Source organism: Homo sapiens, chromosome 12 (genome assembly GCF_000001405.40).
Source record: "Homo sapiens chromosome 12, GRCh38.p14 Primary Assembly".
NCBI classification, from domain to species: domain Eukaryota; kingdom Metazoa; phylum Chordata; class Mammalia; order Primates; family Hominidae; genus Homo; species Homo sapiens.
In genome coordinates, this window is record NC_000012.12 from 114,998,805 (window position 1) to 115,949,448 (window position 950,644).

A 950,644-nucleotide genomic window follows, 5' to 3' on the forward strand; every position below is an offset into this window, starting at 1 on the left:
CTGAAAAAGAGAATAACATTTTGATGCTGAACGGCAGAGGCAGGGAAGAGTTAAAGTAGAAAAGTTCCTCAAAGGGGCAGCAACCAATGAGTCTGCTGCCATCCTGGCTGAGTCTTGCTGTCCCTTTGCCATGGCTTTAGGTTTATGGAAAAAAAATAGGCTCTTTAGAGAGGAAGAGAGGAAGTCTGTTTTCCTACAGCTCAGCTGAAAATCTCATCGTTCTGTGGAATTCTTTTCCCCCTTTAATGTGCACAGTTTTGGGATGAATTTTGCTCCTCTGTCAGTTTCCTCTGGATGTTTTATTGTAGGGAGGACTTATGGACTCTGCAACCAAACATAAATGGCCAAGTCCTAATTCTGTAGTTCCTTGGTTCTAGCAGCATGTGCCTCGAAAGGTGCCTGGCATGCAGTAGGTGCCCCACAAACATTTGCTGGATGAATTGCCGCCTGGGGACCCCAGGGTAGTCATAATATTCTGGAAGATCTGTCTTTTCACTCCTCTTGTTTGCAGAAGAAAAAAGTGTCAATCTGTCTTTCTGCATTGGCAGGTCTGTCAGGGTAGAAATACATCAGGGTTCTAGATAATTCATGTTTGAGGAACATCTGCTAGATATGTCATTCCAGTGGCATTTTACAGGTCAGTTCCTTGAAATATTTAAAAAAACCAGGAGACAAGCACATCACACCCATTTTTCGCTCCCACAAGAACAGGCTATGAAATGATTCTACTTTGACCCCTAATTCATTTCCGTGGGGATTCTGCTTATTAGTTGCTGCAAGTCTCATGTGTCTGGCAGAGATGTGTCTGTCTTCTTGTTGGCTAATGGTTTTGTCATTAGCCTGATGAATAGACTTGATCTAACATTCTTCAACTCCAGAGTAGGACGGACTCTTCCCCTCACCACCCTGCTGACCCTGTCAGTTTACAGCACAGAAATCTTCCAGTTGGGTTTTGTAAGGAGGCAGATTAAACAGAAAAAGTGTTTCTTCTTCCCTGGCCAAGTCATTTTGGATTGAGAGCGTACAAAAGTTGCTTTGTAGTTTGAGAACTGCTCATAAAAGTAAATTTCTTTTTTGATGCAATGATTAGAATTGCTTTGCTAGAAGAAAGTTACATATAACTGGTTACTTACTAGCATATCTTGTATATTATAATAACCTCAGGCACATGATAGGCATATTTATTAAATGAATAGTCATTATGTAAATGGAAAAAGATAAATAAGACCAAAGGGTGACAGATATTCAACAAATATTTGATGAATAAAGAAGTTAACAGATAAAATAAATGAATGAAAGTAGTTCCCAGGATGAAAGAAACATGAAGTCACTGCGACTGGAATGTGCTAGAGAATTGCAGGGTGTCTGTCAGCAGATAATGGTGCCCTTGCTTTTCTTCCCACAATTCGCAGGGGAGGTTTCTCTGCACCTGCCTTTGTCCAAGGTGACTCATTTCTTCCGGCCACAATTGTTTGACCAGAAATGGCATCTAGCCCCAGGGGACAAATAAAAAATATCTTCCCCAAGAAGACAGAACTGAAGCTTAGATGAAGATTCTGTGTTGCAGGGACAGTAATATGCTCATGTGACTACTACAGGAAGCCATCTTTCGCTTGCCAATGAGATAAGGAAGAAGGAAAAGATAATCTGCCATGAGGAAGAAGAATAAAATAATAGAAAAGAGGGAGAGAGAAAGAGAGAGGGAGGGAGGGAGGGAGAGAGGGAGAGAGAAAGAGAGAGAGAGAGAGAAAGATTGAATCAGGAAAGAGAAATGGGCCGCACCCTGTTGCTAATGTCTGTAATCCCAGCACTTTGGGAGGCTGAGGTGGGTGAATCACCTCAGATCAGGAGTTCAAGACCAGCCTGGTAAACATGGTAAAACCTGGTCTCTACTAAAAATACAAAAATTAGTGAGGTGTGGTGGTGCATGCCCGCTTAAACCTGGGAGGCGGAGGTTGCAGTGAGCCAAGATCGCGCCACTGCACTCCAGACTAGGTGACAGAGTGAGATTCCGTCTCAAAAAAAAAAAAAAAAAAAAAAAAGGGTGGGGGGAGAGGGAGAGAAAGGGAGATAGAGAAATGTCTAGATACCTGAGATTCTTCTAGTTCCCAGATATAACCCCAAATCTTTATAATTTCTTCAACATTTTCCCTGAAGTTAGCATACATTGATTTATGTCATTACAAACACTCTTTTTTTTTTGAGTCAGGGTCTCACTCTGTTGCCCAGGCTGGAGTGCAGTGGCACGTTCTCAGCTCACTGCAACCTCTGCCTCCCAGGTTCAAGTGATTCTCCTGCCTCAACCACCCAAGTAGGTGAGTTTACAGGCATGTGCCACCACACCCAGCTAATTGTTGTAGTTTTAGCAGAGACGGGGTTTACCATGTTGGCCGGGCTGGTCTCTTAACTCCCGGTCTCAAGTGTTCCATCTCAGCCTCCCAAAGTGCTGGTATTATAGGCGTGAACCACTGCACCTGACCCCCCAAACACTCTTAACATATGTGCCCAGAGATGAGACATTGTAGCCTTCATGGTCTTTGTCCATTCAAAGGCAAAGACTGGAACTCTCAAGCAGCCTTGCTAATACTTCCAGTTCCCTTCCTACTTCTTAAGGTCCTAGGTTGTAATGAGTATTTTTTTTTCTTTTTAAGTATAAAAAAAGAAGAAGGAGGAGAAGAAAGCCGAAGGGGGGAGGAGAAAGAAAAAATGAAACCCCTTTGCCCTCAAGTCTGTGAACTGGCTGATGAGGCGCTGCTATTTGATTTGGTTGCCACTCAAGGCTGAGGTTTTTCTTCTCCACTTTTCGCATGGACTTCTGTTGCTTTTTCTTGGCTTCTGGTTGCTCAAGAGGACTGAAGGGTGTCCAGGGCAGGGCTGTGGTGTTTGCATTGGCTGTCAGAGCTGAAGGGGCGGCAGAAGGGCCTGACCTCCACCTCAGAGCAACAGGAGTTTCCTTTCTGGGGTTCCTTGTCTCGGGGATTAGGACAAAACACACCCACAGTTGAGCTTCAGTAAAACCTGATTAGAGTCTCCCGGAAGTGTTTGTTTTGTGGGGCTACCACTACAGATCATGGGAAACAAATGCTTCTTCTCTTCCTCTCTCTTCTCTTCCCCAGCAAGGGAGGCTGGTGGTTTTGGCTGCCTTGGTGGAAAAACCAATACTCTTCCGCAAATGGGTTCTTCTCACAGCCGTGAATTAGTGTTGGCACAGACGCCTCTGAGTGGGGATCCCACAAAGGTGCAAGCCTTTGCAAGACAGGACCTCAAAGACGTGGGGTGGATGGGGCGGGTGGGTCAGGTAGAGAGCCAAGGAGGGCAGTGGGTGTCCCTAAATGGAAATGCTGACAAAACTGAGAGTTAGGAGGGACAAGGTGTCCTGGCACCTTTCTCCGTGTCAGACAGGGCACTTCAGCCAGTTTGCAAGGTGTTGGCCAAGGCATCTGTGAAACCCAGCAGCCAGAAACCTCATGACTGGCTGGGAAAAGCACAATTATAACAAGAAGAAGAAGAAAGGAGCTTGTTTTATGAATACATTTGCAGAGCCTGGAAACTGCAGGGAAGGGGAAGTTTAACATAATGGGACCCTCGTGGAATCCCTCTCATCCGCCTAAAACACACACCTCTGTGGTTTCTTTTCTCCCCGATGTCCTTTCTCAAGCACCACCTCCACCTTTGCCACCCTGACCCCATTGGCTGGCCTTTTCCTCCCCTTGCCCTCACCAATCAGCTGGGTCTGCCAGTCCGAAGGCTAGGGCATGACATGTTTGCACCATGCGTAAACACCACTCACCATTAAGAGCTCCCTCTAATGAGAAACAGAGCCACAGAGGGGAAGCTTCAAAGTGGTTAACGGAAGGAAGTGCCTGGAATGAAATCCGACTTGATGTCCCAATTAATACGTCCCCTAATTCTATTTCCTGCCCTTGCGGGCTTGCAGCCGCCTCCCTCTAATTTCTGTGGGAGACAGAGACTCGGCTGATGGGGAGGAAGAAACCTGGAAATGGGGCGGCTTCACGGATGACTTGATACACAGGCAATGGGCATATTAGGACAAATTAGGGAATTAAGGAGGAGGAAAAAAAAGAGACGACGACAGTCAGAGGAAATGTCATCTGAAGTAATAGTATTAATGGAGACTGGGGCATTGCTGGAGAGGGTGGCTGGAGAAATTGAGAGCTCCAAACACCAGCCAAATTGTCTTTTATTTCAGGCTGGGAGAGAGTAGCCATTGCCAGACCCTTTCTTCTCTGCTCTAGGATGTTGGGGGAAAAACAGCCATGGGCCTGTTCAGCAGGATTAGAGGCAGGCCCCAATCTCAGCCCAAAGTCTGTTGTATCCAGGTGAAGGCTTTATGGAAATAAAATGAAATATAAAGACATCAGCCTGGCAATAGTCAAGTTAGAATAAGTGGTGCGCTCTGGAAGTGTGAAAAGACCTTTGGAATATCTCTTTATAGTCTGGTCAGCCTGAAAGTCCACCATTTGATTGCTCTTTTTCAGATAGGCATTGCCCTCTCTGTATCGTCCCATACAGAGAAAGATGCTTGCAGAGGGTAAAACGTGGCATCCCTGAGGCAGTGGGATAAAGAGTTTGTCAGGGAAATCAGACACCCCAGAAGAAGTGGTGACCAGAAGACCCTCATCCATTCGGCTGCGATATTTGAGCAATCTCCGATTGATTCCCATCTTCAGTTTCTCCAGCACTCTTTTCTATCCTCTGTCCATCTTGCACACACCTGCCTCATGATCTTTCTAAAATACAAAACCCATCTTGTCTTCACCCCACTTAAATATCTGGTGGGGCTCCCCAGTGCCTGTGTGGTCAAGTCTGGCCACTTTAGCATGGCATTTAAGGCCCGTCATAAACCATATGAGTTTTCTCTGGAGCCTGGCTATCCTCCACTCTCCTCCTGGGCCTCCACCCAATCCCAGGGTCTCCCCAGCCTGCCAAACTCATTCCTTCTCCATAGCCTTGCACTAGGTGACTTCCTCCAGCTTTATCTTTCTCCCTCTTCTTTGCCCAGGGGGCTCCCTGTTTACCCAACAAGTCTAAGTTCAAATGGCGTCTCCTTATTAAAGCCTTTCCAGGCATCTAAGTCATCTCTCTGTGTTCCTGGGGGCCGCTCTTTGAATTTCTGCACCATCCCATATCCCACTGCATTGAAATAATTTGCTTTCGTTTCTGGTTTCCCCAGGAGATTGAATCTCCTAGAAGACACACAGAGGACAGAACTAATGGTACACGTTTCTGTATATGTGCAGTGTTTGACATAATATCAGAGCTCAATAAATGGAGAGAGAAAGAAGGGAGAAAGAAACAGAGGGACACAGCAAGAGATAGAAGAAAGGAAGTGCAGAAAGAGCAGGAAACATCTAGAACTGCATTGCATTGTCCACGGCATAATTTTATGATTATTTAACCCAGCCACTCACTTAGATGTAAGATTTGGCTGAATTCATTTTAACACTCCTTCAGTTTAAGCAAATTGGCCAGGCTACACAATGCAACCAATGTTTAAGAGCCTATGCTTTGGAAATTTGGACGCAAATTCCCCACTGGGGAAGTCACTTCCCCTCTCTGGGCCTTAGCTCTCTTATCAGTAAAATGGGAACAAGATGACCTTGAGGAGCAAACAAGGTGAAATACTTAAAGTGCCTTGCCCAGTGCCTAATACGTAGTAAGTGATCGATAAAATCTAATATATATGAGAGTCTTAGCTTGGGAATTCTGCTGTCTTCTCAGGCCATCTGAGGTTCTTTCTCCCTCCTATTACTGGCCTCTGCTGCCCGGGCTCTGCCCTATAATCTGAATTGTTTGCTCTTCCTGCTGCCAGGATAGACAACCCAGGGAGTAGTCCTTGCATCCATGCCAACAGTTACTGGCATTTTGGTTACTGGGAATGATGTCACTCCTGTGTCTTGGCTCCTTAAAGGATCTGATGCATGCCACACACATATGCAAATAAAAGAAAGTTTCCTGGTTATATCCTCTACTTGGGAGCAGAAGTGGTGGCAAAAATTTGCAGGTCTGAGATCATATGTCTGAGTTCCTCTGCTGTGGTTTTCCAGACAGTGAAGAACCTGGAGGAACTGCTGAGGCCACACAGTGGGGCTTTTCCATTAACGTAAACCTCTGCACAACTTGAATTCTTTTTCTCACGTCCCTAGGACCTTGTGTTCTTGTTTGGAGCAGAAGTCACCACTCCCTGGCCAGACAGTGCCTGTTCATGTAAACATGGATGCAGTGGTCAAAGAATTCCGTGTTGGAATTTCTCCTTAGGAAATCACTGCAGACAAGAGAATGTTCTTAAGGTCCACAGAAGATGGCTTCAAGGTTGGCTAGGGCATCACCCGAGTCTTTCTCCAAGGGGATGAACTGGGTGCTAGTGGTATTGAGAACTTACCTGAGGCCTTTCTATTGGAATAGTCTGTGGATGTGTTTGAGTCAAATACATTTTACTATTGACAAACTTTGGTCAGGAACCAGAGAGTCTCCCTTTTCTTGACAACTCACGGTATTGGCAGAGTTCTTCCTTCTTCTCATCCTCCTTTTCCAAATACTTCCAGATCCATGATTTACTGGAGATCCTTCTTTGGGGTTTGAGACTTTTTAAAGTCTCCATTTGATCGACTTGAAAAAGATGGCACTGAAAGGTTAACATTAAGTGTCATAATTGCATGATGTGCTACCCAGATCCATTTCAGGACTGAAGGACTTATTCTCCCCAGCTTCTAGGGGTGTTGCCAGCTGAATGCTTTTAGCTCCCAGCCCTCTGTAGGTATTGACCTCAGCTGGAAAGATCCCTCTCACTCAATATTCCATCTTCCTCCAAGGTCAGCCCACATCCAAAGATTGGTGTGGCAAGAGAATTAAGGCATATCACCCTGTCCCCAGCTGAAGGGTCATCCCATTTTCAGAACCCCCATGGGGTCGGTTGAGGCCTTTGCTGAGACTGCATCACAGCTCAACTTCTCCTTCCACCCAATCCTGATTTTTTTCCCCTCCCTTCTAGCTCGAATATATGTCCTGCACATTAATCTTTACCCCAGAATGTTTCCTAGAGAATCTGCAACCTCAAGGTCAGACAAGGTGAAAGGGGCCAATGTGAGTCTGGAGTACAAACATCAAGACTTCTGCTCAAGACATCCATGGCCAGTTCCTGAGTGCTTACTAGGTACCAGGCACTGAACCAGGAGCTGTAGATGAGGTGATGAACAAAGCTCATGGGACCTGCTCTCATGGGACCATATTTAGAATGCAACAGACACTGAATTTATAATTATTTACAGGGGTGATGAGTAGTAAGAAGAGAAGGTAGAGGATGCTAGAGAAGTAAATAACGGGTATCACACCAATCTGGGGGATAATATAAGGCTTCCTGGAGGCAGTGACGGTTGGATTAGGACCAAAGGATGATGAGGACAAGTTAGCCAGGCAAAGATAAGGGAGGGAAAGACAGTAGCTAAGAACAAGTAGAGTTTGGAGGATGTATGCCATGACAATATAATTCACAGGACTCTGGGAGAGGGGGGGAGCATGGTATAAAAGGAGTCTGGGTGCATGAGGCAGTGGCTTGGACCACTTGGATAATCCGGAAAGCTCTGGATCACATTTACTGCTTCACTCAAAGATAGGTAGAATCTATTTCTCCTCACTCTGAATCTAGCTGGGCTTGTGACTTCCTTGACCAATAGGCTATAGCAGAAGTGATGCTATGCCAGTTCTTGGCCTAGGCTCTAACAGGCGTGGTGATAGCAACCTTCACTTTGGAAGCCTGCCATCAGGTTGTAAAGAAGCTCACATTACTACTGAATAATGAAACATCCCACGGAGGACAAAAGACCACATGGAGAAACACTGAGCTTCCCTGCATCTGAGGAAGCCCACGTGGACCTTCCAGCTCAGCCCAGCAAACAGCTAAATGCAGTAAGTGAACCCAAACAATGCCCCTAAACTGGGGCCAAAGAACCACCCAGCTATGCCTAGCCTGGATTCTTGACCCACAGGATTGTGGAAAATGATAAATCATTTTTGTTTTGAACCGTGAAGTTTTGAGTTGGTCTGTTACACAGCAATAGCTAACTGAAACATTCTCCCTCAGGAAAAGAAAATCCCTCATACACATCTATCTTTAACAGCTCACAATTACTGAGTGCCAACAATGTACCAGACTTTGTGCTATGGGAGTTTTATATTTTATTTCATTGAAATCTCACCAAAAACCTGATGAAGTAGGCATTTATGTCCATTTTAGATGAGAAAAAAAAAAGAGGTTCAGAATAAATGTGACTTGCTCAAGTCACTCAGCTAGTGAAGTGGTGAAATATGGATTTGAACCCAGAACCCAGGTGGTGTTTTTTTGTTTCATTTTTTGTTGTTGTTGTGGTTTTTTTGTTTTTTTTGTTTGTTTGTTTTTGAGAGAGTGTCTCTCTCTGTCACCCAGGCTGGAGTGCAGTGGCACGGTCTCGGCTCACTTCAACCTTCAAGCGATTCTCCTGCCTCCTGAATAGCTGGGACTGCAGATGAGCACCACCATACCCGGCTAATCTGTGTATTTTTAGTACAGATGGGGTTTTGTCATGTTGGCCAGGCTGGTCTTGAACTCCTGACCTCAGATGATCTGCCCGCCTCAGCCTCCCAAAGTGCTGGGATTACAGGCGTGAACCTACTGACTTTTCTTGCATGGGCTTGGGGAGTTAGGTCAAGGAGACCTGGGCCAAACACTGGATCTATGGGAAGATTAGTCTGTGGATGGCAGATACCACTGAGCTAAGGCTTGTACTTTTCGGACAGTAATTCCTGCATCTCAGGTACTGCCATGGCTATCCAATGCCTCCTAGGATGCCTGGTTCCTCAGTCAGTAAGATTTGTCACACAGAGGTCAGGGCAGGGAGAGACCAAACCCAAACCGCAGTTCGTAGAGCTGGTTGTTAGCCCCAGTTTTGCCTCTAACTTGCCAGACTTGGGTCATGTCTTCCCGACCCTGTACTCCTATTTCTCCATCTGCAAAATGAGAGCAGTGTTTTCCTGGCATTTCCAGATTCTTCTTATCAGCAAACCACCAAATCTGTTACACACTCAGTTTGTTCATCGTCTTACATTTGTAGACTTGTCCAAAGATAAAAAATTTATTACCTTGGGGATTTAAACATTCTAGTGGTAGATTTTTTTTGGATGCGCCTGAAAACGAATTTTAAAAATGCCTGTATGTTACCACCTGCAATCACCCCACGTGCTGCTGTGATGTGGATACTACCTTGGTAGACCTGGACCCAGGTGGTCTAGGTGGGCCTGTTGTTCTGGTAGAGGGCCTAAGTCTTGGGCAGAAAAATGGGTTTCAAGCCTGGGTCCCGCTAACCTGGCCAAATGACACCTCTTAAACCAGACTTTGAGGAAATGAGACACAAACCACCCAGCAGCCTTGTTCTTCAACTACAATTACCCCATTAACAGCAAAACTATCTCATTCTGGATTTTCTCCATCTCTGAGCAGCCAAGCTTCAGACAAGGGGCTCACATTGGCCCCTTTCACTTTGTCTGTCTTGGCAGTTGCAGACTCTCTAGGAGCCAGGTTCTTGGGTGAGGATTAATATGCTGGGCATATATTGGAGCTAGAAGGGAAGGAAAAGAATGAGGATTGGGTGGAAAGAAAAGTTCAGCTGTGATGTAGTCTCAGCAAAGGTTCAACTGACCCCACGGGGGTTCTGAAAATGGGATGACCCTTCAGCTGGGGACAGGGTGATATGCCTTAATTCTCTTGCCACACCAATCTTTGGATGTGGGCTGTCCTTGGAGGAAGATGTGATATTGAGTGAGGGGGGATCTTTTCAGCTGAGGGCAATACCTACAGAGGGCTGGGAGCTAAAAGCATTCACCTGGCAACACCCCTAGAAGCTGGGGAGAATAAGTCCTTGAACCAAGGCACTTTTCAGGCTCTTTGCAACCAACCCAGCCTCGCCTTTTTCTCCAGGTGGGCAGGGAAACTGGAGGCTTCTCATGCCACACAGCAGCCCCTCATTACAGAATGAGAGCTTCCACAAGTCAAGCCCCTCATTACAGAATGAGAGCCTCCACAAGTCAGGCTCAGGAGAAAGACACTAGGCAGGGAGGAAAAACCAAGCTGAGAAAAGGGAGTTCAGTTCCTCAATACTGGATGGTGAGAACTTCCTCCTCATCTTTCCTTCTAGAGAAATTTGGTATTTTAAGAGCCCCTTGTCTGAGGCTTGGCTGCCAGGAGATGGAGAAGATCCAGAATGAGATTGTTCTGCTGTTAATGGAGTAACTGCAGCTGAAGAACGAGGCTGCTGGGTGGTTTGTGTTTCATTTCCTCAAACTCTGGCTGGGTCACTGGCGTGTTACATTAAGTTTCAGAGCTAGCTGTGTAGAGTAGAAAGAGTACTGGATGGAGAGAGAATAATAGTGCATAACAACAACACCCGTCACCATCACCACCACCACCATCATCATCATCAGTAACATTCACTGAATGTCTACATTCTTGACATGGCTTAACTTACCTGATTGAAACTCTCAACAACCCCTTATGAGATAGGTTCACTCTTCCCCCGTTTTACAGATAAATAAAGGGGTATAAAGAGGTTAAGTCAGTTGATCAAGATTTTACACCTGGTAAATGCAGGTATGAGATATAGCTGCAAGATGCAACACTGAACTTGTTCCTTCCTTCTCTCTGGGCCTTGGGGATCCATTCTGTAAAATGAGGGTTTGAGCAGATGGATGGTGGCTTAACAATTTTATTTTTAAAAAATCATGGGCCATTTCTTCAAATGAAGCTGATCAGAAAGTGTAAGATATAAACAAGAACCAAGTGAGATTGCCCTGTTGATGTAAAGTGAAGGTATTTAGAATTCATTTACAAACCGGAGGGAAAAGAGCTTCTCTTAAGGTGCTTTCTAACTTTGTTGTTTCATGTTTCTGAAAATCAAATTTGTGGAAAGCTCAGAGTCTCTGTGGATGGGTTAAGGTGTAGTTCTTGATGCTGCAGTTCAAGGTAGCAAAGGTCCTTGATTGGAGACTTTCCACCATTCATCCCCCTCACATGTCAGGCTCTTATCGAACTGAGTACCTAGCCTGATGAAGAGCAGAGGGATAAAAGGAAGAAGAGATGTTCTTTCTTCCTTTTAGATTTTTGTAACTTTTGGGGAAAAGGGAGTGGAGAGGGAGAGACAAGTTCATGGGTCATTACAATGTTGAGTGATAAGTATTTTAACATAAATAAGTACAGAGCACTGAGAGAAGGGGCTTTTAATTCATACTCAGGATAGGAAGGCTTTCTGGCATGAAAAACGGTTAATAGAAAGAGCTAAAGGGAGTGGGGGACATGGGGCGAGGAAAACATTTCAGGGAGTGGGAGACGCGTGTGCAAAGCCACAGAAGAGCGAGTCATTGAGAAACTGTAAGCTGTGTAGTGTTACTGGGATGCAGTCATGGCCAAAGGCATTAGCAATTGACGGCTATCTATTTTATGGCCTTCTCCCTCTGCTCCCACCATCCTATCCTCTTCTCAATGCTCTATTCTGCCTCAGCACAATGAGGAGTACAAGGGGCAAAAGGTTGATATTTGGCAAGTACTTGGTTCTTGGTTAAATCCATCATAAGAACCCACACATACTTAGGTTTTCCAAGAAACTCAGCTCTTGCCTTCTTAATACAAACAGGAAACAGAAAACTGCTACCCATACTCAGTGGTAACCTGGACATTTCCAGATTGAGTAAATAAGATGACATCATGGGAGGAGAAGACATAAGAAAGCGTGGTGTGTTTCACTGCAATGAAAAGCAGCCTTCTAGGGGGAAGCTGGTCCGCACCCCTCAAACCCGTTCTCCCCCATTTCTCTCCCTAGTGTCTGATTCTTTCTGTTGCCTCTGTGACTCACTATTTCACAAGGTGGTTTACTTGTATTCCCTCTCCGGTGATGCATCATTACCAGAAAATAGGTCTCATAGCGCAGGGTGAGAAACCAAAAGGCAAGGGGTAAGAGAGAGTGGTTGCCTAATGGGTGCCTCATGAAAAACTGGTTGTGAAATCTGAGTTCACAACCCCACCTGCAATGCCCTGGATGTCTGATCATAGAGGCCTGGCCCTGTGTGCCAAGAGTGAGAGCCCATAGTTTGATGTCACAGAAAGCTGGGTTACCACAAACTTTATTTTGTCTGATATTCATATTACAAAACCAGCTTCCTTTTGATTCGTATTTATTTAGAATTTTTAATCTTTAATTTTCAACTTTCTATTAATTTATGTATGCCTCAGGAAAAGCACATGGTTGATTTAAAAAAAAATCATTCCCAATTCTCTGTCTTTTAACTGAAGAGTTTAATCCCATTATGATTAATGTGATTCCAGACTAGTGTGGATTTATTTCTACCTTCTGATTATGAGGTTTCAACTTACATTTATTTTTTAAGACTGTATTTATTTTTAAAGCAGTTTTAGGTTCCCAGGAAAATTGAGGAAAAGGCAGAGAAATATCCCATACACCCTCTGCCCCGACGTGCGCAGCCTCCTCCATCATCAACACCCCCTCCCACCGCCAGAGTGCTACCTTTGCTGCCACTGGTGAACCCACATTGACACGTCATTATCTTCCAACTCCAAAACCTACAGAATGTACAACACCAAGAGTGAACATCAGAGTTCACTGTAGGTTTCAATAAATGTATAATGACATGTACCCACCATTACAGTATAACACAGAATAGTTTCATTGCCCTAAAAATCCTCTGTGCTCTGCCTCTTCATTCCTCCCTCCCCTTTAATTCTTTACAACCACTGATCTTTTTACTGTTGCCATAGTTTTGCCTTTTTGAGAATGTCATGTAGTTGGAACCATATAGTGTGAGCCTTTTCAATTGGCTTCTTTCACTTAATAATATGCATTTGAATTTCCTCCATGTCTTTTCAAGGCTTGATAGCTCATTTCCTTGCAGTGCTGAATAACCCTGTATTCCATTGTCTGGATGTACGATGCTTTGTTTATTCATTCACCTACTGAGGAACATCTTGGTTGCTTTCAACTTTCGGCATTTATGAATAAAGCTGCTGTAAACATCTGTGTGCAGGTTTTTGTGTGCATATAAGATTTCAACTCCTTTAGGTAAATACCAAGGAGTGTGGTCGCTGAATCATATGGTAAGAGTATGTTTAGTTTTGTAATAAACTGCCAAACTGTCTTCCAAAATGGCTGTGCCATTTTGCATTTTCATTAGCAATTTCTACTTAATCACATTTTCATCTTTTTTCTTTTTGTCTTTGCTTTTTTCTTCCTCCTTTTCTCTTTTGTATTAGGTGGAGAGAATTTTTTTTTACCTTTTCCTTCCCACCCACCTTTTCTTCTCTCCTTCTTCAGAAGTTATTGGTTCTATTTCTATTTTCTAAATAGGCACATTTGATTCTTACCATGCTTATGGTTAATCACTGTAATCAATGTAATAATCCATATAGCCCTTCCTGAGCAAAATGAGGTCCTCAGAACACTTAACCTCCAAACTTTCCCCCTTTCTAGCATTTATATTCTTTTTGTCTACCCACACTAGAGCCCCAACTCCAGCCCCTTCCTCTCTGTATTATGTTGTAAGTAATGTCACCTCCCTGATTCTCAGATTCTTCAACTAAAAAAGAGTAGAAGTCATAACATCTTCTTTGGAGGCTACTTGGATGGCCAGAAACAATGTACATGAGGTGAAAATGTTCCAGGCCATCCACGCATTTATTGTAAAATCTGCTAAAAGTTGAAGAAGTCAGAGAATGATTGCAGCAGGACAATAGGGAAGGACTTTTATTCTCCTTTCCTGCCCCTTCCTTATTTTGTCCTATTTGAACACGCTTTTTATTTTATAATCGATGTCTATTAGGACCTCACTTCCTGTCAAGGCGATGAAGTCTTACAAAGATCCATTTGCACTGAACTCTCCACGTGCAGGAAGTTACTGCCTTGCTCTCTGGACCTCCTGTCTCTTTTCTCTGAATCTTCATTCCCTCCTGTTCCTCTGTCTCTGACCCTGTCTCCATGTCTGTCTCTTCCACTGCCTGGCTCCTTCCTCTTCTTCACTTGCTTCTGACAGTCAGGGTTTCTGCCTCGCCCCGTCTTTCTCTCTGTCCCTCCACGTCTTTGTTTTTCTCATCTCCGCTTCTCTCTCCCTCCGTGTCCAGGTCTCTTCCTGTCCATCCATCTCTCAGCCTCAGCCTAGCTCGGTCCTCCACTCTGATTCTCTCCCATCCATCTCCCTGGGCCTGACAGAGGCTCTTTGTCGAGTCTCTTCCTCTGTCTGCCCCCATCCGTTGTTTTCTCTGTATGTCGCTGGCTGCGCATGTGCCACTGTTTCTATCATTTTCTCTCCATCTAGCCATTGATCTCTGATTCCCCTGCTCCGCTTCTCTGTCTCTCATCCCTGTCACCACCTCCCTCTCTGTCACTTTCTTATTCTCTCCCTGCCTCTTTGCACGCTCTTTGCACATCAGGCCCGGCCCCAGCCCAGGGTCTCTGGGCTCCAGGAAGCCAGCCAGGGGCTGTGCGGGCTGCGCTGTAACTCAGGAACTCCGCCAGCAATCATTTCATTAGGCAGGAATGGCGTTCCCATTACCAGATAGCAGGCCTGCTTCTTCCCCGCCATGGCCCCCTCCCCGCTGCAAAGCCCCCTTGCAACTTCCTGCTCGCAGCAGCCACACAAGGCCTCATTCTAATCCTCCAACTTGTCTGTTTAGTGTCTTTGGAGAGGGGAAAGGAGCAGAAAAGTAGCTTGTCTTTTATTTTTATTTGCCTTCTTTTTTTTCCTTCCTCCAGATATCCCCCTGGGGCACCGGCCTAGAACAGAGCAACAAATATTTACTAATTCCATTAACAGAAGAGAGTTGGAATTTTTTTTTCCCAAGCGAATATCCGAGGCCCCAAGTTCATGGTGAGCCCTCTCCCCCGCATGGCCCCCTCTCCCCCCACCTCCTCCCTACACGCCCAGGACTTATATATAGTTCACTCAGTGCCATTTCCCCAATTTTTTTCTGAAGTTCAAGACAAGTTGAAGGGTCAAAAAGGCAAAGGGTGTTTTAGAAGTTTAGCAGACAGCTTTTGGTACAAGGAAAAGAGAGGGAGAGCTGGAGAGAGGGAAACAGGGTGAAGAGGCAGGAATCTGGCTCGCATTAAGCTGGGAGGTTCCAACCATTGATTCGCTCTGGAATTATGGCTTAAAAAAATTGCAAGACATGGTTTATTCATGAGGGTTCTTTTTTTTTCTTAAGTAGCCACCCAAAGTTACACTTTGGTTCACCAAGACGAAGACTCATCCTTCCTCTCTCTATGGATCTTTCAGGTAGGACTGGGAGTAAAGGGAGGGAGGATGGGAGACGATAGATTTTCAAGACAGTGAGTTCTGAGAACATAGAAGCATCTTCTGGCCAGGCCTATTCAATGTCTTTACCTTCCCTGCTTCTTAGGATAAACCAATGACAATTCTTTGCAAGGGGAAGGGAGATCTCTTATGGGAAGGGGGAACTTCTTCTGAAAGGGCAACTCCTGACCTCTGGTAAAAGAGGACGTAGAGGAAAAAATACGGGATTAGGCTGATGAATGCTACATTGGAAACAGGTTTAGTGATTGCATTCATCTCCTAGAGCTGCCCCCAACAAATGACCACCAACAGGTGGCTTAAAATGAGAGAAATGTATTCTTCCACAGTCCTAGAGGCCAGAAGTCTAGAATCAAGGTGTCATCAAAGCCACACTCCCTCCGAAGGCTCCAGGGAGGAATCCTTCCTTGCTTCTTCCAGCTTCTGATGGCCCCAGGCATTCTTGGCTCATGCCTGCATCACTCCAATCTCTGTTCCCATGTTCACATGGCTTTCTCGATATGTATCAAATCTCCCTCTCCTTTCTCTGATAGGGACACTTGTCCTTGGGCTTAGGGTCCACCCTAAATTAAGGATGATCTCATCCTAAGATTCTTACATCTGCAAAGACCCTATTTCCAAATAAAGCCACATTCACAGTTACGTGGTGGGGGATGTTAGGACTTGGGCTTAGGTATTTGGGAGACACCATTAAACCTACTACAGTGATCATAGAGTGCTTCTCAACAATGCCACATGTGGAAGTCAATTAAAAGCAACCTGGAGCAACACAGCTGGAGAAACGCTTGGTGCTGAGTTCTTTCTCTTCTCTTTCCATCCTGCCTATTACAAGGAAAAAGCCTTAGCTGGGTGCTAGGGTCCTTGAACACTTTCTTACCCCCTTGTGACTCCTCCTTTTTAAGAAAAAGAGATGACATCCCTGGAAGTCAACCTTCAGCAGGTTAAATAAATCCAGTATTTATTATACACTTGATTCACATGACCTTCTATTTATGAAAATAGATACTGGTCTTCCCCTGATGTCATGACATGTAGCTTCCTTTTGGATTAAATTAAATTTGAGCAATTGATAAGCAATTGAGTTGAGAAAAATATTAAGTAGATAAATAATGGAAGTAGTACATAACCATGGCAAGTGTGCGTTTGCTGCACAGGTTAAGGAAAATTGGGAAATACTGAAGCGGCATGCTGGTTTTCCACAACAGCCCAACACCTGTGAGGTTTACCAGCACGAGGGGGGTTAAGACAGGTTCAGTCCGCTGGAGTCTGCTGTTTCTCCTTGAACCTGAGCCACTGTTTCTCATGGTTATATGCATTGGGTTTCCCCATGAGATTTTATTTGGGGGTGGGAAAAACCCCCAAAGTTCCATAACTAAAAGAAAGCTTAACACATCAACCTTCTCTGTCATTTCACTTCTGTTTTACAGATGAAGAAATTAAGGCTCAGGAGGGAGGAAAAAAATAAAAGAAAGAATTGTCCAAGGTCACCAAGGCATCTGGACTCCCATATGTTGAGCTACTTCTGCTTGTGGGGCAGCTGCAATACATGAATTCTTCACTACGTGAGTTATTGTATTAAGTCCTCAGAACAGCACTGTGAAGTTGCTGGAATTTTACAGGGGAGGAAACTGAGGCGCAGAGAGGTTAGGAGCTCATCTGAAATGGCTGAGCTGATAAGGAGAGGAGCTGGGATTCCCACCCATATCTGACTGTCTTTCCATCTGGTGTATTTACTACAGCAGCCTATTGTCTTCTCTCACTGCATGCACACACACACACACACACACACACACACACACACACACACACACACAAGGTTTTTGCACCAAAGCATTTGGCTGAGGACATGCTAAGTCCTGGTTGTTTTTGCAGGCTCTGTATTCACACACCTTGTCCACATGACACTTCTCTGTTGGATCTACTTGGAAGTTCTTGCAGGTGACAGCATATTTCTGGCTTATTCTCAAGGGTATTAAGTGTAAGAGAGACTTTCCTTCTTGGAGAAAGAAGAGGCACTGTGTGTAAAGAGAGAGATTTTGAGCCTAAGGGTGTCAAGTTATTGCTTTCTACTCTGGAAATTTCTAGACATTGGAAGATAATGAAATGAAGCCAATTATCTGGCTTTTTTATTTTAAACAACCAGATGTTGAGCCCTGACACCATGATCACAGGAGTGACCTGCCTCTGATGTGTTAGCTGCTGAGAGTCTACACTGATGATGCTGTTGTATTGTTAGTTCCCTGGCGCAGGCGCTTCCAGAAACTAATGTGAGCCATGAACCTCCTATCCCCATAGCTAAATGCCCACACACAACATTTTTCATACAACTCCTTGGATTTTATATACTCTTGGAAGCTCTTCTCTGAGTTCTGGTGTAAGATTCTCTTATTTACTAATCAGCTTGGGGACACTCCTGGATATTCCCATGGGTGACTACTTCAACTCACAGATGGAGAAACTGAGACCTGAGGGCAGAAGAACTCCCCCAAGTCCCAGGGATAGTTAGGACTGGAGGGTTTGGGTGCTATCTATGCCTTCTCACTATACCTACGGCTCACTGCCTCTTCTCACTGCCTTTCTCTGTGAAAGCTTAAGACATTTCTGAGTAGACATAGGCAGTCTGGGAGAACAGGACATTGGGAACCCAAAGAGTAGAGAATAAAGGATTCTGCACCAATCTCGTAGGTTTGAATCCAAGCTTCACCACTTACCTAAAGTCTTGGGCGAGACATTGAACCTTTCTGTTCCACAATTTTCTCATCAGTAAAATGGGGATTATATTAGCATCTACATCACAGAGTCATGCTGAAGGTTAAAATAGGACCCACATAAAGTTTTGAAAGAACACCTAGCACACAGTACACATTCAATGAATAGTTATTCCTATTATCATCATTATTAGGATCATGATTAGATGTAGAGGGAAAAACGCCTCTTGTGATGTGGCACAGACTCCATAGACAGGCTCATATGCGTCCTCTCCCACTCCAACTCAGCCAAGAAACATTTCACTCCAGGCACAAACTGATTTTGGTATTGGGATGGTAAGATTCAGAGGTGCTTGGAGCCTAACTGGCTTAATCCATAATTTTTAGGCAGAGAAACAAATGTGTAGAGAAATCGAGGGATTTTTCTGAAGCTCCCAGAGCTATCTAGAAGCACAACTAGGTCTCCAGAACTTTCAACCTGGAGCTGGGACTCCATTCAATAGAGCACCCTCTCCTCCCACTACTTCAGGCTCATCTCCCTCAAAATGTAGTTCTGAAAAGAAGCCACCGGCTCTGTGACACCGAAGGGGTTAACTCAGAACCCTGCAGCTGGCTGCAGTGAGCTTCCTCAGTTCTGATTTTCATTTGCAAAACAAACAAACAAGAGCCTCTCTAATAACTCCCAGGCCTCCTTCTTTGTGGCTGAGATGCAGATTTTGTAAGAAGCAAGGCTTCCAAAGATCCCTAATTCCTATGCTGTTGTTGACAAAGGACTAAAGGCTGTTTCATGGCTAGTGAAAGCTTTACACTCTCATTCATTCATTCAAATTCACTCATTCACCAAATAATTACTGAAGACCTACCTCATGCTGCAGACATGGATACAGCCACCCTCCCAGCCCTCATAGAATGGATGGTATTCTTACAGTGTTTTCAGAGCTGCACCAACAGAGGCTAGCATGAGATAGGAACATGGAGGTATTCAGCAAATAAATGCCAGTCCAAGAGGAACATGGGATCATTTGGTTCAATGGAAGTCCAGTTCTCCAGGTTGAATTTCTAGTTTCTTGCCTGGTTCAGAATCACATTGGCACCCCAGATTGGCCATTCTTCTCATCCTCTCCTCCTTTTCCTCTTTTTCCTTCTTCCTCTTGTTCATGTTGTCTATCATGAGCTAAAAAATAAATCAAGATGATATATTGGGTACCCCCCTTTTTCTAGATGGGCAGTGGAGGACAGAGAAAACAGTCTATGCAGCCAAATCTTCACAGGTAGTAAGTAGGGAAACAGGGTTTGAACCCAAGTCTGTAGGCCTCCAGATCCTAGGCTCTTCTCTTCTGGTTTATTTGTGTCATCTCCTTTCATTTGTCAGATCAAATGTAGAATAAGGGAGGTTTAAGGCCCACCGTGAGTTTCCACAACAGCTAATATTTGGAGGAATTATAAGTTCTGGAATGACAGCCACTTTAAGCTGCAATGTAAATGTTCTTCTTTAGAAACATACCTGAGGGATTGGGAAAAGCAGGTGGGAGAAATGCTAGCTATGTCCTTACATGGTAGAAGGGGTGAGAAAGGTCTCTGGAGCACTGCTGAGAGGGGCACTAATCTCATTCATAAGGGCTCCACCCTCGTGACCTAATCACTTCTCAAGGCCTTCTTTTCAAATAGCATCACATTGGGGATTAAGTTTCAACATAGGAATTTTGGAGGGGGGGACATAAGATTTCAGTCTATAGCATCAATCAAAGCTTTATCTTCTCAAATAGATATTGTCTTATGTAATCAGGTTGAATTTGATTAGTACCTCCCTGTGTCCATTGAGTCCTATGGGAAGCAGATGGTAAAATGGAGTGAGAAATACAAGACATGTCTTAGGGGGTAATGCTTGTGAAAGATAAAAGCAGAGAAAACAGGAATAGGTAAAAAGAGCCTCAGATTACAATGAAGATCCAACAAAGTCTGAACCAACTTAATGAGGACCTCTTCCAGAGCTGAGATTTCCCATTAGAGGAGTCCTGCAGTGGGCAGAACCGGCCAGGCTCTGGTACTTCTCCCATGCTCAGTGTTTGGCTGGGGGCTCCCGAAGAAAGATGTGGCTTTGATTTAAAAGCTGAAGTAGATCTCAAAGGTGCTGCGGCTGAGGGCTGTCCACTGACTTCACTCCTTGCAGCTGAATGGCAAGTTATTTCTTGAAAGGAGACCTGAGTGTCACATCTTCATGGCTACCATACCCTTTTATACCTACTATATATGAAACACTGTATTAGGTCCTGGAAAGGGAGAAGGAAGGTAATACTTAATTCCTACCTTAAGAGAACTTACGGGCTGGGCGCGGTGACTCACGCATGTAATCCTAGCACTTTGGGAGGCTGAGGCGGGCAGATCATGAGGTCAAGAGATGGAAACCGTCCTGGCCAAAATGGTGAAACCCCATCTCCACTAAAAATACAAAAATTAGCTGGGCATGGTGGCACGCGCCTGTAGTCCCAGCTACTCGGGAGGCTGAGGCAGGAGAATCGCTTGAACCCAGGAGGTGGAGGTTGCAGTGAGCCGAGATCGCACCATTGCACTCCAGCCTGGGCGGCAGAGCCAGACTCCGTCTCAAAAAAAAAAAAAAAAAAAAGGGAGAGCTTATAGTACAGTAGGGAAGATAGTCTTCCATGTATCTCAATAGTCTCATTCCTGGATAACAAACAAAATCAAACCTAAAATGTTCTTTTGCAGATAAAATGGCCTAGAAGTAGCCATTAATTCTTATTGCAATTAATGTAAAATCCACAGCGTTTTTTTTTGTTAATAGAGAAGTAAAGTCAAGCAATAAGCCGGTGACATGTAATATAGGTCATAATTATATGCCACAGATACCTGTGAAATCTATTATTATACTAATAAATTGCAAAAATTCCTGCAAGAACGTGTTGGCAGCTGCCATGCCAATGCTTACCAGCTCATCAGTTGTTTGCAGGCTCTGCAAACATATGAATATTGGTTGAAAAAACACACTTGATATTTGCTGAAGAATGCTTATTTTCAGATTTGACACTGCATTGCAGTGTGTATACTTTATTTAAGAATATATCAAATAAAGATCTCTACCAAATAGTACCTTGATTAAAAATCTATGGTGATAATAATGAAGATTGGTATTCCAGTTATCTAATATTGCTTAATAAACCAGTCCAAGCTTAGTGCCCTAAAACAACAACTATTTCATTATGCTTATGGGTGCTGTGGATCAGGATTATGGATTAGGACAGCAGCAGGGTTGTTTTGTCTCTGCTGTATGATGACCAAGTTTCATCTGGGAAGATTCTTAAAGGCTGGGGGCTGGAAACATCTGGAGGTTCCTTCACTTATATGAGTGATGGCTGGGCTTAGCTCAGATATTGGATCAGAGAACTTACATCTGACTCCTCATTGTGGCTTGGGCTTCCCCACAGCATGGTGGCCTCATACTCTCTCCAGGAACCAGTGCTCCAGTGTTCTAGTGAACAAGGCAGAAGTTGCATGGCCTTTTATGACCTAGCCATGGAAGTCAGACAGCATCACTTCCACCATACTCTTTTGGTGAAAGAAGTCACAAACCCACCCAGAGTTCAGTGGGGAGGATACAGACGCCACCTCTTGATAGGAGGAGGGTCAAAAAAATGTGTGGCTATTTTAAAGAACTGCCACAGTTGTTGATGATAGTTATCACAAGCTATGTGCCAAGCTTGATGCTAAGCTATCGTGCATTTATTCTTCACAATATCCTTGGGAATTAGGTACTGCAATCTTCATTTTATAGAGAGCTCAGGTGACTTTCCCAGTCACACAGCTACAAAGTGGCATATCCATGATGAATTCCCAGATCTGTCAGGTTCTATAACCCTTCACACTAGTCTCAGTTTCATGCCTGGATGTCACCTCACCCTGACTCCTATTCCTGGGCTGGGGCTGGCATAGGAGGAGAAGGCAATTGAAATAAAAAAATCAAAAATGAATTCAAAGCATTTCCTGGCTCATGAAAATAATGTAAAATAATTTTATGATTGCTTTTATTCATATGCAAACTCTTAAGTTGAAAATACTATAGCAAAGTGGCCAGTGACAATGTTCCATTCATAATGTTCCATTGCCTCCTGCATTATATACGCTAACCTATGCTGCCTAGTCTTTCATGCCCATCTCTAGATGGGTGATAGTGCCTTGAAGGGGTATTAGATGCTCTTCCTTAAGGAGATGGCAGGAGAGAAAATGAGGTTCAGACCCTAACTTGCTCTCTATTGTGCCTGCATGGAATTGATCATGTGTGTCAGAACACCCTGGGACTCACTGTAACAGAGTCTGGAAGACACCTAAGCCTTGGTGGGAATGGGTCCCCTGCAGGGAAGATGAGAATGTCTCAGAGAAAGGAACCATAGCCTTGGTTTTGGTAGGTGGTCTGTGTCAGCCCAAGAGTTAGAGGGGACAGATCTGGGAGACAGAAGAGACTCAGTTAACCCCTCCCACCCCTTCCCTTATCCTGATGCCCACCTAGGCTGCACCTAAACATTTAGCATGGACATTGAAGGTGTTTCACTGTGCGTTTCTGCCACACTTCTGGGGTTTGAAGTGACTTTGGACAGCACAGTTTTCCTTTTCCACGTCCTAAGTTCATGACATCTCCTGAGATCCCAGCTGAGACTCCTCCTTCCCTACTACACTCTTGCATCCTCTGGATCCTCCTATGAGGCACCCGGTACACAGTAGGGGGCCCATTAATATTGAAAGAATTGTACTTGGCATTCCACCACTTTGAAATTGCAGATAATCTGTCTGCTTCGCACATATTTCTGCTTCCTACCTTGGTCTGTGTTGTCCGTCTTGCCTCAGATTTACTCCTCACTCTCTGCCTGACCTTGATCCTTTCCACCCCTCAGGATACTTCAGATTCACTTGGGGCTCATTTCCCTTGAGAAGCTTTCCTTACAGCCAGTCTTCCAAGCCTGGGTTGAAAGCTCCTCCCTCTTCGCCCTCTGTTTACTCACCTGGCAGCATACTGCGATGCATTCATGTGCAGGAGGGTTAAATTTCAATTTCATATGCTGTGATTCAGATGTACCCTGAAGAATTTAAGAAACAAAACATATCTTTCTTCAGTTTTTATATTTAATTTTGCTCTGGAGTGTCCATTTCCATTAATGGCATAAAAAATTAAATTTGCCAACTAGAGGTAACTATCTCTTTAATAAATATTCAGCCAATTCAAACTCCTGGTAAGGGCTGTATCTCCTTTTTCAAGGTGTCTCTGCTCTCTGCTTCATCTCCTGGGAGGCTTCTGGGTGTGGAATAGGATGACCCTCCACTGAGTCTTCACTGTGCTCTGCCATGGGAGGCTGGCTTTGCCTACCCACTAGATGTCATGCTGCCATGCCATTTTTGACCCCTGATGTTGGCCAGGGTTGGAAGGTCTCCCACATTGTGATCCCAGAAAACACTGTGTTTCTGGCCTCTTAACACTTCCCACTGGGATGCATGAGAACTTAGATGCTACCACAAACCCTGGGGAACTGAAGGCCTCCTCTCAAGCCATGCTCCCTAGTACCTCTCAGCAATGTACAGCCTCCATCCCAGAGAAATGGGGCCACCACCCAGATGTAGTTAGATTTTCCAAACCTATATAGATGATTCTGCCTCCACTGACTCGTGTAATGGGGTGCAGAGTCTTGCTGGGGGTTGATCAGAGACTCTTCCTTCCCTGACTGCCCAGCTCTGAATGTACTTTCTTCTTTTCCTGCCTGCCTAAGAGTAACTCCCATTATATCATACCCTCTTTTGCTGTTACTCTACAAGCTCTTTGTTCTAGGTGGAAGCCACCTTTCCATTCTGTAGGGCAATCACTCTGTTGCTTTGACTTAATGGCAAAATCGATGTAGCAGAATGAGAAAGAGAGAGAGAGAAGAGAAAAGTACATCAGTGGATAGTAATACACATGCACACATTTCCTTTGTTACACATTGAACTCCTTTGGAACAGCTTGGTACAAGGAGAGTGCTCAAGAAACATTTCCGGAATGGAATCTTTATTTCCCAGATACTGTTTTTGACTTCTAGAGACTTCAGTACCTGGCCTAGAATGCTCTATACTGACTGTTGGCTCCATGTCCTAGTGGGGAAAATGGAAGGGATATAATAATAAGGCTGGGCACCAGGTTGTGAGCATCTAGTATATATCAGATATAGTACTAGGTGCTTTCATTAACTTATCCATAAGTTCACTCAGCCACGCAGGATAGGCTTGATAATTTTCCTCTTACAGATGCAGCAACTGAAATTTGGAGAGGTTAAATTTGTTGTCTGAACATGCATTGCCAGTAAGTAAAAGGGCAAGGATTTGATCCCATGAATCTGGGACTCCAAAACCCAGGGCCTTTTCGCTTGATCACAGTAGAAGTAAGAGGTCTGCATGGAAACCCTCCTTTAGAACTGAAGAAAGACCTCTGGTCTCATATGGTCATGGAACTCAATCATTGTAAACCCCTATCTCCAGGAGGGCAGGCCTTGGAACTGCAGGTTAGAGTCTGGAATTCACTGGTGCCAAATCTCTGTTATATGGGACACACCATATGGAGCCTAGAATTCATCACAGCCTTTGGCAGGCAGCCTGGCCTGGAAATAACCCCAGAAGGCTATGTTTTGATCAGGAAACTTGCAGCTGTTTTTCAAAGTCATCTTTGGAATTTTTAATTTTACTTTATTTTTAGCAAACCTACATGCCCCCTGTTTTTTCATCCAGGGTTCTGATTTCCTTGGTGTTCTGGATTACCACATAGGTACATGGCATGTGTTTGCAGAGATATGGAGAGGTCTGGAGAAGTTAGCACACCTCATTGAGCCAAGCAAGAAACAGGGGCCTCGGGAAAAAAAAAAAAATCCCAAGTAACTTAAGTAAAAAATCCCAAGAAAAGTTAAACACATAAACAGCTGTGGCCTCATCACTGAGCCTTAAGGTTGCAGTGGGGAAAAGGAGGGAGGACAAAGAGGCTCTGAGCATTCCAAAACATGGGCACAGCTTCTCTCCCAAAGGTGAGGCATCTGGACAACTAGGCAGACAGCTCCATCAGGAAGGAGAGCCTGTCTGCAGAGGCCAGTTTGCCATGGGCCTTAGTGGGATCCGTAGGCTGCCGAGAGCTCTCAATTTTTGATTTTTCCAAGTGTTTCACCAGATCCCCATCATGCTGGGGCCAAATTCTTGAAAGCAAAGCCACATTTGAATTCTCCAAAGTAAAGCCACGTTTTAGGCTTTGGCTGCAGGGGCTTGGAATCAGGCCACTCTGGGACTTGAGAGAACAGCAATTCCATTTTTGAGGTTTGAGGAATCCTAGAGTTCCCCAGCCTGGGAGAAAAACTGATTTCAATCTGGTTTAATTCCTCATTCCCCTACCTCCATTCCCCACCACACTGACCTGGAGTTTTGGACGGCATACATAGCTCTCAGCATATTCTGATTTGAAGGTACTAGGAGGTTAATCAATGAAGGGCCAAGCTTTTTCTCGCTGGGGTAAAACTTCAAGATCTCATGAATGATCCAATGGAAATGATGTATATGTTTTATTCTTGTCATCCCCCCACCCTTTCTCCTTCGAGCGTGGCAATCTTTCTGCAGTTGTGTCTACATGACTGGTTCAGACAGGGAAAAAAGAGAGAAAAAAAGAAGCCACATGTAAAATTCAGTTTTGTTATTTTCTTTTGCCTACACGATACCACACAGATTGTGTGGTTGACTTATTTTTAACTGAGTCTTTGTGTGAATGAACCAGGCTGGTCAGTTGCTTGGGCAATATTGAGATCAGAAGCAAGATGATTAAAGGCACCAAAAGCAACCACTAATTTGACCAAAGACATCCCACAATAGCTAGACAAAGACATGTCAGTTTGGACTGTGTATAGACGTGGCTTGCCTCGAAGTCTGGTGACCAGCATTAGAACACCACCAAAATGAACCAAGTACACTTGGTACTTCTGGCCATCAAAATAGCTGAACCCTACCATTCAATCTGCCAGTTTAGCTTGTTTGATCCAGTTTTCAAGAAAGCTAGGAGAAAATGCTGTGTGTGTGTGTGTGTGTGTGTGTGTGTGTGTGTGTGTTTGTGTGTGTGTGTGTGTAGGGAATTTGGGGGTCATGTAAAAGGAAAATGGTTGGAAGTATAATTATGACTGTTGACTTTAATGATCAATTAAGTTGACCATGCAAAAATCCAACTACTTGTTAGTTGATTGATAACAAAGTGGCCAGTACAGCCAATTGTATAATTTTTTGCTCCTCATTTCTTTGAAGCTGAGAAATCTCTTGTCATACCTCCATTCATGTATGGCTTGAATAAGTTATGGGTTGAATTGTGTGTCTCAAAAAGATACATTAGAGTCTCAATCTCTGGGACTTCAGAATATGATCTTATTTGGAAATGGGGCCATTGTAGATGTTATCATGAGATCATGCTAGAGTAGGGGGGGCCCCTCATCAAAGATGATTGGTGTCTTTATAAGAAAAGGAGAAGAGACAGAGAGACAGATATACCAAAGAAAATATCATGTGATGATAGAGGCAGAAATAGGAGTGAAGCAGCTATAAACCAAGGAATTCCAAGGCTTGAGGGCTACCACCAGCAGCTAAGAGAGAGGCATTGAACAGATCTCCCCTATGAGTTTCAGAGGTTTCAAAGTTCGGTGATACTGATTTCAGACTTTCAGCCTCCAGAACTGTGAGACACTATATTTCTGTTTTTTTTTTTAAGCTACCTAGTTTGTGATTCTTTGTTATAGCAATCCTAGGAAACATATGATATGTCGGTAAAATAAAGGAAAAGTCAAGAAATAAAACATTCAAAATTATAAAATATTAGAGCTAGATGAGGCTTCAAAATTCATCTCAGCCACATTTTTTCACATGGATTCTGCACTACTCTAATCCTTCAAGATAGTACATAAGATGCAGATTCCATGTTTGTCATGCAAATTTGGAAAATTCTCCATATCATCACCTTAGAAACAATAAATGACTTCAGTAAGTCAAAGCCACTGACAAGTCCTGCAGCTGGGAAACTTCTTTCACTCTGAACAAGGCAGCTTTTCCAAATATCTTTGACGATGAGACACTTCTAGACAAGATGCTTATCTACTTCCCATGAAACTAGTCTTCCATGGATAATACTTTGGAACATCCAACTTTTTCTTTTTATAGATAAAGAACTTGAGAACTAGAGACAAAAGAAACTTGTTTAAAGTTATACAGTGTCATAGCCTGAATTCTAATTGTCCTATAGCAAAGACTGCAGTCATCTACCGTGGGCCTCCTGGCTGAATGAAGAATCCCTCATTCAAACAGCCAACTCTGCCCTTATGTGACTTTATGATCTTCAGAGAGTCTTGCCTTCTGCCAGGTTTCCATTTCTCCACTTGGAAAGTCAAGAGCCTGGACTAGTTCATTGTTATGGACTACATGCTTGTGTCTCTGACAAAACAAATATGTGGAAACCCTCATCCCCAATGAGATGGTTTTCGAAGTGGGGCCTCTGGGAGGTAATTAAGCTTAAAAGAGGTCAGGGGGGTGAAGGTCCCATGATAGGATTAGCATCTGATATGGTTTGGCTGTGTTTTCACCCAAATCTCATCTTGAATTGTAGCTCCCATAATTCCCATGTGTTGTGGGAGGTACTCAGTTGGAGACGATTGAATCATGGGGGCGGTTCCCCTGTATTGTTCTCTCATGATAGTGAATAAGTCTCATGAGATCTGATGGTTTTATAACCATCAGATAACTTTCACTTAGCTCTCATTCTCTTCTTTTGTCTGCCACCATGTAAGACATGCCTTTCACCTTCCACCATGATTGTGACGCCTCCCCAGCCATGTGAAACTATGAGTCGATTAAACCTACTTCTTTGGTAAATTGCTCAGTCTTGGGTATGTCTTTATCAGCAGCATGAAAACAGACTAATACAGTACCCTTATAAGAAGAGAAAAGGACCAGAACTCTCTCTCCATCATGTGAAGATACAGCAAAAATTCAACTATTCACAAGTCAGGAAGAGGTCCCTTCCATGAACCTAACTAACCATGCTGGCACCGTGATTTTGGAAATCCTGATTCCAGAACTACGAGACATAAATTTGTGTTGTTGTTGTTGTTGTTTTGCTTCCTTTATTTATTTATCTGGTTACATATACATCAGGAAAATTTGTGTTGTTTAAATCACCTAGTCTGTGGTACTTTGTTGTGGCAGCTCAGGCTAAGACAGTCATTTCTAAGATCCCTTACAGTATGAAGATTCTGTGACTATTGATCTCGCCTGTATGTGCCTAAAAGGTATAATTTATCCTTGGATGAAAATCTCTATCTAAAGGGCCAAATTATTATTTTGGTCAATGATGTATTACACTTCCCTTGTCCATTTCTTGTCTTGGCCCTGTCAGCAAATTCAGGGCTGATGAGTTAATGTATGTGAAAGTGCTTTGTAAACGGTCAGGCCTTGTCCAAATAAAAGGACTGATTTTTGTGTTATTAGGTTGAGAGCGTTGCAGCCAAGATGAAGGTGAAGTGTACCCACTATCCTGTTGGCATGGGTGTACAATATTTGGGTATGTGCATGATGAGTGTAGTGAACATGTCCACGTGCCCATGTATGTTTCAGTTTAACTGAAAATTTAAGAAGGAGCTGAGAATTTTTTTTTTTTAGACAGAGTCTCACTCTGTCGCCCAGGCTGGAGTGCAGTGGCGCGATCTTGGCTCACTGCAAGCTCTGCCCTCCGGGTTCACGCCATTCTCCTGCCTCAGCCTCCTGAGTAGCTGGGACTACAGGTGCCCGCCACCACGCCCAGCTAATTTTTTGTATTTTTAATAGAGATGGGGTTTCACCATGTTAGCCAGGATGGTCTCGATCTCCTGACCTTGTGATCCGCCTGCCTCAGCCTCCCAAAGTGCTGGGATTATAGGCATGAGCCACCGCACCCAGCCGCAGCTGAGCAATAGTTTTACAAACATGTGTTCTTGGAGTAGACTGCTCAAAGCCACAACCACACTGTAATACTTAACACCTGTGTGGGCTTGGGTGAGTAATTTATCCTCTCTGTGACTTTGTCTCTTCTTCTGGGAAATGAATATAATATTAATTCTTAATTTCCTGGGTTCATGGGAGGATGAAATGATGTCATGCATCTGAAGCCCACAGCCACATATGCTGGCTATGTAGATGCATATCCATTGCATGTGCATTTTATGTATGAAGCATGTGCAAATGTCATGTGCCTATTTGTGTTTCCTTTTATATTTTGCAAATTGCTTTATTCCCCATTGTTTGGCTTATGTTCCCAGAGGAAGCCATCAGAAACAAGAATAGAAGATGGCATCTTGAAAGCATAGCATTGAGCACTTGGGCTTTGGAAGACACTTGAAGGGTTATCTTTCCCAGACTTCCAAGGGCTGCATTCCCTCGTCAACATCTTAGGATCATACATTTGTGACCACTGCTTAGGACTTTAAAGTATGATTCACAATGGCCTGCATTGTGAATTTCAGCCAATGACCCAAAAGAACAGCTTTGCCTTAAGTAGGATTAAACCTTCCTCCGTGCTAGGGAAAAATTAAGAACGTGAGGAAACAGTTGCATTTCAGGCCACTCTAACCTTTCTGTCTCAGGCTCTGTCCTTGGCACGCTACTGATGAGTTTGCTAGAGAAGAGAAACGTTTGAGTCCATTATTTTAAAAGCAGCAGAAAATAGACTCTGGAAAAAAAAATTGTGCATTGGCCACAGAAACTTAATGGCCCATTTTGATCTCTGCCTCCTGCCTGGCTGAGGGTGTCAGGAGCCATGCTCTCAGCTTGCAAAAAAAATGTCATAATGAAGTGTTCAAGTAATGGAGAGTTAATGGAACTGGGAGCCTGAGTTATAACAAAAGGGCCTTAAAAGAGAGGTGGGGTATAATTTATTAACAGCAATATATGAAGCAGGGAGCCTGCAACATTTATGAGAAAAGAAAATGGGACCTTTTACAAGATCCAGGTTTTCTGCTCTTCATGGGATGGGGAGACACTCAATGGAATGATCCAGGCACCTCCCTTTTCTCTGTTAATGCCCCAAGCCCTCTTCCTCAGGGAAGACTGGCATTTCTGCTAAGTATTGAGGATCCAAGTTACCTGCTCTGCTTCTTCCTGGGATGGAGAAATTTCTTTATGATAAGGATGTTGACATCTCCATCAATGGAACATGGTTCTAGTAACTTCCAGTGCTTGTGGGCATTTCTTTCCTAATCTGGTACATTAGTCAGGATTCTGTTGGCTGTACGATGTAGAAGCACAATTTTCAGTGACCTAAGACTGACAAAAATGGTATGTGAGGTTTTTTTTGGATTCCCCACGAAGCAGAGCCTGAGACAAGGAGGTAAGTGGAATTTGTTTGGGAGATGATCCGAGGAGGTCATGGCAAGGGAGTGGAAAATGAGGCAGGAAAGAGAAGAAAGTCAAGAAAGGGCATCGTTATTAAGCCAGTCATAGTGAGAGCAACTGGAGCATTACCCCCTGGGAAATGCTGGCTGACAGCGAGTTATCTCAGTTGAGGGCCAAGGGAACTGGAGAAGTTATTTATTCAATTCCTGCAATAATTAGTTGAGGGCTGTTGCTGTCTTTCTTGTTTTTTAACTGTTACGTAGTGTTTGTGCACATTTATGTGGTACCTGTGATATTTTGTTGCATGCATGGCTGTGTCATGATCAGGTCAGGGTATTTAGGGCATCCATCATCACCTTGTGTATTTGTCATTTCCATGCACTAAGAACATTTCAAGTCCTCTTTACTAGCTATTTTGAAATATACAATACACTGTTGTTAACTATGTCACCTTACTCTGCTATCAAACACTAGCACTTATTCTTTCTATCTAAGTATGCGTTTGTTCTCATTGACCAACCTCTCTTTATCCCTCACCCCTATGTACACACCCTTCCCAGCCTCTGGTATCTGTCATTCTATGCTCTACCTCCATGAGTTCCACTATTTTGACTCCCACATATGAATGGGAACATGCAATATGTGTCTTTCTGTGCTTAGCTTTTTAAGTCTCTGGTACATCTGGCTTTTTCCACATGATGACGAGAATATTTCTATGTCCAGGGGCTGCAGAAGGGACCCTCAGACAAAATTACAGGCATTAGTACAGCCACAGAGTTCATAAAGGACTTTCAGTATGTAAATTGACTGCCAAAGAGACAGTAGATCAATCACAGCATGTAGCAAGGAGAGGTAGGTATTATTTGCCTCAAGTGGTTGAAAGTTCAAGTTTGGCTGGCTTCAGGCATAGTTAGATCCAGGGGCTAAAGAAGCAATAGCAGGACTTGGTCTGTAGCACTTTATCTTTGGCTCTTCTTTCTTTGGCTTTGGCTCTATTCTCAGGCAGGACTGCCCTTGTGACGGTGTGTTGACTGCCAGTAGCTCCCAGCTTATATCCGATTCGGCAACCCCAGTGAAAACAGAATATTTCCCCACCTCAAACAATTTCAGTAGAAGACCTGGGATTTGTTCTTATTGGTTAGTTAATAGTAAGGCATTTAACAATTAACTTAATCTGTCTGGGATCCACAAGTCTTCATCTGTACAAGGACACTGCAACACTGCCTTCAGCTGGAATCATTTGGTTAAAGGTGAACTCCATTCTACCTTCTTCAAGGATCTTTCCATATTTCATGGCACATTTGTGCAAACATTATTTCAAATGTTATCCTTTGACTAGTTTGGTTCCTCTGTCTATATGAGATCAACCTAAATAATGCTCCCATTCCTTGCTCAGCTTTTTCTTTGGCGCAGATGCCCTTTCACAGGCACCTATATGCTCTAACTCAGATGTGGCCTCTTGGATGAAACTATTACATTGGCAAGAACTGTTTTGATAACAAGTGGCAGAAAATTTGATTAAAGTTGTGTTAATATACACATGCACTTACCTACCTGTATATATACATGTGTATATGTACATATGCATATTAACATGTATATTAACACAACTTCTACTAAAATTTTTTGAGGTGGGGAAATATTCTGTTTTCACTGGGGTTGCTGAATTGGATGTAAGCTGGGAGCTACTGGCAGTTGATGTACCATCATATGGGCAGTCCTGCCTAAGAGTAGAGCCAAAGTTGAGGAAAGAAGAACCAATGATAAAGTACTACAGACCAAGGCCTGCAAATGCTTCTTTAGTACTTGGATCCAACTATGCCTGAAGTTAGTCCAAACTTGAACTTTCAACCAGTTAAGGCCATTAATACCTACCCCTCCTTGGTACATATGCACTTATCTACCCTATGTACATATGTGTGTGTGCATGTGTGCGTGTGCACGTATAGGGGTTTGTGTGTGTGTATTACCTACCATAAAGTTACAGGTATCCATACAGGTAGGTAAGTACATATGTATATAAATATATATATATATAGTATATATATATATATAGTATATATATATATAGTATATATATATACTATATATATAGTGTATATATATAGTATATATATAGTATATATATACTATATATATAGTATATATACTATATATATATACACACACACATATATATTGTAATATACACACATACTCCTATATACCTATAAAAATTTACTTACATGCATATGTTCACTCTCACATTAGCCTGTGAGTTCCTTGAGGATACATATGCTCTCACTGTTTTTAATATGCCCAGCATGGCCAGGTGCGATGGCTCATGCCTGTAATCCCAGCACTTTGGGAGGCTGAGGCGGGCGGATCATGAGGTCAGGAGATCGAGACCATCTTGGCTAACATGGTGAAACCCCGTCTGTACTAAAAATACAAAAAATTAGCCGGGCGTGGTGGCGGGCGCCTGTAATCCCAGCTACTCAGGAGGCTGAGGCAGGAGAATGGTGTGAACCTGGGAGTTGGAGCTTGCAGTGAGCCGAGATCGCGCCACTGCACTCCAGCCTGGACGACAGAGCAAGACTCCGTCTCAAAAAAAAAAAAAATGCCCAGCATATATTGCACACAGCCTAGCATACATTGGCTGTACAAGAAATCTTTGAGAGACAAAGGAGGAGAGAAACAAAGAATAAAGGACTCAATATTAAGTTCTATACTTCCTTCCAAGCTGACAGTTTGGAACTGGATATTGTACTGTCACCATGCAACATATTAATGTTGCACTTTCAACTCAATATGTTCCAAACTGAACTTACCATCTTATTTTCCAGACCTTACCTAGCTCACCACATTCCCCACCTTGCTGTTGTTGACTTCATGACATATTTGTATCTTGGCAACTTACCAGAGGTCTAATCTGGTGGTCCTAGACCCCGTGTGTCAGAAGGTCCATGAACTTCTAAAAATCACATAACATTTTTAAATGCACTTGTTCCTATGAATTGACTTGAGGAATTGGGTCCATGGATTTCATCAGACTGACCTAAGAGTGAGTCCTGTTTCTCTTTCTGAACTATTATGGATGGAATTGTGTCCCTGAAAAATTCCTAGGTCAGCGTCCTAATCCTCCAGCACCTCAGAATGTGAAGTTATTTGGTAATCAAGTTAAAATGAGGTCATGAGGGAGGGCCTGAATCCAGTATGACCCATGTCATTATAAGAAGGAGAAATTTGGAGATGGACACACACATAGGACAACATCATGGGAAGATGAAGGCAGAGATTGGGGCAATACTTCTATTAGGTTGGTGCAGAAGTCATCGCAGTTTTTGCTCTCAAAAGTAATGGCAAAAATCACAATTATTTTCATTACTTTTACAGCAACTTAATATAAGCTAAGGAATGCAAAAGATTGCCAGCAAATGACCAGAAGCTAGAGGGGAGGCATGGAACAGATCTTCTCTCACAGCCTCAGAAGGAACTAGCCCTACTGACAGCTCGATCTCAGACTTCTAGACTCCAGACTGGTGAGACAACATATTTCTGTTGTTTAAGCCACCCAGTTTGTGGCAATTTGTTACGGCAGACCAGCAAATGAATACAGGATCTCTACAAAATACACTCACCTTTCAGGCAGGCCAAGAGGATTGTTTACTGTCAGAGCTCCAAGCCCGGAACTTACTCACACACCAAAAAAGGGGCATGGAAGTGGGAGCAAGGATGGAGTCACGATCCCAAAGTCCCGGAGCATCTTCTCCACACATTCATGAGAGTCAGGCACAGGTTTTTATCTCATGCCCACATTCAGGGGGCCATCATCCTGAGCCTGCACCCCCAGAGAAAGTGAGGCCCAGGAATTTGTGAGTTTGTTGTTGCTTGTGTTACCGAATATCCATGAACTGCAAAATGGCACCATGACCTAATGAAGTATTAACCCTGCCTCATCACTGCACATCAACCATGAAAGCAGGCTCTTCTTGGCCAGGGCTGTTTCAAGGAGATTTAGGAATATATTTGAGGCTTCTGAAGGATAGTTGGAAATTAGGGGGTCTGCAAATGGACCTCCAAGAACTCAGGACAGGGGACATGGACCAGAAGCACCCCCTGATCTGCCTGGGGTCTCCAACATACTGTTCTTCCCTCCCACCCCTTTCAAGGGCTATCCAACGTTGGAAAGAATAAAAACTCAGAGTCAATAGATCTGGGTTTACATCACAGCTTTACTCATGAGACATGAGACAAATGACTTAGTCCTTCTGAGCCTCAGTTTTCTCCTCTGTAAAATGGGAATAATCATTGTAGATGCTTCACAGAGTTGTGAAAACATAATGGGTATCTATCTATCTATCTATCTATCTATCTATCTATCTATCTGGAATGAAAATGCACCTGGCTCATAGTAGACACTTGTTAACTCGAAGCTGCTTTATTTTTGTTGTTGATTTCTTATTGTGATTTTTTGTGACATTAAAAGGCAAAGTTTACTTTCAGAGCTCCAAGCCCGAACTAACTCACCCACCAAAAAAGGGGCACGGAGGTGGGAGGGAGGATGGGGGTAAAACTAATAGTTGTCAGCCTGATCCCATTGATCTCTTCGCTCTTCAGAAAGTGGGAAAGTAGGAGTAGGTAATTCAAATAATCACCATTTATTGCCTGCTCTGGGTTAAACATGTTATATGTATCATCCCAATATTTCTAGCAACAGCCCCCTGGAGTAGGTACTATTGGCCTTATTGAGGAAACAGAGGGTCAGAGAAGGTAAAAACCTTGCTTGTGTTCCACAGTTGCTGGGAAGTGGCAAATCTAGGATTTGAGCCTTGTTCACAGGACACCAAATGCCATGATTTTTCCATGACACCACACCCAGAACCCCTGTTTCTCATGCACCTTAGTCTTGTATAATTTCTGGGGGTGAAAGGTCAGGGGTCCTGGTGCCCTAATCCAGTTCTTGGTCTGTTTTTCCCATGAGGTCTTTTGATCCCCTTGTGTGTCCACCCAGTCCCAGCTCCAGTTGCTGGGAGGTCAGCGTCCCCCCACTACCTGCGGACTCCAGAGGCCAGGAGCTGTGTGGGCTGTGCCTGTAAAGCAGTTTGATGATGTGCTAAGTGTCACTGCTTAATGAGCTGCAGGACCAAACACTCAAGGTAGGGGCCAGGGAGGCCGGCGCAGCCCCCAGACACATGCTCCTGCCCAAGTTCAATCGTAAACGTCACAACCAAGGGTGGGTCTGGAGCCACAGGCTCCAAGATCCCCAACTTCCGTTGCCCCATTGGCCTTGGACTAATCCACTCTCCACTCAACAGCTCACCCCGATTTCCTCCTCCACCCTCCCACCCTCCAACCCATCCTCGGGGCCGTCGCCATGGGAGGTCTCCTCTCACAACAGGGCAAAGCAATTAAGGCCAGACGGGGCAAATTAAACCAGAAAGAATGAATTTCCTCCAGTGCCAGAGAAATATTTGGGGCCTTACTTCCAAGGAGGTACTAGTAGGAGAGATGGATGGCAGTTGAGTGGTGAAGATGAAGACTGATGGAACAGCATCAAGGAACAGGAAAGAGAAAAGAGATATGGGTATCCAAGAAGTGCATGGCTTCCTCAGGGCTGCCTCTGGACAAAGGTTAAAGTGGAAAGAGCAAAGAAAGGGAGAATGGCAGAACCAATCACTGGTTCATTCACTTATATGTCAAACATTGACCTGGGTGTTTGGAATACGAAAGAAAACTGGAGATCACGGTGAATTGATTAGGAGCCAGGGCTTTGAACTGGCTGTTTCCATCATTCATTAGTGGGGTAAACCTGGGCAAGGGACCCGACTTCCCTGAATCTCAGTTTCCTCATCTGTAAAATGGGAATTAAATGCATGTGTTGTGCCAGGGCTCTGGGGGAAGATTAATATAATTTCCATAAAATGAACATTGCTTTGCACAGATGTTCCAGAAAATTAATACATCATATATAGGCTCCTCTATATGTGTCTGCTGAATGAATAATTATAGTTTGTGCTTATTAGCATTTTATACATATTAACTTCCTCAAATATTTGAGGAAGTCATTGTTACTATCTCCCTTTCTTTTGAAACGAGAAACTGAGGCAACTAGGGGTTAAGTTACCCTCCAAATTCACACAGCTATTAAGTGGTCCAGGTGGGACTTGAACTCAGGGAGTTTAGCTCCAGAAACTGTGTACCTAAAGGCCAAACTACACTGTCTTCTGGTAATGCAGGGAAAGAAAAAAAGAAAGTAATTATATGTTTAATAAGTGGGGATTGGGTCAGAAAGTCCTTGGAGATCTCTTAAAAGAATTCAACTCAGTAGCTTTCCCTGCCCTTGGCTGGGAATGGACACACACACTCAAGCACACAAACACACCCTTGTGTGTGCATGTATTGGCCTCTGCTGACCTCCAGCTGCTACCCTCTGTGTGCCCTGCAGCAGTGGCTGCTTCCTGGGAAGGGGTGGATGGAGTTGCTATGTGGATGCCTAAAGCCAAGTCGGCTGACCCTGTAACCCCACCTCCATCCCACACTGCCCTCCTCCTCCCTACTTCCCCCCTTCCTTCCCTCCCTCCAGGGCTCAGTACAAACATGGTATCCAATTTGTTACCTACACAGGAAGGTCAGGGCCCTGCTGACTTCTGCTCTTTTCTCAGCATGGGTCACTTGGCTATAACTTGCTTGTTTTCCTCTCTGTTCTTTGGAAGAGTGAATGGGAAATGGGGAGGGAACTGGGAACAGACGGTGACCTCTGACTATAAGAAATTTTTATGCTTTTCTGGAGTCCTAAATAGATCTGAAAATTGTCTAGACAGGGCTATGGTGGGAATACTTTGATGGAGAACTTGAGGTTCACCATAGACTGCAGGACAGACAAATTGCATCTTCTATGATAATGGAGTTTGACAGACAAAGCACTATGTGATATTGTGTATGTGTATGTGTTCAAACATGTGTGTGCTTATATGAGCACTTTTCTGCCCATAGATGTCATCAGAATTTCAAATGGATTTGAGTTCCCATAGGATTAAGATCCACTGGCCTAAAATCAGGGGGAATTGATGGGAGAATTTCTGTATTGACCTGTGAAATTGAGCACCAAAGAAACAATGCCGTGGACTCGCAGAGTGCAGCTATCACACCATTTGGTCCAGGAAACCCAATTCAAATGTCTACGGTGACAAAAGGTGAATTTCAATGAGTGAGTTCAGCCAAGTGTAAGAAAAATCTTAGTGTTCAGGAGACAATATGGAGTAAGTGACAATGTAGTAGGTCAGATAGTGGAGAGCAATGCATATCCCAGATGAGGATCCATAGCTCAGCTGCATCCATTGTTGCCGTAGTGGAATCTTGACCCAACTTTGCTGAATCTTTCAGGATTTTTGAGTAAAGTCAGTATATTGTTTTGTTCTTACACAGCTATAATGAAATACCTGAAACTGGGTAATTTATAAAGAAAAGAGGTTTAACTGGGTCACAGTTCCACACGCTGTACAGGAACCATGGCTGGGGAGGTCTCAGGAAACTTACAATCATGGCAGAAGGTTAAGGGGGAAGCAGGCATGTCTTCACATGGCCAGAGCAGGAGAAAGAGAGAGCAAAGGGGTAGGTGCTACACACTTTTAAACAACCATATCTTGTGAGAACTCACTCACTATCATGAGAACAGCAAGGAGGAAATCCACCCCCATGATCCGATAACTTCCCACCAGGCCACTTCTCCAAAACTGGGGATTACAATTCGACATGAGATTTGGGTAGGGACAGAAATCCAAACCATATCAGTCAGAAATCCAGATTTCTATCTGAAACATTCTAACTTTTAAATGTTGGTTCAAAACTAGAATACTGGGCAAGCCAAACAAAATAAATACATAGGCCAGATCTAGTCTGCGGGCCTCTAGTTGTTGGCCTCTGAAAGTTTGTCTCTATCATTTTCTAGTTAGAGAAATTCCAAACCAGAAAAGGAAAGTGGTCTCTCTCCTTAAGGTCACGTAGAGAAAGTGTATGACAGAACCAGGACTCAAAATTCAGGTCTTCTAAGGCACAATGCTTCTGTCTCCTACCCTACTGGGCTGCTTAGGGAATAGCTCCTCACTTTCATGCTCTGCTGTTTCACCTCTCCAAGGAAGACCAGCAGTTATTCAGGCCTAGGTTATAGACATAGCTACTTCTTACTTATCCATCATGGGATCTATGGGAGGTTTATTGCCGTGATGTCCCCAACTCTTCTCCCATTTAGAGCAAAGGCTTTTTTTTTTTTTGAGATGAAATCTCATTCTGTTGCCAAAGTTGGAGTATAGTGGCACGATCTCGGCTCACTGCAACCTTCACCTCCCGGGTTCAAGCAATTCTCTTGCCTCAGTCTCTGAGTAGCTGGGATTACAGGCACCCGCTACCACGCCTGGCTAATTTTTGTGTTTTTAGTAGAGACAGGGTTTCACCATGTTGGCCAGGCTGGTCTTGAACTCCTGACCTAAGGTGATCCACCAACCTCGGCCTTCCAAAGTGCTGGGATTACAGGCATGAGCCACCACACCCACCCAGTGCAAAGGATTTTTTACCCCACACCTTGATTCTGAGTTTGGCCATGTAACTTGCTTGGCCCTTGGAGAGGTGATACAAACCAGGGCTTAAAAAACACTAACAGATTTCCGCTTACTCTGCTCACTCTTGAATCCCTGCCATCCACTCACGAACTGACATGGACCAGCCTATGCAAAGCATGTGAGAAACTCATGTCTCAACCAAGTCCATTCTAAATCAGCCAATCCCCAGCTAACTCCCCCAGCTGACCATAGGCACAAAAATAAGCCCTGCCTAAATCAACTGAGCTCAGCCAAGATAAACACAACCATCCAGCCTTCTCCTAGACTCATGAGACATTATTAGGTTGATGCAAAAGCAAATGAGGTTTTTGCAATTACTTTTAATAATACATGTTTATCACTTTAAGTCACTAAGTTTTGGGGTTGTATGTTACATAGCAACAGCTAAGTGATACCAGTAGAAGGGGCGAGGATTATTCACTTCATGAATAAATGATTTGGAATATTGAATCCACCCTTCCTCGTCCTCAGTCTTTGATTTTAGTCTCCTACCTTTACTTAATAAACCTCAAATAATGAACACTTATTTGAACATGGTCGGATTATCTTCTGTGTCTCAGGCACTGTACTTGTTGTTCTCCTGACTGTTATGTTAGTACATAAAAAATGTAATTACATGATAGTTTTAAGAGGCAGGACAAAAACAAATAGAAAAGAAAATGTGTAGCCATCCAGGTAGGGAGGCTTCTTATAAAGAGCCCTCGAGTCATGCGAATCTGGTTTGGAATTCTATTCCCATTGCTTCTTTGATTTATGATCTTAAAGAAATGACCTACCTCACTAACTAACCTCAGTTTCCTTACTTAAAAAGTGAGAATGATAATGCCTATATTATTATGAGGAATAAATCAGGAAATGGTATCTGATGGGAATTCATTCATTTGCAAGAAAAAGTTAATTGGACAGTGACTAACGCCATTAAGACATTCAATTATCTCACACAACAAGGAATCTGGAGGCCAACACCTGCTGGGATGGGTTTATGGCAGAACGATATCAGAGGAAAGTCTCTAAGATACTCTTAGCCTTTACCTCATGGTTGTAAAGTACCTGCTTCAGCTCCAGAAATGATGGCCACCTTCCAGGTATAGGATGGGAGAAATGTCAGATTTTTTTTTTTTTTTAGGAAAATAAAGTCTTTCCTGGAAGCTCTCAGTAGCTTTCACTGATGTCTCATTGGCCATGATGTGGCTCAGGTCACATCATGACAATTCATGATAACTTATGGCTGCAAGAGAAGCTCATAAAGGAGGAATTTGACATTGCACCCTCTAGAATTGCAGGCATGGGAAAGAGGAGAGGTAGGGAATGGGAGCTGTGTTAGCCAAACACTGGCATTCTCTGCAGAGTGTCAAGGGGTACTTAGCTTGGAATAGGTGCTCAGGAGCTAATAATTCCTCCTCATAATGCACTTTTTTTGTTGTTGTTTTTGAGACAGAGTCTCCCTCTGTCACCCATGCTGGAGCGCAGTGGTGCAATATCAGCTCACTGCAACCCCTGCCTCCTGGGTTCAAGCGATTCTCCTGCCTGAGCCTCTCGAGTAGCTGGGATAACAGGTGCGTACCACCATGCCCTGCTAATTTTTGTATTTTTAGTAGAGATGGGGTTTCACCATGTTGGCCAAGCTGGCCTCAAACTCCTGACCTCAGGTGATCGGCACACCTTGGCCTCCCAAAGTGCTGGAATTATAGGTATGAGCCACCGTGCCCTGCCCACTTTTTAGAAGTTGAAACTTGCTAATGGCTTTAAAGGAGAGGAAGATTTGTTTTTTTCTGCTTTATGTCTTCAGGTAGATTAGGTTTCAGAGTATTTTCCCAATTATAGGAGAACCAGACTGGAGCGCTCTCTGGGTTCACAATTTCTTTCCATGGCTGTGTATACGCTTCATGCATCCCTTCTCCTGACTCCCAACTTTGGGGACTCTGTGTCTCCTTCACCCTAACCCTGTAACCCTGTAAGCCTAGTGGGGCTGCCCATGTTGTCACTCCACCACTCCTGCCAGGCTTTTCATGGTCCTTTACTAGATTAGGTATGCAACTTTGGTTATGGATCACTTGATAAACATGGTAAGATGCAGATTCCCAGGCCAAACCACTAAAAATTCTGAATCAGTATGGTAAACTTGGAGAGGAGCTGGAATATATGCACATGTAATTCACATCCAAGATGGTCTTTGAGAAACACTTTGGGAAACATGGTCCTAGGATCTTGAAGCTAATGGTGCATGAGCCTAGAGCACCTATGGCCACTAGGCCACTTTCTCATTGCCTGGAGAAAGTCAGAGTTCAGGAAGACACAAGAAGGCAGCATGCAGAGAGAAGCAGAGTGAAGAAGTAAAGGAAAAAAGAGAATAGAATTTGAGTTCCTAGACACAGTGGTCTGTGAGGACAGCTCCACCCCTTTTCTTCCTGAGGCTTTAGTTGTATAAATCAGAGTGTTCTTTATTTCTTTCTAAATCTTGAACTTCTGTGACTTAAGAGGGCTACTCCGTAGATATGGGGAAGTACTGGTATACCGGCAGGTATAACTGGTTTATTTGCAACATAAATCTTTCCGAAAATATAATCCATAATATTCTGTAAGTAGACCAAGTATACTTAATAATACCAAGTATATCATCAAGTATATATTAAGTATATAACTTAGTAATACCAAGTATATCAAGCACAGTGGCTGGGTTATGCTGCAGTAAGAACCACCCTCCAAATCTCAGTGGCTTAACATGAGTTTCTTTCTTTCTCCTTTCTCATACTACATACACTACGCATATAGGCCGGAGGATTTCTGCTCCATGAAGTCTCTCAGAGATCCAGGCTGATACAGAGTTCATCTTAACAAGTGCTTTCGTAGTCACCACAGCAGTGGGAAATGAACATGGAAATCATTGATCATGGCTCTTAAAGTTTCTGTTCCAAAGTGACACAGGTACCTTCTGTTCATATTTCATTGGCCAAAGCAAAGCACACAGGTATGCCTATCCTCAAAAGAGGACAAGAAGTACAATTCTTCTAGGTGCCTGAAAAGAAAAGAATTAGAAATATTAGATTAGTGCCACTATTGCCTACTGCACCAGAGGAACTCAGTGATTTAAGATAGTTTTAACAAAGGATGAATAAAAATATGAGCTAGAATATATGACAGCCTGGGGTGGACCAGGCATTTTGCCTACATTATATTACTTAATAGGTACCCAGCAAGACAGATATGGCTACCCCCAATTCACAGAGGGGAAAACTGAGGATTAGAAAGTTTAGACAAGTGACCAAGTATACTCAGCCAATAAGTGATGGCTTTAGCTTTGAATCTGGCTTACTCTTTCCCCCAAACCCATACTTTTAACCACCATGATTTTATCATTTATTCAACACTTTCTTTCGGAAAACCCACATATTTTCAAAATGCCAGCATTAAGGAAGACATAAAGGTGACTCTTGAGGAGTTCACTGTCTGGCCACTAAAATATTCATGATCTGTCTTACATGGGGTGAGAATTAAAGCAGGGGAATCAGCAATAAAATCAGAGAGCCAGTATTAACACAATACATGATTTAGCTTTCTCAGAGATTAAATCTGGTGCTCAGCAGCTTATCAACTTTCTCTAGTGAGAGCCTGGTATAATCTCACTGTGAAAAAAAGGCTTCTGCTATCCAAACCCTCCCTGAAATGTTTCTTGATAATTTTAAAAGCCATGTTTTAAATAATATATATTATTATACAGCAAATATTCACTCCCTCCCTTTACTAATGTGGGCAGAGATTTTCTGCATGCTGCTAAGTTTGGGCTTGGTCATATGACTTGCTTTGGTCAGTGCAATGTTAGAGGGCATGATGTATGCATGAGTTCTTAAACATGCTTGCATGTTTTGGTTCAGGTTTTGAGCTTTCTTAATCCATGTTGAGAAAGACATGACTTAGGTAGTCACTGCCCTTTTATCTAGGACTCCAGAATAAACACACGTGCAGCGTATGTGGAGTCATGGAGCCAAGCCAGGCCCACGTCAGCTGAGCCGCAGTTGATTGCAGACCCATGAATGTGAGAATAAATGCTTGTAGCTATTAGTCACTGGATTTGTGGGATGGTTTGTTATGCAGCATTACTACAATAGCCGACTAATACACCATTTATCCTGCACGCTGGTGGGAGATGAAAGTTGAACCCAAGAACATTTCATGGGTCATTTATTTAGGACTGTTTAATCTGGAGAGGTGGAGTGGATCTCCAGATACTTCAAGGGGCCTGATGGTCTCTTGGCATAAGGAAGGGCACAAGACTGGCGATTAGGAACACTTGAATTCTAATCTCAATTTTGACTCACACACGCTGTTTGAAGATGGATATAAGTTATTCGCCTTTCTTGTTTTTATTGTTTTATTTTCTGTATAAGGGCTGGTCTAGATTGTAATGGCAAATAGGTCTAAATGACCACCAAGATTAATTAGTGATGGTTGTCTGAAGTCCTCACAAATTTGGAGGATGGATCTAGGCAAGGGATAAAAGTTCTGGAATTGATTATTGATGTCTGCCATGGGCACAGATTTTATTTTATTTTTTTCATTTCTTGCCCACTCTATATATCTGGGACCATAAGAGTATAAGAAGCCAGCCAGTTGACCTTGTGCCCTGACAAAGATTGAGTCAGAGAGAAATTGGATCTCCTGTGAAAGAACAGGAAAGAACAGGAGGGACTGGAGTTCACAGACTATGTGAGGTTAGGGTGACTCTTTTGTAAAATTCTTTGCATTTCCACAGCAGAGTGTCTGTGGAGAGTTGCAGCTGTGAGAGTGAAGTTGGCAGGCTGCTTGGAGCACACACCCCTTTGCCCATCAAATTGTGGGGAATCTAAGCTGACAAATTCTAGGGCTTTAAGTATTAAAGCTGATAAGGAGCGTTCAAAGGGGCTGAGGGGGAGCTGGCAGCTTTGGCTCCTTTGAGGGCAGGTGCAAGTCCTCATGAGGGGGTGATGGGTACCATTTGGTCAATGAAACAAAATGGCCAAACCTGTGGCCAATCAGAGTTGAGTAAGAATCAAAGTGGAGGCATCCAGCCTTCCATTTGTCCATGCATTTTTCATTGAGGAATTTAATTGGCTGGCCCCAGGTGCTAGTTTTGAAAGTATGCCCTCTTCTTTAAAAATATGCTTACACCTGGCGTCAGGGCTCTTTCTACAGGCTTTGGATTAACCACTGAGCATCATATTTTAAAGCAGCTTAGAGAACATAGATTCAAAGATTAGTCTGCACACAGGGCGGCTGTTGGAAAAAGCAAGGGCATCTTCTTGCATGGGTGAAAAAAGAAAATCAGCCAGAAATTTGCACAAAGAAAAAATGTGTTGGTCTTATTCCCTCAGGGTCCAGTTCAGCCACCTGTTTGTTCACTGTCCTTGCTTGTCTGGCCACAGTGAGGTCGGCCAGGTCAGAGGCCTATCACCAGGCAGGGATCCAGTCTGCCTTGTTTTCTCTTGCTTGTCTGGATCCTAGCATGATGTCTGGCACATGCAAGGACCTCCATAATCATTTTCTGAAGGAATGAATGCCTGCCAGGACAGATGTGTCCACGATTCAAGCATGCATGGGAATAGCGTTAAGCAGAGGGGGAGAAATGAAAAGTCCATTTTATGCAAACTTGGGGTTGAGACTTGGCTGTCAGTTTGATAAGCATTACAGTTAAAGTTTTCTAAGCACTTATTGTGCATCAGACACTGTTCTAAACCCTCCACATGGATGATCTCCTTTAATGCTCATGTCAAAGCATGGGAGTTAGATACTATTGTGATCTACCCTTAGATATCCATACCTAGCAACATGCTGAGACACTGGAAGTTAAGTAGCATGCCCAAGATCACATAGCTCATAAGTGATCGGGCCAGGATCTGAACCCAGGAAATCAGATTTTATAACCCCCATTCATAGGCCCTGTATTATGTATTTAGAGCAGTGGTTCCCAGTCACCTGGAGGGCCAATTAGAACACAGATTGCTGGTCCCTCCCACCCCTCCAGAGTTTCTGACTTTGTTCTTCTGAAGTGGGAGAATTTGCATTTCTTACAAGCTCCCTGGTGATGTTGATGCTGCCGTTTCAGGGATCACAATTTAGGAAATATCATTTAGGGGTAATACCAAATGTTGGTGACTTAACACCATTTCAGTTTACTTGTCGCTCACATAAAAAATGTGAACGTTTCTAGTTGGTGAGTAGTATTCCTTCATGTAGTGATTTTAGAATCCAGATTTCCCCTATCGTGTGGTTTCACCTTTCCCTAGGTTCCGATAATCACCGGCATTCAGCTGGCATGAAGTGAAACCATAGCAAGATGAAGGCTTCTTAAAAAATTTGGTCTGAAAGTGTCATACACGGCATCTGCTCACATTTCATTGGCAAGAATTAGTCCCATGACTGTACCACTAAGAAAGGGTAGCTGGGAAATGTAGTCCTTGTGTGGATAGTGGCTTCTGAATCCCAACTTTAAACTACCATAGAGGGAGCAAGAATTCTGGTACATAGCAAGCGAACTCTGCCAGAGACGATAAGGCATAGTGCCTCTATGTCAAAACATGTAGGCATCAGCTATTGAGAGTTCAGACAATTGTTTTTTCCAAGTCAGAGAAGTGGTGTGCTTTGACAATTTGTTCTAAGACAATATGGAAGTGAATATTTCTTACTTCTGCTTTTGCTATCAGCATGTCATGGCCAAAGATAGGACTTAGATGAGTGTCTAAAGCAGAGATTCAATAAAATATAAGCAATGCGTGTAAGCCCTGTGTGCCTGTGTGTGTATATATATATATATATATATATATATATATATATATATAAATAATTTTTTTTCTGGAGAGTCCATAGAATCCATCAGATTTTTAAAGAAAATGGAGACCAATAAACATAGAGAACTATAGTTCTAAGAGAACATGGGTTTTTCCTGACCACTCAATCTCATTATCTCATTATCTCATCACTGTGAACTGCATCCTTCTTTTTATTTTATTCCTGAAAATTATCAGTAACTGATCATTTACTTTCTTGCGCTGAGAGTGATGGCTCATGCCTGTAATCCCAGCACTTCGGGAGGCCGAGGTGGGTGGATCACTTGAGGTCAGGAGTTCGAGACCAGCCTGGCCAACATGGTGAAACCCTGTCTCTATTAACAATACAAAAATTAGCCAGGCGTGGTGGTGCATGCCTGTAGTCCCAGAGGCTCGGGAGGCAGAGGTAGGAGAATCACTTGAATCCAGGAGGTGGAGGTTGCAGTGAGCCAAGATCGTGCCACTGCACTCCAGCCTGGGCGACAAGTGAAACTCCGCGACAAAAAAATACATATGTATATTATTCGTGTTTTCTTATTTGTTTCCCATCTGCTTCTCTGATTTGAATGTCGGCTGTGTGAGGGAAGGGATTTTGGTTTGAGAATACTTTCCTCACTGTAGTATTCTCAGTACCCAGTGCAGTATCTAGTTCATGGTAAGTGTTCAATAAGCAATTGATGCATAGATGCTTGGAGTAACAAATATGAATTAAAATATCCTAGTATTATGTTTTGGAGTGCTTGTACTCAAGATTGGTTTTTAAAAAGGAGGGCTTCTACTTTGATTACAGCCACAAGTGGGGAACTGCAATTAACTTACAATCACCAGTTCTATCAATATTAATCATATTTTTCAATGAAAATAATAGCTAGCATTTACTGAGTGCTTATAACTTTCCAGGCACTGTGCTAATCTTGGTTAGGAGCTTTTGTTTAAACAATTTATCTGCAAAGCAGCAAGCTCAATAGAAACACCTCGACTTTTTTTTCCTACAGTAAGATCACTAAAGAATTTTAATCCTTATAGATTAGGCAGACATGGCCTGTGCAACCTTAAACCATAGCCCTGTCCCTCTTGTTTTAAGCAGCATCTAGCAGAACTTTTATAGAAATGTGTGTTGGGTTTGTTGTATATCTTTAACGCTCAGCATAACACTTTTTTTTAGGTCCACATCTGTCTACAATCACCCTACGACCCTATCCAGTGACTGGTGGTGGTGGAGTGTAGAGGATTGTTGGATACTAAGAATGACGATGGGGAATTATGATACTATGGAGTATGAATGCTAGATCTTTCCATCATGCAGTGCACACATAACATGCCTATTTATTTATTTCAAAAAATTGTCACTGATGGGTAAACTCAGGTAGATTATTATCGTTGTAGAAGTAATTCAGCAAAAGAAGAAACTCTAGATCTAGCAAACAATGGGGTGTTACCCACCTCTGTTTCCAATTCATTTTATTAAGTAGAAGAACAATAGCAAAGAACAATCACTAATCAATAAATATTAATTGAATGCCTATTATTTACCAGACACTGTTTTAGCCTAAGATTCTAGAAGTAATTAACTCTAATTTAATATAGACCTCTGATCTGAAGAGGTCTATATTCCTTAGTGGAAAACAATACAAATCATTTATTGACATTTATTTTGGACATAGGCATTGTACCAAACACTTTATTAATATTAACTGATATCAGTTAACTGACGTTAACTGGTTTAATCTTAATAACAATTCCAGAAAGTAGGTACTGATATTCTTCCCATTTAAAGGCCATAAAACTGAGGTTCACGGAGATTAAGCAATATGCCTAAGGTCATTCAAACTTAGGTCCAGATAGCTCCCAAGACTCTTTTATTAACCACTATGTTGTATTGCCACCATTTGTTTGTTATTAAATGAAGGACTAAATTTCTCATTAAATTACCAAGAGTAGATCTGTTAGCTATTGCTGCATAACCATCACCAAATCCCAGTGCCATATAACAATAAGCATTTATTCCTCCCATATCTGCAGGTTCCTTGGGGACAGCTCTACTGATCTCAGCTGGGCTTGCTCATATGTGTCTGCAGATTGCCTGGAAGTAGGTTGATCTAGGCTGGGCTTAACTGAATAGCTTTTGCATCAAGTTTTAAGTCCTCAATCCAGTTGGCTATCTCTGCTCTGTGCATCTATAGTCCTTTTGGGACCAATGATCTATCTAGGACATGCACTTCTCGTAAAGATTGTGAAGGTGGAAGAAGACAAGCCATGTGGTGCAAGCACATTTCAAGTCCTTGTTTATGTCACATCTGTTAACATCCCATTGGCTGAAATAAGTCACATGGCTGAACCTCAAGTCAATGGATGAGGAAGTGCACTTAGTGTGTACACTTAACTGCAAAGTTAGATGGCAAGGGGCACAGATAGAGGAATACAGTTAAAATCTAAGCTGATAATTCAATCAACTACAGAGTAGAAGATAGTTTTTATTATAGAGCTGCTGCAGGAATTTGAAACATGGCTATTGAAGTCTTAAACTCTTTTTCTAGAATTTAAATATAAGAACTCAATCAGCAAAGTGACTTAGAACATACAGATGTCTGTCATAGCTTTATTCACTCACACCAGCAAACAATTGCAAAATACCTGTGTGTCAAAAATTAACAATGATTAACTTAATTACATCTCATTTATAGACTGGAATATTTTGTAGTTATTAAAAGTTTTGTGTTTTGGAAAAGCATTTAAAAGAATAAATTGCATATGATATAAAGTTGAGTGGGAAAAATGCTGGATATAAAACTGCAAAGGTAATATGATCTTAATTGGTGAACATTCAACACATAAACACACACACAAACAACATATACACGCAACATATACACACATACAGACCAAAATAAAATTGACAAAAATAACAGTGGCTATCTCTAAGAGATGCCATTAAGGTTGACTTTAATTTTTTTCTTTAGTCTCTTTTTTAATGCCAAATTTTTTTATAATGAGCAAACTCTATGAACAAACCACACAAGATGTGCTACTTTAAAAAATCTGTCAAAGACACTAATTTTGAGTGGTCTGAAAAGTATCTTCTATAGAGAAAAGTCAAGTCACCAGCAAAGATTATGAAATAGAGAAAAAAATTACAATGAATGGTGATATAAATTGGGCATTCAACGTAATCAAATATATTGTGGCATATGTAAATACTTCCAATTTATAATTTTATAGACGTCTCAACATACTACACACATAAACAATTTTGATTGCATGGGACAATTATACACGCAGATTTGGAAGTCTAAAGTTGATCAATATTATCTGGATGGACAATAAGCTCATAATGTAGCATAATGGATTTTTAAAATGCAGCATAAATCTGCTTTAAAAAGTATCTAGGCAGCCAATATTAAGACACAGCCACCAGTTTCTAGACTGTGACTTCATGTCAGCACCTCACAGAATCAGCAAGTGCAGGAACTTACACAATGAGTACCTTGCTATGGGGCAGAAAATAAGTTCCTAGGATCTTGTTAAAGTACCCTTGTATTCAAACTGACAGATCAGGATGGTTGTTTTTCTTTTTAAAACAGGAAAGAAGATGGAAATGTTCAACCAGGCTCCTTCTCCCAAAATGTAGAACTAGTTTATGGAAAAATACAAAAAGTATGAGTTAAGGAAGGCGCCTTTTTAAGCAAAAGCAGACAGATGGAGTGGCTGATGTACAGACAGACTTTGGATACATCAATTAACGAGAGCCATTCATTCTAGCAGCTCTAAGCCTTTGTCCTTGTGGAAAGTGGGACTGCTTTCTGAGGCTAAAGCAAATAAATTGGATGGATTAATCCCTGAATTGGAGGCCCAGGAAATAAAGAAGTCAATAAAGGAGAGCTTAGGGTACATTACTATTTAGTACCCCCTCACACACTTTTTAAAAGCCAACTTGGAATTTTGTTGAGTTATTCATCCCTACTGCTCTTCTGCTTCTGACATCTTAAAATTAATAAGTAATAAAAACAGATATAGAAGCTAAAATAATTTCACATTATTCACGCATGTATTTATTCCTGCCTTCACTGAATATAATTGCCACACACCTACTGTGTTTCTGGCCCAGATGGAAGAAACTGAAGTTATGCTTTACATGCTGTGTCATTTTAACATTCTCAAAATCTCACTAAAAATGGGATCCGTTAGATCAATTCAAGAATAGATAAAACCAAAACAGAACAAAAATACCAGCAGAACCAAAGGTAACTCAAAGATGCTGCACCAGTGTAGTTAGCACACTCAATTCAGTTCAATTCAATTTGTAAAAATAAAGTTAGAAGGGTTCTTAAATAACTTTGACCTTAAATAACGACATTCAGTCTTTAATCCAGTTTGAGTGTTTGTCGAGGAATCCTGCCATAAAAATGTTTGACTCTCTGTAATTGGTGGTTGGGAAGATTAGAAAGACAGTGAATCTTTGGTACCTATTTTCTGAATTGGGTGAATGAATGAAAGAATAACTGAAAAGTTAAATATTGTTAATAAAGCCAGATTTCTTCACAAAGGGTCCAGACACATGACAACCCATGATGTGGAAACGATCTAATAATAGCAAACGATGACAAGCATTTAATGAGTTCTTATTATGTCCTAAGCATCATTCTAAGTTACTCCACATAAGCTAAGTTGTTTCATTCTCACATAATAACTCTATGGGATAATAGTACTATTATCCCAACCACATTTTATTATTGAAGAAACTGACACACAGAAGGAGAAAGGTCACAAAGTTAAGTGTGGCAATCAGAATGGACGTGCATTGTCGCCCAGCCTTACTATTATCCTCTATATCCTCTCATTATTTCAGTCAATTCCTTCAATAATTATGTAAAGTATAATTTAATCAAAGAGAAAACTAAGCTCAGAGAAGTGACCAAGGTAGGATTTGAACTCAGGACTAAAGTCTTAACATTTCTCTTCAGTAAGGTTATCTTCACACTCAAAGCCATTATCCCTTATGGAACTTTTGGTAGTCAATCTAAAATTGTTCCTTTAGAACTTTGTACAAGAGATCATTGTCATCCTGGGTGTTCTTTGTATTCTTCATACTAGAAATCCATAACACGCCAAATGCCCTTAGAACCATGGACAGCACCCAGGTTTTACAAATGTCTTCTCCAGGCTTCAGAAGGAAGGTGGTGGACATTCTTTCCATCATGACACAAACCAACAATTACATACCAGGCTTTGTTGGTGAGAAAGCAAGGTGGCCCACCTGGAGATTTATGCCGAAACAACCACTTTACAACACAACCCACGGAGTCCTTGACGTTGGCTTGGTTTGTCAATCCCACCACCTCATACCATTTAGAAACTTATCAGCTATTTCTAGATAACTGGGTGTTTTAGTTTCCTGTAGATAAAACTGAAGGCTAAATTGAATATATGACTAAGTTATTTACTATGAGGAATCTTAGTCCAGGAAAACCTCTCAAAATACACAAATGTCTGAGAGATGTAATATATTTAATTAATCCCTTACTCCTTTTATTTTTATTTTTTATTTTTTCAGAGACAAGGTCTTGCTTTGACACCCAGGCTGGAGTGCAGTAGTGCAATCAGAGGTCATTACAGCCTCCAACTCCTGGGCTTAAGTGATCCTCCTGCCTCATCCTCCCAAGCAGCTGGAGCTACAAGTGTGCACCATCATGCCTGGCCCCTTTATTCCTAAACGTTTCTTCATGAAGGAAGATACAAATTTACATGAGCCCATGCTCTTCACATGGGTAAGGGGAAAACAGAGAGAACTCACAGGGCACCCACATATTGTGCTTTATCATTTGACCTAGGAACAGTCTTGAATAGGCAGCTTGGGTTTCTACTCCCAGAAAATACTTTGACATACATTAATTTATTCACTTAAAACTCATTATTTCCTGGGTTTCCATGCAGTGTCTCTGAAACTCACTCTTCCCCCTTTATTCTCACAATATTGTAAATATCCTTAATATAATCTATCCTGCAATTTCTTATTGCTGCATGCCCTCCTTCCTTCTTGGAGTGTGAGCTCTTTGGTGACAGGGACTACATATGCTTTCTCATCCTTCCAGCACCTGTAACTGTTTCTGGCATATGTCGAGTAATCGATAAAAAACTTTAAGATCTGCTAATGAATCAAGTTATCGGTGATTGTGCCTGGTATCTTTCATTTATTTATACATTTATCTGTGTGTGTATTTGTACATCCACCCATGAATTTATCAAAGCATCATCCATTCATTCACCCACCCACCCATTTTTCTCCATGATCTCACCCCATTAACAATTTGTAGAAAATAGTCTGACAAATTCACCCAAAAAGGCAGTAAAGGAAAAGGATTTTCCATCCATTATCCATTCTTTTTTTCTGCCTTAATTTTCCTTTCTACCATCTCTCCTGCATATCTCTTCCTCTGTCTCTGGAGAGTTACAGGAGTGAAAACGAGATGGGTCCTGAGAGTTGGTATGGGGAGTAAATTGCTTGGTGACAGCTTGGTTCCAGGGACGGATGAAAACCTTAGCCTTAAGCAAAGTTCAGGGAAGCCCAAGGAGAGAGCTGATGGACAGTCTGACTTGTTGAGGGTGAAATCAATTAAAGTACATCAAATCCAGAATTCATGCTTTCTCAGAGTGACAAATCTATGCTGGAAACTGAGAAAGACGAAAGGAGAAAATTGCCTTTGACCTTTTGAAGACCGGCTGTTCCTTCTGTCAGGGGAGCCAGGCCTGGAGTGAGATGCGTTCATGATGAATTATAACAGCCAGCCACCTTAAAAAAGAACGGGGTGAAAAGGTTACCAAAGAGAACCAAAATGTGAGGAATTCAACCAAACATCAAGATAAATCAACTCAGGGCCAGGAGTATTTGTGCCATGCCTGCTCAGAGCCGCTATGGACAAGCTCAGTTTGTTAGTTCAGCTCTTTGAAGCATGATATGTAGACACACTTGCATGTTCACACACATTGTTTGCTAAACTGTGGGAAGGTAATCAGAAGAGAAGAGCCACGAGGTTGTCAATCTAGCATCAGAAATTTGGTGGCATAGGATTTCTCTACAATGCTGTCCACTAAAACTTTTTGTAATGATGAAGATATCCTATAGCCAAGCTGACCAATACAATAGACATTAGTCATATGTGACTGTTGAGCACTTGAATATGGGTAGTGAAATTGAAGAACTGAATTTTTATTTTTAGATTTTAATTATTTTAAATTTAAGTAGCTGCAGATGGCTAAAATTGAATGGTGAACTTCCAGGACAAAGGATGTTTTTGCCTTCAACAATATCGGAAAAGCAGGGGTGAGTGGAATGTCAGATTGCAATGCAATTGCTTGTGTTTCTGCGGAGTTCATGGAAGAAACTCATTATACTCATTTGTAATGCTTGATGGTAAATTTGATTTTCTCTTTAGAATGTAGAGATTAAATCTTGGTTTAAAACTGCCTCTCTGTGAGCAGTTTCTCCATCAGTGAAACGGGTGTAATTTCAACTCGTTGAGAGTGCTCAGTTATGCAATATATGCAATGTTTCTTATCTGTGTCTGAAAACAGTTAATAAAAGGTTGCTGTGCTTGACGCTATTACTATTATTAGTATTGTGATTTAAAAACAAAGGAGGTTGTTGGTGAGAAAACAAGTTGTTCCACCTGGAGATTTATGCTGAAATAACCACTTTACATCACAACCCACGGAGTCCTTGATGTTAGCTTGGTTTGTCAATCCCACCACCAGATACCATTTAGAAAATTGTCATCTGTTCCTGGATAACTGGTGTTTTCGTTTCCTAGAGATCAAACTGAAGATTGAAGAACAGAAATCATTTGTTGACAATTGTCCTAGTTTCTTACTGGTTCCTCACTGAGGGGAATTTTCCAAATAACTATGATTTGCATTCTTCAGCATCCAGATTAATATTACCTTTGCCAAATTTGAGTCATTTTGCCTGAAAAGCATTCTTACCAAGTTTTACCAAGTTTTAATATTTCCTGTCTTTAGAAAAAAAATATACAACAAGACTTAACCTTTTAAAATTTTTTTCTGAAACACACACACACACATCCATATGCACACAAGCACACACACACACACACTTACCCAGAGGCATAAAATTTACATAACATAAAATTAACTTTTGGTTGCTTCCACCTTTTGGTTAATGTGGATAGTGCTGTTATGATACAATAAGCTGTTCAATAATTCGTTTCAGTACCTGTTTTCAATTCTTTTCGGTATATACCTATGAGTAGAATTGCTGGATTGTATGTTAATTCTATGTTTAACATTTTGAGGAATTGCAAAACTGTTTTCCATAATGGCTGCATCATTTTACACTCCTACCAGCAATGTAATGCTCACCAACACTTGTTATTCTCCTTTTAAAAAAATTATAACTATCCTAGTGGGGGTGAAGTGGTATCTCATTGTGTTTTTTTATTTGCATTTCCCTAACAAGTAATGATATTGAGCATCTTTTCATGTGCTTATTGGCTGTTTGTATATCTTATTCAGAGAAATGTCTATTCAAGTTATTTACTTATTTTATTGCCTAATTGCTCTGGCTAGAATTTCTCATGCAACATTAAATGGCAGTGATGAAAGTGGACACCCTTGCCTTATTCCTGATTTTAGGAAGAAAGCTTTCAGTCTTTCATAATTCTCTGTGATTCTTACTGTGGGGTTTTCATAAGCGTTCTTTCTCAATTTAAGGAAATTCCCTTCCATTCCTAATTTTATGAGTATTTTAAAAAATTATCAAAGGTATTGGATTTTGTCAAATGCTTTTTCTGGGTTGTATGAGATTACATATTTTTTCTTTGTTCTATCAAAATGTTGCATTACATTGGTTTTCTTTTTCTTTTCTTTTTTTTTTTTTTTGAGACGGAGTCTTGCTCTTGGACTCCTTGAACCACCCTTGGACTCCTGGGGTAAATACCACTTGGTCATGGTGCATAAACCTTTTAATAAGCTGTTGAATTTTGTCTGCTGGTATTTTGTTATGGATTTTTGCATCTGCATTAATTGGTGTGTAATGGCATCTTTGTCTAGTTTTGATATCAGGGCAATATTACATTCATAGAATAAGTCAGCATGCATTTCCTTCTCTTCTCTTTTTTTTCTTGGAAAAGATTGAAAAAACTTGATGTTATTTCTTCTTTAAACATTTGGTAGAATTCACAGGTGGAGACATAATCTTTTTTTTTTTAATTCAGTCTCTTTACTTGTTGTGTTATAGGTTTGTGCAGATTTTCGTTTTCCTCTTGAGTCAGTTTTAGTAATTTGTGTGTTTCTAGGGATTATTATACTTCATGTAGGTTATATAATTTGTTGGCATACTGTTTGTTGGCATGTTGTTCATAGTATTCTCTAAAAAGCCTTTTTATTTCTGTAAGGTGGATAGTAATGTCTCCACTTTTATTTCTGATTTTAGTTATTTGCATCTTTTATTATTTTCTTTTCTGTTTTTTTTTTTGTTGTTGTTTTGTTTTTGTCAGTCCAGCTAAAGGCTTGTCAATATTCTCAACCTTTCCAAAGAACCAATTTTTGGTTTTGTTAATTCTCTTCATTGTTTTCCTGGTCTCTTTTGTTTATCTCTTCTTTTGTTTTCTTCCTGTCATTATCTCTCTTCTTCATCTAATTTTTAGTAAAGTTTGTTCTTATTTTTCTAGTTCCTTAAGATGTAAAGTTTGGTTATTAATTAGAGGATTTTTCTTTTTCCCCTCCCTGAGATGGATTCTCACTCTGTTACCCAGGCTGGAGTGCAGTGGTGTGATCTCTGCTCACGGCAACCCCCGCCGCCTGGGTTCAAGCGATTCTCCTGCCTCAGCCTCCCGAGTAGCTGGGACTACAGGCAGCTAATTTTTGTGTTTTAAGTAGAGGAGGAGTTTGCCATGTTGGCCAGGCTGATCTTGAACTCCTGACCTCAAGTGATCCACCCACCTTAACTTCACTCCCAAACTGCTGGCATTACAGGCGTGAGTCACTGCGCTCAGCCTAATTAGAGATTTGTTTTAAAGAAGGTGTTTATAGCTATAAAATTCTCTCTGAGCACGGCTTTCACTGCATCCCATAAGTTTTGGTATTTTATGTTTTTGTTTTCATTCGTTTCAAAATATTTTACAATTTTCTTGGGATTTATTCTTTGAGTGTGTTGTTTAATTTTCACATATTTGTGAATTTTCCAGTTTTCCTTCTGTTATTGATTTATAGTTTCAAGTCATTGTGGTCAGAGAAGATGCTTTGTATGATTTCAGAAGTTTTAAATTTATTGAGAATTCTGTGTGGCCCAATAGATGGTCTATCCTGGAGAATGTTCCATGTGTACTCCTGATCCTGTTGGGTGGAATGTTCTATATATGTCTGTTAGGTATATTTGATTTATGGTGTTAAATCATCCATTTCTTACTGATCTTCTATTGAAGGTTCTATTCATCATCAGAAGCGAGGTATTGAAGTGTCCAACTAGTACTGTAAAACTGTCTATTTCTCTCTCAATTCTTTCACTGTTTTTCTTATATATTTTGGGGCTTTTGTTATTTTGTGTGTATATATTTATAATTGTTACATCTTCTTGATGAATTTACTCTATTCTCAATATATAATGACGTTCTTTTCTTTGGGGGTGGGGGGTCTGCTTCTGAGAGTAGATAAGTCTGGTCTCTTGGCCCAGCCTGTCTCCCTGGGGTATGGTGGGGAAGGGGTGTCACATTTCCTCTTTGCTCTCTTTCTTTACTCTTGAAAGATACCATTTTTATATTTAGCTTCCTCAATGAGTTTTTGGGTTTGGGGACATTTTCTTCAGATGTGATAATCTTCTACACTAACTGTGGGTCTCTTGTTCCTATAAGTTTAAACACTTAATTCAATATTCTCTCTCTCTCTCTCTTTCTCTTTCTGTCTCTCTTTTTCTTATTGCTTTTAACCAGATATCACTAGCAATATCATTAGTAAGAGTCACATGTGAGCCTAATTATTTGCTTCTCCAAATATATACAATAAATTTGAAATTGTCTTAAACCAATAAATCTATTTTTCATGTCAGACTTAATTTTAAGTTTTATTTTAATTTTAATTTACACATAATGCTTGCACATATATAAGGAGTACAATGTGATGCTTTGGTACATATATACATTGGTACATATGTACATATACGGTACATTTGGTACGTATTTATACTGTTTATATATATATATATATAAAACAATAGGTAATTAATTTATTCATCACCTCAAACATTTATCATTTCCTTTAGTTGAGGACATTCAAAATCCTCTTTTCTAGTTATTTTGAAATATGCAATACAATACAATATTGTTAACTATAGTCACCCTACTGTGCAATAGACCACCAGAACTTATTCTCCTACCTATCTGTAATTTTGTTCCTACTGACTAATCTCTCCTCATCCCCTACCCTCCCCAGACTTTATTAACCACTATTCTACTCTGTACTTCTATGGGATCAGATTTTTAAAATTCTTCAAGTGAGTGAGATCATGGAGGTATTTATCTTTTTGTTTCTGGCTTATTTCACTTAACATAATGTCCTCTAGATGCATCCATGTTGCCATAAACGACAGAGTTTCAGTTTTTTTTAAATAGCTGAATAGTATTGCATTGTGTGCATGTACAACACATTTTTCTTATCCATTCACCCATTGATGGCACTTTGATTGAATCACTAGGCTTTTGTGGACAGTGCTGTAATAAACATGGGAGTGTAGATATCTCTTTGACGGACTGATTGCATATCCTTTAGATAAATACTCAGTAATGGGATCGCTGGGATCATATGGTGGTCCTGTTTTTAACTTTTTGAGGAACCGCCATACTGTTTTCCATAATGGCGGTACTAATTTACAGTCTCACCAACAGCATGTAAGAATTCCCATTCCTCCACGTATAATGACCTTTATCTCTTGTAGGAAGTTTTGACTCTTTCATCTGATACTAGAATAGCCACCCCCACTCTTTTTTGGTTACCACTTACATGGACTATATTTTTTCCAACTTTTCACTCTCAGTCTATTTGCATATTTAGATATAAAGTGAGTCTGTTGTAGACAATATATAGTAGAATCATTTAAAAAAAATCAATTTGCCAATGTCTGTCTTTTGACTGAAGATTTTAATCCATTACATTTAAAGTAATTACTCATAAGGAAAAACTTACTTCTACCATTGTTATATATATTTTTTATATAGTTTATATCTTTTTTGTTCCTATGTTCCTCCTTATTGCCTTCTTATGGTTTAATTGATATTTTGCAGTGAACCGTTTTGATGCCCTTCTCATTTTCTTTTCTGTATTTTTAAAGATATTTTCTTAGTATTTACTAGGAGCATTACATTAACATCCTAAATTTATAAAAATTTAGTTTGAATTTATATCAATTTAGCTTTAATACCATACAAAAACTGTTTCTATACAGCACTTCTCCTGTCTATGTTATTATTGTCACAATGTATTGTCTTAATACATTGTGCACCATCAATACAGATTTATACTTACTGCTTTCTTTGTTTACCTAAAAAATTCTGTAGCATTGAGTCTCTTAGTATGACTTTGAGTTACTATCTAGTGTCTTCATTTTTGCCTGAAATACTCTCTTAAGCAGATTCGTAGGACAATCTACTAATGAAAAACTTCCTCAGCTTTTGTTTATCTCAAAATATCTTAATTTTTTTCTTATTTTTGAAGGATAGTTTGCCAGATATAAAATTATTGGCTAACAATCTTTCCCACCTCACCCTTTTTTTCAGCACTTTAAACATGCCATCTTGTTGTCTTATGGCCTCCTTGGTTTCTAATGAGAAACTGGGTGTTTCTGTTATTTGAGAATCTCTCATAGTTATTTCTCTCCTCTCTTTGTCTTTGTCTTTGTCTTTTGACGGTTTGATTACAATGGGTCTTGGATGCCTTAGCATATATCCTTGTCATTCATTGGGTTTCTCTCAATGAAACACTTGTCTTGTGTAAACCCTTGTCTTTTATCAAATTTGGGAAGTCTTTAGCCATTATTATTCAAATATCCTTTGTTCCTCTTTCTTTCTTCCCTCTCCTTTGGGACTCCCACTGCACATATGACATTTTAAGGTGTTCCACAGGTCTCCCTGGCTCTGTTCATCCTTCTATATCCTTTTTTACTTCCTGCAACTCAGACTGGATAATGTCAATTGACTTATTTTCAAGTTAATTGATTCTTTCTTCTGCCTGCTCAAATCTGCTATTGAAATCTTGTCATAAAATTTTCATTTTATTTATTTTACTTTTAAACTCTAGAATTTCTCCCTGGTTCCACTTTATATTTCCTCTTTACTGACATCCTTTATTTGTTAAGATATCCTTCTCTTGGTATCCTTTGGCTCTTTTTCCATGTCTTAAAAAAATCTGTTTATATTTAAGACAGTTGGTTTAAAGTTTTTATCTGGTTTGACATGAACTGAAGTACAATGCCTGTGCTTCCTCAGGGGCAGTTTCTGTGGCTTTCTCCCATTCATGGTCCATACTTTCTTCTTTCCTGCAGGCTTAATCATTTTGTTGTTATTGAAAACTGGACATTTTGAATATTAAAATGTAGTGATTCTGGGCATCAGATTCCTCCCCTTCCTCAGAATTTGTTTTTGTTGCTTGCTGTGGATTGTAGCTGTTGATTTGTTTAGTGCCTTTTCTAAACTATTTGTGTACATTCTGTAGTCTTTGTAATGTGTTGCCTCTGAAGTCTCTTTCTTCAACTTGTGTTTGGCTAGTATTTTGAAAGAAATTTCCTTAAGCCTTAGGAACTCCCTCCCTCAAAGAAGAAAGAAAGAAGGAAAAAAGAAAGAAAAGAAAAGTACACAAATTATCCCCGTCTTTTCAGATTGGCTCTGTATTGGAACATACTTTTAAGGTGTAGTCAGGCCATTTACAAATTAGCCTTAGCTTTCACTTCCTGTTTGTTCCAAGCCTAAATATTAGCCAGAGTTAAAAACTTATGAAGACCATAAATTAACAACTTATAGTCTTTTCTGATCATGCATCCTAACCTGGGAATGCACATGGACTAAATTCCCAAGTATATATGATGGCTTTTGAATGCCCTAATTTCCCAAAGAAACTCTCTCCTTAGCTTGTCCTCTCAGGCTTCCTACACATTTACCATTTGCCTCAACTGTATCTTTCATCCTAGCCAACAGTCAGTTGTTCATTTGCTTTATAATGTTTTGAAGAAATGTACTCTGAGTAGCTACTTTTCTGCCCAGTTCCAATTTGGGCATAATAAAGACAAGCACCCTGGTCATTCCTTCGGGTAGCCCCCAGACAAGTTAAAACAGACAAACATAATTCTTTGACAGTAAGGTCTACTCTGCATCCCTTAAAACCAGAACCATGGTCCCACCCTTGGAAGACAGCTGTCATTTTCAAGACCACCACCAAGCAGAGAAAGAGGGTGGGGCAGGGCAAGGAAACAGTCACAAAGCTTTCCTACCATTCTAAAGTTGCTTTTACAAAATTTCGCATTTGATTAATTGTTATAAACCTTTGACTATTTCCCAGAGCTCTGAAAATGTTGAGTGTGCCCATTTTTGCTTGATCTTTCAAAGCTGCTGTAGGGAGACAGGTCCTTGGAATTACCTGCTTCATCAATTTCACTGATATTCACCCCCAAAGAACTAATATTTATTGTATGCTCAGGGGTCCTTCTCTACCTCAGTTACTGTGTGGTGCTGAAACAAACTCAAGGATGCCTACAAGTTCAGATACAGAAGCCTACTTCTCTTACACCAAATGGCCCTATATACTTAAGATTTATGTGTGTTTGTGAGTGACTTTTGGAGTTCATTATCTTTTTTCTGTGTTAACATCCATCTTTACAGCAGTATGTAATGGGCTTCTCTAAAAGCTCTTTTGTTCTCCCACTAGGATGACCAGCTGTTCCTGTTTGCTGGCATCCACGCGGTTTCCTGGGATGCAGGACTTTCAGTACTAAAATCAGAATCTTAGGCTAACCAGGATGGTGGTCACATTAGTTCCCACCTGACCACACACACACACACACACACACACACACACACACACACACTACTATAATGTGTTGCTTTTGATATAAGTAGTTCATCAAGCTGATTAGAAGTTCAGCCAATTTCAGGCTCTTGGCTGTGTTTCAGATGTATGTGTGCATTACCTAAGTGACCTTCAAAATTACTTTCATGTAAAGGATAGAATACTGCAAATAATAATTTGCATATGCCTTCTATAGAAATGCAGACCCTTGATTATTTTAAATTTCCTATTAGAGTTTAATTTTGTTTACTTTTCCTGAAGGCCATCCATTCATCTACCCTCACTTTCATCCCAACATTACTGGCTCTAGAACACTCTACAATAATGAATTCTGACTCTAGAACAGAGGTTCTCAATGGGAGGTGGGCAGTTTTGTCCCCCAGGGAATCTTTGGCACTCTTGGTTGTCACAGCTTGGGGGAAAGCACTACTGGCATCTAGTGGGTGGAGGCCAAGGATGCTGCTTGACATCCTACAATGCACAGAACAGACCCCACCATGATCATCTAGCCTCAAATTCCATAGTGCCGAGGGTGAGAAACTCTGCTTTAGAAGAGTACATGATGATATAAGTAAGGTCAGCAAGACAGTTACAATAGACTTTAAAAGACTGGCCAGGCACAGTGGCTCATGCCTGTGATCCCAGCACTATGGTATCACAGGAGCTGGGGCAGGCAGATCACTTGAGGACAGGAGTTCGAGACCAGCCTGGCCAACATGGTAAAACCCTGTCTCTACTAAAAATAAAAAAATTAGCCAGGCGTGATGGCACCTGCCTGTAATTCCATATATTTGGGAGGCTGAGGCAGGAGAATTGCTGGACTTGGGAAGCAGAGGTTGCAGTGAGCCATGATTGCGCCACTGCACTCCAGCCTGGGCAACAGAGCCACCATCTCAAAATAAATAAATAAATAAATAAATAAATAAATAAATAAATAAATAAATAAAGCTCTATGGAAATGTTTTCCCTTGTGTTTTAGCTTGTTCCATGTGAAGCAACCTTTCTGCTCAGATATTCCCTGGCCTGCAATAGAAGCTCCAGTTTGGGCTTTGGAAACTCAAGTCTCAGGTACATTGAGGTCCAAATCACTTGCCACTTCTTTCGTTTACCAGAACCTTTTGTTGCAACAAAAGAGTAGGAGGCATACACCATGTGTTTTTCATTCATTTATGCTGAAATCATTGTAACGTTTCATTTTTTATGAGCCATTTGATGTCCAAAAAGCCTTTTGAATCACATTTATAACCCTATAAAAAACTCATTCCTCTTCGAAACAGGAAGCCACTTTGTGAGCAGAGTAAACACACTCAAACCCTGGAAGGTGGGAGTTGAGAGGCTGCAAATGCCTCTGGGAGCCTCTGCCAGGGGTGAAATGCCTTGACTGCCCCTGAGGGAACCTCCTTGTGGCCCTGGCAGGTCAGAGGGGCCTTCTCGGCTAAGTCAGAAAGCAGAGGCCTGAATGGGCTCTCCAGGGTGGCCTTTGTAAAGGTCTTTTGCCAATAGGCAACTCTCCTTGGACAAACACTTGTGGTTGGTGACCCTCTTTGCAGGAGAAAGTGTGCTTGGCTGATTCTGGGCCCTCTCTCTGCATTTCCTCGAGATGCTCATCCTCTACAGGCCTCTGTCCTCTCATGTATACAGTGAAAAGCTTGGACCAGGTGATCTCCAGTGGCCTTTCCAGCTCTTGTGAGCTAGGCCTCTCTTTAGATCTCAGAGGATTGCTTCAGACACAGAAAATTCATGGCACGCTCAGTACCACTCTCCCATTCAGCATCCATGACAGACATCACTAGTTGATAACAATAGCCTTTTCCACTGCCCTCAGGTATGAATTCGAAAATCTCTTTTGACAGAGTTCTTCAGGGAGGCTCTTACAATTGTGTAGCATTGGCAGCACACACAAGAAAATGGACCAATCTACCAACCACAGACCAGGTAATAATAAAGAGTGTAATATCAGTTTCTCTAGAGCAGAGGATTTAGCCAAGACCCGAGTGCATAAACTTAGGAAATAAAATGCAAAGTAGGCCGGGCGTGGTGGCTCACACCTGTAATCCCAGCACTTTGGGAGGCAGAGGCAGGTGGATCACAAGGTCAGGAGATCGAGACCCTCCTGGCTAACACGGTGAAACCCCATCTCTACTAAAAATACAAAAAATTAGCCAGGCATGGTGGCGGGAACCTGTATTCCCAGCTACTTGGGAGGCTGAGGCAGGAGAATGGCGTGAACTCGGGAGGCAGAGCTTGCAGTGAGCTGAGGTAGTGCCACTGCACTCCAGCCTGGGTGACAGAGCAAGACTCCATCTCAAAAAAAAAAAGAAAGAAAAGAAAATGCAAAGTAAAATCAAATCAAGTGAAAGAAAAGAAAAGTAAATAAAAACTAAAGCTGAGAATCACTTGCTGCGTGACCTACAGTAGGTGATTGACTTCTCCCAGTCTTGGTTTTATGACCTATCAAAGGGTATATAATAAAGCCCACCTTCTTATTTTAGTTTCTTTCTTTGCCTTCCTTGTTTATTCAGTGTTTTTTTAATAGTTGACAAAGTGTATTCACATTCATCACAGTAATGACAATGTCCTATATCTTTAATGCTAAGACACACTGCTTTTCATATTCTCTTGTTTCTGAAACCAAGATGAGTCTTACAATCATTGTGCACAGTTAAGGCACCCAAGTTTCCTATTTTCCTCCATAAAACAAAAGTAATTTTTAAATCCATGACATTTTAGAACATAGTATATTTCTAACAGCAACCCAAGTACGTCACAATAGCCTATAGAGTAAGTGTTATTCACATTATACATATCAACATCTTAACATTCTCCTTCTAGAGATGCAGAAACTGAGACTCTAAAAGGTTCTCTTGCTCAAGGTCAGAAGGCAGATAAAGGACAGAGTTGGGATTCGAACTGTGCGCTTTCTGATACCAAGCTTGCTCTCCTTACCAACTTTCTCAGTTTGACCTCACATAACCTTGTGATGGGGCAAGAGACACCCTGCTCTTTTTCAGGTGCAACCATGGATACCAGGACCATAAAGTGCCTTTGTCTTGGGGTCACTTCGAGAAAACATTGTAGATCCAGGGGCTCTGAGCTGAAGAGGAAAAACCATCATAGTGTTCTGTAAGTTATGGATGTTAATCTCCCATTGTTTGTTGGCTCCTATGCTGAGGACTGCTGCATCCTTCCGAAGTTTTAAGAGGCCCAAGGGAGCCGGGGAGGAAAGAAGCTTCAACTCGTTAGAAAGTTTAAAAAGATGTATTTTCCCAGGGAGACTTCAGCAGATGGTCTGTGACATTTGTTCATTCATTCAAGAGGCAGCTATTGAAAGCCTAGTCAGGTTCAAGACACTTGGGTGAGTACTGAGCTCAGAGGGGTGGGGGTGGCAGGTAGACGGCACATGAACTTATGAAGTAGCAGTGAAACAAGTTGAAAGGGTACCAGCTTGGGAATCAGTCTCAACTTGAGTTGAAGGCTAGTTTTGCTACTCTCTAGCTGTGTGACTATGGGTACATGACTTCACTTCTCTGTGCCTGGATTTTTTTATTTGTAAAATGGGGATGGTGATAGAAGGCTACTCATGGGCTGGTCGTGTGGCTTACTTAAAAACATGTGTGTAAGACGCTGAGCTTATTGTCTTGCACATAATAAGCACTCCATAAATATAGGCTGAAACCATTTATTTATTCAACAAATTTACTGAGCTTCTACTGCACACCAGGCACTGTTCTTAGCACTAGATAATAATGCTGATATAGCCTGGATGTTTGTCCCCTCCAAATCTCATGTTGAAATAGGATCCCCAGTGTTGGGGATGGGGCCTGGTTGGAAGTGTTAGGATCATGGGGCCGGATCTCTCATGAATGGCTTGGGGCTCGCAGTAATAAGTGGGGTCTATGGGTTCACGTGTGAGAGCCATTTGCTTAAAGGATCCTGGTACCTCCTCCTCTGTCTTGCACCCTTCTCTCTGGCTCCCTCTCTCACCATGTGACATATCTGCTTCCCCTTTGCCTTCTGCCATGACTAAAAACTTCCTGAGACCTCACTAGAAGCTGAGCAGATGCTGGTGCCATGCTTGTACAGCCTGCAGATCCATAAGCCAAATAAACCTCTTTTCTTTATCAATTACCCAGTTTCAGGTGTTCCTTTATAGCAACACAAAGTGGACTAACACAAACATCAATGATTATTATTGCCTCAGGGCAACCTACAGATCTAATCTCCTTAGACTTCACTGAGGTATCATGCAAACTGAGTTGGTTCTCAGTCCAGGAGGTGTGTGTGATGGAGTTACCAAGCAGAGGCACCTGAGAATCTTGAATTCCCCAGCTGGAGAAGGTGGCCCCACTGCTGAGTAGAGGAGTGGGTTTGTGGATTCCTAGAGAGAAAAAAGGGGATGAGGCATATCATACCCTATTTCAAGGGCTGTTCAAATCACTTGTTCCTCTCAGTTTTCAATACTTAGAGTCTTTTTTTGATTGAAATACAAAGAAGGGATGGTGGACTGTGCGGGATAAGGCCACAGCCTGGGGCAGGAGGTCCTTCAATCCACTTTTAGCTCTGGTTTTGCATCCTCAGTCTTCCACATCTGCATCTGGTCCCATCTTGATGAAGTGTGTTCTTATTTTGAATTTGGACTTGCTCCCTCCTGACCAGTGGTGATGATCACCACATTGATGTTGCAGATAATGATGAGGACATTGATGTTGTAATAGATGATAAAGATGATATTGTTATAGATGATGATGATGATGATGATGAAGATGATGCTGATGGTGATCAATTGCCATGGACCAGATGCATATCAACGCAATTTTACATATGTTCTTCCTAACCCTTGTAACAACTCTGCAAATTAGGCCTTACTGTTGCATGTGGTAAAGCAGAAATATGAAGCTAAGAAAGGAGATGTGACTGTTCCAAGGCCACGTCACTAGGAAAAGACATAGCTACTTGCATACCTAAGACTCTCACTCCAAACCACTCGTTGGACCACTAAAATTCTAATATTGTATAGTGTTTGCTAGACAATCTTTTCAGAGCTTTCCATGTTTTATCTCATTTAAACCCTACTAACTCTTTGAGTTAGGTACTGATACCATTTCTATTTCAAAGCTGCAGAAAAAGAGGCAGAAATGCATGTAAATTGGCCATGGTGAGATAGCTGGTCAGTGGTGGATCGTAGATGTCTACCTAAGCAATCTGACTACAGAGTCTGTACTTTTCATATTTTTATTTTAAAATTACTATGTCTTTAAACCATGTGCAGTACTATGTTTTTAAGCCATGTGCAGTGGCTTATGACTGTAATCTCAGCACTTTAGGAGGCCGAGGTGAGAGGATCATTTGAGCCCAGGAGTTCGAGACCAGCCTGGGCAACATGGCGAAATCCCATCTCTACCAAATAAATAAATAAATAAATAAATAAAACAATTAGCCTGTAATCCCAGCAACTTGGTAGGCTGAAGTGGGAGGATTGCTTGAGCCTGGGAGGTTGAGGCTGCAGTGAACCCAGTCAAACCACTGCACTCCAGCCTGGGAAACAGAGCAAGACCCTGTCTCAAATAAATAAGTAATATGCAAATAAAATAATGATGTCTTTATTTTTATGGATGTCTAATGTATATACAGCAACGCGCACACATGTTATGCGTCATGGTTAATTTCATGCATGTGCGCATCTACTCTAAACAAGTCAGCTTTTAACCCACTAAGCCATGCTGACCTAATCCCCAGAGTTCAGTGTTGTCTTGGGATTGTCGGACACAATTTAACACACCCAGATTTATCTTCTACACATATTCGTTATGTTAATATGCAGTCATATGACACTTACTATGTTTCAGACAATGCTCCAAGCAACTTACATATATGAACTCGTGTTAGCGCTATAAGGTTGCTACTATTCCTATAATCATTCCCATTCTCTAGGTGTGAAAACTGAGCTGTGGAAAAGTTAAGTGACTTACCTAAGATTACACAACTGTTGAGTCTAATTCACACAACTGTGAATTAAACCTGGAAAGTCTGGCTCAAAGTCCTTCAAATGCTTCCTTAAATACACACATAATTTCGACCAAGAAAGTGCTGTTATCAATCCTACTTTATAGACCCAACAAGGTTAAAATAACTTCCACAAATACCTCCGCTAATAAGTCACAAACCTCTACTGAGATCTTTACTGATTTCCAAGTGTGTGCACTCCACTACCGTGGTGAAAAAAGTCTGAACATCTTTGCTGTGGATGGGAATTATTGATGTACTTTTTTATCCCCTTCTGGGAATCCCAAGTTTATGCAGAGTAGGAGTCCACCTTATTGGGTCTTTGCCATCTGCAGTTACTGGTCCTGCACCACACACTCTAGTGAAGCCTGGGAGAGGAAGGAAGGCTCTAGAAGAAACGTGCTTGCTGTTCAGGGAAGCAGACCCCTGGCACCACTTTGCTGAGGCCATGACCAAATAAATGCTTGTCTGTCTCCCCACCTCACTTCTATACACCCCCCTAAGCGCCTGGGTCTACCTTTCCCTAGCGTTTCCTGGGGGAATAGTAAATCATGAGTTTCCCATTTTCCTCCATCTCGAAAGGATATGAATTCTGTAAATCTTGGCCTGAGTGACCATCAGGATGCATAAAATATGACAGGAAAGAGGCCAGGGAGGCAGCGTTTGTGTAGAGCACAGCGTCCAGCAGTGGGGATGGGCAGACTGGGGGTCCTTGGGGACCCCTTGGGCTGGAGTTTTGCTGCAGAGAGAAGCCTCAGCAAAGCAACCTCTGTCTGTAATAGATGGTTATGGCCACTTCCATGCCAAGGTCTCAGGGGCATTGCCACAATATGGGACAGAAGTGACAAACTGCAGAAAATCGAAGTGGCCCCTGCCCTGCCCCTCACTGTTGGCCCTTGATTCCCAAGAGTGAAAGGAGGGAAGGGAGACCCATTCATTAGGGCTGACAGGGCAGCAGGAAGGACTTAGCTGTGATGAGAGGAAGAACTTCCTGCAAGGAAAGGTTATTAAGCCCTGGAATGAGTTATTGAGAGAGGTGGTGGAAGTAACTTCCTGATTTTGTGATCAAGATGGATAGTTATTGGTCTCGGGGAATCCAGCTCAGCCTCCCGGCATGGATTCCTGACCCCTTTAGGGAGATCACGCATCAGCAGCATCTGCCTCCAGTCATTTGCAAATGCTCAGCGATGATAAAACCCCCCTTTGACAACCCCCCTCTGCTTTTACTTCTTTTATTTATTTATTTTTTTCTATAAAATTATTACACGTTCACTGCAAATAAAGAAATCCAAATGCTCTAGGCAAGAAAAAAAAGTGAAAAAGAAAATTTCTCTTTTACTTCTCTCAGCAAATCCCACGGTGCTTTCTATAGACAACTACTGTTAAGATTTTGGGGTCAATCTTAATAGACTTCTTTTCTGAATGCATATTCACACAAACACGTGTACACAGTGATCTTTGTACAATTTTTATGTTTAAGCATAGATGGGTACATACTACATGCATTGTTCTGATATTTCCATTTTCTTCTGTTAATATCATGGGCATCTTTCCATGTCAGTACATATATTTCATTCTCATTTTTTAGACAGTTACTTCATATTTCATAATATGGATATGCCATAATTCATTTAAGCATTTCTCCATTGATTTACTTACAGATTGCTTTCCAAATTTTGTGAATGCGAAAATGCTGCAATACACTGCTATTACTTGGATCGCTGTACATATAACGACATTTCTTTAGAAGAGAGTTCTAGAAATGAAACTGCCAGAGCAGAAAGGATTTTCAATGCTGTCAGATAGAATGTAACTGCTCTTTAGAATGAGGTAAAGAGCTTATTCCTATTGTTAGTGAGGGTGTAGGGAAAATGATTCAACCTTCACCAACAATGGTTATAGCACCTTAAAATGTCTGCCTATGGCTTATCCCATGTGTATGCATCTCTTGTTTCTAACGTGGTTGACCGTTACTGTATATCTTTACTGACTACTCATATGTTTTACCCAGTTACTTCTACCAGTTTTTTGTCTTTTTTTTTTTTTTTTTTTTGAGACACAGTCTCGCTCTGTCGCCCAGACTGGAGTGCAGTGGTGCGATCTCAGCTCACTGCAACCTCCGCCTCCCAGGTTCACGCCATTCTCCTGCCTCAGCCTCCCGAGTAGCTGTGACTACAGGCGTGTGCCACCATGCCTGGCTAATTTTTGGTATTTTAGTAGAGTCATGGTTTCATCATGTTGCCCAGGCTGGTGGCGAACTCCTGAGCTCAGTCAATCTGTCCACCTCAGCCTCCCAAAATGTTGGGATTACAGGCGTGAGCCACATCGCCCTGCCTTAGCTCCCACTTCTAAGTGGGAACATGTGGTATTTGGCTTTCTGTTCCTGCATTAGTTTGCTAAGGAGAATGGCCTCCAGCTCTACCCAGGCCCCTGCAAAGGACATGACCTTGTTCTTAGTTGTGGCTGTGTAGTATTCCATGGTATGTCTTTCAGACTATCTTACATGTTGGAAAGATTTTCTTCCACCCTATGCTTTCTTTTATTTTCTGTCTTTTCTTTTCTCTTTTATTCCTTTTTGAGACAGGGTCTCACTCTCTCACCCAGGCTGAAGTACAGTGGCACTATCATAACTCACTGTAACCTTGACCTCCTGGGCTCAAGAGATCCTCCCACCTCAGCCCCTTAAGTAGCTGGGACTACAGGTGTGCACCACCATGTCTGGTTAATTAAAAAAAAAATTTGTAGAGACGGGGTCTCAGTATGTTGCCCAGGCTGGCCTTGAACTCCTGGGCTCAAATGATCCTCCCACCTCAGCCTCCCAAAGTTTGGGATTATAGGCGTGAGCCTCCATGCACTGCCCTATGCTTTATTTTCTTTGTATTCCTTTTATTAGTTAATTCTTCTGCATAAAAACTATATTAAAATATGTTTTGCTATAACTTGTTAACTAAAACAATTTGTGTTTATTGTAGAAAATGTAAAAAATAAATAAAATGGACAAAAGACAATATAAATACACAACACTATTGAACTGTATGCTTAAAATAGTTAAGATAGTCAATTTAACGTTATGTGTATATTATCACAATTTGAAAAATAGGACAAAAGAAAAAAATCACAATTTTACTTCCTAGGAAAAACAGTTCTTTCTCCTGGAGAAAGAACTTTCTTTCTCTGCATTGATAATGATGAATTGACTAGTTTCTAACCTTTTAACCTTTTACTACTTGCTGTGTCATGCCTATGTTTTAACATAAAAAAGCCAACATGATTGTTGATGGCTATGTGGTATTATGTGGTACTAATAAAACTAGTATGATAGTTTTTATTGAGTGGGTACTGTCAGACACTGAGCTAGACCCTTTTCAGGTATGCTCTCATTTAATCCTAACAATACAAAATACAAGACGGTTGCTATTATTAAAGCACTTTCTCAGATGAGAAAACTGGTGCTTATAGAGGTCAAGTCATTCACAGCTGGCAGACAAGAGGTGAACTTGAATGCAGCCCCCACACGCTCATGATATTCTTTCTAGTGTCAGGGGCTATGTGGTACCTAACCCATCCTCAATTCTTGAAAAGTTGGCTGCTCCCAGTGTCCCGTTCATCCTACCAATTGTAAATCATCCTGTAATTCATTCCTTCATTCCTTTTTCTTTCTTAGACGCAGGGTCTTACGCTGTTGTCCAGGCTGGAATGCCTGGACTCAAGCAATCCTCCAGCCTCAACCTCCTGAGTAGCTGGGACTATAGGCATGCACCACCACACCTGGATAATTTTTCAATTTTTTTTGTGTGTAGATACAGGATCTAGCTATGCTGCCCAGCCTGGTATCAAACTTCCGGCCTCGAGCGATCCTCCCACCTTGGCTTACCAAAGTGATGAGATTACAGGCATGAGCCACTCTATGCCCGGACCCCATTCCTTCTTATTATCATCTTATCCATTTTATGTTCTTGACTGTCCCTCCTTTTCCTGCCTTTTCAACACTCATAACCCCATGCGGGGAAGCATAGTACAGGTAAGAGCATAGAATCCTCACATCTGAGGCCTGGCTCCATGCTTTTCTACCTGTGCAGCCTATAGCTAGATATCTAAAATCTCTTCATCTTAATATCCCCACCTGCACAGTGGAGGTGATATTAACAGTCTCTATTATAAGGTGTTTGTGGGAGCCAGATGTGGTGGCTCACGCCTGTAATCTTAGCACTATGTGAGGTAGAGGCATGCAGATCCCTTGAGGCCAGGAGTTTGCGACCAGCCTGGCCAACATGGCAAAACCCCATCTCTACTAAAAATACAAAAATTCGCCAGGTGTGGTGGCGCATGCCTGTAATCCCAGCTACTTGGGAGGCTGAGGCAGGAGAATCGCTTGAACCCAGGAAGCAGAAGTTGCAGTGAGCTGAGATCGCACCACTGCACTCCAGCCTGAGTGACAGCGAGACTCAATAATAATAATAATAATAATAATAATAATAATAATGTGGTGTGGAAAATACACACACATGCTCTCTCTCCCTTTCTCTCTCTCCCGCTCTCTCTCTCACCCAAACACACACTCATACATTGACACACATCCATACATATATATGTACCTATTGTATTAGTTTCCTTTTGCTGCTGTAACAAATTGCTACATACTTAGTGACTTAAAACAATAAAAATTTATTTTCCAGGGTTCTGGAGGCCAGATGTCCAAAATGAATCATATAGGACTAAAATCAAGGTGTTGGTAGGGCTGGTTCCTGATTCAGCAAAAAATCAGCCCTTTGCCTCTTCTAGTTTCTAGTGACTGTGGCAACCCTGACTCAGGACTGTGTCACTACAGTTTCTGTTTCTGCATCATATCACCGTCTTCTCTCCTATAGTCACATTTCTTTCCTGCTTCTCTCTTTAAGGACACTCTTGATTGCATTTAGGGCTCACCAAACTAATCCAGGATAATCCCCCCACCTCGAGCTCCTTAATTTAATCATGTTTGCAAAGACCCTTTTGGCACACAAAGTCGCATATTCACTGGCTCCAGGGATTAGGACCTGTTTATTTCTGGGGTCTTTATTCAGCCTAGTATATACTTATCTTTTTAAAGTAACTCCTGCTATTGGGGGGCAGATATTTCTGATTCTTCCAACAGGCCTTGGTATCTGTGATAGGAAAGGCAATGCACTTCTCTTTATACATTTTAACCAAAAAAGTAATTGTTTTGGAAAATATGGGTTCCTTAATTCTGTAAAGTTCTTTCAAAATAACTTTTTTTTTTTTTTTTTTGAGATGGAGTCTTGCTCTGTCACCCAGGCTGGAGTGCAATGGCACGATCTTGGCTCACTGCAACCTCTGCCTCCCAGGTTCAAGCAATTCTCCTGTCTCAGCATCCCAAGTAGCTGGGATTACAGGCATGCACCACCATGCAGGGCTAATTTTGTATTTTTAGGAGAGATGGGGTTTCACCATGCTGGTCAGGCTGGTGTCAAACTCCCGACCTCAGGTGATCCGCCCACCTCTGCCTCCTAAAGTGATGGGCTTACAGACATGAGCCACCATGCCCAGCCTCAAAATAACCTTTTAGAGCACTAAAACATAAGGTTACCCATCGGTAAAAATTGATGATGATTTCCTTCATACACTCAAAAGATTGCCCCTTGTGGTCACCTCCCACCCCTGCTCTGCTGAGCCTTAATCCCCCATCACCTCCTTCTGCTCCAAGATCCTTCTTACCTTTTGGTTTGCTCTCAGAGGTCATCTTGCAGCCTGCTTCAGGGAGAACATGGAAACCACGACTTCTTGGCTCAACTTCCTCCTTTTCTACTCCAATCCTACTATGAACCATAACTAAAATTTCAAAATTTCGCCTCTTCTTTCTCCCAAAACAAAAGGGAAGTCCCTCTCCAGTCCAAGATGACTCCCTTTATTTGAATATCAACCCAACTCACCACTTTTAGGGACCTCTCAACAACTTCTACACGACTTTTTAAAAATTGTGTTCTGTAAAATACAAGGACCCTGTAATATGTCAACAGAGGCTCGGAAGGGGAAACATGTCTGTGTATGTGTGTTTGTATGTAAGTATGTATCTATCCATCTATGTGTCTAACTATCATCTATCTGCCTGTTCACTCACCCGTCCGTTCATCCATTCATCCACCCATGCATCCCATTATCTATCTGCCTACCTACCTACCTATCATCTGTCTTTCTATTATCTTCTGTGATCAAACATGTTGGAAGCTCACCTCTTCCCCATTCTTCACACACACCCTTATATATCCTTCAGCCTGACCACCTGGAAAATCCACAGGATATATTAGCATGATAAAGACCCCAAGAAAAACTGCAGCACAAACAAAACTAACAAGAGCCTATTTATTTTTGTCTCTTTCAAAATTTCCCAAACTGAGTTGAAGAAAGACCTTCTTTTGTGTGTGTTTTCCTGATTGTGTGTTTTCTGAGTCCGGTGTGCCTTGGATCACCTTTTGGGAAGCACTCAGTTGTGTGCTTCTTGGATGGAATTCCTCACAAGGCCAGTGCTTTTTCCTGTATTGCCTTGCCGAGCTCTTGATCTTCAATTGCTACCACAAACTGAGCACATACGTTGTGCACCAGTTATGTGGTGCTCACGAGTGGTCTACATCTAACAACTTTATGCAATAATGTATCATTATACTCATCTTACAGATGAATAAAGAGAGGCTGAGAATATCAGGAGTCTGCTCCAAATCAACCGTGAGTAGCAGAGTCAGAGTTCGGACCCATCAGGGTGCAAAGTTTTCATGCACCCGGAGTCTGTGATCTAACCGCTCCTTTCCACTCCTAGAAGCTGAAAAGCCAAAAGCTACACTTTTATCTTTTACAACACGAAGGCTGTCACTAAAGAAATCTCATCTCTCAGTTAATTTCTTCAGAGGATGCCAGTTTCCTAAAATCCTACCTGTCTCCAGTTCATGAGGAGCTGAAACTGTGTTTTAAATCCAGAGGGAACGGCCAACAGCCCCTCTTCTTTGGTGGCGCATTTATAAACAGATGCAAGACAGGAAATAGGTATCCCACACCCCTGCCCCAGGGTGTCTGTGGACAGAACAAAGAGCAGGGTTCTGTGCCTAGCCAGCGTGCAGAGCCTATAATGTGATTGCTGCCTGATGGTGCGAAATGGATTCAAGGCTCGGGTCCATCTGGTTTGTGTATCGTGAACGAGCTGTTAAAGTGTCAGGACTTAACTTCTCTGGATTTGAGGAAGTCTCATGAGGTTTTATGGAGCAGTTAAGATGGGTGTAAACCTCACTGGCGGGATCAGCTTCTCCTATATGATCTGAGACGTGCATAGTTCATAGGATCAAGAAGCATGAGTTAGAAATAAGAGGATGGACCCCGAGAAAATTAGGGAGCTGAGATGTAGAATCCAGACTGCATTGAGTATCTGCCATCACAAGCAGATACTGTTTGTGAGCCTTAGTATCTCCTCTGTGACATGTGGACAATATTATCTTGTCCAATCCACAAGGCTGTTTGGATATGAAAGATAATGAGAGTTGTAAAGTTTCTTACTAATGGGAAGTGTGGTTACTAGCTTCCTTTCATTTCCTCCCTTGGAAATAGCTAGAAAAGGTTACAGGGACCTTGTCTCCTGTTCCTGTTCTCCCTCTCTCCTCTTCAGAATTAGGCAGTATCATCTTACTAAAAGATATTCAAGAATAACTTGCAGTTGCTGTGGGTTCTAGCCTTGGAAAGAATATAAGAACATGGCCCCAGGCTGAGTAAGGGGAAACAGGAGATGGAGTGGTTATAAAACATGTCTGCAAATCCCTCGATACACTTCTCATAAAAAATGGCACTGAAATCTTCTCTCCTTGACTATGTACCAGGCTAACAAATAGAATATGGTAGAAGTTATGGTCTATGACTTTTGAGGCTAAGTTGATGATAGTCGCTCTAGCCCCTGCTCTGGTTCTCCTGCTTGGGACACTCACCCTTGGATTTCTAGGACTTGATACATCTCTTTTTCTCTCCCTTTCATCCACATCTTGGTTTTCTTGCTCTCTTGTATAAGACCTCATTTTCTTCTTCTGAAAATGGGTCTGCTGTGTGTGGCTGGGGTTGGAGATGAGTCTACAGAGAGTCCTATAACTACATTCTTACCATTTTCCTCTCCCAGTTTCTTGATGTAAATTTCAAGGAAAGAACTCCAACTGGCTCTGTTTGGATCATGTGCCCATTCATGACCCAATCAATCACTGCAACCAAAGGGATGAAACACCATTATTGGCCAATATAGGTCACATGTCTAGCCCTTGGGCTTTAGTGGGGTAGGGGTGTCAGGAACCAGATGTAATGAGTAGAATTACTAATGGAGTAAGGGACATGGAGAAGAGACAGTTCCCCCCAAAAAGTGGGTGATTTGTGCTCAAAAAGTGGGGAGAGATGTGCAGCAATGACAAAGAGAAGACATTCATGTCAGCAGATATCACATATATAATTTTCTAGCTGTCTTTCCTACTCAATTGTAAGCTCCATGGGTCACAGGGTTGTATCCTCAGGGCCTAGCATAGTGGCTGGTACATAATAGGTCCTCAGGATGACCCTCAGTGCTTTTTCTACCATGTTAAGCTGGGATTGGCATGAGCCCTACACAAACAGGTGAGGATTTTCTTGGTGGAATTAGCAACGATATTGCACCTATAGGATTAGAAACCACTCACTGAGTGCAAGACCTTAAACTGTTACTTATTTTCTCTGAGCTTGTTTTGTTATCTGTAAAATGGGCTCAATAATAAAACTTACCTCAAAGGGATACAGAATGGACTCGGGGGAAAGTATATGAATGAGCTAGAATGCTAATACCAAATAATGTATTACTATCTCCAAGAGGTCTCTGGGTGAATTTTTCACCTTCTCCCTGGAGCCCAGCTAAAGGACTGGACCTTGATGATTCAATGCCACCCAGTTACACTTGCCGAAATTCACTCTGTTTTTCTCAATGTTCACATCCGTCAAATGGGAATACTGATTCCTTCCCCTTCTTACACCAGGCCATAATTCAAGGTGGAATGCCTTCCGGATGGAGGGTGCTGATTGGAGTCACTTCCTCCTCTCTCTGCTGTTATGATTCATTATCTTGCAGTGCGGCTCTTTGGTTCAGCATCAGCAGGCCCTCTGGGAAATAGGTTTGGAGGGGGGAAGAACATGGGAGAATAATATGCTTTTTATTTCTAATGGCATTTCCCCAACCACTGCTTCCTCCTGCACTCCGAAGCATTAGGGAATCCAACTTATATGGTGAAGCTAGCAGCTTGCTCAGTGACAGAGGAACTGGCAGGGGTGGGAAGGCCAGGTTCAGGAGTCTACATGGCAGTTGTGGGAGGCAGGGAGCTCTAACTCTGTTCTAGGAGGTTCATAATTTGCTCTAAATTTTTTGGAGTAAAATCTAGGCTTCAGTGATGACTCTTCCACTTACCAGCTGAGGGGCTTCTCTGAGCCCGTTTCCTCACCTATAAAATGGGACTAATAGTCCCTGCTCCATCCGTATCAATGAGACCATGAGAGGGAGAGCGTCAGGAACCAACTCCCTCCTCTCTCTCCCTCAAATGTCTCAAGACAGGATGCTCCTAATTTCTCCAGCTCTTTTCCTTCAAATTCCTTTTGTTAAAGTCTCAAACTTTTATAAGACACATGGCAAAATACTCCAGAACCTATTTCAATATCTGAGGGTTTTATTGAGCACCTACTGGTGCCAGGCACTGAATTAAGCATTAGGGGTACAGCACTATGGCCCGCAATAATAGTCCCTTTCCCCATGGGATCTTAAGTTGAAGAGACAAAGGTTAAATAAATAAATGATCACTCAAACAGATATGTGATAGCTGCTGACATGGATGTGCATTCTTTTTTGTTGTTCAACATCTTCCCCCCACTTTTGAGCCTAGACATTCCACTTTCTTTGAGGAAATTTCTCCTTCTCCATACCATGTGGTTAGCTGGGCCTGTTGATAATACCTAGCTGCATCCATTTTCTCAAGGGTCCACATGTGACCCATGCTGGCCAATCACAGTCCCTTATTCTGGCTGCTGTGACTGGTTCAAAGGTGAACACATGACCCAGACAGAGCCAACTGGAGTCCCTTCCTGTACGTGTGTATGGGAGGAAGGAAATGGAAAGGATGTTAGTATGGAGCTGTCTGTTTGCAGACATTCCTTATTTACCTCCAGCCACATGGAGAAGAACGGTTTTTCAGGAGAAAAAAAAATGATGAGTCAACATACAAGAGGGAAGCAGAACCAAGATTTGGACAGGGAGGGAGAGCTGTACTTTAACATCTCCAAAGTCTGTGGGTAGCGCCATCCCTACATTTAGCTGTCACATGCAACAATAAAGCATCTTTTAAAATTAGTCTAGCTTGATTTGGGTGCCTGTGACTTACAATATAAAAGGGTTTGGATCTAAGCAAGTGCTTTGCAGGAAGCACGTAGAACTATACAAGGGTATAAGAGGAAGAATGTGTGTGTGTGTGTATATATACATATATATATATGTAAGTCCTATAGTTATAGGATTTTACTGTTACAGGCTTATTGTAGCCTGAAACAAGAAACAACTTCAAGTTCAATAGTCAGCGTGCTTGTTTCTGGACATTTATCAATCACATGCCGCCCCAGGAAATTTCTCACTAACTCCGTCTTTCTATTTTCTCTTGCCTCCACTTATATTCTCAAATCTCCTTCTTTCCAGACCCTTCTCTCTTCTTACCACTTCAATCTGTCCTTGAGATCTTACCTCCCATCTCCGATCTGCCTGCAGAAGCTAAAAGCCCATTCAGGTATCATACAGAGCAGGGGTTTTCAAACTTGAACATGCATCAGAATCGGAATCACCTGGAGGGCTTGTGAAAACACAGAGTACCTGGTCCCAACCCTGGAGTTCTTGACTCAGCAGGTCTGGGACCTGAGAATCTGCATTTCTAACAATTTCCCAGGCGATGCTGATGGTGCCAGTCTGGGGGCCACACTTTGGGAACAATTGCTGTAGAACAATTGGTTTTTCTCAGCCCCATTTCCACCATCCAGCCCCCATATGATAACCTCTTCTTTCTCCACTAAAGAGCTATTCCGCATTGCACTCCATCCCAAACCAAATAACCATCTCTTTGCCTCGGTTTACTGATCTGCAAAGTGCAGATAATAATGGTACCCACCTGATAGGATAGTTTCACATAATGTGGTTAGAAGAGTTATTGGTGCATAGAACACAATACTTCAGTGTTAGCTATAATTTTTAGGCACTTTGCATTTCCCAAAGATGGTCAACATCTCCCATCCCGTATGTTTGTCTCATAGTGTAACATTGATGCTCCTCCCATTGTGTGTGAGAACTATGTCACCTTGAACCTGGGGGGACCTTTGTGATTGCCTTGACTAATAATAGACTAGAAGAAGTGATGCTATGTGACTGCTGAGGCTAGTTCATAAAAATGCCATGCACTCCCTCCTTGTTCTCTTAGAGGACTCATTCTTGGAGCCCAGTCTCCATACTGTGAGGAAGCCCAAAAGGCACACACTAACAGAACACGTGGAAAAGCTTCAGCCTCGTGTAGATGTTCTGGTCAACATCCCAGTTGATGTCACAGCCAACAGCCTGCATCAAGTGCCTGACACGTGAGTGATGACACCTCCAGATGATTCCAGCCCCTAGCCATTGGATCACCCCCAGCTGTCAAATCTTCCAGCTGAGGCCCCAGACATTGTGGGGCAGAGACAAGCTGTTCCCATTGTGCCCCATCCAAATTCCTGACCCACAGAATGAATGAGCATAAATAAAATGGTTGTCTTATGCCATTAAGTCTTGTAGTGGTTTATTATATAGCAGTAGTAACTAGAACACTTATGATTAATTGATAATATATATTACTTATCCCAATAGACAAATCATCAAACATTACCATTCCCCAAGAAAGTAGGGAGTAGGGGAGTCCCCAGATTTTCTTTTTGCTGCCTCACTGTGGTGAAATGACAGGGACAGAGTGCATAGTGCTCTCTTTGCTTATGTCTCCCTCTCTCCCTCTCACCTGCTGCCAGGGCCCAGGCCTTACCCTCTCCTCACTGCCTGTCTCCTATTTCTTTGGCCCTTCTCTAGATTCCTATCCTGAATGTCCTTGGTGGGTGTGGCAGTGGATGGTGACTGCCTACTGCAGGATGGTGAAACCCAAACCAAATTTTCTCTTCCCAGCCAATGGGACCTGCTATTCTGAGTCTGTGAACAGCCAGCTTAAAAAACTCTCCAATGGCTCCCAGTTGCTTTTAGGACAAAGGCCGAGATGCTTCCCAGAACCTACAAAGTCCTGTGGGTCCTACCTACCCCTCTTCCCTCAAAGTGTGCTTTGGGCTTCTGCACTTTCAGTACTCCAGCTGCACTGAGTGCCTTTTGATTCCTTGAATGCTGCATCAGGCCTCAGACACCAGGCCTTTGTCCATGCTGTTCCTTCCGCCTGGGTTGCTTTTCCCTTCCCAAGTTGACTCCTACACCGTTTTCAGATCTCGGTGCCAGTCTCCCTTCTGCAAGAACCTTTCTGGGCTCCTGCTATTGCATGTGCCTGGAGTACTGCATCCTTTGCCTCTTGCAAATTTACAACCATACCTTGAGCATTGGTTTGATGTCTGTTTGCACCATAGATTTTAAGCCTTTTAAACCTTAAACTTGCTTGTTTTTCCCCCTCGTATTGCTCCACTAAATGTAGCGTGGTGCTTGGCACATTGTAGGTGCTGAATAAATATTTGCAGAATAAATGATTAAACCAACACACATAATAACCTTTGTTCTGTGCTTGATCTTCTGGTCAAATTTTTGCAAGCAGTAGAGCCCTTCCAGAAATGACAGAGAAGAAATGCAGTTGTGATGTGAAGTTAGGGCATGCAGAATTCTACCTATTGTACTTTGCATTCTCAACAGGAGCCTTGGAAGAGGCGGCAAGGGTGGCAGTTCAGGGACAGACTGCCTGGGCTGGCGTTCTGATTTGCCGAAGGTAGTAAGCAACTATCTCTGTGACCTTGAACAAAGTACTGAACTGCATCTCTGTAAAATGGGGAGAATAATCATTCTACTTCATAGGATTGTTATACGCTATAAGCGCTAACATATGTACAACCCTGAGACCTGAGCCTAGCTCACAATAAGGGCTCTGAGTTTGCTGTTGTTATTGTTGTTGTTGATTATTACGGTTGTTGTTGTTTTTATTGTTATTAGAAAGACTCCACTTTGTCAGGCTGCTCTGTCTCCATCCTATTGCCCTCTCCAGGTGCCTATACAGAGTCAGCCCTTGTGCTGCTCATTTACAAATAGCTGCTTGGTGTCTCCCCTCATCTCCACTCCTCTGGATTCCAGAACTTCCCACACAGGAGCCCAGCCCTGGACAGTGACGGTGACCCATGGAGAATGCATCATGCCTGTCAGGGTCCTGTTGGTTCAGCGGCTGGGGAGGCAGTGCCCTGCTGGGAACGATCACTTCCCATGAAGATGGATGGCTTTCTCTGTCCCGGCGACACTAACTGCGAGAGATGGGGGAACCTGCTGCAGGAGGGAAGGGGCAGTTTGTATTAAGTGGTCACTGGGCCCAGTGGGGAAGTATGAGGGGGGCATGGAGGCTTATTTCACTGTTTCAATAACACCAGCCTTGCAGACTGACAAGACTTCTCCCCTCGGAGAGCTAACTGCTCAGCCGTCCACGTGTTTCTTTGCACACTGGTAAAGCCCAGGGGTTACCGGCATGCATTTTGGAATCAGCTGGCTTGTGAATAAGTCCTTGCTTTGCCGTTTCCTTGGCTGCTAAATTTGGACCCACTATTTAACTTCCCTTTGGTCTCTGTTTCTTAATGAAATAATAGTATCCACCTTGTTAAGTTACGCTGTGAAGTCTGAGAGACCTGCATGTGAAGCCCTAAGAGAGGCTGGAGAGCAGGGGTGCCAAACGTGTTCAGTAATGGATCAGCAGATCAATCTTTTGGGCTCTGTGGTCCGTAAGATCTCTGTTGCAGATACTCAACTCTGCCAGTGTAGCCCCAAAGCAGCCATAGATAATAGATACATAATCAGGCATGGTTGTGTTCTAATAAAACTTTACATAAAAAGCAGGCAACGGTGAGATTTTGCCTGTGGGTTGTAGTTTGTAAGCCCTGGACTAAAGCCTAGTCCTCAAGAGCAGGGGCCATGGATCCCGGCTGCACCTGGGTTTAGATCTCAGCTCTGACACTCACAAGCTGTGTGAGCTTTCTTCACCTGCTGGCAGTTGTAAGAATTTTGTGAGTCATACATTGATAGGCCAAGGACTTGCAATGGTGTTTAGGAAACGTTAAACACAACTTAAGTGTTTGCTCTCATTTTCATTATTACAGAGTGAGTATAAAACAGGTCCCAGGCCAGGTGCGGTGGCTCATGCCTGTAATCCCAGCACTTTGGGAGGCCGAGGCAGGCGGATCACAAGGTCACGAGATCGAGACCATCCTGGCTAACATGGTGAAACCCCGTCTCTACTAAAAATACAAAAAATTAGCTGGGTGTGGTGGCGGGCATCTGTAATCCCAGCTACTCAGGTGGCTGAGGCAGGAGAATGGTGTGAACCTGGGAGGTGGAGCTTGCAGTGAGCCGAGATCGCACCACTGCACTCCAGCCTGGGCGACAGAGCGAGATTCCATCTCAGAAAAAAAAAAAAAACACATGGTCCCTGCCCCGTATACCTCTTAGTGTTTTTCCAAAAGGGCTTCTTCTGCAGGTTTATGATCTGACATACTTCTATTTGGCTAAAAATAAAAAATGAAGAGATGAGAGAGGTGGCTTGCACCCAGCTACCCAGGAAGGAGGCTGAGATGGGGGTGTTGCTTGAGCCCGGGAGTTCGAGGCTGCAGTGAGCTATGATCACCCCACTGCACCCCAGCTTGGGTGACAGAGTGAGATGCCATTGCTAAAAAAAGAAGTGCTCAGGAAATATGTGTGGAATGAATGTATGATGCTTAAAGAATTGGCACACAAAGAGAGTCAGATAGCTTAATGGTTAAGAGAGGTGCTCTGCAGCCAGCCAACCTGGGGTTGAATCCTAGCACGGTTCTTTTCTATCAGGTTGGTGCAAAAGTAATTGTGGTTTTTGCCATTAAAAGTAATGGCAAATAGCTGTGAAATTTCCCTTGCCTAGCTTCTTTGAACATCTGTTTTCTTCACAATTTCATAGATTATTGGGAGGATTATGTGGGATAATGTCTTAAAGTGATGATGAACTCATCTTCATCAATCATTGATGATGATGGTGATGGTGGTGATGAAGAAAGAGGACACCTTGCCCTTGGTCAAATTTATTCTTAGTCACCCATCATTGGCTGCCAGAATACTGGGACCTGTGTTGAAGCATCATTTTTGGCACAGCCATCCCTGCTAAGACATGGGAGGAACTTCCCTGGAACATCCAGATGGAGGCTGGGGACCACACTCAAGGAGAACAGGCCTGTGAATGAGAAGATCTGGCTTCTCATTTTAGGCACAACAAACCCATTCCTCTGTGTCTCTGGGCAAGTCAATCCCTGCCCCTTGTCAGAGTCTGCACTTTCCTCTTCCTAAGCCAAGTGGGTGGACACAAGGGAAGGGAACTCAGATTCAATGAATCCTACATGTGGAGTCTGTTAACGTAGGACTCCCTAAAGACACCATGACTATACTTTTGTTCCTTCAAATCACCCTTTCAAGAACTTTCAAGTTTGTTAAGCCTTGACTGTTACCATTGGTGCCTAGTACTGCACCCAGTACATCGAAGGCAATTGAGTATATTTTCCCCCAAATAAATCATAAAATAACCGCTAACAATGAATTAGGACTTAATTTAAGGGATTTTGTTGAGTCAGATTCTCCTCTCTGAGATGAAGATGAACATACAAGAGGTTTGGGGAAGATGTGCAGAATCAGTAGCAGGGGAAGTGAAAGAAAGGAAGCAGGAGTGGGAAAAGGAAGAAGCCAGGTTTACAGTCTGAACAAGGGCCTCAGTCAACCCCACGGGGAGCTCTAAAGCCAGATAAATTTCAGAGTTTCCCCCAGTTAGGGTAAGGGATGCAGTTGTCCTGGGAAGATGGGGGATACTTGGATGACATAGCTCTCTTTGCGGCTATGGCAATTCCCAAAGAAGACTGACAGCAGAGGAGTAGCAGGTGGCAGCACCCCTAGGATGTGAGAGAATAGGTCCCTCACTCCCAAAGGGAGAGCTGGGTAGCATATTACAGTATCCACTACAACTATGTTATCCCTGTTTGCAAATGAGGAAATTGAGGTGCAGAGACATAATATAAATTGCTCAAGAGCTCAGCATTAGTAAGAAGAGTGCTAAAATTCCAATCCAAGTCTGTTTGGCTCCAAATCAACTTGATTCTTGTTATACTCAGAAGTTGCCAAAAGATACACTGAAGGGGGCATATTTGTCCAACTCTTCTGGTCAATGAGGGCAGCAGCAGAGTGGGTTGGCACAGAGAGCAATGGAGGGGAGAGGAAATAGGTCAAGAAACACATCAGACCAGAGCAGATATTTTAGTGAATAAGAATTTCTCCTGCCATTAAAATAATTAGCTGGTTAGAAAAGGTCAACCCCCAGAGGAATGAGAATGCCATCATTTACCTCTTCCTCCGAGACAGCCATCTTTGCTTCCTTCAAAGAGTAAATTCAGAGTGAGTCCTGGTTAAGAATCTTGGTTCTGGGGTTCAGGATATCTGGCTGTGAAGTTTTCTGTCTCCCTTTTCTAGCCGTATGGGCAGATTATTGACTCTGATTTTCTACCTCCTTATCAACTAAACGAAGGTATTAACAGTATTTACCTATGGCTGTTGTTGGAGCTAAGTGAGATAAAGTCTTTTTTTTCTTTTCTTTTTTTTTTTTTTTTTTGACAGTGTCTTGCTCTGTAGCCCAGGCTGGAGTGCAGTGGCATGATCTCGGCTCACTGCAACGTCTGCCTCCCGGGCTCAAGTGATTCTCCTGCCTCAGCCTCCTGAGTAGCTGTGATTACAGGTGTGCACCACCATGCCCAGCTAATTTTTGTATTTTGTATGTTTTGCCATGTTGGTCATGCTGGTTCTTGAACTCCTGAGCTTAACTGATCTGCCTGCCTTGGCCTCCCACAGTGTGGGGATTACAGTCTTGAGCCACCGGGCCCGTCCATGAGGTAAAATCTTTAAAGTGCCTGTCATCTTAGTAGGTGCTAAATACAGGTTACTACTAGACTTCATAACTTCAAATTCTGTACGTGGACCTGTTCTTTTGTCTCTTCTGAGTACAGTCTCCTGAAGATTGTTCTGACCAAACCTTTCTATGGAGAAAACAGAGCTGTTATTGCTTTAAGTGATTTGTAGGGTGTTTTGGTTTCAATAAAATGTGTATGGAGAGGTGACATTGTCTTAGGGATCAAAAAGATTAAACAGCAAACCTGCTATTTTTCTGTGTACACTTTCAGGAAAATCATTTCAATTTATGTTTTAAAAGACGCTAAGTGACAGCGATGCCTCATTTGAAATCAGAAAGAATGAACTTTCATTCAACACAACCATATGCTTTCTTTGATGGCTTGAATGGTTAGGGAATATGTGACATTAAATTCAGCAGTTTCCCACTCATCAAGCATGGTTTTTTCATAATTCTTGATTGGCATATGGTGTCTGAGCTTAGCTTGGACCCCAACTCCAGGAAGTGTAGATGCCTGCTGAAGAGGGGCTTCAAATACTAACTGATCAATCATTAAAATTACAGTGAGTTCATTTCAGTTCCCTTTAGATCAATCAGCACTCACTGAAGACCTCTATGTATGAAGGAAGGGGAAGAGAGAGGGAGAGAATGAGGAAAGAAGAAATAGGACTGGAGAGAAGGAAAAAAAAAAAAAGAAAAAGGCAGGAGAAAGCTGAGTCCATGTTTCATGGATAGACAAGGTTTCATCTGGAGTCATCTTTTCTTAGCTATGGGATCCTAAACACATTACTTAATTCTTTCAAACCTCGGTTCCCCTCATCTATAAAAAATGAAAACAAAATACCTATTTTAGAAAATTTTAAAGTCATAAGTGTATGAGATATGTGATACCAAGTGTGATATTCAATACAGAGCAGGTGCTCAACAATTTTTCCACCTTCTTCAGAATCATTAAAAAAAAAAACCAAACCATTAGCACTGCTTTTTTAAAACAGATGACCACTCAAGGACAGTCTCTTCGTAGAGGACTATCTGCATCATTTGCAGGACCTGGTGCCAAATGAAAATGTGGGTCCCTTGTTCTAGAAAACTCGGTTCAGGTATTGCACATGTTAAATGCAGGTGCAGGACACGAAATGGTGGAGGAGATGCCGATGACATGTCTCCTCTGCTCGTTGTCCCGTCACACTTCACATGCAACAAAAAGATACAATTATTAAGTGTTTTAGGGTGGTGACAGGGGAGCATCAGACCAAAGGAGGAGAAGCCCCTCAGCGTGTAGGCTCTCGGTGACTGCGCAGGTTGCAGGCTATGAAGCTGGCCCTGTCTCCATAACACAATTGAGGTGAAAAGCCTCCTGAATAGGCTGGCCTGGGGAAGTTTATCCCTGAGTTCCTAGTGCTTTCTTGCTGCTTTGGAAACCAACCTTTGATTTCTGCAATCCAGGAGATGATGCCATCTTTGATATCCAATGCCCTGCAGACACCTGTAGTCATTCTACCCTCACGAACTCCCTAGGAAGTGGTCACAATTATTAGCCCCAACCCACAGAGGGAGAAAATGAGGCAGAAAGCAGTGGCAAGACTTGCCCCAAATCAAATGGTTATTGGGCACTTGAGTTGAGATTCGAACCTAGATCTCTTTTGTACCAACCTCTGGGTAGCTGCCTCTATTTCACTGGACCACAGATGCTCCCAAACCCCCACACACCTGCACTCATGTGGACATGTCCAGTCCCCATGTCTCCACCAGACCTCTTCTAATCTAGCTCTGAACTTTTCAAAGACAATAAGTCTGAAGAGTGATACATTCAGTCAACTCCAAAAATAAAACGGATGCCGGTGGATACATCTATGAATGATACAATGTATTGGCTGGTTTCACTGTTAATTAATGCAGAGAAGAATCATTAAATCAGATCAAATTCATTTAAAAACAGTTCAGCTCTGCTCTGCTCGCCTCTCCTCCCCATTGTGAGGGCCGTATGGATGGCTGGGGGGAGGGAGGGAAAAGGGAACAGATACAGCGATTTAATTTTTCAAGTAACACTGTTCAAATAAAAATACATTTGTTCGAATGAGATTGCCCTGAAACAGCGTTTGCATTGATGGCTCTGAGAGTAATTCTATTAAGCCGGAGCATATTTTTCATCAGGAGGCAGGAAAAGAGGGCGAGAGAGTAGGGGAGAGAAAGAGGGACTGGAAGCCGAATGTAACCTTACAGAGCTGCAAAAATCAAACACTTTAACCCATTTTATCTCAAGGTTCTCCACTAAAGTTATTAACCATTCTGTTTCCTGCCATGGCATTCAGAAGGTTTTGCCTTATCTCAGACATGCTAGGCCTCTGGGGTTCAGCCAGGCAGGCTGCCACATCTGGGAATATACACCCAGTATCTGCTGGGGCCAGGAAAGTTGAGAATCATACAGGCTGTAAAGAGTTTTTGTCTTCATTGCTCCTGGAGAGAAAAACAGCTCAAGAAATGACTGAGTGTGTGTGTGTAGATGCATGCACACACACACGCATACACACATGCTCATACACACATACAGTATGCACACACGTGCACACCACATAGATATAGTATATATACACGTAAATACATATATACATGTACATACACATGATGATATATGCACATAATTTGCATATATTAAAAATTACCTTTGCATGAGTATATATGCATACCTACCCCATTCATATGCACATAGATATACATATGTATAAACATATACATATAAAATACGTATGTACATATGCATGCGAGGTGCATATATACACTTGCATACATTGTCATAATCACCTTTGGATGAAACTCGGCATGTACATGCATGCGCACATACACATATATGTATACAACATACATACACATATGCATATTATGCAATACACATTTACACATGCATATATAATATATATTCACTTTTGGATGACTTTGTATGTATATATACGCACACATATACACATTCTAACATGTACGTTTGTTGGAAGTTTGAAATCATCAATGAGTCTGAAAAATAAATTCAACTGTGATTTCTGGAGTGTCACCATATTCAGGACGCTGTGCTGAATGCCTTACAAACATGAGCTCACTGGGTCCTCACACTAACCATCAGATACTGTTATTTCCATTTTACAGATGAAGAAGCTGAGACTCACACAGGGGAAATGATTTTCCTAAAGTAAGTGACGGAGCAGGGGCTCTAACCCAGGCCTGTTTCAAATCTAAAACTCGGGTTCTTAATCGATTTTGTGTTTCTAAATCCATTTACAAATTCCCAGGAAATCTTGGATCAAATCACAGTTTGCCCGTTTTCTCAGCTTTTCCATCTATTCAATAGAATGAATGATTCCTGACCCATCCTGGAGTCAAGAAGTCTGAGAATGAGCTTGGCAGCCAGCGACAACCAACCTTTGATTTCTTCAATGCAGGACATGACACCATCTTAAATGCATAGAGTGAAAACGAAACTTATTGAGGTCCTAGCACAGTGATATTATAGCAGTTCATCCAGGCCCTATATGCATGGCCTTCTCTGTAGACTTGGGTGGGATGCTGATTTCTCCTCTCAGGAACGAAGAGTGCCCTTTCCTTTTGATGCCAGAGAATCCTTTAAACGTTCCCACCATTCTTTTCCCAGAGCCCTTATCACCTTCTAACATATATTTTTTTTCCTTCTTTTTCTTTTTTTTTTTTTCGAGACGGAGTCTGGCTGTGTCGCCCAGGCGGGAGTGCAGTGGAGCAATCTCGGCTCACTGCAACCTCCGCCTCCCAGGTTCATGCCATTCTCCTGCCTCAGCCTCCCGAGCAGCTGGGACTACAGGCACCCGCCACCACACCCAGCTAATTTTTTGTATTTTTAGTAGAGACGGGGTTTCACCATGTTAGCCAGGATGGTCTCGATCTCCTGACCTCGTGATCCACCCGCCTCGGCCTCCCAAAGTGCTGGGATTACAGGCGTGAGCCACTGTGCCCGGCCCCTTATTTTTCTTAGAGAATCTCTGTCTCCCTGCTAAAATATAACCACCTGGGATCCCCTTCTAACATATTATATGTTTTATCTATTTATTTTTTGTTAATTAATCTCCTTAAGGATTCATTAAGGACATCATTAATGAGTCATTAATGAATTTCCTTAAGGAATCTATCCCTGATAGAATATAACCACCTGGAAGGCAAGGAAATTTGTCTGTTTTGTTCACTGATGTGTCTCAAGATCTTAGGCCAGTACGAGCAGACAGGAGACCCATAGTAAATATGGCTGATCTGTAATAATATTCTCTCTCTATGCATCTGTCTCCTCAACAAGAACATAAAGTTGGCAAATCTGGGGTCTCTGTCTTCTTCCTCTTTCTACCTCTTAGTTCTTCATATTGACTGGCCTATAGGAGGCATCCAGTAGAAATGTGTTGAATAATAGCAATAATCATCTCTTCCTTTATGGAGATCTAATTATGTAGCAGGCCTTTTTTTTTTTTAATTTTACTTTAAGTTCTGGGATACGTGTGCTGAACGTGCAGGTTTGTTACATAGGTATACATGTGCCATGGTGGTTTGCTGCACCTACCAACCCGTCATCTATGTTTTAAGCCCCTCATGCATTAGGTATTTGTCCTAATGCTCTCCTTCCCCTTGCCTCCTGCCCCTTGACCTGTCCCAGTGTGTGATGTTCTCCTCCCTGTGCCCATATGTTCTCATTGTTCAACTCCCACTTATGAGTGAGAACATGCAGTGTTTGGTTTTCTGTTCCTGTGTTAGTTTGCTGAGGATGATGGTTTCCAGCTTCATCCATGTCCCTGCAAAGGATATGAACTCATTCTTTTTTATGGCTGCTTAGTATTCCATGGTGTATATGGTGGCAGACCTTATTTTAACTACTTCATGTGCAGTATATCATTTGGTCCTCAAACAAACAACACTACGTGGGAGATATCACTAATATGTCCATTTTACAGATGAAGAAACTGAGGTACAGAGAGGCAAAATGTCCCACCCAAGTCTACAGAGAAGGCCATGTGCATAAGGCCTGGATAAATCACTATAATATCATTGTATTAGCACCTCAATACATTTTTATTTTCACTCTTTTAAAAATTCTCTGAGATTAGATACATAAAATATGAAGTCAACACCTTTCTCGGTGGTGAACTGTCTGTGCGACACTTGTTTGCAGATATGTCACTGCCATGTTTTCCATTCTGGTCCAATATAGATTTTTCTCAAGTTGGCCACCTAATACACGGAGGTGTGATTCAGGTCCCCTCAGCAGGGCTGTAGTGACATTGTGACATTTGAACTAGGAATTGGAGGAAATTGATGCCATATATCAGACTCAATGCCAGTAGCTTCTTGGGGATATGTCAACAAAGGTCCTGAGAGATGATAACACAGAATTATAGAAAAGGCCTGGGTGGAACAGTCTTCAGGGAAGAAAGAGAAACTGGGTCCTATTCATAACTGAGCAGTAGAGGTCCTCAAGATAAAAGCAATGTTTGGGGACAGCTGCTTAATGTCAACTCTCATGTACTTCCCTTAAAGCAATTCCAAGTGAAGTTTAGAGACAGCAGGTGCCAGGGAGAAGAAGATTAGTCTTCACAAAGCCCCTACTATGTGCCAGTCCTGGTGTGAGCTCAGCGATCATTTTATATCATTCAATCTGGCGATTTTTAGCCCTGTCTGCATGTAAGACTCATCCAAAGAGATTTTTTTAAAGACAGAAGACACCCAAGACCCAGCCCCAGAGATTCTGAATCCACTGGCCTTAGGGAGCCTGGACAAAGCTGTGTTCCAGAACACTTAAAATGATTTCCATGTAGGGCTGGGGTTAAGAATCACTGGTTTAATCTTTGCAACAATTCTCCAATATTGACCTTACTCTCATCTGCCTTTTAGAGATGATGAAACCAAGGCTGAGTGGCTAAGGAACTAAGCCAAGGCCATCCAGCTAGCATGTGACAGAGCTTGGGTTCATGCCCAGGGCGTCTGACTACAAATTTGTTACTCTTTCTACTGCCAAAGTGGTCAGGGTGAATGGGCCCTGTGAACACCTTCAATCCCACTCCTTGGTCATGTAGACCTGGTAAAGATCAATGCCACCAGAATCCAGGTGGTCTCTATTCAAACACTCCTCCCAGAGGAATGAGCTTTGGGGACTCTAGTTTGCACACTCATATTGAACTCCTAAAAATGGAAATAATGGTGGAGGTGGGGCTGGGTCAAGAGCAGGATAGGAACCCAGTGTCTGGAACTTACCTTCATCCTTTTTCTGATCCGAGGGCTTGCTGGGACATTCCCCAATATCCTCTCCATCTTGGACTGCACTTCCAGGGAAGAAGGAACCATGCAGGTTCCTACAAGGGACCTTAGGCTCCTGAGGAGGAAAGGGGCCATTTAGCCTTCCTGACTCTTTATTGCTTTAATTAGCTGTTTGGTGACCTGACAGTCTCTTTGATGCACGTCCAGCGTCGGCCTGTGAAATACGGGGAATGTCAGCTTGTCGAACAAGGGTCAGCTAGACTATCAATACTGTTGTCCATCAGGCAGATCCAGGCTGGGTGTTGGCCTGCAATGATTAAGCCATCTCTCCCCTCCCCCTGGCCAAAGTGTCGGTGGCGTGTGGAGCATGGCCCGTGGCTGGAGGCGAGGTGACGGTGTCGAGGCCATTGGGCGGCTGACTTCAAACCAGAGGCCCAGGGCAGCAAACTGCAGGGAGAAAGCACAGTCCAAGGTAAACAAACTATAACAAACCCAAAAAAGGTGGCCAGTCAACAAGTCAGGACAAGAGGAGGGTCTCTGGGACACCCAGTGGGGTGCTCAGTCTTCAAGTTAACTCTGTCTGCACTGCTGGCTTCTGGGAGCACAGAAATTTGTCCTAAATCATTACAATGGTAAGTAACACAGACCAAGAAACAAAAACTGTAAGGTTTGAGGCAACTAAAACATCAGTGTATATTCATAGTGTGACGTGGCTAACAAATACATCGAAGGGATCTATAAATGCACTAATAAAGGTATACTGACTGCATTAAAGGAGGGGATTCATTCATTTCCCGAGTATTAACTGAGCATGTATTATGTGCCATGGTTTAATCTAGTTGCTGTGGATATTACAGTAAACAAAAAAGACATAAATCCTTGCTCTCATGGAACTTTCAAGGCAATAGAAACAGATTTTAAAAGAATAATAATTAATTATAAGGTATGGTAACATGTGCAATAAAGAAACAAAAGTGACTGGGCATGGTGGCTCAGGCCTCTAATCCCAGCACTTTGGGAGGCTGAGGTGGGTGGGTCACTTTGAGGCCAGGAGTTGGAGACCAGCCTGGCCAACATGGTGAAACTCTGTCTCTACTGAAAATACAAAAAATTATTGTATTTTCAGTAGAATGAAAATACTACTGAATGGTCTCACACACCTGTAGTCTCAGGCACTCAGTAGGACTGAGGCAGGAAAATCACTTGAACCCTGGAGGCAGAGGTTGCAGTGAGCCAAGAACGCGCCACTGCACTTTAGCCTGGGAGACAGAGCAAGACTCCATCTCAAAAAAAACAAAACAAAACAAAAAAAAGGCTGAGCGCGGTGGCTCACGCCTGTATTCCCAGCACTTTGGGGAGGCCAATGCAGGCAAATCACGAGGTGAGGAGATCAAGACCATCCTGGCCAACATGGTGAAACCCCATCTCTACTAAAATACAAAAAATTAGCCAGGGATGATGGCGGGTGCCTATAATCCCAGCTACTCAGGAGGCTGAGGCAGGGGAATCGCTTGAACCCAGGAGATAGAGGTTGCAGTGAGCTGAGATCACGCCACTGCACTCCAGCCTGGTGACAGTGTGAGACTCCGTCTCAAAAAAAAAAAAGAAAAAAGTTAAAAGTTTAGGAATGGTTTGCCATTGTAAACGTGGTTATAACAGAAAATGTCTATGAGAGGGCAACATTTAAGCAGTCTTGAAGGGGGTTGAGAAAAAAGAGAGAGAGAGAGAGAATGTCACACAGAGATCTGTGGGAAGGGTCTTCCAGGAAGCGGGAACAGCCAGTGCAAAGGTCCGGAGATGGAATTGTGCCTGGAATGCTTGAGGAATGCAGGAAGCCTATTAAAAGTGGAGTGGTGTGAAATGAGCGAGAAGCCAGTGAGAGATGAAGTTGGAGAAATAATTTAGGCCAGATTTTGAAGGGCTTTGTGGACTATTGAAGGGATTTTAGCTTCTACTCTGAGTGAGACAGACAGTGTGGGAAAGTTTTGACCAGAAGAGTGACATGATCTGACTTAGGTTGTAATAAAATCCCTCTGGTTGCTTTTTGGAGACTACAGAAGGGCAAAGACAAAAGCTGGGAGACCAGTGACGAGGTTTCTAGGTGGCCTTCCCTGAACCAAGGTGGCGTGCAATCTATATCTATAACTACATCTATTTCTGTGTCTATATCTATACTTTTGTATATGCAAACACCATATATATAAACATTATATATATAAAATGCTTATATGTTGAAAGAAGTATCTATATAGTGTTTACTTGAGGATATATATTTATATAAAACTGTTTACTTGGCTGATTTGTACAAAAGGAAAGAACCAGGAATTCTAACTTATGAAAGTATAAAGAAAAAGGATCTCTGGGGAAGTATTTTTGGGGAAAGGTGGTATGGTTTGGCTGTGTCCCCACCCAAATCTCATCTCATGTTGTCATCTGAATTGTAATCCCCACGCGTCACAGGAGGGACCTGGTGGGAGGTGACTGGATCAGGGGGGTGGTTTCCCCATGCTGTTCTCATGATAGTGAGTGAGTTCTCATGAGATCTGATGGTTTTATAAGGGGCTCTTCCCAATTGCTCAGCACTTCTCCTTCCTGCTGCCTTGTGAAGAAGTTTCTTTCTTCCCCTTCACCTTCAGCCATGATTGTGAAGTTTCCTGAGGCCTCCCCAGCCATGCTGAACTATGAGTCAATTAAACCTCTTTCCTTTATGAATTACCCAGTCTCCGGCAGTTCTTTTTTTTTTTTTTTTTCTTTTTTCAGAAGGAGTCTCCCTCTGTCGCCAGGCCGGAGTGCAGTGGCGCAATCTCAGCTCACTGCAACCTCTACCACCCCTGGGTTCAAGGGATTCTTCTGCCTTAGCCTCCCTAGTAGCTGGGACTACAGGCACGCGCCACCACGCCCAGCTAATTTTTTTGTATTTTTAGTAGTGACAGAGTTTCACTATGTTGGCCAGGATGGTCTCGATTTCTTGACCTCGTGATCCACCTTCCTGCCTCCCAAAGTGCTGGGATAACAGATGTGAGCCACCACGTCTGGCCTCAGGCTGTTCTTTATAGCAGTATGAAAATGGACTAAGCAGAGATTGGACCAGAAACACTCTTGGATTGCACATTAAGCAGTGTGGATTTGATCTGTGAGCACGGAGGAGCCATGGCAGGTGCTAGGGCAGGGAAGAATCATCATCAGATTGACTTCAGAATGATCCCTCTGGCTGTACAGCAGGAGACGTGTTGGTGGGACCATTGAGATGACTTTGGCAGTCATCAGGGTGGGAGTTCTTGAGGTCTTGTCCAGAAGGTGATGGTAGCATTAGAGAGAAGTGAGCAGATTTGAGTTATGATCAGAATGTAAAATAGAGGGGAGTTGAGTTGATGGGGTCTGAAATTATCCCTGCAGCAATTCATGCTGTAACCACACTGCGCTCTCTGCAGGGTCAGTACCCACCAGACCCTTCCCACTTTCATCCTGGCCCCCCTGTCTACTCAAGTACTTTTCTTTACCTGAGAATGTCTTCCCTATCCCCTGTCCCATCCCATTTATCTCCCTCGTCCTCTATTCCCCTCTCAAGACTCAGCTCTCATTTCCTACTTCATGAAGTCTCACTTGACACCTCTACCCTGGATTCCTCCCTAATGTGACTTTGCCCTTCTCAATCCCACTTGCACACTGTAGTGACTGCTCTCAGGACTGCCATATAAAGTTGTGCAGGTTGGGCACTGTGCAAATGGTCTGGCCAAAGTGGCCAATGGGGGATGAGATCCATTGATTCACCAAGTCCTGACTGCTCCAAGGGAATACCTTTTTCACATTTTTCTAATTCACACAAACCATGCGGTGGATTAGCCCTGATTGATTTCCAATATCTGCTGCACTGAATTGCAATTACTCATTCACTTGTCACCTGCCCAGATAGACTTAGCTCATTTCTCCATCCCTAACACCTAGGACAGTGTCTGAATGTTTTTTGAATATAAATAGATGAGTAGATAGATATACACATGGGTGGATAGAAGAAAGGATGTTATTCTTCCCAGTTGTATAATACACCAACACAGAAAAATAATAATTAGCTTATGTCAAATGTCTCATTAGCATCCCCATGGGGCATCTTGTCAAGATACCACCATTTCTCCACATGAGGAGACAAACTTTTCCTGAAGGACCAAATAGTAAATATTTCAGCTTTGTGGTCCATAAAGTCCCTGTTGCAACTACCCAGCTCTGCCGCTGTGTGTGAAGGCAGCCACAGACAATGCATAAATGAATGGGCATGGCTGTGTTCCAATAAAACTTTATTTACAGAATCAGGTGGGGAATGGTTTGCCTACCCTTGGTCCAGATCTCTATCTCACCAAGAAATTCTCTTTTTCATTTGTTTCTTTCCAATGACTCCATTTCTCTATGTCCAGACTGTAATGATTTATGATGCTAATAATATTTATAGCTAACACTTAATCTGTGTTTGTTCTGTGTCAGGCTCCAGCCTAAGCCCAGTTTATATATTATCCCAATTAATTCCCACAACCACCCTACAAGATACTAATGCTATTCCATATCGCAATGAAAAGACCAAGACACAAAAACTTAAAGTGGCCCAAGGGTATATAGTTTTAATTGCTGAAGTGGGCTCTCTGACTACTGAGTCTTGGATATTAGCAACTTTATATATTAACATAATAATGTTAGTAATAAGAACAATAATAGCATCATTTTCTGAAGGCTTACTCTGTTCAAAGAGCATATCAGTGCTTTACAGCCATCTCTCTGATTTTTCCTAGCCACACAGGAAGGTCAACATCTTACCCAGGGTCACACAGCTACAAAGCTGCATTTACATGAACTGTCTATACTATACCCCAGATGCTGGGAACTTTCTAGAAAATAGACTATTTGACTTGGTGGTCTTACTCCCCTGATGCCACTCAGTGCCGAATTTCTTCCTCCTTGCACGAGGTGTGCCTTAGGCTCTGTAGGTGCTTTTTATCTTATCTGGCCCTTTCCCCCCTCACTTTGTGAGTTGTCACGTTTGTCATTCTAGGATAAACTTTCAGCCGGTGCAGCACGTACTTTGGGGTCATTGCCCTGTGTTACCCCAAGGATTGTTCAAATATTTGTGATCTTGTCAAGCTCCCTCTTACTGGATGTGTGTCATGGCAGTGTGGGAGGGGCATTTTATTCGGGGGGGATAAATGTGAGCCAGTGAGTAGCAAGCAGCCCTTCAAGGGAGGCCATGGAAGGCAGGTAGTAAATACACTACTTCTTGGCCCAAGGTCGTATGCAGGTGACCTTCAAGAGGAAAGAGGGAGGTTAGCATTTATTGAGTATTTCCCATGTGCCGGGCACTTTTACACACATGGGTACAGGTGTTGTTCACAAATGCACTGAAAGGATTCTAAGAACCATTTCACTGATAAGAAAACCAAGGCTGAAAGTTTATCAGCTGTTCTACAGGGGTTCTGATATTGCGTGTGCATGTGTGTGTGTGTGTATACACACCATAGACTTTTGGCAGTCTACTGAAGTCTCGGGATCCCTTCTCAGAATAGTGTTTTAAAATACGTAAAATAAGATAGTTAAATAAGATTACTAAAGAAATCAACTGCATTGAAGTACAGTTATCAAATAGGAAAGAAATTGTAATATGGTGATATTTGTGCTTCTTTTTCAACTCGTGAAATATCAAGTCCCAGCAGCAGATCTAATAACAACCACGATGGCAGAGGTGTCATGAGGTTAAAGTACATCAAGTTATCTGTGACATATGTGATGTGATATGCCAATATCAGTGATATTTATTGGTGACAAAGTCACAAAGGTTCCCAAATCCTGCTACATATATGTTGCCTATATTCAGAATTAACAGAAAGAAATACTTAATTTCAGTTTGAGGCTGGTCAACAAAGATATGACGTATTTTCTTTCTGTCCAGGTTCACGAGTGCCCTGAATTCCATCCACAGAGCTATTGGATGTTTGGAGCCCAGGTGAAGATCCCAGAGCTGGGGAACGAAAGGTTGGAAAAGCCCAGCCAGCTGTGCAAGCCTCCAGAGACACTCTCTTGACTGCGGTGAGGTGCCTGCCACAAAACCCCTAGCTCCCTGCTCTTCAACCTCTGGCTTTGGCGGCAGGTGAACCAGTTAGCCATGCCAGGAGGCAGAAAGGGCAGAACGCAGAGCCTGCCTTTTGAAGCCTTTTGCTTCCTTTGATGTGCAGATTTTATCAAGGTCCTTTCTGGAGTTGGGCAAATCCCAGTTGCCTTCTTCAAATCCTCCTTTTGAGAATATTTCCAGAGAATCCCCAAACCGCTCTCCTATGGTTTATTTTAGGCTGCTTACTTGCTTGCATTCATTTATTTACTTATTTATTTATTTTGCAGAGGAAAGTGATAGCCTGCTGGGCTGGACCTGGACTTTGAGACAGAACTTTCGAATCCGAAGAAGAGATGATTTTCAGATAGTCCTCCTTCCAGGTCAGGTTTAAGAAAAATAGTGAAGGGAAATATTAATAAACATGATCAAAATATTCATGTGTAATAATTAAGCAATTCAGCGCCTTGAACTTAACAGGTTTAAGTTGAAATTCCTTAGTGGATACGTGATTTTAGAGAAGTGGATTAAACTTTCTAAACTTCTCTTTACATATAAGGAAACCGAGGCAGGCTCAGAGAAGCTAAGTAGCTCTTTTGAGTCCACACAGCTAGTAAGGGGATGCTGAGAGTAGAATGCAGGTCCATCTGACTATATGACTATCTGGCTGAGGAAGGAAGAGAGGCTGCTGCTCTGCAGTACCCTACCAACAAGGACAATAATAACCAGAGCAACAGTAGCTACCCCTAAAGAAACACGGACTCCATGCTAGGCACTATAGCAGGCATTTCAATGAGTTTTCTTTCATCCTCCCAATGGCCCTGCGAGGTAGGGATGATTCCCCACTTTCCACTAAAGAGAATCCTGAGATCAGAGAGGTGAGATGATTTTTGCAAAGTCACACAGCCATGGATGGCAAAACCCAGGTCTGGCCGAGCCAGGAAACTTTCCTCAACCATGTCCAGAAGTAAAGTTCCTGAGGCCTCTCTTGGAGATAGGGAATTATGATTTCCAAAGCAGAACTCCAAACAGTTCCACTCTGAATGAGTTGACAGTGGCAATTGGTCCCTTGAGATAAAAGTCAACAATGGCTATGCTGAAGCTATAGCATTGAGGGAAGGGATCTTGAACTTTGGAATAGGCCAAAGAAGGAGGAGGCAAGGGAGGACCTGAAATGCGCTGGAAGAAGGCATTCAGCAACCTCATAGCTTTCCAGCGCTTGCTAGGGCTGCAGGAATGAAACGAGGCTGTGGCTTCTTTCCAAGCTGACCTGAAGGCTGCAAGATGTGATGGCTGTTGCCGGAGATGTTCTTTGACACAGCTACCAGCATTGCAGAAGCATGACAATATCTCCAGCATCACCTTCCTGAGTCCAAAACTCTGTAAATTTGAACTCAGAGAGAGACACAAGATCCCAGCATGATGCTCCTATGGTACTGTGGGACCTGGATTGGGACTTAGAATCCCATGCAAGGGTATGAGTCTTGTCCATTCTCCCAGCCTCCCTTGCAGCCCAGAGCTCACATCTGCAGCCCATCTGGCTAGGCTTAGGAGTGCAGTCCACGGTCAGGGAAAAGGAAGTCTCTCTGTGTGTATTTCAGGCCTGGCCTGGACAGCCTAACACTCCTCCCAGGCCAAGATCAGCGGATAAAATCAGTCCAATGAGCTGCTTGTCAGAGAAGCTTCTGGCCTTGACTTTCAGATTCCTGAGTCATCTCTCCTTGGGCCTATCCTCTGTTGGACTTCCTTGCAGGGGCCTTTGATGAACAGATGAGATAATAGATATGCTTTGAAAAAGATAAAATGCTGAACAAAGTGTTTTGCTGGCCACTGCAATGAGTGCCATGGATTGGTTAAACCTTGAATCTCCTTCCTGTCCAAGGGCAAAGACTTCTCCCAACCTCTGCATCTCTAAGACAGCCAGTTTGTGTGGTGACAAGCACCCTGCACCCCCCAACCACTCAGGGTAATAAACTCAGCAGCCATTAGTAACAACAGTTAGAAGATGGGCTTATATGTTAGGCACATTTCATCCACCAACCAATGGAATCATCAAAACAAGCATGAAATAGGGGTATGGATTTTCCCACTCTATGGACAAAAAACCCTGATGCATGGGGAAGTCAAAAAACATGCCCAAGATCTTACAGCTACTTGGTACAGATTTAGGATTTGGACCCAAGCCTACTCATTCCAATCTCCAACAAAACATGAGGGATTTAGCGATGATGTCCTCAGCTAGAATAAAATATAACACAATTGGAACAAGAAACATGTGGTTTGACAAACATGTCCCTGATAGCTCTTCCAAATTTGCAGAAAATATGACTTTTCCTCATCACTGCAGCTGGAGATCTTGGCGTGAGTTGTATGAAGTGGAGGTTCCGCTGCAGGGAGATGCGAGATCATAGCATTATTCTGTTGGCTGAGACCTTGATGGTTATTTAGGGCCAGCAAACCCTTCACAATAGTCACGCCAAGAGCTGTCCAGCCAATGCTTGGACACTTGCAGAGATGAGGAACTTATTCCTGCAAGGTGGTTTAGTCTAGTCCCAGATATCTCATCATTATTTATCACTCCTTTGGGCAAATTGATGACAGGATGTATTAAAATTGAAAACGTGCTCTTCCTACTGTCCAGCAAGTACACCCTTACAGAGATGCGGGAGGAGGGTAAAGAGGGTTTCACAGCTACACTGTATTAGCAAAAAAATCGGAACCAACCTGTATATCTCCCAATAAAGCAGTGATGCCAAAAAAGTAAAATATTCCTTCAATGGAACATTATATAGTCATAAAAAAGAACATACTAAGTCTATAATGTATCCCTATGGAGAAATCTCAGAGAAACAATGATGAATAAAAAGAGCATGCTGCTGAAAATTTAGTACAGTGTAGTAAGACTATTCATGCTTAGAGCAACAAAAAACCAAGCTATATATTTTCTATGGTAAAGACATGGGTGCAAAGGTGTTTGAAAAGTTCTACAAAGGTAATTAACAAATTGACAATAGATACTTCTGGGGGAGCAGGGAGAGAAGAAGGCTCCAAACTTATTTGTAGCATTAAATGATATTTTAAAGGAAGATAAGTTACTATATGTTTAGGTAATTAAAATTTATCCGAAAGTCTTTAATGAGAATTTCTTTCTATTATATTGTGCTGAAATCTGCTGTATCTTTAGCGTCTTTAATTTGCTCTATTTTCTCCCCCAGAGAATATGTGAAGGTGGGGTTTGAAACTTTTCTGAACCAAAAACCTCTGTTTCCACAACTATTACTAATCTGCCTCAGTTTCCCAGTTCCTTACTTCCCAAATTCTCTGTTATACAAACTCTTATTGCTCTCTCCTCTCCTTTCCTTTCCTTTCCTCCCTCCCTCCTTTCCTTCCTTCCTGCCTTCCTGCCTTCCTGACTGCCTTCCTGCCTCCCTCCCTCCCTCCCTCCCTTCCTTCTTTCTTTCCTTCCTTTCTTTTTTCCTTCCTTCTTTCCTTCTTCCCCATTTCCTCCCTCGCTATGTCCCTCCTACCCTCTCTGAGATTAAAACATTCAAAAAAGATTGGGCACAGTGGCTCACGCCTGTAATTCCAGCACTTTGGGAGACCGAGGCAGGTGGATCATGAGGTCAAGAGATTGAGACCATCCTAGCTAACATGGTGAAACCCTGTCTCTACTAAAAATACAAAAAATTAGCCAGGTGTGGTGGCAAGTGCCCGTAGTCCCAGCTACTTGGGAGGCTGAGGCAGGAGAATAGCTTGAACCTGGGAGGTGGAGGTTGCAGTGAGCCGAGATCGCGCCACTGCACTCCAGCCTGGGCAACAGAGTGAGACTCTGTCTCAAAAAAAAAAAAAAAAAAAGGAACATATCTCAAAATAATAAGAGCTATTTATGACAAACCCACAGCCAATATCATACTAAATGGGCAAAAACTGAGAGCATTCCCTTTGAAAACTGGCAGAAGACAAGGATGCCCTCTCTCACCACTCCTATTCAACATAGTATTGGACATTCTGGCCAGGGCAATCAGGCAAGAGAAAGAAATAAAGGGTATTTAAATAGGAAGAGAGGAAGTCAAATTGTCTCTATTTGCAGATGACATGATTGTATATTTAGAAAACCCCATCGTCTCAGCCCCAAATCTCCTTAAGCTGATAAGCAACTTCAGCAAAGTCTCAGGATACAAAATCAATATGCAAAACTCACAAGCATTCCTATACACCAATAACAGACAGAGAGCCAAATCATGATTGAACTCCCATTCACAATTGCTACAAAGAGAATAAAATACCTTGGAATACAACTTGGAATACAACTTACAAGTGATGTGAAGGACCTCTTCAAGGAGAACTACAAACCACTGCTCAAGAAATAAGAGAGGACACAAACAAATGGGAAAACATTCCATGCTCATGGATAGGAAGAATCAATATTGTGAAAATGGCCATACTGCCCAAAGTAATTTATAGATTCAGTGCTATCCCCATCAAACTACCATTGATTTTCTTCACAGAATTAGAAAAAACTACTTTGATTTTCATATGGAACCAAAAAAGAGCCCATATAGCCAAGAAAATCCTAAGCCAAAAGAACAAAGCTGGAGGCATAACGCTACCTGACTTCAAACTATATTACAAGGCTACAGTAACCAAAACAGCATGGGACTGGTACCAAAACAGATATATAGACCAATGAAACAGAACACAGCCCTCAGAAAGAACACCACACATCTACAACCATCTGATCTTTGACAAACGTGAAAAAAACAAGCAATGGGGAAAGGATTCCCTATTTAATAAATGATGTTGGGAAAACTGGCTAGCCATATGCAGAAAACTGACACTGGACCCCTTCCTTACAACTTATACAAAAATTACCTCAAGATAGATTAAAGACTTAAACCTAAGACCTAAAACCCTAAAAACCCTAGAAGAAAACCTGGGCAATACTATTCAGGACATAGGCATGGGCAAAGACTTCATAACTAAAACACCAAAAGCAATGTCAACAAAAGTCAAAATTGACAAATGGGATCTAATTAAACTAAAGAGCTTCTGCACAGCAAAAGAAACTATCATCAGAGTGAACAGGCAACCTACAGAATGGGAGAAAATTTTTGCAATCTATCCATCTGTCAAAGGGCCAATATCCAGAATCTACAAAGAAACAAATTTACAAGAAAAAAACAAACAACCCCATCAAAATGTGGGCAAAGGATATGAACAGACAATTCTCAAAAGAAGACATTTATGTGGCCAACAAACATATGAAAAAAAGCTCATCATCACAGGTCTTTAGGGAAATGCAAATCAAAATTATAATGAGATACCATCTCACGCCAGTTAGAATGGCGATCATTAAAAAGTCAGGAAACAACAGATGCTGGAGTGGATGTGGAGAAATAGGAATGCTTTTACTGTTGTTGTTGGGAATGTAAATTAGTTCAACCATTGTGGAAGACAGTGTAGAGATTCCTCAAGGATCTAGAACTAGAAACATCATTTGACCCAACAATCCCATTACTGGGTATATACCCAAAGTATTATAAATCATTCTACTATGAAGACAGATGCACTCATATGTTTATATTGGCACTGTTCACAATAGAAAAGACTTGGAACCAACTCAAATGCCCATCAGTGATAGACTGGATAAAGAAAATGTGGCACATATACACCATGGAATACTATGCAGCCATAAAAAAGGATGAGTTCATGTCCTTTGCGAGGACATGGATGAAGCTAGAAACCATCATTCTGAGCAAACTAACACAAGAACAGAAAACCAAACACCACATGTTCTCACTCATGACTGGGAGTTGAACAATGAGAGCACATGGACACAGGGAGGGGAATATCACACACTGGGGCCTGTCGGGGGGTCGGGGGCTAGGGGAGGGATAGCATTAGGAGAAACACCTAATGTTGATGACGGGTTGGTAGGTGCAGCAAACCACCATGGCACATGTATACCTATGTAACAAACCTGCACATTCTGCACATGTACCTCAGAACTTAAAGCATAAAAAAAAATTCAAAAAAAAAAAAAGAAGAAGAAACCAAGACCCACCCATAGTTCTATCATCTGGAATAAACCATTATGAACATGTTGGCATATTTTGTAACTGTCTCTCTTTTATCTTTACACTTTTCAAAATTACTCAATGAATACCCGAACGCACAGCTTTTAAATACCATTGGAATATCACAGTAAAGCTAAACTCCTCTCTATGCATACTCCTGGTTCCAATTCTATGCTCTCAACCAGGCTATCCACACAAACACAATATACTATTATGAACTCAGAGCATATACTCTCATTTTAATATAATTTTCCATACTTATACATGAACCCTTAAAAATATAGAGGTCCTCTTGGGTGTTTTAAATGTCATAGATGGGATATGAATCACTTTGCAAACAGAATTTTCTCTCCATATTCTCAGAAATCTCCCTGTTGACACATATAACTCTGGTTTGTCTACTTTGCTTGCAGTATTAAAACATGTGCATGCATAACACTGCACGTATCCAGTCCCCTGTTGATGGACATCTCAATTGATTCCAATTTCTTCTATCATAAATTATTCTGTAATGGACATACTTGTATATGTCTCCTTGTGCAAAAATATAAGAGTTTCTCCAGGAGAGACCTCCAGAAGTGACGTGCACCTCTTTCCCTTAATAAGCAAGAGTATCTAGAATTGAATCCACTCATCTGAATGTGGTCTCATCAGACCCTTCCACAAATATTTCATGGGGAAGCCACTATGTGTGATTATACTAGGCAGACAGAATATAAGACAAGCACAGTCCCTTCTTTCTTAGATCTTATAACCTCATGAAGGAGACCAGCAGTAAGCAAATATTTCGGATTGTTGGGTAAATACAGACACGCAATGTGCTGTGAAGATGGAGAAGGACGAGGGCACCACGACAGGTCACCCAGCCTAGCCCATGGTTAGTGAAGGCTTACTGGAGGAGCTAACTTGCCTACTTGAAAAAATAGGTCAGTTGAAAAATGGATGGTAGAGGATCATTTCAGCAGAGGAAGCTTGAGGCGATTGAGAAGAAACTGAGCAGGCTGTAAAATAGGGCTAAAAATACTCCCCAGCACTTTGAGTTACAGAGAGGATAAAATGAGAAAATTCATGTAAAGCATTTAGCATAGGGCCTTGAACATGGGCACATTCAATCAATGGTAGCAAAAATCATAGTAGTAATAATAATAATAATGTGTGACTGCTTCTTTAAAGAGCAAAAGGGAGCAGATACTCCCCCTGGGAATAAGAAAGGCAAATGTCCATGTGCGAGCTCCAGACTGTCCCCAGAGGCAAGGTGGTCAGTTACTGACTGACCGATGACCTTGAGCCTCGCCACTTTTCCTGGAAGCCTTTAGTCTTGAATCCAAGGGTGTCTCTCCAGATGGACCGTGGGTGTGGAGCTGAGCAACTACTCTGTCATTGATCATCCCCTGTGGTCCAGATGCTTCCCCAGAGGGTTGATTAGTGGGTGAGTGGGAGGTGCCCTCGGGGGTCTTATCAGCTGTGTCTGCAGAAGAGGCCAGAAGAGGAGGGTGAGGGTGGGATACAGCTCAGCCGTACTCTTTGAGGCTTCTGGCCTCTGTTTTCAGGCATGGACTCTTTATAATCCCTGTCAGATGTAGACAGGGAGGGCTGCTATAGTAGAACCTCTAAATCAAGGATAACAAAAGTCGACTGTCTATTGCACTTTTTCTAAATACGAATGCACTGTGCTAACCATATGCTACCTTGCTAAAGCCTTTCTGCAACTCCGTGATGGGGGTTCTATCTCATACTCACTTTCTGCACTGGGTAAGCTAAGGCTCAGAGAGGTCAAGTCACTTTCCCAAAGCCAGTTTTGTCAGCTGCAAACTCAGACTTTTATCCATTAGGCCGTTAATACAATCCTCTTTCCTTCCAACTCTGCCACTTGGGAGCTGTGATCTTAGACAAGGGACGTAACCCCTGCATGTCTTGGTTTATTGGACTGTATTATGAAATGAAGAAAATACTTCTTAGGGTTGTCAAAAGGATTAACATGAATTAATGTATGTCCAAGGTTCATGGCAATACCTGGCTTGCCACAGTAATGCAGTTGTGAGTTATTTGAATTATGATTATAGTTTTTTCTTTGGTGTGTGTTGGTGGCTTGTATTTTTCCATTTTGCAAATGACCTTTTCATAGATTTTCTTCACTAGATTTGTGTTTTGCTAAGGGTCTTTTTTGAAGACTGGACAAACTATGTGTTTTCCCTAAGGGGAAAAAAAGGGAAATGGTTGTACTCACCACTATGCCCCCACATGCATGTGGGATGGAAATTGACCACAAGGTCTGCAACCAATGTGACTTTTAACTTTCTGTAGCCTTCAATGTCAAGGCAGAACTTCAGGGTGGTGCCCTTCAGAGAATGTCAGTGTGGTGGCCTCCAAGCTGGGAGACCAGCAGAAAGACACCAGGGAGAACACCAAACCAAGAGCTCACGCAAGAGTTAAATGGAGTCCCCTCCCAAAGAGACCACCCAGAAACACATCGGCTTCACCGAAGAGATCCAAGTTCTTCCAAGAGAAGATCCATCTCCCTTTTGCAACTGAAGTGACCTGAACTCCTTAGGGGCCTCTTCCCTGTCTGACTTCCTGCTTGGGACTTCTCCAAACCTTCTCTCCTTAAACCCTGGCTGACTAGCTCCCTCTTTTCAATATCCGTTCCCTCCATACCCCCCTGCCCTTGGCCCTGCCCCAGATCCTGGCAACATCCTGTTCTTCCCCTGAACTAAACTCCCTCTCCAGCTTCCCAGTGTGATAGGAATCTTAAATAAATGCTTCCTGTCTCTTGACCACCTTATCTCCCATTCCTCCCGAATGGCTGACGTTCAAGAACCACAAGCAGTGTTGCACTCCCTTCTAATTTTAAACCTGCCCTCTGAGGCTCTCTCTTCTTCCTTCTTAAGGTTCCGGGAAAGGCCAGGCGGGTGTCAGAGGTCTTTGTCAACCCGCTGAGTCAGCAGAGGCAGAAGGCATTCTTCTTAAGTTCCCAGGGAGAGACTGGAGCTAAAGATCCTGGGTGACGCCACGTTGCAGTGCCTGCCCCAGAGAGAACTGCATGGACCAGGTACTTGGTGCAACTTTCTTATATTCATGAAGGACCATGAGAATGATTAAGGTGGGAATAAACCCAAACATGTCTATGAAGTAATAAGCTAGGAAAATTTGTACATGCACACACACACACACGAGTTGTCCTTTGTAAAGTGTACATGTCCAATATTCAGTCTTTTATTAACAAAATGTTGATTTCTACATTCACAGTCCTTGGAAGATTGGGTTCCAGGGATGTCATGTGACCCTCTCAGGCCCAGACAATCAGAGTGTTGCTGGCCAGTGATTGGATCTGAATGAGCATGTGTCTCAAGTCTGACCAATTGGAGTCAACAGAGACTCAACACTGAGTTTTTTCTTTGAGCCCTTGAGAGGGGGGTTATGTGCTATCAGGTGGTTGCAGCTAAGAGCATAAGAAGTCAGCTGACTTGATGGTGGTGAGGATTTCCTGGGTGTATGCTTATCCCAAACTGTGTCTATTTAAAATATACACAGGTTTTTATTATGTCGATCATGCTTCAATAAGGTGGTTTTTTAAAAAAGTCTGCTGAAAGCTGGAAGCGGCCACTTCAACATCACCCTCAGAATGGAGCATACTCAAGGGGAAGCCAAGCTGGAGTACAGAACAAGGAAAAGACTTGGTCTCATCTGAATCCATGAACGCAGCTCTGTCTGAAAGTGATTCTTCTGGAATTTTCAATGACTGGAGTCCGTAAAGTCCCTTCGTCTTAGTTTTTTGATCATTCATAATCACACACAAACACACACACACCCCACCCACACTCATACAAACATACACAATGAGGTGTGGATAAAATGAATAATCTATACTTGTACTGAAAATATATTAGTACATGCCTGGCACGGTGGCTCATGCCTGTAATCCCAGCACTTTGGGAGGTCGAGGGGGGCAGATCACGAGGTCAGGAGATCGAGACCATCCTGGCTAACACAGTAAAACCCCGTCTCTACTAAAAATACAAAAAATTAGCCAGGCGTGGTGGCGGGCGCCTGTAGTCCCAGCTACTCGGAAGACTGAGGCAGGAGAATGGCGTGAACCCAGGAGGCGGAGCTTGCAGTGAGCGGAGATCGCGCCACTGCACTCCAGCCTGGGCAACAGTTCGAGACTCTGTCTCAAAAAAAGAAAAAAAAAAAAGAAAGAAAATGTATCACTACCAAGATGTATTTTTAAAATGACTCTCTGAGTAAAACATTATTAGTCCCATTTCATGGGCTACTGAATAATAATACTGAAGCTCAGAGAATTGAAGATGTTTGCCCAAGATCACTCAGCTAGGAAGTTACAGAGCCCAGATTTAAATTCAGGGCTGCCCACGCCAAGGTCCTTGTTCTTTGCAAAACACGGAGCCATCTTTAAAGGCAGCTGAAGGAGCTCTTCTAGTCTAGATTACAGGATGTGACTTTGGCCACCATAATTAACTACAAGGACCCTGAGGTCTCATATATGCCACCCTCCTTTGTAGCCACTTCGTCGTCTTCCTTCACACATTTGCCTTTCTCCTTTTATCCCTCCCCTTCCTGGTTATGTCTGATCCCATCCACAGCCCTCTTCACCTTCTTAATAACTACATCATTCTATGAAACAGTTGAATTTGACCTTTTTTTTTTTTTTTTTTGAGACGGAGTTTTGCTCTTGTTGCCCAGGCGTGAGTGCAATGGCACAATCTCAGCTGACCACAACCTCCGCCGCCCCGGTTAAAGCGATTCTCCTGCCTTAGCCTCCCGAGTAGCTGGGATTTCAGGCACGTGCCACCACGCCAGGCTAATTTTGTATTTTTAGTAGAGACGGGGTTTCTCCATGTTGGTCGAGCTGGTCTCGAACTCCCGACCTCAGGTGATCTGCCCACCTCAGCCTCCCAAAGTGCTGGGATTACAGGCGTGAGCCACTGCGCCTGACTCGACCTTTATGTTTCTTCTTAGACTGTTCCATTCACTCCTCTTCCTCAGTTCACTTCTTCAGCAAGAGTATGTCCCAGGGTTCACCCTTAGTTCACTCCTCGGCTTTTAACTTGTCTCTTGCTTAAGCCTCAGACCCATAAACACCCACGTGTGTCTCCTCACATCTGCTCCTGGATGTCCCCCAGGCACCTCAAGCTTGGGCTGTCCAAAAGAGAGCTTAACACCTTCCCCCTAACCTGCTGTTGCACTTCTGTTCCCCAGTGCATCCGTGGCATGCTTGGCCTTCCACTCAATCAAACTGGAAGAATCTTGGAGTCTTGTTCAACTTCATCTTGTTCCACGCTTGTCCCACCTAATCAATCATCCATTCCTGTGACTTTTACTTCCCGTATAATCCCCAGGCTCACCCTCACTCTCCATTCCAATGAGCACTGTGCGTGTGATGGGATGAGTGAATAACTGACGGTGTGCATCAGGCTTTGGGAAACCACTCCTGGGTTTGTACACCGTTTCTTTGTCAGTGTGCGAAATGAGACCCCAACACGCAAGAGTGTGTGTGTTATATTTCTCTGGGTTGCTGTCTTCTATATCTAGTGATAGCTTATAATCGAGATTATTACAGGTTTAAGGACTTCACACTTTATTAAATGTGAGTCAACTCTTTCTTGACCATGTAGTATGTGTTTGTATGTCTGCACACGTGTCTGGGAACATGTGTGTTTTTAGGTTTCCCTGCCACCCTTACTCGCATAGTGCCCCGTATACACATGTCACAAAATGTGGACAATTCCACAGATGTTCCTTTCTCCAAATCCCAAACTTGCTTCTTTAACTAGGTCATGGTTAGTGCCATTTTCCTACTCCATCCCTTGTTTGCTATAACACTACTTACCTCATCTGAAAGTTGAACACAGCATAGATATTTACTAGAGAGGGCTGCTGAGTGGATTAAACCGGGATATGCCTGCAAAGTACTTAATTTGTACCTGGGAAATAGAAGCATCTAGTACATTATAGTACTATTGCTATGATTTTTAATATTATTATTATAAGGGAAAGAGAGATTTTTAAATTCTCATGTTCTTTCTGGGTCATGTCCTTAAAATTTCACTTCTTGATAAATTATTACAGACAGCTAAGACAGAGCAGTTCCCTTTTCATCCTGAAAATGAGCAGCACCTCCTTAATTGGTAGCCATTGGCAGAATCAGAGTGCCTGTCCTCTCACTGTTTATATTAGCAGATTTCATTAATCACACATAAGATAGTAGACATTACTATCTCACCACACTATGTGTTAAAAAATACTTAATTGTGTCTGAATAGATGTTTGTACCCTCAGAGAAAATATCAGAATGGAAACTCTTTAAACATGATTTTCTTTATATGCCCTTTTAGTTTCAATGAACAGTAGCTCATTGAAAAAGTTGAAGAGATGAGAACTAACTTCAATTGTGTTCCCATTATAAAACAGTGACTTGACTAATGTTAGCAGTCATAGCAGCTCTCTTTTGCCTTAGTTTCACCGGTGTGGAAACCGAGGCTCTGAGAATCTAAGAGACCTGCCCAAGTTGGCAGGGTTGGTCGTTCTCCATGCAAAGCAGTACGTGCAGTATTTAAGAGTATGGGCTCTGGAGAGAGGTTGCTTAGGTTCAAATCCTAGTCCTGCCACTTGCTAACTTTTTGATCTTTACACAGGTCATTAAACATCTCTGTGTCTCAGTTTTTCTACTTATAAAATGGGGATAATAGTACCTGTCTGATGGGGTTGTTGTGCTAATTAAATAAGAGAGTATATGTTAAGTATTTATCCAGTGCATGGCATGTGTGAAGCACTAAGCAAATGTGAGCTTTTATTATATTCCAGCTACACGAGCAGTATTTCTTTCTGGACTAGATACAAACCTTGTTCTTGCCTCAGGGCCCTTGCACTTGCTTTTCCCTCTGCCTGGAATGCTTTTCCTCCAGATCTTCACAGGAAAGGCTCCTTCTCATTCCCTTAGCTTTGCTCTGACCACCCTGTTGAATGTCACCCCAAACTATTGCACAATGTCACATTAAACTTTTTGTTGTCCTTGGAGTATTAATTCTGACATAAAATTATCACATTCATATTTCTGCTGGTTTACCTATTATACATCTCCCCAGTTCTAGTGTCTGTCTCACTCCCAACTGTATTCTTAGCAGTATGTACAGGAGCTAAGTAGTAGGCACATAGTAGGTAATCAATAAATGTGCATTGAAAAAAATGATGAATGGGTCATTAAGGGTATAAAGTAATGTCTGTTGGACTCCAAATCCTTTCTGTGCCAAGCTACTTTCAAAGCTAACAACTTCTGGCAGGAATGAAGGAGCCAAAGTCCTCTTTTTTTTTTTTTTTTTTTTTTTTTTTTTTTAACCTTGAGACAGGTCTTTCAACATCTCTGTGCTCTAAAGAGACACTCAGAGGGCCAACCATTTCACAGCTCAATGAGGATAGGAAGCCCAGACCTATAAGCCCTCAAAGATAGCTGGGTTCTTTAGGCTGCTCCAATTTCTGTTGACATTAACCTCTTGATAAAAGAACAATCTCAGGGCTGCTCAGCATGTATCAGTCAGGATGAGTGAAGTGTTGCAGTAACAAACAACTCCTGAAAGCTTAGTGGCTTAACCAATATATCCTTCAAGGGTCAGCCAAGTGTGATTGTCATCCTCATTCTCAGTTGCAGGCTGGCAGAGCAGTCGCTGTATCAGAAGTCAATGAGAATGTGATAAAACACAGCGGCTCTTAAAGCTTTTGCCCAGTAATAAATATATCACTTTTGCTCATATATCATTGGCTAAAGCAAGTCTCATGGCCATGCCAAAATTCAATGGGATAGAAAAGATATTCTGTCAGATGGAATCCTGAATATTGATGGGTGATGTTATAGTCCTCTACACAAAGTCAAGATGATGTCCTATTGCCCTTTTCTCTATATCTCATCAAGAATCAAGACTGGGGAGAAAACTTTTTCTCAAAGGGCCAGTAGTCAATATTTTAGTCTTTTTTTTTTGTCTCTGCTACAACTTATTCTTTTATGTGTCTCTGTTACAACTACTCCACTTTGACATTGCAGAATGAAAACAGCCATAGACAATATGTAGCCAAATGGGCATGGTGGTGTCCCAGTAAAGATTTATTTACAGAAACAAGTGATGGGCCAAATGTGGTCTATGATCTGCAGTTTACCAGCCACTGGTATAGATCATTTTCTGACCTGTGGTGGCTCCTCAAGCACCCTCTCCCTGCAACCTTATTTAATTGCTAACATCTTTGGAGTCCTTGCTATAATAACACGAATCATGTTTGCCAGTAAGATCTCATCTAACCCTCAGGATTCTAGGAGAGAGGATTTATCCACATTTTATGAGAAAACCAAGATGAGGAGAGATGAAGTGGTTATGGGACTTGCCCAAGTTCTCGTAGCTGGGAAGAGGCAGAGCTGGGATTAACACTCAGAGGTGACTCTAGCCCAGTCAGCAACCACTACTCTCTGCTACTGTTTCTTCAGGTCTCTTGTCCACTCCCACAGCCTGGGTCCCCAGATCAGCCTCACCAATACCTTGTTATGTTTATCTGTAAAAGGGAGTCAGTGATAGCATACATCTTATGGTAAAAGTTCAAGGAGATCATGCTCATAATGTTCTTAGCACAGGGCTTGGCTTCTGGCAAGCACCTAATGAAAGATACCTGTGAGTGTGGTGAGGATGACTGTTAAGGCAAAGATATTAAAGGTCATGCAAAGGCCCGGACGTAGTGGCTCATGCCTGTAATCCCAGCACTTTGAGAAGCCAAGGTGGGTGAATCACTTGAGGTCAGGAGTGCAAGACCAGCCTGGCCAACATGCTGAAACCCCATCTCTACTGCAAATACAAAAATTAGCCAGGCATGGTGGTGGGCGCCTGTGATCCCAGCTACATGGGAGGCTAAGGCATGAGAATCACTTGAGCCTGGGAGGCAGAGGTTGCAATGAGCCAAGATCATGCCACTGCACTCCAGCCTGGGTGACAATGCGAGACTCTGTCTCAAAAAAAAAAAAAAGTCATGCAAAGCTGGGGCTTTATTCATGATGGAGTTCCCATGTGGCACTATGGTTTTGGCTTTGGCTTCAAATCAGGGCTCTGCCAGTCCACACTCTGTGGTCAGAAACTGGTTCTGAAACTTCTCTAAGTGTCAGTTTCCTCATCTGTAAAATGGGAATAAGAGTGCCTACATGTATAGGGTTGTATATGAAGGTAAAATAAAATAACATAATACTTAAAATAGAGTAAGTCATATAAGAAGCACTATGCATGTGCTAGTTATATTATTCTGCAAATTAAAACAATTGTGGACATTTTCACAAGTCTTTTTTTTTTTTAATAGCTGTGTAGTATTCTAAGGCAGAGGTCAACAAACTACAACTTACTGGCCAAATTCTGCCTCTTGCCTATTTTTGTAAGTAAAGTTTTACTGGAACAAAGCCATGTGCATTCATTTACACATTGTGACTACTTTGACACTATAATGGCAATGTTTGAGTAGTTGCAGTTGCTAAAGACAGGAGCTGTATGTTCCAAAAAGCCTAAAATATTTACCACTTGGCCCCTGACAAGTATTTTGATGGCCTTGTTCTAAAGGATTATAGCACCTATTGATAGACATTCAATTGAGTCCATATTTTTTTGCTATCACATCCATATACATGTATTTTTGTACATTCATGCTGATAGATCTGTAGGATAAATTCTTAGGTGCTGAATTGCTGGGACAGCTAGAAAGTGAGTTTCTGAGAGCAAAGGGTGGTAGCTATTTTAAGCGTTGAGCTTCTTGATAGAATAGACACCAGACCTTTTTTGTTTAAGAGAAGAACAAGCTGTGAGTCAGCTTAAAGTTACTTATAATTTTGCACAGATTTGGAATGTTTTATAATTCTTCACTTATAACTCCAATGGTTCAAACATAAAATCAGGGCAACTTAGAATCTAACTACATTTTCATCAAAGTTTTATGCAGCAATTGGCACTTTTCATGTCTCTGGCCCAGGTGCTGTACAAGGCAATAGAGATATGAAATCTTGAAGAATTTCATCTTTAGTGCAGTGGATTTTAAACATGTTTGAACCTTGAAGTTCTTTGGGAACTCAGCCTAAGGAGCTTCTATTCCCCAAGTTGCACATTTCCATACAATTTTTCAGATAGTTTCAAGGGGTTGACAGCTTCCTTTGAAACCCATTCATTGACTCTCTGTAAGTTCTTGGAATAAAAACCCTTCTTCTAAAGGGAGAGACCTGTACACAACCAAATAGCATAAAGTATCATGAATGGTGTATTTGAGGTGCATACAAACCATAGTGTGTGCACAGGCGTGGGATAGTCAACATTGCTTTGTGAGAGAGCATGGAGTTGACAAAATCAAGGAAAGCATCTCATAAAAACTGGAACTCGAAGGATACATCTGAGTTCTCCGAATGGTCTATAAAGTGGGTAGGCAATTTCATCAATGATACTCAGTTTGAGTATGGTGAATTCTGAGAAGATACTAATGCGGATGCTTGTAAGTCTGGACTATTTCTGGTTTTTACTGACTCTAGAAAATGAGAGCAAATGTTTTAAACTCAGTAGTTCCTTCCATCTCTCCAATCCCCCACAATGGCAACATCAAATGAGAACCAGAACGACACTCACTCTCTCCCTCTTTAAAGTTGTCTGGAATCCAGAGATAAAAGGCTTCATGTTAATAAAATAACATTCTGAATGTTAAAAAAGATCCAAGTCTCTGGTTTCGCATTTCAAGACTGAAGTTTATGTTTGTTTGTTTACTTATTTTTCCCACAGCCTGCTTGATCAGACTTGCAGTGGCAATTTGGATTTTTTTTTTTAATTTTTGGTATTTTCTTGAGAGTTAGTAATCATAAAAGGAAAATAGATGAGAAAGCTTCGTGGTCATTTAACCTCAGTGAAGTATCCATATGTATGTCTTCCTATGTGTGCACATGTGTATGCATATGTGCATTTTTTTCTGAAAACTAAAGTACTCTGAGTCATTGAATTTGTGAACATGAAGAAATTGAGCAAATGCATTGAGAAGTAAAAAGCTAGTTTTAAATGTGTGACTTAGAGGTTACTGATGTCACCTGCATCCAAATTGTATCTCAGCCACTGTATTAGTGTCCTACACAGCCATAGAGATTGTCAAATTTGGATGGATTAAAATGACCAAAGTCCTTTCACGGTTCTGGAGATCAGAAGTTTGAATTCAAGTTATCAGTAGGGTTGGTGCCTTCTGGAGTCCTTGAGGGAGAATCCATTCCATGCCTCTCTCCGAGCTGCGGATAGTAGCCAGCAATCAGCCCGCTTTGGCCTGGAGACACATCACTCTAGCACCTGCCTCTGTCTTCACATGGCCTTCCCCCTGTGTGTCTGTGTCTCCAATCTCCTTCTGCCTTTTCTTTATAAGGACACCTGTCATAGGATTTAGAGTTCCCCCTAAATCCAGGACCATCCCATCTCAAGATTTTTAAATTAGTCATACTTGCAAAGACCCTATTTCCAAATAAGGTCACATTCCATTTCTGGAGGATATATCTTTTTGGGACAGCTATTCAACCCACTATAGTCACATACTATGTGAGTGTCCTTGGTCATATTTCTTACCCACTGGTGAGCCTTAATAGCGCTCTCTTATGGAAAGCAGGGTTACTAATAGAAATTTACAGAGTAAGATAATGCATTTAAAGCCCTCTGCACAATTTATAGGGAACTTAAACAATTTTATGAGAAAAGAACACACAACTCCATCAAAAAGTGGGCAAGGGACATGAACAGACTCTTCTTAAAAAAAAGACCTTTATGCAGCCAACAAACATATTTCAAAAACTCAACGTCACTGATCATTAGAGAATGCAAATTAAAACCACAATGAGATACCATCTCACGCCAGTCAGAATGGCAATTATTAAAGTCAAGAAACAACAGATGCTGGCAAGGCTGTGGAGAAATAAGAATGCTTTTACACTGTTTGTGGGACTGTAAATTAGTTCAACCATTGTGGACAACAGTGTGGCAACAGTGTGGCCTCAAGGATCTAGAACCAGAAATACTATTTGACCCAGCAATCCCATTACTGGGTATATAACCAAAGAAATATAAATCATTCTATTATAAGATACATGCATGCATATGTTCATTGAAGCAATATTCACAATAGCAAAGATATGGAATCAACCCAAATGCCCATCAATGATAGACTGGATAAAGAAAATGTGGTACATATACACCATGGAATACTATGCAGCCACAAAAAGAAATGAGATTATGTCCTTCGCAGGGACATGGATGGAGCTGGAAGCCATTATCCTCAGCAAACTAACATAGGAACGGAAAACCAAATACTGCATGTTTTCACTAGTAAGTGGGAGCTGAACAATGAAAACACATGGACACAAGGAGGAAAACAACACACACCCGGGCCTGTCATGGGGGGGTGGGGTAAACAGCTAATGCATGCAGGGCTTAATACCTAGGTGATGAGTTGATAGGTGCAGCAAACCACCATGGCACACGTTTACCTATGTAACAAACATGCATGTCCTGCACATTTATTCCAGAACTTAAATTTTAAAAAAACCCTCTGCACAAAGCCCAGAACACCCAATGCACACAAAGGAAAGGGCAGTGCTGTTATTATTAATGAAAATAATATCAGTCCCACTGTTTGTCAGGCAGGAGCTCTGACACACAGAGAATGGGGCAGCACAGTCTCAAACATCTGAAGAACAAGACCACAGTGCTTTCTAACTCTGGGTGTGTGACATTCTGTAGACACCAGAAGATGACAGAATGTCAAGATGATTGACTCCCCTCTCCCTCTTCCCCCAGACACTGTTTGGCAGGTTGACTGAACCTAAATGTCATGAACTTTTGCCACTAAAGAGGCCCGTGCTTCTTTTTCCAAAGTCAGTTGCCAATGATTCCCATGGACTGCAGGATTAGGTGGCTTCCCCAGATTGGTACACACATAGCCTAGAGGCCCATCAAGGTCTATTGTCATGTTAAGCGTCATGCAAAACTATTGGGTTCAAATCCCAGCATTGCTCTGTGGGAGCTGAGGGCATGAGCAAATTATTTCAACTTTTTGACACTTGCTTTCTTCATCCTTAAACTGGAACCGTGTGTGCCTCTCCCAAGGTTATTCTGAGGGTTAATGAAAGCTAATTATATAATTCCCTTAATACAGGGTCTAGCATTCTGTAAGAACTCAATAATGTTTGCCCGTTAGTGTTGATATCCTAATTCATAATAATATACAATGTATTTATTCAGATGACTTCTATAGAATGGTAGTCAATCTCAATATCACCCCAATTATGTGGTGTTTTGCTTGGCAAGTGATTTCACCGTTTCAAAGGACGTGTTGCTGGGTTGTGGGCTCAAATCCTGATTCCCTTTCTCCCCAGTTTTGTCACTTTAGGCCTTTGAGCTTCTGTTGCTGTCTCTATAAAACAGAGGTAAGAAAACTAGCTCTTCGTATGAAACAGGGACATTCTGGGACTCAAACAAAAGTCTGTGTACTTGTTTGTTCATTCAACAATTATAGTCATGTGCAGCATAACTATTATTAAGTCAATCATGGACCACATATATGATAGCAGTCCCCCAAAATTATAATCCTGTATTTTTACTGTACCTTTTCAGTGTTTAGCTATAGTTAGATACACAAATCCTTACCATTGTGTTACTATTGCCTACAGCATTCAGTACAGTAGCATGCTCTACAGGTTTGTAGCCTAGGAGCAATGGGCTATACCATATAGCCTAGGTGTATAGTAGGCTATATCATCTAGGTTTGTATAGATACATTCTATGAGGGTCACACAACAAAATCACCTAACGACACAGTTCTCAGAAGGTATCCCTGTTGTTAAGAGATACATGAATGCATTTACTGGGTCCCTGCATGTCTCAGGCCTCTCACAGGCACTGGAGAGATGGTAACCAGCAAGACAAAATTCATTCTTGCCCTCAGAGAGCTTAGGGTTTAGAAGGAAAGTGCATTGTAAGCTACAAAGAGCTTTTTATTCTCATTCATCATTATTATACCTTTCTCTCATAGCTAAATACATGTTGGTGGAATAAATTTTATACAGCTTTTCAAATTGTGGCAGTGGGCAAATGTCCCATTGGAAATGAGTGAGCAGTGGGCCAATGCCCTATTGGATATGAGTGGACAGTGGGCCAATGTCCCATTGGATATGAGTGAACAGGGGGCCAATGTCCCATTGGATAGAAGTGAGCAGTGGGCTAATCCTCTATTGGATAGAAGTCAGCAGTGAGCTAATCCTCTACTGGATAGAAGTGAACAGTGGGCCAATGCTCTCTTCTACATTCCCCATTCTCCTTGCTCATGCCTCTCCCATCCAATCAGCAATAGTCACAGTTCCAGGATCATTTTACAAATGCTGAACAATAGCTTTTGAATTCAGACCATTTGCTTTATAGAAATCTAGGTTTCTGGGCTTCAAAAATCTAAGCCTTCTGAATTGTACCCTTAATCTTTATGTTGTATATATTAAATTATGTTATCTATATTTTACCAGATTTTTTTAAGTTAAAAAAACTAAGCCCTGTAATAATCCAGACATAATATCATTGCCATAAACAGAAGACTGGAAGAATGAGTGGTTATGGAAGGCAAATTTCTTCTTGTGCCAAAGGAGAAAGTGTCTTGCTGGAGAATGTAAGTGTGGAAGCAGACACAAGAGCATTAGACAATGGCTTGAGTCCCTGACATGGACCTTGGGCCTGCCCTGTCCTTGCTGGATGGAAATCAAACCTGTAGCAGGGTTTAGAGATCTGTGAGATAGGAGGTCCTGTGCCTCCCTTCAGAGTCATGACTAAGATAAGGAAATGAAGCAGCTAGGGTGAAAGTTGAAGGAGGCTTTCATTCTCAGCTGCAGAACCTCCATTTCCATGCCTCTGAGAATGATTCTTCTTTCAATTTTATGCCCTAGTAACTTCACTGTTTTTAAAAATATTTATTTATTGTGGTAAAATAAACATAACATAAAATTAGTCATTTTCAGCATTTTAAGTGACATTAATTATATTCATGATGTGTGCAACTGATATGGTTCTGCTGTCTCCCCACCCAAATCTCATCTTGAATTGTAGTTCCCATAATCCCCATGTCTCAAGGGAAGAACCCAGTGGGAGGTAATTAAATCATGAGGGCAGTTACCCTTATGCTAGTATAGTGATAGTGAATGAGTTATCATGAGATCTGGTGGTTTTATAAGGGGCTTCCCCACCCTTCACTCTCATTCTTCTCCTTCCTGCCATCATGTGAAGAAGGACGTGTTTGCTTCCCCTTCTGCCATGATGGCTTCCCAAGCCATCCTGAACTGTGAGCTAATTAAACCTGTTCCCTTTATAAATTACCCAGTCTCAAATATGTCTTTATTAGCAGCATGAGAATGAACTAATACTGCAAACATCACCTTTATTTTCAAATCTTTATCACCCTAACCAGAAAAATATGAAGTCATAACTCCCATTCCCTCCATCCCTCAGCCCCTGGTAACCTCTAATCTGCTTTGTGTCTCTATAAATTTGCCTATTCTCGATATTTCAAATAACTGGAATCATACAATATCTGTCCTTTGGTGTCTGGCTTATTTCATTTAACATAACGTTTTCCAAGTTCACCCATATTGTAGCATATATCAGAATTTCATTCCTTTTCATAGCTAAATTATATTCTATTGCATGGCTATACCACACTTTTTTTTTCCAGTTAATTTAAGAAGTTTATTTTGCCAAGGTTGAGGACGCATCCGTGACAGAGCCTCAGGAAGTCCTGACGACATGTGCCCAGGGTGGTCAGGGCACAGCTTGGTTTTATATTTTTAGGAAGACATAAGACATCAATCAATATATGTAAGAAGTACATTGGTTCGGTCTGGAAAGGCAGGACAACTGGAAGCAAAGGCAGGAAGACTCAAAGCTTCCAGGTCACAGATAGGTGATACACAAAGGGTTACATTCTTTTGAGTTTCCAATTAGCCTTTCCAAAGGAGGCAAATCAGATGTGCATCTATCTCAGTGAACAGAGGAGTGACTTTGAATAGAATGGAAGGCAGGTTTACCCTCAGCAGTTCCCGGCTTGAGTTTTCCTTACTTTGGGGGCCCGAGATATTTTCCTTTCACTTCCTCCCCCACCACCCGGCCCCCACACTTTTTTTTGTTAAAATCTTTCGGAGAAAGCATTTTACAAGAAAATGAGTCTCTGGTCTCAGGCTTCATCTTATCCTTCATGGCTAGGATGCTTTATTCCTAGATGGGTAGGTCCCAAAAGCTCATTTTAGCAGATTGTGAAGTCTCATGTCCTGTGAAGAGAAAATAGCAGGGAGGAAGGGAGAAAAAATGACAAACGAAAGAACAATCCGGGAAAAATCGACATAGGCCACCTTACTCTGAAGTCCATACATTAGTAGGCAGATATGAAAGTGGTTTATGTATAGGTTGTATACCACACTTTTTTTATCTGTTCATTTTCTGATGAACATTTAGGTTGTCCCCACCTTTTGGCAATTGTGGCTAACACTGCCATGACCATATGTGTGCAGATATCTAAGTTCCTATTTTCAATTCTTTTGAGTATATACCTAGGAGTGGAATTGCTGGGTTATATGGTAATCTTATATTTAGCCTTTTGAGAAAATTCCAAGCTGTTTTCTATAGTGGATGCACCATTTTGAATTTCTACCCACAATTTACAAGGGTTTCAATTTCTCCACATCCTTACCAACACTTATTTTCCATCTTTAAAAATAAATATAGTAATTTTAGTAGGTGTGAAGTGATATCCCACTGTGTTTTTGTTTGAATTTCCCTAATAACTAATGATATTGAGCATTTTATTCAATGTGTTTCTATCTTTTTCTTGGAGAAATATCTATTTAGGTTCTTATCCCATTTTATAATTGGGTTGTTTGTTCTTTTTTTTTTTTTTTTTTTAACTAAGCATTAGGAGCTCTTTATATAGTCTAAATATCAAACCCTTATCAGAAATACTTTGTGCAAATATTTTTCCCCATTTTGTAGGTTATTGTTTTACTTTCTTGATGTCCTTGGATGCAGAAAAGTTTTTTTTTTTTATTTTGCGGAAGTCTGGTTTATTTATTTTTCTGTCTTAGTCATGCTTTTGATGTCTTATCTTAGAAGCCATTGCCAAATCCAAGGTTATGATTATTAACTCCTATGCTTTGTGCGTTAGTCCATTCTCAAGCTGCTAATAAAGACATACCTGAGACTGGGTAATTTATAAAGGAAAGAGGTTTAACTGACTCACAGTTCAGCATGACTGAGGAGGCCTCAGAAAACTTACAATCATGGCAGAAAGGGAAGCAAACACGTCCTTCTTCACATGGTGGCAGGAAGAAGTACTGAGCAAAAGTGGGGAAAACCCACTTTTAAACTACTTATTAAACCATCAGATCTAGTGAGAACTCACTCACTATCACATGAACAGCAGATAGGGGTAACTGCTCCCATGATTAAATTACCTCCTACTGGGTCCCTCCCATGACACATGGGGATTATAGGAACTACAATTCAAGACGAGATTTGGGTGAGGACACAGCCGAACAATATCACTTTCCTTTAAGAGTTGTATGGTTTCAGCTCTGGGGTGGTTGATCCTTTTTCCTAGGCACCTCACTCCTAACAAGGCACTCACTCTCAAGATCACGCAGTGAGGATCGATATCTGAGGGCAAGAGCCTCCTTCAATAGTCACCCTACTTGCCTCTCCCCAATGCCAGCCTGCCTCCCTTCCTCAGTGGAACCCAGATACATGGCAAGCCTCTCACAGTTTACCTGAACCAGGCACAGTGAGGGAGTGGAAGGGGAGAGGACGCTATTGTCAGAGACAATAAACACATGAAGTAGAAATGGGATGTGCCAGACCCCTACCATAGACTCAAGGGTGGCATGGGGGTCACTGAAGGAGATAGGAGCTCCCGATAACGCCTGATAAAGGACTGATGCTCAAGTGATCCTTTTGCGCCAACTAGGAAGACATGACAGACACCAAGAACAGCTCAGCCTGTGCTGGGAAGGATGAAAGAGAGTGGCCGAGGAGCTAATGCACCCTACAGCCAGGCCTCTAGATCTAGACCCCAGCCATGAAGAAATGTGGAGGTGAGGAGCTCCAGGTAGATGAAGAAACCAGAATTGGGTGTGACTGGCCTCACTTAAGAGAGATGAAGCCTTTGTGACCCAGTGAAATTGAAGCTCCAAATAGGAATTAAGTTCCATCATAGACAAATAAAGAAGGAACCATTGTGGTGTGAGATTCACACCATTCCTAAAGATGATCTCCATATGTGAACAGAACACATGAAAGTAACACGTTTTCTCTCAATTTTATTTCACATTCTACATCATTCATTTCGCTTAGGAAGAATAGCTGTTTTCTAGCCCATATTTTAGTTTCAGGGCAAACGTAAAAGCAAAACTTTTATTAAGATGAAGCAATTTCTTCAGCAGTGATTTTCACCTGTGTGTGACGTGGCCTTCCAGGGGAGATTTGGTGATATCTGAAGACATTTTTGGTTGTCAGAACTGTGGCGGAGGTGCTTACTGGCATTTAGTAAGTAGGTAGAGGCTGGGGATGCACAGGACAGCCCCCTGTGAAAAAGTCCACCCCAAAATGTCAATGATGCCACAGTTGAGAAGTCCTAGCGTACAGTGATGTATGTAATGATCTCTGTGCAGACGGAATATCACACATCATTATGCTTGGATTCAGCACATCATTATGGTGTAGAAAGACCATCAGACTACAAGACATGAGGCCCAGGTGCCCCTGACTAGCTAAAAGTCTTGGACAGACTACTCAAACATCAAGAAAGACTCATTCCCCACATTATAAAATGGACCTCATGAGTCCTGCCCTGCCTTCCTCTCAATGACTGAAATGAAAACTAAAAATGATGAAATTCCAAAAAGCATCTTTATAATAGTTATCAAGAGTGGAAAGAACAAGATCATGTCTGTTGCAGGAACATGGATGGAACTGGAGGTCATTAATCCTTAGCAAACTAATGCAGGAACAGAAAACCAAATACTCCATGTTCTCACTTAATAGGTGTGAAGTGATATCCCATTGCGTTTTTGTTTGAATTTCCCTAATAACTAATGATATTGAGCATTTTATTAAATGTGTTTGTACATTTTTATTGGAGAAATATCGATTTAGGTTCTTATCCCATTTTATAATTGGGTTATATATGAGAATTAATGGACACAGGGAAACCACAGACACTGAAGTTTACTTGAGGGTGGGGGGGGAAGAGGGAGAGAATCACTAAAAGTAACTACTGGGCCCTAGACTTAGTAAAAGGGGGACAAAATAATCAGCACACCGAACCCCTGTGACATGAGTTAACCTATATAACACATGTACCCCTGAACACAAAATAAAAGTTAAAAAAAGTAAGAAATTCTCCAAGTTATTCCAAACACTCTAGCAGGAGCCCAATTTCCCAGCCCAGACTGACTTTCTTCTAGATGTCTGTGTTATTCACATTGAGTAACAATAACTACTGTAACAAACAGCACCAACAATAATGGTTTGGCACCATAACAGTTTATAGCTTGCTGAAGGAACAATCAAACTTGGTTGGGTGGCTCTCCTAGATGACATTTTTAGTGAGTAATAACTTGGAGACCATGACTTCTCCCTCCCTCTTTTCCTTCCTCACTCCCTTCCTTCCTCCTTTCCCTCCTTTCTTCCTTCTTTTTCCTCTTCCATCCCCAGAGCCTGGGAATTTTTTGATTCCAGATTCATAGATGGGGGAAACAGTGTGGAGGCTCATAAAGGAGGTTTTCATGGGGGGCAGAGCCAGAGGGGACCTCAGTGCATCTTCTTGCTTTTCATTGGCTGACCTCAGTCACATGGCCCTGCCTGACTGCAAGAGAGGCTGGGAAATGCAGTAAAACTATGAGCTGAGGACAACAGGAAAATGGGTTTGGTGAGCACATAGTGGCTTCTTCTACAGCATCCTCTTCACCACATGCAGATTTGGGCTGTATGGGATTCTGAGTGATGGAGATTTGGGAGTTTACCTTTCATAAGGAACACATACTTTTCTTGAGACCATTATACCTCCCCCAGGTCAGACAATAAAAATGCATCAACCCCAGAGCTTGTCTTCCAGAGTGCAATTCTCTTCTTTCATTCAGCGAGGATTTATGCAGTGCCTGTTATGTAGCACCAGGAACTGTGCTAGATGCTGGGGATACAGCAGTAAACCAGCAACTGTCCCTGTACTTTTAGCAGTTGCAATCTAGTTGATATAGGCTGTGAATAAACACATTATAAACAAACAAGCCAACATATCCTTAAAGGCAATCAGCAGTACAGGTAATAACCAATCTTTACTTTAACAGAGTTTGGACCAAGTGTCAGAGGTTAACTGACCTGGGTTAATCAGGTTTTTATCTTCTGGGAATTTGAAGTGGAGACTTAGAACCACTAGTCTGCCACTATTGGCACTGAACTGAGACCTTGCTGGAAGCTGGGGCTGGCATGTTTTGTGCTTGTGCAGAGATGCCGAGAAAGTTCTTCCATAGAGGGGAGAATAAAGCAAATGAGAAGCAATCAGGTTAAGAGAGAAAGAGAATATGAGAGAAACTGCTTTGCTTCTGAGGATTTCATTTATTCTCAACCTCGGTTAGCTTTTTTTCTCTTTGCGTTCCGTGAGAACACTTCCTTCCTTCCACTAACTTCCCATTTTTGCTTGAGTATGTTCAACCAATATTTCTTCTTCTCAGTTGAAAAATCTCTGCTTATTTTTTCCTTCTCCTGGGTGGTTCATCATCTATTTATTTTGTAGCCAAATGACTGATTATCTCCTTTGGGACACAAAGATGAACAAGACTTGGTTGCTGCCCTCAAGGAATTAGCATTACAGCCTTCTGTCAATTGCAGGAGGAGAATTTCAGGCAATAATTCTTTCCGGTGGCTTACACATGTATGAGGCCTACAGTCACATCATCTGCTAACTTGGTAAAGGTCTCTCCAGAAACAGTGTCTCCCTTGACTCAGGAACAGTTAACAAGACACCAGCCAGGTCTACAGCTTGGTCACCGAATGAAGACCACATAAACAATTTGAAAAGGTGCAATTTTTCAAAGGGGAAAAAATTCAAATTGATGAATCTTGCTAGGCCTAACATTTACCCTAGCATGCATTATTACTTATGTTAGGACACCAGTCTAGATATAGAATCACAGATCTCAAACTGACAACAGATACGTGATGAAATATTAAATTTCACCAGTAGTAAGATAAAAACAACATAACAATAACTTATCATGTTTCACCTAGCAAATTAGCAATTTTTATTTCTTTGTTTTTAACAAATTGACATGTTCAGTTTGGGGGCGGGGTTTGAAAAAATAGATGAGACCAAAAACTGCGATGAAATCAGAATACTGTTGAGAATTTATCTACCAAAAGAATCAATCATTTGAAAAGGCTTCAGTGCGGCAAATCCATTGCAAGCAATTTTTTTTTAGGGAGATCACAGGAGAGCTCAAAATTTTAACTACAAGCTGTTCATTGCAACGATATTTGCAATGGTAAAAATGGAAAAAGCCAAATGTCTAACAATGAGGAATTACTGAATCAATTATGACACCTTCAGAAAATGGACTGTTCAATGATTATAGACTGATGCTATAAAAGCTCGATGACATGGAAAGATGCTTATGATGCATTTGTGAGTGAGAAAATGAGAGCATAATGTACCATGGAGTATATGATGCTCGGTTTGAAAAAATAGTTATCGGAAAAGCACACAAAGAATGAACATTAAAATACACATAATGGTTACCTCCAGGTGGTAGGCATAAGATTGGTTTTCAGTTTGCTCTTTCTAAAAAATTTAAATGAGAGTGTATTATGCTTAGCATTCTGCTGGATATCGGTAAATCACTAAATGGATGATTCCTTTTGATATTATTATTCAGTTCTACAATTGAATGGAATAAATAGCTTCTCAGGTTTGTTATTGTAAGCAAACACAATCATAAAGCACCTGGTATACAGTAGGTTTTCAATAAATCATATAGAAGATGCTCCTCTTCCTTTTTTATTTTTATTTTTTTGCAGGGGAGAGGATTATGTACCACAGAGGTTATGAATGGGAATTTCTCAGTCAAAAGGTATTTAGATTCAAATACTGCTACTTAGCCATTTGCACACTGATCAAGAATGTATGCAAGTTAATAATGCTTTGAACTTTTTTTTCATCTGAAGATGGAGAAGGCAATAGCTAAATGATGATTATTGTGAACATATAAGGCTCTGTATATAAATCACTTACCACATGGGGGGTTAAGGAATAGTCTATGTTCTTTCACCATATCATGTGAAAGGAATATGTATTAGATTTATAATATGAACAAGGTGCAACTTTAAGCATAAGATATGCATAGATCTTAAAAGTATTCAAAGTCCTTCCTTCATCTCGCTGCTACTCAGTAGAGTAGAAATGCATGTGGCATAGAGCTAGGCTACCACCAGTTTCAGCAAAAAAAGAAAAAGAAGAGTCTAGAATGAGCTTGCAACCATCAGAAGTTGACAGAGGGAGAGAGAGAAAAGAAAGAAAATCCTTTTCAATGAAAGGAATACAGCATAAAGCTTCTTCTTCAGCAAGGCTCCAACCTAGGACAGGAAAGGTGTTGGAACCATGAGTCTTACCAAGTTGACTAGAATTTGCTTTTGCTATTTCCCAAATCCCCCAAGAATCTCAAGAACAAAGCCAGCTCAAATAGCAAGCTGCCATCATTTCAATGGGTAAAGAGGTTATTTGCAAGTAAAATGTGTCATTAGATATATTGTTAAAATGGGCATTATATATGATGGATACACACACATAGATTTCCAAGCTACCATTATTTCTTGCCTGAGTTACTGAAATGCCTCCTCATAGTCTCACTGTTTCTGCCCTTGCCCAGATACAGTTTGTACTGAATACAGAGAAATTCTGTTTAAAAAATTTAAATTGTTTCATTCCTCTTCTCAAAACCCTCTAATTACTTCCATTTTCCTCAAAGTAAAAGCTGCAATCAGGCAACATCTTGATCTTTCCTCACTTTTCATGGTCAAAAAAGCTACCATTTGTTGAGGGTTGCTGTGTGAGAAACACTGTACATGTGTTTCTGTACATGATTATGAATGCTCATAATCAATATATTCTCATGATCATCCCCATTTTTCAGAGGAGGAAATTGAGTTTAGATTAGTCAAGTCGCTTGCTCAAGGTTAAGAAGTGGGCCGGGCACGGTGGCTCACGCCTGTAATCCCAGCACTTTGGGAGGCCGAGGTGGGCAGATCACAAGGTCAGGAGTTCGAGACCAGCCTGACCAACATGGTGAGACCCCGTCTCTACTAAAAATACAAAAATTAGCTGGGCGTGGTGGCTCGTGCCTGTAATCCCAGCTACTCAAGAGGCTGAGGCAGGAGAGTAGCTTGAACCCAGGAGGCGGAGGTTGCAGTGAGCCAAGATTGTGCCACTACACCCCAGCCTGGGTGACGGAGCGAGACCTGGTCTCAAAAAAAAAAAAAAAAAAAAAAAGAAGTGGCAACAGCAAGACTCAAGGCTATAACTGTCTGGCTCCAAAATCTGAATTTTAGTCAGTTACAGTCAGCCTTCCATATCCATGAGTTCTGCATATATGGATTCAACAACACCTAGATAGAAAATATATGAAAAAATATTGCATCTGTACTGAACATGTACATTTTCCCCTGTATCATTATTCCCTAAACTATATAGTATAACAACTATTTATATTACATTTACATTATTTTAGACATTATAAGTAGTCTAGAGATGATTTAAAGTATACAAGAGGATGTGCATATATTTGCATATATGCAAATACTATGGCTATTTTATATCAGGAATTGAGAATACTCAGATTTCGCTATCTGAGAGAGGTTCTGGAACCAATCACCCACAGATATAGAAGGACAACTGTAATTCATCAACAATTCCTCAAACTAGGTCGTTAGAGTGGATGCAAACTTTAAAAATCTATTGCATTTATAAGCGCCACCACAGGACATCTGATTTAGTAGGTGTAAATGGAGTAAATATTTTAGATCTTTATAAAGCTCCCTAAGTGAGTCTGAAACACAGCCATATTTGGGAACCCTTCATGTATTACTTACTTCTATCTCCATGACAGCCATGTCAAAATGATGTTATCATTCACTTCCTGCAGATGAAGACATTAAAGCTCAGAGGATCACTGTGCTAGTAATCTTCCATTTCCCTCACCCAACCTTTCTAGCTTGAACCATTCTTTACCCATCTCAACTCTGCTGTGAGCCACAGGAGGCTGACCTATAAGGACTGCATCAATGGACTCATTTGCTCCCTTATTTCTGGTTGCATTTGACCAATGGGAGACACTTGCAGGACATCGGAGGACAGGAAGAGAGAGAAGCCAGGTGTTTTGTCTCCCTGGTCCCTGTCCATCTTATTGCAGTTTGGCAGTGACTGTATTTCTCCATAGCCACAGCTCCTGCTGGGTGGTTGTTCCTCCATAATTCCAACTCTGGTCAGTCTGCTAATGCTGTCCCCTCCCCTTTTCCCGTCAGATTTTGTGTTGGTGATGGTTGTCCACTGTTGTCATCTCCTGGGTAGGTCACCATCTCTTATGGGTTCTCTTAACCATGTGCACACTCTGTAGAAGTCCCTGCATTAACCTCTCTTGAGCTAAGTCTGAGCTATCCGTCTATTTCCTGCTGGGACTCTGACAGAGTCACGTACCCAGGAAGGGAGAGGGATGAATCTGAACCTGGGTCTGTCAGTCAAACCTCATATTCCCTCTTCAGGTACTAGATGATCTTTGTATCAGTCCCTTTTATGTTACTTATGTTACTTATAACAGAATGCCTGAAACTGGGTAATTTATAAAGAAAAATATTTTGTATCTCACAGTTCAGGAGACTGAGAAGTTTAAAGTTGAGGGGCTGGATCTGGTGAGAGCCTTCTTGCTGTGGGGGACTCTGTCTGCAGAGTCCGGAAGTAGCTCTGGGAATCACATGGTGAGGGGGCTAAGCATGCTTTGGTGCTATCTCAGGTCTTTCTTCCTCTGCTAATAAAGCCACCAGCTCCTCTCTCTTGATAATCCATTCATTCTTTAACCCATTAATCCAGGAGGAGGCCTCATGATCCAATTACCTGTTAAAGGCCTCGGCTCTCAATACTGTCACGTTGGGGGTTAAGTTTCAACATGAGTTTTGGAGGGGATATTCAAACCAGAACAATCTCTAAGGACAATTCTAGGTCTGGTTGTTTATAAATCTTGCTGTCACATTCCTCTAGAATTCCATGTTCAAAATTCACATTGGATCTTTGCAAGTTTTTACTTAGGATCCTTTACATGAAGTCTCTTTTTATTTTAGCCTGATGAGAAAACTTAGGGAGTGACAGTTTGGAGAAAACTCCTGGATCATGCCTCCAAGTCTCAGAGAAGTCCGAGGACCTGCTAGATCCAGACTTGACCATAGGTGTCTTGCCTGCCAACTGTAACTTCTGCACTTTCTCTCAGTCCTGGGGAGGGGGTACAGGACAGACCCAAGGCAACTGAGTTTGATTCAGACAAGTCCAGGAGAGCTGCCAGAAGTGGACAGACTTCCCAAAATGAGGGCATTTATTATTTAAACATTGATTACTCTGTTTAAATCATACAGATGGAAAAGGTTTTCCATTTGTAAAAAGTCATTTTTTAATGGCAGATCAAATGTGGCCGACATTTTGCTGGACCACAAGTTCTCATGGATGCCAAAGAGGTCTGAGTTCAGCCTACCAGAGTAGAACAGAAAAGAACCTGTTTAGGACAGTGCTGAACCCTACCTTTCCCATAAGACAAATGGATTTAACAAGCTTCATTAGCTCCCTGTATCAGTCAGTGTCCTACCAGGAAAATAGAAATCATTCTATATCTTTCACATAAAAGGAATTTACTATAAAGAATGGATTACCCAGGTGATGGAAGAGTATAGAAGACATTTAACGGTGAGGCAACCCGAGAGATTAGCAACAGCAGTTAAGATAGTAATGCCCTTAGGCTGGAGGAACAAGGAGGGGAGTTAAGAGTTAACTGGCAGGAATTAAATCCATGGCAAGGGCTGTTTTGCAAGAATTGGAACCAAGAAGAGAAAGTCTTCATCAAAGTATGTCACAGGACAGCTCAGATTCCAGGGAAGAAGAAATAGACCCTGTGTCTTGAAGTGTGGCATAATATCCACAGATAAGGAAGAAAGGAATTGATGGTAGCTATCTTCGGAGACTCAACCATAATATATATTTAGAATTATGACATTGTCTTAATGAATTGATGTTTTTGACCGTTTTATCATTATAGTATGCTCCTATTCCTCTCTAATAACACTCCATGTTTTGAATTCTACCTCATCTGGTATTAATATAGCCGCCTTAGCTTTTCTGTGGTTAGTACTTGTATATCTTTTCCATCTTTCAACCTATCTTTGTACTTACATTTATGGCCCATCTCTTGTAAATGCAATATAGTTGGGTCTTGCTTTTTCATTTGGTCCAACAATCTCTGTCTTACAATTTCAGTGCTTAGTTCATATTATTCATTATAATTATTAATATGCCTGGGTTTAAGTCTACCATCTTGTTATTTGTTTTCTATTTATCCTAGCTGTTTTTCTCACTCTTTTCCCCATTCCCTTCCTGTCTTCTTTCTTACTATTTTTGGTACACCATTTTAATTTTCTCTATTGTATGTTTAGTGCTTGTCTTGAGAATGATAATATGCACCCTTAGTTTATAGTGTAATCAGAATTACTATTTGACTTATCACCCAGAATTAATTTTAACATACTGCTTCTCATCTAATGTAAGAACCTTATAACAGTACACTTGTATTTACTTCTCATGTCCTTTGTGCCATTGTTAGCATTTATCTTACTTTTATAATCCCACAACATATTGTCATTATGTTTGCTGGAAACAATTGTTTTTTTAAAGAAGTTAAAAAAAAATGTTAAAAGCCATTTCTATTTATTCATATGTTTGCCATTTCTGGCATTCTTCATCTTTTTGTGTAGATCTAATTTTCTGTCTAAAGAACTTCCTTTGGCAATTCTGATAGATGGAACGGCTGGTGATTAATTATTTTGTTATTTTTACTTTTGTTTTATCTTTGTCTTAATTTTTGAAGGATATTTTCAATGGATATGGCATTTTAAGTTAACTCTTAATTCTAACGCAGTTCCCTGTATGTAATGTGTCCTTTTCCTTATTTTCAGTTTTCAACAATTTAACTATCATGTAACTAGCTGTGTGTGTGTGTGTGTGTGTGTGTGTGTGTGTACGTGTTCCTCTTTCTTTGGGTTTGTTGAGATTCTTAGACCAGTGGATTAATATTTTTAATCAAATTTAGAATATTTGAAGAATATTTCTTCAAATATTGTCTCTACCTAAATTTCTTTGTTTCCTTCTTTTAGTATGTCAAGCACATATATTTAGATTGTGATATTGTCTTTAGGCCTCCAAGAATCTGTTAATGTTTTTCAATTTTTTTCTTTTTGTGTGCTTTAGTTTGAATAGTTGGTATTGATCCATCTTCAAGTTCTGTAATCTTTTCTTTTGCAGTGTCCAATCAGATATCAAACCCATTTGGTGAAATCTGTTTAAACTTTAGATACTATATTTTTCCGTTCTTGTCATTTCCTTTTGATTCTTTTCAATCGTTTCCATTCTTCTGTTGAAATTCCTCATCTCTTCACTCATTTTTTATCTTTTGTTATTTCCTTGAACATATTTATAATAGATGTTTTAAAATCTTATGTACTAGTTTCAACATCTATGTCCCCTGATTATAGTTCTATTGTCTTTTTCATCTTGGTTAAAGGTCACACATCCTGTCTTTTCTGTGTCTAGTAATTTTTTATTGCCTTTTGGAAACTGCTGAGTCTATTTTGCTAAAAATCTGAATGATTTTTTGCTTCTTTTAAAGAGAATTTAGTTTTCCTTTGCAGGCAGTTAATTTACTAGATGCTGAGGCTGATCTTAGTGGTCTCTTTAGGCTTTATTGTGATAGGTGAGAAGTAGCCCTTCCTCTAAGGCTAGACTAGTTCTACTCCTAAAGCAATAACTTTCTGAGGGTGTCAAATTATGTCTGGGTTATTCAACACACTGTCTTCCCTCTTCCTTGTGAGAACTCCAATGTCTCCTAGCCACCCGTAACCTCTGAGATCTCTCACTCACAGCACCTCCCACTTCTTTCGCCCCAGCAGTGGCTGTTCAGGCTAAGTTTCAGAGCCCTACCTCACACATGCACAGTTGAGTATTTGGCCAAAACTGAAGGGGATCCCCATGCAAATTTCTGCTGTTTCTTATCAGAGCAGCTTCTCCTTTCTGCTGTCCTGTCCCACTAATTCCAGCTGCATCTGCAGCTCCAAACTCCAATCTCTACTTCTTATACACAGCTACTGTCCATGGTGGCTCAACTTCTCTGTGCTGCAGGTAAAAAGCTGGGGTGAAGATGGAGCCAGCCTTCTGTGTTCTCTTCTCTCAAAGATCACAGCTCTGTGCTGTCTGCTGTCCAATGTCTGAAAACAGTTGCTTCATATATTTGTTTATGAGAGAGGGTGTGTCTGGTATTAGTTACTCCACGGTGGCTGGAACCAAAAGTCTCACAAAGTTTGGAAAATAGAAAGGTATAATGCTTATGAAACCTCATGTATACAATAAGTGGTTAATAAATAGTAGTGAATATAACTTTACATTTAAATTTAAATTTTTATTACACATTAAGCTGTCTTACTAAACTATAGATTCTTCAAGTTAAAGACTGTGTGTTAATCATTTTTACATCTCCAATACCTAGAAGAAAAAACCTGGCATGCAATGACTTTCAACAAACATTTTTCTTAATCTGAGTAAACTAAACCAAGAAAAGAGCTGATAAGATACCACTTTAAATGTGAAGACAGAGTTCAGGAAGTCTAATTGTCAATCAGTTCTTGGTACTCATTTGGAACCCATTTTGGTGTTAAATCCAAACTAGTTCAGTATTCCAGGAACCGTTGTTCACATATTTCTTCATTTCGAGTGTATTTCAGTAATTTGCAGACTTCTCCTCACTGTCAAGACCTTTGCCAGGGTTGGGACAGACAGGTGAAATAACATGTAAATTTCAGTGATCCTAATCTTCTCAATACTTGTATCAGAGATGCTGCAAATACATGAAAAATACTTTGATAAAAATCCAGTGCGGATGAGTCTCTTGAGTGATAAACAGACCTCGGGAATTCCGAAAATGGGAAACAATGGATATATTGGGAAGTGTAAAGGGATGGATAAAGAGGTAAGTTGCTGGCTGCATCAGGTTGTATAGAGCTTTGCATTTCACATCAAGGAGTTCAGGCACTTTTGGGAAGGGGTATAACAAGCCTTTGAAAAATTTTTGTACAGCAAAGAGATTGAGTTTAATGTCATATATATTCATTTTCACCTGAATGTACTACCTCAAGAGTGTAAAGGGGACAGCAAGAAAGCTGGAGAAAGAGAACCCAGAAGAGACAAGTGGAAAGTTCAGGTTGCACAAATGCCTGCTGAAGAATCCATTTGAACTGGAGATGGGCATCCACTTATTTTTTTTTATTTTATTTCCATAGGTTATTGGGGAACAGTGGTGCTTGGTTACATGAGTGAGTTCTTTAGTGGTAATTTATGAGATTTTGTTTCACCCATCACCTGAGCACTATTCACTGCACCCAATTTGTAGTCTTTTATCCCACACCTCCTTCCCACCCTTTCCCCTGAGTCCCCGAAGTCCACTGTGTCATTCTTATGCCTTTGCATCCTCATGGCTTAGCTCCCACTTGTGAGAAGATGTGATGTTTGGTTTTCCATTCCTGAGTTACTTCACTTAGAATCATAGTCTCCAATCTCATCCAGCTTGCTGTAAGTGGATAGCCATCCATTTCCGATCCTCTGTTCCTGGGCTTCCGACTTACACTCTTTCCTTCCTGGGCATCTATCTCAAAGCAGGACCATGACATTCAACAGGACAAGTTTGTCATTTGGAGTAATCAGAGGCCACCACCTCGTTTCTGATTTGGCCCTTTTTGTGGTCACATTTGGCCTCTCAATGTATAACATCAAGAGAGAGGGTCTCTTTAATTTCTCATGCTCTTAATCCTGAACAATTTTCTTTGACTCTGCTTAAACATCAAGCCTTGAATTTCTATTAACTTCTAGGACTTCTAATCTGCTACTTGCTTCCTTGTCTCGACCTCACCTGAAACGGTTCTTCTTGGGTCCCCATCCTTATACCAATTCAGTCTTCCTGCCTTTCACTGGATCTCCCTCTGCACCCCTTCCTTTTGGCACAGATTTGACCTAGGTATTCTAGTCATAGCATAAACTTTTAGAGAATAGGTGCTTCACTCCTTTCTACCCCCTCACCAATTTATCTCATCTCTCTAAGTAGGATCCCATTGACTAACCTCAGTAAAGCAAGACAACTCTTGGGTTAAAATCATGGGTTTCAGAATTAGGCCTGGGTTCAAATCTTAGCTCTGAAAATGTTTTACTTGAGTGATGTTGTCCAGAACGTTTCAGTGTTTTTAGCTTCAATTTCTATATCTGAAAAGTGGGAGAAAATAAGGTCTTCTGTGGGATTAAGTGAGATATTAAATATAAAGCATCTAATTCAGTGCTAAGTCAATATTGTTCTTCAAAAACTCCTCCTTCCTTTTGCATCTTGGGTAAGAAAATAACAGCTTTAGCTGCGTGTCTTTCTTTGCTAGGTTTTGGAGAGTTTTAATTAATGTTTAGAAAATCTAGACATGCTGTCTATGTTGGTCTATCTATTGTCCAAATGAATGACTTACTGCTTAACTTCTCTCGGTTAAGGTTCCTAAAACCTCATTCCCTCCCCTCAGGCCTTTGTCTCCAGCTGGTAGAAGTCAAAACAAACCACAAAAACAATGGAATTTTTTTCTAGGATTGCTCAATGCCATCCAATTGTGCCTGAGGCCCCAGGCAGTGCTGTTGATGCCACAGCAGACATGCAACATATCTCCATCCAGAGGACGATCATTTATAGGTACTCTCTGGAATCTTCCTGGTTTCTTTGATGAAATGGTTTCCTAATCCACTGTCCTCTAGATGTACTGTCAATATTTCCATAACTATCTCCTATAATTATCCATATGGCAGGGAGTCAACATTCATTGAGGATCTATTATTTGCCAGACATTGGACTCAGCCCTTAGGTAGACTGATAGATTACGTCTTTGATTCTTCACTCCAGTCCTATGGGATTTTAGCAAAACTGAAGCTCAGAAAACATCAGTTGTTCCCCCAAAATCAATTGCTGGAAACTGGTGGATGCAGATTGAAACCAAGTTCTGTCTGCTTTAATCAGCCTCTGCCATTTCCTTGCAAAGACCTTGAACTTCCAAAGTGTCCATTGTATTGGGAACTAATCAACCATGTTATAATAATTTTATTATTTTTTAAAGCAGTTAGTTTCCATAGCCTCCTTTCCCTCTCTCCCCCTGTATTCATTCTTTTATAGAACATTCGATACATGCAGACTTTGAAAGGAAAAATGAACCTAAAAGCTCCAGTGAAGTGAAAATGCTAAGGCTTCTTCGAAACTTAAGTAGCATTAGAAGCAATTACATTTGTGCAAATGCAGAAAGGCTTGTTGCTATTTCTGATTCCCCCACACCCCAGGGCAGTAAACTGGGAGGAAGGCTGTTAACTATTCCAGAGCACAGAGCTCCAGGCAGCAAGACCTAAGCTTTTTTTTTTCCCTCACCTTCTATTGTCAATGTAAGATGGCACTCCTCTTTTCAAAAGTAAACCAGTGTATGCTAATTAAAATAAATTAGTGTTTTTATCTCAAAAGATGCTTTTATGGGAACACGGTTACATGGCAATTCTAGTGCAGACTTACACTATCCATCCATTAAACACATGCTCACACATAAAATGTAACCTCAAATCTTTGCATTTAATTACAGCTTTTTTTTCTTTTTATTTCATAGGGGCATCTGTTAATGTAAACCCAGTATTGTTTTTACAAACACATACAAGTACATAGCTAAAAGGTGGGGATGAAAGGCTGATAAAAAAACGAGGCAGCATGAGATGCATTTTCAAATGTATGAAGATGTAAATGATATCATTCCATTAAAAAAGCAAAACTTGCTAAAAAAAATGCAAGGTCTAAGGGAAAGAAAAAATTTTTGCCCAACTAACTTTTTTTTTCAGTTATCTTTTTACTGCATTGCAAACTACCCCCAAATATAAGAGCTTAAAATGACAATTTAAATATTCAGCAATAAAAAAGAATAAAATCATTGTCATTTGAGGCAATACGGATGGAACTAGAGGATGTTATGTTAAGTGAAACAAGCCAGGAACAAAAAAATTAAACATTGTGTGTTCTTATTCATATGTGGAAGCTAAAAAAGTTGATCTCATAGAAGTAAAAGTAGACTACAGGATACTAGGGGCTGGTAAAAGTAGGAAGAAAGGAGGGATATTGGAGAGATTTGTTAAAGGGTACAAAATCACAGCTAGATAGGAAGAAGTTCTAATGCTCTAAAGCACGGTAAGGATGACTATAGTTAGTAACAGTATTAGATAATTTCAAATAGCTAGAAAAGAGGATATTGAATGTTCCCAACTCAAATAAATTATAAATGTTTGAGATGAGGATGAATATGTACAATTATTGTCAATCAAAAAAATTTTGATCAGAAAATTGATCAAATAATTTTCTGTTGAAACAGAAAGGAGGGGTTGGATTTATCGCCCTGCCTATAATCTCAAGTTCACTCAGAGGAATAATAGCTATTGATTTTTGAATTGGTGATATGTCCCAGGCTTTTACCAGATGCTTTAATACATTATTGTACATAATCTAGAGAAAAATCTGAGAAGTAGGTATTATGTCCATTTTCCAGAAAAAGAAAATTTGTCAATCAGAAAAAGATGAGAAATATGCTATGTACCCCATGAATATGTACAATTATTATTTGTCAATCGAAAAAACATTAATTACAACTTATTCTTTCTCACAGTTCTGCAAGCTGGGCTGGGCTCAGATGGGCAGTTCTTCTGTTCAGCATGGCAACTGCTGAGACTGGAATGTCCAAAGTGTATGTGGAAACTCTCATGACCAGTGCTGTGGGTGGGAAGGCTGGAACAGGTGGGGCCTACTTGAGCATTGCTCTCTCTCCCCACATGGCCTTTCTCATAGATACCCTGGGCTTTATATCACAGAATGGTGAGCTTGAGGTCACTGAACTTCTTAAATGATGCTGCCTTCAAAGAGGCAGAAACTGCTAATCATATTAAGCCCCGGATCCAGAAATCTTAGAAGGTCATTTTCTCACATTGTGTAGGCCAAGGCAAGTCACCAGGCCATCCTGGGGTCAAGGAGAGGAGGGCAGAGTCCACCATTGCAGTGGGACAGCACGCATGTACAGATGGGGAGGAACGCATGGTGACCATCTTCGAAGGCTCTGCACCACACAGGAGTTAGCAGGCTGCTTTATAACTGTTTCAAAGACACAGTTCTGAGTAGTGGACTATTCTCCAGCAATGAAAATGAATGAACTACAGCTACATGTGAGAGCATTGATCAATCTTTCAAACATCACAATGATTAAAAAAGACAGAAATAATACACACTGTATGATTCATTTTATGAAGTTTAAATCTATGCAACTGTACACTACATTGTTAATTGGTACATAGATAGGTGGCAAAATTTATTAGGAAAGCCTGGAAGATAATTATCATAAAAGTCATAGTAGGGGTCATCTCTAGGTTGAATGTAGGTGGATGTAATTGGGAAGTGACATGGAAGGCTTCTGGGTGCTGGTAATATTTTTTTTCCTTGACCTAGGTGATAGTTGCATGCACACTTGATTTAATCATTAAATTGATCATTTATGCATATTTTCTATTTGTAGGTTCTATTTCTAAATTTTAAAAAATGTTAAAAGTACCTTTTGGCTAAATTTGTTTGGCATATGCATACTTAATGTGTGCAGTTCAAAACTCTAACTGCGTTGAAACAAAAAAGTGGGGTTGGATCTACTGCCCTGCCTATAATCTCAAGTTCACACATAGGAATAACAGCTATTGATTTTTGAATTGGTGATATGGCCCAGGTTTCTACCAGATGCTTAAATACATTATTGTACATAATCTAGAGAAAAATCTGAGAAGTAGATATTATGTCCATTTTTCAAAAAAGAAAACAATATCTTGGTAAGGGCAGCTGCAAGGTCACACAACACTCAAACCCAGTCTGTCTGACTCTACACTTCCTCCTTAAAAAAGCCCTTGGCACAGGGGTCCTGAACATGAGCACATTTCACCCATCTCCTGTGCTCTAGCCGGTCTAATCCAGATCAGGCAGCACCCAGGTCACCATCAGCACAAAAGCCCAATTGTTCAGGTTCTGTTCTCACTAAGGATGTGGCCCATTGCAGCCAATGGGGGACTTGGCCAAGCGTCAGGCACTGATGGAAGACTCCTCTCTTGGCTGCTGGCTGTTGACAAGCTAAGTGGCTGCCTCGGTCACGCCAGGATGTAATAAAGCTGCCCGGCACCCAGGATCTGCCGACGAAGAGAGTGCAAGGGCAGTGGAAAGAGACAGCCTCCAAATTCCAGGAATCACATGGTGTTTATTCTGAGGCCGGCCTCCCATCACCCACTCCACTGGAAGCTGCTGTTGTCTGGAAGGGCTCAGGCTGGAGAGAATCCAGATTAAATAATAGTGTAATAAGGAGCACGTCTCTGTTTTGGTTTTTATAGACTGTGCCATTTCAAAGGGACAAGAGCAAAGTCTTCAAGGGCACTTATTGGGGTCCACTGAACCATGATCTAATTAAATCCACTGGAGAAAAATATCTTGTTTAAAAAAAGGGAGGTCTGCATTGTTTTTTGGAGAAATTAGTTAGTCTTAAGATGGCACTTATTTTTGTGGGTACTAGAAAAACACAGACTGAATACTATATTGTTATTAGCAATTTCAAGAGGATGGGGCACAGAGAGGGACATTCTCAGTAACGACAATGCTCACATTGACAAAACTCTTTGAAATTCATTATTGTGTTCTGCTCTCCCAACTGCTCCATAACATGAGGGGTCAGTTATCATTAGCTTCATTTTAAAGATGGAATTAAGAATCAAAGAGGATCTTTTCTAAAACTTATGCTTAGAAATCGAATTATTTTCTCATTTCTTCACATTCAAAATTAAGGAAGAGATTTTGAGAAATGAAAGTTATGCTAATAGTAATACAAATACCATTGATAATATTAAGATGAAGAAGAAGGAGCAAGGGAAGGAGGAGGAGGAAGAAGAAAAGGAGGAGGAAGGGTATGGTGAGGAGAAAAATAAAAGAATGAAGGAGTTGTAAAATGAAGAAGAGGAAAACGTAAGAATAAATAGTAATGTTTATTGAGCACCTACTGTGTGTAATGAATTGTGTGAGGTTCTTTCTTACCTAATCTTCCCTTGGAAAATTTGTCCCTCTGCAGTCCCAGAGGGGGCTGCCATACCTTTCCTCTGTGACCACATGTTGGATTCCTGGCCCAGGCTAAGCCAATTCAATTTCTTTGCCCTGGGAATTTGGAATGAGAGATTCTGAGATAATGACTGGGCACTGCTAAGGTTTGAACCACCTAATGCTGAGACTAGCACTGCCAAGTCTGGGGAGATTTTTAATAGGGCAAATAATACTCATCTACAAAGAAAGAAAAGAAAACAGGAGACACTGAAAAAAAACAAAAAAAGTGGATAGGAGACTCCCAGAACACCCAAAAGAAAAGATCGAGGGAATGCCAGGCCCTTGTAAGGCTCAAATATATTTCCTCCTTCAAGCGATTTGAGAGCTTTCTAGACCTTTGCAATAAATGTCTTCTTACTTGAGTTAGAGTGGGTTTCTATCTCTCAGAACCAAATGATTAAGGCATCATCTCTGAGCCATTCATCAAGTTACCCAGGTTTTACTATTTGACAGAAAAAGCAACTGAAGCACAGTGTGAATAAGCTATATGCCCAGAGTCGCATCGTCAGCACCGCAGAACTGGGACAAGAATCAAGGTATCCTGGCGCCTAAAATCTCTTCCCTGCTAAAGGTGGTGGCTGAGGAAATATACAGCAGTTTGTACTCACATTCCTACTATTTGGCCACTTATTCTTTGGTTGCCAACAAAAAAACAAATTCCTATTCAAAGTCATGTAAACATTTTTTGAAGGAGTTTATTTCTCATGTAAACTTAAGAAGAATATTGGAGAAATATAATTAGCTTTAGTCATGACTGCACTCAGGCACTTAAACCATATTGTCAGAACCTATAGTTATCCTTCGATCAGCTCTATTTCCTCTTAGTTGGCTTCATTCTGAAACTGGCCAAGATGGCTGCATATAAGCTCCAGGTTTATATCTTTCTAGGTTATCAGTCTTGGCTGGACAAAGAAAGTCACTTTACTCATAATTCTCCCAGACCTCTGAGAAGTGACTCTCATTGCGTGAATTCAAGTCACATGTTCATTCCTGAGCCAATCACTAACCAGAAAAAAATGGCATGCTCTGATTGGTCAGAATTGTCATGTGCCCATTCTCAGCGCCAAAGGCGATAATCAGCTGACATTTCCCATATGGCTTGAGAATAGGGGAAGGGTGATAGTTCAAAGGGAACACTGCGGGGTTTTACCCAAAGAAAGGAAAGTGGATTCGAGAGGATAAAAGCAATAGCCATCCAATACATGCTTGTTCAATCAGCTCCTATCATTGTAAAACATTTTCTAGAATTCTCATTTGGCTCAGTGGGATGGGTCGGGGATTTTAGAAATTACACAATTGTAGACTTTTTGAAATCAATGAGCTCATATTCCTCATTTTACAGTTAAGAAGTTAAATGACTTGCCTCAGGCACACATCTGTTGAGAAACCGAGCGGGGCTTGCTCTTGATACCCAGGGCTGGGACACCAGGCTGGCCGTGCACCTTAGAGTCTTCCTTCCCCGGACTCCTTTGACTTATCCAGCAACCGAGCATCTGGCGAGGTCAGAATTTCTCACCATTTCCCAACAAGATTTCTGGCATTGCTTTAACCAAAGGGGATATTCTAGACACTGTAACAAGATGATATTAGAAATCTAAACGCAAAACAGGCTTTCCCACATCCCCATTCGTCAATTATGACTATATACCACAAATCATTTTTTCACATTTATAGACTTCAATATTACAAACTGGTCCTTTTAAAAAATTACATGTAAATAAGGAAAGGGACAGCCATGGTACTGACGCAATTGCTCTTTTGGATGTGCAATGAAGAGAGATCACCCAAATGAGTTATCAAATGAGATCTTGAACTGTTTTCTTCTTCTTCTTTTTTTTTTTTTTTTTTTTTTGAGACAGAGTCTCGCACTTATCGCCCAGGCTGGAGTGCAGTGGCGCGATCTCGGCTAAGTGCAAGCTCCGCCTCCTGGGCCACGTCGTTCTCCTGCCTCAGCCTTCCGAGTAGCTGGGACTACAGGCGCCCGCCGCCACGCCCGGCTAATTTTTTTGTATTTTTAGTAGAGACGGGGTTTCACCCTGTTAGCAAGGATGGTCTTGATCTCCTGACCTTGTGATCCGCCCCCCTCGGCCTCCCAAAGTGCTGGGATTACAGGCGTGAGCCACCGCGCCCGGCAGATCTTGAACTGTTTTCTAAAGAACTTCAAACATTCATTAATCACTATTTGCTTTTAATGGTTGTTTGCAGGCTGATGTAGAGAGTGATCTACTTAGAACAAAGGTCATAAAGGGCCAGATTCAGCTCATCATCTTTTTTTTTGTAAGTAAAGTTTTATTGGAACATAGCACACCCATGTGTAAAGCGTTGTCTGTGGCTGCTTTTGCACTGCCAGGATTGAGCTGAGTAGTTGCAACAGAGACTTTATGGCCTGCAAAATCTAAACTATTTACTGTCTGTTCCCTTAACAGAAAAAGTTTGCTGACTCCTGATTTAGAATACTAGATTTCCAGAGCTAAAAGCATTCTTAGAATTTATTTCTTCTAGGGATTTCTAACTAGAGGACCATGGGCAGATTATAACACATAGATGTTAGGCTTTTATAGGCAGATACATTATTTAATTTTCTTTCAGATGAACCAATTTTTAAACATAGATGTTGCATAAAACTTTAGATTTCCATCTTCTCTTAGATATTTCAAAGCTCTGGGAACGTGAAAGCATAGATACTGAGCAAACATTGGTAGGAGTTGAGAAATGGCTTCTCCTTTTTGATAGGGATGAGTTGATATACTTTTCTGTGGTTTTTATTTCTCTTTCTTGTGTCTTTATCATTGAAGCCAAGTCTCAATTGTTATGTATCATTGCACTTGTAGTCTCAAAGTCCTAAGAAATTAATCTGTGGTGATATTACTATAAAAAGAGGTAAAGTAAAACATTGCCTCTAATTGTTGCATTCTTTATGAAAACTGGTAGAGGAGACCTCTCACCATAGAAATGAAGAATATTTTTCTGGGCATAATAGGCAAATATGTGGCCCTTTTCACTCCCTATATTTGAGGAATTGAAGTTTATCACCCAGTGTTCAAGTGTGATGTCCTCATGGTTGAGACGAGAAAACTGAGACTCAGGGAAGCAATGAGACTTGCTCAAGATCACACAATAAGTGGTAGACACAAACGAGAACCCAGGCTTACTAACTTTTGGTTCCATGTTACTTTATTGTTTGGCACCAATGGCTTTCATTCAAGAGTCCTGTCTCATATCAGAATTAATGCTTCCTTCTTGTATCACATGTTTTGTAACCTCCCTTTACTATGCTGAAATGAAAATCATAGATAATAAGGCCTATACATATAATTTATACACACACACACACACACACACACACACACCCTTAATTGCAGTTCAAGTGAGAAACGAGGCAAAGAGGAGGCATAGCAAATAATCCCATGTTGCACCTTTATGTAGAGCTGCTGTGAATACAGCACCCAATGGATATGGGTGTGCTATGCTGGCAACACAAATTGTGTTAATGGCATTGTCATGAGTGACATATTTTTCCATCTTGTCCTGAACATGGTCAAGTCCAACTTTCCCTTGGGTTACATGTGTGGAAAATCTGGGATACACTGCGACCGAGGAAAAAGGACTTGTGTTAATGAATAAAACAGGATTAGGTTATGGGCTCAGATAATTAACAGTGTTTTCACCTACATGAAAGTCTTGCAGGATACAGGGCAATTTTTCACAGTATGAGATTGTCCTGTTTAATTATAGGATATCTGGCATCCCTGGCCCTTGCCTGCAAAATGCTAGTAGTGCCACCCCTGCATCACTGGGACAATTAAAGTATGCTCCATACAAGCTTCTGACACTCCTTTTAGGGGATGATACTACTACCATGGAAACCCCCTGTTCTCAATTTTTCTTAGCTCCCTTCTGGGCTGTCTGGATGAATCTGTATAGCTGGAGAGATACCCCAAAGGACCATGGGATATTTTGAGCACTAGAAGCTATGCCTAATGACCCCAGTTCCAGGGGATTTGCCCAGCCTGCTAATAAGGAGCATCCTGCAGTGATTACTTAGGAGTAGATTAAGGAGGAAATTCTGCAAAGACCTGGAAACAATATTGCAAATGCTCATGTGTGTACTCTCAAGCATAAGCAAGTCTCTCAGCGGAAACCAGTAAGAGTGGGGTCTAGAGAGCCAGTCCCCAAAGCTTTCAGCATGCAGGGAAATGATGACCCCTGGGGGTATATCAACGGCCCAGGCATTAGGCAAAGCAGATCAGACAAGGCACTGCCCCGGGCAACAAGAGGGAGAAAGCTGGGCCTGTGGTCACTGTTAAGCAAATGAGATGCACAAAAGTCCCCCAAATTCTGGGCGCTCCCTTGAACAGTGGCTTAAGAGAGTCCTCCAAGATGTTTTTACCACATGTGCAAGAAATTAAAATTAGGCTTAAGCTCATCTGAAGAGTCACTTTGACATGGCCCTGTGGTAGGAGCAAAGCTGCTTTTTGGATTTAGCAAACATCTTAAACTATTTTCCAAATGATTTAGGTTCAGCAAGACCCAAAATGTTTTTTTTTTCCTTCAAGTACCTTTTCCCCCTCATTTTAAACCCTAGGGTATTTTGAAGAGAATTCAAGACACATGTTTCTGATTCATTTACACTTAACTCATCAACATGTTGTTTTGCAAGAGTCATTTGATGTCCAAGAAGACTTTTTGAAATATATATTAAATGTATGTACACAGGCACATTTATATTTACATGGATATATATGTATACATAAATATGTGTGTATGTGTGTGTGAACAGTGCCAGCTTTTCAATGGTGAAAACAAAGAGTTTAGAACCATGCTTTTGTGAACATCTGTCTTGTTCATGCTGATAAATTACTTTGAAAACTCTCTCTTTGGAGAAATGTCTATTCAGCTCCATTGCCCATTTTGTAAACTGGTTTATTTGTAGTTTTTTGCTGTTGAGTTGTAGGAGGTTTTTAAAATATATTTTGGATATCAATGGTTTGTAAATATTTTCTCCCATTTAAAATGTTAATATGTATCAAACATAAAATTAGACATTGGGAAAATGGGGCTGTTGCAATGAGCACAAAAACACAAAATCAGGTATTATCTGTGATATCTAGAGTCTGGTATAACTTCATCCAACATCTTATTGTATAGTCCTCAATTGTCACAATATCAGGACACTGTAGATTAAGGGACATTTAGTAACTTCAAATGGTAACACTTTATAAAGAGGACGCTTTAGAATCTCAGGATACTCTCCAATCAACTTTATCTAAATGCTTGAAACAATAACAAGAAATTTATATTTTAGACTTGCATTCCTAAAATATCCAGTAACTATCAGAGTGATAACCACCAATACTAAAATGTTATCCCAACATAATATAGTCAATATTCAATTTTTATTGTAGCCCAGTATTTTGGAGCAAGTACTACCACAGAAGTATCTTTACCCCTAAGATAAAACAAAGATAATACAGCTGAACTAATACTATGACTTTTATCTACCAAGATGCATTTGATAAAAGTAGCATAAAGCTTGACCAATCATGGCATAAACAATGCAAATAGTTGATTATCTCACCTGTTATTATTATGAACAAAAAAATAAACATAACATGACTCTTGTCCTTATGTCTGCTTTCTGCAGAGTGAGTGAGCTTACATGAAATATTCCACCAAAGTGTGGATGGATTTGATTTGACAAGACGGTGTCCAGGTGTTAAGATGGAGAGACAGAAAGGCAAGAAAATATCATAACTTCTAAGGTGTCATGGATCTGGCATTTCCAGTTGAAATCTCCCTCTCTTCCCCTGCTTCTCCTGTCATCTGATTTACAACTTCACTATATGGACCTAACGCAACAGAGAGTCCAAATGCACCCACTTAGCTAAAAGCCTTTGCCCAAGCTGTTCTGTCTGTTGAGGTCCTGTTGCAGATGCTGACGTTATGCCCATCATTTTCTCTACAAAGAGTCAGCCCAAATGCCTCAACCCCTTGAAGTTTTCCACAATCTTCCATATCAGTTAATTGCTCTTTGAATCTTTCTTCAGTAACATGATTGCAATGGACTGAATGTTTATGACTCCCAAAATTCATATGTTGAAATTCTAATCTCCAGTGGAATGGTATGGCGAGGAGGGGCCTTTGGAAGGTGATTAGGTCATGAGGGTGGAACACTCATGAATGAGATTAGTGTCCTTATAAGAAGGGCCCCAGAGAGCTCCCCAGCCCCTTCTGCTGTGTGAGGTTACATTGAGAATTCAGACATCTGTGAAGAAGCAGGATCTCCCCAGACATGGAATGTGCTGGTGCTTTGATCTTAGACTTTCCATTCTCCAGAACCATAAGAAATAAATTTCTGTTATTTATAAGCAGTTCAGTTGATGTTATTGTGCTATAGCATCCCAAAGAGATTGAGACAACTACCATAACTACTACTATTAAACTTATTAATCATTATCTTGGATGATTTGGTAACCTTGTATCAAATCGTGTGCTGAGCACTTTATACACATTATCTCATTTAATCCCCACAACCATTTATTGAGACTGTTACCATCATCATTATCTTTACCATCACTGCTATCATCATCATCCACACCATTGTCTTCCCGTTTTCTTCTTTCTCCTCCTCTTCTTCTCTTCCTCCTCCTGTTCTTCTTCCCCCTTCTCCTCCTTCTCCTTTTTCTTTTTCTTCCTCACCATTATTATTCTCACATTGTATGCAAGAAAACTGAGTCTGGAGAGGCCTAATAACTTACTCAAGCTCACAACTGAAGGAAGTGAATGAACTAGGACTTGACTCCCAGTCTTTCGACTTGAACTTCTGTCTGCCAACTTCTCTGTCAGCCACTCTGCCTAGCAGCCTCCCTGCACACTGCTTCCCTGCACTGTGCTGCATGGCTAATGGTGCACCTGCTGCCTCCCTTGCCAGCCTATCAGATATTTACAGTGATTTTGTATGATTCACACCTAACCCTCATTTTGGGCCCTGAGCCAGGCACACAGTAGGCCTGTGCTAAATATTAACACATTTTAAAAATTATTTTTTGTGGTACATATACACCATGGAATACTATGCAGCCATAAAAAGGAAGGAGATCATCTTCTTTGCAGGGACATGGATGAAGCTGGAAGCCATCGTCCTCAGCAAACTAACACAGGAACAGAAAACCAAACACTATATATTCTCACTCACAAGTCGGAGTTGAACATTGAGACCACATGGACACAGAGAGGGGAACAACACACACCATGGCCTGTTAGGGGGTGGGGGGTGAGGGAAGGAAACCTAGAGGACAGGTCAATAGGTGCAGCAAACCACCATGGCACACGTATACCTATGTAACAAACCTGCACGTTCTGCACGTATATCCAGTTTTTTCTTTTAGAAGAAATAAAGAAAAAAATTACTTTTACATCATTCAGCCTTAAAAAAAGAAGGAAATCCTGTCATTTGTAATGACATGGATGAACGTGGGAGACATTGTGTTAACTGAAATAAGCCAGTCTCAGAAAGAAAAATACTGCATAATCTCACTGACATGTGAGATCTAAAAAAGTTGAACTCCTGGAAGTAGAGAGTAGAATGGTGGTTACCAGAGGCTGGGGTTAGGGAAGGGAATGGGAGCTGTTGGTCAAAGGGTAGAAAGTTTGTTTTAAGCAAGATGATTAAGTTCAGGTGATCTATTGTGCAACATGGTGATTGTAGTTAATAACAATGTGTTGTATTCTTGAAAACTGCTTTAAAGACTTTTTTTGAATGGGCAAAACATTCACGTGGTTCATAAGGCAGAAAGGAGAATACAAATACAAAAAACAAACAAAAACAAAAACAAAAAAAACAAAACTCTCAATCCTGGCCCCTAGGCCTCTAACCACCCAGTTCCCATCTTCCTTGAGATAATCAGTTATGTTAGTTTCTTATTTATCCTTCTAGAAATGTTTTATGTTCACACAAGGAAATACTTAAATGGACTATTTTCCCCTCTTTTTATGTGCACGATAGTGTACTATAAATACTGGTCTGTGCCTTTATGTTAAGTATTACTGGTGCTGTTATTATTAGCTATTATTCAGCTTATTGAAAGGGTGATTTCAAAAAACAAACCTGTTACCTTTCTTTCCACACTCAGCAGAAAAATTTATTGAGGCGTGAGTCAAGTTGGAAGGAAAAGAATAATCTTCTCCTCCCAGCATCTCTATATGTTCATTGTTCTCTCCGTCCAATTAGACAGGAGTCCCTGTAGGACAGGCTTGGAATCTAATTTCCCAGTGCCCTCCACCCCACCCAAAACCCCCAGTGTCTGGCAAATCTGACTTAAATCCCAGAGGCAGAGGCTGAGGACCCAGGCTCCGATATTCTGAACACAGGATGGCTGGCAGCACTAACCCATGCTGTCTTTTACACATCTCAGCAGGTGGGTCAGAGGTCTTGTCAGGGGACAGTGGATTCAGGAGTTTAAAACTATGCAGAGACTTTTGGTCAATACCCAGTGGCTTCTGGATCTCCACATGGAATTCTAGTATTCACTTTCTTTGATCTTCTGTAAGCTCTCTCTAGTTTTATCTTTGATCAGCAATCTCACTTCCACTTTCTGTGTTGGTTGTCTGAAAGCCAGAGAGTTTCTGAGCAAATCTCTGAGCTTGTTGTTCCTTCCATCGAATGGGTTGGGAGGAAGGGTACACAAAGTACAATCTTTTTTTGCTTTTGGTGAAAAATTTTCCTCTTTCATTCTTATGGTAGCTTCTTGTAATCCTTACAATTTAAGGAAGGTGCGGTGGAGAAAGACAAAGTCGACCGGTTCCCCCAAAACAGCCTGCTGTTCCCTTTACATGAAGAAAGGCATTTCCTTTCGCCTGCTCTCCAACTGGGCTTCCCTCCCTTCTCCAAACCTCTTTTCTGTTTCTGTTCCACTTTTTATACCTTATGCCCCTGGTCTACCACCCAAGAGGTCTGGCATGGCACTTGCAGTCTCTGACTCGCAGTACATTTTTTCATACTCCCTCTGCCTCTTGAGTCTAGCGGCTTGCCCACGCTAAAAACTGATTTTGCCATCAGCCACCTACTCAAGGTTACATTTTCCGGTGCAATTTCCTTTGAATAATCCCTCTCTCCCCTAAGCAATCTTCATGCCTGGAGTTTACACCTCTTGTTTTCCCACCCCTGCCCCCAGATCCCTCTCACCATAATTCCCTCTTTCCCTCCTCAGCAATGACTCTACTTTTCCAATGAGGATTTCCAATCTGTAATTGTTTGAGAGAGCTGATGTCTAAGCTTGCGGCTTCTGTTGAGTTGGTTTAGTTGGTTTCAGGGATCCAGACATTTGTATATGAATTTAAATTGTAGGGACACTCAGCCATGAAGGATTTTATGTACTGTTGGCATAGACCCACTTGCCAACAAAGCTTCAAGACGTGTGTAGGTTTGGTAGAGTTATGTGGCATGTCTTGGAATGGTTTCTCACAGTTATGTAATTATTGGAAGAAAAAGGTTTGTGTGGGGTCTGTGTATATGTGTGTTTGTATGTATTTCCTGCTTCTTTGCTTTTCTTCTTTAAGAAAAAAAATCTTAATACAAAGGAATGTGTGAAAGGCACAAATGTGAAAGCTCCAGGGCCTTTGGATAACTACTAAGGAGTAAAAGGCCAAAATATGTGTAGCACAATTGTCTCCGTTCAAGCGCTAACAAGATGGAACAAGTCTTCCACACTCCCTGGGGATCCTGGCAGAGCAGTCTGCTGGATCATTCCATCTCCTGAACTTCTTCATAATACTAATCCCAATCAGTATTAATTGGTAAGTATGTGCTTCATGAATGCCTTTCCTTCAAAAATAAAAGCCTTATGAGGGTAAGGTGCTTACCTTGATACTTAGTCACAATATTCCCAGTCTAGTAGAGTAGCTGACATGCAGTAGGAGCTTGGCAAACATCTGTTAAGGAGTGAATGAATCTGGGTTTATAATTGTATCCTAAGCTTCTAGCATGCTTGATATATAGGAGGAGCCTAACAGATATTTTTGAAATAAATGAATGACTCAAGGCTTCTCTCAGGTCAAACTGCTCATTTGTCTTTGGAGGGGTTTTGGATTATATCCTGAATGTGGTGAGTGTCATGTTCTAGAAACTCCAAAGTCTATTACATTCCCTTGAAGAGAACAGATGGACAGATGTATAGGTAGTCAGGTAGGTAGGTAGATAGATAGATAACATAGATAACATAGATAATAGATAGATAGATAGATAGATAGATAGAAGATAGATAGATAGATAGATAGATAGATAGATAGATAGATAGATAGATAGATAGATACATACATACATACATACATACATGCATACATACATACATAGACAGGTCTTTGGTTTTAGCAACTATTTAACTTAGTTGAATTTGGAGTGCAAGTACTCTCTCTCCTTTGGTAGGCAGAAACTCAATTCTCTGTACAGTTCTTTTAGCCTTTGCTAGACTTCTTGGAGTCCACCCATGTGTGTATGGTTCAGGAGCCAACCAGAGATGTGAGTAGAGTTTACATACACAATCTGGAGGACTCCCTCTCTGGCTCTTTCCTTTCTGGACTGGTGCAATTGGTGCCTGCTCTCAGACTAGAATAGAAGCAATGAAAATAGGAAGCTCACTCAGTGCAGTTCTTTCCTTCCCAGTATCAACTCTTTTCTAGAATCTACCTGCTCTCAGTCACTCTCTAGTGCCTTCAGGTGATTATTTTATATTTTGTGCAAAATCTATCTATCTATCTATCTATCTATCTATCTATCTATCTATCTATATATCTATCTATCTATCTATCTATATATCTATCATCTATCACCTATTATCTACCTATTCATATATATATATTCTACCTATCTGTCATCTAGCTATGTATCATCTATCTAACTACTCTTCTATCTGTTGGTCTAATTAGCATTCTTGGCTGCAAACCACAAAGCCCAATTTAGCTGGTTTAATTCAAATATATATTTGTTAAAAGATATGGAGTGACTCACAGAATCCCTAGGAGGCCTGTAGAGTCAAGCTTATAGTGTACGGAATCAAGAATAATATCTAAAGCACACACTATGATGACTGCCCCAGTAAAAACTGCCATTCCTTTCTTGGCACCAACATCGCAGCTCATGTGAACATTGCAGTTCTCACCAGTGACACTGGGAACCAGATATAAAGATTGCTCACCATAAAATCTGGACACCTTTATCTCCACCATACCAGATGATAGATAACTATGCAAGCCTATTTTTATGCTGGGAGTGTCTGAATGGTGGAGCCTAGGCTAAATACATAACTGGAAGAGAGGCTGGAAAAATGAATCTAACTTGCCTTTTGGCAAGATAGAGCTCATGTGTGGGAAATTCTCTAAATAGAGGAAAATTTTCCAAATGATGCTAAGTGGCCAATACCATGGGAAAGAATCTACTACATTAAATATCCATCTGTCTATATATCATCTTACTATTATCCATCTATCCATCCACATATTTTTTTTTCATCTCTTGGGGACAGAAACTATGCCTTATTCATCAACTTATCTCCAGAATTTAATCCAGATCCACATTATACATAGTCAGCACACAACTGAAATTCAGGAAGCACTTGACTCTTCCACCAGCAATTCCTTTCCTTCTAAATCCTACCCTGTGTCTTTTCATTTTTATTTTCCAAAATTGGCATATAACAATTGTACATATTTATGGGATACAATGTGATGTCATGACACGTGTATACATTGTGTAATGATCAAATCAGGGTACTGAGCATATCCATCCTATCACTTATTATTCCTTTTGTACAGGTTAACCAACTTCTCCCTATCCCCTTTCCCTCTACTTTCCCCAGTCTTAGGTAACCCCTATTCTATGTACTACTTCTATGAGGTCAACTTTTTTAGATTCCACATATGAGTGAGATCATGTATATTAGCCTTTCTGTGTCTGGTTTATTTCACTTAACAAGATGTCATCCAGGTTCACCCATGTTGTCACGAATGACAGGATTTTATTCTTTTATTCTTTTTTATGGCCGAATAGTATTCCATTGTGTATGTATACCATATTTCCTTTATCCATTCATCCATTGTTGGACATTTAGGTTGATTCCATATCTTGGGTATTGTGTATAGTGCTGCAATAAACATGGTGTCCTAGATCTTAAAACTTCCAAACTGCTGTCTCTTCTAAGAAGCTTCTCCAACTCTGAATTTTCCTACCTCCCATTAGAATTAATCTCTCCCTTTTCTCTACTTCCAATAATTAATGTACATCACCATTCTAGTATCAATTGTGTGCCTTTTAAATTATCTATATGCAAGTATTTTTTTAACTAGATTCTGATTTTATGTCTTAACAACGATAAAAACTCACATTTGCACAGGGATTTATAGCTACAAAGAATTTTCACAAAATCTACATTTTATTTAATTCTGCCAGTGACACCATGGGGTAGGTTTAATTGTCATCTCTTTTGTATGAATCACAGAATGGTTGCCTGGAGAGCTAATGTCAACTGTTAACGGTCACAAGGATACATAGAGTGCTGAACTAAGCATTAGGCTGTAACTTTCAGCCTTTAGGACCTGAGCTTTTTTGTGTAATTGTTTGGAAAGGCTAAGCTTTGTTGCTGTATCAGGCTAATCTAAAAATCTCTGAGACTTAAGAGAATAAAATTTTATTTCTTGTTCATTTAATTAACCAACTTGCCCTAGTTTTCCTGGTTTTAGCATTGAAAATCCTGAGACCCAGGGACTCCCTCCATTCTGAACATGCAAACCAGGATGGTTAGTCACTCTGCTCATTCAGTGATAATGTAAACTTGGCATCCATTCACCATTTCATAGCTATGACTTCTGGAACACAGGGCCTCTGAGATCATGCCAGGAGAAGAGAGAATGAGAGAGCCACAGGCAATCTTTTTAGGGGCTAGGTATGAAAACGGCTTACATCACTTCCGCTCACCTTCCATTGGCTCCTACCTAACTGCAAGGGAAGCTGGTAAACATAGACTTCCTGTGTGTACCGGAAGAGGAAATGACATGAACAGACAGCTTTGTAATCGGCTTCACCACTCTGATCTCTCTCATCTTGGTATCTCCTTGTCTTAGTGTGTTCGGGCTTCTCACACAAAAATCCCTTAAGCTGAGTGGCTTATAGGCAATGGACATTGATCTCTCACGGTTCTGGAGGTGAGAATGTACAAGATCAACATGACAGCAAACTCAGTGTTTGGTGAGGGCCCACTTCTTGACTCATATATGGCATCTTCTCACCCCGTCCTCAAACAGCAGAAGGGGCAAGGGAGCTCCCTGAGGTCTCCTTATAAAAGCACTAATCCCATTCATGAGTGCTCTGCTTTCATGACCTAATCACCCACAAAGGCCCCTCCTCCTCATACCATCACCTTGAGGGTTAGGATTTCAACGTATGAATTCTGGAGGTGGACACAAACCTTCAGTCTATAGCATTCCTGTGGGTTCCAATATGGCCTTTTGTAATCTGGGGGGCAAGAACTGTTCTTATTAAATACAACTTACGTTGTGTTTTGCTTTAATAATCAGCAGTTCACATTCTTTTAAAAAAACCCAGAAAATACAGATAAAGAATGAGAATAAAAATAAAAATTATCCCAAATCCGACCATTACTAATATATGTTAATATTTTTGTGTATTATTTTTGTGGTTTTTCTACATATGTAGCAAGCATTCATTTTTTCCACAGAAGTATCACAGTGTATTTACTATTTTATGTCCGGTTTTCCTACCACCTGTAAGATTTTAAGAATAACTTTCCATGGTTATGTATACACTCTTTAATGGTGGAACAGTATTCTATTTTATAGATGTACTTCAATTTGTTAAAGCAATCTCAGTTTGAGGGGCACTCTAGTGTAATGGCTATGAGCACAAGGTTTCATTTGGGTTCAAATGCCAGTTTCAACACCATTCTTAGACCTGGGTAAAAGGAATCCCTGCTTTGGATGGACCCATGCTCCAGTGTTTACTGATTTCCCTTGAGATATCAGTATGCCACTCTGGCCCTCCTCCTGCCCCATCTCTTCCCATGAGGTGAGAAGTCTGTAGGGTGAGGACACGAATTCTTTGTTTTTTTTTTCTGGAATCCTACTCTGTCGCCAGGCTGGAGTGCAGTGGCACAATCTCGGCTCACTGCCACCTCCGCCTCCCGGGTTCAAGTGATTTTCCTGTCTCAGCCTCCCAAGTAGCTGGGATTACAAGCGTGTGCCACCACACCCAGCTAATTTTTGGATTTTTAGTGGAGACAGGGTTTCACCATGTTGGCCAGGATGGTCTTCATCTCCTACCCTCGTGATCCACCCACCTCGGGCCTCCCAAAGTGTTGGGATTACAGGCAGGAGCCACCGTGCCCAGCCAGACATGCACCTTTTTTTAAGAACCCATGCCCTCTTCTAAATCACATTCCAGATACCTGGGACACAATAATTTCCTGCTTTTGCAGCCCTAAATCTGCATCTAGGGTTGGTCCTGGCTTTTCTCTGGGCTCCCTGAGGATGATGAGATTTCCGGTGTATGTACCCTCAGACCTAAGGGGAGGTGAGGAGGCCACTGTTTAGGTGGAGGGGTCTCAATGGAGCTTCAATGTGCTTGTTGGCATGTCCACACACATCTGCATGTGTCTTCTGACAGCGTGGGATGAAACTGGGGGTGGGAAAAGAAAGGGGCCAGTTGTTGGCCATGGGCTGGTTCTCTCCACACCCCCACATCCGGGTAGAGTGAGTCAAGGAGTCTGAGGACTCAACATTCAGTCCTGGCCTCTCAAGTCATTACAAAAGCATATTTATTCAGATGAGACAATGGAAAAAATATTATTTGACAGTTAATTAGCTTGATTTATGACTTTTTAAATTTTTTTTAGATTTTTTTTCGAGACAGAGTCTTGCTTTGTCACCCAGGCTGGAGTGCAGTGGCGCAATCTTGGCTCACTGCAAGCTCCGCCTCCCAGGTTCACACCATTCTCCTGCCTCAGCCTCCCGAGCAGCTGGGACTACAGGTGCCTGCCACCATGCCCAGCTAATTTTTTGTGTTTTTAGTAGAGACAGGGTTTCACCGTGTTGGCCAGGATGGTCTCAATCTCCTGACCTCGTGATCCACCCGCCTCGGCCTCCCAAAGTGCTGGGATTACAGGCGTCAGCCACCGCGCCCGGCCTGATTTATGACTTTTCAAATGGTCTGAAGACTTTTCATTTGTTCCCTTGTCTTGGCCCTGGCAAAAGTTATGCATGAGCCTGCATGGCTCCATGTGCAGGCTGTGTGTAACTTTGAGCAAGTTGCTTAACCTTTCTGCGCTTCAGTTTTGTTAGCTCTAAATTGGTCAAAATAACAGCATCAAACTCATAGGATTATTTTCGGTATGAAATAAGCTAATTTAAGTAAAGTGCTTAAAATAGTGCTTGGTACATGGGAAACACTAAATATTTGACATGATAATTATTTTGGCTGTTATTATTGCCATTATTATTATTATTATTATTTTATTTTTTTAAATATTAGATTGTTCCCAGTCTTTGCAAACCTGAACAATAATTCAGTGAACACCATTTTAAATGAATATCTGTACGCATTCATAATCATTTCTTTAGAAAAAAACATTTGTTAGGAAATTTTAGGGTCAAGGAGGGTGCACATTTTAAAGTCTTTCGATATGTTAATGAGCTGCTTCTAGAATTAAATTGGTTGAACGTATTATTCATTAGCTTTAATTCCCTGACCGTTGAGGGTTTGGGCACTAAATTATCCAGGTTGTTAGTGACATTTCAAACTTAAACTCTTAGTGGGAGAATGAAAGAAAAGCTGGATTAACCCGAACAAAAACTAATTAATAGCGGTCCGCTTAGTCCAGGAAATCAAAAAGCATATAATGAAGTCAAATGCAAATCTCAGAAGTTCTTCAGTTAACTGTTGACTGTGTTCAGTGTAGAAGAGATTCTTTAGATCTTTTCCTTTCCTTGGGAAAGGCTGTGGCTGCAAGATTTTATCCCACCTCCCCCTCCCAGTCCTAGCTTGCCTCATTCACCTTCCAGCACAAGGGTTTTCATCCAGCGCCTGGAGGAGTTCTGCCTTCACTTCACTCATCTTTCCCTTGAGAAATCAATACGCTCCTGTGACTTACTGTCAGCCTTTGGCAGCTGGAGATTCAGAGAGGTGGCTGCATACAGCAGGTGGAGTTTTGGGGCAGGTGTTATTTCCTTTTGGAAATGAGCTCTGGAAAGGTGACAGAAACCAATGGAGTTGGATATGGGGTTTAGTTACTCCAGAAACCCCAGGAGGACAATATATCTCATGTATTTTCATCTGACTTTTGGGATGTCTAATTTCCACCTGTACCAAGTCTGGGGAAGAGGGACGACATGAATAATGCATTGCTGTTGGCCCAGGCTCACTCTGTGGCCTTCTCCATTCTGCCCTGTGCCCACAAAACTGACCCGCATGGGTTACTTCAATGGGCTCCACTTCTCGCTGGCTCCCATTTGGGTTTGGCCAAAGGGAGGCACCCACTGGAGAGTGGAGAGAGGGAGGAAAGAGGCTGGGGTTCGTTCTTCCCTCCAGGTGGTGGGTTTGCAGTGGCTCCTTTTCTCTAAGGAAGGCAGGTCACATCTTCTGTCTTCACTCTCCTACAGCTTCAGCTTTCACCAGGTTCTGATGACCTTGCAGGCATAAGGGTGGTAGGTAGTGTGTTTCTGATTTTCCAGAAGGTTCCTCATCATTGCTAGCTCCTCTTAACTTTGTCCACGGCATTGTGAATAAACTCTCTCCTTTGGGGTGTGCTGATTATTGCCAGGGCTCTGTTTAAGACAAAAGCTCCATGGATTTGGCTAACTTCCAGAAGGGGTCATGCCTACGGCTGTCACAGCACAATCAAGGGGCAGTAGAATGTGGCAGTTAAGAGTCTGGGCCTTGGAATCCAAGTGGCTGAAGTCCTGGTTCTGTTACTTCAAAGTTTTGTGACCTTGTACATGTGATTTTGTCTCCCTAACCCTCAGTTTTCTCATCTCTAAAATGCAGTTAATAATAGTACCTATCTCCTTAGGTTGCTTTTTTTTTTTTTGAAACAGGGTCTTGCTCTGCCACCCAGGCTGGAGTGCAGTGGCACGATCACGGCTGTCTGGGTTGCTTTGATGAAGCAATGAAATGGTACCTTTGAGTACCTGGCATATAGGAAGAACCATTGGGGAAAGGTTTACCATTATTATTATATTACTATCTGTTTCATTTACGTATTGTTGCATAACCAACCACCTTAGAGCTCAGGGCCTGCGAGCCTGCCTGTGGGCCTGTTCTTTGGGCAGTATTTAGTGAGGCTGACTTGTCTCTGCTTCATATATTGTCTGGAATCTCCATGGAGGGGTCTGCCTTGGTGAGGAGTGGCTAGGCCAGCTGGGTGCCAGGTGGTCGTGTCCTCTCAATTGTTCCCTGGGTGGTCTCTCTAGCATGGCAGTTCCAGGGTGGTCAGACTTCATACATAGTGGTGTCCTGCCTCAAAGTGAGTGTTCCAAAGTCTGAGAAGAAACTCGAGGCTTCTTTTGATTAAGTGTCAGAAGTCAACATCCCTTTTACCACATTTTATCAGTCAAACAAATCAATAGGGCCAGCATAGTCTCCAGTATAGAGGTATGAGAACTCACTTCTCTCCATAAAGGTAGAAGAATCTGTAGCCATTTACATTATTCATTGAAGGGAGCAGTGTGGGTTGTTGTGTGCTACAAATTAAAAGGAAAATTTGGGGATTTTAAGCCTACTTTTAAACTTTATTTTTTTCTTTCCTACTTTTATTTTAGGCTCAAGGGTTATATGTGCAGGTTTGTTATATGGGTAAACTGTGTGTTACAGGGGTTTGGTGTACAGATAATCTTGTCACCCAGGTAATGAGCAGAGTATCTGATAGGAAGTTTTTCAATCCTCACCCTCCATTCTCAAGTAAGCCCTGATGCCTATTGTTTCCTTCTTTGTGTCCATGTGTATTTGATATTTAACTTCGTCTTATAAGAGAGAACAGGAAGTATTTGCCTTTCTGTGCCTACATTAATTCGCTTAGGATTATGGCCTCCAGCTCCATCTATGTTGCTGCAAAAGACATGATTTCATTCTTTATTATGGCTGCATAGTATTCCATGGTGTACATGTACCACATTTGCTTTATCCAGTGAACCATTGATGGTAAGCTTACTTTTGAACCCAATTCAAATTACTTTTATCAACAACAACAACAACAAAAAGATAATGGTGACTTATTGTCTCATGTAACTGAATAATACTCCTCTGAAGTGTTATTTGATCTAAGACTCATGGATTGACTAGGCTGCCTTTCTCTTCAACTCTCAGGCACACTCCATCCACATGACAGGCATGGTGGCCAGTGGAGAACCACAGTTCACATTCTCCAGCTGAAAGCCACCATCTTTCCTATAGAAAAGTCCTGGGAAAGTCTGAACAATTTGCTTTCAGTTAAGTGTCCACTAGTGTGATGGAGGTGTGAAGGGATTGTTGATCCCAGTCAAGTCACATGAAGTGGGTTGCCAGCAGAGAAGGTGGGCTCTGAGACCATCACAGGAAGGGAAATAAGGAAACTGTGATAAAGACAAAACCAGTGTGGCCACAGTCTACCATAAACATCTCACACTCTGCTATTCTACACTGAATTCTGATGCTAACCACCAGCTGGTGTTAGCACCAAGTCCACAAGTGAAGGACACACTCCCCAGTAAGACTATACTCACTTCCGATGCTAGCCACAAGCTTGAGGGTGTCCAGGCCACTCACACTTCTGACCAACTGGCTGAAAATTCAAGAGTGCATGACTCTTGAAAGGGGCTGGATAATTTGCTAGAATGACTCAGAGAATACAGGAAATAACTATACCTAGAGTTATAGTTTTATTACAAAGGATACAAAATCAGGACTAGCCAAAAGGAGAGACACATAAGGCTGAGGTCTGGGAAGGTCCCGAACACAAAGCTTCCGTGCCTCTCCCCACGGAATCGGAGTACATCACCCTCTTGACACATCAGTGTTTTTGGTCATCAGGAAGCTCCATTAGTTTTGGTGTCTAGATTTTTTATTGGGGTTACATTGCATAGCAATGATGGATTGAATCATGGACCACATGGTCAAACCTGGTCTTCATCAGCCACCCCTCCCAGTGGTTAGGCTGTCTCGAAGCCTCAAATGTCTAACTGTGTGATTAGTGTTTCTGGTTGACCAGCCCCCATCCTGAGTCACCTCATCTCTTACCATAAACTCAGGTATGGTCTGAGAGGCTCATGAGTAACAAAGACTCCTATTGCTCAGGAAATTCCAAAGATTTAGGGTTTCCCATTTAGAAACCAGAGACAAAGCCCAGCCAAATTCCTTCCTTTTTTTTTTTTTTTTTTTTTTTGAGATGTAGAGACAAGGTCTTGCTCTGTCATCCAGGCTGGAGTGCGATGGTACAATCATAGCTCATTGCAGCCTTGGACTCCTAGGCTCAAGCAATCCTCCTGCCCCAGCCTTCTGAGTACAGGCATGCACCACAATGCCTGGGAAATTTTTTTTTTTTTTTTTGTAGAGACAGAATCTCATTATGTTGCTCAGGCTGGTCTTTAACTTCTGGCCTGAAGCAATCCTCCTAACTTGGCCTCCCAAAGCACTGGGATTACAGGCACAAGCCACCACAGAGCCAGCCTCTCACACTCTTTACTATGCCACACAGGCATTGCTTCATGTGAAATATAAAATTCCCTTAATAAAGCATCATCACACCCACTTAGAAATGAAGACATTGTGGGTATTCTGAGATAATACAAGAATTGAGCCCTTGTTTTCTTGAACCCATGTTTTTATTTAATTTTCTTTTCTTACTATACCCCAATACTTACCTCTAATGAGAAAGCTACTTTGTTGCAAATAACTGCCTCAGTCACCTCCATCTCTAACTGGCAAGTCCCAATTATTCTACACTAAAGGAATTATCAATTTTAGTGAGGGAATTCCACTCCTTTTGTCTTGTGGAAGATTCTAGGAGTTAAAAGTTCTGAGTTGCAGTCCCAGGTCTGCACATTAGGTCAGTTGGATGCATCCCCTTACCTCTGGACTCAGTTTCTTCATCTGAAAAACAGCTAGCCTAGACTGACTGCCACAGAGGATCTTGTGAGCTCTGAAAGTTTCAGAACTCACTGCCGCTCAGCTTTGCAATGTGGAAATATCACTTGCCATTGGGATGGCCTGGGAAAATTAAGAATACTTTCCAACAGAGGAAATCTACACCCAGAAATTCCCTCTTTTATTTGTCCATTCACAAATATATTTTCAATACCTGTATGTGCCAGGCACCACATGAGATGCTGGAGATGTAGCAAAAGAAAGGCATATTTAGAGCCTATCTTTATGAATTTAAAGAATAATGAAATCAGACATTAATCCAATCATTCAAACATGATAGAGGAAGTAGGGTGTATGGGGCATAAGATAGGGAGAACTAGGCTGGGCGCGGAGGCTTACGCCTATAATCCCAGCACTTTGGGAGGCCGAGGAGGCAGATCACGAGGTCAGGAGATCGGGACCATCCTGGCTAACATGGTGAAACCCCGTCTCTACTAAAAATACAAAAAAGTAGCCGGGCATGTTGGCACGTGCCTGTGGTCCCAGCTACTTGGGAGGCTGAGGCAGGAGAATCGCTTGAACCCAGGAGACGGAGGTTGCAGTGAGCCGAGATCATGCCACTGCACTCCAGCCTGGGATATGTAGCAAGACTCCATCTAAAAAAAAAAAAAAAAAAAAAAAAAAAAAAAAAGATAGGGAGAACTAACTTAATCCAAAATCAGGGAGGGCTTCCTGGAATAAGTGGCATTCAAGCTAAACGATATTGAAAAAGAAGGGTAGAGCAAGTGTCCAAGGGTGTTGCCGGCAGAGAAAAGAATCCCCATGAACACCACAGCTTGAAACATCCAAACTATCCTATAATAGAGGGAATAAATGTCCAGCCTAATTTAAGCCTTGAAGTTTTTGATTGAATGAGCAACTGGATGGCTGTATATCATTCCTTCTATTAAAATGTAAGCATTTTAGGGACAAGGCCGATGGATGCTTCTAAATCCTGGTACCTAATGTTGGGTACACTCCAGTTTCTCAATAAATTCTCTTTAACAAATAGTTATTGGTAGCTACGGACGCTGGTAGCAGGGGCTTACAAACTAAAACTCACACTTATTAAGTGCTTCCTATGTGCCAAGCACTGTTCTAACTGTTACTAGGATAAATTAGTTAATTCTGATAATCAACGTTTGTAAAAACATCCTCATTTTGCAGATGAGAAAACAAGGGCACAGAGAAGCTAAATAACTTTTCCATCCCAAAGTTTGTACAGGTATTAAGTGGTAAAGCCAGGTTTCAAATGCCAGCAATCTGCTCTCAGCTACTGTATCATGCCTGTGTTGGAAAAGGAAGAAACGCAGGATCTTACCCTTCAACTCAAACCACTTAAAACGGGATAAAAGTAATATTTGTGAAAAGAATGTCACATCATCTGACTTTTTGATTCTAAAGTTCAGTTAGACCAGATATATTAAGTCAGATATTAAATTTTTTTAAATGTTTCTGTGCAACAGATATTGTGGAAAGGAAATAGTGTGCATAATCTCATTTGATTTTCAAATAAACTCTAGATACAGGGGCTATGACTATAATTCCCATTGGAACTGAGATTCAGAGAGGCTAAGTAACTTGCCTCAACTTGCCCAGCCAGAAGGAACAAGGTGTACCCAGTTGATGTGAATGCAGGCCCTGTCCACTCCACTATTCAACTCTAAAGCCAGTTTATCCACAACCCGAGACAGAACACCAAGGTACTGTGGCTCAGCGTTTCATATATTTTAAGGCTTTATGTCCACTGGAGATCTGTGGCCGAGTCCAGACATAGCCTGGAGCCAAGAAGGTGTCTGCCTCAGTTGATAAGTTCCTTCCAGCCCTCGTATAGACAGCCAAATGCCTCACACCCTCCCCTGGCTCCTGGAGGAATGACTTTCACACTAAAGGGAGGTGGAGACGGTTCTTATCTTGACACTTCAAAGAAAGCCTTCCCCCTTGACATCTTCCTGCCCTAAATGGTGCTGATGTGGAAACCTGGTGATGAAGGGTTTGCCTCTTTCCTTTGATCCTTGGGCAAGCTGGGCCATTCCTGCTCTTCCAGGCCTCAGGAATGCTGGCCCCACTCGCTCAGCTTCTTGCTTCCTATAATATTTACAGCTTTAGATGGCTCCTTCACTTTTTCAGTTTTATCCAAAGTCAATTGCCAGGGGGGTAAGAACCAAAAAGAAAAGAACTCTGCATCTGGCGGCAGAGTATAAACAGTTTAATCAGCTGGATGGTTCTGAGGTTGTCAGATGCTTTTACTACTCATGATCTAACTCTGGGCCTAAACTTTCGTCCCTAATTTTGGTGTCATGGACCCCCATCATAATCTGTTGATAGCTATAGACACTCTCTCTGTTTTTAAATTGTGCACAAACAGTGAAATCTGTGAATGCAATTTCAAAGAGCTCACAAGCCCTCTGAAGCCAATCCCTGGATTTCTCAGAGGGTTTGTGGATTCAGATTAATAATGCTTCCAAGCACAACTACTGCCACTCAGAACAGGACAATAGTTACACATGCTGTTCTGGAGTTAGACAGACCTGAGTTGGAATCCTTGCTATCACTGTTTCTTCGTACCTTAGTCAAATTACTCAACCTTTATGGCCCTCAATTTCTCCTCTGTACAATGAAGATGGCTCTAGCCCACGTCTCATACAGTTGCCGTGAGAATTACATGAGTTAATGGATGTAATATGTTTAGCATATGTATTAGTGGTAGTAATAGCTCTGTTGGTGAGTACCATTTTTGCACATGATTTCCTGCTTCTTCAGATGCTGTCCCAGTAAAGAGACCTTCAGGAGAAGAGCTACTTTATGAACACAGGCCCCAGTTTTTTCATCTGACAAACGGGTTTGTCGTAACACCTGTCCTGCCAATGCACAGACTTAATCAGAAAGCACAACCAAGCTAAAAGAAAGGAGAGTGCTCTGTTAATTACAGATGCCATAAATGTGTGGCTCTGAGATCATTATCATTCTGTTTGATGGGAAGTTTTGTGGGTCTTGAGTTGGGGGTCTTCCAGATACTTGATATTTCAGGGAGATGGGACCAAGAGGGCTAGCTTCTTGGTGAATTACTAACCCTAAATTTCTTTCATGATGCTAATTAATATTTTACAAATTCATCAACTCAAACTCATAAAAAGTTATTCTCTGTTGATCTCCTGGAGGGAGGAGATAAGATGGATATAAAGGAATTCATTCAAAGTGCAAAAGAAAGGGGAGAGAGATATTGAGTCAATATGTTTATCTGAGCCCGTGAACCCAACTCAGCCCAGCTAAGCATTTTGACAGAAGGTTACAAAGCAAAAATGCTGGTGAAGAAAGAAGAGTGATCCATAAAGGAGGAAATTCTGATCCCTGGAATTAACCCAGCATCTCTCCATTCCTCCTTTTGCATGACAGGCACTCTTGTAGAGCCTGGAGAAATCAGTCTGAACGAGGCTCTGGCTTGGCTCTAAGGAGCGCTGAGATGAATAAGAATAATAGCAGCAATCATAGCAGACATCATGCTGTGCTCTTTCTAGTCGCCAATCACTTGCCAATATGTGCAGAACACCTACTATGTATCAGGTAATGAAATCAAGCTCCTTCTCTTTCCTTGGCTTCCTGGAAGCTGATGGAGTCCTTTTATCTTTGCCATGAATGCAGGAGACAAGTTAAAGATGATACCAGACAAAGAGTCATAGAAAAGCCAGCCAGGTGAGGAGGAGAGAGGGAGCTGTCAGCTGACAAAATTTAGAGAGCCCTTGTTCATCCAGTTCAGCAAAGACACAGTTTCACCATCCACATCATTAGCAGACAGCTGCATGGGGTTGCAGGTTAATTTATGGCCCGGAGATTGCTGCCTGTGGCATAATTCACCCAAGGAAGTAAGGCCTAGGTCAATATATGTTTAAGTAAAAAGGTTCTGGAAAGCCCCAAGGGGTCAAGCTGAGAAAGCAGCCTCCTATAGCCAAGACAGGAGATGCTAGGAGAAGCAAGAGTGGAACAGACAGTAGGAAGGGAAGGAAGGCGGTGAGAACCATCTAGACTCAGTAAATACAACTATTTTAGTCCAACTGCAGCCCTGTAGCAGGGTAAGAACAGGAGAGGCCAATGGAAGGAACTCATAGTTCATCTGCCTGTTTTCTTTCATTTAATCTATTTAACGCACTTAATGGAGTCAATGTTGTTTGAACATGTATGGATTTAGCATACTTAATATGTTTATTTATTGTATCAAGGGAACAAATGACAAGATCACATATATATATATATATATATATATATCTTCATCCACCCATCTCTTTCTCTATCTCTCTGTCATATCTGTTATATCTATCTATCCATACATCCATACCTCTCTCTGTTTTTCTCTTTCTATCATATTCATGTCATCATTATCTATTTACCTATCCATCTCTCTCTCTATCCATCCTCTCTCTCTTTCCATCATATCCATGTCATCATTATCTATCTATCCACTGTCTATCTATCTATCTGTCTAGAAAAAGATAAATAGTGCAGTGATAGAAATAAATAGCTGGTACAATAAAATTTTGATCTGTGCAATTTTGTCAGATTCTTTCATAGTTTTTAGAAAACTCTTAGAAAGGTATAATATTGATCTATTTACACACACACATTAGTTGTTGCTAATTAAATCACTTAAGCACTGCACTAAGTTTTATGTGTAGCATCTCATCTGATTGCTAACAGCAATCCTGCAAAGCATATAGAGTTAGTCCCATTCGAAGATGAGAAAACCGAGGCTCAGAGAAGAGGTTTTTCTGCCACTTAAATTCTCTGCCTCATCCTTGCCCCATCTGCATCATGGGTATTAAACTGTCTGACTTTAGGCATCCTGGAGCTTCTCTCAGATTTCCAGCTTCATATTCTCTAAAATGAGAGTTTGCAGGGCAGTAGAGATAGATGGACTTGGATAAGGAGTAAGTGATTTTCCTACGAATTTACATCACTTTGTTCAAGATGCTCCACAATGCAAGAAACCATTTGACTTTGGGGCACTCCTAGAAAATTCTCTGTAAGTGGTTAAGCTGGGTATAACAGAAGCTAAAGGTTACCGTGTGTCTACCATGTTCTTGAACCAGAAACCAGTAATTTTAACCACCAGCCTACAGACCTATTTTTTAAAGGTTAATTAGAGAAGTTGGGAGGGCAATAAGAATGAAGTCTGCAGCTATTATTACTCCATGTGACAGAACAATACATTGTCACAGAAAGTTTTCATCATTCTTAATTTCCAAACCAGGACACCTTCCAGATCTAGCAACTTAGCTTCATCCTTCAGAATTTAAACATCTACAGATCTTCTCTTCATCCCTCTTATCAGCATGAATCTGGATGCCCTTATCATTTCTAGGTAGTTCTGGCAGCACATCTTTGAGGTTCCTTATATGGTTTCTCTTGCTAGAAGTTTCTGGAACTAGGGTTTGAACATCATCCTATAAACTAAAACAATTATTTACAATACAAATTTATTTCCTTTCCTTATTCCAATCCACTGGACAGCTAAAATTTGGGAAATCAAACCACAATGTGACTGAGCTTGGAGAAAGCATTGCTAGTCCCATTCCCATTACATGAAGAAAATCGTAGCCACAGATTAAATCCTGCCTGTCTTGACTCTTCAGATGGAACATGGAATATAAGGCAGGCATTTTTCCAGAATCAGAATTTAAGACCCAAGACTGACTCACTGCTACGGTTTCGAGATTTCATAAACAAAAATAAAAGATGCTGGGTAAGCTTAAATACAAATAAATGGTCATTAAATTGTAAGTGTCAGTGTATCTCATGTAATATTTGGGACTCCATTTATACTAAACACATTCGCTTTTTAATTATCCAAAACTCAAATTTATCTGGGTGTCCTGTATTTTACCTGGCCATCTTAGTTGGATCAAAAGCTTGAACATGGGTGTGGATTTAGAAAAAAATTATGGAAGAATGATCAAGTATAGACGATTGGGTAGACCCATCCCAAATATTTCAGGTTGGATAGTGTGAGCAGACTGTTCTTGTGGCTATGAAAATAGCTAACGCTGATAAAAGCAATTCCAGGCATGAAGCTCTATGATAAGCACCTCATATGGAAGTTCTCTGTGGACTCCTTGAGATGGGCACTATGAATATCCCATTGTGCAGAAGGAGAAACTGAGATCCAAATATCTTGCAATCAGTAAGTAGATTTTACTAAGGCTGGAGCATTTTAGGAAGCAATGAGCCCTTGACATTTCTTACAGAGGCACAGAGATGAGAGATGACTTGCCTGGGGTCCCACACTAGTCTTCTACAGAGCCAAGATTCTGACCCTAAGTCTGCCTTTATCACTCCTCTCTAATTCCTTCCAAATCCCTACCAATGTTCTACTAGCTTTGATCCAACTCAGGTTCGACTGAGCCAGCCTTAGAGAAATTGAATTTCCTTAATAGGTTTCCCTAGACAAATCACTTGAGAACCAGGAAAACTCAAAGAGAGAAATAGGTGGAAGCTAGGAGCCCTCGATTCTCCTTCTGGCTGTGATACAAATAGGTTGTATGAACTTGAAAAATCCCTTGCTCTCTCAGACCCTCAGTATGGGGTCTGGAAAAATAAGGGGGACATACTCAATAGCCCTCCAAGTCGCTTCTGTGGTTGCACTCTGCGATGCTAAGATGCTCTGTCTCCTGCAAACTCCGGCATTGGAGCCTTGCCCTCACACACCAAGCATCTTAGGTTGATACAATAGACAGCAGACAAATCCCATTACAGACCACTCTGTGAGTCTCCACTTTGTCACTGACTGTTATGTGACCTTAAATAGGCATTCTCCGCTAATCTCCCCGGGCCTGGCCTCTCCTATTAGCAGCTGGAGACAAGGATATTTACCTGTAATAAAGCTCTTTGAGCTCCTCAGATAAAGAGCTTTGCAGTAACAATGCTCAAAGTGGATTTTTTTTTTAACGGACCTGCACACCAGCTTTGTTTTGTGTTTTGCGTGTCTCTCCCCGCCCCAACACTCCAGAGAAGTGCAAATTTTGCTTGCCTTCCAGGTTTTCTCTGGGTTAATTCATTTGTTTGCTTCCGAGTTCGAATAGGTCTTTCTTCTAGACTAGAGGTTCCTAGACTTTCTCAGTTTAGGGTGATTTTAGTATCTTAGTATCTTTTTTCATAAAGTCCATAACAATTCTGTTTATGAAGTCATTCACTCCAAAACTATTTAATATGTAAGTCCTAGCAATTTAGCACTGTTTGAAGAAGAATACCATGCATTGAAAGAAAAAATATTATATCATACTTAAATAAGCTGATTTACAGAGTAATGAGATATGGGGACCTGTTGGATACCATGGTTTCTCAAACCTTGGAATCAGATTGGTCACCATCACTTTAATTTTCTGTTCCACATTGATTTTCATGAGACACTTTTTTCTTTTAAAACACAGTCACTTGCAAAAAATCCAGCTTCTCAAGCAAGACAAGGAATTATCTAATGGATATAGTGAAAGTAGATGGTGTAGGCCCATTCCATTCTATCTCTCCTGATAAATACAACTAGAATCTCTAAGAAAGAAACAGAAAGGCACTATCAGAAGACTCTGAAAGGTAGAGAAAAGAAAGTAGATTAGCTAGAAACCTCAGCCTTCTATATGTCTAAACTTGGACACTAGAATATCCTGCAGCCCAGAAACACCAATGGATGCAGACCAAATTAATGGTCCCCCCACCCCGCAAAACACCCTACTCTTCTAGTCAAGGGCCTAGACAAAGGGCAGAACCTTTTTGACTGTACCTGCTCTAATCTAGGTGAACTCCATTAAAGATGTCCCATCCTTCTCTCTTCCCACTAAGTGCTGTAGAGATGATGGGGAAGCAGCCTGGTGACCCTCTCTGCCCTACGCAAGAGTGCTTCCATATTTGTATAGGAAGCATTCCTTCCTCTTTCCACCAGGTGATGTGATGACCGGGGTGGAGCCCTGCTGACCTTCCTGCTCTGTGTTAAAGCTAGCAGAGATAATGCCCTTCCCATCCTTACAAAAAAAACAGAGTTTTTGTATAACCATCCCCAAATGATGAAAAAGATATGGTACACCATTCTCCCCCAAATAGAAGGTAAAGAAGGGAGAGGATTACAGAGAGCCTCAAAAGAAAGTCTATTGCTCATATTATAATTCTATATTTGGACTGGAGATGTAGGGGAAAGGAAAATATTGAAGACTTGTGGGTGAAGGAGAATGAAGCAAAATTGTCTTTTATAAAATGGACATAAAATAATTGTACATTTTTATGAGGTAGAGTGTGGATATTTTGATTCATGTATATAATGTGTAATGATCGAATCAGGGCAATTAGCATATCCATCACCTAAACATTTATCATTTCTTTGTGCTGGAAACATTCAAAATTTTCTCTTCTAGCTATTTGAAAATCTACAATAAATTATTGTATGACCCTATAGAGTCATAGAACACCAAGACTTATTCCTCCCAGCTATGTAATTTTGTATTGGTTAACCAACCTCTCTCTATCTCCCCTGCCACCTTATAACTGTCTTTGAGGATTTTTTTGCTTCCAATCATGATTAGTAGTAATAATAACAACCACTCTTTATGGACTACAGCCTGAGTGCTCAGCATTTTCAATATATAATCAATTCACCTCCTTTATTATTTTTGCTGGAGTGTATTCTCTACCTAGAATGGTGCCTGGCATATCATGGGCACCCAAGTATTTGCTGAATGGATGAATGAATGAATGAATGAATGGTCACATATTTCAGTTAATTAGGAAACAGCTAGTTCTTCATTAAGGAAGACACTTTATTTGCTAGAATATTAACTATGTTTCTATATTTTCTGCATGTCTGAAAGGCACTTTTACCATCACCTACATTTGTATGTAGGCACCACTGCAATCTGGGATGTATTCATTGTCATCAACACATTATATGGATGGAGAAACTGAAACTAAAGAGGATGAATGACTTACTTAAGGTTACACAACTTCTAAGGGAGAGAGTCTAGAACTTTTTTCTATCAAAATGAGCCCCTTGTAACAGAAAATATGGCATATTTTAAATGTTTACAACTCAAAAAATATTTACACAAAAATGCAACACAGACCAATCATGCTATATACAAAATAATTAATCCTTATGTATTACAAATGTTTAGAAAAGGCACACCTGTTTAAGGTTTATGGAGTCAGTACATCTATGTAAATCTATGGTGAACCTTATTTTAAGATAATGACAAAAGTTTAAATTTGAGGCTTTATTGAGGTAAAATTACATGCTATAAAATGCTTAGATCTTAAGTTTACAGTTCAATGACTTTTGATCAATGTTACACTCAAGTAACCAACGTCCCAATCAAGATTTAAATCATTGCCACTGCCCTACAAAGTTTCTCCATGTTTCTCCAGCCTGTCCATCCACCCCTGCCTCCCAAAGGCAACCACTATTCTGACTGTTATTCCCATAGACTATTTGCTGACCTTGAATTTCATAGAAATGACTTTTTGCACTCAACACATAGTATTGTATATACAGTACTTATTTCAATGGCTATCCTCTGTTTTAATGTTTATGGATTTCTCTATATTTATCACATTCTTATTTATGGCAAGTCAAAATTTACTTAATTAAAAATAATATTCAGTCAATTATAGTGTAGGTGGTGTGTAGATGAGGATGATAGATTGGTGCTTGAGAAACACTGAATTCTGGCATGGTATTTAAGAGCACAGAGCCCATGCTCACAGATCCCTGGATCTCGACCACTTACTAGCTAATTGACTGGGTAATACACCAAAGCTTTAGTTTTCTTATCTGTAAAATGAGATCTGACTAATCCTCATAGGATTGCTGTGAGAATAAGATAATCTAACACAATGAAAGCTTTAACTCAATGTGTGACACACGCCAGTGGCTCAATATATAGCAGTTCTCATTAGATTAGGATGGTACGTGGTTAAATTATTAGGATTTTTCTTTTTAGCCTTACCGCTAGTATGACAACTACAGACTACTACTTTCTGGACTACCTCCTCCTGCTTCCCTTTGGGATGAGCTCATAGTGCCCTCCACTGGAAAATTAGAGGGGCGTTACTGGAAATGACCACTCCAGTGGTCCTTAGAGATACAGAAATTCCTCAAATTATAGGCATTCTTTTTATGCCCAAGTTGTCAATTAAAGGGATATTTGTGTTTAATGTATTTTTTTCAGTGTTTTACTATATAAGTCAAATTTCCCGCTTTGGCTGGAAGCTGGAAATCTGGCGCTTCTCCCTTCCCTTTACACCCGAAATTTCTCTTCGAGCTCCTCTCTTGTGTATGTCCTTATTTCTACTGCTTTGAATCTGAGTCTCGCTGCTTGAAATCATGTAAAAGTCTCTCCATCTCTAATCTTAACTTGCTCACTCATCTTACCCAGCGCAATGGTTTGGACTTTCAAAATGCAACACTCATTGGGCCCCTCCTTGTTTGAGACTTATTTTAGGGCCACGGTATCCAAAGCCTTGGAGGGGCTGTCTCTTGGTTCCCCTCCCATCACTCTGCCCCTAGAACTTCAAACTCCATTCCGTAACTCCACAACATTGAACTACTTGGAGCTTCTTTCACTTTTTGCTTTGTTTCTCTGTCCCCTTAAATGTGCCATTCCCTTGACCTAGAAGCTTTTCTTTCTGATTGTTTGGCAAACTTCTTTCTATCTATCACAACCCTACTTAGCTATAACTTCTGTAAAGATATCCTCACTATCACTCTCTTTCATCCCTTACTACTTCTTACTACTTCTATTGGTTCAGTTATTGCAGAATTTGATGATTATGTGTTTTATGCTGGCAATTAGCACAGATCAGAAACTATTAAAATTGTACTTCATTTATTCCTCACAATATCCCTCTGGGTTAAATTGCTGTTATTATTCCCCCATTTTACAGATGAGAGGTATAGAAACACTAAGTCACTTCTCCAAGGCCGCATAACTTCATAGTGAGCTCCATGACTAGATAAATGTATTGAATGTTGGATGCCTACCTACTCTTACTGATAGGCTCAAGATGGTTGGAAGGTTTGGAAGACGTTAGATTTTTATCTTCTTCCTCTTCTGCTTCTTTCCTGGTTTGACTGGAGGAAGGAGAGCTTCAAGTCTGGACAGATCATGGCTGGTGTATAATTCAAATTTCAAATTCAATCTTCCTCAACTCTGTGGCCAAAGAATACAACTAGAATTCTTGGTGTCAGCTTTTCCATCTATACACAGGTAGGATTGCCAGATTTAGCGAATAAATAAAGAAGAAAAGGATACCCAACTACATTTAAATTTTAGACAAACAATGAATAATTTTTTAGTTGAAAAACGTCTTCAATATCTCATGGGGCATAATTATGCTAAAAGAGTATTTACTGTTTATCTGAAACACAAATGTCACTAGATGTACTCTGTCGTATCTGGCAATCCTACACTTGGGATAATACTACCTCTCTGGCCAGAGAATCCTGGTAGTCACTAAAGAGAGGAAGCTTACTGTATTATGCATCTGTGTTTTGCCAACTATCCAGCATTGTACTTTGCATTCATTAATGCTTGCAATCACCTTGGGTAGTGAGTGGGTATTAGCGGCATTCATTTTATAGATTTATTTTCTAAGTAAGATCTACCACTTATTGGATTCTTACTATGTACAGTGAGACAGACTAAAGATAGGTGTAAGTTCTTTGACATTCCTTCCATTGAGAAATGTGATCTAGATCCCCTCCCATTGAATCAAGAGAGAAAGGTGATCTGCGATTGCTTTGACCAATAGAGTATGGTGGAAATGATGCTTCCACTTCTTGTCTTTGGGGATGCTCACTTTGGTGCAAGCCAAACACCATATAAGGAGTCCAACTACCTGACACTGCCATGCTGTGAGGAAGCACAAGCCACATAGAGAGGCCCTCCAGGGACTCTGGGGGGATAAGATGCCAGGTGGAGAAAAAGAAGCTCATGTGAATGAAAAAGACATCTGAGAATTAAATCCCCCAACCCTAACTTAGTGAAGTTAGCGAATCCTCAGCTAAATCCATGTGTATAGTAGGTGAAATTCCCAGCTGTCTTTCTCACATTCTTAACCTACAAAATCACATGTAAGATAAAATGGTTGGTTTAAACCACTAAGTTCTGAGGTTGCTCATCATGCAGTAATAAGCAATTGGACCAAATTCAAGACCATTTAATGAGTCCTGGCCTCACCATTTATTAGCTCAGTGACCTTGCGTCTCAATATCTCACCTGTAAAATAAGGATAAAAACCCCAATTTTTAAAAAGGGAAAATTCAGGCAGAGAATGAGCTAGTAACTTGTTCAAGTCCACACGGGGAACAAGAAGCAGATCTGGAAAAAGCCCTCATCTGCTTGTTTCCAAAGCCTGGCTAATGTTTCTCCATTTATTCTTCATTCTCACTACCTTCAAAATCTAAGCCTCAGTTTTCCCATCTGTAGAACAGGGATGCTAAGAGTACCTTCCTTATGGGATTATTCTGTGTATAAAACACATACACACACACACACACACACACACACACACAGTGCTTAGCCTAGTGCCTGACATAGAGTAAGCACCCGATAAACATTCATGATTATTACTATTTTCTTATCTCCCCTGCCGAGGCTGACAGTGAACATCAATCCCGTGCTGCCTCCTTTCTCCAGGTCTCTAACTTGCGGGAAACCTCATCAGGAGGGCATCTTTAACTGAATGAACAACCTAGAGCACTACTTTTTAATATTTGATGAATTCCTGAGGCTCTTGGAGAGCAATATGAGAAATATCATGTAAAAATCTATTAATGTTAATAAGATACCACCAAACAGGTTGGCCATTATCAGCAATTAAAGTTTTCGAGCAGGTCAAATAACTTTTCAATGATTTGTGTAGCTTCCTTTTCTGCTCACCTTTTTTTTTTCATTTTAATGGAAATATGTACTATTTTTCTGTTTAAAGTCCTGGACCTTGGCCTGTCCTCCCTCCCAATTCTAACCAGTGGTTTCAAACACTAACTACGTGTTTATATTCTCTGCTCATCCATCACAGATGTGAGAACTCCAAGCTCCAAATGATAGCTGAGAAATTCAAAGTTGGCTGCCAAAAAGGATAGCCTTTCAAAAGGAGCTCTCCCAGGTTTTCTAGGCTTTTTATGGTCAGGGGAGGTGAGGGGAGAGTGAAGGAAGTTATCTCACCCCATCCTTTCCTGATGGGAGTAGAAAAGAGAATTCACATTGCTGTGGTGGTCAATACACGCCACGTCCCATGCTACGCAGCTTCCCATATGTCTCTTATAATATCTTTACAGTAAAACAGAAGAGCTTTGCGGTCAGATTGAAAAATAGAGGCTCACAGAAGTGAAGCCAGTTCCCAAAGGTCGCACAGCTAGCCAGAGGTCAGGATTGGAACCGAGGGTTTTAAGATTCCAAAGCCTCCAATGGTCATTCATTTTGCTTACTCTTCTAGGGAGCTGGTCCCAGAGCAGAAACAACTGGTGATGAGATTTGGACTTCAGACAAGCCTAGATTTGAACCTCACTTCTGCTACATATCAGCCATCTGGCCATCTGACTTCATCTCTCTGAGCCCGTTCCCTCATCTGAAAAACAAACATTGATGCCTAAGGGTGGTTATGAGAATTGAATAAAATAAAGTTTGTAAAGAACTTTGCAAATAGCCCCGTTGCACAGAGAGTGACTAAAACATAGTAGCTATGGCACCCTGCTGACCTGCACACTTTCTTCCAGGTCTCCTCTCTTTCTTGGAAAGGAAGCCTATGTTTCTCAACCCCTTTCTGATGTCTGTCACCTGGAAAATGACTGCTTACCTTCCATGGTCAAGCTAAGCCAAGTTATGTCTGGGATCTTGCAGAGCTAGGGGATGAGTCTCTTGGTTTTCCCAAGCCTCCAGCTGTAGTACTAGGCTCACACACGGTTGGCTATGGAATGTACTTTGGTACACTCAAGCACTGACTTCCCTAACATCCACCAAATCCATCCATCCTTAGAACAGCACAACTAGAGCAGATCTCCTGGCCCATCTACTGTGGAGTCATTGGTTTAAGCAGCAGCAGAAGACAGGCTATGAAATACACAGGAAACTTTAACCATTTTAGCCTGGTAGTGACATATGTCACTTCTGTTAATATTTCTCTGGTTACAACCTGTCACTCAGCTTTTCTTAAATTCAAAGAGGCTGGGAAGTGTAGTCTCTCCTATTTGCTTAGGACAAAAAAGATAGCTAGCACTGGTGATAGTAATGTCTGCCACAGTGCCCAATTAATATTTGTTAATAAAAGACTAATAATAGCAGATTTTTTAAGCTCTTCCTATGCCCCAGGTATTGTGCTAAATGGGTGATTTATTATTATCTCCTTTAATACTCACAGAAACCCTATGTGGTAGGCATGGTTATGATTCTCACTTTAGAGATGAGCAATTGGAGGCCCAGAGAAGTTAAGTCAATCACTCAAGTTCACGGTTCGAAGTAGAGGAGCTGGGCTTCAAGCCCAGTCCATTAGATCTCAGATAACACCCTCCCAATAGTGAGTAGCCCATATTTATTGTGAGTGCTACTAGGAGGGCACATCAGCTACCCACTATAAAATAAGGCAGAATGTTGCAAGCCAAAACGAGGCCACAGAAGCAATGGTTAAGCAGAATGGAGTCAGTTTTTCCAAGGGCGGCAGGCGATCACAGGATCATTTTGGGGGAAGACATGGTCTTTGAATTGTATCTTGAAGGATAAGAAAGAGGTTGTCAAGCAGATGAATGACAGAAGTACATCTAGCCTGAGAATGCCTGCTCCATGAGGACAGGGGCACTGCCTTGTTCACCACTGTATCCTCAGTGCCTAGAATACTATCTGTCATATAGTGTATGCTCATTAAACACTTGCCCAGTGAAAGAACAAATGAAATGAACCATGATATAGCATAAGTTCTTCAGTGATCCCAGCAACAATTGTCAGCAAGAAAAGGGGAGACTGAATTATCTAAGAATGGGGCAAGTGAAGTATTCTTGGAAAGATGAAATTTGCAAGAACGCCTGTCTCGGATTCTGGGTATGCAGGTAGAGGCATTCATATTCTGGGCTGGTATCTTTCAGAGAAACTCGTAAGCTGGAAGAAAGCAAAGCAAGTCAGACAGGCCCTGGTGGTATCCAATTCTGAAGGTGCAGGGTTTGAGGAGCCCCCAGCTGTTTCTGATCACAACCAAGTTGTGTGTCTGCCCCATCAGCATCCTCCTGTTTGGGAGACAGGAACAGATGAACAAAATGTGGAGGATGGACATGAGCAAATGCCACATTTGCAGAGCAATTGCTGGAGGGTCACTGAGACAGGAGACTGGAATTTTATCTCAGTTAAATCCCATTGAGTTTTCCCAGATTAGAAAGAAGGCTTCATTTTCTTTGGAGGATTTGTTTTTTTAAGTTTGCCTTCTCTGTACATGATCTCTGTAATAATAAACAGTAATAAAAGTGGGGTGGTGGTGGTGGTGACTATCTCTCCTCCTCTTTCTTAACAAGGGAACTTTACAACATCCTTTTAAAATATGATCTGGTAGTTAGGTCACTGGTCTTTGAGATTCTTCCCAAGAAAATTAGTTGTTTTCATGTTGGCGTCTCGGTGCACAACCCTCTCTTGGCAGGTCTTTCACGGATGATGTAAAAGACAAGAAATGTGTCCAAAACCCAGGCACACCATCTTTAGAGCTTGAATTTTTAGACTCACAAACCCTTTATATCTGCAGCCTTTGCGTATCTGGTCCTCACTGAATCATGCCTAAGAGCCCGCCAACTGAACACTCACCTTTTGTTTAAGCTATTCTCTTTGCCAGAGAGTCTCCATTTCTTCCTTGACATATGCTGCCTGTCCAAATTATTAGCAGCGTTTCATGTGTGACTTAGCTGCTATCTCTGCTGTAGTATAGAGCAGAGCACAAAATAGGTGCTCAACTAGGCTTTGGCTGAACTGAGGTTCAGGTGGCAGAACTGAAAACCTTGAAGACTAAGCTCTTTTCATTACTCCATGTTGCAAAGGACTAAAAGGGAGTAGAACAGAAGCTTGACGGGGGGTCCTCTGGTGATGTCAGCTAACACTGCTGAGTCCTAAATGCCAGGCACTGTCCCCAGTGCTTTGTATGGATCAGCTTATTTATTACAGCTTAGGGTGACATTCTGGGGTACGTGGGAAAATCCCAGCTTATCCTCCATGTCCCAGACCAATTCTTTACAGAGTTGCCATCCACTCTCAAAATTATCCTGGTTAACAAAACAAACTACACAGGCTCACTCAGTTTAATTGTCATGACGGCCCTGTGAGATAAGCGCTATGATGATCTTTGCTGTACAAGTCAGGAGACTGGGATTCAGAGAAGTGCAGTGGCTCGCCTAAAGTCACACAGTAGTAAGAGGTAGAGCTTGGATGTAGACAGATCAGATTCTTATTACTGAAGGTAGAATAAGAGGAAATACTCTTTACCACCCAGAGTTAAAGAAGAGAAGGTAATGTTAAAAAAAAAAACCTTGGAAACATTTGGGCCACGCAACATACTTTATAGGTTAGGGTAAGATTTGGTCCACCCATATATTCATATAATATGTACTTACTGAGTGTTAGTGTGTACCAGGCTTGCAGTTGCTGGTGCAGAATCATGAATTAGACACATGCACACACACACACACACACACACACACACACACACACACACACACACACGTATGCTTTCCGCCCACAGTGAGTATGAAGCCTGGTGGGGAAAACAGATGTGGAATTACACCAAACATTATAACCAGAGCTTTCTCCTATACTACACCCAGTTTACTCTAAAAGACAGGCCCAAACTGTCTGCTTTTTGACAAATCCAAGATATTGTGGAGCCTATGGAGTGATTTGGAAAACATAAAGAAAGAATTTTTGGCAACAGTAAAAATCACCCATATTTCTGATTTATCTTGGAAACAAAAATTGTGGGTGTGACAATATCTGGCCCCTCTTCGTCCATGGCAGAAATTAATTCAACGAAGTAGCAGTTCCCCTCTTTAAATGAGAAATACACTCGAGAGTTCAGCAGAGGCCCCATCTGGGCTACATTAATCATTCATGTCACCTTGTTGGCTTCTAAAGGCATTTGAGTTTACAATTCTTGCTTTACATATAGTTTCTTCCTTAAGTTTCCTTATGAGCTACTTTTAAATTTTTTTAAGGTTTTAAATATACCTATTTCCTGAGTTTTCTATTTATGTTCAACATGTTGAATTGTAGGAATTTCTTTTAGAAAAAAAAATAGCTTTCTGCATGCTACAACTGCCTTAGGTGATATCCAAGGTAGACGTCACTAATCAATCATGACCCTCCTGCCCATTGAAGTGGCCACAATGTCTTCTCCACAGCTGTGGGCAGCCATTACTAATCAATCAGAATTGGCATATATGATGAAACTCATCTGCTTCTCTAAATTTTTATCTATTTAAATGCCTTAAATACTGAGGAGTATATTTTATTCTTCTTTACTTACACCCTATTTCTCAAGGTGGGTATCCTGGTAAGACTTTCCAAATGTGGTGGCTGGAATAAACTCTACCAGGCAGGCCTTATCTGAGCCCATGTGTCTGCCCACAGGGTTTACTGGGCTTCTGGAAAAGGAGCCAAGACTTCTGAAGGGAGGAGAAGGGAAGAACAAAACAGCTCCTGGAAAGAATGTTCCTCTCTCTTTTCTTTTTTTTTCTCTCCATCTTGCAAAAAGGTAGAAAGAACAATACCAGCCAGCCAAAAGCTCATTAATGCACTTGACCTTCCAAAAGAAAATTAATTCCAACTTCACACCTACCGGCTGTGCTGCTCGGCTTTGTCAAAACGTTGGCATCATTAGAGAGGAGATGACATGGCTTGAGGGGACAAAGAGTCTGCCACCTCCCCATGCTAGGCTGAGTTAGCAGGAGCTGGCAGGAAGCACGCAGAGGCGCCCGCCCTGTCAGCTTTTCACTGTGGATTAGGCTTCCTTCTGTTGGCTCTGGAAATTGTTATCACTGTCGAGCTGCCCCGATGATTCTTACCAGGCTCCCTGACAGCACAAGCCTGCAGAGGGGTAGCCTTCCTGGGGGCTTATGCTGGAAGGCTAGCAGACCGTGCGTGTGTGTGTGCATGTGTGTGTGTGCATCTGCATGTGCCTGTACGTCTGTGGGCGTGTGGGAGTATGTGTGTGTGAATTTGGGCATTTGTGACTGGGGAGTGTGTGTGTGTGTGTACTAGTCAGGCTTCTCTAATGAGACAGAACTAATAGGATAGATGTATATATGAAGGGAGGTTTATTAGGAGAATTGACTCACACAATCACAAGGTGAGGTCCCACAATAAGCCATCTGCAAGCTGAGGAGCCAGGAAGCCAGTGTGAGTCCCAAAACCTCAAAAGTAGGGAAGCCGACAGTGCAGCCTTCAGTCTGTGGCTGAGGGCCTGAAAGCCCCTGGCAAACCACTGGTGTAAGTCCAAGAGTCCAAAAGCCGAAGAACTTGGAGTCTGAAGTTCAAGGTCAGGAAGTGTCCAGCACAGGAGAAAGATGGAGGCCAGAAGACTCAGCCATTCTAATCCTTCCACGTTCCTCTGCCTGCTTTTATTCTAGCTCTGCTGGAGGCTTATTAGATGGTACCCATTCAGATTGAGGGCAGGTCTGCCTCTCCCAATCCACCGACTCAACTGTTAATCTTCTTTGGCAACACTCTCACAGACACACCCAGGAACAATACATTGCATCCTTCAATCAAGTTGACACTCAATATTAACCATCACAGCGTGTGTATAGTGTGTCTATGTGTGAATATGAGCACGAGGTATGGTATGTATGAGGTCTCAGGCTGGGCCAGTGTGCGTATGTGCGTGCTTATGTACAGGTAAATGCTTTTGCACACATACATGTGCATTTTTGTATGGATGCGTGAGTGAGCTTGTATGCATGTATGTGTGTATATATATTTGGGCAGAATGTACATGCCATCGTGTGCATTTATAGGTATGTGTGCTTTGCCAAGTACATACATGTGTGTAATCTATGTAAGGTAACTCATGTGTATGCATGTTTAGGATGTTTGTGCTCATGTAAGTGTGTAATTGTAAATGTTTTGAGTCTGTGCACACATGAGTGTGTGTGAGTGTGTGTTGTTATGTGCGCATGTCCACACTCATGTATATGAGGTTGTTTACAGTGCTACTTTTGTCCTCCCCACAAAATCTCAGGGCATACTTGGCCACCAGCAAATCATAGACACCAAACTCCCATCCTTTTATTTAATGACCTTGATAGTTGATTATTTATAAATTATGGTAGTTATTATGACAAAATGCAGAACTTTTTGGACTTCTGGACTCTTATTATTTTGATTTTAAATGATTATTTTGAAGTTTATAAGACTTGGAGAGATCACTATCTTTTCATTGTTTGGGGCCTCTAAATATCTCAATCCAGCCTTAATTTACATGTAGGCCATAATACATTGCACATGGAAGTGCATGTGTGTTTGTGTGTGTGTGTGTGTGTGAGAGAGAGAGAGAGAGAGAGAGAGCATATTTGTGTATTCAAATGAACAGTAAGTCCCTATATATGAGAGCAAAGGCAAGTAGTTCTCCATACACATTCTTGGCCAGGCTTTAGTTTAATGAAAAAATATACACAGAGCTTCATCTGGATCAAGTACCATTTTAGGTGCTGGGGAGAGAGATTTGAGAAAGCAGCTCCTGCTCTTGGAGAGGGTTCCTCATTTTTGCCAAATCTAAATATCTGATGCAGGTCTTCATGGCTCTGGGTGGAGATGGATTCTGATAACATGCTCAGGCTCAGGAAAAAGAGGCCACATTTGATTAGTGATGTCTGCCACAGACACAGGATGTGGAGATTGCAGCAAGTATGTCATTTATTTGCCAGAGTCAGAATATCACGCCCCAAATGACTCTTTGTGGTCCTGTATTCAATTTCTTCACTTTATAGCTGGAGAAATTCTTGGTAGAAAAAGAAAGGAAGTTGTTTAAAGGAGGGCTGAGCCTAGAGTGAGGGAAGCAAGGAGCCTAGCATGCAAAATTTAAGGAGGCACTCACATTCAGGCCTGTGAAAATGCCAGCCCTTCACTTACACGACCCTGAGAATAAGCACCTCCTTAAATTTTGTGCCCTAAGCGTCTCATTTGTCTAATGTTAGTTCTGGCTCTGGTTCAAAGTTATCTTTTCAAAAGTCACCACATACTCTATTAGGAAGAATCACTGCCTCTTTACAGAAAGTTCAGTGCCTTTATTTGCTAACACTCATTTGGTTAAAAGTAATAGAAATCAACTGAAGCTTGAGAAAAATGGGACTGGAATGTCTCATAGAACCACAGAGCAGATGTTAAGGTAGGGAAAAGAAAGGCCTAGAACTGGGACCCTGCGGAAATTTCTCTCTCCATCTCCTGCACTTGCTTCTTTCTTCTTTCTAGGCTGAAGGGCTTCCCTTGCTCCATCAGTTCCAAATTCTGAGTGTTTAGGAAAACTTACTTTTCTTACCTATAAGGTAAAACACTGTTTCTCACTTTCTGGCTGTCTTACCTCATAGGGCTTTAAAGAATAATGTATATAAACCCCTCAAGTGGCTGACAGGGAGTAAGTGCTCAATATATCTTGGCTATCCTCACTCTCATCACCATTATCATTATCATCACTACCATCATCATCATCATCACCACCACTACCATTACCACCATCATGACTATAATAAACATCATCATCACCATCACCACAATCATCATTATATAATCATCATTACCATCACCACCATCATCACCATCAGCATCATCACCATCACTACCACCATCGTCATCACCATCAGCATCGTCACTGCCATAACCATCATCATTACCATCAGCATCGTCACTGCCATAACCATCATCATTACTATCAGCATCATTACCACCATAACCATCATCATCACCACCATAACCATCATCATCACGATCAGCATCCTCACCATCACTATCACCACCATCATCACCATCAGCATCATCACCACCATAACCATCATCATCACCATCAGCATCATCACCACCATATCCATCATCATCACTATCATCACCATTATCACCCATCACCATCACCATCAGCATCACCCTCATCATCGCTACTACCACCACTACTACCACGATCATCACTATCATTATTACCACCATCCCCATCATCATCATTTCACATTCCTTGCTCATGTGGGCTTGGAAATATTGGGGAATACTCCCCCGTACTTCCATTTACCACATGGCATATTTCCAACTTTATGGAAACATTGACTTCCTCCTGCAATGCCCATCCCAAATTCCTTCGAAAGGCACTCTGATTGGCATTAGAAACGGCTAATTATGATCTAATCAACTATGGCCATGTTGGGTACAGGTATTCAGGGAGGCTATTTCTAATAGAATGGTGCAGTGTAGTAAAGGGATGAACAAGGCATATACCCCCAAAGTGGCCTAAGTTCTTAAATATTCCTTGGTTTGGTTTTATTGGAACACAACCAAAGAGGGTGGAGAGTTCTTCTGTGCTATTTTGACCTGTTTTCAATTTATCCCCTCAACTGTTGAAGACCCTAAAAATGGTTCAATCTTCTCTACAATTGGGCTTTCCTGGTCCCAGGTTTTGAAGTTCAAGAAAAGCTGCAATTAGTTCACAGTTTGTTCTGATCTAGTAAATGCCACTGAGCCCACTGGACCCAGAATAGGTAGGTTTTGTGGTGCGTGGGTAGCAGGGGTGAGGAGACAGCAGGAACAGGAAAATTCTAAAACTTGGAGTAATTATGAATCATGATGGAGGTAGAGAGAAGAGAGACCTAAAATTCCAAGTAGAATAGGAGCCCAGAAAGGGAAGATAGCAGCAGAATATAGAAGGGAGTCTGGAGTATAGCACTATTGTCTACTGGAGGAGGAGGAGAAGAAGGACAGGGAGGAGGAGGGGGAGGAAGAGGAGAAAGAGGAGGAGGAGGAAAAGAAGGAGGAGAGGAGGAAAGGAGAGCAAGGAGGGGAAGAAGAAGGGCAAGAAGGAGAAGGGAGAAGGGAAGGAGGAGGGGGAGGAAGGGAAGAAGAAAAAGGAGAAGGTGGAGATAAACAGGCAGTGGTAGTATTGGATGAAAAAGAATGAAAATGGGCCGTGCACAATGAAATCCCAGCACTTTGGGAGGCTGAGATGGGTGGATCACTTGAGGTCAGGAGTTTGAGACCAGCCTTACCAACATGGTGAAACTCTATCTCTACTAAAAATACAAAAATTAGCTGGGTGTCATGGTAGGCACCTGTATTCCCAGCTGCTCAGGAGACTGAGGCAGCAGAATCGCTTGAACCTGGGAGGCGGAGGTTGCAGTGAGCCGAGATCGCGCCACTGCACTCCAGCCTGGGTGACAGAGCAAGACCGTGTCTCAAAAAAAAAAAAAAAAAAAAAAAAAGAATGAAAATGGTAATGATGATGAAGATGAAAATGATATTTCTGAGGGCTGCCGAGCTTCAGGGAAGCCAAGGTCTAGCTCACACATCCTTCTGAAACTCGCCTTCTCTCCCTCATTATGCCCTAACCTACAATGCACACCTGCCCTCTACCCCACCCCCCAGCTTTCCCAGGACAAGAAGCAAAGAAAAGCGATTGGGATCCCCCAACAATAATTCCAGAGTTCTGGTTCAAAGGAGGGTGGTCAGGTTTGGAGAGCTCTGCCCTGAGGTAGAAAGGGGAGGTTGAGAGCAGCTGGTGAATAATTGATCCGTGTGGCTGGGCGGAGGAAATTGCTGATCCCATATCACCAGGCCCTGGAGGTGGGGATGGGGCCCCCATGACACAGGATTGAAAAATACATTAGCAGCTTTGCCTCTAGTACTGACATAAATATATCTGACTTCTCCCTTTATCCATGAAAGTCATGGAGATGATAATTAAACTAACTCCTGTGTATTCAAAAATTACCAAATTTCCAGGTGCTATGCCCAGCTTTTACCTATCTTTTAATTCTCATGTGAACACTATGAGGAAGTTATTTTTATTAAGTAGAATCTTATGAAATAGCAAATATTCAAAGTTTTTTAAAGTATGAAGCAGATAATCATATATAGTACTTACTACTATTAGGAGGAGGAGGAGGAGTTGAATCTCAGAGAGATGAAATAACTTACTCAAAGTTACCTTTTTCTAGCATTAGGATAAACTCCTAACCATGATGGGAAGTTCATGTCTTCTGAATATTCATTACCTCCCCAGCCTCATTTTACAGGTACTTTCCTCTCTCATCTTCTCTGAGCCTCAGTTTCCTCACTTGTAAACTGAGGATGGTAACCATCCACTGAAGCTGACATTTATCGAGCATTTAGTATACAGCAGACACAGTGCTAAGCATTCAGCCCCTATCACCTAATTTTTTGCTCCTAGCCCCTCTCTGATATGGATGTTATTCCAAGCTTCATTCTTCTAGGGTGTGAGGAGGTCTAATTCAGTGGAAACATGCACAGGTCTGAGCTCAGGTTCTGCACATAGCAGAAGTTAATGTTACTCTTATGATTGTAATCCCTCTTGCATGAGCCACAGCCTCTGAACAGCAGGGCAGAGTGTAGCCTGTTACCAGGACTTAGCTCACCTTCCTCCTAGCCCATTGTGAATGCTTGTAAGTCAAGAAGAGGTACCACATTCCCAGGAAATCAAAGGCAGGAAAGGAACTTAAGACTTTCTGATTTCTTATTATGGAACATCAAGACATATGTCTTGCTAATAGAAATGACTCTTTATGGTGAGCGTGATGAGCATGATGAGCTGTTATTCCACATCCTCTTCCTGAAGCATGTGAAGGACAGTGAAAGGAGGTGACTAGCTTGATGAAAAAGCTTGTCCCGGCTGGGCGCAATGGCTCACACCTGTAATCCCAGCACTGTGGGAGGCAGAGATGGGTGGATCACTTGAGGTCAGGAGTTCAAGACCAGCCTGGTCAAGGTGGAAAAACCCTGTCTCTACTAAAAATACAAAAATTAGCCAGGTGTGGTGGCATATACCAGTAATCCCAGCTACTTGGGAGGCTGAGGCATGAGAATTGCTTGAACCTGGGAGGTGGAGGTTGCAGTAAGCCAAGATCGCACTACCGCAGTGGGCAACAGAGCCAGACTCCATCTCAAAAAAAACAAAAAACAAAAAACTTGTCCTACAGTGTTATTTTGATCACCTTTTTCTATTGTTGGTTCTTTGGCTAAACCATTCATACACTAACCACTTACTGAGTGCCTACCATAGGTCAGTCCGTGTTCTAGGTGTATATAGTGGACCCTGATCTCACCAACCTCCTGTTTTGTGCATTCCTAGGTCTTCAACTCATTGAAAACTGCAGCCTGAGACAAGCATCCTAGGAGCTGCTCTTCCACCAGGAGCTAGTCCAGCTCTGATGATTGAATTAGATTAAATTGCACTGAGAAGAATTGCACTGAGTTGCCCTGAGATAGAAATGGGAAATGAAAGTGCAGGTGGGGACTAGGATACTGTGAAGACATACTCTGACTTCCAGAATCCCGCTAAGCTCACAGCCAGGCACATTGTAGGCATATTGCAAGATGCTCAGAAAATGTGTGTCAGATGGAAGGGAATGGGAGCGCAGAAGTTCAGCATGGCCATGCTCATTCACATTTATTCCCAAGTCTGGCTCAGGTTTGGATGGGGGAGAGGTAGAGCCTGTTTTTATTTGCTGTCGGTTTGGTTTGATTTTCACTGTATCAACTTCCCTGGAAGGGAAGGGGCCCCTCAGGTGAATGGCGAGGAACCCCAGATCAGGCCTGGCTTATATTCTCATAACTTTCTCATATTACTGGCTCTGGATACTGCTGCACAGGCCGCCTCATTGTGTAAAAGTCCCCCAAGAATCCTGGTGCACCCTCCGACCATCCTAACTCCCCACAAGATGACCGCCTTCCCAAGCATAACAGCCAGGAATTCCCCGACGTGAGTGACCCCAAGCACATAAAAGGTGCACAAAGGCAAAAAAATAATAGCTTTCCTTTATTTCACACACCGCCCGCAACGCAACGCCATAAAGCATTTGATTTAGGATATTAAATGCCGCTGGTGATGAGAACGTCATGTAAGATTTGCTTTGCGACTTCTTTCTTCTCAAACTGTCATTAAAAATGATTTATAGGTGAACCCAAGTCTGAGAAACAACATGATTAGAATCAAGGGTTTGGGAAGGGGATGGTGTGGGGATCAGATTTCCAGGGCAGCCCCACTATCCAGTCTCAGAGACGGAAAAGGCTGAGTGTGAGACCCAACCGCTAACGATTTCAAAGGTAAGTGCACATGCACGGAAGGAACACGTGTTCCTTGCTGAGATGAAAACAATGAGGCCTTGTCAGACATTTAAACTGCTGGTTTCAAAAGGTGGATTCTGGAGGAGGGCCGGGCTGGAGAACGCTTCTTCTGCAGTAGCTGACTTTGTCCAGTAGCAGTCTGGCTGCTTTCAAACTAGACTGGAAATCAGGGGTGTTGTCGGACTTTACAATAATAAAAATGTAAAGGTCCAGTCCCATGCTTTACCTTTATTATTTGCCTGACACTTGGGACAGCAACCCTAGGTGTCCAATATTTAATATTATTGGTAACATTCCTGTTTTACAGATGAGGAAACTGAGACTCAGAGAAGTACAGTGTTTTGCTCACTGTCATACAACTAGAGTGAGGGGTGGAGCCAGCCAGGATTTGAACCCAGGCAGCTGAGCATCAGCGCCCACAGGTTTAAACCCATTCTTCTCCATTGAGTCCCAGCTTCTGACTAAAAGTCACTCTAATTGCTCCTCTGCTTCATCTTGCCCATATCTGTCCCCTTAAGAAAATTGCCATTCATTAAGAACCCACTGTAGGCCAGATATTCTGCAGAACGCTTGCTATGTTATACTTAATCCTCATCTATTACCCTGCAAGACTGAAGATGTATTTTGCTCACTCAACAGAAAATTGAGGTCTAAGGTCACACTGCCAGTAGGCAGGGAATGGAACCAAGTTGGCCGGATTCTAAAACAAATCTGCTCATAGTAAAACCATACTATGCAAAACCACACACAAGCACCTTTTTTTGGGGTCTGAGAGTAAGTGTGACCCTCTGGATTGGAGGCTCCTGGACTCATAAAAGGATCTAGACTTTAGGGCAGGCTGGAGGTTGCTGGAGACTCTGGGGCCTGACCTAAATGTTTAGGTCTGACCTAAATGTAAGACCAGAACCTGTAAAACTAACTAGAAGAGAAAATAGGCAAAAAGCTCCTCAACATTGGTCTTGGGAATGATTTTTTGAATATCACAACAAAAGTTAAGTCTACAAAAGCAAAAATAACTAAATGGGACTACATCAAACTGAAAATCTTGTGCATCACAAACAGAACAAGCCAAAAAAAAAAGACAACTGGGAAAAATACTTGCAAGGCACATATTTGATAAGGGGTAAATATTCAAAATTTATAAAGAATGCGCTTACAACTCAACAGCAGAAAAACAAATAACCCAATTAAAAAGTTGACAGAGGACCTAAACAGACATTTCTCCAAAGGAGACAGAAAAACGTCCAACAAGTATATGAAAAAGTGCTCGACATCACGAATCGTAAGGGAAATGCAAATGAAAACCACTACGAGATACGACCTCTTCACACTTGTAAGGATAGCTTTAGAGACAAGAGATAACAAATGTTGACGATAGTGTAGAGAAAAATGAACTCAGCACATTGTCAGTGGGAAGGTAGATTGGTAGAGCCATTATGGAAAACAGTGTGGAAGTTCCTAAAGAAATTCAATAGAACTATCATATACCCAGAAAACCCTCTTCTGGGCATATACCCAAAAGAAATGAAATCACCACCTTGTAAAGATATCTGCACTCCCATGTTCATTGCAGAATTATTCACAATAGCCAAGATATGGAAAAGACATACATGCCCATCAATGAACAAATGGATAAAGGAAATGTGATAAACATTTATAGCCAATGAAATACTATTCAGCCTTTAAAAGAAAGGAGATCCTGCCATTTGCCACAACATGGATGAAACTGGAGAAAATTATGTTAAGTGGAAAAAGCCAAGCAGAGAAAGAAAAATATTACATGATCTCACTTATTGTGGGATATAAAAGAAAGAGCTCAAATACAGAGAAAGAATGAAACAATGGTTACTGGGGTGGGGTCAGGAGGAAAGAGGGAGATGTAGGTCAAAAGATTCAAAATAGTAGGCACATAGAATGAATAAGTCTAGAAATCCAACGTACAACATGAGGACAAAGTTAATAAAATTATATTCTGTTCATGATTTGTGTTCAGTAAGTAGGTTTTAGATGCTCTCATCACAAAAATGTAACTATGTGAGATGGTAGATATGCAAATCTGCTTCACTACTGTAATCATTTTACTATCTATGTGAATCCCCCAATAACATATTACAAATCTCAAATATACAAAACAATAATTGTTTTAAAAAAAGACTAATCTGAATTCACGACAGTCTTCATCCCATGCTTTCTAGTCTTATGTAGTGATGTTTACCTTTCCTTTGAATTGAAAGTGATAGAGAGGCAGGAACGAGTCTGTCTTGTTCCCTGCTGCATCTCCAGAACCCAACATGCAGACATATTGCATGTCCTGGAAAATGTTTGTTGAATGAGCGGAAAAGATAGGAATGATGAAAGAAGAAAACGGTAGAAAAAACAGGAAAGAGAAAAAGAGGAGAAAAACGATTCATTTGAGATTGCAAATGGGAGAATCTAGCCATAGACTTGTTTTGTGTGTAGTGTTTTTGTCAGTCATGATAAGCTAGATTACGCTGCAGTAACAAACAGCTCCTAAATTTTAGAAGCATAAATAGAAAACATTTATTTATTGCTCATGCTACATGTTCATTATGTTCCTGCTGGTGAAGTCAGTGGGGTTACATTGTTTATTTGTTATTATAATAACTCAAGATCCTAGCTGGAGGCCTTATCTCTATATGTGTTTCCATAGTGAATAAGGCAATGGGAAGAGTCTGGGTGGATGGTGCAATGGTTTTTATAGTTTCCACCTGGAAGTGATGAGTGTCACTTCTGCTGACATCTTACTGACCAAAGCAAGACCCGTGGTCATGCTTAACTTCAAGGGGACAGGGAAAGTGTGATTCTATCTTGCTCCTTGGCAGGGTCAGTTCTGGAATTACTCAGTAAATAGCACCAGTGAAAACCACAGCGTTTAAATATTCTTTAATTAGTTGCCAATACTTAATGACTAAATATTCTGTGTAAATATAGATGTCTGGCTTCTCTGCACAGAATTGGGAGATCTGGCAACATGAACCCATTGGCGCCAAGCAGGGGTTGCCTTTCAGAAGAAGCGTGCACTCTCAAGTTCACTGCTGGCCCCACCTGGCCCACTTCACTCATTTTGGTTTGGTGCCTGGCTCCTAAGAGCATTTGGTGTGCAGAGTCCTGGTTTAGAAGGATGAAAGGAGCCACTCTGTGTTGGCTCAGGCATTTTGTTCCCAACACCAGATGCACTTGTAATCTATTCCCATCCCAGAGATGAGTAATGCATGCCGTAGAAGTGCCTTGTGCAGACCTGGGATCAGGCGTGCTGGCTGGAGCACTCAGGCTTGTTGGCAACAGTGGGATTGTGTAAGCCCACTTAGGGAGTATTTAAGGGATTCACGGTGTGGGGGAGGGAGTGTGAGTGTGTAGGAGGAATAGCAGAGCCCATGCCCCTGGTGAGGGATGCCCAGGCTGATGGGGGTGAAGGCCGGCAGCTGCATCTCCTGGGAAGTCTCTTATTCCATTTGAACTTGCACTGCCCACACAATTCCTCTGGAATCTCAGCATCTCTGTCTGGAGGAGGCATGGGAACCCGCCTATGCCACCAGCAGCTTGGGTTAAGATGATGGTTTGTTCTCAGTTGTGACCTAAGCCCAACAAGGTGTGGAAGGACTATGATGAGAAGGTGTAAGGTTGTACTCACTAAAACCAAGTGTTTCAGTCAGGTTAGGTTAGATTCTGTCGCAGTAACAAACAATCCCAGAATTTCTGTGACTTTAAACATCTAGAGGTTATTCTCACTCACTGTTTTCACTCACTCTACACACCAATCTTGAGTCAGCAGGGCGACTCTACTCAGATACCAAGGAGAATGGATCAGCCAACATCTTAAGTAATCAGTCTCCATTCTAGAGCAAGAGAGCTCAGCAGGGTGTCACATTGGTCCTCCAATACTCTCACCCAGAGGTGACACATCCCTTACACTCCAACTCGTTGTGTGAAACTAATTGTATGCAGCTCTTGAGCATCAGGGGGTCAGGAATTTCAGAGAAGCAGAAATATTTGGTCAACAGAATTAGTGAATGACTGCCATATTGAAAGAGGAATCCACTGGTTTTATCAACAGAATTCTGTAAATATAAAGATTCTGGTCAGAGGGGGTGGCTGATGCCTGTAATCCCAACACTTTGGGAGGCCGAGGTGGGAGGATAACTGGAGGTCAGGAGTTTGAGACCAGTGTGGCCAACATGATGAAACCCCATCTCTTCTCAAAATACAAAAATTAGCCAGGCATGGTGGTGCACACCTGTAATCCCAGCTATGTAGGAGGCTGAGGCAGGAGAATCGGTTAAATCTGGGAGGCAGAGTTTGCAGTGAATCAAGATTGCACCACTGCACTTCAGCCTGGGCCACAAAGCAAGACTCCATCTCAACAAAAATAATAATGATAATATAAAAAATAAAATAAAATAAATATAAAGATTCTATTAGACATGGACTTCATTGTCATCAGTAATTCAAAGCACCAATCTTCAAGGTTCATGGCCTTGGTACTTGCCATACCTTTTGACCAGGACACCATTTCTTCTGCTCTCTGGTTTGCTTCTTCTCAGCTCAACTACCATTGCCGTGCACAGGTCTTCCCTGACCACCTGCTCTATCTAATATCATCCTCCCCATTCCCCAGTCATTCTATAATATGCCATTTTTGAAAATTCTTCTTCCTTTTATCACTGTCTAGAATAATCTTTTATTTTAAAGATTCTATGTGTATGTGCTTGTATTTATTTATTTATTGTCCTTATTCAGCCTCCCACTTCAGAATGCCAACACCATCTGAGCAGGCACCATTGATCACCTGCATAGCTATATTCACACCATCTTGGACAGCGATAGTACATAGTAGGTGTTCAACAGATTTGGATGAAGTATACATGAAATAAATATATGCTCAGCAAATATTCATGAATGAACATATCCATGATACAACCGGTTTAATGAGTACTGTGTGCAGCTGGTTCTCCTACTTTTTAACCCTCCTATATCCACTTTACTAGGTAGGCACTAGGATCAGTCCCATTTTGCAGAGGGGAAACCTGAAGCTCAAAGAGGTGAAATGAATTAGCTGAAGCCAGAACTAGGAAATGGCAGAGTCAATATTTAAGTCAGAGTTTGCCAAAGCATATGCCATTTCTGCTGGGCTACACTGGCCCTCAAAGAGCAGCTATTGATGAGGCCTCCTGAGTGCAAGATGTGGGGCCAAGTGCTAAGGGGAGAGGATAAGGGCATATTCATGGTCCTTGTCTTCTCCACAGAATCTCACTTTACTCATTGATACGGTTTGGCTCTGTGTCCCCACCACTCAAATCTCATCTTGAATTGTAATCCCCACATGTTGGAGGAGGGGCCTGGCGGGAGGTGACTGAATCATGGGGGCAGACTTCCCCCTTGCTGTTCTCGTGATAGTGAGTGAGTTCCCATGAGATCTGATGGTTTAAAAATGTGTGGAGCTTCCTTCTTTGCACTCTCTTTCTCTCCTGCTCAGCCATGGTAAGACATGCTTGCTCCCCCTTTGCCTTCTGCCACGATTGTAAGTTTCCTGAGGCCTCCCATCCATGCTTCCTGTTAAGCCTGCAGAACTGTGAGTCCATTAAACCTCTCTTCTTCATAAATTACCCAGTCTCAGGTAGCTCTTTATAGCAATGTGAGAACAAACTAATACATTAGCCTAGGATTTCAATGATTCCATTTATTTAATATTTGATTTACAAGTTGAAGTGAGTTGAATGGTGGTTCCTGAAAACAAGATGTGTCTATAGCCTAGCCTTGAGAAAGCATTTGGGAAAAGGGTCTTTGCAGATGTAATTAAGTTAAGGATCTCAAGATTAGATTATCCTGGATACCTCAGGTGGGCCCTAAATCCAATGACAAGTGTCCTTATAAGAGACAGAAGACACAGACAAAGAGGAGAAAAAGACATGACAATGGAGGCAGAAATTAGACTTATGTACCCATAAACCAAGGAATGCCTGTAGCCATCAGAAGCTAGAAGAGGCAAAAATGATTCTATTTGCTGCAACACCTTGATTTTTAGACTTCTGGCCTCCAGACTCTGAGAGATTACATTTCTGCTGTTTTAAGCCACCAAGTTTATGGCAATTTTTTTACAGAAGCCACAGGAAATTAATTACAGGTTCATAGCCAGGGAATTTTTAAAATGTGTATTTTGGACCTAGGATTGGGTGCCCCTGCCCCTTGCCCACCTCCTTAGATGTCCCTGTTTCATGCTCACTCAAGTCTGACTTCATATGCCTCCATACAAGGCCAGAACCTAATAACGACCTTGGTATCTCCTTACCTCAAAGCCTTTTCTAACCCTCCCTGATGGTTTATACACACTCCCTCCCAAGTGCCTGTGCTGTCTTTGAGGTCTGGCTCTGAGTGGCAGTACAAGATACAAGTGAAGTGCAAGGGGCTCTGTAAATGGAAGTTGCTTTACATCCCAGCTCTGCCACTGAGTCTTGCTTTCCTTTTCTGTAGAAATGGCATATTAGCAACTTCATAGGATAGAGATGAGGCTTAAATGGGAAAGTATATTTTAAACTCTAAGTAAAATGCTGGTACTCAATACATGCTAGTAATATTGGCAAAATGGAACCAATTTGAGAAATATAATTATTGAAAAGCTACATTAACTCATCTAGCTCAATTTAGTTTAATAAACTCTGTTGTGATGCTGTGGGAATGCACAGCTGGGTGGGATAGAGTGTGTGCTCTGGAAGAAATGGCTAAGGAGTTCATCATAAAATGCAGTTATGCTGCATTTTAATCCAGTTATGCTGGGTTAACCAGTACTGCCAAATGAAGGGTAAGGGCCTTGCCAAAATACTAAAATGGCCTGTTTTGTGGGAGGGATGAGGTGGGGGAGAATCTGCATTAAAGTCCAGTTCAGGAAAAAAAGAAAGGGCCACATCTTAGACCAAGCCCCATAAGAAGCATATAGAGAGTAAAAGTACTTCCATATTTCCGTTCAACAAACCGGATGGTAAGAAATGTAAAATCAAACCTATTACAAAAAGACAGAAGAAAAACATTTAAATGGCTGTTTTCATCTACGTGCAGCATGACATTGATGAAAATGTGAATTACAGTTGCTAAAAGGAGGATCTTTCACCAAGAGATGTCTTTGGTTACACGGTTCAACATCTTATTTTGGTCCAACACTAAAAGAAAGTCCATGTGACATGTCATCGTCTTGATCAGTCTTTGAAAATTAATGCCTGAACCAAAGGCTGTCAAAAGGCCCTCCTTTTCTTTTGGCCTTTAAAAGAAATATATTAATTTGCACATCACGTCATTTCTCAGCATTCCGGCTGCCATCTACCATTCTCCATTGGAAAAATAATTCTCTAGAATGCCCACAAGTGTGAGCGTCACTGTCATTTCTTGTTGATTTTTTTTTTGTCCCCGGCGGTTCATGTCCTGGATGTGTAATATGAATTTAGTGCCTTCTTATTAATAAAACCAGACGTCAACATGTGGCAGCTTCAATTCCAACCATCCTTCTGCACTACTCAAAGATGCCTTCCACTCTCCCGACTGGTTCTCAAGTGACCCTAAACCTAATTAACCTGAATTCCATCTCTCATCTCCCCAGGGAAAGGAGAAGCATGCCAGCCCTTCATCTTCCCCATTCCTCTTCCTCTCCACAAACTGGGACAAACTCTCTAGAGAAATCCTTTTCTTGTCCCAGGCACTGCAATCACCGGTTTCCTCAGAGTTCTGCCTGAAATGATGGGGTGTGTTTTTCATTTGAAAAGAGTCCACATCTGGGACTCACTTAACTTGATTTGGGAAGTCCTGTGTTTCTGATCCAAAAAAACAAAACAAAAAAAATTGCGAAAATAAGCCTGCATTTTTTTTTCTTCCAGTGTGGATTGATTTACTTCCGTTATACTTAGCTTGCAAGGAAAAAAGAAGAAGAGAGAGAGAACAATGAACAGTGAATCGACTTGGCTTCATGACCACCTTCCCTTGTTGGGTAACTAGGCCTTACATATGCGGACTGATTGAATTATTCCACTTCCACAGAGAGAGAGAAAGCAAGGACGAAATCTTCCTCCTGATTGCTGTCCCTTTGGGTTTCCTGCCCAGGAAAAATGGTGCAGGATGAAGGAGCAGCTATTAGAAACCACAAAGAAGCAAAACTAACTCATATATTTGGATTCAATCTTGGCTGGCTTGAATTACTAAGCTAAATAGTTGGAGCTTTATTCTGTAGTACTGGAGGCCCTTAAAGATATTTGGGTATAGAAAATATGCAGTGAATTCTAACCTCCAAACTCTACTGTTTACTGGGATATCTAAGTGATGGACCCAATATTAGAAAATCCAAGCATAAAAATTGGATATATGTGCATAATCTGGGGTGATGTGTAGAGATGATTATTTATATTATTAAACATTCATTTTTCCACATGAATACGCTATAATTCTTTTTTAAAAATAGCTAAACCCTCCACTTAAAACTTTAACCAATTTACAAAGAAATGAGTAATACATATTTTTATTATAGTTTTTTATAGCTAAACCTTCCACTTAATATTTTCTCTAATTAACAAAAAAGTTATATTCTTTTACTACAGTTTGTAGTAAAGCACTCTACTTAAAATTATATCGAATTTTCCAAAAATGAGTGATATATTTGTTTAATAAAAGTTTTCTAAATAGCTAAACCCTCTACTTAAAATTTTTATTAAATTTAAAAAAAATCAAGTGATGCATCTTTTTTCAAAATAAATTTGCCTAAATGTGGATGCATCTTTGAGTTACAGAAGTTGAATCTAACCTTTAATTAGAATTAGAAAAAAAAAAAAAAACCTGGGGAAATACCTTGTGTGTGAGAAAACACGCACACACACACTTTTGGATATAATCTGCGTGAATTGTGTATGTCAAAGTCTCTACACCCCAGAAAATCATAGCTTTGGATATGAAGCTTACATATCGCTATTGCACATATATTTCTATTGCACACAATAATTGTTTACATTTTTTATTATTATACAACAGAGAGGGTGGAGATAGGAGGGCTGGAGATTGCAACATTAGCCAAATCTGAATTCAAAACACATTTTCACCAGTTACTAGCTCTGCCATCTTGGGAAAATTATGTAATATCATACATAATAATAGTGTCTACTTTGTTGGGCCTTTTCCAGGATTAAATGAGTGAAGGTAATACCTGGTGCTTGATACGTTTTATAATTTATTATTTCAGGATCAAGATTATAATTAAATATGAGGAAATAAAATATTATAATGAAATAATGTATTTAAGCATTTAATACAATTCCTGGAACCCAATGAATATTCAACAACTTTTTAGGGCCCTAGCCAAAGAAACAATCAACCCAGTCATTCTTAAGTACATTGAATGAAAAACAAGGGTTACATCAGCTGAACAAACCTATAATCAGGACAGAAAACAGCAGAGTTTAAGCCCCTTCACCAAGGGAACTGAATTTTACTTTTGTGGCAGAACCTAAATTTCAAACTGAGTTAGATTGGCTTTGGGAAGAAAATCAAGCAGTTGTCTTGACATGAGGATTCTTCAACTGCCTCCAGTAGTGCTTTCAGCTAACACTGTTAAGTGCTCAATGTACGTCAGGCATTGCTCTAAACTCGTGACGTATGTTAATATTTAATGCTCACAAAAGCCCTATGAGGCTGATATTGTTATTAGCCCCATTTTACAGTTGAGAGCTCTGAGTCACAAAACAATTCATGTTGCCTAGTTAGCAGCAAAGCTGGGATAAACCCAGGTGCCTGCTCTTTATCATTACCTTTACTTCCTTTCATGTATCTATCTGCTCTGTGATATATTCTGGCAAAAGAAAGACCTTTATTCTACAGATAAAAGATGCAGATGCTGTAAAATTTGCATTCTAGGCAATTTATAGGGTGGTAAGAGAGATGAGAATGCAGCCTTGGAAGCCATTATGGTTGGTTGAAAGCACTTTGAAAAGCTGTTGCCCCACACCTGTCTGGTCGACCAATAGGAATGCTCCGTCCAGAATGGTGGCTACAATGCCCAATAGGAGAGATTCATACTGAATGACATCAAACTGGCCCAATAGGAAGGGTTTATATTGAATGGTATCAAATCAGTCCAATAGGAGTGCTGCCTATGAAACCGGGAAAGGCAATCCAATCCAGTTCTCCCTTTTAGAATTTGATTACTGAGGCCAGATGCGGTGGCTCACACCTTTAATCCCAGCACTTTGCCAGGCCAGGGTGGGCAGATCACTTGAGGTCGGGAGTTCAAGACCAGCCTGACCAACATGGCGAAAACCCGTTTCTACTAAAAATACAAAAATCAGCCAGCATGGTGGTATGCGCCTGTGTCTTTAACCCAGCTACTCCGGAGGCTGAGATAGGAGAGTCCCAGGAGGCAGAGGTTGCAGTGAGCTGAGATCGCGCCACTGCACCCCAGCTTGAGCGACAGAGTAAGACTCTGTCTCAAAAACAAACAAACAAACAAAAAAAACAACCACTTGATTACTGAATCCTAGATGTGTAAAAGGAAGGGTGCTTACTTGAGCTTAAATCGTTGTTGATAAAGACGCCGAGTTCCTGTTTCACCTCTCAGTTTGATTATTCAATAAATGTTGACTGGGGCCGCTATCTGGCCATTCACAAGGCCGGGGCTAGGCACAGGGAGGTGGGGATCAGTGAGCAAGACTGGGTTCCCACCCTCAGGGAGTTTGTAGTCTAATGGGAAAGACGTAAATTACAACCTTTTCAATTATGTAATTAGGTTTTGGACAAGTGCATTTGAGGAAGTCATCTTAGGTTGGCATGAAGTATAAATACTTAGAGGTGATATTCAAGATAGTTAACAATCAGAACAGTCTACCTACCAACAATTAGGACTGATGTGGGGCTTAAACAATTTACACACTGGTTGAAGGTGAGCTCCTTTTGGGTGGGACCAGGCAGGAGAGGATGGTGATGGTTTTCCTGAGGAATTGAGTTTACTTTTTTTTTTAATTAAACTTTTTATTTTTAGAGAAGTATAAAGTGTTAAACTAAACGTGGCCTGAGGATGCCCCTGTATCTTCAGTAATATACTACAACCTAATTTAGTATGTAAACAAACTGAAGCCTCATTAAAAGTATTTTATTTTTTATTTTTATTTTTGGTAATTGGCTGAGTCTCAGCCAATGGCAGCAGCCAACCTTCAGCCAATTGTCAGTGGCCAGCGGATCAGACTATATCCAAATAAGGCAACCAGGGAATTATAACCAGTTAAGCTGTTTCTCTGTCTCACTTATGTTGTCTGTTTGTGAATGCTTCCCGTCCATATTGTGGAGGAGAGTCCCATGAACTTCTTCTGGTTCTAAGGCCCGCCAGATTCACGAATGGTTCTGTGTTCAATTAAATGCTGTTAAATTTAATTCATCTGAAGTTTTATTTCTTTTAACAAGAGTCACATATAGTTCTAAGAAATAATATAGAGACATCCCTGTGTACCCATCACCAAGTTTCCCCATAACATCTTGCAAAACTATGGTACTTATCGCGTCCAAAGATTTCAGATATTTTTAAAAATAAAGTTGAAACTAAGTTTTGAATAGGTTATATATGCACATGAAACAAAAGCTAAAATTTACAAAAGGGGAGACAGGGAAAAAGTGGGTATTCTCCTGTGCCTTCCGGATACCTCGTTGTCCTCCCTGGAGTCAAATGTTGTTACAATTTTCTTGCCTATCTTTTCCCAAATACTTATAAATTTGCAAATATTATAATCCTCTATATGTATATATGTATGTATTTTTTCTCCATACAGTGAGCGCATATATCTGCAATTATGAATCTTGCCTGTTTTACTAAATATCTTGAAAAGATTATTTATTTATTTATTTATTTATTTATTGGTAAGAAATGAACCCTGGAGTTGAGTTTGAGAAACCTGAAAAAACAGGGTGGAAGAGCATTCTTGGCAGAAGGAGGAACATGAGCCAAGGTCCAGAAACAGAAAGAACACTGATTTTTCAAGAAAAAGGAAAGAGACTATTATGTCTGGAGGACAAAGAAGGAGGAGGAGAATGGCCGGGTAGATCACTGATTCTCAGGCCACTTTCTGAGGGACCATTGAACTTGCTTACATTCTCCAGGTGGCCTATACCCTGAGGCCCAGAGTCACTGTATGGCTGATGAGGACACTTCCCGCTGCAGGTCAGCTCCTCACTCCGTAGACCTGCCAGACGCAGGGAGGCTGCTTGTTCCTGAGGCCTGGGGAATAGAGCTGGCCAAGAGAATTGCTAGTTTTCCCAAAACCCACTTTCTTTCTTCAGCCCCGCCCTCAAGACTTTTTCCATGCCCTGCCTGTCTTCTCAGACAGTTAAGGACATGACAAAGAGCAATGATTAAGGACAGCAATTCTTGCCTTTTTGTTTTTTGCTTAATTTGAAAGAGACAGCAAGATGGGAAAAATGTGCCTCTGATTATGACCCCCCTGTGCTTCCTAAAAGCTTCTTTCTCAACTTTTAAGTCTCCTCAAGTTTCAAACCCTCTCCTTTTCTTTCCCCTGTTCTTTCTTCCTCTATTTAAACTAATCTACAAAAAGCTATAAAAAGCCTCTGACACTATAAATTCCCCTATAAACCCTGGTTTTATAGGTTTAATTGCCCCTTTTTACAGTGCTGCATGCCTGGGTCCTGAAACACTTTAGTTTTGCAGGACAAGTTCAAATTCATAGTAAGAGTCTGGGCCACCCTATGATGGGGTTTTGAACTCTGGCAGTCCACAAGGCAACTCGTTCTGGCCTTGGCTGAACAATTATTTTCTCAGGTAGCCCAGGACCAAAATGAGACATGTTTCTATGTGAGAAAATAGCCACATCCTCAGAGAATGCCACGTTCTCTAAAGTCTCCTGAAGCCCCAGAGTTAGTTCTGGTCAGAGAGAGTGCCCATAAAAGCAACATCAACAATGCCACAATCACCGTTTATCAAGTGCTAGTAACTGTGTAAAATGGATTTTACGTGCATAAACCTCACTACAACTCTGCAGGCTGGGACCATGGTTATCACCCTTATTACAAGGGAAGACACCTAGGCTCAGATATTGAAGTCATTTGCTGGGGCTCACACAGCAGAGCCAAGACTACCATGAGAAGGGTGAGCCATTCACCTTGGACCCAGCTTTTAAGGGGCACCCAGCACCTCAGTAATCAAGAAAATAACATTTGAATACGATCTTTTAACAAAATCAAACTGATAAACTATGGCCCGCAAACTGGCCACATGGTTTTTATAAATAAAGTTTTATTGAAACCAGGGCTGGGATTAGGGTGAGGCAAGTAAGGCTGAGTTGTACAAATGCAGGGTTGGAGCCTGTCTTTATTGAAATGTTTGATATTTTCTTCATCACACATTTTTAAAATTGATTTTTAATTTTTTAAACTGAGAGAGGGTCTTGCTCTGTTGACCAAGCTGCGGTACAGTGGTGTGATTGCTGCTCACTGCAACCTCAATTTCCCTGGCTCAAGCAATCCTCCCACCTCACCTTCCGAAGTAGCTGGGACTACAGGCACATGCCCACCTTGCCTGGCTAATTTTTTTTATTTTTTGGTAGAGACGAGGTCTATGTTACCCTGGCTGGTCTCGAACTCCTGAGCTCAGGTGATACTCCCATGCCTCCCATGTGCTGGGATTACAGGCATAAGCCATGGAGCCTGACCCTTTTCTTTTCTTTTCTTTCCTTTTTTCTTTTCTTTTCTCTTCTCTTTTCTTTCCTTCCTTCCTTCCTTCGTTCCTTCCTTCCTTCCTTCCCTCCCTCCCTCCTTCTTTCTTTCTCTCTCTCTCTTTCTTTCTTTGTGTTTGTTTATTTATTTAATTATTTTGAGATGGCGTCTCGCTCTGTCACCCAGGCTAGAGTGCAGTGGCATGATCTCAGCTCACTGCAGCCTCTGTCTCCTGGGTTCAAGTAATTCTCCTGCCTCAGCCTCCTGAGTAGCTGGCATTACAGGCATGCACCACCATGCCTGGCTAATATTTTTGTATTTTTAGTAGAGACAGGATTTCACCATGTTGGTCAGGCTGGTCTCAAACTCCTGACCTCAGGTGATCCACCCGCCTCCGCCTCCCAAAGTGCTGGGATTACAGACGTGAGCCACCACACCCAGCCTATTTATTTATTTTTTGAGACAGAGTCTCTCTCTGTCTCCTAGGCTGGAGTGCAGTGGTGCGATCTCAGCTCACTGCAATCTCTGCCTCCCAGGATCAAGCAATTCTCCTGTCTCAGCCTCCGAAGTAACTGGGACTACAGGCATGCACCACCACGCCCAGCTAATTTTTGTATTTTTTAGTAGAGACAGCGTTTCACCATGTTGGCCAGGCTGATCTCGAACTCCTGACCTCAGGTGATCCGCCCCATCTCAGCCTCCCAAAGTATTTATTTTTAAAACACTGCAGTAGAGTATGTATTATGGAGTCTTTGGGCACCAACTTAAATTTCACCCCCAAGGCAAATGTCTCACTCACCTTAGCCTAGTCTTGGCCCCATCACACAGTAAGAAACACCGAACCCAATGTGATAATCTGTTTCCTAGCTGACCTCCAAGGCAACTAGAGATTGTGTTCAAGAGGCCACTGTTTCTCCCCAATGTATTCACTGCTGCTTTGTGGAGTAGCAGCAAGTTGTAGTGTCTTCCCTGCAGACCTTACCTGTTTAGCCCAGAGAGGGGACTATTTCCTGTGTAAGGTTGCTTCAGGAGTACTCACAGCCTCAAGTACAATAAACCTGATGCTTCCTTGCAACCCTGTGTGCTCATCAACACCTTTGTAGCTGTCTCTTTCGGCTCTGGGGGACTCCTCAGACATTACTATCCATTCATTCATTCATTTAACAGATATTTATGAAGGACCTATTATTTTCTTAGACATAACAGTAGGTACTGGACATAACAATAGTGAAAGGAAAAGTAGATAAAAATTACTGTCCTTGGGGAATTGAGTTCAATTTAAGGAGAGAGATGGCAAACATAAAAATGAATATATTACATAGAATATTACAATGTCATGAATGATGTAAAAAAAGTAGAACAGTCCAGGTGTGGTGGCTCACGCCTGTAATCCTAATACTTTGGGAGGCTGAGGCAGGAGGATTGCTTGAGGCCAGGAGTTCGAGACCAGCCTGGCCAACATGGCAAAACCCTGTCTCACAAAAAAATACAAAAATTAGCCGGCCGTGGTGGCAGTGGCACCCGCCTGTAGTTCCAGCTACTCTGGAGGCTGAGGCAGAGAATCACTTGAACCGGGGAGGCAGAGGTTGCAGTGAGCCAAGATGGTGCCACTGCACTCCAGCCTAGATGACAGAGTGAGACTCTGTTTCCAAAAAAAAAAAAAAAAGGTAGGATGACATAAGTCAGACTGAAAACGTTAAGGTGTAGAAGGGGTGACAATTTAAAATCGAGTGCTCAGCACAGGCATTACTGAGAAGGTGACAGTTGAGTAAAAAGCCCTTGAGGGAGTGAGGGAGTGAGCCCGCTGGATGACCAGAAGTATGTTCTGCTCAGGGGAAACTTACAGTGCAAAGGCCCTGGGGTACGAGTGTGCCTGGTGTGTTCCAAATATCAGTGACATGAAGCAGAGTGACAGAGAAAGACATGGTGAGAGATGAGGTCAAGAGCTCCTAGGCAGGAGAAGGGGCAGATCATATGGCTACTACTCGTCATGAGTGAGTCATTGAAGAGTTTGAGGACAGAGGTGACACGATCCGCTATACATTTAAACAGGCTCACCCTGGTGTACCCATTCTCTCTGACATTCTATTATGATTCTGTGATACCATCTAGGGCCTAGTTCAGACCACACAGAGAATAAAGTCCAGGGAGGCCAGTGAGAAGGCTCCTGCAGTCCTTTAGGTGTACAAAGTCATGGATTGAACCAAGATGGACAAAATGGAAGAGGGGGGAAGTGGTTCATCTTTTCTCCAACCTCTCCCTTGTATGTGAAAATGTTTATAGTCCCATTGCATGCAAAATGGCCACTGAGTCTCTCCAGGAAGGCCGGCAAATTTGCCTATACAGGCTGCCTCTTTTGGACGTATACTGAGCAGTGAGGTTTCCAGGGACAAGCGACTTCAGAAATTGAATGCCTGACTTTGCATCCTGCCCCTGGCTTGATTAGCAGTAAGACCTACCATGCCAGGGCACTTTCCCTCTCAAAGTCTCTCTGCATGCTCAATCTATAAAATGGAGACACTATCCACCTGTAGAGTATCACGATGAGAAATAACAACTAGGATACAGAAGGTACCCAGTATGACTGCAAACAGTCATCTCTTGGTCCGGAAACATGACACTTATTTTTAAAGTGGTAGGCACAAGAGTTTATTGTTGTGCTCTTTCGTTCTACCTCAAAAGTTCTCTCCCTGAAAGTTGGCAATGAAGGATGGGTTGCTTCAGGCCAGGTAAATGTCCGGGTTACATGCAGATTGTGAAGCAGGGGGGATAACCATCACTCAGTAAAGTGTTGTGTTAGAGCCGTTCTTTCCACCTTCCTGAGAATTAGCTTTTTTTTTTTTTTTTTTTTTCCTCCCTGCCTTTCCAGCTTGTCAGAAATCTAAAACCAGGTTTGAGAACTGGCAGAAGGGAGAGAAAGTGAGAACATGACCTTTCTGGGGGCAAGGGAGGGAACTTGGAGGGTGTGATGGGGTCTTAAACGGGGAAGTAAGAAGACCTTCAAAGCAAACTTTTCTACATCAGTATGTTGGCAGGGTCTGCATTTTAGTTGTATTTGCATTTTCTTTTCCTCTGCCATTAATTATATTCCATGTAAGAGCCAGGAGCCCTGGATTCCAGGGCTGGAATTGCTGCTGATTTTCTTTCTGGCCTTGTCTGTCTGCTTTTCCCCTCCACCCATGCAGGGCCTTTTCTGGTTTTTCACACGTTATATTTCCTTCCGCTTCCAGATCTTTGCGTAGGCCTTGAATACCTTTTCCTTCAGCCCATCACCTGGCTTCCTCTCCTTCACATTCTTATTCATGCAATTTCTCCCCAGGAAATCCTTCCATAAGGGTCGCCACCTGCACCCTAGAGAGAGCGCCCTGGCCCCTACAACTTCAGCTTTACTGCTGCCCTCTGTGCGTGGATATGAATTTAGTTCATCATGTGTAATAGTTGTGTTAATGTCTGCCTGTTCTACCAGCCTGGAAGCTCCAAGTCAGGGCCTGGAGCTCAGTGGGTACCCAAGAAATACTTGTTAATAGAACAACTGACTCTATGGCCTATTATTTTGCTCTTAACCTCCTTGAGCTGCAGGGGTCCCAAATGTAAAATGAGTGCAAGTTGATTTCAAAGGGTCTCTGACATTCTATTATGATTCTGTGATACCATCTGGGGCCTAGTTAGGAGGACATAGTAAATTGGACTTTGACCAAGGCCTGGGGCTGCCATGGTCCCTGTGAGATGAGATGCATTCTTACTGACCACTGAGCCAGGGAAATGGAGACCGGTCTTTTCATCTCAGTCAAAAGATTGAAATCTCTGACAATACCAGAGATTATCTGCCTTCCTTGATTATTGCTCAACCTCAGAGTTGAGGGCCAAGAGAACAGCTTGAATATTACCCAAATCCATCTAGGTTTCCCTGGGAGTCACTTTCCAACTCAGGGCCTGATTCTGCTTTGAGAAAGAAGATGATGTCATTGTTAGGAATTAAAGGCATAGAAAGATATTCACTGACATACATTAGTGATTGGAAAGAAACTAAGCTCTGCATGTTTAACAGTGTTTCAATATGGAGTCCAGACTGAAGGTTCAAAAAGACCTGTCTGCAAAGCTAGCTTATGAGGAATGGAGCGTTATGCTGTGATAACTAACAGTGGGTGAAAGATCCTTAGGCCCAGTCCACTGATTTCCTGCTGTGTACATTTCAACGGGTAAAAACAAATAAACAAACACTCCTGCTCTGGTTTCTTGGTGAGGGGAAGGCAGATCACCAACGGGGGCTCAGTTCTGGCTAAAGTCCTCCAAGGGACTTTGGTCAAGACCTCACCTTCTTCTGTACGACAGCATTTCTGAAGCACCTGGGAAAGTCTAAGGGAAAAATTATGTACTAATTCTTTATAAGTACAAAAAGGATCATTCTTATTCTACCTGAAGGGATGAGACATTGTTCTAACCACACTCTCAGACTTGGTCTCATGCCCGAAGACTGACCTAGGCATCTTTTTTGGCTTTTTTTTTTTTTTTTTTTTTTGAGACAGAGTTTCATTCTTGTTGCCCAGGCCGGAGTGAGATGGCGTGATCTCAGCTTACCACAACCTCCGCCTCCCGGGTTCAAGCGATTCTCCTGCCTCAGCCTCCCGAGTAGCTGGAACTATAGCATGCACCACCACGCCTGGCTAATTTTGTATTGTTGGTAGAGATGGGGTTTCACCATGTTTGCCAGGCTGGTCTCAAACTCCCGACCTCAGGTGATCTGCCTGCCTCGGCCTTCCAAAGTGCTGGGATTACAGGTGTGAGCCACCATGCCCGGCCTTTTTTTTTGCTTTTTTATACCATTTGGAGTTCCCCATTGACTCCCCTATAGAATAAAGCCAACATGGTGTCCTGGCAATGCCATGCTAGAGTGTGTGCTCAGTGAGCATGTGGTCAGTGAGTGTGTAGTCAGTGAGTGTGTTCTAGCGGTAGGAAGACTGGGGTTGAGTTGGGGTTGTGATGTTTGTTGGCTGAACTGCATTGGTCAGGTTATGTATGTCCCAGAGCCTGTTTCTTCAACCGTCTGACGGGCATGATGATGACAATTGTGCCTACCTTCTAATATCTGCTGTAATGTTTCACGGACATATTATATGTCAACACTGAACACAGGACCTGGCCCCAAATTTAGCGTTTTATGCAGATCAGCCATTATAATTGCTATTTTCCACTGTCTGGTTCTTATTTTCATGCTTTGCTACTATTTTCTTCCCTTCTTTCCCTAAGGGCTTCAGCTGCCCACCTCATAAGCCTTTCTCCCTAAGATGCTACTACTATGCAAAAGCTGTAGCCTTCACATACAGAGCTTCTCCCCACTCTATAAACCCTTCCTTACTTTTCAAGACCCCGTGCTGAAGTTGCTATGAGGAATAAGCAAATGGCATTTATTCAAGCAACCAGCATATATTAGGGGCTTAATAAAGGGTTTGCTGAAACTGTTGACACTGAAACAAATAGTTTACCAAAAAAAAACTATAGCTTTAAAAGGTAGCATTTCTTGTGTCTTGCCACAGCAAAACCTCTATTCTGGAAATTCTACAATTAAAGATTTGTTTCCCTAGGAGAAATAAATATGGGATTAAGTGAAAATGCTGGTTTACATTTAATTATTAACGCTGCAAAGTGCATTAAGTTATACTTAATCACCTGCATCCTTGCGTGAATTACTTTCTTCATTCCTATTTACACTGACAAGTAGCTGAGACTCAACTTTTAAATTTTGGGGTATGTGGTAGGAGAGGATAGGGAAAGAAAGGATTGAGAATTTTGTAAGGTGACAGGGAGGGAAATCAAGAAGCAATAAAAACATACTGTAGGAGGATGCAGATAATCCGCAAGATAAACTTTCTCCATTTCTCAGTAAGACTTAGCTCATGTGTTTGCTGAATGAATAATTTACTGCTCTCAAACTCATTTCTACACTTTCTCTTAAGCTTTGAACCTGGTGGCTGGATTGTTCATTGACTACGTCAATCTGTACTGTCCCAGATTTTCTATAGTGTTGCTCAAGTTTCCTCTAGATTTCTCCATGTGATAAAGGCTTCTGAGAGAAAGGGAGAGTGTGTATCCTGTTTACTATCATCATGAACTCAGCATGTCACACAGCACCTGTCATATATATGGTTGGCACTCTCTCAATATTTCTTGAACTGAATACTCAATCTGTTTTGCCACCAACTTATGCTCGTGTTTTCCATGTTAAGACTTTTATTTTCTACTGTATGTTATCATTTTATAATAGCCGACCCTGACAAGCCAACTCTCCTTACTTATTGCATCTCAGGTCTAGAATTTATTGGCTTAAAAGTGAACAAAGCTTCTCATCATGTTTTCTGCAATATCTTCTGAAACTTCTGCTTATTCTTATAATTGTCTCTTTGGTTTTGCAAAATTTTCATGAGTCTGGGCTTTCTTTATTAACTCAGATATTTGACCCAACTTGTTCCATAACATAAATGTATTGTTTATAGGGGGTTTATATTGAATCTCTTTTCTTTCAAGAGCAAGGGGAACAGAGAAAGTGATAGGAGCCCGTGTTTAAGCAATTTGTTGGGGGGGATGTTTGTTTTTGCTGTTCAGATCTAAGTAGGGTCCATATCCCCACTCACCAACCCACACTCTCTCTCCCTCTCTCTTTTGTTTTTTGTACTTTATTTGAGTTATTTTCTGCAAATTCCTGAATACCAGATCGGGTGAGGAATTGAAGGAGCTTTGACTAGACTGTGGGCAAAGAACTGACTTATTACCAATTTGGAATTCATTCATTCATCCACTTCTTTAGTCAATAAACATTTATGGAGTGTCCGCTGTGGGCCAGAACCTGAAGTAGGTTCTGAGGATACAATGAATTGTAGACTGGGCACAACCCCTGTTTTCACAGAGCTTACCATCTCTGGGAAGTTGAACAGTTAAACAAGCAATGGCAGTATGTCATGAGTAGGACGGCAGAGATTCTTCGAGCTCATCTGATACATGGAGCGCCCGCTGGATGACAGGAATTATACGTGGTACTTTTCACAATTTCTCTGACTTTAATTTTCTCATCTTTAACTGGGGAATCACCATGGGACTTATTTCATAGAGCTGTCATGAGGAGGACAAGCTTTGTAGTTGCAAGGCACTTAGGATAGTGCCTGGCACATAAAACTGAGAGTTCACTTTATTTATGGCACTTCCCCATTGTACCCCCCATTTACAGGTGAAGAAACTGAGGCTCAGAACACTTAAGTTGTTGATCTTGGGTCCCAAAGGCATCTAAGAACATGGAGAAATCTGGGAGACTTTTAAGACCTGCCTTTTCTTAACGCAAGCCTGAGGGAAATTGTCATGCTCACAGTGTTTTGCCCCTGCAGCGGACTTTCTCAGACCAGACTTGTGGAAAACTACTACAGAGCACACTCTTCAGGAACTGTGGAAAAAGCCTAACCTAGTCCAGAGCCGAGGCAAAGTAATTATACACAAGCTAAATTCAAAACCAGCGATGTTTTGAGGTTTTTGGTCCCCCATCCCCAACCCCCGAGCTCTCTCAACTCTGAAAAACCAAAAAACCCATTTTCTAATAATAGGCTTTCTTCTATGATTTCTGGATTCAAGGTAGGTAAGAAATAGGAGAGAGATAAATGATTCAGAGGCCCCGAACAAGATCATTTGGCCTGTGGTTTTGGGAGGATTTAACAGCTGTGAGTGAGACCTCAGATCCAAGCCAACCCTGAATCCTGCATGCAGTTTGGCAAGACCACAAGTGCAATTTATCTGAAAACATGAAAGAATCTTCCTCTTCCTACTGCCAACTGGGACCCCAGCAATGGAAATGTTGAGAACTGGTTTGATCTTACTGCTCTTCCAATCGTGCTTCCTCAGCCATCAAAAAAGCAAATAAAAAGCCCATGCCTTCATTTTCTCTCTGAGGCTCTGTGCTCACAGACAAAACAAAACAACCGAACAAAATAGAAAAACAAATAAAAAACCCTCAACTTTCTTGAGATGTAGAAGTTCTGATTTCAAATACTAAAATTTGGGGTAAAAAAAATATCCAAAATAGGGGATAGGCTGTTATAAGGTAAAATATGACATCTATAAGGCAGAATATTGAGTTACTACTAAACTGATCTTCAAAAAATGCTTCTAGTATAATGTTAAGTTAAAACAAAAAGCAGGAACTTGAGTGATCCCATCACATAAAGAAAATACATGGGAGAAAAATGACTAGAAGGAAATGTCCCAGAGCATTTGTCTTTGGGTGGGAGGAGTCTTGGTGATCACTTTTATTTATCATCAATTTGATTACCTCCCCTGCCTGGCCCTCCTCCCAGCAAAACATCCCAGGAGGAAATCTGCACCATAATAGAATCACTCCAACTCTTAGCAATACATCAGTAACAATTCCTTGCTCCGGAAGTTATTCAGGTAAGAAGAAACTTCCCATTGAGGCAACTCTTACCTTTCACACAGAAAGACCTTGCACTCCAGCCTGGGCAACAGAGTGAGACCCTATCTCACAAAAAAAAAACAACAAAAAACAAAAAAAACCCTCTATCTGATACAAATTAGCATAGTTATGTTATCATAGTAGTACTTCCCAAAATACATTTCACAGAATATGAATCCTAAGAGATGCTCCCTTCAAAAGGGTGTACATTTGGGAATTTGGAAATGGCCTGGACTGCCTGTGGTTCCCACTTTTGAAGGTTCACCGTGCATCTTGGTGATTGAAGGTGTTGAGAAATCCTGCATGCAAGCTTATTCACTTTGTGGAGCCCAACTTGCCACAGTTCTTTGTTCACATGCTCCTGTATTTCCTGTAATACCAATTGTCTTTTCATGGGACTAGAATTCAGGAGAATAACAGTAAGAAATAAATTATGTTAGAGTAGAGAAATGATCACAATCCTTCTCCCTTCCCAGTGAAACCGTCTTTGCAAAATTATGACGGGGACAGTGAGAGAGGTCTAGCCTAACCGACTCCATCTTCGTTCTCACCTTCAAGCTTTCCTTGTTCTTTCCCGGACATAGGCTGAACCAACTTTGGGAGGAATTTAGTTTATAGTTTATAACAAAGACGATAACAGCCCTTTCCCAAAACAAACCTCTTTCTTGCCTGGAGACTAGACTGCCTTTGTAGGACTAACAAATTATCCACAAGATTAGAAATAATGGTTTAGAAGTCATGCAGCTGGAGGCTACAAGATTCTGACTCTCCCTAAACTGCTCCTAAGATCAGTGCTTAGGATACTTTGCAGACCCTGCACTTGATGGAGTAGCTGGCACCACCCACATGGATAAACTGGCTCATCTGATCTTGTGGCTTCCACCCAGGAACTGACTCAGCACAATAGGACAGCTTCAACTTCCCACGAGTTCATCTCCTACCCAACCAATCAGCACTCCCGACTCACTGGCCTTCCCCCACCCTCCAAATTATCCTTAAAAACACTGATCCCCGAATGCTCAGGGAGACTGATTTGAGTAATAATAAAACTCCAGTCTCCTGCATAGCCTGCTTTGTGTCAATGACTCTTTCTCTATTGCAGTTCCCCTGTCCTGATAAATGGGCTCTGTCTCGGCTGTGGGCAAGGTGAACCCATTGGGCGGTTACACCAGTATCTGTGCTTTTTGTAGTGTGGCGTTACAGATCCCCGTCATGGAGAACTGGAGTCTATTTCCTTGTCCTTGAATCTAGGCCAGCCTCGTGATTTGCTTTGGTGAATAGAAAGGATCAAAAGTGACAGAGGGCAGCGCTGAGCCTAGGCTTCAAGAGGCCATAGGCACACTTGCATTTTCTCTTGGAATTCTACCCCCACCATGAAAGCAAGCTGGAGCCACCCTACTGGAGCAGGGAAAGACCATACCTGTGAGCAAGACATTTCAGCTGAAGATCACTCCCCTGATCAGCCAGCCCCCAGCCAATACCAGAGCTGACTGCAAACAAATCAGTGAGTCCAGCCAAGACCAGAAAAACAACCCAGCTGAACTCAGCTCATGCTAACTCAAAGAATCGTGATCTAAATAAATGGTGTTTGTCAGCCACTAAGTTTGGGGGTAGTTTGTCACGCAGCAAAGGCTGACTTACATATATTCTATAGTAGGGATAGCTTTTAATCAAGTAAATTCTATTTTTAAAAAGTAAATAATTTGCAACTTTAGGACTTTATTATGCATAACAAATAACTTGCAACAAACATCACAAGTAATTCTGATACAATCATGTATGTCAATCAGGCTGAGGTGAAGAACTGCTTTTGAAAACACAAATGTGAGGTTTTGGCTGTTTCTATTCTATGTCTTTTCTTTTTTCTTTTTTTTGAGAATGGAGTCTTGCTCTGTCATCCAGCCTGGAGTGCAGTGGTGTGATCTCGGCTCACTGCAACCTCTGCATCCCAGGTTCCAATGACTTTCTTGCCTCAGCCTCCTGAGTAGTTGGGATTACAGGCATGCACCGCCACTGGCTAATTTTTGTATTTTTAGTAGAGATGGGGTTTCGCCATGTTGGCCAGGCTGGTCTTGAACTCCTGGACTCAAGTGATCCACTCACCTCGGCCTCCCAACGTGCTAGGATTACAGCTGTGAGCCACTGCACCCGGCCTCTATATGTTTTTTCAAAGAGAGTAAAACCTGGTCCTTATTTCTGTCTGCCCACAGGGCTATCTTCCCCATACTCATCAAATTCAACAAGCTTCGGTTTTACTTCCAGCTTCATGAGTTCCTGCAAACCAGTACTCTCCCTCCCCAAATGGCAAATCCACTTTGCTTCCTCGGTAGCTTCACAGAATGGGGAAAAGGAGCAAGAGCAGATGAAAGTGAGGATTTGGCAAGGGTCAGGGTTGGGCCTGGGACAGGGAGTGGGAAAGGAGACTTTCCAGAGCTGCAAAAAGCAAGAGCAAGCAAGAAGGAGCCAGCCAGTTGCAGAAAGTGAGATCTGGAAAGAAAGTATGTTAAAAGGCAAAGGAACTCACGAAAGAACTGGTTGTTGATGAAGTCGATGTTACACGCAGCCTTGCCATCTTGTAAAAAGGGTTTTATTTGTCCTTTTTTGTGAGAGTCCTGGGAGAGAACCATTAAAGAAACAGACCCCGGGCAGTCAGCGCAGATCTGGATACATGTGTGTGCCTGTATGTGGGCTTGCCTGGCCCCCCTCTGGCACCCACCCCCACTTTTTACAAGGGCCAACTGGGTTGCAAGGTTAAAGCCAGAGGGGACCAATTGGTGTTGTGGGGCTTTTTTACAAAGTGCAAAGGATCAAAGTAATTAGCAAAGGGCGAGAGACCAGGCCTGTTAGAGAAAGAAGCCAGCCACCCAATGCTTTCTGCACACACGTCTTGTCTTCCCCAGGCCTGCTGTTAATGCCTGCACGGATCATGGCTGAATGGCACATGGCAGCGTGCAGAGTGCTGGAGGGGGCTCCTTTGCTCTCAGGCAGGAAGTAAACCTGGAAGGGCCAACTCTGAGCTTAGAGAGTTTTGTGGGATCTTCAGGCAGCCCAGAAGGAAGAAGAGAACTTCTTGGGGAGTCTTTCTGAGACATTTCATTGCTTCCTTCCTGTTTTAGATGGAGGCTCAATGCCTGGCCAGACCCAGACCTGGAGACCAGGATAAGGAAATAATGCCTTCCACTGAGGCCATCTAAAGCTTATCAGCTGTGATTATGGCAGGGCAAGATGTAAGAGAGAGCAAGGAATTTTCCAGGAATGATTTTAGGTGGTTCATAGACAGGACTTTAAATTATATAGAGTCATTCAGTGAGCTGATTGTTTGCTTTCTTTCTCCCTCCACCTCCCCTCTTCTCTCTTTGTAATTCTACCAAGGCCATCTCAGTTTGCTGCTAATGTGCTGTGGCAGGCAGATTAACAGCCCCCAAAGATACTCACACCTGTGAAGATATTCCATACCTGGCAAAGGGGCTTTGCAGGTGTGAGTAAGGTCAAGGCCCTAGGTGAGGGAGATTAAACCAGATTATCCATGTGAGACCAATGTAGTCACGTGAGAACCTCTCCTTGCTGCAGAGAACCAGAAAGATGGCAGCATGACAAGGACTGAAGGATCTATTGCTGGTTCTGAGAGGTGGGGGGCCCTGCATGAAGACCAGAGAGAGGCCTCCTGGAGGTAAGAGCGCCCCCCAGCTGACAACCAGCAAGGGAATGGAGACCTCAGCTCTGTAACCCAAGGGCCTTCAGAAGTGAACAGAGACCAGCCGTGCCGAAACTTCTGACCTACGGGTCTGTAATATAATATTTCGTTTTCAATGGCTAAATTTGTGGTAGTTAATGCTTACTCCCTCCTTTGCCAGAGAGAGAGAGAGAATATCCTCCTGAAAGTTTCAGGAAGGCCACAATACCAAGCTGAGATTACTAGTACCATTGTAAGGTTTTCATTACATTTATTGGTAGGTTTCATTTCTATTTGTGGTCAGTGGTAATGGTTTTCTATTTATGTTGGTGACTTCAGTTTTCTTCTTTTGGGGTGAATGTATTTTGGTAAAGAAAATAAGTTGGGTTTAAAGAAAAAATGTTAGTAAGTAGTCATGCAGATTTTATGAATTGATAAATGGTATTTAAATACCTAAAATTTAGGAAATACTGATCTAGAGTTTTCTGGAGGGCCCCTTTGGAATTCAGAAAATGGGACAGACAGCTCTGCATATGATTTGCATGTATTTGCATTCATCATATTGAGCCTTACACACCAGGGTGAGGGAGAGGCAGGGCCAGATGGCCTAGGTGCTCTGTCACTGGCTGTGATGAGGAATCACTAATTTCTCAGCTGGCCTTTGGTATTGGACCAATTGCATAAAACAGGAAGAAAAAAGTATTCATGGCAGCCAAACAGGTAAGGCTTTGTACCATAGAGAATAACAACCAGACTTCGGAACCAAACAGAATTGCCTTTGAATCCTGGCTCTTCTCCTTAAAACTGTGTGATTTGGGACAAAGAGTTTGACCTCTGTGAGCCTCAGTTTCCTTATCTGTAAAAAGGAAACTAATAAGAAAGGCTGCACTGGGATGAAGTGAAGATTAAACAGGGTCCTATTTGTAAAGAGTGCAGCCCTGTTCCTAACGCGCAGTAAACAATGCAATTCGTTACTGTTATTATTATTCTCAGCTGCCCAGCGGTGGTCAGCCCATTCGTTTATTGCTTGTGGTGTCTGCCTCCAGCATTGGAGGACTGCCCTGTGGGGCGTTCTGGGCAAGACTGGGACAGACAGTGTCCAGGCACACCAGGCCTGGGCTGGTCTCTGTCATGCTGACATGCAGAGGAAAGCAGAAAGAAAGGAATCCCACAGAGCTGTGCGTAGCTGGGTGGCCAAGCCTGCCTGCAGACCTTCTTTCTTCCCTATGTAGAGGCTCTGGCCCATTTCAAGAATGGAAACTGAAGAGAGAGCATGCCTTGGCTGGGAACAGAGCGACGGCAAGCTTCCCAGCCCTGACCAGGGACATAGCATATTGAGGCACCCGTGCCTGGAGTTAACAAGAGAGCAAAAGAAGGCGGACAAAGGAAGGGACTCTTTCTATCTCTGTTGCATCACCTGTGCTTAAAAGTGGGGCTTTAGGGATCAGACAGACTTGGGTTGCCTCTGCCAGTTACTTCTGTGTGGCTTTGAACAAGTGACTTCCCCTTTCTGATAATAACATAGCTAACATTTGTTAAGCCCTGACTTTGTGCCAGCCTCTATTCTAAACACTACACAAGTATTAGATAACCTCCACGGCAACCCTAGGAGAAAGACATGCTTATTATTTCCATTTTACAGATGAAAAGATTGAGGCACAGAGAGGTTATTCAACTAGCTCAAAGTCACGCAGCTAATACATGGCAGATCCAAGATTCAATTCAAGGCAGTCAGGATCCAGAGCCTATACTTTGCTAGTATATGGTGATTAATTATTTTTAAGACTTTCCTATTTATTAAGTACTCCTGAATCTTTAAGGGCTATGTTTTCTTAACCCCATTTATCAGATTCTGAAAGTAATTATTAGACTCTGAGGTTCAACAAACATACCTACTGGGTAAGAAAACTGGGATACTGATATAGTTTGGCTGTGTCCACACCCAAGTCTCATCTTGAATTGTCGTTCCCATAATAGCACATGTCATAGGAGGAACCCAGAGGAAGGTAATTTAATCATGGGGGTGGCTACCATCATGCTGTTCTCATGATAGTGAGCTCTCACGAGATCTATTGGTTTTATAAGGGGCTTCCCCGCTTTTGCTCGGCACTTCTACTTGCTGCCGCCATGTGAAGAAGGATGTTCTGCTTCCCCTTCCGCTATGATTGTAAGTTTCCTGAGACCTCCCCAGCTATGCAGAACTGTGAGTCAATTAAACCTCTTTCCTTTGTAAATTACCCAGTCTCAGGTATGTCTTTATTAGCAGTGTGAGAATGGACTAATACAGATACAAACCCAGGTATCCTGATCTACAGTCAGAGCATTTCTCTCTCTCCCTTCCTCTGTTCTTCCTTCCCTCATATTTTCCTTCCTTTCTTCTCTTCCTTCCTTTTTCCTTTAATCTCTCCTTCCTTTGTTCATTCAACCAGCAAACACTTACTCATTGCCTACTGCATGCCAGATATTGTGCATACATTATCTTCCTACTGTTGTACCTTCTTTGCTCTGTTCCGTATGTTGGCCATTGTTATGGTCTTAATACTCTCAGTTACCACCACCTCTTTGCTCAGGAAGCCAATCCCTTCCAGAACAGAACCTCAAATAAACAAAGGCTGCTGGACGAGCTCCCTCAGTCATCTGTGACCATGTCAGAAACCAGGGCTCTACTCTGAGCTGCAATCTTGACCAAGAAGTAGAGGCAGGAGTAGACACTGCTCCAAGAAGAACTTGCTGAGGCCCACGCTGTTCCCAAACACCTGCCAGATTTCCAGGGATCTTCAGCTTCAGAGTTCTGGGCTTGTGTGCTGTTTTAAAAGAAATCCAATAGACACAGAGCCAAGAAGGAGGCTGCAGGACAGGGGCTACAGTCCCAGACAGGGGAGGGGCAGGACAAAGGCTGTCCCCAGAGCAAGTTTTGCCAATAAATATCTGAGAGGGAGGAGGGCTTGGCATTTGGGGCCTGTTAAGCAGAGGCCAGTGGCTGCAAGCCTGGGACAGCCTGTAGATTTATCAAGGTCTGCAGGGCAAAACGGCGAAGTCAGCAGCAGCATGCTCTGTATCCGCACCCTCTCCCAGTGTGCACCCCGCTGCATCTTTCCCACCTGAGACTCTGTAGCTCTGGGCCTCTAAGCCCCTCCCTTTAAAAGAAAAGCAGCTGAAGAATTTGAGGCAATATGGAAGGTGTGATGGATGAATTGCGCTCAACCACTTAATTCAAAGAGGGATTTGGGGCTTGATATTTAAGCCCGTAAGCCTCAGTTTTTTCACCTGCAAAATGAAAATGCCAGTGGCATGTTCCTCCTGTTTACTGATAAGTGTCTTCAAAGAGGACTCCATGTTTCATTTTGTTGGCCTCCACATGCTCCTCTCACCCCCTCTGCCTTTCTCAGATGTGGTTTCCCCAGACCACCTGATCTTCACATCCGCTGACTTTTCTCCAGACCTTAGTCTCCTCTCTCTCACTTCTTTTTCATAATTTGCCTCTCCTGAAACACCCTAATCCTCCATGGCTGTGCTCCACCTTTGGAGCCATTCTGCTTCCATATTTCTTCTGTCCCCCATTACCATCAAAATGTGGGCATCTCATGGCATTTTATTGTCTTTGAGCAAGCTGTTCTTTCCAACTGGAATGCTTCTCATTCCAAATTGTTGCCTTCCTAAATTCAAACTTTTGCTTGGCCTTCAAGGGCCCGATGAAATAATTTTTCTTGCGTGAAGATTCCTTTGGTTCTGTCTGTCCTGTGGTTTCATGGCACCTTCTCTGCTACCTATCAGTAATGACCCCAACAGTGACCACCACCAGTAAGATTAACGGCAGGTGCCTTCTGCACAATGCATGGCCTTGGGTGTTAATTATTATTAAATGATGGTTTGGTTGCATAGCCCCCTGTGTCTATACTCTTGCAACTTTGTCTTCTGCTCTGACTCTGGACTAAACCATGTGAACTGCTTTTACCAGTTGGATACTAGCAAACTTGATGTGAGTAGAAGCTTGAAAAAACCACTCAGGTGTTTCCATGCACTCTCTTTTACCTCTGTGACTGCCACAAGAACAGGCTTGGGCTGACCTGCTGAGGTCTACAGCAGGTATTTGTCTTCTCTCTATGGAAGAGAGCTAGTTATTATAGCCAAGACCATCAAAGATTGGCAAACAGTCATTTGACTGCATGACATGTGGGTGAGTTTCAAATGAGACCAGAAAAACCACACAGCATGCCCAGCCAAGACCAGCAGAAATATGCAACTGACTCCAGGACTCTTGAGTGATAATAAATGGCTACCTTTTAGGATTGTTCGTTATGCAGCTACAGCTAACTGATACAATAATCACCACTTTTGTTATTGCTAAGTATTTCCTGTGCCTGCAAATTCCACTAAATTCTTTATAAACATCTAATCATTTGGTTCTCATCTAAATTAATATACTGTTACCATTATAAAGATGAGGAAACTGAGGTTCAGAGAGCTTGTCACTGCTCCAAACCAATGTGACTAGAAAATGGCTCAGTACCTTTGCTACGAGTCTTGTCCTGGCTTTTCTACTTTCTAGGTGTGTGACCTGGACAGGTCTCTTTTACTTTTTTGCCTCAGTTTCCTAACCTATAAGATAAAATGATAATTGTTGCTATGGTTATGAAATTGTTTTATTAGATGGATATAATGCTTCTAAGTTGGAAAGATCAGTGCCTGGCACACAGTAAGCACACAAGAAAATGGTAAATACTCTGTTTCTTTCTCTTCCTTGTTCTCGTTGCCTGATGACCTGGTGTTTTCATAGTTGTCATCTCCTATGTAGGTGAAGCCTCCTTGAAAACTGAGTCCACATCTAGCTCTTCTACCTCCCCATTACAGCACCTTGCCCAGAGTAGCTGCTTAGCAAATACTTATCAAAAAGCTATTTTGATTCATTTAGCTGGAAAAGAAGAGTGAAGTTAGTGTCCTTTGAAGAGCAAGAGGACAAGAGGACATGAGGGAGAATGATGAGAGATAGCTGTAGTAGGAAAACTTTAAGTTAGTCTCAGGAAAGAACATCTAGGGAGGGTAGAGAAACTGCAGATGTTCCCTGTTGCCCCAAGGAGATGTCCTTCCTTTCTCTAGAGCTCTCTGAGCAAGTTTATATTCTTTAACTAGGCATAATTTTAAATATGTTTGGAGACAAGGGGATGGTGCTTAGAAGGGTGACCTTTCGATGCCCTTGCCAGCCCCAAGATCCTTCTGAGGCTTGAGGGAAAAGCAGACAGCTTTCCTGCTTTCTCCCTTCCACTATTTTTCTTTGCAGCTGTCTCTGCATTTCAGAGCTCACATCTCTGCCAGGGACTCTATTTTGGGATTTGTGGGAACAGGCGGGTTTCAGCAAATAGGAAGCTCTAGAAATCTCAGCAGGCTTCTCCCTGTGGGCCTCCCAGCCCACTCTGAGGGCAAAGGAGAATCAAAGAGGCTGCTTTAGGGCCCAGCGTCTGGGGCTTTTGCAGGGCAGAGGGCAGAATCTCTTTTCCCAGCAACCCCCTCCCCCCACGACAGCTGGGAGCAACCCTCACCTCTGCTTCAATCTGTACTCTTCCAGGCTGGCTGCCTGTACTCTGCCTGCCAACGTGGGGCTGTGGGGGCAGCATCCCTCACAAGTCTGCAGATGTGGACCTGGGCTTTTGTGAAAACCAACACCCAGTTCCTGCCATATCCCCAGGCTCTTTCCACAGGAGAGAAGTGGCAGGAAGGAACGCAGCCCTGACACTCAAAGGAACTCGGGGCATCCTGCCTGTTCGTGTCCACACGTAGGTAGGCAGGTTTATAATCAAGCATGCAGGCTTGTGTGTCTGTGTGTTTATGTGAATATCTGCAGGTCTGTATTTGTAACGGTGCATGGCTGTGTGTCCCCATGGGTGTGCTTGCATGTAATGGGCCATGTCTGTGTTTTCACAGAAATGAGTGTGAATCTGTTGATCTCCATGTGTATATGTCTGTATTGTATTTATGTGTCTGTTGTCACCAACAGACATTTGGAGGCCATTATCTTTTCACTTTTAATTCACTCCATTTGCATCAGTAATATTTGTTCATTGAAAAAACAAGAAATAGTAGAGAAGCAACATACATATATATGTATATAAAAGCCAGAGATCACAGTCACAACATATATACATATATGGTTATATACAATATAATATAAATGCAATAAATTTAACATGATATAATTAACGTAATATAATATCTAATATATGAACAATAATATATAATTTATACAAACTTTGGTGCATGAACCCACCACCCAGAGATAAGGAATGTTAATGTGTTGGGTATTTTTTTTCTAGTCTTTTCCCATTCAAATAGTTGTTCTAAAAATGTAAGCTTTATAAGAGCAAAAATGGTGTTAGTACTAGTGACTACTGTTAATTTTTATCAGGCAAACATATAAATATAGTTATATACATATAAATATATATACATTAATGTATGTACATATAAATATAGTTATACATTATGCATTCACTCATATACTTATATACATGACTATACATATTCATATATATACATGAATATACATGTAGAGCTCTCTGAGCATATATATATACATGAATATATGTATATATACACCTGAATATATATATAATATAATATATATATTCATGGGTATAAGTATATATGAGTGAATGCATAATGAACATATTACATAAATATGTATTACAAATTAGTGAATGTTTGAATATACAATCATATGTCACTTAACAACAAGGATGCCTTCTGAGAATTGAGTCCTTAGGCAATTTCATCCCTGTGCGAACATCATAGACTACTTTCTTTCTTTTTCTTCTTTTTTTTTTTCAGACAGAGTTTTCCTCTGTTGCCCAGGCTGGAATGCAATGGTGTGATCTCTACTCACTGCAACCTCCACCTCCCAGGCTCAAGAGATTCTCGTGCCTCAGCCTCCCGAGTAGCTAGGCACACAGGCATGTGCCACCTCACCTGGCTAATTTTTGTATTTTTAGTAGAGACGGGGTTTCACCATGTTGTCCAGGCTGGTCTCAAACTGCTGACCTCAGGTAATCTGGCCACCTTGGCCCCCCAAAGTGCTGGGATTACAGGTATGAGCCACCATGCCTGGCTGACTGTACTTTCACTAGATGGCACAGACTACTACACACCCAGGCTGTATGGTGTAGCATATTGCTCCTAGGCTACAAACCCATACAGCATGTTATTGTACTGAATTCTTTAGGCAATTGTAACACAATGGTAGGTATTTGTGGATCTAAACTTATCAAAATACAGAAAAGATACAGTAAGAATACAGATTACAGTCTTATGGGACCACTGTTGTGGTCCCATATGCAGTCCGTCATTGACAGAAACATCACTAGGCAGTAAACATCATTAGGAAGTGCATGATGGTATAGTAAACACACAAACCAGTAGCATAGCCATTTATTATGAAGTATTATGCACTGTACATAATTGTATGTGCTATGCTTTTATCTGACCGGCAGTGCAGTAGGTTTATTTACATCAGCACCACCCCAAGTGTGAGTAATGTGCTATTGAATATTTAGATCATTTATGTTCATTGCCAACACGATTGCAAAAAGCATCCTTTTAGCCAAAGTTGTATGCACATTTCTTTGCATAAATGAAGAGAAGTTACCAGGCCAAAGGGTGTTAATGTGTTGTTGACTTTTGATAGCCAGTTGAGCTGGACACACAGTAGGCACTCAATAAATTATTGTGGAATGAATAAATGGGCAATTTGAGCACCAGCTCTAGAAACACACCATCCCACTCAGACTTTCTCTCCTGCTAGCAATCAAAATCTCAAATGCAGTCATGGGACTTAGGGAAGAAGAGCATGGGATAGCCCACTGAAAACCACCTTCTACTGATGCTGAGGGGAGAGTCCACTCTGAAAAGTGTGTTCCCTCTCCACCACCTGCTGCTCAGCTCCATCCATGCAGGAAGAACAGAGGCAGGACTCCAGGTGTGGCTGCTGGCTCCCACGCCATCCACCAAAGGTTTCCTAATGAGCTAATAGCCCTAATGTGTGAACATTGATTTCTGGGGTGACGGAAAAGCCGGGATGATTTACATTCAATTTCCCATTGATGATGCACCATTGGTCTCCATGAGCACTAAAATATTTACTAGGGAACAACAGGACTGGAGGGGTCCTGGTCATGGGAAGTGAGCATGTGCCCAGTGGGTGAGAGATTCGGGAAATGATTTTTGCCTGAGGGTCAGGAGGAAGGTAAATGTGGCCTGGAAACATTCTGGAGCCGGGGAAACCCCACTGGGCTCCAGGCCAGAGAGGGGAAGGCTTACTTGAGCCTGAGTGTTTCTTTCAGTTCTTGCAGTTGTCACCAAATGGCGCCTCCTCAAAGATGCCTTCTAAGACCACCCCATCTAAAATGTCCCCCAGTCACTCAGGGTCATATTATGCTACTGTCTCCCTCTTTTTGAGTTATTAAGGTTTTATTTATATACAGTAAAACTCATCTATTTTAACTGTGCCACTGGATGGATTTAGGCACTGTCTCACAATCCTGTAACCAAGAACATCACCACCTCCACAATAGAGATAGAAATAGTGTCCTCGGCCAGGCGCGGTGGCTCACGCCTGTAATCCCAGCACTTTGGGAGGCCGAGATGGGCGGATCACAAGGTCAGAAGATCGAGACCATCCTGGCTAACGTGGTGAAACCCCGTCTCTACTAAAAATACAAAAAATTAGCCGGGCATGTTGGCGGGTGCCTGTAGTTCCAGCTACTTGGGAGGCTGAGGCAGGAGAATGGCATGAACCCAGGAGGCAGAGCTTGCAGTGAGCTGAGATCACGCCACTGCACTCCAGCCTGGGTGACAGAGTGAGACTCCATCTCAAGAAAAAAAAAAAAAAAAAAAAAAGAAATAAAGAAATAGTGTCCTCACCCTAAAAGGTTCCTCCTGACCCACCACCCCCTGCCTCCGGCAACTACCAATCTGCTTTCTGACAAAATGGTTTTGGTTCTTCTACAGTTTCATATAAATGGAATCATACAGTATGTTATCCTTCATGTCTGACCTTTCCCCCTTAGCATGATGGTTTTGAGATGCATGCATGTGATTAGGGCTTAGGGCTAGGGTTAGAGTTGGATTGTGTGTTTGCTTCAGGTTATCGCTGAGTGGTATTCCATGTTATGGATACATACGATCTGTTTAGCCATTCATTACTGGATGGGCACAGAGAGGTAATGGTTCTCATTCAAGGGCACACAGCTTACAAGTGAGGGAGCTGAACTTGGTACCCAGTTCTGTCTGAATCCAAAGCCTGACTGTGATGTCTTTAGGGAATTCAGCATCTCTAACAAGCAGAGCTTATTGGGAGGGTGAAATGAGAGGTTACACTCCAGTCGTTTCCATTTGTTGAGTGGCTGGCCTTGTGCTGAAGATGTTTTACTGGTTCTCCTCACAAGAGCCCAACAGACACATCCTACAGTTCACATGTGAGGCCAGGAAAGTATCTTTCCCATGTTCACAGAGCCTATGAGTGACAGAGCCAGAATCTGAACGCTTATCTGATTCTCCACCCCCATCCCCCATTTCTCCCATGCACCATGGCCTTCCAACAAATGGAGGACTCCTACCCCGCCCAGTTGGTTTCCCTCTCCTGGCCCATGCTGCCACATTTTAGGAAGCTGAGTCAGCTGCTCTCAGAGTCCATCATGGAAGGACACAGCCCATCCACATCAGGCAAGGGACAAATGAAGTCCCACCAGCCCTACCCAAAAAGTTGGCTATCCCCAGCCAGCTCCTGTCCCATGAGGGTGCAGTGCATCCACTCGTGGAAAGGGCCTGTCACCCAATGCAAGGTCCACACTCAGCTGGGCCGAGGCCTTGGATGTGCAATTGGTAACTTCTCGTTTCCAATTCATGGGTGGCTCTAGGGTCTGAGGTCAGGCTCTCCAGGCGCCTTATTGCCAGACTGTCTGTCTCTGCATCAGCAGGCTGTGGCAAATCATACACACACACACACACACACACACACATTTCCCTGTGCAAAATCAACCTCACCACTACTTTTTATTACATAAACACACACACAAACACATCTATGGGTCCGTATACCACTCACACATACTCCTACACAATACATCTATAAGTGCATTTGCACCGATACACATATGCCCACACAACACAGCTTGAGGTACACATGTACATCCAAGTAGCAAATACATACTCCCACATAATGCACATGTGTGCACAAGCACACTACCTAGAGTCATGGAGCGTGGCATAGAAACACAGATGAAGACATCTCACATACCTATATATTTATCCAAACAAACATTTCCAGACATGTATCCAATCACACACATTTACAGCCATACAAAATTGCTCACATATTTTTCACATACACATATAAGTTGACACACTTGTGTCTGTGTATGTAAAAACTCTCATACATCTGCACTTGCACAGATAGACATACATGCCTATATGTACCTATATGCATGCATGTTTACACACATTCACACTCAAGCATACATGCAACTTGGTCCATACATATTTGTGTTATATATAAGAATGCATATATGCACAGTCCCTGCATGCAGTGTTGAGTATAAAATGCAAATATGTCTGCCAACATGGACCCTGACACAGAAACTTGCACACATATCCACATCCATATGCACATACATACACATGCATACCTAAGCATGCCACAGACATGCACAACCAGGTACATCTACACATGTGGAACCATATGTACACATGTGTATAACTGTGCATAATATATACATCTCCCATCCGAACATGTACAGAGGCTATGTTACAGCTGATATGTCCTCTGTCTCATTCTCTTCTTTGGCCACAAATTTTGGAGTTCTTCAACTTGGTTTGCCCAACCCAGAATTTTTCAGACCTAATCTTCTCCCTATACATAGTCCCTACTGAAACTCTCATTTCCTGCTTGGAATATCCTAGGGAAATGCCCCATCATGACACACTTAATTTTTTGAAGACATTTGATACTCTTTGGAGACACACAGAGGCCGTGGTGTATCCGTTGGAGATCCTAAGGGACCACAGTCTGGTGAGGTCTTAAGGTTGTTGACATCCACTCAGCAGCCTCCAATGAGATGGATACACGTTTTATTTATTTGCAGGCAAAATCACACCTCCTCTAGGAGCTGTTCCTCCCCTAGTAGGAAATGCTTTCTCTTTCTCTCTTCGTACACTGCGCATTATTTATACCTTTGCTTTAAAGGTCAGTTTCTTTGCCTTGTTTTAGTGTTTTCTGGAGTTTTTGAGCTCCCAGAGGATAGAAAACATGTCTAACTTGCTTTGTTTTCAGCACAACTGGTGCTGGTGATACCCAGTGCTTGTAGGTGTTCAATAAAAGAAAATTGAAATAACTGCTGCTTTGACACCGCAATGCATGAGCTTAGATTGGTGACCAGATGTCAGTCAACACTTGATTGAGCAGGCTGGCCAATGAGCATCTTCCAGGAGACTCTAAACTACCTGCAGTGTGTGTGGGGCTTAGGATCATGGGTGAATAAGATGGTGCATGCCAAATGCTTCATAAAAATACAGAGTGGCATTATTATCTGTTTGCTTCGGCAATGTTCATCATCTCCTTCCCCTCTCCACCGGCCCAGACAAAAGAAAAACACAAAAGAAAAGCCCAGCACCCACAACGTATTAGTGGAAAACAGGCCCAGCATTAGGTAGGCCGTGTTAAATTAGCAGAGTTGGGATTTGAAGCCCATGCTTGTAGGTAGGTAGGCCTGTCTGGCTCTCTCCTTCTCCTTTTCCTCCTCTTTACCACTCCCCCAGTGAAATATTGCCAGCAAATAAAATTATAGAGAAAAATGTAAGGGCACCATGTATTCCAAACCCAGATTCATTACATTTATCTTTCATTTGTTTGGCAAATAGTTATTAAGCACCTTCTATGTGCTAGGCTTTGTTCTAGGCCTTGAGGATATAGTGAACAAAACAGATGGTGCTGGCTTCATGGAACTTCCATTTTATCATATTTGCTTTAGTGTGATTCTTGTTGTTTGTTTTAAGAACTACGTCATTACTAAAATAATAGAAGCTTATTGTGTATCCCTTTCTTCCCCCATTTCCCTCTCTCCAAGTAGAACATAAACACCACCCCAATATTTGCAATTATTTTTCCATAAGTTTTCATTCCTTTATCTCACATTTATTTATTAGCAATGCATAGCATTGCTGTGTGTTTTTAAACTTTTTATATATGTATCATTATATACATATATAAAAAGGACATGATGTATATATATACACACATATATATATAATGTCCTTTATCAACAACTATATGTGTGTATTTCTCAACAACAACTTTTTCACTCATTATTTTGTTCTCCAGGGATCTGTGTTGATGCAGATAGCACTGTTGTCTCACTGTTGTACAGTATTTCATTATCTGATGTCATGATAGTGGATTTAATCACTCCCTTCGTCATGGACCTCAAGGTTGTTTACCCAGTTCCCTTCGTCTAACAATGCTGCAGTGAACATCACTATGTATGTCTACTGGGCCATGTATCTGAGGATCTAGTGCCTACCTACCTACAAGCATGTTTGTTGGATGGTGGGATATGCATGCCTTAGCTTTACATGACAGTTCTAAGTTGCATCTCAAGTTGGGTTCACATCAACTTACTCTGACAGTAGCAGAGTCTGAGACCGGCTCTCCGTTGCTCAGCAAAGCCCGTTTTTTCAATTTCTGCCAAGCCGAGGGCTATGGGAAAAATAATCTCTCCTTTTGGTTATAACTGGCACTTCTTTGACTATCAACAAGGATGGATATCTTTACTTACACTTATTGGCCATTTGGATTTCCTTTTGCTGTGAAATGCCTGTTCTTATCTTTGTTCCATAGTTAAAAATTGGTTTATTTATCATTAGGGTTGGGCTCCTGACCACTTCTCCAACTGTGGAAAAGAAATGAGCTTGATAAGGGGAGTCAGAGGTACAGCCCTCCTTCCTCCAAGGGCTGAAAAAGCAGCCCTTATTGACTGGCTTCTATCACTCATCTCATTAAAGGTACCACTTACTTCCAAATGCTTAGAGCTGGGGCTGGGAGCCATTCATAAAACTCATATTGAACGATCGGCTTTCACAAAGTTTGCCTTAATGTTTTTTGCGCGGTATTGATCTGTGGGGGGGAACTATAAAAATTGACACCAGAATAAACTTTGAACGACGGCTCTCACTCAGCCGAACTGGGATCAATGCAAATCGACCGAGGCAAGGAGGGAGGGGAGGAAACAACCCCTTCTCCATTAGCCGGTCTCTGCTTGACCAGCAAAACTCATCTGGATCTTTCCTGGCCCCACTTAGGCTCTCAAATGCAGATACAATGAGGTTTAGGGTAAGTTCTGAGGTGGAGAACAAACCTCTCATCTTGGGATAAGGGGATCCTAAAAGCTTAGTTATCAGCACTTGAGACATTTGATTTGCCCTTAGAAGTCTCTCTTCCTCTATGTGGTGCTAGTTATGGGTGAGGGAACCAAGGAGGAGCAGAGGGGAGTAAGTGTTTATTGAGCACTTACTATGTCCCAGGTGTTGGGGAGGGGCATTCTGCAAATACTTGGGAGGCAGGGTAGGGTTGGCTCCACTAATACCTGGCTGATGATCTCAAACGAGTGACTCAACCTTTCTGAACTTCCAGTTACTTCTGCAAAATGCTGATTATTATAACACCCTCCTTACCAGATTTCTTCTACTTTTCACTGAAAAGTAGAGTACTGGCTCCTAAAGCAGAGTATGAACACGTAAAAATTTTGCTATTCCCTCAAGCAATCCTAACTGCAACCCTGCAATTTGAACAGTCACCTCCGCGTTGAAGAAGCACAGACTGAAGCTCAGAGAGGTTAAGTGATTTGTCCAAGATCACACAGCTAGTAAATGATAGGATTTTAACTCAAGGCTCTCCAACTCCCAAGCCCAAGCTCATTATCTGAGAGCATATCACTAATTATAAATCATAAGTCGAGGGCAGAGGGTAGGAGCAGGATGGCTCTCAGATCAATTTCCACGGTGCGTGTGAATTGTGGGTGGCTCGAGGCCTTCTCTGGTGCAGTTAGATGCTCCTTTCTGCATTCCATCACCCTGACATGATCATCGTTAGCCAATCCTGGGAGCATCACCTCCAAGTGACCACAGGCAGAGGGCACTGCATTTACAAAAGCTTAGAAGTCCATCTGGAATAGGTGGGAACTGCTGGGATGCAATGTGAGAGGTAGGGGTAGAGAAATAAAGGCTTTCCATCCATTGATTCACTCCAAGCATACTCACTGAGGACCTACTGTGTGGGGCACAGGGCTAGGGGCCGAGGACATAATGTTGAACATTGCTGACATAATAAAATGTGGGCAAACAGATGAAGGTGACAATGCAGGGTAGTGATGAGCTATAATTGGGGGCCAGGCAGGGAGGATATGGGAGCATAGGAAAGGGTTCCTCAGCCTGAACTTGGAGCGCTGGGGAAACCTTCCCAGAAGAAGGTACATCTCAGTTGAACTTAGAATGACTCACAGAATGTCTTAAGGTACAGAATCCGAGGTACCTCCTCTAGGGATGCTGGTTCAGTACAGGGAGAGTGGGGGAAAAGAACCTGTCCCCAAGTGGCGCTAACAGCCAGGATGGGCAACTTCTAGGCTAGATGAACTCTTAAGATAGTGGTTCTCAATGCTGGCTGTGTATTAGCATCATATGGGAAGCTTTGAAGAAATTCCAGTAGTGGCCATGCCTGTCTCCATATCACCAGAACCAGAGTCAGCAGACGGTGGGTGGAGGGTGGCCTGGACATCAATGTTTTGTACAAAAGTTTCCCAGTTGATTAAGACTCATTGCTTTGGGAGGACCACGTAATGTTTGGACAAGCAAATAAGTAGGGGGAAAGTCAGGCTGCCCTGAAGTTTCTTTGTCTGGGTAAGAAAGTTAATTGCGTGCCTTAGGTGCTTAGTGCATACCAGCCCCTTTCCCAGCCACCAGCTAGTCGGCTGCATCTTTCCAACACCTAGATGTTGCTTTTCATCCTAGTTGCCTAGATGCAGCTCCTGAGATTCAGATAGGTTGAATTCAGACCCCCAAGCCATGCAGCTGGCCAGCAGCAGAGGTTAATCCCACCCAGGGCATCCCTTTGAAGATGCCTGGATATGCATAGCCGCAAAGGCTTAAAAAACATCATGGAGAAAGCGAGAAGTGGGCAATGACTTCACTAAAAGTATTTCTGGGCCACTGGCCAAGTATGGCAATGAGTCTCTTGCTCTTGAAATACAGGGTGGCCTGGAGGAAGCTGGGGGAAGCCAGGGGGTGAGGAGGGTACTTCCTGGGTGCCAATGGATACCATCTGAGCTGCAAAGCCCTGCAGTGACGAGCAGCATTTATTCTGCCCACCTCTCGCACCAGAAAAGTTATGACTGCTTCCAGTTCTAAGACTTCAAAATATAGCACAAAAATCAGCCTCCACTGCTTCCCCTCACTCTTTCTCCTGATTTATTTATTTATTTAATTTATTTATTTCCCTTTTCTCTTGTGCCCATGAAGTTTGCCTCCCTTCAAATATCCTTGTTTGTTAGAAGTGATTCCAAGGCTGGGAGAAAAACCTCACCTCAGGCTGGTCATTACTTACTGGGGAGAGTCAGAAGCTGAAAGTTCCTCCTACCCCACACCATAAATAAACTGTCTCCTTCTTCAACCCACAAATCATTCCAGATTTTTGGAGTAAATAGTAATAGCTGTGTTTTCCCCCATGGGCATAGCTGAGGGTGTATTGTATGTGCATGTATGTGTTCAATCTAATTTAATTCTTTTTTTTTTTCTAGCCTTGTGAAAGCACCTTTGGCTCCACCCTCCACTTCTGAGCACTCTTTTGAAGGGATTAGCACTCCCAGACTCTGGACTCGGGGGCTTGGAAAAGCTCTATAGGTTTGAGATTTACTGTGGCTCCAGGGAGCTGAGAGATAGGCCAGCCTGAGTCAGGGCCGGAAGAATGTTCTTCTATTGTTCTGTCTGGGGGACAGGCACTCTGGCAGTCATAGTATCTTTCACTCTATTCGCTTTCACTGCACTGGCTCTGGTTTGCGAGGTGTCCCCAGCAGCCTCCTGCATGGTGCCCATCACTCACTCCACACTGTCCTCCCTGTAATCTGTCTTCTGTGCCAGCCATCCTTGAAGTGACCTTCCTTTTTTTGTTGTTGTTTGAGACAGAGTCTCACTCTGTTGCCTAGGCTGGAGTGCAGTGGCCTAATCTTGGCTCACTGCAACATCTGCCTCCTGGGTTCAAGCAATTCTCCTGCCTCAGCCTCCCGAGAAGCTGGGATTACAGGTGATCGCCACCACGCCTGGCTAATTTTTGTATCTTTAGTAGTGACGGGCTTTTGCCATGTTGGCCAGGCTGGTCTCAAACTCCTGACCTCAAGTGATCTGCCTGCCTCGGCCTCCCAAAGTGCTGGAATTACAGGCGTGAGCCACCACTCCCAGCCTGAAGTGGCCCTTCTAAGCCTCTGATCTTATCATCATTGAGTGCTTTTCATCATCATGCTGGGTCCCTGCCGTAAAACCTCCCAGTGCCTTCTGGTCTTAGTTTGGGTTCTTCCACAAAGCAGACCCACAGGTAGGGATTTGGGTACAGTCAAGAGGCTGCATACCATGCTAGTTAAACACATGAATTTGGACTCAGATGTTCTGAGTTCAAATCCTGACTGTATGACTTGGAACCACGCTTTCCATATCTGTAGAGTGTGAACAACCAGCATATCTACCTTACAGGGTTACGGTAAGAATGAAGTGTGTGAATAAAGCATTCAGTGCTGAGCTGGCCACAGAAGGAAGGTTTTTATTATGGGATACATCCTGGCATAGCTTTCTGTTCACAAGGCCCACCTGCCACATTATAGTTGTTAGTCTCTTTGTGTGGCTTAGTCTGCATGCCCTAACCCCAAATTCCATGAGCATAGGCTTTATGCCTCACGTAGTTCTGTATCCCTCCCAGTGCCTAGCTCTGAGCTGAGCAAACAGACACTCATGATAGGTGGAAGGGAACCAGCAGGTACTGACCTCCTTCCTATGTAAACAACAGGCATTATCCTTATTTTGAAAATACATAAATAGAGACTTAGATGTTAGCTAACTCGACCAAGGTCACACAGCTTGAATTTAGAACATGTTTGAACTGACCAACTTCAACCTTAATGCATGATTTTTATTGCACTGAGCCACTTGCTCATGGTTTGACCCAGAAGAGAAAATACCAACCAAATATTAGAGATGACATTTTACCAACTGCTAGGACTAAGAGGTGATGAGAAAGAGCCCAGTGACCAAGGTGTGGGTGTATCCAGGAAAAGAAATAAACCTGTATGATCAAGGCGCCAGAATAGCTATCTTTATAGGTTATTTGATTGTAAGCAACAGAAACCTATTCTGGCTAACATAAGCCCAAAACGCTAGTATTGGAAGAATTGGAAGAAGTAGCTCACAAAATAGAAGAACCAGACGTCAGAGGGGTCAGGGAGCTGGTTGGACTTGGGATCTAAGTAGCAGTAAGTAATGTGATCAACCTGAATCACATGACAGCCTCTTAGCTCTAGGCAGTCAGGGTTTGAGTGACTGTCCCACGCAGACTGCATGTAACAACAGTGGGTGGGAACAAGTTTCAAAAAGGGAAATGAGCATGCTAAGACCAGAAAGAAAAGAAATAGATATTAGGTTGGCCAAAACAGCTGATGCCCTTTGCAGTGACAGTGTCAGCTAATTTTAGCAATATATATCATCTGCTGGGTTTTCTATGTGTTAGGCAGCATTGCTCTGTACAGTTTTGCAGATTGCATCCTGCCCAAGACCAGCTTGCTAAGGAGGCACAGAGGTGCTAAATCCCGGGCCAATCACTGCTTGCCAAATAGCTGTATTAACCCAGAGGAAGGGACGTCTTTCCTAACGTGCAGAAAAACACCAGGTATAAATCATCCTATTTAGTCCTCTCAACAATGCTGAAAGGTAGGTGTGGTAGATTAAAAATGGTCACAAATTCTTTGCTTCTCTTCCTGTTGAGGAGATAGCTAAATCCTTGGGGAATGGAGCTCATGCTACATGCATTGTTGAGAAGCAGAGACTAAACACCCTCCCCCCTGAATCTGGACTGGCCTTAACAACTCACTTGACCAACAGAATATGGTGGAACTAATGGCTGGAACTTCCAAAGCTAGGTCATAAGAAACCTTACTGCTTTTTTTCCCCTGGGTTTTCTGGTGCTATGAGACACCATGTATAAAGTTCAACTACTGTATTCTATTGATCCGTCACAGAGCTCAGATTTAAGAAGTCATAAACACATCACCTGTTAACCTAAGAGTGTCCAAACAATTTATGACCACCTTCAATCTACCAAATCGTTGGTTGAACTCATTCAACAAGCATTTGTTTGTTGAGCATCTGCTTTATACCAGACACTAACTTAGGCCCTGGGAATACAGTGGTGAACAAAACAGAAAAGTGATATGCTTCCATGGAACCCGTATTCTAGTGGGAGGCTGCATTCTAGCTTGAACAGATGGATCAATGAACTGGAAAGGAAAATGAAGAATGTCTATCTGGTCTCCAACTTTTGACCTGCTACATGTGTCCTATAAAATAATCTCACGATGTCACAAGATCCAATTTGCTCTTTCCAAGCCAATTTTCCACTCATTGATCATCTGCATTTAACTTTGAGGCAACAGCTGAGAAATTCTGAAATAGTAAGAGGAAGATTCTCCCTCTTACTTTCCATGGGCTGTCTGGCATGTCATAGGGCTCAGGGACTAGGTGCTGCCTGAAACTCTTGTGGCCGAGTCAGGTCCCCCATTAGCTCTGAGTTCTGGAAATTGACCAGAATTTACAAAGAAGGAGGGCATGGGGAGAATGAGGAAGCTAGAGTTGCATCATCCTGACTCAGGTCAGCCAGTGTCCACCTTGGCAATTGGCTGCAAGCTTTGGGATTGGCATGAGAAGGTTACGTTGACTGGGCCATCTAACCAGCAGCCTGAGGGCTGGGCCTGAGCAGCACCGAGGAATTTCACACATGGCGGTGCCAGCCTGGGTTCTGTTCTGGAATAACACATGCAAGTGACAGGGAAAACTCGTGAGTCATTGAGCTAATCTCAGCTCTTTTAAACTGGGTGCCTGGAAGATGAGCAAAGTTCTGACTTCAGCACCATCAAAGAGGTTATATGGCAAAGTCAACAGTTTCAACAGGGAGGAAAAGGCTGAATCACCCAGGCCATTGCTTTCCCCTTGCCTGAGTCAGGAGTAAAGGATTAAGTATTCTATTTTAGGGAGTTCCTAAGTGCTCCTGAGGAGAGCTTCCAATAGAGGTGAGTAGGTTCCTATTAACTCTGCAACACACCTTTCAAGCTAGAATCCATTTATTTTACATTTCCATTATTGGGCAACCAAATGCTATTTATGAGCTCCAACTCTGAGTGTCCACAGATATAATTTATGTCAATCACCTAGATTTGTTTTTCTAAAAATGTGCTCTGTAGAACATTAATTTTCTGGCACTCCTGATAGGTGACTGGGCGAGGTAGGGGGTTAGTATGCAGAAAAAAAATTGATCATCAAATATGGGATATACTTGGGAAATACTTGGTTACATTTTCTTCAATAGATTTTTCTACTTTAGGACTTTTCAGAGCCTTTGGTATGCTAATGTACATTGCAAATCTTCAAAAAAGCTTTAGATCTTATTAACCCTTCCCGACTTGTTTTGTCCATGAACCCCAACTTTGGAGAGTAAAGAAATCGTTTTTCATGAAGACACTTTGAGAAATGTTGTCCTTGAATCGTTTAGAACAATTCTCTCAAATTGTGGGCATACAAATTAACCAGAGACCTTATTATTAAAAATGCACATTTCCATCTCAGACATTAAAATTGAGTAGGTCTTGGGTGAGGTCCAGAAATATTCATTTAATAAACATTTCAGGTGATTTTGAAGTGAGTGATCCATTGCACACACTTTGGAAACCACTGCTTTAGAGCTAGAGTTGGAAGGCAAGTAAATTTAATCCTTGATTTTAGAGATAAGGAAACTGAGGCACTGAAAGTGATTTTTCATACAGTGAGTTTTTTGTGAAGTCAGGGATTGGTCTGAACTCCCAGATTAGAAAAAACCTCTCTCATCACGTAATGAGACATGCGGTACTTCATATGTATCTGAGATTTCTGGAAATAATAACAAATTAAGCATTCAAGGAGTGTTGAAATCACGGAAGGATAAGTAACTGAATGAATGAGTAACTGTATACCCCTATTCTACTCACTTATACCTCTTTTGATGCAACCCAAGAGCACAGTTTGTTTGATGGGTTCTACTTTATGGCAAAGAAAACTGAGGTTCAGAGAAGTTAAGTAATTCGTTCAATGCCACACAGCAAGTCAATGGTAAGGTCATAGTTGTAAATCAGGATTTTTTTCTGATTCCAGATTTCATTCCATGGCCAACCTCAGACCCTAGAATCAGAAGTGGATTTGCTTCTCAGCTCTGCTGCTTGCTAATTGTGTGACACTGCTCAAGCAACATAACTTCTCTGAGCCTTTTGTGTAAAATGAAGATAGTAACTCGCTTCATTGCTTTGCTGAAGGCATTAAATGAGGTAAAGTGTGTACACCATGGCAGGTGCCTAGCATGTGCTAAGCACTTTGTAAATATTAACTGCTGCTAATAATAATATTGATAACTGTGAATAGCATCTAAAAGAGAGCAATGCACATCGTGAAGGAAAATAAATTTCTTTTTTGGATAACAATGCCATGGTCATAAGCTTGTAAGGTCTGGCTTTCTTGGTGTGTCCTGTTGGGTCCCAGACTCTCAGAATCCCAGAATGGAAATGGGCTCTCGAATTCACCTGGTCTAAGACCCAGCCCCTAATGTAGATTCCCTGTGAGAAGGTCCCAGCAGCCGCATCTTCTCTCAGTTTATCACCTCCACTGACAGTGAATTATTTCTAGACAAATAGGAGCAATTTTTAGTGCCCCATTTCCCGAAGTGTTGCCTAAGCACTACAACCCCCAGAAGCTGGTCCTTAAGAAAAGAATTCTGCATTCAAATAAGCTTGAGCAATGTCATTTGCTATTTTTTTTTTTTTTAAATGCCGTGGTGTGATCTGGGTGGCTCACTGCAACCTCTGCCTCCCGGGTTCAAGCGATTCTGTGCCTCAGCCTCTCTAGTAGATGGGACTACGTGCACGTGCCACCATACCCGGCTAAGTTTTGTATTTTTAGTAGAGACAGGGTTTCACCATGTTGGCCAGGCTGGTCTCGAACTTCTGACCTCAGGTGATTCCCCCGCCTCAAACTCCCAAAGTTCTGGGATCACAGGCTTGAGCCACTGTGCCCGGCCTGTCATGTGCTCTTAACTGCCTCCCCTCACCCTACCCAGATATATTCATAACACCCATGTTCATGTTCAAGGCTCTGAGAAGTCCTGCAGTCAGGAAAGAAAAGTCACTCTTCGTTGAACCCATGGCTCTCCAGACTCATTTGATCAAAAAGCCACATTGACAGGCAGTTGAGCTTTTCCTCTGTGGAATCACTTTGGGAACTTCTTCTGTGCTAGAAAGTTTCCTCATCTAGTAGTTCATAAGTAATTTTTTTTTCTGCAACCATGCTGCTATGCTATGACATGATTCTGAATTCACATCAAGTCAAAATACTACTGTTATAGTTCTTTTAGGAAATACATATTTACTATTTAGTAATACTATGTAAATACTAAATAGTAAATACTATGTACTTATATATATAACTATAGTATTTAGTAATACTAAATACTAAATACTGTTTAGTATCTGGTACTGGTCCTAGTTGGTATGCACTGGTGCAGTTTTACTGGTTGTTTACAGCTGACATCTACTCTGAAAGCCCTCCGTCTGTGCCACATTGGTTGTTAATATTTTGAATGCCACTTCTGCTAACAACTCCTCAAGACTGTTCTGTCTCAAAGTCCATCGCTGTAATTCTTCGTTCTGTACATCAGCTTCCTGAGTCCCATCTCTTCTCTAACGGGACTCCTTGCCCAGCTCAGACCCTACCTTATCCTTTAACTTGCTTCTGCTACTAGTTAGTGACTTTAGTTTCTCTTCCTGACTCTCAGGGAACTTGTCCCCAGAAAATGTGCCAGAGAAGAAAGGTTAATGAAGAGTCACAAATCCCAGCACAGCACTCGGTGTTCAAAAATTGCCATTTGACCTTGAAATTCAAGCATGCCCTTGCACACACGCGCAGACACCTCCCAGACTTCCTAAATGCAAATACCGAACTCTAGCCCTTTGCCTATTGTAGCAGGGGTCTCCCTTCTCCCCATGAGGCAAATCTACTAAGAGAACTTCCAGAGCCCTTTCTTGGGGAGGGGAGGAAGGTTAAAAGTGTATATAGAGCATTCTTTCTGGCTCTGCTCAGGCAGGGCAAAAGGAGTGGGGTTTCTGGTTTCAAAGGGAGTACAAGCAAAGCTGCTGCTTTTGGATGCAGCCCCTCTTAGCAAAGTGAAGAGCTTTTTTTTAAAAATCCTCTCTCTCTCTTGCAAGCAAAGCCATAAATCATGAGCGCTCCTCCGGTTCTGCGAGTGGGGGGTGGATTAAAGTTGTTTGGTTAGATTTGTTTGAATGTGTGTCTTTTGGTCTTCATCGCCTCTCCCTTCATAAACATCAGCTTGTAAGTTCTCGTCCCCTAGAGGACACACCGACAGCATCATGTTAAATATTTAGAACGGGAAACCACCTTACTCCACTGAATCGGAAAAGCAATCTTGGGAACGGCGCTCCACTGGGCATCCCTTCCCTCTCTTGAGCTCCCAGATGAGAAGGCAGCCTCCTTATACCCAGGTGTCACCTCAAACTGTCCCTGAGAAAGGAGTCAGGCTTGGTACCTAGTAGGCAAATGCTTGGCTGGGAAGATGTTGCTCCTTGGAGCAGGTTTTGTAGACCAAGTTTAATCAATAATATATATATATTTTTTGTGCCCGGGGGCAGGGCAGAGTCTTGCTCTGGTGTCCAGGATGGAGTGCAGTGGTGCTGTCTTGGTTCACTGCAACCTCCACCTCCTGGGTTCAAGTGATTCTCCTACCTCAGCCTCCCAAGTAGCTGTGATTACAGGTGTCCACTACCATGCCTGGCTAATTTTTGTAATTTTTAGTAGACACGGGGTTACACCATGTTGGCCAGGCTGGTCTCGAACTCCTGACCTCAGGCGATCCACCCGCCTCAGCCTCCCAAAGTGCTGGGATTACAGGCCTGCGCCAATGTGCCAGCCAAAATACATTTTTAATAGCCTTTTTCTTGTGAGCTAGGTAGTTATCTGGCTCAGTGAAGGAAGGAAAACATGGTAGGAGGAAGAAGTCTGCCAAACCATCTGCCAAAGCATCACCCAAGTCCAGGTGCCTGTTTGTTGATATGTAAAACTGTTCACGCTACTCTCCTGTGGAAAACTTTCTGTGGCTCCCTATTGCCAAGGGAAAAATGTCTACTTGCCACCTAGAACATAGAAAGACCTTTCAGAACTCGGCTCAAGTCTATTTTTCTTTCTTGTTTGTTCCTTCTTTTATCCATGCCTCTGATCTCATCAAACTCTCATGCCTCCTTTTACAAAACATGTATTTTTCATATCTTATATTCACTTCAGACTCGCCACTCCCTGTGCCTAGAGTGATATTTACTCCATGTCCCCTTCGTATCCCAGGAAGAATTCAGCCTGTCTGCTATTAGTTTAGAATAGAGTAGTCCCCCCTTATCTGCAGGGCATATGTTTCAAGACCCCAGTGAAACTGAAGATAATACTAAACCCTTCAAACACTATGTTTTTTTCCTTTACATACAAACTTATGATACATTTTAACTTATAAATTACGCACAGAGAGAGACTAACAATGATGTGGAAAGTGAAACTATGTATGGAGAGGACTACTGTATTTTAATAGTGAATAACAGTAAACAGTAAAAAAGATATGTTGGCTCATGTAACTGAGAAGTCAAGATACATATGGGCTTCAAGTAAGGTTTGATCCAGCCGTTCAAACAATGGCACAGAGGGCCCAGTTTCTTTGTGTCTCTCCACTTTGTCTTCTGCTGTGTCAGACACCACATAGCAAACCCTTGGTAACTCATATCTTCCTTAATGGCAGCAGAGAAGTTCTAGACCTCACATATTCACCCCATAACATTCAGGAGAAAAGAGACTCTCTTTATTTAGCTTCTGCACAAGCCCTGGGATTGACTTTTTACCGGTCCAAGTCAGACCTTGTGTCTATCCCTGTACCAATGGCTGGGACTTTGGGGGGATCATATCTGTTTGTACATGTCATTCCCTCTGCTTGGCATACGCCTCCTTGTAAAACCCCTATTCAACCCTCAAAACCCAAGTCAAATGTCCCATAACTCTTTTAGGCTTCCCCTTTCATTCCAACCTGTCCCTGGTGAGTTAAACTCTTTTCTATGTTCCCAAGACCCTCGATTTTATTTCTCTTTGTGCATACAGCATATTGCCTTAGGCTTCCATTTTTAAATTTGTGACTACCCTACTAGACTGTGAGTTCTTCTAGGGCCACTGACCACACTGGATTCATATGAACTGCCCGCATGTTGACTCACATACTGCCAGACACATAGGAGGTCTCGAATTATCTGTCAAATGAATGTATGTGCAATGTGCGTGGATATCTGCTGTCATCACATCCAGGTTCTGAATCATCAAGCAAGATAGAGAGGTTCTTGAACTCTCAGGCTTGGAGCATAGAGATGACGCTTCCCTGCTGAGCACTGTCTCACTTTTGCAGAAACAACACACATCTCCCAAGGATCATCTCTCAGAGATATCCCAGTCTTAAGAGAGTAATTTCAGCCTGGTTCTAAAAACAGATGGTACAGGGGTCAGACCCTCAGCAGGCTGGCATGTCCCACTCCAATTGGATAATTTAAGGAGACTTTAAAGGAGGAGCATTTATCTTAGATGTAAATAGAGGAGGTGCGGCTGGTTATAGGGAAACCAACTAGGGTAGGAAAGCACTCCAGGATTACTGACATGAGGAAGCTGTTACAACCTCAAATCCTATGAGAGCAGTTTTCAAAAGCCAGAGTGTGAGAGCTGAAAGGGACTGCCATCTCACAGAAGCAAGGGGCTTCAGAAGAAGGAGACAGGGAAACCCCAGCGCCCTGGCATACAGGAGACCAGTGGGTAAAACCCGGCCCTCACTCTTTTCCTGCCAGTGCCTCCCATTGCCCAAACCCAGTGGACACCAGGACTCAAGGGAGCTGCTGATATACCATGTAGGTCAGCCTCCTGCGACAGAGCAGAGTGGAGAAGGCTGAGGAGGCACAAGACAGCTGCCCATAGGGTAAGGTGAGTCAGACCCTGGAAAATGAGGCTGTGACTAGCAGGGGCCAAATGGGTTTTATCTTATTTTATTTTTTTAATATTCTGCTAACTTGACCTCATTTTTTCTTTTTGGATCAGAGAAGATGGCAGATTGTCTACCTTGATTCTAACTAGTCAATAAATAAAGATCAGCTAATTGGAAAAAAAAAAAGCAATTAGTTAATTCTTGAATTAGTATTTCCTTTAGATATTTGGCATAGGTTGTTATGTTTTCAGGAAAGGTGGTAAAGGTGGGCTAGATGTCTGCAGTCATCTGTGGGCCTCCCTGCAGGCTGCATAATTCTCACCCAATGGGGGTGGATGAAGAATTGCAGACAGGCAGGAAGATGGTTATGAATCCGTATGGCAGGGCTCCAGCAGCAGCCTTGCCTGCTCATACCATTGTTATCAATGAATTGATTAAAAACAGAAGATGTCTGTTTATTGTATTTCCTGGTGACAGGAAGTCTGAAGAACTGGCTATCAGTTTGGATGACAGGCTGGGATGGCAAATGGATGAAATGATGAACTGAGTTAAACGGGATCCCTCGAGTTAACTTTTGATACTCAAAATGCCAAATGCAAAAGCCTCAGGCCAGAGTTGGCTTTTAAGGAATGAGTACCAGTTGGCCAGGCAGAGGGAGCAAAAGCGAGAGAAGCACATCCCAGCTGGAGGACCCAGCAAGAGCAAAGGAATGCAGGTATGAAACACTGTAGGCTGCAGGCTGCGGATGGATGCATTGAGAGGCAGGAAGTAAGAAGAGGTGAAGCAGAAGAGGTAGTGAGAACTCTGCCTGAGAAGGGCTTGGTCAGGAGCATGGAATTCACCCCAAAGGTGACTGGGATCGTGCAAGGGTTTTTAGGAAGGGAGTAAATAGAGAAGATTATTTATTTATTCGTGTATGTATGTATGTATTTTTAATTAAATCAGTTGATCGGTTCAGGATTTTTTCGTAAAATTTTATCATGAGAACTTTCAAACATACAGAAAAGTTGAAAGAATTATACAAGGAACATCTGCACATCCCCTATCTGGCTGCTATAATGGATATTTTGCTAGATTTGCTTTATCACACATCCGTCCATCCCTTCATACTTCTAACCACTTCTAGCCACTCACCAATCCATGTTCTTTTTTTTATAAGTTGCAGATATTGGAATACTTTACTTCTAAGCTCTTCAACATTCATAGCCTTAACTACAGTTCACACTTGTTAACACAGATTTGATTTTAAATATAAAATCATTACATGTCACAGCTAGTTAGCAAATCCAATCCATGGAGCCTGATTCCAGGGCTAGTGCTTATGCTCATATTCATCATCACACGGCATCTGGATGGAGCCTCTTGAGCTTTCAGCAGACGACTGAGCCAAGAGGTGCTTGCCAATTAATGAGATGGAGATTTAATACAGGAGGAGGAGTCTGCACAGTTACCCGGGCAGGACCAAGATAGAGCAAGACCAGAACCATGGAGGAGAGATGCTAGGTGCCCATCAACTTGCTGCCCCAGGACTCAGAAAGCCTTTGAAGAGAGTTGAGTGTTTGGACAGACCCTGTTCCCTGATGGTCTTTATATCCCTGATTCAGCTCAGAGCACTTCCCTTATGGAAGACTGAGCAGGGCTCTGAGTCCTAGTTCAGCACTAAGCAACTTCCTGAACATGTTGAAGAAAACAAAATAAACTCCAGAAGTACTAGAAAAAACAGTGGAAGGACTGTTAACTGAAGACTGAGCGTTAATGCTTGGGGTTGGAATTCTGATGCTACTGTGTTTAGCTACCTGTTGAAACCCAAGCCAGTATCCCCAGTTTATCCATTTGTGTATAGTTGGAGAACTCCGAAATGCTCTTTTCGTTTTGTACCGGCCTAGATTTCTCAAGGCAGAACGGGATTTCCTTGGGATCCATGGGAGTTTAGACATGGTTCATATCAAAATCTCTTAGCGATAAATCAGACTGCTTAGTACATCATCTGCCATCAATATATGATTAAGTGGAGATTTAGTAGGAACCCAGTCAATAAATAAAGATCAGCTAATTGGAAAAAAAGCAATTAGTTAATTCTTGAATTAGTATTTCCTTTACCTATCAACTATCAATGCTAATTTTGTGCAGGGGAAGAGTTTAGATTTTTCTGACCTAGGATAAAGCTATTTTATCCAATAAGCAATGAAACTGTGTTAGGATTTCCACAGGCATTTTTGCATTATATGGAAAGTAACTAGACACAGACTCAACAAAATGTTAGGACATAAACTTTTGCAATCAACTTGTAAATTCTCAATAAACATAGGGGAGATCAGAGAGAAGAATGCCAAGAAAAAATCTCATTAGCTTTCTTCCTAGCCTGGACTTAATAGTAGAATGTAATTTGGCTAATGGAGTTTGTGTTTTTCATTAAATTATATGAACATTAAAAAGATATCTAAAACAATAAAAATATTCCAGGAGGTTAATTATTCTTCGAGTTATTCATTCATCCTCACTCTGTCAAGCTGAACCTCATACATTCTGTCTGAGTAAGGCAAAGGTGAATATTTTTTATCATAATAGGGGCTATATCTTGGTCCTTTGAAACATTCCTGGAGCTTTAGGTTGAGAAGGCTCTTAGAAGATCTTACTTAACAGTTTTATTTTAGATATGGGTCTGTATCATAGACAGAGTGCAGTTAGATTTTATTTCCACCTAGAAGGAGCCCGTATGATCCAGGAAGGAGGAAAACAAATCACAAAAGTTATCAGGCTCTGTGCCAAGCACTTTGCAAACACTGTCTCATTTATATATCTGGTGTGATAATAATATAGTTATCTCTATTTTACAAGTAATAACATTAAGGTTTGGGGAGGTTCAAGCCTTTGCTCAAAGTCATATAGTGAGTGGAGGAGTCAGTATTCAAACTCAGGTCTAGCAAACTCAAGAGTCCACATTCTTACTTAAGCTGTGAAAATAAAGCTGAATGGTGGATGTCTCCAGGAAGGCAGATTCTGATTCGTTATAAGGAAGTCAAGGTTTTCCAACAATGGAAAGCCTGAGTGCAGAGATGAGAATTGTGCAAGGCTTGGCAGTATTCAAGCAGAGGAAGGTGATCATCTGTCCGGGTTGTTGCATTGGGATCTCTATTTCAGGAGGGAGGATGACTTGGATTCCTTCATCCTAAGATCCTCTAATGTTTGCGGAAACAAGATGAGGTGGGTTTGGTCATCAGAGATTAGAGACATATTAGAAGATGGCACACAGTTTTTGGATTGATGAGCACTATTTGGGGATTATAATTGGTCACCTTATTCATTTATTTATTCATATATTTACTCACCAATATTTATTGAGCACCTACTCCATGTCAAGCCTTACGTTAGGCACTGGCGATGATCTTGCAGAGTTTACAATCTAGTGATGGAGTCTGAATCTTAAAACAAAACAAGCAAACAAATACACCATTGGCAAATGATGTAAGAGCTATGCCGAAAGTAATCAGAATCCATTGATGGAGAACGGGAGGATGTGGATAGGCTCCACATAAAATGACTCTCCGAGGAAGTGGCATTTAAAGCTGAGACTTGAATTATGAGAAGGGACCAGCCTTGGGAAGTTCTGAATGTGGAGCACTCCTGGAAGAGCGAAGAACTTGTGCGAGGGCACTGATGCAGGAAGAGCTTGCTCAAGCAACTGACAAAGGCTCATGAGGTTGGAGCAGTGAGATGGTGAAATCGAGCTGAGTGAAGTTGAGTTAGTTGGTGAAGAGCTAGTTTGTACACCACACAAAGCAGTTTATGCCAAGTGCAATGGAAAATCATTCAAGTATTTTCAAGAATGAGAGTAATGGTATCTGATTTAAGTTTTTAGAAGATACCTCTGGCTTCCAGGTGAAGGATGAATTAGCAGAAGCCAAGAATAGAAGCAAGGAGACCTGGAAGGAGGCTATGCAGTCACCCAAATGGGACATGATGGTGGTGGCTTAGAGGAAAGCAATGGTGGCAAAAGGTTAGAGGTGTGGAAAAATGTGGAATATATAAATATTGGAGGTAGGGTCAGAAGGATTCACTGATGGGTTGGAAGAGCCTGAGATAGACTACATGGGAAGAAGAAAGCAAGAGATAGAGGGTAAATCCCAGGTTTTTGGATGGATAGTAGTAGCGGTTTCCTAAGATGGTGCACCAGGCTCTTGTGAACAGCATAAAGCTCACAACCATTGGGGCCCAGGGTCATTCCCATAGACAAAGCAACTTCACACACACACACACACACACACACACACACACACACACACACACCCCTAAAACATCAGGGCTCTGTCAATTACCGATGGTAAACCACAGGCTGGATCTTGACCAATCCCAGGCTCCCACAAAAGCCAACAATTAAAAGGCATATCCTTGCTGGATGACCAGCCACTCTGGAGACCCCATACTCCCTAGGGGTTGTCTAACAGCTTTCAAGAGTACACCCCAGCTCTAGCTCCCGAAAACCTGGCCCCGGCCCTAGGAAGTGTTTCAATAATGGATGATCACCAATAAACAGCCAGCGATTTGCTGGAAATTATGAGCAATAAATAATTGAGAGGTAGGGAGCCTGACCAGTGGTACCCTTGCCTCCTGCTGATTCTCCTTAATGCATTTCCTTGATGCAACTCCCCGTAGTGTAGGGCGCAGACAGTAACGAGTCTTTCAGAAGATGCTGACCAGAGAGTTATAAATAAATGAGCCTCTGCATATGGTAACAACAGGGAGCAGCTCAATAAAGACATGACTGAGCCGCCCCTGTTCAACCCATGTGGACTCCAATTGCTTTTGTGTGAAGCACCCTTGTCCCCAGCAGGGAACTGACCTCTAAGACCTTGAGAAAGGCTCCAGGTTGCAAATCTAGATAGGTTTAGGGAGAGATGAGAAGGGTTGAGTCAATCATGAAAAGAAATTGAGGGAAGTTTTGTGATTAGCTCAGTTGTCCAGATCATAAGGAATTTAAGCTGCCTTTTCTCATCAAGTCTCAACTCCTATGCCTTTCGTCATCAAGTCTCAACTCCTATGCCTTTCGTCATCAAGTCTCAACTCCTATTCCTTCCCTCCTCAACTTCTATGCGGAGATCATACCAATGTCCGCATGGCTCTTGTCATTTGTTATAACCTCTGCTGCTCTGATTCAGTGCAAGCCACCCTCATCTCTTGCCTGTGTTATTGCAATAGCCTCAAACAGTACTCTCTACTCCAGTCTACTTTCAATACAATAGCCAGAGCAGTTCTGTTAATAGATAAGTCACAGCATGTCTCTTTCATCTGCACAAAGCCTTTCAATGATGTCCATGGGAACCAAAGTGAAAATCAAAGTCCTTTCCAATCTGGATGCCCCATTAGCCCTCTGGCATCCTCTGTTCCCACCCCATCAGGATTTTTTGTTGTTCCTTGCACGGATCAGACAAACTCCCACCTCCAGGCCCTTGTTTTCTATTCCTCCAGATATTGAGGCTTAAGAGTCATGAAGACTCTTTATCCAGATATCAGCATGGCTTTCCACATCACTTTCTTCAGGTCTTTGTTCACATATCAACTTTTGGAGAGGCCTTTCCTGACCACCATATTGAATGTTAAATTATTTCTCTGCTTAGAGCATGCATACTTGTCTAGCTCCCTTTTTGACCTTATTTTTCCAACCCTTTTTCTTTTATCATCACCTGCATTAGTTTTCTCTTGCTGCCATAACTAACTACCACAAGTTTAGCAGCTTACATAACACACATTTATTTTCTTACAGTTCTATAGTTTGGAAGTCCAACACAGGTCTCAGTGGAGTGAAATCATGGTGTCACCAGGGCTGCTTTTCTTCTGGAGGTTCTAGAGGAAAATGCACTCCCTGGCCCTTTCCGACTTCTAGAAGTCACACACTCGGCTCCATCTTACTCCACCTTCAAAGCCAGCAACCTTGCGTCTCTCCAGCCATTCCTCTGAGGTCTCATTTTCTCTGAACTCTTTTTCTGCCTCCCTCTTCTACTTTTAAGTACCCTCATGGTTACATTAGGCCCACCCAGAGAATCCAGAAGAATCTCCTCCCTATTTTCAGGTTAGCTGCTTAGAAAGCTTAAATCCATTCGCAACCTCAGTATGTCTTTGCCTTGTGGTATGGTTTGGCTGTGTCTCCCCCCAAATCTCACCTTGAATTGTAATAATCCCCACATGTCCAGGATGGGGCCAGGTGGAGATAGTTGAATCATGAGGCAGTTTCCCCCATACTGTTCTCATGATAGTGAATACATCTCAAGAGATCTGATGGTTTTATAAAGGGTAGTTCCTTGCACACATTCTCTTGCCCATCACCAGGTGAGAAGTCCCTTTGCTCTTCCTTTGTCCTCCACCATGATTTTGAGGCCTCCCCAGCCATGTAGAACTGTGAGTCCATTAGACCTCTTTCCTTTATAAATTACCCTGTCTCAGGTATGTCTTTATTAGCAGCATGAGAATGAACTAATACACCATGTAACCTAACATGTTCCAAGATTCCAGGGATTAGAATGTGGAATCATTTGGTGCTATTGTTCTGCTTGCTAGATCATCCAACTGTAAACTTTGATATGTCTGTCTCTGCTAACTCAAATGTAAGGTGCAGGAGGGTAGAGTGTTATTTCAGATGGGCTCATGGCTTTATCTACATCTGACACCTGCAATAGTGCCTGGTACATAGCAGTTGTTAAAAAAAATTGGTTTTTGAGTGAATGCTTGAACATATGATGCTCTCAGATCATGCTCCACCCTTCTCCACCCACTTTGGGGCCTTGGAAGGCCGATCTATATGTGCTGTGTCAGCAGGTTCCTTTACCAAGTGGGTGCTGTTCCCTGTCTGGAATGTTCTCATGTCTATCCTGAAAGTTTCAAACTCTTAGTCACCCTTAAGACCTAACACCTTAACATCCATTCTGTGAAGCTTCTCTGATTCTCCCAGGAAGAAGAAAAATTACTCTCTCCTCTGTGTCTGTCCTCACAGCAATTTTTTGCATCCTGGATGGTGTCTATCTCCTTCCCTAGAATATTGTAAGAATATTGCAATCATGTCTTTTGTTTTCTGGCCTTTGTGTTCCTGTATCTAGCATATAGTAAGTATTCAGTTATTCCTCCATTGTATTCATTTATTTATCTTGGTGGAAAAATCCAGTGCCTGGGAACTCCAGATTTGAGAATTCAGTAGCAACTGGGGCACGAGACCCTAGAGACGAAGTGTATATTACACTTAGGAAAGTAACAATAAAAATTGCTTTGAGTACTTACTACTTGCCAGGAGTTGTGTCGAGTATTTTACATGCATTATCTTATTTATTTCTTACAAAGAAGCCAGTATGCTGCCAAAGTCTATGCTCTTTACCATAAGACTAAAATGCCTAGGACAGTTGAAACCAGCAATCACTTGTCATATGGCAGAGAAGGAGGATGTGAGTTCTAATGCAAATGTTTGTATAGTCTGTTCCGAAGACATATACACAGAGGAGAAAGTGAGAAGAGAGGGAGAGGGAGGGAGAGAGAGAGAGAGAGAGAGAGAGAGAGAGAGAGAGAGAGAAATAACACAATCTTAAAGGCCAAAGAGAAACAGAGGAAAGAAGATAGAAGAGAGAGATCCAGAAGTCAAGAAGTAACTGCTGTTTCCAGCTCAGAGTGACATTTTAGATGTTCCTTTGGTGCTGATTTTGTGAAACACAGTCTAACCTGGCCATTGATTTCTGGGTCTAAACTTTATTGAGGCTAATAGGATTAGATGAGACTAACAGTTGGGCATCATGAACTTGACTTTCAGGTCAGTGAGTGAGGTGGGAATTCCAGACACATTAGCAAGTTTAGAGGATGAAATCTTTGGAGAAAGGGGGACTGTCATGGATTCTGAAGGGACTGAGGAGTATTTGGTACACACCTGTGCGAACCCTAGGGCTCTGGGGAGCTGAGCCCCAAGGGAGATGCTAGAAAGGTGGGGACTGTGGCCTGCCACCCCTGTTGGAAGCAGCACGGACTACTTTTTTATGTTCTGGATGTTGCTCTGTTTCGATTGTTGGTTTTTGTTATTGTTTTATTCTTTTTGAGTTTTTTTTAACAAAGGGTCTCACTCTGTCATCCAGGCTGGAATGCAGTGGCACAATCATGGCTCACTGCAGAGTCGACCTACCAGGGTCAAGCAATCCTCCCTCCTCAGCCTCCCAAGTACCTGGCAACACAGGTGCATGCCATTACACCCGGCTAATTTATTTATTTTCTTTTTATTTGAAGACAATTGCTATGTTGCCCAGGCTGGTTTCAAACTCCTGGGTTCAATTGATCCTCCTGCCTTGACCTTCCAAAGTGCTGGATTACAGGCATGAGCCACCACACCCAACCAGATGTTGATCTTTCACACACCATCCTTCGTGAAGGAAGGGTTCCACTGCTTGGATGAAGGAACGAAACCACCTCTTCATTGGTGAAAGGTGGATGTTGAGAATCAGGGAGGGGGCATTTGTGTAATATGTCTTCTGTTTCCCCGAACACAGCCACTATTCCCCCTTCTCCACTCAGCATTCTGCCCTGAGAAAAGTAACCAGGAAAACTGTATCAATGGTCTTCTGTACCTCCTGAATTCTGGCTGGATTTGGCCAATGAGAGCACTGGGAAGTCAGAGAGAGGGTGGCAGAAGGAGAGAAAGGCTGATGCATTCAGTCCCCCTGCTCCCTTCTTATGGTATCATCACAGACTTTGGTCCCTCCACCAAAGCTCACAGCTCCTGCCAGGTGACCCTATTGCACAGCCATCCAACTCCAGGTTGAGCCCCCACTCCCTCCTCTTACCCTCTCAGGTGTATACGACCTTCTCCCCTCCTTACCGGCTCCCTGATGAGGTTCTGTCACACTCATTGCTAGTTTCCCCACACCATGCCCAGTCTTTGCAGTTAGATTCTTCCTTAAATTCTCCCCAAAATTTCCTGACTTGAGTATACCCTTTGCTTCTTGCCAGGCCTTCTTTCCAAGGTCCCCGCCTTCTTAGCATCTTGCTTGGGGCTCCGCTCCCCGAAGCCCTGTGGTTTACACAGGTGTGCACCAAATACTCCTTGGTCACTTCAGGACCCACAGCAGTCCCCCTTCCTCCAAAGATTTCCTCCTCTGAACTTGCTAACGTGTCTGGAATTCCCACCTCACTCCCTGACTTGAAAGTCAAGTTCATGATCCCCAAATGTCAGTCTTATCTAATCCTATTAGTTTCAATAACGTTCAGACCCAGAAATCAATATTCAGGTTAGACTGTACTTAACAAAAATCACTGCTAAAGTGACATCTGACTCTGATGGACACTATGTGACTTGCTCAAGATCACATGGAGAGTCAGGGTTAGAGTTCTGCTCTCCCAGATTAGTGGCCTTTTGGTGTGGCAGATCCCAGGGGACACTGCCTCTTTTTCTTGGGGAAGCAGTTTAGGGGCCTCTGACATCAGCCAGGCCAGAGAGTGATGCGGGAGTCACCCAGATTAGGCTGGAAAGGCACAGAGTCTATCTTGAGTCACGTTGGAAGAGAAGAATGAGAAATTAAAGTGCTCAGGACCCTCTGCCAGTCCCAGGACCTGGGAAGACCTCAGCTCCCAAAGTCAACTGACAAAATAATAGTGCCTAGAGAGTGGATACTAAGCATTTTGCAGACAGCGAACTTGTTAGATCTCCATAACAAGCCTACAAGGGACTTAACATTGATTATAAGGCAAACGTGTCCAGAGATTTTTAAATGAGCATTTAAAATTCAATGTAATAGGTGTTATTTTCATTTTGCCAGTGAGGAATAGCCTCTTCCCTCTCATTAATTTTATTACTGTTATTATCTGTATTACCATGATCATGAGTATTATTTTTATATCCAAACCATGTGTCAGGTCTTAGGGAAACAAAATCTCATAGAAATCCACAAGAAGGAAGGGAGCTTCACTATAGTGTGGGCTCCATGTGGGTAGAGGCTGTGCTGGATTGGTTCTCATTAGGTGGCCTCATTTCTGACTGTAGTTTCTGAAACATGGCAGGCACTCAGCAATCAGGCCTCTAGGGAAGGGAAGGGAAGGGAAGGGAAGGGGAGGGCAGGGGAGCGGAGGGGAGGGGAGGGGAAGGGAGAAGAGAGAGGGAAGGGAAGGGAAAGGAAGGGAAAGGGACGGGTGGGGAGGGGAGGGAGGAGAAATAAGGAGAGGGAGAGGAAGAGAGGGAGAGAGAGAGGGAAGGAAGGAGGAGAAGGGAAGGGAGGGGAGGGGAGGAGAGTGGGGAGAGGGAGGGAAGGGAAGGGAAAGGAAGGGAAGGGAAGGGAGAAGAAAGAAGGAGAGGCAGAGGAAGGGAAGGAGGGAGAAAAAGGGAGGGAGGGAAGGGAGGGGAAGACGGGGAGGGGAGGGGAGGGAAAGGAAAGGAAGGCAAGGGAAAGAGGAAGGGGGAGAAAGGGAGAGAGAGGAAGGGAAAGGAAAGGAGAAGAAAGAAGGACAGGGAGAGGAAGGGAGAGAGGGAGAGGAAGGGAGGGAAGGAGGGGAAGGTAAGGGAAGGGAGGAGAGGGGAGGAGAAGGGAAGGGAAGGGACTAATTTGTGAGGTCATGGCCTTTGGGATGCCAAGGCCAACTCCAGCATTGTTACTCAAGCTTTCTAAATCTGGGTTCCGTGTCTGTAAAAGGAGAATGAGAGCAGCACCTATCTAGCAGGGTTATTGGAACACATGCACAGTGCCTGACTCTGTGCCCAGCACTAAGTAGGTGCTCAATGAATACCAGTCCCCTGTTCTCCCCACCACTGGCTAAGACAGCACCAGGGCTGGGGAGCAGGAGGGAGGGATGAGTTCACTGCCTCTGGAGCGGGGTCCCCTGGGATGCTCCCTTCCAGGGTCACTGCCTGAGAGCCATGTGAGCACAGCCCCAGATGGCGATGGTTGGGAAGGGGGTCACAGGGTGAAGTTGAAGGAGATTCATGACCTTGACTGTCCTCCACAGCCTGATTTATGGAGCAGTGCCGTCTCCTGGATGATATGGAGACACTGTGAATGAAAGAGCTGTGGAAAACCTTAATCCCCAAGTGGCAGAAAGAGATACTCTCATGGCCAGTGTGTGTTTGATCACATCCATCAGGTGAGGCATGATTTCCCCACATGGAATCCAATTGGTTGTCAGGCCTAAGCTGGTGTTTCTGAACTAGGAATGAAATATGTTCCCCACTTAGCCAACAAAATCCTTGGCTGATTTTGCTCCAAAAAAGGGTCTGGCCTCAGAATATTATAGTCATGTCGCTGAGCCAATGCCAGCATTTAGGGGGTAGGACAGCAGGGAAAAGAGGAAGTGAGGGAAGAAACCCCCTCAGAAAAAAGAAACACCCAAGCCCCTTGGGCTGGTGAAGGCTTCGAGCAGAGCTGTGATGTGTGCAGTCTCTTAACGACCAGGCTTCTGGGAGGGCAGCGGGGAAGAACTGGGGGAGAAGTTACTGTTTGTCTTCCTATGTGAGGATGCTGGTTGGATGGTCTAATGGGACCTAGAAGCAAGAGGAAGCAGCTCTCTTGGCAAGACCGACTCTTCTCTGTAGTTTCCCTGGGTCTGTGCTCCCGGCCGTGCAGGCTGCCAGAACCATTCAACATCCAGGGTGGATAATGGGAATCCCATAAGCGAGAGGTGGCTGAGATTCAAGGCTCTGTCTGATGGAACCGTGGCCAGAGGAGAAATTCTGACTTCCTAATTCTCAGACCTGCCTCTGCTCACCGGGTGTCTTGGACTCGCTACTCTGAAGGCATCGACTTCCTGAGAGACAGTTCCCTGTGGTCCTCCCCTTGGTCCTTGGTTCACAGGATAGCAATTTATAGCCTCGACGCAGAAAGAAAAGGGTGACACCTTCTCAACCTCTAGATTCAGGATCCTTTTGCTACAGCGACTCTCTGAACTCCAGTGTGTAGTAGTTCTGTCTGTGGTTGGTTTTCTACGTGCCCCAAGCCTTCTAAATGTGGTGCATGCTGCTGTGGGATGTCCAGTCACATTTTCTGCTTGGTAAACACAAATTTATTCCAAGAGCCTGTTAAAATGTCACCTCCACTGAGAAGCCTGATACATCTTCCTATTCTGTCCCACAGCACTTTGTGCATCTCTCTCATGAGCCATATTTAGGTAATTTTTTAGTCGTCCTCATTCTCACTACACCAGGGGCGTCATGAGCTGAATAGCATCTCCCCCAGATTCATACGTTGAAACCCTGGCTACCAGCACCACTGAATAACTGTATTTGGAAACAGGATCTTTAAAGGGGTAATTAAGTTCAAGCAAAGTCATTAATATGGGCCCTAGTCCAATAGGATTGATGTCAATATAAAATAAAGAAATTTGGACACAGACACATACAGAGGGAAGATGATGTGTAGACAGGTAGAAGCCGCCACTGCAAACCAAGGAGAGGAGCTTCAGAAAGAACCAACCCCGCCCACACTTTGATCCCCAACTTCTATTCCAAAGCTTTCAGAAAATATATTTCTGTTGTTTAAGCCCCCACCCTGCCACCATATGCAGTACTTTGTTACAGCAGCTCTTGCAGACTGATATAAGATGGACAGCAAATGTTCCCTGCAGTCAAATGCCCTACTAAGTTATATACCTCCTGTACATTTTTTTTTCTGAAAGGACTAGATGGTAAATATTCTCAGCTTTGGTGGGTCATAGGGTCTCTGTCACATGTGCTCAACTCTGCCATCGTAACATGGAAGCAGCCATAGGCAATACACTAACAAGGGGGCATGGCAGTGTTCCAAAATGCATTACTTGCAAAACGGACAGCAGGCCAGTGAATTGGAGCACAGTGACAATAAAGGAAAGGCAAGCACAGAGAAATACGCCTCTCCTGCTACTGAAGATTATCAGCAGTGAGACATCAGTTTGACCCTCTGTCCATCCTAGTTCCCCAGACAAAGAGGGAGGTGCTCTGGCTCCTGAGCTGTGGTTTGGCGACCGCCGTATGAGATGAAAGTTCCATGAGGCCAGGGTTTATGACCATTTTTGGCACACAGTAGAAGTTCAATTACTATCTGTTTTAAAAAGTTAACTTTTAAACGCCTGTAATCCCAGCACTTTGGGATGCCAAGGCAGGCGGATCACAAGGTCAGGAGATCGAGACCATCCTGGATAGCACGGTGAAACCCCGTCTCTACTAAAAAAACAAAAAAATAGCCGGGCGTGGTGGCAGGCGCCTGTAGTCCCAGCTACTCGGGAGGCTGAGGCAGGAGAATGGCGTGAACCCGGGAGGCGGAGCCTGCAGTGAGCCAAGATAGCGCCACTGCACTCCAGCCCAGGTGACAGAGCGAGACTCCGTCTCAAAAAAAAAAAAAAAAAAAAAAAAAAAAACTTTTAAAATTGTTTAATTTCAAAATAATTATAAAATTTATAAAAATAGGATAGCTGCATGTAGCTTCACCTTTACCTGGGTTCATCTGTGGCTCATTATATGTCAAATCAATATATGTCCGTTTATATATAGGCATTAAAGCCAGAAAGATCTGCTCTGCCCATTTCCTGATACGATGCCTGGGCAAGTGACTTAACCCCTCTGAGCCTCAATTTCTTTGCCGAAAATAGTGATAATAATAGAACCTACCCATTAGGCAGCTGGAATTTAAATGAGAAAATACATGCAAAGATGTTCTCACTTAATAAGTGGGAGCTGAACAATGAGAACACACGGACACAGGAAGGAGAACATCACACACTGGGGCCTGTTGGGGGAGGGGGTGGGGGAGGAAGAGCATCAGGAAAAATAGCTAATGCATGATAGGCTTAATACTTAGGTGCAGCAAACCACCATGGCACACATTTACCTATGTAACAAACCTGCACATCCTGCACATGTACCCCTGAACTTAAAATAAAAAATACATGCAAAGTATTTCATGCAACATTTGGTACTTTAGTAAGCATTCATAAATGCTGATATATCTTTAAGCAGTTCCACTTTTTTTGTTTCTCTGATGTTTCCAGAGCCAAACACCCCACCCACTCTGAGGTGCAGACCTCAGTCCTCCAGATGACCCTGGGAGAGATCAGCCCACGATTTTTCCTCAGAAAGCTGCTGGGACAAAAGGAAAGGGTCAGACCCCAGGACTTTCTGATGAGCAAGAGAAAATGGGACAACTCCAAGACGGTTAGAGGGGTAGGCCACATGAAGATGGGCTTAAAAATACTTTTTATACTTTTTGTATTTCTGAAGAAACCTGTTAAAAAGAAGTTGAGTCTTTGTGAATGCTTTGGGAACCAAGAGAAGGTCCAGCTCAGGGGCATTCCTTCCTCAAATGCAATCAAATACTTACCATTTCTCACTCCTAGATCTGGCCACCTCCAGGAAGATGATAAAAATCGTAGGAGGAAAGAAAAACCAAAACCATGTGTTGGGAACGAGAAGTGGAAAAGGTGAATTCCACAAAGAAGCATGAAAAGGACTGCAGGGAGACCACATGCGTGGCTCAGCACTGCACAACGGTAGCCTGAACTGGGATTTTCCAAAGATTGTAACCACGAGGAGGGTGAAGGTAGTAACAACAGTCATAATAATAGCTGATATTTACATAGCACTTCCTATCAGCCAGATAATGTTCTGAGAGCTTTACATTGGTATAAATTTATTTATATGGATGAACCCTTAGTAGTTTGTGAAGGGAGATTCTTTTCTTTTTTAATTTTACAAATACAAAAACCAATGCACAAGGCACAAGGAGGCCCAAGGTCACACAGCCAGTAAGTGGCATGGCAGGGATTTGAACCCAGACTACCTGGCTCTAAAGTCTGTGCTCAATCACCAAAGCCAACCAATTGCTTCTCTTCATAAAACAGCCCTGTCAATGGACATGAAGATTGTTTCCACAGTTGTCCATTTTGTGCGATTAACAGGAATCAACAAACTTTCTATAAAGAGCCAGGTTTACTTTCGGTAAATCTGGCCTTGTGGGAAAAGAGGGAAAACTGAGGATATTATCCAAAAAGAACCCCAAATTCCCACAATGTTTTTAATAGACAAATTTGGATTAATAATACAAATTGGATGCAATTATTTTTATTTTTGTGATACATCTATTTATGAGAAGAATGGAATTCTGGCTTTGGGGAGTGTATTAATCCATTTTCATGCTGCTAATAAAGACATACCTGAGGCTGAGTAATTTATACAGGAAAAAGATTTAATGAACTCACAGTTCCACGTGGCTGGCGAGGCCTCACAATTACGGTGGAAGGCAAGGAGGAGCAAGTCACATCTTACATGTGTGGCAGCAGGCAACAAGAGAGCTTGTGAAGGTGTGAGACTTATTCACTATTGTGAGGACAGCATGACAAAGACCTGCCTCCATGACTCAATTACCTCCCACTGGGCTCCTCCCACAAAATGTGGGAATTTAAGATGAGATTTGGGTGGGGACACAGCCAAACCATATCAGCGGGGGATTAACATGGTATAAATAGGGTACAAGGTTAGTGTTCCCCACCATCGTGGTAGAAATATGGCCTCATTCTACGGATCCTTTCCTTGTTTCTCTGAAACACTGATATTCCCACATAAGCACTCTCTAGAAGGCATGGCCAATGTCTCTTAGTGCAGCTGTACCACCCTCCTCATGTTGGAGAACTTCTCATATGGAGAAGCTGGTTAGGAGAGAGTGTCTGGGGAAGACTCCCTGGGTTTGAATTCCAGCTAAACTAGTCAGTAGCTATATGATTTTTGATGACTTACTTAACCATCCTAGAACAGAGATTGTTAACCAGTGATAACTTTGCTCTCCAGGTGACATTTGACTGGAGACAGTTTTGGTTGTTCAAACTTGGGGATGAGAATACCACTGGCATCTAGTGGGTAGAGGCCATAGAAGCTTCTCAACATACTACAATGCATAAGAAAGCGCCCCACAACCAAGAATGACCCAGCCCCAAATGTCAGTTAGCGCTGAATTTGAGACTCCTATTCCAGAAGCTTCAGTTTTCTCATCTATAAATTCATCTGTAGTGTTTTCTCCATAGTAAAGATTAAATGAGCTGTAATAGATGCAAAGACATACAACAGACTATGACATATTGCAAAGCACTTGAGATAAATATTATTATTCCTTTGATTTTTATTCCAAGATTTAGAAACATACAATCATCCTGAGCTTGCAGGCCATACCCAAACAAGATCATGCTGGGGGCTGGATCTGGCAGACCCTGCTCTAGCCTGAGGTTGGAGCAGGAGATCTCAGAGGAAAAAGCATTGTGTTACTGTCTCCTTTCCAGCTCATCCTCCCCGACAGCCACCCCCTCTCTCTCCCTCCCCTCTTAGCCAAGCTTGGAGACTGGATGCAAAAGCCATTATTAAAAAATGAACATGAGTTGTTTTTTCCCCTTTTTGATCAAATAATCCAGTTTGCTGCCTCAGACAAATCATTATTCATGTGGAACCTGCCTGTGCCGCCCTTGGGGAGGAAGACCAAATTGATTTAACATCTAATCCAGTTTGTACCTCCTGCTAACCCCAGTGGTGTGCTAACTTCACCCTTGCAGGATAGGGAGGAAGGAGGTAGGAGAAAGGAGGGGGCAGAGGGAGACACAAGGAAATTAACCCAAGGCGTAAGTCTAAGCCCAGCTTTCTACAAAAGCAAGACAGAGACAAAGCCTGTCATTATAGTGCCCAGTCTTTCTGTCTTAGGCTTTCTCATACTCAGAGATATGTTTTCCTCATCCGTCAGCTCATTAAAATAATAACAACACAATCGAAATGCCAGCCTCTTACTCTGTGATGAGTGGAATCCCTGACATCAAGAGGCATCATGGTGCCCATTTTCCAAGCTAAGGAAGCTGAAGATTACAGAGATCAAAGAGCATGCCATGAGTGCATAGAAAGTTCTAGAACCAGGACTCACCATCAGCCCTGTCTACCCCCAAAGCCCCAAAGCCATAACCACCACATAAACAGCTTTCTGGATGTAGGAAGGCTGTTTGGAAGGATTCTATAGCTTTTTTCCATAAGGGTCATCCACACACAATGCTGCAGACACGTTTGGGTTGCCTGTGTGTGGTGGTTGAAGGGTCAGTTGATCCTGATTATTGCTGGATCTCTGAATTTCCTCCTTTTCCTCACTACTAAGCTTATCTTTCCATGTCTCTGGACTGGGGAGGCGGAGATGGAGGATATAAAGCAGTTTGCTTCCTCTGGATGGAAAGGTAGTGTCCTATGGCACTGGGCAGAGTCCTGGCCTCCGAGGGAACCTCAGAGAGGTCAGTAGCACTGACATGTCTCTGGCTGTGTCCCTCTTTAGTAAGTGGCACATTCTGTGACTGTTGTCCTGAGCCAGCAAGCGGGAGACTTGGGATTTTACTCCAGGTCTTTCTGGCTCCAAGCTGAGGTGCTCATTCCATTGGGTGGCACCGCACCCCCCACCCCCACACTGACTGTTCTTGTTTCCTCTCCTGTTCTGCATTAAAATTTGCACTTAAAAATGGCCTGAAATGTCCATACTGAGGCACCGTCTTTCAAGTGCAAACAGAAAGCAGCTTGAGACAAGCTTCAGGGAAAGAGGTGAAAAGGATAGGAAAGAGAAGGAGATGGAGCAGGCATGGGGCTGCCTATGCCCTAGGTCTCAGTTATAAGGGAGAGAGGGAGGAGGAGAGGAAAAGAGAAGGAAGAGGAGGAGGAGGAAGGGAAAGAGGAAGAAAAGAGGAGAAAGAAGGGAGAGAAGAAGGAGAAGAAGAGAGAAGAGGAAGGAAGAAGATGAGGAGGAAGAGGAGGAGGAGGAAGGGAAAGAGGAAGAAAAGAGAAAGAAGGGAGAGAAGAAGGAGAAGAAGAGAGAAGAGGAAGGAAGATGAGGAGGAAGAGGAGGAGGAGGAAGGGAAAGAGGAAGAAAAGAGGAGAAAGAAGGGAGAGAAGAAGGAGAAGAAGAGAGAAGAGGAAGGAAGAAGATGAGGAGGAAGATGAGAAGGAGAGAAGGGGAAGGGAGGGTGGGGAGAAGAGAGGCTTTCATATGGACTTTGAGAGGAGAGGTAAATCTGGTACTGATAGGACTGCAGGCATCAGAGTGAGTTGGGCATCAGGCAGCACCCCAGCTTTGTCCAGCACAGCGCAGCTCTGATGATAAAGTCCACAGTGAATGTGGCAGGAATGGGCATCCCCAGGGGCTGGCAGCTTTGGGAGGACCAAGAAACAGTGCTTGAACAGAATTGGTGTTTTGTGTTGGACTCCAGCAACCTGGCCGTATGAGATGGAGAGAGAACCTCCCACAAGGCTTTGGAGGCAGCCCCTTAACGGGGGTCATCATAATGGGAAAACAGATTACTCTTCAAGAATGTGTGCGAGGCAACCGCTAGGGATTCCAGAAATAACTGAGTGAGTCATTACGCATGGGAACCCCAAGCTGCACAGGTGAGAACCCGGAGATGGCAGTATTTGAGAGTCAGTGTTAGTGAAAATAACTTCACTGAGCCCTCATCCAGGCACCTTGTGTGTTAATACACTTAATCCTTGGGAAAAGGGAGCATTACCCCCCACTGTTTTATAAAAGGAAAATGGAGGTCTGGTTTATGTCATCACTTAGTGGCAGAGCAGGGATTTGAACCCATGCCGGTGGCTGCCTGGCGATTTCTCTGACCCTCAGGGTTCTTATGCCTGGCTCTGCCCTTGGCCTTATGGGACTTAAGGAAATGGAGATCACATTTGTTGCTCAGGATCTACAGCTCTGGAAGGAATCGCACCAAGGCATCAATGGCATCAGCAGGGCCAGAGGGCCCAAGTCCTCTGCATGAGTGCAAGCCATGGCGGTGTGCGCGTGGGTGCATTTCTTTATGGGCTTGTGGGTGCTTTTGTGTGTGTGTTCTTGTGTGCTTTTGTTTGTTTCTGTGCGCATGTGTCTTTCCATATGCTTTTGTGTTTGTTTCTGTCTGTGTGTTTGTGTGTGCATTTGTGTTTCTGTTTCTATGTTTGTTTGTATTTTGTGTTTGTGTTTCTGTGTGTTTATACATGTATTTGTGTGTGTTGATATGTGTTATTTGGATGTTTGTTTATCTTTTTGAGTCTTCATTTCTGTGTGTGTTTTTGTGTTTTTTGTGTGTGTTTGAATGTGCCTATGCCTGTATTTGTGTTTCTGTGTGTTTTTGTTTCTCTGCATGTGTGTGTTTCTCTATGGGCATTTCTATATGCTTTTGTGTTTGTTTCTTTGTGTTTCTGTGTATGTTTTTGTATCTCTGTGTATGGGTTTGTGTTTCTTTTTGTGTTTGCTTCTACCTGTGTATATGCATTTGCGTGTGTGTGTGTTGGCGTGTGTTTGTTTATATGTGTGTTTATATGGGTATTTGTGTCTATCTTTTGTGTTTGCATTTCTATATGTGTTTGTGTGTGTCTCTGTGGGTTGTGTGTATACTTGTGTATGTCTTTTGTGGAACTGAGGCTGGAAGACAGAGATGATAACTAACACCAGAACAGACTTCCCATAGAGACGAAACAGCATCACCAAAGGGTAAAGTAAATGAGACAGGCCAGCATCCCATCCTGGCTGGGAGCAACAGCTACATCTCCATTCCTGGGCTCTGCCCTCTCCAGTGTGGGGTGTGGACAGCCCCCAAGCCTCTTTCTTGTGCCCCTTGCAGCAGCCCCTTCATGCTGACTCATCACCACCAGGGCCAGCATCCATCTCACTGGGTTGATGCTGGTTCAGCAACTGCCTTTCCTCCTGTGCCCCTTCATCCAGATCTGCCTGTTTCACTGTGTGGGGCTGCATGGCCAGCCCTAGGGAGAACCCTCACCCACAGTCTACATGGACGGTGTCTCTAGGCCTGTGACGTGTGCAGCCTGCCCAAGCTGCATGCATTTCTCCCTCCAAACCTCCTGTCCATTCCCAGATTCCAGGTTTGCATTATTCTATGGGACCTTCAATAATTCAGATGGGAGATCACACTCTAGTGACAGAGAGGGCCAGGAGGAGGGTGGGATGCACCATATGAAGTGTGTCCCCTGAGCTCTGGGTGATGGAGCCCCCAACAGTTGCCTGAGTCTTGTAGCAGAATTCAATGACCGACTCTGCCTGGGATGTTACTGGTTGATTTGGGCAGCAGATGGGCTCTCTGACCCCTGACACACCCTGGAGCTCAGCATTCAGGAAGGAGCAGAGAAGAGCTGACAAAACTCTCTGAGCTGGGGACATTTTGAAAAGAAAGCACGAACCACCTGAAGCAAGATATTTATTTCTCCATCTGCCTCCACATTCAAGTGACTGGGAAGGTTCCTGGATTTGTCCAAATGAGAAATGAGGCTGCACCCTTGGCCAGGGATATGGCAGGCCACACAGTCCTTGACATAAGCTAAAGAGAGCAGTTTCTACACAAAAATACGCAGGCAATTTAGAATGCTTTACTAAAACAACTGGAAGATGATTTTGCAACTCTGCATGTATAGGTGTTTGCAAAAATACGAGCGTGCAAATGGATATGTATAAAATAGCCAAGATTTACCACGTACTTACTCTGTGTCAGGCTTTCATTGCAGTGTCTTATTTATTGTTCACATCAACCCTATGGGAGGGGTTTTACGTGATCAGTGACATTTTAACAGGTGAGAAAAATGAGGCTCAGGGTTTAGATGACTTGCTCAAGGTCACACAGCCAACAAGTGTCAGAGCAAACCTTTAAAACCCAAAGTGTCTTTGTATAACACCCCTGCATTTTCTCCTATATTTTACTGACTCCCAGGACTTGCAGGCAAACAGACATGTGTCTGTATGTGCATATATTTGACACACATGATACAATGTGTATATTTGGGTTCGTGTTCCTACACCGCACAGCCTAGCTTCCAAAAATAACTATAGTGAGAGATAACACTTGCTAGGAAATAAATGAAAAGCTTCAAATGCACCATTTCATTTAATTCTCACATTAATGTTATATGATTGGTATGATTGTTTCCCTCTGATTACAGTGGAGAAACCAAGGTTTAGAAAACATAAGCAGCTCCCCCACAGGAATGAATAAGTGAATCAATAAATTTGAGAGATACTTCAATGGCAAATATGATGACCTATTGAATAACCTACATCAGGCACTGACTTTTTTTTCTGTAAAAAGCAGATAGATAGTAAATATTTTAGGCTTTGTGGACCAAAAGACAAAATTGAGACTCTCATGTAGGGACTGATATAACAGTTGAAAATATAACCATTAAGAAATGTCAAAACTACTCTTAGCTCTCTGGCCATCCCCAAAACAGGCAGAAGGCAGAATTTAGATTTGACTCACTGCCCAGAGCTTCTGACCTAACGTGGAGGTAGTTAGTTAGAAAAATGTTTGTTGACTTAAAGGCAAGCAACTGGGATTTGGAAAGAGAGAAGGATTTTGGATAACAGGTGAAGAAAGGAGGGCACGAGCATCCTCTTACATGTTGTAACCGTCTTCCTCCCTCTGACTTGTCCATTCACAACACTCCCCCTCTATGTGGAACTTCCAATGTTCCAACTGAGGTGAAATGAACAACTAAGGTGGGGCTATGATCAAGGTGGATTTGAGTCCCAGACCTTTGCATGTCTGTGTGTGGTGGGGGCAACGTGGGGGGTGCTTGGGGAGCCCTACTCCCATCAGGTCTTGAGAGATACATCCCTCCACCCATATTGATGAGCCTGGGTACAAATTCAACCTACCATCAATCTTCTTTGCCTTTTGATGCTTTATTTTTTTTCCAGGTTTCCTCTGTGACTGTTGATGCTCTGAGATTAAAACAAGGCAGGAGGCATCTACAGATAAAGGAAACACAGAAGCCCAGGCTGCACATGCTTTATTTGTTGTCTGATGATACTGCCCATGCTCAGTAGGAGGCCCTTTGGATGCCAGAGGCCCCTGAGATATGTGGTCTATCAAATCAACACTGTGCTGCTTATCTGAACTTCAATCCTGTGGCAGCACCAGTGACAGAGAGGTGCCAATTGCAGCTTCTCTGATTTGCCACCTTTGGAGTATCCAGGGTGAGCTAGATACAGGAGGGCATATTTCATTGCTGATTTTGACTGTAAGTGCACTCTCTGGGCAGACAAATCAATCTGAGAGCTGGCAACCCTCGGGTAGGATGGTCACTCACAGCGGCAGTATTTTTCACCTTTCCCTTTAGAGATCCTGGTGTAACAAAAAACGACTGGGTAGAGTATCAGAAGACCTGGCTGGCAGGCACCAGCCTGATCCCTTACTTCAGGGTGGCCTGGGGCAGTGACAAGACCTCTCTTCTCCTTATTCTTTTCATCTGTAAAATGTGAATCTTTTACAGATAAGAACCTTTGTGCCTTTTAATGGGCACAAGCCCTTCACTGAATTTTGCATAGAGCTGGGATGAAACCCAAAATTGTGGTTTAAAGCCCACTAAAGACCATGCAACTGAGGCTGGCAGAGATGTGGAGAAGAATCTGGGTTTTCCAACTCCAACTCCAATACCCTTTCCACTGCAAAAAGCATAATAACGCTCGTAGTTTCCTTGCCTGACAAGCCTGTGTTGAGTTTCGAAAGCATGTGAAAGCAGGTTGAGCAGGACAGAGCTATGGCATGTCCAAAGTTGTTGCACTAGACAGAGTTGTACAGAACCAACAAGAGGAGCTAAGAATGGACTTTAGGGCTGGGCATGGTGGCTCATGCCTGTAATCCCAGCACTTCGGGAGGCTGAGGCAGGCAGATCATGATGTCAAGAGATCGAGACCATCCTGGCCAACATGGTGAAACCCCATCTCTATTAAAAATACAAAAATTAGCTGGGTGTGGTGGTGCACACCTGTACTCCCAGCTACTTGGGAGGCTGAGGCAGGAGAATCACTTGAATCCAGGAGGCGGAAGTTGCAGTGAGCCAAGGTTGCGAGACGGCACTGCAGCCTGGTGATGGAGTGAGACTCCATCTCAAAAAAAAAAAAAAAAAAAAAAAGAGCCTCACTTCCCAATGCAAAAAGAATAATAATGCTTATAGTTCTCTTGCCCAACAAGCCTGTGTTGTGTTTCAAAAGCATGCAAAAACAGGTTGAGCAGGGCAGAGCTACAGCATGTTCAAAGTTGTTGCACTAGACAGAGTTGTACAGAGCCAAGTAGAGGGGCTAAGAATGGACTTTGGAGCCTCACTGCTGTGGTTCAAATTTAGGCTCCACAAACGACAAGCTGGGTAGACTTGGAAAAGTGAATTAACCTCTCTGTGCCTCAGCTTCTACACATGTAGAGGGACATGATGACAGCAGCCTACCTTCCAGAGTTGTGGTAAGGATTAAATGAATACATACATGTAAAGCCAGACGCAAGGCACTTTGTAAGTATTGCTGCTGTTGCTGCTGCTACAATTCTTTATTATTTATGTCCAGCTCGAGTGGGGATTTCTCCAGCGACTAAAGAAGGTGCTCACCATGAAAAGCTCAAGGCTGAATTTCAATGCTCTAGTAAAACAATCAGACAAACATTTAGGTTGCAAACAAATGTCCCAAATGCTAAACTCTCCCTTTCCTACATCCTCCTCTATCTTTACGAAGCTCAAAGGACTTGACATCTTTTACAGGCACAAAAATATCAGCACAAGAATCCAACACCCACAAAACCCAGAAAGAAGGCACAATTCACTCCCAGCAAACACTGAGCATTACCAGAGCCATTTTTTTCATTGTGAGATAGACATTTTAAAATTTTTTCTTATTTTTAACAAGATGCCCTATTGTTCAGCCTAGTTGAGAGTGGTTTTATTCTGATTGATTAATACTGCAAAATAACTTGGCATCTTAGCCCTTCCAGGTTTTCTGCAAGGAACAAAGTGGCAGAGAGGATGAGGGAGCGTGCTCCAGGCTAGATACAATAGGCTGCCATCACCCAACCCACAAGGGCCGAAAACATCACCAAGGGGATAGAAGGCAATGAAAGGACCTTCCTTCTCTATAAAGTGCAGCAACCCATCCCAAAACCCCAGTATCTGCACATCATACCGTGTACTATGTCTTCAATTCATTCTGTACTCTATGGCCTAGGTCTGGATAACCAAGTCAGGCTTTTCATTTACAACAAGTCACTTTTCATGCCACAATTCACTGCCAGGTAAATACTTTCTTGATGAAATTGATGATCAAGTAGATTTACAAAGGCTGAGTGAGGCTTGCTGGTGAAAGAGTGGAAAGGAGTCTATGCAAACCAACACAGAAATGATCATCCTAAATATAAAAGGAAAAAAAGTAGAAGCAACCTAAATGCTCAACAACAGAAAATCAGTGTAGGGGACTGTTGAAGTCAGTGTGTTCTAAAATATGTGCTTTGAACAGTTCTGCTGAGATTATTATGCAATAAGATCATAGGTTGATAAGTAAATGAATCATAAAGTTTTATGTCCGGATATGTGTGAGAAATACTTAAACACATGTCTTGGCTTGCCTGCACATAGCATTTAATATGCTAATGCATTTGACACTCATTGGCTTGCTTCCTTTCAGATCCCTTCCCCATTTTTCCTCTCCATGGTTCTGTATTGCGGAGAGCTGATCCCCACAAACTACATTTCCCAGTCTCCTTTGCTAACTGGTTTCCAGTTAGTTTCAGTCAATGGGGAGAACTGGTAAAATCCTAGAGGGTGGGAATACGGGAAGAGCCAGGGTTTTTCTCTCTTCATGCTTTAAATGGTGTCTCTGGCAATGGCCTTGTCTTGTCCATGATTTCAGCTTCCCTGGCACAGTGTCTCCCTCCATGGCCCCAGGCCCCTCCAGACAGTCTCTGCTCTGGTTCTGAGTCCTGATCCTTGGTAGCTAAGCCATGAGACTTGCTGCTGATGGGAAAAGGTAACTAGAAGAAGAGGAAATTGTTCATTCCATCTGGCCCTAAAGGGTTGCAAGATGAAGGTGGAAACAGAAGAGGTAGGGTGAAACAATCAGAAGATGGGCCTGTAGAGTGCAGAAGAGTAACAGAGAAACGGCTGGTCCTGTTGCAAATTGGGTTCCCTGGGAGGGAGATCCTGAGACCAACTTTAGCCTAAGGATGTTTGTTAAAGAGTTCCTTTAGAATCAACACCTGTGGAAAGGAGGGGATACCCTATTAACAAGATGTGGAACAAGATTGGGCAGAGGGAAACATTGAGCTGTGATGCAATCCCAACATGGGACTCACTTGAGCCCATGAGAAGCTTAGGAGCAGGGATGGTCTTCAGGGATGTCCCAAATTGAGCCAGAAGCTCTGGGACTTTGTACCCCAAGTTTGCCAGTCATTGGATGCAGGTAACCCTGGAGGGAGTTATGACCTTGTGAAGACAGTTTTTTCAGTTCTCCAATGGTAGGAGGAATAAATTCTTCATTCCTTAAAGGAATCAGAGTGACATGTCATAGTGTTCAACAAAGTCCCTATTCTCATTTGTGATTTTAGTAAGTGATGTGTCTGGGGCTACCAAATGGGGATAAAGCTACATCCAAGTAGATTCAGTGACCATCACAATCGGGCTAACATGGACCTAGAGATTGAACTTTTCCAAGATACTTCTGGTTCCAGTGTAGAAAGGTAGGGACAAAGGAATTCCAGGGCAAGGAACACAACACAACTAAAGTGACAGCCAGTAGAGTGGGAATGAATTGCCACCCTGTTGTGGGAAAGTAAGGCAAATGTAGGGACTCAGAACGTCTACCATGGGGCCACGTCTAAGAACAAGGCTCAAATCTGGCACCTGCTCATGCTGGCACTGGCCGAAGGCTTCAGCTGTAAATGTAAGAGGCCAAGCTGCAACCAAGAAGACAGAAGATTCTGCCTGGGCTTCCCTAAGAGTTTGGCTTTTCCTTCCCTCAGGAAGTCATATAAAGTGCTGACCCTTCTTGCCCACTCAGCAAGACACCATTGTGGCATGGAGGCAGGAAGGAGAAGAACAGAATATATTTCTTTCCAAGGAATTGCACATTACCTAGGGAGATTAATATAAGGAAAAGTATCTAGTAAGAGATGGGATAAAAATGCTCAATTTTAGTGTGAGCTAAATTTGAGAGCCTTCTATAAAACCTAGATTTGTGAACTATGCCAAATTCCGTGCAAAAGAACCAGGACAGGGTTTGGCTGCTGATCCGCAGTTAACAGTGACTTGGAAAGGAAAGAATGAGTGGGGAGCACTGTGATGTCCAGGGCCTAGGATTCTTCTGTCCTTTTGTTCCTCCACGCACATCCCTCATTCGTAGATCTGTCTCAAGATTCAAGATGGAAGCATCTATGTTTCAGGTAGCAAGACGAAGCAAGGAGCAGAGAGAGAGCAAAGGCCACACATCAGTGATCTCTTAAGGATGGGTCCTGGATGCTGCCCCAGGGCACTGCCTCTTATATCCCAGTGGCCAGAATTTAGTCCATAAGCCCACTTCTAACAGCAGAAGAGGCTGGGAAATGTGACATCTATTCTGGGAAGCTGCGTGCTTAGGTAAAACTCATAGTGCAGTGCTATGGAAAAAGAAGAAAATTGCTCTCAGCAAACAGCTGGCAATCCCTGCTGCAGTGCATATAGCACATTGTAAGTGCTATCTAACTTAACTCTCATAGTAGCCCTAAGAAGTGTGTTGTGCCCATTGTACGGATGAGCAAATAGAAGCCAGTAGCGCCAAGCTTCTAGTCAATTATTAATAACACCATTTTGCTTTCAGCCTTTTTTCCCACCAAAGTTACTTGCTACAGGTAACATATTCAGCTTGTTGGGGGTTAATTTTTTCCATTTCTTTGGTGTTTCAGAGACAATATGCAGGTGAAAGAACCAGCCCCTCTTGGCTGACCTTGCTTTTTCTCCATAGCAGTCCTGGCTTTGTAAGAACCCTGAGCTCTGTTTGCTTTGCAATTACCCTGGGTGAAGGGGGCCCTCTGACATTTTCACATTGGAGAGGGACAGACACAGATCCTCAGCCCTCCCCTTGATTCTTTGATTGTCATTTCCTCTACCTTTAAAAGAAAATTACATAATAGCCATTACTTAGGCACCTTTCCAAAGTACTTAAACTACATTACTGCAAAAGGGCCCTATGAGGAAATAGCCCCAGATGTCACATGCCAAATTACAAAGAGAAAAATAGGAGTCGGAGCTTCCTTTACTGAGATCCCCTCACTGAACAGTGCCACATGGGCATAGGAATTGTGCTTATTGCCCACTCTGCAAAACCCAGGGCCAACTCAAACAGTATCACAGTCATTAATGAGACTTAGCTCCATTAGGCTAAATGTAAACATTTGCAACAAGTCTTCAAAGCCTCTGTTAAAAAAATATATACGTGTGTGTGTGTGTGTGTGTGTGTGTATTTCAGGATAATTTGAGCAATTAAAAGTGACTAACCACACTCACTTTTGTATCTGTCCCCTGTGGGACTGCTGCTCTGGGGCCAGAAATGGTCCTGCTCTTCCAAAAGGAAAGATATTCATCTAAATTAGGAGGTGGAATGTGACAAAGTTAGTCGTCACTTGTTGAATGATGAGTCAATATTTTTCTGTTGTTTTTGTTGGAATAGAATTTACTCAGATTTCTTTGGTCATGGCACCTCATTTTTTGCTGGGGTACCACCCCACCCCACTCTTGGTCCGTGCAGTTGGGCCAAGGTTGACTCTCTTCTCTTGAGTATGGCTAATTGGCATCATTCACACCCCTGGCTATAGTGCTTGATTCAAGGAAGGGCGTATGACCCAAGTCAGCTTAATGAGATTCAGACCTAGAACTTTTCCTGCAGATAGAGGGAAAGTGGGGGAGAAGTAGATGTCACTGTGCCTCATTATATTCCTCTGGTGCTGACTGTTTCCAAGTATGCTAACACCTTCTCCTTTGAGCATGAAAGACTGTAATGCTCTGAGCGCTTGCCTAGGGCACACAGAAGTGCTGTGAAGCTAATGCTCCTGGGAGCAGCCCCCAGCCAGTGGTGGATGGAAGTCAGAAAGTCAACAGCACAGCTCACTCATTTCTGGAATGAGATATGCATTCAACTGTGCCCCAGAGGTCTCAGCAGGGTGTGGACCGTATTTTTTCATACATGGAAGTGGGATTGAGCATCAAATGTCCACAGTGGTAACCTTCTTATTAATGCATCTTTCTTCCCTTCCCTTCTCACTTCGGTACTAGAGTTTTCTAGAGTCACTTGCCTGATAAATCACTTGCACTGGAATCCTTGTCTCAGAGTCTATGTCTGAGGGAACCCAGCCTAAGAAACAGAATTATATTTACACCACAGGGCAAGAACTTGCCTTAGGACACAGTCAGTGTAGAAGAGGTAGAGCTTAAAAGCAGAGACAGTGAGATAAATATTCCTGATGGCATCGTGTTGGGCATCTGGATACAGCCATGCCTGAAAGTTGCACTACACTTGAGCTTGCCCTTAGACAAAATGTGTAAGAGCTGGGATTCCAAGGACTTGGTTGTGAGTCTTTTTATACTGTCTTTTATGGTCCCAAATATCCATTCCCACTGTACTTGCATTAGCTCATACAGCCCTTGGATTCATTCCAAGGGCTACTGGACTTTGCCTTTACCAAGAGACAGTTAAAGCCACCAGGGTGGCATAGTTCAAATCCTTCACTGTAATTTCATGTAAATAACCTTCTGGCAGCTTCCTTTTCACTGTTGTGCTCTTGTCTGCCAGCCAATCTCAGGCCTGGGCTTCCCCCAGGAGATGTTAACTCATCGTCCCTTATCTGCTTGACTGACTGTCATCTTGACACATCATTGAGCTGGTGATGAAGCCCTTAATTAGTTCATGTCTCCAGGCCGCTTCTATTGCCACCTCTTCTTCTGTTTGCTCTTTCTAGGCTTCTCTCTTTTCTTCCCTTTACCATCTCCAAAGAGAAAATTCTACCAGGTATTCTATGCTAAGCACTTTGCAGTACTGATGAAATCATCCTCTCATCAGCCCTCTAAAATGGCAACTATGATCCTGAGTTTACAGAAGAAAAAACTGGCCCAGAGAGGTTGCACTTAGTGGTGTTAGTCCCAGACAAGACCTGGTTCAAGTCTCAGCTCTTTTACTTTCTTGCTGAGTGACCTTACAGGAGTAATTTAACCTTAAAGTTTTATTTTCCTACAATAGAAACAAAGAAATACTGACCTCAGGGGGTTGCAGTGATGAATGAATGAAATAATTATTACATAGCAGTTTGTTTAGGGTCTGGCACATTGTAGGGACATAGATATCATCATCATCATCATCATCATCACTGTTCATCTCTGAATCCAGAAAAAATTATATGCACAACATATGTGTCTATCCTTGTGTAGATTCATTTATTTTTGAGATAAGTGATTTAAAATAAGAAAAATAATGAATGCCTTATAAATGTTAAATCATCACAAAAACCTATTGAAGTGGTCCTGCCATGATCCCCAATTTACAGCAGAGAAAACTGAGGCTCAGAGGGGTAATGTCTCCAAGAACACAGTGCTGATAAGTGGTAGAGCTAAGAATTTAACCCACCATTTGATTCCAGGGCTGGTGTTTCCAGCTCCCACTATTTAACCAGGTAAGAATGTGCGTGTTTCATGGGCTCACCAAGCTGAATGGTGGAAGTGGTGGTTCTAGAATCCAGATGTTCTGAATCATAGTGTGTTATGTCATCACTTCAAACCAAACTTGTTAGGTCCCTGTATATCCTGAATTCAAAGAGGTCCACTTTGTCTGGTGCAACTTACAAATTTAGATGCTATGCTACAGTGGGGACCATTCACATCTCAGCAAGAACCCCTCAACTATTCACCAGCAGGAAATAGAGCAAGGTAAACATCTGACATAAAAAAAAATGCAACCCATTTTCAGAAAATGGAGCACAAGAATCCAAACAGTGCAGTTTGCCTGAGCACTGCAGGTCCACACCGATTGATGTAATTGTTTCAGGCATGCAAGGAGACATGGGAGAGGAGGTGAGGCTATGTATCCCACCCTGTTCTCCTGTCTGTGTGAGGGAAATAACCACCTCTCCTTGGAATGAAGATAGAGCCAGTGGTGAGGCCATTTTGCAGGGCAGCCTGAGGTTATCTGCATGGGGAAAACAACCCCCCAGTGAAGATTCTGGAAGGCCTGGCTTCTTTCTATGACTCCCACTTCCCAGAAGAGAAAGTCTGTTCTCTCCTGTGTGGTGTTGGTAATGAAGGGTGGGATAGTAACAGCCAGGATCTCATTCAGTTAAAGGATCAGTAGATAATCCATGGAAAGAGGTTAGCACAAGGAGTTCATGTGGTAAATCCTCAATAAATGCTTATTATTATTGTTACATTATAATTATTGATGAATGGTTTATAATTGGTACATTGTAAACCAACATTTACATTGTTAATACATATATTAAAATACTTATTAAGTACCAACTAAGAGGTAAGCATTGAGGATTCCATGGTAAATAAGTTGGACCAAGTTACCGGCCCTCAGGGTGCTTATGTTCTAGTGCAGAACTACCCAAAAGAAGTTCTTATGATGATGGAAATGATCTACATCAGTACTGCTTAATATGGTGGCCCCTAGCATCTTGTGGCTATTGGCTACTGAAGATACAAGGGGCTACTGAATACAGCCACAAGATACTAGGGGCTACTGAAATATGGCTATGCAACTGAGGAGCTGGATTTTAAAATTTTATTTGATTTTAATGAATTTTAGTTATATTTAAATATCCACATTTTGCTGATAGCTACCGTATTGGACAGCGCATATCTAGTGGATGAAAATAGATAATTATTTGCAAGTTTAAAACTAACATCTAAGGGAGGAATGAATTGAATAACAAATATCTAATGAGTATCAGGAAAGTGCTAGGCGTTGGGGATTTAGTGGCAAGTAAGCTGCACAAGTGGCTGCTCTGACGATAAGATATTTAAGCTAAAACCCATATGGGATGGTCTGGAACAATGAGAAGAAAGTGTTCCAGGCAGAAGGATCAGCAACACAATGGCTGTGAGGTGAGAACAAGCCTGGGATGTAAAAGGCATAGATAAAAAGCAAAAACAAGAGAGGATGAATTGCAGTGAGAGAGAACAAGAGTGTGGCATGATGTCAGAACAGGCAGAAACAGATCACAGCAAGACTTTTGGATTCAACTCTATGGGTACCTACCGGAGGGTTTTGCACAGGGTGGTAGCATGATGAGAATTATAATTTTAAAACATCACCTGGCTGCTCTACGATTGAATGGACTGTCCGAAAACTGGAGTCTATGAAGATCAACGGTTGCAAGGTTACTGGAGTCATTGAGGTAAGAGATGATGTCATAGACTAACATGCTTATAAAATATTCAGCGTAATGCCTGGCACAAAACCAGCATTTGCAAGATAACTATCATTATTTTGGAGGCTACTTATTTCCTGTGATGAAAACGATAGTTCACCTTAGCCAGCCAACCTGTCAAATTATATTCATAGAACACATGAATTCAAGGGGAGTTTCAGGGCATCTAGAATCAAGTCAGATGCAGTCTCCACCTTTAAGTAACTCAAGCATAACTGGGGAGAGAAATCCGATGTTCTGTAAATAATTAAAGAAGGTCTCAAGCTAGAGCATGACCAATGGGTAGATGGCATGAGCCCTCTCTGAGAGCTCTCCTAGCTCAATAAAAAGAAGCCACTGAAGAAGATATTGCACTATTCATTCCCTCAAAAGATCCTCCTCTTGGAAATTATCACCAAGCTTTTTCCACTTGAAAATCATTGATGCCTCTTCCAGGAGAAGATGAAGCCTAAATACACACAGATGAGCAGCCTAGACTCTGGTCCAACCATGTCCTTGCAGAAAGAAGATGAGCATGGATGTGTCCCAAATGCAATGAATGAAGAGGAATTTATTTTGTGGGAAGAGGGCAGGGGCATACTGGGAATAGGTTGCTGGAGTTCATTAAGCCATTTTTGAGCTAAAGAGCCATCTGTAGTGGATGTGATATGCCAACTTTTCTTGAAGGAGCTAAATGGTTAAGAGTTGCACCCAAAAGTCTCTATACCTCTCCTTCCACCTAATCGCAACCATCTGAGGCTCTAGTGCTTCCAGAAGTTAGAAGGCCTCCTCCTTGATACTGGCTGAATGCAACCATTTTTCTAATTAAACCATAAACCCAGATGTCTAACACAAAAGGACAAAGGAGGAGAAAACAAAGAAAAGACGATTTGGTTATTGCAAGACGTTGGGGCATTGGAAACCTATGCTTTACTCAACCTCCATTCATTATCCTTCATGAGTTGCTTTTTTGTTTGTTTGTCCTGATTGTAAATGGAAAATGAAAACTTTCCCCCAATTTCCCACTTTGAGACAGACAATGACATGATTGGCCCCGCGTGGACTGAGTGTCTCTGGGCAACCGAGATTTGAAATGTCCTGCAGCCTCGGTAGTTTTTGTGGAAAATGGGAGGACACAATATCTATTTTACAGGTCTGTTGTGAAGATCAATGTGAAAAATATATGTAAACAGTTTAGCACTGGGCTGGCACACAGGGGTGTTCAGCAAGGCTTGGGCAGTATATGCTTCACGTGCATTAAAATATTAGAATAGGCTGGGTGCAGTGGCTCACACCTGTAATGCCAGCACTTTGGGGGGCCGAGGGGACCGGATCACTTGAGGTCAGGAGTTCAAGACCAGCCTGACCAACATGGTGAAACCCCGTCTCTACTAAAAATACAAACATTAGCCTGGTGTGGTGGTGCGCGCCTGTGATTCCAGCTACTTGGGAGGCTGAGGTATGAGAATCGCTTGAACCCAGGAGGCAGAGGTTGCAGTGAGCTGAGATTGTGCCACTGCACTCCAACTTCGGTGAGAAAGCGAGACTCTGTCTCAAAAAACAAACAAAAAATATTAGAATAGCAAGGACTAGGTCAGTACCCAGGGCAATGCCTGCCCTATTGCAGGCCCATGGTGCATGGGATACTGAAATTGAATGTTTATAGTTGCCCAAAGACCAATCTTTCAAGAGTGATGCATTTTCAGATGAGAGGCAGAAGGGGTAACTTGCATTTGAGCAATGCTTTCTGACTTTTCACTGTCACTGTATCTGAGTTTGAACCACAGCTCAGCCATTTAGGATCTGGATAGCCCCAGGCAAGCAACTTTTCTTCTCAGGATTCCAGGTTTTAAATCGCTAAAGTGGGGATAGTAATACATCCTATCTCATAGTGCTGTATCTTAATCTTAACCTTAATCTTAATCTTGTGCTTTATAGAGCGTAACATAACAATGGCTACCACAGTCATTATTATTCACATAAAATCCATTTTGCAACAGTATAATTATTGGTGTCAATAGCAATGCCCACGCGGATTTTTAGGTAGCATTGATGTGACTTAGTGCCAGATCAAAGAGTAAGAAATATTTGAGTGAAAGATTACTACCAGCTCGATGCAGACATCCTCTCAAAAAATATTTATTTATTCCCCTACCGTGTGCCAGGCACTGGCCTAGAAACCAGTGACACAGAAGTAAATATGACAGACAAGGTCTCTGGTTCCATTGAACTTCATCAGGGGCGGGTTTGAGAAATGAGACCACAGATAGAAAAAACATTAAGGTATGAATATTCAACATATCAAGTAGTGATTTGTTCTACGAAGAAAAGCTGCGCAGGGTAGAGTAAAAGGTGATGGAGAGTTATATGAAAGTATGACTTAAATGAATGGTCAGAAAAGGTCTTTCTGATAAGATGGCATTTGAGCAGCAACCTGGAGGAGGTGGGAGGGTGGCTGTTGATATCTGTAGGAAAGAGCATTCCTGGAAGATGGAACAGCAAATGCAAAGGCCTTGAGGCTAAAGGGAAACCAACAAAATGGAAATCTAGGTGTTTTCCAGTAGAGTTGAGGATGTCTGGGGAAGGTCCCTCACATTGCAAAGTAAATGTTGCAGAGTAGGTACACGATTCATTGTCTTTGGGGTCAGTCTCAGAACGCCGCTTGGTAGCATCATTCATCTGAGCCATTATGCTGAGAAGACTCAGTTCTCATTTCTAAATAACTTAGGGATTCCAACCAGTGGCCTTCCAGTTTCTCTGGAAGCCAGACCCTTGTCATCTGCTAGAAATAGTAATGTCAGGCCGGAAGGCACCAGGGCCCCAGCTTCAGCCCCCATGACACATCCTGGCTGAGAGATGTGTTAGGCAGACCCTTGGGAACAGCTTCTGCCTGACGGCTTCCCTGAGACTGAATGCCAGCAACTCCCATGGATAACTCCCTGGATTGCATCATCTGTGATGTCTGGGGCCAGAGCACCCCAATTAGCAGCCCTCTGCTGCACAGATGGTTGGGGGACACAGGAGAACAGAGCGGTCAGCAACTTGGGTGGCTCTTCTGGAGTACAGCCCCTCTCTCTGCTCAGCAGGCGAAGGCCATGTCTGGCCTCAGAGTAACTGTTTCCATCCCCATAGCTGCAACCCACCACCTCCCGGAAGCTGGGAATTCCCTTAGAAGACCAAAGGTCTGAGATGTGCAAAAAAGGATAATTTGATGGAATGTGTCCTTTTCCCATGCCAGTTCTCATTGGTAGGCAGTCCAAGAGGCTTGGGTCCCAGAAGTGAGCTGGAATCAGAGGAATGTGCTCAGTTATATGCAGTGTGCAGCTCAGCAGCTGCATTCCAAAGTTATGTCCAACCAGGGACTCTTGAAGATGCCTTCACACAGTGATGGAGCTGAGTGCCCCCAGCACCTGCTAGGTGCCAGCCGCCATGCTGAATTCTTTACATGCAGAGTTTCCTTGAGTGCTCACAAGAGCCCTGCGAGGGAGAGGCTATTGTCATGAGGCCTTCTTTCTGCAGACAGGCAACATTGAGGCTCAGCGAGGTTAAGTAACTGCCTGTAAGTCACATATTTATTAAGACAGAATCAGGACTTGAACTTAAGTGGTTTGAATCCAGAGCTCATAACCATTATACACTAGCATAGCTCCCATCTCCTTTTGTCCTAGTCATATAGACTGCGGATTGGCACACGTTTTCTGTAAAGGGCAGGATAGTAAGTATTTTTGGCTTTACCAGCCGTACAGTCTCTGACCCAACTACTCTAGAGCACTTCTGTGCTGCTATAATGGAAAAGCAGCCACAGACAATATTTAAGTAGATGATGCATGTGGCTGTGTGCCAGTAAATCTTTATTTACAGAATCAGGCAGGAGGCTGGAGTTGGCCCATGGGCCATACTTTGTTAATCCCTGCTGCAGATGGTCACCCACTCTGCCTTCCATGGAGCTTCATGGTGCCTTCACTGGACTTCTTTTTGTGAGTCTCTCCCCTCACTTGGTTAAGTTCCTTGTGGGTTGACATTTAGACGTGTTTACCTCTGCATTTTTGGCCCTCAAGAAAGATATTTGAATTGATGAATGAATAAGTGACTGAGTGAATGAATGATATGAGGATCAAAATTGCCCCACAGCTATGGTTAGATCAAACACCCAGATCTTAGGCTGGGTTTCCCTGGAACCAGAACTTGGCACAAATGCAAGAAGGTTGGGAACTAATCTCAGGAAATATTGGTAGGGGAGATTTGAAGGGAGGCAAGGAAGGTAAGTGGCCTATCAAGGGTGTGATATTGAGCAGGTTACAGCTGTGGGCAGCTGGAGTTCAGTCTCACTGGGAAACTCTGGGAGACTGGGTAGAGCATGCATCAGCTCTACCAACAGAGGGGCTTCAGGGCTGTTTCCAGGGGTATTGGCTTTCTAGCACCTCCAGGTTTCCCTGAGCATGGCCAACCATGCTCCTTGGCCAGAAAAATGTCAGAAGAGAGATACAGGTTTTCAAATTAATCTAAGATGATCTAAGCAGGGATTTGTTCACTGGCCAAAAACAGCTTGCTGCCTGTTCTTGTAAATAAAGCTTTATAGGAACACAGCCATGCCTATTTGTTTATGCACTGTCTTTGCACTGCAATGGCTGAGTTGGGTAGTTGTGACAGAGAATGTATGGCCTGCAATGCTGAGAGTATTTACTATCTTCCTCTTTACAGAAAAAGTGTGCTGGTCTCTGGTGTAAGAGATATGGGAAGGGCACTGACAGCATCTTCCAAACAGTTTAAATCATGTGAATTACTTACACTAGAATCGAGAAAACTGGGATGTTGCACTTGAAAATTTCCAGTTATGGCTTCCATGGAAAGAGTAAAAATTCTTGCTTTCCATTGTCTTTCTTATTTTTTATTGCAGTGAAACACACACAACATGAAATCTATCCTTGTAACAATTTCTAAGTGTAAAATATTGTTAACTATAAGCCTGACATTGTACAGCAGATCTCTAGAGCTTTTTCATCATGCATGAGTGCAATTCTACACCCATTGAACAGCAATTCCTGCTCTTCCTCCTCCTCCAAGCCCTGGCAATCACCATTTTCCTTTCTGCATCTATAACTTTTAATATTTTCAATATTTTATATAAGTGGATTCATGCAGTATTTGTCCTCCTGTGAGTGGCGTGTTTCACTTAGCATAATGTCTTCAAGGTTTATCCATGTTGTAGCATATGTCAGAATTGCCTTTCTTTTTTGGGTTGAATAATATTCCATGGTATGTATGGTTTTATCCATTCACTCATCCATGAACATTTAGGTGGTTTCCATTTACTGGCTATTGTGAATAATATTGCAGTGAACGTGGGAGTGCGAAAATCTTTTCAAGATTGTTTTTAATTCTTTTGTGCACAGGAAACCAAAGCAAAAATAGACATCACTGAAAGGCTTCTGCACAGCAATGAGCACAATCAACAGAATGAAAAGACACCTACATATTTGGATAAGATACTCGAAAACCATACATCTCATAATATCAGCTATTTTAATGTCCAAAATATATAAGAAACTTCTACAACTCAATAACAAAAATAACAACCTGATTAAAAATGGGCAAAGGACTTGAATAGATATTTCTCCAAAGAAGGCATACAAATGGGCAACAAATATATTAAAAGGTGCTCAACATCACTAATCATCAGGGAAATACAAATCAAAACGACAATGAGATATCACCTCGCACCTGTTACAATTGCTATTACTTTAAAAACAAAACAAAACAAAACAAAACATAATGAGTGTTGAAGAGGACATGGAGAAAAGAGAACCTTTGTACACTGTTGACAAGCATGTAAATGGGTGAAGCCACTATGGAAAAGAGACTGGAAGTTCTTCCAAAAATTATAAATAGAAGGACCACATGATCCAGTGACCCCACTTACTTTCTATTCACTGATGGCAAAAATCTGTTGTTGCTACACAAAAGGAGACTTCTTCAGAGGGGGTGGGGACTGCCCATTTTATTTTACTTATTTTAAAACAATTTTTTTTGAGACAGGGTCTCCCTCTGTTGCCCAGGCTGGAGTGCAGTGGCATGATCTTGGGTCACTGCAGCCTTGGCTTCCAGGGCTCAAACAATCCTTCCACCTAAACCTCCCGAGTAGCTGGGATTACAGGCATGCACCACCATGCCCACATGATTTTTTCTTTTTATTTTTTAGAGATCGAGTCTTGCTATGTTGCCCAGGCTGCCTGCCCACTTTACATCATCTTCCTGTTTGGGTCTATACAGTTCACTGTGTTTGTTCTTATGCCACTGCCACCTGCAATCGCCCCACTCACCACCCTCCACCCCCAGAATGTGAGTTCATGACACCTCAATGAGAAGTATCACCAAATCCATTTCAGGAAGTGTATTAGTCTGTTTTCATGCTGCTGATAAAGACATACCCAAGACTGGGTAATATATAAAGAAAAAGAGGTTTAATGGACTCACAGTTCCACGTGGCTGGGGAAGCCTCACAATCATGGCAGAAGGCAAAAGGCACATCTTACTCTGCAACAGGTAAGACAGAATGAGAACCGAGTGGAAGAGGTTTCCCCTTTTAAAACCATCAGATCTCATGACACTTATTCCCTACCATGAGAATAGTATATAGGAAACCGCCCCCATGATTCAATGATCTCCCACTGGGGTCCTTACACAACACATGGGAACTATGGGAGCTACAATTCAAGATGAGATTTGGGTAGAGACACAGCCAAACCCACTTTCTTAAATTGGAATCTGACTCTGTGACTCCCCTGCTTCAAACTTACCCATCCTGGATCCTCTCTCATGGGGCGCTGGCCAGCCAGTTTTCTCTTTCTCTGTTGCACTCTCCCTCTATACAGCCTGATGTAGACCCTTGGACATACCCTCCTCTCATGTTTTCTGGGTGTTTTACCCAAGTGTTGCCACTGCCTGAAACTTGGGGCCCTGCTCCTCCTTTTCCACTCTGCTGAATCCTTCCAGGCTTCAGCATCATTCTTGGGTGTTATGAAAATTATCCCAAGTCAGGCACGGTGGCTCACTCCTGTAATCCCAGCACTTTGGGAGGCCAAGGTGAGAGGATTGCCTGAGCCTATGAGTTCAAGACCAGCCTGGGCAACATGATGAAACCCCATATCTACAAAACACACAAACAATTATCCTGGTGTGGTGGCACACATCTGTAGCCCCAACTACTCAGGGGGCTGAGGTGGGAGAATCACCTGAGCCTGGGAGATCAAGGCTGCAGTGAGCCATGATCATGCCACTGCACTCCAGCCTGGGTGACAGAGCAATACCCTGTCTCAATCAAAAAAAGAAAGAAAGAAAGGAAAGAAAGAAAGAAAGAAAGAAAAGAGAAAGAGGAAGGAAGGGAGGGAGGGAGGAAGGGACCATACTAGACTGTCCAAGAGGCCACAATGACAGTCTATGTCTGAAGTACTGCCACACATTAACTATTATGCACCCCCCTGGTGTGGGCTGCAATTCTGGAAGACTCTGATTATTGCAGACAAAAACCACACTCCCTTCTCAGTTAAGCATCTTTTCCAGGGTTTTGTCTTCCGGGCATTTATTCTTTCCTTGCTTTCTCAGGTTCCCATCTAAATATTGGAGCCCTGTGTCTTGAAGCAGAATCAGTCTGGGGGAACACCCTTTACCATAATTCTCCCTCTTTTCTGGAACAAAGACAATATTCCCTTTTCCTCCAAAAAAAAATATCATGCTATAGTAAAGAGCATTAAAGTAGAACATGGTTGTTAGAATTAACCTTGGATTTGAATTGAAGCTTTGCCATTTATTAGCTATGCCACCTTCAATAAGTTTCTTAGACTCTAAGAGTTTTTTAGTTTTCTCATTTGTACAATGAGCACAATAAACAGGTTGTTGTGGGGGTTGAGTGAGCTAATGTGTATAAACACCAAGCACAGACCATGGCTCAGTGTGAGTAAGGATAAATGCTAAGTGCATCAGTTACCAATGCTTTGGGCTACAAGTGACAATATTCCCATTTAACAGTATCTTAATTCAAGCGTGTGTTATCTCATTCAACAAAAAGACTAGTGGTAGGCAGTTCCTGGGCTGACTCAGTGTTTCAACAATGTCATCAAAGGCCCAGCTTCTTTCCTTATTTTACTTGGTCATCCTTAGTATAGTGGCTTTCCGTGATCATACTTACACCTCATGGTCACAAGATAGCTGCAGCAGCTTCAGGTATAATATTCCCAAATTGCAGGAAGCAGGGACAAGAGTGACCCAACCATCTTATAAGGTTTTTACCTGGAAAGGAAGCCTCATGTCTTCACCAGCCTTCTTCCTTCATTTCATCAGCTGACACTGTTCACCTCCCAATCAGTCCCTGGAAAATGGGAGTAGGATTATAGGAATCATAATATGAGCCTATTATGCTCATCCCTGAGACTAAGGAAATGTTCTCCTTTCCTCCAAATCTAGAAATCTTCGATCATTACAAAACTGGTTACATTGGCTCAGAAGAAGGGGATGTGAGGTTTTTGAGTGAGTGACGACATCTATCACACTCACAATCAGTTTTAGGAGCAATTCACAGTAAGGTCCAAGCTACCAGAGCTCCTGAAACAGCTTGAAACTTGTGCTAAGACTTTGAGGTATGAGGCATGGGTAGAGCTGGGAGCTGAGGCCACAGTTGGGAGCCTGTCATTCATTCTTAATACCTAGCCTCAGAGGAGCAGGTGTCAGCCCCAGAGCTGAGGCTGGAGGGGCCCTTGGGGAGAAAGAGGTGAGGAGACAGGTGTGAAAGGGAAGGAAAATTTAGCAAACAAGTTTCGCCTCCACCCAGGAGTGAGATTCCTGTGGTTTGCAAACTCTGGAATCTCTCACACTGAAGCCACAGACAACTGCTGAGGCTTTTCAGAGCTTGCCCTCAAAGTCATTCTTGGGCATCATCTGGGGAATATGAACTTCCTCAACCCCCACCTCCAAACTAGGTCTTCTGCTGCAAGAGACTGTATGAAGAAGTCTGAAGCATTTCTAAGACAAATTAAGCCCATCGAGCTCACACCTTCCCTGGACTACACAGCGCATTTCATGGTATGAGAGGCCCTAGGCAAGACATTTGTTCTTCTCTAGATAAAGGTGTTTTGAGATCTAGAGATGAAAGAAAATATAAGAGACACGAGTTGGGCACTTGTCATTCATTCATTCAATCATTCATTCATTCATTCAATAACTATTTATTGAGTGCTTACTATGTGCCAGGCACTATTCTAATTGGTTGGGAATCAGTAGTGAAAAACAGGTAAAAATCACATTCTTCATGAAACCTAGTTTGTGGTGGGGAAAACAGGCAATAAGATAAATAAGAAAAATGTATTGATATTAATTGATATTCCACCCATGGAACTTCTCTTAACCTACTTTCCACTTATGAAATAGTTCTCTGTTACCCAATATTTATTGCATGCCAGGCTGCAATAGTTAGTTTTATGTGTCAACTTTGCTGTGGTCCCAAAGCCCAGATATTTGGACAAACATTATTCTGGATATACCTGTGAGGGTGCTTTTTGGATAAAATCTATGTTTAAATTAGTAGACTTTGAGTAAGGCAGGTTGCCCTACATACTGGGAGTGGGCCTCAGCCAGTCAGTTGCAGGCCTGAAAAGAGCAAAGACTGACCTCACCCGAGCAAGAAGGAATTGGGCTAGAAGATAACCTTTGCACTCGAACTGTAACATCGACTTTTCTCTGGGTCTCCAGTCTGCAAATTTTGGACTTGCCAGCCTCCGTAATCATGTGATTAAACTGCTTGAAATAAATCTCTCTATATAATGTATACATATCCTATTGGTTCTGAACTCTGACTAAAACACAGGCATTGTGCGCTAAGTGCTTTGCAGTTACTAACCTGATTGAATTCTCACAACCCAGTGAGGTCTTTTTATTTCCACCGCCCTCTTTGCAGATGAACAAAGCGTGGCTCCAAAAGTAAATTGCCAAGGCTACACATCAAGTAAGCAGCAACATCAGGATCTAAACCTAGGGCTGTGTGACATCAAGGTCTACACCCAAAATCTAACACACCCATTCAGCCCCATTTGCCACATGATGTCTGTCCCCACATCTCATGTTCCCCAAGGATTCCCATGTGGGAGCGTGAAGGGTCTCCCACACAGTAGAGGTGCAGTGATATATTTCCCACCTCTTTTTGATAACGGGTGAGTAGTATAGCTTGAATTGGATTCCTTATGACAAGATTACAAGAGAGCACCTTGTTTAAAATCTCTCTACCCTGATCCATTGAGAAAAATCTCTGTCCCTAGGATTAGGCTGAACAGAAAGTTCAATGAGTCAAAGTTGTTCTGGTGTGCTTTGAAGAAAAAATACTGTAGTGAAATTTCACTATCGGTATGGACTAGGACATGCTTTATATAATTGTGGGGCAAAAAGTATAGCTATATGAGTTGCACTGCCTAGGTTCAAATCCCAGCATCCCCACATACAGGCTGGGTGATCCCAGCCAACTTCCTTAACCACTCTGAGCCTCAGTTTTCTCATGATAACTCTAATAATAAAAATTCACACTTCCCGCTCCCCAAGAGGCATAATGAAGCTTAAATACATCAGCACACACAAAGCTGTTGGGACAGTTCCTGGCAAAAATATAAGTATCCAAGAAATGTGATATATATTCACCATGGAATACTATTCAGCCATAAAACAGAGTGAAATAATGGCATTTGCAGCAACCTGGATGGAATTGGAGTCCATTATTCTAAGTGAAGTAACTCAGAAATGGGAAACCAAATATTGTATGTTCTATGTTCTCACTTATAAGTGGGAGCTAAGCTATGAGAATGCAAAGGCAGAATAATGATATAATGGACTTTGGGAACTCAGGGAGAAGGGTGGGAGGAGGATGAGGGATAAAAGACTACACATTGGGTACAGTGTCCACTGCTCGGGTGATGGGTGCACCAACATCTCAGAAATCACCACTAAAGAACTTATCCATGTAACCAAACACCACCTGCTCCCCCAAAAGCTATTGAAATAAAAAGTGTGTGTGTGTGTGTGCGTGTATATATATAGTATATAGTATATATATATAGTATATTATATATATATATAGTATATAGTATATATATTGAAAGCACTGTGCCAAGTGCTTTGCAGTTACTGTCTTAATTAAATTCTCACAGGTATAAGTATCACAAGTTTTATTGGATAAATATCCAATGAACATTGGTTCTTATTTTGGGAGTAGCAGAGTTTAGGGTGTGTGGAATTCATACAGTGTGTATGTGCATATGTGCGTGTGGTGGGGTGCTAGTTAAGGAAATAAACAGACATTTGCTAAAGAATCTGGGGGATTATGCAGTGAGGGGCCCCAGGGCCACAGGGCCCAATGTCTGCCAGCCCATAGGGTTATTCCCTGTGGTAGCAATATATTTTCCATCAGTGTCTCCAAGTCCTCAAAAAAATACATGTCTGAGCATAGGGTTTCCTTTATTTCCAAGTCTCATTTGATTATGTTCCTGACAGTGAGAAATCTCAGGATTTCTCACACCTTACAACGGTGTGACACTTAGAGAACAAGATTGCTGCAAGCACTGCCTCTGAACTTGGGCATCTATGGACTCCTCTCTGGGTCCTAGAGCCAACAGCACCTGTAATGGTCTCTCTCAATCCCCAGGCTCTTCTACCTAAACATTAGACAGGCTTAAGAAATAACTGCTGAAGGGGCAGGGTGAGCCCTCATAAGCCCAGCAGTGATTGTAGCTGGGGTCAAGTGTTTTTAAGAGCAGGTTTTAATTTTTTGATATTGCTCTCTTGGGTAACAGAGGTGTGTTTTGTTTTGTTTTTAACAGAATACTCAACGAAGAGTGAGGCAGAGAAAAAAATAAAAGAAAATGGAAACAGCACTTCCACTGTCTGTGCAAATGATGATTTATAGTTACATGTGATGATTTTCACTTTGAGGTGTTTGCATTCTCCCCTTCCCACTTGACCCTCACCACAGTTCTGCGACATCAGCTAGGCTGGTGTGAACAGCTCTATGTTATAGATGGGGCAGTTGAAGTCCACAGGATTTAAAAGGGCATCCTTAGGTTGCACAGAGTGAGGAGTGAACCAGAATCTAAATATCTTAATGCTTTGTCTTATGCATTTTTTATTAAATAACAGCATTCTTGGAACGTCTGGGTATTTTAAGCTCCATTTTACAGATGAGAAAATTGAGTCCCCCTAAAATGCAATGGGTTGTCCAAGATCACTTCAGTTATAATAATAGGAGGAGGAGGAGGACGAGGATGAGGAGGAGAAGGAAGAGAAGAAAGAGAAAGAGAAGGAGAAGGAGTAGGAGACGAACAAGAGGAAGAGGAAGAAGAAGAAGGAGAAGGAGGAGGAGGAGGAGGGAGGCGGAGAGGGGAAAGGGGAGGGGGGGAGGGGGAGGAAGTGGAGGAAGAAGAAAAAGAAGAAGGACGGGGGAGAAGGAGAGGGGGAGGGGGAGGAAGAGGAGGAGAAAGAGAGGAAGAAGAAGAAGAATTAAGAATTAAGAATGACAGGGTGTATCAGTCATCCTCGGTTATATTATGCTATGCTAACAAGAAAATCCCTTAGGGGCATGTAAAAATATTCCTCACATACACTATGGCCATTGTGGGTCAGCTTCAGCTCAACTCTAGATTCTGGGCCCAGGCTGAAGGAGCAGGCTCTGTCTGAGGTATTTTCAGTCTTGTTCCTTTTTCCAGGAGAAAGACTGATGGTGATGGAACACTCAGGGGCTCTTAAGGCTCATGCTCAGAGGTGCTCGTCACTCATCCTTCACTGGCCAAAGGAACCCATGTGATAAGCATGGTATCAATGGGACAGACAGTTATAATTCTCCCATCTGAAGAATCTCTTTAGGAAAGATGCCATAAAGACAGGAACACACATTTTTAATAATGTCCATTCTATCACTGTGGGAATTGAAGACACGCAGTGAAGGTCTTATCGACTGCCATGCAGAAGGTTCTGCAGAAGCAAAGGCCAGGTGGCTAAATGAGACACAGAATCAGAGAGCAATGGGGCAGGTCTGGCTGGAGGGGAGGGTTCATGTAGGCCAATTTGACTCTGGGTCAGATTCCTCATTACACTGGGCAGGTCAGGCACCGACAAACACAGGGACAGTGGATATATCTCAGCTACAGCACAGTTTACCACATCTGGAAAAAAGAGCAGTCAAGTGCCCTTAGACTGGATGTTATGGGTCCCTCGTGTTAGACTCATCCATGGCTCTCCGCACCTCTTGGGTAACCTACGAATCTAGTTATTCCATTATCACCTTCAAGAATTGTCCTGCAGGCTCATGTTTTTGTGTTTTATTTTCATAAGTTTTGCCTTGTCCTCATTCCACCGATAAAATAAGTTAACATTATTCATTGAAAGGTACTTGCTTTTATAACATAAACAGATTTATGTAAGGTATTAGTTCCTAGGGCTGTCCTAACACAGTGGCGCTGACTAAGGGGCTTAAGCAACAGAAATTTCTTTTCTCATAGTTGTGAAGGCTGGAAGTCTGAGATCAAGGTGTGGGCAGGGTTGGTTCCTTCTGAGGCCTCCCACCTTGGCTTGTAGACGACATCTTCTTCCTCTGTCTTCCCTCTGTACCTTTCTGTGCCCTAGTTGCCTCTTCTTATAAGGACATCAGCCCTATTTGATCAGGGCCCTCCAAAATGACCTCATTTTAACTTAACACCTCTTTAAAGGCCCTGTCTTCAAATACAGCCACATTCTGAGCTACCAGAAATTACAATTTCATCATATAAATTTGGGCACCCAATTCAGCCCATAGCATGTTCCAAAGAAATATTATACCATAATCATATTATACTATCACCATAAATAGAAAAACACTCAGTTGCCATACATAGAAGAACCTAGAACCGTGCCCAGCACATTAATAGGTGCTCAATATTTATGAAATAAATGATTGAATAATAGTAAAAATAACCACAAATGGGGCAAAATTATTTTGTAACATTCTAAGTAGTTGATTATTAAAAGCTTGGAGCCTGATGTTCCTCTTTTTTAAAGTTGGGAGAGTACAAGTGCTGGAGGGGTGTTAAGGGCATGTTAGCACTAACAGAGACTTTCTGCCCTGCTCAATTAGAAAAGCAAAGACATAATAAAGACAGTAAGTTTCTCTTCATGCAATTCTGTGTCATTTTCTCCTAATGTCTTCTCACATCCCATTGGAGGCTTATGTTTCGCACTTGGAAAAACGTGGGCCTGCTCATGGGACAAAGCCACACTCTTACGAGAGAGCATAATGTCCTCCTGATCTCTCTCCAATCTCTCTCTCCAGCCTCACGGCTGCCTGTTTTCCCACACCTTACACTCTAGTGGGCTCATGTGAAGCAACTGAAGCATGGCAAGTTGTCTCATTCCTTTCTGTGTGCCTTCATACATCCTCCTACCTCTGCTAGAAACACCTTTCCTTACTCTGCTGGCTGGGTGAACTCCTCTTCATCCCTCAAGACCTATTCAAGAATGCCCACAGTGGCCGGGCACGGTGGCTCACACCTGTAATCCCACCACTTTGGGAGGCCAAGGTGGGAGGATCACAAGATCAGGAGATTGAGACCATCCTGGCTAACACAGCGAAAACCCCATCTCCACTAAAAAAAAAAAGTACAAAAAAAAAAAATCAGCCGGGCATGGTGGTGGGTGCCTGTAGTCCCAGCTACTCGGGAGGCTGAGGGAGGAGAATGGCGTGAACCCAGGAGGTGGAGCTTGCAGTGAGCCAAGATCGCACCACTGCACTCCAGCCTGGGTAACAGAGTGAGACTCCGTCTCAAAAAAAAAAAAAAAAAAGAACGCCTCTAAAAGATGGGAGAGACGGAAAAAATGGAATGCAAGCTAGCATTTGCAGCATAATTCCATCTTAATGGACAAAAATACAAATATAGTTCTGAAATCCATGCATATGAACATATTAAAGCATGATGGGAATACAGCAATCTATTTTTGATTATCTGTAGTTTCTGATTTTTTTGACAGCCAATATGTATTCTTCTGTAATGGTAATAAATAGCTACTTTTGATATTTTCAAAGAGCAAGTGTCTACAGGTTTTCTTTTGGGAACTCTTCTTGAATAATACCCTGCCCCTCAAGACCCATGCACACACACACATGCACACACAAGCCCCAGGCAGGCAAAGACATTAACAGTCTTTTCTGCTAACCTTGCGTTTTGCCCATAAATTAATTAGTTCACTAATCATTCTATTTGGGAATTATCTATTAATTTATTTCCTCCCCACCCTTGCCTGAGAGGCAATATTGTTAGATGTTAAGAGCATGGATCCTAGAGCTGCACTGTCCAGTGTCAAAGCCTGGATCTACCCAGTCTCCATTGGCTCACTGACTATTAAGCATTATCCTATGCAAGGTGCTTTAGTTGGCAGGTGGGATACACTTGTATTCAGAACAGACAATGAATCTGCCATTCCAATGATAGGGTGGACCACCGAGACAGTCATCTGTAAGCATAATAAATTAGCAAAATCAATAGTATACTAGAAGGCGCACATCAGGCTGTGCAAAAATGAAAATGCGGAGCACAGGGAGAGAGATTGAGAGTGTGGAAGGAAGTGAGTGAGGGAAGAGATAAAAATTTAATGAGGGTGGTCAGTTCTTACAGAGAAGGGAAATTTTGAGTAAGAACTTGCAAGGAGAGAGGGTGTTATCCATGCAGATAACTGGTAGAGGAGCATTCCAGGGTAGAGATGGCCAGTGTAAAAGCAGGAGTATTCTTATGTTAAGAATTGAATTGCGCCCCCATAAAATCCATATGTTGAAGTCCTACCCACTAATGTGACTGTATTTGGAGAGAGGACCTGCATGGAAGTAATAAGGTAGAATGGGGTCATAAGGGTGGGGCTCTAGTCCAGTAGGATGAGCCCCATCATAATGGCAGAAGAGGCAGAGAGACCAGAAGCACTTGAGCACAGAGGAAAACCATGTGAAGATACAGCAAGAAGGCAGCCTTCTGTAAGCCAGAAAATGAGCCCTCATGGCTGGGTGTGGTGGCTCATGCCTGTAATCCCAGCACTTTAGGAGACCAAGGCGGGTGGATCATGCAGTCAGGAGATCAAGACCATACTGGCCAACATGGTGAAACCCTGTCTCTACTAAAAATATAAAAATTAGCCAAGTGTGGTGGCCTGTAGTCCCAGCCACTTGGGAGGCTGAGGCAGGAAAATCACTTAAACCCAGGAGGCTGAGGTTGCAGTGAGCTGAGATCACGCCACTGCACTCCAACCTGGGGACAGAGTGAGAGTCCATCTCAAAAAAAGAAATGAGCCCTCATAAGAAACCAATCTTGATGGAATCTTGATCTTGGACTTCTAGCCTCCAGAACTGAAGAAAATGCCTTTCTGTTGTTTAGAACACCCAGTGTATGGTGTTTTATTATGGCCGCCTGAGCTAATATATCTGGTGTTTTGGAGAAATGGGAAGAAAACCAGAGTAACCTGGGGCAGATTGAGTGACAGGGAGTATAGTGGGTAATGAAGTAAGAGAGGCACCTCTCCAAGGAGCTAGACAAGAGGGAAACAAATCAGGTAGGACTTTGTAGGGCACTGTATGAACTTTGCTTTTACTCCAAGGGAACTGGGGAGCCACGGCAGCATTTTGAGCTGAGAGTGACACACTCTGAACTATGCTCCAAAAGCATTCCTCTGGTTGCTCTGCTGAGAATAAATTGTAAGAGAAAGGAATAGAAGCTGCAAGAACAATAGAAATCTGATGAAACAATTCAGGGGGGAGATGAAGGTGTCTTGGATTAGGCTGGAGGGGAGAGCCATTGTCAGATTCTGAGTAGAGCGTGACGGTCAAGAGAACAGAATTTCCTAATGCCTGGGGAGTAGGGGTGTGAGAGAAAGAAGAGTCACAGAGGACTCTGAAGTTGATGAGAGCCACAGGAAAGAGGCTCAGGGGACATTAGGCAATATCTGGAGATAGTTTTGATTGTCACAAACTCAGAGGTGCTACTAGTATCTAATGAGTAGAGGCCAGGGATACTATTAAACATCCTCTAACACACAGGAATGCTCCCCACCACAAAGGAGGGTCCCACCCAAATGTCAATAGCACTCAAGTTCAGAAGCCTATGTGCAGAAGGTAGAACAGGTTGGGCTGAAAGCAAGACATACCGTTAGGAAAGATCAGTAGTTTCATTTTGAACATATTAATTTACTTACTAGCTCTCTGGGTACTGGTTGTATGATATTGGGAAATCGTTTCATCTCTCTGGACCTCAGCTTTTTTTCATCTGGAAAATGAGGATTAAAAATTCTACCTACTGCATAGATGTCTTATGGAGTAAAAATGTAATGCACTTAGAATAGTGCCTAACACAGAGTAAGCACTCAATAAATTTTAGCCATGATTATTGAAAGGGAGTATTTCTTATTCATTGTGTATGCCAGCTCTGAGAGCAAGGCCTGGGACATAGTACGTATGCAGTGAATGCTCACTGATGCACGTACCAAACTGATCACAGTGTCTTTTTTTTTTTTCTTTCTTTCCTTCCTTCCTTCTTTCTTCCTTTCTTCCTTCTTTTTTCCTTTCTTCCTTTCTTCCTTCTTTTCTCCTTTCTTCTTTCCTTCCTTCCTTCCTTTCTCTCTCTCTCTCTTTCTTTCTTTCAGAGTCTCACTCTGTCACCCAGGCTGGAGTGCAGTGGCACGATCTCGGCTCACTGCAACCTCCGTCTCCCAGGCTCAAGCAATTCTCCTGCCTCAGCCTCCTGAGTAGCTGGGACTACAAGTGCGCACTGCACCACCACACCCAGCTAATTTTTGTATTTTTAGTAGAGACGGGGTTTCACCATGTTGGTCAGGCTGGTCTCAAACTCCCGACCTTGTGATCCGCCCGCCTCAGCCTCCCAAAGTGTTGGGATTACAGGTGTGATCCACCATGCCTGGCCTGATCACAGAGTATCTATCTGATGATACATGGGGTTTCTCCAGGCCCCACCCCAGCTGGAACTTAAAGGTGAATGTGGGAAGTCAGGTTTGTCAGCAGGTTTTCCTGGAGCTGGGATAAGGAAGCCAAACTGAAGTTTCAGTTGAAACCCATGAGCAGGAAGCATGAGAATGAGGGACAAGATGTAACCAAACCCCAAATCTGTTCAGAGAGGCTTTCCCAGGGGCCTCCTACTGGCTCTGCCTGAAGCCTGGGCTTTTTTCTAAAACGTAATTTCATTTATTTATTGCTTTATGGCTTATAACTCAAACGGCTTTGCATGTCATTTTTTAACTTATTAGTTAATAGACAAAGGTTTTATTAGATCCAATCAAGAAAGAGATCATGCATTCTTTTAATCATGACGTATGCAATGTTAAGCCATTCTTTGTAACTGAAACTCATCAATTTGCTTCTTTCCAAGGACCAGAAAGAGTCCTCTTTGGCTCCAATCCCTCCTGCTTGGCCATCTTCTGGAGCCTGCTATGAATGGTTTCACAGCCCCTGTCCCTTTGCCTTGTAAATCACAGGGATGCGCTTATGTGCACCAAGCTTCAACTTACCAATGTACAACCAGACACCAGGGACATGCAGGGGACCTAGCCATGAGACAAGCAAGCAAAACATGCTAAAGCCTGCATCTGTCAGGATGACTTCAGTTACAGGCAACAGACCAAATTGATTCAAAGTGATGTCTAATATTAAAAGTTTATATATGTATATGTATGTATCTACAGACGTGTAAAAGCTGGCAAAACAGGTCACCCAGAGGTAGGCTACCCCAACATCAGTTCATTCAGTGGCCTAAACAAATCATCAAAAGCCCCCAAATCATTCACGATTACATTCTTGATGCAGCCCAATGCTGGCCACATAGATGCTCAAAGAATATTTGTTAAAAGAATGAGAAGAAAGAGTAGAATGGACCCAAGCTTAGCAGCTTCTTCTACTTGTAAGACATGTACCACTGTTCTCAGCATCTCTTCCAGACACAATAATGTCCAGGTAAAGAATAGACTATTTTTCCTATCTTTGGGGATTTTTGCATATTTTCATTTTGAATTATTTCATATAAACAAGTATACCCAGATATATATATATATACACACACACACACACACACACACACTTATATATGACTTAAAGTCTATGTAGTTTATAGGTAATGTATGTGCCATATTGGGTTTAAAGGAGAATAAAATTAATTAATGTTTCTGTAACTCATTGATGAGTGAAAGAAACAAGACTTAATTAAGCTATGGAATCTTCCTGTATGCCCATCTCCAATTATCTCTCTCTCCCTTCCTACTCCCTCCAGGGAGCTAATCATTAGTCTGAGTGTTGTATCGTTGCTTCATCACTATCCTTTCTCCTCCTTTATAACAGAAGAACACCATTCTCATGAGCACCCAAGAGACTTCCCTCATGTTTTTTTTTTCCCCAGCCAGAGCAGAGTCACATGCCTACCCATTAACCAAATCGCAGACCAAGAGATTGCATTGGCTGTGATTGCCTTGAGCCAATCAGAATTTTTAGTTAGTTTCTTTGTTTGCTTGAGACAGGGTCTAGCTCTGTCACTCAGGCTCTAGTGCTGTGGCACAATCATGGCCCACTGCAGCCTTGACCTTCCAGGTTCAAGCAATCCTCCCACCTCAGCCTCCTGAGTAGCTGAAATTACAAGCACACACCACTATGCCTTGTTATTTTTTGTATTCTTTGTAGAGATGGCGTTTTGCCATTTTGGCTAGACTAGTCTTGAACTCCTGAGCTCAAGCTGATCCGCCTGCCTTGGTTCCCCCAAAGTGTTGGGATTACAGGCATGAGCCACAGCACCTGGCCACGGTTAAAATTTTTAGTTTCTTAAACTTGAGAGAGAAATTATAAAAGGTTGTCCCAAAGGTTTTCATAAAGATTGTCATAAAGATTGAATCAGAGCCTATATGTTACCCTATCATGGTATTGAGTTAATCAGCTGATTTTCTTTCAATATGTAGGCCAACTTTCACTTCCAACTGCAATCCTGCAACTATATACACATACATACACTTGCACAAACACAATCACACAAGTGCACATACAGATACACACGCACATACACATCCGCACAACTCTGAAATTGAATAGTCCTGAGTATTTATCCCACCTCAGTAACACGAGTGACCAGATGTGTTTTTCTTTTCTTTTTTTTTTTTCTTGCCTTCCTGCGTCTCTCTTTCCCCTCATTCTGTTGACAATAATTTTTATACAGCTGCTATGTGCCAGCACTGGAAGTTTCCCAGAATAGAACGATGCGGAAAGAATAAAGACAGCAAAATCTATTTCTTGGGGGGAGGAGCCAAGATGGCCAAATAGGAACAGCTCGAGTCTACAGCTCCCAGCGTGAGCGACGCAGAAGACGGGTGATTTCTGCATTTCCATCTGAGGTACCGGGTTCATCTCACTAGGGAGTGCCAGACAGTGGGCGCAGGTCAGTGGGTGCGCGTACCATGCGCGAGCCGAAGCGGGGCGAGGCATTGCCTCACTCGGGAAGCGCAAGGGGTCAGGGAGTTCCCTTTCCTAGTCAAAGAAAGGGGTGTCAGTCGGCACCTGGAAAATCGGGTCACTCCCACCCGAATACTGCGCTTTTCCGACGGGCTTAAAAAACGGCACCCCAGGAGATTGTATCCCGCACCTGGCTCGGAGGGTCCTATGCCCACGGAGTCTCTCTGATTGCTAGCACAGCAATCTGAGATCAAACTGCAAGGCAGCAGCGAGGCTGGGGGAGGGGCGCCCGCCATTGCCCAGGCTTGCTTAGGTAAACAAAGCAGCCAAGAAGCTCGAACTGGGTGGGGCCCACCACAGCTCAAGGAGGCCTGCCTGCCTCTGTAGGCTCCACCTCTGGGGGCAGGGCACAGACAAACAAAAAGACAGCCGTAACCTCTGCAGACTTAAATGTCCCTGACTGACAGCTTTGAAGAGAGCAGTGGTTCTCCCAGCACGCAGCTGGAGATCTGAGAACAGGCAGACTGCCTCCTCAAGTGGGTCCCTGACCCCTGACCCCCGAGCAGCCTAACTGGGAGGCACCCCCTAGCAGGTGCACACTGACACCTCACACGGCCGGGTACTCCAACAGACCTGCAGCTGAGGGTCCTGTCTGTTAGAAGGAAAACTAACAAACAGAAAGGACTTCCACACCAAAAACCCATCTGTACATCACCATCATCAAAGACCAAAAGTAGATAAAACCACAAAGATGGGGAAAAAACAGAGCAGAAAAACTGGAAACTCTAAAAAGCAGAGCACCTCTCCTCCTCCAAAGGAACGCAGTTCCTCACCAGCAACGGAACAAAGCTGGATGGAGAATGACTTTGACGAGCTGAGAGAAGTCTTCGGATGATCAAATTACTCCGAGCTACGGGAGGACATTCAAATCAAAGGCAAAGAAGTCGAAAACTTTGAAAAAAATTTAGAAGAATGTATAACTAGAATAACCAATACAGACAAGTGCCTAAAGGAGCTGATGGAGCTGAAAACCAAGGCTCGAGAACTACGTGAAGAATGCAGAAGCCTCAGGAGCCGATGCGATCAACTGGAAGAAAGGGTATCAGCAATGGAAGATGAAATGAATGAAATGAAGCGAGAAGGGAAGTTTAGAGAAAAAAGAATAAAAAGAAATGAACAAAGCCTCCAAGAAATATGGGACTATGTGAAAAGACCAAATCTATGTCTGATTGGTGTACCTGAAAGTGATGGGGAGAATGGAACCAAGTTGGAAAACACTCTGCAGGATATTATCCAGGAGAACTTCCCCAATCTAGCAAGGCAGGCCAACATTCAGATTCAGGAAATACAGAGAATGCCACAAAGATACTCCTCGAGAAGAGCAACTCCAAGACACATAATTGTCAGATTCACCAAAGTTGAAATGAAGGAAAAAATGTTAAGGGCAGCCAGAGAGAAAGGTCGGGTTACCCTCAAAGGGAAGCCCATCAGACTAACAGTGGATCTCTTGGCAGAAACTCTACAAGCCAGAAGAGAGTGGGGGCCAATATTCAACATTCTTAAAGAAAAGAATTTTCAATCCAGAATTTCATATCCAGCCAAACTAAGCTTCATAAGTGAAGGAGAAATAAAATACTTTACAGACAAGCAAATGCTGAGAGATTTTGTCACCACCAGGCCTGCCCTAAAAGAGCTCCTGAAGGAAGCGCTAAACATGGAAAGGAGCAACCGGTACCAGCCACTGCAAAATCATGCCAAAATGTAAAGACCATCGAGACTAGGAAGAAACTGCATCAACTAACGAGCAAAATAACCAGCTAACGTCATAATGACAGGATCAAATTCACACATAACAATATTAACTTTAAATGTAAATGGACTAAATGCTCCAATTAAAAGACACAGACTGGCAAATTGGATAAAGAGTCAAGACCCATCAGTGTGCTGTATTCAGGAAACCCATCTCACGTGCAGAGACACACATAGACTCAAAATAAAAGGATGGAGGAAGATCTACCAAGCGAATGGAAAACAAAAAAAGGCAGGGGTTGCAATCCTAGTCTCTGATAAAACAGACTTTAAACCAACAAAGATCAAAAGAGACCAAGAAGGCCATTACATAATGGTAAAGGGATCAATTCAACAAGAAGAGCTAACTATCCTAAATATATATGCACCCAATACAGGAGCACCCAGATTCATAAAGCAAGTCCTGAGTGACCTACAAAGAGACTTAGACTCCCACACATTAATAATGGGAGACTTTAACACCCCACTGTCAACATTAGACAGATCAACGAGACAGAAAGTCAACAAGGATACCCAGGAATTGAACTCAGCTCTGCACCAAGCGGACCTAATAGACATCTACAGAACTCTCCACCCCAAATCAACAGAATATACATTTTTTTCAGCACCACACCACACCTATTCCAAAATTGACCACATACTTGGAAGTAAAGCTCTCCTCAGCAAATGTAAAAGAACAGAAATTATAACAAACTATCTCTCAGACCACAGTGCAATCAAACTAGAACTCAGGATTAAGAATCTCACTCAAAACCGCTCAACTACATGGAAACTGAACAACCTGCTCCTAAATGACTACTGGGTACATAACGAAATGAAGGCAGAAATAAAGATGTTCTTTGAAACCAACGAGAACAAAGACACAACATACCAGAATCTCTGGGACGCATTCAAAGCAGTGTGTAGAGGGAAATTTATAGCACTAAATGCCCACAAGAGAAAGCAGGAAAGATCCAAAATTGACACCCTAACATCACAATTAAAAGAACTAGAAAAGCAAGAGCAAACACATTCAAAAGCTAGCAGAAGACAAGAAATAACTAAAATCAGAGCAGAACTGAAGGAAATAGAGACACAAAAAAGCCTTCAAAAAATTAATGAATCCAGGAGCTGGTTTTTTGAAAATATCAACAAAATTGATAGACCGCTAGCAAGACTAATAAAGAAAAAAAGAGAGAAGAATCAAATAGATGCAATAAAAAATGATAAAGGGGATATCACCACTGATCCCACAGAAATACAAACTACTATCAGAGAATACTACAAACACCTCTACGCAAATAAACTAGAAAATCTAGAAGAAATGGATAAATTCCTCGACATATACACTCTTCCAAGACTAAACCAGGAAGAAGTTGAATCTCTGAATAGACCAATAACAGGATCTGAAATTGTGGCAATAATCAATAGCTTACCAACCAAAAAGAGTCCAGGACCAGATGGATTCACAGCCGAATTCTACCAGAGGTACAAGGAGGAACTGGTACCATTCCTTCTGAAACTATTCCAATCAATAGAAAAAGAGGGAATCCTCCCTAACTCATTTTATGAGGCCAGCATCATCCTGATACCAAAGCCGGGCAGAGACACAACCAAAAAAGAGAATTTTAGACCAATATCCTTGATGAACATTGATGCAAAAATCCTCAATAAAATACTGGCAAACCGAATCCAGCAGCACATCAAAAAGCTTATCCACCATGATCAAGTGGGCTTCATCCCTGGGATGCAAGGCTTGTTCAATATATGCAAATCAATAAATGTAATCCAGCATATAAACAGAACCAAAGACAAAAACCACATGATTATCTCAATAGATGCAGAAAAGGCCTTTGACAAAATTCAACAACCCTTCATGCTAAAAACTCTCAATAAATTAGGTATTGATGGGACGTATTTCAAAATAATAAGAGCTATCTATGACAAACCCACAGCCAATATCATACTGAATGGGCAAAAACTGGAAGCATTCCCTTTGAAAACTGGCACAAGACAGGGATGCCCTGTCTCACCACTCCTATTCAACATAGTGTTGGAAGTTCTGGCCAGGGCAGTCAGGCAGGAGAAGGAAATAAAGGGTATTCAATTAGGAAAAGAGGAAGTCAAATTGTCCCTGTTTGCAGACGACATGATTGTATATCTAGAAAACCCCATTGTCTCAGCCCAAAATCTCCTTAAGCTGATAAGCAACTTCAGCAAAGTCTCAGGATACAAAATCAATGTACAAAAATCACAAGCATTCTTATACACCAATAACAGACAAACAGAGAGCCAAATCATGAGTGAACTCCCATTCACAATTGCTTCAAAGAGAATAAAATACCTGGGAATCCAACTTACAAGGGATGTGAAGGACCTCTTCAAGCAGAACTACAAACCACTGCTCAAGGAAATAAAAGAGGATACAAACAAATGGAAGAACATTCCATGCTCATGGGTAGGAAGAATCAATATCATGAAAATGGCCATACTGCCCAAGGTAATTTATAGATTCAATGCCATCCCCATCAAGCTACCAATGACTTTCTTCACAGAATTGGAAAAAACTACTTTAAAGTTCATATGGAACCAAAAAAGAGCCCGCATCGCCAAGTCAATCCTAAGCCAAAAGAACAAAGCTGGAGGCATCACCCTACCTGACTTCAAACTATACTACAAGGCTACAGTAAGCAAAACAGCATGGTACTGGTACCAAAACAGAGATATAGATCAATGGATCAGAACAGAGCCCTCAGAAATAATGCCGCATATCTACAACTATCTGATCTTTGACAAACCTGAGAAAAACAAGCAATGGGGAAAGGATTCCCTATTTAATAAATGGTGCTGGGAAAACTGGCTAGCCATATGTAGAAAGCTGAAACTGGATCCCTTCCTTACACCTCATACAAAAATCTATTAAAGATGGATTAAAGACTTAAACGTTAGACCTAAAACCATAAAAACCCTAGAAGAAAACCTAGGCATTACCATTCAGGACATAGGCATGGGCAAGGACTTCATGTCTAAAACACCAAAAGCAATGGCAACAAAAGACAAAATTGACTAATGGGATCTAATTAAACTAAAGAGCTTCTGCACAGCAAAAGAAACTACCATCAGAGTGAACAGGCAACCTACAAAATGGGAGAAAATTTTCGCAACCTACTCATCTGACAAAGGGCTAATATCCAGAATCTACAATGAACTCAAACAAATTTACAAGAAAAAAACAAACAACCCCATCAAAAAGTGGGCGAAGGACATGAACAGACACTTCTCAAAAGAAGACATTTATGCAGCCAAAAAACACATGAAAAAATGCTCACCATCACTGGCCATCAGAGAAATGCAAATCAAAACCACAATGAGATACCATCTCACACCAGTTAGAATGGCAATCATTCAAAAGTCAGGAAACAACAGGTGCTGGAGAGGATGTGGAGAAATAGGAACACTTCTACACTGTTGGTGGGACTGTAAACTAGTTCAACCATTGTGGAAGTCAGTCTGGCGATTCCTCAGGGATCTAGAACTAGAAATACCATTTCACCCAGCCATCCCATTACTGGGTATATACCCAAAGGACTATAAATCATGCTGCTATAAAGACACATGCACACGTATGTTTATTGCGGCATTATTCACAATAGCAAAGACTTGGAACCAACCCAAATGTCCAACAATGATAGACTGGAATAAGAAAATGTGGCACATATACACCACGGAATACTATGCAGCCATAAAAAATGATGAGTTCATGTCCTTTGTAGGGACATGGATGAAATTGGAAATCATCATTCTCAGTAAACTATCGCAAGAACAAAAAACCAAACACCGCATATTCTCACTCATAGGTGGCAATTGAACAATGAGAACACATGGACACAGGAAGGGGAACATCACACTCTGGGGACTGTTGTGGGGTGGGGGGAGAGGGGAGGGATAGCATTGGGAGATATACCTAATGCTAGATGATGAGTTAGTGGGTGCAGCACACCAGCATGGCACATGTATACATATGTAACTAACCTGCACATTGTGCACATGTACCCTAAAACTTAAAGTATAATAAATAAATAAATAAATAAATAAATAAACAGAAAACAAACAAACAAAAAGAATAAAGACAGAATCCTGCCCAATGGGACAGGATTCAAAGACTCGTACAAATAAATGCAAAGTTATAATTCTATTATAATTGCACCAGCCTAATACTAAATCCCATGAAGACGAGTTCTGTCTGTGAGGCCACATGGTGCGAGCTGCATGGAGGGCTTCCCTAGGAAGAGAAGGAATTGGAATCTGAAGGAAGAGTAGGCATCATTTGGACATCAGCTGTGGTATGCTCAAGCCCGCCCATACGCCTCGTGAGAAGTGATAGTGCAATGTTCAGGAACTGTGCAAGCTGGTTATTAAGCACAGTGCTTATTAAGAATTAAATGATACAAACATAAAATTTTAAATGCTATATTAAAAACAAAGCGATAAATTCTCACAACTTATCACTCCCTGATAAGGGAAATGCCATATAATGAGGTTTTATGATCCTTCTCATCCCAACTTTTTGTCCAGTGACATCATGTTAGTAGCTTGAAACTTGGCCATGGTGGGAGTATTTCCACCACAGAAATTGGCAAGTGCTGTAGACGAGGTTTTTGTTTTATTATCCACCCACCCCTACCTAGAAAGCCAGTTATTAAACATTTACCAGCACACAAACTGGCAAAGGGGATTCAAGGAGAACATTATAGATAATAGGGACAGTTCATAAAAAGGCCCCATGGTAGAGAGTAACATGACATATCTGAGAAATTGAAACAAGTTTCATTGAGAATACTAAGAATCTCTACCTCAAAGCGTTTTAAGGACCAAATAGAATAACCCATATAAACTGTTTCAAACAGTGCCTAGCACATAGTAAGTTCTTAATAATGGTAGTTTAGTTTTTTTTTAAGTTCAGCAGTGTCCAATTGCTTCCAATGGTAGCTTTTAGGTGTAGATTGTTAAGAAACAGGATGGCAGATACTACTAGCTCCCTACCCAATATCCACTCCATCCCTTCTTCCTCAACTTAACAGAACTGCAATATTGTTCAGAGTAGCAAGGTACTCAGTTACAATATTTGTGATCCCAGGCTCTGTGGAGTTCAAGAAAGCCACAGCACTCAGTGTTGACCAAAAAGACATAACTGAGGGTCTTGGGAAAAACCCCCTTTCTGGATGCTCTTCATAACTGGAATGTGGACATGGGGCTTGAAGCTGCAACAGGCATTTTTGCATTTGTGTGCATCCTTGAGCTGCTATAACAAAATACCATATATGGAGAGCCTTCCAAACAACAAAAAAGTATTTCCCACAGTTCTGGAGACTGGAAATCCAAGACCAAGGTGCTGGCAGATTCCATGTCTGATGAGGTCCTGATCTTTATACACAACTATATTCTCACTGTAACCTCACATGGCCGAAGGGGAAAGCAAGGGATCTCTCTCAGACCCCTTAAATAAGAACACTAATCCCATTCATGAGGCTTCTGCCCTCATGACCCAGCACCTCCCAACAGCCTCATCTCCTAACAGCAGTATCTTGGGTATTAGGATTTCAACATATGAATTTGCAAGAAGCATAAACATTCCATCCAGGGATGGAATTGTATGGAGGATGTTGAGGATGCATGGAGGGGAGGAAGAATGAAAATCTTGGGATCACTGATGCTAACAGTCAGCCACTGGAATGGTCCTCTGGACTTTGTATATGGTGGCTTCCAAATCTGTCATCCATGTCCATTGATCCATTGATGGACACTTAGGTTGATTCCATGTCTTGGCTGATATGAATAATACAATGAACATAGGAGTGCAAATATCTCTTTGACTTACTGATTTTATTTCCTTTGGGTATATAATTCAGAAGCGGGATTGCTGGATCAAATGGTTCTATTTTTAGTTTTTTGAGGAACCTCCATACTGTTTTCCATAGTGGCTGCACCAATTTACATTCCCACCAACAGTGTAAAAGAGTTCCCTTTTCTCCACACCCTGGCCAACATTCACGATCTTTTTTTGATAATAGCCTTTCTAACAGGTGTGAGGTGATAAATCACTGTGGTTTTCATTTGCATTTCCCTGATGATCAGTGATATTGAGCATGTTTACATAAACCTGTTGGCCATTTGTAGGTCTTCTTTTGAGAAATGTCTTTTCATGTCCTTTGCCTGTTTCTTAATCAGGTTACTCATTTTCTTGAGTTCTAGGAGTTTCTTATATATTTTGGGTATTAATCCTTTATCAGAAGTACAATTTGAAAATATTTTCTCCTATTCTGTAGGTCATCTTTCCACTCTGTTCATTGTTCCCTTTGCTGTACATAAGCCTTTTAGTTTGATGTAATCCTATTTGTCAATTTTTGCTTCTGTTGCCTGTGCTTTGGGGATCATATAAACACAATAAAATACTATTAAACATTTAAAAAGAGGCAATCCTGTCATTTGTGACAACATGGATGAACCTCGAAGACATTTTGCTAAGTGAAATAAGCCAGACACAGAAAGACAAATTCTGCATGATCTCACTTTTATATGAAAACTGAAAAAGAGTCAAACTCATAGAAGCAGAGAGTAGAATGGTGGTTACCAAGGGCTGGAGGCAGGGGAGAGGAAATAGAGAGATGTTTGCCAAAGGACACGAAATTTCAGTTAGAGAGGAGGAGGAAGTTGAGGATATCTATTGTACACATGGTGACTGTAGTTACTAACAGTGTACTGCAATCTTGAAAACTGCTAACAGAGTAGATTTTACATGTTCTTATTACACAAAACAGCTCTCATCACTCACACACAAAAATGAAAGGTAATGAATATGTTAATTAGATTGATTTTGCTACCTCACAGTTTATATATATATCAAAACATATTTATGTTATATACTATATATATATTCAATTTTTATTTGTCAATTAAAAAATAATTAATTTTTAAAAATTCCTTATCTATTTAAGCCACTGAAGCTGTGTGTTCCATTACTTGCAGCTGAATGTATTCCTAACTGATACAAATGAATTTTCCAGCCAGCATAATAGGCAATGTGGCTATAAGAAGCCAGTCAAAAGACCCTAGAAACTTGCCACTGAAATATTCTGGTTCAAGGACCAACAGGATTCACAGCACCTGGAAGCTGGTTAGAAATATATAGTCTCAGGTCCCACCCTGAACCTCCTAACAAAATTTACATTTTAACAAGTTCTCCAAATATTCATTCCACAATAATAAAAATTTAGAAACACTTCTGCAGAAAATCCTCGTGGAACAGTTAGACTTTCTAACCTTTTGATTTAAGGACATTTGTCCGAAAATGCTCTAAAGCTGCAAAACCAGAACCTATCCGTGCAAGCAGATTTTTTTTTTTTTTTTTTGATGCTTGCTGGACTCCATTGTGAGCCTCATAAGGCAACCAGAATTTGCTGTTAGCAGCTCTCTAAAGTGGTTGCAAGATTACCCAACACCCAGAAACGAAGCCTAAACATCCATCCCTTGATAAACACATCTAGGCCCTGAAAAGTTCAAGCTCTGTGTTGGGTCTTGACCTCTGAAATATTTATACACAGTGATGCACCTTCCAGATAACATCTCCTGGAATCTGCTTAGCAGCCAGGCTGCAACAGGGAGTGAGTGAATAAATGCTCTTGTTGTCTATAATTCAGCAAGAAAGCTTTTGCTAAGCCCCCAGACACAGCTAAGAATAGCCAGGTTCCTTCTCGTCTTTGAGAGCTCCAAGTTCAAAAATAAGTTTCCCGCTCCTCTCCTGCATCCGCTAGACTATGCTGTAGAAGCTCTCACAGTTGGTGCTACCCTGGCCCATACCCAAGAAATACCCTTGTTTGTTGGAATGGATTCAGCTCTTGGCTGATTTCTTTCTTGTACCACTCCTTGCCAGACTAGTTCAATCTTGGGTCATTCCTGTTTGGGTTTCTTGATTAACTCCAAGTCTCCCAGGGAAAGGAAGAGAAAAAAAGCTTTGTTAGAGCAACAAGACCCATGAGTCACACCAGCCTAGGCTTGTCTTCTCTCTCCAAGCAGACCCTCCAGAAGACCTATCTTCATTCCTCTACTTTGAGAGTTCTACTCTTCTCTATGAATTCTAAAACTGGGTTTTCCCTCCTGTCCCCTGACTAAGGGAGATCTGAAGAGCAGGGTCTTTAGAATGTAACATGCCAAAAATCAAATCCCTGCTTGGCCTCTAACCAACTGTGGGACTGGGAGTAAGTGACTTGAGCTTCCCAAGCTTCAGTGTCCTTGGTGATAATGATGTCCACTCATGGCTCATGCCAAGAATTTTGTGCATATCCACTAGAATATGTGTCCTGCGAGGGTAAGGTTTCTCCCTGAGTTGCCTACTGGTGTATCTCTGGTGTCTCTATCTATGCCTGAAGTTACTCAATAAATACATTTTTTATGGGTGGGGATAACTGATTCTTACAACAGTCCTATAAGGTAGATGCTATAACCCTTCCCATTTTTCAGATGTTGAAACCAAGGTTCAGAACGGTGAAGTCAGTTGTTCAAGATCACACAGGCTATATGTGACAGAGTCAAGATTAGGACACAAACCTGCCTGCCTTCAAAGCCTATTCCAGCCATCCTAAGGAGCTGTACATATTAGATATTGAAGTCAATATGCATAACACACTTCACACTCGGTAGGTGGCCAATAAATACTGTCTCCCTCTTCCTCTTGGTCTCTCATACCATCTTCTCTCACCAATCCTGTTTTCTACTCCCCCATCTTTCCCCAAACTCTACTTCAAGTTGGAAAACATTGCCACAAATTTAAAAACAAACAAAAAAAACCTCCTTGGCTTGGCCTCCTCAGTTCCCACCAACTGATAGGAAGCAGACATTCAAACTCAAGGGAAGGGAAAGAGGGTATATTCATCCTCAGTGACGCTCCCAATGACAAGGACAGTTCTGCTTGAGACCTCAGTTTCCTGTTTTTTTAACCTCTACCTTTCTATCACAGCCGAGATGTGTCATGTCAGCATATTGTGATCATTCTTTAAGTGAGGTATGTACGCTAGCTGCTTGTGAAAATTCAGGTTCCTGGGCCCTGCCCCCAACCTACTTAATTCAAATTTCTGGGGGCAGGGCCCCAGAGTATGCATTTTTAATGATCTCCCTGAGTGGTTCCTAGGCACACTAAAGTCTGGAAACCCCTAACACAGAACTTTGGCAAGCGGGAGAGGAAAAGCAAGCACTTCCTCAACCTGAGCACGTAAAACTCTGCACTGCAAGCTGAGCTCGGGAAGCTGAGTTCCTGAGGGGGATGGCTTCTCCTGTCTCTTATCCACCATGCACTCTTGGGATCTCCCTCTCATTTGCCACTGGAGACAGACGTTGTAGCTCTGCTTGGCTCCTGCACCCCTGAATTCATGCGTGTTCTGCATCATATTCCACTCTGTTCCAACTGTCCCTGGGTGTAGCTTTCCCTTACGGCAGTAAGTGGTCCCCAACTTTTTCAGCATCAGGAATGGTTTCATGGAAGACAATTTTTCCATGGATTGGGGGTTGGGGTGGGGGTGGTTTTGGGATAAACTGTTCCACCTCATATCATCAGGCATTAGTTACATTCTCAAAAGGAGCGTGCAACCTAGATCCCTCGCATGCACAGTTCACACTAGGGTTCACGCTCCTATATGAATCTGATGATGCTGTTGATCTAACAGGAGGCGGAGCTCAGGTGGTTATGCTCACTCATCTGTTGCTCACCTCCTGCTGTGTGTTTCAGTTCCTAAGAGGCCACAGACCAGTACCAGTCCACAGCCTGAGGGCTGGGGACCCCTGCCCTAGAGCATACAGTGCTGCCTCTAGCTTTCAGTGAGGAATAAAATTTCCACTGAGCTGGAGAATTTAACATATTAGTTAAAGGGAGAAGTTAACATATTAGTCACTGAGGTAAATAAATACTACAAAAATAAAAAAAAAGGAAAGGAATAAAGGAAGGCAGGGAAGGAGGGAGGGAGGGGAAAAAAGTAGTTATTCACAGCCATGAACATGCCATGAGGTTTGTAGGGAGTGAAACACACACACATACACACACACACACACACACACATGCACACGTGTTTGTGTTGCTATTTCACTCTCTTTCATTCATTTTTCCAAGTCCCTTCAACATCAACCTTATCACAGTTTTCTTTTTGTGGACCTGGGCATGTCGCTGAACCTGTCTGTGTCTCTGGAGCCATAAAATTGGGATAATAACCCTACTTTTTCTGCCCCCAAGATGTTGTGGAGTAACTTAGATGTGGCTGCTTTCTTTGAAAAGACTAGAGAGTTGTACAAGTATCACAGGTTATTATGATCATTACCAGTTTCCAGGGCCCCTGAGATACCCATGCCAAAGTACCCCAAGGCTCTCTAATGAGCACATATGAACCCGTTCTACAGCTGGACAAGCTGACTCAGTCTGAGCTTTGGCAACATGACCCAGTGAACAGTAGAACAAGTTGAAGACATCAAATGAGGCTCCTAGCCCTTGCTTGTGGACGCTGTTGTGTTTTGCATGTAAGTCAACATACTTTGGTGAAGGGAACAAAGGGAAGTGGGTCATAAAAGTTCAGGACCTTTGCTCCTGGAAGCTGTGAGCACTACTTCTTCCAGAAAGGTCCTTTGTTGCTTCTAGGCACTAATAGGATCAATTGACCTCATGGTAGTCCAGGATTTGGGCTTGTAAGCTCCCCTTGGATCTGATAAAATATTGAGTCAAGGTCCTCTGCTGCCATCAGGGCACAGACAACGTCTGTTGCTTTAAATGCCGTATCCCTAGAGTTCTGCTCAGGGACCTGACACATAGTAGGTGCTCAATAAATGTTTGCTGAATAAGTAAGTGATTGAATAAATGAATGAACAAAAGAGTAAATAAATTTCCCCGTGGGATTCCAGATAAACAGGATATGCTCTCTATGTCTCCTCTCCACACCCACAGCCAATGTTGACAGATTCCCATCCTGTGAGTCCAGATGCAGTCTCAATTCTTGCGGCAGCCACTTCCAATTATTTGTTCATCAACTATCAATCCAGGGCCTCAAAGGTGCAAGGCACTGTTCTAGATACTATGGAACATGGCATTGGATAAAAAGCCAGCTCTCTACCCTGTAGCTGCTTTTATTCCACAGATTTGGCAGAAGAAATGAAACTGATTTACCACCCACAGTTGCCAGAGTAGGAGCCTTTTCAGAGATTCCTCCTCCCCAGGGATCAAGTATTGTTTTGCTTACACAACGGGAACATCATTCTCTGCTCACATCCCATGCTTGATCAATTGCTAGGTCCTATACACACAGATCCTAAAATATTCCTAATATGTTTTGAATCTGGTCACCTCCCCTAATCACCCCTCCCTAGTCTGGAATAACATCGATACTTCCTGGCCAACCGCAGTGGCCCCACCCCTACCATCCTCCAACTTATTATTCATGCAATGGCCTTAGCTCAGCACCTGGCACACAGGGCTTTCGATAAACGCTACTTAGTGTTTTTGTTTTTACAGCAGGGGATCAATACAAGGTAGCCCAATACTACAGTTTCTGCAATTATCACTGAGACAAAGTACATGGAGAGGCTGAAACACATAGACTCTGGAGTTAGACTTCCAGCACCCAAATATATCTTTGCCATTTACTCATTATGCATTTTTAACCTTAACCTCTCTGCGTCTCAGTTTCTTCATCCACAAAATAGAGATAAAAATGAGCTGGCTGCAAAGTGTATGCACATTAATATATGTAAAGGGGCTAGACCAGTTTGAGGCACATAGTAAACACTCTATAAGTGTTATCCATTCTTGATTTTTTTTTTAACATGGCAAAATGTAGAAGAGCGATTAGGTAGGATACTTAGCACTCTTGTTTCTGTTTGTTAAGTAACAAATAAATTTGTTCAGCCATTTCGCATGTTTTGATTAATCACTCACACACAGAATATGTTGGGTACTCCTAGGTATGATGGGCAAATTCTATGAGGACATGACTCCCAAATGCATTTCCCACCACGGGGGGAAGACAACACATACCCTGGAACGCTATCCCTTTTAATCACAGGAAAGACAAAATGGTAATGTTGCTTCACGCTTACCCTCAACAAGTAACGTTGCTTCACGCTTATCCCCGACGACAGGTAACGTTGCTTCACGCTTACCCCCCGACAAGCCTGCCAAATATTTAAGCTTCCCCTTCCATTCACAAGCATCCATGCCCCTGACAATTCTCTGCCTGCTGATGATCTTCACCTGCGCCCACTGGTTGAACTTCCCCAAACCCCCACCTCCCCAAGCCCTCTTTTCTTCTCTTTCACTATTCCCAAATTCTCTGTCAGTCTCTGTTAATTTTCACTGAAGAAAAAAAAAGCTACTTCCTAAAATGTTCAAAAGTCTTTCCTCAGTTTGTTATTAAAGCAATTATCTAGCATAACAAACCGAAATCGCAAAAGGTATTCTAATGGGAAACAAATGCTCCTGACAAGCAACGGACTGGGCTCAGAATCTTTATTGAAAAATGAGGGGAAGGTGATTAGTGGGGAAAGGCAGGGGAGGAAAGATTTTCCACCTGGCCTTGGACAGTACATCAAAAGGCGGTCAGAAGGATGCTATTTATAATCATTATTGCTATGTCTTACAGGGCTGTTGGTCTGCCCCCCCTGCTGATTCCCCCGACAGTCCCGTTTCGGCATGTAGCCTAGTTCACACAGCAGCCACCTTGTAGAGCTGGACTACATGGGGCCATGTCCTGAAGAAAACTTGCGGCCAAGCATGGTGACTCACGCCTGTAATCCCAGTACTTTGGGAGGCAGAGGTGGGCGGATCACCTGAGGTCAGGAGTTTGAGACAAGCCTGGCTGACATGGTGAGACCCCGTCTCTACTAAAAATACAAAAGTTAGCTGGGCATGGTGGCATGCCCCTGTAATCCCAGCTACTCAGGAGGCTGAGGCAGGAGAGTAGCTTGAACCTGGGAGGCAGAGGGTGCAGTAAGCCGAGATCGCGCCCTTGCACTCCAGCCTGGGAGACAGAGCAAGACTCCATCTCAAGAAAAAGAAAAAAAGAAAGAAAGAAAAAAGAAAACTTGCATGGTTTGAGGTCCATGTGCCACAGCGAGATGGGTTCCCAAGTGTCTTCATTCCATCCCTAACATCTTTCCAACCTCACCTCAACCTTCTAATGGGTCATGGCCAATAGCAAAATCCAACACCTAGAACAGCTGCTGAACTTCCCAGATGCCCAGTGAAGTTCTGATTTTCTGTGGGTATGGACTGGAATAGTGTGAATATCACAGGAAACAAGGCTAGGGGAAAACACATTCATTCCACAAACATTTATCAGGCATGTATGATGTGTATATGGGTGGAAATAAAAGAGCTTTCTTCAAGTGTTGACACCAGTATGGAAGATAGGTTTAATTTTGATCCAACTCCCATTGATTGGTCACTGCGACCTGAAACCATGACTTGAGAATATTCTGCTCTCAGAAGGAAGTGATTCTCTGGTTGATTATTGATGCCTGTCACAGGCACAATACCGAGAAATGGGAGCACACTGCCTATTTGACAAAGCTTTTTAGTGCCGCTTTTCTCAAACTGGAATGTGCATGCTAATTAACTGGGATCTTGTTAAATTACAGATTCTAAAATAGCAGGTCTGGGGTAGGGCCTGAGATTTAGTATTTCTAGCAAGATCCCAGGAGGTGCTGATGCTGCTGGGCCAAGGAACTGTCCAGTAGGACCTATCAATAAAGTCATCACATTCTCAGATCTGTCATTCACATGGTCAGATAACTTTATCTAAATCTTTGCACTGAAGAACAAGGAATTCCAGAGTACATTCTGAAAGGACGATTCAAGATCTGGTCTCTGAGTTTTCCAAAATCAAAGGCGGTGGTCCAGTCAGCTCAGACTTGGAACAGGTGTTTCCATGGATTGTCTGGGAGCAAATGAAGGCTCCCAGAGGGTTTCAGGCTCGGCTCAGAACTCCATCCAGAAGTTCAGATGTTTCTCCAAATCAACTCCAAGGCATCTGTCTGTCTCTGGGGGCCTCCTAGGAACTCTGTCTAAAGCTCCAGAAGACCGCATTCCTGGTGAACCTTCAGGCAGCACCACCTCCTTCTTGGCTGAACAGATGATCACTTCAAAGTTCTCCTTTCTTGTGGTATTTTAGTACCTCTGGCCTTGGCCAGAAACCATCAACCCAGAGGCGTATAAAAGTGAAAAAGAAGAGAAGAGAGAAAACATCATTTATCAACTCCCCTACTCACACCTAAATATTGTCAAAGAGTTTTGTTTGGACCAAGTTTGAGTTAGGGTGAAGATCCAATGAGACCTTACAGAGTTTGTTAACTCTTGTTCTATTTCCCCACTTATATCCTCTTATACCAGAAGGAGCAAAAATCACCCACCAAATAGATGGTGTCATATTTACAATCTTCCAGCTGCTCAAAGAACATCTTCTAGCCATGCAGTGAGAGGGGTGACACAATGCACAGGAGACCTATGCTTGGTGGACAGACATACCTCTCCTGAGCAAGGTTGTGTAGAAAAGAGTTAAAGAGCAGATGGGTTGGAAATCACATTTTGGTTTTGAGATCCCAGTTTCACCACTGAAGTACTCCATCTCATACTCTCTCCTGCTCATGGACTATAGTCAAGCTGTACTGTCCATGTTTCTGTTCCTCTAAGGTTGTTCCCACCCCACTGTCTTTGCACCTGCTATTCCTTCCATTTAGAATGATCTTCCACAAATCTTTAAACGGTTGCCTCCCGTGACTTGAGTTGCACCTCATCTACCACCTCTACAGAGAGGTCTTAACTGATCATACCGGCTAAAGGAGTCCACACCACCTCTGGCCATTTTTAAGCACATTGCCCTAATTAATTTATTACATAGCTCTACTCTCTGTCTGAATTTGAATGACAGTTTTTAAAATTTGTTTATATGTTAATTGTCTGTATTTTCCTCTAGAATATAAGCTCCATGAGGGTAGGAATTTGTCTTCTGTTTGCTGGGGTATTTTTATACATCTTGAAGAATTCCTGACACATAGAATGTACTCAATATATATTTATTATTGCTATTGAATAAATGATCTCCCTGGCTAGAGTGATTGGTTTAGGGCTGATCATGTGATTTCACCAGGGTGATGTGATTTTGGCAGGGCCAAAGCTTTTCGGGCTTTTTCTCTTGAGTTAATGGAAAGAGAAGTCACTTTCCACTGGCCACACTAGAGGACTGTGGGTGTTGAGCTAACAGAAGACATTTCACCTACTGGGTGAAGAAAGCCTGCCCAAGAGATGGCTTGAGCCCTGACCACAAAATGTAGATGATGTCTGCAACTAGAAATGTCTACCTTTGGCATCTTCAGCTACAGTGACTCTGTATCCACCATTTCCTCCTCCCCCTATTCAACAGCAATGCAGAAAGCTTAAGTTGCACTGGGTGTCTGTCATTCACAATTGATGCAGTCTAAGCAATCCATGTGGGATTGTGGCTAGATCTACATTAGGTCCTGCTTCTACCACTTCCTAGCTAGAGGACGCTGTAGCAGGTTGAATGCTAGTTCCCCCGAAACATGTTCACCATGTAACATTTGGAAAAAGGCCCTTTTTAGATATAATTACAGATCTCGACAGGAGATCATTCTCAATCATCCAGGTAGGCCCTACATCCAATGATAGTGTCTTTATAGGAGAAATACAAAGGCAAATTGGAGAGACACAGAAGAGAAGGCCATGTGAAGACAGTGGCAGAGATTGGCGTGACACAGATACAAGTCAAAGAATATCTGGAGGCTCAGAAGTTGGAAGTGGCAAGGAATGGCTTCTCTCCTGGAGGTTTTGGGGGATGTGAAGTTCTTCTGACACCTTGATTTTGGCCCAGTGATACTTATTCCAGACTTCTTGCCTCTAGAACTGTGAGAAAACACATCATTTTTGTTGTTTTAAGCCACCAAGCTTGTAGTAAATTGGTACAGCAGCCACAGAAAACTAATACAGATCCCCAAACTCTCTCCTATTTCAATTTCCTTTTCAGGAAAAACAAAACACTGATTTCTCCCAGTTTTCATCAAAGAAGGAATCAAATGGAAATAAAATTAACCTGGGCCCAAATCACAGCTCTGTTCCTCACTAGCTGTGTGACCTCCGGCAGCTCTTGTTTTCTGAGTCATGGTTTTATAATTTGTGAAATGGGTGCATTCATAACCCTCTCCCCATAAAATCTGCAGAAAGGATTAAATGCAGTAATGCCTGTAAACTTTTCTGTGCAGTGCCTAGCACATCATAGATACTCACTGGATTACCAGACTATTCTGGTCATTATATACTTTCATATACGTGCATTTGCTTTGTATCATAGGGGAGTCACTCTAAAAGAAAGTCTTGAACTATTATTTCAGGAAACTTTGAAATGTCTGTGAACAGGATGTTGACATTTTTAGATCAGTGATTTTCAAATGTCGTAGTTAGTTGCTGATAAATTATTCTGAAAGATAGTTAAATACAGAGATCACTGGATTCCTTCAGACGCTTCTTAATTGGGAATTCAAGAAGTAGGGCTGTGAACCTGGATTTTAAACAAGCAGAGCGACATGTGGAAGCCATTCTTTTTAGATTATAATTCCTATTATTATTACTTTGAAAGCAGTTGCTGAAAATGTGCCAGACACAACCTACCCCAGTGAGTGCTGTCCGAGAAGCTGGACCCTGGTCTCCTCTCTCACTCCAAGCCTCTGCAGCCAAGCATACTGTGCACTGGAGGGTTCAGCTGGACAGAGCCTCTCCCCAAGGTGGTTCCCACTGGGACTATATTCAGGGAGTCAGCGAGAGTTTTCTCCAACTCCCACAGACCTTGTGATGTGGTGTTCCCTGTCGGGTGAGACAGAGGGAACATATGTGAGGAACACATATCATAAACAATGGAATCCATAAATCTTGGGCACGTTGTCTGGTTCCTTAATTCCAGTTGCAGAACAACAGTCAGGACCAGGAATTGCAGGCAGATCTGCAGGCTGCCCCAGTCTGCCTTCTGAAGGCCAGTTGCTGCAGAGAGAAGCTCATGTTGGCAAAAGCTTTTTATCTATCTGTGATTTATCACCCTACCTTTTTTTTTAATGGAAGATGCAAAAACTAAATAACTTAAAAGACAGTCTCTAACATTCTTGCCTGTAGCCTTAGGAAGCATAGGCCTTAAGTGATGCTCAGCAAGTTTGTGAAAACCCCAACTGTTTCCCGAGACAAACTTCTTTTGTTTTTTTTTTTGTTTGTTTGTTTTTTGGTGATGAGACATCCATTTCATGGTTTTTTGTTTTTTAATTTCGGTAGTTTTTTGGGGTACAGGTGGTTTTTGGTTACATGGATAAGTTCTTTAGTAGTGATTTCTGAGACTTTAGGACACCCATCACTGAAGCAGTGTACACTGCACCCAGTAGGTAGTCTTTTATCCTTCACCCCCTCCCAAACTTCTCCCCTGAGTCCTCAAAGTCTATTATATCACTCTTATGCCTTTGTGTCCTCATAGCTTAGCTCCCACTTATAAGAGAATACACTATATTTGATTTTCCATTCCTGTGTTACTTCACTTACAATAACAGCCTCCAGCTTCATCCAAGTTGCTATAAAAGACATTATTTCGTTGCTTTTTATGGCTGAATAGTATTCCATGGTGTACATATACCACATTTTCTTAATCCACTCGTTGATTGATGGGCACTTAGCGTGGTTCCATATCTGTGCAATTGCGAATTGTGCTGCTATTAACATGTGTGTGCATGTGCCCTCTTTATGTAATGACTTCTTTTCCTTTGGATAAATACCCAGTAGTTGATTGCTGGATCAAATGGTAGTTCTACTTTCATTTCTTTAAGGAGTCTCCATACTGTTTTCCATAGTGACTGTACTAATTTACATTCCCACCTGCAGTGTAAAAGTGTTCCCTGTTCACCACATGCATGCAAGGCAAACTGTTTGGAAGGAAAGCTGTTCCCTGAGTTCAGATTCTGCTTCTATGTTATCTGCATTTACTTGTTTTCTGGCATTCACAGAGCTAAGAATACAGTAAAGTATTTCCAGCACCTACATCTCTACCTAATTAAAAAAAAAAAAAAAGCAAAGAAACACTGAGACAATGCTTTGTTTCAGGAACAAAAGAAAGTTTGTATACCCTTAGCCTGCATCATTCATTTGTATGCCAGATCTCTGAAAGGAGTTTGTAAAACCTGTTCGACTGAGCTCCTGGTACTGGAGGCCTGCAGACTGGGAGAAAGGACTGGATTCCAACCCCAATCTCGGGACTAGATTCAGTGTGTGGGTTCTGGTGCTGACTGGCTGACTTGAATCCTGGTTCCCTCACTTCCTGAGTAACTGCACCTCAGTTATGTAATCTGTAAAATGGGCACACCTACCCTTACCTCTCACTTAGGGTGGCTGTGGGAGTTGAAAAGGGCTAGTTGAGCATGCAATAAGTTCTACAGATATGAGCTAGTAGCACTATCTTGGGAAGTTTTCCTAATTTCTCTAGGAAGGCTAGACATGCGGCTAATTCTTCCTGACTCAGAGGAGTGTGGTACGGTACTGATGAGACAGCACCTCTTCTGTGTGTAGCGTAGAGCCTGGAACACTTAGGTACTGAACCGAAGTCGGGTGTGTGTTTTCCCATGAATGGGCAGAAGTGGAGCTTGCAAACGCTTTTTTGCAAGAAGTAGCAGTTATCACTGAGTTGCTAATGACTTAAAGAGAAAAGAATCCCCATTACTGAATAGAGAGACATTACACCCAATAACCAATGAGTCAGGGTACGGCATGGGTGTGATGATTGGGGGACTACATGAGAGAATAAACTCTACAGCGAACCCAACAACCCAGAGCCTCAGGCCACACTTTTCCATGCCAGGGTGCTGTCTTCTCAGGCTGCAGACACACAATAAGATGCTGTTCTCACAGTGCCAGATCACAATCTTTGCTGGGAGGGTCTGTTAGCACCATGAACTTGTTCTGTTCTAACAGCCTGTGCTCACCCTTGTCTAGTGATGATTTAATGCTTTAAGCCTCTGAGATCAGGGCCAAAAATAAAATGGTGGGGAAATCAGACACAGCGCTAGATACCAGCAATATATTTAGGGAACAGGAGCATTTGTTCTGCCCATTTTCAAGTTTCCATTTTCTTTTCTTTATGACCTTCTGGCACGTGGTTGAGACATGGAAGCTTCCAGTAGATTACAGGGTGGAATAAAGGTGTTTCCATAAGTAACACTGCAAATATAATTCATTTTACTATTGATCACTGGGAAGATGGCAGTGAACAGAACAGACAAAACATCCCTGCCCTCTTGAAGCTGGCATTCCAGTGGGGTGGAGGGTTTGGGCCAAAGAATGACAGAAGATGAAAGGGCATTTGTCCTCTCCATGTTTTTCTCTAATAAGAGGCCCTAGGCGAAGTTCTGCTGATGATTGTGTAAACTGAGCCTCTTGCACAATCCCAGTGCAAATCACACTGTGGACGATGTCAGTGGCCCTCCCTAGAGTCATCCATCACCTAACCTGTTTGACCATAAGCTGCAGTCCTGAAGATACAGGGCAGGAGCTAGTGTTGGGTTACATTGAGATGAATACCCAATGCCTCAAATGAGAAACGAAAACATACATAGAACAAAAGGTGCTACCGGTGGGCCCTGCTCTTCTGCTTGCATTCGTCTGAATATCTAACAACAACTGCAGCATCCATCATCTACCGGGAAGCGACAGTGTATCAGAGCCTGTGTCAGGTCACACAGATAACAGGAATTGGGAATCAAGTCATCATGATTAAGCAATTAAAGAGACTCTCTTATTAAACAAAGACCATGGCTAAATATTGAAATTGGGAAAAGGGCTTTTCTTCTCACGGCCTTTGGTTCTACGATTTTTTTTTTTTTAGAGAGATGGGGTCTCATTATGTTAACCAGGCTGGACTCAAACTCCTGGCCTCAAGCCTTCCTCCCACCTGAGCCTCCAGAGTAGGTGGGACTACAGGTGTGTGCCACTATGCCTGTCTTAGTCCTACTATTAACTCTCCTAGAAACACTAGTTTCCACCCTAACTCCTCTCGCTTTCTCCTTCCCTCCTCTCTCTCTCTCTCAAATTCTCCCCATACTCAAACCTACCTCATATGCTGTTTCCAACATGAAACAAAAGCCCCAATGATGCACAAAACAAAGCCTTGTGAATGTCACTCATCCTTGGATTTTTGTAACATCCGCTGCTGGCACCTGACACCCAGTGGAGGCTCAACGACTCTTTTTAGTTTGAAAGAATAACAAGCAGAGAACTTTTTTGGAGCATGTCTTATTCAATTATGTATTTTTTTTTAAAACCCATGACTTTGAATTATGATTCTAGATACTGATATTTATATTTTTTAAGCCCCAAGTTTTTTGTATCATTAGAACAAAGTTTAGTTGTAACAGAGTCTCAAACTAACAGCAGCATACCCCCAGTAGAAGTGTCCTGCTCTCTCATATATAAATCTGAAGGGAAGAAGTCTAGAGCTAATGGGAGGCTTTTGCAGGTCAAGTCCCCAGAGGCCAAGGCTCCTTCCAGATTTTGGCCCTGCCTTCCTTAGGATGTGGCCCAGGTTCATGTAATCCAAGTCGACTGCCAGGACTGTCATCATGCTATTCACCTTCCAACCAGCAGGAAGGAGAAAGGAACAACAAATGAAAACAAACAAATAAATAAACAAGGGTCTGAGCTAGCTGTCTTTTTAGGAAAGATATTATAATGTACTGGCCAAAGCTTAGATATATGGCCAAATCTAGTGACAAGGGAGGCTGTAGTCTTTATTCTCAGGGACTGTATGTCCAACTCAAATGATGTATATGTGCTTTTTTTGGTTGCTATTCTAATTCTTCCTTCTCCGAAATGAGGAAGCTAGTCTGGCTAGGAACTTGCCATGAGGGTATAGCAGCAGGAACCCTCATTTATATCCCAAACCAAGCCCTCATTTATATCCCAAACCTAGCCCTGCTAGAAAGCTCAGCATTTGGTGCCATTGAATGTTGGCTAGGTTATTCATTCATATCCGTTATTAATAAAGCAGTGGCCTGCTTCCTGCTTGGCGGGTATTCCTTATGTGAAAATCTCCCTCTGTTAGGACCCTTTTAGGGAGAAGAGGTGAATGGCAAAGCACTGTGATCTCAAGCTTTGCACCATTAGCCCATAATTGAAACCTCATCCCCACCTCTAATAGGCCCTACATTGTGTAATGCGCTATGTAGAGCTGCTGTCATTCATTCATCACAAAATCCACATGTGATTTTTGTTATCCCCACATTACAGAAGAGGAAGCAGAGATGCTGAAGGTAGACTATCTTTCTCAAGCTCACTGTGCTCTCTCAGAAGAGGCAGAACACAGGCTCCAAAGCCAGTCTCTTGACTTCAGCCACTAATTTAACTCCAGCTACATTTTATCCCCTCTTCTCTCATTTTTCCCTTGTTTTAACTTCTTCATGAAATTACATATTTTATTTTTGCATTTCGTTTAATCTCACTTTATTGTTCTTGTTTTTATTGTTATTTTTATAATCCCACTAAATTCTTACCAGAACAATGAAAAACATGAATTGTCCCATATCATTGTGGATGCCCATGTCTTCCCCACTGAACTCTGAGTTCTCTGAATTCCGTGACTGGGCCTTTCTTTCTGCAACCTCGGTACCTCCTCCCAGCCTTGGCACATGGTTGGCTCTCAGTCCATACTGGAAAAAAGGATGCAGTTCCACCTCCACCTCCTTCTCCAGACCTAGCCAGCAAGTTGGAATTCCAGTCCCTGGTGGGACAGTCATTGGTTTTTTGAGCAATCTCTGGCTGGTTGAGGATGGGTTTTCTTTGATCTGTCTGGGTGATCTCTGGGGACTAATGAAGCCAAGCTGGGCCAGCAGATTTGGTCAGCATCTGGGACCATGGTTCCATGTGGTAATTGGAACATGACTCCAAAGGAACTGTGTCCATCATGCCTGGACCTATTATTTCATTATGGTGACTGAGCTTCCGGAATATTGCAACCCCTGCCTTACCACACCATGTCTTTCTGTGGGAGAGTCTTTCATCATTGTTTCCCATGGTGTCCAGTCTGAGTATCTCAAAATAACTTGCCTTTATTGGCTGTTGTTCAATAAGTTAATCTGTACTCATTCATTTGATCTTGGCAATAACCCCTTGAGCTAGAAACTAATATTATCTGCCTGTTATGGATGAGAAGACCAACACATGTAATGAGGGCAGTTAGCTTTCTCAAGGGCACACACTGGCAGAGCTGGGGCTCAAATTCCAGTGTTTCAGCCCCAGAACCCGGACTCTTAACCACTCCATTATATGGAGGCAACCAAAACATGGTAGCCACACAGGTGTAGAGCATACTGTCATGCTCAGCATGCTTCCTCGCAATGTAGCATTGACCATATGGGAGGCACAAATTACCAACATGTGGGCCTTTCTTGACCAGTGTCGTGCTACTCTGAAATGATAGAAGATATGAAGTTGGTTGTCAACTGTAGTGTTTTGACTTACACACACTTAGGTCTGGTTTTTAGCTCTGTAACTGGGTGAGGCAGCATCTTTCAAGCTATCTGTCCACCTTCTAATGCCACCTTAACTGAGTTCTTCACCCACAGTGATCAATCCCCACGAGGCCGTATTATATCATATGACCCCATCCACCTGCAGCCTCTGATATGTGACTAGGATTAAACACTTGACAGAAGCTAAGCCAATAGAAATTTTGTGCCCAGGATTCTGAGAGGGAGAGTTGCTCTATTTATCTATTTAGATGTCTTTTTTTTTTTTTTTTTTGAGACAGGGTCTTGCTCTGTCACACAAGCTGGAGTGCAGCGACGTAATCATAGCTCATAGCAGCCTCAAACTTCTGAGCTCAAGGGATCTTCCTGCCTCAGCCCCCTGAAGAGCTGGGACCACAGGTATGAACCATAATGTCCACCTAATCTTGTTACTATTTATAGTGACAGGATCTTGCTATGTTGCCCAGGCTGAACCTAAACTCCTGGGCTCAAGCGATCCTTCTGCCTCACCCTCTCAAGATGCTGGGATTACAGGCATGAGCCACTGTGTCTGGCCTATTTTTGTGTTTTAATCTTTAATATGAAAGTTTGGTGGTGGTCATCTTTGATCACTCTACACATGAGAAAAAGAAAGCTATGAAGCTAAGGGGCAGATAAGACAGTAAACGTAAGCCACATTTTTCTAGCTGTTCATTCTTGCCCCTTCCCAAAATCCACCTGCCCCTCTATCTTTGGTAGACCATCTAGTGCTTTATTTTTCCCTTGAGATAGCCTCTGGATTTTATTACTTGTAACCGAAAAGACACAACCTCTGTTCGCTCCACCTGGAACATAAATTTCTAAGCTTTTTGCAATGTTAACTCCTTATGTAATTCAGCTTCTAAGTTTTGCCTCAAATCCACCATTTACATGGAGTTCTTAAAGCACTGTAATTACTTAATAATATTTAATAGTGAATGGATAAATGAAATCTTACCAATACTTAACGTTACTTTGAGAAAATTCATTCACATCTCTGAACCTCAGTTTCCCCAACTGTGAAACAGAAGCATAGAGAGCCAACCTCAACAAGGCAGCTGCGGAGACTGAAAATAAGGTGTGCAAGGTGCCCGGCACAGAGGAAACACTCAGTGAACAGCAGCCACTCTGGACAATGATCTGCAGGCATCCCCAGTGATAGGCAATTGATTCCTGCCCCAGGTAATGTCCTCTTTCTATGTCTTGGCTCGAACCTCCAGCAGGGTGAGACTGTGGAAAAAGGAATAATCTGAAATTAGATTTGCCCCTATGATTCCCAAATCAGAATCCATTTTCATTTGATGTCTCTATGCCCTGAGTAGAGCAGCTGTGCCGGGGATTAAATAAGGGGGACAGATCTGTCTTCTAAAGAAAGGAGAATTTTCCATACTGGTCTGTCAGGATATTTGCTTTCCCACTGTTTGTCTGGGTTGGATCCCAGATTTGCTGTCACACTGGCCTCCTCCCTTGCAATAGCCAGAGATCATATTAAGCGTCCACTCATGGAATTGAGAGGAGAGATAGAAATGCATTAGTGTCAAGATCTCCAGGGTGCATCTAAAATAAATATGATTCCTCTCTTCCCACTCCTCACACCATATGCGGGGGACACCCAGTGTTTATTTTTCAGCTGCGCCAGCCAGTCTGGAAGAGGACACCATGGAAATGGGAGAAAAAGGATCAGGGTGGTGTAACATATCACTGGGGGAAGTTTAGGGCCCATCACTCAACAAATAACAAGTCAACAACCCCTGTCGCTTGGATATCCCCTGTGAAAGCTGCATCACCCTGTTTCACAATAACTTTAATCTGACTGTGTAAATTCAAGAAGTTCCCATGGCTTGTAAATGACTGGCACAAAGTGGCCCGTTAAAATAATTCAGGTTCTTTGCAAAGAAAAAAAAATGGGGGCAGCTTTAAAATAAACCACAATGCATAAGTCACCAATATGTCAGATGTTGGTGGAAACCAGCAAACTAAACTTATATTGTGAGGCCATACACAATTTTTTTCTTTAATCAGCCTGCTTTCCTCTCATGGGTGATTGGAGCTAAATTTTATAATGTGGTAGAAAAGACGCATTGGTGTTAACTTAATGTGGAGTTAACTTGTAGTACATTATGTAACTTCGGGCAAGTAACTTTTACGTGAAACTCAGATTGCCCATCTAGAAAATGAGAAAATTGGACAGTAGGTAGGAGAGTATATATTTGGCTCACAGGTCATAACTCTCTATTGTCGCATCCACAACAGACATCACTAGTCACTCATTTTATTTATTTTTCCTGTTGAACCCAGATGAGGTCTCAGGATTTATCTCAGCTGAGAGTTTCAGGGAGCCACTACCCACTGATAAAAGATAGACTTTGAGAAGAAGCTTCTCTGTCATTCCTACAGCAGATGATTCTTGAACGTTCTTTGCATTGCACAAGCACTGTGTCATGTGGGCAATCGGACATGCCACCTCCACCCTACATAAATTTGTAGAGGTACTTCTTACCTTCATACCTTCAACCAAACTCGGTAAGCTGCCTTTGAAATAAGTTCATTAGGAGGTAAGATTTCCAAATAATACTTTGCACTCAAGTCTCAAGTTTTTGTTTGTTTGTTTGTTTTTATTCATCAAATTGCTCATCCCATGAAAGCTTCAGGAGGAGATGTAACTAATTGCATGGGAGAACTACATGGAGATGGCCTCAGAGCAATTCACAGGACTGTTCTGAATTGTCAAGATCTGCCTTGGATCCAGAAGACCTGGAAGCTTTACCAAACTTATACATGAAATTTCTCCACAGACCCCAGCTCAGCCCCACCGACTTGGTAGTGACTCTTTTTTTTTTTTTTTTTTTTTTTTTTTTCAGATGACCAATGAAAGGATCGGTCTGCCTCTCCAAAGTCCTCAGAAAGAATACCAAAATTGTGGCTAGGTCTGAGAAAGTTTTTATACAATGTCATGGGATTGGTAAATCCATTGTAGCACTGGCTTATCTGTCAAGGCTGACATATGGCAGGGTAACGCTTCCTTCCCTAAGCATTTTTCTTTGGTGAAAGAGAAACTCTGGTCCCTATGAGAAAAGAATATGAGACTGACTCAGAGTCCTATTCATGTTTGATGCTACTGGGCACAGCTGTTTCTGGCTTCAAGGCATCTATCACATCTATGACTTTTTCTCCAGCAACCCCTGTGATAAAGTTCATGAAACTAGAATCCCCATAGAAGAATGGTGGCTGGCACTATACTTTGGGGACACAAGTTGTGAAACTCTCAGTGGCCCAGCATCCAAATTTCTATTGTGCAGAGTCTTCTCTGATTTTGGAAAATGCCTTACAAAGTTAGGATGTTGAGACGAGGCTCATGGTGATGACACAGGCAGGTTTGTTTATGGAGTGGGGACAAATATTTTGAATCCTGCTTGCTGTTTGTTTTGTCTAATGTACACATAAAACTCAGAATGATGTTACCAGGGATATTGCACATCAAGCACTTAGCACGGTGTCTGGCAGGTGGAAAGGGCTCAGTAATGGGAGATACTGAGTGGATAATTACAATAGCATCTTAAGTAGGCTTCCTGCCTCTAACTTTAACCTTCTCTGTTCCTCCCTCTAAGCAAGAGTGAAGATGATGACGATGACGATGATGATGATAAGGGTAGTAATTGGTTTCCCGTTATCAAGCACCCACTGCATGCCAGTAAGTGTTTGCTTGCACCACCTCATTCAATCCTTTCAATGGTTATCAATATTATTATGCCAATGTGAACATTGCAGAAAATGAGGCAGAGAGAGGTTGTGTTCACTTGCTAAAGTCTTGCAGCTTGTAACTGTATGAGCCAGGATTTGAACCCCACCCCTCCTCTTAAGCACTTTGCTATGCTGTCTTTCATTCACCCATCCAATTATTACCTGTTGAGGGCCTACTACCCTCTTAGTATATGGTCTACCCTGTTCAAGCCTGGTATAGACTGAGTGTTAACTATATGGTAGAAATTATTGTTATTAGTTATTATTTTTATTTAGATAATTTTGCCTCATAAGGGAGGCTGAAATAATTATAATATTTGTCCTGAAAAGTGTAGCCAGAGAGTATGATATGAAAGGATGCACATTGCATTAGGACCCATGAGTCCTGGCTTCTAGTTCCAGCTCCCATCCCCACTCACTGTGCTACATTAAGCAGGGCATTTCCCCAATCTGGGCGCCGGGTATCACGGGTTACCTCTCAACTCAGCTGTTACAAGTCCCTTCCGTCTAGAGGAGAGCATCAAAGCCAGGAAAAACTAAGCTTCCCTAAACCTGCAGTGCTTTACCTGATGGAGCCAAACTCCATGTAGCAAACCTAAAACCTTGATGCTGTGTAAATTGGCACATACACACAGCTTCCACGTGGTGATGACTATCAAAACAAGCTTTTGTCTACCCCACAGGGTCAGCCTCCTTTCTGAAAATCAAGCAGCTGACTGAGTCCAGGTCAAAGTCCCAGTGGGAGTGAGAGCCCAGAGCAAAGCGTGCACTTACATTCCATGATGATGATGCTTGGTGATGAATGAACCAGCTTCTTGGCAGGAAGGAAGTTCCTACAGGTTGAGGTGATCCTCCTAGCAATGTGTTTATTTGACAGCCTAAGGCAGCAAAAATTCACAGAGAAGAGAAAAGAGAGAAGAAAAGGGCATAAAAGAAAGGTTATTTAAGAACATCAGGATCCTCCCTGGCCAGCCAAACACTCATAAAACTAGAGCAGAAGATCATATAAACACATTGTGAAAAAATAAGGTAATCGGAGACTAAAAAGGTCCTAGAGAGGTATTAAGGCCAGGAAACATGTACTTTCTCTACCTTAGTACTTAGGCTCATTAATTTTTATTTAATCTACTTGGCACATAATAAATACTCAAGAAATATTTGTGAAATGAATGAACTACAGGAAGAAATCATTGTTGACTATGGCTGCCAATGACGGTGTCACAGGTTAAATGGGTGGTGGGAGCTGGGTACAATTTGAATTGCTAGAAAAAGAAAATAATTCAGAAAGACCATCAATTTTAACAAAGATCCCCATGAGAGAACAAACTTGGCTTGTTCTGTTGGGAGTTAAATTATTCAAAAGAGCCTAGACTATTTTGCAGACAATTTCCCTGGAATTTTAGTGATTCAATATCATAAAGGTTGATTTCTTATTCATGTTGTATGCCCAGCAGGTAATGTAAGGGGGCTCTGCTCCACATAGCCATTCAAGGATCCAGGATGATGGCAGGATCCGTTGACTACTTAGTCTTAGCTGCATCATCTGCAATATTAGTCCGCCATGGTCACCACAGAAGGGGAAGAGAGCTCATGGAGAACCCACATCTGATTTGTGTGCTTTGGCATGGGAATGACATGTATTCCCTCTTCTCTCAGCCCAATAGACAGAATTGGACACATGGCTCCACCTGACTCTAGTAGGCTGGGACGTACAAAGAACCCATGGCTCTGTTTCATAGCAGTCATTAGGAGAGCAACCTGCTAGAGTGGTAAACACATTTTAGGTAAGGTAGAAAAATAATTAAGTATTTGTAGTTCTGCTATGACAATGCATGACCTAGAAGTATCTCCAATAACATAGGAAAACCCCTTCTATGGTGTGCCAAAATTTGTCAATATATTAAAAGAAATCTTCATTCTTTTCATTTTATGATTTCAAAGCTGTTAGAAAAGGACTCCAGTCTTTTGAGTCCATAGCCTCTTCTCAATGACATATGAGTGAATTCAGGTGCCTGCAAAAATTAATTCTTAGGGAGGGCAGAGATTCTAAACTTACATAGAGCTGGGTCCAAATTCCAGCTCCACCACCCTCCTCAAGGCCCTTAATCTTCATCTCTGCATTCATTCATTTGGTTAATATTTACTATGCACCAGCCCATTAATCAAGAAAGATAAAAGGGAAATACTCTGACACAATTCTTATCCTCAGTAAGTCTTCAGATTATTGGATAACAACTAAATGAAATGGACTGATACAATTAATATTAATATTTTTAAAATGTCTATACTACCCAAAGCTATCTATAGTTTCAATACCATCCTATCAAAATCCCAATGGCATTTTTTTTTTGCAGAAATAGAAAACAAATTCTAAAATTCTTATGGAACCACAAGTTACCCAGAAACCAAAGCACTATTGAACAAGAAGAACAAAGCTGGAAGCATCACCCCTTCCTAATTTGAAAATATGTTTCAAAGCTACAGGCATTAAAACAATACAGTACTGGCATAAAGACAGACATGTAGACCAATGGAACAAACAGAAAGCCCAGGAATAAACTTGTGATTATATAGTCAATTGATATTTGACAAGGGTCCCAAGAACACACTTAGAGAAAGAGTATTCTGTCCAATAAATGGTGTTGGTAAAACTGGATATCCATGTGCAAAAGAATGAAAGTGGACCCTTATCTTACACCATACACAAAAACAAACTTAAAATGAATTAAATATTTAAATTAAGATCTGAGGCTATAAAGCTCCTAGGAAAAAATGGGAAAAAGTGTCCTTGATATTGACATTGGCAATGATTCCTTGGATATGGCACCAAAAGCACAAGCAACAAAAGCAAAAACAGACAAATTGGACTATATCTAACTAAAAACCTTCTTCACAGAACAAAAAAACTTCAAAATGATAATACAACTAACAGAACGGGAGAAAATGTTTGCAAACCATAGCTGTATATATCATTAAGGGTTGATATCCAAACGATATAAGAAACTCCTACAATTTACTAGGAGAGAGGGAGAGAAAGGGAGAAAGGAGAGGAGAGGAAGGAAGGGAGGGAGGGAGGGAGGGAGGGAGGGAGGGAAAGAATGAAAGAAAGAAAGAAAGAAAGAAAGAAAGAAAGAAAGAAAGAAAGAAAGAAAGAAAGAAAGGAAGGAAGGAAGAGAGAGAGAAAAAAGAAAGAGAAAGAGAGAGAGAAAGAAAGAAAGAGAGACAGAAAGAAAGAAAGGAAGGAAGGAAAGAAAAGAAAAGGAAAAGAAAAGAAGAGAGGAAGCAAAGAAATAAAGAAGAAAAGAAGGGAAGAAGGGAGGAAGAAAAGAAGAAAGGAAGGAAGGAAGTGAAGAAGAACCAGATTTTTCAAGGAGTAAAAGACTTGAATAGACATTTTCCCAAAGAAAACAAACCAATGACCAATAGCTATGAAAAGATGCTCAACATCATCAGAGAAATGCACATCAAAACCACAATGAGATCTCACCTCACACCTGTCAGGATGGCTATTGTCTTAAAAAGATAACAAGTTTTGGTGGGGATGTGGAAGAAAGAGAACTCTTGTATAATTTTGGTCAGAATGTAAATTGGTGCAACCACTATGCAAAACAGTACAGAGGTTGCTCAAAAAGTTAAAAATAGGTCATCATGGCTGGGCATAGTGGCTCACACCTGTAATTCCAGCAGTTTGGGAGGTCAAGACAGGTGGATCTCTTGAGGCCAGGAGTTTGAGTCCAGCCCAGGCAACATGATGAGACTCTGTCTCTAATAAAAATTAAAAAATTAGCTGGGTGTGGTGACACATGCCTGTAATCCCAGCTATTTGGGAGGCTGAGGCAGGAGAATCACTTGAATCCAGGAGGTAGAGGTTACAGTGAGCTGGGATGGTGCCACTGCACTCCAGCCTGGGTGACAGAGCGAGACTGTCTCAAAATAAATAAATAAATAAATAAATAAATAAATAAAAATAGATCATTATATAATCCAGAAATCCCACTTCTGGGTGTATATCCAAAGGAATTGAAATCGGAATTGCATTATTCACAATAGCTAAGACATGAGAGCAATCTAAATGTCCACTGACAGATAAACAGATAAAGAAAATTGGTATATACATATAATGAATTGTTATTCAGCCTTAAAAAGCAAGAAAATCCTGCCATTTGAAACAATGTGGATGAACTTGGAGGATATTATGGTAAGTGAAATAAGCCAGGCACAGAAGGACAAGTACTACATGAACCCACTTCTATGAAGAATCTAAAATAGTCAAACTCACAGAAGCAGAGAGCAGAGTGGTGATTGCCAAGCCTACAGGGAGGGTGAAACGGAGAGATGTTGGTCAAATGATACAAAGTTTTGATTATGCCAGATAAATAAGTCCTAGATATCCAGAGGACAACATAGTAGCTATAGTTAAGAATATTCTATTGTATACTAAAAATATGCTAGAAGGATAGATCTTACATTGTCTTCTTATCACAGTAATAATAACCATATCAAACAAAGAGGGCAGAAGGAAACTTTTGGAGGTGATTGAAATGATTATGGTGTTGATTGTGGTGATAGCTTCACAGGTGTACACTTATCTCCAAACTCATCAAGTTGTGTGCATTAAAGATGCACAGCGTTTCAATGTGAGTCATAACTCAGTGATTTGGCTTAAAAATGGACTGACAATAAAGTAAGAAAGACAGAAGTTAGATTTAAAGGGAAAATTCTGGTGCCTCAAAATTGCTGAGGTTCTTGAAATGGGAAAAGGCAATGAGCCTCCTCACTTCAAAGGACATTAGAGATATTTTTAATAACAATATCTTTAATCTCAGGATTCTATTCCCAGCATTGGTCCACCCAATCTCCTTGCTAACTGGGCAGATCCCTGCTTCTAGAAAGAAGGCTGTTAATTCTTTCTTTCTTTCTTTCTTTTTTTTTGAAACAGAGGCTTGCTCTGTCACCCAGGCTGGAGTGCAGTGGTGTGATCTCGGCTCACTGTAACCTCTGCCTCATGGGTTCAAGCGATTCTCCTAGCTCAGCCTCTGAATAGCTGGGACTACAGGTGCGTGCCACCACACCCACCTAATTTTTGTATTTTCTGTAGAGACAGATTTCACCATGTTGACTAGGCTCGTCTTGAACTCCTGACCTCAAGCGATTCACCTGCCTCAGCTTCCCAAAGTGCTGGGATTACAGGCATGAGCCACTGCGCCCAGCTGAAGAATGTTAATTTTTTTTGCTTGTTTTATTTTTATTCAAGATCAAAGTTTAAACAAATGGAGTAATGATAGTTTTTCTAGAAAAACATGAACATCATTATTTGATAATGAAAATGTCTTTACTGTTAAAGAAACACTGAACGCTTTTACACTGTTAGTGGGAGTGTAAATTAGTTCAACCATTGTGGAAGACAGTGTGGCAATTCCTCAAGGATCTAGAACCAGAAATACAATTTGACACAGCAATCCCATTACTGGGTATACCCAAAGGATTATAAATCATTCTACTATAAAGACGCATGCACATGAATGTTTATTACAGCACTGTTCACAATAGCAAAGACTTGGAACCAACCCAAATGCCCATCAATGATAGACTGGATAAAGAAAATGTGGCACATATACACCATGGAATCCTATGCAGCCATAAAGAAGGATGAGTTCATGACCTTTGCAGGGTCATGGATGAAGCCTGAAACCATCATTCTCAGCAAACTAACACAGGAGCAGAAAACCAAACACTGCATGTTCTCACTCATAAGTGGGAGTTGAACAATGAGAACGCATGGACACAGGCAGGGGAACATCACACATTGGGGCCTGTTGGGGGGTGGGGGGCTAGGGGAGGGATAGCATTAGGAGAAATACCTAATGTAGATGATGGGTTGATAGGTGCAGCACACCAACATGGCACATGTATACCTATGTAACAAACCTGCATATTCTGCACATGTATCCCAGAATTTAAAGGCTGTTAATTCTTAACACGCCTATCTCTAGAGGTCAGTCTAGAGATCTCTGACAAAATCGAAGTTTCAAATCATTAATCTCACAAATAAAATGACTCTAAAATTGTTAGAAAGGCACTGGCCATGGTAATCCTATTTAGAAACTAAGAATAAATAAATGTAACTTACAAAGTAGAGCTGAGTGTTAAGGGTAATTATAGATCTTCCAGAGTTTCCAACATATAATAGCTTCTATGACAGATTGTATAGATAAAACAATCTGTCCTAGTTAGGAAGCTAAAAAGCTTAGGCTGGAATTTACAACGCATCTTCCACATTTAAAGTTCTTGCTGACAACAGCTACAAGGCACTGCCTCCTATGTGCCCGGTACAACCCCTGCAGCATGGGAAGTGTCCGAGTAAACACCAGCTGATTGAATAAAAGACTGCTGCGACGAAGTCAGCTTAGGCACTCTGGAAGACCTGGGAGGGGCATGAGCAAAGCAGTCTAGGCCAGTGGTTCTCAAACTTTGGTTCCTGGATCAGTCATCCAGGGAAATTATTAGAAATGCAAATTCTCAGGCCCTCCACCCAGACCTACTGAAGCCGAATCTCCAAGGACGGGGCCCAGGAGTGTGTGTTTCAGCAAGCCTTCTGGGTGATTCTGATGCGCAATAAGAATTGAGAACCATTGCTATAGAACCTTGCTTCTCAAAGTGTGGTCTGTGTATCAGTGGTATCATTGTCACCTGGGAGCAAACAAGAAATGCAGAATATCAGATCTCACCTCGTACTTACTGAATCAGAATCTTCGTTTTAACAACATCTTCACTCAGAGAGTTCATTTGCAACTTAAAGCTTAAGAAGCACTGATCTTGGCCATTGGTTTTCAAACGTAGCTGCTCGTTAGAATCGCACGGACAGAAACTGGCGTGGTTATTCTGGGATGTGACCTGAACATCAGGATTTTCTAAAATTCCCCCAGATGATTCTAACATGCAGCAAAGTTTGAGAATCACAAGTGTCCATGACTTTAAAAAGGCTTTCCAGAGAAGGCAGCATCTAAGCTCAGCCCTGGCCCCCAAGTCTGGGTGTTTCCAGGAGAGAGAGAGAGAGAAACAGCCAGATTGTTTTGGGTGCTGCTACCACCACTGTCTCTACCTGTCTTCAGTCAAAGAGGGAGGCCTCCCAAATCAAGGGCTGTCAATCCACCCACATCAACAGCCTCAAATTCACTAAAATGCTTGAGGCAAGGGTTCAGAGCGAGGGCAGAGTAAGGGAGAGGTTTTATTAGATAAAGCCTGCATTCTCTGAGCTGTGCATTTATTAATTTCAAAGTAGGCTGAATGATGGGGGAGGGCTAGGGGAGCAGCGTGGGTAATAAAAGCGCTTTCAGAGAGTGCCCTCTTGCTTCTTGGAATGTCTTCCACCCCGACCCTCCCAATGGCAGTCCTAAAGGAAGGTCACCCTGGGATCATCTCACCTTTGACGAGGCTGGCCAGGGATGCTGCTGAGAATGAAATAAACTCTTCTCTCTTTTGCTTGGAGAAAAGAAATCATGGGTAGTAAAAGCCTACGACTCACATGGAGGGGTCATCAGTGGGGCCAGAGATAGAAGGCAGGGGAGTTTGGAGGAGGTGGTGGGGAAGGCAAAGGTGGGAGGAAGGAAGAAGGAGTGGCAAAAGCAATGTCAGACAACAAAGGTCCAAATGTTTCAGAGTTGGCTTCCTCGGCTCCAACACTAGAACTGTTTCTGTTGCACCCACTCCCCCAACCTCCCCCTCCTTCCTTTCCTCATATCATCTCCAATGACTAATTATTTTGACCTTCCTCAACCCGATCTGCAATATCTCAAGTCTCTGTCATAGTCGGCTTCCGGCCACCGTCGGTCAGATGACTCTAAGCACACAAGGCCAGGGTCGCCTTGCCAAATGGCAGCAAAGCATGGCCAAAAGCAGAGTCTCGAAATACCCCCAGGGCCCACTTTTTGCTCTCATTCCTTCCTTTCCCTTTCCCCTAAAATAATCTTTATCTTAATTGTGGATTATTCTCTCCCTCTTTTGGATCTCTCTTTTCTAGGCACCAGTCAAAAGAGAAGTAGGAGGCAATGATAAAGCGACAACGTAGGTTTTTAGTCACCTTACCTGAATGAGTTTGTCACATGACCACTTTTCACAAGTATTCCTTCAGAACAAATACGATGCCATTCCCTTCCCACCACATGTTCTTGGAATTCCTTTTTGAACATGGCCTTTGGAAATGTCTAAATGGGCATTTACAATTGAGGCACAAAAAACATTATTATTCATTGAGGCTTTTTCCTTTTCTTTTTTTTCTTTCTTTTTTTTTTTTTTTGGAGACAGAGTCTCGCTCTGTTGCCCAGGCTGGAGTGCAGTGGCGTGACCTCAACTCACTGCAACCTCTGCCTCCCAGGTTCAAGTGATTCTTGTGCCTGAGCCTCCTGAGTAGCTGGGACTGTAGGTGTGTGTCACCACGCCTGGCTAATTTTTTGTATTTTTAGTAGAGACAGGGTTTCCCCATGTTGCCCTGGCTGGTTTTGAACTCCCAAGCTCAGGCGATCCACCCGCCCTAGCCTCCCAAAGTGCTAGGATTTCAGGCCTGAGCCACCGTGCTCAGCCCATTTATCTATTTTTTTTTTTTGGCAAAATATCATGATTGCATTTTAGTTGTTGGACTCTAGATTAGTATAACCAAGTAAATCATCTATTTATTTTTAATGATTATTTCTCTGTGATATTTTATTCTTTCCCCAAGTTAAATCTACTCTCAAAGATTATAGATCTTGTCACCAGTAAAAAAAATTATTCCAAAAAATTAAGCAAGATTTTTTGTATTACACTCCTCTTCCCTTCTCCACTCAGAAAAGAACTTCTACAAATACTCTGAATAATGATCAAATCTTCAAGTGTCAAGACTCCGACAGGAAACTATTTCAGGGCAGAACCGATTGGTCGGGCATGACCTCTAAAATCACAAACTAAAACAAGCATTAAGGGTTTTCTTAGTCACTATTAATGAACTCAGTTCCACTTCCTCTTTTATCTTCATAATAGTATCTGGGACAATCCCCAGCTCTTAGCAACTCGAATTTTCCAGGCATCTGTCCTCCTCAGGATAGGCAACAAAAGGAACAAGCACATACTTGACTCAATATTATATTATGTGCTTTTCTTCTCTGTTTTATTTTTGCTCTTTGACTCATCTCCTCTCCTACCCTGAAAGGAAAGATCATTTAACACCAGGTTAAATTAATTCCATAAGTGTTTTCTGCATGTAAGGCCCTGTTTCACATGGTGTGTGGGAATCTCTGGCCACCTAAGATGTGCTTTCTTATGTTTTCCGCTAGCACACCTATAGGAAGAAATGGGGTGGAGATGCTGTGTTGAGAAGGATTCTGAGGTCCATACTCACTGAGAAAGTGCATTTATGGTTTTTCCCCCCCCCCCCTTATCTTTAATAGACACTCAAATATTTGCTGCCTGGATAAATGGAAAGAGAAAAGAGAGAGAGAGAAAGAAAAAGAAAGAAAGAAAGAAAGAAAGAAAGAAAGAAAGAAAGAAAGAAAGAAAGAAAGAAAGAAAGAAAGAAAGAAAGAAAGAAAAGAAAAGAAAGAAGGGAGGGAGGGAGGGAGGGAAGGAAGGAAAGAAGAAAAGGAAGGAAGGAAGAGAAAAGGAAAGAAAGAAAGAAAGGAGAGAGGGAGGAGGGAGGGAGGGAAGGAAACAAGGAAAGGAAGGAAGGAAGAGAAAAGGAAAGAAAGAAAGAAGAAAGAAAGAAAAGAAAAAAGAGAAGGGAAGAAGGAAAGAAAGAAAGAAAGGGAGGGATGGAGGAAGGAAAGAAGGAAGGAAGGAGAAAGAAAGAGAAAGTAGGAAAGAAAGAAAGAAAAAGAGAGAGGGACGGAGGGAGGGAGGAAGGACGGAAAAGAAAGAGGGGGAGGTAGGTAGGGAGGGAGGGAGGGAGGAAGGAAGGAAAAAAGAAAGAAGAAAGAAAGAGAAAGAAAGAGAAAGGAGGAAAGAAAGAAAGGAATGAAGAAGAAAGGAAGGAAGGAAAAGAAGAAAGAAAGAGGGAGGGGGGAAGGAAGGAAGGAAAGAAGGAATGAAGAAAGGAAGAAAAAGAAAGAAAGAAAGAAAAGGAAGAAAGAAAAGAAAAGATAGAGAAAGAAAAAGGGAGGGAAAGAAGGAAAGGGTAAGGAAGGAATGAAGAAAGGAAGAAGGGAGGAAGGAAGGGATAAAGCAAGGAAGGAAGATGGTGAGTGAATGAATACCTGAGCAGTGAGATCTACCCCTTAGGCAAGAGGAAATGAATCATATCACAACCATGGATTTCAAGTGAACATTTTGAGAAGTATCAATCCCAGATGTTTGCTGGAACATGCTCCCTTCCTATTTCCATCCCATTTTGAAAGTCACAGTGTAGGTAGGATCCCCATGGATATTGTTTATTTTGAAGTATATTCTACCTCATTCTGCTGAAACACACTGGCCACACAGGAAAGTCAAGGAAAGACTGAGGAATTGCTCCGGATTGGAAGGAAGCTAAAAGAAACAAGAAAACCAAATGTAACGTGTGATTCTTTGGCTACAAACACATCACTTTTTTTCTTTCTGAGATGGGGTATCCTAGTGGTGTGATCACAGCTCACTGTTGCAACCTCGACCTCCTGGGCTCAAGCAATCCTCCTTCCTCAACCTCCCATGTAGCTAGGACTACAGGTGCACACCACCACAGCTGGTTAATCTTTTTACTATGTGTGGAGATGGGTCTTGCTATGTTGCCCACGCTGGTCTTGAACTCCTAGGCTCAAGCAACCCTCCCACCTCAGCCTCCCAAAGTGTTGGAATTACAGGTGTGAGCCACCGTGCCAGCCTACAAACACATCATAGAGACAATAGGCGAAACTTGAATGACATCTGAGAACTATAGGGTAACAATGTGTCAATACTACTCTTCTGAATTTAATAGTTATATTTTTATTATAAAGGGAAATGCCCTTGATTTTAGGAAATAAATATTAAATTGTTGGGGCTAAAAAATATAAACCTTGACCTAAAATGTAAGTGTACATCTTCTCCTATTGCTTCCAATATAAAGATAGAACTTACACCAGAAAATATACTCAGAGTTTCCTAATAAACATCTTTTCCGTAAAAAAAAAAAAGTAGACATAAATATGCAGAAGAGATGAATTTAATCTACTTATATCCAGCTTGATGTGCTAAGGAGAAACTTTCCAACGCCCGTGAAATATGGTCCCAAAGGAGAGTGTACTTTTTAGAAGCCATCGAACGTTGAGGCAAAGGAATGGACTTACAATTTTACGAAGTCTTAGGTCTTAGAATATTATGAGTTGTCACATCCTGGGGCAGTCACAGAGATTTCATGGCTTTTACCCTCCAAGAGCAAGAATTCCAGGCACGTTTCAAAAATAGTGTCTTACCATGAAATACACCTGTCAAAGTTCCTTCTTACTTTGAAAGATGTCTTTTTTTAAAAAAAAACCCCAATGGAAGAAACGTCCTTAATTCACAGTTCTCAGGGTCAGATTTTTGTAAGGAAGTTTTGGTGAACAAATAACTGAACAGATGCCGGAAAACCTAAGACTTTCATTTGAGTAGAGGAGAGGGATTTATTAGACCACTAGATTAAAATTCCTGTATTTAAGACATATTTCACAAACACTTAATGGGGTTTTCCCACCCGTTAAGAGCAAACTAAGGGCACAATGTTCCATTTTAATAGGGGCAGTAACTCCATTTCATTTATAGACTAAACGGACAGGAAAAAAAAAAATACAAGGGCAGTTCTCGCCAGAGAAAACATGACCTAATACAAGGGCTCAGGCAATGTATTAGAAATAAAGGCCTGTCTGTAGCCCTGGCCATTTCTTTTCCTTTTTTCTATTTTTGGGAGGGGGTGGTGATTTGGAAGAAAAAAATTCTGTGGTTGATATCCAATGAAGTTAACACTTCTCGGCCAGGACTTCTATTACATGCAAACATCATGAATTATAATTAGAGAACAGCCTATTTACACATGAAGGTACACTGGGTCAAGTGAAAAACTCTGCCAAGAATCTCAGCTTTTGGCTGAGAAATATTGGCAATTGGCATAAAGAAAATGGTCCTGGAATGGGACAGAGCTGGGAGGAGCCAGGAGATCTAGTTTTCAATCCATGTGACATTAGCAAATGGATGTATTGACATGCAAAGATTTCCCAGTAGATTAAGTTAAAAATAGCAATGTATAAAAAGATGTAAAGTATGATTTTGTTTTTTATTAAGAAAGACAGTGAATGTCTGTGTTTTTATGTGTACCTAAAAAATCAGACTTATGCCTACTGGATTACCAAAGTGTTTATTCTTGGTAGGCAGAGTTACTAGAATATGTCCACTTGCCATATATGTCATATTTCTATGTTGTTTGAAGTTTTAAACAAATATAGGTCACATTATAATTAGAAAAGGTTATAAGAGTATTTCCAGTAAAGGAAAAGGCAGTCTCTATCTTACAGAGTTCACTTCTTCTTCTCTAGAGGAAACCTCTATGTTGAGTTCAGACACACCTGCTTTATAATCCTGGCTCTGCCATTTACCCAGCTGTTGACACCAGGAAAACCACTGAGCCTCTCTGAGTCTATCCTCTATTCTATTACGTAAGGACGTTCCTTTCTTCCTAGACTGGCAATGAGGATTATGTGAGGTAATGTTTGCACAGGGCCTGGCCTAGCGCCTGGCACTCACAAAGTGTTCAATTAAAGAAAAGAAAAAATGAGTGCCTTGTCTTTTTAACAAGTACAATGGACAAGATCTAAACTTTAGCCAGGGATGTCAAACCATGACCAAGGGGGATGCAGTGGGGTGCCTACTTGGTATGTAGCCTGCAGCTTGGCACTGCATAGACAAAAATCCATCAGAGCACGTGTTCTCTACCTAAGGCACTTACTTGCTAGGTGGGAGACTGATAACTGTGATTAGTAACATTTTTTTTTTTTTTGAGATGGAGTCTCACTCTGTCACCCAGGCTGGAATGCAGTGGCACGATCTTGGCTCACTGCAACCTTTCCCTCCTGGGTTCAAACGATTCTCCTGGCTCAGCCACCTGAGTAGCTGGGACTACCGGTGCATGCCACTAAGCTCAGGTAATTTTTCTTTGTATTTTTAGTAAAGTCGTGGTTTCACCATGATGTCCAGGTTGGTCTCAAACTCCTGACCTCAAGTGATCTGCCCCCATTGTCCTCCAAAAATGCTGGGATGACAGGTGTGAGCCACTGTTCCCAACCAGTAACATATCTTGAGCACCTACTATGTGCCAGGCACTGCTTGATTTCCCTAATGTGATAACTCATTTAATCATTGCAATCACTATTGTAGACAAACACTATTATTATTATCATCCCCCCTTTACAGGTAAAGAAATCAAAATACAAATAAATTACCTGTCTTGGCCATGGTCACCCAGCTGGTTGGGGTACAGCTGAATCTAGAACCCAGAACCCTGACTTCCGAGTCTGAACTCTTAACCCCCATGCACACCTTTGCCATGTAATTAAGGGTGAGGCCAGGGTTAGAGAGGGGAATTCAGGAAAAAGGGGCAGCTTTGTAACAGAAGCTTAGCCACCAAAACCTTGGAAAAGGCCAGGGGTGCTTAAACTTGAGTGACTACCAGAATGTCCTGGGGGGCTTACAATAACACAGGTTGCCAGGCCCTACCCCCACGGCTTCTGATGCAGCAGGTTCAGGATGGGGACCAAGGATGTAAATTTCTGAGAAGCTCCCAGGTTATGCTGCTGCTGTTAGTCCAGGTACCCCAGTTGGAGAACCACTGTTCTAAGCCCCCTGGGGTGCACGGGATTCAGACTGACTAGGAGCAAGGGTAAGGTAGCCCAGGAACTGAGACCTTCCAAATATGCGGATTATGCAAACAATAATACCAGCCATCTAGTCCATTACTAAAGGCTTCAATGACTTCAAAACGTTCATGGAAGATGTGTATTATTCACATCTCCTTATTCACTAGTCGTGGCATAGCCATGCTGATTTTTTAAAATGTTAAATCATGAGTAGCTTTAAAGAAATGTAGCAAAAACACTTGTTTATAAATGCAGCATAATTGCCCTTTGATTTTTCACCTCTGAGTGATGAAGCATTCAAAAAGTGTCCTTCAACAGTGTATTAGTCTGTTCTCATGCTGCTAATAAAGACATACCTGAGAGTGGGTAATTTATAAAGGAGAGAGGTTTAATTGACTCACAGTTTAATTGACTCCCCAGCATGGCTGGGGAGGCCTCAGGAAACTTACAATCATGGCAGAAGGGGAAGAAAACACGTCCTTCTTCACATGGAAGCAGCAAGGAGAAGAATGAGCAAAATAGGGGTCAGGGGGAAGCCCCTTATAAAACCATCAGATCTCGTGAGAACTCATTCACTATCAGGAGAACAGCATGGAGGTAACTGTCCCCATGTTTCAATTACCTCCCTCCAGGTCCCTCCCACGACACATGAGGATTATGGGAACTACAATTCAAGATGAGATTTGGGCAGGGACACAGCAAAACCATATCAAACAGCCAATCAATGAAATGAAAAGGAATTTCATTCTTTATCTGAGTCTATCAAAGGATGTTATTGAGGATGCATTTCATGGCTCACCCCATGTTACTTCCAGTGAACACTTTACCTTCCTCAATTTTCTTCCACATACTCAAGGACATTCCCCCTTTAAACTCCTCCCAAAAGGTCTCTCTTCAACCCTGGTAGAAACAAAGAAAAGAGAACATTTTCTATTTCTATACAAAAAAAGTCACTGGGATTTTGTTGGGGATAGCATTGAATCTACAAATTTACTTTGGGTAGTGTAGATATTTTAACAATATTAAGTCTTCAAATCCATGACATGAACTTCTTTCCATTTATTTGTGTCATTTTTCATTGCTTTCATCAATGTTTTGTACTTTTCACTGTACCAATGTGCCTTTACAGTTAAATTTGTTTCTAAGTATCTTATTTTTTTAATACAGTATGTCTCTCCTTTTATTTAGACCTTCTTTGATTTCTTTCATTGGCATATTGCATTTTTTAGTATATCTGTATCATTTAGTCCTGTATATGCTTTATCAGATTTGTAGCTATGCTGTTGTAAATGGTATTGTACTTTTTAATCTTTGTGTCCATGTGTTCATTGGTAGTTTGTAGAAACATAATTGTTTTTGCATGTTTATCTTTTTGATGCTGTTGTAAATAAGGTCACTTTCTTTATTTTTTGCCAATAGTTTATTTTTAGTGTATGGAAATGCAGCTGATTTTTCTTTTTTTTTTTTTTTGAGAGAGAGAGGGTCTCACTTTGTCATCCAGGCTAGAGTGCAGTGGACCAATCATGGCTTACTGTAGCTTCGACCTAGGATCAAGCAATCCTCCCACCTCAGCTTCCTGAGTAGCTGAGACTACAGTTGTGTGCCACCATGCCTGACTAATTTGTTTTTTTTTATTATTTATTTTTGTAGTGATAGAGTCTCGCTATGTTTCTCAGGCTGGTCTCAAAACCTGAACTCAAGCTATATTCCTACCTCAGCCTCCAAAAATGTTGGGTGAGCCACCATGCCTGGTGCAACTGATTTTTAAATGATGATTTTGTGTCCTGTGACTTTACTAAATTCATTTATTAGTTCTAACACTTTTTTGGTGGAGTCTTTAGATTATGCCATCTGCAAATAGAGACAATTTTACTTTTTTTCCGATCTGAATGTCTTTTTAAATATCTCATTTTTTCCCTAATTGCTCTGGCTTCTACTACCATCCTTAATAGAAGTAGCTAGAGTGAGCATCGTTGTCTTGTTCCTGATCTTAAAGGAAACACTTTCAGTTTTTCACCACTGAGTATGATGTTAGCTGTGGGCTTTTCATATACAGTCTTCAGCGTTCTGAGGTAAGTTTCTTCTACACTTAATTTGCTGAAAGTTTTTGTCGTAAAATGGTGTTGAATTCTGTCAAATGCTTTTGCTGCATCTACTAAGATGATTATATGCTTATTAACCTTCATTCTCTTAATATGGGATATTATATTCATTGCTCTGTATATGTTGAACCATCCTTGCATCCCAGGGATAAATCTCACTTTTCAGGGTGTATGATATTTTAATGTGCTGTTGAATTTGATTTGCTAGTATTTTGTTATGAATTTTTGCATCTGTGTTCATCAAGGATATTAGCCTGTAGTTTTTTTTCTTATAGTATCTTTGGCATTAGTAACAGGGTAATTCTGGCCTCATAAAATATGTTTGGAAGGGTTTCTTCCTCTTCAATTTTTTGGAAGAGCTTGAAATATATTGGCATCAATTCTTCTTTAAATGTTTGCTAGAATTCACCAGTGAAGCCATCTGGTGCTAGGCTTTTCTTGGTTGAGAAGTTTCAATCTAGGCAATGATTTCTCGGATATGACATCAAAAGCATACACAACAAAAGCAAAAAGTTACTAGTGGGACTACATCAAATTGAAAGCTTCTGCAGCACAAGGGAAATAATCAACAGAGTGAAAAAACAACCTATGGGATGGGAGAAAATATTTGCAAACTGTTTATCTGATAGGGGTTAATACACAAAATATACAAGAACCTCTTACAACTCAATGGCAAAAATACAAATAACCTAATTTTAAAATGGGAAAAGTATTTGAATGAACATTTCTCCAATGATTTACAAATGGCCAAGTACAAAAGGAATTCAAAATGTTCACAGAAGATGTGTATTACAAAAAAAACTAGGCATGGATTTCAAAATTTTTTACATGGAAATAAACTTATACTAACTTGTTACAACATGTCTCAACAGGATCTAGTTGGAGGCACTAGGAAGGATAAGACATCAGTTTGAGAATAGTCCTTATCAAAGCAACATGAATTCTACTAAAATTGAAGCAAAGACAAACATCAAATGTATGGTAAAGCTTGGGTAGAAGAATGGCAAAATCATCGATGTTTTATGAAAAATTTATGGGGATGATGCCCCAAAGACATCAGCTGTTTGCAAATGGATAACTCACTATAAGAAAGGACGAGACACTGTTGATGATGAAGCCCACGGTGGCAGACCATCCACAGTGATTTGTAAGGAAAAAATTAATCTTGTGTGTGACCTAATTGAAAAGGATCAATGACTAACAGCAGAGACAATAGCCAACATCACAGACATCTCAGTTGGCTCAGTTTATGCAATTTCAACTGAAAAATTAAAGTTGAGCAAACTTTCTACTCAATGGCACCAACACCATCAGCTGCATCCAGACCTGCTGCAGACAAGAGCAGAGCTTTCAATGAAAATTTTGGACAAGTAGAATTAAGGTTCTGAAACATTTCTTTGAAGAATTGTAACAGGAGATGAAACATGGCTTTACTATTATAATCCTGAAGACAAAGAACAATCAAAGCAATAGCAACCAAGAGGTGGAAATGGTCCAGTAAAAGCAAAAGCAGAGCAGTCAAGAGCAAGGTCATGGCAACAGTTTTCTGGGATGCTCAAGGCATTTGCTTGTTAACTTTCTGGAGGGCCTAAGAATTATAATATCTGCTTATTATGAGAATGTTAGTTAAAGCTTTAGCAGAGAAACACCTGGGAAACCATCACCAGAAAGTCCTTCTCCACTTCAACAACACTCCTGTTCATTCCTCTCATCAAACAAGTGCACTTTTGCAAGAGTTTGAATGGAAAATTATTAGGCATCCACCTTCCAGTCCATATTTGGTTTCTTCTGACTTCTTTTGGCTTCCTAATCTTAAAAAGTATTTAAATGGTACCCATTTTTCTTCAGTTAATAACATAAAAAATACTGGCTTAACATGGTTAAATCCCCAAAACCCTTGGTTCTTTAGTGATGGACTAAATGGCTGGTATTACTGCTTGCAAAAGTGTCTTGAAGTTGATGATTCTTATGTTGAGAAAAATAAAGTTTGCATTTTTTCTTTTTATCTTTTAATATAAAAGATAGAGTTTTTCTTCATGAATTTTTGAAGTCCTCTCATATATGAGAAGGTGCTCGACATCACTAACCATCAGGGAAACACAAATCAAAACCACAATGAAATATCACGTCATACCTATTAGAATGGCTATTTTCAAAGGGAAAATAGATGTGCTGGCAAGGATGTAGAAGAAAAAGAACTCTTGTACGCTATTGGTGGGAATGTAAATTGGTATGGCCATTTTAGGAAACAAAATAGAAGTTCCTCCAATAATTAAAAATAGAGCTACCATATGATCCAGCAATTCCACTCCAGAGTTTATAGCTAAAGGAATTGAAATGAGGATTTTGAAGAGATAATCTACACTTCAAGTAGCACACACAGGTAGCCAAGTCATGGAAGCAACCTCAACAAAATATTATCCAGGCTTAAAAAAAACAAGGAAATCTTCCCATTTACATACAATATGAATCAAACTGGTAGACGTTATGCTAAGTGATACAAACCAGTCACAGAAGGATAAATACTGCATTATCCCACTTCTATGAGAAATCTAAAATAGCCAAACTCATAAAAGCAGAGAACAGCATGGTGGTTGCCAAGGCTGGGGAAAGAGGGACATGAGGAGTTGTTTTCTCAATGGGTATAAAGTTTCTGTTATGCAATATGGATAAGTTCTCAAGATCTTCTGTATAACATAGTGCCTGTAGTTAATACAATAAAGTGTACTTAAAAATTTGTTAAAAGGGTGGATCTCATGTTAAGTGTTCTTAACACACACACACAAACACACACACACACACACACACAAAGGGACAAAAGAAAACTTTGGAAGGTGATGGATCTGTTTATTACCTTGATTGGGATCCACATTATTTGGGTATTATTGCCACTAAAAATATTACTAGCAAGGAAGCCAGGTGGTACTTTTTTTCCATTTTTCTCAGTTGATTTTGCCAGATGATTGTGTTCCAGTTACTTCTTCCTGCAAGAATAAGGATAGTATACACTAAGTTTATTTTGTTATTGTTGCTGTAGTCTTTTCAGATGAGATGAAAAAGTCATGAACTCTATCAAATCCCAGATTAAAAACAGCAACAACTAAGAAGTCTCTATAGAAGTTTAAGTGATGTGAATTCTAAAAATTAAAGAGAATTTTTAAGTGCAATTGCTAGAATCTCAATTCATTAAAATAAATGTAGTTTGAGATTTGGTATCATGTTAAAAATTTGGAAGCTGCTGTCATGTTGTGACTAATTTAATATTCTTGGAAAATAACATTTTTGTGGAGGGAGAGAAGTGCTGATTTTCTCATTGACTTTGGCGGGCGGAGGAATCCAGAAAGTAGGATATGGGTTTCCCATTCTTGTTCCCCCAAAATGCCTATATTACCTCCAAAACTCAGTGAGAAAATGACCCACTTATTTGGACCTCAGATCTCCCATCTACTCTTCAAGCAGTGTGACCTTTTTTAATATGGTATATGTTGGAGTTTAAATATAAGGCTTCTCTTGAGAAAAGATTTCTGCTGCTAAAAGTAGGTTGATCGACTCAATGGTAAAAACACATTTCCCCCTTGTGGGACTCAATAAAACTATTTTCAAGTTTAATGGAAAAAATAGGCTATAAAATTGTTTTATTTTTCCTGAATACTTCTTTCTGATGTAAAAAAACAGGGTTATTTGTCACTGATCTAAACCATGGTTTTGTATCTTTCAGGTTTATAGGAAAATAAGAAGCTCTCTCTCTCTACTCCCACCTCAATGTTACCACCCCCAAGCAAAACCACAGTCCATTTTCCCTGTTGAGGGCCCCATGTATGATGTTAGAAAAAGGATCTGGCTGTCTTCCCTTATGTCTGTTTCAAAGGTTATGGACATAGCTCTGGTTTCTCTATTTCCCTGAACATATCATTATTTAAACACCATGCATGGATTCATGTAAACCAGTGGCTTTTAGCCCTCATTTTATATCCAAAGCCCCTGGGAACTTTAAAAAAATCTAGATTCCCAGACCTCATGCCAGATCTACTGAAAGAGAATCTCCAGGGGTATGTTCTGGGCATCTTTAAGAAAGAGCAATTTAAGGATAGTTTTCTCATTCTTCCTCCTGAAATCAGAGTATAGTCAGTATCATGGAGGGAAGCTGGCTTCACCATCTGAGCACAAAAGGCTGTTCATCACCCACTTAGACACCAACAGGTGGGCATGTCAGGAGGCCCAGGAGCTCCTGAACATGCCCTTTCTCTTCATGCACAGGCCCTTTCAGGGTCAAAATACTCTACTGAGCACCATCTTGGTTCTTTCCTCCATACCAGACACTGCCTAAGACAGGTGACACTCCTGAGGAGAAAGGTTATGAACTCCTAAATTAGCATCTTCCAAATCTACTTATCCTGTGCAATGCCCAGTGGAAAATAGAGCTCTGTGGTTAAGTTCAGGATATGCTACTAGCACCGAACTGCTTTTAAGAGCCACTATGCTGGTGCACGTCTGTGGTTCCAGCTACTCTGGTGGCTGAGGCTGGAGGATTCTTGAGCCTAGAAGGTTCAGACTGCAGTGAGCCATGATCATGCCACTGCACTGCAACCTGGGTGACACAGTGAGACTCTGCCTTGGGAAAAAAAAAAAAAAAGAAACAACCAAGAGCCACTATGCACTTGGACTCTAAAAAATTCTGCAATCAAGAAATCTGTTTACTGAGCATTCCCCACCTGTATTCGACTACGGTACCCTTTTCTATTAATATCCCTATCAGTATCTGAGGAACACACTTTGCCACATGTTGATCCCGACTATGAGCTGCTGGATATAAGGTCCAGTGTCCCCTGATGCCTTACTCCTCAAAGCAACTGGAGAAGGAGAGGAAGCAAGGCAGAGTCCAGGAACAGGAAAGACATAGTTTGGCCGAGGGGATTTAGCAGCCTGATAGTAATCAGAGAACTTGAGTGTAATTGCTTGTGTTGTTTCTGAAAGCATCTCAGCCAGGCTGGTGGTCCAACGTCCAAATTAGCTAATGGGGACAGGAGGGCTTTACATGTTTAGAAATGAGGGCTTTTTGGATCAGCACTCAAAGATACTCCAATTTTTTGGAAAATTGCCATTTTCCTCTTATATCATGATTCTCAAACTTTAGCTTGCATCGTCTCCCCTGGAGGCTTATGAAAACACAGATTGTCAGGTTCCACTCTGGGAGTGGCTGAGGCAGCAGGTCTGGAGTGGGGTCAGAGAATTTGCATTTCTAACAAGTTCCCAGGTGATGCTGATCTGTTGGTCCGGGGACCACACTGAGGATGACTGCTTTAGGAAGTAAAGAAGTGCAACAGAAGAAGGGAAGGGGATACAAGTGATAGACAAAGAGGAAACCGAATAAAAAGAAGAAAGAAAATATAAAAGAGGAGTGGGAGAGAAGACAGGGAGATAGTGAGAATGACAGGAGAACAAGGGAAAGGGGAGAGAAACAGCTGGGAAGAGAGAGGAAAGCTAGGAAAAGAGGACCACAATAGAAGAATAATGAGTAAAAGAGAAGAAAAAGGGAGAAAAAGAAAGAAGGAGACTGAGCTGCTTGCAGACTTGCATAAGGGTTCCCAAGGTGTCAACGTTGGTATCTGGGCAAAGGACCAGTGGTAGTGAAGCTTCCTGCATCTGTGGGGACACCTACTGTATACACAGCAACAACTTCCGCATCCATATTGCTTGTGGATATGCCCAGGTTTCCAGTTCCCTGGCCTCAGCTTGGTTACACCAGCTGCTTTGGAAGCAAACCTGGCTCCAGTTAAAGGAGAAAGCCATGAGAAAGGAGGACAGAGTTCTCATGTCCTTATTTCCCCATCCTGACCTCCTCCCCTCCTGGGTCTTTTCAGATCCTGGATTCCCTTCTCAACTTCCCCTCTAACCCAGAAGGACAGCCAACTGAAGCTGGAGCCAACTCTCCCTCCCCAGGGCTTCTGCTCCCAACTGCTGGCCTGCACACGTCCTCCAGCCACCCCAAGACTCAACAAGCTCTACCTTTGGGGCTGTGCTGGTCTCCACCCCCAATGTCAGACAAACAAATGGGATCTTAGGGGTCCAAGGAAGCCCCACTGGCGGTTGCTGATAAAATTCACATGTTGTCCCTTGGGCAGTCTTCAGGGCTAGGATGCGTGCATCATGAGAACCCAAAGCCACCTCCACGAGAGGAAATCCTAGTGGGTGGAGAGGAGCCAGGGCTTGGCTATGCCACCTCATTCAAAAGAGGTGCACAATGGCCCCTGGAGATGGACTCTGTTGTAGCAAGAGGTGGATAAACAGGCCGAGGAATTGTGGGCTCAGCCTGGGAATCAGACTGAGATGGCAGTACGTCTCTTCCCTGGAGGTGCGAGAAAACCTGGCTATAAATCAAGGAAATTAAATAGAGTGCAGGGCTTAAGGTCATTGCTCAAGCTCCTAATCCAGATCCCAGAGTTGCTGAAAGGATCACCACGCCCAGCAGCCCAGAAGGAGGGAAGCTCTGTTTCACAGGCTTTCCGCTCCCCAGAGCACAGTGAGGAGGCTGGACGTGGTGGGAACTTCAAGTGCGTAAGCTGCTTCGCCATCCCAGGGCAGCGGAATGTGAGAGCTGGAAAGGGGCTCACAGACCATCTCCTCCTAATGTTCCCCTTTTAAAGACAGAGAAACCAAGACCAGATGAAGAAAAGAGGAATTTGTACAAAGGCACAGAGGCATTTGTTATCAACAAAATCCACAGGCAAATAAAATCGCAGGTGGCAACTGGAAACTGTGCCAGGGAGCAATTTACGGGTGATTTGCTTTGAGAATCATGAGGTCCTGCAGAACAGTAAGTGGGGATAGAGCAAAGTTCCAGGAGGCAGGACCCATCCTGACAATAAACAAGCAAACAGCAAACAGGTGCTTTTGCCTATCATACAGCTATGCAAGCACATGCATAAGTTTTTAAAATTTTTCAGCTTTTATTTTAGACTCAGGGGGTATATCTGCAGATTTGTGACATGGATATCATGCACGATGCTGGAGTTTGGAATGCAAATGATCCCATCACCCAGGTAGTGAGCGTAGTACCCAATAGGTGGGTTTTCAGCCATTTTCCTTCCCTCCCCCGTTTAGTGGTCTCCAGTGACTGTTGTTCTGATCTTTATGTCTATGTGCATTCAATGTTTAGCTCCCATTTATAAGTGAGAACATGAGGCATTTGGTTTTCAGTTCTTGTGCTGGTTTACTTAGAGTAATGGTTTCCAGCTCCATCCATGTTGCTGCAAAGGGCATGACTTTGTTCTTTTGTATGGCACGCATAACTTTTTGTAAAATTTTGTCAAACATTTAGTATAAGTGGACAAGCAACTTGGAAAGAATGAAAATCTTACTTACCATGCAGATTAAAGAATGACTGTGGGTTTCTTTAGAGCATTTATGATGTGTCAGACATGGGGCCAAGCCCTTTACTTTAGTCTTCTCACTTAATCTCCACAAATGCCGGGAGGAACTATTTTTGTTGCTGCCATTTTTCCAATAAGGAGAGTGAGGCACAGAGCAATAATTGCTCAAGATTGAAATCTAGCGTCTCTGTGTTTTTTACTTCACTCTCCAATATGAGCATTTTTCAGTAGCAGAAATTATTTTTCTATGGCATCACTTTTAAGGGTTCACCATGATTTCATGGTAGAGTGGACACAGTATCTTTGAGCACACAGGGTCTGTGCTCATCTCTGTGGCAGAGTTCTGCAAACTCTTTTTCTTAAAAGGGAAGAGAATGCATATTCTCCGTTGTGCTGACCCTGGGGTCCTGTTGCAAGTACTCAGCTCTGCTGCTGTGGCACATGCAAGTAGCCATAGACAGTACAGAACCCAACAAAATTTCATTTGCAAAAACAGGAGGTGAGCTGAATTTGGCGAGGGGGCTGTAGTTTGCTGCCTGCACCTTGCTATAAGGTCTCACACCTAGTAAATACTCAATGGATACAGTCATTGTTATTGATGTTATCTATCAAAATAGCTTTAACAATATATGATAATAATATACATACATCTCTGAGCCAACTTCTCCAGTACAGACACAAAATCGTGGAGAACAGTGATTCTTCAACTTTACCGTGCATGAGAATCCATGGAACTTCTTAACAATGCGGAAGTGGCCTCATCTTCAAAGAACCTGATGCAGATAATCTGAGTTAGAGCCCAAGAACTGGCAAAAAAAAAAAAAAAAAAAAAAAAAAAAAAAAAAAAAGAAGAAGAATAATCTGCTATTTAAAATTAGAGCCCAAGAATTAATTGGCAAAAAAAAAAAAGAAGAAGAAGAAGAAGAAAAAAGAAGAAGAATCTGCTCTTTAAAATTAGAGCCCAAGAATTGGCAAAAAAAAAAAAAAAAAAAAAAGAAGAATCTGTTATTTAAAAGAGCATTCCCGGGTGGCCCTGATGATGGAGAACTGGGGTGAGCATGCTTACAAAAAACACTAAGCGTTTGCTTAGATGAATCATGCACTGAAAAGCAATGAAAGACGTCATGGGAAAGGCTGGCAGGAAACTCATGAGTAGGGAGGAGCCAAGTCATGTCCCTGGCAGGACAGTCCTTCAGCCACTTTAGGGTGTCCCTGGAAGGGACAGTGACTAGATAGGCATGGTGGAGTGTTGAGAACAACAGATCTCATTGGGAAAGCGTCTACTATGTGCCAGGTGGTTCCCTTGGGTTAACTCAATTCTTTCAACAACTCTTACATCTGTCCCCTCCCCATCAGAATGCAGCAGGGAGGAGCAGAGCTTGCCTACCAATGGGCGGGATGCTGGTGTCAGGGTTTGTGTTCTTGCCACTTCTTCGCAGAACCCGCATGAAGATCCGGGAGTTTGGGGCATGGAAAAACTGGGACACAGAGGGTGAACTGGGCTCAGAGTGGAGAAGGGACCCGTGGGTGTTCAAGGCCTCAAGACCCAAATAGGTCTGGAGGAAAAGAGCCTGGCTTTCCAGCCAGCTCTTGATCATGTTGACTGGCTGATTTCTCAAGAGTCCCAAGGGGAAGTTCTCAGATTTCCAATTCTAAGCAAGGGAATAATGGTTCTTAGTATCAAGGTCACATGACCCACTCTGCAGCGCACCTGTATCGGGATCCAGAGCCCGGTGCCTCAGTTCTTGCTGTGGTTTGGCAAAGAGATTCCTGCTACTTCAATTTTCACTGAATGGCCACCCCTGAGCATGCAGATGAGGCTTGATAAATTATAGCTGAATTCCCCTGGTGCCCAAATCTTTTTTTTCCTCATTTACAGTACTTTAGCACTGACAGTAATAAAAGCAAAAATTGTCACAGGTAGACACTTTCTCCATTGAAAATGATTTAATCTTCCCAGCATTCCTGTGGTAATCATGTGAGAATTAATGCATATTTCACGGAAATTTCACATCTATCAAACGTTATACCCATTTTAGAGATGTGGAAATCAAGGCTCAGGAAGACTATATGATGTTTTTCCTCAAATTGTAAAGTTATAAGTAGAGGAGGCAGGATGTTAATGATACATTTAACCACCGTGACATGAGCCTTTTTAGTTTCAAAACACTCACTCATGTATGATTTCGTTTGCACCTTACTTACAGCAACCTGTGGTTTGTTCAATGGTAAAGTCCTGGTTCTCAAAAGTGATTTCCAGACCAGCAGCATCCACAGCGCTTGAACTTGTTCAAAATGCAAATTTATCGGGCTCACTGCTAGACCCAATGACTCAGAAATTTGCAGAAAGAGAGATTCAGAAATCTGCATTTTAACAAGCCCTCCAGGCTATTGTGATACAAACTCACAGTTGAGAATGAGAGTGTAAGGAATTCTTTTTATAGATGAGGGAACAAACGGACAGAGAGGTCAAGCAGCCTGTCCAAGGTTGCAGAGGCAGTGGTTGCGGAGCTGGGCCTTAACCCCATTGTTTATGGTTTCTAATGAGAGACACCTGGGAGAAGCATTAAAATGCAGTTTCCCTTGTCCTCTCTAGACCGACTGACTCAAGATCTCCAGGGCTAGGGCCCCAACTTTGTCTTTCAGCAAACTTCCAGGTGAGTCTAGAGTTTTAGAATTCTTCCATAGTTCCTGTTGGACTATACTCGTGTAGTTATTTTCTCTTCCCACTGTCCAGTTTCCTTCTTTTCTTTCTCCCACATCCCTTCATTTTTTCCCCTTCTCCTATACTTTGGGCCTCTCTCCAAAACTAGCTAGTTGTTCATAACTAGTTTGTTGCAGAGAAACTAGAAGAAACCCAGGGTACCATGTCTTATACCTCTCCGTTTTTAAGCTGGTTAATAAAAAGTAATTAAAAGTCATCCACAAATATGTTTGTTGTTAGAATTTCAAACAGTGTAGAATTTTAGAGATTTTTAGAGAGTAAAAGCTGTTTTTCTTCTGATCCTTCCCAAAACCAGGCCACCCCCAATTACTGTTAATAGTTTAGTGTGTAACGTTCCAGACACCTACATTTTTTATTCGAATAAATATATGCAGATACACACTCAGAGGATAATTCAAAACAGAAATGGAACTACACTATTCCTATTATACTGTGACGTGGCTCACTTATAGATATTTTATACATTCCTTTGTGTGATTTTGTTTGTTTTTTATTTATTTATCTTTTTTTAATTTTACTTTAAGTTCTGGGATACATGTGCAGAACATGCAAGTTTGTTACATAGGTATACACGTGCCATGGTGGTTTGCTGCACCTATCAACCCGTCATCTAGGTTTTTAAGTCCCGCATGCATTAGGTATTTGTCCTAATGCTCTCCCTCCCCTTGCCCCCCAACCCCTGACAGGCCCCCGTGTGTGATGTTCCCTTCCCTGTGTCCAGGTGTTCTCATTGTTTAACTCCCACTTATGAGTGAGAACATGCAGTGTTTGCTTTCTTGTTCCTGTATTAGTTTGCTGAGAACGATGGCTTCCCTGCAAAGGACATGAACCCATTCTTTGTTATGGCTGCATAATATTCCACGGTGTATATGTGCCACATTTTCTTTATCCAGTCTATCATTAATAGGCATTTGGGTTGATTCCAAGTCTTTGCTATTGTGAACAGTGGCTCAATAAACATATGTGTGCATGTGTCTTTATAGTAGAATGATTTATAATTTGGGTATATAATACAAATAAATATAGCATATTCTTGCTAATGGTTATAGAGTATACCACTTTTGAAAGTATATGAATGAGTTGAATTAGTCACGAATAGATGGTCATTTTTGTAGCTTCCTATTTTTCACTATTGTAAACAGCATGACTCTAAATATGTGCTTGTACATATGCTTTTGTTTGTTTGTTTTAAGACAGGGTCTCACTCACTCTATCGTCCAGGTTGGAGTGCAGTGGTACAACCTTGGCTCACTGTAACCTCTGCCTCCTCGGTTCAAGTGATTCTCCTGCCTCAGCCTCCAGAATAGCTGACATTACAGGTGTATGCCACCACACCTGGATAATTTTTGTATTTTTAGTAAAGATGGGGTTTCACCATGTCGGCCAGGCTGGTCTCAAACCCCTGACCCCATGTGATACCCCCACTTCGGCCTCCCGAAGTGCTGGTATTACAGGCATGTGCCACCATACCCGGCCCATATGCTTCTTTGAATATGTGTAGTCTGAAAGGTGAATTGCTTTGGAGAGAAAATACTGGGATTCAACCTTCTGTCCACTTGGCAATTTTCTTCCATTCTTTTCCAGTCAGAGATTTCTATGCCTAGGAGGGTAATTGACACAGAATGACAGCTACTATTTTCACTGCTGCTTTTCCTTTTTACCTGCTTCTGGGGAGTAAGGGAGAGTTGAAAACTAAAATGGATGTACTCTCTTGCCAAAGTGGGAAGATTGTCATGAAGGCCAGCTCAAGCTTCAAGACAAAAGCTACTAATAGTGCTCTTGACATCATTCTTAGAGAGAAAGAAGATGCGCTTACTGATTGAAAAACTTGGCAGTTTTTAGCAACAAGGAAAGTTGGTGAATTTTCCCAGGTTAAGTGTGAAACATGACAGAGCTTGGGTGAGCTGCTCTGACTCCTTATTCATTGTTGCTATTTTCTTTTTTTTTTTTCTTTTTTCAAATTATACTTTAAGTTCTGGGATACACGTGCAGAACATGCAGGTTTGTTACATAGGTATACATGTGCCTTGGTGGTTTGCTGAACTCACATCTGAACCGGTCATCTACTCATTGTTGCTATTTTCTATGAAGCCCCAACCCCCTGTGATTTCAGTATAAACACCATACAGCCACCCACACCCCACCGGCTCCCTATGACTCAGTCACATGCTCATCCCCGAGTCATTAGAGAATGGAAATCATGAGCAAGATCTGGCTCACACCCAGGGAGTGACAAAGCATGTCCAGAAAATCAGGGATTCCCCTTCTGCCAAGGAGGCGCGAGTGGAGACAGCCAATTCTCCATGGTCAGGAGGGGGATGTTTCAAAGCTCCAGGCCTCTGAGGTTGGCAGAACTGCATGTTGTTTTGGGAAACTGTGCATTGCAGCAATTGTGAGAGAACAGAACTGTCTTCGAGGCAAGAGAAATAACAGAGCTGAAATAGACCATGCAATAATGGTGAACTGTAATCTCAGGTTTCATTGGTGCCATGATCTTAATTATAAATAGTATTTGAAACCCATTTTTCTCCCTCTTTAATGATAACAACTAAGTTTGTTAAGTAGTTACTCTGTTTTAGGCACTGTCCTAAGGGAATTAGAATACTATAAGTATTTTGGACAACAATTTGATCCTCAGGACAACCCTTTTGATAGGATTATTGTGATCTTCACTGAAAATTGAAGAAACTGAGTCTCAGAGGCTAGACAAGGACTTTGTTACACAGTTAAGAGAGTGTGAATCCCAGGCTTTGTGAAAGATTAAAATAAGCACAAAATAAATGCATGTTACAAATCATTACTGAAAAGGAGCAAATGCATTTAACCTCAAAGTTAGCTCGCAGTTTCTGAACGTCAAGAATCTGGAAGCAGCTTAACTGCATGGTTCTGCTTCAGAGTCTCTCATGACATGGCAGTCAAGTAGTCAGATGGGCTGTCGTCTCATTTGAAGGCTTGACTGGGGGAAATTCATTTCAATGCTTATTCATGTGGCTGTTGGCAGGAAGTCTCAGATTCTCACTATGTAGGTCTCTCTTCAGGGCTGCTCCCAAAATAGCTCCCCCCACCTGCCCCCCACCCCGCCCCCCACCATGATCAGTTGAAAGACAGAGAGGAGAGAAGAGAGCAGGGAGGAGGGAGAAGGGAGGAAGAAAAAAGGAGAGCAGGAAAGGGGGGGATGGGGGAGAGATAATATACCTGCAATTTCTTTTGTTATCTAATCTCAGAGGTGAAACACCATCACTTCCGCTGTATGCCATTGGTGAGACCAACCCTGGTATAATGTGGGAGGGAACTACACAAGGATAGGACTATTAGAAACTGGTTACCATAAGAATACATCTCTCCGCTAGAAAATCTTTGTGGTCTTCACGTGAAACAACACACCAAGGACCTAGTATCCTTTATTTTTTTCTCTCCATCCATCACTCCGACCAATGTCAAATATATACAATTGGAGGGAACATTTCTTGCCAAAGAATGAGGAGCTTCTATGTTGATTCTGCATGGGAATATCACCCGATAAACTTTGTTCCTGTCAACTCAGTCTCCTTAACAAATAGGCAGGTAGCATTGTCTTCCCTTTTACCACCTTGAATCAAGGATGCTGGTTATTCTAACTCCAATTCCATCTCGAAGGTTAATTCTCTACCTTGCTCTGCCCTCTTTGTGATGCACACAGACTATGAAACTCATGTTCCCTTACCCCGGCTTTCAGTTGGGTTTGACCAATGATAAACACCAGCAGAAGACTGAGGGTGGCAAGAGAGAGAGCTTGGGTATCAATGCCTCTACTCCCTCTCTGCTTCTGTATTATATATCTGAAAGGGTTTGTGGCTCCCCATGTCTACATCACTCACTGGGTGACCTCACCTCCATGGCTCCAGCTTTCACTGGACTCCAAGGGTCCTTTTCCTCCCACTGCCCCTTGTGTTCCAGGGTTGGTGACAACTTCCTGCTGTTAGAAGTCCCTGATGGTGCTTCATCATCCATTTCTGGTTCTCCTAACTCAGCTCACAATTCTGTAAATAGCCCTTATGGAAATGTCTCTCAGTTAAACAGCTGAACGAATTTTTTTTTTTTCTGCTGGGATCCTGGCTCCATAGACAATGAAATGGGCTCTGACTCCCACACCTTTGTTTCTTCACACTTCAAGACGATCCTTTAAACATGTATAAGTGTACAGAAGGGCATAAGGCTCACTTTCGTAAACATGGGATTTGAGAAATCCCTCGAGACATATTATGGGGTATGAGGATTCACATGACCTAGGATTCACATGGCCCTGACCACCACATCAACCTCGCAGAGCCTTTTTGAATCATCAAAAGTTTTATGCATTTTAAATGTGGAATGCATGAACGTGGGCTTTAAGAGGATTTCCAGTGGATGATTACCTAGGGCACTGAAATGTGAGGAGCTTGTTGGCAGGAAGTCTCTTCCTCATCCCCCAAATCCCGCCTCCCTACCAAAACCAATCACAGTTTGCAATTTGAGTTATGTAACACTGTGTATGGCCTCCTCTTTATTATAATTTCCTCATAGGAATCTTTATTGTTTTTTCTTTCTGAGGAAAGAAGGTAGAGGAAACCTAAGTTTAAGAACATCCCTTCCTTAGACGAATAAAATGTAGTAGTCTTCTATTACTGATCGTGTCTAAGAGAAAAGAAAAATAGCAAAGCTGGCAATGATTTTGCAAATCACTCCCTCTTACATTCATTTATCCATTCACTTATACCTTCCGAGATCTGTACCTTGTGTTAGGGAGGTTCTGAGGGTGCACAAAGAAATCCGATGGGGTATCTTCCCTCAAGGAGCCCACAGTTAAGAGAAATTAAGCAGACAAGAGCAAAACAGTCAAAGTAAAGAAGAGCTTTTTGTCATTGTATTTGTTTGTTTGTTTTTTTAAATCTAGACTTTCTCTCTTTTCCTCTACCACAGAAGGTCAAACTGAGGGCGCATTCTTCCACGTGCTGTGTTCCATAAGAGTAGATTAAATAATTAGGATGATTTTGTTCATATTTAAGAAGGCATTTCTCAGGCAGGCTTTATGGAGGAGAGGTGGAGAATGAGGGCACAAAAACCCAGGAGAAAACCATTCTAATTAAACCATACCTCCAAGCTAAAGGAAATCTCTATTTTTTTAATTTTTTTTATTAAATAAGCAAACAAAATCCTCTCGCTTCCCCTCTTTGATGAATCCTTGCTTCACGGCGGTTCCTGAAGTTACAACAGTACATGGGACCATTAGTCCAATCACCAACTATCAACTCAAGCTGGAGGAAGACAAATGAAGCTTTCTCCCTTTTTCCCTACACAACTTTAACACCACAATTACAGACGTACACATCAAGGTAGGAAGATTGTTGTTGTTGTTGCTTGTTGTTTGTATTTTGGTAGAGCTTCTTTTATCTTTTGTTCTTGGAATTTAAAAGATCTAAGGGAGTTGACCTGGAAAGATATTTATACTTTATTGGAGAATGGGAAAAGTTGTTTACTGGAAGATATATACAGTTTCATCTCACTTTTATGGACATATAAGTGCATGCCTGTGTGTGTCTGGGTGTATATATAATACTTAAGAATGTACAGAAAATGTGGATGAATATAAATTAAAAGGTAGTTTTCATTTTAAGTAACAAAATTGCAGATCATTGTTATTTTTCTCTTTGTGTTTATATGTTTTTTTTCAAATTTTTAACCTTTTAATATTGCCACCACTTATGGAATACTTGCTATGTGTTTTCATAAGTGCTGTTTACATCCATTACCTCATATAATCCTTTCAGATACCCCACGGAGAAGGGTCCTATTACTGTTCCCATTATGCAGATCAAAAAAGTGAAGTCCAGAAAGATTAAGACTCTTGTGTAAAGTCACAAAACTCATAAGTTATAAGTTTAAGATTGGATCGGCCGGGTTCTGTGGCTCACGCCTGTAATCCCAGCACCTTGGGAAGCCAAGGCGGGCAGATCACGAGGTCAGGAGATCGAGACCATCCTGGTCAACATGGTGAAACCCCATTCCTCCTAAAAATACAAAAATTAGCCAGGTGTGGTGGTGCGGGCGTATAGTCCCAGCTACTTGCAAGGCTGAGGCAGGAGAATCACTTGAACCTGGGAGGCAGAGGTTGCAGTGAGCTGAGATTGAGTCACTGCACTCCAGCCTAGTTACAGAGCAAGACTCCATCTCAAAAAAAAAAAAAAAAAGGGATTGTGTTTTTCATGTGAAGATATTTTTTAAACATTATCTAGAGAAAGAACTATGGAATTAATTCCTAAGAAACCAATTTAGAGAGTTAAAGGGAAGGGCAAAACTCACATTCATTTGAAAACTCCCTACCACATTTTCTAGAAGCCAAGTTGTTTGGCCAAAGCTCCAGATATTGGTGTGGTTAAAATGAAGTGAGAAAAAAAGCAGACCAGCAAAGAGCACGATGCCATTTTTCTAAGAGAGAGACAAAGAGAGAGAGTGTTATATTTTCATCTAAGATGATTTTCATTATAAGATTCAATATTGATTTGATGTCCTCTTTTATTTAGAGGGGTATGAGATGAGTGGTGTGAAATATTAAATATATGTACCTATCCTTTATTTTAAGATGTGTCCTGATCTCAGACATCAGGAGAGCATGTGTGTACCTTAGAATCAAGGAATACTCATGGCAGATAATCTTTGCAGAAATAAGGACCAAAGGCCGGGCATGGTGGCTCAGGCCTGTAATCTCAGCACTTTAGGAGGCCGAGGTAGCTGGATTACTTGAGGTCATTCGAGACCGGCCTGGCCAACATGGCGAAACCACGTCTTTACTAATAATATATAAATTTGCTGGGTGTGTTGGTGGGCACCTGAAATCCCAGCTACTCGGGAGGCTGAAGAATTGTTTGAACTCGGGAGGTGGAGGTTGCAGTGAGCCAAGATTGCACCATTTCACTCTAACCTGGGCGACAGAGTGAGATTCTGTCAAGAAGAAAGAAAGAAAGAGAAAGAAAGAAAGAAAGAAAGGAAAGAAAGAAAGAAAGAAGGAAGGAAGGAAGGAAGGAAGGAAGGAAGGAAGGAAGGAAGGAAGGAAAGAAAGAGGGAGGGAGGGAGGGAAGGAAGGAAGGAAGGAAAGAATGGAGGGAGGGAGAAAGGGAGGGAAGGTAGGAGGGAGGGAAGGAAGGAAGGAAGGAAGGAAGGAAGGAGGGAAGGAAGGAAGGAGCAAAATACTCCAAGGAACAAAATATTCCTTATTATCTCTGCATTTCCCATGTTTTCTACATTGAATCCTTATCGCTTTTGTCATAATTAAAAGTTTATTTTAAAGACAAAGCAATTGCACTCAAAAACATCTTTCTGCATTATACCCCATCTCTCATTATACCCCTTTTCTTTGTATGAACCCACAGGGGCAGAGATCTGTAGACCTCTCTGTTCCTAGAAGGGTTAAGCTATGTTTCTGGAGACCACTAGTATTTGACCTACAGCTGACCCATTTTACAGATGAGAAAAAGAAGAATCAAGTCAAATACAAGTTAGAATTCTCAGCCCCTATATTTTAGCAAGGGTCTTTTTGTTGTCTAACAACCTACTTTATAACCCCAAGAGGGTGGTGGATAGAAAGAGAGATATGAAAGGGAAAATCTCATAGAACACCCCAAACAAAAGCAAAGTAGAGAAAAACCTCTTGGAAAGTGACACTAGCTACAATGTTGCTGGAGTAAATATCCAGGGCCAGTCATTTGGAGACCTTTACTCTCCTAATGTAACTCAGTTCTATTCACTTTTCACGTTTGAGTGTCTTCCTCATTTCCTCACCTGTATATCTTCCTTGTCCCTTATAGCACCTCCTTCCTTGCATCTTCCAAGTTACCATGGTTCCTCCGGCCTTAGCTTTGCCCCACACAATCTCTCTGTACAACCTTTTAGCTCCCAAACTTCCCTGTCACCGCCACTCAGTGTCCTCCCAGCTAACTTACAGAAAGAGAGAGAATTACATTGGCCTGTTCACCTTCATCTGTGCCAAGTAACACCACCGGTGACAGCTCAGCTGAAAGGCAATCTATAAAAGACTTCCGCTGAGTCCACGGTGATCCTTATTTCCTTGTATATTGACACCATTCATGCATTTATGGGATCATTCATTTATTCATTCAACAACTATGTATTGAGCACCAACTCTCTGGTAGTTCTAAGCACTGGGAATATAACAGTAGACAAAACAGGCAACAGTGACACAGTGTGTGTAGGGGGGGTCAGGCATTAAATATGATATGTATGTAAATTACATAGTGTATTTGATAGGAATAAATAAGGCAGAGTGAAGTGGAGGGGGAGGTATTAGGGAGGTTATGATTTTAAATAAGATGGCCAGAATAGGCCTCCCCGAGGTGACATTTGAACAACAATTGGGGGTAAGGGAGTATTCCATGATGCCATCTCGGGAAGGAGTTTCAGGCAGAGGAGGCAGTGAGTGCAAAGGTCCTGAGGTGGCAATCATGCCTGGTATGTTTGAGGAGCATTATGGGAAGTCTGTGCCTCTGGAGGAGAGTGAGGAAAAGAACTGTGCAGGAGATGAAATCAGATACCCCCCAGCAGGTGGAGGGTAGGTGGCCAGGTAGAGCCTGTGGGTCACTGTAAGCAATTTGGGTTTTCCCCTCCTTAGTCTAATGAAAAAGAATATTTCACCAAAGCACTTTAGGAGCCCCTCTTTGCACATGTATTGAGGTGTTAAAAACAGAAAAAGGCTACAACAACTTTTCTTTGGGGGAAGAAAAGCTAAAATCATTACGCAGATAAAGTGCATAGAAAGTCCCAGTTGTGGTGCTGGCATGTGTACACACACATATACACGTGTATGCGTGCCTGCTCTCTCTCTCACACACACACGCACACACACACTGTCCTCCCCGAGAAGTAGGGGTGATATAAATAGAGACATGGCGACGGCGAAGGTGGCAGCCTGGAGCCTTGGGCTGAGGTCGGATGAAGCCGCGGCACTAACGCTAATGAATTCTGATGATTTGGAGCGGTCATTAAACTAATAAGCCCATCTCCAAATTAGCACAGCGGTTGCAGCCAGGGAACATTTAATCAGGCCACCTTCATTATTTTAGACACGGCACACTTGGCGAAAGTGGCTGTAGGAGACGAGACTGGGGACCCTCATCTGATAATTTTATCACTTGCCTGCCAGAGCGTGAAGGAATCAGCGTGATGAAGTTGCCCTGTTGGTTTCTTTCCCTGCCAGAAGGGAATGCCAGGGAAAAGCAAGCCTTCGTCTCCTCTATAATTACATGATCCCCATCTTTTTAAAAAATGTCTTGTGATACATTCATGATTTCCAATTTTGAATGTATTCTTAGAGTTTTGCTAGTTGGTGTCTACCTTCTAAAGAGCTTCTGTGCTTCAATTCCTCCCATTCTCTCTCCACCTCCCTCTCCTACCAAAAATTGATCCAACCCCTGGCCCAGCAACCCCACCCTTGCAAACCTCAGCTCAGACAAGGCCATGCATGAGGAAGGAGGGTGGTGGGTGCCCATGGAGATTTTCAATTCCTCTCTTGAAATTTCTAGCCACACTCTCTTTTACATATGCCCCAGCATTCCCTGAAATGCCACCTTTTCTGGGCCAGTTTGTAATCTCTGTGGCCTGATCAAAGATGAGGGTGACCAACTCACCTTGGGTTTCCTGGGACTTTTAGCACTGAAAGTCCCATGTCCTAGGAATTCCTTAGTCCCTGGCAAACTGGGACTGCTGGTCCCCGTGTCAGAGATTCAGCATCATTTCCTTCTCATAGTGGGCTTCAGTTTTTTGAGTGTAGTTTGGGTTTATGTGGTTGTTATTAATAAAGGATGAAATGCTGTTTCCCATAAGCAGCTCTCCCTCTCTCTCTCTTTCTCTCTCTCTCTTCCCCTATATTTCTTCTCTCTGATTCTGTCTCAATTTCTTCTTCTCATTAGGAAGATTAGATGAGTTAACGCTCCATGCATGGGAAAGTTCTGTAAAGATAATTGCATCCAACCCCTTCATTTTAAAAACAACTCAAAATCGACATCACAGAGTGCATGGGGCGGGGCTTTCCCAGCCGGGAGGAGCTGCATGTGGAAACTGAGGCTTAGAGAGTTAAATACTGCACTCAGGATGCCGCAGGCTCGTCCTCGGTGGTCCCTTGCTTCATCCCCAGGCCTGCCTGACTCCAAACACTGCCCTGGTAGGCACTGTCTTCTATGGCCTTAGGGAGCCACTTAACTTCAGTTTCTCCATAATACAAAAAGATAAATAATCCCTGCATTTTCTTCCTCACAGGAAGATTTAGGGTGGAATGAACAAACATACTATAGACGTTCTCTCCAGGAAAAGCAAGTGGTGAACAGTCTAATCACCATTGTGTTTACCCAGGTCCTTTCCCTGGGGTATTCACTTTTCTCTGCCTTAGATAGAAATAGAAAGAGTGTGTGTGTGTTTTGTGTGTGTGTGTGTGTGTGTGTGTGTTTATTAGCTACTGCTGAACAATTTCTCCATAGTTCTCAGAGAAAGTGGCCCTCTGTAGGCATAAGAGGGATAGAACATTGATCCTACAAAAGCATGCAAAGCTAACAGCTGTTCTTACCTTTACAAACACTTCTTTCAGGCCTGGGGAGGCCTCCTGGTTGGAGGATCAGGGAATTAGGCCATGAAGCTGCAGAAACAGGGCAGAAGAAGAATTAAGTAAATAAACATGCCATTTGAAGGTGATTAAGTGGTTGACAGGAACCTCATCGTGGGTGGGTTAGTTAATCAATATTTACTGAATCCTTACATTAGAGGCCATCTTGAGTCTTTAGAAGATGTCGTTCTTGCTGCAGAGGTAATGGAAAAGATCTTTAGAAAGCCAAGACTCCAGTCCCGGCATTTGGCAATCTATACCCTTTCTGACATGATAATGCCCACGATCATTTATTGAGCATTTACTAGGACCCATGATGTACATTATTGAATGTGCATTATTGGTAAATATATATAATAGTAAATATACATAATATATTTTATTTTAAAATATACATTATGAAGTGTATGTTATTTTTATTGGATTCTCACTGTAATCTCTATGAGAAAACTGAGACTCAGAGAAGCTAAGTGACTTACCTGCTGGAATGCAGGCTTCTGCGTACACTTCTCAACTTCCACGGATTCTGCCTCCCTTCGCCTGAGTATCATTCCAGATAGGCTAGAGCAGAACTCTGGGATTCTTATTATGTGCACAGATCACCCGAGGCCCCTTATTAAAATGCAGCTCCTAGATCTGGGTGCAGTGGCCCATGCCTGTAATCCCAGCACTTTGGGAGGCTGAGGTGGGTGGATCGTTTGAGGTCAGGAGTTCAAGATCAGACAGGCCAATATGGTGAAATCCTGTCTCTACCAAAAAATACAAAAATTGGCTGGGCATGGTGGTGCATCCCTGTAGTCCCAGCTACTCAGGAGGCTGAGGCATGAGAATCGCTTGAACCCAAGAGGCGGAGGCTGCAGTGATCTGAGATCTCACCACTGCACTCCAGCCTGGGTGACAGAGTGAGACTCTGTCTCAAAAAAACAAAAACAAAAACAAAAAAACAAAAAAACAAAAAAAATGCAGTCCCTGATTCAGCAGGTCTGAAAGAAGGGTCCAAGATTCTGAATTTCTAACAAACCCCCAGATGAGGCTGATGCAGCCAGTCTGCAGGTCACTCTTTGAGTGTCAAGGGGCTAGGATTTGTGGCAGTAACAAACATCCCCCAAATCTTGATGGATTGAAATAACAAGGGCTCATTTCTTGTGCATGCTGCATGTTCATCACAGGCTGGCTGAGGGCTCTGCTCCATGCCATCCTCCCTTTAAGAATAAGGATAATGGAGGAACTATCATTTGGAATACTGCCATTCTCAAGAGCAGAGGAAAAAAGATCTCTGGTGGATCTCTCACTGGCATTAAATGCCCATCAAGAAGTTCACAACTCATTGGCTAGATTTAATCACATGACCCTAACTAACTGCAAGGAGAGCTGAGATTGTCTATTACATTTGGGAAAGATGAAGAGCCAGAAATATTTGATAAGCATCAGTAAAACCATCACAGCCTCCTACAAATAAATCCAACAAGTGTTTACCAAGCACTGATTAAACAACCAACACTATGGGTGATATTCAAAAAACTCTTCGCTCCCTTTCTTGTGAACCCTGGCTACTTCAACAATAAAAAGGAAAAAATCTGAATGACAGTTCGAATTACATGCACACAAAAGGCACATCAAAAGTTTTGCAACTTTAAAATATGCAGTGACTACAAAGGATCTTTTTGACTTATGCAAAATTTGAATTGCACAAGACTTTCCAAAATAAAAACTCTTGCATAAGCTGGGAGTGACTGTGTTTTAAATGGAGATCACTCTGTACGCACATTTTTGCATACTGTCTTTTTTTCTTATCATTTCTATATCTTGGATTTTATAGATGACATCATTTTCTCAGGCTGTAATATTCTATGACGTATTTAACCAGTCTTTTTTGTTGAATATTCAGGTTCTAATTTTTTTGGCCATTATATTTTTTTCTTCTTTAAGAACACAGTACATCATTAACTCTAGTCACTCGGTTGTAAAGCTGATCTTCTGAATTTATTCCTGTTATCTAATTGAAATTTTGTGTCTTTTGGCAAACATCTCCCCAACAACCACACCCCCTCCACTAGCCCCTGAAAACCAGCATTCTACTTTCTGTTTATATGGGTTAAATGTTTTTAGATTCCACATATAAATGAGAGATCATGCAATATTTGTCGTTCTGTGGCTGGCTTATTTCACTTAGCATAATGTCCTCCAGTTTCTTGCACATTGCCACAAATGACAGGATTTTTAAAATAAAGCTGAATATTATTCCACAGTGTATATCTACCACATTTTCTTCATCTATATGTTGCTCTGTTAGTGGGCATAGGTTGCTTCCATAACTTGGCTGTTGTGACTAATGCTGCCACGAACATGGGAGATGGGAGTTCAGTGATCTCTTTGACACGCTGATTTCACTTCCTTTGGATGTATAACCAGTAGTGAGATTTCTGGATCATATGGTGGCTCTATTTTTTTTTTTTTTCGAGACGGAGTTTTGCTCTTGTTGCCCAGGCTGGAGTGCAATGGCGTGATCTCAGCTTGCAACCTCCACCTCCTGGGTTCAAGCGATTCTCCTGCCTCAGCCTCCCAAGTAGCTGGGATTACAGGCATGCGCTACCATGCCCGGCTAATTTTGTATTTTTAGTAGAGACGGGGATTCACCATGTTGGTCAGGCTGGTCTTGAACTCCCGACCTCAGGTGATATGTCCACCTCGGCCTCCCAAAGTGCTGGGATTACAGGCGTGAGCCGCCACGCCCAGCCTCTATTTTTAATTTTTTGAGGAACCTCCATACTGTTTTCCATAAAGGTCATACCAACTCTGCTATTATTTGCAACAATGAATTAGCTGATGGCAAAATATTTCTGCATATTTATTTCTTTAGAAAAAAACACTAAAAGTAGAATCATCCAGTTAAGAAAAATGAATGCTTTTAAGAGTTTTGCTATGCAGTGTCAAAATGCTACCCTAGAGCTTATACCAATTCAGATTCCCATCAGCATTCTATGAATGTCCATTTCATCACACTCTCACAAGAATGATAAGTAGGTTTTAATCACAAATTTGAGAGTAAAATATGTTATTGCAATTATGGCTTGTGTTTCTCTGGTAACTAATGTGTGTGAATATATATAGTTTTAAATATTCATTAGCAAAATTTTCATTCTTTTTCACTTATTAGTTTATGTCCCAGTTCCATTTTATTTTCCTTTGGGGTTTTAGAATTTTGCTTATTCTATGACTGCTTTATGTAAAAGAGCACTTAACCCTTTGTTGAATATATATGTAGCTAAAATTATTTCCAGTATGTCTCTTGCCTTTTAGTTATCTTTTAAAAAATAAATAAATAAATAAATGATATTGGGGAGACCTGATTTGGTGTAAGTGCTAAGGGAACAATTTGACAATATGTATTGAAAGTTTTTAAAACTTAATACTCCTTGAATAAGCAATTCCACTTATGGAAATTTTTCCTAAGGAAATCCAAATGAATCTGCCAAAATATTCAGGTACCTGATTAATCATTGTAGTGCTGCAAATGATAACAAAATGAGGTCTTTATTTAGTGAGACCTACCCATTCTTTCTTTCCTTGTGTTTCCTTTTTATTGTTTATATCAATGTTATACTAAGAGACATAAAGATGATGTCATTTTACTATTCTTTGAAGTTTTCTTTTTTGCTTAATTAAAAATGGATAGATAGATAAAACAAACATGGATAGCTATATGATAGTAGATGATAGGTAGGTACGTAGATAGATTAGATTAGATAGATAGATAGATAGACAGATAGATAGATAGATGATAGAGATAGATACATAGATAGATAGACAGACAGACAGATAGATACACAGATAATAGGTGGGGTGAATGGATGGGTAGATAATCATATATATAATTATGTATATAAATACTGTGTATATAGATATACAGATACATATATGTATGCATGTATGTATACACACACACAGAAGGAGAGACAGAAAGGGGGAGAGAGAGAGACAGAGACAGAAACAGTGTCAGAGAGAGACAGGGAGAGAAAGAGAGAGCGAGAGAGATCCACTGGTTCCCTATATTGAATGTACATGAGGATCACATGCAGAGCTTTAGTAACTTACACAAGTCTGGGCTCCTCCTCCAGAAAGAATGATTCAGTGGGGTTGGGTGGGGCCCAGGCATGGAGGAAAGAGCGTGAGCAATGGTACTAGGAAGAGAAGCCAAGAATCAGAGAAAAAACAAGGGGGCAGCTGAGTCACCTCCAAAGCAGAGAGCTAGAGTTCAGAATGAGCAAGCTCCTGCCTAACTGAAAGTAAAATCCACACTCCGCCAAACGGCACTGAGGCTGCATTCCCACCCAGCCCTGGAGCATTGCTCAGAGCCCACCTTGTCCCAGGCTCCCCAGCCTCAACCCACCCAGTTCCCCTGGTTTTTGTTTCTGTTTCCCCAAAATGCCAAGCCGGTTTCTGTCCCAGGATCTTTGTTCCTGAGCTTCTCTCTGCCTGAGACATGGCTGTTTCTCATTATTTATTTAACAAAGTACAAAAGGCACATCCTCAGGGGCACCCTTCCTGGACTCTTTCTTTCAAACACCACCCCAGTTCCTCATAACCAGGTACTTCCTGCCTCATGACCACATCTTGGGGCTCTCTCCTCCATCCCTCTCCATGGCTCAGTTCTCTCCATCTCTTTCTCACCTAACCAGGGCACCTGCTCACCCCTTCAGCTTCTGCTGTGGGTTGTCAGTAATTCAAGTCCATCAGGCTCATCTCTGGAAAGGACAATGGGGATGGTGTCACATCATCTTCCAAGTATGACTTTCAGTTTCTCTTCACCTATCGATGTGCTATTATGCCAAAAGCCTGTCTGCTCTCTTGCTCTCTCTGCCTTCAGTTGTATTGCCAAATGTGCCTTTTATTACCCTATCCTTGGTGTATGCCATTCTGGAGTGTGGGTAGGAAATACTGCACCCCATATATGAATTGTTCCACTGATCTCTTGAAAACCTAGAGTGAGAATATATTTAATGAGGACCTACCATGTTCTAGGTATTGTGATGGGCAATGAAGATTAAGATGTTCTCCCATTAGTCAAGGATCTTTCAGGCACTCTTCAGTTTGCCACAGTCCCGGTGACTCCCTATCGTTCCCCTTAGCCTGCTTTATACATTTCTTACTCGCCACGTCCCTGTCGCCATTTGAGATTCTAATATTTGTTGTTGAAATTGTTAAGAAGTTTACAGCAGGTTTTAAGCAGAGATGTGACAGGGATCTGTTTTGTTATTTATAGGGGACATAGACATGTAAACACAATTCCAGTTCTGTAAATGTCATTAATCATGTACTATTTGTTGAGCACCTTCTATGTGCCTGGCCTGTTGAAGTCCTGGGCACTGTTTTAGGTGCTATGACAAGAGTAAGGCAGAATGCCTTAAGAATGTACCAGAGGATCCCTTTACTCACTTCGAGGATTCAGATGGGATTTCCTGATGGAAGATGGTGACTAAGAGCGAAAGAGTCTGCAAGGGATAAAATGCTCCAGGCAGAAGAAATAGAAAATGCAAAGCTCAGGGTTAAGAACATGGGGAGTTTGAGGAGGTAAGAGCAGTTCAGTAGGCAATGCAGGGGGTAATAGGAATTCAGAGTCTGGAAGGATAAATAAGGGCCAGTGGTTCCAAACTGCAGATTCAAGAGCCAAACGCTACCCTTCAAAATGTGTGTTTTGGGACATTCATGTGCTGTTGAAAAATATTTTTGAAATGGTTATCATTCAAAAATGGGCAGATTTCACATAAACATATAAACTTTCAACTTATATTTTAAATGGGGGAAAATCTGGTCACAGTGGGCCCAGATTTGCATGTGTCAACTGTCAGCCAAGAATATGTATCTTCTACTTCTTGTCTCTCTAATTTGCCATAGTCTCCACCCATCTCTACTGCTTCCCACTTGTCTTCCACTTCTCTCATTTATATTCCCTGCCTGGTCTCTGCACACAGTTATGCTTCTGATACCTGTTGTTGGGATAGAGAAGTCAGCAGAGGCCAGATTCCCTAGACCCTTGAAGGCTGTTTTGTCTTTATCTTTAAAGCAATGAGGATCTGTTAAACCATTTGAAAGAGGGGAACAATTGGACTTTTGTGATTTGAAAAAGAACTCTCTGGTATATAATATGCTCACCAGAAGACAGGACCTGGACTATTCATAGTTGTAGAATTTATAAGAATTCCTGGCTGGGGTGCGGTGGCTCATGCCTGTAATCCCAGCACTTTGAGAGGCCGAGTTGGGCGGATCATGAGGTCAGGAGTTCAAGACCAGCCTGGCCAACAGGGTGAAACCCCATTTCTACTAAAAATACAAAAATTAGCTGGGCATAGTGGCATGTGCCTGTAATCCCAGCTACTCGGGGGGCTGAGGCAGGAGAATTGCTTAAACCTGGACCTGGGAGGCAGAGGTTGCAGTGAGCCGAGATCACGCCACTGCACTCCAGCCTGGGCTACAGAGCGAGACTCCATCTCAAAAATAAATAAATAAATAAATAAAATAAAAATCAAGAATTCCTAACTGAAAACTTCCCAATGCCTGTTAACAGTAGAATTAAGAAATCATTGAATAACTGTGGCCTATTCACACAATGAGTCCTATGCAGAGATTAAAAAGAATGATCTACAACTACCCACAATAACACAAATGACTCTCACAAAAATGAGACACAAGAGAGGGCATGCCTTAAAATTCCACTTAGGTAAAGTATAAAAAGAAATCATACTAGTTTATGGTGTTACAAGTCCAGATACCAGTTGCCCTCGGGCAAAGAGGGATACAAGGGGTTTGATGAGGTTCTGTTTCTCATGGGTGCTGGTTACACGATGTGTTTAGTTTGTGACAATTTATTAAGCTGGACACTTGAGACCTGTGCCATTCTCTGATGGTCCATGAATTTAAATATTTTTAAAATGAACTTTTTTGGTACCATTTTCGAAATGATGGTGGCTGGCCCAAGATAGTGGTTCTCAAACTTTTCAAGAATGGAGTTAAAAAATGATAAATAGGAGATAAAACCTACTAAACTTGGATTTGCAGAGATGAATGAGGAATGGGGGTAGAGGGAGATTTGGGGGCAGGAAAAACAACATGAGAACAACGACAGCCATTGGAGGGTTCCAGGTATGTTCAGAAGAAAAAGGGAAATCATTCATCTCGACTCTTAATAAAGTGGAGTGAGAATAACAGGAAACTACACAGATATCCCCCTACACCAAGTCAGGGATTCAAAGGAACTCAGAGGAAAAATAAATGCATAATTTGCTGATGAAACATTTACTTGCTTAAAAATGTCACATGATTTAAAAACACATGTAATAAGAATGGATGTGTGCCATGGAAAGTTGTCCCCCATAAATTTCCTCTAAAGGTGTCTAAAGTATCCTTCCTTTCCTTCAGGTACCATCTGCTTTAGGACTCTCTCTGCTTCCTCCTCTCCTCTCCAACCTCACAAATATCTTTATCAAATTCTTGTTGAAACATGGAAAAGAAAAATATTTCCAGCAGTGAAAGCTTTAACTTGTCACCTCCTGTTCTTCTCGAATTTCTAAAGCACGGAGGCCCAGAGAATATGTTTCCAATATCCTCTCGTCTCTCTCTGTTAGCATTTTGCTCCCTTCTACACCAAGGAGGTTCTGACCCCTGGTGTCTCTTGGGGATGAGGGGTTTGGAGTGGGGTCAGGCTTGTCAGAAAGGGAGAAGCCACGGCCGCCTTGAACAGCCCACGTCCCCCGGCTCCTTTAATACATTTAACCTGGAAGAGGCATTGCTCCAGCCAAGATTAGATTACGGGGTTGGTGAAGGTGGCCTAACAAATGGCAAATGGTGGCATGTGAGGCTGAGCTAATCTCTGTTGACACGCATCTAATGCAAGGCCCGTGTTGAAGGCAGCGGGTCCCGTCTGCAGCTCCAGTCTGCCTTGATGACCAAAGGGGGAGGCGAGGCCCAGGGAAAGCCACTGAGATGCCTGTCTCTTTCAATCTGAGAGCGCCTGGAGTGTGCACGTCATTATTTAAAGGTCTCCTGGTACCAGCTAAATGTCTCTGCTTCCTATGGGCACTGAGGTCGAGTTCAGCTTTTCTCAGAATGAGCTTTTGATTATTGGAATTCTCTAAAATCATGTTGACCTCCCTGGAAGTCTGAGAATTATATCATTCATTCATTCAACGAATTTGGATTAATTTCTCTTTTGTGCAGAGCCCTAGTAGAGGTGCGTCAGACTCCAATTCTTTGTTCCCTGTGAAAGTCACATAGATAAGTCCAACTCTACTACCTCCTATGAGAAGTTGGACAGATTTAAATTTTTCAAGTCCCGGTTTCCTCATCTAGTGCTTGTCTGGCTCCTACATTTACTCCAGGGCCCTTGATATGGATTTGTGTCCCTGCCCACATCTCATATTGAATTATAATACCCAGTGTTGGAGGAGGGGTCTGGTGAGAGGTGATTGGATCATGGGGGTGGATTTCCCACTTGCTGTTCTCATGATAGTGAGTGAGTCCTCACAAGATCTGCTTGTTTATAAGTGTGTAACACCTCCACCTTAGCTCTCTTCCTCCTGCTCTGGGCATGTAAGATGTTGCCTTCTTCCCCTTTGCCTCCCATCATGATTGTAAGTTTCCCAAGGCCTCCCCAGAACCTGTACAGCCTGAAGAAATGTGAGCCAATTAAACCTCTTTTCTTTTTGTAAATTACCCCGTCTCAGATAGTTCTGTATAACAAAGAGAGAATGGATGAATACAGCCCTGCACATGCTAGTAACTATTTGTAGAACAGGATCATCTATAGAATAAACACAGCTGACTAGAAATACACATGCACAGCAGAATTTAGTAGCCTAATCATGTATCCAAATGCCATCTACATGTTATATTTTGTGGCAAAAAGTTTGTCATCTCTACTTTCCCCCTGCTTCCATCCCACTAACTAGAATGTAAGATCCACAAAGGCAAGGATTCTCAAGCACCTGGATTAGTGGCTGAATTGTTGTTAGGAGTATAATAAATATTTGGAAAGCATCTATCAAATAGTGAGTTAATGAGTAAATGAATGAATGAATAAATGAATGGAAAAATTTATTGGATCAATCCTCCTGGAAGGTAGACCATTGACATATTTAACATCTCTGCATATCATTTTATTTCCCTTCTCTCTTTTTCAATAAGATCAATTCTTCTGCCTTTTAAATATTAATTAAGCTATCACACATTTGGTACCATGTAGCCAGGCTCTGTGGCCAGATAATCTGGGCTTCAATTTTACCTTCATCACCTGTTAATTGGGTGATTTTGGCAAGTCATTAGGCCTCTGTGTGTGTCCAATAACTCAGTTGTAGAATGGAGGAAATTACCAACTACTCAATTAGGTTGGTGTGAGGTTCAAATGAGTTTATGTAGGTCAAGTGCTAAAAACAGTGCCTCACACATTGGTAGCTATTACAAATGTTCATAAGTGTTGAATAATGTTGATATTTAGTAAAGTAAATCTATTTGAGAGAGGCTGGGTGTATAATGGCTCATGCCTGTAATCCCAGCACTTTGGGAGGCCAAGGCAGGATTGTTGAGCAGAGTCCAGGAGTTCAAGACCAGCCTGGGTTAACATAGTTAGACCCTCTCTATATAAAAAATCACATACACGCGCACACACACACACACACACACACACACACAACTAGCTGAGAATAAAGAAACTACAAATAATATTAGAAAACAGAAAGAAAAATATAAACATGAGGGCTAGTTTTAACCACTTTAATGAGGTATGACTGATGTTCAAAAACCTGCACATATTTAATGTATACAACTTGAGAAGTGTGGAAATAGGCATACACTCGTGAAACCATCACCACAATCAATGTCATAAACACATCTATCACCTTCAAAAGGCTTCTCCCACCCTTTTTATTTGTTATTACTATTTTTTGTGATAAAAACAGGTAACATAAGATCTAATCTCTTAACAAACTTTTAAGTATGTAATATAGTATTATTAACTGTAGGCACTATACTGTACTGTAGATCTCTAGGAGTTATTTATCTCATATAACTAAACTTTGTACCCTTTGACCAACAGATCCCCATTTCCTTTCCCACTAACCCCTGGCAATCACCATTGTACTCTCTGCTTCTACGAGTTTGACTAAGTTAGATTCGTCGTATACAGAAGTTTATGCGGTATTTGTCCTGCTGTGCCTGGCTTATTTCATTTAGCATAATGGTCTCCAGATTCATTGATGTTGTCACAAAGGTAGGATTTCCTTCTTTTTAAAGTCTCAATAAAAGTATATGTATATACCACATTTTCTTTATGCATTCATCCATCAATGGGAATTGAGATTGCTTTCATGCCTTGGCTATTGTGAATAATGTTGCAATGAACATTACGTTGTAATGAAGTGCAGATATCTCTTTGAGATCTTGATTTCAATTCTTTTGGATATATATTCAGAAGTGAAATTGCTGGAGTTTATGGTAGTTCTATTTTTAATTTTTGTAGGAACCTCCATACTGTTTTCCATACTGGCTGTGCCAATTTACGTTCCCACCAGCAGTGTACAAAGGCTCCCTTTTTTCCACATCCTCACTTACATTTATTATCTTTGGAGTGAGATAATAAGTGATACATAAGAGATAACAGGTGCGAGATGGTGTCTTATTGTTGTTTTGATTTGCATTTCGCTGATGATTGATGATGTTGAGCGCCTTTTCATATACCTGTTGGCCATTTGTATATTTTCTTTGGAGAAATGTCTACTCAGATCCTTTGCCAATTTTTTAATCAGGTTATTTGGTTTTGGGTTTTGGGGTTTGGGTTTGTTTTACTATTGAGTTGTAGGAGTTCCTCATGTTTGTTTGTTTGTTTGTTTTGAGACAGATTTTCACTCTTGTTGCCCGGGCTGGGGTGCAATGGCCCGATCTCAGCTCACTGCAACCTCCGCCTCCCGGGTTCAAGTGATTATACTGCCTCAGCCTCCCGAGTAGCTGGGATTACAGGCATGTGCCACCATGCCCAGCTAATTTTTGTATTTTTAGTAGAGACAGGTTTCACCATGTTGGCCAGGCTGGTCTTCAACTCCTGACCTCAGGTAATCCACCCACCTTGGCCTCCCAAAGTGCTGGGATTACAGACGTGAGCCACCGCATCCGGCCTATATGTTTTGCATGTTAACCTTTTATCAGATATATGGTTTGTACGACCATAATGTTTAAAATAAAAAGCACACTATATAAATACACACATATAATTTACATCACAACAAAATAATCAATATTCTGGAAGTAGAAGTTACCAGATTAAAGAAACAGAGGACAAGCGTCATTGAACAAGCATCATAGAAGACAGTATTCAAAAACTTTATCCCCCAAAAAGATTCAGAGGTCAATTTTAATAGTCAGTTTTTCAACGTGGATACATTGGTAATTTTCATGCCATACGTATACATTTGTTTTAGACCATAGGGAAAGATGAATCACTGCGTACTGCATTCTTTGCAGCTGTGACACTGGCAACACAGCGGAAGACCAAATTGATACAAGAAAAGAAAGCTACAGACTAATCTCACCTAGAATCATAAATGCAAAAATCCTTACTAATTAACTTAAATATTACGTTAAAAACACGAGTCTTCATGTTCAGTGAGGGCTTATGCTAGAATACAATATAAAATAGCTCATCTGTATACCAAAGTAAAAATGTATAATAATTTCGATAGATTCATAAAAGGCATTAAAAAACATCAACATCATTTTACCAAAACATCTTTCAGAAAACTTGGAATAGAAGGATAGATATTTTTCGTAAAACTTTCTAAAGATTGCCTATCTTAAAACCACATGCAGAGTGCTATTTAATAGCAACTTGTATAAGTATTTTTGTCAGAATTGAAATATTAGGTTGGTGCAAAACTAATGGCAAAAATCACAATTACTGTTATGTCAACCTACTGAGACAATGATATTCACTATCACCATTAGCATTTAACATCTTTCCTGGGAGATGAGATGTAGGCAACATAAGAATTCATAAGACAGAAATAGATTAATAGACATAAAAAAGGAAAAAAAAAAGTCCTTTGCAGATGATATAATATTCTACCTGAAAACACAAAGGAAACAATTGAAAATCATCAAAACCCAATAAAGAGTTTAGTTGCATTGCCAGATACTACATAAAACATTCAGAAATCAATAGTTTTCTTAAACAGCAACAAATGGCTAAAAAATAAAAGGGACTCAGCTTCAATAGCAACCATTTTTATTAAATGCCTAGAAAACAATACAAAATATATAATACCATATGCAAAAAATTACTAAACATTCCTAAAAGGCATATGAAAATATTTGATTGAATGAAAAGATTCAACATTCTAAAGATGTCATTTCCTTCCAATTGTTTAAGATGCAACGCAATTCTAAAACAAAATACCAGTGATTACTTTTGTGAGTTGCCACTAAGGGGCAGGAGGGTGGCAAAGTAGTTTTCAAGTTCCTTTGGATGAGTAAATGTACAAGTTTAGCCAAGAATTTCTTTCCAAGGATGAAAGTATTTGCCTTTCCAGATGATAATGTTAACTAGCAACAATAATCAGATCATATGCATTGGAGGAAGGGTTGAGAGAATGTGCTCGAAGAGATAGAAGAGTGGACACAGAAATAGACTTTATTCAATGATTTAGTGTTTGATAAAGGTGGCAGCATGGCTCAGGGGAAATGAAGGGTTATTCAAAACAGGTGCTGGAGCATTGGATCTCTGACAGGTCCTCATCCGCTCTAAAGACTGCTTTTGAGCTTAATCATATTTCATTAACCTCCATGGTATCTTTTGCAGAATCTGCATCACCAAATTGCCTTTTTAAGGGCTTTTCAGGGGTACGAGAAGAAAGATAAAGTGATAAAGAAGAGCAAGATCCTATGAGGGTGAAATTCTGACCTCATTTCTTTTGCTGGTTCTCATTTCAGGTCATTTGAGGCAGCAGATACTCGGGTGCTAAAAATCCCTCCAAACATCTCAACATTTTTTCCCCCTCGGGATCAGTATGGTGTCACGGGAAGAAGTTTAAAGAATGAATAGCATGTCCAGCCATCCCACTGTGTGTCTATAGATGCCAGGCCAGCCCAGGAGGCAAGATGGTACCGTGTTAGAAGTACCCTGGCAGACCTAAGTTCAAACTTCACCTCTGCTACTTTCTGGCTGTGTGGGCAATTTTGGGCAAGTTACACAGCCTCAATTTCCCCACCCACAAAATGGGAGTTATGCTACCTATCTCAAAAATCACAATGAGGATTAATTCAGTTACTAACAATATCTCCTTTTAGACACACCGTGCCTCAGTTTCCCCATCTATACATTACTTGTACCTACCTCATGGGATTTGTATTAGTCAGTATTAGATATCATACTGGTAATAAAGACATACTGGAGACTGGGTAATTTATAAAGAAGAAGAGGTGTAATGGACTCACAGTTCTACGTGGCTGGGGAGGCCTCACAATCATGGCAGAAGGCAAAGGAGAAGCAAAGGCATGTCTTACATGGTGGCAGGCAGGGACAGCATGTGCAGGGGAACTCACCTTTATAAAGCCATCACATCTCATGAGGCTTATTGACTATGGCTAGAACAGCACAGGCAAAACCCACCCCCCATGATTCAGTTACCTCCCACTCGTCCCTCCCACAAAACATGGAGATTATTGGAGCTACAATTCAAGAAGAGATTTGGGTAGGGACACAGCCAACCCATATCAGGATTGCTGTGAGAATTAAGTGATTTAATATACAACAAAGATCCTAGAAGTGTTCTAGAACATGGCAAATACTCATTGTATGCTGTCAATTAATTTTATTATAGTCAAATCCAGATATTTGTTAAATATTCAACTGATAATGGTTATAATTATTATTAATAGCTTTTTATAATATCATTAGTCAGTATGTATTATTACAATATCTAACTGATTTTTTAACCTAACAAACTAATTTTCTTGCTGAGCTGATTTATCTGTTGTCTCATAGATGCACTTTCAGATTCCTGATGGCAGCCGCTATAAGCAAAAGTTTCCTGGAGGTGCTCCTCTCTCTCCAATCAGCTTCCCAGTTCTACAAAACTGGACTTCAGGTTGTCACATATAGAGGTTTTCAACCACTATCAGCTTTGGTCTTCCATGGTATTCAGCAAAGAACTAGCCCACATATTGTAGTGAAGACTCCCTTAGATCACATGACAGTATTTGAGACTGGAGATGCCATGTAGTGAGTTTGTTTTTTTTTTTTGAAATGAGAAGCGAGACATCAACTCACGGGTAAAGTACCCATAGCCGTTATTTTTTCCCTCCATTCTTCCCTCTCTCCCTTCACCCCAGCTAAAGACAGAATTTGACTTCAAATTAATTTGAGGCCAATGTTTTTCATACTGCTAGTGCTGAGAGAAGAAAGGCAACGGCTTCTCACCCGTGTTAACTTATACTTTCTCTTAACCCAAGGAATCAATACTGTATCACTTAGTCCTGGGAAGAGGGAGTAAAAGGTAGTTGCCTGAATGAACCTTTGGCATTCATTTATCTACAGAACCCTCCAAAAACAAAATTCCTATTGAAAGGAAACCTGCACAGCACCAGCTTGTACCTTGCACCTGTTCTGTTAAAGTCATTCACAGAGCAGAATACATTAGAATAGATAAAATGTTTTGGTGTGCAATCAGTCTATTTAGCATTTATTGCCTCAGAAAAACAATAAGAGGGAGAGAGAGAGAGAGAAATACATCCAGAGATATCATAGGATTTCTGGAAAGAAAGGGAAAAATTATCTCAGTAATATAGTATTGTCTTCCTTCCTTCCAAAAAAAAAAAAATGCCTCTCAGAGCTAGACATTTCCATCGAATAGCTCTATTAATGTTTTTCTCCCATGAGAAAATGTTCTGTTGGATTGGATTTCAGGCAGTGAAAAGTCCAGGTTGCCAGAACTAGCTTGAGGCTGTAGTGTGGTAGGGCTGGGGAAAAAAGATCAAGAGAAGTATTGGAGCACCCTCCGGCATGCACAAGCTGCTCCTGCCTCACTCTCCAGGCCAAGGTAAACGTGAAATCCAATGCTCAAAAAAATCTGAGTGTTTGTCATTGCTCAGAGAGAAAAATGCAACAGTTCCAGAAAAAGACTGCATTCACATTCTATGGGGAGCTTATACATTCAAGAAGCATGTACTGAGTAGCTGGCTACATGTTCCATGCTGTCTGCATTCACCCTTCACTGTAGATGAGAGACCACCTACTGTCCTCATTTTACAGATATAAGCCTGAAGTCAGCCAGCCCCACGTGGTTTCTCTGTTTTAACTGATGTCAGTGCTCTTGCAGACAACTGTTCGCATCAAAAGCATTCAGTGGTGAGCTATGCAGATTTTGCTGAAGGTTCCGCAGGGCAAAGGGGAGAGGATGTTTACATCACAAACTCACCAAAAAAAAAAAAAAAAAAAAAAAAAACACACACACACACACACACACACACACAAAACAAACAAACAAACAAAAAACAATGAAAGCTCCTCATTGGGCAAGTAGTCTCTATAGCTGACTCCTCCTTGTGCTTCCATCAGTGGAAAGTGTTCTCCATCCTTTGCCCAATGCGGTACCTGGCTTCTTTCCCGTTCCTCCTGCAGTTCCTCTGATGGAGCCTCAAATGCCTCCTCTTATTATGTAGTACACTTCACCCCCAGCCTAATTCCACTTCCAAGTATGTGCACCAACTCCCATCACAGGGTTAACCAACCCTTCCTACTAAGACATTCCCCACTGTGCCTGATATGGTTTGGCTGTGTCCCCATTCAAATCTCAACTTGAACTCTCTTTCCCAGAATTCCTACGTGTTGTGGGAGGGACCCAGGGGGAGGTAATTGAATCATGGGGCCAGTCTTCTCCACGCTGTTCTCGTGATAGTGAATACATCTCATGAGATCAGATGGGTTTATCAAGGGTTTCCGCTTTTGCTTCTTCCTCATTTTTTTCTTGCTGCTGCCATGTAAGAAGAGCCTTTCACCTCCCACCATGATTCTGAGGCCTCCCCAGCCATGTGGAACTATAAGTCCAATTAAACCTCTTTTTCTTTCCAGTCTTGGGTATGTCTTTATCAGCAGTATAAAAATGGACTAATATAGTAAATTGGTACCAGTAGAGTGGTGCTTTGCTGAAAAGATACCCGAAAATGTGGAAGCAACTTTGGAACTGGGTAACAGGCAGAGGCTGGAACAGTTTGGAGGGTTCAGAAGAAGACAGGAAAATATGGGAAAGTATGGAACCTCCTAGAGACTTGTTGAATGGCTTTGACAAAAATGCTGATAGTGATATGAACAATAAGGTCCAGGCTGAGGTGGTCTCAGATGGACGTGAGGAACTTGTTGGGAACTGGAGCAAAGGTAACTCTTGTTATGTTTTAGCAAACAGACTGGTGGTATTTTGCTCCTGCCCTGGAGATTTGTGGAACTTTGAACTTGAGCGAGATGATTTAAGATATCTGGCAGCAGAAATTTCCAAGCAGAAAAGCATTCAAGAGGGACTTAGGTGCTGTTAAAAGCGTTCCATTTTAAAAGGGAAACAGAGCAAAAAAGTTTAGAAAATTTGCAGCCCGATGATGCAGTAGAAAAGAAAAACCAATTTTTTGAGGAGAAATTCAAGCCAGCTGCAGAAATCTGCATAAATAGCAAGGAGCCTAATGCTAATCCCCAAGACCATGGGGAAAATGTCTCCAGGCCATGTCAGAGACCTTCCCGGCAGCCCCTCCCATCACAGGCCGGGAGGCCCAAGAGGAAAAAGTGGTTTTGTGGGCCAGGCCTAGGGTCCCCATGCTGCGTGCAGCCTATGGATTTGGTGCCCTGTGTTCCAGCCACTCCAGCCATGGCCTAAAGAGGCCAATGTACAGCTCAGGCTGTGGCTTCAGAGGGTGGAAGCCCCAAGCCTTGACAGCTTCCAGATGGTGTTGAGCCTGTGAGTACACAGAACTCAAGAATTGAGGTTTGGAACCTCTGCCTAGATTTCAGAGGAGGTATGGAAATGCCTGGATGCCCAGGCAAAACTTTGCTGCAGGGGCGGGGCCCTCATGGAGAACCTCTGCTAGGTCAGTGTGGAAGGAAGATGCGGGGTTGGAGGCCCCCCTCACAGAGTCCCTACTGGGGCACTGCCTAGTGGAGCTGTGAGAAGAGGGCCACTGTCCTCTAGACCCCAGAATGGTAGATCCACTGACAGCTTGCACTGTGTGTCTGGAAAAGCTGCAGACACTCAATGCCAGCCCATGAAAGCAGCTGGGAGGGAGGCTGTACCCTGCAAAGCCACAGGGGCAGAGCTTCCCACGTCCGTGGGAACCCACCTCTTACATCAGTGTGACCTGGGTATGAGACCTGGAATCAAAAGACATTATTTGGGAGCTTTAAAATTTGACTGCCCCATTGGATTTCAGACTTACATGGACCCTGTAACTTCTTTATTTTGGCCAGTTTCTCCCATTTGGAATGACTGTATTTACCCAATGCCTGTAACCCTATTGTATCTGGGAAGTAACTAACTTGCTTTTGATTTTACAGGCTCATAGGTGAAAGGGATTTGCCTTGTCTTAGGTGAGACTTTGGACTGTGGACTTTTGGGTTAATGCTGAAATGAGTTAAGACTTTGGAGTGCTGTTGGGAAGGCATGATTGGTTTTGAAATGTGAGAACATGAGATTTGGAGGAGCCAGGGGTGGAACGATATGGTTTGGCTGTGTCCTTATTCACATCTCAACTTGAATTGTACCTCCCAGAATTCCCAAGTGTTGTGGGAGGGACCCAGAGGAAGGTAATTGAATCATGGGGGCCAGTCTTTCCTGTGCTACTCTCATGATAGTGAGTAAGTCTCATGAGATCTGATGGGTTTATCAGGGGTTTCTGCTTTTGTTTCTTTCTCATTTTTCTCTGCCACCACCATGTAAGAAGTGTCATTCACCTCCCGCCATGATTCTGAGGCCTCCCCAGCCATGTGCCACCATAAGTCCAATTAAACCTCTTTTTCTTCCCAGCCTCAGGTATGTCTTCATCAGCAGTGTGAAAATGGACTAATACAGTACCTTTTTTGGATCAGTGAGGGTAGAGAGGCAGAGTGGGGTATGCTGGTCTCTTGCCAAGCTGGGTAAACAAAGGCCAAGAGAAGGGAGGCAATTATCTTGCTGTTAGGGAATAATAAGTTTCCAAATTCAGACATTCTAGTGTCTTTCACCTCTAGATCAGCCCACCTCTCCCAAAGCTCTGTGAAATTAACCAACAATTATGATTCTGGAAAAGAAAACAGAAAATAAAGGGTATGGTATAAAAATGCAAGAGTATTAGGCATCAAGAATACTAGATCTAAAAGGGAAGTCAGAGGTCAACACTGGTACACAGTGCCTAGAATTTCCTTTAATATCCAAGCACATTGGATTTTGTGCCTTGTCTTGGATACTCCCAGTGGCAGAGAGCTTAGTATCTCTTGAGACAATCTATTCCACTTTGGACAGCTCTGGGCAATTTTTCCTTTTCCCTGAGCCAAACTCAACTTTCCTTCAACTTTAACAATTGCTAATTCTTCCTTCTGGATCTATATAGCATAAATCAAGTGCCTCTTTAACATGATGTCTTTCTAATATTTGATGGCAGCTAAACCATATGTTATCTCATTCAGAAGCTTCCTGACCTCCTTGTGAGGTAGAGGTATTTTTCACACCCATTATACAGATGAGAAAGTAGTCTAAGTGAGGTGAGGAATATCTGAAAACTTAGAGCAAGGGAGTCTCAGAGACTGGGCTTGAACCCGAGACACAAAGATTTGAGCCCCCAGCAAAAGGCAATTTGAATAGCTTCTCGATCTATTATTGTAATTAGACTACGTTAACTTTATTAGCTGTTCCTGATGTCAGCAAAACTGATCCATAAAAAATGTGAAATGTATATTGAAAGCATTCAAATAAGAAAGGAAGAAAAGAAACATAGAGGAAGGAAAAAGAAAGGACACAGGCAGAGGCAGAGAAACTTCAGTATGTAGATAGAGAAGAGAAAGAGAAGGAGAGGAGGGAGAGAGGGAAGAGAAAACTAAGACGCCAGTGATTCAAAGATGGTTACCAACCCTGATGCTGCTGGAATCCTGGAGGTCTTCTGAAGGTCTCCGTAGCTGGGGATTCCAGGAATTGGGACTTCTGCATCAATATCAAGAAAAGATAAAACCCTTTCCGCTTGTGGGTCCTGAATATCATCAATTTACAAGAGAGGGTAGAATATGCTTTTCTGTTGAACACAAGTAGAGGACACTTCAATTTGATATTGAAGAATATTTTAAATACATGGGTATTATTTTCCTCTAAAACGGGGTTCTTAATATTGGATCCATAAATTAAACTTCTAAGTTAAAGGGGTCTTTGAACCCCCCGAAATTATATATAAAACATTGTATGAGTATTCAATTATCTTTCTTTGTATTCTCAAATTCTTCTTCTTCTTTTTTATTTTATTTATTTATTTATTATTTTTGAGAAAGTGTCTCAATCTGTTGCCCGGGCTGGTGTGCAGTAGTATGATCTCGGTTCACTGCAACCTCTGCCCCGCCAGGCTCAAGTGATCCTCCCACCTCAGCCTTCCAAGTGGCTGAGACTACAGGCATGTGCCATCACACCCAGATAATTTTTGTATTTTTTGGTAGAGATGGGTTTTCGCCATGTTGCCCAAGGTGGTGTCAAACTCCTGAGATCGAGTGATCTGCCGAACTTGGCCTCTCAAAGAACTGAGAGGCATGAGCCACTGTGCCCGGCCTCAAATTCTTATTTGTTATATGACTTTGTGACATTTCCATAGTGGAGGCATAACTGATAAAATAGAGCAACCCAGAGTTTGGAAGAATAAGTCCTGGATCTCAGACTTCAGTGAGCCACTCACTAGTTTCAGCTTGCAAATTGAGACTTTCGCAGGCCATTTCTTCTCTGTAGGAGCTGGGCGTGAACTAGGACCACTTAAAATGTATTAGATGTTGTTTGGGGTGATGCTGGGAGCTGCCACCAGTCCCCTACTTTCTCCTCCCCGCTTCCAGCAAGGGTACTTTGTTGTATAACAGTTGTGTATGTATATGTGACCCTATGGCAACGTCATAACGGATTGAAGTAGGGCACATTGGATCCTCTCTCGTTGGGATTTGGAATGGAATTCAAAGATAATAGTCAGTCTCTGCTGGTTGGTGAAACTAAGCAGATGGAGAGGTGAGAGCTATGGATTGGCCATGCTTAGTCTACATGGAGAGCACAGGCGCTGATCTTAGGAGTGGAAGAGAAGAATACAGATGTCACAAGAGGATCAGAGAGAGTGTGTGGGTGTGAGGGTGTGTGTGGGAGAGAGAGAGGGAGGGAGGATATGTATCGTACATGTATGTGTGCATATGCACAGAGGAAAGCTCTGAAAAGATAACACATCAGACTAACAATAGTTGCTCTGGCTGGTGAGATTGAGTGCTTTTTATTCTCTTCCTCCTATTTCTCTGTATTGACTGTATTTTTTTTTTTTTGCAGCAGTCACACATTAATTTTATAATCAGCAAAAATGATGAATCTATTTCCATTTGGGGAAAATTTTCTTTAGAAGGAATGCATCTGGGGACACTAGAATTTTCCCCATGCAAAGCCCAAGGGAGAGAGGGAGCCAGGGCTTAGGCCTTTGTAGTAAATATCTCCAGACCACACTAAATCCAATCTTCTCATTTGGGGTTATTTGCTTTCCGGACGGCAAGGCTGTGATGGATCCCAGATTCAGCACTCGTGGCATCTCAATCAGCTGTGTTTAGATGCTGCTGTGACACAAGATTATGACGTTTTGATGGGATTAGGAGATAACTTTGCTTTAATCTATAAAGCCCTGTATGCTTTGGGATCTGATTACCCCGGCAATTCCCTTCCTCGGCCCTAGCAATTAAGATTAGCCAGAATGCTCCTGTTAATGATCCCCATATTGAAAACTCAGGAAATCAGAAATGGGTGGTTTTGTTTTGAGTTGTTTTTTCTGGTTTTGTTCTCCCTTTTCCTTTTCTGTGGAAGGCTCTGGGCTCTCTCTAAGGCTCTTGTCTTCACATCCTAGTGGGTTGTCTGTTTTATTTCCTTCTCTGTTTTCTAAAGAAGCCATCTTTGGGAGGCCTCCTTTGTGTTCTTATTTCATTAGGAAAAGTTTGCTTCTGTTTTATTCAATCAGTGGTCCTTGTGCTTGGTACAATTTGTCTCAGCAGTGATGAGTGAATTTTTAAATCCATCCAAGAAATGATAGAGCATAAACTTGCAAAGACTATTTAACAAAACTCCTGTGGCTAAGGAAGTTTCATGGGTCCACCCTGACCACATTGGCCCCAGTTCGTATTTTCCAGAGAGATCTGCTCCCAGAATCTTTAAACTGCAGGAATTTATGGTCTGTGGTCAAACTATTGTTAAGTTTGCCCACTCTCTTATTTCTACTGAAATACAGTTGCATAAATACAGTACAAAAAACAACCATTGGAAGGTGCAGGTTTAATCTGTTATCATTTAAACTAGGTGTATATGAGAGGCAATTAGGTCACTGTGCTGCATATTCTAGCTGACCACTCCAGCTCAAGCCTAAACCTCAACTTCCACCCCGGAAGGCTGTCCTACAAGGTCAACAGGAACAGGATACCTTGTCTTCAGAATTCCAGTTGTGTTTGACCAATGGAAGCCATTCACAGGGAATAGGAAGGAGGAAGAAGGGAGATATCAGAGTGTTTATTCCCTCGGTTGTCTCTCTGCTGGGTCTGGGACGGGCAATGACTAAGACAACGTATCTTGTCTAGAAGCCCTTTCCTGTGGCTACTGCTCTGGTTCTGGTAATGTCTGCCTCCCTATACTAATCTCTTCTGGCCTAGAGTAGGTAACACTTCAGACTATCGCCAATCCCAGGTTGTTTCACTAGGCATATGGACTTCCTTTCACCCTGCCCACATTTTTGCAAGTGTTCCCTTAATTAAATTTTCTTCCATTTCTCTTGTGGAGTGAGCCTCCTCTCTCCTACCAGAACCCTGACCAATAGCAGCATTGTGGTTGGCAGCTTGGTTTCAGGAAAACTTTAAACCTAGGGGCTCCATCCCTTCCTTGATACAAGAACTTGGCAAGTGATGTCACATTGCTGAACCTCAGTTACCTCTTCTATAAAATATGCACAAAAATAATACTAAGTTTACAGGATTGTTGTGCTGTTTAAGTGAAATAAAAGGCAGTAGTGTATGGCACACAGTAGTCATTCAATAAATGTCAGATTCCCTCTACAGCTTTCCATACCCAACACCCCTTTCTCATTAGGCCTGTTGCCCATTCATTTAAGTCTTCCCTTCTCTGAACAAGTTTTTTCTCTAGTAACTGATATGATGATGACAAGCTGGAACCATTGAGTAGCATATGGTGAAAAATGAGGCAAAAAAGAGAGACAGTGCATCATGGGTCATCCAGAGGGCCGTTGATTGCCCACTGACTTTTGCTAACAGACTAAATATGAGACCTGGCAAAATAACAATAGTGATTATTTATTGAATATAGCTCTTCCCAAACTGAGCCTATCATTCCTTCTCAATGTAACCACAGCACCCTGTGCATTGCCAAACTTAGCACATATTACAGTGGATTGTGATGTCTATTTTTTGTTTCATCTACTGTCTTCACTAAACTTTCAGATAGTGTGGCCTGGGATTTGTCTTCTTCTAAATATTCAGTGCTTAGCATAGAGCAGTGGACATTCATGAAGGTGCTCATAAACCCTGTTAAGAGAATGAATGAATGAATAAACAGATGATAGACAGAGATACTGCAGTTGACTTGAAAGATAGGTGGTATGGGAAGGCTTCACCAAAGAGATGTAGGCCAGACACAGTGGCCTACACCTGTAATCCCAGCACTTTGGGAGGTCAAGGCAGGGGGATCACTTAAACTCAGTAGTTTGAGACCAGCCTGGGCAACATAGCAAGACATCAGCTCTACATAAAAGAAAAAAAAAATCCCCTATCTCAGCATCCCAAGTAGCTGGGAGCACAGGCATGGTGGGATCGCTTGGGCCCAGGAGGTCAAGGCTGCAGTGAGTTGTGATTGTGCCACTGCACTCCAGCCTGGACAACAGAACAAGACTCAAAAATTAAAAATAGGCTGGGCGCGGTGGCTCAGGCCTGTAATCTCAGCACTTTGGGAGGCCAAGGTGGGCAGATCACGAGGTCAGGAGATCAAGGCCTTCCTGGCTAACATGGTGAAACCCCATTTCTACTAAAAGTACAACAAATTAGCCAGGTGTGATGGCACGTGCCTGTAGTCCCAGCTACTCGGGAGGCTGAGGCAGGAGAACCACTTGAACCCGGGAGGCAGAAGTTGCAGTGAGCTGAGATTCATCACTGCACCCCAGCCTGGGCAACAGAGCGAGACTCTTGTCTCCAAAAAATAATAATAATAATAATAAAACAAATATACAAACAAAGAGATGGCACTTAGCTTGGGCCTTAAAGATGAATAGTTTAAAATAGGAAGAAAGCAATTGAAGATATTCTAGGCAGAAGACATATAAGCAGTAGTGGGGGAGATGGAAACTCTTCTGAGCAGCATAGAGATTTTTGTGTATTAGAGTGGAAAGAAATGTGACTGGATATATATTAGTTAGGGCAATGCTAGTTTCTGTAATAAACAAATCCTCAAATCTCATTGGGTCACACCCATAAAGTATATTTTGAGCTTACATAAAATCCAAAACAACAAGTATTATTAATCAGCAGGCAGCTCACTTCCAAGAGGGGATTCCAGAACCAGGTTTCTTCTGTCCTGTGGATTTCGCATTGCCTAAAGTCACACAGAAGAAGAAAAAAAAAGCATGAAAGCATGGTGGACTCCATATGGACAATGTTTATGCGTGAACCATATGGTAAATGCCACTTCCACCTATATTCATTCTAGGGTCAGAACTCAGGCGCATGACCACACCTCCCTGCAGGGGGACTGGGAAGTGCAGTCTAGGTGGGTGGCCAGGAGGAAGAGAATATGGCTTTGGAGACACGCTGGTCAGACTCTCCCACAGATTGGTAAGGTTGGAAGAGATCCCAAAGAGCCTTGAGTACCAGGCTTGGTTCTACATATTGTGTGACTGGATCCCATCAACTAAGCCCACAGCTCCCACTGCCAAGTGGTGTTTCAGAAAACAGAAGCTGACCCAGGAAAACATGACCACAAGTAGAAAGGATGTCAGGGAAGGGCTGAGGAACATCCTGGGAAGATCCTAAGCCCGCAGAGGAGCAACACTTCTTTTGTGCATAACCTTGGCACCAGAAAGGGGCTTTCTCCAAACCCAGGCATTGTCAATTTTAAGTAGTTCTTGATTCTCACACAAAAGTCACTGCTGGCCCAATCTCTTCTCTGGCAGTAGAGCACATGGGGAAGGAAGGAAGGAGGGAGGGAGGGAAGGAAGGAAGGAAGGAAGGAAGGAAGGAAGGAAGGGAGGGAGGGAGGAAGAATAGAAGGAAAGAAGGGAGGGAGGAAGGGAGAAGTGAGAGGGAAGAAGGAAGGAAGAGAGGGAGGAAGGGAGGGAGGAAGGAAGGAGGGAGAGGAATGGAGGGAATATTATTATTTAAAAATGCTTGGAATTTGTAGTACCAGGGTTGGTCTCATTGCATTCTCTCCTTCTGATTATAGGACAACCTGGTTTTTAGGAGCCTAAGGGGTTTCCCAAGACCTGAGACTTTTAGTGGTAAACCTGGGAAAGTCCCAGGCAAACTTGGACAAGTTAGTCAACTTAGCTCTGACATCCGAGGAACATGGGTCCAAATTCTAGCTCTCCGCTTGGTAAATGTGTGCCTTTGGGCAAGTGACTACGTCTCTATGAGCTTCAGTTTCATCCTCTTTAACATATGGATGACAAAATGACCACCCCCCTGGGTTGGTGTGAGGATTGAATGAGATAATGCATGTAAAACACTTAGCAATGTGTCTGGCATATTGAATACACTTCATCGGTGTTGAATGGGGCTCTCTTCTTACTTTAAGTGGATCTTGGTTAAGCAGAGCCCCTGAGAGGTGAGGTTCTTCCTGGGAAGAAGAAGAGGCAGGGGTGTAGCCAAGGACAGAGGCCTTCCTCTCTGTTTGGGTCCTGGGGGGTTTCCGGGCAGGTGGTGCTCAGATGTACAGGGAATCCCAGCTGCACGTGGATGTCAGCTCTTGTCAGCAGGGAGATCAGGGCGAATGGGGCTCAGATGAGGAGAGAGGAAGGCAGCCTGCCCAAGAGTTTCTGATCCCAACTCTCACCACCAAGGGAGGAAAGCCGGGGCTGTGGGTGACATGATAAGAAGGCCCTGAGGAACGTTCAAAGTTCGCCCCTTCCTCCTACAGGAACCAAACTTTAACAGCCAGAGCCAGGGAGTGAAAGAGAAACCAGACAAGTGAGTCATTCGCCTTTAAACAGGCCACATTGTCTTCAGAAGCAGGCTTTGAAATTGTGCATGTGTAACCACAGTAGAGAGGGTTTGGGCCCCCTCTGTTCCTGCCTGAGGGTAAGCCAGAAAAAAGAGAAGAAATGAAAGGGAGGGGGAAAAGAAACTAAAGGAAAAAGATGGGACTAGGAGAAAGTCATGGGAGAGGCAAGAGAGGAAGAACTTTAGGACACAGGAATGAGCCAGCCATGCACTTCGATATTCCAGCAGGTCTCATGCTTCTCAAGGTTGTTGAGGACACTGACGATGCACAATGTTTTCTTGAGCAGTGCTCCGGGCCGTCATTCCTGTGCAGGATCATATTTCATCTTCATAGTCGACTTCCAACATTAGAGGTGAGGACACTGGGGCTCAGTGAGCCTAAGTAACTCATCCAAGGATACACAGCCAGTAAGTGGCAAAGCCAGAATTTAGACCCAATCTGTGATGTCTAATAATAATGTTGGAAATGTGACAACTATTAATAACTTCATCATCCAGGATGATATAAAGCCAAAAGGGAAGGATGAAACAATATGGGAATACCAAAGACAGAAAATACCGAATGTCCGGCCTAAAGCAGGATTTCTCAATATCTGCACTATTGACATTTTAGCTGGGCAGTTTTTGGCCGTGGGGGCCTGTCCTGCATGTGGTAGGACATTTGGCAGCATCCCTGCTCTCCCCGCACTAGATGCCGGTAGCAGACCCTCCCCCAAATGTGGCATGACAAACAGAAATGTCTCCAGACATTTTCAAGAATCTCCTGGGGACAAAGTCAACCCCTGTTAAGAACCATGGGCATACAGGAAGGTATAAAGAATAGTCATTAATATGCACAGGTGCAATGGCTTACCCCTGTAATCCCAGCACTTTGGGAGGCTGAGGTGGGCAGATTGCTTGAGCCCAGGAGTTTGAGACCAGCCTGGGCAACACAGCGAAACCCTGTCTCTACAAAAATATTTTTTATAAAATTTGCCAGGCATGGTGGCACATGCCTGTAGTCCCAGCTACTCCAGAGGCTGAGGTGGGAGGATCACTGGAGCCCAGGAGTTCAAAGCTGCTGTGAGCCATGATGGCACCACTGCACTCCAGCCTGTGCAACAGAGTAAGACCCCATTTGAGAAAAATAATAATAATTAATTAAAAATAAAATAAAAGTAGTAATGACTATGAATTGAGAGTCAACTAAGTGTCCTGTAAAAAGCACTTAATTTCATTTAACACCTCATTGAATCCCCTACAAGAACCCTATGAGGTCGGCTTAGTACTTCCATTTTCTAGATCCGGGACCTTACATAACACGCCCAAGTTCACACAGCTGGTAAGAGACAGAGCTGGGATTTAAACCCAGGTCTATACACGCCTTTCCCCTATACAGATCAGAGAGGGAAACTAAAGATGGGAAGGGAGTGAGCCCAGGAAAGAGACAAAGCATCCCAATGCCAGGTAGTCAGAAAAGACTCCGAAAATGCAGGGAGAGATCCACCATGTGGCCTGGTGATGTTACGCCATTGCCGGGACGAAGCCTTAATCTTTAAGCTGCCATATCACAGGCAGCCCCAGTTCTCCCCTCTGCCCCCTAACCCACCGCTTCCTGTGCAGTGTCCTGCACGTGAGTCCACCCTCTCTCTTCCCTCTCTCATATCTCATAAGAAGAGACAGTGTATTCTAAATGCTGTGATTTATGGGGAACAGCCACTTCCCGTGACCATCCATCTCTCTTCACAGGGACACATATGTTGGGGAGCATCTATCCCCATCATTTTCTGCCAGGAACCAATGGGCCGGGGAATTCAAGAAATGCCCCTAAATTACAAACGAGTGTGGGGGGACCTTCCTCTAGAAACCTTTTCCCCAAGCCTGAGCCTTGCTATAAATCACCCTGTAAGCATCACACACCGCCATAAACCGCAGATGTGTGGGGAATGGCAAGGTGAACATCCGCTAGCAAGAAAGCAAGCAAGGTTGACCAAGACCTTGGAGGGGGCGGCTGTTGGAGGAACTCACCCTGACCTTCCCCACTTCCAACATCCTTTCGCTGGATACTGTGTGGCTGTTACCTTTAGTGCGAGAAATAAATTTAACTCAAGATTCTTTTTTTTGGTGGGGGGGTAATCACCCACCCCACCTTTCCAACCTCTGCAAAACAGCATGAGCATTTGTTCTTAATCTTTCAGGGGGTGAAGGTTCCCTTTGAAAATCTGATGAAAGCTATGGACTCCTCCCTTCATTAAATAAATGATTGTTTACTTGTGTTAAAGGCTTCGAAAATGGTTAAGACTGGTTTATGGTGGTATTTCTAGGAAGATAAAGGGCTTTTATCCCCCGTCATATAAAAAAAAGCATGTTTTAATGTATTGACTTTTGGGGAAACGTTTACTGATGTATAACATGCATACAGAAAAGTGCACAAATCATAAATGTTCGGCGTAATGAATTTTCACAAACTGAACAAACTGGTGTAACCTGTGCCCAGATCTTGAAAGAGCATTCCTGTGCATCTGGATGCTTCCTTACAGCCCCTTCCAGTTTTGCCTGGTTTTCTTCTTTCTATAAATGGAATTATATAGCACGGTTCTTTGTGTGTAACTCTTTTAACTCACTGTTACATTGGCGAGAATTATCTGTGTCGTGGTGTCTAATTGTGTTTCATTTATTCTTATTAGCATATAGTTTTCTATTGTGAGACTATGTCACAACTTATCTTCACTCTAGTGTTGCAAGTCATTGGGGATGTGTTCATTTGTACGGAATTGTGTTGAGCTTATGTTCTTTAGAGTTGTAATTTTAACCTTTCCTATGTGTGAGTGTGTTTCATTTTCCCATTTATGTTAGGAATACATAGTAAATTCTTATTGCAAAAAAAAAAAAAAAATCTAGCATTCAGGGAAAAAAACAGGCAGTGAATTTCTCTCTGATTTCTTTTCGTCTCCCTCCCAACCCAATTAATTCAGTTTCACTGTTACTAGTTTTCTGGGCATCCTTCCAGACATTTCTCTGTGCATCTGTGCACTGATACATACAACATTCAATGTGATGCTTAATTTTGTTTTTACATAAATGCAATTGTTCTGCAATTTTTTTCACTTATCAATATGTCCTGTAGACCCTTCTGTAGATCATCCTCATTGCTTAAGACTGCTGAGCCTGCTTCCATTGCATGGGCGTGCCATGATTTATTTAACCAGTCTCCTACTGGTGGGTATTCAGGCTGTCTCCAGTTTTCTGCTGCTGCAAGCAGGGTGGCAGTGAACATCCTTTTATGTGCTTCTTTATGAGCATTGCAACTATTTCTCTTGGGGAGAAATGGAAAGGTGGAATTGCTGGGTGTACACATTTGCCTTTAAGTGGCTCTTATGAGGTCAAATAGATTGCCCGTACCACTGTGAATTCTGGGTACAGCCTGAAATTTAAGTGAAGGCATTTGGCATAAAGATCGAAATTCACTTGGGTTTTCAAAGATTCGACGGTTGCCTAGAATTGGGCAGAACAGAAGAGGAAGCTGTCTTAGCTTTCACTTAGTACAGTTTGCCAGCACCTCGACCCCACGGGATGCTGATGCTACACAGAGATTCCATAAGGGAAGAAAGTACTACCAGCAGATGGTAAGGAGAGTTGGAACTGGGACGTCTGAGACACAAGGGACGGCTCTTTGAGGACAACTAGAATAATCATGATAGTAACACAGCTAACATGCATTGAGTACTCACTATGTGTCAAGCACTGCTCAGGGATTGTCTAATTCAATTCCTACCATACTCCTATGGGAAAGTACTACACTGAGTCCCATTTTCCAGCTGGAAAAACTGAGGCTCCAATAAAGTCACCTGCTCAAAGTCACACTTATTCACTATGTGAATTAATTGCTTGGAGATTACACTATTGAGCAAGCTCAACATGGCTTTTTCCCCCAGGAAGCTCACTGTCTCCTGGTGGAAACAGACAAGCCACCAGGTGATTACAATGGAGCTCTGCTTGGAGCTGTGTTCAGCCAGAGCGGTGTGCCCTGCGGACTGCTTAGAAACATGACTGGAGACACAGGGAACCTAAAACCACTCCTATGAGGAAGATAAAACCTCTCTGGCTCTCTTGTCCTTCCATGTGTATCACACCTCAACACCCTGGCCAGGAAGGCAAACCTTAAAGCTAATTAATATTAACATCACGCAGCAGGCGCCAAGTGCATGCTAACTGCTTCACCCCATCAATTCTCACAGCAGGTTTTTTAGGAAACTGAGGCTCAGAGAGGAGAGGTGACTTGTCCAAGGGCCACAGTGAATAGGGAGAAGAGCCGGGATTTGAGTCTGGGTCTGTGTAATAATTCTGGAGCCTGGAACCTCTGAGCATGCAGACCCCACCTTCCTGCCCTTTAGACAGTCCCAGTCCAACATTCCTCAATCAAAAATATTCGAGGGCCAAATCCATCCGTGTGTGCTTTGGCAGTGGAGTACACTGAGAGCAGACGTCTGTCCTTTGGTTCCAACCCCAGTTTACAATCACCTCACTTAACAATTAAATATATAAAGTCACAGCCCATTGTCCTCATGTCAGATTAATGCATTACATCTTTCTCCTTTCGGATTGATGCCTCCAGACTTTCCGATGTGGAAACGACTGATTATTACAGTTTTTAGGCTTTTTTTTTTCTTTTAATTTTCAAGTCAGTGAACCAGGCAATCACCGACACTGCCCGTGCATTATGGGCCTAATTCTGCAGAGGTCTGACAAACCTGCCCAGAGACAGAAGATTAAGCTATTCCAAATTACCCAGACGGAGGCAAGCCCAGATTGGGCTCTCTGGGACAGAGGTGGGGGTGGGGGGACCTTTCATTTCTGCTCTTTGGAGACCTCCAAGACTAAACAGTTTAGGCCACATCTTGAAGAAAATTGCTTTATCCTTTCACCTTTAAGTGGATTCCGGTGCAATCAGTTGATTTGGGAGCACGTGGAGGTCAGCACACACACGCCAGGATGGGGGTGGGGGATTGTGGGCAGAGTCTCGGAAAGACAGGTGGCAAGTAAAATAAGGGAGGATGTAAAAGCTAGGGCGGCCGGTTTGTAACCTCTAACATCTGGTGCCAAATAGGAGGGTACTCGGGAAAGTATTCGAACCAGGGATGGGGGAGTGAAGTGGAGAAGGAGATCGGGCGGGGAAGACTTTCAAAGGTTGCAACTGTGACAAACCAGGATGCTAGCCCCTCTCAGATGTCGCAGGAGGAAGTGAAAGAGGGAGGGAAGAGGAAGAGAGAGGGAGGAAGAGGTCAGGTCTCCGATCCCCATAACTAGAGGACACTCAAATGCTTGCAGATGGGATGCAAGGAAGGGTAGAGGTGGAGAGTAAATTGCATCTGGCTGCCTGGGAGCACAGCACAGAGGAAACTGGTTTTACTCATGCTGGCAAAGCCCCCTTGCTGAGAGTATCTCCAACTCCAGCCAGCTGGTAGGGAGGAGCCCTAAAATCAGAAAAGCTCCCTCTACCCAGGTTCCTAGTCTTAGCTTCACTGCTCCTGGCTGGGCATGATTTCATGAACCCTCTCCCCTCATTGTGACGGTCCTGGCATCTGAAACTTGCATGCTGAGAAAAGATACCAAGGGAGAGATGCCCATGCTTTCTCAAGGCAGTAGGAAAAGTGTTTTGTCCTGGTCTGGCCTGAGTGAGAACCAGACATTGACTCAGATGGCCAATTTCTACATTGCTATTATTTGGGAGGCTCTAGATTTGGATCGTTCGAAAGCCTTTTATCATTCAGTTCCAGCAACCACATTCAAACCTCCTCACTCTGTTCTCCCAGCACAGTGAACAGTTTGCCTCCACCTTCCCCTTTTGCCACTTCTCTCTTTTTTCTTTTCTTTTCTTTTTTCTTTTAAATCATGATCAGGAAGTTTTCACAGGGACTTCCAATGCTTAAAAGACCAGAGACTAAACTTACATCAGCATCAGTTAGGATGCCTTCAGATACAATTAACAGAAAAGCCAGCTCACCTTGCATTAAACCTTGGAGATGTTTAATTTGGACATCTTCAGACATCTATAGACAGGCGGTTGCTTTCCAGGTTTGGGGCAGCCACTCCACTGGACATCAAGGTAAGCCCTCCCCATTCATCTACTCCCCCAAGCTCAACGCATTCACTTCCCTTCCTGTTCATCAACTCACGCCTTCAAAATGGTAGCCACAGCTCCAAGCATCATGAGCTCAGTCAGAGGTAGAAAGTCTAGGAGAGAGGCGAGGCCTTTTTCTAGGATCACTTTGTCCTTCGATCAATAAAAAAGCAACATTTCTAGAGTCATCATAGCCTCCATCCAAGTCTCATTGATTAGAATTGGGTCACAGGCTCACTTTTAGAGAACAGTCCAAAGCAGGGGCAAAATCTGTTTGTAAGAAATAAAGGGAATGGCTGCTGGGAGGATAATCACAGTATCTCCTCACCAGCTCACCCCCAGGTATTTTCTTTCAGTGTCCTAATCTGGTGAATGGTTCAGCAAGCAGCATCCACATCACCTATTAATCAAGCCATCTCTGGATCCTCCCTGTCCTTCACTCACTCCTTCCCCAAGTCCTGGCCTGTATACCCCTCTTTGACCCTCGAAAATCTCTCCTATGATACTGGACACACAGCAGGTACTCAATAAATGGCAATATTCATTTTGCTGCCCCTATAATCCTGCAGCTCTAGAACCAAATTAGCAAACTAGAAAATTTCCTTTGAGAAACTCAACTTTCTAGGCTCCAGTCATTATTTCAGAACCGACTACTGGTTAAATGAGCAGCTATTGGAATCATAAAACCTGGATTCAAATCTCTGCCCTGCTGTGCCTTAGTTATTATGGCCCTGGGCAGCCTGATAAGACACTCTGAACCCCAGTTTTCTCATCTATAAAAGGGAAATAATTATACTCCATACTTCCTAGGGTAGCTGTGATGGTGAAGTATGATGAGGCATCCAAGTACTTAGCACAGTGTCTGGTACATGGGAAGGGATGAGCAAATGCCTGCTACACTTGCTACCATTTCCCAAATGGTAAAACCCATTGTCAATGAGCTTCATCTTCCACTGCCCCACCAAATCACACTCACCTCAGGAACTTTTCTTCCATCCTGATTTCAATGGATGTTTCCCCCGCCCAACCCCATCCTCAGGACACAGGGCACTCTAGGAAGATTTAGAGAGCCACTGGCTTCCCCTTGCGAAGTGGAGATCATACCCCAGTCCTCACGAGTCCTGGGGCCAGGCTGAAGCCGCAGGAATTGGGTCTGACTTCTAGTGGTTTAGATGGAAATCAGGCAAGAGACTTCTCAGCAGCTTCTTTTATATTTATTTCTGGTCAGATCAAAGGTCCTGTCGGCAATCTGTCTTGACATCTTAATTCCTGTTTTTCTTAACTAATTTTTTTTCCCTGGATGGTGTTCACTCCAAATAAGCTACTGAAAGGCCCTCTGGGGGTAAGAGAGAGAGAGAGAGACTGAGTGGGAGGAATTTAGTTATGTCTTGCTATAAATAAGTGTATAGAATTATACAGATCTTGATGGCCGGAGATCAGTCACTTATTTCCACAGTAGGAAAAAGACAAGCTTGGGGTTATTTCCGGATTCCTAGTGGTGTTCAAACTCACAAGGACACCCAGTAAAGACTGGCTTGATAAAATTCTAACAGGGATCATTTATTGAAAGGGCGTATTAACTGTAATTAAGGACATGAAATTTGGAGTCTGCCATCCTGTAAATACCAGGTTGACCACTTACTAACTGTGTAACCTTGGAAAAGTGACCACACTGCTCTGCCTCAGTTTCCACATCTGTAAAATGGGGACAATAATAACCTCATGGACTTGTTAGGAAGATTAAATGAGTTGATAAATGTGAAGTGCTTAGAGCAGTGCCTGGCACACAGTCAGCAAATATGAGTTTATTAATATCTATTTAACAGGTATTGGGCATAGATTATTGTGTGTTCGATCCATACAACAGTCTTTCATGACAATGTTGCCATCTATAGACCTAATCCACTCATAAATCATTTTGCAAGAGAGGAACTAGAGAAGCAGAGAGACTTGAGTAATTTGGCTACAGGTACTAAGTAGCAGAATCGGAGTTCATAACCAGGTCTGCCTGATCGCCAGAAGAAGCTCTTCACACTCTGCCTCACCTGGTTAAGCAGGACCAGCTATGTCAGCAAGATAACCAGCAGGATGCCATCTCTTTACTGAGGGCAGATGGAGCAAGGCTCACCTTGCCTGCTTAACTTTGAAGGGGGTTACCCCAAGCACGCAAATGAGTTGCTTTAAGCAACTCACGGCCAAAGAAATGAATCACTCCTTGCCCGTCATCTCTAGCTCCCCGATGATGTTTGCAGGCAAGCTTCGGGCCTGTGTAAACGTGAAGTAGGTCAGGCCACAAGCCAAGTCTGCAAGTAGCACAAGGAGTGACTGATTGCACAGTCAGTGAAAGTTTTGGACAATTTACCAGTTCAGGAAAACTACACCTACAACAAACTGGTTGCACCACCTTGTTTAGAATGAGCATCCACTGCCTCTACCACTCACGGAAGTGCTGGAGTTGACATCTAGGAAAACATCAAGGCTCCTGGGGACTTAGGGAGAGGGCACGCTGGTATATTTACATGTTCCTTGATAAAAATACAGCCCAAAAGACATGTTTACCACTGAACTTCAAAACCATTCCGAAGATACCAGTCACTCTTCTACTACAGTCAAAGTAGACCTTTGAAGACTTCTCAGAGAATTTAAAATCTTGAAGGGCCTCAGTGTTCTCTCTGGGGATGTCAAAGATATTTGTCAGAACTGGACAGGGCAATGATGAAGCAGCCTGGGATGCCTTCCTATACCCAGCAAAAAAAAAAAAAAAAAAAAAAAAGGCTTTGTTTTTTTTTCTTTCTTTTCTTTCCCTAATTTCTTATATGAGCATATTCCCCGTGATTCATTTTTTCCCTCTTAAGAGGTTTCTTTGGCCACCTGTGTTCCTGTGGAAATAGCAGCAATGCACACTTATTGAGCAAGCCCTATAGCTAAAAAAAAGTGTGAATCCCTTTGTATGATGTGTCATCCCCTTTACATTCACAACATTCCAGGCCAGGTGAGGTGTCTCACACCCGTAATTCCAGCCCTTTGGGAGGCCAAGGTGGGAGGATCACTTGAGGCCAGGAGTTTTGAGGCCACTCTAGGCAACAAATCAAGATGTTATCTCTACAAAAAGTACAAAAATTAGCCAGGCACGGTGTCATGTGTCTGTAGTCCCAGCTACGCAGGAAGATCGCTTGAGTACAGAAAGTCAAGACTGTAGTGAGCTATGATCCCATCACTGCACTCCAGCCTGGGCGACAGAGTCAGATCCTATCTCTTTAAAAAAAGAAAAATGAGCAATATACCTGTGAGTTGGTACTAATAGGTAATTGTGCCCATTTTACAAATCAAAATGCCAAGGCACTTGCCCAGTGTCAACTCACTGCATGAATGGAGGTGCTAGGTTTGGAATCAACATCTATCTCCAAAGCCCATATTCCTACCCTCTGCTATCCTGTCTCCTAACACTTTATTCAGATCTGTTTTTAAAAGTGCCTAACACAATATATATGATAATTTTTCCTGTTATGTGTCTGTTTCATTTGGTAACAGTAAAGTTAATGCTAACCACCATGTATTAAATAAGCACTTACATATATCAGGTACTGTGCAGGTGAATGTATACGCATTTTCTCTGATCCTGCTGACAGTCCTGTGAGTTGGGTGTCAGGTGCTCCATTATACAGATGAGCAAACAAGTTCAGAGAGGTTAAGTGTGTGGCCCCAGGCTAAGGAGCTCGTGAGCGGTAGAGCCAGTTTCATGAATCAGGTTTGATGGGCCCAAAGCCCATGTGCTTTGTCCTGTGCCTTAGCAACTCCCACTGGCTGTCAGCTTATCAAGGGCCGGGCTGGCATTTTATGTTCTTAGTGTCTCTGCAACCCAGCAAAGTGTCTGGCTGTGAACTAGGTGAACTGCAAAAAAAAAAAAAAAAAAAGTAGAATCAAGGGACCAAGTCAGTCATCCCAGTGCTCTGCTAAATATAGAGTTTAAAGTACAAGCTGGTGCAAGAACAAAGGAAAAAAAAGATGTTTATTTTTTAATGGATCAATTAGAGAAAGTTGAAAATAAGGAGTTATGCTCATCTCTTATATGCAAATGACTGAGTCCTGGATATGTATTGGAGCCCAGCAAATACGTGTTGAATGAATACACTCATATAAAGAGATCAACACTCAGATATTTAGTAGGCATCTCAAACTTGCTATTTCCACAACTATACTGATTATCGTCCCTGCATAACCACTCCTTCTGCCATCTACCCCATTTCCATAATTGCAAACTCTATCCTTCTCATCATCCTCAACTCCTCTTTCTCTCATGCCACGTGAATCCAGCAGCAAGTCCTGCCTGCTCTACTTTCAGGGTATCGCCCGAAATCTGACCACGTCTCACCTCTCCCAAGGCTACCTCCCTGGTCCAAGCCACCATCACCTCTCACTCGGGATGTGGCACCAACCTTCTTACTGGTCACTCTGTGGCATCCCGTACTCTCCACTTCACAGCCAGAGGGATCCTGTTACATCCTAAACCAGACCATGTCACTACTCTATTCAAAATGAGCAGCATGCTCCAACCTCATGACATTTGCACTACAGCCCCGTCTGCTTGGAATTCTCTGCTACAGAAATCTGCAAGGCATACTCCCTCATTCCCTTCCTTCAGGCCACCGCTCTGCCATCTGTCACCTCCTCAGTGAGCCTTCTCTGAATACCCTTTATCAAATAGAACCCTCTCCACTACCCCAGCACCCAGCCTTCTCTATTTTCCTTCACCTGCTTTCTTTTTCCCCATAGTCATGTTCCATTTGTATCTATGTAACACCTATGATGTACCAGCACATAAACTTCACAAGGGCAGAAGTATGTCTGTCCCAGCGAAATCCTAGGCACCCAGAACAATTCTGGCAAGGAGTAAATATTTGCTGAATGAATGAATAGTTTCTCTTTGCTCTGGAACATGTAAGGATTAGTCCAGAAGGGTACACTATTACTGAGATCAAAGTTGTTCCATAGAACTTTCCAGAATGATGGAAATGGTCTACATCTGCTTTATTCATCCAATACAATAGCTACCAGTCGCTATGTGGCTAGGAGCACTTGAAATGTATGTAGGACAACTGAGGAATTAAATTTTTTAAAAATTCATAGACCACTTTTTAGAGCAGTTTTAGGTTTACAGAAACACTGAGCAGAAAGTACAGAGAAAAGACAGTATTTTTTATTTTATTTTGTTTTAGTTTATTTAAATAGCCATATGTGGCTAGTGGCTACCATATTGGACAGAAGTGACTTAGACTGAGACTAAGAAGGAAGGCTCCTGCCTCCCTCACCGCTGTGTGTGCATCAGTCCCAGGAGGGAGCCTGTGGAAGGCCTGCCACGTTTTTCCTCCTAAGGACTCACCAGGGCCCCAAAGGCGGAGTCAGCCTTCCAAGCAGAGAAGTTTGCAGATCAACCTCTAGGAAAGAAGAAAGCAGACAGTGCAGCACAGAGAATCTTCATTGAAGATGTGCCAGTTGCTAAGGGAGGCCCCTGGCCAACTCACGTACATGTACGTCTTCTGATGAATGAGCCTTAGTGGGCCCCGTCTAACTCATCTTCTTCGCACATCCTCACCCCCTTCCACTCCTTTATGCTCTTCCTTTCATCTCTCCTCATCATCCCTGGGGCCCAAAATTGTTTCCTGTGCTTTACAGCTGGACTAAGGGACACCTTGGGCCCTTCTGCTCAAATCTGGCTTTTGGTTTCCATAACAACTAGTAAAGCACACAGCACTAAATACAACAAAGATTTCTCTCTCTCTCTCTCTCTCTCTCTATCTATATATAAATATATATATAAATATAGATAAAGAGTGCACACATCTATATATATTCACACACATATATACAGCACACACATGAATGAATGCAGACATACACACACACACACACACACACGTATATTCACTCACATATTTAAGGGTAAAGTGCAAGAAGGGTAGGAGGACTGAAGTCCAAAAAAGAAAGTAAATAAACCTTGACAACAAATAGAGACCATTCTAGGGAAGAGCAAAGGGACATGGAGCTGCCTATAATTAGCAGCCGCCACATCCCAAAACAAAATCAGACGTTCAGGCCTTGCAGCTTTGTTGCCATAGAAATGGGGCCCAAGATCCATCAGGCTGTCTTCCTAAAGCGATTCCGTCCCTGACCATGCCCACATCAAAGGGAGCCTCCCCAAGTTTCTTTGTGTTGTAGATGATACCCAGGACCCTACCATGTCTCCAAAGGGGGCAGGCAAGGAAAAGAAAAGACCTAGTAGAAAAAAATTCAGAAGTGTCTCAATCCAGACATGCTGGCTTCTCATGAGATACAGCAGGAGAAGGATTTAGCCAAGTAGCATCTTGGGGACTTTCTATCCTGTGGATGTGTTTACTGATTATTGGAGGCTGCCACTGGTCACTTTTTTTACATTTGTTTTTATTCTTTTTTCCTACACATTACAAACAAGCTTCCAGTCATATTGTCCTTACAGTTTTACTTCCTGTTTTTACCCATTTAATATTAGAAAGTAAATGTTGCCACATGTTACATATATTTTTGCATAACTGTCTCTATCAGTCAGGGTCCAGGCTACAGACAGATAGCAAACCAGTTATTTTAAGAGAGTGATGTGGTTTGGATTTCTCTTCCCGCCCTAATCTCATGTTGAATTGTAATCTCCAATGGTGGGGGTGGGGCTTCGTGGGAGGCGATTGGATCGTGGGAGTGGATTTCCCCCTTGCTGTTCTCGTGATAGCAAGTGAGTTCTCATGAGATCTGGTTGTTTCCAAGTGTGTAGCACCTCCCTCTTTACTCTCTTTCTCCTACTCCAGCCATGTAAGAGATGCTTGCTTCCACTTCACCTTCTGCTATGACTGTAAGTTTCCTGAGGCCTCCCCAGCCGTGTTACCTGTACATCCTGCAGAACCATGAGCCAATTAAACCTCTTTTCTTTATAAATTACCCAATCTCAGGTAGTTCTTTACAGCAATGCGAGAACAAACTAATACCAAGAGAGAATGTAACATAAGGAATTGTTAAGCAGGTAGTAGAGGAGAATCTTATGTATCATGTCAAAATTAATTTTACTATCTCCTGGAGGTGGCTAGCTCATTGACTGTCACCCCAAACTTTGCTAACTCACCAGTAGCAGGAGAAGGATAAAATTTTCTCTGCAATGTGAATCATCCTGCATGGCTTATTGATCAATCACAGTAAAGCGAAAAGACATATAAGGCATAATGAGCTATCACCAAGATAGCCACTTGAGAAGCAACGTCCACACCTATGACCAGAGAACAAAGGAAAGATGTTGGTACCATTAAACTTGATTTGTAAGGCTAAAGATAGGCACAGCACAGCAGAGACCCAGACTTCTGAAAATAAGGCACTATCTGGATGGTTTACTGAAATCCTTGAGGAAGCCCAGTGAGATTAGTTCTGATAGAGTGGAAAACGGCAAAGTAGATTTGGAAGCTGCTACTGAAATTAATCTTCTGATCAGGAAGAAGCAAGACTCTTCTTTTCCTCCAGGCTTCTCATTGTTTTTCACAGCCACCTACTGGCACACTTTTCACAGAGAAGTGGGTGCACAGTCTTATCCCCAGGATCACAAAGCCAAGCATAGAAGGATGGGATTGAAAACGAGAGGCAATAGCTCATCATTAAGTGGATGTTACACACTTTAACCAGTCCCCCATGTTGAACATTTAGGTTGTCTCTAACTCTTTGGTGTTATAAGTTGGGTTTCAGTAGGGGATCTTCTGCATCAACAAAATATTATTTCCTCGTAACGTATTCCCCAAAGTAGATTTAATTTGCTAAACATTATGGGCATTTTTAAGGTTCTTGATACCTATGACAAAAACGTTTCCCTTAAAACTATCAACTTCAGTTCTATCCATCACTAAGCATTCTGAATCTAAATCCATTATTGTGAAATTACTTTAATTTATTGATGCAATCCTTTCAGGTCCCCAAAACTTAACTGCCTTTCTCTGCTTATCATCAGCTCACAGTAAACATTTCTCATCTCTGAATCTGCATAATATGGTCACTCTTATTCATTTGCCACTCACTTCATTCTCTGTGATTCTGCTTTTCTTATTTCTCTAACTAGTCAGCCAAGCATACTGTTGTTAACAGAGAGGACTCTGAGGCAGACTACCGATTTCCATACTAGATTTCAATGTGTACTGGCTGTGTGACTGCAGGCAAGCAACTGATTCTCTCTAAGCCCCACTTTCTTGTCAGTATAATGAAAAGAAATAGTTCTATGTACTTCAGAGGATTATGAGGCTCAAATATGATAATGCAAGGAATCTGAGATATAGCATGATTTCAGTACATGATACCTATTGCTGTTGTAATTTTTGATATTATTCTTATTAGACAGTAAACTCATTGAGGGCAAGAATTATGTCTTAGAATTCTTTTCTATCTGTTTTCTTAACTTAGCAACCTTTAATTAGATTTTAAGAAACTGACACTCAGACTAAGTTAGCTTAAGCTTCCTTAAGCAATGAGGTTTTACCATAAAATTGAGGAATCGCAACAAATAAGAGGCAGCATGCAATTCTATGGGACCGTCAGTCCTTCTCTTATGGGTCATGTGTTTGCTCATCTCTGCTATATCACACTTTGATTTCTCTTCCCTTGACCACCAGGTTACTTTACACACTTGCTCCTTTTTCTGCATGCTATCAGCCATCAGGAGACATTGGGTCCAACCATGCCTGACCTTACAGACTCTTTGTCCTTAGTCCCATGTCTCTTAATTTAATTCCTGAAAAGAAAAAAAAAAAGATTGACTTGAGTTGTACCTATAAACTATCACTGGCCCAATCAGATAAGGCCAGGGATCACAGATCACCTGGCACAATTATGACTGCCTCAGTTCACTGCTTCAGGAGAGGTGGGAAAATGCTCTTCAGGAGTGCTAATTGACATGCCTACTTCCGTTATGCCTCATCCAGAACACCGAGGGAGCCAACACAGTTAGATTGCTTGGGAGTAGCTAAAAACAAAAAGAAGCAGGGCCTCTCAACAATCAGCACACAGATCTCAACAGCTGGCTTGGAGTCCCAGTGGAAGACCTGTCCTTGGCCACTGGCAGCAGGACCACCTGTCCCTACCCACCAGGGAGAGGACCACCTGCAGATGCCAGCAATAAGCCCACCAACCTGCAGACCCCGGCACCAAGCCCTCCCACCTGTGGGTCCAAGTACCAGGCACACTTTCCTGCCTGTGGCCCTCAGCAGACTTGTTCACCCAAAAACCCTGTTGGCGGCAAGTTTACCTGCAGAGGCCAGCAGCAGACCCACACATAGACCCAAGCACCAAGTCCATCTGCCCACCCACCTGTGGATCCTGGAAGTGGGCCCCTCTGTGGTCTCCACCAAATAGCTCACTCAGAATCTTTGGCCAGGCTGACTAATAAAGGGCCTTCCATGCCAGACTGTAAAGACTGAAAGAGGTGACTACTTCTTCAAATGCACAATAACAAACGCAAGGCTACAAGGATTACAAAGAATTAGGGAACTACAACACTACCATGGAAATAAAATAAGTCTCTAGTAACAAATGCTAAAGAAATGAATATCTAAAGAAATGAGAATGTCAGGTGCCTGATGAAAAATTCCAAATTGTTGTCCTAAATGAGCTTAGTGAACTGCAAGAGAACACAGATAGACAACTAAATAAAATCAGAAAAGCAATACATAAGCAAAATGAGAAGTTCAAAAAAGATAAAGAAATAATTAAAAGGAACCAAACAGAAATTCTGGAGCTAAATAATACACTGACTGAACTGAAAAAAATAAATACAGAACTTCAACTGTAAATGCAATCAAGTATTTGAGTTTAATCAGTGAACTCTAAGAGAAGTCATTTGAAATTATCCAAAGGAACAAAAAGCAAAAGAGTGAAAAGAGTGAAGAATAGCTATGGGACTTTGGGGACACTATCAAACCAAAAAAGAATATGGATTATTAGAGTCCCAAAAGAAGAAGAGAAAGAGAAGGAAAGTTTATTTAACTAGATTACGATAAAAAACTTCCTACATCTGGTGAGAGAAATAGGCATCCAGATTCATGAAGCCTAAAGAATTCCATATAGGCTAATCCTAAAGAGATCTACACAAGACACATTAAAATTAAATTATAAAAAATCAAAGACAGAGAGAGTTTTGAAAACAGCAAGAGGCTCATCATGTACAAGGAAATCTGCATGAGACTATCAGTGGATCCCTTAGCAGAAACCTTGCAGACCAAGAGACAGTGGAATGATATATTCAAAGTATTTTTTAAAAAACTGCAAAAAAGAATGCCATACCAAGATAAACTGTTGTTTAAAAGAGAAGGATTGATAAAGACTTTACCTGACAAACAAAAACTGAGGTTTATCGCTTCTAGACCTGCCATAAAAAAGTACTAAAAGAAGTTTCTTTAGTTGAAACAAAGGGAAGATTAACAGTAAGATAAAAGCATATGAAAGTATAAATTTCACTGGTAAAGGCAAACCTATAGAAAATGTAGGATAATATAATACTGTAATGATGGTGCCCAAATCAGTTTTTAAATTTTATATCCTCATATAAAATTTAAAGGACAAAATATTAAGAGTAACTATAGCTACCAAAAATTGTTAATGGATACACAATAGAAAAATAAGTAAATTATGACACCAATTATACAAAGTTGTAGCAGGGGGACAAAGTGTAGAGTTTTTATATGCAATTAAGGTTAAGTAGTTATCAGCTTAAAATAGACTGTTACAATTATAAGATGTTTTTTGCAAGCCTCATAGCAACCAAAATGAAAAAAAAAACTATTATAGATACAAAAAAGATAAAGAGAAAAGAATCAAAATATGTAGCTACAAAAACAAAATCATGAAAGAATATAGCAAGAGAGGAAGGGAGGAGCAAAAGACCCACAAAACAAACAGAAAACAACAAATTTGGTAAAGTTCCAGGATACAAAATCAATGTAAAAAACCAATAGTGCTTCCATACACTAACAATAAACTATTCAAAAAGAAATTAAGAAAACAATTCCATTTACAATAGTATAAAAATAATACTTAGGAATAAAGTTAACCAAGATGGTAAAAGACTCATACAGTGAGAACTATAAAACACAGATGAGATGAATTAAAGCCAACACAAAAAAATGGAAAAATATTCCAAATTTACAGATTGAAAGATTTGTTATTGTTAAAGTACCCACACTAACCAAAGTTATCTTCAGATTCAATGCCATCTCTATAAAAATTCCAATGGCATTTTCTTTCTATTTTTTTAATCAAAATAGAAAAACAATCCTAAAATTTACGGGGAACCACAAAAGATCCCAAATAACCAAAGCAATTTCGAGCAAGAAAAATAAAGCTGGAGACATCACAGTTCCTGATTTCAAAATATGTTACAAAACTACATTAATCTAAACAATATGATATTGGCATAAAAATAGATATATAACCAAATGGAATAGAATCAAAAGCCCAGAAATAAACCTATCATGTATGGTCAACTGATCTTTGACCAGGGTGTCAAAAATACACAATGGGGAAAGAACAGTTTCTTCAAGAAATAGTGCTGGGAAAACGGAATATCTACGTGCAAAAGAATAAAACTGGACCACGTTCATACAACATTCACAAAAATAGTCTTGAAATGATTAAAAATGTAGTCGTAAGACCTGAAACTCTAGAGGAAAAGATAGAGGAACAGTGTCTTGATATTGGTCTTGGCAATTATTGCTTTAATATGACACTAAAAGGCAACAAAAGCTCAAATACAAGTGGTGCTGTATCAAATGAGAAAGCTTCTACACAGCAAAGGAAGCAATCAACAAAATTAAAAGAAAGCAATCAACCAAATTACCTCTGGAATGGGAGAAAATATTTAGAAAACATGTTTGATGAAAGGCCAATAGCTCAATACCTAAGGAATGCTTACAAACTCTCTCTCCACACACACTCATATATAATATATATACACACATCCATAGAGACAGTGGAATGATATATATAATTTTTAAGTGGCAATGGAATTGCATATACATTTTACTAAAGAAGATACACAAATGACCCAGAGATACATGAAAAGATGCTCAACATCTCTAATCATCAGGGAAATAAACATCAAAACCACAATGAGCTATCACCTTACACCTGTTACATCTGTTTTGGCTATTAACCAAAACGGAAAAAAAGTACAAGTGTTGGCACGGATGTGGAGAAAAGAAAGCCCAGGTGTACTGTTGTTGGGAATGTAAATTGGTACAGCCACTATAGAAAACAGAATGGAGGTTCTTTAAGAAACAAAAAGTAGAACTACCATGTAATTTTTCAGTTGTCTTCTGAGTCTATGTCTAAAAAAATTTAAATCAGAATCTCAAAGAGATATCTACACTTCCATGTTCATTGAAGCATTATTTACAATAGCCAAGTCATGGAAGCAACCTCAATGTCCATCTATGAATGAATGGATGAAGAAAATGTTTTATTTTTACAAAATATTTTATATATATTCAAATATATATTAATATTATTTGGCCTTAATAAAGAAGAAAATACTGCTGTTTGCAACAACGTGGAAAAATCTGGCCCATCTACTTTACAATAGAATTAACATGTCAGTTGCTTGCTATTGAGTAAAACTGTATATTACCTGCACTACACAGTGTAGGTAATTTACAGGCTATCAAGAAGTAGGGGAAGAAACTTTATCTTTTTTGGTCACCATGATACTCCCCATTCCTAGCACAAGATTGAGCACATTGCTGATGAACATACCTATTGGGCAGAAGAATAAATAAACCAGTGAGTGAGTGAGTGAGTGAGTGAGTGAGTGAGTAATGGATGAATGGATGGATGGATGGATGGATGGATGGATGGATGGATGGGTGAATCAGTAAGGAACTATGAGTATTCCCTTTTGAGCAGCAGTGATTTAAAGTCTAGCCTGCTCACCCTCTCAGTTCTCAGGGTAATTTTTTGTTTTTCCAGAGCTGAGGCAAATAGTATCCAAACCAACGAACAGCTGTGATACTCACCAACGACCTCCCTAAATATAGATATCCTTTCAAAGGAAGAACTGAACTGAGGTCTCATAGCACTATAATCCTCTGATTTCATAATATGAAAAGAAATAAATGTGGTTTACATATGCTGGGGAAGCCAACAATAAATCACCCGGCAGGGAGAGAGGGTGCTTTTCCTCTTTCTCCCAAAACCAAGAGGAAGATAATGGAGGAGGAGGGTGAGAAGACAGAGGTAGAGGAACAGAGCAGGGAAAGAAGAGTGAGCAAGGAAGAAGAGAAAGATGAAAACCGGGGCCATTTTCTGAGCTTTCTAGACGTCATATGCTATACACATATTATGTCATTTATTTACTCAGCAAATACTTCTTGAGTCAGGCAGCCTCCTGTGGCACTGGGGACACAGCAGTGAATAAAATGAATATATTTCTGCTTCCATGGAGCTTATATTTTAGTAGGAAAACCTGACTTTGCTCCAGCAAGACCTGAACTCAGAAAGCTAGATTTTAAGTGCAGACTGTCAGCCTTCACACATGAGAAAACCAAGGTACAAAAAGTTTAGCAACTCGCTAGGGCAATTATCAAAGTCTTTACAAATGAGCTATGCGTAAGAAGAGAAAAAAATTGTGTGAATGCATAAATGAAGGAAAAATGCATTCATGTCCCTCCTTTCTAAACAGAATCTTACCTCCTTCAGGGCAAGGATCAAGCTCACTTTCCTGTATAGATCACACACACACACCACACACACACACACACACACACACACACACACACACAAACACATCTTGCAAATAATCTATCCCTGTTAAATCGACAATGTGATGGTAGGGAACTTCATATATTCCAAATAAATTCATGTCATTTTGGCTCTGACTTGGCTCCCCCAGGGAGATGAACAACTTTTCTCTGATCAAGCAATAGTCACACTCTTGATTGTTTGTAGATGAAATAATTAGCATCAGCAAAATGACATGGTGATTTACTTTGCACCCAGGCATTCTCCACGTGCTAATGAAATCTTTACACAGTATGTTAATTGGGCTCAGTAGCTAGGCAAATCCTGAAATGTCCTGCCCAAGGGAGGTGAAAACAACCCCATAGAGAAGATGAGATCAAAAGGCCAACATTCACATGAGCCTTCAAGCTCCCCAGACTGATCCAGTAGTTCTAATTCCCTTAAGAGACTCAAACCACCAACTTCTTCCTTCATTTCAATAGATGGTCCTGTTTGCCTCTGTATATATCTAATCTGTCATTGAATCCTACCCACTCGACCTCAAAAATATTCCTTGAAAGTGTCCAATTTTCCATGAATCTACTCTCACTTCCCAGTCTGAGCTACCATGGCATCTTACCCATATGGTCTCCCTACATTTGCCTTGCCCTTCCCATCCATCCTTCACACTGCAGCCAGATAGGCATATTAGAAAGCAAATTTGATTAAGCTCTGCACTTCCATTTTTTTTTAAATTTTATTTTATTTTAAGTTCCAGGATATAGGTGCAGGATGTGCAGGTTTGTTACATAGGTAAATATGCGCCACGGTGGTTTGCTGGACCTATCAACCCATCACCTAGGTATTAAGCCCTGCATGCATTAGTTATTTATCCTGATGCTCTTCCTCCCCTTCCCCCACCCTCACAGGTCCCAGTGTGTGTTGTTCCCCTTCCTGTGTCCATGTGTTCTCACTGTTCAGCTCTCACTTATAAGTGAGAAAATGTGGTGTTTGGTTTTCTGTTCCTGTGTTAGATTGCTGAGGATAATGGCTTCCAGCTTTTATCCCATTCCTTTTTATGGCTGCATAGTTTTCCATGGTGTGTACCACATTTTCTTTGTCCAGTCTATCACTGATGGGCATTTGGGTTGAGTCTACATTTTTGCTATTATTGACTCCCCAGAGTCCCCAAGATAAGAGCCAGAATCTCTTCCATGGCCCATATGGGACTGCAGGACATAACCTGGTCTTACCTTCCTGACTCAGTTCTCATCACCCTGTATTCATTCCATCACACTGGTCTTCCTCCATGTTCAGACTCTATTTTCTTTGCCTCCTACATGCATATGGTTCTCTGTGCCTGGAACACATTCTTGCTCACTCTTTGTATCAGTCAGCTATGCTGCATAACAAATCACCCACAAACTTAGCTTAAACAAAAACTAAAAGCAAAATACATTTATTATCTCAAAGTTTTTATGGCTCAGGAGTCTGGGCCTGACTTAGCTGGGTCTTCTGCTTTGGGTTTCTCAAAAGGCTGCAATCAGGTTGTCACCTAGGGCTGGAGTCTCATCTGAAAGCTCAGCTGTGGAAGGATCCACTTCTAAACAAATGGGCTCTTGACAGGATTCAGTTCCTCATGCACTGTTGGACTGAGAGCCCTCATTCCTTTCTGGCTGTTGGCTGGAGGCTACTCTCCATTCCCTGCCATGTAAGCTTCTCCAACATAGTTGTTTCATCTAAGCATGCAAACCAAGATGGCAACAGAGACAGTCTACTTGCAAGACAAAAGCTGCAGTCTTATGAAATGGCATCACAGAAGTGACACCATGTCACCTTGGCCTTATTCTGTTAGTTAGAGTAAGTCACAGGTCCCACCCACATTCAAGGAGACAGGATAACATGAGGTATCAGGAGGCAGGGATCACAGAGACCATCCTAAAGTCTGTCTGCCACATGTCCCATTAGCCTGACAAGAGAATTTTTTCCCTTGAATCTTTTCTGACATGTCACTGCCTTAGAGGAGCCTTCCCAACTAAAATTATTCCCACCTATTATATGCCCATGCAGTGGCCTGTATTTTCCTTCAATTATACCTGTGTACTTTTAATGACTTGCTTCATGGTTGTCTTCAGGTAACACATCTGTTTAGAGCTACATATCCAAAGTCTAGCTCAGAGAGTAACTTCCCTATTCTGAAGCTCAATGCGTGTATGAATGTGCTTTTGAATGAATGACCAAACAGAAGTATCCTGAGTGTCATGATCTGTTCAAACATTTGTCCTAAACTGTGCAACTTAAAAACTACCCAGACACTCACATATTGGCCCCCTCAGTATCTCTGCCTGACTTTGTCCTCCCTACTCCATTATTAATACTAGGGTGGAAGAATAAGATCCTGGAAAACTTTAGGAACATTCCAAAGTAGAATTAATCACCCCGGGAAACAGTCCCATGCTCCGTCTTAAAATGTATGCTCTTTCCTATTCAGTGATGTTGATACATCAATCCATACATTGAAAGGAACATTGAACCCATTGTTAACCTTCAATGTTAGATCAGGAAGAAGAGAGAAGCCAGGGTCATTCCTGAGCACCTGCCACATGCCAAGCACTATGCTATGTTAATACTTGTGAAATCTTTGGAGATAAGGACTTTTATCTCCATTTTTCAGATAGAAAAACAAGTTGAGAGGGGACTTGAATTTTGCAGTGGTGTGCTGGTAAACTTGATGGTGTGAGGGAGCTTGATTCTAGTCTTTGCTGATTTTCTCCATGCAGATATTCTCACCATGACCAATCTTAACCTACCGATGGCTTCACAACTAAGTCACGAAATTCTTGAAAGTTTTTCAGCTGATTCTTGCAAGCCCATGAGTGCTGGCTCCAGCTTACCATTAGACCTCTTTAGGAACAGGCCAGTGGTTAAGATTTTTTGTTTATGTTTTTGTTTTTCTTATCTCTCATCTTCTACCACATGGAGATGCCACTGAGATATTAAGCTCCTGGAGGTTGAGGGTTTGCCCAGCCCAGAGCCTTGCTAGAGAGTGATGCTCAGTAAATATTTGTTGTGTCAGTGTGACTGGAATTTTCAAGGGCAGTCCAGAAGGAGCCAGATCACCCCCTGGCGGGATCTAAACAGGGACACAGGACACTGCAGGGACAAACACCTAGTGATACTAGGGAGCTCCCTGGTGATGACCTAGGGGACAGACGCCTGTGGCAACGGCCTTCCTCTGGCTGAAGCAGCTGAGCAGGAAAGAAGAAAACCAGGAGATACCAGCTTGGTAGGGGATTGGCAAGTACACCGCTTGCCTTCCTGCCCTCCCAGCTCCTGCTGCCTCTGAACTGTTGCCTACCAGGTGGATTTGTGGACTTAGGATCTTGGGAGTCCCAGAGATAAGGCTGATGTCTCAGAAGTACTGGAGACACACCTGGAACCTTCTTACCTGCCCTAAAGCTCCAGAAACAATGAAGAAGGCTGGAGCTAAGGCAGATTTTGGAGAGCATTCATCTCTTTGTTTATTCATTCAGCGATCACATATCGAAGGTTATATACCAGACAGAGTGGAGTAATGATGTTAGGCAAAAGTAGTCCTTGCAGATATCTGCACTCCCATGTTTACTGCAGCATTATTCACAATAGCCAAGATATGGAATCCACCTAAGCATCCAACAACAGATGAATGGATCGGGAAAATGTGGCGCATATACACAATGAACTATTATTCAACCATAAAAAGCATGAAATCCTATCATTTGCAACAACATGGATGGAACTGGAGGACATTACGCTGAGTGAAATAAGCCAGACACAGAAAGACAAATATCATATGTTCTTACTTATATGTGGGAGCTAAAAAAAAAAAAAATTGATCTCATGGAGATAGAGAGTAAAATGATATTTGTCAAAGGCCGGGAAGGGTAGTGGGGAGGGGGAGAAAAAGAGGGCTGATTAATGGGTACAAAAATCCAGCTAGATAGAAGGAATAAGATCTGCAGTTTGGTAAACAATAGGGTAACTATAGTTAACAATAATTTATTGAATATTTTGAAATACCTCGAAGAGTGAAATTGGAATATCCCGAATACAAAAAATGATAAATGCTTGAGGTGACAGATATCTCAGTCACCCTGATTTGATCATTACACATTGTATGCGTGTGTCAAAATATCACATGTACCCCATAAATATATACAACTATTATGTATCCACAACACTTAAAAACAACAACAGGCCAACAGTAGTCCTTGCCTGCATGGAGTCTGCTATCTAGTAGGAAAGGGAGAAATAAAGTATAACATCAGGATATTTCTGACGCCTGCTAACCAAGGTAGGAAAGGAGAGGCATGAGAGAGGCATCTCAAAATCCAGTCTACAGTATCAGGGAAGGCTTCCTGGAGGAAGTGGTGTTCAAGGTGAAACCTAGAGTATTCAGCCCAATGAAAGGAAGGCATATGCCTATGTCACATCATCTAATTCTACATATCTAACCACCTTTCATCAGCCTTCTTTTTCTCTATCAGATAACAAAAAGTCTATTTTGTTACCAATTGTCTTACAGAAAACTGCCCAAAACATTGAGGCTTAAAGCAATAATCATCTTATTAGGCCTCATGCTTTTGTGAGTCAAGAATTGGAGCAGGACTCAGCTGGGTGGGCACTGAGTGGTATCAATGGAACTCATCAGTGTTAATTACCTGGAGAGTGGGCTGGTCTGGAGGGTCCAAGTCAGCTTCCCCTATATGTGACTGGTGACTTAGCAGGGATGGATGGAGGGCCAGGTTCAGCTGGGATTGTTGACTGCAAAGCTGCACATGGCCTCTCTGCGTGGCAGTCTCAGAGAGTCAGATTTTACGCAAAATGGTGAAGGGATCCCACAGACAAGTGTGAGCCCGAAACCTGACACGGCATCACTCTAACTGTATTCTATTGGCCAAGCAGTTACAGAATCTTCCCAGATCTGATGGAAAGGAACAGAGACACCACCTCCCCACTGGAGGAGCATTAAAGAATTTGCAGAGTGGTCATTTTGTTTGTTTGTTTGTTACTATACAACCACAAAAAGTTGCAAAAAAAAATAGAGAGACTGTTTTTTTACTGCACCCAGCTTCCCTCAGTGTTAATATCTTACATAATCATAGCGTATTGCCAAAAACAGGGAATTGACTGCAGTACTTTTTAACTCAGGAACAGACCATATTCAGACTTCACCAGTTTTTACATGTAATTGTGTGTGTGTGTATCGTATGCAGAGTTCCATGAAATTTTATCACATGTAAACACAGGTAACCATCATCACAGTCAAGATGTGGAACTATTTCATCACCATAAAGAACTTCCTTCATATGGGCAATTTTAATCCACCTCAAGGTCTAATATTGACAACAGAGATTCCTCAGTTTGAAGCCCAACATTGTTAAAAGCTGGATGAGGCTGGGCACAGTGGCTTATGCCTGTAATCCCAGCACTTTGGGAGGCCAAGGCGGGCAGATCACGAGGTCAGGAGATGGAGACAATCCTGGCTAACACGGTGAAACCCCATCTCTACTAAAAATACAAAAAATTATCCAGGCATAGTGGCACGCTCCTGTAGGGGGCTGCTCAGGGGGCTGAGGCAGGAGAATTGCTTGAACACAGGAGGCAGAGATCGTAGTGAGCCAAAATTGTGCCACTGCACTTCAGCCTGGGCGACAGAGCGAGACTCCATCAAAAAAAAAAAAAAAGCTGGATAATGCTGGATGATTCCATTGCAGATCCTCAGTTTCTTTATCTGTAAAATGGGTCAACAAGGAGAGGCTCCATAGAAACCAGAAAGCCCAAGTCACAGATCTAACTTATATTCTCAACTTCATACTTCATCTTTGTGAACACAAAGAAATAAGCTTCAGTTAATTTCAGCTCAGTTCATCAGTAAAATTGGAATACAACAACACACATGGTAAGAATGTAGTGAGGATAAAGGAAGACAATGTGTGCAAAACCCCAGCACAGTGCCTGCCAGAGACTCTTAAGAGTCTGTCCCCCATTCTCTTACATTTTTCAACTTACTTGTAATCCTGCCATCTTGAGGAGTTTGTATATTTACATACTAAGCTTTATGGTAATTGGCTTTGGTTAGTTGTTTGTGTAATTGGTTAGACACAATTCTGTATTGATTGTTAACATGATACTGTTTTTTAAAATTCATTTTTTAACCACTTCTAAATCAAACCATCCTTCTTCCCTTACTCTGAACAATAATAGATCATGCAGAAACTCAGCCCCTAAAAGAGTCTTAGCGTGATTAAAGAAAACCCAATGTGAAAAATCCAACCATCGGAGTTCCACACATCTTTAAGAAAGCCCCTATATTTAGTTCTGAGCCTTAGATGTCAAAATCTTCTGCTACCCTGAAACATCACCAAAGGAAATAAAATTAAAAAAAAAAAAAAAGGAAAATGGAAGCAATTTACCTCCCCAGGCAAAAGAGTGATTTTCCCCTTTCTTTTGATGCTGTCATTTTCTCATTCTCAAGAATTCCTTTTCAGTTCCTCAACATTTTCCTTCTCCTCTTAGGTAGTTCTAAGTCTGACTTCATTTCTGGAAAAGAGAATCACTGGGCCTGGATTCAACACAGAATTCGACCGAGGATCTACCCAAAGTATCTTGGCCTAAAAAGTCTTGAGGCTACTTTTTTTCTCTTGCCACAGTCTACTGCCTGTCTCTTCCCCAACCACATTTCTGGTACACCCCATATGTGTGTTTCTGGGGGTTTGCACACTTAGAAACGTGGCATTTATACAGTTTTACTTAGGGAGAATTTAAGTTGAAACAGCCCAACAGCATGACTTTCAAACAAAACAAAATACCAGCTTCTGAGAGTCTGCAATGCTACCCAGGCAATATTGGACAGAAATTAAATTACGACCATTTTGAAGGAAACATGAGGAGAACTCTTTGGTTTATCTATCCTTGAGAGAGCGTTGCTCCTCAGCTGGGTGAAATCTCTGGCCTCATTCCTAAAACATTGCAAACTTTGCTTTGTACATACTTGCTGAGGAAAGCACACAGGTGTCTGTCCTCTGCTCAGCCTAGAAGCAGCATTAAGTGGCAACGATCAGCCCCACACGTATCATGAATTGGACTCCCTGCATCAGTAGCTGGGGACATTAGTTCTGTTTTGACATGCCTGCTCAAATTCGAGGCCACTTCTTTTATTTTAAAGAAGGAAACAACCACACTCACCTTTACTCTGGAGACTTCTGGAAAGATGGGGTGACGCAATAAGATCTCTAAAATAGTGTCTCCAACTTTAATGTGCACATACATCTCTGGGGGGATCTTATTAAAATGTAGATTCTGATTCAGTGGCTCTGGGGTCTACCTTGAGATTCCTCATTTTACCTGGCTTCGAGATGACACTGGCGGCTACTGGTTAGGGACCACACTTTGAGGAGCAAGATTCTAAAGCACTTCAGTGATGAAGGATTGAGAAAAAAACGTTGAGGTCCCTTGTAAATCTTTTCTCCTTAGACATACTTCAGTAAAGCTTTAGAATCCATTGTAGCTTATTTCATAAGGCAGACTGCCTAAAAGTGAGCAACCAGTGAGCAATCAACCTGCAGTCTTCCAAGTTCTGAGGGCATCAAGTCTAAGAGTCAAACCCAGGCAGCAAGCTGAAGGGTTTTTCTTGTATGTGTCTGTCTTCTGTGGCTGCTGTGACAACTAATCACAGGCTTATTTGCATACGACCACAAAATTTTATTATCTTACAAGTTCTGGAAGTCAGAAATCTGAAAGTGGGTTACACCGGGCTAAAAATCAAGGCATTGGCATGACTGCAGCCACTCTGGAGGCTCTAGGGGAGAATCCACTTTTTGCCATTTCCAGTTTCTTGGGTCCTCTCACTTTCCTTGGCTTGTGGACTTTTTCTTGATTTTCAAAGCCAGCAGTGTAGCATTTTTCTCATCTCTCTCAGCCCTCTTTCCAGCATCACATCTCCTTCTCTGACTCTGACACTTCTGCTTCTCTCTTATCCTCTTCCTATCTCAAGGTTCTTATCTTCATCACACACACAAAGGCTCTTTTGTCATGTAAGATAACACAGTCACAGGTTTCGGGGATTAGGATGTGGACATAGTTGGGGGCCATTTTCGACCCACTATGTCTTATTTCCATTGGTGAATCCTGGTGGAATACTTTGCTCTAGACAGTGCTAGGGTATATACAGATCCTCTAAGAGGTCATCTTAAAGCTTTGACTTCAGGAGTCCTGAGAAATATCTTCCTAAAACTAAAAACTCCCCCAGAGACCAATTGATTTGATTTAAATCATGTGGCTGATTGTTTTCCGAACACAACAATATTTTCCATTCTATATGCTCTTCTACAATATGACCTTGCACCCTCCCATCCAGCGGTTGGGGTTTGTGTTCCCATCCTTTAGACCTGGGTGGGCTGTGACTGTTTCGACCAGTAGAGTCTAATAGAGTATGGCAGAAATTATATTGTGTAACTTCTAAGGTTTTGACCAGTAGAGTCTAATAGAGTATGGCAAAAGTTATATTGTGCAACTTCATAAAAAGCAATACCGCTTCTGCCCTGTCCACTAAGACACTTATGCTAGAACCTCAAAACACCATGTAAGAGTTCCAACTAACCCTGAGGCTGCCACACTAAGAGGAAGCCCAGGCCACATGGAGAGGCCATATGTAAGTGCTAAGCGATGGCATTTTTAAGTGATCCCAGTTCCTGTAAGTAAATCTGCCTTGCAGATTTCTGTAGCAGAGAATTCCAAGCAGAGGGGGCTGTAGTGCAAAGGTCACGAGGTTGGAGTGAGCTGTTCGTTTTGAACAGAGGAGTGCCATGGTCTGGTTTAGGATTTAACAGGTCCTGGGAGCTGGGATCACCTAGAAATCCCTTCGCTTAGCACCTACATATCCCAGCCATTGAATTATGTCCAGATTAGACCTTAGACATCTTGGAGCAGAGAACACCTGTCTGCACCTTCTATCAAAACTTCTGAGTCACAGAATCTGTTACCTAATGAAATGGTTGTTTATACCATTAAGTTTTTGGACACTTTGTTACACAGCAAAGATAACTGGAACAAAGTGGATCTCTTTGGAATGCAAATGTCTATCAGTATGAGAAATATAAACAATCAGAATTGCAGAGTATATATTCACTTGTTTATTTATTCACTTACTCTCTTACATCCCCGTTTATGAACACACGCATGCTCTCCTAATTTATTCACGTACTTATCCAAAAGCATGATAAATTCTCACTATGAACAGAGATACCCTCTGAGAGTTCACTTGGCAATGGGGATTCATTCATTCATTTCATAGATATTTATTGCCTGGGAAGTGTTCCTCAGAGATGTATCAAAATAGGAACAGACTTTCTTTCCTGCTTTGGTTGGAAAAATCCCAGGGAAGGCACCTCATTGGCTCTGTTGGATGGTGTGTCCAATGCTGTACCCATCACCCAGCCCAAGAGGGTGGGGAGCTAGCATGGACAGCCTCTATTCAAACCATATGTTTAGAGAGGAGGCAGGAGCAATTTATCAAAGGATCACCAGTCCCTGAAGAAGTGAGGGCGCTGCCAGGTCAAACAACGGCTGTCCCCTACGAAAGACCTGCCTTGCCTGTTCTCCATTGACATCATGCACCACCTTCGGCAGCTACTAGTGTTTATCCATCTGCTTTGGCTTTAACTACCAAACTCTAGAGGCATTTCTAATACTCGAAGCAGCAACTCGGATTTTTAAAAGCTGCTGCTTGTATCATTTACCGTAAGATCAGCCAGGCTGTAAAACAGCATCCGAGGCTTCCCAGAGGATGAGGGAGGACCAGAGGTAAAGAAACTCTTATTTCCCTAGGCAAGTCAAAATGTTAACCCTCTGATGACCCAACTCTCTGGTGCACCTCTGCTCTGCAGATTACATGAAAAGAAACCTATTCTATATCTCAGTCCAATGACATCATGGGAAATACCAGGAATTTTTTGGCTGCACACAAAATTCCTGTGAGATTCTTGGAAAATCTTACACAAAACTGTGAGTAACAGGGACTTAGTAACCTCAAGTCATCTTAATCAACACCAGGCGATAAAAGGAGAATATATTTTGAAACCAGGCAGATCTATATTTGAATCTCCTTGTTCTGCTATTTATCAGCTATGTGAACTTGGGCAAGTTACTTTTCTCTAAGGCTCACTCTTTCCATCTTTAAAATGGGCATTATGATGCTCACTTCAACAGTTTCCAAGGGCTGATATGAAAGAATTAAATCAGTTAATGGATGGAAATGTGTGTCACAAGGTCTTGCACGCATCTCGGTTATTATGATTGTGTTGTTGCTATCACTTTTGCTAAGTCATAAAGCTGCACGTCTTTTCTGACATGGGATTTAGGGGTATCCCAGGAACAGAAAAGAAGGCTGTATGATGCGAGAAAAATCAAAGAACAAAATGATATATTGTATATCTAAATATGGAAGTAAAAACAATAAAGCTTCTAGAAAACACTATAGGAGAGTTTTTTTTTTTAATTTTTATTCAGGCAGGGAATGATTTCTTAAACAAAAACAAAAGACAGTCCCCAAAAATCAAATTTAAAGGAAATATATGTGTGTGTGTGTGTGTGTGTGTGTGTGTGTGTGTGTGTGTGTATGTGTATATAAAATACGAATTTCTGTTCACAAAGACACACTATTAAAACAGTGAAAAGTCAAGTAACAGAAAAGAAAAAGATACTTGCAACACTTATCACCTAGTAAAGGCTCATTTTCAGAATATGTAAACAGCTTCAGAAATCAGTAAGAAAAAGAGAGATAACCCAATTTTAAAAAAATGGGCAGAAGATTCAAACAGGCATTTCATAAAAGATCTCCAAAAGTATGGCAAACATATAAACTGTTGGTCAGCCTCAATAATAATCATAGTAATGCTAGTTACAGCCTCAATGAGATACTACTACCCAATTACCAGAACTACTATAAATTCAAAATACAGACAATACCAAGTGCTGCCAAGTATGTGGAACAACCTGAACTCTTACACATTGATGGTAAGAATATAATTTGGTACAAACACTTTTGAAAACATTTTGACATACATAAAAATATAAATGCATGCTTTAACTGAGCAATTCCCTTCCTAGGTACATACCTAACAGAAATGAGTGTACCAAGAGAGGGAAAAGAATATTCATAATGATACTATTCACATTAACCCGCAAATAAATCAAATACCCCTCAACAGAAGAATCAATCAATAATCATATCATCATACAACAAAATGACATTCAATGATAAACAAACAAAAGCTTCAGACACAACAGAAAGGAAGCTCACATACACAGTGTTCGGGAAAATAAATCAACCACAAAAGAATGCATTTTATTTATATTAAGTGAAAAAGCAGACAAAACTGTTGTTAAAAATCCAGAAAGAGGCCACTTTTGGGGAAAGGTATGGATGAAGGATAACAATTTAGAGAGGGCAGGAGCGAGACTTCTAAGGAGCTAATAACATCTTAGGTCTTGATCTGGGCAAACGTTTGCAATTTCTTTGAGCCATTCATTTAAGTTTCCTGTTGTGTTTTTTCTGTAGGTACAGTATAATTCATAAGACAGTTTAAAAAAAAAAAATCAGAAGGCCTGCCTTGTACCCGCCTTGTACCACCCACTTCAATGGGCCACAACCTCCCTGTAGCCAAAGCCCCAAGCGCTGTTTACCTTAGGATTGGAAGGATATGTACTCGAGGCTCCATCACCAGACCTCCCTCCTTGGGCTCAGCAAGTCTGCTACATCCAGTTGGCCTCAGGCCAGCTTCCTCCACTCCTGGGGTCTTTTGTGCTCCTCAGGTGGAGGTGATCTCCCAGCATGCTCTGCACGGCTCAGTCGGAGGCCGGGGGGCCTGGGTTTTGTTTCCTCAGTGTCACCCGTCCCTGTGGGCTTCTTCAAATGAATCCCTGGAGGACAGAGAAATGAGAGAGTATTAAAAATGTCAGAGACAGATCCTGAGATACACAGCTGGGTAAATAGAGCTGGTGGAGATGTTGTTATTAGTGGCTTTCTGGTCATGCTCACTTAAGTTATGGATGTAAGGTGGGGGTGGAGGAGAAGAGGCATGAGGGTCTTCTACCCATTTCCAGACCTGCTCAGTCCCAATCATCCAGCACCCTCAGATGTGGGGGCACTCTCTCAGTTCTGAGGGGACTCACCATGTTAGGAAATTGTATACCTGTTCATTATGCCTCTGCAGAGAATTTTCCCTCCTGGTGACAGAAACATAGAGGGCCTTTTCTCTTGGATTTCTCTAGGAAGCCTCACCCCACCTGGGGAAGAACTGATGCCACATCGTTTCTCTGGCAAAACCTGGTCAGTTTCATATGAGAAGTAGGAAAGGGGGTGGTATTTTTGAGAAGTAGAGGATGGAAACTTCTCTGATCTATTGTCTCATGGTCAATGTTCTACCAAGTCACCAGAAATGAAAGCCATCCCTACCACTGTAATGCCCAAAGCAATCATTTTGTGAATACTCATTATGTGCCTCAGAGACCAGAGTTGAAATTCAGGCTTACCAACTTGTTGTTACTTGCCCTTGGGAAAATTATTTAGGCTTCTGTTTCCACATCTCTAAAATATAAATAAAATAGTACCCACTTCATAATGCTATGGTGAGGGATAAATGAACACATCCCTGGAAAGCAGTTGGCACAGTACCAGGCACACAGTAAGCCCTCAATAAATGTTAGTTACTATCAATGGTAGAACACCTCTTCCCAGAAAGCATAATATCTGTGTTGTACCAAAAGACAGGAGTGATATGAATAGTATAGTGTGGTCTTATTTTTATTACTGCATAATAATCTACTCCCAAATGTAGTAGTGTCTGGGCTCAGTGGTTCACACCTGTAATCTCCAGCAGTTTCTGAGGGGAAGGTGGAAGGATTGCTTGAGCCCAGGCATTTGAGATCAGCCTGGGCAATAAGTGGACTCCATCTCTAAAAAATTTCTTTTAAAAATAGTCAGGTGTGGTACCGGCTACTCTGGAGGCTGGGGTAGGGATTATCGCTTTAGCCTGGGAAGTCAAGGCTACAGTGAGCTGTGATCGCACCACTGCATTCCAGCCTGGGTGACACAGAGTGAGACCCTGTCAAAAAAAAAAAAACAATGTAGTAGCATAAAACAATGGTCATCTCATGTATTCTGTGAGTCAAAAATTTGGACAAGGCACAGAGGAACTGGGTGAGCTCTACTCCACTATGTCTAGAGTCAAGCGGGAAAACTTTAAAACAGCTGGGACTAGAAAACCTACTTTCAAGTGTCTGGTGCCTTGACAGGGATGGCTGGAAGGCTGGATGCAGGAGGGATTGTCAGCTGACATAGCTCCCAGTAGCCTACCCACTGTGGCAGCCTAGGGGTAGTTAGATGTCTCACCTGGTGGCTCAGTGGTGCCCCAGCAAGTAAGGCACAAGTGGCATTGCCTTTTATGACCTAACCCTGGAAGGTTGCATTGCCTTTTACGACCTAACCCTGGAAGTCACATAGTATCACTTCTGCCATACTTCATTGATGAAAGCAATCAAAAGCCCACCTAGATTCAATCGGAAGGGTCATAGACTCTATTTTCTATTTTCCCATGAGAAGAGTGTCAAAAGATTTATGACTTTTTTTTTTTTTTTTTGTAAATGACCACAGGATTTACTCTGTGCCAGGTCCTGAGCTATATTCTTACTATATATGATTGCATGTGTTCTTCACAAGGAGCTAATGAAGTCAGAATTATTACTTTCATTTTCTAACATGTACATAAGGAAACTGAGGTGCCAAGTGGTTTCTTGCCCAAAGTCAAACAGCTAGTTATTTGACCCCCCATGTGTTGGTACCATGTTGTCTGACTTCAGAGTCAATGTTCTCATTAGCCCTATAGTATTGAATCCCTCCCAAAATAAACAGATAGATAGATAAAAGAAGACAGTTAGCTAGACAGACAGAGAGATAGATATAGATATATAGGTAGATGATACATTATAGGTATGTAGATAGATGATAGATAGATAGATAGATAGATAGATAGATAGATAGATAGACAGACAGACATAGATGCCAAGCCTAAGTTAAGTTGAAACCCAAATTCTTAAGGTATTGCAGGATCTTTGCAAATCTGAATCTATACCAGCTCTCTGAGCAAGGAGAATTCTTAGGAAACTAAAATAACACAAATATACCTGAGAACACTGACAAAGGCCTCCTAGGTGGTGTCTACAAGATGCTGAACATCTGGTTACTTCCAAATATTTGGATGATGGACTAGCAGATTTCATCCAACTTTCCTTGCATTTGTTTGATAAACACAGCTGGCTTGAAAATTAGTCGTGGAATCTTAATAGTGGTAGAATCCTTAGATATTTTCTCATCTAAACCCCTCTTTATACAAATGCAAGTAAATGTACACTCATAGAGAGGAAGGGTTCCGAGAAAGTTACCTACCAAGTGGCTTTGACATCCTTATTTCAACATGACTTGAATAAAATCTATTCTGATTTAAATAAGATATATCTCAGGATCCAAAAGTCTACTTCCTGGGAAAATCTTACACAGATCTGTATGGTGGTAGTGGTGGAAAGGAGCTGGAAACAACGTAGGTATCCACCTGTGATGGCTAATATGACGTGTCAACTTCATTAGATTGAAGGATGCAAAGTATTGTTCCTGAGTGTGTCAGTGAGAGTGTTGCCAAAGGAGATTAACATTTAACTCAGTGCACTGGGAGAGGCAGACCCACCCTCAATCTGGGTGGGCACCATCTAATCAGCTGCCAAAGAGGCCAGAATAAAAGCAGGCAGAGGAAGATGGAAGAACTAGACTTGCTGTGTCTTCTGGCCTCCATCTTTCTCCCATGCTGGATGCTTCCTGCCCTTGAACATCGGACTCCAAGTTCCTCAGCTTTTGGACCCTTGAACTTAAACCAGTGGTTTGCCAGGGGCTCTCAGGCCTTCAGCCACAGACTGAAGCTGCACTGTCGGCTTCTCTACTTTGGGGGTTTTGGGACTCAGACTGGCTTCCTTCTCCTCAGCTTGCAGATGGCCTATTATGGGACTTCACCTTGTGATCGTGTGAGTCAATACTCCTTAATAAACTCCCCTTTTTATATACATCTATCCTATTAGTCCTGTCCCTTTAGAGAACCCTGACTAATACACCAGCTCTATAGGAATGATGCAGAAGCTGTAAAGAATGTGTAGCATGAAACTCTATGCATTAGTTGGAAATAAATACACACACACATGCACAAAAGATAAACACATATATTTTAATATATGCATTCAGCAACAAGGAGAGGTCTTAAAAACATGATGTTGAATAAAAAAATTCAAGTGGAAAGTAAGGTGTATAGCTCGATAACTTTTATGTAAATCAAGCACATGCACAAAACCATACTGTATGTTTTAGAAGGAAAAGTACTTAAGGGCATATTTCAGACATGTAAAGGAGAATGCATTCAGATGCTTTCAGTGAGTGAAGGAGAGAGATGGGAGTGGGACTGGGATGAAAGAGGGAACTACAACAGATACAATGCAATGCAATACCATATAAAACAACAGAACACAACGTAATAAAATGAGGTAAGGGCGGTACTTTGCATGTTAAGATGATAAGATGATAACATGTTATCAAATGAGAAGCACCTCTACTCTGCAGATTAGATTAAAAAAATCTATCCTATATCTCAGTCCAATGACATCGTGGGAAATAGCAGGAATTTTTTGGCTGCACACAACACTCCTGCTTTTGGTCAAAAGTTCATTGAATGAAGCTGAAGAGTGAAAGAAGCATGTCCTTTAAAAATCTTGTTTTCATCAGCGATAATGGGCTTAAGCCACATGTGAAATATGGCGCAGGTTTCACCTTTCAGGGCCTCCAGGAACCCGGTTTCCCTTTGCCTGTCTCCAGGATTTACATCTCAGCGGGTGATCACACTGTGGTCAGCTAGGGAGATCACTTTTCGGAAATGACAAATGAATTTCCATCTTCCGAAAGGAAAGGCCTTTTTTCCAGCCATCAGACATGCTTTCTGGTCGGTGCCATCCACCACCAATATCACAGAGAAAAATAAGTCATTTTCATTTTTAGCACTGTTTATGCTTTGTAAAATCTCTCACAATTATCACATAAATTGTAGGTGGATTAGCAATTATTGTCCCTGCAGAAAGCGAGTTAAAAAATAAAGGCACATCCAGTGATGTGCCCAAAGTCATACATGTGTCTTTCAAATCCCATCTGAGAGCTCTCTGATGTATTATTTCTCATGTAATATCTGTACTTCTACTATTACTATGAATAATAATTTCAATGATTGATTTATGCCTATGTGTCAAATACTTTACATGAAAGGTGTCATTGAACCCTCCTATGTTTGACATGCTATTCTATGCATTTGACAGACAAGAAAACTGCCGTATGGAGGTCAAGTAACTTGCCCAGGATAACAGCTAATACGTGGCAAGGCTGGTATTCAAACTGTGCTGTTCACTTCCAAAGCCTTGCCCTCTAACCACTGTACTTTGCTACCTAGATCGATAAATCCAATTATTTGTGTAATTTCTTACAGATATAAGCATCTTGTTAATTTATTCATGCATTCATTAAGTATTTATTTATTACCTGTTATGTGCCAGACACTGCGCTAGTCTCTCTAGTGAGGGATAGATGCATGGGTGACAGGAGGAATAGTCAAAGATCCAAATTCTAGAGTCAACATTATTTAAGCCTGGGTTCCCCAGAAAACAGGCTGAAACAGAGATATATGTGTTTTTACTTTGTTAGCAGATGTGATCCCAGGGAACAAATGAGAGCTGGAGGAGCAGAGTTGCTGGGGAGGGGTTGCAGGGGGAAGAGAGCTAATACAAGAATGTGTTGTTATTGAGTATGCCACCATGAAAGGACAGAACTATCCAAGAAGCCACTGGGAATGTGCCTCAGCTCGTCTGCCTTGGGAGAAGGAAAAGCAAGTTTTCATCTCCTGCTCACATCCCTTATTCATCAAAGGCTCATCCAAACAGGCATTAAATTCCCGCCATTTCCAGGTTACACACAGGTGGGTGAAGACTTGGTTCTCTGCTGAGTTCCAGACTGTGACAACAAAAGCAAAAACCTGGGGCCAGGAGCAAGAGGTATACAGAGTGAACCTGAGGTGGAACTCTGTGTATTGCCCCTGCGTGAAATCTGGTCAGACCCTGCATAGAACCAGACACCAAACAGCAGCTGGAATCAAAGACAGCCAAGGCAAGGGGATGGGCAGAGTGCATCAGAGGTCTCTGAATCAACCACTTACCCAGCTGAGTTCAAGAGCCAAATATTAAATAATAATTTTTATTATAGAAATAACTATATTCGTATGAGCATGGTACTTGCCACAAAGGACAAATAGATTGCAGACTCTATATGTGTACACATTATACAAAATGTTTTAATACATCTAGGCAACCTCACCAATCCTCACCGGGATCACATGAACCAAGTACGGAGATGAGTATGTTTCCATAGACAGATGAGGAGCAGAGCTGAGTGGTGACGTTGGTTGCTAGGGTTACCCAGATGAGTATGATGGATGAGCTGGGATTCAAACTCAGATCTCCAACTCCAGGGTTCTTTCCCTGGTATCTGAAAGTTTAGAATTCTTGTCCTATCCTATTTCAGGAAAAGACAGCTGGGTGAGAGGGAAGAACAGCTGCCATTAGCTTCATAAGAGATGAGTTTCTTGCCCCCCACTGCTACAGAAGGAAGGGAATGAATTCTTTGGTTCTAACTGGAAATAAAGAAAACTTAGCTAAAACATTGTGAGACAAAGAAAGAATATTTTTTCAATTTCATTCAGAAAGGGATTTAACCCATTCGGATATTCGTGACCAATTACTGTACGTGTGACTCTAAGTGAGTTACTTTTCTTCATGCCTCAGTTTTCTTACCTGTAAAATGGAAATGATAATAGCACCTAACTCAAAGGATTGCTGGAAGGATTTTTAAACAATCAGAACTGAACACAGCAGGTGATCCAGGAAATTAGCTCTTATTAGCATCATCTGTAGACTACTTTACCACCTGTGACTAGACTATTATTTATGCAGGTTATCTAAACAGTTTACATTATCCTATTTTCCTTCTCAAATACCTTTAGTAGTTGCATTCAAGGGCCTACAAAATAGGATCTTGTCTCCCTCTTCATTCTTTTTCAAAGCCTGTGTGCTGTTCCCCAAGCACACACTGCAGTTTCCTGCTTTCAGAATTCTACCCATACCCTGCCTTCCATATGGAATACTCTCTTATCCCCATTCATCCAACCACTCATTCAGTACTACTCAAAGCCATCTAGGAGACAAGCCCACGGCTTAGCCTTGGGGATATAACAGTTAGCAAGATAGGTATCTGCCCTAAGGCACTTTTGCCTTTTCTCTTAAGGCAGGTGAAAATTGTTTCTCTTCAGAGCCAACTCCAGTTCATTGTAGCTGGTTGGGCTGCCCTTAGCACTGTATTGAGGTGGATACACCACCTTCAGGCTCAGCTGTAAAGTGAGCTGTGGTGGTTTATGGATGTCTACCACGGGCGAAAGATATGGAGTAGGAACATCCCATTTGCCATTTCTGGTCAAGGGGAAATTTAACATCTTTTAGGGACTTTCTAAAATTCTACCTCTTCTATCGAAATGGACCACATTCATCTATTCCCACCCCCAACCAGTTATGCATTGACTCTCCATCTAGGCACTAGTAACTCGCCCCTATAAAAGCACCCATTTTAGCTTTATACACTTGACAGTGAGACCTTTGAAGACAGAGACCATTATTACTCATCCTTAATTCCCTGCCACCTAGCACAGTGCCTTAAATATGGTTAAGAATTATCTTCAGGACAGAAAAGTGAGGTTTCCTGGTTTTCTTTATGTTGTTATTGTTGGTAGTGGTGGTGATGGTGATGACGGTGGTGTTGGCAAAGATATGAAGGCCATTATTATTAACAAGGTCAATAGTGGTTGTGTTGATGGGTTAATGCTGGTGGTGGTGGTGATGGTCTTGCTCTTTGTGGTGGTGATGGACGTGGTGATAAAAATGGTGGTGGTAAAGGTAATGATGAAAGTAGTGTTTTGATAATGGTGGCTTTTTTCCTTCACATCCCCACAAATTTATTGAAATACGTTATCATATCGCATTAGAGGAACTGACCCCATGAATCTGAAATGATTTCCTCAATTCTCAAATCCATACATTAACAACATTTCAATACCTTTCACAGGTAGGCTGGTTTTCAGGCAATTTACACAAATCAAAAGAAAGAGGTGTAGAGGATAGTCATCATAAACCCAGATACATTGTTATACCTGAGGGTAATTTTTTTTTTGCAAAATATATTGTACCGTGAGTAATGGATTGTCCTGCTGTGCTTTCAAGGAAAGCATATGTTGTATACTGAGAGTTTAATTTGAAAACGCACTGCAGTAAACATGTTAACCCTAGTATCTCCATTAATCTTAACAACCACCCTGACAGTTAGGTCCTATTTTACTCATTTTGCAAATGAGCAAACTGTGGCTCAGAGAGACAGAGAGCCTGTGGTAGTGCTTAAAGGCTGGTGTGTCTGATTCCAATGCCCAGTCTAATTTCCTTGGGCTACAAGGTCTCAGAGGAACTTGGATCCTGGAAGTGAGAAGTGACCTATTTCAGATCTCCACTAGAATGTCCCTTGGTCCCAATGCTCATGGGCCACCAAGGCCATTCTCATTCTGACACAGCCTAAGACCTCTCCTTTCTGTCCCCGATGATCACAGGCCACACACCTGGAACAATATACTTGAGGCCCCCATCTGTGCCTCACAACAATATCTTTGCCTCTGTTTCCTGCGCTGATGAAGGCCCTGTGGGAAACACATCTATTGCTGCCCTGGTAGGCCCTGCATTTCCCTTTTCCTGTATCTCAGCCACTTCCTTATTTCCCAGTTGCTCCAGCATTTTACTCTACAGCCAAGCATGAGTGCCCACCTAAGCCAGATCCTAGACACATCCCCACCCTGCCAGTTGTGCATAACTGATCACAAAGCCCCCACCCTCTTAAAAGAATATTCAGATTCCAGTTTTACAGGATGGGCAGGGATCATCAAATCACATTTAAGTTCATCCTTCAGATGAACTTCACAGAATTCAACAGCATACCTGTCAGGTTAGGAACAACACATTTGGGAAATAAGCCACCATCCGAGACCTTCTGATCTCACGCATTTTTAACAAAGGCCATTTTGGAAAGTAATTTTGATATAGATAGTTCTTTGTACTTACCAAGACTCATTTGCTGCTGAGCATGTAAGATGTACAATGCATTAAAATAATGTAATTATTTTGTCTATACTATTAATATTTTCCATTTTAAATAACTTATTTTTAAATTACAAAGATGATTGTTATAAAATACAGGAGCATCGGAGAGAAAAAATTACACATAATTCTGTCACCCAGATATTGGTATAGTTGTATATAATTAATTACAAACTTGTAAACATAGCTATAGATACAAACATTTATTAGTGTCTTTTTCATAAAATTGGTATTGTACTCTTTATTCTGCCATCTGAATTTACTGTATCATGAATAACTTTTTATTACATTTAGAATTCTTCAGCAGCATACATTTTATTGGCTGCATATAATTTTATTGTAAGAATAAACTGTGATTTTTATAATCAGCCTCTTTACTCTTATGCATTTTAGTTGTTTCCATTTTTTTAACTGTTCTACACAACACTGCAATGAACTTCCTTGAGAGTAAACTGTTGTAGCCATCTGTGATTATTTAGCAAGACAAATTTCTAACTGAAGCATTCCTAGGTCAAAAGAAATGAACTTTTAGATTATAACTGCTTTCAAATTTATAACATTTAATAATTGGTACTTCCCACTAATTTTTATGACATGTAAAGTCTCACTGTTATTTCAGGTTAGTGAGATTTTATGACCTATTTTCATAATTATCAGTGTAATAAAGCAAGTTTTCCCTTCAACTACTTTTCATCTACTTTTCTTTTGCCCTTGTAGATCATCCTTGCCCAAGAAAAAAATCCTCCTCCCTTTGAGAAAGTACATACAAAGTTTATTTTTTTAAAAAAACTGAAAAAAGTATGAGAAAATAATGTTCATTAAATGTCTATCTATAGGTGTTTGTGACATTTATTCTCTGTATGTATTTTTCTGTGTGCTTGAGTTATTACATGGCTAAAAGGAAAAGGAAAAGAAGTGTTAATAAAAATAGTGGGGGCACCAAAGAGAGAATGAACATTTCTCCTTGAGAAGAGCTTAAAAGAATCCATAGAAAAAGAGAGCCTTTATCTGAGCCTTGGAAAAATTGGGGAGGTGTGCGCCCAGCTAACAGGATGGGTGAGGAACAAGGTGCTTCAAGCAGAGGAAGCAGCCTGAGCGAAGGCAGGGTGTGTGAAATGGTATGGCACAGCCAGGAAAACCATGGGGACTCCTGGGCCTACCTGTTATAAACACATTACTTATCTTCTCTGCTTCTCAGTTTCCCTCTCTCTAAAATGGGGCTAATACAACTACAAGCCTCCCAGGGTTATTGTCTTGATCCAATTGTGCTGCTATACCAAAATACCACAGACTAGGTCATTATAAGAAACAGAAGCTTATTCCTCACAGTTCTGGGGGCTGGGAAGTCCTAGATCAAGCAGGCAGTTTTGGTGTCTGGTGAGAACCCTATTTCCTCTTCCAAGATGGCACCTCACTGCTGCATCTTCCAAAAAGGATGAATGCTATGTCTTCACATGGCAAAGGATGGAAGGGCCACAAGGTGTTTCTTTCAACCTTGACCCCTTTTATAAGGATGCTAATCTCATTCATGGTGACTTAATCACCTGCCAAAGGCCACACCTAATACTCTTGCACTGGGGATTAAGTTTCAACATAAATTTTAGAGGGGACACCATCATTGAAACCATGGTAGTTATCATGAAGATTCTGTGGGATAAGCACCTATCACAGCACCTGGCAGTTGGTAAGTACTCAAAAATTATGAGCTATGAAAAAGATAAACTTCAACATGGTGAGCACATAGTGTACAAGTGGGGTAGGCAGGAAGAAAGAGAAAAGACACAATTCATTCATTTATGCATCCATTCATTCAAAGTTGACAGAGTAGGGGATACAGCTTTAAACATCATGCTACCCTGTCCTCAAAGCATATCAGTCTACATGGGTAGAGAGAAAGGTACAATCCCTTCAATATTGGGATAAATATGCGTGTTCACATGAAGAGGTGTGGTCTCCAATCTGGAGGGAGCATCCAAATGCCTTTACATAGCTTGTAAGACCCTTTCTTGTATTCGCAGAAAATGTTTGGTGTGTGTAATGTTTGGTAGACATGTTGCAATAGTGATAAATGTCACTCCAACCCAGGGTTACCCATCCCCACTAGGGAGATATCATTCCAGGTAATAGCTGGTAACAGATCACAGCAGACTGAAGGACAGTATAGTGCAGTGATTAGAAACACAGACTCTGGAGCCAGACTGTCTAGATTCAAGTCATATAATCAAAGCACATATTTATATCCAACCTCATATTGTATAGCTGTTGGGAGGATTAAGTGAGTAAATATTTGTAAATTACCTAGGGCACAGCTTAGAATGTAAGTGCTTTACTATTATTATGTCTTACCAAATCTTAATATTTGATAATCATTAGATGAATGAATTAATGATGAACTCTTTTAAGCCAAAGAGTGACAGGATGCACTCAATATTTCAGAAAGAGCCAACTTTCCTTATCATTCCTCTGGAAATTGGCTGAACCTCTCTTTGGAGGAATTTACCTATGGATGAATTCAGCAGGGCTACTAAAGATTACATTCTCTTCAGTCCCAGCAGTTTTCTGGTCTTTCTCCTTCACACCAGGACCTCTATACCACCTAAGAAACATTCTTAGATGAATACCCTGAGGTTGGAATTGTGCAAGGGAAAGGACTTGGCTTACACAGCTTAGTAAGTGATGGGAAGTATTGCTTTAGAACTAATTTATGTAGGAACAAGAACCACTTACCTTTTAGAAGTGCCTTGTTTCCTTTGATCCTGACAATAACCCTGAAAGAGGAGTCTAATCAGCCCCATTCTTCAGATGAGGAAAATTGGATGCCAAGAAATTGGGTGAATTCTAAAAATGTTGAATTGTGTTATAGTTAAGATCAAGGGTGTAAGAATCAAAATGCAGTGAGAATCCCATTTTAGCTCTTTGCCAGGGCAACCTTGGACAAATTACTGAAATTGCCTAAACTTCAGTTTCCTCATCTGTTAAATATAGACAGTGATTGTTCTTGTGTTTTGGGATTCTTGTTATGAGCTTATAAAAAGAGCACTTAGTGCCTGGCATACAGTAAATGGGAGATGTGACTATTTCTGCTCAGACTCCTGTAAAATTGTTCATCTAGCCTCAGCCCATTTAGTTGTGTTGAGTGAAAAAAAATGCACAGGCAAAGCAGAGGTCAATGTTTCCAGAGTAAAAATAGAATATCTCTGCCCATGAAAGATAAACCCAATCTTTAGGAACATAAAATGGAAACATGGAGAAGGAGCTAACGAGCCATTTTGCTGACTAAATGTTGTTGTTTCTCTAGACTGCCTATGAGATGTCCAGAGGTGCTAGAAGAATATTGCATACGGTTGTGAGTTCTTGCTTTTGCTAATTTTCCCCCACAAAGTTTTGGCTGAGGACGAAACAATGATTCACATCATAGCTTACCTCACTCAAAGAATCAAGAGAAAATATTGCAATTCAATCAACAAAGCCCATGCCCAAATAATCCACCTTCAGATACCCAAATGAGAACTTTAGAGCTTCTTAAAGCCACAAAGCCAAATTAGAACTCTGGTAAGTCAGTTACAATTTGGCTAAAGACCAAAGCCATCAAATCCAAGAGAGAATCCAGAAGAAAGAACAAGTCATTAGAGCAGGCACAGCTTTCAGACCAGTGAGCAGAAAGAGTAGCCACTGACCACTGGTTGGCTAAAATGCTGAGGAAAAAATGTGACTAAAAATTCTACAAAGCAACATTAACATCCAGTGGGGTCTAGAGTCCAGCCTGAAATGTCGGAACAATGGTAGCTTTCATTGACTTATATACTTATGTGAATACTTATGTGAATAGCTATATTTTAAGATTTCTAATTGAAGTAGTATAACATCCCAAAAGTAAAAAAAAATGAACAGATCATAAGTTTACAATTTGATAAATTTTCCAAAAGGAATACAACATAGAACAGACACATAGATTACCCAAAAACCACATTACCAGCCCCCGACAAGTCCCTCTCATCCCCCCTCCTATTATTAACACCTCCTCCCACAAGGTACCCCTTATCCTGACTTCCAAAATCATAGATTGGTTTTTACCTGTTTTCACACTTTATGTAATAGAATCATACACTATGTCATCTTTTGTCTTTGACTTTGTTTAGTCAACACTGTTTGTGATATTCACACGTGCTGTTGTGTGAATTGAAGATTATTCATGGTCATTGCGGTGTATTATTCCAGTGCATGAATCTACCATTGTTTATCTGTTCTACTCTAGATGGGCATCAGGGCAGTTCCCAGATTGGGCTACTATAAATAGTGCTACTATGAATATTCTGTTATATGTTTTTTAATGACCATATGAGCACATACATTTCCATGAGATTTTCCACGTTGGTGTGCAATTGTTGCATCGGAGAAAGACACATGTTCAACTTTAATAGATTCAGCCTGTTCTTTTATAGTGCCAATTTATTCCTGCACAAGAAAAATAGCTATGATGTTTTGAGCACTTACTATGTGTCCAGTATTTCACTGGGCCCATTACATGGGCCAACTTATTATATCCCTACAAACCTGAGAGTAGAATGACGTTAATACCCCCGTTTAAAAGACAAGGTAACTGAGTCCCTGGGAGGTGATATGGTCTGGCCAAGTTCACACAGAGAGTAACTGAAAGAACTGAGATATGACCCAAGGCCCAGCTGACCCCAAACCTCACACTTGCCGTTTTGCCAGTTATGGCAGCTTCTGTTTGGAGTGTGATATGGTTTAGGATAGAGTTTTGAATCATCACATATTGGAATACTCAAAAGAATGAATGGCTGTTTAATATCCATCTCCTCTGGCTGGATTACTTTTCACGCTGCTCACCCCACTTCATCTAGCTACCTTTATTTGCCCCCTCTCCAGATCTCAGAATAGATGCCACTGCCTCTGAGAAGCCTGCCCTGATGTTCCATGGCTAGGTGCTTCCTCTAGCCCCGAACTTCTTGCCATGACCCTTTATGCAAATTATTTTGCTGACCTCTTTAATGACATTTGATCTCATTAGAGTGCATACTCCACAAGGGAAGACTGAGTCTCCTTTGCACAAAGCATAGTACTTGGAAGAGAGCTGGCCTTCAATGAATATTTCTTGAATGAATGAATACTACTTTCTGGAACCCCATAGGCTCACAATCAAGAAAAAAAAAATAAAGAAAGAAGGAAAAGAGCATTTTAACTTGTAGTAGATGTTTAAGACTGGAGTAAAAACCAATAATGCATCAGTCTTCAGCACAGTGGGTCCCCTCAGGACTGCACGTAGGATCCTGTACAGCCTGGCATGTGTTTCCCTGAGGCTTGTAGTTCTGGGGATTTGGTCTGAAACACTCGCGTAGCTTCAGGATAACCACACTGGAACGTCTTTTCCTTCTTTGCCATGTAGACCTGCTCTGATTTCAGAAATGTTATTATGATGCTGAGTGAGAGGAAGATTAGAAGGAACTGAATGTGTCTTCCGTACCTTTGTGTGAACCAAGACCTTACGCATAGACTTAGCTCTAATATCAAGGCCACCTTGTAGGTCCTTTGGCAAGTTCTTTCTTTTATTCATCATTTTTGTCTACCCTTTGACTCCTCTAGCGGCCTGTAAGTCTTTGCAGGCAAGGTCTCTGTCTTGTTCATCATTATATCTGGCACCTGCCTTCATCTGTAGCCTTATCTCATGTCATTCTGCCCCATTCACTAACCTCAAGCCACGCAATTTTTTTTCTGCCTTGGGAGCTATGTATTTAGGCTCATTTCTGTCCCAGGTCTTTTGAGCTGTCTATTCTTTCTGCCTGGATGACTTTTTCTCTTTTCTACATGTGACTCAGCTGTTCTCATTTTCCAGGTTCAGATTATATGTTTCCCCCTTAGAGATGCCTTCCCTGGACACTATTTTTATTTATTCTCCTTTATTATTTTATTGTTTGATAATACAGCTGGGAAATGTTTTGCTTGTTTCTTTACATGTCTAACACCTGCCTCCCTATCTAGAAGTGAGTCCTTATAGAGGCTTAATCATATCTATCTTATTCCCTTATATTTCTTCCAGCTCCTAAAATCAGAAAACTCACTGAATGTCTGTTGAATGAATTGATATATTTCACAGCACTGAGCACAGAATCTAACACATAGTAGACAATCGATCAATGTTTGTTGAATGTATCAGAAATTCTAAGACAATCCCCCAACCCTCCACCCCCTCTCCAAAATAGCTTTCATTCATTCATCCAGTCGGTCAGCAAACATTAACTGAGCAAATACCAGGTACATGTACAGAGTCAACAATGCAGTATTCCTTATCTCAGCAGACAGAGAAGCCATTGAGTTGGTTGCTTCAGCACAAATCCTTGGTTTCATCCTTGATTCCTGTCTTTCTCAATGCACACCCAAACCATCAGCAAATCCTATTGATTCTCCCTTCAAAGTATACACAGAATCCTTCCGCATCCTATCACCTCTACCACGACCCCTCTGGCCCTGAGCGTCATGATCTCTCATCTGGACAATCACAACAGCCTCCTAGATGTTCTCTCTGCTTCTGCTTGTGCCCCGCTATGTTCTGTCCTTCACAAGGCAAGCAAGATGTCTGTTACAGTAATGTAAGCCGTATTATACCCTCACCCTGCTTAATGCCTCCAATGACCTGAGGTCAAATTACAATAAAACCCACACCATAGCTTGCAAAGCCCTATGGGATCCGTCCTTTGCTCACCTCCCTGACCCCATTACCTCACACCTTGCCCCTGCTTTCTCTGCTCCAGCCACACTGAACAACTTGCTCCTCCTCAGATACCCCAGGCACTTCTCACCTTTGCATTTTCTCTTCACTCTCTCCAGAATGCTTTCCCCTGAGAACTACATGGTTCTTTCCTTCACTTCAATCACATCTCTCTTGAAATGTCCAAAAATGGTCCCTGATTTTTGTTACTAAAACAGCCCCCGATCAGGATGCCTTGTCCTTATCCAACTTTATTTTTCATCTTAGCATTTAAAACTGCTTAACAAACTTGCTTGTGTCTCTACAACCTATTGGAAGCATCATGAGAGCAGAGTCTTTAAATGATTTATTCACTGTCACATTCCTCAGCACACAGAAGAGCTTTTTGCATGTAGTGGGCACTCAGTAAGTAGTTGTAAAGAGAGAGAAAAAAGAAAAGAAGGAAGAAAGAAAGGAAGGAGGAAGGGAGGAGAGAAGGAGGAAGGGAGGAGGGAAGGAGAGAGAGAAAGAGAGGGGAGAAAGAAAGGAGGGAGGGGGGGAGTCAGGAAAGAAGGAGGAATGGAAGGGAGGAAGGAAGGGAGAGGAAGGAGGGAGACAGGAAACAGGGAGGGAGGAAAGAGGGAGAAAGGAAAGAGGAAGGAAGAAAGGAAAAAAGGAAGAAATGAAAGTGGAGAGTAAAGAAGGAAGGAAAGAGGGAGGAAAAGGGAGGGAAGGAAGGAAGGAAGGAGGGAGAAAGGAAAGAAGGAGGGAGGGAGGAAAAAGAGGAGGAGGGAGGGAGAGAGAGAGGAAGGAAGGAAGGAAGGGAGGGAGGAAGGGAGGGAGGGAGTGGGGAGGGAGGCAGGGAGGAGTGAAGGACTGAAAAATGAGATGAATGAATAAATAGAGAAGTGAATGAATAAATGATTGAGACCCAGTCCCTGCCACCTACAAACTCCCAGGATAAGTCCCAGTTCAGCTCCCTCAGAAGTCCCCTAACCAGTCCAATGTAACCCACTTTGCCTGCACTCATCATTGAGGGAGCCCCTGCCCAGCACTGCCCTTCCTTTCTCCACATTTCCCCCTTTGTCCTCCTCCTCCCTCCCAACCCCACCTCTGCCTCCCATGTTACAGATTAAAAGCAACAGCCAAGCTGGCATTTACTGACTGTCAAACACCTCTCTTAGTTTCCTCAGAACAAACAGACTCAGCCTATGTTTTTGTTTGTTTTCTTCCTTTTTCTAAGCTGCTGAGCTGTCCCTGGAATTGTGCAAGAGGTCACACGGAGGGACTGTCAACAGCTCCCTAACGTAGGTTCCTACCCCAGAAAGGGGGTCCAGGTTTTACAGGCCCAAGCGCTTGGGCAGGAACACACACACACACACAGGCTGCTGTTTGTTTTCTCCGACAGGTCGGGCATTTCCCCCCTGGGAGAGAGGAAGCTTAAAACACAGAAGGCCCCCTTCTCTAATTAGACATGAGAAACAGTTTGGATAAGCAGAGGCATGTCACCCAACTGTACAATCCCTTCCTGGAGAGCAGGAGGGTTGAAGCCTTTCAGGGATATTTTTTTTCCACTTTGTTTTTAAATTTTAAAAGTTTTATAAAGAAACATTTCATATATTTTATATAATATAATGAAAGTCAAAAGTCCCTAATAAAACCTTTAACTCCATATCTCCCAAAAAAACAAGAGTTTGTTGTTCAATCATGCATTCATTGATCCATTCAACAAATATTTATGGAGTGCCTACTACACACCAGACACTGTTCTAGCTTTTTGGGAGTGCAAAAGCAAGTAAAAGCTGACCTTTCCAGAAAGTTTCTCTTTGCAGCCAAAAATTTAAAAATGATCTATTACAAACAGGGGAGAAACTGGTCACTTCTGTGTCATCCCACATAACCCTCGCAGAGTGATTGTACTAGACACACTGTTTGGGGCTTCATTTTCTTTATTTAAACATACATCTTGAGTTCTTTTCCATATCCGTTCATAAACTTCTACCTTGTGCATTTCAGAAGCTGCACAGTGCTCCATTGTTTAGCAGTACCATAACGTATGGAAAGTTTTCTGTAGTTGGATACTTGGGTTATTTCCAAGCTGATTTCTAGAAGTGAGATTGCTTGAAAGAAGGAAAGGGTTGAAAACCTGACAGATATTTGCAAAAGGAGTGAAAGACTTTGAAAAGTGAAGGGTTAACTTGGCATCTACCCTTAGCTTCACATGCTCCGTCCATCTCATCTTAAAAGTAAAGAGGGTTTTTCCTAAGACACCTGGGGAGTTGGAGAATTCACTGACATTTACTGAACATAAAGGTATGTCTAACCTTATGAAATCCTGATTCTCCCTTGTCTTGCTGGATGATAATTGTCTAGTTATATATTGGTTTCTACCATGAGACCATGGGCTTCTGGAAAGCCAGGGACTTATCTTTCTAGTGCCTAGAATAGAACTAGAGACAGGGAGAGTACTCAGTAAAAGCCTGCTGAAGGAATAATTAATTTGAAAGGAATGAATGAGGTATCTATCCGAAAGAAAAGAAATTATTACACCAGTACTTGAATGTTTATTGCAGCACTACTCATAATAGCAAAGATATGGAGTCAACCCAAGTGTCTGTCAATGGATGATTGGATAAAGAAAATGTAGCACATTATATATATACACACACATACACATATATATGATACTTTACCTATAGTACTATAATATATAGTACATATAATTATAACCTTTTAATATATAATATTACTATATATAATGTACTACATTATAATATATATAAAGTTATATATATATTATATATAAAGTAATACATACACACACACACCATGGCATACTACATAGCCATAAAAATAATGAAATCATGCCTTTTGCAGCAACACAGATGGAACCGGAGGCCATTATCTTAAGTGAAATAACTCAGAAGGAGAAAGTCAAATATCACATGCTCTCACTCATAAGTAGGAACTAAATAATGTGTATGCACGGGGACAGACAGTGGAATAATAGACACTGGAGTTGGGAATAGTGGGAGGGTAGGACTGTGGTGAGGAACAAAAAGTTATCTAATGGGTACAAGGTACACTATTGGTGTGATGGCTATACGGAAAGCCCAGACTTCACCACTACACAGTCTATCCATGTATCAAGAATTCACTTGTACTCCCTAAAGTTATAAAAGTACAAAAATAAATAAATAAATTTTAAAATGAGAAAAAAGAATGAATGAATAGACAGACTTTGGGTGGATAAATAGATAAATGGGTTGGTGGTTAGAAAAACAGAAGGATAGATGTATGTATAAATGCATGGATGGATGGATTTAAAGTAGATAGATAGGGCTGGGCATAGTGGCTCACACCTGCAATCCCAGCACTTTGGGAGGCTGAGGTGGGCAGGTCACTTGAGGCCAGGAGTTTGAGACCACTCTGGCCAATATGGCAAACCCCCATCTCTACCACAAATACAAAAAAAAAAAAAAATAGCCAGGCGTTGTGGCACATGACTGTAGTCCCAGCTACTCCAGAGGCTGAGGCAGGAGAATCACTTGAACCTAGAGGCAGAGGTTGCAGTGAGCTGAGATCATACACCACTGCTGCACTCCAGCCTGAGCAATAGAGTGAGACTCTATCTCAAAAAAAAAAAAAGTGAGTAGATAGCTGGGTAGATGGATAGATACTTAAACATATGGAGAAATAGATGAATGACTATACAGATAAAATGGTGAATGAATGAATGAGTGAATGAATGAATGAATGAACATACAAAGAAGTGAGTGCATGAGTAAGTTAATGAGTGAAAGGGTGGGTAGATAGACGGATGATGACCAACGGATACATTTACACAGTTAACAAATTATAAAGATGATTACTTAGCAAAATAATTAATAGATTATTATAGAATTTCCCATAAGATTCATTTTAATAATAAACTCCTTGGATACATTAAACATTATCATTCGATTTGCATGTTGCTTGTGAGAGACACACCAAATGTGATTAGTGAACCCAACTGCAACCCATTCTAGATCTTAGTGCTTAGTTCACCATGGGAGTCCAACAGATAGTAATTCATCAAGGTGATGAATAAGAAGGAAGAGGTTATGTGGCTCTCAGGGCACCAGGTGTGATGCCCCATTACCAACATCTGCCATCCAACATCTAGAACAGTGGGAATGTGATGCCAGGGACTCTTTGGGCCTGGAAAATCACTGCCTAAAATTGCCTCCTTCATAAATGCACATCCTCCTGTCCGGAGTGTTTAAATACCCAAGCCATCACCAAGGAATGAAAAAGCCCCACCTGTCTTCATAGGTGGCACATAGAGCCATCTTTCCAAAATCAACAGAGATTAACAAGTCACTCCACTTTCAATCAATGCATCACTAGACTTCTGTCCCAATTTGTCTGTCAAACCCTTTGACCTGACCAGGAGCCTCTGGGTCTCCTGATCCCTTGCCCCAGCCCTCAAAGGCCATCAGTTAAACAAACCACCTTGGGAGCCATCAGCACATCTTCCAAGGCAAACAAGCCTTGGCCCCAGTGAGGTCAGCAGCAAGAAGGGTGAGGCAATTAAGCCAGCATGTTTGTCTGAAACTGGTCTCCTGCTGCTGTTCTTGACAGACAGCCACTGGGGCAGTAATTGAATCCCCTGCTTCTGGGAAGAGGAGCAAGTAATATTCATCAAGCACCTGCTTTGTGCCAGGTATTATGCTGGGCTGTGGACAATGTCCCATTTTATCCTAAGAGGGGGCAATTTTCATATGAGAAAACAGGGGCTCAGAGAAGTGAAGTAGCTTACCCAAGGTCACATAGCTATCAAGTGGCAGACGGAGGATTTAAAGTTAGGTCTGCCTTTTGCTAAAGCGGTTTTAAAAAATATTTTGCAACTTGTGGCTGAAAGGATAAACAATGAGACTTGTCCTCCAGCTTGGTGTCCTTATGGTGGAAGTTTTAAATATTAATGCCTATAAATGCATTTTTTAATCAAAATAAGAAATATGTCAAAGAATGAGGTATTCCATTGCCCAGAGAAGAGAGAAGAGGAAATTAATCAGTTTTGATTGTCTCAATGGGCCAGGAACCCAAACCCTACCCTCATGGAGCTTTCAGTCTAGTAAGAAAAAGAGCTACCAAGCAAAGACTCAAACGAATATACCTGGAACTGCAAACGATGAAAGAAAAGTCCAACGGGCAATGCTGGTATGCAATGGGGGATCCTGAATGTTATCTAGGTTTCAAGGAGGGCTTCCAAGAGAAAGTAACATTTGAATTGAGACTGGAAACACAAGTGGGTATCAGTCAGATTAAAACAGGTAGAAAGATCATCTCAGACAGAGCATGAGCAAAAGCCCTGTGGCACAAAACATCATGTGGCACTTGAGGCAATGAAAAGAGGTTAGGGTGGCTGAATCAGAGAGAAAAGTCAATTAGGTGAGAAAAGACTGGGAGTTCTTTAGGCCCAGATCAAGGAGGGTCTAGCAGGCCATTGAAGTGGACAGAGAGATACACCTAGATCCCTCTTTAAGAAAAAATGTGCTCTGGCTGCTGAGAGCACTGTCAGCAGTTGGCCTTCATCAATCAACCCCTTCAAGGAGTCCCCCAGTAGCAGAGAGCAGCTTTGCAGCCACACCCCTTCTCAAAGAGACCCACATCCCATGAATGATTCATGTGGAAATATAAAGATCTGGCCATCCGAGTCCAATGAGGGACAATGCTGAAGAGCATTCTAGCTCCAAAGCTCCCCATGGGGCTGGCCAAGGCTGTTGTCAACTGCATCCCTGTTCACTTCTGTTCATACTCACTCCTGCTCCTTTCCCTGCCATTGCACAAGGATTTATGCCAAGAACATACCAGAAACATCTTGTGCACTAGACTCCATCTCAGTGTCTGCATTCAGGGGAACTCATAAAGCAAAGCCCGTGCTAAGGAGCTCAGCTTGCATCATAAGAGCAAAGAGACCCGAGGGAAGATTTAAAGAGAAGGTGGTGCAATCCCATTTTTATTTTCCAATGTAGAAATGGCTACTGTCCTGAGGTCTCCCACAATCAAGCATCTTAGAGCCTGGAATCTTCTTCAAATTGGTGCATGAAGGAGAGAGATGGCAGAGGGTATATGTATCCTGACTCTGAGTAACTCTTAAGGCCAAGCCCAGCCAAGCCAGACCCTGGACTTGTTGAGCACAGAGAAGTCCCTTACCCACTGTTGGGGACATGGAGCTAGGAGGTCACAAGGGGTCAACGAGGCTCACATCCAATTGTCCAGTCTTCTCTCAAGGTTGTTGTCCATCTAACCTTTCACATCTGGGCCAGATGAACCATCACCCACCCAGTCATGCAAAATCATGTTGATGTCCCCACCACCATGCTTCACCAGTTGGCCATGCTGTCTCTATTAGGAATGTATTGCAATCTATCTGTCCTGCTACCAGCTACCATAAGGACACCAGCTAACAGAGCACTTTCTACATGTCAAGCACTGTTCAAGAGTAGTTTTACATGAATTATAGACTATCACATTCATAAATTATGACATATTTCATAGAGCATTTTACATGAATTATCTCAGTTCTCAAATGACTCAGTGGCATAAGTACCATTGTTAGAGCTATTTTGCAGATGAGGAAACTGAGACTAGGGAAGCTTAAGTAACTTGCTCAAAGCCACACAGCCATTATACTAAGTGCACAAACTTTGATATAGATGCAGACATACTACTGGTCCCAGGGCCAAGACCCTCAGCCAATACACTTGGCTCCTCTTAGTTCTAATGCTCTTTTCTGGACTATTCCTCCACCCTCCTACCTTTCCCTCTCACTCATCTGTTTCTGTCCCCATCCCCCATCCTCCATATTGTTCTGGAACCCGCATTCTAAAGTTTAGAAAAGAAATATAATCTGAGTATGCCTCCCCTACTTAGCAATCCTTGACAAATAACCAAATATTGTGGAGGCATTAAAATAATACTTACAAATAATGTTTACTGACATGGGTAATGTTTTGGGATATATGTTGAAGGATATACTCTTTACAATGTGATCTGAACTATAGAATAACACAAATAGGAAGATAGTAATACCCTAGAACATTATGAGTGGTTGTGAGGTGTTCTGGAGTTAGGGAGTTAGAACACCCAGAATACAAGCTATCCCCAAAGTGGATGTCCAAAGATACAACATACACAAGGACTACGTATAATTTGAAAGTACTGAATTAATCCACAATACACATTAGATGGCTGAATGAAAAATGGATGGATGAATTGTTTAAAGCTAGATAGTGACAGGGTGTACTCAGCATTATAGAAAGAGCTGTCTATACTCACCATTCATCTAGGAAACTCTCTAAACCCTACTCTTTAAAGGAATTTGCCCATGGAGGTGTTCAACAGGTGAGTTCACACAGATCTTATTGAGCAGAAAATACCACTTATAAAAGGTAAAATAACAGTTTTGCTTTGGGTAAAAGAAAGGATATCAGGCCATTGATAGGAGGCCCTGAAGAACATCTAGGATTCCCAGCCTTTCTTGATTGACAGCTGCCAGACAGCATGTCCCCATGACAACAAGGGATATGGGGGAGCTGAGCCAGAAGCCTGCTTCTTTGCAGCCTTGGGCTCTGTTCTGGGCTCAAGAGCCCATGATGTGAGTGAGAATGTGGTTGTTCATGGGCAACACAACTTGTTAGTCAAACACGAGTCTGATGTAGTCATTGTCTGTAGAAACTTCTTTCCTATATTCTTTTGCACAAAACATTTCTGTGCCTGGCTCAAGGTTAGGTATTTCAGAATAATGTCTAAGATATGGCCCTTCTTCTCCAGAACCTCTGCTGAAGATGGGTCATCATTTCTGAAAAGATCATTTAAATAGACTATGGTAAGTGCAATTCATTTTTCAGACATTATCTCCAAATCCTCAGGAAAAGAGTAAATTCTATTTAGATAAAATTGGGATGCAAAATTGTTTGGCATATGGTAGGCATGCGATAATATTGAGTCAAGAAATTAGCTAACCATCTAGGGCAGAGACAGATTGTCTGCTCACCCAACTCACTTCTTATTCCTCTCGGGTAGACAATGAGATGGTATTTGCCAGCCTCTCTTGCAGTTTGGGGTAGCCATGTGACAGAGTCTGGCCAATGGGATTTGGCAGAAGTGGAAAGCGTCACATCCAGGTTTGGCCCATAAAAACTGCCCATGAGGTCCTCTTCCGGTAAAACAGAGAAACTGGGGCCTTAGAGGAAGGTAGAGTTACAAGATGGAGGGAACCTGGGTCTCTCAATTACCATGCAGAAGACATCCCACTAACTAGGACCACCCAATTGGCCTTTAGTGTGAGATGAATGAACTTCCACTGGGTAAAGCCACTCAAGTGTTGGGGTTATTTGTTACAGCAGCAAGCTTATCCTGCCTGAACCCATCCAAATCCCTCCCTACCCAAGGCCCACTTTAGGCCCAGAGCTAGCACAGGCAGAACCCTCATGTGAATCAAAAAAGACACCACTCCATCCCTGCTAACCCTGTCCTCTGTCTCTTCATTTTCCACCTAGACTGATATTGCCCCCAAACATTAAGCATTCTTGTATTACCTTCATGATTTTTGTAACATCTATGTACCACTTATACTATGATACTTGACGATTTTCTTTATGCCAACTCACTTTATTGTTAAATATATTTATTTCAAAAGGTAAACTCTATATTGCTACAGTAATTGGAAATTTATTTAGAGTAAAATCCTTTAAATAGAAAGTCACCTTAAACATAAAGACAGCCGGGCATGGTGACTCATGCCTTTAATCCCAGCCCTTTGGGAGGCTGAGGCGGGAGGATCGCTTCAGCCCAGGATTTTGAGACCTGCCTGGGCAAGGCAGTGAGACCCTATCTCTACATAAAAAGTGAAAGATAAAAAAAAAAAAAATAGCCAGGCATGGTGGCACATGCGTGTGGCCCCAGCTACTCAGGAGACTGAGGTGGGAGGATCACTTGAGCCTGGGATGTTAAGGCTGCAATGAGCCATGATGGGCCTGCTGCAGTCTAGTCTGGGTGACAGATCAAGACCCTGTCTAAAATAAATTTTAAAAATAAAGACAAAGAATACAAAACATTGTTGCTAAATTCTAGCTGGATGATTCCAACAAGGGCCCAAAGCTTGAAGGGTGCTCTCTTTCTAAGAGAGGTTAGCAGGGGATGGGGAGGAAGTAAAGAAGTATTAGCATCCAACCGAAACATGCCACTGAAGAAATCTAAAGGTATGAGTAGAAATAAGGAAAAAGGAATATATTTTTCATGGTGTGGTTTAATGTTAGCTATGACCTTGTGCCTCTCCCACATAAGGATACTTTGTTCTGGGAGACCAGTGAGATGAACTATGGTCAGTTTCTGGGTCCTAAATAAGGTTTAGATTAAAAACAGGCATCTGGAGGGTCTTTGGCTTTTTGTTTATCACCCTGGGCTTACCCTGCCCAACCTCTACCGGCCCTGGCATGTAGGCTTTCAGAGCCTCTGGGGCCATCCTATTCTTGGCTGGAAAACTAGGAAATGATTCCCCTGAAGTGCTCCCAGGTCAGATCACCCCTGCTCATTTCTCTGTGCTTCCCCCATTCATCTGCTCCAAAGTCCTTTTCTCCACACCTTCCCTGTCCTTTGTCCATGCTACCCTTGTATCAGAAAACTAAACTTGGGCGTAGCCAAGATGCTTTGCTCTAGTGCATAGATCCCATGACCATCTATGGGGAAAAAAACACACACACGCACACACCAAATACCAAAGTGCCACTCAAAGAAGGAAGAGGAGTGTGTGTTGTGTGTGTGCTATATGCATTGTGTTGTATGTTCTGTATTGTGCATTGTATGTGTGTTATATATGTTATGTGTGTGTTGTGTTATATGTGTGAAGGGTGTTCGCAAATGCCCCTTCCAGTGTGCTTAACTAGTAGTTATTATTTTAATAATTTTACAATTTGATCTGCACAGAATGAAGTGTGCATTTATAAAAGGTCTTCAAAGTTCATTCCAATTTTTAAAATAATAATAAGAATATCTTTAAATATTTACATACAATAATTATTGTTCTTATTGTTCCACGGCTCTGCCAGAAACTCCCCAGCTAACCAGCTATATATCCTTAGATGAGCTGCTTTGCCTGTCTGGGTTTGTTTCCTGACGTATAATGTCTCAGCTGGGTGTTCCTTGCAGCCCCATCCAGCCCTAAATACTTATGTCTTTATCATTCCATAAGGTATTTACAAAAGTCACTGCTGCTGGGGAAACAGCATAGAGCTCTGTCACCTACTAGCTGTGTGTCCTTGGGCAAGTCACTGAGCCACTCTATCCCCCAGTATTCTCCACTCTGTAAATAGGGACCATGCTAGTAACTACCTGATTAGGCCATAAACAGGATTAAATGAGTTAATCCATGTAAAGCATTTGGTAGGGCACCTGGTATAATGCAGCCATGAAACACTAGTGCTGGAACCCAAGCTGAGTGACTTCTCTATGACTTAGTTTCCCTAGCTGTCACATGGGGATGCAAGGGTGCATCCCTTGTGGAGCTGTGTGAGGATGGAGATAATAGCAGTGGCTGGCACATGGTCAACTGGTCATATGAAGTAGCCGTTACTAACTGGTGTTGCCGTTGCTATTATTCCCAGGCAGTGCCCTGAGACCAGATGAGGCAACCTCAGCAGGTGAGAGGGCTCCTCCTACAGGGGCTTAGATTCCTTCAAAACTGAAAAGGTCAGAACTCCAGAGACAGGTGGGGCTGATTTGCAACATCACTGCAACAGGGCTCTGCCCAATTCCCAGTCACCGGGCAGCCCTGGAAGCTTAGAAGACACAGGGGGAGAAGAAGGGGGAGGAAGGGAGGGTAAAACTGGTGAGCAGGAAGGGCTTCGAGTTCATCAATGCCACTCTGAAGATTACAGGAAGACTAATAGGGCCCCAAGGCCTCGGGGATGAACAAACACGATCTTTGTGGTGCGCCTTTGTTGAGTAACCACGGCAAACTCTCTCTGTGTGTCTGTCTTCCTTCCTTTTATTCCACTAATGAAAGAGAAAGAGAAGAAAGATTTCCCTTTAGAAAATCAGAAGACAAGGAGAAAACATTAAATGCTGAAACCCCAGAGGGCATCTTTAGCATCTACCCACACAAGGCAAATTCCTTGTCTCTCTAAATCCTTCCAACAGTTCAGCGGGCCAGGTGTTGATAGCTAAGTGAATGATTGTCACACTGGGGATGAACAAGTTCAGGTTGGCTCTCAGGACCCATAGGTGTCGAAGCCAAAGAGAGAGACAAGCCCTGTACTCAGTGATGTTCTAAGGCTGGGGTGTCCAATCTTTTGGCTTCCCTGGGCCACACTGGAAGAAGAATTTTCTTGGGCCACACATAAAATACACTAACACTAATGACAGCTAATGGGAAAAAAAAAATCACAAAGAAATCTTATAATATTTTAAGAGAGTTTACAAATTTGGGTTGAGCAATATTCAAAGCTATCCTGGGCTGCATGTGACCCGTGGGCCTTGGGTTGGACAAGCTTGTTCTAAAGGATCGGTATGAGACACATCTGAGGACAGGAGGTCTGACAGGACAAATGAAGCCAGGGAGCAGTTTGGAGCAGAAACCCTGACCTGGGAGCCTGAGCTCTCGTCTTGGTTTGCCACCCACCTGCTACGTGACCTTGGGCAAAGCCCCTTCACTTCCCTGGGCTTCGATTTCTACATCTGAGAAATAAAAGGGGAGAAACTAATGGTCTCTAGGCTATCTTCTTATCATTTTGTACTGAGGAAACAAATTTTCTCTGAGGCTTCATGAGGCTTCTTTCACTTAACCTCATGTTTACAAAGTTCATCCATATTGTAGCATATATCAGCATCTAACTCATTTTCATGGCTCACTAATATTTCATGGTAGGGATATACCACATTTTGTTTATATATTCATCTGTTGATGGACATTTGGATTGCTTGTGCCTTTTGGCTAGGATGAATAATGTTGTCATACACCCTTATGTACAGGTGTTTATGTGGACATACGTTTTCATTTCTCATGGGTATATACCTAGGAGTGTAATTGCTGGGTCATGTTTTAACTCTATGTTTAATTATTTGAGGAACTGCCAGACTGTTAGCCCCAGTGACTGTACTAGTTTATATTCCCATCAGTATTTTATGAGGGTTCTAATTTCTCCACATCCTTATAAACACTTGTTGCTTTCTGACGTTTTGATTCTAGCCACATTAGTAGGTGTGAAGTGGGATATCATTGTTGTTTTTCTTGCATTTCTCTGATAGCTAGTGACATTCAGCATTGGTCATTTGTGTATGATTTTCTTTTTCTTTTTTTTTTTGTTTTGAGATGTAGTCTTGCTCTGTCACCCAGGCTGAAGTGCAGTGGTGCGATATCACTCACTGCACTCTGCCTCCTGGGTTCAAGCGATTCTCATGCCTCAGTCTCCCGAGTAGCTGGGACTACAGGCACATGCCACCCCGCCCAGCTAATTTTTGTATTTTTTAGTAGAGACGGGGTTTCACCATGTTGGCCAGGCTGGTCTCGAACTTCTGGCCTCAAGTGATCCAGCTGCCTCAGCCTCCCAAAGTGCTGGGATTACAGATGTGAGCCACCGCACCCAGCCTGTGTATGATTTTCTTGAAGAAATGTCTATACAGATCTTTTGCCCATTTTAAATTGAGTTATTTATGTTGAGGTTATAACAGTTCTTTGTATATTCTGGATACTAGCCCCTGACCAGATATATGATTTGCAAGTATTTTCTCCTATTCCATTAGTTATAATTTTATTTCCTTGATAGTGACCTTTGACATACAAAAGTTTTTAATTTTGGTGAAGTCCAATGTGTCTATTTTTCCTTTTATTGCTTGTGCTGTTAGTGTCATTTGAATAATTATTTGAGAAAATAACACATATAAAATTTTTAGCACAAAATCTAGCTGATAGTAAATGCCTGATCAATATTGAGCTGCAATTATTATTTTTTTGAGACAGGGTCTCACCCTCTTGCCCAGGCTGGAGTGCAATGGCACGATCATGGCCAACTGTAGCCTCAACCTCCTGGTTATAAGGAAGTTCTATTCCAATTTCTGCTGTAAGCACTTACGTGTTCATTCTCCCATTGGTTACTTCTAAACCACCTTTAAAAATTAGCTACATTATCTGCCATGTAATGGACAAGGAACCTTACAAGAAGACCTGAGAGGTTGAATGATGATAGTCGGTCAAGCTGGTACACACACCCAGAGCCCTGTCAGACCCAAAGGCCAGTGATCTTCCCTGTACCCAACAGCAGTCTTGACACTTTTCTTCACTCTCTAGCCAACAGAGTACAAAGTCCAGATATCAGCACCTGATTCAGGAGAGGACCATTACTCAGGAAACAGGGTACACTAATAGTAGGGCAGTATAGTACACCACATGCCTATTTGACCTACTTTGCCTCTTTGACTTACACCTATTAGTATGTGTGCTATACTGCGCTACTATTAGTATGCCCTATTAGTAGGGTTGGAGAAGGGACAATGACATTCTGGAAACAGGGCATACTCATGGCAGCACAGGATCCTGTGATGAGGTGGCTGGCATAAGCTGGAGTGACTTGGAGATGGGAAACAAGACCATGAGACCTAGAGAAACCAGGGAAGGCTTCATGAAGATGGCAGCTCTTGAAAGGTGGTAGAATTTGGATGTTTGAAGCAGGAGGGTCCTGAATAAGTAAAGATGGGTAGGTAGAAATGACAAAGAGACAGTACTGACTCAATAGAAAGGTTTATGTTGGACAAAAGGAAAAACAGCTTCTAATGGGAAATAATGATAATAATAGCAGCAGCTATAATAAAAATAATTGTTCACATGCCACATGTAATTGTAAGCTTATATGAGCTCATTTTGTCATCATGATCGTTTGAAGCAGGTAACGTGATCCTCTCCTTTTACAGATGAGAAAACTGAGGCACAAACAGATGACACAATTTGTCCCAGATTACCAATTAGAACTGGGAGAAAACCAAAATCAGCCAGCAAGGTGATTATGACTAGTAGAAGGCAATAGAACACCAAAATTGTTGGAGAACGTAATAGCAAGGACCACATCCAAGACATTCATGAATCAACTCATGAAAGAACATAGACATGAATGAATATAGACATTTTTGTACCTAGACATTTTTAGGTTCAAATCATGACTCTACCCACTCCCTGGCTATAGAATCTTATCCAAGTTCTTTCACTTTCCCGAATTTCTATGCCTAAATAACAGGGCTGTTCAATCCACAGAGGGTTGATATGAGGATTTCCAGAAATCAGGGTTATCTAAATAGGGAATCGATAGACATTTAAATTAGTGGGTGGTGAGGGGTGTTGACATTATTTTCTTTCAGAGCAAGGGCCTTTGCAACACTGGATAAAAGTCAGGAGAGGCCCAAGGGTGTGAGCAAGTATATGGGGAAGTTTCAATGCCACCTTTGGATGCAGCTCTCCTTATGCAAATTCTAGCCACTTCCTAGCTCTGTGCCTAGAGACAGGTCACTCTACCTCTTTGACCTACACCTTCCCTACAAAGCAAGGGGAAGGAAATAGGCCCTGCCTCCAAGTGTCCTGAGGATTGAATGAGTCAGTATGCTGCCCAAAATGCTTGGAACAGGGCCTGCATGGGAGAAGCTCCCAGTGACAGCCCGTCTTTATTGTGAGAGGTCAGGCCAAGGACATCCCCTAAGACCTCAGAGCACACAATGTGAGTGTTTTCCAAGGACGGCCAGACCTGGTGCATCAGACAGCCTCAGTGGGAAGGCCACGTGTGCCAGCTTTTATGTTGCCATCAATAGCAGCAGGTGTCACGGCCTTGGAACTTCCTGCTCATACATCAGAATCCCACATTTTACTTCTGTGTACATCTGAGCATTCAAAAAACAAGGTGGGCGGGCCTCATTCTGCAACTGAAAAGACTCTAGCAACCACCCCTGGCCTTGCCAACACACATGCACACACACTCACACACACACACTCCCTCCAGGAACCTGCCATTGTGTGATGCAGTCTGAACTTTCTACTGTTCATATTTGAGTCAGCACCAGCCAGTGATTGCTTCCCAAGTCCTATTTATGGCAGTTTTGTTTTGGAGGAGTTAGGGAGGGTGTGGATGGCAGGCGGATATTGTTGTTTTTCAGAAAGTCTATTTAAAAAACAGAATGCCGTGACTGGTTAACTTTGAAACAATGAGGATAAACATATGCTGTCGGTGATGGTTTTCCCTTCATTCATTTGGGCTTTTGTTAAAATGGCAATGGACATTGATATCCTATTGTTGAGATAGGATTGCCCCCCCTTCATTTGTTAAAAAGATAAAGAGATCTGAAAAGTGGTCCTAAATATTTGAAATATTTGAATCAATTCCTCGATGAATTCACCATAAGCTTCTACACTTGTCCATAGCAGCTCTACTAAAATCACAATTAGTTCATTCTATACATAATTATGTATTTAACTCCTGTCTTCCTCCAGCCAGACAGAGGGTGTCAGTTACCTCAACAGGGCCTATTAGCTCAGGAGACAGGCAGAAGAAGAATCAAATTTGGATCTGCCTTTTATTTGCAGCGACAAATGATTCAACCCTTCAGAGCCTCAGTTTCTATGAAACAAAAGTAATAAATCCCTTTCATTCACTTGCCCATTCACTTATTAAAATAGTATTTGAGTGCTAATTTTGGCTGAGCAGTGTTTTAGGGACTGGAGATAGGGCAGTGAACAAGTGAACGAAGCAAACACAGATTCCACCCCACTCTTGTGTAGGATGATAGACCATAAAGAATAAAATAAATAAGAAAACTACATAGCAAATTAGACAAAGAAAAATTAAAGCAGGGAAGGAGGCTAGGAAGACAGACAGAGAGAGAGAGAGCATGTGTGTGCGCGTGTGTGTGTGTGTGTGTGCGTGTGTGTGTGTGTGTGTGTGTGTGTTGCAGTAGCAGGTTTAGGTAAAGGGCCCAGAAAGGACTCACTGAGGAGGTAACATTTCAGGACAAGATGTAAAAGAGATGAGAAAGCAAACCATGCAGATACCCGAAGAAGGCTATTTCAGGCAGAGGAAATAGTATGTGCAAAGGCCCTGAGGTGAGAGTTTGCCTAGTGTGTTGGAGGAACAGCAAGGAAGCCAGGAGTGGATGGGAGGTTGGAGAGTAGGAGATGAGGTCAGAGAGATAATTTTGCAGAGTGGTCTGAGGGTTAAGTCATTATAGGAGCCACATACATAATAGGATAGCAATGACCAGGTTTTAGATGGTAAACCCATGAAAGTGAGTGAGTGAAGAATGAATAGATATCTCATTTATCCATCATGACACTAGGACTCAGAGAAGTCCATTGACTTGCTTAAGGCCACTAGCTGGCTTGTGAAAAATTTAAGGCTAGACTTCAGGACCATCTTTTCCGAGGTTTTCCAAGAGTTAATCTTTCTTTCCTACATTACTGACACAGATGAAAATCTTCATCAATGTCCTCCCCCAACCCAAATCCAAATGCCAACAGTTGCCATTGTGAAATGGAGGGACACTGCTAAACATCTTACAATGCACGGGGCAGTCCCCACTACAAAGAATTGTCCAACCCTAAATGTCAACAGTGCCAAGGTTGAAAAACCTTGGCTGAGGGGAAGAACCCCAAATCTATTGTTTTGTCTTTCCTCTTCAAACCCCATTGTTTTAAACTCTACATGGTGATTCTCAAGGGTGTGTAGAGAGCTGATAGTACCAGAATGAATGAAGGGTGGGACCCACAAGTCCCTCCACCCACTGGGAGAGGGAGTGCGGATTCCTGGCTAGGATGAACTCAATTATATTTCCCCTTCCAGGGATCTTTGTTGAAGGCATTAGCATGGACTTGGGGACAAGGGTGGAGCTTGGAGCACAGTTTTCCAAAATAAAGTCACAGATAAGAGATTAAGATCCACAAGACTATTGCTCTGCTATTCAGAGCACAAAGCCTTTCTTTATCCAGGGCTTCCCTTAGGCACAGAGGGCTAACAGATATTATCAGAGTAACACATGAAAATAATATTGTCTTAGTGCAAAAGGGTTGATCTTCTCTCCTACATGGAGCTCAGTACACTTCCATCCAAGCTAGCTCATGCTATTTCACAAGGATCAGGCTATATGGATAATTTATTAAGCCAATTTGGAAGGAGGGATTGAAACTGAGAGCAAGGTTAATGACACACCCAGTGGGAATACAATGGGGACGAGGAAGAAGATGCATCTTCTTGAGTCTCAGACTGTTGTTCCATTCGTTCATTCATCCATTCACTCATTCAACATCCTGGGTGCTCACAATGTATCAGGTTCTATGCTAGACCTTGGAGACCCAACTGTGGGTAAGATGTGATCCCCGTTCCCCTTAAGGAGAGGGGGATTCACAAGCTAGAGGGGAAGGAAGACAAAGATATAGATGCCATGACATACAGGCTCTTCTGGAATCTAAGGACCATGCAGACTGATGCAGGCTGCAATGAGAATGATTAGGGATGTGTGGGAACTGAGGGATGTATCTACTCAACCCAGAGAGCTCGGGGAGGGCTTCCTGGAAGAGGTGAGGTCTATACCAGTTTCTCAACTTTGACACTATTGACATTTAGGGCTAGATAATTCTTTGTGGTTGGGGGCTGCCCTGTGCATTGTCGGATGTTTAGCAGCACCCATGGCCCCTACTCATTAGATGTCAATAGCATCATACTCTCTCAAGTTATTACAATCAGACATTGCCAAGCTGTCCCCCAGCAACAAAATCACAATCCCCCCACTGAGAACACTGGTCTAGACAGAGGAGCAAAACAGATACCCTGGAAGGCCTGGACCACTATACTATGTGGCCTTGTGCTGCATGAGCCATGATGGGAGTTTGAATTTTACTCCAGGATCGGTGGAAGCCACCAGAAGATTGAAACTGGGTGAGTGGTATGATCTGGTCTTGCTTTTCAAAAGCTTCTCATTGAATGGATAGGAGGGGCAAGAGTGGCTCAGGGAGATTAGAAGGAAAGTCTTCCACAATGAACCATTCTGGGGCCTGCAAGTGACGGCAGTGAACCTTGCTTGGCACCAGGACTGCAAAGGGGAGCCTTCTCCCTGGTCAAGCCTGGGCCCCCGAGCTGACACATCCTCCTTGGCAGTGGTCCAGGCCCTGAGCCAGGGAGGAGTTCCTCTCCCAGGTCCTCCGGCTCCAGGGGACAATGCTGACATCCCAACCATACCATGACTCAGAGCAAAGGGCCTTTCACTTTCTGGAAAGATCAACTATGGCCCAGTTTTCAAGGAGGATTAGGTGTCAAAGAGAGAACATTGAGCCTTCACTTCAGAACCCAGGCACTGAGTTCACATCAGCCAAAGAAAAGGAACTCAAACCAGACACCTATAATATGCCAGGCAGGGGCCACACCGGACACTTAGCATACTGAACCCCACATTTAAGCATACAGCATGCTGTCCTGTCACATTATCTGCTGTATACATGACCATCTTTCAAGGAATTAGAATAACATGCCCGAACTCTAAACTATTTGAAATGTAATTTCCATGACATTCCTTATAAATATCAATTATCACTGTTCCGAAGGAGGTATTGCCTTCTTAAAGATGAAGAAATAGGCTTAGAGGGGTGACATGAATTGCCCAGATTCACAACAGCTAGGAAGCTGTCCATCTAAGAATAAAATCTGAGCTTATTCCTTGTCACTGGGCTCACATTCAAAGCCCATGAGACTTCACAAATCAACATGTAAAACTATAAGTATTAACACTTCTTAAAATTCTGGACATTGGAATTGTTGGGAACTGTGATGGTTAATACTGCATGTCAACTTGATTGGATTGAAGGATGCAAAAGTATTGATCCTGGGCGTGGTCTGTGAGGGTGCTGCCAAGGGAGATTCATATTTGAGACAGTGGGCAGGGAAAGGCAGACCCACCCTTAATCTGGGTGGGCACCATCTAATCAGCTGCCAGCATGGCTAGAATATAAAACAGGCAGAAAAACGTGAAAAGACGAGACGGGCCTAGCCTCCCAGCTTACATCTTTCTCCCGTGCTGGATGCTTCCTGCCCTCAAACATCGGACTCCAAGTTCTTCAGTTTTGGGACTCAGACTGGCTCTCCTTCCTCCTCAGATTGCAGATGACCTATTTTGGGATCCTGTGATCATGTGAGTTAATACTTAATAAATTCCTATATATATGTAACTAATAGGATATATATATATCTAGTTAGTTCTGTCCCTCTAACTAGTATATATCTAGTTAGTTCTGTCCCTCTAGAGAACTGACTAGTCAGTTCTGTCCTCTCTGTCTCTCTCTCTCTCTCTCTCTCTCTCTCTCTCTCTCTCTCTCTCTCTCTCTATATATATATATATATATATATATATACACATACACACACATATGTAGATATCCTATTAGTTCTGTCCCTCTAGAGTTCCTGATTAATACAGGAACTATCATTATATTTGTCCTTTATTTTTCAAATTTATCAAAAGGAAAAACTTGTGGCAGTAGCCTTGCAGCTAATAAAAACAACAGCAGTGCATACCAGGTATTTGAATGACTATATGACATGCAATACTTCTCTCAATGTTCAGACCCATGCTATGAAGTCAAGGCTACTGTTGTTCACATTTTACAAATTAAAAAATCAAGACTCAAAAAGATCTGACACTAGAAAGTGGCAGGGCCACAATTTAAGGTGAGATCGATCTGACTCCAAAGCCCTCAGGGAACACAGCATGGTTTTTAGTGACTGTCCACACTGTGTGCTTCGTTCTCCTTGGGCTGAAGTCATGGAGACAATTGCAACCAGCAGGAAGAGCATGGGCAAGATACCACCACCTGTGCCCATTGCCTTTCTTTCCTGCAGAATCACAGAGCTTTTATGCAGCACCAGCCAAGAATCCCAGGCTCTCAACTTGGTCTTGGAAAGAGAACAGGCTTTTCCCCAACCCTTTCAGATCTACGATGCTTCTGAAACCTCAGGCACCGAGGAAGGTCACTTGGACAAAGCTATCCACCAAGCCCTTACAAAAAAGGGTGCACCAGCATTCACGTTGCAGCAGACAGCAATCATCTTAAGCTGTTGCAAGATCAAATTGCTCTCCTGCTTAGAGCATCTCCTTTTTTTTTCATCAGATCCAAACTCTTTATGCAGCCCCTGCTGATTTGCCCACCCCAAAATTCCCACCCCTGTCTCCCTTCCTGGTCATCCCAGCCTTCCAGGTGCTGCCCGAACACCCCGCACTCTCCGTGGGCCTTTGTGCTGACTGTCCACTCTGTCTGAAACACTGTTCTCCCCATTCTCCACTGGTTCATTTCCTTCTTAGGTCTGATCAGGTCAGTAGAAGGGAACCACATAAGGTTTCAGAACAGAAGATGCCACAGGGGAAAAGACTCACTTTTACTGAGTACCTACAATAGAGCTGGCAACATATGGCATTTAATTCAATCCTCTCAACCACCTTTTTCGGTCGTTTTACAGAGAAGAAAACTGAAGTCTAAAGAGGCTTTGTCCTTGCCCAGGGCCAGACAATTTCCAAAGGTGGAGGTGAGATTTAAACCTCTGCTCATGGTCCGCCCTGTTCCTTTTTCCTCTCCATGCCCTTGGTCAAGGCCCTTTGAGTCATGAGCTTGGAAAACTGATGAAAACTCAGCTCTGGGGCAATTCAATTGTCTGCTTGGAGGCTGGCAGCCTTCACAAAGCATCACTAACCTCCCAGGAGGCAGAATACACCAAGGGTTTGAACTTCTCGTGCAGCTAGCCAATTTGCTGGAGAATAAAAGAGCAAAAGCACCTAGGAGCATAAAATCAACCAGTAAATCTAGGGATTAAAAGCCTCTTAGCAACCCTGCTACCTGTAATTACAGCCCCCAACAAAGAGGAACCCTGGCAGATGGAGGATAAGGAAGAATCCAACCAGTAACTGGCATGGGAGTCTTGCCAAGATGGTTTATGGCCCTACCTTGTGTCTTCCCAAACAACCTTCTGCCTGATCTCTATCAACCTCAGGCCCCAAGGGCAGCTGTGCTCCCATGTTATCTACAGATCTGCAGCACGGGGCTCAAGAACCAAACAAGGCTTAAATTCCCACTCAGGACTATTTGGTGGATTAAGGTGAGACTCCCAGACATCACTTGGGGGCCTGAAGGGAAGTCCACAGAGCACAGAAAGTGTGTGATCTTTGATGGAATTGTCATCTCACCTCAACAAGCCCAAGAATGCCACCTAGCAAGAGAGATGCATGCCAGATTGCAGAGGCAGAAGGAGGTCCCTCCTCTTCTTAAACTCCAGAGCACCAGACTGACCTGATGTTTCACTCTCTTACCCAATCCTATGGACTGCCTAGAAAATCTAAATGTCTGAGGCACGCGGCATTCTCTCCAGTTGGATCTTGGCAAATTTTTTCCAGAAAGGACCAGATAGTAACTCTTTACGACTTTGCAGACCACAGGGTCTTTGTCTCAACTATGCAACTCTGCTGCTATTGCACAAAAGCAGCCTTGGACAATACGTAAATAAATAAATGAGGCTGGTTGTGTTCCCATGAAATAGACAATGATCCAGATTTAGCCTCTTGATCGCTATTTGTCAACCCCCACTTTACAAAGTATGGGAGATTCTTAAATCCCTGTAACAGCATTTCACGAAATTGTCTTTTGTCCAGGGTTCTGAGAAAGTTCTTCTGAAGGGGAAGCTTTTCCTGAAAAGGTCAATAAATGTGGCTTTGCTTTCTTCTTGTGACCTACTTTCCCTGGGCCAGGTTGCAACCAACGTGAGCACCTCACCCCACCAGAATCCAGAATTGGAGGGAATCACAAGATCTGTCTGCTACTGCATCTCCAGTGTTTCAGAAATCTTTGGCACATAGTAGGCACATCATAAATAATTCTTCAATAGATGAATCTGCTGAGATTCTGGCTGTAACCCAAAACATTTGGGACAGATTATTTTTTTCACCCATTCAATTATAGCTCTGCTGTTCCAGCCTGGCCTGTCCCAGGAACTTCTAAAGGGTTCAAATTAGAGTTCTCATGCTTGGCAGCTCTCCTGTGGTTGGCCACTTAGGCAAGTTAGAAATGCTCTTCCCTCTCACTCCCTTAGCTAACCTAGCTGTAAATCACTATCCAAAGATGTAAGTTGGTAAGTAGAAGACAATCCAGTGAGCATTTCCAGATGAATCATTCCGTGAATGTTCCATCTTTAATTACTTATTAAAAGCAGACCAGATTTTCCTAATTGGGTGCAGTGAACATGTGTTAATTTTATAATTAAAAAGAAAATTAAACACTCTTTTCATGTGCAAACTAGGATAGAAATCCAGGAAGAAATTTTCTCTTAAAATACTTGATGAGGTTTCTCAAATTTCAGAGCAAGCACTAAGGTGCTTGTTAAAAACGTCGTTCCCAGGCTAGGTGTTGTGGCTCCTGCCTGTAATCCCAGCATTTTGGGAGGCCAAGGTGAATCGCTTGAGCCAAGGAGTTGGAGACCAGCCTGAGCAATAAAGTGAGACTTGTTTCTACAAAAAAATTTTAAAAAATGAGCAGAGCATGGTGGCATGTGCCTGTGGTCCCAGCTACACAGGAGGCTGAGGCAGGAGGATCACTTGAGTCCAGGAGGTTGAGGCTGCAATGAGCCATCATTGTACCACCGCACTCCAGCTTGGGCAATAGGGCAAGACCCTGTCTCAGAAAAGAAAAAAAAGCCATTCCCAGGCCTAACTCCCAGCCACTCTTATGGCCATAGGTCTGGGGTGGTGCCTTCGACTCTGCATCTGGAAGCCATGCCTCTAAATGATCCTAATGCCAGCAGAGCTGGACCACACTTAGAAGAATCACTGTCCTGGTCAATGCTTTTGATCAGCTTCTGTCAATTGCTGCACCTTTTGAGAGGAAAGTCTAAGACACGAGAGGTCCCTCCAACCCTGTGCCTGCCTCCCCCAAAAATGACTCTACATTTTTTAAAAGGGTCACGCACATTCTGTGGCTGCTCCCAAGGACTCCAGCCTGGAATTACCTGTGAGGACTTTTTCCTCCAGTTTCCCCCAGTGTATCTGCTAGGTTGCCTATGAATGGAGGTACCTTCAACTCCAAAGCAACTTAGGCTGTTTAATTGCACTAATTGCCACCCCAGGCTGTAAGTTTTATGTTAATGCTCTACCAGGTGATTCATGTGGTAAATTACACACTTGAGATTTCACCAAGATTTACCTGCTAATCCTAAACTCACTTAAGACACTACTCATGCCTGCAACCCCAGATCCGGCAGCTGGGCGAGAGGTACAGATAGGCCTAGAGACCTCACACAATGCCTTCTTGCATCCTTGTCTCCATCTCGATGATTTTTCTCCATGTCATCTGTCCTTGGACAATTCTGACACTCCCTACCCTGCAGCAGGCAGGACCCTACTTGCAGACAAATGCCCTGGCCTGGCCACATCCTCAACTCTCAGGGATGGATTACAATTGAATGGGTGAAAAAATAATCTGTTCCAAATGTTTTGGGTTATAGCCAGAATCTCAGCAGATTCATCCATTTAAGAATTACAGTTAATATTCTTTCAACCCTCTAACCACTTCTTAACAGTTGTCTTCACATCTATCTCTTCTTATTCTACACTGACTTGGTGGAAGTCTTCAGATTAATCTTCCTAAAGCACCATTTTGTTCATCTTGCTCACAGCTCAAACACCCTCTGTGACTCCCACTGGCCACTGTTCAAACCCTTCAAGCTGACTTTCGTAGTCCAGTCCTGCTCTGGTTATCTCCTGCTGCATAACAAACCACCCCAAACTTAGTGACGTGAAGCAACAACCATCATGTATTATTCTCATCTCTCATGGTTCTAGGAAGCAACTAGTTTCAGCAGGATGGATTGTGTTAGAGTCAGATAGTGGCAGGGTCTGGAGGCATCCTGAAGGCTTTCTCCTTTACATATGTGGCATCTGGGCTGGGGAGATTAAACAACTGGGGCTCAAATAGCTCGGGCTCCTTGGACATCTCTGCTCTCTGTCATCTCTCTCTGTGTTCCCTCTACCATGGGCTCAAAGCTCCAAAGGTGAATGTCTCAAGAGGGAGGGCCAGGCAGAAGCTGCACCTCCTTATGACCTTACCACCTAGCCTCAGAAGTCACATAGCATCATTTCTACCAAAAGTCACAAAGATCCTCCATATCCAAGGGGACAGAATTAGCATCCACCTCTTGATAGGCAGAGTAGCAAGAATTTGTGGTTGTGTTTTGAAACCACTATAAGCCCCAAGCTCCTTTTTACAAACATGGGCCAGGATTTCATTTCTCAACTGAGCCATCTGCTTCCAGTCAAACTATTCCTTCTTTTCTTTCTTTTTTTTTTTTTAATTCCTTATTTTCAAAGCACACCTAAAACTTGCCTCGTCCATGACTCTGTTCACCCCATTATCTTTGTAGGGACGCCCTCACCTTGCCGCCATCTGCATAACTAAATCCTACTGACCCTGTGAGTCCATCTCATCAGAAACATTTCCGCTCCCAAGCTCAGTCTCTTTCTTATGCCAATTATTATTTGTTCAATTCATTGAACAACTAATCATTCTCTGCTTTGTGCTATCACTTCTATTTCCATCTTGCTATTTGGCTATGTCTTTTAGAATTTAACATCTCATGTGTGGATAATTTCTCCTTAGTTCCCTGGTCAAGTCTTCATGGTAATCACCATCTATTGGATGCTTACTATATGTCAGCCACAGTACTTTGCCTTTTGCTGACAGTAACTCACCTATTCTGGACAGCAAGCTGGAGTCACAGGGGTTATTAGTAACTCATTTTGCTGATAAGAAACCAAGGCACTGATAGGTTACCTTCTGTGGCCAAGTTCATGCAGGCTCAGAAGCAAGAAAAGTGGAATTCAAACCCATTTTTCCATGTTCCAAAGCCTAGTCTCTTCTCCCCTTTGTTGAAACACCTCTTACTTTTATCTTCGTCTCTTCCATTTTCTCACTCAGGACATCCACAAAAACACTTTCCATGTGATTTTAATTTCTCTGCCTTGGTTTGATTTTAATATCTTTACCCGAGGTCCAGGTACAAGGCCAGACACAAGCCTAGCATGAAGAAATTTCTTAGGAATAAGTAAAAGTGCATCCGGTTAATATTTTTGGTGTGATACGGAAGAATGGATTTAGCTACAAGGTTGTTGACACAAGTTCGGAAGACTTTGGAAAGAATCACTGGGTCTTCTCCTGTTTCCTTGGTTGTCTTTATTGCCTGGGCAAACCCTTCCTAACCTCAATGTTTTTCCACTCCTCAGAAACAAACATCACATTCTTATACATTCTTTAGGCTTCAGCCTTTCAGAGAAGCCTTACAACTCCCCTGACCTACCACCACAAAACGACATCAGTTCTCCCAGTATGCTAGCAGGGGGTGAATTTCGTTCCCCCCAAAAGATAGGTTGAAGTCTTGACCCTAGGAACTAAGCATTTGATCTTATTTGGAAATCGGGTCTTTTCAGATGGAATCAAGTTAAGATATGGTCACCATGTGGGCCCTGCTCTGACATGACTAGCATCCTTATAAGAAAAGGAGAACAGACACACAGGGAAAACACCATGTGACAACAGAGAGCAGAAGGTGATGCAGCCAAGGGTTTCCCCAGAAGCCGGAGGAGCAAGGAAAGATTTTACCTGCAAAGCCTTCACAGGGAGCACTGCCCTACAAACACCTTGGTTTTGGACTTCCAGCCTCCAGTGCTGCAAGGGAATATATTTTTTTGTTGTTTTAAGCCACCCAGTTGTAGTACTTTGTCACAGCAGCAATAGGAAATTAATGCACACCTTATCCTACTTTACCGCATATGTCATACCTAGAATCAAGCCATTTGTATAAGTATCTATTTAATAGCCATTTGCCAGGAAAGAACCAAGTCCTTGAGAGCATCAACTCCATTTTGCCTGCAGCCACGCCCAGGGAGCACAGAGTAGGCCCTCAGTAAATAGCCCCTGCGTGCATCCATGAATGGAAGTCTCCCTCCTCCATGTTAACTAAACACTCTCAAGGCCTGTCGCCCCTTCTGGAGGCCCCAGAACCACACTGCCACGGCTGGGCTCTTGCTGGAGTCTGCTCTCCCTGGGACACACAGAGAGGATTGTGTGGATTCACAAGGACCTGGAGGCATGCGTGTGCTCCATCTCACTGACTTAATCCCACTGCAAGTAGGGTACCCCGAGGATCATCAGAGACCTGCCCTGTAAGCTCCTCACCTCTGAGCAATTAACTAATGGGTAGTTGGAAGTAATCAAAGACTCCCATCGGAGTCTGTCAGCCAAGCCTCCCTTGGAAGTCTGAAAACAAAGACTATCTGCAATGCCTAGGCTTCAAAACCAGGGAAATAAACCTGTATCAAATCAAATTCCCTGCCTCCAGCTGAAGAATGTACAGGCTCCTGTTGTATAGCCTTCTGGCATTCTTAGGGCAAGAACTGTATTCAGCCACTAACCTTTCTCTTAAATTGCCTATCCAAGATAGGCCATTATTATAATGAAATACCTCAGCTGGGAATGTTCTTGGTTGCAGCTAAAAGGTTTTCTTTCTGACTACTGTGCTCCTAGGCGCTGCCTTAATTTGGGGGAACTTCCCTTTGGCTGTTTTGAAAGGATTTTGACAGGTCTGTTTATATTTTATTTGATTTGCTTCATTTCAGTGTGTGGGTCAGCATGCCCCAGTCCTAATGATGATGAAAACTGGAAAAGATGGGGCAGCCCCAAGAAAGGATTAAGGAAAGAGCCATCATTTTAGTGAGGGAGAAATGGGAGTCAAGCCTGTGGTTCTAGAAAGCTCCGCGTCCTGCCCTGTGGCAAACCCACCAGGAGCTGGAAGAAAGTGCTCAGACGTGGTGTTTGCAGCCTTAGGACCCTCTGGGCCTCCTTGTTTGAACCACAATGCCCTTTGCACAAGGCTGTCTCAGGAGCAGCTGATTTTAAGAGAAGGGTTAAAGTTCATGCTAAATCCCAAAACGCTTAGAGCTCAAATTCAAGGGAGGCTAGGTGGTCAGAGGCCTTGTCAATACTTGAAGAGTAAAATGCTTGAACGTCCATCAAAGGTCCTGTTTGATCTGATATCTGGGTCTGCCCTCTCTTCCAACATCGAGGCTTCAACCCAGAGGTCTCAAGTTGGTGGTTCCAGGGCCAAATCTGGCACGTGGATATGTTTTGTTCAACCTGCTCAGTGTTTGTTGGTTTTATTTACATTTCCCTTAATGTTTTTTTTTTTTTTTTTTTTGCTGAGTCATCAAGATAAAAGAAAACGGGAAATTTCACATTAAAATATCCAGCTCTCCTTGCAAAATCAGAAAATCTAGCCCCCTGGGCTTGCATTTCCATGTGGCAACCGTTGACTATAAATGAAGAGCAGCCAACCCCTGGCAGATGAGGGGCCTCCTTATTCCCCATCACTCATGTCTCTGACCTGCCTGGCTCTGGTAAGCAGACTAGTTTGAGACCCCCACTCATCTAACCATTCAGCAACACAGCCCTCGTATTTATACCACAGTGTCAAATTAAATGTCACCCTTTCCAGAAAGACTCTCAAACCCTCCCAACGGAAAACTTCCCACCTGGCCCCACCATAGGTTTGTGTTTCATTTGCCTAACTTATTTGGGTATGGATCCTCCCCTCTGTCTGGGTGATGTGAATAACTTCATTCATCTCTCATGACGTAACACACATCATCTCCTTCAGGAGGCCTTCCCTGATTGCTCCTCCCTCCTCCAGCCTGCTGTCTTTTGCTGCTTCTGCCTATCCAAGCTTTTATCATCCTTGTTTCTTCTCTGTCTCCCCTGCTGGGCAGGAAGAGGGCAGGGGCTGAGCTCTGTAAATCCAGCAGGAAGCATGCAGCTTGGCTTCTGGGAGGGTCTCTCGGGAAGTGTTTGCAGAATAGAGAGAAAATGGGACAGAAAGGAAGAAAAAGCTCATTTGCTCAGGATATTCAGTTAGAATGCTGACAGCAGGAAGGCATCATCATAATAGTAATAATAATAATAATAGTTCCTAGCACCTACTAGGGGCTTTGTATGTGAGTCTTTTACATATTAATTCATTGTGTTAGTTTCAGTCCTCTGGGAAGCGGAAGTCTAGATGGAATGAGACATTTACTGAGGGAGATGTCTGTGAAGGATAAAGGGGAATGAAGCAGGAGTAGTCCAGGAGAACCTGCACATCAGGATGCAGGTCCCACAGGGGAAGAAGAGAAGGGAGGCGGACTGGGCAGGAAGAGCCTGCAGGATAGGTCTGGTCCACTCCGAGAAAGTCTCTGCCTGGTGATGAGGAGTGGCCCGCAAAGATCGGCCATCAGAGCAGTCCCAAACCAGGCAGGAGAGGCTGGGCTCTAGCACCTCTGCCATGCCCAATCATTGGTTGGCGGCAGCTGGGAGAGCGGGTCCTGGCTGTGCATGCTTGGGTGGATCTTAAGTTGGGTCATCTGGAGGCTCTCAGCTTGCAGGACTTCACACACGGAGGTCTGAAAAATCCCAGCTCCAGGGCTGCAGCACCCAGATAATCCCCACAACGCCCCTAGGCACCACTGCTGCTATTGCCAAGCTGCGCCTTAGGGGAAGTGACATGACCTGGTCCAAAGCTACAGAGCTCTTAGAGATGGAACCAGATATCAATACCAAATCAGGCGTGTAGCCACCCTGCCCTTGGATCCTCGGCAACCCTCGGGGAAAGACAGGTTATTAGAGTCTTGGGTTGATGGCCCAAGGCCCATTTTTCTGAGAAGGAATATGGGACCCTGAGCCAGGAGTTGACTTGGCCATTCCCGAGGGAGGCCAGCAGGCACACCCAGGACTCCTGGCCTCCTGCAGCCGAGAGGAAGGAGACTCCGAGGCACCGATCCTTGGGGTTAGCAGGAGGTGGATGTCCACCAGCTCCTTTGTCAACCCTTCCCCAGCCCCACTAATGATGATAACACCAGCCTGGTCCTACAGAACAGCTTCTATGTGTTGGGGACTGTTGAACCACTTATATCTTTGCCTGTCTTTAACCTCCCGGCATCCCTGTGACGCAGACACCTTTATTCTTCCCGTTTCCCAGGGGAGAAGATAGAGATGCAGAGAGGCAAGACACTAGCCCAAGGCCACAGTTAGAAAAAGGCAAAGTTCAGATGCAAAGCCAGGTAGGCCCTGCTATTCAAGGCTCTGCTAACTTCAGCCAAGCAAGTAAAAAACAATGGATGTCCTGTGAACAGTGGCATCTTTGGAAAACGTCGCTGTTTTTATTAATCTCTCTCAAGATAGATGTTGCTCAAACACAGCAGCGTCGTGACAGTGCCAATAGCCAGCAGTCTCCTGTCCGCGTGGGTTGCGAGCCCCGGGCGTGGACGGAGTTGGGAGCGGAGGGCGGCAGGTGCCAGCGGGGCCCGCCTCTCCCTGCAGGCGGCCCCGGCAAGTTCACGGCCGGCCCGGGGCGAGGGGCGAGCGGCGCGCGGCCGTGCGGCTCATTCTACCGCCCTGCGTGCGAAGGGGAGGCCGCGCCCCCGCGCCCCTCGCTCGCGCCGTGCCTGCCGCCGCCACCCGCCCGGCCGCCGGGCCGGCCACTGAGCGGCCGCTGCAGACTCGGCGGCGCCGGCGCACCTGCAATCAGGCCCCGCGCCGCGCCGCCTCCTCGAGCCCAAGGCCGCCGCGCGCCGCGCTCGCCGCTGATAAGAGGCGGCGGGGGAGGGGCGCAGGATGCTGGCGTTGCGGAAGGGCGGGGGATGGGTGGGCAGCTGGAGCGGGCTCCCCTCCCCTCCCCTCCCCTCCCCTCCCCTGCCCTTCCTCTCCCTCTCCCTCTGCGATGTCTCTCCCGAAAGTGTGTGACTTGCCCATGTCTGTCTCTTGTCTGCGCCTCTCCCCTAAATTCCCTCCCTCCCCAGCCCTCGCCGCGAGCGTGTGTGCGCGCGTGTTCGTGTGTGTGTGCGTGTGCATGTGTGTCTGTGTCTCCAGTTGCTCCCTGTCTCCTGTACCTGTCTCTGTGCACTTCCTGACCTTTCTGTCTCCTACTCCCCACCTCTCTGATTCTCTCCACCTCCTGCTGATTCTGTCGCTCTCTTCTCTCTTAGCATCCCCTCTTAGTTTCTCCCTCTCTCCCTGTTCTATTTCTCTCTTCCTCACCTAACTTGGAGCCAGTCCCTCCCCTCTCCCTGTGTCTGTCTTCTCTCCCTCTCTCCATCTTTCTGACTCTGACCTGCCTCTCCCCTTCTCTCTCCCTTCCCTGTCTCTCCGAGTCCTTGCCTGTCCTCCTCTCTCTGCATCTTTTCTTTCTGCGTCCCCAACTCCCTCTCACTTCTCCGTTCTTTCACTCATTTGTCTGTATCTTCCCTTTTCTTTTCTCGCCCTGGGCTCCTCCCCATAACTCTGCGTGTCCCCTGCCCATCTCAGCATCCTGTGGCACTTTCTGCATGGCCGGCCCGCCTGCAGGGACAAGGCCTTCAGAGCCAGCGGTTGCAGGAATAGCTGGACCCCACAAGGGGCTAGGCTCAGCAGGTGTCCTGACTTCAGGGGGCAGGACTGTGCTCACCTGTGCCTTTCATGTAAGGCTCTGGCGCACTTCACAAACAGTCATTAAGGCCTGCCTGGGGGCAGGTCAGGGAATATCACAGCCTGGGCTGTTTGGTTATCTTCATTATTAATACACACTCCCCTGCCTTAAATGAGTTTAGTGCAGGGGACAGAATCCCGACTGACGCCTGGAGAGATTAAGGTTTCCGAGGGTTGCACAGGCCAAAGATGACAAACTGATACAGCAGGGATGTGAGTTTCTGCTGCTTCCTTCCTGCAGTGCAAGCCTCTGCCAGGAGCTTATAAACCACCCTTTCTGAGACGGCTCTGGGGGTCAAGAGATGGGGCTAGATTTATCTGAATGGGTCCTGGCCTGGTGGTCTGCTTTGCACCAAACATGCAAGCAGGGATCTCAGTGGAACCAGCCCCTTTTGCACTTGAATAAATTCAGGAGCGATGGGAGAAGAACAGTGACATAGGGTTTATTTGTGTATTCATTTTTCTGACCAGGGGATGCATCCAGAAAGTATCAGTAGTTAAACAACAAGGGGGCTCAGGAGTTGCCATGCGTCAGCATCTCAGAAACTGCATCTGGGGCAAAGCCACTGGGCCAAGAAGGCCAACAAGGTGGTGCCAAAAGCACATTCATTGGGCAGCTTTGCTTCATGAAAGCAGCTCAGATCCACATTCAAGCCAATTTGCCCAGACAACACTTCCCCCCACACCAACTCCCCAAAAGGGATATTTCTTTTTTTTTTTTTCTTTGAGATGGAGTTGCCCAGGATGCCCAGGCTGGAGTGCAGTGGTGCGATCTCAGCTCACTACAACCTCCACCTACAGTGTTCAAGCAATCCTCCTGCCTCAGCCTCCCAAGTAGCTGGGATTACAGGCACCCGCCACCATGCCTAGCTAAGTTTTGTATTTTTAGTAAAGACAGGGTTTCACCATGTTGGCCAGGCTGGTCTTGAACTCCTGACCTCAGGTGATCCACCCACCTTGGCCTGTCAAAGTGCTGGGATTACAGGCGTGAGCCACCACACCAGGCCCCAAAAGGGCTATTTCTGGCAGCTACTCTGGTGGCAGCAGTCATAACTAATGCTCACTGTTTAAGCTCACATGTCCCTGTAAAGAAAGAGCCTGTGTGTTGAAGCCTCCGGGATGGCTGGAATTGGGGGAAGGGAGAGAGACAAAATGCTATGGCCATTTGAGTATTTTTCACCAACTCTGCCTCCAGTATAAGAAGTTTTGGTCTAGTTGGGCACCGTGGTGCATGCCAGTAGTCTGTTATTCGGGAGGCTGAGGCAGGAGGATCACTTGAGGCCAAGAATCCGAGGCTATAGTGAACTATCATCGCACCTGTGAAAAGCTACTGCATTCCAGCCTGAACAACATAGTGAGATCTTATTTCTAAAAATAGATAGATAAATAAGAAAGTTAAAGTTATTGGTCCAATACTGTCAGTGAAAGGCCTTTGCTCTGTGACTTGCCATCTCTGGGCCTTAACCATAAAAGAAGACACTTAATCTAACAATTTATTTGGCCCTTTCAAGTTTCTAGTCAAGCAGTTTCTATCTTTTGACTTAATACACACTTCCCCTAAATGTGTATTAAGTCACTAAATATATATAGTATCCTTAAAGTAAGTGTATCTTTATTCCAGGGCTGCAGGTAGGCCACACTCCCTGTTCCAGATCTCTGGGCTTTGTTGTTGTTTGTTTTGGAGACGGGGGTCTTCTCTTTTTTAAAACTAGACCAATCTAGTGAAATGCCATGACATTTTATTTTGAAAGACTCATGCTAGGTTATATACTAAGCATGCAAACATTCTTGAAATCTACTGTAACCTCACTTTGATAGCAAATACTAGTCTACCGGTGAGTTGAAAGACTTAAATTTTTTTAAACCATTTTTTTAATCATTTGCAGATATTTAAATAATTTTTAATAGCATCACTTACTTTGACTATCATTGTCAAAGATGACAACTTCACCTCTCTGCTTAGTAAGTAGTTCAGCTAATAAAGTACAATAAAACAAAGTGTCTATTGTAGAATCCAGATCCTAAGCATATAGGTATTGACTAAAATTCTTCCAGCTTTCCTGTTTATATGAACAATTTTATAATAAATGCTAGGAACAAAAGTATAGAATGTCCGCCAGCACCTAGGAGAATATTTAGTCTGTAAATCAAACTTCTTGTCATCAAAGATCAGGATCTGGCTAATAATTAAATCACATGCAGAATCTGGATGCTTAGTGGCTCTCTTTGAGAAAAAAGAAATGCAGCCTGCTTGGCGGCCCAGCCCAAAGCTAGCCTGGAGGAGCCGCAGGAGGGGCCTGCGATGGAGAAATCTAGAATCTGATTGCACACAGGCCACTGACTCACACTGTGATCTTCGGTAAGTAGGTTTACCACTCGGTGTCCTGTTTTTCCATCTGTGAGATGGGAATGATAACATGGGGCTGCTGGGTCAAGCCAGCAGATAACTTCCAGAAAGCCCTTTGAGCTTCTTGGAAACAGCACTCGAGATATGATGAGGCGCCAGCATGCTGCAGAGATGTGTGCCCAGTGGCAATTGGAATGATCCAGGTTCAGTCTGGGCAGAAGTGGTCATCGGGCTGTAAACAGAGCTTTTCAACTGCTCCACCTGGTGTCATGCATCTCATCTCCCCTTCCCCCTGCCACCCCCCTGCTTTTCTGCCCCTCCCTCCATCGCTCCCAACACAGCTCCAGCCTGAAACGCTTTCTCCCTCCTAAAACCTCCTGCTGTCACAGCCCAGTCATGTCTTACAGCAGTAATGTCGATAAGAAGCAGTCATTACTATTATAGAAGCTTCCATATTATTTTACAGGCCCTGTACTAAGTGAGTGCTTTAAAAGCATCATCTCTTTTAATTCTTACAAAAAATCACCGAGGTAAATATTCTTATTATTTCTTTTTTACAGATATTTATAAAACTGATAGCTACCAACTCCAAAACACTTTTCCTAACTTATTCCATTAAGAGACAACTCGTGCTAGGTGCTTTACATACATGGTATCATGCAGCCCTCACCACAGCCAAGCAAGATGAGACTTCCTTGTCTTTGCTTCACAGATAAGCCCCTCTGAGTCTTCATCAATGTACTCTTCCTCATACTTCAGTATATTTTCTGTGACTTTATCAAGAAGCTGTTTTGCCACTTTCCCTCGTATTTCAAGAGTGCACAAACACCTGCAGGGTATGTTTTATTTGCTGTAAAAACAAAACTCTGAAGTCTCAGTGGTTTATCACAATAAAACTAAATACAATGCGAGTTGGTAGAGGGCTCTGTTCCATGCAGTCATTCAGGGGCCCAGAATCCTTCCACTTAGTAGCTCTGCCTTTTCTATGTCTTTAAAGTCTTCTTCTTTTGGCAAGTAGATGAGAAGAGAGAGCATGAAGGATGATGTGGGAGGTTTTTAGGGGCCAGGCCTGGAAGTTGGGAATATCACTAATGCCCACCATCCATTAGCCATAACTTAGTCACAGGGTCTTACTCAACTCCCAGAGACACTGGGGAACATAATGTAGCTTGTGCCCAGGAGGCGAAAGAAGAGAATTTTTGTGAACATATAGCAGGCTCTGCCACAAAGTCTCAAGAATACACAGACGGGGAAAAGAGATGTCCTTCTTCTGTAAAAGTTCCAAAATTAAGTATTTTCAGAGCTGTGCACCTCACCCCTAGCCATGAGTAATCTCTCTACAACACACCAGCTGGGATTCCCAGCCCCTTAAACAAAAATAGAAATAAAAGGGACAGGTCCGGTGGCTCATGCCCATAATCCCAGCACTTAGGAAAGCCAAGGCAGGCAGGCAGGCAGATCGCATGAGGTCAGGAGTTGGAGAACAGCCTGGCCAACATGGTGAAACCCCATCTCTACTAAAAATACAAAAATTAGCTGGATGTGGTGGCGCACACCACCCAAGTAATCCTAGCTACTTGGGAGGCTGAGGCAGAAGAATCGCTTGAACCTAGGAGGCAGAGATGGCAGTGAGCTGAGATCATGCCATAGCACTCCAGCCTGGGCAATAGAGTGAGACTCCATCTGAAAGAGAGAAAGAAGGAAAGAAAGAAAAAGAAAGAAAGAGAGAGAAGGAAGGAAGGACGGAAGGGAGGGAAGGGAAGGAAGGGAAAAGAAAGAAAGGAAGGGAAGGAAGAAGGAAGGAAGGAAGAAGAAAGAAAGAAGAAAGAAAAGAAAAGAAAAGAAAAGAAAAGAAAAGAAAAGAAAAGAAAAGAAAAGAAAAGAAAAGAAAAGAAAAGAAATCTGCCCTGGAAGTCTTGACTCCTTGCTAATAGAACTTCCGTAGAGGAACAATAGGAAGTCTGACCACTTTCAGGTTTAAACCTGTCAATGACTCCCCAGGAATAAATCTCCTCCTCTTGTCAAGTTACACCTGCCCCTTGGGATGTGGCTCTGCTCACCTCCCCAAGCTCCTCTTCTATCACTACCGCAGTGCCGCTTGCTCTGTGAACACACTAGGCTCTTTCTCATCTCCAGGTATTTGTACACGCAGCTCCCTCTAGCTGAAATACCCAGCACTGGCCCCTACTAACAGCTATAGAGCAAGCTCCTCTTCACCCTTTAACACTGTAAAAAAGCCACTGTTTCTTGAACGCCTTCAGTGCCTTCGTAGGCTCCTACAGGCCTTATTACATTGTTATAGCTATTGGTTTGCATTTTCTCTCATGCAGTGACCTACCCCACCAAGCCCAACCTTCAGACATAACCCCTTGGAGAGCACAGTGTTTAAGGGAGGGCGGCTGGGGAGATGGAAAGAGTAGTCTCCGTGGTCCTTTAGAACTGGCTGGCCTCTCCTCACTTACTAGTTTGTAGCAGTTGCTATGCTTGGCCTACCCAACCACCCCTTTCCACAGCTTCCATTCTAGAAGAGCCCAGTTTTTCTTTCATTGCTCCTGTGTTGCTGAAAAAATCCCGATTGGTTAAAGCCAATCATGTAACTCCTCCTCCCATTTTCTTGCTAATGATTGGATGAAGAGAGAACATGTGACCCCCATGAGCAGGCATCTGCGAGGAGCTACTTGGAAAGGTTTCTTTGCTCTGTAAATAAACACAGAAGGAATGGACATTTTTCTGGCTTGAGCCATGGGCGTATGAGAGAAAGTGACACCTGAAATGGCACAACCAACAGAGGCAGAGGCAACCTAGAGGGGCTGGTGAAGGAAAAGACAGAAGGAGCTTCTGACTTCAATGATATTGTTGAGCTGCTGAATTACTCAACCCTGGAACCATCTTAACTGCATTTCTTTGTCTACGAGATTGTAAAATCCCTGATGTCTAATTCTTCTGAATCTTTGCTTCTTGTAATTTGAAGCTAGTAATGTTCTAATAGGTGACAATATAAATTCTCATCCCAAGGTAATTTATCATCCTTCACCCGTTCCCTTCCTCCCACCCTTCCAAGTCTCCAATATTATTCCACACTCTATGTCCATGTGTACACATTATTTAGCTCCCATTTATAAGTGAGAACATATGATATTTGACTTTCTGAGTTGTTTCACTTAAGATAATGGCCTCCAGTTCCATTCATGTTGTTGCAAAAGACATGATTCCATTCTTTTTCATGGCCGAATAATATTCCACTGCATATAAATACCAGTTTCTTTATCCAATCATCCAAAGATGCTATTACCAATTATATCAAGGCAACAGAAGTAAACTGTGGGACTGAACGAAGTAAAGTGGGAGGTATGCTCATCTTAATCCTAAATTAGATATATGCAAGTCAGTATATATGTTGGATATAAACTTCCATTTCATCATCTACAAAATGAGGATGAAATTATTCCATTTGTATTGTTAGTATGAGAATTAAATAAGAAGAAGCTGGGCACAGTGGCTCAAACCTGTAATCCCAGCACTTTGGGAGGCCGAGGCAGGCAGATCACTTGAGGCCAGGAGTTCGAGACCAGCCTGGCCAACATGGCAAAACCCCGTCTCTACTAAAAATGCAAAAATTAGCTGGGCTTAGTGGCACACACCTGTAGTCCCAGCTACTTGGGAGGCTGAGGCAGGAGAATTGCATGAACCCGGGAGGTAGAGGTTGCGGTGAGCCAAGTTCACGCCACTGCACTCCAGCCTGGGTGACAGAGCAAGACTCCATCTCCAAAAAAAAAAAAAAGAAAATTAAGAAGGGATGTGAAGTACCTCAAACACCTCCAACAGTGCTTAACACATAGCAGGCATCTGTCCTTCTGCCTACACACAAAGAGAATTCTGGTCTAGCCCTTCAGCTTATTTCCCTTTCTCTCTTAGAGGCTTCAACTGTTGCTCTACTGAATGTTCAGATTTTATTATACAGAATCACAAGAAGAGAGAATAGAAATAAGAGAAATGGTCCATGGCCCATAGGTTTTATGTCTGTTTCACAGTGTACAGGAAGTACAAATAAAGAATGTGAGTTATAGGAAATTAATTTTTGATTGTTTGTTTCATTAACAGTGATAGAGACTAGAGATTGAACCACAGGGCTCATGGACTTCTTAGGGCTATAAATGAGTGAATGAATAAATGGATGAATGAATATTTTATTAGGATCAACAACCAATCAAGTGTCTATCTGCCAAATTATAAGGATGAATCTGAGAAAAACTATGTGCTTAGAGAAATGTGCTTTATGCATCCCGTATTCCATTCTTTACCTATTTTTTAGTGGCTATACCTTTATACTGAGCATTCCTATGTGCTCTTGTTCTTCACATCCCAATTACAGAGTAACCCCAGAAATAAAATCAATTACAGCTATTAGATAAAACTGATGTCATAAACAAAGTTATCTTGTACTGCCACTGCCTTCGATTCAATTCAAGTCAACCAATATTTATTGAGCACCTTGGAGGTCTCATACTGTTACCTCTTCTGAGGTATCTGAATTTTGAGGGGAAAGGAAAGGACAATTTTTAATCTAAAACAATTTATTTCAAATGCACTGAGAAGCCCCCATAGGAAAATATTTATGGATTGGAATCTCTTTTGAGCCTTCATCATCCCACTAAACATTCTGCTTATCCCTGACCTACAGATTTGACAAATCTTAAATAACATAGGTGAATCATTATGTGTTAAAAATGAAGACTGCTCAAAGAACAGTCAGGTTGTTGATCAGCCAGATTGAAATTATTTTTATAACATTTTTAATGTTTTTCTTATGACTAAAGCAGCAACACTTAAGAATTCAGGACATTAACAAATGTGCAAAGAAGAAAATAAAAGTCACCAATCAGAAAACCATGGGCACTATATGCTTTCTTCCATCTTGACGCTCTTGCTTGGTTGTAGATATCTATATATTTGGGGTTGTGGCAAAAAATGTTATCACGCTCTTTAGATTACTCTGTAACTTTTTTTCATTTTATCTATCACCAATATTTCTTTCTATTCTTTAAGATCATGGTTTTAATCACTATATGTGTTGTCTTTTTTTTTTCTTTCTTTTTTTTTTTTTTTTTTTTTTTTTTCAGATGGAGTCTCACTCTGTGGGCCAGGCTGGAGTGCAGTGGGGTGATCTCGACTCACTGCAAGCCCCACCTCCTGGGTTCACGCCATTCTCCTGCCTCAGCCTCCCAAGCAGCTGGGACTACAGGCGCCAACCACCACTCCCGGCTAGTTTTTTTGTATTTTTAGTAGAGACGGAGTTTCACCATGTTAGCTGGGATGGTCTTGATCTCCTGACCTCATGATCTGCTCACCTCCAACTCCCAAAGTGCTGGGATTACAGGTGTGAGCCACCATGCCCCGCTGTGATTGTCCTTTTTTGCATTATGACTTTTTTTTTGTAAGAATCTACTGCTGAACAGCTAATTTCCTTTTTCCCTATTGTAATTTTATGACCATCTTTGTATATATATCTGGATGAATATCTTTGATAATCTGATTCTTACTCCCATCACCTCAATAATTATTATTCTATATTGTTTTTCTATTTGATAGGCAAAAAACCAGTATCTATCTTCTTGTTTTAATTTGCATTGACTTTATTATAATGCTGCTGTTGATTATCTTTTTATAACTTTAATTGGCCATTCATAGCCCTAGCCTGATTTTTCTATCTATACATTTATCTTCTTATTAATTTACACTAACTCTTCATATAATAAAATCGCTAATCATTTTACTTCCATAATGTCTATATTTTCAACTTACAGTCCTCTTTATTTTGATTTGTATATTTTCTGGTTTTAATTTTTTATTTGGTTTAATATATAACTTGTAGTTTCATCTTTTATGATTAAAAAAGGGTCCTCCAACCTGAGTTCAATAAAAGTTCATCTATATTTTTTCTAATTCATTTATAATTTCAATTTTTATATGTGACTCAATCTACTTATATTAAGTTTACTACAGGACATAAAGTAAGGGTTTTATTTTGTCAAATAATTTATCATTTGTCACAGCATTATTCTTCACCTGCTGATCATTTCTCCATTGATTTGAACTGACACCTTTATCATGAGACTTCACAAATGATTTTATTTGAACAGAGCTTCTTAAGCAAACAAATAAAATATTCTTATCTGTGCTTGAGATGATTCATGGGATTTTATATTCATTGAATTTTATATTCATTGAATTTCATCTGTCTATTTGTCATTAGACCCATACTGTTTTAATTACTGTAGCTTTATAATATGTTTTAAATTTGGTAATATAAGTCTTCTCTTATTTTTCACAAAAAACTTTATGGCTACTCTCATTTAATTTTAACTTTAAGATCATTTTTGCTTAATCTTGATGAGTTCTTTGAAAACTTTTTTCAAAATTTATTAGGCTAATTTTTTAAACTAGAGAAGATTTTGTTTCCTTTTTTAACTCTCTTATTCTTAAAGTTTTCCATTGATTCAATCAGATCATCTGCAAATAATTATATTTTTATGTCTCTATTTCTTGTTTATCTTCATCTTATGTAGTTTTCTTCCTGCCTTATTGCATTGACTAAAACTTCTTAAAAATCACTAAAAAGTAATCATGAGCATCCTTATTTATGCTTTCAATGGGAAGGCCTCCACTATAAATGATGTTTCTATTGATGTGAAAAAGAAAATCAGTATTATGTTAGAGAAGCATACTTCTACTTCTAGTTTAATGAAAGCTGTTTATTATTCTTGTTTTAAATCACATGGATTTTGAATTTACCAAGTATTCCTTTTTGATCTGTGTCAAAATAACCTTGTTGGACCATCTTATATTCCTGGTATAGACCCTACTTCACCTTGGTGGTTATCCTTCTAATGTAGGATTTCCAGTTGTGCTCCAGAAGGCACTGGGAGTCCCATGGAGCCCCTCAGGAAATAAGTGAGAGTGGGTTTAGGGAAAGATTGGGGAAGAAAGAAGGAGAGGTTGGGATTTTGGAAAAGAGGGACTCAGAAGACCCAGAAGGAGGTTCTATTCACAGTATCACTGTTGCAACAAATTAAGACTTCACAAATGATTTTATCTGAACAGAGCTTCTTAAGCAAACAAATGAAAACTTTAGCTTTATATACAGCATGATTTAAGGTCGATTTTTTTTGTCCTTATTTATATTTATAAGTGGGTGTGGCCTGCAGTTTTTCATTTTAGTGCTGCACTGGTGTATTCTCTGCCATTATCTATGGGAAGGTTTTAGGACTGTCCTGATTTCCCTAAGATTTTCCAAGTTTTATCACCAAAAGCCCCACATCCCAGAAAACCACTCTGGGAAACCAGGACAGTTGGTCACCTGGGCAGTTTCTAGAGAATGATGACTTCTTATCTCTTGAAGATGGAAAGTACCTCCCTGATAAATTCCTTTGACTCAGGATTTTGTTTTTTAAAGATGACATATTGATAGTTGTGCAAATGTTTTCCCTGGTTTCTCTACATGTATAGAGGCACATACATACCTGTATACTTACACACATACATTAATTTTTAATGAATTTTATTAATATTTCCCTAGAAAATTTGTCATGTCATTACATTTTTTAAAAAGTGATTAATATAGAAGAGTGTTTCTCAGCAGGAAGTGATTTTTGCCTCCCAGGGGACATTTGGCAATGCCTGGAGACATTTTCAGTTGTCACAACTTAGGGGTGGGAGGTCCTACTGGCATCTGGTGGGTAGAGACCAGAGATGCTGCTCAACATCCTACAATGCCCAAGACAGGCCCCACAATAAAGAATTATCCATCCCAAAATGTCAATAGTGTTCAGGTTGAGAAATCTTGATGCAGAAATATATACAACACTCCTATAACTTTAAATATCCCCTTCATATCTTCATATCCTGTTTCTCACCACTAACTTGGGGTATTTGGATTTCCTCATTTTTTTCTTTGTTAAGCTTTTCTGTAACTTGCTCTTTTAAGATTTGTTTCTTAAACAATAATCTCTTAAGTTTACTTAACCAAATTTTGATCATTTTTTAGTCCTTATTGTTTGATTTTAGCCACTTCTTTTCTTCTGCTTTTGCATGGTTTGCTTTGATGTGCTTTTTCCAAATTCTTTTGCTGAAAGCTATTAGGTGCAAGGCAATAAGACCCCTTTAGGGCCGGCATTCAGTGACACAACTGTGGCCCAACATTATTTCAGCCATCAAAGTCATGCCAAATTGTGGGGGAAAGTACTAAAAACATACGTCCTGACCTGTTTTCTGGCAAAAGTCCTAGTTCTAACAGCTGGATCAATTCAACTGATTACATTTTAATTAAGCCCACTAATACCTACAGCTACAAAATAAGACTTTCTTTCAAAAATACACAGAAATTGAGATTTTTAAATAAAAAGATTCATAAGGAGAACCAGGTTAAGTAAGATATCGAGCACATGAATGAAGGAAGAAAGGTAAGGTTATGAAGTTGGAACAGCTGGAAGGAGGGATGCAGAAAAAAAAAAAAAAACACCAAAAGTGAGTTGAATTGATGATGGTGGTGAAGAGATGATGAGAGGGGAGGAGACCTTAACAGTAGGACTCAGGATCCAAAGAGAAGACAATGCATAACAATAACGGCTGTGCTCTCCACATCCTACAAGACACATGTGGTCACTCCCACTTTGCAGGTAAGGATGTGGAGGAGAATCCGAAAGTTTGGGGAACATGCCCAGAGTCAGAGGGCTACAGGAGGCAAACTCTAGTCTCTTCTGATTCCAGAAGCCAGCGTCTTTTCCACTACACCACGTCACCTTGCAAATTATTCCTCGCAGGTAAGAACTAGTCTAAGAATCTCACTACAAAGCAGTTTCTCCAACGTCCTCTGCTTCACACACTTCCGCCTGAAGGAACACACCCACAACTAAGAATTCAGCTAAGCTGGGAAAAGTCCACATGAGGAACATAAATCTCTAGTTTACAGGAACAAGGAAAATCCCCCTTGGGAAGATTCTGGAGACAGCTCAAAAAGACAAAGTCTGGGAATTTAGAAAGAAAGGCTAAAATGTGTTCAACCACAATTTTTATGAGTTGTCACATCCCGAGGGCACCCACATCCATGGAGATTGATGGCGAGGAAGCTTATTATTTGATCGTGTGAAGGTTGCCAAATGCCCAGTGGGGCAGTGAGGGTGGAAAGAAGGACAAGCTTTCCTTCTATGTGGCATCTGCGTACAGGATTTGGCAGCTTTGCCTCTGCTTAGGTTTGCCTGTGAAACCACTTTAATTCAACCCAATAAACATTAACCCAGTGTTGGAGATCTAGAGATCATAAAATAACAATCTCTGAAGAAAACTCACAATTAAGTAGAGGAGGCAGGTCCACAAACAAATAACTGCAGCAATCTGCTCCATGATCGGGATGTTACTGCCAAAGAAAAGTTGGTTGGGAGGGGAAGCGTTCCATTGTCAAATACGAAATGCTGTTCTCTTCACTGCGGGACTTCTCAGGGCCTTTACTCTGCAAGTGTCTCTTTGTAAACTTCCCTGACTTGGCAGCATACAGTTAGCAGCACTCGCCAACTATATTTGACCCTGAAAGCTCTTTTTACCTAAGGAACGTCTTAGAGAACTAGTGTGTTCCCCTCTCCACTAGAGAAATTTAGACGAAAGGAGACTAGAACTAGATAGAATTGGGGTTCATGAAGTGGACTATTGGAGGTGACAGAGAGGAGTTTGGGGAAGCTTGGGGATAATTTGCAGAGGCAGCGATAATTTGAACTGTCATGAAGATGAAGAAGAATTGATCAAACAGGTAGTAGAGGGAGGTGGGAGAGAGTGGAAAGGGCTTTTGAGAAAGAAGCAATAGCGTAAGTCAAGAGAGTCATGGATCACGTGGCATATTCAGAAAACAGTGGAAAACTGGGGGCAGGTCTATGCTTCCAGAGCATAGTATGATCCATCCTTCACGCATCACCTTCTCTTGCTACCTACCCATGCTTGCTTTGGTGTAGTAGAAGAAATGCAGCCCTTGCTCAAGCTTCCTGGAGTTCTCATCCACTGAGCCCACATTTTTCCTGTTATTTCTAAGATAATAAAGTATTGTGGTATGCGTTCATGCATGGGTTTGGAGTCAGAAAGTCCTGGATTAAATCCCAACTACTCTCTTTCTATTGTCTGAGTTTGCATAAGCCATTGTCTCTTGTTCTGCCTCAGTTTCCTTGTCTATATGGTGGAGATGAGAAAAAGCACCTACCTCCTATTGTACTAATAAGCAAATGGCCAGAAGCTGTGCACATATAGGGACTGCTCAATGGTGGTAGCTATTAGTATTGATGATTATTAATATTTTTGCGCCATTTGAGAAATGAGTATTCTTTGGGAATATCAGCCCCTTGCATAATATATACCACATAGTAGCATTTATGGGAATGGTCACCCAAGTGCCCCTCATCTTTTGCTTTACAGTTTATAGAGAATGCCTTAAAGGAGTAAGGACCATGGGCTCAAGCCAGACTTACAAGATCTGTGACCTTGAACAAGTTACATGACCTCATAAGCCTTCATTTTCTTATCTGTAAATTGGGGATTAAATGACACCAACCTCGTCGAGTTGTTGTGAAGTATAATTGGGTTAATTATGCATAACATTTCAGCAGAGCGACAGGCACAAACTAAAGTGCTGTGTGCTGTTTGCTATTATGATTTCATAGTTTCTTCCTCTGCAGATATTCCCTGGGACCCAAACCTGAAGCCCCTGGGCTGCCCTTCCTCAGCGGGGCTGACTGGAGCAGTTACTGATGGCACCAGCTTAAAGAGGAAATGGAGAGTGTGTTTGCGTGTTTTCTGCCATGAAATAGGCATCCTGAGACAATCTCTTCATAACTGATGTAGCCCAGCCCTCTGTACTGAAATTGCTGGACTCACACGAGGCCCAGATGTGGTTTAAAGAGCATGTGGGGGAAATTTCCGTAGGAGCAACACAGATCTCTCTATTCAGAGTTTTTCTTGTGGGCAGCTTGCATTTACTCATTCTTTCATTCCAGAAGTATTTATTTAGCCCCTGCTATGTGCCAGGCATTGTGATAATAGTTGGAATGCAGAGGTGAATTAAAGAGTATGGGCTTGTCTATATAAATAAATAAATATATATGTATATGTGTGTGTATAACACCTATTATATATATTATGTATTAGGTGTGTGTTGTATATATATGTTTATATATGTGTGTGTTTATGTATAAGTATATATGTGATAAGAGTTTATAATCCTATATAGAGACAGATGTATTAAAATGGATTTTTTTTTTTTTGAGACAGAGTCTTACTCTGTCATCAAAGCTGGAGTGCAGTGGTGCAATCTAGGCTCACAGTGACCTACACCTCCCATGTTCAAACGATTCTCCTGCCTCAGCCTCCCAAGTAGCAGGGATTACAGGCACACGCCACCACATCCAGGTAAATTTTTTTATTTTTAGTAGACTTGGGGTTTTGCCATATTGGCCAGGCTGGTCTCTAACTCCTGACCTCAAGTGATCCACCCACCTCAGCCTCCCAAAGTGCTGGGATTATAGGCATGAACCACCGCCCCCTGCTAAAATGGCTTTTATTCTGGTGGATAAATAAAGAAAACAGACCAGGACTTCTGCAAAATAATTTTTTTGCTACGGGCAAAGAAAATATAAATTTCTTTTTACTATAATACAATTTAGCAAACATTAACTGAGCATCTACTGTGTGCATAGCCCCATGCTGGGTTCTCTGAGGATACATTCATGAATAAGAGGCTACCCTCAGAAAGCTCATACTCTGGTATGATTATGAGCCAAAGATATTCATTTCTTACAGTGTCCATCACTAGCTAGTGGAGGGAGCAGTATGGCCTAGTGGGTGGTGAGTGCCTACAGCCTGCTCTCAGGTCATCTGAGTCTAAGTCACGTGCATCAGGCACCTCCTAGCTGTGACCTTAGGCAAGTGATCTAACTGGGCCTCAGTTTCTTCATCTGTCAAATTGTGCATAAAAATAGTGCCTACTGGGCGGATCACGAGGTCAGGAGTTTGAGACCAGCCTGACCAAAATGGTGAAACCCCATCTCTACTAAAAATACAAAAAGTAGCCAGGTGTGGTGGTGGGTGCCTGTAATCCCAGCTACTCAGGAGGCTGAGGCAGAAAAATTGCTTGAACCTGGGAGGCGGAGGTTGCAGTGAGCTGAGATTGTGCCACTGCATTTCAGCCTGGGTGACAGAGCAAGATTCTGTCTCAAAAAAAAAAAAAAAAAAGATAATAATAATAATAATGCCTACCTTTTGGGGTAATTGTACAAATTCAATGAAGTTCTGTACGTCAGGGGCTGAGCAAGGAGTATGGCATGCATTAAACACTCACAACTTAGTGAGTAACAGAGGAGTAGAAGAGTATTATTTTAAAAGCACTTTTATTGAATTAGTAAGTGCTGGATTCAATGAAGAAGACTTGGTGAGGTTTTTAAAAAAATTTTTGTTTTAATTTTTCCAATGAGGGTTTTTGAGTTTTTTTGTTTTTTTTTTTTTGTTTTTTGATAGTCAGAATTGACCTTCCTGCATTCTACTGCATTTTTCTGTTGCAGAAACTGCTTATTTTTAAAGGCCCTGAACTTAGCTTCTCTTTGCCTTTAGACAAGTCTCACCTGAGGGCTCTATATAGACCAAAGGACCTATTTAGAGTGACCAACTGTCCCCGGGTGCCAGAGCCTGAAGGGTTTTCTAGGACATAGGACTCTCAGTGCTAAAACCAGGACAGTCCTGGGCAAACCAGAGTGGCTAGTACCCCTCCTGGGTACATAACAAGAAGGTGCACATGTACAGTCTCTCTGGGTGTCCGCAAGTGTGGGCCTCAGAAAATGAAAGTGACACCCGGACAACACACAGCTGTGTCTGGCACCCGAAGGACAAGGTCCACAGGACAGAGCCCTAGCAGCCTGAGACCTGCATGCATCTACCCCACCTAAGGCTGCCTCTGCCACAGCACAGCCTGCTGGTGACTCAGCAGCCTTCTAGGTCCTGAGCCGCAGCTTCCAATCACTGAGAGCAGCTCTTGCTCCTGATACTAGTTATCAGTGACTCTTATTAGGTATACTAGTTATACTAGGTATGAGTGACTCTTGAGTCACTCAGAGAGGATTCGGAATGGAGGTAGGATGGAAGAATTAGCAACTGCATGCGAGGTGCAACATGAGAGCCATGGCTTTGTTCTTAGGGTTGGTTCTGGATTCAAATTTAGCTCTGCTACTCTCTAGTGACATGACTTTGGACAAGCTACCTACCTCTTCTGAGCCTCATTTTCCTATTTGGAGAACTACATAACACATGTCACCTACTTAGCGTAGGGAAGGGTACACAGACAGGACTTCATAAATGGCACTCATCAATGACAATTGTTGCTACTATTGTACTGGCATGATCACACATAGTATTGACATGATCATAAAAACACATTATTGTGACTAGCATCGACAGGATTATAAATAGTATTGACATTATCGCAAATTGGGAACATGGCTATTCCTCCCTCCTCATCCTTTAAGCCATTTAAAATAGCTGCAAAATCCAGACCAACACTTCAAACAGAAACACAAACACAAAAATTTAGAAGTGGTGGTGAGTCTCTTTACAAGTTCAAACAAACAAACAAAAAAAAGATGTTCAAGTAGGATACATTAAAAACACGTAGATTCGATTTTTAAAATCTCTACTTTTTTTTCCAGCTTTGGAAGAGACAATTCTTCCAAATTCTCATGGTCTAAATCAATCTCTCCCAAAGTATGTTTAGGTAAAAATATGTATTATTTTATGAAATAATAAAATAAAATAAAATAAAGGAGGTAGTCCAGGAATTAAATGGGTTTGGGGAATATTGAACTAAATTAAATGTAATGAGTTTCTTTACTGCAAGACTTCTCAAAGCTTTTACTACACGGATCAATTTCCTGACTCTCCGAGAGGGGAAGCATGTGATGCCGTCCCCCTATTGACTTGGTAATGCCACCCTTTGTTCATGGAACATGGACTAGGGTTGGGTGGAATGGAGTTGAAAAGTTCTAATTCAGATGTTTCTGCCGAAGTTCTAGATTCTTCCTCATCTCAGTCCACACCCCATCGCATGGCTTCCTAGGGAATTCCTACTTTATTCCTGGTCTCTGAATCCTTCCACTTGGCCACTCAAGAGCTCTGACTCATTCCTGAGCTTGGCCTTTACTCCTAAGTGGGTCTGAATTCTACCCACTGACCTCCCAAGGAATAGGACACTAGAATCTGAGCAAACATGGAAACTTTTCTCTGTATCTCATCCCTCCTTTCTGGGAAACTGGGTGTTGTTGTTGTTGTTTGATCTACCAATATGTTTCATTTCTCCTCAGAGAGCATTGCTATTCGATGAAGATGATGGACATGTTGATGCTCCTCATGATGATAAAATAAGAAATAGCTTATCTTTACAGAGCAGATACTATGTGCCTGGCACTGTCCCTCATCCCTGTGCAGTGGATACTATTATAAATGAGGAAACTGAGGTTACAGGAAGGTCTGTGGCTTTCCCATGATTACCCACCTAGTAAGTTGTAGAACCTGTCTCTACATGAATGATCTCATTCGAGACCACCAGAAAATTGACTTAATTCAGAACTCATTTTTTTAAACTACATGATGCTGATTTTTCTCAAAAACATAAGTAAAGATCCTAAATGAACTCTAACAGGCAGACCCTCATCAAAATGATCACATCAAGTAGGTTTGGGAAATATCGAACTAAATTAAATTTAATGAGTTTCTTTACGACAGAACTTCTCAAAGCTCAAACGAGGGCCCTGTAAACCCTCAGCTTCCTTTAAACACTAACTTAGGATACCTCAAAATATAAGATGAGCACCCCAAGCCCCATACAATATGGCGACCAATGACGTGAGCCTTGAATAACCATCTTCCACCATCTGTTTCAGCTTGGCAGGGGAAACAAAGGCATACAGCCCCAGGTTACATGCTGATGTGACTCACAGATGTGTTGGCTTTACCCTATCTCTGCCATTGGCATTCTTTTATTCCATCAGCATCTCAGGGTTTTGTTTTGGGTTTTTTTCTTCTAAATAATGGGGTAATGAAGCAACCCTATCCTATGCCAAAAGATGCTTTCCTGACCTGGGGTACTCACAAGTCCAACCCTTCAAGTTATTAATTACAAGCCCAGAATCACCTCCGCCCAGTCCCCCACCCCAGCCAGCAGAGATAAGGTGCTGTCCTACTTCCTCCAGCAAACTGTCTCCTTGTCACGTCGTTGGCGCCACCGAGGTGACTGGCGCCCGCCACACCTTCCTGCCCACCCCGTGAGGTGGCAGCTTATCATCTGAGAGTGAAGTGATGCGTGTGTCCACACACAGGCTGGTTGCAGACAGTATTTGCAGGCTTGTAAAAGGTGCTATATAAATCAATTATTAATACTAATCAGAACATGATGGCCCCACTAGCAGGAGAGGGGAGGCCCAGACGTGGGGGCCACACCCTCCTTGACACAGTCAGTCAGGAGCCAGGTATCTCACGAGTTATAAAGAGATGTGAGGAGAGATGACCCAAGAGTGATAAGAATTAACCTCTTCTCCACGGGTCCCACCTGGCCCTTCAAAAGCCTCTGCCTGACAGCACTGCCTAAGTTAAAGAAAGTTCTGGAACTTTAGAATGACAGGACTTTGAGAGCAAGGCCTTGGTGCCAGTACTTAGTCCTACGCTCTCTGTTGGATTCAGTCAGGGCTGTAGTTTATCCTCATTGGACTCTAGAGGGTGCCTACCAAGACATATTTCTCACAACCAGGTTGTCACTTCTTGACATTGGGTGGCGCCATTCACGGACCATGGATCTGGGTTTATTTTCTTAAGCCACTTTCTGTTTCCCCCTTGGGATCCACCTTGTGAGCTTGGAGCCAAAGAAACCATTTCTTCATGTAATAGATGTGATGAATTGATTTCAGGTTTATTCTCAGATGTTCCAAGATCCTGGTCTAGTTTGGTTACCCTCCTAAGAGCATTCAAATTATCTTCATGGGTGGTACGAAAGTCACACAGACAAACAAAAACCAAAATAAGTATCACCCATCACCAGAAAGTAATAAGTATCATGTATCCCATGACCCTTGGAATCTGCTACTGTCAAGGTGGCATATCCAAAGTGGACAATCTTAGTTGATTCATTAGTGATTGACAGTTAGTTGACAATTAGTGATTAACACTAAATCCTAAAGGTTGGATATCCCTGTCCTAAAAAAATTGATAATAAAAATGAATATTTGTTCAGCATGAATATCCTAAGAATCTAAAGTACCAAGAAAGGTGGCATAAAACGGAGGAAGGATCCTGGAGGAAATGAAATGGAAGAGACCCAGAGAGTCATCGCACAGAAAAAGCCTGGGATAGATGAGCAATGATGGATCTAGATAGCAGACACCACTCCAGGGAGATACCAGCCTCAACTCGCTTTTATTCTGGGGTGGACAGTAAAGTCAGTGTAGGCAGAATAATGCCCAACCCCCACCCCAAAGACTTCCACATCCTAATCCCTGGAATCCCCAGAATTTGGGAATATGTGACCTTACATAGCAAAAGAGACTCGTAGATGTGATTAAGCTAAGGACCCTGAGATGAGGGGATTATGCTGGATTACCCAGGAGGGTCCAATGTCATCACAAGGGTCTTCATAAGAAAGAAACAGGAGAGGCAGAGACAGAGGAGATGTGAAGGCAAGCAGAGATCAGGGCAATGCAACTACTGGCTTTGAAGAACAGAAGGGGGCCGTGAGCCGAGGCCTGTGAGCAGCCTCTAGGAGAAAAAAAGAAAAAAGCAAGGAAACTGATTCTCGTCTAAAGTGTCCAGAAGAGATGCAGCCCTGCCAAGACCTTGATTTTAGAACTTATTATCTCCGGAATTGTAAAAAAAATTGTAAATATGCATTGTTTCAGGCCACTGCATTTGTGGTAATTCTGTTGCAGCAGCAGTACTAAATTAATATAATGGGTAAGTTTGGGCTGTTCTCCAATCTCAGCCCTCTTAGGCACCCTGAAGAGCTGTGGTCAGTTGCAGGGTGTGACACATAACTTATTTCTAATCATTATTCAATCACTAAAGTTTGGGAATTATTTACTTAAAAGTTTAGGCCAGGCGCAGTGGCTCACGCCTGTAATCCCAGCACTTGGGGAGACTGATGCAGGAGGATTGCTTTAGTCCAGGCATTCAAGACCAGCCTGGGCAACAAGACAAAACCGCATCTCTACAAAAAATAGAAAAAATTAGCCAGACATGGTGGCACATGCTTGTAATCCCAGCTACTCGGGAGGCTGAGAGAGAAGGATTGCTTGAGTCCCAGAAGGGGAGGTTGCAGTGAGTTGAGAGTGCACCACTACATTCCAGCCTGGGTGACAGGGTGAGACCTTGTCTCAAAAAAAAAAAAAAAAAAAAAAGATTTAGAATAGGTTTCTGCATTTATTCATTCATTCAATAAATATTTATTGAACACCTCCTATGTGCCAGGTCTCTTCCTGGTGCTGGGATGAAGAGGTAATTGAGCCAGGTAAATAGCTGCCCCCATGAAAGTGACAATCTAATGGAATGACTCTATGGTGAAGAGGTGAACAGTTGAATGACTCACGTCATTGCAGATAATGATGAGGGCCATGAGGATGCTGGAGAGTGGACCAGAAACTGACCCTAACCCCACCCATGCCCACAACAGGGCACGTTCTGCAGGTCAACATCTCTGCTTAGGAAGCATTGCGGGAGATTCTATGCCAAGGAACATTTGAACCCTGCTGATGATGTTAGGGAAGACACTGTAGGTGATAGCAGAGTCTTAAGGGGGTTGAAGAAACGTGGGGTCAAGCCACTTAAGGGGTGCCCAGGCTACTTCCTATGGGCATCTCACAGGTCTCCTCAACCCAGTGACTTCGGGGCTATACAATAGCACTACCTGGGTGGCTTTTTAGTTGTTATTTTAATTATACAGTGGAAAGACAGTTTGGACATATAAACAAACACTTCTCAAATTCCAGCTGGCACATAGATCCCCTGGAACCTTGTCAAAATGAGACTGGTTCAGCAGGTCTGAGGTGGGGCCTGAGATTCAGTATTTCTTGCCAGCTCCCAGGGAATGTCCAAGCTGCCAGGCCACGGACCACACGCTCTGGATTAGCAAGGGGGTGGACAACCAAATTAGCCAAATTCCACCAACAGCCCCCAAATGGGTAAATCGCCAAGTGCAAAGGGTTAATAGTTATCTTCTTGTAACACCCCAGTAGTTTTCTGCACATGGGCTGCAGGGTACACTTATACTCTGACACTTACTAATTGTGGCATCTGGGGTAAGTTACTTCATGACCCTGTGCCTCAGTTTTTCCATCCATAAAATGGGATCATGATGGTATCTACTTCAGAGAGTTGTTATGAGGATTCAATGAGTAAATACAGGAAAAGTACTGCATGTCGTCAGTGTTCAATGTGTGGTAGCTATCCGAACTAACGTTTCTTCCCCTCTTTAGACCATAGCTTCATAAGGACAAATTTTGCACCTGATATTTTAAATGTGCTCTATGCTGAGCCTGGATTCTGGCACTTAGTAAGTGCTTTATATGTCTGTCACATCAATCAATGGCTTAATGAATGAAAGGATACAAGCAAACCAAATAAATTTAGTTTGTTTTGTTTTGTTTTGTTTTGAGGCAAAGTCTTTCTCTGTCACCCAGGCTGGAGTGCAGTGGTGTGATCTCGGCTCACTGCAACCTCCGCCTTCTGGGTTCAAACGATTCTCCTGCCTCAGCCTCCTGAGTAGCTGGGATTATAGGCGTGCACCACCACACCTGGCTAATTTTTGCATTTTTAGTAGAGATGGGGTTTTGCCATCTTGGCCAGGCTGGTCTCGAACTCCTGACCTCTAGTGATCCGCTTGCCTTGGCCTTCCAAACTGCTGGGATTATAGGCATAAGCCACCGTGCCCAGCCTCCAAATGAGTTTATTTTCAAAGGCACCGTCAAAGGAAGAAAAGGGGAAAGGGGGTAAAGGGAGAAATTCACATTTATTGATTAGCTATCCTGTGCCCAGCATGGCACCAGTTGCTTTTCATACACCATTATAGTTCATGCAGTCAAGAGGCCTAAGACAGAAGAAAGAGAGATCCTGCAGGTTGAGGCTTAAAGAGGCAAAAACACTTGCTCAGGATCTCGTGGCTGTTAAGTGACGAAGGTAGGGTTCAAAGCCATGCCTGCCCAAGCTGGTTTTCCTCACCAACCCTGTGACACAAAACCTTCTCTGACCCCCGGTATTTCCCATTAAGAGAATTAGTCACCGTTGGCTTTGATCGGCTGGGCTGGGCTGGCAATGTAGTCCTTAATGGCATTTCTCTCAGGCCCTTATCTTTATTAACTGTGAATTTATCTTCCTCCAGAGATAGGGCTCTGGGTGAAGGGCCCCCTGCCCACACCTAGGCAAGTCTTACCTGCTCTGAACGGACCAGCAGGTGACTGTGAGTCCTTTAATTGCCTTCTTCCTCACCTAACCCCTTCCCTTAAGTTCAAACCTGCACTGTAAACATGATCTCCAGGACCAAAGGTAAGGGAGGTGAAGCTTGTGGATATTAACCCATAAAAACCCTTGATAAGCCCAGCGCATTTCATAGCACCATAAATTAATTCTTGTCCTTCATAGCCTGTGAGGAGAGCAGAAGATGAAGAGCAAACTGAGGAGTCACGCAAGGCCAATGATTGCACAATTGGCGCCGAGAGATGCTATCTGAGTCGGAACAGAAGAGGCTGACCCCAGAGTGTCCCCTTCTAGCAGGTGAAGGGTTTGGGCCAGATCATCCTGTATGGATTGTGACATTGTATGAATTCGAAAACGAAAGAAAGCGCTCTGTGAAGGGGCATGAAAGGGCTTGTCCAGCCAGCATTTCATGGCCTGAGACAGTTCCTCTTAGAGTCCATGAGATATAAACAGGTGACTTTTTGTCAAGGCAGAGATTTCCCCCCAATTAGATTGAAACCCCCCTCCTCAGGGTGAGCCTAGAATTAGTGCAGTTTTGATAACTCAAAGAGTGATTGAACTCATTTCAGCCATGTCCTCAAAGTTCTGACCCCAGAGGCCACCTAAGTTCGCCATTTTCTGCAAGTCTTATGGTTCTAAAAAGTTATCTCTTATAATGCTTGAAAAGAAGGTTTAAGAATTTTCCAGTGTATGATGGTTCCGAACAAGCAGAGTCATTTCTCAAGAATTGTTTTTGCAAGGTTGTTTACGACTGGCTTTCTCACTTGTTTGCTTCCTTCTAACACAATTTTCTGAATACCGGCCATGTGCCAGATATTATATTATCAGCCACGGTATACCAGATATACATTTATGGCTTCCTGAAATTCCTGACCTAGTGGAGAATAAAGATTAATCTACCAGAAACTATAATACACTGTGACAAGTTACATGATTAGAGAGAAAATACAGTTGGGATTTTAAACGAACCACCACATGGGCTTGCTTTTGCTACACAGCAAATATCTCTCAAATTCTTCATTCATTTGGAGTCAGCAAATATTTGGAGAATACGAAATCACTTCATTAGTAGCTGAATGCAACCTACAAGGTAATCCATATAACACACTCCAAGGCCAATCATCAAATTCATTTGAATATTCCACTTCTTGGGGTTTCGTGCTCATCAATTCCCTACATGTATAGATGGTATGAGATAGCCCATACTTCAAATGTTTCAAAAATATTATTTGAGTTGTCAAACATTATAAAATTAAAAACTCACTTAGGCAATGTAGAAAAGAAGATGAGTCAATATCTTTAAGAGTGTGACTTTGAGAAATTGGCTTAGGACAGAGATAAGGTAAAATTCAAAAACTCATTTTTGACCTGAAAAATATGTTGCCCTCCCTAAGACTTACCAAAAACAAAAAGAAAAAAAAACAAACATATCGAACTCAGATCCACAACCTGATTTTCAAAATCAGTCTACACAAATATTCATGTTTAAAGATGTCCTTCACGGTGTTATTTATAATACAAGAAACTTGAAAGACCCTACAAGTTCATTAGTAGGAGAATGGTTAGCTAGCAATTAAGTAGCAAATAAAAACATTTAGAAAGCTTTTACTGACATGTAAAAGAAAGATTTCTGATGCTAGGATGAAAGGCAGAATACAAAATAAAATATTAAATAGTTTTAAATAAGTTTTAAGGATCGAGAATAAAGAAAGACACCAAAATGTTAACAAAAGTTGCCTCTGGGCAATGGAAATGATATTAAACAAATGAGATTTGGTGCTTGAGACCTTTGGATCAAATCCTGGCTTCACCACCTTTTACTTGGATTTCTTTTTCTTTTTCTTTTATCCTAAAACATTAGTATTTTATTTTTATTTTTTTATTTCCATAGGTTTTGGGGGAACAGGTGGTGTTTGTTTACATGAGTTACTTCTTTAGTGGTGATTAGTGAAATTTTGGTGCACCCATCACCCGAGCAGTATACACTGAACCCAATTTCTAGCCTTTTATCCCTCACCCCCTTCCCATTCTTTCCCCCTGAGTCTCCAAAGTCCATTGGGTCATCCTTATGCCTTTGCGTCCTCATAGCTTAGCTCCCACCTATGAGTGAGAACGTACGATGTTTGGTTTTCCATTCCTGAGTTACTTCACTTAGAATAATAGTCTCCAATCCCATCTAGGTTGCTGCAAATGCCATTAATTCATGCGTTTTTATGGCCAAGTAGTATTCCATTGTGTGTGTATGTGTATATATATACACATATATATATACACATACACACACATATATACACATATATATATACATACACACACATACCACAATTTCTTTATATGTATATATATGTGTATATATGTATATGTGTATATATGTGTATGTATATACACACTACATATGTGTATATATGTGTATGTATATACACATACACACACATGCCACAATTTCTTTATCTACTTGTTGATTGATGGGCATTTCTGTTGGTGCCACATTTTTGCAGTTGCGAATTGTGCTGCTATAAAAATGTGTATGTAAGTATCTTTGGATTAATATTCTCTCTCAACTTCTTTTTCATCTTCTAAAAAATGGGCTCATAACAATACCTGCCTCATAGTGCTGCTGTAAGAATTAAAAGAAATAATGCAAGTATGGGAGCATAAATTAGTTCAGCCATTGTGGAACACAGTGTGGCGATTTCTTAAAGAACTTAAAATAGAATTACCATTCAACCCAGCAATCCCATTACTGGGTATATACCCAAAGGAATATAAATCATTCTACTATAAAGACACATGCATGTGTATGTTCATTGCAACAGTGTTCATAATAGCAAAGACATAGAGTCAACCTAAATGCTCATCAACAGTAGACTGGATAAAGAAAATGTGGTATATATACACCACGGAATACTATGCAGCCATAAAAAAGAATGAGATCATGTCCTTTACATAGAACATGGATGGAGCTAGAGGCCATTATCCTAAGCAAACTAACACAAGAACAGGAAATGAAATACTTCATTTTCTCACTTATAAGTGGAAGCTAAACAATTAAAACACCTGTAATCCCAGCACTTTGGGGGGCCAAGGCAGGCAGATCACGAGGTCAGGAGATCGAGACCATCCTGGCTAACACAGTGAAATCCCATCTCCACTAAAAATACAAAAAAATTAGCCAGGCTGGTGGTGGGCGCATGTAGTTCCAGCTAATCGGGAGGCTGAGGCAGGAGAATGGCATGAACCCAGGAGGCGGAGCTTGCAGTGAGCCGAGATTGAGCCACTGCACTCCAGCCCGGGCCACAGAGAGAGACTCTGTCTCAAAAAAAAAAAAAGTGGACACAAAGAGGGGAAAAACAGACACTGAGGCCTACTTGAGGATGGAGGATGGCAGGAGGGAGAGGATAAGAATAAATATCTGTCGGGTACCATGTTTATTACCTGGGTGATGAAATAATCTGTACACCAAACCCTTGTGACACACAGTTTACCTATATAACAAACCTGCACGTGTACCTCTGAACCTAAAATAAACGTTTAAAAAATAATATATACTAAATGATTAATAATGGAAACTATTATATGTGAGCATATGTAATACAATATTATGGGTATATACTTTAATAAGCTTTCCACAAGTTAAATATACTATACATGGCATCAGAAACAGATTGATCTTAAACTTTTTAAATTTTACAATTAGAAATAGAATTTCAGATGTCAAACTGCCATCAAATAGGCTTAGTTCCATTGTTCCAGTGCTTTAGCAATGAACCAGGCTTGGCAGGGGTTGTGGTGATTCAAAACTCTGAGCAAGGTTTAAATGCTGATAGGGATCATTTCTTACCTTTATAGAGAAACGTTCATAAATCATGAGAGAGGGTTTGAATCTCTGTGTATTTGTCCTATGAGTATAAAGTAAGGTTGTTTTCTTGTAAGCAGAGAAGGAGATTTTTACTGTTCATATAAAGTGAATTTATGGAAGCCGGGCACAGTAGCTTGTCCTACCTGTAATCCTAACTACTTGGGAAGCCAGAGCAGGAGGATCCCTTGAGGTCAGGAGTTCAAGACCAGCCTGAGCAACATAGCCAGACCCTGTCTCTAAAAAAGAAGAAAAAATGAATTTTAAAGAAAAAATAGGAAAAGGGGGGAAAAAACAAAAAAAAAAAGTGAGTTTATGACTAGCTGGAAAACACAAAGAACTAGCATTTAGAGTATAAATTCCTAAAGGGCTAGAACTTTCCATGAAGAGATACCATTTTTCTTGCTCAAATTTTAGAAAACAAATGGGGAGAAAAATGATTGCCTATTAGAAGTTTAGTAAACAGAGACAGAACTTCCAGAAGTAACATCCACATGTTCTTTCCCTGACTCCCAGAATCCAGAGACCCATGAATAACCAACCATACTGAAAATGGAGGCAAAATGATGAGCTCGTATGAGAAATCTCATTGCCTTCCATCACATTCTCAAAGCAACCTCTGACTCCCAGATAGTTGGGAAACTCTGTCTTATATCTTCAAAGTTGGATGAAAGGAGATATTTCAAATGATGGATCACAAGACACACAAGGAAATATGTAGTTTCATAGACTTCTCTAGGCTGGCCTAGCTCACTACTCTGTGCCTGGCACATAGTAGGCACGAAATGAATGAATGAATGAAGAAATGAGATACAAAGATTACCCACACAAAACGATGGATGTGCCAGGTATCCAGATTTTATGTTAAATCTCAGTTACCCACAAAATCCACTTTCTTTAAACACCCAGTCTCCTGAACATACCAATTAATATTATAATGTTTGAAGTGTTCTTTTCACGGAAGCTGCAGAGATGGAAGTTCTGACAATCTATCCAATGTCAGAGGCAAAGAAGGACCAACAGGTTGGAATCGTGCAGAGTAAATATTTAAACATGGGTAGTTCAATAGCTGTTAAATAGGTTCAGTAACAGGCTCATTTTTAAACGTCAATACTCTTACTAATGGTAATGCACTAGCCTTCAATAGAAGGGAGGCAACTGAGTTGAAGTCATTTTTAATCAGAAGTCAACAGGAACTAGTGTCTCAGACAAGCCCCCACCACCCATCCACTAAATTGGTAAAAACAAAACAACAAATGAAATACAGTTTTCTATTTCCCAGAAGCCAAGCCTTCATGGATTGCTGAAGTTGATGAGGTCCACGGATTTTACCTGGGCAGGGTGAGGATAAGGAATGACTGGGGAAAGACAAGTAAGGCAAGGGAATAGGGAATCTGAGTTTTCTCTCGGATTGTTTTTGTTAAGGGGAACTGTTAAAAACTTTCATTTTGCTCGGGCGCGGTGGCTCACTCCTGTAATCCCAGCACCTTGGGAGGCCAAGGCGGGCGGATCACGGTCAGGAGATCGAGACCATCCTGGCTAACACGGTGAAACCCAGTCTCTACTAAAAATACAAAAAAAAAAAAAAAAAATTAGCTGGGCGTGGTGGCAGGTGCCTGTAGTCCCAGCTACTCGGGAGGCTGAGGCAGGAGAATGGTGTGAACCCAGGAGGCAGAGTTTGCAGTGAGCCGAGATCACGCCACTGAACTCCAGCCTGGGCGACAGAGCAAGACTCCATCTCAAGAAAAAAAAAAAAAACAAAAAAAAACTTTCAAGTTCAGGGGTATATGTGCAGGTTTGTTCTACAGCTAAACTCGTGTCATGAGGGTTTATTGTACAGACTATTTTGCCACCCAGGTATTAAGCCTAGTACCCATTAGTTATATTTCCTGATCTTCTCCCTCCTCCCACACTCCAGTCTCTGGTAGGCCACAGTTTGTTGTTCCCCTCCTTGTGACCATGTATTCTCATCATTTAGCTCCCACTTACAAGTGAGAATATGCAGTATTTGCTTTTCCGTTTCTGCGTTAGTTTGCTAGGGATAATGGCCTCCAGCTCCATCCATGTTCCTACAAAGGACATGATCTTTTTCTTTTTTACGGCTACGTAGTATTCCATGGTGTGTATGTACCACATTTTCTTTATTCACTCTACCACTGATGGGCATTTAGGTTGATTCCATGTCTTTGCTATTGTGAATAGTGCTGCAATGAACGTATGTATGCATGTGTCTTTATGGTAGAATAATTTATATTCCTTAGGGTATATACCCAGTAATGGGATTGCTGGGTCGAATGGTAGTTCTGTTTTTTAGGTCTTTTAGGAATCGCCACGCTATTTTTCATAGTGGTTGAACTAATTTACACTCCCATCCACTCTCTCAGATTATTTAAACAAGCAAAGACTTGGCTTTTTAACCTGGCTGCAGGTAGTAGCTGTGAAGCCTTGAGTAAGGAAGTTAACCACCTGAGCGTGGTGAATGCCATGTGCCCTCCCAGCCCCCAGCTCCCTGAGTCTTATGTTTCTATTTCACTTTCCTATTTCAGTGCAAGTAGTCAGACTTACAGCTGTCAGCACCTGGACTCTTCAGCCTGAGGTTTTTTTCTGCCTGTGCACAGGCCATGGAAGAAGTGGCCTGAATCAGTGCTTCCACCCAGTGGCCCTCAATCATTGACGGACAGGAACTGGCCTCTTCTCTGCAGTGCCTGCTCTGCACTGACTCTCAGTGTTCCTGGGGAGGATTGAGCCCCTGTTTCCTGCAGAGGTGACCTGCTCACTTCCCACCCAGTGCTCCAGGATTAACTCCCAAATAAAGCACTTTCACCTGATATCTTGTCTCAGGTCAGGGCATCACTCTGGGACCCCCAAAAAAGACTGGAAGTGTCTGTCTCTCTATCTGCAAAATGAGGACAGTAATAGCACCTACCTTAGAGGCCCGATGTATAAATTAAATGTGATAACCTTATGAAGCATTGCACCATGCCTGGCACTAACCAGGAACTCAATAAGTATCAGCTATGGTCATTATTAATCCCATACATCAAAATAAGCATCCTTCAACTTACTAAAAAGATGGTAGGCTTTTATTTTCTTCTTTCTGCCTTTCTATGTTCATGACATTTTGAAAATAAGCAGCTCTTGGGGCCGGGCGCGGTGGCTCACGCCTGTAATCCCAGCACTTTGGGAGGCCAAGGCGGGTGGATCACGAGGTCAGGAGATCGAGACCATCCTGGCTAACATGGTGAAATCCCGTCTCTACTAAAAATACGAAAAAAAAAAAAAAAAAAAAAAGCTGGGCATGGTGGCAGGCACCTGTAGTCCCAGCTACTTGGGAGGCTGAGGCAGGAGAATGGCGTGAACCCGGGAGGCAGAGCTTGCAGTGAGCCAAGATCACACCACTGCCCTCCAGCCAGGGTGACAGAGCGAGACTCCATCTCAAAAAAATAAAATAAATTAAATTAAATAAAAAAAAAGAAAGAAAATAAGCAGCTCTTGGAGGCAGCAGGGCATTGTAGAACCCAGACCCATCCAGGTCCAGATGACAGCCCTGTCCACCGTTAGTCATAGTGTCAGTGGACTACTCTGTGCCTCAGTTTCCTCATATGTAAAATAGGAGGAAAGAGCATTTTCCTCCTAGGTTTTCAGGACATTCAAATGAGAAGTGTTCAGCACAGTGGCTGGCACATAATAAGAGATGAATAAACATTAGCTGTTGTAAAGAAAAGGGAATTAATAAATATAAGAGAGACATATAGATAGGTAAGCTGGGTGCAGTGGCTCACACCTGTAATCCCAACACTTTGGGAGGCCAAGGTAGGAGGATTGCTTAAGCTCAGGAGTTCGAGACCAAGCTGGACAACATAGCAAGACCTCGTTTCTACTAAAAATTTTTTAAAAAAGAAAATTAGCTGGGCATAGTGGTGAGCATCTATGATTTCAGCTATGTGGGAGGCTGAGGTGGGAGGATCACTTGAGCCCAGGAAGTCAAGGCTGCAGTGAGCTGTGATCAAACCACTGCACTCCAGCCTGAGCAACAGAGTGAGATCCTGTCTCAAAAATACATACATACATACATACAAACATACACACATAAAAAAGTTTAAAAAGATAGATGACAGATGGATGGATAGATAGATACTATTTGTATTAGATGCACATATAGAATATTTCCTGGATCAGGATTAAAATTTGTTAAATAAGCTTCCTATAAAGAATTAGACAAATTAAGATTCCAAGGAGTTGGGATTTTTTAGAGTTTACTAACTTTGCTTTAGAAAAAAGACTGAAATAGTTTCTCAAAACAACATATATTAGTAATGAGCAAAAGGAAATGGCTAGAAATAAACATTTTCAATATGACCTATTTAAAGCAAAAGATATAGCAGATGTGAAATAGAAACATTGGCTTAAATACAGGAGTGGGGTGGGGTAAACACAGAGGGGGAGAGAAGGAGAGAGAGAGAAAAAAACATTTGATCTTGTAGTTTTAGCTCCTATAGAAACCCTAATAAAGGAAAATTGGACCCAAATTGCACACAGGTGTATAGTAGAAAGATGACTTCAGAGAATCAAATCAAGGAAATGATGGCAATGGCCACAGACTTTAATCTGCAGATTACTCTGGAATTGATTGCTTTCCTTCAAAATGACAACTCATCCATTCTTCTGTCTATTCAGGCATTCATTCACTGCCCAGGCTGCAACCATCTACACCCCAAGTATAACAACAATGATACAACACCAGCAGTAGTGGGTAACATTTTATTGAGCCCTTACTGTGGACCAAATAGATTATCTTAAGTCCTTTACTTGTTATTAACCAATTTCATTCTCACAACAACCTACAAAGGGTGTGCTGGCATCCTCATTGCACGGTTGAGGAAACCGAGGTACAGAGAGCTAAGTGACTTGTCCAAGATCACACAGCTAAGAAGTGGGAGAAGCAGGATGTGAACTCAGGCATGTTGGCTCTAGATCCCCTTCCTCCACCCTCCTTGACCAGTGTGCTCTATGCCTCTAGGCCCCTGGCATGTATTTGACATTAGTAATATTCTACCCTGCCCCCTACATTGGTCCTCCCCCAACACTTCCTCTACACAAGTATTTCTAATTGAGTGCTACACTCTTCACAGTTTTCGGATGAATTCTCTGAATCCTTCTTAACACAACACTCCATGTAACCATCATCAATTAATTAGAATTGGCACGGTGATAAAGCCAGTTTGACAACTGAACCAGTTGTGACTGTTTGATTGCAAGCAACAGTAGCTGACTCTGGTAGCATAAGCCAAAAGGGACTCCACTAAAAGGATATGGGAGAACTTCAAGGACTAAGGTTTAGCAACTAGGAATTTCTCCTGGAGCTCTTGAAAGCAGGTACCTACTAGGCTGGCAGATTTGTCTGGACACTCCCGCTGAAGTTGATGTGTTCTAAGTCTATTTTTTTGTCTTACCCTTGGATCTTTTTGCTGAAGATTTTAATTTCCAAGAGAGTGTCTCTTGGTTTCACACAGACTCTCTGCCCACTGGAAGAACAGGGAATGAAGTTGGGTGAGTTGCCCATAAAGGAAACTGAGGGACTACATTAAGGAGAAAAAATATTCTGGGTAGCCCAAAACACCACCACCAGCAGCAGCACCAAATATACACTGCACTAGACCTGATCTGCCCAATTAACCAGGCCCATGAATTCTAACAGAGCCACAAACTGCAGAACAGGTTAATTGGTTGGACTGTAAGCCATCACTAAAACAGTTTTGCTGATGATTATAAATCGAGGTTGGGTGTCTTCACTTGGGGAACTAACTCATCAACCAGGGAAAGATCTGGCAACCTCCAGGATGAGCCTTTGAAAGTCTCTGATGAAATCAGCTTGTTGATTAACGCAATTAGCACCATTAGGAAAGGAAGTTGTTAACCTAAATCAATTATCCACAGACATCTATCATGCTAAGTGTTCCTTCTTTGTCTTAAGCATATTGCACTGCTTGGTGTTTCAGTGGTGATGACCATTAAAAATAAATGATTATTGTTGATTTTCTATTGATATAGCTATTAATGTATTGGTGCCTGTGTGTATAGGCCGCTTACGTGTAGTGTACAGAAAATAGATGTACTAACAATAGGAAGTAAGTATTGACTCCCATTTCTCAGTTCAGGAGGTAAATATTGACCAACGAAAAGCAGCTACTAGCTTATGATGAGCTAAAAGGGAAAAGGTTCATCTCAGCTCGATTTTTCTTTAATTACTTCTATCATTCATCATCTGTAGTGCCGAGGTTCAGCTGGAAGGATGTAATTCTTTATCTTTGCTTTGGTATCTAATTCAGTCTCCTCAATCATGGTCCCAAAGTACTTTCTACCAGTCAGTTTCCACCTATGTGAAAACTCTTGTTCCTCTTGCCTTTTCTAAACATTTCCATCACTTTGGACTAGCAAACTTAAATCCTCTCTATCCATCTTCCACACTAACCATGATCACATTTTCTTAAACCCAGCCCGAAATGCATAGAACAATTGTCCATGATAATAATAGATAACATCTATTGCTTTCCTTTTACCACCCAGTCCTTTGCATAAATCTCTAATGATCATCTCCATCTTACAGAATGATAATAAAAATAATGATAGCTATTGCTTATGCATTTAAACACTTTGCACATATGAACTAATTTAAAGTCCCAACTAGCTCTGAGGTGACATTATTATGACAATTTTACTGATGAGGAAATACTGAGACAGAGAAAATAAAAATTCTACACAGCCAGTAAATAATAGCATAACCCATTAATTCTGACTATAATTTTCCCCCCATTCATCCATGCTTCTCTGTATGTATTTACTTAAGTTTTGTAGCAGGAGCCAGGTTTCAGGAGTATATTTTTGTTGTCATAGATCTTTGCCCTGGTGTGTGTGTGTGCGTGCATGTGTGTGTGTCTCCACTCCACCCCCCAAAGAGGGAACTGAAATTCAACAAGTTCAAGTAATTTACTAAAGTGTACACAGCCAATAAAATGAATCAAGAGACTTAAGCCAGCCTCTGTCCCCAGACTTTCCTTCTTTGGGCGAGATAGAATCTGAAAAGTTCAATCTTGTAAGAGAAACACAGTCAGGGTTTTTAAGCCTTTTGTTTTCAGATTTCTCCACTGCAGCAGTGCCTGGAATGAGCACTACAGGAACAGAGACAACGTATAATGCTTTATACTCCCATCGGGGCCTGCAATTTGATTGCCACATCCAGAAATATCTGCTTGATCGATGGGAGTGACTGGATTTAACAGAGCAAGTAAGGCTCTGCAGGGAAAGAAAGGACTGTTGCTGGGGGCAACAAAGGAGAATTAATATGAAGAAAATCACAACGCAAAAGAGAAAGAGCGATTGTTCCAAGCATCTTGCCTGATGGTGCCCGAGAAGGTCAGACTTTTACGGAGTCATCAAAAGGTTTAAACACAGCAAACCAGAAAGGCAAGCTGGACTTCCCCTTGGGAGCTGAATTGTCAAGAACTTATTTCAAAATGCTTTAGACTTTCTGCTAAGACAACACTTCTTCAGCTGGTTAATTAAAACTGGGTGTCAGCAGTGCTTCTAAGTCACCAGGAGAGATGTCAGCTTCGGGGCACACTGGGCTGAGGAAAGCTCACAGGTTTTGATCTTCAGGGAATTGCTTAAGGGTCAGGGCACCTCCTTGTAAAAGAAGCTAGAGAAGAGCAGAGAGGAGGGGGGCGAGGAGGATGAACTGGGAAATTCCAGTAGTGGAAGAGGGGAGGCCATTGAGATGTGGACTCAGGATGGATTTATTTCTTTAATTTTTCTAGAATGACACCCTGGTTTCCCTGGAAAGACTGAACTTCAAAAATAAAAGTTCCTTCTCACTTTTGTTCATTGTTCCTGTTAAGAGTTCGTGAAAGATAATTACTACACTACATGATGAAAATCCCAGGTCACCAGGTACCACTTCATATCAGGAGTAACTTAGATGATTGACAAGCTGATGTAGTCGGCTGCATCATACCCTCCCTCCTCCTCCAACCCCCGAGATGTCCACTTCCTAATCCCCAGAATCCCTGGCACTGGTAACTGTGTGACCTTATGTGGCAAAAGGGACTTTGCAGATGTGATAAATTTGAGGATCTTGAGACAGGAGATGATCCTGAATTATCTAGGCAGGACCAATTCCATTATAAAGGCCTTTATAAGAGAGAGGCAGGAGGGTCAGGAAGAGGAGATGCAATGACAGAAGCAGAGAAGAAAGTGATGCGGGGCCACAAGCTAAGGAACACAGGTGGCTCCTAGAAGCTGGGAAAGACAGGGTACCTGTTTCTCCCTAGAACCTCCGGAAAACCTCACCTTGATTTTAGCCCCATAAGACTTACTTTGGACTTCTGATCTCTCCAACTGTACAAGCCACTAAACTTGCAATAATTTGTTATTACAGCAAAAGGAAACTAATAGAATTAGCTCATATATTGCCTTACTCCGGAAAGGTCTTCGAGTCACTTTCAATGCTATGTAAAATGCAACAAAAATAGCCCAAAGTAAAATGGGGTTAGACAACTTTTTTCCCTGAAACTATTATCAATGGCGAGGGCATAAAACAGCAGAAAAGGAGGCTGAGATCCCTCACATGTTCTGTTGATTTGCCAGGATGGACCATGCATCTGCCCCTCAGCTTCCTGCCAGCCAATGTGAAAAGAGGAATTAGAAAGTTGTGTGGTTCCAAATAGCTGCACAAAACCAAGCCAGTTGCTCAGAAGAATAGCTATTCTTCACACTAAAGCTAGAAATCTTCATTTCTTGGGGTTCTCCTCAATGTTCTCCTTGTGTGTGATGAGATGAAACAGAAGTCACCTGATCATTCATTTCCTTCACACCATTTCTTAGAAGAGCTCTATGGTCTAGGTGCTGAGACACAGAGATGAAGGGCAGTTGCAGGAATAAAGTTATTGTGGTATTCAGGGAAAAGCAAAATAATAAGTACAGTGCTGTAACATGAGGGTGATAAACTTGGAGAGGAAGGAGGAAGCCCAGAAGAAGTTTAGATGGGGCAGTGAGAACCAACTTGGATAGAGCAGGTGGTTCACAGATGGACATTGGACAGGAAAAAATAGATCCAAACCACATAATGGAAAGCCTTGAATCCCAGGATAAGACACATAGACTTTACTCCAAAGTTAACAAGGAGCCATGGAAGGTTATTGAGCAGGATAGTGACATGATGGAGGAAGATTTGGGGGACTCTTTGGGCAAGTGTTGTAAAATAAATTCTCTACGTTATTATTGGTCCAGAAGAAGCATCAAACCCAGCCTAGGCACAGAGAGAAAATCATTCCCAAGTGCTGCGCAGGTTGAGTCTTGAAGGCTGGAGAGGAGTAACCAAGCAGAGAAGGGATGAATATGTGTGTGGAGGTTGTATGGGAGACAGTTAAAGTCACGGTGGAAAAAAAATAATGTGAAATAAATACAGATATCTGGGAGCCAGGGGAAGCCCAGCACCAGTCATGAGTTATGCAGACCAGCCTCAAAGATGCCCGTCTTTGCCCTCCCCCGTTGAAGCAGCAATCATGGATAAGAAAAGATTTCCACAACCAACATTAATTCATTCATTGATTCATTCATTTATTTATTCAGTAAATATTTATTCAGGACTTACTGTGTACCAGGCACTGTGAACACAACAAGGAGCAGACAACACCTTTTGCCTTTATGGAGACTAGATTTGAGGAAAGAAAGACCGTAAGTTCACAAATAAATAATGATATGATACATCAGGTGTTGATAAATGCTACATAATATACAAAGCCCAGAACGGAAAAGGACAAAAATCCACAATGGCAGTGATGCTTGGGTAGAGTTGGGGTCAGGAAAGCAGATGGGATTAGAGCAGAGAGCAGAAACAGCTCTAACAGCTATGATGTGTTTCAGCTCTTCAGTTGAGTGATAGACTCAAAGGTGTGATTTTATTATTGGGTCTTTCTAACTTAACGAGATGCTACATGTATTCTTTTGGATGTGTCAAATATTAACTGGCTTAAACAATTTAGAGGGCTAGGGGCTGCTATTTTTTTTTATTGTGGCGGTCTGGGAAAACATCTGTAAGGAGCTGGTATCTAGCAGAGATGTGAAAGAAATGAGAGAGTGAACTCTAGCTGTGGGAACAGCATCCAGGTAGCAGGAACAGCAGCTGGGAAGGTCCTAAATTCCTGGAGTGTTTGCAGGATCAATCATAGGAGAAAACCTTGGAAGCACAGAGCTACCTAGAACCTCTTTTTGATGGCTAAGGCTGTTATTCATATTTTATATCATTCTCCTCCTGTCCAGGGACTTCGAAAGAGATAAAAGTCATTAATGCATACATTCATTTATTCATTATCATTTGTTAAACACTTACTGTTTGCTTACCAGTGGAGATAAAAATAACAGTGAAAATAAGGTCCATACCTTTAAGGAGCTTATCATCTGTTGAGGGAATCGAGAGGAAGAAATTGAGGAAGGTAGAAAAAGCCCTGAGCATTTTCCGTGTTCAGCTCGCCCCTTCCTAGGATTCCCACCCATGAAGAACTTGATGGGTTCTTCGTGGAACCTCAGTTAGCATGACAGGGTGCTGATTCCTGGTTGAGAACACCCTCCCAGGTCAGGAAGTTCGCTCTGGGCCCAACAATTAGAGGTGGCGACGCTGATGTTCCACAGCGGGTGGCTTCCCCGCCCTGTATGGAGCCACAGTTGTGCACAAACAGAGGTCAGGTGTGGGGCAGCTCTTGCATGCACTTGATAGCTTTTCCAGCCAGTGTAGGTCCAGAAAGTGCCAGACTCCACATCAACTATTTGCACCAAAGATTTGCCTAAACACCTGCTTCATGTAGCAACAGGCAGGGTCATGTTTAGGACATTCCCCTCAATCTGTAAATTCCCAAGAAAATTTGCACATCCTTCCCAATTCTCTGTTCACAAACGACTACTAGGAAAATCAATAGAGAATGAGGTAAGGGAAGCACTTTGTACAAAATGGAAAATTCTGTATTTCCAGTGTAAACCTTTCCCTAGTACTTACAGCATTAGGGAAGTTTGCAATAACAATAATAACCTCAACTTTCTTTGGTTACTCTTCCTCCTTGCTCAAGCAAGAGCTTAGTTGACTGAGCTCTCTCCACCCCAGGTTTTTCTGAGAGTCCACCAGCAGTGTACCACATGTGTGTATAAACAGATTAGCTAGTTCCTCAAAAAGTTAAATGTAGAATTACCATATGACCCTGCAACCCTGATGTGTATCCCCAAAAGAGTGAAAACAGATACTCAAACAAATGCTTGTACATAAATGTTCATAACAACATTATTCATAATAGCAGATAGGTGACAACAACTCACATGCCCATCACTGGAAGAAAAGATAAAATATGGTCTATAAATACAATGACATATTATTCATTCATAAAAAGGAGGGAAGTACTGATAATGCTACAAGGTGGATGAATCCGGAAACTTTACGCTAAGCGAAAGAAGCCAGTTACAAAAAAGTCACATATTGTATGATCCCATTTTTATGAAATTTCCAGAATGGACCAATCCATAAGGATATAAAATAGACTGGTGGTTGCCAAGGGCAGGGAGCAGGAGGGAATGGGAGTGGCTGCTTCATGGGTGCAGGATTTTCCTTTGGGGTGATGAAAGCGTTTTGGAACAAGATAGAGATGACAATTGCACAACGGTGTAAATATACCAAGTGCCACTAAATTATTCGCTTTAAGATGGTTTAATTTATGGTATGTGAGTTTCACCTCCATTTTTTAAAAGTCAGCTTATTTGGCTGCTATAACTAGCCCACACTTTCTCACGGGGTACTTTAGTCTTCCATTAACCACTTTCAGAGAACCACTGGGTACTGATGGTTGACTGGGTGCAAGCATCCAACATGTGTATTAGATGCAACTTTATTTTGCCGGCATCCATGGGGTCCCATCATTTTTTGTTGGATAACCTGCACAGCTAAAAATCTGGAATCCCGAAGACCAAAGTTTTATGCTCCCTTTATTCGGCACCCTTTTAGAGGATGTCTTCTTTCTTGCAGTGTTTTAGTGAAACCTTTGGATTTGATTCCAAGCAGAATGCAAGCAGGCACTGCTTGGAAACAGTAAGATCAGTAAAGTAGATGATACATTTTTAGGTTCCACACCAAACCCACACCAGAGTCCTTTCAACTTAGAACCTGGTAAAAAGGATTAGCTGTTTGTCATCCGCAAGGCCACACGAAAGCTACTCTGTCTGTTAAAAGACACCTGTATGCACACCCTGGTCCAAGGACCCTATACTCTCTGCCCTTTGATAAAACCAGATCTGCTTATATGGATGTTTGGCAAGGGAATAACAAACAACTGCTAAGAGAATAAGAGAGGTTTACTGGGGGGGAGGGGAGTGAGGCTAGACACGAGCACTTTGCATTGTATATCATCTGCACGGCTGATAGAGAATGAATTATTTCTTTCCAATTCGGCGCCATCATCCATCACAGTCAATTTTCAGCTCATCTGGAAGGTTTCAAGAAGCCCAGAATGGGATCAGTGCTACAAAACAGTCACAGCAGCTAGCCTTCTAAATGGATTACAGTGAATAAAAATATAAAAATAGTTCCCAGTTTAGAGGAAATTACTCTGCTACACCCTACACTCAAATTTCCTCATTTAATCCTCACAACAAACCTATGATGTAGGAAATTTAACTGTTTCCATTTTGCAGATGAGAAAACCAAGGCTCTGAGAGGTCAAAGGAAGGGTCTGTGGTCACACAGGTAGAAAGTGGCAGGTCTAGGAAATGAACATAGATTGCATCAATGCCAGGTCCTGCAGCTCAGTTGCGATGCTAATGGTACAAGCTCAGTAAGTTCTACACTTCTGCCTACACTCTCTCAGCCTGAAATTCACTTTGTTTTTAGTGGTGAACCGAAAGTGCGTCAGAAAAGGGAATTGCTCCCTTGGGGTCTTTTGTCTTTTCCGTCTTTCTTAGACTTATTCTCATAGCTAAGCATAAAGGTGACTTAGAAGACACATGATAGAGACTTGGAGACAAAGGAAAATATACGTTTTCAGTGTATTGAACTTGGTTCTTCCCAGTAGCACTAGTTCATCCCGAAAGTCCTGGCATTTGCAGGCAAAGGGAATCCACTGGAGAGAAGAAGTGAGCATGTAAGGCTGAGAGAAAGAGGCAGGCTTCCTCTTCCCTGGGTTAACTGCCCGGGACCTATTGGAGAGGTTGGGAGCAAGGAATATTTGTTCATTCTATAAATATTCATCCGTGCCTCCTCTGGCCTGGCCCTCTGCCATGTGCCAAGGTGTAACAACAAATAAGAAAAGACACAGTCCCTACCTTCAGTGGACTGCACACTATTGGAAATGTAGATTAAATAACAATTGTAAATTCTGGCTGTGATGAGTGTTATGAAGAAAACATACAAGATGCCATAAGAACATTTAAAAAGAGCCAGAATCAGAGCAAGTATAGGAGGAAGAAGGCTGCAAGTGACAGAAAACTCCAACATGACAGTGGCTTAAACAAGGTAGTTTAGGCTGGGCACAGTGGCTCAATCCTGTAATCACAGCATTTTGGGAGGCCGAGGTGAGCACATCATCTGAGGTTATGAGTTTGAGACCAGCCTGGCCAACATAGTAAAACCCCGTCTCTACTAAAAATACAAAAATTAGCTGGGCATGGTGGCAGGTGCCTATAATCCCAGCTATTTGGGAGGCTGAGGCAGGAGAATCGCTTGAACCCAGGAGGCAGAGGTTGCAGTGAGCACCATTACACTCCAGCCTGGGCAACAAGAGTGAAACTCTGTCTCAAAAAAATAAAACAAAACAAAAAAAGGTAGAAGCTTATCTCTTCAGCATTTAACAGAAGTTGAGAGATGGCAGATCAAGGCTGACATGGCAGGTGAGTGGGGACATGAGGGACCCAAGACTCAATTTTTGCCCTACTTTCTGGCACATAATCTAGTCTCATGGCTGCCTCCTGGTTCAAAATGGCTGCTAGAGTGCCGGCCATCACATTCAACTTGCAGCTTAAAGCAGAAGGAAAGGCAGAGGGGCAAAATAGGCTTCTCCCAGCCAGATCAACACCCCATAAACTGTCTTCCCAGGGCTGGGTGTGGTAGCTCACGCCTGTAATCCCAGCACTTTAGGAGGCTGAGGCAGGCAGATCACCTGAGGTCAGGAGTTTGAGACCAGCCTGGCCAACATAGTGAAACCTCATCTCTACTAAAAATACAAAAGTTAGCCAGACATGGTGGTGGGCACCTGTAATCCCAGCTACTCACGAGGCTGACGCAGGAGAATCACTTGAACCTGGGAGGCAAAGGCTGCAGTGAGCTGAGATTGCACCACTGCGCTCCAGCCTGGACGACAGAACAAGACTCCATCTAAAACAAAACAAAACAAAACAAAAAAACAAAAACCTGTCTTCCCAGGAGTTCCATATACCAGCTCTTCTTTTATTTCATCGACCAGAGCTTAATTGCATGGCCGCAGCACAAGTAAAGTTGGACAATGTAGTTGTTTATGCCTGGTGACCCTGTGCTCAGCTAAAAAGGGGGATTTCTGACACAGAAAGTTCAGAGTATTTGACAGTGCTTGGAATTTGGGGAAAGAAAACTTCAGTTCAAGCCCCTTCTATGTTACTTACCTTCTGTGTGAACTTAGGCAATTCCCTTAACCTCTCCAAACCAGTTTGCCCACCTGTGGAATGGGATCAACAGTATTCACTTCACAGTGGTGCTGGAGTCTTAACTGAGAAATGTAATTTGAGTGTAAGAGCTTTGCAAAGTCTAAAGCCAAGTGTGTGTCGGAAGAACCATTTTACTGCACAGAATATTTTCCCTTACTCATTTGATTCTCCAGTATCTGGCAAAACTAGAATATTTCCCGGGGGTTACTGTTCCAAGCTTTCTCTTCTAAAGATCCTGACAATGACCTTTCTGCTTAAAGGCTGTTCTTGGAGATAGAATTCAGGAACTTTCGACTGAGGCTTTGAATCATGATACTGGCATAGGGGTCAGGTAAGAGACATCCTACAAGAACAAGAGATAAGGCATACTTGTGAGGACATCAGAGGCCATAATCAATACCCCACATCACACTCAGAAGGAAACCCCCCGGGGCCAAGAGGGGGTCTGGTGTGCTTGGAAGGCCAGGAAAATATCCATGGTGCCTGGCTGCTGGACGGAGTTTCAGGGAGGCAATTTCTCTTAGAGCTGTATGAAGAGAAGAATCAAAAGGAACCTGAGTTGTTAGGAAAGGTGCTTAGAGAGGGAGAAGGATTTTAGCTATAGCAAAACCACTAACTGCTAACTGTGAGCTTACTGTGCATGAGGCACCCTGCTTTGCTCTTAACATGTAATATTGTGCTGAATCCTGGATAGAGCACCTTGAGGATGTCATTTTATGTTCCCCCATTTACAGATGAAAAGTTTCATGTAGGTGGCAAAGTGGCTTGCCCAAGGTCATGCAGCTAGTAAGTGGTACAGATAGGACAAGTTATGATAGATAAGCAGGAACAGAAAACGCATTTCGTGTAACAGGGATCTATGAGCGAAAACCAAGAGGCTGAAAGTGCATGGTATAGTGAAGCCATGAAGAAACCAATTCAAATAGATCAGGTGGTTCATGGAAGGGGATGGGATAGGAAAAAGTAAGTCCAAACCACATAATGGAAAGCATTGAATTCTGGGGTAAGATCCTTAGACTTTACTCCAAAGGTAGCAAGAAGCCATGGGAGGTTATTGAGCAGGATTGTGACACAATAAAGGAAGACTTGGGGACATTTTTCCTGAGCAGGCTGTTTAAAATGGATTCTCCAAGTTATTATTGGCCCCATTGAGCAGATGAGGAAACTGAGGTTACAAGAATTTCATGAGCTTTCTCAGGTCATAGAGCTAGGAAGTGGCAAGAGCAGATTTGAACCTCGGTTTTTTGTTTATCCCACCGCATGGTAGGCAATGGTATTTCCAAGATTTAAAAAGTCACACACATTAAGTCAAAATGTCATTAAACCCTTGGCATAGCACATCATCCAGGTTACCATGATGTCAGGCGAAGGACGATCAAGAAGAAGCCAGGGTTTTAGTAGTGGTTGCAGGAGCAGGCCTTTTTCCAGGGGCCTACATGTGGGGCACACGTGTAGGTTAAATTCTGAGGGCAACTTTCTGAGGGCTACCTGCATGCATCTTTGCCAAGACTGATCCCTCAGTGACCTATGGTCTTACCTGCCTCTCATCCCTGGGGAGGAGGAAGAAGCAGAAAGATGTCTCCATTTGTCACCCTGGTAAAGCAAGTAGGGATGTGAAAGCTCCAAGACCGGGGAGGGCCCCAGAGGCCAGCATTCTAAAAAATAATTGCTCTATTATTTAAGCAAAGCCACTTAATAGCTCATTAAAGGGGCAAAGACGATTATTGCCCAGATTTTTATCTGGGGAATCTCATAGAAATGCCAGAGTCATATTTCCAGGTAACCGAAGAATCTGAAAAGTACAGCAAAAGCTGAATCACAAAAATCCAGGTCACTTTGGCTGACGACTTTTTCCCCTCTTGAGGGGTTCACTGTACTTGGGAATGACCATAAATGTAGCCAAAGTTATCGAGCATTTCATATTCAACAGGAATTGTACTAAATGTGTGCCCATCATGTCTTGAGGCTTCGCAACAGCCCTACACAGAAGGTGCATTTAGTAGACCATTTTACAGGTGAGGAAACTGAGACTTGAAAAGGTGATGTCATCACTTGCCAAAAGTAACTAGGCTAGTAGGTAGCAGAACTGGGACTCAAAAGTAGATGGTTTGTCCATTCTGTTCTCAACAGATCTTAGCTTCAAAGCCCAGTCAAGGGGATCTTCAATAAATTCTGGGGGATAGGTGATCATAGCTTTCTGTCATCCAGGGCTGAAATTACCAAGGAACATGACAACAAAGAACAGCCAAACTGATATGGATGTGGAAAAGGGTAACAGACCTTGTGTTTTGCCAACCTTCATTTTGTAGCTCTCTGCATTGACAGTCACATTTCACCCAGCCAGGATCCTCCCTCTTCAAGTAGCCTTCCCTGATCCACTGGAAAGAACTCACATCTTCACCCTTGGAACTACCCATGTTGCTTACAACCTTGGCTCATTCATTGCAGACTGGGCTTAAAGCTGGAGAGACAGGAGAGTAGAGAAATATACACAGATAGGTAGACACTATTTGCTGAGCACTAACAATGTGCTAGGCACAGTGTCAAAGACTTTATGCCAAGGTAAGCATTGCCAGCTCATATTATAGAGGAGAAAGCTGAAACTCAGAGACAGGAGGTCAGCGGCCCTCATCCCCCAGCCAGTCAACTGCAAAGCAGAGATTCAGGTCTCCAGGTCTCCTGGGCAGGCTGCAGGTCTGTTTGCTAAGCCCACAAAGGGTTAAGCGGTTGCCCTTGACGCTCAACTCTCACTAGGCAGGAAGAGGATAAAGGAGGGATGCCCATTCCATGTGTATAGACCTAGAATCCGCAAACTAAGGCCTGAGGGCCAAATCCACTTACTGCCTGTTTTTGTATGTCCCGTGAGCTAAGAATAGTTTCCACCTTTCTAGAGAGTTGATAACAATAATAATAAGAATAATATTTTGGCTGGGCACAGTGGCTCACACCTGTAATCCTAGCACTTCGGGAGGCCAAGGTGGGCAGATCACCTGAGGTCAGGAGTTTGAGACCAGGCTGGCCAACATGGCAAACCCTGTCTCTACTAAAAATACAAAAGTTAGCCAGTCATGGTGGCATGTGCCTGTAATCCCAGATACTCAGGAGGCTGAGGCAGGAGAATCACTTGAACCTGGGAGGCAGAGGTTGCAATGAGCCGAGATTGTGCCACTGCACTTCAGCCTGGGTGACAGAGCAAGACTCCATCTCAAAAATAAAAATAAGGACTATTTTATGGCACATAAAGGTGATATGAAATTCAAATTTTAGTGTCCACAGATTAAGTCTTAGTGGAGCACAATTACACTCATTCATTTACATATTATCTAAGACTGCTTAGACTTTACAAAGGCAGAGATGAAAGTAATTGTCACAAAGACCATGTGGTGCACAAAGCTTGAAATATTTACTGTCTTACCTTTTAAGGAAAAGTTTGCCAACCTGTGGTGCAGATCATGAAAGTTCAACCTATTGGCATCATCTTGGCAAGTTCAAGGATGTGCAATGGCAGAAAAATCCTGGCTTCTTGGGAAAGGAAGAGATAGAGAAATACACAGACCTCCAGGAGTATCGCACAAGGGGTCACACCCTTAGAGGCAGTCAGGAGCACACAGATATCTAGGCATAAACCCACAGAGAAAAGCAAACATCAAGAGGACATGCAGAGACACACAGATATGGATAAATATCCTAGTGTACACACTCAAAAGCTTGGAGCCACCCAGGTGTAGTAGACACACAAGCATCTAAGTAAACACACACACACATACATAGGGGAAACACACACATACATAGAGGAAACCCTTCATGCACATAGACACAAACTCCCAGGGCCCCAAAAAGAACATGCCAGCTACCAGGTTTACAAATATATGTGATACTACATATGCATGGAGATATATACAGAGCCATCCAAGCACATATACACACACAGAGGGAACCCACAACTGTCCAGGTATGCTCTCACAGGTAAAGAAAGCAATGTCAGCTGCACAAGAATAACACAATAATTCAGAGAGAGCAAGAGAGAGATGAAAGGGAAGGAGGAGAGAAGAGGAATGAGAGAAAAGGAGGGAGGTAAGGAGAGAGAGAAAGAGAAAGAGAAGGACCAGGGACTCCTTTGGGGGCCTGGTGACACCTATAGACCCCTTCTCATAAAAACATTTCTAAATGATTAAAAACAATGCCTGTTCCATTGACATAAAGTTCTCTTCTAGAGTTGTGCAGAAGAGCCACCTCCTGCAATGACCCAAAACCTGTTCCTTCCTTCCAAGGCCTCCTTGTTCCTCATGACCTCTTGCATTGTTGTGCAACCATCACCACCATCCATCTCTAGCACTCTTCGTCTTGCAGAAACTAAAACTCTATACTCATTAAATGAGAATTCCCCTTGCCCCCATTTGCCAGCCTTTGGCAACCACCATTCTGCTTTCTGTGTCTGTGAATTTACTCCAAGTACGTCAGATAAATGGAATCATACAGTATTTGCCTTTTGGTGACTGGCTTATTTCACTTAGCATAATGTTCTCAAGTCTCACCATGTTGTAGCATGTGTCAGAATTTCCTTCCTTTTAAGACTGAATAATATTCCACGGTGTGTATAGACCACATTTTGTTCATCCATAGATGGATACTTGGGTCGATTGCACCTTTTTTTTTTTTAGACAGTCTCACTCTGTCGCCAGGCTGGAATGCAGTGGCACAATCTCGGCTCACTGCAACCTCCGCCTCCCGGGTTCAAGTGATTCCCCTGCCTCAGCCTCCCGAGTAGCTGGGACTACAGGCGTGTGCCACCACTCCCGGCTAATTTTTTTTTTTTTTGTATTTTAGTACAAAATACTACATGGGTTTCGCCACGTTGGCTCTTGATCTCCTCACCTCATGATCCACCCACCTCGGCCTCCCACAGTGCTGGGATTACAGCCGTGAGCCACCACGCCTGGCCGATTGCACCTTTTGGAGACTGCAACTAATGCTTCTATGAACATGGGTGTGCAAATATCTCTTTAAATCCCTGCTTTCAATTCTTTGGGGCATATATGTAGGTGGGATTATTGCACCATGTGGTAATTCCACTTTTAAGTTATTGAGAAACTGCCTAGATCTGTGATTGTTCAAAGATCACTCGGGTTGCTCCACGCAGAATGGACTAACAGGAGGCAAGAGCTGAGAGGCTCATTAAGGCCACTAAGGTTGTCCATCAAGACCAAAAGAGATGGAGACTTTGTGTAAGATGATGGCTGCAGATGGAGAAAATGGGCATATCAGAAGCACAAATGAAATTTCCCATTAGATAACTCTTTTCCATTAGATAACTTCAAGCTCCTAATTAATGAAAAACTGTTTAGATAATGGCAAGGAGATTGCTGGAGCAAGCTGGAAGTTTTCAGCCTTCAGAAAGTGGATGTCTACAGTGGTGAATCGCATGAACTTTGAGGCCCGCCCACCTGAGTTTAAATCCTGGCTCTGCTTCATCTCTCTAGGCCTCAGTTTCTCATCTGTAAAAAGGAAATAAAATATCTATCTTTTGGGGTTTGTGAGGATTAAATGTGATAATCTGGGGGCAGTGTCTTGACTAAAGTAAATCCCACTAACCTCTAGATGGTTATGCTACACCAACCACATCTAAAAAAGTATATATTAGACACGTAGCCTGCCTTCATGCTGCCCTTAGCCAGGATGGTTTGGGATGGTGGCAGTGGCACATGCTCCAAGTGTCTTGTCACTTCAGCTGGGTGGCCAAGGAGTCAGTACAGCAGAGGGCCTTTCCTCTCTGCTTCCATAATCCCATCTGCATCGCCCCCAGCCCTCACCAGCCCTTCCCACCTTGGTCCCCTCCAGTGATTGACAGGCTTCTGAATTATGAAAAATGAATGAGAGATATTGCTATCTCTGCTTGAGCCTCACCGCCATCCTTCAAAGGAGTGGGAAGGTCTTTCTGTGCAGGAAAATCTATAAAGTCCTCAAAAGAACCATGTTCTGCCCTTCTCAGCAGCCTCTTTCAGCTCCATTCTCCCTCATCAGACAGCTGTCTCCTGCTGTCTATCCAGGTGGCAGGCTGGAGGGTGGGGGCAGGGAAGGGGGGAAGGTAATGGAGTTGGGGGGAGAGGAAGTGCCACCTGCCAATCTCCATCACCTCTGCACCCTCTTGCTGCTGCCTCCACTGGGAAGTGCTTTCCTCATTTGTATGTTGACAGATAGCCCAGCTTCTGGGTATTAACCACCTGCCTGGATAATCATCTCCTCTTTTAACCTCCGTGACCATTCTTCCCTCTAGGCCAACTCAATGCAAAAACACAGCACTCAGACCTGGTTCTGGGTGCTCAAGTTCACGGTTGCATTCAGCGTCATGGTTCCAGGTCAGAGTGTCCAGGCTTCAAACAGTGACTCCACCACCTACTAGCTGGGTTCACTTTGGGCAAACGATTATAATGGTCCTCAGTTTCCTTCTTGTTATTGGATTGAATTGTGTCCTCCCAAATTTTATATGTGGAAGTTTTAACTCCTAGTACTTCAGAATGTGACTTTATTTGGAAATCGGATCATTGAGATTTAATTAGTTAAAACGAGGTCCTGTTGGAGTAAAATGGGCCCCTAATTCAATATTAACAGGGGAAATTTGGACATAGGCCTGCAAATTGGAAGAACACCATGTGAAGACTGAAGTTACGCTGACACAAGTCAAAGGACTACCAGAAGCTAGAAGAGAGGCCTGGAGCAAATTATTCCTGCTGTGTTCAGAGGGAGCATGGCCTTGCCAACATCTTGAACTTGGACTTCAAGCCTCCAAAAGTATGAGACAATACACTTCTGTTGCTTAAGCCAACTAGTTTCTAGCATTCTTTTATAGCATCCCTGGGTAAATAATACACATCTCTTACAAAATAAGTAGTCTAGAACAGTCCTCAGTATGTAGTGAATGATATTTAAGTATTTGCTGTTACTGGCTTTGTGGTCTCTGGAGGAGTCTTCTACCTCTCTGAGCGCTTTATCTTCCTCTCATCTGAAGGAAGACCAGTAGCTCTAACTTTCAAGGACCTATATATGGCAAAGACAGTGGAAGAAACAAACATCTCTTTTCTTTCCTTAATTTTTTTAAATTTTAAGTTCTGGGATACATGTACTGAACGTGCAGGTTTGTTACATAGGTATACAGGTGTCACGGTGGTTTCCTGCAGCTATCAACCTGTCATCTAGGTTTTAAGCCCTGCATACATTACGTATTTGTCCTAATGCCCTCCTTCCCAAACCTCCCCTTTCTTATATAGATTATTCAATCCTTCACTCTTTTATTAATTCATTCAACAACCACTGGGGATACAGCATGTATATAAAAGTCAAAATCTGTGCCCTCAGAAGCTCACATTCGAATGGTGGAAAACAAAAGAAATACGGTGAATAAATGAATATGGTAGATGAGATGTGTTCAAGTGGAAATGAATGCCACACAGAAAACTAAGACTGGAGAATGGAATCTATTTTAATAGGGAGAGCAATGCAATTTTAAGTGGACAGTCCAGAAGGCCTGTTATCACCGTAGTGTTCATTTGAGTAGAGACTTAAAGGAAGTGAGAAAGTCAGTCATGTGGATATCTGACGGAACAGTGTTTCTGGCAAAGGGAATTGCGTGGGCAGGAGTGTGTTTGGTTTGTTGGAGAAATGACAGAAAACGAAGCCCTGCAGAAATGATAGTAAGGATGGTGGGAAGCAGGGTGAGTTACAGAAGCACCAAGGATTCTGGATTCTCCTGGAGGGGGAAATTAATAAAACTTGGAGCTACTACATTTGAGTACTTACTATGTGCTGGGCACTATCTTTTTTAACCTTCAAACAACCTTATGGGTTATAAGTAGAAACATTATCCCCATTTTAGCAGATAAGGAAATTGAGTCACAAAGAAGTCATAGATCCTGCCTGAGGTCACAGATCTAGTAGGTGGTGGGTCCAGGGGTTTTTCCTTACATATTCATAGGGAACTCAGAAGCAGAGGCCATTTCAACATAGTCGGGTTGAAGGCTTGGCTTACTTGCATGAATGGAGAAACGGGGAAGAGTATTCTAGGACAAGAGAACAGCATAAACAATGATAAGGAGGGATAGACATGCTAGATCTCACCATAGAGCCATAGCCATAGAAGCTAGATTTCTAGATAATCATGCAGTGAAAATTCCTTTCCTCATTTAACATACATTTAATGAGCAACTACTGTGTGCCAATATTTGCTGTAGTACTAGGAATGTAATGCTGAACAAGGCAGAAAAGATTCCTGTCCGTATGGTGCTGACATGGGCATCCCCATTTTACAGATGATCCAATGGATGCTTAGTGAGTTTAACTGGTGGCCCCAGGTCAGTGGGTTTAATTGGTGGCTCCAGATCATGTAGCTTGCAAAGAGAGAAGCCAGGATTCTGGCAGTGCCGGGTTTTCCACTTCTATGAGGTCTTTTCTTCAAGTATATGTAGCTCAAGGGTCAGGGACTTGCTCTCAGACCTGTCCTGGCTCTTCCTCTCCTGCCCGTACCCCACTGATGGGCAAGTAGGAATGGTATCTTGAGAAAAGTCTGGCTGCAGAGGGGGCCTTGGAGACAAAGCCAATGTGTCTCCCATTTTCCCACTCTTGATCTCTCAGTCTCTTGGCCTATCCTTTGCCTCACCAACACCTCTACAATGATTTCAGAGGAGAACTCCCATCTGTCGAGCCCTTTACATTTTCCTATTCATCCTCATGCCTCTCACTTCCATGGCCCCACAAGCCCATGAGGTCGGTATAATGATTGTCCCCCTTTTACAGATCTGAGTACCTTGGAGCTAGGAGTGGGGCAGGGATTTAGCGAAGATGGTCTAACCAAAGGCCAATGGAGACTTGATGTCTTATTTCTAATCTCAGGTCCTGTGCTCCTGTGGCTGATATAAACTTGAATATTTTTCTTTTTTTATCAAACACCTTCAATGGCTATCACTACCCTGAGGATGAAGCCCAGTCTCTGTAATATAGCCTACAATGTCCTTATGGAAAGTGACCCTTGGGATGTCTCTCAATCCTCATCTCTCACAGTTCCCCAAGAGGAACTCCATGCTTCAGTTGCAGTAAACCCCATTATCTCACCCCTGGGCCTTTGCATACGCTGTTTCCTGTTCCCCAACTGCTCTTCTCGAGCCTCTCAGCCAGCATAACTCTCCTCATCCCCCAGTCTGCACAAGGACCCCCTCTGCTGAGCTCTCACAGTCCACATTCTAAACTCAATTGCCCCTGAGGCAATTGCTCCATTGTTCATCAGTTTTCTCCTGGCCTGGGAGCACCTTAAAGGCTCTGGGTCCCTGGTGTGTGGTAGATGCAGGACACATCAATCAAGGCAGAATGCAGAATCTAAACTCAATTCCTATCTCCATCATTTACCCACAGGGTGACTAGGGTGGCAGCCTCCAAGATGGCCTTCAATATTTCCCACCCCTTGGCATTCCCAACTTTGTTCAAGTCCCTCCCTTGTTGTATCAGGATTGGGCAGTGTGACCCACAGAATATGGCAGAAGTGATAGTATGTCACCTCTGAGGTTAGGTCATAAAAGAGAGTATGGCTTCTTCCTTCTCTCTTGAATCACTTGCTCTGGAGGAAGCCAGCTGCCATATTGTGAGGATGTCAGGCAGCTCTGAGGAGAACCTCACATGGCAACAAACTGAGGCCTCTTACCAAACAGCCAAGGCAGATCCTTCACCCTAGTCCAGACTTCAGATGTGGGCCAACCATTTACCAACACTTTAAAGTTCTGGTAATTTGTCAATGCTTTAAGGAATTAATTTATGTAAAGTGTCTGGTATTTAGAAAAAACTGCTTATACATTTGCTATTATTTACAAAATTATTTTATTTAAACACCACAATCCCCTAAGAGAAAGACTATTATTCCCATCTTACAAATGATCATACTGAAGCTTAGAGAGGTCAAGCAAATTACATAAGGTCATATAGTTAGCTATGGTCGTGTAACAAGTTAGTCCAAAAGTTAGCTGCTTAAAAAAGAAAAAAAATCTTATCATTTCTGTGAATCAAGAATTCTGGAGTGGCTTAACTGGGTGGCTCTGGCTGAGGGTTTCTCAGAAGGTTCCAGTCAAGATATTGGATTTTATTTTGAGATGGGATTTTGCTCTGTTGCCCAGGCCACAGTGAGCTATGTTTGTGCCATTGCCCTCCAGCCTGGGTAGCGGAGTGAGATCTCATCTCAAAATATAAAATAAATAAAATAAACGGAGGCTCAGAGAGGTAAAGTAACTTACCTAAGACCATACAGCTGCTAAGTGGCAGAGCTGGGATTGTGAACCGAGTAATCTGAGAGCCCCACTCGTCACTATGCTCTGCGCTGTCTCATGTATCAAGGACTTAGCTGGTTCCAGACATGTAGAAATCACTCAGTCAACATTAGCTAGTATCACAAAATGATTTTTGCTATTTCTTAATAACTCTTGCTGGTATTAATTCTCAAGTAACTAGTAAGTTCATTCCGTTGATCAATTAATGCTTTACCATAGAATTCTTTTTATCTCTGAGACCTTCCTTGATTTGTTCTAAGTTTGAGCTCCACCAGCCAGGAAACCCAGAGCTCACACGTTACCTACGCATGCTTCAGGCACTCCGCTACACACTTTACTAATGCTACCTCAGTTAATCCACCACCAGCCTCTGGTAATATCATGATCTTCATTTTACAGATGGGGAAACTGAGGCAATGGGGCAGCTGAGCAGGAGTTCCCCGTCCAAAGTCAGGTGGCTTTCACTGCCCATGCTGTAACCTACCATAGTTGCAGACCTGGCTCACAGGCATATCAGAAGGCCAGGGAAAAATCTTTCAATTTAACCACACCAAGACGCTCTCTGAATCTGGTCCTTTCTAAGCATATCTAGTGGTTTCCACCAAAACACATTTCCCAAGGCCTTCAGAGCAGCTTCTCGGCTCTATGAAACCCCCTAGCTGGGGCCTTCCTTCCTGTTTTAAGAAGTGAAAGCATAGAGACACCAGCCCAGGCCCAATATAGTTTCAGATCTAAATTTAACAACAATAACTCGGCTCCAGCCTGACCCTGCAGAGAAGAAAGGGGAGCAGGGAAAAAAAAAAAAAAAAGCAACGACTAATTCTTCACAAATTAGGACAATAATAAAGTTCCTTTCAAGTGTCAGCGCATATTCTTAGCAAGAGCGTAACACCTAAATCAAGTCCAGGCTGTAAAAACGGCATAATAGCAGGAAGCCAGGCTACAGGCCTGACTTCCTCTGGGGAGACAGGGGATTTGTGGGGGTGTCCGCAGGCTGGACAGGCAGGGATGGAGCCAGGCAGGGCCCAGCTCACTGGGAGGCACACACCTCTGTCTGGCCTCCACACTGAGCCCCATCTGGGGTTGCCCATACAGCCCCCTGCATAGGCCTTTGGCACTAGAGCTTTTAACAGTCATCAGCGTACTTCTTGTCCACCCTCTCAGCCTGTCTTCTTAGAATGGCCCAAGTGCACCTCTGAAAATGCTAGTCAAATGGGCAAAATGCACCTCGTGGAACAACACGAACAGGGAGCCCAATGGCCCAAGGGCCCAGCTGCTGCGCTCTGGAGCTCCCTGCATGAACAGGAGGCCGTGTGTTCTGTGGGCCATCCCCAGCCAATGTCTGAAAACGGCAGCATACTAAGGCAGGCCCGTTCCTGGGAGACGCAGAATTCCTTTCATAGTTCAAGGGCTCCCCATGGCTTTGATGAATCTTTCTTGGACAGCTTGGCAGCTTGGGATGCTTCCACCCAAGCTTCTCTGTATCTCCTTCACTAGGAATCAGACCTGTATACCAGTCCTCCAGCTAGCTCTCCTGCCTTTCCCAGCTCTCTCTCCATTTTCTCTCCAACAGGCACTTCTCCTAAAAAAAGCTTTCCACATTTAATCTCGTCTTGGCACCTGCATCTTGGAGGACCCAGATGAGCACATTGGGTGGTGTCGCTTCTCACTGTAACACCCTTCCAGGAGTTTCTTTTTTTGCCAGAAGAAAATCTAAATTCCTTGCACTGGCCTACAAGGCCCATGACACTTCTCTAACCCCAAATACTCTTCTCCTCCCCTTGATGGCATTCTTGCTATTCCTTGAACATCCCAAATTGTTTCTGCCTCGGGGCCTTTGCACCTGCTCTTTCTGCTGCCCAGACCACTCTTCTCTGGGCCTGGAAGCTTCTCACTCATCCAGCAGGTCTCAGCTTAAACATCACCTCCTCAGAGAGGTCTTACTTGATCGAAACAGGCTTCCTGTCTGTGCTCCCCAATCAATACCTACTCCTTACGCTGCGAAAACACATCAGACTTTGCACTTAGTTGATTTGTCTGACAGCCCTTCTTGAATGTAAGCATCTTGAAATATCATAGCCAGCATTTACTGAGGACTGACAAGGGGCCAGGCACTGGGTAAGAGCATCACATGTTTTAACTCATTCGATCCTCTCCCAATCCCTGTGAAGTGTAGGTAGTACTGTTGTTGCAGATGAAGAAACTGAGGCACAAGAATAAATGAATTTCCTGGGGTCATAAAACTGGGCAGCAGAAGAGCAGGGCCTGGATTCAGGCTCTCTGGCTCCAGCATCTGCCACCTCTGTGGGGATGCCGTTTTGCCTCTTGTGAAAAGATGACACCACTGTATACCAACAAGGATTTCCAGGGCTTCGCCCTGTGTCTGGCACTGAGTACACACTTTGCAAAATAGAGCTGCCAGAGGCGTTTAAACAACAGCAACTCCATCTTCAATAGGGGCTGGGTAAAATAAGGCTAAGACCTTACTATGCTGCATTCCCAGAAGGTTAGACATTCTAAGTCACAGAATGAGATGAGAGGTCAGCACAAGATACAGGTCATAAAGACCTTGCTGATAAAACAGGTTGCATTAAAGGAGCTGGCCAAAACCCATCAAAACCAAGATGGTGACGAGAGTGACCTCTGGTCGTCCCCACCGCTACACTCCCATCAGCGCCATGACAGTTTACGAATGCCATGGCAACATCAGGAAGTTACCCTGTATGGCCTAAAAAGGGGATGCATGAATAATCCACTCCTTGTTTAGCATATCATCAAGAAATAACCATAAAAATGGATAGCCAGCAGCCCTTGGGGCTGCTCTGTCTATGGAGTAGCCATTCTTTTATTCCTTTACTTTCTCAATACACTTGCTTTCACTTTCTTTACTCTATGGACTTGCCTCAAATTCTTTGTTGCACGAGATCCAAGAACCCTCTCTTGGGGTCTGGATCAGGACCCCTTTCCAGTCACAGAACTCATTTATTGTGTGCCTCTTGCAGACCAGATGCTTTCCATAAAAAAGCCCTATTCCCTTTGCACAAGGACCCCTAGAAGATGGGCCTGCAGTTAGTCTCCATTTGCCAGCTCCCCCTATTCTCTACCCTTCTCTGTCCCGTGCCCCTGAAGCTGACCCCTGTGGATGACACCTCCTAGCACCTCTGTGATCTGCTTCTAGCTGGGGTCATCTAATAGGAAGCACTGGCAGGAGATCAAAGGGAAGAAGGAGAAAAGCCAGGTGTTTCTTCCTTGTTTCCTCCCTAATTCAGAACCACATTTCTGGAGGGGTGTGTCCGTCCCTGACCTGTGCCAGGTGACTCATCCACCATGACCCCGGCCCTGCCTGGGCTCCTGAAACCCTTCTTCTTTTCTTCCTACTTCAGCTTATGGATGTGAACAGCTCTCCACTGTTGCTAGACTCCTGATGCCTCAGCACCTCATGTTCATGTGATTAACCCTGTCCACCCCGCTGTAAGTAGTCCCTTAATTAAACTCTCATAGTTTGAACCATCTAGGGCAGATTCTATCTCCTGCAGGCAGATGGATGAGATTGCAAGCATTAAGATGACCTATCCTATTTTACAGATGAGGACAAAGAGGCTTAGCGATTACAGGCACCAGCCCAAGGTCACATGACTCAACTTACTGGGAGCACTCTAGTGTGCCTGCCCCCAGTTCACCTCCTCTGTCCATTTCTCATGCTGCTCATTGTTACAAAGAGCCATCTGAACCCAGTGGTTAAGAGGACTGGCTTTTGAAGCCATACAGACCTGGGTTCAAGGCCCAGTTCTGTGACCTGGGGCACCTTATCTGCTCCCGGCTGAGCCTTATTTTCTTCATCTGAAAAATATGGAGAATTACAATGAGAATGCAAAGTAACTGACGTAACAGTTTTCGCCTTCCAAGGTTGCAGTTAGGTTTAAATGTAAATGTAATGTAAACGTAATGCATTGTAAATGTAAATGTAAATGTATATATCATTCTTAGCAGAATGCCCAGAACATGGTAAGAGCACAATAAATATAGCCAGGCATCATCATCGTCATCATCATCATCAATTATTATTATTGTTATTAATATTCCCTGTCCACCAACATCATTTCCAGACTTGCTACTCCCAGAAGATAACAGGAGAACAATTCACAGAAGACAAGATGAGTTAATAAGCCCAAGCTATTCATAGCCTCTGCTAAGAGTTTATTCTTACCAGGGCAGGACCGCAGACCCCAGAGTAACTAACTGGGTCAAAGTTGGACCTGACCCCTCCTTTCCTGCCCCCCTCCTCAGCCCTGGCACAGGAATTATCACATCGCCCATCGCCTCTGAAGGCCATCCCTGCTGTGAGGCTTTGATAGGGAAAGTGTGAAGAACAAAGACCATTGTTCACAGAGGCGGCTGGTGCCTCTCAGGCCCCAGGCCAGCTTCCCAGGGGTGAGGTCTGGCTCCGAAGACACAAAGACGAAAGTCATTAGGACCAGGGACAAACAATGACGGAATCTCTTCTATTTACCTGAACTGGAGGGGGCTGCCAAGTGGAAAACAATGAGGCTGAGATGCTGGACATATTCTCCCTCTGCCCTCTCGTCACTGAGTTTCTTTTGAAATAGTGGGACAGTGTATGGCCCAGGAGGCTCAGGGATTGGCTTCAGATCTGTTTCTGGAAAGAGAACATATGACCGTGTTTAAGAGAGTGGGCTGGGACACCCAGCTGCCTGGGTTCCAATTCTAACTCCATCAAAATCAGCCAAGTAACTTGGGTTTAGTGACGTCATTCTCTAAACTTCAGTACCTTCAGCTGTAAAGTGGAGATAATAATCATACCTCCCTCTCCTAAGCTGCATGTAACTGGGACCTAACTGAGGGCTTCTTATAGGATGTCAATCATTATTATCATAAATAGCAGCAGCAGCAGCTCTGTGTGGCTTTGGGCAAGTTCCCTGCCCCTTGCTGAAACTTCATATTTATATCTAGCAAATGGGAATAAGAAATCAGTTCCAGAAATCAGGTGAGAATTAATGAGGAGATAAAAGCCGCTTGGAAACTGGAAGGCTATACCGAATTGGAAGCAAGATCTCATGAAAAATCTAGTCCTGGCTCACCTGTGTGTGGCAGTCCACGAAACTTGGCCCACGTGTCCTTCTTCCCTGGCTACTGCCCCCATATGCAAAGGGGAGATAGGGACAGCGTCTTCCTTGCGGGGTGAGTGCCCTGAGGGTTCAAGGGGGTAACAACCCTGATAAAGCACTTAGCATGTGCTTTGTGCATATCGAGTGCCCAACACGTTACCGATTATTTTACTATTAAGACATTGAAGTTTTCAGTAAGGCCAGGAGCAGACATAGGGAAGTAACGAACAGAAATTAACATGCTGCCCAACCAGAATGGCTGCACTGCCCAAGCATACCCATTTTATGGAAGGAAAAACTGAGATCTGGGAGACAAAGTGGGTAGGAGAAGGAGATGCACTTCCTAATGTCCTGTGGCACCTGGTGAGTTCAGGTCTTTTTTACTGGAGTCCTTACCAGCCAGGAAAAATGGCAATGGCAGGAAATGTAGAGTGAATCCTCATCACTCCTTGATCCCAGCATCCTCACTCCTTTGCTGTCACACACCCAGGTGTTGATGTGGTTTAGAACAGACAGACATGTCCTTGTCCCTGAGTAGGGAAATCAACTCAGACTAGCTGAAGCCATCTCTCAGGCCTGCTTGTATTGGCTTAATTCTTAAGTAGGTGCATCTCATGGTGGCAAGATGTCCACCAGCAGTTCCCAACAGATATTCTACCAGCTCTGCAATCCCAGTGGGAAAAAAAAAAAAAGAGTTCTTCTTTCCTATTATTTCCAGCCAGAATTCTAGCATTGTTGGTTGCCATTGGACTGCCTTGAGTCTCATGACCCTGCATCTATTCCTGAGGTCCAGGAGATGAAATTTGCTGATTGACCAAACTGGGACAAGAAGTAGGTCCCTTCCCTTTGGAAGTCAAAGACTAGAAGTGAGGGAATGAATGGTATCCTGAGGGAAAATCAGGGTGCAATTACCAAGAGAGGTGAATATACTGACTACTTCCCTATAATCTAGTTTTTACCATTATAACTTTAAATATACAGAATCATAGAGCTGTACTCCTCTGTGTCTGCGTTTTTTTCTCCATACTGTGTCTGTGGGATTTATCCATGTGTTTGCATGTAGCAGCATTTCATATTTCACCACCAGACAGTATTCTACTGTGAAAATACATAGTAATTCATGTATCCATTATGCTGTGTGGGTATTTAAACTGTTTCAAGTTGTTTGCTGCTGAGAACATTCTGAGTACAACTCTTAGTGCACATAAGGACATGTTTCTGTTTGATGGGGTTATGGTGCTGGTTCAAGGCTCCTAGTTCCTTTTTAAAATTCCAAATTCCTTTCTACCAAATTCTTCTACAAGCTTAACTTCTACTCGAGTTTCTAACCTTCCAGCCTGCCCTCCAGATTATGGACTTGCCAGCCCCCATGATTATGTGAGCCAGTTCCTTGTTAAAATCTTAAGATAAATGTACACACACACACACACACACACACACACTATTGGTTTTGTTTCTTTGGAGAAAAGGCTCCAACCCACCTCAAACTTTACTCTGTTAACAGGAATATACCTAGGCATCATTGATAACTTGCTTGAGAATGAGGCTTGATAAGAAAAAAAGTGGAGGTGACATAAGAAAACACTGTAGTAAAAACAAATTCAAAGAAAGGCCAAAATGACATCTTGATTTTTAAGCCTGCAAATACCTAAAAATGTCAGGAGACACTGAATGAGCACTTACTGCACACCACATTTGTGCTTATTTTACGGATGAAGAAAACTGAGGCTCAGAAAGAGGATACGGGTCCTGTAATTTGCACAACTACTAAAAGATAAAGGTTGGATCTATTTAACATCAAATGGATGCTCCTAACCAATAAGCTCTGCTTCCATCTCCTTTTGAAGGGGCAGTTTGGGAAACCCCTGAAGGCTAGCTTTCACCTTTGAGATCAGTGTCTTCTTGGCGTACCTCTAGGGAGAAATATGTAGCCTCACACCCACATGTGCACCCAAAGCCATATCGCGCATTGGAGACATTGAGTAATGGATCTAATTCTTAACCCCAATCTAATCCTAACCCTCTAGTCAACCACCCAGCAATGGCTTTAACCACCTGACTCATGGTTGCATATTTTAATGTGCAATGGTAATAATTGAAACACAATTATCCCAAGTCTCTGCCACCAGCCAGTAGCAAGGCAAGAAGTCAACAGTTTACAGAAAGGGCTGAGACCCTCGCTCCACATTTCTGACTGCAGAACCAAGGTTGTCCTGAAGCCAAGGTTGACCTCACATGCCATCTGGTTTGCGGTTTCCAGACTCACCTCTGTAGTCTCACCTTTCCAGGTTGTCATCTACTCAGTGGCCAGAGGGCTTTTGACAAAACACAAACCTGATCACGTCACTTTCCTGCTCACAGTCTTTCTATGGCTCCCTATTACCTTTAGAATAAACTTCACAGTTTGGTCTAAAAGGCCCTCCATGATCTGACTCCTGTTTATTGTTCAGGGCTCCTGTCTTATTGTTTCTTGAACTTTCTGCTCCAATAATCCTGTATTATTTGTAGTTGCCACAAACTCGGTTTACTCTTTGAAGCCTCCATGCCTTTGCTTTGCTGTTCCCTGTGTGTGGAAAGTCCTTCCCCTATCCTGTCTTCCTGAGAGCTCCTCTTCATCCTTCAAAACCCAGCTTAAGCAACGTCATTTCCTCTGCCTCTGAAGCCTGGCCTCCCTTATGGAATTAATCCCAACTTCTCCTGCCTACTTTATTATTGCCCAATTCCCCACTCTCATGCTTCCAATGTGAGCACCCAGGGTTCTCTGTACTTCATAGCCCTTAACACACACTTTCTCATGTGGCTTGTTTACTGCTTTGTCTTCCCAGCTAGACCTTGGCCTCCTTGAAGACAGAACCATATCTACTGTGTCCATTATCATATCCCCATTGCCAGCACAGTGCCTAGCACACAGTAGTGCTCAATAAATATGGTTGGGAAAAAAAAGGAAGAAAGAAGAGAGAGAGGAAGGGAGAAAAGAATCAAGTGTTCTAACTATTCTATTAGACTGTGGATTTGCATATTGATCTCTATCTTAACAGACCCAGGTACAAGTCAAGACACACAGTAGGTCTTTCATAAACATTTGCTAAATTTAAAAAGTAGCACTGCAGATGCCCCTACAAAATCCAGCATGGCCCCACCACTTTAAGCTAGCAGCCCTCATGCCTTCATTCCCATTAGCTACAGGTTAAGAACACCCTCCAAGCTTTCCTCTTCCCCCCCCTGCAGTCAGAGTGCCTTTGTCTTCCAACACAAGACCCCTTCAGTGATTTTGTTTTTCATGGAAAAGCCAGGCAAGTTCATTACATTGTGTTCCTGCCTTGGAGATCATTGTCATTCATCCAACATCAAAGTCAGAGCCATGATCAGCTCATTTAAGACTTGTTCCACCCATATTTTCTTACAACCAGGAAATGGGGAATTTCCTTCATTTTTTAAACCATCCCAGTGAGTCTCTGCCACATGGCTTCCTTTACAAACTTTTCTTGAAACACAAGGATGGAATCATACCTCCCTCACCACTAGTGGTCATTAGGGGCCCCAGCCTTCCTCTGATCCTTATCAAACACTTGTCCAGCACATTGTAATCACAGTATTTTTTATTTACATAACACCTTTCTTTGGGGGCCAGGGTTGGGCTGTAAGGGAGTGAAAGCCAGATTGAAGCCTTGCATAGATTTTTGCTTCATTTATCCTGCAAGGCTTGCAATGGTGATCTTTAATGGGAAAACATAACAAACCTCTCTAAACAGTTAGAGAGAAGGGTGATTTGCCTACAGAGCCAAGGCATGTGCCAGGATGGAAAACAGCTGCCTGACCTTCTGTGCCTTTGTTCCATGCTGGTTGTTATTTATTTCCCAGATTCGTAAGTCTCTAGGTTTGAGTTATCATTCACTTGAGAGCTAGCAATTCAAATAAGTTCCTGTTACCCATATTCCCTGCTGAGTTTCCAATTTTTCCTCCATCAGCATCTATGGCACCATGCTCTGCTGGTTGACCTCTTACCTCCTATCATCGGCCTTATTTGAGGATTCCTCCTCCTCCTTTGTCTTAAATGTTCTATTTCTGAGCATTCAGGTCTCAAGCCTTTCTCATCTCACTCTTGGTCACTCCATGCTCTCTCTCAGCTTTGATGGATAATTCCAAAGTCTGGAACTACAGCCCAGACCTAAATGAGCTCCAGATGTGAATGATGTGTTAGGGTAGGTTAAGCTGCTATAACAAACAATATCCAGATCTCCTGGGCTTATAACAATAAAGATGTATTTCTCATTCCTGTCACAGTCCAGTGCAAATCAGCAGGGCTAGCTCCGCTCCACATAGTCATTCAGGGACCCAGGCAGTTTCTGTATTATGGCTTTGCCATCTTCCAGGGCAGTGATTCTCACACAGAAACATTTGGCAATGTCTAGAGATACTTTTGGCTATCTGGAGGCGGAGGCAACTTGACATTTAGTTAGTAGAGTTTAGGTATGCTGCTAAATACCCTATAATACACAAAACAGTCTCCCATAACAAAGAAGCATCTGGCCCACATTATCAGTTGAAACAATCCGCTCTAGGATATCAGAATCCTCTACTGGATCTTCTGCATCTGGCTAGCAGGTAAGCAAGGAGAAGTCCTGGAAGATTATGTGGGAGTTTTAGAGGCCAGGCCTAGAAGGCGTATATGCTACTTTTACCCATATTTCACTGAACAGAATTCAGTCACATGCTCTTACCTAACTGCAAGAGAGACTGGGAAATGAAGTCTACTTGTGTGGCCAGGAGAAAAATGACCCAACTTTAGGTAAAGACATGATGTGTCCCTGTCATAGACAGCTTAAACTCAATGTGTCCCATCCTGAGTATGTCACCTTCTCTAGGTCTCCCAAATCTCCCCTTCTTTCTGCGTAACTCACATTCGTCTACATTAATTCTCATCTGTCCTCCATTCAGATTCAATCTTATCTCCTTCCATGGACAATAACTTTATCTCAAAGGAACAACTTCCTCATGGAACACCCCCAGACCCCCAGATTATCCAAGGCCAGCTCTGGAATATCTAAGTAGTACCCAGCTGTTACTATCACATTGCTCTGTTTATTTTCCTTCATAGCGCTTAGCACCACTGTGTGTGTGTATGTGCGCGCGCGCGCGCACGTGCGTGCGTGTGTGTATGTATTCACTTTCTTGTTTGTTATCTATTTCCCACACTAAACTGAAGGCTCAAGAAGGGTGGGGTGCTTATTTGTCTTGTTCACTGCTATTCCCAGCACCTTGTAGAATGCCTGACACATAGTAAGAACTCAATAAAGACTTGTCGAATAAACAAATTAATCCTTCCTGTACAAAACAGTTTGATTGGTCTTTCTAAAATACAGGTGAGGCCGTAGCACTTCCCCATTCTAATCTCCTAAAATATTTAAGTTCAAACTCTTCAGCCTGTCATTCAAAGCCATTCATGATCTGGCCCTATTCTACCCTTCCACATTTTCCTCATATATTCCTAGCTATGTGCCTTATACTTTGAGCACCCTACAATTCAGCTCACAAGTCTTTGTATATAACACGTCCAATACATTTTGTTTGTTTGTTTGTTTTGTTGAGATGGAGTTTTGCTCTTGTTGCCCAGGCTGGAGTGCAATGGCGCGATCTCGGCTCACTGCAACCTCAGCCTCCCAGGTTCAAGCGATTCACCTGCCTCTGCCTCCTGAGTAGCTGGGATTACAGGCACACACCACCATAATGAATTTTTTTTATACTCAGGTCTCTATCTTTGCATATACTATTCCATTGCCTGGATACTTCATTTTCCTTCACTTGGCAAACTACTACTCATTCCTCAATACGCTGTTCTTTCTGATGACCCTGGTAGTCATTCACTCTCTCCTCTTCATTCCCTATGTACTCTTTGAAATACACTGCAATTGTTTTCTCTGTGGTTGCTTTCTCCCCCGTTAGACCATGGGTTCCTCATGAAAAGGGAGACTCTTTTAGTTGATTGTGTGGCCATTTCCCACCACAATGCTTAGTAGAATGCTGGGCTCCAAGCAGGTGCTCAGAACATGTGTGAGGAAATCGAAGGTGGATGCATGGATATTCTGGTCAGAATCTCCATGTTCTCTGGCCATTTTCTCGAAGGAGCCAAGAACCCAACATGGTTATGCTGTGCTTTCCCTGGGATCACAGCCATATTCACTGCAGAACCAACTGGTGCTCAGAAACATCTGCTGCTGGATCCAAATCACCAGATTGAGTGCAACTGGCAATCAATTGATTGATCACTGGAAGCAAAATGAGTGGAGGTGCCAGGTCACAGGGGAGCAGGGAACAGCCAGACCCAGCACTGCTGGCTACACCCCTGATGTCAGTCAGCAAAGGGGCTCCAAAAAGTTTAGCCGGGCTGGCCACTACCTCCTGGTCAGGGAATTCTAAAAACTTCTCTCATGCCTAACTCTTGTTAGGCACGTCAGATCTCAGCTTAAAAATGCTACTTACTCAAGGAGTCCTTCCTGATCCCCAAGACCGTGTTAGAGGTCCCAGGTATACAGGGCTCTGTGATGCCCCTTTATGGAGCAATCACTGTTGTAAGCCTGTCTGCTCCATCAGAGTGTAAGTTTTCATGGGAGCAGATCTGGGTCAGGCTTATTCTTTGCTGTATTCTCTGTATTTCCACAGTCCCTGAAACAGAGTCAGCTCTCGATATCAGTTCGGGTCCTATCAAGGAAACAGAAACCACTGTGGGTATGTGAAACTGTGGGACTTTAATGCAGGGAAGGGATTACCCAAGGGATGGAAAATCTGAGAGGCCAAGGGGATGGTGAGCGACTCAGAGGTTAACCAAAGCGGGAGTTCCTGCCACCCCAAGACTGGGGGACAGAAGGAAAAGGAGATGTGACTGAAGCCCAGAATTGGGGTCTCCTGGTGGGAAGTGGAACCACAATGGGCCTTGTGGAGACTGCTGAATACAAAAAGAAGATGCAGTGTCCTGGGACAAAAGTAAGGTGTATTAGTCTGTTCTCATGCTGTTAATAAAGACATACCCAAGACTGGGTAATTTATAAAGGACAGAGCTTTAATGGACTCACAGTTCCACATGTCTGGGGAGGCCTCACAATCATGGCAGAAGGCAAGGACAAGCAAAGGCACATCTTACATGGTGGCAGGCAAGGAGAGCTGGTGCAGGGGAACTGCCCTTTATAAAACCATCAGATCTCATGAGACTTATTCACTACCATGAGAACAGCATGGGAAAGACCTGCCCCCATGATTCAATTACTTCCCACCAGGTCCCTCCCATGACAGGTGGGAATTATGGGAACTATAATTCAAGATGAGATTTGGGTGGGGACACATCAAAACCGTATCAGAAGGGGAGAAAATACTCTGGGCATTCCCTGTCCCCTGCCCTCCAATATGTCATGAGTACCACCAGTGCAAACAAAGTGATGGAAAAGCTGGGACCTGCAGCTTGCAGAGACCAGCTCCTGAGATACAGAGACAAGCAAGAGAAGGGTGAAGAATAGGTCTGACAGCAGATGGGTTCTGGACCCACTCTTAGGAGACCTGGATGACCTTCTGCCTTGGGACGGTGCATTAGTCATTAGTCATGGTGAGTGAGGTTAAACTGCAATAACAAAAACACCCCTAATTTCAGTGACCCAGAACAACAAAAGTTCCTTCCTTGTTCATGCTACATGCAAGACCCTCAACAGGAGTGTCTGCTTGTCATTGTTCAGTGGCTCATGCTGACAAAGGCACCGTGCAGACATGTGCTTCCATGACCATTCTGGTAAGAGAAGAAAGAGCTGTAGAGATGTGCACTGGCAGTTAAGTACTTCCACTTCAAAGTTACATCTTTCACTTCTCACATGTCACTGGCCAAGCAAGTCACATGTTCATAATTAATTTTAAATGATAGGGGAAATGTAATCACCTCATATCCTCTAAAGAAGAAGAAAATTGGAAATAGAGGTGAGCAGAAATAGTTAATGTTTATCACAGCTCTCTTACCTGGCTCCTACCCAATTCCAGAGTGTCTGCCAGTTATTGTCACTACCTAAAACACCCCCACCTACACACAACACATATTTCCAACTGCCTCCCTGGGGACCCATTGAGAATGATGCTATAAAATTATATTTATTTGCAATAAGAGATGATCACACTACACTGATTTTGAAAACAGCAAGTCATAGAAACTTAGCACCTTAAAACAATAAGTGTATTATCTCACAGTGTCCCTGGCTAAGAAACTCAAGAGTGGCCTGACTGGGCAATTCTGTCTCTGAAGTTCTCCTGAAGTTGCAGTCAGATGTTGTTGAGGACACAGTGTCATCTGGAGGTTTGACTGGGGCTGGAGAATCTGCTCAAGATGACTCACTCATATGGCTGGCAAGTTGTTATATATACTACAGCACCATATTTTGTTTAAAAATTATGGATATCTTATATTTTTTATAATAGTAGCTAGCCACCAGCATGGACCCTAAGGATCCTTGCCTCCTAATCCTTGGGTCGTCTTCATCTACATTCCCACACTATGTCAGAGTTGGTCTCTGTGATCGATAGAATATGGCACACATGATGGAGTATGACTTCAAGTCTAAATAAAAAATGTCTTTGCTGCTTCTGTTTTGCTTCCTCTTTGATCACTCATTTTGAAGGAAGCCTGCTGCCATATTGTGAGGGCACTCCAGCAGCTTATGGAAAGAAAGGTCATCCTGGTGAGAAACTGAGGTCTCCTACAAACACCTAGAACCAACTTCCCAGCCATAGGGGTGTCCAAACTTGAAAGCAGATCCTCCAGAGCCAATCAAGCTTTCAGATCAGACTGCAGTCCCAACAACATCTGACTGTAATTTCATGAGAGATCCTGAGCCACTACTGCTCTGATAAGCTGCTCTTAAATTCCTGACCAGTGGAAACTGAGATAATAAAATATATTGATTAAGTTGCAAAGTTTTTGGACAATTTTTGAGATACTCATGTAGACATCTATAGGGTATGCAATGGTTTGAATGTTTTCCTTACATTTCATGTGTTGGAAACTTAATTCCTAAATTCATACATTGATGTGTTTCAAGGTGGGGCCTTTGAGGAGGTCATTAGGATTAAATAAAGTCATCAGGGTGGGGCACCCAGGATGAGACTGATGGCTTTATAAGAGAAAGAGAGATCTCAACTAGCATGCTGATTCTGTCTCGGCATGATATGCCTTCCACCATGTCGTGATACGGCAGGAAGGGCCTCACCAGACGCTAGCACCATGCTTTTGGACTTCCCAGTCTCTAGAACCATGAGCTAAACAAATTGTTATTCTTTATAAATTACCCAGTCTGTGGTTTCAGTTAGAGCAAATAGACTAAGTTATAGAAAATAGACTAAGACAGGATATATGTATATATCTTCAGAGAAAATTTTTAACAGGATAATATTATGGGAGGAGGTATTTATTTTCTTCTTAGTGTATACGCAATCTTTATGTTTTCTAAAGTGAACACATATTACTTGGAATAGAAGAGAAGACAAACAGGAAGAAGAAGAGGGAGAAAGAGAAACAGCAGCAGCACTTGGGTGATAAAGAGTCTTTTATTAGCTGCTTCAAGCACGAAAATAAGCTAGACTGTGCTACTGAGTCTGTATAGCTGCCAGTGTAGATAATTTGTTAAGGAAGATGACGGAGCCAAAGGAAGAACCTGCCAGTGTTCATCTTGGGCCTCCCCATCCAGTTAGCTCTGCTTTGAGCTGCTCAGAGAATGTGTTTGGAAGCACTGTGATGCTGGAGACCCATGGCCTGGAAGGGGCGGGGATGTTGCATTTGGAAAACCTAAAGGTTTCTGAACTGGCAAGATATGTCAGCAAAAAGCCCTTGCCTGTCTAGACAAAAGTTTGATTTTGAATCAAAAAGGGAATGTTTGCAAATAGGAAAGCAGTTTAAGCATTTCTTTCTTCTTTGAAAATAACCATGAATTTTTAACTATCAACCCTAAAGAGAGACAGCGAGACTCCAGCAGTGACACCAGGGATTTTAATCTTGCCCACCCTCTTGGATGGATTGTGAGATGGGGCCATTTCTGAGATTGGACATTGACTCCTTGCACTGAAGAAAGAGGTTTAACAAGGCCCCAGGGCATCCAGGAGAAGAGACAGCTTTCTATAGCAAACATCTAAGGCTTGGGAATTGGCATTACTCAGGCAGCCTGAGAAAATGATCAATTTGACTGCTGACAAAGGGAAATCACTGTGCCAAGATTTGCTGACCTTGTGGGGAAAGAAATCCATGTTGGTTCACCTGGCTCCGATGGTAAGGGTTCTTGTAGGTTGCTGTCTGAAACCACAGTTTCAGCTGAGCCTCAGGGTTCAAGGGAAGGCCTGCTCTGGATGTGGTCCCCCTGAACATTCACTGGCTCTGTTGGCTTGACCCAACCCTTGGCAGAGAAATTGAGCATTTGAGACTAAGCCGGGTGAGTAGGTTAGATTCATGTGGTTGTAAGTGATGGAAATCTGATGGAGGTTTCTTAGGTAGGAGATACTCAAAATAGCTAGGTTGGAATGTAGCTGAACTTGTGGCAGTACTAGAACAGGAAAAAAGGTCCTTGGGGACCCAGGTGGGACCTTTTCTTTACCCCTTGTTTCTGTCTCTGGCTACAGGCTGGCTTCATTCCTCTCTCTTTAACTGCAAACAGACTCCAGTTGCCTCTCCGACCTGCATAGCAGGCATCCCACTGTGCCCAGGTTTGCAGGTTATTTATTCTACCACTAAAAGGGAATGAATCAATATGCATGTGAGTGGGTGTGTATTTTATTTCCTCTCTCCTTATTCTAAGTTATCAGGGAGAAACCTCTAATTGGCACATCTTGGGTAAGGTAACTGCCATGGTCTAAACAGGATAACTAATGAGTTTGGACTTATCAGGCATACAATGGTGGCCAGGGCCCTTAGCTGGGGGTGAGGCAGTCATGACACCTTGGGGATTCTTTCCAAAAGAATTCTGCTCCCCTATATAGGGGGCCCATGCACCAGTGTGGAGGACTGAGCTATTGTTCTCACTCCAAGCAGCTGTGAATCTGAACCTACTTGTCATTCTTTGATGCCTCTCCACACAGCACAGGTACCAGCGCTAAGATGTATTTTTATTTTTCTGTAAATCTTTTCCCCTGCTAAACTTAGCACAATGCCAATGAAATCACAAGCTTAATGTGATGAGAGGCAATACCAGACAGACAGGGTTTGAATCCAGCTCTGCCACTTCCTTGCTGTGTGACCTTGGACAAGTTGATTAACCTCTCTGTACCTGTGTTTTTTTCTTTCTTTTCATTTTTTTACAAAATATTTATTAAAGTGGTACGATGTACAACTTCTTATTTGTCATTTGGAAGTCCTTTATTATAAAAGCAATTCTTTTGTCTTTTGACAAACAGCTGCCACAGAGGTTATTCTATTTTTTTGTTTTAATTTTAGTAATTTTGTTGTTAATTTGTAATTTTGTTGTTAATTTGTAATTTTTATGGGTACATAGTAGGTGTGTATATTTATGGGGTACATGAGATGTTTTGATACAAGCATGCAGAGTGAAATAATCATATCATGGAGAATGGGGTACTCATCCCCTCAAGCATTTATCCTTTGTGTTACAAACAGTTCAATTATGCTCTTTTAGTTTTTTTAAATGTACAATTAAGTTATTCTTGACTATAGTCATGCTGTTGTGCTATCAAATAGTAGGTATAATTCATTCTTCCCACTTTTCTTGTACCCATCCTCTGATTTTTTTAATTATTATATAAAGTAGGCATAATGGTAGTAGCTAGATTATAAAAATGTTTTGAGAATTAAACGTAGACATGCTTAATATCATGCCAGGCATTAGCTAAGATGACTCTTAGCTAATAGCAGTAGCCATAGCAATGATAGTGATAGTAGTATTGCTATTGTTATCATTATCCATGTACCATATGGATATCATGACATGATATCATATCAATGACATGAACAAAAACACAGAATTTACAAATGACCGCCTATGTAGTTCATCTGGAAAGGAAGTGATTCCTGACATAAATTCTCCCTAGCAGGGTTCTCCACTGTTTAAAAATAAACGTTGTATAAAGCTAAGGATCTATATTTTCCAGGTCTATAGATGACAGTGTGATGAAACAAGGGGAAGGCAACTAGATGGTGTAATAGATGGGCATGGAGGGGAGGACGAGAAGGCAGTAGAGGGTCACGGTTAAAGGACAGGCTCAGCAGTAAGGCCAACTTGAATTCAAAGCATGCACCCATAGTATCATTTTGGACAAGCAATGTAACCTTTCTATATCTTAGTTTTCTCAATTGTAGAGTAGGAATTTTAATAATATTCATCTCTTATAAACATCTGTTGGTTTTCAATATCCGTTCACCCTTCTAAAAAGCAACATAGCCTGGTGCAGTGGCTCACATCTGTAATCCCAGCACTTTGGGAGGCCAAGGCAGGAAGATCACTTCAGCCCAGGAGTTCAAAACCAACCTGGGCAACATGGCAAGACCCTATCTCTACAAAAAATATAAATATAAATATAAAAAAAAAAAAAAAAAAAAAATTAGCCAGGTGTCATGGCATGCACCTGTAGTCCCAGCCATCAGGGAGGCTGAGGTGGGAGGATCGCTTGAGCCCAGGAAGTTGAGGCTGCAGTGAGCCTTGAGTGTGCCATTGCACTCCAGCCTGGGTGACAGAGCGAGACTCTGTCTCAAAAATATTTGTAAAAAGAAAAAATAAATAAAAAGCAGCACTCTGAATTTCTTTCAGAAAAAAATTCTCTTCCCAATTTTCACCCGTGGTTTGGGTAGGGGAACCCTACTGATGAGCATGATTTGTACAATGCATCCTGTGGTCTCAGGGATTAGCTTGGAGATGGGCACATGAGTCTTCAAGAGGCAATGAGATATCCTGAGACTTTTGCTAATGCTTCTGGAAAAGAGCCTCTCGCTTTGCTTCTCTCGAATACAAAACTAGAGAGAAATAACGATTGAAGTCCTGGCAACCATCCTGTGTCCTTGTAGAAAGATGCAGTGTGAGAAAGGGGCCTACGCAGGAGAGAGGGAATCAGTCAGACACGGAGGACAACAGCTGGGTGCTGGATCGTCATTCCTGAAGCTGCTTGACCCCAGGACTTTTCAATTTCAGAAGCCAATAGTGTCGACAACTATATAACTTTTCAGTTATGCCTTTTTGGCACAAACCAACCAGAACTGGGTTTTCTAGCCCTTGCAACAGAAGCCCTAAATGTTCCTCTTACTGATCAGATTAAATGAGAAGTCAAGTCTCCTAACATACTTAGCACATAATAAGGCTCCCACACAGGAAGTTACTGGGGTTTCAAGGTGACTAGAAGGAAATCTTAGTACCAGGCAAACTGACATGCTGGCTGAATCCTAAACCTTTTCCTTCCTTTCTAAAACCAACATTTTTTCAGCCTATCTAAGAGTTAAACAGACAACAGCACACCAGCCAATGACCTGCTAGGCTAATTAGCCCAGAATTACAGGCGTTATGTGGGCTTACTGGACTTGCCAGGAGATGCTGTTTTGCAAATTTGGAGTGAAATATTTAATTAATCAAAGCTGCTCAGCCAGTTGTCATAGCAAGTCAGCCAGTCAGCATGCACCCACCCAGGCAGGGGCCAGGGCTCTGAAGGAAGATGCCAGTGCGAACTTGTCCTAGGCCTTCCCTCTCCTTCACCACGGAAACCGATCAAAAAGTATCAGCCATGATGAAGAATGTAGAACACTCGCTTTTGGCACCTGACATTTCACAGCTCCAGGGTGTTCAGGGTGTTCAGGGAGTCTGGTGGCAGGCTGACATCTGTCCCCAGGGTTTCCACAGCACCATGCCAGAGCGGTCAAGATTACATGCTTTGGAGAGGGAACATTCCCACTGATGGACCAGCTCAGGGAAGAAAAGATCAGGTTGTGGCTTTGTTTTAGATGTACATATAGCAATTTATTTTTAACTGTTATAATGCATATTTTAAAATTTAGTTTATTATTTTGCACATTTAAAAATAGGGAACATCTTGCATATTTCGATTAAAAATAAAAATAATAACAAACTGCTATAGTAGGCAGGATGCAGTGGCTCACACCTGTAATCCCAACACTTTGGGAGGCTGAGGTGGGAGGACAGCTTGAGGTCAGGAGTTCAAGACCAGCCTGGGCAACAGAGGGAGAACACATCTCCACAAAAAAATTTTAAAATTAGCTGGCCATGGTGGCGCATGCCTGTAGTCCCAGCTAAGTGGGAGGCTGAGGTGGGAGGATCCCCAGAGCCCAGGTGGTCAAGGTCACAGTGAGCTATGACCATGCCACTACATTCCAGCCTAGGCAACAGAGTAAGACCCTGTCCCCCCACAAAAAATTGCAATAATGGATTTATATGTTGTGTTTACTTTTACAAACACATATACACATAGACACGTACATATAAATCCACTTAATCTTCACAACACTCCTAGGAGCTACATCCTGTTATTATCACATCTATTTTACCAATGAAGGAGCAGAAGCACAGAGAGGTTAATCCACTTTACAAAGTCACACAGACAGCAACAAACCAGGATTCAAACTGAAGCAGTGTGCCTTGGAATCTGTGCCCTTAACCTTGAGGCTGAACTGCCTTTCACTGCTTCTATGTCATTATTTAGTTTTCAAATCACAAAAATAGTATGCTCATTGGGGAAAAAAAAATAGAAAGTACAAAAGAAGAAAAAAGGGACCCCCAGAAATTGCTCCACAATCATATATTTTGTTGTATATTTGTCCAGTCCTATTCTGTATGAGTGGGTATATGATTTTATGTACAAATAGGATAATATTTGGTATGCATTTTTATAACCTGCTTTGTCACTAAATAGATAGGAAATATAAAAGGTTATCCAGGTATTCCCTGTCCCCAGTTTCTTTCTAAAAGGTGACCAGCAAAATAGTCTATGTATATACTACCAAATACACACACAGGAAGTTTTTTAATATAAAAAACTATATATATATTTCTGTTTTTACACATATGGTGGCTTCTTATACACAATATTTCATTTTTTTTCTTTTCTTACATTAGATTTTCTTGAAGACTATTCCTTATTCTTATGGAAAGAGCCCCTTCATTCTTTTATAAAATGGCATTGCATTGGCCGGGCATGGTGGCTCATGCCTGTAATCCCAGCACTTTAGGAGGCCGAGGTGGGTGGATCACCTGAGGTCAGGAGTTCAAGACCAGCCTGGCCAATATGATGAAAACCTTCCTCTAGTAAAAATACAAAAAAAAAAATTAGCTGGGTGTGGTGGCGCACGCCTGTAATCCCAGCTACTTGGGAGGCTGAGGCAGGAAAATTGCTTGAACCTGGGAAGCAGTGGTTGCAATGAGTCAAGATTGCGCCACTGCGCTCCAGCCTGGGTGACACAGTGAGACTCCGTCTCAAAAAAAAAAAAAAAAGAAAAAAAGAAAAAAGCTGCATTGCATTATATTGTGTGCTTGTACCATAATTTATTCCACTAGTGCATATTGGTAAATATTAAGGTTATTTCCATTCCTAGAGAGGTAACATTTGAACTGAGACCTAAAATAAGGTAGAAAGGTAAAAGGTGGAGAGAAAGGAAAGAAAACAGACTCAAGATGTAGTGAATAGCACGTGCAAAGGCCCTGAGGCCCATAAAATGGAAAGGTTTCCAGGGCAGCTGGTCACACCAAAGCAAGGCACCTGATTCTGGGCATTACTGGTTCTGGCGAAAGGTCCCGCTTTCCTTCTAAGAGTAATGGAAGCTACTGACAGGGACGCATTTTGGACAGTTAAATAGGAAAGCCTCACCTAGGCTAAAATCTGAGCTTCTCCACCCCTACCAGTGGGGATTCAGGGCCATGGGAAGAAGCTTTGTCTACCATCCTGTTCCAGGTGACCAATGCTTGTCTACCTCCTTCCAGTTAGCCCCACTGTCAGAACTCAAGGAACTTCCTTCATCCTGCCTAACCCCCCTGCAATCTCCCCCAAGGAAAATGCTCTCTGAGGGGTTAAGAATTCTTGTTATTTCCCTCCCAGGACTGGGTATATAAAGATACAGGAGAGGTGTTAAGCCTTCAGTAATTATCACCTCTGTAGAGGGAGGAGGGAGTCCAGATGGGGTCAAGAGGAGAGTGAGTTTATTTTCCCAGTGGATTCCATGTTTTCATTAAAGCCCAAAGCCCAAGTTCGGGGCATGTGTGTCTGTCCCTGGATTGAAAGGAAGGGAGATCATTGCCATGGCTGCCTGGTCTTTTGAAGGAAGAGACAGTCTTCAGCACCGCAGGAGCAAGTTGGGTTTGGCCTAAGCTGGGTGTACTGGTAGCATCCTCATAATTTAATTGCCAGTTTTCATTTGATTGGATTAGAATAACCCTTCCCCGTGTTTATGTGACTCAAGAATGCTTCCTCCTAAGCCCCAGTTCCAAAATGAGAAATGTTCGTGTTTTGATTAGGATTTTCCCATTTTATGAGCTTCAGAGTTCCCTGAAATGCCAAAGGAAAGAAAATAAAAAAGGGCTGAGACAGAGGCAGAAGTGGATTCTTGACTTTAGAACTATTCTAAGACCCCATGAACCCTACGGGGTCTGGGGTAAACTCGTACACTGGATTCTAAACCACACTTTTAAAATTATCCTCTCTTCTAGTCCCCAAGTCTTTTGCTGAGAAGATGCCAGCAACAAATGTCTGGCTGGTGTACGTACAACCATGCCTGGCCTGTCTAAGTGATTCTACACCTTTGACAGTAGGATGGTTGTTTTTAAATAGTTTGATAATTGATACTCTATGTTTTGAGCTCTTTAAATATGTTAACTTATTCAGTGCTCTCTACAGCCTTATAAAGTGGGACCTATTGTTATTTCCATTTTACAGATGAGGAAACGGAGATTCAAAAACTTAGCCAAGTTAAACAGTTACTAGTGGCAGAGCTGGAATGTGAACCTGGGTAGTCAGGCTTTAGAGCTGTGCTGTGCAGTCCAATATGGCAACTACTGGACACATTAAGCACCTGAAGTGTGTCGAGTCCCCATTCAGATGTACTGCGTGTATGAAATACTCACTGGGTGTCGAAGACTTACAGGGTTTTGAAATGCTCACTGGGTTTTGAAGACTTAAAAAGAGAATGTAAAATTTGCCATTCATGGTTTTTTATTTTAATCTGATTGCATGTTGAAACGAGGATACTTTAAACATATTAAGTCCCATAAAATACATAATTCATCCTGTCTCTATCTTCTTTTTCTCCCCCAGATGGAGTCTCATTCTGTTGCCGAGGCTGGCGTGCAGTTGTTTGTCGAAACCGGTTATCTCAAAGGTAGCAACTAAACACGCTACTACCAGTCCTAGGATTAGGGACTAAAGGGAAGATATTAGAATTACTAAAACTTAGAAAGTTAAAGGAGGGGCCCCATGAAACTGAAACTTGGCTAGTGATTCTGAGTTCAGAAAAGGGCTCCCATTGGCTGGATCCCTGATTTCTGAGGAAGGGGCACTGTCAGCTGGTACTGTTGTTTCCAAGGGGGAATACCATTGGAAAAAAATGCAGACCGCTGGGGAAAAATGCCAATGGGATTTACCTGTTGATATAAGAAAGCACCACTGCTGCTGGGAGTAGAGTAGAGGAGGAAACCCAGTGCTCATAGGAGCCACGTGTAGACAGGAAAGCGCAAGTCTCTTCACATCTTCAAAGCCACTCAATCTCCCTCTATTGCTCTCCATTGGCAAAGCCCAAGAGGAGGCCTCTGGCAAAGCATAAATGACATTTTCAGAGTCCTGGCCTTAGCATTACAGGGCAGAGCATAGAGGGTGAGTTTGGAGCTCAGACAGTAATGACTGGCGCTGTGGCTGACATCCCTACCAGCCTGTAACTGCCATGAGCACAAGGATTGAACTTGTCCACTGCTCTTCTCTTAGTGCCTACAACACAGGGAACAGAACGTGGGAATGAAAGGTCAAAGACCTTCACCTTGGAATGGGGGCAAAAGGGAAGTCACTTCTAAGCCCCAAGGCCCAAGAAGCCGTTGTTTGAAGAGTAATTTAAGGATAGCTGAAGAAGAATGAGAAATGATAAAGTTTGTCATTGGTTTCAACATTCCAGTCCACAGCTTCCCTTTACTGTGGAGACATATATCCCCAGCTAAGGTTGGTGCAAAAGTAATTGCTGTTTTAGCCATTAAAAGTAATGGCAATTACTTTTGCACCAACCTAATATATTAAGCATGTTTTCTAAATCTCAGCTGAGATTATTGGCTAGAGTAAGGAAAAGATGGACCACTTTAAATCCAGACTTGGTCAAAAAGTTGGGAAGTATGGCAGCTACAGCTTATGTTCCATCTTGTCCAATACCTAGCACATACTAACAGCCAGTATGTATTTGTTGAATTAGAATGGAAGAAGGGATGAAATAGCATGCAAGAATGGATCCATCTAGAGGCTCTCCAGATCATTCATGCAGTAACAGGATGCCACATGCAAAGAAAATCTTGGACAGGGTTGAAAGAACCAATGGGGCTTTTTGAATGACTCAGAGTAAGGATTCAGCAACAGTGAGCTCCCATCTTTATTATCAATATTGTTATTTTTCAAAAAACTTTTAATGCCTATTAAAGACTACAAAAGTGAGACTTTTAATAATGTAAATATTTAATTTGCTCTTGCCCAGTTTAATAAATAATGTAATAGTGTTTTTTTACCTTAAAATCTTATAACTGTTTCTGTAGATTTTGAGCCCTTCAAATGTATTAACGTATTCAACTCTCTCAGTTGCTCATTGATTTTAATTCACTCTTTTTGTTGTTGTTGTTTTTTGAGACTGAGTCTCACTCTGTTGCCCAGGCTGGAGTGCAGTGGCATGATCTTGGCTCACTGCAACCTCCACCTCCCAGGTTCAAGCAATTCTCCTGCCTCAGCCCCCTAGTAGCTGAGACTACAGGCACGCACCACTACAGCTGGCTAATTTTTTTATTCTTAGTAGAGACAGGGTTTTGCCATGTTGGCCAGGCTGGTCTCAAACTCCTGGCCTCAAGTGATCCACCCATCTCAGCCTCCCAAAGTGCTGGGATTACAGGTGTGAGCCACCATGCCCAGCCACTTAATTCACTCTACTTGTTTTTTAAAACAAATATGTGTCAGAGATGCATGTTTACATCTAATGTATTTGTGCACACACACACTGTATTAGTCTATTCTCATTCTGCTAATAAAGACATACCCGAGACTGAGTAATTTATAAAGAAGAAGAGGTTTAATGGACTCACAGTTCCACATGGCTGGGGAGGCCTCACAATCATGGCAGAAAGGAAGGAGGAGCAAAGGCATGTCTTACATGTCTGCAGGCAAGAGGGTGTGTGCAAGGGAACTGCCCTTTATAAAACCATCAGATCACATGAGACTTTCTATCATGAGAACAGCCTGAGAAAACCCACTCCCATGATTCAATTACCTACTACCGGGTCCCTCCCACAACTTGTGGGGATTGTGGGAGCTAAAATTCAAGATGAGATTTAGGTAGAGAAACAGCCAAACCATATCTCACACACATATGCATATACACATATATACATATATATACATATATAGATGTGTGTGTGTGTGTGTATGCGTATATATATATATACATATATATATATCCCATTCCATAAGCTACTCATGACAAGAAGCACCAAGCTGATAAGGGATGATGAATTGTCAAGTTCTGGCTTACAGCTATTCATGTTAATCCCAGGAATTTGGGGATGAGTCTTCATTCTCTTCTCTCTGGCTGTATTGTGAGGGCGGCCTAGAGTTAGATTTATCTGAGTGACTCAGAATGCTTGTTCTATGCTCCTAACATGCTGTGTGACCTTGGACAAGCCACATGAACCCTCAGGGCCTCAGTGTTCCAATCTGCAAGCTGTTAATCCTCTCAAATGTTTATTTTAGCCATAAACAACTGTCCAAATAATTAGACTCCTCAGCCCCTGATCCATTATCAGAATTTCGTGGAATTCCATGGGTCTTTCTCACTCTTAATGATGGAGACAAAGTGATTTCAGAGGTCCAGAAATGAGTTTTTGGCCAGGTACGTGCAGTAATAATAAAGGAATGGGACTCACACACAAAGGAAATGAGATTCCAAAGAAATGCCCCCATTCATGTAAGGGCAGCAGAAAAAGAGAAAGACTTTCCATACTGCTGAGGTTTAAACACTCAAGAACATTATACAGGCATCAGATATCTCGGGAAACGAGGGAGCTGGCGTCCCTTTAGGTTAATACACATATGGAAAATGTTAAATGGGGAGGTGAGGGAAGTGGGAGTGTACATGAGCTCAAGAGACACCTCGATTTGTTTCCGGGAAAGGAAGAAATTGGTGCATATGATGAACAAGCCAAAAGGCTGGATTAAACTAAGTCCCAACAGGGGAAATTGGCACAGAATGGATGGGCCAGAGTACATTTTTCTTTCTTTCCTGTGCGCGTGTTAGTGTGTGTGCGTGCACACACATACAACAGTATCATTATTGTTCCTTTTCTATTAGTAAAATTTATCTGCTCAAGATACTTGACCAACATACCCTAGAAACTAAGGTGTTGTAAGTTCTAAATCTAATGCCACTGCTAGCTTACTGAATGACCTTTGGCAAAATCATAACTTCTATGGACCTCAGTTTCCCATAATGGCATCTGGTAGTGGCCGCTTATGTAGGTCACAATGGATGGAGGGCAAGAAGATGGGATTCAGGATCCAAGATGTTTGTTGGAGGGGGCGTGAGTTAGCCAAGTTTCCATCTACACATCCCAAGGTTGCTCTAAAATTCATTCTGTTCTCTAAAAAGCTAGATGCAACCTGCACAGCTCTTTCCCCATGGTCTGTGGATGAGGATTGTTCCGAGTTGGGGATAAAGACAATGTCAGAATTCTATGGAACTTGTAAGAATCTTTTTTCCATGTAGAAGGTATAGATTAAATTTCATCACAGCATTGCCCCTAATAACAAAATAAATGGAAACAACCTACACTGCAAACTAAAGGAAATTGTTAAAGAATATATCATGGACACTTGCACACTGAAATATGGAACAGCCATTAAAAATAAAGCTTTCATCGATTTGGTGGCATGGGACAATGCTCAGATCCACAAGTGTCACAAGCAGGACTCAGAACTATACATATTGTTAGAATCTAAGTGTGCAATATATGTGTAAAGGCCTGCAAATATTTAGGCACAGGTTCTTGTGAATTGGCTATGATCTATAGGCTTACTCTCTCTCTTGAATAGCCTAAGAGCTAAGAATCATCTTCTATCTTTTTAAATGATGGAGGGGGGAATCAAAAAAGAATGATATTTCATGACACCTGAAAATTACACAAAATTGAAATTTTAGTGTTCAAAATCAAGTTTTATTGGAACATGGCCATGCATTATTAATGGCAAAGTTGAATCTTTACAACAGAGAGCAGATGGTTGTAAGGCAGAGAATATTTCTATCTGGCCCTCTACAGAAAATGTTTGCCAACGCATGCACTAAAGGACAGCTAGGAAGGAAACATACCAAAGAGCTTACTGTGAAAATGGTTAGATTGGATAGGTTTTTCATTTTATTCTTAAAAATTTCTTGTAATGTCTACCTTTGCTAACAATTAGATGACTTTTTTGCTAATCAAAACTTGCCCATTTACTACAAATTCTGCGCATTTGCAGGAAACAGTCTTCTGGAACTAGGATGAGCAGTGTGAGTTTCCAAAGGATGCCAATAAAACTATCGTCTTCCTCCAGAATTTATATTCACAGCCACAGGACTGCTATCGTTAACTGAGTGCCTACTATGTGCCAAAATTGTGCAAACTTTTTTTTTCTTTACCTCCGAGACCTCATTCAAATTTCACACATATCCTGTGAGAAGACTGCCATTGTTACCTCACAACTGACTAAACCAAAGCTCAGAGACATAAAGGTACTTCTTCAAGAGTGCACAAGGAAAGATTTGAAATCCTAGCACTGATTTTCCTGAACCCCACAGCCCGATTCGTAACCATGAATCCCTGCCTCACATACGGTGGAAAAAGGATGTGGAGGTTGCAAGCTTGATTCAGACCCTTCTTCCCTTAGACGGCAGGACAGGCAGCCATCGCGCAAGAGCTGAGTAGCCCTCCTGGTGCACTTGCCAGGGTGTACACAAAAGGTGTGCCTCTGTTTGTCACAGCTATGTGAGCTGTTCTGTCATTTGTCCTTTAAAACTCTATTCTGTGATCATATTGCTTTTCCATGTAAGATGGGAAAAAAGCTCCAGCCACAAATTGCAGGCAGTGAGCTGAGCTGCTGACCAGATGTGGCTGTCTTAGAGCACTTGACCTGCTGGCTCATAATAGTTAACAGGGGCTCCCCTAGAAAAGCCTGTAGTTAATAACATCCCCTTCTTCAATCCCAGAGGCCTCTGCTTCCTCCAACTCCTATTTCTAATACCCCCAATGCATGCCAAACACAGAAGAGCTGAAAAATAGAATGGGCAGATGCCCACACAAACACATGCCCACTTGGCATCTACATTGAGGGCAAAAGAAGTGAATCTGGACATGAACATCAGCAGGAGAGATATGAAGTAGAAGACAGAACAGATCACCAGAAGGTGGCTGAACATTATAATGAGAGATGGAGACAAATGCGAGGCGTTCTTTAGAGAGGCAGTATCCAGTGAGGTTAACAGGCCCTGGCTATGTTAAAAGGGTGACTGAGTCGCCTATATTGCCTCTTGCCCCTCTAGACCCCAGAATTCATCATTTCTCTTACCCAATTCCCATCCTCACCCTCACCCCATCCCCACCACAGCCAATAGTCCCAGGGATGTGTATCTAACATCAGATACACCTGGGGTAGTCCCAGCTCTGCCATTTACAAGTCCTGGGACCTTGGGTAAGTCCCTTAATCTCTCCAAATCTCAGTTTTCTCATGTAAAATGTTATTAATTGTCACTTCCTTGGGCTAGTATGAGAATTAAATCAGAAGAAAAAAATCAAGAAAAAAATTGAGCACAGTGTTTGGTACATGCTAAGCACTCAGTAAATAATAACTATGTTATTATTATCATTTCTTGTCATTATTATTGTAGCAGTAAGCTCTTTTGTTTGGAGGTGTTTTTAATATCCAAGTTTCCTCCTGATTCAAGTGACAGGATGAAAGAGAAAAACTCTGGAAGCCTTTGAAATCATAGAGGAAGCACAGGGAAAGGTGGAGTCCATGTGGGCTTTTGTATCATCAACTCTGGCAATCTGAATCATATCTCTGCACCAAGCAAGTCTCACTTTTCTGAGCCTCAGTTTCCCCATCTGCAAAACAGTGATTGTAATATCACCCTCATTAGGTTGTTGTAAATATTGTAAAACACAGAGTAAAATTAAAGCATCTTTACTCATCAGTTATTGCCTTGTGGCTCTGAGTAATGTGATTTGTAAAAAGGGTGACTGAGTCGACTGTATTGCCTCTTGCCCCTCTAGACCCCAGAACACGTCACTTCTCTTATCCAGTTCCCGTCTTTACCCTCATGCCCACCATGGCCAATGGTCCCAGGGATGTGAAGTTTCTTTCATGTTCCAGCCTGTCTTGTCTCTGAAAGGTCTGCATTGTGCTGTGAGCGGCTTGTGCTGGCTAGGTTTCCTTGCAACAGTTCCACGGCCCCAGTTCCTTTTGCTCACTGCAAAAGGAAGTGCCCGGGTGCCAATGAGAAACAGATTTCTCTCCTTTTGAAGCCTCCCAAGGTTGGAGACTACTGGGTTGATCTGCCTTTTATTTTTATTTTTATTTTTATTTTTTTGAGACAGGGTTTCACTCTTGTTGCTCAGGCTGGAGTGCAATGGCACGATCTCAGCTCACCACAACCTCTGCCTCCCTGGTTCAAGCATTCAAGCTACTCTCCTGCCTCAGCCTCCCAAGTAGCTGGGATTACAGGCGCCCACCACCACACCTGGCTAATTTTGTATTTTTAGTAGAGACAGGGTTTCTTCATATTGGTCAGGCTGGTCTTGAACTCCCAACCTCAGGTGATCTACCCGCCTCGGCCTCCCAAAGTGCTGGGATTACAGGCGTGAACCACCGCGCCCTGGTCTGCCTTTTATATTCTTGATTATTAGGTCTAGGTTTGGCCCACAAAGGAATATTCTTCAAGACAAGAATGAGAACATAGAGAGAGAATAAGGTAGAGAGAAAATAAGGTCACATCTCAGAAAGCTTATCTCAGGGACAGCCTCTCTTGGGAATGATGAGGTTGGGGTAGACCTGGTTGGCCACTGGGATTTGAATGAAAAGGTTTTGGAGGCCAGGCGCAGTGGCTCACAGCTGTAATCCCAGTGCTTTGGGAGGCTGAGGTGGGCAGATCACCTGAGGTCAGGAGTTTGAGAACAGCCTGGCCAACATGGTGAAACCCCATCTCTACTAAAAATACAAAAAAGTAGCTGGACATGATGGCACGCACCTGTAATCCCAGCTACTCGGGAGGCTAAGGCAAGAGAATCGCTTGAACCCAGGAGGCAGAGGTTGCAGTGAGTCGAGATCATGCCACTACACTCTAGCCTGGGTGACAGAGCAAGACTCCGTCTCTAAAAAAATAAAAATAAAAAATAGAAATATGTTCTCGGGGAGAAAGCATCACTGAGGGTACTCTGAGAGGCAAGGAAGAGAATGTCCAGCTGATGGTGCCTCAAATGAATGGAAGGTTATTTTTCTCACGTAGCAAGAATCCTGTCTTAGGCAACTCTGGAGTTTTTGGGGTGGCTGATGATGGCAGGGATCTGGACAACCTCTATATCCTCCTGGCCTTCCCCTCATGGTCACAAAGTGGCTGCTGTCTCTGTTGACATCTAGCCCTCAGAAGATAGAGCTCAAAGTAGGGAGAAATGAGGCTGGTGGAAAAGGGTTCTGTCCTTACAGACATCTTTTATTATGGAAGGAAATCTTTTCTGCAAACCTGTATCAGGATGCTGCTTATATCTTACTGGCCAACTTTGAACCAATTGTCTATTCTGGACCAATCATTAGCCAAGGAAAAGGGGTTTGCTGATGTTGACGTAGATCAGTTGTGATCATTCTCTGGGGTTTGGCTGTCACTTAAATAAATTTGGGGGTTTGTAAGGGAAAAATAAAGAAAAAAGTGGTGAGGAGCTCAACAACAGCATCTGCCCCCAACAGAGATGCTCCTCAGAGACCACATAAGATCTGCCTTTATGTCTCCCCTGCCTAGTGTGGCAAAAAGTCAGGGCTCTGTAAATTATTGTTAAAAGGAATGAATGAAGGTATCCAATCTGGCTCCTACCTTAACAACTAGTATTTAGTAGGTGCTCAGTAAACATACGTTGAACAAATGAGAATGCCTGTCCAAGTGCCTTGAAATGAATTGAGTGTACTCAGTAATAATCTGTCAAATGAACTCTAATATCTGCTTTTCAGTTTCCTTATTTCTTAAAGAAATAGATGGAAACTAAGGGTAGGTGACAGGCTATTTATCCAAACTCTATTGAAAGAACCAGACGTGTTGATCATGGGGTGTTTTCAGGTGGTAATAAACATTATTTGTTAACAGCCGGTGAATAGATGTAATATTTTCATCTTTGCAGGCCATATGATCTCTGCTGTGACTCTTCAACTCTGCCCTTGTAGCATGAGAGCCCCTATAGACAACAGATAAATGAAAGGGCCTGGCTGTGTTTCGATAAAATTTTATTTACAAAAATAGACAGCAAGGCCAGACTTGGTCCATGGGCTATCATTGGCAGACTCCTGCTCTAGGCCACAAAAGCAGATCTGAACCTGGAACATGGCCATCTAGCTCTCAGATGCCAGCAGAAGGCCTGGATGTTTTGGCTTCTGTCTTAGGATCCTCTGAGAAGTAGACGCCAAAGCAGGGTTAGATGTGCAAGCAGTTAATTGAGGGAAGCGTCCATGAAGGATTAAGAAGAAAAAGGAGGAGTAGGCAGGGAGACCCTTCAGACCACAATGCAGGCCTGACACCTCTGAAAGGAGAAGGGGAAGGAAAGACTGGGAGGGAAGAGCCTTAGACCACTGTGCACTCCCAAGTCTTGAGCAGGCTAATGGGGAGACCTCAAGCTAACACCCTCTGTTAGAGGAGCCTGCAGCCTGCAGGCATGGCCTGAAATCATATCCTGTCCCCAGGCTTGGTCACTGGTTGCACACAGCTCAGGAGAAACATGATCTCAGCAAGAATGCAGTAGAGGGTCCAGACAGGCAACTACTCTGAGGTTTTCTGTCAACTCTGCTCCCCAAAGCAGGAAATCTGTGGGGCTCATTTCACCTACAACCTCTCCAAAGGTCACTACTGGAGACATCATCAGAAAAGACATCCATAGGCAAGAGGACACATGGAAAATACCAGCTGGTGTCTTCCCATTCAGCTGAGGACCAGGGGCTAAAATGCAGAAAGCCCTAGACATAGTTGGTGGCACTTGCAAAGTTCTCCAGAAGGTTACATTTACTACTGTTGTTCTAGGAACCTTAATGTAGTCTTGGGATATCCTAGTGCTGAGAAAGTCCATCCCCATTCTGCAAGACCCTGGAGGAGTGAGAGTCTATTGCTTTCCTGGGAGAGGCTTGATCCTCTAACTACCTAGATGGAGCAGGATTTCTCAGAGTGTGTCTGTGGAACCCCCATCCACAGAAAGGGGAGGCCGTGTATAATATGCTAAGCAAAATTACTCCACATTCAACTAAGTATGAGAATCATTTCTTTAAATAAAATTAAACAAATTCTTTGCAAATCTCCTCAGAGTCTTTGGTCCAAAATTCTGAGAGTTTTCCAAACTTATATTATCATGAAGTTTTTCGTTTCTTTTCTTTTCTTTTTAAATTCAGCAGCTCATAGATCTAACACAGTGGAAAATCCAGTGTAAAAATTACAGGTCCAGAGCGAGTCTGTGGAAATCATCCTGATTGTCTCTTTGATGAGTTTACCATACTCTTAAGGAATATCCAGATAATAAGAATTACCACTGACCTAGCGCAGTGGCTCATGCCTGTAATCCCAGCACTTTGGGAGGCCAAGGTGGGAGGATCGCCTGAGTTCAGGAGTTCAGGACCAGCTGGCCAACACAGCAAAACCCTGTCTCTACAAAAACAAACAAACAAAAATTAGCTGGATGTGGTGGTGTACGCCTGTAGTACCAGCTACTCAGAAGGCTGAGACAGGAGAATTGCCTGAGCCCAGGAGGCAGAGGGTGCAGTGAACCAAGATCACACCACTGCATTCCAGCCTGGGCAATAGAAGAGACCCTGTTTAAAAAAAAAAAAAAAAAAAAAAAAAGAATTACTACTGATCTTTGATGGTCTTCTATAGAAGTAATGCTGCATCATGGCTTAGAGCATGGACTGGGAGACCAAGCCTATTTGTCTCAGTTTGCTCATCTGTAAAATGGGGATAGCTATCATCCCTACCTCACAAGGTTAGTGTAAGGTCAAAATGAACCATCATGTGTAAAAACATTTGAAACAGGCACTTAGAAAGTAGTATGTGTCATTCGCTGCTACTTGTTAGGAATTTTATATATGTCATTTTTATACCCCTAAGAGCTCTTAGAAATTGGCTCAAAATGCTAAACAAAACCAAGTTAACATTTGTGACTTTGAAAGGGTTTTAGTGAAATTCAGGACCTGAGTTGAGGTGAGACGATTTCCTGGACAGACAATTAGAGGTCGTGAAACCACCAGAGTATGTGTTTGCGGCATGAATCCAGGTGGTGGCTTGACAATTTTCTCCTGGGCCCAGATGCATCGGAAACTCTACAGGGAAACATGGAGAGGCCAGAGCCCGATCCACACTTGGTGACATTCCCCAGAATCTTTCCAAAGTGTCAAAGGATATTGGAACCATGCTAAGGAATGCAGTATCATTTTAAACATTGTGAAAATTGGTCACTTTGGAAACAATTTAGTTCTACTCTGTGTATTAAATCATTTCCCCATTTTATGAGTTATATAGAAAAATAATAATGAATTATTTCCCCCCAAGGTACCAGGAGAAATTGTGTTGCAATAATAGGTTATGATCTCTTGTACTATTTAATAGGTATTCAAGGTTGTTTTATTTTAATACACAAATAGAGAGATTTAGTGAAAAGGTGTGATGGGAAATACATGTTCCTGGATCATCGAGGTTTTTACATTGGGGTCCCTTCCACCTAACTCCTTATGAGAAATTACATCTCTGTTATAGGAGTATTTAGGAAACCAGGGTACCGGGTAAGTAAATTACCCTTTGGGCATGAGTTAAGTGTTTGGGAGAAGTTCACTGACTGCTGTGGGGTATTTCAGTGAATTACAGTCCCAGGGACCTGGTGATGGGTGGGGGGGGATGGTAAATCCTTCTTACAATCAACTCTTGCTTTACTCTGTCCATTGAAAGAGCAGCAGCAGCAAGGATCCCATAGAATCTGAGATGACTCTAAAGTTGATTCTGGTTGACTCAGGAAAGTACATTTCATACAGAGATATTTGGCTCTACACTGAATTTACTATATAAAATGGAAAGAAAGCACGAGAAAAGACAGAACAATGGAAACAATGGAAGGGAAGCAATATTGTGGAGTACCTACTATGTGTCAAGTACTGACAATTACAAACATGGTCATACACAAAACCTAATGTCCGCCCACATGGAGTGTGGCAGGCAAGACATGCGAGTAATGTTCAAAGTGTTTGACAACTGCAGTTGATAGACTCCTAAGATTATCCCACTTATCCCAACCTCCTGGTATTCACAATATTGTATAAACCTCTTCCCTTGAGTAAAATGTTCCAATAGAATACAACTTTGTTGAAGGGATGTCAGTTCCATGATTAGGTTACAATAAGTTGGGACTATAGTCACGCTGGCCAACTCTCAATGTGCACACCTTCTCAGTTTGCATTTTTTGATACAACAAGATGACAGTTGAAGAGGTCCATGTGGCCAGGAGCTGAAGATAGCCTCCAACCAACAGCTGGTGAGGAAGTGAGACCCTCAGCCTTATAGCTCACAAGGAACTGGGTCTTCCCACCATCACATGGGCTTGAAAGCAGACCTTTCCCCAGTTGAGCCTTCAGATAAGACCCTGGCCTTGGATGACACCTTGATTGGAGCCTTGTGAGAAACCTTAAGATAGATCACTCAGATAAGCCCTGCCCAAATTCCTGACCAACAGGAACTGAGATAATAAGTACATGTTGTTTTGAGTCACTAAATTAGGGGGGATTTGTTATGCAACAAGAGATAATGCAAAAGTCAACATAGCGCTTTCTTTGGGGAGTCAAATCAGGCAGAGACACTCAAGAGCAACTGAAGTGTCAGGGATTAACCCAACAAATTGATGTGTCACTGTATGGTCTGGAAGTGACAAGGGAGGTGCTGAGGTAGCCACTGGGTAGAGGAGGACACTTAGGGAGATCAAGGAAATAGTTGTCTACTAGATGATATGATAATATTTCAAAATTGTAACAACTAGAATGGTCTCACCAGTACAAACTTATTATTCATATATGTATAAAATTTCTGCACCAAATCTGACTTTTGTCTGGGTATGGGGAGGTGGAAAAAGGAGGAAACAGGAGTTAAAGAAAAAAAAAAAAGCATGCTGCTAGTATGATGGATATTCTGAGTCGCAAATGTCCAGGGGTGCACTGGGGCCAGCTTGAAAGTCTCACAAGAGTCAATTATTCCATATTCAGGAAATATACAAGCCAGTTGTTTATCATCACCACTGGTAAAATTTAAATTATATATACTTACATTGCAATAAAGTATATTAAAGACAAACGTAATAATTATTAGTCAAAATCAGCATTTTCTGATCATTTTATACACTTTTCTATTACAGTTATTTTCCTCTATTATATCTGCATAGTAGAAATACAGAGTAACACTGTGTTCCTGCACATCTCTCCCCAAATTTGTGTTCAGTGCTATTACATTGGTAGCTTGAAAGTGGTCACAGTGGTAGGGGTATTTACACCACAGAAATGGGCAGACACTATAAATCATGGTCTTTTTTTTTTTCACCTTTCTCAAGAGAGAACTAGTTGGTAAACATTTATCAATATGCCACTGGCAATGGTAAACCAAAGTCACTTCTATACTCAAGGAAAAATCAGGGTAATGGAGAAGTAAGCAGTTAAGTACAGTACAGTGGCTGGTATTGTGAGATAACAAAACACATGGGAACATGGAGGCAGGGACCTAACCCAGGCAGGAAGAGTGAGGTCAGGGAAGGCTTCCTGGGGAGGAAGGATGAAAGTAAGAAGTGGGTGAGTGTGGGCCAAAAGATCTCACTGGAGCCAGGTGTGGTGGAGTGCACCTGTAATCCCAGATACTCAGAAGGCTGAGGCGGGAGGATCACTTGAGCCCAGGAGGTTGAGGCTACCCTGGGCAACATAGCAAGAACACTGACTCCAAATAAGAAAAAAAAAAAAATAGAAAAAAAAAGCCCAGCCAAAGTGGCTCACACCTGTAATCCCAGCACTTTGAGAGACTGAGGTGGGCAAATCACTTGAGCCCCAGATGTTCAAGACCAGCCTGGGCAACATGGCAAAACCTTATCTCTACAAAAAAAACACAAAATTAGCCAGGTGTGCTGGTATGCACCTGTATTCCCAGCTTCTCAGCTACTTGGGAGGCTGAGGTGGGAGGATTCCTCAGGCCCAGGAGGTTGAGGCTGCAGTGAGCTGTAAGCCCTGAACTATGATCATGCCTCTGCACTCCAGCCTGGATAACAGAGTGACATTCTGTCTCAAAAAAAAAAAAAAAAAAAAAAAAAAAAAACCAAAGGATTTCATTGGAAAAAAATACTAACATGGAAGTCTGGAGTTGTGGATTCAGTTTTCATGTCTGCTGTGTAACACAGATAAGTCTGATAAGGAGATGAGTTGGGAGCAGGATACCATTTAAATTTTGTCCAGGTCTAAAGGCTGATGACTTGTATACTAAAATGAGTGTCAACTCCCGAATATTTATAAGCCTTTGGCATGTGTAGAGAAGGATGGTTGTTTTGAGATATAAAGTAAACAAACTTGTAAACAATCACAAGGTCTCAAGAAATCATATTTTCTCAGAAATTCTCACTTTTCCACTCACATACATGTATTACCTCCACTCCCAAGATCCAGTAAACTCATAACAGAAAACTTATGATTTTGTCTGTCTTTCATCCTGTCTTTGTAGCCCCATCAAGCTTAGTTGACCTTGAGTATATCATGCCTTAATGAGTACAGACTCAGCCATGCTTTGGCCATTTAAAAGCCTTTTCCTGTCCTCAAAGCTTGCACCTACACCAGGCAGAAGGCATGAAGAAGTCTGTCTGACCATTGGCTGCCTCCAATAACCTAGCAACACGTGAGTTGCTTCTAGTCATCAAGACCAATAGCCCGGCAACCAAGAAGTCCCAAGGTCACAAGGTATCCAAGCACAAGGACTTCGAATATTGTCATCTGGTGGGAAATGAAGGGAAACATTAGGAGGCAAAAGATGAAGGATCTGGAGAAGCAGAACCAGAATTCAAGCACAGAAAGAAATACCAGCTAGATGGAAATAAATTTTCCTCTTTGACCTCAAAACATCATCCCTGTTTTGGCTTTCCAGGGTAGATAACTGGTGGAATAGTTAATGCACTATTCTGGAGACTTTCAAGAAGCAGGAAAGACTTTGAGACATTACAGTTAAGCAGTTTTTAGCATGATTTCAGAGCTGGAAGGCAGAAAGGAGCCAACATGCCTGGCTTAGACCAGACATGATTCAGGGATCCACCTTCTTGTGAAATGGGAGCTGAGGAGGGACTCGTCTTCTTGTGAGGTGCATGACTGACCAAGTAATTCATGGAAAACATCAGAGCTCTATTTCTAAGGCAGAAAAGACGGAATGGCTATTCAGTAGACAACCAAGATCCCTTTATATCTCCACCCTCTTAGTCTCCTCCTTTCTCAGATTTTGTTCCCTAACATTGAAAGCTTCGGTGCTAGGCATCATGCTAAGCACTTCAATACATTACCTTGTTTAATCTTCACATTAACATTACAGGTAAGTATCATTTTCATCCTTATTTACTGATGAGGAAACTGTGGCTCATAATGGTGACACAGCTTTCCTAATACCTTAGGAAAACCACAGTTACAAAGTGGTAGAGTCAGGACTCTTGAAATCGACAAACTCTAGGGTTGTGCTGTCTAATACGGGAGCCACTAGGCACATGTGACTCTTTAATTTGGAACTACAGTACAGATGGTCTTTGTCTTACAATGGTTTAAGATTTGTTGACTTTACGATAATATGAAAGTGATATACATTCAGTAGAAACCATACTTTGAATACCAATCATTTTGTTTTTCACTTTTAGTGTCATATTCAACAAATTCCATGAAATATTCAATGCTTTATTTTAAAATAGGCTTTGTGTTAGAATATTGCCCAACTGTAGGCTAATGTAAGTATTCTGAGCATGTTTAAAGTAGGTTAGGCTAAGCTATGCTGTTTGGTAGGTCAGGAGCATTAAATGCATTTTTGACTTATAGAATACTTTCAACTTATAATTATTTTATTGGGATATAACTTCATTGTACACCAAGGACCACCTATACTTAAAATTTAAAATGCAATTCCCTAGTCCCACTGGCCACATTTCAAGTGCTCAAAGAGCAGTATTAGTCTGGTAGCAACCATATTGAAGGGTGCGGATACAGAACATTCAAATTATCATAGAAAGTTCTGGGACCCAGGTTCTTAATCATCCACTAAAATGACTTCACATGATTTATATCTCATGGACTGGCAGTTTTTGTGAAGGTTTTGAAAGCAACACCTTCAAAGGCAAGAAGATTCCGCCTCTTCCCACCCCACTTCCAAGAAAAAGACTCTACCTCAGCTTGAAGCTCCCAACTCTTTTCTGCAAAACTTATCAACAACCCGCCTAACCGGTGAAGGGAAAAATTGAAATCCTGGGAGTGGCTTGGAGTAGGAAGAATAGAAAAGCAACAATACAGTAGTAGCGTTTCAACTTGGAGACACTCATAACTGCACTGTGGTTTCCCTGTTTCCCAACACCCTCTCCAGCAAAACCCCTGCCAGGCCCACAATCCCAAGCTCCACCTAGTTCTCACCCAAACTGCCAATCCACAACAAATATGTTTCCCAATTCATGACAAGAAGACACTGTGTCAATAGCAGGTGACATTGTGGTGTTAGGTACAACACCCGATGAAAACCCAAAATACTCTTATTGTTCCACCCTTGCAAAAATTCCTCACGGGACGGAGCACATGACTCAGTTTGTGGTCTGGTTAATTCCATTTCCAGACACTGGTGAGTTAGGGAACTGAGAATGATTCTTCTTTAAAGGTGTTGTAAAAACCACAGTAATATTTAAGATAACACACGACTCTTTTCCTTTATTCATCTCCCTTCCTGCTCTTCAGGGCGCCAAGTTAAGGCTGCCAGGACTAAGCTGGCCTCAAGAAGATGGGTTGTGTCCAGGAAAGAAAATATACTCAGAAGACCCAAATCTCAGCTGGAATCCTTCCCCTGCCATTTATCAACCCTCCAAGAAAGGAAAGTCACTGTTCTTTCAGATTCCATCTCTATAAAAAGGAGCTAAAATGCCAACCTTACCTGGTTATTGTGAGGATCAGAGGAGGCGATGGTTATAAAATAGTGGCACATAGTAGGTCTTCAAATAAATGTTGCTTCCGCCTTCCCTCTAAGTATTGGATATTTACATTAGAAATTTTTGTAGAAATGAAGGTAAATTTAGCAAATATTCTGGACAACGAACCAGAAATACCAAATCCTGGTAGTTGCTCCTTCCCAAAAGAGTGTCATCACAATGCCAGACGTATGGGAAGCAAAATAGCATTGTTATTAGTTGAGGCTTTCGTGACAAATCCCACGGCAGGACTTAAGAGTCACCGGGGCTGGGTCACACCACTGTGAATGGTTTCTTTTCTAAAGCTTGCAGTCTAAACAGCCTCGGGCCAAAGTCAACCTTGAATCCAGCTCTCCTTCACCTTGTATTGCCTCAGCTGCAAACTGACACTAGACATGTAGGGGCGGGGAACAGTTTCTAAGAGGCAAGGCTGTAGCTCTGTGTTACCTAGCCAGAAAGACATAAAAGAGAAGAAAGACAAACAGACAGAGGATAATGCCCTCCCCTGAAAGCCCCAGCCCTAGAAAATGAAACCCAGCCAGAGTCCTCAAAGATTACGGATCAGATCCAAGTTATTCCTGGTAATAGAGGCAGTGTTTCTTGCCCTTGTATCTGATGAAGAGCATGGCAGTGGGGTGGGGAGGAGCCTCAGACTACACTTAGAAGGCTCCAATTGGCCTAATTACCTAAAGACTCATCCTATGATAATTCCAGGCTGGCTTTACAAAGCCCCTGAGGATGTAGGTAGCTTTGTACAGCTGTCTACCTCCAGTACAGCTTCTTGAGTCCAACCCAAGAGACTATGATCAGAAGGTCCAGAGTGGGCCCTGGGAATCTGCATTTAACAGGTTGAACGCACAGTCAGGTGCAGGAGAGACTCTTGTGGTTGGTGATTTGTTTATCCAGTTGTTTAGTTGATCTTCTGATGACTCATCCATTTCTCAGTCTGTTCCCATTTACATTTTCCTCCTGGGTCTTGCCATTGGCCCTTTCTTTAAAAACGTCTGCTTCTTCTTGGGTCCAGTGCCATGGCCTCCTCTTAAAAAATCTTTCCCTTCCTATCCACTTGTCATTCAAAGCCACCATCTTGGTGAAAGTGGATTTTAGTAGGGAATACCATTTCTGGCTATGTATCTTTGAGACGGTTTTGTGACTTGGGAAATGTGTGTCCATCTGACAACTGAGTATGTTGGAAAAATCTGGTAAGAACTTATCATGGAAATATGTGCATAATATAAGCTCAAACATAAGTTTAAGGATCAAAGAACAACAGACCACATGTGTAAATTCATGCATGCACACACATGCACACACACAGAGAAAATACAATCAAAACATAAGAACATTCTGTGCATGCACATGAAACCCATATGGACCACGGAAAAGTCAATACGCACATTGACCTACATTTCTCTAGGCAGGCTGCAACCCCCACAGAGGCATCTAGTTTCCTTCCTCGGGGTAAGACAATAGAATAGCAGCATGCAAAGCCCACCAGCATAATTCACGGTAACCCCCATTCTTTGCTCACACTCAACCTTAATCCATCAGCCTATCCCTGACCTTTTACTCTAAATTCCTTCTTTAACTACTCTATCCTTTACCACCTCTCCAGCCATCCTTAATCCTCCTCCATGGTGCAGGAGGATTATTAAGTGAATCTCAGGGATGACATGACCACATCTTTCAAGTAAAGTCACCTTCAAAGGCTATCTATAGAAAACATTATGACGAGAGAGAGATCAACTGATGATCTGTCTATCTATAGCACAGAAACTGCAACCCATCTCAGGAATATCAATACAAGTAAAATATCCTAGGCTTTTCTATTTAATGTCTACCTCCAAAATGCTCAGTCATGTCAGAGATAAGGAGAGATGTCATCTGCAGTCTATGACAGAAGCATGGAGGTACACAAGTACATGCTTTAAATTGGAAAGTAATGTAGAGACGGGAAGGAGTAAAGCAGTACATACATGTGTGCCCCACGTGCGCCAGCCCCCTATGCTGTCAACAGAGCTCCAGCTCCAGGTGCCGAGAGGAGACTGTGCTGTCTCAGCTACTGTGTGCTCATCTGCATGTGTTCTCTTGCAAAGAGACATATTGGAGATGCTCCTTCAACGACTTGCACTGAGATGTGTTTCTGCCCAGGGGTCAGGCATAGCAGCGCCCCCATAGATTTCCAGACCCATGAAATGTTAAAATGGAAAAGGACTAGAGTGTCCCAAAGTATATGGTAGGGAATATCAGCTGCATTGCATGTAAAATCATATAAAGGAGGGAAACAGAGAGATGGGAAACTCTGCCTCAAATAAAGTGAAGCTTGTTTCTTTCTTACAGGACTTTTCAGAAGCTTTAGTGTCTAAAGTTCATTGTGAATTCTGAAAGGGAGATAGAACGGTCAATGTTTCCCAAGCTGACTTGAGCACAGAATCTATTTCTAAGATTCCACTCTCAGGACAACTGTCTTGAGAAACATTTTGAGACAAAATGCAAATTCAATCTAACTCTTTTCACCCACTCGACAGGTGGAAAAACTAAGGTCCAAGAGCAAACAGCTTAGTTGTAAATGGCACACCGGTAGTCATAAATGGCACACTGGTTAATGGAAGCCCACGTCTACTGACTTCTGGTTAGGATCACATCTTCACATGTCTCTCATGACATATGAGATTCTGGGTGAGGAATTTAAGTCATTCATTCACTCAGTGAGTGTTTCTTAGGCACCAGTTCTGTGCCACCTCCTGGGCTGGATTCCGGAAGGACAAAACAAACAAAAAGGCATGATTCCTGCCTTCAAGGAGATTATAATTTACTGGAACACATAAGAAAGCAGTCAATTATGGCACAGGAAGTTCCTGCTTAGTTTCAATATGCACAGTTCCATATGCATAGTTCCCATATGCATAGATTCTACTTATTGCAAATTTTAAATAACATCAGTTCCCCAATGACATGGTTCAAATTTAAGTTACTGCAGTATATTAATTTTGTGATTGTATAAAATACAACCTTTGCTGCCTTTCAGTCACAGCAGAAATAACAGACGTGTATATTGAGCAGTGACTGATCATGCCACTCTGTTCCAAGTCTGCAGGCAGCTGGTCACTGTGGGTCTGTTATTCAGGTCAGACATGGACAGCAAAACATGTCACTGTGTTGCCTCCTTGTCCCTTAGGGATCAACCTACATGTCATTTTATACAACTGTATCATCAAAAGAAGGAATTGACCAACAAAGATGAAAGTGAAGCAAGAAGGCTGATAAAGCTGGAAGTTAAATTTACATAAAATGTAAACAGAGTTACAGAAAACATATAGCTGACTGTGGAAATATGGACACTGCTGCCATGTGAGGGACCCTGGATAGACAGCAAGTGGAACTTGGTGAAGGTGAACTTATTGCCATAAATGAGGAAAGTGATGAAAAAGCTGAAGGTGTCCTAGAAAAGGTAATATCAGTAAGAAATTTCACATTAAAGGAACTCTTGGAGACATTCCACAGCATTGAAAAGTCAAAGAATAAAATGCTGGAAGTGAATTCAAACCTTGAAAGGAGTCTGACTTGTCAAGGTGTTGAAGAGACGTTCACTTTCCTTACAGATCAAGTGAAGGCAAGCGTTGTTCAAACCACTAGATAAGACTTTAACAAAGAAATAAGACATAGTTCTCAATATTTTTTGTGTTTTAAAGTACAGTGTACAAAATAAGAGTTTTAATTGTTTGCATTTTTCTATACACTTATATTCAACAGTAAAAGGATTTTTACTGTTTGGAGAAAAAAATCAAAGGTCACGGCACAATTGTAATTTTTCCTATTGTTTAAGATTGCTTTGCATGGTTTCAGCCCTCATGTTTCCATACTTTTGTGCAAAGAGAGGGCACCTGTACATAAACACACTCTGGGCCTCAATTTTTCTGCTTTAAGAGAAAATCCATTAGCATACCAATAGAAAAGCAGAGGCACACCCAAATGAAGATGATTCCAGACGGGTTTAGTTTTGAAGGTTCTATACTTAAAAGCAGAAAGATGTAGGTGGAAGGCAAGCACAAAGTGTATACAGAAACCTGGAGCTAGTGACCACTGACCTGTTACCATCCCTGGGCCCCCAGGGAAAATGGAAGGAAGCTAACCTGAACCCAGAAAAGAAAGTGATGTTGAGCAGTGTGCCTCTGTTTGAGGAGGAGGGCCAGCCTGAGAGACTCTCCAGGAAGGGGGACAGGGGACTGAATACCCAACCCTCACTCTCCTCCTCCTTCCCTATTCCCATTGGCTGAACTCACCGTATTAGCCTGTTCTCACACTGCTGATAAAGACATACCCAAGACTGGGTAATTTATAAAGAAAAAAGAGATTTAATGGATTCACAGTTCCACATGCCTGAGGAGGCCTCACAATCATGGTGGAAGGCAAAAGGCACATCTTACATGGTGGCAGACAAGAGAGAATGAGAACCAAGCAAAAGAGGTTTCCCCTTATACAATCATCAGATCTTGTGAGACTTATTCACTATTATGAGAATAGTATGGGGGAAACTGTACCCATGATTCAATTATCTTCCACCAAGTCCCTCCTACAACATGTGGGAATGATGGGAGCTATAATTCAAGATGAGATTTGAGTAGGGACACAGCCAAACCATATCACTCACTTGGAAGCCAGAAGGCTTTGTTGACTGTGTATAGTCAGCAAGTAGCAGCCCCTGGGACACAGAACAGGGTACAGAAGGGTAATATAAGATTAGAAGGGCCAAAAGGAAGAGATCTCAAATAGGGCCCTCTTTAGAGAAAATTATTTCATATAACAGGTAGCCAAAACCTCCCAAATTAGCTTAAACTCCAAAAGGGAATTAGGAGAAGGAAAGACAGCTGTCTGGCAGAAGTCAATGCAGGAAGGACAGTTTGGCTCTAGGAGGAACTAGAAAGGCATCATGAGCCCAGACAACCTCTCTCCAAGCTTCTGTCTCTGTGACCACCCGGTCTTTGCTTCCTTTTGTCTCTCCATGGCCAAGAGGCTTTCTCTATCCCCCCACATCATAACAGAAATTAGCATCCCATACCATGCAGCCACCAATAGAGACTAGCTAATGTCTCTTTGTCCTGTGAGAAAGAACCTGATTGGCCCAACTTTGTTCTAAAGCTGATGCCTGATCCCATGAGCTGCAACCAGGGAGGATCACATGATACTAGCATGGCTGCTAAGGATCATTCTGGTGTATGAGAGTCACTTTCTCAGAAATGAAGAGTTATGGGCTGGACAGCAACCCGAAAGGTGCTCATAACTGCACTTGTTCTATTTTTATTCAATAAACTCTTAAATATACAATATTTTTTTAATGTGCCAGGCACAATTCTAAGTCTTTCCTTCATTTACAACAACCCTATAAGACACAGCCTATTGTTGGCTCTTTCTATAGGTGAGGAAATTGAGGCATAAAGATAGTAAGTAATTTTTCCAAGGTCACATAGCTGGCAAGTGGCAAAGTTGGGATTTGAACCCACACAGTGTGACCCTAGGATTCATGCTTTTAACTAGTATGTTCTATTATCTCTGAAGTTTAAGTAGAGGGAAACAATGGTCTCTATCCATTTGCTTCTCGAAACTTTTCAAGACTTAAGGTAAAGGGGTACCCCACAACCCTAAAAAGTCGTGTGTTGAACTAACAGAGTAAACTATGAGCCTACAATGGTGAAGGAATTGATCCTCCCAATCCACCCCATCTCTTCCCAAAACCCCGACTTCTATTTGCAGGTTCAGAGAACAGAAATGAAAGTGTGACCCAGAGAAATAGAATTCTCACTCTACTCACCATCTGAAAATAATCAACTATCATATAATTCAGAAAACAAAGCATCATAGCAAACTATAAAGAGAAAACAATGCCCAAGAGCCATAGAGTTTAATCTTCCTCTTCCAATAGGTGTCATGACAGCAGATCTACACTGGATCTTGGCACCTTTCCCACATGTTTCTGTTCAAGGGCCCTGTGTCTACTCTGGGCAATTTGGGCCTGTCCTCTTTGAGGCAAACCAGCCTTCTCTGGGGAAACCTCATTAAGTCCCATTGCTGCAATTAGATGGCAGATGCTGGTGACTCTCAAATCTCCATGCTGTTCTGAAAACTAAGGAGCCATCTGCCCACTGGCCATCTCCACTTGGAGGTGCCACGCAGGCCCTTCAAATGTAACATGTCCCAAACCAACCCCATCATCTTCTTTCCCAGACTCACCTTTCTCTATTGGTCCCCACCTCAAGGAATATCTATCATGTATCCAACCACCAAGTCTGAATTGTAGGAATCATTCTTGACCTCTTCTTCTCCCTAACTTACCTTTCTCACATCTATTTAGTAAGTCCTGCTTATCTGACTTCCTGAATATCCCTGAAACTCTTCCACTTCTTTTTGTCCTCTCCACCACTTTCCCACTTGAGGCCACCATCTTGGTTGCTTGGATGACAGCAGTAGTCTTCTGTCAACAACCATTGCCTCTCTTCAATCCATTTCACAAGCTGCAACCAGAGTGACCATTCTGAAGTGAAAATCTGATTATAGCTCAGCTTTTCTTAACTGTCTTCAAAGTTTCTCTATTATTCTTGGATCAAATCCTAAAGTTTCTCTATTATTCTTGGATCAAATCCTAAATCCTTAAAACGATTTATTTGCCTGCACAGTCTGGTGCCCAGTCACCTCTCCAGTCTTCTCCCATACTACCCTTCCTTTCACACAGTGTACTCCATGTAGACTAAACTCTCAATCATTGCACATGCCTCTGGTAGGCAGCCCCAAAAATAGTACCAATGATCCTTCGTCCTGAATTCACACTTGTGACTGTGGACTCAATCCCCTTGAGTGTGGACTGGACTCAGTGACTCACTTCTTTTTTATCCTTTAATTTTTAACAAGCATAATTTCAACATTTATTTTACATTCAATGGATACATGCGTAGGTTTGTTACATGGTTATATTGTGTGATGCTGAGGTTTGAGTAATGACTGATCTCATTACCCAGGTACTGAACATAGTACTCAATAGTTAGTTTTTCAACCCCTTCCCTCTCTCCCACCTCTAGCAGTCCCCAGTGACTATTGTTGCCATCTTTATGTCCGTGAGTACCAGTGTTTGGCTAGCACTTATAAGTAGTGACTAACTTCTAATGAACAGAATATGGCAAAAGTGATGGGATGTCATCCCAAGATGAGGTTACAGAAGGACTCTGAAATTTATTATATACTCATATTCTCGCTCTCTCTCTCTCTCCTGCAATGAAAGCAAGCTGCCATGATGCTAGTAGTTCTTCTGAAGATGCCCAAGTAGCAAGAAATTGATACCTCCAGCCAACAGTGAAGGCCTTATGCAAAGATACATCAGATTCCAAACCCATAATACTGATATAATAAATGTTTGTTATTTTGCTCTATTACATTTTGAAGTATGGCATTTTTACACAGCTTTGTGTGACTAATAAAACTCCATAGATTCTCTCGTTTCTGAGCTACTGCCCATGCTCTTCCCACCTCCTAGATTGCTCTTCCCACTCCTCCAATTCCAGCCCATTTCCCCTAACTCCAATTAATTCTCAGATCTCAGGTTAGATGACACCTTGTCCAGGAAGACTTCCCTGACTTTCGTCATCATAGTGTGACAGTAAGCTCTATAAGGGCAGGAACCACGGCTGTCATGATTCACCTTGGATCCCCTGTATTCACAAAAACACATAGATGTGTGATGAATACTTCCCAAATGAATGAAGGCCATAGAAAGGCTTTTCCTCTCCATGCTGAGCTGAATTTTTTCCTTGTGCCAAGCAAATGACTCAATATTGGGTGGACACTGACTGTGTCCTGAGCTTCTAGAAGTCGTGTTTTTAATGTATGCAGTTGTAATACTGACCTCATATCTAATATTTATACTGACTTTAAACAGCTCCTCTTCTCCTTCATTCTCTTTTTCACTTTCACAATAACCATGGGAGGCACGATTATCCTCATTTTATGCATAGGAAAAGTTAAAAAAGGACTTCAGTAAGTTTCATTGACAACCAACTGCAAACCCCAGGTCTCAGAACTGGTCTCCAAACTCAGCATAGAACTGCCTTCAGGAGAAGGATACCAGATGAACATACACCCTAATTACCAAATAATTTTTTCTAAAAATAAATGCAGATTGCCTCCACATATATGACTGATGGCCATACTTCATCACCCAGGCATGTTGGTAAGCAAATAAACTACAATATGAAATTTCTAATCTCTAAGGGGGTCAGACAGCAGAATCAAGGAAATAAAGTAAAACATAATTAAATCAGATCCGGAAAAAGGGAAGTTATGAAAAAAATCAGTAAAAAGTAAAGCATTTGAAAAGAAATTAATTTTGATGTTTTCAGATACATAGTGGTAAGCTTATAAATTGTTAGGAAAAAAACTACAGTTTAATAAGCAAAATAGATTTGTTTTTCTTTTGAGACAGGGTTTCACTCCTGTCATCCTGGCTGGAGTACAGTGGAGTGATCTCGACTCACTGCAACCTCCGCCTCCCAAGGCGCAAGCAATTCTCCTGCCTCAGCCTCCCAAGCAGCTGAGATTACAGGCATGTGCCACCATGCCCAGCTAATTTTTGTATTTTTAGTAGAGATGGGGTTTCACCATGTAAGATTAATTAAAAAAAGAAAAAAAGACCATTCACACTAGGCTGCTTTGCAGACCAATGTATCAAGGATGACGTTCCAGGCTGGACTTTAGGTCTCTGAGTAGTTTGCAAGACACTTGGTTAGATTTTTTTTTTTTTTTTTTTGAGACAGAGTCTTGCTCTGTCACCCAGGCTGGAGTGCAGTGGCACGATCTCGGCTCACTGCAAGCTCCGCCTCCTGGGTTCATGCCATTCTCCTGCCTCAGTCTCCTGAGTAGCTGGGACCACAGGCGCCCGCCACCATGCCCGGCTAATTTTTTGTATTTTTAGTAGAGACAGGGTTTCACCTTGTTAGCCAGGATGGTCTTGATCTCCTGACCTCGTGATCCACCTGCCTCGGCCTCCCAAAGTGCTGGGATTACAGGCGTGAGCCACCGCGCCCAGCCTGATTTTTTTTTATTCTATAGAAACTCTACTCACTTCCTACCAGTAACATTTTTAAATCACGGTTTTGAATTAAGTACAATTCAATTGAAAAATCACAATAACACCAGTTTCAGAGTCTGTACAGTGGGGAAAATACTTTGTAAACAATGACTGTTGCTTCGTAAATGCCTGTGAGTAGCTCAGATACATTTGTCTTATGCTGACTGCCATTCAGTTGTTAAAAAGGTTCCAGAATCTATGCCAAAAACTGGAAAAGTAAGCCAAAGGGTGCAGCGGATATGCAAGTGAGCTTGTGTGGCCCTCATCATATTTTTAAAATTAGTTATCAGTACTTATTTAGTTTTATTTTTTTATTATTATTTTTTTAAACAGTTTTACTCTGTCACCCAGGCTGGAGTGCAGTGGTGCGATAGGCTCACTGCAACCTCTGCCTCCCAGGTTTAAGCAATTCTCCTGCCTCAGCCTCCCAAGTATCTGGGATTACAGGAGCCCGCCACCATGCCCAGCTAATTTTTGTATTTTTTGTAGAGATGAGGTTTTGCCATGTTAGCCAGGCTGGTCTCGAACTCCTGACCTCCAGTGATCCATCCGCTTTGGCCTCCCAAAATGCTGGGATTACAAGCATGAGACACTCCGTCTGGTCAGTTATCTATATTTACATATTAGAGGAGGTTCATTAAAATCCAGCTTTACAGCATCTAAACCCACATCCTCTTACGACAAATGCTGGCCAGAACTCAGTAAGGACTTCCCCTCCTTCCAGGGCATGTGGCTTCTGTTTCTCCAGGATTCAGTGCTCCCTGTTTATTCTGTGCCCAGCCTGTACCAGGCATTTACAGTACTTGCCTGGCTCCTACGGGCATGGGGTTGAGATTCCTACGCTGAAAATGATGACCACCAATTTCTTAAAATCCTATTGGTTGAAACAGAGATTTATTTACTCAAGTGACCTATAGGAAAAGTGAGGGTTTTTTTTGTTTTGTTTTGATTTTTTTTAATACAAAATGGAACCTGGGTTGGCCAGGTGCGGTGGCTCATGCCTGTAATCCCAGCACTTTGGGAGGCCAAGGCAGGTGGATCACTTGAGGTCATGAGTTCAAGACCCACCTGGCCAACATGGTGAAACCCCATCTCTACTAAAAATACAAAAATTAGATGGGTGTGGTGGCAGGTACCTGTAATCCCAGCTACTTGGAGGCTGAGACAGGAGAATCGCTTGAACCCAGGAGGTAGAGGCTGCAGTGAGCGGAGACTATGCCTCTGCACTCCAGCCTGGGCAACAAGAGTAAGACTCCATCTCAAAAAAAAAAAAGTGGTACCTCGAACCAATTAGCTGCCTTTTCTTTTGCTCTCTCCCCTCTCCCCAGGTCCCCAACCTCTCTATCATGCATCTCCACTTCTCTCTGTCTCTTGGCTATTTTTTCTCCTCTTATGAGGTCAATTTCTCCACAACATCAGTTGTCAGTGGCCCAAAATGGCCACTTTGATCTGACATCTATTTCCTGGTCTTTCAAGTTAGCTTTCACAGCTCCCCTGGCACAGTGTCTCATTGTCCCAAATCCGATTTGATGAAACAGGAATTGCATTGGCATCGTCATCTATTCAACGCAGGCCAGTCAATTTCTGGTCACAGTTGCTGGTCACTCAATGAATCAAGGTGTCTGGGGCCCTGCCCTAATAACAAGAGAATATTCTATGGCACAAAATATGGCCGCTCAGGGCACCAGGGATTCTAGGCAAGACACACTTCCTTCAAGGGTAGGCAGGACTTGACCACCTCCCAAAGCCCTCACCCCTGCACCAATAAAGCCACCAGCTTCCAAAACAAGGTCCCCAGTCTTAAGTGATTTGTCTCTCTGCTCCCACAAGGTGTGGCCTGACCAGGACCTGGCTTCCAGAGAGCAGAGTTATGGACAAAGGAGTCATACCTTTACTTGGCCACCGAGTCCTCTGCCACATGCACAAATGGAAGTAGTTAGTTTCTGTAATGAATTTGTAACGCTCCTTTGCTTGTTTCCTCTCAGTGCCTGATGGCCTTTCAAAACAGTGTGAATCCACTGAGAACCATAATTGTGCTGCTTGTTAGCCAATCTAGGCGTTCATGTCCACTGCATCCCCTGACCCAGACAAGCCGCTGTGCCTCCTCTGAAGTGGCCATAACAAATTTGCTTTATTGGCCTGAATTTGGGAACTCATGTTATTTGCCTTTGAGATAGAACAAAGAGACTCTCTATTTTCTCTGGCTCCTCCCACCTTTGAGATGGCCAAGAGCAGAGCATGTTTTCCAGGTTTCAGTTCACCCTGCAGAAACAAGGAGATTCTAGCAGTGTGAGAGGTAGACAGGTCTAATGGTTAAGTACACAGGACCCGCCTCGTATCCCAGCTCTGTCACATTCATGCTGTGTGGCTTTGGGCAAGTGGTTTCACCTCTCTGAACTCTACTTTCTTCATTGGTTCAGTAGGGAGAATAATACCTCCTTGGTTTGTTGAGAGGATGAAGTGAGAAATGTAAGCAGCCCACATGGCATGAGTTGATGTACAAATATTATTTATCTTTCTCTCCTCCTCAGCAAATATTTATGGACCACTTGAAATGTTCATAAGCTGGGTGCCATATGAAGAAAAGTTGAAGCAGCTTAGCATTCGTGTTGGGCCCCATGGCTCTGCCAATTTCTGGCTGTGTGTCTGGGCCAACTGACTTCACCTCTCTGAACCTCACCTTTGATGGATGATGGCAATGAAACCCACTTGTTAGGTTGGTCGTGACCATGTCTGCTATTTGCACCATCATGTTTCCCATCCCTGGCCAGAGCTAGGAATGTATCAGTTGACTCAATCTGTGTGAGGGCCTCAAAGTGTGGATGAAAATTTTCTAGGACAGAGAAAAGAGGATAGGTGTTTCTAGTGGAGAGGATAGGATGAGAAAAATCACAGAGGCAAATGTACCTGGTATCATAAAGAAATGCTGATGGGTCTGGCATCTTTAAGGCTGCAATTTGTTATCCTTTTTGGGGGAAGCTTAGCGATGGACTTTTGCAAAATCAGATAAAGCTGTCAGGACCTTCCCAGAGGTAGACACACAAGGTTTAGGTGTAGACTTTTAAGAAAAGTTGTCAAAGAAAAAATACAAGTGATTCAAACACCTACATGTTCAGGGGCAGGGGAGACAATGAAAAAACATAGTGTTTCAGAGAACCTATATGTAATGCTTCTTCCAAAAATGTAATAATTTGGGGAATTCTTTAAATTTTTTCCTCTAAATTCTTTAAATTTTACTGGCTGCAATGAAATGCAACCATGGGTGAGATTTCTCAGAAGAAAAACATACCATTGTTTCAAGTAGATAAGGAAAGCCATTTGGGCTGGCCTACCCTTGTTGAAATATAGGACTCACAGTGGCCTGGTCATGCTGCCTCTTTGTCGTGTTTGTCCCCTCTCGTTGCATTTGCAGAATTCATAGCTGTCCCTAGGTACTCTGCCTGGATAGGAAAAAAGATCACCGTCCACTATAGATTTAAGTACAAAACTGCAGCCTTTGTTGTGATGACCAAGTAAGGACTACCAATCCTACTGACCACTTCCGTGCTTCTCTGAGTTGAACAGAATACATTTGACCAATAAGGCTAGTTAAGAGTTCCACAATGAATGGTTGAAGCTGGAAGCAACATTAAGCTGGAAAGTGAGAAGGTAGTTCATGTGCTAATGGCAATTAATTTATGTATATATTTGTACTAATAATGTCAAATTAGACTGTGGTGGGCTAGCATGGAGTCACAACTGGCATTCAAATTGGTTACATCCTTGTGAACTGATTGTATTTCAAGATTCGAGCAATGATCAGCAAATAAACTTTTTCTACAATTTCTTGTATGCAAGCAGGACAGTTTTTACTTTATTAAAAAAAAAAAAAAAAAGATTTCCCACCCCCTCCCCCCGCCCAAGGGCTTTGCCTTCCCCCCAGGAGTGTCCCAGGTTGAGGTTTTGAAGCCAAGGACTATAACATGAGGCAGGAAGGATGGGCTGGAACTGTTTGCTGAGGACTTAGGCTTCATGGTGAAGGTGCAAGACCATGGGAGGTTTATATGGGGACAGCAGCCAGTAGTTGGGCTAGAATCTCTCTCCTTCTCTCTCTCAGTCTCTCTCTCTCTCTCTTTCTCAACCCACTTCTGTGGGCCTGAATGAAACCCAGAGTCCCTGATTGAACTTTATGGCTGACTATTTAAAAATACAATTTTACGGTCTTAAAATATCCCAACAATTAGGAACACTAAAACCTGGAAACCTACAAGCATCATAGCCACACGCTCTTGTAGCGAGTGTTCATTATTTCAGTATGTGTATTGATTTCCTGTGGCTGCCATAACAAAGTACCACAACCTGGGTGGCTTAAAACAACAGATATTTATTCTCTCACAGTTTTGGTGACCAGAAGTCCAAAATCAAGGTAATGGCAGGAACAGTTCCTTCCAGAGGCTTGGAGGAAGAATCTGTTCCATGCCTCTCTCCCAGTTTTTGTGGCTCCCAGCAATCCTTGACGTTCTTGGACTTGTAGATGCATCACTCCAAGCTCTGCCTCTGTCTTTACATTATCTTATTTTCTTTCTTAGTTCTTTCTTTCTTTCTTTTTCTTTTTTGAGACAGAGTCTCACTCTGTCACCCAGGCTGGAGTACAGTGGCACAATCCCAACTCATTGCAACCTCCACCTCCTGGGTTCAAGCGATTCTCCTGCCTCAGCCTCCGGAGTAGCTGGGATTACAGGCCTGCACCACCATGCTCAGCTAATTTTTGTATTTTTAGTAGAGAGGGGGTTTAACCATGTTGGCCAGGCTGGTCTTGAATTCCTGACCTCAGGTGATCCACCCACCTTGGCCTTCCAAAGTGCTGGGATTACAGGCGTGAGCCACCATGCCTGTCACTTTATTTTCTATGTATCTTACTGTGTCCAAATCTCCCTCTTCTTTCTCTTATAAAAATACTAGTCAATGGATTTAGGGCCTACTCTAAATGGATGATTTCATCTCAAGATCCATTTGCAAAAATCTCATTCCCAAATAAGGTCACATGCTGAGGTTCTAGGTGAATGTGAATTTTGGCGGGTGGGAGGACACAATTTAACCCACTATGGATGTATCCTTTCAGAAATTACATTACATAGACCTGCCTTTGTAGAGCAGATTTAAAAAAAGAAAGAAAGAAATTACATTATAGACAGAACTTAATATTTCTCATATTTAGTTCTTTACAAAAAAGATCATATTACACATCATGTCAAAGTCACACCGCTAGGAAGTGATAGAATCCAGACTCAAACTCATGCTTAGGGACCTGCATTCTCAGCAGCTGTGCTCCCCTGTCATTGTGTGCTATGAGAGGTTCTCTTCCTCCCTTTATGCTGGCCTCTTAGGTTGTGTCCAGTTTGGGCTCTAACATACAATGCTTTATGAATATCCCATACCTATAACTTTGTCCCGGTGTGTATTTTTGTTACATAAATTCCTAATGGTGCAATTGCTGGGTCAAAGGGTTTCACTCCTTAATGCCAGGTTCTGCAGGGCTAATTAAAACCCTATTGGTTGATCGGGGGGCCTCCCCCCAGCCCCATCAGTCTACCCAATCCTCAGCCCCCTTTTCCACAGAAGGAGGCAAAGGGAACTAATTTCCCACTTCCTGCAGCTGACAGAAGGTAGTCAGTATTTATGCCACAGACTGGGCTCAGGCAGAGGTCTTGTTTCCAGGAGAGAACAGGCTTCAGATTTGGACAATCTCAGCTCAAATCTTTGCTGTGCCTCTCACTAGCTGTGTGACCCTGGGTGAGTCACTCAACACCTCTGAGCTTTTATATCACTATATATGGCTCAGCGCGTTGGCTCACGCCTGCAATCCCATAATCCCAGAATTTTCGGAGGCCGAAGTGGGCAGATTACTTGAGGTCGGGAGTTTGAGACCAGCCTGACCAACATGGTGAAACCCCAGCGTTACTAAAAATACAAAAATTAGCCAGGCATGGCAGCACGCACCTGTAATCCCAGCTACTCAGGAGGCTGAGGCCCAAGAATCACTTGAACCTGGGAGGTAGAGGTTGTAGTGAGCCGAGATCTGCACTCTAGCCTGGGTGACAGAGTAAAACTCAATCAAAAAACAAAACAAAACAAAAAACAAACAAAAAACAAAACAACAGAAAAAAAAAGAAAGGAGGTCAAAATGTGTACCTACAGAATTGTTGGGACACTTGGAAAGAATGGATATAAAGTCCACAATGCAGTGTCCAACACTCAGGCTATTGCTTTTTCTCTGCTCTTATATTTACTTGAGGGTAATACATTTTTTCCCCAGGCCTCCCCACCCTTTCCTCTAACATTTGATGGAGAATGCTGAACCAGGCGCATGGGAGGAGATGCGCCAGGCTCTAGAACTGCCTTCCATGTGAATGCCTTTGGGTCCATTCAAACCCTTTCAAATTGAGACTCTCCACTTGAGATTCAACAGCTGAGGAGGTCAACTCACTGACAATGAAGGGCAAAGAGGACATTTATCCGGCTTAGCCTCAGCATAGCTATCAGGAAGCTAAAGGGTTCTCTCTCTCCCAGAGCTGGAATATTATGTTATCATTATCATTATCATTATCATGATAATTTTGACAGTGGTGATGGCATCAGGGAGCCGTTCTCACACTCACGCAGATAAAGGCATCACGGACCCAGTCTTGTAACTCTAGAGGAGCACTGTCCCCTCTGAGATTCCATTATTGGACTGGAGCCTGCAGTAGAAACATGTCTAATATTTACTTCATACCATAGAGGCTGCTTATTAAGCATCTGCTATGTGCCGGGCCTCATGCAAGATGCTAGACATTCAGCAAGCAAGACAGACGAAAACCCTCCCCTGGCACAGCTTAGAGACTGGCCAGGAGAAACAGACACGAGATAAGGGTTTGGTTTGGTTTTTCAGCACATGAAGACAAAATGTGATTTCTGCTACAAAGAGAACAGTGTGTTGTGTTTGAGAATAAAATAGCAAAATGTAGCAAAATGTGATTTCTGCTACAAAGAGAATAGTGTGTTGTGTTTGAGAATAAAATAAAGGGAAGGAGAATAGCAAAGGATAAGATCTGGGGATGCCCAGTGGATTGAAGGAGGCCTTAGAAAGCTGTGTGACGTTGGGCTAAGTCCTTACATCTCTTAGTCTGTTCCCTGCTATTTATTTACTTATTTATTATAGAGACCGGATCTCCCTCTGTCACCAAGCTGGAGTGCAGTGCAGTGGGATGATCACAGCTCATTGCAGCCTCAAACTCAAGTGATCCTTCCACCTCCGCCCCCTAAGTAACTGAGATTACAGTGTGTCTTTACAAAAAACTGAAAAAATTAGCCACCACATCTGACTAATTTTTTAAGTTTTTTTGTAAAGACAGGGTCTCCCTTTGTGGCCCACACTGGACTCAAACTTCTGGTTTAGAGTGATTCTCCTACCTCGGGCCTCCCAAAGTACTGGAATTACTGGTGTGAGCCACTGCTCCCAGCACCCCGCAGTCTAAATGAGAGGATCCATTAGTTGTATCCTGAGTTGCTGGGGTGGGAAATGACATCTCTTATGCAATGGTACCAGCACAGAGCCCACCCTATGGTTGCCTTTAAGTGGGACTAATTCCACTACATTGTCTGATTCTGGATTTAGGCTTCCAAACCCCTAAGCCCTTGGAACATTACAGTCTGTGCTGAACACTTGGGGTAAACAAAAGGAACCCCAATTTCCTATAACCTCAGGTAAGTGTTTCGGAGTTTGGAAAGTTCCCAAGTGGGCTTTCCAGAGCAAACCTTAACTTTGGGAAGAGATTCTACCTGACTTTTCTTTTTTTTCCTTAAATATTATATCCCAGCAACATGAGTGAAACAGTCCTTATTGCTTTTGTATTGTTGAATTTACTGTTGCTATGGTGACTGCTAATGATAGCGATGATGGTAATGATGATATTGAAGCCTGTCTGCCCAACCAATCTATTAAGCCTTCCCATATAGCATTTGTTACTATCATCTGCACGCTGCAGGCCTTAAAAAGGTTTTCATACTGCATATAGCATATGTAGAGCGTAATGCACTCCCAATTCCTTATTCTGTACAACATGTCAGTCTGAAATGACCTAAGTCAATGTTATTTGTAGAAACTTGTAAGTCACTTGAGGGAATCACTTAAAAAGAGAGAGGGAGGCAAAAATATTAACATAGATTTAGTAGATAGTCACAAGAATATGATCTACCAAGGGAAAGTGTTAGAAATTGTTGTTAATAAGCCTTTGTAGAAGAGACAGAATAAACATAAATCTACAGGAAAAATAAAACAAATCTATCGTAATGTGTAGCGAATACATGAGTGGGTTCTTGTGGGCTAGAATAACATCTCTCATGATGGTGTCATGCCGAGATGAGAAAAAGGACTGTGTCACCAACAACATAGATGGACGTGAAGGTGATCCATCAGGGCTACTAGGTGAGGCCTGAAAAAGCATCCTCAGTGATGAAAAAGACACCACTGTGAAGATGCGTGGGAAGAGTTCGAAGGAACAGTTTTTTGAAACGTGATGGGGGTGGGGGATGGCAAGGAAGTGATATTTGTAAATTAATGTATTGTGTTACATAGTAAGAAATCTATTTATTTATTTATTTCTATTTTTTATTTTTTATTTTTTATTTTCATTTTTTGAAACTGAGTCTCACTCTGTTACCCAGGCTGGAGTGCAGTGGCATAATCTCGGCTCACTGCAACATTTGCCTCCCAGGTTCAAGCGATTCTTATGCCTCAGCCTCCTGAGTAGCTGGGATTACAGGCGTGTGCCACCACGCCTGGCTAATTTTTGTGTTTTTAGTAGAGATGGGGTTTCAGCATTTTGGCCAGGCTGGTCTTGAACTCCTGGGCTCAAGCGATCCACCCTCTTCGGCCTTCCAAAATGATAGGATTACAGGTGTCAGCCACCATGCCCAGCCACGTAGTAAGAAATTTAAAATATAGTTTCTATAACTAATTAATAGATTAAATATTGCAAGACATTTGATTATTTCATCTTCTCATCCTTATAAACTGGGACATTTATTGTTTAAAAAATTGTAATTTCTTTAGGAAAATAGGTTGAGGCCTAATTGGCATCATCTACTTCATTTTTAAAGTCTAGGCAGAGCTGGGCATGCAGTGGGTAATAGTGAAGAGAATGAATGAATGAATGAATGAATGAATGAGTGAATGAATGGAAAATTTGACCACTCCCTGTAAGACACATCACCTCAAAGAGACTCAACTCCTAGCCATAGAGGAGATTCACTTTCATTTGGAATTAACTTAATCTTTGCATGTAGTTCTTGCCTTTCCCAGAATTTAGCACCCTAAATAGTCAAGAGGAAGCCAACTGGTCCCTCAGCCACAAGGCACTTGAACCTCAACTCCTCCAGAGCAGAGCAATCCAAGCTAGATGAATTCCAACCCCATCAAAGGAGCTTGGGGTTGCGCACAGACAAGGGTTTGGGGTGGGATTCTTGAAATCCTTTCTTTTTGGGAGAAACAAGTGCAACTCAAGTCTGGGATTGTCGTTTCAGATTCCCTTGATGACTTAGCACTGAGGCCTCAAAGGATGATGGAGCAAAGCAAGAGATAGAAAGGGAGGGAGAAGGTGAAAGCTTTCACAGGAAGGCAACTGGTAATAATCCAAGCTACTACTATGCACAGAGGCCTCACCTGTGCCAGGCACTGTGCCCAAGACTTTACCTGCACCATCTGGCCAAGACCATTAGCTTCATCCAATGGCAGAGCCAAGCTGTTGGGCAACACAGATCAAGGCCACACAGCCAGCCCAGGGAGGAGCAGGGGGTGCACCAGATCTACCTGTTTGCAAAGTCTGAGCTTTTAACAACAGTATTCAAACTGCTTCTAAAATTTTGAGCTGGCAACTGCAACAGCAATAACAAAATCAGTGAAACTAGCTAACCCATAGACTTACTGTAAGTCAGGTACTGTTCTAAAATGCTTTACATGCACTGGAAACACTATCATTATCCTCACTGTACAGATCAGGAAACTGAGGCACAAAGCGGTTAAGTTGCCCAATTCAGCCAGGAGCTAGGAACTTTCTCAGGACTGTCCCACTTTTAGTACTGAAAGCTAAGACCCTTCAGTCTCATGCTAACTAGGACAGTTGGTCGCCCAAGCCAGGAATAGGCCCCAGTCAATGTGGCACCGAAGGACATGCTGTTAACCAGCTCCTGACCCTGCTCCAGGAAGTGGCTAGGTGTAACTGTGATGTGCATGAGGTTTGCAGTCAGGACAAGTGCCAGGCTAGAGTCCAGACTTTGCTTTGTATTAGTTGGCGAGCCTCTAAAGCGTAGTTTTCCTTATCTGTAAAAATGGGAATAGTAGAATCTGTTTCATTGTGTTATTTGAAAGGCTCCCAGCAAGGTCATCCCTGCCGGGCCCAGGGCTGGACACAGGGTGGATGCCCAGCAATGATTAGATTGCATGGTCACCCCCATCATGGTAACAAAGATAATCGCATGTTACTCTGGATGAAACAATGTCAGCACAGGCAGGCAGGTGTGTTGAGAAAGGATTAATCTAAGCAACTGCTGAGGCAAAGGGAAGGGGAGCTGGTGTGACCCTTATGTCATACCAGATGCTGCCATCTCCCCTTCCAGATGCCAGATATCCTGGCGGGGCAGGCCCAGCTGCCTTGGAAAGGAGGCATCTGTGTTTCCCACTCGATCCTGTCTCCGAGGCTTCAGCATCAGCCTTAACCTCCAGAGCCCAAGGAAAGCTCCCCTGGCTTCCTCCCTCTTCCCTCTGCTATTTGTGGTCCTTGTGGTGTTCTAGGGACCAGTGATACTGTTCTTATCCATCACATATTCTCTTCCCAAACAATGGGAATAGGATGTTCAGCCCATCAAACCCCCGATTGTCTCACTCTCTCCCAGAATTGTAGGATGGAGAACCCTGCACAGCCTCAACATTCCATTGCTAACTCAACCAGCACCTACAACAAATTCTGCATTTCTTCACCTCTCATGCTATTCTGATTCCAGCTCTGTTGAAAGCCATCACTCAGTCATTCAACAAACGCTTAGGGAGGCACAATGAGTAAGTGTGTGCTCCCAAGCCAGGCTGCTCAAGGTCATGATGGCAGCTTCACTACTTACCAGCTGCTAGATCTGGGAGTCAAGTTCATTAGCCTCTCTGTACCTCAGTGGCCACATCTGAAAATGGGCTCAAAAATAATACTCATCAGATCATGTTGTATAAATCCTGGGAACAATGCCAGGTGAATAGTAAGTGCTTAATAAATGACACTAATCATTATTAGTTTTATTATAAATATTAATGTTACTATGTGTTGCACTTTCTAGAAGCAACCCTTTTATTATATCCTTGTTTCTGGGCCATGATGAATGTAAACACCCCCTAGGGAAAAAATATTACAAGGAGATGAGCATTAAGATTGAGAATCCAGAGGTGGTATAAACACAACTTCCTCTTGCTGTCATTGTCCACCCTGCCCAGAACTAGCTACAAGAGCATGTGACCAGTGCATTGGCACAGGGCCCTGCACTAGGAAGGCCCCATGCTTGAGGCTCATACCTTATGGCTAATGCTGAATCGAATGGTCTGTGTAAATCAAGTCCAGTGGACAAGGGAGCACACATGGTGCCTTGGATCCTGGGCTCATGAACTATCCCACCTCCCGCCACCTCATCCTTTTCCTGGGCTGGCTCCTTGGCCATCCTCTCCTCTGATTTCACCTCCACGTTCTCCTCCCTGCCCTGCCCAGCAGTCAGTTTAACTTCCACTCACAATGGGGCCTGAGTATGGAGAGTCAGGGTAGGAGCATGCACCTTGCTGCATGTCCACCTGGATCATGGTGACTGCCATCTCACTCTGGGCTGGCAGTACCACCCTCTGCCCAGCTGGAGACTGGCCAGAGGCTGCAATTCAATAGGGACAAGCCTCTCGTTTACACTGATTCAGGTATCTAGCACATCCTGGTGCAGAAGTTGCAGTACCCTTGAGGGTTACCCTTCCATCATGAGTTGGGGCTAATGGAAAGCAAGGATGGCAGGAGGGAAGAGAGGATGGCAGGAGGACCTAGCAGCCATCAGACCTGAATGAGCTTGTGCACACCCTGCATGGCAGGGTAGGGTTCCTGGATGCCTGGGAGAGCATGTACCGACCTAAGAATACCATGCCTGAGAAGCATGCCCTTGAACTGGCTCTGTCCCTAGTATGACCCTCTGTTCCTCCTTCCAACCTTCCCAAGTCTGGCTTATGTTGAACTCTTCTGGCCAGCTTCAGGCACTCTCCTGGAAGAAGCTACAATGCACAAATTGGGCAATTTTGGTGATTCTGCATCAGAGTGAAATGCCAGGTGCTCTGGTATCTGCATTTAAAACTGGCTTTGCAGAATCAAAATATGAATTCTAAAAAAAATTATTCTAATAATGTAACTTTTTTTTCTTTAGATAGAATGCATTTCCCTAGAATACCATGATAAGTCAAGAGAAAGACCACAGAAGAAAGGAAGTGGCTTTATATTTTTGTAACTTCAATAGCCCTTTTCCCTGCTTTTTGAGCAGGGACTCTGCATTTTCATTTTGCACTGAGTACCACAAATTATGTAGCCAGTCCTGCATCCACCGTACTGAGGAATTTTGAGGTGCAATTTTGCTAGCAGAATTTATATCTCCTCTCAGTGTTAACAAATATTCCCTTTCACGTAGAAGCAAAATGAGGAAAGAAAATGAAAAATGAGAGAAAGCAATGAGAAAGGAAGAAAACCTCTCCCTGCCACCAACATCATCCCGCTGCCTCCAGGGCTGGGAAACGGACTGTAACACTTGGACAAGTCAATTTACCTCTCGGAGGCTCAGTTTCCTCATGTGTCAAGTGGGCACAAGTATACAGTCTTTCTCATAGACACTTCAAAGGATTTAGTGAGATAGTGCTGAACTGGATGCTGTGCTTGGTATAAGTGCTAAATAAGTGGTATTTCTAGCCTTTACACTATAATGGTAATAACAGCAACAAGAAGAAGCAAATCTAGTTGTCGTAACGGTATAAACAGGTGCTAGGAGCCGATGAAAATTATTTTCTCTCCAGGCTCAACTTGTGAACGGATTCTTCTGCTTGTGAGGGATACAGGACCTTCCCTTATCTTTCTCTCATACCTTTTCTGTTGTTATTTCTTTTCTAGGTCACTTCCTTTGCTGTGCAGCTTTTGTTGCCCCACAGATTCCTGGCCCCAGCTAGTCTGGGTCACTTCTGTCTCAGGCTGTACCACTCAAATCCTGGCTTATAATTACAGCAACATTCGCCAAGCCCGCATGTCATCACATACCCTGGAGAGGCCAATGGCTGTGTTTTATGTCATTTCTGTATGATTATTACAACAACAAAGAAAGATACCATGAGAATACACCTGAATTTATGAATTAAGGCAAGGGATATTCACCAGGGTCAGGCACTGAGCTCTTGTTTATGGAAGACATTGACTCAGCAAATCCTTTTTATGGCTTCAGTAAAGAGCAAAACTGCAGTTCAGCTTTCAAGACTGCAAACTCTCAACTAGGAATGAATTTTCATCCTCCCTTCACATTTGTCCAGTCAGAAGACCAGGGTACTTAAGGCTCCCTCCTCCAATTCCTCTTCTTCCCTCGACAACTCAGAACCAGCCACGCTCACGTAACTAAAAATACATACGTCAAAGTGCCCAAAGGGGTGGACTCTCATTCACTGCTGGTGAGAGTATAAATTGATTCAACTTTTAGCGAGAGTAATGTGGGAGAGTAATTATTATAAATAGATTTGTTCAATTTCTGAGAGAGCGATTTGCCAGAATAGTTATCATAAGCCTCAACAATATCCAGACTCCTATAGATCCAACAATTTTGTAGCTAAGAAAATAATCTGAAAGAGAGGCAAGGGTGAATATACAACAATGTTCATTGTAATATTATGCTTAAGAGTTAAGAAGCAGAAACAATTGAATTGCTGATATCATGGACGTGCTGAGTCCATGTTCTGGTTATCTCTTGCTATACTAAAAAAAAAAAAATCCTCAAACTTACTGACTTAAAACAGTAAAAATTATAAATATTTTGAAACGAATCTTCCATGTGTGCAGGGTTGTATGGGAATGCCTCCTTCTGGTTCTCAGTAACTTGGTCCTCAGATGGGGTGACCCACAAAACTAAGGGCTGGAACCGCCTGAAGCCCTGGTCTCTTGACATAGTATTTCCAATATGGTGGCCTGAGGGGACTCTGACTTCTTCAGTGTGGCTCAGGACTTCATGAATTGTTTTAGAAAAAATGAATTGTTTCATTTTCTTCTTTATATTTTCCGAGTTGTCTAAGATTTTCACAGGCCATATTGGGCTGTGTTTGGCTCCCATGTGACTTTAAGAATGTTCATGTTCAAATCATCACTTCCAGCTTCTATGAAGAGTTCTGGCCACCCACAGAGCAGGAGGCTGGTGCAGTACTGACAAATCGACCCCTGTAGAGGGGTATAGACTCCTCAGTTTGTCTTGCCCCAGCTGGCTTGCCTTCCTGTATTTACAATCCCTGTCTGCCCTCTGGGGGCATTCGAGTTTGCAAGCCCCTAGTCCATATTTAGAACTGAAAAGCAAGAATGACAGCATCATGGGACAAATCTAGGGGAAAGCACATTGAGACAATTTGTGGAGAGAAAAATGGTGTCTTGGAAAAAAAGGGTACAACAGACACTCACCGGGGCTACTTGAGAGTGGAGAGGAGGAGGAGGGTGATGATTAAAAAACTACCTACTAGGTACTGTGCTTATTACATGAGTGACAAAATAATCTGTACACCCACCCACCCCCAACACACAATTTATGTGTAGAGCAAACCTACACATCTTCCCCTGAAACTAAAATAAAAGTTAAAAAAATAAAATTAGCAATATTTTCCTCTGAATTACTTCTGCCAGAAGCCCAAAAATCCACAAATAGACCCACTGTTACATACGGAAAATCTACTACCTACTCTTAATAGTCCCCAGTTTTAGGTTGTAATAAGACCAGTATTTTGCTGAATCTCTACTTTTTCTTAGTCAAAGCCAATTTATTCAAAGACTATCAGAAAACAAGATTTCAAAATAATTCTAAAGGCCTACATGTCATTATAGAAGTGTATGACTTTCCATGGGCCCTGAGACTTGAAATTGATAAATGTTTGTATTCATTTTCCAATGAAAACTATGGATTATATTAATACATCTTAAAAATACATGCAGTGTTCTGGAACCATTGTATAAAATACAATCTATTGGGAATATAAATATTTTCATAAATTCTATTATGAATGTAGTTTTTTTTTTTTTTCTAATGGTGTCTTGGATGTAAAACATCCATGATTTCCCTACACCTTGTGTAAGCTGGTCCTAATTCAAGTCAAGTCTCCCTCACAACCCCAGAGGATCTTTCCCACCTCACTCTTTCTCCCCAAAGCATATGGTAGGTAGCACATGGTAATGGGCCACTGGCATCACCAGCAATGCAAACAAGTCCAGAGAAAGGTTGAAGAGCCAGTGGAAGGGACAGAAATATGAGAAGAAAGATGGAGATTCTGACTCCAAGTAGGTGCCTTGGGTTGGGAAGAGGGAGAAAAAGAACAAAATCATCAGTAAAAGAAAAGGGTGAGAAATGGCCATTTCATGCCTTCTAGCAAGCAAGGTGAACCCTGGCCACCGTAACCACTCCCACTCTTGCTCATTTGCTAGCAACATGTGTTGCAGACACCCAGAGGAAGCCTGCAAGCCTCCTTCCAAATTACAGTTAACCCTTGAACAACATGTGAGGTTGGGGTGCTGACACTAAACACTGCATATAACTTTTAACTCCCCCAAAACTTAATGACTAATAGCCTACTGTTGACCAGAAGCCTTACTGAGAACAGAAACAGCTGGTTTTGTTAACACATATTTTGTATGTTATATGTATTATATACTGTATTCTTACAATCAAGTAAGCTAGAGAAAAGAAAATGTTATTTTAAAAAATCATAAAGGGGCCAGACGTGGTGGCTCATGCCTGTAATCCCAGCACTTTGACAGGCCAAGATGGGAGGGTCACTTGAGGCTAGGAGTTTGAGACCAGCGTGGACAACATAGTGAGACCTCGGTCTCTACAAAGAAAATGTAAAAAATTAGCCGAGTGCAGCGGTGCATGCCTGTGGTCCCAGCTACTTTGGAGGCTGAGATGGGAGTATAGCTTGAGCTATACTGCAGTGAGCCATGATCTCACCACTGTGCTCCAACCTGGGTGACAGAGCAAGACCATGCCTCAAAAAAAGAAAAAGGGAAAGAAAATCATAAGGAAGAGAAAATACATTTAGAGCACTGTACTGTATTCATCATTACCATAAGTTTATGTCATCTGTTTATAAGATGAATTGTCTGTCTGAAATGGCGGGCAATTGCAGCGGCAGACCGCAATCTAAGATACATAACAAGCAATTCAGCTTTTTCTTGTAACGTCATGACCTTCCTCTGCTTCTTATGAGCACTTCCAGCATCACTAGTGGCACTTCATATGGGTCCCGCTGTGTTTGTCAAGGTTTATGGTATTGCACTAAACATAAGGAAAAATACGTGAGAACCGGGAGAGATCACTTTTTATTGCAATCTGCAATTTACTGGAGAGAGGCACTGCTCACTTGGAGATGATGATTAGTGTTGCATAGCATTTTAGGTGGATACTTACAACACTTGAGCTCATTGCAATAGCAACAGAGGTGGCTACAAAATTATCCCAGTAGCAAAGTATGGGCTACAGTTAATTTTATGCAGTTATGACTTAATACTGTATCTTTATCTTTGTTTATATTTCTCTTGACTGTGAATGGCACCTTGTATGTTCTTTTTGTTTGCATAAGTTTTGATAAATTTTAACTTTTTGTAATAAACATTTATATTTTATGGTAGTAAATGATAAAAGAGACTAGTATCTACATATATTGTATGCATTGTTAACATATCTAACTTTTTCTTAATTTCTTTGATACTTAGGCTATGCAATTTTTCCGTGAGTTTTTTCAAGTTGCAACAAGTTTCCAAAATGTTTTTCAATATACTTATTGAAAATAATCAGTGTATAAATGGACCCATGATGTTCAAATCCATGTTTTTCAAAGGTCAACTATCTAGTCTTTTGAGTAACAACTTCATGATATTTACTATATGTACAAATCACCTACGCCATTTTCTATTCAATATTCATCTTTGTATTGATTTTAAGTTGAATTCTTTTTAAACTGAGTTTTGTTCTATGCACTCCCTCTGAGAAATCATGGCATTCATGGGTACTGTGCTACACACACACACACACACACACACACACACACACACACATACACACACACACGCACACACAATGAGGTGCTGGGTCTGGCCTGTACAGGCACAGGAAAGCCACTGTCAAGTTTTCAGAACTTTTGGTAGCTGTTTATTAACTGCAGCCATCATGAAAAATTAAATTATATGAACTTACAATTAAGTTATTCCAAAGAAAAAATGATAAATACTTAAAACTCACTGCTTCCTGATTATTTTATATTATTCTATTATCACTACACTTGAGGTTATTTTCATCTATTGTGTTTGTGTGGTGGAAATACTATATAATAATTTGCTAATCCACATTTCTTCCAAACTCTGCCTTTTGTGACATCACAGTGGCAGCCTGACATCTACTATGGTGGCAATATTTACACCATGGAACTTAGCAATTGCTATAGTTCACGATGTTTTCCCCTGGAGAGCTAATTGTTAAGCATTTACCAGCACACTGCACCTTTGCGTCGTTAGTAAAAATACAGTATGTGTTAGGATAATGTAGTAATATACATATATTTCAGAGTAAGCAGAACAAGATTAGCTGCAGACCAAGCCTGGCTGCAAATTTAAATATATGCATACATTTGAATATATGCATATATTTAAACATAGCAATATATTTAACTATATATTCAAATATATGTGCATATTTCTACAGTCTCTAAGAAGATCTTGGGTGCCACAGTTGGAGGATATGCAGTATTTTAACACTCACTAGCCCAACGGTCACTTGCTGGGGAAACTGAGACCCAGAAGAGACAGGTGAGTTTCTTGAGACCACGTGATGAGTTCAAGGCCATCCCCAGCTTCCCTGCATTTCCCTCTGCTCAATGCTGCCTCCCTCTGTGGCTGATGTCAAGTCTCATCACTGAAGCACAGTGTTCAGAAACAAGCAGAACAAGAGGGAGCAGCTCGAATGGAGGAGGCGGGGGTTGGGGGCTTGGGGGAGGAGCCAGGGGGCTAAAAGGGCTATTAGAAATTCACACAATTAATTAGACAATGCTGGGGACACAGCCGTCTGGATAACCCATTGATAAGGATGGCAGGGGGCCTATTCCCCAGTCCCCTTGCGGGTTACCGCAAGCAAAGCTCCACGATCCACCTCCCCCTCAATATCCAGCCCAAACCCGCTTAAATACTTGATGCAAAATTAAAGCCTGTTCCAACTTTTGTGAACACTGTACCAGTGTCTGCTGGCGCTGGGCGCCCACCACCCCCACCATTTCCCAAGGAGCCCCCGCCTCTGTCCTGCGCAGCCTCGTCCTCCATCAAGCAGAGTGCATTAGGACAATTAGCACCAGCCTACTGGCGCCAATTAGCAACCAATAGTGTCTATATTATGGAGAGGGGGCAGCAGGGGCGCCTGTGTCTCCAGCCGGCCTTCACACTCAATTACATTAAGTGGAGGCTCCGAGCTGCGGTCGGTGGGCAGTTGCTGGAGTAATTGTGTCTTCTCCGTTGCTGCAGGCGATCTTCTCCCGGCTCCCTGATCCCCGGACTGACTCCTCTCCTTGTCCGCTTACATCAGTATACACTCTTTCAAAAGGGAAGGGTGGGGGAGGGACGGAGGGGGAGAGGCGGCTACGGCGCCCAGAGAGGCAGGAAGAAAGTCATGGAGCTAAATCATGATATGAATCATTCATTCAGTCAACAAATACTCACGGAGTGTCTACTGTGTGCCTGACCTGTTTCTATAGTCAGGACCGGCTTCGTCATTGGCAGGGCTCAATGCAAAATGAAACCGTGAGACTCACTGCCCAAAACTTATTTAGTAGTTCAAAGTGGTGGCAACAGAGAGCACTGAGCCAAGTACAGGGTCCTTCTAGGCAGGCGTCCTTCTTAGCACAGGGGTCCTGTGTGACCACACAGGTCATGCATTTGGAAGGTGGATCTATCTGGGGCTTTGGGGTAGAGAAATGAACAAATCTGAACAAAAACATCTGCCAGTGAGGACTTCCCACCTTAATGGAAGAAGACAGTCGGTAAGTGATCAACAGAACAGATTAGGAGATTAGCTAGGTCTTTAAAAGGTGATGGATGCTATAGGAAAATGAAAAAAGTAGAACAGAGTAAGAGGGGTCAGGAGGTCCAAAGGGAGTGGGGCAAGGTACAGGATTAAGCTGAGTAATTGGAATATGTCTCATTGAGATTGGAGTAGAGGTTTGAAGGAGGTGAGAGAATGTGCCCTCTTCTTCTGGGAAAAGAGCCTTGTCGGTCAGGAAACAGCCAGTGCAAAGGCCCTGTGGCAGAGATCTATTTGCCATGTTTAAAAAGTGGCAAAGAGGCCAGTGTGGCTGGAGCAATGTAAGCAAGGAGGAGACCAGAAGGTAAAGGAGACCCCAAGAAATAAGAGAACTGGGGAGTGGATTGCATAGGGCCTCGATGACCATTGTGAAGATGTTGGCCTTTATTCTGAGTCACTCAGGAGCCACTGGAGAGCTATGAGCAAAGGAATGAATGATCAGTTATTTTTATTTTTATTTTTATTTTTAGAGACAGGGTCTCACTGTGGTGCCCAGGTTAGAGTGCAGTAGCACGATCATGGCTCACTGCAACCTCGACCTCCCAGGCTCAAGCAGTCCTCCCGCTTCAGTCTTCTAAATAGCCGGAACTACAGGTGTGCTCCACCTTGCCTGGCTAATTTTTGACATTTTTGTAGAAACGGGGTCTTGCTATGTTGCCCAGGCTCGTCTCAAATTTCTGGGCTTAAGCAATCCTCCCACCTCAGCCTCCCAAAGTGCTTGGATTACAGGTGCAAGCCGCTACACCTGGCCTCATACCTCCTCGTTTAAATGATGACTCTGAAAGCTATGTAGGGGCCAGAGGTGGGGCAATAAACATGGACACAGGGAAGCCCACGAAGCATCTAAAACAGGGGTTGGCAAACATTTTCTGGAAAGGGCCACATAGTAAATATTTTAGGCTTTGTGAACGATATGATCTCTGTCACAAATGCCCGGTACTGTTACTATAACACCAAGTCAGCCATATTCAGTGTGTGAATGAATGGGCAGGGCTGCATCCAAATGAAACTTCATGGATGCTGAAATTGGGGTTTCATATAATTGTTCTGTGTCATGAAATATCATTTTTCTTTTGCTTTTTTCCCAACCATTGAAAAATGTAAAAGCCATTCTTAATGTATGGCTGTGCAACAAAAGGGCAGCAAGCTAGATTTTTCCCAGGGGCTAGAGGTTACTGATCCCTGCTCTATGAAGTAACCCAGGGGAGAACAGGGTGGAAACAGGGAACAACACTCAAGTGGGGAGAGGGTAGATTCTGGATCTATTTTATGGTATAGCCAATAGGTCGACAGTGCAGTGTAAGAGAGAGATGCCAAAGATGACTCCCAAGGTTTGGGGTCTGAGCAACCAGAAAGATAGATTAACATCCATCCAACTGGAGAAGGCAGCAGGAGGTACCAATATGGGGAGGTGTGGGAGAGGATGATAATAGCCATAATAGCTATTGATTGCTTATGTAATTGGGCATTTAAGATGTGCTCAGCTCTTTATGAACACTGTTTCATTTAATCCTTACATAAACATATTTTGTAAGTTTGACTCCATTGACATCTCAGCCCATTTCATAGATGTGAACACTGAGTCTTATAAGAGCAAAGTATTTCTCTAAGATCTTCAGCTGGTAAGTTGCAGAAACAGGGGTTTCCCACTCAGGAGCCTGGGCTCTGCCGTATTACGCAACCCACACTGCTTTGGACATCTTACTCAAAGCAAGAAACTTTCAAACAGAAAGCAGAAGCCTTCCCAGGCCCAAGTTTTGGTTTTGGCTTTAACTTCAGTATTGGTTCAGGAGTATATGTTTCAACAAGCCCCTCCTCTTCCCCGTGCCGCAGTCTCCCTTGTCTTTTCAATGCGGCTCTGGGACCAGGACCTTCTCCAGGTTATTCTCTCATCTAACACACGCTGACATCATGATTACTCAGTTCTAAGCCAGGCAACCTGGGCAGGGAAGGTCCAACGGCCTTAGGAAAGAGTTAATTCTCTGTGAAATTACTGGGAATTATTTACATCTTTACACGGTGTTTTATATCTTTAAGTGCTTTCTGATTGCTTAGAAGCTAATCCCAGGTGGAGGCCAGAGGCCTAGGAGAAAGCCCTTGTCAAGTTGAAGCTGGAATCTGGAGGAGCTGAAGGAGTTGGCAGGCCTGACGCAGGCATCTGCTGGAAACGCAGGCTTCCCCACCCACCTCCCGCAGGCTCCCTCTCCCGAACCCCCAAAAACTGTTACCCAGTTACCTTACCACTGGCCTCCAGCCTCAGTAGCAACTAGGCGGGTGCCACATACCCCGTGTGTACCTGACCACATAAGGAGACAAGTGAACAGCAGCAAAATACCTCTTGCCCTTGGGAAGCATGCACTCTGGCTAGGGAATATGGGACTAACATATCCTAGAATCAGTTTCCAGGAGCTGCTATTGGTGGCCTAATGTAAAAAGTGGCCACGGAGCCATTCGGCATGTCATTCTTACTCTGGAGATACTCAGTGGTGGACGGCCACGTTTCTGCCAGCATGGGACTTTCTGCTAGTCTGTGCAATGGGTGGGCAAAAGACTCCAACTACATCTTTCCGGAAAGAGGACTTAAGCTCGGTTTTGAAGGGATTCCTTCATGGGCCAGCTCTTTCGCTGAGCCAGCCAGGGTGCCCAGGTCTCTGCTCCGCTGGAGAGTTGGAGGTCAACAGGAGTGTGCCTGTCCTTAGGAAGGATAGAGGGAAATACATTTATTAAGTGCAGAAGTAATTCCAGTTTTTACCATTACTTTTTAAGGCCAAAATTGCAATTACTTTGCACCAACCCAGTAATTCATGGCCCTCCCCAAGAGAAACTGTAAAAGAAAACTGAAAGTTGACTCAGCTAGAATTTGTAGATAGAACGTCAGCAACATTGGAGTATCTTTTGTGGGTCGAGGGGAGTGTGGCATGTAGGAAATAATAGGGAGGTTGAAAGGTCTTCAAGAATGGGATGTCCAGTCTCATATATCTCCACACCTAGATATTATTATATTCTTTCCTGGTGCCTGTGAGCATGTCTTCAACTCTCCAGACCCTCAGTCTCTCATCTGTAAAATGGAGATGAGAATCTCTCCTCCGAATGGGCCATTTGGATGAGAGAATAAAATAACAAAAGTGAGTAATAGTAGTCATTGCACCAATAGGAAGAGCTAACATTTATTGAGCACCTAGTACATGCCAGGAACTCTGCAATACTTCCCATGAGCTGTGTCATCAACTCTTCTCAGCCACCTTTTGAAGCAAGATTTTGTACCAGCCCTGTTATGCAGATGAAGAAACTGAGACGTAGCATAGTAAATGATTTGCCAAAGTTACTTGCCCAGTTTGTAAGGGCCACAGCCAGTATACGAACCCAAGCCTGATGTAAGAATACCGCAAAAGAAAGCACCTGAGTTTTTAAAAATCTCTTTTGGATAAACTCCTCATGAACTGTATTGACAGGCATCATCCTGACAAATGATGCCTTTATCATCTGCTTTTGCTGCAGGAGTAAGTGTAGCCTTTTGGGGAAATCAGTCAAAGCTTCTTTTTGCTTCTCAGTGAATTTGGGGCAGACAGAAAACAATCTCCATCCAGCACATTGTGGATATTTGTCAGCTGTGTTAGCTTTGGTCCTCCAAGATGTAGTTGCCAAAAAGATATGAAACTTACAAGGACATTTTTAGTGGAAAGATATGTGAGGGAAAACTGGGGAGGAGCTGGAAAGGTTGGGAGAGCTGTCAGCCTACAAATAAGTCCACCCTTGAGTGAAAGGGAAAGAGAAGGGAAGCTGAATAGCAGAGTGCTAGGCTCCCACGTCATCTAAGGAAGCTTCCGAAAGATTGTCATGGAGTTCTCCAGCCCGAGTCGGCCATCAGAGCAGTCCCAGGTCTCCCACAAATGCACCTGTCTAAGACTTCCTGCAGCTGGGAGCCATAGTGAGAAGCATGGTCTCCCTATAAATGCAGCCTTGGATTTCAGAGCAGCTGCCTGGCTCTCCCATGGTACAGGATCTACAAAATGCATTACCCTGACCGCTGCACCTGTCACTCCCTGCAGATGCCACATGTTTGAACACTCACAAGGAAACACAGAGAGCCAGAAGACAGTGAAATGAACGGGCTGTCATGTCCCCCAGCTACCACGGATTGGCTCAGTGAAGAGAGGCTGTGGTCACCTCTGCATGGTTTCCTGGTACAAACACAAATTTCCTTTCCTCTGGCTGCATTCCTAAAATTAATTAAATCTTGGCTCAAGAAGGCTTCTTCATGCCAGCAAGGTAGGCACCCAAGTAGGCCATGATTGGTCCCTTCTGACCATTTATCGAAGGGCAGCCTTCCAAAACTCAAGGCCAGATAAGTGATGCAGCAAGAGAGCCACACCCTACAACTTACCACCAGACCTCAATTTTTCCACATGAGAAATGGAATTTTTGCAACCAAAAGCACCCAGGAATTAGTGTCTAACAGAAAGCACTCAGTCCCAGCATCCCTGCCTACCCATTCCCAACCCCAAAGACTGGATCGCTGTGTGCATTTCTTTTCTTTTTCTTTTTCCTTTTTTTTTTTTCTTTGAGATGGAGTCTCGCTCTGTCACCCAAGCTGGAGTGCAATGGCGCAATCTTGGCTCTCACTGCAACCTCTGCCTCCCGGGTTCAAGTGATTCTCCTGCCTCAGCCTCCTGAGTAGCTGGGATTACAGGTGCCCACCACCACACTCGCCTTGCACATTTCTTTTGTAGGATATATGGCCACTGCTGAAAGGCAGTTTGTGCAATTATTTGTTAAGGATCAAATGGTGAAGATGTAGGCCCCTAGCGTGCTCCTGCCTGAGTTGGTATCCCAGCTGCGTCACTTAATCAGTCTGTGCCTCAGTGTCCTCTCCTGCCAAATGAGCATAATAGTAGCACCAGCCTTCTAGGGCTGTTGTGAAGATTAAATGGATTCACATAGATGAAGCCCAGGGATCTGATGGATACATTGTAAGATACATTAGAAGGAAACAGTAGCTGTTAGCTTTTTAAAATGGTTACTGTCTCCCGTTTGGAGATGGGGCTATTGAAAGGGAAAGACAGAGAAATCAAATAGGCAGCCCGTGATGAAATCTGCATAGGAATTCAGGTCTCTGTGGCTGGCATTTAACCTTCTCAAATTCTGGGTGGATCTTGGAGGTGTGCATGTTCCCGTGTTCGTTTCTCATTGTACTCTTTTATGCTCAGGGCCTCTCCATTTTCAAACTACAGGATCTGATCTCAGGGCTCTGGATTACCCAGAGGAAGGACAGGCTGAATGGGCACCTCCTTCTCCACGGGAAGAAGCCATGGATGCCTCATCCTCTGGCCCAGCCTAGGCTGGGAACCCTCCAGACCTACCCCATTTAGAGCCCCCAGGGGCCCCAGGCTCCTCCCTGCTCACATCTTCCTGCTAAGTCTTGGTCAAACTTATCTCCTCTGCCCTGTATTTTAATTTTTCAAAGTCCAGGTTTTTTCTCTGTCTTTCTCTCATTATTTAAGGCTCGGTCTGACCTTTCCCCCTCCACTGTCTTCCTTTCATTCAGCTTCCTATCCAAATACAAGCTTTCCACACACCCACAGACTCTGTGTTCTCAAGTCTGGACTCCCACACTTGTTCAGCTCATAACCAGCACGAGTACACATCCCATATAGGTATCTACTCTGCACCAATAGGCATACTGCATGCACCGTGTGCACATCTCCATGATCACCCATGCTGGCAATGTGTGCTAAACCCGTGCATGCCTGCCGAGCACACCCACAGAGTGAACACACATGGGCACACACATGCACATACATAAGAATGTCACTATAGTAGCTAACATTAATTGAATGTTTACTACATGCTAGGGACTTTTCTATGAAATACCTTCTCTAGTCCTCACCACAACTCATGAAAGAGGTAGGATAATCATCTCCATTTTACAGATGAGGAAACTGAGGCTCAGAAAGGTTAAGTAACTTGCCCAAGATCACACAGCTAGAAAGTGACAGAGGTGAGATATGAACTCAGACTCTCTAACACAGAGTCAGCAGATGATGGCCCAGGGTCCAAATATGACCAATCACCTGTTTTTGTAAATAAAACTTTATTAGAAAACAGCCCCGGTCCATTCATGTATATATTGTCTGCCTCTGCTTATGCTACAAGGGCAGGGTTGAAGAATAGTGACAGAGACTAGATGGTTCACAAAGCCAAACGTGTTTGCTATCTTGCACTTAATAGAAAAAGTCTGCTGAACCCTGGTCTAACTCCAGAGTCTCCCTCTTATTCACTGTACCTGATGGTAGTTTTCCTGGTAGAATACTGATACACAGCTTCCATTTGAACTAAACTTGCAGTTAAAAAGAGGGGTGGGGAGAGTTGTTCTAGCCCAGCTCTCTTTTGCTTTATAGATGAGAAGACTGAATGCAGAGAAGCTCAAGGTCAAAAGCAAGGTCAGCCTGTACTGAGTATGAGCACACACACATCCCATGTTCTATTTCTTGTGCTCAGTCTGCAAAGCTGGAACATGTTCCTAATTCCCACGCACTCTGGCTGAGTGCTCACATGGAATGCACGTGTGCCCATGAGCTCACGTTTACATCTGAGTGTAGGTGCCCTGGCACATACCACCCCCCCACACACACACAGTGGCCTCTGTAACATGCCCACACACTCAGCTTGCAGATAGACACCCTATCACGCTGCTCTGCACTGTGAAAAGCTACCCTGCCCACAGGCAACCGCTATAACGTACAGACAAGATGCCTCCTTCCTGTTCACTCAGCAAGCACACACAATCGATGGGATAGAATGCTGGCATGTGTCCTCCCCCAACAAAGCTTAGGGTGGTGCAAAGAGGCAGGGGCTGGTGATCGGGGCATCCAATTGGTAGCCCCACATCTGCCTCGGGTTTCTCAGGGCCCCCAGTCTTCCCATGTGTAAAATAAAAGGCGTCAGCCACCGCTTCACATTTTTTAGGTAAATTCATTTAAAGGTGAAATTCACAACATAGTTCTTACTGGAAAACCAGTATCACTTGTCAAAAAAGTAACTACAAAAAAAGCAGCAAGTCAAAAAAGTGACAAGACAATGCATAGAATGGGAGAAATTATTTGCAAATCATGCATCTGATGAGGGAATTGTATCAGAAGATATAGAGATCTCTTACAACTAACTCAATAATACAAAGGACAAAGACCCCAATTTAAAAAACGGGCAGGCCGGGCGCGATGGCTCAAGCCTGTAATCCCAGCACTTTGGGAGGCCGAGGCAGACAGATCATGAGGTCAGGAGATCGAGACCAAGCTGGCTAACACGGTGAAACCCCATCTCTACTAAAAATACAAAAAAAATTAGCCAGGCGTGGTGGCGGGCAACTGTAGTCCCAGTTACTTGGGAAGCTGAGGCAGGAGAATGGCGTGAACCTGGGAGGTGGAGCTTGCAGTGAGCCGAGATCGCACCACTGCACTCCAGCCTGGCAACAGAGTGAGACTCCGTCTCAAAAAAAAAAAAAAAAAAAAAAAAAAAGGCAAAGGACCTGAATAGATATCTTTCCGAAGAGATTATACAAATGGCCAATAATCACATGAAAAGATGCTCGGCCATTAGGAAAATGCGAACCAAAACCACAAGGGAAGAACATTTCATATCCATTAAGAGGGCTGTGATCAAAAAGACAAATAAAAAGTTTAGGGAGAATGTGGAAAAGTTGGAGACCTCCTCTACCACTGGTGAGAATGGAAAATGGTACAGCCACTATGGAAAACTGTCAGTTTCTCAAATGGTGATGACCCAGCAATTCCTCTCCTAGCATATACCCCAAGATAAATAAAAACATACATTCACACACCCAAATTAATTGTATACAAATGGTCATAGCAGCATTATTCATAATAGCAAAAAAAAAGTAGAAAGCCAAATGTCATTAGCTGAATAAACAGAACGTGGTTTATTCACGCAATGGGATATGATTTCACCATAAAATGGACTGAGGCATGGACACATGCCCCAACATGGATTAACCTTGAAAAAATGATGCTAAGTGAAAGAAGCCTTGTATTATTCCATTCATGTGAAATGTCCAGAATGGGAAACCTACAGACACAGAAGGAAAGTAGATAGTAGATTAGTGCTTGCCCAGGGTTGGAGGAGATGGGGGCAGTGGGGGTGATGGCAGAGAGGCATCGGATTTCTTTTAAGGATGGTGAAAATATTCTAAAATCAATTGTGGTGATAGATGTACAGCTCTGTGAATATACTAAAAACCACTGGATTATACACCTTATGCGGGTGAGTTGTATGCTATGTGAATTTCAATAAAGCTGTTAAAAATAAATGTAATGAAAGCAAGTGCATTATTAAATTCTAGCTGGATACAGTTGCCCACTTAAGGTGTTTCACCTGTGGCTGTTCTCATTTTATTAAAAAGAAAGATTAGCAGCAATGGGGAAAATGTTAAAGACATACTCCAAGATGGGGAAACTTTCTTTTTAGTCCAACCGGATAGATTGAAGGAAAGTTGAAAGGGGAAAATGTTAAAGACATACTCCAAGATGGGGAAACTTTCTTTTTAGTCCAACCGGATAGATTGAAGGAAAGTTGAAAAGAGGATAATCTCTACGTGATACAGAGTATTTAATTCTGGTCCTCAGCTCATCAAATCCTATCTCAGGTAACCCGGTAGTACCTGCCCCATCTTTAGAATCATTGAAGATAGCTGTAGCCTCTTACCTTGGATTTTCGCTCCTGCCCTTGTCCCCTTTCAGCCTGTTATTAGCAAGGCTGGCAGGGTGATTGTGTTAAATATTAAGAAGCAATAGTTAGATCACACCCCTTCTTTGCTCAAAACCCTCCCATGGCTCCCATCTCACTCAGAGTAAAAGCCAAATTCTTACGATGGCCACAGGGCCCCATATGCTCTGGTCACCGTGTCTCCCTAACTCTCTGACCTATACTTACCTTCTGTTCATCCTTCTGAGCCCATGGGCTTCCTCACTGCTCCTTAAACACACTCTCTACCTGACCACTCTGGGGCTTTGCAATGCCATTCCCTCTGCTCAGATGCTCTTCCCCCAGGCAACGTGCATGGCTCACTTTTTCACTTCCTTTGAGTGTCTGTTCCAATGTCAACTTAGCAGGGAGGCCATGTCTGACCACCCTATTCTCTACTCCATTTCCAGCCTCACGCAGTTTTACCCCCTTCCCTGCTTTACTTTTCTGCCTAGTCCATATCACGAGCATATTATTTATGCATCTGTTGATGACTTCTTTCCACCAGGATGTCAGCTCCATGAGGTTGGGGACCTTGCCTGTTGTATTCACTTCTATCTCCTAGAACAGCGGCTGGCACAGAGTATGTGTTTTAAACATATACATTCAATGAATGAGTGAAAGGCTGAGTGATTGGAAAATCGTAGACTAGGTGACACTTCAGTATCCCTCTAATCCTAATAGTCTATAATTTAATTCTTGATAATGGAATGTGATTCAACAATTAGAGCTAGGAGTCTGGACACCCATCCTGTAGGGTCCTGTGATTTTTTCCAAATCGCTCATATGGTCTTCCCTATGAAGACCATATTCCTTTCAATTCCCCAATAGGGGTGAACTCTTCCTGCCCAGACCTGCAGAAGATTGCTTAGATGACATTACATATGTTTTATTGAGCTCTCTGGGTGTCACATCCTCTGCACGCATCTCTCAAAGAAGACTAACAATATTAATAATAAAAAGCAACAGTAATACACCGTGATTGAGCACTGACCACATGCCAGGCTCCATTGCAAGCACTTGGCATAATTTATTTAATTCACACAACACCAAAGGATAGGTAGTAGTATTCTCCCCACTTCATGGATGAGGTGACTGAGGCACAGAGAGGGGGAAAGTAGTTCCCAAAGACACACAGTTGGTGGGAGGAGGAACCAGGATTTGAACTCTGGTTATCTGATTCCAGCGATCACATGTCTAACTTCTCATAACACTGGAAGGTGCTATTATTGCCCTAGGAGAAAACTGTAGCTAAAAAATAAATAACTGATTGGATATTTAAATCCAGGTCTTTCCAACTCAAATGGTTGCAAGGAGAAGGAAGAGGAGGTAGAGAAGAGGAACGCTGTTTCTAGTGCTTAATGTGTCCCAGACCCTATTGTAGAGGCTTCAGGTGCGTTGTTTTGTTTGAATTTCAGAGCAGGTCAATGCAGAGGAGAACACTGAGGCTCAGAGAAGTTCAGTAACTTGGCCAAGGTCACACTTCCCTATTTCCACTTTTGGACTAGTAGTCAAGCACTTATCCCCCAGAGCCTCCAAGAAAAGGCTGTTGGACCAAGATGCCCCAGTTGGACAAGGTCTTGGCCAAACATCCATCTCCAAAGGCCCGGGAGAAGAAGCTGGTGGGCAGAGCTGCCCCAATTCAATCCAGTTGAACTTCCATCTGCCTTTGCAAGGACTCAGGGCTCAAAGGCAAAACACTGGTAAGCTCCTGAAGCTGGGGCAAGGACAAAAGAGAGCTAATTAAGACTGAAAGCAAGACAAGGACCCCAAGCACTGCCTCCTTTTACTTTAGAGAGACCAGATAGTCTTACATTTCAGTCATTTATTTGCAGACATCTATAATGGCATCTTCAAGAGACCTGTGTGCACCTTGTCTGAGTTGAAGTACACACCCTGAAGAGGAGCCAGTTATGAAGGACCAAATGCACATATTAAAATTAAACATCACACGATTCTCAAAGTATTGGTTATTAATGCCCAGTGGTCTCACTTGCGCTGGGATCCACATTATTTCTGTGCACATTTGGAAGACACATTATCATGGCAAACTGCCAGGCTGAGATGAACTGTGGGTTCAACCAATCACCAAAGGGTTCATTCATTTATCCCTGAGACAATTTCCTCAGAGAGGAAAAGGCACTTGCCTAAGGTCACACTGCTGGTAAGTGGCAAAGCCGAGGTGTAAACTCAGGCAACCTGTCTCTAAGCACCTCACATAGGCGGTGCTTCAGTCTGTTTGTGTGCACTCAGACACTTTCAATGAAATTTTGGCATGAAAAGGTACAGCAATTGCGAGGTGAGCTAAAGGCGGTTATTTTCCCTCTGCTGAAACACGAAGATTCATTGCTGATTCTATGAGTTGGTCTTTGCTGCTCTTGGTAAGAATGACCTCTCAACCTGTGTAGGGAAGGTGGGCATCACTGAGTCACTGAGATGCTGGAAGATTCACTTTTTTAAGAGCATAAATGAAAGGCAGTTATTCAGATGATCAAAAACGCTTCACAAAAGGATTCTGTGCCGGTGTCTCTCAATAGCAAACTTCCTTCCTCTTGTCTTAGAAATTCATTCACTTATTCATTTAGCAAATGTTTATCAAGCCTCTAATGTATGTCTGGAACTCTTATAGGCACTTGTTCATAACTGTGAACAAGACAGATAAAATCCCTGCCCCCAAGAGGCTTATATCCTAATGAGGGAGACAGATAACGTGGTAGGCTGAGAACTAGTGCCCCGGAAGATATCCACTTTTGAATCCCTGGAACTTGTGAATGTTAAATATTTTTTACCATGTTTTACCCCACATGGTAAAATAGAAATAAAAATAAAAACATGTTTGCAAATGGGATGAAGTTATGGGTCTTGAATTAGGAATGATCCTAAACACATGAATTATAAGAGGGAGGCTGGCCAGGTGCAGGGGCTCATGCCTGTAATCCCAGTACTTTAGGAGGCCGAGGGGGGTGGATCCCTTAAGCCTGGGAGTTCGAGGCCAGCTTGGGCAACATGGTGAAACTCTGTCTCTATAGAAAATACAAAAATTAGCCAGGTGTGGTGGTACATACCTATAGTCCCAGCTACTTGGGAGGCTGAGGCAGGAGGATTACTTGAGCCCAGGAGGTTGAGGCTGCACAGTGAGCCATGATCATGCTGCTACACTCCAGCTTGGGAGACAGAGCAAGACCCTGTCTAAAAAAAAAAAAAAAAAAAAAAGGGAGGGGAAAGAAAAAAATAGGGAGGCAGAGGGAGATGTGACACACATTGAGGAGGATGTGCTGTGAAGATGGAGCAGAGAGAGATTACAAGCCACCACTGCCAAGATTGGAGTAACGCTAACACAAGCTGAGGATACCAGGTATGATTATCAATTCCATTTTACAGATGAAGAAACTGAGTCTCAGAGAGGAAAAGGAACTTGCCTAAAGTCACACTTTTGGCAAGTGGCAAAGCTGAGATGTAAACCCAAGCAGCCTGTCTCTAAGCACCACACACAGGTAGTATCTCAGTCTGTTTGTCCCTCGCCAATTAGAACCTTCCTCCAGGAGTTGAAAGAGACATGGAACTAATTCTCCCCTGGAGCCTCCCGAGGGAGTACGGCCCTGCCGACACCTTGACTTCAGCCCAGTGCTACCGATTTCAAACTTCCTACGCCCTGAACTAGGAGAGAATACATTCCTGTTGTTTTAAGCCACCAAGTTGTTCGTAATTTGTTACAGCAGCCATTAAGTGAACAAATATAGATCATTAAAAAAATCCGATGCATAAACAGTACCGTGCCAGGTGCTGTGCAAATGGGACTGAATGCTCAACGGGACTTTTCAGAGGCATTCCCTGCATCCAGTGGGGCTCTTCCGTAATGGAAAGTCCAATGACCAGGAAAGGCTTCACTTCCTGGCTCCACTTTCCTTCTGCTGAAACACAAAGATTCATCGCTGATTCTATGAGTTGGCCTTTGCTGCTCTTGGTGTGCTCCCTGTAAGCACAATCCCAAGGCCCGATGGAGCCTTCTCCCTGCATCCTGTTTAAGCCCAGCAACTTCCCTCGCCAATTAGAGGCTTCCCCTTCAGCCGGTCTGGCTTTCCCCACACCTGCCGAGGGAAGCACGTGTCGGCCATTAGCGTCTCTTCATGCCACCGCTTCATGTCACTTCATTGTTCCCCAGTTGGCAACAGCTCTGCAGAAATGACCCCATTTGGAAATGTTTGTGGGAGTCTGAGCAAAAGATCTACACAGCCCTCTTCTGGGGAAACACGAGGGTTATCAGAACTACCTTTTCTCAAATACCCATTTCATGCCAGAGCTCCATCTCCTCACTGCTCAAGATGTGGCCCGTGCACCCCCACATAAGCATCCGCTGGGGGCTGAGGACCACACCTCTCATTCCCTGCCCAGACCTGCCAATTCTGACGCTGCATTTTTAGTGTCTTTTGTTTGTTTGGTTTGAGACAGGGTCTCACTCTGTCACTCAGGCTGGAGTGCAGTGGTGCAATCATGGCTCATTGGAGCTTTAACCTCCCAGGCCCAAGCAATCTTCCCATGTCAGCCTCCTATGTAGCTAGGACCACAGGCAGGTGCCAACATGCCAGGCTATTTGAAGATGTATTTTAATAAGATTTCTGGGTGACTCATGTGCTAGTAAGAGTAGGAGCTTTCCCAAACTACCACTAGAGATAAGGCCAGAGACTGGGAGTCCTGGTTTCCATTATCAAAGTGGCTGATAGTCCTGATTTGCCTGGCTGTACGGAGCTCAAAGCAATATTCCTAAGGCCCAGGATATCTCAATTTTGCTTGTTTTCAGTGTCCTGGGTCACTGGGAGTCTTTGCTGTCCCCAGGATCCACTTCCCAATTTTCCAGTAACTTTCCTTACTTAGGGATCAAGTCAAGTCCACCCCTAATATGTGAGGTCTCAAGGTGTAGAGGCCATGAGGGTGCACCTTGCAGACCTCTAACTACAGGAGGTGAAGTTGACTGAGGACCCCAGCACTGAACTATGACATTCATCACTGTTTTGCTCAGGAGGGGCTGCATTTCCCGTGGCTGCCCCTAGCCAGTGACTGACAACAGCAGGGACACTAAGGCAGGTTTGTTCCTGATACACATGGGACTTTATGGATGGTGGACTTTGGCTTGAGGATCCACCTTCCTCCCCCCATGGCTTTGCTGAATCTCCTTAGGCTGCACCATGGTCTAGAACACTTCCACCCTGCCTTCCTTCCCTCTCTCCTTTACTCTGGGGGTCAGACCTGCATGGCTCACCCAGCCTTCTGCAGCTGGCTCCCGCTTTATTTCCTCCCATAGGTATTTCTCTTAATAAAATGCTTGCACATTTAGTCCTACCTTGGTATGGGATTCTTGGAGGACCCAGTTACATGCAGGGCAGGAGGACAAACTAAGTCCCACAAAGTCCCAAGGTTTCTCCCCACCTCTCCAAGCCCAAGGTGGGCAACCTCTGTTCATAAGATGCCCCTAGCATGCATCTCCCTTGACTCAGCCTTTATGTTCCTTGAAGGAAGCTGAGGCCAGGGGAACAGCTTTGAATTTAGATTTCTCAGGCTTCCAGAGTTTCCCGTGGGATGAAGTGTCAGGAAAGGAGCGCAGCTTCTTTCCACCCCAGTTTTCCATATCCCCAGGACTCAAGTGCACTCAAGAGGTCTCCTGGTTTCTACATCCAAACTGCACCCATATCCCACCACCCCCTTAACAACTGTCCCTCGTGTCTAGGACCAGAAGCCTCAGCATCTGCTGGGAGGACAGATGCAGGGAGGTCTATGCAGAGCCTGGAATAAGGCCTGGAACTAGTAAAGTATGGAATTCAGGGATTCCACTACCCAGAGCAAAGTCTTCCCTTAGGCCCCATGGACTTCCCATCCTGTGGGAAGGGACATAGCCCAAAGAGGCCAGAGTGGAGTCCCCCAAGACTAGGTCTAACAATTCATTGTATTCAGCTGTTCCCCACCCTTAGTCCCTGAAGCCAGCATGGGCCCCACCCCAGCTCCCGGGGCAGACATATCACCTAGATATTAGCCACAGTGAGTGGTTCTTGGATGGCCAGCTGACCTAATGAGCCTCACAAAACCTCTCAGTGAGAAAGCTAGGAGAGAAGCATGTGTTCCACGTGCTGACCTTGGGCTTGGGGAGATAGAGATTCCCAGAGCACTGCTGCCATCTTTCCCCCTTAGAAGATGGCCTGTAGCTCCCAGAGGCGGCTGTAGGGAGTCCAGGAATGAAGCCAATACAGCAGAAGGCAGAGCCAAGAGAGGGGGAAAAAGAAACAGAAGCAATTGCAGCCAGTACCAATCTGAACCCTCAGCTTCCTTCAGTTACACAGGTTCATCCACCACTCAAAACAGAATAAACCCAAAGACATATATATGGCCTCTACCTTGAACTCCAGTCTTATTAAGAACAAGAGTGAGCGGCTTCATGCAAACTCTGTTCTCACTCCTAAGAAACCCAAAAGCTCACCAAAGAAGAGATATATTTGCCAACTAAGCCCATGAAAAGATGCTCACCATTATTAATCATTAGGGAATTCGAATTAAAACCATAATGAAATAGCACTACTTATCCACCAGAAAGGATAAAATTTTAAACCAGAGAAAGAAAATGAAAGAAACTGGCAATATGGAATACTGGCAATGATGTGAAACAACTAGAACTTTCATACACTGAAAGTAAGAATGCAAAATGGTACAGCCCTTTGGAAACACAGTTTGGCAGTTTCTTTTGTAGCAAACATACTCTTACTAGGTTACCCAGTAATGCTATTCCAAGGTATTAACCCAAAAGAAATGAGACATACATCTACAAGAAGACTTATATGTCAATGTTCACAACAGCATCCTTCATAATCACCAAAAACCGAAAATAGCCTAAATGTCTCTCAATAGGTGAATAAATAGACCAAATATGGAACAACCATACTGATATGATTTGGATCTGTGTCCCCACCCAAATCTCATGTTCAAATGTAATCCCCAGTGTTGGAGGTGGAGCCTGATGGGAGATGATTGGATTGCGGGGGTGGATTTCCTCCTTGGTACTGTCATCAAGATAGTGAGTAAGTTCTTGAGAGATCTGGTTGTTTAAAGGCATATAGCACCTCTCCCCTTGCTCTCTTCCTCCTGTTCCGGCCATGTAAAGTGCTGGCTTACTCTTTGCCTTCTGCCATGATTGTAAGTTTCCTGAGGCCTCCCCAGAAGCCAAGCAGATACCACCATGCTTCATGTACAGCCTGTGGAACTGTGAACCAATTAGACTTATTTTCTTTATAAATTATCCAGTCTCAAGTATTTCTCTATGGCAATGCAAGAACTGACTACCACAGTGAAATATTACTTGGCAATCAAAAGGAGCAAACTACTGTATACACAACATGGGTGAATCTCAAAAGCACTATGCACAATGAAAAAGGTCAGACACAGGAAGCTACACATGGAATGAATCCCTTAAACGACATTCTGGACAAGTCAAAACTATAGGGACAGAAATCAGATCAGTGGCTGGCAGGGGTTGGGGTGGGGGAAGAAGAAAGAAGAAACCTTTCGGAGTGATTGAGGGGTTCTATAGCTTGGTTGTGGTGGTGGTTACATGCCCATAAATATTCGTGAGGAATCATTGAACTGTACATTGAAAAAGGGCATATTGTATTTCACTGAATGTAAATTATATGCCAACAAACATGACTTCATATATATATTGATATGTTTGGATATTTGTCCCCTCCAAATCTCATGTTGAAATATAATCCCCGACGTTGGAAGTGGGGCCTGATGGGAGGTGTTTGGATCATGGGGGTGGATCCTTCATGAATGGCCTAATGACATCTCTTTGGTGATGAGTGAGTTCACACAAGATCTGGTTGTTTAAAAGTGTATGCACCTCCCTCTCTTTCTTGCTTCCATGCTCAGTGTGTGACATGCTGGCTCCCTGTCACCTTCTACCATGATTGCAAGCTTCCTGAGGCCTTCACCAGAAGCTGAGCAGATGTTGCCGTCATGCTTCTCATTCAGCCTACAGAACCATGAGCCAATTAAACCTCCTCTCCTTGTAAATTACCCAGCCTCAGGTATTTCTTTATAGAAATGGAAGAACAGTCTAACACATACACCAAGTGAATACCAGTGCTTATCATGTGTTCCAAATCCTTTACCTGAATTAGCTCTTCTAACCCTCCTAACAACCCTACAAGGTGTGAGCTATTTTTATTACCATTTTACTGATGAGAAAACAAACATAGAGAGAAGGAGTTACCTGCTAAACATCACCCAGCTAGCAAGTGGTAGGCTTGGGACTCAAACCCAAAAAGTGTGATGCAGAGCCCATGCCCATCCCCACTGTACCACAGTTTGCAAATGGGGGCACGGAGGCCAAATCATTTGCTACATTCACCAACGAGGTCAGAGAAGGGAGAATGGGAGCAAATAGGGTTTAGAAAAAGAAAAACCTTGTTCCAGGCCCAAACATGCTGATTTTCCCACAGTTGCTGCTCCAATTCTTCTGGCTAATTCTTCAATGCCAGCCAACTCCCTCTGGACCCCTAACGCGAAAGCCCAGCAAGATTCTGCGAGAGAAAATGACTGCTTCCTAAAAGCACCCAGTGGATTTCCCTGACACATCTTGTCGGCACTCAGAATGCCCACGACAGCTTCTCCTGAAATATTTTCCAGGTGAGCTCTCTGACTGCCCCAGACTCTCAGACTTGCCTCTGATTACTCCTGTTCCCTCACGGCTGGAATCGCCTGTTGACAAGACCTCTCACTCCTTCCAAGCCCAGATCTGACCTTCCCCAATTTCTTAGATCAAATGCAGAAGCAGGTGCTTAAGGAGGGTGACTGGATGGTGTTAAAAGCTGATTTCTCCTCCTCTTAACATGCGAGTTGGAAGGTGGTGACCAGAGGGGAAACATTTAGAGGCAATGTTCCTCCAGGTGCCATTTCCACACAGTGGGCCTGGAGCAAAGGCTGCTCCAACAGCAGGAAGAAAACCCACTGGGGCTGCCCGCTGGGGCTCTGGGCCTGACACAGGGGCACATTGGATAGATATTGCCAGGTCTGGAACTTTGTAAGGGGTTGCAAACATCTGTGCTGCAATGTTCTTCCCAGCTCAACTAGAAAGATGTACCAGACTTTACACAAAGGCTCCCCCAGGAAGTAGTTGAAATGCAGTTTCCACAGACCCTTAAAAGTGGCAGAGTAAGAACATCTGCCAAAACAGGAAAAATGTTTAACAACTTGACAAGGAATTTTTAAAAATCTGCCCCAGGGTTTGTCTACTGTAAATCTGTTAAAGCAGGGTTTTAGCCCAGGGATAGGAAGGTGTTGGGAATCTTGGTTCTAATTCCATTTTGAACTTGCCTATTCTCAAACCTCTTTGTCATTCCTCTGTTCTACTTTCTTCTGTCTATCAGAGCAAACTGGTTGCCTGTTGAGGGCGACCTGTGACTGACTGGTTGTGACTGTTGTAGGTTAAGAGGGATTCTGAGTCATGTATGGACTCAGTGAGAAAGAGTGTTGTGATTGATTAGTGATGTCTGCCAGGACTGAGGCAATAGGGAATGATAACGGGCAAGCCACGTATTTCCCATCTCTATCATACACAAAAAGGAAATGGTAAAAGGAGGAAGACATCAGAAAAAAAGTATCAAAACTAAATGCAATTTAGTTTACTAAAAACCACCAGATACCTTTTAGAACCTGTTTCTGACAAGCATAGCCCCAGCTACTGACTCCAGTGCCACCCCAGAGAGTCCACTAAACACTCAACACCTGCAGAGCATGAAGCATGTGGTCTTCTTCTGAGAAGAACACAGTTCCTTCTGCATAATGATGTCATTATTGTATTCTGTGATCCCACTACCCTGGCCACAGTCGATTGGTTAAAACAGTTGGAAACTTTAGGCCACAGGCACCTGTTTGGGTAAATAAAGTTTTATTGGAACACAGCAACACTCATTGGTTTGTGTATTATCTATGGTTACTTTTGTGCTACAACAATGGAACTGAGTCACTGTGACAGAGACTGCATGGCCTGCAAAGCTGAAAATTTTTATTCTCTGGCCCTTTTCATTAAAGTTTGCTGACCCTTGGATTAAAGAGTTGCCATTCAATGTAAATGTAATTGAAAAGAGGGCTTCATAATAAAAGTCAGCCATCTATAAGTTATCTTGAGGATAGTCACTGTCATGCCATATTGGCTGATGACAAATTATTTCCGTCATCAGATTCTCTCTCTTTCCCTCTCTCTCTGAGGGAGATACAGGGTGAATCAAGGTTACTAGAACTACTGCTGGATCCAGAATGGAAGTGAAACACTGGTCTTGTTTCCCATGAGTCTTGCTCTATAGCCTAGTCTTGGAAACACTGTGTTATTCCCTATGCTTTCATACTTGCCTGCATTTTTATAAAATAAACTCTCATGACCTAAGGGTAGGAGAGTTAGGGGATTTCACTTCTCATGCCACTTCTGGTAGTGCCTGTCCAGTACAGTGTCTGCAAACATGAAGCCTGGACAGGAAAGAGTACCATGATGGATCAGTGATGTCTGCCATGGGTCATGGAAGGAGAGGAGAGATAGTAATGTGTGATGTGTATTTAACAGCTAGGACTTAAGTTAATCTTTGGTGCCTTCTCTTTGCAACGTAAGAGTCTATCTTCTATATCCACCTTATTACCACCTTCTCTCATCTTCCTTGGAAGTTAGATTTAAAATGTATCATTCTGTTTGTGAATATGCACCCTTGTGCCATTTTCTCCAGAGAGTTTCATATGTAATCTTTATTTCCTCAGTCAAACAACAAACATCTCCTCAAACATGCTTAATTTCTCTTATTTTAAAAGACTCCTGGCCAGGCATGGTGGCACACACCTGTAATCCCAGCACTTTGGGAGGCCAAAGTGGGCAGATCACCTGCGATAAGGAGTTTGAGGCCAGCCTGGCCAACATGGCAAAGACCCGTCACTACGAATAATACAAAAAATTAGTTGGGCCTGGTGGCACATGCCTGTAGTCCCAGCTACCTGGGAGGCTGAGGGAGGAGAAACACTTGAGCCCTGGAGGCAGAAGTTGCAGTGAGCCGAGATTGCGCCACTGCACTCCAGCCTCGGCAACTGAGCAAGATTCCATCTGAAAAAAAAAAAAAAAAGACTCCAGCAGCAGGTGCCAAGCTCAGCACATAATACTCATTTAATGAATCCATGACGCTTCTAATTTGGGGATTGAAGGTGCCAGCTTTCCTCTTTGAGCTCTGATTCTCCATTTATTCACATCAACTTTGAGGAAGACATACCGTCTAGTTCATCTAAAAGTTTCCCTTAACAACTCAATCCCCTTTATTCTTGTGCAGTGCCATGGATATCCTATGCCCCACAAGTCCAGCTGGCTTGGCTGGGATCCACCTGGCTGCAGAGTCACTGTGTGTCCGGGTGCAGTGACTATCCACGAGAAGTTGGACTTGCCCTTTGTTTCCAAGTTCTAATCCTGACCCCTGCCTGCTTCCTTCTTGGCTTCTCTCCACCTCTAAGCTTACCTCACTCTCCAAGGCCTCCTCCCACCCACTCTGTGACCTTTCTCTCTAAAATATGGCCTACAGAGTCTCTATATAACAAAGACTCATTTGGCTGGTGACAATCATTCCAAGCCTTCCCAGGACTTTCCAGCCTCCAGATCCGAAGAAGGTTATGTTAACTTAAACACCCACAGGTCTCTAACTCATGTCCCTTACCTGTGGAATTGCAGAATCATTTCCTACTCACCTGCCCTTACCTTCCCTAGTTACTGCTTAGATTGGCCAGGGGTAGCCCTCATTTAGTAAGTTTATTCATGATCTTCTTGGTGCATGCTTTGTTTTTTTTTGTTGTTGTTATTGTTGTTTTGTTTTGTTTTGTTTTGAGTCAGAGTCTTGCTCTGTCACCCAGGCTGGAGTGCAGGGCCATGATCTCAGCTCACTGCAACGTCCGCCTCCCGGGTTCAAGCGATTCTTGTACCTCAGCCCTGCAAGTAGCTGACACTACAGGCACCTGCCATCACACCTGGCTAATTTTCGTATTTTTTGTAGAGATGGGGTTTCACCATGTTGGCCATGCTGGTCTCAAACTCCTGACCTCAAGTGATTTGCCCACCTCAGCCTCCCAAAGTGCTAGGATTACAGGTGTGAGCCACTGCACCCAGCCATGGTGCATGCCTTTTGTCACCCAGGGCCCTAAAACAGAACTGCCTGGACCCTAGTCTTATACAAATCTCCATGACAAAAACTGCTTCTCATTTCCCCTTAACTCTCCTTCTACACAGAAGAAATGCAGTCGGCTCTCAGGAAGGCAGTCTAGAGCATGATTAAGAGGACGACGTTGCACTAGACAGGTGGATTTAAATTCAGATTTCCACTCTTTCCTGGCCACTCAGATGTTAACTAAACTCCCTATGCCTCAGTTTCCACATGTGTAAAGTGGAATATTGATACGGTAATCATTAACTTATAGAATTGTGTAGGTGTATTCATTCTCTAGGGTTATTGCAAGAAATGACCACACACTGGATAGCTTAAAATAATCGAAATCCATTCTCTCATTGTTCTGGAGGCCAGAAGTGGGAAACTGAAGTGTCCACAGTGCTCATTTCTTCTGAAGGCTGGCAGGGAGGATCTGTTCCCTGCTCCCATCTTACCTTCTGGTGGCTGACAGTGGTGACAGTAGTCCTTGGAACTCCTCGGTTTATAGACACATTACCCCAAACTTTGCCTCCATTTTCTTTTTTTTTTTCTGCTCCAGTCAATGAAAGGGACACTTTATTGATCCCCAGGGCCATGAGGCCCTGTGGGGAAGGAAGAGCCTTATTTGACCTTCTTCTTGGGGCACAGGTTGTTGGCGTGGCCGCATTTCTTCTTGCAGCAGTTGACAGCACGGGGGTGAGCACAGCACTGGCACAGATCATCTTGTCACAGTTGTATTTCTGGGCAAGCCAATGGAGGGAAGGCTTAATAATGCCACCTCACAGGCGCAGCACCAGGTGAAGGGTGGACTCTTTCTGGATGTTCTAGTCTGAGAGACTGTGGCCATCCTCCAGCTGTTTGCCCACAAATATCAGACACTGCTGGTCAGGCAGGATGCCCTCCTTGTCTTGGATTTTAGCTTTGACATTCTCAATGGTGTCACTGGGCTCCACCTCAAGAGTGATGGTCTTGCCCGTGAGGGTGTTCATAAAGATCTGCATCTCTGAGTCTGCAGCTCAGCCGCCTCACTGAAGAGAAAGAGCGCCTCCATTTTCACATCACCTTCCTCCACGTGTATCTCTCCTCTGCGTGCCTCTTACAAGGACTCTTGTCCCTTAGGGCCTACCCTGATAATCTAGTGTGTTCTCATCTTTGAGATTCTTAATTATATCTACAAGACCTTTCTTTCTTAAAAAATTTTATTTTTAATTTATTTTTTATTTCCATATTTTATTTTCCATAAAAAAAATTTCCATATTTTTTATTTCCAGTCCATTGGGAACAGGTGGTGTTTGGTTACATGAGTAGGTTCTTTAGTGGTGATTTGTGAGATTTTGGTGCACGCATCACCCGAGCAGAAAAACTAAACCCAATTTGTAGCCTTTTATCCCTCACCACCTTCCCACCCTTTCCCCTGAATCCCCACAGTCCATTGTGTCATTCTTATGCCTTTGCATCCTTGTAGCTTAGCTCCCACTTATCAGTGAGAATATGATTAGGTTACTCCAGGTTACTAAGAATGCCATTAAGTCATTCCTTTCTATGGTGGTATTCTATCATATATATGTAACAGTTTCTTTACCCACTCATTGACTGATGAGCATTAGAGCTGGTTCCACATTTTTACAATTGTGAATTGTGCTGCTATAAACATGTGTGTGCAAGTATCTTTTTCATATAATGACTTCTTTTCCTCTGAGTAGATACCCAGTAGTGGGATTGCTGGATCAAAGGGTAGTTCTATTTTTAGTTCTTTAAGGAATTGCCATACTGTTTTCCATAGCTCTTGTATTAGTTTACATTCCCGCCAGCAGTGTAGAAGTATTCCCTTTCCACTGCATCCACAGCAAAATCTATTAATTTTGATTTTTTGTGTATCTGCAAGACCCTTCTTACAAATAATGTCACATTCACAGATTGTAGATGTTACGATGTAGACATATCATTTTGGGGAGCACAGTTCAACCCACGACAGTAGGATTATAAGAGATGGTGCATACACTATGCTTAGCACCATGGCTGGCACATAGCAAATAGTTTTGTTCTTATCATTCTTTAAAGGGCCAGAGCTAGGCTCTAGATTTAAAAACAAGTATCTCTGATCTTCTCCATTTCCCATCTCTCTCTCTCTCTCTCTCTCTCTCTCTCTCTCTCTCTCCCCCCCTCTGTCTGCTTAGTTTGAAATCTGCCAGAAGTTGAGCATGAAACAAGGACTTGGATACAAGTAGTTTTATTGGTGGTGGGGGTAACATGGCGGGGGAGGGTCGGAGTGGGGAGGTCAAGGTGACCTCGGGACTCAGGTGCAAGGGAATGGACAGAGTGAGCCAAGGAAGAAGGAAAAGCCAATATGAGGCTATTTTTTTTTGTTTGTTTTTTGTTTTTTGACAGAGTCTCACCCCGTCACCAAGCTGGAGTGCAGTGGCACAATCTCAGCTCGCTGCCACCTCTGCCTCCCCGGTTCAAGCGATTCTCCTGTCTCAGCCTCCCAAGTAGCTGGGACTACAGGCATGCTCCACCACACCTAGCTAATTTTTGTATTTTTAGTAGAGATGGGGTTTCACCATGTTGGCCAGGATGGTCTCGATCTCTTGACCTCTTGATCCACCTGCCGCAGCCTCCCAAAGTGCTGGGATTACAGGTGTGAGCCACCACACCCGGCTGAGGCTACTTCGTATATGAAGCAGCTGTGTAGACAATGGGATATAAATACCGTCGGAAGCTGTGAGAAGTGTACGGAATACATCCCAGAAATGTCCCGTTGATGGATCAAGGTGAGGCATTTAGACCCTAACTCCACCTGCTACTGGTTGAGGGTCACCCCCAGTGACTCCTGCTCATGGCCTCGGCAGCTTCCTACAGCTTCACAGAGGCCATGGTGCGCACTTGGATAGCATACTGTCAATTTGAGTCTGAGCTTGCAGGAACCTCTGCCCGGCAGCTGCAGCTGCATTCAGAGGTGAGCAGGTATGATAAGGAACACCTTAAATCAGCTTAAGGGGGTATGATAAGGAACACCTTAAATCTCCTTAACTCCTCACTAGAAGCCAATGCATAGATATCTTCCATGATAGGCTTATTTTTTTCATGTTGTCACAGGTTGAATTGTGTCCCCTAAAAAGATACATTGAAGTCTTAACTCCCATACCAGTGCATGTGATTGTATTTGGAAATAGGGTCTTTGCAGATGGAGTCAAGTTAAGATGAGGTCCTCAGGGTGGCCCCTGCTCCAATATGATGGGGGTGCCTTAATAAGAGGAAGAGAAATGGCAGAGGCTGCCATGCACAGGGGAAAAATGTGAAGACACACAGGACAGGGTCCACATGATGATGGAGGCAGAGATTGGACTGATGCATCTACAAGCTAAGGAATGCCAAAGATTGCCAGCAACCAGGAGATGCTAAGAGAAAGACATGGAGCACATTCTCTCCTAGAGCCTTCAGAGAGAACACGGCCCCGCTAACACCTTGATTTGTAACTTCTAGCCTTCAGAACTGCAAGAGTATCCATTTCTCTTGTTTTAAGTCACCCAGTCTGTGGTGCTTGGCTATGGTAGTCCTAGGAAATGAATAAACATGCTCATTAATTCATTCTAGCAATGCCTGGATGTGTTTTATGGGATAGAAAGGGCTCGCAAGTTCATTACTTAAACCAATCTTTGAGCCTCATTTTGGCTCAAATAGAACCCCACTGACCATGGGAGGGTTCAGGGGGGATCTGGGTTGGAAACATGTGTCCTCTTCCAAATTGCTATGCAGCTCACCCACACCATCTGCCAGCATTCTTCACCCCCTCCCCTACTGCAGACCTGTTCCCGAGATAGCTCTGCTCCCAACATCCCTGAGAGTAATATCTTGACCAACTCAGGGACCACCTTATAAAAGACTCAAGACTTCACTTGCCAGGTACAATCGCATCCATTTGCACTTCTTTAAACTGCATGCTATTCAGCTTCCCTTCCATCATCACAGTGGACTCCACTTTGAATCCTCCCAGGCTAGAATTGTAGAGTGCATGGGCCCTTGGGATTATCAACGCTCATCCTTCCCACTTTACTCTTGGAGAAATATTATAACTTTACCACCTATCACCCTAGGCCTGAGTCCTGCTCCAGGGTGGAATAGGAGTTCTGGCTTTCTCCTCCCAAACCATCTGTTCATTCTGACCTTGGTCACATTCCCTTTTTTGCAGGGGAGTGGTGCTGGGAGCATAGCGTCTTCATGCCATCTCTTCTGCTTGTGCCTGGATTGTAGCCTTAAAGATTTTATCCAGAATGTAATGTAGGCAGGAAATTCCCACCAATACCAAGGGGCTAATGACAGCCATTGTGTTTCCTTATGAAAAGCAGGGGTCAGCACCTTTAGTTGGGGAATAAATTACGAATTTGTCTTCAGTGTGTTTCTCACAGTTTCTCCTACTGTGCTGGGTGTACTAAAGACAGATGACACCCTACCCCAAAGTCAGTGTAGAAATGCAGAGAAGCTTGAGAACATGAAATAGAAGATAAGAACAGAGAGAACGGGGGAGCAGAGGGAAGAAGAAGAGAAAAGAAATCTTCAGGAACACATAGAAAACTATCTGCTGGTTAAATTCCAGGCTTTGAAATGCAAAGAATGGCATGTTCCAGTAGCTTTTTATAGACCTATGCTCTACAACATTAGAAACAAGCACAGCGGACACATAATTTCATGGTTACATCCCGATTTGGTTATTTTTGCCAGTGCAGCTAAGGGATACCCTGATCAGTAAAATCCAGATAATTTCCAAAGCTGTTGCATCAAATCCTTTGGCTTAGTCCTTCCTGCAAAACACAGGATCACTCCCTGACATTGCCAGAAAACTGTTACTGCAGACTGGCATTTCACCTTCTTTAAATGATTCTGACCACTTTCCCCAAATACAGAGGTGTTTCCAAAGTAGGAAGAACAGATAAATGTGCCAGGCACAGCATGCCTGTAGTCCCAGCTACTCAAGAGGCTGAGGCAGGAGGATTGCTTGAGATCAGGAGTTTGAGACTAGCCTGAGCAACGTAGCAAGACCGCATCTCAAAAAAAAGTTATAAAAAATTATAAAACAATAGACTACACTCCATCTTCACCCACCTCCAAAACACACAAAGGAATTCTTGTTTTCATGGTGCATGCCTGGGTCATTTCTGCAGGTGATTCATTAAAACACCTGGTTTGGAGTCATAAATTGTACACCCGTTAAGTATACATATGTTAGTTACTGCTGTGTAACAAACTAACCCAGAACTTGGTGGCTCAAAGCAACAACCATCTTACTTGAGTCTAGTTGTCTAGTTGTCTAGAGACAAGTTGTCTAGTTCTACTGATGTGGGCTAGGTACAGCTGTCTTACTCATGCATCTGTGGTCAGCGGATAGGTTGGCTGGGGGCTGGCTGGTTTAGGATGTCCTCAGCTGGGATGACTCATACCTTTCCAGTAGAGGGTGTTGTCATGGTGGTGACTAGCAGAAAAAAAAAAAAAAAACGACAAAACAAAACACAGTTTCCAGTGTCTGAAGTGAGTTTGTTACCACCCCATTGTCCAAAACAGGTCACATGCTCAAGCCACAAACTGTGTAGGGCACTACCAAAGGTTATAGGCACAGGGAGACATCAAAATGAGATGCATGTCTCCAATCAATTTACTAGAGGGTAGAAACTGCACAGGTAGCTATTCAACAATAGTATGCTAGCTACATACAGAAAACAAAATGAAAAGTTTGGAAAATTATCTGATCATCCCCTTGATCAGTCATCAGAAAACATTTTAGTAAAGAGCTAGGTAGTAAAATTGCAGGCTTGCAGAACGTGCAGTCTCTGTCACAGCTACTCAAGTGTGCCACTGTAGCATGAAAGCAGCTATGGAATACATAAATGAATGAGTGTGGCTGTGTTCCAATAAAACTTTATTTGCAAAAACAGGGGGCTAGCCCATGATCTTGGTCATCATTCATGAAACTGACATTTGCTGGGGTCAGACTATGGGCCAGGCACTGTGGATGTGAAGATGAATAAAACATGTCCCAATGAGCTTTCAGCCTAATATGGAGACTGGCATACTGTAAGAGCTCAACAAATACGCAGTGAGTTAACATTAATGGGAAGATAGGTAATAAAGAAACACAATGGAAAGGAATGTTGCTGGGGCCATAGAAGTCTAGACAGGGTGCAAGGGATAGGAAGAAAGAGGCTTCCAGGAAGAGGTTACGTTTGAAGACTGTGTAGGCGTTCTCACAAGCATATCTAGGGTAGAGTTTGGAATTCCAGGCTGAGGGAACAGAGAGATTAGAGACCAGGTGATGAAAAAGAACTTGGCGAATATTTAAGCGGGGCTGGACCAAAGGGTGTTTCATTTAGCTTTCAATTTTTTTGGCTGGGTCTAGATTCTTTTAAGCCTAAATTATTCGAAGGTTCAAATTTCCGCAATCCTTGGGGAATACCCAGTACCTGAGGTATTATGACAGCATGTCTTTTCGCCCTACCAAATTTAAAGAAGCGATATGGCGCATAGAGAATGAACCAGATTAGGAATCAGAACTGGGCTCTAATTTCCCTCACTCCTCTCATTGCTCCCTGGATAACCATGACCATTTCACATGCCTCTTTATGCCTCAATTCCCCTAACTACAAAACGGGGGAAATAATGTCTCATAAGATCGCTGTAAGAATTCCAAGAAATATCTACGATGTGCTTAAACACACTGCCTGGTTGGGGATAAACACTCAGAAATGCTAGCTAGCTATCCTCATCTTCATTGTTATCATTGTTGATCATCATTGCCATCTTCATTTACTCTTCTCTCTACCCAATCCGTCCTTGAAACTCCCTACCCCAGACACTGAAGCCTCCAGAGATGAACCCAGAACTGGCTCCAGAAACAAGTCCCCCACCCCCTGCTGTTTGTTGGGTGGGGTGAGTCGGGGGACGCTGTCTGAGTCTCTGTTGTGTGCACAGCCAGCGAAGATGCCTAGAGCAGGGTTGGAGACAGGCAGTGGCGGAGGCTGCGAGTTGCTCGCCAACAAACAAAAGTTGCCTTTCATCTGATCCAGTGCTCCCGAAGAGGAATCACTTCCTCCTGCCTGGGCGTTTATGAAAGCCGACAGCAGAGGCGAGAAAACAGCCAGCTCTTTCTGCGCGTGATAAAACCATTACAATCAATTTAGGCAGCTCACAGGCGCGCAGACACTCTGTGTCGACTGGATTCTGTTACCGGGAGTGGGGTGGGGGGAGCTGGGGCGGGGTGGGGGGCGCGAGGGGGGCCTTCTGGGAGACTGGAGCATTCGGCCTTCCGCGGATGGGCCCCATTACGGCTGCAGGCTGGCGCCACTGCTGCGGGGGCTCGCTACCCAATGAAAGTGTCATCCAACTGGAAGATGGGGGGGCTACCAGTGTTAGCTTAACTCCTGCGGTCTCGCAGACTAATTGCTCACGGTGGAAACACGCCTCAAAGTGCTTTGGCCTCGTCAATAATAGGGTATCAGATGCTTTCCATTCCACAGCGCATTGATCTGTTTCCTCCCCAGGCCTCCTCCTGGCTCCGCTCCCTGGCGTCCCCCCACCGGTGCTGCCCTGGCTTCTACCTCTGATGACTCTTCTTCCTTTTTTTTTTTTATAAGTGTTTTCTAAGCGTGTGTTTAGCATGAGTGGTGCCTAAGTGCTAATTGTTACACCACAGATTGATTGGCGACGAGATGGCTTGCCAAGTTCCTCCAGTCTCCCGGGGGGAGGAGGGCGGGGCGGAGGGAGGAAGGGTGGGGAGGGCTTAGGGTGGGGGTGGCAGCGGTTGTCGGAGGGAGGAGGAGAGGGGAATCCTTGATACTTCTGAGTTGCCTCTGAATCTATGTCTTTCTGGGTTGGAAACTCGTGCCTGCCGTCGGGGAGATTCAGTGAGGGGGCAACCTCTACTGATACTTTGTTATTTGAGAAAATGGCATTGCTTTCTTTGCCAGTGCTGAATAAACCCTGGAACAGGCTGCAGCTGATGGAATCAAGCAGGGAGGATAAGTAGTGGGGTCAAACGTCCTTGCTGTCCCGGGCAGGGAGCACGTTGTTTTATCCATGACACCCCCTCAACAACCCCCAGTCCAGGTCTAGGTTAGGGTCCCTGCCAAATGCCCTGAGAAATAGAAGTCTGTACTTAGCCCATCATCCCTTTTTGGAGTTACTTATTATCTGGTGCTTTCCACTGACCTGTTTTCCACAATGGTGGGAACCTAACGCGGAGCGTGTCAGGTTCATGTTGCCCCCAAAACATTTATTCTCATTCATCCAGACCACTGGGTTTTGAGGTCTTTGGAAAATGGGGTTAGCTGAGCCTGTCAAGATTCCCGCAGGTGGGATTCCTTTGACACCTAAAATCCTTCCAAAGGCAATGCTGGATGCTTCCTTATAAGGCATAGAAACTCTGTCTTGGCAATGAATACGCTGAAACACTTGCACCTGACAGGTGAACCTAAAATCTTTGGGTGTGTGCCTAGTTCAAATGAGACAGCATGGAGTCTATTAATCCAGTTGTGAAATCCAACCAGCTTTGGAGAGCAGCTTCTGACCCACTTGGAAACTCTATCCTCCAGGTGGAAAGTGGGGGGCCTAAGAGACATAGGCGGTGAGGTGCACTTGGAAGGCAGACAGCCTGAGCTCCACCTCTCATCCATCTGGTGACACTGGACAAGGCACTTAACTTCTTAGTGCCTCAGTTGGCTCACTTGTAAAACAGGGATAATGGCAATGCCCAACCCATATCAGGAGGGCAAAATGAAAAGCCATCTGGTGATTAATAAATATTCCATCAGCAGTGGCTGGTACAATCACTGCTTTGTAATCTTTCTTCTTCGTTCTGAAATACTCAGCATTGTATAGTCTTGCTGCTCAAAGTATGCTCCGTGAGCAGTGACTTCAGCTCATCTGGAAACTTTTTAGAAGTGCAGAATCTCAGATACTGCCCCAGACCTACTGAATGGGAATCTGCATTTTCACAAGATTCCCCAGGAGATTTGGGAGCACACTGAAGTTTGGGAAGTACCAACTTATACATACTAGAACCCCTTCTTCCCCAATCCAGAGCATAGTAAATGCACAGCTTATATTTGGACTTCTTGGGGAGGGCAAGCATGACATTTAACAGCTACCCCAGGATGAGACAACTTCACTTGCTTTACAGTGGACACGAACATGAGCTCTCATTGGAGTTTTACCCTTTGGCCAACCAAGAGCTACAGGTATCTAAGGCTTGGTTTTGCAACTTTCTCTTGGGACAAGCATCCTTGGCATTTTCCTAAGAGATTGGCTGGCTTCCTGGGAAATGACAGCTCTGGACAATTCTTCCCTGAAAATACGCAGCAGAGTCATAGTTTACCTGCAGCCTTCCCCAGTTGATGGAGTATCCAGGCAGGCAGTAGAATAGGATGGTTCAGAATATTGGTTATGGGAACAGCCCTGAGTTCAAGTGCAGAGAACAGCTTGTGGGACATAAACCCATTAATCCACCTCTATCCATTCTGTGCCCGCCCTGGGACCTCTGCATGTGCAGCCTTTGCTGGTCTCTGCCTCTTTCTCGTTATTCAAATTTGAACTAAATGTTACCTCCACAGAGACACCTCCCTTTCTGACCTCCTAAAGCAATCATCCTCTATGTAATGACCCTATTTCTTCTTCTAAAGCACTTACCAGTGACAGAAGTTACCTCATTTGTTTCTGTGTTCCTAATCTGTGTCCTCCCATCCACCAATTAGAACATAACTCCTTGGGGACAGTAGTTCTGTCCTTGTTACCAGTGAAACCACAGTGCCTAGAACAGCAGGTAGTACAAAGTAGATGCTCCAGAAATTATTGTGGACTGACTCCTTCAAGTTTCTCATCTGTAAAATGGAGATAAAAGAGTGACTTATTTGCTTAGAATGGAAGTGAGGTGACCACGTAAAGCTCATAGATCAAGAACATATACCAGGCCAGTGCTCAATATATAGAAGTGGTTATTTATAGCGTAATAGTGGTATAATTTAATACTGAAAACAAGCTCAAAGAGATATTTGCTTACCTCTATCTTTGACATAAATACTATTACTATTTCTACTACCACAACCAATAATAATAATCTAACAAGACAGTCACACGTGCGAAAGCCAAGCCCACTCTTATCTCAAACTGGTATTTTGGTGTCTGCATATGTTTGCTTGGGGACAGAAGTTAAAATACACAGAGACGTGAATTCCGCAGTACCAAATAAATAGTTGGTGAATTAACAAATGAATTGTACTTTCCAACTACCTGTCCTTGGGCAGGCTACTGTGCCTGTGCAAGCCTCAGCTTCCTCATCATGTCATTTGGGGTAATAATAGCTATTCCATGGAGTTGTGGTTGTAGTGAAGATAGACAGAGACAATGTGTTTGAAAGCAGTGGTTTGGTATATAGAACTCCTTCAGCAAATATTGTCTTTTCTAATTTTATTCTCTCTCCAGCGCCTGTGGTGGAACCATACTTGGAAGTATTTGCCTCATTTTATAGACAAGGGAATGATATTCAGAGAGGTTTGAAGGCTTTTCCAAGTTTCTCTCCCTCTTTGTCCCCCTCTTCCTCCCTCCCTCCTTCCCTCATCCCCTTCTCTTTCATACACACACTCTTCTTAATTAGGGAAATAATGAAAACTCAAAAATTTTTTTTAATCCCAGATCATTCCCAACAAGAAAAGGCAACAAGACTCCAACCCAGTTCCAGCCATTAGCTTTGAAATTTTCTAAGTCTATAGCAATGATATTGGTTAACACCAGAGGGTTTTTTGTTTTGTTTTTTTTGAGATGGAGTTTCTCTCTTGTTGCCCAGGCTGGAGTGCAGTGGCGAAATCTCGGCTCACTGCAGCCTCCGCTTCACGGGTTCAAGTGATTCTCCTCCCTCTGTCTCCGAGTAGCTGGGATTACAGGCGCCCACCACCACACCCGGCTAATTTTTTGTATTTTTAGTAGAGACGGGGTTTCGCCATACTGGGCAGGTTGGTCTCAAATTCCTGACCTCAGGTGATCTGCCCACCTCGGCCTCCCAAAGTGCTGGAGTTACAGGTGTGAGCCACCGCACCCGGCCTGAAAGTCACTTTAAGACCTATAAACAAATCCTGGAAAAATAATTATTATCTGGGAAGGACTGCTGATCATGTTGTCTTAGGTCACTGGTTTTCAGACCATTTCTTTAGCTTTAGTGCTATTAGGTCACGCAGGTTCTTACTCACATGGAGCCACAAATGATGATAATTATGACGACAATGGTGAAGACGATAGCTAAAATTCTGAGCAGTCACTATATGCCAGGAACTCTATGTAACATTCAAGACGCATTTTCTCATTTAACTCTCAGAGTAACCCTATAACATAAGTATTATTTCTGTCTGCCTTTTACCAGTGAGGAAGCTGAGTCTTCAAGAAAGAAAGTCGCTTCTACAAGGTCACGGAATTAGTAACTGGCCAGCCCTAGACATGAAGCCAGGTCTGTTTAACATCCATCATGACACAGTGACTTCTGATCATGTCCAGTAGAAACCTCTGAAGAAACTTGGGGAACAGATTTGGTCTCTGGTGACCCCAGTTTAAAAATCACTAACCTCAGTCCTTTCTAAATCCAAGAATCTATAATGTTAGTTTGTTGGGTATTTGAGTCTCATCATCCCCTCTGGTGTTCATTGTAAAAGCTGAAAGAGGAAATGAAGAACTAACCAAGAAAGACATAAGAACACAAGCCCTATTGCTATTTCTTCTCCATTGCCCCTTTGGCCACAACTTAGAGGGTAATTAGCCTCCCACTGCAGGCAGGCTGCATTTTGGAGAAAATTCCTAGGTTCAAATCCTAACTCCACTGTTCTAATTGCTGTGTGACTTTGGGCAAGTACTTTGATGTCTGTCAGCCTCAGTTTCCTCATCTGAAAAATGGAGATAATGATACCAACCCCACTGAGTCATTATTGGATTAAATGAGATGGTCCATTTAATTGTTAGCCCACTACCTGGCTTATGGTAAGCACTCCAAAAAAAAAAAAAAAAAAAAAAAAAACTACATGAGTGAGAGATTACCTCTTTATTCTATGGTTGGCAAGGTAAAAGACAGATTTTTCTGAACTTTTCTTTAGTATCTAAAATGTGTGACTATATTTGTGCTTTAAAAATTTTCCATAACAGCTAAGTAACTTTTTTTTTCAAATTAAATCTTAAACAGAGACCATATAAAAGTAAGACAGGGTGGAGAGCCATTCTATTTGAAGTAGCAGCCCTTCTGTCAATAACCCCTTTAACACAATCACAGAAGCCTTGGATTCTTGTGACCCAGTTTAAAAACCATTAAGCTACCCAACTGCATGTGTCCTGTGCTCAAGAGCAAAGCCCCTTTCCTCCTCCCCACCTGCTCCATGAGGAGACTGAATAGAAGGCCCTATGGCTCCAAAATCATGTTGCTGTTGTGGTTATTGTTGTTTCTTTCTTCTGTTTCTAGAAATTTCTAGTAGAATTTTATGATAAGGTATAATTTAGGCCAATCTTATTTATTATGCAACCAGTCTGAATAAATGAATGGATGCATAGGTAAATAAGTGACAAATTGATGAGTAAATGGAAGTGTGAATGAATGGATAGGTGGGTGGGTAGGTGGGTGGATGGATGGATAGACGGGAAGGTGGTGGATGGATGGGTGGATGGATGGGTGGATGGATGGATGGATGAATAGATGGAATGGGTAGATAAATGTGAGCTTGAATACAATGGGGAAGTATGGGATGAATGGATGGATGAATGGGATGACAAACATGGATGGGCTGGGATGGGATAGGATGGGTGGTAGCCAGGTGGAGTAATGAATGAATAAGTGCAAAACTGAGATAGAGGTATAAGTGGGTGGGTGACTGTGATGATGGGCAAATGGATGGACAGGTGGGTGATTGAGTAAGTAAATGGATGATTGTATGGGTAGATGGATGTACGAATGGATGTATGGATGAAGAATAGATGGATGGACAATGGATAAATGGACAGATAGATGATGGATGGGTGGGCAATGCATAGATGGATGGGTGTATAGATGGATGAACAAATGGCTCAGCAGAGGGATGAGTACTAACAGTTTAACCTGTCCACGCGAGCACTGATAGTGCACTCTGTTACAGTAGAAATAAAAGTCTGACTGAGAGGGAGTGAGTGACAGGAGAGAGACTAAGTAGTGGCCACGGGGCTCAGTGATAGGTGCCACCTTTAGTGCTCAGTGACCTAAGACAACATGATCAGCAGTCCTTCCCAGGTGCTGGGAAGCACCTTTTCCAGGATCATGATGTCATCTAATCCTTACCACTGCACCAGAGGGAAAGAAATCCTATTCCATTTTGCAGAAGAGGAGATTGGGGTTTAGAGAATTTCAATCAACTTGCCCAAGGCTGTGCAGCGATTAAGTGGCAAACCCAGGTCCCTGTTACACCACCATCATACTTTCTGCATAGAGATTCTCCACCTGTAGATAATTTTCCAGAAATGTAAAAGAAAGTTATTAAAAGCAACATAGCTAAAGGAAAAAAAGGAACAGCAGAGAGGAAAAGGAAAAGGCTTAAGGGTATGAAAAGACTAACATTTATTGGGCACCCATGTATACCAGACTCTGTGCTTTATATATGCTTTCTGGCTAACTTTGACAGCCCATTAGGTTGAGATTCTTAACTTCATTTTGTAATCAGTAAATTGAGGCTCAGTGTGGTTAAAGAACGCTGCTGCTAGAGTCCTATTCTAATTTGTCAGGGATTTGAACCCTCTTCAGGTTGGGAATGAAACTTGACGAAGCTGCCTTGAAGATCCGTCCTTTTGCTATCAATTTCACGAGATGGAATTTCTAAAAATAAAGGAAGAAGAGGAGAAGAGAGAGGAAAGGAAAGAATATATACAAATATCCAAATATGGAAGATAAGGAAAAGAAACATGACCAAAAGGAGGAAAAGAGAGGAAACCAATTTTATACAAAGAGAAGTAAAGGGAAGATGAAGAAGAAAAGAAAAGGCGAAAGAAGACAAAGGACCCAAGAGAGGAAACCAATTTTATACAAAGAGAAATAAAGGGAAGATGAAGAAGAAAAGAAAAGGCGAAAGAAGACAAAGGACCCTTTTCTTGATCCTCTCTTGTCCAGAGAAACCGCAGCACAAATTGCAATGGACGGTTCCCCCTCTCGCAAAGTGCCTTTTAGCTTGCGCGCCTGCCTCTGAGGGCCGGGGCGAGAGAGACGGCTGGCGTCGGCTGCAACGGCTGCAACGAGTCTGAAGGCGCTGGCAAGAAAATCCCAAGGAAAGCTCAGTGTCTGGGGTCATCCGATTAAAGGAGGCAATGAGGCTGCAAATGGAGGAGACAGGGGGAAGGGGAGAGAGGAGGGGGATGGCGAGGGGGGCCGCTGACCCCCATGACCTTCTGCCTGCACTAACCTGATATAACAAATAGTCCTGGAAAACAAAATAGTATTAACCCTTGGAGCCAGGTCAACCCCTTCTGCATTTGGCTGGGCCTGTTGGACTCTGCTTCCTAGAAGGTTTAACTCTTTCGTGGTGTCCTTTCATCGCCACGTTATTGCCCCACTCTCAAATTCATCCAGATTCACCCGATTAGAATTAGATGCCCATGGGAGGTGCGGAGGTCCCCGTGTAGTCAATGCAGACACAGAGGAAGTGTCTCCCGCTCATCAAAAACTGGGCAAGAGCTTCTGGAGAGAAAAATGATCTCTAAATTTTTCATCAAGTCTGAGATTGTATATTGACTCGATTCTATTAAAACAGCCATCTTTCTTCCTATTCTCCCTCCCTAGTCTGAAAGTTAGATTAATATAAAGCCTTGCTAAGTGTGGTTCATGCACAGGTAATATCAGCGTTACCTGGGAGCTTGCCAGAAATGTAGGATCTCAGGACCCCACCCGAGACCCGCTGAACCAGAATCTACATTTTAATAACACCCCTAGATAAATGGTATGCAAATTTCAGTTTCAGAAGCACCCATAAACCCATTATCCAGCTTAAGAAATAGCTTTCCTTGGCTGGGCGCCATGGCTCACGCCTACAAGCGTGTATTACATACAACACTTTGGGAGGCCAAGGCAGGCGGATCACCTGAGGTCAGGAGTTCAAGATCAACCTGGGCTACGTGGAGAAACCCTGTCTCTACTAAAAATACAAAAATTAGCCAGGTGTGGTGGCACACGCTTGTAATCCCAGCTACTCAGGAGGCTAAGGCAGGAGAATCATTTGAACCTGGGAGCCAGAGGCTGCAGTGAGCCGAGATCGTACCACTGAACTCCAGCCTGGATGACAGAGTGAATGAGACTCTGTCTCAAAAAAAAAAAAAAAAAAAAAAAAAAAAAAAGAGAAGGAAAAAAAAGAAAAGATAAAGAATAGAAGAATAGCTAGAAATAGGTTTCCTCTTTAGAACATCTGCCTGAATCAGAAATTGAACACACACACACCTCAAACACAACAATGGCAGTCTTTTTGTTGTTTGTTTTTGAGATGGAGTCTTGTTCTGTCACCCAGGCTGGAGTGCAGTAGTGCAGTCTCAGCTCACTGCAATCTCTGCCTCCCAGGTTCAAGCGATTCTCCTTCCTCAGCCTCCCAAGTAGCTAGGACTATAGGCATGTGCCACCATACCTGGCTAATTTTTGTATTTTTAGTAGAGACAAGGTTTCAAATATTGGCTTGGCTAGTCTCGAACTCCTGACCTCAGGTGATCCACCAGCCTTGGCCTCCCAAAGTTCTGGGATTACAGACGTGAGCCACGGCGCTCGGCCAATGGCATTCTAACTTGACCAAATTGTTAGGAGTTTTGATGTTTAGGAGAGGGTCAAAGAAGTAATCATGTTAATTGATCAAGTACTATAACTAGAGTGAGTATTAAACTTGGTGGTTTCTGTAGAGTAGACAGCGGTTGTTTTTGTCATTCCAGCCTCACTTCCCCTGTTATTCTGGTAAAAGTGCCCCCCCCTTCTTTGAGGCTACTCCTGCTCACTCACTCCAAGTGGTTCTGATGGGACCATCACCCTGACCTCTGATTGGATGACTCAAGCCAGACAATTAGAATCCTTCCCTAGGATTTTGTATGCTGTGTGGCCAAGTAGGCTGGAATATGTGGAGCCTGGGATTCCTGTAGCCAGTCACTTCTCCACCTGGCTGAATGGTCCACAAATGGATAGAAGGCCCATCTTCTGGTAGAGAGAAAAGGAAAAACACAGAAGAAAGCCAAACCCAGGAATAAGGAGATAGGGAGAACATGGGCCACCCTTTGGGTCCCTACAGCTTCTGAGGTAAGCCCCACTCTGGACTCCTGAATATGTGTGTTCAATAAATCCCCTTTAGGGCCCAGGGTAACCTGAGGAGGCTTTTGTTTTTTGCATCTGAAATAGTCCAGACTCTGAGCCATCAGCTTACTCTGTGACCTTGAATTTCTTGGACTCAGCCACCTCATTCAAGCTGCTTGCAGCCCTGCCATGATTTTCTGTTCTTCTGAACTATTAACCGCTATGGTGAAGCTGCCTTGGCACAGAGACCATCCTCCAAATTCCAGGGCCTTGGAGGTCTCTGCTGCAACACCTCCTTCCTGGGGAGATTCTCCCTGACTCCCAACTTCCAGATTGCCTGACAGTCACTCCCATAACACTGCCATTTGCAGTACTCGTGATGATGAAAACCTCTCCCTGCAAAACTACAAGCTGCCTTGAAGATCCGTCCTTTGGCTATCAATTTCACGAGATGGGATTTCTAAAAATAAAGGAAGAAGAGGAGAAGAAAGAGAGAGGGAAGGAAAGAATATATACAAATATCCAACTAAGGAAGATAAGGAAAAGAATCAGAAATTGAACACACACGCACCTCAAACACAACAGTGGCACTGGTTGTGTCTATCTTGGTTGCCATTAAATGCCCAGGGTCCTGCCCAGAGGAGGCACTTCATAACTCCTTCTTGAGCCAATAAATTCTAAATATGTAGAGTTGTCTACATTAGCAATGGATGGAGAAGCCAGAGAGAAGTGGATGGGGGGAGAGAATACGTCTCCTAAACTTTCTCTTCTGGGCAGTGCGTGATAAGCAAAATCTTTAACAACCAGTATGGCATGGGAACTAATGAACTGAAATGGAATCTAGCCATATACAACCCACATGAACAAAATGTTTCTAGAGATTATGTCCCTCTGTCTGGATTCCAACATGAAGGGCTCAGAGTACTAGGAGTGATTTCAGACCCTGAGGGGTACTCAGACTATGGGTTGCATCCCCCTTCTGCCAATATCCACTCTATTTTCCCTCTCCAAGCAAAATCTTCACTTCAGCACCTCATGTTCAGAAATGCCATGTGCAAAAATCAGTCTGCTATTGGATTCTGGAGCTGGAAAGGTTCCTTGTTGAGTCCAAACCCTTTATTTCACAATATGCTTAATAGGTTCAGAAGATGATATAACTTGCCAAAGCCAAGTAATAGCAAAATGAGAACCAGAACCCACCCCTTCTAATTTTTTCTACTATACTACCCTAGGAGGATGGACAAAGGATGTTAACTCCATTTGAAATGAGTCCAGAGAGCCAACAGGGCTTGCTTGATGACTCGCAGTGGTTAGGGCAGAGTGAGAGCAGGGATCCAGGTTTCCTGACTCCACAGGCCATCTGTAAGCACTTCTCTTATACTTTCTTCTCTTTTTTATCAGTCTTTGTCTTTTTCCCTCAATCTTCCCTCCCTGATCATTTCCTGCTTCTCTCTTTATCTTTCTTCTTCAGACACTGCTTAAACTCTGAGAGTCAAATACCAGAGACTCTGCCTGCCTCTGGCAACATGGACAACTAATGCTGGTAATGATGAAGATAACAATGATGCCAGGGGTGGTTATTTACTGAGCTCTTGCTCAGCACCAGGCACTATGCTGAGGGCCTCCATCGATTATCTCATTTAACCTACAAAGCAACCTTATGGAATAATATTATGTGCTCATGCACAAACAGCTATTTATTAGATGTCCACCATGCCAAACATTGGGCTAGGAGCCGATAACAGGTTAGTGAATTAGTTCTCTATTGTTGCAAAGCAGATATTCCCAAGACTTAGTGGCTTAAAATAATAGCCATTTATTTTCTCACATTATCTCTGTGGACTAGGAACTCAGGAGTTGCTTAGCTGAGCAATTCTGGCTCAGGATCTTTCAGGAGGTGGCAGTCAAAATATCAGCCAGGGTTGCGGTCCTCTGAAGGTTGGATCTGGGGGATTGGCTTCCACCATGGGACACTCTCATGGTGGACAAGGTGATGCTAGCTGATGGCGGGAGGCCTCAGTTCCTCATAAGTGGACTTCTCACTAGGGTTGCTTGAGCGTCCTCAAAATATGGCATCTGGCTTACCTCAGAGAAAATCTCTTAGTCCATTTTGTGTTGCTATAAAGGAATAACCGAGGCTGGGTAATTTATAAACAAAAGATGATTTTTTGGCACACAGCTTTGAAGGCTGCACAAGAAGCATGGTGCAGTATCCACTCAGCTGCTGGTGAGGGCTTTGATGTTACATCAAAACATGGCAGAGAAGGTCAAAGGGAAAGTGGGAACGTGCAAAGAGAACCCAAACCCAAGGAGCATCCTGGCTTTAAAAATACCCACTCTCTTATAAATGAATCCATTCCCAAGAGAACTAATCCAGTCTCACCAGAGCATAAACTCAGTCACCACTGCAAGAACAGTATCAAGCCATTCACGAGGAATCCCTCCTCGTGATCCAAATATCTCCCCCTAAGCCCCACCTCCAACACCGCTACAATGGGGACCAAATTTCAACATGAGATGTGGTGGGGATGAACTAGATCCAAACCATAGTAGCATGTGACCCAAGGGAGGGCAGGTTGAAGCCACAGTGTCTTTTGTGACTCAGGATCAGCAGGTACCAAGATAATTTCCACAATATCCTATTGGTGACCCAGATCAGCCCTACTCTGTGTGGGAAGGGACTTCATGAGGACATGGATACCAGAAGATGGTATTATTGAGGGACATCTTTGAGGGTGGCCACCAGAGTCAGTGAATGGCCAGGTGCAGTGTCTGAAACCTATAATCCCAGCACTTTGGGAGGCTGAGGCAGGAGGATTGCTTGAGGCTAAGAGTTTGAAATGAGCCTGGGCAACAGAGTGAGACCTGATATCTACCAAAAAATAGAAAAACTAGCAGGAAATGGTGGCTTGCACCCGTAGTCTCAGCTGCTCCAGGAGGCTGAGGTGGGAAGATTGCTTAAGCTTGAGAGTTCAAGACCTGTCTGGGTAACATAGTGAGACCCTGTCTCTACAAAGAATAAAAATTTTAAAAGACACACAAATGATGTTCATGGTGCTCACTATCTATTGGACCATCGTGACATTTTAACATTAAGGAAATGAAAGGCCACAGATAATGAACAATTCACAATTGATTCAAGGTCCATATGTAAGAGTGTAAGAGTGGAGAAGTGAAGCTGCCCCCACCTGATACCCTAACAAGCATTCCCCATCTTCCCCACCACTGGGCAGCCAGGCTTCTGGAGCGAAGCGAGCCACTGCGATTGCAGCTTGGCAGGATCCAGCACCCAAGACTTGGCCAACCTCCAGCAAGCTCACCCCTCCTGCCCTCTCCTTGGATCATTTATTCCAGGAGCCCTGCTATAAATATCCACTTAGTGAAATGCCTTGCTCCTCGGGCACCCTCTTCCCTGCTCCCTGGCCACCTGCACCCTGCTCAAGCAATGCCAACTTGCAATCAGTCTGCAATCTGAGTCTGCTTTGCACACCCAGCACCAACTGGCTGCCCAGGCTAGTCTGCGGGAGCATGCTGGCATGCCCCCAAGGTTGCTATTGTAAGTTAATGGCACAGCAATTGGTTGTTAAAAACACTAATTGACATTAAATAGGTGATGTTATCCAATAACTTACAGGCTGCTCCAATTCTATATTTTCTTCTTTTCTTTCTCCATTCCTTCTAATGCCCTGCAGTACCCACAGAGGTCAGGAGTCACCTGGACATAGGCAAGAGCTTAGGGCCAGAGGACAAGTACACTCCAATTGTCACTGCCTCCCATCCACAGCACAGATAAGCCCAAGACTGATGGCCTGGCAAGAAAAGCAGGGCTGGGGCTGGACTCAGCTTTCCCCTTCTGGGCTTCCTTAAGTGTCTCTAACCTGAGGATCCAGGTGGTTCTGGGAGAGTCAAAGATGGAAAGGTTGGGAGTTCTGTCTTCTATGTGCAAGTTAGGATTCAAGCTGTGTTTGCTCTCTGTGCAATGCATCACTGAAAAGAAACCATTGTATTTCTTTAGCACTGGGTGCTACCTAAAGTCATTTTTTACTTTTCATGCTTTCTCTGCTTAATGGCTAATAATAAGTAATTGCTTATAATTATTGAATATAATTGATGGAAGTCAGATACTGAGCTAAGCCCTTGTATTCATTATTTATTCCAGGGGATCTTTCTACCTGTTGCAACCACAAACCTCAGGCTCAGAGAGGGGATGTTACTTGCCCAAGGATACACAGCCAGGAAGCCCAGAGCAGAGGTTTGCATGCAGGCAGCCAGCTTCCCAGTCCAAGACCTTCTCCCCTGAACCACACTGAGAGGTGGTGGCAACCCAAGGACATCCCTGTGGTGGGAATGGTGGAAGACCACCGTGTTCATTTTCGTTCATGTCCTTCCAGGACTGAATGAAGGAAAACCTTATACCCTCTTACTATGGAACTCAAGTCTTGCTCCTCAAGGAAGACAAGTACTTTTCTCTCCAGATCCATCTTTTTCTTTGCTCCAGGTTCAGGGACTTGGAGGTTTGGCATTCACCGCACCACAATGCAAAGCCAGGGTGGCTTCTGGAGAAGTCAGATGTTAAGGGACTTTAAGACAAACCCCAATGGAGTTTGAGAAGGAAGACCCAAATGTGTAGTTTTCTTGGTTCAGTCTACAGCTTCCACAACCCATCTGCTGGTTCCAGGTTTGAGAAAAACTCTCAAGAGTCAGAGTCAGGGTCAGCATCAAGGGAAAGAGACCTTGTAAAGGTACCAACAGCACCTTGTCCCAGACATCATGCACTTACTCTATGCATAATGTCAGGAACTCTACATGGTTTACTTCTGGCTCTCTCAGCAATCCTGCAAGGGAGGCCGTATCATACCTATTTTATACATGAGAAAGCTGAGCCTCAGAAACGACTAGTTCCATGGCTTCACGATGGGTACCACCAAGGGTTTGGTGAGGGAATTGGGGGATGGGGGCAGTGCCAGGCCAACAGGTCCCCCATCCACTCTTCAGTCTGAGCAATGCCCATAAACTCGACTGACCTTTTTGGACAAAAGCTTGCGTGGTAAAAATTTAAAGATTAGAAAGCTCACTCTGATTAAAACCATAAGTCTGTAACTCCATCCCAGGGCAGGGAATGGCTACCTTGTTCGGGTTAGATTACCAGTGCCCACCAAATAACAAATACTCATCGAACATTAAGTCACCTAGAAATGCCAGATCTTTCATTTATATTATTTCATCTGCCAGTGACCCAAGAAGCCATCTCTTATAGCCCCCAGTTTGCAGAGGCTGAACCTCAGAGAGATGGAGTTCTTACTAAAGGTCATAGAGTTATTAGCAAGTAACAGAGTCAGAGAAAGTCTATTCAAGGCCATGAGCGATAGGCCAAATCATGGCCCTCCAAAAATGTCTGCATCCTCATCCAGGCAACATGTGCATACACTAGGTCATATGGCGAAAGAGATTTTGCAGATATGATTAAGTCAAGGATCTTAAAATGGGGCAATTACCCTGGATTATCCCCATGAAATTGCAAGGGTCCATCAAAAAGTCAGAGAAGGAGGTGTGACCATAAAACCAGAGAGAGAGGTGAGGATGCTGCGCTGCTGGCCTTGAAGGTGGAGGACGGGGCCACAAGCAGAGGCATGCAGGCTGCCTCTAGAAACTGGAAAAGGCAAGGAATGGATTCTCCTCTAGAGCTTCCAGAAGGAAAGCGGCCCTGCTGACACCTTGGTTTTAACCCAGTGACACCCATTTTAGACTTCTGTCCTCTAGAACCGCAAGATAATCATTGCATGTTGCTTTGAGCCACTAAATTTGTAGAAAATTGTTATTAATAACAGCAGCCACAGGAAATTAACGCACCAGGTCACACTCTTAACAGCCCGAAGTGCAATGCCCCTGCTTGCATTTTATTGGCACTGAGTCATTTAAAACCCTGGAGCACCAGACAAGTTCTTTTTTCCCTGCTAGAGCAAGATACTAGAAGGCATCCTCAATATCCATCACCTCCATTGAGAGGTGGGGTTAAGTGGCGTCAGTAGCTTTGGATGTAGGAACAGCTGGGGTAAGAAAAGTAATAATCCACATTTCAGCCTTGTCAGCAGGACTGCTTCTATCCCCAGTCTCAGTGTCCAAGGAGTAGATGGAAGGGAGAATTCCACGTTGTCACAGTTGCCTCCACGGGATTACTCCGAGGCTACCTGGGGTCTTTGCCCACCACCTCAGAGTCCCCAGACGGAGAGGCGCCTTGCCACCCTGTCATCTGGGTCCCCTGGTGAATGGAGCCTGGCGTCAGGCCTTAATGGGGTAATGAGTTGGAGGCGTCGGAAACAATGAGTTCAGCTTGTTAAAAGGACAGGGCTGGCACCATGAGGACAGAGGGACCACAGCTGGAGACAGAGAAATGGGTCTTTGGGGGCCTGGTGGTGCCTCTGTGGGCCCCAAGGGGGCTGGGTGGCTGGGCTACCACTGGCCCTGTGCCTCTTAAAACCCATTACTTGCTGCCTTTGGCTTGGGAGCTGGGAGCTGAGCGTTTCATCAGTGCAGATTGGACCCAGCGGATCAATGGCTCAGTCTATGGGCTTTTCCTCCCCCTCCCCTCTGCCTGTCCCCCTTCCTTAACTAGATGTGGGCGCCAGACCCACAACAGGTCCTCAGGAGTTGTCAGTCAAGGGCTATGAAATATTCATCTTCTTTAATCTTCTTCAGGGACCTGCCCAGAGCCCTGATGGGGGCAGAGTAGTCTTGATAAACTTGTAAAGACTGGAGAGAGGGGAGGGGAGGGAAGGGAAAAAGAGGGGAGGGAGCTGAGGGCAGAGATACGGCAGAAGTCCACTGAAAAGCAGCCAGGGCCCCTCTTCCTGATGCTTTCTCCAAAGACACGCATTCAACCAGCATTTCTGGAGCACCCACTGAGCACCCACAGTTGCTGAACGCATTTGCATCCGTGATCTTGGTGCTCCCAAACCTTGGCTGGCGATGCATCTACCTTTCCATTTTCACAATATTCATGTATCACCTGAAATATCAGTATTTTTTTCTTTAGCCTCACATTAAGTAATAACATCAGTGAAATCACAGTGCTGGTTATATATTTTTGAAAAAATACATTTATATATTGTAAATAATATACAAATATGATAAACCTAGAAATGTATGTATAAAATGCATTCGGTTTTTAAAAATTGCCTAGATACAGGTTCCGTCCTGGAGCACATATCTTAATTACTCTTCACAACATCTCCAAGAAGAAGGCATTATTGCTTCCAATTACAGAGAGGAAACTGTGGCTCAGAGAGTTGCAGTGACTTGCCAAGGTCACACAGCAAGTAAGGGACCCATCCTGAGTTCAAACCCAGGTATTTAAACTATAAACACAAAAATAGCTTTCTGAAAAAAAAATCACTAGTTTTCAGGACATTTAGGTAAAACTTATTAACTAGAACTTCTACCTTCTGCTTTGCACTTTTTAGTAAATTGCGACCCTTTGTTTTGATGTGAAATTATACAGCTTTTTAAAATGTGTGTGTGTGTGTGTGTGTGTGTGTGTGTGTGTGTGTGTGTGTGTGTGTGAAACAGTGTCTGTCACCAGGCTGGAATGCAATAGCTCACTGCAACCTCGACCTCCTAGGTTCAAGGGATCCTCCCATCTCAGCCTCCTGAGTAGCTAAGACTCCAAGTGATGCCCCCATGCCCAGCTAATTTTTAACGTATTTTTCATAGAGACAGGTTCTCACCACATTACCCAGGCTAGTCTCGAACTCCTGGGCTCAAGTGATCCTCCTGCTTCGGCCTCCCAACACGCTGGGATTACAGATATGAGCCACCACACTTGGCCTCATGCAGGTTTTGATTGGAGAAGCCCTTTCTATGTCAATATCCTGCAGAGTTTCAGGAAGTGAAAAGTCTCAATGACTATTTCTAAGCGAGTACACAAGCAGCCAAGAAACCTGGGACACTCAAATTCTTTGTTCCCCCCTACCACACCCCATCATTGGCTTGATCATCCAGTTCTGCACAGTGTAATCCCCCTAGCATTCCCTCTGCAGTTTGACCATCGCGCCTCACTCTCCACGGTCTAAGCCAAAGCTCTCTGTCTCACCTGGGCACCTGCAGCAGCCTCTTGAACCTGACCCAGCTTCCTTATCTAGACGTGAGCACCAGGCCCATCACAGGTGCAGCATTCTCTCTGTGCATTCTCCCCATGATGGCCAGAGTGACTTCTAAATGTAAGCCGAGTCACAGCACCCTTCAACTCAAAGCATTCAAATAGGGTCCCATCCCATTTAGAATGAAATCTGAACTCCTGCCTGGGTCTAGGGCAGCAGCCCTGTCCTCCCCACTGACATCACCTCTTGACTCCCGGCACCCCTATCCCTCATTGACCTTGCGGGAGACCCACTCTACTTCCATCAAACACTGCAGGCCCCACTCCTGCTCTGGGACCCTGCACTAACCCTTCCCTCTGTCTGGAAGGCATTTCCCCGAGACTGTCCCACCACCAGCTCGCTAGTCTTCCCTCTGAATACCCTAATCCCGAAACTCCTCCCCAACCTGGTATCAGATAATGTACCACACCAGGCTTTATCTGAGAGTCAGGAGAGGAAATTCCAATGACTGTTTTTTCCACTGACCTTGGGCAATTTTTTTTTTTTTTTTTTTTTTTTTGAGATGGAGTCTTGCTCTGTCCTCCAGGCTGGAGTGCAGTGGCATGATCTTGGCTCACTGCAACCTCCACCTCCCGGGTTCCAGCGATTCTCCCGCCTCAGCCTCCTGAGTAGCTGGAATTACAGATGCGCGCCACTACACCTGGCTAATTTTTGTATTTTTAGTAGAAACGGGGTTTCACCATATTGGCCAAGCTGGTCTCAAACTCCTGACCTAGTGATCCGCCCGCCTGGGCCTCCCTAAGTTCTGGGATTACAGGTGTGAGCCACTGCACCAGGCCTGACCTTGGGCATTCTTTTTGTCCTTGGTTCTCAGTTTCCTCCCCTTTAAAAGGAGGTGATTGAACCTCCATAAGTTCAATGAATTAGTCCGAATTCTCCAGGAAGCAGACTAAGACAGGATTAAACATTCAGGGGTTTTATTAGAGGAAGTGCCAATGAGAAGGAAAATAAAGAGGAAGCCTGACCAGGCTGGAAGAGTTATCAGACCTTGAGTGAAGGGGAGAGGGGAACAGAAGGTTTGGGGGGAGAGTCTTAACACAAGGACAATGATGATGGGGCATTCTCACACCCAGGTCAGCCATGCAGGGAGGCCCGGGTCTCTAGGAATCGGCAGGCCCGCCTTAGAGCCCCTACGCGTACACTCATTGGCTGGGAGCTTCCCTGGAGGCGTGGCCTTGGCTCAGCCCTGTAGCTGGGGCTAAGGTAGGTGCATCACTTATGGTCTCCAGAAGGGGGTCCACAAGGTGTGCACTGGTGGCCTCCACTGTCCCAGATGGTCCCATGGAAACAGTAACCTTAAGGCGCACTACAAATTATTGCTCTGTGTCACCTTCTTCCTCTGTAAAACAAGGATAACAATGCTAAATGGCCTGCCTCCCATACCCGTGAGGCTTGAATCCAGGTACTGCATTATAAAGACAAGGTGTTACGCTTGCCAGGACGTGAGCCCCCTTGGTGCAGGGATAGTTTTTTAGTCTTTGCCTCTCCACAAGAGCAGGACGAATTGCAGGCTACTGAGAGATAGGACAGCACGTTGTTCTCCATAGCGGGACAAATGCAGGCTACTCAGAGAGGAAGGAGAGCATGGTGGTTAAGAATCCAACCTGCCGTGTGCATTGCTGCTGGGAATGTAAAAAGGTGCAGCCGCTGAGGAAACCAGTGTGGAGGTTCCTCAAAAACTTAAACATGGAATTATCACTTGACCCAATAATTACTTTTAGCTAAACACCCCAAAGAAGAGAATGTAGGGATTCGAACAGATACTTGTACAGAAATGTTTGTAGCGGCATGATTCACAATAGCCAAAAGGTGGAAACAGCCCATATGTTCATCAACCGATGCATGGATGAACAAAACGTGGTCTATACACACAATGGAATATTATGCAGCCTTGAAAAGGAAAGAAATTCTGATATATGTTATAACACGGATAAACCTTGAGGAGGTAATGCTAAGTGAAATAAGCCAGGCACACAATGATGAAGACTGTATGATTCCACTTATAAGAGGTCCCTTATAAATTCAGAGAGACAGAAAGTAGAATGGTCGTTACCAGGGAATAGGGGCGAGGGGAATGGGAAGTGCGTGTTTAATGGATACAGAGTTTCAATTTGGGGTGATGAAAAAGTTCTGGAGATGGATAGCGGCACCTGGAGGGGCACAGCAATGTGAATGCACTTCATGTCACTGAACTGTACACTTAAGATATTTAAAATAGAAAATCTTACGTTATGTCAGTTTTACCACAATTTAAAAAAAAAATACAGAATGAGGCCCTCAGAGTCAGCCCACCTAACTCAAATCTCAACCTTACCATTTCACACAGGAGTCAACCAAGGCAGGTGGCTGCTCCTCACCGTGCCTCCATTTCCCCATCTGTAAAAGGCGGGGAGTGATATCCTGGGTCATAAATGAGATGATGTCTACGGAATGCTTAGCGGACCATTCCAGGTGTCAGTGTGCAATCAATAAATGTGTTCCATGATGCTAATCAGGAGTGGGGAGGACCACATGGGTGGTCCCAGGTGTTCAGGTGGCCTTGCATTGTAGTGGACTGCAAATGCTCTCTAACCCTTCCAACCACAGTGATTGACATTCTTCCCCACAACTACACAGACAGCTCCTGGTAAGTGGAAATTTTCCAACTGTTGGAGAGTCCCTTCCCCAGAACTCCAAGAAAATAAGGTCTGGCCTGGCCACACGTGGCATGTCTGCCCCCGGGGCTGGGCTGAGAGGTCAGCCTGACCTCATGTGATTGCTCCCTGCCACTTCCTCCCCGCCTGCCAGCCCCCCACCCACTAACCCTTTACAGATCTCTGGAATAAGTGAGGCTCTGTTAGGCCAAGACCTCCAGGTGCCGCCACCCCAACTGCTGAGTCTGCCAGCCCTCCAGGCAGGTGGGCCTGAGTGCTGGTAAGCGCCAGCACTTCCTCCAGCCTTGATGGGGTCAGGGATGGCAGCTAATTGGAGGATGCTGAGCTGATGCCTGTCTCCGGCTTCCTGCCACCTTGCCTGGGGAGGTCATTCACTGTGGGCAATATCCCTCCACCACCTACCCCCAGCAGCTGCAATGCAGACAGGAGTTTATTACTCAATGCAAGTGCTGCAAGTGCTCCCCCAGCACATGGCGTCCTGTCCCATCCTTGCCATTGCACTCTAGCTCCTTAATGATCTCCAAATCTCTCATGCTAAACCTGTAATAATAGACTCCAACTTTTCAGTACCTAGTCTGTGCCAATTACTTTAAATACTAGCTGCTATAACAAGCAATCCCCCAACTCAGTAGCTTATCTATGGGGCAGCAAGGATGTGCTCTACTTCCTCAGGGACCCAGGCTCCTTCTCACTCGAGTCTTTGCCATCCTCCAGGGCAGCAGTTCTCAGACTTGGGCATGCATCGAAAACCCCCGGAGGGCTGGTTAAAGCACAGATTGCAGGGCCCCACTCACCCCTAGAGTTTCTGATTCAGTAGTTCTTGGGCTGGAACATAGAATTTGCATTTCTGACATGTACCTGGGAGATGCTGCTGATCCAGGGGGCCACATTTTGAGAATCAGGGCTCTAGGTCATTATATCCCTGGATATTTGCATCTAGCTGATAGGGGAGGGAAGCAAGGGCATGGAGAATTATGTAGGAGTTTGTTAAGAGGCAGGCCCACCTTCCATTGGCCAGAACTCCATCACACGACCCTCACTTAACTGCAAGCGAGGCTGGGAAATGTAGTCTATATGTGTACCTGGGAAAAGAGGAGAACCAAGGCTACTGTGAGCCCTATGGCACCCACTGCCATGAACACTTTCAAATAATCCTCGTGACACCTAATAAGAGAAGCAGCATTTTTACCCACACTTGACATAAGGGAAAACAAGGTCAGAGAGATTATGTTGCCTGCCCAAGACCACAGGGCTAGTGGAAGGCAGAGCTGGAGTTCGAACCCAGGTCTACCTGATTCTAAGACTTAAACAGGAAGCACACAAGTCTGGGCACAAGTCTTTACTATGTGCCATGATGATGCTTGGTCCACACTTTTGCATCTCTTTTCAGTGCTCACATAAACCCCATGAGCTCAGCAGTGTGTCCACACTTTACAGATGTGCAAACCGAGACTCCAAGAGAGGAAATGGCTGTGTGTGGTCACAAAGCTGGCCGGTATGAGGCAGACCCAGATCACACCGTTATGCAGCACGGCAAGCAGCAGGTAGGGCCTGGCCTGCAGGGTGAGTGGGCTGCCAGGATGAAAGATTTGAGAGGCTCCAGGACTTGATATCCAGGAGGTGGCAGATGATGGAGGAACTAACCCCAGGGAATACGGAAAGTCACTCCCCGTCTGGGCGTGTTCGCTGGAGGGAGGGGGCCTTAAGTAGGAACCAGAGTGAGGGTGTCTATGATCCCAAGGAGGCCAGGCTGGGGCTCATGGGGAAGCAGAAAAGGAAGCCTGGAGAGAAGATGAGTCCTGACCGTGGTTATGAGGAATGTGGCTGGTTTTAGCAGATTCAGTAAAAGTAGAAATTTGCAAAGTATGTGTGATGATTGCCATGATGCAGATGGGGAAACCAAGGCTTAGCAAAGCAAGTTTTTGGCCAAGGTTGCACAATCGTGAGCTGCAGCATCTGCCTGCAGCCCCAGCTCTCAGTTCAGCAGCTTCATCCTTGCTGACTGGGCAACTGTTTCCCACCGTTCCTTCACAGCAGGCTTGCCAAGTTGGCACCTGACAGTCAACAGCAGCATTCAGCCAGTCAGACAGAGAGACAGGCCTGAGCTCACATCTGGCTCTGCTACCTCCTCGCCCTGCAGATATTGACATGTGACTTAAATCTGAGTCTCAGTTGCCTCATCTGTAAAATGGGGTTTAATACTAGTGCCCACTTCAGAAGAAAAATAAAATAAGTAACTTAATGAGCTCATGCCTTCAGCAGTTCTTTCAACTGTCATTTGTTGAGTCCCTACTATGCGCCAGCACTATTCTAGGTTTGGAACTAAGCTAAGTCCCCACCCTCTTGGAGCTTACAGAAACAGACATCAAACAAAATAAGTAAGTCAATATCTAGGATGTTCATTGAGGCATGGTGGGGCGCCAAAACAAAATAGGGTTAAGGGGGTCCTGACTTTGATGGAGTTTGGGTGTTTCTTTGTTACAGGTGGTCAGGGCAGGATGAGGAAGGGATACAGAGGCTGAAGACGGACGAGAGACAGTGAGAAAGCAATGGCATTTCTGAGTGGCAGCAACAGCTCTCTAGAGGGGATTGGGCAGGAATTCAAAGTAAGAGAATCAGCACAGTAGAGGGCTGTGGTGTCACTCAGGGTTCTCCAGAGAAACAGAATCAAGAGGAGATTTATTTTAAGGATTTGATTCACCAATTGTGGTGGCTGGCAAAGTCCAAAGTCCACAGGGCAGGCTGGGACTCAGGCAGGAGCTGATGCCCCGGTCTTGAAGCAGAATTTCTTCTTCTACTCCAGAAACCTGTTCTCGCTCTTATAGCCTTCAACTGATTGGATGAGGTCCACCCAGATTACTGAGGAGTCTCCTTTACTTCAAGTCAGCTGATTGTCAATGCTCACCACATATCATAGCAACAACTACATACATGTGCTGTTGAATATCTGGGTGCTATAGCCTAGCAGGTCGGTGCAGCGAACTCACCATCATGGTGGTCCCCCAGCAATTTGCAGCCCCAGAAAAGGACAGAGGAGTGAGGAAGGTCAGATGGGTTAGGTTTTCTCCAGGCACTCTAAGGGAGGAAGGGAGGGCAAGCACAGCAAAAGTATAAGCAAGGAGACTCCAACTTCTGGGTCTTAGAAATGGTGGGTTGAGGTGGAAAGAGAAGAAGTGAAAGATAGGAAGAAACCAAGACACTAGAATCCCCTGTGAGGTCAGGAATTGTGGGAGGTGGCATTTCAGAGAGGGTGTGCTGGAAAGATGGTGGTCATCAGACTTCAGGATTAACAGGGTTGCAGTTTTGGTGGCAACAGGATTTGGGCATAAGAGAGGTAGAGACCCTGGCCTCTGAGAAATCACAGTAAGCACTTTGTGCAGCTCGCATTGCTGTGTGACCTCAGACAAGCTGCTTTTCCTCTCTGGGCCTCAGTTTCTCCATTCTGTGAATGGGAGGATGGCCAAGCCACTACAGTCTGGCATGGCATCAGACAAAAAACACGTCATCTAGAGCTGTGTTATCCACTAGTGGAATCACCAGCTTAGGTGGCTATAGAGTGCTTGAAATGAGTTGGACTGAACTGAGATGCCCTGTAAGTGTAAAACATACCAGATTTCAAAGACTTGGTACACACACACACACACACACACACACACACACACACACACACAGAGAGAGAATGTAGGATATCCCATTAATACTTTTATATTGATTATATGGTAGTCTGGGTGCACATATGATAATAAGTGGCCTGTAATCTCAGCACTTTGGGAGGCTAAGGCAGGAGGATTGCTTGAGCCCAGGAGTTTGAGACCAGCTAGGGCAACATAGTAAGACCCCATCTCTACAAAAAATAAAAAATCAGCCAGGCATAGAGGCAGGTGCCTGTAGTCTCAGCTACTTGGGAGGCTGAGGCAAGAGGATTGCTTGAGCCTGGGAGGTTGAGGCTGCAGTGAGCTGGAGTCACACCACTGCACTCCAGCCTGGGCAACAGAGTGAGACCCTGTCTCAAAAAATAAAAATAAGTAAAAAATTAATACTTCGTATATACTGGGTTAAATTGATTATATTATTAAAGCACATTTTAGTTTTTTTTTTTAAACTTTGCTTTTAAATATGGCTACTAGAAAATTAAAAATTGTGCAGGAGGTTCACATTATATTTCTAAGCAACAGCACTGTTCTAGAACAGGGGTTTGTAAACTGCAGCCCTTGGGCCAAATTTGACACGCTGCCTATTTTTATATAACCTATGAGCTACAAATAGTTTGAATATTTTAAAGGCTTGAGAAACAAATCAAAAAAGAAAACTATTTTATGGCATGTGAAAATGATATGAAATTTAAAATTCAGTGTCCACAAATAAAGTTTTATTGGAACACAGCCTGGCCCATTCAATGCACGTTGTCTGTGGCTGCTTTCGTATTGAATCAGCAGAGTTGAGAAGTTGGGACAGTGTGGCCAGCAAAGCTGAAAATATTGACTCTCTGGACCTTTAGAGGAAAAAGTTTGCTGACTTCTGTTCAAAGCGTTATTTATCCACCTATACTGTGCTTCCGGCCCTGGTGTAGAACATACACAATGCAGATTCCTTAGCTCCAGCCTCCAGGTGTGGGTTTGGTTCAATGAATCTGCATTTTGTTAAGTAGCTGAGAGCATTGTTCAGATCCCTACTCTGCTCCAAGCCAGGTGCTAAGCCTTTATGAGCATCACTTCATGTAATCCTGGTGAGTCAGACACTGGAAAATCCCCATTGTACAGAGGAGGAAACTGAGGCTCAAAGAGGTGAGAGGCTTGACCTCACACCCAACGCAGGAGGTGCGTGGTGATCCCCTCTGCTGTTGTGCAGAGGAATGTGCCCACCCATCTCCTCTGACGCCTGGGCCTTTGTGCTGGGCCGGAATGTCTTCCTGCCTTTCTCTAGTTGTGTTTTCCCCGGATCCTGTGGGCTGAGCTTTATCCCAGGGGGCTGCCTCCAGAAGGGCTGTGTGTGGCGTCCCGGCGAGGAGGAGGAGGGGGCAGAGCCGCGGGCTCCAGGCCAAGCTGTGATTTAATAAGCAGACACTTAGGGCCCTGATGCTGGGCCCAGCCCGTTTGGGACAGCCCTCTCCGCTAATTGTCCATTGGCTGCCGCCGTCCTGCCGGCATCTCCCGGCTCATTAGGAAAGGGAAGGGGGGTAATCTGGGAAGAGCCTCCTTGAGCTCCAACGGCTGCAGAGATTTTTATCACACTAGACAGCACAGTTGCGTTCATTCCTCCCAAGGAGGATCAAAACAAGGCTGGTCCAGTCCTGGGAGTCACACTCCAGCTGTGGCTTAGAAAGGACACAGGATTTGAGTTCAAATCCCACCTGTCACTGTTGAGCTGTGTGATTTGAGCAATTGACCAAACTTCTCTGTGTCTTAGTTTCCTCATCTCTAAAATGCAAATAATAATATGCAAATAAAAACCTCATCTCTACAATGCAAATAATATAAAAGGCAAATAGCCCTAACAGGGTTGCTGTAGGGGTTAAGTTACTACAGTCAGTGCCATATGCATTTGCTTCTCCTATTGCTTCAAAGTGTCATCAGACTGAGAAAAAAGGCAGAACATGGAAAAGGGCTTGACCTGTGTCAAGGAGCTCAATAAAGGGGGTTAGTTTGAGTTATTGCCATTTCTTTGGGGGTTGTTAGAAGATGTAGGAGAGCCTAGCTGGCTGCTCCCCAAAAACCTACTTAGCTTCCTTCCCCTTGGCACCCAACAAGATCACATTTCCCAGCCTCCTTTGAAGTTAGGGGAGACCATGAGTGTGAATTCTGGGCAATGAACTTGGGCAGCCTTGAGGTGTGCCACTTCCAAGCCCAGCTGCCCTAACAACAGCGTCTTTCTCAGGAGCTCCATGCTCTTTTCACAATCCCCATTTGCCATCTGGATTGAGAAGATGCTAAAGAATAAAAGGAAGCAGAGCCCAGTATGGAAGGCACCTGGGACCCTGAAAGACTGCATGGAGCAGGGTCTTCCCCACCCCTGCTCTGCCACCAAGCAAGCAACAAACTTGTTTTGAGTTAAGCCATGGACATTTTGAAGATTTTTGTTGTGGTGGTGGTTTTAGCAACTAGTCTATCCTGAGTAATAGAGAGGACAAAATTGTCCCAGAGTGAGAAGAAGAACAAATCGTTAGTTTCTGTAGACAGCCATTGTCATATTCTAGGAAACCAGAAACCATGTCAGAAGACACTCAAACAGCCCTGTGGAGAGGCCCATGTAGTGAGCAACTGAGGTCTCCTGCCAACAGCCATGGGAGTAAGCTTGGAAACAGATGCTTCAGCCTCAGTCAAGCCTTCAGATGAGATCACAGTCCTGGCCGACATCTTGACTGCAACTTCATGAGAGAACCTGCCAGATCCACCCAACTACTCCTTATCTGAAACCCTACCCCACTGTAAAATAGTAGGTATTTGTTGCTTTAAGTCACTAAGTTTTGGGATGACATGTTATGCAAAAGTAGATAACCGATACACTGCATTGTGGAGCAGGTTCCCACAGTGGCCAACTGGAAACTGAATCCTTTGGAGAACTCTGAAAGGCTGCATAGAACATGCTTTAAAGTTACGTTCCCTGAGTGGGGAAGAAGACAAGTATTTATTCTCTAACACCCATCCACTGTTGATAAAGGACTGCTCCTGGGGTGTTGATTCCCCAGCATTTCTACCCTGCCCTTCACTGAGTCCAAGAGAAAGCCCTCAGATGGAGAGTCTCAGGTGTTTGCATTGGCACCATAGGCATGTACTTGACAAGTGCAAAGAGAATATTGGTGAGGTATAGCAAGATCTGATACAGTATCATGTGTCCCAGATTTTCCAGATGAAATCAAATTCCCAAATTTCTTCTTTTTCCATAAAGGTGAGGCACTAAAGCTGTATAAGTAAAGAGGCTTCTTTTATGTACCTTTTGAAGATGTTTCATTAAAAATAAACCAGCAAATGAGAAGAATCCAGGGCTGGGAAGAGTGGAAGGTTTTTTGTTTGCTAATTCTCTTAATAAACTTACTAAGTAGTGCCATAAAAGCAGAATACAAAATAGCACCTTATACTGACATTGAATGTGCCACAGTACAATTAAAAAAATGGGGCCTTGCAAAATGGCATTTTTATATTGCCTCATAAAATATCTAATATCGAACTTTGTAAATTACATCAATGCCTTTGAACAAACATTGAGTTCTTTTTAATAAATAAAACGTTCAAAATTATTTCCTGGAAGTGCATTTTAGACATTAATAACTGGCTTCAAATGAAATTCTGTTTCACAGCGATAAGCAAATTTAATTGCTGCAAACTAAAACAGTCTGTAAGGCTTACCTGCTCCAGAAAGGAAACAAAATATTGAGCTAATGTAACCATCAAGATATATAACCTGCTACTCTTTGAATAAACCAAATTCCATCCCTAAACACAGAGAGCTCAGAAATTCAGACCCAAGGACATAAATATAAGGTATTTCCTGGAATTAGTTTCATATGTTTTATATATTGCAGTTATCAATTGATCTGACACAATATCTGAGCCAGTTTAAAAATTACATATTGTGCATCAGAAAAATATACATTTTCATGACATCTGGTACCCTGTGTTATAAAAGTATATACTCATTTATTTTAACTAAAAAAAGCACTATTTCCACATCATTAAAAATAATAGTAAGTTCAGTAGTATAAATCTCCATTCCATTTCTTACACCAGAGGTCAGTAAACTCCAGCCTGAGAGGCCAAGTCCAGTCCACCACTTACTTTCATATGTCCACAATCTAAGATTGGTTTTACATTTTTAAATGGTGGGAGGAGTTCAAAAGAAGAAGAGTATTTGGTGATATGTAAAAATTATAGGAAATTCAAATTTGGGTGTCCATAGATAAAATTTGATTGGCACTCAGCCATGTCCATTTACTTACGTATCATCTATGGCTGCCTTCACACTACAATCACAAAGCTAAGTAGTTGTGACAAAGATCTTATGACCTGCAAAGCCTAAAATATTTACTATCTGGTCCTTCACAGAAAAAGTTTGTTGACCTTTACTCCACACCACCCCTATCTCCTCTCTAAGGAGTTAGGAACTCTCTAAGGGAAGCTGTTAGGAACTCAAAATACTTAAAAGGGTAAACAGCAGTATTGGTTTTAGCCACCATTTACTACCTCAGGGTCTCCTTGAAGCCTGCAGTGGCCTAAGGAAGAAGATAGGAATGGCCATGGGATAAACTATATCCATGGAAACCCCCAACCTGAGTTATTTACAATCAGACAAGCATAATGTGTCTTTTCTTTCTCCCCAGAGTTGATGTGTCTGACTGAGCAAACTACATAAATTACTTTGACTATCAACTTCATTTAAGCCTCTGGAGATACAGATATCAACAAGCAGGAAGAATAAACATGGCATTAATAGGTAGGGTGGGAAGCTTGTACAATGCAAATCCTTTGGCCTTCACTGTTTATTACAATCAGATTTCTAAGCTTGATAGAGCTAGTTTGGCCCTAATTCACCTGAGATCACTTTTTGAAATGATGCTATTCAACTTTCTTTCAAAAAACTTTATTTTTTAAGTTAGAAAACCTCTTAGAGTTTATTATTGAAAATGTACAAGACAGCTGGGCGTGGTGGCTCATGCCTGTAATGCCAGCACTTTGGGAGGCCGAGGCAGGCAGATCACAAGGTCAGGAGATCGAGACCATCCTGGCTAACACAGTGAAAACCCATCTCTACTAAAAAAAAAAAAAAAATACAAAAAAATTAGCCAGGCATGGTGGTGGGCACCTGTAGTCCCAACTACTTGGGAGGCTGAGACAGAAGAATGGCGTGAACCCAGGAGGTAGAGCTTGCAGTGAGCCGAGATCGCGCCACTGTACTCCAGCCTGGGTGACAGAGCAAGACTCCGTCTCAAAAAAAAAAAAGAAAAAGAAGACATACAAGACAACACAGATAGATTAAAATTACACTTGTTCCCCGAGAGAGTACTGCTAATATTTTGTTGTCTTGTCTTCTAGGTACCCGAGATTGGGTAACTTATAAACAAGAGATGTTTATTTGAGTCAAAGTTCTGGAGGCTGGAAAATCCCAAATCAAGGGACACATCCAGTGGGGACTTCTTGCTGCATCATAACATGGTAGAGGACATCACATGGTAAGGGATTGTGTGCTTGACAGAGAGAGAGAAAATGGGGACCAGATTATTATTTTGCCAGGAGCCCACTCACTCGATAACTAACGCACTCCATTGATAACAGTATTAACTCATTCGGGTGGAGTCCTTATGACCTAATCGTCTCTTAAAGTCCCTACCTCCCAAACCATTACCTTGGCAATTACACTTCAGCATGAGTTTTGGAGAAGACATTCAAACTACAGCAGTATCTTTTCATGCATTCATGTGCTTTCTAACCTGACATGGACACTCTATGTCAATTAGCACTACAGCATTTCACAAATGCCTGCATATAGAACCCTTTAATTTAATTATTCCCCTATTCAGACATTTTAGTTGTTTTCATTTTTTAATCATAAATAATGCATGAATGAACATCTTTAGAGCTAAATTGGCTCTTAGACACATCCATGAAGATTTTCTTAGAAAACATTTGGGAAAGTAATATTGCTGTCTCTAAGTGGACACATACTGTAAAGACTTTTTATATATGTTATAAACCTTCTTTTGGGTAAGGTTCTTTCTTCCAATATTACATGATGGTGGGTGTTTCACACACACACACACACACACACACACACACACTTATTCAACACATTTTCTGAGGACCTACTTTATGCCAAGCATTTTCTAGGTAATAGGAATGTAAGTAAAGGAATGTAGCAAAGAACCAGACAAATGTCTCTGCCATCACAAAGTTTATATCATGGTGGAAGAGAGAGACAATAAATACAGTATGTAGTATGTTAAATGGTAATAAATGCTAAAGAGGAAACACAGAGGAAAAAGAAGAGGCTTATGAGTTGTGGGGGTAGAAAAGGGGTGGGAATATCAAATGGGACCATCAGAGAAGATCTCACTGAGAAGAGGATATTTGTGCAAAGCCCTGAGGGAGTAAGGACTCTACAAGAATATCTGATGAAAGAGCATTCCAGACAGAAAGAACAGCAGGTGCAAAGTCCCCAAGGCAGGACCATGCCTGGAGGATTCAAGGGGCAACAAGGGTGCCCATGTGGCTGGAACAGAGAGAGACAGAAGTATGAGATGGGGTCAGAGATGATGGCAGGCCATAATAAAAACTAGGCTTTTACAGTGAGTGAGATGGGAATCATTGGGGGATTTGGAGCAAAAAGTGACACAATTTTATATTTTAACAAAATAAATCTGGCCTCTGTGTTGAAAATAGAACTTTAGGGCAACACAGGTGAGGGCAGAAAGGCTAGTTAGGAGGCTGCCGGAATAATCCAGGGGGGAAATGGCATGAGTTTCCCAGGTGATAGCAGTGGAAGAAGTTAGTGGTATATTCTAAAGACACATCACCTATAGATGCATAGATATGGATGGATGGATGGATGGATGGACAGGTGGATGGATAATGGATGGATGGATGATGGATGGATGGATGAATGAGTGCTGGATGGAGAATGGATGACTAGGATACGATAGCATATTGTAATGTATAACACATAAGTGAACATATCAAAATTTGAGGGAGGGCCAATGAGATTCTGCAGTTAGTCTAGAAAAGGTAGAAATAGCATATTCCTTTCCTCAGGAAATTTACCATTCTAGAGTGACTCCCCCAACAATCCTGAAGGCAGATATTATCATGCCCAATTTATAGAGGAGGAAACTGAGATTCAGAGAAGTTTCCACCCTCCCCTCCCCGGCCCCCCGCCGCAATGTCAAACAACTAGTAAGTGGCAACACCAATATTCCAAAATTCTATCTCACTCCAAATCTTCGGGGCAAATACTGTAACCTGAGAAATGGGAAACATGTCCCTTCACCCCAAAGAAACATACAGGGCAAAAGAAAGAAACATTTACAGAGGAGAAGAACTAAAAAAGAATCAAAAGTCGGCAGTTTGTTTATAAGTACAGGAGATGGAAGTGGGGGCAAGCAGTTCATAAAAAGTGTCAGCTGAGAGAGACGAATAAAGATCTTTCCGTCTAAGATGACCTGACATGAGTAGAGACTGCATCCGTAGGCGTCACGCTCTTTCTCCAAGGCTGCAGTTATTTATCTGCTTGAGCTCTTGTTTTTTCCCTTGCTTTAAAGTGAAATGCGCAAACACTCCCACTTCAAAGGGAAAAATCCTCATAAATGTCATTTTACTGCCGGCCTAGAAGAATAGCATCAACAGATCCTGAAAGCAGGGTGGGTGCAGGGACCCCAGGCATGTCTGTGACTAAGAAGGAAAATGGTCACTGGTTGCTGCGATAGCAGAGAAGCCAGCCTTGAATGAACTCAGCTGAGTACATGCCTATAGCAGCTAAGATCATGGCTAAGACCATGACACTGCCTTAGTTCAAATCCAAAATATGTCTCTTTTTAGTCAGACAAGTCCCTCGACAAAACTGGGCCTTGGTTTCTTCGTCTGTAAAATGGAGTGATTTCAAAGTTATTTTTAGGGTTTTAAAAAGTTCAATGTGATATACCTAGCACAGTGCCTGGCAAGTAAGTCTTCAGCAGATGTTAGCTGTTGTCTTTGGGTATCTCTCGCATGGACAGATCTGGGTCTGATTGTTATGGTGCTTCTTGTGGCAGAAAGTGAGTGGCGTCTTCTCATATATGTGGGCATTCAAGATGTGAATTATCAGGTAAGATGCAGGTACCCAGGTAAGAAATAGGAACTTGGAAAGCAGGCTGTAGAAACTGGGCCAACACTACTGACTAGAGACCCAAGAGTTATTCCTCCTCCCTTCTCCCTGGCTACCATCCGCTGTAGAGGCTAGAAAGCGAAACACGGTCAGCCTCCCTTGCAGCTATGGGACTAGTCCTGTTCAGGAAACAGAAATGAAAGCCGGCAAGGGAGAATTTTGGAAACATTATATATAATTTGATAAAAAGAGACAGCCTTAACCTGGACCTTCCCATTTTCCCTTTTCTTCTTTCCCCTCTGGCAATGCAGGAAGTAACCATCTTGTGGCCATGAGGGAGAGCCCAAGAGAATCCCAGGAGCTCTCAAAAGAATACTATTGGCTTACTGAGCCAATGCCAACAATCTACTGCATACTCACAAGGACTTCTGATATGTGGGTGATTTAAGCCTCTGTCATTAGGTTTTCCATGATTTGCAGTCATTTGCATTTTTAGCTAACACAAACACAAGAGGGAAAAGTCCTTCCTTTCCTTAGGCCCAGTTCCCCCGAATCTCAACTTCAAGCAGCCTAGATGTCATCAGGAATACCTCCAGCTTGTTGGAAAACGTTGGCTTCTGCTTCATCAATAGCCAGGAAATAGGCAGAAAGACACCCTAAAGACACTTCAAGCCAAAGAGGAATGTAACTTAGCTAGTGGGACAAATCATCTATTTCTTCTCAATGTCCTCTCAGTTTATTTCCCTTGTGCCATCCCAGAGCCTTTAGGGAGATGCTATTTGACATCCTGTCCTGGTCTCAGATTTGCTACAGGGAATTAGAAGGAGGGCTGCAAGTCTGCCTAGGTTAGATCATTGAATGGAGAATGAGGACTGGCCAAGGGAAATTGGTATCTTGGGGGAAAGAAAATCAGAGCTTTAAGATTTCCTCCCTTCTTTCACACTGTGGAGTCAAGACTGATTTTGTTCAGGGCCCAGGAAGTTCCTAACAGCTACAGCAGAGTTTTCCAAACAGTTTCCTTCTTCAAGTTCTCAGCTTAAAAAGGAAGTTCACAGATAATTGACACCTCAACCCTATTTACATTGCTTGTTCAATCGAGTTCATTCTCCCCAAAAACTAAAGCACATGTCTACATCAGATGAGTTTCTTAATGCTTATCCTACAGATAAAATACATTCTGCCATTACAGTCCTTAATCATTTATTCATGCATGTGTGGGCTGATTGATTGATGAACTGATTGATTCTTTAACATTTGTTGAGCACCTACTGTAGGCCAAATTCTGCATGGAATGGAATTTTAAGTATGACAAGTGGCACATGCCAGCCTTTGTATGGAAACAACATCCTGGGTTTCATCCACTTCCTATGATAAACCTTCTTCAAAACTCATCTAGGGAAACTTCCTCCCAATCTATACATTCCATAATTTACCACCTGGTTGATATTTTTATTGGTTTTGCTCCAAGAGAGCCTAGTTGCAGTTGTTCAAACAGTTTTGCTTAGTCAGCCTGCAAATGAATTTTTAAAAATATCTTGGCAAGTGTACAACTTGCATTGGAGAATTCTGCATGACTTTATTGTGCTTTTACAGAGGGTAGGAGTATATAGAATGGAATATATCACAAAACCTTTGTAGTAGTTTTGGAAGATGGGGGACAAATTGCTTTGCTCAGGACATATAACCACACTACCACCTGGTGGTAATGTTGTACCTGAAACCCTTGAATAAAGGTGGCCCTGAGCCCAAATTTTTGGTGAAATTTATGAATTGGAGAGAGATTTTTCATGTATGAAATTAAAAGGGCCAAGCATCCATGTAAAACCATATCTCAGAAATCTGATGAAAATTCAGATCAATACTTCCCAATTATCATCTTTAACTGCCATATTTATGGTGAATCATAACTGTTCTCAGAAGCAAAGTGCTTTTCATGTGCCTGACTTGAGATAACATTACTATTGCTTCCATTTCACAGCTGAGAAAACGGAGGCTCAAAGAGGCCATGGAACTGCCCAGGGTGTAGAGTTAGCAAAATAGGGAAGCCAGGACTCAAACCCACATTTTCTGATGCTGAAAAACACACTATGCATTTAGGAAGGGTATCATTATACTTTTGGGTGCTGTTTAAATTGAAAATCAATGCATGAATCAATGACATAACAGAGCACATTGGCATCAAGGCAAGTAAATAGAATAAAGAAAACAATAGGTAGTGTGTCTGTATCTGTGTTGACTGATTATACATAGGACAAATAGCCTTGTCTTAGGTTAGGCCAGATGCCCTAGAAGCAGAGCCTGGGACAAGGATTAGGTGCCAGTGATTTATTGAGTGCCCTTAAGAGAAACCTATATTGGTATGGAAGAAACAAGATAGAAAAGTGGAAGAAGTCAGGCAATGATGTGGTTTCAGGTAAAATCTAGCCTCATCCTGATCTGACCAGGAGCCCTGGGGTGTTAATGGCACTGCACACCTTGAGATGAGGAGACTTGACTTTTGTACCCCAGCATATGCCAGTCACTGACTATGGGCTGCCATGGAAGGGAATGTAAAACTCTCAGTTTCCTGCAGGCAAAGTGGCTCCAGTCACTCCAAAGCAATTCTCTGAAGAAGGGTTGGAGGTATGAGCAGTTAGCAGCACCCTACACAACAGCTGGGTGATGCAGACTCAGTTGCCAAAGAGGATCCCAGGGGATCAGGTAAGGCACCAACAGCATCCCTACAGATCCCCAAATCTGCAAAAGGGAGACACAACGAGATGACTGTCAGTGTAGCCTAATTTCTCCAGGAAACAGCCTATCCACACCACCAGGAAGAAAGGCCTCTGCCCTGTTTCTAAGCACTGTTCAATTCACACAATCTTTCCTAATAGGGTCAGAGAGAATATGATATTTCAGTTGGGAATGGAATTGAAAAAAATTATTCAGGTGGGTTCATAAGTAAGGGTGGGACAGGAATACAAATTGGAAATAATCACACGTCCAATTCTAGAAAAACGACTAGGTAAATTATAACACAGCCACATGGCAGAATATCATGCCTTCATTAACACTGAAGGTCATACTAAGAATTGGTGATTGTCACCTTTCATCTGGCTTATTTCCATCTGAACTCCTGGCTTCTATCTATGTCTCCTACAGCCTATGTATTAGTCAGGGTTCTCCAGAAGGACATAACTAATAGGATCTATGTATATATGAGACAGAGTTTATTAGGGAGAATTAACCCACACCATCACAAGGCGAAGTCCCATGATAGACTCTCTGTAAACTGGGGAAGAAATAAGCCAGTAGTAGCTCAGTCTGAGTCCAAAAGCCTCAAAAATAGAAAAGCCAACAGTGCAGACTTCAGTCTGTGGCCCAAGGCCCAAGAGCCCCCTGGCAAATCACTGATATAAATCCAAGAGTCCAAAGGCTGAAGAACCTGGAGTCTGATGTCCAAGGGCAGGAAGAGCGGAAGGAAGCATCCAGCTTGGGAGAAAGATGAAAGCCAGAACACTTAGCAAGCAAGGTCATCCCACCTTCTTTTGCCTGCTTTGTTCCAGCTGTACTCACAGCCGATTGGATGGTGCTCACCCACACTGAGGATGGGTATTCCTCGCCAACTCCACTGACTCGAATGTCAATTTCCTCTGGCAGCACCCTTACAGACACACCCAGAAACAATACTTTTACCAGCTATCTAGGCATCCTTCAATCCAATCAAGTTGACACCTAATATTAATCATCACAGCCTATGATAAACACAACAGCTAGAGATCAGTTTTAAAATCACAGATCAATTCACATGATGCTTATGCTTTCAAAACTTTCTGACAGCTTCTCATCGTACTTTTAATGAAAGTCACAGTCCTCACCCTAGCTCACAGGGTCGTACAAGCCCTCAGAAATCTGCTCCCTGCTATCTTTCTCACACCAACTCCTACCACTCTCCCCATCCCCGGCCACTCCCTTCTAGCCACTGTGGCCTCCATGAGGTGCCTCAAATGCACCCGCACACACTCACCCCGGGGCCTTTGCACAGTGGTTCCCTCTGCCTGGATGTTCTTTTTGCTGACTCCCTCACCTCCTTCAGTTCTAGGCCCAGGTGCCAGTTTCTCATTAAGGCCTTCTCCAGCTACCCTGTTTACAATTTAAACACATACACACACACACACACACACACACACACACACACACACACACAGGAACTCTTTCCTCCTTTCCTGCTTTATTTTTCTTCATCACATCTAGTATTACCATCTCACACCTATATATTTTTTGCATTTGTTTTGTGTACTATTTCTCTGAACTAGAAAGTAAGATCTGAGAAGGCAGGTATTTGGGTTCATGCCATTCACTTCTGTGTCCCCAGCATCTAGGACGATTACACAGTGGGTGCTCCAAAAGTATATGCTGATTGAGTGAATGAAGAAATAAATGACTAATGGAGACACTGCACTTGCTTAATAGAAAAATACACTTGTTATGAAAGCAGAATGCACAAATATATACACTCAGAATGAGTTTACTTACACAAAATAAATATACGTCTTGCAGAAGAAAGAGACTGGAAGGAAATTCAGCATCATGTGGACAGTGGTTAAATTTAGTGGCAGTAGTATTAATAATTATTATATTCTTCTCAGTACTTTTCTGCAGGGACCAATTTTCTACTGTGGCCACGTGTAAAATATTTTAGCTGAGGGGAAATGCTTGGTTTGGTCTTGTTTTTTAAAAAATGAAAGTTGAAACATGAAAGAGTTTTGATGGATTAATCAGTTTAATGATCATTTCCACAGCACAAAAGACAGGCAACATATTAAATGCCTGCTGCGTATGTCATCCTGTGGCGAGACATGAAGGAAGATACAGTCCTACATTATCCTGTGTTTAGGCCCAATGCCTGGCTTGTCCCACGTGCTCATTAAGAGTTTAAGAATGGAAAGAAGAGTGGAAAGGAAAGAGAAAGGAAGAGATGGAGGAAGAAGGAAAGGAGGGAGAAAGAAGGAGAAAGGGAAGAAGTGAGAAAGGGAGGCAAGAAAGGGGAGAAAGGGGAGGGGAAGGAAGGGAAGGGAAAGGGGGAGGGGAGGAGGGAGGGAAGGGGGAGGGGGGAGGGGGGAGGGGAAGAGGAAGAGGAGGGGGAGGGGAGGAGGGAGGGGAGGGAAGGAAAGAATATGAGAGAGGGAGAGAGGAGGGAGGAAACCTATATACATCAAAATCTCATCCTCTATCATGATGGAGTCTGAAGGCTTCTCCCCCAGTTCCTGGCTGGGGTGGGGCCACCTAGGGAGGCCAGTTCTTAGGCTGAGGCAATCATCTGTTGGGCAAACACTATGTGTCAGACCCCAGATAACTTGGGGTCCAACCATGCACAAGTGCCTTCAATTCTCTGAGGCTTTGAGCTCCACTGCACAATGGGATGTTCACATCAGCACCCCTTTTAATGTCTCTTAGTCCACATAATGAACTGATGAGATAGGCATTATTCACCCCAATTTAAACATGCAACACTGAGGTGACAAGAGAGGATACAGCCCCTGTCCAAAGTCATACACACAACTATTAAATAGCAGAGACAGATTTGATCCTATTCTCCAAAGCCTTTTATTTTCCCTAACTATGCATGCTTCCTTGGAAAGGGCATTTGAGTGTGAAAGCAGATCTTGGAAAGAGGGGAGTCTCTAAGGCTAAGAAACAAGCGTGCTGGACCTTGGGCCATTTAGGCGCTGGTTCTCTGTGCTCTGATGGTAAGCAGACATCTTTGCATCTCCACACCCGCCGGGAGTGAAATCTTCTGTGTTCAAGAGACTGTAGTTCACCCAAGGTCAGGGTAATTGTGCATGATTAATGGTTGTCTCTTCGTGAAAGACCCACACAAAAGCTCCAAACCAACTTAGTCGTAATTTCATACTTCTCCCAGTCCACTTAGAAGAACGGGGTTTTATTTCCTGTGTGCACAGCCACGAAATCAGAATCTTCAGCTCAGGAAAAGAGCTTTTAAACCTCTGATTCACAGACCGTGTTTTGCCAAGGCCAGGGCCAGACAGCAAGGAATGTGTCTGGCCCCTTTAGGTAAGAAGGAAAAGAGAGGTTATAATAGAAAGAAGGGGGAATTGTCAATTGCTCACCGTGCACCAAGCATCATCCCATGTTTGTTAGATGAGTTAACTCCCTCAATCCTCAAATCCAATCTGTGATTATCTCCATTTTACTAAGGAAACTGAGGCACAGAGAGGATAAGTAGTTTAGGTCACATGGCTACAGTTAGGGAGCCAGGATTTGAACCTTGATCATCTGGCTCCAGAACCAGGTGTTAAGGAAGCCCTGTCCAGCTTCATGTTTTAGATAGACTCCAAATCTTCACGGTGGTCGTAAGTCAAATCAACTTGATTGACAGCTCAGTGTAAAGTGGTTTCTTTACAAGCAACGACCCTATGCCCATCAAAACTAGAGTTGTCACCCTTCCAATGGCTCATGTCGTATCGCCTACCTGTCCCCACCCCAAGATCCATCCAAACTGCCCCTTTGGTGTCAGCCATGCCCAGTGACCTTCTATTTCCCCGTGGGCGTGGTGCTTTTGCATCTCTCCACACCTTTGCACCTGTTGTGCTCCCCTGCCTGGAATGCCGGTCTTGTCCAGCGTTTGCCTACTTAGTCTCGTCGAGCCTTTGCCTACTTGGCCAAATCCGGCTCACCTTTCGTGACTCAGGTTGAGCATCTCCCCCAACAAATAGTGACGAGTGGATGAAGCAAAACATTAAATCCAAGTTCACTAACTGGCATCCCATGGTCCAGATGTGTTCTTCAACAGAATGTGGTTTGGCCACATGGTGCTTTTAGCAATTTGAATTCATTGCTATAATTTTTAAAGTAGGAGATATCACCTTAAAAAAATTTGGAGTTCTGGAGGTTCTTGAAAAGCCGGACGATCTGGTGACTGGACCTAAAACCTTGTATAGCCACAACTGGCTGGAGCTGGGCAGTGGCTGTCCCCTTTGGTGGATGGGATACGGGCTCTCCAGACCACCAGAGCCCCCTCCACCCCCATCGCTGCCTACCTTATTCATGTATCACCCTATGTTAGGGTTCTCTAGAGGGACAGAACTAATAGGACAGATGTATATATAAAGAGGAGTTTATTAAGGAGTATTAACTCACACGATCACAAGGTAAGGTCCCACAATAGGCCATCTGCAAGCTGAGGATCAAGGAAGCCAGTCCGAGTCCCAAAGCTGAAGAACTCGGAGTCTGATGTTCGAGGGCAGGAAGCATCCAGCATGGGAGAAAGATGCAGGCCAGAAGACTAAACCAGTCTAGTCTTTCCACATTCTTCTGCCTGCTTTTTATTCTGGCCACACTGGCAGCTGATTAGATGGTGCCCACCCAGATTGAGGGTGGGTCTGCCTTTCCCAGTCCACTAATTCAAATGTTAATCTCCTTTGGCAACACCCTCAGAGACACACCCAGGAAAAATACTTTGCATCCTTCAGTCCAATCAAGTTGACACTCAATATTAACCATCACACACCCCCATCTTGCCCGTGTAGGTCTTGGAGTTTTTAAGACTTGCTCTATAGGACAGTCTGCAAAATAGAAGTTTGGAAGCACAGAAAGGGAGTCTCTGCTCTGAATTGCCCCTTTCCATTGTGGTGCCTGCCTGGCCTTGCCCTCTGCAGGACATATTATATAACAAATCAGGCCACTGGCTCCAGAAGTGTGTGATAGGAAAAACCATATCCCATTCACTTATTTATTTCACAAATATTTTTTGGAGGACTCACGACGTGCAAGGAATTCTGTCTAATTGGCATGCATTTCAGGGAAGCTGCCAGAAGACAGTCACCTCTAACCCTCTAACTTTTTCTCTTTTCTCCTGAAACCTTTAAAATGCAACTTCGCCATGCTGTATCCAAGTTTCTAAGCCTTAGAAATTTCATCTCTTGCAAATGGACCATTAAAGACGCCCTCCCTGCCTCCTCTTGGCAACTCCTTTAGTGGTTGATGTGGCTCTTTGAGTGTGTCTTTCAGATGCTCTGGGTCTCGGCTAATCTACAGCTCGCTTTCATGTGTGCTTAGTTACAGACAATGAGGGGAAGCAGCCCAGGACTGTGCCTCCTAGTCAGGCTCATTACAGCATCCTCGGCCTGTGTAGAAGATGCGGATACCTTGCCCCAAACCCAGCCTGGCAACTTTTATTGGAGCTTAGGCTTTAACTGGGGATTTTAAAGAGCTGGAGGTTTTATGGGAGACAGCTGGAATGCCAATCCCTATAGGTAGCTGCAGCCGGAGCCTCCAGAAAGGAAACAGTGGGTTTCCAGGCAGACCAGTTCAGCCTCCTCACGCCCAGGGGAGGAAGGAAGGAGGTGACTGCCAGCTGCCCTCTGATCTTTGAACCTGGGCCTGTCAGCTTCACAGGGGAGCAGCAGAGCATTCAGTCAACCCGAGGATCCCTGTTCTCTCCACCTGGGATACCTCACCCAGCCCCGACCTCCACTGTCCTGAGTGCAATAGCCCCCACCCTTGCCTGTCTGTCCTCACCGATGGGTAAGGCTGTTCATGAACAAGGACACCACACAGCAGGATTGTGGCGGGTCTTCCAGTAGAATCATACTGTATTTTCCTGATTCTTCGCTGGCTAGTGATTCCAGAAACCCAGACCACAGGTGGTTGCCATGGCAACTGGGCTCAGATTTTTTTTCTTTTTTTTTTTTTTTTAACTGTGTTGTATATCCAAGAGAAGGAGGGCACATTTGGGGAAGGGGTGGGGATGGTGGAGGAAGCTCCATCAGATTTACCTTCCTGCTTCTGGCCTTTTATCTCAGGCTGAGACCACAGCCACTGTGAGAGGACCAGGGAGTAATTCCTGGAGGGATTCCGCAGGGCGCAATCAGAGGGCCTTTGGGGGGTTTCCGAGGCCTCCCCTCTCCATTTCCTTCCTAATTGTGACATCATGAACGCCCTAACAAGTTAGGCATGTGGAAGGCTCCAATTCCTGCCTGCCCTCTCCCTTCCCCCACCGCCTCTCCCAGCTACAGATACTGACCCAGACCTGCAGAAAGAAGGACATCCAGTCTGGAGACCTAGGCTGTGTGACCCTAGGAAATACACTTTGCTTCTCTGGGCCTCAGTTTTCCCATCTGTAAAGTGGAGTAGGTGGACCAGAAAAAAAAAAAAAAAAGACAATTAGGTTTTCTCTCAGCTGCCATTTCTCAACTATCGGTAGAGGCTGTCTGAAGCACTCTGTCGAGAAGTCAGTTAGCAAATATCCGGGTTCTACTTTGCCATTTTTATAAAACACATCCACAGCTTCACCTGCAGGCTGCGGTTTTGGCTTTTTTGAGGTAGGAAACAAAAGTTGCTGCAAAGCAGTCTAAAGGAAGAATCCTTCCAAATCATCAAGATCATTTTCCTCCTCATCTCTTAAATTTTCTCATCCACACCTAATTCAATGGCAAGTGTTTTTAGCAACTCAAATCCAATTGGGCGTTCTAAAGCATGCAGTTTCATTTTTATGAATGCAATTCTTCTTTTACACACTCATTTTCATTGGCTGATATGAAATTTTATTAAATTGCATAATTACAATAACAAGAAGGGGTAGATTCAGCTTTGTGGGATCTGAAGCTTATACAATTTGGAAGCTCTTTCAGAGGAAAAAAAAGAAAATTATAAACATAAATTTACCTACAAAACATAGATGCTTATTTAGAATGAGAAAATGTCACAATATGAATCACAAGTTTCTGCTTTTTTAAACATGAAAATACTACAAATATCACAAAATCCAGAAGGTGATCATAATATTTGTATTAATTAACTACCTCTCACACCACTAAAATATTTTTTATCCTACAACTTCTGGCTACAGACTCTTAATCATTTCTTCTTTACACAGTAATTTGGGAATAATACATTCTACAGGAAGAGTAGAATAATTCAGTATTTTCTTAAGCACAGTTGATTAAATGGTTTTTATATTTGAAATACATAAAATACGCAACTTCATGTACAGAAATAATCACCATTGGTATACTGCTTCAGGGTGTGCCCAGGACCCACAGAAATGGATAAATTCTATTTTACATGATTCCCATTCAATAAAAAAAGGAATATGGGGTATGTATACCTGGTAAAGCTGTACTTACAAGCAAATTTCTGCTAGAAAGGAACTTCTATTTTGACGAGTTGTCATTCTAAAGGAATCCTCTTACAGTTTTGTGGGTTTGATGACTGAGCATTCTGATTCTCTACAGTTCAGAGTTTCTCTTCCACAACCCACATACCTCTGGTGCCAGGCAACACAAAACATATTCATATTGTGACATGTTCTCTGACTCTGCACCTGAGTATCACAACATCAGTAAGTAGGCATAGTAAGAGGAGGAACAGTTCTAGAACCCATTCCTACATTGGGATGGCTAGAAACAACTGCACAAAGAAATGACTTTAATTCACACAAATATATCGCATTAAAGCCAGTCTAAATATATTCCTAAATCAGCTTTATTTTAACAGTCATTCTAGTGGCCCCAGACATTTGGGAGGAATGCAAAGAGACTTGTTTTAACCAATACAATTTAAATATTTTATTTTGAAAAATGTTGAAAAACATCATGAGATATATCTGATAATGGACTTTATCCAAAATATATGAAGAACTCTTAAAACTCAACCACAAGAAAATGAACAACCTGATTTAAAAAAATGGGGAAAAGACCTAAAGAGACACCTTGCCAAAGAAGACACACAGATGCCAAGTAAGCAAGTGAAAAGATGTTTCACATCCTAGGTCATTAGGGAACTGCAAATAAAACAACAATGGGATACCACAAAACACCTATTAGAATGGTCAAAATCCAAAACACGGACAACACCAAATGCTGACGAGGATGTGGAGCAATAAGAACTCATATTCATTGCTGGTGAGAATGCAAAATGGTGCAGCCACTTTGCAAGACAGTTTGGCAGTTTCTTAAAAAAGCTAAACATACTCTTACCATAAAATCCAAAAATCATACTCCTTGATATTTACCCAAATGTATTGACAACTTATATCCACACAAAAGCCTGGACATGGATGTGTAGGCAGCTTTATTCATAACTGCCCAGACTTGGAAGTAACCACTTACCTTCAGTAGGTAAGTGGATAATCTATAGTATATCCAGACAGTGGAATATGATTCAGCCCTAAAAGAAATGAGTTATCCAGCCATGAAAAGACATGGTGGAAACTTAAATGCATGTTACTATATGAAAGAAGCCAATCTGCAAAGGCTATGTACTGCATGAATCCGACTATATGACACTCTGGACAAAGCAAAACTATGGAAACAGTAAAAGATCGGTTGTTTCCAGGGGTTAAGAGGGAGAGAGGAATGAACAGGCAGAGCACAGGAAATGTTTTTAGAGTAGGGAAACTATTCTGTGTGATACTACAATGGTGGATACATGTCATCATACATCTGTGCAAACCTATAGGATGACAACATCAAGACTGACACCCTAATGTAAACTATGGACTCAGGTGATGATGTGTCCATGTATGTCCCTCAATTGTAACATGTGTGGGGAGCATGTTGATGATAAGAAAGGCTGTGCAAGTGTGGGGACAGGGTTGTGGGATATCTGTATCTTCCTATCAACATTTTTGGGAACGTAAAACTACTCTACAAATAAAGTTTATTAATTAAAAGAAAATTTTTTAACATAACATGACCTCCTGAGCACATTGCTAGAGCTCCTCCCAGGGCCCTGGGAGGGGTCAGTTCATGTGAGGTCCTGGAGCTTAAATGTCATTAGGTTATTTTTTTAGAACAAGTATAATTGAGTCAAAGAGGTCTGGGAACCAAGAAGGTTGACGTTTGGTAAATACGCACCTCAAGATGAAAGAGAACCTGCACACTTCTCTTTCCTCTTGAGGTGCATATTTACCAAAGCGTGCAATAAGCTTTGCACAGCAGTTAGTCTACTTGCAGAGGGGATAGAGAAGGCCAACTCTTCATTGAACAGAGGATGGTAAAGAGAGGTTCTACTGTAATTACCAATATTTGCTGAGCTTCTACTACATATCAGACAGTGTGCTAAGTGTCTGATAGAACAACATCATGATACCTGTATTCTTATTACCAATTTAGAGATTTAAAAAGCTGAAAAATGAAATGAGTTACTAGAGGCCTTACAGACACAATGAAGCTGGGATGCAAAGGTGTGCCTGGCTCCATGGAGTCATGCTGCCTTAATCCAGGGCTTCAGGCAATATATTTAACCATTTATCTTTTTTATATCATGGTGTAATGGTGTAATAGCACCAGGCTTGATGTCCTCTGAGGTCATGCATGTCAAAATTAAAATGAGATCATGGAACAACAGCACCTTTTAACTGTGAGATGCTGCATGTAATTTTCAGGATCCAGGGAGAATAGAGAAATCACTAAAGGTCTTTTGAACAGAAGGAGTTTAATACAGGGAGTTGACTACCTAGATCATGGAAGGGCTGATAAGCCAACAGGAAAGGCTGAAGGAAACCAAAGGATGGAGAATAAGGATTCCCCTTTGGCTGGAGGGACAACAAGAGAAGGTGATTTTGCCAGAGCCAGGAGCTGGGGTATCCAGTGGGTGCTACAGCCCTGGTAGGGGCTGCCCACACAGTTGAGATAAGGGAAGAAAGGGCTATCCGAAAGGAGATAAACACAGGGAGAAAAGACAGCAGCTGCTGGTAATGCCCCCAGAAGCAGAGAGAGGGGTAGAAATGCCCTGACTTCTCCCTATCCCCCACCCTCCAGCACTTCTCCCATTGGCCAACCCTTTACAGGAGACTGGGAAACATAGCTCCCTGTGATAAAGAACAGCACAGCATGGAAAGTACAGGAAGTGGATTGAAAGCAAACTTGCTATTAACCACACCACACATACACAAGATACTATTATTATCAGAGAGAGCTACAGGCTCCTGACTGACAGAGGAGGGAGGCTAGACATGGGTTTCTAAAATAACAATTCATTTCTCTTCTCCCCCAGGCCTAGAACGAATAGGTTAAAATACAGTGAAAAAACTCAGCCAGAGGTTTCTACATTTCTGAATAAAATCTTGACTGTATAAAACAGTTGGGGTGGAGGAGTTGCTAAGGAAAAGGGGGATAGACAGATTCTACATTTTATTCTGCCTGCAAGTTGCAAAAAGATAGCAATCCAAGGGCAGGGTTTATTTCCATCATAAAAATAGAGGGAGGCCTCAGGACTGATGGAAGTGACCTGCCCTCTCATCAGGGGCCTCTGGTAAGGAGGCGCATAGGAGCTCAACCCTAGAGACCAAGAATGACAGCATCCCTCCGGCACTCTTGATCCATCAGAAACTGACAGCCCTACTGTCCAGCAGTGAGCTGGCCAGCAGCTGCTGTGGCTGCATCCTGCTGGAGGGTGTTGATGAGAAGGAGAAAACAGCCCCAGCCAGAAGCCACCCATCCCGCTTCTCTCTTCATTGATGTCCTCCCCTGGATTCTGTCTTGGGAGGCAAATGCAGTTCCAGAGAAGCACTCCTGGCCTCATGACTTCTAAGCATCATGTCTCCATCAGGCCTGGTATTTGCAAATGGCTCCTAAGTCCAGGGCTATCTGTCCCCATTTGCTGTTGGAGCGCCCAGCACCTTACAGTTCAAGGCATAGGCCACGTCCAGCTCCTTTGGGGTATGTGTTCTCACTCCCGTAGGACTGGAACACTCCTACAACTCCTTTTTGTCAAGGTAGCACTGGCTCACCTCCCAGTTCTCAGTAAATATCACTCCCTCAGGTGACTCCTCTCTGACCACCCTCCTAACAGAAATGATCTATGCTTCATAGCACTCTTTACTTGCCTTATTTATTACACTCTATTGTTACTACTCATGTAATTACTTAGACCAGGGGTTGGCAAACTATAACCAGCAGGCCAATCCAATCCAGGGCCAGTTTGTGCTGTAAAGTTTTATTGGAACACAAGCATGTTCATTCATTTACATATTGTCTATGACTGCTTCCATACTACAATGATGGAGTTAAGTAGTTGCAACAAAGACCTCATGGCTGACAGAGCCTAAAGTATTTACTATCCGGCCTTAAGTATAATAATAATAATAATAATAATAATAATAATAATAATAATAAAAGAAAATATTCGCTGACCCCCAACCACAGTTATAAAAAGTTTCTTGATCATTCATCCCTGTGAGCAAAATATTTTTGCTTACTCTCCCTCCTAAAACAGTATGTGGATATATATTTTAATTACATTTTTAAATTGTGTATATTTTAATTGTATGTTTAAATTATATACATGCACTACTTAGTAATACTCCTCACACAGGATGAAACATACTCAATAGTAGAAATGTTTAAAGATTGAATTAAATATATACATAGAAGCTCTAATATTTTCTCCCTATGCTCAAGCATCATTGGTCCAAGATGGTGCCTAAAGCATAGGGGAGGGGTCTTAAAAATGTTTATTAGCTTAATAAAAGCCCTCTCTGAGGCTGCAGATCTTCCCAGACTGAATGAGCAACCCTCTTGAGCCTTTGCAAGCCCTATAGATTAAATTAGAGCCATCAAGCATAGAAATCCTCTCAAGACTGAGATGTCTCATTCGGTTTTCCCAGTGTCCACTGCCCTGTGAGCTCCATGAAGGCAGGAATTTTTTGTCTCTTGTGTTCATTGTCATATGCTCAACACATAGTGCCTAGAACATAGTGAGAATGTAATAAATACGTGTTGTCAGAATGAATGAATGAAAAAGCGTACCTCCCACATCAAGAAAATAACTGACATTTTCTTCCATTTCTGTCTTCTTCCTGAAAGACTCTCAGGTCAATAGGCACTTTGTTTTTGCATTGTGGATTTTTTTTTTTTTTTAATTAAAGGGTAGGCCTGGGCATGGTGGCGCATGCCTGCAATCCCAGCACTTTGGGAGGCCGAGGCTTGAGGTCAGGAGTTTGAGACAATCCTGGCCTGGCCAACATGGTAAAACCCCGTCTCTACTAAGAATACAAAAATTAGCTGGGCATGGTGGCACACGCCTGTTGTTCTAGCTATCCAGGAGGCTGAGGCAGGGGAATCACTTGAACCCAGGAGGTGAAGGTTGCATTGAACTGAGATCGAGCCACTGCACTCCAGCCTGGGCAACAGAGTGAGACTCTGTCTCAAAAAAAAAAAAAAAATTAATTAAAGACTGTATATATCCACACCCCCCCCCCAAGTTTTTTGTTTTGTTTTTAATAATTTTAACTTTTACTTTAGATGCAGTGGGTACATGTGCAGGTTTGTTACCTGGGTATATTGCATGATGCTGAGGTTTAGGATACAAATGATCCCATCACCCAAGTAGCAAAGCACAGTACCCAACAGTTGGTTTTTCAACCCTTGCCTCCTCCCTCCCTCCCACCTCTAGTAGTGCCCGGTGTCTATTGTTACCATCTTTATGTCCATGAGTACTCAGTGTTTAGGTCCCATTTATAAGTGAGAAAATGCTGTCTTTGGTTTTCTGTTCCTATGTTAATTCACTTAGGATAATGGCCTCCAGCTGTATCCACATTGCTGCAAAGAACACGATTTCATTCTTTTTCATGGCTGCATAGTATTCCATGTTGCATATATACCATGTTTTCTTTATCCAGTCCACTGTTGATGGGCACCTTGGTTGATTCTGGTTTTGTTATTGTGAATAGTGCTGCAATGAACATATGAGTGCAGGTCTTTTTGGTAGAATGATTTATTTTCTTTTGTATATATACCCAGTAATGGGATTGCCGGGTCAAAACTATCAACAGAAAAAACAGACAACCTAGAGAATGGGAGAAAATATTCATGAACTATGCATCCAACAAAACTCTAATATCAAGAATCTATAAGAAACTTAAATAATTTAACAAACAAAAACCAAATAACCCCATTAAAATGTGGGCACAAAACATGCAGACACTTCTCACAATAACACATATAAATGGCCAACAAACATACGAAAAAGTGCTCAATATCACTCATCATCAGGGAAATACAAATCAAAACCACAATGAAATACCGTCTCACACCAGTCAGAATGGCTAGTATTCAAAAGTCAAAGAACAAATGTTGGCCAGGCTGCAGAGAAAAGGGAATGCTTATGCACCGTTGGTGGGAATGCAAATTAGCTCAGCCACTGTGGAAAGCAGTTCGGAGATTTCCTTCATAACTGTTATGTCAGCCTCGCTTTCTGATCTATCCTACAAGCTGGGTGCAGGCCTCTCTTAAGGCTCTCGCCCATAGGGCCAACTGTCTACTGTGCTTCTTTACTTTGGATGTTTCACAAGGCACATCAGACTCAAAGAGTCTGACACACAGCTTTGTCTCACCCAAATACTTCTCACTCAAATACTTCTCTCCCACCCTGTCACAGAGAACATGCCACCAACAGATCCAGTTCAAGTTGAAAACCTGGGGGCTCACCATGATTTCCTCTCCCACTTAACTGCTCCAGCGCCCTTCTAGGTCAACCTCCAAATAATCACCATCTCGATGCTGTGGACTCCACCTCTATGTCCCTCTCATCCAAATTCTCCTCTGCCTCCTCACATCCACTGCCCAAGTCCAAGGCACTATCCTCTTCCTCCTAGATCCCTGCAACATCTGCATCACTAGTTTCCTGGCCTCTTGCCTCCTACTCACTAGCAAATCTTTTTCCCCACAGAGAAAATCCAGGGGATTCTTCTAATAGGCACATCTGAAATGAAATTTTAACTCCCTCTCTACTGGCTTCAGTATAGCATCCAAACTCCTTAGAGTTATGGGATAAGCCCTGCTGGCCCTGGTTTCTGCTCTCTGCAAAGCTACAGATGCTGAAGATGCAAGAGACTGGAATACGGAAAACTGACATTTGCCACGTGACTGCATCGCACTGAGTACTGTGCTGGGTGCTTCATGCTTATTCCCATCCTGACATGTCCTCTATAAATTGATCTATAAGTTTATCTATCATCCCGAGGTTGGTCTCAGGCTTATAGCATTTTTTTTATTCTTTAATATGTTTATTTCAGAAAATAGAATGTCAACCATGTCTGTTCCATTAAAGGTCCAAACTAATTTCTTTGAAGTCAATCACAATTTTTGTTTCTTAATCAGCAGAGTGTGGGCCATTTGTTCTATGGACCCTACCTTCTGGGTGTTTTATCTCTAAGGTGTTTTAACCTGTATTAGCTGATAGTACCCATAAGCAAAACTCCAGGTCTTTAAAAACCATACTGAATTCCTTAGAATTAGGTTTGGTTGCATGTGATGAAACACCCAAAATATTAGTTTAAGAAAACTAGAAGTTCATGTCTGTGTCTCCTAAAGTAAGTCCAGAGACAAGCAATCCAGCATGATATGGCAGTTTAATAATCAGGAGACCCAAGCTGCTTTTTTTCTTGTTGTGCCACCTTTCTTAACTTCCTGCCTCATAGTCTAAAATAGCTGTTGGGCTCTAGCCCTCATGTCTGCATTCCAACCATATGGAGCAGCAAGAGAAGAAGCAAGGGGTTTGTTCCAGCTGTCTTTTTAAGGACATTAACCATACAACACCACCACTTAAATTTCAGTGGGCAGAACATGGCCACACTTTGCTGGAAGGAAGTCTGGGAAATGTCTTCATTCCAGCTATCTATTGTCCAGCTAAAGATGGAGGTTCTGTTACTAAGACAGACAGAGAAAACAGGCAGGGCCACATTAACACCAATCTACCACAGGTGTTCAGCTATTCCACGTTGCCCCAAGCCAGGATATCTCTATAACCATTACACAAAAACAAACAGAGACCAAATTTAAGTTAAAGATTGCACAATGCACAATCAGGCAACTCTGTTTATTCATCCATCCATTTGTTCACTCATTCAACAAATATTTATGTAGCATCTGTTTTAAGCTGGGCACAGGGCAAGATACAAGATACAAGAACTGAAAAAGAATATGAAGCAAGAAATGAGTTGTCCTGCTTGATCCACACAGATGTAATGAGAATCCAGTGATAATGGGGTTGGTGTATAAACTGTTAATGGATGACGTTATTGGAGCCTGAATGTTGGTCCTCTAGCGCAAATGCCCTTGCTTTACCATGCAGGCCTTTACTGCTTTGTTTCTTATATAAATATACCCTCAAAGGACAAAACAGAGTTTCTAATCTCAAGAAAATGTGTGTATGTATACTTTAGAAGTAAAAAATTTTTAAAATTTTAAAAAGAGTTTCTAATCTCAAGAAAATGTGTGTATGTATGCTTTAGAAGTAAAAAAAAAAAAAGGCAATTTCAGTGAAAGAAAAAAGAATATGAAGTTTGAATTCTTCACAAGCTTACTCCTGAGGTTATTTTAAATGAAACAATGTATCACTTAATGAATAAGTATCATTACATGTACCATCATGTATCACAAGAAAGCACCAAGAATCCAAGAATAGAACAATATAGACCAGCAGTTCCAGTAAAGCCTGCTTTAGTCACAGATGTGAGGTTGCAGAACTCTTCCCAGGTCTTCAGACTGGGCCACCTAGAGCTCATCTTACCAAGTAAACTTCAGAGTGTGGCCTGCTCTGCCCCCTCCCCCAGTCATGTCCAAGGTCAGAATCCAGCCAGGGGCCTCAAACAGGCAGAAATATTTATGCCAACTCCAGAATACCAAACCTAAGAGACAGAGCTGATGCCACTTGAAAGGAATCAGGGCGGAATCTCCAGAGATTAAGAAAATGACAGTGACCAAGTTGCAAAGGGGAAGGGGGTGAGAACAAGTGGAGATTAAAGCAGCCGGGCCATTTGTTATTTTGATTTATGCTTTTTTTTATTTTAAAGGGAATTAAAGAAGATGAATTAAGACTTCATTAGATGCCGACAACTTCAGGAAGATTAATCCATCTTCCATTTGCATTAAGACTCACAATCTCTCCAATCTCTCCAGGCCTAGGGTGAAGGAAAGGGAAAGCTATGGATACGTTTCTGTCTTCCCCACCCTGCACCCCCTACCTACCTCTCCCCTCTGGCCACTTTCCCTTTCATGTCTTTGTTTGACATATAGGAAAGAATCATGAGGTGTTGAGTATCATTAACTTCCAAACACCTATGAAATCAGTAGGGAAGTGCAAACATTGTGGACCCCGACCGTCTCTGCAAATGATCTATCCTAAAGTCCTCCCCTTTGGAGATGAAAAGAAATAGTTTGGCAGACTGACAGTCTCGGGGAGAGAGGCCTGAATGAACAGGCAGGGGACACGCAGAATAAATGAAAATATGATTGACTTCTTACCTCATTCCGGCTCACACATGGTTCTGAGCATTTAATAAACAGGTTGACACTCCGAGTTCCCCTCATTAGGTGAATGTGGAGACCCCGACTGTTATAAATCAGAAGGGCAGGTTATCAAAGCTTGTGATCTTTAACTGTGTCAGGGCGCCCTCGTGTCTGCTGAAATGGAGGCAGCAACCTGCAAGCTGCAAAGAATTAGCCACTATACCACGATTTAATACACATGCACCCAGGAGGAGGTGGGAGGCTGGCGCTACAGGCAGTTTTTCCAGGTACCCAGCACATGTGGCTGGCCCTCGGGCACAGTTTACCTGGGGCTGAATGGTACCTGGGGATAAAGGCGAGGGATGACCCTGTGATGGATCAATAAATAGACCTGTGTTTAGTTAGACTAGGATCAATGGAGGAAAAATCACTATGGAATGTTAGAATTCCCAAGCCAGAATGGGCTTTAGGAAAACCCTCTCATCTGGTGATTTCCCAGCCTAACTTCACATCAAAATCTAATGGGGCTGGGCGCCATGGTGGCTCATGCCTATAATCCCAGCACTTTGGGAGGCCTAGCTGGGTGGATCACCTGAGGTTAGGAGTTCGAGACCAGCCTGGCCAACATGGTGAAACCGTGTCTCTACAGAAAGTACAAAAATTAGTTGGGCATGGTGACAGGTGCCTGTAATCCCAGCTGCTCAGGAGGCTGAGGCAAGAGAACCGCTTGAACTCAGGAGGCACAGGCTGCAGTGAGCCCAGATCACACCACTGCACTCCAGCCTAGGTGACAGAGCAAGACTCTGTCTCAAAAAATATATACATATATATGTATTTTATATATATGTATTATATATATGTGTATATATGTGTATGTATATATATATGTATGTGTATATATATGTGTGTGTATATATATATAATGGAAAACTGATAATTTCTAATAAGGTTAAAAAGACTTCTACCCTGTGACCCTGAAATTACATCTCATGAGAAATGAATGCATATGCCCACAAAAATACTTGTATACAAATGCTCACAGTGACTTAGTTCATAAGAGCTCAAAACTGGAAACAGACCAAATATCCCCCCACAGGAGAATGGATACAAACACACAGTGGCACGTCCATGCAATGGAATATTATTCAGCAAGAAAAAAGAAGCAGGCACTGCTGATCTGTGTAACAACATGAATGAATCCCATGGATCTGATGTTGAATGAAAGAATCTAGGCTTAGGAAAGTACATGCTGTGTGATTCCATTTCTATGAAATTCAAAGACAGACAAAGCTGATCTTGCCTGGTAATAAAAGTCAGGACAATAGTAGGACAGAGGGGCAGGATTTGGAGCACAAGGAAACTTTCTGGGGAGGTGGGAATGACCTATATCTGAATCTGAATGATAGTTACAGGAGTGAACACATTTGCAAAAATTCAACAACTGGTACATTTGATATTTGCATATCTTGCTATATATATAAATCATACCCCAGTAAAGTAAAACAAATCAATGAAACAAGTAAAAACAAATAAATAAATAAATGCAGAGTCTAGAGCCTTTGCACATGCTATTCCCTTGGCTTGGAATATCATGTCCCCACCCCCTGATATTTAAGAGGCTAGCCCCGTCCTATCATTCAGGTCTTAGCTTAACTCTCTCCTCCACAGAGAACTCTGCCATTAATTGCTGCATCATTTGGGTTTTCGGCTTGTTTTTATACTCCTAATCATGCTCAGAAATTTTCTTGTGTGTACTCTGCCTCTCCATCCACCCCTATCACCAATAGACTGTGAGTGCCTAAGCACAGGGGTCTTATTGATTGTGTTCACTGCCCGTGCTGTGTCTCCATTCACCCCATTGCGCCTGTTGTTCACCACTCTCCACCTGCTCTCAGCTTCAGAGCTGCCTTGCTAGAGTGCAGCAGTGCACTCCCTGAACTTCTGACTTCGGGGTGAGTCTTGGCCAATGGGAAATCTCAGCAGGAAATTGAAAGGAAAGAGGAGTGGGAGAATGGGGTGACACATCCTTCTCTGTGGCATCCCCACAAGCTGACTGCATCTCCAGGTCAGTGGTTCTCAATCAAGTGTAATGTTGCCCCGCAAGGGACATTTGGCAATGTCTGGAGAAATATTTGGTTGCCACAACTGGGGGTGATGGTGCTGCTGGTATCTGTTGGTTACAGGACAGGGACTACAATGTACAGGACAGCCCCCACAACAATTACCCAAGCCCAAATGTCAACAGTGCCAAGGTTAAGAAACTGCTCTCGGTGAAGGTCATGGTTCTTCTAAGGAGGCATCTCCATAACTCTGTCCTTCCAGGGTCAGGTGAACATTCCCCCCGACTCCATCAGGTCCAGAGACGGTAAAAGCCCCACTGTTGCTATCCTTGCTGCTTCCCCTATATCCCGCCCACACCTTTGTATTAGTCCCTCTGTGAAAACTCCTCAAATTACCCTAATTGGAGTGCACTATTCTATTTCCTGATGGAACACTCACAAGCAGGCCATTTCATCTCCAGCAGCTACATGCTTAGTAAATATAAATAAATATTTGTTTAAGTAATTAATGGATAAGAGTCTCCTAGAAGATCAGGATTTAAAAGTCAAAGATAAATCTTAGAACTTATATATTTTTACAGCTTTATTGAAGTATAATTGATACAGAAAAAAACTGCACATACTTAATGTATACAATCTGATGGGTTTGGACATGTGTATACAGCCATGATGTCATCACCACAATCAAGGTAATAAGTATATTTATCACCTCCAATGGTGTCCTTGTATCCCTTTGCAGTATGTGTTTGTGCATGTGTGTGTGTGTTAAGAAGACTTAACATGAAATTCAACCTCTTAAAACAAATTTTTAAGTGCACATCATATCATTAACTGTACATTAACTATTGTACAGCATATCCCTAGAACTTACTCATCTTGCGTAACTGCAACTTTATACTCATTGAACAAACTCTCCACTTCCCCCTCCTCCCATCCTGTGACAACCACCCTTCTATTTCTGCTTCTGTAAGTTGGATTATTTTAAATACCTCTTGTAAGTGGAATCATGCCATATTTGTCCTTCTGTGACCGGAACTTAATATTTTTTAAAAGATTCTTCAGGTGATTCTAGAACTAGTCCCACATGTGTGCAGGGGAAACTGAGACCCAGAGAGGGGAAAGTACTTTTTGAGGATCACACCATTGTGAGAAGCAGCCTGGGTCCAGAAAGCACCCATTCTTGACATTGATTATTAATTCCATTACCTTTTGCTGCTTTCCCTCAAATTATTTTCCCCATAACATCGCTGAGGCCTTTAGACATAATGCATATTCCAAACTTCACACCTCCTGCATTTTAAAGGACATTCAATCTGTGCGATTCTAATGCATCCACTCACACACAGCTCTGAATGTCCAGGGCTGGAGGGGCAGTCCCACAGAGGGGCCAAGGGCCTGAGGACAACAGATATTTCTGATTCAGTCCGAGGGTCTGCCACATCCAAGCTCCCAAGCTCCATGACCTACTAAGACTCAGCTCCCTTGTCTGGAAATTGAAGATGATGGTGCTTACATCTTAGATTTGTTAAAGGCCTCCATGAGATGACGGTTATAAAGTGTGTGTCACAGAGCTGGGCATGTCGTGAGGTTGCAGAGAGTGTTGGTTATGGCTAAGACGCCCTTCAAGTCCAATTTTCTCTGTATTTTGTCTGCCAGAATCCTCAAAATGTCCAATGTGACTGAGCCAAGACATCTTGAGTCCCCAAAAGCAAGAGATTTTGCTTGCATTTCTCTCTATATCCTTAGCTAAATTATGGACCAGATAGAAGCCAGTTCCAAGCCACTAAGACCCAGACTGTAGATTTAAATTGCTGACAATAGGTTTAGACTTGCCAATGAAAAAATCCACATTCTCGTGTAAGCTTAAGAGAACAAAGCTTCTTCGAGGTTTTTTTTAAAAGAGTGGAATTAGGATCTCATGTCTTTGTCTTTTCTCTTTACACCCAGATTAAAGTCTTTAATACTAAGGGAACTATCTGATTTTCCGCGTAGAAAGAACGAATTCTGTAAGTCAGAATATTTTAAATACCTCTTATAAGTAGAATCATGTCATATTTGTCCTTCTGTCACCAGAACTTACATTTTTAAAAATATTCCCCAGGTGATCTTTTAAAAGTTTCCCCAGGTGGGCCAGGCATGGTGGCTTGCACCTGTAACCCCAACACTTTGGGAGGCCAAGGTGAGTGAATCACCTGAGCCCAGGATTTGAGACCAGCCTGGGCAACAGAGTGAGACCTCATCTCTACAAAAAAATACAAAATATTAGCCAGGTATGCTAGCACACACCTGTGGTCCCAGCTACTCACTCGGGAGGCTGAGGTGAGATCACTTGAGCCTGGGAGGCCAAGGCTGCAGTGAGCTATGATTGTGCCACTGCACTCCAGCCTTGATGACACAGTGAGACCCTGTCTCCAAAAATAAAAATTAAAAATAGAATAAATTGGTTGAGAATGGAAGAGGTAAGAAGATTCATGCCTCTCTTCCTCCATAACTTGCAGACCTGAACATTGATTAGTCTGAGAGAGAACAAAAATGTTTGCTTCTAGCAATATGGCTTATAAGTCAGACTCAAGAAAGGTCTAAAGAGATGGAGAGAATAAGGGCATTTTCTCTTTAATAGAGACTTTAAATGCAATGGCTCCAGCGTGTCCTCAGTATATTCTGAGATGTGGGCTCTTCACCTGTAAAATTGGGCCATATCAATACCTACCTCATGATGTTGCTGTAAAACTTGACTGCAACCAACAGTGTAAAAGCGTTCCTATTTCTCCACATCCTCTCCAGCATCTGTTGTTTCCTGACTTTTTAATGATCGCCATTCTAACTGGCATGAGATGGTATCTCATCATGGCTTTGATTTGTATTTCTCTAATGACCAGTGATGGTGAGCTTTTTTTCATGTTTGTTGGCCGCATAAATGTCTTCTTTTGAGAAGTGTCTGTTCATATCCTTCACCCACTTTTTGATGGGGTTGTTTGTTTTTTCTTGTAAATGTGTTGAAGTTCCTTGTAGATTTTGGATATTACCACCATGGCACATGTGTACCTATGTAACAAACCTGCACGTTCTGCACATGTATCCCAGAACCTAAAGTATAATTTAAAAAATTAGAAAAATAAATGGACTGCTATACACAATTGTAGTATTACTTACTGTCTACAAGTTTGTGTGCTGCCTTTTTCAGTTAACACTCTCATTGTGATTGCCTCTCAGAAAAAATGACTTAATTTTTTTCTTCAAATTACATAGTCAATGTTACTTTAGAAAATATGAGCAGTATTTCTAAGAATACTGAACAAAGTAAGTTACCCAAAACCTCCGCATCCTAAGATAGTTACCATTAGCATTTGGGGAATGGTTTTTCATGCATCTCTTTATGCGTTTTATGCTGCTTTTAAAAATCCAACCTCATGTTTGGATCAGCTGTAAATTGGTGGAATTTGGTCCCAGCTATGGCACTTGGATATGTGATTTAACCTTTCTGGGCCTTGGTACCTTCATCTATAAAAGAGTACATTCACTTTCTGGGGCTGCTATAAGAAATTGCCACAAACTGGGTGGCTTAAAACAACAGAAATCTGTTCTCTTTCAGTTCTGGAAGCCAAAAAAGTCCTAAATCAAGTTGAAAGTCGGGGCTTTTCCAGAGGAGGAGGCTCCAGAGGCTCTGAAGGAGGATCTGTTTTGCACCTCTCTCCTAGCTTCTGGTGACCGCTGGCAACCCCTAGAGTTCCTTAGCTTCTAGACACATCACTCCAGTCTCTGCCTCTGTCTTCGCATGGCCTTCACCTCCATGTCTGTGTCTTCTCTTCTTATAAAGACACTCATCATTGGATTTAGAGCTTGTTCAGATAATCCAGAATGATCTCATCTCAAGATCCCTAATTTAATTACATCTGCAAAGACTCTTTTAAAATAAGCAAACATTCACAGGTTCCGGGTGGATATATCTTTTTTGCAGGGGGTTGGGGGCACCATTTGACCTCCTGCAAATGGAGATAAGAATAGTTGCCTCCAATAGCTACTTTGACAAACAAGTTGGATGCGATAATGCATATGCAATTCCTGGCATATGATTAATGATCAATGAATGCTGTGTATTAATAATCTTATCTGAAGGAGGACATTGCTCCTTCAGCTCCTTTCTGGAGGAATAAAGTAAGATATAAATAAACAAACACAAATGAATAATTCTGAAGTTCAGATGGGTGCCAAAAATGTAATTTTCTTGGTTCTCTGTGAGCTTTCTCTAGTGTTTTAAAGTAGAGAGTTTTCATATATGTAGGCTCTAATTTTTTTCTATAAATTTCCTTTAGCTTTTCTCTTCATTCTGGCTTTTCTTCCTTCTGTCACAGCTCAGTGGGTTGGCCATTTTACCCAGAAAAAAAATAAAGCTTCAGAAAGTATAATAGATTCAATCAAATCAGTTAGATGAATTACATTTTACTTAGAATGAAAAACCTACCATTCATTTCAACATGTAGCTTTTCATGCTTTCATGACATTGAGGTTAAATAGAAATTCTTTACAGCTTCGTTATTTCAAAGCATAGGGTTGTTCTGATTTTTTTAAACCTGATAAATGAAAATCAAGACTTATGAAAGAGCAGAGAAAAAGAAAGCAACTGTTCACAAAAAGATTTGTCCTTGACCAAAAGATGCTCCTAGTGCATTTTTGATGACTTGGCCTACAAGAAGTGAGTAACAATAGAGTGAGAAAAGTAATTGAGAGGCCAGAGAAGCGGGTTTTATTCTGGGATATATTACTCTCTACCAGTGTAGCATGTTGGTAAAGTGACCTCTCTGTCCCTTTGTTTCCCTCTTATAGAATAAGGGAGGGTTGGAAGGGGTTACCACTGAGGTCTCTTTCAGCTCTGATCTTCTAGAGCTCATAAGTCAAATGTTAACATTGCTCAAATCAAAAAGTTAACTTGAATCCCTTCATCAGTGGCTAAGGGAGCATTAGAATTGAGTTCAGTAAGTTTTCTGCACTCAAAATATATAATGGCATTTGTTGACTTGGAAACTTCCAGGTCTTTTGATCTAAGAACAGGGCGTTCTGGAGTGAATGAGCAAGACAGGAAATCAACCACCTCACACATGAAGCTGAATAACAGTCTTGAGACAACACATTCAGACTTGTCCCGAGGCTCTGTGCCCACTTGTCCAGTGGCAGAACCCGAGGTGAAAGTCCACGAGGAAAATAGGAGGAAGGACATTCGTGGATAGAAGATCTGGCTTTCCACATGAAGGAGGAATAGCTCAGGCAAGGACTGGATTTTAAAATTCCTGGTCCCTCCCACCAAGTCTTATAACAGAATGGTGTTTGGTGAGCACTCAGCTGACTCACTGACTGCCAGTTGTTCAGGAGGGGTAAGGGAGCAGAGGGGAGGGTATCTCCTGGAGAGCACTGGCCACCAAAGGAAGCTCCATGAATTCAGGGGGCAGGAGAAAATGTGGAGAGGAGATGGTTCCATTGTGGATCTGCCTGCCTGGCCCCCACACCCTGTTACCCCACAATCAGCCACCGACTTCATTCATTCTGGGCCTTTGTTTCATCACAGTCATCATCTTCATCACCCTCTTCCTCCTCTTCTCCTCCTCTCCTCCTCTTCCCCTCCTCCTCATCCTCCTTCTTCTTCCTCCTCCCCTCCTCCTCCTTCTTCCTCGTCCTCCTTCTTCTTCCTCCTCCTCTTCCTTTTCTCCTCCTCTTCCTCCTCCTCTTCTTCTCCTTCTTCTTCTTCCTTCTCTTCTTCTTCCTCCTCCTCCATCTTCCCCCCTCCTCCTCATTACTATCATCATCATCACCATTTCTTCCAGTGTTTATTCTATATATTTCTGCCAATATGCTAAGTACTTAACAACTGTACATGTACTTTCTCTTAACCATCACAGCAATTTAAGGAGGTGATCACTACTCACTACTTGTCCTGGTCTGGTTTCCTCCCCCAGAACAGGTCTTGAGATAAGGATTTGTGTGTAAGTGGTTTATTTGGGGATAACCCCAGGAAGTCTTGGAGGGAATAAAAGGCAGGAGCGCAGATATAAAGGGTGCCTTGCTGAGCAGTTACCATGGTGGGTAACTGGGGCCTGGTCTTGCCATGGGCCCCTGAAGGGCTGTGAGAACACACCTCAGAGTTGGCCCAGGGAGGAAATGGGGTGGATAAATAAGGGGTATTTATTTACCACACCCCATTCCTCATTGGTTGACATTGCTTCTGGGGGCATCAACTCTCTGATACTTCTGACCATCCTGGGCTGAGCACATATCTGCAGTCAGACAGCCCTTAGACAGAGGACTAAATGTCAGTGTTTTGGCAACTGTCAATCTAAGCTGTAGTTGGCTTGAGAGGTTAGAGGGGGCACAGGGTTATAGGCAGGGCACCAAATAGCATCTATATGATTATTATTCCAATCTTAGAGGAGAAGAAATAAAAGCTTAGAGAGGTGAAGTAACTGATTTAGATCACAGAGCCCATAATGGTGGAGCTGGGATTGAACCTGGGTCTATGGATTCAAGAACCTGAGCTATTAATTCCAATGCTCCCCAGCCCCATCCATTAAAGGTGGGAATTAGTTCTAAACTGCCTTCCACCTACACCTCACCATCTCTGGTTCCAGCTAACAAGGTTTAGAGTTGAGGGAGAGGAGTTTTTACATTCATGTCTGTCACCCCTCTCTGCTGTCTCTAGGACAAGTTCAGTAGAGAGGTGGGAGGGGGTTCAAACATGAGGCTGGTGTCCCTGGCAATCATGAAACTTCCACCTTCCACATCAGCTGGCTGTTCATCCCTCTCCCACACCAATCAATGAGGCTTGAGGCTCTGAAAGTTTGGAGAAATCATTTAAACATTCTGACCCTCAGCTTCCTCATCTAGACTGTGGAAGAAATGATGAGTACCTACTTCATAAGGTTGTTGACAGAATTAAATGAGATAATGAATAATAAGAGCTTAGCATAGCATCTGGCATATAATAAGTGCTTGTTAGTTTATTATTTCTATCATGCATTATTAATTATTATAATTACCTGGGAATCTGATCTTCCACCTACAAATACTTTGTTTCTAAAATGAAAATCAGGACATTACCTGTGACAGAGTCTAACAACAAAAGGCAATAAGGAAAATAAGACAAATTCACACTTAATTTCCCTTGATGGTCTACCATACCGGGGAAGCTACAAGCTGACCTGTATATGCGTCTTTATGGAAGGGGAGAAGGATGTGTGTGGAAGCCTACAGCCATCTGGCCAGGCCCCTCTGTTGCCTGATGTCAACGTTTGACTTGTTATGGCCCTGTGATGGCCCTGCTTTTCTCCTTGCCCCCATAAATTCTGTTCTCAAGGCAGCAGCCACCAGAGTAGTCCTGTTAAAACATTAAGGCAGATCCTATCACACTTCTGTTCAAAATAAAACAATGGTTTCCTTTCCTCCCAGAGAACAGCTAAGCCTTGACGACGGCCACAAAAGCCTCCATGCTGCAGAGTCTGAACACTTCCTTTATCTCCTGCCTCCCCTCTGGGCCCTGTCTCCAGCTCCCCCCACTCCATACTGATTCCCTTGGTTGTTTTGACAGCCCAGTGCATACCCAGGGTATTTCCACTGGCTGTTGTCTCCTTCTGGGATCTTCTTCCTCCATAACCAAATGGCTTACTTCGTTGCCTCCTTCAAGTCTTTGTCAGATGTCACCTTCTCAATAAGGACTTCCCCAACCACACCATTTAAATTACAACAATCTCCCATCCCCATCGCACCAGTGAGACTCAACTCCCCTTCACCTACTCTATATATGTATTGACCATCAACAGACTATCATTTACCTATTTAGTATTAAATAGTTCACAGTTTACAGTCTTGTCTCTGTCCCTATAGAACTGTTCTCCCTTTAGAACAGTTATTCTTGCTCCCTATAGAATGGCATCTGCAGACATATCTTGGGGGCAAAAAGAGTAATTTTTTGCTCTACTGGAATCTAGTAGGTAGAGGCCAGTGACACTGCTACACATCCCACAATGCACAGGACAGCCCCCACGACAAAAAATTCTCCAGCCCAAAATGTCAGTAGTGCTGAGGTTGAGGAATTGTGCTATAGAATGAAACTTCCCAAGGACAGGGCTTTTTGGTTGATTTTCTACATTTTGCTATATTTCAGCATCTAGAACAGGACCTGGAACATAGTAATCACTCAATAAATATTTGGGGGATGAATCATCCTTAGAAACGGTCCCCAGAGGGAAGACTTTCAGAGTCTGGAGATCTCAAAAACATGCAAAATTCCTTTTAAAATCAGCAGCAGAACAAATACACGGACACGGATCGGACAGTGGGAAAGACCCAGTTCCTTGTTTGTAAAGGAATCGTTTCCACCGGAAAGAAAGAAAGATGTCCTCCAACGGCCCCACCCGGAACTCGCACATTGTGTTCTAAGTTTAACACACCTTGTGCTCTCTCTGCTGAAACCCTTGGCTCCAACCCATAATATCTCTGAATCCAGGAAACCATTATGACTGGTCAGGGTCAAAGGTTGCTCCTATTGTAACCCACTTCCTCCATCAGAGTTTTAAATTTGGAAAACGTTCTTATTGCTATTGTATGGAATGTCAGCTCTCAGATAACCTCAGAATTATTTTTATTTGTCTACCATGACCACCCCACCACACACCAAAAAAAAAAAAAAAAAAAAAAGGTTTAAAAAAACCCCGCAGAGTGGGAGGGGGCTTTCCTCAACATACTGTTAACAGAGAAAGAATCAGATAAGAGCCAGCTGATATTTTCAGCCTTTAACTGAATAAAGGGAAGGAGAAGTAGTTAAATTCCCAAAGGGCCCCCAAAATTAAATTCCAATATACTTTTTAAGATGGCTAGGATAGGAAAATGATCAGAACCCTAAGAGCGTAGCAATTTTAGATATTAGCAAGCACTTAAAACTTTAAGGAGGTTGTTCTAATAGTCTAGGACATTTCCGGAACTTATTGCCCACTTTTTATTTTTACATGAGGAAGAATTATAGTACCTATAAATATGCCCTGGAATTGTAATGAGGACAGGAGAGATATCTCTATATTTGACCAGGAAAAGAAGAAGATCCAAAGGGAATTTGGGTGATGAGGAATGCCAGATCTTGGAACTACATACAGTAATTAAATGGCAAAAGGAAGATTGTCTTGGCCAACAGTCCGGAAAGACTGGGCACCTTGCCATTTTTAAGGAGAAGGCATGTTAGAGGAAAGAGTAGCTGGAAGGTCTTTGAGGCACTTACAAAGTCAGAAAAAAAAAGTTATTTCAGTCAGTTCTGCAAATATTCAGAGCCTTTCCTCTGTTTAAGGCCCAATGCTAAGTGCTGGCAGTACAGACAGGAGACGCTAGAGTGTGATGCCAGATGCATGGGCTTTGGGTTTTGATGGCTGCTCTACCACTTACTTGCTGTGAGCCTGAGAAGCATACTTAACCTCACTAAGACTTGGTTTCCCCAACTGAAGAATAGGATGGAAAATAATCATTACCTCATGGGGTTGTTGTGAGGATGCTGTTTGACAGAGTCTCCAGCATGTTGAAAGTATTGAGTAGTAAACATTAGCATTATTAGAAGAGAAGGTTTTTCTTAAAACGTTCAGATTCTAATGGGGCAAACATCGTCATAATTAAGAGAGCAGCTATAATTTATTGTGCATCTGCTATATGCCAGGTTCTGTACTATCTCATTGAATCCCTGCAATGCTATCTCATTGAATCCCAGAAACAATCTTTGATAGACATAAGCACTGCCCAACCATATGTCTGGTTCTCCTTCAGCCCTTAGGGCAACTGCACAATCCAATACTCTTTGCATTTGGGTTGAGCCATGTGATTAATTCTGGCCAATATAGTGTGGGTTAAAATTATGCCTGTCACTGCCTTGCTGGAACATTTAATTGCCTATGTATGACCCTGACGCTCATAATCTTCTCCTTGCCACCATGGCAAGTGCCATGCCAGTTAGTGGGGTCTTGGTCATCATTGAGCCCTTGCTGCCTAGAGAGTCATATTTGCCCACTAACATACCCTGTACTGGCACCTTTCCCTTCTCTTCTCATTTTCTTACTTCTGTATCAGTACTTCCTGGTGGAATCACTTCCCCCAAAGCTTCTTGTACTCAAAATCCAGTTGCTTGTCCCTAAGGTAGTCATCTTCACCACTGAAGACAGACCTTGAAAATCCCATCTGGAATTATCTAGAGATGAACTAAACTCTCCATCAGGTTAAAAAAAAAAAAAAAAAAAAGTGGGTGTTGCTCCAACTCCTTAATCTAATTTATTTTGAACCATCTTCTGTCTATGTGAATATTGCTCTTAGTCCTACAGTGAGAATAACAGAGAGGAGGCCCCTGCTAATGTGCAAAGAACACGTAGCATGAGGAAGAAATAACCCTGTGTTGCTCTAAGCCATTGAGATTTAGGGATAGGTCATTACTATAGCATGACTTAGCTTCTACAGGCTCTCATACAACCCTATACAATAAGCACCATACTCATCACCACTCCACAGGCAAGGGACATAAGCTCAGAAAGGTTAAATGATCTGCCCACTTTCTAAATCTCACAACTAGCAAGCCCTGGGGGCAGAATTTACACCCATTTCTGTCTGAGTTCAAAGTTCACGCCCAAAATTGCTATACCATACAGATAAAAGGATCATTCATTTGCACTTAAATAAAGATTTGTAAATTATAAAACATTAAATAACATGAAGAATTTGTTGCCAGTATAGAATGTTGGAAGACTACTCAAGCAAAACCGTGCCTTCTCCTGAGAATTGAAAACAGGGCTTTAAAAACAGGCTAAAATAGGCTGACACCTCTGATATAGATAAAATGACCAAGTATAGCATCCAGAACCGAAACAACACTCAATACACATTACTATGTGGACAACAGGATGGGAGAGAGGGAGGAAGCAGGGAGAAACTTCATTTTCTGTTGCCATGTTCCACATTGTCATGAGACAGGGGCAGATGAAGAGAATCTCTGGTTACTGGGGTTGGGAAGCCTTTATTCTTCATCTCCTTCATCTGTTCAGAATGATTTCATGAGCTAATTAGCCCAAGGGTAGCCCTCAACCAATGATGAATATAAGGTAGATGATAAATGCTCAGGTCTCCTGCCTCTCAACTCAGAGATGAGACAACACTGAAGGATGTTCTATACAATCTCCCAGAAGTCCCTAGAGTACGATTACCAGATTAAGCAAATAAAAATACAGTAAGCCAGTTAAAATTAAATTTCAGATAAACAATGATCAAGTTTTAGGATAGGTATGCCCTATGCAATATGTGGGACACACACTAAAAAATTACTTGTTTAGGCAGGGCACAGTGGTTCACGCCTGTAATCCCAGCACTTTGGGAGACCAAGGCAGGCGGGTCTCAAGGTCAGGAGTTCGAGACCAGCCTAGCCAACATGGTGAAATCCCGTCTCTACTAAAAATACAAAAATTAGCCAGGCATGGTGGTGGGCACCTGTAATTCCAGCTACCTGGGAGGCTGAGGCAGGAGAATTGCTTGAACCCAGAAGGCGGAGGTAGCAGTGGGCTGAGATCGTGCCACTGTACTCCAGCCTATGTGAAAGAGCGAAACTCCATCTCAAAAAAAAAAAAAATTGCTTGTTTATATACATTTAAATTTAACTGGAGCCTTGTGTTTTATCTGCCAACCCAGAATCAGTGGGATAGAGCCCCAGTTGCTCCGAGTTGTAACTTGCTTGTTAATACATTATTTTCACTTCCTTACTGCCCTACCAGTGATTCCTAGAATCACTTCCCAACTAAACTATTGGTCCTCAAATTCTAGATGCTTCTAGAAAAACTCAACTTGAGACAGAGACCTTAAGCCACTAATGGTAGAGGTACGGAAGTTTCCCTATCAAAGACTCTGGAATGTATCCAGTCAAGAGCTAAGTTAACTGGCAATGATTTCTTAATTATGGCATCAAAAGCACAGGCAACAAATCCAAAAATAGACAAGGGGGACTACATCAAACTAAAAGCTTCTCTATAGCAAAGGAGACAATCAACAGAGTGAAAAGTTAACCTATGGAATGGGAGAAAATATTTGCAAGCCATATATCTGATAAGGGGTTAATATTCAAAATATATAAGGAACTCCTACAACTTGACAGCAAAAAAACAAACAAGCATTGAATAACCCAATTTAAAAAATGAGCAAGGAACCAGGTGCGGTGGCTCATGCCTGTAATCCCAGCATTTTGGGAGGCTGAGGTGGGTGGATAGCTTGAGGCCAAGAGTTTGAGACCAGCCTGGGCAACATGGTGAAATCCTGTCTCTACCAAAATTACAAAAATTAGCCAAGAGTAGTGGTGCGTGCCTGTAATCCCAGCTACCGGGGAAGCTAAGGCAGAAGAATCGCTTGAACCCAGGAAGTGGAGGTTGCATTGAACTGAGATCACACCACTGCACTCCAGCCTGGGCGACAGAGAGAGACTCTGCCTCAAAAAAAAAAAAAAAAAAAAAAAGGCAAGGGACCTGAATACAAATTTTGCCAAAGAAGAGACATAAATGACCAACAGGTATATGTAAATATGTTCAGCAACTCTAATCATCTAAGAAGTGCAAATTAAAACCACAATGGGACATCACTTCATACCTGTTAAGATGGTCATTATCAAAAATAATAATTTTAAAAACAAAAACATGGAGAAGTTGGAACACTTGTGCACTGTTGGTGGGAATGTAAAATGGTGTAGTCATTATGGAAAATAATATCAAGTTTCCTCAAAAAATTAAAAATGGAACTACCATACAACCCAGCAATCCCACTTCTAAATATTTATCCAAAAGGATTGAAAACAGGATCTCAAAGAAATATTTTCACACCCATGTTCACTGCATTATTACTCACAGTAGCACAGAGGTGGAAACATTAATGAATAATTTGATAAAGTGTGGTATATACATACAATGAAATATCATTCAACCTTTAAAAAGAAAGAAATCCTGCCATATGCTACAACATGGATGAAGCTTGAGGACATTATGCTGAGTGAAATAAGCCAGGCACAGAAGGACAAATGTTTCATTATTTCACTTATAGGCAGTATATAAAATAGTCCACCTCATAGAAGCAGAAAGTCAAATGGGGAATGCTAGGGGCTGAGATGAGGGAGAAATGAGGAGTTATTGTTCAAAAGGTAGAGTTCTGGTTATGCAAATTTAAAAAGTTCTAGAGATCTGCTTCACAACAATGTACATCCTTTAACCATACTATACTGTACACTTCAAAATTTGTTAAGAGCATAGATAATGTAGGGTTTTTTTAAACCACAATTTAAAAAAGAAAAAAAAATTGCTAAGCCCATTACCAGGTCACCAAACTGAGTATTGTTCCATCTCATAATTTCAACCCATGTTGAAATTTTTCTGGTCCTTGAGAACACCCATGTTGGTCTCACCACTGGGTATCAGGATTTTGACAATGGTGTTAGGATTCACTGGGCTCCCTCTTCATCAAGGGTGCACAAACTCATCTTTCAGGGAATAATTCATTCCACAGGAGGGGACACCAATGGGTAGAAGCTTATGTGAAAGTATGAAAATTGACTCCCAGCTTCTGCTCTAAGTTGGAACCAAGCTGCCTAATAAAAGGAAGCGCTAGACTTTCACCTCAGCCTTTTCATGATGTTTCATGTTGGCCAGGAACACAGGCTCTGGGCTGTGGAATCGAGGGCGAGGCATGGCTTTCTGCTTCCAAACTATGTGACCTGAGCAAGTGACTTCACCTTGCTAAACCTCAGTTTCCTCATCTGTCAAACAATGACAATAATAACTACCATACAGGACAGTTGGGGACATTCAGTGACGTGATGTAAACAAGGCATTTAACACATCTGGTAGGCAATCACTAATCACTAATCAGGTTGCTAATCATTGTTGGCTGCAGGCTGCAACTATTGTGATTATCATGCTATCCTGTGGTTGAATATGTTTTACACAACTCTAGGCTGTCATAGCTTATGCATTCTGTGTCCAAGGCAGACACTGAAAGTGATGCCCATAATGTATCAAAGGGTTTAAACTGACTTCTGCTAGTATGAGTCTGTGGCTCTGAGCAATTTGCATAGCATTGTCCTTCAGGAACAAGTTCCAGAGCCAGGAGTAGAGGTGACCACTTTTTAATAGTTCATCCAACAATATTTACTGAGCCTGTGGTGCAGCAGTGAGTGCCTCTTAAGATGGAACATGACTTCCTCACTTTAGTGCAGTCCCCAATCCAGCCCAGCATACTTATTCTCCACTTGCCTGTCTACTATAAGCATTTTCAATGACTTCTGACCTAAGTTGTATTTTCTTCAATGCTTTTAAAGAGGTATGCTTTTCCCCAAATCCTTGAATAATACACATAAATGATGCTTCATGGTTTTATGTATTCCTGGTATTCTATATACACCCACTGGGAGTTCACATATCTCAGTTTGAAGGCGCAGCTAAAGGCAATTTTCTGTCTGCACAATTGACTCTGATAAGAGATACATGGTACTCTTCCTTCTAGGGAATACAAAGGAATCCCAATTTTCAACAACAGAAAAGAATTCAAGGGACTGTCGTTTCCCAGGTCACTGTAAGAAAGAGTTTTAAAACTATAAAGCTAATCCTCACCCCAAAAAAATCTCAAATCAGGTGATTTTTAAAATTTCAAATCCATCCTAAACATGTGTCAACTCTTTACTATCAGTCCACTCCTAAATGATGACAAAGTAAAGCTTTCAACTTTTAATGGCTTTTTGTTTTTGATATTCCTTTTCTTTCTCCTTAACCCAAATCACATCTTGCTTGGCAAAGACTTTTTATTATTTTTTATTTTCTTGATTCATAGGTCCTTAATGAAAGCAAAATTCAACCTTATATTGGTCTTGTATGAATTAGGGACCATGTAAACAGTACTTAACAGTTCTAATTGAAGGTCAGTAAATCCCCAAGAGATTAAATGAATCCTGCAGGGAGCCGTGTAAATCTCCCTCTCTTTTATGGCAGAACAGCCAAGCCCCCAGACTGCCTTGTGCAAGGCTTAATAAATATGGTATGCATCTAATCAAAACCATTTTGCACCCAAAGAGGTTAGGGGTGTAAATCACAATTACTCTTGGCACTAAACCCTTGGCCCAGAGAGGCCCAAGGTTGCCAAATACCATCAGGAGCTGACTTCTAGGACTTAGCTAGCTGTCTGGCATGGGTTTCCTGAGTGTCCAGCCTGCTTCTCAGCAGGGGAATCCAGATGGGAGTATAAAACCTGAAAAGGATAGTAATTTCAAATGACCCTCTTGCTCTCTCTGGTTTCTTTACTCCTTGCCAGCTCTGGCTTGATCAAAAAGAAATTATAAATTCATAGATGTCAATGCCTAGATCTGCCCTTGAAGTGCCATGAATTCATTCATCATGTCCAGACATGCACCATTTTAAAAGAAAATGGTGTAAAGTCCGAAGTACTTAGCTGTAAAAATCCCAAGTGAAGAGCACACTTAAACTCATGAATGTCAAGAAGGGGACCTGAGCTTTTGTACTTGCATCTGAATATCCAAATGAGGATCATGTTAGTCTCCAGCACAGCTGGACATTACAGTTACCCATGAATAAGAGGACATAATGAAGGAAATTGTAAGAACAAAACGTGGTCTGTGATCTTGGGAACTGGAGGAACCAGAGCCAGAGCAACTGTTCAAGAATTTTTCAAAAATTCAGAGTGAGCACCATCCTAGATCTGTTACATCCATTAAGTCTGATCCTTGGATCATCCCTTTCAGTAGGCATTCTTCTCTTCTTTTCACACATAGATAAACTGAGGCTCAGAGAAGAGAAATCACATCTTCAATTCACTCAACTAGTTCAAAGCCTGGGGTTCAAAGCCAGGTCGGTCCACTCCAACTCCAGAGACTCTTCCCTGTCCTTCTGACATGCTGTTTCTTATAAGAACAGGACAAGAAACATACTCAGACCATCTCCAGAAAGGCTCATGCGAAACGGAAGCGATATCCAACTTCTTTTTTTTTTTTAATTATTATACTTTCAGTTTTAGGGTACATGTGCACAACGTGCAGGTTTGTTACATATGTATACATGTGCCATGTTGGTGTGCTGCACCCATTAACTCATCATTTAGCATTAGGTATATCTCCAAATGCTATCCCTTCCCCCTCCCCCCACCCCACAACAGTCCCCGGTGTCTGATGTTCCCCTTCCTGTGTCCATGTCAAAAAAAGGCAGGGGTTGCAATCCTAGTCTCTGATAAAACAGACTTTAAACCAACAAAGATCAAAAGAGACAAAGAAGGCCATTACATAATGGTAAAGGGATCAATTCAACAAGAAGAGCTAACTATCCTAAATATATATGCACCCAATACAGGAGCATCCGGATTCATAAAGCAAGTCCTTAGTGACCTACAAAGAGACTTAGACTGCCACACAATAATAATGGGAGACTTTAACACCCCACTGTCAACATTAGACAGATCAACGAGACAGAAAGTTAAGAAGGATACCCAGGAATTGAACTCAGCTCTGCACCAAGCAGACCTAATAGACATCTACAGAACTCTCCATACCAAATCAACAGAATATACATTCTTTTCAGCACCACACCACACCTACTCCAAAATTGACCACATAGTTGGAAGTAAAGCACTCCTCAGCAAATGTAAAAGAACAGAAATTATAACAAACTGTCTCTCAGGCCACAGTGCAATCAAACTAGAACTCAGGATTAAGAAACTCACTCAACCGCTCAACTACATGGAAACTGAACAACCGGCTCCTGAATGACTACTGGGTAAATAATGAAATGAAGGCAGAAATAAAGATGTTCTTTGAAATCAACGAGAACAAAGACACAACATACCAGAATCTCTGGGACACATTCAAAGCAGTGTGTAGAGGGAAATTTATAGCACTAAATGCCCACAAGAGAAAGCAGGAAAGATCTAAAACTGACACCCTAACATCACAATTAAAAGAACTAGAAAAGCAAGAGCAAACACATTCAAAAGCTAGCAGAGGGCAAGAAATAACTAAGATCAGAGCAGAACTGAAGGAAATAGAGAGACACAAAAAACCCTTCAAAAAATTAATGAATCCAGGAGCTAGTTTTTTGAAAAGATCAACAAAATTGATAGACCGCTAGCAAGACTAATAAAGAAGAAAAGAGAGAAGAATCAAATAGACGCGATATCCAACTTCTAAGGAATAGCTCTTCAAAGGCAGAGGACAAAGCCAAGAAAGAGAGCTTTAGAATAAGACCAAGTAGCTCAGCAATGTCCACTAGTCAGGACTCTAAGTCCTTCTCAAGATATGCTTCAAGGGCTACTACCAATCAGGGTGGCCCTTGGAATAATGCCTATTTACCATCCCAGATGTAGCCACCAAATGGAGATCAGAGAGGATGTTCATTTCCATTTTGGCAAGTTGTTGCCCTGGCCATGAGCCCCCTGGCCATGCTGAATAGGAGCTCTCTACTCCCCTTCTTGATGTCTAACCTGAAAGTTGCTTAACGTGTTCCTGGATGACCCTGGATTTCCTCTGAAGTGGCCTCCCATGACTTGGAGCCGTATCTTCTCTTCTTCACATAAATTGTCCCTAATGACCTTGGAGCCCACTGGCAATGGCTTCTTTCTTCAGTACCTTGGAACTCACTCACATGTATGGCCACATCTTTCATTTTATACTCTTTTCCCTTCCTCCTTCAGCACTTTTGGAGTAGCTAGCCTTTGAGTGCTTTATTGGTACATGAATGCGTCACTCTGGTTCACCAGGATGAAGAACTCTCAGGCTGCCGTAGAGAAAAGAGGGTTTATTTTCAGGTGAATGGAAACTTCAGGTTTACCAATAGAAACCTAACAGAGCCCTGGTTTTATCCAGGTATCCACTCCATCCTCATCTCCAAAGGTGGAAGTGGCTTGGTCTAAATCAATAAGCATCTTTTATTAGTTCAGGAGTAGCACATTATCTAAGCTGGATCAATCTAACTGGTGTGAAGAACTTTTTTTGCATGTGAGTATAGAACAGTTACTTCTCTCTCAACCTCTACTACCAGGTGTGACCAAGGAAGCCCACTGTGCTGTGGCTGTTGGTTGTCATGTTGTGACCATGTGGAGAACCAGCCAGCCTGAGGATGAAGCTACAGATAAAGATGATGGAGTAAATAAATCACTGAGTTCAATAGACATCATTGAGTTGCTCACCAATCCATGCCTGGAGTCCCCTCTACCTCTGGACTCCTATGACATGACTATACAACTTTAGTTATTGCCTTAGTTTGAGTGGGAGTTCTTTGTTACTCCCAGCCAAAAGCATCCTAACTGATATTTAAGCATCCTTATGGTCAGAAGTGAGAACTGAAAGAGATTTCACGGCTCAAGAACTGGCCACTCCCTCTGCCTCTTCCTCCCTCAGAACCTGCCTACTCCATTCTCCTCTCTCCCCCATCCCTTTTGACTCCCAAATGCTCTCCACAGTCCCCATCTAAGTTTAGCCTTCAATAGGCCATTTTTGCTGTAGGTCACTCCATCAGCCCTCAGCCAGCCTATGTTTAGATCACCATTGATCAGAGACTGCAAGCTACCTCTCAGAAACCATCCCTCCCTCTTCCTTTAGTAATATAACCCACACATTTTAGCTGGGCACATGGCCACCCACAAAAAAAAAATAAAAATAAAAAATAAAAGTAAACATAAAAAAATAAAAATAAAAACGTTTATTTTTTCACCTTCCTTTCCTTTGAATCTAAGTCATGGACATTGTAACTAGGTTCTGACCAATGGGAAGTTAAGTGATTGGTCATACCCTAAAGGGAAGAACCTGCCTTCTACACCTTCTTTCTCCCATTCCATTGCATAGAACGCAGAGTCAATGGCTGGAACTAGAGGAGCCATCTTAGATCACAAGATGGACGCCAGGTGCTAATATAGACAAATGAGACAGAAGGAGCTAGGGACTGGAACCTGTCACTGTGTGATAGACGTGCCAAATGGGCTGCTTATGCTTGATCTGTTACAAAAAATAGAAATCAGCTTCTCAGTTTCCTTAGGTCGCTATTATTTTGCCCTTTGTTGTACTTGCTAGGCCTTATCCTAATTAATATTCCACCTTTAATCAATTAGTGACAACCCCTGTGCAAAGACCAGCCTGTGTCTGCTCACCTCACAGGGAGCTAAAGACAGGGTAGTTTTAGTGATAGAAGGGTATTGGGTGTGTCAGAAATCTGTCCAACATGTCTAATACTGTGAGGAGTAGCCTTTTCTCACTCTGATTTCATTATCTTTCTCTTTGCTTCTATATGACTCTTCTCCAACCATAGGGGTGTCATCCATCTCTCTCTCTCCCTCTCTCTCTCTCTCTCTTTTATTCTTCCTGCTAATTTGTGTTTATCCTTTCTTCTTTCACTGTCTTTACCCTTTTCACTCAGCCATATTTGTAACCCAAATAAACCCATAATCCCATGTGGCCCAGTTTCTAAAGTCAGAAAACAAAGTAAAAGTATCCGAATCTCTACTTGCTCTCTCAAGAAAACCTCAAGCAAGGAGGAGATGGTATGTTGAGAATGTACAATAAACATCTTTCGAATTCTGTCCCCATTTTTTTTCTCTCTCAATACCCTCCATTCAGATGTCAACCTCACCGAGGGAAACCTTCTCTCTCCCCTTTTTAAATACCAGTCTCTGAAACTCTGCCTTCACAGGCTTTCTGTTGTTTTTCCTCTTAGCTAATCTTGAGGATTTCTGTTATGTAGATTACAAATCCTTTATGACTTCTTTGTTTCTTCATTTCACCCATTATCCAGATTCTCCACAGCCCTGGAGAGTCCAGGGTTTAATTTAGCAATTGATTCGGAAAGGGGAAAGTGAACATTATGACTAGTCATACACTAATACTTTTGTTCATGTGAGGTGTTTGCCTTACGTCTGGTTCTCTTGGAGAGAGATTTGCATACGGGGCTTCATTGGGAAGCGTTCACAGGAGTCACACAAGGAAGTCAGTGAGGGAAACAGGATTGGGCCCAGGGAGAACTTGGGCTGTGATGCAATTGTACTAAAGGTCTCAGTCAATCCTATATGGAGCTTAAGAGCTGGGATGGCCCATCAGAGCTGCTTTGAATAGTCACTGCATGTAGCTTTCCCCCAGAGACTGAGCAAGCCACTTCCTTCACTCAAGGGCAGTTCCTGCAGAGGGACTTAGCTGTGAGCCATAAACATCAAATACTCTCTGGAGTTCAGAGAATGAGTCCTGTGGTTCTGAAGGTGGGTGGGGGGGTGGCATTGGGTGGCACACTACAGCATCCACTACAATCTTCACTTATTCATTCAACAAATACTTACTGTGCACCTACCCTGTGATAGAAGATGTACACCTTTCTCTAACTTGCCCTGCTTTCAACCCTTTCCCTGCTGCCATCCCTTCCTTGTTCCTTCCTCCTCCATCTCCCTCTCCACCCACTACGGTTTGCCTGGAGCTAGAGCTTCAAGAATGGGCTGGCGCCTTAATTGCTTCTCTCTCCTCTGTGACATCAATTGGAGGTGACATTTCCCGGGCACGGAGCTGCATCCCTGTGGCTGCATATTCCCCCTGTCACAGGAGATCACCGAAGCTGTCACAAGTGGAAAGCTAGAAGCCATCGGAGGAGCAGGGGGGCACAGAGATCCCAGGCAGCATTCAAAGGGTTGGTGAGACACACTTCCCAGAGCTGGTTCCAGAGGCACTTTCTGCCCCGCTGATCTCTGCCTGGGGAGAGTCGATGGGATCTGACATTTCAGGGGTTACCCGACTGAGCTACGCCAACCAGGTCTCTCACCCAAAGCAAGGGGAAAAGGGCTGGATCCTGGGTGGCAAGCCAGTCCCCAAGGAAAGAATGGAGCGATGCAAATGAGAAAAAGGAACTCAAGCAGAAAGGCTCTTTTGCGGCTTCTAGTGGCAAGCCGACCTGCATTTGCTTGTTCTGTCCCTTAGAGATGCCTCAGTTTCCTCAGCCATAAAATGGGCTGTTGTGAGGATTAAATATGAAGTATAAAAATCTGTTGGATCAAGTAAGCCAAAAACATAGGGGCATTTAAAAAATTTCCTTCTTTTGATTCCTCCAGTTTCCCTGGTTACCTGTAGCCAGTCCATCAGCAAACTGTGTCAGCTTCATCTCCAAAATATGTCCCAAAAATGACCACCGGCCCCACCTTCACTGCTCCCAAGCCACTATCACCCACTGCCGGGACAATTTCACTCGGCGCCCACATAGTCTTTCTGCTTCCATTCTTGCCTTTCCACAGTCTATTCTCCACACAGCAGTCAGGACTAGTTTGCAAAACAGAAATCAGGTCACATCATTCCCCTGTTTAACATCCTTCAGGAGGCTTTCTCTGTACGTGAAACAAAAAGGCCCTTCATTTTCTGGCCCTGACCCCTCTCCAACCTAACTTCTTTCCTTCGTTCACTAAGCTTCAACCCCCATCCCCAACCCCACTGCCTTTGTCGAACATGACAAGTTTGTTCCCATGTCAGAGCCTTTGTATGTGCTATTCCCTGTGCCTGGACTGCTCTTCCCCTGAGCTCACTGGATTGAATGCTTTGGCAACTTCAGATCTCTGCTCAGATGTCAACTCTTCAAGGAGGTCATCCATGAGTGCACAACAGTGCCATCCTTTTCTTTTTTGCTTTTTTTTTTTTTTTTTTTTGGCAGAGTCTTGCTTTGCTCTGTCAGCCAGGCTGTAGTGCTGTGGTGCAATCACAGCTCACTGCAGCCTCAACCTCCTGGGCTCAAGCAATCCTCCCACCTCAGCCTCCCGAGTAGCTGGAACTATAGGCACGTACAACTGTGCTCTGCTAACTGTTTTATGTTTTGTAGAGATGGGTTCTCACTATGTTACCCAAGCTGGTCTTGAACTACTGGGCTCAAGGGATCCTCCTGCCTTGGTTTCCCAAAGTGCTGGGATTACAAGCATGAGCCACCATACCTGGCCTCCAGTACCATCCTTGATTGAGTTCTCCTCCCCTCTCCTCCCCCTCCTCTGCCTCTTCTCTTCTTCCTCTTCTCTTTCTCCTCTCCTCTCTTCTCTCTTCTTTTGTCTCTCCTGTCTTCTCTTCTCTTCTTTCTCTCTCCTTTCTTCTCTCCTCTCCTCTCTTTCTCTCTTGTCTCTCCTCTCCTCTCTTTTCTTCTCCTCTCTCCTTTCTCTCTCCTTTCTCCTCTCCTCTTCTCTTCTCTCTTCCCCCTTACCCCACAGCTACTATTTAGTTTCGGCATCTCATCCCTGCCAATATTTTCTGGCCCACGGTCACTTCTCTGAGCTCTGTCCACCTGCAATCTGCATGTCTCATGCACCGCTGTATTCCTCAAACCTAGCACAGTGCTCGGGACTGAGTAGATGCTTGAAAAATATTTGTTGGGCATGTGAAGAATGCATGTGGCTGGCACATGGTAAATAGACTGTAACCATCTCACAACTGTCACTACTAGAAAGAGGAAGTCTTCTAGTCTGGTGCCAAATCTTAAGGCATCTATAGGTGTGCCTGTGTCAGTGCCACCCTTAATGGAGATGAAACTGGCAGCTGGAAATGTCTTGTTCCACCCTCAACAGCTTCCCAGAGCTGCTTTTAAAATTATTATTCAGACTGACAAAGGCCAAACGGGTGCTGGGAATATCCCAATCCATCTCAACTTCAGTTTGTCACCCAAGATTCGTGAGCTCGCAGAGCTCGAAGTGCCCCAGAGACTGTCCAGTCCAGGCCTCTCATTTTTCAGATGGGAATATTGACACTCAGAGAAGTTAATCACATCACTGATTCTTTAATACAGGAGCCACTGTTCTGGACCTGTCACCCTCGGCTGGGCTCTGGCTCTTGCTCTCCTGTTCTTTGCTTGGCTATCTTCATGACTGGCTTTTCATACGCCATTCTTGTGAGAGCTTAAATGTCAGTCCCATCGGGAATGACTTTTTGCGCCCTCCCATGGATTTCTCATAAACTCCATTCTATGAGTGTCTTTTTCATGTTTGAGGAATTGCTTACCTAATTATCCACCCTCCCTTCCCAATAGATTCAACTCCATGACGACAAGAAGACATCTGCCTTAGGCACCATTGTATTCTCAGCACCCACACATAGTAGGTGTTCCACAAACACACGCTGGGTGAAAACAAGCGTAAGCCTGCATTGCAATGGGAAAATTTCTAATTTCTCAAATCATTTGTTCATGGGTGCAAGACAAGTCTACTTTCAAGTCTTGCTTCTCCCACGCTGCATTTCCTTAGCTCTCCTGGCATCAGCTGGATTTTATTATTAATAATAAAAACAGCCTATGATTTATGAGGCACCATGGAGCCCAGGCTGACTAGTGAGCTTACACTTTGCACATAAAAATCAAGCCTGCTACCTGAACCCCAGTGTCTCACAAGTAAGGGAAAAACGAACTAAATTAGGCATTTGTGGACCAAGATGCTTTGGTTTCCTTCTGCCAGCAGGACCCGCTCAGCTTCAGTGGGTGAGCAAGTTCCTCCTGCCATGCCCCTGCTCTCCTCTCCAGGCTACCATCCCAGGTTTGCCAAGGACAAGTCTCTGGAACCTGTGGGTATTCCCATAAGCCAGAAAATCACAGCACTGGGAGCTAGAGAGAGACCTCAAAGATGAACTAGATTAGAGGTCACTTTTGGCCTGCAGGATTGCTTTGCTTGGCCCATGTCATGCTGTAATAAATTTGAATCCATGGCGGATATTCAAAAATTTGATTTTACATAAAAATCTCAATTTCTCTCTTCTCTTGAAAATTAAACTCTGGCGACATTGGGCTGGAATTCCTGTCTGGCAATAATTTTCAGGAGCTGAGTGATGGCTGTGTGCTTTAGGGGGACCAGGGCCCCCCATTTTCCCCAGGTACCATTTCTCCTTGGTATGCTACCACCCTAGGCTCACTTCACTCATTTGCATGAATTGCCTGGCTTGGAAGAGCTTACCACCCATGAAGAGCCAGTTTTTCATCTCATAGATAGGGACACTAAGGTTTTCAAGGGAAAATTGAGTTATCTGAGATCACCCACAAGTTAATGACAGAGCAAGGCCGAGAACCCAGGTCTCCTGGCCTTTAATCTAGGACTCTTGACCCCAGATTGCACTTGCAATGATGCTCCTGGTCAGGCCACTCTATTAATTTCCTAGGGCTATTGTAATGTTACCATGAACTAGGTGGCTTACGACAACAGAAACTTATTCTCTCAGTTCTGGAGGCAAGAAGTCCAAAATCAAGGTTTCAGCAGGGTCACACCCCCTCTGAAAGCTATAGGGGAGAATCCTTCCTTCCTTGCCTTTTCCAGTTTCCACCTGCCACCTGGTAGCTCCAGGTGTTCCTTGGCTTGTGGCTGCATCACTCCAATCTCTGTTTCCATCTTAATGCCCTTCTCTCTGTTTCTCTGTGTGTTTGTGTGTCTGTCTGTCTAATCAACCTCTGCCTCACTCTTCTAAGGGCACTTGTCATTGAAATTAGGGCACAAGGTACTCCAAGATAATATCATCTGGAGATCTTTAATTTATGTCTGCAAAGACACTTTTTCCAAATAAGGTCACATTCACAGGTTCTGGGGGTTAGGACATGGACATATCTTTTTGCAGGCCACTATTCAACCCACTACAGCCACTAAGCCAAAAGAGTTCTGTAAAGGAGCCCCCATGGAAAAGAACTCAGCCTAGAATAAATTTTAATTGGCCAGCAGTTCCAGTGCATGCCATTCTGAGACCTTGGGTTGCATAAGAAGCTACAGGACAAACACGGAAGTTCCAAATAACCCTCACAGTGACCTCCCAGAAGGAAAGACATCTGAGAAAGAAGACATAGTAATAATAACTACCATTATTTATATTACAATAATAATCATGATGATAATAACAGCAACAGTAATAATAGATATAGGCATTATTTCATTTAAACTTCTCAAAAACACAATGAGAAAATGAGTATCATTGCCCTTATTACCTGAATGAGGAAACTGGAGGCTCAGAGAGGTTAGAGCACTTGACCAAGGTATCACTGCAAGTCAGTGGTAGAACCAGGATCTAACCCAGGTCATTCTGACTCCAAATAATGCTTTTTATCAGCACCTGACCTAAACATGGACCTAAGTCGTAGGGAGTAGAGAGGTGTCCAAATGTGCACACACAGACTGAATCCCATCATCCTGGACCTGCCTTTAAAATGTTTTCTACATCAGCCTCCAGTCATTAAAAATCAGTTCCTTCCAAGAAAATGGTATTTTTATGCTGGTGCACTTAACATCCTTTGGGAGGCAAGGTCACTTGGGATGGGAGGCCTTAAACTCCAATGGTGGCGAAGAAATCATGCAAAAGTGTATTAGCCCTTCAAGAACCCAGACTGCATGTGTGACATCAAATGAATTTCTCACCTGCCTGGCATCTGCCATTTTCAAGAAAAGGCCAGAGGTCATCCTTGAAGTTGCTGGGAGTCTTTACACCCTGGGTTCTTAACTACTCAAAGTGTTCTGGACTTCCCCTAAAATATCTGTGTTCTTCACAGCTTTTGGTTCTGTGATCCAGGAGCCATGACCTATAAACTCCTCATCCTCTTTAATTATTTAATCAGATCTTTTAAAACATGACAAAAGGATTCCTACCCAAGAAAATGATAAATGAAAGGATGCACATAGCCAAGGGGTTTGAAGATAAAGGCAGGGCACATGAGGGCACACCTTCAAATTAAACAAATGAAATTTCAAGAAAGGACAGAGATAATGAAGAAGACAAAATTGTCGAAGAAATAATAAAATATTTAAAGCCTCTCATTCACAAATCTTCAGATTGAAAGGATCTACTAAATGCCCAGTCCACAAATTTAAAAATACCTATTCCTAAATGCATTGCCATAAAATTTCAGAACACTAAGCATAAAGAGAATACCTCTAAAGAGATACTAAAAAGGAGTGGGAAGTTACCATAATATAAACTTTTAGTATCTCTTTATCTAAAAATGTAAACTGTGGCACTAATATAAAGAAAATAGACACATCAATAAACAAATTTAAAAGCCAGATGGTTTGATAAAAGTTATTAGGACGCTTCATTACTATTAGGTTACACTATTAGGAAAAATTAATAATAGGCTTAACTAAGAAGCTAACACTTGATTAGACTAAGCTTGTGTCAGGCACTAAACTTTATATGACTTAACTAAATTAATCATCTCACTCACTGTATGAAGTAGCATTATTATTACCAGGTTAGAGATAGAAAACTGAACCATAGAGAGGTTAAGTGGCTTCGGTAAGGTCAGACAGCTAAATTACAGGTGGACTAAACAGTTCATATGAATAATCTAAATATGAACAAAGTTCCTATTAATGGGAAAGATCAAGCATAAAGTCAGTGGCAAAGACCATAATGTGGAATATTAATGAATACGACTATATGAAGAAATCAAAACCCATCCGATCATCATAAAGCAAAGCCAAGCGGCAACAACAACAACAACAAACCATCAGTTAAGGTGGAAAAAAACTTAGAAAATTGAGGGACTATATTTGTAAGTTATGATAGTGATAAGCTTTGGCTGTGTCCCCACCCAAATCTCAACTTGAATTGTATCTCCCAGAATTCCCAAGTCCCAAGCCTAAGGACTTGCTTCCCTTTGTCCCAGCTGCTCCACTCGTGGCTGAAAGGGGACAATGTAGAGCTTAGGCTGTGGTTTCAGAGGGTGGAAGCCCCAAGGCTTGGCGGCTTCAACATGGTGTTGAGCCTGTGGGTGCACAGAAGTCAAGAATTGAGGTTTTGGAACCTCTGCCTAGATTTCAGAAGATGTATGGAAAGGCCTGGATGCCCAGGCAAAAGTTTGCTGAAGGGGCGGGGCCCTCATTGAGAACCTCTGCTAGGGCAGTGCAGAAGGGAAATGTGGGGTTGGAGCACCCACACAGAGTCCCTACTAGGGTACTGCCTAGCAGAGCTGTGAGAAGAGGGCCATCGTCCTCCAGACCCCAGAATGGTAGATCCACCAACAGTTTGCACCACGTGCTTGGAAAAGCTGCAGACACTCTGTGCCAGCACTTGAAAGCAGATAGGAGGGAGGCTGTACCCTGCAAAGCTACAGGGGCAAAGCTGCCCAAGACCATGGGAACCCCACCTTTTACATCAGCGTAACCTGAATGTGAAACCTGGAGTCAAAGGGACATCATTTTGGAGCTTTAAAATTTGACTGCCCTGCTGGATTTTGGACTTGCATGGGCCCAGTAACCCCTTTGTTTTGGCCAATTTCTCCCATTTGGAATGGCTGTATTTACCTAATACTTGTACCCCCATTGTATCTAGAAAGTAACTAGCTTCCTTTTGACTTTACAGGCTCATAGGTGAAAGGGATTTGCCTTGTCTCAGATGAGACTTTGAGCTGTGGACTTTTGGCTTAACACTGAAATAAGACTTTGGGGTACTGTTGGGAAGGCATGATTGGTTTTGAAATGTGAGGACATGAGGTTTGGAGGGACCAGGGGCAGAATGATATGGTTTGGCTGTGTCCCCACCAAAATCTCAACTTGAAATTTATCTCCCCGAATTCCCAAGTGTTGTGGGAGGGACACAGGGGGAGGTAATTGAATCACAAGGGCTGGTCTTTCCTGTGCTATTCTCATGATAGTGAATAAGTCTCATGAGATCTGATGGGTTTAGTAGGGGTTTCTGCTGTTGCTTCTTCCTCATTTTTCTCTTGCTGCCGCCATGTAAGAAGTGCCTTTTGCCTCCTGCCATGTTTCTGAGGCCTCCCCAGCCATATAGAGCTGTAAGTCCGATTAAACCTCTTTTTGCTCCCAGTTTCAGGTATGTCTCTATCAGCAGCATGAAAATAAACTAATACAGATAGCAAAGGTTTAATTTAAAAGGCCTAAGCTATAACGATCTCTATAAATCAGTAAAAAGGGTAGACACACTAACAAGTCAGAAAGTACATCAACCAATCAATTCATGAAAGCAAAACTATAAAAGCTAAAAAGCATATGAAAAAAGTTAAACTATTGTAAATAAAGAAATGCAACGAAAATATATATATATTTTCTTCTCAAAATTGTCAAAGATTTAGGTCTGATAATGGCTAGCAATAGGGAAGGGCAGAGCATGTGGTCTTCTCCCATACTACTAGTAGGAGTATGAACTAGTATAACAAATGTGAATTGGCTAACCTCACAGTGGCAATTTAGCAAATACTTTTACCAATCAAGTCATCAGTTCCTCTCCTAAAACTTTAACCTAAGGAAAGAATCAAAGACACACAGATTTATGTCTAAGATCATCATTGCAGAATTACAGGTAAAATAGAAAGAACTTAAACATCCAACAACAAAGATCCAATTAAATAAAGTTATATGTAATTTTACAATGGATTATTCTTCAACTGTGAATGTCATGTCTTTGAAAAATTTGTAAAATATTTCAAGATCAGAGAAGTTAGAAAATAATATGTTGCTAAATGAAAAAAAAATATGGATGGTATTAATTATAATTCCATGTTGGTGTGTATGTATGTGTGCATGTGTGTGTGTAAATGTGTGTGTCCAAAGAAAGAAAAACTAAAATGATATAAAGTCAAACATTACCAATATAACAGTAATTATCTCTAAGAGTTGGGATTAGGTGTTTATTCGTCTTCGTGCTTTTCTACATTTGCCAAATTTTCTTCAATGAACATGTAGGTAGTTGTCATTCCTACTGACCATATATTTTTAGCTCCCCAGCTTCTAGGCACATAGGAAGAGTCCACTTTCTGGCCTCCTTCTGTTTGGGTAAGGCCATGTGACTAGTTTTGGCCAATGAGTTGTGAGTATAAATGTCATGTGTCACTTCTGAGCTGTAGCATTTAAATGACATGCTATCTTACATGGCAAGCAGAGAAGAATTTATTGCCCCAAGGTGGACATATAGTATAAAAGAAAAATAAACATATTTGTCTTTGTTTGCTTTCAAGATCACTGAGATTTGGGAGTTGTTTGTTACCACAGCACAACCTAGCTTACCCTGACTGAAAAAAAAAAGTGTTTTGTTTTTGTTTTTTTTGAGACAGAGTCTTACTCTGTCACCCAGGCTGGAGTGCAGTGGTGCAATCTTGCCTCATTGCAACCTCCACCTCTTGGGCTCAAGTGATTCTTGTGCCTCAGCCTACTAAGTAGCTGGGATTATAGGCACATGCCACCACGCCTGGCTAATTTTTGTATTTTTAATAAAGACGGGGTTTCACCATGTTGGCCAGGTTGGTCTCGAACTCCTGACCTCAAGAGATCCACCCACCTCAGCCTCCCAAAGTGCTGGGACTACAGGTATGAGCCACTGTGCCTGGCCATGTGTTGTTTTTACATACAAAAAAAGAGGAATATTCCAATAAGAACAATTTATGCACTGCTGATCTTAAAGACACCTTAGGCGCCAGGTGCAGAGGTTCATGCCTGTAATCCTAGCACTTTAGGAGGCCAAGGCAAGCAGATCACTTAAGCTCACGAGTTCCAGAACAGCCTGGGCAACATGGTAAAGCCCTGTCTCTACAACAAAATTACAAAAAATTAGCTGGGTGTGGTGGCATGCACCTGTAGTCCCAGCTTCTCAGGAGGCTGAGGTGGGAGAATCACCTGAGCCCAGGGAGCTGAGGCTGTAGTGCATTCTAGCCTGGGTGATGGAGTGAGGCCTTGTCTCAAAAAAAAAAAAAAAAAAAAAAAAAAAAAAGACACTTTAGGATCTTGAAACATTTAAATGTTTTCACTATAAAAGAAAAATTTTCCTTATCCCAGACTAACTGTTCATAAAGGTTCACCTGCTTAATATGCCTAGAATTCCTCCACTGAGGCTGGTATGGGTGGCAGTGCAGTACAGGGACAGCAGCCCCAGCTCTAAAGGGAAATGGGACCTGGGTTTGAAACCTTGTTGTGCCATTTACAAGTTGTGCAAACCTGAGCCAACACCTTCATCCCTCTGGGTCTCAGATCTTCACAGGCATATCTGGGGATCTGGTCCTCTCTGTAAGAATTGGTAAGAAGATGGAATGCTATGTACAAGGGATAACCACATAATTTGTTGTCCAAAGGGTGGCACTTTGAGAAGTGAATGTTATTACTCTTCTGGGACAATGGATGTACACAGTAAAACGTCTTGGGAAAACCTGGACATAAAGTCATCCTAGATCAGAAGTTCTCTATCTTGGTTGTACAATAGAATCACCTGGAAAACTCTGGCTCCCACCCTCAGAGATCTTCATGTAATTGATCTAGGGTATGCCTGGGCATTATGAATTTCAAAACTCTTTGAGTGACTCTGACATTCAGCCATAGTGGAGAACCACCATCCTTAACATACATGAAGCCAAGCTCATGGTGAGTTCTATCAGTGTTAATTGTCATTACTATTATTATCACATGTTATTATTACTGGAGAGAATGACATGTATAATGCTGAGCCTATTTTAAAGATTTTGTTAGCTATTACTATAATTAACAATCATAATTTTAAAAGAGAACATTCCAGTGGGTGGTATCTTGCCAATTACTATGGGCTTGGCTTAGAATAGTGGGATTTGATTGAGGTGATTTTGCCCCAGGAGATATCTAGCAATGACTGAAGACTTTTTTTTTTTTTTTAAGAACAAAGGTCTTACTCTGCTGCCAAGGTTGGAGTGCAGTGGCACAATCATGGCTCTCTGCAGCCTCAAATACAGGGGCTCAAGCAATCCTCCTTCCTCAGCCCCCTGAGTAACTGGGACCACAGACACGTGCTGCTATATGCAGCTATTTTTTAAATGTATTTAGGTATTTTTTATTATTATTAATTTTTTTACAGAAACAAGATCTTTCTATGCCCCCAGGCTGGTCTCAAACTCCTGGCCTCAAGCAATCCTCCCACCTTGGCCTCTCCAAGTGCTGGGATTACAGGTGTGAGCCACATGCCCAGCTTGGAGACATTTTTTAATTGTCAAAATTGGCAGGTATAGGGAGAGTGACGCTCCTGGCATCTAGAGAATAAAAATCAGTGATGCTGCTAAAAATCCTACAATTCCCAGGGCAGCACCCCACAACAAAGTATTATTACCTGGCCCCGAATGACAATAGCACCAAGAGAGAACCCTTGCTTTAGAAGTTGGAATAGAGAGAGACTCTTGAACTAAAAAGTCATGTCAGAAACTCAGGAACAGCCTTTGTAGTCTTGCCCTTGTGTTACCATTGCCCTTTGCCAGCTCTCAGAGGAGAAACAAGCCCCTGCGGCCTGTCCTGGGTTGCACGGTCAGCATCCCACTTAAAACTCCTCATGGATCCAGATCATCACACACCAGGTATGTACTCAAGATTGCCTTTCAACTTGGAGAAGCTCTTCAAAAGTCTTGGCATCCTCCAGTGCTGGAAGTGTTTATAAGAGACTTCCTCAGGAAAGAAAGGCCACGCAGGGAAAAGCAGAAACAGATTTCATTCTCTGGCTAACTTCCACCGGGCACCTCAAAGAGGTTCACTAGCACCTTAGTCATGGAAAAGGAACGTTTGAGAGAAGGGAAGGGGGAAAAGCTGAATTTGTGCCATTGCAAAGAGGCCTGCACTGAGGGTCAGGCCAGGCTGTGGTCTGCTGAAAGAGAAGGAAGGGAGGGAGAAAAGAAGCAAGGGAGCAAGGAGAGAGCAAGCAGGGGGAGGGAGGATAGATAGATGAATGAAAAGATAGATGACTGGGAGGGTAGATGGACTAATGTATGAATGGGTCAGTGGGGAGGTAGGCGAATAAATGAATGGATGGCTGCAAGGATGGATGGATGGATGGGTGGATGGATGCATGGAAAATTGAATGAGAGAAAGGAAGGAAAGATGAATGAATGAATCAATCAATCAATCAATCAATCAATAATATATGGGAGGGTGGATGGATATGTGGGTAGGTAGTTGATGAGTGGATGAATGGGTGGATTCATCTCAATCAAAGCCATTATATCTCCAGATAAGATTGCAAACTGGTGACTCCTTAGCTACATATGGCAGCTAGCATGCTTTTTTGCCTTTACTGGGCTCAATCAGTACTTTTACACAAGGCTGTTTGTCTTGGCTACACACTAGAATCACCTGGGAAACTTACAAAACTCCTGCTGCTCAGGTGCCATCTCCCATACCAGTCATATTCACCATCTCCGGGGATGGCACCCTGCATTAGTGTTTTCCAAAAATCCACACTTGATTCACATGGCAGCCAAGCTTGAGGATCAGTTTAAATTCAAAAGAAAATGAAACTAGGTTACTGTGCTTCATCAAAACACCTGTAGCTGCTTAACCCTTGTCTCATGGTCCTTTTCATCCATTGAAGTTACTTGCCTAGCCTTGGTATCTAAATTTGTCTCCACAAACTTTGATGTCAAACTTGGATTGATATCTGCCCCTGCCAAAAGACTATGTGACCTTGGTCAAGTGGTTTAGCTGCCCTATGCCTCAGTTTCTCCATCTACAAAATGGGACCCATGACAGTAAGGGTAAACAGCTTATAGAGTTTCACAAGAAGTAAATAAAATAATGTCTTACACTTTGTAAGCACTTGACCAGTGAGAACTACTATGACTGCTATTATGAATACAATACCTCTCAATTCATAGAGATCATTCCTAATCATGAATAGCATATATTGATCTGCCTTTTGTGCAAGGAATTATTTTAACAGATTTTATATGTATTAACTAATTTAATCCTTGTAAAACCTCAATGAGTTAGGTATTGTGATTATTCCCATTTTTCAGATGAGGAAACTGAGGCATAGAGAGGATGAGTCATTGCATATCAGACACTAGCTATGAATGAATAAATGGCTGCAAGGATTGATGAATGGGTGGATAGATGAATGGATAGGGATGGATGGATAGATGGACGGATGGGTGGATGAGTGGCTGGATGAGTGGTTGGATGGGTGGGTGGATGGTGGGTGGTTAGGTAATAAATTAAGTAAGAGAAAAGAAAGAATGATGAATCAATGAATGAATGAATGAACCAATGAATGATATATGGGAGGATGGATGGGTATGTGGGTGTCACCAGTTAGTCCTAGTGAAGTGGTGACTTGAGCCCATGTCTGGCTGTTGTTCCTAACCAAACTATTCTCTCCTCTTCACTTCACCACCTCTGCCTCACTGCATAGAACTCACACAGTCCACCCGTCACTGTTCCAGTGGGAAAGACAGTCTTACCACTAGATAGCTAAACGATGGCTATTTGTCCGACTTCAAATCCTGAGATCTCCCCTGCTGTGCTCTGTGTTGGTATCCTTTGAAGTGAACACAGACCCCTTATGTCTTTAAGGATTTCTCTAATTTTCAGAGCTTTCATTAACTTTTAAATGCTTCTAAGAGGTAGTCTCTAGTGAGAAGTCATTCATTCGTTCACTCATGCAAGGAATAGTTACGAAGCACACACTCTGTGCTAGATACTGTGCTGGGTTCTGAGGGCATATTGTGAGTGAAAAGGACGTATCCCTTCTCTTAGAGGAGGCTGGTGGTCGACCAGGAGTCAGTGGAACACGTTGCAAGGCTGGAATATGGACTGTAGGGGAGTGACTTGTAGAAATCCAAGAGCAGAGAGATAGTCCTCCAAAGCACCAGCCTTCTACTCTTGATCAACCACCCCTACATCACAACTACACCAGTATTCACCGCAACTCTGACATGTGGCACCTTCTGCTCAAGGCTGGCAGTCCCCACATAGGCCTCATACCCAATCCACTGCAGAGGGAAAGAAAGAGGGGTTCTCTGGCATCTTTATTTTTCCTTTAGGAAATGTATGAAATTTCCTTTACGAAATTGCCAAAACAACATAAAAGAAAAAAAGAAAAGAAAACCACCTTTAGTTGCACTACCAAACCTAACTGCCTTAGGGCCATTCCCTCCCAACCTTTGTTCACCGTATATTTGGTCTCACGGTGCTGGGGAAAAATCAAACACGCCAGATTTCTTTTGTCTTGAGATGTATCTGTTGTATCGATTTAGCAGTGTTACTTCCCTCTCCAAGCCTCTGGTTTCTCCTTTGCAGAACAGAGCCAATATTCTCTTCCTATCTTGCAGGAGTGTTTCATAGAAAGTTTGAAAGAAAATACGTATTTGTTCAATTTCTGGTGCATAGCAGGCATGCTATACATGCCTTCAGTTATTCCCAATTTTAGAGGTTTAGAGGAAAGCATAGCCAAGCCTGGGTCCACGTCCTAGTTTCTCTACTTGCCAGCTGTGGGACTTTGGGTGAAACAACCTCCCTGAGTCCCAAATTCCACATCTGTGTCCTGGGGATGACAGTGCCTATCTCCACATTATTGTGAGAACTAAATGAAATAAGCCTGGTATGCAATAGGCTCTTTAAAACTAGCAGGCGTTATTATGGTTGTTATTATTACTGTTAATATTATTTCACGCAAATATTTACATCTCAACATTTAATGCCAGCAAAAGAGCCATATATCATTCAAATCACCATGAACCGATCCAGGCCCTGGGGTCCTATGGCTCATTCAAGAGGGAGGACCTCTAAGAGAGTATAAATAGATCTCATTTTTGCAAATTTTTTAAGAATAATGACCACGGGAACATTTTGCAAGGTCCCAACTCAGGGCCCGAGAATAGGCTCTTGCAAATGTGAGGTCCTCAAACTTAAGCTTCATTAGCTTTAAGGGAAGTCTGCTTCTGACCTGAGGTTTTTTTTTTGTTTTTTTTGTTTTTTTTGTTTTTGGTGGGGAGCAGAGGGGTGTTGCAGGCTTGAGGAAGAAAAGAGCCCCAACTGTGGGTCTTTTCCTTTACAACTTTGCCAGTCTGTTATTAAACAGCCTATCAAGAGTCCCTCACTCTCACCCCTTAGGTTTTCACTGGTATTAGGCAAGAGGTACCCACTCTGCCTCCCTCTTTTCCTTCCTCCCCCACCCCAAGCACCCCCCCACACCCCCAGCCCCCCTACCATTCCCTGAGACTTGACTGGCTCCGAAGGTTCCAGACAGAGGAGCTAAACATGTTATCCGACAGACTAGCAAGACACAAAAGGCGGCAGGAATCAAATAAAAGGAAAACGCAGCAGCCACAGGTCAGTCCTGTATAAATATTTATGCTGGAGGAAAAGTTGGTGCCTGAGTAATGACCTTGTGGCTGGTATTAATAGAGATAATGTGTGTCTCTAGAACATGCCGCCAGAAAGAGAAAGGGGGTGGGTGAGGGGGAGGGGGAGGTAGAGCCAGAGCAAGAGCTGGGGAGGCTATAAATCTTCGTGCCAAGCCCAAGCCCCAGCTGACCTTTATACCTCTCTCTCCCTTTCCCTCCAGCGACACGCTCCCCTTGCCCCCTCCCAGTCTGCATCTTCAAATCCATTTTCCCTCCTTGGCCATCACGTCTCCAGGCAGGCGCTTACTCTCTGGGTATCAGCCATCTGGTGGGGATGAGTGGTGTCGATTTGGGTGGCTTGGTACCATACTGGGTACACCCTTGGGTATTTAATAAAGGTTCAGGGCCATGAATTGACTGAGCCATGCATGGAAGGAACCCAGCCTCTGTTGCCTCCAAGACAGGCCCGATTTTGTCTTTTAATGGCTTCCTTGTCTTCCTCGCCCTTCTCCAATCCAACCAGACTCCACTCTGTTGCAGCTAAGAGGAACTTCCCAAATGCAAATCTGACTCCTGCCAAAATGCCCTCAGTAGCTCCTGTGGTCTTGAGATCAAATCCAAACTCCTTAACACAGCCTGTAAAAGGCTTCGTGGCCTGGGTCCTGCTCACCTTTTCAACTTATTTCTCACACTCTCTATCCCTCGATGACTGCCCTCCCCAGCAATACTAAATTGATCCCTTTCATATCCAGATCATTGCACAGTTTCTTCCCCCTACCATGCCTTCTCTGTGCTTCCTTAATTCTTTGTTTGTTTTGTTTTTTGAGACAGGATTTCCCTCTGTCGCCCAGGCTGCACTGCATCTGTGGGATTATGGCTCACTGCAGCCTCCACCTCTCAGGCTCAAGAAATCTTCCCACCTCAGCCTCCTGAGTAGCTGGGACTACAGGCATGAGCCACCACACCTGGATAATTTTTAATTTTTTGTAGAGATGAGGTCTCACTATGTTGCCCAGGCTGACCTCAAACTCCTGGGCTTAAGCAATCCTCCAGCCTCTGACTCCCGAAGTGCTGGGATTATAGGTGTGAGCCACCACACCTGACCTCTCTATGCTTCTTAATGTGGCTATTTTGTCTGCATCTCATAGGTTTCTCTGGGGTCACACTCCTTCCTCCAGGAAGCCTTCCTTGCATTACCTGCTCCTTTTCTCTGCTCCCATGGCACCCTGTGCCTCTCACCATTACTCCCCTTATCCTGCTGAAGAGGCACTGTCATTTCACTTGCTGCTGCCATTCCTTCAAGACTCTGGGTACCATAAGAGCAACAAGCTGACATCAATTGCTACATCCACACACCTAACACAAAGCCAGGCAGAGAGTAGGTGCTCAGGAAATGTTTGTCAAATGAGCCACAGGGACAGGACCATACTCTCTTTCTGCTGGGCTCAGACTTCCCCTTCTTGGACACAAGAAAGCAGAAGCCCTAACATCTGGAAAAGGCCCCACCTTCATCCAGGACATGGGAACCCAGGATTTCTCTCCTTTCTTCGACTGCTGGGTGGAACTCCCATTCAGAGGCAGGTTTCCCAAGGTTGGGCAGGAGACGGCCCCCTTCTGCACACTAAATAAAGGAAAGAAATGGCAAAGAAGAGAAAAGCCAGCTGTGTTCAAAGGGCTTCAAAGGCATCATTCCAACATGAAGATACCAACACAAGGATCTGGATCTTAAGATGTAAAAGAAGATGGAGTTCAAGCCACAACTTCTTGGAAGCCGAAGAGGTCTCCCAGGGCAGGGAGCCACAGAGTGAGACGTTCCTGGAGGAAACTTGAGGCCTGGAGCCACTGCACCCTCCGCCCCTTCCTGAAACAAATTCTGATTTCAGATTTTTAGTACTTCTCTGCCTGAAACCATAGTGGAAGAATCTGTCCTTTGAACGCCCTGGTCTCTGCGCTCCTGGGCTGATTAAGGTCTGTCTGTACTATGTAAGGCCGGAAGAAGCCGAGCAGCATCGAGCACCTCTGCATGCCTGCCCTGAGCACACGTTGTTTCCTTTCATCTTCAAGATGCCCCCAGAGCATAGGAAACATTGTGCCTATTTTCCACATGAGGCAGCTGAGGCTGGTAAGGATCACAGCCTAAATTCAACCCCGGATGGTGTAACACCAAGTCCAAGAAGCTCTTTCTTCTCAAGTATCCTGCCCTGCCATTTAGAATATGCATGCCCCATTGGACACCACCTCTGACTGTCACCCCACCTCTTTATTCCGTCTCCCCAGTCCCAACCACCCTAAAACCACATACCAAGCTGATGGTCCATACTTGTTGTATCCTTAGACCTGGCTGGTCTGACTAGGCCCATTGACTGTGACATGGGATAAAAAGCAAAGCTAGAGGCTGCAGGGTGAGCCCCTGAAGAAGGGCACTTCCCCACTGTGTGACCTTAAGTACTTCTCTGAAGAAGGCTGCAAAGGCAAGGAGATGCTTGTACGCCTATGCTCATTATAGCAGGATTCACAATAGCCAAGAGGTGGAAACAGCCCAAATGTCCATCAACTGATGAATAGATAAACAAAATGTGGTCTATCCATACAATGGACTATTATTCAGCCTTGAAAGAAAGGAAAGTCTGCTATATGCAACAACATAGATAAAACTTGAAAGTATTGTGCTAACAGAAAGAAACGGACATTGAAAGGTCAAATCATATGATTCCACTTATATGAGACACCTAGAGTAGTAAAATTCATAGACATAGAAAGTAAAACAGTGGTTGCCAAGGGCTAGAGGGAGGGGAAAAAGGAGAGTTATTATTTAGCAGGTACAAAATTTCAGTTTGGGAAGATGAAAAAGTTCTGGAGATGAATCGTGGTGATTGGTTGCACAACAATATGAACTGAATTGTATGCTTAAAAATAGTTAAAATGATAGACTTTATATCTGTTACCACAATTTTTTAAAAAAGCAATGGGAGGAGAGGCAAGAAGTAAATCAGGATACAAGAAAATGGCCAGGCAGTGTGGCTCACACCTGTAATCCCAGCAGTTTGAGAGGCCAAAGCAGCAGGCCAGCTGGAGGCCAGGAGTTCAAGACCAGCCTAGGCAACATAGTGAGACCCCATCTTTGTGGAAAATTAAAAAAAAATAGCCAAGCATGGCAGCACACTCCTGTAGTGCCAGCTACTCTGGAGGCTGAGGTGGAAGATTGCTTGAGACCAGGAGTTCAAAGCTGCAGTGAGCTATGATCACACCACTGCACTCCAGCCTGGGTGATGGAGCAAGATACTGTCTTCAGAAGAAAAAAAAGAATAGAAGAACAAGAAGGCACCTGGCAGTGGAAGTAGGAAGAAGGAAGGCTAGTTGGGGGATTTAGGGAGGCAGGACAACCTCAGGTTACTAAATCTTCCACTGTCATTTGCACGAGACAGGGTGCTTAGCAAATTCCTGCATGGAAAACTCTCCTCTAGAAGCATATAGAATATAGGTAATAATTGCCCTTCTCTTGTACACCTGAGTTCAGAATGATTGGCCTCACCACAAGTAGGCCAAGAATATCCAATCAATTACTGCTCCAAATGCCTTCACTAATTTAGGGCTCAAAAAAGGAAAAGATTATAAAAGTAATTTGGTGGTTTCAAATGTATTTTCCCCTTGAAAACAGCCTTAAAAAGAGCAAAACCACAGCAATTTTTTGCAAAATGAAATTTAGCCACTACTTGTTTTTAATGTAGATATATTTTCAATTTTAATAAAACTCAAAGCATCCAGAATGCATTATTAATATGTCATGGCTTCAGCTCCTGGGACAAAATGTTTTCAGCCCCTCCAGAGTTTGCAGTGCAAATCTTGAATACCGGTGCAATCATCAGGTGTAGAGAGCAAAGTGAAACTGACCCTCCTGATTATAGGTTCACACCAACTCCACCCAAAAATGGCCTTGTGGCACCTGATATAACTCACTTTTCTACCACTCTAATTAATGCTTTACTTCCTCACAATGCTTTCTGGAATCAGGCTTGGGGACAGTATCTGATCCCAGGGATGCAGTGAGTAACATGAGCAGCAATGACATTGACCTCCTATGACTCATCATCTACACAGGTGTAACAGGGAGGGTCCTTTGTAGACTCTCATCTTACAAGGACATCTGACACCATGTGACATGGAGACCTTATGCCCTGGCACCCCTGGAGTGGGGTGGGGAATCCCACATCTGTAAAGTCGGCCACTCACCATGGTGTCAGCCATCCAGCTCCCCTGTCATAGTCCCTTCACACCCTGTGACGGTGTCAAAAGGCATGTGTTCATGTTTAATTCCATCAAGACCCAGAATTCTGCCTAAGGCTCCTCTGTCTCCTCCACATAGCCACCAAATAGGCTTTGGAAGACAGGAGATCAAGAATAATTTTTCACTGAAGTAGTACGTATGCTCTTTGTCTCCATGTCACGCCAAGAATATACAGATGCAGAGCTCAGGAAGCCTAGAATTTGGGCTTTGACGATCACTGTGTCAAGCCCCCTCCTGCTATCTCAAAGCGAAAAGGGGGTGAGGATATGCAGGGGCTACAAATGGAACCAGAATAGATTAGGATACAAAGCAACTTCTCAACTCCTCAGTCTCCTCTCCTATCCCTTCTCTTTTGTCCCTTCTTTCTTTGTCCTTCTTCCTCCCATCCCTCTCCCCTCCACCCCTTTCTCTCCTCCCCTTCTTCTCTCCTCACCCTTCCTCTCCCCCTCTGTGTCTGCTCCTAATCTGCTCCATCACCCTCAACTCTATCACATTCCTGTTCTCAGAATATTGCCCCAACTTGGCTCCTGTCTGCCCCAGTCCCACCTCAACCTCTTGCCCTTCCTCACATTTGGGTTCACTCAGTTTATGTTCCTAAGAGATCATCTGATTGCCCAGTCTCACCCCTACTCATGGGCAAACCTACTGATTGGCTGCCCTTGATGAGGTGCCCACCTCTCATCCAATAAATTATGGCTAGGGTGAATGAAGGGAACAGGATCATGTGATACACAACATGGCCGCCTACATAATGAAAACTCAGGCCAGGAAAGTTTCGTTTAGAAGGCAGTGTGGGCAGAGCAAGCTTGCTCCATACATCCTGCATTGTACAATTGAGGACCATTTCTCAATAACGGAAGCAACTTGGAGAGAAAGGTTGAATGGCATCATGAAAATAAAACAAGACTTAGAATTAAAGACTAAAGTTCAACTCTTGGCTCTACCCCTTAACAAGTCATTTACCCTCTATGACCCTTAATTTCTCCATCTGTTAAATGGAGAAAATCAAGCACGTCCTGACTACCTCTCTGGCATGTTCTGTGAAGCAAATTAGCTTATTGATAAGAAAGTGTTCTGTAAGCTGTAAAGTACTACATACATAGACACACACACACACAAATACATACACACATCCCAATGTATAGCTGTATATACATATATACATCATACATGTTATTTATATGTAAAATTATTTGTAATTATATAGACAGTTATTTCCCAAGGTCACCTAGCTACTTATTAGAAGCATGTTATCCAACCTGACTTTGTTAATTTGTGCATCAAACTGCTACCTATTCGGTACTATGCTCACTACCTGGGTACTATACCCATGTAACAAACCTGCACATGTACCCCCTGTATCTAAAATAAAAGTTGATTCTCAAAAAATACTAACTTGATTCTACCTAGAATTAAGCATGGTTTATCTTTACGGCGGGGGAGTGAGGGATGTATAAGACAAATTTTCCAAAAGGAGAGGGAAGAGAATCTGTTTCAGGGCCCTTGTCCATGGCAGGCCCTTATGATATGCTATCTCACTTACTCCTCACAGCTCTGTGTGAGCTCTATGTTACCATTCTTTATTTGATGAGATCACACAGCAAATAAGTGAGTACATTCAGATTCAAACCCCAGGCAGGTTGACTCCGTCCCACCAATCCCCCCTCCTACCAGTAGGCTTGCAAGGAGGTGTCTTCAACACTTTCCTCTCCTGGTTCACTTTGCTTCTCTCCCTCCATTCTCTCAGCCCTTCCTGGGACCATCAATACTTAATGCTTTATGCTATCACATTTGTAGCTGTGAAGGATCCAATTGTGTGGTTGATCTATAATGTAAGGTTAATGTCTAATTAGCTCGTTTAACATTTCTTTTGTGGATAATTCATGATAGGTCATTAACAAAAGCCAGGGCAAGTGGAGGGGCATGTTTGTTGCCATAAATCAGTGACCTAAAAACATCATAGAAAGAAGAAAATGCATGTATTATTCAGGTCAAACAAAGAGCCAGGTCTGCATATGGCTTCTCAATACTCTTCTGACCCTGAGGTCAAGGGACCAAGTGCAAGGCATGAAAGGTATTTGCTATTAGTAGAAATGGACTGCCCAGGGCCTAATGGGGACACATATCTCCGGGTCAATACAATGGCTACACAACTCATGGTTAAACTTATGATCCCCACATGGAAAAGGCTTCTTCAACCACCAAATAATGCACACCTCCCACACCAGTAAGTAGCTACCAGTTATTAAGCACCTACTATGTGTCAAGCTAAAGCATGTGTCTGGGATGTGTGTGTGTCTGTGTGTGTGTGTGCATGTGTGTGTTCCATGTATAAGATAGTTATTGCTGCATGACAAACTGCCCCAAACTCAGTGACTTTTCTTAAGTCTGTGTCTTGGCTGGTTGCTGCTGTTGATCTGGGTTAGTTCATCTGATCTCAGCTGGATTCTCTCATGCATCTGTGTTCAGCTGCTAGGTTGGCTAGGGCCTGCTTGTGTAGTATGGCTTCATTCACATGTCCCACTATTGAATGGTGACAGGGGTGACTGGATCACATGTCTCTCATAATGAAGTCAGGTTTCCATGAGGTAGATTAGAAGCATGTAAAACCTCATGAAGCTGAGGCTTGGAACTGGCATGCTGTCACATTGGCAGCATTTTATGGCCCCTTTTAATGGCCACCATTTTATTGGCTTTTGTAAGTCACAAGCCCAGCTTAGATTCAGCTTAGGCAGAGCAATTGACCCTATCTTTTGATGGAATTAGCTGCAAAATCACTGCAAGGGTGCATAATGGATGAAGAATTGCAGCTTTTTTTTTTTGCAATTATTCTACCACAATCCATGTATTCCTTATAACAAACCATTTATCCATTCTTCCAATATTTATTGAACACCTACCATGTGTCAAAAGCTGTTCCAGATGCTGAGGAAATAATCAGTAAATAAGAGAAAGTCCCTACTCACACAGAACTTAACATCTAGTGGTGAATAAGAGACAAAGACTGAACAGGTGAATAAATACATATATAAGATACTCTTAAATAATATTAAATGCTATAATGAAAATATAACAGAGTGACTGCCTATTAGGTACGTGGCTAGAGGTGATTTTTGATGTTGTGGTCAAGGACAGCCTCTCTGGGGAGGGAACATTTGGCCTGAAACCTGAGTGATGAGAAGAAATCAGCCTGCAGAACTGGGAACAGCACATTTTAGCAAAAGGAAGAGCAGGTACAAAGGTCCTGAGGCAGGATTGCCTCAAGAAATAGGAAAATGGCCAGGTGTGGCTGGAACACAGTAGGTGAGAGGAAGAGGAGCATCAGGCAAAGCCCAGGAGGTATGCGGATCCTTGGAGGGAGGTAGGATTACTTTTAAAGAAAACAAAACTCAAAGGGGAAGTAATTTCCCAAAGGAGGTCGTAAAAATAGCTAATGAGTGACAGAACTAGGATTCAAAACTGGGACCCTCTGAATTCCAAGTCCATGTTCCTTCCACTTTCCCATTCTGCCTCCTGGGATAAACATCAAGCTGGGGCTTTTTCATGTAGGCAAACAAGATCGCAAGCAGGAGAGTCTAACATCAGAGTCTCTCACGGAATTTAGCAACAGCCAAAGCTGGACGCTGAAGCTCAGTCCAAGCTAATCTCGCCTTTGGCTGGTTCTGCCCCATGCTGCTCCTTGGGCAGCCGACAGACAAACCCACACACCACAGGGTCCCAGGACAAGTTGGTCACAGCGGCATCCCAGCTGTCTTCCCAGAGTGTATCCTTTCTCACTGGTTCCATATTTACCAGGAGGCCCTATTCTTCTCCCTATCTTGGGTCTTTCTTGGGGAGGGCATTTTTTTTTAAACTTGTTAGCTCAGGGGTATAAGTGCAGATTTGTTACATAGGTAAACTTGTGTCATGGGGATTTGTTGTACAAATTATTTCATCACTCAGGTATTAAGCCTAGTACCCATTAGTTATTTTTCCTGATCCCCTCCCTCCTCCCACTTTCCACCCTCCAATAGGCCCCAGTGTATGTTGTTCCTGGGCAGGACATTTTACCTCCTAACTATCTATATTCCACCAGGAATCTCTAAGACTTTTGTTGTAGAATCTCTGCCTGTACCTGGAAAAGAAAAGCAAGATGGACAGATAATCTGCTGATAAATCCCATACAAGATCAGGAAGCCCCAGTTCAAGAATTCAGTTGTCTTACTTGTTGGCTTACAGTTACTTTACTTGTTGGCTAAACCCATGCAAAGCTTTGCATTGATTAAAATATGACATCCATTTATGCCAAATATTTTCATAAAGCACTTCCTATGTGGTGTCAGGGACTGGTGTAGGCAGTGGGGATAGAGCAGAAAAAAAACCGCTAAATATTATGGAGCTTGCATGCTTTGCAAGAGAAGATCAACAGTGAGCAGACTAAATGCATGGTGTGTAAACTGGTCATGATTGCAGTGGTTGATAATGAAGCCAGGCAAAGGGGGAGAATTCTTAGGGAGGGGTAAGAGTGATCGGGGAAGGCCTTTTGGATGACATGCTAGTTGTGTAGGAATTGAAAATGAGGGACTGAGCCACAAGGCCAGTTAAGGCAATAGCAAGAGTGTACCTGGACTACTCTGGAGCCCTAGGGAAACCAGGGTGGCTGGAACAGAATGTGCAAGTGAGGAGTGGCCAAAAATGATATTAGAGAGATCACAGGTCAAATCTTGTAGAGCTTGGTAAGGTACTGTAAAGAAACTTTCACTCGGAACGAGAGGGGGGCTCCTGGGAAGTTCTGAGCAGAGGAGGGACGTGATGTGACATGTTTTCAAAGTGTCTTTCTGACTGCTATGGTAAGCAGAGGCTGCAGGGGTGGAGGCTGGGGGAAACAGAGATCCATGAGGATCCAGATACCATTGCTCTGCTGAGTGGCAATGGTGGCTCAAATTTGGGGTGTAGCAAATAAGAAGTGAGCCAGGCATAGTGGCTCACGCCTGTAATCCGAGCACTTTGGGAGGCCGAGGCGGGCAGGTCACTTGAGGCCAGGAGTTCAAGACCAGCCTGGTCAACATGGTAAAACCCTGTCTCTACTAAAAATACAAAAATTAGCCAGTCGTGGTGGTGGACACCTGTAATCCCAGCTACTTGGGAGACTCAGATATGAGAACTGCATGAGCCTGGAGGGCAGAGGTTGCAGTGAGCCGAGATTGCACCACTGCACTCCAGCATGAGCAACAGGGCAAAAGTGAGCAAGACGGGTCATCAACAAATAATTGCCCAGTGGATAATTTAATTGAAAATTGTGAACAGAACCACAACAGAGAGGTACAGGATGCTGTAAGAAAGCATAACAAGGAAACTGGTAGTCCGTTCTTTTGGAGGGTGGATGGTTTCAGGCAGGGAAGGCTTCCCAGAAGCAGCAGCATAGAAGCTGCAACTTGAAGCTGGAATTGGTTACGTGAAAACGAAGAGAAGAATATCTCAAGTAGAAGGAAGAGCATATTCAAAGGCCCTGGGGCAGGAAGCAGAGGGTCCCGTATGGCCAATGGAATGCTCATAGAAGATGCTCTCCTTCTGTGATGTGCTGCCCTGTTTGCTTGCTGCTGAAATAATTAATGAGTCAGACACTTCACAGCAAGATGACCACACTGGCTCCACATTGCTGTTACTGCTGTTTTCCTCACTCCTTGGTAGATAGTTTGGAAGGATCCAGACCTCCCCACCTAGTAAATGAATGATGAGGACAGATCAGACCGGCTAGGTTGCAGTGAGATTAACGATGATGTGAGTTTGACCTGTCCAGAGTTGAGTGCCCCTCATTGAGAAGAACCTGAGAAACCCTCCTTTGTCCCAAATCCCTCATAGACAACTCGGCTGCTTTACTGAACTAAGCAGGTGTGGGGGAGATGCCAGGATGGCCCCTCCAAAGGGGAATGAAGATTAAGCACATAAGCTGGCCTTTTAAAAGCTTAGCAGCCCTTTCCAATTGGATCCCAAATGGACCACACTTGAGAAATTAAATAAACAGCATTTGTCAAGGGCTTTTGTGGGCTCCCAGCTGTATTTATTTATAGGTTGGTCTGTTATTTATGGGCACTCGTGCTCCGTATAAAAGCTTTGTCGGAGAGAAGTGGTGGGGAGGAGGCAGAGTGCTTTAATGCTTACTTGGACACTTAAGTATTCGCTCCAAGGAGCTCAAACAATGAGCATTTGCTGCTTTTGTCCCACAGAAGCTGGGTGCTAGTGTACAATAAGATGGCATTCCTAGAAATGCTGGACCACCGAGCACACCCCCAAAAGAAAGAGTCAGGAGTCCCTTTGGAGACCTCTGAGGGCCAGTTCCCAAAGAACAGTTGAAAATTTCAGATCAGCCACATCTTTGACTCACTGTGACTTCCAACACACAGCTGATAAGGCCCAATAGTTATGTTTTCAGAAACATACCCACAACTCCTGGCACAAAGTGGAGGCTCCGTAGATGTTGGTGAATGAAGGAATGAAGAAATGCAAGAATAAATGACTATTTGCTGTCCTCATAGCTAAGAAACCGAAAAAGAAGAGACCTCAAGATGTCACATGGAATATATTGATCAAAAAGCAACCTAGTAATACATACCTAGGACCTTAACATTTCCACGGCTTGGATTTAGTGGTTCTCTCCTAAGAATTCATCCAAAAGAAAAATCCAAGCATTAAGAAGAGAAAAGGGAAGGGAAGGGAAGGGAAGGGAAGGGAAGGGAAGGGAAGGGAAGGGAAGGGAAGGGAAGGGGAGTGGAGAGGAGGGAAGGGAAGGGAAAAGGAGGGGAAAAGGAGGGGAAAGGGAGGGGAAAGGGAGGGGAGGGAAGAGGAAGGGGAGGAGAGGGAAGAGGAAGGGGAGTGGAGGGGAGGTAGGGAGGGGAGGGGAGGGGAGGGAAAAACATGCCAAAATAAAAGGTGTTCATTGCTTTGTTCTTTGTAATAGTGAAGAATTAGAAAACATGGAATATCAACATTACAGGAATTATTAATTACCTGCTTTGATAAACTATTAAAAATTTGTTCATAAACACTGGGTGTGGTGGCTCACGCTTGTAATCCCAGCACTTTGGGAGAACGAGGCAGGCAGATCACGAGGTCAGGGGTTTGAGACCAGCCTGGCCAACATGGTGAAACCCTATCTCTACTAAAGATACAAAAAATTAGTCGGATGCGCCTGTAATCTCAGCTACTCGGGAGGCTGAGGCAGGAGAATCACTTGAACCCAGGAGGTGGATGTTGCAGTGAGCCGAGATGGCACCACTGCACTCCAGCCTGGGCAACAGGGCAAGACTCCGTCTTAAAAAAAAAAAAACAATAAGACAGAAATGCTCATGTTAAAATATTACATGAGATATGCAGTATAAAATATTACCTTAATGGTATTATTAAACTTAGGTGTGTGTTTTCAACCATTAGAGAAAAAACACTGAAACAAAAACACTCCAAGACATTAAGTGTGGTTATGTTTGGACAAAAGAGCTATGAGTAATGTTTTCTTATGTCTTTTATTTTTCTGAATGTTCAAGTTTTTATTAAAAATCACAAAGGAGGTTGATGATTAAAAAATAATCAATTCACCATTTAATCAATCAGTTGCATTCTCCCACCTCAAGGAAAAACCCTCTTTACAGCATACAAAGAAAGATAATCCACTGGGGTATTTTTATTAACACTATTACAAAATATTTTTTAATGTCCTATACACGTACAACTGTTTTGCCGTCATGGAAGCAAAAGAAATGTCCACACAAAAAATTAAAATATCAGATCACCAATTAATCATTTTGGCTTCTTTTAAGTGCAATGAACAAAAATATGTGTTCTCTTTCTATGTGTGTCTTTTTTCTCCCTGCCTTTGTATATACATCAGCCTCCAAGCCATATGAAAGCTTCGTACCCATCCCCACTATCTTCCCTCTTCCAGGAATTGTGGTCTTTCTTTGTTCATTTGCTCCTTTTCTTGTAACTGAGAGCTATAAACCTTCTTTGTACCCATCACTTGCCCACAACCTTAGTACTTTCTGCATGAACTCAGATAAGATGGCAGGGCAAATGGAAACCACAGATTCAGAATCATGTGGACTTGAGTTCAAATCCCAGCTCTGTCACTTCCAAGCTGCATGACCTGGGGCAAGTCATTTAATTGCTCCATCTGTCAGTTTCCAAGCTTGATAATGGCCAAAAGGAGATCATCATAAAAACAAAGTAAGAGTTGCAAAAGTAATGATCAACACATCTTAGCCACCTAGAGCATCCCAGACATTATGCTAAGAGCTTTACGTGCATGAAGTCATTTATGTCTCACCATAAGCCAATGAGGTAGATGCTTTTTTCCCACTTTACAGATAAAAAGGCAGATCCATAAGTAACAGTGATCATTCACAGGGTGCACATCTTATAGTTAGATCCTGTTCTGATTCCACCCTAACAACAACTTGCCTACTGGTTCATTATTATACTCATTTTCTAGATAAGGTCACTGAGGCTCAGAAGGACAAAGGGTTTGAGCATATTCTCCTGGCCTATAGGTAACGAAGGCAGGACTCTCATTTTGCCATCTCTCTCCCAACTTCTAAGTTATATGTGCACTTGGTAGATACTTGACAACTGGTGTGATCCAGGACAAGGAGAGGAAGCATGTGCTGCCCAGACCGCTGTGGCTCAGCCCTTCACAGAGCTGGGTAACCTTGGCTCCTGACAATTACCCTACCATCAAACCAGGGGTCTGGTTACAGGGAAAAGCTTTGAAGCAGGACAAGCTCAGGGGACATGGACATTGCTCAAGCCACTGCCACATCTCTGTAGTAATGGCTACTGTCTGACTAGATGCAATCAATACCCTTCTGCCCTTCCCACACAGATGGGAGGTCATAAAAAGAAATCTCCAAGGAGACAAATAAAAGTTGATGCCCAAAGTCTAGCCTGGGATGAAAAGTTGTTTTAGTCCAGAGCAAATTAAACATCAGCGCTGTCCTTTGAGGCATCAGCAAGGCAACAAAGTGTGGGATGTGGGGATGTTACATGGAATCCTTTAGAATGGGTTCAACTGAGGAGTTTGCCTATTTCACCTGGATTATTGCAACTCGTATTGAATTGTAGATGTTCTATGAGTAAGGACCAGACCGTAGCAACCCGGGCTATTTGGGGTGAAAAGGAAAGTGGGGAGCCAGAGTTTCACATGTGTGAATTATTTGGGTTTGAAATGAACATATTCTGCTGGGCATGGAGGAGAGGCCGGGGCGGTTGGTTCCCATTAAGCTTAGTAGCCTGAGGATTCCCTGCATGCAGATGCATTCCGGCCCCAGCACCATCCCAGAGGCCAGAGCGCCAGGGACCCAGTGCAGCCTGAGAATGTCCCTCCAGCTGCTGACGCAGGGGACCCCAGTGTTTCCACTGGGCCTCTAGAGAAAGAAGTAGCCAGAAAGGCTCGGGACACCAAAACTTCCATCCCTCCCATTTTCCAAGGCCCCTAATTAGGCATTTACATGACAGACCGATTAAGTCCCTGAAAGAGTGGTTACAGGCTATTGGGTAATTAGTGACATTTTTAAAATACATTTTTAACCACACAAAACCATGTTTACACAATGTTAAGGAACTGGCTTCAAACCACAGGAGTGGGAAAAAAAAACCTTAGCAAAGGCAGAGAAAGTCTGGCTCTGGAAGGCAAAGGGCAGTTGTGTTCCCTTTGATGTTCAGAGCATGGGTTTGGTTGATCTGCCTAAGATCTGATGGTCAGTTTTTCTGACTTCCGGAATCTGAGGGCCTACTATGTACCAGGCATTGCCCGGCGAGTATGTACCAGACGTTGCCTGGTAAGTTGAAGATACAAGACGGATCATAAATCAGTCTTTTAACTTGAGAAACTCACAATTCTCAGTTGCACTGTGGCAGTTTTTATATTGCTATCTTCATTCATGCATACACTTAGTAATCCATTCAACAAACATCAACTGAGCACCTACTGTGTGCCCAGCAAGGAAATATAAAGATAAGAAAAGGCGTGCTCTCCTGTTGAGGAGTTCCCAGTTAGGAATCCTCTTGAGACTCTGTTTGTTATTAGTATCTTTGTGCAGTCATGTCTATATTCAATGAATGTGCCAAGCTCCTCTCTAGACTCAGGATTCAAAGTAGAGGGAGATCTAGATTTTTCCTAAACTCACAGCCCTTATGGATTTCGTTTTTGCATTACTTTCAATTCATTAATTTACTCATTTATTCACAAATATGCTGAGCTCTTACTCTGTAATAGACACAGGGCTAAGTCCTGACATTCAGAAATAAATAAGATCTGGTCCCACCCTGGGCTCAGAGAAAGATGCATGTGTTCTGTGGGACTCTTCACAATAGCGAAGACTTGGAACCAACCTAAATGTCCATCGGTGACAGACTGGATTAAGAAAATGTGGCACATATACACCATGGAATACTATGCAGCCATAAAAAAGGATGAGTTCATTTCCTTTGTAGGGACATGGATGAAGCTGGAAACCATCATTCTGAGCAAACTATCACAAGGACAGAAAACCAAACACCACATCTTCTCACTCATAGATGGGAAATAAACAATGAAAACACTTGGAACCAGGGTGGGGAACATCACACACCGGGGCCTGTCGTGGGGTGGGGGTAGGGGGAAGGGATAGCATTAGGGGAAATACCTAATGTAAATGACGAGTTAACGGGTGTAGCACACCAACATGGCACATGTATACATATGTAACAAACCTGCATGTTGTGCACATGCACCCTAGAACTTAAAGAATAATAAACAAACAAACAAATAGATAGATAGATAGATAGACAGATAGATAGAGATAAATGTTGCATGCGTCCATGGTGTCAGCAGAGTGAGCAGCTGACAGGTGAGTTGCTAGGTGAGCTCCATGGTGAGGCAGCCCCAGAGGAGAGAAATAAGCCCTGAGTGGTCAACTATTGACTGGAAATTGCTAAGTCATGAGTTTAAACAAAGATCCATGAGGGTGGCCAGGCATGGTGGCTCACGCCTTTAATCTCAGCACTTTGGGAGGCTGAGGCAGGCGGATCACCTGAGGTCAGGAGTTCGAGACCAGCCTGGCCAACATGATGAAACCCTGTCTCTGCTAAAAATACAAAAATTAGCTGGACGTGGTGGCAGGCACCTGTAATCCCAGCTACTCAGGAGGCTGAGGCAGGAGAATCACTCAAACCTGGGAGGTGGAGGTTGCAGTCAGCTGAGATCACACCATTGCACTCCAGCCTGGGCGACAAGAGCGAAATCCTCTCTAAAAATATATATATATATATCCACAGGGAGAAAGATATGGAGTTGTGGACAAAAAAGGGTCTGAGATGGAGGCAGGCAAAAGAGGAACAATGGAGAGGGCTGATTCTAGTCCCTGCTTTGACATTAAATAAACCTGGAACCTTAAGCAAGCCACTTACTGCCTTTAGCCCTCGGTTTCCCATCTGTAAAATGGAGAGCTCACCATCTACTGCATAGATTAATAATGATGACAGTAATAGCAACAATGTCCTATTAATATATGTAATATTGTTAATATTAACTATAATCACTGACATTTTTAAGCACTGTTCATCCAGGTACCCTTCCAAATTCTTTACATGCACTAGTCATTTAACCCTTATATAACCCAAATGAGCCGGTGCTACTACTTAGCCCCATTTTGAAGATAAGGAAAGCAAGACCCAGAGAGGGTAAGTAACTTGCCCAAGAACACAAAGCTAGTAAGCACCTTCAGGATGCCTGTTCTCAGTCCCTGTGAAATGAGATCATGTCTAGAACATGGAAACACCATGCTGACACATGCAACTGCTCAGCAAAGGTTACTGGAACTCAAAGCTGGAAGGACTAAAAATCACTAATATGTATATTTAGCAGAGGGTGGCCAGATCTCCAACTGAATTCGTTTTCCGTTGCTGTGTAACAAATTACTACAAATTTGGCAGCTTAAAACAACACACGTTTATTATCTTACAGTTTCCGTGGGTCAGGAGTCCAGGCAGAGTTTAGCTGGGTCCTCTGGCTCAGAGTCTCACAAGGATGCAATCAGCACATTGGCCAGGCTGCATTCCTTTCTGGAGGTTCCAGGTCTTCTTTTAAAGTTCACATAGCTGTCCGCAGAATTTGGTTTCTTGCAGATGTAAGAATGAGGTCCTCACGTCCTCGAGGGTACCTGCAGTTCCCTGCCATGTGGCAGTTCACATCATACCAGCTTGCATCTTCAAGGCCTGCAGAGTCCTTGGCTCCAGTCTGCTGGGACAGAGTCGCACGCAACATAACATAGTCACGGGAGTGATATTCCATCCCCTTTGTCATAGTCTACTGGTTAGAAGAAAGCCACAGGTGCTGCCCACATACAAGGGCAGAGGATTGTACAAGGACATAACTTGGGGGGGATGGTCACTTTCGAGCCAACCCACTACACAACTAGGGTAGTAAGTGTTAGAGTGTAACTGGATTGTTTGCAACTCAATGGATAAATGCTTGAGGGGATGGATACCCCATTCTTCATGAGGTTCTTGCTTCACATCGAACGCCTGTATCAAAACATCTCATGTATCCCATAAATATATGTACCTGCTATGCACCCACAAAAATTAAAAAGAAAATAAAAAGTAGAGATCCAGGCAGGCAGTGCCTGCTAAACCACATAGAAAGAGAGAGAGAGAGGAAAAAAAAACCCTACCTAGGGGATTGGTGGGGATTGGTGGGCCCATCTCTATCTGGGGTTTCTCTGGCCTCCCCAATTTGATCAGGAATATTTCATGTCCTTTTTGGTGTTCCCATAGCTCTCTGTACTTCTGGGAGCCTCAGGGCTATAGTTTTTTCATCCACAAAATGAGGGTCATGTCCTCATTTGCAGGATTGTAGAAATAATTTAATGACATAGATACGTATTTGCCTTATTGAGCACTTACTATGTGCTGAGCTCAGTTCAAGGGCTCTGTATGGATTGTCTCATTTCATCCCACAACAACCCTGTAAGTCCATCACTATTATTGACTCCATTTTGCACAGGCAAAAACTGAGGCTCAGAGAGGTCAAGTCTCCTGCCAAGGTCACACAACTAGTAATGGTGGAAACAAAATTCAAGCACAGGGAGAGTCTGTGCTCTTCACTGTAGTACTAGACAAATTCCCTTGTTTAACAGAGGCAGTGGTACATTGGAATCCCTTAGTAAATAGTAGGTGTGATTTTAACCATTTATCATGTATCATTATTTACATTGTCATTACATACTTATCTTGCATCAGGGCTCATCACACTGTATGACAGAGCATCCCGTTTAATTCTCTTCCCCTACTGGACACAGAGGAGGTCTTTTTTTCTTACTCGTTATTCTCCTAATGCCCAACACAATGCCTGCACACAGTGGCACTCAGTAAATGTTTATTGAATGGGATTGACCTGTGCTATGGATTTGCAAAGGACTTTCACAACAGTGGGGTAGACAGGAAGCAGCTACTATGACCCCATTTTACAGACAGGAAGCAGATATCCTGAATGAACCCAGCTTGCTTACTCTGGCTTAGTCTTGCACAGCTAATAATCAGAGCTGAACTCAGTTCTTCTGTCTCTGCCTAAGACTGCATGTGCATCCCACAGTGACAGTGATGGTAAAAGATGTTACAACCATGATAACCATTTATTGAGCAGGGCTAGACTCTATGCTAAGAAATGTACCTGCCATATTTTGAAGCCCATTTTATAGATTAAAAAGCAAGACTAAAGATTAAATCACTTGCTCAAAGTCTCCCTGGTAGATTTCAAAATGGTCAAAATCTTTCAGTCCTCCCTGGATTCACATACTTTGGAATGGCACTTTGCAGCTATCTCCCATCAAGAAGTGGAGTTTGTTTCCCAACCTCTCAAATCAGAGCTGATCTTGGATTTGATTTGGCCAACAGAATAAAGCAGAAGTGATGATATGCTAGTGCTAAGTCCAGGTCTCAAGAAATCTTGCAAACTCACTCTTCTCTCTCTTGCATTCTCTCTCTCTCTCACTTGCTCTCATTCTCGCTCTAACACACTCTCTCTCTCTTTCTCTCTCTCTCTTCTGCCACTTGAGCTGCTATGTGCATGGAAATAAGGCCTAACTAACCTGCTGGAGGAGAAGAGGCCTCATGGAGCAAAGGTGACAGGCAGGGCTGAGCTATCTTAGACCAGCCAGCTCCAAGCTGACCCAGAAGCTGTCTGAAAACACATGAAAAACCCCAGTGAAGACTTGCCTAAACCAGCAGAGCCAGCCAGTCAATCCACAGATGCATCAGTGAAATAAATGTTTGCTGTTGTAACCATCAAGTTTTGGAGTGGTTTGTTACACAGCAATAGCTAACTGATACAGTCGTGTGGCTACTCAATGGCAGATTTAAATCCCAGTTCCATCTAACTCCAGAGCTCTCTTATTTTTCATTTCATACCTTTCAGTCCTCATGCGAGACTCAAGTCCCAAAGCCTTGCCCAACATGCACATGCAGTGCTGTGTGGTGTCATGTGTCAGTGACTCTGCCTCCTTGGCCAAACAGTCATGGGCCAGTCTCCAGAGCAGACTTCAGCCTTTTACCAACAGCTCATCTGACACATGGCCTGAAATGCCTCACTCACTCCTCCCCACCCATTCAAACCCTTTGCATTCTTGAAGGTCCAGTTCCAATGCCATCGCCTGTAGGAAAAGTCAGAGCCCTCCAGCTCCATCTTCAGACTATCATAACATCTCCATTTACCACGCCTGCAACATTCAACACCACCTGCATCTACTTTCTTGTGATTAGTTTGTGTGCCCATATTTTATTTCTCTGCTTTGATTATATTTCTCCAGATATTACATAGAGTAGACCCTCAACTATTTCATTCCATTAACAAGTAGTTGTTGTAAACCCAGCACCATTCTAGCTCTGGAAATAAGCCTGTGGACCAGATATGCAAGGTCCTTATCCCCAGTAGGGAGACCATGTCATGAACTAGTAGACACATAAGAAAGTTCTACAGAGGAAATGGTGAAGTCTCATCTCCTAAACAGGAGATGAATTGACGCAATACTAGAGGGAAGGACTTCTTTAAATAGGGTGGTCAAGGAGTCATCTCTGAAGCAGGGGCTTATGAGCAGAGACCTAAAGCAATCAAAGGCATCAGCCATAAGAAGAACTCTTGAAACAAAGTCCCAGGCAGAGGGAACAGCAAATGCCAAGTCCCCAAGGCCCTGAGAACAGCTCTTCAAGGAAAAGAAAGCAGGTAATCACAGCTACAGCAGAGTGAGCCCAAGGAGGTGAGGTGGAAGATGAAGTCAGAGAGATAGACACAGACCAGGCCATGAAGCCACTGGGGAAGGGTTTAAGCTCATTCCGAGTTGAGTTGGGTCAACGGAGCACTTCCCTCTTGGGAGCTCATGAACTGAACCACATGCAGCCGCAGGAGCGCATCAACCCTATCTTTTGTGAGTATCATAGTCTTTTCCCAGCCTGGATCAATTATGCTACTGATCTCATCACTCCTGACTTCAAAAGGGGGAAAAAAAGACAGAGAATTTACAAAGAACGATAAACCCAGTTTGTAGCAAGCCGCAAGCCCACAAACTTTTACCTGCCTTTCCACTGCCCAGCATACATCACTCCCTGCCTTGCCACCAAAATACTGCCTTTATGCACAGCCAGCACAATAAAAAATAATTTTATGGAATAATATACCATCTAGGAGAAAAATCCTGGAAATAATATTTGCCTCAATGACTCAATCTAATTTGGGATGATCAAGGCTATTATTGGGGATGCCAGGTGACAGTTACAAGTTGCTGTTTATCAATGTTTGAAGAGCCCCAACTTTGCCATTGACTTACTGTGTGGCCTGAGGCAAATCCTTGTTCCTTCTAGCCTCAGTTTTCCCTACTTTAAAGGATAGATTTAGACAATCTATAAAGGGCTGTCTGTTCTACATATCTAGAAGTACACAAGTACTTCTTAAGGATTCCCTAAGACTGTACTGGGTAACACTGTCATTGGCAAGCATGAGGAGGAACAGTATTTGCACGCACCGCAGGTGGTCTTATGAATTGGTACAACTTTTGTGGATGACATTTGGTCACTATGCAACAAAAACCTTTTAAAAATAGCACAAACATTTGGATTCGGGAAATGTCCCGTGCCAGAATACAAAGTTCAATGGTTCCTAAGAGAAAGCAAGTTTGCTTGGTCCCCGCAAAAAGGACATTTGGCAATATCTGGAGACACTGAAGGGGGTGCTACTGGCATCCAGTAAGTAGAGGCCAGGGATGCTGCTGAGTATCCTACAAAACGCAGGACAGTGCCCACAACCAAGAACCATCTGGCTCAAAATGTCAAGAGGGCCACAGTTGAGAAATCCTGGTAGAGATAAAGAACATTCCTCACCCCAGTATTGTTTCCAGAGATGTAAAATAAAATTACAAAAATTGAACCAAAATACCTTAGTGCAAAATAAGAAGGAATGCATTAAATAATGTGCATCACACACGAAAAAGATTCAATGCAGTTGTGAAAAAATGAGCAGTTCTGTGGCCAAGAGCCCAAGCTCTGGAGACAGACTGCTGCCTGGGTTCAAGTCTCACGTCAACCACTAAGTACATGAATGACTGGACAAGTCTCTTTACCTTTCTAAGTCTCAGTTTACTCATCTGAGAAATGAATATGGAAGCCCTGGCTCTCTCACAGGGTTGTTGGGAGACTCTAAACATCACATGGGTGAATCTGGCACATAGTAGGTTCAGTTCATTCCTGGCCTCTACATGCATTTGGGTTTGCAACCCCAGAAAATAACAGAAAACAGCCATTTCTACTGAGAGGAGCCGGAAGCCAGCTGAGCATGATGACTTCAGACTCTGCCATTGACACTGAACTATAGTTATGTGGCGAGAGCATGAGACGGAGGCTTGATTTCACATTTTCTTAGAGGTGCCCTGTGCTGAGTATCTGACATACATTATCTCATTTCCACCTCACGACAACCCTATGAGACAGATGTAAGCATCATCCCTACTTTACATGTGGAGAAACTGAGGCTCAGAGAGGTAGGTAAGCTGTCCAAGGTCACTCACTGATAAGGAAGTGGTGCTGGTGAGATTCCACACCAGGTCTGTCCGATGCTGAAGCGCAGGTCCTCAGCCCTACATTGGATGACATTCCTAAAAGGCTTATTGAACACAGGTTTAAACAGGCTCTCTATAGAAGAGTTTACCAAGTCACATCTGGATAGAGTGACTGATTCATTCCAAGACCTTTAGTCTTGAAAGTCTTTCATCCTGGGAAACCCGTCAGTCCTAGGTACACCAGGATGATGGTTAACTTTCCTTGGGGTCAAGATGATGGTTCCAGCTCTGATTCCCTCAATGCACCTAGGCCTGGTGAGGGAGAGTTTATGAGTATGAACGTGCAGCTTTTCTAGGACTTAGAAACTTCTCTGACATGGAGAAAATGAGGCAACAGAGAGAGAGGCAGAAGCGCTGGCCAAAGTGTCAAAAACTCTGGCTCTGCTACAAATTCACTGCTTAAACCTGGAATCCAGCCATGTGCTTCTCTTATCCACTAAAAATAAATGGGATGGGGTTAACTTTCTCTGAAAGTCTTTCATCTGTCATGCCAATATCTAGCCTTCCACTTATCCATCCATAATATAGTATTGTGGTTGGCTGCCCAGATTTGAATACCTGCTCTGACTTTCTAGCTGTGTAACCTTAGGTAAGTTATTCACCTCTTTGAGCTTCAGTCCCCTCATCTTTAAAGTAGAGATAAAAATGGGAATCCACTTCACAGTACACGGAAGCTATTTATAATGGGGCTTTGGCATTTGGAAAATGTTCTGTAAATATCGGTTGATATTATATCAATGCTCTTTGTAAACCAATTTGTTTCACTTAGTAAATATTAACTGAATACAGTAGATGTGACACCAGAGACAGAATGAACAAAATCCTCACAGCCCTTGCCTCTTTCACATGAAAAAGCCCAATTTCAAAATCCAGATGAATTAACGACCAACTCCTTCCCTTCTGAAGTTGAGATTAAAGAGAGTGAGAGAGGCAAAGAAAGAGGGAGAGGCCGAGCTCTCCCTAGTGCATGAGCCAAAACATACATCCTGCTCTGCATGGCCAGCCATAAATCCATTGCTCGGTGAGGGTTCTTCCCAGCTAGCATGGCGACCGTTCGGAATATGCAGTATTCCTCCACAACTGGCTGTAATTACCAGCCAGATAATTACCCAGCCAACCCACTTCCCTTGCATATCTCTCAGCAAGCAGGGAACAGCACAAGAAAAAAAAGAAAGAAAAAAAAAAAACCTTCCTCTGTTCTTGTGAGCCTCCGAGCCTCCTAGCTAGGCCAACTTCAGGAGGTCGCTGCCAAAAGCACTCCCTCGGGAATACACTGGGTTGCCGAGCTGAGCGTGCCAATGCCTTAAATTGTTTTATGTTTTTTGTCTCTATGAATTAGAAACCATTAAGAGAAGGCCACCCAAGGAAACCAAGCACAAAATATATTTGGTTACAGATGGATGGGAGAGGTTTGTTCTTGCTTTTTTTTTTTTGCCTTTTTCTTCCCCTGAAGAGAGCAAGTACAATTTTTTTTTCTTTTTTGCATGGCTGATACTTTTGGAGCCAGGATCTTGGAGCCCAAAGAGTGTAAAGAGCACATCCTCCTGGGTGTGGAGGAGATGTTTCTTCTATAAACATCCTTGCCAAAGCAGCTGGGCTTGGCCCCGGATACTCCTCTCATATACATAGTCAAGGCAACCTTGGGAAGCATGAAAATCCTGGTGAATCAGCTGCAAATACTGGCAAGGGAAAGATACACTGCTGAGGCGGTAGCTGCATCTGTATGAGCTTCTGCTCAGATCCCCAACCAGCACCACCCCCATGTGACCAATGACTCACCACCATTCCAATTCCCAGTTAAGCAAGTAGATTCTGGAGTAAGTAACCTGAGTGCAAAATCCTGCATCTTCCTCTTACCATGTGAGCAAGTTATGCAACCTCTCTGTGCCTCAGTTTTCTCATCTGTAAAATGGGGAGAATAAGGGTACTACCTCATGCGGTTGATGTCAGGATTAAATGAGGTGATGTTTAGCGAAGTACATAGCACCTGTATGTGACCAATAAGTGTTACCTACTATTAAAAGTTACTTAACTCCCCTGTTAAATGAGCTATAGCTCAGTTTGCATAGCATTAAAATGGGGATTCTTTGGGGGTTTCTTGTAAGGATTAATTTGATGACATTTTATAGATCTGATCCCAATTCCAAAATAAATATTTTGGGCCCAGAACTGTACTGAATAGTCTATGTACATTATCTTATTAGATCCTTATATTAATTTGGAAAACTCAGCATTATTTGTCTATTGAGAAAATTAAGCCTCAGATAAGTCATGAGTTTGAAATTTCTCTCATGCCAAATTTGTCAGATTAGAAAGATTAGATGTCTGATTGCACCTACAAAGACAGATGACGTAAAGTAAGGTTGGATGTAAGTAAGTCTCCCCCTAGGATGGGAGTGTACAAATGCTTATTAGGGATCATTCTTGCTTTTCTTTCCTTCCATATTCTCTGAACAAACCTTGTGTCTAATTTGGCTTCCTTGTCTCAGGATTGGGAAAGCCAAAATAGCAGACTTAAGTTTGTGATAAGAAAGAATAATTATGCACCATCAATTACCCAATTAGAGTCTGGTTGCTACCTCAGTCTTATGGAAATGTGGTGGAGATGTTATCACTTGCCCAGATTCTCATCAACTTGTTTACACTGATCAAATCAAGTTTCTGGGGTATATTAACCCCACAAACGAACTTCGGCCACCATCATTATCGCCACCATCACCATGAGATCTCTACCATTATCACCAACACCAATTCCACCATTACTATGATCTCCACCACCATTACTCCACACCACTTTCCACCATCACCATAACCATCGCCACAATCACTATCACCCCACCACCACTACTTTACTAATTCTACCACCATCAGAATCACCATCTCCTCCACAACCTCCACCTCCCTCACCAACATCATCATCACCATCTCTACCCACCACCACCATAGTATCTCCACCATCACCACCATCCCCACTACACTATGACCATCACCATCACCACCACAACCATCATCTCTACCACCATATCACCCCAGGAGTCCTTAGCTGAACAAAATCTAAATTTTGGAGACAAGAAAGAGTTTAATTTAGAAGTTGGGCAATTGGGTGCATTAGCAAGAGTACATCACACTCAGTGTGTGACCCCATACATCTTCCCCTGAAGTAGTGAGCTTTTCTTCCAATCCACAGCTCCCTTTGCATTATCTGAGCTTGAGCTTCAGCCAAACCAGATGTCAGTTAAAGACAATAGATAACAGATGCTACCCAGAAAGATGTCTACAGGAAGAACATGTGTCTTAGAGTGAAACATGGATTTGAACCTAGCTCTACCACTTACCATCTCAACACCCACAAGCAAGAGCCTAAACTCCTCTAACACTCAGTTTCCTCATCTGTAAAATATGGAAAATAATTCCTGCCTTAGCAGATTTGAGTTGCAATTACATGAGTACCATGGCCAAACACCATGTTTAGCATATATTAGACTCTCAATAAATACTTAATCATATTATTAAACCAAGATGTCTAAAGAGCCTTATTCTCTACACACTCCCACTGAATACAGTTTTATTAGAAGCAAAATAGCAGCTCACTATCCTGGAGCCAACAAGAAAGAAGTTAATTCTGGAGAAATTAAAACATTTGAAACATTTAAAATGAAGGTCTCTTGTTTTTATTGTAAAAGAAACATGCTGTAAATTACAACACAGTCAGATGTACAAAGGAGATGCACCTTATTAGAAATGCAATCTCCCAAGAAGGGGTCATTTGGTGTGATGGAGAACACACAAACTCACAGTGTAATTCATTTGAGTTGACAAGCCCAAACTGGTACAGGTTGAGTATTCCGTATCTGAAATGCTTGGAACCAGAAGCATTTTGGATTTTGAAATTTTCTTTAGATTTTGGAATATTTGTACTATGCTTACCAGTTCAGCATCCCTAATTTGAAAATCCAAAACCCAAAATGCTCCAATGAGAATGTCCTTGGAGCGTAACGTGGGTGCTCAAAAAGTTTCAGATTTTGGAGCATTCTGGGTTTTGGATTTTCGAATTAGGGATGCTCAACCTGTATGAGTAAAAAGCTCTCTTCTATCCTCAGTCTTGCTTCTTGTTTTATTTCTCTTAGATTTTTTTTCCTCTCTGTGTCAAAAAAGAAAAGCTCATGGCTTCATCAAGGAAGTGAAATTCTCATTTTCCTAGACAGTTCTTACAGAGCACGGAGTTTATTGCCCTGTAATCAAAGGACTCCACCTGGAGCTCAAACACGGGTAGATGATGTGACAAGAAGATAGAAACAGAGCTGGAAGTTTGAGCTACCTTCCTTCCTACCCACACAATGAGAAGATCATCCGGATGCTCTAACAGGGCTTTGCTAACTACAGGTTCAATGTACCTAGGGGAAAAAAGAGGCAAAAACTAATCAGGGAAGATAAACCAGAAGGCTGCTAAGTTTTCATCAGTCAATGGCTAATGGACAAAAAGAGAAAAATGTCCTGAGTTGTTCATATAGTACTCAGTACAAAAGTACTCAATACAAAAAACTGACCTTTATTGTAAGATTCTGTTCTTTCTATATTTATTGTTATTAAAAATTCTCTTTGGCAATGGAACAAGAGCAATTCATGCCAGCCAGTCTTTCTTCTCCTTCCCCTACCAGCTATAAGGATCACTTTTCCCAATGTCTTTCCTTCTTTATCCAGAGAACGAGTTCTGCCTTTGTTAGATAATTGGACTAGGGTGCAGGAAGGAGCTTTCTTGATGCTGAACCAGAGGAAGGGAGGAACAGACCACTGCCACCAGAAAGAAAAGTGGGGAAAGGACTGAGAAGGTGGGAGGGTAAGCCAATCTGCATGGCAAACAGCTAGAAACACACGGGGAAGGAAGAGGGAGAAAGTTAAAGCCCTGCAGAAGGGGGTTGAGAAGATTTGGAAAGTTTGGGTGCAAAAACTTGGGGAGATAAGAAGGGAGAAAATGGGTTTTAAGAATTGGTCATGGACCAGGCGTGGTGGCTCACGCCTGTAATCTCAGCACTTTGGGATGCCCAGGTGGGTGGATCACAAGGTCAGGAGTTAGAGATCAGCCTGGCCAATATGGTGAAACCTTGTCTCTACTAAAAATACAGAAAAAATTAGCTGGGCGTGATGGTGCATGCCTGTAATCCCAGCTACTCAGGAGGCTGAGGCAGGAGAACTGCTTGAGACAAGGAGGCGGAGGTTGCAGTGAGCCGAGATCGTGCCATTGCACTCCAGCCTGGGGGACAGAGCTAGACTGCATCTCAAAAAAAAAAAAAAAAAAAAAAAAAAAAGAATTGGTCATTATGTCATTTAAAAACTAAGATGACTTTAGATGGGAAGATACTCTGTAGATGCTACTTCTTTGAAAGCAGCTTCACTTCAGAACTAAAACTTTTGAGCCACAGTTTTAATCAAGTGCCACATTTACAAACTGATAGTAATTGCAGATAGCAATTTTTAAAATGTTACCTAACTTGGCAAACAAAAGAGTTGGCAAACTTTTGTCAGCCTCCCAACCCAACGAGTTTTAGAATTGCTTTCAAATTTTACAAAGCATTGCTTTGGCACACCAAGTTGACTTTTCTCCAGGGACGATTCCTTTTATTCTGGTTATAATGGGATCTCTTCCTAGAAGAAAGCAGGAGGATAAACCACCTTCTGAGTTTAGTTAATATAAACAGTCTCTTAATACATTTTAAAAAGCTGATTATTGACTTATAAAAGTCTACATGATCCCAGGTTTTGAAGTAATGGAAATGAACATTTAATGTTTGCAAGTAACTTCCACAGGCCAGGCACAGGCTAAGGTACTTTGTGTGCCTTACTTAGGGAAACAGAGAAGGAGGGCATGAGACCTTCATAAAGGGGGAATTATGTTTGATGGAATACAGAGGAGGCAGGAAGAGAAAGGGGTCCAGGACGACTCCTGAATTTTTGTTCTGATCTACTGAATTGACAATGGGACATTCCTTACGCTAAGGGACGTTACGGAAGAGAAAATTCGGGAAGTGGGGAAAAAATAAGTTAGATTTGAGACCTGTAGGATCCCCAGTGCCTGACAGATAGACAAGTGCCAATGTCCAGGAAGCTTTGGGATAGGTGGATTTGAAGAAAAGATACAGAATAAGAGATCTGAATTTAGACATCAACCCTAAAGATAGTCCCAGACAAGACTTAAATTGGTATTGAGATTTACCCGACATCCCACCACCCTCTCTTCTTGTTCAAGTTTGGAAATCTTGTTCATTTTCAAGGGTTACTCCTAATCTCTTGTCATTTAACTCTCAGCGAACAATCTTTTTTTAAAGAAAAACTTTTAGATACAGGGGGTACATGTATTTCATTATTTTTATTTTTGAGACAGGGTCTCACTTTGTCACCCAGGTTGGAGTGCAGTGGCACAATCTCGGCTCACTGTAGCCTTTACCTCCCAGATTCAAGTGATCCTCCCACCTCAGCCCCCCAAGCAGCTGGGACTACAGGTATGTGCCACCACAACCGGCTAATTTTTGTATTTTTTGTAGAAACAGGGTTTTGCCATGTTACCCAGGCTGGTCTCAAACTCCTGAGCTAAAGTGATTCACCCTGCTCAGCCTCCCAAAGTGCTAGGATTACAGGCATGAGCCAGGTACATGTATTTTAGATACAAGTTGTACATGTGCAGGTTTGTTACATGGGAATATTGCATCATGCTGAGGATTGGGGTATGGATCCTGTCACCCAGGTAGGGAGAACACTATCTGATACATGGTTTTTCAACCAACGCCCCCCTCCTTAGCTTCCTCATCCATCTAGTAGTCTGCAATGTCTCTTGTTCCCATGTTTATGTCCATGGGTGCTCAATGTTTAGCTCCCACTTGTAAGTGAGAACATGCGGTATTTGGTTTTCTATTCCTCACTTAATTTGCTTAGGATTATGACCTCTAGCTCCATCCATGTTGCTGCAAAGAACATGATTTTGTTCTTTTCATGGCTGTGTAGTATTCTGTGGTATATGTGTGTCACATTTTCTTTATCTAACTTACCATTGATGGGCACCTGGGTTGAGTCCACGGCTTTATTATTGTGAACAGTGCTGCGATAAACATATGAGCGCAGGTGTCTTTTTGGTAGAATGATTTATTTTCTTTTGGGTATATACCCAGTAATGGAATTGCTGGGTCAAATGGTAGCTCTGTTTTAGGTTCTATGGGAAATCTCCAGACTGCTTTCCATAGTGGCTGGACTAATTTACATTCCCACCAACAGCGTATAAGGTCTCCCTTTTATCCACAGCCTTGCTAGCATCTTTTTTTATAATGGAGTCTCACTCTGTTGCCCAGGTTGGAGTGCAGTGGCACGATCTTGGCTCACTGCAAGTCCGCCTCCCGGGTTCACGCCATTCTCTCGCCTCAGCCTCCAGAGTAGCTGGGACTACAGGCACCCGCCACCACGCCCGGCTAATAGTTTGTATTTTTAGTAGAGACAGAGTTTCACCGTGTTAGCCAGGATTGTCTCAATCTTCTGACCCCGTAATCCACCCACCTTGGCCTCCCAAAGTGCTGGGATTACAGGCGTGAGCCACTGCGCCTGGCTACTAGTATCTTAATAATAATAGTTATAACCAATGTCTCTACAGGAACCATGGTTTTTAAAGCAGCTTTACCTTCCAGATCCCATTTTCTATAAGATTATTTGGGTTGAAAATGACAGAGAGTCAATTCATAACCAATTCATTAAGCAAACATGGAATGCCTTGGGTGGTGTGTCTGTTCAGGTCCTCCAGGAAGCAGAAGCCAAAATACAATTAGACAGTCAAGAGACTTATTGGAGGAGTTGCCTGTGAAGAATAAAGGAAGCAGGAGGAGGCTGGGAGAGCATTTTGACTATGACCCAGGTCTGACACCTGGGAAAGGAGACAGGGACAAAAGGAGGATTGGAAAGAAGAAGCCTCAGACTATAGCGCAGATTAAAAAAAAAAAAAAAAAAAAAAAAAAAAGTCTCAGTAAAGCCAATAGGAAGCCCAAGGGCAAAGACCTCTTACCCCATTAGATGAGTCCCACTTTGGAGCGAAATAATCCTGCTCTAGAAGCTGTACCATGCTCAGTCATTGGCTGGGCTGAGAGCAGCCCAGGGAGAATGTGGCTTCAAAGTGAACATCTGGCAGATCTAAAGCTACAGCTGTTGGAGATGTCCACTAGGCTGCTACTCACAGCAGAGAGAACTGAGCGGCACATGTTCATGAGTGCCCCAAGTAGCTGAGGCAGTCACAGCTGAATCCAAAGTTCACCTTAGAATAAATCATTAGATTTTCCTCCCGTCCCACCCCATCTCTCATATCTTCTTTCCTGCACAACTGCTTAATATTTCTTCTGGGCTCAATTAATAATAATAATAATTTGTTGATGGATAAGTGTCTCTTTATGGAAACTCAGCCATATGAGCTCATCAGCATTCAAGATTTAGATCCTGGTGAATTCTATGACATTTCCTGCCACCCCTTTCATATAATCAAAGATGGCCCTCAACAACACTAAGCATACATTATTCCTAGAGAAGCTCAACATTTTTTTTAGATGGGGTCTTGCTCTGTTGCCCAGGCTGGAGTACAGTGGCACAGTCTCAGCTCACTGCAACCTCCACCTCCCGGGTTCAAGCGATTCTCCTGCCTCAGTCTCCCTAGTGGCTGGGATTACAGGTTCCTGTCATCATGTCTGGCTAATTTTTTGTATTTTTAGTAGAGACAGGGTTTCACCCAGTAGGCCAGGCTGGTCTCGAACTCCTGACCTCTGGTGATCTGCCCCCCTTGGACTCACAAAGCACTGAGATTACAGGCATGAGCCACTGTGCCAGCCGAAGCTCATCATTTCTAAAGGAAATAACTCCACTCCTTCCCACCATCCATCCTGATCTCAGCAAAGGATTCACATGTTCACCCCTGAACCAATCCATCACCTGGAAGGGGACAGGGATGCTCTGGGTAGAAAGGTTGAATAGGAGAAAAAGGGTCCCCTGATTTAAAGTCCCACCTCCAGAATGACATGGAGCAGAAAAGGGCAGTCCAAAGGGCAGGACAGCCAATAACAGTAACAGATGTTGCCTGGCCCCCGTGCCACACAACTATAGTCCCAGCTACTCAGGAGGATGAGCAGGAGGATTGCTTGAGCCCAGGAGTTCCGGGTTGTCATGCACTATGCTGATGGTGTGTTTGTACTAAGTTCAGCATCAATATGGTGACCTCCTGGGAGTGGGGGACCACCAGGTTTCCTAAGGAGGAGTGAACCAGCCAGGCTGGAAACGGAGCAGGTCAGACCTCCTGTGCTGATCAGTACTGGATTGCACCTGTGAATAGCCACTGCATTCCAGCCTGGGTAACACAGCAAGACCCCATCTCAATAAAAAATAAAAATTAAAAATTAACAGATGTCCGCTATCACCCTCAAGACAAGCTGGAAAAGAGGGAGATTCTTCTGCTGGGAAGAGAACTCACAGATCAGGCTAGGTGAGCATCATTTTATTTTATGGACCACCAGTTGAAGGTTATTTTGACCCAAAGTCCTAAGGTTGGATTTTGTCAAGCACTGGGTTAGATAAAAGGGGGGAAAATTATCAAAATAAAACTGATTATATTTATTTTTAGAACAATAAATAGATACCAGTGAGAAATGTTAGGAAGGGAGGGGAATCCCAAAATTAAACTTCAACAGTAGTAAGTACTATTGACAAATGATATATTTTCCAAATGAAAGACATGAACTATGGAATTCTCATCCCGGGTCTGCTACCTTTGAATTGCATGTTTCAGCTTGAGGCTTCTACAACGTAATACCATAGACTGGGTGGCTTCTAAACAACATAAATTTATTTCTCACCGTTCCAGAGGCTGGGAAATCCAAATCAAAATGCCAGCAGATTTGCTGCCTGGCGAGAGGGCCTGCTTTCTGGTTCATAAATGGCCATCTTCTCACTGTGTCCTCACATGGTAGAAAAAACTGGCGAGAGAACTCTCTGGGGTCTCCTAGAAGAGCACTAATCCTATTTATGGGAGCTCTACCCTCATGACCTAATCACCTCCTGAAGGCCCCACCTCCTAATACTATCACATTTGGGGCTAAGACCCCAACATATGAATTTGGAGGGAACACAGACATTCAGTCTACAGCACTGAACAACCCTGAGCGTTAACCTCCTTGCTTTCTTATATCAAAATAAATGAGGGAGGAAGGGAGAATCTATTTATAGTAAGATCATTATAAGAATTCTTTGAGATCATAAGTTAAGCACCCAGCACAGTGCCTGAAACTTAGTGCTGAATATATTTGTGTCTAATATTATTAAACTTGAAAGATTCCATGCACTTCAGCTACCATTGGCTTCCAGCTCTCTAATACCAGTCAGCCATGCCAGCCAAAAAAAAAAAACCCTTTGCTTCATAATCCAATAATCCCATGGAGCCCTAAGAAGGGAAGGAAAGTGTTCCAAGCCCAACGGGCTATTTTTGGAGATGAAACATCATCCCATTATTTGCAGAAGAAGAAAAGGGAATGGGTCAGAGAGTGGTTCTTCATGTTATCCTATGCCTACAGTTAATTGTGCCTGGGGGAAGGTTCCATTAGAGAGCGAGAGCGAGCAAGCAAGAGAGAGAGAGAGAGAGAGATGTTTCAACATCCTAGAATACAAAGCACCTTTACAATTGTCCTTGATTTATTGCATCTCTGAGGCTGTCTTTTAGCTCCAACCACAGTCTGTTTTGGGTCCGCCCAAGTTTCTGCTCATGTAGATACAAGGGCCTGGCACAGGCCTGGAGAGGAGAAAGGGCCCAGAGATTCTCATGTGCCCTCCTCTTAGGCTGGCCCCTTCTTGAGGCCATGAGGACACTCCAAGTTTCTTGAGAGTCCTTCCTATCAGGCTTTGTTTATCTTTTAGAGGCTCATCTGGCCAATCTAGATAATTCAGAGATTTCAAAAAAGGATGCAGGTATAAAAAAGGGCTCTTCTTTGGAGATCTTGGTTTGCAGGCATGTTGGCTGCCAGAAGGTGGTGAGGTACTGGCTTTCTCTTTGGTGAGATGAAATAAAGCAAATGGCAAAGGAGAAAGTGTTCCCTGAATAAATATTGATGGGAGGAATGAACTTTTAACTTTAGCAGGTGGGTAGTGAGTGCTGTGCCTAAGCTTCCCATGTGGAACCTACACAGGGAGGGGCCTGGCATGCTCAGTCCAACTTCTTCATGGTCATCTTCAGTGAAATGAGAAGTTGGCATGGCTTTTGAAAAGAGCTTAGGTCAAGACCACACTCTCTAAGCTTGTACCATGAAAACACACAACTAGAATGCTAGTATTGGGTGATTATTGTGTGTTAGACTATGTACCTCATTCAAATTAAACTTGCTAGGAGAAAATTACAGAATGCTTCTGTCACTCCATGAGTGCAACAGTATCAAAGTACTCACTGTGCATTGTAAGAGTAATCAAAGTAGCCCCAAACAGCAATGCTAAGAAGGCAGTAGTATTATCATGATTACCATTTTCTAAATAAAAGTGAAGTTCTAATAAAAAGAAGGAAAATGACCCATCGACTCCACTCCTAGCTATGTACCCAACAGAAGGACTGCATATGCTGCAAACGTATGAGAATGAGAATGTTTATAGCCTCTTTATTCAAACTAACCACTCAGAATGGTACAAACACCTATCAAAAGGAGAATGGATTGTATTAATGGGCTAATGGATTGTGGTGTATTCGTGCAAAAATACTATGTCAAGATAAGAAATGAACTATTGCTACACACAACATGGATGAATCTCACAAATTACTAGGTTGAGTGAAAGAAGCCAGACACAAAAGGGTATATTCTGCATGATTCCATTTATGTGAATTTCAAGGACAGGCAAAACTAGTCAATAGAAGATAGAAGTCAAGGTAGTGATTACCTCTTGCTGTGGGTATATATACACTAGGAAGCAACATGAGGGAACATTATGGGGTACCATAGCTTAATCTAGTTGATGGTGATATAGACACACACACACATACATACATACACACACACACACACACACACACACACACACATACACACAATCACCTAACATTAATGCACTTTACTTTTTGTGTTTCACCTGAATAAATTAGCAAGGAACAAAAGAAAGAAGGAAGGTGGGAGGGAAGGAGCAAAGAAACTTGCACAAAGTCTTCCAGCTAGCAAATGGCAGAAATGAAATGTGATCCCAGGTCTGCCTGGGTTTGCAGAACACTAACTACTGGGATATACCATATACCAGCTGGGTTTATGTTGACTATTGAATAAACATTTGTTGATGGATGAGTGTCTCTTTATGGAAACTCAGCCACATGAGCTCACCAGCATTCAAGATTTAGATCCTGGTGAATTCTCTATGACCTTTCCTGCCGCCCCTTTCAATATCTTTCATGGTTCTTAGTGGGGAAAATGTAGCTACAGCAAGGATATAATGAGCTGTTACTGCAAGCTGAAGTTCCGTGGTGAATCTGGCCTCTTGTTCTTAGGCCATCATCAAGGGAATGTGGACAAGAAGAACAGAGACAGGTATTGATCCTTGTTCATTATTTAAACGCATATGGCGGCAGGGAGCTTTGCTCAATAAAACCCTGACAGAGACGCCTCAGGCCTGAGTGATGACCCTAACAACATCCATGGGTGCCTTACGGGGCCTGAGACTCAGTTTCCCCAACTAAAAAGAAAGAGTATTGATTGGCCCATCTGGTCAATCCAGATGGCTTCAGGGACTATTTTGTTTACTCTTACAATGTGCAATGAGTGCTTTGATATTTTTGTACTCGTGGAATGGGGGAAGCAGTCTGTAATTGTCTCCTACTAAGATTAATTTTAAAAACAGTATCTAAAATATTACAAATTTTTTAAATTTTCAGGTTGTTCAGAGTGGTTAGACATCTCAAACCTGGCAAGACAGACTTTTGTTTTCACGCTCAGCCACTGCTTGCCAACACTGTGAGCTTGGGAAAATGGCCTTACCTCTCTGAGCCTCAGTTTCCACTTCTAAAACTGGAGATTGGATTCATATATACCTCATAGGGCTGTTGCAAGTATTAGATGAGTTAGAACGATTAACACAGTGCCCGATACAGGCTACTCTTTCAATAAATATGCTATTCTAATATCAATAATTATGATAATGATTAATGATGATCAGAACAACTAGTATTATATACCCTGGAGTCACTATTTAGCAGTAATCAAACTAAGTAGCATTTTCAACTAGCATTTCAACCCTAACAATGACTTCTGACAAATCACCCAGTCTTTCCCATTCTTCATTTTCCCACCTAGTCTCTAGGACTAGATGACCTATGAAGGCTCTTTTAACTCTAAAACTGGGATTCTGTAAAGTAAGGTCTTGAGGATACTTCATCTGTGTGCCCAAATTTGGAGCTGTGGCTTTGCAGAGCGGGCTTCTGGAGTCTCATTTCTATGAGGACTCTATAGATTGGGAGAGGGGAGTTGGTAAAGAGAATTCCTTCCGTGACTGATAAAGAAGCCCTGGGACTCTGGAAAAATCTTTTCACCAAAGTTTTCCCCCTAACACTTATGGTAATTACACAAGTGGGCAATGTGCTCTCAGAAGTTGAGGCCACTCATTCATTCATTCCATATGCATTTGAGGTGTCTCTCAAGCCAGTGAGGCTGTACATGTCCATTTTCAGTTATAATGAGGCAAGGGAGTAGCAGGAAGCTCCAGGCGGATCGCCTGAGTTCCACACACCTGAGCTCTGCACATTGAGTTTCCTGCCCCCATTGTGTAAACAAAACCCTACCTTCTTCTACAGATTAGGGTCAATAATTCCTCTTGGTATGATGATTCCTTACTGGCTCATTTCTGGACCTAGGAAATCCAAAGCACCCTGGCTACATCTGTAGCCTGTTGTTCAATGTGACATTTGTTCTGCCCCTAAAAGTGTGTCCCCTTGGGCACCAGGACTTCCAACCTGGAAGAACCCAGAGTGGAGGGAGCAGGAAACACAAAACACCCCCAACAGGTCACTAGGAATGATACTAAGTGAGGCCATTCCTGCTTCCACTCCCTGGATACTGGACACATAGTTTTTTCTGTTGAGGACCCAGCACCATGTAGCGGTCTCCGATCTAATGCATACCCTGTATCCTGAAAGGGGGCTCCCATCCATCCACAGTGTTGCATCCAAGTTGGTGTTTCAGCTACATCTTTAGAGGGCTGTTTCAGAACTCTATGAAGCTAGCTTTTTCTAGAGTGTGCGGTATGTTTTACAACTAAGAGTTATAAATTTGTGTCCACTAGTCACATGCTCTGTTGCACGGAATTCCATGCGTATAGATTGGGCATTCTACAAGCACCCAGATAATGGTGTTGGCTGAAGATCTATGGGCAGGAAAAGCAAACCCATACCTGCATTCAGTGTCTATCCTGATGAACTGCTGCTCCTTCCAGGATAAAAAAGGGCCTAATATAATCAACTTTCCACCAAGTTGCTGACTTTTCTCCTCAAGGAACAGTGCCATACAGGGCTCAGTGTTGGTCTCTGTTGCTCACCCATTGGACATTCAGAGGCAGCACTAGATCAGCCATGAGAAAGAGTCCATTTTATTGGGTTTCTATGAATGCCAACTGACCAAGTCTTTTTGTCTACTTGTGTTTTCAGTACTTTTGTATGCTTTCTATCGTATGTATTTATATGTGTACAAACATCTTCACACATTATACCGACTCCCTTAGTTCTATCCACATGCTTATAGCCGAGACCTCCTTGCCTTTGAACTTTCAGCCATTTTCCCAGGCCCTTGACCAGGCAGCCAGGCCATTAGCTATTGCCCAGGAATCTATACATATTCTCACCTCAACTCACTTTTCCTTCTATATAAAATAAATAATAGTGTTCACCTGTCACAACTGCCAATCAGGAATATTTTCCCTATTCACTTCTCGTTCAAAGCAGCCCCTGAATGTGGCTGTGATGCTGCACTACACATTTCCAGCTTACACCTGCATACGAAGTTTACTCATCCATAACCAAGTTTGCGGCCAGATTGTGCTGACATTTAACCCTAGGCATTGGCCTGGCAGCCAGAAGAGAAGGTGGGTGAAGCTCCCAAGAGGGTGGCATATGTTACCCTAGCAATAGTGTGTCATTGCCATTCAAAGACCCCGCACCATCCACCAAATGTGACAAGAATATCCGAGCCTCACACATCCCTATTGTGGCCGAGAAGATGAAATGAGGATTCTTCCTGTTCACAGCTTACAGCTTCATTCCTCTTTTGAATGTTGTGGGAAGAAGATGATGGTTCCTAGATATAAGGGCAAGATCTCTGCAGCATCTCCTAGGGGAGAATTTCAGGCATTTACTAGAAGGGATAGTCCAACTCTTCAAGCTCTGGAGGTTCATGGAAGTCTCGAGAGCCAAAATATTCATGGGAATTCATCTAGATGTCCCTATACCATATGTCAGAATCTGATATTTTTCCACCCGGGACCCAGATCTTATAACAGATCAGCCATGGCTAAGCATTTAAACCTTTCTGGAGCTCTGTGACTATCAGGTCCTGAATCTACTTTTCAGCTGTGTTCACTCTCTCATTTCAGGTAATAAGATCTTTGTAAGGTATCAAAAAAGCCTCTTTGGCTCTCACGCTTACCCTTTAATTTCTTGATATTGGCCATCAGTTTCTCATTATTCCTCTGTAAGGCATCAGTATAACTCAGCAATAACCAGCCAACTCCACTGTCTTTAAATGCATTGCTTCCTTCCCCCTGTGTCTTTCAAATATCTGAACCACTATACCTGCAAGTTTGTTCTCCTCCAACAGGGTATTTTTCTGGGTCACCATCAGTTATATCTTCAGCAATTAGGCTTCCACCTCACATCAGGGACTATCAGTGACAACATCTTGGATCGCTTGGGATGGAGTCTTCTTTGCCTGTTGCTCTGTGAGTGGGCCAGTCCCAAATCCTCAAAATCTTACCCTCTGCTTTCTTGGATCCCTCTTGGTAACACCTGGGTTAGTTTGGATACTCTAAAAAGCAGACGCTAAGACAAGATTACACCTGCAAGAGATTTACTGGGGGTAATACCTGGGAAAGATGAAGAGGAGGAAGCAGGAATAAGCAGGAAGAGCCATCAGACCATGATGAAGATCCAACACCCACAGAAAGAGATAGTGAAGGAAGGAGTATTAGGTGGGAAGAACCTTGGACTGTAGCTTAGTTCTAAAAATCTTTTAGCCAGGCCAGTGAGAGAAGTCCTTAAGCCAAAAGTTCCCTCTTAAAGAAGTTCCACATCCTCTGGAAAGGAACCTGCATCAGCACCCCTAAATAACTCAGTTACTGGCTGGGGAAGCATCGACTCTTTGCAAATCTGGTAGTGCATCCAGGAGGAAGGCAGCTGGGACTATCAATCAACAAAGTGTCTCATTACAGGAGATCTGAGTGGCACATTTTCATGGTCACCAGACTGATAAACTCCAACTGACCTGAAATACCTACCATGTGTGCAAAAATGTGCTAGACACTGAAACCACAATGGTCATTAAGGTAGACATGGTTTATGTTCACAAAATCAAATGGAAAACATTAACATATGTGTAACATATGAAAATTATGTCACAAATATAACAAACTGTTATATATTAATGCATTAAATGTAAATATATTACCCTGAGATAACATATCATATGCACCTATATTAAAATATAATTTCCAGCCAAAATAACTGTTCAAAAAGAGCACAATATCATCTATGTTAGTACATTCTATGATGTTCACACAATGACAAAATCACCTAACAATGCATTTATCGGAAAGTATCCCCATTGTTAAGTGACACATTACTGTATTGGGAGGGTGGCATTTGGAGTTTATTTCAGTCCTGACTTTTTTGTTTTCAGTGCCTTTGAGATACCCAAGTGAAAATGTTTGGAACACATCTGGTTATATGCCCTGGAGCTCAAAGGAGTTGCCTGTGAGACAGATACTTATTCGAGAACCACGACAGATACGTATTTGAGAACCACTAGTATTTAGATGGCATTAAACCCATGGGGCTGGATAAAGTCACCTAGGGAGAGAATATAGGGTAGCAAGAGAAGAGGGCCTATGGCTAAGCCTAGAGATCCTCAGATACAGGTTGAATACCCCTCATTCAAAATGCTTGGGACCAGAAGTGTTTTGGATCAGTTTTTTTTTTTTCAGAATATGGAATATTTGCATTACTCTTTCCACTCCAACATCTTTAATCCAAAACTCCAAAACCCAAGATGTTCCAGTGAGCATTTCTTTTGAGCATCATGTCACCACTCAAAAAGCTTTGCATTTTGGAGCATTTCAGATTTTGGGTTTTCAAACTAGGGATGCTCAATCTGTTATTTCACAGCTGTTGAATGTATTTAATGACTGTTTTTCCTTTTTTCAGGACCACACATAAGGAGGAGGATAAGGCAAAGAGATAGAGAAGAAACAGACAGAGAGGTAGGATAAGGGTAAAATGGGAGATTAATAGGAGATAATGAAGTTACTCAAGTCAAGTGATATAGTTTGGATCTGTGTCCCCTCCCAAATCTCATGTTAAAATGTAATCCCTAATCCTGGAGGTGGAGACTGCTGAGAGGTCATTGGATCATGGGGTCAGATTTCTCCCTTTGCTGCTGTTCTCATGATAGAGTTCTCATAAGATCTGGTTGTTTAAAAGTGTGTAGCACCTCCCTCTCTCTCTCTTCTTCCTCCTCCAGCCATATAAGTCATGCCTGCTTCTCCTTTGCCTTCCACCATGATGGAAAGTTTCCTGAGGTCTCCCCAGAAGCCACTATGTTTCCTGTATAGCCTGCAGAGCCAATTAAATCTCTTTTCTGTTTAACTACCCAGTCTCAGGTATTTCTTTACAGCAATGTGAGAACGGAGTAATACACGAAGTGAGGAAGCATGTCAAGAGAGGAGAGTACTCAAATTCTGTCAAATGCTGCTAAGAAATGACATAACGAGCAGTGAAAATACGCATTGGATAGTCAAGTACAGTGAGTACTCCAACATCCCCACTGGATTCAGCAGCATCATGGAGATCTTCAAGCACTGTCTGGAGACAGGTTTGAGTGGCCAGATGGAGATGTAAGCCAGACTGGAGGGGATTAAGATTGGGAGGTAAGAAAATAGAGGCAGTGAGTTTACAGAACTTGATCTAAAACTTGTCATTTAAAGCAACATCTACACCCTTGATTGTATGGGTATGAGGAAGTATGCATTATGCTTCCATTATTACATGCATGATTGTGAAAAAGGAAGTAGAGGTCTCAGAAGATTTTTCTGTGAGCTTTGAACCTTACATTCCGATGAGTTCAAATCCAGTGGAATGCACAGCTTTGAAGGAGTAAAGCTTAAGTACTCACATGCATACACACATTCACTCATACACACACGCACGAGCATACACACACACGCACGAGCATACACACACATGTTAAGAGGCTTATATACAAGCTCATAATTCTTCCTGGACATCAAATGGTTCTTTATAGCCTCCATTTTGGTGACCTAAGTAGACTGAAAATTAAACAGAAACATAAGGATTAAATTCCCCTGGAAGTACTAGGGCTTTGAGGAAAAATAAGGAGAAAGAAAGAAATGTCTGGATGGTCACGCTGTGGTTTCTCCTTTCCTTCATGATTCCAAGACTTTGCAAATGCCGTTGTAGAGAGCCTGCCAAACCTATGTGACATCAGCCAACATATCCCACCAACACCCTACCCTAAAGCCTCTTCTCCCACGCCATCCTCTGTGTGCGAGAAGGAAGTGGGATGACAGATCAGTGTTCTCATGTATTAATGAGTGGAAGCAGAGCCTCACAGACTAGCTGGCTTCTTAGAGAAAAGAATTCAGACACAATAGCCTTTGTTTTAATCTGAGAGCCATGTATTTATGACAAATTGGGAGTGAACAAGCCTGGATAGGGACCGTGCCATCTTGCAATTCTCTGGTGCTTTTGCAGTAAGCCATGGCTGTAGAAAGCTGTTTTTTCAGTCTGGCTAGGATCCATTTTACCTGTCAGTTGGCATGAACCTTTCCCACCAATATACATATGAAGCAGACCCTGCCAATCAGAGCATTCCATTAGCAATTGGTCCAAAGATGAGCACATGACAACTGACGGCCAATCAGAGAAGTGAGAGGCTTAATTCCAAGTCTTTTGTTGGAACTACCAGGGGAGGGGGTGGGGGAAGGAGTTCTTTTCTGTTTTACTTCAGGCTAGGAGAATAGCACACAAAACTGGAATGGTTAGTATCATCTTTTCATATTATTACAAAGGGAAAACCTCCAGATAATAGAGCCCATACAGGGAAAAGTAGGACCCAAGAGGCAACAGGATAAAATGAAGTCCTGAATGTACAATTTCAGCCCTTGTATGAAGCCATACCTAAATTTAAATCTACAGCTGTCTTTTTTCAGTAACTTGAGCCTATAAATTTATTTTCATTTAATCCTGTTGCATTGGAATTCTGTAGTTTTCAACTGAGAGACCTTCTTGAGCCAGCCTTATTTCAGGTGCCTATAATATTATGAGATATCATTTGGGAAATTATCCTATCTTCAATTTACCCATGGATAAATGACAGCAGGGATTGTTCCCATCTGAGCAGTGCTTCACACATTCTAGAATGCCCTTACCAAGGGTGACTATTCAAAGTGGCCATTTTAGTTGGTATAGCCAACATCTGCTGACATCTGTTCCAACAGGTTCATCCCCATTCCATCTAGATTGCTAAATATTTTTAGTATCACCTCTGCTTTCAACTACATGATTGCATTTACATTGCAAATCCAAGCGGGAGCCAACCAAAGACTAATGCCACAAAGCTCATTTTATAGATAAGCAAGATAAAACTCAGAAGTGACTTCCTCAAGCAAATAAAAGGCCAAAACTGGTTTGAAATTGGGAATTCGGTTTCAAGGCTCTGCACCTCACTGTGTTCTACACAGAATGCAACTTATATTTTTTCCCTTACTATTTAACATAAAAGGGACTAAGGGATTTATATGCATTGAACAGACACAACAGACTCCAAGAGGTAGGTTTTATTGGAGCCTTCATTTCACATATAAGGAAGCTAACATTCAGTGACGTTAAGGTCACTTTCATAGGAAATGACAAAAACAGGATTTGAACTCAGATCTCCCTGCTCTAAAAAACGATGTGGCTCCTACGCTCAAGAATCTAGTTGTAGAGACAGGATATGTAAACCTTTATTAACCATAGGCTAAAAAATATATTGGATATAATTATACTCAGGTAATATATACTATATGAGATCAGGACAAAGAGCAGTTAACCAAGTTTGAGCCATCAGGAAAAGCTATCATACAGGATTTCAAATTAACTCCAGAAACATTTTGTGATTTTATAATTCTGTGGCTACTTTGTAGAAACTTGATGAGCTATACTAAAAGTCTTGAAGAATGAATGGGGCTTAGTTATACAGAGACAAGGGAATCCTGGGCAAAATGGCCAATACTCAAAGGCATCTAAACATGGTAAAAACCTAGAATGTTCAAGAAAGAAGACCAATCTGCCTAGGTTAGGATTGGTAAATCAGCTTTGTTTTACATGCCAAGCCCCATCATTGAGAGTGGCTGCCTGGAGTACTGTGTTAAAGACAATGGTGAGCTACTGAGGAGTCTGGAAGAAGAGTTCTGAGATTGCTTGTTGATGTCTGCCATGGACATGGGATGGGAACCTGAGAGCCCAAGTGCCACGTATTTGCCATCATAAGATTGCGGAGTATAAGATACATTAAAGGATGAGTAAGGAAGAAGGCTGAAGAACTATCTTAGGGTAAAGAACACAGAATTATTTTCTGTGATATGGAGTTCAGACTTGATTTACTTGATTTAACAGACAAGAAGGAGTGATTGTGAGTTCTTGAACAGAGGCGGCTCTAAATAAAATTAGAATAACTAGAAGGCAGCCATATGAAATTTGGTTCCTGATCATTCACAACAGCTTCTGGACTGACCTTCTTTTCAGAGAGTTGGTCATCAGGTATCAAAGCAATGCTTTAAAAGGAAGAAACAGATGATTTATATACTCACTGTTGGGTTAAAGCTCAAGTTGGAAGCAAGCACCTGGCCTTCACCATGGATGCTGGATTAGCTAATAAAATCCCAGATATCGCTGGCACAACCCTGACATCCTCCCAATGGTCATTAGGCCATCTCAATTGTATTCTTGAATATAGTGTTTCACAGGCAGAAATTATGTCACTGAAGATTTAGATCTGGCCCAATCTCATCACAGGTCATCATCCTGTGACACTGTTATCATTCTCATCCTCATCATCACTCAGATTTATTGAGCATATAGTATGTGCTAGGGTAAGCCTTACTTTACATTTTTATCTCAGTTTATCCTCATAACAACCCTGAGTAGGAGTAGCATGCCCATTTGACAGATGAGTAAAATGAACCTTCGAGAGGTAATGTAAATTGACCACGGTGGAACTAAAGATACAAACTGAGGTCTGTCTGCTGCCAAGGCTGTGCTCTTTACCATTATTGTCACTTAGGCCACGGCTGTGCACATGTAGGCTCCAGCAAATACTATCCCCACTTACATCATAGCATGCAAACCACAGACAAGCCCATGTGAATGCCTGTTGGGACTGTGAATGCTGCCCCACTCCTTCCCCAGATAACAACAGAGCCACAAGAACCTGGCAATTAATTTTTATGTTAACCACACACCCCAAAATACCTACTGTCAAGAAAGAGGCTTGGGAGTGTCTCATCCCCAAAACATCATTTCCAGGGTTCATAGTAATATTTCCAAAGCATTAAATACAGTTCTGAAATTGGGGCACAGGGGACCTCACAGATTTTGATTTCATAGATTGTGATCGAGGTTAAACCCCTACTTTCCCAAGATCTGGCCACAACCCCTTCTGGAAACCTGGGCTTTATTTTAATTTTCTGAAACATCTAAAACTCCCAGAACATGTAAGGGCAATTCTCTGCCCTTATATGCTCTGTTTAGGAGGGTGACAACAACAAAAACAAAACCTCCAGATACAACTAATGCCATATTTCAAATACATCTCTGAGAAGTTGGAAGGTAACCAGAAACTCTCCCATTCTGATTTTCTGGTTCAAGAAGCCTTTGTTTATTTAACTGAGACATAATAAGTCAATTTTCTTTTACCTTTAACCTCTTAAAACACTCTGTGGTTTTTGTAGATTTCCTTTTCACATGTACAATGACATCAGCTTCTGTTTTTATTACATATAAAAGTTGCCCACTCTCCATCAAGCCCATTTTGGTAAGAATCCATTTCAGGGTATTTAAAAAACTGAGTAGAACATCTCCCCAAAAGCTAACGAAGTTTTCTTTCTTTCCCCTCACGTTTACTTGAATCTGTACAATGGAATCATTGTAAAATGTTATGAAAGTGTGACTCCCCAAAACATTTATTTGAAAAATGAAGATTCCTATGGTCCAGTTTGTAGTGCCTCATCACTGCATCAGTCAGGATAAGTTGAGTTTTACTGCAGTAACAAACAACCCCCAGTCTTAGGCCCTTAAAACAGCAGAGCTCAATTTCTCATTTGCACTACGTTTCTTTTACACATCATCTAGGGGTCTGCCCACCATGTCCTCACTCTGGTACAAGGCTAACAGAGCAGCCAACATTTAGAAACTTCCTTATTACTATGGTAGAAAGACAGAATGCTGTTAATTGCATGCTAGCTCTTAAAACTTCCACCCAGAAGTGACACATCACTTCTACTCACATTTAGTGCCAAAGTAAGTCACCTGGCCATGGCCCCTCCTCATTCCAAACTGCATGAAAATCCAATTCTTTGCAGAACAAAGTCAGAAAATATTGAATAGCCCTCATGACTTCTGCTATCGCCACATCACACTATCTGGGAGGAAGGTGTGCACAACAGTAGTGATGAAAGCTCATCTTTATTGAGTGTCTACTAAGTACCAAATAAGAGATTAAAGGTTTTGCATGTACCGTCTCCTTTAATCCTATGACAACTTTAAGGATGAGGAACAAGAGAGGGACAAGGAAGGTTAGTCACTTGTTCAACATCACCCAGCTAGTAAAGGGTTGTGCTGGGACTTGAATCCAGGTATTCCAGTTCCAGACTGTTTGCTCCTAACGGTTCACCAAAAATGCCTCCCAATGCTACTATTGCTACTGCCACTAATACTCCTCTTAGCTCAATTTTTCTCATCTATACAATGAAAATAATAATCCCTACTTATGATACTTGCGGGTTACCTGAGAAAATAAAGCAAAAATGCTTCCTAATGTAGGGTTTTGCCATATACTATCTGGTTTGATCCACACAATTATCATGTAAGGTGAATTGGTAAAAATTTATTAACCCAATTTTATAAGGGAGAAAACAGACTCAACAGGATACTTAATGTGTCCAAGGTAACAAGTGAGTAGGGTCAAAGCTGGGATTCATGTCTTCTGAATTACAAAACAATGCTGTTCACAATACAACCTATCTTGTCCCCCAGAACATCTCAAAATCAAGGATTCTAGAAACCAAAACCAATCAGTTTCGATCAATGGTGCTGACACTCCACAGCACTATAGAAGCACATAGAGGGAGACATCCCAGAGCAGTTTCTTAGATTTATTCCCAAACACTCAGAAAGGTTACCACAATTTTTGGTGGGAAAAATAACGGAACCAATAACTGTTAGAACTGATTTTATCCTGAGCTATATCTAGGAGAGGCAGCATTCTTACTGCCACCCTCTAATCGCACACACCCAAGGCAGACATTACTAGCCAATCAGAACAGTTCCCTACTAAGACCAGATACAGCTTGAAAATCATCCTCAACACTATAACCCAGGCAGTCACCAAAGTCAGTCATGGCTGGGACTCAAGAAGAAACATTTTGCCATCTGTTCTGATTATCTATTGCTGCACAACACACTACCCCAAGACTTCATGGCTTGAAACATGATTTTCATTTCTCACTATTTTCTGGGTCAGGGATTTGGACAGAGCTCAGCTGGACAATTCTCAATATGTGGTTTACTAAGGGCCACTCAGTTGTATTTAGCCAATGGCTGAAAGTTCAGGGGGTTCCAAATGGCTTCAGTGGTAACTTCTAGAAGGCTGGGCTCAGCTGGGCCACCTCCTATTCCATGTGGTCTCAGAGCCTCTCCATGCGGAATCTTCAGCACAGTAGTCTGACTTACATAGCTGCTCAGGGTTTCGAGAGTGAGCAGGAAGTGTAATCTTCTAGCCTTTAACTCCCAAACCGAATGTCACTTCCTCCATATTTTATTGGTCAAGCAGTCACAGAGCCCACCCAGATTCAAGGGGCAGAGACATAGACCTCACCTCTCCATGGAAGGCATGTGAGAAAAAAAATGTGTGGCCATTATTAAGCAAACTTTGTCTTTACTCTAGAACAAACACAATGGAACAGATGGACTTCCCTTCAAGAAAGATCTTCTGAAGAACCTTCTCCAACTTTAAGTCTTCCCAACTCCCTCTGTCATAAAAACTAAAATGAAGCCCACTGCCTTCTAAGAATAATTGCTTTTCTTGATTGAGCATTTACTAAATGCCAGGCATTAGGCAAAATGCCTCACATGCATTACCTTACAAACACTACACAACAGCCTTGAAAAGCAGAAATTCATATCCTCAGTTTACTGGTAAGAAAACTGAGGCTTCCCAGTTTAAGTACCTTGACCAAAGTTACACAGACAGGATGCAAAATTTTCTTTGTGTGGTTCCAAAGCTTTTAACTTCCCTGTTTCTTAGACAAGGATTACCACTGCAAAGTGTTTTTATGGACAAGTCTATGCTGCTATCTGACTGTCACCACACTTCTTCCTTATAACAAGCAAGACCCATAGCCAGGGACTGGCGAGACCCTCAAGCTACAAGATCTTCCTGTGACGAGCACAAACTTTGAGAAGCATCTTGTGTGGGGCAGAATCCCAGTGAGAAAAACTTTCTGAATTCCTTCCTGGAAATAACAGCCAGGTTGGAGTCCCTAAGAATCAGAGTCTGCAACACTGTCAAATGGAACTCTCTGAGGTCATGGAAACATCTATGTCTGCACTATCCAATATGGTAGCCACTAGCCACATAGAGATATTGCATGCTGGAAATGTGGCTGGAGCAATGGAGGAACTGACTTTTAAATTGTATTAAGTAGCCATGTGTGGCTAGTGGCTACCATATTGGACCACACAGGTCTAGAGGGTTCAAATTCAAGTGTTCACTCCCTCAACCCCGAGCTGTTTTACCAGCTGACTCCACCAAGCCACTTCTCTTCAACCAAGTAAGGATCCATTTGGACAGGCTTTCCAGATGGCATGCCAATAGCCTGTAGTCCATAAGTAAAAAGAAATAGAAATTTCTATTTATTTATAAGGGCCATCCTGTTCCTGTTCCTGAGTCACAATCATCCCTATTGCATTAGGCCAAGTCAGCCTCACTGCTTTGTCACCTGGCTGGCCCTTGAAGGTGTGATTTTGAGAATGCCATTCCACATACTCTATCTCATACAATTTTTTGTCTCAGATCCATAACATTCCTTATTAAAATCTCCAGCAGCTGATAGCTTTGTCCCTTCCGCCCTGCAGTAAAGTTCCCATCTCTCTTTCCAAATTTCCTTTCTGTTAACATCCTACCTTGTCTAATTTAACTCCTGTAGCCTTAGATAATGAAAAGATGTAGGTGAAAAAGGAACTCAAACTTCCTAGATATGGAAGGTGGCTCCATCAGATGGCAGGGTTTAAATGTTACCTCCCTTATGAGTTAGACAAAGGCATTCATAGTTTTTGCCCTCTTTGAATTTAAAATTTGTTGTGCTGCCACAGGGGAAAAAAAGGTATGATATTGGTATTCCCCTTATACAGTTGATTTCATGGGAGTTTGATGGTTCCAAGGCTTTTCTAACAGTCACAAAATTACTTTTGATAAGTGTTTTGACAGGTGCCCTCCCCTCACCCTCCAGCAAGTGTTTTTAACCTGAGATCTGCAAAACCACAAGAGGCCAGGGTTGAAACTCAATGGCTCTGTGATTTTTTTTATCCAAAAAAAAACCAAAAAAAAACAAAAAAACAAAAAACAAAAAAACTATATCTTTATTTTTCTTAACCTCTAACCAAAATTAGCATTTCCATCAATAATGAAGGTAGATAGCAAATCACAATGGTATTAATGGTCCCTGTGAATTTGCCATCCGTAGAAACCATAAATATTTTTATGTTGCATTTCAATTGTCAGAGAAACCTCAAAATAACATGTGCGCTCATCACCATTTTGAGTTATCCTAATCATCAGATGAATTAGACTAGACCTAGTTACTTGATGAATTAACTTAAAAACACATATTTTTATAACTTATAGTTGTGGCATTGTGGTTTCTTTAATCTTACTACAGCATTTAAATATAGTCATGCATTGCTTAATGATGGGGATCTGTTCTGAAAAATGTATCTAGGCAGTTGTGACATTGTGCAAACATCACAGAGTACGCTGACACAAACCTAGACGGGACAGCCTACTACACACCTAGGCTGTAGAGTATAGCCTATTGCTCCTAGGCTACAAACCTGTACAGCATGTTACTGTACTGAATACTATAGGCAATTGTAACACAAAAGGGAAGTATTTGTATATCTAAACATAGAAAAGGAATTTTTATACTGTAATAAAATTACAGTATAAAAGGAATAAATAAAAGGAATTTTATACTGTAATAAAATTACAGTATAAAAGACGTATGATTTATAATCCTTTGGGTATATACCCAGTAATGGGATTGCTGGGTCAAATGGTATTTCTAGTTCTAGACTGGACAAAGAAAATGTGGCATATATACACCATGGAATACTATGCAGCCATAAAAAAGGATGAGTTCATGTCCTTTGCAGGACATGGATGAAGCTGGAAACCATCATTCTCAGCAAACTGTCACAAGAACAGAAAATCAAACACTGAATGTTCTCACTCATAAGTGGGAGTTGAACAATGAGAACACATGGACACAGGGAGGGGAACATCACACACCAGGGCCTGTCAGCGGGTGGGAGGCTAGGGGAGGGATAGCATTAGGAGAAATACCTCATGTAGTGATGGGTTGATGGGTGCAGCAAACCACCATGGCACGTGTATACCTATGTAACAAAACTGCACGTTCTGCACATGTACCCCAGAACTTAAAGTAAAATAAAAAAAATTTTTTTGAGATATAAACTTATATACCTGTATAGGGCGCTTACCATGAATGGAGCTTGCAGGACTGGAAGTTGCTCTGGGTGAGTCAGTGAGTGAGTGGTGAGTGAATGTGAAGGCCTAGGATATTACCGTGCTCTACTGCAGACCTTATAAACACAGTACACTTAGGCTATGCTAAATTTATTTTTAAATTTCTCCTTTCTTAAATAATAAATTAACCTTAGCTTATTAGATGACCTCCACAGTATATTTGGTCCATTGTTGACTGAAGGTCTTTATGCAGCACATGATCGTATAATTGATATCCTTTGTAATTCTATGTATATGCTATGCATTTAGAAATAGTTTCTCCAAACTACAAAAGGGGTTCATCATACATCGAAAGTTAAGAGTCCTGCCATATAGTAAAGATTTTCTTATGCTCTGCCTCCCCACTTATAAACCACCCTTGCTTGGTCCACACTCTTTGTTCTGCCTCTCTTCCAAGAAGTGAGTGGTCTACAAAGGCCCTAATGACTGCAGCCATGGGATCTGGTCAACTCCAGTTTAGCTCCCCCAGTCAGCTGTTAATTATGTTCCTACTTTGTCCCAGGCTCTGTGCTAGGGACATATAAATATCTATGTATATATTACCTTTAATCTTCACTAGATGGCACATGTTATCTACATTTTCTAAAACTAGGAGTTTAAAGTTCAGAGAGATAAAGAAATGTACCTAAGTGCAGATGCCAAGTAGTTGTGCAGCTGATGTTCCCTAAATTTGCCCATTTGATCTTTGCAGCATTGGCGAATTGGCAGCAGCATAATCACATGGGCCTAAAATTAAAAAGGGAAATGGCTCCGCTTTCTCCATCCCCTACCATTAGAATCCGCTTAAACCCAACCTGAAGGGATAAAGAAAGAACTCCATACAAACAGCACTCACTTGGGACCACCTCTCTTAAGTTAGATTTTTTTATACCCACCTTCTTGGATAAGGTATCCCAACTCAGCCAGTTATCCAGATGTCAAAGTCAGAAACCTAAGAATTATTCTTGACATCTCCCTCTTCCTTAGCCCTCACATGCTCTATCCCAAGTCTTTGCCATCTACTTCATTTCTGACATCCACTCACTTCCCCCTCATCCACTTAATCCAAGCTACCACGCTCCTATGCCTGGACTATTGCAATGTCCTTTCCCCAAAACTGGCCTTCCAGCTTCCATTCATGTTCCAGTCTAGTCTCCACCCCACCACTCAAGTGCTCTATCTGATCACGTCAGATACTTAGTGTGGTTATGTGATAAATGTCTGAGCCCCTGGATTCTACGGTGCCTGAAGCCAGATACCTTTGGGTGTTTCCATTATATAAGCCCAAAGTTTCCCTCTACTTAAGCCATTTGTATTTAGCTCTCTGTCCCCTGCAACAAATATAGCCTAGCTAATACTTACCTCTTTCCCCCATCTCCCTGATCACTCCTTAGTTATCATTGCACCCCATGAGGCTTGTCCAATGCTTTGTACATATTAGGCACACAATAAATGTTTGCTAAAGTGAGTTGATCTGAATGGTATTCAGAGTCTTATTCTAGATAGAAATGGGGTCTTAAAAGAGAAAGGCCTTGGCCGTGTCCTTGAAAAGCCCACAAAAAGTCACTGCACAAAGATGTAAAAGGCAAACCTAACTGTTGACAACAAAATTCTGTCACCAGTTCTCTTCTCCTCCACGAAGTGGGTTTTAAGAGCAACATAGAGAGTTTTCATCACGTCCTTAAATGTGGTTTTGCTTTACTTCCCAAGCCCTAGAAAACACTCTCATCTCCTGGGCCTCTTCTGTTTTCAAGTCCAGACTGAAAAAAAAAAAAAAAGAGCATGTAGAAAAATCCTATAATTACCAGATCTGATTTTCATTTGAACTTTTCCTCTCTGACATCACTTCAAAGATCTTTGGTGATGGCAGCCAGTAAGGCTGTGATGTGTGTCTGTGATAGAGAATGAACCAGTGTGTGTGTGTGTGTGTGTGTGTCAATGTGTGTGAGTTTGTGTGTGTGTGGGGGGAGGTATTTGTGTGTGTGTATGTTTGAGTGTGTGAATGAAAATGTATAGGATTTGAGTGTGTGCTTGCGTGTATGTTTGAGTGTGTGTGTGAATCGATGTGGTATGTATGTAAATGTGACATGGGGTAGATGGATGGTGTGCATATGAGTGAGTGTGAGTGCATGTGTGCAAATAAATCTGAGGCTGTGAACAGATGTGGGAATGTGCATGTGTCTGTGTGTATGTGTCACTGTGTGTGTATGTGCATTTGTGTGTAAGGGTATTTAAAAAGATGTGGTGTCAGGAGATAGGAAAAAGAAGAGGATACTTTGAGAGAGAAACATATGCTGTGAGAGTGAACATTAAGTCACAGGGACCAGAGATGGAGAGAGACCTCAGCTCCTCAGGCAAGGGACATCCAGGTGGGAAGCAGAGTTGTGAGGAGACACTGAGGGTAAGGCAGCTTAGAGAGTTGTGCCTTCTGGGGCCTCAGTAAATCTGTGAAGAGAACAATTGGATGTTAGAAGCTCAGAACAGGATGTTTATTTGCGATGGATGGAAAAGCTTCTAAGGAAAAGTCTGCTTAGGGTGGCAGTGGATGGGGTTTTGGAAGGCAGATGTCTGTCCTACCAAATCAGAATAATGATGACCAGGAACTCCAGAGCCAGGCATTGTGGGTTTGAATCTAGGCTCCGCTGCATCATCCTGGGTTAGTTAATTAACCTTTCCTTGCTTCAGTTTCCTTATCTGTAAAATGGGAAACAGATTTTGTCTCACAGAGCTGTTAATGATGATGAAATGAGTTACTTAATATATTTAAAGAGCTTAGAATAACGTCTGGCTATTTAAGTGTTCATTACTGTCATCCTCTCCTTCACCATCATCTGCACTTCCCCATCATTAAGCAAATTGCTGACTACAAATACAATAAGCATCTTATCTAGGTTTGTTGATTGAATGAATGAGTGAACGTGAATGAAAGAAGCAGTTTTGCACTGATAAGCCACTTCCCCTCCTGAAGCCTTGGTACTTACTATTTCCTCTGCCCAGAGCACTAGCACCCATTTTTCTGACTCCTTGCACCCTATATTGTACCCATCTATCTGGCCTCCAGTGAAATTTCATTTGCTTCAGGGAAACTACCTGACCTCCCCTGCTTTCCCAGACACACGTGTCCCCAAGAATCCTTGCACCTCTCCTTCCCCTGTAAATACTTACTCAACATCTGTTTTTACTACTTGTCTGGACGTGTATGAGGGCAAGGGCTTTGTCTCTTCTGTTCCCTGCAGTAAACACAGTGCACAGAACAATGCCTGGCACGTGGCAGATGCTCAATGCACATTTAATTATTTAGTTAGGTAATCTTAGAGCAGTGCTACTCAAACTTTAATATGCACGTGAATCAACTAAGGACTGTGTTAAGAATCCGGGACTCTGGCTGGGCGCAGTGGCTCATGCCTGTAATCCCAGCACTTTGGGAGGCCCAGGTGGGAGGATCACGAGGTCAGGAGATCGAGACCATCCTGGCTAACACGGTGAAACCCTGTCTGTACTAAAAAAATTACAAAAAATTAGCCAGGCATGGTGGCGGGTGCCTGTAGTCCCAGCTACTCAGGAGGCTGAGGCAGGAGAATGGCGTGAACCCGGGAGGCGGAGCTTGCAGTGAGCCGAGATCGTGCCGCTGCACTCCAGCCTGGTGACAGACCGAGACTCCATCTCAAAAAAAAAACAAAAGCACAAAAATCTGGGACTCTATGTGTCTAACAAGTTCCCAGGTGGTGCTGATGCTGCTGGTCCACTCTAAGTAAAAAGTGTCCTAGAATATCCACTTATTTGAGGATTTGGAAAATATAATTATGGAAGCAACCTAAGTGTCCATCAATGGACAAATGGATAAAGAAATGGTAATAGATAATAGATAAGTAGATGATAGATAGCTATTCCATTTCATTATTATTCAGCCTTTAAAAAGAAGAAAATCCTGCCATTTGTGACAACATGGATGAAACTTGAGGACACTCTGCTAAGTGAAATAAGCCAGACACAGAAAGACAAACATTACGTGACCTCACTTATATGTGGAATGTACAAAAAAGTTGGACTTATTGAAACAGAAGGTAGAAGCATGCTTACTATGGGCCGAGGAACGGGGAAAACGGGGAGATGTTGGTCAAAGGGTACAAACTTTTGGCTATAACATGAATATGCTCTGAAGATCCAATGTACGGCATGATGACCATAGTTAGTAATAATGTATTGTGTACTTAAAATTTGCTAAGAAAATAGATCTTAAGTGTTTTCACCACACACACAAAATTGGTGACTATGAGGTGATGGACATGTTAATAAGCTTGGTTGTAATTATTTCACAATGCACACATATATTAAAATGCCACATTGGACACCATAAATATATACAATTTTTATCTGTCAAGAATAAAATTTTTTCTTATAAAAAAAGAAAATATAATGATTTTATGCCATATAAACATGGCTGTACTGTGGAGCAGAATGCAATGTTTACCTGAGTTTTTAATATAAAGCCCAAGATACTGAAAACACAGAAACAAGCACACCCCCAAGCCCAGTTTCCTGTAATCTGGCTGACACTTGCTCCTAAAAGATTACAAACAGCTGCAGCCCTTTGAATCGCTTTGTGCCTCAGTTTCCTCATTTGCCAGATTAATATGACTTCGGAGTCAAGAGACCTTGATGAAAACCTGTACTACATCACTAGCTAGTTGTGAGACCCGGGGGGAGTCACTTCACTGCTCTGAGCTTCAGTTTCTCCATCTGTAAAATGGGGGTGGTACTTACTTGACGAAGCTGTGAGAAGTACTCACATGAGGTCATTACCCAGCATCGAGCACGTGGTAAACACTCACCAAATGTTGACTGGATATGAGTCTCATTTCCCCCACCCATCCATAAAGATAAACCATAAAGATTTTATACACGTCAAGGAAGCTGGAGTTATATGAAAACACTTCCCCAATGTTATAGAATGTTATGATTGCCAAGGTAAACTGATTTACAGAAACCAGAGCAGAACAAAGGCCAAAGGGAAGCAAGTTGCCTCTGAAATACAAACCAGGGAAAAGAGGTGCGCACAAGCGGAAGAGCCGGGCTTTGAGACAGACACAAACAGTCTTGTTTGGGCGAAGAAAAAGGCTAATGTGAAATTATTTTTAAGCTTTAAATGAACTGGTTTCTTTCCCCCTGAATTCAATTCAGAGAGAAAAGAGCAGTCAGATATAATCAAGGACTGACAGAGAGCAAATTATTTGTTCTGGTAAACACACATCTCTCCAAACTCGCTTGAAGCATTTTCTGCTTTCTAAAGAAGCTCTTATGAATGCAGAGCCGCAAAGAATCACCTGGTAAGTGTCTGTTCCGAAAGGCAACAGTGGCACTTCCAAGAAAAGGCAGCCCATCCCTGGGTGCATCGGAGCCCAAGGCCCCTGGCTGGGCGTCATGGAGAGTGGGCTCCGAGGGGCTTTGTAGCTGCTGCCACTTAATGTGCTAACGGAGATGGCACCACATGAGACACCAGCCACAGATGGGGCCCCTCCAGCAAAGGAAGGCATGGCGAGGTGGCAGGGGTGAGCTGAGGCTTCTCTCCAGAGGCAGAGGAGGGGCACTCATTGCTGGAGTTTCTGTCTGTCTTTTTCGTCTTTTGATGCATAAATGTTCAGCTGAGGTCATGAGGTTGGGAAAGCGTGGGGATGCAGATGAGTGCTGTCCAATAGAAATATAACACCAGACACATTTGTAATTTAAAATTTTCTAAGGCCAAGCATGGTGGCTCATACCTGTAATCCCAGCACTTTGGGAAGCCAAGGCAGGAAAATCAATTGAGGCCAGGAGTTCAAGACCAGCCTGAGAAACATAGCAAGACCTCATCTCTACAAATAATTTAAAAAACAAATTAGCTGGGCATGGCGATGTGTGCCTGCGGTCCTACCTACTCGAAGGGCTGAGGCAGGAGGATCACTTGAGCCCTAGTAGTTGAGGCTGCAGTGAGGGAGGATGCACTCCAGCCTGGCTGACAGAGCAAGAGCCCATCTCAAGTAATTAGTTATAATAATAATAATAATAATAATAATAATAATAATAATAATAATATAAAATGTTTTAATACCCACATTGAAAGAGTAAAAAACAAACAAACAAAAAGTGACATTAGGGCCAGGCGTAGTGGCTCACACCTGTAATCCCAGCACTTTGGGAGGCTGAAGCAGGTAGATTTCTTGAGCCCAGGAGTTCAAGACCAGCCTAAGCATCATGGCGAAACCCCATCTCTATAAAAAAAAATACAAAAATTAACCAGGTGTGGTGGCATGCTCCTGTAGTCCCAGCTACTTGGGAGGCTGAGACAGGAGGATTGCTTGAGCCTGGGAGGTGGAAGTTGCAGTGATCTTAGATGGCACCACTGCACTCCAGCCTGGGCAACAGAATGAGACCCCGTCTCAACAACAACATCAACAACAACAAAAGTGACATTCATTTTGATAGTATTTTACTTAACCCCATATACCCTAAACACTAGCATTTTTCCATGTAATCAATGTAAAATTATTAATGAGATATTTTACATCCTTTTTCTTCATACTAAGTCCTCGACATCCAGTAGGTACTTCACACTTACAGCACATGTCATGCTGATAGTTAATAGCCAAGATGGTGAGCAGCTACCATACTGGAAAGCACAGCTCTCCATGGTGCCATTCAGTGATCATTCCAAGGACTTACATTTTATTTTCCTTTGAATAATAATAAAGTCTAAGTTTCAGAGGAGAGGTACTTTTCAGGAAGCTGGGAAGGAGTACTTCATTACATCTTTGGAGCTATTTGATGTTCCACACTGGGGAAGGAAGTCTCTTTCTGTCTCTCTCTCTATGCCTCCCTCTCTCTTGTTCTGTTTCTCTCACCCTGTTTTCTGTTTCTCTCTGCCTCTTTTCTCACTCTGTCTCTCTCTTTCTGCTTCTCTGTCTTCATCTCCCTACCTCTGCTTCTCTTAAAATTAATTACTTTCTTATTACGAAAGCAACAGAAATTATTGTAGAAAATTTCCCACATATAAATAAGAAAATTGAAGAGATCTCAATCCACCCTCCTCAAGATAACCACTTGGTCATGATTAGCACCTTACAATACCTCCTTTTAGACATTTTGTGTTTGTCTCCAATGCACATTAATGACTCTGGAAGTAGCTTGCCTGGATATGAGTCTCAGCGCCTCCAGCCCATGACCCAGAACTTGAGTAACTTATTTCCTCTTGGCAACTTGGTATTCTCTGCCTTAAAATAAGGACAATAATGGTCCCTTCTACACCAGTGAGGTTGTCATGATGTCTATATGAGCGGATACTGGTAAAGCAATTAGCCCACAGGCAGGTACTTGGTAATAGCTTAATAATCATTAGCTAGTCCGCACACATGAAGAGAGATGCTACTGCTGCTGTACCTAGTATTTCCTAACTTGCTTTTCCCTTTAACAATATATTGAAATAAACTACGTTTCCATTGTCCATAAATCCTTATCTATAGTGTCATTTTTGGTGGCTGGAAGCAGCAGCCTGTTCTTCCCACTCCCTAAACCCCATGCCTGTATGGGTATTTAGCAGGACAAACCAGAAGAGCAATAATTCCACGAAATCAAGACCCATGTCTTTTTTTTTTTTTTTTTTTTTTTTTGAGACAGGGACTTACTCTGTCCTCCAGGCTGGAGTGCAGTGGTGTGATCACAGGTCACTACAGCCTTGAACTCTCGGGCTCAAGCAAACCTCCTCCCTCAGACTCCCAAGTAGCTGGGACCACAGGTGTATGCAACTACAGCTGGCTAATTTTTTTTCAGATCCAATGTCTATCTCATTCATTCCTGGTCTCTGTTCATAGCAGAGTCAGAAGCAGCTCATACTCTCAATAAATGTAGTTTAGATGGATGGGTGGGTCGGTGGATGGATGGATGGATGGATGGATGGATGGATGGATGGATGGATGGATTAGAGGACACAAGGGTCAAGCCCCAAGTGTCCTCTGATGGGAAGGCTGGATCTCAGATTTGGGTCCCAGTCATTAGGATACAAGCCAGGGCAGGGACCATGAGGTCCAGAGTTTTGAAGGCCACAGCTGAGGAGTTTTTCTTCAGTATATTAGAATAAGCTGTCTGGTGGAGATAGTGACTCTAAACTCTGGACAAACTAACAAATAAAAACCTACCAGAGGCATTGGAGAATGAGCAACGGCAGGGAGATATTGGAATGAAGGTGAGACTTGGAAGAAGGGAATGATATAGGATGAGTTCCATATTGTTGCAGCTTTCACCTTAATATAGGCCTATAAAAAATATCCTCACATAAAATGGCTGGATCTCCACTAGAAAACTCACCTTCTTTCTGACCTATGAAACCAGAAGGTAGAGCCCAAGGGGGGCCCAACCACCAGAAAATGAGGGAAGAATCTTAGGAAAGAAAAGCAAGAGAAATGGAGTCCCAAATTCTATGTATAATTTCTTCCCAAGACACCAGCTGATTCCTGAACCACACCTGCATGGAACAGACTTAAAGCAGTTTCCTGCTAAGGCTGGAGGTAAATGAGCTGCCATAGTCCTCAACTGAGACACACTGCAGACTGTGTCTAATCAAGTCAACTGCCTGCCAAAACAAAAACTTCATCATTCTTTGGAAGAATACAGCAAAATTCAGAGTCTCCAAACACATCAGTCACAATGTTGAGGACATACTCCAAAGTTACTTAATATATAAAAAACTTGGAAAATGTAATCCATTATCAAGAGAAAAGACAAGCAGAAGAAGCCCACTTCAAGGTATCTCACATGTTGTAAATATCACATGAGGATCCTAAAGTGATTATTATAACTTTCTCAATGAGCTAAAGGAAAGTATGCTCATAATGAATAAATAGATTAAATCTCTCAGCAGATAAATATAAAATATATCAAAGAAACATAAGGAAATTTTAGAAGAAAAAATGCAATATTTGAAATAAATGTTACAGCTGAGGGCAGAGAGACAAAATGAAGGTCATGGTAAGGTTGATGACCAGCAGTTCCACTGAGAAGGAAGCACAAGGGAAGGGGCATTAAAGTGCAGCCCTGAGGAGTTAACACCTACAATATGTACCAGAAGGACTTGTTTAAGAATGAGCAAAATATCTGTATACAGGCTCAGGTCAGAGTTTCTCCTACAGACTGAAACAAAGAGGGGCTGGGACCAAAAGACAATGTTTTAAGAAATAATAACATTGAGAGTCATTCACTGGGCACTGAATTACATTATCTTATTTAATTTTTATAACAAACCTAGGAGGTTACTTACAATTATATCCTATTTTTATCTGGCAAGCCTGAGACCAAATGTTAATCAACTCATCCAAAACTACACATTTGTATTAAGTTTTCTATTTCTCAGTGATAAATTATCACACACTTAGTAGCTTAAAACAACATACTTCTACTATCTCACAGTTTCTGCAGGTCAGGTATCTAGGCATGACCTAGCTAGGTCCTCTGCTTTGGGTTTCTGGAGGTTATAACCAAGATTTCAACCAGGTTGTGTTCTCATCTGCAGGCTTGACTTCGGAAGAATCTACTCCCACACTCACTCAGATTACTTCCAAAATTCATTTTCTTAATGCTATAGAACTGAGAGTTCCAGCTATGGAAACTGGCTGTTAGCTGGAGGCTTCCCTAAGCTTTCAGAGGCCACTTGCAGTTCCTAGAAGCTGCTCAAAGTTCCTTGACATTGGGATCTTCCCACCATGTCTGCTTACTTCATTGAGCCAGAAAGAAAAATCTCTAGTGCAAGTCTGCTGACGAGAAGTATCTTATACAATGCAATGTCATCAGGGGAGAGATATGCCATCACCTTTGTCATATTCTATTGGCTAGAAGAAAGTTACAGGTCCCACTTACACCCAAGAGGAAAAGGTTATACAAAGATGTGAACACCAAGAGTCAGGATTACCTTAAAGAGGCTGTCCACAGCTGGAGGAGAGCAATGTGAGACAAGCATGAAAAGCTAACCCGAGACAGATGAAATGATCAGTAGATAACTATAACATTACTCTAAAGATGACTTATCCTTAGGATAAAATATTGCTGGAAAAATATAAGGAATGGTTGATATACAACACTTTATAAGCTAATGTTTCATGCTTAATTTGAAAAAATAAATGAGACAAAGGAACTAAAAACAAATTTAACATCTAATTCTATGGATTGAGTATTTAAAAATATTTTTTTTTTCATTTTCATAAACAAAGAAAGATCAGCCTGAATGACAACAGCAACAGGTTGCACGGAAACTTTTGAGAGAAAAATCATAAGCCATTGATTTGGTCCTCTTTTACAACTTTTCATGACATTATCACTTCTAAGACCACCTCATGAATCCTTTAAAGGAATTTTTCATAATGAGCATGTCCTTGAAACCTCTGTAACAACTGGGTATTTGGACCTCAAATACTATTCACTCATTATCTTGCAGGCCAATTGAATAAGCCACTCTGATCGCTCATGAATGGGCAGTGAATCCTATCATTCATTCTCCGCCTACATGTTGGTACTATCAATCTCTTTATCCTTCTCTGTCTTTCTTTGTGCCCCTCAAACTTAAATTGTGCAACTAAGTCACTAAGAGAACATATTTTTAAAAAATACAAATTCCAAGCCCACCTTTTAATAACTTCTATTGTAGTTTCCCTGGTGTGCTGCCCAGAAATCTTCATTTCACCAAGCACTCCCTTCCCAGATGATAGTGATGCAACTGGAGAGCTGATGCTGTCTCTGAAACATTGGTCTAAGACAGCACCATCCAACAGAAACTTCTGCCATGACAGAAAAGTTCTATATCTGTGCTGTTCAACACAGTAGCCACACTCCCATTTGTGGCTAGACTACTTGAAATGGGGCTAGTGGAGCTGAGAAACTGAATTTTTAATTAGCTGTAATTCTACTTAATCTAAATTTAAACAGCCACATAGGGCTAATGGTATTTGGACAGCATAGCACTTTCATTTATAAGATTCAGGCCAGGAACTCCTAGTTCAAGGAAGTGCTGACTTTGTTTCTAGATCTTTGTGTGCTTGATTCTTCATTCTCCCCTATAATTAAGTCAGTCTGGAGGTGTATATTTGGAGGGAGATAGGTAGATATAGATAGATACACTTTTTTCCTAAAAGTGGAGCTTACCAGTAATTATCATTTAGTGCCATGCTCATCAAAGAATCTCTTGCTCAATATTTAACCATCCTCACAAAACTAGCCAGATCCAGCTCTTGGTTTATAAAAATAGTTGGCAAAGGCGAGACACAGATGCCAATAAATAAATAAATAAATAAAACCTTTCCCCTCCTTGCTCCTTGTGCTTCCAGTAATTTGTGTGCAAGAATCTCTCACAGACCCCAGCTGCCCCCGAGCTCACTGAGGTCATTGGAAATGAGTTTAGAGAAGACGACGACAATGGTCAGAAGGGTGAGAAGAATTGTTTACTGTGTGACCTGGAGTGAGACCCTCTCAACTAGCGGCCTCAGTCTCCCCATCTGTAAAATGGAGGTGCCTGAACTAAATGAGCTGAAGGACTCTTTCAGTTTTAAAATTCTTATTTAAAATAACACAATTTTAGATCAGAAAGCTGAGCTTTCTAAAAAATAAATAAAAATAATAACATAATTTATCTGTACTGAGCTGACCATGATATTTTATATACTTGTTAAGTGAATAAAACAAGTTCCCCATTTTTGGAAAAAATATACATATATATACACTATATATATGTGCATATACATACACACGGCAGATACTAATATGGAAAGATACACACACAAAGAAAAGATTTGAAAGTGTACACACCAAAGCTTGACAAAGGTAACAACCTCTGGGTAGTACCAATCCACGTCTATTAGTCTTGACAACCTAGGACTCCATCGTTAGGTAATCAAACCTAGTCCCCCTTCTTCTATCAGTCCATGTGATTTGGATGGAATTGACTCTATCTCCAGCTCCAGTGATGGACATGTGACCTAAGCCTGGCCAAAAGAGAACAGCATCTCTCAAGCGGTCCAGGTTGGGCACCTGACACAAGCCAGAGCCTTGCCCAGACCTGTGAGCCAAGAGCTCTTTTTCCTCTGGGAATAGGTAAGTCTGAAGGCTCCCAGGGCCGCCTAGCAAGAGGCTGCCTAAGAACTACCCTATGCAGAAGAAGCAGAGCTGAAAGATGAAGAGAAGCAGAGGCTTATGGTCTGTTTTGAAGCTGTGGACCCAGTTGTATGTGAGGGTAGGTATACCCTAGACTTTTCAGCTTAGTAAATCAATAGATTCCTTTTTCATAGTGAAGCCCCATGGAGTTGTAGTCACTTGCAACCTTCATTAGTACAGAGGTTGGAATTGGCTGGGTATGATAAGAGAACCTCTACCATTTATTTCAGGGGCTTCTATTTTTGTCGATTTTTTTTTTTTTTTTTTAGACGGAGTCTCGCTTTGTTGCCAGGATGGAGTGCAGTGGCATGATCTTGGCTCACTGCAACCTCCGCCTCCCGGTTCAAGCGATTCTCCTGCCTCAGCCTCCAGAGTAGCTGGGACTACAGGCACGCACCACCATGCCCAGCTAATTTCTGTATTTTTAGTAGAGACAGAGTTTCACCATGTTGGCCAGGATGGTTTCAATCCCTTGACCTCATGATCCGCCTGCCTTGGCCTCCCAAAGTGCTTTTTGTCGAATTTTTTTTTAACAATAAACATGAATTTATAATTTTAAAATGCATTGATGTCCTTAATCTTGACAATAACTTGAATGTTTCAAGCTGCTGCTGTGGACCAAACACGAAACTAAGCAATTTCCACACATTAAATCATTTAATACTCACTCTCATCCTCTAAGATAGGTAGTTATTAATACTATGCTCATTTTATAGATAGGGAGACCAAGGCTGAAAAAGGCTAAGCAATTATTTAAGGGCACACGGGTGAAAAACAGGGGAGACTGGACTGGAACCCAAGTATGTCAGTCTTGAAAGACACGTTTTTATTGCTTCTTTATTTCTGTTTGGTGTTTAGAAGAACTGGAGCTCTTATAAAGATCTGTTTTGCCCACTGGAATACAAGCTCCCATAAGGGCAAGGGCGTGACTGCCTTGTTCATTACTAAACACCCAGCACCCACCACAGTGTTCAGCACAGAGGAGCTCCACAAACAATTGCTGAATGAGCAAATGAATTAATGAATGAGATGTGATATCTGAGACTTGACGAGGCCAAGGCATATGGAAAGCTCATGGAAACACCCGTTTCAGGCCAACATCTAAAGCATTCCTTCCACCTTCATCAGGGATGTATCTCAACAGCTCAGACATGCTTTCCAGTTGAAAACATTCATTTAATTAGCAGGCATTTTCCAAAACGGATGTGCCTTTCTCAATCACTGTGTCTGCCATGGACATTTGCTGAAAAGGTCCCCCCATCCCCCAAACATCAAAGCATGTGCTCCACAGACCTTTCTCCCCCAATTACTTCCATTGGGGAAGGACAGCCATGCGGACGAGAAATCGGTCACAACACGCAAGATGTTCTCTCTTTGTAAAAAAGATGCTTGTGGTGTACGCTACTCTTTGGAAGAGAAAAAAAAAATCTGTGTCTTTAAAAATGTTTCTTTTGCTGCTGCTCACTGGGAACTGCCAAGAATCATTTTTCATTGAGATCTGGCTTCCCCTCCCAGAAACAGAACCAAGAATAACCTATAAGATACTGTTTCATTGGGTTTGTTTTATTTCTTCCTGATTTTTGCAGCTACTGGGATGGGCATTCTGGCCCTTGTGCTTTGCTTTGGTTTAATCATTACAAGTCAGCTATGAATAAGAGACTATGCAACCTTTTTTCTCTTGAGTCTCTGCATCCCAGAGCCTGGGACAGCATTAGCTATGGATGGAGGTGGCACTGGTATTTTGGAAAGATGATGTTCCTTATGAAAACACAATTCTCCAAATCTACTGAGCCATAGCTGGAGTTGGTTGAGTCAAACCCTCACCCTAAACCCTTCCATAGCTCTCCATTGCCATCTAGATAATGAACAGTTGGACTTAGCACGGCATCTTGGCTTCCCCACCTTACCACCAATGCCTGCGCATGTGTTCCTCTCTCTACCTGAAAGATCCTTTTTTCCCCCCATTCCTTTCACCTGGTTAAATCTACTCAGTGTCAGGTCTCAGCTTAAATGTCACATCCTCCAAGAAGCCTCCTTTGCTCCCTCTCTCCACCTTCCTCTAGAAGAATTGAATTCAGTACCTTTTTGGTGCAATTACAGCCTACCCCTGTCCCTCAGCACTGATGGCACTATTATAAATGCCCACTCACTGCTTCATCACCCCTACCAGATCTGAATCCTTTACATGCTGAGTCTTAGAGTCTGGCACATAATAAGCCCTCAGTGAGTAGTTGTTGCATGAACAGGGTGAATATATAAATGGGAGCAGGGTAGAGGAGGAAGTGTCCAGGTAGGAAGAAGTTGAATTTTCCTCCTTAGAATGGTTGGGTTGCAGGGTACTGAACATTATAATGAAGGCAGTCATAGTCCAATCCTTACTCCCAACCCCAGGGTGCACAGAAGAATCAATCTCTCCAAGTATTGTTCCAACAAGGAAATCAACTTGTTCCTACAAAGTAATTCCAGCCAAACAGGTCTGCTCGTAGTTCTCCAAGCAAGCTAACTTTGCCTCAGAGCTTTAACCAACCAATGTGGCTTCCAAGACAAGAGACTTGGAAGGAACCTTCAAAGTCACAGAGAAGGTTGGGGTGAGGACAGAAGGCAAAAGAAAAACAAATAAGAAGGCAGAAATTCTTGGACAGGAGGGCCCTCTGACCCTGGCTTAGGCCTCCAATTGTAATCCTGTGTGGCAGTTTCCAAAGAACTAGGACTGAGATGGTGGGGGAAAGTGAAAGAGAGCCAGAAAAATTGGAAGAGTCTTTTCCCTCCAAATTTTGAGCCTGAGAAAACTCCATTTTACCCTTGGCTTATTGTATCCCATATGGCACTTCATCAGGTAAGCAGGACTTTTTTTTTTTTTTTTTTTTTTTTTAAGAGACGGGGTCTCACTCTGTCACCCAGGCTGGAGTGTGGTGGTACAATAACAGTTCACTGCAGCCTCAACATTGTGGGGTCAGTCAATCCTCCTGCCTCAGCCTCTTGTGTAACTAGAACTACAGGCATACACTACCTTGTTCAGCTAATTTTTTTTTTTTTTTTTTTTTTTTTTTTTTTTGGTAGCAATGATGTCTCACTGTGTTGCTCAGGTTGGTCCCAAACTCCTGGCCTTAAGCAATTCTCCTGCCTGAATTTCCCAAAGTGCTGGGATTACAGGCATGAACCACCATGCCTGGCCTAAGCAGGCTTGGATATCCTTCTGTTCTATGAGACTTGTGGTGCAAAGTTCACTGCCATACAAGAATTGTTGGGCCTGATACGGTGGCTCACACCTGTAATCCCAGCACTTTGGGAGGCCAAGGCAGGCGGATCGCTTAAGGTCAGGTGTTCGAGACCAGCCTGGCCAACATGGTGAAGCCCTGTCTCTACTAAAAATATAAAAATTAGCCAGGCATGGTGGTGCATGACTGTAATTCCAGCTACTGGGGAGGCTGAGGCAGAAGAATTGCTTGAACCTAGGAGGCAGAGGTTGCAATGACCTGAGATCACGCCACTGCACTCCAGCCTGGGTGACAAAGTGAGACTGTCTTAAAAGAAAAAGAATTGTTGGCTTCTCTCAGCCTCCACCCAAATGGCATCTCCTTAGGACAGTAAGTTTTCACTTCCCATTTCTCAATACCTCAAATATCTCTCTCCCCTGGGACATTGCTCCAGGAAAGGTCAAGGGGACTTTTGGTTCAATGGATTTTCTTCATTAACAGAGAGCCCTTTCTTGCCTCAGAATGTATACTTGAAAACCATGCTTAAATGTCCTAGTTTGAGGCTCACTCTGCCAGGTGTTTAAACTCTAGCTTTATCTTTCAGGCTATGTGATCTTGGGCAAATGACCTAACCTCTCTGAGACTGTTTCCTCACCTATAAAGTGGGAGAACAGACCTCTCTCATGAATTTTGATGAAGATGAAATGAGATGACAAATGTAGAACACCAAGCACAGTTTCTGGTTCCAACAAAGGACCTATGATCCACAATTATTATTTCTGTACTGGGATGAATTCATTTCTTGAGTAAGGGCTTGGATTCTACCGCCAGCTTTTCTAACTAAGATTTTGTAATTCTAAAATAGTATGTTGAATAAACAAAAATAGATTTTTCTGTCTTATATAAAATTAGAGCTGCAGAAAATGCAAAAGAGATAAAGAACTGGTTCACTTAGACTCCAGGATGTATCATAAAAAGTTTTGTTATTTCTGTTGTTAATACATTCCTGATAGCCACTTGTTTCCTGGTTATTTGCCTTTTTGGCTCTGATTGGCCAGGTTCCAGTACATTGAGGTTTTCACTGCACTTGGAAGCTGTGTTTTGAAGACCTCGAATCCTCTGTGAAAATGAAAACTTCTTTTTCCCTTTTCTCCCCAAACTTTGGTGGCCAAATACCATCACCCCACACCCCCCGATTTTGAGGACTCTTCCCACTTTAGATGCTTTGTAGCAGTGTTTCTATAATCATCCATTGTCCCAGAACTTAAAGTCTTTTGGCCTCTGAACTAATTCCCATCCTTGCCTCTCACACTGAGAAGTGGTCAAGAAAAAATTTTGGTTCATGCATCCCCAGTTTTAGTTCAGATAATTTGACTCTACCTTCATAATATATGTCACTTTTGCTTTCAACCATTATCCTCATCATTCAACATCATATTCTTCTGTCAATTGCCTTCCCATTTCTAACAATGTCATGTCTAACAATGCCCTGCACATGCACACAACTGCACAAACACACAACCACACATGATCATCTCCCTTTTCTCCCACTACCACCGGCATTCCTATTGTGATGATTTATATTCAGCAGAAATTTTTGGGAAAAGGTTTGAGGAAAACTTTTTTAATGTCTTCCATTACCACGGGGCATGTGAAGGTGTTGTAATTATACCACTAACCAAAGAATTCATTTCTTTCCTGAATCCCTGAAAGAATCTGAATAATCTGAGGACGTAATAGTTTTTTTCCCGCCCAGTGTGGCAGGGCAAAATACACCCATACCAAGATAAATGGTTCCTTTCTAGCTTTAGCAAAAGGTTCTTAAGAGCCGGCCAGCCCAGCAACCACCAAATACAGCTCCTTGACTTGATTACCTTCTTCCTTCTCTATATTTCTTGACAGTATCTTCAACTATCCAAAAGCAGGCCCAAAGTGCCTGTCCCTAACCTAGTCTGAACGTCCAAGAACAGCACAGCAACCAAATCAGGTCCAAAACTAGTAAGCAGAGGCTGGAGTGCCATCTGCTGACTATTTTTATAAGACATCTTCCTGCTTAGCCCACACCACTAAATGCCCACACCACCCCATTTCAAGGCTGCCAAAAGAATCTAATGGTATAGCTTCAGGCATAGGAATGCATGAATTTTTTACTATATTAATATCTCATTATTCCATTATTGGGAATAGGCATTTAGAAACAAAGCCTTCTTTTCACTTTTTTTTTTATTTAAAGGCAAAATGAAAAATCTGGGAAAGACTGACTCTTTTATAATTGCTTTTATTATTGATGTTTTTGTTATTACTATTACAGTGTTATGTTAATAGATAATAATAATAGCAACTCTTTGAAACTCCAATTTTGCACACTTTTAATCTGGATCTCCAAATCAGCATATCACAGTTTGCAAAAAGATTTATGATCCTCTGAGAGCTTACGAGACCATAACAGAACAAAGGCAAAAAATAAAATAAAATAAAATAGAAGAAACTGAAATGAATGAGTGCGCTGCCAAAGGAGCAAGAATTCAGCTCATTCAGGTATATTTCAAGATCAGGTTGATAGGCGTTTCCCATGAAAATAAGCATTTCTACTTAAGATCAAATGGACTCATTTCTTTTTTCCAGGCTATTACATTTTTTGTTGTCCTTTAAAACCAGAGGAAACACTGGGAGTTCTCCTTTTTAAATAACTGTGCCATCTCTTAGAGAGAAAATGGAAAATCCCATAGTTAGATGTCCTTCTTTAGGGTTTATTTTGCCTCTATTACTTCAGGTTTCAAATTAGACAGTAAATTTGCCAAAATCAATAGAGAGAAGAAAGATGTCTTTCTTTAGAAGAACGGATGACATGTTTTTATTTGTAATATTCTCAGGAAGTATGTCGATAACATGCAAAAATCAAATACTCTCTTTCCAACTGCACCATGTAGGAGTTTTCCTAGATGGCCATCTACGTAAATTTTGACAAATATATGAAAAGTAATACACATTGCATATATACACGTGCATGTTTTGATCTGTTATCCTCAAAAGCACCCACCCTGAAGAAGACACATTCACTAGTCGGATGTGTATAAGCTTTCTACACTGAACAAGTCTTTGGGATTCTAATAGTTTCTTTTGTTTGTACTTTGCTCAGACTTTCAGAGGCATCTACAAATTCCAGATCTTTCTTCAAGGGGAGGACTTGGTTAATATTTCCTAGTATTTTCAGCCCCTTCGTTGATTTCCTTCCTTTCTAGTATTTTTAGTTCCTGAGATAAAACCTCATTTATAATAAAGTCAAAATCCCTGGAAAACATTTCGTCAATGAAACATCCAGCTTTGCTATTCATTATTTCATTGAATGAATGTTTTTTCCTTGAAACCTGATGGCCCAACTCTGATTATTTAAAGGCAGACACAAAACTAGAATTGTGTCTAGTTTTTTAATATTTAATACGTAAAACTCTTCTTTAAAATATTTGTACTTTGCCATAAAATGGCCTATTCAAAGGCACAAATTTGCTAGGACCAAATCATTCAATTTAGGAATAATCGTATGTCAGCACCAGACCCAATGTTGGCAGATCCTATTTAATTTATCTCTCAGCCTCTTTTTTTTTTTTTTTTTTTATCATTGCAGGTTATTCATGATCCCTAGTCTAAAATGTTGAAATTTCAAAGCATGACTGAAAACATTTTAAATGAAGACTAGTCAAATAAGAAGCACTATTTCTTTATAGGGTCCTTTCATTATTTCCCCCAGAAATTTGGGGAGGTTTCTGCAATCACCATACATTCGAAATACCAGCTGCTAATTTCCACATAATTTTCTGCCCTGTTTAAAAAGGATTTTTTTGTTGTATGGATTTAGTGGGGTTAGGATTGAGATAGCGTGTGTGTTTGCACGCTCGCATGCAGAAAGATAGAGAAAAAGAGAGCGCACATAAGTAGTTTTGCTTTGAAGTCCCTACATAATTACTGTTAAGATCTATCAAAATGTACCGAGACAGCTCTCCTTGCTGAAATCTGATGAACAAAAAGGCAAGCAACGTCCAGGAAGACTGTAAAAGAATGGATCAAATTAAGAGCAAGAACAAATGCAACCAAGGTAGACTGAAAGATGTTGTGGTTTCTGTCGTTGTTTATGTGTAGGGAGGAATTAGAAATGAGAAGGAAAGACAGATGGGGGAAGAAAGCAAGGGAGAGAGAAGTTGAAGGAAGGCAAAATGGAAAAGAAAGAGGAAAACATTTATGGGGGGATGATAAAGAGAAAAGGAAGGAAAGAAGGGAGGGAAGGAGAGAAGGAAGGGAAGAAGAAAGAAAGAGAAACATTTACAGAGTTGTGGGCAGGAGAGCTGTTTTATCTTTGTGTGTTTTCTAATTCAAAGCTGTATGTCCTTGGTGCCGAAATTAAACATTACATATGGAACACAGAAAGAAAAGGGGAGAAAGAGTGGGTTTCCCTTTTTCATTTCCTTTGTTGGAATACTGGTTTGGAACATCTAAAGAGAAAATGGTTGCAATGTTGCAGAATTTTTCTTCTTTCAGTAATGATCAAACTAGCAGCTGCTTTCAGCAAAAGTTCTTAATGTCACAGTGCTCCCTGGAGTATTGCCTAGAAGGGACCCTAACGTCAACCTTTTAACTTCCCTTCCTCACTCTACTTGTTTTTCTTACAATGGGGGGAGGAAGGGATAGGAAAAATTTTAAACAGTCTCAGAAGCTTTTGAAGAGCTGCCACTGGCCAGGGGAAAGGAGGATTTCGAGAAATAACTTCCGATTTATTTCAGATAGTTAGGAGAAGGGGGAAAAGGGAATAAGACCTTTCTCTTCATTTTTGTCTCCCCCCCGCCCTTACCCCCTTAATCCTATTTTAGTTGAGGTCTGACCTTGGAAATTTCCAAAGGACTTTAATCTCCTGTACTTCAAATTGCTAAAGGGAGCTGAAAGAAAGAGTGCTGCATGTGGGTAAAGGTGGTTTAAAATGGTTTATTTATGAATGGTTTAGGCTTTCCTGATAGTAAGAATGTTAACTAGTTCGTTAGGCACTCTCTGTAAATATAAACCTTTTTCAAAAAATTTATTTCCTCCTTTTTTTTTCCTTCAGACAAAATGCATTCAATCATTAAACCTCAGCGGAGAAAAATGATCTTAAGCCTCCTGCCCCTGGGCAGATCTGACACACTCAAACGTTAATATTCTCAGATAGCTTGGAAATGCCATTTGGTGCTTTCTATAACTACACTGCTCTTCCCCAATCCCCCGCTGCCCTCTGCAACTTCTACCAGAGAAAACAAATTACCTTCATCTTGAAAGGGGGGGAGGTAGGTAGAAAACAAGAGAATGAATTGTTTTTATAAATATTTTAGAGATATGAAAGAAATCCAGGCACTGAATACGTTATGCAGATCTCAAATTAGGGGAGGTACGAACTGATTGAAATCATTAAGTATTTCACTTTTCAGATGAAAGGCTCTCGTTTTGCATTGCCATGTAGAGTTCTGATGTAATTCAAAGTGTCATTTTTGGAGGGGTTTTGGTGATTAAGACTTTTTCATTTCTCTCATTAAAGGGCCGATTTTCCTGATGTGGGTTGTAACTTCGTTCCAATCTGAAATTTCACCCACCCCTTCTCCCCGCCCAAAAAAAGGTCTATATTTACGACTGATTTTTGAAAGAATAACACATCCAGTTGTATACATATTTTTTAACTGTTTTTGATTGTATTGAATTACGAAATGCAGAAACCACTTTGCCGTCATTCTCAAAAGTCCATTTTAAATCACGAGATACGTCAAGGTATAATTACTCATATTTAAAACATTCTGTAATTATAAGAAGAAAGAATAGAAAAATGGCTTTAATAAAAGGCTATTGGAAGCAATTGACTCTCAGCAAATGTTGGTCTTTTATAAAGTTCATAATTTCCCAGTAAATTATTTTTAGTTACTAAACATCTTAAACATGAAGGATCTTAAAAGAATTCCTCATCTGCCACCACACATACATGCACAGAAAAAAATTATAAAGTTTTCTAAAAGTGCGTTTTTAAAAGACCTCAGAAACGGAAATATTTCTCAGGAAATGTCGAACACAAATGTCTATATAATATCTACATGAAATAATAAATCAAAATCAGTTTTTTTCATCTGACAAAACACAATAAACGGGTTTAGAATATTGTTTGAAGCATTTTTTTTAGCTTTCCAAAAGACCAATAATAGATGATGCCCTATTGGGAAAGATAACATGTGTTTTCTTGTAGCTTGGTGGGAAAAATATTTTTTGCTCTTTGTAAAGGAAATCAGATATATATTTGGGGGAAAAGAATATAATGTTTCACTGTGATACGGTCCAACAAAAACCCAGGAAATTCAAGGTTCAACTGATGCTTGGCTAAAAATTCACACCATTGTGCCCCTTTACTGATGGCAGATTTCGAAGCCCAGAATGTATGGGTGAACCTCAAGTTTCCTAACTTCAGCCTCTTATGTCTAAACATCAAATTGTTATTTAACTATTAGCCGGTGTTAGACTGCCTGCCATTTTTTTTCTTTTGTTTTCCCTTGGATATTTTATATCTTTGCTGATCTTTCCAGCACATCACCTGAAACGTATATACTGCATTTTAATCCCAATGGCTGATGCTATCTCTGGATAAGCTGAATTTCTTTTTCAATGGGAAGGGTATTGGACGAGAGAGAAGAATCACAGAATAGCAGGGTGTTTGAGCTGAGAGAAACTGGGGATACAGAGAAAGTAAGAGAAAACACAGATGGAATGAAAAGCTGGAGAACTGGGATAGAAGGGGACCCAGAATTGTCAATGGATTTCTTTTGGTCTATGCCTAGAAATACATTAACTGTTAGGGAGTCTTCCCTTCAGGAAAGTCTCAGTTCCAGAATCAAATTATAGGACCCAACACATTGTCAAATATTTAAACCTCTAGTGCCATACCATTTGTAGATTTCGAGATCATTACTTTACTACTAGATTGTTAATTACAATGAAGTAATGGCAGACTGGGCTTGTAGATTTTATGGATGCCGCTTCTGTGTGAGTGATTGTTAATACTAAAAGCTTAAACTTTAACTGCATTTTAAGCATCTGGGACTGGAGCGAAAGCGGGAGCTGTGAGTAAATGCTTTCAGCAGGTATGTAGTTAGTTATTAAAATGGGCTTTGAAGCTCTCTTTTGGTGTATTTCTGCATATTTTAAGGGTCCAGGCCAAAAAGAAAAAAAACACTTTTTTTTTAATGCACTTAATTTGGATTTCATTGAATTTTCTTCACGCACTGATGTTAGGATATTTTGACAAATGTAATTCCCCAACCCCTCTGTATGAAAGAAAAGAAACTCTTTTTTGAAGAGATTTAGAAAGGGGAAGAAAAATCCTTTTTAAAAGGCTTAAGGGTAAGGAGGGGTAAAGCGAATAAGTGGTAGGGGAGGCTTTTATTTTCTAAAGCTCAAATTCCAAAGAAGAAGGACAGTCCACGTAAGAACTGAAACTAATTTACCTGAACCCTTTGTCACTGCCTGGCTCTTGACTATTAAATGATTCTTTTCAGTAGCCAATAAAACCAAATCAAAAGCATGTTTTGGATGGAGGGGTGGTGCCAGGCAATTCCCCCCACATGAAAAGCCAAACTATGCTGTGTTTGTTTTGGTTTTCCCCTAAGAGGATTTTCAGAGAAGGGGCTGGGGTTTGGGCCACCCTCCTTGGCCCCACTCCTATGAGGGAATATAGGGGACTGTTTCGTTCTCGTCCACGAAGCTAAACTGCCCATCGGTATTACCCAAAAAGGAAAGAGAAAGTGCCTGCCCTGCAGTCAGGTCTACAAACCCTGATGTTTTGTCTTTGTTTCCCTCTCAAAGGCTGTTTTAAGATCCCTGCCAATGCAAAGACTTGGGGAACTGTTTGTCACTTTTCAGAAAACAGCTCAGACTTTCTGGGCCTTAATATCCCTACCTTTAAACAGCACCGATATTCACTGCCTTCTGTCTTCGAAGATGCTAGAGATGTTGTTTTCAAAGATTTGGGAATCCTTAAAAGCAAAGAGCTACATAAAAATACAGAGATTAAAAAAAATGGCAGCCCACTTCTTTCCATTCCTGATGCCCAGTTTGGTTTGAATACGTAAGAATTCTGTAACAGTGCCTAATAACGATTACTAATAACAAAAGTATCTAACACAGAGTGGGCCTTCAATATTGAATATTTAACCTTAGTAGAGGTATTAGCCTTTCAAACTCTTCCCATCTTTAAACTGGAAGGGAATTTTTGCCCTATTTTATCAAGTAGTGGAAGACATGAAGATAAGACAGTTCGATAATTACAGTCCCCGGAATTTCCATGCTTGAACAAGGATTTGAGGTACCTTATTTCAAGTCTCTTTTCCAGACAATGAAATGCACCCAATTGAAAAATGGATGAACTAAAGCTTTTCTCTGCTCTCCCGTCCAAATTAGATTGGTTACTCAATTTGACTGAGTGCTTAGAAATTAGTCAATAAGGCAACTAATTAATAATTTGACTGGGGGGAAAAAGTCAATTTCTCAGCCGCACACAGGCACAAGTCTGAGGGCTTCCTGAGGCACCTCGCCACATGCCTCCAGCAATACCTTGCCGCATTGAAAATCTGCAGGCTGAGTTAAAAAGGGAATCCTGGGTTCAGTTCACTTTATATTAGGCCTTTACTTCTAGTGGAATAGCATAGTAGAGGAATATGATGTGCAGAGAAAAAAGCAGTGAGAGATAGTTAATACAAAATAGAATAATATATTGTATATATTGTATGTAATATATATTTATAAACTACATTGCAAAAAAATAATAATATGGTCTTATAATCATGATGTAGCAAGTATTTATTATGTGCCAGGTATTATGCTAAGTAAGCACTCTGAATACATTATCTTATTTAATCCTGTGATCACACAATGAGGTAGGTACTATGATCCCCATTTTACAGGTAAGGAAACCGAGGCCCAGAGAGCTGAACCACTTACCAACCAAGAAAAAACAGCCAGATTTTGAAACCAGATTCACGGATCCCAAATCCTGTTTTCCAATTCTTCTCTACAAACACGGGGAAAATTAACCAAGGGACTCATTGCCAATTTTCCGCCTGCGCAGAGGAAAACTGGCATCCTGGACTAACCCTAATTTGGTATGTGGCCAGGGACAAGGCATAGTGAGCCTCAGGTTCCCATGGACAAAACCAGGAAGGTCCTCTAGCAGTGGCTTCATAAAATAGCCTTATCATTTAATGCATCTGGTTCTACCAAGAAACATGTTTTTTAAGAAAATATCACATTAATTAAGAAAATATCTGGTTGTATTCAGAAGATGGCAAAACTTGAAAAGACACTAGGATTTTTTTTAATGTAGAGTGAACCTTAAGTGAACATTTAGACAGCCTTCGTGATTTAGTTGTTAAGAACAAAAACCAGCCTAGGTTTGATTCAAGCTCTATAACTTCCTGGGAAAGTGGGGCTTCACCTCACTGAGCCTCACTTTCCTCATCTGTAAGACTGGAATAATAGTATTAACACATACATACATACCTCATAGAATTGTTGTGGGGATTAAGTGAGAAGATGCTTATATTGCGAACAGCAAAGTGCCTAGCACACAGCAAATGCTTAGTAAGTGGTACCTAGAATATGGATGATGGTAATGGAGTTGATGATGAGGATGATGGTGATGTTGATGGTGATGATGGCATGATAATGTTGGTGAAAATGGTGATGATGGGAATGATGACGATTATATATGATGATTGGGGTGATAATGGTGATAGTGGTGTTCTTAGCAAAAGGGTTGATGGTAATGGTGTTAATTTACTCAGTTTACAGATGAGACAATTGAAGCCCCAAAGTCACATGCTAATAACCAGCTGAGTGGAGACTAGAAATCTATTTCCTGGTGCTGGCCCATTGCCTTTTCCATTGCCCCATGCTAAAAATAAGTGGAGTAGGATTTAGCTGAAGGAAGCTGGGAACTGCAGGTCAGAGCTGAGAACCAGCAGCTTCAGCCTTTTCTCCTCCACCCCCAGCTCATTTTACAATGCCAGAGAAATCACTTTGTCCTCACCAGACCTCATACCCTGCCTTTTATGGACGATGCCACCATCTGATGTTTAACTGAGAGGTAAGGGGAGAAGGTGAGTTGAGGAAAGCTACTTTTTAACCAATAAGTAGCTCCCAGTGATTTGAGTGCAGCTGATCTCACACTGCATTTTGAGAAATTCTCCCTGGGGGAATTGATTTACTTTCTGGTTTCAGCCCAAGAGATAAAAATAATCCATTGAATTTGTCAATTTCATTTTCCAGATGGGGCTAAGTGGTCCCTCAAGGGGCTTGTGATGAACCATGTGAGAAACCAGAGTTGAAGGAAAAGAACAGAATGAGAAAGAGGAAAAAAAAAACATAGATGCTACATGCCAAGCAGTAGCAGCAGAATTGACATTTTAGGTCAGCACAGATTCCCAAAGAGCACTGAATTTTCCTAATAATGAGAGAAATTGGTTTTAGGATTCAAAGGAACCACACCATCAGGGGACAGTTGCCCCAGGAGTCCAAGGCTAACAAATAGGAAGAACAGGCAATACATTTTCCCTGAGTTATCCATGGCAGACATTGCTAACAGATAGTGGCATTCTCCACCAAGCCCAAAGCAGCCTCCCAGTGTCTCTGAATCCTAGAGCTCCAAGCAGCCATGAGCAATCAATCAGAGTAGACACAGAGATGAAAACTATTTTCTACTTGGCATGTGAGTGCAAGACCAGTAAGCGATTCATAAGGTCTTGAACCAAACAAACAAACAAAAAAAAAAAAACAATAATAGACTAGATCGGGGAGGGGTTATCATGTCAGGTAAAAAAACACATAGGAGCTCCAAGGATTTAGGCTTCCTAGGCTGGTCACATCCCAAATATCGTAGGTGATAACTCATTCATTTATTATTTACTTATCCATTCACTTGCTCGTTCATTCATTCACTCATTCACTCTCTCACTCATTCACTTTCTCATTCCCTTGGTCATCATTTTTAAATTCGACAAATATTTGCAAATCGACAAATCCTGGATGCTGGAAGTGTAAAAATGAATTAGACAGACCCAACTTCTATCTACGTGGAGCTTATAGCCTAAGAATATTTTTTCTTAAAAAAAAAAACTAAATTTAACAATTACACAAATAATTGTTTTCAGTTGTGATCATTGCAAGGAAACGTAGAAGTACTAGATACTTTGAGAGCATAGATCAGGGATTTGGCTTAGTTCAGCAGGGAAAGATGGAGGTAGAAATCAGGGCAAACTTCCCAGAGAAAGGAACATTTGAGCTGAACACTGAAGGATGAGGAGTTCACGAGGCAAAGAGGGGAAGAGGGTTTTCCAGGTGGAAGGAAAGACTTCTGCAAAGGCCTGGAGGTGGTAGAAGGACAGCACATTGCTGAAAGTAAGAGAAGGTCAGAGGGATGGGAGCCCAGAGAGTGAGGAGAGGAATAATGTGAGATGATGCTACAGAGGTGGGCAGGTAGCAGTGTCCCCTTTCAAATACGAGCCCAAGAGTGACCCGCATCTGCTAAAAATACTTCAGTGACTGTCCCTTGCCCTCAAAAGAAACTCCAAACGTCTTACCATGCTCTGGTCCTACTCACCTCTCCAGCCTTACCCAACGCCAGCCTTTCTCACGGAAGACACAACCTAGACTAAACGTCCAGGTTCTTGAAGAGAAAACACTCAAATGTAAGCCCTGTAAGAGCAGAAATGAAGTCTGCTGCATTTCCTGCTGCATCCTTAGTGCCCAGGGTCCTTGGTACAATGCCAGGCATAGAAGATGAACTTGAGAAATACTGTAAATGTAAAGATGAGTGATTTTTTGACCCCACCCTTGGCACAGTGCCTAGAACATGGCATTGTATGTTTAAATACTAAAAGAGAAGAGGAACAAAGAAGGGAGGGATGGAAAGAAGGAATAAAGGCAACAAAGAAAGGAAGGGAAGGGAAGAAAGAAGGGAAGGGAGGGAGGAAGGGAAGGGAGGGAGGGGAGGGGAGGGGAGGGGAAAGAAAACTACACATATAGGTGTTGGGGAGAGGAATACGCCAAAAACCAAGGTTTTTGAAGCTCTAATTCCCACATAAAAAGACCCAGTCATCCTAAAGTTTTCAAGAACAAAGTATTTAAAAAAAAAAAAAAGAGATTTGTATTCACCAGCCTGGAAACACAGGGGCCAGTAGCAAGGAGAAGGCGGCCTGACTGTCTGTGAGATGGGTGGGGCCCATTTGGACGCTTCAAGCCAAAAAGCATTTTTGTGGCCTCATAATTTCTGAATGCTCTTAGCGAGGCTAACTGGCTCCAGGCTCAGTCTCCTGCAAAAACTCATCTTTGCAATTCCTCAGTTCAACCTCATGCAAACGGGTCAAGCTATCTGTTGGGCCTCAGTTTCTCCATCTGTAAAATGAAGTAATTAGATTAGATCATCTCTAATCTAACCTTAACACTGAGTCAAGCCTCTCTTAGGTACTCTTCTCAGAGTGTCACATCAGCCCTAAAAATAATAATTATGATGATATAATAATAGTAATTATTATTATACTAGCTACCACTTTTTGAAACACTTTTTATTTCATCTTCACAACTATCATATTAGGACACCTATGATCTCTATTTTACACATGAGGAAATTGAAGTTCAGAGAGGTTATGTACCTTGCTCAAAGCAGTGCAGCCAGTAAGGAGAAAAGTTGGAATTTGATCTCAGACATGTCTGAGCCCAAACTCATGCTCCTCAAACCTCTATCCACAGCTCTAGCAGGTCCTGACAGAGCCAGTGTTTACAGAGCACAAACACAAGCACAGATCCCCTAGTTCTTGCAGAAGGCAGGGAGAAAACAGGAAGGGAAATGTTTGCAGTGATAACATCGTTAGTGTTGTCTGCCCAGCCTCCCTTCTACCGTTTTTGTTTGTTTTTTTTTTTTTTTTCTGGTAAAAGGGCCCCTCCCACATAAAACAGGGTTTTGGAGAATGTAGTTCCCCAGCTCCATGTGATTCTAATGGAACCACCAATCACAGAACCCCACAGTGGCAACAATCACGTGTGACATGGGTCCCATGACCAAAGCCTGCACAATCATGGTATAGTAAGCCATCTCCTGGCTGCAGTGATTGGTTCAAGTAGTGGACATGTGACCCAAGACAGGCCAATGAGAGCCCTTCCATGGTCTGAAGTGGCTAGGAAGGGGGTCCTCTTTCCTCTAAGGATGGTAAGCTGAGATGATAGAAACTTAGAGTTTCCTGTGACCTTGTCCCACTGCCATGTGACCCACTGTGCCATGGAAAAGAAGTACCCGTTGGAGGGGAGAATATGATCAACAGAGAAGCTGCGATTAGAGATGGAAAAAACGAGCCCTCATCTCATGGGTGGGCTGCTGAAACCAGTTCTATACCTGTCATTTCCAGGTATTAAGCCAATAAGGGTTTGAACTTGGATTCTATCATTTGCAATCAACAGAGCTCCAAGAGACTTTTGACCAGCATTCCACAATTGCTGCCATATCCCATCACACACACACATACTATCTACTACTTAGAAATTTTAAACAGATCTGAAAAGGGGTATTAAGGAGAAAACAGGTGAGGGAGAAGCACTGAGAGAAAATAGGCCCAAAATTGCCACTTGCTTCCCATCTTGTCCCAGTTGGGTCTCTGACTCATATGGTGGCTCACGCATCAATAACATATGAGCTTGAATGTCTCCAGAAATAAATGGCTATGCTTTACCAAACAGTTACTACTTTTTTCTACTTTAGCTCATTTAAAACCCCAAATAATCTCAAAACAGAATAGATATGTCCATTTTTCAGGGAGAGAAAATTGTGGCATACAGGAATTAAGTTGCCACACAACTAGTATGTGGCAGAGTCTGGAGTTTTGAACCCAGATCTGTGTCACCTAAATTCTTTTTTTTTTTTTTTTTTTTTTTTTTTTTTTTTTTTTTTGAGACGGAGTCTTGCTCTGTCGCCAGGCTGGAGTGCAGTGGCACAATCTTGGCTCACTGCAACTTCCACCTCGCAGGTTCAAGCAATTCTCCTGCCTCAGCCTCCCGCATAGCTGGGACTACAGGCACGCACCACCATGCCCAACTAATTTTTGTATTTTTATTAGAGATGGGGTTTCAGCACATTAGCCAGTATCGTCTCGATCTCTTCACCTCGTGATCCGCCCACCTCGGCCTCCCCAAGTGCTGGGATTACAGGCGTGAGCCACTGCGTTTTGCCAGTTCTCTTCCTTTATTAAAACTACATCAGATGGTCTCCATCAATGACACGTAAGTTTGGATGCCAGTACTTTGATATGTCAAGGGGGTTGCCTGAGCCCAGAAGGTCTGGAATTGACCCTAAGACATCCTGATACACGATGTTTCTTTTCAGGCTTGTAGGTAAAGCTTGATCCTAAAAGAAAACATCCCCAGGACAGTGGCTGCCGATGTTCAGCAAGCTGCCTTCATTTCCAGGAACCAGTGCCTCTGTGCATAGAGGGCAGGCAGTTAGCAACATTCAGCCACTTGCTATTACAAAGGCGAAGATATGAAAATGAGGGTGTCTGATGGATGTGGTATAAAGCAGGACAGAGGCCTTTGAAAGCAGAGAGAATGAGGAAAATGAAAGATAATATTCTTGTCACTTGCACTGCTTTGAATCCGCAATCTAAAAGCGCTTTTCAACATACTCTCAGCGTTACTTTTCATCCTGGGGGAGAAAGACAGAGTTTCTGATGACCCTGACTTCCAGATTGGTTCTAGGTTGGTTTCTTGGTCAAGAAAAACAATAAAGCAGAAATTAGGAGTCAGTTGACTGTTCTGTTGTTCTCATAGCAATCTGTGCTTAAGCTATTTATTCCAACAATATTTCTTGAACATTTGCTATATGCCAGACACTCTTCTAGGCACAGCTGTGAATGAGACAGGCTTTCTCAATGTCATCTTTCTGAACCACAGATCTGATCATGTCACGCTCCTTGTCTCCCTTCAGTGACTCCTCATTGCCCACAAGATCAGTTCCAAAGAACTCAACATGGTAGCCAAGGCCATTCATTGTTGGGTCTCTTCAATTTAATCTCTTACTTTTACTTGTTTCCCATTCCCATCCCTTCTGATCCATGCTGTAGTTGCACCAAAATTCTGTTTCCCCAGCCCCCAGGCATTTAAGCCTGCTGTCCTTCTTCCTTGGAGTGGTCTTATTGACAATACCATTATTGTCCTCTTGCCCACTCATTGCCTCCTTAACTTACTCATGTCACTTCTCCAGGAATCCTTCTTGATTCCCACCTTCTCCAACAGTGTAAAGCATCTATAAATGATATTGTTGTTTTGTCAAATTCACGTATCTTTTCCTCTTCTCTAGTAATAGAAAACCCCTGCTCCTTTGGAGAATGCATTCGATGGAATTCAAGTGGGGCTCTTCTAGGCTTTCTAGGCCATGCACAGGTGACTTGAGCCTCGACTGTCCCTGAGCTGACTATCACCAAGACCTCACTGTTCTCTAAGTGCCACAAGAGAAGGACATAGAATGCCTGTATGCTTCACTGATCTTACCACAGCACCTGAAACAGGTGGATAATCCACCAGGTGGAATATCTACAAATATATTTTGAATAAATAATCTAAATAGTGCTTTAAAATGTGATAAGGCTAAAAGCAGCTGAGGTTTCTCCCACTAAAAATCCTTATTTCAGTTCTCAGAGGACCAAATTTCAAGTTAGAGTGACCTGGGTTCAAATCCTAGCTTTGCCACCTAAGAACTTAGTGGTCTTGGGCAAGTGGCTTAACCTCTCCAAGGTTCAGATGAGATGACATATGCAAGATGCTTACAGCAGGTGCTGGCACACAGTAAGAATCAGTAAATGTTGGCAGTCTGAGGTCTTATTTAAATTAAGGAAATAATACCCTGGATAGCAGATAACCGCATGGAGTGGTGGGAAGTTCACTGCCCCAGGAGAATGGAGACTTTGATGGGTTACCCAGCTCTGTGGTTTACCAGCAACATGCCTTTGAGCAAGTCATCCCCTTTCCTGAACCTCCAATTCCTTATATATAGAATGCAGATAATGACATCTGCTGAGCCTGACTTGTGGGGTTGTTATGAGGCTACAAATGAGATTGTGCTCCTGAGGATTTAAAAAGCACAAAATACTGAATATGTGAACTTTTTTTTTACTGTAATTACTATGATCCTTCTAGCAGTCTCAATCTAAATTCTTATATTTTGTTCTTCCCAGCTACAGACATGAGCATTTGGTTTCTGGATCATTGATCTATGAGTCAGGATAGGTTTGCTGCTGTAACAAACATCCACAGTATCTAATAACCTAACACAATGGAAGCTCGTGTCATGGTGTACTCTGGTGGGGGTGGGGGCAGGGGGACCCTGCTCCCTATAGACTTTCAGTGACCCAGGCCCCCTATCTTGGCATTCTCAGCATCTGCAACACTTGGCTTCCAGGGTTTCCGTGAAACGTGGAGAGAGTAACTAGTAAAGGGCTCAGCAAATTACAACCTGTGGGCCAAATCCAGTTCACCATCTCTTTATTGGTGTAAATAAAGTTGTATTGGAATATAGCCATGCTCATCCATTTACATATTGTCTATGGCTTCATTTGTGCTACTGTGGCAGAGTTGAGTAGTTGGGACAGAGACTTCATGGCCCAAAAAGCCAAAAATACTTACTATTATTACAGAAAACGTTTGCTGGCTCTTGAACTGGAAGACCATGCCAGGGTTTTATGGCCCAGTCTGGAAAGGAGCATACATCACTTTTGTTCACATCTTGTTGGCCAGAACTCAAGGACATGGTCTCAGCTGCAGAGAAGGCTGGGAAATGTAGTCTTCTTGTGTGGCAAGAGGAAAATGAGGCAGAGTTTGGCGGTCTCGTGGTATTGTCTCTGCCATGATGTTATTATATTAAACAAATACATTTTGAGGCCGGGCACAGTGGCTCACGCCTGTAATTCCAGCACTTTGGGAGGCCAAGGCAGGAGGATCATTTGAGGTCAGGAGTTTGAGACCAGCCTGGCCAACATGGTGAAACCCCATCTCTATTAAAAATACAAAAATTAGCAGGGCATTTTGGCAGGTGCTTGTAATCCCAGCTACTTGGGAGGCTGAGGCACAATAATCGTTTGAACCTGGGAGGCAGAGGTTGCAGTGAGCCAAGATCGTGCCACTGCACTCCAGCCTGGGCGATAGAGCGAGACTCTGTCTCAAAACAAACAAACAACAAATATGTTTTGAGCACCTAAATTACAAGGCATTTTAGGGGGCCCTGAGGCTGAAAAGATGAATCAGACAGGAATACATTACCAAGGAGATCACCTCAACTTAAGGAGGTAGACAGATAATGAGGCAAGGACGATAACAGTGACAATAACAGTCAAATATCATCAAGGCTTTATCACACGGTGGATGCTTGCTAAGCTTAATGTGCATCATCTCATTTAATTGGCACAAAAACTCTAACTTCAGATCTATTATCCTCATTTTCAAATGAAGAAACTGAGTCACACAGTTGGTGATTGAGTAAAAAGAAAATAAAGGCCAGATTCAAACCCAGATCTGTCTGACTCCAATGCCTGAACCCATGAGTGCTTTGCTAAATAGCTGCTCTACTTACAATTCTCAATGGTACTGCTAGGAAGGACATGCATAAGATACTGTGGGAAGGGCTTCTGTGACTGTCAGGGTCCCAGCAAGAAGCAGGTGGCAACTTGAAGAGAGTTTATCAGAAGAAGGTTTAATGAGCAGACTCTTTGCAGAGATGTGCCAGGGTTAAGGGAACAAAGAAGGTTTGGTGATGCATCCATGGACTAGCTGTAGTTCAGAGCTGTTGCCACCCGTGGGCTTAAAACGGTGTGGGTTGGAATGGTGTCACCAGAGCCTGGTAAATGCTGGATCTCTAGAAGTGGGGCCCCTTGACAGGCAGTCATTGCACAGTAAGGCAGGGAGTGGAAAGTTGATTGAATAAACGCCTCGGCCTTCTCTCCCTCACCCTCCAGTCACCTGCTGGTGCCTCCTATTGGCCAAAGCCAACAGGAAGTGGGCACTGAGCAGTGCGGAGGACAACAAAAGGAATAATCAACACAGTCCCTAAACTAATCTTTACGATGGCTTTCAAAGAAGTCCCAGAGAAATTGTATATGCCTTTGGAAATTGACGTATGAGCACAAATATCACAGTCATGGACCCATTACAACATCCTCACCAATGTCACTAACCTACAGGAAATTTTCCTTTGTATTACAAATGAGGTATGTATTGAATGGAAGGGCAGGGCAGCCAACTGCTTGCAATATCTTACCCATGTGACAGCTTTCCTCTTTTTGTTTTGTTTTGTTTTTTAAGAGTAAACTGGAAAGCTAGGAACAGAAGTGGAGTTGGGGACCAGCCTGTTTCCCACTTTGTGATATGCTGTTTATCCTGAGAAATTGACAAACATCCAACTTCAGCCTCAGATTGAGAAACTTTTAGAGTGGCCATTCCTCCCGAATTTTCAACTCACGTCCACCTAATTGCTGCTCACCTTCCCAGGGTCTGTCCAGTCAGGAACAGTTTCAGAATGTGGCTTTTTCATCCCAGCTGCTTCCACAATTCTAGGGCCCTTTTTCCTCTTCAGAAGATTGACAACTGGACATCTATTGCCCATTTGAAAAGAACCTACCTACAATGGCCTTTGACCAAGCAGGCCTGCATTCAGAACTAAATAGTCAACGAAAGGGCACATTTTCCAACCTCAACCCAGCTAGCTAAGAGTTTCCCATGATACCTTGAAGAGCATCACTTTGCCACATCCTCTACCCTTCTCTGTATCTATGGGCTAGCCTGGGTTGAAACTGCTAAAATAAAAGACAAAGGAATGCTTCCTCATTATTTCCACTTTGTGTGGTTTGAAATGCTTACCTTTGGCCAGGCGTGGTGGCCCATACCTGTAATCCCAGCACTTTGGGAGGCCAAGGCAGATGGATCACAAGGTCAGGAGATTGAGAACATCCTGGCCAACATGGTGAAACCCCATCTCTACTAAAAATACAAAAAAAAAAAAAAAATAGCCAGGCATGGTGGCGGATGCCTGTAGTCCCCGCTACTCAGGAGGCTGAGACAGGAGAATCACTTAAGCCCGGGAGGCAGAGGTTGCAGTGAGCAGAGGTTGCAGTGAGCCAAGATCCCACCATTGCACTCCAGCCTGGGTGACAGAGCAAGACTCCGCCTCAAAAAAAAAATGCTTATCTTTGCCATATTCTTCTCATGGAATTCGATTTAATGAAGTGTTTTAATTACCTAGAAGCTCTGAAACATTGGTGGAGTTCCCTAGAGTGAGCATGATTATTCCTGAATTGGATGACTGAAAGTAAGGTTAATTTTAGGAGAAAAAAAAACTGCCTGACTTCCTTTCTGTCAAACCCAATCAGTTTCTTTCACCAGCCAAAATGCAGCATTGAATGTATCTGAACACCATTCCTTGGTGCCCACCTGTGATCTGAAGTTCTGCTGATCAGGCAGAACTGCCTGGTGGGTAAGAGCATGAACTTTAGAATCAGAAAAACCAGCTATGTGACCCTGAAGAAGCTACCTGGATTCTTAGAGTTCGTTTTCTAACAGGTAAAATGGGGTCCATGGTTGCCCTAGTTGGTATCCTGATTGTTCTCATTGGTGTTCTCCTGAAAGCAGAGCCTTAGTCATGAACCTGTGTACAGGTAATTTACTTGGAAGGTGATATCAAGAAGGAAGAGTGAGCAAGTGACAAGGAAAAATGCCATTTTATGACTGTATTTTCAAGATCATTGCCCTAGGCAACAGGGTCTTGATTTTGCAGGGACCTCCAGAGGAGTGCACGAAATGCCTCCCAGGTCTATGCCCATGGAGAATGGGAGGTTAGAGTATTTATTCAGCTAGTCCCTGCACTCCTAGACAGAGCTTGGCTGCCACCTAGCAGGCTCAGTGTTAGAAATGACCCAGGACAAATGCAGAAACAGAGAGCAAGTCCCTGAGACTGCCAGCTTAAGGTGAGTCTAAGTTCACGGGGGAACTATCCACTGCTGCTGAGGCTGAAACCAGAGTTGACTGGTAATGTGTACCATGGCATCTGTGACATGTGCCTAGAATTCTAAAACAAAAATGAGATGAGCACAGCTCCTGGCAGATTGTAAGCACCCAGTAAATAACAGCTGCAAGTGGTAGTACTAAGTAACTTGGCAATTCCACAAGTATTACTACATGGTCAGCCAATCTAACAAATGGGTTTCTTCCTTTCATGTGCCAACTCTGATCCATTGGGATTGGCTGCTCTATTGTGGGAAGGATTCTGAGACACTATCTGAACTCAGTGGGAAGAAGTACGGTGATGGACTATTGATGTCTGCCATGAGAGTGGGGTGGAGAGCAGTGGTACATAGGCTGCAAATCTTATATGGCCAGTTTTTAGAATATGCTATTTCAGCTGGGTGTGGTGCCACTTTGGGAGGCTGAGGCAGGTGGATCACTTGAGGTCAGGAGTTTGAGACCAGTCTGGCCAACATGGTGAAACCCTGTCTCTACAGAAAATACAGAAATCAGCCAGGCCTGGTGCACGTGCCTGTAATCCCAGCTACTTGGGAGGGTGAGGCAGGAGAACCAATTGAACTCGGGAGGCAGAGGTTGCAGTGAGCCGAGATCATGCCACTGCACCCCAGCCTGGGCGACAGAGCAAGACTCCATCTCAAAAAAATAAATAAATGAAATGAAATAAAATAGAATGTGCTGTTTACTTCTGCAAGTTTTTCATGTCATACCTAGAGGGTAAGCATCTTCATCTGTAAAATGAGGATGATAACATGCTTGACCTTCCTGTTTCGCAGGCAGACTTTGAAATCCTAAGTTTGAAAGTGTTTGGAAGGATACAGGCTGCATATTAATGTGAGAGCTTTTTAGTCAGCTCTCTCCTTCCCACTTCATGGTGTTCTTCTGAAAACACCTTGGGGGTAAAGTGGCTCCCTAAGCAGACAAACCTGGTTCTCTTCATCTACTTGAAGGTACTGAAGGATACTGATTCATGGCTCACAGACTCTTACATGTGGCAATGGACCTTGTCAGTAAGTTGTTTTTCTCTGCCCATCACCCTTTAACTTTTCTCATAGTAAAATAGTCCCTGAATTCCTTTGTGGACCCTCCATATAATCAGTCCATATGGTTTGGAAAGGCTTAATGACCCTACTCTTGCTCCAGAAACAATACTTTTATTGGTCTTTCTAAGCCAAGTCAGCAAACTATAGCCTATGGGTCAGTCATCTGTTTTTACAAATATAGTTTTATTCAAAGATAGCAATGCCAATTCATTTAATTATTTTCTATGACTTTTTTCATACACTAACAGCAGAGTTTTGTCATTGCAATAGAGATCACATGGTTCACAGCCTAAAATATTATCTGGCCCTTTAAGAAAAATATGCCAATCCCTGGTCTAAGTTAGTCATACTGCCCATTTCCTGGATACCATGATTGGTTCATAGATAAAATTTAACCCAAATCAGGCCAATGAAGCTCAAAGTTCTCTTTCCTTTGAACATGAGGCTGAGAGGATGTGAGGTCTGGAGCCCTTACTGCCATTTTGCAGTTATGAGGAAGGATTCATCTCTCTTCCTTCAGGGATCAAGTAGAGGAGGCAAGACCTACACAATTGACATACACAATGGAAACCATAGAGTAACTAAAATATAAGGCTTTGGAAAGATACTGCATAGATAAACAATGTTTAGAGGAAGCTTCAGGGAGGTAGTATGATTGAGGCTGGACCTAAGAACTAGCAGAATTTGAACATAAGGAAAAAAAGAAAAGGATGTATCAGGTTGGCAGGGAGGCATAGCATGAACAAAGACATGGGTGGGAGTGAGTAGAGAAGATTGGTGGTGTTATAAGGAGTGCCTTACTGGGGAGAAAACTATTCAAATCAGGGGCATTTGAAGCCACATTCAACCACTATGGAGACCCTTCTTTCAAGCTTCAGGCTAAAAAGATATTCCCAGAAGCTTGAATGATATAAATTGAAGAGATTCATAGACATAAAATACTAGCAATAGCAATGACAATTGTGACACAGCAGCTCATCATCCCGGGTGCTCATGGGTTTTCTTCTGAGGGTGGACTGCAGTCCCCAGCTGGAGGAGTCACTGGACGTGCACTAAGCACCAGGCTTTGTGCTAACTGGATTCCTCAACAGTTCTCTGAGGCACTCCCTGTTCTTATACCCATTTCACAGAGGCAGAAACCAAGGCTTCGACAAGTTCAATGATGAGCCCACAGTCACGCAGCTGGCACATGGCAGGTTTCTGGACCAAGCTCACTACCACCACTTCTCAGCAACGTCACTGCCTTTCCCTCCTAGCCCCCTTGTTGCTGGTATGTGAAGGAAGTCATGGAAATACCTACATTTCTAGAATGTGCTCCCTCCTCTGCACCCTTCTGTGCCTCTGTGGCTTATGTTATCATGGGGGGCTAGTGATGACATTCTATTTACCTGGCTACAGCTCAGTCCTTGTGTGGAAATTTCCATGCTGGAGGCATTTCTCTGATAAGGTGAGAGAGGATTAAGGGGACACTGCAGCATTCCCAGGGGGACAGACGGCACCCAAATGCCCGTTCAGGCCTCCGATGCCCATTCCTGAACCATCATTCCCAGAATAGAATCCAGACTCATCACTATGGCCCAAGGTCATTCAACCTTGGAATCCAGACTCATGAGAACCGTCTCTTATTCCCTCCTCTACCCTCTAGGATTCCTTCCTCCTTTCCTATTCCTTTTTTTTTTTTTTTTTTTTTTTAAATATTAGACACAGGGTCTCACTCTGTCACCTGGCTGGAATGCAGTGGGGCAATCATAGCTTACTGCAGCTTCCAACTCCTGAGCTTAAGCTATCCTCCTACTTTATCCTCCTGTGTAACCGCAACTACAGGCATGTGCCACCGTGCACGGCTAATTTTATTAGCCTGTGTAAAAGCTGCAGAATTGCAGGTGCTTCCTGCTGACCATGACATTTCTTATTAGCCGTGCATGGTGACACATGCCTACAGCGGCACTTTTCATGTTTAATTCCTCACTTATCAAGCTCCATCTGCTGGAGCTATGAACCCAGCCAATGAGAGGTCATGCTATGTTGCCCAGGCTGGTCTCAAACTCCTGGGCTCAACCAATTCTCCCACCTCGGCCTCCCAAAGTGCTGGAATTACAGGAGTGAGTCATCATCATGCCCAGACCCCCATTCCCATTCTTGAGCCCTTGAAGAAGGCTCAGTCAGGGGCTCCCCAGGAAGCAGCATTCTCTTTTCTCAGGAGCCCAACCCAAGATGGCCACTACCTGCCTGGAGATTACTCAGATGAGACTCATGCCTTAACCTTTGCTCTGAGGTCTTGGTCAGCAGGAAGTACCTGCAATTCTGCAGCTTTTATACAGGCTTATTATCTCTTGTTGGCAGGATTCACCGCTCCAGCAGATGGAGCTTGATAAGTGAGGAATTAGATATGGAAAGCCCCACTTGGCTGGGGGAACAGAAGGAGGAGCCGACTGCCTTTGCTCCCACCTGTCCGCTGTGCCTCTGTTTCTCAACGCTATATCTTCATTTTTCCACATCAGATATGATTGTGAAAATTCAAATATAAAGAAAATAAAAATGTCCACATAATCCCTTCTCCCATCCATATCCACAGTTACCAGTTTGATGTATTCGTCCAGCCTTTTAAAGACATTTTTAGATAAACTAGATTATACTACACATATTATTTTGTTAACTAAATTTTTCACTTGCATATAAAACAGGCATGTCTCCATAGCAATATAAAAATATTGACATCATTTTTTGAACAGTCACCCATTTATTCTATTGTTTGGATATACCATAATTTATTTACCCCATTTCCAGTAACAGACATTAAGGTTGCCTTCAGTTTTTCAGTATTATAAACAACACAGCAGTGGACATCTTTGCCCATACATCTTTGCACCCCTATCCTCAGTTTTATTTCTTTGTTTTTGTTTTGGAGTCCATTCCTGGAAGCCATGACTGCAAGGTCAAATGGGGCTCACATGTTTAATTAAGGCTTTCCTCTAAATCTAATTCTCAATTTTTTTGTCCCACCAGCAGTATGTAAAAATGCCAGTTATTCCACATCATTGGCCTTTATATAAGGATGCAGCACTGAGGGTTTTATTTTTACCTTTTTAGTCTTAAATAAAAAGTTGTACAAAAAACAGTACAGAAAGTTCCAGTATACTCTTCATCCACCTTCCCCTCGTGTTGACATCTTATATAACCACAGCATGATTATGAAAACCAGGAAATTAACAGCGGTACAGGACTATCAATTAATCTACACAGTGTATTTGGATTTTACCCATTTTTTACTAATTTTTTTCTCTATTCCGGGATCCAATTCAGAATCCCATCTGACATTTAGTTAACGTGTTTCCTTAATCCCTTCCAATACGTAACAATTGCACTTTCTTTCTTTGCCTTTTTATGGCACTTTAAAAGAGGACTGCCCAGTTATGTGGCAGAATGGTCCTCAATTTGGATTTGTTGACTTTTCTTATGATTGGATTGGGGTCATGCATCGTGGACAAGAACATGACAGAAACGACATTGTGTCCTTCTCAGTGCATTGTGTCCAGAAGCTCAAGATGTTACAATGTCTAATTACTGGTGATGCTAACTTTGGTTACTTAGTGTCATTTGCCAGGTTTCTCCACTGTAAATTACTATTTATGCTTTTGTACTTAATACATGTCTTGGGGGAAGGTAGTATAGTCGGGATCATGCAAATATCCTATTTCTCCTTCAACTTTGGCCCACTTGTCTCAGTATCCATCCACAGATCTTGTCAAATGCAGCATCTTTTAAAAGTTGGACAAATAAATTTTTTTAAGTTATACTTTAAGTTTTAGGGTACGTGTGCACAACATACAGGTTACATAATATTTTTAAAAAGTGGATAAAACATGCCAGATTAAACTAAGCAGTAGACAGTAAGTAGATTAATTTACTAGCAGACTAGGCACGAGCATGGACACTCACCCTAGAAGACATTATTTCCTTTATGGTGAGCACTGCAATGACCCACCCCAGCTGGGAGGTTACCCATTATGGGGCCAGTAACATGGCAGTCTAGCAGGAATACATGGGAAAGGGCTGGCAAGCCGAAGCACTCACCATCTTTCTTTTTCTTTCCTTTTTCTTTTTCCCTCTTTTTCTTTTTCTTATCTGTTTCCTTTTCCTTTCACTTTCATTCTTTTCCTTTTTTTCTTTCCTTCTTTTTCATTTCCTTTTTGCCTTCCCTTCCTCCCTCCTCCTTATCCTTCCTTCTTTCCTTTTTTTCTTCTTTGTTTTATGTGTTTTTCAACATTTACTGCACACCTCTTTTGTACCAAACCCATATTAAGCATCAAATAAAGCATGGTCTCAACCCACTATGCATGGTGGCTCACACCTGTAGTCCCAGCAATTTGGGGGGCTGAAGCAGGAGGATCGCTTGAGCCCAGAAGTTCGAGACCAACTTGGGCAATATAGCAAGACCCTGTCTCTACAACAATAAAAATTTAAAAAATAGCCAGGCATGGTGGTGCACACCTATAGTCCTAGCTACTTGGGAGACTGAGGCCAAAAGATCACTTGCGCCCAGGAGTTCAAAGTTGCAGTGAGCTATGATTGTCCCACTGCACTCCAGCCTGGGAAACAAAGCACGATTTTGACTCTACAAAAAAGAAAATGGTCACAATATATTTCACCAAGGATAGAAAAGGAATACTAATAGAGCATGCAATGACATGACAGCAGGAAAATTACAGCTGGGAGGATCTGTGAGCATGGAGCACTTCCTGTTTATGCTGGAGCCCCAATAACTGTTACCTGTACATTTTGATGGTATATCCAATCAGTGAAATAGTTTTACTATGCACCCATACTACACATATGCTTAGTTTATAAATGATATATTTGTGCAAACCCACAATCCTTTATTCAAAACTCTTGGGTCCAGAGGTGCTTCAGAAATGAGAATTGTTTTGGATTTTAGGAAGAGAAGCTGGTGTGTATATTGAATATTAGTTAACATCCCCATGGAGATATGGGTTAGCACTCTAAACACACACAGAGAAAGAGACAAATATGATCAGTTACTCTAAAGAGAATAAATACTCTCAATGTCCTCATATCTATTCAGATCAGGTATTGCCAAATAAGTGTATCTCAAACTTACCACAAAAACTTAACTTTCAGCGGTTTATAGATTTTAGGTTTACAGACAATGGATTGTGGACCTGTGCTTCTATTATTGGTTAATGTCCCAAAGTATGCTATGTACTGTAGGTAAGATTTATCTTTAGGAATTGTGGCTATAAACCCATATTTCAAATGGTCTTCTTGATAATTTTTAAGATTTTGTCCAGGCCTTAAACTAGGCATTAGAGACATGTCAGTTCTGCCATGTTATTTGTTTGCATTTATGTATCGTCCTGGTTTTACTTCTTCTTTGTTTGTAAGTACTTTCTTGTTTGCAATAGTATCTTTTTAAACGACTTTCAATACTCAGTTATTTTACAGGCATCTTTTCTAAGTTATGATGCCATAGGTTGTTTAGCTGTGGGCACTAAATGCATATCAGCACCCATCAGCTGACATTAGCTCCAGAGGTGACAACCAGCTGAGGAAACACTTTAGAGATGTGATCCCCCTCCCCAACTCTCCTTCCCAAACCAGGCAAGTAGGCAGAGCTTGCAAGGAGGGGGCTCAGCAGGCTCATGTTCAAATCCTGGCTCCACTGCTTGTTAGCAATGTGATCTTGGGTGACTTACTTCACCCCCTGTGCCTCAGTTTTACCATCTGTAAAACGGGGATAGCAGGAGTACCTACCTCAGAGGGTTGTTGCTAGGACTCAGTGAGACCGTGGCCAGAACACCTGGCAGAGAGTAAGTGCTCAATGCACAACAGCAGACTCTACTATTGTCATGCACTTTATCCAGTTGTTTCTGACTGCTTTTGAGGAATGCTTCCTCCACTTTTAGTGTCTTCTTAAGTCACGTTAAGGGCTACCCAGCAAAACCCACTTGATTTAGAGAAGAGCAAACTGAAGTTCCAAGAAGGTGAGTCATTATGGGGAGATGGCAGAAGGGGAAGGTGATGGTTTCCATGCCATTACCTTTTCCACTGATGAATTCTGAATACCAGCAAAATTCAATCAGAACACTTCATAGATTCTACTCTCCATCTGCCTTAGTCAGAACTGTTTTTGTGGAAGTAACAGAAGTCCAACTCAAACTGGCTTAAGCAAAAAAAGCAGAACCTATTAGCTCAATTACCTGAAAAGTCTAGGAGCAGACAGGATTCAGGCATGGCTGGATCCAGGGGCTCAAGTGAAATCATTAGATTATGATACCTCCTCCACTGCCCCCTTATCTTGGAGTCCTATTTTTATTCATCCTCAAGAAAATTCTCTCTGCAGCTCTTATAGTAGCTCTAGCCTTATGTCCTCTCAGATCCAACTCTTCTAAACAGAGAGCACTTCTTTGCCAACAGTTCCACAGGTCCTAGGATGCAATCTCAGTAGACTGGGATGTTAAGTTATGACTGGCCCTATAAAGCAGGCCTCACAGCAAAGATGTAGATAAGGAGACATGACCCCAGTGCTGTGTTCAAGGCCTAGAATGTCAGGGCTTGTGGATGTGGCTTCTGAGTTACAGAATTACTGCCTTATGTGTAATAAATCCTGATCCTGACTGCTGACTTGGTAGACTATAAAAGACAGCAAGTCTGTTCTTCTCAACTTTGACACGGCAAACATCTCAGTCTACTGAGGCCACCAAATGGCCACATGTGCCTCAATGAGATGATGAGGAGGAAGTGGGATCCACCTGCAGGCTTCACCACCTCCAGGTTTTCCTCTTTATCCCTTTATATTGCTTATTAGCTGCTTTAGTTGTGAAACAAAAAGCAAAAGCCACTAAAGTTCAAAGGATTTACTCTTGTCCATCTTCAAACCTGAACTAGACCCTGGACTAAACCTAGGTCTGAACTCACTGGGGTTGGGTCGCATGCTCTTCTCTGAACCAATCACTAAGGGATGGAGTGCTCTGATTGGTCATGTGCTAGTCCCTGGAGTACAGAAGTGGTATGTATCCTACCTGAACCCCCAGACCTAAGACTTAGGTTTTCCTTAAAAAAAAAAATAGTAAAAATAACATGATAGATGCTGGAACCAAAAAAGAACAGGTTCCAGTGTTCCATCTCTGCCAAAGGCATCAATTATTTCCAAGTATCTCAGTCCCCAACTCCATAACCAAGGAGTGGCTGCTGTCTCAAAAAGGACAGAGTCGCAGCCACAAAAAAAGAACAAAATCATGTCCTTTGCAGGAACGTGGATGCAGCTGGAGGTCATTATCCTAAGTGAATTAATACAGAGACAGAAAACCAAATACCACATGTTCTTACTTATGGGTGGGAGCTGAACATTGAATACTCATGGACATAAAGATGGCAGCAATAGACACTCGGGACTACCGGGAGAAGGAGATGGGACAAAGGCTGAAAAACTGTTGGGTACTATGTTCCCTACCTGGGTGATGGGGTCATTCATACCCCAAATGTCAGCATCATGCAATACACCCATGAAACAAATCTGCACATGTATCCTTTGAATCTAAAATGTCGGAATTATTTTTTAAAAGAATAAATCTTTTTTGAATCTAAAATAAATGTTGAAGTTATTTTTCAAAAAAATAGTGTTAGTTGTAGGTGTCCATTAACAGGTTGAGGTAGTTATATCTATTCCTAGTTTGCTGACAGTTTTTTTAATCATAAATGAATGTTAAATTGTAAGTTATTTTTTGCATCTTGTTGGCATTCTAATTTTTCTCTTTCGTTTCTTTCATGCTTTCATGTGGTGAATGACACTGATATATGTTTTCAATATTAAGCTGCCCTTGCATTATTGGGATAAACTGTCTTTGGCCATAATGTATTATTCTTTTTATCTATTACTGGGCTTGACTTGCTAATAACTGTTAAGAATTTTAGTGTCTGTTTTCACATAGAATTATAACATAGTTTTTTCTTGTAATTATTTTCTGATGTCAGAATAATGTTGGCCTCCTGGGAAGTATTAGAGAGTGTTCCCATCTTTCAAATTTCTGAAAGAATTTGTAGTACTTATTCCTTAGATGTTTGACAAAGTTCACCAATGAAGCCATTTTGGACGTGGAATTTTCTGTTTGGGAGAAATTTTAATTATAAATTCAATTATAGAGGGCTCAGCCATGTTCTATATTTTTCTTAAATTTGTTTGTTAATATGTATCTTTCAAGGAGTTTGTCCTTGTAAGGTTGTAAGCTGTCTCAACACAAAATGTTTCAGATATTTCCTTGTTATCATTTTAAAAGAAACTATAGTGATATCTCCCCTTCATTAATAATTTTCCCCCATTTTCATTGATTAATTTACCTAGAGATATATGAATTTTATTGTTCATTACAGAAAATTTATTTTTCTCCGTTGTTTTTCTGGTGTTTAAAAATAATTTCATTGATTTCTGCTGTCTGTTATTATTTCCTTTATTCTATATATTTTGGGTTTAATTTATTCTTTTTTAAATTTAGGATGGGCCTATCTTCTTTCCTAACTGAAATATTTAATGCTATTAATTTCCCCATAACCATTTCTTTAGCTGTATCCCACATGTTTCGAGATACTGTGTTCTCATTTTCATTCAGTTCAAATATTTTCTAATTTCTTTTGGGATTTCTTCGATTCATGTGTTATTAGTATGTTATTTCCAAATTTAAAATAAATTTTAGGTATCATTTGTGATTGATTTCCATTAAACCCACTCTTACCAAAAGGGAAAGAAAAGGACAGTAATTTTATCATCATCAAGTCCATCACCATTACCAGTGCTTGACTTGTGACAGCATTCAGCTGGGTTGTTCAGAAACAGACTTACTAGACAGGATCCTGGCATCCAGGAGATCTGGACTGAAGACAACTATGCCTAATCAACTCTGATCACTTGGTGATGCTCTATAGTGCTGTATCCAGATTGAAGCTCAGTGCGGAAGAGTGCAACAATTGATTAGTAATGTCTGCCCTGGGCACAGGCAAGAGGAATATGGCCGTGTTTGTGGTGTATTTACTATCAACAGTTATCTCAACACCTTCCTACTCTACATACCAAAATCCAGGTCAAGGCAATAAATATTTGAATACCCATTGTGAATCACTGTGGGATGGGGGACGAGGAGCCATACAAAATGAAGTAGATACAAGATTTGTTCTATTCCAGAGCTTACTTTTAACTGAGAAGACCACGTATTCAGGAAAGCATCTGGATGTAGGAGTCTTGGCCTCAAACATTCCCAATGACTCTTGCCTACTTCCTCCATGTTTAATTGTCTCCAGCTCCCAGGAACATCTTGAGCCTTGCCTTGGGCCTATCTCTGTTCTTGCCTGTGGATTGGGGGTACTCTTTATAAGGTATTAAGGACAGATAAGCCCCAAGTAGAGTCTCTCTTTTGATGTAATCAGAAAACTTGAAAGAACACTGACAAAGAGAAAGGACATTGTGTGTCCAGAAGTCAGTTCCCTCTTATGTCTGAATCTTCAGAACAGGCACATTCTCTGCCTCCTCTTGTTTTTGGAAATCCCCAGGACAGAAGCCACTCAAGGAGAGGGTCTCATGGATGATACAAACAGATGTACACATGTAGAGGAGAGTCTGCTTTGGCCGCCCTTATACAGCCTGACCATGTACACAAGTCACTTGGGACGGTGTTAAAATGTGGAGTCTAATTCACCAGGTCTGGGATGGGGCCTGAGGTTCTGCATCTCTAACAAGCTTCCAGGGGGTGCTGGTGTACGGACCTCACTTTGGGGATCAAGGGGCTCTGTCACCAATGATAGAATGCACGGTGCAGACTAGGTGCTGCAGGAAGACAGAGACTGGGACTTGGGAGAAGGGAGGGGGCGCTGCATAGCACAAGAGGGCACAGTGAAGGAAAGGGCAGGAAGGGAAGGGAGAAGCTTTCTGAGCATCTGTTTGGAAGTGCCAGCCTACAGCCCAGCACATGCCATAAAAAATAAATAAAATAGAAAGTTCCTTTCTTCCTTCCCTCCTCCTTAATCCTCGTGACCTCAAGGAGTAAGTGGAATAACTGTTTCCACCCTCCTGCCACCCAACACACATTTCACATAGGGAAACAGACTCAGAGGGACGGGTAAAGAGTCAAGCCTGGAATGGCAGAAGCCAGCTCCTGCCTGCCTATTTCCACTCCTTAGAGCTTGCAACCTGGAACCTGAAAAGAGCCTGCAGGGGATGTGTTGATGTTTGCAAAACCGGCATAAGGGCCTTTGTCCAAAGGCCTCCAGTTTCCCAAATAATGAGGCCAGTTGGAAGCCGTTAACACAGATGGGAACCAGCCAGCAGCAGGTGAACAGCCACTCAACCTATCAGCACTGCTTTAACCTATAACATGCTCCTGGCTTCTGCACCCCCATTTCAGGGGGCCTGAGCCCCAGGTGCACCTGCCAGCTAAGGAATGGTGTCCAGGCAAGAAGTGTGGGTCTCCACCACTATGAATTGGTTTCCACATTCTCCCATTTCCAGGAGCCCCTTGGGAGAACAGTTTCTCTGGGTTAATATATAGTGCTAATGATGGGTAGCTGGCGGGAAAGAGTAAGGTCTACTTGATCCAGGGCTTGGAATGAAGCCAGGATCTCTCTGGCTGTAGATTCTCTCTCTCCTTCCAGGTTAGTGTGCAGTGTGGGGAGATTAAGATGTATAGTCTGCAAATGAACTAACCTTTTCCAGGCCTCTTTAATGAGGCTTCCTATAATAGGGCCATTTCTCTTTCGTATGTATGTGTATATATTCACACACACACACACACACACACACACACACTCCTTAACATAATCCATATGGAAATAAAAATCTCTCTGTTGCTCTATATTTTTAAGTGGACCCTATAACAGGTAAAACTTTTTTCTCCAAATGAAAATCCACGGTTCAACAACATGCATTTCCAGCAAATCAAAAAGGTAGTTCCAGCCAGCTGGCTAGGCTCCCTCTTAAAACTCAAGGGTAAGGGCAGCAAGTAACCAAATGGACCAACAGTTCTTCTACGGCATAATGGCAACCCAGCACAAGGCAAAGTCAAGTCCTCACAAAACATCAATTCTGGGACTCTCTCTGGACAAACGAACATGAGCAGCCTCAAACCCGAGATCCTTGTAGATAGGGAATATGAATTCTATGTCATTTAGACTTTCACCTACCTAAAGGGATGTATAAGAATGTTTTCATACTGCTTTAAAGAACTGCCTGAGATGGGGTAATTTATAAAGGAAAGAGGTTGAATTGACTCACGGTTCAGCCTGGCTGGGGAGGCCTCAGGAAACTTACAATCATAACAGAAAATGAAGGGGAAGCAAAGCACCTTCTTCACAAGACAGCAGAGAGCAGTGCTGCGTGAAGAGGAAGAGCCCCTTATAAACCATCAGATCTCGTGAGAACTCACTCACTATCAAGAGAACAGCATGGGGGAAACCGCCCTCATGATTCAATTGCCTCCACCTGGTCTCTCCCTTGACACATGGGGATGATGGGGATTATAATTCAAGATGAGATTTAGGTGGAGACCCAAAACCTAACCATATCCGGGAGAGAATTCTAGCTTCCGATAACATTAAGCATCTTCTAACTTTAAAATGTACAGGGGGAAAAGGCAGATTCTCAAACCATCCTTCTAATGCTTGATTTCTCAACAGCCATCACAATAATCTATGTCAGGGCTGCGAACAGGAACCCCCTGAGGATGTCAGCTATTTCAACTTCATCCAGGATCTGAGACCCTTCTGACTTTAACCCTCCTAAAGAGCAGGGACATTCTCAGGCCTGTCTCAGAGCATCTGAACTCAAGACATCAAGCGATGAGCAGTTGCTGAAAATTGAATTTTCTGACCGCAAGGTAATAAAACTAGAAATTACTTTTTAAAAAGTATTTTGAAAAACCTCGACCACTTAGAAATTGAAAGGCACTCTCCCAAATAATTTGAGACAAAGGGAAAGTCAAACCCAACAATTACAACAAAGAAAATAACAATAATAAGAATACTGCATACTTTTTAAATCGCAGGGTACGTGCCCAAAGCTGTAATTAGAAGCAAAAGTCATAGTATTAAATGCTACTATTATTATATTTAAAAGAATAAATAAAAGTAACTCAGGAAGTTAGAAAAGAATAACACAAAGCAAAGTTAAAAGGGTTATTAACAAAGGGAAAAGGAGAAATCATAAATTTGCATTATAAAAATTCAAAACGAAGATACAGACAAAGATCCAAGAGATTTAATCAAAAAAAAAAATAAGCAAGATACACATAATTAGGAGGAAGAGAGTTGGTGCAATAACCACTAGGATGGAAAAGATTAAAAAATAGCAAAGCCTCTTGATCATGTGCAAAAATCTATGTTAAAAAGTTTGCTGCATCCAGAAGGTTAACATTTTAATTATAAAAATAGTTCTCCCTATTTCTAGATAAAGCATACTAGTAATAAATTGGAAAAACAACGTTTCCATGATAGAAAAATGTGAAAAAGACATGAATAGGCAATTCAGAATAGAATAAAAACATACAGGTAATTAACATTTAAGAAAATGCCCAACCACATGGTAAATCAAGGAAATAAAAGTAGAAAAAACTGTGATGTTATTTTTCCCCCTAACAATCAAATTAGCAAAGTTTTGGCTCTGTGGTGGTTCTTGCTTTGAGTGACTACATCCAGAAAGAATAGAGATGAGGTGAATTATTATAGATGCTCTCATACATGAGTGAGAGGAACATAAGTTGGCAAATTAATTTATCCCTTCTGAAAAATGTTGTGTAAGCATCTCAGGTGAATGTCTAGCAACTTCCCTTGAAGGGAGATACTCGATAAACACTATGAAGCAGGACCTGATTTCTACAGATTTGAGAGTTCCAAGCTACCAAGAGAGTCAACTTGAGGCCAGGAGTTTGAGACCAGCCTGGCCAACATGGTGAAATCCCGTCTCTACTAAAAATACAAAAATTAGCCGGGCATGGTGGTGCACTCCTGTAGTCCCAGCTACTTGGGAGGCTGAGTCAGGAGAATCCCTTGAACTCGGGAGGTGGAGGTTGCAGTGAGCCAAGATCACGCCACTGAACTCCAGCCTGGGCGAGAGTGAGACTCCATCTCAAAAGATAAGAAAAAGAAAAAGAAAACAAGGTCTTTAGAAAGATAATTAAGTTAGAGTGAGATCATTAGGGTGGGCCCTAATCCAATGCAACTGGTGTCCTTACAAGAAGAGAAAATTTGGACATAGACAGGTACAGAGGAAAGGCCTTGGGAACACACAGGGCGAAGGTGGCCACCTGCAGGCCAAGGAGAGAGGCCTTAGAAGAAATCAACCCTGCCGCAGTTTGATCCTGGACTTCCAACCTCCAGAACTGGGAGAAACATCATTCCTGTTGTTTAAGCCATCTAGTCTGTAGTACCTTATAATGGCAGCTCCGGCAAACAAACACTCTAGGTGTGTTGATAATTTGTTAGATTAAAAAAAGCCAAGTTATAAAAGAGGACTTAAGATATAAGATTTGTGTAATTAAATCATACATCCAATGTGTATGTGCATGTGTGCGTGAAAGTGTATTCCCACAGAGGATAATGTTTGGAATGTTATAGACCAAAATGTTCAGAGCGGCCTTTCTCTGGACTGGGGGGATTACAGGTGATTTGAGGGAGTAAGGTTGTAGTTTGTGTTCTTTCTAATCAACACTACTTGATCAGTGACCATATATTTACTGTGATATTCAAAAATATTTATTTTTTTTTATGTTTCTTTCTATTCTTTATTAATGTCATGAAGTAAATCACTAGTGGATGATGTCTTTTAACTTTGTTTTCCTAGTTACCTCTTTTGTGTTGTTATTTTGTCTTTTTTTTCTTTTTCTTTTATTTTTTATTATTATACTTTAAGTTCTAGGGTACATGTGCACAACGTGCAGGTTTGTTACATATGTATACATGTGCCATGTTGGTGTGCTGCACCCATTAACTCATCATTTACGTTAGGTATATCTCCTAATGTCATCCCTCCCCGCTCCCCCAACCCCACGACAGCCCCCGGTGTGTGATGTTCCCCTTCCTGTGTCCAAGTGTTCTCATTGTTCATTTCCCACCTATGACTGAGAACATGTGGTGTTTGGTTTTTTTTGTCCTTGCGACAGTTTGCTGAGAATGATGGTTTCCAGCTTTATCCATCTCCCTACAAAGGACATGAACTCATCCTTTTTTATGGCTGCATACTATTCCAAGGTGTATATGTGCCACATTTTCTTAATCTAGTCTATCATTGATGGACATTTGGGTTGGTTCCAAGTCTTTGCTACTGTGAATATTGTCGCAATAAACATATTTAAAATGGCATGTACATATCTAATAATAATCATAGACTGCCCACATATGATACCATGTGCCAGGCACTTACTGTTCTATCTATTTGAACTCATTTAATCCTCACCATCACCCCACAAGGCAGGGACTATCTCCATTTTCCAGATGAGGAAACTGAGGTAGAGACAGGTTATGTAACTTGCCCAACATTACACAAAGCTGACAAATAGCAGGGCCGGGCCACCAAACTAGTTGGTCTGGCGTCATGTCCATGATCTTAGCCACAAAGCTATCCTGCCCCACTCTAGAAGCCTGGTGAATTCATTGGCTTACTAAGAGTTTATCTGAGCAAATTTGGTTGAGTGTGAGATTTGATACAAGCATGCATGAGCACACACAAACATACTCAGCAACATTTAGCTGTTCTTCGTGGTTCATCAGAGTACTAGAGTCCTTTCCATTTAAGGTTCACAATTTAATTGGATTCAAGACCCCATACCTGACAGGGTGACACCGCTCTCGTTAATATATGGAGGAAGATCTCAGATGCTCCACTTTCCCGAGTTCCAGGGAGCTGACCTGTATGCTCTTGAGCAGGGGCAGGGTAAGCAACCCATTCATATTTTATAAGTTTGTTTAATGGAGCCTTATTTTTTGGGCTATGTATTTTTAAAGACTGCGTAGCTTAGATTGATGGAGTCGCTACACTGATTCTCCTCTTACAAGCCAGAGGGCTGGAGGAAGCTCAGCCCTTCTGGGGCCCAGGAGGGACAAGAAAGAGTCGCAAATGGACAGAGCTACCTAAATGCCCATCAGTAGGGACCCGGTAAAATAAATTATGTTCATCCCCGTAATGGAATCCATGCAGCTGCTAAAAACAATGAACTAGAGCTATAGGTACTTTCAAGGAAGGGTGTCCATGATAGATCCTTAAGGAAAAAAAGGCAAGTCAAAGGTCATTAGAAATAAATAATATGATGCTATTTGGTGATAGAAAATTGTATGTGGTGTGTGTGTGTGTGTGTGTGTGTGTGTTATAATAACTAAGGATTTGGAAAGTGGTTGAACAGACTAGCGTTCACATCCCAGCTCCCTTACTAACTAGGTGAGTGACCTCAGGTTTCTTAACCCCTCTAAGCCCCAGTAGCCTCATCTGTAAAATAAGGGGACACCTAGTTCCCATCCCGTGCATAATATAGCCTGAAGACAAAAGGAGATCGTGCATGGAAAGCATTTTCATGTGCTTGGCACGTATTAAGCACTCAAAACACACTCGTTCCTCTTCTTCTTGGTGCATAAAAAGGGTGCGTAAGAACATCTGCCCATCTCTCCCACTGTTCATTCCTGGAAACTGGTGAAAGAAGACTCACTGTTCACATCATACATTTACACCATATTTAAATTTCTACAGTGTGCATGTTTGATGCTGTCATTAAACATCACATTGTAAAATTCTGTAAACATGCACATTGTAAAATTCTGTAAAATGTGCACATTGTAGAATTTTAATTGTCATTAAAATACAATCAGGTGGACTTTTTTAATAAAGGAAGCTGACTGTCCTTTCAAAAGGAAACATATGAATTCTGAAACGTCCAACAGTCTCATTTCCTGTGAGCTAGCTGGACATCGCCACACTCCTGGGGCAGGTATCCTGGGTGGGATGGAGGATAGCTGAGTGAGTCTTTCTGAATCTCTTCGGTGGGAATTGATGAGGGTATTTGCATATTCCCAAGATATATTGCATTGGCAATAAAGTCCACCCTAAATTAATCCATACCTGCCCCTATTTCAGCTCAATTCAAGCCTTCTAAACAGATGAGGCTGGGACAAGTCAGCAAACGTAAAACCATTCAGGGGCCGTGAGAAGAGATGTAATGGTGAACAACAGCAACAACTTCCTGAGCACTTACAACTGTCCAGCACTGTGCTAGATACTTCTTCTGTGTCATCTCATTTCCTATTTTATAGAAACTCTTTAAGATAAGTAGTGACTGGTGCCCTTTTTACAAAGGAGGCAACTGAGGCTCAGAGAGTTAGTGATACTTGCTCAAGGTCGCACAACACACAAAAAAGCCAGAGCTTGATTCCAAGTCTACCTGGTCACAAAATCTAATCTTCCCTGGGGGGCACAGTAACAACCTGTGTATTCTGTCATAGGGAAGAGGGGATGGACTCTTAGCATGGGAAATTAAAGACATAAATATTCCCTGCTATCTAAATAATTGTACAAATTTGGTTATATTTGTGACTCCCCCTCTCCTTGAAATTTTCAAGATAGTCCCAGTTCAGTATTTCCCAAATTGTTTCTGGGATACCGTTTTGTTTTGTATGATACTAGTAAGTGTTCTGTAAAGAAAGGGGTTCTAAGGTCTAGTAATTCTAGGGAACTTAAGTTCTAGGAGTTTAAGCACATTTGACTTCCCAAGAAGGTGCTATTGAGCCTAGCATTGCCCAAACTTATTTGGTCATAGAACCCTTTTCTTGGGAAGCATACGCCAGAACAGAATTTGCTTAGACAAATGCTAACCTAAATAAACATGCTTTTATTTTTCTTGCTTGCCTTTCCAAGTACATTCAAAATAGCACAAAAGTGTTTAGATCTAAAACTGCAGGAAAAAGTTTCCAAGTCTTTCCCCAAATCATCCCTATGCCTCCAGAAATACACAGTATTTTATATACACCTGGATATAAGACTATGCCAAGTATAAGACGTCCCTACATATAAGGAGAGCCCACGCAAAAGAATTTTTGACCAACATGAATTTACAAACTTCTAGGGAATAGATGAAAGAGTCAAATACTTATCATGTGAAATTTATCAATTTGATGTATTTTTTCATTACATGCAGTGTAAAATAATGTTGATGTAGAAAATCTACTTTCTCCCATTCTACATCTCAAGATCCCTTTTTTCCCTTTTATTGATATACGATAATTTACATATTTATGAGGTACAAGTGAGTGTTTGTTGCATGCAAAGAATGTGTAACAATAAAGTCAGGGTAATTGGGGTATCCATCACACTGTGTGTTTATTATTTTTATGTGCTGGTATCACTTCAACTCCTCTCTTCTAGCTACTTTGAAATACACATATTATTGTTGCTAAGTATAGTCATCCTAGTCTACTGTCGAACATTAGAACTTAGTCCTTCTATCTAGCCGTATATTTGTACCCATAGCAGACGTCTCTTCATCTCCACTATCCCCCACAACCTTTCCAATCTCTGATATGAATCATTCTATTCTCTACATCCATGAGATCAAGTTTTTTAGCTCCCGCATATGAATGAGAACATGCAGTATTTGTCTTTCTGTACCTGGCCTATTTCACTTAACATAATGACCTCCAATTCCATCCATGTTCTGCAAATGACATGATTTCATTCTTTTTAGTGGCTGAATAGTAGTCCATTGTGTATATATTTTCTTTATCCATTCAGTTATCTGGAGGCTTCTATCACATTTTCTTTATCCATTCATCCATTGATGGGTATGTAGGTTGATTCCATATCTTTGCTACCGTGAATAGTGCTGCAATAAACATGCGACTGCAGGTATCCCTTTGATATACTAATTTCTTTGTTCTTTGAATAGACCAGTAGTGGGATTGATGAGTCATATGGTAGTTCTATTTCCAGTTTTTTGAGAAATCCCCATACTGTTTTTCAGGGAACAATTTGATTCCAATTCTTCGCCTGCATCTTTTTCTTAAGAAAGCCACTTTTTGTACTCTCTTATACAGCATTTCAGTGCATGTCATGGTTGCTTCTGCCCAAGTTATTTGGAAACACAACCATTTTAGACCCATGCATTGTACTGTCATTGAAAATGTTATCCCAGACTGCAAGTACCAATACTCATAACATGGGTCCAGCTGGGCCAGTTATGATTTTCCCCCTGTTCTTCCTCTAGGTGTTTGTGATCTCCGCAACCTAACTACTTACAGAGTTGTTCATAAAGTGAGCCTTGGAAGTCTGGTTTACATGACATCAAACACTGGCAGGTCTGAGTCACAGTTCCTGAAATTAGTCTTAAGTCCTGTTGATTCTAATAGATGAATGCTAGATGCTTCCAGAGAACTAGCTTTGATATTGAAGTTATTCCCAAATAGGACTTCACTGGTGTAAATAAAATAATTGTGGGAGTGGACACTACAGTGTCCACTGGACACTGTAGTATTTCTGGACAGCTACAGTATTTATAAAGGGAAGACTTCACTTCTAAGAGGATGACTCTGCTCCATCAGCAATGAGCAGGTTAAGCTAAGCACAAGCTTTGCACTCAAGCTCGGGAAGGAATCAGACCTGATGTGGCACGGGCCTCTTTCTGCCTAGGACCAGGAAGAGTGAGGGCAAGAAAGGAAAAATTATTGATATAAGGAAAACACTCAATTGCAACCTCATGAGTAAATGGGCCATTTATCCCCCAGTCCGGAGTTCCTTGAAAAGGTGACCGTCCATCAATCCCTCCTCTGAGCTGCCCCTTGATGAGCTGTTCTATCAATGGGCTAATTTAGCTGATTACAGAGGAATTTGAGAGGAATGGGCCGCCAGAGCCTGGGTCTGGGCCAGCAATGCATTAACTCAGCCAGTGTCTCCATCGCCCTCCACTTGGGACCGATAGGGGCGTCTTATTCCTGAAAACATGTCCCATGATGTGCTTCTGTTAAACTCAGCTCCAGCTTATCAGGTGCTAGGGTGGAAAACCTACTGCTATGGGGCATGGACTGTTCTGTCCTCTGAGTCCTTGGTGGGGGAGGATGACCTCTGGGACCAGTGCCAGGCTATTCTCGGCTCCTGGTCAGCAGCATGTAGACACCCAGCCCTCTAGGAAGGGAATGCAGAAGAGATGGAGAGGCCTAGGCTGAACCATCATTGCTCCTTTAATCCCCTGACTTTTGACAGCATACAAGGCTTGGAAAATGCCCCACCCTTCTTCAACACTGGAGGGCTAACTCACATTCAGGTGAAATGGATGGACAATCATAATGGGAATCTCTCTACTCCCCCAAAAAACAATTGCCTTTAAAAATCTCCCCCAATTTCTTCTAAAAGCTCCTGCAACTCCAATTGTTTGGATTAAAGTGCTTCCCTATTTAGATATTCCACTTAAAACATTGTACTGTTAGCAATTTACACTTTAGTACAAATTAGTCTGTCCACTCTATCTAACACTCTGGGAACAGGGTATAGAATGGTAAGTTTCAAAGACATAAGTTGATCCACAGGAAAGGAGGGCTGAAGGGTGCTACAAGTTAGAGAGCACAAAGACATTCAATTCTCTGCACAGATGGAGCACAGCAGGTTCAATGGAAGGAAAGGAAAAGGAAAGTACTCAAAGAGGAGGAAAGAGGACCCAGGTAACACGCTTTTTGCATTCTCAGTTTTGCTGAGAGGGACCCCAAATCTAGAAAATCATGAATCTTCCAGCTCAAGTTCCCATTTAAAGAATAAGGGAGCAGCTTTATAGAGGTGTCTATAAGGTGATTTGGAGTACCATCAGTCATCTTCATTAAGAAGAATTTGAAGCCATCCTACCCCCTTTTGGTGCATTTTCCTCAAGTGACTGTGTTGGGATACAAACAATCCCATTTGTTTATTTCTCCAACTTAAAACCCAAGCCCATTTATATTAAGAAGTCTTTTGAGTGAAAGGAACCAAATTGAAACAGCTTGAGCAAAAGAGAAAATGCATTGGCTTGGGTAGCTTTCGAGTTTAAAGGCCCAGGTTTCAGTCATGGCTTGATCCAGGGGCTCAAATGATGTTATCAACAATCTGTTTCTTTTCAGCTCCCAGGTCTTCTCTCCACTCTTTGTTGATTTTATACCCAGACAGGCTCTCCATTTGTGCTTCCCAAAAAGGCTGCTAGGAGCTCCAGACTCCCATTCAGCCGGCTTAGAAACCTGATAGAGAATAACTCTTTCCTAAAAGCTTCAGCTGAAGCCCAGAGCTGATTCTCACTGGACCCATTTGTGTTTCACACTCATCCCTCAATCCATCACTGGGGCTCAGGGATGGATTACACAGACTGATGTGACCCAGCCTCATGCCCAGCTCTGCATCTAACTGGAGGTCCGCCCCCAACCCCAAGCCATTGACTTGAGAGTAGAAAGAGGTGGTCTTCCAGTGAAAAATCAAAGAGCTGCTTCCAGATGAAGAAGCGGGAGATTCAGGGCAGGGACACAACAGGGTCCCTTTAAGGCTCATAAATAGATTAGTGCAATAAAGTGTACTGGATTCCCACACGGGAAATTCTAGAGTCCAGTAGGAGTGAATACAGAGGCAGGAATAATTTCAGTGATTCCAATAGACCTTATCAAGACAGGTTAATCTCCCTGTAAAGTTTGAGCCCATTTCCTGATGTCCTGAAATCTATTAATCATTTTGGGTTCCCATCTCAGCTGGCCTAACCAGGGCTTAAATGGCCTACCAAAGACTGCAGCTAATGAGAAGAGATTTGGCCACATAGGAAGTGTATGGGGTTGGGTTCCAGGAAAATGGGTTTCTTTCTTCATCTTAAGGAGTAACTCTACAAAAGCTGAGTGGCTTCTCTAAGTCCCTTGCTCAATTCAACCCACATTTACAGAGCAACATAGAGTGGTGGGTAAGAGCTTCTTTGTGATCAAAGCTGTGTTGAGATTGGCAGCTCTTCTGTGTGACATGGGGCTACTGACTTAACGTCTCTGAATCTGTTTTCTCATTCATAAAATGAGGTTGAAGAGCCTCTACCATATAGACTCGTTCTAAGGATTAGATTAACAATATGTTCAACATTAACTGAGCACCTACTCTCTGCCAGGATCTCTGGAGCTTATCTCCTAGCAGGGGAAACAGACAGTAGACATTAAGAAATAGTAAGTTATTTTGAATGTTAAAAGTTAAGTGCTGGCCGGACGCAGTGGCTCACACCTGTAATCCCAGCACTTTGGGAGGCCGAGGCGGGTGGATCACGAGGTCAGGAGATGGAGACCATCCTGGCTAACACGGTGAAATCCCGTCTCTACTAAAAATACAAAAAATCAGCTGGGCCTGGTGGCAGGCGCCTGTAGTCCCAGCTACTCAGGAGGCTGAGGCAGGAGAATGGCGTGAACCCAGGAGGCAGAGCTTGCAGTGAGCCGAGATTCCACCACTGCACTCCAGCCTGGGCGACAGAGCGAGGCTCTGTCTCAAAAAAAAAAAAAAAAAAAAAAAAAAAGTAGTTAGGTGCTATTGGAGGGCAATAGAAATGGTGGAAAGGCCGGGCATGGTGGCTCATGCCTATAATCCCAGCACTTTGGGAGGGAGGCCAAGGCAGGTGGATCACGAGGTCAGGAGTTTGAGACCAGCCTGGCCAGCATGGTGATACCCTGTCTCTACTAAAAATACAAAAATTAGCCAGACATGGTGGCATGCGCCTGTAATCCCAGCTACTTGAGAGGCTGAGGTAGGAGAATCACTTGAACCCGGGAGGCAGAGGTTGCAGTGAGCCGAGATCACGCCATTGCACTCCAACCTGGGTGACAGAGTGAGACTCTGTCTCAAAAAAAAAAAAAGAAAAGAAAAGAAAAAAATGGTAGAAATAAGGAATAAGGATGGAGGAGAGGAAAGTTGCCATGTTGAATTGATTAGGGTGAGTTTCACCAAGAAGATGAATCTGAGCAGAGACACGAAGAGAGTGAGGAAGTGAGGAGGTGGGGAAGAGCGTTCCCGTCAGAGAGAACAGCCAGTGCAAAGGTCCTGAGGTAGGAACATGTTGTCTGGTACAGTCAACTGCAGCGAGGAAGCCACTGTGGCTGGAGAAGAGTGACCAAGGAGGTGGACAGGGAACAAATAAGGATACAGTTCCTATAGGGCCTTGTGACCACTGTCAGGACATGAACATGGGACATGCTTAGTGTGGCCTGGCCCAGAGAAGACTCCAAGAAGTGGAAGAATGGCAACGAAGGTGATGGTGAACATGCAAACAATATGATGTGCTGTCCAGCACTCCAGCAATAACATCCAGGCTAACACAGGCGTACCCTCACCTTCCTGAGCTGTTCTGAGGATGGCAATATGAACATAAGCCATTTGCACTTTGAACCCATGCTGAGAAAATTACTCCGTAAACATAGGGTGTTTCCTGCCATCACAAGTCTTTATCATGTGTCTGACACCATTATCACCAAAAGGTCACCAGGTGGCACCCATTAGCAGGGCTAACACTTCTGCTTAAGCGGCCCAGTTCTTCACTTCCTCCTGATATCAGCAGAAATAACCCTGAATCCAACCTATCTGCCCCATGAATAGTGTGTGTTCCGCACTCATGGCCTTTTGCTCAAACCGAGTGGGCCACTACCTGGGTAATGTGTTGTATACTTATCCAAATTATCTGAATATTATTGACACCAACTGACAAGGCTCCAGGCTACCAGTATTGACATCATCAAACCAGCCACCTATCTCATCTTGACTCTTGATTCCTGGAAGCTACCACAAAGTGTAGCTAATTCTTCTCAGATGGCTATTGCCCCAGCTGAGTGGTACCATAACACCGTTTCTCCAAAGAGACATTTCCCAGACTTTTCCAGCACACAGACAGACTGCAAATGAGGTTGTCGAGGCATCCTGGAAGAATGCCTTCACCCATTCCCTCTGAACTGGCTCAGTGAGCCTCTTGCTTCACCTAAACTCATTTTCCAAATCCATTACACGGGGAAGGCTCATTCTGAAATTTAAGTCTGATACTGTTGAAGTATCCCATGTCTTCCTAATTCCCTTGGGAGGTCCAGATTCCTTAGAGCTCCAACAAAGCTTAGGCTCTTCCTGCCTCTCCAGCATCATCTTCCCCAGCCCCCATTCACCTCCAGCCAGGCTGAGAACCAGGGGCCTCCTGTACATGCATGTCCTTATTGTACATGCTGTTCCCCCAGCCTGGCAAGCTCCCACGTGTCCAACTTACCCTCCTCCACCTCCTCCACAAATCCTCAGTTTACCCCCAAATCTAGCTGGGAGTCCCAGCCACAAGCACCCTGAGCATCCTGTCTATAACTCCCTTGCCACTTCCGTCGCATACATTGTATTGTGTTTTGAGGTGTCTCTCTCATCTGCTGGACATGGTACCTCATTCATCCTTGAGTCTCCACCTTTGAGAAAAGATTCTACTCATAGTAGATGCTCAATAACTACTTGTGGCTTGCACAGAAGAACCAGCGACCTGTTTGATTATATGTCATCCTCACTTTAGCCTCTGAAACAAGTGTAGACGTATAATTGCTAGCAGGCTGTAGCAGGCTGGTTCAGCAGACCTGGGTTGGGAACTCTGATCCACCTTTTATCAGCTGTGACATTGGGTAATTCAGTCTTTTGAGTATCAACTTTCCCATCTCTGAAAGTGGTAGTATGCACCACTTCTTATGTCTGTGGTGAGGATTAAATGAGAAATTCTAGTGCATATTCGATGAGGGTTAATCATTATTTTTTATATTCTCTGCAATCAACTAAATGGTTACCATGTCCAGAAAGCTAGGGATTCCTGTCTACGGATTCCCATCTACGGATTCCCTGATGTATCCCAAATGCCTATCACAGTGCCTGGCACATAGCAGGTGCTCAATAAACATTTGCTGAAGAAATAAACAACCTGGTATTTCTAGACTGAGGGAGAAGCTCCCTGTATTCCTAGAATTTTTAGTTTCAACTGTAGAATTCTCAAGATATCATTTCCCCATTCCCAGAGACACTGATTTGGCAGAGTTTGGGTGGAGCCCAGAGACCTGCCTGTGAATGGGTTTCCCATGATCACTCAGTTCTCCATCATTTAGGAACCTTGACACCAGATGATTCAAGTCTCATTACCTCCTCCTTTTCTCACCTCACCACTATCCCTTTCCAGTTGCAGTCATCTAAAAGCCCAATCTTGGTATCAGTAATGATCATTGTGCTGGGGCTAATATTATTTTTGTGAGGCACAGAAACCCAGCAAAGGCTTTTAAGTGAATACTTGGTAATAGAACAATCAAGTTAAAAGATCAGTGTGACACAGAGCATGAAATAGGAAAGTATCGTGGTCAATTGATTTGGACCACACTTACGGGTTTGTGAAATGAATTTCATTTTCTGGACCAAATGGAAGCCCTGCTTATAAATCACTGCCGGTCTTGGAGATTAATAAAGGAAACAGGCTTGATTAAGAATTCAGAGCATTGGTCCCATTGCAGATTTATAGACCCAGAGGTCTTGCCACAGAGATTTCAAGAGGCCCCACCTGTTAAGTGTCATTTAGGAAGATTAACCCCAGGGCTTCTGGCTAAGAATTGAGGACAGGGCCTGAGCCCTGCCTGGGATGGAAGGTAGATTCTAGGAAATGCATTTCTCCATGCTTTTCTAACCCTCCCAGAAAGTTCACAACTCATGTGCCCTTTGATATAACATTGTGTAGAATTTTTCCTAGATTCTGGACAGATGGAAATTTTTATTTAAAACCCCTTCTGCATCTATCTCTACCAAAACTTGGCAGAGCAGAGTTGACTCAAGATTGGAAATTAAAAACAAGACAAATGCAACAGTGCGGGGGTAGTAAAGGCGTTTAATTAAATCAACTAAATGTAAAAGATCTCCATCCATTCTCTGATGCTTGCATAACCCTGCACATGGAGAGGTTTGCATCTAGTGCTGAGACGTTTGGCATTTGAGAATATTTTTGAAATTCCTCATCTGTCAGAAGCTGATGTTGGCCAGGCATGGTGGCTCACACCTCTAATCCCAGCACTTTGGGAGGACAAGGCAGGTGGATCACTTGAGGCCAAGAATTTGAAACCGGCCTGGCCAATATGGAGAAACCCTGTCTCTACTAAAAATACAAAAAATTACCTGGGCGTGGTGGCACTCACCTGTAGTCCCAGCTACTTGAGAGGCTGAGGCACAAGAATCGCTTGAACCCAGGAGGTGGACGTTGCAGTGAGCCGAGATTGCACCACTGCTCTGGGCAACAGAGTAAGACTTTGTCTAAAAAAAAAAAAAAAGAAAGAAAGAAAGCTGATGTTAAAGACCAAAAAGAGAGAGCAGAGCTTGTGAAGCCAGTGTTAGGAGAAGGGACAGGACCACTTTAACAAGTTTGTTGGGACAGAGCCAACTCATGTATTTTGGTGAAATGTCACGGTTTGGGACCCAGTATTTGCAAAAGTGTGCTCTGCAAACCAGAAGTTATGTTATTTTAGCATTCCACTCTATAATATTATTGGCCCTGATGGTTTCAAATCCAGCACAAGTTAGAAGTCAGAATGGTGTTACTAATGTCCAGAAGGGAGCGTGAGGTGGGGTTCTGAGGTGTCGCTAGTGTTCAGCAACTCGATCTGGATACATTCAGTTTGTGAAATTTTATCAAGCTTTACAATGAACATTTTCACTTTTCTGATCACCTATATTTCAATAAAAAAGTTAGAATTTTTGAAAGCAGCAGGAAAATGAATGGGTACATCTGATTATTCTGCAACATACTAGCATTGCTTGAAACTGAAAACACCAATTAGGAAGCCTTGTATAGCAATTCCTTTCTTCCCTCCTTCCCTTCCTTCCTTTCCTTCCTTCAACAAATCCTTTATGCCTACTCTGTTTATTCTACATGACTCTGTTTCACTTTCTTCAGAGCACTTGTCATTATCTAAAATTATCTTGTAATTTGTTTTGCTTACTGGTGTTGCACCTGTCCCCCCTCCCCATAGAATGCAACTTCATGAGGGAAGGTACCTTGTGTTTCTCATTCACCACTGTATACCCAGGGCCTAGCAAGTGCCTGGCACAGAGCAAACACTCAATGAACATCTGCTGGTTTCACAAATCAAAGAAATCAAGGCAGCATGCTAAGCCTTGGACTTTTTCCCAACGCGTACATCAATTGTAGTGCTTGGTTGCATGGTCATTTTAAACCTGCAAAGATTACTGAACCTCTACAAAGCTCTGGAATTGTGGCAAAGAACAAAACAGAAAGTCCTGTGCACCCTCCTAGAGCTTAGAGTTTAAAAAGCAATTAAGGTAACAGGCGATAAGACTTGTAAAAGGGAAAACATAAAGTGCTGCTGAAGATCGGGAAAAATGCACTTAGAAGTGAGACAGAGGCTGGGCATGGTAGCTCATGCCTGTAATCTCAACAGTTTGGGAGGCAGAGATGGGAAGGTCACTTGAGGCCAGGAGTTGGAGACCAGCCCGGTCCACACAGTGAGACTCCATCTCTATTGAAAAAAAATTTTTTTAATCTATTTTAAAAATAAGGGAGACAGAAAGAAGCACATGCTTAGTAAAGAGCTGGGTCACCTTGATGGCAGGAGCTAGAATAGAAACCACAGACTACCTTCTGAGCACCCTAAAGTCCCTCTCATCAGGAAGCTTTCCTGGGTTCCCTATATATTTGCAAGGCCACGTACCTCGACTAAGCCTAGGTCAGAATCTCTTAAAAGGTTATGGACTTAACTGTGTCACCTCTAAATTCATATGTTGAAGCCCTAAACCCCCAATGTGACTGTTTCGAGATAGAGCCTTTAAGGGGGTGATTAAGGTTAAACGGGAGTGTAAAGGTGGGGTCCTGATCTGATAGGACTGCTGTCCTTATAAGAAGAGGAAGACAAATGGCCAGGCGTGGTGGCTCACGCCTGTAATCCCAGCACTTTGGGAGGTCAAGGCAGGTGGATCACTTGAGCTCAGGAGTTCAAGACTAGCCTGGGCAACAGGGCCAAACCCCATCTCTACACATATATATATACACACACACACACAAAAGAAATTATCTGGGCGTGGTGGTGCATACCTGTAGTCCCAGCTATTTGGGGGGCTGAGGCAGGAGGATCACTTGAACCCATGAGGTCGAGGCTGAAGTGAGTCAAGATTATAGCACTGCACTCCAGTCTGAGGGAAAACATAAGATCTGTCTCAAAAAAAGAAGAAGAAGGGGGGGTTGGGGGGGGAGAAAGAAGAAGGAGGAAGAGGAGGAGGAGGAGGAAGAGGAGGAGGGGGAGGGGAGGGGGAGGAGGAGATGACACTGGAGATCCACCTCTCTCTACGCACAAAGGAAAGGCTATGTGAGGACACAGCAGCAAGAAGATGCCATGTGAAAGCTGAGAAATAAGGCCTCACCGGAAAGCAGCCCTGCTGGCACCTTAATCTTGGACTTCTGTCCTCCAGAACTGTGAGAAAATAAATTTCTGTTGCTTTGTGGTATTTTGGCGTGGCAGCTCTAGCAGACTACTACACCCCGTGTATCTGATTTTGTGGCTTTTAATTACATGTATTAGCTGGGACTCTGCTAATGCTGCAGTACCACAAAGGTCTTCATGAGAACAGCTTTTATTCGCTCAGTAAGAATAATTCACCATCAGTATATTAGTAGATAGCCTATAAATTCTGCCAGAAACGAGAAATCGAAAGGCATTATTGGAAGTGGTTTAAATATTGCCCCTGTTACGTTGCTTACCATATCTTTCTTCTGGGTCGTCCATTCATCCAACAAACATTTACTGAATGCCAACCATATACCCAGAAAAGAGCATTGACCAAGTCCTTCTCTCATGGGTCTGTGCCTGGCCAACAGGAAGACCAAGAGAAAGCAATTCAGGCAGAGGATACAAGTGCAAACTCCTGAGACAGAAATGAGATCATATAAAAGCCACTTTGGTCAAAACTTAGAATTATCACTGAGTTTCAAGGGTGGAGCATATGCTCAATAACTATTTGTTGCTTAAACAGAATGTTTAATCATATCCCACGCTCACCTTATCCTCTGGATCTGACACAGGTATACCAGAATTCCTAGAGCCCTATAGTGGGCTAGATCCACAGATATGGGTTTGGATCCCTGCCCTACCTCTTGTCAGTATCAAGGGCTATTGAGGGTCTAGTATACTTAGAAAAGGAAGCCAACATTTAATGCTGTTGGATACTATGTATTCAAACTTTCTTGTGTTACCCAATCTTGTTATCCAAAGTGTGGTCTTCAGACCAGCAGCATCAGCATCACCTGGAACCTTACTAAAAATGCAGAATCCAGGCCAGGTGCAGTGGCTTATGCCAGTAATCCCAGTATTTTGAGAGGCCGAGGTGAGAGGATCATTTGAGCTCAGAAGTTCAAGACCAGCCTAGGCAACATAATGAGACCCCCGTCTCTCCAAAAATTTTAAAAATTAGCCAGGCACAGTGACTCATGCCTGTAGTCCCAGCTACTTGAGAAGCTGAGGTGGCAAGATCACTTGAGCCTGGGAGATGGAGGCTGCAGTGAGCAATGATTGCACCACTGAACTCCAGCCTGGATGGCAGAGTGAGACCCTCTCTTCAAACAGAGAGAGAGAGAGAGAGAGAGAGAGACAGAGAGAGAGAGAGAGAGAGAGAGAGAGAAATGCAGAATTCCTGGCCCTACCCAGACCTACAGAACCTGAATTTTTTCTTTTTTTGTTTTGTTTTGTTTTGTTTAATTTGAGATGGAGTCTTGCTCTGTTGCCAGGCTGGAGTGCAGTGGCACGATCTTGGCTCACTGCAACCTCCACCTCCCAGGTTCAAGTGATACTCCTGTCTCAGCCTCCAGAGTAGCTGGGACTACAGGCGCGCACCACCACACTCAGCTAATTTTTGTATTTTTAGTAGAAAGGGGTTTCACCATGTCGGCCAGGATGGTCTCAATCTCTCGACCTCGTGATCCACCCACCTCGGCCTCCCAAAGTGCTGGGATTACAGGAGTGAATCACCGCACCCAGCCCAGAATCTGAGTTTTAGTGGATTCATGCAAACATGATAGGTTGAGGCTTGTTGCTCTAGAAAACACTTTATATCCATTATTTTATTTCATCCTTGGAAGAAAGACATTAAATGTGGACTCATGTCAAAAATATGACAATGTCATCCTCTCCCTCATCTTCGATTCATACCAACCTTTTTTAATAGCCTCCGAGAAATACAATGACCATGTGGGCTGCAGAGACAAGATTCAGGAGGAAGATTTGGATCTGAAAAGAGCTGTGAATGCAGGAGGGCCTGGAAGGAAGGAAACTCAGAAGTGTTTGGTCTCCATTTTTTGCTTGGTTTGTCCCAGAAATCACAGTCAAATAGGGACAGATTCCCCTGAGATAAACAAAGACCAACCAGCTCTCACTGAGTCATGGCTTGTGTGCTTTAAAGGGAGCAAGGGAGAGTGCTTTGGAATAAGCTCTTGTAATGTTTCAGAGAGCGGACAATTATGAGCATTGGTTACACACTGCTTCAGGGTCTCCAGGCCTTCCGGGCCAGGGGTCTGTCTTCCCTGGGGAATCAGACTGTGAATACTCGTGACTCAGTGTTATCTTTGGTAAGTAGGAAGCCCTAGGATTTGATTAGACCCAGCTGGTGCAGCAAAGGGTCATTTGTCCAGAAAATTAGGGCTGTCTTGCCTGCAAAGCTGTAAGTGGGAAAAGTGCAGGGTCAGTTGAAATGGTTTCAGTATCCATGGGCCAAATTAAAAGGCACAAAGCAGAGTATAATCTATAATTCAGGAGTCCAGAAAGAGCAGGACAACTACATCAGAGAGAAAAGCACACACATGCAGGATGGGTTCCATTGCCTGAACGTCTTCAGGAAAATGATTATGATTATTTTGCACAGGAAGGAAAAATGCTTCCAAGAATCGAAGAAGGACACTGTTCAGAAGTGCTCATAAGCTGGCATAAGAGACAGCACAGGAAGGGCCCGAGGATCTATTTTACAGATCGGTAAAGGTGCTGACAGCACAGTCAATTACTCGGGCAATTTTCTAACTTCAGAGCATCATCGTAAAGGTAGATTTTTCCATCCCCACCCCTCAAATTCCTCCTCTCAGCATAGTCAATTTTGCTGACCCTCCAGCAGCAGACTGAAAGAGCAAAAAGATGAACCATACACTAGGGTGGCTCACAAAAATCCAGAAGCTTCCCCCTTGACCACCTCCTCCCCATCATTGGATTGGGATGAGGATCAATCAGGGAGGAAAATGCATATCCCACCTCCAAAGTCACAGGAGTGGAAAACCACACCCTAGGCAATATAGATTCACATACAGATTCCACTAAGAGTCGTCTAGACCAGGAGTCAGCAACTTTTTTTGTAAAGGGCCAGATAGTAAGTATTTTAGATGTTGCAAATCATCAGGTCTTTCCATTGCAGCTCTTCAACTCTGCCATTGCAGGGTGAAAGCAGCCATAGATGATATATAAGTGAATGTACATAAAGAGTTTCAATAAAACTTTATTGACAAAAACAAGTAGTGGGCCAGATTTGGCACACAGGCCAGAGTTTGCCAATCGCTGACCTAGAAAAATGTAGCCCTATCTTCTCATTGTGCAGATGGATAAAGCAAGACTCAGGTGAGAGATGACTTGCCCAAGGTCACACACCTCGGTAAAGACAGAGCTGTAGGGGAAAGCCTAAAATGTTAACTCTATCTTCTAAAGCTCTCTCTACCATACCACATGGCCCCCCTGTTTCTTCTTTCCTGCCTTCTTCCCCTTCATTACTTGCTTAACACCGGGGGTACCATATGCAAGCAAACAGTGCCTGTATGCACACAGCTTTCAGCCTACTGCTACACCAAGAAACCATTTTTTAAATAAGCTTCAAGAATCAGCATTAAGTTTGTGTTGGTTTATAAATGTTAATATTCTAAAACCACTGCAATTACATTATTAGAATGGTGCTGTCCTGAGGCATGCACTACCCTTAATATGTTTTCTTTTTGTAAATATGTAATTATTTGTGGATTATTCAAATAATTGTGTTCGTTGAAAGGAAATTTTTTTTAATGTAAATAAGGCATGGAGAAAGAAATTGCTCACTATCCCATTATTCAAAGATACCCACATTAGCAATCTGGTGTGATTTCTTCCACTTTTTCACATAGCTTTACATAGGCATGTATAGATATGAGTGTATATGTGTGTGTGAACATAAACGAGTGTGGTGTGTATTGGGGGCGCAACAAAAATGGGATCCTTCTCTATGAACCACTTTGCACAGACATAACGTTGCTTCTGTGGTGAAACGCCTATTCATTCCTGTCAAACAACTTACAATAAATTTTTGGAACACAGCCTGCTCTTGAGTTGTCATTTGCCTACATTTCTTTTTTTTTTTTTTTTTTTTTGAGACAGAGTCTCACTCTGTTGCCCAGGCTGGAGTGCAATGGCACGATCTCGGCTCACTGCAACCTCCGATTCCTGGGTTCAAGCAATTCTCCTGCCTCAGCCTCCTGAGTAGCTGGGACTACAGGCGCGTACCACCACGCCTGGCTAATTTTTTGTATTTTTAGTAGAGACGGGGTTTCACCGTGTTAGCCAGGATGGTCTCGAACTCCTGACCTCATGATCCACCCACCTCGGCCTCCCAAAGTGCTGGGATTACAGGCGTGGGCCACCGTGCCCAGCCTTTGCCTAAATTTCTTAAGAGCCTTTGGGGCCTAAGAAGAAATAGTGTTGGTGGTGGTTGGGATGCGGCAGGCATGACTTTGTTGGTCCAGATATAAACATACCACCATTAGCAGAGAGCAATTCTTGCAAAGATCTAGACCCATGAGCAACCAATGATAAATAATCCATTGCAGGGAAATAATTTTGGCATGGGCCTCCGGGGAGTGGACTGGGATCTTTTTTTAACATTCTCCATCTCAATTTTATGAATCTGACAGGCAAGTAAAACATAAGACCCTCCTATATTGGGAGACTCAAGGTTGTGGCAACTGAAACCCCAGTGGTTTCTTCCTCTTTGAATGGTGCCTCATGTTGTATGAACCATCTGTGTCTTGATCCAATTCAAACAGGACCATTTTCTGAGGCTGGCAAAGGGAAGTTCTGTGATCTGTATTGATTAATTCTATCCAGCCATTTTGAAGCCCTGAGTATACACGTGTAATCCTGAGGATTTTCTCAGCTGTGGGCAACACAGGCCAACTCTGGATTACATAAGCAAAGCAGGACATTCGTGTAAGATGAATGAATAGGCTCATGAACCCTGAAGAAGGGACTCAGGAAAGACAGGAAGCAAGGCATTGTGTCAAGGGACGAGGAACCAATAGTGACATTCTTCTGGGCATGATTGTCTGGGTGAATCAGCTCCAACCCATTTTCAGTCTTTGCATCACTCTACTCAAGACTTCAATTTCCAGGAGTGTCCAGCTGATCTTCCTGGGTCTCATTCTCACCCCTTTACTAAGGAAGGAACAGCACCTTGATCAACATCCCCAGCTGGGGGCGAAAGTGCTCCCAAAACAAAACTAGAGTAATATTCCTAGAAGGAAAAATCATGCTAAGCAGGCAGAAATCACATATGTCTGCCACTGTGGGTAATATGCTAGGATAATAAGCTAAAATAGACTGAATCTCACACTGCACAGATATATGGTTGGTTTTCCTTCCATAGCCTAGACTCCCCTTCTTCCTTAGAACCATGATGCCTGGGGATGTGGCCGGGGACGGCGGTGGGTTGGGGGAAGCTGTGTTTCTCAGCTTCCGTTACAGCCAGGTGTAATCATGTAATTACATTCCAAGTTTCAGTCAAAGCAAAAGCAGCTTTGCTTTTTCTTCTGACTGAAATAAGAGTATGATGGCTTGAGCCAGAGCAGCCATCTTGAGCCACAAGGTAACTTTGGATGTGGAGGCCATCCATGGCAAAGCAGCAAGTTGATCTTGACTGTTTACCTCTGAGCTTTTAAAAGGGAGAGAAATAAATATCTAGCTTATTTATGAAAACAAAATGTGGAGGTTTGTTACAAACAATCTAATCCTAAATAATACAGGGTCCATCTACAGCAACTGCTATTAAAGAGGAAAAGCAATGGGAGATCTGGGAAGCCAAAATCCTGAGGTGTATGGAGATGGAGAATCAGGGAAGGCTTCATGGAGTAGGCACTTGTGGGATGGAAAAGGGACAGTAGTGAGAAATGGGTCCATTAGTCCAGCCAGTGAGGATGACTGGGGAAAGACAAAGAGTAGAAGGGTTTCATTGAATGTACGGGACCAAAACAGATCTTTCATGCACAGGAAACTCATCAAGATAACATCAGAAAGGAGGCTGAGTTGGTCTGATTCTAGATAGTTCTGAACTCTAAGAAAAAGAGTTGAAACTTTGTCCTGCTGGCCAGAGTTCAACAAATTTTGTCTGTAAAAGTTCAAATAGTAAATATTTTAGGTTTTGTGGGCCTCATACGGTCTCTGTCACAATGACTTCACTGTTGTCATCACAGTTAATACACAATATGTAAATGAACAGTCATCACTGCGATCCAACAAAACTTTATTTATAAAAACAGGCATCCAGACTATAGACCTTGGCTTGCTGACCCCTGCTATAGGCTTAGGGTCCCCAAAGTATGTCCCTTTGGCCACGTGTCCCTAGAAATGGTTCAACAGAAACATGGTTCTGTTAGCAAATGAGGTTGGGAAATGCCCCATTATTTATCCATCTCCTAGAGAGTCACAGTGCATCTTTGTATGGTAAAGGCTCTGATAAGTCCTGCAGCAAGGAAACCTACTAGACCTTGTTTAATCGCTGCACTTCCCTAGCTTATTTTAAAAGACCTCTTTAGTTTCAAAGAAGAGACTTTGGCAGCCTTGTATAACTGATGATGGGACCCCACTAAACCAAAGGTTTCCAAAAATGGGTCTGTGGAAACGTTTCCACTGGCTCCCTGTGAAATGATCAAAGTTACATCATCAGTCTAGTCAGTTTTTCAAAATGAGAAATTTATTTTATAGCTCTGTTCTTAATTTTAAAATTATATCCCTTCTGCTTTGATGTTGAATTTTTTATCTCCTATGAAGTGATGAATTTAAAGGAAGGTAGCCATTATTCTATTAGATGTACTTATTAGGTGAAATAAAAACCTGACAACTCTATGACAAGCCCAGATAATAGCTTTGCATTGATTTTTACTTGTGAAATATAGCACATATACAGAAAAGAGCACAAAATATAGCTGTACAGCTGAACTATCACAAAATGAATACCTGTGTAACCACAATTTAGGTCAAAAAATAAAATACTGCCAGCACCTCAGAAGCCCCTCTGCTAGCACTTCTCATCATCCCCTTCCCCCTCCCCAAAGGAAAACACCACCCTGATTTCCAACACAAAGTCCTGCCTTTAGTTTTCTATTCCAAATGGATTGTAAGTGATATACTCTTTCATACATGGGTGTTTCTGTCCAACATTTTTCTTTTCTTTTTTTTCTTTCTTTCCCCTTTCCTTCCTTCCTTCCTTTCTTCCTTCCTTCCTTCCTTTCGTTCCTTCGTTCATTCTTTCTTTCGTTCTTTCTTTCGACAGGATCTCACTCCATTGCCCAGGCTGGAGTGCAGTGATGTGATTTTGGCTCATTGCACCCTCTGCCTCCCAGGCTCAGGTGATCCTCCCACCTCAGACTCCTAAGTAGCTGGGCCCACAGATGCATGCCACCACACGTGGCTAATTTTTGTATTTTTTGTAGAGACAGGGTTTTTCCATGTTGCCCAGGCTAGTCTCGAACTCCTGGCCTCAAGCGATCTGCCCACCTCGGCCTCCCACAGTGCTGGAATTACAGGCATGAGCCGCTGTACCTGGCCCCAATATATTTCTAACATTCCTCCCTGTTGTCGTATTTCACACAGATCAATTCATTTTTGATGATGCACGGTATTGCACTGCATGAAGGGCATTCTGGTTGCTGCCAGTTTGGAGCTGCTACAAAAGTGCCACTGAGAACATTTTGTCACTTGTGCACACATTTCTGTTGGATATATACATGCACATACACACCTAGGTGTGGATTTGCTGGATCACACACATGAATATCTATTTTGATTAGGTTAATTGTATGTTCAAGGACTCTCCCAATCAATGCCTATGGAATCAGTGAACACTTCCCCCTTTCATTCCTGAAAATGAGCTTGTTTGGACAATAAATCATAAAGCCGCCCTGTCTTTAGTGGAGAACACCAAACTGCTTTCCAAAGAGGTTGTGCCAATTACACTCTCACCAACACTTGTGAGAGTTTGAGTCACTCCACATCCTTGCCAACACTTAGTATGGATAGTCTTTTAATCCTAGAAACTCTGGTGCATGTCCTTAGTCTGATATTGTTCGTCTTTTCCATCTAAGCCATTCTGGTGTGTGTGGGTAGCATCTTATTGCAGCTTTAATGGGCATTTCTCTGACTCCTGATAGGATTGAGTACCTTTTCATCTATTTATTAACCATTCAGATGTTCCCCTTTGGAAAATCCCTGTTCAAGTCTCTTGCATTTTTCTACTGAACTGTTCTCTCATTTTCTGATTTTGGGAGATCTTAAAATATTATTCACAGAACCCCGTACCAGTCATAGGCAGTGCAGATATTTTTCCAGCTCTGTGAATTGCCTTTTCATTTTCTCAGTGTATTTATAAAAGTTCTTGCTGGTCTAGGACAAAAAACCAAACACCGCATGTTCTCACTCATAGGTGGGAATTGAACAATGAGAACACATGGACACAGGAAGGGGAACATCACACACCGGGGCCTGTTGTGGGGTGGGGGGACGGGGGAGGGGTAGCATTAGGAGATGTACCTAATGTAAATGACGAGTTAATGGGTGCAGCACACCAACATGGCACATGTATACATATGTAACAAACCTGCACATTGTGCACATGTACCCTAAAACTTAAAGTATACTTAAAAACAAAAAAAGTTCTTGCTGGTCTACGAAATCCAGTTGTCTCGAGTTCTTTCACTGCTCTAAAAACAAGGACGGGATGATGCCCTGTTCCTCTGTGTTTCCCTAGACCAGAGCTGTCTAACAGAACTTTCAGTGAATGATGTGGCTAGGGAGCACATAGGCACGTCTCAGTGAGACAGAGCAACTGGTCTTTAATTTTAATTTAAATGAGCCACACGTGGCCAGTGGCTACCATATTGGATAGCACAGTTTCAGAGCCTGGTACACTGTAAACAATGAATGTGTCTGAGTACTGAGTAGGGAAATGGCTTGAGGAAAATGGCCTGTTTGGAAGAATAACCAATCTGAAGAATTCGGCTGAAACTCCTGGGCACAAACACAATAGGTTCTAAACTGTTCTACATTTATTCTTTCCTACCACCCCCAAAATTCAGTTTCCACACAGCAACAGAACAATGATATTAAAATTCAGATCCAATTATGGTTGCCCCTTGGTTAAAACCCTTCACTGGTTTCACATCGTCCTTCATAGAAATGCCACGTTGTGTATTAGAGACGCCAGAATCTGGTTCCACCTGCTTCATCTTCCACCCTCCCCTCTCCCTGGTTCCACCTTCCCAAATGTGTCACGCTCCTTCCTCCGTTGGGGATTTTGCACATGCTAGCTCTTCTTCCTGGGTTTTGTTTCTTTTTCCCTCTCTCCTACTCTCCACTCCCTCCTCACCTGACTGGCACCTTCCCCTCTGCATTCGTTTGCTAGGGCTGCCATGACAAGGTACCACAATGGGAGTGGATAAAAACACAGTTCTGGAATGTGAAAGTCCAAGATCAAGATGTCATGCTCCTTTTGAAGGTGATTTGCTGGCAGTTTTTGGCACTCCTTGGCTTGTGGAAATACCAGCCTCATCTCTGCCTCCTGTTCTCATGTCCTTCTCCCTGTGTGTGTGTGTCTGTCTCTAAATTTCCCCTTTTTATAAAGATACCAGTCATATTATAGCAGGGGCCCATCCTACTCTACTCTAACCTCATCTTAACTAATTACATCAGCAACAACACTATTTCCAAATAAGGTCACATTCTGAGGTCTAGGGGCTAGGACTTTGACAAATGAATGCTGGGGAGAAGAGGATGGAATTGAACCCATAACAACAGTCTTCCGGTCTGAGATAAAATGTCCCTTACAGAGACAGTTTTCCCCTACTTCCCAGACCAAGTGCCACCCCTCCCTCCCCCATCATTATACCTGTGCGTTGCCTTTGTGGCACTTCTCAGAGCTCAAATCAATTATTTGTTTTATGTTTGTCTTCCACCACCAGATTAAGTTTCATGGGGAAGTATCTGGAGGAAGTATCTCCAAGTACTGGCACACAGAGGGGCACAGAGTAGGACTTCTAACCATTTTCCACCAATGGACGGACCAGTCACAAACGAGCCACAAAGTGCCATGTGATGTTTACCAGCTCAGATCCCAGAGGCAGACAAACTAGGTTCAAGTCCCAGCTCTGCAACATCTTAGATGAACGATCTCGGGCACGTCACTGACTTTGTCCATGACTCAGTTTTCTCCTCTGAAAAATACCTCCTCCATCAGGTATCAAGTAAGTGAATACACAGGAAAAGTATAGATATCAGTACCTGGTGCAGAGCAAAAACCCAATGAGGTTAGTTAGCACTTCAGACAGGGAATGCCGAAATCAGCATCTTCCGTAACAACGCTCCCTTTCAAGACAATTCTCTCATTTCACAAGGTCATCGTCGTCAGTGTCCTTCCATCCCTGCGTTTTGCGTTCTGGTGGGTTTGGCCATGCTTCTGATTGGAATGCAATTTCATGCGGTTTGGGACGAGACGTTGTTCCTTGAAACTTCCGCCCCATGGCTCTCTCGAGATTTCTTGGAGATAGAAAAGTAGATTTGGCTCTGTTCAGAACCTGTTTGAACATTCGTTGCACATACTTCAAAACCAAGACCTTTGGACTTCTCACCCATTTACTCTTGGCAAAAGGCAGCTTCCTGCTTCTGAGAAGTTAAGCTTTCAAGCTTAGGGAAAAAGGCTTTTTGGACAACAAACAGCCCTGTAAAAACAATATTTTGATGAGTTAAGTGTAAATGAATCAGAAACACATGGATTAAGCTTCTCTTGATGTACACATGGGTTTAATAATTATTGGGGGTGGGAGAGAAGGGAAATGGGGCTGGAAAAGCTGTGTCTTGGGTTTTATCAAATCTAAAATGTTTGAGAAGTAATTCAAGACATTCCACAGACCCCCAAGTGTAGCCAAATTTTCCGATTCCACTTCCAAGGAGCCACACAGGATCTTTCTAGTAACAACTGAGTGCTCTACAGTGCCAGGTTTTCATGGCTTCTGATTGGCTGGGTATAGAGCTATGATTTATGAGACCATTCAAAGATTTATATATTGCCGTTATAACAAATTCCTTTCAAACGGAACAGTGCCCAAATGCAGCTTTAAAAATATCTTTCCTGTTAGAAGCCTCCTTTCTATTCACAAAACTCTCCTTCTTTTCCTTTTCCCCAGCCCCTCCTTAAACCACAGATCCCCCCACGAGGTCTCAGACCAATGAAGACTGAGGGAATTAATTTTACCATGACTGAAACGTGTTTCACTTTGGATTGAGTTTTAAATGACTTGGGTCTATATAAACTGAGGGTCACAAGAAGGTTATAGCTAAAGGGCTTATAAGTTAGGTGAAGGGTGGAAGGGGTGGAATTTTATAAATGCTTATTGCTTTCATAAAAAGAAAATTAAGTTGTGTTCGTGCCGAACACAGTCAAACACTTAATATATCAGGGCACACTGTTTCCTAGAGGAAATGTTCCATACTGATTTGGTGGGCTTCCGTCTTCCTCCATTTCAATGACATCATCAGTGTTGGGCATCTGGTTAGGATAAGTAACTTCTTCCACATGTCACCATCCATGTGTCCTTCCCTAAAATAAATTTTGAATCACTCCAAGCTCTGAGGTATTCTAAATCACTTGGCTTAACAGGCAGCAGAATAGCGAGGTGAGAGGTAGTGGGAAGAAGAACTTCCTGATTTTCTGATTCATTGTCCCACAGGTCTTGCTTCAAGTGACATACTCACAAGTTCCACCCAGTATGGAGTACAGAGGTTATCAGAAGAAGAAATGACAGAGTTAAGCCCCCATGAGTTTCACAGCAGGCACATGACTGCAAAATTGGAATCAGAGTTGACTGTTTTAGCAAACACACAAGTGGTGGCAATGTAACATATGAAAGCCATTGCCCAAATGACCCAAGCCATCTGTATCAGTCAGCTATGCTACAATAATGCTGTATAACAAACAATCCCAAAATTCATTATAAGGACATTCATTTATTATCGTGTTCACAGATCTGTAAGTTGACTATAACCAGCTGAGCTAGGATGAACTTAATGCTCTAGATTCTGACTCTGGGCTCCAGGCTATAAACTGGGTTTAGATCTGTTTCAAGTGTCTTTCACCCTACCTGTACCAGCAGTCACCTAGATCATGTAGCTTGTTCTACATGTCACATTCTAGAGCCCAGGTCTACAATTCCTTCTCAGATACAAATATTGCTACTACACTACATTGCTTCTTGCTGTCTATATTACTTAAGTACTAAAATGTCTAATAAGTACATATATTCTCAGGTCTAGCTCTTACCATGATGTCATCAGCTCAAGATTGCATGACTTTTATAAAAATAGCAGCAGCTACTTGGACCTGTTCTTCACATGGTGCATCACCAGAGTACAAGAGGTCAAGGTCAACTACACAAGCACGTTCCAAGTCTCTGCTCATGTTGAAGGCTTGCTCACATCACATCTACTAGCACTCCCTTGGGCAAAACAAGTCCCATGGCAAGTATTAGAGTCAAGGGGCAGGAAAGTACCCCCACCCAATCATGAGGCCATGGCAGGGTTGTGGATGTGTAATATGTCTTCAAGGAACTCAAGAATTGAGACCAATTATTCAATCAAATCACCCCAAGTGTTTCTTGACCCTTTCTCTCCATCCATACCATATATCAAACCACCAACTCCTACTAATTCTACCTGCTTATCATATCTAATCCATCCATTTCTCCATCCCCTTACACTATCTTTTCTAAGCCCCCAACATCTCTCATATGGACCACTCCCATAGCACCCTCCCTGGTGGTGCCACTTCAAGCCATTTCCCACATTGTGACCAATGTGGCTTTCCTAAAAGGCATATCTGATAGTGCCTCTGCTCTACTTTTTGATGGGCTTCCCTTCACACTCAGGATAAAGTCCAGAAACCTTAACTTGATCCACAAGGTCTTATGTGAACCAGTCTGTCTACCTCTTTGTTCTTATTTCTTCCCTGTTCTCCCTCACTCTCTGCCTCAGTCACACTGTCTTCCCCAACAAGCCTCCAAAACACATATTCTCATCTGTCCAAATGACCTTCTCTATTGATGGTATAGAAGGCTCTTCCGACCCTCTCCTTCCCTGGATAACTTCCTCCTATTTTTCACGTCTCTGCTGAAGAAATGTGTTTACAAAAAAGCCTCCCTTGATGCCATAAACCAAGGTAGATCCTGAATGGTTTTTAAACATGTCTGAAAAATGTCCATGTAGGAGTCTATTTCCCCTACCCTTAGACCTAAGAGGGACTTTGTGACTGTCCCCATGAGTAGAATACAGCAAAAGTGACATTGCATGCCCTCTGAGGCTGGGTTAGGAAACCATATCACTTCCACTGGTTTCTCTTGGGACACTCACCCTTGAAACCCAGTCTCTATGCTGTGAGGAAGCCCAGAACACATGGAGAGGCCCATGTGGAGGTAACTTAGGCCTCCCAGCCAACAGCCCCAGCTGAGCTCCCAGCTGACAGCAAGCACCATCTTGCCAGTCATATGAATAGGCCACTTTGGAAATAGATCCCCCAGCTCTTAGTCAACCCAACCAATGCCACGTGGAGAAGAGACAAGCCTTCCCCACTGAGCCCAGCCCAAGCTGCAGATTTGTGAGCAATATTACTGCCATTGTTGTTTTAAGATTGCTGTCGTCTTAAGTCACAGTCTGGGGGCAGTTTGTGACTCAGCCTTAGCTAACAAGAACTGTGCCCCATTTATGGCTTTTAAGTCACTGTGATATCCTGTCACTCTAACCCATAAGCTATAAAGGCACAGACCATGTTGCTGCTGTAGCAATCTGTCCCTGTTACATAGCAGGTCCTCAGTACATATTTTTTGACCAATGACAGGGATCTGGGTTTTGGTAGGAAAAGCCAACCTTCTCTGGGAATGCAGGCTCATAAGCAAACACCCCACCTTCCCTTGCCTCTCTTTTCTCATCACAGTCACAAATGACACCTCCAAACCTACTTGTATTTTAAGTAAAGTATCTATAAGAGTTCCAGCAGGATACAGTACGCTCAGATTAGAATAATTTGAAAATAGCGTAGTTCACTGTGGCTGCTGTAACAAATGACCACAAACCCAGTGTCTTAAGAAACACAGAAATTTATACTTTCAGTCCTGGAGACCAGAAGTCTGAAATCAAGATGTCAACAGGGTCACACTGTCTCTGACGGCTCTAAGGGAAGGTCCTTCCTTGCCTCTCCAGCTTCCAACGGTTCCAGGCATTCCTTGACTGTGACTGCATCGCTCCAACCTCTGCCTCTATCTTCAAATGGCCTTTTCTCCTTTTCCTTATTTGTCTTTCCTTTGTCTCGTGTAAGGACACATGTCATAGGATTTGGGGCCCACCCAGGTATTCCAGGATGATCTTATCTCAAGATCCTTCACTACATCTGCAAGGACCCTGTTTCCACATTCATGGTTTCAGGGAGTAAGATGTGGACATGTGTGTCTTTTGGGTTTTTTTTTTAATTTTTTTGTCTTTGTTTTGTTTTGTTTTGTTGAGACAGAGTCTCGCACTGTCACCCAGGCTGGAGTGCAGTGGCACAATCTCGGCTCACTGCAACCTCCACCTCCTGGGTTCAAGCAATTCTCCTGCCTCAGCCTCCCGAGTAGCTAGTATTACAGGCTCCCACCACCATGCCTGGCTAATTTTTTTGTATTTTTAGTAGAGACGGGGTTTCACCATGTTGGCCAGACTGGTCTCGAACTCCTGACCTCATGATCTGCCCACCTCGGCCTCCCAAAGTGCTGGGATTACAGGTGTGAGCCACTGCTCCTGGCCTGACATGTCTTTTTGATACTATCATTCAACCCACTACCTAGGGCTAATTCAAGGGCTATTTTTAAATGCATGGGAAAGGTTGAGGGAGCCATAGTGAGGTACCCAGTCACAGTAGAACTCTTACCATCTCTAGAGCTGAAAGGAGGAGAATTGGGGGTTGTACCAGAACCAGAGAAAGAGAGGTGTGTGGCAACTCTCCAGGAGACAGTGTCCCTCCAAGAAGAGGGCTTCGTGGAGAAAAGTAGTGACTTTGAGTCCAAGGACACAACCAGACCAAGGTAACCCAAGGAGAGAGTCAAGGGAGCAATCTCTCTTCCTCCTAACTCCCCTCCACCAGGATGCCCTTGGTCAAGCCAAACCTAGAAGCCAGAGGGCAAGGAAGTCCACAGTAACATCTGCATGGGTCAGCTTCCTAGGCAGAGAGTAAAGGAAGATGGAGAGTGGAGCTGGAGGGGCAAGCAGAAAAGATCTGGAACAAACAGTGTGCTCAGAAAAGAAAGGACAAGAGGATCCCACATGGACTTGCAGATATAATACAGAAGCTTCCAACCAGAATGGCATGGGCTCCCTATAAAGAGTCAAGAGACCTGGACCCTTGACCCTGCTGTGCCACACAGAAGCTGGACACCTGAAGTAAGTCACTTTTCTTCTCTCAGCCTTCCTTTCCTCTTTTGCAAAAGAGGGAAATCTAATGTGCCCTACTTGCCTCAGATGGTCTGAAGTTCAAACAAGGGAACAGGTGGGAAATTGTATGCTCTTCACAGAGGCATATTTTTATCTCTGCTGCTTTCCAACCCCTGGAAGAGAACAGAGAACCTAACACATAGTAGATGCTAACATGTATTTGTCTAAATAATCATGACATTGAAACCCAATCAATGTCTTCTAGGATCCCATGGGGGGTGGATTCATGGCCCCTTCCACCCAATAATGGGGTGAACTGTATGGACTAAAACCTTCTTGAGGTTATAGCCTCTTATAACCTGCCTTATAAGCATGCTGCCCATTCAGAATTGGTCATTTCATAAATTAAGTGGGTCCTGATGGTGGTAGTGGAGCTGCCAGTGATAGTCAGAAGCATACCATCTACTAAAAAAGGACAAAAACCCAAGTCAAATAGACTTAACCAAAAAGGAGGATGTATTGGTTCACAAAACAAAAAATTTCATGTCAGATCGAGCGAGTTAGAATAAGGACCCATCAGTTCAAACACGGACCCAGTTCCTCTCTCTCCCTCTCCATTCTGTCTTGGAAACTGTTAGACTTGAACAGTGTTTGTACACATTTGGACATCTATACAAGGCCCTCTGATGCTCTAGAAACTTCCTTTCCATTAGCAACACAGTGAACACATGGCTTCCCCGCAGCCTGAGGGGGAAAGAGGGTCTCCTCTGGTCGCTTTCTCAGAGGGGAAAAGAGGCCTGTCTGTCAAAAATCCAAACAAATGTCTTCTTGCATTTCACAGGCCTGGATTGGTTCAGTACTCAACCCTGAGCCAATGCTTGTGGTCTGGGCTGGGGGCGTGGTGGAGGGAGATTTGTACATTGGCTTGCACTAGTTGGGTCTTGAAGCTGGGTGTTGGCGCAGTCCCACCCAAACCACATGGCTAAGAGAGATAAACCTGTCCAGAAAAATGCTAGGTAATGCTGCTAGGGAGAACAGATCGAATGCCGGTGAACATACACAGACCACTGCCTCACATTTGAGTTACAATTTCCGAAGCTCCTTTCTCACACATTGTCTCTGTGGACCCTTACAGAAGCTCTCTAAGGGACAGAATGAAGGCTTTTTGGCTCTAATATTTTCCACCACACTTACTAAGTGCATGCACATCTCTTTCCCTAACAGGAGTGATGCCAGGCAAGCCATTTCATTTTACCTCTGCATTCAGGGACATCGTGTTGGTAGCTTGAAGACAGCCATGCTGGGAATAGTTACACCATGGGAACTGCCAAACAGTACACAACAGGTAAGTTTTGTTCAGAAAGCTGATTTGCTGGCCCACTGAAGAGCTTCTGGCTCTGAGATTCTCCACAAAGTTCACCAAGGGGGTCAGAGAAGGATTTGTTTACCAGCCCCAGTCATCCTCCATTCAACCCCACAGTGGTCTTTCGAGAACAAGACTATGACATTTCATGACATTCTTTCATAGCTACCTATTACCTTCAAATTATCTTTCCAGATTCATTCCCTTACCCATCCTTTGAGCACTGGTTGTCAGTCACTTGCTATTCACAAAGCTCCAGCTGTTTTCTCACCTCCGTGACTGTGCACATGCTGTTTCCTCTGCTTGGAACACCCGTGTTTCCATCCTCCACGTGAGGGACCCTTCCTCCTCCACCAAGACTCAATGCAAAGGCTGCAGGCATTCTCCTCCTCCAGGTAGAGCTGGCTGATCTGTCTTCTGTGGTCCCACCACCTCTCCACCCCAGAACTGCCAAAATCTTGCTAGAATGTAATTACTCATCTACATATCTGTCACCTCCAGATGACTGCCTGCCTGGTTCACTGTTGTATTCTCAATGTCTAGCACAGAGCCCAGCCTACACTAGATAGTTCAAAACTAATTCTCAGATCAACAATGAATAAAACAAAGAAGTATTTAGCACCCACTATATGCCAGATACTGTACTAAGCATTGAAATTTGTGAGAGGGGTCAAGACATGGTCCTTGACCTCAAAGAGCTCAGATTATGCACATAAATAAGCAAGATTAAGACCTATGCTAAAATAAACAAGATAGAGACCTAAGTTAATCATCATTGCATCCCTTCTACTTAGCACTTAATATGTGCTAAACAACTGTTTGTGGAAAGAACGATGGTTCAAAACCCCCTTGACTTATTCAGGCCAGCAGAGGGGCATTCTTGACTCGGCTGTCATTTGTAATACACCATCATCACCAGACACTATTAAGCATCCGTGTAGTATAAACACAAAGCGAGTTACACAGACGCAGCCCCTGATGTCTGGGAGTCTGCATTAAACTAATGACATCAGCTCTCGGCAAACAGGAAAGAACAAACAAGCAGAGAAAGAAGTTGTGTGCTCCATGGTGAAATGGGAATGAGCAACCCAAGCTCGTGACGGGATCAGGGCACAGGCACATTGAGTACCAGGGACTCAGGCCAGCCGCCCTTTTTGGGTGGGATAAAGAGCATGCATCACCACTGCATTACCACTCTAAGGAGAAATGAAATGATGAAGACTTGAACACGAGGTGTGTAAGACTGAGAAATCATAATAGTAGTCATGATTGACATTTTCTTCACTATTGTCTGTGCACCAGGTACCATGCTGGCCACTGTATCTCTAGCAGGTCATTGAATCCTCACAATAGTCCTGAGGTCAATATTCACTTTATACAAATTAAAAACTGAGGTTCAAAAGAGGTAAGTCACTTGCCTAAAATTGCACAGCCAATAATAGGGAAGCCTGGGTTTCCAACTCAGATCTAATTCCTGAGCCTGATTTTTAGCCATAGCATTATACTACCTCAGAGAAGCTAGAAAAAGTGCAGACAAGTTTTAACCCTCTTTTCCAAGAGGGAAAGAGTTTGGATGAAATATGCATAAGTGTTTGACAGGTGAGCCTCCCTACGGCCAGGATGCAGAACTGCTCCATCACCACAAAGAAATTCCCTCGTGTTACTCCCTGTAAGTCTCACCCTTCCTCAATAGGCAGTTTGTTTCATAGCTGAGAAACCCAGCCAAGCAAACTGGGCTAGCACAGATCTCTCTTACATTTTTTGATCTGCTAATTTACTGTTGTGCTTCCTCCACGCAACTGGCTTGTAAATTGCACATCCTCATGAGGGGGTCATCTTAGCATTTCCCTTCCTCTCTCCTCTTCTCAAGCCTAAAATGCCAACATAAAGCCTTCCAACTGGGACAGGAGATAAGAAATGAGGAGGCAGCTGGGAGCATGAAATGGATCAGGGTGCAGAGGTAGGAACAGCCCATGGACATGCCTAGTGGCTGGACCAGTTGTGTGTGGTGGTGAGGCGGGAAAGGGTGAACCTCAATGCCAAGTCAACTTTCTTCTTTTTTGTTGGAAAATTGCAAACATATATTTGACACAGACTCAAATTCACACATGAAGAGAAGCCAGAGTCGAGAGCTGCAGGCCCCAGGTTCCAAACTGGTCAAAGAAAGCTCACTGTCATTGTAAATCTTCTACAGGAACACTCCTGGTATTGTGTGACCATTAAAGGTATGGGCTTTGGAATTGGTCCTGTCTGGTATTAACGCTCTGTTTCAGTACTTGGTAGGGATGTTGCGGTGAGTTTGAGTAGTGCCCTGCCCACCCCACTACCACCAAAAAAAATACATCCACCCAGAACCTCGGAATGTGACCTTATTGAGCCTAAGAGTCTTTGCAGAGATAATAAAGGTAAAGTTCTCTAGATGAGACCATCCAGGATTAAGTTGTGCCCTATATGCAGTGATAGATGTCCTCATAAGAGACAGAAAAAAGAAGACAGACACACAGGGAGGAAGCCCATGTGAAGACAGAGGCAGAGACGAGTGATGGAGTCACAAGCCGAGGAATGCCTGGAGCCGCCAGAAGCTGGAAGATGTTAGGAAGGATCCCCGCTAGGGCCTTCGGAGGGAGCACAGCCCCACCAACACCTCAATTTCAGACATTACACCTCTAGCACTGTGGGAGAATACATTTCTGTTGTTTTAGGCCACCAAGTTTGGCAGACCTAAAAACTAATAGGAGTGATGCCAGGCAAGCCATTTCATTTTACCTCTGTAAGACTATTTTCCCATCTTTAACATGTCTAAAATGGGTATGTATTAGGCTGTTCTCACATTGCTATAAAGAAATCTCTGAGACTGGATAATTCATGAAGAAAAGAGGTTTACTTGGCTCACCATTCTGCAGGCTGTACGGACAGCATGATGCTTGCATCTTCTCAGCTTCTGGGGAGGTCTCAGGAAGCTTACGGTCATGGCAGAAGGTGAAGGGGGAGCAGGCACCTCGCATAGCCAGAGCAGGAGCATGAGAGAGTGGGAGGAGGTGCCACACCCTTTTAAATAACCAGATCTCTTGAGAACTCACTCAAACATCAAGGGGATAGTGTTAAACCATTCATGAGACATCCCCCCCCCTCCGCCCCCACCACGATCCAATCATCTCCCACCAGGTCTCACCTTCAACACTGGGGATTACAATTGAACATGACAGTTGGGTGGGGACACACATCCAAACCACATCAGGGTGTCAGAATAATATCTGCCTTTCAGAGATGGCAGGAAGATTCAGGGCAGGCCTCTGTAAACAGTTGCTGCTATCATTGTAAATTTTATGAGCCCATCAATTACAGAAGGATGTCCATGAACAGACTCTCCCCATGCCCTGATAACAAATGTCAAGTGTGAGGAGAGAGAACATGGGGTGCAATGTGTCAATCTTGTGGACTGTAGCCCAGGACATCAGAGGTAGTAGGTAGGAAGGGTAAAAATGGTGAAACGCTGAGAGAGGGCAAAAGAAGAGTTCCTTCAAATGCTTCTGAGAGGGCCTGAGACCCAGCTGCACAGATCTCTGAGCCTCAGTTTGTTTTACTATAAAGTGGGGATAATAAAACCTCCCTCGTCAGGCTGCTCTGAGGATAAAAGGAAATTCCATGTGGAAAGTGCTTACAACAATTTCTGATATTTATTCACTCACTCCATTGATAATTGTAGAACCCTTCTGTATGCTGGGCACCATGCTAGGCACATGGAAAGCACTCAATGAATGGTCTCCACTGTTTTTATTTTTGTTACTGCTTTTTTTTTTTTTTTTTTTTGAGACGGAGTCTGGCTTTATCACACAGGCTGAGGTGCAGTGGCGTGATCTGGGCTCACTGCAACCTCCACCTCCTGGGTTCAAGCAATTCTCCTGCCTCAGCCTCCCAAAGTAGCTGGGATTACAGGCACATGCCACCATGCCCAGCTAATTTTTGTATTTTTACTAGAGACGGGGTTTTGCCACATTGGCCACGCTGGTCTCGAACTCCTGGCCTCAAGTGATCTTCCTGCCTTGGCCTCCCAAAGTGCTAGGATTACAGGCATGAGCCACCACGACTGGCTTGTTATTAATATTGGGTGGGCTGAGAACATCTCTACTGACTGGGCTTCCCTGACTGTGAAAGAAGGATGAGAAGAGATCATCCTTTCTCCTCCCCATCAATCCCAGTCAGCTCACAGATGTTCTCTTTGGCATGTCCCTTAGGGGCATCCATCCATCATGGAAATATTTTTCGAGACCACAAGGAGGGGAACGCTGTGGCCAACATTCCCCACCCCTAGGACCATGGGAATCTGCCCTGAGGACATGGCTCCATGGCTTCCCAGAAATACAACAGGAGTTGAAGGCCGCATAAATCTAGCAAAGTGACTTCAAGCTATTCAAGCTGCTCAGCTAAGAAATAGGACACAGGGATGTCACAAGTTCCACTGTGCTTCTGGACCCCAATAAGAAAAATCACTCCATTTGTTCTTTCATTTGTTCATTCTTCCAATAAACATTTTTTGAGCTTCCCTCTGTGTAAGAAGCTGTTCTAGGCTCTGAGAATTCAAAGAGGAGAATAAACAGACGGTATCTCTTCCATCATAGCAATAATAGCTCAGTTGATCATACATATAAATATATTATTGCAAACTATAAATAAGTACCCCGAGGAGAAGTTACCCATTGTGATAAGAGTGTTCACAAAAAGATCTAACCATAGAGTTCAGGAGAGGGGACTGATCAGGGAAGGCTTCCTTAAACTGAAGGCTGGAATACAATGAGTAGAAGCTTAAAAAGTCAGAGTGGGCATGGAGAAGGGTGCCAGGCAGTGGGAACAGCTTGTGCAAAGGCCCTGTGGTTGGAGGCTGAATTGCTGGAGGGCAGAAAGGAGAAAGGGCTTGTGGAGAACAAGGAATGAGATAGAACAAAGAGAGCAAGGGTGAGACTTGCAGGCTCTTCTAAACTTTGGAAAAGACCAATCCTTAATCACAGAGCAAACACTTACTGAGCACATCCTTGATGCCAGGTGCTGTGCCAAGTGTTTTGCATGATCGGCCTCTGTCAGTACTTGTCACAGACTTGTGAGGTTGTCACAGTGTACCTCAGCTCAATTTCACAGGTAAGAACCTGGGTCAAGGAGGTTTATTTACTTGCTCAAGCAGCAAAAGAAGTCCTTGCAAATATTTTAGCTCTGGGTTTTGGGGTTTTGTTTTGTTTGTTTGTTTCCTTAAGCAAAAGAAAGATAAGGAGAATTTTTGGAGTTTAGGGGGTTGGAGTAAGGTGGGGAAGGGGTCAGCATACATGACTTGAACACACTCCCCAGGAAAGTCAGATGGAACAGAATAATATTAACACTGCACATTTGAGTAGCACTTTCTCTTCTTTTGATAGTTCCCTCCAACTCTCAAGGTAATTATTATGATTATCCCATTTTCTTAAAGGGGTAAACTGAGGCAATGAAAAGCTGAATGCTGTGCTCTGAAACATAGAACTCATAAATTCTAAGAGCTAAAGCCAGAACATGAACTGCGTTTTATTTGACTCCTAAAGCAGGGCTCCTTCTGCTCCCTCCAACTTCTACTCTGGGGCTATCAGCCTTCCTTGCCTTGAGTGTGTCATCCTGGTCACCATCTCATGCTAAGACTCTTCTCATAAACTCACAGGGATTAATCAGAAGAGAGCATTTTCAAGAAGAGCTTTAATAAACTCTAACCTGGTTTCTGTACCCTTAAATAGCAAAGGATAAAACACAATGGTTTAACATAATTCCTAATAAGGAATTTTATTTTTTAACAGGAACTTTGTTATAGATCAGGATCCGTATTTTATCCTTGTCAGTCACACTTTTCACACCTGTAATCTTAGCCAAGTTTACCTCAACCTGAGTTTCAACTCCCTCGTTTTGTCAAAGGGGGCATTATTGCACACCTACTCACCAAGACAGCTGTGAGACTTACAGAAAACAATCCGTGTGAAGTCCTTGGTGCATAGAAAATGCTATGTAAAGTGAGCCCTTACTACTCCTATCCCAATGATTATTTCTATTATTAGCAATTACTGTTCATACCTTGTTGGGCAGTGACCCCACAGTTAAGAATGATGAATGAGCTGTCCTCAAGAACTTTCCAACTAAAAAGGAGGGCCAAGTATTTTCACAAGACAAGGCATCAGGCCATGTTGGAAAGACCTTTAACAAACAAGCTTTGAAACAACAGATAATAAATGACCTGATGAACTCTTTGTTAATCAGGGGAGACAAATGCATATGAACTTAAACCTGTGCAGTAGGCTGCTCACACGTGTTATAAGCTAACAGACAGACCTCTGCTGGGATATTGTGTATGCCCCACCCCCCCCACCCAATAACATCCCAAGAATATAATATCCCCTTTGGTTAGCTCAGGTCCCCCAGCCATAAAAAGAAAAAGCGGGTTTGACCGGGCACAATGGCTCACGCCTGTAGTCCCAGCCCTTTGGGAGGCCAAGGTGGGCGGATCACCTGAGGTCAGGAATTCAAGACCAGCCTGGCCAACACAGCGAAACGCTGTCTCTACTAAAAATACAAAAATTAGTCAGGTGTGGTGGCACATGCCTGTAATCCCAGCTACTCCGGAGGCTGAGGCAGGAGAATTGCTTGAACCCAGGAGGCGGAGGTTGCATTGAGCCGAGATCGCGCCATTGCACTCCAGCCTGGGCAACAAGAGTAAAACTGTGTCTCAAAAAAAAAAAAAAAAAAAAAAAAAAAAAAAAAGTGGGTTTACAGCTACCTTTTATGGAGCACTGTTTTTTCCCATATATTTACATACATTTGCTTACATTATATCCCAATTAAGCATTCTGTCAACCCTCTATGATATTTATTCCTGTTACTTCCGTTTTAGAGATGAGAACATTAAAGTTTGTTAAGTCACTTGTCCAAGTGACAGAACCAGGTTTTAAATTCTGGGCTGTTTGATTCAACACTCTTAGACCACTTTGCTCTACAGCCCCAATTATTGGCCTCCAAGCCCTCTCCAGCTCTAAAGATTGCACAGTTCTTGGGTATAAACCCATCCTTTGCACTGCTTCCTGAAAATCCTCTTTGCTGTTCTTCCTGGAAATCCTCTTGTAAACGTTATTCTTCCATATGTCAGCCTTGGCAGCCCCAGGCAGGGTCAGGGGACAGCCAGGCCAGAGAAGTTGAGTTTCACTAGCCATAAATCCTCTGTCTCCGACATGCCCCTTAACTGCTTATCTTTGGAAAACATGACCCAGCATAAGCCAGGGGAATAGCAGGCCGAGTCATGAAGCCACTGGCCAGGGAACACGAGGTATCCAGGGTTGTGTTCCCAACATCAGACTGTGCAATGTCAGCCATCCAACCCACTCTCCCTCCCCCCACAAAATGTTCTGGCCCAGAGAGATGTCACGGGAACATCACCATAGGTCTCTCATCTAGTCCCCAAGACATTCATTCTTGCCAGATACCCTCCCGGCCATTACCCTGCAGTTGTCCTTCACCCTCTGATGTGTTTCAGATGTGTAAATATGATATGAAAGCTCCAATTTCAAAGCCCCTGTGGACTGAGTCTTGGGCCTCTTGGGCCTTGGGTTCTGCACTAAGTGGCCTTTCCCATGGATGGATGGCTCCATCAGACATCCCTGCAGTGGGCCATCTTCCCAAAGGCCTTCAACTTCCTGACAGAAAGGGTACCAGAATCCCCTCACCCCAGAGTGAGACAAGGGGAAGAAAGCTGGGGAAAAGATTAAACTCTTGCTAACCTAGGGGGTGCACAATCAGAAAGCTCAAATGACCACACATTGGGTTGGAGGTGTAGGGGGAAGGAGAGTACCCAATAAACCTATAATTGTCAGAGACTGTTTCCTAAGAGCAACATCGGGGGCAGGGCTCCTCAAATCTGGCTGCACATCAACATCACATGGAGAGGGTTTTTAAAATACTGCTGCTTGGCCGGGTGCAATGGCTCACACCTGTAATCCCAGCACTTTGGGAGGCCAAGGAGGGTGGATCACAAGGTCAGGAGATCGAGACCATCCTGGCTAACATGGTGAAACCCTGTCTCTACCAAAAATACAAAAAACTAGCCAGGTGTTGTGGCAGGCACCTGTAGCCCAGCTACTCAGGAGGCTGAGGCAGGAGAATGGAGTGAACCCAGGAGGCAGAGGTTGCAGTGAGTCAAGATCGCGCCACTGCACTCCAGCCTGGGCGACAGAGCAAGACTCCATCTCAAAAAAAAAAAAAAAAAAAAAAATTGCTGCTTGGACCAACCCCTAGAAATTCGTATTTGATGAGCCAGAAGTTGGGCTCATTAAATGATGTTGGTAGTTGTTATTGTGTTTGTTCAAGTTCCTTAGGTGATTCCATTAGTTTTCTATTGCAACACAGCAAAGTACCCCACGTTTAGGGGCTTCAAAGAACACATAGTTATTATCTTATAGTTTCTGTGGGTCAGGAGCCCAGGAATGGCTTAGCTGGGGCCTCTGCTTCACGGTCTCATGAGGCTGTAATGAAGACGTTGGCCAGAGGTGGGATCTCATCTGAAAGCCCAACCGTGGATGGATCATCCACTTCCAAGCTTCTCAGGTTGTTGGCAAGAATCAGTTTCCTGCAGGTTGCAGGACTGACAGCCTCAGCTCCTTGCTGGCTGTTGGTTGGAGACTGCCCCCAGTTATTTTCCATGTGAGCCTCCTCATTGTGGCAACCCTCTTCACCAAAACCAGCAAGGGAGAGAGGCAGCTAACAAGACAGAAGCTACAATCTTATGCAACATAATTATAGAAGAGCCATCTCATGCCCTTTGCCATGTGCTATTGGCTAGGGCAAGCCACAGGTCCAGCCAACACTCATGGTATAAATATCCAGTGGTGAGATCATTTCAGGCCATCTTAGGGCCTGTCTACCACAGGGAAACTAAGATGCAGCCAATGTCAAGAACCATTCATTTTGGGCAGTGGTTTTCAAATCTCTCAAATCAGACTGGCACTTCTCATGCTTTAAAAAGCATATAAATCTCCTGGGAATCTTGTTAAAATGCAGATCCTGGCTGGCACCTGAGACTGCATTTCTGACTAAGTCCTAGGTGATGCCAATCCACTGATTCTCAAATGACACTTTGAGTCGTGAGGATCTAGGGACTGTCATGGGGCCAAATCATTTTTTTTAAGGTTCAATTCCCACACTGTTGTCAGTGTCACTAGGGTTAGAGCATCCTCCTCAGATGTTACCAAGTATAAAGCTCTCTTTATCAGAACATTGGATTAACAAGAATCTCATATTCAATAATGCATCACTGAACACATGCCCTACTTCTAGTCAAATGGGGTAGTAATAAAACCCTAACAATTTGTTTTTTGAGATATCTGTGTATCAATCGAGTTTATAAAATGTAAATCGGATCAGATTCCTCCTCTATGAAAAACCCACTTACAGCTCTTGTCTTACACAAAGTAGAATCCTTGCCATGGTTTATGTGGTCAGGCTCCTGGGATCTCTCTAACCTCATCTTCCTGTCATTCACTCTGCTTTGGCCACATGGGCCTCCTTGCTGTTCTCTAAATATGCCAAGCATGGCTAATCCCAGGGCCTTTGCACCTGCAGTCTCTTCTGCCTAGAATACCTTTGCTCCAATATTCACATGTATTGCATTCTCATGTCCCACCTGTCTCTGCTCAAATGTCACTGTATCATTTGATTGATACACACGTATCTCAAAAAAATTATTAGGATTGTAACCGAAATGCTGCTACAAAAACATGGTTATTACTATCTACCTATTATTGGCTTCAAATGAGATTAGGTTTACAAATAAAAGAAACAAACAGTGGGTTTCCAGTATGAGCCTTTTCAATCAAAAACTTTTAAGTCTCATACTTTCTTGATTCTAAAAAGTTTCTGAAATCCAATTATGTCTTAAAACTGATGCATACAGCCGGTATATCGTATTTTTTGTTTCTCTAAAACATCAATAATAACTTGGTGCCAATTATTATTATTGCAGTAATCTCATAACTGGCCCTGCTTCCTCCACCTGTGCCCTCATAGTTTACTCTCCACACAATTACCAGAGTTGTCTTCATGAAATCGAAGTCAGATTAGATTGCTCCTTTATGCAAAACCCACCCATTGATCTTGTCTTATACAGAGTAGAATCCTTACTGTGGTTAACATGATCAGGCTCCTGTGACCTCTGTGACCTCATCTTCCACCTCTCTTCCTGTCATTCACTCTGCTTTGGCCATACGGGGCTCCTTGCTGTTCTCTGAATATGCCAAGCCTGACCCGCCCCAGGGCCTTTGCACATGCAGTCTCTTCTGCCTAGAACACCTTTGCTCCAATATGCTCATGTACTGCGTCCTCATGTCCCACATGTCTCTGCTCAAATGTCACTTCATCAGGGAGGCCTTCCATAGCTACCTTATTTATAAAAGCACTCCTGATCCTGCTTTAGTTGCCTTTGTAATACTTATCCTTTCTTTCTTGTCTGACTCCCTAAACCAGAAGGTACACTCCCAAAAGGTGGGGCTTTGTCCACCTTATTCACTGCTGTATCTTTGGCACTTAAATAGCATCCAGCCCATAGGTATCACTTGAATATTTTTTGAAGGAATGATACATTGATGGTGTCCTTGAATTAAGAATCTATGATCTTTCGTTTTTTTTAAAGCCTTTTATAATGTGATTAGGTAAAAATGGCTGTCAACTGAATTTACAAATAAAGGATCTGAGGGTCAGAAAGATCAGGTCATTCACCCAGCTACCAAGCTGGTAAGTGGCAGAGCTGCCATTTGCATCCTTGTGGCTTGAAAGCCCCCAGGCCTTCCCACTACAACATTGAGGGCCAGATGTAAGGTCAGAAGGGACAACTCAGTCACAACTAAAGGGCAGAGTTGTTGTCCAGAGAACCAAGAGGGTTGGGAATCCCTAGGTCCCTGGCTATCTCCTCAGGAGCCTTAGCCACACTTGGCACCTGGAGGTAGGATACCAAATACCCAAACTAGATCTCAGGTGGAAACCAACACTGTTGCCATAGAAGATCCTCCAGGCCACAACCCAGAGAAGGGAGTGAGGAAGTCATTCACCCAGCTCTTCAGAACCTTGGGCAGAGAACTTTCCTCTGGGTGTGTCACACACCACCATCACGGTCCCAGAATGGAGACAAATAGCTCCTAAGTTGTTTTGTAAAAGTTTATTTAAATTGACCTAGATGAAACCACCTGTCATTTTAATGCCATATAAAATCCAAAACCAAAAAACCATGCCATGCATTGCCTTCCAAAACCTCTTAACAGTCCCTGCCAAGACACACACCAGCAACTGCCAGGATTTATAGGGAGGCTCTACAGACCTGTGTTTAAATCCTGTCGCTGGCACCTACCAGCTGTGTGACCTTAGGCAACATACTTAGCTTCTCTGTGCCTCATACAAAATGAGAATAGTTCTAGTCCCATAGGATTGTTGAGAGGATGCGATGAGATGGTCTATGTAAAGTGCTTGGTGCATACTAAGTACTCCATGAATATTAAGGCTTAATTTATTTTAAATCCATGAGGTGTGTTATCCTTTACTGAGTTTCATTTGTGAATACTTACGGTGTGCAGGGCTTCCACTGACATTATCTCATTCCATGCTCACAGCCACTCACAGTCCGGCTCCATGAATAGCCTTCTGTCCCAAAACATCTTCTCCATAGGGGAGAAATAGTATCATTCCAGCATGCAATCAACATGAAAAATGCATTCATGAGATATTTTACATTCTGAGTCATTGGTAGGTCTTTGAAATTCGGTGTGTGTTTCACACTTCAGCACATCTCCATGTGGACTCCCCATGCTGCAAGTGCCTGATAGCCACACATGGCTTGCGGCTATTACACTGTACTGGACAGCATGCAGTTTGTCCTGAATGCAAACTTTCGTAAGTGTTGTCTGAGATCCCAAAGCTTCTCTCTCCAACAAGTCCTTCCCTCCACCAGGAAAGCTCCTGTCTGTCTGCAATCAGCCAGCTGCTCCCAATAAATCTGGAGAGCCACAGAAGGGTGGAGAGCTCCTCCTCATTCTACCTATGGAGGGCCCAGCCCAGGCACAGTCTCCACCAGGCAGTAAGAGGAGGGAGATGCTTGCATTGCCTTTTTAAGTGTCTGTCCTCTCCTCCTAGCTCAGCACCAAATGAGAAACACAAGCCTATGAAGCCAGCATCTCAGTATAAATACATAACCTTACACAGTGGCGTGATGGGGATTGCAGCAAACCATGTTGCCCCATCTAAAAAATCCAACCCCAATCACCTTCTGTTGATTTGGTGCCAATTAGGACCATGCTATTAATGGAGCCGGACTATGAGTGGCTGTGAGCATGGAATGAGATAATGTCAGTGGAAGCCCTGCACACTGTAGTTATTCACAAATGATTCTCAATAAGGATAACACACCCCACGGATTTAAAATAAATTAAGCCTTAATATTTATGGAGTACCTAGTATGCACCAAGCACTTTACATAGACCATCTCATTGCATCCTCTCAACAATCCTATGGGACTAGAAGTCCAGTGTGGTAGACCAAATCCCACTTTTTCAAGTTAAGAAATTGAGATTGTTATATGAAATTTTCTGATGTTAGTGTTGGCTCAATAGTTTTTTTTTTTTTTTAAAAAGTAGACTTTATGTTTTTAGAGAAGTTTTAGGTTCACAAAACTGGGAAGAAAGTACAGAGATTTCCCATACACCCTCTTCCCCCACACATGCACAGCATCCCTCATTACTAACATCCCTCACCAGACGGTGCAGGTGCTACCATCAGTGAACCTGCACTGACAAATCACTACCAAACAAACTCCACAGTTTGCATTAGAGTTCATTCTTGGTGTTGTACATTCTATGGGTTTAGACAAATGTGTAATGACATTGATATGGTTTGGCTGTGTCCCCACCCAAATCTCACCTTGAATTGCAAGAATCCCCACGTGTCAAGGGCAGGGGCAGGTGGAGATAATTGAGTTATGGGGGCAGATTGCCCCATACTGTTCTCATGGTAGTAAGTCTCACGAGATCTGAAGGTTTCATAAATGGGAGTTCCCCTGCACCACTTCTCCTGCCTGCCGCAATGTAATACATCCCTTTGCTCTTCCTTCGTCTTCTGCCATGATTGTGAGGCCTCCCCAGTGATGTGGAACTGTGACTCCATTGAATATCTTTCCTTTATAAATTACCCAGTCTTAGGTATGTCTTTATTAGCAGCATGAGAAACTAATACAGGCAGGTATCTCCCATTTTAGTATCATACAGAATAGTTTCACTGCACTGAAAATCCTCTATACACTACCTATTTATCCCTCCCTCCCCAAGTCCCTGGCAAACACTAATCTTTTCACTGCCTCCATCGTTTTGCCTCTTCCAGAATGTCACATAGTGGGAAGAATACAATACGCAGCCTTTCCAGACTGGCTTCTTTCACTTAATAATACGCATGTAAGTTTCCTCCATGTCTTTCATGTCTTGATAGCTCATTTCTTTCTAGTGCTAAATAATATTTTATCGTCTGGATGTACCAGTTTATTTATCCATTCACCTACTGAAGGACATCATGGTTGCTTCTAAGATTTGGCAATTATGAATAAAGCTGCTATAAACATCCGTGTGCAGGTTTTTGTGTGGACATAAGTTCTCAAGTCCTTTGAGTAAATATCAAGGAGCACAATAGCTGGACTGTATGGTCAAAGTATGTTTAGTTTTGTAAGGAACTGCCACACTGTCTTCCAAAGCAGCTGTACCACTTTGCATCCCTGCCAGCAATGCATGAGTGTTCCTGCTGCTCCACATCCTCACCAGCATTTGGTATTGCCAGTACTCTGGATATTGGCCATTCTAATAGGTGTGTAGCGGTATCTCACTGTCTTTCAAATATATTTTGTTAAATACCCAATGAGCTCCCCTAAAAGGGAAAAAGAAAAGACTTCTACTTTAACCAACACTTCTGTTCTAGGATGGTGAAACTGACAGTGTTGTTCAGAGTAGATCTGCAAAGTAAGGTGCACAAGCTCCAAGGAAGTGCCAAATGATCCACTGGGAAGCAGGAAAATAATAGCACTTGGATTTGGGATTTGTGGTGTTCAAGTTCTGGTTTTGTGTATCCTGTGTATTTATAATGCAGCAGACACCATGGGGCCATATGTCACAAACCTTTGGCTCACCGCAGTTTTGGCTGCAACCACAGTAGATGTTTGCATTAAGCTGGGTTTGCTTTGACAATGCCCCACCCCAGACTCACTCAACTTTCTGCCTTGTGCCCCAGGGCTTTGGCTTTTTGTAGCGCTTGTTCCACCTGTGCAGCCCCAGAAGTGCAGGGACATGGACAGTCCCGGGGGGCAAAGCTCCACTGGTGGGAGGCGGAAGCAGGTAGATAAACACCTTAGCTTCCTGTTCTCTGGACAGAGAATTCCAGGAGACAAAAAATCAAGCCCAGTGTCCACAGTGACAACCCACTCAGTAACCCATTATTATATTGATTTGCCTCTGTCCTGTATCTCTTACCCCAACTGCCTCACTCTTGCTACCTGGGACCACCTTCAATAAGCTATCTGTACCTAAGCAATTGTTACAGGCCCTGTTATAAGAGGAATGTGAACCAAGACAGCATGCAATAAATTAATACAGTCATTCATGGATATAGTTAAACATAAATAGATGTACATGCATTGGCAGTACATGTGCAAAAACAAATTTACTGATAATGGTATAGAATAAAAAATGTGTAGATCATGCCTCTAGTGCATTCCATATGTGGAGATTAGAATGAGTCCCATGCAGGATGTTGTTGTTGTCGTTGTGTGAGTGTTGTGCTATACTTTGTCACAGGAGCATACAAATTGCCCTACCTGTGGCTGAACATTTTTAGAGGACATGGTTTCTGGCATATTTTTTGACAATAGACTATTTTTTAGAGGAGTTTTAGGTTTACAGAAAAATCACACAGAAAGTACAGAGGGTTCCCATATACTCCCCTCCCTATCTCACCTCCCACACCTCCCTGTTATTAATACCTTTGCATTACTGTGGTGCATTTGTTGTGATTGATGAACCAATACTGATACACGTCCATAGTTTACTTTAGGGCCCAGTCTTTGTGTTGTACAGTTCCGTGAGCTATGACAAAGTTTTTTTTTTTGCTGTTTTCTTGTTGTTCATTTTTTAAGAAACAGGGTCTCACTCTGTTTCTTACTTACTTACTTCTGTCACCTGGGCTGGAGTGCAGAGGCACAATCATAGCTCACTGCAGCCTCGAACTCCTGGATTCAAGTGATCCTCCCATCTGAGCCTCCCAAGTAGCTGAGACTAAAGGCATGCACCGCCACACCAGGCCAATTTTTTATTTTTTGTAGAGATGGGATCTCCCTATGTTGCCCAGGCTAGTCTCAAATTCCTGGCCTCAAGCCATCCTTCCCCCTTGGCCTCCCAAAGTGCCGGGATTATAGGCGCAAGCCACTGCACCCAGCCAGCTTTGACAAATGTGGAATGACAAGTATTCACCATTATGGTATCATACAGGATAATTTCACAGCCCTGAAAATCCCCTGTACTCTGCCTATTTACCCTTCTCTCCCTCCTCCCAACCCTCTGGCAACCACTATTCTTTCCATTGTCTTTATAGTTTTGCCTTTTCCAGAATGTCACATAGTTGGAACCATCCTATACGTAGGCTTTTCATCTTGATCTTTCCCACTTAGAAACATGCATTTAAATTTTCTCCATGGCTTCTCATGGCTTGCCATGTCACTTTTGATTGATGAATAACATTCCACAGTGTGGATGTCCTGCAGTTTGTTTATCCACTTACCTCTTGAAGGACATCTTGGTTACTTTGCCATTTTTCATTTTAGGCTTGTTGTCTTTGTCATCTTGGGTTGCTATAACAAAATACCATAGACTGGGAGGCTTAAACAATAGACACTTATTTCTCATCTCATAGTTCTGGAGGCTGGGAAGTCCAAGATCAAGGTGCCAGTTGATCCAGTTCCTGGTGCAGAATCTTTTCCTGGCTTGTAGACAGCCATCTTCTTGTGTCCTTGCCTGGTAGAGAAAGGAAGCTCCAGTGTCTCTTTCTCTTCTTATAAAGGTACTAATACCCTCATGAAGGCCTATACTCATGACCTCACCTAAGCCTGATTATCTCCCAAATGCCTCATCTCCTAATCCCAGTACAAAGGGGGCTGGGGCTTCAGCATATGAGTTTTGAGGGTATGCAAACATTCAGTCCACAACACTTGTTTTCCCCAAGTCTCCTGGGGGCCAGGCCAGGCTTCCAGCCCATGGGGTCCCCAGCCAGAATCAGCCATACGCTCCCAGGAGGCATTGTACCCTCCCCATCCTGTCCAAGAAGGCCCCTCTGTCACTCATTCCAACAAACTTCCTGGAAGTCCCTCCTATCATTTTCCAGATAGACCCAAGTGTGTCTGAATGACTGTGGCAAAGCATCTCAAGCCCAACTTTAAAATAGCCACCCACACCACCCAGAAAGGGGAATGGGATGGAGAGATGTTCATGTTTCTGAGCTCCTTCTCCAAAAATCATGTTTTTCAAAGGCTACTGGGCTCTGATAAAATATAGAAAGCCATATGAATACACAATTAAAACATCAATAGTCAATTGAGGATCACATAGAGAAAATCATTAAAGAGTGTGACTTTGGTCACACACACCTCACCTACCAACAGGGCAGGCCCCAGCCTGGGTTCCCTCTGCCGTGTTAAACCCAGCTCGACTGCCTCCACCACCAGCATCATCCCAGCTTCCCAATATATAGGGTGACAGCTCCCTGTCTCCAAACCAAAGGGATCATTCAAACTCCAGACCACCATGACACAGTTACAGCTTTTTCTAGGCCCCATCTGGGGTTTCACATAGACCTTAGGAGGTTCTCTGTTGGTGTGTCAACATGTCCTATGACACCCCTTGAGGACTTAGAAGGTCATAAAGTGTTAACTCTATAAGGATCTTTCTAGATCCTCTCTACCCAACTCTCTATTTTAGAGGAGAGTCCTCTGAAAGTCACATAGAAGAAATGACATGCAGTCACACAGTAAGTTAATAGCACAGGTTGAGCAAGAATTGATGCCCCAGACTCCTGGACAAGGATGATTTTCCTTCTTAATTTCCCCAACAATTAAGAAATAGAAAAGAACTGCTACCAACGTGCATTCTGAATCTCAGTTGTCAAGCTGTGTCATTGAGTAATCTTTTGGTTTAAGATAACAGGAAGTAAAATTAAACAATAAAGAGAAAAGGGAAGGATTCAGGTGTGGCTTGATCCAGGCACTTAATGCTGTCATCAGGATTCTTCTCTGACTGCCTTACATAGTGTCGTCTTCATCCTAAAACTGGATATTCCTGAAGTCAACAAGAAAAATCCTAAACCTTACTCAGACTTGACCCTTTTCGTTACACACCCAATCTAATCCAATCGCCAGGAAGAGGGATGGAATTACTGGCCCAGTGTGATTTGGGCCTGTCAGAGTCCAACCCTGCAGCTAAATATGAGCTGTGTCCTTCCACTCTAGCGGCTGCTGCCCAGCAATGAAAAGAGGGAATCAATGCTAAGGGGGCTACCAAAGAGATCACCCTGCAGCCCTTCCCAAAGACTAAAGAATAGCCTGAAGGTCTACAGGCATTGAGCTCTCTGTATCTTCATAAAATATTGACATGTTCCTGTTTTGTCTGACTCCCTAGGGTGAGTTTGCCTAAATCTGTAGGCAGACCCTTCCATGGAAATAAACACCACTGGCTTTCAGAGAATCAGTCTCCCCAAGCTGCTGATAGGCCTGGAATTAATCACAAAATTCCAGTCCCTTATTTTGCTCTTGTGGGCAAATAATGCGAAATGCCATAGACTTTTTGTTGGTAACTCCAACAAAGGGCTCTTTCCACAACCAGCTTCTGATTCATGATTCCACAACTTTCTCAAGTGGAATGCACATTCCACTAAAATTCCAGGATGGCTAGGTGGATCGCCAGGCTCTCTGATCCACCTGAGAAGGTGAAATTAAAAAAAAAAAAAAAAAAAAAAAAAAAGTGAGTCCCTCTCTCTTCTCTGTCTTGTTGCTCCTATAAAGGATTACTAAAATTTTTAAATAAATGCATCCTTTAAGCAAGTACATGGTTGTTGTGAAAACCTTAAGCAATAATATAGAAGCATAAAGAGTAAAATAGTTCAGGCCCTCTTTTTTCTCCCCCAGTCCCACCTCCTCTCCAGATTTGGACGCTGTCCACATTTTAGTATGTGTTCTTCCAGACATTCTCTTGTGCATTTATCTACAGCTGTATAGACACACATAAATATGCTCTTTTGGGTTTGGAGGTTTTTTTACTCACACAGTATTTTTAATATACATGTGTTTCTAAAAATATTTAAGAATGTGGTGGCTCATGCCTGTAATCCCAGCACTTTGGGAGGCTGAGGTGGGCAGATCACTTGAGGTCAGGAGATCGAGACCAGCCTGGCCAAAATGGTGAAACCCCGTCTCTAATAAAAATACAAAAAAAAAAAAATGGTCAGGCGTGGTGGCACATGCCTATAATCCCAGCTACTCGGGAGGCTGAGGCAGGAGAATTGCTGGAACCCAGGAGGCAGAGGTTGCAGTGAGCCGAGATCATGCCACTGCACTCCAGCCTGGGGGACAGAGTGAGACTCAGTCTCAAAAAATAAAAAATAAAAAATAAAAAATAAAATTATACCTTGAAGATCTGCCCGCTGGAGATATACCTGTATCAGCCCATACACATCTACCTCATTCCTTTTAACAGTTGTATAGAACTCTCTTGTATGAATGGACGATGGTTCAGTTAATTCCAGTGCTGGGAATTCATATATATTAACTGATTTTAATCTCAGATAGTCTCTGTCTTTCATCCCTCCTTCTTTCCTCATCACTCCCTCTACATCCCACTAGCTTCTTGGCTCTTCCTCAAACACACCAGGCAGGGTCCTGCCTCAGGCCTTTGCGCTGGCGGTTCTCTGCCTGGAATGCCCAGATAGTCACACGTCTCTCTCCCTCACTTCCTAGTCTTTACTGGAGGACATTATGTTAAATGTCAGGACATTATGAAATAAGCCAGACACAGAAAGACAAATATTGCATGTTCTCACTCATATGTGGGAGCCAAAAAAAAAATGAAAATTGAACTCATGGCAATAGAGAGTAGAATGATGGTTACCAGAGGCTGGGAAGGGTAGTGGGAGGGGGGTATTAAAAGGAGACGGTTAATGGGTAAAAAATAGATAGAAAGAATAAGATCTAGGCCGGGCGCGGTGGCTCATGCCTGTAATCCCAGTACTTTGGGAGGCCCAGGTAGGTGGATCATCTGAGGTTATGAGTTCGAGACCAGCCTGGCTACCTGGGGAAACTCTATCTCTACTAAAAATACAAAAATTGGCCGGACAAAAAAAAAAAAAAAAAAAAAAAAAAAAAAAATTGGCTGGGCGTGGAGGCACATGCCTGTAATCCCAGCTACTCAGGAGGCTGAGGCAGGAAAATCGCTTGAATCCAGGAGGCAGAGGTTGCAGTGAGCCGAGATCATGCCACTGCACTCCAGCCTGGTGACAGAGTGAGATTCCATCAGAGAGAGAGAGAAAGAGAGAAAGAGAGAAAGAGAGAGAGAGAGAGAGAGAGAGATCTGGTATTTAGTAGCATAATATGGTGACTATAGCTAATAATTTATTGGATATTTTTAAATAACTAAAAGAATAGAATGTTCTTAACACAAAGAAATAACTGATCACCACACATTGTATGCCTGTATCAAGACATTACATGTACCCCATAAATATGTACAACTATTATGTATCCATAATTAAAATTTTAAAAAATTAAATATTAAGATCCATAACAATAAAAACAAACAAAAATAACAAAAGCTACTACCTTGTCAATGAGACTTTCCCTAGCCACCTATCCAAAATCCCAAACTCTCCACCTAAATCTTCATTCCCCAATTCTGTTTTTTGTTGTTGTTGTTCTTCCTCACCACTTAACACTGGCTCATATATTTTCTGTCACCCCTCAACCAGAATGTCATTGTCCACCAGGACAAGGGTTTTGTCTGTTTTGTTTATTGCTCTGTCCCCATTCTGGATCAGCACCTGCACATACAAAGTGCTCAATAAACACCTGTGGAATAACTGAACAAATGATGGTGGTGTGTAATTAGTACTACTCTTAGTCCTGTCTTACTAAAGAGGAAACTGAGGCTCAGAGGGAGGATGAGGACATGTATGGTCATAAGTCTTAACACACCAAATGCAAGTATTTTATCCCTCAAAGCCATCAACTGGGCTGGGCACAGTGGCTCATACCTGTAATCCCAGCACTTTGGGAAGCCAACGCAGGAGGATTGCTTGAGTCCAGGAATTCAAGACCAGCCTGGGCAACATAGCAAGACCCCATTTCTACAAATAAATTTTAAAAATTAGCCAGGCCTGACGGTGAATGTTTGTACTCCCAGCTGCTTGAGGGTGGTAGGATTGCTTGACCCTGTCAGGTCGAGGCTGCAGTGAGCTGTGATAGAGCCACTGCACTCCAGCCTGGACAGCAGAGCAAGACCCTGTCTCAAAAAAAAAAAAATCAACTGTAGTCTTAGTTGTTGCTTGAATTCTTTTGATTCACTCGTATAATAAATATTGGTTGAGTTTTTACAATGAGTTTGGCTCTCTAGGAGGTTTAGGTGACAACTCAGTTCCTGCCCTCAGAAGTTTAATTTGGTGGATGAATAAGACTAGAAAAATGAGTGACAATTCTGAGGCTATTCAGGGTCAAGTGAGCAGCATTAACAAGGCATAGGGGCTAGGAAGGCTCCCTGGAGGAGGTGGCATTTAAGGTGCAACCTGACTATGCACAAAGCAAAGTGTACTCTAGGAAGAAATTGATGTGCAGAGTCCTGGAGGCTAGGAAGAGAGAGGAATTAAGTACATACAGGCCTGGACTAGAGAAGGAAACTGATTGCATTTACCAAAAGGTCCTTTCCTCTACGATCCTTCTGTGTGTTGCCTGCTTGAAAAACCCAACCATTCCCAGCCACCATTAATAGGGAGAGCTGGGACACTTTGCTAGCGCTTAAACTGTCCCTGACACTTCCAAATGCTGGGGGCTCCTTCTGCTTTAATCCATGGAATTAGCTTCTGGCCTCACTGGCACCGTCCCCTGAATTGCTGGAGGGCAGAGGTCAAGGCATTAAGCAGGGTAGATTAATACCCGGCCATAAATCCCAGAAGCTGCATTTAAGCGGCAGTCATATTTCACACGGGATCACCCCAGCCATTGATCGGCCCATCTTTTGGAGTGTGTGTGTGTGTGTGTGTGTGTGTGTGTGTGTGTGTGTGTCCCCCGGGCCATGTTTACGAGCCTTGCTGAGCCCTCCTGGGCAGCGCCCCCCACATGTCGCCCTTTGATCAGGGAAATCCAATACCTGAGGTCTGGGCTTTATGGGCACGTAAGTCTAGATTAAGAGAATTAACCACAGTGGATCACAACTAATAAAATGGTGCCTGGGCCCCACCACAGCGTGGCCCTGGTGGACAGGTAGAGGGCGGAAGGGATGGGGGAGAATGGCTACCCAGCATCCCGCCCAGGGCCACCACTCCCCTGTCCAGCCCACAGCTGCGCTTGGCAAGGGTGTGTGTGTGTGTGTGTGTGTGTGTGTGTGTGTGTGTGTGTGAATGCGTGCTTTAATCTAAATTCTCTTGTACATTTCTTTTTCCTGTTCTACATTCTTTCTTTTATGTGACAACACAGATTCAACATTTCCTCAAAAAAGAGGGACTCCTAGGCAACCTGTTTGTTTCTTTCTGCATTCAGTCATTCATTCATCAAATATTTACAATGAACAGATGAAGTAGACAGTGTTGTGAGTTAAATATTATCCCCTGAAAAGATATGTTCAAGTCCTAACCCTCAGCACTTATGAATGTGAAATTATTTGGAAATAGTGTCTTTGCAGATATAATCCAGTTAATATAAAGTCATATTGGATTAGGGTGGGCTCTAAGTCCAATGATTGTTGTCCTTAAAAGAAGACAGAGAAAGGCACACAGGGCAGGGACCATGGGAAAACAGAGGCAGAGAGTGGAGTGATGCTGTTGCAAGCAAAAAAAAAAAAAAAAAAAAAACACAAACACCAAGAACTTCCCAAGAAGCTGAGGATGAGGACGAGGCATGGAACAAATTTTCCCTCTGAGCTCCACAAAACAAACTAATGCTGTTGACATCTTGGTTTTGGACTTCTGGCTTCCTGAACTGTAAGAGAATAAATTTATGTGGTTTTAAGCTACCCAGTTTTTGATATTTAATTACTGCAGCTCTGGGAAACTAATACAGGCACTGCAGATGCAACCGAGAGCAAATCAGACTCTGCTTCAACCTTCAGGAGACTCCAGTCTTCCTGGAAGACAGACAGGGATGAGGCAGGTATAATTCAAAGTGATGAGTTCTGGAAAAGACAGAGCTCAGGGCCATCTGGAGGGCACAGGAGGACGACCTAGCATGGAGGTATCATGGAAGGCTTCCAGGAGGAAGTGAGATTTATGCTGAAGCCTAAAGATGATTGGAGTTGGCTAGGCAAAGGATGGGAGGGAACAGTGCTCAAGGCAGAGGGACTAGCCAAGGAGAGGGTTAAGAGGAGAGAGAGAAAATGCAGCCTTTGAGGAGATTAGAGAAACTCTAGCTGCTAGGAGTGGAAAAGAGGGATGAAGCTAAGAGAGATTTTCCAACTAGTCCATTTGAGCTGCTATAACAAAATACCTCAGACTGAGTAGCTTATAAAGAAAAAGAATTTATTTATTTTTGAGACTGAGTCTCACTCTGTTGCCCAGGCTGGAGTGCAGTGGCATGATCTCAGCTCACTGCAACCTCTGCCTCCCAGGTTCAGGCAATTCTCCTGCCTCAGCCTCCCAAGTAGCTGGGACCACAGGCATGAGCCATAACGCCTGGCTAATTTTTGTATTTTTAGTAGAGACGGGGTTTTACCATGTTGGCCAGGCTGGTCTCGAACTCTTGACCTCAGCTGATCCACCCACCTTGGCCTCCCAAAGTGCAAGGATTACAGGCATGAGCCGCCATACCTGGCTAAAAGAATTTACTTCTCACAGTTCTGGAGTCTGGGAAGTCCAAGATGAGGGCAGATTTGGTGTCTGGTGAGGACCGCTTTCTGGCTTGTGGATGGCGCCTTCTCACTGTGTCCTCACGTGGTGGAAGGAACAAGGCACCTCCTGGGAATCCATTTTTCATAGGCACTTATCCCTTTCAAGAAGGCTCTACCTCCATGACTGAATCACCTCCCAAAAGCTTCACCTCCTAATACCATCACCTTGAGGGTAAGGATTTCAACATAGAAATTAGGGATGGGGCGCAAACATTCAGAGCATAGCAGTGAGGGTGGGTGGGTGCCCAGCTGGGGAGGACCCTGTAAGGAGTCCTCAGGGCTAAGGAGCTTGGGTTTATCCTACGAGTAGAGAGAAGCCACCAAGGAGGTGAGCGATGTAGCCGGGGCTGTGGTTAGAGGTTATTCTGACAGTGGTATTGTGTTAATTGCAACACTGCTAAGTGAGGCTGGGGTGCCTGAGGGTGAAGTAAACACCATGTAGGATTCTGCCTATTAAGGGCTCAGGGCTTCAAAGCCCCATTCCTATCATCCTTCACTCCTAAAATGTGGAAAGTTCTGTAAAAGGACTTCCTGTGCTCCCAAGCTGTGCATATGGCCTATGAGTTATCTCCCAGGCAGCACAGCCACCCAGGCGGAATGATGTCATCTCCACCACCGAGCCCGCGTGCCCGGCGCTGAGTTGGTGTTCAGCAAACACTCCTTGAGTAAATACTCTGTATGTGAGTCCGATGGGAGCATCTTTAGTTAGGACTTACTGGGACGTGATCCGGTTTGGTGATCTGCCCTCAAGCTGGACCAAGGGTGTCTGCAGCTCCACTAAGGCTATTGCCGAGTGTTTGCCAAATTTGCCTGCCTGGTACAAGTGCTGGACCTGCATCAAAGTTCAGTCGCTGCTTCTTAGAACATATTGTAGTCTTGCACACTGGTTTTTTTTTTTTTTTTTTTTTAAGACGGAGTCTCACCCTGTCACCCAGACTGGAGTGTGGTGGCATGATCTCGGCTCACTGCAACCTCCACCTCCCAGGGTTCAAATGATTCTCCTGCCTCAGCCTCCCGCGTAGCTGGGATTACAGGCACCTGCCATCATACCCATACTGAATATGTATGAATCAATGGCTGGGATTTGGTAATCATACCCAGCTAATTTTTATATTTTTAGTAGAGATGGGGTTTCACCATGTTGGCCAGGCTGGTCTCAAACTCCTGACCTCATGATCCACCTGCCTCAGCCTCCCAAAGTGCTGGGATTACAGACGTGAGCCACCACAACTGGCCTGCACACTCTTTAATGAGCTTGAAGACAAGTTCAAAATGGCATTCTGTCTGTAATAGCAGAGCTGAGACTGGTATGGAGTAATGCAAAGTAAAGTCATGGCCGGAATAGGGCAAGGGCACAAGAGCAAGCATTTATTGAGCACCTACTGTATGCACAGTATATCAAAGTGCTTTGCAGATGCCTTCCTTGTCTAATCCACCCAACAGGCCTGCAATGCAGGTGTTCTCATCATGCCCAATTTACAGAAAAGCAGGGTGGCTGCAAGGAGGCGACATGCTGAAGGTCCCACAGCTTGTGAGCAGTAGAGCTGTGCTGAAAGTTCAGGCTCTTCTTTCTCCCTTCTGAGTTTCAAACCCGAGGGCAGGCAAGGGAGGATCAAGGAGAAGAGATAAATCAGGCAGAGGTTTGGCCTCCATTTACTTTGGGAGGCTAGTGGAGGGAAGGGCGCCTTCACTCCCACATATCACTGGGACATGAGCACCATCCCGCTGTCTACCCTGGCAGGGGTACAGGCTCCACACTCAGTGGGAAAACAAATCCCAGCCATTGATTCATACATATTCAGTCCTCTTTAAGGGATAGCCATGTCTGGGTTGGCAAAGCAGGAAACAGATCGACTCTTGAAGCTGAGTCTAATGCTTTAGACAATGACCCCACATTCAAGTGTGATCTACTGACAAAGGTCCTCCCTATACATGGTGAGCCCTTCCCCTTCCCCCTTCTCTCTTCCCACTGCACACACCGTGACTGCAGGCTTTATTCAAACAATAAGAAAATTAAAGAGGTGTGACAGGCAGAATAACAACCCTCCAAAGACGTCCACTTCCTAATCCCCAGAACCTGTAAATATGCTGGGTGACAGGGCGAGGAGGTATTAAGGGAGCAGGTGAAACCGAGGTTGCTCGTCAGTTGACCTCAACATAGGGAGATGACTCTGGATTATCTGGATGGGACCGATGTAATCACAAGAGTCCATGCAGGCTGGGCATGGTGGCTCATGCCTGTAATCCCAGCACTTAGAGAAGGCCAGGTGGGAGGATCGCTTGAGCCCAGGAGTTCCAGACCAGCCTGGGCAAAATAGTGCAACTCTATCTCTTAAAAAATAAAATAAAAAATTAATTAGCCAGGCATGGTGGCACATGCCTATAGTCCCAGCTACTCCAGACTATAATTGAGAGGATGAGGTGGGAGAATGGCTGAGGTGGGAGGATCACTTGAGCCAGAAAGGTTGAGGCTGCAGTGAGCTACGAAGCAAAATGCTGTCTCAAAAAAAAAAAAAAAAAAGGGTAAAGGGTGAGGCAGGAGAGTCAGTGGCAGAGTGAGATGATATCAGAAAGACTCGACCAGCCATTGCTGGCTTTGAAAATGAAAGAGGCCATGAATCAAGGAATGCGGGTAGCCTCCAGAAGCTGGAAAAGGCAAGTAAATTGATTCTTCCCTAGAGCTTCCAGAAGGAACAGAGCCCTGCTCACACCTTGACTTTAGCCCAGGGAGGCCCATTTCTGACCTGCAGAGCTGCAAGATAATAATATTTGGGGTCATTTTTACAGCAGGAGTAGGAAACGAATACTAGAGGGGAGGCTGGGATAGACATGGAGCCTATGAGTGATGAGTGTGGGCAAAAATGCATGTTGTCGGCCTAGATTTGGGCACGGTTCATTCATTCATTCATCCATTTACCCACCCTCATCAATAATGTCCCGTGTGCCCCCAGCATCATGCTGGGGATAATAATGGTGAACAGAGGACCTTGTGACATTTACATTCTATCCAGGGAATGGTCGTTGAACAAATAATTGGATAACTAACAATGCAATTATTAGTTGATTGTGTACTAAGTCCATAAACTGGGAAAATGTCGTCAAAAATACTGCACTAATCAGTCTGCAACAATGATGCCCATTCATGGGGCTGAGAGTCAATGAGAATACTATCAAGTACGGGATGCTCACTCATCCATTCAAGCATTTACTGAGCACCTACTGTGTGCCAGGCGAGGTGCTGGGCTCTGGGGATACCTGGATAAACAAGACAGAGTCCCTGGTCTCATAGAGTTTAAGGTCCAGTGGGGGATACACATCAAACAGATATTCACACGGTTAAGTAACTCATTGTAATGTTGATACATAAAGAAAGGGGACATGACCTAAATTGGGAAAAGCCAGGGAGGACTTCTCAGAGGACGTGGTTGGACTGGGATGGAGGAAGAAGGGGACTGTACCTCAGCATGCACCTGGTGAGTCCACAGAGGGCCAATCACACAAGGCTCTGAAGATTAAAGGAAGGTTTTGGGGCTTTCTTCTCTGAGCAATGGGGATGCACAGAAAGGTTTCAAGCAAGAGGACACGATCAGATGTTCACCCTAAAACGATTGCTTTTCTGCTGGATTGGGAAAAGATGGGCAGGGAGGCCAGCGTGGAGAACAGGAGATGAACAGGAGGCTATTGCCCTGGCCCAGGCAGCAGCACTTGGGGCTGGCTGGTGTGAGCAGTGCAAGGGAAGAAGGATGGTTCCAGGATGGGTCGCAAGACTCTGGCTTGGGCAATGTCATGGATTGAATTCTGTTCCTCAAAAAGATATGTCCAAATTCTAACATCCAAGACCTCTGATTTTGACTTTATTTGGAGAAAAGGTCTTTGCTGATGTAATTGGTCAAGCTAGAATGAAGTCATGATGGGTTAAGGTGAACCCTCACCCAATGACTGTGTTCTTTTAGAAGAGGAGAGGACACAGCGACACACACAGTGGAGAAGAAGTCTACGTGAAGATGAAGGCAGAGATTAGAGGGATGCAATCACAAGTGGAGGGACGCCAAGCATTGCCGGGAGCCACAGAAGCTGCGAGAGGCAAGGAGGCATTCCTCCCTAGGGTTTTTGGTGGGGGCACGCCCTGACAACACCTTCATTTTAAACTTCCAGCCTCCAAAACTGTGAGGGTACATTTCTATTGTTTTAAACCACCTAGTTTGTAGTGATGTGTTACAGCAGCCCAGGTTACCAAGACGGGCAATGACAGCTGTCACCCACCTGCCCTGTCAAAGCCACCTCTCCCTGCACTGTTGCAGAAGCCTCCTGCATGGCCTCCCTGTGTCCAGCCTGGTCCCTCCACCATCTATTCTCCACCCAAAGCCAGTGGCATCCCGTGAAACCCGAGATCCCATTCCTCCTCTGCTCAACCTTCCATTTGTTCCCCATCTTTCTCAGGATCAAGGCCCAAGTTCTACCATGACATACAAGGCCCTCCATAAACTCTCTGGCTTCTTTTCCCTATGTTTTCCCTCCCCGAGTGATGCCTTGGGGTCTTTGCACTGGCCACTTCTACTCCCTGGAACCACCTCCCCAGGTATCCTCATGGCTCACTCCCTTCTTCCCACAAGGCCTCAAGTGTCTCTTTATCCAAGACACTTTCCCTGGCCTCCCACCATAAATCAGCAATGCCCATCCCCACAAATGGGTGTGACAGGCAGAATAACCACCCTCCAAAGATGTCCACAACTCAATCCTACTTTATCTTTCTCCATAACTCTCATTTCCACGGAGCATGCTACCTGTTTACTTGTTCACTTAGTCACTGCCTGTCTCCCTCATTGTCCTATATATCCATTAGAGCAGGGACCACTGGCTTTGTTTGCCACTGCATTCTCAGCACCTGGAACAGGGCCTGGCACATAAGTATTTGTAAAATACATAAATAGCTTATTTACTGAGATGGGGAGCACTGAAAGAGGATCTTTTGGCAGGGGGACTAGTATGAGTTCATTTCAGTTAAATGCCACCATTGACTGAGGCACCAGTTAAGTGCATTCTCATTTTTGGTAATAAAATCCAACTTTTGGCCAGGTGCAGTGGCTCACACCTATAATTCCAGCACTTTAGGAAGCCGAGGTGGGCAGATCGCCTGAGCCCGGGAGTTTGAGACTAGCCTGGGCATCATGGCAAAACCCCATCTCTACAAGTACATACAAAAAATTCGCTGGCCATGGTGGTGCATGCCTGTAGTCTCAGCTACTTGGGAGGCTGAGGTGGGAGGATTTCTTGGGCCCGGGAGGGCAAGTGTGCAGTGAATTGTAATCATGCCACTGCACTCCAACCTGCGCAGAGTGAGACCCTGTCTCAAAAAAAAAAAAATAAAAAATATAGGTATGAGCTGAGAGGAGAAAACATTTTTAATAATAAATAAAATATAAAATCCAACTCACTGAGGCTACAAGGCCTGCTATGTGTGGCTATGGCTACTTTTTGGTCATCTCCAGCCATGTTCCTCTTCATTCATTTTTCTTGATACAATATGCCCCTTCCCTGTTCTCCAGCAGGCTAACTATATGCTGCCTCAGGGCCTTTGCACTTGCCATTCCTTCCACCTGGCATTCTCCCAGCTCTTTGGATGGCTAAGTCTCTGTGATCACTCAGTCTCTGCTCCATGCTGCTTCTCAGATTGGCCCTATCTGATACTCTCCACCAATACACACACACACACACACACACACACACACACACACACACAGAGTCTTCTCACATCATCCTGTTTGTTATCTTTACACAATCTCCCTTTATCACAATCTGCACTTGTCCTGCTTGTACATCTGCTGCCACTTGTCTGTCTCTTACCTCTGGCCCAATTAGTTCCTTTAAGGCAGAATCTTGTCTCTCTTATTCCCCATTAAATCCCCAGCACCTGAAACAGAGTCTGCCTGGAGCCAATGTTTAACAAATACAGAAATATTGGTGTTTGAGGAATTACCTGAGAACATCATGTATTTTTTTCCTATTGCACATCACCCAAACCCATAGAATCATAACAATCCTAGAACTAGAAGTGGTCTTGTCCAATATCCAAATTTTTCTGACACAAAAACTCAGCATCCAGAGAGGCTAAGTAACTTGTTCAAGACCACACAGGCAGGGCATGGTGGCTCACGCCTGTAATCCCAGCACTTTGGGAGGCCAAGGCAGGTGGATCACTTGAGGTCAGGAGTTCAAGACCAGTCTGGCCAACATGGCAAAACCCCATCTCTACTAAAAATACAAAAATTAGCCAGGCATGGTGGTGGGTGCCTATAATCCCAGCTACTTGGGAGGCTAAGGCAGGAGAATTGCTTGAACCTGGGAGGCAGAGGTTGCAGTGAGCCGGGATCGCACCACTGCACTCCAGCCTAGATAACAGAGCAAGACTACATATCAAAAATAATAATAATAATAAATCACACAGCCAGGAAGCAGCAGAGTGGGGACTAGAACCTTGATCTCCTTCCAGCTGAACTCTCTTTCTACCCTCCCAATCAATTATCCCTGTATACACTTAGGGTTCAGTTACCGATTTGTAAGCTTGTCAGTCTGTTAGTAAAGTTGTAGAAGATCCTGAATTTCAACCTTACAGGATAACTTTTCTTAATAACCTGAAGAAGGCCTGTACGACATGGCCTGCTTTTCAATACACAAACCTAACTTGCTTTAGGTCAGGTCAATATAGGCACATGCCATTTGCACACAAGGGAAGAGAAGAAGAATGATTATTTTCTTCTCAAAGCAAATATCCTATACAAAATAAGAGCTGTCAGTTCTCTATGTTCTTTCCAGACTCTGACCTTTTGCTCACTGTTCTTCCCTCTAATTGGAATGCTGTTTCCCCTCCTCATGGCCAAACTCCTGCTTATTCCTCTAAGCTCAGCTTACCAGTCACTTCCTGGGGAGAGACATTCCTGAGCCTCTTGACCTGGTTCATTTTGTCGATACCTTCGCCCCCAGCATTCATTCTTCCTATAGCCCTCAGCTCACTGATAACGGCTGTTCAATGTCTGCCTCTCCTGCAGGATCACATGCTCCAGGGAAGCAGACGCCTTGTCCATCTTACTCTCTCTCATATCCCAAGAACCAGCTCCATGCCAGGAACACAGTAGCTGCTCAGTCATCACCTGGGAATAATCTAGATTCCCCTTTCTTCTCATGTTGCTAAATGTTACCCCAGCATCTGTACTGAAAACTTGGTCTACTCATTTACCCACATCCAGTGCTGTGAACTCTAACACCTCAAAAGCACTCACATCTATCCCCTCTTTTTTATTTATTTATTTACTTATTTATTTTTTGGACAGAATCTCACTCTGTTGCCCAGGCTGGAGTGCAGTGGCACAATCTCAGCTCACTGCAACCTCCGCCTCCCAGGTTCAAGTGATTGCTTCTCCTGCCTCAGCCTCCCAAGTAGCTGGAACTACAGGCCTGTGCCACCACATCTGGCTAATTTTTGTATTTTTAGTAGAGACGGTGTTTCACCATGTTGGCCAGGCTGGTCTCAAACTCCTGACCTCAGGAGATCCACCTGCCTTGGTCTCTCAAAGTGCTGGAATTATAGATGTGAGCCACCACTATCTCCTCTTAACTGTCACTGCCAATGTACTGGTTTAAACTCTTATTACATCTTCTCTGGAGTACTACAATGGCCCCTGGGGACTGCTAATTTTATATGTCAACTTGGCTAAGCTGCAGTACCCAGATATTTGGTCTCATACCAGATCAGATGTTGCTGTGAAAGTATTTTCTTAGATGAGATTAACATTTACATTAGTAGACTTACAGTAAAGCAGATTGACCTCTATAATATGGGTGGGCCTTGTCCAATCAGTTGAAGGAATTAAGAGAAAAAAACACTGAAGTTCCCAGAGGAAGAGGGAAATCTGCCTGCAGACTGCATTCAGTCTCAAGCTGCAACATCAACTCCTCTCAGCCTCTAGCCTGCCTACCTTGCAGATTTTCAACTTGCCATCTTCCATAATTGCATAAGCCAATTTCTTAAAACAAATATCAGTTTCTCGCTCTCTCTGGATATATATATATATATACACACACACACACACACATATATACACATATATATACACAACTCACATATATGTGTGTGTGTATATATATATATATACACAAACTCAAACTATTTTGTATACATATTATACAATATATATAAATAACCATACTAGTTATATTTATAACTATGTAAATACACACACACACATGCATGCTATTAGTTCAATTTCTCTGGAGAGCCCAGAGTGATATAGCCTTGCAGCCCCAAATCAATCTCCCAGCCTGAAGCTTTGTTCTTCCTGTCTGTTTTCGCGTCCATATCTTTAGTCATGAAGCATCCTTTGTTTGGAATTATCTCCTTCCCAGAGACTCTCCTCCATCCCCCACTTTCCAGTCCCCTGGATTGTCCCAACCCCACACACAACTGACCATCCAAGATAAACCAGGATCAGACTGGAATACAGGTTGATCTGATCTCAAAGTCCACCCCAAAACCCAAAGAGCAGTCAAAACTACTCTTGCTCAATGGTGCGCACACAGCCTGATTCAAAGGCAGAGTGTTTAGATAAGTGGGCATTTCTACACTTTTTATTGTGGAAATGTCTAACATATATAAAAGTAGGACAAATAGTGTCATAACCCTCTTCTACTCATCTCCCAATTTCAAAAATTATCAGCTCATGGCTATTCTTTCATCTACACTCTCTCTTCCTTTAACTCTTGCATTATTTTGAAGCAAATCCTAAACCTTGTATCAATTATCAATGTATTTATGAATATTTCAGAATGTATCTCTGAAAGATAAAGACTATTTGTTTTAACATAACCACAATAGCATTATCCCACTTGAAAATTTGACAATCACCTCTTTTATTGGTGGCAGCAGTGGGATACAATCATCTTTTTTTTTTTTTTTTTTTTTTGAGACACAGTCTTGCCCCGGCTGGAGTGCAGTGGTGTGATCTCAGCTCACTGCAAGCTCCACCTCCCAGGGTCAAGTAATCCTCCTACTCCAGCCTCCCAATTAGCAGGGATTATAGGTGCCCACCACCATCTCCAGCTAATTTTTGTATTTTTAGTAGAGACGGGGTTTCACCACGTTGGCCAGGCTGGTCTTGAACTCCTGACCTCAAGTGATCCACCCGCCTCGGCATCCCAAAGTGTTAGGATTATGAGTATGAGTATGAGCCGCCATGCCTGGCCTACAATCATCTCTTAATATTATCAAATGTCTGGTCCAGTTATCTTATCAATGTCATTAACGCTTTTCAGGTATTTTGTTTGCTTGTTTGTTTGTTTAAATCAGTATCCAAATAAGGTCCAAAGATTGTGACAGACTGTTGTGTCTCTTAAGTCTCTATAAAACCATAGGTTCCCCTCTGTCTTAGTTTGGGCTCCACCAAAAGCATATCTGCAGACAAGAATTTGGGTGCAAACAGTTGATTTTGGAAGCAGTCCCAGAAAACATGGTAAGGAAGTAGAGAAAGGACCCAGAGAGAAGGAATATGAGCCAATAAAGTGCACCTTCAGAAACAGTAGCCACTTGGGGCAGATGGTGTGAAATCCTCGGAGACTTAGGACCTTGCAGACAATGTCCAGCATGGGAATTGGAGCCTCTATTTACCAACTCCCATCCCGCCTTGGCAGAAGGTTGCTCCTGGGGCATGAACTCTCAGCACTCACCACCTGTCCTGTGGACAGAGCCAGCACAGTTCAGCAGCCAGAGTGACCCTCAGGCAGACACACAGGAAGCCTTGGTGTGTGCAAAAGCAGTGTGCAGCTGACCTCCAGTACCGACTATGGGGAGGCACCGACAGCATCAACTACCATCTCCATTTTAGATACGCGTTTTCTTTGTTGAAATAAACAGGTCATATTTTAGTTTCCTATTTCTGCTGCAACAAGTGACCACAAGTTTAACGGCTTAAGCAACGCAAATGTATTATCTTACAGCTCTGGAGAGCAGAAATTTGACACAGATGTCAAGGGGCTAAAATCAAGATGTCAGCAGAGCTGTGTTCTTTTCTGGAGGCTACAGAGGAGGATCCATTTTCTTGCTTTTCCAACTTCTAGAGGCCACTTAATTCATGGCCCCCTTCCTCCACCTTCAAAGCCAGCAATGCAGTTGAGTCTTTCTCACATGACATCACTCTGATATTGACTCTACTACCTCCCTCTTTCATCTACAAGCATCCTTGTGACTATGCCGAACTCATCCAGGTAATCCAAGAGAAATCTCACCCTTCTCAGGGTCAGCTGATTAGCAATCTTAATTGCACCTACAACTTTAATTCTCCCTTGCCACATAACCTAATATAGTCACAGATTACAGGGATTAGGACGTGGACATCTTTGAGGAATCATTATTCTAATCATCAAAGACAGTCTGGAATTTGCTAATGCATCCTCGTGGTGCTATTGTTACATGTTCCTCTGTCCTCTGTAGTTTCTGTACATTGCAGTTGGAATTAGAGACTTAATTGATTCAGGGTCAATTTATTTTTGGCAAGACTGTGTCATAGGTGGTATCGTGAGTGTCCACATTGTAAAAATTACCTTGCAGGATAAGGCACACTTATGCACACTAAGTAGACTGAGAATTTACAGCTGCTTATAATCAATCCTCCTGTTACAATTCACAAGGTGTCAAAAAATATTGGACTAGGAGAAATTTTCAAAGCAAGATATATATTCCTTTTATTCTTTATGCAGAAAAAAATCTTTTTTGTTCCCATTTGTAGGCAAAAAAATCATCATCATCATCAAGAATGAGAAAAGTTTTTGAAAAAAACATTTGCGTGGTTTAGAGGAAAAAGAACTTTCAAAACAAAGCAAGAAACTTGTATTCCCAGCATTCTCTAATCAGGAGTTCTAAAAGCACATTCTATCTGAAACTCAATTTTTTCAGCACCAAGGGCTCCCAGGTTTTCTATAAGATGCCCGAAACTCATGACCCACTGCAAGAAAGGTACCCAAGTACATACAAAACTGAAACAAAATACAGTTGCATCTCATTTCCTCACCATTTCAGCCACTGGAGAACACCTAGTCTCCAAATTAGGTCAGAAGGATAACAGTTTGCCAAGGGACATGTGAAGAAGAAATCTTTCCGGCCCAGACATAGTGAGGAAGAATAACCACTCGACCCAAGGAATGAACTTAGTTTTGTTTTCTTTTGTTCTTGTCATTCATGTTTTCAATTTTCTAAAATTGCTTACTTCTCTGGGTTTTCAAATGTCAGAGGCAGAAAGTTTCTCACCTTACAGAATCTCCCAGAACTCTGTCATCAAATTACAGAGTGGCCAACAATGACGTTAACATTTATCTATGTCACACATGAACATCATATTTCATAGTAACTGGTCTTAACAAAAAACAGTATGTGCAACTTTAGACCACAGGACATACACTTGGCCAGGAGAGTGGAAAAAGTAGCAAGCAGGAAGGGAAAAAAAATTATTTTCAAAGAGCTTTTAAAATGGGGAGGAAAAGTCATTGGTGATAAAATATGGCTCTGTGAAATGAAAGCAACATAATTTAAAAGACAGTGTGGATTTACCCATACTCATGGATGGAAGAGAAATTAGTGGAAGATGTACTTTGCAAACTCTAACAGAGTAGCTATACAAAGTAACAATAACAACACAATAACTATATAAGAACATACAGAACTATATCTACTGAATACATAATTTTTTATTATTCATTTTTATTGGATTTTCTGACTAAAAATATTTAACCCATATAGATATGCATAACTTAGAAAATAGAAACTTTTCAGTCAGGTGTAGTGGCTCACACCTATAATCCCAGCACTTTGGGAGGCTGAGGCGGGTGGATCACCCGAGGTCAGGAGTTCAAGACCAGCCTGATCAACATGGTGAAATCCTGTCTCTACTAAAAATACAAAAAAATTAGCTGGGTGTGGTGGCATGCAGCCTGTAGTCCCAGCTACTTGGGAGGCTGAGGCAGGAGAATCACTTGAACCCGGGAGGCAGTTTGCAATAAGCCAAGATCCCACCACTGTACTCTAGCCTGGGTGACAGAGCAAGACTCTGTCTCAAAAAAAAAAAAAAAAAGAAAAAAGAAACTTTTCATAATTCTATCACATAGAAAAACATTGTTAACAATACTGGGTAAGTTATTTCCAATATATAATTATATATGCTCATATACATATATAAATGGTTACACATATATACAACATATATAATAAATTACTTATCACATTTTATATGACAAAAAAATTGGCTTCAAAGATAGGATCATATAAAACATATCTTCTTTACCTTATCAATGAAGCATGGATATCTCTGTATATTGACACATCTATCTAATCTGATCTTTTGAATGACTGCATCATAGGCCATGAAGAACAGTGCTCATTAATATAACTTCTCCCTATTAATGGGCTTTTAGGTTATGACCTTTTGAATGATCTTCTAGGGAAGATAAAGGAAAAGTGTATTAAATCCCTTCTCAAGTAAAAGCAACATAAAATACACTTTTTAGAACTCTTTCTTCAGCCTACCACATGGGACTTGGAAAATTTAAATACTGTCCGCTTTTTATTTGAATTCCATTGATGTCAGTTTTGCTTATTTGCACAGATTGGGCTCATTATAATATTTGGTATGACACATTCTTATCTCTGATCTATGCTTTTAATAATTTTATTAGTCATTTTTTAAATATCATTAGCTTATAGAAACTCATCATCAACAACAAAACCTAGGACCCTGTCAACAACTCACATCCAACCCTGTGGTCTCCTAAGCCCATCTTCCTACTCCTCTTACCTCATGTTGCCACCTTCCTGAATCTCAGTCATCAATGCCTTGCTTGCATTTTTATTTTCACTCATACCCTAAATATCGAAACTCACTAGGTTAATTTCTGTTGATGAAAAATATTGTCATCATTGTAGTTGCTTGCATTTTTACACTCTTTTTTACATCTGATGTGTATACGTAAAAGTATGTTTTTATTTTAGTTTTTAACTTAAAAAATGAGTATCTACTTGCATGTAACTTCTTGGAATTTTTTTTTCCTCTTACCTAATATGACATTCCCAAGCACCTTCATTTGGGTTCTCCCAAAAGCTGACTTAGGACAAGGATTCAAGTGCAAATTGTTTGGGATGGAGGTAGAGAAATGAGACAGGGAAGGAAAGACAGTCAACAAAAGCACAGCATATGAGAAGCAACAGCTTCATGAATATGGGTTTCCTTTTAGGATAATGAAAATGTTTTGGAACTAGAAAGTGGTGGTTGCACAACATTGCCACTGAACTGTTCCTTTTTAAATGATTAATTTGTGTCATGTGTGTTTCATCTCTTTTTTTTTAATAAAAGTGCAAAGGCATAAGAATTATATAACGGACTTTGGGGACTCGCGGTGGGGAGGTTGGGAGGGGGTGGTACAATGCTCAGGTGACAGGTACACTAAAATCTCAGAAACCACCACTAAAGAACTTATCCACGTAACCCAAAAACCACCTTACCCCAAAAACTATTGAAATGAATTTTTTTAAGTGCATTATCAAACCAACCACCACTGACGGCAACTGGAGCTTAGCCTCTCTGGGGAAGCTCAGGGTGTACATATACATACTTCAGAGTTATCTCACCCAGGCAGCGAGGCAGCTGGGGTTTACCAACTCCTGTCATTCAAAGATTGAGAACTCTTCCCAAGGAATGTCAATTCCCGGGGCTTCCAGCCTGCAATGGAGATGGCAAAGTGCACTCCAGCTTGTGGACACTGAAGATATGAGCATGAGGGCTAGAGGCAGGACAGGTGCAAGCACTGCCAGCTGTATCGAAGTTCGCCATATTGTTGCCTTTTCCACCCTTTGTTTGTGTTTTAATTTTTGTTTTTTGTTTTTTATTTTTCTGATTTACTTTTTTTTCTTAACTTTCATTTTAGGTTCAGAGGTACATATGCAGGTTTGTTATATAGGTAAATTGGGGGTTTGTGTACAGATTATTTTGTCACCCAGGTAATAAGCATAATACCTGATAGGTAGTTTTTTGGTCCTCTCCCTCCACCCTCAAGTAGGCCTCAGGGTCTATTGTTTCCTTCTTTGTGTGCATGTATACTCAAAGGTTAGTTCCCAACTTATAAGTGAGAGCATACAGTGTTTGGTTTTCTGTTCCTGTATTAGTTTGCTTACGATAATGGTTTCCAGCTCCAACCATGTTGCTGCAAAGAACATGATCTCATTCTATTCTATGGCTGCATAGTATTCCATAGTGTATATGTACATTTTTTAAATCCAGTCTACCACTGATGGGCATTTAGGTTGATTCTGTGTCTTTGCCATTGTGAATAGCGCTGTGATGAACATACACGTGCATGTCTTTATGGTAGAAAGATTTACATTCCTTTGGGTATATACCCAATAGTGGGATTGCTGAGAAATACAAATCAAAACCACAATGAGATACCATCTCACATCAGTCAGAATGGCCAGTATTAAAATGTCAAAAAAAAAAAAAAAAAAAAAAAACAGATACTGGCAAGGTTGTGGAGGAAAGGGAACACTCATACACTGCTGATGGGAATGTAAATTAGTTCCGCCACTGTGGAAAGCAGTTTGGTGATGTCTCAAGGAATTTAAAACACCCTTTGTGTTTTTTTGCTGCTGTGTTACATTCCATTATTGGAAAATACCACACTTTTTCATGCACATTCTGTTATTTGATTTGTTTCCAATTGATATTAGAAAATATGGCATTAGGGGGAAAATTGTGTAAATTCAAGGGGTACAAGTGCAATTTTGTTACATGGATATATTGCCTAGGGTGAAGTCTGAGCTTTTAGTGTAACCATCACCAGAATAATGCACATTGTACCCATTAAGTAATTTCTCATCCCCCATCCCCTCCCGCCTCCCACCCTTCCAAATCTCCAGTGTCTGTTATTCCATGCTGTGTGTCCACATGTACACACTATTCAGCTTCCATTTGTAGTTGAGAACATACAGTATTTAACTTTCTGTTTCTGAGTTATTTCACTTAATGGCTTACAGCTCCATCCATGTTGCTGCACAAAACATAATTTCATCCTTTTTCTGGCTGAATAGTATTCCATAGTGTGTGCATATATATATATATATATATATATATACATATATATATATATATATATATATATATATATATATATATATCACATTTTCTTTATCCATTCATCCATTGATGGACACTTTGGTTGATTCCATAACTTTACTATTTTGAATACTGCTGCATTAAACCTCATAGTGCATATGTCTTTTTATATAACAATTTCTTTTCCTTTGGGTAGATACCCAGTAGTGGGATTGCCAATCAAATGATCGTTTGATTTTTAGTGCTTTAAGAAATCTCCATACTATCCTCCATAGAATTTGTACTAATTTACATTCCCCCGATGGGTGTATAAAGCATCCCCTTTTCTATGCATCCTCCCCAGCATCTGTTATTTGGTGATTTTTTGTTAATAGACATTCGGGGCCAAGTGCAGTGGCTCAAGCCTGTACTCCCAGCACTTTGGGAGGCCGAGGTGGGAGGATCACTTGAGCCCAGAAGTTTGAGACAAGCCTAGGCAACATAGCAAGACCTCGTCCCTACTAAAAATCAAAAAAATTAGCAGGGCGTAGTGGCTTACACCTGTAGTCCTAGCTACTCAGGAGGCTGAAGTGAGAGGATCACTTGAGCCCAAGATATCAAGGCTGCAGTGAGCTATGATCACACCACTGCACTCCAGCCTGGGTGAAGAGCGAGACCCTGTCTCAACAATAATAATTAATAATAGCAATCTGGACTGCTGTAAGATGATATCTCACTGTGATTTTAATTTGCTTTCTCTGATATCAGTAATGTTGAGCATTTTTTCACATGCTTGTTGGCCTTTTAGGTTATATCCAGAAGAAAAATTACTAGGTCACAGGATTATAATTTTTCCTATTGAGTTTACAAGACTAAACTGTTTTTCCAAAATGGATGCACCAATTTGCATTCGCTCTGCAACTCCACATCCCTTGTAACCCTTAGTTTGTCAGATTTTTTTTATTTATTTATTATTTATTTATTTATTTATTTTGAGACGGAGTCTCACTCTGTCACCCAGGCTGGAGTGCAGTAGCGCAGTGGCATGATCTCGGCTCACTGCAACCTCCGCCTCCCAGGCTCAAGCCATTCCCCTGCCTCAGCCTCCCGAGTAGCTGGGATTACAGGCGCCCGCCACCATGCCTGGCTAATTTGTATTTTTAGTAGAGACGGGACTTCACCATATTAGCCAGGATGGTCTCAATCTCCTGACCTCGTGGTCCGCCCACCTCGGCCTCCCAAAGTGCTGGGATTACAAGCATGAGCCACTGCGCCTGGCCTTTTTAAAATTTTTACCAAACAAATTAGTGCAAAATAATATCTCATTCTGGTCTTGCTTTGCCTCATTATTAATGATGTTCCACATCTCCTTATACATTTATTAGTAGTCATATATGTTTCTACATTTGAAATGTCTGTTATTCTCATTTGCCCATGTTTCTATTAGGTTGTTGAGCTTTGCTTATTTATTTCTAGAAATTCTTTACATATGGCTCATTAATACTCTCCCTTGTTAGCTGCATGTGTTGTGAATATTTTCTTCTAGTTTGGAATGTCTTCCACCTTTTCACGAGTCTGTTGATAACCAATATTCTTCGTTTTAACAGTCAAATTTATCAAACATATTAGTTTTAAAAATACCGTCTGACCACAGAAAGCTAGTCAAATAAACTATGGTACATCTATACAACGAAATAGTGGATAACTATTAAAAATTTTGTTGAAAAATATTTCTTGAAACTGAACATTTTTTTGCAACTTAATGTTAAGCTAAAAACACACACCAAAAAACAGTATGTATATCAAGATCCCGCAGTATGAATTTTTTTAAGTTTAATAATATACTATGTTAGCAAGTTTCTGGACAAATAAGCAGTCTTATTCACTCTTGGTGAAGGGTGTAAATTTCTACAATCTCTGTAACTTGCAATTTGGCAATGTCTATCAAAAATTTAAATTTATGTATAACTTGACCCAGCAATTCTCCTTGAGGATATTTACTCAATCAATATCCTCATATGTGTGCCAGGATACATACAATTATATTCATTGCAGCACTGGTTAATAGCAAAAGACAAAATTATAAAACAGCCATACAATGGAATACTATGCAGCTGTTAAAAAAAGAACAATGTTGTCTATATGTATTATAATGCAATTATCTCCAAGGCACATTGTTAAGTGAAAAGGGCAAGATAGTATTGTATATCATTTGCATTAAAAATATTTAGTGCTATGTAAATCCTTTGCATGTATTATTTGCATAGAATGTTTCTGAAAGCAAAAAAAGAAAAAAAAAAAGCTAATTGATTAATTGCTTCCTAGGAAGGGACTTGGTCTACAGGATATCCTCACAACCTCTTTAGGAAGTAAATATTACTATTTTATTCATTAGACACGAGGAACCTAGAACAAGGGAACTCCAGAAGCCCCAGTGGAATGAAAAGAAAGGAATCCAATGAGATCATCGCTATTAATTCACTCCAAGTTTCTTGACTGTTGTCTCTGTGCCAGGCTCTCTGGAATCGCAATAGCACCTACAGCACAGAGTGGTTTGGTAATTAAATAAGACCCAATAAGCAGGAATTTGCTCCCCACAGATGCTTGATAAATAGGAGCTGGGTTTTATAACAATTTAATTAATAATATATAGTCATTCATTTTGCAGCTCATCTCATTTGGTTTTGCCAACAGCACTGTGTATAAAGTAAGGCAAGAGTGGTTGCTATCATATCCATTTTACAGAAAACTGAGGCTCAGGAAGGTGAAGTTCATAGGGGCTCCCCATGCAACCAATTCTGGAGCACATAGAAGAGGCTTCCTGGAGCTGATGGTGCCCAACCACCAGAGGGCTCAGACAGAATCCTGGCTCTGCCCCTCACTTGCTGTATGGCATCCTGAGCAAGTTACTTAGGTTTTCTGCGCCTCGAGTTTTGGCATCTATAAAATGGAAACAAACGAAAGCACTGCATCTTAAAATGCTGAAGATGAGATGAATGAATATGTATCAATGACTACAACTAGTGATTCCTTTAAAACGTTAAGTCAGATCCTGTCACTCTTCAGTTCAGACCTTTCCATTGGCTCCCATCTGCTTTGCAATAAAATCCAAAATCCTCACTGCGAATGGCCCATGGAACTTCACATGGCCTGGGTGTCCAGCAACTTTCTCCCTGTTCTCAGCCTTTGGCTCACTCCTCCTCCACCAGCTGGCTTCCTAGCTGCCTGGGGACACACAGAGCTCAGCCCTGCCTCCAGGCCTTAGGACATTTTGTTCCCTCTCTTAGGAACACACTTCCTCGCTCCTCTGTCACCTCTCAAGCCACCCTTCCCTGACCACTTTCCCCATCACCCTCCTTGTCCTGCTGGATTTCTTTCTCATCAGCACTTACGGCTGCCCAACAGACCACACATAGTGTTTATCTGCATATTCATTTCTTGTCCATTGGCCCTGCTCTGAAATGCAAGCTTGATGAGGGCAGGAATAGGCTGTTTTGTGCATCACTGCATCCCCAAGACTTGGAACAATGTCCGGCACCTTGCTGGCCCTCTATAAATGTTAGGTCTCCCAAAAGGCAGGAGACAGGGTCACTACAGGCAATGAACACAGCATAAGCAAAGGCCTGGTGGTGGGGACAGAGCATAATCCAAGCAGGGACCCACACGGAGTTCCTTTGACCTGGTGCTGCCACCCTGGTTAGGGGAAATGGGCTCTGCTTACCACCAAGACACCTTGGACACATGGATTTCTTAGAAGCCCAGTGAAAATGCTTTGGGCTGACTCCTTCTCCGATACTTCCTCATCCCCTGTTCTGTTTGACCCCTCATCCTTTGCCGGGGTCATTGCTGCCTTCATCTGCAGCCCAAGGATAGGGGTACAGGCAGCCAGGGCTGGGGGCCCCTCAGTCCCAACTAGCAGCTTTGGGGGTCTTTGGAAGGCTGGTATCTAACAGAATGAGGGGAAGACTTTGGGAAGGAAGAAACCTCCCCAGGGAAAAGCTACCTTGTACAGAACTCACAGCTCACAGCCATAAAAAGAATAAAAACTAGAAAAGGCTCCATCTCCTTGGCCCCTTTAAGAAAGACACCTTGGGATTCTGGCTGGAGGTCACAGCAGGAAACTGGACATGTACAGAAGGGGCTGCCCGATAAAATAAATAATCATTTATTAAGGTACTTGTCTACACAGCAGGAAATCAGCACAGGGAGTGTGGGTCGGGGAACAGAGCCTCCCTGAAGAAGGCAGCTATCTTTAAAAGGGGGGATCTTGATTTGAAACACTTGTCTCCAGATGGGACCAGTAATCCTCAGCCCTTAGCCTCATTCCAAACCTCCCAAGAAAAGGAATAGCAGTGCACAGCTTTCTAGAACCTTCCAGGGCAGGAAGAAAAACGAAGAATGAAGAGACCTTCTTCAGGCCACCACACTGGCTTCCCCCCAACTTGTGCCCACGAGTTTTGGGCTGGAGCTGAGACGATAGCCTAGCAACATGTTTTATTTCTGCAAAAGGAAGTGATCTTTGAAACGGAGCCACAAGAAGATCTGAAAAGGGATTTCCTGATCACAGCCCTGGGTGAAGCAACTAGGATGGAGCTTCCTCCAAAGCCAGACTGGCTAGGGCACCACTGCTCCCCCTTCTTGAAAGCTTCGTACTTTCTCCTTCCACAGACGCTGTGCAGGATTTTCTCTCTTTGCCTGGAATGTTCTCTCCCTACCACATGCTCCACCACCTCCACCATCCCTTGCATCCCTTGGCCTGGGCAACTTCTTCTCCATCTTTCAGATTTCAGCTGAACCAGGGAAGCCTTCTCTGATCACTTTTTTTTTTTTCCTGAGACGGAGTCTCACTCTGTCGCCCAGGCTGGAGTGCAGTGGGGCAATCTCGGCTCACTGCAAGCTCCGCCTCCCGGGTTCACACCATTCTCCTGCCGCACCCTCCCGAGTAGCTGGGAATACAGGCGCCCGCCACCACGCCCAGCTAATTTTTTTGTATTTTTTTAGTAGAGACGGGGTTTCACCGTGTTAGCCAGGATGGTCTCGATCTCCTGACCTCGTGATCCGCCCACCTTGGCCTCCCAAAGTGCTGGGATTACAGGGGTGAGCCACAGCGCCCGGCCTCTGATCACTCATAAGCAACCAGCTGAGCTGCTACATATGGGCTCTCGCATACCCACCACCCCCACAGCGCCAAATTGTGTATTGCTCAGTGCTTATCATGGCTGGCACTGCACACTTTATATGGATGCAATAGTTTATTGCATCTCTTCTCCACTGCTTCAGTTGTACCTAACACTATAGCCACAATGCATGACACATGGTAGTCCCTCAATGAAGATGTGTTGAATTAATGAACAAATTGACCTTTGGGAAAAATATATCAGTATACTTCAGTCTCCTAGTTAAGTGTCCAAACACTTGAATGTATGCATGAATGAGGGATGAATAAATGAGCAAGTGAATGAATGAGCAAATGAATAAATGAGCGGGTGAGTGAATGAGTGAGTTATTGAATGAATGAGTGAATGAGTAACATAGTGACTGCATGAGTGAAGGGGGAAGTAAAAGAGCGAATGAATAAGTGAATGACAATGGCTTCCTTGAGGGTGGTCCTATTAGTTAATGCCTTTTTTCGGTCTCTCCTTTTCTCTGTATGCAGAGAAACAGATAGAAGAGGCTGGCATGAATGTGACTCTAACCAAAACATGTGGCAAGGGAAGGAGGGCATTTCCCAAAGGGGCACCTGGTGGTGGGGGGCAGGGGGATGCTTCCAGGCAGAAGCTGACCCCCAAGGGGCAGCTCTGTCCCTGACCCCTTTCACCTTCCCTTGTTCTGATCTTTATGGGGCCGTCTGCCTTTTAGCATCAAAGGAGACAGCAGGTCCGTGACTTGTCCCACAGCAGCTCTATAAAAATGTAATTACCCAATAACCTGCTGTCTGCAAAACAAACCATCTTCCTGTTTCTTCTCCCATAAAAAGCATTTGACAGCCCTGTTCTATCAGCTTATAAAACCTGGAAAGAGTTGGCTTAGACCCCTCTGAAATGAAAACCCTTAGCGGGGAAGAGTCCCAAGTTGGGAGAAACACACCTCTGACCCTCCAGGCAGTTGCTTCAAAGTCACTGGAGGTTTTCAGAGAAGGCAAAGACAGCAACCTATCTTGGAAAAATGGAGGACTGGATAATGCAAATCACACCTAAAAAGGGCAAAAGCCTTGGAAACTCTAAGAGCCCAGGCCTGCTGTGGGCACAGGCAGCATCATTGTATCTCACCAGAAAGTCATTCCTTCATTTATTCACTCAATAAACATTTATCGGGCACCTGCGACATGCTAGGCATTAGGCTAGGCCCTGAGGGTAAGACTCTAGTGTAATAAGTGCTGGTCCTTTAAGAAACTCACATCTAAAATATACATTTATTTTAAATAATGGAGCACTTTGATCTGAATTTATTGACATGTAAAAAGTGCATATAATCCATGATTACATGGGTGAGGCAGGTTATAAAACAGTAAGTGGTGATGGATACATAACATCAAAAATGTACTTAATGCCACTGAATTGTACACTTAAAATGGTAAGTTTTATGTTACATATATTTTACCAATATCTACATTGGTAGATTTTGATTGATATGGCTACGTTGACAGATATGGCTTCATTTTGACTTTTTTTCATTGAAAGGGAAACAGAATGGAACTGGGAGGTGGTGATAAAATTATTCTATATCTTGACTGTGAAGCTATCTAGTGGGTTCATGTGTTCCCCACAAAGATATGTCCAAGTCCTACCCTCTAATGTCTGTGAACATGACCTGATTCGGAAATAGGGACTTTGCAAGTGTAACTAAGGCAAGGATCAAGATGAGATTATACTTGGATTGAGGATGGTCCTAAACCCAATGAGACTGTCCTTGCAGAGAAAGGAGAGGGGGATTTGACACACATAGGAAAAGAGGTCCCGTGAACAGGAAGGTGGAGATTGGCCTGATGTGGCCACAAACCGGGGAATGCCTGAAGCCATCAGGAGCTGGAAGACACAAGGAACAGCAACTGCGGGAAACTAACCCAGACTGTCTACCAGACAGCATGCTTTCATCACAGAACTGTTCACTAACAAGGGTAGCTTTGCTGTATTCAAATTATACTTTGATTTTTAAAATATCTTTTAAATAGAAACAGAGGGATTGAACAGACATTTCTGGTGTTTCTAATACTTGTTTTACCGTGAATATACATTGTATAAGGAGTTCATGGTCTGATGAGTGAGACAGGTAAGAAAATTGACAATTGTAGGATATGAGAGCTGGAGCATCTAAATCAGACTGGGGAGGGGGTTCCATGAAAGCGTTCCCAGAAAGAGGACACTGATCAGAAGGAAGCTGAGCAAAGAAGTGAGGGTGGAGGAGAGAGGGCATTCCAGGTACAATGGGCATTGAAAGTGCCTGCATCTTACTAACCAAGCGACCGGGTCAGCAAAGTCACACAGCTTCAAGTTCCTCAGCCCTAAAAATGGTGACCATAATCCTTAATATCTCATAAGCTTATGGGATGATTAAGGGAGGCAATATGTATATAAGACTCCACAGAGTCTGATATGGATTAAGTACTGGAAAATGCCAGTTATCGTCACTATCAGTATTAGCATAATCAGCTGCAGCCAGATTGGTGGGTTAGAATCTTGGCCTGGCCACTTGCCGTGTGTCCTCGGATCAGCTATTTAACCTTTCTGTGCCTCAGTTTCCTATTCTGTAAAATAAGGATAAATAATGGTATTTGTGCCTTAGGGTATTGTGAGGATTATACGAGTTAATACCTATAAATCAATTACAACAGCACCTGGCATATGGCAAAGACTATATAAGAATTAGCTATTATATTTTGTCATGACTATAAAGGAAAGGAAACGTCTGGAAACAGTACAAAAGAGAAGTGGAATGGCCAAACGTGCTTGGGGAAAGAGCAGTGTAAGAATCATCTTCATGGAAAAAAAAAAAAGCAAATAAAGCCTTTGAAAAAAAAAACAAAGGGAAATCACAAATCTGAAAATAAAGTGTCTTATGATGATGGGGTTACATTTTGGACCAAGATATTTTTAGCTAACAAAATCGAGTTAAAATGGATTTTGACAGAGTGAAAAGATGTGGGAAATGCATAAAGGAGTCACGCTTGAAAGGCTGAAGGTAAATCAGCCTCTTTGTTAGGGAAAGTTTCACTGCGTTCAACATTTGGAATTGATGACTTTGGTGGTTTCCTTTGGGGAAGAAAATATCCTGACATTTCCTGGTAAGTCTTCCTTCCTACCTTCTCGGCCTTAATGATATTCTCTATCAGCCTAATGTCCCTGCTTGAGCATTGATGGCTGTGTGGACACAGATAATATCCAGAATATTAGCAGTTTGGAAGGCTCAGAGCAGCATCCACCACCTTCATAAAGACGCAGGCAACATTACCGCATAAGCACCTCTTAACGTGCAGTCACAAATCACTGCTCAACAAATTCCAGAATTTCAAAGCTGTGGCATAAATTTCCAAGCCAGAAAAACAGCATGCGAGCCTTAAGTGCTGGGTTTCAACCCTCTAGACTCCCTGGAACCACTGTCTGAGGTTCTGGCAGCATCAATATGGCCCTTTCAGCCTTCTAAGGAATATGAATGGTGTGTTAAGCCAATGAGAGACAGCATGTAGTCTTTGAATGGAAGCCACAGTGTGTACACCAAGGCTCTTGGCTCTGCTTTGAAATTTTGAATAGCAAATCCCTGCTCAATCCTCTGCATTATCGTCTTTTAAATGGGTGTAGCAATTTTTATCCTGACATAGAATAGAAGGTCTTAAACTCTTTGGGGGTAAAGGGGATGGGGTGAGTAAAAAAAAAACAAAAAAACTATGAATATTGGGATTTTATTTTGCCTTTGAGGGAAATCTTTAGAAACATCATTTTACCCATTAGTAATACATTCAGCTCCAAGTAATAAGAATGCCTCACTATATGCTTTAATTTAATAGTCCTTTCTTACATAATAAGAATTCCAGAAGTGGTCAGCTTCATGTTCAGGTTCGGCAGCTCAGCCACATCTTGACCAATATTTTGACAAAACAGTTGCTGCAGTTCCAGCCATCACATCCAAATTCAAGACAGGAAAAAAATGGAAGGGGAAAGTGCTGCATCTGTCCCTTTTTCCAGGACAATAAATTTTTTTTTCCCAGAACATTTTGCAACAGACCTTTTGGACAGAGCTGGGTCATATACCATCTCAGATGCAAGGAAAGCTTGGAAATTAGATAACAGAACTTTGACCGATTATAATCCATAGCCTGGGTCTGGGCTCAGTGCTGCTCTGAACAAAACCTGGATCCTCTTACAAAGGGGAAAGGGCAATGGATATAAGGCAGGCAATGAACAGTCTGCCCAACTCTTCAATCCCAACATGCACACAACTTCAGTGATCAGAAAAGGTAATCAAAAAAAAAAAAAAAAAGAAAAACAGAAGAAAAGAACCTGAGGCAAAAATAATAACAACGCAACACTATTCATTTCTTGAAGGGAAACTGATAAACCTTATATGTGTTGGCCTGATACCAGGATACATTTTTAAAACTTGTGAAAGTGAAAGCAGTATCTGTAGAGATGTTCTGAAATAATTCCAACGGGTGAACAGTCAGATTCCAAGCTTCTCGTCTAATTGGCATGAATAAGTCTCACTGAATTACTCTGATGGGAAAGGATATTTTCCCAATTCAAAGCACCCACAGTGAAACATGAGAGAAACTTGGCATAATCTTTCCAGTCAGTGGATATGTATTGGGCAAAGCAGACATGGTTCCTACACTCACAGAGCAAACAGTCTAGCAAGGCAGATGAAGAATCACATAGACAAACACAATGCTATAAACTAGCACTCTACTAAGTGCTATGAAACTTAACAGGGTGCTCGGAGGCAGAAAAGCCTAACTGAAGCTGGATAGGATCAGGACGATGATCTAGAAGCACAAGCTTCAGAACCAGGTCTGGGTCAACTTCCCAATATGCCACCACGCCCAAGACCAGTGAACTTGGACCGTAATAAAAATAAGAATTGACTAAGCACGGATCATGCATTAAACACCACACTCAGCTGTTCAATCACCATGACAAAAGTTTGAGGTTACCTAGTCCCATTTTAACAAGAGGATGATCGGGGATAGAAATTCACCTACCTGAGGTCACAGAATTGGTAACTGGAGTAAGTTGGTATGACCCTGTGTTACTCCTTCTGCGAAAGCTAAAGCCGTGCAAACTCCCTACGTCTCAGGTTCTCACATGTGCAGATATCAGGCTGGTAGATGAAATTAGGTGAAATGATCCATGGGCAGCAGTGAGCACCATGCCTGGCACACAGCAAGTGTGCAATAACCGACAACTATTATTCAAACTCTGAGTTTCTGAGATTCATCTGATCATTTCTTCAAGTCCTCTTGGCCTGGGAAGTCTGAATCCAGCCATGCCAACTGATCGATCTTCACAGGGGCTTTGAGATCTCAGGGGTCAAAGAGACTGGAAAATCCATTCTTTTTCTTTCTATGCAAATCAGGAAACACTTAGGTTAATAGCTAACAAAAATAAATCAGAATAATGAGAGCTTTAGTTCAAAATTTTTAAAAACACAAAACAATTACCAGATCTCTTAAAATGAATAGCAGTCAGGTAAGTTCTCAAAATTAGACCCAAAGACTTTTGCTTGTTTTGAACCATGAAGAAATTTTTCAAGAGATGAAATTGAGGACATATATCTTGAATCATTTGGGGATCGAGGGACTCATTAAGCCATGTCAATAAGAGGAGTTATTTAAGCAAATGGATAAAAGCCATTTATTATTTAGCACTTTATATTTGTAAAGGGCTGATCCATTTTCTCTAGCCCTACCTGCTCCTGACCCCACATTACTTATGAATTTTTTCAGAGCTTCTCACTGATGAACAGGCATCCTTCAGTGCCTGAAATGAACAGGTATTACCATTTTACAGATAAAAAGGGTGAGGCAAAGAACAAAGCCCTCAAATGAGAAGACTGGAGCAAAGCATGGTTTACCCCTGTTTATCAGCTAAGGAAATGAAAGCAGAGACCGACTGGGAGATTGAGCTGAACCTAGGTAAACTTGCCCGAGATCAGCCAAGATGGCAACCCACACATTCTGCTCTCGGGGTCCACAGACTCAGATAGCCCTGCTCAGGAAATCAGAGTTTCATCAAGTTCAGAGGATAATGAATACCAACAACAATACCAGCAATAAGAATTTTTTTTATTATACTTTAAGTTTTAGAGTACATGTGCACAATGTGCAGGTTTGTTACATACGTATATATGTGCCATGTTGGTGTGCTGCACCCATTAACTCATCATTTAACATTAGGTGTATCTCCTAATGCTATCCCTCCCCGCTCCCCCCACCCCACAACAGGCCCCGGTGTATGATGTTCCCCTTCCTGTGTCCATGTGTTCTCATTGTTCAATTCCCACCACCTATGAGTGAGAACATGTGGTGTTTGGTTTTTTGTCCTTGCAATAGTTTGCTGAGAATGATGGTTTCCAGCTTCATCCATGTCCCTACAAAGGACACGAACTCATCATTTTTTATGGCTGCATAGTATTCCATGGTGTATATGTGCCACATTTTCTTAATCCAGTCTATCATTGTTGGACCAGCAATAAGAATTCTAAAAGCTACTGTTCCTTATTGAGCCCTTACTATGCCAGGCACTGGGCTAAGCCCTTTGTATTCACTGCCTCTTGGATACTCCAACAACCTTATGAGTTAAATACTATATATTATCATAAACCCCAACTTTACAGATGAATAAGATGATGCACGAGATAATATGTAACTTGCTCAGCATTCCACGAAGCAGCAGCTGCAGAATGAGCATTTGAACCCAAGCGCTCTCAAACCTGTGACTACATTTCAGGGGGGTTGAAAGGGTTGCAGGAATTCCAGAAGCTTTTGCCATCCAGCCAAGCCCTTATTAACTTCAGGAAAAAAAAATAACTGTGAGATCTACAGATGTTTTAGGAAGGTGAGCAAAGGAGTCAGGGCTCCAAGTTGTCACCGTGTGTTGGGAGCTTCCTATTTACCACCAATACGCACAGCACACCAAACACTTGCCCTTATTCAGTGCTCCTGGCAGCCCTATGAGGAGGGAGGAGGGATCCCCATTCCACCTGACAGATGAGGAATTTGAAGGTCAGAAAAGTTGCCTTAACCAGCAGATGGCAGCGCCACATTCAACATCATGCCATCTCGCTTCTGTAAAGAAAATTTAGGTAGCTTTGCAATACCCTTTCAAACCACTCCTGCCATGCAGAGAAATCTGGAGGGAACTCATATCTCTATAAAAATAATGAGTAGGAACTTGGAAAGACTCAAATTTCCCATCAGAGTCCCAAGCCTGTTCCTCTGGCTCCCAGCCTAGCTGTTGCCAGTCTCCCAGGAGTCCTGAAAACCTCGGTGGTTCTGGGACACTGTGTTAGTGTGTGTGTTAGTTCAGGTCCTCTGAGAAACAGATGCCAGGCAGGACCACACTTACAAGGATTGTACAGAGGGAAATGCTTGTGTGAGGGAAAATGAAAAGGGAGCTGGAAGAAGCTGGCAGAGCCGTCAGACTGAGATAGATGCATGTCCAACCTGGAGTGAAGGGGAGGTAGGACAGAGGCCTCCAAGACTGATGTGCAGTCCGGAGATAGATCTGCAAGGCCCTTGGGGAGTCCCAGAGCAAACTCACTGCTGGAGGAGTCCCGTGTCTCCCAGAAACAGGGCCTGCCTTCACATCCCTCCTCACTCAGTCTTTGGCTTGGAGCAAACAGTGGGAGGCCAGGCCTGGCAACAAAAAGCCATGGGTGTCAGAGTAGCAGCTGGTGCCCTTGTAAAATCACACTCCCTGTAGTAGGAGGTTGGTGAGGCACAGACATTTTCAAGGCTCACAGGAACTCAAGGCAGGTGAGTGTCCCCAGGGCTGCTCCAACCCAACCTCCATGCTGGGGTGACACTGTCGTCCAACTACCTTGGGGACTGGCAAAGTCCCACTGAGGTAGAAGTCAAGACTCAACTCCAGAGGCAGGGCTCAGACATGGAACCAAATTGAGGACTAGCTAAAACAGAGACAGGGTGGAAGCCCTTTTCCATAAGACACGCCCACTAGTGTGCCATGTCAGTTTACCATTGCCATAGCAACACTCAGAAGTTACCACCCCTTTCCGTGAAGTAACTGACCTGACAATCCAGAAGTGACCACTCTTTCTAGAAATTTCTGCATAATCTGCCCCTTAATTTGCATATAATATAATTGCATATAATTAAAAACGGGCATAAACATGACTGCAGAACTGCCCCTGAGCTGCTACTGTGGGCATACTGCCTGTGAGGTAGCCCTCTTCTGCAAGGATCTCTGCTGCTGCTGTACACTGCTGCCTCAATAAAAGTTGCTGACACCACGGGCTCATCCTTGAATTCTTTCCTGGGTGAAGCCAAGAACTCTCCTGAGCTAAGCCCCAGTTTTGGGGCTTGCCTGCCCTGCATCACCACCTGTGACCTCCCAGCTGCCAGTGGAGAAGGATGAGTGCCTGCATCTGGAAGATGACATGTAGACCACCCCTACAATGGGCAGTTCATGCTGGAAGCAGCTGGACCCAGTCCCTGGTCCTGGAGGTGGGAGGAGGAAAGGGAAGTGAAAGAATAGAGAAAGCCTTGCAGGGTCCTATGTCCAAAGCAACCTGGATACATGAGTCTCCCTGTCAACAGGTTGCTTCTCTCACGCCGAGCATGTTGATGCACATGGTAGAGAGCCAGCCTGCATCTCCGTGGAGGTCATCCTGAAGTGAGGTCTGATACTCCAGTGGTTAAGAACTTAGGCACTGAGTCAGACCAACACGGATTTGAATTCTCACCTCCACTACTTACTCCGTGGGTGGCCTTGGGGAAGATAAAGTCACCTTGCTGGGCCTTAGTTTATTCATCTGTAAAATGGGTTCAACACCACCTCCCACGGTTGTTGTGGAAAATAAAAGAGAGAAAGTTTGTAAAGTGGTTAGCCCTTCCCCTGCCCCACTGTCCTCATCCAATAAATGCTAGTCTAAGTTCCATTCTCACATTAAGAAATGAAAAAATAACCACCTTATAGAATTGTAAAAATGGAGGGAGGTAATGTATATTAAACAATTAGCACAGAAACTGGCACATGGACGCTACTATAATCATTTTGGTATCATAAATAATAACCAAGATAATTATCTCCTGACAGAGCTATCGGCTGGGGCCAGATGGACCCTCTAAGTGTGTCAAAGTTCGATCAGGTCAGCATCCCAACTGGAAGCAGATAACAGACTCAAACTGGATAATGTCAAGGAGGCACTGTTTACAAAGCTGTGGGTGGAGTGTGGGGAAAACACAGAGGATAGTGAAGCACCACAGAGCTGCTGCCAGTGTGAACTGTTACCATCCCAAAGGCCTGCGGGGCAAGGGCAGGGAGCAGTTCCCTCCGGAGGAGGCTGTCTGCAGAGAGGCTGCTTACCAGGGACTGTGACCTTAAGCTGAGGGACACAGCAACCCCAACAGCAAGGGAGCTAGGGGGTCCATGCCTAACCCTACTCTCCCGCCAAGGCTCCCATTGGCCAAGGCCACCAGAAAGCCAGGGGCTCAGGGACTGGTCTGTGAAGTGACAGAGGTCAGCACCCCACGGCAGGGAGCTGGATGGAGAAGGGTGGACAGTGAATCTGGAGGGGAAAATGGGAGACACTCAGCTCATTATCGGAATCAGCTGGGTAATGCTGGCTGCTTGGGGACCCCAAACCCTGAAACTCCCATGCCCCCCCCATTCTCAAGTTTGTGACCAACAGTAGTAATCTAGTGATAGTTCTGGCAATGGCAAATGCTCAGCATGTAAAAGTACAAGGGCTTGCGCAAGAACATACAAGCAACATGCACTGAGCACCTATAACATAAGAGTCCCAGTGAACAGGCCACACAAAGTTCCTGCCCTTCCAGATCACAGAGTGGCGTGGAGCACACAGACAAGTAGACAGGCAATGGCAGAGTCGTGGGACAGAGAAAGCCCGGAGACAGTTGTGGGGACTCACAGCAAAGAAAACCAGGAACACCTCCGGGAGAAAGGGGAGCCTACACAGGATGGGAAGGAAGAGAGGAGAAGAGGTCAAGTGAAGAAGGTCAAGGTCCTGGGGGCAAGAGGGAGTGGGGCTTAAAGTAGCTTTAAATAGCTCATCTGGCTGGAGTGCAGCATTTGAGGCAAAAGTGGTGAGAGATGAGCCTGGACAGGAAGGCTGGGGCCAGGTCACATAGGGCCTCGGGGAGAGAGAGAGAGAGAGAGAGAGAGAGGGAAGGGACGCACATGTGTTGGAAGGGATCAAGTGAACAGGAATGGAGCTCTGCTTGGAACCCAGAGATGGGGTGGGAGTGTGTCTAGTATCTAATTTCTGCTGGCATGAGCAGCCGGGAGAAGCACATGTATGACCTGACCTGGGAGGTCAAAGTGACCCACAAACAGGTGAACACCCCGATCCTTCTATTTCCAATCAGGAGGTTGTTTTCAGAGCTCAGCAGCTTCCTCCCCTCTACCAAATCCACCCACAGTCATAATCTCCCAAATATCTTCCCCCCTTACCTCCCCTTGCAGAACCAAGAGCTCACCCAGCTGCCAAAAGGCAGCAGATGGAGACAAGTTGGAGGTGGTGGTGGGGGGAGGGGTGGGGCGGGGCGGGGCGGGAAGAATACTTCAGGACTCTGAAGATGACACAACACAGCTTACTCAGGAGACAGAAATGTGATCTGTCCTCCTGGGGGCTGGCACTACTAGGGGGGCAATGAGCTGCCAGGTATAATTAGACTAAGCCCCAGCAACAGGCTCTCTGCCCCATTCATGTCAGCACCCTCTTTCTGGCGTCTGCTTCTGGTCCCTATGCAGCACAGCTTTATCCAGTGACTGAACTGGAAGAGCCTCACAGCACAGAAGAGTCCTGTGGTTTGTTCCCCTTACTGTCATTACACTAGGAAAATTAATAATTATTAATAATGATTGATGACAACAGAAATAATAATAATGCAATCATAGCAATTGCTTTTTGAGTATATACTTTGTGGCAGATACTTGGCAAGGTATTTAACATACATAACCTCATCTAATCCACCCAACAAGCCTAGGGGGAAGGTAATATATCCTCATTTTCCAGATGATGATAATGAGATTCAGAGAACATTAAGTGATAAAAGCAGAAATTAGGCCAGATACAGTGGCTCACACTCATAATCCCAGCACTTTGGGAGGCCGAAGTGGGCAGATCACCTGAGGTTGGGAGTTCAAGACCAGCATGGTCAACACAGTGAAACCCCGTCTCTACTAAAAACACAAAAATTAGCCTGGCATGGTGGCAAGTGCTGGTAATCCAAGCTACTTGGGAGGCTGACGCATGAGAGTCACTTGAATCTGGGAGGCAGAGATTGCAGCGAGTCAAGATTGTGACACTGCACTCCAGCCTGGGTGACAGAGCAAGACTGTCTAAAAGAAAAAAAAAAAAAGCAGAAATGGAACTTAGGTTGTCTGGACTTCTAAGCACAGGTTCTTAACTGCTCTGTCCTGTGGATCTCCCCTCCCACCGGACACCAGCAACTTGATCTGCTTCTGAAATGTGTTGTCATTGTTCCAGGTTGGGAGTCAGTTCCAAGCTCTAGTCTAGGATTCTGAGAGCTGGATTCAGAGGATTCTAACCCACAACTAATGAGTCTTTATCATCCAGGTTGATGCAGCCTTGCATAAATGGTGGATATAGTAGGAGAAAGGTGAAAAGGAAAATTGGCCCCTGACCTTGGAAGGCATTAAAGGTGTTTGATGGAGACAGTGAAACAAACTGAGCTGGCCTCTGTTTTGATGTCTGTAGGTCTGAACACCCTTCTCCAAGCCTAACATTTGTAACAGGCTCCACGCATATGTACTCAGATCTAGCAAGCATTTATTGGGCCCCTGCTGGACAAAGTAGGCTACTACAGACACTATGCAAAATGAGGAAGAGTCCAAGTGATCACTTTCCAGGAGGGTCTAATCCCTGAGGCAGGAAGCAGTTTCCCCAAGTAATGCAAAAATGGTAGTCACTGCCTGAACTTCTAATGGCTGCAAACTGCTGCTTTGTGGCTTCTAAAGCAGGCAGGTGCGTTCGAGAGAGCAGGTGTCCTGATATCCCAACATTCAGCATCCACTATTTTCCCACATCTTCACATACAAAAAAAAAAATAATCCCTACATCTTTCTCCAGCTCCATCTATCCTTGAGGTAGGAACTAATTACCCCCTGTAACTTCAGGATGATCAGCATGATTTGGGGCAGACACGCACACAGAGGCTGATAAAGTCTTTTCTGATGTAAATCAGACAATTCCTTCCTAGATCAGAATGCCTTGTTTACTCATTAGTGGAGCTTTGGACACTAGCAGCAGACAGACTGGCTCCAGGGCATTTAAAAGGTCAAGAATCAGGAGCCCAGGAAGTCAGATCAACTGGGATTCAGACCAACAGAGCATCCAGGGGTAAGGGTGGTTTTCTAAATGCACCAACAGTGCACTTTGTCCTGGAAAAGAATGTGATCCAGCAGTCAGAGACAAGCCTCTCTAGGAAATGGCCTTTCTCTCCAGCCCAAGGTGGCTAATAACCCTTGGGTTCCTGTCTTCAACTGGAAGCCTTGCCTGAAATCACTTTGACCTTGAGGAAACCAAGACTGCCTTGGGGAAACTGAGCCAATAAAAAAAAGGAATCCTGTATAGTCTGGAACCCACTACAATCCACAAGAATGATCTCTTATTCCAACCAAATAGGATAGTAATGACTTAAACTAACAAGCAGGGACAATTTAGCTCACTTTTGTGCACCAGACATTCCTACTAAACACCCAACACGAATCCTTATTTAACACAACAGTCCTAAGAAGTACCTATGTTTGTCCTCATGTAATGGATGAGGCTCAAAGAGGTTAAATCATTCACTCAAAGTTATCCAGCTAGTTCAATGGTGGAGCTGAATTTGAACCCAGGTCTCTGCAAATCCAGGTTGGCCTAATCCACTCTGGTGGGAAGAAATAGCTGTTACCCAGCATTGGGGAGTTATAAAGGTGTTGGGGCAGTGAGCTTGGTGAAGCCCAGATTTGAGAGAAAGGATATATGTGTTTGTTGTTTGTTTTTCCCAGCACCATTCAGAAGAAAGAGTGCCCCGACAGGCTGAACCGGTTATATTGTGATGGACTTAGAGGATGGATGGATGACTCACCACCTGAAGGTTTTAAAGCTGGTAGAAAACACAAATAGAAACTTGTTGGCTAGCATCTTAGAAAAAAAAATCTCCCTGTTCTATAGACATAGAAACCACGCCACAGATGGAAAGTGTCCTGCCCGAATATGGACTTAGATTGCTGGGGTTTTTCCTGGTTTCCAGAACAATGCTTTTTCAAATAACAACAGCAGCAATAGTAGTAGTCCACATTTTACTCAGTGCTATGTGTCAGGCTCTGTCCTAGGTATTTTATGTACATTACGTTGTTCAATTTTCACAAAAGCCTCATGGGTAAGTTCCAAAGCTCCAAGAAGTTGAGTCAATTGCCTAAATCACACAATTAGAAAAAGGCAAGGATTAGATTTTAAAACAGAGACAGCCTGACTCCAAAATCTGAACTCGTAACTCCTAACCTGTACTTCCTCTTTAGAGTAACAGTCACTCAAGTGTTCAGCCAGAACACTAAGCAGAATGTTCCAGGTGAATGAGAGACTGCCTTCCTTTCATGAGCTAAACAGCTCATCAAAGAGACAGACACATACATAGGTAATTTAATACAGTGTAAACATGCTTTAATGGGGGAGGAAGCAAATAACAGTTTCAGTGAGTTGGACAAAGACCACCAAGAGATGTTCCATGAGCTGAGTTTCAAGGGATAAGTAGGTGGTGTTTGCTTAATGAAGAAGGGAAAAGCATTCCAACAGAGGGAACAGCAACGCATGAGGAGAGAGCTAGGAAGCATGATGTGTCTCTAGAGAAAAAGAAATTCTAATTGGCTAGGGTATTAAGTAGGAAACAGAAACAGATGAGGCTATGGAAAAAAACCCAAATGTTTATCAATAAGTAAATGGATTTTTTAAAGTTTTGTGATATAACTATAGAATCGAAGACTACCCTACAGAAAAAATAATACAAGCCACAATACGGATGAATCTCAAAAACATTATATTGTGTCAAAGAAACCAGACACAAAATAATATATACTGTATGATTCCATTTAAATGAAATTCTAGACAAAACACAACTACGTGATGGAAAGATGGGCGTGGTGGCTCACACCTGTAATCCCAGCACCTTGGGAGGCTGAGGCAGGCAGATCACCTGAGGTCAGGAGTTCAAGACCAGCCTGGCCAATATGGTGAAACATTGCTACTAAAAATACAAAAATTAGCTGGGCATGGTGGTACACACCTGTAATCCCAGCTACTCAGAAGACTGAGGCAGGAGAATTGCTTGAACCTGAGAGGCGGAGGTTGCAGTGAGCCGATATCATGCCACTGCACTCTAGCATGGGCAACAGAGTGAGACTCCACCAGAAAGAAAGAGAGAAAGAGAGAGAAAGAAAAGAAAGAGAGAGAGAGGAGTGATGGTGATAGTAATCAAAAACAGTGGTTTCCTCTGTGGGGCAGTGGTTGACCAGAAGGGAGAAGGAGGTGATGATACTTCGGGGTCATGGAAATGTTCCATATCTTGATTACAGTCATGGTTACATGGGGGTGTAAATTTGTCAAAACTCATAAAGTCAAACTTTTAGGATCTGTGCATTTTATTAAGTGTAAATTATGCCACAATTTCAAAAGAGAGAGAAGGAGAGAGGAGAGGAGACAGAGAAAAGAGAGGATAAAAAGTCTGATTTGGATCTAAGTCTGAAGGACTATGTAGCCTGGCTAAGGAAATCAGACTCTACAGGGCAGGAGAGAAGCTGTTGAGATGTTAGAGGGGTGATCTGACACAGCTTGATCTGAGGAAGATCACTCTGGACTCTAAAGGAAGATGGAGAACTAGGAAAAGACAAGGAGGACAATTAGAAGCATAGTACCCAGGAGCTGGGTACTATTCCGTTAGGGCAGTCGCCACAGAAAAATTTTTATAAAAGGGGTAGGAACATTTCAGCTTGCAGAATTTGGAATGTCTGGATGTCAACTATGATGTGGAAGGTAGGGGCAAGGGAAGGGTGTGGACAACTCTGAGGTTTCTGGGTGACCATGTAAATGCCCGTATCCTTAATAAAGATGGTAACTTTTATTTTAAGGGGGGCATGTTTAGGGACACAGGAGGGAGTTAGAGCAATTAGTTTAAGTTTATATATGGTGAGCTTGAAGTACTTTTGAGACATCCAGGAGTGAGGGGCAGATGAATAAGGACAGAAAAGAAATTGGGGACAGAGAGAAATGCAAGAAACAAGAGTAGTTATACAAGTTATAATTTGTATACAATGGCCAATTACACAAGTTGCCATTGATAACGTGCTTCCTATGTACTTCCTATCTCTTGATCCTCACAATGCCCCCTGAGGGAGATGTCCTTATAGAGGGCCACATAAGTTGCTCAAATCATCCAACTGGTAAGGGAGGAACCAAGATTCAAACTCAGGCCAACTAACCACAATGCTGAGAAAAAGATTCCTGACTACCATCCCACGAAGTGGATAGGAGCCCTCCAGGTGAGAATGTGCACTGAGCCTAGCCAAAGCTTCCATTGGCCCATAGCCCCAGAGTCAGGGTCTCCTGCCTCCTAGTGCAATTCAAATTAATAAAACCGGATTGAGAACCACAGACTTCAGGAAGCACCCAGTTTTAAAGAACAGGGTCTGCCCCTCCAGAGCTCACACACAAATTCCAGGCCATCTTTGGACTCACTGATTTGAAGAATCCTACATGCCATGAAGGGATTCCTCAAGGCTAAGTTTGGACTTGGTACCAAAATAGACTCACCTCTCACTATAAACCAATTCTGGGTCTATTGTGTATAATATAGTAGTCTTGTATAGGTAGCAGCAACCTGAATCTGTCCTGAAGACACAATTCCTCAACAACTCACTCAACAAGCATGTGTTAATTGCTAGCTACGTGCTAGGCATTGTGATAGGCACTGGCAAATACAAGTGTTTAAAAACATAGTGCTTAAAGTATCAACAAAGCAAGGGTACCATAAAACTGAGGGAAAAAAATATCTTTTAAAAATTTCATATTTTATGGCTGCATAGTATTCCATGGTGTTGAAGCTGGAAACCATCATTCTCAGCAAACTAACACAGGAACAGAAAACCAAACATTGCATGTTCTCACTCATAAGTGGGAGTTGAACAATGGGAACACATGGACACAGGGAGGGGAACATCACACACCAGGGCCTGTTGGGGGGATGGGGGGCAAGCGGAGGGATAGCATTAGGAGAAATACCTAATGTAGATGACGGGTTGATGGGTGCAGCAAACCACCATGGCACACGTATACCTATGTAACAAACCTGCACGTTCTGCACATGTATCCCAGAATTTAAAGTATAATTAAAAAAGAATTTTATATTTTATATCTACTGTAGTTATTAACAATGTATTGTATACTTAAAAATTGGTAAAAGTAGATTTTAAGATTTTAAGCATTCTCAGCACAAAAAAAAAAATGGTAAGTATGTGAGGTAATGCATACATTAATTAGCTTGATTTAGCCATTTCACAATGTATACATATTTCAAAGCATATTATATACCATAAATATTTTTTGTCAATTAAAAAAATAGAATATATTTATAAATGAGTTGTAATAGCAAAAAAAAAAAAGAAAGAAACTTAAAAAACAAGTAATTATCACAGTAAAAATCAGAATTTAAATGGCACCATACTATTCTCAGTAATATGAGTCTCTAAGGAAAGACATTGGTCTCTGCCTTTCTGGAACTGGGTGAAATATATGTTAGGGGAGATTTGAATATGGTAGAATTTTTGAGTTATACGTGTCTTGGTTCAAATCCCAGTTCTGCCACCTTCCGACTATGTGATCCTTAAATTATGAGTCTTAGTTTATTCATTTGTAAAATGTAGATAGAATCAACTTAGAGTTGTTATAGGGACTCATAAAGTAGTGTCAGGAAAGTGTATGGCGGAAGTCAATATAAATCAAATCTTACTATGAGACTTTCCTTCTCCTAGGCTGTATTAGTTATCTATCACTACATTAAAAAATCACCATGAACTTAGAACCTTAAAACAACACACATGTATTATCTCACAGTTTCAGCATTAGGAATCAGGCATCATTTGCCTGGGTTCCCTTTCTTAGATCTCTCATAAACCTGAAATCAAGACACTGGCCAGGGTTAAGGTCTCATCTGAAAGCTCAGTGGAGAAGATTGCACTTCCAAGCTCACTTATGTTGTTGGCAGGATTAATTTCCTTTGGGATATTAGACTGTGAGACTCAGTTCAAGCTGGCTGGTAGCCAGAAGCCACCCTCAGTTTCTTGTCACATGGGCATCCCCAACATGGCAACTAGCTTTACTAAAGCCAGCAAAGGAGAGAGTTTGCTAGCAAGACAGCAGTTCCAAGCTTATATGATGTAATCATGGAGGTAACATTCCATCTCCTTTTCCATATTCCACTGCCTAGAAGCAAGTCGCAGGTCCTGCCCACACTCAATAGCAGAGGATTTCACAAAAGTGTGAAGAGTGGGGTTGGGGGCCAATGGGGCCATCTTATATAGCCTGTCTACCACACTGGCTGACATTTCTCACTCCTTCAGCACAGTCCTCTACTATTGGCACATCAAAAAGGATGCACCTGCTTTTCAACCCAAAAGATCTGTGGCATTAAGGCCCCCACCAACATGGCAGTATAGGTTGGCCACCTGCTGAAAGGCATCTGCAAATCCAATGTCCTTGTCTTTGAACAAGACTGAATATAGGCGTATACCTGCCTTCTGAGATACACATAAGCTTCATGATCTAACTTGATGTGTGTCATCTCATCTAAAGGCAGATTAAACTTTGCTTACAGATACTTTCATAAAATGAAAGTGTCCTATTTGAGATTAGGCAGAATCACATAAAACTTAACACTTTTGAGACCAAGTTACATTTATTCATTCAGCAAATATTTAATGAATATTTACTTAGTGCCAGCACCACTCTGGAGATTGAGCATACTGTTGTAAACAGAACAGAGAAAGCCTTCATCCTGGAGCTCACATTCTATTGGAGGAGGGGTTAGGGAGAGACAGTAAAATAATTACACAGCATGTTTGGCAATGTTAATAATGTATCAAATGTGACTCCATTATAAAGTTTAAACATGAAATTTTAAATCCATGGTTTATTACCAAATATGAGAATTACTTTTAAAAGTTCATTGACAATCCCAGTAACTACTGCCTCAAACAGAACGAAGTTTCTCCAAATTGAAATTGTTTTAAACTATGAATATCTTAGTTGAGGTAGCAAGTACATGAGTATACACATTTGTCACAATGCACTAAAATGTTACATTTAGAATGTGTGCTTTTTATGGAATATATAATTTATACATCTAATAAGTTTATGAATTATACATCTAATAAAGCAAATAAAAATAGAAAAACAAATAAAAATTAATTTCAGAAAGAAACTACCTAAGAAGTACCATCCCTGAAGACAGATTTTCCCAGTTTGACATCATCATTGATAGATCACAAATTATCTGAAAATACTGATTATAACCATATAGTTAGCCATTGTGCTGTCATGAGAACAAGAAAATAGGTATTGCATTATGAATATACAGCAGTTTGTGAAATACATATGCCTTGAGTTTACTGCTTATGCAAACATCATTGGCCTGTAAACTGAACACCAAGTCTCATACAATAATTACATTCAGTCATCTTTGATATTTTGCTAAACTTCAGTTATATAGAAACCATATTATTACACAGAAAAATTGTATTTTGTTGTTTTCAGATGTTTATGTACACATTGGAGCTCAGGACATATTTTATTCAACAGTTTGTTAGTTTGCATTATAACATTTAAATTTTAGACAGTTAGTGTGTGGACTGCCCTGTATTCTCTTGCCTGGAGTCTCACCAATGTCAAAGATGGACCTGCCCAGTAGCTCTTCTTTCACCTTGAAGGTAACACAGGGCACCGGTTGAAAGCAAAGCCACAAGAATCACTAAGTTAAGTCCAGTTCTGTCCTGCACAGCTGTGTGTCCTGGGGCAAGGCACTCTCTGCTCAGAGCCTCACTTTCCCCACCTGTAAAATGGAGCTGATAGAAGATACTTTGTCGGGATACAGGGACATTGGTGGACGGTAAGTGAGAAAACAGCCTGTAACTAAGTTAGCCCTGATCCTGACAGACCATAAATCCTAAAAATAAATTATCTATCACTAGTGTTATGGTGGAAACAAAAAAACCCTCTGGCCCTTCTTTGTGCAGAATTCCTTTTGGGTGTTTATGGGAGGGCACGTCTGGGAGGCAAGGAATTTAGAGAGCTGGGAATGGCTATGGAATAAAAGGTGAGGCTGGAATACAAGGCAGAAGCAGCAGAGAGATCAGAGCTGAGGCTCTGGGAACTGGAGAGATGACCGTTAGTGGGTTAACCAGGGCTCAGCCCCACCATCCGTCAGAAGAGGCTGACTCCATTTGTGATTCATGGGGCCGGGGCCTGGGCCTGCCTGGGGGCTGAAGACGGCTGCATCACAGATGCTAGGGGCCACCAGTACTGCCCAGGAAGCTTGTAAAAATGCAGGTTCCCAGGACCCACCCCCAGAAATTCTGATTCAGCAGATCCCAGGATGGGGCCTAGGACCCTGATATTTTACAAGCATCTGTTTTCAGGGCAATTCCAAGGGTTCCTGCTCTTCTAGTATTATAAGTAAGCCATATTTATCTCACACTTTTTTTTTCTTTTTTCTTTCCTAAGACATAGGATCTTCCTCTGTCACCTGGGCTGGCATGCAGTGGCATGATCATAGCTCACTGTAACCTCAAACTTCTGGGCTCAAGCAATCCTCTGGCCTCAGCCTCTTGAGTAGCTGGGACTACAGGTGTGCACCACCATGTTGGCTAATTTTTATGTATTCATTTTTTTATGGATGGGGTCTCGCTATGTTGTCCAGGCTGGTCTCAAATTCCTGATCTCAAGGGATCCTCCTGCTTTGGCCTCTTGAGTAGCTGTGACTACAAGTGTGAGCCACCACATGAGGCTCATTTCACACTTTCGAATATGTACACCCTGTGATCAGTTAGAGCCCTCGGAATCGCTGCATCCACCCGGAAGGGGCAGGGATTCATAGGAGAGCCCCTTTTCACTGCTGGGTAGGATGAGGCTGTGCCCCAATATTGAAGGAGCACATTGAAACCCATCAGACCTAGAAATCAAGGTGCATCAGACAGCAGGAGATGGAAGTAGCTGAAACCACTAGGTCTGGGGCAGGGGTTGGCAATCTTTTCTGTAAAGAAGCAAATAGTAAATATCTTAGTCACTTCAGGCCAGCAATCTCTGTGGCAACCATTCAACTGTGTCACTGTGGCAAAACGCAGTCATGGGCATGGTTGCGTTCCAATAAAACTTCATTTACAAAAAACAGACAATAGGCCAGGTTTGGCCCCTGGGCCATAGGTTTGCCAATCCCTGATCTGGATTCAGATGGAAGGGTGGCGAAATCCCAGCTGTGTGTCCTTTCCTAAGTCACCTCACTTCTCTGAGCCTCAGTCTCCTTACATGCAAATTCAGAAAAATAATGGCACCAGCTTCACAGTGCTGCTGTAAGGACTGTTAAAGAGCTCAGCACCATTTCTGGAACTCAGCAAACCATGATAAAAGTCAGCAATTACTCATGTCTGATCCAGACTGCGGAGATTTCAACCATGATGCCATGGTCTGAATGTTTTTATCCCCCCAAAATTCATGTGTTGAAATATTAACCCCTAAAGTGATGGTATTAGGAGGTGAGGACTTTGGAACATGATTAGGTCATGAAGGTGGAACCCTCACGAATGAGATTAGTGCCTTTGTAAAAGAGGCCCCAGAGAGCTGCCTTGGCCCTTCTACCATGAGAAGACAACAAGAGGTGGCAGCCATGAACAAGGGAGCAGGCACCAAATCTATTGGTGCCTTGATCTTGGACTTCCCAGCCTCTAGAACTGTGAGAAATAAATGTTTGCTGTTTATAAGCCACTCAGTTTATAGTATTTTGTTATAACAGCCTTAATAGAATAAGACAAATGGCTCCACCCCTTGCAAGCTGGGTGACCTTGGGCATATGATGTAACCTTCCTGTCCCTCAATTTCTTTCTCATATCTAATGTAGGGATAATAATATTTGTGAGAACTAAATGAGACGAGAAATGCAAAGTACTTAGAAAAATGCATGTAAATGTGCTGAAAAGTTAGCTTGAATTATGTTTGCTATACTGTGATTATAAATTGTTATTTTATTATTATATTATACAATTCATCATACGGAAGGGATTGAACCAACAGAGTAAGGGAGAGAATCCCTTCTTCACCAGCAAAAATAAAAAATAAAAATAACAACAACAAAACAAGTACCATAAGGCCAGCCTTTCCCAAAGCCTCTTAAGACTTGAGCCTTTCGTCCAAGACATTAGCTGTAGAAATGTTTTTCTCTGCACCCACAAGGCAGCCCAGAGACATCAAACACAGAAACAAACTGAGCCGAAGCTGAATTGTGTTCATCTTCGTAGTGTAGTTTTGCCTCTGAATTCTTACTAAAGATGAAATACCACGTCTAGAACCTCCTTGGGAACTTTGAGACAAAGCCCTGTGACGGGGGATAAAAAACCGTCCTACTTTAACAAGCAGATGCTTTTTAGATGGTTTTAATCTTAGTTCTGCATTGGTTCCATCCTTTATTTAGTCTCCAAAATTTGCATCAGGCTGCCAAACACCAGTGATGCCTCCACAAATACATTATCTTCTTTTACTAATATCTATACTAGGTCTATTCAGATGGGTGTTCTCCCAACACGCACAGAAGCCAACACAATTAACTTTCCTTAAAGGAAATTCAATCACCTTTGCAGAAAACAGTTCTTGAGCTCCTTCTCTGGGTTGATACAGCAACACACACACAGAAGTCCAAACAGCACTAAAGTAATTAAAGCAGCTGGGATTGATCGGGGTTCTGAATGACCTTTTGGTAACTTACCTACGCCTGCCATTTAGAGAAAGAATAATTTATGATGCAAGTCAAAGTGCAGAAAACCAAAGCAGACAGAGAGAATTCTGATTAGCCTTGGAAGGGTGAACTGTCAAGGAAGCGCCCCCCGGAGCCCCTCATGAAAACAGGGAACAAAAGCAGTAAACGTCCAGGTTCGCCCAGACACAGGCGCCTGCGGTTCCTGGTGTGTGTCTGCTCCTCTGGCTCATAGAATCCAAGAATTTCAGGTTGGGAAGGCCTTAAAGGTCTAAGTGAGCCCACTCCTTTGACAAGTGAGGAAACTAAGGCTTAGAGGAGGGATTTATTCTAGGTCTCCTGCATGGCAAGTGGGAAGATTTTACCACTTCTTCGGGACAACTGTACTCAAACCAAAGGCAACTTCAACCCCTAAAATGCCCTTTATGTGTAAATTCCAAATAAATTTGCAATTAAAATTACAAAATAACTTTGTAGAATACAAGCCCCATGAGAGCATGGATTTTTTTTTTCTGTTTTGTTTACTACTGTAACCTGAGCAGCTAGAATAATTGCTGGCACCTAGGAGACACTCAATATATTTTTGTGCAATAAGATTTTAGAATTAATTATCCCTGAACTCAAGAGGTGCATGGGTCAATACAGAGCTGAATAGGTTCTGTACCCAAAATGGTACCCATTTGAGAGGCCAACTCATGAAAACAAAAGATTTAGATGCTCAATGTATTTTACTGGCACTAAAGATTAGTCCACCACAGCCTCTCAATGAACAGTCCCTGCGATATGGATGACCACTAGTAAAGTCTATGCACCTGGGAGAAATGACTATATGGTTGGGACTTCCTATAATGCATTCCTACAAGTTTGCTACCTTTTCTATGCTGTTACTTCCACCTTGGAAACCCTTCACTCATCTCTGAATCTTAACACTTCATCCACACTTTAAACCTCAGCTCCTCTGCAGCCTCCTCCAGGAAGCTCTTTGCTTTCTCCTAGACAGAAGCAATCCCTCCCCTCCTTAATCTAACTCCCACACAGCCTTTAAATGGCACTTTGTCAAGGGGGCCTTGCCTGACCCTCTGGATGAGGTTAGATTTTCCTACTCCCTATACTGTTACTTGCATAACACTAATTATACTTTATTTATTGCCTGTCTTCCCCCATGAAACAGTATGCTTCATGAAGTCAGAGACTACATCTGTTGTATTTTGCCATTGTATCCCAGCACCCAAGATAGTGTCTTGTCCACAAGACATGAATAAATGAATGGATGGACAAATGGATATATGGATGGACAGATGGATCAATTAATACATAATTGAATGAATTAATCAGTGAATCAGTTAATGGAACAAATAAATGAATAAATCCATTAATTAATGAACAAATCAGTGAATCAATGAACGAATCATGTATATGCTATTTACCCAATCTCTAATATGCTGTTGAATTTATTAATATTTCTCCAAGATAGAATAATACAGTGGTTGAAAGTGTGATTTCTACAGCCTGGCCAAATCTGGTCTCTCTGTACAGCCTGTGTGACCTTAGGCAAGCTACTTAACATCTCTCAACCTCAGTGAGAATGATCATACTGCCCATACTTTGTAGGACCGTAGGATTAAATGAGATAATATGTGTAAAGTGCTTTCTACAGTGGTCGGCACATAACAATTACTCAATGAATGTTAGCTTTCATTGCTCTGATGTTATCTTAGGGCAAGAATTGCCAAATTTATCTTGGTATAAGGCCCAGCATCTAGCACAGTACATGTATTGGGCTCCCCAAAAAATATCAAATAAATAAATGGATATTTTAAGCCTCTCTGCCAGGACACCTCAAAATTGTGGGAATGTCAAATTTGCTCATGTCATAAAGGAATCTAAAAAGACATGACAGCTAAATGCAATACCTGATGCTGGACTGGATCCTAGAGGAATGCTGGGTCCATTTGCAAAGCTGAACTATAAATGGTAGATGAAAGTATTGCATCAATGTTAAGTTATCTGCAGTAGATAACCACGATGTGCTTACATTAGAGGCTATCTGTACTCTTAGGAAATACATGGAAAAACATAGATATAAAAAGCCATATCATATGCAACAAAATTATATATAAAAAGACTTGCAAATTGTGACATGAATGTGAGAGCCACCTTGTATTACAGTTCTGGGTTTTCAAATAATAGTTGAAAAATCAAAAATAATAGCTAAAGATAATAACAGAAAAGCAATCTTGGGAACTAAAGTAGGGAATCGGCTGAGAAGCCTGCAGAGGAGACCAACACATGACTTCCATTGCTCCTTGATGGCAAACGTTACTAACGAATATGGCATCCTTTCTCAGTAAATCCAAACACAGCCTCAGAACCCTTCTCAACGCAGCTACTACCTACCAAACAAAGTTGTTCTTCTGGATGAAACAGCCGGATGTGACCCCTACCAGAGATTTTTCTGTTCCAGTTGGAGACACATTAAGATTCAAAGCCCTTCTAATGAAGGCATTTCAGCTCTTGGAACAACTAAGTAGATAGTCTTCAAACTACAGCTCAAAGATCTCTTTGATAATTTATCCCTACCAAAACTTAATATTGATTTTATTTTAGAGAAAGAAGGTGCTATGAGGTAGGAAGGGGTGTGTGTGTGTGTGTGTGTGTGTGTGTTTGAATACCAGCTCTGCCACCTTCCAACCTGAACACGTTGTCCTACATTCCTGCACCTCAATTTTCTCATCTGTGAAAAAGGGCTAACAACCCCCAGGCTTTTGTGAGAACCAGCAAAGTTCATGAATGTGAGCATCTTGTACCCTTTACAGATAAATTCTATGATTATTGTGATAATGATTATCAACATCATCATAATCATCATCTTTCCCTTTTTTCTTCTTTGCAATTACCCGCAGCTAATGGAGTCCTGCTTCTCTTTAGAGGTTGAAGAGCCATCTCTGCCCAGAACATTTCCAGCTTGGGTTTTTCAACAACCCACGGAGCTCTCCTGCCTTGAACTTGAATCATGCTGGAGTTTCGAGAGAGCAGTTACATGTCCATTTCCTTCAATTATCAGTGAAAGATAAAGTGCCCTGGCTCTCGGCCCCAGATGCCACCTGGCCTGGCCCATCTAGGGTTTCCATTATGAGCCAAGGTAGAAAAACCGGGCCTGCAGGTTTATTCTCTGTCCCTGGCCCTCTAACTAATAGGACTTCAGCCACTCTCTTGAGCATAAAGCTTTCTCTCCGGGCAAAGCCAACCAATTTGAATGGCACTCACGGCTCATGTCTGTATGTCATGAGCTCCTGAGTACTCCAAGGGGCCAGAGCAATAAATCTATTAGGTCTCCTTTGTCCCATCTTGTCGTGAACTTCTAAGAAAAAGGCACTAAGAGGATCAGTACCCAGAAAACCTTCATAATTGTGGCTTCTACACGGCGAATGAGGACAATTACCAAGGCAACCGGCCAATCATTCTGGTTAAGGGCAGAGAGAGTTTAGTCAAGAAGAGGCTCTTGCGAACTGTATTGCGCTGTAATCAGAGTAACCAACATTTTAAAAGGCCCTTGTGCAAAAACAGGAGGGATGGCAGGGAAGGGAAAAAGAAGAGGGGGGTAAATTAATTTCCTCTCATTTCCTGCCTGGTCCATTGATTGCGGTCCAAAGGCAAGATGATCTGCTGTACTCTTGCACCTGGGGCCACGGGAGCTGGCAGAGGAGCCGACAATGTTGTCTATCTTATGCCTGCATCTATTTATTTATCTTCCCCTCTAGGCTCAGCATCTGTAGCAGAGATCTCATGAAGAGTGAAAAAGTAAACATCTTTAAGGACAGTATAGAACCTCTTAAATTATCTTATAGTCCCTTGAGAAATAACAACACATCTGTCTTTATCCAGTCTTCCTTACCTTAGTTGCTGGTTTTGCCAGATCATTTTGTTACCCAAGTCATTTTGCTCATCAGAACGTCTCCTATGAAGTTATGTTGTAAATCAGGGTAATAAAAGGATAATTGGGGCATTGGGAGTACCCAAAACTCCAGACGCTTTTCCATTTTCAGGACTGTCAAGATTCTGGTTGCAGACTGAGTTAAGGATCCGCATCTTCCTCCTGGGCTGTACAAGGCTCCTGGGAGGGTTGATTATTTTGGTGAGCGTTTGTCTTTGATTCACAGGTCATAATCCTGTGTCTCTTGCCTTGGGTGCCAAGGACAGCAAAGCACTCAATAACCTGCCCTATGTTTGCTGAGCTTCCTGGTAGAATTAACAAAGCCATCCCGTAACACAGGAAGCTACCTTGTCCGTTAAGGAGTGCCATGTAACAGGAGGCATGAAAGGAGAGACATCCCCAACTGAAGAAATTCATCTATTCACTCAACCAACACAGGCCAGGTGCTATTCTTCTAACATCAGACAGGAAATGATTTCCTTGGTTCTTTCCGACTACAAGAGCCTATGATTCTAGTTACGTTGGGATAACAGTAATGACAAGAATATTAGTAGTAATAATGAGGGCAATAGCTACAAGTGTATCGAACATTCACTAAGTGCCAGGCCATGTATATGACCTCTCTGAAGCCTCTAGGATATTGTTGTATAATTCAGGGTCCCAGCAGGAGACAGTTGGCACACTCAAAGGGTTTAATTAAGGAGAGTTTAATAAACACAGGTGTGGACAGGGCTAAAGGAACCACCAAGAGATATTGAAATTCCTGAGGGCCAGTAAAAGTGGGGAGCTGTTACCACTCTTGGCCAAAGAAAATATTGTTCTTGGACCATGGGAGAGGAGCCACCCCAACAGGAGCTGAGGTCAGCGAGGAAGAGAGCGTGACCTAAAACCACATCCAGCAGGAAGGAGCTATGGAAATAGGCTATTCCAGGCTTCTCTTCTGCCCTCTAATCTCACCAGTGAGTCCGTCGGCCAATCCCAAAAGCAAGCCAGAGGCTGAGGGAACCTGGTGATCAAGTCTGTGCAGGTCAGCTCCCCAAAGCACAGAGTTAGGTGAGAAGGGTGGAGAGTTGTTATGGGGGGCAGGGAGGGGCACAGAGAGAACAGCCGGCACATCCATGTCCCCATTTCAAAGAGACAGGGAGTCCCGAGGCAGGAAAAACTAACCAAGGTCACCTCACTAGCAAGTGATGGCGTGAGAATTTCAGCGTGTATCTGCTAGACCCTGAAGCTGTATCTAGGATGGGACCCAAGGCTTATAGCCGGATGACACTGAGGAAACTAACAAGCATGTGAGGGGTGGGACAGTGGTTCTCAACTGTAGAGAGGGCCAGGGTCATGAGGGAGCTTTTTATTTTAAATTTATCTTAGGTTCTGGGGTACATGTGCAGGATGTGCAGGTTTGTTACATAGGTAAACGTGTGCCATAGTGGTTTGCTGCACCTGTGAGCATCAAGGGGAGCTTATTAAAATGCAGACTCCCCAGGCCCTATATGCAAAGATTCTGAGAGAAAGGGGTGGGTGTCCCCGTGGCTACTGAAAAGCTCAGGTCCCATCTAAAGGGGACTAGGTTCTGGCCGGGCGTGGTGGCTCACGCCTGTAATCCCAGCATTTTTGGAGGCTGAGGTGGGTGGATCACCTGATGTCAGGAGTTTGATACCAGCCTGGCCAACACAGCAAAACCCTGTCTCTACTAAAAATCCAAAAAAATTAGCTGGGCATGGTGGTGTGTGCCTCTAATCCCAGCTACTCGGGAGGCTAAGGCGGGAGAAATGCTTGGGCCCGGGAGGCAGAGTTGCAGTGAGCCGAGATTGCCCCATTGCACTCCAGCCTGGGTGACACAGTGAGACTAAAAAAAAAAAAAAAAAAAGAATAAAGGAGACTAGGTTCCATCTAAAGCCACTGCTCAGCAGCCAGGCACAGTGGCTCACGCCTGTAATCTTTGGGAGACCAAGACAGGCAGATCACAAGGTCAGGAGATCAAGACCATCCTTGCTAACACGGTGAAACCCCATCTCTACTAAAAATACAAAAAAGTTAGCCGGGCATGGTGGTGGGCACCTGTAGTCCCAGCTACTCGGGAGGCTGAGGCAGGAGAATGGTGTGAACCCGGGAGGCGGAGATAGAAGTGAGCAGAGATCGTGCCACTGCACTCCAGCCTGGGCAACAGCGCGAGACTCCGTCTCAGGAAAAAAAAAAAAAAAAAACCACTGCTCAGTTCCACCCACTTGTAACCCTGCAGATTTGAGAACCTAGTTTGTCAGCTCCTCCAATTTTCCAAGAGAACCCCAAAAAAATCCAGATTCTTAGGTAGAATCTTCCCCTTTTTAAATGAAGGCAACTAATTCAATGAGCAGCACCAAAATAAAACAAAGCAAAATCATCACGGTGGGGGCCACCCAAAGCATATCTGAAGGGCACCAGTGTGCAAGTGTGCAGTCTTCCTTGCAGAGAAAGCCATTCGGCATTGTCAGGCCCTGGGAGAACGTCCCAGCAAAGAAGTCGGAAGAAACCTAAGCTCCTGTCCTGGCTCTGCAGCTGGCCCCCTGTATGTCCTTGGGTAACTCCTGTCCCCTCTTGAGACCCCAGTCTCCTCAGCTGTCTACCTGAGGGAATTGGAAGTTGACAATCTCAAAGGCCCTTTTCCAGAACTTTCATGATTTGCATGCTTTTCCCTCAGAAGGAAAGCCATTCAGTTGTATAGTCATTTCTGAGAAATTTCCATCATGCCCTTCAAAAGCTGCTTGTCTCATTCGCTCCTACTGATAACGCATGCATGTCCCTTCTTAAAGGAGGAAAGAAGGTTAACCAAAGCCTATGGAATAGCTATTTCTATTTCTAAAATCCTCTAAGGACAATATAGAGTCTCTTAAAGAATCTTCTAGGGTTGGCCGGGTGCGGTGGCTCACGCCTGTAATCCCAGCACTTTGGGAGGCCAAGGCAGGTGGATCACCTGAGGTCAGCAGTTCGAGACCAGCCTAGCCAACATGGTGAAACCCTGTCTCTACTAAAAATACAAAAATTAGCCAGGCATGGTGGCGGGCACCTATAATCCCAGCTACTCAGGAGGCTGAGGCAGGAGAATCACTTGGACCCAAGAGGCGGAGGTTGCAGTGAGCTGAGATCGCGCCGTTGCACTTCAGCCTGGATGACAAGAGCGAGACTTCATCTCAAAAAAAAAAATCTAGGGTCAGTCATGATGGCTCACACCTGTAATCCCAGCACTTTGGAAGGCCAAGGTGGGAAGATCACTTGAGCCCAAGAGTTCGAGACCAGCTCTGGCAACATAGTGAAATCCCATCACTACAAAAATATTTAAAATTAGCCAGGCATGCTGGGGCACACGCCTGTGGTCCCAGCTACTCAGGAGGCTGAAGTGGAAAGATCACTTGAGCCCAGGAGGTTGAGGCTGCAGTGAGCCGTGATCACACTGCTGCACTCCAGCCTGGGTGACAGAGAGACTCTGTCTCAAAAAAAAAAAAAAAAAAAAAGAACCTTCTAGCCCCAGGAGAATAGAAATAATGGTGCCACCTTCTGAATCCAGCTGACATCACCTTATTTGCTGGTTTAGCCAGAACATTTCATTATCTAAGTCATTGTACTCATCAGAATGTGCCCTAAAAATTTATAGGAAGCATGTTGAAAATAAGGGTTATGTATGTAATTACTAATGTAACACTAACAATTTAATAAATAATGTGGTTATTAATGTAATACTAGTAATAACATAATAACTAATATCATCTCTCAATGTTGTTCAAAGTGTACAAAATTTCATTTGGGAGGAGTAAGTTCAAGATATCTGTTATTACACAACATGGTGACTGTAATTAACAACGTATTGTATTACCGAAAATCACTAAGAGAGCAGATTGTGTTTGCAGCACAAAATAATAAGTATGTGAGGTAATATACATGTTAATTTGCTCAAGTTAGCCATTCTACACTGCATACACATTTCAAAACATCGTGTTGTAAACCATAAATATATACAATTTTTGTCAATTAAAAAATAAATAATTTTTAAAATAACACTAACATGTAATATGACCAGATGATATTATGGCCAGAGGATTCAGGAATATTGGAATCCTGTCCCAGACCACATGAGGTCCCTGAGGGAATGATATGCGTGGATGGACATGTGGAAGGTGGTCATAGACTCCTGTCATGCTCAACTCAAGTTAACAGGGCTGGGCCACCTAGAAAGAACCTTTGGTTACAATAGCCTTAAGTCTATTGCAGACTCAAAGCCTTTTCTACTTGTTTCACTCCTTATACCCAAGTTCCAGAATCAAGGCCACTAAGGCAAGGATTCTTACGCCCCTCCCCTCCTGGGCCAACCCCACATCATTTCCCTCCTTTCCCATCTGGATCATCCCAACAGCCTTCTAATTGGGCCCCTTGTTCTTTTTCCTGAACTTTCTCTAAGGTTGTTAACTAATGCTTTACTTTCTGTTTTTAGATTTAACAAGTATATCACCCTTGAAACAAAAATAAAAGGCCAGGCATGGTGGCTCACACTTGTAATCTCAGCACTTTGGGAGACTGAGGCAGGAGGATTGCTTGAGGCCATGAGTTTGAAACCAGCCTGGGCAACATAGGGAGATGGTGTCTCTAAAAACAAAAATAAAAATAAAAATTATCCAGGCATGGTGGTGCACATATGTGGTTCCAGCTACTTGGGAGGCTGAGGTGAGAGGTTCACTTGAACCCAGGAGGTTGAGGCTGCAGTGAGCCAAGATTTAGCCACTGGACTCCAGCCTGAGTAACAGAGACTCTATCAAAAATAAGAAGAAGATGATCGCATACAAGGCAAGGAAATTATAATATATATGCCAAGAATGATCTAATTATTCAAGTTTCCATAACTTAAAAGGTAGAATGTTCTAGAGAGGAAGGGAGGTAAACATAAAACAGAGGAGGTTTGAGTGGAATTCACTATAAAGGGACTGTAGCTGGGCTACATTTCCTGGAGAATCTCTGCTTCTAAATGGCCTCCTTCTTTTCACGTTGGTCCCCTGCATTCATTTTCTACAAAGCTGCCAGGGAGGTCATCTTAAAATCTAATTTAGACCACGTCATCCCCTGCCTCAAGCCTTCCAGTGACTTCCCATCACATTTAGAAAAAAAATTCAAACTCTTTCAAGACCCTAGTAATCTAGACCAGGGATTGGCAAACTGTTTTCTGTAAAGGGCCAGATAGTACCTGTCTTCAGGTCTGTGGGTCACGCGGTGTCAGTGGCAGCTACTCAACTCTGCTGTTGCATCACAAAAACAGCCAAATACAATTCATAAATGAATGAACAGAGCGTTGTTCCAATAAAATTTTATTTTCAAAAACAGGTGGCAGGCTGGATTGACCCGAGGAGCACTGGTTTGCTGACCCCGATCCAGATTCTTGCTACTGAAAATGAGGTCCAGGGACCAGCTGCATCAATATCACCTGGATTTGTTGGAAATGCAGAGTCCCAGGCCTCCCCCTAGACCCTCTGAATTAGAGTCTGCATTTTAGCCAATCCTAGGCAATTTATAGGCCCAGATCCAAACTTTTGCTCTGACACCTAATCTAACCCCCTTCACTCTCTCCCCCTCTCTTTGTTCTTCTATCCAGGGCCGCTTGCCTCAAGCTTCCCCTGTGGCTGGTTCCATTTCCAGCAGAGCTTTTATCACTAATTATCTTGCTAAATCTTTTGCTTACTTGTCAATGGTTTGACTCTCCCTGCTAAAAAACAGAAGCTCTGAAGCCAGGGACCCTAACCGACCTGCTCACTGTTGCATTCTCAGCGTCTTAGAACAGTGACTGATGTAAGCTGGTTCTCAAGAAGTATTTGTTGAGCCAAAGATAAACAAAAGCAGAAAGCAGAGAATTCTTCCCCCCCCCCCCCGCACCCAAAGAAAGGAGTGTAGAGCTGTGTAAAGAGGAAGGAAAAGAAAGAATTCTAAGAGCCAAGTCTAAGCACCACCCCTGGTCACAGGGTCTGGGTTCTTCTAAAAACACCATAGCCACTGATGTCCTAATCCCTGTGGAAGACTCTGGAAATCACAGTTGCAGTCGTTTGTAAGCTCCTTCTGTCAAAACAGAGTCTATAACCCCACCGCTTGAATCTGGGCTTGCCTTGTGACTTGCTTTGACTAATAGAAAATGGTGGAAATGGCATTGAGTAAATTCCAGAATCTGGGTATTAAGAAATTTTCAGCTCCCACTTCTATTGAAACCCAGGCACCATGCTGTCAGGAAGCTGATCTAGACCACTGGAGGAAGTGGGGCCACATGAAGAACTGAGGCCCCAGCCAAGAGCCAGAACCAACTATTAGATGTGTGAGGAAAGCGGCCTTGGACATCCCAGCCTCAGTCACACCTCCAGCTGAATGCAGCCACAAGAGTGGCCCCAGCCAACACCACACAGAACAGAAACGAACGTTCTCTGCTGAGCCCTGTGCAAATCACAAAATTGTGAGCAAATAAATGGTTGTTGTTAAAGACGTGATCCTGTTATAACAAAAGATGATTGAAGTAATTCTCTTTAAATATCCATGTCCAAGAAAGATTTCTCCCATCAATGTACTGGAAACTGATTCATGCAAATTGGTGATTCTTATCCCTGGAGTGGGGGAAAGGAAAATGTGGGGGATGGAAGGAGACGTCTTCCCCTAGAAGGGGAGAGAAAGGACCAAATCTTTTTCACCCTTGAGAGTCCTGATGTGTGAGGATGACTCTTGTACATACAGCAAAAGCAGCTCACGTGAATTGTGGGGTTTTTTAATTGTAAAATACATATAAAAATTAGCATTTTAACTATTTTAAAGTGCGCATTTCGGTGGCATTGAATGCATTCACAACGTTGTGCACTCATCACTACTGTCTAGTTCCAGAGCTTCTCACCCCTCCACCCCCACTCCCCCAGCCCCTGGCAACCACCAATCTGCTTTCTGTCTCTATAGATTTACCTGTTCTGGACATTTCATATAAATAGAATCCTATGATATACAGCCTGTCTCATCTGGCTTCTTGCATTTAGCATAATATTTTCAAGGGTGATCCATGTTGTAGCATGGGTCAGGACTTCATTTATTTTTATGGCTGAATAATATCACTCTATGGATACACAACGCTTTGTTGACCCAACCATCAGTTGACAGGTATTTGGGTTACGCTCACCTTGCAGCTATGATGAATAATGCTGCTATGAAGACTCTCACACAAGTTTTGATCTAATCCAGTGGCTCTCAACCGGGGGTGATTGTACCCCTGAGGGACATTCTTGATTGTTCCAAATGAGGGCAGGTGCTATTAGCACCTAGGAAATGGAGGCCAGAGATGCTGCTAAACATCCTAGAATGTACAGGACAGCTCCCGCGACAAGGATCATTCAGCCCCACCTGGCGCAGTGGCTCATTCCTGTGATGCCGCTATTCGGGAGGCTGAGGCAGGAGAAGTGCTTGAGCCCAGGACTTGGAAGCTGCAGTGCGTCATGATCACACTGCTGCTGCACTCCAGCCTGGGTAACAGAGTGAGACCTTGTCTCCCCCCAGTTTTTTTTTTTAAAGGAAGTCTTCAGCCCAATGTCAATAGTGCCCAGGTTGAGAGGCTCTGGTCTAATTCAACCTTCCCCAGCCTCAATGGCAGCTCAGGGGATTACACCAAACTTACCCTTTAACGTGAATTCTTTCAGGGCCCCCAGTAAATGGAAACTTTATCTCCTTCTCATCTCAGAATCTACAACCTGGTGGCCAGTTTAGCAACATGTGATTCTTTTTTAACACCCCCCGTTTCTAAGAGGAAAATCAAAACAAAACCCTCCAAATAAATTGCGGGAAAAATAAAAGGATATTTCTGATGTTTTTCTAGGCTTTTCATCCTTTTTAAAACGGGGGCGAGGGGGAGGTCAAGTGGCAGCTGAGGAATAAAAACAAGTATTCAAAAGCATCAGCGACCCAAAGTCCGCAGAAAATCAAAACGAACCCAGCTCTCAGTGTGCGTAATTACGGGTACAATCAAGTAATGAAAGGTTTATTAGTTTAATGTGATTCCATCAAGTACCAAAAAGCGGGAAGGAGTGGGAGAAAGAAAGAAAATGGATATGAAAGAGGGGAGGGAGAGACATGAAAGAGGAATATGAGTGGGCAGAGATGGCGAAATTAAAATGCATCTTTATTTAAACTGCACGTCCTGGATGTTGAACCAGAGTTGGTCCAAGGCAGCTGCAGAGGAGCCAACCTGAGCGCCTTCTGCAAAACATATGCCTTTGCAGTCATCCAGTGGATGATTTTTTAAGACTATGCACTTGACCCTGTTTTGGGCTATGGGGACTCAGCGATGAATGAAATAGACAAAAATTCTCCTCTTCCCCACTCTACCCCCTGGAACTTACATTCAAGTGGGGAGAATAGACATTCAATGAATTAACAAGTCAAATGCACTGTATTATTACACAGAGAAATATAAAGCAGGGAAGCGGGATAGGAAGTGCCAGGGATGGGAGAAGCACTGGAATTTTAGAGCAGGTGGCCAAGCAAAGACTGGAATGGAAGGACATAAAGGAATGAGCCAAGGGCAGACGTGGGGGAAGAACATTGCCAGTAGAGGGCAAAGGAAGTGAACGTGTCCTGGGGTAGGACATGCCTGTGGAGAAATAGTGAGAAGGCCAGTGTGGTTGGACCAGAGCAAGGGGGAGGCAGCAGGAGATAAGGACAGACAGGTCATGGAAGCCAGATCCTGTAGAACCTTGGAGGGCACAGGAAGGTCTCTAGCTTTTATGTTGAGTGAGAAGGGAGCAAGGGGAGGGTTTTGAACAGAGGAGAGACACAGGATCACCCTAGCTGCTGAGCAAAGAGAGGGAAGCAGGGCTGAGACCAGGACAAGGCAAGTTAGGCATGTAAGGAGCAAAATTTTAGAAGGCACCCACTCTCAGGGCATGCAGTGATTCACTTGTCTCTCTCTATCCCAGCCCTGCAATGAAGGGTTATTTAGACCTTAAGGTAAAGACTCTGTGATGGACACAGACCATCCCCGTCAAGGAATGCCCTGTTAGCAGACAGCATACAGCTATCAGCCTCTCCAGGGATGGCTCAAGGTGCAGAAAGCCATACCCTTTCTCAGGGTGTGTTTTCATTTTTTATCTTTTTAAAATTTTAAGTTCTGGGATACATATACAGAACACGCAGGTTTGTTACATAGGTAAATGTGTGCCATGGTGGTTTGCTGCACCCATCAACCCATCACCTAGGTATTAAACCCTGCATGCATTAACTATCCTGATGCTCTCCCTTTGGGTGTGTTTTTAAATGTAGGCTTTATAGTTCTCATTATTATTATTATTCAGGTATGGCAAAGTCAAAAGATAGGAGGCCATTGAGTATTAAAAAGATACTTTGTTACTCACAGATCCCCAGTGTGGGAGCTTGTCATGCCAGCAGTGGCCACAGGGGAGCAGCACCAGGGATGTTCAGGAGGCAGAGGGAATGGGTGAAAAAGTAGGCAAGATCCTTGATTGCGGTTTCTGAAGGAAGAAACAGGTGAGGCAGGGTAAGCAGGCTTGGAATTGGCTCATTAGAATAACTTCAGTAGGTTCTGGGGCATAGCACTGTCCCTAGCTGTCTGGTACCTGGCCCTGTAGTGATTAGGGTAGGTGGATAGTGGCCCATAGTGTGAGAGCCAATAAAGGAGGTGGTGGGGCCTGTGGGCTTTGGGCTGGTTGGTTTGCATATGAAAGCTGCACTTGAAGTCCACTCATTTACTCTATGAAGGAATTGACTGGCTTTAGGAGAGGCAGTCTCTCCAGAGTCAGCAAGGGTCCCAGGTGTGAAAATATGAGAATGAAAAGGCATGCTTAATACACAGTGGCCCACATCCAACGACCAATGCATGTAGGAGTATAGAGGCCTGGCCCTCCCAGCCCACATGGGACAAACCCAAAGGAGCCACTTCAGCTCCAGAGCTCCCCATGGGGTCATTGGGCCGAGGCTGCCATTGAACCCTCATCACAACTCGACTTCCCCATCTGCCTATTCCTGCTTCTTCTTTCCCTGAACTTCCACAGGCATAGATCCCCATGGCACTCCACAATAAATACCCTACAACCTAAACTCTGTCCCAGAGTCTGTCTGCTTCCTGGAAAACCCAGCCTAGGACAACATGAGAGAAAAAAAAATGTGAAATATGTCCCCAAAACATCAGTGGGCAGATGGCGAGATGGCCAGAGAAGACAGTCATGGGGTGAATTCCCAGCTCCATCCAGCCTGGCCCACTCCCTGGGGTCTCTCTCCTTGGTGACAATTCTGGGTCTTTCTCTCTCGCTCTCTCCTGCCATCTCTCTCTCCCTTTTTAAATTGTAAAGTATAACACATATACAGAAAAAATGTACAAGTCACACAGATATAGATCAGTAAATTATTACAAAGCGAACACCCAGGTCAAGAAAGAGAACATCAACTGCAACCCCCAAACACTCCACCATTCCACCTCCAACCAAAGGTAACCTTTTGTCTCTCCTGAGTTTTAACACCCTTATTTAGTTTGGCTTCTTTTGGAATTTTATACATTTGACCATAATGTCTATAGAGCACATATTCTTTGAGCTTGCTTCTCTCCCTCAAAATATATACAAAATGTGTATATGTGTGTTGTGTGCGTGAAATGTATCCATGTCACTGCAAGTAATTGTATTTGATTCATTTTTCATTGCTGTATAATATTCTATGATGGAACCATGGTATCCCATTTTTCATTCTACTTTAATGGACATTGGGGTCAACAGGCATGTGGCAAAAGGGTTTCTCTAAACAGCCCGTAAACACTGGAAAAGAATGCTCAACATCATTGGTTACCAGGAAAATATCACTTCAAACCAAATTCCTACCCACCAAATTCTGGTGGCTACTATCTACCCACCAGAAGGGCTAAAATTAAAAAGTCAGATAATACCAAATGTTGGTAAGGATGTAGTGCATTTGTGTTCATCTTTCACCAAGCCAAGCTGTGTGGTAACCAGGTTGCTAGGTGTGAAGTCAACCGTGTTCATTACAACCAAAGGAAGCCAAGGGCAGCAGCAATTGCTTAGAGACTTCAAATAATCAAATTGCATTTTCATACAAACAAAGACACCAGGCAAATCCACTAGCCCTTCATTCTACCTTCTCAGCATCTCACCCAGCTTTCCCATTTAAAACAATAAACTCAAGCACAGTTGAATAAAGACATATATTTTGGCCTGAGCACCAAATCAAAGGGGTATGGGATGAATGTGCTGTCTCAGCCGCAGATGCACACCTGAACCCTGAGTCTGGAGGCCAGGTGGGTGCACACCTGAACCCTGAGTCTGGAGGCCAGGTGGGTGCACGCCTGAACCCTGAGTCTGGAGGCCAGGTGGGTGTGCACCTGAACCCTGAGTCTGGAGACCAGGTGGGTGCACGCCTGAACCCTGAATCTACCAGGTGGGTGCACCCCTGAACCCTGATTCTGGAGGCCAGGTGGGTATATGAATCGTCACATCTCCTTGACATATCACCTGAATCAGAACCACATAAAGTCTTGTCCAGGTCTAACTGTTCTATTAGACATCCAAGTGGCTTTCCAAAAATAAAAATAGCCTAAGAATTTACAGTGACACATGTTGAAATCCAAAAACCTAAAAGCCTACTGATGACGGCACTCCAGGTGGCTTGGAAATGGGTTTTTTTTTTTTTCCTTATTTTAATCTAAATCATGTTCCCAGACAGTGCCGAGACTGGTATAAATTCTCTTCTGCACTAATCTTTTATATACTTTTATGCTTGTCTGAGATGATTGAACATGACTCATTCATAGTTCTGTTTTCAACCACTGCTGGTCTCTTCCAGTCAGCCACATCTGTTTTTTTGCAGTTAAAGTCTCCTTTTGTCTATCACTTAATTCTGCAGTGTTCTTAGGAGAAAGGGAGTCCACAGCAAGGACTGGTCACATGCCAGCAACTGCCACACACAATAGTGGATCCCAGACCATCTGCTCTATTTATTGATGGTGATATGAAATGGGATGTCAGCTGAATGAGAACTGCCAGCTCCGCGGTGTAGACTGGTGGTTTTCAACTGTTTGTTTTTGTTGCAAACTCTTTCTTTCAAACAAAATTTAAATAAAACTTGTAAAAGGATTCCTGTTATGGAGTGGGGGAGGGATACACTCTCCCCTTTCCTCTCCAGAGAACTCCCAGAGTATCTTCTCTGAAACTGCAGTGCTCCAGGAACATGCTTGACACCACCAGTGTAGACTAAGTTCATGGTATAGTAGCGGTTAACACAGGTTATCTCTAGGTGATTTTTATTTTCTTCTGCTTTTTCTGTATTTTAACTTATTTATGATGAACATGTATAACTCTGTAATCATAAAATAGATGGAATGTCTTACAGAATACTTGTATGATATTTTTTAAACACATTCTACAAAGCATCAAGCTAGTTTCTGGATATTGGCTGATAATCATTTGTGCTAATGTGTTCTGGGCACCATTCTCGGCATTGAAGATGCAGTAGTGAGCAAGACAGATAGCAGCTGGCCTCAATGACCTGACATTTTAATGGTGGGAAGACAGGCATAGCAGTGTCCTGCCTACATGGCTCTGCAGGGACTCGCTTGGGGATTTGTGCTTTCCATCCCTGTAATCTGGAGTTCTGTAGGTCTAGCAGCTCTAGTACTCAGAGGGAAGAGGCTTCTCCAGAGGACAAAGTAATAATCCCACTATACTCAAATGGTAGCTGGCCCCCCGTGTCAGTTGGCCAGAAGGCAAAAAAAAAAAAAAAAAAAAAAAAAAAAAGTAATCACTATGCTGGTGAAGGCAATTGATCATAATCATCATGAAGAAGCCAGCCTGCAGCCACATGATGGAGCCAGAGAGGTCCATGTATGGTGCTCAGCTGGTTCACTGAGCATCTCTTGCTATTCTCATGCCTAGAAGTAACTGTAAATGGGCAATGCAGCCTGATCAGGACATGCAACCATGGCTCAGACCCCTCTCAGATGAGGGTCTGGGCCACTAGGTCAGCCACTTAGACCAGCAAAAGGAGAGAGGAGTCTAGAATGACTGTTGGAGAAAGGAGATGATGAGTACAAGTGATGACCCTGGGCTAACTGCAGCAGTAGGGCCTCTAGTTCATGCCTTTCTCACGTAAGCTTCTTCCACAATTGTGGCCAACCAGAATCCTGGAGAAACCATGCCTGGATAAAGTGAACTTAAGTGAGAAGCAAATGGGTGGACTGCAGCAGATGCAGGTGGTGCCCCACAGAGACCCTCCTTACTGGAAGGTGCCCTTGTCCCCCATCTGCACTGTTGTTGGCTGATAACTCATAGTTGTCATGCTCAGGCAAATCAGAGACACCTCTCCTAGAAGGCTAACCTACCCTCCCCTTCTGAGAGACTAAATAAATGGCATGGAGTACAAAAGCCCAGCCCCCACGCCTCAAAGGAGAACCAGCTCCATGGTGCGATTTATGTTTTGGAGCTCCCCATGGGATCGGACTGAAGTTGTCTCCTATCACGTTTTTTTGGATACTTTGTATTACTTAAATTGACAAAATTTGCATATAAAATACAGATAAGAAATATAAAATTCCATGAGTTTTGACAAATATCTGCCAGTAATACCACCCCCATCAAAAATATTTCTATCACCATCTCCTGCCCACTTCCAATACATCCCAACCTTTTTCATAGCCATTTTTTTTCCGATTTTTAATCAACATAGATTTACTTTATTCTTGAACTTCATATACATGGAATCATGCAATATGAACACTCTTGCATGTATCTTCTTTTATCCAATGTAATATCTTTGAGATTAAGATATGCTATGTGTATCAGTAATTCATCTTTTATCATACATATTTTACTGCCAGAAGCAAGTCATCTGCTATTGCTAAGTAGTATTCAATTGTATAAATATTCAACAATTTATTTTTCTGAGACAGGGTCCCGCTCTGTCACCCAGGCTGGAGTGCAGTGGTATGATCATGGCTCACTACAGTCTTGACATCCAGTGCTCAAGCAGTTCTCCTGCCTCAGCCTTCCAAGTAGCTGGAACCACAGGCGCACACACCACCACACCTGGCTACTTTTTTGTGTGTGTATAGACAGGGATTTCACCATGTTGCCCAGGCCGGTCTCGAACTTTTGTGCTCAAGCAATCTTCCTGCCTCAGCCTTCCAAACTGCTGGGATTACAGGCATGAGCTATTGTGCCCAGCTGTCCTATCTTCCACTGATGAAAATTCAGGTTTATTCCAATTTATAGCCATTATGCTATCAAAATTCTTGCACATGATTTTTGTGAATATATACTTTTATTTCTCCTTGGTAGATAAGTAGGAATGGAATGACTAGGTCATAAGGTGGATGTGTAACTTACAAGAAACGTTCAGTTTTCCAAAGCGGATGTACCATTTTACACCAACAATGTGAGAGTTAAGAGTTGTTCGACATCCTCGTCAACACTTGGTGTTATTAGATTTTGAATTTTACCCATTCTAGTGAATGTGAAACGATATCTCACTGTGGTTTCAACTTGCATTTCCCTAATGGTTAATAATATTGAGTGCTTTTCCACGTGCTTACAGACCATTCATGTATCTTTTCTTCTAAAGTGTCTCCAAGTCTTTCTCCCATTTATCTTTTTATCAATTTGTGTAGGGTTTTAAATATATTTTAGATACAATTCCATGACAGATACATGTGTTAAGAGTAATTTCTCCTAGACTGTGCCTCGTCTTTTCATTCTTATTGGGGTCCTTTAATGAAAAAGAACTTTTAATTTTGATGAAGTGCAATTCATCTATTCTCATTTTTGATCAGTGAATTTTGTGACTTTCCTAAGAAATATTTTGCCTTCTCTAGGGTGACTTAGATAGTCTCCAATGTTTTTCTTCTAGAATTTTTGTAATTTAGCTTTCATATTTAGGCATACAGCCCTTCTCAAATTAATTTTTGTGTGTAATACAAGGTAGGTGTGGAGAATTATTTTCAAATATTTGTTGAGTCATTCCAGTGCCACTGGCGGAAAAGGCTTTCCTTTTCCAATGGTGTTGGGGCATTTGTTGAAAGTTATGTGAGTATGATTCTATTTCTGGATTCTGCTCCATTGGTCTATTTGCTTATCCTTGAGATTGTATTCTTGTTCTTGCTTGGCTTTTTTCCCTGTCTTATCCTGTCTCCCTCACTGCTCCCCCGACCCCGAAAGAACCACCTTAATAAATCACTTGAATTACATTCCCATTTCAGGCTGTTTTCAGGGAACTGGATCTAAGACAACAGACAACAGACATGCAAGTTAATAGTTAAATGAGATACTTTTGGGTGCTAATTAGTGTTAGGAATAAGATGAAACATGGTGATACTGTGAAAAGTAACTAGCTTGCAGGGAGTAGAGTTCAAAAAAGGCCTCTCTGAGGAGGTGGCATTGAAGTCAAGTTCTGAGTTTTGGCAATATATTTGGGTGGTTGAGGTGCAGCAATACAGCCATCATTAGAGCCAAGAAGTTCTAGGAACAGACATTAGGGTGTTGGGTGGTTCGTCAATGTCATGCTGAAGCCACTGAGCATGATAGTAAAAGTGATGGTGGAAAGGGAGCCAGAGAACTAGATGCTAACCCAGGCAGGAGTCTATTCAAAAGCTCTTTAAATTAGCTAGGATTTTTTTTTTTCCTTTTAGAGATAGGGTCTCGCTCTGTCGCCCAGTCTGGAGTGCAGTGGTACAAACATAGTTCACTGCAGGCTCAAACTCCCGGGCTCAAGCCATCCCCTTAGCTGGGGATTTTGGAGGAGGACGGAGTAAAGAGGATTTCCAAGTATCCATGGGAAACATGAAGGACACCTACCTAATCTCCAGGTGCTGAGTCCTGGGGAGTCGGGAGGAAACCACAGCCTTGACACAGAGGCTATAGTGAAACCAGTTTTCATTTGGAGCAAGAATTTGAGGGGATGTTCCAGAGAAGATATTTAGGGTGTAGAGAAGTGTGCAGATCATGGGTCATATGCTCCAAAGGGCACAGTAGAGGGGCCCATGTGCAGAAAGATGTAGGAGAGGGAGTCATATTCGGGATGTGGGGAGGTGGGTGGGAAGGAGAATCCTGTGATGGGGACATTGGGGTCTTGGACTTCTAGGTGTGTCGGTAATGAATAGGATTGATCCTGAAAATAAAGCATGAGGTATTTGAAGATTTCATGGGCATCTACTGAAGACATAATGGCAGCCAGCAGTGTCCAGTCATTAAAGACATCAGGAAGGCTGGACAGGACCAATATCCTTCATATCAATGTTTCTTAAACATCAGTAGACCACATACAACCATCAGGATTTTTGACATACTTGCAAATCACTGTATATTTACATAGTAATTTGCTTTCATTTAAAACTTAAAAATTACTAAGAAAAAAAGAATATCCTTAAAATCTTAATTTGATGTGCTGACTATATTTTTGAATACTCATTAAAATAATTTGATTGAAATAAAAATTAGATACGCTAATATGATCCTGAGTATCTGACCACATTTGGTGAAATATTATTACACTATGTCAGAGTCACAGTCATATTCTATAGGTCACTCCTGGTAGATACTAAAGTCATTGATTAGACTGCAGATGTCATAGTGAGTCAACAAGGAACCTAAAGTTGAGGGAGGGGTAGAGGGAAGAAAACCATTATTATACATTGTGATAAGTGTTATGAGGGTGGTGGAGGGCATGAAAGGAACCCACAATGGAAAGAGAAAGCCCTCGAGTTTAGAAAAGTGCAGGTGAAAAGTGTATCTATTAAGGTTGCTTTCTGGCAGGTCCGACTTGGCTTTGACCAATGGTTCTCAAGTTGAAGCATGTGGCAGAATCACCTGGAAGACCTGTTAGAACAGATTGCTGGGAGAACTTGTTAAAACACAGATTTCTAAAATTTATTGATGACATGCCTAGATGTGGGTCTTTTGTCATTCATCATGCTAGGTACTAGAAAGATCCTTTAAAGTCAACATTAATGTTTTTATTTTTTTATTTTCTTGTATTATTTCTTTATAACTTGCAACTCTTTTTCCTTTTTCTTGCTGGATTTTTTTTAATTTCCATAGGTTTTTGGGGAACAGGTGGTATTTCATTACATAAGTTCTTTAGTGATTTGTGTGATTTGGGTGATTCTGTACCCCCACTATACACTGAACCCTATTTGTAGTGTCTTTTATCCCTCACCCCCTCCGGCCCTTTCCCCCAAGTCCCCAAAGTTCATTGTGCCATTCTTATGCCTTTGCAGCCTCATAGTTTAGCTCCCACTTATGAGTGAGAACATCTGTTTGGTTTTCTATTCCTGAGTTACTTCACTTAGAATAATAGTCTCCAATTCCATCCAAATTGCTGCAAATGCCATTAATTCATTCTGTTTTTATGGCTGAGTAGTATTCCATTTATATATATGCCACAGTTTCTTTATCCACGTTGATTGATGGGCATTTGGGTTGGTGCCACATTTTTGCAATTGCGAATTGTGCTGCTATAAACATGCATGTCAAGTACCTTTTTCATATGACTTCTTCTGAACTTAATCAGATGTTGAACTGCCTGGATTAATTAATATTGTTTCACTTTTACTTTTTATCCCTTCATATTTAACTTCTACTTCTAGGACTTTTTCTCAACTTTCTCTTCCAATTCCTCTATTGAGTGTTTTCTTCTTGATGTATTGATACATGTATGTATTTTTGAGAGCGCTTAGTTATTCTGAGTGCTCTTTTTATGGCATCCAGTTCTTGTTTCATGATTTTAAAGATACTAATTCTGATGTTTATAGAAACGTTTTTCTACCTTCTGAATTGTCTATGTATCCTCTGAGTTCCACTTTCCTTCTGATTTGTTAGATTTGACCTCTGCATGTCATTTGTTATATGAGGCACTAAAAACTGATTGAAGGTTCCGTCTGTTTAGGTGGAGCTTTCAACTTGTGGGCTTCGTGGGAGGGCAATAAGGTGGCAAGCTAGCTCCTTCCTCGAGGGACACCCAGAAAGCATTTTCTGTGGGTGTTGTAGCTGGGATGCTCAGTCGTCCCAGAGAGGACCTCTGGCTACTGGTTGGAGGCCAAGTGAGGGAAGTGAACAGGGGCCTTTCTGTTCACCATGCAGATTTTCACTGGATCTTCCTGTTGTCAGTTCCATGTCTCTCCCCATCCTCAAGGTACAAACCTCCACATTTTAGCTAAAGTAAAGGGAAAGCAGTCCCCTGCATTTGCAGTGTTGGAAAGGGGATCTGAGAGCCCAGCTCCCCTTACGTATCTTTTCATCTATTTTCAGCCCATCTCTCATTCCCAAACTCAGCAGTATCTGGTGTCTCCAAATTTTGAGCTTCTCTGAAAAGCTAAGAGTACAAATCTGTTTGCTCATGGTTGACTTTTTTACCCATCCCTCCTGCATCAGTTATCTGCTGCTACACAATAAATTTCCCCAAAACCTGATGGCTTAAACACCTTCTATTTTACAGTTGCTTGACTCTGACTCATGGTTTCTATAGGTCAGGAGATTGGACACAGCTTATCCAAGTCCTCTGACTCCTGGTCTCTCACAGGCTGTAATCTAACATATCTGCTGGGATGCAGTCTCGTTTCAAAGATCAACGGGGGAAGAAACCACTTCCAACCTTGCACACATGGCTGTTGGCAGGATTCAGTTCCTCATGAGCTACCTGATTCAGAACCTCAGTTGCTCAGTAGCTAGAGGCCACCCTCAGTTTCTCCCAGCCGGGGTTTCTCTTTAGGGCATCTCACAACATTGCAGCAAGGAAATAGGAGAGCTAGAGAGTACAGCACTGCGGGATGACCATAGTTAGCAATAACATCTGAAATCGTTTCAAATAGCTAGAAGGAATATATTGATATTCCCAAAACAAAGAAATAATACATGTTTGAGATGGATATGCTAATTACCTGATCAGTTCACTACATATTGTAGGTATGGAAACATCACTATGTACCCCATGAACATAAAGTTATTATATGTCACTTAAAAATAACTATAAACCAAAAGACAAAGAGAGGGATACAGAAAGGCCACCCAAGATGAGAATCACAGTCTGTGAAATCTAATGTCTTCTATTTTCTTTGAACTTATAGGTTTGTGCTCTTGAAGATTTATTTACTGTCATTTTTAGTGAGCTTCCAGTAGGATCTGAGATATGTAAGTTTTCAATTAACCAAGGTAATGATGTTGACTGTTCATAGAATTACTTACGAAGCCATACAAACAAGTCTTTACAAACCTCTAAGATGGAAAGTGATTTGTAGAGAGAGGAAGATGGACACACTACATATCACCATCTATCACTGCTTTGGCCACTGTGGTCCACCAGCTGTTGTCATTTCACAGTGAAGATTTTTGTGTGTCCAGAGCAAAATGGGAACAATGAGGGGAAGAAATTTGATTTTTGTTTTTTTGTTTTGAAACAGGATCTTGATCTGTGGCCCAGGCTGGAGCGCACTGGGTGAAATGCAACATTCACTGCAGCGTCCACCTCCTGGGCTCAAGCGATCCTCCCACCTCAGCCCCCTGAATAGCTGGATTACAGGCACGTGCCACCATGCCCAGCTAATTTTTGTATTTTTTGTAGAGAAGTGGTTTCACCATGTTGCCCAGGCTGGTCTCGAATTCCTGGGCTCAGGCAATCCACCCACCTTGGCATCACAAGGTGCTGGGACTACAGAGGTGAACCACCATACCCAGCCAAAAAAAAGTTTGTTTTTAAGTAAAGCTAAACATGTTCATGACCCTATATTCTGAAAATGTCTTTCCAAGTCTTTTGGTGTTAACAAATGTGTTTTTAAAAAAATGAACAGATGATTTTACATGGCAAGGATTTTTTATTTTTTAGTTTCTGTCAAAACAAAGTTGACAACCTTATGTTAGACCCTCTAATTTTTTAAAAATTACTCTGGTGTATAGGATACCAAAGTCTGGAAACTATTGTACTCAAGTATTGTAGCAGTGCTGTCAAACGGGTTTCACCTCCCTTGCCCACATCCCGGACCACTATGCCGAGTGGGATTCTGAGGCCCTGTGTGATCTTACAGGGAAGCCTGCTCACAAAAAAATGCCCTAAGGATACCAGAGAGAGAATGTGGTGGCTGGGACAAACACCCACTCACTGCAGAAAACAACTCATTGTAAGGACCACAGAGATGGCATCGAAGACAGAAGCGATCATCTTATTATAAAGTAGATGCTGCTTATTGCAAAAATGTGGAACCAGCCCAAATGCCCAATCCACAAGTGGATAAAGAAACTGTGGTGTGTGTGTATATGTATGTGTATGTGTGTGTGTGTGTGTATTTTAGTTTCTGTCAAACAAAGTTGACAACCTTCTGTTAAACCCTCTAATTTTTAAAAAATTACTCTGGTGTATAAGATACCAAAGTCTGGAAACTATTGTACTAAAGTATTGGAGCAGTGCTGTCAAATGGGTTTCTCCTCCCTTGCTCACATCCCGGACCACTGTGCCGAGTGGCATACATATATATGATGGAATACTACTCAGCCATAAAAAGAAATGAATTAATGGCATTCACAGCAACCTGGATGGAATTGGAGACTTATTCTAAGTGAAGTAACTCAGGAATGAAAAACTAAACATTGTATGTTCTCACTTATAAGTGGGAGCTAAGCTATGAGGATGCAAAGGCATAACAATGATACAATGGGCCGAGCACAGTGACTCACACCTGTAATCCCAGCACTTTGGGAGGCTGCGGCAGGTGGATCATCTGAAGTCAGGAGTTCGAGACTAGCCTGGCCAACATGGTGAAATCCTGTCTACTAAAAATACAAAAATTAACTGGGTGTGGCGGTGGGCACCTGTAATCCCAGCTACTTCGGGAGGCTGAAGAAGGAGGCTTGCTTGAACCCAGGAGGCAGAGGTTGCAGTGAGCCGAGATGGCACCATTGCACTCCAGCCTGGATGACAGAGTGAGATTCCATCTCAAAAACAAAAAAAAAAAAAAAAAAGAATGATACAACGGGGCCAGGCGCAGTGGCTCACACCTGTAATCCCAGCACTTTGGGAGGTGGGAGCAGGTGGATCACTTGAGGTCAGGAGTTCGAGACCAGCCTGGCTAATATGGTGAAACCACATCTCTACTAAAATTACAAAAATTAGGCGGGCATGGTGGCATGCACCTGTAATCCCAGGTACTCGGCAGGCTGAGACACAAGAACCACTTGAACTCAGGAGACAGAGGTTGCATTGAGCAGAGATGGCACCACTGCACTCCAGCCTGGGTGACAGAGTGAGACTCCATCTCAAAAAAAAAGAAAGATACAATGGACTCTGGGGACTCAGAAGGAAAGGGTGGGAAGGGGGTGAGGGATAAGACTACAAATTGGGTTCAGTGTATACTGCTCTGGTGATGGGTGCATGAAAATCTCACAAATCACCACAAAGAAACTACTCATATAACCAAATACCACCTGTTCCCCAAAAACCTATGGAAACAAACAAAAAAAAAAAACACCCAAGTTCTCCTAAAAAATGACAGCATCCATCAAAAAATAAAAATAAAGTAGATCCCGCTTGTCCATAGGAACAATGGTATAACTGGTGGACCTGGCCAATGACGAGGTGAGACTGAAGCAAAGCCAAAACATAACAGGTAGCAGCACTATGCATATAACAATTATAAAATGTGAATAGCGGCCAGGCACAGTGGCTCACACCTGTATTCTCAGCACTTTGGGAAGCCAAGGCGGGTGGATCACCTGAGGTCAGGAGTTCGAGACCAACCTGGCCAACATGGTGAAACCCCCATCTCTACTAAAATTACAAAAATTACCCAGGCGTAGTGGCGGGTGCCTATAACCCTAGCTACTCAGGAGGCTGAAGCAGGAGAATCACCTGAACCCAGGAAGTGGAGGCTGCAGTGGGCAGAGATCACGCCACTGCACTCCAGCCTGGACAACAGAACGAGACTCCATCTCAAAATAAATAAATAGGCTGGGTGTGGTGGCTTATGCCTGTAATCCCAGCACTTTGGGAAGCCGAGGCGGGCAGATCACCTGAGGTCGGGAGTTTGAGACCAGCCTGACCAACATGGAGAAACCCCATCTCTACTAAAAAATACAAAAATTAGCCAGGCATGGTGGTGCATGCCTGTAATCCCAGTTACTCGGAGGCTGAGGCAGGAGAATCGCTTGAACCCGGGAGGCGGAGGTTGCAGTGAGCCGAGATCGTGCCACTGCACTCCAGCCTGGGCAACAAGAGCGAAACTCTGTCTCAAAATAAATAAATAAATAAAAATAAAAATAAATAAATAAATAAAAGTAAAATAAAATGTAAATAGCATCTAAGATATCCCCCTTGCACCAAGAACCAAGTTCTGCCCTGTTGGGGTGATACGGCCAGCCCCCCTCATGAGAGTGTACACGCATGGGCTAGACAAGGTCAGGAATGATTTGCAAGGAAATGGCTACAGCGATTCTCCTCCTTCAGGGGGTGCTACTGATGACTGGGGAACCAGAGAGGGAGGGAGACTCACTTTTAACTGTTATCCTCTTTGAATCCTTTAAGCCATCTGTGTGTCTTGCCTATTCAAAAATACATTTCAAAAACATAAAACCACCATTCACTACCATTTCATAAGAGAGAGAAGGCACTGGCCAATCCCCAGAGGGAAAGAAAGAAGGACACCACATCAGAATAAAAGATATTCTTCCCCATAGAGGAGAGGTGGCAGCTTTACACTGGATCAGAAACGAAGTGTACAGTTACAGTTTCCTTTTTTTCCCAAATGCAAGAAAAGTGACTTTTATTTTGCTGTATTACATCGCATGTAACTGTCAAGAGAGAAGTGTTGTTTGTGGAGGACTCTAAGGCAGTATAGCTTGAAGAAAATCCCATCCAATTTATTCTGGCCAAAGACTTTCATCATATCATTGTCTGAAAACCCACTTTCCCTGACGAATGTGGGAACCACTGGAATTAACACTCTCATTGATCTTTCACTGAGTCTTAACTATTCTGGGAAAAGCTGTAAGAATTCAGGAATCAAGCCTGTAAATCTCTGGTTACCTCCCCTGCCCTCTCCCTGCGGGGCCAGGACAAAACAGTGGCTACAGGTTCCAGCCAGCAAGTGTTACAATGAAGACATATTTCTTGGATTAATCTATTGAAAACAAAACAAAGCCAGACCAATCTCTAACCTACCACCTGCCCCTTTAAAGGTCTATTACGGTCCCAAAACAGCCATGTGAAGTAGCTACCGCATCATCCACTTGACAAAGGAGAAAACGGAAGCTCAGAGTAGTTAAATGACTTACCCAGGAACACACAGCACTTAAGGAGCAAAGACAAGGGTCAAGCCCAGCTCAGCCCGACGACCAGCCTTCCTCACTTGGAACCTGGCATACACTTGGTAGGTGCTCACTTAGTGTTGGTTCTTGTCTCCCATGTTTACTCCCACTGGGTCCTGCCAGGAGTATGGTAGCCAATGGAAGGTGAGACGGCCAAGACTCAGGCCTGAAACTGTCCTTGTGTTTGGGGTTGGGAGGGGGATGTGCACTGGCCAGTCTTTGGACTTGGTGCTGCAGACAGCCCCACGCCTAGCTGGGTTTCTCCAGAAACACAGACCCTTTGTCAGGGCCCCATGGTCCGAGCACAAGTGAAACTCACCCTAAGAAATGACTGAGGGACATCAGGCCCCACGGCTTCGATGAGCAGGAACGGTGTTTTGTTTTGTTTTGTTTTGTTTTGTTTTGTTTTGTTTGACACAGTCTCGCTCGGTCACCCAAGCAGGAGTACAGTGGCACCATCTCCGCTCACTACAACCTCCATGTCTCGGGCTCAAGCAATTCTCCTGCCTCAGCTTCCCGAGTAGCTGGGATTACTGGGATTACAGACTTGGGCCACATCTAGTACTTTTTTTTTTTTTTTTTTGTATTTTTAGTGGAGGCAGGGTCTTGCCATGTGGGCCAGGCTGGTCTTAAACTTCTGGCCTCAAGTGATCTGCCCGCCTCGACCTCCCAAAGTGCTGGGATTACAGGTGTGAGCCACCACATGCAGCTGGGAAGGGTCTTTTAATAAATGTATGCAGTCAAAACCTAATTCACCCAGGCTCTGACTACCTCTCCTCCTATCCCACCCCAAGCCTGGAAACCCTTTCTTACATATTAACACGTAGCCTCTAAGCTGAGAGATTAAAGAAGAGGCGGCCTTCTTATCTCAGGTTGGAGATTTAGAGCGGCCTTCCTGGTAGAACTGTAACAAGATCCCTTCATGGGAAGAACTAATCACCGTGAAAGCTTTTGACGGTAGAGGGGATGTGAAGAGCAGAGAGAGAGAGCTGCAACCAGCCAGGCTCTTTTTCCACAGTGTCCCACACAAGGGAACACCTTCACCTGCTGGATCCTGTGGTGCTCAGCCTGACCTTAGCTGCAAAGCAAGGGGCTGCAGGTGAGGAAGGGCAAAAGATGGCCAGATCCATCTCACAGATAAGGTCCATCAAGTCTCAGAGGGGCAACATATGAGATGGCACTCCTAAAAGAAATGCCTAGGGCCAGGCGCGGTGGCTCATGCCTGTAATCCCAGCACTTTGGGAGGCCAGGCTGGGCAGATCACCTCAGGTCAGGAGTTCAAGACCAGCCTGGTCAAGATGGAGAAACCCCATCTCTACTAAAAACACAAAAAAATTAGTCAGGCTTGGTGGTGCGTGCCTGTAGTCCCAGCTACTCTGGAGGCTGAAGCAGGAGAATCACTTAGACCCAGTAGGCAAAAGTTGCAGTGAGCCAAGATTGCACCACTGCACTCTAGCCTGGGTGACAGCAACACTCTGTCTCACAAAAGAAAAAAGAAATGCCAGGCGCGGTGGCTCACACCTGTAATCCCAGCACTTTGGGAGGCCAAGGTGGGTGGATCATGAGGTCAGGAGATCAAGACCATCCTGGCTAACATGATGAAACCCCGTCTCTATAAAAATACAAAAAATTAGCCAGGCGTGGTGGCAGACGCCTATAGTCCCAGCTACTCGGGAGGCTGAGGCAGAAGAATGGCATGAACCCGGGAGGCGGAGCTTGCAGTGAGCCGAGATCGCGCCACCGTACTCCAGCCTGGGTGACAGAGCAAGACTCCATCTCAAAAAAATAATAAAAATAAAAATAAATAAATAGAAATGCCCAGATATCCCATAAGCCACCAGGGCTGTAGACATCTTGCAGACGAGTAGGGTCCTCTTGCAATTGTAATAACCAGCTTGGCTGGACTGAAAGGTGATCTTGCAGTGTGCTGGGACTGATGGTTAAATAGGAGTTTTGGGAATTGGTTACTGAACTGTTGGTACCCTGAAGTCAGTCATGGTGAGGGTATTACAGCATGGAAATCAGCACACATAAAATTCAGAATTGTTTGTTTTGGGTTTGTCTCCCCAGAGAACTAGCTTACCAACACACCACTACATGAGAAGGTAAAAGTACTTCAGACTGAAGCCAGAAAGCCTTGGGTTCACATCCTGGTTCTTCCTCAGTAAGCCTGTGACCTTGGCAAGATATTTAACCCTGTGGGCCTCAGTTTCTTTATCTGTAAAGTGGGGCTGATACTAGTGACTGTGTCAAAGGGCATGTGAGGACTAAATAGGATGTGTGACATGGTTAGCATGGGCCTCGCTGGTACTGAATCCATGTTAGCCATCACTGCAATTAAAATAGTAATCATCTGTTCATCAATTTCCTTCTCACAGACATTTCTTTTTACTGTCCAGAATGTAGGCAAATTTTCTCTTTGGAATCCCACTTCCCTGCCTATATGATATTAAGGCAGAACAAGAGAACCTAAAAAAATGTGAACATTAGGCCCAAAAGTCCCAGAATGAGGTCCCAGCATCTCCGTCACTTACTAGTGGCAGAATCTTGAGCAAGTCAAGAGTCCTCTGAACCCTCTACCTGTAAGGCTGCCAGAAGGATTCAATGAGATACAGGTTTGCAAAGCACACAGCACCATTGCCCAGAGCAGGTGCTTGCTAAGTGGCATCACATATGATGATATTGACATGAGGAATCATTTTCATGGCTCCCCTGCTACCAGATTATGAGTTCTGCAAAGGCAAGCTCTGTGCCTAACACATAGTAAGTGCTCAATAAATTCTCATTGAGGGAAATCAGTCCCCCAGAATTAACAGCTGTCCTGCCCACCTCCACTCTCCAAAGAGGCCATCAGCTTCATCTAAGCAGCTGTGCTGCTGTGGGATGGGTTTTGCGTTTAAAAGGAGCCAGAAGAATTGGCATCCATCTAGGCAGTGCCTTCAGAAGCCTATGACATCACAAGACAGAAGTCACCTAAGTCTACTCAGGCAGCCATTAACAAAGTACCATACACCAAGTGGCTTAAACTACAGACATTTATTTTCTCACAGTTCTGGAGGCTGGAAGTCCAAGATCAAGGTGTCTGCAGGGTCAGTCTCTGGTGAGGGCTCTCTTCCTGGCTTGCAGATGGCCGTCTTCTTGTGGCCTATTTTCAGTGCATATGCAGAGAGAGATCTCTTCCTGTTCTTAAAATCCCCTACTCTCATGAGTTCATCTAACCCTAATCACCTCCCAAAAGCTCCATCTCTAAAGCCACCACATTAAGGGTAAAGTCCAACATACTCAACCTATGAACTAGGGGTGGGTGCAATTCAGTCCATGGTGCCAGCTTTCTAATCAGTAACTCTTACAAGTAAGCAGTACATTGGGACCAGCTGCTCTGGTTTCTAGTTATAATCCCCAGTCCCCAAAAAGCTACACACTATCTCATCTCCATGCATTTGCCCAAGCCCTTCCTTCCTTCCTTTCTCTTGTGAAAACTTCTCTTCCCTTCCCCACGTATGGGAGTCCTGCCCATCCTTCAAGACTCAACTCAGGTATCTCCACCCCAGGGAAGTTTCCCTTAAAGAGGAAGGAGCTTCCCCTCTGGTTAGGGACATGCTGACTGTGTGCATGGCTACGTCCTCTGCTCCAGGTTAAGACACAGGCTCTAGCTGCATATGCCTCAGTCCAAATCCACTCTGGGTGACTCTGAACAAATCATATGTCCTCACAGAGCCTTGATTTCTTGAAAGACTTCCCAGAGCTATTGCAGGCATTAAACAACAGCAAACAAAAGGATGTAAAGCCCAGTGTCTGGCCTCAGCAAGCCCTTGACAAACAGTAGCTGGTATTTTTACTAAGGATAAGGCCCATTTCTCCACCTCCACCCCACCACACACACACACAGAACATTTAAAAGAGACCTTTGAGTTCAGCATACACTTACTGGTGAATGGCTGGTGACAGAAGAAAGCAGAGGGTGAATCACAGGGGGTGACCTGTCAGTAGGTGTGACAGTTCTCAAAGACACCTATGGAGCACCTACCACATGCAAGAAAAGCACATCAGGGGATGAGGGTGATGAAGAGATGAGCCAGGGTGTTTGAGATGTGAGGGAGACCGATTCATAATGGAAATGAGGCTCCGTCTGCTGCAGGAAACAAAAAACAATCTCTCAACCACCAAATTACAAACATTCCCTGAGTCTTAGCTTCCTCATCTGTAAAAATGAGGATACAAACAGCTTCCATGGGATGGTTATGGGAAGGAGTGAGCATCAAATAAAATAATCCACACAAAGTGCTGGCACAGAGGAAGTGTTGAAGATGTTAACCTTTATCAGTATTATTATTACTTGTGGACATAAGACCTAGAGGGTGGCCAGGTGTGGTGGCACACACCTGTAATCTCAGCACTTTGGGAGGCCAAGGTGGGAGGATCACTTGAGGTCAGGAGTTCGAGACTAGCCTGGCCAACATGGTGAAACCCCATCTCTACTAAAAATACAAAAATTAGCTGGGCATGGCGGCAGGCACCTGTAATCCCAGCTACTTGGGAGGCTGAAGCAAGAGAATCGCTTGAACCCGGGAGGTGGAGGTTGCAGTGAGCGGAGATCGTGCCACTGCATTCCATGCAGCCTGGGTGACAGAGCGAGACTCCATCTCAAAAAATAAAATAAAATAAAAATAAACCCTAGAGGGTAACATCACTAGGTACCTCCAGTTCCTTGGAGGTTTTACTCCAAGATCAATGAGAAGAACATTAGGAAATTCACCCTGAGTGTCTGCCCTTCCTTCTGTCTTTAAATAGGGAAAGAGCAGGTTGGGAATGGTCCTAACGGTTAGGAAGTGTTCAGCTGCAGACAGACACCTCACCATGAGTGCCTTCAGCCATGGGGTTGGATTTTCCTGAATAATAAGTCTGAAGTGGGCCATCCAAGGCTTTCTGCACCTCAAGAATGCCAGAGCTCGGGATTGACGTTACTGCCATTCTGGTGGCTTCAACTCAGACTCAGCTCCAGCCACGACTGTCAGCCTCTTAAATGCAGTGGGGAGAGGAGAGAAAGGACATTTCCCAGAATTTCTCAGAGCAGCTGGCATTGACTCCCATTGGCCAGAACTGGGTCATATGGGTTCCCACAGCCAGCGAATGGGTAAAAATTCTTTGCCAAGGCCAATGTCAAAAAGGGTATTTCCTGGGTTTTCTTCCAGGATTTTTATAGTTTGAGGTCTTACATTTAAATATTTCATCCACCTTGCGTTGGTTTATATGGTGAAATGTAGGGGTCCAGTTTTGCTCTTCTGCACATGGCAGCCAGCAATCCCAGCGCCATTTGTTGAATAGAGACTCCTTTCCCCAACAATGGGATTTTACAAGCAAGCAGAGTGGGGTGGCCGGGGGTGCCCACAACAATCTTCTTCCCTGGGATGCACTTATGGGGAAGGGGGAATATTAGAGACACCGAGGATCCCCATCCTCAACTTCCCCAGGAGCTGAAGGTCATCAAGGCCTCAGGTGGTACCTAGCAGATGCCGACTGTGTGCCTAGCCTCATGCCTGACACAGAGACGTACAGGAGACATGGGCTGGTTCCTAAAACAATGGAGTCAGGTGATAGAAACAGGACACACACGTGCACACACACACGCACACAACTATATAAAGAGTGGGATCCTCAGTCGCTGCAGGCTGGCCTGATATAGTGGGTCCCAATGCCCTGGGCCTTGAAGAGTGGGAGGGTAGGGGGAGAAAGGAGAGGCAAGGGCATTCCAGGAAAGGGGCCCAGCCTGAGCAAAGGCAGACAGGAGCGTGTGATCTCAACCAAGAGCCTCTTTCCATATTGAAAAAACTTCTGTTAAATGGCAAGGTCTACACTGAATGCCAAGTATGCAGAGAGAAGAATCTCAGTCCTTTTCCTCAATGAGCTCATGGTCTTTCAGGCATCCATTCACTTCTACCCCCTGCCCACCCCATGCAAAACAATCGATGAATATCATTTGCTATAACCCAAGCACGGTGCTAAGCACTTCGCAGACATAATCTCAGTTGATCAGCACAATAAACCTACCAGTAGGAACCATTAAGACCCTCAGTTTACAGAGGAGGAAAAAAATGGGCACAAAGAGGTTAAATAGCTAGAGAGGCAGGAAGAGGGTAAGAGGGCATCAGTGGGGTAAAAGAATACTGTGTTCCCTGTAAATGTATATAATTACGATTTGTCCATCAAAAATAATATTAATACAAAGCAAACAAAAATACTATGTGCCAATCTTAGTTCAGCCACAAACATCCTGTGTGAACCTGGGCAAGTCCTCTCCCACCCTGGGCCTCAGCTTACCCACCTGTAAAAGGGATGCAAAGTCTCAGAGCTGCAAGGCTCTGAGGTATGAGGGTCTGCAGATGCTGCCGTGCATTAGAAATACCTGAGGACCTGCTAAAAGTCTTGATGTCCTGGTCCGATCACAGGCCAATTAAATCAGAATGTCGATGGGTGGAAGGCAAGCACAGCTTTGCTTTGTTTTGTTTGAGACAATGTCTTACTCTGTGGCCCGGGCTGGAGTGCAGCAGCGCAATCACGGTTCACTGCAGCCTCGACCTCCTGGATTCAAGTGATCCTCCCACCTCAGAGTAGCTGGGACTACAGGTGCTGCCACCACACCCAGCCATTTTTTTTTAATGGTCTCCAGGTGATTCCAAAAGTGAAACAAAGTTTGGGAACCACTGGTCTGAGGATTCCCACTTTCTGGCCTCTTGTGATACCACGGGGATAGCCTGAGACAGGATGAGGGTATTGAGCCAAAAAATAAATTAAATTAAATATCCAGAATAGGCAAATCCATGGAGAGAGGAAGCAGATGAGCAGTTGCCAGGGACTGGGAGGAGAGGAGAATGGGGTACAGGGTTTCCTTTTGGGGGAAATGAAAATGTTGGGAAACTAGATAGTGGTGATAGTTGCACAACACTGAATGTGCTGAACTGTATGCTTTAAGAAGGTGAAAATGGGGCCGGGCACGGTGGCTCACACCTGTAATCCCAGCACTTTGGGAGGCCAAGGCAGGCGGATCACTTGAGGTCAGGAGTTCGAGACCAACCTGGCCAACATGGCAAAACCTCATCTCTACCAAAAAATACAAAAATTAGCCAGGCATGGTGGTGGGCACCTGTAGTCTCAGCTACTCTGGAAGCTGAGGCAGGAGAATCAGTTGAACCCGGGAGGCAGAGGCTGCAGTGAGCTGAGATCCACCACTGCTGTCCAGCCTGGGCAACAGAGCAAGACCCTGTCTCAGACAAACGAGATGGTGAAAATCGGAATCTCTATGCTATGTGTCTTTTACCACAACATTTTAAAAAACAAAGCAAGCAGGGAGGGAGGGAGGGATGGAAAAGAAAAATAGAAATTACAGTAAAAATAGGGCATGACTTACAGGAGGTCAGAACTTTAAGGTCAAACAGGGGGACACCCAGGATAAGAGCTTAGCCTCTGGAGGCCGACCCAGGTTCAAATCCCCACTCTACAACTTGCTAACTGGGTGTTGTGTGATCGTGAGCAAGTGACCTCCCCTCTCTGATCCTCTATTGGTGCGTCTGTAAAACGGAGGTAAGCAAAGCACCGACCTCAGCGAGTGGCCGCGAGGCTGGAATAGCAAACGCCGGGCATACACGGCGTGATGAGTGAAGGCCGCTGTGACTCTGGGCCCGCGGGAAATCATCTCGGGAGTTTTGTGGGGACCAAGCACAAGGGAGGAGAGGCGCCCCAGCGCGAGGCTGTCCCCACCCCAACCCCGCGGCCCGGGGGCCCCGACTCAGCGCGGTCCTGGCCTCACCTGGTGCTGCTGACCGCCCACGCCCGCCGCCCGCCTTTCATCTCCCCTGCCCGTGGCTCCGGGCACTGCTTTCCCAATTGCCCGGACCACGCCAGCGCCCGGGCTCTCGGCTTCGCGCGGGGCTGGGCGGGCGGAGCGCGGCAGCCTCCAGGTAGGGCCGCCGCCAGGTGAAGCCGCGCCGCTTCGCCTCTTCCCGGTCTGTGGCGACACCTGCTGGCCGTCCGTGGAAGGACACACCCTCCGCTCCCACCACCTGCTTCCATTCAGCCCATTCATCACTCAGCCCCTCACTATGCGCCCTGCAGGTATCGCGCCAGGTGTCCGGGACTTTCAGGCAGAGAAATTAAGCAAAGAAAAAAATGCAGGTTGCATCATTTCTTTTTCAGACACAGAATAATTTTAGTTGGGGAGATCCCAGCCAACTTAAAAGAAGCTAAGAAACTCTCCATGGGATGGGAGTGGAACTAATCCAAGCATCAGAAACAGCCTGTGCAAAGGCCTGGAGATAGGAAGGAGCCCCGCTCTTTGGAGGAAGTGAAATTGACCAGGAAACTTGAGCAGAGTGGGATATGGTATGAAGTTTGCAGAGACCAGGTGAGACCTTCCTTCCACGCTGTCACTGTTACGTTGGAACAGGCCTGGAACGAAAGGGATCTGCCCTATTTTATAGACTGTGGTGGTGATCTAGAGGGATTCTCTCCAGACACATCTGCTGTGGGTTTCTGAGAATCATTTATTCATTCAACAAACTTTTCCTGAGCAGCTTTTATGTGCCAAGGGCTGTGCTAAGTATAAAATGCACAATGGCAATGAGACATATTCCTTGAGGTGCTCCTAATCTTGTGAGAATATCTAACCAGACCAGGAAGACTGGAGAAGTCTTCCTTTCTCAGGAGCTCTTTCAATCCTCCACATCCCAGCCCCCCAAGACAAACACAAAGGAATGAATCCATAATGGTGGACATTTGAGATAAGTGGAGGGTAGTAGAGGAGATATTTGAGCTTTTGAAAGCATGCTAGAGGAATGAATCCCTATCCCCACTGAGCTCCAGTTTTGTACAGGGAAAAAATTAAGTCACAGAGGGATTGAGTCAGGAAACCAAGCTAGACCGCTACAGAGATGTCAGGATCTTCAGGGCAAGTTAAGCTCAGAGGACTTGTCTTGGTAATAGGGGTTCACCCAAGTTCTAGGACAGAACTTTTGCAAGAGGATTCTCAAAACACACCCACCCAAGGCAGGCTGATGGAGCTCACATGACCCACCACCATCTTCTACATCATCTGCCTCAGCTGGAACTTGCCCGGAACCAGCTCCCAAGTCACTGATTGATGAAACCAAAGAAGGTTTACTAAGCACAGACCCTGTTCCAGTATTGCAGTCTCGGGCTGGAATACGCTTACAAAGATAAAGGCCACCCGTGAACAGCAAAGGGCAGGTTGATGTTTAAACAAATTATTTCAACCTGCTGTGATAAAATGAGGAAATGGAGGTGATTTGCAATTTTTAGGAGACACAGTAAGCTGTAGGATTCATCCTGAGCAGCTTTATGCATTAATCTGTGTTCGCACTGCTATAAAGAAATACCCAAGACTGGGTAATTTATAAAGGAAAGAGGTTTAATAGACTCACAGTTCCACCTGGCTGGGGAGGCCTCAGGAAACTTACAATCATGGTGGAAGGCGAAGGGGAAGCAGGCACCCTCTTCACAAGGCAGCAGAAGAACGTGAGTGCAAGAAGGAGGACGTGCCAGACTTTAAAACTATCAGCTCTCGTGAGAACTCACTCACTATCACGAGAACACCATGGGGGAACCACCCCCATGATCCAATCACTTCCCTCCCTCAACACGTGGGAATTACAGGTCCTTTCCTGTGTTTTAACTTCCCTCCAGGTGATTCTGATGCCCTCTGAAGATTGAGAACCTCTGATCAAGGAAGAAAAGTCCAGAGGAGCCTATAAATGTGTTTTTAACAAGCTACCCAGGCGATTTTGTATGACCCATGTGTCTGGAAACAGTACTTTAGTTGAAGCCACTGATTTTTCTTTTCACCTTTTACATTGCCTATTACATTGCCTATTTCTTCTTTATCTCAGAATGAATGTCTCATCTTCATTCTATAAGAATGTGGTTTTTTCTCATGAAGAGTCATGTTCCACACCAAAAAGCCAAGAGAACAGATGGTATCAACTAGAGAAATAGCAACCTAGGGCTCTCCTGATTTTAGCATTGAACGTCCCATGTCCCAGAAGAACCTTAACTTCTGAGCAAACTGGGACAGTTGATCACCCTACATGGATATTTATACATGGGCATTTACTGTGACCCAAAGAACAATCAACATAAAATGCTGAGAGTCTTGGATTATACATTCCACAACATTTTCATGCCAGTCCTAATTCTAATCCACATCTTGAAATCTTCACCATCGTTATCTTTATGACTTACTATTTCTGATCCACTTTAATTAACAAAGCTTACAGACAAAATGCTACACATTTCATTCTTCTGGCCATTTGACTTATGAATATCATTAAAACTTGACTGTGTAAATTGAAAATGAGCATTCTGTGATTTAGCAATTCCACTCTTAAGTTTCTAGGAGAAACTTCTAGAGAAGTTAGGTAGAAGAGACTTCTACCTTGCTACATTGATTGCAGTCCTCTTGGAATATAGAAGCAACACAAATGATCAACAGGAGAATGGATGACTATATTGTGTTGTTTTGAAACAGGAGAATGCTACATGGAACTGTAAAGTAAATGAACCAAAGCCACATATATCTACACGGATACCTCAGAAACATAGTCTTGTGTGCAGAAATCAAGTTGCAGGAAGCTATATCTACCTTATTCACATGAAGTATAAATGACTGCAACTGGTGTATAAATCTTACAGATGCAGAATATGTAATAAAAATACAAAAATAGGGCCAGGCATGGTGGCTCATGCCCGTAATACCAGCACTTTGGGAGGCCGAGGCGGGCGGATCACGAGGTCAGGAGATCGAGACCATCCTGGCTAACACGGTGAAACCCAATCTCTACTAAAAATATAAAAAATTAGCTGGGCATGGTGGTGGGCACCTGTAGTCCCAGCTACTCGGGAGGCTGAGGCAGGAGAATGGCGTGAACCCAGGAGGCGGGGCTTGCAGTGAGCCAAGATTGCACCACTGCACTCCAGCCTGGGCGATAGAGCAAGACTCCATCTCAAAAAATATATATATAAAAATAGATATGCAAATAATACACACAGTACAATGGCTACCTCCAGAGACAGGGAGGAATGGATGAAGAGAATAAGACCTGAAAGTGAATTTTAAGTGGATCTTTTTAACTTATCTCTTAAGCTGAGACACATGAATAATCATTGTGTTATTCTCTGAACTTTTGGTATGTCTCAACTATTTCATCGTAAATATTTTGCATATTTGTTCTTTGTGCAGGGATCCCTGCTGTTTTTAATATACAAAAGCCCCATGACTTGCTCATACTTTAAAACTCCTAGTCTATCTAAGCTAAAATTGAGTTTCTTGTGCTACACTAAGTTTGTATGTTAAGGAAACAGTCAGTATGTTTCTTGTTCATCACTGAATTCCCCATGCCTAGCAAAGACGTATTTGCAAATGAATAAAATATTGACTAAAACATCTTCATTTTATAGATGAAGAAACTGAGACTCAGAAGTGATATGGTTTGCCCCAAACCAGATACTGACATAGAGGGAGAGCCAGGGACTAGAACCCAAATATCGTGAATCTTCCAGGCCACTGCTTATTCCAATGCACCAGTGGTTCTTGAAGGTTCATCCCCCAATCTGCTTGTTTCTGGCAAGCCCAACAGTATACCTTCACAGTTTTGCCTCAGGGCAATGCCAGTTCTCCTATTTTCTGCCAGAATATAGTTCACAGAGGTATTGAACTCTTGGCTCACTGCACTGAAAATATTACACTGATTGGCTCTGCTGAGCACCAATGGAGTAGCCAGGTACTTAGATGCCCTGGTAATATATGCAGATGAGAGGGTGGAAAATAAATCCCACAGAAATTCAGGAGCACACCTCCTCAGTGAAGTGCCGGGGGCTCAATGCTATGAAGAATGTCAAAATTTCTCCTCCAAGGTGAAAGACAAGTTGCTGCATTTCACACCACCAAAAACCAAAAAGGAGACATGATGATTGGTAAGCCTTTCTAGATCCTAGAGGCAACATGTAATGCATCTGAGTGTGCAGTTTTGACCTATTGAGAGAGTTACCCATAAGGCTGCTAGTTTTGAATAGAGACAGAAAAGGCTCTGCAATAAGTTTAGGCTGCAGTACAAGCTGACCTATAACTTGGGCCTGTAATCCAGCCAACACAGTGACACAGTAGTGGTTCTAATGGATTGAAGATGAGCCTATAACCTGGACATTTCAGACTCCTTATGCCACTGAACCAACAGGAAAAAAGTGGGAGGAGTTAATTTATTGGCTGGAGTGATTGATGCTGATTACCAAGGGGAAATTGCATTGTGATATGGCTTGGCTCTGTGTCCCCACCCAAATCTTATGTTAAATTGTAATCCTCAATGTTGGAGGTGGGGCCTGGTGGGAGGTGATTGGATCATGGGGGTGGTTTCTAATAGTTTAGCACCATCTCCCTAGCACTTGTTGTTTAAAAATGTGTAGCACCGGACAGGTGCAGTGGCTCATGCCTGTACTCCCAGCACTTTGGAAGGCCAAGGCAGATGGATCACGAGGTCAGGAGATCAAGACCATCTTGGCCAACATGGTGAAACCCAGTCTCTACTAAAAATACAAAAAAAAAAAAAAAAATAGCTGGATGTGGTGACACGCACCTGTAGTCCCAGCCACTCGGGAGGCTGAGGCAGGAGAATCACTTGAACATGGGAGGCGGAGGTTGCAGTGAGGCAAGATCGCCCCACTGCACTCCAGCCTGGGTGACAGAGCAAGACTCTGTCTCAAAAAAACAAAAAAATGTGTAGCACCTCCCCCTTCATTATTTCTCCTTCTCTGGCTATGTAATGTGTGCGTCCTTCCTCTTCACCTTCCGCCATGATTGTAAGTTTCCTGAGGTCTCCCCAGCCATGCTTCCTGTACAGCCTGCAGAACTGTGAGTCAATTAAACCTCTTCTCATTATAAATTACCCAGTCTCAGATAGTTCTTTCTAGCTACGTGAGAACAAACTAATACAAGTTGCTTCAACACAGCAGAAGCAAGGAGGACTACGTCTAGAACTGGGGAATTCTCTGGATGCCTCTTAGTACTTCCATGCCAAATAGTAAAGGTTTAGGGGAAACTGCAGCAAGCAAAACATGTCAGGATGGTTAAGAACTCAGATCCTTCAGAAACAAAGGTTTTGGTCACTCCACCAAGTAAAGAACCCCAACCAGTTCACATTCTGACTGAGAGTGGAGTGAATACAGATGAGTAGCAGGAGAAAGATGCCGTAGATATCAATTACGACCTCATGACCATGATTACAGGAATGAAAATGTAATGTTGCATATTTTCTACCTGCTTGTGGTATGCACGTGTTTGTCTGTATACATCAACCATTTCCTTCTTTTCCTTTCTTCTCATTTTTATTTTACAGATAAGTGTTTAGAAGTTAACTTTACAATTTAGCCTTTAGGCTAAACAGGATATCAGTGGGATTGGGACTAAATTTCAGGAATGGTTTATATACTCAGTGACAGCTACAATGACTCCTAGGACTGTGTATCTCCTCATTTTGGAGAAAAAGATGAGAACTTAACTTGCGGGAAGCATAGCCCTATCTTGTTATGTAGAAACATAAAGTTGTTTTATTGTTGTCTGTAAAATAAAAATGTGTGCAGCGGAGTGCATATGAAAGCTGAGTAGTCAAAGGAAGGGACATTATCAACATATTGCCTCATGATCCCAAATTCATCCTTCTTGCCTTCTGTGTAAAAAGGAATCTGGGCCCTTTAAGTATTTTTCCCTTTACCAGATGGTACAATATTAAGTTTGCCAATAGATGGCGTTGGAGAGACATTGCGGGATGAAAGGGTTTTGCTTTCTGCAGCTGATGGCAGCTCACTAGGTTTCTTTAGGGCTCCCGTAATGCCCCGTTCCTGTAGCTCAGGAGGCTTCCCCAGCCCTGGCTCCGGCAGCGCATGGCAGCAGGTTGCATCCAGCAGCCTCCCCCAGCAATCCCCTTCACCCACCCACCTTCCAGCAGTTTTGTAGCAGAGTGCCTCCAGTAAGACACCTCCCAGTAACAGCTTTTCCCAGCACCCTGGGGGTGGATTTCCAGCAAGTTCCACCAGTACAGCATCACAGCACCTCTCTGGCATCTGCTGAACCATGGCCATGCCTGTCCAATAAGGTCTGGATGTCAGCCCTGTTGGTGGAGGCTCTATCGCAGCCCTAGGGGTAGTAGCTTCCCCTTATATTTGCTATTGCCATAGTCTTTAAATTCTTCTTTACTTATTACATCCTCACTAATATAATATAAGGCAAGTAGGAATGGTCCTTGGCGAGGGGGCTTCTCAAAAGAACATCTCAGCCGGTCCTGCCCTCTCCTAACCCCTACCCTGCCATCTTCCTTCCCTCCTTCTCTACTCCTCCCTCTCAGAGCCCCCTCATCCTCTTCCTCACCCTCTTCCCCTCATTCTCCTTGTTTCCTCTCTTTCTTCTCCTCTCCTCTGTCTCCTTTCTCCCCACCCCCTTCTCCTTCTCCTCTTCTGTCCCTCTCTTCCCTTCTTCCTCACTTCTCACCTCCTTCCTACCCCTTTTGAAAAATAAACAGCACCACCTGCCCTGCACTTGACATGACGCAAACATCAGATGCGTTAGTGCTTGGCAGAGGGCTTCCTTGCTTCGCTCTGATGTCATGCAGGGAAAAGGTGGACAGAGACACCAGGCAGACACAGCAGGCCGCTGGTGGTCACCTCCCCAGCCCGGCCATCTGCACAGAGCTGGCCCCCCTTCAAACACCTCCTGGAAATTCCATCTCCAAGACATTCTCCTGCACTCTGGCCCCAATCACTGCCTCTGAGTGTCCTCCACTGGCCCCAATCACTAGTTCTGAGAGTCCTCCACTGGGTAGCCAAGGATCCACAGGAGGCCGCAGGGAGGAGGCAGGGACTCACGGCTTCTCCAGGCAGGGCCGCTCATGAAGGTTGTTCCCCAAGCTGAGATGGCAACTCAGGGTTGATTTTGGAAGAGAAGGGTGTGTGTGTGTGTGTGTGTGTGTGTGTGTGTGTGTGTGTGTGTGTGTGTGTGTGTGTGTGTGTGTATAAGAGAGAGAAGAGGAAGAAGGAGAAGAAGAAGGAGGAGGAGGGAGAAGAAGGAGGAGGAGGAAGAGGAAGAGGAGGAGGCAAGAGAGAGACAGAGAAGAAGAGAAAGAAGAGGAGGAGGAGGAAGAAAACAAAAAAGACAGAGGAGACAGCAAGACAGAGAAGAAGGAAGAGGAGGAGAGGGAGAAAAGAGAGACTGAGAGAGAGGGCAGGGAGACAGAGAGATCAGAGAATGTGGATTGAAAACTCTACCTGCAAAGGTCTAAAGAAAAGTCGAGGCACACAGACGACGTGCCACAAGGCGTGAAGGGGCTGAAAATTTCATCCTGGAAGCAGAACGCTCCCCAGAAGAGTGAGGAAGCCAGCGCCCCCTGGGATGTTCAGTGTACCCCACACACCCCCGCCCCACCACAGCCAGGTATGGCGTCGGGAGATGAGGAGGTGAGCAGAGTTGCTACCTGCAAGGTCACAGCTGGTTTTTGATAACTGACTGTGGGGTATGCTGTGCCCGCCCAGTGGGAGGGCTGCTGGGTGGATTACAGTGGAGTCTCACACACTGGAACGCAAGGTGTCCACCTGGAGAAGGAAAGGGATAGATGTGTATGAGAATGGAAAATTACCTGTGATGTGCTGATCAAGAAAGAAAAGCAGTTTGTAAATGTATATGTGAACGTGGACATTTTTCTTTTTTTGAGACAGGGTCTAGCTCTGTCGCCCAGGCTGGAGTGCAGTGGTGCGATCTCGGCTCACTGCAGCCTCAAACTCCCAGGGTCAAACAATCTCCCACCTCAGCCTCCCAAGTAGCTGGGACTACAGACACGGGCCACCATGCCCTGCTAATTGTTTTTGATTTTTAGTAGAGACAAGTCCTCACTATATTGCCCAGGCTGGTTGCAAACTCCTAGGCTCTAGCGATCCTCCCACCTCAGCCTCCCAAAGCGCTGGGATTACAGGCGTGAGCTACTGTGCCCAGCCAAACATGGACAATTTTAATTAAAGCTGGAGGGATGAAGCATCACCTTGTGAACAACCATAATCTCAAGAGAAAAGGAGATGAGGAATGCACAGATCATCACTTTCAGCTTCATAGTCTTCCGTAGCATTTGACTGTTTTACAATGTGCATACGTCATTTTGTGATAAAATTGAGATATTTCTCATTTGAAAAATGAATATATAAAATGCAAAAACTGATGCAAGTCAAATTCCCTCTCCAGGCCTCAGTTTCCTTATCTCTAAAGCAGGGGTGACCTTCACTCCCTCCCATGGTTTGATCTATTTAACAAAGTCTTATGTAACACTTTTTCTGTGTTGGGTACCATTCCACACACTTCACAAACATTCATTCATTCAATCTTTGTGCCAGGTCTACAAGGGCGGGACTATTAGTATGCCTGTTTTACAGATGAGGAAAACTGAGGCGCATAGAGGTTGAGTAAACTTGCTCAAGCACACTCAGCCAAGAAGTGGCAGAACCAAGATTCAAACTCAAGCAGTCAGGCTCTGGAATCTGACTCTTTAGCTACTAGGCAACTTTGTAAAGTGTTGGTGAGAGAATGTATATAAGGTAGTTACCATATAAAATGTATCAGTAATTTTTGGTGGAAGGCGAGATGCTTCTCAGACTCTGCCTAAAAGTGTGTGCTCCCACAAACCCCTGGCATGGCCTCTGGCACACCAAATCACCTGGGACCTGAATTAATGAAAGCGTGAATGAATGAAACCACAGCTGTTTGAATTCCAGCCGTAAGTTTCTTAGCTTTTATGCATCTCCATCATCTAGCCCAGGACATAGCACATAGTAGGGCTAAGGGATGGAGACAGGGAGAGAGTTGAATGCCCATGTGGCGCACAGTAGGCCCTCAGAGTCCTACAGGAAATGACTGACTCTTACAGCAGGATGGTTTTTTCTTCCTCCTGGAGCCCCATCCTGACTCTCTCACTAGACTGTGAGCACCAAGCGGACAAGGACCCCAGCACCCCGGTCAGGGCCTGGCACACAGTACGGGCTCAATGAAGACTGAAGAGCACATGGCTGAGCACGTGAGTGAGTGGGGGCTGGAGTAGAGGGCAGGCCAGGGCTGGCTGGGCTTCTGTCCTGGGAACTCAGGTTGGATGACCCCAAAGGGCCAGCACCCTTGCCTCTCTGAATTCTTGAGGTGGCACCAAGCTGCGCCCTGGGCTGGGGGTGAGGGGTAGGGGGGCAGCTGCACCTTCTTCTCTTAGGGGAGGTGAGTGGAGAGGCCATGGCAGGGAAGGGAAGGAAGCCTGCAGGCTGTTGATGGGGGCCTGTGGCTAAGACGAACCCACTCCTCCCTGTTCCCTCCAGGAAAAAGCATCCTAACCCTGAGGAAAACGTTCTTTAAGGAAAGTGTGTGCAGGCTTCTCCCAAAAGGCCTCCTCCTCTCTCCGTCACCCAGAGAAGCACCAGTGTCCACCCTATGAGAAGTCCCACCCAGGCAGCTGGGCGCAGTGGCTCACACCTGTAATCCCAGCACTTTTGGAGGCCGAGGCGGGCAGATCACGAGGTTAGGAGTTCAAGACCAGCCCAGCCAACATGGTGAAACCTCGTCTCTACTAAAAATACAAAACTTAGCTGGGGGTGGTGGCGCGTGCCTGTAATCCCAGCTACTTAGGAGGCTGGGGCAGGAGAATTGTTTGAACCCAGTAGGCAGAGGTTGCAATGAGCTGAGATCATGCCACAGCACTCCAGCCTGGACAACAGAGCAAGACATCATCTCAAAAAAAAAAAAAAAAAAAAAAAAAACAAGAACAAGAAGTGCCACCCAGGAAGGCTCCCCTGCCTAAGTAAAGCCCCATGAGTAGTATTAAAAATCCCTTCTATTTTCCAGGACCCCCCCCCACCCCCTCCCCCGAAACGTGATCTGTTTCAGCCCCTTTCACCTGCTTCCCTACTGCAGAAGAGACTCCCATTGGCCCTGGCCCAGGAAAAGGGCCCAATCAACACCTATGCTAGCCTCATTCGGGGAACATTTCCTGAGCACCTTCTCCAGGCAAGAGCCACACTGGTTGCTGGGCAGGCAGTGGGGAGACTGGGGGTGATGGCTTAGGAGCTTCCAGTCGGGTGGACTGTGGAGCTTCCAGTGGGGTGGATCTATAATCAGATCAAGGCCATCCGTGGTACTGTGGACTCTGTCTGGAGCCCAGAGGAGCTAGCCCCAGGGCCAGCATGGAAGACTTCCTGGAGGAGGTGATGTCTGAGCAGAGACTGGGAGGAAGAGCTTGAGTTGAAAGAGTGGGGTTAGAGATGGAGAAAGTGTCCTGAGTTAAGAGAAGGCCTGGTTTAGTGGAGGAGTTGAGAGTCATACCATACAGCAGGTAAAGGAGTGGGTATGTGCAGCCAGGATGGGGAGGGGAACCCGGCCAGGTTCATTCTGCCATCCAAGGGGGCAGAGAAGGGGACATTTGTTCCAGCCCCTCCGGTCCTGGTGCCTGCCTTTCCTGCAGGACTGGCCAATGCCCTGAGGCTTGAATTTCCAAGATGCTCCTTCCCCTTTTGTCCTCATGCCTGATATGGGTTGAATTATGTCCCCTGAAAAAGACATGTTGAAGTCCTAACTCCCAGTACCTTCGAATGTGACTTTATTTGGAAATACGGTCTTTGCAGATGGAAATAAGTTAAGATGAGTTTGCACTGGATTAGAGTGGGCCCTAAATTCAATGACCAGTGTCCTTACAGGGAGAAGGCTTAGAGACACAGACGCGCACAGAAGGAAGGCGGCCACATGACGATGGGGGCAGAGACTGGAGTGATGCAGCTACAGGTAAGGAGCACCAAGGTGCAGCAGCCACCGGGCTCTGGAAGAGGCACGAAGGATGCTCCTCTAGAGCCTTCGGAGGGAACACGGCCCTGCCAATGCCTCGGTTTCAAATTTCTCGGCTGCAGAAAAAATTTCTGTTGCTTTCAGCCACCTGGTTTGTGGCGATTTGTTACACAGCCCTGCGAGACTAATGCATACCCCAAGAACTGCATGGGTAATTCCAGCTCACATTGGCTGTGCTTTGGAAATCAGTACCTGGAGTTTGGCAGGACCGAAAAGGGCTAGGGACTGGCTGGGGTGATGCTTTCTAATGCTACAGTGTCGGTCACTTTTCTAGGGTTATTGGCCCTCATAAAATAGTTAAGCTGGCCAGGGTGGCTCATGCCTGTAATCCCAGCACTTTGGGAGGCCGAGGCGGGCAGATCACCTGAGGTCAGGAGTTTTGAGACCAACCTGGCCAACATGGCAAAACCCCGTCTCTACTAAAAATACAAAAATTAGCTGAGCATAGTGGTTCATGCCTGTAATCCCAGCTACTCAGGAGGCTGAGGCAGGAGAATCGCTTGAACCCGGGAGGCAGAGGCTGCAGTGAGCTGAGATCACGACATTGCACTGCAGCCTGAGCGAAAGAGCGAGACTCCATCTCAAAAAAAAAAAAAAATCGCTAAGCTGAGTTAGCTGCTGAGCCTTCACTTTGCTGGGAATCTCGTATCTGCCAAAGGACTTGTCAAGTTGAGTTGAATACAAAATACTTGAGCTCAACAGAAAGACACAGGGGTGGGGGCCTGGAAGACCCCAAAATTTTTGTCTGCTTTCTTTTCTAAGATTCTTCGGCAACCTATCAAGTCAAAATGCCCCTGTTTGAGCCCCTATCAAGTCAAAATCTCTTCCTGAATTCAGAGCTGCTGTGAACACTTTTTTCCAGAAAGGAAATATGTTTAAATGCCTTTGCTAAGTAAAAAGTAAAATATGTTTGTTTGTTTTAATCAGAAAATACAAAGAAGAGCCAGGTGTGGTGATTCACCCCTATAGTCTCAGCTACTGGGGAGACTGAGGCAGGAGGATAACATGAGCCCAGACCAGCCTGGACAACATAGCAAGACACCTGTCTCTAAAAAGGGGAAAAAGAAAATACAAAGAGGTAGTAAGGAAAATAATTCAGCTCTAATCACACTCCACAGACAGAAAGAATAGGAATTTGCTGGTGTGTTTCCCTTTAGACTTTTTCCTTATAACATATAGACATATATTTTTTCCTACTAAATATGCATAATCTATCATAGTGTGTGTGCATACAGGCAACTCAAGAATATATTATTCCGGCTGGGCTTGATGGCTCACACCTGCAATTTGGGGAGGCCAAGGCAGGGGAATCACTTGAGCCCAGAAGTTCGAGGCTGCAGTGAGCTATGATGGTACCACTGTACTCCAGTCTGGACGACAGAGTGAAACCCCGTCTCTAATACACACACACACACATATATATAATATATACACACACAGACACACATATATAACATATACACACACATATATATTTGTATATATGTGTGTGTATACACACACACACACACACACACGTGCCCTAAGAGCTACATGGGTAATTATACACACATACATATATACACATATGTAATATGTACATATGCATATATCTGTGCATGTATATACATATATGTACAGATACATATAATTGGAATTATATATGCAATTGCAACTGAGGCTGAACATTGCCAGATTTTTTTCAAGTTCTAACTTGTCCTCTTTCCCAGAAATAACCACTCTCCTGACACTGGTGTCTATCATTCCCACATAGGTTTTTGTGGTTTTGCCTCATATACAAGTATCCAGAAACTACATGTACCATTGTTTTGTGTGTTCTGAAATTTTACCCAAAAACTTGCTATTGAAATGCACATTTTCTATTGCAATCTGTTCTCACTTAGCACCATGCTTTTAAAAATGTTGACGTCTATAGATCTAGTCCATACTTCTTGCGATGGTGTCTCTCTGAAGAATCCTAATACACCATTCAATAGGGTTGTTTTTTCTGTTATGAATAATCCACAGTTTGTTTAACCACTCCCCTGCTGAAGGCAATTGGGTTGTTCACTATGACTGACACATTGCAATAAGCATCCTTTTTACGCCTTTATAAAGGTTTCTTAGACAAGACCCCAAAAAGTGGAATTACCGCACATCTCCTAGGTATGACCCGTCTTCAGTGCAACTGGATACTGCAAAGTTATCCTTCAAAGACACTGAGCCAATGTTACTCCCGCTATTCTAAGAGATCCTGTTTGCCCACATTCTGGCCAACTCTTGAGGTTAACTAGATTTTTGGTTTAGTTTTTGCCAATAGGGTGAGAGTGAAATGGTATCTCATTCTTTTTACATGACTTTCCTCAATGTGTGGCACGTCTTTTCATGTTGATTGGCAGATCAGACTTCTTCCCCTGAATTGGCTATTTATAGCTCTTGCCTATTTTTCTACTGGGCTATTTTGTCTTTTTCCTGCTGATTTTTAGATCTTTATATATTCCTGAGACTGATTTTTAGTCTTTCCTGTGTGTTGCAAATATTTTCTCTGTAGCTGATCTTTTCACATTGGATGGAAAGTTTTTTTCTCTGGAAGTTTTTAGTTATGAGTTTGACTTCTTATATTCTTTTTTTAAAGAGTCTCATTCCAACATCATAAAAATATTCAGCCAGGTGTGGTAGCTCCTGCCTGTAATCCCAGCACTTTGGGAGGCTGAGGCAGGGAGATTGCTTGAGACCAGGAGTTTGAGACCAGCCTAGTTAACATAGTGAGACCCCCATCTCTACAAAAAATACAAAAATTAGCTAAGGTTTGTGGCGCACACCTGTAGCCCCAGCTGCTTGGGAGGCTGAGGTGGGAGGCTCGCTTGAGCCTGGGAGGTTGAGGCTGCAGTGAGCCGTAATCACACCACTGCACTCCAGCCAGGGTGACAGAGACCCTTTCTAAAAAAATAAAATCTGTTTTCCTTTAACAGTTTTAAGGTTATGCTTTTCATATATAGCTCTTACTCCTCTCAGGCTACTGCAAGAGTGACATTTTATCTTTTTTTTACATATGGACAACCAACTTCCCAGCACTAATTATGTGTACCTACCTGGGTGTGGGACTGTCTGGACTCGGTTTTGCTTTCCCACTGATTTGCAACACTGTTGTCATAAAACAGGCACACTATGTGTCAGGCTCTGGGTTCTGTGCTGTTGATCTATTTGTCTGTCCCTGCACCAGTGCCATATTGTCTTAGTAACTACAGTGTTATCATAAGTTCTGCATCCTGGTAGGATGAATCCTTTCCTTTTTAGACTTCCCTTTCAAATTTTGTCTTGACTAGTCTTAACACCAATCTTCCAAAGAAATTTTGGAGTCAGATTGATATGTTTCACACACACTATCTCTCCGCTGCAATATTTATTGGAAGTGCACTTAATTTATAAAATAATTGGGAAGACTTGATCTTGTCATGGTATCAAGACTTCCTGTTGGTGGCTGGGCACAATGGCTCATGCCTATAATCCCAGCACTTTGGGAGGCCAAGATGGGTGGATCACTTGAAGTCAGGAGTTCGAGACCAGCCTGGCCAACATGACGAAACCCTGTCTCTACAAAAGATACAAAAATTAGCTAGGCATGGTGGTGCATGCCTGTAGTCCCAGCTACTTGGAAGGCTGAGGCAGAAGAATCACCTGAACCTGGGAGGCGGAGGTTACCGTGAGCTGAGATCGCGCCACTGCACTCCAGCCTGGGTGACAGAGTGAGACTCCGTCTCAAAAAAAAAAAAAAAAAAAAAAAGTCCTGTTGGTATTAGAGGGATCCTAACAGACAGATCCTGATATATCAATGGCTTAACACATTTGTTTCTTGCTCTCACAATGACCAATGTCCCCAGTTGGCTCTGCTCCATCTTGCAGTTTACAGCTTGAGAACACATGGCTTTTAAGACTCTCTGGCTGGGGAAGAGGGGACAATGGAAGTGAAACACATCCCTCCCACTCACAACCCATTGGCCAGAACCAGTCAGATGGCCCCAACCTGGCTGCAAGGGAGCCTGGGAAATGGCACAGAGCACGTGGAATATTGGTGAAGACAGTTCCTGTCACTTGCTCTATCTCTGCATATTTTTAGGTCTTCTTGAATTGCTATCAACTTTTCATTGCTATTTTAAGTACATTTTTATTCATTGTGTTTTCTTATCATTTGTTGCTCATATACAGAGACTGTTTTTTTGTCATATACATTTTGTAAGCAGCAACATTACTGAACTCTTTTATGCTAATGATTTTTGTGTGAATTCCTTTGGAATTTCTAGGTAAATGAAAAATTGTGAAAAATAATTTTTTTCTCCTTTTCAAATCCTCATTCCTTTGAAGCGACTCTGGCTAAAGCCACCAGTACGATGCTGATCAGAGACACTTGATTTTACACGTGACTTCAAAGGGTTTGCTTTTAACATTTTGCTAAATTACATAACCCCGCTGTCACTCAGTTGTCCCGTCTATAAAAGGAGAATTATGATAGCACCTTTTAAAGGGTTGTTTTGAAAACTAGGCTGGGCACAGTGGCTCACGCCTGTAATCTCAGCACTTTGGGAGGCCGAGGCAGGCAGATCACCTGAGGTCAGGAGTTCAAGACTAGCCTGGCCTATATGGTGAAACCCCGTCTCTACTAAAAATAAAATAAAATAAAATAAAAGTTAGGCGTGGTGGTGGGTACCTGTAATCCCAGCTACTTGGGAGGCTGAGGCAGGAGAATCACTTGAACCCAGGAGGTGGAAGTTGCAGTGAGCTAAGATTGTGCCACTGCACTCCAGCCAGGGCCACAGAGTGAGACTCTGTCTCAAAAAAAAAAAAAAAAAAGAAAGAAAGAAAGACAAGAAAACTAAATAATATATATGACATGTAGTTAGAACAATTATTATCATTGATACTGTTATTAGTGTTAATATTGTTTGCTATAAATAACAAGGTAAATGTTCTTTACCAGATTAAAGAGGTTCTCATCTCATACTAGCTTGCTAAGTATGTTTTAATCACAAATACTGTTGAATTTTACAAATTATCATTGTGCATCTATTCTCTAATTTTGTAATAAAATTATTTGTAAAGACAGGGTCTCCCCATGTTGCTCAGGCTGGTCTTGAACTCCTGGACTCAAGCGATCCTCCTGCCTCAGCCTCCCAAAGTGCTGGGATTACAGGCATGAGCCACCATGCCTGGCCAGTGCATTTATTCATATTGATAAAATAAATTACATCTGTAAATTGCATCATCCTTGTGACACTCAGTTGATGATGACACATTTATTTTTTAACACCATTCTGGATTATCTGGGTAAATATGTTATTTTGGACTTTTCCATCAGTGTTCTAAGTGAGGATAAGCCTATAATTCTTCTTTCCCCTGGAACTTTCCTCTTCATCTCTTCAACTTCTACGTGTTCTCCAACAAGGAAGTCTAGCCCCCTCTCCTCTCTGTTTGCACTCCCTCTCTGCGTGACTGTCCTGCAGCTTGAATTCCAATTTTATATACCTCAGTGATTTACTACTTTTGCTAAATATCATTTTTAATAGTTGGTCATCTTGATGAATCTAGCTATAGTTTATTTATATTCCCAGCTAGATAATATTCCACTGCCTAACTACACCACAGTTTATGTTGATGAATATTTCTAGTTGGAAGCTATTGTAAATAATAATGCTATGAACATGCTTAACAAGTCTCTTGGTACAATGAGTTTCATTTCTTACATCTCTAGGAGTTGAACTGCACTTGTTTAGTATTTCAGTTCATCTTTGCTGTGTTAACAAACCACCCTGAAACATAATAGGCTAAAACAAGAATAATTTTTCACAGTTCTTTGGGTCAGCATTCTGGGAAGATCCAAAGAACTGTGGGATCTTTGGCTGGGACATTTGATTCTCTTTCATGTGGTCTCTTGAGAAGGCTGGCCTGGAGTTTTCCACGTGGTTGTCTCAGGGCAGCAAGAGATTGCAAAAGGAAGCCACAAGGCTTCTTGATGCCTGGCCTTGAAGTGCTCACTATGTCACTTCACTGAATTTCACATGGGACCCATCGCTGGCTCGGATGCAAGAGTGGAGAAATAAACTCCACTTCTTGATGGGAGGAGCTAGAGAAATCACATTGCAAATCATAGAACAGAGATTGGAGGAATTTGTGTACTCTTTTTGTAAGCCACCATATTCAACTTTAGTAGATATTTAAAAACTATTTTCCAAAACTGTTTTATTAACTTAGAAGTCTTTTTTTGGAACTATTTTCATACCTCCTTAGGTGGCCTTAATATATACATACATATATCTATCTATCTATCTATCTATCTATCTATCTATCTATATATCTCATGTATATATGTATGTTATATGCATATATATATATATATATTTTTTTTTTTTTTTGAGATGGAGTCTTGCTCATTGCCCAGGCTGGAGTGCAGTGGCACCATATCAGCTCACTGCAGACTCCACCTCCCAGGTTCAAGCGATCTTCCTGCCTCAGCCTCCTGAGTAGCTGGGATTACAAGCATGTGTCACCATGCCCAGATAATTTTTGTATTTTTAGTAGAGTCGGGGTTTCACCACATTGGCCAGGCTGGTCTCAAATTCCTGACCTCAGGTGATCCGCCCACCTCGGCCTCCCAAAGCACTGGGATTACAGGCGTGAGCCACCATGCCCGGCCTATATTTTTTATTCATATGTTCTTCTGTCTCCAAGATGCTCTATTTCGGGGGTCAGCAAAGAGCCAGATTAAGCTTGCAGGCTATCTCGTCTCTGTCACAATGACTCCGTTCCGCCATTGGAGTGAGAAAGCAGCCATGGAAAATGTATAAGTGATGACAAGTGGCTGTGTTCCAATAAAACTTTATTTGTAAAAACAAGTGATGGAAGAGGTCCCAGAAGTAGATTCACCTAATTACAATCAAATGATCTTTGGCCAAGGAGCAAAGTTTTCTCTCAATTTTGCTGTGAAAGGCAATAGAATGGAGGAAAGATTGTCTTTTCAACAAACAGTCCTAGACATCCACATGCAAAAAAAGGGAATTTAGACATAGATGTTAAAGCCTTTGCAAAGTTAATTCAAAGTGGATCATACGCCTACATACAAAACATGACACTATAAAACTTTCAGGAGATAACATAGGACCACATCTAGGTGACCTTGGGTACGGTGCTGACTTTGTGGATATAACACCAAAGGCACAATCCATGAAAGGAGTAATTGATAAGCTGGACTTCATTCAAATTAAAAGCTTCTGCTCTGTGGAAAACACTGTCAAAAGAATGAGAAGACAAGCAGAGACTAGGAGAATATATTTGCCAAAGACACCTCTGATAAAGGACTGTTATCAAAATGTGTAAAGAACTCTTAAAACTCTATAATAACAACCTGACTTTTTTTTTTTTTTTTGAGACAGTCTTGCTCTGTTGCCCAGGCTGGAGTGCAGTGGCAAAATCTTGGCTCACTGCAACCTCTGCCTCTCGGGTTCAAGCGATTCTCCTGCCTCAGCCTCCCTAGTAGCTAGGATTACAGGAGCCCGCCACCACGCCCGGCTAATTTTTGTGTTTTCAGTAGAGATGGGGTTTCACTATGTTGGCCAGGCTGGTCTCGAACTCCTGATCTCAAGTGATCTGCCCACCTCAGCCTCCCAAAGTACTGGGATTACAGGCATGAGCCACCACACCTGGCCCACAACCTGATTTAAAAACAGGCCAAAAACCTTAACAGATACCTCACCACAGAAGATATACAGAAGGCAAATAAAATAAGCACATGAAAAGATGTCCCTCATCTATGTCACCAAGGAAATTCAAATTAAAACAATGAAACCACTACACACACCTGTTAGAATGGCCCAAATCCAGAACACTGACAACACCAAATGCCGGCGAGAAGGTGGAGCAACAGGAACTCTCTCATTCACAGCCGATGGGAATGCAAAATGGCCCAGCCACTTTGGAAGATAGTTTGGTGGTTTCTTACAAAACTAAACCTACTCTTATGATACCATCCAGTAATCACATTACTTGGAACTTACAACAAGGATTTGAAAACATCTGGATATTCATAGCAGCTGCACATGGATGTTCATAGCAGCTTTATTTCTAATTGTCAAAACATAGAAGCAAACTTGATGACCTTCAGTAGATACATGAATAAATAAATGGTGATCTATCCAGACAATTTAATATTATTCAGTGCTAAAAAGACATGCACTATATGTTAAATGCATATTACTAAGCAAAAAAAAAAAAAACCCAGTTTGAAAAGGTTACGTGCTATGCAATTCCAACTATATAACATTATGGAAAAGCCAAACTATGGAAACAGTAAAAAGATCAGTGGTCACCGGGTATTAGGGGTAGGACAAAAGATTTTTAGAATAGTGAAACTACTCCATGATGCCACAATGATGGATACATTTCATTATGTATTGGCCCCTGTATTAGTCTGTTTTCATACTGCTACAAAGAACTGCCAGGGACTGGGTAATTTATAAAGGAAAGAGGTTGAATTGACTCACGGTTCAGCATGGCTGGGGAGGCCTCAGGAAACTTAGAATCAGCAGGTGAAGGGGAAGCAAGATACTTTCTTCACAAGGCGGAAGGAAGAAGAGCTCAGTGAAGGGGGAACAGCCCCTTATAAAACCATCAGATCTCATGAAAACTCACTCTCAGGAGAACAGCATAGGGGAAATTGCCCTCATGATTCAATTACCTCCACCTGGTCTCTCCCTTAACATGTGGCGATTATGAGGATTATAATTCAAGATGAAATTTGGGTGGGGACACAAAGCCTAACCGTATCAGTCCCAAACCCATAGAATGTACACCACCAAGCATGAACCCTAATGTGAGCTATGGACTCTGGGTGATAATGATGTGTCACTGTAGGTTCATCAGCTGTAGCAAATGTTCCACTCTGGCGCAGGATGTTGATGATGGGGGAGGCTGTGCATGTGGGGTGGGGGGCATAGGAGAAATCGCTGTGTTTTCCTCCCAATTTTGCTGTGAACCTAAAACTGCTCTTAAAAAATAGAATCTTTAAAAAACAAATAAAAAACAGATGGTAATCTGGATGTGGCCCATGGGCCATATTTGGCAACCCCTGTTCTATTACATTAATTGTGTGTTCTGAGAGCTCTGCCCATGCTGTTTGGCTTCCTTAGGTAAGGCATTTTATTTGTTAAAGCACAGGGGCTCGAGGAGGGTTGTGGAGCTTTCCTGTCAGGCAGGAATCTCTCGGCCTCACTGAGGCTCCAAGGATACAAAGCTGTCTTGATCTTGCCCCCAGGTTGTGACTCTCTAGATGCTGCTTGATTGTAGGAGAGAGAGCCACAAACCGGTCTGTCTGATGGATCCCAGATGACCCCAGGACTTGTTCATACACTTGCTCACAAACTACTGGACTCTAGCTATGAGCAGCTATTTCAGTCCAGGAGAGACAAATTACTTGGAGCTGTGAGTTGTGGGGAGGGAGCTATTTTGGGTGGACACCACCCAAAATATTTGCCTGGGTAAATGCACAGTATTTGCCTGGCTTATATTTTCTGTCCTTGTTCCAGGATCCCCCGCTCTTCCCTCTTCCTCCTTGCATCAGTGCCTTTGTGACTGCTGAGCCTTGCTTTTTGGTCTTGTTCATTATGTGATTAATTTTTGTAAATGCTTGAAAAAGATATGCAGTCTCTAATTATGGGGTTCTGTGCATGTCCATTAGATCTAGGCTGTTAATTGTGTCACTCTCATCATGTTCTTATTTACCTTTTGTCTATTTCAGCTCTCAATTACTGGGAGAAGCATGTTAAAATCTTCCACTGTAATTGTGGATTTGGGGTATGATGAGTGCATACAAGTTGAAAATTATTCTAGCTCCCTGTTAATTAAATCTTTTAACATTATAGTGTAAGCTTCTTTATTTCTGACAGTGCTATTTGCCTTAAAGTTTTTTCTGCCTGACAGCGATTTGGTCATACAAGCTTGTTCTCAGTATTTGCTTGACTTACATTTTTCTGTCTTTGTACTTCTAATCTTTCTGAGTCTTTACTGTTTTAGCTGTTTCTTTTATAAACAATGTATAGCTGGTTGCTGTTTTTATTTTTGTTTGTAATCCCATAAGACAATGCTTTTTGTTGATATTACTGATATATTTAGATTTATTGTGACTGCTGATATATTTGAATCTATTTCTAGAGTCTTTTTTGTATCATTTATCATTCTTTTTCTGTGCATCATTTTTTTCCCCTTTTCTACTTTCCACTAGATTGACTTAGTTTTCCTTATATCCCCTTTGGCCTTTCTGTGGGGTCAGAAACTGTACATTCTGGTCCTATGATTTTAGTGTCTACAGTTAAATTTTTAATCTATCCCCTTGACTTCAGGCTAATTATGGATAATTGAGTTAATCAATGTTTATGCTTTCCTTTCTGGCAATAAGGAAACTTAGAATATTTTTATTCAGATTATCTTGTAGCAATATGTATTTCCACATGGTTTTACGTCCTCAAAAACACTCATTGCTCTTGCTTTGTACAATTAGAGCATTTGAATTTACCCACATATTTGCCAGGTTTTTTTCACCATTTTGTCTCATATTTCACTGATTCCCTCTGGATTTGGTTTCCTTCTCCCCAAGAACATGCATTGATAGTTATTTCAGCATGTCAGTTGATGATAAAAAGTTTACCTTGTGTTTATTTGAAAATGACTATTTCAACTCTCATTCTTGAGTGATAGTTTCACTGGGTATAGAATTCTGGGTGGTCAATTACTATTTTCTCAGCACTTTTATCTTCTGTCATTGCTGGTGAGAAGTTTAGTGTTAGGACTTTGTTGGTAATCTTTCTTTACCTTTCACTTGATCAAGTGGATTACAATATCTTTCTTGGCTTTTATGTTCTATGGTTGTATTATGACATGTATTTATTTTTACTTATCCTGCTAGGATATTATTGGACATCTTGGATTTAAGGATTCATGTCTTTCATTAATTATACGAAAACATATTTTGGATAATGCCTCTGTTCAATTTTCTCTGCTCTCTCCTGCTAAAATTTCTATTACTTGCCTGTCAGACCTTCTCATTCTATCACTAAAGCTGCTTAACCTCTTTTTTTATATTTTCTGTCACTTGGTGTCTTTATGCGGCATTCTGAACATTTCCTCACATTTGTCTTTTAGTTCAAAGTTATGGTTGTTATTGTCTGCTGCTAAATCTTGTTTTATATATTAATGTAAAAGTTCATATTCAATAGTACAGTAGAGAAATTATGGTTAATAATAATTTATTATATAATTCAAAATAACTAGAAGAGAAGAATTGTAGTGTTCCCAGCACGAAGAAAAGATAAATGTTTGAGGTTTTGGATACCTCAATTACCCTGATTTGATTATTACAAATTGTGTACATGTATCAAAATATCACATGTGGCCCCAATATATGAACAGCTATATCAATATTTAAAAAGGCTTAATGTAAGAAAAAAGTTTATATATTACTCTATCAGAATTGTTTTAAATACTTAAAGTGCTTGTAGTCTCAGCTACTTGGGAGACTGAGGCAGGACAACCTCTTGAGCCCAGGAGTTGGAGTCCAGCTTGGGCAACATAAGGCGACCCCATCTTAAAAAATAAAAATAAAAATAAATTTACATTATGGTGAAATACAGTTATTTGTTTCTTTCATAATTGTATTTATTTAAAACATTTAAGAACAGCATTCTGAGAAGGGATCCCTAGGCTTCCATAGACTGCCATAAAGGTCATGGCACACAGAAAGTGGAGATTCTCATCTAAAAGGATGGGTTTTACATGTGATCCAAAATTTTTAGGTAGTTTTTAAGCAGAAGTTTTTGGTTTGGTAGTTCACAGTGTTGCCTGAAAAAGAGCCACATCACTGTTGGAGATGCCCAGGTGCATCCCCAGCACTGCCCGGCCCTGAGCTCATGGATGGGTCTGGCAGAATGGGGAGTGGGGGCAGGAGTGTACCAGGCTTAGTATTGAATGAGTCTGGCCTTCAATTAGCCCCCCTAGTTGAACAGGACGTGAAGGTGAAGATAGTTGGGCCAACAGTAAAGACACATTGACAGGTACCCAAAGATACTTCCTTTGGAAGGAAATTCTTCATGCTTGAGAGCTGAGAAAGGAAAAAGTAGGGGCTGAACTGCAGCTATGTGCCAGAGACTGGTCCAGGCATGGAGAGACAGGGATGTATTCCTACCAGGTGTGGCTCTCAACTCTGAGTAGTTCACAGTCCAAAAAAGGAGATCATTTATTTAAGGGGGAAACTGAGGCTCCCAATTGCTCACTGATTGTAATGGAAGGTAAAAGTGCAGATGTGCAAAATACAGATGTGTAAACAACTTCATAGTTTACAAACTGTTTTCATTCCACAGAAGTCTAATGAGCTTCCCTTTTAAAGATGGGAAAATTGAGGCTCAGAGGGCAAATCATGTCACTTCTCTGTGCCTCAGTTTCTTCATCTGTCAAATGGGGATAACAAGGGCACCAACCTCTTTGGGCTGATGTGAGAATTAAGTGAGTTGGTATACATGAAGTGCTTACAACCGAGACTATAGGAGAGGCAGCACAAGTGTTATTGATTAGTTATTACTCACCCATCACCCAGAATCTAGCCACCCTCACTGGCCCTAGACACGCCCTACTACAGAACCTTGTTCCGTTTTCTTTGTAGCACTTATCCTTGTCTGAAATTATACCTTCCTTTAACTCTATGCCTGATCATTATGAATCCCCCTAAAGATCACATGTACCTTGAGGACAGGGACCTCATCTGCAGCCCCAGCACCCTGGACATGGTGGCACTGGATAAATACTGCTTGTCTGCAAGGGACTAAGAAGCTGGTGGAGGTTGGATTTCAGGAAATCCTCAATTAATCTCAAGCCACAGGCCAGCCTCCTGCTATGAACCATGGAAATTGGCCTGGGAACTGCTACACACCTGATCAGCCACAGCCGTGACTGTCATCAGTGCCACCATGTGCAGCCCTGTCTCCTCCAGTGGTGTCCTCATTCCTGTGCTCCTGATGCTCTCTGCTTAGATTTCTATTTATAACCCCTTTTGGTAATGACTGGTTTTCTGGACAGTCTGGGAAGATCCTTACAGGCAGGAACTAAACTACAGATGGACCAGACTTGCAATGGTTCAACTTTCAATTTTTCAACTCTACAATGGTGAAAAAGCAATACATATTCAGCAGAAACTACTTCGAGTGTCCATACTACCATTCTGTTTTGGATTTCCAGTACAGTATTCAATAAATCCCATGAGGCCAGATGCGGTGACTCACACTTGTAATCCTAGCTCTTGAGGAGGCCGAGGTGGGCGGATCACATGAGCCCAGGAGTTGGAGACCAACCTGGGCAACATGGCAACCCTGTCTCTGCAAATTACAAAAATTAGCTGGGCATGGTGGTATGTGCCCGTGGTCCCAACTACTTGGGAGGTTGAGGTGGGAGGATCACTTGAGCCCAGGAAGTCAAGGCTGCAGTGAGGTGTGATAGTGACACTACACTACAGCCTGGGTGACAGAGCAAGACCCTGTCTCAAAAATCAATCAACAAATAATTAAAAATAAATTTCATAAGATATTCAACACTATATTATAAAAGAGGCTTTGTGTTAGATGATTTTGCCCACCTGTAGGCTAACGTAAGTGTTTTGAGCACATTTAAGGCAAGCTAGGCTAAGCTGTGATGCTCAGTAGGCTGAGTGTACTAAATAGATTTTCTACATAAGAGTGTTTTCAACTTACGATGGGTTCATTGTTACATAACCCCATAGTAAGTCGAGGAGCATCTGTCATCATCTCTGACTCCCCAGCCAGTGCCAGGCGTGTAGAAGGTGTTCGAATGAATGAATGAATGAATGATAGGTAACACCAGGATAGGGTTGCCAGATGCAAGACACCTAGTTGAACTTGAATTTCAGATAAATGATGAATGCTTTTCTACTATCAGTCTGTCCTAAATATGGCATGGTAAATACATTAAAAATTGTTTTCTGAAATTTAACTGGACATCCTGCGTTTTTATTTACTATTAATAAATCTGGCAACCTTATACCACCTGCAGCAAGGGACAGGAAGGGGTGGTTAGACAGAGAGGTCCAAGTTAAATGTGAGCCTGGGCCTGCTGGGGAGGTGGGTGTGGCAGGCACCATAGTGGTCAGAGCAGTGGTTTCTGAAATGTGGCCTTGGAGGATCCAATTCAGAGAAAGTGTCCAAGGGTCTAGGGTCAACCCCTCTGCCTCTGACCTCACAGGGACAGTCAGTGAGGACAAGATGAAAGACAATAAGACCAGGGCTCCGGCTAGTGGCTGCCAGAAGGGAGGGGAGAGGGAGGAAGATCACTTTGGATAAGGGGAACACCCTTATTTCAGGTCTAGCACACAACAGGCCCTCAAGAAAGATATCTTCACCTGCAAACACCACACATACACACACACACACACACACACACACAAACACACACACACACCCTGTGGCCGGCTCCATTCTGTCTTCCCCAAGCTAAGCACAGGCTTCAGAGACCACCAGCAGCATGAAGTATTGTGTTTATCCTCAGGACTCGCTGCTACCTTCCAACATTGACAAACTGCTCCATACATTTCTACAGAATTTTATAGCTTTTTCCAATTTAACTCCTTTTTTTTTTTTTTTTTTTTTTTTTTTTTGAGATGGAGTCTCCCTCTGTTGCCCAGGCTGGAGTTCAGTGGTGCAATCTCAGCTCACTGCAACCTCCACCTCCCAGGTTCAAGTGATCCTCCTGCCTCAGCCTCCCAAGTAGTTGGAACTACAGGTGCGTACCACCATGCCCGGCTAATTCTTGTGTTTTTAGTAGAGTCGGGTTTTCACCGCATTGGCCAGGCTGGTCTCAAACTCCTGACCTCAAGTGATCTGCCCATCTCAGCCTAGCAAAGTGTCGTAATGATTACAGGCATGAGCCACCATGCCCGGCCTCCAATTTAACTTTTTTATTATGGAAAACTTCAAGCACACACAGGAGTAGGAAAAGGATAACAAGCCCCCGGGCCCTTAGCCCAGATTTGAGGGCGGTTCTCCCACCCTTTGCATCTGCACTCTCCCCCGATCCCCCGCACCCACTCATGTCCTCTGTGCACCTTTTAAAGCAAAGCCCCACCATCACATCATTTTATCCAACTTTACAACTTTTAAGGGCTTTACAAACCTACCGAGCCCTCCCTGAGAGATGGGGATTGTCAGCCCCCATTTTACACATGTGGAAACTGAGGCTCAGAGAAGTGAAGTTCTTGTCCAAAGTGACATCACTGCCGAGGGGGGTGCTGGCACCCAGCCGCCCAGCCTTCCCAGGCCCTGAGACCCACGCTCTGTCCACAAGGCCCCACGCCAAGCCCATGGGGGCACAGAGCTGAGCCAGCCCTCTTCCTCTTCCCCAACCCGGGGCTCCAGACGGCTGGACTTTGATCCTTGCCAGGGCTGAATTCCAGATGGAGGGCTTCCCGGCTGCTTGGGCAATACGATTGATGGTGTGTTAATGATGTCAGGGCTATAGACAAACTCCAGCCTTGGCCGGGTGCAGAGGGCCAATTATCAGTGGTGATCGGAGCCAGGCACTCCGGCCCCATCAGCTCATGGGCAGGGAAGACGCAGGGAAGGGGACATGGGGACTTCTTGCAATGGAGCAGTTGACAGAATCAGAACTACCTGCCAGGTGAGAGCCAGAGGTGCCTGTTCCTTCAGGGTCTTAGGGTGGCTTCATGGTGTGGGAGACAGGAGTGTAAAGGGGACACTGAAACCCTCCACATGGGGTTCGTAGGAAGAGCACTGGATTCAAAGTCCAGCCACTGACTTGGCCACTGAGAATGACCTTGGCTCCCTCCTTCCCTCTCTGGGCCTCAGTTCATGCATCAATAACAAAAAACGATTGTACAGTTGGATGAGATCAGAGGTCAGCAAAGTTCTTCTGCAATGGGTCAGACAGTAAATCCTGCAGGCTTTGAAAACCACACTGTGGCAGGAAAGCAGCCATAGGCAATACCCAAACCAGTGGGCGTGGTGGTGTTCCAATAAAACTTTATTCACAAAAACAGGTGGCGGGCTGGGTTTGGCCCTCAGGCTGTAGTTTGCTGACCCCAGGTCACAAAAGGTTATTTGAGCTCCTCATAAATGTGGGAAACAGATATGTAGCTCTCTGTTAGGGTTCACAAACTCACACCTACAGGGGCCGGGCAGGGAACGTGAATGAATAAAACAAACGTCAGTGCAAGGCGTTAGGGCATGGTAAGGATTGCAGCAAACTGGCCAGTCCGTGTCCGAATTAAAAATGGATGGGCTGGGGGGCTTCTACGGGGCTCCAGACTCCAGTCAGTCACTACCAGGTGGAAATATAGATCTTGCTCCCAGATATAAGTGATCGCTCAAGAGAAGGTAAAAATCTGTTTTTTTTTTAGAAAAAAAAAAGTGAATTATCCTATTTTGAAATGTTGGCTACTGATTCAAACTTTTTAAAAACACTGTGCAGTCCAAATCCATCCTGCAGAGGCAAAGGCCGTATTAGGCCCAAGGATCACCCACTTGTAAACTCTGCCCTACGTTTAGAGGACATTTTTGCCCTTCAGGAACCGTGTTAGTAATTCGCAAAAGCACAGGGGTGATTTAGGGTCTTGAGCTCAGTGGACAGTATTGCTGCTTTCCCCGACATCGTGGACGCCCACAGGCAGATGGAAAGGTCAGGAATACAGATGAGGAAAGAGCCGATCTGGCCTCAGCTCAGAAGCCTTCACAAGCTACAGAGGCCTTACCAGAGAAATCTCCCTGCTTGCTCAGTTTTGCAACCGGCTCTGGAACAAGTGACCTGTCAGGCTTCTATGCCTAGGACTTGAAGGGACGTGGAGGCTTCTTTACTTGGAAGCTGATAGCGTTTGGCTGTGTCGCCACCCAAATCTCATCTTGAATTGTGGCTCCCATAATCCCCATACTTCATACGTGGGACCCGGTGGGAGGTAATTGAATCACGGGGGCGGGTCTTTCCGGTGCTGTTCTTGCGATAGTGAGTAAGTCTCACGAGATCTGATGGTTTTATAAAGGGGGTTCCCCTGCACACTTGCACGCTCTTGCCGTGACTTTGCTCCTCGTTTGCCTTCCGCCATGATTGTGAGGCCTCCCCAGCCACGTGGAACTGTGAGTCCACTAAGCTTCTCCCCTTGATAAATTACCCAGCCTCGGGTATGTCTTTATTAGCAGCGTGAGAACAGACTAATACAGAAGGGAAGAAGGCAAGAATATCTCTCCAGCAACCCAATTAAAAATCTCAGGACAGTTCAGGCCCCTGGAGGCTTTTACTTGAGTCAAATCCTCAGGAAGGCCAGCACTGCTCCTGTAAATCACTGTCTTCCTCCTGGGATGGAAAGGGACCAGGAAGCCAGAGTGCCCAGCGTGCCAGGGTTTCACTGCCAGATGTCTAGAAGGCCACATCCAACCGAGATGCCCAATTCCAAAAACGTCCACAAGTCAGGAGGTAGAGTGGGGCAGATGTGTGGGGCTGGCCCAGGACGGGGATGTTTGTTTTTGTTTGGGGGCCTGTAGGCCTGGGAGCTATTAACAAATGCCTATTAATCTTCCTGTTGGTTTCAGGGGGCAAAATTAGAGCCAGAAATGAGTCTGGAGCTACATGGACCTAGGAAGAATATTTAGAAGCCCTGCCCTCATGAACTGGGAAGGAAGAAAAGACACCTTCCCCCACAACGCCACAGGAGCTATCAAATGTGCTCTTTTTAAAGTCATTTCTATTCTTTAAAAAAATGCACCATTGTGGTGCAGCCACTGTGAAAAGCAGCATGGCGCTTCCTCAAACAATTAAAAACAGAATTACTCTGTGATCTAACAATTCCAAAATGTGTACGGCCATGTCCATTTTAGCATTAGTCACGATACCCAAAAGGTGGAGGCAAGCCAGTGTCCACTGAAGCCTGAAGGGATCAACAAAATCTGGTATATACATGCAATGGAGTGTGGTTCCACCTAGAAAAGGAGGGAAATTCTGGCACCTGCTACACAGGGGTGAACTCGAAGACATTATGCCAAGTGAAATAAGCTGGTCACAAAAGGACAAATACTGCGTGATTCCATTCATAGGAGGTGCCTAGAGGAGTCAAGATCACAGAGACAGAAAGAATAGTGGTGTCAGCGACTGGGGAGTTAGCGTTTGATGGGCACAGGGTTTGTTTTGCAAGAGGAAGAGGTTCTGGAGATTGTTTGCACGGCACTGTGGAGCTGCTCAACCCTACTGAGTTGTACACTTAAAAGTGGTTAAGATGGTACATTTCACATTATGTGTATTTTTACCACAATTGAATTATTTTTTAAATGCACCCATTTTAAATGGATAATTCCCTGTGCTTTGACAAATATAACACCACCAACTAAAACAGAGATGTTCCTCTCACTCTACTAAGTTCCCTCATGCCCTTTTGCAGTCTGTATTATTTCTAAACATCCTATTGGATTAAAATTTAATTAAGTAGAAATGATATCTCCAATGCCCTGGGTCTGCTCCAAGCCTAAAATCTCTGAGGCTACCAGGAGCCATTTCACATGCAGGTCCCCTTCTGCCCGGGGCCCACGGGCCTTTCCCGAGGTGTCTGTGGGGGTTTACAGGGGCAGGGAGGCACCATAGGAAGGATATTTGCTTTGGCTTCTTCAAGTCTAATGAACGCCAAGGTATTGAATGTAACAACATTAAAGCTTCTCCTCCTCACACACATACACGTGCACACACACATGCACATGTGTGCATACACACGTGCGCGCAGACCCCCCACCCCCCAGCAGCTACCAGCCTCTTAGCTCAGTCTTCTATGCACTATAAATTTGCCAAGCCAGATTGCTCTTCTCAGCCACCCCTACACCTGGCACCTATGCCCAACCGGGAATCTGTCCCCTGGGGCTCTTCACCTAAACGAGGGCTGCCCTGGGAGAGTGGACTCAGACCAGCCCCCCAGGGCCTTGGCCCCCTGCTTTCAAATCCCTTGACTTTTGCCCATTAAGATTTGTCAGTGAACATCGTCCCCTGGTGGAAAATCTAGGACATAACAAATATGTATCTGAGCTTCTGCGGTATTTCCTAGAATTTATTCATTCCAAAATATTTGCGAGGGAAATAACTTTTCGGTGGAGAAATCCAGAAGACGCAGCCTTAACCAAGGGTTCAAGGTTAATGTCATCTGTAAGATGATACGATGACATCTCGAACCCTCCCAACACTAATGCATTGGGAAGGACGTTGTCACTTCCATGGTGTTCTTGTCCCAAGATGCATAACCACAATTTCACCACTAGAAAATATCAGACTAACCCAAGTTGAGAGACCAAATAACTACAAAATAACTGACCAGTCGGTTTTGGGCTGTTCACCCAAACGAGAGCTCAAACAAGAACAGTTCTGTCAAAGTCACAAAGCAATAAGGAAAGACGGAGGATTGGTCACAGATCAGAGGAGACGAAGGAGACGTGATGAGTGAACGCCATGTGGGGTCCCAGATTGGACCCTGGATCAGGAAAACGACCTCATGGGAAAACGTGCAATCTGAGCAAAGGCTGAGGTCGAGTTTACGGTGATGCACAAATGTCCATTTCTTAGTCCTCATTCTTGTCCTGTGACGATGCAAGATGTCAACACCAGGGGGAGACGAGTGAAGGGTATACAGGAATCTCTGTGCTGCCTTTGTAACTTTTCTGTAAGTGCAAAATTATTTCAAAATAAAACGTTTTTAAAAGTTGCAGGCCTTTTTCCAAATATGGAAGGCCCCGGTCTACATGCTGGGAATACAGTTCCTGCTGTATGGAACCTGCATTCTAGTAGGAGAGATGGCACACAAACAGACCAAGTAGGTGTGTCTGCATTGAGTAACAACCCCTACAAAGCAAAGTGAGGGAGTGCCAGGGGCTGGGGGAGGCTGGGGGCTGGGGGCTGGAAGAGAGTGGGTCAGGGACCAGCTCTCTGTGGAGATGACTCTGGAGTAGGAACCTGAGTAAGGGAGGGTAGCCCCCGCCCCCAACTCAATTCATTCATGAATTCAACAGCTACTATTTGAGAGTCTGCTGCATGCCAGGCACCTGGGGATACAGCAGTGAGCAACACGGACTCAAATCCCTAGTGATGTCCTAGGGATGCTCACATTCTAGGAGGGAAGAGAAAGAAAACGAGTCACTAAGGAACACAGTGTGTTCCATTGGGGAGGAGCTGGCAGCACAGGGGGGTGCCTGTGCTTTTCAAACAGTGCGTGCCATTAACAACAGGCCTTACAGAGCAAGTGACAGGGAATGCAGGCCTGGAAGAGGGGGCAGATTGAGAAATTCTGGTGAAGGGAACAGGATGTGCAAAGGCCGAGAGGTGGGAGCATGTTTGGCAAACTCAGGGATGCCAGTGTAGCTGCAATGTGGCACAAAAAGGGGCAAAGGGGGCCAGATATGCCAGGCCTTGTGGACTGCAGTTTGGATTTTATTTCCGCCCTCTGGAGGATTCTGGGTAGACGAAGGACAGAGTGGCTCCATCCTTTGTTCGAGACCAGTGAGCAGATGCTGGCTGGAGGATGGACTGCACTGGGTGTGGGTGGCGAGACGTCGCCTGCTGCAGCTGGGTGACAGAGCACTGGCCCCAGGACAGTGGTAACAGCGGACGTGGTATAAAGAAATTCAGATTCTAGGTTCGTTTTGAAGGTGGGGCTCACAAGGTTGAAACAAATGGATCAGATGCAGAGAGTGACGAAGAAATCAGTTCGGAGTCTCCCCAAGGTTTTTGGTTGGAACCCAACATCTGGAAGAAGAGAGGACTGCAGAGGGTGATGTAGATAAAGGGCAAAAATCGAGTACTGCATTTCATGTACGTTTCAAATGCCTATTTGCCAAATATGTAAAGGGGTAAAATGAGCCTTCCATAACTCTTCTGGGAAAAAACAAGAACGGACATGTATTGAGTGTCTACTGCAGGCAGTAGACACTCAATGCCTGTCCCATCCATGCGGGGATCACTGCATTTCTCTCTGCAGTAGGTGAAGGCAGTGCTGTGAGCATCACATGTTACAGGCAAGGAAAGAGACACAGAGAAGGCCCATGGAGAGCAAGCCACGGCAGAGCCAGGACATCGATAGCACATCCTGGCTCTAAACCACGTATTTTTGAAATGTTAGGGAGGGAACTTG

The 950,644-nt window shown here is 42.8% G+C and overlaps 6 long non-coding RNA genes, 1 other non-coding gene and 2 pseudogenes across 24 annotated transcripts, besides 38 other annotated features; 3 read left to right on the forward strand and 6 right to left on the reverse strand.

Annotated features, from left to right (window-relative positions):
* Positions 14,063-14,563: an enhancer, noted in NCBI's record as "H3K4me1 hESC enhancer chr12:115450672-115451172 (GRCh37/hg19 assembly coordinates)". NCBI's record gives its function as "activates a minimal SCP1, AML or CMV promoter by ChIP-STARR-seq in primed H9 embryonic stem cells {active_cell/tissue: H9 hESC(primed)}" and the evidence as "EXISTENCE:reporter gene assay evidence [ECO:0000049][PMID:30033119]".
* Positions 14,338-106,434, forward strand: LOC102723639 (uncharacterized). 5 transcript variants are annotated; one of them, XR_007063588.1, is made up of 8 exons: positions 40,802-41,995; positions 61,910-61,998; positions 62,756-62,865; positions 63,942-64,053; positions 96,301-96,437; positions 96,747-96,839; positions 105,422-105,582; positions 106,065-106,434. It is a non-coding gene; the product is annotated as an uncharacterized LOC102723639 (long non-coding RNA). The 5 variants fall into 5 exon arrangements; XR_429190.3 differs by lacking the exons at positions 40,802-41,995; positions 61,910-61,998; positions 62,756-62,865; ... (3 more) ...; positions 105,422-105,582; positions 106,065-106,434 and adding exons at positions 14,338-14,919; positions 15,257-15,327; positions 16,791-16,925; positions 33,849-35,060; XR_001749332.1 differs by lacking the exons at positions 40,802-41,995; positions 61,910-61,998; positions 62,756-62,865; ... (3 more) ...; positions 105,422-105,582; positions 106,065-106,434 and adding exons at positions 15,038-15,327; positions 16,791-16,925; positions 33,849-33,994; positions 37,449-38,024.
* Positions 50,947-51,147: a silencer, noted in NCBI's record as "peak1978 fragment used in MPRA reporter construct". NCBI's record gives its function as "represses an SCP1 promoter by STARR-seq MPRAs in K562 erythroleukemia cells {active_cell/tissue: K562}" and the evidence as "EXISTENCE:reporter gene assay evidence [ECO:0000049][PMID:32103011]".
* Positions 106,435-151,311: 44,877 nt separating the features above from the next.
* LOC124903081 (uncharacterized) lies at positions 151,312-171,993 on the forward strand. The gene is made up of 2 exons (XR_007063589.1): positions 151,312-151,393; positions 171,785-171,993. It is a non-coding gene; the product is annotated as an uncharacterized LOC124903081 (long non-coding RNA).
* Positions 160,058-160,559: an enhancer, noted in NCBI's record as "NANOG hESC enhancer chr12:115596667-115597168 (GRCh37/hg19 assembly coordinates)". NCBI's record gives its function as "activates a minimal SCP1, AML or CMV promoter by ChIP-STARR-seq in primed H9 embryonic stem cells {active_cell/tissue: H9 hESC(primed)}" and the evidence as "EXISTENCE:reporter gene assay evidence [ECO:0000049][PMID:30033119]".
* Positions 200,275-200,776: an enhancer, noted in NCBI's record as "NANOG hESC enhancer chr12:115636884-115637385 (GRCh37/hg19 assembly coordinates)". NCBI's record gives its function as "activates a minimal SCP1, AML or CMV promoter by ChIP-STARR-seq in primed H9 embryonic stem cells {active_cell/tissue: H9 hESC(primed)}" and the evidence as "EXISTENCE:reporter gene assay evidence [ECO:0000049][PMID:30033119]".
* Positions 234,166-234,366: a silencer, noted in NCBI's record as "peak1981 fragment used in MPRA reporter construct". NCBI's record gives its function as "represses an SCP1 promoter by STARR-seq MPRAs in K562 erythroleukemia cells {active_cell/tissue: K562}" and the evidence as "EXISTENCE:reporter gene assay evidence [ECO:0000049][PMID:32103011]".
* LOC124903082 (uncharacterized) lies at positions 271,225-356,234 on the reverse strand. 12 transcript variants are annotated; one of them, XR_007063592.1, is made up of 11 exons: positions 355,927-356,234; positions 351,199-351,267; positions 338,534-338,658; positions 333,370-333,499; positions 329,241-329,313; positions 325,024-325,099; positions 322,691-322,809; positions 315,380-315,483; positions 311,910-312,094; positions 304,971-305,162; positions 300,784-304,208 (listed from the first exon to the last, which is right to left on the reverse strand). It is a non-coding gene; the product is annotated as an uncharacterized LOC124903082 (long non-coding RNA). The 12 variants fall into 12 exon arrangements; XR_007063590.1 differs by lacking the exons at positions 351,199-351,267; positions 355,927-356,234 and having other exon boundaries at positions 300,784-305,162; positions 322,030-322,809; positions 338,599-338,965; XR_007063597.1 differs by lacking the exons at positions 322,691-322,809; positions 325,024-325,099; positions 351,199-351,267; positions 355,927-356,234 and having other exon boundaries at positions 300,784-302,470; positions 338,599-338,695.
* Positions 286,313-286,855: an enhancer, noted in NCBI's record as "H3K4me1 hESC enhancer chr12:115722922-115723464 (GRCh37/hg19 assembly coordinates)". NCBI's record gives its function as "activates a minimal SCP1, AML or CMV promoter by ChIP-STARR-seq in primed H9 embryonic stem cells {active_cell/tissue: H9 hESC(primed)}" and the evidence as "EXISTENCE:reporter gene assay evidence [ECO:0000049][PMID:30033119]".
* Positions 286,856-287,396: an enhancer, noted in NCBI's record as "H3K4me1 hESC enhancer chr12:115723465-115724005 (GRCh37/hg19 assembly coordinates)". NCBI's record gives its function as "activates a minimal SCP1, AML or CMV promoter by ChIP-STARR-seq in primed H9 embryonic stem cells {active_cell/tissue: H9 hESC(primed)}" and the evidence as "EXISTENCE:reporter gene assay evidence [ECO:0000049][PMID:30033119]".
* Positions 323,638-323,717: an enhancer, noted in NCBI's record as "active region_7078". NCBI's record gives its function as "activates an Ori minimal core promoter by ATAC-STARR-seq in GM12878 lymphoblastoid cells {active_cell/tissue: GM12878}" and the evidence as "EXISTENCE:reporter gene assay evidence [ECO:0000049][PMID:35858748]".
* Positions 342,065-343,264: an enhancer, noted in NCBI's record as "P300/CBP strongly-dependent group 1 enhancer chr12:115778674-115779873 (GRCh37/hg19 assembly coordinates)". NCBI's record gives its function as "activates an origin of replication core promoter dependent on BRD2, BRD4, P300/CBP, MED14 and CDK7 cofactors, with strong dependence on P300/CBP, by STARR-seq in HCT116 cells {active_cell/tissue: HCT116}" and the evidence as "EXISTENCE:reporter gene assay evidence [ECO:0000049][PMID:35650434]".
* Positions 355,288-355,407: a silencer, noted in NCBI's record as "silent region_4897". NCBI's record gives its function as "represses an Ori minimal core promoter by ATAC-STARR-seq in GM12878 lymphoblastoid cells {active_cell/tissue: GM12878}" and the evidence as "EXISTENCE:reporter gene assay evidence [ECO:0000049][PMID:35858748]".
* Positions 355,568-355,807: an enhancer, noted in NCBI's record as "active region_7079". NCBI's record gives its function as "activates an Ori minimal core promoter by ATAC-STARR-seq in GM12878 lymphoblastoid cells {active_cell/tissue: GM12878}" and the evidence as "EXISTENCE:reporter gene assay evidence [ECO:0000049][PMID:35858748]".
* Positions 356,018-356,067: an enhancer, noted in NCBI's record as "active region_7080". NCBI's record gives its function as "activates an Ori minimal core promoter by ATAC-STARR-seq in GM12878 lymphoblastoid cells {active_cell/tissue: GM12878}" and the evidence as "EXISTENCE:reporter gene assay evidence [ECO:0000049][PMID:35858748]".
* Positions 356,098-356,147: an enhancer, noted in NCBI's record as "active region_7081". NCBI's record gives its function as "activates an Ori minimal core promoter by ATAC-STARR-seq in GM12878 lymphoblastoid cells {active_cell/tissue: GM12878}" and the evidence as "EXISTENCE:reporter gene assay evidence [ECO:0000049][PMID:35858748]".
* Positions 374,707-764,261, reverse strand: LOC105370003 (uncharacterized). 2 transcript variants are annotated; one of them, XR_945389.3, is made up of 4 exons: positions 764,144-764,261; positions 509,464-509,610; positions 408,291-408,527; positions 374,707-375,083 (listed from the first exon to the last, which is right to left on the reverse strand). It is a non-coding gene; the product is annotated as an uncharacterized LOC105370003 (long non-coding RNA). The 2 variants fall into 2 exon arrangements; XR_945388.3 differs by lacking the exon at positions 374,707-375,083 and adding an exon at positions 407,696-408,159.
* Positions 375,900-376,009: an enhancer, noted in NCBI's record as "active region_7082". NCBI's record gives its function as "activates an Ori minimal core promoter by ATAC-STARR-seq in GM12878 lymphoblastoid cells {active_cell/tissue: GM12878}" and the evidence as "EXISTENCE:reporter gene assay evidence [ECO:0000049][PMID:35858748]".
* Positions 376,220-376,439: an enhancer, noted in NCBI's record as "active region_7083". NCBI's record gives its function as "activates an Ori minimal core promoter by ATAC-STARR-seq in GM12878 lymphoblastoid cells {active_cell/tissue: GM12878}" and the evidence as "EXISTENCE:reporter gene assay evidence [ECO:0000049][PMID:35858748]".
* Positions 376,458-376,958: an enhancer, noted in NCBI's record as "H3K27ac hESC enhancer chr12:115813067-115813567 (GRCh37/hg19 assembly coordinates)". NCBI's record gives its function as "activates a minimal SCP1, AML or CMV promoter by ChIP-STARR-seq in primed H9 embryonic stem cells {active_cell/tissue: H9 hESC(primed)}" and the evidence as "EXISTENCE:reporter gene assay evidence [ECO:0000049][PMID:30033119]".
* Positions 376,510-376,599: an enhancer, noted in NCBI's record as "active region_7084". NCBI's record gives its function as "activates an Ori minimal core promoter by ATAC-STARR-seq in GM12878 lymphoblastoid cells {active_cell/tissue: GM12878}" and the evidence as "EXISTENCE:reporter gene assay evidence [ECO:0000049][PMID:35858748]".
* Positions 388,840-389,134: a silencer, noted in NCBI's record as "tiled region #1364; HepG2 Repressive non-DNase unmatched - State 5:Enh". NCBI's record gives its function as "represses a minimal TATA promoter and a strong SV40 promoter by Sharpr-MPRA in HepG2 cells {active_cell/tissue: HepG2}" and the evidence as "EXISTENCE:reporter gene assay evidence [ECO:0000049][PMID:27701403]".
* Positions 453,112-453,221: a silencer, noted in NCBI's record as "silent region_4898". NCBI's record gives its function as "represses an Ori minimal core promoter by ATAC-STARR-seq in GM12878 lymphoblastoid cells {active_cell/tissue: GM12878}" and the evidence as "EXISTENCE:reporter gene assay evidence [ECO:0000049][PMID:35858748]".
* Positions 475,454-476,653: an enhancer, noted in NCBI's record as "MED14-independent group 3 enhancer chr12:115912063-115913262 (GRCh37/hg19 assembly coordinates)". NCBI's record gives its function as "activates an origin of replication core promoter dependent on BRD2, BRD4, P300/CBP and CDK7 cofactors, and independent of MED14, by STARR-seq in HCT116 cells {active_cell/tissue: HCT116}" and the evidence as "EXISTENCE:reporter gene assay evidence [ECO:0000049][PMID:35650434]".
* Positions 482,317-482,396: an enhancer, noted in NCBI's record as "active region_7085". NCBI's record gives its function as "activates an Ori minimal core promoter by ATAC-STARR-seq in GM12878 lymphoblastoid cells {active_cell/tissue: GM12878}" and the evidence as "EXISTENCE:reporter gene assay evidence [ECO:0000049][PMID:35858748]".
* Positions 508,340-508,634: a silencer, noted in NCBI's record as "tiled region #2221; HepG2 Repressive DNase matched - State 5:Enh". NCBI's record gives its function as "represses a minimal TATA promoter and a strong SV40 promoter by Sharpr-MPRA in HepG2 cells {active_cell/tissue: HepG2}" and the evidence as "EXISTENCE:reporter gene assay evidence [ECO:0000049][PMID:27701403]".
* Positions 508,340-509,111: a biological region, named in NCBI's record as "Sharpr-MPRA regulatory region 2221".
* Positions 508,512-509,111: an enhancer, noted in NCBI's record as "OCT4-NANOG-H3K27ac hESC enhancer chr12:115945121-115945720 (GRCh37/hg19 assembly coordinates)". NCBI's record gives its function as "activates a minimal SCP1, AML or CMV promoter by ChIP-STARR-seq in primed H9 embryonic stem cells {active_cell/tissue: H9 hESC(primed)}" and the evidence as "EXISTENCE:reporter gene assay evidence [ECO:0000049][PMID:30033119]".
* Positions 509,112-509,712: an enhancer, noted in NCBI's record as "OCT4-NANOG-H3K27ac hESC enhancer chr12:115945721-115946321 (GRCh37/hg19 assembly coordinates)". NCBI's record gives its function as "activates a minimal SCP1, AML or CMV promoter by ChIP-STARR-seq in naive and primed H9 embryonic stem cells {active_cell/tissue: H9 hESC(naive and primed)}" and the evidence as "EXISTENCE:reporter gene assay evidence [ECO:0000049][PMID:30033119]".
* Positions 513,112-513,819: an enhancer, noted in NCBI's record as "OCT4-NANOG-H3K4me1 hESC enhancer chr12:115949721-115950428 (GRCh37/hg19 assembly coordinates)". NCBI's record gives its function as "activates a minimal SCP1, AML or CMV promoter by ChIP-STARR-seq in naive H9 embryonic stem cells {active_cell/tissue: H9 hESC(naive)}" and the evidence as "EXISTENCE:reporter gene assay evidence [ECO:0000049][PMID:30033119]".
* Positions 573,807-573,856: an enhancer, noted in NCBI's record as "active region_7086". NCBI's record gives its function as "activates an Ori minimal core promoter by ATAC-STARR-seq in GM12878 lymphoblastoid cells {active_cell/tissue: GM12878}" and the evidence as "EXISTENCE:reporter gene assay evidence [ECO:0000049][PMID:35858748]".
* Positions 573,927-574,016: an enhancer, noted in NCBI's record as "active region_7087". NCBI's record gives its function as "activates an Ori minimal core promoter by ATAC-STARR-seq in GM12878 lymphoblastoid cells {active_cell/tissue: GM12878}" and the evidence as "EXISTENCE:reporter gene assay evidence [ECO:0000049][PMID:35858748]".
* Positions 575,853-576,022: an enhancer, noted in NCBI's record as "experimental_24966 CRE fragment used in MPRA reporter constructs". NCBI's record gives its function as "activates a minimal promoter by MPRAs in K562 erythroleukemia cells, with activity observed for both the introgressed and non-introgressed 12:116012547 variant alleles {active_cell/tissue: K562}" and the evidence as "EXISTENCE:reporter gene assay evidence [ECO:0000049][PMID:34662402]".
* Positions 582,740-642,332, reverse strand: LOC105370002 (uncharacterized). Of its 2 annotated transcripts, none has more exons than NR_188487.1 (6): positions 642,191-642,332; positions 641,089-641,182; positions 602,851-603,041; positions 598,537-598,645; positions 584,038-584,161; positions 582,740-583,372 (listed from the first exon to the last, which is right to left on the reverse strand). It is a non-coding gene; the product is annotated as an uncharacterized LOC105370002 (long non-coding RNA). The 2 variants fall into 2 exon arrangements; NR_188486.1 differs by having other exon boundaries at positions 598,462-598,645.
* UBA52P7 (ubiquitin A-52 residue ribosomal protein fusion product 1 pseudogene 7) lies at positions 593,726-594,219 on the reverse strand (annotated as a pseudogene).
* Positions 624,805-625,321: an enhancer, noted in NCBI's record as "H3K4me1 hESC enhancer chr12:116061414-116061930 (GRCh37/hg19 assembly coordinates)". NCBI's record gives its function as "activates a minimal SCP1, AML or CMV promoter by ChIP-STARR-seq in naive and primed H9 embryonic stem cells {active_cell/tissue: H9 hESC(naive and primed)}" and the evidence as "EXISTENCE:reporter gene assay evidence [ECO:0000049][PMID:30033119]".
* Positions 711,400-711,694: an enhancer, noted in NCBI's record as "tiled region #9136; K562 Activating non-DNase unmatched - State 24:Quies". NCBI's record gives its function as "activates a minimal TATA promoter and a strong SV40 promoter by Sharpr-MPRA in K562 cells {active_cell/tissue: K562}" and the evidence as "EXISTENCE:reporter gene assay evidence [ECO:0000049][PMID:27701403]".
* On the forward strand, positions 718,921-719,209 carry RN7SL865P (RNA, 7SL, cytoplasmic 865, pseudogene; annotated as a pseudogene).
* Positions 800,457-800,671: a silencer, noted in NCBI's record as "fragment chr12:116237066-116237280 (GRCh37/hg19 assembly coordinates)". NCBI's record gives its function as "represses an EF-1alpha promoter that drives an FKBP-Casp9 reporter gene in an ReSE screen in K562 erythroleukemia cells {active_cell/tissue: K562}" and the evidence as "EXISTENCE:reporter gene assay evidence [ECO:0000049][PMID:32094911]".
* On the reverse strand, positions 807,179-887,466 carry LINC02463 (long intergenic non-protein coding RNA 2463). The gene is made up of 5 exons (XR_001749337.2): positions 887,179-887,466; positions 866,268-866,628; positions 833,602-833,834; positions 812,435-812,541; positions 807,179-811,663 (listed from the first exon to the last, which is right to left on the reverse strand). It is a non-coding gene; the product is annotated as a long intergenic non-protein coding RNA 2463 (long non-coding RNA).
* Positions 810,891-812,090: an enhancer, noted in NCBI's record as "BRD4-independent group 4 enhancer chr12:116247500-116248699 (GRCh37/hg19 assembly coordinates)". NCBI's record gives its function as "activates an origin of replication core promoter dependent on BRD2, P300/CBP, MED14 and CDK7 cofactors, and independent of BRD4, by STARR-seq in HCT116 cells {active_cell/tissue: HCT116}" and the evidence as "EXISTENCE:reporter gene assay evidence [ECO:0000049][PMID:35650434]".
* Positions 853,844-853,914, reverse strand: LOC124900323 (small nucleolar RNA SNORD56). Its single transcript, XR_007063626.1, has one exon. It is a non-coding gene; the product is annotated as a small nucleolar RNA SNORD56 (small nucleolar RNA).
* Positions 870,177-870,677: an enhancer, noted in NCBI's record as "H3K4me1 hESC enhancer chr12:116306786-116307286 (GRCh37/hg19 assembly coordinates)". NCBI's record gives its function as "activates a minimal SCP1, AML or CMV promoter by ChIP-STARR-seq in primed H9 embryonic stem cells {active_cell/tissue: H9 hESC(primed)}" and the evidence as "EXISTENCE:reporter gene assay evidence [ECO:0000049][PMID:30033119]".
* Positions 870,678-871,178: an enhancer, noted in NCBI's record as "H3K4me1 hESC enhancer chr12:116307287-116307787 (GRCh37/hg19 assembly coordinates)". NCBI's record gives its function as "activates a minimal SCP1, AML or CMV promoter by ChIP-STARR-seq in primed H9 embryonic stem cells {active_cell/tissue: H9 hESC(primed)}" and the evidence as "EXISTENCE:reporter gene assay evidence [ECO:0000049][PMID:30033119]".
* Positions 871,983-872,513: an enhancer, noted in NCBI's record as "H3K27ac-H3K4me1 hESC enhancer chr12:116308592-116309122 (GRCh37/hg19 assembly coordinates)". NCBI's record gives its function as "activates a minimal SCP1, AML or CMV promoter by ChIP-STARR-seq in naive H9 embryonic stem cells {active_cell/tissue: H9 hESC(naive)}" and the evidence as "EXISTENCE:reporter gene assay evidence [ECO:0000049][PMID:30033119]".
* Positions 872,514-873,042: an enhancer, noted in NCBI's record as "H3K27ac-H3K4me1 hESC enhancer chr12:116309123-116309651 (GRCh37/hg19 assembly coordinates)". NCBI's record gives its function as "activates a minimal SCP1, AML or CMV promoter by ChIP-STARR-seq in naive H9 embryonic stem cells {active_cell/tissue: H9 hESC(naive)}" and the evidence as "EXISTENCE:reporter gene assay evidence [ECO:0000049][PMID:30033119]".
* Positions 892,627-893,337: an enhancer, noted in NCBI's record as "NANOG-H3K4me1 hESC enhancer chr12:116329236-116329946 (GRCh37/hg19 assembly coordinates)". NCBI's record gives its function as "activates a minimal SCP1, AML or CMV promoter by ChIP-STARR-seq in naive H9 embryonic stem cells {active_cell/tissue: H9 hESC(naive)}" and the evidence as "EXISTENCE:reporter gene assay evidence [ECO:0000049][PMID:30033119]".